Below are 1,153,433 nucleotides of genomic sequence, written 5' to 3' on the forward strand. Positions count from 1 at the left end.
ACCCATTTCTACTGGCTGCTTTCCTTGTGATGTGTTAAAGTAGGACAAATGGGGAAGAGAGCTTGTGTCCCTACCTCTGACCCCTCAGATGTAGGGTACAGGCACACGGGGTGGGAGCTTAGAGAAATACTACTAAAATACGCTCACGTGTCGACCTACTCTAACACCGGAATAACCATATAAGGCAACATTGCAAAATAATTATAACACTAAACCTGAAATATTTTGCAATGTTGTGGAGATTGGAAAAATGTAAATGCAATATATCCCAAAGCTTTCCTTCAACTAAAGATACATATTGGATTATGCAGAATATAAGTACATTTTAGTATTTTATGGTCATGAGAAAATGTATTTCTCTCTGTACTGTGTATGTGAGTGAAAAGTATTTTGTGTGCATGTGCGGTTCTGTGCGTGTGTTGGTGCTTCTGTGCAAACGTGGGTGTGCATGTATGTGAAAACACAGGCAGCTTTAGCGGGGAAATGTGATCGCAGGGTTACTCACTGGGTAACATGAGGAACATGAATGTGGTAGTGTGGGTCCGGGATGGGCCTGGCGTTCCCAAGTGGGTTGTGGGACATGTCGACACTGGCGGCTCCCTCCCATGCCAAAGCCTTTAAAGTGATACGTCTCTCCCTGTGGAGTTAACACTATCCAGCTCCGTGTCATACCCCTCCCCCCCCCCCCCCCCTCCCGCCGCCACACACACAGAAACACTGCTAAGACCCGGGGAGTTGAAATTGGGATTGACAGCAAAAAAAATCACATAAAGGACAATGAAAGAAAAAAAAGCAGTGAGGAAAGGTGGAGAGATTTGGCAACGTGTTGAGACTTGGCTGGGATCCTCTGGTTTTCAGGAATCTGAGGCTGTTAGAAAGCGCATGGTACGGACTTGCTCTGTAACTGACATCACCAATGATTTCATGCCTTGGAGATCAAGCTTGGGGTTGGGAAATCCCATAATAATGTAGTAATATCTTACAATGTATAAACTGACCTGATCTGCGCTCTCTCCGGAAGTCGGTGCTCACACACACACCCAAAAACACACAAACAAGAAGTCTCTCTAATGTATACTACCAACACATTCCATCTCACAATTGTATCCTGGCAATGAAGTGTCAAATTGGTGACTATCACACCTCGTGCCTGAAGAGGTGGCAAAATGGCCCCCTTTTTCAGTGCGGGTCATATCCTTATTTCCTTTCATATCCTAATTTCCTTTCCTTGTCCTCTGTGCACCTGCGAGGTGCAACGCTCCTCTGTGTTGTTTACAGTTACAAAGAGTGGTAAATAAAAGTGGGCGACACGCACTTACATGTCCTTTGTGTCACCTTACAGTCACTTACATGTCCTTTGTGTCACCTTAGTCACTTACATGTCCTTTGTTTCACCTTATAGTCACTTACTTGTCCTTTGTGTCACCTTACAGTCACTTACATGTCCTTTGTGTCACCTTAGTCACTTACATGTCCTTTGTGTCACCTTAGTCACTTACATGTCCTTTGTGTCACCTTACAGTCACTTACATGTCCTTTGTGTCACCTTACAGTCACTTACACACGCACAGCTTCTGTCTCAAGGCCATCAGATTGTGAAACAGCCACCACTAGCACAGAGAGGCTTCTGCCTACCTACAGACTTAATATCATTGGTCACTTTAATAAATGGAACACTAGTCACTTTAATAATGCCACTTTAAGAATGTTTACATATCTTGCATTACTCATCTCATATGTATATACTGTATCCTTTACTATCTATTCTTTACTATCTATTGCATTTTAGCCACTCTGTCATTGCTCATCCATATATTTTATACTTATATATTCTTATTCCTTTACTAGATTGTGTGTATTAGGTTTTGTTGTGGAATTGTTATTTATTACCTGTTAGATACTGCTGCACTGTCAGATCTAGAAGCATAAGCATTCCGCTACACTCGCGATAACATCTGCTAACCATGTGTATGTGACCACTAACATTTGATTTGATTTGATTACAAGCCTGCAAGCTGTTTGGAGCCCTCTGTCCTACAGTATACGAGTGAATGGGGAAGAGAGGAAGAGATTCCTATGGGAATTCCCAGCGACAGCTTAGACTCGGCTCCCTACAGTCACAGTGCCATCTGTTTCGGGTGGCACGACGAGAGAGAAGGGATGAAATCGACACCTAAGTCAAAACACAGACACAATCTGGGGATGGCAATCACCCTGCATAGGGGTTGGGTTGGATATCCTCCTCGAACCGTGTTTCCTCCGACACATTGGTGCGGCTGGCTTCCGGGTTAAGCTGGCGGGTGTTAAGGAGTGCAGTTAGGCGGGTCATATTTCGGAGGATGCATGACTCCACCTTCACCTCTCCTGAGCCCGTTGAGGATTTGAAGTGATGAGACAAGATCGAAATTGGGGAGAAAAAGGTGGGTAAAATGCACAAAAGTAAAAAAGGGAAAAGGACCACCTTTTAGTTGAACCACCATCCTCAACAACACTGCTCATCTGCCTTTGCAAATTCTCCTCAGTGAACTGCAAGTCAACAGTCAAGGTTCTAATCTAGATTCAGAACCGGAGATGCTGATACGTTATCGTCTGATAACATCCTGGTCTTGTATACAATTCAGTCAAGCAAATCAAAAGCTATGCCATGTTTCCTATGGGATGTTTTTTCTCTCCTTAATCAGATCATTTGCTGGTGCTCTATTTGGGTACAAGAGCATATCCGCAATGACTCAAAGGGTAAATACCATTGATTCAGTATGTTCTAATGTAGTATGGGCAAATAAGCTTAGCAACCATGCCTCTATTTGTACTATTAGGAGTGTTGTTTCACAATGGGATTACTGGCACTGACTGCCACTGTAGCAAATAACTGGAAAAGTCATCAGTTCTTTTTTGTTAGTTTACTGTGAAGACCCAAAGACCTTGAAGTTGTTTTTTGCTAATGCTTCAGCTATTGTCTTGACAGCCACGCTAGAAATTGCCTACAGGTTAAACAGGCCCACTCTCTGAGTTTGAAAGGATTTTCCATAAGCCACCATGCTATGTAAGGGGTGCAAGGCTTTAGTTGTTGCTTTGAAGCTGGGCCTCCTACTTGAACATTCGCAGCAGAAGTTGTTCTCAAAGGTGTGTGAGAGAGAGAGAGAGCGAGAGAGAGGTTAGAATAGATCTCTCTCTAACATAATGGTAAATCTAAGTGCTGGTGGTAGCGCTATAGGTTCAGGTGGCGTGAAAGGGCTGTGTTTTGATGAAGTTGTAGTTGTGACAAGGGTTTGGCTATTCACTGGCCAATCAAGGCGTTCCATGGCTTAATACTGCATGTTTGTCTCAAGTTCTGTAGGTTATTGACAGTCTTTGCGTTGTCATCAACTACAATTCGGCTGGGGACATAGAATATTGTGTCCTAGTCCATTATGGACTAGGACAGAGTGTCACCAGATTATCTCATCTATTGTTCTGTGATGGGCATATAGCCTATGCTGGGTTTTTAGAGGAACCTGGCTGAAATAATTTAATAGCCTACATAGATAAAAAGGGGATGTCCGCTCACTGTTTTGCTGCTGCCAAACATGATCTTCTAATACAGCTTTGGTGAGTAAGATTGATTTCAAAGCGGTCTCACGAGCCAAACCCTTTATCGATAGTCTTGACTACTTGGCGAATGCATTGGGCAGGATAAAAACAAACAAAAACACGGCCTTCATTGAGAGAAGGCTATGCTTGGTTTTTAATCAAATTAAACTAAATGTGGAAGAAAAAAAATAATAATCTAAATACAAGGTTTACGGGCACAAAAAGCACATCTCTCTTGTTCTATGTGCATATGGGCACTGGGCTTTATGGCTGGATAGGCTATCCTTCCGTTGTCAAAATCCATGCCATAATCAATCACGTTACCGTTAAGACCAGCTTTTGGTTGGTCTTAAATATCCCCAACAGCTCACACTGAAATTGGCACTTTGGTGCATGATTTAAGGACACACCTCAGATATTGCCACCCCTCCCACCTCAGTGCAAGCAAGTTCATATAAGGCAGGTAAGTTACCAATCCTGGGGATAGGGTTTGACAATAGAAGAGCGCCGGCTTTAAAAGGTTGAAATTCTAAACAAGTGTGCGTTTGACAATTGAGCTGGCTTAATGCCAGACGGAAATGGAGCCCACAGAGAGGAAGCAAGGTCATGAAGGTGAGACCACCTCAGAATGAATGTGAAGTAAACCTCAAGAGCCTCATGAATAACAGGAAATAGAGCAGGAAGCATTGTTCATCATCAACACACCTCAGAACACAAAATAGCACAACACCCCTGTGTCTATCTGTTGACTATTTAAACATTTAGATAATCTTTCCTAGTTGCTCTTTAAAGCCCTGCTTATTATCCACATTCTGATTGTCCCCACATTTGTCAACAGGTGTAGACAATCACAAGATCCATTGTGAACCAATTGTGACTGGATCTTCCTGACCACCTCCGGAGGTAGTCTAAGACACATCTTGTATGGTATCCTTTAAGTGTAAACGAATCCTGACAACGAAAGCATATACATTTGGCCAACTTCACGGTTGTCCCACCCTCTGAAAATAAATCACACCGGCCAGTTGAGGTAGTAATTATGGACAACGATACCTCTACAATTCCTCCAGAATTTAGATCATGGACTTCAATAGAAACCACTATTGTTGAGGATGGCACTATGATCAGATGCCATAGTCCAATCGAAATTAGATAACGCATACCCTATAAATAAAGATATTTATGAAGAAATATATCATCCCGAGTGAGAGAAAAAGTGTTCTCCCTTCCCAAAGTCCAGTGCCAGCGCAAAATCAAATATTTGAAAACATTGTACAGAAAGGCCAAGGACTGTCATAGCAGGAGTGGGAACGGGAGAACCCAATGTACATTTTGGACGGGGTATTAGGTGACCATCTCCCGTCCACCGTTCATTCTGTGGAGGATGGATATATTGAGCTGCTGAGCACTTTATAAACTTTTTGGTAATGTGAATAGTCTAATTCAGTTGCTAAATCAGATATGATAATAATACAGTCATATTAAAATACAGTTGGTTGTCTATGTAAATGTTATAAAAGTACACTCTGGCTAGATCTGAAGGTACAGGTGGAAAATTAGAGAGGGTTTACTTAAACAAAAATCTGTCCACGAAAATAAGACCACAAAGTGAAGAATTTTTGCATGGAGGTAAATGAAAGAGTGTCAAATTTGGTCCCCCAAAAATGTAATTGCTGATTTGCTATGTGAGGTTTATTTGATCTTATAGATGTTTCGCAATGGTTAGGTTGTATGAATGTACTGAAATACAGTATCAGTCAAAAGTTTGACTGGTACTTATTTTTTTACTATTTTCTACATTGTAGAATAATAGTGAAGACATGAAATACTATGAAATAACACATATCAAAATATATTTTAGATTCTTCGAAGTAGCCACCCTTTGCCTTGATGACTGCTTGGCACTGTATCTTGATTATGTGAGAGACGCAGACTCCATATCAACCTTTAAGTCTTTACTGAAGACTCATCTCTTCTGTAGGTCCTATGATTGAGTGTAGTCTGGCCCAGGGGTGTGAAGGTGAACAGCAAGGCACTGGAGTGACGAACCACACCTGCTGTCTCTGCCTGGCTGGCTCCCCTCTCTCTGCTGAGATTCTCTGCCTCTGACCCTTATGGGGGCTGAGTCACTGGCTTGCTAGTGCTCTCCCATGCCGTCCCTACAAGGGGTGCATCACGTCTTGCCAGGATTGTTTTGCTATTCTCGACTTGAGTAGGTTGAGTCACTGATATTAACTTCCTGTCCGGTCTTGCGCCCCCTCAGGCTCGTGTGGTGGGGGAGATCTTTGTGGGCAATACTCCACCTTGTCTCAGGGTAGTAAGTTGGTGGACTGTTGATATCCCTCTAGTGGTGTCGGGGCTGTGGTTGGCCCAGTCTGGGGGTATTGTCGGAAGGGGCCACAGTGTCTCCCTATCTCAGTCCCCAGTATCTACGCTGCAATAGTCTGTGCCAGGGGGCTAGGGTCAGTCTGTACTATCTGGTGTTTTTTCTTATTTGGTGTCTTGTGAGATCTTAAGTATGCTCCCTCTAATTCCCCCATCTCTCTCTCTCGCTCTCTCTCTCTCCCCTCCCGGAGGACTTGAGCCCTAGAACCATGCCTCAGGACTACCTAGCCTGATGATTCCTGGCTGTTCCCGTCCCCAGTCCCCCTGGTCATGCTGCTGATCCAGTTTCTGCTGTTCTGCCTGCGGCTATGGAACCCTGACCTGTTAACCGGACGTGCTACCCTATCCTGGACCAGATTTTTCAACCCTCTCTCTCTACCGCACCTGCTGTCTCGACCTCTGAATGCTTGGCTATGAAAAGCCAACTGCCATTTACTCCTGATGTGCTGACCTGTTGCACCGTCTATAAACACTGTGATTTGTTATTTGACCCTGCTGGTCACCTATGAACGTTTGAACATCTTGAAGAACGATCTTGCCTTAATGGCCATGTACTCTTACAATCTCCACTGGCACAGCCAAAAGAGGACTGGCCACCTCTGAGCCTGGTTCCTTTCTAGGTTTCTTCCTAGGTTCCTGCCTTTCTAAGGAGTTTTGCCTAGCCACCGTGCTTCTACAGTGAGGGAAAAAATTATTTGATCCCCTGCTGATTTTGTACGTTTGCCCACTGACAAAGAAATGATCAGTCTATAATTTTAATGGTAGGTTTATTTGAACAGTAAGAGACAGAATAACAACAAACAAATCCAGAAAAACCCATGTCAAAAATGTTGTAAATTGATTTGCATTTTAATGAGGGAAATAAGTATTTGACCCCCTCTCAATCAGAAAGATTTCTGGCTCCCAGGTGTCTTTTATACAGGTAACGAGCTGAGATTAGGAGCACACTATTAAAGGGAGTGCTCCTAATCTCAGTTTGTTACCTGTATAAAAGACACCTGTCCACAGAAGCAATCAATCAATCAGATTCCAAACTCTCCACCATCGCCAAGACCAAAGAGCTCTCTAAGGATGTCAGGGACAAGATTGTAGACATACACAAGGCTGGAATGGGCTACAAGACCATCGCCAAGCAGCTTGGTGAGAAGGTGACAACAGTTGGTGCGATTATTCGCAAATGGAAGAAACACAAAAGAACTGTCAATCTCCCTCGGCCTGGGGCTCCATGCAAGATCTCACCTCGTGGAGTTGCAATGATCATGAGAACGGTGAGAAATCAGCCCAGAACTACACGGGAGGATCTTGTCAATGATCTCAAGGCAGCTGGGACCATAGTCACCAAGAAACCAATTGGTAACACACTACGCCGTGAAGGACTGAAATCCTGCAGCGCCCGCAAGGTCCCCTTGCTCAAGAAAGCACATATACATGCCCGTCTGAAGTTTGCCAATGAACATCTGAATGATTCAGAGGACAACTGGGTGAAAGTGTTGTGGTCAGATGAGACCAAAATGGAGCTCTTTGGCATCAACTCAACTCGCTGTGTTTGGAGGAGGAGGAATGCTGCCTATGACCCCAAGAACACCATCCCCACCGTCAAACATGGAGGTGGAAACATTATGCTTTGGGGGTGTTTTTCTGCTAAGGGGACAGGACAACTTCACCGCATCAAAGGGACGATGGACGGGGCCATGTACCGTCAAATCTTGGGTGAGAACCTCCTTCCCTCAGCCAGGGCATTGGAAATGGGTCGTGGATGGGTATTCCAGCATGACAATGACCCAAAACACACGGCCAAGGCAACAAAGGAGTGGCTGAAGAAGAAGCACATTAAGGTCCTGGAGTGGCCTAGCCAGTCTCCAGACCTTAATCCAATAGAAAATCTGTGGAGGGAGCTGAAGGTTCGAGTTGCCAAACGTCAGCCTCGAAACCTCAATGGCTTGGAGAAAATCTGCAAAGAGGAGTGGGACAAAATCCCTCCTGAGATGTGTGCAAACCTGGTGGCCAAATACAAGAAACGTCTGACCTCTGTGATTGCCAACAAGGGTTTTGCCACCAAGTACTAAGTCATGTTTTGCAGAGGGGTCAAATACTTATTTCCCTCATTAAAATGCAAATCATTTTATAACATTTTTGACATGCGTTTTTCAGGATTTTTTTGTTGTTATTCTGTCTCCCACTGTTCAAATAAACCTACCATGAAAATGATAGTCTGATCATTTCTTTGTCAGTGGGCAAACGTACAAAATCAGCAGGGGATCAAATACTTTTTCCCTCACTGTACATATGCATTGCTTGCTTTATGGAGTTTTAGGCTGGGTTTCTGTGTAAGTTCTTTGTGACATCTGCTGATGTAAAAAGGGCTGTATAAATACACATTATTGAAATTTGATTGATTGATTGATTGATTGATTATATAAGTATTCACCCCCTGACAGAAGTCTCTAAGTACCCGATCCCAATTTAGGAATTTATGGCTTTCCTACACAAGCCTTTCCTACGCACTTCTCAGTATTTGGTATTCAGATTTACCTGTTTGTCGCGTAACGCGTTCTGCAGGTGTGGCTACATTGTGCGCTCTGAATAAATTTCATTAAATTGCTGAAAACCCTCCCACTTGCTGGCCAACAGATTTTTCATTCAATGGGGTTTTCAGTACATTTATTTTAAGCCATCCCTTTAAATACACCTTTTAATTAGAATTTTGCTGACAGACTACAATATATCGAGTGAATGGGTTCAGAATATTAGGGATCAATAATAGAAAACATTCTAAATATATGCATATTAGTCTCTGTTTCAGTACCAATTGGTAGATTTAAAAATACTCTGATCTTGTAGATTATTTAGGTTTAGGAAAGTATTTATTAATCATAAGAGGCTTGAATTGCCTTTACGGGCGTTAGAAAGAAAACGATGGTTTGATTCATTCTGAAAATTGCCACATTCAGTACTTCAACCCATGGTAATGTTGGAAGGTTAGTGTACATATAATTATAATAGGGAGAATAGTGTACAATAGTAGGTTATACCCTGGCTATACCCTCCTCTATGGCCTGCAATGACAATGGAACTGTGTGATGACATGGCCAAGTATTGCGCCATGCGTCGGGTTCAAATTGTAACGATTTAATAAGCCTAAATGTTTTTTTTTATATCATCAACTGATACTCAGCAACAACCAAACAGCCGGGAGGGTGTTTACAGAGGAAGCAAATTAAAGTAAACGAAACAATGTAATTGGAATAATAATGTAGTTTATACCAACTGAAGGGAACTAACAGTAAATTGGCAGTTGAATGTGTGAGGCTATTATGCCTACTGATGGTCGATACTGATATTTAATAGAAATAGGAGAACGTGGAAGTCGAGGAAGCCTATAATTAAGACATTCGAGAGTGCCCATCCCTGCAAGTTAAATGACCGTACAATTTAAATTCTGCATAATGGCACATCATTTCATAAACTTTGCTGTAAGAAAGTCGACATGTTGATATGGTTCACTTTGCTGCTGTATGACAAGTTTCACATTTGTCTCCAGCGATCATAAGGTAAAATAGATCTAAAACAAGTGCAATTTATATTTACAATCCCCTTATCCAAACGAATTACTCATTTACCTAGCTCTTATCAATAGACCTGATCAAGTTGTAAATTACATTGCATTGAAAATAGTGTTATTTCTATCAGAAAATGTGACGCTTTTTCCCACTTGGAACCGGTAGGTTTGCTAGATCTCATGGTTTCTCATGCGTAAAGGTGGTGGGATAACAAAATAATGAAGTCAAGATCAGAACACTGTGTATCTGTAGACACACCTCCAACACACCTTCATTTATTTGAGTTCCACCTCAAACGAATAGCGGGTGAATAGCCTGCTATTCTCATGCTTAATTTCAAGGTCAGAATACGCATAGAGAGAAAAGTGCATAAAATGGAATTATGTTCCATTTACGTGCGCTTAACTCGGGTTGGAATTTCCCCCTAAGAGCTTTGCACACCTGGATTGTACAATATTTGCCCATTATTCTTTTTTAAATTCTTCAAGCTCTGTCAGGTTGATTGTTGATCATTGCTATAAAGCCATTTTCAAGTCTTTTCATAGATTGTCAAGCCGATTTAGGTCAAAAGTGTAATAGGCAACATCCAGTGTCATCTTGGTAAGCAACTCCAGTGTAGATTTGGCCTTGTGTTTTAGGTTATTGTCCTGCTGAAAGTTGAATTCATCTCTATGTGTTTGTTAGAAAGAAGACTGAACCAGGTTTTCCTCTAGGATTTTACCTGCTTAGCTGTATTCCATTTCTTTTATCCTAAAATAACGACCTAGTCCTTGCCGATGACAAGCATACCCATAACATGATACAGCTACCACCATGCTTGAAAATATGAAGAGTGGTGCTCAGTGATGTGTTGTGTTGGATTTACCCAAAACATGACGCTCTGTGTTCAGGACAAAAGTGAATTTCTTTGCCATATTTTTTGCAGTATTAATTAAGTGCCTTGTTGCAAACAGGATGCATGTTTTGGAACATTTTTATTCTTTACAGGCTTCCTTCAATTGACTCTGTCATTTAGGTTAGCATTGTTGAGTAACTACAATGTTGTTGATCCAGCCTGATTTATCTCATATCATATATATTAAACTTTGTAACTGTTTTAAAGTCACCATTGGCCTCATGGTGAAATCCCTGAGCAGTTTCCTTCCTCTCCGGTAACTGAGTTAGGAAGGAAACCTGTATCTTTATAGTGAATGGGTGTATTGATACACCATCCAAAGCTTAATTAATAAATTCACCATGCTCAAAGGGATATTCAGCATCTACCAATCAGTTCCCTTCTTTGTGAGGCATTGAAAAACTTCCCTGGTCTTTGTGGTTGAATCTGTGCTTGAAATGCACTACTGAGGGACCTTACAGAAAATTGTATGTGAGGGGTACAGAGATGGGGTAGTCATTAAAAAATCATGTTTACCACTGTTATTGAACATAGAATGAGTCCATGCAACTTATTATGATTTGTTAATCACATTTTGACTCCTGAATTGATTTTAGGCTTACCTTAACAAATGGGTTGAATACTTATTCACTCAAGACATTCCAGCTTTTCATGTTTTATTAATTTAAAAATGTTCTACAAACAAATTCTACTTTGACATTATGGGGTATTGTGTGCAGATCATAAACCCCTTAACAACCTGCTCTCATGAATAACAGCATGCTCGCAAAAACAGAAGCCAACATCTGAAGGGAGTGAGTGCTGTCCAAACATTTGTTGTAGGAGGTGAATGTATGGTGGGCTTCCCTCCCAGGGCTTGTTATTACAGGTGCCTCTCACTTCATTGACCAGAGTGACACTAGTGCAATTTAGCACATCACTGACGACTGTCCCTCGGGCTGACCTGTCACCTCCTTAACCCTGCCTGTGCCTTTGCGTTGATACGGACATCACTGCTGTCACTGTAGACTCCCATAAGTTTTGTGAGTGGAGACCAGAGTAAGGGGTTAAGTTCCATTTCAATTCAATGTCTTCAATTGGAATTGGAATTTCAGTTGCCTTCCTAAATTGAAATGGAATTAACCTCAACCCTATTGGAGACTTTTGATGCAGTTTCTTATTCCAGATTCTGAACTTCTATGGTTTAGTGTTCCATTTCAATTCAATGTCTTCAATTGCAATTGGAATTTCAGTTGACTTCCTAAATTGAAATGGAATTAACCTCAACCCTATTGGAGACTTTTGATGCAGTTTCTTATTCCAGATTCTGAACTTCTATGGTTTAGTGTGACATCATTGGAAGACGTGGAGATTGTATCTATATGTTATTTCCCTGTGAACTATACCAACAAGCTTAATGCGGGCCTTGAAATGCCATTGAAAAATCTATTCAGTAGTCCCTGGTCTTTGAGTGAAATCAGATCGCTTAGTCAAGCAAGGGGTGTGTGTGTTTACACGTGTGTTCTCTGGTGTGTGTGTGTTTATATTTGTATGTGTTTGAGAGTATGTCTGTGCCTGCATGCGTCTGACTGCTGTTTGTTTATACAAGTGTGTTGACAGGAACCCAGGATCAACAGTTCAGAGACACTTCACAAAGAGAGAGCCTATAAGTGAAGGAAAAGCAGCCAACAAGTGCTCAGCAAATGTGGGAACTTCTTCAAGACCATTGGGAAAGCATTCCTCATGAAGCTGGTTGAGAGAATGCAAGAGTGTGCAAAGCTGTCATCAAGGCAAAGGGTGGCTACTTTGAAGAATCTAAAATATATTTGTTTTGTTTAACAATTTTTGGTTACTACATGATTCCATATGTGTTATTTCATAGTTTTGATGTCTTCAATATTATTCTAGGAGTAGGTGTGTCCAAACCTTTGACTGGTACTGTAGGTTTCGTAAAACAAAGGGTGGATAGGTTAACTTCTTGCTGACAGGGGGCAATATTCAGAAATTCAGATGAATAACGTACCCAAATTAAACTGCCTGCTACTCGAGCCCAGAAGGTAGGATATGCATATTATTAGTAGATTTTGGATAGAAAACACTCTGAAGTTTCTAAAACTGTTTGAATAATGTCTGTGAGTATAACAGAACTCATATGGCAGGCAAAAACCTGAGAAAAAATCCAACCAGGAAGTGGTTTGTAGTTTTTCAATTGATTGCCTTTCCAAACTACAGTATCTGTGGGGTCATTTTGCACGTCCTAAAGCTTCTACTAGATGTCAACAGTCTTTAGAACCGTGTTTCATGCTTCTACTGTTACTGAGGAGAGAATAAGAGCTGTCTCAAGCCTGGGATCAACGAGTTGTTTACTACGCAGGCGCTCCGTTCCTTCTTTTTCCTTTGTAATGAATACGCTATTGTCCGGTTGGAATATTGTCGAAGATTTATGTTAAAAAGACCCTAAGGATTGATTGTAAACATCATTTGACATGTTTCTACGAATAGTAATGGAACTATTTGACTTTTCATGTCGGGTTTTGCGCTCACGCATTATGCCTTTGGATTAGTGATCTGAACGCGTGAACAAAACGGAGGTATTTGGACATAAATATGGAGTTTATCGAACAAAACAAACATTTCTTGTGGGAGTCCTGGGAATGCATTCCGATGAAGATCAGCAAAGGTAAGTGAAGATTTATAATACTAATTCTGAGTTTTGTTGAGTCCAGAACTTGGCGGGTAACTGTATAGCTTGCTTTGATGGTTGAGCTCTGTACTCAGAATATTGAACAATGTGCTTTCGCCGTAAAGCTATTTTGAAATCTGACACAGCGGTTGCATTAAGGTGAAGTGTACCTATAATTCTTTCAATAACTGTTGTAAATTTTATCAACGTTTATGATGAGTATTTTTGTAAATTGATGTGCTCATTCACCGGAAGTTTTGGAGGCAATACATTTTCTGAACATCACACGCCAATGTAAAATGGGGTTTATGGATATAAATATGAACTTTATCGAACAAAACATACATGTATTGTGTAACATTGAGTCCTGGGAGTGTCATCTGATGAAGATCATCAAAGGTTAGTGATTAATTTTAGCAGTATTTCTGTTTTTTGTGACGCCTCTCCTTGCTTGGAAAATGGCTGTGTGGTTTTTCTTGTTTAGGCGCTGTCCTAACATAATCTAATGTTATGCTTTCGCTGTAAAGCCTTTTTGAAATTGGACAATGTGGTTGGATTAACGAGTAGATTATCTTTAAAATGGGATATAATAGTTGTATGTTTGAGAAATTTGAATTATGAGATTTTTGTTGTTTTGAATTTGCCGCCCTGCTATTTCACTGGCTAAATGTGTTCCGCGGGTGGGACGCTAGCGTCTGTGGGGTCAAAAGTAGTGAGCTACATAGGGATTAGGGTGCTCTTTGGGATGTTACCCAAGCCTCAGAATGTGGACTCACTCACTCACATATATATATATATATATATATATATATATATATATATATATATATATATATATATATATATATACATATATATATATATATATATATATATATATATATATTCGGTCAGCAGGTGGACGTCAATAGGTCATGGAGTATGATGCCGATGACCTCCCACCCACACTTTAATAAACAAGGTCTAAAACATGTTTGATGCAATGTGTAAGTAAAAACTGTTGCAGTACTGGTAGTAGAGATGATAGGAACACTATGTGACAATTTTCAGCATTTTGCAACTGTGAAATATAGTTATAAACAGTTTTCCAGAAACAAGGTCTAAAATCATGTTTGACGAAATTTAAAAGTATAAACTGGTGCAATACTGGTAGTAGAGATGATAGGAACACTATGTGACAATTTTCAGCATTTTGCAACTGTGAAATATAGTTCGAAACAGTTTTTAAGGGGAAAGGGTTTAATCTAATGGGAAGGTAGCCTAGCGGTAAGAACATTGGGCCTGTAACCGAAAGGTCGGCGCATCAATACATGAGCTGACGAGGTCAAAAATATGTCGATGTGCCATTGAACAAGGCACTTACTCCTAAATTGCTCCAGGGGTGCCATACTACAATGGCTGACCCTGCAAATTTCACTGCATGAATCCAGTGTGACAATAATATATAGCATATACAGTGAGGGAAAAAAGTATTTGATCCCCTGCTGATTTTGTACGTTTGCCCACTGACAAAGAAATGATCAGTCTATAATTTTAATGGTAGGTTTATTTGAACAGTGAGAGACAAAATAACAAAAAAAAATGAAGGTCTTTAATTTTACTCAATTTAGAAATCAAATCAAATCAAATCAAATGTATTTATATAGCCCTTCTTACATCAGCTGATATCTCAAAGTGCTGTACAGAAACCCAGCCTAAAACCCCAAACAGCAAGCAATGCAGGTCTAGAAGCACGGTGGCTAGGAAAAACTCCCTAGAAAGGCCAAAACCTAGGAAGAAACCTAGTGAGGAACTAGGCTATGAGGGGTGGCCAGTCCTCTTCTGGCTGTGCCGGGTGGAGATTATAACAGCACATGGCCTAGATGTTCAAATGTTCATAAATGATCAGCATGGTCAAATAATAATAATCATAGTAGTTGTCGAGGGTGCAACAAGTCAGTAACACAAGAGTAAGTGTCAGTTGGCTTTTTCATAGCCGATCTTTGAGAGTATCTCTACCGCTCCTGCTGTCTCTAGAGAGTTGAAAACAGCAGGTCTGGGACAGGTAGCACATTCGGTGAATAGGTCAGGGTTCCAGCAGGTCTGGGACAGCAGGTCTGGGACAGCTAGCACATCCGGTGAACAGGTCAGGGTTCCATAGCTGCAGGGAGAACAGTTGGAACTGGAGCAGCAGCACGGCCAGGTGAACTGGGGACAGCAAGGAGTCATCAAGCCAGGTAGTCCTGAGGCATGGTCCTAGGGCTCAGGTCCTCTGAGAGAGAGAAAGAAAGAAAGAAAGAAAGAGAGAAAGAGAGAATTAGAGAGAGCATATTTAAATTCACACAGGACACCGGAAAAGACAAGAGAAATACTCCAGATGTGACAGACTGACCCTAGCCCCCGACACATAAACTACTGCAGCATAAATACTGGAGGCTGAGACAGGAGGAGTCAGGAGACACTGTGGCCCCATCCGATGAAACCCCCGGACAGGGCCAAACAGGTAGGATATAACCCCACCCGCTTTGCCAAAGCACAGCCTCCACACCACTGGAGGGATATCTCCAACCACCAACATACCATCCCGGGACAAGGCCGAGTATAGCCCACAAAGATCTCCGCCACGGCACAGCCCAAGGGGGGGCGCCAACCCAGACAGGAAGACCACGTCAGTGACTCAAGTGACGCACCCCTCCCAGGGACGGCATGGAAGAACACCAGTAAGCCAGTGACTCAGCCCCCGTAATAGGGGTAGAGGCAGAGAATCCCATTGGAAAGAGGGGAAACCAGCCAGGCAGAGACAGCAAGGGTGGTTTGTTGCTCCAGCCTTTCCGTTCACCTTCACACCCCTAGGTCAGACTACACTTAATCATAGGACCTACTGAAGAGATGTGTCTTCAGTAAAGACTTAAAGGTTGAGACTGAGTCTGCGTCTCTCACATGGGTAGGCAGACTATTCCATAAAAATTGAGCTCTATAGGAGAAAGCCCTGCCTCCAGCTGTTTGCTTAGAAATTCTAGGAACAATTAGGAGGCCCGCGTCTTGTGACCGTAGCGTACGTGTAGGTATGTACGGCAGGACCAACTCGGAAAGATAGGTAGGAGCAAGCCCATGTAATGCTTTGTAGGTTAGCAGTAAAACCTTGAAATCAGCCCTTACCTTAACAGGAAGCCAGTGTAGGGAGGCTAGCACTGGAGTAATATGATCAAATTTTTGGGTTCTAGTCAGGATTCTAGCAGCCGTACTTAGCACTAACTGAAGTTTATTTAGTGCTTTATCCGGGTAGCCGGAAAGTAGAGCATTGCAGTAGTCCAACCTAGAAGTAACAAAGGCATGGATTAATTTTTCTGCGTCATTTTTGGACCGAAAGTTTCTGATTTTTGCAATGTTACGTAGATGGAAAAAAGCTGTCCTTGAAACAGTCTTGATATGTTCTTCAAAAGAGAGATCAGGGTCCAGAGTAACGCCAAGGTCCTTCACAGTTTTATTTGAGATGACTGTACAACCATCCAAATTAATTGCCAGATTCAACAGAAGATCTCTTTGTTTCTTGGGACCTAGAACAAGCATCTCTGTTTTGTCCGAGTTTAAAAGTAGAACGTTTGCAGCCATCCACTTATGTCTGAAACACAGGCTTCTAGCGAGGGCAATTTTGGGGCTTCACCATGTTTCATTGAAATGTACAGCTGTGTGTCGTCCGCATAGCAGTGAAATTTAACATTATGTTTTCGAATGACATCCCCAAGAGGTAAAATATATAGTGAAAACACTAGTGGTCCTAAAACGGAACCTTGAGGAACACCGGAATTTACAGTTGATTTGTCAGAGGACAAACCATTCACAGAGACAAACTGATATCTTTCCGACAGATAAGACCTAAACCAGGCCAGAACTTGTCCATTTGACCAATTTGAGTTTCCAATCTCTCCAAAAGAATGTGGTGATCGATGGTATCAAAAGCAGCACTAAGATCTAGGAGCACGAGTACAGACGCAGAGCCTCGGTCTGACGTCATTTAAAGGTCATTTACCACCTTCACAAGTGCAGTCTCAGTGCTATGATGGGGTCTAAAACCAGACTGAAGCGTTTCGTATACATTGTTTGTCTTTAGGAAGGCAGTACAACAGCTTTTTCAAAAATTTTGGAGAGGAATAGAAGATTCGATATAGGCCGATAGTTTTTTATAATTTCTGGGTCAAGATTTGGCTTTTTCAAGAGAGGCTTTATTACTGCCATTTTTTTTACTACACATCCGTTGGATAGAGAGCTGTTAATTATGTTCAACATAGGAGGGCCAAGCACAGAAAGCAGCTCTTTCAGTAGTTTAGTTGGAATAGGGTCCAGTATGCAGCTTGAAGGTTTAGAGGCCATGATTATTTTCATCATTGTGTCAAGAGATATAGTACTAAAACACTTTAGTTTCTCCCTTGATCCTAGGTCCTGGCAGGGTTGTGCAGACTCAGGACAACGGAGCTTTGGAGCAATACGCGGATTTAAAGAGGAGTCCGTAATTTGCTTTCTAATGATCATGATCTTTTCCTCAAAGAAGTTTATGAATTCCTTACTGCTGAAGTGAGAGCCATCCTCTCTTGGGAAATGCTGCTTTTTAATTAACTTTGCGACAGTATCAAAAATAAATTTCGGATTGTTCTTATTTTCCTCAATTAAGTTGGAAAAATAGGATTCTCGAGCAGCAGTGAGGGCTCTTCGGTACTGTCTTTCCAAGCTAGTCAGAAGACTTCCAGTTTGGTGTGGTGCCATTTCCGTTCTAATTTTCTGGAAGCTTGCTTCAGAGCTCGTGTATTTTCTGTATTTTATTTATTTTTATTTTTATTTCACCTTTATTTAACCAGGTAGGCAAGTTGAGAACAAGTTCTCATTTACAATTGCGACCTGGCCAAGATAAAGAAAAGCATTTCGACAACATACAAAAACACAGAGTTACACATGGAGTAAAACAACATACAATCAATGAATGCAGTAGAAAAAAATAAAAAAATAAAAAAAAATTAAAAAAAATAGGACTATATACAATGTGAGCAAATGATGTGAGATAAGGGAGGTAAAGGCAAAAAAATGCCATGGTGGCAGAGTAAATAAAGTATAGCAAGAAAAACACTGGAATGGTAGATTTGTAGTTTGAAGAAAGTTCAGAGATAAAATATAAATAATATGGTGCAAAGGAGCAAAATAAATAAAATAAATAAATACAGTAGGGGAAGAGGTAGTAGTTTGGGCTAAATTATAGATGGGCTATGTACAGGTGCAGTGATCTGTGAGCTGCTCTGACAGCTGGTGCTTAAAGCTAGTGAGGGAGATAAGTGTTTCCAGTTTCAGAGATTTTTGTAGTTCGTTCCAGTCATTGGCAGCAGAGAACTGGAAGGAGAGACGACCAAAGGAGGAGTTGGCTTTAGGGGTGACCAGAGAGATATACCTGCTGGAGCGCGTGCTACAGGTGGGTGCTGCTATGGTGACCAGTGAGCGGAGATAAGGGGGACTTTACCTAGCAGGGTCTTGTAGATGACCTGGAGCCAATGTGTTTGGCGACGATTATGAAGCGAAGGCCAGCCAACGAGAGCGTACAGGTCGCAGTGGTGGGTAGTATATGGGGCTTTGGTGACAAAACGGATGGCACTGTGATAGACTGCATCCAGCTTGTTGAGTAGGGTATTGGAAGCTATTTTGTAAATGACATCGCCGAAGTCGAGGATTGGTAGGATGGTCAGTTTTACGAAGGTATGTTTGGCAGCATGAGTGAAGGATGCTTTGTTGCGAAATAGGAAGCCAATTCGAGATTTCACTTTGGATTGGAGATGATTGATGTGAGTCTGGAAGGAGAGTTTACAGTCTAACCAGACACCTAGGTATTTGTAGTTGTCCACAAATTCTAAGTTAGAACCGTCCAGAGAAGTGATGCTGGACAGGCGGGCAGGTGCAGGCAGCGATCGGTTGAAGAGCATGCATTTAGTTTTACTTGTGTTTAGGAGCAGTTGGAGACCACGGAAGGAGAGTTGAATGGCATTGAAGCTCGTCTGGAGGGTTGTTAACACAGTGTCCAAAGAAGGGCCAGAAGTGTACAGAATGGTGTCGTCTGCGTAGAGGTGGATCAGAGATTCACCAGCAGCAAGAGCGACATCATTTATGTATACAGAGAAAAGAGTTGGCCCAAGAATTGAACCCTGTGGTACCCCCATAGAGACTGCCAGAGGTCCAGACAGTAGGCCCTCCGATTTGACACACTGAACTCTGTCAGAGAAGTAGTTGGTGAACCAGGCGACGCAATCGTTTGAGAAACCAAGGCTACTGAGTCTGCCGATGAGGATGTGGTGATTAACAGAGTCAAAAGCTTTGGCCAGGTCAATGAATACGGCAGCACAGTATTGTTTCTTATCGATGGCGGTTACGATGTCGTTTAGGACCTTGAGCGTGGCTGAGGTGCACCCATGACCAGCTCTGAAACCAGATTGCATAGCGGAGAGGGTGCGGTGGGATTCGAAATGGTCGGTAATCTGTTTGTTGACTTGGCTTTCGAAGACCTTAGAAAGGCAGGGTAGGATGGATATAGGTCTGTAGCAATTTGGGTCAAGAGTGTCACCTCCTTTGAAGAGGGGGATGACAGCAGCTGCTTTCCAATCTATGGGAATCTCAGACGACACGAAAGAGAGGTTGAACAGGCTAGTAATAGGGGTTGCAATAATTTCGGCAGATAATTTTAGAAAGAAAGGGTCCAGATTGTCAAGCCCAGCTGATTTGTAGGGGTCTAGATTTTGCAGCTCTTTCAGAACATCAGCTGAATGGATTTGGGAGAAGGAGAAATGGGGGAGGCTTGGGCGAGTAGCTGTGGGGGGTGCAGTGCTGTTGAATGCAGTAGGGGTAGTTAGGTGGAAAGCATGGCCAGCCGTAGAAAAATGCTTATTGAAATTCTCAATTATAGTGGGCTTATCGGTGGTGACAGAGTTTCCTATCCTCAGTGCAGTGGGCAGTTGGGAGGAGGTGTTCTTATTCTCCATGGACTTTACAATGTCCCAGAACTTTTTAGAGTTGGAGTTGCACGAAGCGAATTTCTGTTTGAAAAAGCTAGCCTTGGCGTTTCTAACTGCCTGTGTGTATTGGTTTCTAACTTCCCTAAAAAGTTGCATATCGCGGGGGCAGTTCGATGCTAATGCAGAACGCCACAGGATATTTTTGTGCTGGTTAAGGGCAGTCAGGTCTGGGGAGAACCAAGGGCTATACCTGTTCCTGGTTCTAAATTTCTTGAAAGGGGCATGCTTATTTAAGATGGAGAGGAAGGCATTTAAAAAAAATAACCAGGCATCCTCTACTGACGGGATGAGGTCAATATCCTTCCAGGATACCAGGGCCAGGTCGAATAGAAAGGCTTGCTCGTTGAAATGTTTCAGGGAGCGTTTGACAGTGATGAGTGGAGGTCGTTTGACCGCTGACCCATTACGGGTACAGGCAATGAGGCAGTGATCGCTGAGATCTTGGTTGAAAACAGCAGAGGTGTATTTAGAGGGCACGTTGGTTAGGATGATATCTATGAGGGTGCCAGTGTTTGCGGCTTTGGGGTTGTACCTGGTGGGTTCATTAATAATTTGTGTGAGATTGAGGGCATCAAGCTTGGATTGTAGGATGGCTGGGGTGTTAAGCATGTCCCAGTTTAGGTCACCTAGTAGCACGAGCTCTGAAGATAGATGGGGGGCAATCAGTTCACATATGGTGTCCAGAGCACAACTAGGGCCCGAGGGGGGTCTATAGCAGGCGGCAACGGTGAGAGACTTGTTTTTGGAGAGGTGGATTTTTAAAAGTAGAAGTTCAAATTGTTTGGGTACAGACCTGGATAGCAGGACAAAACTCTGCAGGCTATCTCTGCAGTAGATTGCAACACCGCCCCCTTTGGTCGTTCTATCTTGTCTGAAAACGTTGTAGTTAGGGATGAAGATTTCAGAGTTTTTGGTGGACTTCCTAAGCCAAGATTCAGACACAGCTAGGACATCCGGGTTGGCAGAGTGTGCTAAAGCAGTGAATAAAACAAACTTAGGGAGGAGGCTTCTAATGTTAACATGCATGAAACCAAGGTTATTACGGTTACAGAAGTCATCAAAAGAGAGCGCCTGGGGAGTAGGAGTGGAGCCAGGCACTGCAGGGCCTGGATTCACCTCTAAATCCCCAGAGGAGCAGAGAAGAATAAGTATGAGGGTACGGCTAAAAGCTATAAGAATTGGTCGTCTGTGACGTCCAGAATAGAGAGAAAAAGGAGCAGGTTTCTGGGGGCGATAAAATAGCTTCAAGGTATAATGCACAGACAAAGGTATGGTGGGATGTGAGTACAGAGGAGGTAAACCTAGGCATTTAGTGATTATGAGAGAGATATTGTCTCTAGAAACATCATTGAAACCAGAAGATGTCATAGCATGTGTGGGTGGAGGAACTGAGAGGTTGGATATGGTATAATGAGCAGGGCTAGAGGCTCTACAGTGAAATAAGCCAATAAACACTAACCAGAACAGCAATGGAGAAGGCATATTGACATTAAGGAGAGGCATGCTTAGCCGAGTGATCAAAGGGTCCAGTGAGATTCAGACAGCTAGCCGGGCCATAGGTAGCAAGCTGGTGGAAGATGGGAGGGAGGTCTGTTTTTAGCCACCTCGTGCGTTTCCGTCTGTGGGTTAGTGGGGTTCCGTGTGGAAAGGGGGACCAGTCCAAGTTGGCAAAATAGTTAGTTATAGTGGCCCAAGAAAAGTGTCCGATAGACCTATTCAGATCGCAGCCGAAAAGACAGCTAACGATTAGCGGGCCGCAGATGGGCGATCAGGTTACGTCGTGACGGAGGGGCCAGTTGGATAACTCCCTCGGGCAGATAACGTCGGTGTTCCAGTCGTGAAGACCCGATGGGGCTCCGCATCGGCAGTAAAACGGGTCAGGATAGGTGAGTTGTAGCCCAGGAGACACTACAGCTGGCTAGCTCAGGAATAGCCCAGGAGTGGCTGACGGAACTCTTCAGCTGGCTAGCTGGCTAGCTCCGTAATAATGTGTGTTAATTCCGTGACCGACGTTGCCAATAGTCACTCAGGTAGCAGCTAGTTAGCTGCAAGATCCAGGTGTAAATGTCCAGAGCCTGCGGTAGAAATCGGGGAAAGGAGAGAGAATAGGTCCAGTATGCTCTGGTCTGAGTCGCGCTGTACAAAAACTGGCGATAGCTATTCGAGCTAATGGATAGCTGAGGACAGCTAACCGTGGCTAGCTGAACTTCAATGTTAGCCAGTGAAAATGGCTAAACACTTGCTAGCTTCTGTTGTGGAATTCAGATGAGGTAAATAATACTTTCTTTTTTAAATTGGTGAGGCGGGTTGCAGGAGAGTGCTTTGAGGTTGAGTATTTAGAATTTAAAAAAATATATATATATATATATATATATATATATATATAAAGATAAGTGAAGAAAAAAAAAAAATGTAAATATATATATACACGGGACACGACAAGAGGAGGGTAGAGGACGTCTGAACTGCTACGCCATCTTGGGAAAAAAAAATTAAAAAAAATAAATAAAAGTATACCAGGGAGCTAGTTTCTTATGACAAATGTTTTTAGTTTTTAGGGGTGCAACTGCATCTAGGGTATTGCGCAAGGTTAAATTGAGTTCCTCGGTTAGGTGGTTAACTGATTTTTGTCCTCTGACGTCCTTGGGTAGGCAGAGGGAGTCTGGAAGGGCATCAAGGAAACTTTGGGTTGTCTGAGAATTTATTGCACGACTTTAATGCTTCTTGGTTGGGGTCTGAGCAGATTATTTGTTGTGATTGCGAACGTAATAAAATGGTGGTCCGATAGTCCAGGATTATGAGGAAAAACATTAAGATCCACAACACTTATTCCATGGGACAAAACTAAGTCCAGAGTATGACTGTGGCAGTGAGTAGGTCCAGAGACATGTTGGACAAAACCCACTGAGTCGATGATGGCTCCGAAAGCCTTTTGGAGTGGGTCTGTGGACTTTTCCATGTGAATATTAAAGTCACCAAAAATTTGAATATTATCTGCGATGACTACAAGGTCCGATAGGAATTCAGGGAACTCAGTGAGGAACGCTGCATATGGCCCAGGAGGCCTGTAAACAGTAGCTATAAAAAGTGATTGAGTAGGCTGCATAGATTTCATGACTAGAAGCTCAAAAGACGAAAACGTCGTTGTTGTTTTTTTGGGGTAAATTGAAATTTGCTATCGTAAATGTTAGCAACACCTCCGCCTTTGTGGGATGCGCGGGGGATATGGTCACTAGTGTAACCAGGGGGTGAGGCCTCATTTAACAGAGTAAATTCATCAGGCTTAAGCCATGTTTCAGTCAGGCCAATCACATCAAGATTATGATCAGTGATTAGTTCATTGACTATAACTGCCTTTGAAGTGAGGGATCTAACATTAAGTAGTCCTATTTTGAGATGTGATGTATCACAATCTCTTTCAATAATGGCAGGGATGGAGGAGGTCTTTATACTAGTGAGATTGCTAAGGCGAACACCGCCATCTTTTATTTTGCCCAACCTAGGTCGAGGCACAGACACGGTCTCAATGGGGATAGCTGAGCTGACTACACTGACTGTGCAGTCAGCTCAGAAGGGTTGCAGCCACAGATTGGGGAGTGTCTGTAAAACCTACAGGAAGAGGAGCGAACTGGGATGGGAAACACACTTGTACAGTACTTGCCAAAGCTACAAAAAGAGCAAAGTGAAATCATCAGAAAATAACTAGGTAAGATACTGAAGTGACAGAGTGGTGTGGAGCCTTCCTTGAATAACTCCACAGAACAACTCCACTGTAAAAAAATGTACTATGCATAATCTATATGACTCAAGTGAGTCCTGTTCTCCCTTTCCATTCAACAAGAGGGAGGAATTTCCTGATCTCGACATTGAATTACAGTTTAATTGGTGCTCATCCTATCACAATCTTAGCAGTGTGTCCTCTAGAATTCCTGTCATAGCTTAGGCCTGTGTAGGGTACACTGAACGTCAATGACCACTTCACAGACCCACTGGAGTTAGATATTCATCCTTTCTTACTGTAGATGTTGCAATCCAGTGGTTTGAAATTAGTAATTTCCTGTTTTTCACTGTTAATGGCACCTTGGGGGCATGATTACAGGATAGACAGCATATTACAGACTTCATGTGTGGGATCTCAGTTAAAAACAGTGGCCCTTTTTTTCAGGAAAAGGAACTTTTACCATTGCAGTTGTTGGTCGGGTCAGCTCTCTCTACAACCTGGGTGACAGAAGAATAGGCGGAGACAGGCAGACAGATTGTCGGAAAGATGAAGACATTGAACATAGCCAGCCAGCCAGCCAGCCAGCCAGCCAGCCAGACAGACAGACAGACAGACAGACAGACAGACAGACATGTTGCATGAAGAAAAAACATTCACTGTTCTCGTAAATCGTACAGTATTTTCCTAATGCGTTGGTCACTGCTATAAAAAAATATCTCAATTTATCTCTGGTTCAATATTGGCAGAGTTAAAGCCTATGTAAATACCATCTCTGCAAACTGTCTGTTAAAAACGGTTAGTCATGTGCAAACCCCAGAGCTAACCAAACCTATTTCCATTTGAGAAATCACTTGACATATGTGCTTTATGTGATTATTGTGGATAGATTAATATAATAGTTTGATTAAAACATTTATATGCTTTGCAAGAAGAACAATTTCCCTCAAAATCCTGCTGTTTACAAGCATTACGCTACACTTGCAATAACATCTGCTAACCGTGTGTATGTGACCAATAAAATGTGATTTGATTTGTTTACATGGACACATCTGAAATCAGGCTACCTGATGGCACTCTGAAAAAATGCTGAAAAATGAACATTCTACCATGTTATTTTTGGGAAGTGTATTTGATTCGGACATATAAAGTTCGTATGTGAAAACTACTTCATACATACAGTTGTTTCGAACTCACTTTTCTCGCGCTAAAGAGGGCGGCTCGCTCTGCTGGGGCTAGCACATGGGTTGATCAAATACACCGCTGGAACGGGAAGTGCCTTAATAATTTTAAAGATTGCTCAGAAAACTAGGTGTTTTAATCGGCGTATGCTTACTTCGATTTTGACCTTACGCTGTTTAAGATACACAGAGTAAGATGTTTACATGGTTATTGCATAATCTGCCTACTGCCATAATTAGTTTAATATCTAATTACTACTGTGCATGTAAACATACTCATGTACTTGGCCATTCAATCCAACCATTTCTGAATGACTGCAAATATGTTATGTGCTCTTATGGATAGCTGTCCATTATATGTTTTCTTGGTAAGAATGTATCATATAATCTAGATAGTTTAGATATGTGTTTGCCAAGAGGGAGACAAAGTTTCAAAGTACTTTTTCAGTTTCAGATTAATCAAAAAATGCACCCATGTAAACGGATGGTTACAGAAACATATGTCCGCTTACGTGCATACACCCGCACGCACAGAGGGCCTGAGGAGCTTTGAGGTAGTTTACTGGCCTTATGTTGAGATTTCATGCTCCCCTCTCTTCAGCTGCCCCCTGTCTCTCTCCTACATATTTCATGGTGCGTTCCCTATGTCAAGTTTCCCGCACCCCTACCTCACATGTGTTAAGCCAGTCACCACACACCAGAAACACAGCAAACTCACATTGTATGGGTCAAATGGCCTGCAGGCCTGAGTCAGAAATGGAGAATGACTATCAAGCAACTCACGTGTAAACTTTTATTACGACAACGAAAGTCATTCTCTGGTCCAATTTCATTCTCCTATGTTTACCAGTCCTAGACTATAGCGACGTCATCTACATTAACTCTTGAAATTCCTTCTGTCACTACAGATTTATGTAAAACAGCTGTTACACTGAACAAAAATATAAATGCAACATGCAACAATTTCAAAGATTTGACTGAGTTACAGTTCGTATAAGGAAATCAGTCAATTTAAATAAATTCATTAGGCCCTAATCTATGGATTTCACATGACTGGGAATACAGATATACATCTCTTGGTCACAGATACCTTTTTAAAAGTAGAGGCGTGGATTAGAAAATCAGTCAGTATCTGGTGTGACCACAATTTGCCTCATGAGCGCGACACATCTATTTCACATAGAGTTGATCAGGCTGTTGATTGTGGTCTGTGGAATGTTGTCCCACTCCTCTGGCTGTGTGAAGTAGCTGGATATTGGTGGGAGCTGGAACACACTACCGTACACGTCGATCCAGAGCATCATAAACATGCTCAATGGGAGACATGTCTGGTGAGTATGCAGGCCATGGAAGAACTGGGACATTTTCAGATTCCAGGAATCAGATCCTTTCGACATGGGGCTGTGCATTATCATGCTGAAACATGAGGTGATGCTGGGGGATGAATGGCAAGACAATGAGCCTCAGGATCTCGTCACGGTATCTCTGTACATTCAAATTGAATGCAATTGTGTTTTTTGTCCGTAGCTGATGCCTGTCCATACCATAACCCACCCACTCGCCCACACAATTCCATACACGCTGTCTGCCATCTGCCCGGTACAATTGAAACTGGGATTAATCCGTGAAGAGCACACTTCTCCAACGGACAATGCTCAAGATAATCTGGTACAGTGGCCCTCGAAGGTGAGCATTTGCCCACTGAAGTCGGTTACAACGCCGAACTGCAGTCAGGTCAAGACCCAGGTGAAGACAACAAGCACGCAGATGAGCTTCCCTGAGACGTTTCTGACAGTTTGTGCTGAAATTCTTTGGTTGTGCAAACACACAGTTTCATCAGCTGTTCGGGTGGCTGGTCTCAGACCATCCCACTGGTGAAGAAGCTAGATGTGGAGGTACTTGGCTGGTGTGGTTAGACCTGGTCTGCGGTTGAGAGGCCAGTTGGATGTACTACCAAATTCTCTAAAACGACGTTGGAGGCAGCTTATGGTAGAGCATTGAACATAAAATTCCTGCAGTAAGCATGACAATTGCACGCTCCCACAAAACTTGAGATATCTGTGGCATTGTGTTGTGTGACAAAACTGCACATTTTAGAGTGTCCTTTTATTGTCCCCAGCACAAGGTGCACCTGTGTAATGATCACGCTGTTTAATCAGCTTCTTGATATGCCACACCTGTCAGATGGATGGATTATCTTGACAAAGGGGAAATTCTCACTAATAGCGTATGGAACATTGCTGGGATCTTTTATTTCAGTTCATGAATCATGGGACCAACACTTTACATGTTGCATTTATATTTTTGTTCAGTATAGTTTCTTCGCATTTCACTTTTGGAACAATCTCCAGAATACCCTAAAGTTTGATGCATTGGTGCATTTTGGGCAATTCTTATTGTTGGTTGCGGACCTCTTTACTGAGGAAGTGGTTATTTTTAATGATTGTGTTTTGTATTTTTGGTGTATTTCTTTGTACATTTCCAATGCTGCCTTGGTTATGGAATTGTTTGTCATGCAGGGCTTCCTTGTAAAAGAGACCTTGGTCTCAATGGAACTCTACCCTGCCTAAATAAAATAAACACTTTGACCATTCGTCTGCCCGCTGTATGGCTTTAAATACAGACATGCAACCAGAATGATAGGGCCCCCTTCAGCCTTCACAACAAGCATGAAAGGTTGATAATGTTATGCCCATGCTATACTAGGTATTATCTTTGTATGGGCTTGTAAATCAGGCACTAAGGTTACATCCCAAATGGCACCCTATTCCCTTTATAGTACACTACTTTTGTCAAAAAAGTAAACTCAGTCACAGGGTCAGATACCGTCACAGTATCCACAGTTACATCAGGCGGCAGGTCAGTGTACCAGAGAAAAACAAGCCAGGGCTTGAGGAAATTAATTTGGTATCATTTTTTGTTTTGTTTTGTTTTTTACATTTACATTTTTGTCATTTACTATACGCTGTTATCCAGAGCGACTTACAGTTAGTGCATTCATCTTAAGATAGCTAGGTGTGACAACCACGTATCTCAGTCATTGTAAGTACATTTTCCTCAATAAAGTAGCTATCAGCAAAGTCAGTGCGAGTAGAAAAAATATAAATAAAATATATTAAAAAGTAAAGTTCAAGTGTTAGTATCTCAGATTGTTCTGGCAATTCTCCCATAGGAACTTCATTTGGAGGAAGGAAGATTAATGTGATTTTTACATTTGTATCACAAACCATTTATTTGAAAACCATGTTGAAATTGGCAATTTTAGGCCCTTTTTAGAGCTATACAGTGGGGTCCGACGTTATTGACACCCTTGATAAAGATGAGCAATAATGACTGTATAAAATAAATAAGCTCCTATTATTTCATACTAAGATTTTGTTTAACAAGTAATCTTTTGTTTCTAAAAAGGTAGGGCTCAAAACTATTGACCCCACTAAAGATTCTTAGAAATAAATTAGTCAAAAGTGTAGTACTTGGCCACATATTCCTAACACGCTATAACAACCTTCGTATAACGGATAAGTCTGGTGCTGGATGCTGATTGGCCAAAACTCTGCCAAAGGGTCTTCTGTAAGTATAGATGAACCCAGGTGCGTCAGTGCCTTGCAGACCTGGGTTCAAATACTATTTGAAATGATTTAAAATACTTTTACTGTGCTTGATTGAACTTGCCTGTTGCAATGGAACCAAGCAGAACGGCCCAAAAGTGCAAGCCCTGGCACTCCAAGCAGGTTAGAGCAAACCCTCTTAAGTATTTGAAAGACTTTATATAGTATTTGAACCCAGGTGCCTTGACTAGCTTCATAGAACGTTATGGGAATAAAGTAAATTATTTTTACAGAACATACGTAAAGAATTTAACAAACAAGACAAAGCCAAGAAACAAGCAAATAAAAAACCCTTTAGTCAACACAGGTGGCGCGAGCCCACCATAACGCAGGTGGCGAGCCGTACATCTTCGTTTCCTGTTTTGCAGCTCTCCGCCTCTGTGGAGGGGCTACTATGCCTCCATCTTACTCATACCTATCTCCCCAAAACTTTCCACTTTCCACTACGCCCCCCAGCACCTCTCCCTGCCACAGTCATCAAACCATGACACCCCTCTGGGGGTCTGAAGATGAGAGGCCTTTCCAGGTCAAAGGCACCATTATGAGAAAACAAAATCGTTGTGAGTCACATTGGGCACTCTGTGTTAGAAGGTGCATCAAGGGGAAATCCTTAGCTAACCAGAGTGAAGAGTGGAGCGTGGTGACTGTGTCGTGTAGGGAAACCAACCACACAGAGCAGTGAGGTACTGTACAGAGCCATGGGTGGGAGGAGAGGCTGTGTCTGTGGGGTTTCCATCATGGAACATCAAATACTGTGAAGGAGAAGAGTGGCTGCATACAGTAACAACACCTACATGTGGACACTTCTATGTCTCATTATGTTTTTGGAAGGCTTGCAAAATGTTTTCAAAACATGATTGTGACAAGTTTTTTTTTGTAATGCTCTAAACACTTTAATATTCCTAAAATGTTATTTGAACCAAGCCAGGCAGACAATCAATCAAATATAATGTATGACTATGAATCCATCAACAGTTGTCTCAAGGTGCTCTACAGTAAAATGGCCTAGATCCTAAAGAGCATGCAGCAACAAAGTGGCAAGAAAAATAGCAGACTAGCAATGTCACAAGCGAACTGACTAAAAAAGCACTCCCACTTCTTTAGTATTATTCCTTTGCAGAGTGTTTTCTGCAATGTTCTTTCACCATTTATAAACCATAACAAGCACGTTGAAGTTGTGACTGTATCTGAATAAGAATATCCATCATATCTTGTCGGTTCTTCAGAACAAATGGGTCGTTCCACGAGTGCCTTTGCCATTTTATTTTAAATAGAAATTGTGCACCAATATTGAATTTTAAAAGCCTGTTATATTCAATGAAGTGCCCTTTAATATAGACCACATGGAGAATTCAATAAATCAGATTTTGAATAAAGACTTCCAGGATGATTAACCACAAAATGTCTGTAAGTTTTCACCATCACTGTAAATTTATTTTGTGGCTTTGACAAAGTCATTTTTGAAGATGACTATTTATTTAACGTGTCCCTCATTTTAAGGTCAACCCTGTTATGTGAACTGAACTCTCATTTTAATATGGTGAAACTATTGCTTAAAAAAAAAAGATAATCTAAACATCTAATAATCAAATCATAGTGTAAAAGCAGTTGAGCTGGTTCTACTCTTTTGGGCCATTTTCAGGTGTTTTGTGGTGGATAACTGAGTGGGTCGAGCATAACACATCAACTCCATTACTCATAGATATTTTTTTTTGTGAAGCTTGCATTCAATTGCCCCTCCTCGTTGCACACAACAAACTTCCATTTCCCCTGTCACATGGGGATTTCTGGCTGATTTTAAGATGAAATTGTCAACCGTGTTCATCATCAAATCATCAAATGTATTTATATATGGTCAGCGCTGTTACTTTATTTGGCACCACACTAGAAGAGCCGAGTGACTCATTATGAATTCAAAATGTAAATATCTCGACCTTTTATTATGTCATGGCGCCCTTCATCTTTGACTTTTCCTAAATAAGTTTTTTTAACAAACTTATGATGTAAGAATGTTGATATTTTATAAGCAGTTTTGAAAGGACATGTCATTTATAGTGTTTTTTTTATTTAACGTCTTGAGTTGGGAAAATATGTGTTTTATTAAATTGAACATGTGCTCTTTATGACAGAATGTAAACATTTGGTGAAATCAAACATTAGTTACACATCTCAAAAGGCACCGAATTGGTGGAATGACTGAAATAATGACATGGATAAAATGTTAGCGTACTCTGGCAGCTAGTCTAAACACCAAAAATATGTAATCATTGATAAAAAGTAAACAAATCAAATGTTTCATTATTTTTTCAACTATTTTTTACATTGGGATGAGTACACTAAGACATTCTTCGATTGCAAAAACAAGGGATTTACCAGGGCTCAATATCTTTTTTTTCTTGCTTCACAGCAGCAGGCATCATCCTCTCATGACATCACTCTCCTTTACATTATTTCCACCAGATGTTAATTTTGCCTCAGCATTGTATCTATGCTGTTTCTGGCTCGCTGTGACGGAAATGTGTGAAGTGGCATATACTGTACTGCCATACCAAGCAAAAAGGCAATAACTGCTCATAGCGTGGAACTGAGAAAAATTGCTTTTATTTACCTTGGTTTCACAGTAACTTTATGCAGTTACTGCTAACATGACCCCCATTTTCTCCAAAACACAATACAATAGAGGCAGGATACCTTTCCACATGATTAAGCATGTATTTAATGTAGCAAAAATGACATTAACTCATGTTCGACCAAATGAGCAGTTACTGCCTTTTTGCTTGGTAGGGCATTGTAGGAGTGGAGTAATTCTGGAGTTGGGTAAAGTTGCCCCTGAATTAAAATCTGGACCTTGAAGCCAGTTCCACTGTTTGTTTCTTCCATTCTTTCCCCCTAATCAGGGACTAATTTAGACCTGGACACCAGTATAGAGAGATGTCAGTGCCAACAGAAACTGTCTTTGAGTTCAATATTTGTTTGTTGTTTACATCGAATTTGAATTCAATATTTGTTATTTGTAATGCACAAATTGAATCATTGAATTCATAAATTGAACTTGTATTTCATGATTTGAAACTGAATTGAATGAATATTGCATTCAGATTTAATATTCTATTTCAATTTAATTGAATATTCAAATTCAATAGTTATATATTCACATTAAATATGGTATTGTCTGTGTTTTGAAATGATAGTTTTCAAACTATCATTTCAAGTTTCATATATTCAACTTCTCAGATACATTTAGATTCCATTTTCAAATTCAGTTCTCTAAATTCAGATTCAAAACCAGAAACAACATCCTGGTACTTAGAAAGAAGCTACGGTTCAAATAGAGTCGTTTCTGGTGGTTTCTGAAGCCAATCTGGCTTGTTTAATACATTTTCTTCCTATGAATTTGGTTCTAGTGTTTGAAGTGTTTGGGCTATAAGCTATTATTACCCCATTCCTAAAAGCTAAGACACTCTGGAACATGTGTGTGACAAAAAACACAATTTGGCCCTTATAGGAATACAGTTGAATAACCCTGTCATGGCCCTTCTAAGGGTAGCCTTTCCACTCCCTATTTCACTCACTATTCCACTCCCTATTTAATTACTTTTGAGACTGACTGGGTTCGAACCATGTCTCCTGCATGTCACAGGACTGTATTAGCCCAATTAGCTGAAGCCCATAGGGATGAGTTCAGGAAGCTAAAAAAAAGTATTCAAGTCTCCAGCAAGGATACTCATCAAAAGAGTGTGGTTCATCGAACCACCTCGGTTACATTTCAGTCCCCTTTGACCTCATACTCAAATTTGTAACATTATTTATAAATGTTTTACTTTTATTTATTCAGAGAAACCCAATTGAGACCAAAAATCAAATCAAATCAAATGTATTTATATAGCCCTTCGTACATCAGCTGATATCTCAAAGTGCTGTACAGAAACCCAGCCTAAAACCCCAAACAGCAAGCAATGCATGTGAAAGAAGCACGGTGGCTAGGAAAAACTCCCTAGGAAAAACTCCCTAGAAAGGCCAAAAACCTAGGAAGAAACCTAGAGAGGAACCAGGCTATGAGGGGTGGCCAGTCCTCTTCTGGCTGTGCAGGGTGGATATTATAACAGAACATGGTCAAGATGTTAAAATGTTCATAAATGACCAGCATGGTCAAATAATAATAATCATAGTAGTTGTCGAGGGTGCAACAAGCACGTCCGGTGAACAGGTCAGGGTTCCATAGCCGCAGGCAGAACAGTTGAAACTGGAGCAGCAGCACGGCCAGGTGGACTGGGGACAGCAAGGAGTCATCATACCAGGTAGTCCTGAGGCATGGTCCTAGGGCTCAGGTCCTCCGAGAGAAAGACAGAAAGAGAGAAAGAGAGAATTAGAGAGAGCATATTTAAATTCACACAGGACACCGGATAAGACAAGAGAAATACTCCAGATGTAACAGACTGACCCTAGCCCCCCGACACATAAACTACTGCAGCATAAATACTGGAGGCTGAGACAGGAGGGATCAGAAGACACTGGGGCCCCATCCGATGATACCCCCGGACAGGGCCAAACAGGCAGGATATAACCTCACCCACTTTGCCAAAGCACAGCCCCCACACCACTAGAGGGATGACTCCAACCACCAACTTACCGTCCTAAGACAAGGCCGAGTATAGCCCACAACGATCTCCGCCATGGCACAACCCAAGGGGGGGCGCCAGCCCAGACAGGAAGACCACGTCAGTGACTCAACCCACTCAAGTGACGCACCCCTCCCATGTACGGCATGGAAGAACACCAGTAAGCCAGTGACTCAGCCCCTGTAAAAGGGTTAGAGGCAGAGAATCCCAGTGGAAAGAGGGGAACCGGCAAGGCAGAGACAGCAAGGGTGGTTCGTTGCTCCAGCCTTTCCGTTCACCTTCACACTCCTGGGCCAGACTATACTTAATCATAGGACCTACTGAAGAGATGTGTCTTCAGTAAAGACTTAAAGGTTGAGACTGAGTCTGCGTCTCTCACATTGGTAGGCAGACCATTCCATAAAAATTGAGCTCTATAGGAGAAAGCCCTACCTCCAGCCGTTTGCTTAGAAATTCTAGGGACAATTAGGAGGCCTGCGTCTTGTGACCGTAGCGTACGTGTAGGTATGTACGGCAGGACCAAATCGGAAAGATAGGTAGGAGCAAGCCCATGTAATGCTTTGTAGGTTAGCAGTAAAACCTTGAAATCAGCCCTTGCCTTAACAGGAAGCCAGTGTAGGGAGGCTAGCACTGGAGTAATATGATCAAATTTTTTGGTTCTAGTCAGGATTCTAGCAGCCGTATTTAGCACTAACTGAAGTTTGTTTAGTGCTTTATCCGGGTAGCCGGAAAGTAGAGCATTGCAGTAGTCCAGCCTAGAAGTAACAAAAGCATGGATTAATTTTTCTGCGTCATTTTTGGACAGAAAGTTTCTGATTTTTGCAATGTTACGTAGATGGAAAAAAGCTGTCCTTGAAACAGTCTTGATATGTTCTTCAAAAGAGAGATCAGGGTCCAGAGTAACGCCGAGGTCCTTCACAGTTTTATTTGAGACGACTGTACAACCATCCAGATTAATTGTCAGATTCAACAGAAGATCTCTTTGTTTCTTGGGACCTAGAACAAGCATCTCTGTTTTGTCCGAGTTTAAAAGTAGAAAGTTTGCAGCCATCCACTTCTTTATGTCTGAAACACAGGCTTCTAGCGAGGGCAATTTTGGGGCTTCACTATGTTTCATTGAAATGTACAGCTGTGTGTCGTCCGCATAGCAGTGAAATTTAACATTATGTTTTCAAATGACATCCCCAAGAGGTAAAATATATAGTGAAAACAATAGTGGTCCTAAAACGGAACCTTGAGGAACACCGAAATTTACAATTGATTTGTCAGAGGACAAACCATTCACAGAGACAAACTGATATCTTTCCGACAGATAAGATCTAAACCAGGCCAGAACTTGTCCATGTAGACCAATTTGGGTTTCCAATCTCTCCAAAAGAATGTGGTGATCGATGGTATCAAAAGCGGCACTAAGATCTAGGAGCACGAGGACAGATGCAGAGCCTCGGTCTGACGTCATTAAAAGGTCATTTACCACCTTCACAAGTGCAGTCTCAGTGCTATGATGGGGTCTAAAACCAGACTGAAGCGTTTTGTATACATTGTTTGTCTTCAGGAAGGCAGTGAGTTGCTGTGCAACAGCTTTTTCTAAAATTTTTGAGAGGAATGGAAGATTCGATATAGGCCGATAGTTTTTTATAATTTCTGGATCAAGATTCGGCTTTTTCAAGAGAGGCTTTATTACTGCCAGTTTTAGTGAGCTTGGTACACATCCGGTGGATAGAGAGCCGTTTATTATGTTCAACATAGGAGGGCCAAGCACAGGAAGCAGCTCTTTCAGTAGTTTAGTTGGAATAGGGTCCAGTATGCAGCTTGAGGGTTTGGAGGCCATGATTATTTTCATCATTGTGTCAAGAGATATAGTACTAAAACACTTTAGTATCTCCCTTGATCCTAGGTCCTGGCAGAGTTGTGTAGACTCAGGACAATGGAGCTTTGGAGGAATACCCAGATTTAAAGAGGAGTCTGTAATTTGCTTTCTAATGATCATGATCTTTTCCTCAAAGAAGTTCATAGATTTATTACTGCTGAAGTGAAAGCCATCCTCCATTTGCGAAGGCTGCTTTTTAGTTAGCTTTGCGACAGTATCAAAAAGATACTGTCGATCGAGATACTGTCAATTGAGGGTCTCAATCACAATGGTGCCCTGAGGACAAACAACTCACAATTCAATAAATCAATAAAACAGCAACAAAAATAACCTACAAGATACAGCAGATAGTCAGACACAACCAAAACACTTAAAAACCTCAGTGAATTCATCCCTCATCAGCGTACTTATGATTCAGTACTACACAAATTGGTTTAATTATTTATTTATTAGCTAATTAAATGGTAACACAGGATAAACATACACACTTAATACATTAAAAACAGGTCACTAGCGGAAAGACAACAATATGGCTGCTTGTTACAAAAGACATGGAGAGGGCGAGAGATAGGCTAGCCAGCCGTGTCGATGGTTCCCAGTGGGGTGATGAGAGTAGAGTAATACGATGGTTTGAGCAGAGTAGTATAATGGTCCTACTTAAATTTGCTTTTGAAGATACTTTACTTAGGACAGTTAATCAGCCGTACCAGTGATAGTCCGGGAGGTGAGTTTATCGTCTCTACCTCGTGATGATATTCAAAGTTCAAACCACTTTAAACGTGCAGGAGCAGCTTGACACTTTTCTGATCTAGTACGTTAATTTCTTGACTCATCATTTATGCAGTTTGTTTTGAAAGGGGCAGTTCCGTCAGGCTGACACACTCTCTGACCTCACTCGGGGGCGTGACTTGTCACTTGTAGAAAGTTATGTAAAACAATTATCTCTTATAGTTTCTCAAATCACATTCCTCTCTTCACAAAAACACTTTAATCATTTTTCATATTACATGCACAGCGCATAGTATGGAAACTTCGTACATGTAGTGGGTATACTTTCCAAGTACAGTATTTCCTTTATAACATTTTGTAATGACACCCCTCGCTCTTGTGGACAGTCATGACAATGGGTTTACTGCCCGGTATTTCTAACAGAGAAGTCAGATATGTTTGAAGCTTGTGCAGAGAGCTTTGTGAACAAAAAGAGGTCCAGTTGACCTTCTGATAACGGATGCAGTGATGATTATTAAACTTGTCACCTGTGATAATATCATATTTTAGGGAAGACCCAGATGCAGACAGTGTCAAAGTAACACAAGTTTATTACTAGAACAGGGGGTAGGCAAAACGACGGGTCAATGACAGGCAGAGGTCAATAATCCAGTGTGGTGTGACAATGTACAGAACAGCAGGCAGGCTCAGGGTCAGGGCAGGCAGAATGGTCAAAACTGGGAAAACTACAAAACAGGAACTTGAAACAGACAGTAGCAAGGGGAAAAACGCTGGTAGGCTTCATGAACAAAATGAGCTGGCAACAGACAAACAGAGAACACAGGTATAAATATATTTTCAAGCATGGTGGTGGCTGTATCATGTTATGGGTATGCTTGTCATCGGCAAGGACTAGGGAGTTTTTTATGATAAAAATAAACTAAATAGAGCTAAGCACAGGCAAAATCCTAGAGGAAAACCTGGTTCAGTCTGCTTTCCACCAGACACTGGGAGACAAATTACCTTTCAGCAGAACAATAACCTAAAACAAGAGGCCAAATATACATTGGAGTTGCTTACCAAGATGACATTAAATGTTCCTGAGTGACCTGATTACAGTTTTGACTTAAATCTACTTGAAAATCTATAGTAAGACTTGAAAGTATACTGAACAAAAATATAAACACAACATGTAAAGTGTTGGTCCCGTGTTTCATGAGCTGAAATAAAATATCCCATAAATATCCCATAAGCACAAAACAATTTTCTCTCAAATGTTGTCCACAAATTTGTTTATATCCCTGTTAGTGAACATTTCTCCTTTGCCAAGATAATCCATCCATCTGACAGGTGTGGCATATCAAGAAGCTGATTAACCTCTCTAGGATAGGTGGCACCAAATCGTCCCACCTACGTAACAGCCAGTGTAATCCCGTGGCGCGTTATTCAAAAACCAAAAAAAATGCAAAAACTTCAATTTTTCAAACATATGACTATTTTACACCATTTTAAAGACAAGACTCTCGTTAATCTAACCACACTGTCCGATTTCAAAAAGGCTTTACAACGAAAGCAAAACATTAGATTATGTCAGCATAGTACCCAGCCAGAAATAATCAGACACCCATTTTTCAAGCTAGCATATAATGTCACATAAACCCAAACCACAGCTAAATGCAGCACTAACCTTTGATGATCTTCATCAGATGACAACCCTAGGACATTATGTTATACAATACATGCATGTTTTGTTCAATCAAGTTCATATTTATATCAAAAACCAGCTTTTTACATTTGCATGTGACTAGCATGTGACTAGCATTCCCACCGAACACTGCCGGTGAATTTACTAAATTACTCACGATAAACGTTCACAAAAAGCATAACAATTATTTTAAGAATTATAGATACAGAACTCCTCTATGCACTCGATATGTCCGATTTTAAAATAGCTTTTCGGTGAAAGCACATTTTGCAATATTCTCAGTAGATAGCTCGGCATCACAGGGCTAGCTATTTAGACACCCAGCAAGTTTAGCACTCAGAAAAGTCACATTTACTATAAGAAAAATGTTATTACCTTTGCTGTCTTCGTCAGAATGCACTCCCAGGACTTCTACTTCAATAACAAATGTTGGTTTGGTTCAAAATAATCCATAGTTATATCCAAACAGCGGCGTTTTGTTCGTGCATTCAAGACACTATCCGAAAGGGTAAATAAGTGTGACGAGCATGGCGCAATTCGTGACAAAAAAATTCTAAATATTCCATTACCGTACTTCGAAGCATGTCAACCGCTGTTTAAAATCAATTTTTATGCAATTTATCTCGTAAAAAAGCGATAATATTCCGACCGGGAATCTGCCTTTAAGTAAACAGAGGAAAGAAAATAAAGCATTCGGTCGACTCGGGCACGCGCCTAAGCCCACAGTACTCTGAGCGGCCACTTGCCAAACGCAATAATGTGTTTCAGCCAGAGCCTGCCTCGATATCCTTCAGCTTTTTCCCGGGCTCTGAGAGCCTATGGGAGCCGTAGGAAGTGTCACGTTATTGCAAAGATCCTAAATCTTCAATAAAAAGAGCCCAGATGAAACACAACTTGTCAGACAGGCCACTTCCTGCATGGAATCTTCTCAGGTTTTGGCCTGCCATATGAGGTCTGTTATACTCACAGACACCATTCAAACAGTTATAGAAACTTTAGGGTGTTTTCTATCCAAAGCCAATAATTATATGCATATTCTAGTTACTGGGCAGGAGTAGTAACCAGATTAAATCGGGTACGTTTTTTATCCAGCCGTGTCAATACTGCCCCCTAGCCCTAACAGGTTAAACAGCATGATCATTATGCAGGTGCACCTTGTGCTGGGGACAATAAAAGGCCACACTAAAATGTGTAGTTTTGTCACACAACACAATGACACAGATTTCTTAAGTTTTGTGGGAGTGTGCAATTGCCATTGTGACTGCAGGAATGTCCACCAGAGCTGTTGCCAGAGAATGAAGTGTTCATTTTTCTACCATAAGCCACCTCCAACTTTGTTTTAGAGAATTTGGTAGAACGCTCAACCGGCCTCACAAACGCAGACCACGTGTAACCATGCCAGCCCAGGACCTCCACATCTGGCATTCTGAGACGAGCCACCCAGACAGCTGATGAAACGGTGGGTTTGCACAACCAAAGAATTTCAGCACAAACTGTTAGAAACCATCTCAGGGAAACTAATCTGCGTGCTCGTTGTCTTCACCACGGTCTTGACCTGACTGCAGTTCAGTGTCGTAACTGACTTTAGTGGGCAAATGCTCCCCTTCAATGGCCACTGGCAGGATGAATCCTGGTTTCAACTGTACCAGGCATATAGCAGATGGCAGACAAGTGTATGGCGTTGATATCAACGTTGTGAACAGAGTGCCAAGTGGTGACGGTGGGGTTATGGTATGGGCAGGCATAAACTACGGACAACGAACACAATTGCATTTTATCGATGGCAATTTAACGCAACAAGATCCTGAGGCCCATTGTTGTGCCATTCATCCGCTGCCATCACCTCATGTTTCAGCATGATAATGCATGATAATGTCGCAAGGATCTGTACACAATTCCTGGAAGCTGAAAATGTCCCAGCATATCTGTATTACCAGCCATGTGAAATCCATAGATTAGGGCCTAATCAATTTATTTTAATTGACTGATTTCCTTATATGAACTGTAACTCAGTAGAATCTTTGAAATTGTGTTATGTTGTCTAGCAATGATAAACAACAAGTTGACTGAGCTTAACAAATGTTTTAAAGCTCTTCGAGACTTTTCCAGAAAGACTCAGAGCTGTAATCACTGCCAAAGGTGCTTCTACAAAGTACTGACTCCGAGGTGTGAATAATTATGTAAATTAGATACTTCTGTATTACATTTTCAATACATTTGCAAAAAAAATGTAAAACCTGTTTTCGATTTGTCATTATGGGTTATTGTGTGTAGATTGATGAGGACAATTTTGAATTCAACCCATTTTAGAATAAGGCTGTAACATAATAAAATGTGAAAAAAGTCAAGGTGCACGAATACTTTCTGAAAGCATTGTTGTTCCCAAACCACTTGCAAGACTCCTGGTCGAGGCCCATTTCAGACAACCTTTAAATAAGTAGGGGATGCTTGACAGCATGAAAGGCCATGGATAGGCAAATAAAAATGCTATCACAATAATTTATTATCTAAGCAATTTAACACATAATTTAAGACAAGTGTAGCTGCTGAAATGTCCAGGTCTAAAACCAGACTGGTGCACATTTAGAAAGGTTCTTAGCTGAGAGTTTACCAGTGATTCTAATATTTTTTCAATTATTATCAGATAGAACAGAAAACCAACAGTACTCCAAACCTTGTACGGTAAGATTTGAATAACCCTTCCCTGGACACTGATCTTGGGTCAGTTTAGCATTTTCAGCACTAATGGTTACGGTTAGGATTGTGGGGAGGGGAAGCTGATCCTAGATCTGTACCTAGGGGAGGCCCTATATATCTTTGCTGCAGATTTTCAAGGACAAGGTTGGTTTGTAAAATCATTTATTATCAATTATCCCCTCAAAGTTGGGGCAGCAGGTAGCCTAGTGGTTAGAGCGTTGGGCGTAAGAGCGTAATAACTGAAAGGTTGCAAGATCGAATCCCTGAGCTGACAAGGTAAAAATCTGTCATTCTGCCCCTGAACAAGGCAGTTCCTAGGCCATCATTGAAAATAAGAATTTGTTCTTAATTGACTTGCCTAGTTAAATAAATGTAAAAAAAAATCTTAGTATCTTATTAATACATCTCCTCATACTATAATGACTCTATCTTGGGCCGTTGCTGAAGAGGAACTGTGGAAAGGAACTATTAGAGTTGTAAACCAAAGGTCAGTTTCTGTATGACTTGACGTCTGTAAATACCGTTTGCATAGATAGTGAATGAGTGGTCTCAGACGTTGTTGGGGTAGCTGAGTGCAGTTACAAGATACTGGAGGTAGTCAAATGAAAACACAATGTGTAAGTGACACCTCTACTTGTATGAGTCACATCCGGTATGATTTACCAAAACTACTAGAACCGAGAATAAGTTGTTTCAACTTTGAAATTATTTAAAAAAATTATCATCTATCAGCAAAAGGCCATAATACAATCGCAGTGAACTGCACTTCAAATCACAAAAAAGTTAATTATACTCCTTATCTGCATCTGCCAAAGCTGGGATGCAAACAAAAAATGTTTTATGAAATCAATCAATCTGTGACTGCTTCTGGGGTTTGTCAACATTTTAACATGTTTGACACCTTAATACAGCGTAAATGAACATTAGCATAGTCTTGTGGCACGAAGACGACCAGTTTAAAACTCAGTCTGTCACACTATGATTCAATTCTGCTCAAACTCTGATTTCCTTGCAGGTCTGAGAAACATTAGGGCTAGCAATGTATCCTATGGAAAACAGACTACGGGAGAATGGACGATAATAGTGTAGCAACCCAACACCTAACAACAGTTAAGGTGATGGATTAACAGTTTGTGTAGACTTTCAACTGAATTGATCATTGGAAAAACTAGTTATACATTTTCTGAGAATTATCGATGTCTCTTCTGAGAGACTACAGTAATTAATCATATAGATTTTCATAAAGTACTGTGAAATAACAGAATTACAGCTAGGGACAATCCCTGGTGTGAACTGGGGAGAAACAGTTCAACAGAATGCGTGGGTAACCAGAACCAAAATTCTCTATACTGGTAACACTTGTGTCACAAACGGCACCCTATTCTCTTTACAGTGCACTATTTATAAGTTCAATGTTTTATCAACTGACACAACTTACTCTTGGTTCTAGCAATTCTGGTAAATCATACCGGATGTGATGCAAAAGTACTGCACTGCATAGGGAATAGGGTGCCATTTGTGACACACACTTAGAAACATTAATATCTGGTTGCATTCCATAGCTTGCCTTTTTAAATAACCTTATAAAGTAATGTGACTGGTATCGTAAAATACAAATTAACTCTGTCTTTCAAAAGCTTCCTTTCCAAGTATCCAGTTGTTCCCTTTTCTGAGAAAGTATGTAAAGTTGAAGCTGTTGTGAACAAGTTTTAGACCACACACACACACACACACACACACACACACACACACACACACACACACACACACACACACACACACACACACACACACACACACACACACACACACACACACACACACACACACACACACACATCAAACACCTCACCTCATCATCTCTGTTCTTGTTAGTGCCTTAATTAAATGTGGTGGTTCAGATCGACCCAAAGGCATCCATTTAATGAGGCATTTACTAACGAACACCTTGGGCCCAGGTAATAAACAAATGGAACACAGGGGAGGGTCTTGGTAATTTGAGAATGTCAGGAGTGTCAGTGAAAGCGGTTTCACTGTTTCACAACCACTCCCAGGTGGGATTTTAGTCTAGAGTTATACTGTCTTTACCACATCACAATGTACATAAACGTGTCGGTTATGGTGCTCTTCATGCGTGTAGTGTAGTGCACACAAAACATAAACACATCTGGGAAGTGGGGAACTGAATATCCAGGAGTGACTATATTTGCTTGATGTTGGTCAATGTTCTTGAAGATCTTACCCGTTTCATACAGATATTGTTCTCATTTGCAGTTGACTTACTGTATTCTGTGCGAACACAACACCAATGAGAACTGTAGCGATCTAGACAAAAAGTAACTCTTTGCTTAAATTGCTAGCTATCAGTAAGGCAATCAGTTTTTGGGCGATTCCACTTCAGTGGAAAATATTTTTGCTATCTCAGATTGTTCTGACAATTCTTACATAGGAGAATTGCCAGAACAATACATTTGTATCACAAACCATTTTTTTTTTATCATGATGAAAGAAAGTGGCCCTTTTAGGTATTTTTAACGTTTTCACACCCCTTGACTTTTTCCACATTTTGTTGTGTTACAAAGTGGGACTAAAATTGATTTAATTATAGTTTTTTTGGTCTAGAATTTACCCAAAATACTATGTAATGTCAAAGTGGAAGAAAAAATGTCAAAGTGGAAGAAAAACATATGTGTGTGTGTGTGGCGTCAGTATGCATGTGTGCTCATGTTATGTGTGTGTGGGCATATGTAGTGTGTGTATGTGTGTGTTGGGGTGTCAGTATGCGTGTGTGCTCATGTTATGTGTGTGTGGGCATATGTAGTATGTGTATGTGTGTGTTGGGGTGTCAGTGTAAGTATGTGTGAATGTGTGGGTAGAGTCCAGTGTGTGTGCACAGAGTCAGTTCAAGAGAGTTAGTGTAAAAAAGGGTTAATGCAGGTAGTCAGGCTAGCCATTTGATTAGCTATTTAGCAGTCTTGTTTAGTAGTCTTATGGCTTGGGGTTGAAGCTGTTTAGGGTCCTGTTGGTTCCAGACTTAGTGCACTGTTAATGCTTTCCATGAGGTAGCAGAGAGAACAGTCTATGGCTTGGGTGGCTGGATACTTTGACAATGTTTTGGGCCTTTCTCGCCTAGTATAGAGGTCCTGTAGTTGTAGTTGCCGTACCAAGTGGTAATGCAGCCAGTCAAGATGCTCTCAATGGTGCAGCTGTAAAACTTATTGAGGATCTAAGTACCCATCCAAAATCTGTTCAGCCTTCTGAGGGGGAAGAGGCACTGTCGTGCCATGTTAATTCCTTAGTGGCGCTGTGTGGGACCATGTTAATTCCTTAGTGATGTGGACTCCGAGGAACTTGAAGCTCTCAACCAGCTCCACTACAGACCCATCAATGTGGATGGGGGTGTGCTCAAACCCTCTGTTTCCTGTAGTTCATGATCAGCTCCTTTGTCTTGCTGACGTTGAGGGAGAGGTTGTTGTCCTGGCACCACACTGCCAGGTCTCTGACATCCTCCCTATAGGCTGCCTCATTGTCGTTGGTGATAAGTCCTACGACCATTTTGTTGGATGGTGTTGGAATCGTGCACAGCCACGCAGTTGTGGGTAAACAGGGAGTACAGGAGAGGTCTAAGCACACATCCTGTATTGATGGTCAGTGTGGTGGATGTGTTGTTGCCTACCCTCACTGCCTAGGGGCCGGCTCATCAGGAAGTCCAGAATCCGGTTGCAGAGGGAGGTGTTCCATCCCTGGGTTCTGAGCTTGGTGATGAACTTGGAGAGGACTATGGAGTTGAATGCTGAGCTATAGTCAATGAACATCATCCTTACATAGGTATTCCTTTTGTCTACGTGGGTGAGGGCAGTATGGAGTGCAATAGGGATTCCACCATCTGTGGATCTGTTGGGACGGTATGTGAATTGGAGTAGGTCCAGGGGGTCTGGGATGATGGTGTTGATGTGAACCATGCCTTTCAAACCACTGATGGCTATAGATGTGAGTGCTACGGGGCAATAGTTATTTAGGCAGGTTACTTTGGCATTCTTGGGCACTGGGACTATGGTGGTCTGCTTGATAGAAGTTGGTATTACAGACCGGGTCAGGGACAGGTTGAAAATGTCAGTGAAGACACTTGCCAGCAGGTCAGCGCATGTTTTGAGTTCACATCCTGGTATTGGTGTCATTAGACTCTTTATAGTGTGCTCGAACATATGGAGTCTAGATTATGTCTTGATTCTGAAATACACATTTTCACATACATTTATTCAACATGAAAAATATTAATATAAATATCTCAAAACTACCCGTTTTTATTTTGCTTATTTTTAGACATTTTTTGGAACAATATACTCTTCAAACACATCAAATTTCCAGAGTGGGCTCTCTGCTACTTTTAATGATATGTCCCATTTTATACATAGAAATGTACATTATAGGTAATTAACCAATCACAGCACTCCTTTAGGATTGCACAATCAGCAAATCAAGGACAATATGTGTTGAAATGAACTAAATCAAAAAGGATAGTTTTGAGATATTTATATTAATATTTGTAATGTTGAATAAATGAATGTGTGTATTCTGAAATACATTAGTATTTCAGAATCTAGACATACTCCATTTGTCAGAGCAACACTATAAGGAGTATAATATAATAATGACAAAGATGTTGTCTACATTTCAAAGATCACAGGGTCTTACAGGAGGGTCTTACAGGAGTCAACTTTGCAATCAATTCTTTTGACACACACACACACACACACACACACACACACACACACACACACACACACTTGTTCAGCAGGCTTGGTGGGATGGAGAGGGGAAGGGGGGGGGTTCTGGGAATTACTCCCCCACATGCTGGCCAATGTTTTACAGGTGCCCTTGCTGGCCGTCAGATACATTAAGCTACTGACAAACTGATTGACTACAGGGCTGTGTCCCAAAAAGACTCTGGTCAAAAGTAAAGCGCTACATAGGCATAGGGAGCCATTTGGAACTCAGCCCAGGTCCCTGGAATTGTCTGTGGCTGTTGTTCACTTTGATCTTTTGTTTGTCGCAGAGGCAGTAAAAGAGGTCCTTTTTTCTCAGAACCTCATACACACGTTCTGAAAGGTGCTTCCTAAACTCCTGTACTGTACTTGAATCTTCCATATAGACTTTATGATTGATAGTTCTGACTTGCTTCTTTTTATGTTGCTTTTGAATGGGGCCAGTGAGGAATGTCCTTTGTAGCATGGAGGAGGTCATTAAAGCTGTCAATAACAGTTTTTTAAATGAACAATACTTTGGAAGCCAAAACATATGAGATACCACTGAAGTCTTGCATGGTTGAATTGCTGCCTTTTCAATCATTTCATGATTATTATCCAGATTATTATGTATTAGTTTAAACAAAGAGTACAGGGTGGAAGCTCTCTCTCCCCTCCCCCGCATGCACACCTTAACCCTTCTATTCTGTAAGGAAGGGATTATCGGTGTCCACATGCTTCCCAGCCGAAACAGTTCTGAAGAGTTTGTGCATCTATTATAATGACATTTTGTGACGTTTCTGTTCGTTTTTTCAGCTGTTCGGGCACACACATTTTTTTTCTTGAGGCAAGCTCGGAGCCGAAGTCTACGCCCTTTCGTCAGTGATTGGTCAACTGTAGGGATTCTTCAATAAAGTCTTTGTTGTCATTCATCTTAGTTAGATGTAAAATTGTTCGACTAAGATCTCCTCGGCAAAAACGTCATAATTAATGACAGATTTCTTGAGTTATCTTATATTAATTCTGACTATTTTGAGGAAGTGTATACTGGCTACGGTGTCTCAAAATGGACAAACAGTACTATTGCTGTTTTTTCTCGTCTTTCAAGCAAAGAAATTTTAAGTGATTATGCGAGCACACTCATTCGGTTCGACTAGCCGCCAGCCGAACTGAAACATGCTGAAGCCTTTAGAGTGAGGGTCTTTGAGTCAGTACATTTCCCAGGGGGAGGGCGATTCCAGTGACCTCTTTTATTCGGCCCACGGTGCCTGCTCAGCCCCCTGCAGGTAAAGATGACAGAGCGCGGACTGATGCTGTCACAGCCCATTAGCTAGGTAGGCCCCACGTAGGACACACTCATATGCATGCACTTATACACAGCTGCACACACACATACTGAATGCTCTCACTTACTCTCACATGAACATACTGTAAAATCTTAATTTCTTACACAATCACACTCATGTATCCACCAATCAATACACCAACACAAACATGCATGCATTCTCAAACAAAAATGTTCTTACACACAAATGTAGGCATTCACCTATCCACTCTGCCATGCACACATAAATGCATAAACTCATTCACCAACTGTATTACACATCAATAAAGAGCGTCATTACTCTATATGACTGTCTATTATTTCCTTTTGTTCTTTATCTTTACAGCTTAGGTGGCAAACTGACACTTAAAAGTGCCGTTAGTCTTATGCAAGTACGTTTTACATTTTTTATATCCCCTGGTGAATCACAGGAAACACATGATGTACTTTCAGCGCTGTATTTTTAACCTGGGCCCCTTGTTGACACAACACCTCAGTGACTCTGTGGTGAGCAAAGACTTCACTTTCCCCTGCTCACTGATTCAGGGCACTTTAAAGGCCAACTTGACAGGGAAATTCCTCTCACAGCTGAAGTTGTGAGCTTCCGTGGAAGCATCGCTTTGAGGGGCCTTAATTTCAACACTGATGCACTGGTCTAACCAGCATATATATCTGTGTACCACTCAGCAGCTCTATCTGCTTGCCTCCTCGACCTCTCTTACCGGCGACCAAAAACAACAAAACCATAAAAAACACTTTGAAAGACCACACCCACTTGTCTTTTGTGCTAAACCATTTAAATCTATCTCACTTGCAGTGGCGCCCTTACCATTAGGCAGAAGAGGCAATTGCCTCAAGCCTCACATCATCAAGGGGCCTCGTGAGCTGGGCATATATTTTTTTTAAATATACTAGTAATCTGGGTTTTTTATGTTTAGCTTGAGGCCCCCCATGCTCTGCTCTTCAAGGCCAACCACGGCACTGCAAGCATTGTTAGCAGAAAACAGGATCCCAAATTATAGTGAATGGAAAAATGTATGTCCTTGAATCTATTATTTTTAAATCGCACATAGAAGAAGTTATAAGGATAATTTGGTTGCTGATGTTAGCCTGCAGTACCCTGGTCGCCCTTCAATTTGAGTTACTCAATGAGAGTGGGCAGCACTGAGCTAGCCTGGAACAACACTTCCTGGAGTAGCTCAAACTGCTCATGTTATGTCTCCATGACACGCTATCTTAACCTACTTCAATCAATGATGTATACAAACCCTGGATTGCTGATGGTATGTATTGAGAGGCTTTTGAAGCCTCCAGTCGGTCATATTGGCACTCCCCATAAGGAGCAGGTCCTCCAAAGCAATGAATGTAATTCTACAGCATTTCAATTCAATGTTACAAGGACAACAATACATGTATTTTTTCCAATGACGTTAAGAAACATTGTTCTTCTATTTGAAGTAATTTAAATTGTTCTGAGAACATTAAGAAAACATTTACTGAAGGTTTTAAGGAAGTTATTCAAAAACCTCAAAATAACCTATATTTTCCTGGGAGGGTTAATAAAACCTGAAGACTTGAAGAACAAATAAGGTTTTATATGTAAGATGGCTAAATAAAGAGTAGAATTATTGATTATTATTATATTATTATTTGTGCCCTGGTCCTATAAGAGCTCTTTGTCACTACCCATGAGCCGGGTTGTGACAAAAACTCACACTCATTCTTATGTTTAATAAATGTATCGTATAGTGTGTGTGTGTTGCAGGCTTACAATGATGGCAAAAAACAACATTTGAGAGTGTGCTGACCCTGGTGCTAGAGGGGGTACACAGCTGGAGGTTGAATGTTTGAAGGGGTACGGGACTATAAAAAGTATACTGGTGTAGAGGGTAGGTCTGGGAACCAGCCTGAGTCATATAGCCACTGGACTTCTCTTCAACTCTGTTAGGCACCCAGTTGGGTAATGCCTCGGCAGCTCTGGGCGCCAGAAAGCTCACCACACATCGTTCAGAATAGTAGCCAGTCGTCCTCCCTATGAGCCCTCTGCCTCAGAACTTTATTCCTCCATATCCTATTCCTCTCACGCTTCAAGCAACTCCTGACATTATTTTCTACAAAGATCCAGAACTGGCAGGCAGGTGAAATGAAAAAAGCTGGTACTGTCTCCAGATGCATTTTTCAAACAAAAACATGAGCCAGCTAGCTAGCTAGCCAAGACAAAAATAGTTGACCTGTCAAGTCAGTCTGCAAATTTGTGTCTCAAAACCATCAGATATACCGGTATGCAATAAAAAACTCACTGTTATCAAAAACAAAATGTTGGTTCCACAAACCAATGAAAATAATTAAAAACACTTAATATAACTAAATATGTACAGATGTACAGGAGCTCTCTGTCTAAGCTGCAGCCAGGGCGCCATGGCAACTAACACACACACATAGTGATTGAAGTGGATTTAACAAGTGACATCAATGAAGTGGATTTAACAAGTGACATCAATCATAGTGTTCACCTGGATTCACCTGGTCAGTGTTTGTCATGGAAAGAGCAGGTGTTCTTAATGTTTTGTATACTCAGTGTAAATCTATGTAACTATGAGCAGATACATTAAAAAGCTATATAGTTGCTCTGGTATAAGACCACTTTAATGTTTTACCTATCATTGGTATAAATGTATCTATTTTTATTTATTTTTTACTTTTGAATATACTTTTTTCAACTTCTATTTAAACCAAAATTGATTATTTGGGGTGTGTGCAATTTTCTATCATATTACTTTTGTGAAATGAGAAAAGTCTTGAAAGAGAGAAGGTAAAAATTTGAAATAAGAAGAGATTTTTTAATCAGAATTTGAATCGCAATTTGTTCCGATTCTTCATATGGTATGCGGGCAGATAATTTCAAACCTGACCAGAAAAAACAGGTCAAGGAAACAGTGGTCAACCCAGCACTATTCAAACCGTGTTACCACCAGTGACTCTTCCTAAATGCATCTGTTACATCTGTATCGCCCGTGCTTGACCATGTATACACAAACATTCGCTGTCAAGGCTCACTAGAGTGATGGGGGTGAAGTCAGGCGTAGGAGACCAAAGATGCGTAGTAGGGTGTTTTATTTCCTATGTCCAACAAATCCAATCAGGCTATGAAGAAGGAAAAACGAACCAGACAAAAAAAAAATATGTCCACCTCAACAGGGTCAGAACACAGTCCAGAAACACAATAACGTTCTTCCACAAAATAAATCAGGAAAACAAAACAACCCCAAAACCCCACGACAGGCAACAACGAGAAATCCCGCAAAAAAAAACTAAACCTAGACAGCAAGACTGAATACCTCACTTATTACCTAACTCAAAACAGGTGTAACACAAAACCAGACAAAACCAACCGAAAAGGAAAAGGGGATCGGTGGCAGCCTTCGGTAGACTTCGTGATAGTACCCCCCCCACCGACGCGCGGCCTCGAGGACAACCCGGAGGGCGAGGCGCAGGGCGATCCGGATGGAGGCTGTGGAACTCACACAACAGTGATGGATCCAGGATGTCCTCCACCGGTACCCAGCACCTCTCCTCCGGACCGTACCCCTCCCAATCCACGAGGTACTGCAGGCCCCCCACCTGACGCCTGGAGTCCAAGATGGAACGGACTGTGTACGCCGGGGCACCCCCGATGTTCAGGGGGGGCGGAGGGACCTCCCGCACCTCAACGTCCTACACTGGACCAGCTACCACCGGCCTGAGGAGAGACACATGAAACGAGGGGTTAATACGGTAGTAAGAGGGAAGCTGTAACCTATAACACACCTTGTTTATTCTCCTCAGGACTTTAAATGGCCCCACAAACCGCGGACCCAACTTCCGGTAGGGCAGGCAGAGGGGCAGGTTCCAGGTCGAGAGCCAGACCCGGTCCCCCGGCGTGAACACGGGGACCTCACTGCGGTGGCGGTCAGTGCTCTCCTTCTGCCGTCCACCAACCCATTTTAGGGATTCCTGGACGGCTTTCCGGGTCTCCTTTGAGCGCTGCACCCAGTCCTCCACCGCAGGAGCCTCAGTCTGGCTCTGATGCCAGGGTACCAGGACCGGCTGGTAACCCAACACTGCAGCCCCGTCGATGAGAATGGGGGCTTGTTCGGTCCTCCTTTTCCTGTAGTCCACAATCATCTCTTTTCTCTTGATCATGTTGAAGGAGAGGTTGTTGTCCTGGCACCACACGGCCAGGTCTCTGACCTCCTCCCTATAGGCTGTCTCATCATTGTTGGTGATTAGGCCTACCGCTGTTGTGTCATCGGCAAACTTGATGATGGTGTTGGAGTCGTGCCTGGCCATGCAGTCATGAGGGAACAGGGAGTACAGGAGGGAACTGAGCAAGCACCCCTGAGGGGCCCCCGTGTTGAGGATCATTGTGGCGGATGTGTTGTTACCTACCCTCACCACCTGGGGGCGGCCCGTCAGGAAGTCCGGGATCCAATTGTTTAGTCCCAGAGTCTTTAGCTTAGCGATGAGCTTTGAGGGCAGTATGGTGTTGAACGCTGAGCTGTAGTCAATGAATAGCATTCTCACATAGGTGTTCCTTTTGTCCAGGTGGGAAAGGGCAGTGTTGAGTGCAGTAGAGATTGCATACTCTGTTGGGGCGGTATGCAAATTGGAGTGGGTCTAGGATTTCTGGGATAATGCAGTTGGTTGATGTGAGCCATGACCAGCCTTTCAAAGCACTTCATGGCTACAGATGTGAGTGCTATGGGTCGGTAGTCATTTAGGCAGGTTACCTTAGTGTTCTTGGGCACAGGGACTATGGTGGGGACAGGTTGAAAATTTCAGTGAAGACACTTGCCAGTTGGTCAGCGCATGCTCGGAGTACATATCCTGGTACATGTCCTGGAAATCCGTCTGGCCCTGCTGCCTTGTGAATGTTTACCTGTTTATAGGTCTTACTCACATCGGCTACAGAGAGCGTGATCACACAGTCGTCCGGAACAGCTGATGCTGTCATGCATGTTTCAGTGTTACTTGCCTCAAAGCGAGCATAGAAGTAATTTAGCTCGTCTGGTAGGATCGTGTCACTGGGCAGCTCGCGGCTGTGCTTCCCTTTGTAGTCTGTAATAGTCTGCAAGCCCTGCCACATCCGATGAGTGTTGGAGCTGGTGAAGTACGATTCAATTTTAGTCCTGTATTGACGATTTGCCTGTTTGATGGTTCATCGGAGGGCATAGCAGGGTTTCATATAAGCTTCCGGGTTAGAGTCCCACTCCTTGAAAGTGGCAGCTCTACCCTTTAGCTCAGTGCGGATGTTGCCTGTAATCCATGGCTACTGGTTGGGGTATATACGCACAGTCACTGTGGGGACGACGTCCTCGATGCACTTATTGATGAAGCCAGTGACTGATGTGGTGTACTCCTCAATGCCATCGGATGAATCCCAGAACATATTCCAGTCTGTGCTAGCAAAACAGTCCTGTAACTTAGCATCTGCTTCATCTGACCACTTTCTTTTTGACAGAGTCACTGGTACTTCCTGCTGTAATTTTAGCTTGTAAGCAGGAATCAAGAGGATAGAATTATGGTCAGATTTGCCAAATGGAGGGTGAGGGAGAGCTTTCTACATGTCTCTGTGTGTGGAGTAAAAGTGGTCTAGAGTTTTTTTCCCTCTGGTTGCACATTTAATATGCTGGTAGAAATTAGGTAAAACGGATTTGAGTTTCCCTGCATTAAAGTCCCTGGCCACTAGGATCGCGGCCTCTGGATGAGCATTTTCTTGTTTGCCTATGGCCGTATAAATCTCATTGAGTGTGGTCTTAGTGCCAGCATTGGTTTGTTGTGGTATATAGACAGCTATGCAAAATACAGATGAAAACTCTCTTGGTAAATAGTGTGGTCTACAGCTTCTCATGAGATACTCTACCTCAGGCGAGCAAAACCTCAACACTTCCTTAAATTTTGTGCACCAGCTATTGTTTACAAATATACATAGACTGCCACACCTTGTCTTACCAGAGGCCGCGGTTCTATCCTGCCGAAAAAGCTTAAAACCCGCCAGCAGTATGTTATTCATGTCATCGTTCAGCCACGACTCAGTGAAACATAAGATGTTACAGTTTTTAATGTCCTGTTTGTTGGATATACATGATCGTACTTCGTCTATTCTATTATCGATTGATTGTACGTTGGCTAATAGGACTGATGGTAAAGGTAGATTATTCCCTCGGCGACGGATCCTTAAAAGGCACCCGGACCTTCGTCCTCGATACCTCCGTCTCTTTCTCCTGTGAATGACTGGGATGAGGCCTTGTCAGGGGTCTGAAGTAAATCCTTCCCGTCTGACTCGTTGAAGAAAAGTATTCCTCAAGTATGGGGTGAGTAATCGCTGTCCTGATATCTAGAAGCTCTTTTTGGTCATAAGACACGGTGGCAGAAGCATTATGTACAAAATACATACACAATAGTACAATTGGTTACGGGATCGTAAAACGGCAGCCATCTCCTTCGGCGCCATTCTCTAGCTTTATACATTCTATGCTCGCTTCGAGGCAGACAATACCGAGCCCTCCAGGAAGACTCTTGCTGCTCCGGACAACCAGTTGCTTTCACTCTCTGAGGCTGACGTGAGGAAAACTCTCAAAAGAGTGAATACTCACAAAGCCACCGGCCCAGATGGCATCCCTGGCCACGTCCTCAGAGTGTGTGCTGACCAGCTGGTGGGCATCTTCTCGGACATCTTCAACCTGTCCTTGTCCCAGGCTGTAGTCCTCACCTGCTTTAAGGAGACCACCATCATTCCAGTGCCCAAGAAAAACAAGGTGACATGCCCAAATGACTATTGCCCCTTTTACTTTTACTTCACTACATTCCTAAAGAAATGATGTACTTTTTACTCCATACATTTTCCCTGACACCCAAAAGTAATCGTTACATTTTGACAGGAAAATGGTCCAATTCACCCTCTCATCAAGAGAACATCCCTGGTCATCCCTACTGCCTCTGATCTGGCGGACTCACTCAACACAAATGCTTTGTTTGTAAATGATGTCTGAGTGTGCTCCTAGCTATCCGTAAAAAAAAAAATGGTGCCGTCTGGTTTGCTTAATATAAGGAATTTGAAATGAGTTATACTTTTACTTTTGATACTTAAGTATATTTAAATCCAAATACTTGTAGACTTTTACTCAAGTAGTATTTTACTGGGTGACTTTTACTTGAGTCATTTTCTATGAAGGTCTTTAATTTTACTCAATTTAGAAGGGTTGCAGCCACGGATTGGGGATTGTCTGTAAACCCTACAGGGAGAGGAGTGAACTGGGATGGAAAACACACTTATACAGTACTTGCCAAAGCTACAAAAAGAGCAAAGTGAAATCATCAGAAAATAACTAGGTAAGATACTCAAGTGACAGAGTGGTGTGGAGCCTTCCTCGAATAACTTTGCAGACCAAAAAAAAAAGTACTATGCTTAATCGATATGACCAATCAAGTGAGTCCTGTTCTCCATTTCCATTTAACAAGTTTTTCAATGAACAGCTTTCAGGGAGGGAGGAATTTCCTGATCTCGACATTGAATTACTGTTTAACTGGTGCTCATCCTATCACAAGCTTAGCAGTTTTCTATTAAGGTATCTTTACTTTTACTCAAGTATGACAATTGAGTACTTTTTCCACCACTGGTCCTCAGTCCTCTGCAAAGCCGCGACTGCACGACACCAACTCCATCATCAAGTTTGCTGACGACACCACAGTTGTAGGCCTGACAACCAACAATGACGAGTCAGCCCATAGGGAGGAATTAAGCAAATTGGCATTGTGGTGTCATGACAACAACCTCTCCCTCAACATCAGCAAAACAAAGGCGTTAATTGTTGATTTCAGGAAGCAGCGTAGGGAACATGCCCCGAGCTACAGAACATCAATGGGAATGTAGTTTAGATAGTCACAAGTTTTTAGTTCCTCAGCGTCCACATCACTGAGGACTTGTCATGGACCAACAACACCACTATTCTTGTCAACGGGAATTGCTCCGGGAATTGCTCCGTTACGACCACAAGGTCCTCCAGCGGGTGGTGAAGATGGCCCAGTACGTCACTGGGACCGTGCTTCGACCCATGCAGGACATCTACTCAAAACGGTGCCTGAGAAGGGCACGCAGCATCATCAAGCACTCACACACCTCAGCCACGAGCTGTTCTCTCCCTTACTGTCGGGCAGACGGTATCGGAGCATAAGGTCTGATACCAACAGGCTCAGAGCCTGTTTCTATCTACAAACCATCAGACTGCTGTACACCTGAACTGGACTGTACACCTGAACTGGACTGACCACCTGCTCTGATTCTCTGCATCTTAGCACACATCACAACTGCTGCTACCACTCTTACTATACTGCTCAATTTATATACTTGCCCCTATCCCCCCTTCCCCAATACACATGTAAATATTGTACTATAAATTGTGTCTTCCTGTATTATACTTATGCTAAAATGTTTATTCTATTCTACTGTCATTTACTTTGTTCGTAATCTTATTTTTTACTATTTCTTATTGTTGTTGCATTGTCAAGAAGGAACCTGCAAGTAAGCATTTCATTGGACGATGTATACCATTAGAAGATGACCCCCATCAACCCCCCGGGCTCCCCTCCTGTGGCCCTGGATGATCTCTCCTGGATTAGTGCTCTCTGACCCAGGGGCCTAGAACCCTTACCTCCAGGGCTATCAAAGACCAGAATGGGGTGGGGGTGCACAAAGAACTGTATGTGTATGTGTGGGAGGCGACACACACCCACTCCTGGTCTTTGATAGACATGGAGGTAAGGGCTCATGGCCCCTGGGTCAGAGATGTTTTTTCCAGGTTGTTCGGGCACACAAACATTTTTCTTGAGGCAAGTTGGCAGCCAAAGTCTACGCCCCTTCGTTGGTGATTGGTCAACAGTAGGGATTCTTCAGTAAAGTCTTTGTTGTCATTCAACGAGAGACGATTAGTTTTCATGCACATTTTTTCATTTAGAAACACTGCACCAAACATCTTAGTTAGATGTAAAATTGTGTGACTAAGATCTCCTAGAAAAAATATTTATTGAGTTATCTTTGACTATCTTGAGGTAGTGTATACTGGCTACGGCATCTCAAAATTGACAAAAAGTACTATTGCGTTTTGTCTCGTTTTTCAAGTGAATGTCTTTTAAGGGAGTACGCGAGCACACTCATTCGGTTCGCCTAGCTGACTTCGGCTAGCTGCCAGTTGAACTGAAGCATGCTGACACCTTTAGTCTCAGTGTGATCAACACTGATTATAGCAGTGAATACAACTTGAAAGTGTAGCTAAGAAATGTGGCTTTTCGTCTAGCACTACTAATCAATGTGTAAATGAGACAGAGTTAAAGAAACCTCAATCTATATTTTTGGTCAATATGGATTACCATAATCAAGAGCACTTATTACATAATTACACAGTCAACACTACTACTGTATCAGTATCATATATTATCTATGGGGTTCTATAAAGGCACTACATTCCTCAAACCAACCCCCCACCCCCCCCACAAACATTGGCACAGACTCATGCATATACAGACAGACAGACAGACAGACAGACAGACAGACAGACAGACAGACAGACAGACAGACAGACAGACAGACAGACAGACAGACAGACAGACAGACAGACAGACAGACAGACAGACAGACAGACAGACAGACAGACAGACAGACAGACAGACAGACAGACAGACAGACAGACAGACAGACAGACAGACAGACAGACAGACAGACAGACAGACAGACAGACAGACAGACAGACAGACACCTGTTTCTACACTCTCCACACGGAACACCATACCACAAAGCTGACTCCTCCTCACCTGTCCTCGTCCACTACTCATAACCGTCTCCTGCTCAGTTAAGTCATTGTTCCGCCATCGGGCTACGGTGAGTGTGTGTCGTTTCTGTCATGTGAGAAATTTGAACTATGTAGGCTACAGCTCTATGTAACATTTGGCCAAATGAATCATATGATGTAGAGCTACAATCACATGTAATGGAAGGAGTGCATTATCTACCGACTTAATATTAATTAGATTAATCGAAAAATAATTGCTCAAAAATTCAAGATCACAATCCATTTTAAAATGGTATCCACTGAATTCCACCAAGAAATTATTTTGAAGTATCTCTGTCAGTGCTACAGAGACAGGTATTTTTTTTTTTAAATAGACAGTTTTGTAGTGTCGCTTGTGTAAACTGCACAATTTCTTCCCGTTAGGGCCCTTTCTGCATGGAGGAAGGACACTTTTAAGGATTTCGGAGAAGTGTTTGTTGGGCCCTGTTTGAAACTCACTAAAATCTCTTTCATGTTTTAGTGACTTAGCGGGTTGCTGGTAAAAGGGGGATAAACAAATATAAACAGCAGGCACAAGCCCCCCCACCACCACCAACTAACCCCCGCCTTCAACACTGTTCTCCCATAGACAGTCATCATGGACATATGGCCCTAGCTTCCCCAAACACCCCAGTCACACCATAGTGAAAGGGAACGGACCACCGTTAGCCACTTTTACACTATCACGTCTGTGAAAGAAACCTTGGTCTCAGCATGATTCTCTGTTAAAATAAAGGTTAAATACAAATAAAATACCCACCCACCATCCACACTTTCACTTCTCCATTCAAATTCTGCTCATCTTCTCTTCTCTTTACTGTAAGAAAAGCAAAAACGGAGAAGGGGGAGAGTTACAATAATGTCCCTCAAGACTGGTCACAGAATAGGGACGCTACAGCGGGGGCCTATGTAACCATACAGCTTGTTCAGTAAACTTCAGCCCAGCATGTTGTTTCATAATAATGTTTTACATTGACAGAATAGTTTGACTGGGTTTTATTTGGACTCCAAATGCTTGAAGCACTTGTCAACATGTGGCCAAATGCCAAAGATGGATTGACACTGGGAATACTTTTTGACTGTATTGAGGCAATACTGTTTGGCTTGTAACACATTCCACATACACTTTGTATTACTTTGTTAGCTCCAGTATACATACTGTATCTCGCTGGCATATTACATCACTTATGCAGCAGCATACTAGACATATTTATGGACTCACCATTGCTGTGCTGTGCTCACTTGAGCAGGAAGTTGGCACGGCAGTCCTTCTTGTGATTAAACTTCTCAATTACTTTGTCATCAAAGTCTGGCATTCTCTGGATGAAGTCATGATGGATTGACAGCATGGCCAATGCATTTAACATTTTCTGTCCCATGGCGTTGCGTGTGAAGGTTTTTATCCTTTTAAGGGTGGAAAGGTTTCTCTCTGACTCTGCGGTTGTCATCGGAGTGGTGATGGTGATTTTGAGAAGAGAGACCGTCTCAGACAAGGCCTCCTGCAGGTTGTTCTCGTAGAGTGATTTTATTAAAGAAAGTGCTGTCTTTCCAGTATCCAGCTCAGGATGTCGGTAGAGAGTGGGCAGCTCCATTTTAAGCTTCTCCTGGTTGCCCACAGGCCATAGCTTGGTAGCACACTGGAGTTCTGCAGTCAGAAAGGAATGTACATACCGGGGGGGAAATGAGCTGTCCACCAACTTTGCAGCAATTAATTGGTCACTTTCAGAAAATCTTTATTGCACATGAGCAGCAATTGTGCCGCATGGCTCCATCACGGGTGCAGTGTTAAGTTTTCTCCGGCTTGGTTCAGTGGCATCAACATGTCCTTTGGCCAGTGCATTAGTTTGCTCACAAATGTTTTGAATGTTCACCTTGAAGTTGTTTATTGCGCCGGCGATTCCTGCTGCATCAATGGTTTGTTTCTGCATTATGCTGGACAAAACATCCACCTCTGGCATGACCAAGGAAAAGAACTCGAGCAGTTGCAGAAATGTAGGATCCTTAAGTTTCATGGACAGGCCATAATCCTTGCTGATGGTGATGTCATCCCATCCAGGCTGTGTGCGGATGTCCTCCATGCACTGGGCCAGTGTCTCACGGTCCTCCCACACAGCATTGACGGTTCTGCTTTTTAAGTTCCATCGTGTACCCGGTGGTCTGGGGACAAGTCTGTTAGTTGATTCCGTGAGAGAGTTGAGTCTTTTGGGTGAGCCTGTGAAAAAGGTGGAAAAGGAAGATAGGTCTCCAAAAATCACTTTAAACACGCTCACTCTCCCAGCACAAAGTTGCTGAAGTGTTAGATTCAGTAGGCATGCGTAACAGTGCACAAATTGCGCGTTTGCGTAAGTCTCCTTCAGTAGCGTTTGGACACCACGTACATTACCACTCATCACCGCTGCCCCGTCATAGGTTTGTGCAACCAGCTTCTCTTTGACATTCAGTGGCGCTAGGACTTGGTTGATAGTGTTGGAGAGGCCAACACCAGTTTAGTCCTTCACCTCTACAAACTCCAACAACCTCTCACACACTGTTGTCTGGTAACATGTAGCGCAGCACAATTACCATCTGTGATTCACAGGAGATGTCAGTGGTGTCGTCTGATGAGTCTCAGACACCTCCTTAGCTATAGCTTCCCTGTACACTTCATACATACAATCCAAAAGTTAGTTTTAGATAGTGCTTGATGTACCCTTAAAAATTGGTTGGTCATCATAACGCCGTTGTAGCCTGTAATCTCCTTCACGCATGGTCTCACAAATACACCTGCCAATGACCTTGAGCCTTCTTGGATGGGCACTTCTAATATAACTCTATGGCAGAACCCAAGGGGCTAAAATTTTCGAGCTCTAACCTTAGACTTGGGTTGATGTACTGTCCTCACGAGTGACAGAAAACTGAGCCAACGCTCTGTATATTCTGAGCAACGCTCTGTATATTCTGCTGGCTTGCCCCACCACCACAGAAAGCACTGAGCTAGACTGAAACACCTGCATTTTGGAGCTGCCTTACTGAAGAAAGCAAAAAAAGAGACCATGTTTGTATGTGGATTTATTAACTCAATGACATACAGTTGAAGTCGAAAGTTTACATACACATAGGTTGGAGTCATTAAAACTAATTTTTCAACCACTCCACAAATTTCTTGTGAACAAACTATAGTTTTGGCAAGTCAGTTAGGACATCTACTTTGGGCATGACACAAGTAATTTTTCCAACAATTGTTTACAGACAGATTGTTTCACATATAATTCAGTGTATCACAATTCCAGTGGGTCAGAAGTTTACATACGCTAAGTTGACTGTGCTTTTACACAGCTTGGAAAATTCCAGGAAATTATGTCATGGCTTTAGAAGCTTCTGATAGGCTAATTGACATCATTTGAGTCAATTGCAGGTGTACCTGTGGATGAATTTCAAGGCCTACCTTCAAACTCCGTGCCTCTTTGCTTGACATAATGGGAAAATCAAAAGAATTCAGCCAAGACCTCAGAAAAAAATTGTAGACCTCCACAAGTCTGGTTCATCCTTGGGAGCAAATTCCAAATGCCTGAAGGTACCACGTTCATCTGTACAAACAATAGTATGCATGTATAAACACATGGGACCATGCAGCCATCATACCGCTCAGGAAGGAGACGCGTTCTGTCTCCTATAGATGAACGTACTTTGGTGTGAAAAGTGCAAATCAATCCCAGAACAACAGCAAAGCACCTTGTGAAAATGCTGGAGGAAACAGGTACAAAGGTACAGTGAGGGAAAAAAGTATTTGATCCCCTGCTGATTTTGTACGTTTGCCCACTGACAAAGAAATGATCAGTCTATAATTTTAATGGTAGGTTTATTTGAACAGTGAGAGACAGAATAACAACAAAAAAATCCAGAAAAACGCATGTCAAAAATGTTATAAAATGATTTGCATTTTAATGAGGGAAATAATTATTTGACCCCCTCTCAATCAGAAAGATTTCTGGCTCCCATAATGACCATTATTATGTTTGGAGGAAAATGGGGGAGGCTTGCAAGCTGAAGAACACCATCCCAACTGTGAAGAACGGGGGTGGCAGCATCATGTTGTGGGGGTGCTTTGCTGCAGGAGGGATTGGTGCACTTCACAAAATAGATGGCATCATGAGGTAGGAAAATTATGTGGATATATTGAAGCAACATCTCAAGACATCAGTCAGGAAGTTAAAGCTTGGTCGCAAATGGGTCTTCCAAATGGACAATGACCCCAAGCATACTTCCAAAGTTGTGGCAAAATGGCTTAAGGACAACAAAGTCAAGGTATTGGAGTGGCCATCACAAAGCCCTGACCTCAATCCTATAGAAAATGTGTGGGCAGAACTGATAAAGCGTGTGCAAGCAAGGAGGCCTACAAACCTGACTCGGTTACACAAGCTCTGTCAGGAGGAATGGGCCAAAATTCACCCAACTTATTGTGGGAAGCTTGTGGAAGGCTACCTGAAACTTTTGACCCAAGTTAAACAATTTGAAGACAATGCTACCAAATACTAATTGTATGTAAACTTCTGACCCACTGGGAATGTGATGTGATGAATGTGATGAAAGAAAGAAAAGCTGAAATAAAACATTCTCTCTATTATTATTCTGACATTTCACATTCTTAAAATAAAGTGGTGATCCTAACTGACCTAAAACAGTGAATTTTTACCAGGATTAAATGTCAGGAATTGTGAAACTGAGTTTAAATGTATTTGGCTAAGATGTACACTTCCGACTTCAACTGTATAGTATTTTTTTTACATTGTTTGCAAACTTATCTGTGACACATATTAATGCCAAATAACAAGCAAAAAACGCAAGCACCCCCCAATATATATATATATATTATTTTATTTTTACCTAAAAATGTGCAGCCCCACCTGCCCTGAATGACGGGTCGCCACTGTATGTATTCTAATCAGTGAGGCAACAGGGCATTAGGCCTCTGCGGCTTGCTTGGTAGCTAATCCTTTCCCTCCTCTGCAGCCTCCAGTCAAAGCCATGCGTAGCCCATAGAGTTAGATAGAGAAAGGGGGATACCTAGTCAGTTGTACAACTGAATGCATTCAACTGAAATTTGTCTTCCTCATTTAGCCCTCTGAATCAAAGAGATGAGGGGGGCTACGTTAATCCACATCCACGTCATCGGCGCCCAGGGAACAGTGGGTTAACTGCCTTACTCAGAGGCAGAAAGACAGATTTTTACCTTGTCAGGTCGGGATTCGATCCAGCAATCTTTCAGTTACTGGCCCAACGCTCCTACCCGCCAGGCTACCTGCCACCCAAGGGACTCCAGATGGATAAAACCAGTTTTGGCATGGACAATGACATTGAGGGCTTCCACCATTTCAAAATAGTCAACTGGGTGGGACTTCCTCCAGGTCATCAGGAGGGATCAGCCAATTAATTATACTTATGAGCAAACACTAGTTGGAAGTATGCACCCTTTCAGTTTGACTGCGAACTCATAGAAGTAGTAGAAGAAGAAAATGGACAACTTCAAAACGCAGATTGCCTCAATGGAGCTGCCATAATGGTACATATATAAAGATGATATCTCTAAACCACAGAGGGCATGTTCCATCGGACTAATCAATCACAATGACTAGGCATAACACATCTTAAACTCCCCAAAAAAGTTTAATCATTCACATTGTTATTTAATGTGAACAAATGGCTCTGGCCCAACTTGAATTATCACGTTTGTGCAAAGAAAATAGGAGTCCTTTTTTTACCTTACAAAAAATATTATAATTCTATTCTACTTATTTTAACAACGAAATGTATAGACAACAGATTTGAATCATTGTGCTCAGTGAAACTCCTCTTGGCCTTCTTCACTGCCTCCAGATCTTTACTTGTTCAGATATACAGATTAGTTTAATAAACCAACCTGAGATTTTCCTGGATGCACCATAGAGACTTGATCTAGGCCTACCATTCATTCAGTGACAAAGAATAACGAATGTGGGTAGCTGGTTTTTGCTCGACTGTGTGACATTCAAAGTGGGACATTCAAAGTGTAAACACACACACACAATAATTCTCTGATGTAGCGTTTCCATGATTTCTGTACCTATCCACTTCGTCACATATGTGAACAGAGTGTGAGAATGAGTGGGAAAGAGAGAGATAAAGAGGAAGAGAGCACCAGGGGTACAGGCAGACACAGGTTTATATGCATTTCATACACTCTCCCAGATGTTACCTCTACAAAGACACACTTGATCTCTCTTAGGGTGCTAACAGTTTGGGGACGGGAGGCTTGTTTTAAAGGGTTTTACTATGGATACTTGGTTTAATACCCTGCGTGAGTTGCAAAACTAAACTCCAGCTTGGGAAACGTCAACAGTAAAGAGATTCTTGAAAAGTCACTGCTTTTCACTGAGCACTTGTTTTTTACTACCTCAGATTCACACTGACTTTAATTCTGCACAAGGCAAATGTTTGACAAGTGACACCTAATACGAGGGCTTGAATGCTCCTGAATGGTTGTGTACTAAGACCTTGTACTGTGTCCTCCCCCTCCTCTTTCCCACCTCTATGTCTGCAGACAGTCACACAGGAGCAAGTCCTGGAACCAATGAAGCATTAGCATCTTAAAGAACATCACGTCCCATGCCATCCATCTATCTCGACCCCCACACCACAATGCCCACACCCACAATTAACCACATTTTCGGAAGTACACTTTTAGGAAGGCATCCTACTTAGGGATGCAGACTCTGTGGAGTCTTTCCTCTCCACACCACTTGATAAGATCCATGGCCCAATGACTTGGAACACAAAGGATGAAAGCGAGGGTGAAAAAGTGCCAGAAGTTGCACAACCATTCAGACTCACTGGTCTTTTCAAAGCAATCTTGTGATGATGATGGCAGAGGCAAAAGCTACATTAGCATGCCCTTTGTGCTCAGTAAAAGCTTGACGAATGAGGCTGTTATTGGGAATTCCATTGATTCACCTGGGTGTGCTAGTTAAACAAGCACTTCTAAAGACATTTCATTTGTGAATAGTCAGTCTGTCATTTATTTTATCAATTACTTTCGGTTAGTAATGTAACCCAACAATGACCTTTCGCATGGTTTATTGCCGAGAGGCTACTCTTACCAAAAAAGTAACCAAAACCTGCAAACCTTCCTCATATGTCCTCTGGCAGTGTGTGACCGCCCAGGGACGCATCATCAGCCTTCAGCTAGCTCTACCTGACTCATGGCAGCCAGGGTCATGTTCATTAAGCACCAAACGGACAAAACCTGACTGAAACAGGGAGGTACAACCTGGACTTGTCTAATAAGACACTCATTTTTGTTGTAAACCATTTTCCTTCGTGTGCCATAATAAACACACCCCAGGAGTGGATGTCATGACAGCATCATAGACTACCCCCAGGGCATTAGATAGCTGACAAGGGTGCTTTGAGTTGTGGGTTGTTGTAGGTAATAGTTCAGAGGAGCGTGTGTGTCGATGTGGGCAATCCATGTCACTGAGGCATTCACTTTGATACTCAAACTAAACTACTAGGTCAGTACAACATCTGGAGCATGGGGTAGGTGGGTTGGGGTTACAATCAATGTGATTGTATGGACACAATTTTGGTTAAGTTTGTTTTCTTTCTGAAAGTATTGGGATGGTAACGGTCAAAGTGAAGAACTGGGGTCATGAATCTCAGGCAGGTGGTTGGATGTATTCATGCAAGAGAAAAAGTTCAAGTGTCTCTGCACACTGTACTTTGTACACAATGGGCAAATTCCTGCTTGTATTATCAGACACCCTGTCTTGAGATAATCCCCTTCATCTTTTGAAAAGACTTTGAAATTAGTTTATGGTGCCATTCCAAATCAGGTACTGCACAATCATCCACCCACTCACCTTGACCCAAATACAATATTACACATATGTACCGCACACCGATTGTGCGATAGCGGTCTTCTTGGATGCAACTCGCATCCTGTGAGGTGAACATGTTGTACTGGTGCATTTCACATTCTGTATAATAATGCCAGTAAACATTGACTTTTGTCCATTCTTTATTACATTATAAAAAAAAAAAAAGTGCTGCTGATAAACAGAACTTTAACTTGCAAATGAACCCCCCCACCCCCCCCCCAAAAAAATACTAAAATAATTTATGATACAATAAAAACAAAATATATACAACTAAATCTATATATAGTTGCTTCCAAGAGAGCAAACAAATTCTCAGGTTTCAGACCCGTTTGAGGTAGAGTACAGTAAGTCATGCTTTAAACAAAACATAACAGAATGAGTTAAGGCATGAGGCATTGTTCCACAATAACACACCACATTCATAACAGGTCAGGTCTTTAAAGTTCACGTGAGTAAATGGAAGTAGTAATTAACAATTTTTGTAATTAATGGCAATAATTGGCATATATTTACATTCAACCCCTTAAAATGTTTAACTTTGGATCCAGCCCAAAATATTTTGAAAAAAAAAACAGCAAAATAACCGAACCACTGGATGAATCAATGTTGTTTCCATGTCATTTCAATGTTGAACCAACATGGACTAGACATCTCTGCCCAGTGGGAATTTCATAACATACGGGGGAATGTGGAAGAGACTGTATATACAAGGTCCATTTTTCACTAACAAAATGGCTGCTCAATTTGATATGGCTTACTCTACAACATAGGCTGTTACATGTAGTCTATTTTATGAACAATGACTTTGGCAAATCGCTAGGACAATAAATGACTAACATTGTACTAGGCTGAACATCGACATGTTCCAAACTTTTTTTACTCATACAGGTTTAACCGTCTCAGCAACTTTCACTTCTTAAACAGTCACCGCAGTGGATGGATGAGACCATGCATTGAGTGTGCGCAGCATCAAGTCTTAAGTCAAGACCGGTATTTTCAAATCATCTATCTCTAAATGCTTTAGTTTTGCGCCTCATCTCGTCAGTCGCACCGTTGCCTCCTGAGCTGCTCCAGTTTAACTTTGAGCTGCTCCTGCCTCTCTCTGAGCTTGTCTCGCTTGACATTCAGTCTCTGGCCCGCCAGCTCCAGGCCACGGATGCTGTCGCATGCCCTCTTCAGGATGACCACCTTGGAGGCCTTGTCGTTGTTGGACAGCTCAGGCACGTTGTCCCTGAGCCGCAGGAAACAGTTCTTCAGCTCGTTGCGCCGTTGCCTCTCCATCACATTGTGGGTATGCCTCCTCTCCTCCTCATCCTCCACATCAGTCGACTGCCTAGAGCTAGACTGGTGTTGGTGACTGCTGAGGTTGTGTCGGGACGAGCGGCCCGACGAGCTGTGGTGGTGGTGTCTGTGGGAGTCGGAGGACCGGGTTCGTTTGTGGTAGGAAGCGGATGAGGGCTCTGAGCGGAGGGGCGATGCAGGGCAGGGGGCAGCGTAGTTGTGCTGCAGCTGGATCTCCAGGTGTTGACGCTTTAGGGCGCGCTGCCGCCGCCGGCTCTCTTCTACCGACTGGGAGAGGGAGGAGGGGCTGGTGGTCCTCTTCACTGTCACCACGTCTATCTCCTCCTCTGTAGAGGAAAACCACAAGGGATTGGGTTAGCAGTCAACTCCAATAACATTTGAAAAACTGCATTTCAGATGCCTTGGCTTTCGACTAACATTTTTAACTGCAATTTTCTGGGCAGTGCGGCCAACTTTACTTCTAGGTTAATTATATTGAACTGCAAGCTTGCACAGCAGATAATTCATGTTCTTCATTTTTGCAGAAATGCTTGAGGGAAAAAATATATAATTTAAAACTTGGTCCTAAATTCACTTCCCTTATTATGAAATTATGGCATTTAAAAGCATGCATGAGAGATCAACTCATTACTGTACCAAAGTAACTTTCTAACAGTTCCTCTTTACATTTAAGCAAATAACGAAAGTCAATAAATGACCGGTATAACCTTTTCATTTACAAGCACTGTGGCCAAGAACGTGGATCAACTCACCAGAATCACTGGCACTGCTCGAATACGTTGAGAATTCACCTCCTGCTGAGCCATAGTCTGAAGTCGACTCGCTGCCTTGCTCCTGACTGTCCAATAGTAAATCCTCATTCTCCAAAGCTTGGCATGCAAGCGCCGTGCTGTGGCAGTCCAGTGTGGAGCCGGCAATTTCCTCGAAAATGCTTGTGTCTATGTCCGAGAGCAGCGGGCTGCTGGAGAGTACAGATGATAGCTTCTCCATAGACTTATCACCGAGGCAATGCCATAAACAGTCGTCGGACTCATCTGGCTGTTGGTCCTTTGTCTCGGTTGCACTGCCATCGTACAAAAAGTCACAATTCCAATTTAGTTGCGGGTCCTGATCCTCCAGGAGTATGTCCGAGACGTAGCTCAACTGGTCCTCCTTGGAAAGTGGTTTGGCATTGAGTCCAGTCTTCAATGGAGGGGACTGGGGTGGCGTGGGGAGCGACTGTAGGTCCTTCATCAAGCTCTGGCAGAATTCATCATCAAACAAAAGAGGCTCTGAGTAGAACCAGTCTTGCGACTGGGAGAAACTCTGCAGCATTCTGGCAGAATCTGGGAAGAGGGAAAAAAAGCGTGTTGAGTATGCACGTGTGATATAAGTCAACTTAGTGATGCTCTTAGTACTTTGACTGCAAGCACAACCTTTTATTTATGTTTACATCAGTCACCCGGCCCCAATCTGGGTGGCCATCAACGGGCTTTTAACCCCATGACATCATTTAAACAGCTGAGGAGCACAACGTAGCCAAATGCGCATTTTTCTCCTCAAAAGAATGTACCTAGGTAATGCTAGCCAAGTCCCTCAACTCCTCCATGGAGTTAAATGCAGACTATTTTTTATTAACTTCGACTCCTTCAAGTCGCTTTGCGTCGATACTCCAAAGGTAGAAATACTTAATCCCTTAGTGTATCCATGTTTGTCCTCTGTTATTTCGTGCCTATGTTCGCTTAATTAAAAAAAATAAAAACGTTAGTCAAATACCACCAACTTTCCTTGTTGAGATTCAATTAGCAGATGCGCATTCGCGCTGAGTTGCCATATTAGAGCAACAGCAGCAATGAAGAAATAGTCGGTGGTTGTATTTCATTTACGTTTCATAATTTTTTTTAATACGTGCCCTTTTATTTCAGCAAAAGGGCACGTTTAAGAATGTAGAATTTGAAGTATCGACGCATAGCGACTCGAACGAGTCGGAGGTACTTTTCAAAAACGTATGTGCTCAACTCCGTGGACTTGGCTACGGTAAATATCAACTAGATAACAATTCAAAGACCGAGATGCCTCAAGATAAAGACCATCCACTGGCTATTGCGAAACCTTGCCATCTCTAGTATTGAGCAGTCAATTCAGTAGTCAATTATTTTTTATTATACACACACAACCATTGGTTCCACTGCAGTTTAAAATCAACTTCTACAGCTCTCCTATTCAGACTCACATTTCAGCAATATACGCGCATAAATGCCTCTATTTAAATGTAACCTTTATTTAACTAGGCAAGTCAGTTAAGAACAAATTCTTATTTACAATGACGGCCTACCGGGGAACATGTTGAAAAGGCTGTAACTGTAATGCATCTAGCACTGCAGGTTAAAATGAGCATTTTATTAAATACCAGAAGACTTTAAAGGGCAAAAGAGGTGCAGTTACCATAAGCAAACATTAGGTTAGCAGAACAGAGAATAGCTATGTAGAACTATGCTGACGTTCAACATGGACATTTAATTTGATTGTGAATTTTAAAAAATCGTTTCCATCGACCGTTGCACATTTACACTAATTTGCCGACGTACGTTAGTGCCAACATTTGTCACCGCACAACGTTAGATGTGAATTTTTTTTCTACAAATCACCAACAAAGATAAAACATTATTGAAGCTAAAAACCATTCGAATGAATTATCCTTGTATGTATGCCGTCATGTCCTTTCAAATAAATATATAAAAAAAAGTCAGGTAACTTAAAAACTAGCTAGGCAACGTAAACTACAAAAAAAATAAAAATAATCAGCTACCGGCAAAAACCACGTGAAAAAAAAGCCATGTGAAATAATCTGTGACGCCGTAAATGTCAACTCTTACCTTTATTATTTCAGGGGTATGAGAAAGGGAAGAATACGTTTTCGTGGCTTGATAAATTCCAACGAAATGAAACCGAGATAAACTAATGTAATTCTTCTTCTGTCGCTCCGTTATCTACCATACTACACAAGATCCGTAGGTGTGGCGGCGAGATCCATTTCACTATATACGACCACGGAGCAGCAGTATCCTTCCACAGCACGAAATCGCGCCAAAATTTACAAATCTATATGGGACACTAGAATAAAGAAATATTCCACTGCTGTAATAATGTTTATTGTGTATAACTTCGTGTGGATCTGCGCATAAAATACCGCGATTAAACACATACACAGCAAAAGTTGTTTTAAGGAAGGATCTATATTGTCTGAAGACGCGGACGGATCTACTCTCCATACGCATTATGGAATTCCAAGAAAATGGAGGCTGCTGGGAACAGATTGACACGGTCTGTGCTGTCCGAAATCCTTGGGACGTCCCTACCCCATCTGAATTTGAAATGTAAACTGGTTTAGGGTAGGGACGTTAATAATTCATCATCATAATCATAATAATCATAATAATAATAATAATAATAATAATAATAATAATAATAATAATAATCATCATCATCATCATCATCATCATCATAATAATATTGGGGCGGCAGGGCAGCCCAGTGGTTAGAGCGTTGGGCTAGTAACCGCAAGGTTGCAAGTTCAAATCCCCCAGCTGACAAGGTATAAATCTGCCTCTGAACAGGCAGTTAACCCACTGTTCCTAGGCCGTCATTGAAAATAAGAATTTGTTCTTAACTGACTTGTAAAATAATGAATATAAATCCTGGATTGCAGATGTTGTGAGTGGTCAGCCATGTTACCATTCCCCAGAAGTTGCAGTCATCCATAAAAATGAAAGGAATTAATTTTATTTTATTTAACCTTTATTTAACTAGGCAAGTCAGTTAAGAACACATTTGTATTTACATTGACAGCCTACCCTGCAAAAACCCTAACCTGGACGACGCTGGGCCAATTGTGTGCCGCCCTATGGGACTCCCAATCACGGCCGGTTATGATACAGCCTGGAATGTAACCAGGGTCTGTAGTGACACCTCAAGCACTGAGATGCAGTGCCTTAGACTGCTGCCCCGCTCGGGAGCCCCTACAATATTTCAATTAAATATTTAAAGGACACAATTACATTTCTAGTGTTGTAGTGGGGACAGTAACACTATAACTTAAAAATATTTTTGACTTTAAGGGAAATGTTTTTATTTATGTTTTAATGTTTTTTATGTTTAGCTCACATAATATATTTTAAAGTTATGCATTACGGTGCCTGTAATAGAATAAACATGTCAAAAACAAATGTAGACAGGCATAAATGCATTTCTATTACAAAATATGTTTTACACAGATGGAGGCACGGTGGCTTCAAAACAGCGCCCCCTGTTAGTGATCTAGTGTGTATATATATATATATATATATATATATATATATATATATATATATATATATATATATATATATATATAACACTGCTCAAAAAAATAAAGGGAACACTAAAATAACACATCCTAGATCTGAATGAATGAAATAATCTTATGAAATACTTTTATCTTTACATAGTTGAATGTGCTGACAACAAAATCACACAAAAATAATCAATGGAAATCCAATTTATCAACCCATGGAGGTCTGGATTTGTAGTCACACTCAAAATTAAAGTGGAAAACCACACTACAGGCTGATCCAACTTTGATGTAATGTCCTTAAAACAAGTCAAAATGAGGCTCAGTAGTGTGTGTGGCCTCCACGTGCCTGTATGACCTCCCTACAATGCCTGGGCATGCTCCTGATGAGGTGGCGGATGGTCTCCTGAGGGATCTCCTCCCAGACCTGGACTAAAGCATCCGCCAACTCCTGGACAGTCTGTGGTGCAACGTGGTGTTGGTGGATGGAGCGAGACATGATGTCCCAGATGTGCTCAATTGGATTCAGGTCTGGGGAACGGGCGGGCCAGTCCATAGCATCAATGCCTTCCTCTTGCAGGAACTGCTGACACACTCCAGCCACATGAGGTCTAGCATTGTCTTGCATTAGGAGGAACCCAGGGCCAACCGCACCAGCATATGGTCTCACAAGGGGTCTGAGGATCTCATCTCGGTACCTAATGGCAGTCAGGCTACCTCATGGAGGGCTGTGCGGCCCCCCAAAGAAATGCCACCCCACACCATGACTAACCCACCGCCAAACCGGTCATGCTGGAGGATGTTGCAGGCAGCAGAACGTTCTCCACGGCGTCTCCAGACTGTCACGTCTGTCACATGTGCTCAGTGTGAACCTGCTTTCATCTGTGAAGAGCACAGGGCGCCAGTGGCGAATTTGCCAATCTTGGTGTTCTCTGGCAAATGCCAAACGTCCTGCACGGTGTTGGGCTGTAAGCACAACCCCCACCTGTGGACGTCGGGCCCTCATACCACCCTCATGGAGTCTGTTTCTGACCGTTTGAGCAGACACATGCACATTTGTGGCCTGCTGGAGGTCATTTTGCAGGGCTCTGGCAGTGCTCCTCCTTGCACAAAGGCGGAGGTAGCGGTCCTGCTGCTGGGTTGTTGCCCTCCTACGGCCTCCTCCACGTCTCCTGATGTACTGTCCTGTCTCCTGGTAGCGCCTCCATGCTCTGGACACTACGCTGACAGACACAGCAAACCTTCTTGCCACAGCTCGCATTGATGTGCCATCCTGGATGAGCTGCACTACCTGAGCCACTTGTGTGGGTTGTAGACTCCGTCTCATGCTACCACTAGAGTGAAAGCACCGCCAGCATTCAAAAGTGACCAAAACATCAGCCAGGAAGCATAGGAACTGAGAAGTGGTCTGTGGTTACCACCTGCAGAACCACTCCTTTATTGGGGGTGTCTTGCTAATTGCCTATAATTTCCACCTGTTGTCTATTCCATTTGCACAACAGCATGTGAAATTTATTGTCAATCAGTGTTGCTTCCTAAGTGGACAGTTTGATTTCACAGAAGTGTGATTGACTTGGAGTTACATTGTGTTGTTTAAGTGTTCCCTTTATTTTTTTGAGCAGTATATATACATATATATATATAATTGACTCTTACTAACAATGAGGCATCACTGTTCTCTGTGATAGGTGAATGAGTTGGTCAGCACAGGCCATGAGTTTATGGCCACGTTTGACATTTCAAAGCATTTTACCAGCCAGCCCAGAAAGGCACAATAGGTGATTTGCATTTATGTATACTTAACCAGTGGTATAGTGTAATTTATTAGGCGAGGGAGCGCCTTTTTTAAAAATGATTTCCTCAATCAAAGTTTGTATCAACAGATGTAGCAAATTGAATAGCCTATTACAGAATTAGCATAAAATGCATCCTCCAACTGAAACGTCTGCCTATGCCCACTCATAGTGTAAAGAACATGTTCTATTTTGAATAACCTCAAACACCAAATTAGCCATAGGATACTTCATTTCCAAATAGGCCATCATCATTGTCAATCATGAATAATAATTATTCAGGTTCTACTGGTGAAACGTTCAAACTGCATCTCTATGCCAATCATTTCATTGATCTCAATCAGTTTACTAGGAATATGCATTTTGATCATCTTGAATGACCATTTTGCAAGTGAATTAGAGCAGATGGGGTAACAAACTATTATCCTTGTATTTTGTTGCAATCAAAGCATATATCCTGCCTAGTGGTGCGCCCCGTTGCGTTTTTAGCGCATGAGAAAAAACAGTGACTATTCAGCTTCAGCTAACCATCCTAAAATCTCATGAAATATGAGGAGGCAGGCCTACTATGATATGGTATTATATTCGGTTATGTTATGTAAAATGCACATTTATCATGATGTGACCTTGCGAGACATTGATTCAGCACCATTGTGAGAAGTGATAATCCTCTATTTGGACACACACACAGCACCATGGTAATTTTGAATGACATAAAGACACCAAGGGGATCATCTGCTACCTGCTACAGTTCATACAGTACATAACTGTCATCTACCTTAATGCATGATGTCACTACTGGATGTTATTGTTTCGTTTAGTTTATTAGGATCTCCATTAGCAACTACAAATGCAGCAGCTACTCTTCCTGGAATCAACATAAAATGTACAAATACATGACAGAGTACAAAACCATTATAGACAAGAACAGCATAAGATATTACATTAAATTAAAAAAAGAAATACAAATAAAATAATAGTTAAAAATTGGAAAGACACCAAGAGAGCATTCCACAATGACATGGCTCTATACATAACTGGGCAACGCATCAAATATTTTTTTGGTTTGGGTGAAGAAACACATAGTGGCGTGTCTGGTGGGTTATGTACACTATATACAAAAGTATGTGGACACCCCTTCAAATTAGTGGATTTGGCTATTTCAGCCACATCCGTTCCTGACAGGTGTATAAAATCGAGCACAAGGCCATGCAATCTCCAGAGACAAACATTCACAGTAGAATGGCCTTACTGAAGAGCTCAGTGACTTTCCAACAATTTATTTTAGTTTTTATTTCACCTTTATTTAACCAGGTAGGCCAGTTGAGAACAAGTTCTCATTTACAACTGGGACCTGGCCAAGATAAAGCAAAGCAATGCGACACAAACAACAACACAGAGTTACACATGGAATAAACAAACGTACAGTCAATAACACAATAGAAAAAATCTATATACAGTGTGTGCAAATGAGGTAAGATTAGGGAGGTAAGGCAATAAATAGGCTGTAGTGGCGAAGTAATTACAATTTAGCAATTAAACACTGGATAGATGTGTGATAGATGTGCAGAAGATGAATGTGCAAGTAGAGATACTGGGGTGCAAAGGAGCAACAACAAAAAAATAACAATATGTGGATGAGGTAGTTGGATGGGCTATTTACAGATGGGCTATGTACAGGTGCAATGATCTGTGAGCTGCTATGACAGCTGATGTTTAAAGTTAGTGAGGGAGATATGAGTCTCCAGCCTCAGTTATTTTTGCAATTTGTTCCAGTCATTGGCAGCAGAGAACTGGAAGTAAAGGTGGCCAAAGGAGGAATAGAATTTGGGGGTGACCAGTGAAATATACCTGCCAGAGCGCGTCAAATTTCTGTTTGAAAAAGCTGGCCTTTGCTTTCCTAACTGCCTGTGTATATTGGTTCCTAACTTCCCTGAAAGTTGCATATCGCAGGGGCTATCACGGGGGCTACCCTTGGACGGTTACGTCGGCAGACCAGTCGTGTCGGATCGGCAGGGCTCCGTGTAGGCAGTACAAGGTTCCAGGCCAATTGGCAAAATAGGTATTGTAGCCCAATAAATTGGCTGATGGTACTCTTCAGCTAACAGTCCGATATGCTCTAGACAGCTAGCGGGCCGCGGCTAGCAGGCTAATGGATGGGCCTTCAGGGGACGTCGCGACGGAGGATCCTGTTGAAACACTTTGGGCGGATTACGTCGGTAGACCAGTCATGATGGAATCCGTGTCGGCAGTAAAAGGGGTCCAGGCCAATTGGCAAAATATGTATTGTAGCCCAAGGAGTGGCTTATGGACCTCTTCAGCCAGCCGGGAGATGGGCCTAGCACGAGGCTAGTTCCAGGCTCACTGGTGCTTGCTTCGGGACAGAAACGTTAGCCAGTGGGTAGCCACTCGGATAGCAGCTAGCTAGCTGCGATGATCCAGGTGAAAAGGTTCAGAGCTTGCGGTAGGAAACCGGAAATGTGGAGAAAAAGCAGTACGGTATGCTCTGGGTTGAATCGCGCTGTGCAGACTGGCAAGAGTTGACCGGGCTAAGGTTAGCTGATGACCACTAGCAGTGGCTAACTGACTACTAGCTAGTAGCTAGTAAGCTGGCTAGTTTCTGTTGGGGGTTCCGGTTCTAAAGTATAGAAAATAGCAGATCCATACCACATTGGGTGAGGCGGGTTGCAGGAGAGCATGTTGAAACAGTAGTTAAAAATATAAAAAATATATACGAAATATATACGAAGGAAAAAAAGATATATACACGGGACACAAGACAAAGACGTCCGAACTGCTTCGCCCTTCTTGGATCAAGTCAGTTCGTCAACTTTCTGACATGCTAGAGCTGCCCCAGTCAACTGTAAGTGCTGTTATTGTGAAGTGAATCTGGGTTTGGAGGATGCCAGGAGAACGCTACCTGCCCAAATGCATAATGCAAACTGTAAAGTTTGGTGGAGGAGGAATAATGGTCTGGGGCTGTTTTTCATGGTTTGAGCTAGGTCCCTTAGTTCCAGTGAAGGGAAATCTTAATGCTAAAGCATACAATTACATTCTAGACTATTCTGTGCTTCCAACTTTGTGGCAACAGCTTGGGGAAGGCCTTTTCCTGTTTCATCATAACAATGCCCCCATGCACAAAGCGAGGTCCATACAAAAATGGTTTGTCGAGATCGATGTGGAAGAACTTAACTGGCCTGCACAGAGGCCTGACCTCAACCCCATAGAACACCTTTGGGATGAATTGGAACGCCGACTGCGAGCCAGGCCTAATTGCCCAGCATCAGTGCCCAACTTCACTAATGCTCTTGTGGCTGAATGGAAGCAAGTCCCTGCAGCAATGTTCCAACATCTAGTGGAAATCCTTCCCAGAAGAGTGGAGGCTGTTATAGCAGTAAATTAATGCCCATGATTTTGAAATGAGATATTCGACGAGCAGGTGTCCACATTCTTTGGTCATGTAGTGTATGTCTGTTTGAAGTGTATGCAAATAAATTATACAAGTGGTTAGGAATTTTCAACACACAAATGTTTCTTAAAGGATTCTAAGAGAAGTAGTCAATATCTCCTCAACCCTCAACCATGAAAGACTATCATGCATGTTGTTGATGTTAGTTCTGTGTGTGCAGTTAATGGCAAGGCGTGCTGCTTTGTTTTGAGCCAGCTGACTCTGATGGGGAGATTACGTAAAAGAGGTGGGATTACAGAAAAGATGCACATTGTGTGCCAGGTAGTAAAGTGGACATTCATGCAGTCATGTGGTCTGAGTTTTATTTAATTAATTTATGATTTAATTCAGTCAGTCTAATTAAATGTTAAGATGAAGACAGACCAATGGCGAGGAGGATTACCGAATTTAGGTGTGTTTAATCAGAAAAGTTAGGTTTTGAAGAAGTGTAATAAGGTTAGCGTCAGCCGGGTTAGGGTTTGGCTGGTGTAGGCCGTCATTGTAAATACGAATTTATTCTTAACTGACTTGCCTAGTTAAATAAAGGTTAAATAAAAGCTAGCATGAAGAACAGCGGGATACAAAACTACACTAGGCCAAGATCGGGTTCTAACCCTATGAAGGTGTGTATAAATGTAACCTTTTTAAAAAATATATATTATTTGTCACTGATATGAAAGATAAGGACCTTATGCTTCCAAAACAGTTCAGACTGAACGTCGGGGCTCTTAACAAAACTCCCCTGTACAGAAGATGCCTTCATCCAATGACACTTATGTGTAATGTAATGGAACTGAGTCATGATCGAGGGCTAATGTTAACCTACCTTGCCTAATAAATAGCCTGCTTTAATAACAGAAGACTGACCTCTCTAGGGTAGGTGGCACCAAATCGTCCCACCTACGTAACAGCCAGTGTAATCCCGTGGCGCGTTATTCAAAAACCTAAAAAATGCAAAAACTTCAATTTTTCAAACATATGACTATTTTACACCATTTTAAAGACAAGACTCTCGTTAATCTAACCACACTGTCCGATTTCAAAAAGGCTTTACAACGAAAGCAAAACATTAGATTATGTCAGCAGAGTACCCAGCCAGAAATAATCAGACACCCATTTTTCAAGCTAGCATATAATGTCACATAAACCCAAACCACAGCTAAATGCAGCACTAACCTTTGATGATCTTCATCAGATGACAACCCTAGGACATTATGTTATACAATACATGCATGTTTTGTTCAATCAAGTTCATATTTATATCAAAAACCAGCTTTTTACATTAGCATGTGACTAGCATGTGACTAGCATTCCCACCGAACACTGCCGGTGAATTTACTAAATTACTCACGATAAACGTTCACAAAAAGCATAACAATTATTTTAAGAATTATAGATACAGAACTCCTCTATGCACTCGATATGTCCGATTTTAAAATAGCTTTTCGGTGAAAGCACATTTTGCAATATTCTCAGTAGATAGCCCGGCATCACAGGGCTAGCTATTTAGACACCCAGCAAGTTTAGCACTCACCAAAGTCAGATTTACTATAAGAAAAATGTTATTACCTTTGCTGTCTTCGTCAGAATGCACTCCCAGGACTTCTACTTCAATAACAAATGTTGGTTTGGTTCAAAATAATCCATAGTTATATCCAAACAGCGGCGTTTTGTTCGTGCGTTCAAGACACTATCCGAAAGGGTAAATAAGGGTGACGAGCATGGCGCAATTCGTGACAAAAAAATTCTAAATATTCCATTACCGTACTTCGAAGCATGTCAACCGCTGTTTAAAATCAATTTTTCTGCCATTTTTCTCATAAAAAAGCGATAATATTCTGACCGGGAATCTGCGTTTAGGTAAACAGACCGAAAGAAAATAAAGCATGGGGTCGACTCGGGCACGCGCCTAAGCCCATAGTACTCTGATCGGCCACTTGCCAAAAGTGATAATGTGTTTCAGCCAGAGGCTGCCTCGATATCGTTCAGCTTTTTCCCGGGCTCTGAGAGCCTATGGGAGCCGTAGGAAGTGTCACGTTAGAGCAAAGATCCTCAGTCTTCAATAAAAAGAGCCAAGATGAAACACAACTTGTCAGACAGGCCACTTCCTGCATGGAATCTTCTCAGGTTTTGGCCTGCCATTTGAGTTCTGTTATACTCACAGACACCATTCAAACAGTTTTAGAAACTTTAGGTTGTTTTCTATCCAAAGCCAATAATTATATGCATATTCTAGTTACTGGGCAGGAGTAGTAACCAGATGAAATCAGGTACGTTTTTTATCCGGCCGTGTCAATACTGCCCCCTAGCCCTAACAGGATAACTACCTACCTCAATTTCAATATTGAAATCCTAGTTGATTAGCTAGCTAGTGGGTTGGTTAGCTTCTCTACTGAAAAACTATCAAACTAACCTCTTTATTGTCAGCCATCATTAACTTTCACCATCCTCTTTCATCTTAAGTGGTCAAATACTGTTAGAAAGTGGTCAAGCTTTGATTGGTCCAAAAACCTGACCAATTGCATTTCAGTAGACTGCTACAGGCAATGTTAATTGGCTAGAATTTCCCCCTGTTATATTATACTAGTAAGCAGTTGCGAGAGCAAGATGGATTTTGAAGAGCAAACTGGAAAATTGGTGTGAGGGAGAGGAGACATCCAAATACGCGGCGTATTTGTGAGTGTAGTAATTTTTGTCTTGATAAGTATTTCTTCAGGGGAACAACAATCTCTGCTCTTGAATTTATTTACTGTGTGTGTCAATGCAATTCTTCTTGCTCAAAGTCACACTCGCAAGCTTTTAAATGTAATTTGCGTGCACCACACTGGCCTGCGCTCACAGTACACATCATCTGCTCATTCAACCACATCTCTTCTGTCTCGACTGGTGTTTGCTCATGCAATGATGCTCGCCCCCTGTTAGACTTTTGATTAGGATTTAACTCCATACATTTCTATGCTATTTGGAGAAAAACAGAAATAACAAGCAAAAATGACCCTAGCCATTATCAGCTTTGCTGCTGTATCTTTATTCACCTCAGTCTATCTACAAACACATATGTGACTACATTTTCCATTTTAGTTATATACCAGTTATAAACGTACAGATACAGAGCTTCAAAATGGTATATCATACAATGCAGTTGAGGGAAAGATGGGAAAGTTATCCTTAGTTGAAATGTGATACACCTATTATTCCACCTTCTAGACAAGTAGGAGAAAATGCCTGGAAAGTTTTTTTCACAATGGCTTGAGAGCCCATTCGACATCGTTCGCACCCTCTTAAGCCTTAGCCCAACCCATCTCTTTAATGATTCACGTGAGGGCATGTGCGAAACTGAGTGATTAAGGTAGTGTAATAAACAAATGGTGAAACTAGTAGACTACAATAAGGAAAATCTCCAGGTAAAAATATCTAGACTTTGGCCTATATCCTAACATGTTGTTCTTCACATGGTCTCTGGTTAACACACTATATATAAAATCAAACAAAACAAAATAAAATCAAAGTTGATTTCTCATGTGCACAGGATACAGGTGTAAACAGTACAGTTAAATGCTTCCTTGCAAGTTCTTCCTCAACAGAGCAACATGTGTCAATAAAAAAGTATCAATATAAATATAGTATCAATATAAAAAAAACAGAAGATAAAAAGTGTAAATGCCAGTTAAGAACAAAATAATATACATCATGTACAAGAACAATATCAATAACGATAGTAGTGAAACCGGTGATAGATGAGGTACAGTTGAAGTCGGAAGAGTTTACATACACTTAGGCTGGAGTCATTAAAACTTGTTTTTCAACCACTCCACACATTTCTTGTTAACAAACTATAGTTTTGACAAGTCGGTTAGGACATCTACTTTGTGCATGACACAAGTAATTTTTTCAACAATTGTTTACAGACAGATTATTTCACTTATAATTCACTATATCACAATTCCAGTGGGTCAGAAGTTTACATACACTAAGTTGACTGTGCCTTTAAACAGCTTGGAAAATTACAGAAAATTATGTCATGGATTTAGAAGCTTCTGATAGGCTAATTGACATAATTTGAGTCAACTGGAGGTTTAGCTGTGGATGTATTTCAAGGCCTACCTTCAAACTCAGTGCCTCTTTGCTTGACATCATGGGAAAATCAAAATAAATCAGCCAAGACCTGAGAAAAACAATTGTAGTCCTCCACAAGTCTGGTTCATCCTTGGGAGCAATTTCCAAATGCCTGAAGGTACCATGCTCATCTGTACAAACAATAGTATGCAAGTATAAACACCATGGGACCACGCCACCGTCATACCACTCAGGAAGAAGACGCGTTCTGTCTCCTAGAAATGAACGTACTTTGGTGCGAAAAGTGCAAATCAATCCTAGAACAGCAGCAAAGGACCTTGTGAAGATGGAAACCGGTACAAAAGTATCTATATCCACAGTAAAACGAGTCCTATATCGACATAACCTGAAAGGCCGCCCAGCAAAGAAGAAGCCACTGCTCCAAAACCGTCCCTGGGAGGGGTGCGTCACTTGAGTGGGTTGAGTCACTGACGTGGTCTTCCTGTCTGGGTTGGCGCCCCCCCCCTTGGGCTGTGCCATGGCGGAGATCTTTGTGGGCTATACTCGGCCTTGTCCCGGGATGGTATGTTGGTGGTTGGAGATATCCCTCCAGTGGTGTGGAGGCTGTGCTTTGGCAAAGTGGGTGGGGTTATATCCTACCTGTTTGGCCCTGTCCGGGGGTTTCATCGGATGGGGCCACAGTGTCTCCTGACCCCTCCTGTCTCAGCCTCCAGTATTTATGCTGCAGTAGTTTATGTGTCGGGGGGCTAGGGTCAGTCTGTCACATCTGGACTATTTCTCTTGTCTTTTCCGGTGTCCTGTGTGAATTTAAATATGCTCTCTCTAATTCTCTCTTTCTCTTTCTTTCTTTCTTTCTCTCTCTAGGGAGCCCTAGGATCATGCCTCAGGACTACCTGGCTTGATGACTCCTTGCTGTCCCCAGTTCACCTGGCCGTGCTGCTGCTCCAGTTCCAACTGCTCTGCCTGCAGCTATGGAACCCTGACCTGTTCGCCGGACATGCTACCTGTCCCAGACCTGCTGGAACCCTGACCTATTCACCGGATGTGCTACCTGTCCCAGACCTGCTGTTTTCAACTCTCTAGAGACAGCAGGAGCGGTAGAGATACTCTCAAAGATCGGCTATGAAAAAGCCAACTGACACTTACTCTTGTGTTACTGACTTGTTGAACCCTCGACAACTACTATGAATATTATTATTTGACAATGCTGGTCATTTATGAACATTTGAACATCTAGGCCATGTGCTGTTATAATCTCCACCCAGCACAGCCAGAAGAGGACTGGCCACCCCTCATAGCCTGGTTCCTCTCTAGGTTTCTTCCTAGGTTTTGGCCTTTCTAGGGAGTTTTTCCTAGCCACCGTGCTTCTACACCTGCATTGCTTGCTGTTTGGGGTTTTAGGCTGGGTTTCTGTACAGCACTTTGAGATATCAGCTGATGTAAGAAGGGCTATATAAATACATTTGATTTGATTTGAATTAAGGAAATATCTTGCCAATGAAAGGTTAGTCAAAGATTCTCTGCTACGCTTAACATTACCTACCCAATAATGCCTATCAGCCAGCTGGAACCATAATAATGGTCTGACTAGGCAATATTTTTAATAGCTAACATATATGGTACATTTGAGCTGCGAAGCAAGAATGTCACCCGAACCCTCTCTCGGCTCGTGACATTCCCGTTGCTAATGTGATTTGAAAAGCTTATGTACATGTGAAAATTATGTGATATTTCGACCCAGTACCAATGCTCCAACTCTCTTCAAGGAAAATAAGCTGTTAATGAGGACTTGCTGGCTCATGCTCAATAAGCCTAAGCTAATATGGGTGAGCTGAAAGAGTGGGTTGATGGGCCACCTAGATTCTGCTGTCGGACTGGCCCACTGAACCAGAGTAGCCTGTAGAAACCAAATAACTAACTTTGCTCACATCCTCAGCTTGGATAATGTAAGTGCCATAGAGCTGCTGTTTTCTCCCTAGCTACCTAGCTAATTTAAATTAATTGAAAAAAATGTATTACCACATTTCTCGCTGAAATGTACTGGATGGATTAATTTGACAAACACAAGAGTTTTATTATGTAGGCTACTTATGCCAAACATTGTCTTTTATCAATGGACCATGGTTTAGATCTCCCATTATAGGCCTGTGAGAAAAGTTCAATAACATTTGTCTATCTATTCTCAATGCGTATGCCATTGCAATATAAAACACTGATGATCTTTCCACAAATGCTTGCCAAACAAATTCAGAGTATAACTTTGCTTTCGGACTACCAATTAACGTGACAGGTTTGGACGATGGTTTGGCTTAGATCACTGGAACAAGCACATTAAAGGCCATAGACTGTGCTCTTTCCATTTGCCAAAAGTTTATAGACTATATATGGAAAATAACATTTGAGTTATCATCATGTTATGAGAGAACAGAGACTACTTGTTCAAGCTGTTCAGAATCATTAGAAGAAGTTGTGAGAACATTGAGGGCCAATGATCTATATCATAGGAGGCTTCTCTTAGCTTGAAGTCTGTAAGATCCTAACATTTTCTTGTCAGTGACTTACTAGTAGAGAAATGTTTCTTTCTGTGCAATGGATAAACTATTTTGGGGGTGGTGGGGGACTTAATTTTGGTGTACATTTCGGGCGCGTTTTTATGTGGTGGGCCCTATGTGTGGTATACATGCTTTGTGGTATACATCAGAGAAACCAGTCTCTGTTGGGAATATATTAAAGTCTTAGGCTACTTGATAGCATTGCTGGTAGGCAGCTAACCCAGCAATAGCTCCCATATGCCTATAGGACGATATGGAGACACAATAGCACAGCTTGTTATAGGGTAGTAGCGCAAGATCATGTGAATCAAACATAGACTGTCATTGTTCCATTCTTTTTTCAACGGTTTAACAGAAACCGTTTATTACAAAATCAACACAGACATTTGTTCACTGTACATCCCATACCTGGAACTCGATAATGTTGCAGAGTGAAATGCTGATCGTGCATATAGCTGTGTAGCAAGGGTGGGGTAGGCAGGAGTTGACATACCTTAGCAGACAAAGGCTACTGATCTTTGTTTGCACACATGAATAGAGAAAGTTATGATGGCTGACAGCTGGGATAATGCAGTTGACATAATCATAGATAGGACATTGTAACGGCATTTACCGTACTATGGATCCCAGCCGCATATAGGCCGATGTGCTCCACTTGCTACTACGGTAAGTCAGTGTGACCATGTCTTTGCAGTGAAACCTCAAGTATACACCAGACAACACAGGAGAACGTGGATACATTTCCCCACTTACGTTGGCCTTTGTGACTGTGACTGTACCCCCTGCCACGTCCTGACCAAACTATAAGAACAAATAACCCCTTTACTGGTCAGGACGTGACAACAACAATAAGCAGTGAGACAGTGATGTGCATTGTGTTGAACTTATGAAGATGTAGAGGTCAAATATATTGTCACAATAAACACATAAAAATATATATATTTACCTTTATTTTAACAGGGAAGACATGTTGAGACCTAGGTCTCTTTTTCAAATACGCTCTGTGTGATACAACATAAATATTCACATTATACACACACACAACAACAAAAATATATATATATACACACTACTGTTCAAAAGTTTGGGGTCATTTAGAAATGTTCTTGTTTTTTAAAGAAAAGCAACAAAAAAATGTACGTTAACCTGTTGGGTCTAGGGGGCAGCATTTGCACGTCTGGATAAAAAAAATGTACCCGATTTAATCTGGTTACTAATCCTACCCAGTAACTAGAATATGCATATACTTATTATATATGGATAGAAAACACTCTAAAGTTTCCAAAACTGTTTGAATGGTGTCTGTGAGTATAACAGAACTCATTTGGCAGGCAAAACCCTGAGACATTTTCTGACAGGAAGTGGATACCTGATGTGTTGTATTGACTTTAAACCTATCCCATTGAAAAACACAGGGGTTTAGGAATATTTTGGCACTTCCTATTGCTTCCACTAGATGTCACCAGCCTTTACAAAGTGTTTTGAGTCTTCTGGAGGGAGACCTGACCGAACAAGAGCCATGGAACGATGATGTCCCATTAGACACCTGGCGCGCGAGTTCATGTTGGGTACCCTCATTCCAATACGTTATAAAAGAGTATGCATTCGTCCACCTTGAATATTATTCATGTTCTGGTTAAAAAAGGCCCTAATGATTTATGCTATACAACGTTTGACATGTTTGAACGAACGGAAATATATTTTTTCCCCTCGTTCATGAGGAGAAGTCCGGCTGGCTTACATCATGTGCTAACGAGACGGAGATTTTTGGACATAAATGATGAGCTTTTTTGAACAAAACTACATTCGTTATGGACCTGTGATACCTGGAAGTGACATCTGATGAAGAGAATCAAAGGTAATGGATTATTTACATAGTATTTTCGATTTTAGATCTCCCCAACATGACGTCTAGTCTGTATCGCAACGCCGTATTTTTCTGGGCGCAGTGCTCAGATTATTGCAAAGTGTGATTTCCCAGTAAGGTTATTTTTAAATCTGGCAAGTTGATTGCGTTCAAGAGATGTAAATCTATAATTCTTTAAATGACAATATAATATTTTACCAATGTTTTCTAATTTTAATTATTTAATTTGTTACGCTGACTTGACTGCCGGTTATTGGAGGGAAACGATTTCCTCAACATCAATGCCATAGTAAAACGCTGTTTTTGGATATAAATATGAACTTGATAGAACTAAAAATGCATGCATTGTCTAACATAATGTCCTAGGAGTGTCATCTGATGGAGATTGTAAAAGGTTAGTGCATCATTTTAGCTGGTTTTATGGTTTTGGTGACCCTGTCTTTGACTTGACAAAACATTACACACAACTCTTGTAAATGTACTGTCCTAACATACTCTAAATTTATGCTTTCGCCGTAAAACCTTTTTGAAATCGTAAAACGTGGTTAGATTAAGGAGATGTTTATCTTTCAAATGGTGTAAAATAGTTGTATGTTTGAAAAATTTGAATTTTGACATTTATTTGGATTCAAATTTGCCGCTCTTGAAATGCACCTGCTGTTGATGGAGTGCACCACGGGTGGCACGCTAGCGTCCCACCTAGCCCCAAGAGGTTAAAATAACATCAAATTGATCAGAAATACAGTGTAGACATTGTTCATCTTGTAAATGACTATTGTAGCTGGAAACGGACGATTTATAATGTAATATCTACATTTTTTGGTTTTACTAACGTTTAAGAGCAGTTGAAGGCCACGGAAGGAGTGTTGTATGGCATTGAAGCTCGTTTGGAGGTTAGTTAACACAGTATCCAAAGAAGGGCCAGGTGTATACAGAATGGTGTCGTCTGAGTAGAGGTGGATCAGGGAATCACCAGCAGCAAGAGCGACATCGTTGATATATACAGAGAAAAGAGTCGGCCCGAGAATTGCACCCTGTGGTACCCCCATAGAGACTGCCAGAGGTCCGGACAACAGGCCCTCCGATTTGACACACTGAACTCTGTCTGAGAAGTAGTTGGTGAACCAGGTGAGGCAGTAATTTGAGAAACCAAGGCTGTTGATTCTGCCGATAAGAATACGGTGATTGACAGAGTCGAAGCCTTGGCCAGGTCGATGAAGACGGCTGCACAGTACTGTCTTTTATCGATGGCAGTTATGATATTGTTTAGTACCTTGAGCGTGGCTGAGGTGCACCCGTGACCAGCTCGAAAACCGGATTGCACAGCGGAGAAGGTACGGTGGGATTCGAAATGGTCAGTGATCTGTTTATTAACTTGGCTTTCGAAGACTTTAGAAAGGCAGGGCAGGATGGATATAGGTCTATAACAGTTTGGGTCTAGAGTGTCACCCCCTTTGAAGAGGGGGATGACCGCTGCAGCTTTCCAATCTTTAGCGATCTCGGACGATACGAAAGAGAGGTTGAACAGGCTAGTAATAGGGGTTGCAACAATGGCAACGGATGATTTTAGAAAGAGAGAAAGGGTCCAGATTGTCTAGCCCGACTGATTTGTATGGGTCCAGGTTTTGCAGCTCTTTCAGGACATCCGCTATCTGGATTTGGGTGAAGGAGAAGCTGGGGAGGCTTGGGCAAGTAGCTGCGGGGGGTGCGGAGCTGTTGGTCGGGGTTTGGGTAGCCAGGAGGAAAGCATGGCCAGCCGTAGAGAAATGCTTATTGAAATTCTCGATTATCATGGATTTATCGGTGGTGACAGTGTTACCTAGCCTCAGTGCAGTGGGCAGCTGGGAGGAGGTGCTCTTATTCTCCATGGACTTTACAGTGTCCCTGAACTTTTTGGAGTTAGAGCTACAGGATGCAAATTTCTGTTTGAAAAAGCTAAGCTTTTGCTTTCCTGACTGACTGCGTGTATTGGTTCCTCACTTCCCTGAAAAGTTGCATATCGCGGAGACTATTCGATGCTAGTGCAGTCCGCCACAGGATGTTTTTGTGCTGGTCGAGGGCAGTCAGGTCTGGAGTGAAGCAAGGGCTATATCTGTTCTTAGTTCTACATTTTTTGAAAGGGGCATGCTTATTTAAGATGGTGAGGAAATTACTTTTAAAGAACGACCAGGCATCCTCGACTGATGGGACGAGGTCAATATCCTTCCAGGATACCCAGGCCAGGTCGATTAGAAAGGCCTGCTCGCTGAAGTGTTTTAGGGAGCGTTTGACAGTGATGAGGGGTGGTTGTTTGACCATGCACCTATAGCGGATGCAGGCAATGATGCAGTTATCGCTGAGATCCTGATTGAAAACAGCAGAGGTGCATTTGGAGGGCAAGTTGGTCAGGAAACTATCTATGAGGATGCCCATGTTTACAGATTTAGGGTTTTACTTGGTGGGTTCCTTGATCATTTGTGTGAGATTGAGGGCATCTAGCTTAGATTGTAGGACTGCTGGGGTGTTAAGCATATCCCAGTTTAGGTCACCTAACAGTACGAGCTCTGAAGATAGATGGGGGGCAATCAATTTGCCTATGGTGTCCAGGGCACAGCTGGGAGCTGAGGGGGGTCTATAACAGGCGGCAACAGTGAGAGACTTATTTCTGGAGAGAATCATTTTTAAAATTAGAAGCTTGAACTGTTTGGGCATAGACCTGGAAAGTATGACCGAACTTTGCAGGCTATCTCTGGAGTAGATTGCAACTCCTCCCCCTTTGGCAGTTCTATCTTGACGGAAAATGTTGTAGTTGGGTATGGAAATCTCTGAATTTTTGGTGGCCTTCCTAAGCTAGGATTCAGACACGGCAAGGACATCAGGGTTGGCGGAGTGTGACAATCTAGATGTAAAATTACTGAGGATAATAGCAGACGATATTGCCACTCCTTTTTGCCACATCTTCAATTTAAGCCTACTAGATAGCATGTGCCCTCAGGCCTGGGGGGAAGCTAAAGTCATTCCGCTACCCAAGAATAGTAAAGCCCCTTTTACTGGCTCAAATAGCCGACCAATTAGCCTGTTACCAACCCTTAGTAAACTTCTGGAAAAAATTGCGTTTGACCAGATACAATGCTATTTTACAGTAATCAAATTGACAACAGAATTTCAGCATGTTTATAGGGGAGGACACTCAACAAGCACAGCACTTACACAAATGACTGATGATTGGTTGAGAGAAATTGATGATACAATGATTGTGGGGGCTGTCTTGTTAGACCAGTGCAGCTTTTGACATTTTTGATCACAGTCTACTGCTGGAAAAACATATGTGTTATGGCTTTACACCCCCTGCTACAATGTGGATAAAGAGTTACTTGTCTAACAGAACACAGAGGGTGTTCTTTAATGGAAGCCTATCAAATATAATCCAGTTAGAATCAGGAATTCCCCAGGGTAGCTGTTTAGGCCCCTTGCTTTTTTCAATTTTTACTAACGACATTCCACTGACTTTGATCAAAGCCAGAGTTTCTATGTTTGCGGATGACTCAACACTATACACGTCAGCTACAACAGTGACTGAAATGACTGCAAAACTCAACAAAGAGCTGCAGTTAGTTTCAGAGTGGGTGGCAAGGAATAAGTTAGACCTAAATATTTCAAAAACTAAAAGCACTGTATTTGGAACAAAACACTCACTAAACCCTAGCCCTCAACTAAATCTTGTAATAAATAATGTGGAAATTGAGCAAGTTCAGATGACTAAACTGCTTGGAGTAACACTAGATTGTAAACTGTCATGGTCAAAACATATTGATGCAGTAGTAGCTAAGATGGGGGGGAAGTCTGTCTATAATAAAGCGATGCTCTGCCTTCTTAACAACACTATCAACAAGGCAGGTCCTACAGGCCCTAGTTTTGTCACTCCTTGACTACTGTTCAGTCGTGTGGTCAGGTGCCATAAAAAAGGACTTAGGAAAATTGCAATTGGCTCAGAACAGTGGCAGCACGGCTGGCCCTTGGATGTACACAGAGAGCTAATATTAATAATATGCATGTCAATCTCTCTTGGCTGAAAGTGGAAAGTGCTTCGGCAGCAGCTAATGGAGATCCATAATAAATACAAAATACAAAAGGCACATGACAGACCTCTTAGAGTTTGCCAAAAGGCACCTAAAGGACTCCTACAAGATTCTCTGGTTTGATGAAACCAAGATTGAACACGCCGTCTCTTCTGCGTTCCCCGATATTGCTGTCATGGTGGCGCAGACGAGGAGCGAGGAGGAGGGGGTTGAGAAGGAACGGGTTTGAGATGAAAACCACCAGCTAACATTTCTGTTCTTTCAAAGACATCTCCTATTTCAACATCGTCGGCCTCAACGGATCTGCTATGGGCAGAGCTTCAGGGGAAATGGGTTGTGTCCCCTGTGGCTTTGTGATAGGGGGCTGTGTGGAGGGCACAGATACCCCTACGGAGTGATCCAGGCTCTTCCTCTACAGATTACTACACTGGATTTCCTTATCTCTTTGGCGGCAGCATGCAACTGATTCTTCTTGGGAAATTAAGCACAAGTAAATAGGTCCACACATTTGTCCATTGGAATCTGCTTTCTCCAAAAGAGACAGAGAAATATTAATTATTTCTTGAAGAATTTCACTTATGAAAACTATCATCTTGACCCCATGGACTGTCAGTTCCTCCATTGCACCATCTATGAATTTGCGAATGGTTACATTTCTCAAGCTCCAGCCCTTAGCTTCATAGCAAACCATGTGGGTCGTTAATGTCAATATATGAGCCAGCAATTCTTGTTGGCTCGCAGTGTGTAAGATTCTGTCTAAATGTCTAAAATGAATGCTTTTGTTGAAATTTATGTCTATGGTGGTAATGTTACTATGATAGGGGAAGCGCACAGGACAGGAAAAAAAAAATTCATGACTAAGTTAAGAGGAAGGTGGGGTCTCAACTGTTACAAATGACATTTTCGCTTCCTTTTTTGCCTAACATAGGTTACATCTTAAAAGAACAGGACCTTTCAAATGTGTCAAACGACTCAAGAAGTACCATCTATAGGCCTAACACATTTTTCTAGGGTTCATAAGATGTTACATGTAATGATTTGTAATGATGTGCAGGTCACATTACATTTAAACAGTATGGCTTTATGGTACTTATCCAGAGCAAAGAACATAGACAGTTATTAATGCTTTGAAAAAAAGACAATTATTATAGATTCAAGTCTTTATAAACTATTTGGTATGCAGCATCTTGATATTGTTGTTGACTTGTTATTCAGCAAAGTATTTTTTTCACCCAGTGTAAAATCTCAGTCTTAGCTCAAAATGAATTTGTAAACAGTTGTGACAAATGAGGAGATTGGTCATCTGTGTGAAAGGTCAGTGTACACCATGTGTCAAGCCGTGTTAGTGACCACTCATACTACCTTCTACCATGGAGAGACACCACAAGAGGAATAGAGGGTGTACAGTGTTGGAATGAGAAACAGACCCCTGACTTATTCGCAGGCAGCACAAGTACACATATACACACACACACACACGCACGCGCACACACACACACAGGGCCTACAGTTGCTGAGCGCAACATCTGTTTCTGTGCACATGGAGTGTGTGAATACTTTCTGAAGGCACAGTAATATTGACAGTATTGTGAAAAAGTATTTGCCCCCTTTCTGATTTTCTCTATTTTTGCATATTGTTTTATACTGAATGTTATCAAATCTTCAACCAAAACCTAATATTAGATAAAGGGAACCTGAGTTTACAAATAACCAAAAAAATAAGTATACTTATTTTATTTATTTAATTATCAAAGTTACACAACACCCAATTCTCCTGTGTGAAAAAGTAATTGCCCCCTTACACTCAATAACTGGTTGTGCCACCTTTAGCTGCAATGACTCCAACCAAATGCTTCTTTTAGTTGTTAATTAGTCTCTCATGTCGCTGTGGAGGAATTTTGGCCCACTCTTCCTTGCAGAACTGCTTTAACTCAGTGACATTTGTGAGTTTTCAACCATGAACTGCTCGTTTCAAGTCCTGCCACAACAGCTCAATTGGGATTAGATCTGGACTTTGACTAGGCCATTCCAAAACGTGAAATATGTTTATTTTTAGCCATTTTCATGTAGACTTGATTGTGTGTTTTGGATCATTGTCATGCTTCATGACCCAGCTGCACTTCAACTTCAGCTCACAGACGGATGGCCTGGCATTTTCCTGTAGAATTCTCTGAAACAGAGCAGAATTCATGGCTCCTTCTATTAAGGCAAGTCATCCAGGTCCTGAGGCATCCCTAAGCCATCACACTACCAGCACCATGCTTGATCGTTGGTATGAGTTTCTTACTGTGGAATGCAGTGTTTGATATTATTAGACCCATCTCGTCCAAAGAAGACATACTGATGAATCAACTAATTCATAAATGTGTTAGTTGGCAGGCATATTGATTGAGGTACAGTGCCTTCAGAAAATGTAGACTTTTACCACATTTTGGTGTGTTACAGCCTGAATTTAAAATTGATGTTGTGTCACTGGCCTATATACAATACACCATAAGGTCAAAGTGGAATTAGGTTTTTAGATTTTTTTTAATAAAAAATGAAAAGCTGAAATGTCTTGAGTCAATGAGTATTCAACCCCTATGTTATGGCAAGCCTAAATATATTCAGGAGTAAAAATATGCTTCACAAGTCACATAATACATTGCATGGAATCAGTCTATGTGCAATAATAGTGTTTAACATGATTTTTTGGGGGGTTTAACAAAATACTAACCTAAATGACAGAGTGAAAAGAATGAAGCCTGTACAGAATACAAATATTCCAAAACATGCATCCTGTTTGCAATAAGGCACACACAATATGTGGTAAAGAAATTAAGTTTATGTCCTGAATACAAAGCGTTATGTTTGGGGCAAATCCAACACAACACATCACTGGGTACCACTCATCATATTTTCAAGCATGGTGGTGGCTGCTTCATGTTATGGGTATGCTTGTCATCGGCAAGGACTAGGGAGTTTTTTAAATAAAAAGAAACAGAATAGAGCTAAGCACTGGCAAAATCCTAGAGGAAAGCCTGGTTCAGTCTGCTTTCCACTAGACACTGGGAGAGAAATTCACCTTTCAGCAGGACAATAAACTAAAACACAAGGCCAAATATACACTGGAGTTGCTTACCAAGAAGACATTGAATGTTCTGAATGTTATTTACAGTTTTGATTTAAATCGGCTTGAAAATCTATGGCAAGACTTGAAAATGGCTGTCTGGTAATGATCAACAACCAACTTGAGAGAGCCTGAAGAATCTTTGAATGAATAATGTGCAAATGTTGTACAGTCCAGGTGTGCAAAGCTCTTAGAGACCCAGAACGACTCACAGATGTAATCACTGATTCTAACATGTATTGACTCAGGGGTGTGAATGCTTAAGTAAATTATATAGTACATGTGGACACACCTTCAAATTAGTGGATTTGGCTATTTCAGTCACACCCGTTGCTGACAGGTGTATAAAATCGAGCAAACAGCCATGCAATCTCCATAGACAAACATTGGCAGTAGAATGGCCTTACTGAAGAGCTCAGTGACTTTCAACGTGGCACCGTCATAGGATGCCAGCTTTCCAACAGGTCAGTTCGTCAAATTTCTGCTCTGCTAGAGTTTCCCCGGTCAACTGTAAGTGCGTTATTGTGAAGTGGATTCATCTATGAGCAACAACGGCTCAGCCGCAAAGTGGTAGGCCACGCAAGCTCACAGAACGGGACCGCCGAGCACGTAAAACTCACCACCGAGTTCCAATCTGCCTCTGGAAACAACATCAGCACAATAACTATTCATCAGGAGCTTCATGAAATGGGTTTCCATGGCCGAGCACCCACACCGACAAGCCTAAGATGCAATGCACAATGCCAAGTATCGGCTGGAATGGTGTAAAACTCGCCGCCATTGGACTCTGGAGCAGTGGAAACACGTTCACTGGAGTGATGAATCACACTTCACCATCTTGAAGTCAGACAGATGAATCTAGGTTTTGCAGACGCCAGGAGAATGCTACCTGCCTGAATGCATAGTGCCAAATGTAAAGTTTGGTGGAGGAGGAATAATGGTCTGGGGCTGTTTTTCATGGTTCAGGCCCCTTAGTTCCAGTGAAGGGAAATCTTAGCGCTACAGCATTCAATGGCATTCTAGATGATTCTGTGCTTCCAACTTTGTGGCAACAGTTTGGGGAAGGTGCTTTTCTGTTTCAGCATGACAATGCCCCCGTGCACAAAGCAAGGTCCATACAGAAATGGTTTGTTGAGATTGGTGTGGAAGAACTTGACTGGCCTGCAGAGAGCCCTGACCTCAACTCCATCGAACACTAATATTTCTACATGTTTTTACTTTGTCATTATGGGGTATTGTGTTTAATCCATTTTTTAATTCAGGCTATAACACAACAAACTGTGGAATAAGTCAAGCAGTATGAATACTTTCTGAAGGCACTATATACACTGCTCAAAAAAATAAAGGGAACACTTAAACAACACATCCTAGATCTGAATGAAAGAAATAATCTTATTAAATACTGTTTTCTTTACATAGTTGAATGTGCTGACAACAAAATCACACAAAAATAATCAATGGAAATCCAATATATCAACCCATGGAGGTCTGGATTTGGAATCACACTCAAAATTAAAGTGGAAAACCACACTACAGGCTGATCCAACTTTGATGTAATGTCCTTAAAACAAGTCAAAATGAGGCTCAGTAGTGTGTGTGGCCTCCACGTGCCTGTATGACCTCACTACAACGCCTGGGCATGCTCCTGATGAGGTGGTGGATGGTCTCCTGAGGGATCTCCTCCCAGACCTGGACTAAAGCATCCGCCAACTCCTAGACAGTCTGTGGTGCAACGTGGCGTTGGTGGATGGAGCAAGACATGATGTCCCAGATGTGCTCAATTGGATTCAGGTCTGGGGAAGGGGCGGGCCAGTCCATAGCATCAATGCCTTCCTCTTGCAGGAACTGCTGACACACTCCAGCCACATGAGGTCTAGCATTTTCTTGCATTAGGAGGAACCCAGGGCCAACCGCACCAGCATATGGTCTCACAAGGGGTCTGAGGATCTCATCTCGGTACCTAATGGCAGTCAGGCTACCTCTGGCGAGCACATGGAGGGCTGTGCAGCCCCCCAAAGAAATGCCACCCCACACCATGACTGACCCACCGCCAAACCGGTCATGCTGGAGAATGTTGCAGGCAGCAAATGTCAAACGTCCTGCACGGTGTTGGGCTGTAAGCACAACCCCCACCTGTGTACGTCGGGCCCTCATACCACCCTCATGGAGTCTGTTTCTGACCGTTTGAGCAGACACATGCACATTTGTGGCCTGCTGGAGGTCATTTTGCAGGGCTCTGGCAGTGCTCCTCCTGCTCCTCCTTGCACAAAGGCGGAGGTAGCGGTCCTGCTGCTGGGTTGTTGCCCTCCTACGGCCTCCTCCACGTCTCCTGATGTACTGGCCTGTCTCCTGGTAGCACCTCCATGCTCTGGACACTACGCTGACAGACACAGCAAACCTTCTTGCCACAGCTCGCATTGATGTGCCATCCTGGATGAGCTGCACTACCTGAGCTACTTGTGTGGGTTGTAGACTCCGTCTCATGCTACCACTAGAGTGAAAGCACCACCAGCATTCAAAAGTGACCAAAACATCAGCCAGGAAGCATAGGAACTGAGAAGTGGTCTGTGGTCAACACCTGCTGAACCACTCCTTTATTGGGGGTGTCTTGCTTATTGCCTATAATTTCCACCTGTTGTCTATTCCATTTGCACAACAGCATGTGAAATTTATTGTCAATCAGTGTTGCTTCCTAAGTGGACAGTTTGATTTCACAGAAGTGTGATTGACTTGGAGTTACATTGTGTTGTTTAAGTGTTCCCTTTATTTTTTTGAGCAGTATATTTCCTTTTTGAGTTATAAAGATTTTAGAACATTTAGGGTGAGGGCACTGTTCCCTTACTGCTCCCATACTGCTCCCAGTACACACCCACACACTCACGCATGCACAAAACACTGTTCCCATACTGACCACTACCTTGTATCCTTTTCCCTCTTGCTCTCATCCAACACTTCTCACTCTGCCCCTACTCGGATGGTATTGCGCCGTCCCAACCTTCGCTCTCTCTCTCCCGCTACTCTCTCCTCTTCCATCCTATCATCTCTTCCCTCTGCTCAAACCTTCTCCAACCTATCTCCTGATTCTGCCTCCTCAACCCTCCTCTCCTCCCTTTCTGCATCCTTTGATTTTCTCTGTCCCCTATCCTCCAGGCCGGCTCGGTCCTCCCCTCCTGCTCCGTGGCTCGACGACTCACTACGAGCTCACAGAACAGGGCTCCGGGCAGCCGAGTGGAAATGGAGGAAAACTCGCCTCCCTGCGGACCTGGCATCCTTTCACTCCCTCCTCTCTACATTCTCCTCTTCTGTCTCTGCTGCTAAAGCCACTTTCTACCACTCTAAATTCCAAGCATCTGCCTCTAACCCTAGGAAGCTCTTTGCTACCTTCTCCTCCCTCCTGAATCCTCCTCCCCCTCCCCCCTCCTCCCTCTCTGCGGATGACTTCGTCAACCATTTTGAAAAGAAGGTTGACGATATCCGATCCTCGTTTGCTAAGTCAAGCGACACCGCTGGTCCTGCTCACACTGCCCTACCCTGTGCTTTGACCTCTTTCTCCCCTCTCTCTCCAGATGAAATCTCGCGTCTTGTGACGGCCGGCCGTCCAACAACCTGCCCACTTGACCCTATCCCCTCCTCTCTTCTCCAGACCATTTCCGGAGACCTCCCCTTCCTCACCTCGCTCATCAACTCATCCTTGACCGCTGGCTACGTCCCTTCCGTCTTCAAGAGAGCGAGAGTTGCACCCCTTCTGAAAAAACCTACACTCGATCCCTCCGATGTCAACAACTACAGACCAGTATTCCTTCTTTTTTTTCTTTCCAAAACTCTTGAACGTGCCGTCCTTGGCCAGCTCTCCTGCTATCTCTCTCAGAATGACCTTCTTGATCCTAATCAGTCAGGTTTCAAGACTGGGCATTCAACTGAGACTGCTCTTCTCTGTGTCACGGAGGCTCTCCGCACTGCTAAAGCTAACTCTCTCTCCTCTGCTCTCATCCTTCTAGATCTATCTGCTGCCTTTGATACTGTGAACCATCAGATCCTCCTCTCCACCCTCTCCGAGTTGGGCATCTCTGGCGCGGCCCACGCTTGGATTGCGTCCTACCTGACAGGTCGCTCCTACCAGGTGGCGTGGCGAGAATCTGTCTCCGCACCATGCGCTCTCACCACTGGTGTCCCCCAGGGCTCTGTTCTAGGCCCTCTCCTATTCTCGCTATACACCAAGTCACTTGGCTCTGTCATATCCTCACATGGTCTCTCCTATCATTGCTATGCAGACGACACACAATTAATCTTCTCCTTTCCCCCTTCTGATAACCAGGCGGCGAATCGCATGTCTGGCAGACATATCAGTGTGGATAACGGATCACCAGCTCAAGCTTAACCTCGGCAAGACGGAGCTGCTCTTCCTCCCGGGGAAGGACTGCCCGTTCCATGATCTCGCCATCACGGTTGACAACTCCCTTGTGTCCTCCTCCCAGAGTGCTAAGAACCTTGGCGTGATCCTGGACAACACCCTGTCGTTCTCCACTAACATCAAGGCGGTGACCCGATCCTGTAGGTTCATGCTCTACAACATTCGCAGAGTACGACCCTGCCTCACACAGGAAGCAGCGCAGGTCCTAATCCAGGCACTTGTCATCTCCCGTCTGGATTACTGCAACTCGCTGTTGGCTGGGCTCCCTGCCTGTGCCATTAAACTGTGTTCAACCTTCCCAAGTTCTCTCACGTCACCCCGCTCCTCCGCTCTCTCCACTGGCTTCCAGTTGAAGCTCGCATCCGCTACAAGACCATGGTGATTGCCTACGTAGCTGTGAAGGGAACAGCACCTCCATACCTTCAGGCTCTGATCAGGCCCTACACCCAAACAAGGGCACTGCGTTCATCCACCTCTGGCCTGCTGGCCCCCCTACCTCTGAGGAAGCACAGTTCCCGCTCAGCCCAGTCAAAACTGTTCGCTACTCTGGCACCCCAATGGTGGAACAAGCTCCCTCACGACGCCAGGACAGCGGAGTCAATCACCACCTTCTGGAGACACCTGAAACCCCACCTCTTTAAGGAATACCTAGGATAGGATAAAGTAATCCTTCTAACCCCCCCCTTAAAAGATTTAGAAGCACTATTGTAAAGTGGTTGTTCCACTGGATATCATAAGGTGAATGCACCAATTTGTAAGTCGCTCTGGATAAGAGCGTCTGCTAAATGACTTAAATGTAATGTAAATGTAAAATGTAAATGCTCCCAGTACACACCCACGCACTCACGCATGCACAAACACTGTTCCCATACTGCTCCCAGTACACACCCACATACTCACGCATGCACAAACACTGTTCCCAAACTGCTAGTAGCCAAATGCACACACAGAGTGATAGAGAAACAGTGCTCCTGGAGGAGAGATGGAGAAAAGGGGATGAAGACAGACAGACAGGGCTGCAGGGGAGGTCACATGGATTACACATGTGTGATGATGAGGGAGAAAGTGAAAAAAAGGTCTGCAGGAGTTCTGGCAAGTAAAGGGAGTTTTCTGTGAGGGGAATATTACTAGGAACTCTGCAACTGTGGCGAAAGGGGGGAGCAGAGAATGAAAGAGGGAGCGTGGGGTGGGGGGAGCAGAGAGAGGGAGAGAGGTTAATAGTAGTGGAAGAACTCAGTCAGGACCAATGCTATAGTATTTATTTTTAGGACTGCACTAACATAGATAGACAGAGAGAAATAATGAGGGAAAGAGAGGGAATGGAGAGCTGTTCCAGATGCCAGAGGAGTCTTATGACTGTATGTTCAGCGTGGCACATAGCTGCCTGGTGTTATGCGAGACCTCGCCATGTAGGGCAGAGCACTGGCAAGGACCCATACTAGTCAGTTGGTGCCAGCACTTGACCCAAAACCTGACACCATGCATGCCAGCAACATTCACAACCTCAGTCATTCATTGGGTGAAATTCTGAGAAACACTGAGGCCAGTCTTATATGGCAAACTGCAGCTGCTCGTGAGTGTCACATGAAATGTAACAGCGTATGTGCTGCAATAGCGGCCCGATGAAATATGGTTTGCCAATGGAACTATGCATATAGCAGCTTTGTAGACTAAATTCGTTTATTGCAAGCTTCGAAACTTAATTATGAGTTATCAAGAAAAAATGATATTGGCAGCGATGTAAACTGAAATGATGGATGTACTTGATGACAGAAATTGATTGAATATCAATCATTCATACGAATACGTTTAAAATGTGTCCAATAACAATAAAATGCATGGAAAGCTGGATGGAATTCTGTTTAAAAAAGTATTCTGGGAGTAAGAAGATTTATTGTGAGAGTTCACCTGAGTTCCTCTAGGAATGGGAGGGACAGGGAGCTCAAATTCTGATGATCCACTGAACTCCTAGCATTTCACAGCCTATATCACACAGAGAGAAGGGAGGTCCACAGGACACTCTGGCCTAGCACTGCTGGATGCTCTAGCCTTGCTATGTGGTTCCACAGCCAAGTCACTTGATGCTTCCAAAATGGCACCCTTATTCCCTACATAGTACACAACTTTTTATTTTTTTTACCCCAATTTCGTGGTATCCAATTGGTAGTAGTTACAGTCTTTTCTCATCGCTACAACTCCCATACGGACTCGGACTCAAAGGTCGAGAGCCATGCGTCCTCCAAAACACAACCCAACCAAGCCGCACTGCTTCTTGACACAATGCACATCCAACCCGGAAGCCAGCTGCACCAACGTGTCAGAGGAAACACCGTACACCTGGCGACCTGGTCAGCGTGCACTGCGCCCGGCCCGCCACAGGAGTCACTAGTGCGCGACGAGACAAGGATATCCCTGCCGGCCAAACCCTCCCTAACCCAGACCACTTGTGCACAGCCCCATGGGCCTCCCAGTCGCGGGTGGCTGCGACAGAGCCTGGGCTCGAACCCAGAGATTCTGGTGGCACAGCTAGCACTGCGATGCAGTGCCTTAGACCACTGCGCCACCTGGGAGGCCCTATATTACACTACTTTTGACCAGTGTGCACATAGCCTGTCTTCTCTTCAGAGCCAGGTGTGCCTTCGGCGGCCTTTCTCAATAGCAAGGCTATGCTCACTTGAGTCTGTACATAGTCAAAGATTCCCTTAATTTTTGGTCAGTCACAGTGCTCAGGTATTCTGCCACTGTGTACTCTCTGTGTAGGGCCAAATAGCATTATAAGTTTGCTCAGTTTTTTTGTAAATAATGATATTTTTGTTTTCTCGTGATTTGGTTGGGTCTAATTGTGTTGCTGTCCTGGGGCTCTGTGGGGTCTGTTTGTGTTTGTGAACAAAGCCCCGGACCAGCTTGCTTAGGGGGCTCTTCTCCAGGTTCATCTCTCTGTAGGTGATGGCTTTGTTATGGAAGGTTTGGGAATTGCTTCCTTTTAGGTGATTGTAGAATTTAACGGCTCTTTTCTGGATTTTTATCATTAGCGGGTATCAGCCTAATTCTGCTCTGCATGCATTATTTGGTGTTTTACGTTGCACAGTCGTGGCCAAAAGTTTTGAGAATGACACAGATATTAATTTCCACAAAGTTTTCTGCTTCAGTGTCTTTAGATATTTTTGTCAGATGTTACTATGGAATACTGAAGTATAATTACAAGCATTTCATAAGTGTCAAATGCTTTTATTGACAATTACATGAAGTTGATGCAAAGAGTCAATATTTGCAGTGTTGACCCTTCTTTTTCAAGACCTCTGCAATCCGCCCTGGCATGCTATCAATTAACTTCTGGGCCACATCCTGACTGATGGAAGCCCATTCTTGCATAATCAATGCTTGGAGTTTGTCAGAATTTGTGGTTTTTTGTTTGTCCACCCGCCTCTTGAGGATTGACCACAAGTTCTCAATGGGATTAAGGTCTGGGGAGTTTCCTGGCCATGGACCCAAAATATCGATGTTTTGTTCCCCGAGCCACTTAGTTATCACTTTTGCCTTATGGCAAGGTGCTCCATCATGCTGGAAAAGGCATTGTTCGTCACCAAACTATTCTTGGATGGTTGGGAGAAGTTTCTCTCGGAGGATGTGTTGGTACCATTCTTTATTCATGGCTGTGTTCTTAGGCAAAATTGTGAGTGAGCCCACTCCTTTGGCTGAGAAGCAACCCCACACATGAATGGTCTCAGGATGCTTTACTGTTGGCATGACACGGGACTGATGGTAGCGCTCACCTTGTCTTCTCCGGACAAGCTTTTTCCCGGATACCCCAAACAATCGGAAAGGGGATTCATCAGAGAAAATGACTTTACCCCAGTCCTCAGCAGTCCAATCCCTGTACCTTTTGCAGAATAACAGTCTGTTCCTGATGTTTTCCCTGGAAAGAAGTGGCTTCTTTGCTGCCCTTCTTGACCCCTGGCCATCCTCCAGAAGTCTTCGCCTCACTGTGTGTGCAGATGCACTCACACCTGCCTGCTGCCATTCCTGAGCAAGCTCTGTACTGGTGGTGCCCCGATCCCACAGCTGAATCAACTTTAAGAGACGGTCCTCGCGCTTGCTGGACTTTCTTGGGTGCCCTGAAGCCTTCTTCACAACAATTGAACTGCTCTCCTTGAAGTTCTTGATGATCTGATAAATGGTTGATTTAGGTGCAATCTTACTGGCAGCAATATCCTTGCCTGTGAAGCCCTTTTTATGCAAAGCAATGATGACGGCACGTGTTTCCTTCCAGGTAACCATGGTTGACAGCGGAAGAACAATGATTCCAAGCACCACCCTCCTTCTGAAGCTTCCAGTCTGTTATTCGAATTCAATCAGCATGACAGAGTGATCTACAGCCTTGTCCTCGTCAACACTCATGTCATCTGGTCCTTTTGTGGCAGGGCTGAAATGCAGTGGAAATGTTTTTGGGGGATTCAGTTCATTTGCATGGCAAAGAGGGACTTTGCAATTAATTGCAATTCATCTGATCACTCTTCATAACATTCTGGAGTATATGCAAATTGCCATCATACAAACTGAGGCAGCAGACTGTGAAAATTAATATTTGTGTTATTCTCAAAACTTTTGGCCACGACTGTACACAGAGGATTGTTTTTTGCAGAATTCTGCATGCAGAGTCTCAATTTGGTGTTTGTCCCATTTTGTGAATTATTGGTTGGTGAGCGGACCTCAGACCTCACAACCATAAAGGGCAATATGTTCCATAGCTGATTCAAGTATTTTTTGCCAGATCCTAATTGGTATGTTGAATTTTATTTTATTTTTGATGGCATAGTAGGCCATTTTTGCCCTGGATCTCAGAACGTTAACACCTTTCTGGAAGTTACCTGTGGTGCTGATGTTTAGGCCAAGGTATGTATAGTTTTTTGTGTGCTCTAGGGCAACAGTGTCTAGATGGAATTTGTATTCTTGGTCCTGGCAACTAGACCTTTTTTGGAACACCATTATCTTTGTCTTACTGAGATTTACTGTCAGGGCTCAGGTCTGACAGAATCTGCGCAGAAGATCTAGGTGCTGCTGTAGGCCCTCCTTGGTTGGTGACAGAAGCACCAGATCATCAGCAAACAGTAGACATTTGACTTCAGATTCTAGTAGGGTGAGGGAAGGTGCTGCAGACTGTTCTAGTGCCCTCGCCAATTCGTTGATATAAATGTTGAAGAGGGTGGGGCTTAAGCTACATCCCTGTCTCACCCCTCGGTCCTGTGGAAAGATATGTGTTTTATTGCCAAGTTTAACCGCACACTTGTTTGTGTACATTGATTTTATAATGTTGTATGTTTTTCCCCCAACACCACTCTCTCCCCCACTCATGCGCATACCCAAGATGATTAGCCAATCAATAAAGCTTCGTATCATCCATTGTTTAATTTCTGGCCTGAATGCCCTCTTACATCCCTGAAAGACCCCCAATGCAACACTGCAATCAATGAGGAATGCATTGAGCATTAAGGGTAGATAAGCTGTTTTTAAATGTTTACCCCCCACTACCTCTCTGTCTTTTCTCTCTCTCTTTGAACCCACTGCCCTTTGTTTTGAAGAGGTTGTGAAGACTGCATAATCTGTGGTCTGGTCACTTTGTGTAGTTCCCCCATCTGGGGATTCATTCAAAATTAGCCTCATAGATTACAAGGATGCCCAAAGTCAAATAGCACTTTAAATGCAATTTGATTCCCCTGGAAAATCTATTGTCATAGCGATGCTCATCATAGATCCAAATCCTTGTCATAGATTTCCAATGATGTAAGCGCTTGATATGCAGCACTCGTCCAGGCAGGGCGTTTGTTGTTGTTCATCTGAAGGCCACAATCACCTCCACTATAAAAATGACTGGCCCACAGTGTACTAGCGTTTGCACTGCTCCTGCAGTAAAGAATCGTTGTACAACTGAGTGCACATTTGATTTATTTAACTTTAACACTGGAGCTAGATGCTGTGTTTCCGGTTTAGGAAACATGGATTTTCTTCTACATTTCCTAAATGAAAACAAAAGAGTATGACTAACTAACTGGAGAGGCACCTTTACATCTTCATTCATTCACCAGGCCCCATTTAGCCTAGTGTTAATGTTAAGTGTAGGCCATACATTGCTCATCTGTTCAAAGAAATTGTCATATTTTTTTCTTTGCGAGTGTATTCAGTTGCTCTGTGTGATATTGGGAAACATAGCTGTGAAAGTGATGTCTCGTGTCTGTCACAGGGAAGTGACAGAAGTCAAAGTTTTAACAGTCAGCAAAACCCTACACTTCATAGGCTTATACCTTCCCTTCCTTCCTCTGTCCTCTAGTTCTCAACCTGGGATATTAGTACCCCTGGGGATACCTGGCCTAACCACAGGGGCTACATGGGAATACTCATAAAGTCGAAGGATCAGTTGCACACGAGGGGGTACTTTGGGCAGAACAAAATGTGATTGGGGGTTCAGATATCAAAAGATGTGGCGAACCACTGCCCATTGAGTGTCCATTTGAAATAGTGCTCACTGAATCCTTCCGTAGACATGCCTATTCTCCCTCACAGTCCAAATACGCCAGCCATGATAGGCATGAGCCAGATTCACTGACATGGCCTTTCCTTTCACCAGACTTTGGGTCATACGGCTCCCAACTAAGCTGGAAAAAAAACATCCGCAGCTTTTCAAAGCTGTTTGCTTAGTGCCCCTCATGCTCTTGTGTGGATGATTGCATCACAATCCAGTCGACAGGATGTGGGAGTTAGAGCAACGGAAAAGCAATACCAGCTGTAGACTCCCCAGGAAATTAGTATTGTCTGAGTGTAACTAAGGAATAATGCACTTTCTCAGGCATATTGTGTCAAAATTAGGCTCTGTATAAAAATATGGCTTTCAAGAGAAAAATGGCTCATAGATACGTGGCTGTGACACATATACAGGAAGTTACTCACAATGTTATTCAGCTGTTATTACGACAATTACTAGTGTACTCATGAGTATATCAAGACCTGGGACTCCCCCTTGTGGCTGAAACATTACACCTCAGACCAACTGGACAGGATATTGAGCAGTAGCCTACTTTGACAAAGACGTAATTGAAAGGAGGCCACTATAGTCACCTGTGCAGTGATCATTTGGTTTGTAATCTCCTCATCCCAAAGCTATTCCACATGAGTTTGGAGGAAGTCTAGTGCAGAAATATTATCACTGACATTCCATCAGTACAGTGCCTTGGCAACATAGACTTCAGTGTTTTCAATTTTTTTCTCATAATGAGTACTTCAACACTAAGTCAATTTGTCAAGACCCAGAAAAGTGATGGTATCAAATTCAGTATGTGTGATCAATAAGTGGTCCCCTTCAGCTATATACAGCATCATTCATTCTATGAAGGACAAAGACGTTTCACAAAGACCATTCATTTCTCAAGTGTTCAAGATCTCTCAGATCTATACTACCATTCAAAAGTTTGGGGTCACTTAGAGATGTCCTTGTTTTTGAAATAAAAGCAAATTCTTTGTCCAAAATACCAAATTGATAAAAAAATACAGTATAGACATTGTTAATGTTGTAAATGACTATTGTAGCTGGAAACGGATGATTTTTAATGGAATATCTACATAGGCGTACAGAGGCCCATTATCAGCAACCATCACTCCTGTGTCCCAATGGCACGTGTTAGCTAGTTTGTCATTTTAAAAGACTAATTGATCATTAGAAAACCCTTTTGCAATTTTGTTAGCACAGCTGAAAACTATCGTTCTGATTAAAGAAGCAATAAAACTGGCTTTCTTTAGACTAGTTGAGTATCTGGAGCGTTTGCATTTGTGGGTTCAATTACAGGCTCAAAATGGCCAGAAACAAAGGCTATTCCATGCGAGAAATTGCAAAGAAACTGAAGATCTCGTACAACGCTGTGTACTACTCCCTTTACAGAAAAGCGCAAACTGTCTCTAACCAGAACAGAAAGAGTGGGAGGCCCCGGTGCACAACTGAGCAAGAGGACAAGTACATTAGTGTCTAGTTTGAGAAACAGACGCCTCACAAGTCCTCAACTGGCAGCTTCATTAAATAGTACCCGCAAAACACCAACGTCAACAGTGAAGAGGCGACTCTGGGATGCTGGCCTTCTAGACAGTTGCAAAGAACTGGCCAATAAAAAGAAAAGATGGGCAAAAGAACAGACACTGGGCAAAAGAACAGACACTGGACAGAGGAACTCTGCCTAGAAGGCCAGCATCCCGGAGTCACCTCTTCACTGTTGACGTTGGTGTTTCGCGGGTACTATTTAATGACGCTGCCAGTTGAGAACTTGTGAGGTGTCTGTTTCTCTGCTGTTCTGTGAAGGGAGTAGTACACAGTGTTGTACGAGATCCTCAATTTCTTTGCAATTTCTCGCATGGAATAGCCTTCATTTCTCAGAACAAGTATAAACTGACAGGTTTCAGAAGAAAGTTTTGTTTCTGGCCATTTTGAGCATGTAATCGAACCCATAAATGCCAATGCTCCAGATACTTAACTAGTATAAAGGAGGACAGTTTTATTGCTTCTTTAAAAATCAGCACAACTGTTTTCAGCTGTGCTAACAAATGCAGAATGATCAATTAGCCTTTTAAATGATAGCTAATCCAAGTTTAACATGCCATTGGAACACAGGAGTGCTGGTTGCTGATAATGGGCCTCAGTACACCTATGTAAGTTTCCCATTACAAATCAGCCGATTACAGTTACAATAGTAATGTACAACATTAACAATGTCTACACTATCTGATCAATATGTTATTTTAAATGGAAAAAACGTGCTTTTCTGTAAAAAAAAACAAAAAACGAGGACATTTCTAAGTGACCCCAAACATTTGAACGGTAGTGTATATTTACTCAGTTGTTCCTGGGACAGGAATTGGACAGAGGACACTACACAAAATGTCACAAATCACTGCATTACAGGCTGGTGAAATTCAACATTTATTTTGTCATTTTAAAAACCGTTGAGGATTCTCAAAATATAAATACATCTCTCCCATACACACAAAATAGGCTGTACACATGCGCTCACACACACACTTTCCCTCAACCCCACACACAACACAGGCCCCTGAATTGGATCTCAAAATGTGCAATCACAACAAAAGAACAATAAACTGCATCATCTGGTCTCCTTAAGTAGTCCTCTCAACGACGGTCAGAGAATCCATCAATCTGGGGTGTATTCACTAGGAACCAAACGAGACAAAACTGGGAGGGACATAAATTGATTAACAAATAAGACTTTCGTTTCAGTTGCAAAAAAGTTCTATAGCAAAACTTTTTGCACTAATGAATACACCCTTGAACACACATAAAAAAAACACATTCATCCTGCCCGGGTATCATATCATAGCAAATAATTATGTAAATGAAGGGTCCATGATTGATCGAAGAGATTCGAAATTAAAGGGATGGGATAAACATGTCCACAACAGTACGTTTAGGGTAGATGAGAATGGCAAAAAGGTATATACTGAACAAAAATAAGCTCAACATGTAAAGTGTTGGTCCCATGTTTCATGAGCTGAAATACAATATCCCAGAAATAAGCACAAAAAGCGTCACTCTCAAATTTAGTTTACATCACTGTTTGTGAGCATTTCTCCTTTGTCAAGATAATCCATCCACTTGACACGTGTGGCATATCAAGAAGCTGATTAAACAGCATGATCATTACACAGGTACAACTTGTGCTGGGGAAAATGAAAGGCCACTCTAAAAATGTGCAGTTTTGTTACATTATACAATACCACAGATCTCTCAAGTTGAGGGAGTGTGCAATTGGTATGCTGACTGCAGGAATGTCCACCAGAGAGGTTGCCAAATAATTTAATGTTCATGTATTAGAGAATTTGGCAGTGCATCCGACCGGCCTCGCAAACCACGTGTAGCCACACCAGCCCAGGACCTCCAGGTGGTGAAGGTAGGAAGGTAGGAAACAACATCTCCACCCTGCTGATCCTCAACACTGAGACCCAGCCACCCAGACAGCTGATGAAACTGTGGGTTTGCACAACCGAAGAATTTCTGCACACTGTCCAAAACCGTCTCAGGGATGCGCATCTGCATGCATGTCATCCTCACCAGGGTCTTGACCTGACTGCAGTTTGGTGTTGTAACTGACTTCAGTGGCCACTGGCACGCTGGAGAAGTGTGCTCTTCATGGATGAATCCCGACTTCAACTATACCGGGCAGGTGGCAGACAGCGTGTATGGCGCTATGTGGGTGAGTCATTTGCTGAGTGCCCCATGGTGGTGGTGGGGTTATGGTATAGGCAGGCATAAGCTACAGACAACACAACTGCATTTTAAAGCTCTGATGAAGACCTTGAGGCTGATACATAAAGCTTAATAAAGAGCAGTGATACTAGCAAGAACAGTGCGTAGGTTTCTTATTTTTTCTCACCGATGGCAAGTTGAATGTCATGACAAGATCCTGAGGTCCATTGTCATGCCATTCATCTCATGCTTCAGCATGATAATGCACAGCCCCATGTCACAAGGATCTGTACACAATTCCTGGATGCTGAACATGTCCCAGTTCTTCCATGGCCTGCACTCAGACATGTCACCTGTTGTGCATGTTTGGGATGCCCTGGATCAACATTTAAGACACCGTGTTCCAGTTCCTGCCAATATCCAGTAACTTTGCATAGCCATTGAAGAGTGAGAATGTTCCAGACTGCAATCAACAGCTTGATCAACTCTATGCGAAGGAGATGTCGCTCTGCATGAGGCAAATGGTGGTCACACCATATACTGACTGGTTTTCTGATCCACGCCCCTACCTTTTTTTAAGGTCTCTGACCAGATGCATATCAGTATTCCCAGTCATGTGAAATCCAGATTAGCGCCTAATGAATTTATTTCTATTAACTTTTTTCCTTATATGTACTGTAACTCAGTACAATCTTTGAAATTGTTCCATGTTGTGTTTATATTTATTACATGTATATGGGAACCAACTGTTAGATATACAATGTGCTAGGACTGGGGATGAATCAAATGTGATCAAAAACATCTGTTAAGTCCCTCTTCTGGCCAGTGAATCGATCTTTCAATCTTTGTATGGATAAGGGATGTAAAAACAAAAAAAACTAATGGGAGACTTAGCGGTCAAATGTCCTTTCCATATTGAGGGAGATTATTCTGATTTTTGATTATTGCCATGTTAGTTAGCGTCAGTTTGTAGTCACTTCCCTTTTACAGATAGGCCCTTCTGGAGGCTGATGAACAGTCTGGTTTGCTCTTGTGCCAAACACTCCACTAAGATGCCTTGCCCAGTTCAATCTTCTTCTGGATGGCTTTTGCCGAGTGGTATATCAATGAATCAATTAGTCCAGCCACTGGAGAAAAAAATACAAGATAAAGCAAATAACATGACTAATCTGACAAATATAGTAGCACCACTGTCCATATGGTTCATTCCAACAAACTGTACTACAATGCCTTGCAAAAGTATTTCACCCCCCTTGGCGTTTTTCCTATTTTGTTGCATTACAACCTGTAATTAAAATGTTTTTTTTTTTATTTAATTTTTTAAAATTTTTATTTCATGTAATGGACGTACACAAAATAGTCCAAATTGGTGAAGTAATTTTTTTATAAAAGAAAAGTGGTGTGTGCATATGTATTCACCCCCTTTGCTATGAAGCCCCTAAATAAGATCTGGTGCAACCAATTACCTTCAGAAGTCACATAATTAATTAAATAAAAATCCACCTGTGTGCAATAAATAAATAAAATTAAAAAACACACATTCTGAAAGGCCCCCCCCCCAGAGTCTGCAACACCACTAAGCAAGGGGCACCACCAAGCAAGCAGCACCATGAAGACCAAGGAGCTCTCCAAACAGGTCAGGGACAAAGTTGAAGTACAGATTGGGGTTGGGTTATAAAAAAAAAAATCTGAATGTTTGAACATCCAACAGAGCACCATTAAATCCATTATTAAAAAATTGAAAGAATACGGCACCACAACAAACCTGCCAAGAGAGGGCCTCCCACCAAAAGTCACGGACCAGGCAAGGACGGCGTTTATCAGAGGCAACAAACAGACCAAAGATATCTCCGCTGTGGAGCTTTGCAGCTCCTTCAGGGTTTGGAGTATCTGTCCATAGGACCACTAAGCCATACACTCCAGAGCTGGGCTTTATAGAAGAGTGGCCTGAAAAAAAACATTGCTAAAAGACAATAAATAAGAAAACACATTTGGTGTTTGCCAAAAGGCGTGTGGGAGACTCCCCAAACATTTGGAAGAAGGTACTCTGGTCAGATGAGACTACAATTGAGCTTTTTGGCCATCAAGGAAAAAGCTGTGTCTGGCGCAAACCCAACACCTCATCACCCCGAGAACACCATCCCCACAGGGAAGCATGGTGGCAGCATCATGCTGTGGGGATGTTTTTCCATCGGCTGGGACTGGGAAACTGGTCAGAATTGAAAGAATGATGGATAGTGCTAAATACAGGGAAATTCTTGAGGGAAACCTGTTTAGTCTTTCAGAGATTTGAGACTGGGAAGGAGGTTCACCTTCCAGCAAGACAATGACCCTAAGCATACTGTTAAAGCAACACTCGAGTGGTTTAAGGGGAAACATTTAAAAGTTGGAATGGCCTAGTCAAAGCCCAGACCTCAATCCAATTGAGAATCTGTGGTATGATTTAAAGATTGCTGTATACCAGCGGAACCCATCCAACTTGTAGGAACTAGAGCAGTTTTGCCTTGAATAATGGGCAAAAATCCCAGTGGCTAGATGTGCCAAGCTTATAGAGAGACATACCCCAAAAGACTTGCAGCTGTAATTGCTACAAAAGGTGGCTCACCCCCCCCTAAGTGAATACTTGGGGGGGGGGGTAGTTATGCATGCCGAAGTTCAGTTTGTCTTATTTGTTTCACAAAAAAAATATTTTGCATCTTCAAAGTAGTAGGCATGTTGTGTAAATCAAACGACACCCCCCCCTACCCCCCCCAAAAAAATAATATTTTAACTCCAGGTTATAAGGCAACAAAATAGGAAAAATGCCAAGGGGGGGGGTGAACACATTCGCACAGCACTGTACCTCCAGTACTGCATAGTATACACTACCTTCAAACTAAGATAGCCATCACTAATTAAAAGCAATATTACAATTCTATTAAAGATGTATTGAGTGACATGTTTGCCATGTGTGCTGCATTTGAAATATGGGATTGCAGAGATGCCCACCTGTAAATACACCTCCTACAATGGCACACACTCCTGTAAGAAAATGAGTGAATGACCTGAAAAAAAAGAGCAAAAAACATGTTTGATGTAACACAGCTTACCATTTACATTGGCTACACGGATTTTCCATTAGTGGTCATGCACGACCAAAATTATGTGGACACCAGCTCGATGAACATCTCATTCCAAAATCACAGGCATTAATATGGAGTTGGTCCACCCTTTGCTGCTATAACAGCCTTCTGGGAAGGCTTTCCACTAGGTGTTGGAACATTGATGCGGGGACTTGCTTCCATTCAGCCACAAGACCATTAGTGAGGTCCGCACTGATGTTGGGCGATTAGACCTGGATCGCAGTTGGCATTCCAATCCATCCCAAAGGTGCCCGATGGTGTTGAGGTCAGGCTGCTGTGCAGGCCAGTCAAGTTTTTCCACAATGATCGACAACCCATTTCTGTATGGACCCCACTTTGTGCATTGCCATGCTGAAACAGGAAAGGGCTTTCCCCCAAACTGTTGCCACAAAGTTGGAAGCACAGAATCGTCTAGAATGTCATTGTATGCTGTACAGTTAAGATTTTCCTTCACTGGAACTAAGGGGCCTAGCACGTGAAAAACAGCCCCAGACCATTATTCCTCCTCCACTAAACTTTACAGTTGGCACTATGCAGTCGGGCAGGTAGCGTTCTCCTGGCATCCGCCAAACCCAGAATCGTCGGACTGCCAGGTGGCGAAGTACGATTCATCACTCCAGAAAACGAGTTTCCACTGCTCCAGAGTCCAATGGCGGTGGGCTTTACACCACTCCAGCCAACGCTTGGCATTGCAAATGGTGATCTCAGGCTTGTGTGCGCAGCTGCTCGGCCATGGAAACCCATTTCACGAAGCTCCCGATGAACAGTTCTTCTGCTGACATTCCTTCCAGAGGCTCGGTATTGAGTGTTGCAACCGAAGACAAGACGATTTTTACACGCTACGTGCTTCAGCAATCGGCGGTCCCGTTCTGTGAGCTTGTGTGGCCTACCACTTCGCAGCTGAGCAGTTGTTGCTCCTAGACGTTTCCAGCTCTAGCAGGGCAGACATTTGACAAACTGACTTGTTGGCAAGGTGGCATCCTTTGACAGTGCTACATTGAAAGTCACTGAGCTCTTCAGTAAGGCCATTCTACTGCCAATGTTCGTCTACAGAGATTGTATGGTTGTGTGCTCGATTTTATACACCTGTCAGCAACGGGTGTGGCTGAAATAGCTGAATCCACAAATGTTACGGTGTCCACATACACTATATATACACAAAATAATGTTTGAAGCTACCTACCGCTGTTTCTCTGTGAACTTGACCATCATAGGGGAGAGTTCATATAATACAAACACACCAGGTAGGCCCTGGTCTCCGATCAGCCCATTGGCTACTTTCTCATGTCGCGTTACAGAGAATTGGTTTGTTTTAACCACCTGTAAGACAAGTAATACAACAATGTCCTTGTTTGATGCCCAAGTACATGTAAAAATACAGTCACGCAAAGGGAAATATTAAATTAACTTAATTAAATCTGATAGTGATAAGATTAACTCTGTGAAATACCTACATTTCACTGCTGTCATGTCCAACATATACTCACCTCTCCATCCCATTTCACGTAGATGGTTGGGACAATCTTCACAAAGTACTGATACATCATGGAAGCTGGAATAAAACAAATCGATTTTTCTATCATTTGCTGAGGCCGAGCACATGTAGTCTTGACAAATGCAACATTCCACTCTGCATGAACACAAGCAGGTGCTATAGCTTTAACATCACATAATTAGCTGGCTACACACCCCCTCAGCCAACTGTCGATTTCAAGTAATGGCTGCCTGCTAGAAAAGCATTTCAAGTATCATCGAAAAAGAAAAGGTTGTCTTCAAGTGACTGATACATAGGCACTATGCTGATAAAACCCACATTTCACTATAAACCATGTCAAAGACAATACAACTCTGTGGGTATGTCAAGTATTCTTAGCGTGGTCATTAATATATTAATGACCATGCGTAGACATTTCATTTGGAACAATAAGGCTATTTTGTATAGAAACAAGTCTATTTTAAGAACTGGTTTAATAATCATATCTTGCTGGTGAGTCAACTTTTTAATGCAGAAGGATTGTTACTCAATTATGAGAAGATACAGATATATCAACAACAAAAAATTCTCGTTACAATATCCCTGTTACACTTAGAGTTCGCCATAGTATGATACTATTCCATCTGTAACTCATGTTGTTTAGAGGTGTAACCAGACCTCGCCTTCTTGAGATAACTGGATTAAGCGAGGGTGACTCTACAAAAGTAAACATTTGTTTCTCCTTGCTCCCTCAGAACAACAGATCTATCTTTATTTCAAAGGGATTTTGTATCAATACCTTGTCACAACTTACTGGAATACATTTGTCAATAATATCTGTTGGGAAAAAAAGTCTGGTTATTGCCACACAAATACCTGCTTGTTAAAGTCAGAGGCCTCTCAGAATTATTACCTGAAGAAACTCCAAAAATACATTAACTGTACTTTGTGTTGAACATCCAGAAAGAGTTTAGCATTTATTTTGGCATTGTCTACATGTAAAGAAATTATGGAAAGATATTTATAGTTTTATAATTGTTAATATTCTTGATGACTTTTGTTTGTTATGGGAGAATGTGCTGCTCGGTTTCCTTAACTATAATAAGGAAAAAGAAAAACAATTATACATCTTAAATCTAAATTGTGCTAATGGCAAAATGTAATTCATAAATGTAAATCCACTAATTAATAATAAAAAAATTAAAAACTCTTCCATGTTTTCTCTAAGGAGTTCGAGCAGTACATTAAGACTGTTCTACTTCCCATCAGAAAGCTGTTAAAACAATCAATATTTGTGTCTTACGGGCTTCGTATAATCTGTAATTATGTTATATTAATTAAATATTAATGTTATCATTGTCTGTTTGTATACTTCTTGTATGTATGGCTCAGCGGTCTAAGGCACTGCATCTCAGTGCAAGAGGCCCCTGGTTCGAATCCAGGCTGTATCACATCCGGCCGTGATTGGGAGTCCCATTGGGCAGCGCACAATTGGCCCAGTGTCGTCCGGGTTTGGCAGTCATTTTAAATATGAATTTGTTCTTAAGACCTCCCTAGTTAAATAAAAAAATATATATGTTCCTGCAAAAAAATATACTAAATAAAATAATTGTACACACACACAGGTCTTCAAGGCCAGACCAAGGTGACATGCTAACCAGTTAGCCAGCCAAAACGCAGCTAGCTAGCAGCCGGGTAAACAGAGGCTTGAGATAAAAGGTGGACAAAGTTTTAAAAGTCTGCATGCAGCCATGCACAACAATTCGCAACACATTAGTTAGCTACATATCAAAATCTGTTTTCGGTGTCAGAGGTCTGTATTACTTGTGCAAATAACGTTGCTAGCTAACTCCGCTAGCTTAGTTTGTCGCTTAAACTTGTGTACCATAAAAGCAGATTATTACGATTCACATACCTAGCTGATAATCATGAAGTAAAATGTTTGATTTGTGTATATCTTGTTTCGTCTATTGTTGCCATTGTCCTGGCTGGAAGAAGGTTCAGTAAATGAGGAGGTCAAGCGTGAGGTAATACAGTAGGGGGAGAGAGTGCTTCTCAAATATAGTTATGTATTCTCCACACACTCGTCCTCACAAGAACGTACTCAAGAGAATGCACTCGGAGCATGAGAGTGTGGAGCACGGTAGTATGCATATTGAGAAACACCCATTGACTTCTCAAACCCCAAACCCCAGCCTGGTCTGTTTCGCAAACGTTCCCGGAAGTCTCTCGATGTTGCGCCTCTGGCTTTAGAAACTGTGGCTTTACTGAGACGTTTTAAATGGGATTCATGAAGGGCTTTGCAGTTGGGATGGCAGCTGGTGTCATGTTTGGAACATTTTCCTGTATAAGGTAAGCTAGCTAAGTTAACTACTTACCTTTCACAAGTTGGCCTACACTGAAATGGAAGACATGTCATAAGAATGTCATAGTCTGTACTTGGGCATCACCGATTTCTTTACTATATCAGTTTTGATAAGACTTTGTTGCAGCCATCCAAATTGCATATTGTAGTTTGTTCAATAGAACTCCATAGTGTTATGTGATTTTGTTCAAATGCTGTATTCTTTCTTCCCTCAGGGTTGGCATGAGAGGCAGAGAGCTGATGGGAGGAGTTGGGAAGATGATGCAGAGCGGAGGCACGTTTGGTACATTCATGTCCATTGGGATGGACATCTGCTGCAGAGACCACCTCTACGGCACTTACTTATAATTACACAACGGGACTTTTGTAATAACTTATTCCCATGTCACAATTTCTCCATAGTTCTTGGACAAAGTATGTCAATAACGGCTGTGATTTCAATTGCTGGTAGTAGGTCTAAGTCAAATGTTAGGTGTGGGGAATATGATCAATGGGATAATTACTAACCTTGTGGTGCTGCAACATCGGTGCCATCCAAAGGATTGACGATACCAGGGTAGTCCCTCCCAAAGGATAGATGCTTGATCAAGTGAGTCATGTTGATCTGTAGGACACAAGAAACACAAATAGCCACTTAAAGGGGTATAGATAACGCTGCCTTGGAAAGACACATTTATATAAAAAAAAAACAAAAAAAGTACTTACGTTGTCTAGTCCAAAGCTCTGCAGATCATGAACTGAAATGAAAATGAGACAATATGTCAGTAATGCTGTGATGCTCTGATAGAACATCAGTTACTGTATATGTTATTGTTGAGCACACAGCCCTCAAATGCGATGTGTTCTTGATTACTGCTTGTACCACCTCAATTAAAGATCAAACCAACAATCATATGCTGGTTATTCAAAAGGACAGTTTCAAATCAGTTAGAAGCAGCTTTGGTTGTCTTTAAGTAACCAGGTGAAATCTGACTGACAACCTCTTCAAATACAGGGTTTGATATTTGACTGGACAATTTAGAAGGCAGTGATGTGAGGGGGAAGTGGCCTGAGTGTCAGTCTGTCTGTGCCATCATGCCAATTCCTTGTAACTCATCGGCCATTCCTCATTTGAGCAGAAGTCCATCCTCTCTCCTCCGTGACCCGGAAACTGATGTGGTCGAGGAGTGTCAATTTGTTAGTAGATGAACGGAAGAATAATATGTATCTTACTTGAGTCCTTCGCCTGAAGAGTTTGGATATCTACCACACCCCCTTTGAAGCAGTTATTTTTTCGAAGGAGTAAAGCATGCAAACATTTAAAAACGATATGCTACTCATACCTTTGTACAAATAAAATGTCATGCACAACTAGTTAAATGTTTTATCACTTCACACATTTTGGGATTCAACCCCTGTAAACTTAATTTGCCTGATGACGCGTGAGAGAGTAATTTCATACAAGCTCATTTTTAATCCACGTTCCTTATCGATTTCCTTTGACTTTTTTCAAAAGGAGGCGAGAGAGGACGCAGGAGTTGAGCAAATCCAATTGAGAAAAGGCACAGTCATGCCAAACTTGGTCTTTGGCTGGACAAGGACAGCAATGGAGTAGGCAAGAACACAAAACAATCTGGGACCAGGCTAAGGGGGTGATGTTTACTACAAAAATAAAAGCTACAAAAAGATGGACTTACTTTCCACAGCGTGCACTGCAGAAAGAAGAGAGAAGAGTCACTATATGACGCATGTTGGGCTACACAGAAAAAGCCAGTCCTAAAAGGCAATAAGCCTGTGAAGGGGGTTCATCACATTTGGTATTTCATATATGGCCAAATTCTTATCACAAGGAGATTGTCTGCTTAAAGGCAAAAACCAGACAGAGTTGTACTAGTCTACCGAATAAAATAGAAAATTAAAGCAGCTTTAAGCTGGTGAAGCATTTGCTCCAAGCTTTCGATACACGTTGTTCATAATGACAAAGGACACCTTTCAATGCCTCGAAGCAAGTTGAGAGAGTAGTAATTAGGGTTTACAACTTCATCTGGTTATGTACCATGTTACTTTATCAGCAATTCTTGAGAAATTCTTAAGGTAAATCAAATGAAAACAGTACCTTCCATTTTTCTTCAATCACAAATATATACTTTTAAATGAATTTGGCCTGTATTCACAGTAACAAAGGTTACATCAGTGACATTGTAGTAACTTTTGTCAAGAATTTAAAAAATCCATTGGCAAACTGATTGCAAAAAATTAATTGCAAACAAATTTATACATTTCACATTATTTAATTTTCAAATAGAGAGTAAGTGTCAATGCAAAATAAGTATATTGGTGTTTTTAGTAGGCAACATTAATGATAAAGCAAGTGAGTCTATCAATCTACAATCAAAATGTTACATTTATATGTGGGGGAAAAAAATAGCTACTTAGTTTGACACCTTTCTTCACCTGTGCCACAAAGATATAAATGTCAGATGTTTTCATGAAATAAAAAAATAAGATACAATTAATGACTAATGATTGATCCGGAGGAGGAAAGAAGTCAAGAAAATGAAAGGTATTATGAAAGAGAAAAAGACCATTTACCAAATGTTTTACTACAGTGTTTTACTGGAAAGACTAGTAACGGATGCACTAGAAATGTCTTTACTGGTCTAGTGACTGGGGGCAAACTCTACACTACAAAAGGGTCTGTACCTAAATATGGTCTGAGACAGACTGGTCTTGTAGAAAGTATGCAATTTTAGAATTCCAACCCAAATCAGTGAACCTGTCATCTCTAAGCAATTCACAGGATTGACAGAAAGCACAGAACTTCTATTTTCCTTAGGTAGATAATTGATATCAGGTCTTACCATGAACATGGGACTGCTGGAAACTCTTTCCAGGGGCAAAGTGGAAATTTCCTGCCACCTAATAAAAAAAAGACAAATTGAAGAGTTCAGAAAAAAGTCTAACAATTAACATAATATTTGCAGATTGAAAGTGTATGAATGTATTAAAGCACCTCATAAAATATTAAATCACCTCATAAAATATTAAATCTCAGTGGCAGCACATTTCCATCCCTAATTTTATATAACCACATCTAGAATTCTGTTCCCAAAAAGTGATGATTCATTTCAAATCATGTTGTTTTCAACACCGTCTGACCATTTGAAAGCCAGGCAATTGAAAGTCGAAACATTGTCAGCCATTACCGTAAATTCCGGACTATAAGCCGCAACTTTTTCCCCAGCTTTGAACCTTGCGGCTTAAACAATGACGCGGCTAATATATGGATTTTTTCCGCTTTAAAAAAAACACATTCTGTGACGTGCTCAGTTTTTTGGCGGCATGAAGCTTTCATTAGACCAATGAAAATGCCGAACGGGTTAAGGTCAAACAACTTTTTTTGTTTACTGTTTAGATTAAATCGAGCGCTCTCAAACTTCATTCTGATTACGGTAGTCGTTTTGTCACCCTCATGGCAAAGACACGGAGAAATGCATATGATGCAGCTTTCAAGTTGAAGGCGATTGATCTGGCTGTTGGAAAAGGAAATAGAGCTGCTGCACGGGAGCTTGGTTTAATGAGTCGATAAGACGTTGGAAATAGCAGCGTGAGGAATTGACTCAGTGCAAAAAGACAACTAAAGCTTACTGCTAATTTTTCATTACAAGCCGTGTTTCGTTAAAGCCTATTTATTTTTGTTACAAGCCGTGTTTCGTTAAAGCCTGCGTAAAGTTCAGTTGTTTCAATGTACCGGTAGGCACCGGCAGCTTATAGACATGTGCGGCTTATTTATGTTCAAAATAATAGATTTTTTTTAATTCAGTGGGTGCGGCTTATATTCAGGTGCGCTTAGTAGTCCGGAAATTACGGTAAATAAAACGCATTCCTTTTATGAAGTGTTAATCAGTGTGTGAGTACTGACTATCCTTTCTGATTATGAATTTAGCCAAAGCATCAGACTAAGACTAGTTACCTTGTTGACCTCAAGAAAGCCATAGATCTGGCAACCCTCGTTCTTCTGCTCCTGCATCTTCTGGCTGAAGCCCTCCCTCTTGCACTGCTCGATGGTGTCAGGGTTCTTGAAGGCCCAGCCACGCCTGCGATAGGCTTCCCGTACGTCATCGCAGGTGTTACAGCACCTACAAAAAAGCAAAAGCATAAGCAATATGTCAATGTAACACATACTATCGCAATCCCATTTTGGACAAAAGATGAGCTAATGTGGTGATAGCATATGTTCTGTAAAAGAGTTTAGGGCTCAAATAAGTACAAGCTTTCATGGATTCTTTCTAACAAGTCCAATTTCACAGGCAAGGGATTTAAGCTCTGATATTGACAGGGAAACCTCATTGTCTGTCTTTGGTCATGGGAAGTATGATCTGTAAAGCCTGGGAAGGCATTCTGGAGGGCATTCCGGTCATGGGAACTCACTTCAAATCCTCTGTCTCTGCTCCATAGCAGCTTTCACACCGTTCAGGATCTAGCTTACTAGGGTCAAAAATTTCACCTTCCTCTTGTCCCAAATCTACATGAGAGATGACAAAACAATATCCATTACCCAGTGAAACCATGAACTATTCAATACAATTCATATCTTATTTTCCCCAAGAGGGAAAACCTATGCTGCATTCCATGGTGTAGAATGCTCTTCAAGTAATAGAACGGAATTACAAGCAAGCTATTAGCAATATTGTTACCATGCTTCTCTGCCTCTGTAGTGACAGGATTGCCATCCTTGTCAAGCCTTTGCTTGAACAGGTTGTGTTCCACATCCAACTGCTGCTCTCCAGCAACATCCATGGCATCAATGCTGAGATCTGAAGGTCACGGTGATGTTACAAATGTCATATACGTCAACTGTGAAATCACCATATTGCTTCATGCATAACCCCCAAAAAGATTACTTTAGATTTTACGGAGGCATTTTGTCTATTTATGCAACTGTTTTATAATATCACATAAACGAGCACATATAGGGGTTAATTGTGCAGGTGTAAGTTTGTCAAATGTGATGATGCATGCTAGCTTTTATCTGAAGTTACTTACAGGCACATGGCATGTTAGGAAATATCACATTAATGTTGATTTTCAGTTTGTCTCCTCGTGATGTGTCCACAAACAATTCAGGATGGACCTGTGATGGCAGAACAACATTCATATTTTGCAAGTCATAAAACAGTGGCATCCAAAGTGCTTACCAGGCCTCATAGATTAAGTAAACGTTATGATAGATGGCTAAATAATTATAACAGAACATAAAATGATAGTGATGTTCCAATTATCCTCAAACTGGCTAGCCAAAAGGATTCGACTCGTTATTTTCTCTCTCCAGTTGGAAAGGCCCTATGCCGGAATGTGGACAGCCTGAGGCCAGCGCAGTAACGTTAACGTTATATGGCTGGGAAAACATACCTCAAATCCCGAAATGATTAAAGGTGAATCGAGAAGATTGAAATAGTGCTAGTTTTTAAATAAATATCAGTTTTCGTCAGAATGCTAGGCCAGGTAATACTAAAGCAACAAACTGCATTCAACACTTCCGATAGTTACTCAACCAAATGCTAGGTGTACCATTTTAATGGAATCTACTGGGCTTTTATGGCATTAGCTAGCCTAGCATGCTGGCAAATGGGCAATTTAATTCAAATCTGGCAGTATTTCAATCTTCTCCAGTCACCTTTCATCATTTCGGGATGAATATGTACAACGACATATTCCATCCTGGATTGAGGTACATTATCCCAGACCTTTAACACGCTGAGCTCTGACTGTCTACATTCCGGTGTTGTGCCGAAAATGTCCCCCTGCCAGAATCCCCCCGCACACTTAATTCTTCATTCCTGCGACTTGCTTGCTAGTTGGGATTTCTGCTCTTCACTCCGTTGTCAGTTTAGCCTACATTTCACTGATCTTAGTAGCAGAAAGCATGTTTCATTTGTGTCCTTCAAGGCAGCTGTCAATGATCACGTTACGCTGCGTTTCATTTTAATTTTATGGCGGTTTGGTCGTGGGGAAGGCACTAGTAATGTCTGCAGTTTTCGGTTTGGCTATTTGTATCGGGTGTATTAGTCTATAAATAAATATTTGCCAAAATTCGTCATCTCTCCCATGTCTTATTCGATTAGTAGTTGTTCTGAAATGTTTGCCTGCCTGCATTTTACTCCCTCCGTTTAATATAACACACATACATGAATTATTAATTTCGGTTGCCTATCCTGATGAAGTTTGTTCTATAGAAAGTATTTGACTCTAGTGACAAAATTATAGAAGGGGGGGGGGATTTCGGCAAGGCCATTTTCTTGGTAAGTAAGAATAATTAAGTAAGTAAGCAAGCAAGCAAGCAATAAACATTCCTGGCAGGGGGGAGATTTTCGGCACAACACCGGCATAGCACCAAGAGAAATTAACTTGAGTAGGATCCTTTTGGCTAGTCATTGCATTTCAGCACCATGCCCACCATTGGAATGTTGAGCATTCCCAGTTGCCCTGGTGGCAATTAACTGTACCTTTGACTACAAAAAAAAATTAATTGCAAAGGGATCAGCTGAAAAAGTTTGAATACCACTGTTATAGAGTATACAAACCACAATAATTGTGGCATGCAAAGTTGGCTAGGCTTTGTTGTAGTTCCTTGTTGTCATAGTTCTCCATTAGAATAGCCTTCCGTTTACAAGTGTGATCCTTACAGAGTTAGCTTCTTACCCACGTATTTAACCTACCTCCTTAGTGAGATAATACTGCAACTCTGAGAAGAACAGGATCAACATGATGAGACCACTTATGATGGTGACTTTAAAAAGGGGAAAGAAAAAGTCAGAATATCACCAAATCCCATAGAGTTTTTGCAAACTACATAGTAATATGTTCTGTTCTCTAGTCTGACAGATCTAGAATGCTAGCCCAAACACAGTGATCCTAGTCCTACTAGCTAGCTACTGGGGACAGAATGTGTTCTACAAGTAGCTAAGCGCTATCAAAAGTCCACCCAAAACCACTCACCCGTAGCTCCGCCGCATGTTTTAATTCGGAAATCCTCAAGAGTTTTCGGATAGGCGTCAAATTGTTTTAGTTTATGTAGTGTGTCCATCTTCTTTCACACCGTGGGCTGAAATAATTCCCAATACACATCAGTTCTCAACATTTACTTCCGGTACACAAGGCATACGTATTGAACCAATCATCGCCGACCACGTAACGGCCCGTGTGTACCACCAAAGACGTTCTATAATATTGACAAGATAGTCGAGTGGCCATTCTAACAATAGAGGAGTTGACGTACAACGCCTCCCGGCTGCCATGTTGGAAGACCACCGCATTAATTCTTCGACAACAACAGCAGAGTGGCTACGCCAAACTGCATGGTAACAGTGCCTAAAACTAGTTGATTCATCACCAAGGTCATTTTGAGTATTTGCCTGCTTTAACAAGGCAGGAAAGACAACGAAAAAACATGTTTACAGATTCCCCGCAATCATAAAACACCATTGGTGACACCAAGATAAGACTCAAGAACGTCACAAAAGCAAATAACCATTTTGCCCGTCAAGAGCTTTTTTTTTTAAATCCAGTGGTTATAATATATTCATTTATTCATATGATAACCCAATGATAATTTGTTTAAATTTATTCATAGGAGGAGGGAAAATGTATGGACATTACATAATACGACAAAAGTCTCAATGGGATAGGACAACCTGATGTGTTGACTATTGGTTGTTCAAGACAAACAATATATTCAATATTTATATGACACTAAAACACGTGAATGAATTAAACATAACCAAACAATTAAGAGCCCTGATGGTATAGGTGACCTGAAGCTTTTCACCAGCTGACCTCTATCAAGACACCCATGTCGACTGGATTCCCACTGTGAAGATGAGCAATGCTGCAGCAGCATCAGATTCTGCTTCTACTACTTTTTCCTTTTCGAGATATGAAAGGAGACATCCCTCAATTATACGAGATGCTTGTTATATGTGGTGCTTTGGTCAATCTGAACGATTCTGTTGTGCCATTTGAGTAGAGGACTTTCACCTTGTCGTCATGACAAAAGTGCCCCCTTAAACCATATTAATATATAAAATGCAATTTTGAACGTGTAAAAGACTACTGTTTATGATATTACGAAAAAGGTGAAAATCTTACACACTTGTTCTATAAATGTAAATCTTTGATAGATTTCTGGGAAAACCTTGCAGAATACTTATTTAGCTTTTTGAACCCTACCCATGTTTTTGACATGAAGGATATAATATGTTACTATTGCAATGATAACAAGACCATTGAAATGATTGTGAATGTTTTTATTCTTGTTGCCAAATACTTTAAACACAAACAGAAATTCCAGAATTCTATACCAAAATTACTAATATTTTGGATTGAATTTAATCATCTTGTTAAGACATTATCCATAGTTAATAACAAACAGAATAACATCTTCCTGAATCATTTTAATTAGAAATTTGTTTGTGCACTAAAATGTTGTAATATATATTTTTTGTGTATATTTAGTATTTTCTTATTTATACCTGTGTTTTGTTTTGTTTGACATGTTTGATGTAGGGATATAAGTTGTTGATCGCTGAGTATTTTGTAAAATAAATAAATACAAGTAGGCGAGATTGTGTGGGACCATTCTAGCCAATGAGATGGCAGAAACGCACATTAACAAATCAAATCTTGTCACATGCGCCGATGACAACTGGTATAGACTTTACCGTGAAATGCTTGCTTACCAGCACTTCCTAACAATGCAGCGTTTTAAAATAATAATACAAAATAAAATAGTAACACAAGAGGAATAAAATACACAAGGATGGAGCTATATACAGGGAGTTCCAGATCAATGTGGAGCTATATACAGGGAGTACCAGTACCAGATCAATGTGGAGCTATATACAGGGAGTACCAGATCAATGTGCAGAGGTACGAGGTGTTTGAGGTAGATATGTACATGAAGTTAGGTTAAAGACAGGACAGATAATAATAATACGAGTAAAATAACGAACAAAGTAGCAGCAGCAAGTTATGAGTGTAAAAGTGTGTGTGTGTGTGTGTAATGTGTATGATCTTGGAACAAGATGACGACCGAACAACATAGCTGACGTTTTTCGTTCTCCCAACTAAATGTGCTATTGTTTTTTTGTTGTTGAGTAACTTATTTTTTTACTTATTGTGTACATAATGTTGCTTATGACCGAAAATAACTTATGCACATCAGAAAAGCGATTACTCACCGCGGACCGGATAAAACCTTTTCCTTTAACGAGTCTGACTAGAAGGATATCCTGCTTTCACTGGAACAGGCCCAGATCCACGCCTTTTGTGTGAAGAAAAGATGCCGGAAAAGGGGCTGCAGATCGGGCAGCCTTCTGAGAATCCGTAGGCGAGTGAGTAAACTCCCACGGCCATCTGTTCTTCTTGCTAACGTGCAATATTTGGAAAATAAAATTGATGACCTACGATTAAGAATATCCTACCACGGGACATTAAAAACTGTAACATTTTATGTTTCACTGAGACGTGGCTGACCGCAGATACGGACAATATAGAGCTAGCGGGATTTTCCATGCACTGACAGAACAGAGACGCTACCTCTGGTAAGACGAGGAGTGGGGGTGTGTGTCTTTTTTTCAATAACAGCTGGTGCGCGATGTCTAATATTAAATAAGTCTTGAGGTATTGCTGACCTGGGTAGAGTACCTTATGATAAGCTGTAGACCACACTATCTACCAAGAGAGTTCTCATCTGTATTATTCGGAGCTGTCTTTTTACCACCACAGAACGAAGCAGGCACTAAGACCGCTCTCAACCAACTCTATAAGGCCATAAGCAAAGAAGAAAATGTTCACCCAGAAGCGGCGCTCCTAGTGGCCGGGGACTTTAATGCAGGCAAACTTAAATCAGTTTTACCAAATTTTTACCTGCATGTCACATGTGCAACCAGGCACAAAAAAATCCTAGACCACCTTTACTCCACACAAAGAGATGCATACAAAGCTCTCCCCCGCCCTCCATTTGGAAAATCTGTCCATAATTCTATCCTCCTGATTCCTGCTTACAAGCAAAAACTAAAGCAGGAAGTACCAGTGACTCGCTCAATACGGAAGTGGTCAGATGAAACGGATGCTACACTACAGGACTGTTTTGCTAGCACAGACTGGAATATGTTCCGGGATTCATCAGGAGTACACCACCTCAGTCATCGGCTACATCAATAAGTGCATCGCCGACGTTGTCCCCACAGTGACTGTACGTACATATCCCAACCAGAAGACATAGATTACAGGCAACATCTGCATCGAACTAAAGGCTAGCGCTGCCGCTTTCAAGGAGCGGGAGACTAATCCAGACGCTAATAAGAAATCCCGCTATGCCCTCAGACGAACCATCAAACAAGCCAAGCATCAATACAGGACTAAGATTGAATCCTACTACACCGACTGACGCTCGTCGGATGTGGAAGGGATTGAAAACTATTACGGACTACAAAGGGAAACCCAGACGCGAGCTGCCCAGTGATGCGAGCCTACCAGACGAGCTAAATGTATTTTATGACTGTGTGATAATGCTCTCGGTGGCCGATGTGAACAAAACCTTTAAACAGGTCAACATTCACAAAGCACCTGGGGCAGATGGATTACCGGGACGTGTACTCAAAGCATACGCGGACCAACTGTCAAGAGTCTTCACTGACATTTTCAACCTCTCCCTGACCGAGTTTGTAATACCTACATGTTTCAAGCAGACCACCCATAGTCCCTGTGCCCAAGGAAGTGAAGGTAACCTGCCTAAATGATTACCACCCTGTGGCACTCACGTCGGTAGCCATGAAGTGCTTTGAAAGGCTGGTCATGGCTCACATCAACAGCATCCTCCCGGACACCGTAGACCCACTCCAATTTGCATACCGTCTCAACAGATACACAGATGATGCAATCTCAATCGCACTCCACACTGCCCTTTCCCACCTGGACAAAAGGAACACCTATGTGAGAATGCTGTTCATTGACTACAGCTCAGCGTTCAACACCATAGGGCTCATGAAGCTCATCACTAAGCTAAGGACTCTGAGACTAAACACCTCCCTCTGCAACTGGATCCTGGACTTCCTGACGGGCTGCCCCCAAGTGGTAAGAGTAGGTAACAACACGTCTGCCATGCTGATCCTCAACACTGGGGCCCTTCGGGTGCATGCTCAGTCCCTTCCTGTACTCCCTGTTCACCCACGACTGCGTAGCCAAGCACGACCCCAACACCATCATTAAGTTTGCTGACGACACAACAGTGAAAGGCCCGATCACCGACATGACAGCCTATAGGGAGGAGGTCAGAGACCTGGCAGTGTGGTGCCAGGACAACAACCTCTCTGTCAATGTCAGCAAGACAAAGGAACTGATCGTGGACTATAGGAAAAGGAGGGCTGAACAAGCCCCCATTAACATCGACGGGACTGAAGTGGAGCTGGTCGAGAGTTTCATATTCCTTGGTGTCCACATCACCAACAAACTATCATAGTCCAAACACACCAAGATAGGTGTGAAGAGGGCACGACAACACCTTTCCCCCCTCAGGAGTCTGAAAAAGATTTGTCATGGGTCCCCAAATCCTCAAATAGTTATACAGCTGCACCATTGAGAGCATCCTGACTGGTTGCATCACCGCCTGTTATGGCATCTGACCATAAGGCACTACAGAGGGTAGTGCATACAGCCCAGTAAATCACTGGGGCCTTCCTGACATCCAGGACCTATATACTAGGCGGTGTCAGAAGAAGGCCCAGAAAATTGTTAAAGACTCCAGTCATAGGCTGTTCTCTCTGCTACCACACGGCAAGCGGTACTAGAGCAAAGTCTAGGTCCAAAAGGCTCCTTAACAGCTTCTACCCCCAAGCCATAAGACTGCTTAGCAGCTAAACTAATCAAATGGTCACCCAGACTATTTACATTGACCGCCTCCCACCCCCTTTGTTTTTACACTGCTGCTACTCGCTGTTCATTATCTATGCATAGTCACTTTACAAATGAGCTCGACTAACCTGTGCCCCCGTCCATTGACTTGGTACTGGTACCCCCTGTATATAGCCTTGTTATTGTAATGTACATTTCTTGTGTTACTTTTTGATTGATTTAAAAAACATTTTTGACTTTAGTTTATTTAGTAAATATTTTATTGAACTATTTCTTGAACTGCATTGTTGTTTAAGGGCTTGTAAGTAAACATATCACATAAGGTCTACACCTATTGTATTCGTCGCATGTGACGAACCTCAGAGGTGGAGCAAAGGTACAGGATGGCAGGCAGGCTCAGGAACGGGCAAAGGTCAAGCAGGGACAGGCAAAGGTCAAAAACCAGGAGGACAAGAAAAAGAGCGGCTGGGAAAAGACAGGCGCTGATAGGCCGCACACTAGTAAGCATGACAAACAAGACGAACTGGTGCAGACAGACAGAAAACACAGGTATAAATACCCAGAGGATAAGTGGGGAAGATGGGTGACACCTGGAGGGGGGTGGAGACAAGCACAAGGACAGGTGAAACAGATCAGGGTGTGACAGTACCCCATCCTCTCTAGGGATGCCACCCTGGTTGATCAGCTTTCATGCTCTAGTCATATTTACAAAGTTATTGTGAAGATGGGGAGAGGTGTCTGTTATAAAAACATGTTCTGCGTTTTTGACACAAAGATCAACTGTACTAGTTGTTCAGGCTCTGATCTTGTCCCATCTTGATTACAGTCCAGTAACATGGTCAGGATCAGCAAAGAAAGACCTAACAAAGCTGCAGCTTGCTCAAAAGAAAGCATCAAGCCTTGCTCTTAACTGCACCCACACAGAACTAACATCAACAACACGCATGATAGTCTGTCAGGGTTGTGGAGAAATTACCTCTCTTCTAGTCTTTTTAAGAAACATTTTTGTATTGAATATGCCTAACCACTCGTAGAATCAGTGCTTAATTTGAGCCCAGCACCTCTCAGATTTGACTTTGTTTGTTCTGGTACCTATTTGCCCAGATCCGGTACCTCTCGCGGCATGATTTTTTCATTATTTCACTGTTCGCACCGTAGACCTTCTAATAAAAGCGATCAGTATTAAATGAAGTTGCCTCCTCATTTTTTGCTCAATGTGTACCTCAGAGCCACCCGGATTCCCCCCCGGATCCCCCCCCTCACCCTCACTATGTGTTCCGGGACCTCACGATTTACAAATTAAGCACTGCGTATAATCTATTTGCATACACGTCGAACAGACATACTGTACATACCCCACGAGACATGCCACTATGGGTTTCTTCAGAGTACCCAAACCAAAAACAGATTTCATGTGTCGCTCAGTTATGTGTAGAGCCATGTCATCATGGAATGCTCTGCCACCAGAGGTTACTTAGGCAAAAAGCAAGTTTAGCTAAAAGAAAACTGATAAAAAACATATTGTATTACAGCCCCTCTCTTTGTAAAGATCTAACTTAACTGTACTATAAATAAGAATATGAATATATGAAGTGTGTAAATAGTATTTTTGTCGTCTCTTGGTGTCTTTCCTATATACACTGAACAAAAATATAAACGCAACATGTGAAATGTTGGTCCCATGTTTCTTGAGCTGAAATAAAAGATCCCTGAAATTTTCCATAAGCACCAAAAGCTAAATAATCATAACATTTAAAACTATATAAATATAAAAATATATACAAAAATAAGACTCATAAATATCAAAAAGTAACAAAGTCAAATAGAAACAAATTGTAGTATATAAATACAAATAAAAAAGATAATTTAATTATTACACTATTACCCTATTGCTAGTTAAAAAGGTTAAATAAAAAAATATATATTAATAATTACACTATTACCCTACCCTATTGCTAACAAAAAACACATAAATAAAACTAAATTGCACAAATCCTATATCACACAAATACACAAATAGAACCTGATTATTACACTTCAAACAAGAAACACAAACTGTCACACCCTGATCTGTTTCACCTGTCTTTGTGATTGTCTCCACCCCCCTCCAGTTGTCACCCATCTTCCCCATTATCCCCTGTGTATTTATACCTGTGTTCTCTGTTTGTCTGTTGCAAGTTTGTCTTGTTTGTCAAGCCAACCAGCGTTTGTGTCTCAGCTCCTGCTTTTCCCAGTCTCTCTTTTTCTCACCCTCCTGGTTTTGACCCATGCCTGTCCTGACTCTGAGCCCGCCTGCCTGACCACTCTGCCTACCCTGAGCCTGCCTGCCGCCCAGTACCGTTACCCCACCTCTGGTTTACTGACCCCCTACCTGCCTTGACCTGTCTTTTTCCTGCCCCTGTTGGATTATTAAACCATTGTTAATTTGACATTGTCTGCATCTGGGTCTTCCCTTCCTACCTGATACAAACTAAATTGCACAACTGCCATCTAAACCCTGACCTTTCTTGCCTTGATGCAAAGTCATCAATTACATCTTAAGAAATCTGCCCAGCAATTGCATGGTTAATACTGACGACAGTAAGGCCACTAAAGTGTTCCTGTGACATGGTGGACCTCAGGTTGGATTTGATGAGCTTCAGCTTTGAAAAGCTCCTCTCTGCTTCAGCTATGGTCACTGGAAGAGTAAGACAAATTCTGAGAGCAGTCCACAAATTTGGATACATTTCTGAGAGCTCCCTTTCATGTAATAATATCAGCAGCTCAAGTAAGGTCATGGTCTTCAATGGCAAGTCAAACAAGTTCTTCAGTTCCTGTGCAAGCTCTCTGCCATCTAAGTCTGAGTGTTATTTATAGTGTAGTGTCATACTAAGGGCCTCACATTGTTCTGTCAGCTCCTCATTGGAGAGACTTTGGAAGGTTGACAGCACTCAACTTCTCTCCCACATTTTTCAATGTGGAAAATCTTTCCTGAGGGGCTGAGGTTGCAGCATCAACAACCTCCAGATTCTTCAGGGCATCACTCAAAGGCTCATCAAATGATTCGTATGAAATATGCCGCTTTGTGGACCTCAATCTTTTTTTGTTGTAGAACGGCCTCTACATTCATATCCTCGCAAATATCCTTGGCTGACGTTTGTGTCGTCATAAAGCCTGTTACCCTGTAGTTGCTGAGACCTCTCTCTGTCTTTCTGCAAAGACTGACTGCAACATCCACATGCATACTGGGAGACGGCATCAGCTTGATCACATGTTGGATCTGGCTCAAGATGTCATACCACACCTGTACAGATGCTGAAGCGGTATGATCCCACCTCTGACAAGGACTGGGCCTCAAACTTTACCACAGGGTCTTTGGTTTGATCCCTCACCTCAATCAGTGCCTCTCTCACCGCTGCTGCCTGATACCTCAGTGGCTCGACACTTAACTTTACTCTCCCACCTTGTCTCAGTCTACATCTTCAAAGTAATGTTCACCTGTTTTTTCAGGATGGCCTATCACTAGGTGGAGGCTGAGAACATGGTGTACAGTTTGTGTAAGATGCCAAAGTAACCTGTAGCATCGACAGAACTTTTGGCAGCATCAGCCACAACCAGGTTCAATGTGTGAGCCCCACATGGCACAAATAGAGCTCTTGGATTCATTTCCAGAAGTCTGGCTTGGACATCTTTGTTTTTAGCCCCATTATCATAAGACTGTCCTCTGCAGTCCTCAAAAGGAATGTTTAGCTCCTCTAGTCTTTTGAGAATCAGGGATGCCAAATGTTGGACTCCATAAAATGTTCCTTTATGTGTGGCTCCTCCTTCAGTGACACAATTATAATCACAACTGACAACTGTTCAGTGTGGCAATCTAGAATGATAGAGAATAATTTTGCCAGCTTGATGTCCCTCACCATTATTGAAATGGTCTTGCTGCTCAACAAATTTGGTGGCCAAAGTAGCTGGTGGTGTGACTCGAGGTCCCTTTTTGGACACGGTTAAAACGCTCTTTGTGCCAGAATGACATGCTAGCTAGCAACAGATCTACTTGTAACTAGCTAGCTACATTACTAAGCTTGCTGTGTCCTAAGTTGGGAGTCATTTTACAGCTTGCGTTAATGGTGTCACGTTTCTATAACTAAATAGTGGATTACAAATAAGACTGATAGCAGTTTGTCAGATGTCACCAGCTGTCTACTACCTTAGATACGGATAACTGAGTGGAGCCGCAGGCTAAGGCATCTCAGTGCAAGAGGCATCACTATAGTCCCTGGTTCGATTCCAGTATGTGTCACATCTGGCTGTGATTGGGAGTCCCATAGGGCGGCGCACAATTGGCCCAGCGTCGTCCGGGTTTGGCCTTCATTGTAAATAAGAATTTGTTCTTAACTGACTTGCCTAGTTAAATAAAATAGTGATCAGCAGAGATTGTACACGTTTTGATTGGTTTACAGTTTAGTACTCTGGCGTTTGCCTGTCCCGCTAGCGACCAATTTTTAAAAAAAAAATGCAATAATTGACATGGCCAACAAACGGAAATGTGTTCAGAAGAAATATAAACCATTTAAAAACCAGCTTCTACCTCGACAGAGATTTATCATCTCAAAAACTAAAGCAGCACCAACATGTAAGTTGTGTAGAAAGTGTATGAACCACAGAAGAAAGCGTAGGTGCATTGCAGAATAACATTGTCACAGGTAGTATCGGATTAAAACATGGTTTATTCAGTACACCAGTGTTTATTAAATATTTACACACCAAAGTGTAGAGAACCTATAACGTGACAGATTCACAACAGCACAAGAAGGTTGCAGGAACATACAATAACTCCGGTTGAGAATCCCCTCAAAAGAACTGGTTAACCATGATTCAAGTGTTTCCCCCCAAAAAATGTGTGCCGTTGGGGTTACTGGAGTTGGGAAACACTAGACCACAACCTGGACACGTTTCTTTCGATTCCAGTACAAAACAAGTTTAGAGGTTGTGTTTACATCCTTCCCTGTTGGCAGAGAATAACTCGTTTTGAGAAGACCCCCATCAAGTGAATTAGGGCAACCGTATCTTAAATGCATGTGCGTTTTTTTTTAAAGATGGACAATTGCAAATCAGAGGGGTCAGAGTTCAAGCCGAGCAGTCACATGGGCAGGCAGAATGCAGCTGTCGAGGTCTTTACTTGGGGGGCCTGTAAGCAATCTTCCTGCTCTTCAGCACAGACCACCTGTGCCTCTTCATGTAATAGACCAGAGGGACCAAGATGGCGGAACCCATGAGCAGCTGGGGGAAGAAAGAGTTTGAGTGAATTGGATCCCTCAAGTCTTTTTAAATTATGTTAGATACAGTGAGGGAAAAAAGTATTTGATCCCCTGCTGATTTTGTACATTTGCCCACTGACAAAGAAATGATCAGTCTATAATTTTAAATGCAAATCAATTTATAACATTTTTGACATGCGTTTTTCTGGATTTTTTTGTTGTTATTCTGTCTCACTGTTCAACTAAACCTACCATTAAAATTATAGACTGATCATTTCTTTGTCAGTGGGCAAACATACAAAATCAGCAGGGGATCAAATACTTTTCCCCCCCCTCACTGCACATATGAAATTAAATGCAATGAATATATGAAAGCACTACTTGTCATGTATTAAAACAGTGGTCACCAACCCGTGATCTTAAAGGCATTCTTAGTCAATCAACAAACATTTCTGTAAAAAAAAACAATGATAAAGGCTTGCACTCCCATTTAGTTTTTTGTTTTTTTTCTCGTCTTGCGCTGTTGGCGGTAGGTGCACTTGATGCAGAAGCCCTACGCACCAGGTAGGCAAAATGTTCCCATTATATTTGTCTGAAGGGACAAACTCCGCCTGCCTGGCAGACCAGGAGAGCTGTGGCTAAATCATGTGTGCCTACTTTGCTGGGCAACTGGACAGCGCAAATCACGACCTAAGAGCAAAGTTTGATACTAGCCTAAGTGAGATTTCATAACCTTAAATTATCACCAGAAAGAATAAAGCAAAGAGCTGCTGTGTTTACGAGTTCATGTTTATTCAGCACTGTCATTATTTTATTAAACACTTTTTCTAAATATGAAAACACGCTTCTCCCTACTTCTACTCGCTCTGCAATTAATTATTTGCAGCTAGTCGTGTCCATTTGAATACACGAATAACATGAATTTGTGCATGAAGCAGCAAAAATAAATGCGTTGCGACTCGAGTTTCACCATCAGGTGGAAGGTGTCCCCTCTCTCTGGCCAGTCTCACATGAGGAAAGGAGAGAGCAAGGATCCTCTGCTGCGCTCTCCCTTCCTCTCTCGGCTGAGACGGACCATCAGATGCAAGTGTACCATCTGTCCAGTAAAATAAAAAAGCGAATTCTTTATGCTCAGCTGTGCCTCGCAAGTGATATTGCAACTGATCTATTTTGTCATCAAAGCTTGAGTTTTGAAATATAATATGGTCTAAGAAGAACAATATTGGCAGGCCAAGCATAAATATTATTTAACAATCTACATTTGACAAACCTGACTCCATTTGATATTATAGTAAAACCATTAAGTTAAAGTATTTACAAGAATTACAAGGCATGCCTCAAGAGTCCCTGGGGTGGAGAAAGCAAGACTCTCTCACCAGCACAGGTCAGGAACAAAGAAAAAAGGAAGACAATGAATCTAAGACCTGTTTATAAGCATCCAAGTTGTTTGGATTCAAAATCTGAATTGTTGACCAATAGGATACTGTAAAAGTCAACTTCCAATCAGATATCAGACTTAGAGGATGTAAAGACAACAGAACCTCTACAACCCAGAGGTATGACAAGAGGGGGTTGGTGAGATAATGCAGCATTCCTAAGACAGCACAAAGGAAATTCTGGCATACAGTGTAAAGCAGTCGTGTCAAACTCATTCCATGTAGGGCGTAGTGTCGGCAGATTTGTGGTATTTCCTTTCAATGAAGACCTGTACAACCAGTTGAGGGGAGTGATTGACTAACTGGTGACCTTAATTCGTCAATGAAGTACAAGGGAGGAATGAAGACCCGAAGACCCTCGGCCCTCCGTGGAATGAGTTTGACACCTGGTGTAAAGAGTCACTTCGGGGGAGGGGCCACCCTACAGCCAATATGCTGTGATAATGTAATGTAATAGACCTACTGCACAAACCTCATTCCTACAGAACTGTTTTTATTAGGTTAATGATGCATAGGCTTACATTTGTCATGTTTAAAACAAAGAAATCTGAGCGGTAGATCTCCGCTTGCTTCTGGTGACCACTATTAAAAACAATTGAAATAAGGCAAATAGCCTCTTTGGATTGCTTGACAGCAAGCAATGCCCCACATAGTCCTACCACTTCTCAAGAGCGCTAAGTGATTTGGTCATAAACAATGGAAAGAAACGTCTCAAATCAGAGGTGTATTTACTAAAAACCAAATGGAGGTAAATGGACCGAAATAAAGAGGGACTACCTGAATTTGAAAATAAACTTGTTTTCATTGCAAAACGTTCTGCTACGGTTTGCACTAATGAATACACCCCAGGTAGAGAATACATTTCTGATGCTAGTTCTATAACGCCAGAGGGCAGCGCCCCCTCCCAGCTTACCTTCAGGCCCATGCGTTTGCGCTGGTCGTGCTCAGGCTCGGCTGCCCACCGGAGGAAGGTGCACACGTCTTTGGCCACCTGGCTCATGGTGGCTGGGGTTCCTGTCACATGAAAATGGAAGGTTTTACTTGCAATGATTGTGATATGTGGTCGTCTTATCTACCTTAGTTGAATGCACTGACTGTAAGTTGCTCTTGTTGAGAGTGTCTGCTAAATGACCAATATGGAAAATGCCACTTTCACTATATCAAATCATTAGTCTAACTCTATACAGACACCAGAACCTAGACATTCAGCCTGTCATGTCAACAGTTAAAATGGAGTCCTAGGAGCACAATGTATAAAAATGACTTTATGAATTGATTTATCCATTATATTATTTCAAGTTAGTGATCTCAAGAAGGGGGAATCCTACTGACCGTCCTCGAATTCCAGGACCTCATTGTAGATAGGGGGAGCCATGCCGATGGCCTGGCCTGGAAAGTAGGGGTTGTAGTAGAGGCCCTCTCTCACCTCCACTCCAGCAGGGGGCTCACAGTAACCCGTCAGCAGGGAGAACACATAGTCTTCACCTCCATGTCTGGAGCAATGGAGAAAAACAACTTAGGACAAGGCACTTGCAAGGCAAGCTAAGGTATGATATCATTGTATGATTAATAGGAGTGGAGTGTCTTGCTGTGGATTCACGAAAGTATATTATCCTGCTCCATACACAGTAAAAGCGTATTTTGGGTAAGAAAAGGTTACAATATATTGTACATTTTTACATTACATTTTAGTCATTTAGCAGACGCTCTTATCCAGAGCGACTTACAGTAGTGAATGCATACATTTCATACATTTTTTTTCTCTGTACTGGTCCCCTGTGGGAATCAAACCCACAACCCTGGCGTTGCAAACACCATGCTCTACCAACTGAGCCACACGGGACCCATGTACCTTAAATCTAACGTTTAGTTTACTGTCGATATGATCCGTCACCAGATACTCTGGCGTTAGCAACAAAGTACCTGGCATTGACGATGTAGCTGAGATCTGGTGGCAAGGCTCCGCCGTTGGCCGCACGGGCAGCCTCTGGGTTGGGGTATGGCTTGGGGAAGTAGTCGGAGAGCTTTCCTGGTCGGGTAAACATCTCTCCCGACTCATCAGGGCCATCCACCACCTCAATCTGAGCGGAGAACACAGACGGTGGTCAGTGACTTGGAGAAGGACCAAGATGTCCCTAGAAACTGATAGGTTTGCATTTCCACTCATAATGGTTAATGTTAGGACAGGGAAAAACTGATCCTGGAACTGTGCCTAAGTGCAAGTTCTAGCCAGAGCAACTGATACATTCATCTATAAGGTCATGATCTAGTTTAATCTAATGGCCAAGGACACAGCCTTACCTCCTCAGCCAAAACCTTAACTTCAGCCTCTGTGTGCGACACTCCAACCAAGTTACGGAAGGCCAGGTACTCCATGCTGTGACACGCTGAACACACTTGCTTGTACACCTGATATCCACGACGGATGCTGCAATATAAAGAAAACAGTTACTATCCATTTCATCCAGTCCTCCTTGTCAGGCAAATATGATCTAGTATGTAATAACAAGATTCTGTAACACTACTTGACACCCAGCATCATAACATGTTATGACACGGTCATTACCATGTCATAACAGCTGACAACTTGTCATAACCGGTTATAATATGGTCCTAACACTGTCAACATATTTCTACCAGTTGTGACATCTTTTTTGTTGTTGTTGACCATATTAAATTATCATCGTAATTGAGCACACATCGATGTCAGACATGTACCAACACAATGCTCTGTTGCTGATGATAGATGAATGCAGGAGTGAATTTCAGGAGCAGGACAAGACACCCTCTTTTTGACTGATGACTGATATAAGGGCATGTACGTGATAGGCCTATCTGGCTTATATGATTATGATGGTCATAATGCTTTTTGACAGTGTCAAAGTTTATTTTCTATGTTACTTAAAATATTATGGGAAAAAAACATGAAATAATTCATTACAACAAAGGATTTAAGGAAAAAAACTTTCAAATGAAAGGAAACTTCTTGGCAGAAAAAAAACGTGGTTATGACACTCTAGTAGGTGTCATAACCAGCCATAAAATAAAACAATGTCACAACAGGTGTAAATATATGGTTCATGACAAGTGTTATGACCATATTATGAAAGGTTATGACAACTTACGCCAGCTGTTATGACATGGTTATGACAGTCATAACGTGTTATGACACTGGGTGTCAAGTATTACAGAACAATTCCTAAGAGAAATCATATTTCCCTAAAATGAACAGAAACAAAGTCTCAAATTAAATGTTTCATTGCAAGCACCGGAAAAAGCATGGGTGATAACATTACTGTTTGATGTTACACGCAATTACACAAGATAAGTAAAAGGTAATTGTGTGTCCTTCTTGGTTATGAGTTAGCTTGTACCTGCCGTGGTCAAGGGCTGACAACATGCCGTTGTGGGTCCAGGGGTAGTTGGGAGGGTGGAGCTCCAGGTCTGAGGCCTTAACAGACTGCTGTAACATCAGAGCAAGCCCGGCCCCACTGGTTGTCAACACACCAAACGCTGTCAGGGCCACCTTCTTTGACCTGGGTAGACTGGCAAACGACATGTTGACCTGTCAAGGAAGAGAGTTGACATAAGATGAATGTAGCTAGCTACCGACACACCGGGGTTGCATAATTTGCCATCCAAAACATCCATGTGAGGTATTCTTCACAATAACTTTTGATGTGACCAAAATTACTTTAATATTGTGGTCAATCTTTGTTGGTTCATGATGATATCACTGAATATGCATCTAATGTCAAGTCAAAGGCATACAGCCAAGTGGTTATGAAACTGCCCTTATACCCTGGGTCTCACAACAGATACCAAAGGAGTGAGACTTCAAGCATCACAAGTAGCAACATATACGCATAACTAGCTAGATAGCAGTGATTGAAGATGCATGCTAGCCATGAAGTCAGAGCGATATCGATGTCATATACTGGCTGGCAACAAATACCCTTCATAAGGCTAACGTTAATGATAACCACAAATGAACAAGTGTTGTCATGTAGTTAGGAAGACGTTTCCCAGTTTAGAGCCTCACCTATAGATAGTAGTGTATCTAGCCAGTCTCAAATCAATCGTTTTTATAAATAAAATCTAGCTAGCTAAGTTACGACTAGCTAGCTATGTCAATTCAAACTACACCTCTGGCACTGTAAACTAACGTTAGCCTGATACAATCACATTGCTGGATAGCTGGCTAACGTTAGCTGGGTTTTGCTTTCCAGCAAGCTTGTTACGAAGCTATCGTTAATGTTGTAATTAAACTGATGATGAAACAGGGCAAGAAAAGCAGACACCTAGCTAACTAGACTGTTAACGGAACCTGACATGGCATTATCCCCCATCAACTGGCGACGATGTATGTTCCAAGGCTAACAAACACACAATCCGATGTTCAATCAGCCATCGCTTCAAAATAGCAAGGGTAACATACTGGGTAGTGCCTTAATAATGTAGCAAGCTAGCTCACATTAACGTTAGCATTGCACGAGTGACCTTGCCTGTTAGCTACAGTACTAGCTAGCTAACGTTACCCGGCTAGCGGTCAGATTGGCTTTGAAAGTGTTCTCTTTCCTACAGAAAAAGCAGACAGAAGTGAACATAATCCCAATACAGCATTGAGAGGATAAACATATCATACCCGAGGAGCCTTGATCGTTTTTGGCGTGCATAGTAGGGCTCTTCCAGTCCCCGATAGCACGACCACTCGTAGCGCCGCCATCTTCCTGCCCTTTCCTGCCTCGAAAGACAGCGGAACGTAAACCTATGTGAAGCCACAATTACGTCAGAGATTCCGCCTGAACCTGATTCTGGGATGTCACTACTTACACACAGGCATGAAGTCATAAACCACGCCTATTTATACAATGTATCTTCTTTACATGTGATTTTAAACCTAACCTTAAATTAAGACCAAAATGTAAATGTATGACTTGGTGGCTATGGTAACTAGTTGAAACGCTGATTCCGTTTATGCCGCGTTCAAGACAACTGGGAACTCTGAAATCTCCGACCTCAGCGCTGTCAAGACACCTGGGAATTGGAAAAAACAAACTCCGAATAGGAAAAATATTTTGAATGGTCATCCAACTCGGAATTCCAAGTAGGAAACTCAAGAGTGCAAATTATACCATGACATTATATATTTTTTCTTCTCTATTTTTCCACGGACCTACTATGTAGGCTTACATTTGTTAATGGGCATAATAGTAAATGTGCATGTTCATCCACTCCAAAACAATTTAACTCGTGCCATTTGATGAATGGAAATAAATAAACATCTGTTACAAAACAGCAAAAAGTGTAATGACATTCGGCAATTGCCATTGGGTCTACACTCGTGTGAATTAAATGATGCGCCTTGCTACCTGAAAAGGGACTGAGATACGGGACCAGACAGAAGAGGAAGCGAGACACCCCACTCGCTGTTTTTCCCCCATTATTTTTGTATAAATCATGAATAATGATGATTGATAAAGTTACAGAGGCATAATTATCATACCCCCCAAAAAAATATATTGTAATGGTGAGAGGTTAGCATGTCTTGGGGGTAGCCTATGATATTTGTCCGTCTGTAACTTTGTCACTCATCATTATTCACAATTCAGTCATGTATCACAACTGTCAGGATATGACCCAGATACAGACACGAGCAGCGGATAGTATAGCTCTCAGATAATTTATTATAAATACGGGTCAAGCAAAGGGCAGGTCGAGGACAGGCAGAGGTTTGTGATGAGGTCAGAGTCAGGCAGGTACAGGAGGGCAGGCAGGCTCGGGGTCAGGGCAGGCAGAATGGTCTGAACCGGGAAAAACAGAACTTGAGCAACAGGAAGACGGGAATGCACGCTGGTAAGACCTGACAAGACAGGGGATAATGGGGCAGAGAGGCGACACCTGGATGGGGGTGGAGGCAAGCACAAAGACAGGTGAAACAGATCAGGGTGTGACATCATGATTATCCGTAATCATGGCTGCATCCACATTTATGTAGAATTCTTTAGAAACATATTTTATTCTTATTTACAATAAAAGTGACTCCAAAATTCCCTTATGATAAATGTCCATGGGATTCCCAATCGAAGTCATGGGATGTCAATGTTAGTTCATGGGACACTAATGAGTCACCATCAGAATTCCATGTAAACTCATGGGGCCACCATGGCAGACCTATGAGATGCTATGGGGTACCTATAGGAGATCATGGGATACACATGGGACCCACAGGAACAGTCATATAGCACCCATGAGCTTTATATATACACATTACCAGTCAAAAGTGAAGTAGCCTTATTCAACCTATTCAGCCCATCAGCAGGACGGTTGCAGCTAGTACTGTATATACAGTACCAGTCAAAAGTTTGGACACATCTACTCATTCCAGGGTTTTAATTTATTTTCACTATTATCTACATTCTATAATAATTGTGAAGACATCATGAAGTAACCAAAAAAGTGTTAATTTGAGATTCTTCAAAGTAGCCACCCTTTGCCTTCATGACAGCTTTGCATACGCGTGGCATTCTCTCAACCAGCTTCATGAGGTAGTTAGTCACCTGGAATGCATTTCAATTAACAGCTGTGCCTTGTTCAAAGGGTATACAGAAGATAGCCCTATTTGGTAAAAGACCAAGTGCATATTATGGCAAGAACAGCTCAAATAAATAAGCAAAGAGAAACGAAAAAGTACATCATTACTTTATGACATGACGGGTCAGTCAATGCAGAAAATGTCAAGAACTTTGAAAGTTTCTTCAAGTGCAGTCGCAAAAACCATCAAGCGCTATGATGAAACTGACTCTCATAAGGGCCGACATAGAAAAGGAAGACCCAGAGTTACCTCTGCTGCAGAGGATAAGTTCAGTAGAGTTAACTGAACCTCAGAAATTTCAGCCCAGAAAGATTCTTCACAGAGTTCAAGTAACAGACACATCTCAACATCAACTGTTCAGAGTAGACTGCGTGAATCAGACCTTCATGGTCGAAGCAAAGAAGAAACCACTACGAAAGGACAGCAAGAAGAAGAAGAAGACACTTGCTTGGGCCAAGAAACACGAGCAATGGACATTCGACCAGTGGAAATCTGTCCTTTGGTCTGGAGTCCAAATAGGAGATTTTTAGTTCCAACCGCCGTGTCTTTGTGAGATGCAGAGTAGGTGAATGGAGGATCTCTGTGTAACAGGGTTGGTTATGTTTCCACTTGCCTCTAAAGAAAGGTGTATTCAATGTTCAAGCATTCTTATTGGTGGTTCAACTCTGATGACAATAAGGCTGTTGTTGTGTTTGGCCCCGCATGCAGATAGGGGGAGATCGCGAACGTCAGGTCTCCCCAGTAGGAAAATGTGATGCAAGGGGTAGGTAACGTTCTGAATACTGTTTTCTATTTTACAATGTGTACAAGTTTGCTGTACATTACTGATTTATACATGTGTGGGTATATGGTACCTGTTAGGGATTAAGGGGCTTTCTGGGATGTGTTTTGGCATATGATTGCTGTAAATAAGTGTGTTAGCTAGCATACACCGATGTAATGGTCACATAAGCCCACTGCTAACACAGTTGTTTTCATGATACAGATTTTACCATTGACAGCCATCAACATCGTTAAGCCCTGCACAACTAACGTGCTGTTTCCTATTTAACATAAATAAATAATGCTCAACTGGAACCACTGGCTGGGGTGATTTATTTGGACAAAACAACGCAAGGAGAGTATGATTTACATCTGTTACATCCGCATGTGTGGTTCCCATCGTGAAGCATGGAGGAGGAGGTGTGATGGTGTGAGGGTACATTGCTGGTGACACTGTTGGTGATTTATTTAGAATTCAAGGCACAGTTAACCATCATGGCTACCACAGCATTCTGCAGCGATACGTCATCCCATCTGGTTTGCGCGTAGTGGGACTATAATTCGTTTTTCAACAGGACCATGACCCAAAACACACCTCTAGGCTTTGTAAAGGCTATTTGACCAAGCAGGAGAGTGATGGAGTGCTGCATCAGATGACCTGGCCTCCACAATCAACCCAATTGAGATGGTTTGGGATGAGTTGGACCGCAGAGTGAAGGAAAAGCAGCCAACAAGTGCTCAGCATATGTGTGAACTCCTTCAAGACTGTTGGTGATTTATTTACAGTTCAAGGCACAGTTAACCAGCATGGCTACCACAGCATTCTGCAGCGATACGCCATCCCATCTGATTTGCGCTTACTGGGACTATCATTTGTTCTCAAGCCCCAACTCAGTCCCACAGACACAGATGAGAGAGTACTCATCATGTCACGCCTGCTCCCACTCCCGCTCCCCCTCTCTGGCGCTCAAGGGCGCCAGGCTGCCCATCATTACGCAGACGTGTCACCATCACTACGCACATCAGCGCTCATTGGACACACCTTGACTCCTTCACTTTGTTGATTGCCCCTTCTATATCGGTCTGTTCCTCAGTTCGTTCCCCGTGTCAGCATTATTGTCATTGTGTTTTCCCCTGTCCAGACGCTGTCCTTGTTTGTTTCTGGTCTGTTGTTTTTTTAAATGTTCCCTCCCTGTACTTGCTTCTCTTCTCCCAGCGTCTGTCCTTACACATCATAGCTATTCAATGCATAAACAGTATTATAACAGGACAATGACAATGACCCAACAAACCTCCAGGCTGTGTAAGGGCTATTTTCCCAAGAAGGAGAGTGATGGAGTGCTGCATCAGATGATCTGGCCTCCACAATCACCCGACCTTGAGAGAATGCCAAGAGTATGCAAAGCTGTTATCAAGGCAAAGGGTGGCTACTTTGAAGAATCTATAATATAAAATATATTTTGATTTATTTAACAGTTTTTTTGGTTACTACATGATTCCATATGTGTTATTTAATAGTTTTGATGTCTTCACTATTATTCTACAATGTAGAAAATAGTGAAAATAAAGAAAAACCCTTGAATGAGTAATTGTGTCCAAACTTTTGACTGGTACTGTATAAACAGTACTAGCTGCAACCGTCCTGCTGACGGGCTAAATAGGCTGAATAAGGCTACTTCAAATTAATTATAAAGGTGTTCAGTTGTCAGGTTCATGTGAGTAACATGCCTGAGATATGAAGGCTTGTGTTATTTAGGTACTGGAATAACTCAAAACTTGTTATAAGTACAAATATCAGGCCTGTGGTTCTATCCATGCTTTTAATGCGCTTTCACCAGATAGACTGAAACATAAAGCTTCCCTCTCTTAACCCATCACAGTAGGCTACTGAGAGGAGGACGGCTCCTAAGAATGGCTGGAATGGAGCATATGGAATGGAAACCATGAGTTTGATGAGTTCGATACCATTCCATGCTGTTCTGTTCCAGCCATTACTATTTATTTTACATGTGACATCTGTGAGTGTCCAAGGGTGGAAACAAAAAATCCCTCTTAAGGATTGGACCCTTTTAAAAAAAATGTTTTGCCTAAAATGACATACCCAAATCTAAATGCCTGTATCTCAGAACCTGATGTAAGGGTATGCATATTCTTGATACCATTTGAAAGGAAACAATTTGAAGTTTGTGGAAATGTGAAATTAAAGTAGGAGAATATAACACATTAGATCTGGTAAAAGATAATACAAAGAAAAAACATGCGCTTTTTTGTATTTTTTGTACAATCATTTTGAAATGCAAGAGAAAGGCCATAATGTATTATTCCAGCCCAGGTGCAATTTCGACTTTGGCCACTAGATGGCAGCAGTGTATGTGCAAAGTTTTAGACTGATCCAATGAACTTCTGCATTCATGTTAAAAATGTTGTATCAAGACTGCCCAAATGTGCCTAATTGGTTTATTAATAACTTTTCAAGTTCATAACTGTGCACTCTCCTCAAACAATGGCATGGTATTATTTCACTGTAATAGCTACTGTAAATTGGACAGTGCAGATAGATTAACAAGAATTTAAGCTTTCTGCCAACATCAGATATGTCTATGTCCTCGGATATGTTCTTGTTACTTACAACCTCATGCTAATCGCATTAGCCAACGTTAGCTCAACCTTCCCGAGGGGGACCCACCAATCCTGTAGAGGTTTTAAAATGTGTTTATTTCACCTTAATTAAAAAATATGCCAAACCTCTTAATTCAAAATAAGGGGCACTTAATTTGCAAACTGGACCCTCTTCTCCTACATGTGATGTTTGTGGGTCATACGCTTGGACAAGGGCTGATAAGGAGTGTTTGATGCCTGGGCATCATTCACCTTAGGTCATAGACTATGTAATTAACTGTTGAAGAATCATGTTTCTGACCAGGTGACATACAATAAAAAGCATCAGGAGAAAGATTGTAAAAAAAGGATTTAACATTTGCAAAATAAAACTCTGGCCATTTGTAAAAATTAGCAATTCGATGAATTGGATCAAACTACGGTCAGTTGTATAGATTTCTCTTATTGTTCACACTTCTAATCAGTTGCCATGTTATTTGGTTGATCACAGCTGTACTTGTATCTAAAACATCGACCATTTACAAAAATACATGTCCTTTAAACATTTGAGGCTTTAAGTGCAACTACGTGGTTGTGTCTTGGAAATTCTTACTAAGTCAATCTTAAATTAATCATTGTTTGTCAGCGCGCTGGAGTGGTTCCAACCAACTCAATGCACCATAGTACACATGTCAATCAGGAGCTCTGCTTGGGCAGTCCCAGCAGTTGTCTTATATACGGCTATACACAGACAAGTTATATTTGTATGATTTAGCATAATTAGTCATTACCGTTTTATTTCATTCATGTGACCGACCAATACTGTTTCATAACAAGTGACAGACCAATAGCTTCTTCTCTAAACTGAGACCTTGAAACTGAGATATCTTTCCTTCTCGTTCGCAAACAAGGTCTGGACGTACCGCCAAATTGCAGCTACTGATAGTGAGGATTCGTTCAGTCAGCCATTTCATGAACACAGACATTACCGTTCTAAAGTTTTGGGTCACTTAGAAATGTCCTTGTTTTTGAAAGAAAAGCAAATGTCTTGTCCATTAAAATACAGTGTAGACATTGTTAATGTTGTAAATGACTATTGTAGCTGGAAACGTCTGATTTTCAATGGAATATCTACATAGGCGTACAGAAGCCCATTATCAGAAACCATCGCTCCTGTGTTCCAATATCACGTTGTGCTAGCTAATCCGATCATTAGAAAGCCTTTTTGCAATCATGTTAGCACACAGAGGTGACTCCGGGATGCTGGCCTTCTAGGCAGAGTTCCTCTGTCCAGTGTCTGTTCTTTTGCCCATCTTAATCTTTTCTTTTTATTGGCCAGTCTGAGATTCGGCTTTTTCTTTGCAACTCTGCCTAGAAGGCCAGCATCCCAGAGTCGCCTCTTCACTGTTGACGTTGAGATTGGTGTTTTGCGGGTACTATTTAATGAAGCTGCCAGTTGAGGACTTGTGAGGCATCTGTTTCTCAAACTAGACACTAATGTACTTGTCCTCTTGCTCAGTTGTGCACCGGGGCCTCCCACTCTTCTTTCTATTCTGGTTAGAGCCAGTTTGCGCTGTTCTGTGAAGGGAGTAGTACACAGCATTGTACGTGATCTTCAGTTTCTTGGCAATTTCTTGCATGGAATATCCGTCATTTCTCAGAACAAGAATATGTAGATATTCCATAAAATATCAGCTGTTTCCAGCTACAATAGTAATTTACAACATTAACAATGTCTACACTGTATTTCTGATCAATTTGATGTTATTTTAATGGATTAAAAAAAGCTTTTCTCTTACAAACAAGGATATTTCAAAGTGACCCCAAACTTTAGAATGGTAGTGTAGCGAGTCTCTGCTTTGGTGTTTGCAGAGAACGACAGGGTGTTGTCCAGGGTCATGTCAAGGTTCTTTACACTCTGTGGCGTACAGCAGGTCAGCCACCAGGGTGAGACTGAGACACAACTCGTAGGGCGACACTGGAGTTGTCAACAGTGATGGAGAGGTCTTTGAGCGGGCAGGCCTTCCCCGGGAAGAAAAATATCTGTCTTGTCGAGGTTGAGCTTGATTTTGTGGGCCGACATCCAAGTTGAGATATCTGCCAGGCACAGAGAGATGCGTGTCGCCAACTGGGTGTCAGAAGGGGAGGAGAAAAGTAGTTGAGTGTCATCCGCAAAGCAATGATAGGAGAACCATGTGTGGATATGACAGAGCCGAGTGTCTTGGTGAAGAGAGGGAAGAGGGCCTAGAACCAAGCCCCGGGGGACACCAGTAGTGAGAGTACGTGGTGCAGACACAGATCCTCTCCACGTCACCTGGTAGGAGCGGCCTGCCAGGTAGGATGAATCCAAGAGTGTGCAGAGCCTGTGACACCCAGCCCTGAGAGGGTAGAGAGGAGGATCTGATGGTTCATGGTGTCGAAGGCAGCAGATGATCTAGGAGGATGAGAACAGAGGAGAAAGTCAGCTTTGGCATGCGGAGAGCCTCAGTGACACAGAAAAGAGCAGTATCGGTTGAGTGACTTGTCTTGAAGCCTGACTGGTTAGAGTCAAGAAGATCATTCTGTGCGAGATGACGAATTAAGTTGATCAGAGACAGCACGCTCAAGTGTTTTGGAAAGAAAATTAAGGAATACAGGTCTATAGTTTTTGACGTCAATTGAGTCGAGTGTTGGTTTCCTGAGAAGGGGAGCAACTCGGGCCATTTTGAAATAAGGGGGGACATAGCCAGTTGTCAGGGATGAGTTGATGAGGGAAGTGAGGTCTCCAGAGATGGTCTGGAGAAGGGACGAGGGGATAGGGTTGAGCGGGCAGGTTGTCGGGCGGCCAGACCTCACTAGTCGCAGGATGTCATCTGGAGAGAGAGGGGAGAGAGGACAAGGCGTAGGGTAGTTCTGTGTGAGTGAGACCAGTAGACTCAATAGGCTGAGAGAATGAGTAGCGTATGTCGTCAACCATTTTTCCCCAAAGTGGTTGACAAAGTCGTCTGCAGAGAGGGAGGTGGGAGGGGTGGAGGATTAAGGAGGTAGAAGGTGGAAAAATAGTTTCCTAGGGTGAGCAGCAGAAGCATTACATTTAGAGTGGTAGAAAGTGGCTTTAGTAGTGGATACAGAGGAAGAGAATGTAGAGGGGAGGGAGTGAAAGGATAATAGGTCCTCCGGAAGTCTAGTTTTCCTCCATTTTAGCTTAGCTGCCCGGAGCCCTGTTCTGTAAGCTCGCAAAGATTCACTCAGCCACAGAGCAGGAGGGGAGGGCCGTGCCAGCGGTGAGGAAAGGGGACAGTGCGAGTCATAGGATGCAAAAGGGAGGAGGGTAGGGTCAACGAGGGAGAACCAGGAGACTGGAGGGAGAAGGATTTAGCAGCAGGGAGAGATAGGATGGAAGAGGAGAGTAGTGAGAGTGAAAGAAAGAAGATTGCGACAGCACATGACCATCTGGGTAAGGGCTGAGTGTTAATATACAGTAGATGATGTCGCCATAGTCTAGGGTCGACTGAATAATCTGCTTTCTACTATTGAGTGAGAGGCAGGATGTCATGACTCCTACCGAAGGTAGCTCCCCTTCCTGCTTGGGTGGTGCTCGGTGGTCGTCGTCACCGGCCTACTAGCTGCCACTGATTCCCTTTTTTCCCCTTTCTGTTTATTGGTTTCACCTGTTTTGTGTTAGGCTGATTACTCGGGTTATTTTAGCCAGTAGGCCCGCCTGCTCTGTGTGCGGGATTGTTTGACCTCATCTTTACTAGATGCTGTTTTTCTACTAATCTCACTGCAACTCCCCTCCAAGTCTCCGACCACTACCTTGTATCCTTTTACCTCTCACTCTCCTCCAACACTACTCACTCTGCCCCTACTCAGATTCTATTGCGCCGTCGCAACCTTCGCTCTCTCTCTCCTGCTACTCTCTCCTCTTCCATCCTATTATCTCTTCCCTCTGCTCAATCCTTCTCCAACCAATCTCCTGATTCTGCCTCCTCAACCCTCCTCTCCTCCCTTTCTGTATCCTTTGACTCTCGATGTCCCCTATCCTCCCGGCTGGCTCGGTCCACCCCTCCTGCTCCGTGGCTTGACGACTCATTGCGAGCTCACAGAACAGGGCTCCGGGCAGCCGAGCGGAAATGGAGGAAAACTAGCCTCCCTGCGGACCTGGCATCTTTTCACTCCCTCCTCTCTACATTTTCTTCCTCTGTTTCTGCTGCTAAAGCCACGTTCTACCACTCTAAATTCCAAGCATCTGCCTCTAACCCTAGGAAGCTCTTTGCCACCTTCTCCTCCCTCCTGAATCCTCCTCCCTCCCCCCCTCCTCCCTCTCTGCGGATGACTTTGTCAACCATTTTGAAAAGAAGGTTGACGACATCCGATCCTCGTTTGTTAAGTCAAACGACACCGCTGGTCCTGCTCACATTGCCCTACCCTATGCTTTGACCTCTTTCTCCCCTCTCTCTCCAGATGAAATCTTGCGACTTGTGATGGCCGGCCGCCCGAACAACCTGCCCACTTGACCCTATCCCCTCCTCTCTTCTCCAGACCATTTCCGGAGACCTTCTCCCTTACCTCACCTCGCTCAACAACTCATCCTTGACCGCTGGCTACGTCTCTTCCGTCTTCAAGAGAGCGAGAGTTGCACCCCTTCTCAAAAAACCTACACTCGATCCCTCTGATGTCAACAACTACAGACCAGTATCCCTTCTTTCTTTTCTCTCCAAAACTCTTGAGTGTGCCGTCCTTGGCCAGCTCTCTTGCTATCTCTCTCAGAATGACTTTCTTGATCCAAATCAGTCAGCTTTCAAGACTGGTCATTCAACTGAGACTGCTTTTCTCTGTGTAACGGAGGCTCTCCGCACTGCTAAAGCTAACTCTCTCTCCTCTGCTCTCATCCTTCTAGACCTATCTGCTGCCTTTGACACTGTGAACCATCAGATCCTCCTCTCCACCCTCTCCGAGTTGGGCATCTCCGGCGTGGCTCACTCTTGGATTGCGTCCTACCAGACAGGTCGCTCCTACCAGGTGGCGTGGCGAGAATCTGTCTCCGCACCACGTGCTCTCACCACTGGTGTCCCCCAGGGCTCAGTTCTAGGCCCTCTCCTATTCTCGCTATACACCAAGTCACTTGACTCTGTCATATCCTCACATGGCCTCTCCTATCATTGCTACGCAGATGACACACAATTAATCTTCTCCTTTCCCCCTTCTGATAACCAGGTGGCGAATCGCGTCTCTGCATGTCTGGCAGACATATCAGTGTGGATGACGGATCACCACCTCAAGCTGAACCTCGGCAAGACGGAGCTGCTCTTCCTCCCGGGGAAGGACTGCCCATTCCATGATCTCGCCATCACGGTTGACAACTCCATTGTGTCCTCCTCCCAGAGTGCTAAGAGCCTTGGCGTGACCTTGGACAACACCCTGTCATTCTCCGCTAACATCAAGGCGGTGACCGGATCCTGTAGGTTCATGCTCTACAACATTCGCAGAGTACGACCCTGCCTTACACAGGAAGCGGCGCAGGTCCTAATCCAGGCACTTGTCATCTCCCGTCTGGATTACTGCAACTCGCTGTTGGCGGGGCTCCCTGCCTGGGCCATTAAACCCCTACAACTCATCCAGAATGTCGCAGCCCGTCTGGTGTTCAACCTTCCCAAGTTCTCTCACGTCACCTCGCTCCTCCGCACACTCCACTGGCTTCCAGTTGAAGCTCGCATCTGCTACAAGACCATGGTGCTTGCCTACGGAGCTGTGAGGGGAACGGCACCTCCGTACCTTCAGGCTCTGATCAGTCCCTACACCCAAAGAAGGGCACTGCGTTCATCCACCTCTGGCCTGCTCGCCTCCCTACCTCTGCGGAAGCACAGTTCCCGCTCAGCCCAGTCAAAACTGTTCGCTGCTGTGGCACCCCAATGATGGAACAAGCTCCCTCACAACGCCAGGACAGCGGAGTCAATCACCACCTTCCGGAGACACCTGAAACCCCACCTCTTTAAGGAATACCTGGAATAGGATAAAGTAATCCGTCTAACCCCCCGCCCCCCAAAAAAATATATAGATGTACTATTGTAAAGTGGTTGTTCCACTGGATATTATAAGGTGAATGCACCAATTTGTAAGTTGCTCTGGATAAGAGCGTCTGCTAAATGACGTAAATGTAAATGTTTGTGTGTTGCTACTGTGCACGCTTGTGTCTGACGTGTTTTCGGTCGTGGGTTTTCTCTGGACTGTTTCAGTCCCCAGTGTTTGGGGATTTTGTTTTGTGTGCACCCTGTATTTTCGTGGGGTGGCTTATGTTCGCCGTGTGTGCAAATAAAGCACGACCCTGTACTCTCTGCTTCTTGCGCCTGACTTCGCACCCACTACACCCAAAGCCTTACACAGGACCTATTTCTATAGAAGCCCATTTTATATTCTCAGCTGAAAACTATTCATCAATGTTTTTTAAAAGACAGCTTTTCATCTATCCAGATGCCCACATATGCTTAAATCATCAGAGATATTTTAATGTGTTCTAGAGAACAAGATATACTTGGTTAACCTGCATTCAATACAAATTTCAGGTCAATAAAGTTTTTCTGTAATAAAATGAAGGCAGACTGTAGTTCAGATAGAGCCTGGTCAACCTTGGGGGCAATAGCAAACACATCGGCATTCAAGTGCAGGTTACAAATCTTTACAGACAAGTCGATATTCTTAATGTAAACAGTAAAAAGTACCCAGGACCCAGAACCAACCCCACCTTTCGTAATATCCAGGAATCCTGATTTAACACCATCAGTAGATACCCATTGAGTTCTATCTGTCAAGTAATTTTTAAACCAGTTACATGCAGCCTGATCTAGGCCAAATGAGGATAGCCTGTGAATTAGCAGTGAGTGACCAACAGTATCAAAAGGCTTTGACAGCTCAATGTTGCCTTTTATCCATACAGTTAATCACATCATTTATCACTAGGGATAAAGCAGAGATAGTGCTCTGACCTTTGACTGATGTACATTTAAAATACATTTCAAAGATAAGAAAGATGTTAGCTGAGAATTAATCAAGGATTCTAATATCTTAGCTAGGCAAGCAAGTTTAGTAATAGGGAGATAATTATTTAGGTCACAGGGGACGCCTTCCAAACCTTGGGAATAGAACCAGATATAATTGTCAGGTAAAAAAAGATGTATTAATGATTCAAGCATATCAGCCTCAGTGGATTTTTTTTAACATAAACTCTTAAGCAAGGCATCTATCACTTCACAAATGTTAAATTGTTTAAATGAAAACCTGGAGGCTGGCAGAGGGAAGAGCTGTCGATTGACTGACTAGGGTCAATTAAACCACCGTTTCTCTCAAATAAAACGCCTGCCGTGATAAAAGCATCACTTCAAATCAAATCAAAGTGTATTTCTCACATGCTCCGAATACAACAGGTGTAGACATTACAGTGAAATGCTTACTTACAGGCTCTAACCAATAGTGCAAAAAAGCTATTAGGTGAACAATAGGTAAGTGAAGAAATAAAACAACAGTAAAAAGACAGGCTGTAAACAGTAGCGAGGCTATAAGTAGCGAGGCTACATACAGACACCAGTTAGTCAGGTTGATTGAGGTAGAAGGTAGGTAGGTAGAATGTACATGTAGATATGGTTAAAGTGACTATGCATATATGAACAGAGAGTAGCAGTAGCGTAAAAGAGGGGCTGGCGGGTGGTGGGTGGCGGGACACAATGCAGATAGCCCGGTTAGCCAATGTGCGGGAGCACTGGTTGGTCGGCGCAATTGAGGTAGTATGTACATGAATGTATAGTTAGTGACTATGCATATATGATTGACAGAGAGTAGCAGCAGCGTAAAAAGAGGGGTTGGGGGGGCACACAATGCAAATAGTCCACGTAGCCATTTGATTACCTGTTCAGGAGTCTTATGGCTTGGGGGTAAAAATTGTTGAGAAGCCTTTTTGTCATAGACTTGGCACTCCGGTACCACTTGCCATGCGGTAGTAGAGAGAACAGTCTATGACTGGGGTGGCTGGGGTCTTTGACAATTTTTAGGGCCTTCCTCTGACACCACCTGGTGTAGAGGTCCTGGATGGCAGGCAGCTTAACCCCAGTGATGTACTGGACCGTACACACTACCCTCTGTAGTGCCTTGCGGTCAGAGGCCGTGCAATTGCCGTACCAGGCAGCGATGCAACCAGTCAGGATACTCTCGATGTTGCAGCTGTAGAACCTTTTGAGGATCTCAGGACCCATGCCAAATCTTTTTAGTTTCCTGAGAATAGGCTTTGTTGTGCCCTCTTCATGACTGTCTTGGTGTGTTTGGACCATTCTAGTTTGTTGTTGATGTGGACACCAAGGAACTTGAAGCTCTCAACCTGCTCCACTACAGCCCCGTCGATGAGAATGGGGGCGTGATCAGTCCTCCTTTTCTTGTAGTCCACATTCATCTCCTTAGTCTTGGTTACGTTGAGGGATAGGTTTCTATTCTGGCACCACCCGGCCAGGTCTCTGACCTCCTCCCTATAGGCTGTCTTGTCGTTGTCGTTGTCGGTGATCAGGTGTTGTGTTGTCAGCAAACTTAATGATGGTGTTGGAGTCGTGCCTGGCCATGCAGTTGTGGGTGAACAGGGAGTACAGGAGGGGACTGAGCACGCACCCCTGGGGAGCTCCAGTGTTGAGGATCAGTGTGGCAGATGTGTTGCTACCTACCCTCACCACCTGGGGGCGGCCCATCAGGAAGTCCAGGATCCAGTTGCAGAGGGAGGTGTTTAGTCCCGGGATTCTTGGCTTAGTGATGAGCTTTGAGGGTACTATGGTGTTGAACGCTGAGCTGTAGTCAATGAATAGCATTCTCACATAAGTGTTCCTATTGTCCAGGTAGGAAAGGGCAGTGTGGAGTGCAATAGAGATTGCATCATCTGTGAATCTGTTTGGGCGTTATGCAAATTGGAGTGGGTCTACGGTTTCTGGGTAAATGGTGTTGATGTGAGCCATTACCAACCTTTCAAAGCACTTCATGGCTACGGACGTGAGTGCTACGGGTCTGTAGTCATTTAGGCAGGTTGCCTTTGTGTTCTTGGGCACAGGGGCTATGGTGGTCTGCTTGAAACATGTTGGTATGACACACTCAATCAGGGACATGTTGAAAATGTCAGTGAAGACACCTGGCAGTTGGTCTGCACATGCCCGGAGCACACGTCCTGGTAATCCGTCTGGCCCCGCAGCCTTGTGTATGTTGACCTGTTTAAAGGTCTTACTCATGTCGGATACGGATAACGTGATCACAGTCGTCCAGAACAGCTGATGCTCTCATGCATGCCTCAGTGTTGCTTGCCTCGAAGTGAGCATAGAAGTGATTTAGCTCGTCTGGTAGGCTCGTGTCACTGGGAAGCTCACGGCTGTGCTTCCCTTTGTAATCTGTAATAGTTTGCAAGCCCTGCCACATAAGACGAGCGTCAGAGCCGGTGTAGTATGATTCAATCTTAGCCCTGTATTGACGCTTTGCCTGTTTGATGGTTTGTCACAGGGCATAGCAGGATTTCTTGTAAGCTTCCGGGTTAGAGTCCCGCACCTTGAAAGCGGCAGCTCTACCCTTTAGCTCAGTGCAAATGTTGCCTGTAATCCATGGCTTCTGGTTGTACATACAGTCACTGTGGGGACGATGTCCTCGATGCACTTATTGATAAAGCCCCTTATCCCATTCTTCTCAGTTATGATGCCAGAGTCAGACATACCTTGCTTAGGCAGGGAAGAAGAGGAAGTTGTACGCTTCAATGCATTTACTGTTTTCCAAAATTTAGAAGGATCACCAGCAGAGTCAGAGATAGAGCTTAAAAAGTAGCTTGATTTAGCTTTCTTAATCAAGATAGTACATCTGTTTCTCAATTGTCTGAGAGATTGACAGTCTACTACAGAGTCAGTTTTCCTTGATTTGGCCCAGGCCTGATTTATCATTTGAATGAGCTCGGATAGCTCTGAAGAAAACCAGGGGTTAGATCTATCTTTGACTGAAATGTTTAAAAAGGGGTGTGTTTACCTGCCAGAGGAATAAATATCGAGGATAAACATTCTAGAGCCAACTCAGGGTCAGGAATAGAGGAGACTAAATCAGAGTAGAACATGTCATGTAAAAACCCATGAGGAGAAAACTTAAACGAGGATTAGTATTTTGCTGGTTCCTATCTCTAATATATAGTTTGGAACAATTAGATGGCTGCCGTTTTACAAGATGGCTGCCGTTTTACAATCCCCTAACCAATTCTGCATGTTTTTTTCGCATTATTTGTAACTTATTTTGTACATAATGTTTCTGCCACTGTGTCTTATAACCGAAAAGAGCTTCTAGATATCAGGACAGCAATTACTCACCCTGAACTGGAGAAATACTTTTTCTTTAACGAGTTGGACGGGAAGGATTTACTTCAGATGCCCGACAAGGCCCTCATCCCTGTCATTCGCAGGAGAAAGAGACCGAGATATCGGGGACGAAGGTCCGGGTGCCTTGTAAGGATCAGGTGAGCGAGCGGGGAAACTCACCATCGGTCCTATTAGCCAACGTACAATCAATGGAAAATAAAATAGACAAACTACGATCACGTGTATCCTACCAATGGGACTTTAAAAACTGCAATATCTTATGTTTCACCGAGTTGTGGCTGAACGACAACATGAATAACATACAGCTGGCGGGTTAAGCTTTTTTGGCAGGATATAACCGCGGACTCTGATAATACTATGTATATTTGTAAACAGCTGGTGCACGATATCTAAGGAAGTCTGCCTGAGGTAGAGTATCTCATGATAAGCTGTAGACCACACTATTTACCAAGAGAGTTTTCTATATTCTTCGTAACTGTCTATTTAGCACCACAAACTGATGCTGACATTAAGACCGCACGCAATGAGCTGTGTACGGCCATAAGCAAACACGAAAACGCTCATCCAGAGGCGGCGCTCCTAGTGGCCGGGGACTTTAACGCAGGGAAACTTAAATCCGTTTTACCTAATTTCTACCAGCATGATAAAAGTGCAACCAGCGGGAAAACAACTCTAGACCACCTTTACTCCCCACACAGACACGTACAAAGCTCTCCCTCGTCCTCCATTTGGCAAATCTGACCATAATTCTATCCTCCTGATTCCTGCTTACAAGCAAAAACTAAAGCAGGAAGCACCAGTGACTCCGTCAATAAGAAAGTGATCAGATGAAGGAGCAACCCAGGGATGTGTGTGCTTTGGGGACCTTTAACAGAATCATTAAGTTTGCCGATGACTCAACAGTGGTAGGCCTGATAGCCGACAACGACGAGACAGCCTACAGGGAGGAGGTCAGAGACCTGGTCGTGTGGTGCCAGGACAACAACCTCTCCCTCAACGTTATCAAGACAAAGGAGATGATTGTGGACTACAGGAAAAAGGAGGACATAGCATGCCCCCATTCTCATTGACCGGGCTGTAGAGGAGCAGGTTGAGAGCTTCAAGTTCCTTGGTGTCCACATCATCAACAAAGTAACATGGTCCAAGCACACCAAGACAGTTGTGACGAAGGCATGACAAAACCTATTCCCCCTCAGGAGAATGAAAATATTTGGCTTGTGTCCTCAGATCCTCAAAAGGTTTTACAGCTGCACCATCACGAGCATCCTGATTGCATCACTGCCTGGTATGGCAACTTCTCAGCCTCCGACCGCAAGGCACTACAGAGGGTAGTGCGTATGGCCCAGTACATCACTGGGCCAAGCTTCCTGCCATCCAGGACCTCTATACCAGGCGGTGTCAGAGGAAGGCCCTAAAAATACGATTATTCTTCCATTTACTTAGCTATGTCAACTGCAGTTATTCAATTCCCAGTTTCTCTTTGATTTCTACTTCTCAGATGAGGGTGTTGTTTAGGTAAGGGTGATAACTGTACCAAAACAAAATAGGCTCTTTTAAGAGTCACCCATATTGAAAAAATGTAGGACAATTAGACACCCTATAACCCACACATACACACTCGTGTATGAATCTGATTGATGGATTGTGTTGTGCAGTAAACAGGCTCAGGTATATTACTGTGGCTTCTTCCACCTTCAAAGAATAAGAGGACCAACCATGGAGAATAGTAAGACACTTCATTATTTCTATAACTACGCTATATCGTTTTTCCTTGTGTGTCTGTGCATGTTTTTAGTATAAAGTACTCTGCAGCCACTTAGTGTGGACACAATCTCTTTCACTTTATCCCTTTCCCCTGTCGGTGAACCCCTCCCGCATCGGAGCTGGCTACATAGAGGGCACAGCATGATCAGAGGTCACTTGGTCGGGTCAACGGGAAGTATTATTAACCTGTTGGGGGAAGGGGGCAGTATTGACACGGCCGGATAAAAAACGTACCCGATTTAATCTGGTTACTACTCCTGCCCAGTAACTAGAATATGCATATAATTATTGGCTTTGGATAGAAAACACCCTAAAGTTTCTAAAACTGTTTGAATGGTGTCTGTGAGTATAACAGAACTCATATGGCAGGCAAAAACCTGGGAAGATTCCTTACAGGAAGTGCCCTCTCTGACAAGATCTTGTTCTTCTTGTCTCTGTTTATTGAAGACTGAGGATCTTTGCTGTAACGTGACACTTCCTACGGCTCCCATAGGCTCTCAGAGCCTGGGAAAAAGCTGAATGATATCGAGGCAGTCCCAGGCTGAAACACATTTGCGCGTTTGGCAAGTGGCCGATCAGAGGACAATGGGCTTAGGCGCGTGCACGAGTCGACCCCATGCTTTATTTTCTTTCGTCTTTTTACCTAAACGCAGATTCCCGGTCGGAATATTATCGCTTTTTTACGAGAAAAATGGCATAAAAATTGATTTTAAACAGCGGTTGACATGCTTCGAAGTACGGTAATGGAATATTTAGAAATTTTCTGTCACGAAATGCGTCGTGCTCGTCACCCTTCTTTACCCTTTCGGATAGTGTCTTGAACGCACGAACAAAACGCCGCTGTTTAGATATAACTATGGATTATTTGGGACCAAACCAACATTTGTTATTGAAGTAGAAGTCCTGGGAGTGCATTCTGACGAAGAACACCAAAGGTAATAACATTTTTCTTATAGTAAATCTGACATACAGAACTCCTTTATGCAATCGCGGTGTCCGATTTTAAAATAGCTTTTCGGTGAAAGCACATTTTGCAATATTCTGAGTAGATAGCCCGGCCATCATGGCTAGCTATTTTGACACCCACCAAGTTTGGCCCTCATCAAACTCAGATTTACTATAAGAAAAATTGGATTACCTTTGCTGTTCTTCGTCAGAATGCACTCCCAGGACTTCTACTTCAATAACAAATGTTGGTTTGGTTCCAAATAATCCATAGTTATATCCAAATAGCGCAATCCAAGAATGAGCCGCGCCGGAGATACCCAAATCGGAGAGGGTGGAGAGGAGGATCTGATGGTTCACAGTATCAAAGGCAGCAGATAGGTCTAGAAGGATGAGAGCAGAGGAGAGAGAGTTAGCTTTAGCAGTGTGGAGAGCCTCCGTGACACAGAGAAGAGCAGTCTCAGTTGAATGACCAGCCTTGAAACCTGACTGATTTGGATCGAGAAGGTCATTCTGAGAGAGATAGCAGGAGAGCTGGCCAAGGTCGGGAGGATAGGGGACATAGAGAGTCAAAGGATGCAGAAAGGGAGGAGAGGAGGGTTGAGGAGGCAGAATCAGGAGATTGGTTGGAGAAGGATTGAGCAGAGGGAAGAGATGATAGGATGGAAGAGCAGAGAGTAGCAGGAGAGAGAGAGCGAAGGTTGCGACGGCGCAATACCATCTGAGTAGGGGCAGAGTGAGTAGTGTTGGAGGAGAGCGAGAGGGAAAAGGATACAAGGTAGTGATCGGAGACTTGGAGGGGAGTTGCAGTGAGATTAGTAGAAGAACAGCATCTAGTGAAGATGAGGTCAAGCGTATTGCCTGCCTTGTGAGTAGGGGGGGACGGTGAGAGGGTGAGTTCAAAAGAGGAGAGGAGTGGAAAGAAGGAGGCAGAGAGAAATGAGTCAAAGGTAGACGTAGGGAGGTTAAAGTCACCCAGAACTGTGAGGGGTGAGCCATCCTCAGGAAAGGAACTTATCAAGGCGTCAAGCTCATTGATGAACTCTCCAAGGGAACTTGGAGGGCGATAAATGATAAGGATGTTAACTCTTACATCTAGACGTTCCGCTAGCGGAACACCTGCTCCAATATCCAATGATAGGCATGGCGCGAAATACAAACTCCTCGAAAACCCGAAAACTTCCATTTTTCAAACATATGACTATTTTACACCATTTTAAAGACAAGACTCTCCTTTATCTAACCACACTGTCCGATTTCAAAAAGGCTTTACAGCGAAAGCAAAACATTAGATTATGTCAGCAGAGTACCCAGCCAGAAATAATCAGACACCCATTTTTCAAGCTAGCATATAATGTCACAAAAAACAAAACCACAGCTAAATGCAGCACTAACCTTTGATGATCTTCATCAGATGACACTCCTAGGACATTATGTTATACAATACATGCATGTTTTGTTCAATCAAGTTCATATTTATATCAAAAACCAGCTTTTTACATTAGCATGTGACGTTCAGAACTAGCATTCCCACCGAACACTTCCGGTGAAATTACTAAATTACTCACGATAAACGTTCACAAAAAACATAACAATTATTTTAAGAATTATAGATACAGAACTCCTTTATGCAATCGCGGTGTCCGATTTTAAAATAGCTTTTCGGTGAAAGCACATTTTGCAATATTCTGAGTAGATAGCCCGGCCATCATGGCTAGCTATTTTGACACCCACCAAGTTTGGTCCTCACCAAACTCAGATTTACTATAAGAAAAATTGGATTACCTTTGCTGTTCTTCGTCAGAATGCACTCCCAGGACTTCTACTTCAATAACAAATGTTGGTTTGGTTCCAAATAATCCATAGTTATATCCAAATAGCGGCATTTTGTTGTGCGTTCAAGACACTATCCGAAGGGTGACACGCGGACGCGTATCGTGACAAAAAAATTCAAAATATTCCATTACCATACTTTGAAGCATGTCAAACTCTGTTTAAAATCAATTTTTATGTGTTTTTTCTCGTAAAAAAGCAATAATATTCCGACCGGGAGACGTCCTTTCTGTTCAAAGACTCAAAATCTAAAATGGACTCATCACGTGCACACGCGCGCCCGTCTCATTGTTCTCAGATCGACCACTTACAAAATGCGCTACTGTTTATCAGCCATGGGCTGCAAAGTCATCATTCAACGTTCTGGCGCCTTCTGAGAGCCTATGGGAGCCTTAGAAAATGTCACGTTACTGCAGAGATCCTTTGTTTTGGATAGAGATGACAAAGAAGGCCAAGAAATGGTCAGACAGGGTACTTCCTGTACAGAATCTTCTCAGGTTTTGGCCTGCCATTTGAGTTCTGTTATACTCACAGACACCATTCAAACAGTTTTAGAAACTTTGGAGTGTTTTCTATCCAAAGCTACTGATTCTATGCATATTCTAGTTTCTGGGCGGGAGTAATAACCAGATTAAATCGGGTACGTTTTTTATCCGGCCGTGAAAATACTGCCCCCTATCCATAACAGGTTAAGCTTAAATGGGCTAGTGACTGTGACAGCATGGAATTCAAATGAGGAGATAGACAGATGGGTCAGGGGAGAAAGAGAGAATGTCCACTTGGGAGAGATTAGGATTCCAGTGCCACCATCCCGCTGACCAGATGCTCTCGGGATGTGCGAGAACACGTGGTCAGACGAGGAGAGAGCAGTAGGAGTAGCAGTGTTTTCTGTGGTAATCTATGTTTCCGTCAGCGCCAAGAAGTCGAGGGACTGGAGGGTAGCATAGGCTGAGATGAACTCTGCCTTGTTGGCCGCCGACCGGCGGGTCCAGAGGCTGCCAGAGACCTGGAACTCCACGTGGGTCATGCGCGCTGGGACCACCAGGTTAGAGTGGCAGCGGCCACGTGATGTGAAGCGTTTGTATGGCCTGTGCAGAGAGGAGAGAACAGGGATAGACAGACACATAGTTGATAGGCTATAGGAGAGGCTACGCTAATGCAAAGGAGAAAAATTAACTAAACAACTGGGGAAGCGAGAGAGCAGGGCCTCCCTCACTAACGATTCACTGAAACACTAAAACGCTAAAATATAACTTTTCTAGCTACCACTAGAAATTAAAATTGATGTAAACTACAGTGGTTCAATGTTTCCAGGAATATTCTCAAACTTAGTTTATTCCGCTAGATAACTTGGTACAGTATTCTTCCCTGAAAACCCCCCTAGTGCACCGTGTCCTATGACGCCGTAGCTAACTTGCTAACTAGCATGCTAGCATCCTATAACACACGGTTAGCACCAATACTTGGTAACAACAAGCTACCAATGGATCATTCGTGTCCATGTCTAGTTCATAACGCAGAAGTAATTAAACGTTGGCTAGCTAACACAAAGTCAGTCCTGCTAGCTACACAAGTGGACTACACATCTCGAATGTTCAGAAAGTTAAGCTTATGTTGCAAAAATCTTATTGACTAAAAATGATACAGCTAGCTGGTAGGGTTAGCTAGCTAGCAGTGGGCGCGTTGTTGACTATGTTAGAAAATGTAGCTGGCTAGCTAACCTCGATAGTTACTCTGTACTACGCCTTTATCTTGATACAAAGACAACTATGTAGCTAGCTAACATTACGCTAGTCAAATCGTTCCGTTGTAATGTATATAGTTTCTACAGTACTGCTAATTGGTAAAGTTGGCTAGCTAGCTGTGGTGTTATGGTGTTGACGCCGTTTCGAAAATGGCGCGAACAAACGAACAAATACAGCTGGCTAGCTAACCTTGCTAGTTCCTTCTTGTTAGTTCCTCAGAGCTACACCTTTATCCTTGATACAAAGACAGCAGATACAACTATGTAGCTAGCTAACAATACACTAATCAAATCGTTCCAATGTAATGTAATGTAATATTACCCGCGGAGCGAGGTGCAACACGACCACTCACTCCAGCATCCACGACCACTCTATCCAGCATCCGCAACAGCAACAGCAAATATGCCTGTAGCTCAGCACCTGAAGCAGGGATATACATATTCTTGATGCCATTTGAACGGAAACACTTTGCAGTTTGTGGAAATGTTAAATGAATGTCGGAGAATATAACACATTAGATCTGGTAAAAGATAATATAAAGAAAAAGACATACGTTTAAAAAAAAATTTCCATCATCTTTGAAATGCAAGAGGATGAAAGGCCACAACGTATTATTCCAGTTTAGGCGCAATTTCGAATTTGGCCACTAGATGGCAGCAGTGTATGTGCAAAGTTTTTAACTGATCCAATGAACCATTGCATTACTGTTCAAAATGTATCATGTCTGCCCAAATGTGCCTAATTGGTTTATTGATACATTTTCAAGTACATAACTGTGCACACTTCAAACAATAGCATGTTATTATTTTACTGTAATAGCTACTGTAAATTGAACAGTGCAGTTAGATTAACAAGAATTTAAGCTTTATGCCCATATCAGATATGCCTATGTCCTGGGAAATGTTCTTGCTATTTGAAACGTCATGCTAATCACATTAGCGCACGTTAGCTCAACCTTCCCACGGGGACGACACCGATCCTGTAGAGGTTTTAAGGATACTTCAGCAAGCATTGATGTTGGCAATTGAAGATACATGTATGCTGCCATTTGTTATGTTGAAAATTACAATCACAGACTTGTAAAACAGACAGGACATAGTATATGAGGCGTTATACAGTTGAAGTCAAAAGTTTACATACACTTAGGTTGGAGTCATTAAAACTCGTTTTTCAACTACTCCACAAATTTCTTGTTAACAAACTATAGTTTTGGCAAGTCGGTTAGGACATCTATTTTGTGCACGACACATATTTTTCCAACAATTGTTTAGAGACAGATTATTTCTCTTATAATTCACTGTATCAATTCCAGCACAATTCCCGTGGGTCAGAAGTTTATGTACACTAAGTTGACAGCCTGGAAAATTCCAGAAAATTATGTCATGGCTTTTGAAGCTTCTTATAGGTTAATTTACATAATTTGAGTCAATTGGAGGTGTACCTGTGGATGTATTTCAAGGCTGACCTTCAAACTCTGTCTCTTTGCTTGACATCATGGGACAATCAAAAGAAATCTGCCAAGACCTCAGATAAAAAATTGTAGACCTTCACAAGTCTGGTTCATCCTTGGGAGCAATTTCCAAATGCCTGAAGGTACCACGTTCATCTGTACAAACAATAGTATGCAAGTATAAACACCATGGGTCCACGCAGCCGTCATACTGCTCTGGAAGGAGACACGTTCTGTCTCCTAGAGATGAACGTACTTTGGTGCGAAAAGTGCAAATCAATCCCAGAACAACAGCAAAGGACCTTGTGAAGATGCTGGAGGAAACAAGTGCAAAAAATATCTATATCCACAGTAAAACGAGTCCTATATCAACATAACCTGAAAGGCTGCTCAGCAAGGAAGAAGCCACTGCTCCAAAACTGCCATAAAAATACCAGACTACGGTTTGCAACTGCACATGGGGACAAAGATCATACTTTTTGGAGAAATGTCATCATGTCTGATGAAACAAATATAGAACTGTTTGGCCATAAGGATCATCGTTATGTTTGGAGGAAAAAGGGGGATGCTTGCAAGCTGAAGAACACCATCCCAACCATGAAGCACGGGGGTGGCAGCATCATGTTGTGGGGGTGCTTTGCTGCAGGAGGGAATGGTGCACTTCACAACATAGATGGCATCATGAGGAAGAAAATTATATGGATATATTGAAGCAACATCTCAAGACATCAGTCAGGAAGTTCAAGCTTGGTTGCAAATGGGTCTTCCAAATGGACAATGACCCAAAGCATTCTCCCAAAGTTTTGGAAAAATGGCTTAAGGACAACAAAGTCAAGGTATTGGAGTGGCCATCACAAAGCCCTGACCTCAACCCTATAGAAAATTTGTGGGCAGAACTGAAAAAGCGTGTGAGCAAGGAGGTCTACAAACCTGACTCAGTTACACCAGCTCTGTCAGGAGAAATGGGCCAAAATTCACCCAACTTATTGTGGGAAGCTTGTGGAAGGCTACCTGAAACATTTGACCCAAGTTAAACAATGCTACCAAATACTAATTGAGTGTATGTAAACTTCTGACCCACTGGGAATGTGATGAAAGAAATAAAAGCTGAAATAAATTGCTCTACTATTATTCTGACATTTCACATTCTTAAAATAAAGTGGTGATCCTAACTGACCTAAGACAGGGAATTTTTACCAGGATTAAATGTCAGGAATTGTGAAAAACTGAGTTTAAATGTATTTGGCTAAGGTGTATGTAAACTTCCGACTTCAACTGTACGTGTCTATACCTCGATTGTAAAATGTAATATTCAACTAACAACTGATAAGGCAATTTCCGCAATAGAGTGATTGTTGACTTGGTGATGTGAGGTCTTATTTTTCAGGTTCAGCAAAAATGTGGCATGCAACCTTCGGTTGTGATGACAAAGAAACACTTTTCTCAAAGTTACACAGTTGGTTCTAAAATTCATAACTTACCCGGTTGAGTTAAGCAGTTTTATTTCCTTCTGTCTTCTCAGAATGTACTACAGTCAAAAGTTCCATGCAGGAAAATGTTCAATGTCTCACAAATATGAGGTGTGCAAAAATAATAAATTGAACATTAAGCAGATGCTTTTATCCAAAGCAACAGTTTGCATGCATTAATTTTCCGGTTGTGGTCCCGGGATTTCAAACCCACAGTCACAACGTTTTGAGCGTCATTATTTTTTCCATTGACTTTCATGGTCGTTATTTATTTCGCTATTTTAATAGGCTATAGCCTACATCTGTAACATTTGGATAGGCTATTGCAATAATTTAACATGCATGGTTGTAGGCTGCATCACTCCTTCAGCCTAAGTAGCAGATTATAATATAATACAATTATTCTACCTCCTAGACTACAACAACACACTGCAATGAGGAATTCATTATTGGTAGTACACAATTATTGTCTAAGCTGTAAACTACAGTGATTTAGGTTAATTTGAATAACCCTTCAAATGTCCTTTTGTGTTTCATGCCGAAATAAAGCCCTGATTATACAACTATTTGGATCAGTTATGGGTTTATTCTCGACTGTTTACAAGGTCCAGAAAATTACATTGGGCTGTATCAGCGTTTACAGATAGGTCTACCATAGAAAATAGGCTGTAGCCTATGACACTGAGATGTGCTGTCAGTCATGGATCATGTATCCCAAGTCGTCCTATAATTAACATGGCCAGCAACATATGCCTAAAAATCGCTAATGCCCTTATATTAAGCCAGGATTAGCCGAATGACAGAAATTAATAGAATTAGTGTGGGGTTCCCCAAAAAAATCTGTAGTAAAATCAAATTAATTTATAGCATAAATTCTCTAGGATCCTTCTCCATCTAATACCATAATAGGTAGGATTTTTGCTTGCAAATGACCTGGCAAATCTGAGGTGAAATTATTACCTTAATTTGTTTTTTCATTCTTCCATCAACTGCCGAATATAGCCTTACTTCTGAAAAAGTTAATCAGCCCAGATATGATGAAGTGGACTCGGCCCGAGTACCATTAGGCGGAACCCAGAGTAATATGATTATGCTGGACTCAGAAAGAGCTTGGCCCATATGAAGCCCCCCCGCCCGAGTCTGAGACGATGCCGGGTCCCACGAGTCTCAAATTGAATAGGCCCGAACCCACCGTGTTGTCTGGGAAGGGCATCAGTGAAATAACTGTGTGAAAACTGTGGCCTCCTAATGGCTATTAGAAATGTAACAGATGGCCGCCTCCCGAGTGGCACAGCCTGGGGTTCATCCCGGCTGTGACCGGGAGTCCCATAGTGCGGCGCACAATTGGCCTCTAGCAACTTCTTGTGGCGGATGCCTGCAAGCTGATTTCGGTCAATCGTCGAGCAGTGTTTCCTCCGACACATTGGTGCGGCTTGCTTCCGGGCAAAGTGAGCAGGGGAGGTGGGACGAAATTGTCCCACACTATTCAACAGCCAGTGACAAATCAGAGCGCCAAATTTAAAACCACAAAATGTCATAATTCAAAGTTCTCAAACATAGGACTATTTTACACCATTTTATAGATACACTTCTCCTGAATCGAGCCACGTTGTCCGATTTCCAAAAGGCTTTACAGCGAAAGCAAAACATTAGATTATTTTAGGAGAGTACATAGACACAAAAAAACACAGCCATTTCCAAGCAACTAGCATACATCACAAATACCCAAAACACAGCTAAATGCAGCACTAACCTTTGATGATCTTCATCAGATGACACTCATAGGACATTATGTTATACAATACATGCATGTTTTGTTCAATCAAGTTCATATTTATATCAAAAACCAGCTTTTTACATTAGCATGTGATGTTCAGAACTAGCATACCCACCGAAAACGTCCGGTGAATTTACTAAATTACTCATGATAAACGTTGACAAAATACATAACAATTATTTTAAGAATTATAGATACAGAACTCCTTTATGCAATCGCTATGTCCGATTTTAAAATAGCTTTTCGGCGAAAGCACATTTTGCAATATTCTGAGTACATAGCTCGGCCATCACGGCTAGCTAATTTGACACCCACCAAGTTTGGGACAACCTAAACTCAGAATTACTATTAGAAAAATTGGATTACCTTTGCTTTTCTTCGTCAGAATGCACTCCCAGGACTTCTAATTCAACAACAAATGTTGTTTTGGTTCCAAATAATCCATAGTTATATCCAAATGCCGCCGTTTTGTTCGTGCGTTCAGGTCACTATCCGAAGGGTAACGCGCGAGCGCATTTCGTGACAAAAAAATTCAAAATATTCCATTACCGTACTTAGAAGCATGTCAAACGCTGTTTAAAATAAATTTTTATGCTACTTTTCTCGTAAAATAGCAATAATATTCCAACCGGGCGACGTTGTATTCATTGAAAGACTGAAAGAAAAAAATTGAGAAGTCTCATGAACGTGCATCTCCAGTCTCACTGTCCCCAGGCTGACCACTTACAAACTCTGCTGCTGTACTTTGCCCAGAGACAGCAGACACCCCATTCCACTTTCTGGCAACTTTAGAGAGCCAATGGAAGCCTTAGAAAGTGTCACATTACAGCACAGATGCTGTAATGTCGATAGAGATGCAACAGAAGGACAACAAATTGTCAGACAGGGCACTTCCTGCATGGAATCTTCTCAGGTTTTGGCCGATACCACAACAGGTTAAGAAGCATCATGGCTTGGCGGGTAATGTTTCGGAGGACGCATGTCTCAACCTTCGCCTCTCCTGAGCCCGTTGGGGAGTTGCTGCGATGAGACAAGATCGTAACTACCAATTGGGGAGAAAAATTTACTGAATTACCCTGAAACATTAACACAGCTGGGCTTCTGGGGTATGAAATAGCCTCTAAGTAGTTCCCATACTGTTTACATTATACTATACACTGAACACAAATAAGTGCAACAATTTCAATGATTTAACTGATTTACAGTTCATATAAGGAAATCAGTCAATTGAAATACATTATTTAGGCCCCATGGACGCCATCTGCTCGGTACAGTTGAAACCGGGATTAATCCGTGACGAGCACACATCTCCAGCATGCCAGTGACCATCGAAGGTGAGCATTTGCCCACTGAAGTTGGTTACGACACCGAATTGCAGTCAGGTCAAGACCCTGGTGAGGACGATGAGCACGAATATGAGTTTCCCTGAGATGGTTTCTGACAGTTTGTGCAGAGATTCTTCGGTTGTGCAAAGCCACAGTTTCATCAGCTTTCCGGGTGGGTGGTCTCAGACGATCCCACAGGTGAAGAAGCCAGATGTGGAGGTCCTGGGCTGGCGTGGTTACACGTGGTCTGAGGTTGTGAGGCCTGTTGGACGTACTGCTAAATTCTCTGGAGGTGGCTTATTGTAGAGAAATGAACATTGAACAAGAACATTAAATTCTCTGGCAGCAGAGCATGCCAATTGCACGCTCCCTCAAAATTTGAGACATCTGTGGAATTGTGTTGTGTGACAAAACTGTACATTTTAGAGTGGCCTTTTACGGTCCCCAGCACAAGGTGTACCTGTGTAATGATCATGCTGTTTAATCAGTTTCTTGATATTTCACACCTGTCAGGTGGATGGATTATCTTGGAAAAGGAGGAATGCTCACTAAAAAGGGATGTAAACAAATTTGTGCAAAACATTTGAGAGAAATAAGCTTTTGTGCGTATGGAACATTTCTGGGATCTTTCTGGGATAAACACTTTACATGTTGCGTTTATTTTTTGGTTCGGTGTATTAATACCATCAGCGGGACTGCATTCCACATGGTATGCAAACCTGTTGCTAACTGAATGGTTAGAATATGCTGCCATCTGGTGGCACACACTGCAAATTACATTTGTGCAAAGCCAAGCACAAAGTGTTCCAATGTGAAGAATTCTTAAACTTTATTGTCCACATAATATGGAAGTGCCTCAATGCACAGCCAGTCTTGCCCAAGCTGTCCCCCATCTTGTTGCCCACATATTTTTTTTATTTAACCTTTATAACTAGGCAAGTCAGTTAAGCACACATTCTTATTTACAACGACAGCCTACCGGGAAACAGTGGGTTAACTGCCTTGTTCAGGGGCAGAACAACAGATTTTTACCTTGTCAGCTCGGGGATCCAGCAACCTTTCGGTTACTGGCACAATGCTTTAACCGCTAGGCTACCTGCCGTCCTATGATAGCAAGGACCACAATGGAAATAAGTCTGTAGTTGTACTCAATGAATGAGGCAACTTAATATCTATTAATATGTCCAATAAAATACATTATTTCATGAATTAATTAATTCAGTTCTAGTGGCATAGAAACCAGAAAACACAGGTTTGTTAAAACAGTGTAATACAAACGATACAAATTCTGTATATCAACATGGAAAAGAACACACAAGTACATTATAAAAACCTTATAGCCACCTGCATCAAACTGTCCATTCTTACTGCCCACGTGATAACGATGATGATAACTGTTTGGATGGCAATTTTCATAAAATAAACAAACGATCGATCCACAACCTCTCAGAATTTGGTAACAGTGGGGAGGAACGATTTACAGCAAATTCTGACAAAAATAAACTATTCAATTCTCTGAAAATATTGCATCTCGTCTTTTTTCTATTGATCTGTCAGTGTTCTGCTGATTTCAAAATGTTTGCACTGAGACCATGAATGAATGAAGAAAGACCATTTGATTTACATTTACTTTTGAAAAGTAATACAAATTATTAAAGGTTTAAAAGACACAAACCACTGGCATGGAAAAGACTGATGGAGCATTGGTCTTACTGCCTTGTTTAGCAAGTGCTAAGGAACCATAGCAAACCATCTACATTGTATTCTTGCATGACAGACTCATAGGGATGTCTTGAAAAAGACTATCAATGTTGCGCTGCTTTTAATGTATTTGTGATCTAGTTTCGCAACTATTTTTCTGGTTTAAACTCTTTCTGGTTGACATATTAATAGTCTCTTAAGGTGTCTGTTAATATATGGCCTCCACAACTTTACAACAAATAATTCAAAAGAACATTCTAGGCTTTCAGTAGTCTTTTTGTACACCTGTGGAGTAATATCATGGCCATGTTTCAAGCTTGAGGTGGCCACCAAGTGGTTTGTATGTGAAGTGCATGTACTGTACACTGTACATTTCCAGTTTGGTGATTATATAATGTGTCTTCAGGCACTGGCTTGTAATCAAATGCTGCTGAGGCAATAACAGAAGCTCAGGCTATACAAGGCTCCATTTGGGCAAACATGTACAAGAGAAAACATGGATAGCACAAAAATCCTCTGGATGACAAAAATAGTTTCCCCAAAGCTTAATAGCTGACAGTACACTTGGTCTCCACAACTCAGACCCACATCAGTGAGAACATAGCAATGGAATCTAGGTTTGATGGTCAATCTATATGTGAACAACATGAACCAAATTAAGCACTTTACGAGTGATGTGTGGGTCGGGGTTGTCAAGAGAATGAAAATACAACATTAGCTACATAGCTTTCAGGAAACTCACCCCAGATTGGTGAGAATGCAAGTCAATAATAGGCACATGGGTCTAAAAACATACACTACCGTTCAAAGGTTTGGGGCCACACAGAAATGTCCTTGTTTTTGAAAGAAAAGCAAACATTTTTGTCCATTAAAATAACATCAAATTGATCAGAAATACAGTGTAGACATTGTTAATGTTGTAAATGACTATTGTAGCTGGAAACGGCAGACTTTTTATGGAATATCCACATAGGCGTACAGAGGCCCATTATCAGCAACCATCACTCCTGTGTTCCAATGGCACGTTGTGTTAGCTAATCCAAGTTTATCATTTTAAAAGGCTAATTGATCATTAGAAAACCCTTTTGCAATTATTTTAGCACAGCTGAAAACTGTTGTGCTGATAAAAAGAAACAATAAAACTGGCCTTCTTAGACTAGTTGAGTACTGGAGCATTAGCATTTGAGGGTTCGATTACAGGCTCAAAATGGCCAGAAACAAAGAACTTTCTGCTGAAACTCATCAGTCTATTCTTGTTCTGAGAAATGATGGCTATTCCATGCGAGAAATTACCAAGAAACTGAAGATCTCGTACAACGCTGTGTACTACTCCCTTCACAAATGTCACGACTTCCACCGAAGGTGCCTCCTCTCCCTGTTCGGGCGGTGCTCGGCGGTCGTCGTCGCCGGCCTACTAGCTGCCACCGATCACATTTTCCTTTTCGTTTGTGTCTGTCTGTTTTTTCACACCTGTGTTCAGTTAGTTGATTTCGGTCGGTTTACCTACACCCCGCTGCATACTAGGCTTTGTGCGGGATTATTTGTGTGTATTGCATGTTAGGGGTGCGTGCCTGCACCACGGGGTTTCAATTTATTTTCGGTAAATGTTACCGTGTGTTTTCGAGACTTCGTTTTTGGAGTCAAGGTTTCTCCTCCGTGTGTGCGGTTAGTTTCCCTGTGGGTGGCGACTACGTTTGTGCATGTTTTTCCCACTTGTTTGTATTGTGAGTTCGGGACCGCCTTATTAAATGTTTTGTGCCACTGGAACTTCTTTGCTCTCCTGCTCCTGATTCCTACACCCCCCACTAGGAGGCATTGTTACAACAGAACAGCGCAAACTGTCTCTAACCAGAATATAATTTTTTATTTTACTTTTACCTAACTAGGCAAGTCAGTTAAGAACAAATTCTTATTTTCAATGACAAACTAGGAACAGTGGGTTAACTGCCTTGTTCAGAGGCAGAACGACAGATTTTGACCTTGTCAGATCAGGGATTCGATCTTGCAACCTTCACAGTTACTAGTCCAACACTCTAACCACTAGGCTATCTGCCGCCCCAGAAAGAGGAATGGGAGGCCTCGGTGCACAACTGAGCAAGAGGACAAGTACATTAGAGTGTCTAGTTTGAGAAACAGACACCTCACAAGTCCTCAACTGGCAGCTTCATTAAATAGTACCCGCAAAACACCAGTCACAACGTCAACAGTGAAGAGGCGACTCTGGGATGTTGGCCTTCTAGGCAGAGTTCCTCTGTCCAGTGTCTGTGTTCTTTTGCCCATCTAAATATTTTATTTTTATTGGCCAGTCTGAGATGGCTTTTTCTTTGCAACTCTGCTTAGAAGGCTAGCATCCCAGTGTCGCCTCTTCACTGTTGACTGGTGTTTTGCTGATACTAATTAATGAAGCTGTCATATTCAGGTAGCCTAGACAAATAATTAACATCCAATCACATTAACCGTTACTCTCTTCCACTAACGGTCCGTATGTAGCTAAACGTAGCTGCTGCTCATTCCGTTTGCTCGAAAATTGATAAATGGTTAAAAAAATGTAAAGCCCGCGTCCATAGAGAAACATACAAGTTTTACTGGTAGTACTGATACTACACCTGCACTTGTCGACGACACAAGTTGTTCTGCTTCCACGAGCACAACCAATGCTAGCATCAGTAATTCTATATTTGTTGTTAGCCCAGATAGCATGGACACTGACAGTTGTGAATCTGATGCAGCCGAAGAGCTACTGCCCCCTTAACCGGGAAAGCACCGAACAACAGACAGGGACATTGGACCATCGAAGAGGCGCAAATCTGATAAGAACTACATTGATTTGGGGTTCACTTATATGGGGAGTAGTGCCTTTCCTCAGCCACAGTGTGTTATATGTTCAAAAGTACTTTCTCACAACTAAACTAAACGTCCTCTCACTGTCAACTGCATTTATTTGGAGCAAACTTAACATGTGTAAATATTTCTATGAACATAACAAGATTCAACAACTGAGAAATAAACTGAACAAGTTACACAGACATGTGACTAACAGAAATGGAATAATGTGTTCCTGAACAAAGGGGGGGCCCAAAATCAAAAGTAATAGTCAGTATCTGGTGTGGCCACCAGCTGCATTAAGTACTGCAGTGCATCTCCTCCTCATGGACTGCACCAGATTTGCCAGTTCTTGCTGTGAGACGTTACCCCACTCTTACACCAAGGCACCTGCAAGTTCCCATACATTGGCCCTAGCCCCCCCCCCCAGATCCAACAGGTCCCAGATCCGGGCTCTTCGCTGGCCATGGCAGAACACTGACATTCCTGTCTTGCAGCAAATCACGCACAGAACGAGTAGTATGGCTGGTGGCATTGTCATGCTGGAGGGTCATGTCAGGATGAGCCTGCAGGAAGGGTACCACATGAGAGAGGGATGTCTTCCCTGTAATGCACAGCGTTGGGATTGCCTGCAATGACAACAAGCTCAGTCCGATGATGCTGTGACACACTGACCCAGACCATGACGGACCCTCCACCTTCAAATCAATCCCGCTCCAGAGTACAGGCCTTGGTGTAATGCTCATTCCTTCAACGATAAACACGAATACGACCATCACCTCTGGTGAGACAAAACCGCGACTCGTCAGTGAAGAGCACTTTTTGCCAGTCCTGTCTGGTCCAGCAACGGTGGGTTTGTGCCCATAGGCGATGTTGTTGCCGGTGATGTCTGGTGAGGACCTGCCTTACAATAGGCCTACAAGCCCTCAGTCCAGCCTCTCAGCCAATTGCGTACAGTCTGAGCACTGATGGAGAGATTGTGCGTTCCTGTTGTAACTCAGGCAGTTGTTGTTGCCATCCTGTACCTGTCCTGCAGGTGTGATGTTCAGATGTACCGATCCTGTGCAGGTGTTGTCACACGTGGTCTGCCACTGCGAGGACGATCAGTTGTCCGTCCTGTCTCCCTGTAGTGCTGTCTTAGGTGTCTCACAGTTCGGACAATGCAATATATTGCCCTGGCCACATCTGCAGTCCTCATGCCTCCTTGCAGCATGCCTAAGGCACGTTCACACAGGTGAGCAGGGACCCTGGGCATCTTTCTTTTGGTGTTTTTCAGAGTCAGTAGAACGGCCTCTTTAGTGTCCTAAGTTTTCATAACTGTGACCTTAATTGCCTACCGTCTGTAAGCTGTTGTGTCTTAACTTCTAGCGTCCCACCTTGCCAACATCTGGTGAAATTGCAGAGCGCGAAATTCAAAATTCGTAATATAAAAAATTCATGAAAATACAAGTGTCTTACATCATTTAAAAGCTTCACTTCTTGTTAATCAAGCCGCTTTGTCAGCTTTTAAAAAGGCTTTAGGGCGAAAGCATACCATGCGATTATCTGAGGACAGCGCCCCGCGTACAAAAGCATTACAAACATTTTCCAAACAAGCAGAGGCATCACAAAAGTCAGAAATAGCAATAAAATAAATCACTTACCTTTGAAGATCTTCCTCTGTTTGCAATACCAAGGGTCCCAGCTACATAACAAATGGTCGTTTTGTTCGATAAAGTCTTTCTTTATATCCCCAAAAACTCAGTTTAGTTGGCGTGCTTGATTCAGTAATCCACCGGTTTCCCTCGTTCAAAATGCATACAAATGAATCCCAAAAGTTACCAATAAACTTCATCCAAACAAGTCAAACAACGTTTCTAATCAATCCTCAGGTACCCTAATATGTAAATAAACGATAAAATTTAAGACGGAGAATAGTATGTTCAATACCGGAGATGAATAACGAAGTGTGCGCCCTCATCCATGCCCGCCACAATACTACAGCCAAAATGGGAGCCACCTAGAAAAACTACAAATTCTAGCTCATTTTTCAAAAAACAAGCCTTAAACTCTTTCTAAAAACTGTTGACATCTACTGGAAGCCCTAGGAACTGCAATCTGGGAGGTATTCCATTGATATTCCCATAGACAGCCATTTCAATGAGTGGTGAGCTCAAAAAATAAACATTCCGGATAGATTTTCCTCGGGTTTTAGCCTGCTATATCAGTTCTGTTATACTCACAGACATTATTTTAACAGTTTTGGAAACTTTAGTGTTTTCTATCCAATACTACCAATTATATGCATATCCTATATTCTGGGCCTGAGTTGGGGCTAGGGGGCCGTATTTGCACGGCCGGATAAAAAATGTACCCGATTTAATCTGGTTACTACTCCTGCCCAGTAACTAGAATATGCATTTAATTAGTAGATTTGGATAGAAAACACTCTAAAGTTTCTAAAACTGTTTGAATGGTGTCTGTGAGTATAACAGAACTCATATGGCAGGCAAAAACCTGAGAAGATTCCATGCAGGAAGTGGAAATCTGATTTGTGGAATCACCTTCAACACTTTGCCTATGAAACACACCGTGAGTTAGGATTCATTTAGCACTTCCTAAGGCGAGAGGCCTGGAAAGTTGGTCATAGGGGGAGGGCCATTACTACTATGACGCGGGCGCCCGTGGGTACCCTTTCATTCCGAAACGTTTAGTAAGACAATGCAATCGTCCGCCTTGAATATTATTGAAGCTCTGATTGAAAAAGGCCCTAAAGATTTATGTTATTCAACGTTTGACATGTTTGAATGAACGTGAATATATATTTTTTGCACATTCGTGATGACAAGTCCCGCATGCCTCAATACATTATGAGTAGCCTTCAGAACGCGCTAACAAGAAGGAGCTATTGGTACATAAATTATTAACTTTTTCGAACAAAACTACATTTGTTGTGGACCTGGGATTCCTGGAAGTGCCTTCTGATGAAGATAATCAAAGGTAAGGGAATATTTACAATAGTATATTTGATTTTAGATGGTTCCAAGATGGCGCTAACCTGTATCGTCTAGCCTATTTTTCTGAGCATAGCACCTCGTTTATTGCAAAGTGTGATTTCCTAGTAAAGTTATTTTTAAATCTGGCAATGCGGTTGCATTCACGAGATGTTAATCTATAATTCTTTGAATGACAATATTACATTTTAACAATGTTTTCGAATAGTAATTTTGTAAATTGTAGCGCTGATTCACCGGAAGCATTTGAGGGAAAATATTTTCTGAACGTCACGCGCCGATGTAAAATGCTGTTTTTATATATAAATATGAACTTTATCGAACAATCTGATGAAGATTGTCAAAGGTTAGTGCTGCATTTAGCTGTGTTTTGGGTATTTGTGATGCATGCTAGTTGGTTTGAAAATGGCAGTGTGATTTTTTTTGCCAGGGTACTCTCCTAACATAATCTAATGTTTTGCTTTTGCTGTAAAGCCTATTTGAAATCGGACAACGTGGTTCGATTCAGGAGAGGTGTATCTATAAAATGGTGTAAAATAGTCATATGTTTGAGAAATTGAAGTTATAGCATTTATGAGGTATTTGTATTTCGCGCAAAGCGATTCCACTGGCTGTTGACTAGGGTGGGACGCAAACGTCCCAGGTTCCCAGACAGGTTAATGTGTGTGAGCCAATCAGTTGTGTTGTGACAAGGTAGGGGTGGTGTGCAGTCGCAAAAACCATCAAGCACTATTTAGTAAAAGACCAGGGGCATATTATGGTAAAAACAGCTCAAATAAGCAAAGAGATACAACAGTCCATCATTACTTGAAGGTTAGTCAATACGGAACATTTTATGAACTTTGAAAGTTTCTTCAAGTGCAGTCGCAAAAACCATCAAACGCTATGATGAAACTGGCTCTCATGAGGACCGTTACAGGAAAGGAAGACCCAGAGTTACCTCTGCTGCAGAGAAGTTCATTAGAGTTACCAGCCTCAGAAATTGCAGCCCAAATAAATGCTTCACCGAGTTCAAGTAACAGACACATCTCAACATCAACTGTTCAGAGGAGATTGCTTGAATCATGCCTTCATGGTCGATTTGCTGCAAAGAAACACTTCTAAAGGAAACCAATAATAAGAGACTTGCTTGGGCCAAGAAACCCAAGCAATGGACACTAGACCGTTGGAAATCTGTCCTTTGGTCTGATTAGTCCAAATTAGAGATTTATGGCTCTAACCGCTGTGTCATGGTGAGACGTAGAGTAGGTGAACGGATGATCTCCGCATGTGTGAAGCATGGAGGAGGTGGTGTGATGGTGCTTTGCTTTACTGTATATGTATATATACATATACAGTACCAGTCAAAAGTTTGTTCACACTTCCTCATTCAAGGGTTTTTCTTATTTTTTACTATTTTCTTCACATGTGGGAACTCTGTGCAAAGCTGTCATCAAGGCAAAGGGTGGATACTTTAAATAATTTTTTGGTTACTATATGTGTAATTTCATAGTTTTGATGTATTCACTGTTATTCTACAAGGTAGAAAATAGTAAAAACAAACAAAGAAAAACCCTTGAATGAGTAAGTGTGTACAAACTTTTGACTGGTACTGTACATACATGTCACGTCCTGGCCAGTATATAAAGTTAATTGTTTTGTAGTTTGGTCAGGGCGTGGCAGAGGGTATTTGTTTTATGTGGTTCGGGGTGGTGTGTTTGTTAAAAGGGTGTTTGGTTTAGTATTTCCGGGTTTTGGTTTATGTCTAGGTAGTTCTATGTGGAGTCTAGTGAGTGTATGTCTATGTTTGGTTAATTGGGGTTGGGACTCTCAGTTGAAGGCAGGTGTTGTCTATCTGCCTTTGATTGAGAGTCCCATATATTAGGGTGTGTTTGTGTTTGTGATTTGTGGGTGATTGTTCTGTGTTGAGCCTATGCTAGCCAGACTGTTTGTAGTTGTTCGTTCGTTCTTTTTGTTTTGTGATTTTGTACGTTCATTTTTTGAAGTTAATAAATTCTCAAGATGAGCATACACGTACCTGCTGCGTATTGGTCCTCCTTCACCGACGACAACCGTGACAATACATAAACACATATATATATACACATATAAAAGCATACATATAAACATACATACAATTGAAGTCAGAAGTTTACATACACTTAGCCATTAACCTCTTGAGGATACCCTAGGATAGGGGGCGCCACAGCGCATTTTGAAAAAAAATCGTTCCCATTTTCAACGGCCTACTAATCAAACTCAGAAGATAGGGCATGCATATACTTATTATATATGGATAGAAAACACTCTAAAGTTTCTAAAACTGTTTGAATGGTGTCTGTGAGTATAACAGAACTCATTTGGCAGGCAAAACCCTGAGACATTTTCTGACAGGAAGTGGATACCTGATGTGTTGTATTGACTTTAAACCTATCCCATTGAAAAACACAGGGGTTTAGGAATATTTTGGCACTTCCTATTGCTTCCACTAGATGTCGCCAGTCCTTTCACAGTGGTTTGAGCCTTATAGAGTCAAAACTCAGTGAATGACAGGAGTTTGAAATTGGTCACAGGGGATGGGCCATCACCATTATGACGCCGGCGGCCATGTCTGCCCCCACCTTTGGAAACGGTTTTAAAGGCCATGACATCATCCCCCTCGAATCTTATTGGCTCTCTTGGTGTTAGAGGCCCGGAAGATTTATTTTATACAACGTTTGACATGTTTGAACGAACCTACATGCGCGAGGATTGCTTTCATTATGAACTTCAGAGCTGCGCTTGGAGAGAGCCATAGGACGCGCTACCAACATCAGGCTAATGGAACGTGAAGTATGGACTTTTTGACCGAAAATACATCTGTTGTGGACCTGGGATGCTTTCTGATGAAGACAACTAAAGGTAGGCGATTATTGACAATATTATAGAAGATGAGATGGTTCATACTGTTGCGTCCAAGATGGCGCCGAGCACTGTATATTAGCTGATTTTCTGAGTATCGCATCTCCTTTTATCGCAAAGTGTGATTACCCAGTAAAGTTAATTTAAAATCTGGTATGACGGGTGTTCTCAAGAGATATTCATCTATAAATGTTAGATTGACAATATACATTTAAAAAATCGTTATAGTATAGCAATTTATTGAAACGTAGCATTGTTTACCGGGACGCTTTTGAGGGGAAATTAGGTAGTCAACGTCAGACAGAGATGTAAAATGCTGTTTTTATATATAAATATGACCTTTATTGAACAAAAGAATGCATGCATTGTATAACATGATGTCCTAGGGGTGCCATCTGATGAAGTTTGTAAAAGGTTAGTGCTACATTTAGCTGTTTATTGATTATATGTGATGGAAGTGGTTGGTCGGAAAATGGCTATGAAGCTGCTTTTTACGATGGACTCATCTAATATAATCTAATGATTTGCTTTTCCTGTAAAACCTTTTTGAAATCGGACGACGTGGGTCGATTCAGGAGAGGTGTATCTATAAAAAAAAAATATATATATTTTTTATTTTTGTAAAAAATTATGATATTTTTTTAATGCTAATTGGCGATATGATTTTTCGCTGGATTTTGATCCCGCTAACGGGATCAGATGCTCAAGATTAAAACACATTTTTCAACCACACCACAAATTTCTTGTTAACAAACTATAGTTTTGGCAAGTCGGTTAGGACATCTACTTTGTGCATGACACAAGTAATTTTTCCAACAATTGTTTACAGACAGATTATTTCACTTACCACTGTATCACAATTCCAGTGGGTCAGAGGTTTACATACATTAAGTTGACTGTGGCTTTAAACAGCTTGGAAAATTCCAGAAAATTATGTCATAGTGTTAGAAGCTTCTGATAGGCTAATTGACATCATTTGAGTAAATTGGAGGTTTACCTGTGGATGTATTTCAAGGCCTACCTTCAAACTCAGTGCCTCTTTGCTTGACATCATGGAAAAATCAAAAGAATTCAGCCAAGACCTCAGAAAAAAAATTGTAGACCTTCACAAGTCTGGTTCATCCTAGGGAGCAATTTCCAAACGTCTGAAGGTACCACATTCATCTGCACAAACAATAGTATGCAAGTATAAACACCATGGGACCACGCAGCCGTCGTACCGCTCAGGAAGGAGACGTGTTCTGTCTCCTAGAGATGAACGTACTTTGGTGCGAAAAGTGCAAATCAATCCAAGAACAACAGCAAAGGACCTTGTGAAGATGCTGCAGGAAACAGGTACAAAAGTATCTATATCCACAGTAAAACGAGTCCTATATCGACATAACCTGAAAGGCCGCTCAGCAAGGAAGAAGCCACTGCTCCAAAACCGCCATTATAAAAAGACAGACTACGGTTTGCAACTGCACATGGGGACAAAGATCGTACTTTTTGGAGAAATGTCCTCTGGTCTGATGAAACAAAAATAGAACTGTTTGGCCATAATGACCATTGTTATGTTTGGAGGAAAAAGGGGGAGGCTTGCAAGCCAAAGAACATCATCCCAACCATGAAGCACGGGGGTGGCAGCATCATGTTTTGGGGGTGCTTTGCTGCAGGAGGGGTTGGTGTACTTCACAAAATAGATGGCATCATGAGGATGGAAACTTATGTGGATATATTAAAGCAACATCTCAAGACATCAGTCAGGAAGTTTAATCTTGGTCGCAAATGGGTCTTCCAAATGGACAATGACCCCAAGCATACTTCCAAAGTTGTGGCAAAATGGCTTAAGGACAACAAAGTCAAGGTATTGGAGTGGCCATCACAAAGCCCTGACCTCAATCCCATAGAACATTTTTGGGCAGAACTGAAAAAGCATGTGTGAGCAAGGAGGCCTACAAACCTGACTCAGTTACACCAGCTCTGTCAGGAGGAATGGGCCAAAATTCCCCAATTTATTGTGGGAAGCTTGTGGAAGACCCGAAACGTTTGCCACATGTTAAACAAAATAAAGGCAATGCTACCAAATACTAATTGAGTGTATGTAAACTTCTGACCCACTGGGAATGTGATAAAATAAATAAAAGCTGAACTAAATAATTCTCTACTATTATTCTGATATTTCACATTCTTAAAATAGACAGGGAATTTTTAATAAGGTTTAAATATAAGGAATTGTGCAAATCTGAGTTGAAATGTACTTGGCTAAGGTATATGTAAACTTCCGACTTCAACTGTACATATAAACACATATATTTTTTAATATATTTTCCTTTATTACTTTTTAACCCTCCCTCCCTCCCCTAATTGGAGTAAACTAGTGAACAACAACGCTTAGGCTTCTACTTTCAGCTTCTTCATACTATATACATTTCATGGACACAGTCTATTTTACAATAGTTCTATTTTGACTCTTGATGGCCCAACAAACTGCGGACCCAGGTTCCTGCAGGGCAGGCGGAGGGGCAGGTTTCGGGTCGAGAGCCAGACCCGATCCCCTGGTGTGAACACTGGGGCCTCACTGCGGTGGCATTCAGCGCTCATTTTCTGCCGGCCTTCAGCCCGTTTTAGGTGCCCCTGGACGGCTCCCAGGTCTCCCTTGAGCGCTTCACCCAATCCTCCACCACAGGAGCCTTGGTCTGGCTCGGATGCCATGGTACCAGGACCGGCTGATACCCCAACACGCACTGAAAGGGCGAAATGTTCGTTGAGGAGTGGCGAAGCGAGTTCTGGGCCATTTCTGCCCATGGAACGTACCTCACCCACTCCCCTGGCCGGTCCTGGCAATACGACCGCAGAAACCTACCCACATCCTGGTTTACTCTCTCCACCTGCCCATTACTCTCGGGGTGAAAACCAGAGGTCAGGCTGACTGAGACCCATGAACGCCCTCCAAACCAGGGACATGAACTGGGGACCCCGATCAGAAACTATGTCCTCAGGCACCCCGTAGTGCCGGAAGACGTGTGTAAACAGTGCCTCCGCAGTCTGTAGGGCCGTAGGGAGACCGGGCAAAGGGAGGAGACGACAGGACTTAGAAAACCAATCCACAACGACCAGGATTGTGGTGTTCCCCTGGGACGGAGGAAGATCGGTCAGGAAGTCTACCGATAGGTGTGACCAAGGCCGCTGTGGAACGGGGAGGGGTTGCAACTTCCCTCTGGGCAGGTGTCTAGGAGCCTTGTACTGAGCGCACACCGAACAGGAGGAGACGTAAACCCTCACATCCTTAGCTAAAGTGGGCCACCAGTACTTCCGCCTAAGGCTTCGCACCGTCCTATCAATACCCGGATGACCAGAGGAGGGTAACGTGTGCGCCCACCGAATCAATCTATCGCGGACACCAAGCGGGACGTACCTCCGTCCAGCAGGACACTGAGGCGGAGTAGGCTCCAATCGAGATGCGCGCTCGATGTCCGCGTCCACCTCCCACACCACCGGCGCCACCAGACAAGAGGCTGGAAGTATGGGGGACCGCTCCTCTGTATCATACAGACGGGGCAGTGCGTCTGCCTAGGTATTCTGGAACCTGGTCTATACGATATCGTAAATCTGAATCTGGTGAAAAACATGGCCCACCTTGCCTGGCAAGGGTTCAGTCTCCTCGCCGCCCGGATGTACTCCAGATTACGGTGGTCAGTCCAGATGAGGAAAGGATGTAGAGCCCCCTCAAGCCAATGTCTCCACACTTTCAGAGCCTTTACGACAGCCAGCAACTCCCGGTCCCCCACGTCATAGTTTCGCTCCGCCGGGCTGAGCTTCCTCGAAAAGAAAGTGCAGGGGCGGAGCTTCAGTGGCGCACCCGAGAGCACGGCTCCAATCCCAGCCTCGGATGCGTCCACCCCCACTATGAATGCCAAAGAGGGATCCGGATGAGCCAACACGGGAGCCTCGGTAAACAGAGTCTTCAAGCGACCAAAAGCTCTGTCCGCCTCAGCCGACCACCGCAGACGCACCGGCCCCCCCTTCAGCAGTGAGGTAATGGGAGCAGCCACCTGCCCAAAACCCCGGATAAACCTCCGGTAGTAATTGGCAAAACCTAAAAACCGCTGCACCTCCTTTACTGTGGTGGGAGTCGGCCAATTACGCACGGCTGCAATGCGGTCACACTCCATCACCACCCCTGATGTGGAAATGCGATACCCCAGGAAGGAGACGGACTGTTTGAAGAACACGCATTTCTCAGCCTTGACGTATAAGTCATGCTCCAACAGTCGACCAAGTACTCTGCGCACCAGAGACACATGCGCGGCGCGTGTAACGGAATATATCAGAATGTCATCAATATAAGCTACTACACCCTGCCCGTGCAGGTCCCTGAGAATCTCGTCTACCAAGGATTGGAAGACAGCTGGAGCATTCTTTAACCCATACGGCATGACGAGGCACTCATAATGGCCGGATGTGGTACTAAATGCTGTCTTCCACTCATCTCCCTCCTGGATACGCACCAAGTTATACGCGCTCCTGAGATCCAGTTTTGTGAATCAATCACATTTCAATCACATTTATTTTTCAAACCCTTTTTACATCAGCAGACGTCACAAAGTGCTATACAGAAACACAACCTAAAACCCCTAAACAGCAATCAATGCAGCACGATGCCTAAGAAAAACTCCCTAGAAAGGCAGGAACCTAGGAAGAAACCTAGAGAGGAACCAGGCTCTGAGGGGTGGAGATTATAAGAATACATAACAATTGTGATGTTCTTCAATCTGGCCTTTAGCAGACTAAAGATTTCTAAAAAAGGAAATGATAAACAAATAATTATTAAAATTATACATGCACCAACACTACAAACTTGATCAAGATATGTAAAATAAAGAATATCCATAAATATGCATGGAATTCTACTTTACAACAGTGATTTTGGTACCACCCACAGGTGGAAAAATAAATTACAACAAATTAAAAAAAATAAAAATAAATGTGGTTGATAATTACTATTTCTTAATAGGTTACAGTATGAACAAAAAGCTTCTGGTTGGTCTGTTAATTATTATAAAATAGAGAGAGGTTTGTACTTGACAGGTAAAATATACAGGTTACAATCACAGTGAATTGTCAAAAATAATAAGACTAAGAAGAAGCGTGCTCCGTGAAATAACTCAGTCGCCGTAGCGATGAGAGGTAGCGGGTAACTATACCCCACCGTAATCGAATTTAGACCTCTATAGTCAATGCACGGACGCAGACCTCCCTCCTTCTTCTTCACAAAAAATAAACTCGAGGAGGTGGGTGACGTGGAGGGCCGAATGTACCCCTGCCTCAGAGATTCAGAGACATATGTTTCCATAGCCAACGTCTCTTCCTGTGACAGGGGATACACGTGACTCTTGGGAAGTGCGGCATTTACCTGGAGGTTTATCGCACAATCCCCTCGTCGATGAGGTGGTAATTTGTCGCCCTCTTTTTACAGAAGGCGATAGCCAAATCGGTATATTCGGGGGGAATGCGCACAGTGGAGATATGGTCTGGACTCTCCACCGTCGTTTCACCGATGGAAACTCCCACACACCTACCTGAGCACTCCTCTGACCACCCCTTTAGAGCCCTCTGTTGCCACGAAATAGTGGGGTTGTGAAAGGCCAACCAGGGAATCCCCAGCACCACCGGAAACGCAGGAGAATCATTGAGGAAGAAACTAATTCTCTCCTCACGACCCCCCTGCATAACCATTTCCAGTGGAGCCGTGGCCTCCCTGACCACCCCTGACCCTAATGGTTGACTATCTAGGGAGTGCATGGAGAAGGGTGTGTCCATCTGAACCCAGGGAATCGCTAACCTATGCGCGAAACTGTGGTCCATGAAATTCCCTGCTGCGCCTGAATCTACTAGCGCCTTATGCTGGGAATGGGGGAAAAACTCAGGGAAAGAAATGAACACATACATGTGACCAACAGGGGGCTCTGGGTGATTCTGGTGCTGACTCACCTGGGGTGTCCGAACAGTGCTCGGCCTGCCGTCTCGACTCCCAGACGAGCTCATCCAGCACCGGTCGGCAGTGTGCCCTCTCCGACCACATCCAGTGCAGGAGGAGGCTCCTCCTCCAATCGCCCTCGCTGCAGCACCTCCTAACTCCATGGGGGTTGGAGCAGAGGCGCTGGGGGGTGGAACCAACAGGACCCGATCCGGACGCCCGCGCGTAGCGAGCAAGTTGTCCAACCTTATGGACATGTCCACTAGCTGGTCCAGGGTAAGGGTAGCGTCCCTGCATGCTAGCTCCCTGCGGACGTCCTCCCGTAAGCTGCACCTATAGTGGTCAATCAGGGCCCTGTCTTTCCACCCTGCGCCGGCGGCCAAGGTCCTGAACTCCAGAGCGAAGTCTTGGGCGCTCCTCGTCTCCTGTCGTAGATGGAACAGACACTCACCCGCTGCTCACCCCTCAGGGGGATGGTCGAACATGGCCCAGAAGCGGCGGGTGAACTCTGGGTAGTGGTCCCTCGCTGAGTCTGGTCCATCCCAGACCACGTTGGCCCGCTCCAGAGCTTTGCCTGACAGGCAGGAGACGAGGGCGTTCACGCTCTCACCTCCCGAAGGAGCCGGGTGAACGGTTGCCAGGTACAGCTCCAGCTGGAGCAGGAAACCCTTGCACCCGGCAGCCGTCCCATCATACTCCCTCGGGAGTGCGAGCCGAATACCGCTGGGGCCGGATGGCTCCGGAGAAGGTGGTGGTGCAGGTTGGGGTGTGGCTGGTGGAGGGGTAGGCAGGCCGCCTCTCTCCCATCTCTCCATCGTCGCCATCATTTGATCCATGGCGGTCCCGAGATGGTGGAGAACGGTGGTGTGGTGTGTTGTTGCACGCGCTCCTCCATGGAAGTGGAGAGCGCGTCCGCTCCTGCTGATTCCATTTTGTGGGGTGCGGGATTCTGTTACGTACCTCCTAGTAGGAGGGGGGTGCAGGAATCAGGAGCAGGAGAGCAAGGAAGTCCCAGTGGCACAATCGTTTACTCAAGGAGTCCCAAACAAACAACAACATGTGGGAAAACATGCTAAAACGAAGTCACCACACACAGGGAAGAAACGCAACGCAAGGAGGAGAAACTACTACTCCTAGACGAATAAATCAAGACAGTAACATTACCGTGAGCAAAGAATAGCCCGTGGTGCATACACGCACCCCTAACAAAGTAACACTGAGCAATCCCGCACAAAGACTAGCAGGCAGCAGGGTGTAAATAAACCCATCGAAATCAACTAAATGAACACAGGTGTGATAAAACAGACAGACACAAACGAAAAGGAAAAATGGATCGGTGGCAGCTAGTAGGCCGGCGACGACGACCGCCGAGCACCGCCCGAACAGGGAGAGGAGCCACCTTCGGTGAAAGACGTGACAGTTCTGAACCTTTCTATTCTCATTGTTGCTACAGATTGTAAATTGAAAATACTTTTTTTTGCTAAAAGTATTATATTCTTGATCGATTGACTATGACTTTTCAGATAACCCAGTAGTGCTATCTGCAGTTAGCACCAGGTAAATTCCTGGATTGGGACCAAGAACAAGCAGTTATTAGTATGGACATGTTTTGTAGCTTTTGTTTTGTCATGTTTCAGAAGTAAATTAACTTGGCAAGCTTTCACAAGTTGATGTACATTAGAGCCAGAGAGAGAGCTGGCCAAAAGTTGGCTTACATTAGCTATTATTTTTGCATCAATTAAACTAGACCCGAATCAAACGATGAAACCATCGGCCAAACGATTGAAGATTGATATTCTGACGTTTTTTTCAGTGCAATAAGAGTTTCATTTGTCAGTATGTCAATGTAACGTTATTGATCTGTCAGTTTCCCTAGCTAATTCCCAACTTTTCACACTGACACATGATTAAACAGCTCTAATGTTACAGATTTCACCGTCATGGTGCACAGTAGAGGTCTGCTCAGGACCGATGTCTTCATCCCGTTCCTGCCCGCACCCGCTGGCTTTCTGTCCGACTCCCACCCGTTACCGCAAGAACTGGTCCGAAACCCAACCGCAGTCCCGCAATGCTATTTTAGGCGTGACGCAGCTCACTTGCCAGCCATTTGGTGTCAGCAGTTTTGCGCTCTATAGGCAATATCAAATGCGGCAAAATAAATTAAGAAAGAAGTCACGTGGCCCTTATATTGTTTTTTACATTTTTTGGGGGGCCCTTATATTGTATTACTGGGTTATATCAGCCAATAGGCTACGCTAGATGTAGTTTGAAGAGAGCAGAGTTGGTAGCCTACCTTTTAGGAGTGGGAAGTTTTCAGACGGAGAAATATGGGTGATTAATATTTAGGCATATTTCTAGGCAATGTAGTAAACTATAGCCTAATCATAGGAATATTTAGGAAGTACATTTCCTTGAAAAAATAACTGTCCGGTGCTTTTCCGCCCAAGTATACATAGGCTATAGCCTACTCTATTTAATTGAGACCACACGTGCGCCTGATCTCGCAGGTATGGCTACTGAACTGGAGGCAGCAAGAATTATGACAGTGACACTTGCTATGTTTTGCATAGTCCTATAGGATATAGTCTACATTTTAGGAGACCGATTTGCAGGCAGAGACAAATAAATGGGTAATCCATACTTATTTCAAATGAAATGACTGAACGCTTGCTCACCATAGTAGCCTAACCTATGTGCGCATTATGCCTTTTCCGTTTCAATCATGATTACATTTTTGGATTGCACTTCGACTCACGTTGGTTGGGCGTTCTCCACTTCTTTTCATTATCAATATTTATTTACAGACACTGTAGTAAACTACAGTCTAATCATATTTAAGTTCATTTCATATTCAAGTTAACTGCCACGTGATCCGCCCATGTGTCAGTGTTGCCAACTTAGCAACTTTGTCGCTATATTTAACAAGTATTCAGACCTCTCTAGCGACACATTTTCAAAAAAGCGACTAGCGACAAATCTAGCGACTTTTTTTGGTGTTATTGGAGACTTTGGAGACTCTGACGTGAAAGCACGTATCGTTCTTACTCTTCTCAACGAGCAGCGGGTGCTGCCGTGGGCCCCACCCCCGTCCCAAAGCACTCACCGGCAAAAGTGGCCCAAAAGAGACACTGGCAGAGTTACTTATTTTTATTTATTTTTTTGTTTGTTTTTTTGTTTATTTTTTTACATTTACATCCTGCCCTGAATGTAAGCCAAGGCGGGAGGGGTGATGTCCTCGCGCAGAAGTCCCTCCCAGCTGCAGCCAGAGCAGGAGATGTTCACCCCTTCGCGTCCAGACTGCAAATGAATTGCACATGCGGGAAGCTGCTGCTGGCTGATCCCGCCCTGGCTTACATTCAGGGCAGGATGTAAATGTAAAAAACTAAACTAAAAACCTAAAAAATTAAAAAAATATGTAACTCTGCCAGAGTGTCTCTTTTGGGTCACTTTTGCCGGTCCCAAGCCCGGATAAAGGATGAGGGTAGGAATTGTGACATTTAAAAAAACAAGAATTGACAGAAGTTCATTTGTAGTTCTAAAGATATTTAGGGTGTTTTTTACTCACTTTTTGTCTCTCCCACGACAATATTCCTCTCTCCTACAGCGTCCATCACAATTACATGCACATTGCCAATTATGCAAATTAAAATGTTATTGTCTAAAATAAATCACTGCACAACATAAATCATTGCATTTGACTCACACAGCCTCAGTCACTCACCTTGTCCACTGTGTGTGTGCCTCTCTGTGACATAAGCTAAACATCTAGTTGGCTAGCTCATCATGTCTCAGTCTAAACTGTACACTCAAAAATACAGAAAGGAGTGGGAATCAAACCCTGAATTCAAAGGCTGGTTGAAGCCGTTTATTGGAGATGATACACGGGCATATTGCCTGTATTGTAAGGCTGATTTCTACGCCAAACTTAGTGATGTAAAAAAAACACATGACAGCTCAAAAACATACTCAAAGGGCAAAGCCTTATTACAGTTCCATCCAAAACAAGCTGCCATTTATGGTTAAAAAAAATTGACTCTGCAAAAAAGGCTGAGGCCACCATGGCATTAGCTATCGCTGAACACTGTTCCATGCTGGCATGTGATCACATTGGAGAAGCATGTAGAGCTGCTTTATCACTCCACTGCTGCTACCCACTTCAAAATGCACAGGACAAAGTACACGGAAATGATGAATGGTGTTCTAGCACCATACTTTCTGAAAAAGTTGGTCACAGATGTGGGTGACCAGCGTTTCAGCCTCCTCCTCGATCAGTCCACGGATGTAAGTGTTTCTAAGTACCTGGGGGTTGTGATAAGGTACTTTAGTGACACCAAGCAGACAATTGAATCAACATTTCTGGGGCTTGTTGAGTTGGAGGGAGGAGATACCAAATCTATAGCCGTGCTGTTGTGGCTTTCCTCGAGAAGTGTTGTCTTAAAAAAGAGATACTCCTGGGGATAGGGACTGACAATGCCTCTGTTATGATGGGGATTAACAATGGGGTCCATAAAGTGCTGAAGGAGGAGTATGGCCTCAAATATCTGGTTCTTATTCACTGTGTGTGCCACTCTCTGCAGCTTGCTGTAAGTCATGCTTCCAATGACACCATTCCCCGTAGTGTGGAGTACTTGGTACGAGAGACTTATAACTGGTTTTCAGTGTCTCCAAAGCGCAGGAGGCCTACGAGGCCATATATGAGACCATCAACTGTGGGGAGAAACCATTACAGATAACCAAGGTGTGTGCCACATGTTGGCTCTCCATTGAAAATGCGGTTTCACGCATTTTGGACCAGTGGGAGGAGCTTAGGCTGCATTTCACAGTCACCAAGTCCAGTGAACACTGCTATATGGCTGAGGTTTTATACTCCATGTACAGTGATCCTCAAAACATATTGTATCTGACTTTTTTGAAGTCAGTGCTGGGTGAGGTACAGTTGGCCATCAAGGCTTTTGAGGGAGAACAAGTAGATCATCTTAAGCTACTTGACAGCTTGGTTAGCCTGATCAAATCTGTGAGGAGCAAGGTGCTGAATCCACTGGCAAATGTTGATGTACTCAAAGGGCCAATAGATGGATACATCAGTCCCAAACCGTACCTTGGTTACCTTTTTGAGTCAAAGGCAGCTGAGACTGCTGGACAACATCGAAACATTGCAGTACATGTCAGTTTTCAATGTAGAGGAATCTCTAAAGCACAATATGAGCCCTGGAGAAATATAAAAAATAGCCAAGCTCCTTGGCTACTCCCCTGCAGAGATAGACAACATTGTCCAGCAATGGCGTGCCATCCATCTTAGTAAATGGAATGAGACAAAAAACTGGGCTTCTGGAGTGAGATTTGGAAGTTCAGGGACGCAGCTGATATCAACCTGTTTCAAGAACTTGCCATGGCTGCTGTGTCTGTGTTGTCCTTGCCACACTCGAATGCTGAAGTCGAGAGAGTATTCAGCCAGATGAGTGTGGTAAAAAGCAAACTTAGAAATCGGATGTCCTTGCAGACCCTTAACTCTATCGTGTACATTTGATATGGACTGAAGCTGTCTGGTGAGGCTTGCTATGAGCACCAGCTGCCTGATAATGTTTTGCAGCTTTTTGGCACATCAGCTGCTTACTCATTTAAGGCAGCTCCCTCAGTTGCTGAACCTGCCATAGAGAGCCTTGACCATGCACGCGATGACATCATTTAGCGTCTTTTAGGACAGCCTATAGCTACTTTCCTTACTGAGGAGTTGGCAACACTGACTAGGTGCACTTGAACTCTCACACCCAACTAGGTGGAGAAGCCCCTGACTGCTGCGTGCAGTGCAGTCAGAACAAAAGCGAATCTTAATCGAACCTAACCAACATGGATAAAAAATATAAACCATGGAAGTGAGACTGTCATTATGCATAATGTACTTTGTAATATTCATGTTGTACCAGTGCAGTGGTATATTTCTATATAACCAACTACCGCACCAATGTTAGCATAGCGTTAATTAGCACCCGTTTTCATGAGAGCTAGCTAATTAGCAATAGCACTCTTTTGCACTTGAGCTAGCTAATTGCATACAATGAGGGAATCTTATTTGGACAAATGTGCCTACTTGAGCAGTAAGCCTAGGTTTACATGTACTGTTATGTAATCGATTTGGTCATTGATTTTCTGTGTTTCTTCAATGTATGCCTTGTTGTGTTCTGTTGGCTCTAAATGTGTATCGTTGATCCCGATGGCCATTCCCTAAGTTACACATAGCGAGTCTACACAGCCTACACATTGAACAGCCTACACATTGAATATACAATAATGAAATGAAATGCCTATTGCTTATTTTAATGTGTTCTAATTATCATGCCTTTTATGTCTATGCTTATTTCCTTTGATGTTAGTGTGTTATTGTAGGGTGAGAGTCCCAAAATTTAAAAATGCAGCAGCAGTCAACTTCATCACTGCCCTTTCTGCACATATAAGGCAATATATGGTCAACAACCACATCAAAGGTCATGCTTCAGTGAGGCACAAAGGTACTATTTCTTTCTTAGTTTATTGAATATATTTGACGTTCACATTTTTTGATTTGCCCTATTTTTTCAGTTACATCAGTGTATTTAATTACATTTTATAACTTGTTACTTTACTGTTATTCCTCACTTTCAGAGTTAACAATCATAAAGTATGGCTTCAGTTGTAGAAACGCGACACACTTTCATTGTTGCTATTGCATGGCAGCAATAATCAACAGAGCCCAGTTTCTGAAGCACCTGACATACCATCAGCATCCATTGGCCCCTCAAGAGCATCCAGAGGCCCTTAAACAGTGTCCAGTGGCCCCTCAAGAGCACCCAGAGGCCCTTAAACAGCGTCCAGTGGCCCCTTAAGAACACCCAGAGGCCCTTAAACAGTCCCCAGAGGCCCCTCAAGAACACCCAGAGGCCCTTAAACAGTACCCAGGGGCCCCTCAAGTGCACCCTGAGGCCCTTAAACAGTCCCCAGAGGCCCCTCAAGAGCACCCAGAGGCCCTTAAACAGTCCCCAGGGGCCCCTCGAGCACTTTAAAAACTTAGGGGTAGGCGTCCCGTCAACGGGGCAGTTGTAAATCATGCAGCGCCGTGTGTCACGATCGCAGATTTAGAGAAACAACAAATGTCGGTACATATAAGCGTCTTATATCGGCTGAAAGCTTAAATTTGTGTTAATATAACTGCACTGTCCAATTTACAGTAGCTATTACTGCGAAAAAATGCCATGCTGTTGTTTGAGGAGAGCTCCTAACAACAAAACACTTTTTTCATTGCGATAGATTTGATAAATTCACCTCTGAAGGTGAAATGTGTACTTACAGTCTGAAATCTTGCTCTGATTTATCATCCAAAGGGTCCCAGAGATAACACGGAGTGTCGTTTTATTAGATAAAATCCTTTTTGCATATCCTAAAAAGGTCCATATAGCACGGTCGATTTTGTATTTCCACTCGTTCAATTTGCAAAGAAAGGAATCTGTGAAAATCTAACCCTAAACGTTGTTTCAACCAGTCAAATCATGTTCATATTTATTCTTCAGAGATCCTAGAACGTAAGCATACTTCACCATATCATAAGGGGTGTAGTATATCCTATAGGACACCAAATTTGGTCAGAGAGCGACGCCTCATCGCACGCCGATGACGGGGGTGGTCTTCACTTGATTGACTGTAACTTTGTCAAATAAGCACCAATCGGGGTTAAACAAAGCTAGCTAGATAGCCAATGAGCTGGGCTTTACGGGAGTATCGGAAACCCTGTATCTGTCACAAAATGTAGCTGCTAACCTTGTGCGACAATTGACTGTAACTTTGTCAAATAAGCACCAATCGGGGTCCAACAAAGCTAGCTAGATAGCCAATGAGCTGGGCTTTACGGGAGTATCGGAAACCCTGTATCTGTCACAAAATGTAGATGCTAACCTTGTGCGACAAGCCTTTTCCTTTTGGACAAAAATTATAAGAATATGGCGTTATGAAGTTATGAAAACTAGGTGTTTTGCAAATGTTGAACTTATAATATGGCTACTAATACTGGAAAAGCTGAATAAAAGTCCAAGTATACAGATTTGACGATATTCTTGCAGAAAAATGTAATGTGAATGTAAATGTCTGTAACGGCCGTCTGAAAGAGTAGACCAAGGCGCAGCGTGGTGAGTGCTCATCATTTAATACACACTGCTCAAAAAAATAAAGGGAACACTTAAACAACACAATGTAACTCCAAGTCAATCACACTTCTGTGAAATCAAACTGTCCACTTAGGAAGCAACACTGATTGACAATACATTTCACATGCTGTTGTGAAAATGGAATAGACAACAGGTGAAAATTATAGGCAATTAGCAAGACACCCCAATAAAGGAGTGGTTCTGCAGGTGGGGACCACAGACCACTTCTCAGTTCCTATGCTTCCTGGCTGATGTTTTGGTCACTTTTGAATGCTGGCGCTGCTTTCACTCTAGTGGTAGCATGAGACGGAGTCTACAACCCACACAAGTGGCTCAGGTAGTGCAGCTCATCCAGGATGGCACATCAATGCGAGCTGTGGCAAGAAGGTTTGCTGTGTCTGTCAGCGTAGTGTCCAGAGCATGGAGGCGCTACCAGGAGACAGGCCAGTACATCAGGAGACGTGGGGAGGCCGTAGGAGGGCAACAACCCAGCAGCAGGACCGCTACCGCCGCCTCTGTGCAAGGAGGAGCAGGAGGAGCACTGCCAGAGCCCTGCAAAATGACCTCCAGCAGGCCACAAATGTGCATGTGTCTGCTCAAACAGTCAGAAACAGACTCCATGAGGGTGGTATGAGGGCCCGACGTTCACAGGTGGGGGTTGTGCTTACAGCCCAACACCGTGCAGGACGTTTGGCATTTGCCAGAGAACACCAAGATTGGCAAATTCGCCACTGGCGCCCTGTGCTCTTCACAGATGAAAGCAGGTTCACACTGAGCACGTGACAGACGTGACAGAGGCTGGAGACGCCGTGGAGAACGCTCTGCTGCCTGCAACATCCTCCAGCATGACCGGTTTGGCAGTGGGTCAGTCATGGTGTGGGGTGGCATTTCTTTGGGGGGCCGCACAGCCCTCCATGTGCTCGCCAGAGGTAGCCTGACTGCCATTAGGTACCGAGATGAGATCCTCAGACCCCTTGTGAGACCATATGCTGGTGCGGTTGGCCCTGGGTTCCTCCTAATGCAAGACAATGCTAGACCTCCTGTGGCTGGAGTGTGTCAGCAGTTCCTGCAAGAGGAAGGCATTGATGCTATGGACTGGCCTGCCCGTTCCCCAGACCTGAATCCAATTGAGCACATTTGGGACATCATGTCTCGCTCCATCCACCAACGCCACGTTGCACCACAGACTGTCCAGGAGTTGGCGGATGCTTTTGTCCAGGTCTGGGAGGAGATCCCTCAGGAGACCATCCGCCACCTCATCAGAAGCATGCCCAGGCGTTGTAGGGAGGTCATACAGGCACGTGGAGGCCACACACACTACTAAGCCTCATTTTGACTTGTTTTAAGGACATTACATCAAAGTTGGATCAGTCTGTAGTGTGGTTTTCCACTTTAATTTTGAGTGTGACTCCAAATCCAGACCTCCATGGGTTGATAAATTGGATTTCCATTGATTATTTTTGTGTGATTTTGTTGTCATCACATTCAACTATTTAAAGAAAAAAGTATTTCATAAGATTATTTCAGTCATTCAGATCTAGGATGTGTTATTTTAGTGTTCCCTTTATTTTTTTGAGCAGTATATATTCTGAGAACACAATAAACAAAGAGAAAACGACAGCCAAACAGTTCTGTCAGGTCTACAAAACACTAAACAGAAATTAACCACCCACAAAACCCAAAGGAAAACAGGTTACCTAAGTATGGCTCCCAATCAGCGACAACGAAGTACAGCTGTCCCTGATTGAGAGCCATACCGGGCCAAAACAAAGAAATACAAAACATAGAGAAAAAGACATAGAATATATCCCCAAAACCACAAACACACAGAAAAACACCCCCTGCCACGCCCTGACCAAACTACAATAACAAATAACCCCTTTTACTGGTCAGGACGTGACAATATCTCCTTCACGATTTGCCCAAATGTACTTGGGTGACTTCAACCTAAATGTGATGTCGTTTTCTTTTACTTCAAGTTATCCGTCTGAAACTTTGCACATACACTGCTGCCATTTGGGACCTTTCTGTTGCATTTCAAAGATAGAGGTAGAAAAAAAGGTAGGTTTTTTCTTTGTATTTTCTTCTTCCAGATCTATTGTGTTATATTCTCCTACATTCAATTCACATTTCCACAAACGTCAACGTGTTTCCTTCCAAATGGTACCAAGAATATGCATATCCTTGCTTCAGGGCCTGAGCTAAAGGCAGTTTGATTTGGGTATGTCATTTTAGGAGAAAACTGAAAAAAGGGGGCTATCCCTAAGAAGTTTTAATTTTAAACAGTCCCCAGAGGGACTGTGTTATGTGTTATGTTATGTTGTTTAGTAAAGATGACGTAGAAATCACTCGAGTCTCTGATCTCTTTACTGGAGCTGGTATAACTTCATGTACAAAGCACATTCAGCTTGTCAGTATGTCTATATGGTATGGTCTGTCTCTATTCTCATGAGGAAAGTAAACAGCATTATAAATCAGGATAGGTAGTAACTGTATATACATGCTCAATGAAATAATATAATTACAAAGTTATAACATTTATCAACACAATTTTAACAGTACATGACATACATAACAAGTCTGTTGTACACTGCAACAATATCAGTAGCTTGTCTCAAATATAGCATGAAGCAAAAAGTGTTCCAACACGTGCTGGTACCACTTTATATAATATCTCTTACGATCTTCAAAAATGAAATACATTTGTATTCAACATGTGCCTTGCATAAACGTGTGTGTTTGTTTTCAGTATGTGACTGTCAAACCTCAGATGGACAAAAAAAAGTGGGCGGGGTCACACATGGGCGGAGTCAAACGTTTGACTCCGCCTACATTGAGCTCCGAATTGAACACTGCAGTCAGGGCTTCTCGCGACTGCTGGGCGATGACCAATCATATCGAGTGGTTCCCATGACGAATTTGACACTTTGTGACCCAAGGCTGGAGACTTTCTTCAGCAAAGAAAAATAAATATAATTAAAAAATATATATTCAGCAAAGATGGCAGACAAAAATACTAGGATGGAAGCAAATGTAAGTGATTATAATGTCATAACGAATCATGCAAAAAATGTACAGTTGACAGGAATATGTTAGTTAATATAGAGACAAACGATTATGCATATTGTTTTTATCATAAAGTTTATATATGAAAATCACGATTTAGCAAGCTAGCTGGCTAGCTTTATGGGTGTTGTGACATGAGTATGACATTGTAATTCTGGATGTTTAATGTTTTAGGGACTCCTGAAACAACCAACAAACCAGGCTGTCATCTTGTGAAACAGTGGATGTGAACAATCTAGCTAGCTAAAGCATTTACTGCGAATTGAATGTACTATTTTGTAAGCTTGCCTTGCTGATATTTATTAAATACATTTAACACAGAAAAACAAGAAATGCAGAAAACACGACAGGAGACAGTTTCGCAGGCTTTAACTAGCAGTGCAAAAGATAACTACCCACAAAATCCCCAGGTGAAAACAAGTATCTAATATATGACTCCCAATCAGGAACAACGACGTACAGCTGTTCCTGATCAGGAGCCACACAAACCACACAGAAATAGACAGACTAGAAAACCATAGAAAACCAACACTAGAACATATACTCAAACCCCAGACTACATAAACCAAACACCCCTTTAATAACACACACAACCCGAACCATACGAAACAAATAGCCTTCTGCCACGTCCTGACCAAACTACAATACAAATACTCCCTCTACTGGTCAGGACGTGACAATAACGTAGCTAGCTATGTTCTTGCTTATTGTGCAGTGGAGGATAAAAATACCTGTGTAGCTAGCTATATAGCCGATCTGTGTATGGACCCTAAAATGTTTGGTATAAATATTAGTTCAGAACCTAGCAATGAACCTCACCTATCATAGCCGGTTTTATCAACTTCAAAACAGTCTCAATGACATTAATGAAGCCTATGGATTGAGTAGAAAAAAATATAACTTTGTGCCAAGGATGCAAGTCGTATATCCTCTCCAGCGTCTCATCCCGTATGCGGGATCAAAATCCAGCGAAAACTCCTCGCGACATTAGCATAACGAAAATTAATATATATATTTTTTCAAATATAGGACTGTCTCATATCGTTTTATAGATACACCTCTCCTGAATCGACCCACGTCGTCCGATTTCAAAAAGGTTTTACAGGAAAAGCAAATCATTAGATTATGTTAGAGGAGTCCATCATAAAAGCAGCAACATAGCCATTTTCCGACCAACCACATGCATCACAAATAACCAAAAAACAGCTAAATGCAGCACTAACCTTTTACAAACTTCATCAGATGACACACCTAGGACATCATGTTACACAATGCATGCATTCTTTTGTTCAATAAAGTTCATATTTATATATGAAAACAGCATTTTACATCGGCGTCTGACGTTGACTAACTATTTTCCCGTCAAATGCAATCCGGGGAAACAGAGCTACAATTTACTGAATTACATTTACATTTACATTTAAGTCATTTAGCAGACGCTCTTATCCAGAGGGACTTACAAATTGGTGCATTCACCTTATGATATCCAGTGGAACAACCACTTTACAATAGTGCATCTAAATCTTTTAAGGGGGGGGGGGGTTAGAAGGATTACTTTATCCTATCCTAGGTATTCCTTAAAGAGGTGGGGTTTCAGGTGTCTCCGGAAGGTGGTGATTGACTCCGCTGTCCTGGCGTCGTGAGGGAGCTTGTTCCACCATTGGGGTGCCAGAGCAGCGAACAGTTTTGACTGGGCTGAGCGGGAACTGTGCTTCCTCAGAGGTAGGGGCCAGAGGTGGATGAACGCAGTGCCCTTGTTTGGGTGTAGGGCCTGATCAGAGCCTGAAGGTATGGAGGTGCCGTTCCCTTCACAGCTCCGTAGGCAATCACCATGGTCTTGTAGCGGATGCGAGCTTCAACTGGAAGCCAGTGGAGAGAGCGGAGGAGCGGGGTGACGTGAGAGAACTTGGGAAGGTTGAACACCAGACGGGCTGCGGCGTTCTGGATGAGTTGTAGGGGTTTAATGGCACAGGCAGGGAGCCCAGCCAACAGCGAGTTGCAGTAATCCAGACGGGAGATGACAAGTGCCTGGATTAGGACCTGCGCCGCTTCCTGTGTGAGGCAGGGTCGTATTCTGCGAATGTTGTAGAGCATGAACCTACAGGATCGGGTCACCGCCATGATGTTAGTGGAGAACGACAGGGTGTTGTCCAGGATCAAGCCAAGGTTCTTAGCACTCTGGGAGGAGGACACAAGGGAGTTGTCAACCGTGATGGCGAGATCATGGAACGGGCAGTCCTTCCCCGGGAGGAAGAGCAGCTCCGTCTTGCCGAGGTTCAGCTTGAGGTGGTGATCCGTCATCCACACTGATACGTCTGTGTTATATAATTACTATTCGAAAACATTTTAAAAATGTAATATTGTCATTCTAAGATTTATAGATGAATATCTCTTGAAAGCACCTGTCATACCAGATTTAAAAATAACTTTACTGGGTAATCACACTTAGCGATAAAAGGGATGCGATACTCAGAAAATTAGCTAGTAATTCCAGCTCGGCGCCATCTTGGAACAATCGCATATCACATCTAATCTTGTATAATATTGTCAATAATCGCTTACCTTTAGTTGTCTTCATCAGAAAGCACTTCCAGGAATCCCAGGTCCACAACAGATGTATTTTCGGTCGAAAAAGTCCATCCTTTATGTTCCATTAGCTTGCTGTTGTTAGCGCGTCTGAATGCTGTATCCAAATGCTCTGCCGTGCGCGGGACAGCCGTTTCAAAATATATATTTTTTTTCCCATTTAGGTTCGTTCAAACATGTCAAACGTTGTATAACATAAATCTTCACGGCCTGTTTCAACAAGAGAGCCAATAAGATTCGAGGGGGACGATTGTATTGTGTTTCAAAACGTTTCCAAAGGTGGGGGTAGACAGGGCCGCCGGCGTCATAATGGTGATGGCCCTCCCCCTGTGACCAATTTCCAACGCGTCTCATTCACTGAGTTTCGACAGTAGAAGGCTCAAAACACTTTGTAAAGACTGGGGACATCTTGTGGAAGCAATAGGAAGTGCTCAATGAACGATAGCTCACGGTGTGAATAATAGGCAACGACGTGAAGTTGTGTCCACAATTCAGAATTCCACTTCCTGTTTCAATCGGTCTCGGGGTTTTGACTGCCATATGAGTTCTGTTATACTCACAGACACCATTCAAACAGTTTTAGAAACTTTAGGGTGTTTTCTATCCACAGGTATTAATTATATGCATATCCTAGCTTCTGAGTTTGATTAGTAGGCCGTTGAAAATGGGCACACATTTTTTCCAAAATGCGCTGTGGCGCCCCCTATCCTAGGGTAACGTCAAGAGGATATACATGTAGTTATTACCATGCATGAGATCCTTACATTGTAGCCTGTACATTTAATATGTTCACTGATCATGTACTCTACCTTGGCAAATAAAGGTGCAGTTCAGGTATGAATGTCTGTGAGACATTAGTTTTCAGTCATGTCCAATACCAGGAGTATCAAATTCCAGTCTTTGAATGATGCTGTGTCTGCATGTATCACAATTATACACTTCAACAGTGTTTACCAATCTTGGTCCTGGGACATCAATGATCACACATTGTAACTATGCAATAGACTAGAAACATGATTTAACTAGTTAAAGGCTGATTTGTAATTCATATATACAGAAATATAATTTAAAAAACAGTACACTACACTTCCTATGCATCATGTAAATACTGAAACCGGTTCATCTCAATATCTAATTTCCTTCATCTGCATGGATCTGATAAACACAGGATAGGTGTAGTATTTCATCAAATGAGAGACTTAATTTCAACCAGTAGAGAATGTGAAACACTTTATTGAAATAAGTTAATTATCCAAGTGTTATAAATACATGCAATATAAATATTATAATTGTAATATTATAAATACAAGTTCAATCTGTAATTCAATGCACATCTGTTGTGCATTATAAAAACAGAGGAAGAACTGGAAGAAAGAGGTGGTGGCGAGAGAGGTGGAAAAGAAAGGGAAAGAGGTAAGAACATAGGTGCAGGGAAGGCAGCATATGATTAATGAATCACAGTGCTACCCTAATATTCTCTCAGTTCATCACAATTACATAATAGTTTCTCTAGTTGTGTCTCCTAACCAGCCTTGGGCTCCCAGTCGGCCTGAAGGTTATCATAAGAGCGGGTGAGGTGGCGATGATGGGACTGGGGGTTGGCATCCTCTCTCACATAAAAACATACCTGCAGATGAGAGACAGATGGAGAGAGAGAGAGATAGCATGTTTAAGCCGTGTGTTTTCTTTTATTCTAACGCTGTCAGTCATCATAATCATCAGGAGGTGAAATGCAAAACTGACCTTGGATCATTAACTCTGGGACTACTACATCTCTGTATTTCAATGTAAAGCATCTCTTTAATAATACTTCATGTTGACCTGCCCAAGTGACCTCTCACCTATGATCATGATGTTCCCTCTGTGTCAGCCAGTACAGATGCGGGAGGGCTTCACCAAAACAGCTGATTTAACCTAGAGGATTTAGGGAGAAGGGGGAGAGAGGGATGAAGTGAAGAAGAGAGACTGTTATTGAGAACGGAAGGTAGTTAAAGAGAGTGTTCAACAGGAATCTGTGTGTGTGGCCTCACCTGGTGTCCACACTAATTGGCTGCAGAGTACTTTATGCTGAAAAACATGAACGGACACACGAGGACAAACAATATAGCGTAGTTATATAAATAATGAAGTGTCTTACTATTCTCCATGGTTGGCCCTCTTGCCTATTCTTTGAAGGTGGAAGGAGCCACAGTTATACACCTAAGCCTGCTTACTGCACAACCCAATCCATCAATCAGATTAATACATGAATGTATAGGTGTGGGTTAAAGGGTGTCTAATTGTTCTACATTTTTTCAATATGGGTGACTTAAAATAGCCTGATTTGTTTTTTTACAGACTTCACACCCTTACCTAAACAACACCCTCACCCAGCTAAGTAAATGGAAGAATACTCTTATTGCAATGTGGATGGCTCTTAACTTGTTATGGATAGGGGGCAGTATTTTCACGGCCGGATAAAAAACGTACGTGATTTAATCTGGTTATTACTCCTGCCCAGAAACTAGAATATGCATATAATTAGTAGCTTTGGATAGAAAACACTCCAAAGTTTCTAAAACTGTTTGAATGGTGTCTGTGAGTATAACAGAACTCAAATGGCAGGCCAAAACCTGAGAAGATTCTGTACAGGAAGTACCCTGTCTGACCATTTCTTGGCCTTCTTTGTCATCTCTATTCAAAACAAAGGATCTCTGCTGTAACGTGACACTTTCTAAGGCTCCCATAGGCTCTCAGAAGGCGCCAGAACGTTGAATGATGACTTTGCAGTTACTGGCTGAAAAACAGTAGCGCATTTGGTAAGTGGTCGATCTGAGAACAATGAGATGGGCGCACACATGCACATGAAGAGTCCATTTTACTTTTTCAGTCTTTGAACGAAAACAACGACTCCCGGTCGGAATATTATCGCTATTTTACGAGAAAAATCGCATAAAAATTGATTTTAAACAGCGTTTGACATGCTTCGAAGTACGGTAATGGAATATTTTGCATTTTTTTGTCACGATACCCGTCCGCGCATCACCCTTCGTTACCCTTCGGATAGTGTCTTGAACGCACGAACAAAACGCCGCTATTTGGATATAACTATGGATTATTTGGAACCAAACCAACATTTGTTGTTGAAGTAGAAGTTCTGGGAGTGCATTCTGACGAAGAACAGCAAAGGTAATCCAATTTTTCTTATAGTAAATCTGAGTTTGGTGAGTACCAAACTTGGTGGGTGTCAAATTAGCTAGCCCGTGATGGCGAGCTATCTACTCAGAATATTGCAAAATGTGCTTTCACCGAAAAGCTATTTTAAAATCGGACACCGCGATTGCATAAAGGAGTTCTGTATCTATAATTCTTAAAATAATTGTTCTGTTTTTTGTGAACGTTTATCGTGAGTAATTTAGTAAATTCACCGGAAGTGTTCGGTGGGAATGCTAGTTCTGAACATCACATGCTAATGTAAAAAGCTGTTTTTTGATATAAATATGTACTTGATTGAACAAAACATGCATGTATTGTATAACATAATGTCCTAGGAGTGTCATCTGATGAAGATCATCAAAGGTTAGTGCTGCATTTAGCTGTGGTTTTGTTTTTTGTGACATTATATGCTAGCTTGAAAAATGGGTGTCTGATTATTTCTGGCTGGGTACTCTCCTGACATAATCTAATGTTTTGCTTTCGTTGTAAAGCCTTTTTGAAATCGGACAGTGTGGTTAGATAAAGGAGAGTCTTGTCTTTAAAATGCTGTAAAATAGTCAAATGTTTGAAAAATGGAAGTTTTCGGATTTTCGAGGAGTTTGTATTTCGCGCCACGCCCAATCATTGGATATTGGAGCGATGTTCCGCTAGCGGAACGTCTAGATGTAAGAGGTTAAAAGAGCCTTTGGTTGTGCATAGTGTAGTCTATGGTGTTGCCAGGGAACAGCACCCTCTTCAAAGAAGTAGAAGGTGAAGATCTCCGACCCCATCCTTGAAACATCCTGCAGAGCACCAGACTTATCCTCTGGCACACGCCGCAAAGCTGCAGATCCCCTCCTGGTCCTCGTGTCCATCCTCATGAAGTTCTGCTGGACACAGGTAGCCTTTCACATGCCTGGAGGCAGTCCCAGATGGCCCCGGTCACCCAACCTTGCAGTGCCCTACACGGTAACTGTAGGCAATAATTTTGTAGGAATCTCCAGTTACATGGTATCTGTAGGAATATGGAAGACAATGTAATTATTAGACTTTTACATCACCAGGTCATTGTGGATTACTAAAGTATAATATCCCTGATAACAAGTCATGATAACATTGGATTGATAGATGCACGGGCACACACGTGCATGTGTAGCATGTGACAATAACAGGATCATAACAAGGATAGTATCACAAATGAATACATAAATACCACTTGAAGCTTGATGATATGTCTTCATCTGTGGACAGACATTCATAGCTCTCTTTATCTGAGGACAGAAAACCTCACAAGAAACAGACTTCATTATACTCAAATTAGACAGCACTGAATATTATGTTACTGTTATCTCCGTCCTCACTTCTAGGGACTGGAACTACACAAAAGTACCTGCCCTATCCAGAATAGCCTACTCTCTCATTGACAGTTGCTATCCTTTCACCCTCCTCCATGGCTGTTAGCTAGCTACCTACAAATGCATCTGGATTTTTTTTTTTACAGTGATAAATACATCAAGATAGCTAGCTAATATGAAGTTAGGTAGCTGGTGATCTTTAATTCACTTAGCCAGCTATCTAAACAGTATGTAGAGTTGACAGCTCATTTGAGTTAGCCTGCACTGTAGCTAGTTAGCTAATAATACATAGTTTTTTACCGAGGTAAAGACATATTCAGGTTGGATATTCAACGGATATTCGCCTGTAGTTTTCCTCACGTCCATCAACAGCAGTTAGGGACCGTCAACATAGTGACAAATCACATTTTTAAATTTCAATAGCTCTTTAACCATTACTCCTAAAACTTTCAAAACTGGTTCTAGCTAACCCATTGGCAAAGACACACATTACACACATTTTTTTGGGGTCGATTTACATCTCGCACTATTTTAAATTATTTATTTAAATGTTTGAATTTCAATAGCTCCTTGGTCATGTGACCTACTGGACTCAAACAAGGTTCAGAATGTACAATAAGTGGGTCTACAAATCAAATGTATTTATAAAGCCCTTCTTACATCAGCTGATATCTCAAAGTGCTGTACAGAAACCCAGCCTAAAACCCCAAACAGCAAGCGATGCAGGTGTAGAAGCACGGTGGCTAGGAAAAACTCCCTAGAAAGGCCAGAACCTAGGAAGAAACCTAGAGAGGAACCAGGCTATGAGGGTTAGCCAGTCCTCTTCTGGCTGTGCCGGGTGGAGATTATAACAGAACATGGCCAAGATGTTCAAATGTTCATAAATGACTAGCTGGGTCAAATAATAATAATCATAGTGGTTGTCGAGGGTGCAACAGGTCAGTACCTCAAGAGTAAATGTCAGTTGGCTTTTCCTAGCCGATCATTCAGAGTATCTCTACCGCTCCTGCTGTCTCTAGATAATTGAAAACAGCAGGTCTGGGACAGGTAGCACGTCCGGTGAACAGGTCAGGGTTCCATAGCCGCAGGCAGAACAGTTGAAACTGGAGCAGCAGCACGGCCAGGTGGACTGGGGACAGCAAAGAGTCAACAGGACACCAGATAAGACAGGAGAAATACTCCAGATATAAGACTGACCCTAGCCCCCCGACACATAAACTACTGCAGCATAAATACTGGAGGCTGGAGATATGCCTCAGGAGGGGTCGGGAGACACTGTGGCCCCATCCGACGATACCCCCAGACAGGGCCAAACAGGCAAGATATAACCCCACCCACTTTGCCAAAGCACAGCCCCCACACCACTAGAGGGATATCTTCAACCACCAACTTACCATCCTGAGACAAGGCCGAGTATAGCCCACAAAGATCTCCGCCACGGCATCAACCCAGACAGGAAGATCACGTCAGTGACTCAACCCACTCAAGTGACGCACCCCTCCTAGGGACGGCATGGAAGGGCACCAGTAAGCCAGTGACTCAGCCCCTGTAATATGGTTAGAGGTAGAGAATCCCAGTGGAGAGAGGGGAACCGGCCAGGCAGAGACAGCAAGGGCGGTTCGTTGCTCCAGTGCCTTTCCATTCACCTTCACACTCCTGGGCCAGACTACACTCAATCATAGGACCTACTGAGAGATGAGTCTTCAATAAAGACTTAAAAGTTGAGACCGAGTCTGCGTCTCTCACATGGGTAGGCAGACCATTCCACATTGCACACCCTTTAGTTTGTCCATTTTCATCTCACACATTTTTACATTAATTTTTCAAACATTCAAATTTCAATAGCTCCTTGGTCCTGTGACCTACTGACTTCAAACAAGGTTCAGAATGTCCACTGACTACCCTTCTATATTGCACACCCTTTAGTTTGTCCATTTTCATCTCACTCGTTTTTACATACATTTTTTAAACTTTCAAATTTCAATAGATCATTCATCATGTGACCTACTGGACTCAAACAAGGTTCAGAATGTCCACTGAATACTGGACTCTGAGGGTGGTGACCCTGGTACAGATATGCTTATTCTGAGCCGGGGCACGGTTCAAAACATGCCCACGTCAGGGGAGATTTAGGCAATCCCTAGCTGCTGGGCTGCTCAGTCCTGGCCCTGGTGGTCTGCTGTACTTTTGTCACTCTAGCCTAAATCTGAGTGGGGTGTATTGGGTTGGGGCACTACAGGGCTAGTATTTAAGGCCCTCCCCCAACAGCCTTAAAGACCCGGCCAGGGTTAGTATTACATGTGGTATCAGTAATGATAAAAATAACCAGTTATTAGATTTTTATAGAGTGTAACAGTGCTTGTTGTCTCTTGTTTGTTTGTTTGTTATTAAAGTCCACTTGGTCGAGCATTTTTGGGGCAGCGATCGGTGCCCCCAGGCAAACTGCAGTCGACGGTGAAGAAGATCTTGGCCCCGAAGTCTGCAGTTCCAAGTAAGTGTCTACACACTGCAGCATTGTAATGAGATCCATTTTTTTTTTACAACCATTTATCTCCATACTCTGTTTTGTGTCGTAAAGGGCTGTCTGCTTCCCGAACAGCTCTGCGATCAGCTCTGCAATCCGCAGAGACTTCACATGCAGAGCTGGTCGTTATGGCCGTAGAAGTTGAAAAGTGTAAGTTAATAACTGCAATACTGATATTTTTAAATCAAGTTTTGGATTATGACGGACATAAACTTTCATGTAATGTAACCTCTTTTTTTTGTCGTTGTAATATTCATCAGACAAAGGAAGGTACATTGGGTAAGGTAGATTTGGGTGAGAAACTCCATATCAATGTATTTGCATGAATGCTTCTTACTGTAGCCGTCACCCATTCATCCTGCGGCTTGGCTGTAGAGTTCCTGCTGTCGTGGTGACGGTATCCCCCCATTAATCCTGCGGCTTGGCTGTAGAGTTCCTGCTGTCGTGCTGCCGGTATCCCCCCCCCCATTCATCCTGCGGCTTGGCTGTAGAGTTCCTGCTGTCGTGCTGCCGGTATCCCCCCCATTCATCCTGCGGCTTGGCTGTAGAGTTCCTGCTGTCGTGCTGCCGGTATCCCCCCTATTCATCCTGCGGCTTGGCTGTAGAGTTCCTGCTGTCGTGCTGCCGGTATCCCCCCATTCATCCTGCGGCTTGGCTGTAGAATTCCTGCTGTCGTGCTGCCGGTATCCCCCCCATTCATCCTGCGGCTTGGCTGTAGAGTTCCTGCTGTCGTGCTGCCGGTATCCCCCCTATTCATCCTGCGGCTTGGCTGTAGAGTTCCTGCTGTCGTGCTGCCGGTATCCCCCCCATTCATCCTGCGGCTTGGCTGTAGAGTTCCTGCTGTCGTGGTGATGGTATCCCCCCCATTCATCCTGCGGCTTGGCTGTAGAGTTCCTGCTGTCGTGGGGCCGGTATCCCCCCCATTCATCCTGCGGCTTGGCTGTAGAGTTCCTGCTGTCATGGTGACGGTATCCCCCCATTCATCCTGCGGCTTGGCTGTAGAGTTCATTTACATTTAGCAGACGCTCTTATCCAGAGCGACTTACAAATTGGTGCATTCACCTTATGATATCCAGTGGAACAACCAGTTCCTGCTGTCATGGTGACGGTATCCCCCCATTAATCCTGCGGCTTGGCTGTAGAGTTCCTGCTGTCGTGGTGCCGGTATCCCCCCCATTCATCCTGCGGCTTGGCTGTAGAATTCCTGCTGTCATGGTGCCGTTATCTCCCCCATTCATCCTGCGGCTTGGCTGTAGAGTTCATGTCGTGGTGCCGGTATCCCCCCCCATTCTTGATAACTTAAAAAAAGGCTTTGGACTGTGGCTGTGACCCATTCAGGCTGCCGCTTGGCTGTAGATTTCATGTCATGGTGCTGGTATCCCCCTCCATTATTTTCCAACTTTGAACCTAATATTATTTGTAGTTGGCACTTAGTATTGTCATGATGTTACTCTCACATTGTGAAAAAATATGGCATGTTATTTGTTTCTTCTTCTATAACATAGATTAAATTCCTGGGTCACCCTGCGCATCACTGCCAGTTTCCAGCGTTTCTGACCTACAGGTAAGTGTTGAAATGCATATTTCATTTTTACTGCTGTATTTTATTTTCAGTGTTCATATACGCAATTAGAATGAATTGTAGTAGTTTTTGTTCTTTGTTGTAGTAGTAGTACAGTACAATTGAGTACACTAAATGTCCCTCACCCTTTTCTCACTGCCCCTCTCTCCAGGTGTTCTTGTGACCTGGCGGTTGTGCGCACTTTGGGGAACAGCGTCACTCAGCTATGCACCAAGCTGTCTGAGGGCCACAGCGAAGCCTGGATGCGGTGGTCTAAACAGTACCTCGGCGAGTGCAAGCACTTCCTTGCCTCGTGCACCATCCGGCCACAGTTCCCACCAATACCAGAAATGCCGGTGGTGCCCTCACCCGTCTGGCTGCTGACAGTGTACAGCATGGATGTGCTGTTGTGGCTTGACGAGGTGAAGGCCAGTGTCACCTGTCTTTGGGTCCATCTTAAAGATGGACTCCACGAAGATGGTAACACTTCTCACACCATATTGAAAGTATACCATAATTTCATCCCTCTGCATCCCACTGACGCGGTCTCTCTTTACAGGTGACCAAGAAGCTCGCCCGTTACGCTTCGGACACGGGTGCTTGGGCCACAAATTGTGGGGAATGAACACAGGCATGTCCTCACTGCTGGTGAGGGCGAGGGCCTGCTAGCCATGGTGGCCGGCCTTATGAAGCGGTACCGACTCGCTGGGATACCAGCCCCCCAGCTCATGTACGTGGACCGGGACTGTTGCTCCAAGATGGTTGCCATGTTTGGGCTCCCGAGTGGAGCAGCAGTCTAAGGCACTGCATCTCAGTGCTAGAGGCATCATTACAGACACCCTGATTCGAATCTAGGCTGTATCACAACTGGCCGTAATTGGGAGTCCCATAGGGTGGCACACAATTGGCCCAGCGTCGTCTGGGTTTTGAGTCTCATAGCAAAGGGTCTGGATACTTATGTAAATGTGATATTTCATTTTTATTTTGAATATATTTGCAAAATAAAAAACTGTTTTTGCTTTGTCATTATGGGGTATTGTGTGTAGATTGATGAAAACTATTTAATCAATTTTAGAATAAGGCTGTGACGTAGCAAAATGTTGAAAAAGTCAAGGGGTCTGAATACTTTCCAAATGCACCGTTGTCACGTGTTGCTGACGAAACTGAGGGTGATTTCCAAAGAGTGGCGAGGGGATCAATAAACCCATCAACTTCAGAACCCACTCCTGACTTGAGTGATGCAATTCATGTTCCACTTATAAATAATAAAACGACAATGAAATTCAAATGAACAAATTCCCCATGCCCTTTTATAATTTAAACCTCAGTAACAGTTAAATGTTTTATTTGGGAGGTATTTCATCTGTTATGTGTCAAGTCACGAAATCAGACAAACAAATGCATGTAGAATATAATTAGGCACGCATCTCCATTATTTTGTAAGAAATTGTGCAAATTCAGGATATCCCTTCGCTCTGAAGCCTTGCTGGCTTGGTCTAAGTGGCTGATGGTCTAATTAACCCATAAACCCTTGAGAATTTTCACTCCCTCAGCTTTGGGACACTTGTGCAAATGGCGCAGGTGAGTGTGAAAGCGCAAGTGGAGAGCCAAGGGGCGAGGGGAAGATTTGGATTCAACCATAGACAAACATATTTAAATAAAAGAACAGAGGGTCTGGAACATTTCAGAAGGGAGGGCCTGCAGGGGCTAATGATTGGCCAGAAGGTCAGCTCTTAATTGATCAGCTGAAGTCACAAGGCTACATCTACTGCTATGGATTAAAATGGGTGATCCAGTAGGCTACTCCAGAACCGGAATAGGTTTCCAGTGTGCTACACATACCTACCTGTATGCTTCTAAACAACAACAAAAAACCTGTAATGTAGTCATCATTCATAGCCACTCATGCAGCAAATAGAACATGATCCGTTTTAAAATCACCCTGGTCTTTAATATCATGAAGAAAATAAATTACAGAAACATATCAAAACAACTAAAGTAGTCCTCCATTTAGAAAATTATAGAAGAAAAAAACGTTGAACAAAATTAGTGCTGTCAATTAAATACTGTATATGTACACAAACATGGCATACATGAACATTGCTTGTTGAATGTGATCCATCACGAGAGTTCAGATAGTGAGGAATCCAGATTATATCTCATTTTCACTGGGTACAGGGTTATCAGACTACATTTTTCTCAGATAAGATACTCCAGTAAACAGGCGTCTTATCCCGATATCTTTTTCCTATAGTATTGCAAATAGTGACAATGCAGTAGTTAGGCCCATCAGCTATCCATTGAGAGAAGAGTACCAACGTAGCAACATTTTGTACACAGTTATTGTAGGACAGTGTTAAGTGTATTAGTAAAACACAATATAAAGGGTTTTGTTCATTAGGCACTAAACAGAAGACAACATACTGGAACAGAGGTGGACTACTTGGACAATAAGAAATACACGTTTTAAATAATATTTTTTACACATTTTCAGTTGCACGCCCTAATGAACACGACCCAGATGTGGAGGCTGTTTCTTCCAGGTAACACTAGATTGACTGACAAGCCCCTGTGGTTTATGTTCAACCGACACCCTAAACAGCCTAAATGCAGAACTGTCTGGTTTCTGTGTGCTCCCAAGTACCCAAAGGCTCACATCTGCTCAAGTCATCTGCTTGTTTTCAATGAGTGACAGCAATTCCTAAAAGCATAAGAAAGGAAATCCAGGAAAAAAAAACTATGACCAAATGAAGCAAAAGAAAAGGACAAGCAACACCATCACCTACACCGCCACAACAAGATTTGTCGCCTACTCACTGGAGCGACAGAGCATGGAAAGAGCAAAAGGCACCCATCTTCCATCCCACCCTCTTCAACTCCATGTCTGCTCCATCCTTCATTTCTGTACCAGAAGGTACTTCAGAAACACTAAGGCTTTGGTCTATGGGGGAGCAGGGGGTTGGTTGGTTGGTGGGATGTTTGCTTAAAAGTAAGACCTCAAAGAACTCAAAGGGTGGGGTAATGTTCAGAGTCACTGTCAGTCAGGTATGGGTCTGTCACCCATGTCCCATCCCTGTCTGCGTGCGTGTGTGCGTGCAAGTGTGTGTGTGAGAGTTTGTGTCGTCTACTTGAGAACCAGAGTGGCCTCGCTGCCGTCTTTCCTCTTCAGGTACAAGCCATGGGTCAGGTGGTGCTCTCGCCGCAGGTACGCATAGAAGTAGTCCGACACCAGCAAGATCTGAGAAGAAACAAAGTAATATCCATCTGTGATTAGTTGAAATTCAACAGTTATAGGTACTGTGCTCCCATAAAACTGATTTCACAGCTACAAGCTATATACAGTCGTATGAAAAAGTTTGGGCACCCCTCTGAGGCTGCATAATAATTTACTCTGTCGTCACAGAAAATTATCACAGTGGCTGCCATTCATTTTCTAATAAAAGCTGAGTACTGGGGTATTGTCCAGACAAAGATTTTTAGTGTAGCAATATTAAGCTGTATGAAAGTAAATCAGATGTGAAAAATAGGCTATGCAAAAATTTGGGCACCCTTGTCATTCTGTTGATTTGAATACCTGTAACTACTTAGCACTGATTCATTGGAACACACAATTGGTTTGATGAGCTCATTAAGCCTTGAACTTCATAGACAAGTGCATCCAATCATGAGAAAAGGTATTTAAGGTGGCCAATTGCAAGTTGTTGTTCTCTTTGACTCTCCTCTGAAGAATGGCAACATGGGGGCGTCAAAAAAACTCTCAAATGACCTGAAAACAAAGATTGTTCAACATTATGGTTTAGAGGAAGGCTACAAAAAGCTATCGCAGAGATGTAAGCTGTCAGTGTCCACTGTGAGGAACATAGTGAGGAAATGGAAGACCACAGGCACAGTTCTTGTTAAGGCCAGAAGTGGCAGGCCAAGTAAAATATCGGAGAGGCAAAGGATGGTGAGAATGGTCAAAAACAGCCCACAGACCACCTCCAAAGATGCAGTGACACCATCTTGCTACAGATGGTGTCACTGTGCATCGTTCAACAATTCAGTGCACTTTGCACAAGCTGTATGGGAGAGTGATGCGGAAGAAGCCTTTTCTGCACACACGCCACAAACAGAGTTGCTTGAGGTATGCAAACACACATTTGGACAAGCCAGCTTCATTTTGGAATAAGGTGCTGTGGACTGATGAAACAAAGATTGAGTTATTTGGTCATAACAAGGGACGTTATGCATGGCGGCAAAAGAACACAGCGTTCCAAGAAAAACACTTGCTACCCACAGTAAAATTTGGTGGGGGTTAAATCATGCTGTGGGGCTGTGTGACCAGTGCCGGTACTGGGAATCTTGTTAAAAGTTGAGGGTCGCATGGATTCCACTCAATATCAGCAGATTCTTGGGAATAATGTTGAAGAATCAGTCACAAAGTTGAAGTTATGCCGGGGCTGGATATTTCAACAAGACAACGACCCAAAACACTGCTCAAAATCTACCCGGGCATTTATGCAGAGGAACAAGTACAATGTTCTGGAATGGCCATCCCAGTCCCCAGACCTGAATATCATTGAGAATCTGTGGGATGATTTGAAGCGGGCTGTCCATGCTCGGCAACCATCAAACCTAACTGGAGAAGTTTTGTAAGGAGGAATGGTCCAAAATACCTTCATCCAGACTCTCATTAGAGGCTATTGGAAGCGTCTAGAGGCTGTTATTTTAGCAAAATATTGATGTGATTTTTCTATTGGGGTGCCCAAATTTATGCATCTGTCTAATTTTGTTTTGATGCATATTGCACATTATCTGTTAATCCAATAAACCTCATTTCACTACTGAAATATTACTGTGTCCATCAGGTATTTGATAGATCTAAATGAAATTGCTGATCCAAACACCCAATTATTTATAAATGGAAATCATGGAAATTGTCAGGGGTGCCCAAACTTTTTCATACGACTGTAATATATTACATCTTATATAACCTGTACATTTTAAACATTGCTTCATAAAAATTCTGGGAGCATCTCCAAACCATGTGTGGAATGGTTAGGCCTTCTCCTTCCTTTTGAAATTATGTAATCTCAGGCAAAGTCAACCTGCATACTATCAGAGAAATGGGAAATGTGTCAGCCAAAGTGGTCAGCTAGCAAAACTGACCAGGTTAATCTCAGATTGTTTCTCTCAAAACTGACAGGCAGGTTTACCACAATCTCACACCGGTTATCTAAATACCATTCACAACTACGAAAACAACATATGTTAACAGATCAGTTTTTATAAATAGTCTGCTCAAGTGTATAATTGAGCAGACTGGGAAGTCTCTGAATAGGCTTCATCTGGGAATCCTTCCATAATAGTCCAAATGGCCTCAGTATCAGCTATAATGTATGCTATTATGTGCCCATAGTACTGTGTGAACCTAATAAGTGCCTTGTTTTGTTCGAACCAACACCGTCAAATTATGAATGACTCCCCAAGATGCCATTGTCATTTTCTGCTCTGGAGATGAAAATAGAGTGTTTGTTCAGTCTTTGCGGATCCTGCTTATGTCCTTAGCTGGGAAGACCAGGAAGAAAAGTCTCAATGGACAAAAATGTGCTATTTTATCCCAAAGCGTCTTACACCCAGTTTACCGGCCTCTCCATTAAACAGTGTTAGACAGTGATATCATAGTCATACTCTGACAGGTAACCCAAAACCTTGGTTTCCACGTCACACCATGAATTAGTGAAGGACATGGCCGAGGATAAACATTCCTGCATTCCGGTCCCCTCTGTAGTTAAGTCTTTGCTCTGTACTACGATGATTTCAACTCCAGACAAGGGATTTGTGAGTGTTAACTGACACTGAAGGAAACAGTATCTGCGGTTGTCAAATGCAAAATGGCTGTCGTTTATTTAGAATGTCTATCTGGGGGCTTAACAATGGGAAGGTCCCCGAATAAGTCTAACTTTTTTTACTGACTCCACTACTCATTATTGGTGACATTATAAGCCTCTTTTACATACAAACTTGACAAATTCTGGTCCATATCCAGACTCACTGTATCACTGATGTTGGTGAGATGCCCCAGGGGTGTCATTTGGGTATAGCAGGCTGTGGCAGTTAACATACCCTAGCTCAAGACCAACAATGTTAAATATGATACTACTAGCATTTCAATCCCAAGGAAAAAGACTTGGCCATACCCAAGGACAGGGTCCCCAACTGGTGGCCCGTGCGCCGAATTTGGCCCATGGGTGGTTTTATTTGGCCCCCAAAGATTTGAGCAAAAAAATATATAGTTTTATTGTTGGACATAAGACTTTAAAAACACCAGGAAATATTTTCATTTAAGAAATTTGTTTCCAACTATTCCCACACATAAGAGAGAGACACGTGATTGTATACAAATGTAAGCAAGGTTTGAAATGATTATGTTTTAGTCAAACATATCTGTTTGGGCTCCTTGCGGTCAATTTGCAGTCTACAAATTATTTGTAATTTTGTTTCAGCCCTCCGACCATCCGCTCAAGAAAAAAAAAATGGCCTGCGGCTGAATCTAGTTGATGATCCCTGCACTAGGATTAGCTGAAAAATACACTGAAGTTGCCTGTTCCCATGCTAGCTTACCCAGCTTTTCTGCCTATGCCAGCCCACTCACCTGTGCCACATTGAAGAGCAGCGTGATGGCGTAGTAGAAGTTGGAGTTGGCGCTGCCAGCGTAGATCCAGAGGTGCCAGAGGACGGGGAACAAGGCGGAGCAAGCCAACAACACAACCGACACCAGAAATATATTTCTCAAGACTGGAAGACACAAGGAAAATAAAGACATCAAATAAATGAATATACACAGTGTACAAAACATTAAGAACACCTTCCTAATATTGAGTTGCACCCCCCCACGCACTCAGAACAGCCTCAAATCATCAGGGCATAGACTCTACAAGGTGTCGAACGTGTTCGACAGGGATGATGGCCCATTATGACACCAATGTTTCTCACAGTTGTGTCAAGTTGGCTGGATTTCCTTTGGGTTGTGAACCATTCTTGAGACACACGGGAAACTGTAGTGTGAAAAACCCAGGAGCTTTGCAGTTCTTGACACAAACTGGTGCACCTGACACCTACCACCATACCCTGTTCAAAGGCACTTAAATATTTTGTCTTGCCCATTCACCCTCTGAATAGCCCACATACACAATCCATGTCTCAATTGTCTCCAGGCTTAAAAAGCCTTCTTTAACCAGTCTCCTCTTCATCTTCACTGATTGAAGTGGATTTAACAAGTGACATCAATAAGGGACCATAGCTTTCACCTGGTCAGTCTCATGGGAAGTGCAGATGTTCTTAATGTTTTGTATACTCAGTGTACTATATTGAATGATGGTGCAATGCATTAGATTCATTAGATTGCATTAGATTCTTGATCAATCAATGTGTTAATGTCTTTATCGTACCAATAAATACATTATTGACATGACTCAGAATGAACTCCAGTTCATAAAAGGGTAAACCTGAAACAGTTAGCATTACTGACTCCTTACTATCAGTAACCACTCTTCACGGAGGCTCTCCGCACTGCCAAAGCTGACTCTCTGTTCTCATCCTCCTAGATCTATCCGCTGCCTTCAACACCGTGAACCATCAGATCTTCCTACCAGGTGGTGTGGAGAGGATCTGTGTTTGCACCATGTGATCTCACTACTGGTGTCCCCCAGGGCTCAGTTCTAGGCCCTTTCCTCTTCTCTTTATACACCAAGTCACTCAGCTCTGTCATATCATCACATGGTCTCTCCTATCATTGCTATGTGGATGACATTCTACTTTTTTCCTTCCCTCCCTTCTGACACCCAGGTGGCGACACGCATCTCTGCGTGCCTGGCTGATATCTCAACTTGGATGTCGGCCCACCACCCCAGCCTACCTCAAGCTTGCCTTGTTAAATAAAGGTTTACAAAAAAAGAAAAAAAAAGCTTAACAAGACAGAACTGCTCTTACTCCCGGGGAAGGCCTGCCCGCTCAAAGACATCTCCATCCCAGTTGACATATCCAGTGTCACCCTCCCAGATTGCAAAGAACCTTGGCATGACCTTGGACAACACCCTGTTGTTCTCTACAAACATCAAAGCAGTGACCCGCTCCTGCAGGCTCATGCTCTACAACATCCTTATAGTACGACTACCTCACACAGGAAGCGGTGCAGGTCCTAATCCAGGCACTTGTCCTCTCCTGTCTCGACTACTGCAACTCACTGTTGGCTGGGCTCTTAGCTTGTGCCATCAAGAGGAACTGCCCCTCCTTACCTTCAGACTATGCTCAAACCCTACACCCCAATCTGAGCATTCCGTTCTGCCACCTCTGGTCTCTTAGCCCTCAGCTACAGTTGAAGTCGGAAGTTTACATACACTTAGGTTGGAGTCATTAAAACTCATTTTTCAACCACCACAAATGTCTTGTTAACAAACTATAGTTTTGGCAAGTCGGTTAGGACATCTACTTTGTGCATGACAAGTAATTTTTCCAACAATTGTTTACAGACAGATTTCACTTATAATTCACAGTATCACAATTCCAGTGGGTCAGAAGTTTACATACAAAGTTGTCTGTGCTTTTAGAAGCTTCTGATAGGCTAATTGACATAATTTGAGTCAATTGGAGGTGTACCTGTGGATGTATTTCAAGGCAAACTCAGTGCCTCTTTGCTTGACATCATGGGAAAATGAAAAGAAATCAGCCAAGACCTCAGAAAACAATTGTAGACCTCCAAAAGTCTGGTTCATCCTTGGGAACAATTTCCAAACGCCTGAAGGTACCACGCTCATCTGTATAAACAATAGTACGCAAGTATAAACACCATGGGACCACGCAGCCGTCATACTGCTCAGGAAGGAGACGCATTCTGTCTTCTATAGATGAACGTACTTTGCTGCGAAAAGTGCAAATCAATCCGAGAATAACAGCAAAGCACCTTGTGAAGATACTGGGGGAAACGTGTACAAAAGTATCTATATCCACAGTAAAACTAGTCCTAATTCGACATAACCTGAAAGGCCACCCAGCAAGGAAGAAGCCACTGCTCCAAAATCGCCATAAAAAAGCCAGACTACAGTTTGCAACTGCACATGGGGACAAAGATGGTACCTTTTGGAGAAATGTCCTCTGGTCTGATGAAACAGAAATATAACAATGGTCATTATGGCCAAAAAGTTATGTTTGGAGGAAAAAGGGGGACGTTTGTAAGCCGAAGAACACCATCCCAACCGTGAAGCACTCGGGTGGCAGCATCATGTTGTGGGAGTGCTTTGCTGCAGGTGGGACTGGTGCACTTCACAAAATAGATGGCTACATGAGGATGGAATATTATATGGATATATTGAAGAAACATCTCAAGACATAAGTCAGGAAGTTAAAGCTTGGTTGTAAATTGGTCTTCCAAATGGACAAGGACCCCAAGCATACTTCCAAAGTTGTGGAAAAATGGCTTAAGGACAACAAAGTCAAGGTATTGGAGTGACCATCACAAAGCCCTGACCTCAATTATATAGAAAATGTGTCTGAAAAAGTGTGTGCGAGCAAGGAGGCCTACAAACCTGACTCAGTTACACCAGCTCTGTCAGGAGGAATTGATGAAGGCTACCCGAAACATTTCACCCAACAATTTAAAGGCAATGCTACCAAATACTAATTGAGTGTATGTAAACTTCTGACCCACTGGGAATGATGAAAGAAATGAAAGCTGAAATAAATCATTCTTGCGACTATTATACTGACATTTCACATTCTTAAAATAAAGCGGTGATCATAACTGACCTAAGACCGAGAATTTTTACTAGGATTAAATGTCAGGAATTGTGAAAACTGAGTTTAAATGCATTTGGCTAAGGTGTGTGTAAACTTCCGACTTCAACTGTACATTGAAGAAAAATGTGCTTTCTATGCCTGTGATATGTGGTCGTCCCACCTAGCCATCTTAAGATGAATGCACTAACTAAGTCGCTCTGGATAAGAGAGTCTGCTAAATGACTAAAATGTAATTTAGTGTTCCAAGAAGATTTAAAAGAAAATGTATTTTTTTTTCCTTTTTACACAATGGTGGTGGTCTAAACAAATTCCCAAAGGAACCCAGTAATTTTTCATCTTAGATACAAGGAGAAATCTGAAGTCTATCTATCCACTGATATAAATATATCCCCTGTCTGAGATCAAATCAAATTGTATTTGTCACATGCACCGAATACAACAGGTGTAGTCCTTACAGTGAAACCTTACTTACAAGCCCTTAAACAACAATGCAGTTAAGAAAAATAAGCGGTAAGTCAAAAAATATATTTTTGTTGTTGAAAAATAATTCATTAACCTCTTGGAGTTCCCCTAGGATAGGGGGCGCTACAGCGATTAAACGGCCTCCTACTCAAACTCAGACGCTAGGATATGCATATAATTAATACTTCTGGATAGAAAACACCCTAAAGTTTCTAAAACAGTTTGAATGGTGTCTGTGAGTATAACAGAACTCATATGGCAGTCAAAACCCCGAGACAGATGGAAACAGGAAGTGGAATTCTGAATTGCGAACTCAACTTCATCACGTTGCCTATTAATCACACCGTGAGCTATGGTTCATTGAGCACTTCCTATTGCTTCCACTAGATGTCCCCAGTCTTCACAAATTGGTTTGAGCCTTCTACTGTTAAAACTGAATGAATGAGACGCTGTGGAACGTGGTCACACGGAGAGGGCCATCACCATTATGACGCCGGCGCCCCTGGTTACCCTCCCGTTTCGAAACGTTTTGAAACACAATGCAATCGTCCCCCTTGAATCTTATTGGCTCTCTTGTTGAAAAACGCCCTGAAGATTTATGTTATACAACGTTTGAACAAACCTAAATGGGAAAAAAAATGCTTTATCTCGAAATGGCTGTCCCGTGGCCGACGAAGCATTTGGATCAGCCTTCAGACGCGCTAACAAGAACAAGCTGTTGGAACATAAAGGAGTCATTTTTTCGAACGAAAATACATTTGTTGTGGACCTGGGATTCCTGGAAGTGCTTTCTGATGAAGACAACCAAAGGTAAGGGATTATTGACAATAGTATACAAGATTAGATGTGATATGCGATTGTTCCAAGATGGAACTCTCCGAGTTGGGCATCTCCGGCGCGGCCCACGCTTGGATTGCGTCCTACCTGACAGGTCGCTCCTACCAGGTGGCGTGGCGAGAATCTGTCTCCGCACCATGCGCTCTCACCACTGGTGTCCCCCAGGGCTCTGTTCTAGGCCCTCTCCTATTCTCGCTATACACCAAGTCACTTGGCTCTGTCATATCCTCACATGGTCTCTCCTATCATTGCTATGCAGACGACACACAATTAATCTTCTCCTTTCCCCCTTCTGATAACCAGGCGGCGAATCGCATCTCTGCATGTCTGTCAGACATATCAGTGTGGATGACGGATCACCAGCTCAAGCTGAACCTCGGCAAGACGGAGCTGCTCTTCCTCCCGGGGAAGGACTGCCCGTTCCATGATCTCGCCATCACGGTTGACAACTCCCTTGTGTCCTCCTCCCAGAGTGCTAAGAACCTTGGCGTGATCCTGGACAACACCCTGTCGTTCTCCACTAACATCAAGGCGGTGACCCGATCCTGTAGGTTCATGCTCTACAACATTCGCAGAGTACGACCCTGCCTCACACAGGAAGCGGCGCAGGTCCTAATCCAGGCACTTGTCATCTCCCGTCTGGATTACTGCAACTCGCTGTTGGCTGGGTCCCTGCCTGTGCCATTAAACCCCTACAACTCATCCAGAACGCCGCAGCCCGTCTGGTGTTCAACCTTCCCAAGTTCTCTCACGTCACCCCGCTCCTCCACTCTCTCCACTGGCTTCCAGTTGAAGCTCGCATCCGCTACAAGACCATGGTGATTGCCTACGGAGCTGTGAAGGGAACGGCACCTCCATACCTTCAGGCTCTGATCAGGCCCTACACCCAAACAAGGGCACTGCGTTCATCCACCACTGGCCTGCTGGCCCCCCTACCTCTGAGGAAGCACAGTTCCCGCTCAGCCCAGTCAAAACTGTTCGCTGCTCTGGCACCCCAATGGTGGAACAAGCTCCCTCACGACGCCAGGACAGCGGAGTCAATCACCACCTTCCGGAGACACCTGAAACCCCACCTCTTTAAGGAATACCTAGGATAGGATAAAGTAATCCTTCTAACCCCCCCCTTAAAAGATTTAGATGCACTATTGTAAAGTGGTTGTTCCACTGGATATCATAAGGTGAATGCACCATTTTGTAAGTCGCTCTGGATAAGAGCGTCTGCTAAATGACTTAAATGTAATGTAATGTAAATGTAATGGTGCTGACCTGTAACGTTAGCCTATTTTTCAGAGCATCGCATCCCCTTTCATCGCAAAGTATGATTACCCAGTAAAGTTAATTTTAAATCTGGCATTACAGGTGCTTTCAAGAGATATTCATCTATAAATCTTAGAATGACAATATTACATTTTAAAAATGTTTTCGAATAGTAATTTAGTAAATTGTAGCTCTGTTTCATCGGATGCATTTGAGGGAAAATAGTTAGTCAACGTTACGCACCGATGTAAAATGCTGTTTTTATATATAAATATGAACTTTATCGAACAAAAGAATGCATGTATTGTGTAACATGATGTCCTAGGTGTGTCATCTGATGAAGATTGTCAAAGGTTAGTGCTGCATTTAGCTGTTTTTTGGTTATTTGTGATGCATGTGGTTGGTCGGAAAATGGCTATGTGGCTACTTTTACGATATACTCCTCTAACATAATCTAATGTTTTTCTTTTGCTGTAAAGCCTTTTTGAAATCTGACAACGTGGTTCGATTCAGGAGAGGTGTATCTATAAAACGATATAATTTGAAGAAAAAAATGAAAAAAAAAATGATTACATTTTGTTATGCTAATTGCGATATGATTTTTCGCTGGATGTCGCACAGGGGTTAAAGAGTAGCAGTAAAATAACAGTAGTGAGGCTTTATACGGGGGGGGTGTACTGGTACAGAGTCAATGTGCGGGGGCACAGGTTAGTCGAGGTAATATGTACATATAGGTAAAGTAACTGTGCATAGATAATAAACAGAGAGTAGCAGCAGCAGAAATTAGGGAATGGGGGACAATGCAATGGGCTCCCGAGTGGCGCAGTGGTCTAAGGCGGCACTACAGACCCTGGTTCGATTCCAGGCTGTAAAACAACTGGCCGTGATTGGGAGTCCCATAGGGCGGCGCACAATTGGATCAGCATCGTCCTGTTTAGGGTTTGGCCGGGGTAGGCCGTCATTGTAAAGAAAATTGTTCTTAACCTGTTGGGGCTAGGGGGCAGTATTTAAAATGGTGTAAAATAGTCATATGTTTGAGAAATTGAGGCATTTGTATTTCGCGCCACACGATTCCACTGGCTGTTGACTAGGCAAACGTCCCACCTTGCCCAGGGAGGTTAACTGACTTGCATAGTTAAATAAAGGTTAAATAAAATGTAAATAAATAAAATATGCAAATAGTCCGAGTAGCCATTTGATTAGCTGTTCAGGAGTCTTATGGCTTGGGGGTAGAAGCTGTTAAGAAGCCTTTTGGACCAAGACTTGGCGCTTCGGTACAGGTACTCAATGGTGCAGCTATAGAACTTTCAGGATCTGAGGACCCATGCCAAATCTTTTCAGTCTCCTGAGGGAGAATAGGCTTTGTCGTGCCCTCTTCACAACTGTCTTGGTGTGTTTGGGCCATGAGAGTTTGTTGGTTATGTGGACAACAAGGAACTTGAAGCTCTCAACCTGCTCCACTATAGCCCCGTCACATGACGTCTCTTGACCACTTGAAACCAGTTGTGTCTGGTTTGGGTAGTGAGTCACTGTGACAAAATGGCTGAATGGATTTAAGCCTAACATCTTAAAATTACCAAATCAGGGCTGTTAAGTTATGGAGTTAGTTTTTTTGAATGACACAGACAGGTGAGGAAACTTCAAAACATCTTTTCCCCATTCACTCTTCCTATTATAAACGGTGAGCTAGATCAACGGCGCATGTGGAGGATGCATACAAGTTAATGTGAATGGAGAAGGAAATGCATTGCTTTACAACAACCCTGCATACTAAATGTTTGCACTTTTTGTGACCTACATTGAATACTCTATATGACCATAGGGCAATTTTTTCTTGAGCTGATGGTCAGGAACATAATTAAAAATAATTTGTAGACTGCCGAATTGACCATAAGAAACATTAAAATTGGTTTGATTTCCAAAAAGGACTACCTTTCAAACAATGTCACTTTCTATTTTCTGACAAAACATTTTTTTTGGGGGGGGAGGGGGGTAATCCCCAAACTCAACGACAGAGTTTAACATGTTAATGGTTTAAGGGTATGTTAGTGCTAAGAGAAAAAAAAGTACAGCCAGAACCAAAATTGGGAAACACTGTCCTAGACCACTTTGGAGGTTTAACGATCTGTAAGAACCAGATAGGTGTAAGCTACAATGGCTAGCTTGCATTCAATGGTCACTCAATTTCTTTCCGTCAGTGAGCCAATTTCAGGTCTACTGAGCGCAAACTTGAATGCTGTGAAAATTCTGTGCAACTTCCAGTGCACATTTACTGTGAACACAGAGGCTGTACCCACTTTAAGTCACAGTTTTAACAGTGGCCAAGTAGGCTACAGTGGCTATTTGACCAAAATGTAGGCCTACCAGAGGGGCCTACCATCAAAAACATAGAAAATGCATCCAATAACATTTTAACATGGAAATAGCTATTCTATCATTTAGCCTACAGTAGCAGCCAATGTGTGGTGCTCAATGTAGGCCCACATCTAATGAGACTTTTGAAAAAAACATGCAGGGCTTGACATTGACCTGTTTATCCACATATCCTCCAGACAAGGAGGTGACTGAAAATGTTTGTGTTGTTTGATACAAGAAATCACTTAATGGAATAAAATGCATTACTTTCACCCAACCATTATTACAGAGAATTAGACAAATTATGCAACACTGACTATTGGCTACTTAGCTTATTCAAGCCGGGTTCAAAATACAACACTGCTCCTTTAAAACAAAAAAAGCTCTTTACCCAACTCACTTTTTCAAAGATGTCTAGAAATGTGCACGTTTTATGCTCTTGTAGGAAACAATCACTCCCCTATTGCTGACTACAAATGATCTATAACTGGGCTAATAACTCACTAACTAGCAAAGGATATGAACAAAATGTGCACACATGGCTACATGCAGCTCTTGCTTTGATCTCAAAACAAGCACATCTAAATCATGACCACAGCTGTAAACACAGTCCAGTTCAAAGTAAATGGCACAGATCCATATATGGCAATGGTCAATTTGCATATAGGCCTACTGCAGCTCTAATTAGTTATGCCGCACCGGTCTGTGTAGAATACGGCCGAGTCATGCCCAATAGACTCATACTCGGATGCGTTCTGCCTACAACAAAATCTCTTGCATAGTTCGCTTTGTTTCGGTATGTGGCATAGAAATTGGCCAATATTGCTTTGATTCAATCACAATTGCCACAGTAAAGGGAAACGTTGATAACAAACTAACAGACAGAAAACTCTAGAAAGTTGAGTGAAGTTCAATCTTGTGCTTCTCTCTGTGGGCTGATATTTCTTCTGCGCTCTGCGTGGCAGTGCCGGAGGAGCTGTGTGGCAGTCTCGGGCTACTGCGATCACACGCTCAGCTTAGAGGGAACATTGCTTGCAATCCAGTTCCTCTACATCAGAAAACAATGAAGGGGTCAGGGCCAAGCGTAGAACCTTCTCTGTACTTGGGTGTGTTGAGTGGAAACTGACTTAGTAAAGTCAACTGATCATCAACATCTTGATTAGATGAATCAGCTGTTACACTGCTCAGCTGGGACAAAACCTGCAGTACTGCGGTTGAGGCTTGAGGATTACTGCACTACAATATTAGGGACTCACAATGTTAACTTCTTTGGGATAGGTGGCAGTATTTTCACGGCCCGGATAAAAAAAACATACCCGATTTAATCTGGTTACTACTCCTGCCCAGAAACTAGAATATGCATATAATTAATAGATTTGGATAGAAAACACTAAAGTTTCTACAACTGTTTGAATGGTGTCTGAGTATAACAGAACTCATATGGCAGGCCAAAACCTGAGAAGATTCCACACAGGAAGTGCCCTGTCTGACAATTTGTTGTCCTTCTGTTGCATCTCTATTGAAAATACAGCGTCTGTGCTGTAACGTGACATTTTCTAAGGCTTCCATTGGCTCTCTAAAGCCTCCAGAAAGTGGAATGGGGTGTCTGCGGTCTCTGGGCGAAGAACAGCAGCAGAATTTGTAAGTGGTCAGCCTGGGGACAGTGAGACTGGAGATGCGCGTGCACGATACTACTCCATTTTTTTCTTTCAGCCTTTGAATGAATACAACGTTGCCCGGTTGGAATATTATCGCTATTTTACTAAAAAAATAGCATAAAAATAGATTTTAAACAGCGTTTGACATGCGTCGAAGTACGGTAATAGAATATTTAAAAAAAAAATGTCACGAAATGCGCTTGTGCGTCACCCTTCGGATAGTGACCTGAACGCACGAACAAAACTGAGCTATTTGAATACAACTATGGATTATTTGGAACCAAAACAACATTTGTTGTTGAAGTAGAAGTCCTGGGAGTGCATTCTGACGAAGAACAGCAAAGGTAATCCAATTTCTCTCATAGTAATTCTGAGTTTAGTGAGCCCCAAACTTGGTGGGTGTCAAAATAGCTAGCCGTGATGGCCGAGCTATGTACTCAGAATATTGCAAAATGTGCATTCGTCGAAAAGCTATTTTAAAATCTGACACCGCGATTGTATAAAGGAGTTCTGTATCTATAATTCTTAAAATAATTGTTATGTATTTTGTGAACGTTTATCATGAGCAATTTAGTAAATTCACAGGAAGTTTTCGGTGGGTATGCTAGTTCTGAACATCACATGCTAATGTCAAAAGCTGGTTTTTGATATAAATATGAACTTGATTGAACAAAACATGCATGTATTGTATAACATAATGTCCTAGGAGTGTCATCTGATGAAGATCAAAGGTTAGTGCTGCATTTAGCTGTGGTTTGGGTTTATGTGACATGTATGCTTGCTTGGAAAATGGCTGTGTGATTATTTGTGTCTATGTACTCTCCTAACATAATCTAATGTTATGCTTTCGCTGTAAAGCCTCTTTGAAATCGGACAATGTGGTTAGATTAACGAGAGTCTTGTCTTTAAAATGGTGTAAAATAGTTGATTGTTTGAGAAAATTGAATTGTGGTAATTTAGTTGGTTTTGTATTTCACGCCGTGCGATGCCATTGGCTGTTGGCTAGGGGTTCCGCAGGCGGAACGGGGTTCCGCTAGCGGAACGTCTGTCCTCAACAGGTTAAGGAGCACACACCATGTCCAACGTCATCTGTCGTGGCTGAACGACGACATGAACATCATACAGCTGGCGGGTTTTACACTGTATTGGCAGGATAGAACAGCAGCCGGAACTCTAACCCGGAAGCTTATAAGAAATCCCGCTATGCCCTCCGACGAACCATCAAACAGGCATAGCGTCAATACAGGACTAAGATCGAATCGTACAACACCGGCTCTGACGCTCGTTGGATGTGGCAGGGCTTGCAAACTATTAGACTACAAAGGGAAGCACAGCCGAGAGCTGCCCAGTGACACGAGCCTACCAGACGAGCTAAATTACTTCTATGCTCGCTTCGAGGCAAGTAAGACTGAAACATGCATGAGAGCATCAGCTGTTCCGGACGACTGTGTGATCACACTCTCCGCAGTCGATGTGAGTAAGACCTTTACACAGGTCAACATTCACAAGGCCACAGGGCCAGATGGATTACCAGGACGTGTACTCCGAGCATGCGCTCACTAACTGGGAAGTGTCTTCACTGACATTTTAACCTCTCCCTGTCAGTCTGTAATACCAACCAGTTTCTTTATTCACCTTTATTTAACCAGGTAGGCCAGTTGAGAACAAGTTCTCATTTACAACTGTGACCTGGCCAAGATAAAGCAAAGCAGTGTGACATAACACAGAGTTACACATGGAATAAACAAACATACAATCAGTAACACAATAGAAAAATCTTTGTACAGTGTGTGCAAATGTAGTAAGATTAGGGAGGTAAGGACATAGTGGCGAAAAAAATTACAATTTAGCATTAACACTGGAGTGAATAGATGTGGAAGTAGAGATACTGGGGTGCAAAAGAGCAACAACAAAAAAATAACATGGGGATGAGTTAATTGGTTGTGCTATTTACAGATTGGCTGTGTACAGGTACAGTGATCGGTAAGCTGCTCTGACAGCTGATGCTTAAAGTTAGTGAGGGAGATATAAGTCTCTAGCTTCAGTGATTTTTGCAATTCGTTCCAGTCATTGGCAGCAGAGAACTGGAAGGAAAGGCGGCCAAAAGAGATGTTGGCTTTGGGGATGACCAGTATACCTGCTGGAGCGCGTGCTACGGGTGAGTGTTGTTATCGTGACCAGTGAGCGGAGATAAGGCGGGGCTTTACCGAGGGTAGTGCGTACGGCCCAGTACATCACTGGGGACAAGCTTCCTGCCATCCAGGAACTCTATACCAGGCGGTGTCAGAGGAAGCCCCTAAAAATTCAAGACTCAAATCAAGGACTCCAGCCACCCTAGTCATAGACTGTTCTCTCTGCTACCACATGGCAAGCGGTACTGGAGCACCAAGTCTAGGTCCACGAGGCTTCTAAACAGCTTCTAACCCCAAGCCATAAGACTCCTGAACATTTAATCAAATGGCTACCCAGACTATTTGCATTGCCCCCCCCCACCCTAGCCACTTTAATAACTCCACCTACATATTACCTCAACTAACCTGTGCCCCCTGTACATAGCCTCGCTATTGTTATTTTACTGCTGCCCTTTAATTATTTGTTACTCTTATTTTTTTTAAGGTCTTTTTTTAATTCTTTAAAAAACTGCATTGTTGGTTAGGGCATGGAAGTAAGCATTTCACTGTAAGGTGTCCACCGGTTGTTATTTGTCACGCCGAATACATTTGATTTGATCTAATAAACATGTTTACAAAACTCTCCTTGAGATCAGTAGGCACAAAACAGAAGAAAGAGCTTTGAAAAGTGGGGAGGTCCTATCTAAACTTGTCCAATAAGTAATGCTTTTGTTCATCTTCTGTTGCAAAACAGTTTGCTACGGTGTGCCCTATCGAACACAACCCAAGGGTCATGGGAAGGAACCATAGAGAATGATAGTGGCCATAGGCCATATTAGCATGGGCAGCTCCATTGAGGGCTTCCACCATTTTAATATAGTCAACTGGGTGGGACTTCCAACTTCATTGGCTGATCCCTCCTGGTGACTCTGTTGGAATCATGTCCAACCAGGTCATCAGGAGGGATCAACCAATCATGAAGAAGAAAATTGACTACTTTAAAATGCAGACGCCTCAATGACGCTGCCCATGCAGTCTCAGATGCTATAATGGCACAGATACAAAAATAAGTACTCTATATATCTCTATGGAAGGAACCTCTCACATCTGTATAGGTGGTTCCATGCGGGCAGGAAGGCCATGTAGAGGGCGATGTCGCCCACGGTGGGGTAGGACTTGAAGATGGAGATGATGGCAATCTGCATGAAGATCAAAAAGACCGGGTGCTCCCTGGGACAGAGAGAGAACAGCTGTTACTACTTTATGGCAGGAATTTTAAGACAAAATCATTTACAGGATGCATAGATGTCACTCGTTTAGATGGGATACATTATATATACACACACAGTACATGTGGTCTGTGTGGCACAGTAGAGCATTTACATTTAAGTCATTTAGCAGACGCTGTTATCCAGAGCGACTTACAAATTGGTGCATTCACCTTATGATATCCAGTGGAACAACCACTTTACAATAGTGCATCTAAATCTTTTAGGGGGGGGATTAGAAGGATTACTTTATCCTATCCTAGCTATTCCTTAAAGAGGTTGTAACACCAGAGTTGTGGGTTCGATTCCCGCTGGGGCCACCCATACCAAATGTATGCACGCACTACTCTAAGTCGCTTTAGATAACATTTTATGTGCATTAATATACGTTAATACATGATGTTAGGTTCTAAATTCTGGTTCAATAATCCAGACAAATACCAAAGAAAGCTCAGACTAGACCTATTCACCACAACTGGGTTACGCAGCTGCAAGAAAACCATACAAAGTCTCAAGCAACTGTGTTTATAACATCACACTTGGCCCCCCATCCCAACTAGACCCCCTTTTGTGTCTAGGATGAACAATCAATCTCTGTTGCAGGTGGTGCTATCATCCAAGCTTGAGTCCGGAACCTTCATACTCCTCAACGCCTCTCAAGTCTTCTTATCAGTCAGGAAAGGCCTGGAGTTATAGGGGAGTTCACATTCTTGCAGTCTACCGCAGTCCACTAGATAATTACTATACACAAAGAGCTTAAACCTAACACTACTTTCTATCCCTAAGAATAAAGTCAATTCCTATTAGGAGTATATAATGGTATAAAATAGTAATTACGATGTACCAGCTCTAACTCCAGACATATGGCTCCTATTCAACCCTAATGGAATTGTTCTTGCCCTCAGAGATAGGCTCCCTTTGTACTTTCCCTCTACCCAAACACAATGCACAGAGCATTCCATCTAACACATACCACTAGGCTAATTATAAAACAGGTTAAAACGGGCTGAAGTCCGTATCCCACAATAATAATATACATAAGATTCCCGGGAACATCAATGGCAATTATATCCACTGAAATGGAAATTAATGTATACTGAAAAAAATATATAAAACACAACATGTGAAGTGTTGGTCCCATGTTTCATAAGCTGAAAAAAAAGATTCCAGAAATGTCCCATATGCATAAAAATCCTATTTCTCTAAAATGTTGTGCACAAATTTGTTTACATCCATATTAATGAGCATTTCTCCTTTACCAATATAATCCATCCACCTGACAGGTGTGGCATATCAAGAAGCTGATTAAACAGCATGATCATTACACAGGTGCACCTTGTGCTGGGGACAATAAAAGGCCACTCTAAAAAGTTGAGGGAGTGTGCAATTGGTATGCTGACTGCAGGAGCGTGCTCATCGTCCTCACGAGGGTCTTGACCTGATTGCAGTTTGGCGTCGTAACCGACTTTACTGGAGAAGTGTGCTCTTCATGGATGAATCCCGGTTTCAACTGTACCAGGCAGATGGTAGACAGCGTAGCGTGTACGGCGTCGTGTGGGCGAGCTGTTTGCTGATGTCAACGTTGTGAACAGAGTGCCCCATGGTGGCAGTGGGGTTATGGTATGGGCAGACATAAGCTACTGGCAATGAACACAATTGCATTTTATCGATGGCAATTTGAATGCACAGAGATACCTTGACGAGATCCCAAAGCCCATTGTTGTGTCATTCTTCCGCCACCATCACCTCATGTTTCAACATGATAATGCATGGCCCCATGTCGCAGGGATCTGTACACAATTCTTGGAAGCTGAAAGTGTCCCAGTTCTTCCATGGCTTGCATACTCAGCAGACATGTCACCCATTGAGCATGTTTGCAATGTTCTGGATCGACGTGTAGGACAGCGTGTTCCAGTTCCTGCCAATATCCAGCAACTTGGCACAGCCACTGAAGGAACAACATTCCACAGGCCACAATCAACAGCCTGATCAACTCTATGCAAAGGAGATATTGCGGTGCATGAGGCAAATGGTGGTCACATCAGATACTAACTGGTTTTCTGATCCACGCCCCTACTTTTTTTTTTTTTACATTTCTGTGACCAACAGATGCTTATCTGTTTCCCAGTCATGTGAAATCCATATATTAGGGCCTCATTTATTTCAATTGAGTGATTTGCTTATATTAACTGTATAGTAAAATCTTTGAAATTGTTGCATGTTGTGTTTATATTTTAGTTCAGTATATTTTCTAGGTCTGATTTGACTGGTCAGAAATGTTTGGTTTGGTGAATAGAAGTTGTACCTCTGTTCTTACATGACAACAATCCAGGTGCAAGGTGATCACAATGTAGGCAAACATGATTACATAAAACAGCTTGAAGCTTATGCAACTGGAAAGATTTGCAAACAAACCCCAACTGTGTTAATCTTATAATAGGCCTCAAAACAGGTCTAACTGTGTAACCTTACATAACCATTGTAGACTGTGGGGCAGTGTTAGCTCAAATAAACTGTTTGTTAACAAACAGATACATACATTTGACATAAACCTGATTGTGGTCATTGCAATTAATAATTCTAAGTACCTCAATGGGTATCATCAACATTGTGGTTACTAATTCATTAACCTGACTATTAACTACCACACAAGTGGTAGTATAATATCCACTTCATAGAAAGGAGACCAAACACTTGGGTGACATTTTCATCCGTGCAAAAAAATACCATAAACCTAATTGCAATCTGGCCATGTGATTTAATTAAAAACTTTTCTTCAACAATGTGCATTATAAGGGGGCAATTATTTAACTAGTTTATTGAACTGAGCAATGCGCATACATTGAAGAAATCTTTTCAATTAAAATCAGGCTGCCATTTAATGAGGTTTACTGTATTTTCTCCCCACAGATCTGTGCTCTTTTTCACCACGAAAACAAATCCCTTATTCTCACTATAGTGTGAGTTGAAGAGAAGAGGGACTCACTTTAGCTTGATGGAGAGTGGAATGGTGTAGAAGAACACGTTGATCTGAAAGACACAGATGAAGAAGAGGCGGAAGTGCTCAAACATCTCGGCAAAGAAGTACCAGAAGAGGCCTATGTTGGGGGTGAGGTCTGGAACGGAGAGGCTGGGGGGGGATAGAGAGAACAGCATTCACACAGTCAGAGGGGAACACATAATGGCCCTTTCATAACACATTCCGTAGCATAGCGGTCTCTCTTCTTCCAAATATGTCTGCTAGGCGTAAATGCCATCCCCACAAAGAAAGACTAACTTTATTCATTAGGGAGAAAGTTGTAGGTTCTCTCAATCATATTCCGAAGACACCTATTCATAACAGATTTACACCAATTAGTGAATTCTCAATGCACAAATTAACAGCAATTGTATGCTAAGGTCTACAACATCAAGCTGAAAAAAACTCCCTTAGTAAGCGTTTCCATCAGGGTTGGGGTCAATCCCATTTAAATTCTGTCAATTCTTGAATTGAAATGACCCCAACCCTGGTATCACTCACATGAATCCGTAGACGGAAGACAGGAAGTCCCAGGAGCTGAGCAGGAAGAAGGACAGACAGACCATGACACATAGGCTGCCCAGGTACATGAAGGCGTACTGCGTTGTGAAGAGCCAGAAGCTGGATCTTTGCCAGTTCACTGGGATGTACAACCTCTGTGGGAAAGATTAGGGAGAGAATTAATGTTTCAAATGCTTAAAAATCATGGGCAGAATGTATCAAACAGCTCAGAGTAGGAGGGCTGATTTAGGATCAGTTTTTCCTTTTATTTAGATCAGAATGCCTAAGGTAACATGGACACTGAAGACCTGATCGTAGACTCATGGTCTACTCTCCTTAATTTGCACTGATGTGGAAAAGACTTGAAAGGTGGAAGCTCATTATTAGGCTGCCTGTGACCTGTTCAGTTCTTACAGATCAGTACAATGAAGTAGACGGGATAAGGATAGGACAGATTTTTGTATGTTCACCAGGGGTGCATCTCAGTAGTCCAACTTGGCCTCCACTCTGTGACTCCTTCAAGTGCAATGAACTGAAAGCATAGACATCCACAATATGGGTTCTAGCCTATCAACCAGGACTTGGGCAGGTGAAAGTTTTCATGTCTATGCATATAAAGGAAAGGCGACAAGGGGAGGAAGCCACTTTGGACTTTCGAGATTGACCACATATCACTGACCACGTTTCAATCCACAGGTCATAGTGTATTAAAAACAACAGCTGTGATGGAAACAGGAAGACTCGGTATAATTTCAGAAATGTCGACAGAATGTTATTTTTGTGTCGGTACAATTTATTATGCTACAAACTGAGGTGGAAACGATGTATTGAGCAATTGTTGATAGAATAACCTTGCCTGGCTAGCCAAACGGTACGCCACACCCATAGAACAGATTCTAACCGGTCTGACTGGTCCCAGAAAACGATGGGTTGGGCCATAGCCAAAACACCCATGAGTAAAGCAGTGTTTTAAAAATGCATCATTGGTTAGAGATGATCCAATCACTGATGACTTTATTTTGTACAAATCCCCTAATTTTGACGTCACCACAAACAACAAACGATGGCAGTCTCAAAGTGAAGTATGTAGCGAACATAGTGGCAGAAGAATTCAGTTTAGTCGTCAGGCAAAGATTAACCATCACATCGAGGTAAATTTGCAGTCACACGATGCTACACTACATGACCAAAAGTATGTGGACACCTGCTCGTCGAACATCTAATTCCAAAATCATGGGCAATGATACGGAGTTGGTCCCCCCTTTGCTGCTACAACAGCCTCCACTCTTCTGGGAAGGCTTTGCACTAGATGTTGGAACATTGCTGCGGGGACTTGCTTCCATTCAGCCACAAGAGCATTAGTGAGGTCGGCACTGATGTTGGGCGATTAGGCCTGGCTCGTAGTCAGCGTTCCAATTCATCCCAAAGGTGTTTGATGGGGTTGAGGTCAGGGCTCAAGTTATTCCACACCAATCTCAACAAACCATTTCTGTATGGACCTTGCTTTGTGCACGGGGCATTTGGGGCGGCAGGTAGCCTAGTGGTTAGAGTGTTGGGCCAGTAACCGAAAGGTTGCTAGATCGAATCCCCGAGCTGACAAGTTAAAAAGCTGTTGTTCTGCAAATGAACAAGGCAGTTAACCCACTGTTCCTAGGACGTCATTGTAAATATAAATTTGTTCTTAACTGACTTGCCTAGTTAAATAAGGTTAAATCAACAACAACAACAAAAACATTAAAAAATGGTCATGCTGAAACAGGAAAGGGCCTTCCACAAACTGTTGCCACAAAATTGGAAGCACAGAATCGTCCAGAAAGCCATTGTATGCTGTAGCGTTAAGATTTCCCTTCACTGGAACTAAGAGGCCTAGCCCGAACCAAGAAAAAACAGCCCCAGACCATTATTCCTCGTCCACCAAACTTTACAGTGGGGCAGGTATCATTCTCCTGGGGACCACTGATCCCTGTCGCAAATTGGATGGAAACCTTGTGAAAAGTGAGGCCAACTTGAGTCTTTCAGCTGAGTGATACGAACGTACCTGTAGTAGGTATAGCAGTGCTGGGGCAAATAGTGTGAGAGGGTAGATTGACTGGTATGTCGCCAAGGCCAAGAATATCGCACTCATCAAGGAACTTCCTTCAATATCAGAGAATAATTTAGTTATTCACACGACAAGCAAATACATGGTTTGGGTCACACCAAAATATTTTTTATTTTGTCATTTGTTGCTGTTCACATACCTTTTACTGTACAGAGAATGAAGAGTGCGATGACTGCATTGTTAAGCCCGCAGGTTGACTTTGCCACACAGGAGAGGATAGTGAAAGGGTTCAACAAGTAACTGCAGGGCGAGAGAGCGAAAACTAAAGGTCATCATTAAGTTGTAAACACTTTGTTTACCAAAACTGGCAGACACCCATAGGTGTAATTGAATGTTGACAGTGCTGTTCTTTAAGCTGACCATGTTGAGCCAGGTGGAATCGGGTGAAGTTAACCCTGGATTCTGATCTAGTCAGTTGTGTGTTTTCCCCTCTAATGGTTAAGGTTAGGACTGGGGAAAGTAAGCTGATCCTAGATCTGTGCCTTCTCTGGTACTTACAACATGGCCACTTTCAGAGGGATGTAGTACATCTCTTTGGGGGTGCGGATGAGCTCCAGGCAGTCCAGAGGATAGCGCTCAGCCTCCAGGGCGTACTTCTGTTTCCTGAACTGGAGCAGAAACATACACCCCACTAGCCGTGTCACTACACCAAGTCTGTGTTGTTCCTGAACCCATAATGCAACAGCAAAGTCAAAAGTCTCCGGGGTTCTTCAACATTGCAGTTGACTGCCGACTAACTGATCTACAAATCTCTTTGTATGATAAATAACTACTCACTATTATTTGTAGATCAGTCTGAGTCACAATTTACCAAACATGCATCACTGATTTGATGCTCTCGGACACCCAATCCCAGGGTATCTTGAAACATCAAAAAGACTGCACACTTGAGGAAGTGACTCGACTTATCAGACCCCCGTGTTTGTCACAACAGCTGACAACCAGATACGGGGGCGGCTAAACAAACATTTAGCCTATGTTCTAAAATAGAAGGCCTATGTAGCAAATAGGCACAGTAAATACTTTTAGTAAGCAGTATTTATTAGCTCACAAACCAAGGCTTGTTGTTCCTGTACCCATAATGCAAGTGAAATGTCTAACACCAAATCCCAAGGCACCTTGAAGCATATTTTTAAGTCATGCAGACATGCATAATATCCCATGGCACAGTACATCATCATGATCTGCATTATATTTATCTTGGCATTATTTGTCACTTACCACAGTCTTGTTGTAGTCCTTCACTGCTAGGTAGAGTGCCACCGCAGTGAGTGCATCTGCCATCTATGGGGCAGGTTGAGAGAAGAAAGATAACACAATTGATGGATGTATGGATGGATTTGACCTTTGGGAATCAAACTCAAATTATGGTCTCTCTGTAGCATCCATGTATGTTCCAGCTAATTGTCTATGAGCAAAACTAGCAGTCAAATTACATTGGACCCTCAATTTGATACAGGTTTCAAATTGTATAGTGACATAATAGACAGTGTTACTACTGAATAAGTATATTAAAGGTTGCACTCACCATAAACACAATCTCTGCATAATCAATAACAAAGTGAAAGAAGTATATAATGAGGGGAGTCTGAAAGAGATAAGATGACATCATGATTATACCACTTAGTGAATGTATTAATTGATGAAGCAACACATTGTGATACAATGTTACTCGTTTAATGGAATCGAGAGGGGACTAACCTCATGGAACACATCCCCTGCATATGGCGATACTCCCAGGTCCAGGAGAGCCAGGCCTTCCACAACTACAAATAACAAACCATAAAATATCATCAACCTATGGAACCAAAATAATGTATAGCCTGTTGTGTCCACATTGTTCTCAACCATGATAGCTGGGGCTAGTTCTTTTAAGTCCAAAAACTGGTCCTGAACATTTTACATTTTGAGTGCAATATCAAAATGAAAGCCAAATCTATATACGCTATCATAAGGGTTGACTTGCACTAGCTGACTCAACTCCACGACATAACTGTTATAGCTAACCTGCATCTCGTGGAATTGAGTCAACTAGACTTGCACAAGCTAATGTACTGTCTGATTAATAATTAATATACCGCCCTGTCATTCCGTTTCTTTACACGATATTGAGGTTAAAGTCAATAGGTAGAGGGAACAGCAGCAAATTACACTGTAGCATGTATTAGAAAAATATTGCAAACATGCATGAAATCACTGTTGCAGCAGCTACCCATTCTTGCTTCCTTAGCTTTTTAGCTAGCCTTCCATTGATTGCCATTCCAGAAGGCATCAAAACAAATGTTATTGGCCACATAAACGTGTTTAGCAGATGTTATTGCGGGTGTAGCGAAATGCCTGTAACTGCAAATATCATGCATTGGCAGCTAACTAGCTTTGATTACTCTCTGACTTCCCATGTATATTACTATATTCCTTTGTGGAATCACTAAAACCAGCAATACTAGAACTCTCAATAACACTTTTAGTGGTGCTGTCCAACCACCCATCTAGGTTTGCATAGCAAGCTAGCCGGCCGACCGGGGTCATCATACTGACAAGCAAGCGCAAGACAGAACAGCAGCAATTCCCTACAAAGATAATCAATTAAGCGCCTACCTCTTTTCCAGGCATTTAGTGGAGATACTACCTCAACTCTTTCTGGTATAAGCTCAGCTAAACTTGATCTAAATAATACTGCTCTTATTGTTACAGCTACAATTAAAAGCAGGGTTAAAGGAGCTGCCATCTTTGTTGGGAGGAAGAAGCCATCAGCGTGTCGTCAGCAACACTAACAAAGTAAGTCCGGGTCACAGTATTTCGAACATTTTCTCAATAAAAGTCCCCCACGTAATAGTAGAAAAATATCAATAAACCTGTATTTATTCATGATATGAAACATAATTGTCTAAACATGAACAATGATTCATATTTAAGTGACATTTGGGTTTTAAAACTATTTTCCAAGGTCAAATAAATACCCCAATGCTGGTTTATAAAGCAAAAACTATTCTTAGATGCTGCAGTAAAAGTATTGTAGGGAATCCTCAGTAGGGTCTGTAATTGTAAACTGAGTATACCAAACATTAGGAAGACCTTCCTAATATTGAGTTGAACACTTAATGTTGATTTAGTCGTTGGTAATGATGGTGATGATGAATGAGATGTTTTTCACATAGCTGGTTTCACATGCGCCTTATTTGTGATTGGCCAACATTTGCATATAGTTTACGCATTGTTATTTTACGTGTATTTTTTATATTTTTTGACACACAAAGACCCAAACGGCGTTCCATAGCCTTTTGCCCTCAGACCAGCCTCAATTCGTCTGGGCATGGACTCTACAAGGCGTCAAAGGCATTCCACAGGGATGCTGGCCCATGTTGACTCCACTGCTTTCCACAGTTGTGTTAAGTTGGCTTGATGTCCTTTGGGTGGTGGACAATATTTTGGCTTTCCCATTCACCCTTTCCCATTCCCCGTCTGAATGGCACACATACACAATCCATGCCTCAATCCATGTCCCACTGATAGAAGTGGATTTAACAAGTGACAAGGGATCATATCTTTCACCTGGATTCACCTGGCCAGTCTGTGTCATGGAAAGAGCAGGTGTTCTTAACGTTTTGTACACTCAGTGTATATAGTTTCATTTCATGGTGCACTGGATAATACAAAGTGTTGCTGGCCTTTTACTCCACCCATTCCATTGGACACAATGTGAATAACTGTATATGGAATACATATTGGCTTATAGTGCAAAAACTATTGTAGGTGCCGCAGTAAAAGTCCCCCCCACGTAATACTCAGTAAGGTCTGTAGAATGTATACATTGCTGTGAATAAGTATGTATTTGGTGTGTTATTTGTTCACTCAGGTTCCCTGTATCTAATGTTAGGTGTTGGTTGAAGATCTGATAACATTCAGTATCAGAAATATGCAAAAATAGAGAAAATCGCAAAGGGGGCAAATATTTTTTCGCGGCACTGTATATGGTGTTATTTCATGGGGCTTTAAATAATATTGAGTGTTGCTGGACTTTTACTCTAACCGTTACATTGGCCACAATGCAAATCATGGGCTTACAGTAGAGTATATAGAAAAAACTATTCTTTGTGCCAATGTAGAAGTGGGGAATACTCAGTAGGGTCTGTAGAATGTATATACGGTGTCATTTCATGAGGCTCTGAATAATACAAAGTGTTGCTGGACTTTTACTGTGGTCAAAAACAGCTTACAGGACAAATGATTCTTTGTGCCGATGTTCAATTCTTAGGTTTTTCTTTCAGTAATTGCAGTGACTTGATTATCAGAATCCCAAAAGTTATTTGTGCGTTGTTCAGATTTTATATTTCTCAACACTGATGCATCTACTCTAACGCCACTCTGTTCTGAACAGCCAAACATCGGCGGTCGGCATTGGCTATTAATTCCCTGTGCACCTTATATGCAGCAGTTTTATGTAATGACAATGCAAGTTGCTCCCTTTCTGGTGTTTTTTTTCCTATCCTTTTCTGAGCGACTGAAAATGTATTACTTCGAAAATGTACTACACAGTAAGGATTGGACTTTTTAATCTTTCCTGCAAATAGGCTTACCCATGAGAACCTTTTGAAATACCTACCACTTCTCTCATGAATGGACCCTCTCCCATTCACCACGAGTCAATATAAACACACCATTACTTGGAGTGTTATGCTTGAACCCTCAAATTTGCCTCATCTGACAAAACACATTTCAGTGTATCCTTGCTTAATTTCATACTGCTTATCTGATTCAGTTTTCATAGAGCATACGATTTCCTGATCTGATATACCTCTACCACAACTTTTTATCTCTAAGTAGTAGTATTCATTCCCAATATCTTGGGTGTCAGATTTGAGCTGCACCACTGACACTTCCTCACGAGAACTCATAGCTACATAAGGATGAAAATCAGAAGCAAGTTCTTTATCCTCAAAAGTTGGTACATTTTGCATATTGTTGCATACTGTTGTTGACATTCCCTCATTTAATAGGTTTTGAACCTGAGCCTCATATACATTCTCTGTTTGTACCATTTTGTTTAATTTTATATTTTTGTCACTAACAATTGAATGTACAAATGTGTCACAGTCATACTGGTACGACAGACCATAATTGTAGCACTCTTAGAAGCAGTTGGCTTCTTAACTAATCTGCTAATAATCTGTATTTGGCAAGGCAAGAGTGCATGAAGGTTGTGTATGGAATGCCGTTTTATTTCACACTAGGGTAAGCAGTTTGTTTTTCTAACTGATATTCAACAAAAATAGTCGATTAATTTATTTTTTTGAAATTAATATAACATGCAGGATGAAATGTAGGCTGCTCGTCTATGAAAAGCCAACTGACATTTACTCCTGAGGTACTGACCGGTTGCACTCTCTACAACCACTGTGATTATTATTTGACCCTGCTGGTCATCTATGAACGTTTGAAGAACAATCTGGCCTTAAATGGCCATGTATTCTTATAATCGCCATCCGGCAGAGACAGAAGAGGACTGGCCACCCCTCAGAACCTGGTTCCTCTTGGTTTCTTCCTAGGTTCCTGCCTTTCTAAGGAGTTTTTCCAAGCCACCGTGCTTCTACGTCTACAATTCTGATCGCTGTACTTATTATATTGTCCTATGTTGTCATCTAGTGGCGAATTTGGGTACTGTAGCTTTTAATTGGCTAACTTTCGGTGCAGAGCTATTTCCTATCAGAACAACCCGAGTGAAAACAGACAGACAGACTATCTCAATTTTATAAGGCTGGTAACTACAATTAACTTACCCTCTGCAGCAGAGGTAACTTCCATTCCTGTGGCGGTCCTCATGAGATCCAGTTTCATCATAGCGCTTGATGGTTTTTGCGACTGCATTTGAAGAAACTTTCAAAGTTCTTGAAGTTTTCCGTATTGACTGACCTTCATGTCCTGAAGTAATGATGGACTGTCATTTCTATTTGCTTGTTTGAGCTGTTCTTGACCTAATATGGACTTTTACCAAATAGGGCTATCTTCTGTATACCACCCCTACCTTGTCACAACACAACTGATTGGCTCAAAAACATTAAGAAGGAAGGAAATTCAACAAATTAACTTTTAACAACTTTTAACAAATACATTCCAGGTGACTACCTCATGAAGCTGATTGAGAGAATGCCAAGAGTGTGCAAAGCTGTCATCAAGGCAAAGGGTGGCTATTTGAAGAATCTAAAATCTAAAATATATTTTGATTTGTTTAAGACCTTTTTTTGATTACTACATGATTCCATATGTGTTATTTCATAGTTGTGATGACTTCACTATTATTCTACAATGTAGAAAATAGTAAAAATACAGTAAAACCCTTTTATGAGTAGGTGTTCTAAAACTTTTGACCGGTAGTGTACTTTAAGTGTTCAGATATTTCTTGTGACAGAGCTAAAGCATAGTTATACACACAATCTAAGTGTACATATATGTTTAGTGGCACATTTCCTGTGATGTAAATTGTAATCATGTCTGCACGGTCATGTTGGCTAGCTAGGCTCGTTTTCTTGTTGCTAACTCAAATCAAAGTTTATTTGTCACATGCGCCGAATACAACAAGTGCAGACCTAACCATGAAATGCTTACTTACAAGCCCCTAACCAACAGTGCAGTTCAAGAAGAGTTAAGAAAATTTTACCAAATAAACGAAAGTAAAAAATGTCAATAAAGTATTATAAAAAGTAACACAATAACATAATAATGAGGCTATATACAGGGGGTACCGGCACCGAGTCAGTATGCGGGGGTACAGGTTAGTTGAGGTAATTTGCACATAGGTAGGGTTGAAGTGATTATGCATAGATAGTAAACAGTGAGTAGAAGCAGTGCATACACAAATGGGGGGGGGTCAATGTAATAGTCCGGTGGCCATTTGAATAATTGATAAGCAGTGTTATGGCTTGGGGGTAGAAGCTGTTAAGGAGCCTTTTGGCCCTAGACTTGGCGCTCCGGTACCGCTTGCCGTGCGGTAGCAGAGAAAACAGTCTATGACTTGGGTGACTGGAGTCTCTGACAATTATTTGGGCTTTCTTCTGACACCGCCTATAATATAGGTCCTGGATGGCAGGAAGCTTGGCCTCAGTGATGTACTGGGCCGTACGCATTACCCTCTGTAGCGCCTTACGGTCAGATGCCATAACAGGCGGTGATGCAACCAGTCAGGATGCTCTCAATGGTGCAGCTGTTGAACAATTTGAGGATCTGGGGACCCATGTGAATCTTTTCAGTCTCCTGAGTGGGGAAAAGGTTTTGTCGTGCCCTCTTCACAACCATATTGATGTGTTTGGACCATGATAGTTTGTTGGTGATGTGGACACCAAGGACCTTGAAACTCTCGACCCGCTCCACTACAGCCCCATTGATGTTAATGGGGGCTTGTTCAGCCCTCCTTTTCCTGTAGTCCACGATCAGCTCCTTTGTCTTGCTCAAATTGAGGGAGAGGTTGCTGTCCTGGCACCACACTGCCAGTTCTCAGACCTCCTCCCTATAGGCTGTCTCATCGTTTTCGGAGTCGTCAGCAAACTTAATGATGGTGTTGGAGTCGTGTTCGGCCATGCAGTCATGGGTGAACAGGGAGTACAGAAGGGTACTCCCAGAAGTGCACACCCCTGAGGGGCCCCAGTGTTGAGGATCATGGCAGAAGGAGGTGTTTAGTCCCAGGGTCCTTAGCTTGGTGATGAGCTTTGTGGGCACTATGGTGTTGAACGCTGAGCTGTAGTCAATGAACAGCATTCACACATAGGTGTCTCTTTTGTCCAGGTGGGAAAGAGCAGTGTGGAGTGCAATTGAGATTGAGTCATCTGTGGATCTGTTGGGGAAGTATGTGAATTGGAGTGGGTTTACGGTATCCAGGAGGATGCTGTTGATGTGAGCCATGACCAGCCTTTCAAAGCACTTCATGGCTACCGATGTGAGTGCTACGGGGCGGTAATCATTTAGGCAGGTTACCTTCGCTTCCTTGGGCACAGGGACTATGGTGGTCTGCTTGAAAAAATGTAGGTATTACCGACTCAGTCAAGGAGAGGTTGAAAATGTCAGTGAAGACACTTGCCAGTTGGTCCGCGCATGAGTACATGTCCTGGTAATCCATCTGGCCCCGCGGCTTTGTGAATGATGACCTGTTTAAAGGTCTTGCCCAAATCAGCTACCGAGAGCGTTATCACACAGTCATCCAGAACAGCTGGTGCTCTCGTGCATGCTTCAATGTTTCTTGCCTCGAAGCAAGCATAAAAGGCATTTAGCTCGTCTGGTAGGCTCGCGTCACTGGGCAGCTCGCGTCTGGGTTTCCTTTTGTAGTCCGTAACAGTTTTCAACCACTGCCACATCCGACGAGCGTCAGAGCTGGTGTAGTGGGATTCAATCTTAATCCTGTATTGACACTTTGCTTGTTTGATGGTTCGTCTGAGGGCATAGTGGGATTTCTTATCAGCATCCGGATTAGTGTCCCACTCCTTGAAAGCGGCAGCTCTAGCCTTTAGCTCGACGCGGATGTTGCCAGTAATCCATGACTTCTGGTTGGGATATGTACGTACAGTCACTGTGGGGACGACGTCGTCAATGCACTTATTGATAAAGCCGATGACTGAGGTGGTATACTCCTCAATGCCCTTGGTTGAATCCCAGAACATATTCCACTCTGTGCTAGCAAAACAGTCCTGTAGCATAGCGTCGGTGTCATCTGACCACTTCCATACTGAGCGAGTCACTAGTACTTCCCGCTTTAACTTTTGCTTGTACGCAGGAAGCAGGAGGATAGAATTATGGTCAGATTTGCCAAATGGAGGGTGGGGGTGAGATTTGTATGCATCTCTGTGTGTGGAGTAAAGGTGGTCTAGAGTTTTTTTTTCTGGTAGCACATGTTACATGCTGGTAAAAATTTGGTACAACTGATTTAAGTTTGCCTGCATTAAAGTCCCCGGCCACTAGGAGCGCCGCTTCTGGATCAGCATTTTCTTGTTATAGAGTTGGTTGAGTGCAGTCTTAGTGCCAGCATCGGTCTGTGGTGGTAAATAGACGGCTACGAATAATATAGATGAGAACTCTTGCTAGATAGTGTGGTCTACAGCTTATCATAAGGTACTCTACCTCAGGTGAGCAATACCTCGAGACTTCTTTAATATTAGACATCACACACCAGCTGTTATTGACAAAAAGACACACACCCCCACTCCTCGTCTTACCAGACGTAGCATCTGTTCTGCATGGATAATCCCGCCAGCTCTATATTATCCGTGTCGTCGTTCAGCCACGACTCGGTGAAACATAAGATATTACAGTTCTTAATGTCCCATTGGTAGGATAATCATAATCGTAGGTCATCAATTTTATTTTCCAAAGATTGCATGTTAGCAAGTACAATGGAAGGCAGTGGGAGTTTACTCGCTCGCCTATGGATTCTCAGTAGTTAGCCCAATCTGCTTCCTCTTTTCCTCCGTCTTTCCTTCACGCAAATGACAGGGATTTCGGCCTGTTCCCGGGAGAGCAGTATATCCTTCTCGTCGGATTCGTTAAAGGAAAAAGCTTATTCCAGTTTGTGGTGAGTAATCGCTGTTCCGATGTCCAGAAGTTATTTTCTGTCATAAGACACAGTAGTAGCAACATTATGTACAAAATACGTTTTTTTTTTTAAAGTTACAAACTACTGAAAAGAAATAACAAAATAGTACAATTGGCCAGGAGCATGTAAAACATCAGCCATCCTTTTTGGCGTCATCTCGTGATAAAAATGCTGTTCTTTATTTGTATCCATTATTTGTATCCATGACCTTTTCTCATACATTTTCTCCTTTCTGTATCTTAGTTTTACATACAAAATATATTCTACTAAAGATTATTAACGGTACCAATACCTCCTGATTCTTTATTGGAAGAGTGTAAGCTGTCTGCCAAGCTTTGTAGCTTACACATTGTGAGGGCAGAAAAGTAAAAAGACTCACTACATGACGGGCCCAGCCACAGGAAGAGTGGATCCCTTCTTCACATTGCTATCCAGCCAGACTCTTCAGCCATCAGACATCACAGGGAGGTAACCCAAGCGCATCATGCAACAACCAAAGGATCAAGGTAACACCCCAGCCTTGCTTCAGCATCCAGATGTAGAGGGCAACACATACAACATGCTAGAGACTAGGTCACGGTGCTCAAGCTCTAGAGACTCTAGACAATCAAACCTGTCATCAGCTAGTGCTGCAGCCACCAAGGCTCATGCTAAAGCAGAGGCAGCACACGCACTGGCTTCATATGCTATATGTGAAGCGGATATCATTAGATAACAAGCCTGTATAGAAGAAGAGCAACAAAGGGTTACAACTGAAGCAGCTGCCCTGGCAGCTAGAAGGAAAGCAGAGGTAAAAGCACACTTGCATGTAGCCTAACCCTAGCTGAGGTTCTGGAAGCAGCTGCCAAAGATGAAAACATGGAGTCACACCATCTGATAGAAACACAGATGACACCTCTCAGCACAGCTCAACACATCAGTGAGTATGTACAATCACACACAACCATGCACACTGCTCCACCTCATCGTGACCCAAGGTCATTGGAATCAAAGGTCCATCCAACAGGAGTCAACATTGATACAGTCAGATACTACAAAACTGAACCAACCTCCGGTTTGACAAACAAAGTGGTCATGAGCACAAAGGTCTACCTGTCAGTCCTTCAGGTAGCCAGAAGAACTGCAACATATCCCCCTCTCTCCAGAACACCAGTAAAAGCTACAGAGAGATCATGTCTGTAGGAGAACAACCCCACAACATTGGGCGGTCCAACCAAGCTCACCTGCCGTCGTCTCAGCCACAACCACGGCCTGCAACTGCCTTCAGAAAAGATCCACCTGATACCATATTTAGTTACATCTGTAGCTTTTGATGTAAGTTGAAGTTTGAAGACCATCTAGAAAACTATTGGGCCTGGAAATCATCCTTTCTTAACATAAATAAAGACCTAAATCTGACAGCCAGAGAAGAGCTGGACCTACTCTCCAAATGGCTTGGACCCGAGTCATCAGAGCAGGCCAAGAGGATCAGTTTGGTGCAGCAGGGCTCACGATGATATGGTAGAAACTTGAAGACTATTACGGTTCACCTGTGATTGAAAACACACTTCTGAAGAAAGTGTAAGATTTTCCGAAGATCACAAACAAAGACAACAAGAAATTAAGAGAGCTTGGAGACATGCTTCTAGACCTGGAGGCAGCTAAAGCTGGTGGACACCTGCCAGGCCTCTTGTATCTGGACACATCCTGCTGTGTCAATACAATCATAGAGAAGCTCCCCTACAGCCTACAAGAAAGATGGGTCTCACAAGCGTCCAAAATACAAGGAAGATCTTCAGGTTGGATTCCCACCGTTCTCCTTCTTTGCCAATCGTATTGTCAACCAAGCAAGGACTCGCAACGACCAAAGCTTCCCCTTCCTAAACACAGGAGGTTCAAGCTCCACAAAGACTGAAAAACCACGAGAGAAGCACAACAGAGAACACAGAACTCCAGTGTCCGTATAGAAGACAGAATTTTCATCTCAGTCTGAAGCTAACCAGGCTCATCCCTCAGGAAAGGCAGTTGAGGACCCAAATAAACAGTGTCCATTACACAACAAGCCTTGCCCTCTGAGAAAAGTCTTACCTCAAGCACAACCACATCTGTTTGAGGCTGTGCTTCAACCAAACATCTCGCAAAAGACAAAGACAGCTGTGCAGTGCAAAGAATGCGACAGTGATAGACATCCATCTGCGTTACATCCAGGGCCAGCCCCATGGAGAACAGAGAACTCCGCAGCCAAGGAAGACCATGGTGGGGAGTAAAGGGAAAGTGCAACACCTGCAGTAACCTCAGAGTGCACTGAGATCTGTGAAGAGGAAATCAGCTCTAGATCATGTTCCAAGATATGCTTAGTCAAAGTGTATCCCGCAGGTCACAGAGAGAAAGTAGTCAGAATGTATGCCGTCTTAGATTAACAGAGCAACAGGTCGTTAGCCAGAACTGACTTCTTCTACCTCTTCCCTGTCAGAGTTTCAGCTCCTTACACTCACCGAAGATTCTGCCATATCCTGCCAACACGCCCACAAGCAAGCCACTCAGGCGGAGAATGACGCGTGGAATAGGCCGAGGAATGAGATGGGAGTAACAATCCAGGCTATTTGCTCTGATAGCGGCATAATAATGTAATGAAACAAGCAGGGAGCAGGTTTCAAACCTCAACATTCTTGCCCGAAGTCCAACACACTATCGACTGTGCCCAAATGTATTAATTGGGGTTGGGGCCGATTGTGGCTAAAAACACTATCAATTGGAATCTTTAACATGTGGAAAGGGGAAAAAGTATTATTATTTGTTTTTTTCACAAGCGTAGAAGGATGGGCTATTAGCTGAACAATAGACTATTCAACCTTTACTAAAGAATTGTCTAATAGCTGAGCTAGGTGTGAACCCCCCCTCCCCAACTTGATTTAGGTGTGAACCCCCCCCCCTCCCCATCTTGCAACAAATCATTTGTATCTACCTTTCCACATCTACCGACACAGGTATCTACCTACACACGTTAATGTTCTGAAAAAAACAAATATTTATACATATATTGGTCATGGCTCCCGAGTGGCGCAGCGGTCTAAGGCACTGCATCTCAGTGCAAGAGGCATTAAAACAGCACCTGGTTCGGGGTAGGCAGTCATTGTAAAAAAAATATTTGTTCTTACCTACCTTAATAAATAAAGGTTCAATTTAAAAACAACTAGTGGAAACTGCAGCGCAATCAATAGGAGGTGAACAGTGGCTGGTGCTGAAAATATAGCTAACTTGTTATGCAAGTGTTGCACACCAACAGATGGAGAAAACCTACACTAGTCGAGCAATTCATTTCAGCAATAATCTTCATTTTAATTTGACTTTACAAAACAACAAGAGGGCTTAATTGGAGTCAATTTCTTTGGAGCCTAGACCAATATAAAATAACTTAAATGGCTGAGGTAGTCTATGAAGCTTAACAGCCTAATAGAAGTAGGATTTTTTTTATTAGGCCTACTTACAATTGCAACTGGTCAAAAATGTAGCATCCTACATAAAACAATAATTTAAAGAAAAAAGTCTGCACGTTCAAACTAAAACAATGTAACTAATAATGACAGCGCACATTTGTAAATCCCAAACTAAAAGTAATTGGAAAGGTAGATACAAATTATTTGTGACATTGTGGTTACAATAAAGAATGTAAACAAGATGTAAACAAGATGCTGTGTCTTCACAGCTGTAACAGGTGTAGCCCATCATGCAAATGTTTCCTATTAGCAGGACAAAATACTTTCTATTGCCTGGCTACTGTTGTGAAAATCCCTCAACCTGCAATGTATTCAACGCTTAAGTACTCTAAAGTGTTACATTTCTAACTCAAAACAGCGGTACAGTATTTCAACATCTTAATTCGTTCGTTAATAAAATAACGAGAACTAAGACATTCCAATAAAAATGTTTATTTAAACTACATTTTAGTCGCACTTCCAACCAGCTCCACAACCACGGGTAAAACCTTGTTGAGATGATCAATGTATTTATTGCATTGTTGTATCGTCAATTTCTCTAGCCAAAACATCTTGATGGCCTTCACCAGTTCATCTTTGTTTGTTGGCTTGGCTGAGTTACAGATGAATGTTTTCAGTTGATGCCAAAAAAGTTTGATTTAAAATCAGGAGACCTACATGTAGAGATGAAAAAAATATTTTTTAGATATACTGTAGATCTACCGTAGGTGTTGTAGGCCTTTTATTTAATCTTTGTTTTACTACATAAAGGTCTACTTACTCTGCTGGCGTCTTGACCCAGTTTATTCCCTCATTTGCAATGCAAACCCGGGCGGCAGTGTGTTGTGTCATTGTCTGCATTTGGAGAATAAAAAAATACATTTAGCCTATGTCACGTCCTGACCATAGAAAGCTGTTATTTTCTATGGTAGAGTAGGTCAGGGCGTGACAGGGGGTTTTTCTAGTTTAGTTTTTCTATGTTGTTATGTTCTAGTTTTGTATTTCTATGTTGGGTTTTGTTTGAGATGATCTCCAATTAGAGGCAGCTGGTCATCGTTGTCTCTAATTGGAGATCATACTTAAGGTGTTTTTCCCACCTGGGTTTGTGGGAGATTGTTTTTGAGTTAGTGTATGTTTCACCGCTGTGTCACGGTTTGTTGTTTTTGGTTCTTTAGTTTATGTACTGCATAGTTTCACAGTTCAATAAAATATGTGGAACGATAATCACGCTGCATTTTGGTCCGCTTCATCATACGACAACCGTGACAGCCTAACAGCCAACATTAGGTACAATAATAGAAATATACATGTAAATAGGCCTAAACATAACAAAATATTGCTATAATCCTACCTTGAAAGAAATGTGGTCCTACAAACACCTCTCTGACATATGGTCCAGCATATCTCTTGATGATTTCTTCCTCAAAGAAATCTCGAGCCATGATACCTGAAAAAGGAAGCAAGAGTGAATTATTGTGGAACACATAAGTCAGTGTTGTGTAGGCTACAATATTTCATGTACCCTTTGCTTTGTAAATATTCAAATTTACCATCAAAAATAAAATATGGGTTGGTCCCTGGCGAGAAATTGCCAAAAAAATGACTAAATGACTAAATATATATATTCTCAGAACATTAACCGTGTGTTCGCTTGTTTTGTACTGTTCTGTAGTTTCGACACAATGATTCATCTGGCAAAGAATTTTGCGTCCTGCTTGAGCAATTTGCTCAAAGTTGCTACAGAAAAAAAAGGAAGAAGATCAAGCAAGATCAAGTCCTAAGCATCCGCCCAAACTCCATGTGTTGGCAGCAATTTCTCGCCAGGGACCAACCCATATTTTATTTTTGATGGTAAATTTGAATATTTACAAAGCAAAGGGTACATGAAATATTGTAGCCTACACAACACTGACTTATGTGTTCCACAATAATATATACTGCTCAAAAAAATAAAGGGAACACTTAAACAACACATCCTAGACCAGAATGAAAGAAATAATCTTATTAAATACTTTTTTCTTTACATAGTTGAATGTGCTGACAACAAAATCACACAAAAATAATCAATGGAAATCCAATTTATCAACCCATGGAGGTCTGGATTTGGAGTCATACTCAAAATTAAAGTGGAAAACCACACCACAGGCTGATCCAACTTAAATGTAATGTCCTTAAAACAAGTCAAAATGAGGCTCAGTAGTGTGTGTGGCCTCCACGTGCCTGTATGACCTCCCTACAACGCCTGGGCATGCTCCTGATGAGGTGGTGGATGGTCTCCTGAGGGATCTCCTCCCAGACCTGGACTAAAGCATCCGCCAACTCCTGGACAGTCTGTGGTGCAACGTGGCGTTGGTGGATGGAGCGAGACATGATGTCCCAGATGTGCTCAATTGGATTCAGGTCTGGGGAACGGGCGGGCCAGTCCATAGCATCAATGCCTTCCTCTTGCAGGAACTGCTGACACACTCCAGCCACATGAGGTCTAGCATTGTCTTGCATTAGGAGGAACCCAGGGCCAACCGCACCAGCATATGGTCTCACAAGGGGTCTGAGGATCTCATCTCGGTACCTAATGGCAGTCAGGCTACCTCTGGCGAGCACATGGAGGGCTATGCGGCCCCCCAAAGAAATGCCACCCCACACCATGACTGACCCACCGCCAAACCGGTCATGCTGGAGGATGTTGCAGGCAGCAGAACATTCTCCACGGCGTCTCCAGACTCTGTCACGTCTGTCACGTGCTTAGTGTGAACCTGCTTTCATCTGTGAAGAGCACAGGGCGCCAGTGGCGAATTTGCCAATCTTGGTGTTCTCTGGCAAATGCCAAACGTCCTGCACGGTGTTGGGCTGTAAGCACAACCCCCACCTGTGGACGTCGGGCCCTCATACCACCCTCATGGAGTCTGTTTCTGACCGTTTGAGCAGACACATGCACATTTGTAGCCTGCTGGAGGTCATTTTGCAGGGCTCTGGCAGTGCTTCTCCTGCTCCTCCTTGCACAAAGGCGGAGGTAGCGGTCCTGCTGCTGGGTTGTTGCCCTCCTACGGCCTCCTCCACGTCTCCTGATGTACTTGCCTGTCTCCTGGTAGCGCCTCCATGCTCTGGACACTACGCTGACAGACACAGCAAACCTTCTTGCCACAGCTCGCATTGATGTGCCATCCTGGATGAGCTGCACTACCTGAGCCACTTGTGTGGGTTGTAGACTCCATCTCATGCTACCACTAGAGTGAAAGCACCGCCAGCATTCAAAAGTGACCAAAACATCAGCCAGGAAGCATAGGAACTGATAAGTGGTCTGTGGTCCCCACCTGCAGAACCACTCCTTTATTGGGGGTGTCTTGCTAATTGCCTATAATTTCCACCTGTTGTCTATTCCATTTGCACAAAAGCATGTGAAATTTATTGTCAATCAGTGTTGCTTCCTAAGTGGACAGTTTGATTTCACAGAAGTGTGATTGACTTGGTGTTACATTGTGTTGTTTAAGTGTTCCCTTTATTTTTTTGAGCAGTGTATATATATAAAAACATATGTAAAACATTTCCTACCGAGCCTTTCCATAAGTCCACGCAAGTTTCTTCAACTGTCTTCTGACTGATTAGAGCGATGTTGATGTTGTGCCGTGATGCCAGCAGATTACAGACTGCCTTTGCCATTTTCATTCATCTGTGAGTCGATGGCCCAAAACTCCACCCTTAACACAGTTACCATTCAAAAATAAGCTGTTTATCTAAAAAAAAAAAAAAAGACATTGTGACCAAAGAGAACAGACAAAATGGACATCGTTTTCATCAAGCCAGCTTCTTTGTATTGTGCTACCCGTTCCACCAAAACTAAAGGTATTTTGGTTTCAGTGCATTTTAAAAAAAATATAAAAAAGGTGTATAGCCTATCAATGTGTAGGCATACTGTGTAATAAAATCGATAATTACAGTATCTCACAAAAGTGAGTACACCCCTCACATTTTTGTAAATATTTGAGTATATCTTTTCATGTGACAACACTGAAGAAATGACACTTTGCTACAATGTAAAGTAGTCAGTGTACAGCTTGTGTAAATTTGCTGTCCCCTCAAAATAACACAACACACAGCCATTAATGTCTAAACCGCTGGCAACAAAAGTGAGTACACCCCTAAGTGAAAATATCCAAATTGGGCCCAAAGTGTCAATATTTTGTGTGGCCACCATTATTTTCCAGCACTGCCTTAACCCTCTTGGGCATGGAGTTCACCAGAGCTTCACAGGTTGCCACTGGAGTCCTCTTCCACTCCTCCATGATGACATCACGGAGCTGGTGGATGTTAGACATTGCACTCCTCCACCTTCCGTTTGAGGATGCCCCACAGATGCTCAATAGGGTTTAGGTCTGGAGACATGCTTGGCCAGTCCATCACCTTTACCCTCAGCTTCTTTAGCAAGGCAGTGGTCGTCTTGGAGGTGTGTTTGGGGTTGTTATCATGTTGGAATACTGCCCTGCGGCCCAGTCTCTGAAGGAAGGGGATCATGCTCTGCTTCAGTATGTCACAGTACATGTTGGCATTCATGGTTCCCTCAATGAACTGTAGCTCCCCAGTGCCGGCAGCACTCATGCAGCCCCAGACCATGACACTCCCACCACCATGCTTGACTGTAGGCAAGACACACTTGTCTTTGTACTCCTCACCTGGTTGCCGCCACACACGCTTGACACCATCTGAACCAAATAAGTTTATCTTGGTCTCATCAGACCACAGGACATGGTTCCAGTAATCCATGTCCTTAGTCTGCTTGTCTTCAGCAAACTGTTTGCGGGCTTTCTTGTGCATCATCTTTAGAAGAGGCTTCCTTCTGGGACGACAGCCATGCAGACCAATTTGATGCAGTGTGCGGCGTATGGTCTGAGCACTGACAGGCTGACCCTCCACCCCTTCAACCTCTGCAGCAATGCTGGCAGCACTCAAACGTCTATTTCCCAAAGACAACCTCTGGATTTGACGCTGAGCACATGCACTCAACTTCTTTGGTCGACCATGGCGAGGCCTGTTCTGAGTGGAACCTGTCCTGTTAAACCGCTGTATGGTTTTGGCCACCGTGCTGCAGCTCAGTTTCAGGGTCTTGGCAATCTTCTTATAGCCCAGGCCATCTTTATGAAGAGCCACAATTCTTTTTTTCAGATCATCAGAGAGTTCTTTGCCATGAGGTGCCATGTTGAACTTCCAGTGACCAGTCAGTATGAGGGAGTGTGAGAGCGATGACAACAAATTTAACACACCTGCTCCCCATTCACACCTGGGACCTTGTAACACCAACGAGTCACATGACACCGAGGAGGGAAAATGGCTAATTGGGCCCAATTTGGACATTTTCACTTAGGGGTGTACTCACTTTTGTTGCCAGCAGTTTAGACATTAATGGCTGTGTGTTGTGTTATTTTGAGGGGACAGCAAATTTACACTGTTATACAAGCTGTACATTCACTACTTTACATTGTAGCAAAGTGTCATTTCTTCAGTGTTGTCACATGAAAAGATATACTCAAATATTTACAATAATGTGAGGGGGGTACTCACTTTTGAGAGATACTGTATGTACTAAAAATGTGAATGTGTTTTAGCAGAGCTTACAACCATGCCGACAACCATCTGTGGAGATCAGTGGACAAAGGGCTGGACAACGGGCCACACTGGAAAAATGCATGGTTGCCAAGAAAGTGGTTAGTTAAGCTAAATTATATAGTTATATATCGACTTCCTGCTGTGGATGTCTATTTCAGCACTGTTTCACGCTGCTCTGAGACAAGCATGGAGAAACGAAAATGTTCAATTATATTCCATGATATTCTTATGTTGACTGAATATAAGCAAGTGATGTCTGCTAAATAATCAAGTTAGGTTTCTCCAGAAATAAATAATTCTAAATAACAAACTGGCTTTATTTACAAATTACTGGCAATGTCTCTCCCTATGTTCAAGAATTGCCTTTTTCCTCGCTCACTCTAGGTTAAATGAAAACGAAATCTCCAAAATATTGTTGCTTTTTTAACAAAGCGATTATTATTTTTATTATTATTATTAATTAATTAAGAATTATATAAAAGCCCCTTAGACATTCTCAGATATTATCACAGATCCTAACGGAAAATGCCCCTTAGATATTAATTTAGAATCCTCCAATCCTCTAAATGTAACTATTGGTGGAGAGTCACGTCATTGAAAAAAATATTTTTAGATATACTGTAGGCCTACCGTAGACAACATGAGTCTCACTAGTGTTGAGTAATGTGCTGTTAAAAATGGTGTAGGTCTTATTTATTTAAAGAGCAAATTGAAAATAGAAGCAAAAGCCTATAACTATTTTAGCACCGTCTTGCGCTGCTCTGAGACAAGCATGGGGACTCGTCTTGATAAATCAATGAGATTTTTATTTTCACTCAATCGCCGTTTGGGTATTGGTTAGACTAGAATTCGAAAATTAGGGTGCAGAAATGTTATGCTCTTAGTGTAACCTTTATTGAACTCGGCAAGTCAGTTAAGAACAGATTCTTATTTACAAGGACAGCCTACTCCTTCTTCCCGTTGGGGAATTGAACCCCGGTCTCCCGCGTGCCCTGTCTGCACGACACAGGGATTCTTTAGCTAAATCGCCCAGTACTGTACTGCCGACTGTCACGTTGTCGGAAACCCAGAGGGTTTTTCATTTGTCTTGGAATAGAAACACCATAATATTAATCAAATTAATTAAGCAAGTAGCAGTCAAAAGTTTGGACACACCTACTCATTCCAGGATTTTTCTTATTTTTACTATTTTCTACATTGTAGAATAATAGTGAAGACATCACAACTATGAAATAACACATATGGAATCAGTTAAGTACACATTTATTTTATGTACAAGGACAGCCTACTCCTTCCTCCCCATCTGGGGAATCGAACCCCGGTCTCTCGCGCATCAAAATGCAGATGTAGATTTAGTTATTGATCCATAATGAATTACTATGGGAATAAATATCACTGACTTACAGAAATATTGGAACAAAGTTGTCATGACTTCCGCCGAAGTCGGTCCCTCTCCTTGTTCGGGCGGCGTTCGGCAGTCGAAGTCACTGGTCTTCTAGCCATCGCCGGTCCACCTTTCATTTTCCATTTGTTTTGTCTTGTTTTCCCGCACACCTGGTTCACATTCCCTCATCAGACTAAATGTATATTACCCTCTGTTTCCCCCATGTCTGTGTGTGGAGTTGTTCTTTGTGTAGGGTGTTACGCTACAGGCTGGCTTGCGCTAGGTTTGTTTCAAACCTAGGTTTGTTTGTTTTGTTCAATCCGGTTCATGTTACCGTAGTTGTGCTTTGTGCTGCCTCGCCTGTGCCTTTGGGCCATGGTGTATATTAAAGTTCCCCTGTTATCACCCATCTCTGCTCTCCTGCGCCTGACTTCCCGGCAACCAGTCACTCATCCCGTTACAAAAGTTGTCTAATGAAGGCAAACAATTTAGAATCCTCTTATGCTGTAGCCTACTCCCGACCGTCACATTGTACAGCGCCATATTTTTCATTCCATCCTAACGGAAACGCTGATAGGTAATATTAATCAAATGAATTAAGTCAAATTTCTTAAAATCAATCCCATGTACTATATTACAAAAAAGGTTTTAAATTCTCTGGTACTGCCAATAGACTATAAAATGCTTCTCAAAGATGACCTCTGGTGGTCAAACTAGCACTAACTTTCATTAACAGAAAAAATGGCTGACAATTAGATAATGTGCCACAGAATGCTGTAGCAGCCCGCAAGGTGTGCTGCAGTATGACGCAACTTTTAAAAGAGGAACCACTGTACATAGACATGGAATCGCTGGTCACTTTAACCTGTTATGGCTAGGGGGCAGTATTTTCACAGTCGGATAAAAAACGAACCCGATTTAATCTGATTATTACTCCTGCCCAGAAACTAGAATATGCATATAATTATTAGCTTCGGATAGAAAACACTCCAAAGTTTCTAAAACTGTTTGAATGGTGTCTGTGAGTATAACAGAACTCATTTGGCAGGCCAAAACCTGAGAAGATTCCATGCAGGAAGTGGCCTGTCTGACAATTTCTTGCCCTTCTTGATTATCTCTATCCATTACAGAGGATCTCTGCTGTTACGTGACACTTCCTACGGCTCCCATGGGCTCTCAGAAGGCGGCAAAAAGCTGAATCGTGGCTTTGCAGGCTCTGGCTGAAAAAAAGTAGCGCGTTTGGGTAGTGGCTGGTTACAGTACTGTGAGACTCAGGCGCGTGCCCGCGTCGACCCCATGCTATGTTTTCTTTCGTCTGTTTACCTAAACGCAGATTCCCGGTCGGAATATTATTGCTTTTTTACGAGAAAAATGGCATAAAAATTGATTTTACACAGCGGTTGACATGCTTCGAAGTACGGTAATGGAATATTTAGAAATCTTTTTTCATGAATTGCGCCATGCTCGTGACCCTTATTTACACTTCGGATAGTGTCTTGAACGCACGAACAAAACGCTGCTATTTGGATATAACGATGGATTATTTTGGACCAAACTAACATTTGTTATTGAAGTAGCAGTCCTGGGAGTGCATTCTGACGAAGACAACAAAGGTAATTCAACTTTTGTAATAGTAAATCGGAGTTTGGTCAGGGCTAAACTTGGTCGGTGTCTAAATAGCTAGCCGATCTACTGAGAATATTGCAAAATGTGCTTTCACCGAAAAGCTATTTTAAAATCGGACATATCGAGTGCATAGAGTAGTTCTGTATCTATAATTCTTAAAATAATTGTTATGTTTTTTGTGAACGTTTATCGTGAGTAATTTAGTAAATACACCGGATGTTTGCGGGGGGTATGCTAGTTCTGAACGTCACATGCTAATGCAAAAAAGCTGGTTTTTGATATAAATATGAACTTGATTGAACAAAACATGCATGCATTGTATAACATAATGTCCTAGGGTTGTCATCTGATGAAGATCATCAAAGGTTAGTGCTGCATTTAGCTGTGTTTTTTGTTGTTGGTGACATTATATGCTAGCTTGAAAAATGGGTGTCTGATTATTTCTGGTTGGGTACTCTGCTGACAATCTAATGTTTTGCTTTCGCTGTAAAGCCTTTTTGAAATCGGACAGTGTGGTTAGAAAAACGAGAGTCTTGTCTTTAAAATGCTGTAAAATAGTCATATGTTTGAAAAATGGAAGTTTTCGGATTTTAGAGAGGTATTTGTATTTCGCGCCATGCGATTATTGGAGCAGTATTCCGCAGGTGCGTAGTATGAGAGGTTAACCTCTCTGGACCGCTACGGAACACCGCGCCAGCTGAATCCAATTGTGGCGCGATTTTCAAATACCTTAGAAATGCTATTACTTCAATTTCTCAAACATATGACTATTTTACAGCATTTTAAAGATGAGACTCTCCTTTATCTAACCACACTGTCCGATTTCAAAAAGGCTTTACAGCGAAAGCTAAACATTAGATTATGTCAGGAGAGTACCCAGACAGAAATAATCACACAGCCATTTTCAAAGCAAGCATATATGTCACAAAAACCAAAACCACAGCTAAATGCAGCACTAACCTTTGATGATCTTCATCAGATGACACTCCTAGGACATTATGTTATACAATACATGCATGTTTTGTTCAATCAAGTTCATATTTATATCAAAAACCAGCTTTTTACATTAGCATGTTTTGTTCAGAACTAGCATACCCACCAAAAACTTCCGGTGAATTTACTAAATTACTCACGATAAACGTTCACAAAAAACATAATTATTTTAAGAATGATAGATACAGAACTCCTTTATGCAATCGCGGTGTCCGATTTTAAAATAGCTTTTCGGTGAAAGCACATTTTGCAATATTCTGAGTAGATAGCCCGGCCATCCCGGCTAGCTATTTTGACACCCACCAAGTTTGGCACTCACCAAAGTCAGATTTACTATAAGAAAAATTGGATTACCTTTGCTGTTCTTCGTCAGAATGCACTCCCAGGACTTCTACTTCAACAACCAATGTTGTTTTGGTTACAAATAATCCATAGTTATATCCAAATAGCTCCGTTTTGTTCGTGCGTTCAAGTCACTATCCGAAGGGTGACGCGCCGGCGCATTTCTTGACAAAAAATTTCAAAATATTCCATTACCGTACTTCTTGCGATTTTTCTCGTAAAATAGCGATAATATTCCAACCGGGAGACGTTGTATCCGTTCAAACACTGAAAGTAAAACATGGAGTCCTCACATGCACGCGCGCACCAGTGTCATTGTCGTCAGAAGGGCCACTCACCAAAACCCCTGCTGTTTTTCGCCCAGAGACTGCAGAGCTATCATTCAACGTTCTGGCGCCTTCCTAGAGCCAATGAAAGCCTTAGAAAATGTCACGTTACAGCAGAGATCCTGTATTTTTGATAAAGAGGCTATAGAAGGACAGGGCACTTCCCATATAGCATCTTCTCAGGTTTTGGCCTGCCATATGAGTTCTGTTATACTCACAGACACCATTCAAACAGTTTTAGAAACTTTAGGGTGTTTTCTTGATTTGTATCCATTTGCATGAATGTATATAGTGACTTTTTCCTCATACATTTTCTAATTTCTGTATCTGTCACAGTTTTACAAACAAAATATCTTCTACTAAAGATTCTTAATGGTACCAATGCCTCCTGATTATTTATTGTAAGAGTATAAGCTGTACCAAGCTTTGTAGCTTACACATTGCTTGCTGTTAGGGGTTTTAGGCTGGGTTTCTATATAGCACTTTGTGACATCTGCTGATGTAAAAAGGCCTTTATAAATACATTTGACTGATTGATAGGCATTACAATAAAGTTTATTTGAGAAATATAGTAACGTTTTCTCTTTACCGGTGTGTGGTCTTGCAGTGACAAAATATGAAATCACATTAATGGCGCCGGAGGGGATCAAATCCAAATCAAATCAAATGTATTTATAAAGCCCTTCTTACATCAGCTGATATCTCAAAGTGCTGTACAGAAACCCAGCCTAAAACCCCAAACAGCAATCAATGCAGGTGTAGAAGCACGGTGGCTAGGAAAAACTCTGTAGAAAGGCCAGAACCTAGGAAGAAAGCTGGAGAGGAACCAGGCTATAAGGGGTGGCCAGTCCTCTTCTGGCTGTGCCGGGTGGAGATTATAACAGAACATGGCCAAGATGTTCAAATGTTCAAATGTTCATAGATAATATATTATCTGATATCATAGATAATAATAATCACAGTGGTTGTCGAGGGTGCAACAGGTCAGCACCTCAGGAGTAAATGTCAGTTGGCTTTTCATAGCCGATAATCAGAGTATCTCTACCGCTCCTGCTGACTCTAGAGAGTTGAAAACAACAGGTCTGGAACAGGTAGTACGTCCGGTAAACAGGTCAGGGTTCCATAGCCGCAGGTACAACAGTTGAAACTGGAGCAGCAGCACGGCCAGGTGGACTGGGGACAGCAAGGAGTCATCAGGCCAGGTAGTCCTGAGGCATGGTCCTAGGGCTCAGGTCCTCCGAGAGAGAGAAAGAAAGAAAGAAAGAGAGAAAGAGAGAAAGAAAGAGAGAAAAAGAGCGAAAAGGAGAAAGAGAGAGAGAATACTTAAATTCACACAGGACACCGGATAAGACAAGAGAAATACTCCATATATAACACACTGACCCTAGCCCCCCGACACAAACTACTGCAGCATAAATACTGGAGGCTGAGACGATACCCCCGGACAGGGCCAAACAGGCAGGATATAACCCCACCCACTTTGCCAAGCACAACCCCCACACCATTAGAGGGATATCTTCAATCACCAACTTACCATCCTGAGACAAGGCCGAGTATAGCCCACAAAGATCTCCGCCACGGCACAACCCAAGGTGGGCGCCAACCCAGACAGGAAGATCACGTCAGTGACTCAACCCACTCAAGTGACGCACCTCTCCTAGGGACTTCATGGAAGAGCACCAGTAAGCCAGTGACTCAGACCCTGTAATAGGGCTAGAGGCAGAGAATCCCAGTGGAGAGAGGGGAACCGGCCAGGCAGAGACAGCAAGGGCGGTTCGTTGCTCCAGTGCCTTTCCATTCAACTTCACACTCCTGGGCCAAACTACACTCAATCATATGACCTATTGAAGAGATGAGTCTTCAATAAAGACTTAAAGGTTGAGACCGAGTCTGCGTTTCTCACATAGGTAGGCAGACCATTTGATAAAAATGGAGCTCTATAGGAGAAAGCCCTGCCTCCAGCTGTTTGCTTAGAAATTCTAGTGACAGTTAGGAGGCCTGCGTCTTGTGACCATAGCGTACGTGTAGGTATGTACGGCAGGACCAAATTGGAAATATAGGTAGGAGCAAGCCCATGTAATGCTTTGTAGGTTAGTAGTAAAACCTTGAAATCAGCCCTTGCCTTAAAATATGTTGGGGATAGGGGCCGGATATTTGCACGGCCGGATAAAAAACGTACCCGATTTAATCTGGTTACTACTCCTGCCCAGTAACTAGAATATGCACATAATTGTTTGATTTGGATAGAAAACACCCTAAAGTTTCTAAAACTGTTTGAATGGTGTCTGTGAGTATAACAGAACTCATTTGGCAGGCCAAAACCTGAGAAGATTCCAAACAGGAAGCGCTCTCTCTGACCATTTCATGGCCTTCTTGATCATCTCTAACCAAAACAGGGGATCTCTGGCATAACGTGACATTTTCTAACGCTCCCATAGGCTCTCAGAAGGCTCCAGAAAGATGAATGGTGGCTTTGCAGGCCCTGGCTGAAAAACATTAGCGCATTTTGATAGTGGTCGATCTGAGGACAATGAGACTGGAGGCGCGTGCACGAGCCGACACGATGTTTACTTTCTCTCTCTTTGAACGAAAACAACGACTCCCGGTCGGAATATTATCGCTTTTTTACGAGAAAAATAGCATAAAAATTGATTTTACGGTAATGGAATATTTTGAATTTTTTTGTCACGAAACGCGTCGGGCGTGTCACCCTTCTTTACCCTTCGGATAGTGTCTTGAACGCACGAACAAAACGCCACTATTTGGATATAACTATGGATTATTTGGAACCAAACCAACATTTGTTATTGAAGTAGAAGTCCTGGGAGTGCATTCTGACGAAGAACAGCAAAGGTAATCAAACTTTTCTAATAGTAAATCGGAGTTTGGTGAGTACCACACTTGGTGGGTGTCAAAATAGCTAGCCTGTGATGGCCGGGCTATCTACTCAGAATATTGCAAAATGTGCTTTCACCGAAAAGCTATTTTAAAATCGGACATAGCGAGTGCATAAAGGAGTTCTGTATCTATAATTCTTAAAATAATTGTTATGTTTTTTGTGAACGTTTATCGTGAGTAATTTAGTAAATTCACCGGAAGTGTTCGGTGGGAATGCTAGTCACATGCTAGTCACATGCTAATGTAAAAAGCTGTTTTTTGATATAAATATGAACTTGATTGAACAAAACATGCATGTATTGTATAACATAATGTCCTAGGATTGTCATCTGATGAAGATCATCAAAGGTTAGTGCTGCATTTAGCTGTGGTTTGGGTTTATGTGACATTATATGCTACCTTGAAAAATGGGTGTCTGATTATTTCTGGCTGGGTACTCTGCTGACATAATCTAATGTTTTGCTTTCGTTGTAAAGCCTTTTTGAAATCGGACAGTGTGGTTAGATTAACGAGAGTCTTGTCTTTAAAATGGTGTAAAATAGTCATATGTTTGAGAAATTGAAGTAATAGCATTTCTAAGGTATTTGAATATCGCGCCACGGGATTACACTGGCTGTTGAGTAGGTGGCACCTAGCCCATAGAGGTTAACAGGAAGACAGTGTAGAGAAGCTAGCACTGGAGTAATATGATCACATTTTTTGGTTCTAGTCAAGATTCCAACAGCCGTGTTTAGCACTAACTGAAGTTTATTTAGTGCTTTATCCAGGCAGCCAGAAAGTAAAGCATTGCAGTAGTCTAACCTAGAAGTGACAAAAGCATGGATACATTTTTCTGCATCTTATTTGGACAGAAAGTTTCAGATTTTTGCAATGTTATGTAGATGGAAAAAAGCTGTCCTGATATGTCTTGATATGTCTCGTCAGAAGAGAAATCAGAATCCAGAGTAACACCGAGGGATCCGCGGACGAGTGGAAAATCTGCTCTTGCAATCGGTACTATTGGCCAATGTACAATAGCTGCATAATAAAATGGACGAACTAAAAGCATGCATATCCTACCAACGGGACTTTAAAAACTGTAATATCTTATTTTTCACAGAGTAGTGGTTGAACGACGCCATGAATAACATACAGCTGGCGGGTTATACACTGTAACGGCAGGATAGATCAGCAGCCTCTGGTAAGACAAGGGGTGACGGTAGAGTATCTCATGGTAAGCTGTAGACCACACTATCTACCGAGAGTTTTTATCTACATTCTTCGTAGCTGTCTATTTACCACCACAAACCGCTGCTGGCACTAAGACCGTGAGCTGTATACGGCCATAAGCAAACAGGAAAACACTCCTAGTGGCCGGGGACTTTAATGCAGTGAAACTTAAATCCATTTTACCTAACTTTTACCAGCATGTTAAATGTGCAACTAGAGGGAAAAAAACTGTAGACCACCTTTACTCCACACACAGATACGTGTACAAAGCGCTCCCTTGCCCTCCATTTGGCAAATCTGACCATAATTATACCCTCCTGATTCCTTCTTACATGCAAAAATTAAAGCAGGAAGCACCAGCAACTCCGACAATAAAAAAGTGGTCAGATGAAGCATATGCTAAGCTACAGGAATGTTTTGCTAGCACAGACGGAAATATGTTCCGGGATTCTTCCGATGGCATTGAGGAGTACACCACATCAGTCACTGGCTTCATCAATAAGTGCATCGATGACGTCGTCCCCACAGTGACTGTACGTACATACCCCAACCAGAAGCCATGGATTACTGGCAACATCCACACTGAGCTAAATGGTAGAGCTGCCGCATTCAAAGGAGCGGGACTCTAACCCGGAAGCTTATAAGAATTTCCACTATGCCCTCCGACGAACCATCAAAGTGTCAATACAGGACTAAGATCAAATCGTACTACACCGGCTACCAGGACGTGCACTCAGAGCATGCGCTAACCAACTGGCAAGTGTCTTCACTGACATTTTCAACCTCTCCCTGTTCAAGTCTGTAATACTGACATGCTTAAGCAGACCACCATAGTCCCTCTGCCCAAGAACACTAAGGTAACCTGCCTAAATGACTACCTACCCGTAGCACTCACGTCTGTAGCCATGAAGTGCTTTGAAAGGCTGGTCATGGCTCATATCAACATCATTATCCCAGAAACCCTAGACCCACTTACATTTGCATACCGCCCCAACAGATCCTCAGATGTTGCAATCTCTATTGCACTCCACACTGCCCTTTCACACCTGGACAAAAGGAACACCTATGTGAGAATGTTATTCATTGACTACAGCTCAGCGTTCATCACTATAGTGCCCTCAAAGCTCATCACTAAGCTAAGGACCCTGGGACTAAACACCTCCCTCTGCAACTGGATCCTGGACTTCCTGACAGGCCAGCCTCAGGTGGTGAGGGTAGGTAACAACACATCCGCCACATTGATCCTCAACTCGGGGGCCCCTCAGGGGTGCATGCTCAGTCCCCTCCTGTACTCCCTATTCACTCATGACTGCACGGCCAGGCACGACCGCAACACCATCATTAAGTTTGCCGATGACACAACAGTGGTAGGCCTGATCACTGACAAGACAGCCAATAGGGAGGAGGTCAGAGACCTGACCGTGTGGTGCAAGGACAACAACCTCTCCCTCAACGTGATTAAGACAAACGAGATGATTGTGGACTACAGGAAAAGGAGGACCAGGCACGCCCCCATTCTCATCGACGGGGCTGTAGTGGAGCAGGTTGAGAGCTTCAAGTTCCTTGGTGCCTACATCACCAACAAACTAACATGGTCCAAGCACACCAAGACAGCCATGAAGAGGGCAAAACCTATTCCCCCTCAAGAGACTTAAAAGATTTGGCATGGGTCCTCAGATCCTCAAAAGGTTCTACAGCTGCACCATCGACAGCATCCTGACAGGTTGCATCACTGCCTGGTATGGTAACTGCTCAGCCTCCGACCGCAAGGCACTACGGAGGGTAGTGCGTACAGCCCAGCACATCACTGGGGCCAAGCTTCTTGCCATCCAGGACCTCTATACCTGGCGGTGTCAGAGGAAGGCCCTAAAAACTGTCAAAGACTCCAGCCACCCTAGTCATAGACTATTCTCTCTGCTACCGCAAGGCAAGCGGTACCGGAGCGCAAAGTCTAGGTCCAAGAGGTTTCTAAACAGCTTCTACCCCCAAGCCATAAGACTCGTGAGCATCTAATCAAATAGCTACCCAGACTATTTGCATTGCCCCGTCCCCCCTCTTTTACTCTGCTGCTACTCTCTGTTATTATCTATGCATAGTCACTTTAATTAATAACTCTACCTATGTGTACATATTACCTAAATTACCTCGACTAACCGGTTTCCCCGCACATTGACTCTTGTACCGGTACCCCCTCTATATGGCCTCACTATTGTTCTTTTTCTGCTGCTCTTTAATTATTTCATTTTTTTAGGTATTTTTCTTAAAACTGCATTGTTGGTGAAGGGCTTGTAAGTAAGCATTTCACTGAAAGGTCTACACCTGTGTATTCGGCGCATGTGACAATTAAAATTGAATTTGATTAATATGCTTTTAAGCCACATATTTGCCACATATTTGGAGATTGCAGTGACAACATAACGTTCTACAATAGTATCTGTCCATGGTGCTGATATGTGTCTCTGTTCAAATGTCAACATAAAGCTTCCTTTGACCTAGCTTTTTGTTCAAACTCACTTGTTTAGTATTATAGGGATTCTAGTGAGTAGACTGGACCCTGGTTTTATGGACACACAATCTGACACACAGTGCTATATTTGTACCGTATAGTGTCCAAGCAACCCACTATAAGCTATTTGACCACAGTGAAAGTCCAGTAACACTCCATATTATTCAGACCCCCATAAAATGACCACATATATAGATTCTACAGACCCTTACTGAGTACTTCCCACCCCGCTTTTATATCGGCACAAATAATAGCTTTTTGCTCTATAAGCCAATATGTATTCCATATACAGTGATTTGTATTGTGGCCAATGAAATGGTTAGAGTAAAAGGCCAGCAACACTCTGTATTATTCAGTGTCCCATGAAATGACACCATATATACATTCTACAGACCTTACTGAGTATTCCCCACTTTTACATTGGCACAAATAATTGTTTTTCCTGTACAGTGATATATTTGTACCATATAGTGTGTATGCGCCCCATTTTAAGCTGTTTGACAACAGTAAAAGTCAGCAACACTTCCTATAACCTAGCATTTTGTTAAAACTCATCTGATTTGTATACTAGGGACATTAGGGAGTAGACTGGACCCTGGTTTTATGGACACACGATCAATCGCTTTTCCTGTACAGTGCAATTTGTTTGTGCAATACAACAAAATAGTGACTTTTCTTAAAAATTACATTTTAAAATTGCATCCTTGAACAATAGCACCAACAAATAAACAAGACTATTAAATCCAAAAAATGATTTGTAAAAAAAAAGTATTGTATATTTTTTTTACCAGTAGGCTATTATGTTCTTGACATTAATTTACTTAAGCTCCAACCATTTATCAATGTGCACCACCTTTTAATATTCTATATCTTATAATAATGTAACAGTTCTGTAACGACAGATGCTGGGAGACGAGAAGCAAGTGCAGGGTGTGGATTTAATAATAAGAAATGAAACAAAACAAAACCAGCGTCTGGACACGAGAAACATAACTTCAATGCTGACACGGGAATGAAATCGAGGAAGTGACAGTTATAGGGGAGTTAAAAGTCCAGGTGAGTCCCATAATTAAGGGCAGGTGCGTGTAACGATGGTGGCAGGTGTGTGTAATGATGAGTGAACTGGTGACCTCGAGCACCGGAAAGGGAGAGCGGGAGCAGACCCGACAATTAATTAGTAATTCTCTTTAGTTTAGATTTTTCTGTAGGTAGAATTTTTTTTCAACTATGCAAAACTGCAAAAAATATGTATTTTGTACTATACACACAGCATTTTACAGTTGACTTTTTTTTTAAGCCCTAATGTGGATGGGATCCAGATATGGTTTCTGCCATGACGCTAATGAAGAAGCCCTCTCACCCATTGCACAGATGCATCGTAGAACATGTAGTCATTTGGCATTATATGAATTTCATGAAACTACAAAAGCCACCTGTGACGATATCACTAACAGATTATTTCTTGGAATTTTAAAGTGTTATATTTTAAACAGGTATCAGTGTTTGTCCAGATTTGACAAAATACAAAGGATTGTAAAATTATGCCACTGCAATAATATAATTTGTTTTCAGTTCATTCCATGTGTTTGGAGAGTCAGATGCCCGGAAAACAGTTGAACTAAGCAGCTAAGCTCCTTAAAGCCCAACAGTGGACTTGTCATAATACTCATAAAACCAAACGGTCAAACAGGAAAATGGTTCCCATCGTTTTTCCCATAGGGGATTTTAGAAAAATTAAAATAAGGGCTGCGTTTAATGTAGTCTTACCCTGGCATGAGGTTTTGATAACCATGTAAATCTCTCTCGGAAAAGGTGACTTTTATCAATATATTCAGCTCTATTTACTCTCAGATTCAAAAATGCAAATTAGCATCAAAGTAGACATCATGCAAAACTATAAATCCCTGCAAGCTCCGACACGTCATCTCTAGCTAACACATTTGCTAACAGGTATCGTGTCAATTTAAAACTTGCACAAGACAATACATGGAACTCTCCATTTAAAGAAATGTAACCGATTTATTAATTACTACATTTATCTAACATTAGATGGTAAGAATCTCTGTAATAACTATTACCTCAATTCGATAGCCACATTAGCAGCTAATTAACGTTTCATTATTGGGGGGTAAATACAGGCAAATATATTGATAAATGTCACCTTGTCCTAGATTAACATGGTTATCAAAACGTCACGCCAGGGTAAGCCTACACGAAACACAGCCCTTATTTTAAGTGTTAACTATTTCCCTGTTTGACCGCTAGGTTTTATGGGTATTATGACTCATACTGTGGTACTCCATGCCTGGAAAAGAGGTAGGTGTTTATTGTTTCATTGTAGCAAACTGCTGCTGCTTGTCTCGTGCTTGCTTGCTCAGCATTGTCAGTGATAGCAGTTTTCAGTTTATTCATTGTGTTTTGGATAGTGTCAGATGGGGGTCCAAGTAGTAGGCTATAGCAACATCAACCTTTATCTGTGTACTTGGTCAGATTGAGGTCAAGTCTGAAAGCACCATTGCACTGTTGTGAGTGAACCATCCAACAGATGTAGAACTGAGAACGTCTTGTATACTCCAGCTTGTCAATGTTTTGTAAGGAAAACTCACACAGCAGGTTAGGAGAGGTTAAGGTTATGAAAAGGGTTAGCGAAAATCCTCTCCTAACCTACTACGAAAATCACTTTTTATAGAAGTGGCGTGAAGAGTGTGTCTCACTTCCAGACAGCATGAAACCTGATATTCCTCTTCATGACCAGTAGATGGCAAGATGGTATACAGTTGAAGTCGGAAGTTTACATATACTTAGGTTAGAGTCATTAAAACTCATTTTTCAACCACTCCACAAATATCTTGTTAACAAACTATAGTTTTGGTGAGTCGGTTAGGACATCTACTTTGTGCATGACACAAGTAATTTTTCCAACAATTGTTTACAGACAGATTATTTCACTTATAATTCACTGTATCACAATTCCAGTGGGTCAGAAGTTTACATACACTAAGATGACTGTGCCTTTAAACAGCTTGGAAGATTCCAGAAAATGATGTGGCTTTAGAAGCTTCTAATAGGCTAATTGACATCATTTGAGTCAATTGAGCCAACTGGAGGTGTACCTGTGGATGTATTTCAAGGGCTACCTTCAAACTCAGTGCCTCTTTGCTTGACATCATGGGAAAATCAAAAGAATTCAGCCAAGACCTCAGAAAAGAATTGTAGACCTCCACACTTCTGGTTCAACCTTGGGAGCAATTTCCAAACGCCTGAAGGTGCCACGTTCATCTGTACAAACAATAGTACGCAAGTATAAACACCATGGGACCACGCAGATGTCATACTGCTCAGAAAGGAGACGCGTTCTGTCTCCTAGAGATGAACGTACTTTGCTGCGAAAAGTGAAAATCAATCCCAGAACAACAGCAAAGGACTTTGTGAAGATGATAGAGGAAACAGGTGCAAAAGTATCTATATCGACATAACCTGAAAGGCCGCTCAGCAAGGAAGAAGCCACTGCTCCAAAACCGCCATAAAAAAGCCAGACTACGGTTTGCAACTGCACATGGGGATAAAGATTGTACTTTTTTGGAGAAATGTCCTCTGGTCTGATGAAACAAAAACAGAACTGTTTGGCCATAATGACCATTGTTATGTTTGGAGGAAAAAGGGGGAGGCTTGCAAGCTGAAGAACACCATCCCAACTGAGAAGCACGGGGTGGCAGCATCATGTTGTGGGGGTGCTTTGCTGCAGGAGGGCTGGTGCACTTCACAAAATAGATGGCCTCATGAGGAAGGAAAATTATGTGGATATATTGAAGCAACATCTCAAGACATCAGTCAGGAAGTTAAAGCTTGGTCACAAATGGATCTTCCAAATGGACAATGACCCCAAGCATACTTCCAAAGTTGTGGCAAAATGGCTTAAGGACAACAAAGTCAAGGTATTGGAGTGGCCATCACAAAGCCCTGACCTCAATCCTATCGAACATTTGCGGGCAGAACTGAAAAAGCGTGTGCGAGCAAGGAGGCCTATAAACCTGACTCAGTTACATCAGCTCTGTCAGGAGGAATGGGCCAAAATTCACCCAACTTATTGTGGGAAGCTTGTGGAAGGCTACCTGAAACATTTGACCCAAGTTAAACAATTTAAAGGCAATGCTACCAAATACTAATTGAGTGTATGTAAACTTCTGACTCACTGGGAATGTGATGAAAGAAATAAAATCGAAAATAAATCATTCTCTCTACTATTATTCTGACATTTCACATTCTTATAATAAAGTGGTGATCCTAACTGACCTAAGACAGGGAATTTTTACTAGAATTAAATGTCAGGAATTGTGAAAAACTGAGTTTAAATGTATTTGGCTAAGGTGTATGTAAACATCCAACTTCAACTGTATATATTTTCCATACTCTCCCATACAGATAGTGGCAACAGGTGGATACTTTCAGATCAGGGTTTGAGTCAATTCCTTTTTAATTAAATCAATTCCAATTTTCCTCAATGGTTCTCTATAATGTTTCCATCCACAGTTTTTATGCGAGTAAAGTCATGGCATATAAAACAAATTCACGACAGGTGTAATAAAAACATGATGTGTTGATACAAGTTCATGAATGTCGACAGACAATTCATTCTTTTGACATGGTGAGATCTTTCTGTCTAAAATTAATTATTCAACAATTACAGTGGAAACTATGTGTAAATATTGATATAATAAACCATCATGTTGAAGTAAACTTGGAGTCACGCGATGATATGCTATGTGGTACGACCACTACGATGTGGAAAAGCAATGAGTTTATAGGCAGATTAAATAAATTATGATAAACTTAATGGTGGTTAAGTGATAGACAGTGATCAGCTTGATGATAATTTCCAATACATTTTGAGGGTTTTATTTGAATGCTGGTGACATGATGATTGATGCTTGGCTATAAATTATCGACATCTCATCAAAACCTAGTCTGCCACTTTATCAGTGAACTGTTGTCTAGAGAGCTTGCACCAATACCAGATTGGGCAAGTTTGTGGCAAAACCATCAGTAGAGTTAAAAATGTGATGGATCGCATTGAACTTCTGCTCTTTATTCGGTCCCATGGAAACTAAAGCACAAAAAATATTTGTATGTGCACTACATCATCACTCACAGCATTTTATCGGCAACAAGTCAGTTTGATGGAAAATGGGAGCAACAGTGCCATAATGGCTTTAAAATGAACTAATTTATTTTTACTTTAATTTAAGTGATGCATGACTTCCATCATACATGCATCTTAGGGTGTTGCTTGTGACATAATCCATGTTTTTAACATGTGCAAAGGGTGTCAGTGCAGACAAGTGAGATCATTACATTGATTTGGCATGCAGTAGACACTGGATATTACACATGTAAATATCAAATCAACCAAATAACCAATCAATGATTGGTCTATGTATCTAAATATCTATTCTCTATATCATCCCAGGGATCTTGCAGTTTATTTTCACAATTCTTGTCAGTCCATTTTTGTTGTTTGGTACTCGGGTTACTATACCAACAGATCACAGAATAGGTCAAAATGAACTCAAGAATCTGTAAAAGAGTCATCAATATTAAAATAGGTCTGCTTATCAATGGTGTGAAATGTGTCAGCTCAAAACGTTATTGTAGAGAAAGTTATTGGAGAGAAAGAGAAAGTTACACAAAATAGGAGCCTATATCAAGAATGAGATGAGTAATGTCAGCAGCGATATGAATTTGTTCGGAGGCACCAGCAGGATAGCTTTCTCCTTGAGAGTAAGACATCAGCTAAACAGGCAATATAGTGGGATTACACCTGACACTCCGCTGGTGGGTCCTAATCACTTCCTTGTCTTCTCAGTAAGCAGATTATGAAGTTATTCCTCACTAATCATTTCACTTGTTTCTTTTCCACATATTTGAATGCTGTCCTCAGTGCAATTCCCCTGCACCCTATTGTGAGTGTGACTTAAACTGCACCAAGCTGCTGCATTAACGGTCTTTTACAGTCATTTTCCACATTGTCTTTGCTTTGTTTGGATTGTTATGACAGTGTGAAAGTCCACACCATTATCTAGACAGGAAAGGAAAGTCTGCTTTGCAGCAGGATCCAAATAAGTGCCAACAGCTTAGTATAATTATTAGACAACATTTGTGGGTATTGGAGCTAATATGTTTTCGAAATTAGGCAAGTTAAGAGGTTTTCAATGTGGTGTTGTGTATGATTTTGGTTTTAAGTGACAATCAAGTCCTTACAAATGCAATAGCTTGGGACTATTTAGAATATTTTGAATGTGAGCTTGCAGTTATCAATGGTAGAAAAAGTGTTTGAAGTGAGATTACATCGTCTTATGTACGCAAGTAGGCATCAGTCATGTGCGACAGTCAAATGTCACACTATCTAGCCGTGATGAGACTGGTGATGCAATATGCATTTATTCAAAGTGCACTTATCAGGAGCCAACTGTGTGTATGCATCACTAATTTAGTTACTCTACTCAAATATGTGTTTGATTGAGGCACATTGGGGTGTGAGGAATTAATTCAGCTGACCCATTCAGCAGCTCTGGCAGTTTTAATCAGAGAGGCAGTTCGCCGAACAAAATAAAAAATGAACAAAATTAACTTCTCAAGTAAGTACAACAGATCGGCCCCAGCCAAATCAATTAGCTATTGGCAGGAGTGTTTTGTCCCCTTCTCCCGGAAAGCCCGACAGAGGCACAGCTCCACAAATGGTATTTATATTTTCACTGCAATGTAGACAAATGGGGCACGTCTGTGTCACACTGAACAAAAACAGAGTTGGCGCTGTCAACTAATTACTCTAAATGAATTAGGCCTACTCATCAAAATAAAGTGGCAGAAAAGCTACCCCTTATTTGAAATTTTCTACCTGTATTTATCCATTTCTTATTGTACTATTGTTGTGCTCAGACATGATGCACTGCTTTGCCCATGGATTCTGTAACACGAGCAAGTAATGACTTACATTAATTGTGTGCTTCATTGGTTATCTGTCTCTGGAAAATGTACCACGTTTATAGTTAATTGGGAATCACATGAGGTGCAGACCATCCTTAATGTAGAGGCAAGTACAGGGGACAGAGAGCGTGTAAAGTAGAGCAGAACGTCTGGTCTGGCGACAAAAGTCAACCCAGCAGGTGTTCAAGGTTTGTGGAGAATCGAATCTTGGAAAGGGATGAGGACAGAAGCTGCATCCAAAAATGTGTCCTGACCATCCTTGTGTCCAAAATGTTGTCCGATAGAGATAAAAACTCAATTTGGCTGATGAGGAAAGCTTTGTTCTGGCTATTAGGGAGTATCTATTTCCTGTCAAAGGATTCTGACATTTTTTCTCATTTCTATAGCTCTCATCCTCACCAATAATTTGCATAGAAATTAGTTAGTAAATGAGATCATTCTGCATGATTAGGGGGGTGCATGGGATGTTTGAATATGCAGTATGGCAAACAAACAAACAAGACTGATCTTATAATCAGGTTACAACTAATCTACACTCACTTGCTTGTAGTGAGTGAGACCATGAGAATCTGATAACACAGAAAGAGGGCATTGCAGGACACAGAGACAGATTTTAAATTAACTTTGAGCTGCAGTCCGTTTCAAAAGACAGCACAATTATGAACATGAAACTGAAATTGAATTAAGGGATTAAAGCTTACTGTACTGCTAGATAAAATGAGCCCCTAGGACTGTGAATGATATAAAACCTACTTAATTGTTTCTCTCCAAATGAAATTATTATAAGGTTAATTTAGATTTTGTGCCAGTACAGTAACAACAGAGGACATAATTCCTGTGGAAGATTCTACCTTCTGTCCTCCTCATGTGGCTTATAGCTTATTATTTTGTGGAAATGTGATAATGGAGAGACCAAGAGAAACTGATAAAAAGAGCTCAATTTAAATAGCAGGCTCAAGCAGTCTTCTTGTCTTCTTTAGGCATCTCTGATTCTTTGGAAAAGAGGTGCACAAGTTCAATTCTCTGCACGCAGGCACAGAAAATGATTAAATTGAAAAAAGTTTTCACATTCAAGCTGAACAAGCAATTTGCTAACCACCTCATTGGCCACCAGAACAAATTGCCTTGTATTTGTCAGCCTGCAGTCAAAGGCGTCGAGAACAGCAGGTCGCGTTAGCTGGTATCTGACGCTTGTCTACTCAGACAACATTTTGGCAGATTTGCTGTGGTGGCTGTGCAGTGTTGTACGGCTTGAGGGGAGGGAAAAGCAATCGATAGAAATTGAAAGTCCAAATGAAGAGTTGATCACAAGCCGGGGCGCACCGTGGCTCTTCGTGGAGATTGACATTTCGCCACGGTGCCTGTCAGACAAGCCGAGGCCTGCTAGATTAAAAGCTTGTAACAAATTGACCAGACGCCACCTGTGTAGGAACGGCAAGCCTCTTGGAAATGATATATCAGCGAGGAGGGAGTCAGCTAATCGATAACCCCGCCGAGCCCACAGGTAGCCGCTGCTGTCGGGGTCGTTTTTCAGACCGCCCCACTTGCCACGGCATCTTCTTACTGGCATGCACTCATTGCATTATAGCATCAGCCATCCAAGCACTTTGAGTCTCGGGTTTAGAGCGGGATTAGGCGATAAAGATTCCCCAAATGTCAAGAGTGGGGTGGACGAGGAGAGGCTTTGGGGTGTCGTGGTTCTTGGTGAGGGGGTGTGAAAGTCGCTGACTCGCTCACTTCTGAGGGATTCCTGCTGGGGCTTTAAGCATGAGGAGGCCCCTTACTGGCAGGAGATCAGTCATGAAGCTGGGTCTGATTCAGCATGTAAGACAAACAAACACTTTAAATCCCTATATCTTAGTTTCCCCCCCATCAGTGGTTCAGACTGTCTGATGTGTTGGGCACTGAGAACAACTTACTTTCTTTTTTCATCCTCTTTGACGAGTTCAGCAACTCATAACTTCTCTTATTTTCACCTTTTCTCCATATTGATATTTGCCAAATAATTTAGCTACATCCACTTCTGTTTGCTTAGAAGATGGGACAATGATTTTTGTGTGTTTGTGACACAGACAATTTCAAGCACTTAGTCGGGAAATGCTATCCATGCTCTCACATTCCTCAAACACTTCCTGGTGGCAGATCCTCCATGATTTTTGCTCGCGGTAAGAGGCAGCCACACATTACCAGATGGCATCAAAAAACAGCCAGCAGCACCTAAACGAAAGGAGAGATGATGGGCATGTCCCAAATGGCACCCTGTTCCCTATATAGTGCACTAGGGCCCTGGCCAAAAGTAGTGCACTATGTAGGGAATAGGGTGCTATTTGGGACAGAGCCATGGAGATTGATGTGTTCCCTCAATGAGCCTCCTCCTGGACAGGGGCAGACCCATTTTCTGCTGTTCCTCAGGCCGTGATCTCTGAACCGTGCAGACACGCTAATGTGCTGTTTCACAGCTGTGTGTGTGTGTGTGGTGGGTGGCACTCCAGCTGAGTTTGTTTACCTCAAATGTGTTGATCTATCAGGGATTGAGACCTTTGCAGTCTTGAGCCACATATAGACCAAAACACACACACCCTGTCTAAATGCAGCCTCACCCTAACACTTAAAGACGTCCTCCAGTGATTTTTGAACTTTTCCTGTTGAAAAGCAATATCCCAAGTATAAATACAGTACACACGCTAAAGGGTAAAAAGAAAAATGTTTTGAGCAAAAGTGTTTTTTAGACACTGCAAACTTCAAGGAGTTGGTGTGATTGTAATTTTGTGATGTCATTGGCCTCCCCCATTGCTCAGGGAACAATGGAGGAGCAATTGAGTACCACAGTATGAGTCATAATACCCATAAAATCGTTTTTCCACCATACATTTTTCCATAGGGGATTTTAGAACTACTTCATATAAGGTCTGTTTTGTGTAGGCTTACCCTGACGTGATGTTTTAATAACCGCGCAAAACTCTCTCGGACAAGGTAACTTATACCAATATGTTCGCCTATAATTCCCCCCCAAAAATGACAAGCTAATTAGCCACGAATGTGGCTATCATACAGAACTACACAATCTGTCACAAGCATTGACGTCATAACTCAAGGCGCTGATTGGGAAAACCTCCACATTTCTTAATGCAAACTCGCATCGACAAGTAGCAAGTAGATATTATAGCCTTTTGTTTCTTGTGTAAATAATTGGTATTGTGTATTTCTCTTGTGTATTCTTGTTGAACCTTTTTAATTACTAGAATGTTTTGAATTAACCTAGCCTTCATAGCTAACTAGCTAACCTTAGGTCTCCCCGTCAATCAGAAGCAGGGATGGTTCTGTGCTATGTATTGTATTGTAACCACTACTCCGATAAGTACATGTGCATTTTATAATTTTCTGACCTCTAAGCGAGAGGCATCGCTGGAGCTGTGTGATGAGGTAAACCCTGTTTGCTAGCTGCTAATGTAACAGTGTAGGTTCCGTCCCTTTCTTTGCCCCAACCTGGGCTCGAACCAGGGACCCTTGCACACATTAACAACTGACTCCCCACGAAGCATTGTTACCCATTGCGCCACAAAAGCCACGGCCCTTGCAACGCAAGGGGAAACCCTACTTCAAGTCTCAGAGCGAGTGACGTCACCGATTGAAATGCTATTAGCGCACACCACCGCTAACTAACTAGCCATTTCACATCGTTTACACTCACCCCCCTTTTGACCTTTTCCGCAGCAACCAATGATCTGGGTCACGGCACCAATGTAACAGTGTAGGTTCCGTCCCTCTCTTTACCCCAACCCGGGCTCGAACCAGGGACCCTTGCACACATCAACAACTGACACCCACGAAGCATCGTTACCCATCGTGCCACAAAAGCCATGGCCCTTGCAACGCAAGGGGAAACCCTACTTCAAGTCTCAGAGCGAGTGACGTCACCGATTGAAACGCTATTAGCCATTTCACATCGGTTACACTAACTAACAAGCTTTTTTAGTTAGGTCAAAGATCTGTGGTTAGCTAGATGCTTATGAAAATTAGCTAGATAACCACTGACTGTAGTTGTGTACAACGCACGTTACCTTCCTTACAAGTAAAAATAAAACCAGCATAGGCTAGCATAATGACTTGTGACCTTTTGTTGTTGACAAGTCCTTGTGAGCTAGCCAGCTAGTTAACTCACAGTTTGTGTAGTCATACTTTTTCACGTGGTGACATGGTAGCTAATGTTAGCCCAGCAGGACAGGGATATAGCTAGCTAAATATTGCCTCGTGGGCTAGCTAGTTAGGCAGCTTGGTTGGCTACATTAGCTAGCTAACGTTGCACCGTATCTCACCGTGGTTTAGTCAGACGTTCCCGACAGGCAGTGACATGCTAGCAAATGTGCCTAACGTTAGCGCTAACATTAAATATTCCTGCCCTGGTGAACTAGCTAGAATGTCACCACCCGTGGGGTCTGGGGAAAGTCTGACTACACGAACGATGAGCTAATGTAACTAGCTAAACTTTAGCTGGCTAGCTAGCTCACAAAGGACTTGTTGGCTTAATGTTTTCCCATTAAAAAAAAACGGTTTTGTTCCTCGAGTGCATCTGTTGTACATGACTAATCGAATGACCTGTGAAGTCAGTTACATGTCAGCAGGGATAGAATTTAAGCTAGCATGAGCCTGTGTCTTTTCAGACTGGGCTAGTATACAATGTGCCAAACTAGCCTGACACAGTAGTGAAATGTTGCATTTACAAACATTGCATGCCACAGATTTAGGACCTAGAAGAAATTGTGGTCTGCCGGCCAATGTCCAAAATCCTTATGTTCCATCCCTGCATGTCAGTCCTTTTCAGACGAGCCCCCTATCACTACTGGTATTCTTCAGTGACCTCACGGCTGAGGGTTATAACTTTCCTCTTGAGAATTAAAACCAGAAGTATCGCAATACTTCTTTGTGCAGATAGTACCATAGACAGACTGTTCATCTAGTTGAGCATTCCAGATAAGTCGGCCATCCCAGCAGAAATGTCCCATCCGCATAGGACTTTAGATGTGCAGATTGGGCGTTGATCTGTTTATTTTACCATTACTATAGAGAAGTCTATGGGTTATGGTATTTTATTATAGATGTTACCATTTTAGTCATCAACTTAGCTAGCAAAAGTAACTTTTTCAGATGGGCGGACCGGAAACCCATTGACAATGCAGTTGCTATTTTCCGGATGGAATAATAAATGGTCATGTATTTACCCCCAAAAAAGGTAGCTCAACCACCATGGCAGAAGAGGAAGATCCAGACTGTTGATTGGGAAAAAAAGAACAAACATGAGTGTTGAGGGACCATGTAACGTAGACACATGGCGTTAGTAAGTTTAATAATAACGCCCATTGACCGATACAAACCAAGCACCTTGTCTGACAAGGACACAAACAATACTACCTGATGACTGATAACAAAAGAGTGCTATATAAAGGGTAGGTAATCAAGGGAGAAATGATGTTCAGGTGTGAATGATGATGAGACGCAGGTGTGCATAAAGATGGGCTACCAAGACTGGTAGTTAGTAGACCGGTGACGTCCAGTGTCAGGGGGGTGGGGGGTGGGGGGGATGTGTGACAGACAACTTGTCACATTGTCCAAGGTGTGTTTGTTACGATAAACAATGTGTTTTCTGTCCAGATAAAGATGGTGATACAGCATTGAAAAAGACCTACCACTGACCAAATGTCTCTTTGTTTTCCAGTCCATAGGAGTGCATTCTCGAGACCATCTGGTGCATGGACATACTGTGCCAGTGTGTTCCGAGCATGAACGTAATATTGTGGAGACTACAGCACATCGAGCCAGTATACAAATATACATTATTGTGTAAAACAACCCTTTTCCCAATGTTTTAGACATGAGGCATAACATGCGGAAAATCAGGCTTACGCCATGAGAAGCAGTCCATGATCAACACCACCCTCAGCAAGGAGATTTGCTGTAAGTGTATTCTCTGTATTCTCTGGGAGTAAGACATAATTTAGAAATCCCATATCAATTCCAACAGTGCTCAAGATAAAATGCAATGTGAATTGTGTGGTACTACTGAATGAAACTGTGAGGAGATGCAATCAGACCAGCATTTGTGATTGAACTTAGGTTAACTACATTACTTTAGTTAGCTGCTTTGAGCAAAACTTAAATGTAATATAAACTATTCGAGGAGCCTATTGCTTGTGTATGATCTTTATTCATTGTTCACTTGTTTTTCAACAATGTCAGGTATAGGCAGGGATGACTGGGGCCTACAGCAAGTAAGACACTGGGTAAGAAAGAATTTGAACATCACAGATATACATTCCCACCTTGCCCATGATAACGTTAACTATACTTAACAAAATATAAACGTTTAGCTGAAATAAAATATCTGACATTTTCCATATGCACAAAAAGCTTATTTCTCTGTTAGTGAGCATTTCTCCTTTGCCAAGATAATCCATCCACCTGACAGGTGTGGCATATCAAGAAGCTGATTAAACAGCATGATCATTACACCGGTGCACCTTGTGCTCGTCGTCCTTGCCAGAGTCTTGACCTGACTGTAGTTCGGCGTCGTAAACAACTTCAGTGGGAAAATGCACACCATCGATGGCCGCTGGCATGCTGGAGAAGTGTACTCTTCCCGAATGAATTCCGGTTTCAACTGTACATGGCAGACAGCGTGTATGGCTTCGTGTGGGCGAGCAGTTTTCTGATGTCAACGTTGTGAACAGAGTGCTTCATGGTGGCGGTGGGGTTATGGTATGGGCAGGTATAAGCTACAGACAACGAACACAATTGCATTTTATTGATGGCAATTTGAATGCACAGAGATACTGTGATGAGATCCTGAAGCCCACTGTTTGATTCATCTGCCGCCATCACCTCATGTTTCAGCATGATAATGCTCAGCACGATGTCGCAAGGATCTGTACATAATTCCCGGAAGTTGAAAATGTCCCATTTCTTCCATAGCTTGCATACTCACCAGACATTTCACCCATTGAGCATGTTTGAGATACTCTGCATCGACGTGTAAGACAGTGTGTTCTAGTTCCCGCCAATACCCAGCAACTTCGCACAGCCATTGAAGAGGAGTGGGTCTACATTCCACAGGCCATAATCAACAGCCTGATCAAATCTATGTGAAGGAGATGTGTTGTGCTGCTTGAGGCAAATGGTGATCACACCAGATATGGGTTTTCTGATCCATGCCCCTTTTTTTTAAGGTGTGCTTAGCTGTTTTCCCAGTCATGGGAAATCCATAGATTAGGGCCTAATGAATTCATTTCAATTGATCGATGTCCTTATACTGTATGAACTGTAACTCAGTAAAATCTTTGAAATTGTTGCATGTCGTGTTTATTTATCTTCAGTGTACATTACTTTAGTTGGCTGCTTTGAGCAAAATGTATATGTAATCTATTCTGGGAGCTGTGTGTGTGTGGAATATTTTTGGACCATTGGATTCCCTGAACAGGTACTGTCGAGGAGAAATATCAGTCTGTCAGAGGTCATCACGCTGGATGGGGATGGAGGCTTTGGTGGTCCACACGTTGAATGTAAATAAAGATTACAATAACATCTTACTGTATTCATGTTTTCACTGTGAATGGTAATGCCTGCTGGGGATTTTTTTTGGACCTTTCTGTAAATTAACGAATTTTACTGCCACTGCCAGCTAGCTACCAATTTTGAAATCTTCAAGAGAAGTGAAGGCATGGATTACTTAACGTTCTAGGCTATTTTTACAGTGATCAACAACCTATTAACAAAGGCATCAACGTCCAAGGTATGGATTTTTGCATGCTTTTATGTGAACGTAATGTACTGAATGTGTGCCGCTTGATTAGTCAATGTGAAAATATGCATTAACTTTAGCTGGCTGATGTGAGTGCTGATGCTCCAAATAGAAAATTGCCCGTGCAAGGTTGATCACTCTTTGGAATATAAAGTGAATACAAAACGAAAATAGGATTGCAACAAACCCCCTTCAAATATTGTTTTATTGCCGACACATTTCGAACAAGTTCCTTTGTCAGGACACAGTGACTTGGCAACAGTGGAGTTTTAACCATATTAATGATGATGGTAAAGCACAAAGGTGTGGACTCGAGTCACATGACTTGGACTCGAGTCACAAATATGATGACTTGCAACTCGACTGACTTTAACATCAATGACTTGTGACTTATCTTGGACTTGAGCCTTTTGACTCGAACTGACTTCATACCCTCCCCAAGCCCAAATATTTAAAAAGTGTGCAGCGCATCAACTCTTAATTTAACGGATTACAGTTTGAATCAGACAGAAGCCAATCAAATTATGCCAGCTGATTTTAAAAAGTTGCACGTGGCAGTGCAGAGGAACTTCAGCGAGTGAATTCAGATGGAGCCCTTGGAAAGATGATACCCAAAGTTATTTTTTCAGATATAAAGACTACGCTGTATCAACAAAAAACGGATTGCAACTTGCAAAACATGCGGGAAGAAAATGACAGACGGAGGTGCAACAACTTCCAACTTTGTTCGACATTTGAAGCTGCACAAAGAACGGTAAGTTGTGGCTAATATAGCCGACAGCTATATCATTCATAACTTTGCCAGTGTTTGCATGTTGGCTAAAGTAATGTTAAATCAATGAGCCTCCACACAGTCATTCAGTGCGGGAACGTGATCATTGCACCCAAGATTGAGCTACAACTGGCTAGGCAGTTGGTAGCCTAAATCCTGCCTGATGTTACTGCTGTTCCTAAAGCCATAGATATGTTAGCCTACTGTAACCACACACTGTGTGTGTGTGTTAAGGTTGGGCGATTTGTGTACAAGCCTACATTGCCCGATTGCGATCCTCGATAGTCGATCGCTATTGGGGGGTGGGGGGTTCTTATGGCTACCCATGTATTTCCATGGAAATATGTTTATTTGGAAATTAATAAATATATTTTTAAAAGCATTCATGAATTGCGTAAATGTAATATACTAACTATTACTCTTGTTAAAAATATGAAATGGTATTACATTTGGTGAAGAACACATTATGACTTGTTTAGGACTCAACTCAGTTTAGGACTTGATACTTGTCGATCTTGACTTGAGACTTGACTCAGACCTGCCTGTCTTGACTGGGGACTTGAGTGCTAAGACTTGAGACTTACTTGTGACTTGTAAAACAATGACTTGGTCCCACCTCTGGTAAAGCAGGTTTTGCCCAGTATGTAACTGCACAGCAGACATTTGCTGCACTTTTTAAAAGTGAGTCTGTGAGCAGCATGCTACAACACATACCCAACCCTCAATGGAGAATGATTTTCAGGATGTAAGGGATGGGGAGTTCAGGGGAATTCATTGTTTAAAACTGAGCCATCTTCCGTTGGTCCAATCCAATTGGTTCAGGATTATTTTAATTTTTGAGTTTACCTTACTCTGACAGATATTTTATCAAACAGATCCCCTATAGATAATATTTAGTTTTGTTCTCCTGTGTAGAGAGCAGGTTTATAAATATTTTTGCCTAGACAAAATATTTGACCCTCTCATCAAAGATCTGAAAGTTCTAGAGGAGAGTAGCATTAAGATACCGTAAGTCAGTGGTTTCCAACCGGTCGATCGCGATCAACTGGTCGATCTTCAAGGCATTCTTAGTCGATCACCAAATATTTCTGTAGAAAAGCCAATGAACGATAAAGGCTTGCACTCCTTTTTTTAAATCGTGTTGAGCTATTGCGGGTAGGTGCACTTGATTCAAAAGTCCTGTACACCAGGTAAGCAAAGTGTTCCCATGAGACAAACTCCGGCGGACTGGCAAATCTATGACTAAATCGAGTGCACCTACTGCAATGCCCAATCGGATTGCTCAAATCATGGTGGCTACAGAGCTTCCATGACCCTGGCCACAGCCAAAATTAATAGGCCTATGTAAGATTTAATAACTTTTAAAACCATGACCACAGAGAGACTGTCAACGAATACAACAAAGAGCTGCTGTTTTTATGAGTGAAATTAAGTTTATATTCAGCACTGTCACTGTTTTTATTCAACACTACTACAAAACGCGCTTCTCCGTACTTCTGCTCGGGCTGCAGCTGCAATGATTGACTAGCCAAGAATCGATAGCCCTGCATTTTATTATTATTAGCAGCTCGTCATGTCGAGTTTTAATATTAAGGAATATTTATCTTTCTCTGGTCAATTTGTGCCTGAGGCAGATGTGACTCGAGTTTCGCCATCAGGTGGAAGATGATGTTCCCTCTCTCTGGTCAGTCTCACCGGAGGAAAGGAAGGAGAGAGCAGGGACCGTGAGAAGCGGTTGGGAAAAATAGTTTTGAATGGTCATCCAAGTCGGAATTCCAAGTCGGAAACTAGGGCATCTTTCTAGAACTCCGAGTTTTCGACCTGAAGATCACCGACGTCGTGATTTGACCTCGTTGACCATCAGATGCAGGAACCATCAGTCCAGTAAAATAAAAATGATTTCAGTTCATGCTCCACAGTGCCTCACAAGTGCTAAACCAACTGATCTATTTGTTATTGAAACTTGAGTTTTTAAATATAATATGGTCTGATTAACAATCATATAGCCAATATGCTGTGATAATGTATTAAGCCTACTGCCCAAACCTCATTCCTACAAAAATGTTTGTGTGAGGTTAATGTAAAAAAAAAAAATAATAATAATTCTGAGCAGTAGATCTCAGCTTGCTTTTTGTCTGTGAAAGTGATCTTGACTCAGAAAAGGTTGGTGACCACTTCTGTAAGTGATAGGCGAGTTCTTAAAGGTAGTTTGTGTGCAGTTTCAGGAGACAATTAAGGATCTCATTGCGTTGGGTGGTTTCTGGAACACTTCCAAAATCATACATTTCTGTTGCTACTGTGATATTGATAGAAAAACCTTACAGAACTCACCACACTTGTGTGCCACAGCAAGAACCGTACAGTCATATCAAACCCATTTGCAGGATTTAGACGCACGTGTAACAAATTCGCCTTTCAAGCAGCTAACCTACAACCACGTTTGTCAGCCTGTCCTGCAACCATGTCTAGGGCATAACCTGTTCAAGGGCATTGTTTCCTATGATCTTGCTTTGTTTGTTGCTTGGTTAGTTCAGAAAATGTTTACTTATTTACAGTGCCTTGAAAAAGTATTCATCCCCCTTAGTGTTTTTCCTATTTTGTTGCATTACAACCTGTAATTTGAATATATTTTTATTTGGATTTCATGTAATGGACATACACAAAATAGTCCAAATTGGTGAAGTGACATGAAAAAAATAAATGGAAATGTGATGCGGGCATATGTATTTACCCCCTTTGCTATGAAGCCCCTAAATAAGATCTGGCACAACCAATTACCTTCAGAAGTCACATAATTAGTTAAACAAAGTCCACCTGTGTGCAATCTAAGTGTCACATGATCTATGTGTGTGTGTGTGTGTGTGTGTGTGTGTGTGTGTGTGTATGTATATATGTGTATGTATGTGTGTATGTATGTATATCTTATATCTGTTCTGAAAGGCCCCAGAGTCTGCAACACCACTAAGCGAGGGGCACCACCAAGCAAGCGGCAGCATGAAGACCTAGGAGCTCTCCAAACAGGTCAGGGACAAAGTTGTGGAGAAGTACAGATCAGGGTTGGGTTATAATTTTTTTTTTATCCGAAACATTGAACATCCCACGGAGCACCATTTAAATCCATTATAATTTTTTTTAAAGAATATGGCATCACAACAAACCTGCCAAGAGAGGGCCGCCCACCAAAACTCACAGACCAGTCAAGGAGGGCATTAACCAGAAAGGCAACAAAGAGACCAAAGATGACCCTGAAGGAGCAGCAAAACCCCAATCTCCGCTATGGAGCATCTGTCCATAGGGCCACCTTAAGCCATACACTCCACAGAGCTGGGCTTTATGGAAGAGTGTCATGAAAAAGCCATTGCTTATTCAAAAAAAAAAATTGGTGTTCGCCAAAAGGCATGTGGGAGACTCCCCAAACATATGGAAGAAGGTACTCTGGTCAGATGAGACTACAATTGAGCTTTTTGGCCATCAAGGAAAACACTGGTGGAAGCATCATGCCGTGGGGATGTTTTTCATCGGCAGGGACTGGGAAACTGATCAGAATTGAAGGAATGATGGACAGCGCTAAATACTATGAAATTCTTGAGGGAAACCTGTTCAGTCTTTCAGAGATTTGAGACTGGGAAGGAGGTTCACCTTCCAGCAAGACAATGACTAAGCATACTGCTAAAGCCACACTCGAGTGGTTTAAGGGGAAACATTTAAATGTCTTGGAATGGCCTAGTCAAAGCCCAGACCTCAATCCAATTGAGAATCAGTGGTATGACTTAAATATTGCTGTATACCAGAGGAACCCATCCAACTTGTAGGAGCTGGAGTAGTTTTGCCTTGAATAATGGGATAAAATCCCAGTGACTAGATGTGCCAAGCTTATAGAGACATACCCCAAGAGAATTCCAGCTGTAATAGCTGCAAAAGGTGGCTCTACAAAGTATTGACTTTGGGGTGGTCAATAGTTATGCACGCTCAAGTTCAGTTTTTTTGTCTTATTTCTTGTTGTGTAAATCAAATGATACAACAAGGCAACAAAATAGGGAAAATGCAAAGAGTGTTGAATACTTTCGCAAGCCACGGTACAACTCAACTGATGCAAAAATCAATTCAAATATCAGGGAAACGATGCCAACTGCAGATGACTCGCCTGGTGGTGAAAGGCTCAGTGGACATTCAGTGCAAAATAATTGGGTTCTCAGATTGTCACCTCTCCTGGTGTGGGATGTTTTACTGTTGAGGCAAATACTGGACATTGTCAGTACACCAGGTGTAGGTCAGGTGGCTTATCTCAGCTGTTACTTGTCAATTAGTAGTACATTCCCTGAAACATCACTACCTATGTCACTATCAAGAGCTCATTGCCCCACTTCGGTCCACTTATTTACCTTTGCACTTTAAGGTTTGAGAACAAGCATACTTTCTTCAAGCAATGTGCCAGAAAGTGTTTGATTTATAAAAGGTACTGTAGAGTCCTCTGCTTATTTTGGGGGTTTGTCTCAGTTGTTACAGTCCTTTAATATTTGCTATGTAAAGGAAGTCCGTTATTGGGATTGAGCATGTGATTGTGTTGTGCATAATTGTTTTTTTTTGCGGGGAGGGGGGTGTATATATTAAAAAGATGATCCCTTATCATAATGTTGATCTATTTCAGGAGAGATGTTAATGAAACAGATGCTTCTGATGCTGACAGAACATTTTTCAGCTTTATCGCTTATTTCCTGCAAATCAACATACTGTCATGGTGTGCAGATAACTTTTTGCTGTTTTTTAAAGCTCATTTTATTGCAATTCTATACATTTAACTATGTCTAATGTGTATTCATGTGATATGCACGCCTGAGATTGGAAGGTGGTCAGTTCAATCCCTGGCAGAGTCATACCAAAGACTGGTGGCTGGTGGCCACACCAGATACTGGCTAAGTACTGCAGTGCATCTCCTCCTCATGGATTGCCCCAGATTTGCCAGTTCTTGCTGTGAGATGTTACCCCACTCTTCCACCAAGGCACCTGCAAGTTCCCGGACATTTCTGGGGGGGAATGGCCCAAGCCCTCACCCTCCGATCCAACAGGTCCCAGACGTGCTCAATGGGATTGAGATCCGGGCTCTTCGCTTGCCATGGCAGAACACTGACATTCATGTCTTGCAGGAAATCACGCACAGAACGAGCAGTATGGCTGGTGGCATTGTCATGCTGGAGGGTCATGTCAGGATGAGCCTGCAGGAAGGGTACCACATAAGGGAGGAGGATGTCTTCCCTGTAACGCACAGCGTTGAGATTGCCTGCAATGACAACAAACTCAGTCCGATGATGCTGTGACACACCGCCCCAGACCATGACGGACCCTCCACCTCCAAATTGATCCCACTCCAGAGTACAGGCCTCGGTGTAACGCTCATTCATTTGACGATAAACGCGAATCTGACCATCACCCCTGGTGAGACAAAACCGCGACTCGTCAGTGAAGAGCACTTTTTGGCAGTCCTGTCTGGTCCAGCGACGATGGGTTTGTGCCCATAGGCGACGTTGTTGCCAGTGATGTCTGGTGAGGACCTGCCTTACAACAGGTCTACAAGCCCTCACTCCAGCCTCTCTCAGCCTATTGTGGACAGACTGAGCACTGATGGTGGGATTGTGCATTCCTGGTGTAACTCAGGCAGTTGTTGTTGCCATCCTGTACTTGTCCCGCAGGTGTGATGTTCGGATGTAACGATCCTGTGCAGGTATTGTTACCTGTGGTCTGCCACTGCGAGGACGATCAGCTGTTCATCCTGTCTCCCTGTAGACAGCTGTCTTAGGCGTCTCACAGTACGGACATTGCAATTTATTGCCCTGGCCACATCTGCAGTCCTCATGCCTTATTTAACATCATAGAAAGGGAAAAGAAGGCACATCCATATTCCAGAGAGTCTTAGCTTTCAGGAATGGGATAGTAATAGTTTTATAGCTGAAACCATTTGTAAGAAAGGACCATTTGTAATTTTTTTTAACATGCCACATTGGGTTCAGAAACCGGCAGTAGCTTCTGTTAACCACACTGACTAATTCTATCTGTTCTCCTGGCAAAGTATCAGGATGTTGTCTCTGGTTTTGAGTCTGAATTTAGAGAACTGAATTTGAATGCATCTGAGAAGTTGAATACATGAAACTTTAATCAACTTAAAAGATCATTTTTAAAATTGATACAGGCATTGAATGTATTATCTACCACAGTGGTTCTAAAACGTTTTCTAGTCCTGTACTCCTTCAAATATTCAACCTCCAGCTGCGTTCTCCCTCTAGCACCAGGGTCAGTGGGACGTAGAAGTTCGTCACTGGCCGTGGGCAGAATTTGGTACTTTAACACACATTCATCACTCCTCCCTGCTCCGTTATCAGATAAGTTAACTTATGTGTCGACCCACATTGTTAACTTCTCTATCTTAGTACATGCATTTCACACTTACGTCAGTAACCGGTTATGGTATAAAGAAATAAACAGACAAGTGTTCATATTTAATATAAGCTAATATTTATTATACTTAGATGTTATGGATGAGTGCGTTGTTTGTTTGTTCTGTTCCTCTCTCTCTGTAGTTTACGGGTATGCTGGATAAGGACCCGAGCTAAGGGAATTGGGTAGACTTTGTAGTGCCTGTGCCGAATGGCTCATTAATGTAAATGTGCATATTGAAAGACACTGTCAGTAATGATGTAATTTTGTAAATGTTATATTGTTTCATAAAAAATGTGTTGCAATGTATATACTTTAGTATGTTTAGTTAAATGGAAAATGTAGGTTTGAATAGGTAATTGCTTAATTAATTAGTGTTAATTGTTCTGAGGGGAGGGGCTACCCCTACAAAAGGAGCCTCTCTTTCAGTTCATCGAGAGGCATTTTGGATTGAGCTGTGGATGGGGCAGCATTTTTTATTTTATTTTATTTTTTAAAGCTGTCCCGTAAGGTATACGTTTGATGGCAGTACTGTTGTTTTTGTTCCGGAATCACTATGTAAATAAACACCCTTGCACAGAAGAACTTTTGCGGCTCTGCCATCTTTTTATTTTGATAGAGGTTTTCCAGTAGCCTTCTGGCCTACTCTACGTGACAGTCAGCACACTCTCAAATGTAGTTTTTTTGCCATCATTGTAAGCCTGCCACACACAATATGATACATTTATTAAACATAAGAATGAGTGTGAGTTTGTCACAACTCGGCTCGTGGGAAGTGACAAAGAGCTCTTATAGGACCAGGGCACAAATAATATAGTAATAATACATTTTGCTCTTTATTTAGCCATCTTACATATAAAACCTTATTTGTTCAACATAAATTGTGAATAACCCACCACAGGTTAATGAGAAGGGTGTGTGCTTGAAAGGATGCACATAACTCTGCAATGTTGGGTTGTATTGGAGAGATTCTCACTCTTAAATCATTTTCCACATATTTAGTGTTCATGCTAGTGAGGGCCGAGAATCCACTCTCACATAGGTACGTGGTTGCAAAGGGCATCAGTGTCTTAACAGCGCAATTTGCCAAGGCAGGAAACTCTGAGCGCAGCCCTATCCAGAAATCTGGCAGTGGCTTCTGATTTAAATTCAATTTTCACAGAACCGCTTGTTGCAATTTTGATGAGGCTCTCTTGTTCAGATATCGGTAAGTGGACTGGAGGCAGGGCATGAAAGGGATAATGAATCCAGTTGTTTGTGTCGTCCGTTTCGTGAAAGTACCTGTGTAATTGCGCACCCAACTCACGCAGGCATTTGACATTTTTAGTTCATTTGCACACAAAAAAATCATACAATGATGGAAAGAACTGTGTGTTGTCCTTGTTAATGCAGACAGAAAAGAGCTCCAACTTCTTAATCATAGCCTCAATTTTGTCTCGCACATTGAATATAGTTGCGGAGAGTCTCTGTAATCCTAGATTCAGATCTTTCAGGTGAGAAACAACATCACCAGTCGTGTGAGAAACTCGTCATCATGCAAGCGGTCAGACAAGTGAAAATGATGGTCAGTAAAGAAGACTTTAAGCTCGTCTCTCAATAAAAATAAAAAAACGTGTCAATACTTTGCCAGTTGATAACCAGCGTTACATGGTCTCTGTCCATATCATTGCATCATGCAGAAAATACACAAGAGGTCAGGGGCCTTGCTTTAACGAAGTTAACCATTTTCACTGGAGTGTCCAAAAGGTCTTTCAAGCTGCCAGGCATTCCCTTGGCAGCAAGAGCCTCTCGGTGGATGCTGCAGCCTACCCAAGTGGCATCGGGAGCAACTGCTTGTACGCGTGTTACCTGTCATGGCTTTTGCACCATCAGTGCAGATACCAACACATTTTGACCAAAGTCCATTTGATGTCACAAAGCTGTCCAGTACTTTAAAAAAATATCCTCTCATGTTGTCCTGGTTTCCAGGAGGGGGGGCGGGGGGCAGGAATATCACTCACATGTCACATGAATACACATTAGACACAGTAAAATGAATAGAATTGCAATAAAATGAGCTTTAAAACGGCAAAATCACCCAGTAAAATACTACTTGAGGAAAAGTCTAAAAGTATTTGGTTTTAAATATACTTAAGTGTCACGGCTGCTCCCTCTCCCCCTCTCTAGTGCTCGAGGGCGCCAGGCTGCCCATCGTTATGCACACCTGGATTGACCTGGACTCCTTCACGTTTTTTTGATTGCCTCCCCTATATTTGTCTATTCCTCCGTTTCATCCCTGTGTCAGCATTAATTTAATTTTGTTTCCCCTATCCGTTATGCTGTCCGTGTTCTGCTTCATGTCCGTTTATTTATGCCGTCCGTGTTCTGCTTCATGTACTTGCTTCTCGTCTCCCAGCGTCTGTCCTCACACTTAAGTATAAAAAGTAAATGTAATTGCTCAAATATACTTTATCAAATGTAAAAGTATAAATCATTTCAAATTCCTTATTAAGCAAACCAGAGAGGATGATTTTCTTGTTTTAAAAAAAGCCAGTGGCACACTTCAACACTCAGACATAATTTACAAACAAAGCATTTGTTAGTGAGTCTGCCACATCAGAGGCAGTAGGGATGACCAGGGATGTTTTCTTGATAGGTGCGTTAATTAGACACTTTTCCTGTCCTGCTAAGCATTCAAAATGTAACAAGTACTTTTCTCAGCGGCAGCTGTAAGCGGCGGTCGTGTCAGTAGCGGTTTTGTCGCAAAACTAAGACCGTCGCCGAAACAAAGACGGTTCTGCCGAGTTGTTCTGCAGAGTTATTCGAGGAAGGAAAGAGATGAGGGCTTCACACCACTCTCTCACTTAATCTGTAAATAACTAGGTAAGATACTTATATAAATTTGCTATTTTGTAGCTTCGTCAACTGTGTGTGTTTTCTATACCTGTTCACCTCTCCATGTATGCTTTACAGATGCTCCCCACCCCTTGGCTGCAACCCTTTTAATTTAGTGTACCCTGTACGCACAATCCATGTGGAATTCTGAGTCTCTTGCAGCATTTGGAACTGCCGATGTGCGGTCAAGAACGCTGAGTTCTTCTCAGCCTATGTTACCCATCAGTCCCTTGACTTTTTTGCCTGACGGAGACATGGATCACCCCACAGAACACTGCTACTCCAGCTGCTCTTTCTTCATCTGACTATGTTTTCTCTCATAGTCCGAGAGCATCTGCTTGTCGCGGTGGTGGCACAGGTCTACTCATTTCTCGTAAGTGGAGATGTTCTCTTTTCTCTCTCTCTCTCTCTCTCTCTCTCTCTCTCCTGTCCATCTCCTCATTTGAATTCCATGCTGTCAGACCTCCCGACGTCTGCCTCCGATTCATTTCTTTCCAACTTTCTCTTTCCCCTCCGTCCCTCTTGACCTCACCCTTTCCCAATCCCCTCCAACTCACAAGGCAGACTCATTGCGAGCTTATAGAACAGGGTTGCGGGCAGCTGAGCGAAAATGGATGAAAACTAAAAGGACCTATCATCCTTTCACTCCCTCCTCTACCTTCTCTTCAAATCAAATATTATTGGTCACATACACATGGTTAGGAGATGTTAATGCGAGTGTAGCGAAATGCTTGTGCTTCTAGTTCCGACTATGCAGTAAAATCTAACAAGTAATTTAACAAATTCACAACAACTACCTTATACACACAATGTAAAGGGATGAATATGTATATGTAAATATATGGATGAGCAATGGCATGCGGCATAGGCAAGATGCAGTAGATGGTGTAGAATTAAGTATATACATATGAGATGAGTAATGTAGGGTATGCAAACATTATTAAACTGCCGTTGTTTAAAGTGACTAATGATACCTTTATTAAGTCTATTTAAGTGGCCAGAGATTTGAGTCTGTATGTTGGCAGCAGCCTCTCTATGTTAGTGATGGCTGTTTAACAGTCTGATGGCCTTGAGATATAAGCTGTTTTTCAGTCTCTCGGTCCCAGCTTTGATGCATCTGTACAGGCAGTGGCTCAGGTGGTTGTTGTCCTTGGTGATCTTTTGGCCTTCCTTTGACATCGGGTGGTGTAGGTGTCCTGGAGGGCAGGTAGTTTGCCCCCGGTGATGCGTTGTGCAGACCTCACTACCCTCTGGAGAGCCTTGTGGTTGAGGGCGGTGCAATTGCCGTACCAGGCGGTGATACAGCCTGACAGGATGCTCTCGATTGTGCATCTGTAAGAGCTGGTGTGTTTTAGATGACAAGCCAAATTTCTTTAGTCTCCTGAGGTACGACACCAACACAGACACCGCCTGGTACGGCACTGTCTGTGTGGGTGGAACATTTCAGTTTGTCGTTGATGTGTGCGCAGAGGAACTTAAAACTTGCCACCTTCTCCACTACTGTCCCGTCGATGTGGATGGGGTGGGGGTGCTCCCTCTGCTGTTTCCTGAAGTCCACGATCACCTCCTTCGTTTTGTTGACGTTGAGTGAGAGGTTATTTTCCTGACACCACACTCCGAGGGCCGTCTCCTCCTCCCTGTAGGCTCTCTCATCGTTGTTGGTAATCAGGCCTACCACTGTAGTGTCGTCTGCAAACTTGATCATTGAGTTGGAAGCGTGCATGGCCACGCAGTCATGGGTGAACAGGGAGTACAGGAGAGGGCTGAGAATGCACCCTTGTGGGGCCCCAGTGTTGAGGATCAGCGGGGTGGAGATGTTGTTTCCTACCTTCACCACCTTGGGGCGGCCCGTCAAAGTCCAGGACCCAGTCGCACAGGGAGGGGTCGAGACCCAGGGTCTCGAGCTTAATGACGAGTTAGTAGGGTACTATGGTGTTAAATGCTGAGCTGTAGTCAATGAACAGCATTCTTACATAGGTATTCCTCTTGTCCAGATGGGATAGGGCAGTGTGCAGTGAGATAGTGATTGCATCGTCAGTGGACCTATTGCGGTGGTAAGCAAATTGGAGTAGGTCTAGGGTATCAGGTACGATGTATGTGATATGGCCCTTGACTAGTCTCTCAAAGCACTTCATGATGACAGAAGTGAGTGCAATGGGGCGGTAGTCATTTAGTTCAGTTGCCTTAGCTTTCTTGGGAACAGGAACAATCTTGAAGCATGTGGGGACAACAGACTGGGATAGGGATTGGTTGAATATGTCCGTAAACACACCAGCCAGCTGGTCTGCGCATGCTCTGAGGACGCGGCTAGGGATGCCGTTTGGGCCAGCAGCTTTGTGAGGGTTAACACATTTAAATGTTTTACTCACGTTGGCCACGGAGAAGGAGAGCCCACAGGCTTTGGTAGCGGGCCGTGTCAGTGGCACTGTATGTCCTCAAAGCGAGCAAAGAAGTTGTTTAATTTGTCTGGGAGCAAGACGTCGGTGTCTTCTACATTCAACTTTGTCTCTCTACTGACGCTTTGCTTGTGTGATTGCCTTGTGGAGGGAATAGCTGCACTGTTTGTATTCGGTCGTGTTCCCGGTTGCCTTCCCATGATAAAAAGTGGTGGTTAGCGCTTTCAGTTACATGCGAATGCTGCCATCAATCCACGATTTCTGGTTAGGGAAGGTTTTAATGGTCACAGAGGGTACGACATCTCCGATGCACTTGCTAATAAACTCGCTCACCGAGTTACCGTATACATCAATGTTATTGTATGAGGCTATCCGGAACATATCCCAGTCCATGTGATCGACGCAATCTTGAAGCGTGGATTGGTCAGACCAGCATTGTATTGACCTGAGCACGGGCTTTTCTTGTTTTAGTTTCTGTCTATAGGCTGGGAGCAACAAAATGGAGTCATGGTCAAATTTGTCGAAGGCAGGGCGGGGAGTGCTTTGTATGCAATGCAGAAGTTCAAGTAGCAATGATCCAGAAAGCTACCAGCTCTTGTTGTGCATTCGAAATGCTGATAGAATTTAGGAAGTATGGTTCTTAGGTTAGCTTTGTTAAAATCCCCAGGCACAATAAATGCAGCCTCAGGATCTATGGTTTCCAGTTTACATAGAGTCCAGTGAAGTTCTTTCAGGGCCAACGAGGGATCTGCTTGGGGGTGGGGGGTAACACACGGCTGTGACTATAATCGCAGAGAATTGTTTTGGAAGATAATGCGGTCGGCATTTGATTGTAAAGAATTCTAGGTCGGGTGAACAAGAGGACTTTAGTTCCTGTATGTTGTTGTGATTTCTCCACAAGTCGTTAATCATAAGGCATACACCCCCGCCATTCTTACCAGAGAGATGTTTGTTTCTGTCGGCGTGAAGAAACCTGGTGGCTGTACCGACTCTGACAACATATCCCGAGTGAGCCATGTTTCCGTGAAACAGAGAATGTTACAATCTCTGATGTCTCTCTGGAAGGCAACTCGTGCCCTAATTTTGCCTACCTTGTTATCTAGAGATTGGACATTGGCGAGTAATATGCTTGGAAGTGGTGGATGGTGTGCTCACCTTCTGAGCCTCTCCTGCAGCGACCAAGTTGTTTTGGGTCGGCCTCTGGGATAAGGTCGCATGTCCAGGGTGGAGGTCCTAACAAAGGATCCGCTTCGGGAAAGACGTATTCCTGGTCGTAATGATGGTAAGTTGACATCGCTTTTACATCCAGTACTTCTTCCCTGCTGTATGTAATAAAACTTGAGACCTTTCTGGGCTAACAATGTAAGAAATAATACATAGAAAACTATGCAGGGGCCTCCCACTCATCTTTCTATTCTGGTTATGCTCAAAAGTGTCCCTCTCATCTGACACTATGGAAGGAGCGAGGTGAGGGGTGATAAGCTGTCCTCGTGGCCCTTGTTCTTCTCCCCGGGCTAGCCCTGTGCAATTGTCGGGCTGTGAAAGTAGGCTCAGCTGCAACACCTCAGCTCAAACGGGATAATCGGCTAATCGTTTATCTGCTTAGGCACGGAGGTGGCTGCCTGTGTGTGTGATGGGCCCTTAATTAATGAGGATGGAGACTTTTGGCAGCGCAGGGCGACTGCAAGAGGAATTTTGGGCTGCAGGTTTCTCTTGCGCAGCAGCAGTGCCATTCCACCATGGCTGTGACCTTGTTGTATTGTGACACACCGGGTGACAAGTCTGGTGCCACCGCTCGTGTGATGCCATTGGTGTCACTCGGTGAGAACTGTTGGACGCGACAATAGTGGAAATAATATTAAGGTAATGCCTGCTCTTAAAAATGCTATTTGCCCTTCCATGATCTGTGCCTATTCAATGTTGAGCATCAGGGTGAGATGTCAATGCAACTTCATCAAAATCATGTCAAAATAACACCCGACAGTCGATTCAGACACATTCCCATATTCCCATCCCTTCCGGGCTGCGTCCTCCTCACCTTGCAGTCTGTGGGTCAGTGGCATAACCTTGGGCGATAGACAGATGGTGCGGGTGGCGGGCAATGTGCGTTGAGGAGCAAGAGCCTGGAGGTGCCGTGGGGAGAGAAGTGTCGGCATAGGAGGGGATTAGTATTAGAGAAAGGATTAGGCCATGGGTTGCTTCTAAGTGCTTGTTGTGTCCATCCTCAGCCATGGCATCGAAGCACTGTGCCAAGTGATGAAGAACCCTCTCTCTCTCATTGTCTCTCTCTCTCTCAGCAGAAGGTGTCTGAACTGACCAACCTCTTGGCACATGAATGGCTTGACCAAGCCACAAGATTATGTCTTAGGAGTGATGCCAACTCTCCTTTTAAACTCTTGCTCTGTTGTCCAACACCTAACAACCCAGAGCTAACCAGTCAACACAAGTTCCTCCATGTATGGCACTAAGCTGCTGTGATGAGTGTGTCTAGAGGAGATAGTTCAGAGAGCTAGGTTTGTGGGTAAGCACTGGAGACCCCAGAACTAACATCCAGGTTTTAGCTGCAACTGACAACCTGAGATCAAAACCAGGTTGGTTATATTGCCATGGCTGTGTTCACACAGATGAGTAGCTTCAGAGCTTGATGGAGGTTCAGTTGAAAACTCCATCTAAAGTTTCCCAAACAAACAGTTCCAATGAAAACCAAAAAGGGTATATTCTGTAAACCATGTCTTTGTGTACAGCTCAGTTGTAGTATACTATAGAAGATGTTATTGTGAAAATAAATGAGTGAGATCCAATACACTACAAATACAAGCAATGGAACAATCTATTCCATTCACTTCTGGGCTGCAGTAGTACAATAACACACAAAAGATTATCCACAAAATAGATACATGTGAAACAGTTGGAGAGCTGAAAAATGATTACTCAGTAGTTTTTTTCCACCACAAAGTGAAGCAATGAACAGCCCCCCGAATGTTATTACTTCGTATTACTTAAAGTGAAGTCGGGATGAAATCAGATTAAAATGCTATTTATTTTTCATCTTCTCTTTTCATATTGCACAGCCAGGCGTTCCTCTCTCTCTATCTCTGCCTGTGTGTGCGTTCGTTATTCTTTGTGGTAGCTAATGTTGCAGGCATAAAATGCTGACACAGAGGTCCACAAAACCTGTTCAGTGGGATCACACTATCAGATGTGGTTTCAGGTAGAGCAAAAGGATGGCCTAACAACATAGTGGGAGTTCCATAGGAAGTCTGAAGTTGGAGGGCAATGCCATACAAAGTATGTGTGCTCTGGGGTGACGTTTTCCCAGAAACAGATGTAGGATTAGTTTCCCCTCCCCTAAATCTAACCATAACCATTTTTATTAATTTTATTTAAAGATTCCCATTAGCTGACGCCATAATGTCAGCTAATCTTCCTAGGGTCCAACACAGAACTAAAAAGACATTACAAATAATTACATTTTACATTAAGACATTTAACAAGTAGATGTTAGAGAATTAAAATACCTGACAGGTAATACATTTAACATTCAGTGGGATTAGTATGATATAAATGGGATTAGTGTCCAGTCATACGGTTGATTGCATTAATGTTATTTTTATGGTTTTCTTGAAGGTGTATTTATATTTTGCCAGATAAATGTGATTTGGTAAAGAATTCCATTAAGTGTGATGTAGATTTGAGGAGATTCTTGGTCTGAGGGATGACCTGAACTTGCCTGTCTGGTGGAAACGTTTGTTGCCAGTGTGAGGTGGTAGAGACAATACTGTAAGTGTAGCCGATTCTACACCACCCTAGGTTTAACCCTATTCTCAACAGGCTGGTAGAGAATATTTTGACAGTGGATTTATAATCTGATATGAAAAAAATATTCAATTGAACTTGGTCAATTCCCTCAGCCCTTTTTTAATTGTTTTATGTTATTTTTTAAAAATTTATTTAAATTTCCAAGTCAATTATATGTGGAACTGACAGCATTTTAGCAAAATTAAATCTTATTAATATCTGTTCATATACACCCCCAGGAAAAATATGACACCTTTTTCTGACAAGCGAGTTCTTAGATATGGACATTTTCATAAATTCATAGAAAGTTTGGGAATGAAGGCATTTGTGAAAATTCAATAGCAATGAAGAGTGGGAAAGCGGTCATACGTTTGGACAATAAAAGTTGTACTATACAGAAATCGCTCCGCCATTTCCTGGTTGCTAAAACTCTAATAGTTCAGCTAATTTCAGTTTGTGACAAGATAAGCTATTATAGTGTAGATCATCATTGTACTGTGAAATATAATTTCCATAACCAAAAATATTGTTGTTTAAGCTGGTGTACAAAATGTAGATGGTGCCCATAGAACAGATCTACCGTTTCTTAGAATGATAGAGCTATAACTCACATTTCTATGTGAATTTGGTCGGGTTGCCCAAAAAGTTACATATTGCCACTTTAATCGTCACTGCAGTAATAAAACCTAATATAAACATAGTTGAAGTCGGAAGTCAATAAAACTCGTTTTTCAACCACCACAAATTTCTTGTTAACGAACTATAGTTTTGGGAAGTCAGTTAGGACATCTACTTTGTGCATGACACAAGTAATTATTCCAACAATTGTTTACAGACAGATTATTTCACTTATAATTCATGGGATCCCAATTCCAGTGGGTCAGAAGTGTACATACACTAAGTTGACTGTGCCTGTAAACAGCTTGGAAAATTCCAGAAAATGATGTCATGGCTTTAGAAGCTTCTGATAGGCTAATTGACATCATTTAAGTCAATTGGAGGTGGACCTGTGGATGTATTTTAAGGCCAACCTTCAAACTCAGTGACTCTTTGTTTGACATCATGGGAAAATCAAAAGAAATCAGCCAAGACCTCTGAAAAAGAATTGTAGACCTCCACAAGTCTGGTTCATCCTTGGTAGCAATTTCCAAATGATTTGAAGGTACCACATTCATCTGTACAAACAATAGTACACAAGTATAAACACCATGAGACCACGCAGCCGTCATACCGCTCAGGAAGGAAAAGCGTTCTGTCTCCTAGAGATGAACGTACTTTGGTGCAAAAAGTGCAAATCAATCCCAGAACAACAGCAAAAGACCTTGTGAAGATGCTGGAGGAAACGGGTACAAAAGTATCTATATCCATAGTAAAAACGAGTCCTATATCGACAAAACCTGAAAGGCCGCTCAGCAAGAAAGAAGCCACTGCTCCAAAACCGCCATAAAAAAGCCAGACTACGGTTTGCAACTGCACATGGGGACAAAGATCGTACTTTTTGGAGAAATGTCCTCTGGTCTGATGAAATAGAAATGTTTGGCCATAATGACCATCGTTATGTTTGGAGGAAAAAGGGGGAGGCTTGCAAGCCGAAGAACACCATCCCAACCGTGAAGCACGGGGGTGGCAGCATCATGTTGTGGGGGTGCTTTGCTGCAGGTGGGACTGGTGCACTTCACAAAATACATGGCATCCTGAGGAAGGACATTTATGTGGCTATATTGAAGCAACATCTCAAGACATCAGTCAGGAAGTTAAAGCTTGGTCGCAAATGGGTCTTCCAAATGGACAATGACCCCAAGCATGCTTCCGAAGTTTTGGAAAAATGGCTTAAGGACAACAAAGTCAAGGTATTGGAGTGGCCATCACAAAGCCCTGACCTCAATCCTATCGAACATTTGCGGGCAGAACTGAAAAAGCGTGTGCGAGCAAGGAGGCTTACAAACCTGACTCAGTTACACCAGCTCTGTCAGGAGGAATGGGCCAAAATACACCTAACTTATTGTGGGAAGCTTGTGGAAGGCTACCCGAAACGTTTGACACAAGTTAAAGATTTTATAGGCAACGCTACCAAATACTTATTGAGTGTATATAAACTTCTGACCCACTGGGAATGTGATGAAAGAAATAAAAGCTGAAATAAATCCTTCTCTCTATTATTCTGACATTTCACATTCTTAAAATAAAGTGGTGATCCTAACTGACCTAAAACAGGGAATTTTTACTAGGATTAAATGTCAGGAATTGTGAAAAACAGAGTCTAAATGTAGTTGGCTAAGGTGTATGTAAACTTCCGACTTCAACTGTATCTTGTCCAGGACCAGAGTCTACGCAGACAGGTGCGCCATAGCCAATCAGAAGTACATTAGGCCTTAATGCAAATAATCCATTTGCCACATGGCCCTGCCACCATTCACTTTGAACTGGATGGTGTTTTTACAGGCAGTAGCAACAGCACAATTTTAAAGCATTAGAACGCATTCGCCGAAACCCACAAAATACACCTGATTTGAATTTCTGCAAATATGTAAATACCACAGGAGTCCTCCTGAATTTGGTAACATTAGTCCTATTGATCAAACAACCATGAAAAGGTAGGCTCTCTCCTTCAGTTATGTACATCAACAACCACAAGATCTACAACAACAACAACTACTGCTAGCCAGAGCGAGATGGGCTAAAATCTAACGAGGGAACATTAGACAAATCCTCTTTCAGCTAGTTAGGTGTCAAAATTGCACTGATAAACGATGGGGAATAGTAAGTAGCCGGCTCTTCCTTCTGCAACTGGCCTGCCAATGCATGCTTGTCCCAACCCACATTTTGACAACTGAATGGGAACTTGCCTGCCCGTCCATTTGATCAACACCAACAGTTTGACAGAGTGCGCTCTGGGTCGTTAGTAAATTCAGTGTTGTCAAATGTTCTGTTTGTAAATTCAGAGCGTTTCGCTCTCTGAGCGTACACAGCACTATTGACACTAGATGCTCTGGCCGAGGCGTATGGTTGATCTAAGCGTTTCTCACAATTACAGTCAAGCACCCAAGTGAACTGGCTGAAGTTGGCTTTCTTGCTAGTTACTTCCAGACACAAATGCGAGAACACCTCACTGACAATTTTACTCGCCCTTATTCAGATGAGAGTGGTCTGATATCGGAGTAGATGGCCAGAGATAATATATGAAAGCAAGAGATATGCTAACTGTATAACAGTAATTCAAGTTCAGCATAGCTAGCTAGCTAGCAGAGCGATTGACATTTTTTGCTAGCAAACTAAATGAGATTTGCATTTCTAGCTGTAGCCACCAGAAAACGCTATGAGGGGTAAAAAGTCGGTCACTGACCCTCTCCTCCAATGACATGACATCCTCCCAACAGCTAGCTAGCTAGCTCACGTTAGGCTCAGTGTTTTTAGCTTGCTAAATAAATACCTACATAAATAGATACTAGTATAATAGCCATGTTATGACTGACTTGTGATCATTGCCCTAGCTTGTTTGATTGTATTGACATTCCCAGCCTTAGTTACATTCGTATGTTTTTGTCCAGAATATTGAGCCATTGAAACTGAAACCGTACATCCCAAATAGGTGGAGGCAGCAAACAATGCTGCACCGGGCAAGCTGTGATTTACAACCTGATATTAATAATTTATGTACTACCAAGACATGTATTGGTGAATTATATTAATCATGCAGTGAACTGCATCCATCTATTCTGCCAACAATGCCTTACTGTACATCATGGAATTTTGAGTCAAATAGAACCTATTTTTGAAACCTCTTATGAAGTTGGTTTTGTAGCATGAGCTGGGAATTCGATATTTTTCACTGATATTATGTTTGTCTGTTTCATACACTACATGACCAAAAGTATGTGGACACGTGCTCAACAAACATCTCTTTCCAAAATCGTGGGCATTAATATGGAGTCGGTCTCCCCTTTGCTGCTATAATGGTCTCCACTCTTCTGGGAAGGCTTTCCACTAGCTGTTGGACCATTGTTGCAGGGACTTGCTTCCATTCAGCCACAAGAGCATTAGTGAAGTCGGGCACTGATGTTGGGCGATTAGGCCTGGCTCGCATTCAGATTTCATCCCAAATGTGTTCGAAGTGGTTGAGGTAAGGGCTCTGTGCAGACCCAGTCAAGTTCTTCCATACTGATCTCGACCTTGCTTTGTGCACGGGGCATTGTCATGCTGAAACAGGAAAGGGCCTTCCCCAAACTGTTGCCACAAAGTTGGAAGCACATAATCATCTAGAATGTAATTGTATGCTGTAGCATTTAGATTTCCCTTTACTGGAACTAACGGGCCTAGCCCGAACCATGAAAAACAGCCACAGACCATTATTCCTCCTCCACCAAACTTTACAGTTGGCACTATGCATTGGGGCAGGTAGCGTTCTCCTGGCATCCACCAAACCCAGATTCGTTCATCGAACTGCCAGATGGTGAAGCGTGATTCATCACTCCAGAGAACGCGTTTCCACTGCTCCAGAGTCCAATGGTGGCGAGCTTTACAGCATTCCATCCGACACTTGGCATTGAGCATGATGATCTTAGGCTTGTGTGCGGCGGCTCGGCCATGGAAACCCATTTCATAAAGCTCCCGACGAACAGTTCTTGTGCTGACGTTGCTTCCAGAGGCAGTTTGGAACTCGGTAGGGAGTGTTGCAACCGAGGACAGACAATTTTTACGCACTACAAGCTTCAGCACTCGGCGGTCCCATTCTGTGAGCTATTGTTGCCTACCACTTCGCGGCTGGGACGTTGTTGCTCCTAGATGTTTCCACTTCACAATAACAGCACTTACAGTTGACCAGGGCAGAACTAGAAGGGAAGACATTTGACGAACTGACTTGTTGGAAAGCTGGTATCCTATGACGGTGCCACGTTGAAAGTCACTTTTCAGTAAGGCCATTCTACTGCCAATGTGTCTATGGAGATTACATGGCAGTGTGTTCGATTTTATACACCTGTCAGCAACGGGTGTGGCTGAAACAGCTTAATCCACTAGTTTGAAGTGGTGTCCACATACGTTTGTATATATAGTGCATCTGCAAATTAGTTAAAATGCTGTCAGCTCCACTTGAAGAACAAATTCTTATTTACAATGATGGCCTACCAAAAGACAAAATGCCTCTTGCGGGGACAGGAACTGGGCTAAAACATTTTAATGTAGAACAAAACGCACGTCACGACAAGAGACGCCACAACACTACATAAAGAGAAATCAGAAACACATGACAAAATGGCATGGTAGCAACACAACATGACAACAACATGGTAGCAACACAACATGGCAGCAGCACAACATGGTAGCGGCACAAACATGGTACAAACATTTAGGCACAGACAACAGCACGAACGGCAAAAAGGTAGACAACAATACAGTGAGGGGAAAAAAGTATTTGATCCCCTGCTGATTTTGTACGTTTGCCCACTGACAAAGAAATGATCAGTCTATAATTTTAATGGTAGGTTTATTTGAACAGTGAGAGACAGAATAACAACAAAAAAATCCAGAAAAAAACATGTCAAATGTTATAAATTGATTTGCATTTTAATGAGGGAAATAAGTATTTGACCCCTCTGCAAAACATGACTTAGTACTTGGTGGCAAAACCCTTGTTGGCAATCACAGAGGTCAGACGTTTCTTGTAGTTGGCCACCAGGTTTGCACACATCTCAGGAGGGATTTTGTCCCACTCCTCTTTGCAGATCTTCTCCAAGTCATTAAGGTTTCGAGGCTGACGTTTGGCAACTCGAACCTTCAGCTCCCTCCACAGATTTTCTATGGGATTAAGGTCTGGAGACTGGCTAGGCCACTCCAGGACCTTAATGTGCTTCTTCTTGAGCCACTCCTTTGTTGCCTTGGCCATGTGTTTTGGGTCATAGTCATGCTGGAATACCCATCCACGACCCATTTTCAATGCCCTGGCTGAGGGAAGGTGGTTCTCACCCACGATTTGATGGTACATGGCCCCGTCCATCGTCCCTTTGATGCGGTGAAGTTGTCCTGTCCCCTTAGCAGAAAAACACCCCCAAAGCATAATGTTTCCACCTCCATGTTTGACGGTGGGGATGGTGTTCTTGGGGTCATAGGCAGCATTCCTCCTCCTCCAAACACAGCGAGTTGAGTTGATGCCAAAGAGCTCCATTTTGGTCTCATCTGACCACAACACTTTCACCCAGTTGTCCTCTGAATCATTCAGATGTTCATTGGCAAACTTCAGACGGGCATGCATATGTGCTTTCTTGAGCAGGGGGACCTTGCGGGCGCTGCAGGATTTCAGTCCTTCACGGCGTAGTGTGTTAACAATTGTTTTCTTGGTGATTATGGTCCCGGCTGCCTTGAGATCATTGACAAGATCCTCCCATGTAGTTGTGGGCTGATTCCTCACTGTTCTCATGATCATTGCAACTCCACGAGGTGAGATCTTGCATGGAGCCCCAGGCCGAGGGAGATTGACAGTTCTTTTGTGTTTCTCCCATTTGCGAATAATTGCACCAACTGTTGTCACCTTCTCACCAAGCTGCTTGGCGATGGTCTTGTAGCCCATTTCAGCCTTGTGTAGGTCTACAATCTTGTCCCTGACATCCTTGGAGAGCTCTTTGGTCTTGGCCATGGTGGAGAGTTTGGAATCTGATTGATTGCTTCTGTGGACAGGTGTCTTCTATACAGGTAACAAGCTGAGATTAGGAGCACTCCCTTTAAGAGTGTGCTCCTAATCTAAGATCGTTACCTGTATTAAAAAACACCTGGGAGACAGAAATCTTTCTGATTGAGAGGGGGTCAAATACTTATTTCCCTCATTAAAATGCAAATCAATTTATAACATTTTTGACATGCGTTTTTCTGGATTTTTTTGTTGTTATTCTGTCTCTCACTGTTCATATAAACCTACCATTAAAATTATAGACTGATAATTTCTTTGTCAGTGGGCAAACATACAAAATCAGCAGGGGATCAAATACTTTTTTCCCTCACTGTACGTCACACTAAGCAGCCACAAGACAAGTGTCAGTAAGTGTTCATTATTGAGTTGTTGAATGTAGAAAATACAACTGTCCAGTTTGACTGTTTTTTGCAGCTCATTCCAGTCGTTAGCTGCAGCTAACGACTGGGGTGAAAGAGGAGCGATTAGGTAGAGGAAACCAAGTCTAGATTTAACCTTAGCCTGCAGCTTGGATATGTGCTGAGAGAAGGACAGTGTACCGTCTTCTTACCGAACCACATGCCCTTTGTTTTGGAGGTGTTCAGAACAAGGTTGTATTTAGACAGCCTTTCAAAAACAAGTTGTTTCATTATGTTTAGAATTTGATTAGAATTATTTGCTCTCTTTTTAAGCCTAATCAATAATGAATTTAATGTTCCTTATTGATGATGGTATATTGATGGTATATTGATGATATTTTTGTTCTATGGAGGGGTGATGCAAAACAGCTACAGGCGTTCCATGCTTTTCTTAACTCTTGTTCTGAGCATCTGAGATTTACTATGCAATCTGATACACATCAAATCAGTTTTCTTGTGTGAAGATAATGTTCTATACATTGATCTTTACAGGAAACCTACTGATCGTAACAGTTTGATGGCTGATAGTTGTCACCCACTTCCCTTGAAAAACAGTTTGCCTTACATCCAATTCTGTCGAATCAAAAGAATTTGTAAAAAAAACTATCAGATTTCGACAGAAATATGGCTGAGACGCAAAGAAAATTCAAGGAGAGGGGGTACAAAAATGGTCAAATACTGCCATTGAGAAAATTCAAAACAAAACATGACCTTTTTCAAGGTCAGTCTCGCAAAAAGAAGCATTCTTGCGTTCTAACTACCTGCTACTCAAAGTGCTCTTAACAAATTAAGGGAATTGTTCACAAACATTGGCACATTCTAAGATTCGATGATGGTCTGAAAACACATTACCGATACTTTCCCTTGGTCGTATTCTCGCGGGGCAGAAACCTCAGAGATCAATTGGTAAACTCTGATTTACCACCCCAAGATATCCCTGCACAACGTGTATTTGCGCCCCTACTGGATGGAAACTACAAGTGTCATGGCTGTGCTCAATGCAATGGAACTTATAAATGTAGATCCTTCAAACACCCCCAAACAGGGAAACAGATCCCAATCAAAGGTGTTATCACGTGCTCCACTAAGGCAGTTATTTATCTTATAACTTGTCCTTGTGGTAAAAATTATGTGAGTAGAACAAAGCGTGAATTAAAAGTACGTATCTCAGAGCATCGTTGCACCATTAGGTGCAAAAACTTGACTTACCCAGTTGCGGCCCACTTTTTGGAAGCAAACCACTCGATTTCGTCTCTACGTTATATTGGTATCAAACATGTCCCCCTCCCTAGGAGAGGGGGTGACCTCGACAATTTATTGTTAAAACGAGAGGCTGCCTGGATCTTTAATTTAAAGACCCTTGCTCCCTTCGGTCTCAACGTAGACTTTGATCTGAAGCCATTCTTGTGATTATTGTGATTTTGCTATTGTAAATGTTTGTAGGCTTATGTAGCCAAATTGTATCTATGATCGTACGGTATCCATTTATGTTTTTTGTATGCTATTTTAATATATGAGAATTAACCAATGATATCAGGCCAGACCCGGCCATGATTACAGACACCTGTGTGTGTCTTTTGACACTATATAAACGAGTCACCCCGCAGTGTTTGTCATTATATCCTGATGAAGACAGCTTGGCTGTCGAAACGTTGGACATCAATTCTTTTGCATCTGAGCTCCTAGTGTGCTCCTAGTGTGCTCAGATGCAAAATAAAGGAATGGCTTCCTTTATTTTTTTAAGTGTTCCACTCCGCTAGCCAGCACCTCGCCTAAATAGGTGTGCGTTTCTTTTGCCTATGGAAGCATTGGAGTCAACATGGGCCTACATCCCTGTGGAACACTTCCGACACCTTGTAGTGCCCGGACGAATTGAGGCTATTCTGAGGGCAAAATGGCGTGCAACTCAATATTCGGAAGGTTCCTAATATTTTGTATACTCAGTGCATATGTGTATGTGTTTGTTTTCCTTCATTATCAAGACAACAAGGTCTTAACAATTCATCTGAATGTCCTGAAAAGATACGGAAACAATAACTTTTTTGAAAAGTCTGGAATTTGTTCAAATGCTAATTAAAATTGAAGGGTTAGGTTCAGGGTTTTGGGTTAAGGTTAGGGTTTTGATGATTGAGTTGGAGGCATGCGTGGCCATGCAGTCATGGGTGAACACGGAGTACAGGAGGGGGCTGAGCATGCATCCTTGTGGGGCCCCAGTGTTGATGATCAACGAAGTGGAGGTGTTGTTTCCTACCTTCACCACCTGTGGGAGGCCCATCAGTAAGTCCACGATCCTGTTGCACAGAGCGGGGTTCACTTTTGACCCTCTCCAGTAGTCCACAATCAGCTCCTTAATTTTGCTAACGTTGAGGGTGAAGTTATTTTCCCGGGAGGAAGTCTTTGTTGTCAGTAATCAGGTCTACCATTGTTGTGTCATCAGCAACCTTGATGATTGAGTTGGAGACGTGCATAGCAACACAGTCAGGGGTGAACAGCGAGTACAGGAGGGGGCTGAGTATGCATCCCTGTGGGGCCCCTTGTCACGTCCTGACCAGTAAAAGGGGTTATTTGATATTATAGTTTGGTCAGGGTGTGGCAGGGGGTGTTTTTCTGTGTGTTTTGGGGTTATGTTCTTCTATTTCTATGTTTATGCTAGGGTATCTATTTCTATGTTGGATTTGTTTGGGGTTGGTCTCTAATTGGAGGCAGCTGAATCTCATTGTCAAAGGTTAGTGCTGCATTTAGCTGTTTTTTGGTTATTTGTGATGCATGTGGTTGGTCGGAAAATGGCTATGTGGCTACTTTTACGATATACTCCTCTAACATAATCTAATGTTTTGCTTTTGCTGTAAAGCCTTTTTGAAATCGGACAATGTGGTTCGATTCAGGAGAGGTGTATCTATAAAACGATATAACATAGTCCTATATTTGAAAAAAAAATATATAAATTTTTGTTATGCTAATGGCGATAGGATTTTTCGCTGGATGTCCGTCCCGCATATGGGACGGAGCCCGACCAGGGGTTAATCAGGAAAAGGTGACCGGAAACATGACTGAATACAAACAGTGTAGCTATTCCCTCCGCAAGGCAATCAAACAAGCTAAGCGTCAGTATAGAGACAAAGTAGAGTTGCAATTCAATGGCTCAGACACGAGAGGTATGTGGCAGGGTCTACAGTCAATCACGTACTACAAAAGAAAAGCCAGCCCCGTCACGGACCACGATGTCTTGCTCCCAGACAAACTAAACAACTTCTTTGCTCGCTTTGAGTACAATACAGTGCCAATGACACGGCCCGCTACCAAAACCTGTGGGCTCTCCTTCACTGCAGCCAACGTGAGTAAAACATTTAAACGTGTTAACCCTCGCAAGGCTGCAGGCCCAGATGGCATCCCCAGCCGCATCCTCAGAGCATGCGCAGACCAGCTGGCTGGTGCGTTTACGGACATATTCAATTTATCTTTATCCCAGTCTGCTGTTCCCACATGCTTCAAGAGGGCCACCATTGTTCCTGTTCCCAAGAAAGCTAAGGTAACTGAGCTAAATGACCACCGCCCCGTAGCACTCACTTCCATCAACATGAAGTGCTTTGAGAGACTAGTCAAGGACCATATCACCTCCACCCTACCTGACACCCTAGACCCACTCCAATTTGCTTACTGACCCAATAGGTCCAGAGACGACGCAATCACACTGCACACTGCCCTAACCCATCTGGACAAGAGGAATACCTATGTAAGAATGCTGTTCATCGACTACAGCTCAGCATTTAACACCATAGTACCCTCCAAACTCTGTGCGGGCTGGACTTCCTCTGACGGGCTGGACTTCCTGACGGGCTGCCCCCAGGTGGTGAGGGTAGGTAACAACTTCTCCACCACACTGATCCTCAACACTGGGGCCCCACAAGGGTGCGTTCTCAGCCCTCTCCTGTACTCTCTGTTCACCCATGACTGCGTGGCCATGCATGCCTACAACTGTAGTGGAGAGGGTGGAAAGTTTCAAGTTCCTCGGCGTACACATCACGGACAAACTGAAATGGTCCACCCACACAGACAGCGTGGTGAAAAAGGCTGAAAAAATGTGGCTTGTCACCAAAAACACTCAAACTTTTACAGATGTACAATCGAGAGCATCCTGTCCGGCTATATCACCGCCTGGTATGGCAACTGCTCCGCCCACAACCGTAAGGCTCTACAGAGGGTAGTGAGGTTTGCACAACGCATCACCGGGGGCAAACTGCCAGCCCTCCAGGACACCTATACCACCCGATGTCACAGGAAGGCCAAAAAGATCATCAAGGACAACAACCACCCGAGCCACTGCCTGTTCACCCCGCTATCACCTAGAAGGCGAGGTCAGTACAGGTGCATCAAAGCGGGGACCGAGAGACTGAAAAACAGCTTCTATCTCAAGGCCATCAGACTGTTAACCTCTTATGGCTAGGGGGCAGTATTTTCACGGCTGGATAAAAAAACGTACCCGATTTAATCTGGTTACTAATCCTACCCAGTAACTAGAATATGCATATACTTATTATATATGGATAGAAAACACCCTAAAGTTTCTAAAACTGTTTGAATGGTGTCTGTGAGTATAACAGAACTCAAATGGCAGGTCAAAACCTGAGAGATTCCTTTACAGGAAGTGGCCTGTCTGACCATTTCTGGAACTTCTTTGCCATCTCTATCTTTTACTAAGGATCTCTGCTCTAACGTGACACTTCCTACGTCGTCCATAGGCGCTCAGAGCCCAGGAAAAACCTGAATGTCGTCATCCCAGCCCCAGGCTGAAACACATTATCGCCTTTCTCAAGTGGCCGATCAAGGGACTGTGGGCTTAGGCGCGTGACCTGCCCGCCCCCGTCTTTGTGATTTTTTTCCTCTGTTTGCCTTAAAGGGGATTCCCGGTCGGAATATTATCGCTTTTCTACGAGAAAAATGGCATAAAAATTGATTTTAAACAGCGGTTGACATGCTTCGAAGTACGGTAATGGAATATTTAGAATTTTTTTGTCACGAATTGCGCCATGCGCGCGACCCTTCTTTACCATTTCGGATAGTGTCTGGAACGCACGAACAAAACGCCGCTATTCGGATATAACGATGGATTATTTTGGACCAAATCAACATTTGTTATTGAAGTAGCAGTCCTGGGAGTGCATTCTGACGAAGACAACAAAGGTAATGAAACTTTTGTAATAGTAAATCGGAGTTTGATCAGGGCTAAACTTGGTCGGTGTCTAAATGGCTAGCCGTGATGGCTGGGCTATCTACTGAGAATATTGCAAAATGTGCTTTCACCGAAAAGCTATTTTAAAATCGGACATATCGAGTGCATAGAGGAGTTCTGTATCTATAATTCTTAAAATAATTGTTGTTTTTTGTGAACGTTTATCGTGAGTAATTTAGTAAATTCACCGGATGTTTGCGGGGGGTATGCTAGTTCTGAATGTCACATGCTAATGTAAAAAGCTGGTTTTTGATATAAATATGAACTTGATTGAACAAAACATGCATGCATTGTATAACATAATGTCCTAGGGTTGTCATCTGATGAAGATCATTAAAGGTTAGTGCTGCATTTAGCTGTGGTTTTGTTTTTTGTGACATTATATGCTAGCTTGAAAAATGGGTGTCTGATTATTTCTGGCTTGGTACTCTGCTGACATAATCTAATGTTTTGCTTTCGCTGTAAAGCCTTTTTGAAATCGGACAGTGTGGTTAGATAAAGGAGAGTCTTGTCTTTAAAATGCTGTGAAATAGTCCTATGTTTGAAAAATTGAAGTTTTTGTATTTTTGAGGAATTTGTAATTCGCGCCACGCCTATCATTGGATATTGGAGCAGGTGTTCCGCTAGCGGAACGTCTAGATTAAGTTAGTTTAATCACGTAATAATAATTAGATAATTTTTGTTAAATTCAGTTTAATGATGCCAAAGACACGACAAAGGATACGAGAAAGTTGCTTCAAACCTGCTGGTCTATGTAAGGTATGAAAACAACTGAGATACATGAGGACTTTCTCTTTTGTAAATAGTTACCCACACTTTACTGCAGAGGCAATTTTTGACATTCTGAAGTTTCATAGTCTCAAATGGAATTGATTATTCAAAATGTGTGGCTGTGAGCACTGATGGTGCTTCTGCTATGATTGGTCGACACATTGGGGTTTCACACGTGTGAAAGCAGTGGCCCGCAAGCAACATCTGCAATGCATGATGCACAGGGAGGTCTTGGCGGCAAAGAAAATGCCTGCAGGTCTAAAGACTGTGTCTGTTTTTTGCACACCGAAGTACGACGGCTTTCATGGGGAAAGGTACTCACTTGTCTTTTCGAGTTACGATATGAAGTGTGAATCTTTTTCCTTGACTCAGTGTGAACTTTCAGATCCAAACTGGCATACTTGGCCGATTTTATCCTCAGTCACTTAAATGTTCTTAATCTCGGGCTCCAAGGAAAAGCAGTAAATGTTGTGCAGAGCAAGATAGAAGCCACCATTAAGAAATTGGAGATCTGGTCCAGATGACTTGATCAGTCAAGCTAGAACTTGTTTGAAAACCTATCAGAATTTCCAGTAATGGAAGAAATGCAGCTGCCCCCAACACCTTGACCAGCAACATCCGAGAACACCTGCAAGGTTTGAAAACACAGATGCGGGAATACTTTTCCGTACCTGATGTGTAATGCAACTGGATGGAGAACCCCTTCACCAGCCATGAAGATGAAGCCACGAGAAAGCAAGACAGCCTGATGGAACTGTCGTGTGACAGTGCTCCAACAGCTTTTTCCTCTGAACTAACTTTTGGCTTGATGTTGCCTTGGAGTATCCTGAACTGTCCGACAGATCACTGCTGTTTCTGATGCCTTGCCCAACAACCTACCTCTGTGAAACTGTTTTTTGGTGCTTCTGGTATTAAAGACCAAATAAAGGAATAGACTGGATGTTGAACCAGATCTCCGATTGCGACTGTCATGCCTGGAGGCCGACATCCAGCATTTGACAGATGAGAAACAACACCAGCACTCTCATTAGGTAAGTCCATTTTTATATGTTTTTAGTGGGTCTAGTTCTGCAGAAGCTAAAGTGTGATGTGTGTGAGACAAACGTATCACACAAGTCAGTTAAACTTAAACAATCTTTATTAGTGAGAGCTCTGCAATAGCGATGGCTGGTCGACGAACCACCCTCAGATGATTCGTTGAGAGCCCCGACACAAAGGATACAAAGTTATTTTATAGCAAAGATACACACCCGTAGTCTACATGACAAACAGATGTGTGGAATGGGTCACAAGGTGAGACTTGATAAATGAGAAAGGAGTATCACCCAGCCAGATAGCATTTCCTATGAAGACTGTTCTTATGAAGACTGCCCATAAAACAAGGCTCCGATCTCGTCCCTGGTACTTCATATTACAGAAATACCAACTCATTCTATGGCATAAATCAATTGTCAACTCCAGATACCCCTATCTCAAGTAAAACCCATGTCCTTGACCACACACCTAGATGAGCTCACTGAGGGGAGTGAGCCTCTAAGTTATATACTATCCCAGGATGGGTGCAATATCAGAGATGACGTACAAGGGTTCCAGACACTACCCCACACAACCTGTCTCAGACCTTATCTACCCCAAAGCCGAAGGAGGGAGTGACTGGGCACAGACATTGTGGAGACAAGTAATTGGTTCCCCATTAATAATAACTCCATCCCTTAATGTTCCCTCCTGTCCTCTTCTTTCTGATATTCTGCATAATAACAGGGACATGTGATAGACAAGCCTGACTTCTCCCCTCTCTGGACCCCAGGTGACTGAGTCCCATATTTTATTTTATTTTATTGAACCTTTATTTAACCATATGAGGGAGACAGTCTGAAGGGATATATTCTAATAACAAGAGTTCAACAGTTTTAATCATAAGCATATTAAGCAGATAAGACATGTTAATGATCTATGTTACCGAGCTAATTCTGATTCTCCCGCCACAGTGTGTCTGTCTGGTACTGAATGGGAAAGCTCGTCCACCCGTCGTCCGTTTGGCTTTCTTTCTTCTGGCACTTGTCTTTTGTTAGGTATCAATGAAACAGCAGCCTTTTTTCGAGGGGGAAGGTTTTACTTGACTGTCATATGTAGTTGTCTACCTTAGAAAAAATGCACTGACTAAGTCGTATAAAAGTGTATGTTAAATTGCCAAAAATGTAAATAACTACTCACTGTAATAACGCACTGTATGAAATGTAATAATGACGTACTGACAGTTGTTAATTTGACTCCCTGCTATGATTTTATCTAATTGCATGTTTCCAAACGACGTGTGTGTAGTGGTCTGCAAAAGTTATTGATGTTGATCAAGTGGTCCGTGGGATGGAAATGGTTGAGAACCGCATTAGTTTGTGTCCCTTACGATAGGCAGGTAGGCTTTGTTATTTTGTCTAGTCCTCCCTAGAAAATGAGCTGGTATTTTAGGCCAAATATTTGGGTTTGCATTTTTTCTTTACGTTAAATTGTTTGTCTACCTGTTTATTTTGTCCCCAATTCCCCAGGGACATCCACGGCTGGGTGTTCTTATGTGGGAAGTATTTAGTTAGCTTCCACATGCTAATTATTACAGACTGTGAATTGAATGTATCTAAAGTCTGCATGCTATTCTCTTAGAAGTGTTTTACATGCAAGGCATAAGTATTGAATACTTGCTATCAGAACTCAGGATAAGACCCAGATGCAGACAGCTAGAATCACACGTTTATTGACCCAAACAGGAGGCAAAATAACATTCAAAGGCAGGCAAAGGTCTGCAATCCAGGGCAGATTACGGGCAGAGGTTCGTAAATTGGTCAGAGTCGGGCAGGTACAGAACGGCACACATGCTCAGGGTCAGGGCAGGCAGAATGGTCAGTACCGGGGAAACTAGGAAACAGAACAAGAGAACAGGGAGACGGGAAAATACGCTGGTAAGACCTGAAGACAAGACGAACTGGCAACAAATAAACAGAACACAGGTATAAATACACTGGGGATAATGAGGAAGATGGGCAACACCTGGGGATGGTGGAGAGATGGAATTCGCATAGAACCTGTCGGACATGCAGCACATGTTCTTGGGCTGAGTGGGAGAAAACGATGATGTCATCGAGGTAGACGAAAACGAAACGGTTCAACATGTTGCGGAGGAAGTCATTAACCATTTTTACATTTTAGTCATTTAGCAGATGCGCTTATCCAGAGCGACTTACAGTAGTGAATACATACATTTCATTTTCATTTCATGCATTTTGTTTTGTTGTTGTTTTTGTACTGGCCCCCCGTGGGAATTGAACCCACAACCCTGGCGTTGCACACAACATGCTGGCATTGCAAACACCATGCTCTACCAACTGAGCCACAGGGACCAGGGCCTGGAACACAGTAAGGGAATACCCCCCTGAAATGGACAAAAAATAAATGGGATCTTATTGGCACCGTATGAAACATATACACGATGTACAATACCACTCAAATGGACGCCGTTTCATTCAAAACTTATTGCAAATGTCATATGGCAAATGCCAAGTGTCACACAGCAAAAATCCAATAAATGGCGAACGTGCTCCACGGTAAATTGTAATATTGCAAATGCACGTCAAGACCCGAGTCAAATTTTGAACATTTGAAAAAAATTATCTAAAACTAATCACCCCCTTAAAGTGCTTTATGGACCGTTTTTCGAAATTCTTTCAATATTTTGTTGTTGTCAATTATACATGTATAAGAACTGTGTGAACATACTTTTGTCATATTTTGTCTTTTTTTTTTACTTGTCCATGAGGCATATGTTTTGTCCATTTTGCAATATGATTTCATAGGAAGTCAAAAGTCGAAGTCAAAAGTCAGTGAACAATTGCCAAATGCCATAAGAAATGTCCAAATGCAATATGAAAGTATTGAAAGTGCCAAATCAGGATGTTATGTCCATTTGCCATGTACGATCAAAGGGGGTCGGTTTCCAAACCCAAAAGTCAGTGAACCATGTCCAAATGGCATTTATACTGCCCAAATGATATATAGCACTATGTTAAGCCATGAATCAACCTAGATGGTCTATTTGTCATGTATGATGAGGGAGAAGTGGGACTCTGTTTTTTAATGAAATGCAAAATTGACTGGCCCGATGAACTCGGGATGGCCGGGCAGTGCTAGTGGTTCCTCTCCATCACTCGATGGTGACATGAGAGAAGTGGGACTGTTCTTTAACAATTTTTTGAAAAACATCCAAAATGACCAGGGGTACCCCCTATTGGATGGGCACGGGTGAGGGGGTAGGGGGGGTGCTCCCTACCCAACCGTGGACCCCTTGCACCCCCCTAAAGGCATTCAAAAACATTTTAAAAATGTGCTCCTGGTAAACCGTTCCAATCACCAGGAGCCCGTCTGTCCATTTGCAATATGTTTCAATGGGCATTTACCATCACGGATTTGACATGCTCAAAAAAACTGCAGGAATGGGAAATTGACTGGCCCAATGAACTCGGGATGGCCATTGGTGTTGGTTTCAGAATGTCAATTTTATGGTGTCTAATCACTGTTTAAACATATTGCAAATGGACAAAAGTTAGCCACCAATCACCGTCCATCAGTCAATTAGATATCATTCTGACACCAAACTGATACAAACTGACACCACACCCACTTTTTCCAACTCGTTTAGAAGACAACTATCACATATTTCAGAGCAGGCCTAAAATTCACAGTGCCTTCTGTTTAGAACACCTGCTCCAATATCCAATGATGGGCGTGGCGCGAAATACAAACTCCTCGAAAATCCGAAAACTTCCATTTTTCAAACATATGACTATCTTTGCTGTAACGTGACACTTCCTACGGCTCCCATAGGCTCTCAGAGCCCGGGAAAAAGCTGAATGATATCGAGGCAGCCCCAGGCTGAAACACATTTGCGCTTTTGGCAAGTGGCCGATCAGAGGACAATGGGCTTAGGCGCGTGCACGAGTCAACCCCGTGCTTTATTTTCTTTCGTCTTTTTACCTAAACGCAGATTCCCGGTCGGAATATTATCGCTTTTTTACGAGAAAAATGGCATAAAAATTGATTTTAAACAGCGGTTGACATGCTTCGAAGTACTGTAATGGAATATTTAGAATTTTTTTGTCACGAAATGCGCCGTGCTCGTGACCCTGATTTACCCTTTTGGATAGTGTCTTGAATGCACGAACAAAACGCCGCTGTTTGGATATAACTATGGATTATTTGGGACCAAACCAACATTTGTTATTGAAGTAGAAGTCCTGGGAGTGCATTCTGACGAAGAACACCAAAGGTAATCAAACTTTTCTAATAGTAAATCGGAGTTTGGTGAAGGCTAAACTTGCTGGGTGTCTAAATAGCTAGCCCTGTGATGCCGGGCTATCACAAAAAACATAACAATTATTTTAAGAATTATAGATACAGAACTCCTTTATGCAATCGCTATGTCCGATTTTAAAATAGCTTTTCGGCAAAAGCACATTTTGCAATATTCTGAGTTGATAGCCCAGCCATCACGGGCTAGCTAATTTGACACCCAGCAAGTTTGGCCCTCACCAAACTCAGATTTACTATTAGAAAAATTTGATTACCTTTGCTGTTCTTCATCAGAATGCACTCCCAGGACTTCTACTTCAATAACAAATGTTGTTTTGGTTCAAAATAATCCATAGTTATGTTCAAATATCCTCTGTTTTGTTCGTGCGTTCAAGACACTATCCGAAGGGTGACGCGCCCGACGCGTTTCGTGACAAAATTCTAAATATTTCATTACCGTACTTCGAAGCATGTCAACCACTGTTTAAAATCAATTTTTATGCGATTTTTCTCCGAAAAAGGCGATAATGTTCCGACCGGGAAACCCTGTTTACGTTCAAAGATGGAAAAATAAAAACATGGTGTCGCCTCGTGCATGCGCCTCAGTTTCATTGTTCTCTGATCGACCATTATCCAAATGCGCTACTGTTTTTCAGCCAGGCCTGCAAAGACATCATTCAGCGTTTTTCCGCCTTCTGAGAGCCTATGGGAGCTGTAGGAAGTGTCACGTTACAGCAGAGATCCTCAGTTTTCAATAAAGAGAGTGTAGAAGCTCAAGAAATGGTCAGAGAGGGTGCTTCCTGTAAGGAATCTTCTCAGGTTTTTGCCTGGCATATGAGTTCTGTTATACTCACAGACACCATTCAAACAGTTTTAGAAACTTTAGGGTGTTTTCTATCCAAAGCCAATAATTATATGCATATTCTAGTTTCTGGGCAGTAGTAATAACCAGATTAAATAGGGTACGTTTTTTATCCGGCTGTGCAAATACTGCCCCCTACCCTAGAGAGGTTAAATTACGATAGATAAATGGCTGTTTCTTTTTTCCTGACACCGTAGGTACATGTACTTTGACGTGAAGCGGTCAAATTAGTGCTCTATTTTCATTTTGACCTTTAATCCTAGAAAAATGGCCTTAACTCAAAAAGTGTTTAGGCCTTGACGCCATCTTGTTTCTGAGCTAACTGCCCATTATGCCAAACCTATGCTCAACAAGTTTCATCTTCGAAGTCTTTTCCGTTTAGGAGAAATGGCCATGTCGTGATTGGTGATGTTTTGTACATTTGCAATAAGATTCCATTCGCCATTTGGTGGAATTTACCGGGACAGCGGAAAAATGACCAAAATGTGAACATTTTATAAAACGGAAACCGAATGTCCGAGAGACTTCGTTCGATGACTTCCCGCAAGATCTGGCCCCGGTGCACGGCCCCCGGCCGTCGGCGAATTTTAGAAACATTAGCAGATGTATAGTAAGGGACTGTACATTTGCAATATGGAGTTTCTCATCAATCATACAGCAAATGCCGAAAGTGCCCTTCATGTATGCAAGGAGCCAAATGGCATGACCAGGTTTTCATAGTGGCTGCTGGCCGTGTTGAAGGCAGTCTTCCACTCGCCCCCTTCCCATATCCACACCATATGGTAGGCGTTCCGCAGGTCTAACTTGGCAAAAACGGTGGACCCTTGGCGCGGCACGAAGGCTGAGGCAATGAGTGGTAGCGGTTATTCACCGTGATGTCATTGAGGCCCCAGTTGTCGATGCACGAACACGCAGGCGGAGGAGGCAGAAGGATGGATACACCCTGCAGCTAGGGAGTCCTCAATGTAGGTCTCTATAGCCTTGGTCTCCGGACCCAACAGAAAGTACAGTCATCCCCGGGGCGGTGTGGTGCCTGAGAGAAGGTCGATCTCGCAGTCATAGGGTTGGTGCGGAGGAAGTGAAGTGGCCGGGGCCTTACTGAAAACCTCCCGGATGTCCTGGTACTCCGCGGGAATGGCGGAGAGGTTCGGGGCAACTTCTTAGCCCACAGGAAGATGCCCCGGGGCAGGCTGCGCTGACTTCTGACAATGGCCATGGCCGAATAGGCTCCAGCCCATAATGGCACCAGCAATCCAGTCTATGATGGGATTGTGTCACTGGAGCCAAGAGAATCCCAATACCACAGGAACCTGAGGAGACTTAATAACCTCTCTAGGCTAGGCGGGACGAATTCGTCCCACCTACGTAACAGCCACTGCCAGCCTGTGGCGCGATTTTCAAAACCTTAAAAATCCTATTACTTCAATTTCTCAAACATATGACTATTTTACAGCCATTTAAAGATAAGACTCTCGTTAATCTAACCACACTGTCCGATTTCAAAAAGGCTTTACAACGAAAGCAAAACATTAGATTATGTCAGCAGAGTACCAAGCCAGAAATAATCAGACACCCATTTTTCAAGCCAGCATATAATGTCACCAAAACCCAGAAGACAGCTAAATGCAGCACTCACCTTTGATGATCTTCATCAGATGACAACCCTAGGACATTATGTTATACAATACATGCATGTTTTGTTCAATCAAGTTCATATTTATATCAAAAACCAGCTTTTTACATTAGCATGTGACGTTCAGAACTAGCATACCCCCGCAAACTTCCGGGGAATTCGCTAACATTTTACTAAATTACTCACGATAAACGTTCACAAAAAGCATAACAATTATTTTAAGAATTATAGATACAGACCTCCTCTATGCACTCGATATGTCCGATTTTAAAATAGCTTTTTGGTGAAAGCACATTTTGCAATATTCTAAGTACATAGCCCAGGCATCACGGGCTCGCTATTTAGACACCCGGCAAGTTTAGCACTCACCATAATCATATTTACTATTATAAAAATGTCATTACCTTTTGTTGTCTTCGTCAGAATACACACCCAGGACAGCTACTTCAATAACAAATGTTGGTTTGGTCCAAAATAATCCATCGTTATATCCGAATAGCGGCGTTTTGTTCGTGCGTTCCAGACACTATCCGAAATAGTAAAGAAGTGTCGCGCGCTTGGCGCAATTCCTGACAATAAAATTCATTACCGTACGTCGAAGCATGTCAACCGCTGTTTAAAATCAATTTTTACGTCATTTTTCTCGTAGAAAAGCGATAATATTCCGACAGGGAATCTCCTTTTCGGCAAACAGAGGAAAAAATCCCAAAGGCGGGGGCGGTCGGGGTCACGCGCATAAGCTAGTGTCTCTTGATGGGCCACTTGAGAAAGGTGATAATGTGTTTCAGCCTGGGGCTGGAATGACGACATTCTGTTTTTTCCCGGGCTCTGAGAGCCTATGGAAGACGTGGGAAGTGTCACGTTAGAGCAGAGATCCTTAGTAAATGATAGAGATGGAAAAGAAGTTCAACAAATGGTCAGACAGGCCACTTCCTGTAAAGGAATCTCTCAGGTTTTGACCTGCCATTTGAGTTCTGTTATACTCACAGACACCATTCAAACAGTTTTAGAAAATTTAGGGTGTTTTCTATCCATATGTAATAAGTATATGCATATTCTAGTTACTGAGTAGGAGTGGTAACCAGATTAAATCGGGTATGTTTTTTATCCAGCCGTGTCAATGCTGCCCCCTAGCCCTAACAGGTTAATCAGCATAAATTGGATTGTCTCGATGTGGTTCCCTGACACTTGTAGGTTGATGGGAGTGGTATTGTGAGTGACCCAGCATATAGAGCACCTGTCCAGGGCTCTAACGTCCATGAAAATGGAGGGGGACTGAGTGGGGATGCCCAGCTCGGATACCAGGGTAGCGTCCAAAAAACTCTCATTGGCTCCAGAGTCAATGAGTAAACGAAGAGATTTCAACTGGTTCCCCCACAGCAAGATGGCATGGAAACGGGTGCGTATAAGGGGAGAGGAAAAGTTATCCATATGGCCCACCAGAGTTCTTGCCCCTTCTTGATGAGCCTGTGTTTTTAATGGGCAGGTAGCTACGAAATGTCCCCTAGCTCCACAATATTGACAGCTCTGCGTGTGGAGTCGGCGTAAGTGCTCAGCCGGAGTAAATTTAGCCCTGCCCAGGTGCATGGACTCCGAGGGAGGTGAGTCGGCAGCCCTCTGTGATTCCCAAGAGAACTCGGGTGACGTCGGGTTCACTCGGACATGTAGACTTCGGGGGTCTCCGGAGAATCATACACCTTCCAAACTTCCTCCAAGAACTCCTACAGACTGAAGCAGACAACGGACTGTTGCTCCTACACCGCCATAGTCCAGGCAACTGCCCTCCCGGACATCAGCATTATGATGTACGCTATCCTCGAGTGGTCCGAGGGGAACGAAGAAGGCTGCAGCTCAAAAATGAGGGGGCACTGGGAGAGAAAAGCCCAGGCAGGTTCCGGAATCTCCAGCGTAACGCTCCGGATGAGGTAAGCGGTTCTCGGGACACTGGGGTAGGCTGGGTGATCATGGGTGTGACCCACTGCCCAGCGGGGAATCCGTGGAATTGCTCCAGCAATGTATCGAACGCCTGGTCATTGCGTTCTGCCAGGGTATGGAGTCCCTCCATAAGACGTTGCAGTAACTCATTGTGTCTTACAATGGAGGCTCCTTGCAGGGACAGCATTGTGGAGCTGGTCTGAGTCTGTTGGGTCAGTCATGGCCAGCTATCAGAACTCAAGATAAGACCCAGATGCAGACAGCTAGAGTCACACATGTTTGACCCAAACAGGGTGCAGGAAAAAGACAGGCTTGGGGTCAGGGCAGACAGAATGGTCAGAACCGGGGAAACTAGGAAACAGAACTTGAGAAGGGAAAACACGCTGGTAAGACCTGACAAGATGACCTGGCAACAGACAAACCAGAGAACACAGGTATAAATACACTGGGGATAATGAGGAAGATGTGTGACACCTGGAGGGGGGTGGAGACGAGCACGAAGACAGTTGAAACTGATCAGTGTGTGACAACTTGCTATTATCTCTTGCCTTGCTGATAATTCATTGTGTGTGTGCCCTCTAAGCCGTAGTTCCAGCCAGTTATTCAAGTTGTGGTGACCTGTTTTATACATTTTATTTATTGCCTCTTATCTGTAATTAACCTTGGCGCTTTGGTACACTCGGTCATTTATTTGACAGACCTGTTTTTTACTTATTCAGAGGACCTTGCCACATGGAACAAAAAGGTGGCGTAGCACAGTTTACGTTCGTTTACAGTTAAATCTTCAGGAACGATAGCATATGCCACAAAGACATGAAACAATTCAAACAATAACTAAATCTAAAAACGTACACTCGCTCCGCTAGTCAAGAACACACACACAATACGCATTCTCCAGGAATTCTACCACCAGCTACTAGTAGGTTACTTCGGAAATTCTTGGACTCATCTTCTTCAATTTAATTTGCCTCAACACACACACAAAGTTTAGACAATCTCACCAGAATCCCTGGAGTCGACGGGCCATGTCGACTCCCGGTGAGTGTTGTGTTGCTCCTTGTGGAGTATACATTACGTGGCTGCCGTCTGCTTCTTTCCATCTCCTTCTATTTGTCTACTTCTCATCCACGCTTGCTTCGTTGCTGCTTCTGTTAGATTGGTAGCTAGCTGGCTGTGGCTGTTGTGCTAACGTAACATTTGGTTTTGGCGTAGCTATACCAGAGCATGGAGCTCTGACTGGTACCGAGTACGGGAGGAGAGAGGGAGAAAGGTGCATCGATCACTCATTAAAAGGGAAGCCAAGCAGGTGTGCCCGTTCAGGCAATTAGAAAACAACGTAACATGCTTTGGGCTCACACACACACACACACACACACACACACAAAGGGGCGGGTTATTGGCATAAGATTGACACATCGTATATGAATAACAACAACCCCCACTTTGCCACATATGACACTAGTATACACTTTTTGTTCTGGAAAAATGTGGTTTCTTGAAAAATATAACATCCCTAAATAAAATCTAAAGACTGGACAATAATTTGCTTTCAACGGGAAGCCATGAGAGATAATGATGCATTCAGTTGACATTCATACGGATAAAGCAATGAAGAGCTAATCTGACAGCTGTGTTTTGAGCAAGTTTTTTTAGATATTTATTTGCTGCAGATGACCATATGACTGCTCTAGGTGTGATAGAACCAAAGCTTGAATCACCTGATTCAGAATGCTAGATATATACTCAGAAAATGTTATTGATATAGTAATGACCTTACCAATTTTATTTACAATGTTATTTATATGTTCAGACAAGGATAAAGCACTCTAGGGGTTAAAGAAAACTTTTTGTTTTCTGGATAGATAGCATTCCATCCAGGATAGAGCAGCAGATACCATTAGTGGGAAAAATGCTAAAACTCACCCAAGATCAGCATCTATGGGCAATTGCACTCTACACCTGTATGTGCAGAGGCCATCAAATCCAGAATGTCTGCTCGTTTCCCTCTCTCTTTGCTAGGCTACTGATCAGTTGCTTTATATTGGCTCGCTAGAGAGTCCACATACCGTGTCTAATCAGCAACGGATTCCAAGTTCCAAATAAGTTGCTGGTAAAAAAGGTAGGAAGGAAACCAGTGGGTATTAATGGACTCATCAGGATCATGGAATCTGGGCTTAGTGACTTAACTCATCCAGTTTAGCAACCATGTAATGTTCAATACCATTGGATTATTTTCGTACCAAAAACTAATGTCAATGGTTGCATCCTAAATGACACTATATTCCCTATATAGTGCACTACTTTTGACCAGATCCATATGAGCCCTGGGCAATGTAGTGCGCACTATATAGGGAAAAGGGTGCCATTTGGGACACATCCAATGTCCCATGTTTAGCATGTCTACAAATAACTGCAAACCAATTTGTCAGGCAACAAAAGCTATTTAAGAGATGATTTGGGCAAGAAATGCCAAAGATGCTAAATGGGGGACAACTGACTTATATTGGGTTTTGGTCCAACGATGCTAATATAAGCAGTTGGTGGCATCGTCTAGTATGGGCTATGTGGGACGTCCCACCCGCGGTACAGCCAGTGAAATAGCAGGGCGGCAAATTCAAAACAACAAAAATCTCATAATTCAAATTTCTCAAACATACAAGTATTATACACCATTTTAAAGATAAGATTCTCCTTAATCTAACCACAGTGTCCGATTTCAAAAAGGCTTTACGGCGAAAGCAAAACATTAGATTATGTATAGGACATCACCTTGACAAGAAAAACCACACAGCCATTTTCCATGCAAGGACAGGCGTCACAAAAACCAGAAATACAGCTAAAATGAATCACTAACCTTTGATCTTCATCAGATGACACTCCCAGGACTCAATGTTACAAAATACATGTATGTTTTGTTCGATAAAGTTCATATTTATATCCATAAACCCCATTTTACATTGGCGCGTGATGTTCAGAAAATGTATTCCCACCAAAACGACCGGTGAATGAGCACATCAATTTACAAAAATACTCATCATAAACCTTGATAAACTTTACAACAGTTATTGAAAGAATTATAGATATACTACTCCTGAATGCAACCGCTGTGTCAGATTTTAAAATAGCTTTTCGGCAAAAGCACATTTTTCAATATTCTGAGTACAGAGCTCAGCCATCAAAGCAAGGTATACAGTTACCCGCCAAGTTCTGGAGTCAGCTAAACTTAGAATTAGTATTATAAATCTTCCCTTACCTTTGCTGATCTTCGTCGGAATGCACTCCCAGGACTCCCACTTCCACAAGAAATGTTCTTTCTGTTCGAAATACTCCATATTTATGTTCAAATACCTCCGTTTTGTTCGCGCGTTCAGGTCACTAATCCAAAGACATAACGCCAGAGCGCAGAACCAGAGACGAAAAGTCAAATAGTTCCATTACCATTCATAGAAACATGTCAGATGATGTTTACAATAAATCTTTAGGGTCTTTTTAACATAAAACGTCGATAATATTCCAACCGGACAATAGCGTATTCATTACAGAGGAAAAAGCAGGAGAGGTGCGCCAATGTGCCTGCGCAGTAAACAACTCACTGGTCCATGGCAGTCCACTGATTGACTGAGCTCCTATTCTCTGCCCAGTAACAGTAGACGGATGAAACAAGTTTCTAAAGGCTGTTGACAGCCAATGGAAGGCTTAGGAAGTGCAAAATGACCCCACAGACACTGTAGTTTGAATAGGGATTAGATAGAAGAACTACAAGTCACTTCCTGTTTTTTTTCTCATGTTTTTGCCTGCCATATGAGTTCTCTTATAATCACAGACATCATTCAAACAGTTCTAGAAACTTCAGAGTGTTTTCTATCCAAATCTACTAATAATATGCATATCCTACGTTCTGAGCCCGAGCAGTAGGCAGTTTAATTTGGGCACGTCATTCATCCGAATTTCCGAATACTGCCCCCTGTCACTAAAAAGATAAACAAAGTGCGGATTGCAGTCTCCTCACTGATGATTTGAAGAAAAGTCTGAAACAGATGCATTACTACTGATACTACAGTGGAAGTGCTGCTTTAACCTGTCTGAGAACCTGGGACGCTTGCGTCCCACCCTAGTCAACAGCCAGTGGAATCGCGTCGCGCGAAATACAAATACCTCATAAATGCTATAACTTCAATTTCTCAAACATATGACTATTTAACACCATTTTATAGATACACCTCTCCTGAATCGAACCACGTTGTCCGATTTCAAAAAGGCTTTACAGCAAAAGCAAAACATTAGATTATGTTAGGAGAGTACCCTGCCAAAAATAATCACACTGCCATTTTCAAAGCAACTAGCATGCATCACAAATACCCAAAACACAGCTAAATGCAGCACTAACCTTTGACAATCTTCATCTGATGACACTCCTAGGACATCATGTTACACAATACATGCATTTTTTTTGTTCGATAAAGTTCATATTTATATATAAAAACAGCATTTTACATCGGCGCGTGACGTTCAGAAAATATTTTCCCTCAAATGCTTCCGGTGAATCAGCGCTAAAATTTACAAAATTACTATTCGAAAACATTGTTAAAATTTAATATTGTCATTCAAAGAATTATAGATTAACATCTCGTGAATTCCAGGAATCCCAGGTCCACAACAAATCTAGTTTTGTTCGAAAAAGTTAATAATTTATGTCCCAATAGCTCCTTCTTGTTAGCGTGTTCCGAAGGCTACTCATAATGTACTGAAGCGCGCGGGACTTGTCGTCACGAATGTGCAAAAAATATATATTTACGTTCGTTCAAACATGTCAAACGTTGTATAACATAAAGCTTTAGGGCCTTTTTCAATCAGAGCTTCAATAATATTCAAGGCGGACGATTGCATTGTCTTACTAAATGTTTCGGAATGAAAGGGTACCCACGGCGCCCGCATCATAGTAGTAATGGCCCTCCCCCTATGACCAACTTTCCAGGCCTCTCGTTCGGTCAGTTTCTACCGGAGAAGACTCAAACCACTTTGTAAAGACTGTTGACATCTAGTGGAAGCCTTAGGAAGTGCTAAATGAATCCTAACTCACGGTGTGTTTCATAGGCAAAGTGTTGAATGTGATTCCACAAATCAGATTTCCACTTCCTGCATGGAATCTTCTCAGGTTTTGGCCTGCCATATCAGTTCTGTTATACTCACAGACACCATTCAAACAGTTTTAGAAACTTTAGAGTGTTTTCTATCCAAATCTACTAATTATATGCATATTCTAGTTACTGGGCAGGACTAGTAACCAGATTAAATCGGGTACGTTTTTTATCCGGCCGTGCAAATACTGCCCCCTAGCCCCAACAGGTTAAATAAATTATACAGATCGGAAACCATAATAGAAAAATCAGATGAATTTACATACGTGTAACAGAGTTCAGATTGTACCGTATACTCACGCCACAGCTTGAAATGTTGGTATCTTTTCTTTTGGCGCAACTGGTTTGTACGTTGTCAAGCAGGGTGGTCACATCTGTTGGCAAGCAGACGATCACTAGTTCGAGCCATGGTACGGACAGGGACAGTGACAATGAAAGATGTGATCCTGTTAGCAGCACAGTGACACCCGTTACATAAGGTCACAATAACAGATAGTGGCAGTGTAAGCTATGGGGGGGTGGGGGGTAATGTGCCAATCACAGCTGTGGATAGGAATCTCATTAGAAGAGAGACTTAGTGCTACTTACAGGATCATTTGGTGGATAGTATTACATGCATTCGAGGACATGGTCATGGAGTGGAGAACTCTGTCAGTCATGCCAATGCTTCACATAAGGCAGTCTTCTACCATATCGTTATTCAACTGCATAGATGATGCGTGAGTTTGAAAATAAAAATCATAATAATCACCATTACGATAAATTATTGCATGCGTCTATCATCATATTTGCATATTTAATGTAAGATGGCATTCTGTTCCTAATTTGATGAGTAGATTGGATAGTCATAAGTTATACAACTGACTCATTGTTTGCAAAAAATACCATTCTGCTTTTCTTCTTTCTTTATACACATCCGAATAAAATGTTATTGGTCACATACACATCGTTAGCAGATGTTATTGCGAGTGTAGCAGCCACAGCTAGAGGGACATTTTTATCCTGTTAGGGCTAGGGGGCAGTATTGACACGGCCGGATAAAAAACGTACCCGATTTAATCTGGTTACTACTCCTGCCCAGTAACGAGAATATGCATATAATTATTGGCTTTGGATAGAAAACACCGTAAAGTTTCTAAAACTGTTTGAATGGTGTCTGTGAGTATAACAGAACTCATATGGCAGGCAAAAACCTGAGAAGATTCCAAACAGGAAGCGCCCTCTCTGACAAGTTGTTGTTCATCTTGGCTCTTTTTATTGAAGACTGAGGATCTTTGCCGTAACGTGACATTTCCTACGGCTCCCATAGGCTCTCAGAACCCGGGAAAAAGCTGAATGATATCGAGGGAGCCTCTGGCTGAAACACATTATCGCGTTTGGATAGTGGCTGGTCAGAGTACTCTGAGACTCACGCTCGTGCACGAGGGCACGAGATGTATTTATTTTCTCTCTCTTTGTACATATACAGGCTTTCCCGGTCGGAATAGTATCACTTTTTTACGAGAAAAATGGCATAAAAATTGATTTGAAACAGCGGTTGACATGCTTCGAAGTACGGTAATGGAATATTTAGAATTTTTTTGTCACGAAATGCGCCATGCTCGCCACCCTTATTTACCCTTTCGGATAGTGTCTTGAACGCACGAACAAAACGCCGCTGTTTGGATATAACAATGGATTATTTGGGACCAAACCAACATTTGTTATTGAAGTAGCAGTCCTGGGAGTGCATTGTGACGAAGAACACCAAAGGTAATCAAACTTTTCTAATAGTAAATCGGACTTTGATGAGTGCTAAACCTGCTGGGTGTCTAAATAGCTAGCCCTGTGATGCCGGGCTATCTACTGAGAATATTGCAAAATGTGCTTTCACCGAAAAGCTATTTTAAAATCGGACATATCGAGTGCATAGAGGAGTTCTGTATCTATAATTCTTAAAATAATTGTTATGCTTTTTGTGAACGTTTATCGTGAGTAATTTAGTAAATTCACCGGCAGTGTTCGGTGGGAATGCTAGTCACATGCTAGTCACATGCTAATGTAAAAAGCTGGTTTTTGATATAAATATGAACTTGATTGAACAAAACATGCATGTATTGTATAACATAATGTCCTAGGGTTGTCATCTGATGAAGATCATCAAAGGTTAGTGCTGCATTTAGCTGTGGTTTTGGTTTATGTGACATTATATGCTAGCTTGAAAAATGGGTGTCTGATTATTTCTGGCTCGGTACTCTGCTGACATAATCTAATGTTTTGCTTTCGTTGTAAAGCCTTTTTGAAATCGGACAGTGTGGTTAGATTAACGAGAGTCTTATCTTTAAAATGGTGTAAAATAGTCATATTTTTTAAAAATTGAAGTAATATATCTAAGGTATTTGAATAACGCGCCACAGGATTCAACTGGCTGTTGAGTAGGTGGGACGCAAGCGTCCCACCTAGCCCATAGAGGTTAATGAATTAAGAAAATGAACACCAACTCTGCTGCATATTGGTCCACCTTTTCAGACGACGATTTCGCTATATCGTCCTCCGACGAAGAATCGGAGTGACAGAATCTCCGACCAAACCAGGACCAAGCAGCAGAGGAAGGAGCAGTGGAATTTTGAGTTGGACTATGGTGAGAGATGGACTTGGGAGGAGATCTTGAAGGGAGAAGGCTCCTACACTTGGGAGGAGATCCAAGCAGGAAAAGATCGCCTTCCATGGGGACAGGTGGTAAGAGAGAGAGAGGAAAGGCGAAAGGCTGGTATGGACCGGGAACGTTTCCGAGGAACACGACTGGCGTTGAAGCACGAGAGGCACCCCCAATAACAAATTTTGGGGGGGGCACACGGGTAGTTTGGCTAGGCATAGGAAGAGCCGGAAGCCAGCTACCCATGGTTATATGGAGGAGCGTATGAGGTGGAGAGCGCCATGTTTCGCTGAGGAGCGCACTCTCACCCATACGCACGCACAGTCCGGTGCGCGTTATTCCAGCCCCTCGCAGGTGCCGTGCTAGAGCGGGCATCCAGCCTGGTAGGAGGATGCCTGCGCAGCGCATCTGGTCGCCGGTACGCCTCCGAGGACCAGGCTACCCAACTCCTGGTCTACGCACGGCTACCATCAGGCCCCTGCACAGCCCGGTCTGCCCTGTACAAGCACCCCGCTCGTACAGGGCTACTAGTTCCATCCAGCCAAGACGGGTTGTGCAGGAGGTAAGATCAAGACCGACTGTGCGCCTCCATAGCCCTGGATTTCCAGCTCCTGTCTCTCGTGCGGACCCGGAAGTGCGTCAACCCAGTCCGACTCGTCCTGTTCCCGCTCCCCGCACTAGCCTGGAGGTGCGTGTTCACAATCTGGTACGTCCAGTACCAGCACCATGCACCAGGCTTCAAGTGCGTAAACCCAGCCTCGCCAGTCAACAGTCACCAGAGCTGCCCGCCAGTCAACAGTCACCGGAGCTGCCCGCCAGTCAACAGTCACCGGAGCTGCCCGCCAGTCAACAGTCACCGGAGCTGCCCGCCAGTCAACAGTCGTCAGAGCTGCCCGCCAGTCAACAGTCGTCAGAGCTGCCCGCCAGTCAACAGTCGTCAGAGCTGTCCGCCAGTCAGCAGTCGTCAGAGCTGCCCGCCAGTCAACAGTCGTCAGAGCTGCCCGCCAGTCAACAGTCGTCAGAGCTGCCCGCCAGTCAACAGTCGTCAGAGCTGCCCGCCAGTCAACAGTCGTCAGAGCTGCCCGCCAGTCAACAGTCGTCAGACCTGCCCGCCAGTCAACAGTCGCCAGAGTGGCCAGACTGCCCTGAACCGCCGGAGTGGCCAGACTGCCCTGAGCCGCCGGAGTGGCCAGACTGCCCTGAGCCACCGGAGTGGCCAGACTGCCCTGAGCCGCCGGAGTGGCCAGACTGCCCTGAGCCGCCGGAGTGGCCAGACTGCCCTGAGCCGCCGGAGTGGCCAGACTGCCCTGAGCCGCCGGAGTGGCCAGACTGCCCTGAGCCGCCGGAGTGGCCAGACTGCCCTGAGCCGCCGGAGTGGCCAGACTGCCCTGAACCGCCGGAGTGGCCAGACTGCCCTGAGCCGCCGGAGTGGCCAGACTGCCCTGAGCCGCCGGAGCTGCCAGACTGCCCTGAGCCGCCGGAGCTGCCAGACTGCCCTGAGCCGCCGGAGCTGCCAGACGGCCCAGACTGTCCCGAGCTGCCAGACTGCCCAGACTGTCCCGAGCTCCCAGACTGTCCCGAGCTGCCAGACTGCCCAGACTGTCCCGAGCTGCCAGACTGCCCAGACTGTCCCGAGCTGCCAGACTGCCCAGACTGCCCCGAACTGCCAGACTGGCCAGACTGCCCCGAGCTGCCAGACTGGCCCGACTGCTTGGAACGGCCAGAACCGGAGCCACCTCCTGACATAGGTGGGTTGGGGAGGGGGGGTGTAGCACAGTGCCGTCGTTGACGGCAGCCACCCTCCCTTCCCTCCCTTTTAGTAGACGGGAATTTTTGTTTTGTTGTTTGGGGTTGTGTTTTTTTTGTAAGTTTTTTTTTAACCTCTATGGGCTAGGTGGGACTATTTTACAGCTATTTAAAGACAAGACTCTCGTTAATCTAACCACACTGTCCGATTTCAAAAAGGCTTTACAACGAAAGCAAAACATTAGATTATGTCAGCAGAGTACCAAGCCAGAAATAATCAGACACCCATTTTTCAAGCCAGCATATAATGTCACCAAAACCCAGAAGACAGCTAAATGCAGCACTCACCTTTGATGATCTTCATCAGATGACAACACTAGGACATTATGTTATACAATACATGCATGTTTTGTTCAATCAAGTTCATATTTATATCAAAAAACAGCTTTTTACATTAGCATGTGACGTTCAGAACTAGCATACCCCCCGCAAACTTCCGGGGAATTCGCTAACATTTTACTAAATCACTCACGATAAACGTTCACAAAAAGCATAACAATTATTTTAAGAATTATAGATACAGACCTCCTCTATGCACTCGATATGTCCGATTTTAAAATAGCTTTTTGGTGAAAGCACATTTTGCAATATTCTAAGTACATAGCCCAGGCATCACGGGCTCGCTATTTAGACACCTGGCAAGTTTAGCACTCACCATAATCATATTTACTATTATAAAAGTTTGATTACCTTTTGTTGTCTTCGTCAGAATGCACACCCAGGACTGCTACTTCAATAACAAATGTTGGTTTGGTCCAAAATAATCCATCGTTATATCCGAATAGTGGCGTTTTGTTCGTGCGTTCCAGACACTATCCGAAATGGTAAAGAAGTGTCGCGCGCATGGCGCAATTTGTGACAATAAAATTCTAAATATTCCATTACCGTACTTCGAAGCATGTCAACCGCTGTTTAAAATCAATTTTTACGACACTTTTCTCGTAGAAAAGCGATAATATTCCGACAGGGAATCTCCTTTTCGGCAAACAGAGGAAAAAATCCCAAAGGCGGGGGCGGTCGGGGTCACGCGCATAAGCCCAGTGTCCCTTGATCGGCCACTTGAGAAAGGCGATAATGTGTTTCAGCCTGGGGCTGGAATGACGACATTCTGTTTTTTCCCGGGCTCTGAGCGCCTATGGACGACGTGGGAAGTGTCACGTTAGAGCAGAGATCCTTAGTAAATGATAGAGATGGAGAAGAAGTTCAACAAATGGTCAGACAGGCCACTTCCTGTAAAGGAATCTCTCAGGTTTTGACCTGCCATTTGAGTTCTGTTATACTCACAGACACCATTCAAACAGTTTTAGAAACTTTAGGGTGTTCTCTATCCATATGTAATAAGTATATGCATATTCTAGTTACTGGGTAGGAGTGGTAACCAGATTAAATCGGGTATGTTTTTTATCCAGCCGTGTCAATACTGCACCCTAGCCCTAACAGGTGTTAAGGTGCTTTCGGGGTTAGCACCTTTAAGGGGGGGGGTACTGTCACGTCCTGGCCAGTATAAGGGTTAATTGTTATTGTAGTTTGATCAGGACGTGGCAGAGGGTATTTGTTTTATGTGGTTCAGGGTGGTGTGTTAGTTAGGAGGGCGTTTGATTTATTATTTCCGGGTTTTGAGTTATGGTCTATGTTTATGTATTTCTATGTGCAAGTCTAGTGAGTGTGTTTCTATGTTGAGTTAATTGGGGTGGACTTCCAATTGAAGGCAGCTGTTTGGTGTTGCCTTTGATTGGAAGTCCTATATTAGTTGGGTGTATTTGTGGGAGATTGTTTTTGCATTGCGTGTTTTTGTGAGTCTGCAAAACTGTCATTGGTCGTGTTTATTGTTTTCTTGTTTTTTCGTGTTTCACGTTCTTTAATAAATTAAGAAAATGAACACCAACTCTGCTGCATATTGGTCCACCTTTTCAGACGACGATTTCGCTATATCGTCCTCCGACGAAGAAAGCCGTGACAGGTTTACAAAGCACCCTGCCTATCCCCTCAGAGAATGTGTTTTAAACTGTTCCTTGATGAGGAATTTTTGGAAAGTGTGGTGCAGGAAACTAACTGGTTTGTGCATTACCATATTACAGAAAACCCAAGGCTCTCTTCAAATGTATCAAAATTCAGAATGCCTTTAGCCTACTAAATATGTGACCGACTGGCTCAAATCGGTCTTATGTAGCAAAATTTGAAATGGTGTTTTTACATTGGATAAAAGTGGAGACTCAGAGCTACAAAATGGTATATTATACACTAGAGTTGAGGAACAATGGGAAACTCATTCTGCTTTGAAAGTTGATAAACTTGTAAACGCACTTTTGAGAAAATGGTCTTTGAATGTTTTGGTACTTCTATTGGAGAGATCCAAACATTCTGACCTCACAATGGCAGTCAAGCACCCAAGCTAACTGGCTAACATTGGCTAGCTACTTCCAGACACATAATGCAAGAACACCCCACTCTGAACATTTTACTTGCCCTAGCAGAGCTGGTTAGGCTGTTTTCAAGTTATCCAGAGTGTTGGTGACTAACTGTGCTGCTGGAAACAATTTAATTACACTTTTTTGCCAACGTTTACTGTTGAGCGTTTGGAAATTCATCAGTTATTCTGCACTCTGGCACACTAAGCTGAGAGTATTTTGTTAAGACATGTAGCTGTCACACCCTGTTCTGTTTCACCTGTCCTCATTATTGTCTCCACCCCTTCCAGGTGTCACTTGTTTTCCCCAGTGTATTTATCCCTGTGTTTCCTGTCTCTCTGTGCCAGTTCGTCTTGTATGTCCAAACATACTAGCGTTTTACCCGTTTTCCTGCTTTGCCTTTTCTCCTTTTTCTAGTTCTCCCGGTTTTGACCCTTGCCTGTTCTGGACTCTGAACCCGCCTGCCTGTCCTTTCTGCCTGCCTTGACCACGAGCCTGCTTGCCACTCTGTACCTCCTGGACTCTGATCTGGTTATGACCTTTTGCCTGTCCACGAACATTCTCTTGCCTATTCCCTTTGGAATTATGAAACATCTTAAACTCCAACCATCTGCCTCCTGTGTCTGCATTTGGGTCTCGCCTAGTGTCATGATAGTAGCTAGCTAGGTAAACAATGAGCCATAATTCCAACTCATGACGTTACTACCCAGCATGAATCTGCAGGTAACTAACCAACCAGGCTATGAGATTACGAATTATAAGATCATACACGCAACGTTAGTTAGCGAGTCAGCCAGCTAATGTTAGCTAGCTAACAGTACACTAACTTGAAATGAAAATACCTTGTCAAAATTAGAAATGTGTAATATCTGAAAATATAGCTAGCTAGACTACCTTACCTATGGTTTGAAATCGGAGTAGATAGCCAGAGCGAATTTACCAGCTAGTAGGTCTATCAACAGTTGTTGCAGGGACATTCTATTGAAATGGATATTTGCATAGTGGAGTCTTTTGTTAAGACAAGTAGCTAGCTAAACAATGAACCATATCCCAACTCATGATGTTACTACCTTGCATGAATCTAAAGGTAGCTAACCAACCAGGTTCAATGTTAGCTTGCTAACATTAGGCTATAACTAGTCAAGCGAATGTGTCTGAGATACGAAGAATAAGATCATACACATAACGCTAGCTAGTGAGCCAGCCAGCTAGCTCACAGTGCACTAACTTGAAATTAAACCACTTTCTGTCAAAATTTAAAATGTGTAATATCTGAAAATGTAGCTAGCTAGACTATCTTACCTGTACATATCATGGTTGGATGCGTGTCCTTGTCGGATGACATGGTTGCCCTTAGTTTGAAGATGTTAGACAGGATTACCTAGACATACTGACCAACTGAAATAGACAGAAGCCTGCTATATGGCAGACCAATCCAAACTCTTCTCTCGGCATTTCTAGCCCACTCATTATCTTAGCCAATCATGGCTAGCGGGAAGGTTGCTAACTTTTTCTGTGGCTAAACCAACTAGGCTCGTAATTTAAAAATTGTATTTGTATTTACAGATGGCATACACGTTTGTTATTAAGACACATGAAAGTTCACATGTTCGAGAAGGCATTTCTGCAAAAAAATGCATTTTGATCAACAACAAAAAAGTTTACGTTCAAGCGGCTCTCCTGTGAAGTAGTGACCTGCGACATACACCTAGTTTCCTGAAACGGGTCACATATGCATATTTGTTTGCAGGTATGCTCATGAACTGAAAGAGAAGACTACTGTAGAAGGGAAAACGGAAAGCTCTCAAAATAATGTAAACCAATACCATCAGTGAAACGTATACCTTCCTGGTCATGGTCCTGCTGATGGGGCTAGTAAAGAAGTGCTATGTGAGGGACTGCTAGATCATTGACCCCATGCTGCAGACCCCTTTTCCCAACCCTTTTCTCCCAATACTGCTTCCTTGTCTTGCTGAGAGCGCTCCACTTTATCAACAATGCCATTGCCAACCTTGCTGACCCGATTCACACAATTATGAATATCCTGGGCAGCTTGACCAGGGCATTTGGTAGTGTTTGTGCCTCACAAGGACTTGTGCATTGATTAGTCTCTCATGGCTTGGAAAGGGAGGCTTGAATTCCGCCAATACTGTACATCCCATCAAAGCACCACAGATTTGGAGTCAAAGTCTTTGTTTTACGTGAGTGTCTGACAGAATATGTACAGGACCTGATCTTCTACACCGGCACCACCACAGATATAAGGCATGTTGAGGGTCTTGGCATATCTGGGTCAGTGGTGATCATCATGCTGCAGAAGGGGCACACTGTATTTGTAGACAACTGGTAGAGTAGCCCTACCCTTTTCCAGTACCATTTGAGGGAGAACACGGGCCTGTGGCACAAAGAGATCCATCAGGAAGTAGATGACTCTATTCAAAAAGAATAGTTCCAAACGGGCAGATAATGGCAGTGAAATGGCACGACAAACGCGATGTCCATGTTCTGTCCAATGTGTTATAAAAATAAATGTAATAGTAAAATGTATGACTTGTGTCAGCAGAGTAGGCTACCTTCAAATTTTTATCATATTAAAAAAGTTTTGCTAATGTCTCCAGTCATGTAAAGTGTAATAGAATTGCATGAATTGTGTTCATAAAGACCAAGAAACGTATCTGATATAGCCTAGGCCTACTCTACGCCACTACGCGCTCAGCGATTCATTCACAAACAGTGATTGAGTTATATTATTACCATAAATTATGACTATCCAATCTACTCATCACATTAGGAATTGTAGGCTATCTTACATACAGTAAGTCTGCAAATGCGATGATGTGTGGAATGCTTTACTATAAAGGTTAATTGTTATGGTGAAAATTAACTTCCCCAAATTTCTCCCCAAATTCACGTGCTGCCGATGGCTTAAGAAACACCGCCACCCAAACATTACAGTATGGCTGGTGCACACCTGAATTAAATGGTAACTACTCAAAAAAATCTACATTTCTCCGATTTTTCCCAGACATAAAAAAAATGGTCCCCAGATGTATTTTAAGCGTTTTTGTGAATTTACAACATTTAATGTTGTTGTTTTTCAGTAAAGAATGTGTGATGTTGACAGTGAAAATCTGATAAAACTGGGGGATATCACAGTCCTCCTCCCAGTTTTTTTTGCTGTGGTATCATTTTGGTATCAAGTATAGTTTTTTCAAATTCTGCCCTCTAGAGGATTTAGCAGAAAATAACACATGAAATCTGCAATAGACATTTTTCACTTTATTATAACTTCTTATGTATGGTGGCAGTATTGAGTAGCTTGGATGACTGACGTGCCCAGAGTAAACTGCCTGCTACTCACGCCCAGAAACTAAGATATGCGTATTATTAGTAGATTTGGATAGAAAACACTCTGAAGTTTCTAAAACTGTTTGAATGATGTCTGTGAGTATAACAGAACTCATATGGCAGGCAAAAACCTGAGAAAAAATCCAAACAGGAAGTGGTTTGTAGTTTTTCAAATTATTGCCTATCCAAACTACAGTGTCTATGGGGTCATTTTGCACTTCCTAGATGTCAACAGTCTTTAGAATCTTGTTTGAGGCTTCTACCGTGAAGTGGGGATGAATAAGAGCTCATTGAGTGAGAGGACTGCCAGCAGGGCATGAGCCTCAACCATCTGCGCTCACGTGAGAGGTAGCTCAGTTCCATTGCATTTCTGAAGACAAAGGATTTCTCCAGTTGAAACTTTATTGCAGATTTATGATAAAAACATCCTAAAGATTGATTCTATACATCGTTTGAGATGTTTCTACAAACTGTAATGGGATTTTTTGAGTTTTTGTTTGACCTGCGTGTCGTGAATTTGGATTTGTGAACTGAAGGCGCAATCAAAAAGGAGGTATTTGGACATAAAGGATGGACCACTATTGAACAGAACAAACATTTATTGTCGAACTGGGATTCCTGGGAGTGCATTCTGATGAAGATCATCAAAGGTAAGTGAATATTTATAATGCTATTTCTGACTATTGTTGACTCCAACATGGTGGATATATTGTATGGCATGTTTTTGTGTCTGAGCGCCGTACTCAGATTATTGCATGGTGTGCTTTTTCGGTAAAGCTTTTTTGAAATCTGACATAGCGGTTGCATTAAGGAGAAGTGTATCTATAATCCTATGCATAACACTTGTATTGTCATCAACATTTATGATGAGTATTTCTGTAAATTGATGTGGCTCTCTGCAAAATCACCGGATGTTTTGGAGGCAAAACATTACTGACCATAACGCGCCAATGTAAACTGAGATTTTTTTATATATATATGAACTTTATCGAACAAAACATACATGTATTGTGTAACATGAAGTCATATGAGTGTCATCTGATGAAGATCATCAAAGGTTAGTGATTCATTTTATCTCTATTTCTGCTTTTTTGTGACTCCTCGCTTTGGCTGGAAAATGAGTGTTTTTTTGTCTATAGGCGCTGACCTAACATAATCATATGGTTTGCTTTTGCCGTAAAGCCTTTTTGAAATCAGACACTGTGGCTGGATTACAAGAAGTAAAGCTTTAAAATGGTGTATAATACTTGTATGTTCGAGGAATTTTAATTATAAGATTTCTGTTGTTTTAAATGTCTGTCACTGGCTGTTGTCATATCGATCCCGCTAACGGAATTCTAGCCATAAGAAATCAAAGTTTATTTGTTACGTGCTCTGAATACAACCTTACAGTGAAATGCTTACTAACCAATATTGCAAAAAATGTATTAGGTGAACAATAGGTAGGTAAAGAAATAAAACAACAGTAAAAAGACAGGCTATATACAGTAGCGAGGCTATAAAAGTAGCAAGGCTACATACAGACACCGGTTAGTCAGGCTGATTTGAGGTAGTATGTGCATGTAGATATGGTTAAAGTGACTACGCATTTCTTTGCTGTAACAGTAAATCTTGCCAAATCAATGTAAGAACACAAGGGCATTCTAATTTAAAAGATGTCTAGTCATTATTAGCCTGGTTCTGTAAGGAATGCAGGCACATTATGGGAAACAGGCCAGGTAATTATCAATATTTTTTTTTAAGTATAAGAAAATTGGTGTGACCAAATCATGTGCTGGTGCCACCAACTGAAGAAGTTGGTAGCATCAGTGCTACCAAGTTAATGTAGAACCCTGCGATGATATTAAATATTTGCCAGATAATTCTTATTCCTTTCTTGGCCTTTCAATTCCTGTAACTCAACTATAGTCTAATTTTGCTAAATCATCTTTATGGAGTCAGATAAACATTTCAATAGGCAAATTGCTTAGTCTTGTCATGGGTCGCATGTGAGGAATAAATAATCGAAATATGAAATACTACCCCACTACAGTAAATTGTGACCCCAATATAATATATCATTAGGAATGTGTGGATTATATTGATAACTTTAGATGTCTGGTCCGGCGCGGGTGAGTTTGTTTTTTCTAATGTAGAGGATGGACATATCCTTCACTATTGTATACCCATCGGTCTGTAGAAAGTTTTGATTGATAATTCCATTTCATTGGGCAGCAGGTTGCCAAGCGATTAAAGAGCGACTGCCCCTAAAAACCAACTAGTCCCTTTGAAAATGGCGTATGTGGCAGCGATATGAGTCCGAAACATTTATTCTAGTGTCAAAATTGAAATATGAAAGTGCAAATATGATAATTTTGGTAATAAAGTCAGTCTCTAAAACAGAGTTTGGAACCTGAGTGCGAGTAAATTAAGTTTGGGTTCATTGAATGGGACTCCATTGTTTCATCGGCTCCAATGCATTCATAGGCTCATGGCCTGTTTGAGACTGAATCAATCAATCAATCAAATGTATTTATAAAGCCCTTTTTACGTCAGCAGTTGTCACAAAGTGCTTATACAGAAACCGAGCCTAAAACCTCAAAGAGCAAGCAATGCAGATGTAGAAGCATGGTGGCTAAGAGGCCAGATCGTTCTTCAAGATGTTAAAACGTTAATAGATGACCAGCAGGGTCAAATAACAATCACAGTGGTCATAGAGGATGCAACAGGTCAGCACCTCAGGAGTAAATGTCAGTTTGAGAGAGAGTTCACTCAGAACCAAAAAAGCACAACACAACAGCAAGCACCTGACACTAATTGAGGAGTCCATGAACACAGACAACTTTTGGCAAAATTGGAAACCCCCCCAAAAAAATCTAAACAAGAGTAATTAGCGATACAAAATGGTGACATATGGACAACCCATTTCAAACCACCCTACAACACCGTTCAAATTGATGCAAACGCAGAACAATGCCAAATTCACGAGAAGTTGAATGGATTAGAAAAAGCTATGAAGGACAATCAAAATCCACTGGACTCCCCAATTACTGACCAGAAGCTGTATATAAAACTTTAGGCCCTCAAATTTAAAAAAGCATTCGGATCTGATAGCATCCTAAACGAGATGCTCAAATTCACTATTGCAAAATGTCAATTAGCTATATTAAAACTGTTTAATTTTGCCCTCCCGAGTGGCTCAGAGGTCTAAGGCACTGCATCTCAGTGCTAGAGTTGTCAATACAGATCCTGGCTCGATTCCAGGCTGTATCACAACCGGCCGTGATGGGAGTCCCATAGGGCGGCGCACAATTGGCCCAGTGTCGTCCGGGTTTGGTCTGGGTAGGCCGTCATTGTAAATAATAATTTGTTCCTAACTGACTTACCTAGTTAAATAAAGGTTAGATTAAATAAATAATATAATTTGAGTGTACAGTAGGTTATTTCCCTGACATCTGGAATCAAGGACTCATAACACCAACCTTTAAGAATGGAGACAAATTTGACCCTAACAATTACAGAGGTATTTTTGTGAACAGTAACCTGGGGAAGGTTTTCTGTAGTATTATAAATGTAAGAGTTCTAAACTTTCTTAATAAGCACAATGTCTTGAGTAAAAGCCAAATTGGATTTATACCAAAACATTGCACAATCGATCATATTTACACCCTACAATACACACCCTGATAGATAAACATATACCAAAATAATACCAAAATGTACGTGTCACGGATTCCCCTGGTACTGCTGCTCATTCTGTGCACCAGTTCCGGAGGTCTATGTCACCGGCCTCTAGGCGTCACTGAACTGTTTCATTACGCACACCAGGTTCCCATTTCCCCTGATTAGTAATTGTATATATGTGCCCTCTGTTCACCATTGTCATGTCGGTTATTGTTCCTTAAATATTCTCACAGACCAGATTTGCCCTCACGAAAATCGCCCCTTAGATATTAATTTAGAATCCTCTAAATGCAATTATTGGCGGAGAGTCAGGCGGAGAGTGACCTGTTTAAAAAAATATTCAATTTTATTTGGAATGGCAAGCCAGACAAAATGAAAAGGGACTATTGTCTCACCCCATGTTCAAGAATGGCCTTTTTTCCCTTTATTCAGATTACAACAGCTCACTTTCGGTTATTTGAAAATGAAATAATCTCCAAAATATCGTTATTTTTTAAACAAGGACTTGAAAATGACGTTTCCAGTCTGAGAATGGTAAATGACTGTAATTAATAAATTCATTCAATACATTGAAATACAAAAGAAGCCATCCATCCACCCATTATGGGCTATTAGCAGGACAATAGACTATTGCCAAGAAGGAGGGTAGGAGGAGAATTGTATCATCAATTTCTCAAGCCAAAACGTCTTGATGGCCTTCACCAGTTCATCTTTGCTTGTTGGCTTGGCTGAGTTACAGATGAATGTTTTCAGTTGATGCCAAAAAAGTTTGATTTAAATCAGGAGACCTACATGTAGAGATGAAAAAAATATTTTTTAGGTATACTGTAGGCGTTGTACGCCTTTTATTTATTTTTATTTCATCTTTGTTTTACTACGTAAAGGTCTACTTACTCTGCTGGTGTCTTGACCCAGTTTATGCACTCATTTGCAATGCAAACCCAGGCGGCAGTGTGTTTTGGTCCGAGCAGACCCTTTCCCGGCTTACAGACATCGTTTTCATCAAGCCAGCTTTCTTCTATGGTGCTACCCGTTCCAGGCTTAGGACTGTAACCACCAGAGGAGTTGAAAATGAACCGGAGCTGAGAGGATCACCAAAACTAAAAGTATATTGGTTTCAGTGCATTTAAAAAAAAAACAATGTATATAGCCTATCAATGTGTAGGCATACTGTGTAGGCATATCGATAATTGTTTACTAAAAACGTGAATGTGTTTTTGCAGAACATACAACCATGCCGACAACCATCTGTTGAGATCAATGGACAAAGGGTTGGACAACGGGCCGCACCGAAAAAACGCATGGTTCCACAGAATACCAACTAGGATGGATCCCGAGGCAAATGTGGCTTACCATTGAACCTCTGGGTGTTCATCATTAATACTGTGTCTCAGAAGTTTCTGTCCATGACTGATGCAACCCGAAAAAGCATTAAAGACAGCGTTAATGAGTACTTGAGGTCACAGAGAAAGTCTGGTCATGGCCTGCTCTCCCTTATGTAAGGAATTAGGCACTTTACCATGTTTACTACAGTATGTACTGTAGGCTATGTTTACTTGTCACACTGCACAGTAGCCTAATAAACATATGCAGGCGGCTTCTATCTTCAATATGATTTAAATGCTTTATTATCCAAATGTTTAAAGTGTGTGTGGGCGACCTCATGCAACCGCAAAATGTCGGATAAAGCATATACTGTACAGTATTTCTTCATCAACATCTTTATGCTTTCGTTAATAAAATAATGATAAAAATGCTCTTTCAAAATGCAGATGTTTATTTCATTATGGATCCATAACAAATTACTATGGGAATAAATATCACTGAATGACAGGAATATGGAATAAAGTAGGCTAATGAAGGTAAACAAATTGTTGCTTACTGGAACTCCCAAAGTCATCCAATTGTTAAAATACGATATGAAGCAATAGCCTACCCATGTGTGGTTAACTATTTCAGCACCGTTTCACACTGCTCTGAGACCAGCATGGGGACTGGTCTTGATAAATCAATAAGATATATCACTTAGCTAAATAGTTGGGAAGAGATTTTCGATGTACCGATTCCATGGCACATGATTTATGAATTGACACACAATTTTCTGTTCCTCCTGAAAACCCTAATCTGCTCACTTAAATTAATAGAGTCATGGTGCTACAGTATGTTGTTACAGCATGATCAAAGTGATGATGGACTATTAGCAGGACAATAGACTCTTCAACCTTTATAAAAGGATAGCTCGACTAGGTGTAAAAAAACAAAATCCCCCCAATTTGCAATGTATTAAGTACTCTAAAGTTTAAAATTTTACCTCCAAACCTCATGCTACTGCAAAATGTCGGATAAAGCATATACTGTACAGTATTCATTCATCAACATCTTTATGCTTTCGTTAATAAAATAATAATAAAAATACTCTTTCAAAATTAATTGAAGAGGCAAGTGGAAGGGGGAAAAATGTTTTCAAACACTTGTTTTTCACAAGGGCTATTACCAGGACAATAGACACGATGTGGGCTCAAAAACACCTCTCTGACATATGCTGGACCCTATCTCTTGATGATGTCTTTGAATGTCTCGCCAGTTTTGATCCATATCTGGGTATCCAGCACGCAACGGTCTTTGTTTGTCAGACCAATCATTGGGTCGAAACTACAGAACAGTACAAAACAAGAGAACACACATGGTTAATGTTCTGAAAAATATATATATATATTGGTCATACTGGTCATGGCTCCCTAGTGGTGCAGCGGTCTAAGGCACTGCATCTCACTACAGACCCTGGTTTGAATCCAAGCTGTATCACATCTGGCTGTGAATGGGAGTCCCATAGGGCGGCACACAGTTAAATAAAGGTTAAATTAATATATATATATATATCTGTATCGGCTGGGAATGATGGCTTCTATGGTATTACGTAAAGGGTTGTTTATTCTACATTAACCTTTTACTACATTTGAAACTTATCAAAACACTTAGTTTAGAATATCTACATAAATTCAGCAATTGCATCCCATTGGACATGCACTGGTTGAATCAACATTGGAAACAACATGGAATAGACGTTGAATTGACGTTTGTGCCCAGTGGGATTCTTCTCATGTTACTCTGTAGGCTACTGACCCATTCAAAGCTTCCTCCGGCATCTCACCACACATCGTGTTCCGGAACTCCAATTTGAGCAGCAGCAGCTGAAAAATGAGCTCCTACAAATATTGAAATTTACATGGTTTTTAGAGTGAAGTACATCGGAAAAAAGCAAAAGAAAACTGCAAGACTGAATAGGAGAAAAAACAAGCAACAAACAAAGAAGACAGGCTTTTGAAAAATAACTATTTTTCATAAAATTGTAGTTATCTTAGCTAGCTGAATTGTTTACCAGTTGCTAAGCAGTTGCTAGGGACTCTTTTGGAAGAAGCTAGCTAGCTAACGAAGAACAACAAAGAATATCTAGTTAACAGAAGAAAAGAAAGAGAAAATCAGGACAGAAGAAAAAGGATATCAAAGTGAAACAGTTCTCTAAAGACACAGGAGACAATAATACAAGAAACAACACTTCTGTAGCTTGTCAACTATGTGTCTGTCTATCCCTGTTCTCTCCTCTCTGCACAGGCCATACAAACGCTTCACACCGCGTGGCCGCTGCCACTCCAACCTGGTGGTCCCAGCGCGCACGACCCACGTGGAGTTCCAGGTCTCCGGCAGCCTCTGGAACTGCCGGTCTGCAGCCAACAAGGCTGAGTTCATCTCAGCCTATGCTACCCTCCAGTCCCTAGACTTCCTGGCGCTGACGGAAACATGGATTACCACAGATAACACTGCTACTCCTACTGCTCTCTCTTCGTCTGCCCACGTGTTCTCGCATACCCCTAGAGCATCGAGCCAGCGGGGTGGTGGCACTGGAATCCTCATCTCTCCCAAGTGGACATTCTCTCTTTCTCCCCTGACCCATCTGTCTATCTCCTCATTTGAATTCCATGCTGTCACAGTTACCAGCCCTTTCAAGCTTAACATCCTTATCATTTATCGCCCTCCAGGTTCCCTTGGAGAGTTCATCAATGAGCTTGACGCCTTGATAAGTTCCTTTCCTGAGGATGGCTCACCTCTCACAGTTCTGGGTGACTTTAACCTCCCCACATCTACCTTTGACTCATTCCTCTCTGCCTCCTTCTTTCCACTCCTCTCCTCTTTTGACCTCACCCTCTCACCTTCCCCCCCTACTCACAAGGCAGGCAATACGCTTGACCTCATCTTTACTAGATGCTGTTCTTCCACTAATCTCATTGCAACTCCCCTCCAAATCTCCGACCACTACCTTGTATCCTTTTCCCTCTTGCTCTCATCCAACACTTCTCACTCTGCCCCTACTCGGATGGTATTGCGCCGTCCCAACCTTCGCTCTCTCTCTCCCGCTACTCTCTCCTCTTCCATCCTATCATCTCTTCCCTCTGCTCAAACCTTCTCCAACCTATCTCCTGATTCGGCCTCCTCAACCCTCCTCTCCTCCCTTTCTGCATCCTTTGATTTTCTCTGTCCCCTATCCTCCAGGCCGGCTCAGTCCTCCCCTCCTGCTCCGTGGCTCGACGACTCACTACGAGCTCACAGAACAGGGCTCCGGGCAGCCGAGCGGAAATGGAGGAAAACTCGCCTCCCCTGCGGACCTGGCATCCTTTCACTCACTCCTCTCTACATTCTCCTCTTCTGTCTCTGCTGCTAAAGCCACTTTCTACCACTCTAAATTCCAAGCATCTGCCTCTAACCCTAGGAAGCTCTTTGCTACCTTCTCCTCCCTCCTGAATCATCCTCCCCCTCCCCCCCCCCTCCCTCTCTGCGGATGACTTCGTCAACCATTTTGAAAAGAAGGTTGACGATATCCGATCCTCGTTTGCTAAGTCAAACGACACCGCTGGTCCTGCTCACACTGCCCTACCCTGTGCTTTGACCTCTTTCTCCCCTCTCTCTCCAGATGAAATCTCGCGTCTTGTGACGGCCGGCCGCCCAACAACCTGCCCACTTGACCCTATCCCCTCCTCTCTTCTCCAGACCATTTCCGGAGACCTTCTCCCCTTCCTCACCTCGCTCATCAACTCATCCTTGACCGCTGGCTACGTCCCTTCCGTCTTCAAGAGAGCGAGAGTTGCACCCCTTCTGAAAAAAACCTACACTCGATCCCTCCGATGTCAACAACTACAGACCAGTATCCCTTCTTTCTTTTCTCTCCAAAACTCTTGAACGTGCCGTCCTTGGCCAGCTCTCCTGCTATCTCTCTCAGAATGACCTTCTTGATCCTAATCAGTCAGGTTTCAAGACTGGGCATTCAACTGAGACTGCTCTTCTCTGTATCACGGAGGCTCTCCGCACTGCTAAAGCTAACTCTCTCTCCTCTGCTCTCATACTTCTAGACCTATCTGCTGCCTTTGATACTGTGAACCATCAGATCCTCCTCTCCACCCTCTCCGAGTTGGGCATCTCCGGCACGGCCCACGCTTGGATTGCGTCCTACCTGACAGGTCGCTCCTACCAGGTGGCGTGGCGAGAATCTGTCTCCGCACCATGCGCTCTCACCACTGGTGTCCCCCAGGGCTCTGTTCTAGGCCCTCTCCTATTCTCGCTATACACCAAGTCACTTGGCTCTGTCATATCCTCACATGGTCTCTCCTATCATTGCTATGCAGACGACACACAATTAATCTTCTCCTTTCCCCCTTCTGATAACCAGGCGGCGAATCGCATCTCTGCATGTCTGTCAGACATATCAGTGTGGATGACGGATCACCAGCTCAAGCTGAACCTCGGCAAGACGGAGCTGCTCTTCCTCCCGGGGAAGGACTGCCCGTTCCATGATCTCGCCATCACGGTTGACAACTCCCTTGTGTCCTCCTCCCAGAGTGCTAAGAACCTTGGCGTGATCCTGGACAACACCCTGTCGTTCTCGACTAACATCAAGGCGGTGACCCGATCCTGTAGGTTCATGCTCTACAACATTCGCAGAGTACGACCCTGCCTCACACAGGAAGCTGCGCAGGTCCTAATCCAGGCACTTGTCATCTCCCGTCTGGATTACTGCAACTCGCTGTTGGCTGGGCTCCCTGCCTGTGCCATTAAACCCCTACAACTCATCCAGAACGCCGCAGCCCGTCTGGTGTTCAACCTTCCCAAGTTCTCTCACGTCACCCCGCTCCTCCGCTCTCTCCACTGGCTTCCAGTTGAAGCTCGCATCCGCTACAAGACCATGGTGATTGCCTACGGAGCTGTGAAGGGAACGGCACCTCCATACCTTCAGGCTCTGATCAGGCCCTACACCCAAACAAGGGCACTGCGTTCATCCACCACTGGCCTGCTGGCCCCCCTACCTCTGAGGAAGCACAGTTCCCGCTCAGCCCAGTCAAAACTGTTCGCTGCTCTGGCACCCCAATGGTGGAACAAGCTCCCTCACGACGCCAGGACAGCGGAGTCAATCACCACCTTCCGGAGACACCTGAAACTCCACCTCTTTAAGGAATACCTAGGATAGGATAAAGTAATCCTTCTAACCCCCCCCTTAAAATATTTAGATGCACTATTGTAAAGTGGTTGTTCCACTGGATATCATAAGGTGAATGCACCATTTTGTAAGTCGCTCTGGATAAGAGCGTCTGCTAAATGACTTAAATGTAAATGTAAATCTGCCTGGAGTTATTGAACTCAACCTGCAGGAGGTTTGTTTGTTGTGATTGAGTAGGTAAACAGCTGCGGGCAAGGTTCTGACCAATGATTTATATATACATTAGATGACCAACAGGGGACGCTGTTTTGAAGCCACCGCACCTCCATTGTAAAAAATATTTTGGAAGCTATAGAAATGCATTTATAAATGTCTACATTTGTTTTTGCTATATGTATTCTTTTACAGACACCTTAAGGCATACTTTAAAATGATATCATGTGAGCTAAACATAACATTTTATTTACAAACATTTTGCTTAAAGTATAATTTTTTGGAAAGTACTAACGTTACTGTCCCCACAACAACAACAAAAATATTTAAAAACATGTAATTTTGTCCTTGAAACATTTAAATTAAATACTGTAGAATTTAATTAATTCCTGTGGAGGACTACTTTTCTGAGAAGGGCCAATATGGCCGACCGGTGACTTCAAAGCTTCTCATTTGACAATTTATAGCATCAGCGATCCAGGGTTTATATACATCATTGGTTCTGACAGATGGGTGTGTCTTGGTGGTGGCAAGGGGCGGATTCAATTATGCTGAGCTGCGGGGCACCGGTCTATGTCCCGTGATGTGACCAGGCAAAAGAGGTGAGGGAGGAGCGCCCTTCTCAAATTGAGCAGTAATCTGTGCTGCTCGGTCATGTTGTCAACAAGGCAGCGTGGTGCATCCTCCAGAAACATGCAACATTGCTTTTCCATAAAATATATGTTTGAATTTCCAAACTAGTTTTCATTGGGAAGGCAGATAAAGTGTTTTTTCTTATCCAAATCAATCACTTTTGCATGTGAAAACACAGAATCCTTCTCATTACTCATCGTGCTTAATTAAGTAACTTTTGTTCTGAGCCGACTTCGACGTGGGCTTTGAACGGGGCACCTGGTTCACACCTGGGAGGAAGCCCGGTTCCAAAATGGGCACCCAGGATTATCGAATCTCCTCAAGGACACCCAAGAAACACCATGTCAAACCGTACCCCCAAATCACATTTGGCTTATGTCATGGCCATCAGCATTGCAAGCTTATCATGATGTTTACCCTTACTCAGTTACTTGAGTTTGAGTTTATTTTATTTTTACAGGGACAGTGCACATTAATCAACGTTTCAGTAAAAGTGCCCGTTAGCCAGCCGGCTAATTTTCAACCGCAGTCCCTGGGTACTTGTCTTAACCAAACTATGTTTACTCCAATATCTGCATTGTTTTTAAAATGGCATGTAGACAAACAAATTGACACATCTTGAGTTTAGATTTTATTTTCAAATTCCACAAGTAATCCACAAGTAAAACTTACTCTTTTTTTTAAATATACACTACCGTTAAAAAGTTTGGGGTCACTTAGAAATGTCCTTGTTTTTGAAAGAAAAGCACATTTTTTTACCATTAAAATAACATAAATTGATCAGTAATACAGTGTAGACATTATTCATGTTGTAAATTACTGTTTTTAGCTGGAAACGGAAGATTTTTAATGGAATATCTACATAGGTATACAGAGGCCCATTATCAGCAACCATCACTCCTGTGTTCCAATGGCACATTGTGTTAGCTAATCCAAGTTTATCATTTTAACCTCTTGTCGTTCGCCTAGGATAGGGGGCGCTACTGCGATTTTTGAAAAAAAATTGTGCCCATTTTAAATGGCCTCCTACTCAAACTCAGAGGCTAGGATATGCATATAATTAATACTTGTGGATAGAAAACACCCTAAAGTTTCTAAAACTGTTTGAATGGTGTCTGTGAGTATAACAGAACTCATATGGCAGTCAAAACCCCGAGACCGATCGTAACAGGAAGTGGAATTCTGAATTGCGGACTCAACTTCATCAGTTTGCCTGTAAATCACACAGTGAGCAATGGTTCATTGAGCACTTCCTATTGCTTCCACTAGATGTCCCCAGTCTTTACAAAGTGATTTGACCCTTCTACTATGAAAACTGAATGAATGAGACGCAGTGGAACGTGGTCACACGGAGAGGGCCATCACCATTATGACGCCGGCGCCCCTGGCTACCCTCCCCTTTCGAAACATTTTGAAAGACAATGCAATCGTCCCCCTTGAATCTTATTGGAGCTCTGGTTGAAAAAGGCCCTAAAGATTTATGTTATACAACGTTTGACATGTTTGAACGAACCTACATTTTAAAAAAATGCATTTTTTCGAAAGTATTAGTCCCGCGCACGACGGAAGTTTTGGAGCAGCCTTCAGAACGCGCTAACAAGAACAAGCTATTGGAACATAAAGGATTAACTTTTTCGAACGAAAATACATTTGTTGTGGACCTGGGATTCCTAGAAGTGCTTTCTGATGAAGATAATCAAAGGTAAGGGATTATTGACAATAGTATACAAGACTAGATTTGATATGCGATTGTTCCAAGATGGCGCTGACCTGTAACGGTAGCCTATTTTTCTGAGTATCGCATCCCCTTTTATCGCAAAGTGTGATTACCCAGTAAAGTTGTTATTTTGAAATCTGGCATTACAGGTGCTTTCAAGAGATATTCATCTATAAATCTTAGAATGACAATATTACATTTTTAAAATGTTTTCGAGTAGTAATTTAGTAAATTGTAGCGCTGTTTCACCGGATGCATTTGAGGGAAAATAGTTAGTCAACGTTACGCGCCGATGTAAAATGCTGTTTTTATATATAAATATGAACTTTATCGAACAAAAGAATGCATGTATTGTGTAACATGATGTCCTAGGGGTGTCATCTGATGAAGATTGTCAAAGGTTAGTGCTGCATTTAGCTGTTTTTTGGTTATTTGTGATGCATATGGTTGGTCGGAAAATGGCTTTGTGGCTACTTTTACGATATACTCCTCTAACATAATCTAATGTTTTGCTTTTGCTGTAAAGCCTTTTTGAAATCGGACAACGTGGTTCGATTCAGGAGAGGTGTATCTATAAAACGATATAACATAGTCCTATATTTGAATTTTTTTTTAATTAAATTTCGTTATGCTAATGGCGATAGGATTTTTCGCTGGATGTCCGTCCCGCATACGGGACGGAGCCCGACCAAGGGTTAAAAGGCTAATTGATCATTTGAAAACCCTTTTGCAATTATGTTAGCACAGCTGAAAACTGTTGTGATGATTAAAGAAGCAATAAATGGCCTTCTTTAGACTAGTTGAGTATCTGGAGCATTAGCATTTCTGGATTTGATTGCAGGCTCAGAATGGCCAGAAACAAATAACTTTCTTCTGAAACTCGTCAGTCTATTCTTGTTCTGAGAAATGAAGGCTATTCCATGCGAGAAATTGCCAAGAAACTGAAGATCTCGTACAATGCTGTGTACTACTCCTCTCACAGAACAGTGCAAACTGGCTCTAACCAGAATAGAAAGAGGAGTGTGAGGCCCCGGAGCACAACTGAGCAAGGGGACAAGTACATTAGAGTGTCTAGTTTGAGAAACAGACGCCTCACAGCTTTATTAAATAGTACCCGCAAAACAGCAGTCTCAACATCAACAGTGAAGAGGCGATTCCGGGATGCTGGCCTTCTAGGCGGGTCCTGGCACGTCCAGCAGAGGGAGCCACCGGCCAGGACTAATTGGGGTTGATTGAGGCTGGTGAGGAGGAGACGTGGTTCTTTTCTTTTCTTTATTATTTTTAAATAAACACCCTTGAAACTGAAGTATCACACTTGTGTCCATGTCTGATCTGTGTAAATGTTTAGATCAAACCTCCTGTCTGCCAGGAGTTTTGGAGAATGCGGGCATTCTGACAACGTGGTCAGACCATGGTTGGCGTTTACGCAGTATCAGCACAGGGGCGAAAATCTGATATCAACTTTGGAGGGGACAATTACATGAAATTTTCTCAAGAGCAATTCCTGAGGGGGACACCAAAAGTAGTGCTGTAACACATAGCCTACATTGTAACATGGTAAATGTATATTGAGGAACCAAAGAAATAAGGTGTTTGCCATACTCCTAACTACCGGTACCCAAAACTACACAACTAATCACAACAGCAATACCATTGCCTTTAACAAATCTTAGTTCAGTCACCAGTTTAACTTGAGAGTGGGGGTATCCATGGCATTTTCCAATTATGTTCCTATTTTACAAGTAAAAAAAATGTAGAACCTTTCATAATGTTGCCAAACAAAGACTCAACAAACTTACCTGAGACTCCCTGTCTCTGCCAGTCTGTCCCTGCATATCTGTCCCCAACTCTGCTGTCTGTGTGCCATCTGTTGCCTGCTCTGCCTAATGACATCATTGTGAAACATTTCCATTAGAATTTCATTTCTTTCTTATGAACATTTTATCAACTAGTCTTTGAGATATTAGGCTACTAGGGTTCTTACTTTGCGTTTTGGTGTACTGAAAAATACTAATGTCCGTCTTTTATTTTTCTGCCATTTTTCTACCTGGCTGGCTGGCTGGCTGGCTACACACACACAGTGTGTAGGTTATTTACAGTAGGAGACGGGCTTCTATCATCTTATCTTTTATCATTCTATTTGGGCTTCGATATAAAAGGTACCTAGCAAATGTGAAATGGATTAAAATGACAAGAGTTGACTGCTGTATGAGTTCACCATTTACACAACATATGCTGCAACCTTTTGTAATTTTAATAGTTTGTTTCATATTGGCTGGCTTCCAACAATAGCTGAATTTGCAAAGCTAGCGAGCACCAATTCCGTTTCAGTGGTGTTTGCTATATTCTTTGCTACCCGAGTAAAATAAAGGTGAAATAAATAAAAGTTCCCTTGCGACAATTTAGCTTTTGCAACGAGACCATTAAATATATTTAAGACAATGGTAGAAGAGAGTGTAGTTCTGTTCAGTTTGGACTTCAGTTTATCGCTAACCTTATCACAGGGACTTTGAAGCACTAACTTACATCATCTGCATGCTGATCTTGGAATAAATTGACGATAGCAAAGATTCCATCTTTGACGAGGCCACATAAATGGAATAATTACTAGCTAGCTTAATAGTTAATATTTGCCCGCTAGCTCTGCATATTCAGCTAGTGTGTGTGTGCGATTGACTGGATTAACCTCACATCAGTTACGTTCATTGAGCGCCTTTCAGACAGTGGATACCACCCCTCTGTTACCTTGCCAACTAAGGAACAGTCGTCGCAATCTTTTGAAACTTAAAAACGCGCTATTAAGTGTCTATAATCAGCACAATTGCTTTCATTGCGTATTATTAATATTATTTAAATTACAGTTATTTTTCAGTGATATATTGGGGGGACAAATCATATTTTTCCCAGGATGGGGCTGGTCGTGTCCCCCCCGTCCCCCCCGGGATTTCCGCCCCTGTATCAGCATGGACGGGTTGATAGCTCAGTTCGTTCAGGCTCAACAAACGCAACAGGACATTCAGGAATAAAATCTGGAAGAACAGAGTCTACAGAAGGTCCGCCTTCTTGAGGAAGTCAGGAAGCTGCGAGGAGAAAAGCAGACCGAATTGCATCCCAATCAGTTTTTAGTCAAGCCAACAGAGGATGATGACATTGAGATCTACCTCTGCACGTTCGAACAGGCAGCCCTCCGGGAAGGATGGCCCAAGGCAATGTGGGCGAGTCTGCTGGCCCCGTTCCTGTCTGGAGACACACAAAAGGCGTATTATGACCTCAACACCAAACAGGCGGCTAACTACGACTGACTCGAGGGAGGTACTCAGCCGCTACGGGTACAGCCTGGCCCGTCAGGCCCAGCTGGCCCACAACTGGAGGTCCGTGGTCGAAGCTTCCCCCCGAGTCCAGATGAGCGACCTACTGCACATCACCAGAGCATGGCTCCTAACCAACGTAGACACCCTCCCCGTTATCGACAAAGTGGTGACGGATCGCTTCTCACGGGCGCTACCTCACGACATGAAGAGGACCTACATGCACCCCAGACCTTGGAGGACCTCTTAAGAGTGTGGAATCGCTCGTACAAGCGTGCCTGCTGGCCCATCCGACCGACCGTGGTGATGAGAAGTCTGTCTTCTATGTCCACGCAACACCAAGCAGAATTCGACCGGGCAGGCCACTATCGTGATGCCACAAGGGGGCTGTCAAATGGTGGTGGGTGCCGTACCTGAGTGTCCGGTACCCCTCCTCTTGGGACGAGATTGTCCGCTGTTCACGGCACTGTGGAGGCACGAGCTTAGTAAAAGAGTACGTGGCCCAAAAGCAAGCGGTTGGCAAGCCTGTGTCTACGGACCTAAAGTCAGGGTGTGAGGGGGTGCCGGAAACAACTGCACCTGGTGAACAACCGGAGGAGGAGCTCATGCACCCCCCCCCCCCCTCGATTTTGAGGGACCCGTCAAGACACCTGCCCTGAACCCCCTGAGGGACTGTTCTGGACCGCCCAGTGGGAGGATCCAAACTTGAAAGCCGGCTTCTTCCGGGGGTGAGTGACTGGTGATACCCCCAATTCCAAATAAAAAATAACCTTTTGTATCAGGTGTCACACGAACAGGGGGAACTTTGAGAGGTTTCTGCCCCGCCGGTACATTGGAACCGTTCTTCAGCTTGCCCACACTCATTTGTTGGGGGCACAGCTGGGACTGGAAAAGACCTGGGAACAGATCGCCGCCCGGTTCCCCGAGACCTTGCCGAACGACTCTCATTGAACACCACGTCCTCACACGGCCCGGAGAAACGCTACGAAAGAGGCCATACCGGATCCCAGAGGCTGGATAAGAGCGTCTATTAAATTAAAAAAAATTTAAATCTAAATTATTCCCTGATAAATTGTATATAAGCAACATCCTACATGATGGAGAATATGCAAGCATCCAATCTTTCTCATATTAAAACCCTTAAGAGTCTATTGACTCACCTGTGCATCAATCTAAGTAACATAATAAAACAATTCCCATCATAATCTGTCAGTTTAAGCTAGAGATATCGTTTTTTTTTTGCATGGGCTGCGTCTCAATCCACCGCATCAGGCTATTCAAGCCTTCTGCATCTGAGGTGGGAGGTGGCAGAGCTAGAGCAGTATTTGTCAGACCATGAGATGCACAAAAAAATCAGTCTTCTCATGAAAACGTCTTTAGCGTCCAAACTGACGCTGTCAGGCTGTGGGTAACTGGTGCATGGAATCAGGCGCAGGAGAGCAGAGATGAGTGTACAAGGTAATTTATTCCACGAACAGCACCAGTATAAAACAAATACTAAAGGTGCGTGAAATTACCAGTCACTCGTAAATAACGGGCGTAATAATGAACCCGGCAAACAATACCAGCCAACAAGTAACGACCTGAACATTATAAACAAACACACACACAAACATGGGGGAAACAGAGGGTTAAATAATGAACATGTAATTGGGGAATAGAAACCAGGTGTGTAGAAAACAAAGATAAAACAAATGAAAAATGGATCGGCGATGGCTAGAAAGGCGATGACGTTGACTGCCGAACGCCACCCGAACAAGGAGAAGGACCGACTTCGGCGGAAGTCGTGACAGACGCACAGCGAGATTTGTTAGAACATTGCACAAATATGCTCCAAAGTGACTTGTCTGACTTGGATACAGATAGCGGGATGGATGCACAGTCAGTCCTGTTTCAGGAAACTAGGCATTTGTCGCGGGTCACTACTTCAGAGGAGAACCATTTCAATGTAAACTTTTTTTTTGTTGGCAGAAATGCCTTCTCGAACATGTGCACTTTCATGTGCCTTAATAACAAACTTGTATGCCATCTGTAAATACTAATAACATTTTTAAATTACGAGCCTTGTTGGTTTAGCCAAAGAAAAAGTCAGCAACCTTCCAGCTAGCCATTATTGGCTGAGATAATGAGTGGGCTGGACATGCCGAGAGATGAGTTTGGATTGGTCTGCCATATAGCATGCTTCTGTCTATTTGAGCTGGTCAGTATTTCTAGGTAATCCTATTTTTTAAATGTATTGTGTATTAAAACTGCAAAAGTTTTGCTCCACTTTTTGGAGGACTGAGTTTTGAAATCAGTGGAATTCGAGTATGATAGCTAAGGAGATGGAGAAAGAAAACACCTGTCTCCGGATTACATCTTCAATCTAATGGGAACCATGGCATCCGACAGGAGACGCGTCCAACCATGAATGATATAACTTATACGGGTAAGATAGTCTAGCTAGCTACATTTTCAGATATTACACATTTCTAATTTTGACAGAAAGAGCCATTTGCTTGGCTAGCTATAGCCTAATGTTAGCTAGCTAACATTGAACCTGGTTGGTTAGCTACCTGCACATTCATGCAGGGTAGTAACGTCATGATTTGTGATTATGGTTTACCTGTCTAGCTAGCTAACTTTAGCTGGCTGGCTCACTAGCTAACGTTTTGTGTTTGACCTTATTATTCGTATCTCAGAGCTATTTGCTTGGCTAGCTATAGCCTAATGTTAGCTAGCTAACATTGAACCTGGTTGGTTAGCTACCTGCAGATTCATGCAGGGTAGTAACGTCATGAGTTGTCATTATGGTTCATTGTTTACCTAGCTAGCTAGCTAGCTAAAGTTATCTGGTTGGCTCGCTAGTTAACATTATGTGTATGAACATATTATTCATATCTCAGAGCCATTTTCTTAGCTAGCTATAGCCTAATGTTAGCTAGCTAACATTGAACTTGGTTGGTTAGCTACCTGCAGTTTCATGCAGGGTAGTAATGTCATGAGTTGTGATTATGGTTCATTGTTTACCTAGCTAGCTAGTTGTGACTGTTTTTTTTTTTAGCTAGCTAGTTAATGTTAGCTGGCTGTCTTGCTAGCTAATGTTGTGTGTATGATTTTATTATTCATATCTCAGAGTATTTTGCTTAGCTAGCTATACCCTAATGCTAGCTAACTAACGTTGATCCTGGTTGGTTTGCTACCTGCAGATTCATGCAGGGTAGTAACGTCATGAGTTGTGATTATGGTCCATTGTTTACCTAGCTAGCTAGCTACATGTCTTAACAAAAGTCTCCACTATGCAAGTAACCATTTTGGTTGCGTTCGTAAATTCCTTCTGGCCATTTACTCTGATTTCGTCTGCAAAAAGCTACATTTAATTGTTGCCAGCAGCATAGTTACAGTCACCAATGCTCTGGATAACATGAAAACAGTCTAACCAGCTCTGCTTGGGCAAGTAAAATGGTCAGAGTGGGGTGTTCTCTCATTATGTGTCTGGAAGTAGCTAGCAAGCTAGCCAATGTTAGCCAGTTAGCTTGGGAGCTTGACTGCCATTGTGAGGTCAGTACGTTCAGATCCGAAACACTCAGAATTTATGAACAGACAATCTGACAGCACAGTTACAGTCACCAATGCTGTGGATAACATAACAGCCTAACCAACTCTGCTAGGGCGAGTAATGTTCAGTGATCTGTTCTCTCTCACTTAGATGTCTGGAATTAGCTAGCAAGTTAGCTTGGGTGCTTGACTGCTGCTGTTAGTACGTTCAGATGAACCCTTAAAGAGATGGGTGGGGCTAAAGCTTAAGAGGGTGTGAACGATTCTGAATGGGTGTAGACAAAGAAGGGCTCTCCAATGGTGTACCAAAACATTCAAATGCCATTTTCTCAAAAGTGAGTTCACTTTCAAAGCAAAATTACAAAATTACTTTCCCATTGTTCCTCAGCTGTAGTGTGACATACCATTTTGTAGCTCTGAGTCTCTACTTTTATCCAATGTAGAAAACACAATTTCAAATTTTGCTACAAACGACCAATTTGAGCAGGTCAGTCACATATGGTCAGGCACTGTTGGAACGTAGGCAGAGGAAATCCTTCAGCACATTTCAGGCAGCCTGCCGGCCCACAGAGTAGGACCAACTATCCAGTTAGGTTATGCAACTGTTGTCACACAATGCAGAAATGTTGGGATATAGGGAGGGGCCGACATTCTAGTTGCAGCATAGGGCAGATTTGGAGATTTCTCTTAAAATGTGAATGTGTTGTTTTTTAGATATATATATATACAGATTGCTAGACAAAATGTAATGGTCCCTGTTAAGACGCAAATAATATTTTGTTTTCCCATGCATAAGCCCATATGAATTTATAGATATGTGTGTGTGCTATAAAGTCAATGCCTTGCTTCTCACAAAATGGCCTTAGAACTTTCAACATTGGTATGCTAATGTTGGGTGCTGTGAACTGAAATAATACACTTCATTTTCAAACTGCATGTGAAAACAGTTGATTTAAAGTTATTTATTTTATTTAAATTCAAGAATTGTTCCTGATTATTTCAAAATTCTGGTTATTTTCTTTATTTAAAAATGTTCAAGGCAAGTCCGAGTGTGCGGTATACTCCCTTAAAAGACCTTCGCTTGCAAAACTAGAAAAAAGCTTCAATAGTACTGTTTGTCCATTTTTAGATGCCATAGCCAAAATAGTCAGAATTAATCTAAGATAACTCAAGAAATCTGTCATTAATTTTTGCAGAACAGATCTTAGTCGGGCAATTTTACAGCCAACTAAGTTGTTTGGTACAGTATTTTTCTATGAAGAAATGTGCATTAAAACCAGTTGTCTCTCGTTGAATGACAACAAAGACTTTATTGAAGAATCCCAACCGTTGACCAATCCCAGACGAAGGGGCATAGAAAAATGTGTGCCCGAACCGCTGAAAAAACCCTCACCGAAGTCCAAAACGAACAAATAATGTCACAGAATTTAGTCATAATATTTGCACAAACTGCTTCCAGTCGTTACCCAATTAAGGAAGTGGTAGTCTACCACCGGTCGGTCGCCTGTGGTATTGAGCCATTTCATAGTGGAATGATCTGCCACCAGAGGTTACTCAGGCAAAAAGCAAGTTTAGCTTTAAAAAAATGATAAAAAACATATTGTATCATAGCGCCTCTCCTCTTTCTAAATACACTATATACACAAAAGTATGTTGACACCTGTCAGGTCTACTCCCACTCCTCCCCTCTGACTTTCGACATAGCCGGTTTACTAACCACCGGTCCTGGGGAACCATCATTACGCGCACCAGGCTTTCATCATTATACACACCTGCGCTTCATCATTAAGCAAGCCTGGACTCCATTACCTCACTTATTACCTCCCCTTTATTTGTCACTCCCATAGGTTCCTTCCCCAGGCAGTATTGTTTTTGTTTATGTCAACACACTACTCCTACGTTGTATCGCTCCATGTTATTTGTCGTATTAAACTTACCACCTGCTTCTCGACTCCCAGCGTCTACGTCAAATTAGTGGATTCGGCTATTTAAGCCACACCCATTGCTGTCAGGTGTATAAAATTGAGCACACAGCCATGCAATCTCCATAGACAAACATTGGCAGTATAATGGGCCATACTGAAGAGCTGAGTGACTTTCAACGTGGCACCGTCATAGGACGCCACCTTCCGACAAGTCAGTTCGTCAAATTTCTGCACTGTTAGAGCTGCCCTGATCATCTATAAGTGCTGTTATTGCGAAGTGGAAACGTCTTGGAGCAACAATGGCTCAGCTGCGAAGTGGTAGAACACAGAGACTCACAGAATGGGACCGCCGAGTGCTGAAGCAAGAAAAAAATGTGTCTGTCCTCGGTTGCAGCACTCACTACCAAGTTCCAAACTGCCTCTGGAAGAAATGTCAGCACAAGAACAGCTTCATGAAATGCATTTCCGTCACTATGCACAATGCCAAGCGTCCGCTGGAGTGGTGTAAACATCGCAGCCATTGGACTCTGGAGCAGTGAAAACACTTTCTCTTTAGTGATGAATCACGCTTCACCATCTGGCAGTCCGACGGACGAATCTGGGTTTGGTGGATGCCAGGACAACGCTACCTATCCCAACACATATTGCCAACTGTAAAGTTTGGAGGAGGAATAATGGTCTGGGGCTGTTTTTCATGGTTCGGTTTAGTCCCCTTAGTTCCAGTGAAGGGAAATCTTAACCCTACAGCATACAATGACATTCTAGATAATACTAGGTTTCAGCATGACAATGCCTCGTGCACAAAGCGAGGTCTGTACAGAAATGGTTTGTCGAGCTCGGTGTTGAAGAATTTGACTGGTCTGCACAGAGCCCTGACCTAAACCCCATTGAACACCTTCGGGATAAATTGGAACACCGACTGCGGGCCAGGCCTTATCACCCAACATCAGTTTGTGGCTGAATGGAAGCAAGTCCCCGCAGCAATGTTCCATCATCCAATGGAAAGCCTTCCCAGAAGCGTGGAGGCTGTTATTGCAGCAAAGGGGGGACCAACTCCATATTAATGCCCATGATTTTGGAATGAGATGTTCGACAAGCAGGTGTCCACATGCTGTATGTAATTTAACTGTTTTGTATATAATAATATAAATATATGAATAGTGTGTAAATAGTATTTTTGTTGTCTCTTGGTGTCTTTCCTATATATAATTCTGATTTTAGTTCCAGTCTATTACTGTTCTGTACTTTGTCACGTATTTGTACATTTTATGTGGACCCCAGGAAGAGTTTAATGGGGATCTAAAAAACTAAACCTATACTTTTAAACATCAGTTCTGAAGATCAGTAATGGATCCTCAATAAAGGATTTGAAGAATACTCGTTCCAATTTCAGGGACTCGAAAGAGTCCTGTATTGTTATTTTTCATCACTACCTCACCAAATTCATTTGTTGATGTCAACGTTGTGAACAGAGTGCCCCATGGTGGCAACTAATTACTGTCAATTTAAAGGGACAGCGATACTGTGACGAGATCCTGAGGCCCGTTGTCGTGCCATTCATCCACCGCAATCACCTCATGTTTCAGCATGATAATTAATGCACAGCCCCATGTCACAAGGATTTGTACACAATTCCTGGAAGCTGAAAATGTCCCAGTTCTTCCATGGCCTGCACACTCACCAGACATGATACCTATTGAGCATGTTTGGGATGCTCTGGATCGACGTGTACAACAGCGTGTTCCAGTTCCCACCAATATCCAGAAACTTCGCAAAGCCATTGAAGAGGAGTGGAACAACATTCCACAGGCCACAATTAACAACCTGATCAAATCTATGCGAAGGAGATGTGTCGCGCTGCATGAGGCAAATGGTGGTTATACCAGATACTGGCTGGTTTTCTCATCCCCAGCCCTACCTTTTTTTTGGTATCTGTGACCTAAAGATGTACATCTGTATTCCCAAGGATCTGAAATACATAGATTAGGGCCTAATGAATGTATTTCAATTGACTGATGTCCTTATATGAACTGTAACTCAGTAAAATCTTTATTGTTGCATGTTGCATTTATATTTTTGTTCAGTATAGTAGCCGTTTCTCAGGCTCCCTTTCCGGAATCGATTCATGATTCTCTATTATCCATGGTCACCATGGTAAGTACAGAAATTACCATTGAAAGTTAATAGGGCAGACATTCCAATGAGACACCAATGCCACAAAGGGTCACCAAAAGCGGCCGGGGCACTCAAGAGCACCCCGTATTGGTTTTGGGTAAGATGAATGCACATGTCCCCGAAGGTCAGGACTTGTTGGCATATCTTAGCTCTAAAATTGCCACAGTTATCCAAGTAACATTGGAGTGATCAAAGGAAACATAACTGATTTAATGAGCCATTCACAGTTTCACTGTACCGGCCGTGTGTACTGTACTAAGACTTGCATGGCTTAATCTTTGGGACAAGAATACGGCAGGATCAACCAGGTAGAGCACTGGGAACAGTCTCCAAAAGAAGCACGGCTGATGAGGGCCCTCCCAGGGTGGATCACGTTTGCTAATCAGTCAGAAGGAGTGAAACTGGTAGGACAGACAGAGAGGGACCAAGGGGATAGATAGTCTAATGCAGGGAATGAGAACCAGGAGTGGGAGCACCACAGCCAATCCCCAGTATCTGCCTGCACCATCACTAGGGCCAGGTAAAAGAACCAGTACCTCCCCACGTGGAAGAGACAGACCCAGAGGTCGCTGGAGGAATGATCATCTGCAGGGAGTGAGAACCAGGCGTGGGAGAATTAAAAGGATTGCACTCAATCACTTTAAAATATCAAAATTGCAACAGGATACAAATAGTTCTAATGCAAATATGTGTTATTTGATGAAAAATACATCTAAAAAGGTAATTATAGAAGTGTATTAATGGGTTATGTCTCCCGGAGTGACAGCTATTTCCTCTGGTGTGACACTTCACAAAAAAAGCTGTCACTCCATTGAAAACCTCAGGCTGTATGGTCCATTTTGGGCCTTATTGTTAACAGTAAGCCTTCCATATGATTTCACCACAACATCTTTTCATGGCTTTTTATAGTTTAATTATCAAAAAAGTTATTATTTTCATATATACATTCAAAATGCATCTCACCAAAGGACTAAGAAACTCACCCCTTTTATGGTAATGGAGAAAAGTGCAATATTTTTATAAATATTTCAGATAAAGAGTACAATCTGTTCAGGCCATATCCTCCAGCCATGTAGTCTGTACTTCCTCATTGCACGAGAACCCTCCCCAGGGCAATGGTGCCCAAATGTTGGCTCGTTGTTTAACCCCAGAATTGTGTAACACCAAGTGGACATTGCTTTCAGGGACAACAATTTATCAATCAGAACTATTTGGAAATATCATGAATAGAATTGGGGACTATTGTTTTTGGAAATAAACTTCTGTGTTATGACTAAAAGATTAGGTGAAAGGAATTGTATTCATTTTTTCATTAATACATTTTTTTTGTTCAAAGTTCCCCAACCTTATCTGGGGCAGTTACCATTGAACAGTTTGGTTCAACATGGTAAGAAAACAAGTTATACATTGCATGCATTTAGTCATGATCCAAGTTTAAAAAAAACAAAGCTTTTAGTATTATGTCACAATTTCAGCCAATTTAAGTTATATTTGTGTTTCCCATCATGGACAAAAAAAAATGGGTGTCACGTCAACTACCCATGAACTGCTGGTCTGAAGATTGTCTACAGTGACTTGAAACAATCAACACTTTCAAGCAATGTTCCATAACTTGCATGAATTTTGAAATTGCCAGCTGTGGAGTTTATTCTTTACCGTGTACCAAACATCAGGATACAGGACTTTGTTTGAGTTAAATCCAAATTATTTGCTAGAAACCTTTTTTGTATAGTTTTAAAATCATCTTGGAGAGTTGCTTGTATCTGGAAACACTATCGTCAGCGTATAGTGTATTCTGACAAATTAGAGGCAATTAATTTATGAAAATAGAGAATAGAAGGGGGGGCAATACTGAGCCTTTGGGGATACAACTCTATTGAGTCCAAGAATATGTGGTTTGTGTCCTATGAAAACACACTGTTTTCTATTGCTAAGACATGCATGGAAACAGTATAGTGATCTGTTAGTGAAAGCATTGTTTTAAAGTTTTCATTGTAAGATAGAATGGTCAACTAAAGCAAATGCTTTTGGTAAGTCAATAAAAATGGCACCAGCTAGTATGCCTTTGTCAGATGAACAACTTATATCATTAGTAAGCTTCACTAATGCTGTAGTGGTAGAAGGGTTGGGCCTAAAGCCAGATTGAAAGGTTAAAATTAAATGTACATTTCTCAAAGAATTTAGCTATTGAACAGATAACTGATCTAGGTCTATAGTTATTTATTTTTATTTATTTATTTTATTTATTTCACCTTTATTTAACCAGGTAGGCAAGTTGAGAACAAGTTCTCATTTACAATTGCGACCTGGCCAAGATAAAGCAAAGCAGTTCGACAACATACAAAAACACAGAGTTACACATGGAGTAAAACAACATACAATCAATGATGCAGTAGAAGAAAAAAAAATTGGGTCTAAGGAGTGTCCACCTTTACTCTGGAACATTTCCATACTAAAGGTATTTCACCAGTCATTAAAGACATGTAGACTAGATCTGCTAAAGCAAGGGTATTCAACTCTTATCCTACAAGCCTGCTGGTTTTCTACCTCATAATTAATTGCACCCACCTGATTGTCCCAGGTCTAAATCAGACCCTGATTAGAGAGGAACAATGAAAAAAAAACTGTGGAACTGGCTTCAAGGTCCAGAGTTGAGTTTGAGGGTGCTCGAGAATACATTATAACATTAACAGACAACTTCATACATTGCAGATTCCAGTCCATGAAGGCCAGCTCCTTTGTTTTTATTTATTTTGTTGAGGAGAGGCAGTATATCAGTTGGTTTCATCTTTCTAAAGTTAAATGTCTGATTTGGGGTGTTGATCTCTGTCACGACTTCTGCCGAAGTTGGTCCCTCTCCTTGTTCAGGTGGCGTTCGACAGTCGACGTCACCGACCTTCTAGCCATCGCCGATCCATTTTTCATTTTCCATTGGTTTTGTCTTGTCTTCCATCACACCTGGTTCCAATTCCATCAATTCCATGTTGTGTATTTAACCCTCTGTCCCCCCCATGTCCTTGTCCGTAATTGTTTTCTTGTAGTGCTTGTGCACGGTATGCTGGTATTTACCGGGTTTTGTTTGACCCATTTCATGTATTGTTCTGTTGACGGTGTTTTATGGTTATTAAACGACACCGTTGTAAATCAGTTTTCGCTCTCCTGCGCCTGACTTTTCTGCCGCCAGTACGCACCGCATTACAATCTCCTAGTTCCATGTACCGTATGGGTGAAATTTTTATTTGATAAAACACGAGGTAACAAATAAGACATGCTGATTCAAAACATCAGCTATATCTGCTTGCTCTTGAATGACGGTCATTTAGGGCTGTTTGCTGAATAGGTTAATTATTTGACTTATTTAAAAAGGTCATTTGTGTATTTATAGAACTGCTGTGGATTTTTTATATTCTTTGTAAGACTTTCCTTAAAGGAGACTTTCCTTAAAGGTTTTTCCGTTTCCAGTTTGTTTGACTGGCATTTCTTAATTTTCTATAGGATTCCCAATCAGCTGGTTGCTTCTACAGTACTTAGCCCAGGCTCTTCTCTCAACAGATGTATTAAGTCAGAGCTAACCCTGGGCAGGTGATGCCCTTAACTTTCACTGTTCTCCAAGGTGCATGTTTATCACATACCTTTGTGAATTAAGTGAGAATGTAATCCCATGCATTTTGGGCTGTTGAGATTAGTTGGAATCTTTGCCAGTTTATGGATATCAAGTCATCAAATAAATATTATATATTCACATTTACGTTCTTACCTAAATCACCACCCAAACTGATTAATCTATCTTAATTTTCCAAACACAGTAGATGATGGAATGATCACTTAAACAGTCTGGAAGAACACCTGAATTTATAATCCTCTCAAGGGCCAATACAGCAAAGTCCCATTATGAGTTTGTGGATTGACTCTCGTTGGTTCTTTAACTAATTGAGTAAAATACATATTTTCTATAGTTTTTCTATCCTTAGAAGAGGATTTATCTAGCCAATTATTATTAAAGTCACCTAAAATAATCCATTAATTTGACCAATGCATTGAATTAACAGTGGTGATAATATTGTTTAAAGAGTCTACTGGGGCATTGGGTGTTGTGTAAATGTTGCTAATCATCAATGACGTGTTCTCAAGTAGTCATTTTAACAAATAAATCTTCAAAATCTAAAGGGACAATCTCAGGTGAAATCTTCATAGACACTAATTTATCAAGGAAATAGGTGGCCACTCCCCTACCTTGACTATACCTTTCAATTCTATATGATATGTAACCGTGTATTTTTAACTCAGTGTCTGAAAGTTTGCTATTCAAACATGTCTCTGAAATTGTTAATATGTGAGGCTTATGAGTTTCTACCCATGCTCTGAGCATGTCTAGTTAGGGTAGCAGGCTACGAATGTTTACATGTACAGTTGAAGTCGGAAGTTTACATACACTTATGTTGGAGTCATTAAAACTTGTTTTTCAACCACTCTAACAAATTTCTTGTTAACAAGCTATAAATGTGGTAAGTCGGTTAGGACATCTACTTTGTGCATGACAAGTAATTTTTCCAACATTTGTTTACAGACAGATTATTTCACTTATAATTCACTGTATCACAATTCCAGTGGGTCAGAAGTTTACATAAATTAAGTTGACTGTGCCTTTAAACAGCTTGGAAAATTCCAGAAAATTATGTCATGGCTTTAGAAGCTTCTGATAGGCTAATTGACATAATTTGAGTCAATTGGAGGTGTACCTGTGGATGAATTCCAAGGCCTACCTTCAAACTCAGTGCTTCTTTGCTTGACATCATGGGAAAATCAAAAGAAATCAGCCAAGACCTCTGAATGTTTTTTGGACCTCAACAAGTCTAGTTCATCCTTGGGAGCAATTTCCAAATGCCTGAAGGTACCACGTTCATCTGTACAAACAATAGTACGCAAGTATAAACACCATGGGACTACACAGCCGTCATACCGCTCAGGAAGGAGATTAACGTACTTTGGTGCGAAAAGTGCAAATCAATCCCAGAACAACAGCAAAGGACCATGTGAAGATGCAGGAGGAAACAGGTACAAAAGTATCTATATCCACAGTAAAACGAGTCCTATATCGACATAACCAGAAAGGCCGCTCAGCAAGGAAGAAGCCACTGCGGTGTGCAACTGCACATGGGGACAAAGATCGTACTTTTTGGAGAAATGTCCTCTGGTTAGATGAAACAAAAATAGAACTGATAGAAAAATAATGACCATTGTTACTTTTGGAGGAAAAAGGGGGACGCTTGCAAGCCGAAGAACACCATCCCAACCGTGAAGCATGGGGGTGGCAGCATCATGTTGTGGGGGTGATTTGCTGCAGGTGGGACTGGTGCACTTCACAAAATAGATGGCGTCATGAGGAAACAAAATTATGTGGATATATTGAAGCAACATCTCAAGACATCAGTCAGGAAGTTAAAGCTTGGTCACAAATGGGTCTTCCAAATGGACAATGACCCCAAGCATACTTCCAAAGTTGTGGCAAAATGGCTTAAGGACAACAAAGTCAAGGTATTGAAGTGGCCATCACAAAGCCCTGACCTCAATCCTATAGAACATTTGTGGGCAGAACATAAAAAGTGTTTGCAAGCAAGGAGGCCTACAAACCTGACTCAGTTACACCAGCTCTGTCAGGAGGCATGGGCCAAAATTCACACAACCTATTGTGGGAAGCTTGTGGAAGGCTACCCAAAACATTTGCCCCAAGTTAAACAATTTAAAGGCAATGCTACACACAATTAGTATTTGGTATGTAAACTTCTGACCCACTGGAAATGTGATGAAAGAAATAAAAGCTGAAATAAATCCCTCTCTCTATTATTATTCTGACATTTCACATTCTTAAAATAAAGTGGTGATCGTAACTGACCTAAGACAGGGAATTTTTACGAGGATTAAATGTCAGGAATTGTGAAAAACTGAGTTTAAATGTATTTGGCTAAGGTGTATGTAAACTTCTGACTTCAACTGTATCATTTGTATGTCTTCAGAAGTGGAGGCTCCTCATAGGAGGAAGGGGAGGACCATCCTCCTCAGTGAATTTCTTAAAAATAAAAGATAAAACTATACTAAATATATTCATGTCACCAAATAATTGATTAAAACACAGTTTTGCAATGAAGGTCTACAGTAGCCTCAGCAGCACTCTGTAGGGTAGCCGGTGGACAGCTAGCTTCTCACCCCCTTCCATAGACTTACACAGTAATTATGACAACTTCCGGAGGACGTCCTCCAACCTATCAGAGCTCTTGCAGCATGAACTGATGTTTAACTTTAATGTTGTCCACCCAATCAAAGGATCAGAGAATGAATCTAGTACTGAAAGCATAAGCTACAGCAAAAAATAATTCACTTTGAGTTTCACTTACTTAGCCAGCAAATGCAGCTGGCTAGTTTAGTTACTCAAACACCCGGCTCAAACAGAGGGAGCTATGTTAGCTAGCTGACTATGACTATCCAACACAACACTGGAACTCTTCCAAGTCAAGGTAAGCTTTTGGTTTTATTAATTTATTGCCACCGGGGCCCGCCGGTGTAACTGCTTACTGACTATACACTGTACACGGCATGATTGTAGCAGGTTAACTAACACATTAGTTCTATGAGCTATGTTGACTAGGATGTTACTTTAGCTAATATGGGGACAAAGATGTAGGCTGTGTGTAGCGGTTATGACATGGTTTCTCTTGGAGAGTTTTTTTTTCGCCTGGTCACATACAGCTGATGTGTTGTTCATTGAAGTCCACAAACGAAGGGAAAAGGTGAGAGGAGGAGTGCTTAGAGGTGAGAATGAATACAACGTGGCTGCTATGAAGCTGAAGTGCGTTTATGCGTGATCAAGGGTGTATTCATTCCGCCAATTCTGTTGAAAAACATTTCTTAAACGGAAGCAAATGAAACAGGGATAAAAAATACCTGAATTTGTCTAATAGAAACTCTCGTTTGCAACTGTTGGACTAATAATTACATCCTAGATGAGCTAGATGCAGGCAAGAGTGTGCAAAGCGGTATTGAATGTGTCACTGTCTGTCCATTTGTCATTGTCTGTCATCTAAAAATGTTCGCTCGAACTGTATGCACCTACGTTGTAAACTTTCAGTCATAGGCTAGGTTGTAGCAACCTCATGACGGGTATAGGGAAAATTTGAGTATCATGTAATAGCCTAAACCTATCGACATTACATTGAATTGGGTGAAGGGAATTTGAATGTCAGTCATCCAACATGCTGTAATAGAAATGAGACCATGCTCATGAAGAAAAAAAAAAACTCCCTCATCATGAACGGCACTGACCGCCACTGGTCTTCAGTATCTGTTATTCTATCTGGAATAGAATAACAGATAACAATAAAATAAAACAAATGCATCACTTGACTGCAGATGATGTTTAAGAGATCTTATCTGATAAGTTCAGATGCTCCAGGTTTTGCAGGCCTGCGGGTTATCTCAGCATAGCTCTCTGGTTGAGCTCCTGGGATTCGCTCAGTTGACCGTTCTGGAGCTTATAGCTTATGGACATATAGATACATATAAATGGGGTTGTTCAATATATCTAAAATACTGAATGCAAACTATAGCCACTCATTAGCTACTGAAAACCTTGAGAAAATGTCTGATATTACAGTAGTTGGTGTGAGATCATTAGACCAAAGCTACGTGGCCCTGAAGGAATAAGGTTTCACATTTTGACAGTAGAGGATTTTTATTTTTTATGCAGGTGGTATAGGGGTTCTTATTCCTATTCCGAAATTAACGGAACATTTTCTGAATGTCTGAAATAGGAGTATGATTGAAGGTGATGTGCTGCTGTGCTCCCTACATGGTAGATGGCATCAGTGCCTGATTCATATATTTCGGTCAAGGTGTTTGAGACAGACTCGATGCAACCTGTGCTGAACGGAATACGTGTTGTCTCATTTGCATTAAAATAAGTTAATGATGTCTTGCAATGTGATGGGTTTGAACAGTCTGACTTGAACTCTAGGGGGCTACATCCAATGATTCTCAGATACAGGATACCTTTATGACGTCAACCTCCTTGAAATGGGCCAACAACAGAGCCCTATAACCAATGGTCTTTTAGCCTGTATTTACTGTATTAATAGATTGATTCATAATTACATTATTATCTCAGGTCAAAATGTCAGGTCAAGTCCACAGCCCAAGTGGAGAGTGTTATCCCTCAAAAGCATGAAGTAATACTTGAAGCACACAATTCTACAGTAATCCAGACAGTTTAATGATCAATATCTCTCTAAAATCATATTAATTATATCTCAATCAACACACAGGATTAGCCTATACTTTTGTGTCTTGACTAATCAACTGAATGATTAATCTATCCTTCAATAAGTATTTTGAAATCCACAATTTACTGTTTCTGGAGCCAATTGTCTACAGATGTCGATGTCTTCTCATGACTCCCCTTTATTCGGCAATATCTTGTCGAAAAGTCTTTGCAATCACGCATCTTGAAAAAGTATAACTGAAATTGAGGATTGAAGTCAGTAAATAGCCTAGTATAAGCAACAACTCACAGAGAGAGTGAGCCAGGGAGCAATAAATAGGCATATTTGTGCAATATTGAGGCAGTGAATTTTACGTCACAAAGAAATGGTAAATTGAACACAAAATCAATATTTTGCAATAGTCATCTCAGTCTCCGGACTGGAACCCCATTGAAAATGGGGCGGCAGGTAGCCTAGTGTTTAGAGCATTGGGCCAGTAACCGAAAGGTTGCTGGATCGAATCCCTGAGCTGACAAGGTAAAAATATTTCTCTCTGTCCCTGAACAAGGCAGTTTGTTCTTAACTGACTTGCCTAGTTAAATAAAAAATCCCCTGTGAATTGAAGAGGGCAGTCCATAAACGCAGGTGAAGGATATCAACGATCTGGAAAGATAATTTATGAATGGTTTAAGATCTCATAACATTTTTAGTAAAAGGCTCAGTGCTGTTATCCGTGCAAAGTGAGGTTTTGAAAACAGAGGTGCTAATAATTTTGACCCCTATGTTTTTTATATATTTCTTTATTACTTGTTAAACAAAATCTTGTTTTTTTTTCTATTGTATTAGTATAAAGTAATATAATTTCCCCCAAAAATATTAGCATACAATATGTATTTGCATTATTTATTTTATACAATCTTTTTTGCTTATCTTCATCAAGGGTGCCAATAAAATCTCACTTTTGACATAGCTAAAAGGTTATCCAAGTGCGGGAAGCTTTCATTGGGCGCACGACAGGCTGCTCTTTTTTAGGAAGCAGCCGCACTTTCGGCATCAGAAGTGAGTGTCAGCACTGGAGAAAGAATACCTCGCACACTGTCACGTCTTTCTTCTGCCCCAGCACAGCGGAATATAAGACTCCAACGCAGAGATAGAGGTTCAAACGTCGTGTCGGAGCGGCAGGTAGGCTATAGGGAACCGGGGGACATCGGAATCCTCTGCCACTCTCCTCGCTCTTCTCGGTCTGTTCTCAACTCCGCTTGCCATCAGTTACTGATTGAAGTCAAACAATCACGCCGGGATTGCTGTCTACTGCCTTTCAGTAGGTCTACTCCCTCACTGCAATACCAATGCGAGGATACTGTCAGTGTATACAGTCAGAGAGTAAACGGACGGGAGGCGCGCATGTAAAATAGTCACTGACAAAATGGACAAAGGGAACTACATAATTGCTTCGCTTCTTTTTCAACTGCTGGACTTAATATGTGGACAGTTCTTTCCAGGTAAGTGTATTCTTGTTTCTCGGAAGTGCTTAGAAGCCTATAGGCTACTTTCATCTCAGTAGAGTCTGTGCTTTGGATATGGCGATACGCAGGGACTGTGGGCAGGTGCATGCGTAGGAGTTAATGCTGCGTCTCCAACTTTTATTTTCGAATATTGTAGGCTACATACTTGAACCCACACGCACGCACGTACGCTCCCAACACACACACACACACACACACATACACACACACACACACACACACACACACGGTATCAAAATGCACGCCCTTCGAGCACTTGTTACTCAGAGAGCAATTTGGGGAGCTTTTGGTCAAGCTTTTTTTCACAAGTAGCCTGGGCTATAAAACATGACATTGACAGTCGAGAATATTGACGTGTATCTGTAATGCAGAATCGTTATCACACAGATAGGCTAAGCTATCCACCACATAACCATTACACAAAGTGGCAGTAATTTCTGAGTAGTTTATAACGTGATAATAAGTAATCTACGCATAACGTTGAATAGGCTATACGTGGACCAACTCGAATAAACTCTGCTTTTATTTTTTTTTTAAACAACATTTCACTATACACTAGGCTAATTCCTATAACCAGTCTAGGCTATGTACGGATTTTATCTACCTCCCATATTCATACTCGCGATTCGAAATGAGGTTTTGATTGGAAATAAGTGACAGACCCATTACTACATTGTGGCAAAAGTTTTCGTGGAAAATATATTTGTGCTGTAACCTATATTTAAACAGTTTAACATGACGGTAGTTGGACGAAATGTTAAAATAACTTGATATCACGGAACAGACTGCTGTCTCAGTCACGTTAGCTTTTTCTTGCTCTCAAACTGTAGTCTAGTTGAATATCTGATAGTAGGCCTAATGAACAAAACCATTAAATAAATGTAGGCCTTCTTCAAATTCACAGTTAATAAACAGAACAACTAATCTAAATAAGAAAATCAAATTAATAATCATGACATTTCTGAACGTGGTTGAAATCCGGAGACTAAAAGGCCGAATTTCAAATTAAAATGTTTGTTATTTGTTTCACCATTTTTATCATACTTTTTCAGTGCGATTGAATTTCTTATCTCGTGTATGAGCAAGGCTACAAAAAGTATTCATCAGAGACGGATGAGAAAGCGAGACACCCCACTGGCTGTTATTTTCTGGGGGGTTTTCTGGTTAAATGAAAGTCAATTAATTAAGTACACCAGAACCTGCTGCTATTGCCTTGGGTGTCTATGGGACACACACACAGTTAAGTTGACGGGAACTGACCATTTAAAAAAATATCAATGACCAGAGTGAATTATCTTCATTTATCCACCATCTTCGGTGTTCATGAGCTCGAAACGGTCTGCCTGCTGAGTTGTTCACCCGTAAGGTGGCGCTCTGGGCACATCATTATATTACGCTCACCCACACCAGAGGATCATGCGCGCAAGTGAACTTTACTAAACAGCCAAGGACAAAGATGGTTGTAAATCCGAGACCCTTGGAATACCCATTCTTCTTTTTTTTTTAAATTAAGGCAGTTTATTACTTACGTTTGTGGTTATCGTAGAAATGGATGATCACACTTTATGGATTGGTGTCCATTTTATTTATTTCCGATGCATAACTCCATATGGATTTTGGTGGTAGACTGATTCTTTTTTTTAAATCAAACTTAATTCTTGGACAAACGCATGGAAACATCTATTTTGTTGTTGGTTATGTGCATTAGTTACACAACTTTAATATATAATGTGCAGTAGGCCCTGCTGTAAATCAGGATATTCTGTGTAGATATTTATTTTATTTTTTATGAATTGATATATCATGCCAGTCAGTCATCTGCATTTCAGCACCACTCTCCCAAATAAGCTGAAGAACAGACAACCAACATTATTCATTTCAATGGGAAATAGTAGTGTTGAATGCAGCCCATGGTGTTTTTTTCACTGGCCATTGCCCCTTTGCCAAGGAAAGAAATCTAGTGAATAAATGTAGCTTCTCTGCATACATTACCAAGGGCTCCCCACTCTTTTGCATACATCATCCTGCAGCACCCTAACACCTGCATTGTAACAGGAGACAGCAGTCACTCTGTATGCTGGAGAGGACACTCGCTAGCCAAGTGCTGCCAGACTAATGGTAATTCCAGGCTGATGCAGTGTCAGTGTTCAAGGCCCCTCTCGCCAGCCCTTCCATTTTAGGGAGCAGGTTCGTGTTTTCGTCATAAATCTTGTTCTGGCAGCAGCTCTGCAAAGTGGTCACTAGCTGGCACAGCCACAAAGTCATCATATCTTAAGATTTTTAAACTAACCCTAACCCTAACATTAGGCATACTGCTAACCCTAATGCCTAACGCTGACCTTAAATTAAGACAAACGCCCATTTTTGTTTTCGTTTAAAAAAAAAATATATATAGCCAATTTTGACTTTGCAGCTGGCCTATCTAAGGGAAAATCACTTTTCTGCCTCCAGGACAAAACTCATGACATAAATGTCAACCTGCTGAAGGACACACACATTGGTGGCTTAGAGTGTGTGTGTGTGTGTGTGTGTGTGTGTGTGTGTGTGTGTGTGTGTGTGTGTGTGTGTGTGTGTGTTTACCATGAACTTCAGTTTGCTCCAGAGTATTTATACAACATTTCTGTTAGGTTTTGTTGATATTCCACTATGGCTGAAGCCAAAAAGGGAGGTATGTTATTTAGGATTGGTTTGACTTGGGATATTATTTACACTGAACACAAATATAAACGCAACGATTTCAAAGATGTTACTGAGTTACAGTTCATATAAGGAAATCAGTGAATTGAAATAAATTAATTAGACCTAATCTAAGGATTTCACATGACTGGGAACACAGATATGCATCTCTTGGTCACAGATACTGTACCTTAAAAAAAAAGTATGGGTGTGGATCAGAAAACCAGTCAGTATCTGGTGTGACCCCCATTTGCATCATGCCGCATGACGCATCTCCTTTGCATAGAGTTGATCAGGCTGTTGATTGTGGCCTGTGGAATGTTGTCCCATTCGTCTTCAATGGTTTTGCCAAATTGCTGGATATTGGCGGGAACTGGAACACATGTCGATCCAGAGCATCTCAAACATGCTCAATGGGTGAAAAAGCCGTATGTGGAGGTCCTGGGCTGGCGTGCTTAAACGGAGTCTGCAGCTGTGAGGTCGGTTAAACATACTGCCAAATTCTCTAAAACAACGTATGGTAGAGAAATGAACATTAAATTCTCTGGCAACAGCTCTGGTGGACATTCCTGCAGTCAGCATGCCAATTGTACACTTCCTCGAGACATCTGTAGCATTGAGTTGTGTGACAAAACTGCACATTTTAGAGTGGCCGTTTACTGTCCCCAGCACAAGGTGCACCTGTGTAACGATCATGCTGTTTAATCAGCTTCTTGATATGCCACACCTGTCAGGTGGCTAGATTATCTTGGCAAAGGAGAAATGCTCACTAACAAGGATGTAAACACATTTGTGCACCCAAGTTGAGAGAAATAAGCTTTTTGTGCGTATGGAACATTTCTGGGATCTTTTATTTCAGCTCATGAAACATGGGACCAACACTTTACATGTTGCGTTTATTTCTTTGTTCAGTTCAGTTATTTTTATTTGAGTACTGCTCTGTCACTATACTTCCATAATGGTGCTTTATTCCACAGGTAGACAAAACATACACTTTAACTTTTAATTTCAGGATGTGATTGAAGTAAAATTAATTTTGAATAACAGTTTCAAAGAGGTCTGAATATTGTAATAGAAGATGGTTAAAGAAACTGGATGTCATCCAAACAAGAAATTGTGGCAAGCAATTCAACTGTGATTTCCCCAGCAAATGTAACTGGGAGTCACTCAAGCACTGATAGGGGAAACGACTACACCTCCAGAACTTCAGAGGGGAAAAATGTACTTCAAGTGGTCGAGAAATGAAACACCTGAGAGCACAAATGGGGTTGGGAGGCTGTCGGAGAGTTAATGAATTTCACACGCATGCCTATCCTTTGGGCCTTTTAGAAAAAAAGGTTGAAAACAGTAAAAAAGGAGAAAAATATATCTGGAACATGATTTTTCCCAATCAGTCCATGAGAACCTGTCAGAAGCCTAATTGTTTCTTTCAACTCCCCGTTATCATCTGGCCCCTTGTGTTGCCGTGGCAGCAGCGGGGCAGCAGAGTGGCAGGAGCACTTTTTGACGAGCTGTCTGTCACTCACCGGTACTGTCTGTTTAGTATGCTCGACACCCGGTCACTTTCTCTCTTTTTTTCCAGAGAAGAGAGCTGCATTTGCTGTGTGAGTGGATGGAGCTGTATTTGCCAGTGGTCTGCTTATCTGCATGACTGTGTCACCCTAATCCACAGCACTTATTCTATTTGCCTGACTAAATGACAGCTTAATACAGGGGCAGGCCTGTGCCACAGGATGCTAAAGTGCAAGCCGCTGGAAGAATGTCTCTCTCTCTCTCGCTCTTTTTCAATGACATACTTAAAAGCTAGATATCATGTCTGAAAACCTTGTTGTGAAGCAGAGGAGGGATGCCTGGTTTTATTGCTGACCGAGGCTCATATTCTTTGAGGTGAAAGCCAGGGCCCATATTTAGAAAGTGTTTTAGAGTAAGAGTGCTGAACTATCTAGGATCAGTTTTGTCCTTTAAATCATAATGAATATTGACGGGGCGACCTGATCCTAGATCAGTTCTCTGAGACTTTTTGTGATACCGGACCTGACATTCTGTAGTTGCTCAAAGTTTAACCTGATATTTCAAGGCACGAAGCACATAATGACTCAGTAGAAAGAGGATGAGAGAGAGAGAGTGAGGGAGAGTGAGGGAGGGAGGATGAGGGAGAGGGGAAGATAGAGGGAGAGAGAAATGGAGAAAAAGAGAGTCGGTGCAGGGGTTTCCTGATAGCAGGGGTTTCCGAGGGTTTAAAAGGTGATACAATTTAATTGTGTTTTTCTCATTGTGCAGCGCTGGATTTACAGGTATTGCCCAATTTTTGAGAGATTCCTGAACGTACGGGGATAAATTGATCCGTTGTACTGTCACCTGGGAATTGACAGAGCAGGTCAAGACATAAACTGTAAGCAAACACCTCTCTCGCCATTGTTTGTGGTGTGAGAAAGGGACAAACAAATGATCATAGCCTGACTGGCGAAGAAGTGACACACAATAGGACTATTATCTAGGAAAAAATCACAAACATTGTTTTCCTCTATTTTCATGTGTTCTATTCCTACGCCATACAGTATGTGGACATTTTCTTATCAATTGATGGCGATTAGTATAGTTCTCACGTTAAAGAAACTGTTGGACTTGTGTTTGGATGTTATCAAGACTACACAGAAATACCAAATCATCCCTAAAAAAAGAACTCTAGTGTTGTAGCTAGCAATTAATCAGCGACATCCATCTCATGCTATCATCTTACACTATATTGTGTCTTGCCGGAATTCTATTCAGAGAGGGAAACTAAAGCTGAGGATTTTGAGACCATACACAGGAGGCCAATCTCCCCACACCTTGGGTGTTTTCCAAATGGCACCCTATTCCTTACATAGTGTACTACTTTTAACCAGAGTGTCTATTGGCTCTCGTCAAAATTAGTGCAACTAAATAGGAAATAGTGTGCTATTTGGGAAGCAGCTCTTCATTACACAGTAGCAGAAACTCTACTACTGAAATCAGAGTGGTGAGCTAAAGGGAGATAGAGAGGGAGGGGGAGAGCGCAGGAGAGTGTGGAGGCAAGATAGGGAGAGGGAAGAGTAAGAGGGGAAGGTTCAGGTTACATTGGAGGAAGAGAGTGTATGAGAGAGAATGGAGAATGAAAGGGATGGATAGACAGAAAGAGAGAGCTCCTCTGTGTAGACTCAAGAGACTGTGCCAGTATAAGGAAGGCCCCCTCGAGGCTGTGGAAGCTCCGCTCACGGTTTGCTCAACAATCCTCCAGCTCTCAAACAGGCGTCTTTCTATGTGATGTTTGCGAAGTGAGCCCTCAATTCTCCCAGGACTCACAGTACAGTAATCCAGCATCTGCCTCCTGTCTCCACTCTGCTCTCCCATCGTCTTTGACTGTTATCTTTCTTTCTCCATTGTCTCTCTTTCTCCTTATTTTTCTCTTTCTCCTTTGCTTTCTCTGTCCCACCCACCCTCACACCAACAAGCCCGCACCAACTAGCCAGATATCTTCATCGATAATGGCATGCACCGTCATTTCTCCATCTCTATTTCTCTCTCGCTCCTCCTCAGTGTGAGATGGATGGAGAAGTACATGCACATTCCCTTCCCCCGACGTAATTGTCAGGATCCATCAAAAATATTACCGTTAATTGGACAGAGAGGAAGAGGGGGTTAACATAAATTCAGACTTGATTAATAGATAATTACTTCTGTCATCAACGGAAATAATTACCGGCAAATTGCTGCTCAGATTGGAAGTCTCAAACAAAAATCTGCTGCACTGCCAGCCGTCTCTGCCTCTCCGTCAAACATTTATTTCAAATTTAGAGGGTAGCCATGGAAAACTGCTCCTCATATTAGATTTTACAGGTACAGTGCACCAAAAAGTTGGTGACCACTGTATTAGTCTACAGTGCATTAGGAAAGTATTCAGACCCCTTGACTTTTTCCATATTTTCTTACATTACAGAATTATTCTATAACGGATTAAATGAAAAATGTTCTTCATCAATCTACACACAATACCCTATAATGACAAAGCGAAAACAGGTTTTTAGGAATGTTTATTAAGTGTATTAAAATAAAAAACAGATACCTTATTTACATAAGTATTCAGACCCTTTGCTATGAGACTCTAAATTGAGCTCAGGTCCATCCTGTTTCTGTTGATAATCCTTGCGATGTTTCAACAACTTGATTGGAGTCCAAGTGTGGTAAATTTGATTGATTGAACATGATTTGGAAAGGAACACACCTGTCTAAAAAGATCCCACAGTTGACAGTGCATGTCAGAGCAAAAACCAAGCCATGAGGTCGAAGGAATCATTCGTACAGCTCCGAGACAGGATTGTGTCGAGGCACAGATCTGGGGAAGGGTACAAAAAAAATTCTGCAGCATTGAAGGTCCCCAAGAACACAGTGGCCTCCATCATTCTTAAATGGAAGAAGTATGGAACCACCAAGACTCTCCCTATAGCTTGCCGCCTGGCCAAACTAAACACTCGGTGGAGAAGGAACTTGGTCAGGGAGGTGACCAAGAACCCAATGGTCACTCTGAAAGAGGTCCAGAATTTATCTGTGGAGATGGGAGAACCATCCAGAAGAACAACCATCTCTGCAGCACTCCACCAATCAGGCCTTTATGGTAGAGTGGCCAGACGGAAGTAACTCCTCAGTAAAAGGCACATGCCAACCCTCTTGGAGTTTTCCAAAAGGCACCTAAAGGACTCAGACCATGAGAAACAAGATTCTCTGATCTGATGAAACAAAGATCGAACTCTTTGGCCTGAATGCAGAGCGTCACGTCTGGAGAAAACCTGGCACCATCACTACGGTGAGCCATGGTGGTGGCAGCATCATGCTGTGGGGATTTTTTTCAGCGGCAGGGACTGGGAGACTAGTCAGGATCGAGGGAAAGATGAATGGAGCAAAGTACAGAGAGATCCTTGATGAAAACCTGCTCCACAGCGCTCAAGACCTCAGACTGGGGCGATGTTTCAACTTCCATCAGGGCAACGACGCTAAGCACACAGCCAAGACAATGCAGGGGTGGCATTGGGACAAGTCTCTGAATGTCCTCGAGTGGCCCAGCCAGAGCCTGGACTTGAACCCATCATACCCAAGAAGACTTGAGGCTGTAATCGCTGCCAAAGGTGCTTCAACAAAATACTGAGTAAAGAGTCTGAATACTTATGTAAATGTGATATTTCCGTTTTTTATTTGTAAAAACTGTGCTAAAATTGATAACCTGTTTTTGCTTTGTCATTATGGGGTATTGTGTGTAGATTGATGAGGGGGAAAAACTATTGAATCCATTTTAGAATATGGCTGTAACGTAACAAAATGTGGAAAAAGTCAAGGGGTCTGAATACTTTCCGAATGCACTGTATATAGACTATGGCCTATTATGTTAACATATTGTTAGGCTTTAATTTCAGTTTCTTTTGATGGTGTTTTAATTTGTAGTGTGTGACCTAATCTACTTTGATTGGCCTCCGTGCCAGCGATTTAAACTAGAAAAGCAGTCTAATAAATACATTTCATATGCTGTTTACAGCAGCGGAATTGGAAATACCCCCAAAAAAACTTGAACGGTGTAGATTGCATTTGATAGCGAGGTTGTCAAAATTGGAAAAGGTGCCATATATATAGAGGTCATTACACTTGATAAGTCCATTCTTCTGCCACAGCCTGAAAGTTGAATCCAGTTTAGCTGGAAGAAAGAGGTGATTATGACATATGACATTGAATAAAGAAATCACAGAATTAAAAATGTTGATGGAGTTGAGTTCAATGTTTAAGAGTACTGTTAACAATTGGATTGGATGTGTAGTATTCCTGAGAGAGGAATACTGGAGGAGACTAAAGCTGGAAAAGATAAACAGGAGTTGGCTTCTGTTGACACTAGTCAGTTTCTGGAGTGTGACGCCAGTAAATAATGTGTTGTATATTTGCTGCTCAGTAATAATATACTGTACAAAGTTAGGAAGGGCTTGTCCTCCGTGTGTTCTATCTCTCTGGAGGAATACTTTACGTATTCTTGGATTCCCTCCACCCCATAAAAAGAAGATACAAGTTTAACCACTGAAATGAGAAAAGACATGGGTAGAAAAAGAGGGAGACATTGTAACATATACAGAAATCGGGGCAATACATTTATCTTGATACAATTCACTTTACCAGCTAAAGTAAGGTGGAGAATATTCCATCTCTGAAAGTCCAGAGATGTTAATAAGGGGAATTAAGTTGTCATCATGGAGGGAAGACAAGGTACAGGTGATATTGAGCCCTAAATATTTAAAGCTAGACATGGACATATGAAATGGAATGATATCCTGTGGAATTTGTAATGCTAATTCATTAATAGTAAAACATTCACTTTTCGAGAATTTCTATTCCTAACCTGAACAAACACACCAAACCTACTCAGTAGATCCACTATATCAGGGATACACACTTCAAGGTTTGATATATAAAAGCAAGTCATCTGCATACAAGGAAACTTTGTGTTCCAGTCCCCATCTGTAAATACCATGTATTGAGGGTGTGACCTTTAGCATAATAGAAAGGGGTTCTATTGCCAGGGCAAATAACAGAAGGGACATTAGACATCCTTGGCGTGTGGCCCTTGACAATGGGAAACACTGTGAACGCAGTTTGTTTATACTGATGCCTTGATTAATGAGTAAAACAATCAGATCCAGGAAATGAAGTTCACTCCAAAGCCACATTTTCCCAGTACAGAGAATAAATAGTCCCATTCTGTCAAATGCCTTCTCTGCATGTAAAGAGATTCATTACTTCAGGAACGTCTGAAGATGCAGGAGTGTATGACATTGAGCAGATACCAATTGTTAGAAAAGGAGTGGCAACCCTAAATAAACCCTGTCTGATCCATTGATATGAGGTCTGTCATAGTAGACTTTAATCGAGGATCGAGCCGCTAACATTTTAACGTCTGCATTCAAAAGCGAGAAAGGTCTTTATGAGCCACACTCATATGCATCTTCGCTGGGTTCTCCATCAGAGATTGTGGTACTCTGGCCCAGGCCATGTTTGAACATTTCAAGAAGGAGTGGTGCCAGTTTGGCAGAAAACTTATTGTAAAATTCGATTGGGTAGCCATCTGGGCCAGGGGATTTCCCTTGCAATTATTAATTTCAATGGGATTAACTGTATGAATATGTGTGGTACTGTACATTTTGGGAATCAGCTGTGAGGCAGATTTGCACTTGAGCTGTTGAGCTAGAAGTCGACTAGCCTTTTCTCCATGCTCATAAACAAAGCCACTTGCGCGGAGTAAATGCTGCTTAGTCTTATCTGTGGATAGTAAATTGTACTGAGTTTGAAGAAAATTAAACAACAAAACAGCTGATTAATGCTATTCTGGAATTAGACCAACAATAAGGCCTTTCTTTGTAACGTTCTGGTGATGGAAAGGAGTATTGTTAGTCTAGTTCCAGAATGGCATTAATTAGTTGTTGTTGCTGTTCAATTTTCTATTGTTTTTTGAGAATAGAGGAATAGGAAATGATTTTTTCCCAAACCGTAGATAGAGATCGAATGTGTTTTATTTATCTCAATAAAGACATCAATTGCATTTCTAAAAACCTGTTTTGATTTGCCATTATGGGGTATTGTGTGTAGATTGATGAGGGAAAAAACAATTTAATCCATTTTTGAATAAGGCTGTAATGAAACAAAATGTGGAAAAAGTGAAGGGTTCTGAATACTTTCCGAATGCACTGTATATTTGAATGAAACAAGCCTCTCTAGAAGTCGATGAAGTGACAATAGCAATCCAGCTCGGAGGACCGAATTGGCCATTATGTTGTCGAAATGGATGTCACAGCGCTCATTGCCTTTGATCCCAGATGGTTCCCAGGGACGGGTCCACCTCCTGGCCTCAGTCACATCCACGAGAGGACATTGTGTCATCGTGAGGGGCACATTCAAAGATGCCCATTTCTAACCTTTCCTGTTACCTCTTGTCATGCCTTGAGAGACTTCATAGCTTAATTTATTGGCTTCTGAGGACTTGACAGTGCCGTGTCAGAAAGAAATGGTCTATTCTGGAAGCTCGTCTCATGCGGCTGCTCCTTTAGCTTAGCCAGGTGGAGCTTTTTAGCCACCAGTGATTTGCACGTTGTGAAGGAGAACGGTGTCCATCCATGCTTTGACTTAGGTATGGTTAAAAGTGCACACTGTAGTTCACGTTGATCAGGGTGGTGTTTTTACTCATGGACTTTCTGGACCATGTCAATCTCCCTTGAACATGTTATCAGGCCCTATAACTGACATACTGTATAACCACCATCTTCAAATAACGGATCTCAATAAGACAACCAGTCAACCTTGTCTATGCGTCAGATCTTTGGCTAACAAAAGGGGATTTGAAAAAAACAGTCTTCTCCCTTTCTGAGGATTAAAGAAAGACAGCGGCAGACAAATAGGAGGGGAAAGTGAAAGTATTAAATTGCATTAAAGTCAATGTTAGCCCGGCAGAATGAAAGCTGGCAGTAATGAACTGGCTGAGCTCCTTCAAGACCTGGGGCTTTGTCAGAGAGATGCGTCTGGAAGGGTAACAAAGACCCCTTGTGCATTCTCTCCCTCCAGAGAGACCATTAACCTTTCCCCAGCATTCACACACACACTTCCCCCAGACACTTCCTCTACCGCCAATGGCCTGCTTTGTTTCTTCGCGGGAAGATTAAATGCCCCTAATTGGTTAGGCTAATGTCAATTTGTCGGAGTGTACTAATGCCTGCCACATTATTTAGTCCCTTGTGAAAAGGTCAGGCTTGGGCGCTTGTGTGCCCTGAGATATACTTCTACACTACACTACAGTAAGTCTCGACCTAGCCCTGTCACTGGGTAGAAAAAAACACACTTGAAGTGAGTGTCTTTGTGAGTTCTGCCAGGACGGTGATAAAGGTGACCAAAGCGTTGTTGTTGACACTGAAGCATGTGCAGGCTTTGGCTGGAGTTTTTTAAATCTTGTTCCATGTCATAAAGCCGTGAACACAAATGGGCGATAAGCGGCATAACTAATCATCGCCCTGTTCCAGGTTGGCGAGGCGTGATTTGCAGACAATTGCACAGTCTTGCATGAACTGGCACATTTTCTGGCTGGCGCTCGCATTGCCTTCATTGTTGTTTTCCTTACAAGTAATAACTTTGGACATGTGTGCGTTCCTATCAAATTAAGTGCCTTATTTTCTGTATATCGTGTTGTCATTTCTACTGTAGCATACAGTATATATGTTTTTATGTATGTATGGAGCATAATGTATTTACAGTTTTATTCACGTTTTCAAGTACTGGTGACAAATAATTATTGCATAGATTGTAAAATAATTTTTTGGAGGTTGTATTGATTATAATGAGCTAATGCTAAGCTATTTGCCAGCTATGTGTGGTGCAATGTATGTTGTACCTAACGTGGGTTTGTTATGGTTTTCTTTGAGCTAAGTTAGCATTAGCTAGCTAGCTAGTCATTCACCTCTCTCAAGACTATGTATTAATGCTACAATCTCAGGGTTTGACTCTGGTTAATTGAATGTTTTCATATGCTTTCTCGCAAGTGTAATGCCTTTAATTGTTTCAGTCTGTGTTTAGATAGGTATAGTTTGATTTAAGTTCTTGGTTGGCCACTGTTGTTGGGATATTTTTGTTGATATTTGGATATTTTTTTCTTTTGGTCGTGTTTGCAGGATCGTTCCCTGCTGTCTTTATTGCAGTCGCGCTTTGGTCGCACTGCACCTGAGTATCAGGTTTTACTCCCTGTAGTTATGCACGTAGATGTGCGGGGACAAGGCATGGAACATGCCCCTAACACAACCCATGGGCACCTGCTCTCCGTCGCTCATTAAGCTAGCTAGCTAACTGACTACCTCCACTGTTTCTTAGCGAGCTAGCACCTCGCCCTGTACAAGTTGATAAAGTTTTATCCTCGTCTCCAAAAAGATGTAGTACCTTGACAAGGAATGCCCACACACATTTCAATATTACTTTCCTTTACTTTCAACCCAATAACTAAAAGGTGTACAGCCTGGTACAAACGGTACAAAAATAGCAGAACTATATAGCCCACTCAACCGGTGGTAGAATCACATTGCACAGATCTGACTCTTAGTGATGACATCATCAAAGGGGAAAGGTCACAGTCAATGCCAATAATAACCATGTAATTATTTATATAGTGTCCACACTATAACACCTTCCTATACCATAACCCCACCGCCACCATGGAGCACTCTGTTCACAACGTTGACATCAGCAAACCGCTCAGCCCGACACCATACACGTGGTCTGCGGTTGTTAAGCCGGTTGGACGTACTGACAAATTCTCTAAGATAAATTAAAATTCTCTGGCAACAGCTTTGTTGGACATTGCTGCAGTCTGTACACTCCCTCAAAACTTGAGATATCTGTGGCATTGTGTTGTGTGACAAAACTTTGCATTTTAGAGTGGCCTTTTATTGTCGCAGCCCGTCTGGTGTTCAACCTTCCCAAGTTCTCTCACGTCACCCCGCTCCTCCGCACACTCCACTGGCTTCCAGTTGAAGCTCGCATCTGCTACAAGACCATGGTGCTTGCCTACGGAGCTGTGAGGGGAACGGCACCTCCATACCTTCAGGCTCTGATCAGTCCCTACACCCAAAGAAGGGCACTGCGTTCATCCACCTCTGGCCTGCTCGCCTCCCGACCACTGCGGAAGCACAGTTCCCGCTCAGCCAAGTCAAAACTGTTCGCTGCTCTGGCACCCCAATGGTGGAACAAGCTCCCTCACGACGCCAGGACAGCAGAGTCAATCACCACCTTCCGGAGACACCTGAAACCCCACCTCTTTAAGGAATACCTGGGATAGGATTAAGTAATCCTTCTAACCCTCCCCCCCAAAAAGATATAGATGTACTATTGTAAAGTGGTTGTTCCACTGGATATCATAAGGTGAATGCACCAATTTGTAAGTCGCTCTGGATAAGAGCGTCTGCTAAATTACGTAAATGTAAATGTAAAATTGTCCCCAGGTTTAATCAGCTTCTTGATATGCCACACCTGTCAGGTGGATGGATTATCTTGGTAAAGGAGAAATGCTCACTAATAGGGGTGTACATTTTTACACAACATTTTAGAGAAATAAGCTTTTTATGTGTAAAGAACATTTCGGTGATCTTTTATTTCAGCTCATGAAACATGGGACCAACACTTTACATGTTACATTTATATTTTTGTTCAGTGTATGTTGGTTGGTGATACGCGTTCGGACACGTCCTTGCACTTTGAAAGCGATACTGTCAAGCTGAGTGAACTAAGTAAACAGCAGATATGTTTGGTGTTTTTGATGTTTGATGCTGTGAAACTTGGGGAATACCTCTCAGATTAGCAAATCCTGTCATGATCACTTGGTTGGTACAGGTGAGCACATCAGCGGTGAAGCAGGAGCTCGAATGATTGCTCTCTGTGTCATGGAAATAGTTGCAGTGTTTTAGCTGTATATAGTCAGTTGGTTGTTTTGTCTTGTTTTAATCCATGTAATTCATATGGAAACGGCCCAAGCTGCTTGCTATAGCTAGCTAGCTAGATAGTCTGTCATGCAAGGAAAGTTGTGTGTGGCTGTAAATTTGGGCTGTGCTTGCAAAGTCTCAACCTCAGCTGTCACTATCACTAGCTGGCTATACTGACAACCAGCTAACTAGCCACCAAAATGGAGATTAGAGTACTTCGTGTTTATCTTAGGTCATGGTTTGTCATGTTTGCTAGGTACATATATTCATAGGCTATACATTGCCTCGTTTTCCTATTATTTGACAGGTTAGCTGTCATGTTAGGGTAGATGCCCGTGCACTGGAGCTTATATGATATTGAGTTGCAGTGATATTTGTTTACATACTGTAGCAGCTAACAAGTTGCTTGTTTTGTCCTGTTTCTACTGATGCAATTCATTTCTACCGCTGAAATTCACCCTACAAGGTGATTATTAGGAAGAGAGTATGTGTATGGTTTAGAAAAAGAGAGGAAGGAAGATGGACAGTGTGAGTGACAGAGAGAGAGATGATGTTCCTGACCACAATTGTATCCTATTTGTTGCTCTGTTCCTCTCTCTCTCTCCTCCTCCCCTCTCCCTCTGTTAGTCTGTTCCTCTAGGTCAGTGAAAGCGAGGGAAGTGATGTGGAGAGTCAGGGCTCAGCAGCAGAAGGCAGGGAGGAAGAGGAGTTAGAGATGATAGGAGGGATAGAGCTGTGGAGCGTGGAGGAAGAGGAGGCAGGATTGGAGCGAGAGGAGAGTGGAGGGAGAGAGGAAGAGGAGAGAGCGGAGACTGGAGGGAGAGGAACATGGACAGGAGGAGGAAGAGGGAGAGGAGGAAGCAGAGGAGGAGGGAGTGGAAGAGGGAGAGCACACCAGAGAGGGGAGCCTACATTTCCATGGAGTGACTCTGCCCCAAGTCCCACCATTCACCCTTGTACAATACAGCCTGGGCCCCTAAAGTGACAGTGACAGGGTTTTGGACTGATTTTTTTCTTCTTTCAGATGTGGTGTTTAATACCAACCTGTCCGCCACCACATCCAATTCACTGAATTGTTTTGAAACACTTTCTGAATATAATTATACTTATTACAAAAAAATTATAATCTAATTGCAAGTGTATTTAACTAACATTGTAAAATGAATGGATTCACATACAAGGTGTATAACTTAAGTTGCAACGCATTAACAAGCATTGCAAGGCATTATTCCAGGCATGATCAGAGAGGCCCTGGGGTGGAGAGACAAAGAAAGAGAGCGTATCTCACCACAGCAGGTCAGGAACAAAGAAGAGAAAGAACAATGAATCTAAGACCTTTCATAACCATTTGTTTAGGTAAAAAAATCTGAGTTGTTGACCAATAGAATACTGTTGAGTTAACCTCCAATCAGATATCAGACCTACAGGGTGTAAAGACAACTGAACGGGGGTTGTCAAGAGCAACACAGAGAAGGCTGAATTCCTGAGAAGACAATACATTTTTTTGCAGACTTTTGAGTCACTTTGGGGGCTTAAGATGACAATTCCAAATAACTACACTATATATACAAAAGTACTTGGACATCCCTTCAAATTAGTGGATTCGGCTATTTCAGTCACACCCGTTGCTGACAGATGTATAAAATCGAGTACACCGCCATGCAATCTCCATAGACAAACATTGGCAGTAGAATGACCCCACTGAAGAGCCCAGTGACCTTCAACGTGGCACCATCACAGGACCCCACCCTTCCAACAAGTCAGCCTGTCAAATTGTCTGAATATTGTCCTCTGGTCACATTTTTGATTCTTTTTTAAATAATATGAGTGAGTAATTTAGTCAAATTTACTACAATTTAAATACTCTAGAGTTTTTTGCGTGTTGAGTGTTAATACTTTTTTGATAATGAGTGACTGTCTTTAGACAATGGAAAACAAAATGAGTGTTATTCCTATTGACATGAATGTGACGTGGTGCTCTTTAAAACTAAGAGTGTGCCTGTTTGTTTGAAATGTGTGAAAAATGTGCTTTATCGTCAACATTTCAATAATCTCCAGCAGCATTCTAGAAATAAATTGGGTTCTGGACCTCATAATAACCCATGTTCGAGTAATTTACATAACTTACATTACAATTAAGCAGCAGACGCAGAGATGAACAGCGCATGGGTGCTGAAACTAGCCTAATTCCAGAAGGCCTAATTCATTTAAACAGTCCATTTTAATTTGACTTTAGGTTCCAGGTTGAATTTATGCATACCAAAGAAAATAAGTGAAAGACACAACAGTACAGATAAAAAAACTGGTAAAAATGGTATGCAGGTGAGGTTGGAAGCCCAAAAGCCCACCACAAATATAAATACAAAAAAATAAAAGTTTGTTCAATCAGTCAAACAAAGCATATTAATTAGAATTGTACATGATACTGTATACTCAGTATACAAGAAAAACCATTAGGCTACTAACAACAAGAGGGATTTGTGTTGGAGCCTATTTCTTCCTATTCAAGCAATAAGAGGTAGGCCAACTTGTTTGACAGACTAAATTATAGTCTGGTATCTATAGATTTTGTCAGCCAATTCCTTCAATCACCATGCACTCCTTAAATACTGTATCTCAGTGTCAGTGAAGAGCTTGGTGTGCTAAGTTAAAACCATGACTCGAATTGAGGGCATATGTGAGGGTATTGTGGATTTTGTTAAAGAAAATGACAAAAAGCAAAGGCCTACCCCTTGTTATGATAGACCTGGTTATATAAAGCGATCTATAAGGATGCGTTAGTCTGCAATACTAGAAACAAGCTGTAAAATTACTGGGAAAGACGTGACTCATATGCATATGGGATATCTTTGGTTTGTCTCTATGACATTCCGAGGCTATAGCCAATTAGAAAAACAATTTGCTACGTTAGACATTTCAACAAGCTATTAAACAACATACTAATTCTTAATCAGAAGGAACGAAAATGTATTCTTTAGGCTATATTATTGTTATTTCAATGCTATAGCCTGCCATTTAAGAAATCAATTGTGAAGCGTTTGACATGCTAAAGGCTGGCACAGCACTTCCTCAACACGCCTATACATTTCACATTTAGGCTGTATGAAATTAAATGTAAAAAAAAGATTGACTTAGAATTAAATAATAATGAAATGAAACATGCCTTATTAGGCTATACAGTCATTGTAAGCCTTTGAATTAGAAATACGAGTTTGGCCACTCTGGTTTGAGGATCATGCAGTGAGATATGCATGCCTAGTTTGTTAATATAACCTGACAGATGCTCTTATATTTCCATGCCATATTCACAGTCAACAGAAATCTATTTTCTGACAACAATATCATAGAATAAATTAGAAAATGATAGTTTCCCAAATTAAAAAAAGTGCATATAGGCCTACCTGATGATATGCGGCTGCTGTGGTAAACAACTAATGCTTTTTCTCGAATTCATTGATGATCAGATACTTCAGTTGAAAGTGATTCTGTTGCTCTCAACTTTTACAGTTGATAGACAACTTTAGCACTGTTACAAACTTAGACTATCCTTTTTTAACAATAGCCTGTATAGAAATCAAAATATTTCCGGTGCTGCAGCATGCGCTTATTCGTTGTCATGCTCTGTTGTTTATTAAAAAAGATTCTGCTTGTCTCCAGTCATGTAAAATGACATAGTATTGCATGAAATGCGTTTATAAAAGGAACATCTGATGATAGCTTTTATTATAATGAATATATTTTCCTCCCTACCCTTGTCAGGGTGGTTTGTGAATCCACAATCCACATTACATGGCTACTTTGCCATGTAATGCTTACAAAATGAAGAACAGTTTCTAAAACTGCATATCTAAAGCTCTGTGGTCTGACCTAAGAGTGAGGGTAAACGATAGGCATGTTCTCTGCTATCCACTATGTTTTAATTATTATTTTGAGTATAGGGGAGTTTTTTTCCCTAAGCATTCAGGGAGGGTTAAGTAAAAATATATTTTACTGAAGGGAGGGCCATCCAGGTCCAATTTTCTCCAGGTATCCCTCATTATAAATAAGGTACTGTCCCTTACTCATTGCTAGTCACCTGTCCTAAGGAACCACTGCACTCACTGGGAGTCAGGGCTACATCATGTTACCTACCCACTCATGCTGCACAGAAGTTAACACACTTGAATAATGCAACACGGCTTGTATAAATGTCGCAACTGTTACTGTTTGCAAAACAATGTCCATTACAGGCTAGAAAACTTTACAATGCAAGAAGATACCGGTAGCTTACAGCTTTGTCGGCTGACTTTCCTTGCTAGTTTATAGCTTAAGCTAACATGAATTCACTACTCTCGTACTTTGTTTGTGATAATACGCAAACCATAACACAAAATATGCTGATTTCAAAGCTGATTGTCACCAAAAACCGTACAGTCATTGCCAAAAACATTATTAATTCACTTCGTCTCCCTCACTTCATGTCTCTCCTGTCTCTTTCACTGTGTGTGTGTGTGTGTTTGTGTGAAAGACGTCACATTAGCTCTTACAGTGTCTTGCGAAAGTATTCACCCCCTTGGCATTTTTCCTATTTTGTTGCCTTACAACCTGGAATTAAAATAGATTTTTGGGGGGTTTGTATAATTTGACTTACACAACATGCCTACCACTTTGAAGATGCAAAATATTTCTTATTGTGAAACAAACAAGAAATAAGACAAAAAAACAGAACTTGAGCGTGCATAACTAGGCACCCCCCCCCCTCCTAAAGTCAATACTTTGTAGAACCACCTTTTGCAGCAATTACAGCTGGAAGTCTCTTGGGGTATGTCTCTATAAGCTTGGCACATCTAGACACAGCTTGGATTTTTGCCCATTCTTCAAGGCAAAACTGCTCCAGCTCTTTCAAGTTGGATGGGTTCCACTGGTGTACAGCAATCTTTAAGTCTTACCACAGATTCTCAATTGGATTGAGGTCAGGGCTTTGACTAGGCCATTTCAAGACATTTAAATGTTTCCCCTTAAACCACTCGAGTCTTGCTTTAGCAGTATGCTTAGGGTCATTGTCCTGCTGGAAGGTGATCCTCCGTCCCAGTCTCAAATCTCTGAAAGACTGAAACAGGTTTCCCTCAAGAATTTCCCTGTATTTAGCGCTATCCATCATTCCTTCAATTCTGACTAGTTGCCCAGTCCCAGCCGATGAAAAACATCCCCACAGCATGATGCTGCCACCACCATGCTTCACTGTGGGGATGGTGTTCTCAGGGTGATGAGAGGTGTTGGGTTTGTGCCACACATAGCTTTTTCCTTGATGGCCAAAAAGTTCAATTTGAGTCTCATCTGACCAGAGTACCTTCTTCCATATGTTTGGGAAGTCTCACACATGCCTTTTGGTGAACACCAATTTTTTTCTTTAAGCAATGGCTTTTCCACTCTTCCGTATAGCCCAGCTCTGTGGAGTGTACGGCATAAGGTGGTCCTATGGACAGACACTCCAATCTCTGCCTTGGAGCTTTGCAGCTCCTTCAGGGTTATCTTTGGTCTCTTTGTTGCCGCTCTGATTAATGCCCTCCTTGCCTTGTCCGTGAGTTTTGGTGGGTGGTCCTCTCTTGGCAGGTTTGTAGTGGTGCCATATTCTTTACATTTTTTAATAATGGATTTAATGGTGCTCCGTGGGATGTTGAAAGTTTCTGATATTTTTTATAACCCAACCCTGATCTGTACTTCTCCACAACTTTGTCCCTGACCTGTTTGGAGAGCTCCTTGGTCTTCATGGTGCCGCTTGCTTGGTGGTGCCCCTTGCTTAGTGGTGTTGCAGACTCTGGGGCCTTTCAGAACAGGTGTAGATATACTGAGATCATGTGACACTTAGATTGCACACAGGTGGACTTTATATAACTAATTATGTGACTTCTGAAGGTAATTGGTTGCACCAGATCTTATTTAGGGGCTTCATAGTGAAGGGGGTGAATACATGTACCACTTTTCCGTTTCAATTTTTTTTAAACAAGTTTTTTTTTCATTTCACTTCACCAATTTGGACTATTTTGTGTATGTCCATTACATGAAATCCAAATAGAAATCTATTTAAATTACAGATTGAAATGCAACAAAATAGGAAAAACTCCAAGGGGGGGGGGGGCTGTAAATAGACAGCGCACAGTATTTTAAAATAAGATATTTCTTCTTCAATGCACATTCTGTTGATCAGTACAATAAAGTAATTCCCAAATGGAAGGGAACCAGATTATTTTTAATCTGTAGCCTCATGAAATCATCTAAAACAAGCTCAATAACTGCACATCATGCACACGCTCCTATTGAATATGCATTCACCTGTATTGTGATATAGGCCTAGGCTACTGGATTTACCCAGTTAATCAATAGAGATTTACCATTCAAATAAATTATTACCATTATGTTGTTATATACACTGAACAAGAATATAAACGCAACATGTAAAATGTTTTACAATTTTACTGAGTTACAGTTCATAGAGATGGTTGTCCTTCTGGAAGGTTCTCCCATCTCCACAGAGGAACTCTGGAGCTCTGTCAGAGTGACCATCAGTTTCTTGGTCACCTTCCGGACCAAGGCCCTTCTCCCCCGATTGCTCAGTTTGGGCGGGCGGCCAGCTCTATGAAGAGTCTTGGTCGAGCCAAACTTCTTCCATTTAAGAATGATGGAGGCCACTATGTTCTTGGGGACCTTTTAATGCTGCAGAAATTCTCCAGATCTGTGCCTTGACACAATCCTGTCTCGGAGCTCTACGGACAATTCCTTCGACCTCATGGCTTGGTTTTTGTTCTGACATGCGCTGTGGGACCTTATATAGACAGGTGTGTGCATTTCCAAATCATGTTCAATCAATTGAATTTACCACAGGTAGACTCCAATGAAGTTGTAGAAACATCTTAAGGATGATAAATGGAAACAGGATGCACCTGAGCTCTCATAGCAAAGGGTCTGAATACGTATGTAAATAAGATATTTCTAAAAAACAGTTTTCGCTTTGTCATTATGGGGTATATTGATGAGAAAATATATTTTTTATCCATTTTAGAACAAGGCTGTAATGTAACAAAATGTGGAAAAAGTCAAGGGGTCTGAATACTTTCCCGAATGCACTGTATTTGGTCATTTTAGCATGAACAGGTTAATTTCATAAAGTACAGCAATCATTTTTGTCAGCTGCCCATGGTCGCATTCATTCATTGGTCAGAACAGGGAGAAGCTCTTGGTAAAATCCAAACCATTTGTTTTAAGAAGGGTGTAAAATCCAAAGCTACACTAAATTAATTTGCTAAATGCCATGCTGATTTCAGTTTTTAAATAGTACTTGCTCAAAACATGTTTAATCTGCAAAAATTACAAGTGGGTGTAGTTGATTTCAGATAAAAGCATAAATTGCCCCCACCCCTAATATGATAGTGGTGTGGTAGATGTAGTCTGCCCTATAGCTCAGCTCAGGTGGCTATACACACCATTGACATATACAGACACACACACACGCACACACACACACACACACACACACACACACACACACACACACACACACACACACACACACACACTAACATAAAGCCTCTCAGATTATAGAAGTCACCTTAGATCCAGCTCAGAGAGGCCCAGCTCCTGAACTCCCATCAGCAGGAGATATTAATTAAAAATGTAAAATGTATGTGTTCCTGCCAAAAAAAACATGCATCAAATCAGACTGAACCTAAAAGCATAAATTCATTCCCCTAATCAAACCGAATTGCACAGATTAGTTTCAAACTAAAACTTTTCGTTCCTATCATATCGAAGCCAATGTATCTAGATGCGTATAGAATTGTTTATGAAAAGAGAGATGCACATCCCTATTAACCTGGTATCGGTATCGAAGTCAAAATTCTGGTATCATGACAACACTTAAGTATTTAAAAAATGACAGATACCTAATGCTATTGTATATTTGATGCATTTTTTTGAAAAATATGAATAACGGTTTGCATATGAAACCGGGCAGGTTTATACACATACTAATGTTTCCGGTTATTTCACATTCTAATGAAGACAGGCCTTCCCATGCTTGATATACTACTTCAAAGTGTACATTTATGTTGAGAAAAGTCTACCTCTGCCACTCAGAAGAGAGTTTTTGATCCTACTGAGATGAGTGACAGCTTCAATTGGACTGTGTTCACCTCCTTTTCATTGTCCATGACTTTTCATACGAGACTGAAGGCTATTAATTATACAAAACCAAAGTGCTGCGGGAGCACTGTCATTTTAAGTCACGCAGGTAAAACTTATTTAGCTTGAAAATTGTCAATTAGCATTTTGAGGTTGGGTTTTTGTGTGCATTTCTAATGAAGTAAATCAATTAATTCCATTGTCAGTCATACGCTAATGCTCAAAAGTAAGAACTCATTCTATACCCATGCCTCATTTAGGAGCAGCATCTGTGTTTTTCAAAGTGTCAGCTAGAGTCACAAATAAAGTTAATTGTCACGATAGCTGTGAAGTGTTTTCTGACATGAGCAAATGTGCCCCCTTCCTGTTACGTATTGTTATCAGTTTATTTTCATTGCTTTGAATTGAGCCTCGAGCAAGCTGCCCAGTATATTATACTGTCAAGCGCACTTCATGCCATAGAATAAACTCAAGACCCCTTTTGAGGTCTAAAAACTGACTGAGGAACTTTGATTTGAGGGGGTTACATTTTGTGGCCATATCATAGTGTTGCTATGTTCCTATTCCCTACACAAGAGCATGTAAAAACTTTCCACTGTATTTTCCCTGAGTCTAATGGTGGTTTGGAGGTGCACCTGCAGACAGGAAAGCAGATGGAGATGTCGGGCTCATTATCTCCCCATCAGAACAAGGATCCTCTTTGATTAATGTTGTTTGGGGGAATTGTCTCCTAAATCCCCTCTCTTTTGCATGGCAAAAACGTTGGCCGCTGGTGTGTCTCTGGGCTGCGTGCGTTTCTGACTGGCAGGGGCTGCCATCATACATCTAGGGAAGAGAACAGAGCATCTTGTAGACTTTAGTTTGACACTGATTCCACAGAGCACACGGCTACATTAAACAAGTTTGAGGACGTGAAGATCTGATAGGTTACGTAGTCAGAGTGAGAACAAAAACGGGAGAAGGAACCCCTGAATGTCATTGTGTGTTTAGTGCCATTGATGGCCTCATCTGTTGTATTCACACAGATGTCAGAAGTGGGATCTGACTTGAAAGCTGATTTGGACAAGCTCCTTTAAGCTATCCAGCTGGAGATCCAGTGGAATACCAAAGGCCTTAGGGTCTTGGCCTCTTGGCCTTTGTTGTATTCAGTTGTCTTGTAGCCTTATGCTAAGAAACCTACCTGTCGACATCAGGACAGGATATCAAAGGCTAGACATATCCTCCCGAGTGGCACAGCGGTATAAGTCACTGCATCGCAGTGCTAGAGGGGTCACTACAGACCCAGGTTTGATCCCGGTCTGTATCACAACTGGCCGTGATCAGGAGTCCCATAGGGCGGCACACAATTGGCCCAGCGTTGTCTGGGTTAGAGGAGGATTTGGCCGGGGGGCTTTGCAAGTAGGCCGTCATTGCAAATAAGAATTTGTTCTTAACTGACTTGCCTAGTTAAATAAATAAAAAAAATATCCTGTGCTAATACTGAACACTATGCAATTTTAAACCACCACAGACGTGGAAGCTGATGAAAACACCATTATGATAATCAAACCAATCAGACCTGTTCGAACAGATCTAATTTGTTTTCCCTTTAAGAACGCCTAATCTGCTTTTAAAGGTTTTATTTTTTATTCTATAAATATTTATGTTCGGCTGGGGTTGGTCTCCCAAGACCCGGCTCAATACAGCTGCCATTATTGCCTTTCCCAACAAACAATTTATTTGATGGAACTCGTTGTGTTATATAGCCCTGCCAGACCCTCCCATAATGAGCACCCTAACTCTACCTGCCATAAACATAGCTTAGCTTTATCTGGGTGAAGGAAGAGAGACCACAGGGGCCGTCTGGGTGTGAGGTGGGTTCCAATGGTACAATACCATTACCTCATCCGTTAACACAGTAAAGTAGCATTTCTAGCATGAACTGTCATGCCTTCCGCCATTCGTCTCCATCCTCTAATGGCTCTGTAATGCTGTTGAAGTGCCTCACATATCTGTCAATGGGACTAATTCTGAAGACACATTGACCAAGCCAACCATTTCTGGTTTTGCATGACTCGCAAGGGGATTCCTGTTGAATAAATGTGTGGTGCTAACATTTGTGATTTGGCGGATATAGGCGTTGTGTGAGTGTTAGGCATGGGGTACAGAATACCCTGACTTTGTGATAGCGTGCAATAAAACAATAACCCAATATTTATCCCCATGTTTTATGCACTGGTGGCTGAAAGTAAAACTGAATAATAAAGGGGAATGGGACGACTTCCCGGACAATAAAGGGGAGGGTTGGAGTGCTTCTGATAGGCTTCACTCCATCCACTGTGTCTGTGTTGGTGGCGTCGGCCATATGTAGCTCCTCTCTGTGCTTTAGAGAAATACCCAGCACAGACAAACTCCGGCAAGCACATACACACATATACAGGCAAATGTGCGCACACACATGCATGCACATACGCATGTAGGCCATCACACACTCACATAAACACACGCGCGCGAACACACAAACGCATACACACACAGCCCATGCCGTCAGTCTCCACACCCTCTCGCTCCCTCTATCCTCATCTCCTACTTAACAGCTCAGCCTTCAAAGTGGCTGCCACCTCTCATCGGCTAAGCCTAATAGGGTATGAATGAGCTTCGGCCCAGTGCAGAGTGACGCCAGTGCAGCGTGGCCCTGACAGATATCATCATCATCATCAGCCCCATCACCATGATCATCACCATAACCCTCCTGCCAATCAGTCATCACCACACCGCCCACAGAGAGAGAGAGAGAGCGAGAGAGCATCCCAGCCCTCCACTGTCACCTCACCTAATCTAAACCCCACTACCCCGCCTCAAGGCACTGAGTCTGTCAGTTTGAAATGGGATGCGTTTGCATAGTGGATCAACGTGGTCTCAAGGCAATTCATATTATTGTGTACACAAATCTGTGGCACTCCATTTAGTATGATATGTTCCGTTACATTATGAATTGAATAGTCGTACGATATCATACGAATTAGAGGACGTATGGTATCATACGTTATACCCGGTCGAACATTAGCATACGACTTGAATTAAGTAATTTAGGATACATCTGGAGGACGTATAGTATTATATGTCTTCTCTGAGACCAGGTTGCTTGTTGCATCATAACAACAAAAGAGAATTATGCTGAGAATTTATGTTGGTGGTTAGGTGAACTACATAGCAAGTTAGGTGAATTGGGTTAAGTTTAGAATAAGGGTTAGCTAAAACGCTACAGTTGACCCCGACGTGATTCGAACACATACCTTTGAATTGCTAGACGGTCGCGGATAACACCTACCCATCCTCCCTTATCAACCTCCCTACTTTTGCTGCCATCAAACCGTGGATTGATGGCAGCATTCGCGCAAAACTGAACGCGCGAACCACTGCTTTTAATCAGGAAAAGGTGACCGGAAACACTCCTTCACTGCAGCCAACGTGAGTAAAACATTTAAACGTGTTAACCCTCGCAAGGCTGCAGGCCCAGACGGCATCCCCAGCCGCATCCTCAGAGCATGCGCAGACCAGCTGGCTGGTGCGTTTACGGACATATTCAATTTATCTTTATCCCAGTCTGTTGTTCCCACATGCTTCAAGAGGGCCACCATTGTTCCTGTTCCCAAGAAAGCTAAGGTAACTGAGCTAAATGACCACCGCCCCGTAGCACTCACTTCCATCAACATGAAGTGCTTTGAGAGACTAGTCAAGGACCATATCACCTCCACCCTACCTGACACCCTAGACCCACTCCAATTTGCTTACTGACCCAATAGGTCCAGAGACGACGCAATCACACTGCACACTGCCCTAACCCATCTGGACAAGAGGAATACCTATGTAAGAATGCTGTTCATTGACTACAGCTCAGCATTTAATACCATAGTACCCTCCAAACTCTGTGCGGGCTGGACTTCCTCTGACGGGCTGGACTTCCTGACGGGCTGCCCCCAGGTGGTGAGGGTAGGTAACAACTTCTCCACCACACTGATCCTCAACACTGGGGCCCCACAAGGGTGCGTTCTCAGCCCTCCCCTGTACTCTCTGTTCACCCATGACTGCGTGGCCATGCATGCCTACAACTGTAGTGGAGAGGGTGGAAAGTTTCAAGTTCCTCGGCGTACACATCACGGACAAACTGAAATGGTCCACCCACACAGACAGCGTGGTGAAAAAGGCTGAAAAAATGTGGCTTGTCACCAAAAACACTCAAACTTTTACAGATGTACAATCGAGAGCATCCTGTCGGGCTGTATCACCGCCTGGTATGGCAACTGCTCCGCCCACAACCGTAAGGCTCTACAGAGGGTAGTGAGGTCTGCACAAAGCATCACCGGGGGCAAACTGCCAGCCCTCCAGGACACCTACACCACCCGATGTCACAGGAAGGCCAAAAAGATCATCAAGGACAACAACCACCCGAGCCACTGCCTGTTCAACCCGCTATCATCCAGAAGGCGAGGTCAGTACAGGTGCATCAAAGCGGGGACCGAGAGACTGAAAAACAGCTTCTATCTCAAGGCCATCAGACTGTTAAACAGCCATCACTAACATTGAGTGTCTGCTGCCAACATACTTACTCAACTCTAGCCACTAATAATTGAAAAAAAATGTAATAAATGTAACACTAGCCACTTTAAACAATGCCACTTTATATAATGTTTACATACCCTACATTACTCATCTCATATGTATATACTGTACTCTATACCATCTACTGTATCTTGCCTATGCCGTTCGGCCATCACTCATTCATATATTTTTATGTACATATTCTTATTCATTCCTTTACACTTGTATGTATAAGGTAGTTGTTGTGAAATTGTTATGTTAGATTACTTGTTAGATATTACTGCATGGTCGGAACTAGAAGCACAAGCATTTCGCTACACTCACATTAACATCTGCTAACCATGTGTATGTGACAAATAAAATTTGATGTGATTTGATAATTGCATTATTGTTTTTAAGTGAGTACAACATTCTACTCTAGGCTGCAGTGACCATGTAATTTGAGTAACTGCGGAAAAGCCCTGTGATTTGTAATGTTTCATTCCATTTGGATCAGTTGTAGGTCTACATTCTCCCAAATCGTCCTATATTAAATAATGTGGCCACATATGCTCCCAGCAGGCCCACTTAGTCAGGAAAGCTTAACGTGTGGTCTGCCTCTCCGACCCAAGCGACTATTCTTCGCGCAACCTAGAACCTAATGGAATAATTTCCCAAACATTGTATGACAAACACTGACCTAAAATGATATATCCCATAAAGGTATTTTTACAGTCAGGCAAACTGTGCAAGTAGGCTAATAGTAGGCTAATAGTAGCATTACTATGGAAATAGTTCAATTAGGATGTCAACTGAGTCAGAAATTCACAGCTCTCAGATTTTGCCCGTTCTTTTCTGGTCACACTATTGCCCATTCTCAAAGTCACTGTCACGCCCTGACCATAGAGAGCCCTCGGGGTTCTCTATGGTGTTTTAGGTTAGGGCGTGACTAGGGGGATTTCTAGTGAGTTTATTTCTATGATGGTGTATGTGCATGGTTCCCAATTAGAGGCAGCTGATAATCGTTACCTCTAATTGGGGATCATACTTAGTGTGTTCTTTTTCCCACCTGCGATGTGGGATATTGTTTTGTGTGAGTGCTTATGTGCGCTACGTTTGCACGATCGTTAGAGCTTTGTTGTTTTTTGAAGTTTCACAAGTAATAAAAGATGTGGAACTCTACTCACGCTGCGCTAGTTATTTAAACGACGATCGTGACAGTCACACTATTTTTATAGAAAACAAACACAATTGGTAATTGTCCAATTAAGTCCACAACAATACTTAAACCAATACTTTATGTAGCACACGAAATGATGTTTGCAAAACAAATGGCCACTGAATTCATGCAAATAATCATGATATCATTCTGCCAGGTAGGAATAGGCTTCTTTGAAGCTAGTTTACATTTAATTGAGAAGGTTTTTGAGAGCCTTTCCATCTACCAGAAGACAGTTAGGCCTATCATTAGCATCGTTATATTTTTCCTGTTCCTTAATTGTTTGAAACGTGGACGTTTTACTTCATATTATGAAGCACATCTTGTTTTATTTCAAAATATTTACTGTCCTGTTCAATTGGTTTTCAAATCAACTTACTTTCATTGTCTAGCAGCCAAAGTCATTATCCTAGTCACATTAGCAATCAATGATAGTTGTTATCTATCTCCCCTCTCTGTCCATGTGCAGTGTAAGTTTTAGAACAGTAAATTGCATTTTGGAACATTTGCATGTAGGCCTACCGCACATTGCTGCTCTAATAATGTGAAATAATAGTTTATCAACATTTTAAACATTCAGATACCTCACTACACTACTTTGATATGCATTGTGGGGATTAAGAAGTGAGAATACGCAATGACCACAAAAAAAGTGGATATACGGCGTATTCCTGTGTATACCCTTCACTACACCACTAAGTCTCATGTAGGCTACCTGTGCACATTCGTCTAAAATATAATTCCGCATCCAACGGTCATTTGATGAATGTTAAGAGACATCTAATACAAAACACCAAAAAGTTTAATGACATTCTGAGATTGTTAAGCCAAGCCTTCGGTTCTGGGTAGGCCTACAAGGTAGGGATGTATTTTTGTTTGTCGAGATTGACATAGTCTATTTGACTATGGTGTAGAAAATTAAAACACAAACCATGATATTGAAGTGCCCGAAGTTGGTATGCTTTGCTTGTTGGTTGTGTGGTGCATTGGCACAGAAACCTGTTGGTGAAAAATATATTGCATATATTTCATAGAATTATACAGTACCAGTCTAAAGTTTGGACACACCTACTCATTCCAAGGTTTTTCTTTATTTGGACTATTTTCTACATTGTAGAATAATAGTGAAGACATCAAAACTATGAAATAACATATATGGAATCATGTAGTAACCAAAACAAATCAAAATATATGTTATATTTGAGATTCTTCAAAGTAGCCACCCTTTGCCTTGATGACAGCTTTGCACACTCTTGGCATTCGCTCAACCAGCTTCATGAGGTCGTCACCTGCATTTAAATTAACAGGTGTGCCTTGTTCAAAGTTAATTTGTTAATGCGTTTGAGCCAATCAGTTGTGTTGTGACATGGTAGGGATGGTATACAGAAGAGAGCCCTATTTGGTAAAATACCAAGTCCATATTATGGCAAGAACAGCTCAAATAAGCAAGGAGAAACGACAGTCCATCATTACTTTAAGACATGAAGGCCAGTCATTCCGGAAAATTTCAAGAACTTTGAATGTCGCAAAAACCATCAAGCACTATGATGAAACTGGCTCATATTAAGACCGCCACAGGAAAGGAAGACACAGAGGATAAGTTCATGAGAGTTTACTGCACCTCAGATTGCAGCCCAAATAAATTATTCAAAGTTCAAGTAACAGACACATCTCAACATCAACTGTTCAGAGGAGACCACGTGAATCAGGCCTTCATGGTCGAATTGCTGCAAAGAAACCACTACTAAAGAACACCAATAAGAAGAGACTTGATTGGGCCAAGAAACATGAGCAATAGACATTAGACTGGTGAAAATCTCTCCTTTGGTCTGATGAGGCAAATTAGAGATTTTTGGTTCCAACCGCTGTGCATTTGTGAGACGCAGAGTAGGTAAACGGATGACGTCCGCATGTGTGGTTCCCACCGTGAAGCATGGAGGAGGAGGTATTATGGTGTGGGGGTGCTTTGCTGGTGACACTGATTTATTTAGAATTCAAAGCACACTAAACCAGCATGGCTACTACAGCATTCTGCAGCGATATACCATCCCATCTGGTTCGCTCTTAGTGGGAGCGAACCATTTGTCATTCAACAGGACAATGACCCAACACACCTCCAGGCTGTGTAAGGGCTATTTGACAAAGAAGGAGAGTGATGGAGTGATGCATCAGATGACCTGGCTTCCACAATCACCCGACCTCAATCCAATTGAGATGGTTTGGGATGAGTTGGTCCGGAGACTGAAGGATAAGCAGCCAACAAGCGCTCAGCATATGTGGGAACACTTTTTTGGTTACTACATGATTCCATATGTGTTATTTCATAGTTTTGATTTCTTCACTATTATTCTACAATGTAGAAAATAGTCAAAATAAAGAAAAAGCCTTGAATGAGTAGGTGTGTCCAAACTTTTGACTGGTGCTGTATGTGTATGTATGGCTAAGATCAGAGTGGGGGCTCTGTCATGCTAATGATGTATCAGGGCGATCACATGGAACACTGTGAAGCTCTAATGGTTTAGCACCACGCTCCCCACTGGCCCCGGTTTCATTTGCCTCTGTCTCACCCAGACCTGATGCATGCATATTCAACTCTGATTGGGCTCTCACTGCCCCCACTGTCGACATTCGACACATGAACGCACACACACACACACAGCTTGGCACTCCCCGCCTGCTTCTCTACAGGGGCTAAAATTTCTCTCTCTGCTATCCGCCCACCACACAAGACTAGACTAGCTCCAAGTAGAGCACCTGTATTATAAACAATAGTTTATGTTGTTGGAAGCATTGTTTGGGAGATAGTGGCTGATGAGGAGCGTTTCAAGGACAGTGGTGTGTTTGTGATAAATTCATTGGACATTTGACTCCTGAGGTGTTTGGTTCAGATCTGTAGTGGGGCTGCAGCCAGGGCAGCTGAGCTGGTTTATACAAGGTCATCTGCTCCCCCTCCGCTTTCAATGTCGAGGCCTCTGTGTGTGTGTGTGTGTGTGTGTGTGTGTGTGTGTGTGTGTGTGTATGTGTATGTGCGTGCGTACGTGTGTGATGTGAAAGCGTCTGTCTGTGCCAGTTGTATTTTTTCCTCTTCTAAGAAAAACGGATGCTGTTCAAATCAGCTCAGTTTGTGTGCGGGCACACTGTCCGCTCTGTGTCTGTACGAGTGACCTGAGGGGAGAAAAGGAGCACAGGTAATACATCACACATCAGGTTGTGATGCTAGAATGCTGAAAGACACAAATTGCTTTGTGAATGTCACAGGGCTCCGGCTCCCAATGCTTTATTTCTTCCGTATGAATGTTGTTTAGCTCATTACTACGCAGAGGCAGTTGTTGTTGTTACTTATTCCCCATTATTAAAACAGAGCTGTTACTAGTGGTTGTACTGAATGATCCTCTAATGACACAAGTTGCTTTAGTTGTTGTTGTTGACATTGTGAATATATTGTTTACATTGTGAACAAAGTCAATGTAGCTAGCTATCTATAGTTTCTTCTAGTTAGTAGGTTCTTGACTTCATAAATCTTAGTACAATAACCAGTGGTGTATAGTCAAGGCTATATGCAACCAAAATCAACTTTATTTCTTAATATTTCAATTCACAAGATAGAATGAACACATGCGTCGGCCATCGAGAATTTAAGCTCTGTAATTCTTTAGCTTGTCATTGGACGTGACGCAACGCGAGCGCAACACAGGAAGTACAGCAGCTTTCATTGATTTCAAAGGAAGCATTTCTCGATGGAGAGAGAGAAAGCAAAAGAGAGAGTGAGAAAAAGCGAGAGAGATGGGGAATGAGGCGCTATTTGCATTCCAAACCTATTTGTTCTCATTACGCCCAGCCCCGCTTGGGAGGCCATCTTTGATTTGTCTGCCTGGCACCCGCAGGGCCCCCGCGCCATAAAACAAGGTCCCCGTCTCGCCTGGGCAATGCGGCTAAGCGCTTTAATTAATAAATTCATTAATAAAGCCTCTTAATGACTGCGAGCCCAACGGGCACGGCAAGGAAACAAAAGGTGGTGACAGATGACTTTGGCTCCCACCGCAGCAGCTCCCCGCTCTCTGGACCTGCTTGCTGTCGACAGGGATTCGCCTCTGCGTAGTGTGTGTGTTCCAGGAGTTTGCCAGAGGGTGTGCGAGTGAACTGTATGCACTCCAGAGGTCTTAGAGAAGGGATCATCAACTAGATTCAGCCGCGGGCAGATTTTTTACAGTCCTTTATGTCCAACAATAAAACATAAAAAAAGGTAATTGCTCAGAAAACTTGGGGGGCCACATAAAATCAGCGCCACTAGTTGGGGAACCCTGTCTTAGAGTGGCTCCTATAGCTGCGGCCTTCAAAGTTTAGAGGACTGGAGCTTCATCTAACCACGTATCTCTGTATGCTACAGTATCAGCCACCTGTGTATCTTTGCGTTTATCCAAGAAACTCTATCTACATTTCTATATATTTTAAGCGTGCATCTTTCATCTGTCTGTCTGTCTACTGGCAATCTTTCTGTCTGTCTTCATTTTTCTTTCCAACTCATTGGCTATTTCTAAGACAGCGCTTACTGAGCAACTCTCTTTACATAGTGAAAGACAGATGAAGCTCCATCTGCTGTAATTTCCACTGTCCACGGGAGAATGACAGTCTTAATTGGAATCTGCAATAAAAATAGATAACAGAGCCTGAAAACAATGCAGGATTACTAAAGCCAGGGCAAGTATCTGGCAGCACTGACTGCACAGGATACCAATGTCCTAAAGATACCTCCTGTTGTTGTTGGTTTGAACAGCAGCGGTGCCACAGTGGGGGGGGAGCACATTAGCAAAGAGACACATTCTCTTTATTCAACCTGTTTTGTATGTATATGAGGGTTGTGGGGGGCCATGTTGTGGGCTTTAGGGTCAAGCCATGTGTAACGGCGTTGGTAATCGTGGTGTTAGGAATGAGGCGCATGAAGCAACGAGCACAGGGAGTGTTGTTTTTTAATAACACTTTGAGAGAAAAAACAAAGTTCCCAAACACAGGGGAATAAATATAAGGTACGACAATGCCAAGCCGACACGAACTAGACAGTCGAATACAACAATTAATCCCGCACGACAAGGAGCGGGCCAGCTAAACTAAATAGCCCCTCTAATGGCTAATTGACCACAGGTGTCTAAAATAAAAAAAAAGGGAAAAGCAAAAAGGGAATCGGTGGCAGCTAATAGGCCGGTGACGACGACCGCCGAACGCCACCCGAGCAGGAGGGGGCGCCACCGTCTGTGGGAATCGTGACACCATGTGAGATTCCTTCCTCTCTTTTTTTTCGTAAAGGGAGAGTTAGAAAGACTGCAGGCTACATGAACTGATGTCTCTGTCACAGGTCTTTTTTTTTTTTCAAAGTGGACACCAGTGATATAGGTGTCTGATTTGCATCGGATTGATGTTGTGTGTGCTATGGGTTAAGTGAACAAAGATTGTAGTTGGATGCGTTTTGTTTATAACTTACGTCCATCCATGTAATTCAGGCCTAATTCATGATATAACCTGTGAACCGTAGGTTGGCTGGCTCAGTTATGACCTGACTCTTAAATTATAACTATCCTGTAACACCATATCCCTTGTGCGTCTCTGAGCATGTGTAACCCACATTTCTCCAATATTAATTTGTCTACTAGCTATGTCCACTCAGTGAGTGGGTGATTCAGTGTGGTACCTAGGGTAGAGTGTGATGTCATGGTAGTGCTGAGCGATAAGTGCTTTTAAGGTTGTCTCTTTTATTTTGCAAAAAATGCATTGTGGGTTCAGTGCTGTAACGACACAGAATACAACAGTTGATGGTAGTGACAACACGTTACTAATTAGGCTCTAACCATAATTTATTTACATGATTACTTCAAATATTTTGGTTGTGTATTTCACATATTGTTTTTAGTATGAGGACTTTATTGCTTCATGTATAAAACCCCCATAATGGTAGTGATTATATCCTTTATTAATAAGCCATTCTTTATTTACATTGCTTTAATAAAATATTTCAGTTGTGTATAGTATATTTTTGTTGTTTGATGACATGTTATTTTATTCCAAGTCATCATTGTAATGAATACTCAGGAAGAAACAGGTGTAGATTCATGCGCAGAGCGCGTCAGGTGTTTATTTCGCCTTCACAGAAGGCAGGAATCGTGGTCACAGGCAGGCAATGGTCATACACAGGTAGGCAAACAGGCAGGCGAATCAAAACAAGGACTGAAGGCTCTAACTGGTTCTCACAAACGAGCTAGGAAAAGGCTTAGTAGAGCCAAAACGAACAATACCTCACAAAGGCACAAACAGAATGAACTGAACTAAATAAGGAGCTGATGAGACCAGGTGAGTAACTAACACAGGTGAAATCAATGAACAAAAATGAAAGACAGGGCTACGTTCAAGAACACAAAGAAACAGAACACAAGGTTGACTAAGTAAATAAATACAGACCCTTACAATCATCTCATCTCTGCTCCGGCAGTAGCAGCCATCCAGTTATCTATCTCTGTGCTCCCCAAAGAGTCATCCTAAGTTCAGGCTAAGAGGCTAGCCTCGCTGCCTACTGTCTGACGAAATCACTATTTCAGTAGTTCGTCAAAGTAGATAAGTCATACTTTTAAGACTGCTAAATAACAACTATCAATCAAATAAAATAAAATACAATTTTATTTGTCACATGCGCCGAGTACAAGTGTAGACTTTACCGTCATATGCTTACTTACGAGCCCTTTCCCAACAATGCACTTAAAAAGTAAGAAAATTAACAAATACTGTAGATAAAAAGAAAACAGTAACACAATAAAATAACAATAGTGAGGCTATATGCAAGGAGTGCAGGTACCGAGTCAGTGTACTGGGATACGAGGTAGTTGGGGTGATTGATTGAGGTAATACAGTACATGACTAAATGTATGTGGACACCTGCTCGTCAAACTTCTCATGGGCATTACTATGGAGTTGGTCCCCCCTTTTCTGCTATAACAGCCTCCACTCTTCTGGAAAGGCTTTCCATTAGATGTTGGAACATTGCTGCGGGAACTTGCTTCCATTCAACCACAAGAGCATTAGTGAGGTCGGGTACTGATGTTGGGCGATTAGGCCTGGCTCGCAGTCTGCGTTCCAATTCATCCCAAAGGTGTTCGATGGGGCTGAGGTCTGTGCAGGCCAGTCAAATTCTTCCACACCGATCTGGACAAGCCAATTCTGTATGGACTTCGCTTTGTGCACGGGGGCTCCCGAGTGGCGCAGTGGTCTAAGGCACTGCATCTCAGTGTAAGAGGTGTCACTACAGTCCCTGGTTTGAATCCAGGCTGTATCACATCTGGCCATGATTTGGAGTCCCATGGGGCGGAGCACAATTGGCCCAGCGTCATCCAGGTTTGGCTGGGGTAGGCCGTCATTGTAAATAAGAATTTGTTTTAACTGTTTTGCCTAGTTAAATAAAAGCTTAAATAACAAAAAAATTTACAAAAATTAAATCCTGAAACAGAAAAGGACCTTCCCCAAACTGTCTCCACAAAGTTGGAAGCACAGAATCATTTAGAATGTCATTGTTTGCTGTAGCGTTAATATTTCCCTTCACTGGAACTAAGGGGCTTAGCCCGAACCATGAAAAACAGCCCCAGACCATTGTTCCTCCTCCATCAAACTTTACAGTTGGCACTATGCATTGGAGCAGGTAGCGTTCTCCTGGTAGCCGCCAAACACAGATTAGTCCGTCAGACTGGTTATGGTGAAGCGTGATTCATCACTCCAGAGAACGTATTTCCACTGCTCCAGAGTCCAATGGTGGTGAGCTTTACACCACTCCAGCCGACGCTTGGCATTGCAAATGGTGATCTTAGGCTTGTGTGCAGCTGCCCGGCCATGTAAACCCATTTCATGAAGCTCCCGACGAACAGTTATTGTGCTGACCTTGCTTCTAGAGGCAGTTGGGAACTTGGTAGTGAGTGTTGCAACCGAGGACAGACGATTTTTACGCGCTCTGCGCTTCAGCACTCGGCCCCATTCAGCACTCGGCCCCATTCTGTGAGTTTGTGTGCCCTACCACTTCACACCTGAGCCGTTGTTGCTCCAGGAAATTTCCGCTTCACAATAAAAGCACTTAAAGTTGAACGGGGCAGCGCCAGCAGGGCAGAAATTTGACGAACTGACTTGTTGGAAAAGTGGCATACTATTACTGAGCCACGTTGAAAGTCACTAAGCTCTTCAGTAAGGTCATTCTACTGCCAATGTTTGTCTATGGAGATTACATGGCTGTGTGCTCGATTTTATACACTTGTCAATAGCCAAATCCACTAATTTGAAAGGGTGTCCAAATACTTTTGTATATATAGTGTATGGACAGTACATGTAGGTTTGTTTAGGTGATTGATTGAAGTACTATGTACATGTAGGTAGGGGGTGAAAAGCAGAAAGTCTTGGTAGCCTTCCTCTCCATGTCTGACTGCCAGCCCCACAGGCTTGCCCGGCAAGAACCAATGAGAACAGGCAGCTGTAGGCACAATGGATTCTGGTCATTGTAGTTAATTACCACATTTTCTGCGCTTAAGCATGATGAGTTGGGCAACATGTTCCATAGAGGAATCTCTCTAGAGAAACTGTACAAACGGTGGTTGAGCGCACAGAAGAGAGAAGAAAAAAAAGAGGTCATAGTCAGTCAATTAGTTATTTAAAAAAGCATTTGGTTAAACGTTTAGCACTATGTCATGGTTATTCTGTGTTTCTGATGCTGTCATTCTCAGTCATGCCCCACTCCCTTAGACCTACCCCTCTAAACCTCCCAAATCTCAGCCAGTTCATCAATTGTCTTATCCCTGTCCTTCTGTCTGTCATCATGCTCTCATCTCCTCCTTTTCTTCTTAATTTCTCTATTTTCTGTTCTCTAGCTTATTTTGGCCTCATTCTCCCTCTCCAACTTTCGTCTCCTCACCTATCTGCTCCTCCTCACACCCCTCTAATCTCCCACTGCCCCCCCCCCCTATTCAGTTCCATGTCCTTAAAGGCTAAATATGCCCTTTTCCAGTGAACTGCTAATATTCTAATATTCAATTTCTCTCAATCATCCCTCTGTTCATTCATTCCTCACACTGCTTCCCAACGCTAGCTGAGCTAATTGCCTCAAAGCTCAATTTTAAAAGGGGCCTAGCAGATTGTTAGCAATTGTTAGCTTTGCGGAGCAGCGAAAAGGTTAGGATACATTAGCATTTAAATTAGCTAGAGAGGTGAAGTTAAAAAAAAAGGTTGCGAAACAAAAGTATGTCTGAAACTTTTGGTATGCTCTGATAGTAGAGTACAGTTCCTGCTCTCACCTCTGTGTGTTTGTTTGGTCGGTGTGTGTGTGAGAGAGTGTGTGTCTGTGCGTTCGTATGTGTGCAAGTGTTTTTTCTTTCTCAGCCATCCAGTATCTCTGCATTGAGCAAGTGTGTGCATCTGAACATGCGATAATGTATGCATCTTGCGGTGTCTGTGCTCGTGTGTTTTTGCTCCCGATTGTGTTATGTTGGTTATTGGCAGGACATAAAGCGTTCTATCCCTGCTCAGCTGCTCCAACTGTTCCTCCTCAGCTCTCACTGACTGCGTCCCAAAGGGCACCCTATTCTGGTCCAAAGTAGTACACTATAAAAGGAATATAAAGAGAAAGGCCATGTGAGATGCAGCCTTTATCCTGTGATGGAGGTGTTTGGTGTACACAGGAGGTCTGATCAAAGCAGACATCAGGCCCGTGACAGACCCACTGCCGCTGGGAGAGAACTGACACCCCGCCTCCAGCTACATCCATCATCGTAAAGTGTGGCAGTTGTTTGTCCGTGAGGAGGGAGATTTATATTATTAATCTCAAATCAAATCCTATTTGGCACATGCTTCATAATCAACAGGTGTAGACTAACAGTAAAACGCTTACTTACGGGCCCTTTTCCAACAATGCGGAGGTAAAGATAAAGATAAAAAATACAATTAAAAATAGCAATAGTGAGACGATCAATAAATACACAGTGAATAATAAATAACAATAACGAGTAAAAATAAAATGGCTAGATACTGGGAGTACCAGTACCAAGTGGATTATGCAGGTAGCTACAGTGCCTTCAGAAATTATTCACACCCCTTGACTTTTTCCATATTTTGTTGTGTTACAAGGTGGGATAAAAAAGTATTTAATTGTATTTTTTTGTAAATAATCGAATAAATCTTGATTAGATGAGTATTCAACACCCTTACATGTTAGAATTACCTTTGGCAGCGATTACAGCTGTTAGTTTTTCTGGGTAAATCTCTGAGCTTTGCACACCTGAATTGTACAATATTTGCACATTATTCTTTTAAAACAAATTCAAGCTCTGTCTAATTTGTTGTTGATCATTGCTAGACAGCCATTTTCAAGTCTTGCCATAGATTTTCAAGCCGATTTAAGTCAAAACTGTAACTAGGCCACTCAGGAACATTCAATGTCTTCTTGGTAAGCAACTCCAGTGTATATTTGGAATAGTGTTTTAGGTTATTGTCCTGCTGAAAGGTAAATGTGTCTCCCAGTGTCTGTTGGAAAACAGATTGAACCAAGTTTTCCTCTATGATTTTTGCCTGTGCTTAGCTCTATTCCGATCCTTTTTAGGTCCTTTTTATCAAAAAAAACTCCCTAGTCCTTGCCGATGACAAGCATATGACAAGCAACATGATGCAACCACCACCATGCTTGAAAATATGAAGAGTGGTACTCAGTGATGTGTTGTGTTGGATTTGACCCAAACATAACGTTATGTATTCAGAACATTAAGTAAAAAAAAATATATTTTACATTTTTTTGAAGAACATTTATCTGCCAATTGTTGGATCCACGTTTTGGAATATTTTAATTCTGTTCAGGCTTCCTTCTTTTCACTTTCTCCTATCACAGCCATTAAACTCTGTAACTGTTTTTATGTCACCATTGGCCTCATGGTGTAATCCCTGAGCGATTTCTTTCCTCTCCGGCAACTGAGTTAGGAAGGACGCCTGTATCTTTTTAGTGACTGGGTATATTGATATACAATCCAAAGTGTAATTAATAACTTCACCATGCTCAAAAAGAGATATTCAATGTCTGCTTTTTGTTTTACCTGCCTACTAGTAGAGTGCATTCGGAAAGTATTCAGACACGTTCCCTTTTTCACATTTTGTTAAGTTACAGTCTTATTTTAAAATGGATTCAAAACAAAATTCTCATCAATTTACACACAATACCCCATAATGAGAAAGCGAAAACAGGTTTTTAGAAATTTTTATAAAAGTATAAAAATGCATGTCAGAGCAAAAACCAAGCCATGAGGATGAATGAATTGTCCGTAGAGCTCTGATACAGAATTGTATCAAGGCACAGATCTGAAAAGATGTCTATAGGATTGAAGGTCCCCAAGAACACAGTGGCCTCCAACATTCTTAAATGGAAGAAGTTTGGAAACACCAAGAATCTTCCTACAGCTGGCCGCCTATCCAAACTGAGCAATCTGAGGAGAAGGGCCTTGGTCAGGGAGGTGACCAAGAACCCGATGGTCACTCTGACCAAGCTCCAGAGTTCTTTTGTGGAGATGGGAGAACCTTCCAGAAGGACAACCATCTCTGCAGCACTCCACCAATCAGGCCTTTATGGTAGAATGTCCAGACGGAAGCCACTCCTCAGTAAAATGCACATGACAGCCCGCTTGGAATTTGCCAAAAGGCACGTAAAGGACTCTGACCATGAGAAGAAACAAGATTCTCTGGTCTGATGAAACCAAGATTGAAGTCTTTGGCCTGAATGCGAAGCATCACATCTGGAGGAAACCTGGCACCATCCCTACGGTGAAGCATGGTGGTGGCAGCAACATGCTCTGGGGATGTTCAGCGGCAGGGACTGGGAGACTAGTCAGGATCCAGGGAAAGTACAGAGAGATCCTTGATGAAAACCTGCTCCAGAGCAGGTCACCTTCCAACAGAACAACAACCCTAACCACACAGCCAAGACAACACAGGAGTGGCTTGGGGCCAAGTCACTGAATGTCCTTGAATGGCCCAGCCATGGCCCGGACTTGAACCCGATCGAACATCTCTGGAGAGACCTGAAAATAACTGTGCAGTAACACTCCCCATCTAACCTGACAGAGCTTGAGAGGATCTGCAGAGAAGAATGGGAGAATTTCTCCAAATACAGGTGTACTAAGATTATAGCGCAATACTCAAGAAGACGCAAGGCTGTAATCGCTGCCAAAGGCGCTTCAACAAAGTACTGAGTAAAGGGTCAGAATACTAATGTAAATGTGATATTTCCGTTTTTACACATTTGCAAAACATTTCAAAAAACGTTTTGCTTTGTTGTTATGGGGTATTGTGTGCAGATTGATGAAGGAAAAAAATATTTAATCCACTTTAGAATAAGGCTGTAACGTAACAAAATGTGGAAAAAGTCAAGGGGTCTGAATACTTTCCGAATGCACTGTAGGTGCCCTTCTTTGCGAAGTATTGGAAAACCTAGTCTTTGTGGTTGAATCTTTGTTTAAAATTGACTGCTCAACTGAGGAAACCTTACAGATATTTGTATGTGTGGGGTACAGAGATGAGGTTGTCATTCGAAAATCATGTTAAACACCATTATTGCACACAGAGTGAGTTGTGACTTGTTAAGGACATTTTTACCCCATTTAGGCTAGACATAACAAAGAGGTTGAATACTTATTGACTCAAGATATTTCACCTTTTCATTTTAAATTATTTTGTAAAAAGATCTAAAAACATAATTCTACTTTGGCATTATGGTGTACTGTGTGAAGGCCAGTGACACAAAATCTCTATTTAATCCATTTAAAATTCAGGCTGAAAGACAACAAAATGTGGAAAAGGTCAAGGGGTGTGAATACTTTCTGAAGGCACTGCACTGCATGAACAGTTGAAGTCGGAAGTTTACGTACACTTAGGTTGGAGTCATTAAAAACTTGTTTTTCAACTACTCCACACATTTCTTGTTAACAAACTATAGTTTTGGCAAGTCGGTTAGGACATCTACTTTGTGCATGACACAAGTAATTTTTCCAATAATTGTTTACAGGCAGACATCACTTGAGTCAATTAGAGGTGTACCTGTGGATGTATTTCAAAACCTACCTTCAAACTCAGTGCCTCTTTGCTTGACATCATGGGAAAATCAAAAGAAATCAGCCAAGACCTCATAATAAAAATTGTAGACCTCCACAAGTTTGGTTCATCCTTGGGAGCAATTTCCAAAACCCTGAAGGTACCATGCTCATCTGTACAAACAATAGTACGCAAGTATAAACACCATGGCACCACACAGCTGTCATACCGCTCAGGAAGGACACGCGTTCTGTCTCTTAGAGATGAACGTACTTTGGTGCAAAAAGTGAAAATCAATCCCAGAACAACAGCAAAGGACCTTGTGAAGATGCTGGAGGAAACGGGTACAAAAGTATCTATATCCACAGTAAAACAAGTCCTATATCGACATAACCTGAAAGGCCGCTCAGCAAGGAAGAAGCCACTGGTCCAAAACTGCCATAAAAAAGCTAGACTACGGTTTGCAACTGCAAAGTACAAAGATAGTACTTTTTGGAGAAATGTCCTCTGGTCCGATGAAACAAAAATAGAACTGTTTGGTCATAAATACCATCGTTATGTTTGGAGGAAAAAGGGGGATGCTTGCAAGCTGAAGAACACCCTCCCAACCATGAAGCACTGGGGTGGCAGCATCATGTTGTGGGGGTGCTTTGCTGCAGGAGGGTTCTGGTGCACTTCACAAAATAGATGGCATCATGAGAAAGGAAAAGTATCTGGATATATTAAAGCAACATCTCAAGACATCAGTCAGGAAGTTAAAGTTTGGTCACAAATGGGTCTTCCAAATGGACAATGACCCCAAGCATACTTCCAAAGTTGTGGCAAAATGGCTTAAGGTCAACAAAGTCAAGGTGTTGGAGTGGCCAAAATTCACCCAACCTATTGTGGGAAGCTTGTGGAAGGCTACCCGAAACGTTTGACACAAGTTAAACAATTTAAAGGCAATGCTACCAAATACTAATTGAGTGTATGTAAACTTCTGACCCACTGGGCATGTGTTGAAAGAAATAAAAGCTGAAATAAATCATTCTCTCTACTATTATTCTGACATTTCACATTCTTAAAATAAATGGTGATCCTAACTGACCTAAGACAGGGAATTTTTACTAGGATTAAATGTCAGGAATTGTGAAAAACTTTGTTTAAATATATTTGGCTAAGGTTTATGTAAACTTCCAACTTCAACTGTACATATAGGTAGGGGTAAAGTGACTAGGCAACAGGATAGATAATAGACAGTAGCAACAGTGTATGTGGTGAGTGTGAGCGTGTGTGTTGATGTACACGTTTGTGGCGTCAGTATGCATGTATGCGCATGTTATGTGTGTGTGTGTGTGTGGGCTTACGTAGTGTGTGTATGTGTGTGTTGGGGTGTCAGTGTAAGTATTTGTGAGTGTGTGGGTAGAGTCCAGTGTGTGTGCATAGAGTCAGTGCAAGAGAGTTAGTGCAAAAAAGGTTCAATGCAGGTAGTCCGGGTAGCCATTTAGCAGTCTTGTTTATTTAGTCTTGTTGCAGTTTTATGGCTTGGGGGTAGAAGCTGTTCAGTGTCCTGTTGGGTCCAGACTGGTGCATGACTCCTTTTATACCACCTGGTATCACCACCTGGTGATGTACTGGGCTATACTCACCACCCTCTGTAGCGCCTTGTGGTCGGGTGCTGTAACAATCGTCGTCGGGTGATGAGGAGGCGGACCAAAACGCAGCTGGGAGCGAACACATGTTTATTCTTTACACTGAAAATAAACACGTACACAAAACCAAGACAAGGCCGATACGTTACTTGCTCAAACAACTAGCGACAGCTGTCTCTGATTGGGAATCGACAGAACCCAACATAGAAATAACCCACATAGAGCTAACACAAGGCTATAACGCAAACATAGAAAACAAACCAAGGAAAAATACCCAACATGACACACCTTGACCAAAATACCCGAGTTCACCTGGTCAGGGCGTGACAGGTGCCTTGCAGTTGCTGTACGAAGTGGTGATGCAGCCAGTCAAGATGCTCTCAAAGGTGCAGCTGAGGATGTGCCGGCTCATGCCAAATATTTTCAGCCTCTTTAGGGGGAAGAGGCGCTGTTGTGCCATCTTCACAACTGTTTGGGTGTGTGTGGACCATGTTAATTCCTTAGTGATGTGGACACCGAGGTACTTGAAGCTCTCATCCCGCTCCACTATAGACCCATCGATGGGGGCGTGCTCGCCAGTTCATTTCCTGTAGCCCACGATGAGCTCCTTTGTCTTGTTGACGCTGAGGTAGAGGTTGTTGTCCTGGTACCAGACTGCCAGGTCTCTGACCTCCTCCCTATAGTCTGCCTCATCGTTGTCGGTGTTCAGTCCTATCCCTGTTGTGTCGTCAGCAAACTTGATGATGCAGTTGGAGTCATGCGTTCACCCACACAGTCGTGGGTGAACAGGGAGTACAGGAGTGGACTAAGCACACAACCCCGAGGGGCCCCCGTGTTGATGTAGCATGCATGGTACATGTACACGGTCTGTGATGCAATATTTATTAGGATACTTGATGTGTTGGTAACTCAACACCTTGTGTTGAATCTAATATAATACTTAGCAGATGATTTTATCCAAATACAGCGAATGTATATGTTTTTAATATGGGATCACCGCAGGATTTTAACAGACAGCCACACAATTCCAACTGGGCACACACTGGTTGAATCAACGTTGTTTCCACATCAGAATAACTGACGAATTTACGAACGCTCAACACCCGTTGAATATGGCCAGTGTTAGTAAATGTCGGCAAAAAAGCATAATTACATAGTTGCCACCAGCTCTGGATTACAAAAACAGGAGCGGTACATACTGTTGTTGTCAAAGAAGCTCTTGGAACCGGCCACCTTACTATGGAACCGGCCACCTTACTATGGAACCGGCCACCTTACGATGGAACCGGCCACCTTACTATCGCACCGGCCACCTTACTATGGAACCAGCCACCTTTTGACGCACGCTCTGTGCCGTAGTTGTAAACGTCAATTTTTTTCTCTAAGGCTTGCTTTGTGGAGCTTCTGCTTCAGAGAGAGGGTCTGCCTCCCAAATGGCACTCTATTCCCTACATAGTGCACTACTTTTGACCAGAGCACTATGGGCCCTGGTCAAATGTACTGCACTATGTAGGGGATATAGGGTGCCATTTGGTACGCAGATAGTAGGTTCAAGTATAGGTTTATACGAGGAGCATAAAGAGGTGAGCTGTATAGAGTACTGCATTGTGAATCATAATACCCATAAAACCTAGCTGTCAAACACAGAAATTGTTCCAATAGTTTTTCCACCATTCATTTTTCCCATAGGGGATTTTAGAAACACTTAAAATAAAGACTGTGTTTTGTGTAGGCTTACCCCGTCATGATGTTTTGATAACTCTCTCGGACAAGGTGACTTTTATCAATATATTCTCCTGTATTTACCCCCACAAATTTAAATGATAATTAGCTGCTGATGTGGCTATCATTCATAACTACAAATGCCTGTCTCAAGCTTCACATCACTCAGCAGGGCCATGATGATCTGGACGACTGCCAAATTGAGGCAAAGGTAAGAATATCTGGATTAACTATCTATCTAATGTTAGCAACTTTTTGTAATGAATTAAGTTGTTTAAATGGACAATTCTGTGAACTGTCTTGGGCAAGTTTTACATTTACACAGTACCTGTTATATAGCTAGCAAGCTCATGGTTATCTAGTTGGCAAAATTAGTCTGCCTAAATGACTACATTAGCCATCTATTGTCTAGCCATTTAAATGCATGAAAAATTCATAAAAACTAGATTAGCGTTCTTTGGCTTTTAAATGTAACGAGGTAGCTAACTTAAATGGTGAAGCTAGGGCTAGGCGTTCTTGATAATGTTTGCATGTGTGTGAGGTGTGGGTAGCCTACTTCAAGTACTACTTGAAGCTACACTAGCTAGCTGTATTATTTTTCTTCTGGCTTTTTGAATGGTTTGAAAGATGGACTGATTAGCATCCTCTCTTGAGTCAATAGTGTGCTTACTTTACTGCAGGAAGATATTGATCTGTTTGCTGTTACCCCTTGGACAGCAGATCATTAGTATAGCTAGTAGGCAAGGTTACATTATGTAACATTATTTAGTCCTATCTGCTATGGTGGGTTTTAAATGAATTGGTATTCACACAAGTTTGTCTTTTAGGTAGAATTACTATCATATTATTGATGCCAAATTGCAAACCTTATTTGCACCTTCTCTAATCCAGGCCAATGGGTGTGCCTGAGTCTTATCACTAAGCTGTTTCAACCTGGAACACTATTCTCCTGCTTTGGTCTGTGTGTCATTGCAGGAAGTCCTGAAGAGCAGGAGTGTGTGAAAGGTTTTGTCACAGCCTAGCTATTACACTTAACTTTAATAATCAATATAACAATTCCCAGCGATAGGCTATGATTTGTAATCAGGTATGAACTGGGCTGGAACAAACGCTTACACTCCTGACAGATCTGGAGCTGCCCACCCTTTTAGTTATTATTCTATACTATGGATACAACTGGAGCGCATGCTCCACTCTCAAGTTTAAGTTGAATTGTTGACTGATGCCAAGGTGGCGGCTGCTAAGAATAAGGGAGCAGCTGCAAACTGCAGCCAAGGCAATGCTGGACCACACCTGCCCTGTCTGTCAGGTTAGTAATATTGGTTGGTACTGTATGTGGCTTTAGGTTCCTCTCAATGTGTAGGCTATTGTACTGGCCCGTGTGATACAGTCTTTCATATGTGTAGTAGTTTGTTGCTTCGTATTGCTTAGTTTACATTTGTGTCAACTTTGAATTCAGTATTAGCCACAGATTGTTAACTTCCTTTATTATGTACTTGACCTTTATAGACGCAGGCCTGAAGACATTCAAGCAGGACTTTGAGAGCAAGCATCTCAAGAAATACTTTTTTTTTACGAGTTAGAAAATGGTATATAATACACTACAGTTGAGGAACAATAGGAAAGTAATTCTGCCTTGAAAGTTGATAAACTTGTAACCTCACTTTTGAGAAAATTACCCTTGAATGTTTTCGTAAACCTACTGGCAAGCTCTTCTTTGTCTACACCCATTCAGCACAGTTCACACCCTCTTAAGCCTTAGCCCCACTAATGGTTGGTTTATACTACGGGTGTATTCTGGAGTGCCAGAGTGCGCTCTGGGCGTTCGTAAACTCAAGAGCGTTGTCAGGTCGTCCATTCGTAAATTCAGAGTGTTTCACTCTCGGAGTGTTCAGAGTGCACACTGGACGCTCTGGCAGAAGAGTTGAGTTGATCTGAGCATTCTGACCTAACAATAGATGTCAAGCACCCAACGTAACTGGCTAACGTTGGCTAGCTTGCAAGCTATTTCCAGACACAAATGAGAGATCAGCTCACTCTGAACATTTTACTCTCCCTAGCAGAGCTGGTTAGGGTGTTTTTGTAATCCAGAGCTTTGGTGACTGTATCTGTGCTGCTGGCAAAAATTTAATTATGCTTTTTTTGCTGACATTTACTGACACCGGCCATATTCAATGGGTGTTGAGCGTTCGTAAATTTGTCAGTTATTCTGCGCTCTGGCACACTCAAAAGAGAGTGCTCTGAAATTAGAGTAGATAGCCATAGCGAATTTACGATGCTCCCTACATCTATCGACAGTTGTCGCAGTAACATCATGAACATTCTATTGAAATGGTTACTTGCATAGTGGAGTCTTTTGTTTAGACATGTAGCTAGCTAGCTAAACAATGAGCCATAATCCCAACTCATAATGTTACTACCCTTCATGAATCTCCAGGTAGCTAGCCAACCAGGTGCAATGTTAGCTATCTAGCTAACACTCGGCTATAACTAGCAGTGCAAATAGCTCTGAGATAATAATATTAACAAATAATATTACTACACAGATCCTACACGTAATGTTAGCTAGCTAGCGAGCCAGCCAGATAATGTTAGCTAGCTAGCTAACAGTACGCTTTAACTTGAAAACAACTTTCTGACAAAATTAGAAATGTGTAATATCTGAAAATGTAGCTAGCTAGACTATCTTACCCATATACATGGATGGACACTTCTCCCTCTCTGTCACGATGCCATGGTTGCCCTTAGTTTGAAGATGTAATCCGGAGATATTTGCAATAAAACGGCAGAATTTTCTACATCTCCTTACCTATCATACTCTAATGCCACCGGGCATTACCTACACATACTGACCAGCTCATGTTACAGACAGAAGTGTGCTACATGGCAGACCAATCAGAACTCATCTCTCGGCATGTCCAGCCCATCCATTACCTCAGCCAATCATGGCTAGTGGGAAGGTTCCTCGCTTTTTCCGTGTCCAAACCAACTAGGCTCGTAATCTAACCATTTTATTTGTATGTACAGATGGCATACAAGTTTGTTATTAAAGCACATGAAAGTTCATATATTTCAGAAGGCATTTCTGCCCAAAAATACATTTTTATTAAAAAAAAAGTTCAAATTCAAACGGCTCTCCTGTGAAGTAGAGATGCGTGACATATGGCTAGTTTCCTGAAACGAGTCACAAATGGACTACAGCTGGGGTAAGATTCTTCCATCATTCACACACGGTAGACATAGTGTAAACCACCATGTTGTCAACAAAACGCTATCCTCAATGCTTAAGTTGTGATGTGTGTGGCTCAATTTGTGGAAATGCTATGATCAGTCATCCTCTTTAATGTTGCGATTCACAGACACACCATGACCATGATTTGAATGCTGCAACTGAGACGGAATGTCGTCGAGGGACACACACAGAGACCCCGAGAATGACTGGACATGGGCTGGATATTTGTGACAACGACCTAAAAGGGGAGCAGAAGCACCCAATTTTAAGTGTATTTCATGGCCAACCATCTCTCTAGCTACCCATTATTCCACACTATGCCATTATGCCCTTTGGTCCCTCAATTTCGGACACTTTGGAACTCTCCATCTTATCTCTATAAACCCACCCTACCGTCACCCATTTTCCCTATGCTGCTTCCTCCACTTGTTCTTCTTGATTTGATAACGTCTAGACTCACCTGTGTAATGCTGTCCTCCTGCTTGATCTGGGGTTCAGACTGAATGCAGTGGTAAATGTGCTGCTCACAATTGACAGCAGCAACATGGACCTGTTAAATTGACAAGAAGGGTGTTGATATAGCTGCGTTTAGGCATGGCTTCCTTGTTCTGAGTCTGTTAAGTGTGTTTCTCATTGTGCTGGAGTTGAACTAGTATTTTATACAGGGGCGAAAATCTGACATCAACTTTGGAGGGGACAATTACATTACATTTTCTCAAGTCTTGAGGGGGACACCAAAAGTAGTGCTGTAACACATAGCCTACGTTGTAATATGTTAAATGTATATTGAGGAACCATAATTACTACTACTGGATAATTGATAGGTACAGTAGTTAACAGAAGGGTTGTCCCAACTTGTTCAAATGTTTAAATCATCATAATACTACTACTAATAATAGTTATAGCAGTGTTCCTTATCAGTCCAGTATGTCTGCAGGTATTTGTATTTACAACCAGCAATACCAAGAAAGGCCAGTAGGTGGCAATGGTACTGTACACTGTATGGGTGCAGTTTTCGTAAATACAATGAACATGGTGTGATCTCGTCTAAAATAATCTCCATTGAGTAACATCACAAAGTTGTTCTCCGTATTGAATTGACCTTTTAATTTGACTTTTTCTGATACATTTATAAAGTCATTAAATATGTGCCACTGGCCTGAGTCTAATACAACAGCTTTACAAGAACAAAAAGCTAAAAATAAGTACAGTTCTAAAAGCAAAATAACTACTTCAATGAATAACCCAAATAAATCAACCAAAATATCCTTCAGTCTGTGTCTCAACTCTTCAAACAGCAGCTATGGACAAGTATGTCACACAAAGTATGCAATTTTAAATAAAATAACATGAAATAAATAATTAGTAAGTGTACTGTCATGTACTAAAGCCTCCTGAGGACCTCTGCTGCCTCTCCACTGCTGCTACAGGGGTATTTGTTGTGAAAGAGAGGGATCTGCACTGAAAGAGAATCTATGTTCAGCTCTGGGTACTGATCTAGAGACTCATCCAACTCCCCCGTGAGAAGCGCTCTTTCCAACTTTTGCAGGACGTTTAGACTGTCCTGGTCAGAACGGTCGCCAAACTGAACCTCCACACCATCCAACACTTAAAAAAATTCTGCCCTATAGTGATCCACTGCTTTGCCAGCAAATCGTCTTGAGTGTGTCTCAATGGATTCAATAGAGTCAATCAATGTTGTTGCTTTCTCATACAGTGCAAGGTAGCTTTCGTCATTTCTCTTGCCCCTAAGAGATGACCGCACACACTCGACTGCAGCCTGCATACCAGAGACAGTCTGAGTTTTCTTCTGCAGTGAAATGTTTAGACATTCAAGCTCTCCAAGAACAGCAGAGGCAAGTGTGAGGCCCAACACAGTCTTGCCTTTGCTGAAGTGCTCGAATAAGCCACTGGCAGTTGAAGCTGTCTTGGATGCAGTTTTTGCCATCTCCTCTAGGCTGCTTAGTACCCGCTCATACTGCCCTAGCACAGCTCTAATAGCAGTATTCCGCACAGTCCACCTCGTTGGACATAGGGGTTTCAGGGTGGTCAGATTTGTATCTTTGGACGTGGCAATTGATTCAAACATGCTCTTAAACTTTCCTGACTGGCCATAGAGGACACCTAACTGATGCACCCAAGAAAGGGAATCCCGGATCAGTGGGGAGGCTGTGCAGCCAGCCTGTGTAATCAGATTTACACAGTGTGCTCCACAATGCACATAGAGGGCTAATGGCTGCCGCCTCCTCACAATTGCCTGTGCACCTGTGTATTTTCCTGCCATGTTTGAGGCACCATCGTAGCTCTGCCCACGTAAGCCAGACATGGGCAAATTGAGCCTCAACAACACATCAGTTGCCACTTTTGCAATGCCCTCGCCTGTTGTCTCCGACACCCTGTATAGCCCAATAAACTCCTCGTGAGGGACAAGGTCATGGTCAACATAACGCAGGCAGACACTCTCCTGTTCAGCACCAGAGACATTTTGAGTACCATCAACAATTACTGAAAATTGTACAATCGGAAGAGACCTAATCTCAGCTGCAATGCCTTGAATGACTGTATTGGCCATGATGTTCAGAATTTCATTCTGTACTCCTAACTACCGGTACCCAAAACTACACAATTAATCAAAACAGCAATACCATTGCCTTAAACAAATCTTAGTTCAGTTTAAGTTGAGAGTGGGGGTATCTATGGCATTTTCCAATTATGTCCCTATTTTACAAGTTTAAAAAAATTAGAACCTTTCATAATGTTGCCAAACAAAGACTCAAACTTACCTGAGACTCCCTGTCTCTGCCAGTCTGTCCCTGCCTATCTGTCCCCAACTCTGCTGTCTGTGTGCCATCTGTTGCCTGCTCTGCCTAATGACATCAATGTGAAACATTTCCATTAGAATTTCATTTCTTTCTTATGAACATTTTATCAACTAGTCTTTGAGATATTAGGCTACTAGGGTTCTTACTTTGAATTTTGGTGTACTGAAAAATACTCTGATGTCCGTCTTTTTTCTTTTTTCTGCCATTTTTCTACCTGGCTGGCTGGCTGGCTACACACACACACAGTGTGTAGGTTATTTACAGTAGGAGATGGGCTTCTATCATCTTATCTTCTATCATTCTATATGGACTTTGATCTAAAAGGTAGCTAGCAAATGTGAAACGGATTAAAATGACAAGAGTTGACAGCTGTATGAGTTCACCATTTACACAACATATGCTGCAACCTTTTGTAATTTTAATCGTTTGTTTCATATTGGCTGGCTTCCAACAATAGCTGAATTTGCAAAGCTAGTGAGCACCAATTCCGTTTCAGTGGTGTTTGCTATAATCTTTGCTACCCGGGTTAAATAAAGTTGAAATAAAATAAATAAAAGTTCCCTTGCGACAATTTAGCTTTTGCAACGAGACCATTAAATATATTTAAGACCATTGTCTTAAATATATTTAATGGTCTCGTTAAAAAGCTAAATTAGAAGAGAGTGTAGTTCTGTTCAGTTTGGATTTCAGTTTATCGCTAACCTTATCACAGGGACTTTGAAGCACTAACTTACATCATCTGCATGCTGATCTCGGAATAAATTGACGATAGCAAAGATTCCATCTTTGACGAGGCCACATAAATGGAATAGGTACTAGCTAGCTTAATAGTTCATATTTGCGCGCTAGCTCTGCATATTCAGCTAGTGTGTGTGCGCGATTGACTGGATTAACCTCACGTCAGTTACGTGCATTGAGTGCCTTTCAGACAGTAGATACGGCCTCTCTGTTACGGAGCAAGCTAAAAAACTGGCAGTGGATCAAACCATTGTGAGGCAAAGGGTGGGGGTGTCGCAATCTTTTGAAACTTAAAAACGCGCTATTAAGTGTCTATAATCAGCACAATTGCTTTCATTGCGTATTATTAATATTATTTAAATTACATAGTTATGTTTCAGTGATATATTGGGGGGGACAAATCATATTTTTCCCAGGATGGGGGGGGTCGTGTCCCCCCCGTCCCCCCCGGGGATTTCCGCCCCTGATTTTATATTAAACCTACCTTGTTTCTCCATTTGTAACCCACCCACCAAAATCACAATATGCTGCTTTACATGTTGTATTATTTGTGCTGGTCTAATTCCTAAAACGGGAAACATAGAAGAATCTGTTCGCTCTCAGATAGTAATAATAGTTCATATGGTGCTCTTCCATGTCCCAAGTGTGTGGCATTGATGAATAAATCATTTCATGTTTACTTCAAGTCAGATGCTTATATGTTATGCATATGTATGCATTGTTTGCTATTTAGATTTCTTTAAAACAATGAAATTGTTGGAGCTCAGGTGTTTGATGTGATTGATGGGTGACTAGGTGCATTCTTGTCAAACAAATATGCTTATTCATTTATGATTTAACAAGTTAGTTCTGAATTTCTTTAATACAGAAGAGCATTCTGACACCATGAATTGAAATAGAGTTCACTTCGTTCATATAGTTGGTAGAAATTATAAGGGATTAAATATAGACCTAAAGGAGAAGAGGATCTGGTAAAATAAGGGTAGTCACCTTGTCCAAGAGAGATTTACAGGGTTATCAAAAAATCTCAACAGGGAAAGCCTACATGAAACACAGACCTTGTTTGAAGTGGTTCTAAAATCCCCTATTGGAAAAATTATTGGTGAACGATTGGAACCATTTCCATGTTTGAACGCTAGGTTTTATGGATATTATGATGCGTCCATTGTGGGGCTCTATAGATCAGAGCAGACACTGTGTTTGCACAGGAATTACCATCTTCATATGGTCATGCATTATACACTATAAAGCAAATTAACCCATAAACAGGGAAAAGATTTCCGAAACAAACTTGTGCTTAGTATGCAAATAATGTGTGTTACTGTTTACACAACTCATATGTACATTTGTTTATTCTACTGAAGCAATTAGTTGTGTGGTCCCAGCAATGAGTCTGTTTCCAAATAATCTGTGGGACATTAAGATTAAGGGCTCAATTTTCGGCTGGCGTTAAGGCGGCACTAGTTTTAAAAGTATGTTTGTTTGCAATTTTGTCATGTAGAAACTGGCGCACTGGCATTTTGCAGCCCCAACGCCAGGTTTGGCAATTTACCTGTCTAACGCCAGCACACTTGCGCTCAGATGACATGATCCAAAGTGCTAATTTCAGGCAGCGCTGGTAGGGATTATTAAGACCAACGAAAAGCTGGTATTAGTGGTAACGCAGTTGTTTATTTCATTAATTTTGACAGCGGAAACCCACATGATGCACAGTTCCCATATGCGCATGAAACAAGAGTAGCCTAATGTGCTTTTGGTGCCTGTATACTTTGTATTTAAAAACATTAAAAAGTTATGTTTTTTTCCATTCCGTTTTATTTGGTTAAAAACCAAGCATAGCCTCCCCTCCTCTCAATTAAGGCTTTTTTTGTCCTGCCCAATGCAATCGCGAAGTAGTCAATAGTCTCGATAAAGGGTTTGGCTCTTGAGACTGCCTGAAAATAAGTCTTAATCACCAAAGCTTTATTAAAATAGAACATTTGAGAGAAGTAAAAGAGTGAGCTGATGTTCCCTTTTTATCTATGCATTGTAGGCAGGCCCACATTATTTTATACATGCAGGTCCCATTTTGGACATGCTCTCTCTATGCCCTCTCTATGATGTAGGCTATGTGTCCATGCCCATCATGGAATGTGAGATGGTATAACCAATGAGGAGATGGCACGTGGGTATATGCTTCTAAAAGCCAATGAGGAGATGGGAGAGGCAGGACTTGCATTGCATTCTGCATTACAAATAGAAGCAACTTCTGTTTTAGCGCCTGACAATGCAGAGGCTTGTTGCTGCGCGTGAGCAGTGTGGGTGCAATGATTGAATAACATGTATGTGTACATTTATTTTGCAACGCCCGTGCACACGATGCGACTAGTGTGGTCAGCATGTTAGAATGATTCACCTTCCTGGTTTTATGTTTACAATATCCATGGCGCGCATCTAATGCAACTTCTGGAGATGTGTGAATGTGATGTGATCTGTAAGATGGTTCTGATTATCTTCATAAAACATAGGCCTATTTGGGAGCAGTATAACGGTGAGTGGACATTCTCCCTTTCTATTTATACTGAATCTTTGTCCAGCTACTGTGAAAAGTTTGGATTTGCATACAACCCTCCATAGTCTGCGTTGTTTTAATATTCTATGCCCACGGGGAGGAATGATGGTGCCTGTAAGTGTGATATAGCCTATTTAAAACAAGTTTTTTAAATGTTTTAATTTTAGAGCTCAATAATAAATTTAATCTTGCTTATTGACAATGTTTGCCATAATGCAATTTACAGTAGGCTTAGCGCCTATATCAGTGTTAATGCTATTGAAGCCATGCAATTACATAGAATGTGGACTGCAAATGGGTTCAAGTGTCACGACTTCCGCCGAAGTTGGTGTTGGTGCCTCTCCTTGTTCGGGCGGCGTTCGGTGGTCGACGTCACCGTCTTTCTAGCCTCCACCGATCTACATTTCTTTTTCCATTTGTTTTGTCTGTATTGTACACACCTGGTTCCCATTTCATTTGAATTATTTCCCTATTTAATCCTCTGGAGCCATCATGGTTTTGTGCGTGTTTATTGTTGTCAGTTGTCTCGTTTATGTGATTCTGGATTTTCGTTCTCCTTGTTGGAGGATTATTTTTGAGTAAAGTTACTATTATTACTCATCTCTGTGTCCTGCGCCTGACTCCGCCTTACCCACATCACCTAGACTCTGACATCAAGTTATCATATTTACCATAGTTAGGTGTACATTTTATTATTTTGTTTATGTAAGCCATTTAACACACTATAAAGGACTAACATTGGAATTGGAGTTGATTCCAAGGCAATACATAAAATTCTGTAAATACACAACTTGAAACAAACACATACAGTACCTTCAGAAAGTATTCAGACCCCTTAACTTGTCCACATTTTGTTACGTTACAGCCTTTGTTCAAAAATGTATTAAAACACATTATTTCAGCAATCTACACACAATATCCCATAATGACAAAGCCAAAACGGGTTTTTAGAAATGTTAGCAAATTTGTTAAAAATAAAACACAGAAATATCTTATTTACATAAGTATTCAGACCCTTTGCTATGAGACTCGCAATTGCGGTCAGGTGCATCCTTTTTCCATTGATCACCCTTGAGTTGTAGAAACATCTTGATTGGAGTCTACCTGTGGTATATTTAATTGATTGAACATGATTTGAAAAGGCACACACCTGTATATATAAGGTCCCACAGTTGACAATGCATGTCAGAGCAAAAACCAAGCCATAAGATCGAAGGAATTGTCCGTAAAGGTCCGAGACAGGATTGTGTCGAGGCACAGATCTGGGGAACGGTACCAAAACATTTCTGCAGCATTGAAGGTCCCCAAGAACACATTGGCCTCCATCATTCTTAAATGGAAGAAGTATGGAACCACCAAGACCCTTTCTAGAGCTGGCTGCCCGGCCAAACTGAGCAATGGGGGAGAAAGGTCAAGGGGTCTGAATACTTTCCGAAGGCACTGTATTTCGCCATGGAGCACGTTCTGATTGGCCAGTGAGGGGCCAAGCCTCGACACACCTACTACTTGTTTATCCATCAAAACCTAGCCCTTTTACGCCATCGCCAGCAAGTGCGCCGATAATTGTGATAGTGAAAATGGCAAAAATATTTCTTACACACCCCTGAACCTATAGCGCTACCGCCTGCGTTTAGGTTACCATTTCGTTAGGTTTGTGAAAATACAGCCCATCTGACTGACCACTCCCGCCCACAGCATGGAAAATGCAGACCACGACTCTGTCGGAGCCCGCAGGTCCCACGGGAATGCTGCTCTCTATGCCATGTATTTGCATTGTGAGCAGTGTGACTGTGGCATATTTCCTTTTCATTGGTTGGTTGGGATGAATTCATCATATTGTGATTGGGCCACCCTAGAATCCAATGCAATACACACCAGGGCTGTGTCCCAAATGGCACCCTATCTATTCCCTACATATTGCATACTATGGGTCCTCGTCAAAAGTAGTGCCACAAACACTGTCTCTCTCTGTTACCCTTCGCTGCCAAAGATGTGTGTGTCATCCATACTGAACATGTGGCCCCCTTACATTTCTCCACACATCCACTCCACAATTACACGTTAATGAGATACTGTTTAATTGCCAATTGTCCATTTACTTACCGTAAATTCCGGACTATAAGCCGCAACTTTTTTCCCAGGCTTTGAACCTCGCGGCTTAAACAATGACGCGGCTAATATATGGATTTTTCCCCCTTTCAATTTTTTTTCTTCCAAAAAAACACATTCTGTGACGTGCTCAGTTTTTTGTCGGCATGAAGCTTTCATTAGACCAATGAAATTGCCGAACGGGTTAAGGTCAAACAACTTTTTTGTTTACTGTTTAGATTAAATCGAGCAAAAAGACAACTAAAGCTTACTGCAATTTTTTTTTTTTTTACAAGCCGTGTTTCGTTAAAGCCAATTTATTTTTGTTACAAGCCGTGTTTCGTGTAAAGTTCATTTGTTTCAATGTACCGGTAGGCACCTGCGGCTTATAGACATGTGCGGCTTATTTATGTTCAAAATATATATATTTTTTTATTCAGGCTTATATTCAGGTGCGCTTAATAGTCCGGAAATTACGGTACATGCCCTCCTTCATTAGAAGATCACAGTGATTGCACAGCGGTGTGCCAGTCACAGAAAGGTTAATTGCAATGAATGGGAACTGATACATCGGACCTGACTTATTGATTCACAACCGTCTGCTGCTGCTCTCTGCTCTCCGAGTTAGTTTTTGCTCTCTGAATATTTAATCCGTTTTACTCAAGTTTCTGTTTAAGTTGGTTTAAAAGTTGTTTTACAGTGTAAAAGGTTCACTTTCAAAGGGGAAAAAGAGAGGGAAGGGAAATGTAATTATATATAACAAACTCACAAAGTGCTTATATGTTCTGAATCTCAATACTCACTTCTAAATGGAAACGAACTCTTATATTTTTATTTATTTTTTATTTCACCTTTATTTAACCACGTAGGCCAGTTGAGAACACATTCTCATTTACAACTGCGACCTGGCCAAGATAAAGCAAAGCAGTGTGACAAAAAACAACAACACAGAGTTACACATGGGTAAACAAAAGTACAGTCAATAACACAATAGAAAAATGTATATACAGTGTATGCAAATGAAGTAAGGAGGTAAGGCAATAAATAGGCCATAGTAGCGAAGTAATTACAATTTAGCAAATTAACAATGAAGTGATAGATGTGCAGATGATGATGTGCAAGTAGAAATACTGGTGTGCAAAAGAGCAAAAAAAGTAAATAAAAACAATATGGGGAAGAGGTAGGTAGTTGGATGGGCTATTTACAGATGGGCAGTGTACAGCTGCAGCGATCGGTAAGCTGCTCAGATAGCTGATGCTTAAAGTTAGTGAGGGGGATATGTCTCCAACTTCAGCGATTTTTGCAATTTGTTCCAGTCATTGGCAGCAGAGAACTGGAAGGAAAGGCCAAAGTAGGAGTTGGCTTTGGGGATGACCAGTGAGATATACCTGCTGGAGCGCATGCTACAGGTGGGTGTTGCTATGGTGACCAGTGAGCTGAGATAAGGCGGAACTTTACCTAGCAAAGACTTAGATGGTCTTTGGTCGCAGTGGTGGATGGTATATGTCTTTGGTGACAAAACGGAGGGCACTGTGATAGACTGCATATAGTTTGCTGAGTAGAGTGTTGGAGGCTATTTTGTAAATGACATCGCCGAAGTTGAGGATCGGTAGGATAGTCCGTTTTACGAGGGTATGTTTGGCAGCATGAGTGAAGGGGGCTTTGTTGCGAAATAGGAAGCTGATTCTAGATTTAATTTTGGATTGGAGATGCTTAATATGAATCTGGAAGGAGAGGTTACAGTCTAGCCAGACACCTAGGTATTTGTAGTTGTCCACATATTCTAAGTCAAAACCGTCCGGAGTAGTGATGCTAGTCAGGTGGGTGGGTGCGGGCAGCGATCGGTTGAAGAGCATGCATTTAGTTTTACTATCATTTAGGAGCAGTTCAGGCCACGGAAGGAGTATTGTATGGCATTGAAGCTCGTTTGGAGGTTTGTTAACACAGTGTTCAAAGAAGGGCCAGATGTATACAGAATGGTGTCGTCTGTGTAGAGGTGGATCAAGGAATCACCTGCAGCAAGAGTGACATTGTTGATATATACAGAGAAAAGAGTCGGCCCGAGAATTGAACCCTGTGGTACCCCCATAGAGACTGGCAGAGGTCCGGACAACAGGCCCTCCGATTTGACACACTGAACTCTATCTGAGAAGTAGTTGGTGAACCAGGCGAGGCAGTCATTTGAGAAACCAAGGCTGTTGAGTCTGCCGATAAGAATACGGTGATTGACAGAGTCGAAAGCCTTGGCCAGGTCGATGAAGACGGCTGCACAGTACTGTGTTTTATCGATGGCGGTTATGATATCGTTTAGTACCTTCAGCGTGGCTGAGGTGCACCTGTGACCAGCTCGGAAACCGGATTGCACAGCGGAGAAGGTACGGTGGGATTCGAAATGGTCATTGATCTGTTTGTTAACTTGGCTTTCGAAGACTTTAGAAAGGCAGGGCAGGATGGATATAGGTCTGTAACAGTTTGGGTCTAGAGTGTCACTCCCTTTGAAGAGGGGGATTACCGTGGCACTTTCCAATCTTTAGGAATCTCGGACGATACGAAAGAGAGGTTGAACAGACTAGCAATAGGGGTTGCAACAATGGCGGCACATCATTTTTGAAAGAGAGGGTCCAGATTGTCTAGCCCAGCTGATTTGAACGGGTCCAGGTTTTGCAGCTCTTTCAGAACATCAGCTATCTAGATTTGAGTGAAGGAGAAGCTGGGGAGGCTTGGGCAAGTAGCTGCGGGGGGTGCGGAGCTGTTGGCCGGCGTTGGGGTAGCCAGTAGGAAAGCATGGCCAACTGTAGAGAAATGCTTATTGAAATGATCATGGATTTATCGGTGGTGACAGTGTTTTCTAGCCTCAGTGCAGTGGGCAGCTGGGGGGAGGTGCTCTTATTCTCCATGGACTTTGCAGTGTCCCTGAACTTTTTGGAGTTAGAGCTACACGATGCACATTTCTATCTGAAAAAGCTAGCCTTTGTTTTCCTAACTGACTGTGTGTATTGGTTCCTGACTTCCCTGAAATGTTGCATATCGCTGGGACTATTCGATGCTAGTGCAGTACGCCACAGGATGTTTTTGTGCTGGTGGAGGGCAGTCAGGTCTGGAGTGAACCAAGTGCTGTATCTGTTCTTAGTTTTACATTTTTTGAAAGGGGCATGCTTATTTAAGATGAGGGAATTACTTTTAAAGAACAACCAGGCATCCTCTACTGACGGGATGAGGTCAATATCCTTCCAGGATACCCGGGCCAGGTCGATTAGAAAGGCCTGCTCGCAGAAGTGTTTTTGGGAGCGTTTGACAGTGATAAGGGGTGGTCGTTTGACCGCGGACCCATTTCGGATGCAGGCAATGAAGCAGTGATTGCTGAGATCCTGATTGAAAACAGCAGAGGTGTTTGTGGAGGGCAGGTTTGTCAGGATAATACCGATGAGGGTGCCCATGTACCTGCTGTGTTCCTTGATAATTTGTGTGAGATTGAGGGCATCTAGCTTAGATTGTAGGACGGCCGGGGTGTTAAGCATATCCCAGTTTAGGTCACCTAACAGAGCGAACTCTGAAGATAGATGGGGGGCAATCAATTCACATATGGTGTCCAGGGCACAGCTGGGAGCTGAGGGGAGTCTTTAACAGGCGGCAACAGTGAGAGACTTGTTTCTGGAGAGGAATTGTTTTAATTAGAAGCTCTAACTGTTTGGGCACAGACCTGTAAAGTATGACAGAACATTGTAGGATATCTCTGCAGTAGATTGCAACTCCTCCCCCTTTGGCAGTTCTATCTTGATGGAAAATGTTGTAGTTGGGGATGAAAATCTCTGAATTTTTGGTGGCCTTCCTAAGCCAGGATTCAGACACGGCTAGGAAATCAGGGTTGGCAGTGTATGCTAAAGCAGTGACTAAAACACACTTAGGGAGGAGGCTTCTGATGTTAACATGCATGAAACCAAAGCTTTTACGGTTACAGAAGTCAACAAATGAGAGTGCTTGGGGACAGACAGGGCCTGGGTTAACCTCTACATCACCAGAGGAACAGAGGAGGAGTAGCATGAGGGTACGGCTAAAGGCTATCAGAATTGGTCGTCTAGTGCGTTGGGAACAGAGAATAAAAGGAGCAGATTTCTGGGAGTGGTAGGATAGATTCAGGGCATAATGTATAGACATGGGTATGGTAGCGTGCGGGTACAGTGGAGGTAAACCTAGGCATTGAGTGACGATAAGAGAGGTTGCATCTCTGGAGGCACTAGTTATGCTAGGTGACGTCACCGCATGTGTGGGAGGTGGGACAAAAGAGCTATCTGACTCGTGCTGAGTGGGACTAGGGGCTCCGCAGTAAAATAAAACAATGATAACTACCCTAAACGACAGTATACAAGGCATATTGACATTAGAGAGAGACATAAAGCGAGGCATAAAGCAATCACAGGTGTTGATTGGGAGAGCTAGCTAAGACAACAACAGCTAATCTGCTAAGACAACAACAGGTAAAATGGCGATGAATGGGCATAGAGGGTCAGTTAACTACACACAGGGCCTGAGTTCGAGGCTGGGGCCGACAGATAAATAAAATAAACAAAATGGAGTACCGTGAATAATGAACAGTCCAGCAGGCATCAGCTATGTAGCCAAGTGATCATAGGTTCTAGTGAACAGCAATAGATGAAACAGGGAAGCCGTGAGGTAGTTGTTACTTCGCTAGGCGAGCGGGAGACACGGTGTTCAATAAGTTAGCAGGTTGGGGCTAGCAGAAGCGTCTTCACCGACGTCCTGCAAAGGCCGGTTGAGGAAACATTGGATGGGATTACGTCGGCAGACCAGTCGTGATGGATCGGCGGGGCTCCGTGTCGACAAAGGGTCCAGGCCAATTAACAAAAGAGGTATTGTAGCTGGAGTAATATCGTTTGCTTGCCGGGAGATGCGCCTGGCTCGAGGCTAACTGGTGCTAGCTTATAGAAAGTGGCCTTGTCCCATACCGGACCCATACCGGGTCCTAAATAGTGGGCAGTTTGAGTACGCAACATTTCGAAAAGCAAGAATGGTTTAAATTCCACAATGTTTTACTCATTTCAGCTCTTCATCTAGTAGAATTTGATGCACACTTTTCCTCAGTGCATTGGAAGAGGTGGGTTGCAAGTAATAGGCCCTAGTTCTCTTCGAGTAGACAAACAACAAAACTAGATTGGGTGTTCTAATGTAAGTTGTTTTTGTTCTCCCCTACATCTTTGAAAACAGAAGTCATAAAATTGATTTCCTTTTTCTTACTGAAAAGTACTTATTGTTCTCTTCATCAGAGCTTTTAAACTACACTGAACAAAAATATGAATGCAATGCAACATGCAATAATTTCAAAGATCTTACTGAGGTACAGTTTATATACAGTACCAGTCAAAAGTTTGAAGATATACAAACTATGAAATAACACATATGGAATGATGTAATAATCAAAAAAGTGTTAAGCGATCAAAATATATTTGAGATTCTTCAAAGTAGCCACCCTTTGCCTTGATGACAGCTTTGCACACTCTTGGCATTCTCTCAACAAGTTTCACCTGGAATGTAACATGTGGACATTCCTACAGGCAGCAAGCCAAATGCACGCTCCCTTAAAACTTGAGACATCCGTGACATTGTGTTGTGTGACAAAAAGCTGCTATGGTGACCAGTGAGCTGAGATAAGGCAGGGCTTTACCTAGCAGAGACTTGTAGATGACCTGGAGCCAGTGGGTTTGGTGACGAGTATGAAGCGATGGCCATCCAACGAGAGCGTACAGGTCGCAGTGGTGGGTAATATATGGAGCTTTGGTGACAAAACGGATGGCACTGTGATAGACTGCATCCAATTTGTTGAGTACATGGATTCTTTTAGTCTTGTAGGCTAGGCTATCTATTTTATTATTTAATTTATGGATCAAGCCTTAACAGTCATTCTGATCAGTGGTTTAGATTATTGTGTTGATTATTGTGTTGCTTTCCAGCGGTTCTGAATTTGCGATGCACCTGACTGTTCACGTTTTTCTATGCAATTTCAACATGTGAAAGTGTTGGTGTGTGTACTAGGCTATTTGATTTAATGTATATATGTTACAGCACTTTGCTTTCATTTATAAATATGTTGTAAGGGTAACAAATGATCTGTTTCTGTCTTCAGACCTTTTTTAATAGGCTAGATGGGCTATATGGTCTACTACGGTACAGGTCGAATGTGAAGGTCTGTCTATAACCAGCCTGAGTAGGCCTGTAACTCAATTCCTATTCTATTCAGAGTATAGAGAAATTAATCAAACTGGAAATTAGCTATTTTCAGGCTTGTTAATGCGGTGTTTGTCTGTTGAATTTGGAAAAGTCAATCCACACTCTGCCCCGCCCCACACACTCAGCCAATATGGAGCCGGTACAGAGCCTCCTCCCTAAGTTTGTTTTAGTCGCTGCTTTAGCACACTCAGCCAACCCTGATTTCCTAGCCGTGTCTGAATCCTGGCTTAAGAAGGCCACCAAAAATTCTGAAAATTCCATCCCCAACTACAACATTGTCCGCCAAGATAGAACTGCCAAAGGGGGTGGAGTTGCAATCTACTGCAGAGAGTTATGTCATGCCATCCAGGTCTGTGCCCAAACAGTTCGAGCTTCTACTTTTAAGATCCATCTTTCCAGAAATAAGTCTCTCACTGTTGCTGCTTGTTATAGACCCCCTCAGCCACCAGCTGTGCCCTGGACACAATATGTGAATTAATTTGACCCCCATTTATCGTCAGAGTTCGTTCTGTCAGGTGACCTAATCTGGGATATGCTTAATACCCCGGCAGTCATACAATCTAAGCTAGATGCCCTCAATCTCACACAAATAATCAGGGAACCTACCAGGTACAACCATTAATCCGTAAACACGGGCACTGTCATATATATCATCCTGACCAACCTGCCTTGTAAATACACCTCTGCTGTCTTCAACCAGGATCTCAGCGATCACTGCCTCATTGCCTGTGTCCATAATGGGTCCACGGTCAAACAACCACCCCTCATCACTGTCAAACGCTCTCTAAAACACTTCAGCGAGCAGGCCTTTCTAATCGACCTGGTCCGGGTATCCTGGAAGGATATTGACCTCATTCCGTCAGTAGAGGATGCCTGGTTATTCTTTGAAAGTGCTTTCCTCACCATCTTCATTAAGCATGCCCCATTCAAAAAATGTAGAACTAAAAACAGATACAGCCCTTGGTTCATTCCAGACTTGACTGCCCTTGACCAGCACAAAAACATCCTGTGGCGTACTGCATTAGCATCGAATAGCCCCCGTGATGTACAACTTTTCAGGGAAGTTATGAACCAATATTCACAGGCAGTTGGGAAAGCAAAGGCTAGCTTTTTCAAATAGAAATTTGCATCCTGTAGCACAAACTCAAAAAAGTTCAGGGACACTGTAAAGTCCATGGAGAATAAGAGCACCTCCACCCAGCTGCCCACTGCACTGAGGCTAGGAAACACTGTCACCACCGATAAGTATACGATAATCGAGAATTTCAATAAGCATTTTTCTACGACTGGCCATGCTTTCCACCTGGCTACCCCTACCCCGGTCAACAGCTCTGCACCCCCCACAGCAACTTGCCCAAGCCTCCCCCATTTCTCCTTCACCCAAATTCAGATAGCTGATGTTTTGAAAGAGCTGCAAAATCTGGACACCTACAAATCAGCTGGGCTAGACAATCTTGACCCTCTCTTTCTAAAATAATCCGTCGCAATTTTTGCAAGCCCTACTCCTAGCCTGTTCAACGTCTCTTTTGTATCGTCCGAGATCCCTAAAGATCGGAAAGCTGCCGCGGTCATCCCCCTCTTCAAAGTGGGAGACATTGTAGACCCAAATTGTTACAGAGCTATATCTATCCTACCCTGCCTTGCTAAAGTCTATTTCACTGTTCGTCCCCAAAGCCAATTCCTCCTTTGGCTGCCTTTTCTTCCAGTTCTCTGCTGCCAATGACTGGAACAAATTGCAAAAATCACTGAAGCTGGAGTCTTATATCTCCCTCACTAACTTTAAGCATCAGCTGTCAGAGCAGGTTACCGATCATTGCAGCTGTACACAGCCCATCTGTAAATAGCCCACCCAACTACCTCATCCCCATATTGTTCTTTATTTTTTTGCTCCTTTGCACCCCAGTATCTCTACTTGCACATTCATCTTCTGCACATCTATCACTCCAGTGTTTAATTGCTAAATTGTAATTATTTCACCACTATGGCCTATTTATTGCCTTACTTCACTAATCTTTCTACATTTGCACAAACTGTATGTAGAATTTTATTTTGTGTTATTGACTGTACGTTTGTTTATCCCATGTGTAACTCTGTGTTGGTTGTGTCGCACTGCTTTGCTTTATCTTGGCCAGCTCACAGTTGTAAATGAGAACTTGTTCTCAACTGGCCTACCTGGTTAAATAAAGGTGAAATAAAAAAATATATTAAATCATTTACTGGTAGATATCCTTAATTTGGAACATCTTTCCTACTCTTACCGCTGTAGGTATTCAGTAAACTGCTCCAGCTATTTGAGAGCTGCTCACTCTCTGCCGACAGATTATTTATAGGCTATGCAGTTGAAGTCGGAAGTTTACATACACATAGGTTGGAGTCATTTAAACACATTTTACAACTACTCCACAAATTTCTTGTTAACAAACTATAGTTTTGGCAAGTTGGTTAGGACATGTACATCTGCGTAGATGTCGTAGAAGTAATTTTTCCATACATTTTTTTAAAGATAGATTATTTTACTTATAATTCACTGTGTCACAATTCCAGTTGGTCAGAAGTTTACATACACTAAGTTGACTGTGCCTTTAAACAGCCTGGAAAATTCCAGAAAGCAATGTAATGGCTTTAGAAGCTTCTGATAGGCTAATTGACATAATTTGAGTCAATTGGAGGTGTACCTGTGGATGTATTTCAAGGCCTACCTTCAAACTCAGTGCCTCTTTGCTTGACATCATGGGAAAATCAAAAGAAATCATCCAAGACCTCAGAACGAAAATTGTAGACCTCCACAAGTCTGGTCTATCCTTGGGAGCAATTTACGAATGCCTGAAGGTACCACGTTCATCTGTACAAACAATAGTACACAAGTATAAACACCATGGGACCACACAGCCATCATACCGCTCAGGAAGGAGCTGCGTTCTGTCTCCTAGAGATGAACATATTTTGCTGCGAAAAGTGCAAATCAATCCCAGAACAACAAACAGTAAAGGACCTTGTGAAGATGCTGGAGGAACAGGTACAACAGTATCTATATCCACAGTTAAACGACTCCTAATTCGACATAACCTGAAAGGCCGCTCAGCAAGGAAGAAGCCACTGCTCCAAAACCACCATAAAAAAGCCAGACTACGGTTTGCAACTACACATGGGGACAAAGATAGTACTTTTTGGAGAAATGTCCTCTGATCTGATGAAACAAAAATATAACTATTTGGCCATAATGACCAGCGTTATGTTTGGAGGAAAATGGGGGAGGCTTGCAAGCCGACGAACACCATCCCAACCGTGAAGCACGGGGGTGGCAGCATCATGTTGTGGGGGTGCTTTGCTGCAGCGAGTGACTGGTGCACTTCACAAAATAGATGGCATCATGTGGAAGGAAAAGTATGTGGATATATTGAAGCAACATCTCAAGACATCAGTCAGGAAGTTAAAGCTTGGTCACAAATGGGTCTTCCAAATGGACAATGACCCCAAGCATACTTCCAAAGTTGTGGCAAAATGGCTTAAGGACAAGAGAGTCAAGGTATTGGAGTGGCCATCACAAAGCCCTGACCTCAATCCCATAGAAAATGTGTGGGCAGTTAAATTAAATAGCCTAGTGGGCCACTGACGGAGATGATCGACTGGCCCAGAGGGATTCGAAAACCTCCACAGGCCAGCGGGCAGCCCTGTAAGTCAAGCCCTGCTACCATGTGCCAACTACAAAATAAAGGAAGAGCAAGGTTTGCTTTGGTCAGTAGATTTTTTTTAAGCAGAGAGACAAAGTAGTGACTCCCCCTCACTTCTCAGTGAAGCATATATCCTCAACTGTCAATGTTAACTTGTAACTTGTGGAGTCATTTTCACAACTACAACAGTATCCCTAGCTGAATGGAAAATGCATGCGTTTTCAATTATACACCTTAATAATGTAAGTATGTCATGATGACTTTCAACAAGATAGGGAGAATACCTTTTCAATATGTGAATGGGACACATATTTCAAGGCCTTATTTTATAAGTGCTATCACCAGAGGGAATCAGACACAAAATGTAAAACAAAAGGTAAAGTTAAGATTTTAGAAAGTTAACAACGTAAGAAGACAATATCAAGGTTCAGTAAACAGGAGTAGAGAAATACATTTTTGAGTTTTTTTTCCATGTTGAAATAACAGGTGCAAATGGCACAGGTGCAAACACTTTGTGACAAAGCCTTTCTCTAACAGGGCCATCAAGAGGTATATTTTGTGCTGGGTGAACAAACACTGTTATTGATTTACCCTAGTTTTATAATTCATTACAATCCAGTCTGACATTTGATCCAATAGCATACTGTTATCGCTTAGGTCTTTGTGAGATAAAATCACAACCTCGGAGTTTGAGTTAACAAAACCCATTTGTTCACATAGGCTTAGCATTTTCTTCTTACTGAATTACCATCCTCATCAGGGTTGTCTACAATGCAGAAAAAAACATGTCCAGGATGACCCAAAACAGACCAATAAAAGAGAAAACACAAACAAAATGTCTGACTAAAAGAAACTACATTTCAGAAGGGTGGCGGTTTGATCAGACACAGTTTCACACTGTCTTTGTCTCTAAGAGGCTTATTTAATAATGTGGTTGACATGGAGACCCGCAAGATCTGATGTCAAACATGGATGTGGGGCCTCCACAGAGAAGCGCAGAACTCTTGACATAAATAGTATGTTGCATGTTAATGTGATGGCCCTCCTGATGCGGAGGGTGTAATGACTGTGAAATGCATCTGAAAGCCGGAGCCATTTTGCCTTGCCGCTTGATATAGCAGCTTAATGATACATCCTGACTCGCAGTCAACAAGCGCCGATGGAGGGGGGAGGTCAGGCCACAGCTGCCGAGATCCTCCCTCCCTCACAACCACCCTCACGCCAACTAGCCCCAATGAGATCTCTTTATTGATAATGGCACACACTGCCATCTCCATCTTGCCATATCTATTTTCTTTCACCCGTTATATCTCTCTGTCTCTCTTTCCCTCTCTATACTCCTTCCTATCTCCCGGGCCCAGTTGTCTATATGGATTTCGCTTATCGGATAGGATTAAATGCATAGAAATAAAATGAATAGAAAGGGAGTCCCCATTCAAGTCAATGATTCGTCCGTCATTCCAAAGACTTGAAGGAGATGGATTGGGGCTAAAGCCCTGCGTCAGACTAGCGCCCTGTCCATGGGGTTCACTTGTACATCAACCTGCCTCACGCTAGAGAAACAGGCTCATGCCCCTATGGGCCGTTCTGGCTTGGACAAAGCTTACTTGCCAAGGCCTACTTACTTTACTCAATATGTGGGTACTTTGGCAGAAATGCTGAAATATGTGACTCGTTTCAGGAAACTAGGTATAAGTCGCGGGTCACTACTTCACAAGAGAGACATTTGAACGTAAACAATTGTTTTAATCAAAATGAGTTTTTGGGCCAAAGTGCCTTCTGGAACATGTGAACTTGTATGCCATCTGTAAATACAAATAAAATGGTTAAATTACGAGCCTAGTTGGTTTAGCCACAGAAAAAGTGAGCAACCTTCCCACTAGCCATGATTGGCTGAGATAATGAGTGGGCTGAACATGCCGAGAGATGAGTTCGGATTGGTCTGCCATATAGCATGCTTCTGACTATTTGAGCTGGTCAGTATGTGTAGGTTATCCTGTCTAAAGCGGCTTTAAAAAAAAAGTTTTGCGTAGTAGAACTGCATAAGTGTTGCTCTCCACTTTCTGGGGGAACAAGTTTTGAAATCAGAGGAATTCGAGTATGATAGCTAAGGAGATGGAGAAAACACCTGTCTCCAGATTACATCTTCAAACTAAGGGCAACCATGGCATCGTGACAGAGAGGGAGAAGCGTCCATCCATGTATATGGGTAAGATAGTTTAGCTAGCTACATTTTCAGATATTACACGTTTCTAATTTTGACAGTCATTTTCATTTCAAGTTCAAGTGTACTGTTAGTTAGCTAGCTAACGTTATGTGTATGATCTTATTATTCTTATCTCAGAGCCATTTGCTTTGCTAATTATAGCCTAATGTTAGCTAGCTAACATTGAACCTGGTTGGTTAGCTACCTGCAGATTCATGCAGGGTAGTAACATCATGAGTTGGGATTATGGTTCATTGTTTACCTAGCTAGCTAGGTCCATGTCTTAACAAAAGACTCCACTATGCAAGTAATCATTTCAATAGAATGTTAATCATGTCACTGCGACAACTGTTGATAGATGTAGCTGGTAAATGTGCTCTGGCTATCTACTCTGATTTCAGAGCACTCTCATCTGAGTGTGCCAGAGCGCAGAATAACTGACACATTTACGAACGCTCAACACCCGTTGAATATGGCCGGTGTCAGTAAACATTGGCAAAAAAAGTAAATTGTTGCCAGCAGCACAGTTGCAGTCACCAAAGCTCTGGATAACATAAAAACAGCCTACCCAGCTCTGCTAGAGCGAGTAAAATGGTCAGTGAGCTGTTCTCTCATTTGTGTCTGGAAGTAGCTAGCAAGCTAGCCAACATTAGCCCGGATCAACCCTTAAAGAGATGGTTGCGGCTAAAGCTTAAGAGGGTGTGAACAATGCTGAATGGGTGTAGACAAAGAGGAGCTCTCCAGTAGGTACCAAAACACTCAAAGGCTTTAATCCAATGTAAAAAACACAATTTAAAATCTTTATACAAAAAAAAAAAAATCAAGGTGGTCGGTCACATATTGCAGTGTATACACCTTTGTTAATCTCTTGGAAAGGGATAGTTCAAATGTCAAAATTGCCATGAATATGCTATCAGTGATCCCTGTTTAATCTGGGGAACATTGTTTCTTTTGATTAGAAGAACTGATGCCTTTTTAAAGTATTTTTAAAGACCAGTGCCTAGGATGTAGCAACAGCACTCGACTACACTCAGACACACTTAAGATAAATGTAGGGGAACTTTCAAAATCTTCAAGACTTTGGAAGTTCTTTGCCTGTTATCATCAGAAACCCCAAGGATTTGCATTCCACTCTAATTAACACATTTGAACATCCAAATCTTACTTCCTTATACCGTGTCCGAACCCTTGAATTAAGAATTAGGCAATGAGAGACGTATAGCAAAACTGTCAAAAGAAATTAAAGTCTTTCATTTGAATATTGTGTCTGTTCTGAGAAGACTTTCTTGTTGTTTTCCTGTCTTCGCAAAAGTGTACAGTTTCAATCCTTTCATGTTGTCAGCTTTGACAAATACGGACCAATCTTAGACTTGATGACATAATGGTTCACAATCATTTGTCTGATGAACTTATCTGTCATGAGGTTTATGTTCCATCAAGTAGTTTCATTTCACCCATCACAATCAATACTGTCCATGATAGAAAAGGCCAACAACCACATCAAGTTTATATGGGTGGATGAGACTTCACACCACCTGGAGCAACTGACCATCATCAATACACTGTACTATAAAACAGTGGCACACCTTTCAGAAGGAACAAAATGTAATTCATTGTCTATGGCAAAATACCTTTATTTCAGTAACTGTGTGTCATATTGAGGCCAAGGGCTCTATTTTAACAAACCTAACGTAATGGTAAATCTAAGTGCAGGTGGTAGCGCTATAGGTTCAGGGGTGTGGCAGAACGTACTCACTGGCCAATCAGAATATGCTCCATGGCGAAATATTTGGTTGCTTCAAGTTGTGTATTTATTTTATGTATTGCCTTGCAATCAACTGCAATTCCAGTGTTCTTTGTTTCACGGAAACATGGCTCACTCGAGACTCGCTATCTGAGTCGGTACAGCCACCTGGTTTATTCACGCATCGCGCCGACAGAAACAAGCATCTCTCTGGTAAGAAGAAGTGTGGGGGTGTATGCCTTATGATTAACGAGACGTGCTGTGATCATAACAACATACAGGTACTCAAGTAATTTTGTTCACCTGACTTAGAATTCCTCACTATCAAATGCCGACCGCATTATCTACCAAGAGAATTCTCTTCGATTATAATCACAGCCGTGTATATCCCCCCCAAGCAGACACATTGACGGCCCTGAAATAACTTCATTGGACTCTATGTAAACTGGAAACCACATCTCCTGAGGCTGCATTTATTGTAGCCGGGGATTTTAACAAGGCTAATCTGAAAACAAGGCTCCCCAAATTCTATCAGCATATCGGTTGTGCTACCAGGGCAGGTAAAACCCTGGATCATTGTTATTCTAACTTCCGCGACGCATATAAGGCCCTCCCCCGACCTCCCTTCGGAAAAGCTGACCACGACCCCATTTTGTTGCTTCCAGCCTATAGACAGAAACTAAAACAGGAAGCTCCCGCCCTCAGGTCTGTTCAACGCTGGTCCGACCAATCGGATTCCACGCTTCAAGATTGCTTCGATCACGTGGACTGGGATATGTTCCGCATTGCTGCGAACAACAACATTGACGAATACGCTGACTCGGTGTGCGAGTTCATTAATAAGTGCATCGGTGATGTCGTACCAACAGCGTCTATTAAAACATTCCCCAACCAGAAAACGTGGATTGATGGCAGCATTCGCGCAAAACTGAACCCGCGAACCACTGCTTTTAATCAGGGCAAAGTGACTGGAAACATGACCGAATACAAACAGTGTAGCTATTCCCTCCGCAAGGCAATCAAACAAGCTAAGCGTCAGTACAGAGACAAAGTGGAGTCGCAATTCAACGGCTCAGACATGAGAGGTATGTGGCAGGGTCTACAGTCAATAGCGGACTACAAAAGAAAAATCAGCCCCGTCGCGGATCACGATGCCTTGCTCCCAGACAGACTAAACAAGTTTTTTGCTCGCTTTGAGGACAATACATTTCCACTGACATGGCCCGCTACCAAAACCTGCTGGCTCTCCTTCACTGCAGCCAACGTGAGTAAAACATTTAAACGTGTTAACCCTCGCAAGGCTGCAGGCCCAGACGGCTCTGGCTGGTGTGTTTACAGACATATTCAATCAATCCTTATCCCAGTCTGCTGTCCCCACATGCTTCAAGAGGGCCACCATTGTTCCTGTTCCCAAGAAAGCTAAGGTAACTGAGCTAAATGACTACCGCCCTGTAGCACTCACTTCCGTCATCATGAAGTGCTTTGAGAGACTAGTCAAGGACCATATCACCTCCACCCTACCTGACCCACTCCAATTTGCTTACCGACCCAATAGGTCCACAGACGACGCAATCGCCATCACACTGCACACTGCCCTAACCCATCTGGACAAGAGGAATACCTATGTAAGAATGCTGTTCATCGATTACAGCTCAGCATTTAACACCATAGTACCCTCCAAACTCGTCATTAAGCTCCAGACCCTGGGTCTCCACCCCGCCCTGTGCAACTGGGTCCTGGACTTCCTGACGGGCCGCCCCCAGGTGGTGAGGGTAGGTAACAACATCTCCACCCCGCTGATCCTCAACACTGGGTCCCCACAAGGGTGCGTTCTCAGTCCTCTTCTGTACTCCCTGTTCACCCACGACTGCGTGGCCATGCACGCATCCAACTGAATCATCAAGTTTGCAGACGACACTACAGTGTTAGGCTTGATTACCAACAACGACGAGATGGCCTACAGGGAGGAGGTGAGGGCCCTCGGAATGTGTTGTCAGGAAAATAACCTCTCACTCAATGTCAACAAAACAAAATAGATGATCGTGGACTTCAGGAAACAGCAGAGGGAGCAGCCCTCTATCTACATTGATGGGACAGTAGTGGAGAGGGTGGAGAGTTTTAAGTTCCTCGGCATACACATCATGGACAAACTGAAATGGTCCACCCACACAGACAGCGTGGTGAAGAAGGCGCAGCTGCGCCTCTTCAACCTCAGGAGCCTGAAGAAATTTGGCTTGTCACCAAAAACACTCACAAACTTTTACAGATGCACAATCGAGAGCATCCTGTCAGGCTGTATCACCGCCTGGTACGGCAGCTGCTCCGCCCATAACCGGAAGGCTCTCCAGAGGGTAGTGCGGTCTGCACAACGCATCACTGGGTGCAAACTACCTGCCCTCCAGGACACCTACACCACCCGATGTCACAGGAAGGTCAAAAAGATCATCAAGGACAGCAACCACCCGAGCCACTGCCTGTTCACCCCGCTAACATCCAGAAGGCGAGGTCAGTACAGGTGCATCAAAGCGGGAACCGAGAGACTGAAAAACAGCTTCTATCTCAAGGCCATCATACTGTTAAACAGCCATCACTAAAATTGAGTGGCTGCTGCCAACATACTGACTCAACTCAAGCCACTTTAAAAATTGGAAAATTGATGTAATCAATTTATCACTTGCCACTTTATATTATTTATATTAGATAATGTTTACATAACCTACATTATTCATCTCATATGTATATACTGTACGCCATACCATCTACTGCATCTTGCCATCTTGATGTAGTTAGATGTATCACTAGCCACTTTAAACAATGCCACTTTATATAATGTTTTCATAACCTACATTACTCATCTCATATGTATATACTGTACTCCATACCATCTACTACATCTGGCCATCCTGATGTAATGTATCACTAGCCACCTTAAACAATGCTGCTTTATATGTTTTCATACCCTACAATACTAATCTCATATGTATATACTGTACTCCATACCATCTACTACATCTTGCCTATGCCGTTCGGCCATCACTCATTTATATATTTTTATGTACATATTCGTATTCATTCCTTTACACTTGTGTGTGCAAGGTAGTTGTTGTGGAATTGGTAGATTACTTGTTAGATATTACTGCATGGTCAGAACTAGAAGCACAAGCATTTCGCTACACTTGCATTAACACCTGCTAACCATGTGTATGTGACAAATACATTTGATTTGATTTGTTAGTTCGCCATAGTTTGTTAAATGGATAACAGCAACGAAATAACAAAATGTAGACTTATCTTTGATAAATATGTTAAATGTAGACCTACCTTTGCTGAGCAAGCACTTTGTGTCGAAGGAAACACCATACACCTGGTGACTGTGTCAGTGTGCATGCACCTAGCCCGCCACAGGAGTCACTTCTTCGCGTTAGGACAAGGACATCCCAGCCGGCCAAACCCTGCCCTACGTAACTTAGATGACGCTGGGCCAATTGTGCATCGCCTCTTGAGTCCCCTGGTCGCGGCTGGCACGGGTCTTGAACCAGCATCTGTAGAAATGCAGTTTTCACTGCGATGCAGTGTCTTAGACCGCTGCGCCACTCGGGAGGTTCCATCCGCAAAGTTTTTAATGCTTATCAATTGCCCTGCACAAAGTATCAAAATACTACACAGGACTCAAAGAATTTCATTTACATGTTAATTGTATTTTTTGATCACAGAAACAATGAGGAAAATATGGAAAAAATAAATAAATAATGAAATGTTAATTATATAAAGCAGCCCGTGTAATTCTGCCAGAGAGTAGCCCCAATCGGCCCGAGCCCCAAGTAATACATTTGGGCCAGATAACTCTCATCGGAATCGGCCCGAGCCCCATGTGATACATTTGGGCCAAAAAACTCACACCAGAATCGTCCCGAGCTCAATACTGCAACCTAGACATAAGTAATACTGCTGAAGGCGGCCCAGACTCGGGCCACATGATGTCGGCCGAGTGTGACGAAATTGCAAACTAACTTGTGTTTGACACAAGTGTCGCCTTAACGCCAGCTGAAAATAGATCCCAAAGTCTATTTTTCAAATGAGCCCTGCACAATACTAACACACAGATCAATACAAAACACAATAACAATACTAAATAACAAGACTTGATCATAAAAAACTAGCACAATCTTCACAGTCTTCCAAATTCCCTAAAGGGTACCAGGCCTTCAAGCCTGAGCCTCCTTTGCAACATATTCCACGTCTTTGGAGCATAAAAGAAGCCACCCTTGGAATACCTCTAGCACTATCCAATCTTGTGCTCTTGCACTGTATTTTATTGTTTTGACCGTTTGTGTGTGTTTGCATCTATCAGTTGCATCTATCAGTCACTCTTGGATCTTAAGTTAATAGTTAATGCAAACAAAACAAAATACATGCTATTTTCTAGTGACCTTGAAATTACTAGCCTGTACAGGACCAGTCAAAAGTTTGGACACACCTACTCATTCCAGGGTTTTTCTTTATTATTACTATTTTCTACATTGTAGAATAATAGTGAAGACATCAAAACTATGAAATAACACACATGGAATCATGTAGTAACCAAAAAATATATTTTAGATTTTAGATTCCTCAAAGTAGCCTCCCTTTGCCTTGATGAAAGCTTTGCACACTCTTGGCATTCTCTCAACCATCTTCATGAGGAATGCCTTTCCAACAGTCTTGAAGGAGTTCCAACATATGCTGAGCACTTGTTGGCTGCTTTTCATTCACTCTGCGGTCCAACTCATCATGAACCATCTCAATTGGATTGAGGTCGGGTGATTGTGGAGGCCAGGTCATCTGATGCAGCACTCCATCACTCTCCTTGGTCAAATAGCCCTTACACAGCCTGTAGTTGTGTTTTGGGACATTGTCCTGTTGAGAAACAAATGATAGTCCCACTAAGCGCAAAACAGATGGGATGGTGTATCGCTGCAAAATGCTGTCGTAGCCATGCTGGTTAAGTGTGCCTCGAATTCTAAGTAAATCACGACAGTGTCACCGTTAAAGCAACCCCACACCATCACACCTCCTCAATGCTTCACGGTGGGAACCACACATGCGGAGATAATCCGTTCACCTACTCTGCATCTCACAAAGACATGGCGGTTGGAACCAAAAACCTCAAATTTGGACTCATCAGACAAAAGGACAGATTTCCACCGGCCTAATGTCCATTGCTCGTGTTTCTTGGCCCAATCAAGTCTCTTCTTATTGGTGTCCTTCAGGAGTGGTTTCTTTGCAGCAATTCGACCATAAAGGCCTGATTCACGTGGTCTCCTCTGAACAGTTGATGTTGAGATGTGTTTGCTACTTGAACTCTTTGAAGAATGTATTTTGGCTGCAATCTGAGGTGCAGTTAACTCTAATGAACTTATCCTTTGCAGCAGAGGTAACTCTGTGTCTTCCTTTCCTGTGGCAGTCCTCCTGAGAGCCAGTTTCATCGTAGCGCTTGATGGTTTTTGTGACTGCACTTTTCCATATTGACTGACCTTCATGTCTTAAAGTAGTGATGTATTGTTATTTCTCTTTGCCTATTTGAGCTGTTCTTGCCATAATATGGACTTGGTATTTTACCAAATAGGGCCATCTTCTGTATACCACCCCTACCTTGTCACAACACAACTGATTGGCTCAAATGAATTACGAAGGAAAGAAATTCCACAAATTAACTTTTAACAAGGCACACCTGCTAATTGAAATGCATTCCAGGTGACTACCTCATGAAGCTGGTTGAGAGAATGTCAAGAGTGTGCAAAGCTGTCACCAAGGCAAATGGTGGCTACTTTGAAGAATCTAAATTGTAAAATATATTATTCTACAATGTAGAAAAGAGTAAAAATAAGAAAAACCCTTAAATGAGTAGGTGTATCTAAACTTTTGACTGGTACTATAGCTGCTCTGTCCTGCGATGCATGAAGAAGCCAGCCAGCTCTATATTATCTGTGTCGTTGTTCAGCCACGTCTCGGTGAAACATCAGATATTACAGTTTTTAATGTCCACTTTGTAGGATAGTCTTAATCGTAGATCGTCCAGTTTGTTTTCCAATGATTGCACGTTAGCCAATAATATGGAGGGTAGTGGGGGTTTACCTACAGTCGTTGCCAAAAGTTTTGAGAATGACGCAAATATTAATTTTCACAAAGTCTGCTGCCTCAGTTTGTATGATGGCAATTTGCATATACTCCAGAATGTTATGAAGAGTGGTCAGATGAATTGCAATTAATTGCAAAGTCCCTCTTTGCCATGCAAATGAACTGAATCCCAAAAAAGCATTTCCACTGCATTTCAGCCCTGCCACAAAAGGACCAGCTGACAACATGTCAATGATTCTCTCGTTAACACAGGTGTGAGTGTTGACGAGGAGAGGGCTGGAGATCACTGTCATGCTGATTGAGTTCGAATAACAGACTGGAAGCTTTAAAAGGAGGGTGGTGCTTGGAATCATTGTTTTTCCTCTGGCAGCCATGGTTACCTGCAAGGAAACACATGCCGTCATCATTGCTTTGCACAAAAAGGGCTTCACAGGCAAGAATATTGCTGCCAGTAAGATTTTACCTAAATCAACCATTTCTCTGATCATCAAGAACTTCAAGGAGAGCGGTTCAATTGTTGTGAAGAAGGCTTCGGGGTGCCCAAGAAAGTCCAGCAAGCACCAGGACCATCTCCTAAAGTTGATTCAGTTGCGGGATCGGGGCACCACCAGTACAGAGCTTGCTCAGGAATGGCAGCAGGCAGGTGTGAGTGCATCTGCACGCACAGTGAGGCGAAGACTTTTGATGGATGGCCTGGTGTCAAGAAGGGCAGCAAAGGAGACACTTCTCTCCAGGAAAAACATCAGGGACAGACTGATATTCTGCAAAAGGTACAGGGATTGGACTGCTGAGGCCTGGGGTAAAGTCATTTTCTCTGATGAATCCCCTTTCCGATTGTTTGGGGCATCTGGAAAAAAGCTTGTCCGGAGAAGACAAGGTGAGCGCTACCATCAGTCCTGTGTCATGCCAACAGTAAAGCATCCTGAGACCATTCATGCGTGGGGTTGCTTCTCAGCCAAGGGAGTGGACTCACTCACAATTTTGTCTAAGAACACAGCCATGAATAAAGAATGGTACCCACACATCCTCCAAGAGCAACTTCTCCCAACCATCCAGGAACAGTTTGGTGACAAACAATGCCTTTTCCAGCATGATGGAGCACCTTGCCATAAGGCAAAAGTGATAACTAAGTGGCTCGGGGAACAAAACATTGATATTTTGGGACCATGGCCAGGAAACTCCCCAGACCTTAATCCCATTGAGAACCTGTGGTCAATCCTCAAGAGGCGGGTGGACAAACAAAAATCCACAAATTCTGACAAACTCCAAGCATTGATTATGCAAGAATGGGCTGCCATCAGTCAGGATGTGGCCCAGAAATGAATTGACAGCATGCCAGGGAGGATGGACGAGGTCTTAAAAAAGAAGGGTCAACACTGCAAATATTGACTCTTTGCATCAACTTCATGTAATTGCCAATAAAAGCCTTTGACATTTATGAAATGCTTGTAATTATACTTCAGTATTTCATAGTAACATCTGACAAAAATATCTAAAGACACTGAAGCAGCAAACTTTGTGGAAATTAATATTTCTGTCATTCTCAAAACTTTTGGCCACGACTGTACTCGTCTGTGAATTCTTACAATTCACCCCACCCCACTCCTTCATTTTCTCTTACTTTTCTTCATGCGGATGACGGGGATTTGGGCCTTGTCTCGAAGAAGAAGTATATCCTTCGTGTCAGACTCATTAAAGAAAAAATCTTTGTTCAGTTTGTGAGTAATTGCAGTTCTGATGTCCAGAAGCTCTTTTCGGTCAAATCAGTTACAAATGATGCGAAAAAAAACGAACAAAATAGCAGTTTGTTAGGAGCCCGTAAACCGCTAGCCATCACCTCCGGCGACATTATATGCTATTATAGTATTGTATTGCTTTGGAATCGTGAAATTTTGTACTTTTGAGGAAAATAAGCACGTTTTTCGACATATACACTGACTTTGAGTAGGGATTGCGTGACGATTATCTTAACAATCGTGTGACGCAACATGACAATGTGAACGCAATTGGTCAACAGTCTGCTGGGTGGGGCGTTATATGTTACTTCATTAATTGTATTCCTATTAGAGGTCGACCAATTATGATTTTTCAACGCCTATACCGATACCGATTATTGGAGGACACAAAAAAGCCGATACCGATTAATCGGCCATTTAAAAAAAAAATGTTTGGTAATAATGACAATTAGAAGAATACTGAATGAACACTTATTTTAACTTGATATAATACATCGATAAAATCAATTTAGCCTCAAATAAATAATGAAACATGTTCAATTTGGTTTAAATAATGCAAAAACAAAGTGTTGGAGAATAAAGTAAAAGTGCAATATGTGCCATGTAAGAAAGCTAACGTTTAAGTGCCTTGCTCAGAACATGGGAACATATGAAAGCTGGTGGTTCCTTTTAACATGAGTCTTCAATATTCCCAGGTAAGAAGTTTTAGGTTGTAGTTATTATAGGAATTATAGGACTATTTCGCTCTATACGATCTGTATTTCATATACCTTTGACTATTGGATGTTCTTATAGGCACTTTAGTATTACCAGTGTAACAGTATAGCTTCCGTCCCTCTCCTCGCTCCTACCTGGGCTCGAACCAGGAACACATCGACAACAGCCACCCTCGAAGCAGCGTTCCCCATGTAGAGCAAGGGGAAAAACTTCTCCAAGTCTCAGAGCGAGTGACATTTGAAATGCTATTAGCGTGCACCCGCTAACTAGCTAGCCATTTCACATCGGTTACACCAGCCTAATCTTGGGAGTTGACAGGCTTGAAGTCATAAACTGCGCAATGCATTGCGAAAGCTGCTGGCAAAACGCAGTAAAGTGCTGTTTGAATGAATGCTTACAAGCCTGCTGGTGGCTACCACCGCTCAGTCAGACTGCTATCAAATCATAGATGTAATTATAATATAATAAACACACAGAAATACGAGCCTTAGGTCATTAATATGGTCGAATCCGGAAACTATCATCTCGAAAACAAAACGCTTTTTTCCTTCAGTAAAATACGGAACCGGTCCGTATTTTATCTAACGGGTGGCATCCTTAAGTCTAAATATTCCTGTTACATTGCACAACCTTCAATGGTATGTCATAATTACGTAAAATTCAGGCAAATTAGTTTGCAACGAGCCAGGCAATGAACGCAAGAGCAGTGACACAATTTCATGTTAGCAGGCAATAGTAACTAAATATGCAGGTTTAAAAATATATACTTGTGTATTGATTTTAAAGAAAGGCATTGATGTTTGGGTACATTGGTGCACCCGTTTGTCGAAGTAGGCTGTGATTCGATGAGAAATTAACAGGCACTGCATCGATTATATGCAACGCAGGACACGCTAGATAAACTAGTAATATCATCAACCATGTGTAGTTAACTAGTGATTATGTTAAGATTGATTGTTTTGACATTTTACATTTATCATTTAGCAGACGCTCTTATCCAGAATGCATACATTTGAAAAAAACTTTTTTTGTAGTGGCCCCCCGTGGGAATCGAACCCACAACCCTGGCATTGCAAACACCATGCTCTACCAACTGAGCTCTACCAACCAACTGAGACATAAGATAAGTTTAATGCTAGCTAGCAACTTACCTTGCCTTCTTGGTGCCCTCGCGTAACAGGTAGTCAGCCATGCAGGCTCCTCGTGGAGTGCAATGTAAGGCAGGTGGTTAGAGCGTTGGACTAGTAACCAGAAGGTTGCAAAAACGAACCCCCTAATCCCTCCTGAACAAGGCAGTTAACCCCCGTTCCTAGGCCGTCATTGAAAATAAGAATGTGTTCTTAATCTGACTTGCCTAGTTAAATAAAGGTGTAAAAATTTTTTAAACATTTAATTAAAAATGTAATTTAAAAAAATAATAATCGGCAAATCGGTGGCCAAAAATACCGATTACCGATTGTTATGAAAACTTGAAATCGGCCCTAATTAATCGGTCATTCCGATTAATCGGTCGACCTCTAATTCCTATCTCCCTTCTATAATATTTCTGGCAATGGCAGAAATGCAATGCACCCTGGACTAAAGAGGCAGAGAAATAGGAAAAATGTGCTGGACTCTAAATTACACATGTCTCGAGGTAGAAATATTGCAAAAAATTTATCAATAGCTCATTCGAAGACATTCTCCTGAGTTATGACATTGGCCAGTAATGAAATCCAATGGTGGAAAAAGTACCCAATTGTCATACTTGAGTAATAGTAAAGATAACTTAATAGAAAATGACTCAAGTGAAAGTCACCCAGTAAAATCCTACTTGAGTAAAAGTCTAAAAGTATATGGTTTTAAATATACTTAAGTATCAAATGTAAATGCTAAAATATACACAAGTATCAAAAGTAAAAGTAAAAGTTTAAATCATTTCAAATACCTTATATTTGTCTCGCCTTTTGGGTGTCAGGGAAAATGTATAGAGTAAAAAGTGTATCATTTTCTTCAGGAATGTAGTGAAGTAAAAGTAAAAGTTGTCAGAAATATAAATAGTAAAGTACATATACCCCCAAGGACTACTTAAGTAGTACTTTCAAGTATTTTTACTTAAGTACTTTACACCACTGTTGAAATCGTACATGTATGATAGACGTTTTTGCGATCTAAAAGTCATGTTAACTAACCTCCAGACGAGCTTCAATGCCATACAACTCTCCTTCCGTGGCCTCCAACTGCTCTTAAATGCAAGTAAAACTAAATGCATGCTCTTCAACCGATCACTGTCTGCACCTGCCCGCCCATCCAGCATCACTACTCTGGATGGTTCTGACTTAGAATATGTGGACAACTACAAATACCTAGGTGTCTGGCTAGACTGTAAACTCTCTTTCCAGACTCACATTAAGCATCTTTAATCCAAAGTTAAATCTAGAATCAGCTTCCTATTTCACAACAAAGCATCCTTCACTCATGCTGCCAAACATACCCTCGTAAAACTGACCATCCTACCGATTCTCGATTTCGGCGATGTCATTTACAAAATAGCCTCTAACACTCTACTCAACAAACTGTCATCACAGTGCCATCCGTTTTGTCACCAAAGCCCCATATACTACCCAACACTGCGACCTGTACGCTCTCGTTGGCTGGCCCTCTCTTCATACTCGTCGCCAAACCCCCTGGCTCCAGGTCCTCTACAAGTCTTTGCTCGGTAAAGCCCCGCCTTATCTCAGCTCACTGGTCACCATAGCAGCACCCACCCGTAGCATGCGCTCCAGCAGGTATATTTCACTGGTCACCCCCAAAGCCAATTCCTCCTTTGGCCGCCTTTCCTTCTAGTTCTCTGCTGCCAATGACTGGAACGAACTGCAAAAATCACTGAAGCTGGAGACTCATATATCCCTCATTAACTTTAAACACCAGCTGTCAGACCAGCTCACAGATCACTGCACCTGTACATAGCCCATCTGTAAATAGCCCATCCAACTACCTCATCCCCATACTGTATTTATTTATTTATCTTGCTCCTTTGCACCCCAGTATCTCTATTTGCACATTCATCTTTTGCACATCTATCACTCCAGTGTGGCTCAGTTGGTAGAGCATGGTGTTTGCAACACCAGGGTTGTGGGTTTGATTCCCACAGGGGACCAGTATGGAAAAAAATGTTTTATGAAATGTATGCATTCACTACTGTAAGTCACTCTGGATAAGAGCGTCAGCTAAATGACTAAAATGTAAAATGTATATTGTAATTACTTCGCCACCATGGCCTATTTATTGCCTTAACTCCCTTATCTTACCTCATTTGCACACACTGTATATAGATTTTTCTAATGTACTATTGATTGTATGTTTGTTTATTCCATGTGTAACTCTGTGTTGTTGTATGTGTCGAACTGCTTTGCTTTATCTTCGCCAGGTCGCAGTTGTAAATGAGAACTTGTTCTCAACCAGCCTACCTGGTTAAATAAAGGAGAGAAAAAAAATACAACTATACCTATTAACTTCCAGTGTAGTGAGAGCGAATTTATCAGTGAGCATATTTTTTCCTGCCCGCATTGCAAAAAAATATATATGTTTGCCGGGTTGTGTCCAGTCCGGGGGATGCTTTCACATCTATGGGAGAAAGGACGTCAATATTGCAGAGCAGCTGAAAGCCTTCTAAGTGAAAGCTCCTTGGCCACAATAACACCTGGCTCCAGACAATTAAATCTGTAAAGGAGGAAAGCAGACACAAATTGACAAGACATTAGAACCTTGGATACATTCAATAACATTCAATGAACCCAATAAGATCAAAGTACAAAGAGAAAATACCTGAAGTATTGTTTGTTCGCCATCGATCATCTCCTTGTACTGGTGCCGGAGTTTTTGTTGGAAGACAAATTACATAAAAATAGGTTAAAACATTAATTAATTAACGTCCTATAGCTTGTTATTGTCTGTTGACTGCTACAGCTGTACTAAAATGCCCTGTACACAACCTGCTTTTAGCCCAACAATGGCAATGCAAACACAAGATAACTAGCTAGATATTTATATGTATATATTAAAATGTATATATTCTTATTCCATTCCTTTACTTAGATTTGTGTGTATTAGGTCGTTGTTGTGGAATTGTTAGATATTGCTTCACTGTCTGAACTAGAAGCACAAGCATTTTGCTACACTCGCAAAAACATCTGCTAACCATGTGTATGCGACCAATAACATTTGATTTGATTTATATTTAGCAAACATTTAGCTTCGTAATTACCAGCTGGCTATAGTTAGGTATTCAGATAGCTAGCCAGCTAGTTGAACATGCAAAAAATTACTTTGAAAGTTAGCTAGCTATTCAGATATCATTTCATTGTGGCTAGTAAGCTAGCCAACTTAGCATGTGTCCCTATAACGTAAAATGGGGTTTGATTAACTTGCTAATCAATTAGCATTCACACCTCTATTTTCAGTAGCTAGCATGACAAACTGGCAAACATGAAAAATATTATTGTCATGCATGCCTTAGCACATCAGCAATCAACATTAACAGCAGAATGCAAATGGCCAGCTCAGCAGGCTAGCAGGCTTAATTTTGCTTTGTCCTGCAACGAGCCATCTGTAAATTGCAGCACAAAGCAAGCTATAACCACAGATAGAACAATGAGACAGATATTTCACTGGATGTATGAATGGGAAGCATCCGCTTGGCGTTTCCACTCACTACCAAATATGGTACTGAGAGGAAGCCCAGTGGCTGACAGTGGGAGAAGATGGAAAGAGGATTTTGGCCGACATTCTGCTAATTTTGTCATCAATGAAACATTTTATCTGAATTCAATTTGCTGTTCCCAAAACTAGAATACAGTTAATTCGGAAAGTATTCAGACCCCTTTTCCTTTTCCCCACATTTTGTTACGTTACAACCTTATTCTAAAATGTATTAAATAAAACATTTTACACATCAATCTACACACCATGCCCTATAATGACAATTTGAAAAACGTTTTTTAGAATTTTTGCAAATGTATATAAAAAAACGGAAATAACTTATTTACATAAGTATTCAGACCCTTTGTTATGAGACTCAAAATTGAGCTCAGGTGCGTCCTGTTTCCATCGATCATCTTTGTGATGTTTCTACAACTTGATTGGAGTCCACCTCTGGTAAATTCAATTCATTAGGCATGATTTGGAAAGGCACACACCTGTCTATTTAAGGTCCCACATTTGACAGTGCATATCAGAGCAAAACCCAAGCCATTTGGTCGAAGGAATTGTACGTACATATTTTTGCAAAACATTTCTAAAAACCTGTTTTTGATTTGTCATCATGGTGTATTGTGTGTAGATTGATGAGGAACAAGGCTGTAACGTAGCAAAATGTGGAAAAAGTCAAGGGTTCTGAATACTTTATGTTACGAACATAGTGGTCTAAGTTTTGTAGACTTAACCTTTGCCAAAGTTTTAAAAAATGGTGTTGTTTTAGAAGGAGTGCAAAGGCGAATTGAGTTATTGCACATGCTCAATTCACAGAGTAGACATTCCCTAATGGAAATATGCACATGTACTAGAACACACCAATAGGATCTTGCTAGCTCGTGCTTGTCTCTGACCACCTCCTTGCTTGTTCGGCCCACTATGACTCATTTGTTCCCCTTTATAAACGACGGGCTGTGGTCTTCTTGGTTTAGTTCTAAAAATCTTTGCTATAACGGTACCTGTATGTAACTGTTTAGCTAGCTAGCTTTATAGCTAACATAGCTAGCAATGAAAACAACTTTTTGTTACAGTTGAGAAAATTGGGTATGTACATGTAGCTATCTTGGCATTTTAACTATAGATGCTTAGCGTTTTATGGATTATGATGATTCACAGCAGACGGACCACTTTCAAAATAATCCTTCCCACTTGGCTTTAACCAGTCCAGACTGATTTAGTCACAGAAGACAGCTGTGTCGATACCAGCAGCTGTATTCAGGACAGCGCTGGTATTGAAAGCTGTAGCTACAATGTGCATGTTGTTCATGATGAAAACAAATCCAATGGATCTTTCAATTATCTGGCTAGGCAAGATTCTGTATTTTCTCCGTGTCTAAATAGCTTTGTGATTTCACATATTATTAATATTTACAGATTACAAACAAGTTTTTTTTATCAAGGAACATGAAAGTTCAAGAAGGCATTTCAGAAAAAATATACATTTTGCATCTCCTGTGAAGTAGTGACAGTCCGTCATACACCCAGCTTTCTGTAACGGGTCACATTTGTTTTGGCAGAGAAAGGGAAGTGCCACCTTTCAGAGATTTGACCGTTTTCCAGAACTTAGCTTACAGACTTGGCCTTTCTAATTACTATTACTCATCGTAATAATAGTGATTACTATGAGTTGCCTAAAAGATTGCCAAGGCCTAAGCAGCAGCTCTCTTGTGTATAACTTCAGATAAATCAGAAGTGAACGAAGCATAGAGCCCCACGTTGGAGTTGTCATAAAACCCATAAAACATTTTTTGTATTTCTGGCATTATGAGTTGGGATTATGGTTCATTGTTTAGCTAGCTAGCTACATGTCTAAAGATAAGACTCCACAATGCAAGTAACTAATACAATGGAATGTTTATGATGTCACTGCGACAACTGTTGATAGACTTAGCTGGTAAATTCGCTCTGGCTATCTACTCCGATTTCAGAGCACTCTCGTCTGAGTGTGCCAGAGTGCAGAATAACTGACAAATTTACGAACGCTCAACACCCATTGAATATGGCCGGTGTCACTAAACGTTAGCAAAAAAAGCGTAATTAAATTGTCGACAGCAGCACAGTTGCAGTCACCAACTCTCTGAATAAAATAAAAACAGCCTAACCAGCACTGCTAGTGCATGTAATATAGTCAGTGAACTGTTCTCTCATTTGTGTCTGGAAGTAGCTAGAATGCTAGCCAACGTTAGGCAGTTAGCTTGGGTGCTTAACTGCTGTTGTTAGGCCAGAACGCTCAGATGAACCCTACTTTCCGTCCAGAGTGTCTAGTGTGCGGTCCGAGTGCGAAACGCTCTTAATTTACGAACGGTCAATCTGACAACGCTGTGAATTTACGAACGCCCAGAGCACACTCTGGCACTCCAGATTAAATTCATGAACAAACCCGTAGTATAAACCAGCCTTTAGTCTTGAAATCTTTGGTTGTTTAGTACATGGCCTCACATGTGAATCCTTAAAGAGATGGGCGGGGCTGTGAATGGGTGAACAATGCTGAATGGGTTTAGACAAAGAAGACCTCACCAGAAGGTACAAATAATTCAAGGGCCATTTTCTCAAAAGTGAGATTACTGTCACGGGTGTCGTAGGAATGAGCGGACTAAAGTGCAGCGTGTGTTTCGTTCCACATTTTTATTTATACTGTGAAACTATGCAATATATAAATACACTGAAATGAAGAAAAAAAAAAAACATGAAGCAGAGATGAACACATACACAACTCAAAATTAATCTCCCACAAACCCAGGTGGGACAAACACCAAGTTAAATTTGACCTCCAATTAGAGACAACGATGACCAGCTGCCTCTAATTGGAGATCATCTCAAACAAAGCCCAACATAGAAATACAAAAACTAGAACAACCCAACATAGAAATACAAAACTAGAACTTAACAACATGGAAAAACTAAACTACAAAACCCCCCTGTCACGCCCTGACCTACTCTACCATAGAAAATAACAACTTACTATGGTCAGGACGTGACAGTTACAAGTTTATCAACTTTCAAAGCAGAATTACTTTTGTTCCTCAACTGTAGTGTATAATATACAATTTTCTAGCTCTGAGTCTCTACTTTTATCCAATGTAAAAAATACTAATAGTAATTTTGCTACATAGTACCGAATCAAGCCGCTCGGTCACAAATACATCTCCTGCAGTGCATGAAATGCTCTATTTTTCCTCTGAACAGGGAAGCCTCCATGAGAAGATACATAGTTTATCATTAGCAGCAGTGGGATTGTGGGATGTAGCGTGTGACGGATAGGTTGATATTCACAGTGTGCTTGTCCTCTCCACTCTACAAGCTAAGGTGGATGTGGGCATGCTAAGTTCGGGTGTCAGATAGGTGTCAGGTGCCTCTGTCTGGCGGGACTGGCTGTCCTGTGTGTTGTTGATACTGGTGGGCGTGTGTGTGTGAGCCTGTATGTTCGTGTGTGTGTGTGTGTGTGTGTGTGTGTGTGTGTGTGTGTGTGTGTGTGTGTGTGTGTGTGTGTGTGTGTGTGTGTGTGTGTGTGAGCACGTGTGTATGTGAGTCAGGTAAGCAGCAGTGTGACGAGGCTGCTGCATGCTGTCAGCAGGCCCATGTCAGGCCAACATGCCAGTGATGGCTGTCATAGGGATACGGGGCCGTGGGCAGCCAGCTGAACCGGAGGCCTCTGCTCGGTTCCACTAGAGTGCCTGAGTCTGCAGCCCCGGCCGACCCAGCCATCAATCACTCCCATCCCATCCCACCACACACCACTGAGGCCCTGCTCTTCTGGGTGGGGGGGCATCCTCTCCCAAACAACCTCCCTCAAACAACCACAGGACGATTCCTATTTTTCATCTAGTACTACTGCTGCTCCTATCAGAACCTTTTGTGGGTTCAAAGTAAATTAGACTGTTTCTCTCTCTCTTTCTCGCTTAGCTATGACTCTTTGTCCTCTGCCTTTGAACAGTTCCAACCCTGAGTGCTAAGAGGAGAATTCGAAGACAAGTAGCCTGATTTCTTCCCCATTTTTTTCCCTTCCCAAGTCCAATTTGAAAACTTTTCCTGCAAAGCTCATCTCTTACACCCCACATAACCTCCTGATCAGTCTGGAAGAGCACACCGATTTTCTGGTGTGGAGTGATTACCGCGGCAGATTCTGCCAGATAATACGAAGAGATTAGAGAACATTAAACAGAGATAACAGTGGAGGTAATTCATATTGCCCTCGTGCCCAGTGACGAGAGAGAGGCATCTTCCCAGGTATTCTCTCATCTCTCAATCAAGACAGATATCTACCTGCCTAAGGAGAAAATTGCACATTCTTTCTTTCCCTTTTTGTCCCCCGTGGTGCAACTTCTTCTCCATTGTCTGTTTGTCATAGTTGTTCAACTGAACGTGATAGACTCAGGAGTTGGATATTGATTATATGCAGGCTTGGGCTGGAGAAGTACAAAAATTACCATCTTGAGGTAGATGTATACTAAGATAGTAGTCATAAGTTCAACTAAAAAAGAGGGACACCATTTTTGCCATTATCTATATAACAGGTAATCAACAATATTTTTGTCGGAATGGATGGTCGGAGGGCTGGAACATAATTAAAATAATTTGTAAACTGCAAATTGACCACAACTAAGACCCAAAATAAAATGTATTTGAAAATAACTATCATTTCATACCTTGATTACATTGAGACTAGATGTGGGAATAATTGGGAACAAGATTTCCTAAATTAAACGCATTTTTTGTTTCGTCTTTTTTTTACCCAAAACTAATATCCCAAAAAATCTTGGCCTTTTGCAGACCCCTGATCTATATCATTCATTCTATTAAAACTCAAACTGAGAAAAATTTGTTATCAAGTGCTAGTCTCTCAGAGTAAAGTTCCTTTCATTACGTTCTCTCATAGACAAAACAACAGAGCATCTTGAGAGGTCTGTACATGCACGCACACACACTGCCGAGACCCAGAGGAGGTGTACTAGCCTGCATACTAATCCGCACAGCTGGCCCCCTGTTGAGTCCCTCTCTGTCTCTGATATATCTGGGTATCTTAACTACCGTCCGTCTACTGGCCCTTGTGACAGCCGCATAATATAAATAACCAGCCGTCTGACTTGAGTAATGAGAGACATAATAAATACTTCAGGATCTGGATACAGATGAAAAAACAAGAGCAAGCCAAGTGATAGAGAGTAAAGCAATAACACAATAAAAGTCTATCTGTGAGGAAATAGCGGTTTCAATTTGTTTATTTTAAATGCACTTGAATCAGTCCCCGTGAAGCACATTGATTTGAGGGGAAGGCTGCCACTGTGTTGCGGTCCCAGGGAGACAGGAGATGCACTTCTTCCCCGGCTCCGTTTGGGAGTTGGGATGGACCGCTAATCGCTTACCCACCGTGCGGCTCCTTAGGTGTAGCTGTTAAATGGTTGAAGGAGGCTGACATGCTCTCCAGATATCAGCTACGACACAGAAATATCCAGCCCATTTAAGGCTTGGCTTGTTGTGCGTGAAGAATACGTTTCCTGGCTCTTCCTAGTGCTCTTCCTCCATTCCGAGATGTCACGCTGACTTCCCCAAAGTGGAATTGGAAATGTAGGTGTTAAGGGGAAATGCGAGAAAAATGGGCAAATCCAATAAGTGAATAAAGCACTCACAACATGCACACACATACACACACAAGGAATATAATGTTCCTAAATACAAACACACAAAGTTCTGGAGGTGAATTTTGTTTGAATACTCTGAGATGCATTCAGAGACTTCAAAGGTGAATGTACGGTAATAGATCACTTTTTAAAATGTAAAATTGTTAGATATTGTAGCGACATCAACAACAGATGTGCCAAACCTTTGCGATGTCTACTACAGAACCTACCTTTCATACAGGGGAACACAAACACAAAATGTTCTGGAGGCAATATTGTTTGAAAACCTTTAGATGCATTTAGAGACTACACGTGGGTTTTATGTCTATCTTTACCTAACTTCATCATCAGCAACAACAACAGATGTGTCAGACCTCTGCAATGGATAGTGCCGAAATGGCCTTTCATACATAAGTTCTGTGAGAACTTTCCTATTTCAACAACTTATAAAAGTATATATATATCATATAGTATATATCATATAGAGGTGTTTGTGTCACCTTAGCTCTCTAGATGGCATTGATAACATTAAGTAACTTTCCAGAGGGTTGTTGATTCAAATTGTCATGAATGTATCCTATTCTGCTATTTGCAAATAACTTAAACTGATGTCCATCTAGCTTTCTATTAAAGGAAGCTAGCTAGCTGTATTCACTGTGTAATAGCATGACTTAGTATGAGCGAGAGGAGAGCGATAGAGAGAAAGGGGGAAGAGAGAGAGAGGAGAGGGGGAGAGGGGAGGTAGAGAGAGGAAGTGGTCTGTGGAACAGAAAAGCGAGCGAGAGAGACTGAGACACAGATACAGTGAGAGATAGATAGAAAGAGAGAGACTGGAGTCTGTGAGTGAAGAGTGAAGGCTGGCCTCTGAACATTGAGTCAGCTGTCAGCCAGCGCTATTCCTGATTAGCATCTCCTCCTGAATATTCCATTTATCACCCGCCTTCAAGCCCCCACTAAAGCCTGCATTATGGATGACCATGGAACTGAGACTTAGTCATTCTCTAAGAGCAAGCCTTCGAGCACACCAAACCCCCTCGTCGATATTGTAGTGTCTCCCCCCTCTGTCTTGAGTTGTTTTCTTTTTCAAGCCATGCGTGTACACAAATGTTGCCCTGTCGGGAGTGTCGGCTAGCGTTACCTACAGCTCCAGCTTTGGCAGACCTGAGATGAGGCTTAAGCTCGGGTGTGAGATTAGGCTATTGATTTGTGTAACCTCAAACATAAAAGCTCTCCTTTACAACAACTCCACATTGCATTGTGCATAGGCCCTTAGCAGTTGTATACTGACCATATTTTTTATTTATTTAACTAGGCACGTCAGTTAAGAACAAATTCTTATTTACAATGACGGCCTACCCCGGCCAAACCCAGATGACGCTGGGCCAATTGTGCACCGCCCTATGGGACTCCCAATCACAGCTGGTTGTGAAACAGCCTGTAATCGAACCAGGGTCTGTAGTGATAGCCTCTAGCACTGAAATGCAGTGCCTTAGACTGCTGCACCACTCGGGAGCCCATATACCACACCACCTCAGGCCTTATTGCTTAAATATACAATGAGTGTTGAAAACATTAAGAACACCTACTCTTTCCATGGCATAGACCAGGCCTGGGTAAAGGCCGGCCTGGCGGCCCCGACCTGATTCAGTACAGCCCGCGGTATCATGCTCAGATCACATAAAGGATTTGCGATGGTAAAGTTTAGAAAAACGTATTTGTTATTCAAATTAAAAGCCCAATGAATGCTCGTCATTGTGGAATGATTTAACTCCCACTGTGGGACATTTATTTTGAAGGCACGTATAAGTAACAACTGCACAAGGACAGACAATGATTGACAGGCTGACACACATCACAGTTACAAATAGTAGCTAGCTAGGAAAAAAAATAGTTTTTCAAAGAAAAGTAAAGTAGACAATGAATGTAGGGTGTTCAAGCAAGAATGGACATCAAAATATTTCCCTATTGATGTACCAGGGAAAGCTGTGTGCAACGAGAGCATCACTGTCTTGAAAGACTACAATTTGTCCCGACACTTCCAGACGAAGCATGCAGAGAAATATAGGAATATGTCTTCTGTGCAGAGGGCAAGTGCATCAAAAGAGTTGCATTCTCAGTTGCAAAAGCAGCAAGGACTTTTCACAAAACTGCATTCAGCAAACAACGGAATTGTGAGAGCTACCTACTGTATGTACTGCCCCACAAAATTGTTCATCATAGCAAGCCATTCGCTGAGCGAATTCATTAAAGAATGTTTCATTGACACTGCAGCAATACTTTTCACCGACAAGAAAGAGCTGTTTGAAAATGTCCCTGTCAAGACGAACAGTGACACGGCATGTTGAGGACATCGCAGAGAATATGTAACAACAGTTGAAAGACAAGGTAAAGGATTTCACCTATTTCTCCTTGCCCCTGTATGAGAGCAGTGATGCACGTGACACGGCACAGTTGTTGATATTCTTACTAGGCATAACCCCAGACTTTGAAATTACAGAGGAGCTTGCTTCAGTGTAGTCAATGAGGAGCACAACCACAGGGAAAGATTTATTGGAGGAGGTTAATAAGTGTGTGGCAAAGCTGGGACTGAGTTTTGAAAAGTTATCCAGTGTGACCACCGATGGGTGCCCAAACTTGACAGGAAAAAACGTTGGCCTTTTGAAAAGGATACAAGATCAAGTAGCTGAGCTGAACCCACATCAGAATGTTTTTCCCTGCATTGCATTATTCATCAGGAGGTGCTCTGTAAATGGACCTGAAGTCGGAGATTGCTGAGTTTTTGCAAATGAAAGGAAAATATGTGGATTTCCCTCAACTGCAAGATAAAGAATGGTTGGCTGATTTTGCCTTCACCGTGGACATCATGGCCCTCATGAATGAACTGAATTCAAAAGGCCCTTCTCTTGTAGTTTGGATCATCAGATGTACATCCTTATCAAAGCCTTAAAGGGAAAATTACTCCTCCTGACCCGCCAAGTAGAAACCAACAATCTCACCCACCTTCCAACACTACTAGTCTGTTCCCTATCAGATGACCAGCGGGAGAAGTATACATCGCTGCTGCGTGCTTTGAATGGTAAGTTTTCTTGTCATTTAGAGGATTTCAAAGTGTTTGAAAATGACATGCTGTTGGTCTCCTCTCCTTTCACCTTCAATGTGGATAACACTCCCACTGACCTGCAACTTGAGCTTATCGATCTTCAGTCTGATGCAGTGATTGGAGAACTATTCAAAACAATGTCACTGACGAGGTTCTATGCATCTCTCGATGAACAAAACTTTCCAAAGATTAGGAGTCATGATCAGAAGATGTTTGTATTGTTTTGGTCAGCCTATGTATGTGAACAGACATTTTCAGTGATGAAATATAACAAGTCAAGGCACAGATAATCTCTTACTGACTCTCACCTCTCAGCAATCATGCATATAGCGACATCAGAAACTAAGTTCAGTGCTCTAGTCAATGCCCATCAGAGACTTCACTCCTCACACTGATTGAGTAGTTTAAATGTAATGTTGAGCTCTCTCGCTTGTGTTTTTGTGCATACCCGTTAACAAGAGTTCTGTCCATGGTGCTGAATGCACAGTGTACTTTTCCCTCCGTGTAGTTCATTGCATGTTTAATAATGAAAAGACCTATGAAAAGGAGAACATGGATGTGGTTTATTTCTGTGCATGTTAAAACAGTAAAATAAGTAGCATATCTGGATGTGATTTACAGTAGATATATCTGTCAACACATTATGTATAATTCTGTAATATGATTCTGGCCCGCGATGTCAAAGAAATATATTCTAATGTGGCCCTCCATGGAAAATAATTGCCCATACCTGGCATAGGTCTGGGTGAATCCAGGTAAAAGTTACCAGGTGAATCCAGGTAAAAGCTATGATCCCTTATTGATGTCACTTGTTAATTCCACTTCAATCTGTTTAGATTAAGGGGAGGAGACAATTGAGACATGGATTGTGTATGTGTGCCATTCAGAGGGTGAATGGGCAAGAGAAAAAATGTAAGTGCCTTTGAATGGGGTATGTTAGTTGATACACTGATTTGTCTCAACAACTGCAATGCTGCTGGGTTTTTCATGCTCAACAATTTCCCATGTGTTTCAAGAATGGTCCACCACCCAAAGGACATCCAGCCAATTTAACACAACTGTGGGAAGTCAACATGGGCCAGAATCCCTGTGGAACGTTTTCGACAACTTGCCACCATGCTCTGATGACTTTGTGCTGTTCTGAATGCAACTCAATATTAGGAAGGTGTTCTTCGTGTTTTGTATATTCAGTGTATCTACATGCTAGAATTACCTTTGGCACGATTACAGGTGTGAGTCTTTCTAGGCAAATCTCTAAGGGCTTTGCACACCTGAATTTTTAAATATTTGCACATTATTCTTAAAAAAATTATTCAAGCTCTGTCAAGTTGGTTGTTGATCATTCCTAGACAGACATTTTCCAGTGTTGCAATAGATTTTCAAGCCGATTTAAGTCAAAACTAACTAGGCCACTTGGGAAAATTCAATATTGTCTTGGTAAGCAACTCTTGGTAAGCCGTGTGTTTTAGGTTCTTGTCCTGCTGAAAGGTCATTTGTCTCCCAGTGTCTGGTGGAAAGCAGACTGAACCAGGGTTTTCCTATAGGATTTTGCCTGTGCTTAGCTCTATTGCATTACTTTTTATCCTTAAAATTGTTATTGTCCTCGCTGATGACAAACATACACATAGCGATGGAGCCACCACTATGCTTGAAAATATGATGAGTGGTACCCAGTAATGTGTTGTGTTGGATTTGCCCGTAACATAACGCTTTGTATACAGGACATATAGTTAATTTCTTTGGCACATTTTTTGCTGTTTCACTTTAGTGCCTTATTGCAAATAAGATGCATGCTTTGGAATATTTGTATTTTGTACAGGCTTCCTTTTTTTCACTCTGTCAATTATGTTAGTATTGTGGAGTAACTACACATTTCTTGATCCATCCTTAGGATAAAACTATCACAGCCATTAAACTCTTTAACTGTTTTAAAGGCACCATTGGCATCATGGTTTCCTTCATCTCTGGCAACTGAGTTAGGAATGACGCATGTATCTTTGTAGTGACTGAGTTTATTGATACACCATCCAATGTGTAAATAATAACCACCATGCTTAAAGGGATATTCAATGTATGATTTTTTTTATCTACTAATAGGTGTCATGCTTTGCGAGGCATTGAAAATCCTCACTGGTCTTTGTGATTGAATCTGTGTTTGAAATTCACTGCTCGACTATGTGTGGGGTACAGAAATTAGGTAGCCATTCAAAAATCATGTTGAACTCTATTAGTGCACGCAACTTATTATGTGACTTGTTAAGCACATTTTTACTCCCGAACATATTTAGGCTTGCCATAACAAAGGGGTTAGATACTTATTGACCCAAGACATTTCAGCTTTTCCTTTTTAATTCCACTTTGACATTATGGGATATTGTGTGTAGGCCAGTGACAAAAAAAATCGACATTTAATCAGTTTTAAATTCAGGCTGTAACACAATAACGTGGAAAAATTCAAGGAGTGTGAATACTTTCTGAAGGCCCTGTAGGTCTTATGTAGGTTAATAGGAAACTCTGGAGCCATAGGAGGGGTTGGAACTGACACAAATAAATCAGGGCAGTAATGCATGATTGCTGGGGGAGAGGTGCACCGGTCTAAACCCATAAACACTGGGTCTCATTGGTTCACTGGTGCCCAGAGGAACGCTTGCCCTTGTGTTCTTCTTGTGTTCCAGGCAAAACGCTGACCTGCTTTCACAACGTACTGCAGTCAACAGAATGACCCCAGGTGTGCCTCCCACACACACCTCTCCCCTCCCCCTTCTAACACACACACACACATAGAATCACATATGGACACCTATGCAGACACGGACACACACACACACACACACACACACACACACACACACACACACACACACACACACACACACACGCACACACACACACACACACACACACACACACACACACACACACACACACACACACACACACACACACACACACACACACACACACACACACACACACACACAGCCTGGAATTAATGCAAGTGCCCTTGCTGTCTGTTCAAGTCAGTACAACCTTCCCTGAACCTATTCTGTTCAATTACAGGCAAATCTGTCACTGCTTTTCGTCCCTCTGTCTCCCATACATGTTCTCGCATTAGGGAGGTTTCGTTCATTGCCCCTCTACAATGTTGCAAAGCCTAGGGGAGGCAAGATCTCAAGGGCCAACCCCCTGACAAATGTTCACCTGACGCTCATCTGATGCTTGACTGAGCTGTCCAATAGGACAGCGATCAATCATTGTCAGAGGAAAACTCTGAGGAAAGTGTGCTAGACCGTAGGGACTTGTGTTGCGTTTCCAATTCCGACCCGAGTCAGGGCGAATCGATACCCCAGCTGTGGGAATAGATAGCTAATCTCATTTTGATGAGAAGATAAGTCATGGATTAACTGGACTGTGAGGTTTATCCGCCTCAACAGGTGAGGTTAACCCGGTTCAATCAGGGCTACGAGAGAGTCTCTAGCGTAGATGGTGAAGAAGCATTGTTTTTGCGAAGTGGGCAAGCCAAACAAAAGTCAAGGCCTGGGCTGTGACAATGCTCACTTAGTGCTATGCTACGTTGAAGGAATTTCTTTTTTGTTGTTGTTTCAAAGCATGTACACTACAAGGCATTACATTGATTGACGCTACATTGATATTGGCACCGCTAATAGGCCGTTGTTTGTTTCTGTAACCGATGGAGCCTAATGACGGCCTGTAACCATAAATAACCCAGAACCGACCTGCAGCATCCCTCTCCATCTGTGGAGCTGCTGCTGCTGTTGCATATGAAGGCAAGGCTGTCACATACATGGGAGGAATATCAAGTCAGAGCTGTAGCCCCACGAGGTTCGGTGTACTCTCTACTATTCTCTCTCTCTCTCTCTCTCTCTCTCTCTCTCTCTCTCTCTCTCTCTCTCTCTCTCTCTCTCTCTCTCTCTCTCTCTCTCTCTCTCTCTCTCTCTCTCTCTCTCTCTCTCTCTCGCTCTCCTGCCTTCCCTCTCTCAGTGCTGCATACTTTAGCTGGGGGTGGATGGAAGAGTGGGGGGGGGGAATTGTAACCTGAATGTTCTGTCTTGTTATTCATCGACAGAGTGAATAGAAAGTTAGTGCATTCACCTTAAGTGTGGGACAACCACATATCACAGTCATAGACAGACAGAAGTATACACACACACACACACACACACACACACACACACACACACACACACACACTCACACACGTTAAAGTAATGTTCTACTTGTGAATGTTCCAAACAGAACATTATCTGTTTTTTTAGCTAAACACAGTACTTGACTTGGGCAGGAGCTCACCGGAACTGAGTACCGGCACTTCAAATGTTCTCCTGCTTGAGTTCCTGCACCTCCTATAGAATATGTGATTCACCACCTGGATTTGGTCTTATGTAGCAAAATGTTTTTATATTGAATAAAAGTAGAGACTCAGAGCTAGAACATTGTACATCATACACTGCGGTTAAGGAACAATGGGAAAGTAATTCTGCTTTGAAAGTTGAGAAAATTACCCGTTAATATTTTGGTACACCTACTGGAGAGCTGTTCTTTGTCTACACACGTCCAGCATCATTGACACCCTCTTAAGCCTTAGTCCCACCCATCTCTTTAAGGATTCACATGTGAGGCCATCTAAACAGAGGGAATACGGTAGTGTAGTAAACAACTAAAGATTTCAAGACTAAAATGTTTGAATGTAGTAGGCAAAATACACTTTATCTAGTCCTTGGCCTATATCCCAAATCTGACTTTGATGCAGGTGTGACCTTCCTGGTCCCATCCCTCAAGTGAGTAAGTCAACACAGGAAGGAGCAATGGATGGAGAGTTCATTATTTCCAAAGCTGCAATGATGGGACACACACAGTATGGATGAATGGTCAGTAGCCAAAGATGCATTTTCGAATTAGCTAGCTCTCTTTAAAGTTTGGAGCTAACATAAAACCCACATGGACAACTGAGATTAGGCAAATAACATATCAAGAGTGGCTTATTTGATGCCAAACCAACAACAGCAGTTACTAATAACATACATTGCCAATGTACAATGTAAAAGGTGGATTTTATGATGTAATGTCAACTTTATACATTTCTATCCCGGGACCATTCAATTTTCAACTCATCCACAGAATTCTCCATAAATCTGCTGTGGATTACCCAGAATCCCATACCTTTATCACTGAGTGTATTAGACATTGTAAACACACAAATCTACCAGGAGGTGGCATAATACCCATTTTATTCTGGAAATTAACAACTTAATTTCACCGTTACAAAGGTCATGTTGTTCTCCACATTACTGTCTCTAGTAAAAACGCACTATATCAAATAAAATGTTTATTTGTCACATGCACAGGATACAGAAGGCGTAAACAGTACAGTGAAATGGTTACTTGCATAGTGGAGTCTTTTGTTTAGACATGTAGCTAGCTAGCTAAACAATGAATCATAATCCCAACTCATAACACCATGCAGGTATCTGCAGGTAGTTAAAGCTAAACAACTAGGTTCAATGGCAGCTAGCTAGCTAACATTAGGCTATAACTAGCAATGCAAATGGCTTCCTGAGATAAAAAATAATATTACTACACAGATCATGCACATAACGTTGGCTAGCGAGCCAGCCAGCTAACGTTAGCTGGCTGGCTCACTTTATTTTGTAATGAAAACGACTTTTTGACAAAATTAGAAATGTATGTCTGAAAATGTAGCTAGACTCTTACCTGTATACATGGATGAATGCTTCTCCCTCTGTCATGGATGCCATGGTTGCTCTTAGTTTGAAGATGTAATCCAGAGACATGTGTTTTATACAGCAGCCTCCTGTGTTCTCTTTTCGACTCTCACCGCATTTGTAAATAATCTCTCTGCTTCTACCGGGCTTCCCACTAATTTCAAAACTCTCATCTTCTTCTGTGACAACAACACTGTTAATCACCGTTTCTTCTGATGACAGTGAAGGTTGAAGACTCTACAATGTCTGGTTCAATGACAATGTTTTTACCTAAATCAGGGATTTCCTCATCATCTGATTAAGTTTCAGTCAGAGAGAGTCAGCATAGCAGAATCGTCCTCCAGAAAGTAGTCCATCATAACTTTTTCCCACTGATCTTTGTTGATAGCATTATTAACTTCAGGGCAGCAATGCAACACTTTTTCAGTTCTACATGATATCTTTCAAAAAAAGCTGTGGTAGAAAACATTATCCACACATACTGAGCAGCTCATGTTATAGACAGAAATATGCTACATGGCAGACCAATCAAACTCATCTCTCGGCATGTCCAGCCCATCAATTATCTCAGCCATGTAGCATACTTCTGTCTATAACATGAGCTGGGATGCTGGCCCGTGTTGACGCCAATGCTTCTCACAGTTGTGTCAAGTTGGCTGGATGTCCTTTGGGTGATGGACCATTCTTAATACACACAGGAAACTGTTGAGCATTGAAAAACCCAGCAATGTTGCAGTTCTTGAAAGACTCAAACCGGTGCGCCTGGCACCTACTACCATATCCTGTTCCAAGGCTCTTAACTTCTTACGGGCAGGTGGGACGGTAGCATCCCACCTGGCCAACATCCGGTGAAATTGCAGAGCGCGAAATTCAAAAACACTATACATTCGTAATATTAAACATTCATGAAGATACAAGTGTCTTACATCATTTAAAAGCTTAACTTCTTGTTAATCCAGCCACTTTGTCAGATTTCAAAAAGGCTTTACGGCGAAAGCATACCATGCGATTATCTGAGAACAGCGCCCCGCATACAAAAGCATTAAAAACATTTTCCAACCAAGCAGATGCATCGTGAAAGTCAGAAATAGCGATAAAATAAATCCCTTACCTTTGAAGATCTTTATCTTTTTGCAATCCCAAATGTCCCAGTTACACAATTAATTATTGTTTTGTTCGATAAAGTCCTTCTTTATATCCCAAAAATGTCCATTTATTTGGCGCGTTTGATTCAGAAATACACCTGTTCCAACATGCCCAGAAAGGAATCTAAAACGTTACCTGTAAACTTGGTCCAAGCATTTCAAACAACGTTTCTAATCCAACCTCAGGTACCCTAATATATAAATAATCAATCAAATTTAAGACGGAATTAACTGTTAACAATACCGGAGAAAAACAGCGAGGAGCGCACACTCATTCACACGCACCAAAAGACTAGAGTCCTTCAGAGTGAATCTTAGAAAGAATACAAATACTTCTTTATTTAAAAAAAAAAACATCGAACAATTTCTAAAGACTGTTGACATCTAGAGGAAGCTATAGGAACTGCAATCTGGGTCCTAATAATTAGGCATCCCCATAGAAAAGAATTGGAAAGTCCAATGACCTCAACAACAACAAAAATTCCTGGATGGATTGTCCTCGGGGTTTCGCCTGCCAAATCAGTTCTGTTATACTCACAGACATTATTTTAACAGTTTTAGAAACTTTAGAGTGTTTTCTATCCAATACTACCATGCATATGCATATCCTAGCTACTGGGCCTGACTAACAGGCCGTTTACATTGGGCACGTTTGTCATCCAAACTTCAAAATACTGCCCCCTACCCCAGAGGTTAAGTCTTTTGTCTTGCCCATTCACCGTCTGAATGGAACACATACACAATCCATGTCTCAATTGTCTCAAGGCTTAAAATATTTCTTTAACCTGTCTCCTACCCTTTGTCTACTCTGATTTGAAGTGGATTTAACAAGTGACATCAATAAGGTGTCACAGCTTTCACCTGGTTGCACCTGTTAACTTTTACCTGGATTCACCCAGACCTATGCCATGTTTTGTACAGTCAGTGTATATCAATCACTGATTGCATTGATCTAATCAAGGGCTTTAATGACCGTTTCAGTACATTCAGAGACAATTCTAAGGGGGATTTTGATAAAAATGATTAAGCTTACAGCTGATTTGATGGTCAAAAATGAAATCCACAACTGGGATGTGTGCGGTCATTTCCCGAAACATAACACTGACAGCAAGGTTTTGGGGACTTGCTTCTTACACCTACATTGGGGAAAGCAGCCCCCTTTAGGAGCAACTCGGATTTGTAGGCATTATGGAATGAGACATTAGACAGACAACCTATGGAACTCAACGGTCATTTTCAGAACAATTTATACGGGATAATGAAGGGCACAGTTGCCTGTCTGACAGAATCTAACTAATTTGTTCAAATGACAGCGATACATTATGGAATTTCTGTGGAGGATGCAGAACTAACTGTTTTTGTACAGCAGCTTAAACGAAAGGTACAAAATGGTCAGTTGCCCAGACAATCAGGCTAGCTATTTTTTTTTTTTTTGCCAATAATGCGATAGTTGAACCTGATTCAACTGCCCTGCATGCTGCGTAGGTGAAGTGTTGCCATTTTGAACCATTTTAGCTAACACGTTACTTGACACCCAGCCTCACAACACGTTATGACACGGTCATAACTTTGGCATAATGTGTCATAACATTTGATATAACGTGTCATAACTTGTTATAATATGGTCATAACCCTGTAATGACACATACTGTACATTTAGACCTGTTATGACATATTGCGTTATTTTATGACTGGTTATGACAACTACATTTGAGTATAAAACCCACAAAACCTACCACAGTAGTTATTCATGGCTGGTTATGACACCTACATAAGAGTGCCCAAACCTACCACGGTAGTTATTCATGGCTGGTTATGACACCTTCATAAAAGTGTAAAAACCCACAAAACCTACCACAGTAGTTATTCATGACTGGTTATGACACCTACATAAGAGCGCAAAAACCCACAAAACCTACCACAGTAGTTATTCATGACTGGTTATGACACCTACATAAGAGTGCCAAAACCCACAAAACCTACCACAGTAGTTATTCATGGCTGGTTATGACATCTACATAAGAGTGTAAAAACCCACAAAACCTACCACAGTAGTTATTCATAGCTGGTTATGACACCTACATAAGAGTGTAAAAACCCACAAACCTACCACACAAGGCAAAACATTCCATTACACCATAGCCTCCGTGTCAACAGTATGTTTATGTGATATATTTTTTTAATTTACAATATTAAATTAGCATTGTAATTGTGCACACATTGATGTCAGACATGCACCCACCTCAATGCTCTGTTGCTGATGACTGGGATGAATGCAGGAGCAGATTTCAGGAGCAGGACAAGGCACCCTTTTTTGACTGATGACTGATATAAGGGAATGCATGTGATAGGCCTATCTGGCTAATATCAATATGATGGTCATAATGCTTCTTGACAGTGTCATAAAGTGTATTTTCTTAGTCCAGGTAAAGTGACACAGGATGGTCATAATGCTTCTTGACAGTGTCATAAAGCATTTAGCCCATCTGGTAGACTTGCGTCACTGGGTAGCTCGCGGCTGGATTTCCCTTTGTAGTCGGTAATAGTTTGCAAGCCCTGCCCTGCCACATCCGACGATTCAATCTTAGTTCTGTATTGACGCTTTGCCTGTTTGATGGTTCGTCTGAATGTATAGCGGGATTTCTTATTGCGTCCAGATTGGTGTCCCGCTACTTGAAAGCGACAGCTCTAGCCTTTAGCTCGGTGCGGATGTTGCTGTTATCCATGGCTTCTGGTTGGGATATGTAGCATTTTCTTGTTTGCTTAAGGCCTCATAAAGCTTGTTGAGTGTGGTCTTAGTGTCAGCTTCGGTTTGTTGTGGTAAATAGATGGCTACGAAAAATATAGATGAAATCTCTCTAGGTAGATCGTGTGGTCTACAACTTATCATGACGTACTCTACCTCTGGCGAGCGTTACCTCGATACTTCCTTAATATTAGACATTGCTCACCAGCTGTTATTGACAATAGACACACATCACCACCCGTCATCTTGCCGCCGTAGCTGTTCTGTCCTGCCAATGCATGGAAAACCCAGCCAATTGTATATTATCTATGTCGTCGTTCAGCCACAACTCGGTGGAACATAACATATTACAGTTTTTAATGTCCCGTTTGTAGGATACCAGCAAATCTAAGAAGCGGTAGATCTGTTCTATATGTGCTATTTATATGCTTCCAGTTCTTAAGTTTTTTTTTACGTGTTTTACTTTCAGTTTTACACATTAGCTCAAACAGCTGAAACAACAATATTTTTGGTTATGGAAAATATATTTCACTGTGGTTTAGATGGTACAATGATTCTCTTCACTATACTAGCTTATTTTGTCACAAACTAAAATGAGGTGATGTCACGTCCTGACCAATATTTAGGTATTATTTGTATTATATTTTGGTCAGGACGTGGCAGAGGTATATTTGTTTTGTATTTTGGGGTGTTAGTTGTTGGTATAGGTTCTAGGTTTGTTTTTCTATGTATAGTTAATTGGGGTTGGACTCCCAATTGAAGGCAGGTGTGTTGAGTTGCCTTTGATTGGGAGTCCTATATAATAGGGTGTGTTTGTCTTTTTGTTTTGTGGGTAGTTGTCTTTTGCACTGCTAGTATTCATTTAGCCTGTAAAACTGTCCTCTGCCGTTCTTTGTTTTGTTGTTTTTTCGTGGTCTCTTTATTTAATAAATATAAAGATGAGCATCGACATTCCCGCTGCGTATTGGTCCTCCCTTCAACACAATGACAACTGTGACAGGTGAACTATTAAAGTTTTAACAACCAGGAAATGGCGGAGCGATTTCTGCATAGTGCAACTTTTAAGCTAATTTGCTGCAATTCTCCACATTTTGCCATGTCTTGTGTGTTTTCATGTGATATTTGAGTGACTCAAACAAAGACCAATGGGCTAAAAAACATTAGCTGGCATCGGCTAGTTGATCTGGACATTTCTGACAAGTTATAAAGAGCTCTCTAAGGTCTGCAATGGCTGACATAACAAGAGGAAAACAGCAAATACCACCCTGCATCCCACTTGCTGGCTTGCTTCTGAAGCTAAGCAGGGTTGGTCCTGGATGGGAGACCAGATGCTGCTGGAAGTGGTGTTGGAGGGCCAGTAGGAAGCACTCTTTCCTCTGGTCTAAAAAATATCCCAATTCCCCAAGGCAGTGATTGGGGACACTGCCCTGTGTAGGGTGCTGTCTTTCAGATGTGTCACGTTCTGACCAGTAAAGGGGTTATTTGTTATTGTAGTTTGGTCAGGACGTGGCAGGGGGGTATTTGTTTTATGTGGTTCGGGGTTTGTTAGTATATGTGTTTATGTAGAGGGGTGTTTGGTTAGAGTATTCTGGGGTTTTTGGGTTTTGTTTTTTATTTCGTATTTCTATGTTCTGTTTATATTGTGTATTTCTTTGTTGGCCTGGTATGGCTCTCAATCAGGAACAGCTGTACATCGTTGTTGCTGATTGAGAGTCATACTTAGGTAGCCTGTTTTCACCTGTCCCTTTGTGGGAAGTTGTGGTTGCATAGCTGTGTGTTTAGCCTGCAATCCTGTTCGTTCGATCGTTTTCTTGTTTTGTTTGTTACGTGTTCAATAAAGTCACTATGAGCACTCAACCCGCTGCGCCTTGGTCCACTACGTACGACAACCATTACAGAACTTCTCACCACAAATGGACCAAGCAGCGAGGTAAGGAGCAATGGAGGAATTATGTGGACTATGAGGAAACTTGGGCATGGGAGGAGATCCTGGACGGGGCTGGACCATGGCACCAGGCTGGGGAATATCGTCTCCCACCGGAGGAGATAGAGGCAGCCAAGGCGGAGCGGCGCCGGTATGAGGCTCTATACACACGGTTGGCATTTAAGCCTGAGAGGCAGCCCCAATAAAAAAAATTGTGGGGGCACATGGGTGGTTTGGCTGGGCCAGGGTTAAGCCCCAAGCCAACTCCCCGTGCTTATAAGAAGCAGCATGTTACTGGTCAGGCCCCGTGCTATGGGGTGATGCGCACGGTGTCGAGGCCCGAGCATTCACAGGCCGGTGTGCGCGGTGCCAGCGCCCCGCATTTGCCAGGGGGTAGCGGGCCTCCAGCCAGTAAGGGTGGTGCCAGTACTGCGCAGCCAAGGCGGAGCGGTGCCAGTGCGCCTTCATGGCCCAGTGTATCCTGTTCCCGCTCCTCGCACTAGCCCTGAGGTACGTGTTTCCAGTCTGGCACATCCAAAGCCAGCACCACGCACCAGGCCTCCAGTGCGTCAGCCCAGTCCAACTCGTCCTGTTCCTGCTCCTCGCACTAGCCTTGGGGTGCGTGTATCCAGTCTGGCATCTCCAGTACCAGCCCCACGCACCAGGCCTCCAGTGCGTCAGCCCAGTCCACCTCGTCCTGTTCCTGCTCCTCGCACTAGCCTTGGGGTGCGTGTCTCCAGTCTGGTACCTCCACTACCAGCCCCACGCATCAGGCTTTCAGTGCGCAGTCCCCGTCCAGAGCTTCCGACGACAGTACCCCGTCCAGAGCTTCCGACGACAGTGCCCGGCCCAGAGCTTCCGACGACAGTGTCCGGTCCAGAGCTTCCGACGACAGTGCCCCATCCAGAGCTTCTGATGACAGTGCCCCGTCCAGAGTGTTCGGTGACAGTGCCCCGTCTAGAGATGGCCCACAGTCCGGAAACAAGAGAGATGGGCCACAGTCCGGAACCGAGTGAGATGGCCTACAGTCCGGAACCAAGTGAGATGGCCTACAGTCCGGAACCGAGTGAGACGGCCTACAGTCCGGAGCTCCCAGAATCGTCCTTCTGCCCGAGGTCTACAGCGAAGTGCTTCAGCCCGAGGTCTACAGCGACGTGCCTCAGCCAGAGGTATTCAGTGGGGGTGGACAGGTTAGGTGGGGGACTAAAGCCAGAGCCTGAGCCACCTCAACAGTAGGAGGATTGGGGAGGGGGGGTGTAGCACGGGAACCGTCGGTGACGGCAGCCACCCTCCCTTCCCTCCCTTTAGTTTGGGGGGTTTATTTTTGTGTTTATTTTTTGTGTGAGGTGCATCTGGGGTCTGCACCTTTGGGGGGGGGGGGTCATACTTAGGTAGCCTGTTTTCACCTGTCCCTTTGTGGGAAGTTGTGGTTGCATAACTGTGTGTTTAGCCTGCAATCTGTTCGTTCAATCATTTTCTTGTTTTGTTTGTTACGTGCTCAATAAAGTCACTATGAGCACTCAACCCGCTGCGCCTTGGTCCACTACGTACGACGACCGTTACAGATGGGATGTTAAACGGGTGTCCTGACTCTCTGAGGTCATTAAACATCCCATGGTACTTATTGTAAGAGTAGGGGTGTTAACCCTGGTGTCCTGGCTAAATTCCAAAGCTGTCCCTCATACCATCATGGTCAGCTAATCATCCACAGGTTACAATTGGCTCATTCCTCCTCTCCCCTGTAACTAGACCCCTTGACTTTTTCCACATTTTGTTACGTTACAGCCTTATTCTAAAATATAGTTTTTTTATATCCTCTGCAATCTACAAAGATTATCCCATAACAACAAAGCATTGTTTACATTAAAAATAAAAAACAGATACCTTATTTACATAAATATTCAGACCCTTTTCTATGAGACTTGAAATTGAGGTCAGTTGCATCTTGTTTCCATTGATCATCCTTGAGATGTTTCTACGACTTGATTGGAGTCCACCTGTGGTAAATTCAATTGATTGGACATGATTTGGAAGGGCACACACCTGTCTATATAAGGCTCCACAGTAGACAGTGCATATCAGAGCAAAAACCAAGCCACAAGGTCGATGAATTTGTCCGTAGAACTCCGAGACAGGATTGTGTCGAGGCACAGACCTGAGGAAGGGTACCAAAACTTGTCTGCAGCATTGAAGGTCACCAAAAACACTGTGGCCTCCGTCATTCTTAAATGGAAGAAGTTTGTAACCATCAAGATTCTTCCTAGAGCTGGACCCCCGGCCAAACTGAGCTATCCGGGCAGGTGGCCAAGACCCGATGGTCACTCTGACAGCACTCTAGAGTTCCTCTGTGGAGATAGGAGAACCTTCCAGAAGGACAACCATCTCTGCATCACTCCACCAATCAGGCCTTTACGGTAGAGTGGCCAGACAGAAGCCACTCCTCAGTAAAATGCACATGACAGCACGCTTGGAGTTTTCCAAAAGGCACCTTAAGACTCTCAGACCATGAGAAACAAGATTCTCTGGTCTGATGAAACCAAGATTGAACTGTTTGGCCAACCGTCACGTCTGGAGGAAACCCGGCACCATCCCTAAGGTGAAGCATGGTAGTGGCAGCATCATGCTGTGGGGATGTTTTTCAAGGGCAGGGACTGGGAGACTAGTCAGGATCAAGGAAAAGATGAACGGAGCAAAGTACAGAGAGATCCTTGATGAAAACCTGCTCCAGAGCGCTCAGGACCTCAGACTGGGAAGTTTCACCTTCTAACAGGACAATGACCCTAAGCACACAGCCAAGACAATGCAGAAGAGGCATCGGGACAAGTCTCTGAATGTCTTTGACTGGCCCAGCCAGAGCCCGGACTTGAACTCGATCTAAAAATCTCTGTAGAGACATGAAAATAGCTGTCTAGCAACTCTCCCCATCCAACCTGACAGAGCTTGAGAGGATTTGCAGAGAAGTGTGCCAAGCTTGTACCGTCATACCCAAGAAGCCTCTGCTGTAATCACTGGCAAAGGTGTTTCAACAAAGTACTAAGTAAAGGGTCTGAATACTTATGTAAATGTCATATGGTGCATTCTGACATCACATGCATAAAACAACTCACGCTGGGGTGACCGTTAGAGATATTCACACACGTGTGAAAAGGTTGAAATATATTATTTTCCCCTAACCCTACTACCCCTCCCCTTATTGGAGTAAACTAATGGACAACAACACTTAGGCTTCTACTTCCAGCTTATACATACTATATATATTTCATGGACGCAATGTATTTTACAATAGATATAATTTTGTTTTTAATCCCAACCTTCAGCTCCTCTCAACCCCTCCCATCTATCTCTTAACACCATCCATTTTTTATTTCTATTTGCCATATATTTTTCAACTGTGCTGTGGTGTTTCACAAAAGTTCCGACCATTTCTATTCTCATAGTTTCTACAGATTGTAAATTAAAGATAAACATTTTTGCTAAAAGTATTATTATATTATTGATGAATTGACTATGATGTTTCAAATCACCTGGTAGTGCTATCTGCAGGCTTAGCTCCAGGTAAATGTTGCACTTATTCAACCATTCATGAACCTGCAACCAAAAACAAGCTCCATATGGACAGTAGCAAAACAAATGATCTAAAGATTCGGTGTCTTCACGGCAGAATCTGCAGAGCTGGGATTGTTGTATCCCCCATATATACACTGCTCAAAAAAATAAAGGGAACACTTAAACAACACAATGTAACTCCAAGTCAATCACACTTCTGTGAAATCAAACTGTCCACTTAGGAAGCAACACTGATTGACAATACATTTCACATGCTGTTGTGCAAATGGAATAGACAACAGGTGGAAATTATAGGCAATTAGCAAGACACCCCCAATAAAGGAGTGGTTCTGCAGGTGGTGACCACAGACCACTCTCAGTTCCTATGCTTCCTGGCTGATGTTTTGGTCACTTTTGAATGCTGGCGGTGCTTTCACTCTAGTGGTAGCATGAGACGGAGTCTACAACCCACACAAGTGGCTCAGGTAGTGCAGCTCATCCAGGATGGCACATCAATGCGAGCTGTGGCAAGAAGGTTTGTTGTGTCTGTCAGCGTAGTGTCCAGAGCATGGAGGTGCTACCAGGAGACAGGCCAGTACATCATGAGACGTGGATGAGGCCGTAGGAGGGCAACAACCCAGCAGCAGGACCGCTACCTCCGCCTTTGTGCAAGGAGGAGCAGAAGGAGCACTGCCAGAGCCCTGCAAAATGACCTCCAGCAGGCCACAAATGTGCATGTGTCTGCTCAAACGGTCAGAAACAGACTCCATGAGGGTGGTATGAGGGCCCGACGTCCACAGGTGGGGGTTGTGCTTACAGCCCAACACCGTGCATGACATTTGGCATTTGCCAGAGAACACCAAGATTGGCAAATTCGCCACTGGCGCCCTGTGCTCTTCACAGATGAAAGCAGGTTCACACTGAGCACGTGACAGACGTGACAGAGTCTGGAGACGCCGTGGAGAACGTTCTGCTGCCTGCAACATCCTCCAGCATGACCGGTTTGGCAGTGGGTCAGTCATGGTGTGGGGTGGCATTTCTTTGGGGGGCCGCACAGCCCTCCATGTGCTCACCAGAGGTAGCCTGACTGCCATTAGGTACCGAGATGAGATCCTCAGACCCCTTGTGAGACCATATGCTGGTGCGGTTGGCCCTGGGTTCCTCCTAATGCAAGACAATGCTAGACCTCATGTGGCTGGAGTGTGTCAGCAGTTCCTGCAAGAGGAAGGCATTTATGCTATGGACTGACCCGCCCGTTCCCCAGACCTGAATCCAATTGAGCACATCTGGGACATCATGTCTAGCTCCATCCACCAACGCCACGTTGCACCACAGACTGTCCAGGAGTTGGCGGATGCTTTAGTCCAGGTCTGGGAGGAGATCCCTCAGGAGACCATCCACCACCTCATCAGGAGCATGCCCAGGCATTGTCGGGAGGTCATACAGGCACGTGGAGGCCACACGCACTACTGAGCCTCATTTTGACTTGTTTTAAGGACATTACATCAAAGTTGGATCAGCCTGTAGTGTGGTTTTCCACTTTAATTTTGAGTGTGACTCCAAATCCAGACCTCCATGGGTTGATAAATTGGATTTCCATTGATTATTTTTGTGTGATTTTGTTGTCAGCACATTCAACTATATCAAGAAAAAAGTATTTAATATGATTATTTCTTTCATTCAGATTTAGGATGTGTTTAAGTGTTCCCTTTATTTTTTTGAGCAGTATATAACATTCTATTGGTTGCAAGAATTTTGTATTATTTAAATAGAAAAATTCTACGTTTTGAATCAGGCGTTGTTTTGCTATTTAAACTATTTAAAAATCTATATGGCACAGCTGTCATTTTTTTGGTCCTTAATTGAAACTGGTTAGTTCGTTGTAATTTTGGGTAGAGCAGAGATTTCCATATATTTTTGTTAGCTACATGTGTTACATAACTCCACCAGTCCTATTTATTATATCATTTATATAAATAATAATTTTTTTAAACATTTCTTCCAAAAAATATGGTTTGTTATCAATTCGTATTTTTGATTTTAAACACAATAATTGTTGTATTATTTGTTCTGTCTTTTCTGGTGGAGAAACTGACATTGCAGCCAACTTTCTATGGCTTTTTTTAATAATAGAGATTTTTTGGAGATTATTTCATTTTCAAATAACTGAAAGGGAGAGGTTGTAATCTGAATAAAGGGGAAAAGGCCATTCTTGAACATGGGGTGAGACATTCTTACTAATTTGCTAGAGAGCCCGTTTGGATTCAATGTAAGTATAACTTTTGTATGACTGACACCTTTAGTGAGAGGTCTAATAGTTTAATATTGAATCATTTCTGCCCTACGAATTCAAATGCAGTATATAAGTAGGCCTGTTTAATTTTGTCTGTCTGCTGTTCGAAATAAAATGTAATATTATTTGCTCATATAATTTAAAAAAACAGGTCGGTAGGTATAGGCAAGACCATAAGCAAATAGATAATCTGGGATATGACTAAAGAGTTAATCAGGAAGATTTTTCCACAAATATACACGATTTTGCTACCATGGAAACGAAAATATGTATCTAATTTGGCTAACTTTCTTTTAAAATGTATTGTATTGAGATAATTTCTTTCTATCGGGATATGTATACTGAGTATGTCCACATCACCGTCAGACCATTTTATTGGTTAACTACAAGGTAATGTAAAAGTTGTATTTTTTTGTAATCCAACACTTATCGTAATTTGGTTGTAATCCAGAGAGGTTAGAACAAGTATCTAGATCCTCTATGAGGCTGTGGAGGGATCCAAATTGTGGATATAAAAGAAAGCATGACTCATCAGCGTACAATGACACCTTTGTTTTCAATCCCTTGATTTCTAACTCCTTTGCATTATTGTTGGATCTGATTTTAATAGCTAACATTTCGATGGCCACAATAAATTGATATGCCAATAGTGGACAACCTTGTTTTACTCCTCTTGACAGTTTAATGTTTGTAAACTTACCATTAAAAAGTGCCTTAGTAGTTGAGTGTCCATATAGCTGTACCATGATATTTGCATTGCTACAAAGTAAACCTCCGATTGTTCTCCACTATTCCACCCACTAAACGTTTGGCACTCATTTCCCTGCCTGTGTCAATTCCAAGCTGCACTGCTCATCAGATTCTTCTTCATAAACAATTTAACAATTGATAATGTTCTCACCCATCAGACTATTGTCAATTTATTCTTGTCTTTAGGCTAACTCTATTATATGTGTGAAATTAGTATCGATATACTGTAGTTTAGGTGTAGTTTCAATTGGCCATCATCTGCTGTGCAGGCCTGATGGGCATAAAAAAATTAAACATGCCCTCTTAAAACAAATGTAGCCTTTATTGAACTAGGCCAGTCAGTTAAGAACAAATTCTTATTTACAATGACGGCCTACCAGGGAACAGTGGGTTAACTGCCTTGTTCAGGGGCAGAACGACAGATTTTTACCTAGTCAACTCAGGGATTTGATCCAGCAACCTTTCAGGTTACTGGCCCAACGCTCTAACCACTAGGCCCCTAATATTAAGATTCTAACAACGACAGTGTTAGATAGACTTTCGGAAAAGTTAAGGATGTAATTATTGACTTTAAATATGTCAGAGTAATTAAAAAAGTACATTTGTCTTGAGTCAATATGATGCTCTTGGCTCTCCTAGTGTAAAATGGGAGAGCCATTTGTGGCCACCCAGACTACTATCTCCTGGTTGCTGAGCCAGTGATCTGAGAGATTTCCAAGCCTATTGTGAGTATTACTGTCATATCAGGGCAGTAATACACAAATACACAGATTTCTGCCTATGCCACAAACACACACACACACACACACACACTACACTCTGTCACTACAGACACCCTGGTTCAAATCCAGGTTGTATCACAACTGGCCGTGTTTGGGAGTCCCATAGGGCGGCGCACAATTGGCCCAGCGTTGCCTGGGTTTGGCCGGTGTAGGCCGTCATTGTAAATAAGAATTTGTTCTTAACTGACTTGCCTAGTAAAATAATAAAAACACACACACCAATTTGTAGTATACTATGGTTTGAAGAGGTGAGTCAGAGTTCGTACTCTCCCCCTCTCTAAAAGTTGTTACAATGGAGCATATGGAACTTACATTGATGCCTTAGCAGCAGGTTTAATTGCTTTTATCCCAGCCAATGAAATGTAATTTCAGCACAGCTGGGTCAATGGTAAACAGTAAAGCTAAATGCTAAATATCTATTAGCCTGTTCCAGCGAGAGCGAGTGAGTGCTTGTTTATTCCACAGCTACATGACTAACACATGACACATCTGTCTCACGGCGAGATGGGCAACCTGAGTAGTAGGAGGATAATTAAGTGTTTGTAGACACGGTTCTACATGAAGGTCACACACACACAGACATGGAGAGGCATACTCACACACACACACACACACACACACACACACACACACACACACACACACACACACACACACACACAGACATGCAGCGGCATACTAACACACACACACATACAAACACACACTCTGCCGAGACCCAGGGGAGGTGTACTAGCCTGCATACTAATCGCGCTGCTGGACCCCCATTGAGTCCCTCTCTGACCCTGATATATCTGGGTGTGTTAACTACTGTCCACTGGCCCTTGTGAAAGCCGCATAATATACAGTTGAAGTCGGAAGTTTACATACACCTTAGCCAAATACATTTAAACTCAGTTTTCACAATTCCTGACATTTAATCCTAGTAAAAGATTCCCTGTTTTAGGTCAGTTAGGATCACCACTTTATTTTAAGAATGTTAAATGTCAGAATAATAGTAGAGAATGATTTATTTCAGCTTTTATTTCTTTCATCATTCCCAGTGGGTCAGAAGTTTACATACACTCAATTAGTATTTGGTAGCATTGCCTTTAAATTGTTTAACTTGGGTCAAATGTTTTGTGTAGCCTTCCACAAGCTTCCCACAATAAGTTAGGTGAATTTTGGCCCATTCCTCCTGACAGAGCTGGTGTAACTGAGTCAGGTTTGTAGGCCTCCTTGCTCAAACAAGCTTTTTCAGTTCTGCCCACAAATTTTCTATAGGAATGAGGTCAGGGCTGTGTGATGGCCACTCCAATACCTTGACAATACCTTGACCATTTTGAAACAACTTTGGAAGTATGCTTGGGGTCGTTGTCTATTTGGAAGACCCATTTGCGACCAAGCTTTAACTTCCTGACTGATGTCTTGAGATGTTGCTTCAATATATCCACATAATTGTCCTGCCACATGTTGCCATCTATTTTGTGAAGTGCACCAGTCCCTCCTGCAGCAAAGCACCTGCACAACATGATGCTGCCACCCCCGTGCTTCATGGTTGGGATGGTGTTCTTCGACTTGCACGCCTCCCCCTTTTTTCTCCAAACATAATGATGGTCATTAAGGCCAAACAGTTCTATTTTTGTTTCATCAGACCAGAGGACATTTCTCTAAAAAGTACGATCTTTGTCCCCATGTGCAGTTGCATACCGCAGTCTGGCTTTTTTATGCCGGTTTTGGAGCAGTGGCTTCTTCCTTGCTGAGCGGCCTTTCAGGTTATGTCGAATTAGGACTCGTTTTACTGTGGATATAGATACTTTTGTACCTGTTTCCTCCAGCATCTTCACAAGGTCCTTTGCTGTTGTTCTGGGATTGATTTGCACTTTTCGCACCAAAGTACGTTCATCTCTAGGAGACAGAGCGCGTCTCCTTCCTGAGCGGCATGACGGCTGCATGGTCCCATGGTGTTTATACTTGCGTACTATTGTTTGTACAGTTGAACGTGGTACCTTCAGGTATTTGGAAATTGCTCCCAAGGATGAACCAGACTTGTGGAGGTCTACAATTTTTTTTCTGAGGTCTTGGTTGATTTCTTTAGATTTTCCCATGATGTCAAGCAAAGAGGCACTGAGTTTGAAGGTAGGCCTTGAAATACATTCGTAGGTACACCTCCAATTGACTCAAATGATGTAAATTAGCCTATCAGAAGCTTCTAAAGCCATGACATCATTTTCTGGAATTGTCCAAGCTGTTTAAAGGCACAGTCAATTTAGTGTATGTAAACTTCTGACCCACTGGAATTGTGATACAGTGATTTTTAAGTGAAATAATTTGTCTGTAAACAAATGTTGGAAAAATTACTTGTGTCATGCACAAAGTAGATGTCTTAACCAACTTGCCAAAACTAGTTTGTTAACAAGAAATTTGTGGAGTGGTTGAAAAATGAGTTTTAATGACTCCAACCTAAGTGAATGTAAACTTCCGACTTCAACTGTAAATACCCTATACACATATAAATGTACACACTCACAAACCTGCTTGCATACTATCACATACACATACACACTTTGAGCAGAGTAGCAGTGAGGGCAGAATTTGGAGTCAAGTGACACCAGCTGCCATATTGGAACACAACATCATCTGATTTAAGATTTTACACCAATCTTTTTGGGAGTCTCCCAGTTCATGGTCTTTCAAGCAAGCATTTGCAGAGGGTGACATTGAACATGACTATGAATAAGTGTGTGTGCGTGTGTGTTTGTTTTTGTGTAAGCACTGCTCCTTCCCCACCTGCCGTCGATCGTAGATAATAATTACATGGATCATTGTGCAGTTGCTGCAGAGAGAGGTGAAGGCCAAATTAACTGCTAACCATCTTTAAAGGGATACTTTGGGATTTTGGTAATGAAGCCCTTTATCTACTTTCCCTGAGTCAGATGAACTCATGGATACCAAGTATACTCAGAGCAGAATTTGAGCCAGTTTGCTACAGCAAGAAAATAATCCTGCAGCTACAGGAATTGTGAAATATTATGTGGATTATATTTCATGGGAAAAAAATGTTGCTACATTTTCTGTTCGGGAATATCAAGTCTGACATTTTAAAGGGGAAATTACATACGTTATAAGTCTTTTTAAACCTTGAATACACTACAAGTTTGCATTTCCTGCTGGGCAGGACAATTCTCAGCAACAAAAGAGTGATCAAATTAAAATCCTATATCTGTACAATAGTGTTGTTATGCAGACAGTATTTAAATATTACAAGTGCTCAGACATTGAGGATGAAAAGTGCAGAAAAATAAAAGAGAAGCAGATGAGGAAGTAGAGAAAGAGACTAAGAGTCAAGTAAAATAAAAAAAATCAATAAGGAAAAAAGAGAGGGAGGGAAAGAGAGATATTGACAAAAGAGAGGATACTGAGTAGGAGGGAGCGGAGAAAGATAGCAGGAGACAGATAATCACATTAGACCAGTGGAGAAGAGAGAGATAAAGAAAGACAGTGAGAGAGAAACAGTCCAAGAGGTGGCGAGAGAGAGAGAAAGATAGAGTGTGACAGCCAAGAAAGAATCCCATAGAAGAGGGGGTGTACCTGCTGCCTGCTCTAATGAGGACCTGAGAGCGTGGCCAGTCAAGGCTCTTCACCCTCCTCCCCAAGCCTCAGCTTGCACCGGGGTCAGCCGCCCAGGGCCAGTCCCTGTCAAGATCCTTCCAGCCTCAGCCCCACTACCTCCATCGGACTAGTTCACTTTGACTCTGTTTATTTAATTATTTAGTCCGTATAGAGTCCGTAAGTGGTAGAACGGCTACTTAGAGACCCAATTTTCACCGTAATCCCGCCAATCACAGGACGAATGGGGCATGAGGATCAAAATCAGCATACAGTACAATAACCTATCGTTTTGTGTCCTTATCCCAGTGTTTACCGTTTAGGAGTTGGAGTCTTATTTTTAAAAACAAGGGATTCCCAATTTCTACACCTTTCTAAGAGACACGTTCTGGACAGATTTGGGCTCCCGAGTGGCGAAGTGGTCTAAGGCACTGCATCTCAGTGCTAGAGGTGTCACTACACACCCTGGTTTGATTCCAGGCTGTATCACAACCGGCCGTGATTGGGAGTCCCATAGGGTGGCGCACAATTGGCCCTGCGTCGTCCGGGTTAGGGTTTGGCCTGTGTAGGCCGTCATTGTAAATTTGGACTTGCCTATTTAAATAAATGTAAAAAAAAAATGTTTTAAAAGATGCTAGGCAGTAGTGTCAGAGTAAAATGTGAAGATATTTAATGCTAGGGCTTCTGTGGCGGATGAATAGCATGACAATGGGCCTCAGGATTGCGTCACGATATGTCTGTGCATTCAAATATCTGGAAAACAACAACATAGGACACATGTGAGAACTAGAAATTACTGCTTGTTGTGTTGTGTAAGTTGCTAGCTATGACTACTACCCTGTTGGAAGTTGCTGACTTCAGTGCTGCTAATAGATAGCAACTATAAAATGCTGTGGACTTTTCAGGAGAGGACTCCTGCTTTAGTGCTGTGGAGTAAGATGCTATGCAGTAACTCCATCGCTAAAAGAGATGGATGTTTACATTCAATACCGCAGTGACCACACCAGTGCCATTCGTACCATATTAATCAGAAAACTGCGTCTCAGCGAGGTGATCCATGGCTGTTATTTACTATAACTCTCCTCTCCTGTACACTGAATACTGAATTATTTAGCTAATTGATTAGCAGGCCAACAAAGCTCAATTATTAAGGAGGTTGCTGAAACCAAGTCCTGCTTAGGGGCTGTAGCACCACTGACTGAACCCTAGCTGGACGTGTTCAAATACATACACACACACTAAAGACACACAAAAACACACACACACACACACACATCCTCTACCACCACTGACATTCTCCAGGTCCCTTTTTTATTTTCTCTTTAAGACTAAAGTTTCATCTTGGCAAAGAAAGAGCCATCGCTGCCGGATATTAAGGCGTTCAAATGTACATTAAAGGGGAAATCTGACAGCACGTTCCGAGGCTTAAACATGGCTTTTTTCAGACTGGTCGATCATAGCCACTCATAACTTCTAACTGAGCCATCTCTCTCTCTCTCTCTCTCTCGCTCAGCTAGTCCTTTCTCTCTCTCTCTTTTACTCTCTCTCTCCCTTTGTCCCACTCGCTCTCTCCCTCCCCCTAGTCTTGGTGAGTCTGAAAGGGGATTCGAGGGCCTGTCTTTGGAGACAGCAAGCTGATACGGTGGCAGGTTTTTCCTCCCACTGACACTGTAGAGCTGGAGACAGCTCAGGCAGTTTCAAGCGACCCCGAGACTGTGTGTGTGCTGCCAAGGAGCTGAGCTCTCATTCATATTCATCCGGATAGATCCCCAAGCGACTCTCCCTTTTCAGCTGCCTCCACAACCCCAGAGACGGATGAATGAGAGGGGGAGGGGGTAGCACAGGGGACATAGTGGACTACACTGGGCCGCAGCTTATTCCAGGGGTACCTTGGCTGTGCAGAGACATTTGAGAGTCACGCCTCGTCCTGCTAGAGACAAATAAGAGCTGGGCTATGGTGCTCAAAGAAGTCACCAAAAGGGAACTAGCCAGAAAATAATGAAAAGTTGAGGTAAGTCCTCCAAAAATCATCCACAGAGAAGGTGAAAAATGGATAAAACCTCCAGGGGCTCTCAAAGTTCATGGTAAAGTCAGCATACTTTCTTTAGAAGTTAATGAAACACAAATTCAAATCTAATGCTAATAAGTGGCTCTACTGCAGCGAAGCTGAGGCTGATACATTTTATTTAACCTTTATTTAACTAGGCAAGTCAGTTAAGAACAAATTCTTATTTACAATGACGGCCTACCCCGGCCAAACCCTAACGATGATGGGCCAATTGTGCGGCGTCCTATGGGATGTGATTCAGCCTGGAATCAAACCAGGGTCTGTAGTGATACCCTGAGCACTGAGATGCAATGCCTTAGACTGCTTCGCCACTCGGGAGCCCCTGCCACATTGCCCTAGCATTCAATATATTCACATTAGCGAGGGCCCTGGGTGAGGCAAGGTTAGTCACTCTGCTGTGCCGAAATCTTATTGACTGAGTGTGAGGTCTGTAATGAGCCCAGGGCTAACCCCTTCACCCGCTGGGGCTCTGAGCTCTTAAACAAGGCTTTAGCATCCCTCTGATGCCACCGCGCGTCTTCTTCAAGCTCGTGGGCGACAGGGTGGTGGCAGTGGGTAAAAGGAGGATGTGGGGGTATGGGGGGGTGGTGGTGATGGGGCTGTGAACAGAGTTATTTTTAAGTGGCTGAGGAGATATGGGCAGGCATGGTGTGACAGGCATTTGCTGCAGCTAATTTGCTGAGTGACAGCTCATCTCTGAGGGCGCAGGGTGAAGAGGAGTCAGACGCTAACATTTAGAGTGTGACAGAGACACTGTAGCTCATTACTGTAACAGAAGGTGGGCTTAAAGAATCAACATTGGTGCAATTTTTAAGGACTCATACTTGGAGGAGAAAATTTGGCTGAATAATATTTTTCATAGAATGTGCAAATTGTTGCATGGTGTATGTGTTTGCATAGTAGTGATGCACTACATGACCAAAAGTAAGTGGACACCTGTTCATTGAATATCTCCTTATTAAATCATGGGCATTAATGTGGAGTTGGTCCCAACTTTGCTGCTATAACAGCCTCCACTCTTCTGCGAAGGATTTCCCCTAGATGTTATAACATTGCTGCGGGGACTTGCTTCCATTCAGCCACAAGAGCATTAGTGAGGTCGGTCACTGATGTTGCGCCATTAGCCTGGCTTGCAGTCGGCATTTCAATTCATCCCAAAGGTGTTCGATGGGGTTTAGGTCAGGGCTCTGTGCAGGCCAGTCAAGTTATTCCACACCGATCTCGAAAAAACATTTTTGTAGGGACCTCGCTTTGTGCACGGGGCATTGTCATGCTAAAACAGGAAAGGGCCTTCCCCAAACTGTTGCCACAAATTTGGAAGCACAGAATTGTCTAGAATGTCATTCTATGCTGTAGCATTAAGATTTCCCTTCACTGGAACTAAAGGACCTAGCTTGAACCATGAAAAACAGCCCCTGTCCATTATTCCTCCTCCGAACGTTACAGTTGGCGCTATGCATTGGGGCAGGTAGTCAACTCCTGAAACCCATTTCATGAAGCTCCAGACGAATAGTTATTGTGCTGATGTTGCTTCCAGAGGCAGTTTTACACACGCTACACGCTTCAGCACTCGGTTGTCCTGTTCTGTGAGCTTGTGTGGCCTACCACTACTTTGAGGCTGAGCTGTTGTTGCTCCAAGACGTTTCCACTTCACAATAACAGCACTTACAGTTGACCGGGGCAGTTCTAGCAGGGCAGAAATTTGACGAGCTGACTTGTTGGAAAGATAGCATCCTAGGACAGTGCCACATTGAAAGTCACTGAGCTCTTCACTAAGGCCATTTTACTGCCAATGTTTGTCTATGGAAATTGCATGGCTGTGTGCTCGATTTTATACACCTGTCAGCAATGGGTGTGGCTGAAATAGCCAAATCGACTAAATTGAGGGTTGCCCACATACTGTTGTATTATATAGTGTATGTGTGACTACATTTATTTAAATCTATTACCCAATGAAAGCACAAGAAACAGACTTTTATAGTTACATACTAGAGTGTGCTTTACTACACGTAGGTAATCATTTTTCTAAGAGGAGAAAACGGCATGGGCATGCATTTTGTATAAACTCATTATTTGTATTCGTACATTTTATGATCTGGGGTGCTGTGGTAAAACATCTGTCAATTCTAACCAGCCTGAGCAAGGACAGACAGCCTTTATTGGGGGGGATCATTTCTGTTGAGTCTGACTAAACAGAAAGGAAAAGAGGGATACAAGTGAAAAAGGTGGAAAAGACACTGACAGAGTGAGAGAGTGTAACGGTCGTCGTATATAGTGGACCAAGGCGCAGCGGGTTGAGTGCTCATATTAACTTTTATTAGAACACTTACAAAAAAACAAACCAGGAACGAACAGTATTGCATGCTAACACAGCAGTGCAAAAACAACTTCCCACAAAACCCATTACAAAAACACCCCTCTATATAGGACCTTCAATCAGAGGCAACGAGGAACAGCTGCCTCCAATTGAAGGTCCATCCAATAACCCTAAACATAGAACTAAAAAGACTAGACCAGAACATAGAAATATACTAACATAGAACATAACCAAAAACCCCGGAACACTCTAAACAAACACCCCTCTACCTAAACACATAGCCCAACAAACCCCGAAACACTCTAAACAAATACCCCCTGCCACGTCCTGACCAAACTATAATAACAAATAACCCCTTTACTGGTCAGGACGTGACAGAGACAACATCTGCTTTTCCACATCCTTTAGCCTGTGCTCTGATTGGCTGTGGGTGAGTGACCTAGTGGGAAGCTCTCTGGCCCCTGTGCCTGTTCTTTCTGCTGGCTTGGCTCTATAAAACCCCCACTGTGTTTCGCAGAAGGCCCAATAACGAGCATCCAAGGACACACACTGTTCTTCTCCCCCCTACAAGTACAGCCTGACCCAAGGACAGTGGGGAAGAGTCATACAGGTACACACACAAACACACTATATCCATTTCTGCCTTCACATATTTTCCTTTGCCCGCCTGTGGCCCCGAAACATGGAAATTCATAGAAAAGCATAATACCTGTGCCTAGTGCTATGTAAGGGATTTCTTGTTTGAAAGAATGACGGGTTTCCTTGTTGTGTATTAAAGGCCGAAAGAAGCTTGCTTTTCAGGCAGATTTCTTGTGGTCTTCCGTATCGTCTGTTCTTCCAATCCCTGGAATTAGGGGATCAGGACTGGCCCCCTATGACGACACACCACCTGACTCACACAGGAGAGGAAAAGAGAGTCATTAATGCAAAGCTGCCATTTTAGTCGAGCAATTCTGAAGTGGGATTAGTATGCAAATACTAAAATCAGAGAAGGGATAAAAAAACGACTGACAACCTGCATAAGTCTTGGAGGAAGAGTATTTTTACTGGGCTTGTATGTTCTACACAACTTCTTAAACGGTTAGACATCGTGTAGTGTTTGTTACGTTAGTGAGTTTGGATCCCACTTCTGACACCAGTTGACTTTGTTAGTTGTATGGATGAGGCAGAGAGTCATGCTAACATATTTACTGAGAAGATAGTATCGCAACAGTACAGGTCATACATTCAGATCATTGAACTGGGTCAATACAGGATTAACCCTTTCCAGGATTGTGTTCACTAGCCATGTGGCCTGGAGGCCAGTTAAGCCAGGTTATGGTAAAGAAAGTGACAATTATTTATTGATACACTGTGAACTGAGATGTATCTCCAAAAGAGTATGTTTCATTCATATTAACCGTTATTGTCTTTGAAAAGGGAGTGTTAGAGCCTATTTAGACATATTTGTATAAAAGACAGAACATTCAGAGCTCCATGTATATTTGTGTAAATATGAATGTATATGATGAAATATTAGGTACGTACCTTTATGATTTATATTTACCTGTTTGAGATGTATTCATTTGTTGTTAGTGTAACTTAGTTTTGTCCCCCCCCTCTTGCCCATTCATTGTACTGCAGTAAGTGTGTTAAGATAAAAGCAGGAAGTTGGGCCTTTGGGGGGAGGAGTCCTTGCTAGACGCGGGAGCGGTATAGTTTTTTGACCATACAGACAGGTCATATTGTGTATTTTCCATATCAAGTAACCTATGTTTTAAGTTGATTGGATATTCATTTTCCTGTTAGATATAAGAAGAATAAACATTTTTGTTGCACCATATCCCTGGATCACATTGAATGTTTGGCCTTTTGGAAACCTTGAGTGTGGACTGTATGCGTACCAAACAACCCCGCTTCAGGCTTGGGCAGTGGCTATGGTAAAGAGGAAAGGAAGCCACTACAATCAAGTCAAAAAACTCAGTGAAGGATTGCTATCGGAAGGAAATCTCCGGTTTTGGACACACACTGGATATTATTCTATTTGTAATTGCATTCGTACCATAAGGACAGCTCGCTTGGAAGGACTTGAACTCCTAGAATTCGCCAGCCGTGAGTAACCACTGCGAATGAATGAGCTGCCCTGTTCAATGCGATCGTTTGATCATGCATATTATGGAAGCGCAAATGTGCTTATAATTGGAATGTTTGATAAACTTGGGAATGGAATTCAAAACACAGCGCTGTGAAAACAATTAAGATGTTTAAGTTTGGGAAACACTGAGATCCTATGCACAATGTAACCTAATCATATGTCTAATATTTGGCCTAACGTGGAAATGCAATGCATCCACGCAACGAATGATACTGCGTGTTCAAACTTCATTAAAGGGACAAAACGTATAAAGGGATGAAATGTTTAAAATGCAACTAAAATGCCGAACTTGCACATGTTCAATTCAAAATGGGTCAATATGCTGAAATGGATGACTGTGTTTTAAAGCATTAAAGGAGGTCTAAAGGGGCATTACGTTTAACAATCAAACCAACAACTGTGTCATTGTAAATTGAGTGAACTAAAAGTGAATGATGGAGGATGAAATCCCAAATAAGACTCCACTGGAGAGGGCAGAGGATCATTTAAATTCACTATATGCAGCCCGGAGAGGCAAACTTGGAGCGTGTACACGCAAAATGAATGAAATAAAAGTCCTTCTTGTTGATGGAGGAAACATTGAAACTGTGAATGAGAGTCTTGAAGCATTTGATGCTGTTCTCAATGACTTTAAGAATGCTCATGAATCTGTGCTAGAGCTGGTCACAGAGGAGGAACAAGAACAGGAGAGCATGAACTATTATCAACCAAGAATGAGAAGTTATGAACATTTCCTGAAAGAGGTGGAAATATGGAAAAAAGCTGAAGTTGAGCCACAAACGCTCATTGAACCACACGACAGCATTTCCAATGTGTCAAAAACATCAAGTAAAACAAAGTATTCTAAGACGGCTTCCTCAGTGTCGTCTGCACGCCTAAAAGCTGAGGCAGAACGAGCAGCTCTACTAGCTCGCCAAGCATCATTACAGGACAAGCATGCACTGGAACTGGAAAGAGCTCAACTGAATGTTAGGATGGAGAAAATGGCACTGGAAACGGACATAGCAGCATATAATGCCAAACTGAAGGTCCTGGAGAGTGTTGAGTCAACTTCTCAATCCCATGCTGTGGCAGCCCATTTACTAAGCCAAGAAGATGGAATGAACTCTTATTTTGAGAACCAGGTACCTGAGGTCTATGTGGAACCTGAAACATCACCTGTTGAGTTTGCTGCATTAGGTGCAGTTCCAAATACCCCACTACAAAGGGTTTTACAACAACCGACAACAAAGCCATCAAAACCTATTCAGAAAACAGTCATGAACCACACCCTTCAGCAGCCAACAGCAAGGTCTAGCAATCAACACAGAATCAACACTGCAGGTATCAGCGATAATGCCAGCCATGATAACCTCTCTACTGTCATGCAAAGGCAGAATGAAATTGCTGACCTCCTTGTACTACAGCACAAACAGGCCACACTCCCTGTTAGGAAGATACCTATGTTTGACGGTGATCCTCTAAACTTTAGGCCATTCATGCGTGCATTTGAACATGGTATAGAAGATAAGACGAGCAGTCACCAGGATAGGCTCTATTACCTGGAACAGTACACCACTGGTCAGCCCAAGGATCTGGTACGTAGTTGTCTGCATATGGAAGCCAGAAGAGGCTATGCAGAGGCTAAGAGGTTGTTAAAGGAACACTTTGGCAATGAAATCAAAGTCACCACTGCTTACATGGAAAAAGCTTGGAACTGGACAAACATCAAACCGGATGATGGAAAGGGACTGGGTGGCTATGCACTCTATCTTAGAGGTTGCTGTAATGCTATGCAAGACCTACAGAACATGGAAGAGCTTAATCTTCCCTCCAACATAAAGTTGATCATGTCAAAACTTCCCTACAAACTAAGGGAAAAATGGAGGTCTACGGCATGTGATATTTTAGAGAGAAGACACCTGAGGGCCCAGTTCAGTGACCTTGTGACGTTCATGGAAAAACAGGCCAAAATACTGCAGGATCCGTTGTATGGAGATATTCAAGATCCCCTGTTCAACAAAAAGTTTTTAAAAACCAGAACAGAAGCTGACTTTAAACAGCAGTTCAAGTCCAAGAGTAGGGGAAGCAGCTTTGCCGCTGTAGTGGCAGATTGTGACTCTGAAAAACCTCTAAAAGAACAAACATTAAAAGTAAGGAGACCAGGCACCTATCCTTCTGACGCTCCCAGTACCTCATGCGTATTTTGTGCTGGAGAGCATTTATTGGTCGACTGCCAACAGGTGGAGGCACAGCCACACGAATCCAAGGTTGAGTTTCTGAGATCAAAAGGCCTTTGTTTTGGCTGTTTGATGAGAGGACACTTAAGAAAAGAATGTAAAAGAAGGATGACCTGTCAGAGCTGTCAAAGAAAGCACCCCACTATCCTGCACATTGAAGGAAGAGAGAGATTTAGATCTCAAAAGGCAGATATGAGTGGTGTAGCAGTAAAGCGGGAGGAGACTGTCAGCAGTGCTCTTGTCTCACTGGAAGCTGGTGACGATACCGGGGCCGGTACAGATTGTGCACTTGCAATTGTGCCAGTTCAAGTAAAGGTGGCAAATGGAAGCAAGTCTGTGTTAACCTATGCGTTTCTCGATTCTGGTAGCTCGGCAACATTTTGTACGGAGAGACTCATGAGGCAGCTGAATGCTAAATGCAGTGAGACTGAAATTCTGCTACGCACAATGGGGCAGGAGAGTCCTACCAAGAGCTTTGAGATATCTGGATTAGAGATTGGCAACGTGGAAGGCAACACATTTCTTGCATTACTAAAGGTCTACACCCAAAATAAGATCCCAGTGACAAGAGAGAACATTCCCACTCAGAAAGATCTCAAAAGGTGGCCATACCTGAAAGGGGTTCAGTTGAAGGAAATTGATGCCGACGTCGAACTCCTGATTGGCGTAAATGCTCCAAAGGCAATGGAACCCTGGCAAATCATAAATAGCCAAGGCAACGGACCGTATGCAGTGAAAACCATCTTTGGATGGGTGATGAACGGTCCTCTTAACAATTGTACCATGGCAGAAGAATCTGGATGTCCTACGGTGATGGCCAATCGTATCTCAATGGCCGACCTGGGGGTTCTTCTTGTAAATCAATACAACCATGACTTCCCTGAGAGAGAGTATGAAGAGAAGAGTGAGATGTCAGCTGAGGATCGTAAGTTTATGGAGATAGTATCAAGCTCCATAACCCTCAAAGACCATCACTATTACTTACCGTTGCCCTTTCGCAACAAACAGGTAGTCCTGCCGAACAATCGTGACATGGCAAAGCAGCGGGCTCTAAATATCATAAGGAAGTTTAAGAAGGATGAAGGTTACGCTGCAGAGTACAAAGGCTTCATGGAAGAGATGATAACAAAAGGTTATGCCGAGAAGGTACCACAAGAACAGCTTCTCAGAGAGAAAGGCAAGGTATGGTACATACCACACCATGGCGTTCACCATAAGCGCAAAGGAACAATACGAGTGGTGTTTGACTGTTCATCATCCTATAAAGGTACATCTCTTAACAGTGAACTCCTTCAAGGCCCTGACCTGGCAAACACGCTTATAGGAGTCTTGCTAAGATTTCGGCAAGAGCACATTGCCATGATGGCAGACATCGAAGGAATGTTCCATCAAGTACGTGTCCACGAAGATGACTTGGACTTCCTGCGATTCCTATGGTGGCCGGATGGTGACACTAACAAAAGATTGGAGGAGTACAGAATGACAGTACATCTTTTCGGTGACGCAAGTGAGCAAGGTTATGGCACGGCAAGCTACCTTAGGTTCACAAACGGTATGGGAAAGGTCCACATTGCATTCATACTGGGGAAATCAAGGGTCACTCCACTCAAGCAGATGACGATCCCCAGGCTGGAACTTGCTGCAGCAACATTGGCAGTGAGAGTGGACAGGATGTTAAGGTTGGAGCTCCAGATTGAACTTGAGGAGTCAACTTTCTGGACAGACAGCCAGTCTGTGCTAAAATACATCCGCAACGATACCAAGAGATTCCATACCTTTGTGGCTAATAGGGTTGCTATGATCCGTGACCTATCGAAAGCAAAACAGTGGAGGTATTTGAACTCCAAACACAACCCAGCCGATGATGCTTCAAGAGGATTACATGTTGAAATTTTCCTGAACTCAAAGAGATGGCGCAAAGGACCAGAATTCCTGGAGAAAACAGAAACACAATGGCCAGAAGTCCCCGAGGAGCTTGGCTCCATCCCTTCAGATGATCCAGAGGTGAGAAAAGACGTCATCGTAAACAGTACATGTGTGGAAGAAAAGAGTCCGACCAGCAAACTGATCGAGTACTATTCAGCATGGAACAGCTTGAAGAAAGCAGTTGCCTGGATGCTGAAACTGAAGAGACTTCTTATACAGTTAAGCCAGAAAAGGAAAGTTCTCACACAAACTGATCCAGGTTCAGATCAGACTCTGACAAACTCACTGAAGGAACAAATTGACAAGTTCAAACTGACATTTGGAAAAGAAAGTCTGTCTGTGGATGACCTAGATGAAGCAGAAAAGGCCATCATTCGATTTGAGCAACTACAGCACTATAAACAAGAAATTGCACTAGTTGTGAAAGGAAAACAATGTGCCAAGAGAAATGGCTCAATCTGTAAGCTTCATCCAATTGTTGACAATGGCATTCTGAGAGTGGGAGGAAGGTTAAGCAAAGCTGCTATGCCTACGGAACTAAAGAATCCTATGATCCTACCCAAAGACTCCTACATCTCCAGACTGATCTTACTCCACATCCATGAGCAGGTTGGCCACTCTGGGAGAGGGCACATGCTTTCTAGACTTCGCCAGCGATATTGGATACCCTGTGCCAACTCCTTAGCAAGGAAGATCCTTAACCTGTTAGGGCTAGGGGGCAGCATTTGCACGTCTGGATAAAAAAAATGTACCCGATTTAATCTGGTTACTAATCCTACCCAGTAACTAGAATATGCATATACTTATTATATATGGATAGAAAACACTCTAAAGTTTCTAAAACTGTTTGAATGGTGTCTGTGAGTATAACAGAACTCATTTGGCAGGCAAAACCCTGAGACATTTTCTGACAGGAAGTGGATACCTGATGTGTTGTATTGACTTTAAACCTATCCCATTGAAAAACACAGGGGCTGAGGAATATTTTGGCACTTCCTATTGCTTCCACTAGATGTCACCAGCCTTTACAAAGTGTTTTGAGTCTTCTGGAGGGAGATCTGACCGAACAAGAGCCATGGAACGATGATGTCCCATTAGACACCTGGCGCGCGAGTTCATGTTGGGTACCCTCGTTCCAATACGTTATAAAAGAGTATACATTCGTCCACCTTGAATATTATTCATGTTCTGGTTAAAAAGGCCCTAATGATTTATGCTATACAACGTTTGACATGTTTGAACGAACGGAAATATATTTTTTCCCCTCGTTCATGACGAGAAGTCCGGCTGGCTTAGATCATGTGCTAACAAGACGGAGATTTTTGGACATAAATGATGAGCTTTTTTTGAACAAAACTACATTCGTTATGGACCTGTGATACCTGGAAGTGACATCTGATGAAGAGAATCAAAGGTAATGGATTATTTACATAGTATTTTCGATTTTAGATCTCCCCAACATGACGTCTAGTCTGTATCGCAACGCCGTATTTTTCTGGGCGCAGTGCTCAGATTATTGCAAAGTGTGATTTCCCAGTAAGGTTATTTTTAAATCTGGCAAGTTGATTGCGTTCAAGAGATGTAAATCTATAATTCTTTAAATGACAATATAATATTTTACCAATGTTTTCTAATTTTAATTATTTAATTTGTGACGCTGACTTGACTGCCGGTTATTGGAGGGAAACGATTTCCTCAACATCAATGTCATAGTAAAACGCTGTTTTTGGATATAAATATGAACTTGATAGAACTAAAAATGCATGCATTGTCTAACATAATGTCCTAGGAGTGTCATCTGATGGAGATTGTAAAAGGTTAGTGCATCATTTTAGCTGGTTTTATGGTTTTGGTGACCCTGTCTTTGACTTGACAAAACATTACACACAACTCTTGTAAATGTACTGTCCTAACATACTCTAAATTTATGCTTTCGCCGTAAAACCTTTTTGAAATCGTAAAACGTGGTTAGATTAAGGAGATGTTTATCTTTCAAAGGGTGTAAAATAGTTGTATGTTTGAAAAATTTGAATTTTGACATTTATTTGGATTCAAATTTGCCGCTCTTGAAATGCACCTGCTGTTGATGGAGTGCACCACGGGTGGCACGCTAGCGTCCCACCTAGCCCATAGAGGTTAAGAGCTGTGTCTTCTGCAGGCGGATGCAAGCTAGAGCTGGAGAACAGAAGATGGCCGACCTTCCACAAGATCGGGTGTCACCTGATTTGCCGCCTTTCACCCATGTGGGCATAGATTACTTCGGCCCCATAGAGGTGAAGCGAGGCCGCGTTCATGTGAAGCGGTATGGTGTGATCTTTACTTGCCTTGTGAGTCGAGCTGTCCATCTAGAAGTTGCTAGTTATCTGGATACTGATTCCTGCATCAATGCCCTGCGCAGGTTCATCTGTCGAAGGGGCCCAGTCACAAGTATCAGAACAGACAATGGCACCAACTTTGTTGGAACACACAGAGAGCTCGGAGAAGCTCTGAAAGAGCTGGATCACAACAAGATTCAAAATGAATTACTGAAGGAAGGAGTGACATGGTCATTCAAACCTCCCTCTGGAGCCCACCATGGCGGGGTATGGGAGAGGTTGATCAGACTAGTAAAAAATATCCTCTATTCAGTCCTTAAAGAGCAAGTACTGGATGATGAGGCTTTGCAGACAGCCTTGTGTGAAGTTGAGGCAATCATGAACGACAGACCAATCACAACTGTAACAAATGACCCTAATGATCTAGAACCCCTGACTCTGAACCATCTGCTTCATCTGAAAGCAAAGCCAGTCCTGCCACCAGGACTATTCCAGAGAAGCGACCTATACTCACGAAGGAGATGGAAGCAAGTACAATATATTACTGACCTCTTCTGGAAGAGATGGATCAGGGAGTATCTTCCACTTATGCAGGAACGGAACAAGTGGAACAAAACTAAGAGAAACTTCAGTCCTGGTGACCTTGTGGTCATCGTCGACGACACCGCCCCTAGGAACTCTTGGCTAATGGGGCGTGTGGTGGAGGCTTTGCCAGGGGCCAAAGGTCTTGTCCGGAGCGTCTTGGTTAAGACCAAGACCAATATCTTACAGAGACCTATCAATAAACTCTGTCTGCTCCTGGAGGCAGCGTAGTGAGACACACACACACACACACACACACACACACACATACACAGTGCTCCATCTTTGAATCACGTGCACCTCTGATTCGTTGATGTTGTACTCTTACATTCTTTGATGTCGTAGTCATATATTTTTTGGACGTCATACTCTTGACATTTTTGGAAGTTGAACACCTGAACACTTCAACTCAGACTGAGATCTACGGACTATTTTCCTATATGGCACCTTGTATATTTGTATATAGCTATGAACTGTAATAGTGCTCTGGTATAGAATGTTTTGTGTATTGGCTCTACGTTTGAATATTAAGTAATTGTTGTCCATTCAGTGCAGTCAACAATTAGGGGCCGGTATGTTAGAGCCTATTTAGACATATTTGTATAAAAGACAGAACATTCAGAGCTCCATGTATATTTGTGTAAATATGAATGTATATGATGAAATATTAGGTACGTACCTTTATGATTTATATTTACCTGTTTGAGATGTATTCATTTGTTGTTAGTGTAACTTAGTTTTGTCCCCCCCCTCTTGCCCATTCATTGTACTGCAGTAAGTGTGTTAAGATAAAAGCAGGAAGTTGGGCCTTTGGGGGGAGGAGTCCTTGCTAGACGCGGGAGCGGTATAGTTTTTTGACCATACAGACATACAGACATACAGACAGGTCATATTGTGTATTTTCCATATCAAGTAACCTATGTTTTAAGTTGATTGGATATTCATTTTCCTGTTAGATATAAGAAGAATAAACATTTTTGTTGCACCATATCCCTGGATCACATTGAATGTTTGGCCTTTTGGAAACCTTGAGTGTGGACTGTATGCGTACCAAACAACCCCGCTTCAGGCTTGGGCAGTGGCTATGGTAAAGAGGAAAGGAAGCCACTACAGGGAGCCTTTCAAAGCCTGAAGAGAGACGTAAAACCAAGAAGCATTGTCTCATTAACAGTTCATTATGTTCTGTCAATATTGTATGTATGTATCCAGAGATTTACTTACTGTCCCTGAAGCCTGTCACTGACCGCTCATGAACCCAGCATGCTTATTGTAGAGCCGTTGACAGATTCCATTTCCAGGCAACTGTATCCTCTAGCATTTCTTATTGGACAAGTCCAGGTAGTTTCTCCCCATCTTCTTCCGTTTGGTGCATGAACACCGAACATGACCCAGCTCTGACCTGATTGAGCTTGGAGAGCCTCTGTCCGATGCCTGGTACCTATCCTACCTACAGCCTTTTTTTCCCCCTCTCCACAAGGTGATGGATGGGGATAGATTGGCTTGGGGAAATGGATTGTGTGGAGTGAGCTGCCAAGGTTAAAGTGTGTATGGAAAATGTAGAATTAGTAGGGGTTGAGGGGAGCATCTAAATTGAATGAGTCATGTGTGTTATTAGAAGCGCTCTGTGCCTTGTCATCTTTCTTCTCTCGTCTAATTCAGCGCTATTGGCGAAGCTGGATTTATTTCAAATGGGATGTGTGTGTGAGTGAAAGCGAGTCTGCCTATGTGTGTGTACAATATATGTATCTCACGCATTCAATCAGCCTGCTCCCTCTTGTGTTCTCAATCCTGTCCGAACGGATTGAATCCATTGACTTGTGTGTGTGTGTGTTTTCCTGAGCCATTCCAGGTACACAGTGAGAACTAGAGAGGGGCCATTGGCAAGTTGTTTGTTGTTTCCACTCAAGCGGAAAAAAAGACTACAAACATTGGTCCTATTGAGTCATGCATTCTCTAATGAAACTAAGAATATGGCTGCATGGCATTTGTTAGATCACATTTGTCCAAAATTGAGAGACACATTTTACATGACAAAACACTGTCCTGATATTCTGTATCTCAGTTTATTGCTAAATTAATGAAAGATTATATTTGGCTATTATGCATGCTTACTGGTGTGGAAATAATAGCTTTAGCATCTGAGCCGTATATTAGCCTGCCTAGCTTGGAAATGCCGCCAGGGAGGGAAAATACCGAAAAAATGCATATGTTAGTAAACACTGTAATTAAATCTTAGATGATGACAGTAAATTTAATGGGAGCTAACGAAGATCTTGTCTAAGTGAACAGAAAACAGACGCTTTAGCTGAGTTAGCCCCCCATTGGTGTATGACATGGTAGGTCCTGTCAGTTTGGATTACAGTGGTCTTAAATGTAAGGTTATAATGATCCAAAGGGTCCAATTGGGGCTCAGAAATGGATGAAAGACTGGAGTGTTTTAGAATTGGTAGAGGGTCTTGGGCCCTGAATTGGTTGAGTATGATCACAAGATGTATACAGAAAACACTTAACCAAATTAGCCCGGAAGAAAATCTGTCCAAAAAGAGATATGTAAAGGTTACAGTAAGAAATTCAACATTTGATCATCACTCACATTTAAATGTACAGTTGCCTACTTTTCATTTTCTTTACCTTTTCTACCACAAGAACATTTCAAAACAGATATTTCCAAAGACCTCTTTGCTGATCGTGTCATCATAAGCTAGCAACCTCACTACGTAACCTCCCAAAATTGCAAAAATATTCATTTAATTATTTACAGTACAATCGTAATCTGACAGCAATATTAATTGCAGCGCCATGATTCTCAAATCCTGAGGTGCGAACACATCTTTTCAGTCAATTTTTTGGGTGTAAACAATGTCCTCTTTGAATGTAGACTGTGAACACACTCTAACATGCCTCTCTGTTCATTAAAACCTTACTGATGAAAGTGCTACATGTGAAACTCAATTTTATAAACAACATCTCGACAGAGAGCCTAAAGAAACGCAGCTGCTGAAAAACTTTCCCATTACATCTCACTGTCTAATAGCCTTAGAGATGAAAAGCCCCCGTTTTTATGCTAGCTCCTCTCCTAGGAGCAGATGTGGGTGCAGGTTGTAGCAGGAGCTTTAACTGATCATCCAAACTGTTACTTATCTGTTGTGGGCAACTTATCAATAATGTATCAAATTGGTAGGCAACGTTAATTAGAGGAGATGAAGGGCTTGGCTTGTTTTTCTCGCCCCCTCTGTGTCAGAAAATATCAGTACCGAGAGAGACATGATACCGCGAGTGGTTGTTTGACACTTTTGATATGGAGAGTGAAAAGTTATTTGTTTTGTATGGTGTCCATATTAGGACAGCCTCAATCTCAGCAGTGAGACTTGGATTTATTGACCACAAAGAGCTCAATGTTTGGGACCTTCCAGAATGGAACAAAATAAAAAATGTGTCTAACAAAAGGCCACTGACACAAACTCCCCTCTCATTTTAATGGAATATGAACCTTTTTCTTGTGCTCTGATTTTCCCATTCAGTACACAGGCAAGTCATTAGCCGCCAATGAGTGTTTAGTACTTGGCTTATGCAATTTTACAAATTTGATTCAAATCTGAAAGCGAGCTTTGCATCAATCGATCCATGCATTAAAGCAGCTCAAAAACACAAAAAATGTGTGTAATTGACAAAATAGATAATGCACAAAACCCTCAAGAATTCCCTTTGAATCCTCTCATTGCAATTAAACCACGCATCTCAAAGAGTACATTTAATTAGACTGAGTTTTGTCTTGCTTTCTCAATCCATGGCTTCTGGCAAGCATAAAGCCTAATGCGCTGGAAAATAATTATTTAGCGGGGATGAAAAATTATGTGAGTATATGGCTTAATCGTGTTGACATATGCAACCCTACTCTTCTCTCTTCTCGTTGTGTCCTACAGGCAGCTGTTCATTTGAAGACCCCTACAGCAGCTGTGGCTACAGTGTGGCCCTCGGGACCAATGGCTTCGCTTGGGAGCAAGTCAACACTTGGGAGAGGCCCACCATGGACGCAGCTGTTCCCACAGGTACACAACGGGGCTTCCTTCTCTCTTTTTCCCCTATCTCATATCCTTTAGTGCTCTGTCACCCCTGTGTGTGTGTGTGTGTGTGTGTGTGTGTGTGTGTGTGTGTGTGTGTGTATCGTGTGTGTAAAAATGGTGTATCATTAACTCGCTTTCGTCAGCTCATCTTTCTTTCTTGTTCTCTCACTTTTTACCTGAACGATTATATCTGTCTTTTCCTCTTTCACTCCCTTTCTTTCACTCCCTTTCTTTCACTCTACCCCCCCATCTTGTTCTCTTTCCCCACATATCCGTCGCTCAGCTCATGTCTGAGTAGACCGAGATGCATTGTGACACAATCTCAGCCACTCCAAAGTGATACTGTCAAACACAGATGGCAATCAGGCCGCCTGTCAGTCCGCCTCACTGATCACCTATGGTAGGGATGTCAGTGTCAGCTCCCTGGCTCCACGGGGTGCCAACTAGGGTTACGCCACTGACTGACATTAATCCAGTTAGGAGTTGAACATACTGCGGCTACGTCCCAAATGCCCCCCTATTCCCTACATAGTGCCCTACTTTTGACCCTAGCTGTGTGGTTCTCCCTATGGGCCCTGGTCAAAAGCTGTGCACTATTTAGGGACTAGGGTGCTTTTTGGGACTCAGGCTGCCAGTACTTTAGTAGAAGGTTGTTATATGTATCACTGTAAAGAAAGTATCTTGTTCTGTGCTGACTGCTGAGCAAAGCAAATTGCAGATTGCACACTAAAAGCATTTTTGAGCCTTTGGTGCAAATTCAGGTTGTGTAAAAATCAGAAGTGCAGAGAACAACATGATCAAAGTCTTGTGTTTTCAGCACGGTAAAACAGTAACCTCGTAGATCAGGATAGTTCGTACGAGACTAGCAAAACAGGACACTTCAGATATATATTTTTAAAGGGCGGTATGAATAAATCAACAAACAACAGGAAACGCCATCTGCCTTCTTATCCATGTCCATCAAGATAGGAGCGTCTAATCAAAGGAAATTGGGGCATCACTATGTGTGTGTCTGTGTGTGTGTGTGTGTGTGTGTGTGTGTGTCTGTGTGTGTGTGTCTGTGTGTGCATGTTTTCCAGAGGTGTGGACTTGAGTCACATGTCTTGAGACTCAACTTGAAATAAAATAACTTGAGACTTCAGGACTCGGGACTCGACTTGAGACTGATGACTAACTTTAACCTTGGGGTTAGTGTTAAGGTTACGGGTTAGGTTAGCTGAAATAGGATTTTATATGGGAATACATTTTTACTCCCCAAAAAGTCCAGAAAATTCATGAAAACAAAGCTGTGTGTGCGTGCAAGAGTGTGCGTATGTGTGAGTGTGCACGTGTGTTATTGCGTGCCATGTGTCTGTGCCCCTCTCTGTGTGTCAACCACAACAGCTGAGATGCAAGGGGGACAAGCATCTTCACTGATTGTGCATGGTATTTCATATAATGTCCTGTTGAACAATGCCGGACCCAGTGGGCTCTACAAAAAAAGGGAGAGAGAGAGAGCAGAGAGACTCAGAGACTCAGGAGGGGCTCAGGTGGAGTATGGAGGGATGTTAATACTTTCTCACAGGAGGCATAATGAAGGAGGAAAGTCTGCACTCATTCCTTTTTCCCTCCGCCGCTCATTGGTCATCCCCATCAGTGCGAGCCATCCTCCTTGTTACCAAAGCTCTTTCACCGCTTCAAAAGGGGTGCTATTCCGAGGGGATGGGGTTCAGCTGTGGATTTTTGTGTGTTTGTTTTCTTCTCCTTCCTTTTGTAATGTCACGGGGTTCTTCTCATGTTGGGCCCCAGGATATTAACTGGGATGGGAGATCTGTTGGTGGAGTTAAGAAGAGGCTGAGCAGTCACACAAAGTCTCTCAGACTGAACAAACTCCTCGGCATATTTCTTGAAAGCCACGGATGACACGCTGAGTATAAAAGCCTTATCAGGTCTAAGCCCTTCTCCCGTGGTTTTCAACTAAACTTTCCCACTACTACTCCAGCGCTGATGCATTTTATGGTCAGTTCTATTCTTGGAATAGAGGGGACCTGTAAACTCAAGGGGTTTCTGTCTTTTTAACTATTGAAAATGTAAGGGCCAGTTTGCTGTACAGATATTAAGCCTAGTCCTAGACAAAAAGAGCTTTCAATGGAAGTTCTCCATAGAGAATGCTTTTTAGAACTAGGCTTAATCTGTGTCTAGGAAACCAGCCCTATACAGTACAAGTGTCACAGGGGTCGTGGAATGGAGACCAAGGTGCAGCGTGGAATATGTTCATCTTGAGTTTAACTTTTTAAGGTATAGGGGGCAGTATTTTGGATTTCAGATGAAAAGCGTGCCCAGAGTAAACTGCCTAATACTCGGGCCCAGAGTCAAATATTTGCATATTATTAGTATCGGATAGAAAACACTCTGAAGTTTCTAAAACTGTTTGAATGATATCTGTGAGTATAACAGAACTCATATGGCGGGCAAAAACCTGAGAAAAATCCAACCAGGAAGTGGGAAATCTGATGCTTGTAGTCTTTTCAAGTCATTACCTATCTAACTTAGGGTTCATTTTGCACTTCCTAAGGCTTCCACTAGATGTCAACAGTCTTTAGAACCTTGTTTCAGGCTTTTTCAGTGAACAGAGAGCGAACAAGAAGGCCGGGAAGTTGGTGACTCAGAAAATGACATGAGTTCATTGGCGCTCTCTCACGTGATGAGGTAGCTGTGTTCCATAACGTTTTTCAAGACATTGGAATCGTCCGGTTGGAATATTATTGAAGTGTTATGTTAAAAAGGCCCTAAAGATTGATGCTATACAATGTTTGACATGTTTCTACGAACGTAAATATAACTTTTTTTGACTTTTCGTCGTGACATTTTCGGCGCGCTTCCTACATTTGGAGTAGCTTACTGAACGAGCAAACAACAAGGAGGTATTTGGACATAAATTATGGACTTTATCGAACAAAACATTTATTGTGGACTTGGGATTCCTGGAAGTGCCTTCTGATGAAGATCATCAAAGGTAAGTGAATATTTATAATGCTATTTATGATTTTAGATGACTCCAAATTGGCAGGTATTGCCTGATGTATTTTTCTGAGCGCCGTACTCAGATTATTGCAAAGTGTGCTTTCCCCGTGAAGCTTTTTTGAAATCTGTCACAGCGGTTGCATTAAGGAGATGTTTATCTATAATTCTTTGAATAACATTTACATTTCAGTCATTTAGCAGACGCTCTTATCCAGAGCGACTTACAGTAGTGAATGCATACATTTCATTTCATGCATTTATTACTTTTTGTTTTGTTTTGTACTGGCCCCCTGTGGGAATTGAACCCACAACCCTGGCATTGCACACACCATGCTGGAGTTGCAAACACCATGCTGTACCAACTGAGCCACAGGGAAGATTAACAGTTTAATATTTTGGGGGGGCATAATATTTGGTATTTTTGTAAATTGTTGTGCTGATTCACCGGCAGTTTTGGAGGCAAAATATACTGCTCAAAAAAATAAAGGGAACACTTAAACAACACAATGTAACTCCAAGTCAATCACACTTCTGTGAAATCAAACTGTCCACTTAGGAAGCAACACTGATTGACAATACATTTCACATGCTGTTGTGCAAATGGAATAGACAACAGGTGGAAATTATAGGCAATTAGCAAGACACCCCCAATAAAGGAGTGGTTCTGCAGGTGGTAACCACAGACCACTTCTCAGGTCCTATGCTTCCTGGCTGATATTTTGCTCACTTTTGAATGCTGGCGGTGCTTTCCCTCTAGTGGTAGCATGAGTCGGAGTCTACAACCCACACAAGTGGCTCAGGTAGTGCAGCTCATCCAGGATGGCACATCAATGCGAGCTGTGGCAAGAAGGTTTGCTGTGTCTGTCAGCGTAGTGTCCAGAGCATGGAGGCACTATCAGGAGACAGGCCAGTACATCAGGAGACGTGGAGGAGGCCGTAGGAGGGCAACAACCCAGCAGCAGGACCGCTACCTCCGCCTTTGTGCAAGGAGGAGCAGGAGGAGCACTGCCAGAGCCCTGCAAAATGACCTCCAGCAGGCCACAAATGTGCATGTGTCTGCTCAAACGGTCAGAAACAGACTCCATGATGGTGGTATGAGGGCTCGACGTCCACAGGTGGGGGTTGTGCTTACAGCCCAACACCGTGCAGGACGTTTGGCATTTGCCACAGAACACCAAGATTGGCAAATTCGCCACTGGCGCCCTGTGCTCTTCACAGATGAAAGCAGGTTCACACTGAGCACATGTGACAGACGTGACAGTCTGGAGACGCCGTGGAGAACGTTCTGCTGCCTGCAACATCCTCCAGCATGACCGGTTTGGCGGTGGGTCAGTCATGGTGTGGGGTGGCATTTCTTTGGGGGGCCGCACAGCCCTCCATGTGCTCGCCAGAGGTAGCCTGACTGCCATTAGGTACTGAGATGAGATCCTCAGACCCCTTGTGAGACCATATGCTGGTGCGGTTGGCCCTGGGTGTCACGACTGTCTTCGTCTTCTGACGATATTGCGAAATCGTCGTCTGAAAATGTAGACCAATACGCAGCGGATGTCGTGTTCATTTTTTAATTTAATTAATTGCTCACGTGAACACTATACAAAAAATAATAAACAATGACAGTGCAACAGTTTTGCAGGCTATCCTAACGCAGTGCAAAAACAATCTCCCACAACAGACAAACACACCCTCATATATGGAACTCTCAATCAAAGGCAAATAGACAACACCTGCCTTCAATTGAGAGTCCCAACCCCAATGAACCCAAACATAGAAACAGACACACTAGGCTCAACATAGAATTACATAAACATAGATCATAAACCAAATCCCGGAAATACTAAATCAAACGCCCTCTTACCAAAACACCACCCCGAACCACATAAAAGAAATACCCTCTGCCACGTCCTGACCAAACTACAATAACAATTAACCCTTATACTGGCCAGGACGTGACACTGGGTTCCTCCTAATGTAAGACAATGCTAGACTTCATGTGGCTGGAGTGTGTCAGCAGTTCCTGCAAGAGGAAGGCATTGATGCTATGGACTGGCCCACCCGTTCCCCAGACCTGAATCCAATTGAGCACATCTGGGACATCATGTCTCGCTCCATCCACCAATGCCAGGTTGCACCACAGACTGTCCAGGAGTTGGCGGATGCTTTAGTCATCAGGAGCATGCCCAGGCGTTGAAGGAGGTCATACAGGCACGTGGAGGCCACACACACTACTGAGCCTCATTTTGACTTGTTTTAAGGACATTACATCAAAGTTGGATCAGCCTGTAGTGTGGTTTTCCACTTTAATTTTGAGTGTGACTCCAAATCCAGACCTCCATAGTTTGATAAATTGGATTTCCATTGATTATTTTTGTGTGAGTTTGTTGTCAGCACATTCCACTATGTAAAGAAAAAAGTATTTAATAAGATTATTTCATTCATTCAGATCTAGGATGTGTTATTTTAGTGTTCCCTTTATTTTTTGGAGCAGTGTATTTTCTGAACATCACGCACAAATGTAAAATGGGGTTTTTGGATATAAATATGAACTTTATCGAACAAAACATACATGTATTGTGTAACATTGAGTCCTAGGAGTGTCATCTGATGAACATCGTCAAAGGTTAGTGCTTAATTTTAGCTGTATTTCTAGTTTTTGTGACCCCTCTCCTGCTTGGAAAATGGCTGTGTGGTTTTTCTTGTGTTGGCACTGTCCTAACATAATCTAACTTTATGCTTTCGCCGTAAAACCTTTTTGAAATCGGACAATGTGGTTGGATTAAGGAGAGGTGTATCTTTAAAATGGTGTAAAATAGTTGTATGTTTGAGAAATCTGAATTATGACTTTTTGTCGTTTTGAATTTGCCGCCCTGATATTTCACTGGCTGTGTCCCGCAGGTGGCTAGCGTCCCACATAGCCCATAGAAGTTAACCTCTCTAGGGTCGGCGGGACGAAATCGTCCCACCTACTCAACAGCCAGTTGAATCCAGTGGCGCGTTATTCAAATACCTTAGAAATGCTATTACTTCAATTTCTCAAACATATGACTATTTTACAACATTTTAAAGACAAGACTCTCGTTAATCTAACCACACTGTCCGATTTCAAAAAGGCTTTACAACGAAAGCAAAACATTAGATTATGTCAGCAGAGTACCCAGCCAGAAATAATCAGACACCCATTTTTCAAGCTAGCATATAATGTCACATAAACCCAAACCACAGCTAAATGCAGCACTAACCTTTGATGATCTTCATCAGATGACAACCCTAGGACATTATGTTATACAATACATGCATGTTTTGTTCAATCAAGTTCACATTTATATCAAAAAACAGCTTTTTACATTAGCATGTGACGTTCAGAACTAGCATACCCACCGCAAACTTCCGGTGAATTTACTAAATTACTCACGATAAACGTTCACAAAAAACATAACAATTATTTTAAGAATTATAGATACAGAACTCCTCTATGCACTCGCTATGTCCAATTTTAAAATAGCTTTTCGGTGAAAGCACATTTTGCAATATTCTCAGTAGATAGCCCGGCATCACAGGGCTAGCTATTTAGACACCCACCAAGTTTAGCACTCACCAAAGTCCGATTTACTATAAGAAAAATGTTATTACCTTTGCTGTTCTTCGTCAGAATGCACTCCCAGGACGTCTACTTCAATAACAAATGTTGGTTTGGTTCAAAATAATCCATAGTTATGTTCAAATATCCTCTGTTTTGTTCGTGCGTTCAAGACACTATCCGAATGGTAAAGAAGGCTGACGGGCACGATGCATTTCGTGACAAAAAATGTCTAAATATTCCATTACCGTACTTCGAAGCATGTCAACCGCTGTTTAAAATCAATTTTTATGCCATATTTCTCGTAAAAAAGCGATAATATTCCGACCGGGAATCTGTGTTTAGGTTCAAAGACGATAGAAAATAAAAACATGGGGTCGACTCTTGCACGCGCCTCAGCCCATTGTCCTCTGATAGAGCACTTGCCAAAAGCGCTAATGTTTTTCAGCCTGGGGCTGGAATTACATCATTCAGCTTTTTCCCGCCTTCTGAAAGCCTATGGGAACCGTAGGAAGTGTCACGTTACAGCAAAGATCCTCAGTCTTCAATAAACTGAGTCAAGAAGCTCAAGGAATGGTCAGAGAGGGCACTTCCTGTAAGGAATCTTCTCAGGTTTTTGCCTGCCATATGAGTTCTGTTATACTCAAACAGTTTTAGAAACTTTAGGGTGTTTTCTATCCAAAGCCAATGATTATATGCATATTCTAGTTTCTGGGCAGTAGTAATAACCAGATTAAATCGGGTACGTTTTTTATCCGGCCGTGTAAATACTGCCCCCTACCCCCAACAGGTTAATGAAAGAAATGAACACTTTACAAATTAAACAAAAATGACAGCAGACAGTTCCGTCAGGTATTGAAACAACTACCCACAAACCCCAAAGGAAAACAGGCTGCCTAAGTATGGCTTCCAATCAGAGACAACGAAAGACACCTGCCTCTGATTGGAAACCATACCCGGCCAAACATGGAAAAACAACACATAGAAATAGCAAACTAGAACACTCCCACATAGAAACAAAAAAACTAAAACCCACACAAAACAACCCCCTGCCACGCCCTGAACACTTTACTACTTTACTACTTTACTACGGCTCCTGTGCAACACCCAGACCTTCCGCCAATCCTCCAGCTACGGATGTGGCTCCGGCTCCGGGCGTAGCCCCCGTTCTGCCCGCAGATCTCTCTGCTTCTGGAACCCTGACCTGTGGATCGTTACCCGAGGCTCTGCACTGCCGACCACCGCTGAAGGCTCTGGGTTGCAGACCACCGCTGAAGGCTCTGGGTTGCAGACCACCGCTGAAGGCTCTGGGCTGCAGACCACCGCTGAAGGCTCTGGGCTGCAGACCACCACTGACGGCTCTGGGTTGCAGACCACCGCTGAAGGCTCTGAGTTGCAGACCACCGCTGAAGGCTCTGAGTTGCAGACCACCGCTGCAGGCTCTGGGCTGCAGACCACCGCAGAAGGCTCCGGATTGGGAGGGGTCGCCGGAGGCTCCGGACTGAGGAACGTCGCAGAGGCTCCGGGCTGAGAAGCGGAGGGCGCACTGGGGGACAAGTGCACGGAGCCGGCACCGGACGTACTGGGCCATGGAGGCTTACTGGAGGTCTGGTGCTTGCGGCTAGCACAACCCGTCCTGGCTCGATCCTGACGCTAGCCCGGCAAGGGCGGAGCGCCGGCACAGGACGAACTGGGCTGTGCTGGGGAATGCGGGTTACCGTGCGTGGAGCAGGCGTAGGATATACTGGTCCCTAGATTCTCACTGTAGGTCTGACGCTTACCGCTAGCACAACCCGTCCTGGCTCGATGCTGACTCCAGCCCGGCAAGGGCGAAGCGCTGGCACAGGACGAACTGGGCTGTGCTGAGGAATGCGGGGTATCGTGCGTGGAGCAGGCGTAGGATATCCTGGGCCGAGGAGCCACACTGGAGGCCAGATACGTTGAGCTGGCACACTTTTACCCTAGCTGCCGGCTAACTGTCGCACGATATCGTTGAGGAGCCTGTATCGACCGCACCGGGCCGTGAGTGCATATGGGCGACATAGTGCGCATTACTCCATACTGCATTGCTCGCCCCTCTGCGCGCCTGCTCCGTCGTGCCCTTTCCGCCAGTCCCTCTCTCCGGAATCTAGCGTCGTACTCCGCTCTTGATTCCTCTACTGGTTCTGGTTTCCATGGCTCTCTCCGAAATGCCCGGGAAGTTAGGTCAGGGCTCCCCCCTGACCTAGCCAAACTCCCCTTATGACCCCCCAAAATTGTTTTGGGGGCTGCCTCTTCACCTCCTCAATTGGAGGATACAACACCTCATTGTACCGTCTTTTCCTCTTTGCTTCTTCCAGTTCCTCCTTCGGGTGCTGGTACTCCCCAGCCTGGCTCCAGGGTCCCTTTCCATCTAGGATTTCCTCCTACGTCCATGACTCCAGGTACCTCCTCTCACGCTGCTTGGTCCTTTTATGGTGGGTAGTTCTTTCACAGCGGTCGTGGAAAGGAGACCAAGGCACAGCATGTAAAGTGCTCATTCTTTTCTTTAATGAATACCCTTGTCACGTCCTGACCAGCAGATGCAGCTGTTGTAGTAGTTTGGGGGTCAGGACGTGGCAGTCTTGTGTGTGTCTTGTGACTCCTGATCAGGAACAGCTGGGAATCGTTGTTCCTGATTGGGAGTCATATATGTAGGAGTTGTTTGTCACTGGGGTTTGTGGGTGGTTGTTTTTACACTGCATTGATAGCCTGTAAAACTGTCACTGTTGTGTTTATTGTTTTTTCAGTGGATGCTTTACTCCTTTTTTTGAAAATTAAAATATGAGTATCCCTATTCCCGCTGCGCCTTGGTCCTCCTTTCAACAGCACGATGGATTTTGTGACAGAACCACCCACCCCACAAGGACCAAGCAGCGGAAGAAGTTTGGCGAGGACTGGGGAACACGACGGGTAAGGGAGACCGAGAGGCACCCCCAAGATTTTTTTAGGGGGGGGGCACAAGGGCTGGTTGACGGGGCAAGACTGGAGTGCCAGTCAACAGTCACCAGAGCTGCCCGCCAGTCAACAGTCGTCAGAGCTGCCCGCCAGTCAACAGTCGTCAGAGCTGCCCGCCAGTCAACAGTCGTCAGAGCTGCCCGCCAGTCAACAGTCGTCAGAGCTGCCCGCCAGTCAACAGTCGTCGGAACTGCCGGAGTGGCCAGACTGCCCTGAACTGCCGGAGTGGCCAGACTGCCCTGAACTGCCGGAGTGGCCAGACTGCCCTGAACTGCCCAGACTGCCCAGACTGCCCCGAGCTGCCAGACTGCCCCGAGCTGCCAGAGTGCCCCGACTGCCCCGAGCTGCCAGAGTGGCCCGACTGCCCGGAACGGCCTGCACCTGAGCCACCTCCAGGATAGGTGGGTTGGGGAGGGAGGGTGTAGCACAGGGCCGTCGTTGACGGCAGCCACCCTCCCTTCCCTCCCTTATTGTTTAGGGTTAGGGTTTATGGGTTTTGTTGGGGATTTTGTTTGTTGGTGGTTTTTTTTGTGGTTAGGTGCATTCCGGGGTCTGCACCTTGAGGGGGGGGGGGGGGGTACTGTCACGTCCTGACCAGCAGATGGAGCTGTTGTAGTAGTTTGGGGGTCAGGACATGGCAGTCTTGTGTGTGTCTTGTGACTCCTGATCAGGAACAGCTGGGAATCGTTGTTCCTGATTGGGAGTCATATATGTAGGAGTTGTTTGTCACTGGGGTTTGTGGGTGGTTGTTTTTACACTGCATTGATAGCCTGTAAAACTGTCACTGTTGTGTTTATTGTTTTTTCAGTGGATGCTTTACTCCTTTTTTTGAAAATTAAAATATGAGTATCCCTATTCCCGCTGCGCCTTGGTCCTGCTTTCAACAGCACGATGGATTTTGTGACAACCCTCAACAAAAAACAACAAACGACCGAGAACTTCTTATGGCTTGAATCCCGTTAGCGGGATCGATATGACGACAGCCAGTGAAAGTGCAGGGCGGCAAATTCAAAACAACAAAAATCTCATCATTAAAATTCTTCAGACATACAAGTATTATACACCATTTTAAAGCTTTACATCTTGTTAATCCAGCCACAGTGTCTGATTTCAAAAAGGCTTTACGGCGAAAAGCAAAACATATGATTATGTTAGGTCAGCGCCTAAACACACAAAAACACAGCCATTTTCCAACCAAAGAGAGGAGTCACAAAAAGCAGAAATAGAGAGAAAATTAATCACTAACCTTTGATGATCTTCATCAGATGACACTCATAGGACTTCATGTTACACAATACATGTATGTTTTGTTCGATAAAGTTCATATTTATATCCAAAAATCTCAGTTTACATTGGCGCGTTATGTTCAATAATCTTTTGCCTCCAAAATATCTGGTGATTTTGCAGAGAGCCACATCAATTTACAGAAATACTCATCATAAATGTTGATGACAATACAAGTGTTATACATGGAACTTTAGATAAACTTCTCCTTAATGCAACCACTGTGTCAGATTTCAAAAAAGCTTTCCTGAAAAAGCAATAATCTGAGTACTGCGCTCAGACACAAGAACATGCCAAGCAATATATCCGCCATGTTGGAGTCAACAATAGTCAGAAATAGCATTATAAATATTCACTTACCTTTGATGATCTTCATCAGAATGCACTCCCAGGAATCCCAGGTCCACAATAAATGTTTGTTTTGTTCGATAAAGTCCATCCTTTATGTCCAAATACCTCCTTTTTGTTCGCGCCTTCAGTTCACAAATCCAAATTCAGGACGCGCAGGTCAGACGAAAACTCAAAAATGTCCATTACAGTTCGTAGAAACATGTCAAACGATGTATAGAATTAATCTTTAGGATGTTTTTATCATAAATCCACAATAAAGTTTCAACCGGAGAAATCCTTTGTCTTCAAAAAATGCTATGGAACTGAGGTACCTCTCACGTGAGCGCGCATGCCTGAGGCTCATGCCCTGCTGGCAGTGTTCTGTCTCCAGTAGCTCTTATTCATTCCCACATCACAGTAGAAGCCTCAAACAAGGTTCTAAAGACTGTTGACATCTAGTGGAAGCCTTAGAAAGTGCAACATGACCCCACAGACACCGTATTTTGAATAGGGAATTAATTGAAGTCCTACAGACCACTTCCTGTTTGGATTTTTTCTCAGGTTTTTGCCTGCCATACGAGTTCTGTTATACTCACAGACATCATTCAAACAGTTTTAGAAACTTCAGAGTGTTTTCTATCCAAATCTACTAATTCTGGGAGTGAGTAGCAGGCTGTTTACTCTGGGCACGTCAGTCATCCAAGCTGCTCAATACTGCCACCATCCATAAGAAGATAACAGTCCCATCAGGTACACAAGACTAAAACAGAAAACAACTACCCACAAACCCCAAAGGAAAACAGGCTGCCTAAGTATGGCTTCCAATCAGAGACAATGAAAGACACCTGCCTCTGATTGGAAACCATACCCGGCCAAACATGGAAAAACAACATATAGAAAAAGCAAACTAGAACACTCCCACAGAAACAAAAAACCCAAAACCCACACAAAACAACCCCCTGCCACGCCCTGACCACTTTACTATGGCAAATGACCTCTTTACCTGGTCAGGACGTGACAACAAGTGCAGATTGAAGTTTGTGATGATTGATTGCTAATGCCTGAATTTCACGTGAACTGATGATTGTTGACTTCAGGGAACAGTCATGTTCTTGAGCTCCGTATGCTCTTCCCATCATTGAGTGTTAATTTTTCCTTAGTTGATGTTTCACAATCTGAACCCTTGAAATGGCGTGTTAAACTGGTGTTAGTGGTGGGATATGTCTCTTGGGGCAATGGGGAAGGTTTCTACTGTTTGCATGGGTGACGCTTCTCAAGAGATAGAGAAACCCGACCCTAGGCAACACAGTGACTAGGGTCTAGGGATGTGACAAATGGACCACTTTACATAACTTTTAAACATCTGTTTTCTGTTAAAATGATAAGAAACATCAATTTACAATGCAGAATAATGGTCCTATTACATATGACCGCTAGGGCCAGGCAATGAAGTTATATCTACCGCAACCCTTTACAGACATAGAACGCAGCTTCAGTAACATTTGACAGTAGAATTCTGCTCCGGTATAAAATGTTATCTATTTTTTCCCTAACAACAATTAACGTTGCTGATTGATGTGCTGCTGCGCAGAAGCTCAAGATTATTTATTGACAGTTCTGGTTGCCTAGTGATGGACGTTAGTCCCGTTTCAGAAACCTCATTCCTTTACAGTAAAATGCCTGTTCATATCTCCAGAGAAGGTTTCCTATCGGCATTTAAAAATCCGTAGTGTAGCCTACCCTAACAAACAAACATGCCGTAGCCAAGGCTCTTTTAAGGGGCCACATTCTTTTATGTCTGAAAAGGGTAATCGAGAAAGGATACCGGTAGCCTACCGTAATTTCATATTATGAGGCAAAAACAAAGAGTAGTACCCTGTGCTCGCAAGACTGGCCATAGATACCTCTGTATCCAGGCAACATCAGTGCCATGAATAGGCTAAGATATTCTCCTTGCAACAGACCGAAGACTGAACAGACAGGGCAGGCAGGCCAGCAAAAGGGAGAGAGAGGAGGGGCAGGCAGACACGTGCTCATATGTTTTGGTAATCTGCATCTCGCAATCTCTTGTCTTGCATGCCTTGCAAATTCACCAAATTAGCTTAAAGTTCTCTTCTTCCTCTGCTGCTATTTTTGAATTACACAACTTTCCCAGTCCTTTATAGCCTATTGACTATAACACAGAAAATAATATGTTTTTTGATAACTGCACTGTGATTTTAATTAAGTGGGGGAAAAAACTAAACAACACTGTTTTTTAGTTTGGAATCCCAACTTCACACCCATACTTTATCCACTTGAATATAATACAAAATAGTAGCTAGCAAGATCGAGATCATGGAGGTTATTTTTAATGAGTGCATTTCGTAAGTGGCTAGTTAGCATCAACTACCTTAACTAAAGTCACTGCAAAGGTTTTGCCTGCAAACTTAGGTTTTGAATCGGGATGTTTCGGCATTTCTGCCTCGTGATTTGTTGGGTGAGACCCCAGATTTTTCTTGTTATCAGCGAAGGCAGTGACCTAGTTCTTCTATGCCAAAATAGTCCTATAGTCACTGTGTTGCCTAGGGTCGTGTTTCCGAGACAACTCAAGGGAGGGGATATACTGTAACCAGTGTATGTGAGCGTTGTACTGCCTCTATCTGCTGGCCATCGCTTTTGGTAGAGTCCAATAGGCTCTCACCTCTGCACCGTAGCAGCTATGGTTAGACTCCTTTTTAAACATCTCTCTCCCTCCCGCTACAAAAGCAGTATCTAGTGTAAAAGGTACAGGTAAACACCACTGTGATGTGACATGCTGTTTTTGTCGCTGTTGTCAGAGATTGACTGTCGAGTGAGAGTGGACAGGGAGTTTCTGAACTGTTGCATTCTCCGCCCCTTTGCGCATCTCTTGGAAATCTGCTCCCAAATCTGTCTCCATTATTACGTCTTCAAATCGAGCTCTGGCTGAAAACAAATCAAAACCAATCACCAGAAGCATGGCTGAGGCCTGTCATTTTGATGTGACATATGTTTACTCCTTGGGGGAAACCGGAGTTTGAAGCCTTCTCTCCAATGCCAAAGGGCCCTGGGATTAGTAATGGACTTTTGAATTATAGGTTGTCAACAGCCCAGTTGCATTAATGCCATGTGTTATTGGTCTGTGCAAGGCTGATGAGGGTAAAGGGGTTAAATGGCTTGTCTATTTTTTTGTTCTTGGTGAAGATTTGAGTGCTCTTGTGTGGCTCGCAGACTTGATTGCATTTCTGATTTGAGCGTGGCAGGCGGGCTTGTGATGGAAGTGGAGAGGGGGCCGCATTGGTAAGAAATTGACAGGGAATGGAGCCCCAGGCACTCTCTCACTTCTCTCTCCTAGACAAAAGTGACCACTCCTTTTAAATGGAGGAAAAATGACTATTCACCTTCACTCACAGGTCTCAACCAGACACAGTAGTAATGCTGATCAGATAGGCAGGACAGTTCACAACTGATCCCTGCTTCTTTAACATAATGGAGGTAGAGTTACAGTCAAAGGTCAAATCGAATGGGTTGTTCATCACCACCAAAGTTGGGAAGCTGCAGATCCACGGGGCCTCATCCCAGCTGGATTAAGTGTCACTCTCCCCAACGAGCACCTTTTTTATGCAGATAAATGGATCATCACCTCCTGAGTAAATCCAGAGGTAGCTGTCATTGTAAGAGAGGGATGTACCTTCTGTCAGTTTCCTAGGCAGAGTCCTGGGATAATTCCCTCCGCCCCGTTTTTCTTTGAATGTCGGGTTTAGGTCACCTACATGAGAGAGCTCACACTCACCAAGCCTTTTGGGGTTTTATGTTTTTTGTTGTTGTCTGAGACCAATACCATTTTTTATTAGACACTGACTTTTGGGGATAAAGCAATGAAAACCATTTTATTTGGACACTGATTGATGACATTAAGACTCGACCTCTGCAAGTAAAAAGGCACAAACAAATTAGACTTGGGTGCCCTGGAACAGCTGATGCCGTTTGGTTTACTAATGAAAAAGAGGATTATAAATAAAAAAATCTTCCCAGGCCAGGTTAAATCCAAAGGTAATCTGATTGTGTAAGGCTTTCTTGGCTGTGACAGGGAAATGTTCTGTTACGCACATCCACACACACGCTGCAAACATGCACACTTTCAAGCATGCACATTGTGCACACACACATGCACGCACCAGTGGCAGTCGGTGCCATTTAAGAGGAGGGAGGACTATTCATTTATTTATGAACATGGCCTTATTTCTATTTACAGCATATTAGGTGACTGTCATTCATATTCCATTCACTCAGCTCAATGTAATATCGATAGGTTTAGGTTACTACGTGATACTAAAATGTTCCCTAAAGGCCTACGCATCATGAGGTTGCTACAACCTAGCCGATGAATTGAAGTTTACAATGTAGGTCCACAGACCGAGATACATGTTTTGGTAATCAAGGTGACGACAGTGACATATTCAATACCGCCTTGCACACTCTTACTTGCATCTAGCTGATCTAGGGTGTAATCATTAGTCCAACAATTGCAAACAATAGTTTCTATTGGACAAATTCAGGTATGTTTATCCCCGTTTAGTTCCGTTTGCATCCTTAAGAAACGTTTTTCAAAAGAATCGGTGGAATAAATACACCCCTGATCACACGCAAACAATCATGCAGTACAGTGTACAGTCAGCAAGCAATTTAGCAGTTACACCGGCTGGCCCCATGGCAATAAATTCATAAAACCAAAAGCTTACCTTGACTTGGAAGAGTTCCAGTGTTGGATAGCCATTTCCAGCTAGCTAACATAGCATCCCTCTCTGTTTGAGCTGGATGTTTGAGTAGGCTAAACTAGCTAGCTGCATTTGCTAGCTAACTAAGTGAAAGTTTAAAAAATGTAACTAAATATGTGATTCACCACCTGGATTCGGTCTTACGGACCAACATTTGAATTTCTGTTTTTACATTGGATAAAAGTAGACTCAGAGCTACACAATGGTATATCATACACTGCATTTGAGGAAACAATGGGAAAGTAATTATGCTTTGAAAGTTGATCAACTTATAAACTCACTTTTGAGAAAACCGTCTTTCAATGTTTTGGCACTACTATTGGAGAGCCCATCTGCATGAATCTGCATGCAGCTAACCACCCAGGGTCTATGGCTATAACTAGTCAAGCAAATGTTTCTGAGATACAAAGAATAAGATCATACACAACGTTAGCTAGCGACTCAGCCAGCTAACGTTAGCTAGATAACAGTACACTTTAACTTGACATTAGGTTTATGCAGTTTTACTAGGCGATACATTTAAAAAAAATACTCACCAGCTCCAATAGACAGACGCGTGCTATATGGCTGACCAATACAAGCTCATCTCTCGGCATGTCCAGCCCACTCATTATCTCAGCCAATCATGACTAGCGGGAAGGTTGCTGACTTTTTCTGTGGCTAAACCAACTAGGCTCGCAGTTTAACAGTTTGATTCATATTTACAGATGGCATACAAGTTGATATTAAGTCACATGAAAGTTCACATGTTCGAGAAGGCATTTCTGCCAAGAAACGCATTTTGATAAAAAAATATTTTTTAAGTTCAAACAACTCTCCTGTGAAGTGGTGACTTGTGACATACGCCTAGTTTCCTGAGTCGGGTCACAAATAGCTAGCTCTCTTTCTCTTTCTCTCTCTTGCTTCTTCTTCATTTTTGAGGAAATGTATTTGTTCAAAACTGTTTAACTATTATCTTTCTCTCTCTTTGAGTCAACTACTCACCACATTTTATGCACTGCTGTGCTATTTAGGTGTAGCTTATGCTTTCACTACTAGATTCGTTCTCTGATCCTTTGATTGGGTGGACAACATCAGTTCATGCTGCAAGAGCTCTGATATATTGGAGGACGTCCTCCGGAAGTTGACATAAGTCTATGGAAGGGGGTGAGAACCATGAGCCTCCTAGATTTTCTACTGAACTCAATGTATCCAGATGAGGACGGAAACTAGCTTCGGCTACAGCATGATGCTACCCTACACAGTGCTGTTGAGGCAACTGTAGACCATTGCAAAACAGTGTGTTTTAATCAATTGTTTGAAGACGTGAATATATTTAGTATAGTTTTATCTAAAAATATATATATTTGTAATATTTCAGTATTTATATTTTTATGAAATTCGACAGTGAGGAGGGAATCATAACATGCATCAGTGTTGTTTACACATTCCCAGGCACTACTAAAGCAAAGTGGGCCCATCCTCAGAGGATGGACTCACTGCCAAGTAGAACCCTGTGGAGAAACCTCTGTTTGCAGCAATCTGCTGCTGGGCTCAGAGCACTCATTTACTTTCCCCTTTCATGTCATCACTCTGGGGACCCCATACCTCAGAGAATCCCCCCTCCCTATCATTTCTCCATCTCTCTCCCCTTCCCTTTTTCCTCTCTCACTCCCGCTCTCTATCGCTTTCCTTCTCTCTCTTTCACTCTACCTCCCTACCCCCTCTCTATCTCTCTTTCTCTCTCTCCCTTCTCCACTCTCCCTTAGTTCATCACACTCGATGCTGACATGTGGTTTTCACTCGAGCATGATCAGTGTGTGACTCCTCAGCTGACGTACTTACTGTACTGTACACTAAGTTGGTTTATTTTACATGGCTTGACTAATGTGTAATTATGAGTGATGGACAACATTGATGTGTTAGCATCAGCTAGATGTCAGTCAATCGTTCCCGTCTCTTGTGGCAACACCTCCATTTCTAATTTAGTGAAGACCCTTTCTCCAGCCACGCGTGAGCTCTTGCCTCACTTCCTGAGGGTGTCAAGACAGAAGACTCAGTTATGAATCGAGAGCATGGGACACTATTCAGCTATATTGAAATGATTGCCTTTTCAATCTCTCCAAGTGGAGAAATGTGATACTTTAGCAACATTTGATGTATTACTTAACATATTACTTACACTTCGTCACAGCAAGCACACCCACAGTTCAGCCTGGTTGGAGGGATCGTGTTGAATATCTTGATCTAACATCTGCTCATAAGCAATCTATCTCTGACAGACTATGGTTATAATATTCAAGATGACAGTAAATACAGGTATCCATTTTTCCACATCATACCCCGGGAGATGAACTGATAGCTTGAACAACCCTCAATGTATTCATTCTGAGTTCCTTATTTCCACTGTCGACTTTGTGTTGTGAAGTGTGACCTGTAGTAGTGATTCAATTCATTGGAATTGCAGAGATGAGTTTCACAACAGATGAATTCCAGATGGATGTTGATGATGAGATTAGATTAAAAAAAATATATAATAATAATTTCCATTGGGTTGAAATACTAGTCAAAATAAGATAATGATAATGATATTTGGTCGATTTTGGGCCCTGTACTTTGTACTATCTCCATAAACAATATTGTTTCTTCTGTAAGAAATTCTAACCTCCACTTATGTTGTGTATTCTGTTGCCCCTTCTGTTAACAAGGCTATTTCAGAACAACAATCAGCATTTTTTTTGCTTTACAGAAAGCCTTTGTTCAACTGAAATTGGTACTTATGCAGGTAAAACTAAGTATATGTTATTTTACATAAAGCTTAAAATGTATCTGACACCGAGACAAGACCGAGACACTAAATATGTGGTCTTGAGTCCGGATTCGAGACCAGGACCGGTATCGGGTTTTACGACACTGATTATTAGCCTAACTTATGACTATTGAATCTACTCATCACAATAGGAATAGTAGGCTATCTTACATCAGTTTGCAAACGCGATGATGGATGCATGCAATACTTTATTATGAAGGTGATTTATTTGATGATTTTATTTTAGCTTCCCCTAACTTGAAACTCATGTGCCGCGTATCTCTAAAGTTGGATGTTTTGGTGTCGCTAGGGCAGTACTGAGGAATGTTTGTTTTTCATGATCGTGTTTTGTAAGTTACTTTTCTTAAATTGCTTGTAAATATTGTATGCTTTTATTGCATTGGAATTGTAAATATTGTGAATGTGTATGATTGTTTGCAAGGCTACCTTGTAAAAGAGGTCTTGGTGTCAGTAAACGCAATTAAACTCTCAAAGTATTTGAAAGCTAAACAAACACTATTTGAACCCATGTCTATCATTCTATGGTTGTAGTTATGGAATCATTGTTAGAAAATATTTCATTAATTAATGTAGGCTCACTTCTGATGTGTGATATTAAGCTGGTGTGGTCAATTGACAAAGCCCTTCTCATGACACAGAGAGATCCTGTCGTTTCCCCATCACCGTCAGCCCATTTTATCAGGCCTATATTAGGCTTTGCAACCACCAGACCCTGAGCACTACTTCAATGAGGGGCTCTAACTCAAAGCATGTCTACTCCCAGAGACGCTTCGGCTCTGCTGGGGACCTTAGGAGCTCACTGCATGACAAGCAATGAGATGCCACCATTAGTATGCACCTCGCTCCGACTGCCCCGCGGCTATATCCCAACATATCTCTTATTTGGCACGAGGCTAAAGAGCCTCGGCAATCTCAAGTTGCCTGGGAAGAATGGGCAGCATAACTTACTCGGCAACCATTGTTAGACTAACAAAACATTTAAAAGGCACCGCATATGGAAGTAATGGGCCACCAGCGAGAGTGTAATATGTTTTACGTTGAGGAAAGAATGTGACCAGACACCCTGAAAAAGCATATACGGATGTTTATCTATATGGGCTATCTAGATAGTGTTCCCCCATTGGTTTATAGAGGTAGAGTACTTGTATATTATACTGATGATATGTTTTCTATTATTAAATAACATAGTATTATGGGGCTATATAAAAAGAGCCATATCTCGAGGATTATTTTCTCCTTGCAGGAAGCCAATGGAAATATGGTTGAAAGAAATGACTCCTGTGGTGTAATGTATTCTGAGTTGTCCATCTCATTGCCTTAGATCGTCTTTCGTTGCTATCTACTTATACATATGTTGCAATAAACATTGAATATTTAGAGTGTCATCATCAGTGGTAGAACCCCAACCAAAGGATATGTGTAAATAGATTTTCTCATGGCCATTAGTTGGCCGCAACAATTGTTTTCATTTGACTTGGAAGCCAATCTGAACCAGCCATAGAGACACAGTCAAAATGGCAAAGCAGATACCCTACTTAGCCATCCCTACTTACATTAATACAAGTGTGTTCCCCATAGCCTGCGCTAACGCTAACCCACTGCATCAGAATAAGTGCCAAACGAGTTAGTAGTAGCAACCCTGAGTGATACAGTGCTAGCGTAAATGCTTGATAGCTCTAATTCTACATAATTACAGTTCTTGACGTTACAGCCCCACATTAAGTAATTAAACAGAAAAGTAATGAATGTTAGTAAGCAGGATTGATTTCTAGTTCTAGTTATGCTGTTATAGACAGATGGCTGTGCCTTAGCTGTCTCCATCACTGGCCTCTATGGAGAGTAGCGACTGTGCCAAATTCTGTGCTGTTCTAAGTAACTGACTGGCCATCTTGCAACGCCCTTGTTTTAAAGAGGTCTGCATCTCCCCCCAGGTGAACAAGCACACAATTGTTTAATTAATTTCAACACTTAATTTCTTAGTGTAGACCTTCAAACATACAGAAGCATGTACACACACACAAACACACACACTCGGCTTGGATTTACAGTATACTTCAGCCACTGTTTTGGGATGAACAGAATATGATTTATAACTGTGCAAATATGACGTTATATACATTCTAGTTGTTATTCACGCATGTCTTTGTTGAATAATATATTGTTATTATTAAACAAGCAATTTCTTTGATATACTGTATGGCGTAGGAAATGTGTCATTTGGTAATGAGAACAAACAGCTCATTGACGTCACTCAAACTGACACGTTGATTATGGATGACAGCGATCTTTTCATGTCATATGTCTCTTTAGAATCATTTATCTCCAACCCGAACCCATTTCACCAGACCACAATAGTACTAAGAAATGTGCTTTCACATTTTTTCCCGAGGTAGTCTCCCACCATGTATTTATTCATTTAATTTCTAGAGTAGAGCAGTAGCAGATGAAAACATATTTCAAGTCATATTTCAAGTGTTTCTCTGAATCAATCCAGGGTAGTGAAATAAATGCACAGTAACGTGTGGGACTTTAAGCGTGCTTAATGAAACAAGTGTTTGTAGCGCAGGCTATCGCTCTCTGCAATAAAGATGACGCTTCGGCACAGAGTTATTGAAGGGAGGTTCTCCGTTCGCTCCAGAAGATTAACATGACGGAGAGGAGGTGGTGGGTGGAGGATTCGGGAATAGTGTTGGGAAGTAGCCTATTTCTGTGAGAGGGAAATATTCCAGGCAATGCTAATGGGCACCAGGAGCTCACCACTTTATGCCTCTCCATGCCTCTCACTTTCAACTGTACCACAGTACTCCCTAAATTGTGCACTGTACCACAGGGACTACTGTTTCATCAGTCATCACCAAGACTCCATTGACACCATTGTGTGCCATCCCTCCATTCCCACAATATATAATTCCCACAATATAGCTGTTGAGCCAGTGGTGTGTTTTGGATGAATAAAGGGAAACCCATCAAAATAAAATGCTTGGCTGGCTCTCTTATGACTAAACATGGATCTAAAGTTCCAAACCTTATGGGCAACAGGACAGGCTTTTTTCTATTAAAATTGTCTAAACATTAATTTTTTCAATATTTAATTACTATAGATGCTCCCAGCTCCAAGATGTTACATAATAGATGAATTATCAGTAGATGCTATACTACATCAATACGTTAAGGGAGCCAACGAGATGCTCAAGTGCTCCTCTCTAATAATAATTGTGTGGCATAACGAAACGGAGGCTCTCAAACTTTTGTTCAGTTGTTTGCCTTTCCGCAGTCCACAGGGACCCGAGCTTATCTGCCGAAATAACATTGTGATTCCACCTGAGTGCTCTTTTGTCTGGCCTGTAATTCAAGCCATCGATGCCCTTTGCTGAATGTTAGCCTCTGTATGCATTTACCTTATGAGCCTTGGGGAACAATGACTAGCAGCTTATCCGAAAGCCCATTTGAGAGTTACCTTTTGCCTCAGATATTCTGTTGTTGGTCTAGGGCTGGAGCTGAGGCTTTGCTCTCTGTGTGGATGATATTGAATATGCCTCATGAAATTCAGTGACCTTTCTTAGCCAGTACACAGAAGGCAAGGTCTGTAGTTTTGGCCCCAATGCTACACCAGAATTCCTTATAATTCATATTTTATGTGTTCCTTGCATATTGAACTCGAGCTGGCGTCAAAACCCGAGTGGCGCAGCAGTCTAAGGCACTGTATCTCAGTGCTAGAGGGGTCACTACAGACCCTGGTTCGATTCCAGGCTGTATCATAACCAGCCGTGATTGGGAGTCCCATAGGGCGGCACACAATTGGCCCGGCGTCATCCTGGTTAGGGTATGGCCGGGGTAGGCCATCATTTTAAATAAAATGTTGTTTTTAACTGGCTTGCCTAGTTAAATAAAAAAACATCACACTTGAGGTAGCCTATAGCCTAGTTAATAAGCTAGTAAAATACTCACTTTCTGAGAAAACCTCATGCAATAATATTTACTGCACTACCGTACTCACTCTGTTCAGCACATGACCTCACATGTGAATCTTTAAAGAGATGGGTGGGGCTAAAGCTGAAGAAGGTGTGAACGATGTAGGAGGTGTACCAAAACAATCAAAGGCCATTTTCTCAAAAGTTTACAAGTTTATCAACTTTCAAAGCAGAATTTCTTCCCCATTGTTCCTCAACTGCAGTGTATGATATACACTGCTCAAAAGAAAGGGAACACTTAAACAACACAATGTAACTCCAAGTCAATCACACTTCTGTGAAATCAAACTGTCAACTTAGGAAGCAACACTGATTGACAATAAATGTCACATGCTGTTGTGCAAATGGAATAGACAACAGGTGGAAATTATAGGCAATTAGCAAGACACCCCCAATAAAGGAGTGGTTCTGCAGGTGGTGACCACAGACTACTTCTCAGTTCCTATGCTTCCTGGCTGATGTTTTGGTCACTTTTGAATGCTGGCGGTGCTTTCACTCTAGTGGTAGCATGAGACGGAGTCTACAACCCACACAAGTGTCTCAGGTAGTGCAGCTCATCCAGGATGGCACATCAATGCGAGCTGTGGCAAGAAGGTTTGCTGTGTCTGTCAGCGTAGTGTCCAGAGCATGGAGGCGCAACCAGGAGACAGGCCAGTACATCAGGAGACGTGGAGGAGGCCGTAGGAGGGCAACAACGCAGCAGCAGGACCACTACCTCCGCCTTTGTGCAAGGAGGAGCAGGAGGAGCACTGCCAGAGCCCTGCAAAATGACCTCCAGCAGGCCACAAATGTGCATGTATCTGCTCAAACGGTCAGAAACAGACTCCATGAGGGTGGTATGAGGGCCTGACGTCCACAGGTGGGGGTTGTGCTTACAGCCCAACACCGTGCAAGACATTTGGCATTTGCCAGAGAACACCAAGATTGGCAAATTCGCCACTGGCGCCCTATGCTCTTCACAGATGAAAGCAGGTTCACACTGAGCACATATGACAGACGTGACAGAGTCTGGAGACGCCGTGGAGAATGTTCTGCTGCCTGCAACATCCTCCAGCATGATCGGTTTGGCGGTGGGTCAGTCATGGTGTGGGGTGGCATTTCTTTGGGGTGCCGCACAGCCCTCCATGTGCTCGCCAGAGGTAGCCTGACTGCCATTAGGTACCGGGATGACATCCTCAGACCCCTTGTGAGACCATATGCTGGTGTGGTTGGCCCTGGGTTCCTCCTAATGCAAGTCAATGCTAGACCTCATTTGGCTGGAGTGTGTCAGCAGTTCCTGCAAGTGGAAGGCATTGATGCTATGGACTGGACCTGAATCCAATTGAGCACATCTGGGACATCATGTCTCGCTCCATCCACCAACGCCATGTTGCACGACAGACTGTCCAGGAGTTGGCAAATGCTTTAGTCCAGGTCTGGGAGGAGATCCCTCAGGAGACCATCCGCCACCTCATCAGGAGCATGCCCAGGCGTTGTAGGGAGGTCATACAGGCACGTGGAGGCCACACACACTACTGAGCCTCATTTTGACTTGTTTTAAGGACATTACATTAAAGTTGGATCAGCCTGTATTGTGTTTTTTTCTTTAATTTTGAGTGACTACAAATCCAGACATCCATGGGTTGATAAATTGGATTTCCATTGATTATTTTTGTGTGATTTTGTTGTCAGCACATTCAACTATGTAAAGAAAAAAGTATTTAATAAGATTATTTCATTCATTCAGATCTAGGATGTGTTATTTTAGTGTTCCCTTTATTTTTTTGAGCAGTGTACTATTTGGTAGCTCTGAGTCTGTACTTTTAACCAATGTACAAAAACCCCATTTAAAATGTTGCTACATAAGACCGAATTGTGGTGGTGGGTCACATATTAGAAGAGATGTCAAACATCCATTAATTTGCACATGCTCAGCTGCTATGTGTTCCTGAATTTGTTTTCATTGCCAGTAAGTGACACATGTAGAGGACTGTTCAAATTGGACCGTTCAAAAAGCCTCTCTTTCCTCTGTTCTCTGCTGTTTGACAGTATGTGAAACACACACGGCGGCAGCGTAGCCTAGTGGTTAGCGTGTTGGACTTGTAACCAAAAGGTTGCAAGTTTGAATCCCCAAGCTGATATTAATGTGTTCATCAGATAAAGTCCAATTAGATATTAAGAAGCACCATTAACCACTGAGAAGTCATTTACATTTAAATGAGTAATACACAAATGTATATATCAGTCATTATATCCATTTTCGAGATAGAAAGTTCATGCTAGATAACGTCCATTATTTCCTACTCCACCTACAGCCCCACTCTGCTCGTACCATTGACAGAACTGAAAAATGAGATAGTTGGGGTTATTAATGCAATCGCAGCTAAATCGGAATGACGTAGGAGCGGCAGGTAGCCTAGTGGTTAGAGCATTGGGCCAGTAACAGAAAGGTTGCTAGATTGAATCCCCGAGCTGACAAGGTAAAAATCTGTCGTTCTGCCCTTGAACAAGGCAGTTAACCCACTGTTCCTAGGCTGTCACTGTAAATAAGAATTTGTTCTTAACTGACTTGCCTAGTTAATTAAATAAAAAGTTGTGTGTTCTTTGGTTGTCCCCATAGGATAACCCTTTTGGGTTCCATGTAGAACCCTCTGTGGAAAGGGCTCTGAATGGACTTCAAAAGGGCTTTACCTGGAACCAAAAAGGGTTCTTCAAAGGGTTCTTCTATGGAGACAGTCGTATAACACTTTTAGGTTCTATATAGCACCTTTTTTTCTAAGTGTGTAGACTTTATATTGCAATACCAAGGGATCCAATTCTTCCATCTTCTGACAAGCATGGGGGTAAGAAGCATTGCTGTCCCCTTCCCCTCTCCATCGGTCCAATCTCCCCACCAGCGCTAAAACGTGGGAGCCTGGCAAGGAGGTGCCATATCACTGCTCTGCATTCCAAAGTTAATCTTTGACAAGACAATTTCAGCGGGAGCTCAAGCGTTGCTTCCGGAATGATCCTCAGGACTGCTCAGTGCTTAAGTCCCGGGCTTTATTTTTCAGAATCGCACAGCGGCATGACTTAGGAAATGAGCCTCGAGGAGACAACTCTTCAAATGGTATTGATACGCAAACCCATTAAAAAGCCAATTACCCTGTACTTGTTTTATTACACAGGGCTGCAGAAAGGGGAGCGTAATCGTAAAGAGTCAATATGAAAACAAAATAGCACCTCAGTTCTATCATTAATCAACGCCTGGCGTGTGTGAAAGCTAATGTTTAATTCACAGCGACATAAATCACCAATGTAAAAACAATATTAAGCTTTGTTATACTTTTATACTGAACAATAATATATACGCAACATGTGAAGTGTTGGTCCCATTTTTCATGAGCTGAAATAAAAGATGCCAGAAATGTTCCATATGCACAAAAAGCTTATTCCTCTAAAATGTTGTGCACAAATTTGTTTACATCCCTTTTAGTGAGAATTTCTAAATTTCCAAAATAATCCATCCACCTGACATGTATGGCATATCTAGAAGCTGATTAAACAGCATGACTATTACACAGGTGCGCCTTGTGCTGGGAAAATATAAGGCCACTAAAATGTGCAGTCATTTTAGAGAACTTGACATCCAGTGGGTGAGGTGGGGGGGGGTGCTCAGGAGTATTTCTGTCTGTAATAGAGCCCTTTTGTGGGGAAAAACTAGTTCTGATTGGCTGGGCCTGGCTAATTCCAGTGGTTGGACCTGGCTCCCAAATGGGTGTGCCTATGCCTTCCAGGCCCACCCATGGCTGCGCCCCGACCAAGTCATGTGAAATCCATAGATTAGGGCCTAATTGATTTTTTTTTTATTGACTGATTTTCTTCTATGAACTGTAACTTTATAAAATCTTTGAGATTGTTGCATGTTGCGTTCACTATACCTTAATTTTACAGGGAGTGGTGATTGCACACAACACTTTCCATATCCTCACCTCTCCCCTGTGTCTCTGTGGCCCTGCCTTTATGGATATAAAGCATCGGCAAAAACATGTTTACATCGTTAGCCTCTTGTTATTATCTCTGTATATCCAGGAGAGCTGGCAGAGATGGCAACATCGCAACTACCTTTTAGGAAACTTTTGATGTACTATTTTTTACATGATTAGCTCAGGAATTGTTGTGTTATTACATACAGCCAGGAAGAACTAATGGATATTAGAGCGGCGGTAATTCACCAGAACTACCAGCATAACAACCAGGAATATGACTTCCCTGGAGCAGATCCTTTGTTCACTCTCCCCAGAGCAATTTAACTTATTCCAGAGGCCAACCCAAAACATTGCCGGCGAAGGAGAGGCACTCGAGGCAGCCTGCTGGTTCGACTCAGGAGGCGCACACACCACCCACCGCTTCCGAGTATATTACTCACTAATGTTCAGTCTTTGGATAACAAAGTTGATGAGCTTAGAGCAAGGATTTCTTTCCAGATAGACATCGGGGCCTGTAACATACTTTGTTTCACGGAAACATGGCTCTCGGAGTCGGTAAAGTCAGCAGGATTCTCAGTACATCGCACAGACAGGAATAAGTATCTCAGAAGTGCGGAGGGGTGTGTTTCATGATTAACGACTCATGGTGTAATTCTACGAACATAAAGTAACTCAAGTCCTTTTGTTCACCCGATCTAGAATACCTCACAATTAAATGCCGACCATTGTATCTCCCAAGAAATTTCTCCTCCGTCATTGCCACAGCCGTTTACATCCCACGTGAAGCCGATACCTCAACGGCCCTCAAAGAACTTCACTGGACTTTATGAAAACTGGAAACCACATATCCTGAGGCTGCATTTGCTGTAACTGGGAAGTACCCGTCCTTCGAACTATTCAACGCTGGTCTGACTAATCGGAATCCACGCTTCAGGATTGTTTTGATCACGTGGACTGGGATATGTTCTGGGCAACTTGGGAAAATAATCTAGGCGCATACAGAGACTGAGATAAACTGATAGAGATAAACTGGAGTCACAATTCAACGGCTCAGATACAAGACGTACGTGGCAGGGACTACAGATAATCACGGACTACAAAAGGAAAACCAGCCACGTCATCGTGACCGACGTCTTGCTTCTGGACAGGCTAAACACATTATAGCTTTGAGGATAACACAGTGCCACCGACGCGGCCCGCCACCAAGGACTGTGGGCTCTCCTTCTCCGTGGCCGACGTGAGTAAAACATTTAAACGTGTTAACCCTCGCAAGGCTGCCGGCCCAGACGGCATCCCTAGCCGTGTCCTCAGAGCATGCGCAGACCAGCTGGCTGGTGTGTTTCAGGGCATATTCAATCTCTCTCTATCCCAGTCTGCTGTCCCCACATGCTTCAAGAAGGCCACCATTGTTCCTGTACCCAAGAAGGCAAAGGTAACTGAACTTAATGACTATCGCCCCGTAGCACTCACCTCTGTCATCATGAAGTGCTTTGAGAGACTTGTCAAGGATAATATCACCTCTACCTTACCTGCCACCCTAGACCCACTTCAATTTGCTTACCGCCCCAATAGTTCCACAGACGATGCAATCGCCATCACTCTGCACACTGCTCCATCCCATCTGGACAAGACGAATACCTATGTAAGAATTCTGTTTATTCAACACCATAGTACCCTCCAAGCTCATCATTAAGCTCGAGGCCCTGGGACTGAACCCCACCCTGTGCAACTGGGTCCTGGACTTCCTGACGGAGCGCCCCCAGGTGGTGAAGGTAGGAAACATCACCTCCACTCCACTGATCCTCAACATTGGGGCCCCACAAGGGTGCGTGATCAGCCCCCTCCTGTACTCCCTGATCACCCATGGGACCGCAGTGGAGAAGGTGGAAAGCTTCAAGTTCTTTGCTGTACACATCGCTGACAAACTGAAATTAACCACCCACACAGGCAGTGTGGTGAAGAAGGCGCAATAGAGCCTCTTCAACCTCAGGAGTCTGAAGAAATATGGCCTGTCACCTAAAACCCTCACAAACCTTTACAGATGCACAATTGAAAGCAGCCTGTCAGGCTGTATCACCACCTGGTACGGTAACTGCACCGCCCGCAACCGCAAGGCTCTCCATTGAGTGGTGCAGTCTGCCTAACGCATTACCGGGGGCAAACTACCCGCCCTCCAGGACACCTACAGCACCCGATGTCACAGGAAGGTCAAAAAGATCAGCAAGGACATCAACCACCCGAGCCACTGCCTGTTCACCCCGCTTTCATCCAGAAGGCGAGGTCAGTACAGGTGCATCAAAGCTGGGACCGAGAGACTGAAAAACAGCTTCTATCTCAAGGCCGTCAAACTGTTAAACAACGGTCACTAGCACATTAGAGGCTGCTGTCTATAGGCATAGACTAGAAATTACTGGCCACTTTAAGGAATGGAACACTAGTCACTTTAATAATGTTTACATATCTGGCATTACTCATGTCATATGTATAGACTGTTTTATATAATATTCTATTGTATCTTAGTCACTTAATAATGTTTACATATCTTTCATTACTCATCTCATATGTGTACACTATATTCTATAGTATTCTACTGTATCTTAGTCACTTAATGTTTACATATCTGGCATTACTCATGTCATATGTATATATTGTTTTCTATACTATTCTACAGTATCTCATTAACTTAATAATGTTTACATATCTTGCATTACTCATCTCATATGTATACACTGTATTCTATACTATTCTACTGTATCTTAGTCCGTTCCACTCTGACATCGCTCATCCATATGTATATAGTCTTAATTTATTCCTACTTAGATTGGTGTGTATTGGGTATATGTTGTGTAATTTGTTAGATATTACTTGTTAGATATTACTGCACTGTCGGAGCTAGAAGCACAATAATTTTGCTACACCCACAATAACATTTGCTAATCACGTGTATGTGACCAATAAAATTTGATTTGATGAATACAGTATGGAGGTTTGAACTGATATTCTAAAGGTTGTATCAGACTATGGATGTGTCCCAAATGGCACCCTATTCCATATACAGTGCAGTACTTTTGACCAGAGTTCTATGGATCCTGGTCAAAAGTAGTGCACTATACTATACATTTAAAAAATATATACTGTACAAGGAATGGGATGCCATTTGGGACTCATCCTAGTAATGGTTGAGAGGAAAAAGAGATTGAGAGTACTGTAGTTAGTGGATGTGGACAGAGGGGGCCCTGTGTGTTCTGCTATCTGAGACCATCATCATGATGGCTGACCTCTGTGTTGGGATTGGAGCCAATGTCGCGCCACGGGCGTACCGCATCGCTCTTCAGCCATGGACTGGGAGCCACAAAGGTAATTTTCGCCTACCTGCGACTGTAATTCCCACTCCAGATAACAACGTGGAGGAGAATTTGTATTATCCCACTGACTGGGAAAAAGCACCAAGTCCTAAAACAGGATAAATGTATCTCAGCATCCCCTTCTTCCCACCAACTGGGATCGGGGTGATAAATGTTGCATTCAGACAGTATCACAAGATATTTTCATACCCAGTAGTGTTCAATGATAGATTGCTTTTGGCAAACAAATGTAAGGAAGAAACTTCTCAACCATTGTGTAGGTGCCATTGATACTTTGATTGGTCGTTGATCTCCTATAGTTCAAGCCTATTGGGTAAATAACATCGAAGCAGGTGCTATAGCAGGTGCTATTTTATAGGCGTGAGCCTTGGGGAGTTGTAGTCCCAGGCGTGGGTTGGGGATGTCTTTCTCTGTGGCTTAACCAGAAGATTATTGACGCTGCATTGGCTATCTGTCAATGAGGATGAAGTGTGTTCCTCTTGTCCCTACCAATATTTTTGTCAGAGTTTTCAGCCCCTTATTTTGACTGAGACTCAATTTCCTCATTGAGGTGTGACCAATGGATCTTTGTTGATGTTCTGTTTAGTAATGAGACCTGGTAATCATGAGACGGGAAGTCGCTGTCTGCTTCGCAGTGAGACAAAAACAGTAAAAGACTACAGAAACCGATTTCAAGAAACAATGATTTTAATATTTGGAGAATTTTGCATTTTTCAAACACCTGACACAGATTTTTCCTGCAATCTAGAGCCATAATCATTATGCTTAATTCTATGTAAAAAAAAATATATATATACACTACCGTTAAAAAGTTTGGGGTCACTTAGAAATGTCCTTGTTTTTGAAAGAAAAACACTTTTTTGTCTATTAAAATAACATCAAATTGATCAGAAATACAGTGTAGACATTGTTAATGTTGTAAATTACTATTGTAGGTGGAAACAGCTGATTCTTTATGGAATATATACATAGGCCCATTATCATCAACCATCACTCCTGTGTTCCAATGGCACGTTGTGTTAGCTAATCCAAGTTTATCATTTTAAAAGGCTAATTGATCATTAGAAAACCCTTTTGAAATTATGTTAGCACAGCTTTAAACTGTCGTGCTGATTAAAGAAGCAATAAAACTGTCCTTCTTTCGACTAGTTGAGTATCTGGAGCATCAGCATTTGTGGGTTTGATTACAGGCTCAAAATGGCCAGAAACAAAACTTTCTTCTGAAACTCATCAGTCTATTCTTGTTCTGAGAAATGAAGGCTATTCCATGCTAGAAATTGCCAAGAAACTGAAGATCTCGTACAACGCTGTGTACTACTCTCTTCACAGAAGAGCGCAAACTGTCTCTGACCAGAATAGAGCGAGGAGTGGGAGGCCCCGGTGCACAACTGAGCAAGAGGACAAGTACATTAGAGAGTTTAGTTTGAGAAACAGACACCTCACAAGTCTTCAACTGGCAGCTTCATTAAATAGTACCTGCAAAACACCAGTCTCAACGGCAACAGTGAAGAGGCGACTCCGGGATGCTGGCCTTCTAGGCAGAGTTGCAAAAAAAAGCCATATCTCAGACTGGCCAATAAAAAGAAAAGATTAAGATGGGCAAAAGAACACAGACACTGGACAGAGGAACTCTGCTTGGAAGGCCAGCATCCCGGAGTCACCTCTTCACTGTAAATGAGTGTAAATGACAACTTGTTCTCAATTGGCCTACCTATTTAAATAAAGGTGAAATTAAATTAAATTAAAAACATCGTTGTACGAGATCTTGGTTTGGACCACCAGATTGAAGGAAAAGCAGCCAACAAGTGCTCAGCATATGTGGGATCTTCTTCAAGGCTGTTGGAAAAGCATTCCAGGTGAAGCTGTTTGAGAGAATACCAAGAGTCTGCAAAATTGTCATCAAGGCAAAGGGTGACTATTTTGAAGAATCTAAATATATGTTTAACACCTTTTTGGTTACAACATGATTCCATATGTGTTATTTCATAGTGTTGATGTCTTCACTATTACTCTTCCATGTACAAAATAGTAAAAATAAAGAAAAACCCTGGAATGATTAGGTGTGTCCAAACTTCCAAACTACTGTATGTTCATTGTTCTGCATACCTAAGCATACCTCTGTCTGTATCCTCCTGACTGGTAGTTCTGTTTTTTTATGAACTAAATATTCTTCTCTGCAGCCTTGCTAAAATCTGGGTAAAATATTGAAAGGAATGTGAGTCTTATTCAGTACATTTAGTTATTGCTTGCTTCAAAAAATCTTACAACCTTGCCAGACATGTCAGCTTAGATAGTTAGCCAAGCTAACTACTCTAACTTGATTGATAGGCTGAAATGGTTTCTTGCTATCTAGTTATGAGGTTGGGAGATTGGAAACCTACTGTGCATTCGGAAAGTATTCAGACCCATTGACTTTATCCACATTGGGTTATGTTACAGCCTTATTCAAAAATTGATAAAATTGTTATTTTTTCCTCATCAATCTACACACAATACCCCATAAAGACAAAGCGAAAAACAGAAATACCTTATTTACATAATTACTCAGACCCTTTGCTATGAGACTCGAAATTGAGCTCAGGTGCATCCTGCTTCCATTGATCATCCTTGAGATGTTTCTGCAACTTGATTGGAGTCCACCTGTTGTATAATCAATTGATTGGACATGATTTGGAAAGGCACACACCTGTCTATATAATGTCCCACAGTTGCCAGTGCATGTTAGAGCAAAACCAAGCCATGAGGTCAAAGAAATTGTCCATCGAGCTCCAAGACAGGATTGTGTCGAGGCACAAATCTGGGGAAGGGTACCAACAACTGTCTGCAGCATTGAAGGTCCCTAAGAACACAGTGGCCTCCATCATTCTTAAATGGAAGAAGTTTGGAACCACCAAGACTCTTCCTAGTGCTGGCTGCCTGGCCAAACTGAGCAGTCGAGGGAGAAGGACCTTGGTCAGGGAGGTGACCAAAAAGTCAAGGGGTCTGAATAAATTCCAAAGGCACTGTATCTAACTACACACTTATAGGGTGTTCTGAGGCAGTCATTAAATAACAAGTGTTTTCAAGAACAACTTTAATAACAATGGTTTTGGGAAACAGCTCAGAGATTTATCGATGCACCTACGAAGGTTCTAAAAATGAACTTAAGTTCCAAGATGCTTTTGGTGAAACCTGGCTCAGGTCAGCGGAATGGAAACAATGGACAATGCCTCACACTTTTTTATTAATGGGCGAATGAACTCCAGGACGGCAGGATTATAAATTGATTGCATTTCATTGTTGAGACAGCTTTCATGTCAATTGTTAGCAGATGAGCTTTGCTTATAATTTATTTGAGGGTGTTATTAGTTTGCCTCTCCCTTTCACTCATTAGAGGCTGCTATGATCTTCCCTAGGGATTTGGCCGCTTTTAAATAAAAAAAACACACACACCTCTGAGCAGTGCTGTGCAGCAGGTTTGGTTGCGAAGTGTTCAATTTGCAGAAACCTGGCCCTGACTGGAGCAGTTGCCATCGAGGGAGGCCTCACCATCGAAGCGATTAAGGCTGTGCTTTGTTCCTGGAGAAAGAGAAAATAATACAGTCTCGGTGTGGTTTCAGAACCAAGATCTATTTTTCTTTTCTCAAACAGAGTGATAAAAACCTATTTCTATGCCGGCTGATATCAACAGGTAAAAATGTACTTTTTGACAAGCTTTCGCAAGCATTTAAAAAAAAAAACTGACAAGACCTTCTAAAGGAATTCTAGACTTGTATTTTATGAAAAAAATATGAAAAGAACATCAATAGGAATAAGTAACTATTTGAAAATAAACACTCACCCAAATTGAACTTGTGTATTTGCCTTTGTTTTGTGCAAATGTCTAGAAACTAAATTTTCAATGTAACAGAGCTAAGAGTTTAATTACATCTCTTAATGGAATTGGTGTCCATGACCATGCAGATCTAAAATCATTGTTGGAATTATTATCTATTTAAATATCCCATTAATGAAGGTAACCATTAACTGTCAACATTTGACATTAGTTGTAAACAAATACATTAATAGAACACATTGTACACACCTTCCAGAGAAATGTACAAAATATCAATACCCAGGGCCAAACAAAAGACCATGCCCCCCCCTTATTTATAATTAAGTGACTAAATGAATGACCTTTTATGCTTTAAAAGCTTTTCCTGCCAGTTGAACTGGAAGTCAATTCCTCTTTAGTACCAAAGTTGCTGTGTTTACAAGCAATAAATTACTGTATTAATCAAGAGGTATTTGAGGTTTGGAAACAGGCAGAGCTTAACTGCAAGAGGGAGGCACTGGTGTCGGCGACTCGATCAAGCTATTTGCATTCAGGCGCATTGCTGTACCAATTATTGATTTCCCACTTATCAGATTAGCCGAGGACCCCCGGGGTGTTGCTCCTCACCCCTGTCTAACAGCATCATAGTATCCAGCTTCCAATAACAGAAGATCAACGACGCTGGCTGGCGTGATATTGAAAAGGCCAAGTGAAATTCCTACACTAAGCCTATGGGCTTGTTGTCTCGCACCCTTCGTGTTCCTCCTGTTACTATGGGATATGTGTAAAACATAGTGGAGCGATGTCACTTTGATGCCCTATTGCTGTGATGAAGAAAGGAATGTAGTGACGAGCAGTGGGAAACTGTGAACGAACGTGTGTTGGCGTTGCCCCAGATGAAGCTGGATGGCAATAATTAGGGCATGGTGAGGCGAGAGGAAGCGAATCATGCAGGGGCCATTACACATCGAGGACAGGGAACATATGGGGTCCACGCCGCGTGGCTCTGTGGCGTCAGCCCACCACGGCTGCCTTTGCCGTGGAGGCGGAGTGTGAAGGGACCAGGGAATTGGGCATGTTAAATGTGTGAAATGGGCCGAGGCCCATTGGCATGGGCTGGGAATGCACACTCCTTTCCCTGGGACCCTGGACAGGCCCCTGAGTGGGGGTGTAGTCAGGGTGTAGTCGAGTAGTTCTACGGGAGAGTGGTCTGAAATCCTTTAAAACAGAAGTGGAGAAAGAGGAGGAGCTGCACTGTTTCAACCCCAGCTGCTCCACGGCTGGGCTGCTGGGAGGCAGCTGACTGTCCCCACTTGTCTCAGATTTACAGCTTCGCAGTTGAACCATTTTTTCTATGTTTCCAGTGCACTGGCCTTCCGAGGGACACTGCCGATTATTCAACTAATCTAGAACCATGGTAAATAGGAGGCTTTTATTGTCAGGATATTTTGTTGTTGTAATGTCCAGAAAACCAGATTTAACACCATCTGTAAATACACAATGTGTTCTGTCCGTTAAATAATTTTCTAACCAGCTACACGCAGCTGGTTCAGGCCAATTAAATAAATCCTCTGAATTAGTCATGAGTGATCCACAGTGTCAAAAGCCTTAGACAGGTTTCTTCCTATCCATACAATTAATAACATCATTTAAAACCATAGTAGCAGTAGAGGTGGTGCTATGACCATGTCTGAAACGTGAGTAATGATCATTTAGAATACATTTCATAGTTTAAAAAGATCTAAGTTAAGTATTTACCAAGGATTCTAAGATTTTAGCTAGGCAAGAGAGTTTGGAAATGGGGCGATAATTATTTAGGTCACACGGGTCACCACATTTATGAAGGGGATGTACAGTATATGGGCCACCTACCAGAACCTGGGGATGGATCCAGAAACCACCGTCAGGTAATAAATATGTGTTTGAGTTTCCACTATCAGTGGAACAACAAGCTGTAGCAAGAAAGGATCAAGCAAACCTGCCCCAGTGGACTTTTTTCCCCACATCAATCTTAAGAAAGGCATCTAGCACATCACAAATACATGAAAAATAAATATGAAAACAAAGATTCACTAGAAGTTGACTGAGCTTCCATTGAAGCAACTGGGGGGCTTGGAGAGAGAAGAGCAGTCGCCTGACTGACTACGGTCAATCACACCACTCTTTCTTTCAACTAAAAAGCCTGCCAAGATAAAATGTTGATTAAAAGCATAACTTGTAAAAAAAAATATTGATAATGATGCCAGAGTCTGACACAATTTGCTTAAGCAGGGAAGGAGAGGAATTTCCACGCTTCAGTGCATTTACTGTTTTCCAAAATATAGACGGATCAGCAGAGTCTGAGATATAACATAGAATGTAGCTTGATTTTAGCTTTCTTAATTGAGGAAGTGCATCTATTTCTCGATTGCCTAAAAGCTGCCAATCAGTTACCGAATCAGTTTTTCTAGCCTTGGTCCAGGCCTGATTTCTCATCATAATGACATCGGAAAATTTTACAGAGAACCAAGGATTAGTTATATTGTTAGCTCTATGGCGTGTTTGTCTGCCAGAGATATACAAATATCTAGAGCCAATTCAGGGTCAGGCATGCAGCTTATAGAGGAAATCATATCATGAAGGGGCGACTCCTGTGGAGAATAAAAATCAATAAAAATCCTAATTAAATGAGGATCAATGTTTTTCTGTTTTGTATCTCTAATACATGCATTTGGAAAGTGATAACTGATGTCATTAGCCAAAACACCACTCGATTAAGTAATTGTGGGGGCTATTTGTCAAAATTAGAGAGAAGTTTGACGGGTTTCTTACATTAATCTGTGTAGGTTTGGAGATTAGTTTAGCGAGAAGGAGGAGACTCCACCCAAATTGGGGTATATATATATCATCACTATTGGAAATGTGTTTTTGTCATTTCAGCTGTTTGATCCTTTGGGGTGAATAAACTCAGCTTTCATAGAGTCTGTCGACATCTTACTCAGGCTCTAAATATCAAACAGTTTAATCAGGTTAAATTCGAGACAAATATTATTCAAATGATCAGAGGCTGCGGTAAACCAAACCAGGTTAAAGGTTCTAAATACTCTGAAATAGTATCAACAGCATCCGCCAGTACAGAAGGGGGGTGGTAAATCCCTGCTACAAACAAATGCATGTTTTGGCACAAGGCCACATATACAGTATAACCAAACACTAAAACTTTTTGGGGATAGTGACAGTTAGAGAACATGATTGCCACTCGGCCCACCTATGGCTATTGTCTTACCATCGCCAATTCTTATTCATTGTCTTTATATTGCGGCAAAAGGAGCATGGACATTGAGAAAGAAGCTGTTTAAACAGGCATGATGTTTGGTACTGTATTTCTGGGCTGGTGGTGGTTGTTACTGTAGTTGCTCGAGGGCCTCTCCACTTGCATAACCAGTGTGGAGCTGGTCAGGAGCGATTTTGCTCTTTTTACTCACCGGTTGATTGGCTTTATGGCTGCCCATATTACTATTGATCTGAGTACCCCGCGACCGATAGGCCTTTTATTTTTGCACATTTCTCCACAGTCTTAACAGCACACCTGGGGAATAAATATGTACTTTATTGCACTTATATCAGTGTGTATGGAGTAGGTGGGCCTCAAACCTACTATCAGAAATATATTCTATTATTTACAATAAAGTGAAACGGTTGACCTGATATGGATGAAAATACCCTCAAATTTAAGCTGACAGTCTGCACTTTAACCTCATAGTCATTGTATAATTTCAAATCCAAAGTGCTGGAGTACAGAGCCAAAACAACAACTAAGTTATCACTGTCCCAATACTTTTGGAGCTCACTGTACATGGGGTGCACGGAATAAAAGTCTAAAAGTTCAATTCATTATATTAGATCCAATTTCCATGAAAATTCCATAAAATGTATTTTAAACAATGTTCAGATCCCTGAAACTTGTTTACCTCTGGCCATGGTTTGCTAACATTTTCATGTCAACAAAATATTTCACTTTCATAGATTTTCATGTCTCTCATGTTCATTTTGAAAGTCTCTCCATATGACCCCATGTTTCTTCTACCATGTGAAACTTGTGAGGACCTTTAACACCCCAGTATTTCAGGTAGACACTTCTAGAGGTTAAAAGGTGCCCTGATTTACATTCATCACATTGGCTGTGTGTTGACGTTGGAGGGAGGCTGTGTTTTGTGTGTGTGCGTGTTTGTGTGAGTTTTTGTGTTTCAAATTTCAAGTTTTATTAGTCATATGTACGGGATACACATGGTATACAGCGTCCAATGAAATGTTTACTTGCAGGTTCCTTTCACGACAATGCAATAGCAATAAGAAATAATCAAATATATGGACGTATGTGTGTGTACACTTGAGCCAGTGTGTGTGAATCTGTGAGTCAATTTGTGTGTATGTGTGTGTGTGAGTCAGTGTGTTGGCAAGATGGGGTTGGCGAGAGTGCTGATGTAAAACGGCGGTGGCTGAGGCGAATAAGACATTTTATCAGCCAAGATTACGGACCCAAGGTTGGGATGATTGATACTGTATCTCCTCTGTGCATAACCCATTGATGTGCTTCAGATCATTTCGGTGATGAATCGTCTGATTCCGCATGCCATCCTATGGCCCTAGCCACATTAGCAGACGCCATTTATCATTGGTGAGTTAAAAGGTTTCTGACAAAATTTGCCTAGAAAAAGGTTGTCGTTATTTCAACCCTCTCATTTGCTCTCCACTGACACATTTAAGTTCTCATTTGTGTCAGGGAATTCATTATGGTTTCAAGGGGAGCTGCCCTTGCTGCTCGTGTGCTAAAGTTCTAGTAATTATTATTATTATTACTATTATATACATTTTTTACCTTTCTTTAACTAGGCAAGTCAGTTAAGAACAAGTTCTTATTTACAATGACGGCCTACACCGACCAAACACGGACGACGCTGGGCCAATTGTGCGCCACCCTATGGGAGCCCCAATCACGGCCTGTTGTGATACAGCCTGGATTTGAATGGAAGCCAAGGGGCGACCCTTGATAAGTGTATCAGTTAGGATCAGGCAATCATCTGGGTCAAGTATTCAAGATAAATTACATAATTCCTTTCATGGAATGGTCTACCGAGTTAATCTATAGCGATTATGATTTGAAAGTGTCCGGAGACCATTTTTGTAATAACTCAACCTAATCATCTAATTGTCACACTTTGGAAGAAAAGTCTTTATGATTCAGGCCACATGCCTTATGCCAGAACTCTCCGAGCATTTTTTGCCCACTGTAGAATAGCCTACTGCCAAATGTGAGTCAAGCTATAAAACCACAAACGCTCGGTATGTATGTGGGTGTATGTAGTTTTACATCAGAGTAGTGTATATATTGGAAGGCACACAAGCCAGAATATTGCCAGGGTGGACATTTGCCTGGCTTGATGTTCAGTTATCAAAGCAATGTCCCTGAGAATATATGTCACCTCATTACATTCTTTGTTATTCCAGCAGCACGTCTTCTCACACCTATTCATCACTCTTCCTGTCTGAATCTCACCCATTTTACACTACTTTTTATCTCTCTGCTCTCTTGTTTTCTCTTTCTTCTCTCCCTGCAGATTTCAATAATATTTTACAGTGCAAGTACAATAGTTCACTGTAGCAGTAGTTGTTCTGCAGACATTCCTCATACTTCATGGGTCTGGGTTCAAATAGTGAGTTAAAATAGTGTGTGTTTTCTTTCAAATACTTTTGAGCATTTGATTGAGCCTGCCTATAGTGGCAGAGGGGTGGGGCTTTCACTTTGAGCTGCACTCTGTCAAGCGCAGCTCAAGTATTTGAAAGAATACAAATAATATTTGAACCCAGGTCTGGTAGACAACAAATCGGTCTGTTCTAGGCCAGAAATACTCCTCCTCGTCTCAGCTCAGGTCTTGGTTCTTTCTCGTCCCTGATAGGTTCTTTCATGGTGGTGAACGGCTCCGGCCGGGCGTCGGGACAGAAGGCCCACCTGCTCCTGCCTACCCTGAAGGAGAACGACACCCACTGCATCGACTTCCACTACTCTCTATCCAGCCGCGACGGCTCCAGTCCCGGGGCGCTCAATGTCTACATTAAGGTGAACGGCGGTGCCCAGGGAAACCCTGTGTGGAACGCCTCCGCCTCGGTGACCGAGGGCTGGGTCAAGACCGAGCTGGCCATCAGCACCTTCTGGCCCAACTCCTATCAGGTGAGGGGAGAGCTTCAGTGTTCACACATACATCTGTGAGGTGTTCATTAGGGGCCACAAAGGATTTAAAAAAAAATAAAGTCTGTATTCTTCCGTTTGATGTAACGCAATATGTTTAATATGTTCATGACACTGCGATCACACCAACTATAGGCATGCTCAATCCACTGTTCAGAACCAGTGTGTGGTAGGCCTATTGCTGGAAATTTGATTTCTAAATAATATTTTCGTTGTGATTGATATTGCCTGTCTTACCTGTGTGATGAGGTTCGACAACTCAGTTATTTCCTAATGTAACCCAATTAGTTTATTTGCAGTCTTCTTAGTTTGCCAATAGGGTTAAGAAACTGCTTAAACTTGACTATAAATCATTTTTGACTAACAGGAATACTCATGCCCTGCCATCTATTTCTCACCCTGAAAGTCCTCGCGTTCATTACTGCTTATTTGCCGACCTTTTTAAAACAGTTGTTCACTTCATGAACAAGATTGCGTCCCCAATGGCACCTTATTCCTTATTTAGTATACTTTTATATTTATTTAGTCTACTTTTGACCAGGGCCCATGGCATTGGAGACGCAATCCAAGTTTTAAAGGCAAAGCTGAAACATTGCAATGGTAATTAGTTCTCTCTCTAGAATATGAGCAGTATGCTAATTTTCATCTGCTGGAGCTTTACACGTAGAGGCAACCTTTGTGCACTGCAAATTTCATCCAATTTGACTTCATTCTATTTTCAGTCCTCAACTCTCGCTGAAATGGGACGCCAAAAATGACTTCAGTGGGGAGTTTAGTCACCCCAGCAACAATTATCTTGGCAAATCATCTCACTGCAAATGGCCAAGTTAAATAACCTTAGAGGGAAAATTATTTTAGGTCCCCACACACCTCTCTCTCTCTTACACAATCCACTTTCACAAACACTTTCTCTCTCCCTCTATCTCTTTCACTGTCTGACTCTCTCTTACTGTCTCTCTCTATCTCCCCTTCATCTCTTTCTCTTTCTCTGTGCAAATTAAATAAAATGTCAATAGATACATTTTTCAGTTAATGGAATTCAGTACTTTGATGTGGAAAGTAACCTTGTAGTTTTTGAATTTTGTAAGATTTTTGAATGGTCTTCAATGGGCAAAAACGTAGCGCAATGGTCTTCAGTGCAACAACTTAATGAAAGGCCTCTGGCAGAAGTAGAATTCATATCTTATATGACCACGCTTTTCATGAATTTGATGATATAATCATTAAGACCATTCAAAAGACCAGGGAAATGAACAGGGAAGTATGATGTAGGAACACGTCACTTGCACAGGGTATTGCATAACTTATTTACCTTGGTGAGGCGGAAAGACTAATATTGTGAATATTTGGTTTTAGCTATAATTAAATATTGACTTAGTCCGTAGGCTAAGGCAGGGATTTTCAAAGTTGGGTTCGCAGCGAGATACTGCAGGGGGTCCGCAATTAATTAATACAATTTCGGAAAGTACTTATAGGGATATTTTATGTGAATTCTTTTTTTTTTTTATGAACATCGCTAGCTACAACAGAATACCATCATGGATACCATGTTCATGTCTCTGTGTCCAGTATGAAGGAAGTTAGAAATAGTTTCACGAGCCAATGCTAACTAGCATTAGTGCAATGACTGGAAGTCAACAGGAACAGTTTGCATGCTAGCTGTTCCTGTTCATCTGACTCTGGGGAAGTAGATAAATGGCTTCATTGCCAAAAGCTCTAACTGTCCCTTTAATATGGAGAAAATGACAGTCATTCAAGCTAATTACATGATTCTGTCTGTATAGACAATTCTTAGGTGGGCCGTCTGTGGTAGTTTTCAAGATGGAAAAACTGTTTCAGTGTCTACTTAAATGACCAAAGCCAGATAGAAAGCATACAAAAAAGATATTGAACTACAGTATATATACAGTGCATAGAGTTGTAGGAAACTGCCAAGTTGTCTCTCAGCTCGATGCCAAACTGTGTAGAATTGCTGGAAATTACCTTACAAATAAAAAAAAGTTGTATCAATTCAATGGAAAATGTGTAGAATTATTACGTTTACAACAGAAACATGTTCTCTCCGCCGCCAAGATACCGTTCTGACTATTACGCTATGTTAGAGTTTACACTTCCTCTTCCCAATGATCTGTGGGGAGGTCAAAATAATGAAACTGTCTACCAAATCTATTCATTTTGATTAAGTATACCATTATCATTCACCTGATGCTAAGACAAGATGCAACTTATTTTTTTCTATCATATGATGGGGGTCCCTGTGTCGCCGGTTTGCCTGGGTGGGGGTCCCTGGGAAAGAAAAGTTTGAAAACCCCTAGGCTAAAGCACACATTAGGTGTGAAGGTAAATCAAATAACCTTTTCTGCTTTTCATATTTCATGACACTGCTTGAAAGAGTTGACCGTTTGTTCTTAGCTGTTTTAATGAACAGTCTTAAAATGGAGTTCATTGACTTTAATTGATTGCTTGTTAAATATTGGGCTTGGGTATGTCCTTAAGAATCTGACTGTGTGGTTTTAAAGGGACAGCTAAGACCACACTCTGTGTTTGATTAGACAAGTAGGTCCGGCACAAAAGATAAGTGGCACATTTTACACAAATTAATGTTTCCTTTTTGTTTTGCGCTCCCCTGCCCAAGTTATTTGAAGCACGATGGGACATTTAGAAAATTCTGTCTTAGCGTTTTAATAAGGAGGTATTTCAACAAAGCGCTGACAATATAATTGTTTCTATATAAACGTGATACGTAAACACACTGTGTGTGACATTGGAATTTCTCTCTGCATTTCACGCACGTTTTCTATTCCAGAAAATTGCCATCCAAGAAATCAAAAACCTCACTCGTCCTTTGTTCAAAGCCTCTCTGTCTGCTTTCCTCCCTCTAAAGCAGTTGGGGTGGTTGAGAATTCACACCATGTACCACTCCAATTCACACAGTGTGCCAATATGCTCTCCAAACGTTTTGTTTCTGCCACAAAAGAACCAGGCAAAAAATGCAATCATGTCACACGTTTATTTATAGCATTTATAAAATGGTCAGATATATATTTCTAATAATCAAAAATAAGTAAAAATGTACAAATTATCCAACGGATTATGATCATTTTTGGGTGAAAAACTATTTTATTTTAATTTGGTCCATGGCTCAGGCGGCCAAGTGGACGAAAGGCTGTTTGGCTCAGCTCAGTTGTGAACGCGAAGAGGAAGAACTTTGCAGCTGTTTCTGAATAATAAACAATTCCATGCTTGTGGATGGTAAAATTCAAATAAAACCCAGCCCTGAAACGAAGCGTAGGATTTCCCACTTCAAGGCTAAATATATCATACTTTGACAAAAATGATTACCTATTCATGTAAATCATTGTACAACATCATGGGTAAGCTCTGGTGCCCCCGCACATTGACTCTGTACTGGTACCTCGTGTAAATAGCCTCTTAATTGTTATTTTACTGCTGCTCTTTAAATATTTCATACTTTTGAGGTATTTGTCTTGAAACTGCATTGTTGGTTAAGGGCTTGTAAGTAATCATTTCACTGTAAGGTCTACACCGGTTGCATTCGGCGTATGTGACAAATAAAATGTGATGTGATTTGATTGCATTATTTTAGCCACAACTCGCTAAGAAAAGACAAACTAGCAGTTTGCGGGCAGTAAGATACACAAACTAATAGTGTAATTATAGAACGCTGGTGGATTTATATTAAGAAGCTAAGTGGAAGTCAACATTGTTGTCACCAAGTGAACGGCATGGCAAGCAGGAGGAGAGAGAGAGAGAGACCGGTGTTGGCAACTATTTTTCATTTGTCACTAGATTACATTTTGCCCCCTCTCCTGCCACACACCCTCTCCCTGTGTGCTTTTCTGCCTGTGTGTGTGCCGTTGCTTTGACTTCTGTTGCACAGACAACTTCTCCACTCTTGTTTGTGGCTGAATTGAGTGGGGAAAGTCACTAAATGCTATCAAAACCATAGAAACTCTTGCTGTCAAAACTCCCCAAAGCTGAATTTGTCACTAGCCTCTTACCAATAAAAGTCACTTGACGGGTCTGAAAACTTACTAAGTTTAGCGACAAAGTCTCTAAATTGGCAACAAGGAGAGAGATGACTCAAGTAGCAAACGGAGTAAACTATAAAAACAGACATACTTTGTTATTTGGCCATTGGCTCAGTTTTATTGCAAGGAATTCTAATTGGTCAACCACAGGCTAGGGCTGGGTTATTAAACGACATGCTGTCCCTTTGTTCAAAGTGGCGTATCATATTTACCAAACTAAGCAGTTGAAATACCGTTATACTACAAGGTAAAGTTAAAACCCCAACCTTGTCTGTGCATCCATATCGGTATATAGTAAAATACTGTATACCACCTAGCCCTAGTTGGTGGATATAAAGTCTAAGATCTTTTGATAGGCTAATTAAGCAATAAGGCACAAGGGGGAGTGTAGTATATGGCCAATATACAACGGCAAAAGGCTGTTCATATGCACGACCCATTGCTGAGTGCTTGGACACAGCCCTTAGCCGTGGTATATTGGCCATATACCACAAACCCCCGAGGTGCCTTATTGCTATTATAGACTGGTTACCAACGTAATTAGAGCAGTAAAAATAAATGTTCTGTCATACCCGTGGTATACGGTCTGATATACCACGGCTGTCAGCCAATCAGCATTCAGGGTTCAAACCACCCAGTTTATAATGAAGAATTTGTGCCAGGATATAATCAGTGCCACCTGTTGAGTTTAGCATAGGGCTAACGTCATGTTATCTGAAGGGACCAGCTACAATTTAGCGTTCTGTCAAATGCAAGTAAATAAAATATGTTAATTGGCTGATACGTATTTTGTGCCAGAGAACCTGTTTAAATTTAAATGGTTGTTTATGTTCGCAAGTATGGACCCAATGTTTTCACGTGTTGAAAGGAGACAAGACCCTGTCTTTCTGGTAGTAATAACAGCCTCAGCAGAAACCTTTGGATTAGGCTTGTCTGCCGCCCTGAATACATTCCCTTCGAAGCCTCCCATGAATCTAATGAAGAAGAGGCAAGATTACCATCCCTCCGCTTACACTTTTCCCAGTTTTCCACCCCAAATGTTGCTCCTTCCAGCCAGGTAGGGCTTCTCTATGTCAGATACGTCTCCACAATGTTTTTTCCGTGCAGCTGATTACAGTAATAAAGACAGGCTCCAGGCGGTGACACCCGGGCATCACCGTTGTCACCCTCCGTGACACTGTTGCACATGTCTGCTTTCTCTTAAACACTTAGGAGAATTATTAATTTTTTAACCTGAGATTTTGGAGTATAATGAAAATATTTTTAGCAAAGGGGGCATTGAGTTTTAAGTATTGGTTTGGCATATCAGGACATCATCTGCAAGCAAATATGTTTATTTTATATTGAAGTTTACCAATACTGATACCTGTTACATTTGAGGCCTGTCTGCACTGGCAATTGAACCAATTGCACAAAGAATTAAACAGGAGGGGAGAGAGAGGACATCCCTGTCTTGTGCCCCTTTCTAAAGAAATTTAATTAGATTATGTATTATTTGTGTATATTTTTGCTTTAGGATATTTATACAATATTTTTATTAACTGTATTATTGCAGCTAGATAGTTGAAAGCTTCCAAAGTTTTGAATAGAAAATGCCATTCAAGAAGATAAAAAGCCTTTTCGCATCAACAGCCATTATTGATAAATCTGTATCTTGTTTTTTTTGCGTATTGTATTAAATTGAAACATGTTTGTATTTGTTTCTTAGCCCTTTCACGCGTGAGTTCCAAATATCTCTAACGGTTGCCCCAGCATGAGTTTTTTTATATGCACGTGATGTTCGAACGTTCTCTCCATTCCAGAATGTGATTGTTCCATAAACAACAACACTGAATGGCTCAGAGTGGGAGTGAGAGGTTACCGTGATTTGTATCAATAAATCACTATCAGAAAATGTTTTGTGTGGTATTATTGATATATTTAGTATTTTATTCACGTTTTTCAATTACCCGTGATACATCATGCGTTCTGATTTTTGCATAAATTGTAATGGGCGCATAGTATGTGTGTAAAATAATGTTTTGAAGGTTCTACTGATTTTGATGAGCTAAGCTAATTCCAGCTATGTGTATGGAGCCATGTTTGTTGACATACAATGCATTCTGGGTTTCACGTAATCGTCTGTTTGACCAAAGATGTTATAACAAAATGAGGTGAGTAAGAGTTAAGTCATTTTTTGAGGACTTCCGGAAATGAATGGTGGGATGTGAACGACGGTAGATGACACACCCCTTCAACATGCATACATAAACAGACCAAACTCATCTTGTCTTCTCTTATCTTCTCTAGGGCCAGTGGGGTCCCACCTACTTAACAGCCAGTGGAATCCCGTGGCGCGTTATTCAAATACCTTAGAAATGCTATTACTTCAATTTCTCAAACATATGACTATTTTACACCATTTAAAAGACAAGACTCTCGTTAATCTAACCACACTGTCCGATTTCAAAAAGGCTTTTCCCACGAAAGCAAAACATTAGATTATGTCAGCAGAGTACCCAGCCAGAAATAATCAGACACCCATTTTTCAAGCTAGCATATAATGTCACATAAACCCAAACCACAGCGAAATGCAGCACTAACCTTTGATGATCTTCATCAGATGACAATCTTAGGACATTATGTTATACAATACATGCATGTTTTGTTCAATCAAGTTCATATTTATATCAAAAACCAGCTTTTTACATTAGCATGTGACGTTCAGAACTAGCATACCCCCCGCAAACTTCCGGTGAATTTACTAAATTACTCATGATAAACGTTCACAAAAAACATAACAATTATTTTAAAAATTATAGATGCAGAACTCCTCTATGCACTCGCTATGTCCGATTTTAAAATAGCTTTTCGGTGAAAGCACATTTTGCAATATTCTCAGTAGATAGCCCGGCATCACAGGGCTAGCTATTTAGACACCCACCAAGTTTAGCCCTCACCAAAGTCAGATTTATTATAAGAAAAATGTTATTACCTTTGCTGTTCTTCATCAGAATGCACTCCCAGGACTTCTACTTCAATAACAAATGTTGGTTTGGTTCAAAATAATCCATAGTTATGTTCAAATATCCTCTGTTTTGTTTGTGCGTTCAAGACACTATCCGAAGTGTAAAGAAGGGTGACACGCACAACGCGTTTCGTGACAAATAAATTCTAAATATTCCATTACCGTACTTCGAAGCATGTCAACCGCTTTTTAAAATCAATTTTTATGCCATTTTTCTCGTAAAAAAGCGATAATATTCCGACCGGGAAAGCGTGTTTACGTTCAAAGAGAGAGAAAATAAAAACATGGGGTCACCTCGTGCACGCGCCTCAGTCAGATTGTCCTCTGATAGACCACTTACCAAAGGCGCTAATGTTTTTCAGCCAGGGGCTGGAATTACATCATTCAGCTTTTTCCCGGGTTCTGAGAGCCTATGGGAGCCGTAGGAAGTGTCACGTTACAGCAAAGATCCTCAGTTTTCAAAAAAGAGAGTCAAGAAGAACAAGAACTTGTCAGACAGGCCACTTCCTGTAAGGAATCTTCTCAGGTTTTTGCCTGCCATATGAGTTCTGTTATACTCACAGACACCATTCAAACAGTTTTAGAAACTTTAGGGTGTTTTCTATCCAAAGCCAATAATTATATGCATATTCTAGTTTCTGGGCAGTAGTAATAACCAGATTAAATCGGGTACGTTTTTTATCCGGCCGTGTAAATACTGCCCCCTAGCCCTAACAGGTTAATATCTTCGGTTTCTGTGAGGAAAAAATGCATGGCTGCGCACTGAAACTAATCGTCAGATAACTTTCGATTTCTAGAAAGTGTTTTACCTAATTATTTCGTTCAATGGTGAGCTCACCCGTGATGTGATTAATTATACATAGTAATTGCTATTAGCTAATTCATATTGTAGTTTACGTCAGCCGAGAGTTAGAAAATATGACTGCTTGTGTTGCGTCAATCTTTCCTCAGTTAGTGCTAGGACAAATGTAGCCTACATTTTTCCGGTTAGGATGATTGTGTTGTGCTATATATACTTCTGTGAATATCTGAACATTGCTTCCAAAAATAAACTGCTCACATTCTGGAGATAACTTTGTAAGGACTGTGTTTGTGTAAATAGTTTCTGAAAAAAGTGTGGCCAGCTCAAAAACTCGAAACTGGCCGTTCTAAATGAATGTTCTAATCACATGGGGTGTGATCGTACGCTTCAGGGACCACTGTAGAACGATCACACCCCGTGTGATGGTACGTGTGAAAGGGTTAGTGTGTATTTTTTATAAACCCTGTTAGATTGATATGTATCAAGTCTGCTAATATTTTTGCCATTCTATTGCTTTCAAGATTTGTTATTATTTTGTCACAATTTATTATACTTATGGATCTATAATCAGCAGGGGACTTTCCAGATTTTCCTGGTTTTAATATAACTTAAATAATGGTTTGAAACATTGAACTAGGAAGTACTGAATTAAGTGACGTGTGTTGTCATTTGTGTCAATAGGGGGGCTACTTTGTCCCAAAATGTTGAATATAATTCTATGGGAAAGCCATCCATTCCTGGTGCTTTTCTAATATTTATTCTTGGGCTATGTCTGTTTTTAATGATTATTTTTGTCTACTGATGGTTGCTTCAGAGTTGTTGAGTCTAAGAAGGCTACTGTTTAATTCAGATTTATATACAATTTCATAGACACTTTTACAATTGTATCTTTATGCTTTTGTATCATCTTTTAAAATTATAACTGGTTTAGCATGTATTTGTTTTGTGAGAGCTGCGAATCTAACAACTTAAAGCCAGAGAATGCTGAAAGGAGCAGACACAGAACTGAAAATGTAATGTCAGAGACTGCAGAAAGGAGCAGAGACAGGACTGAATACCTAATGTCAGAGAACACTGAGAAGGAGAAGAGAATGTGCTGAACACTTTTCTTGAAGGAAGAGAAGGCGGAATTTAAGTGAGTAAGTCATTTGGGGAATTATGACACCTTGAGTGAGAGCCGTGGCCTCCCTCTTACTGTGTGGCACAATGTTCCCCACAGTCACGGGAGCACGGCACTTGTCACAGGGCTAATGACCCCTCTGCACCCAGTGGTCTCCTGGGTCCAAAACTGCTTTTCTCTGGCAGCCAGCCTGGCAGAGGCAACCAGGCCAGACTGACAGAGAAAGAGGTGGAGGCGTGCAGGTCAGTTTGACAGAAGCAGTGGTAGAGGCTGAGGCAGCCAGGCCAGACCAGTGACAGCTGGACAGGTGTAGGAGAGGGAGGAGAGGACGGGGTTTGATAGAGAATGCAGCAGGCTGAGTGACTGATCAAATTACATCTGTAAAGGTCTGGTCATTTAGTTGTGAAGTTAGACATGCTCAGCATGTGAGAAAGAGTCATTATCCTAGGTTTGACTGAGTTGTAAACTCAGCAAAAAAAAATAGAAACGTCCCTTTTTCAGGACCCTGTCTTTCAAAGATAATTCTTAAAAATTCAAATAACTTCACAGATCTTGATTGTAAAGGCTTTAACTTCTTTGGGAGAGGGGGCGGTATTTTGACATCCGGATGAAAAGCGAGCCCAAAGTAAACTGCCTGCTACTCAGGCCCAGAAGCTAGGATATGCATATAAAAACACTTTAAAGTTTCTAAAACTGTTAAAATAATGTCTGTGAGTATAACAGAAGTGAAATGGCAGGCGAAACCCCGAGGACAAACCATAAAAAGAAAACAAATTCTGCATACCACTGATTTCAATGGCTGGCACTTTTATAATAAGGCGAAATCGTCCCGATTGCAGTTCCTAGGGCTTCCACTAGATGTCAACAGTCTTTAGAAAGAGTTTCAGGCTGGTTTTTGTAAAAATTAGGGAGAAGTTGTAGTTTTTCTAAATGGCTCCCATTTTGGCTGTAGTGTTTCCAAGCGCATGACCGAGAAAGCGCGTTCTTTTTGTTTATCTCCGGTAAAGACAATAATGATTCTCCGTCTTAAATGTTATTGTTTATTTGCATATTAGGGTATCTAAGGTTTGATTATAAACGTTGATTGACTTGTTTGGATAAGTTTATTGGTAACGTTTGGGATTCATTTTGTATGCATTTTGAAGGAGGGAAACCAGGTGGATTATTGACTGAAGCGCGCCAGCTAAACTGAGTTTTTATGGATATAAAGAAGAACTTTATCGAACAAAAGGACCATTTGTAATGTAACTGGGACCTTTTGGAGTGCCAACAGAAGAAGATCTTCAAAGGTAAGGCATATATTATATCGCTATTTCTGACTTTCGTGTCGCAACTCCCTGGTTGAAAATGATTTTTTATGCATTTGTGTGCTGGGCGCTGTCAGATAATCGCATGGTTTGCTTTCGCCATTAAGCTTTTTTGAAATCTGACACGGTGGCTGGATTAACAACAAGTTAAGCTTTATTTTGATGTATTGCACTTGTGATTTCATGAAAGTTAAATATTTAAAGAAATGTAATTGAATTTCGCGCTCTGCAATTTCACCAGATGTTGGCCAGATGGGACGCTAGTGTCCCAATGATCCACAAGAAGTTTTAAGCACTGTTTCCCATGCTTGTTCAATGAACCCTAAACAATTAATGAACATGCACCTGTGGTACGGTCGTTAAGACACTAACAGCTTACAGACGGTAGGCAATTAAGGTCACAGATATGAAAACTTAGGACACTAATGAGGCCTTTCTACTAACTCGGAAAAACACCAAAAGAAAGATGCCCGGCGTTCCTGCTCATCTGCGTGAACATGCCTTAGGCATGCTGCAAGGATGCATGAGGACTGTAGATGTGGCCAGGGCAATAAATTGCAATGTCTGTACTGTGAGACGCCTAAGACAGCGCTACATGATGGACAGCTGATCATCCTCGCAGTGACAGACCACGTGTAACAACACCTGGACAGGATCGGTTCATCCGAACATCACACCTACGAGACAGGTACAGGATGGCAACAACAATTGCCCGAGTTACACCAGGAACGCACAATCCCGCCATCAGTTCTCAGACTGTCCGCAATAGGCTGAGAAAGGCTGGACTGAGGGCTTGTAGGCCTGTTGTAAAGCAGGTCCTCACCAGACATCACTGGCAACAACGTCGCCTATGGGCACAAACTCATCGCCGCTGAACCAGACAGGACTGGCAAAAAGTGCTGTTCACTGACGAGTCGCAGTTTTGTCTCACCAGGGGGCATGGTCGGATTCGTGTTTATCGTGGAAGGAATGAGTGTTACACCGAGGCCTGTACTCGGTACCGTCATGGTCTGGGGCGTTGTCACAGCATCATCGGACTGAGCTTGTTGTCATTGCAGGCAATCTCAACGCTCTGCATTACATCCTCCTCCCTCATTTGGTACCTTTCTTGCAGGCTCATCCTGACATGACCCTCCAGCTTGACAATGCCACCAGCCATACTGCTTGTTCTGTGCGTGATTTCCTGCAAGACAGGAATGTCAGTGTTCTGCCATGGCCAGCGAAGAGACCGTATCTCAATCCCATTGAGCACGTCTGGGACCTGTTGGATCGGAGGGTGAGGGCTAGGGCCATTCCCCCCAGAACTGTCCGGGAACTTGCAGGTGCCTTGGTGGAAGAGTGAGGTAACATCTCACAGCAAGAACTGGCAAATCTGGTGCAGTCCATGAGGAGGAGATGCACTGCAGTACTTAATGCAGCTGGTGGTCACACCAGATACTGACTGTTACTTTTGATTTTGACCTCCCCTTTGTTCAGGGACACATTCTTCCATTTCTGTGGAACTTGTTCAGTTTATTTCTCAGTTGTTGAATCTTGTTGTGTTCATACAAATATTTACACATGGTAAGTTTGCTGAAAATAAATGCAGTTGACAGTGAGGGGACGTTTCTCTGAGTTTAGTTTGACTCTCAGGTGCAATGGAGTGATCAGTCAGGTTTAGGTGTAATGTAGTTATCAGTCAGCTTTGGATGGACAGCTGGAGGCAAATTTGTGTGTTCACAAAAAATATGGCCATAGCCTACCTTCCCCAAGAATCCATCGAACATATCACATCTGTATCATACACGCAACAGATGTCATCGGTGTGCGCAACAGATCAGTGTACTGTCCACACTGTCTGTTGTTTTTATGAATACATTTTTAATCATGTTGACAACAACAAAATATTTAACCACTGGAAGTTCTGATAGCTAAGGGTTCCAGGTACATGTGTGGTGAGTCAGGCTGGCATGAGTCGAAGCACACCTCCTACCCCTGCCCAAGGCAGGCCCGTTCTGTTCCCCCTCTTCCTTCCCCATCGAATTCTATCATGACCACCATCGTCGTGGTCAGCTCGATGGTGAGAGATTTTGGCCTGCCTGCGGCCTGTGGGCAGACCAAGGTCCACTGTCACCCAGGCGCCCGTGTCCAACTCCTCCTGCCCACAGTTTTAGTCAACTACTCTAATATTGACACCATTTTCACTCACGTTGGATTTACCGACATTCATTTACAGGAAATTTGAGGAACTGAAGGAGGGCTACAACATTCGCTTGAACATCCTTGTTTGCACAGGGAAGAGAACAGTCATCCCTGGCCCCCTGCCATGCTATAGAAGGGGTTTGGAACGTTACAGCTGCCTTGCTGCCCTAAACAAGTTCTTGAAGAAACTCTGCAAAGAAAGGAATGTCTCCTTTTGTGGCAATTTTGACTTGCTGTGAGAGCAACCAACACTCATTAAAATAGAAGGGATTCACCCTAACCGCAGGGGTTCCAGGATTATCTCCATCAACATACATTTTTTGGCACCCTTCCCCAGATCTGTGCCACGACACAATCCTGTCTCAGAGCTCTACGGACAATTCCTTCGACCTCATGGCTTGGTTTTTGCCCTGACATACACTGTAAACTGTGGGACCTTACATAGACAGGTGTACGCCTTTTCAAATCATGTCTAATCAATTGAATTTAACACAAGTGGACTCCAATAATGTTGTAGAAACATCTCAAGGATGATCAATGGAAACAGAATGCACCTGAGCTCAATTTTGAGTCTCATAGCAAAGGGTCTGAATACTTATGGGGAACAGTGGGTTAACTGCCTTGTTCAGGGGCAGAACAACACATTTTTACCTTGTCAGCTCGGGATTTAATCCAGCAACCTTTCAGTTACTGGCCCAACTCTCTAACCACTAGGCTACCTGCCGATGAGGGGGGGAAACTATTTAATCAATTTTAGAAAATTGCTGTAACGTAGCAAAAGTCAAGGGGTCTGAATAATTTCCGAAGGCACTGTAATGTGCAGTTTGTCCAGAACAAATCAGCACATATCACACTTAGATGTATACGGAGGGAAAGTGTCAGTATCATGCATGTCACACTCTTCTTGCTCAAAGTTGAGTAGAGATTGACTGCATCATTATTGGTCTTTTGTGTGAAGTATTGATGTGTTGAAGGTACCAAACTGTCTGTTCAAATAGTTTTCACACAGTTTGGACACTCATCTGTACAACACAAGACATGCAAGCAGTGGTCTCTTCACCGTCACCCTTGTCAAGAACAGAGGCTTGGAAATGCACAGTATTAAACAGAGCCATGACTACATGGAACTCTCTGCCACCCCATGTAAGTCAAGCTAGCAATAAAACCAGTTTAAAAAAACAAAAAGAACACCTTACTGCACAAAGGGGACTGTGAAGATACAGCCATTTTATATATTATGTTTAGTATTTTGCACTGTACTATGTACTAGACCAAGATATTGTGTGAATGTACTGATATGTAGGCTATGTGTGATATTTTATATGTCTGTATTTTAGTCCTTGACTAATAATGTTCTTTACTATGTCCAGGGTTGGGTAGGTTACTTTCTAAAATGTAATCCATTACATTTTAATAGTTAATTGTCCAAAATTATAATCAGTGACATAACATTTGGATTACCCAAACTCAGTAACGAAATCTGATTACATTCAGTTACTTTCAGATTACTTTCACCTTAAGAGGCATTAGAAGAATACACACATGTATGTTACTAATTGAACAACATCTATTGCAGGATAAATCAATGATAAAGTTTACATAGCTGGCCATATATGGATGTCAAATTTTTCTTTATGGTTTGGTTATATAGGCTTCTACTAACCCATCACTTTCTACTACATATAATAATACGATTAAATTCTATCTTTACATTAAAACCAAAGTCAATCAGAATTTGAGTCATTCCATTAAATGTTATACCCCTTGATCTTCAAGAATAGGATTTGGAAATATGGAAGTATAGATTAGCTAAAACTAAGGACTTATTAGCCAGCCCCACTCTGTTGTTTATGCTTTTGTTGGCATGGAGGACTAATTGGGCTCATTGATTTGAGTTTAAAAATAAATGCTGCGCTCATGGAATGGAAGTGCTATTTACATGTGAAGAATTAATGCCATATGCTGAATTTTCTATAGGCCTATTGTTTACCATTTTGTTGGTGACACTTTGATATCTTGATAATATGCAGCTGTTTAAAAGGCAAATCCACAGATGAAACAATAACAAAACGGTCGCCACGCCTCTGTTTTGGCAAAAAGTTGAGGGATGGGCGTGGAGAAATGTTTCCACTCTTAGATTAATAGACAGCGCTAAGGATATCCATGATATAAAAATATTGTTTTAACCATGTTATGAGGCTATACATTGTTTGTTTACATTTAAGTAAAACAAGCTTATATTTTGGGTTCTCATGGAGTGTGACAGTTGAACTAACCTCATGAGGCATTTATAAGTTATATTCTTCAAGAATCAATGGATATATATATAATTTCAAAAATGGATGTAGTAACTACAGATAGACTTAAAGGGGCAATCAAAAGTGTGAAAGTTTGAGCATGTCCATTAGGACTATTGACTTTTTTGGATCCGCACTATGCAGCTGTTGCAAGAGCACATCTTTCACTGGCTGTCCACTGGTTTCAAAACAATGATTGATAGGCTGCTTAAATTTACTGAATTTAACCATTAGTGGGTTTAGATTTGTAAACAGCCATCCACAAAAACCACAATCCGTAAGGAGCCAATAGCGAAATGAGAACGCAGCAGTGTGGTTCACATCAATGGCCGATGTAGATATCAATAATAAGTGATATCCGTATGGCCGTAGACTACACCACTGCTGGCATCATTACATTTACATTACATTTACGTAATTTAGCAGACGCTTTTATCCAGAGCGACTTACAAATTGGTGCATTCACCTTATGATATCCAGTGGAACAACCACTTTACAATAGTACATCTATATCTTTTTTTTTTTTTTTTTTGGGGGGGGTAGAAGGATTACTTAATCCTATCCCAGGTATTCCTTAAAGAGGTGGGGGTTCAGGTGTCTCCGGAAGGTGGTGATTGACTCCGCTGTCCTGGCGTCGTGAGGGAGCTGGTGAAAGAGAAAGCATTTCCTTGTTACTAAAGCCTACTTTAATGTATAGTTTCACCAGGTTATCTAACTGCAGGCATTTCAACAGTGGAACACACAGCAACAGGAAGCCAGGGAGTTAACCAAATCCCCTACTTTAATCTTTAAATATAACTAACTTTATTCTCAAAATGTTGACTTGATTCTCGAAATGTAATTGAGATAATTCTCGAAATATTGCCACTTTTTTTAAGTACTATCCATGCAAGAACAGAAACTCGAAGTACCACCACCCATCGACATGTATTTATTATTTCTGTTCACTTGGTGCTAATACTCTTCTGTACAACACCCCATAATGTCAGTGGAATTGGGTTTTTAGAAATTGTAATAAATTAATAGAAGAGTAAAAGCTGAAATGTCTTGATTCAATAAAGTACTTAACCCCTTTGATAGGGAAAGCCTAAAAAACTTCAGGAGTAAAGATTTGCTTAACAAGTCAGACATTAAGTTGCATGGACTAACTCAGTGTGCAATAATGGTGTTTAACACGATTTTTGAATGACTACCGCATCTCTGTACCCCACACATAAAATCATCTGTAAGGTGAAGTAATTAATTACACTTTGGATGGTGTATCAAGACACTCAGTCACTACAAAGATAAAGGTATCCTACCTAACTCAGTTGACGGAGAGGATTTCATCATGAGGCCAATGGGGATTTTAAACCAGTTACAGAGTTAAATGGCCGTGATAGGAGAAAACTGAGGATGGAGCAACAACATTTGAGTTATGCCACAATACTAAGCTAAATGAGTGAAAACAATGCATCCTGTTTGCAATAAGGAACTAAAGTAAAACTGCAAATAAAATGGCAAAGAAATTACTTTTTGGTCCTGAATACTGTACTAAGCATTATGGTTGGGGCAAATCCAACACAACACATCACTGAGTACCACTCTTCATATTTTCAAGCATGGTGGTGTCTGCATCATGTTATGGGTATGCTTGTCATTTGCAAGGACTAAATCATTTTTGGGGGGATAAAATATTAGGAATAGAACTAAGCACAGGCAAAGTCCTAGAGAAAAACCTGGTTCAGTCTGCTTTCCAACAGACACCAATACATCTTTCAGCAAAACAATAACATAAAATACAAGGCAAAATATACACTAGAGTTACTTACCAAGACAACGTGGAATAGTCCTGAGTGGCCTAGTTACAGTTTTGACTTAAATCGTCTTGAAAATATATGGCAAGACTTGAAAATAGCTGTCTAGCAATGATCTGCAACCAACTTGACAGGGCTTGAAGAATTTATTTAAGAATAATAGGCAAATATTGTATAATCCAGGTTTGCAAATCTCTTAGAGACTTACCCAGAAAGACACACAGCTGTAATCGCTGCCAAATGTGATTCTAACATGTATTGACTCAGGGGGTTATCTAATCAAATAATATTAATGTATTATTTTCCATTAATACAAAAATACATATACACTAGCGATCAAAAGTTTGGGGTCACTTAGAAATATCCTTGTTTTTTAAAGAAAAGCACATTTTTGTCCATTAAAATAACATCAAATTGATCATAAATACAGTGTAGACATTGTTAATGTTGTAAATGACTATTGTAGCTGGAAACGGCAGATTTTTTTAATGGAATATCTACATAGGCGTACAGAGGCCCATTATCAGCAACCATCACTCCTGTGTTCCAATGGCATGTTAGCTAATCTAAGTTTATCATTTTAAAAAGCTAATTGATCATTAGAAAACCCTTTTGCAATTATGTTAGCACAGCTGAAAACTGTTGTCCTGATTAAATAAGCAATAAAATGTGCCTTCTTTAGACTAGTTGAGTATCTGTAGCATCAGCATTTGTGGGTTTGATTACAGGCTCAAAATGGCCAGAAACAAAGAATTTCTTCTCAAACTCGTCGGTCTATTCTTGTTCTGAGAAATGAAGGCTATTCCATGCGAGAAATTGACAAGAAACTGAAGATCTCTAACAACACTACTCCCATCACAGAACAGCTCAAACTGGCTCTAACCAGAATAGAAAGAGGAGTGGGAGGCCCTGGTGCACAACTGAGCAAGAGGACAAGTACATTAGAGTGTCTAGTTTGAGAAACAGATGCCTCACAAGTCCTCAACTGGCAGCTTCATTAAATAGTACCCGCAAAACACCAGTCTCAACGGCAACAGTGAAGAGGCGACTCCAGGATGCTGGCCTTCTAGGCAGAGTCCCTCTGTCCAGTGTCTATTGGCCTGTCAGAGATATGGGTTTTCTTTGCAACACTGCCTAGAAGGCCAGCATCCTGGAGTCGCCTCTTCACTGTTGAGGTTGTGACTGGTGTTTAACATTCTGTATAAAAAGCTACCCATTTAGTTATTTCCCCCAAACCTAACTTATTATGAGCAAAGCAACAACCTTGGAGGCTTTTGCTATGACTAAAACACCTGACTATACCTGTGGAAGGAGGCTCCTCTCCGCCTCCAGCCCTCTCTCTTGTCCTTTGATTTGATTTATTTATTTAACCTTTATTTAACTAGGCAAGTAAGTTAAGAACAAATTCTTATTTACAATGACGGCCTAGGAACAGTGGGTTAACTTCCTTGCTCCCTTGTTGGGCAGAACGACAGATTTTTACCTTGTCAGCTCAGCTTGATGAGCGAGCTGAGCCAAGCCAAGCTGTACTGGGCTGGCCTGGTTACACATCAAACATAGTTGTAGGAACGTGCTGGAAAGGACAATATGAAAATAAAATATCAGATTCGGGTTCGGGTTGGCCCTATAATGTGAAATACGTATTTGTCTCTCTCTGCCCACAGAGACCTGAAGGCCTGAGTCACTTTTCCCAGTCTGGCAGCCTTCACCGAGAGCCCTGTGTGAGCCCCACATGTCCCGAGCACATGGCACTGCTCTACTGGCCTGCACATTCTGCCAGGCCCATATGTGAACAGCAGCAGCAATCCGCCTGTATTGTTTGTTAATTATGACGTGAAGATATTGCTGCAGCTGTCCCAATGGAAAGAGCTGCTGTCAATGTGGCGACAAGCTTGCATTTTGAAGGGTGTGTAGTTAGAGATGGAGAATGAGTAGTGTGTTGTTGACAGCATTGTGGATGCCGTTCTTACAGGGTGTCCAGTTGAGTTTTGCAGGGGTAACGAAAAATGCCTGTACAAATTGTGTTTCTCACTCTCTCCTCTCTCTCCCCACTCCCATCTCTCCATCTCTCTTCCTCTCCCCCTCTGCGGTAGGTGATATTCGAGTCTGTATCCGTACAGGGCCATCCAGGGTTCATCGCGGTGGACGAGGTCCGAGTGTTGGCCCACCCATGCCGTAAGTGACACTACCCCATGGAGCATCATCTGGTCTCACACTCCTGGCTAGCAGACTGTGTATGTGTGTTGGTGTGTGTGTGTGTTTGGTGTGTGTATGTGTGTGTGTTTGGGAATGGGGGACACACAGACTGAGGGGAATGGGGGGAGGACGAGGTAGATAGCGGAGCACAGAAGAAGGAACAAACTCAGGGCCTTCATCATTCAAAGCTGACAGAACGTCTTTGCCTCACATCTTTGGACTCCTCCAAGGCACTCAGTGTCCTAGATGTGTTCTCTTTCTTTCTTTCTCTTTCTGTACTTAGACTTAGAGCTTTGCCTAGGAATTAGGACAGAGCACTCAGTGCTGAATTCAAATAAGATTAGAAAGTTAAGGTAAATAAATTGCAGAGTAAAAGAATCCAGTCGGTTTTTTTCTTCAATGGGGGAAATTAACGTCAAGATAAATTCACATATTGAAATGATCAGTGAATACACTATTAGGCCTACATTTCTAGGCGCGGTGAAAATGAGATTAGGGGATGCCGTTTCAATGCCGTTTCAATGCCATACAGAGCAGCCTCGGTTAATTTGCTTTTCAGCTGGACATTAGTGTGCACTGAGCAGACCAGGGGAGACAATTCTACGGAAGGGAAGGAAAGGTGACCTGAAATCTTAAGTAACTTTAGATTTTAGAACGAAAAGAAAAAACAGACTGATCTACAAAACACTGTTTTGTTGGCAATTTAATGTTGTGTGTATTTGTTTTCTTTATTCCTCACATAACTCAGCTTTCTCAATTACTCAATGCATGTTAAACAGTTGATACAGTATGTGTTTGTGCTTATGCATGCCTAGTCATTGTATTGAGTGTGTTTCCCGCCCCTTTGCAGGGAAAGCACCTCACTTCCTGCGGCTGCAGAATGTGGAGGTGAATGTGGGCCAAAACGCCACCTTCCAGTGTACCGCCGGGGGGAAGTGGTCACAACACGACCAACTGTGGCTACAGGCGAGTTGCTTCCCTTCGGCCCACTATAGATGTCATCCATCTTATCCCTCTAACCTTAAAGCTGCAATCTTTAATTAGAAAAATAACAGATGGCAGCCGTGCCTGAGGGATGGGGCTGGAGAAGTAACCAATCTCAAATTCATAGATATAGCTGTGGATGCATCCACCTTTAGTGACTAGCTTCTGTAGCTTTTTCAATCATGTAGAGTACACAGGGCATTTTAGTTGATTTCTGTTGCAATGTTATGAACCCACCCTTGTGAATTGACACTTACAGCATGGTCCAGTTCCTTGCTGTACTTGCACAAACACTGTAATAGTATAAACTCTGTGGGGAAATCCATACAATCTGTGCCCTGAGTATAAAGTGTTGTTTTGATATGGACGACTGCCTCTCTATCAGCCACCAATGTACTGCACTAGCATGTTTTCATCTTATAGTAATGGAATTTGCAATGGAGTAGTATCCAGGGCAGAAAAAAGTATCAGGTACATGCTAGAATAAATTACTTTTGGGAGATTGTTATAGTCAAGTTGATATCGTAAGGAAAAAGTGCTGTGAAAAAGTTGCAGTTTCTGACAAACATTAACCATACTGCTGGTTTCTTTGGTTAACAGATTTCAATGTCCATATGTGGAGTTTGTCCTTTTTTTACCATACAAACGTGATAAATACTCTGTGTACAAGTGTTAGTAAGAAAGTGTCTGTCTGTCTCTCTCTCTACAGCAGTGGAATGGTAAAGACACAGCCCTCATGGTGACGCGGGTGGTGAACCACCGGCGTTTCTCTGCCACCGTCAGCGTCGGGGACACGTCTCAGAGAAGCACCAGCCGCTATCGCTGTGTCATCCGCTCCGATGGTGGCTCCGGGGTCTCCAACTACGCAGAGCTAATCGTCAAAGGTACGGCTAACGTACCAACAGGTTACCTGCTAAAAGCTAGCAGGTAAAAGCTAACGGCTAGGCTACCGGCTAGGCTACCCTAATCCCAGGCTATTACCAGTCACTCAGAACTCCGCTGAGTTCCTCCACAGTCATCTGAGCAGCAAACCCCTCATTATTTCAGCCTCCATCAGCAGTGTGCATTCCATTCCACTATTTCCCCCTTCTCCCATTTACTAATGCATACTAACTTCGCCTTGAACAAAAACAAAGAGAACATTTTGGTTAAGGGAGTGGAAAACAAGGGTTGCTTCACAGATAGCGTAGACTGCTGGGTAGTTGTTGGGTATTGTTTCTTCTGAGAAAGAGCTAATTAATTGACAGGGCACTGTAAATAATCTGAAATAGCCTATATATTTGTTCTATCACTTCTCCCCTCAGAAAAGGAGGACTTCTTGGTATATGGCTCAGAAAAACATGCCTTTACATGAGCTGATAAAACTTAGTTGCAAGCTTCTTTCGTAGCACGGTGTTGTAGAACGAGTGTCTCATGAAACACATTCCAGACACTGGTACATCTTGCTATCTTGGCATAACTGTGATGTGACAGAGAAATATCAGCTAGCTAGATAGGCTAGCCAGCTGCAGCTATTACCAAGCTAAGCTAGCTAGCTGCTGTCAGGTTGGTTAAACACAAGGTCAACACAGGCTTTAGCCAACACCTATAAATTAATTAGCAAATAAAGTCCTCCACTTCAAAATGTCTCTCCATAGCAAAGCTAACACTATTCTGTACCAGTACCCCCTGTACCGGTACCCCCTGTATATAGCCTCGTTACTGTTATTTTATTGTTTCTCTTTAATTGTCTTTTCTTTTTTCTATTTTTGCCTTTTTTATATATATAATTTTTTTATTTTCATACATCAGTTTATTTAGTAAATACTTTCTTAACACTTATTTTTCTTAAAACTGCATTGTTGGTTAAGGGCTTGTAAGTAAGCATTTCTCTGTAAGGTCTACCCTGTTTTATTCGGAACGTGACAAATGCCGATTTGATTTGACTTATTCATGATAACGGTTACATGGAGAAAATCGGACCTCTCTGAAATAAAAATGGATGTTCAGAGAAATATATTTCACCTAAACCCCCCATTAATGCACTTCTTTTTAGAAATGGTTCTTCATCCTGTAAGCATTAGCTGTCAACAAAATAATTTTTATAGTGCACAGAGCTGCGGGCCAAAAGGTTGTGGGTTCGCAGACCACCGTGGACAACAGTAGGGGTGGAAAAATGTCCTTTATACAAAAAGCATTGCATGAATCTATCATGGTGTTTGCAAGTCCGATAAAAAATGTGCCTTTTATAAACATTTCATGCAATTCTACGTAATTTTACATATATGCACAATCTTTTTTAATACCACACAGATTACCAAAATGACAGGCTAAGAATGGACAGAGATAGGCCAAGGTGTTTATCTTATCATATTTCTCTATTGCCAAATCAGTGTGTCTTGTTTGCAAAGGAACTGTCCCTGTTAGCAAATAATGAAATCTGAGACGTCATTAGGAATCTGAGCATGGTACTTTCAGAGTAGCCCTACCGACACAGCTTTAACTGCTGGCTACTCTTCTTCTGTTGCTTCACCCAATGAGAGAATGTCACAATTATTTCCCCAAAAGCTGTCTGGCTTTAAAATGTTCTATTGTACAGAAAGTAAATAACTTAATCAACTGATAGTGACAGAATTATTTTACTTATCAAGCAAAGTAAAAAAAAAATCTCAGATATAGAAGGTTGTAGCTCAGCCTCTGAATGTCAAAGAAACGAAACAATATACACTGAACAAAAATATAAACGCAACATGCAACAATAGTTAATTTAAGGAAATCAGTCAAATGAAATAAATGCATTAGGCCCTAATCTAGGATTTCATATGACTAGGAAAACAGATATGCATCTGTTGGTCACAGATACCTTTAAAAAAAGGTAGGGGCGTGGATAAAAAAAACTGTCAGTATCTGGTGTGACCACCATTTGCCTCATGCAGCGCGACACATCTCCTTCGCAAAGAGTTGATCAGGCTCTTGATTGAGACCTGTGGAATGTTGTCCCACTCCTCTTCAACGGCTGTGTGAAGTTGATGGGTATTGGCAGGAACTGGAACACGCTGTTGTACATGTCGATCCAGAGCATCCCAAACAAGCTCAATGGGTGACATGTTTGGTGAGTATGCAGGCCACGGAAAAACTGGAACATTTTCAGCGCCCAGGAATTATGTACAGATCTTGCAACATGGGGCCGTATATTATCATGCTAAAACATGAGGGGATGGTGGCAGATGAATGGCACAAAAATGGGCCTCAGAATCTTGTCACTGTATCTCTGTGCATTCAAATTGTCATCGATAAAATGCAATTTTGTTTGTTTTCAATAGCTTATTCCTGCCCATACCATAACCAGATTGCCACCATAGGGCACTCTGTTCACCAAAATGCAGTCAGGTCAAAATCCTGGTGAGGACGAGAAGCACACAGATGAGCTTCCCTGAGACGGTTTCTGACAATTTATTCACTTTGGTTGTGCAAACCCACAGTTACATCAGCTGTTCGGGTAGCTGGTCTCAGACAATCCCGCATGTGAAGAAGCCAGATGTGGAGGTCCTGGGCTGGTGTGGTTACACGTGGTCTGTGGTTGTGAGGCCGTTTGGACGTACTGCTAAATTCTCTAAAACAACATTGGAGGTGGCTTATGGTAGAGAAATGAACATTCAATTATCTGGCAACAGCTCTGGTGGATATTCCTGATGTCAGCATGCCAATTTCACGCTCCCTCAATACTTGAGACATCTTTGGTATTGCATTGTGTGACAATACTGCACATTTTAGAATGGCATTTTATGGTGCTCAATACAAGCTGCACCTGTGTAACGATCACATGTTTTAATCAGCTTCTTGATATGCCACACCTGTCAAGTGGATGGATTATCTTGGCAACGGAGGAATTCTCACTAACAGGGATGTAAACAAATTCATGAAGAAAATGTGAGAAAATATTTTTGTGGGTATGGAAAATTTCGAGGATATTTTATTTCAGCTCATGAAACATGGGACCAACACTTTACATGTTGCGTTTATATTTTTGTTCGATGTACAGTACATTCGGAAAGTATTCACACCCCTTGACTTTTTCCACATTTTGTTACATAACAGCCTTATTCTAAAATGGATGAAATAGTTGTTTCCCCCCTCATCAATTTACACACAATAACCCATAATGACAAAGCAAAAACAGGTTTTAATTATTGTTTGCAAATTTATAAAAAATAAAATCCTGAAATATCACATTTACATAAGTATTCAGACCCTTTACTCAGTACTATGTTGAAGCACCTTTGACAACGATTACAGCCTCAAATCTTTTTTGGTTTGACGCTACAAGCTTGCCACACCTGTATTTTGGGAGTTTCTCTGATTCTTCGCTGCAGATCCTCTCAAGCTCTGTCAGGTTGGATGGGGAGTGTCGCTGCACAGCTACTTTCAGGTCTCTCCAGAGATGTTAGATCGGGTTCAAGTCTGGGCTCTGGCTGGGCCACTCAAGGAAATTCAGAGACTTGTCCTCAAGCCACTCCTGCATTAGTTTGTCTGTGTGCTTAGGGTCGTTATCCTGTTGGAAGGTGAACCTTTGCCCCAGTCTGAGGTCCTGAGCACTCTGGAGAAGGTTTTCATCAAGAATCTCTCTGTACTTTGCTCCATTCATCTTTTCCTCGATCCTGACTAGTCTCCCAGTCCCTGCCACTGAAAAACATCCCCACAGCATGATGCTGCCACCACCAGGTTTCCTCCAGATCTGACGCTTGGCATTCAGGCCAAAGAGTTCAATCTTGATTTCTTCAGACCAGAGAATTTTGTTTCTCATTGTCTGAGAGTCCTTTAGGTGCCTTTTGGCAAACTCCAAGCGGGCTGTCATGTGCCTTTTGCTGAGGAGTGGCATCCATCTGGCCACTCTACCATAAAGGCCTGATTGGTGAAGTGCTGTAGAGATGGTTGTCCTTCTGGAAGAGCTCTGTCAGAGTGATCATCGGGTTCTTGGCTCCCTAACCAAGGCCCTTCTCCCACGATTGCTCAGTTTGCCTGTGCGGTCAGCTCTAGGAAGAGTCTTGGTGGTTCCAAACATCTTCCATGTAAGAATGATGGAGGCCACTGTGTTCTTGGGCACCTTCAAAGCTGCAGACATTTGTTGGTGCCCTTCCCCAGATCTGTGCCTCGACACAATTCTGTCTGTGAGCTCTATGGACAATTCCTTCAACCATTGGTTTGGCTTGGTTTTTGCTCTGACATGCTGTGACGGCCCTGAATTTTTCTGAACCGTCTCAGTGCTTCTCCTTCCAATAGGGCACTTTCCCTTTAATTCTCAATTAAATAGTGCTTCTCCTTCCAATAGGGAGCATTCCCTTTATTTCCCAATTAAATAGCCAGCATCAGCTGCGCAAAAGTGGGGTTGTGATGGAGACATGAATGAGGATGTGTTCAACCCTCAGTTCTGAAGCGTCTCTCTTCCGTTTGTTGTGTTGCTTTAAAAGTGTGCTTTGTGTAGCCTAATAGCAAGTTTACCCAGGACCGGATCCACTCTTTGCGTCTGTGGACTACACCTCTCCATTGTTCTTCATGGCCTTTCTCCGCTGGAGATCTGTCGGCAGATTGGCTTGTCTGACTGACCGACTGACTACAACCTTTTTGTATACGGTATTTCATTTGTTTTGGTGTGATGTATATCGTGATGATTTATGTAGTTAGTTGTAGTTGAGGACTTATTAAGATGTGATACGCTTTATAGTTGTGTGGTAAAATATTAGTTATTTTGATTGTATGATTGACTCTGGGTTTACACTACACTGGTATGAACGGACAAACATTGCGTGACTAAGGTCACTTGAGTTCCCTGAACTTGTTTACCGGGCTGGACTCTTTTTTTTTTAGGCCCGAGGTACAGGACATTTCTGGAGGAACCAGAGCTCTTTAAAGCTCATTATTTGTTATATTGTTGTGTGTGTGTGTGATCCTTTATGTTGTTAATACAACCCACACAAAAGAATACAGTTGTTTTTGAAGTTCTTTCCAATGTTTTAAGGGTTTATGAAAAGTGTATTTCCATCCTGACTTTTACATGAGTCCTTTGTATTGGGGTAGACTTGACGGACCAGATGGGACTCATTCCCTCCCAAACCAAAAGGAGAAACCAATATTTTTCTCTGGTCGGCACAACCTACCTGGCACCCCTATAAACGATAACCTCAAGTCAAAACCGTTACAATGAACAGTCAACTGTGGGACCTTAAATACCCAGGTGTGTGCCTTTCCAAATCATGTCCAATCAATTGAATTTACCACAGGTGGACTCCAATCAAGTTGTAGAAACATCTCAAGGATGATCAATGGAAACAGGATGTACCTGAGCTAGGGTCTGAATTATGTAAATAAGGTGTTTCTCTATTTTATTTGCAAAAATGTCTATAAACCTGTTTTCGATTTGTCTTTATGAAGTATTGTGTGTAGATTCATTAGGGAAAAATACAATTTAATCCATTTTAGAAAAAGGCTGTAACGTAACAAAATGTGGAAAAAGTCAAGGGGTCTGAATACCTCCAGAGTGCACTGTATATCCCCAAATACATTTGCGTCACATCTTTCCGGGTTATTTTACAGCTTGTTTCTAGCATATACCTTTGCAGACCAAAGCACTGTTATAGATCATTTTATGTAATCAGATCAATTTTATTTTCTTCTAAATCTTAAGCAATTTTAAAAGGTAGGCCAATGGCTTTTATCAGGAATCAAGGTAATACCCAGATTCAGACACGTCGAATTGACAATGATTTAATATTCTAACAGGGACAGGCAAGGGTCAGTAAACCAGAGGTGAGGCAATGGTACCGGACGGCCGGCAGGCTAAGGGTAGGCAGAGGTCAACAATCCAAAGGTGGGGCAAAGGTACAGGTCGGCAGGCAGGCTCAGGGTCAGGGGCAGGCAGCGTGATCAAGCAGGCGGGCTCAGAGTCAGGACAGGCAAGGGTCAAAAGCAGGAGAGAAAAAAAGAGTGGAAAAAGAGAGACTGGGAAAAGCAGGAGCTGAGAACAAAAACGCTGGTTGACTTGACAAACAAGACGAACTGGCCACAGACAAACAGAGAACACAGGTATAAATACACAGGGGATAATGGGGAAGATGGCGACACCTGGAGGGGGTGGGGACAATCACAAGGACAGGTGAAACAGATCAGGCTTTGACAGTTTTAACTTAGCCTACCTCCATGCCAATGATGGGCTGTTACTTAAAGTGTGCATGGTGGGAGGAGGAATTGACTGACAAATCTATGGATATACAGTGCCTTGAGAAAGCATTCATACCCCTTGACTTATTCCACATTTGTGACCAACTGCCTCGATTCGGTCTTATGTAGCGACATTTTAAATTGTGTTTTTCTTACATTGGATAAAAGTAGAGACTCAGAGCTAGAAAATGGTATATCATACACTAAACTTGTAACCCCACTTTTGGGCCCTTGAATGTTTTGGTAAAGCTACTGGAGAGTTCTTCTTTATCAACACCCATTCATCATTCACACCCTCTTAAGCCTTAGCCCCACCCATTTCTTTAAGTCCATTTGGTAAACACATGCTATATCAAATAACATCTATGTTCACAGAAGGTGTAAATGGTACAGTGAACTGGTTACTTGCATAGTAGCAATCTCAAAACAGCAAGTGTCCAGATCAAATTGTTTATAAATATTATATCATTATTAGATGACGCTTACATGACACATTTGTTTAAATTGATGTGTCATGTAAAGGAAACGCTATAACCACCCCCTAGCCACATCTAGCTAAGTGTATCGGTCACTATTGTCTAGACATGTACACATGTTCATGTACATATGTGCACATGTACACGTGCTTCTACACCTGCATTGCTTGCTGTTTGGGGTTTTAGGCTGGGTTTCCTCTCCTGTGAAGTAGTGACGTGCGACATACGCCTAGTTTCCTGAAACGAGCCATATTTTATTGTGTTACAGCCTGAATTGAAAATGGATTAAATATATATATATTTTTTGTCATCCATCTACACACAATACACAAAATTTTGCACATGTATTGAAAATGGAAGACAAATATCTAATTTACATAAGAATTGACACCCCTGAGTCAATACATGTTAGAATCACCTTTGGCAGCGATTAGAGCTAGGTAAGAGGTTTGCACACCTGGATTGTACAATAGTTGAACATCATTCTTTAAAAAATTATTCAAGCTGTGTCAAGTTGGTTGTTGATCATTGCTAGACAGCCATTTTCAAATCTTGCCATAGATTTCCAAGCCAATTTAAGTTAGGTCACTCAGGAACTGTCAATGTGTTCTTGGTGAGCAAATCTAGTGTATATTCTGCCTTGTGTTTTAGGTTATTGTCCTGCTGAAAGGGGAAATGTGTGCTTGAGATTACAAGCCCATATCTGCATTGCTCACTGAGGTAGAAATGGATGTTCATGACCAAAAGTACTCTGGAAAGACGGTGTAGTAAAGCACAAAATGAGCAGCTGGAATATGGAATACTTTACTGTATCTCTGACTCATTTTGGTATCTCACAGATCAATGGTAAAGTACTGCTTTGATTGGAATTTTGATCGCCCAAATAAGATCTGAGTTGTTTTATTCATATCGAAGTCTGATTTAATTAAACCTCTATCTGAAGGGATTGAGATCAAATGCGTTCAGACCCCTATGGGGCGCAATGTAAACCCATCAGACTGAATTAGCTTTAGGGGCTTGGGGAGGTCAGCCAAGGGGGAAATACTGGATGTATGGGAGCCATATGAGATCAGCCAAGGATAGGATTTAGGTTTGGTGGAAGATGCATCTGATGACTGGTAGCAAATCAAGTTCCTCCATGTTACAGTATACAGTAGCTTATCTGTTATTGACTTTGACCTGTTCTGTATGTTCATTAACACAGTACGTAATTTTGTTTATCTGTTGGCCCCAGCTTCATATTCAGGCCCTATGTGTAGCTAACTGACCCTCTCTGCCCATTCATCGCCATTTACCCGTTGTTGTTGTCTCACCCTTTGTTGTCTTAGCTCTCTCAATCAACACCTGTGATTTCTTTATGCCTCTCTCTAATGTCTATATATATACTGCTCCAAAAAATAAAGGGAACACTAAAATAACACATCCTAGATCTGAATTAATGAAATAATCTTATTAAATACTTTTTTGTTTACATAGTTGAATGTGCTGACAACAAAATCACACAAAAATAATCAATGGAAATCCAATTTATCAACCCATAGAGGTCTGGATTTGGAGTCACACTCAAAAAGTGGAAAACCACACTACAGGTTGATCCAACTTTGATGTAATGACCTTAACAAGTCAAAATGAGGCTCAGTAGTGTGTATGGCCTCCACATGCCTGTATTACCTACCTACAATGCCTGGGCATGCTCCTGATGAGGTGGCGGATGGTCTCCTGAGGGATCTCCTCCCAGACCTGGACTAAAGCATCCGCCAACTCCTGGACAGTCTGTGGTGCAATGTGGCATTGGTGGATGGAGCGAGACATGATGTCCCAGATGTGCTCAATTGGATTCAGGTCTGGGGAACGGGCGGGCCAGTCCATAGCATCAATGCCTTCCTCTTGCAGGAATTGCTGACACACTCCAGCCACATGAGGTCTAGCATTGTCTTGCATTAGGAGGAACCCAGGGCCAACCGCACCAGCATATGGTCTCACAAGGGGTCTGAGGATCTCATCTCGGTACCTAATGGCAGTCAGGCTACCTCTGGCGAGCACATGGAGGGCTGTGCGGCACCCCAAAGAAATGCCACCCCACACCATGACTGACCCACCGCCAAACCGGTCATGCTGGAGGATGTTGCAGGCAGCAGAACGTTCTCCACGGTGTCTCCAGACTGTCACGTCTGTCACATGTGCTCAGTGTGAACCTGCTTTCATCTGTGAAGAGCACAGGGCGCCGGTGGCGAATTTGCCAATCTTGGTGTTCTCTGGCAAATGCCAAACGTCCTGCACGGTGTTGGGCTGTAAGCACAACCCCCACCTGTGGATGTCGGGCACTCATACCACCCTCATGGAGTCTGTTTCTGACCGATTGAGCAGACACATGCACATTTGTGGCCTGCTGGAGGTCATTTTGCAGGGCTCTGGCAGTGCTCCTCCTGCTCCTCCTTGCACAAAGGCGGAGGTAGCGGTCCTGCTGCTGGGTTGTTGCCCTCCTACGGCCTCCTCCACGTCTCCTGATGTACTGGCCTGTCTCCTGGTAGCGCCTCCATGCTCTGGACACTACGCTGACAGACACAGCAAACCTTCTTGCCACAGCTCGCATTGATGTGCCATCCTGGATGAGCTGCACTACCTGAGCCACTTGTGTGGGTTGTAGACTCCGTCTCATGCTACCACTAGAGTGAAAGCACCGCCAGCATTCAAAAGTGACCAAAACATCAGCCAGGAAGCATAGGAACTGAGAAGTGGTCTGTGGTCCTCACCTGCAGAACCACTCCTTTATTGGGGTGTCTTGCTAATTGCCTATAATTTCCACCTGTTGTCTATTCCATTTGCACAACAGCATGTGAAATGTATTGTTAATCAGTGTTGCTTCCTAAGTGGACAGTTTGATTTCACAGAAGTGTGATTGACTTGGAGTTACATTGTGTTGTTTAAGTGTTCCCTTTATTTTTTTGAGCAGTGTATGTATATATATATATTGTTCTTAACTGACTTGCCTAGTTAAATAAAGGTAAAACAAATAAATATATATATTTACTTGTTTTACCTTTATTTAACTAGGCAAGTCAGTTAAGAACAAATTCTTATTTTCAATGACGCCCTAGGAACAGTGGGTTAACTGCCTTGTTCAGGGGCAGAACACCAGATTTCACCTTGTCAGATCAGGGATTCGATCTTGCAACCTTTCGGTTACTAGTCCAACGCTCTAACCACTAGTCTACCTGCCGCCCTAAATATGCCTGGTTGATCTTTTATATGTCTTGTATACTGTTGTTTAGGGCAGCTCTCATTGTTTTATTTTACTGCGGAGCCCCTAGTCCTGCTCAACATGCCTTGTCCCATCCCCCACACATGCAGAGACCGCACCTAGCGCCTTTAGTACACTTCGCCAACCCTGATGTCCTAGCCGTGTCTGAATCCTGGCTTAGGAAGGACACCAAAAATTGTGAGATTTCCATCCCCAACTTCAACATTTTCCATCAAGACAGAACTGCTAAAGGGGCGGAATTGCAATCTACTGTAGAGATAGCCTGCAGAGTTCTGTCATACTATACAGGTCTATGCCCAAACAGTTCGAGCTTCTACTTTTAAAGATCCATCTCTCCAGAAATAAGTACCTCACTGTTTCCGCTTGTTATAGACCCCCCGCAGCTCCCAGCTGTGCCCTGGACACCAAATGTGAATTATTGCCCACCATCTATCTTCAGAGCTCGTACTGTTAGGTGACCTAAACTGGGATATGCTTAACACCCCGGCCATCCTACAATCTAAGCTAGATGCCCTCCATCTCACACAAATTATCAAGGAACCTACCAGATACAACCCCAAATCCATAAACACGGGCACCCTCATAGATATCATCCTAACCAACATGCCCTCCAAATACACCTCTGCTGTTTTCAACCAGGATCTCAGCGATCACTGCCTCATTGCCTGCGTCAGTTATGGGTCCATGGTCAAACGACCACCCCTCATCACTGTCAAACGCTCCCTAAAACACTTCTGCGAGCCGACCTTTCTAATCGACCTGGCCCGGGTATCCTGGAAGGATATTGACCTCATCCCGTCAGTAGAGGATGCCTGGTTGTTCTTTAAAAGTGCTTTCCTCACCATCTTAAATAAGCATGCCCCATTCAAAAAATGTAGAACTAAGAACAGATATAGCCCTTGGTTCACTCCAGACTTGACTACCCTTGACCAGCACAACAGCCACCCTGTGGCGTACTGCACTAGCATCGAATAGTCCCCGCGATATGCAACTTTTCAGGGAAGTCAGGAACCAATACACACAGTGAGTTAGGAAAGCAAAGGCTAGCTTTTTCAAACAGAAGTTTGCATCCTGCCGGACTAATTCCAAAAGGTTTTGGGACACTGTAAAGTCCATGGAGAATAAGAGTACCTCCTCCCAGCTGCCCATTGCACTGAGACTAGGAAACACTGTCACCACTGATAAATGTACAATAATCGAGAATTTCAATAAGCATTTCTCTACGGCTGGCCATGCTTTTCACCTGGCTACCCCAACCCCGGCCAACAGCTCAGCAACCCCTGCAGCAACTGGCCCAAGCCCCCCCCGCACCCGCTTCTCCTTCATCCAAATCCAGACAGCTTATGTTCTGAAAAATCTGGATCCCTACAAATTAGCTGGGCTAGACAATCTGGACCCTCTCTTCCTAAAATAATAAAAGACAGTACTCTGCAGCCGTCTTCATCGACCTGGACAAGGCTTTCGACTCTGTCAATCACCATATTCTTATTGGCAGACTCAACAGATTGCTTTCTCTAATGACTGCCTCACCTGGTTCACTAACTACTTCTTAGATAGAGTTCAGTGTGTCAAATCGGAGGGCCTGTTGTCCGGACCTCCAGACCTGTTGTCTTTTACTCTCTATGGGGGTTCAATTCTCGGGCTGACTCTTATCTGTATATATCAATGATTCTTTGATCCACCTCTACGCAGACGATACCATTCTGTATACATCTGGCCCTTCTTTGGACACTGTGATAACAAACCTCCAACCAAGCTTCAACGCCATACAACACTCCTTCCGTGGCCTCCAACTGCTCTTAAATGCTAGTAAAATGAAATGCATGCTCTTCAACCGATCGCGCCCGCACCCGCCCGCCTGACAAGCATCACTACTCTGGACGGTTCTGACTTAGAATATGTGGACAACTACAGTTTAGCCAGAATCCTAGGTATTTGTAAACTCTCCCTCCAGACTCACATTAAGCATCTCCAATCCAAAGTTAAATCTAGTATCGGCTTCCTAATTCGCAGCAAAGCCTCCTTCTCTCATGCTGCCAAATGTACCCTCGTAAAACTGACTATCCTCCCGATCCTTGACTTCGGCGATTGTCATTTACAAAATAGCCTCCAACACTCTACTCAGCAAATTGGATGCAGTCTATCACAGGGCCATCCGTTTTGTCACCAAAGCACCATATACTACCCACCACTGCGACCTGTATGCTCTTGTTGGCTGGTCCTTGCTACATATTCGTCACCAAACCCACTGGCTCCAGGTCATCTATAAGTCTTTGCTAGGTAAAGCTCTGCCTTATCTCAGCTCACTGGTCACCATAGCAACACCCACCCGTAGCACGGGCTCCAGCAGGTATATCTCACTGGTCATCCCCAAAGCCAACACCTCCTTTGGCCGCCTTTCCTTCCAGTTCTCTGCTGCCAATGACTGGAATGAATTGCAAAAATCATTGAAGTTGGAGACTTAAGTCTCCCTCACTAACTTTAAGCATCAGCTGTCAGAGCAGCTTACCGATCGCTGCAGCTGTACACAGCCCATCTGTAAATAGCCCATCCAACCAACTACCTACCTCATCCCCATATTTGTTTTTGTTTTTCTGCTCTTTTGCACACCAGTATTTGTACTTGCACATCCTCATCTGCACATCTATCACTCCTGTGTAAATTGCTAAATTGTAATTACTTCGCCTCTATTGGCCTATTTATTGCCTTACCTCCTTACTTAATTTGCACACACTGAATACATATTTTTCTATTGTTATTGACTGTACGTTTGTTTATCCCATGTGTAACTCTGTTGTTTTTGTCGCACTGCTTTGCTTTATCTTGGCCAGGTCGCAGTTGTAAATGAGAGATTATTCTCAACTGGCCTACCTGGTTAAATAAAGGTATAAAAAAAATATATATAAAAAAAAGTGGGAATATTGAATTCACTCAGAAGTCTTTTTGACTATGTCGTCTGTAAAATGATAAAGGTAGATGGTGAAAGTCAAACTGGGCTCAGTGTTTGGGGTGGTGTTGGCTGTTTTTGATTGGATGTTGAGCTGAGAACAGGAGCCATCGGCACCATCTGTCTCTCCCCAGCATGCACTCCTCCTGGGCCCTTTTGTGCGTTTGTGTGAGTGTGTGTGTGTGCTTGCACGCGTGCATGTGTTTGGGTGCGTGCCAGGGAGTGGGTGTTTCTGTGCTGTCTGTGCTGGCAGCTCAGGTGTTCAATGAAACTGGCATCAGTCAAGGGAATTCTAGGGTGCCAACGCAACGCTGATGTACAACAAGAGAGACCTGCGCGTGTCCAAAAAGCGATGTAGGAGGGGCTGCCACGCAATATGCCGCATCGCTTAATGTGCTAAGTGGAACATGGATTAATTAATATATTGTGCAGCCAGTTGAGACGACAGGAAATCTGGACCTGTTATGATATTGCAAAGCTTTATTAGTCAGCTGTATTAGTTTATGTGTCCTGATTTTAATGATAACATGACAATCATGACACTGTGCTATGAGTCATAGGGTCGGGGCAGTTTGCAGTTTAAGGTAAACTGTTCATACTGTATGTTATTCTGAATTTCTGAGGTGATGAGAATCATTTTACAGCATAGATACATTGATTATGCAGAGTTATAGTGAACATATTAGTGCCTACATTTTATATATATATATATATATATATATATATATACAGTTGAAGTCGGAAGGTTACATACATGAGGAAGGACACTTATGTGGATATATTGAAGCAACATCTCAAGACATCAGTCGGGACGTTAAAGCTTGGTCGCAAATGGGTCTTCCAAATGGACAATGACCCCAAGCATACTTCCAAAGTTGTGGCAAATTGGCTTAAAGACAACAAAGTCAAGGTATTGGAGTGGCCATCACAAAGCCCTGACCTCAATCCAATAGAACATTTGTGGGCAGAACTGAAAAAGCGTGTGCAAGCAAGGAGGCCTACAAACCTGACCCAGTTACACCAGCTCTGTCAGGAGGAATTAAATGTCAGGAATTGGGAAAAACAGAATTTAAATGTATTTAGCTAAAGTTTATGTAAACATCCGACTCCAACTGTATGTATATATACTGTATCTGTGTGGAAAAGCATTGAAGACCTGTTTATTGACTAATTGGTCGAACTAAAGCTAAGCCCTAGTGGAACTATGACTGAGCGACGAAACAGGGGCCTTTTGGGCAGGTGCCCTAACCTGCAACCTTATATGTTCAACAGTGCAATCTCAATTCCCCATCAACATGTCATTGGCTGGATCTACGTATCACTTAAGGCTGAGGAAAAGCAGGGAATTACCATAGAGATTAAAACAGTGAGGTTTATAAATGGGGCCCTCATTGCCAGAGTCCCGAGCCATTAACCTCTCTCTGTTCTCTCATCTTTTACAACTTTCTCCCATTTTGCCTTCTGTCCCTTTCTCCAATTCCTCCTGTCCCTCCTTCTCTTTCTCCACTTTCACACCCCAGACACTCCTCATAAATGGTAGTACTGTATTGTACACGAGGGGAGACAGAGAGCTGGTTTCAAGCACAGGGCGAAGCATTTGTTTATTGCAAAGGACCACAGGAGTAGGCAGGTAGCTGGGTCCAGGGGCAGGCGGAAGTTCATACACAAGGGTTCAAAAGGACAACAATACAGGCAGGGAAAAGGCTAGTAACGTAGTCCAGGAGATCAGGCAATAGGTAGATAACAGGAAATGCGATAGGCAGGGAATAGGCAAAAGGTGTCGTTAGTGAGGCAGGTAAAAACTATCATACACGGGAGGAGTAAATCACAAGAAACCCAGCCCTCTGAAAGACTTGTGTCACAAAACAAACAATACCTCACAGTGATGGGGTGCAAAGAACTGAACTAAATGGTGTGTGAACAGGTGATTAGAATTCAGGTGATTGGGATCTGGAGAGTGAGCCGCGTTCAGGGAATCTAGGTGTTTGACAGTGTGAGCTGGAAAGTGGGCTTGAAAGTGAGCTGCGTTCAGGGGATCTACGTGTTTGAGGGTGTGAGTTGGAAGCATACGTTACAAGTACATGCTATATAATATATACAATGACAGTTATTTGTCCTTTCACTCACATTTACATTTACATTTACATTTAAGTCATTTAGCAGACGCTCTTATCCAGAGCGACTTACAAATTGGTGCATTCACCTTATGATATCCAGTGGAACAACCACTTTACAATAGTGCATCTAAATCTTTTAAGGGGGGGGGGAGGTTAGAAGGATTACTTTATCCTATCCTAGGTATTCCTTAAAGAGGTGGGGTTTCAGGTGTCTCCGGAAGGTGGTGATTGACTCCGCTGTCCTGGCGTCGTGAGGGAGCTTGTTCCACCATTGGGGTGTCAGAGCAGCGAACAGTTTTGACTGGGCTGAGCGGGAACTGTGCTTCCTCAGAGGTAGGGGGGCCAGCAGGCCAGAGGTGGATGAACGCAGTGCCCTTGTTTGGGTGTAGGGCCTGATCAGAGCCTGAAGGTATGGAGGTGCCGTTCCCTTCACAGCTCTGAAGGCAATCACCATGGTCTTGTAGCGGATGCGAGCTTCAACTGGAAGCCAGTGGAGAGAGCGGAGGAGCGGGGTGACGTGAGAGAACTTGAGAAGGTTGAACACCAGACGGGCTGCGGCGTTCTGGATGAGTTGTAGGGGTTTAATGGCACAGGCAGGGAGCCCAGCCAACAGCGAGTTGCAGTAATCCAGACGGGAGATGACAAGTGCCTGGATTAGGACCTGCGCCGCTTCCTGTGTGAGGCAGGGTCGTACTCTGCGAATGTTGTAGAGCATGAACCTACAGGATCGGGTCACCGCCTTGATGTTAGTGGAGAACGACAGGGTGTTGTCCAGGATCACGCCAAGGTTCTTAGCACTCTGGGAGGAGGACACAAGGGAGTTGTCAACCGTGATGGCGAGATCATGGAACGGGCAGTCCTTCCCCGGGAGGAAGAGCAGCTCCGTCTTGCCGAGGTTCAGCTTGAGCTGGTGATCCGTCATCCACACTGATATGTCTGACAGACATGCAGAGATGCGATTCGCCGCCTGGTTATCAGAAGGGGGAAAGGAGAAGATTAATTGTGTGTCGTCTGCATAGCAATGATAGGAGAGACCATGTGAGGATATGACAGAGCCAAGTGACTTGGTGTATAGCGAGAATAGGAGAGGGCCTAGAACAGAGCCCTGGGGGACACCAGTGGTGAGAGCGCATGGTGCGGAGACAGATTCTCGCCACGCCACCTGGTAGAAGCGACCTGTCAGGTAGGACGCAATCCAAGCGTGGGCCGCGCCGGAGATGCCCAACTCGGAGAGGGTGGAGAGGAGGATCTGATGGTTCACAGTATCAAAGGCAGCAGATAGGTCTAGAAGGATGAGAGCAGAGGAGAGAGAGTTAGCTTTAGCAGTGCGGAGAGCCTCCGTGACACAGAGAAGAGCAGTCTCAGTTGAATGCCCAGTCTTGAAACCTGACTGATTAGGATCAAGAAGGTCATTCTGAGAGAGATAGCAGGAGAGCTGGCCAAGGACGGCACGTTCAAGAGTTTTGGAGAGAAAAGAAAGAAGGGATACTGGTCTGTAGTTGTTGACATCGGAGGGATCGAGTGTAGGTTTTTTCAGAAGGGGTGCAACTCTCGCTCTCTTGAAGACGGAAGGGACGTAGCCAGCGGTCAAGGATGAGTTGATGAGCGAGGTGAGGTAGGGGAGAAGGTCTCCGGAAATTGTCTGGAGAAGAGAGGAGGGGATAGGGTCAAGTGGGCAGGTTGTTGGGCGGCCGGCCGTCACAAGACGCGAGATTTCATCTGGAGAGAGAGGGGAGAAAGAGGTCAAAGCACAGGGTAGGGCAGTGTGAGCAGGACCAGTAGTGTCGTTTGACTTAGCAAACGAGGATCGGATATCGTCAACCTTCTTTTCAAAATGGTTGACGAAGTCATCCGCAGAGAGGGAGGAGGGGGGGAGGGGGAGGAGGATTCAGGAGGGAGGAGAAGGTAGCAAAGAGCTTCCTAGGGTTAGAGGCAGATGCTTGGAATTTAGAGTGGTAGAAAGTGGCTTTAGCAGCAGAGACAGAAGAGGAGAATGTAGAGAGGAGGGAGTGAAAGGATGCCAGGTCCGCAGGGAGGCGAGTTTTCCTCCATTTCCGCTCGGCTGCCCGGAGCCCTGTTCTGTGAGCTCGTAGTGAGTCGTCGAGCCACGGAGCAGGAGGGGAGGACCGAGTCGGCCTGGAGGATAGGGGACAGAGAAAATCAAAGGATGCAGAAAGGGAGGAGAGGAGGGTTGAGGAGGCAGAATCAGGAGATAGGTTGGAGAAGGTTTGAGCAGAGGGAAGAGATGATAGGATGGAAGAGGAGAGAGTAGCGGGAGAGAGAGAGCAAAGGTTGGGACGGCGCAATACCATCCGAGTAGGGGCAGAGTGAGAAGTGTTGGATGAGAGCAAGAGGGAAAAGGATACAAGGTAGTAGTCGGAGATTTGGAGGGGAGTTGCAATGAGATTAGTGGAAGAACAGCATCTAGTAAAGATGAGGTCAAGCGTATTGCCTGCCTTGTGAGTAGGGGGGTATGTTGAGATGGTGAGGTCAAAAGAGGAGAGGAGTGGAAAGAAGGAGGGTCAGAGAGGAATGAGTCAAAGGTAGACGTGGGGAGGTTAAAGTCACCCAGAACTGTGAGAGGTGAGCCATCTTCAGGAAAGGAACTTATCAAGGCGTCAAGCTCATTGATGAACTCTCCAAGGGAACCTGGAGGGCGATAAATGATAAGGATGTTAAGCTTGAAAGGGCTGGTAACTGTGACAGCATGGAATTCAAATGAGGAGATAGACAGATGGGTCAGGGGAGAAAGAGAGAATGTCCACTTGGGAGAGATGAGGCTTCCAGTGCCACCACCCCGCTGGCTCGATGCTCTAGGGGTATGCGAGAACACGTGGGCAGACGAAGAGAGAGCAGTAGGAGTAGCAGTGTTATCTGTGGTAATCCATGTTTCCGTCAGCGCCAGGAAGTCTAGGGACTGGAGGGTAGCATAGGCTGAGATGAACTCAGCCTTGTTGGCTGCAGACCGGCAGTTCCAGAGGCTGCCGGAGACCTGTAACTCCACGTGGGTCGTGCGCGCTGGGACCACCAGGTTAGAGTGGCAGCGGCCACGCGGTGTGAAGCGTTTGTGTGGCCTGTGCAGAGGGGAGAGAACAGGGATAGACAGACACATAGTTGACAAGCTACAGAAGTGTTGTTTCTTGTATTATTGTCTCTTGTGTCTTTAGAGAACTGTTTCACTTTGATATCCTTTTTCTTCTGTCCTGATTTTCTCTTTCTTTTCTTCTGTTAACTAGATATTCTTTGTTGTTCTTCGTTAGCTAGCTAGCTTCTTCCAAAAGAGTCCCTAGCAACTGCTTAGCATTTGGTAAACAATTCAGCTAGCTAAGATAACTAAAATTTTATGAAAATAGTTATTTTTCAAAAGCCTATCTTCTTTGTTTGTTGCTTGTTTTTTCTCCTCTTCAGTCTTGCAGTTTTCTTTTGCTTTTTTCCGATGTACTTCACTCTAAAAACCATGTAAATTTCAATATTTGTAGGAGCTCATTTTTCAGCTGCTGCTGCTCAAATTGGAGTTCCGGAACATACACATGTTACACATGTAACGCCTTGCTTCTTAACCCACCTTAACCCATACACATTTGTCTCGAGATGGGTTACTGAGGTTTAACGCCCAAACCCACTCCTGTTTCCCAACATAAATAATTGCGAGAAGCCGGTAAATTATTTCTTTGAACAGCATGATGTGATCTGTTAAATGATATGCTATGTCTAATTCTGAGTTCTCTGTGGCCTTCTCTGCTCTGCTATGTGCATCAATCATCAACTCTGTGTTTGTGTGTGCATTGTTTACTTACAGTAGGCTACACAAAGTCACCATGAATTAAAATCGCACACCTTGTTTATCCTGAAACTGTAAACATGACCTTGAAATGCAGTTAGTAGCTACCGGTAGGATAGGCTTATAATTGTATTTATTCAAAAATGAATAAAAGCAGTCCAATTTCATATTGAGCCTTATCCCAAACCCTTCCTTCATGTTGCTTACCCCTGTAGCTTGTAATCACTGACCCCTGACTAGCAATCTACCTCATTTTCTCTACTGTGCTGCACAACTACCCTCTCAGCTTGTACTGGGTGTAGGCCTATGTTTCCTCATTCCCCATCTTCCTCTTCAGCATCAACACCAAGTTTGTGTAGCCAGAAGGCTCAAGTTTATTTTATTTTTTTACGCTGGCTATATTTGGATACGCTGTAGGATAGCCAATGTGTTTTGACTGATTTGTGAAAATCCTGATTTATTCTTGGCCTACTGTATGTCAGGTGTTGATTTATTTATCATAGCCTAGCATTCCTATGAATAGGCCTGCGTTAATAAAGAAGGCCCTACATTTGTTTTATGAAGTGTTTTGTTCATTTGAACCTGTTCTATTTTTCAAATCAAAGTTTATTTGTCAGGTGCGCCGACTACAACAGGACCCATTTCACCTTACAGTGAAATGCTTACTTACAGGCTCTAACCAATAGTGCGAAAAAAAGGTGTGTGTGTAAAGACATAAAACAACAGTAAAAAGACATTTGAAAATAACAGTAGCAAGGCTATATACAGACACCGGTTAGTCAGGCTTATTGAGGTAGTATGTACATGTAGGTATGGTTAAAGTGACTATGCATATATGATGAACAGAGAGTAGTAGTAGCGTAAAAAGAGTGGTTGGCGGGTGGTGGGACACAATTCAGATTGCCCGGTTAGCCAATGTGCCGGAGCACTGGTTGGTCGGGCCAATTGAGGTAGTATGTACATGAATGTATAGTTAAAGTGACTATGCATATATGATAAACAGAGAGTAGCAGCAGTGTAAAAGAGGGGTTGGGGGGACAAACAATGCAAATAGTCTGGGTAACCATTTGGTTACCTGTTCAGGAGTCTTATTGCTTGGGGGTAAAAACTGTTGAGAAGCCTTAATGTCCTAGACTTGGCACTCCGGTACCACTTGCCATGCGGTAGTAGAGAGAACAGTCTATGACTGGGGTGGCTGGGGTCTTTGACAATTTTTAGGGCCTTCCTCTGACACCGCCTGGTGTAGAGGTCCTGGATGGCAGGCAGCTTTGCCCCAGTGATGTACTGGGCCGTACGCACTACCCTCTGAAGTGCCTTGCGATCGGAGGCCGAGCAATTGCCGTACCAGGCAGTGGTGCAACCAGTCAGGATGCTCTCGATGTTGCAGCTGTAGAACCTTTTGAGGATCTCAGGACCCATGCCAAATCTTTTTAGTTTCCCTAGGGGGAATAGGCTTTGTCGTGCCCTCTTCACGACTGTCTTGGTGTGTTTGGACCATTCTAGTTTGTTGTTGATGTGGACACCAAGGAACTTGAAGCTCTCAACCTGCTCCACTACAGCCCCGTCGATGAGAATGGGTGCGTGCTCGGCGCTCCTTTTCCTGTTGTCCACAATCATCTCCTTAGTCTTGGTTACGTTGAGGGATAGGTTGTTATTCTGGCACCACCCGGCCAGGTCTTTGACCTCCTCCCTATAGGCTGTCTCGTCGTTGTCAGTGATCAGGCCTACCACTGTTGTGTCGTCTGCAAACTTAATGATGGTGTTGGAGTCATGCAGTCGTGGGTGAACAGGGAGTACAGGAGGGGACTGAGCATGCACCCCTGGGGAGCACCAGTGTTGAGGATCAGCGTGGCAGATGTGTTGCTACCTACCCTCACCCCCTGGGGGCTGCCCATCAGGATGTCCAGGATCCAGTTGCAGAGGGAGGTGTTTAGTCCCAGGTTCCTTAGCTTAGTGATGAGCTTTGAGGGTACTATGGTGTTGAACGCTGAGCTGTAGTCAATGAATAGCATTCTCACATACGTGTTCCTTTTATCCAAGTGGGAAAGGGCAGTATGGAGTGCAATAGAGATTGCATCATCTGTGGATCTGTTTGTCTGGTATTCAAATTGGAGTGGGTCAAGGGTTTCTGGGATAATGGTGTTGATGTGAGCCATTACCAGCCTTTCAAAGCACTTCATGGCTACAGATGTGAGGGCTACGGGTCTGTAGTCATTTAGGCAGGTTGCCTTTGTGTTCTTGGGCACAGGGACTATGGTGGTCTGCTTGAAACATGTTGGTATTACAGACTCAATCAGGGACATGTTGAAAATATCAGTGAAGACACCTGCTAGTTGGTCAGCACATGCCCGGAGCACACGTCATGGTAATCCGTCTGGCCCCGCAGCCTTGTGTATGTTGACCTGTTTAAAGGTCTTACTCATGTCGGCTATAGAGAGCGTGATCACACAGTCGTCCGGAACAGCTGATGCTCTCATGCATGCCTCAGTGTTGCTTGCCTTGAAGCGAGCATAGAAGTGATTTAGCTCGTCTGGTAGGCTCGTGTCACTGGGTAGCTCGTGGCTGTGCTTCCCTTTGTAGTCTGTAATAGTTTGCAAGCCCTGCCACATCCGTCGAGCGTCGGAGCCGGTGTTGTATGATTCAATCTTAGCCCTGTATTGACGCTTTGCCTGTTTGATGGTTCGTCGCAGGGCATAGCGGGATTTCTTGTAAGCTTCCAGGTTAGAGTCCCGCACCTTGAAAGCGGCAGCTCAGTGCGAATGTTGCCTGTAATCCATGGCTTCTCGTTGGGGTATGTACTTACAGTCACTGTGGGGATGATGCACTTATTGATAAAGGCAGTGACTGATGTGGTGTATTCCTCAATGTCATTGGAAGAATCCTGGAACATGTTCCAGTCTGTGATAGCAAAACAGTCCTGTAGGTTAGCATCTGCTTCATCTGATCACTTTTTTATAGACCGAGTCACTGGTGCTTCCTGCTTTAATTTTTGCTTGTAAGCAGGAATCAGCAGGAATCAGGTTTCAAAACCCCAACGTCAAAAATAAACATTTAAAACAAGACCTAGCTTGAGAGATGATCATTGACTTTATTGCTTTAGAATAAGTATAGATTTTTAGGTTAATGAATGATAACGAATGCAATAAGAAATTGAAAGATTTTATATATAATACACCATAGAACGGCACATGATTCTGTCCGATGGTTTTATATGCTTTAGAATGACCCTTCTGGTTTTTCCAGGAAATACTGGGTTAGCCGGGAGAGAAGTGATTTATTCTCGGATTGGAAAATATTAAACCCCAGTGTGAGTGGGGCAGATCATTTTTATTTTTTAAATTTTGGCGGGTTGGGTTTCCCCCAGTGGTCGGGAACCAATATAGCATATGAAAATGTCATAAGCCATGCATTTAAAAAAATGTATATATGACAGAACATTAGCTTTAAAACTGCCACTTTTTCTCTCAACCTCATGACAAATGTGTATAATAGCAGGGAATTTTTTCCAACGCAGCAACCTTTTCTCTCAGCCTTATGGCAAGCCCTAATATGTTCCGTTTTCATTCAAATGTGTTCGATTGTAACCTGAAAATGCATTTCAAACCAGCTTTTGAACCAGCACATACTTGGTTAAAATATGTTTAAATGACATTGCAACACAATGTAATGCAATACATGCATTTCAAATATTTTTTTTGCAGTATAAGCTACACCTTTCCATGGCTATACATGGAACTGTCACACTAAAAAACATTGTTAACATGTTAAAATATTGTATTTTAAAGTAAAAATGTATCCTCTGGGGCTTTACTATATAAAAGCTATTCAAGAGGGTTGAAAAAATACTTTTTTTTATCAATGGTGCAGCTGCAAGGGCTTTTTATCTGAGTCTTAAGAACCTGTCATCACATAGGAATAACATATTATCAGTCTTGAACTCATATGAACTGACAAACATGAATGACTTCTATGAAGTGTGAGACAGTGGTATCTATGATGCTAACGTTTACTTACTAGTAATGACAGCTACTGAGCCATTCTCTTGACAGATGCTGTCATAATATGGACACTGCAATTATGGGCTGTATGACAACCACTTGAAGTGCCGAGCTATCATCCTCCTCACACCAATCCTCAGCACAATCATAATGACCTGTGTGTGTCTTTGCACATCTGTGTGTGCCGTGTTTGCATGCACATGTGTGTGTATGTGTCGTTCTTTCATATGTGTGCGTGTGTGTGTGTCAGGCACTGTACGTGACACGCTCCACCTGTCTCTCAAACTATGTCCTCTGGGCTCCCCCAAGGCGCTCTCCTGTAGTTGAATATCCATCACCAGGTCAGTCAGTTAAGTCATCTTTCATGTGAAGAGGGCAGTGGAGGCATAAGAGAGAATAATTCAGTGGAGCCATGACTCATTTATTAATAGGTAGTGGGGAAGTCCCTATGGGCCCTCGTCAAAAGCAATGCACTTTAAAGGGAATAGGGTGCCATGTGGGACGCAGACAAGGAGAGGAAGAGAAGGGTTTGTTGCGGACCTTGACAGTTACCTCCCCCATCTGCAGAGAAGTGATGGTAGAGATCTACAGCATGTGATATATGTATAGTAGTATGTCAAGACACTATGACATCATAACCTTTCAGTACTCCAACCATAGAGATCCTATTACTGTACATTACTAATTATTACTATGAGTATTCTAATTCCTAATTCTATGACTCCAACATACTCCTCTTGTACACTAGAGACTTTTCAGGTGCTGCATTCCATAGTAGCTGTAGATATTTGTTTAAAATATGTGACTCACCACCTGCATATGGTCTTATGTAGCAAAATTTGAAATTGTGTTTTTTACATTGGATAAAAGTAGAGACTCAGAGCTACAAAATGGTATATCATACACTGCATTTTTGAGGAACAATGGGAAAGTAATTCTGCTTTGAAAGTTGATCAACTTGTAAAGTCACATTTGCGAAAATGGCCTTTGAATGTTTCGGTATCTAGTGAAGATCTCTTCTTTGTCTACACCCATTCAGCAGCGTTCACACCCTCTTAAAGCTTTAGCCCCACCCATCTCGTTTCGCTCTCGGAGAGTTCAGAGCGCACACCTGACGCTCTGGCCGATGATTTGTTTACCTCTGGATAACATGACAACAGCCTAACCAGCTCTGCTGGCAACAATTTCATTAGCTTTTTTTGCCGACGTTTACTGACTGTACACTTTTGCTTAACCAGGTAGGCCAGTTGGGAACAAGTTCTCATTTACAACTGCGACCTGGCCAAGATAAAGCAAAACAGTGCAACAAAAACAAAAAAGAGTTACACGTGGGATAAACAATCACACAGTCAATAACACAATAGAAACATCTGTATACAGTGTGTGTGCAAATTAAGTAAGGAGGTAAGGCAGTAAATAGATCAATAGTGCCGAAGTAATTACAATTTAGCAATTTACACTGGAGTGATAGATGTGCAGATGAGGATGTGCAAGTAGAAATACTGGTGTGCAAAAGAGAAGAAAAATAAAAACAAATATGGGGATGAGCTAGGTAGTTGGTTGGTTGGATGGGCTATTTACAGATGGACTGTGTACAGCTGCAGCGATCGGTAAGCTGCTCTGACAGCTGACGCCCTCTTACATCTAGACGTTCCGCTAGCGGAACACCTGCTCCAATATCCAATGATAGGCGTGGCGCGAATTACAAATTCCTCAAAAATACAAAAACTTCAATTTTTCAAACATATGACTATTTCACAGCATTTTAAAGACAAGACTCTCCTTTATCTAACCACACTGTCCGATTTCAAAAAGGCTTTACAGCGAAAGCAAAACATTAGATTATATCAGCAGAGTACCCAGCCAGAAATAATCAGACACCCATTTTTCAAGCCAGCATATAATGTCACCAAAACCCAGAAGACAGCTAAATGCAGCACTCACCTTTGATGATCTTCATCGGATGACAACCCTAGGACATTATGTTATACAATACATGCATGTTTTGTTCAATCAAGTTCATATTTATATCAAAAAACAGCTTTTTACATTAGCATGTGACGTTCAGAACTAGCATACCCCCCGCAAACTTCCGGGGAATTCGCTAACATTTTACTAAATTACTCACGATAAACGTTCACAAAAAGCATAACAATTATTTTAAGAATTATAGATACAGACCTCCTCTATGCACTCGATATGTCCGATTTTAAAATAGCTTTTTGGTGAAAGCACATTTTGCAATATTCTAAGTACATAGCCCAGGCATCACGGGCTCGCTATTTAGACACCCGGCAAGTTTAGCACTCACCAATATCAGATTTACTATTATAAAAGTTTGATTACCTTTTGTTGTCTTCGTCAGAATGCACACCCAGGACTGCTACTTCAATAACAAATGTTGGTTTGGTCCAAAATAATCCATCGTTATATCCGAATAGCGGCGTTTTGTTCGTGCGTTCCAGACACTATCCGAAATAGTAAAGAAGTGTCGCGCGCATGGCGCAATTCGTGACAATAAAATTCTAAATATTCCATTACCGTACTTCGAAGCATGTCAACCGCTGTTTAAAATCAATTTTTACGACATTTATCTCGTAAAAAAGCGATAATATTCCGACAGGGAATCTCCTTTTCGGCAAACAGAGGAAAAAATCCCAAAGGCGGGGGCGGTCGGGGTCACGCGCATAAGCCCAGTGTCCCTTGATCGGCCACTTGAGAAAGGCGATAATGTGTTTCAGCCTGGGGCTGGAATGACGACATTCAGGTTTTTCCCGGGCTCTGAGCGCCTATGGACGACGTGGGAAGTGTCACGTTAGAGCAGAGATCCTTAGTAAATGATAGAGATGGAAAAGAAGTTCAAGAAATGGTCAGACAGGCCACTTCCTGTAAAGGAATCTCTCAGGTTTTGACCTGCCATTTGAGTTCTGTTATACTCACAGACACCATTCAAACAGTTTTAGAAAATTTAGGGTGTTTTCTATCCATATGTAATAAGTATATGCATATTCTAGTTACTGGGTAGGAGTGGTAACCAGATTAAATCGGGTATGTTTTTTATCCAGCCGTGTCAATACTGCCCCCTAGCCCTAACAGGTTAACATCATACACGTAACATCATACACGTAACATTAGCTAGGGAGCCAGCCAGCTAACGTTAGCTAGCTAGCTAACAGTACACATTAGCTTAAGACATGTAGCTAACTAGCTAGGTAACAGTGAACCTAGCTAGGTAAACAACGTGTGAGATCACACACGTTACGTAAAGTTAGCTAACGAGCCAGCCTAAACAACAATGAACATAGTGCTAACGTTACCTAGGGAGCCAGCCAGCTAATGTCAGCTAGCTAGCTAACAGTACACTTTAGCTTGAAATGAAACCACTTTCTGTCAAAATTAGAAACGTGTAACATCTGAAAATGTAGCTAGCTAGACTATCTTACCTGTATGCATCATCATGCATGATGGACACATCTCCCTGTCACGGATGCCATGCCACGGTTGCCCTTAGTTTGAAGATGTGATCCGGAGACAGGTGTTTTCTCTCTCTCTTTAGCTATCATAATCTAATCCCACTGATTACAAATCTCGATCCTCCAGAAAGTGGAGAGCAACACTTATGCAGCTCTACTACACAATACTTTTTTTTTTAAAGCCGCGTTCGACAGGATTACCAACACTGACTGACCAGTTCAAATAGACAGAAGCCTTCTATATGGCAGACCAATCCGAACTCCTCTCTCGGCATGTACTGCCCACTCTTTATCTCATGGCTTGTGGGAAGGTTGCTGACTTTTTCTGTGGCTTAAATAACAAGGCTTGTAATTTAACAATTTGATTCGTTTTTTCAGATAGCATACAAGTTTGTTATTAAGGCACATGAAAGTTTACATGTCCCAGAAGGCATTTTGGCCCAAAAACACATTTTGCTTTAAAAAAATTAAACGTTCAAATGGCTCTCCTGTGAAGTTGTGACTTGTGACATACATCTAGTTTCCTGAAACGCATCACATATATCCACATTTCCAAGTATACATCCAAGTATACCATTTTTGAATTATACATCCCGGATACAAATCTTGATTAACCTCCCTGGGCAAGGTGGGACGCTTACACCATTTTAAAGACAAGACTCTCGTTAATCTAACCACATTGTCCGATTTCAGAAAGGCTTTACAGCGAAAGCAAAACATTAGATTATGTCAGGAGAGTACCCTCCCAAAAATAATCACACAGCCATTTTCAAAGCAAGCATATATGTCACAAAAACCAAAACCACAGCTAAATGCAGCACTAACCTTTGATGATCTTCATCAGATGACACTCCTAGGACATTATGTTATACAATACATGCATGTTTTGTTCAATCAAGTTCATATTTATATAAAAAAACAGCTTTTTACATTAGCATGTGATGTTCAGAACTAGCATACCCACTGCAAACTTCTGGTGAATTTACTAAATTACTAACAATTAACAAAATGCATAACAATTATTTTAAGAATTATAGATACAGAACTCCTTCATGCAATCGCGGTGTGTCAGATTTTAAAATAGCTTTTCGCCGAAACAACATTTTGCAATATTCTGATTAGATAGCCCGGCCATCACGGGTAGCTAATTTGACACCCACCAAGTTTGGTCCTCACCAAACTCAGATTTACTATAAGAAATGTTTGATTACCTTTGCTGTTCTTCATCAGAATGCACTCCCAGGACTTCTACTTCAACAACAAATGTTGTTTTGGTTCCAAATAATCCATAGTTATATCCAAATACCGCCATTTTGTTCATGCGTTCAGGTAACTATCCAAACGGTGACGCGCGAGCGCATTTCGTGACAATTTCTTTTTAAATATTCCATTACCGTACTTCGAAGCAGGTCAAACGCTGTTTAAAATAGATTTTTATGCTATTTTTCTCGTAAAATAGCGATAATATTCCAACCGGGCGACGTTGTATTCATTCAAAGGCTGAAAGAAACAATTGAGAATTCTCATGAAAGCGCATCTCCAATGTCACTGTCCCCAGCCTGACCAGTAACAAACAGAGCTGCTGTACTTCTCCCAGAGACTGCAGACACCTCATTCCACTTTCTGGCGCCTTCTGAGAGCCAATGGAAGCCTTAGAAAATGTCACGTTACAGCAGAGATGCTGTATTTTCGATAAAGATGCAACAGAAGGATAACAAATTGTCAGACAGGGCACTTTCTGTATGGAATCTTCTCAGGTTTTGGCCTGCCATATGAGTTCTGTTATACTCACAGACACCATTCAAACAGTTTTAGAAACTTTTGTGTTTTCTATCCAAATCTATTCTCATTTCTGGGCAAGAGTAGTAACCAGTTTAAATCGGGTACGTTATTTATCCGGCCGTGCAAATACTGCCCCCTAGCCCCAACAGGTTAATTATATTTTAATTTCCGTACTTGTTAGAGCAAGTCACAGAGATGATAGGCTGCTGAAACCGTTTATGTTGAGGAAGAGCTTGGTTCTTTCCAGGTAAATGTTGGTGCTCTACTTGTAACTGTAAGTGGTTTGCACATCTCCTTTCCACAAGCCATTTAAAGTTGCTTTAGTTGACTTTCAGCAAATATATAAATGGCATGAACCAAATTCACTTGGAACCTGGCTTGATGGGCGCTCATTTAGCTGACAGTAAGAAGCTCAGTAGATTCTCTATCCATCTCACTCTCTCACTCAGTGTCTCACACTTCCCCCCCCTTCTTGCTTTCTCTCTCTCTCTCTCTCTCTCTCTCTCTCTCTCTCCTCTCTCTCTCTCTCTCTCTCTCTCTCTCTGACTCTCTCTCTCTCTCTCTCTCTCTCTCTCTCTGACTCTCTCTCTCTCTGACTCTCTGCAAGTAAGTACAAAACAGTCACATAGAATTCCTCCCTTGGTTCGTGCACTCAATACCTCCCTGTGAGTCCACAATTGCTTATCTGGTGCAGCTGACCAGATCATCAGTCTGTGAGTATATGGGAGCCCCTACAGAGAAGTAGAAGGCCACTAGAGGTGGGGCCAGAGGTGGTCCCCCACTATAACTGTGATGGTGGGGGGGCTAGGGAAGCGAAAGAGTGAAGCTGTCATGGTGTGATGGCGAAATGGGGAGGCCTACGTTATCTCCAAGGAGACAGCCCAGGAAGACCGCATTACCAGAGGATTTGGGGCTGTGCTGCGGCGCGCTGAGGCAGGAAGCAGCCTGTGAAGAGGCTGAGTTACAGAGATGGATTAGAGAGCCAAAATACTTCAGGGGAGATAAGCAGCCAGCCCAAGAGTTAGCACTTCAAACAGTTTGTGCCAGTTTATTTATTTGTTTGTGTGTGTGTGTGTGTATATATATGTGTGTGTGTGGGGGGGTGGTCTTTTCCCCCTGCAGCAGTACTGACCACACAGTAACTACTTCAAAACAGCTCATATATTTTTCAGCCTGTGCGTTTTCACCCCTGTGCCAAGAGGGAGTGGGTCTGTCTTATTTGTCTTCTGGGAGTAGAGAGTGACTGTGTGTGTGGATGTGTTTGGATGTGTGGACAGAGATGGATTTGGCATGTGTGGGAGTGTGCGTGTGTGTGTGCACGCATGTACCGCACATGAATAAATACTACACTGTAGTGTTTTTGCGGACATTGCTGTAGTATTTTGAGTTTGCTATAGTTTAAATACTGTAGTAAAAAAGTACTATATTCAAATAAAATGTTATTGGTCGCATACACAAATTTAGCAGATGTTATTACTGGTGTAGCGAAATACTTGTGAAAATTAGGAGCCAGGACCAAGCGACCATGTCTATCGGCAAAATCTTGTATTAAAAAGGATTAAAGGATTACATTTATTTTTATCGTCAATTGCACACAAGGTCCAACTGAAACACTTCTGCTTTTAATCCAACCCCTCTGAATCAGAGAGATACGGGGGGCTGCCACATTGGGCACCCGGGGAGCTGCTGTTGTGGGGGGTTAACTGCCATGCTCAAGGGCAGAGTGACAGATGTTTCACCTTGTCAGCTCAGGGATTCGAACTAGCAATCTTTCGGTTACCGGCCCAATGCTCTAACAGTTAGGCTACCTGCCAATAATTACTATACTATAGTAATTACAGTAGTGTTTTTGCGGACTGTAATACATTGTAGTATTCAGTGGAGAATAGTGACTATAGGACCTAGGCCTTTAGCGGGACCAAAAATCTTCCAATACGTTGTATCAAACAAAAAAATCAAGAAAATAACAGAAAACATAGCATCAGTTAATGTGCCCGACATTATATCCTCTGTATTCGGACCATTCTAGTTCTTTTGATGACATGAATGAATCAAACAGGCCTGGCCATGCTTCGGGCTGCCACACACACAGAGACAGAACCGGCATGGATACAACATGACAGACACACAGCATACAATATTGCACCGTTTACACAATTTATGGTAGCCAACACAACTATCACACTATCACCAATAGCAACAACAACAGTGTCACATCAAAGGTGACAGGCTCATGGTGCTGAAAGGACTGTGACTGTAATACCTGTGCACTCCATGGCGCTGAAGGAGAGAGAATTTTGGTCAAACACAGACACGGTTGATAGACAGGCGACAGCAGTCACACACAGCATCAAATAATGTTAAAGAATAAGCAGCACATTCACGCCAGTAGGCTCCATGAAATCATACCAATACAAAAGCACAACCATTTCGTGTCCAAAATGAAATTAACAAACCAGATATTACTTCCTAATGCAAATATACTTTATAATGTTCATCACACAAATCGTTGATCTAAAGTTGAAATGCAACAGTGTTTCACAGTCATTATTTTCAAAGAGATAGCAAAACGCTGCAACAAAAAACAGTGTCACTCACCAGATTATGATCATTTGTAAACAAAGTTTGAAAGTTAATCTTGAAAAGGGTAATGCTAACAAATTAGCAACATCATTCACCTTGAAGTTGAAAACAGCTGCTGCAACCGCCATCGCCATTGTCACATTACCTCAACACACGCTAGCTAACATTGCCACACTACTACAACACACGCTAGCTAACATTGCCACACTACTACAACACAAGCTAGCTAACATTGCTACACTACTACAACACAAGCTAGCTAACATTGCTACACTACTACAACACACGCTAGCTAACATTGCCACACTACTACAACACAAGCTAGCTAACATTGCTACACTACTACAACACACGTTAGCTAACGTTACTAGCGTTCACGTTGAAAACTACTGATTATTTCCTCTTCCGATATCTCTCTTTCTTCTTCTTCAAAGTTTTATGGAAGACTACAACCGATTAGTGTATTGCCACCACCTACTGTATTGGCTGTTTATCAGCTTTGTTATTCTGTGTTATGAATTCATTACCTCTTGCACTCTTCGAGAAGGCCTAGACCCATCACTTTTTTTTTAAATGGTCCCACCCATTGCAAGTCAAAAGGTGATTGGTTCATTCCGCTGTCACTCCAAAATTCTGCTCTAATACAGTTGAATGGCAGAAGCCTTCTGTCCAGCTTCTGAAGACCTAGCCATTGGCTGGCTGAGCTAGCTAGATTTTTCTAGTGGACACATTTTCCATAACCTGTGGGTGGTTAGGACTGGAATCTGAACAGATCCTCTACTGTTTTCTATAACCTGTAGGGAACACAATACTGCATACAGTGTATATTTGGCATGTAGATTTGTCACATGCGCTGAATACAAGTGTAGACCTTACCATGAAATGCTTACTTACAAGACCTTGCTTTAATCAAAAGGCAAGGCAACACGAAGGCCAGGGGGGGAAATATATTTGAGTGAGGTTATACAATGATATCATGAGAGAGGGAGGTAGAGAGACTGAATATTACTAAAGTTAAACTGTAGTGTTTTTGCGAACTGCAGTGTTTATGCAGACATTACAGTAGTATTTACTACAGTGTTTTTTTGTGGATAATACTGTAGTATTCTACAGTATACTACAAAATGTTATAGTAAATACTAAACATGATCAAGGGATACTACAGTGTGAATGTGAATCTGTGCGTGCACACGTGTGTGTTTGTGGAGTTGGGATTGCAGGTCAGGTGTCCACAGCGGTGTGTTTCCTTTGAGCAGTGGGAATGGAGGATTCATTCCCATGGTTCCTGTGGGGGAGACATCCCCCCCTGGGAAACGCATGTCATTGCCTCTTTACCTGGACCTCACTCCTTTTGAATGCACGTGGATGTTTTTTTCTCTACTTTCTCTTGCTCTCTCTCACTATATCATTGTACAACCTCACTCAGATATATTTTTCCACCTGGCCTTTGTGTTGCCTCCCTTTTGATTAAAGCATTCTTTGTGGGCATGCCCTGGAAAGGAACATCACAGGCAACAAATGCATTAGCCGAGGGGAGCATATACTGAATACAATACAATCCGTTCCCCCAAATACATATCCAATCACCTTATAATGCAGATAAGACTCCATGTTTCCTCCACAAAGGTCAAATCATAGCACTACCAATATAAATAACAATGTATATCCTATCTAATGCTGATTCCAGCACATTCAAAAAGTGGGGCTCAAGGTATACTACGATACCAATTCAGAACATGCTGCTATTAGAGAGATATACCAGAGATAGTATAATTCCTGGTGGCGTGTTGTTACACTACCTTAAATTACCCCCTCTCAGATCCTCAAGCTGTTATCAGCTCTCATTAAAGATGGAGGAAGACAGTCCCTGGAAAAATCATGAAATAAATTGATTTAATCAGCAGAGCACTCTGAGGGCCCACTCCTGGGTGGCGAGGCGCTCCCTTCAGTGCGCTGCACATGAAAGCAGTGGGGTCTATCAGTGTGCCTCCACAGAATTCAGAGAGCTGAAAACAGGCTTGTGGTGATAATGATACTGGGAAGCTGGTAGTCTAATGATGTTTCAGGGTGCGTCTCCTCAGTTTTCTTGATCACTCTCTTCTTTTTTTGCAAGTGCAAGGGGAAAAACTGATTTAGGTCATTGTTGTCTCACAGCTACCAATTCCCCTTTTCTGGTATATGTTTTCCTCCCCTTTTACCTCTATCTTCCTTCCTGTGCCAACTGGGGCTTGATCTGATACCGTGAGATTGTTAAAGCTTTACGGAATATCCCCAATTTACCAACTCAGTAACACTTTAACACCCATCGTCATAACACGTTATCTGGCTATGGATATATTATATTATGACAAGTTATAATATGGTGATAACACTGTCATGACACATATATATATATATATATATATATATATATATATATAGACCTGTTGTGACATAATTGTTTTCTTTTATGGCTGGTTATGACACCTACATAAGAGTGCCAAAACCTACCACAGTAGTTATTCATGGCTGGTTATGACACCTACATAAGAGTGCCAAAACCCACAAAACCTACCACAGTAGTTATTCATGGCTGGTTATGACACCTACATAAGAGTGCCAAAACCCACAAAACCTACCACAGTAGTTATTCATGGCTGGTTATGACATCTACATAAGAGTGCCAAAACCCACAAAACCTACCACAGTAGTTATTCATGGCTGGTTATGACATCTACATAAGAGTGCAAAAACCCACAAAACCTACCACAGTAGTTATTCATGGCTGGTTATGACACCTACATAAGAGTGCCAAAACCCACAAAACCTACCACAGTAGTTATTCATGGCTGGTTATGACATCTACATAAGAGTGCAAAAACCCACAAAACCTACCACAGTAGTTATTCATGGCTGGTTATGACACCTACATAAGAGTGCCAAAACCCACAAAACCTACCACAGTAGTTATTCATGGCTGGTTATGACACCTACATAAGAGTGTAAAAACCTACCACACAAGGCAAAACATTCCATTACACCATAACCTCCGTGTCAACAGTATGTTTATGTAATATACTTTTCATTACAACAAAACAAAGGTTTTAAGAGACAACATTTCAAACAAAAAGGAAACTTCTTGGCGGGGAAAAAACGATGTCATAACCAGCTTTAAAATAATGCAATATATGTCACAACAGGTGTAAATATATGGGTCATGACAGTGTTATGACCGTATTATGACAGGTTATGACAAGTTATGTCAGCTTTTATTATTATGACATGTTTATGACCGTGTTACCAAAAAGTCCCCGCAGAGTGCCAGGTGATAAAGACAAGGGCAAACAGGGCCCTGGTCTCCCCTGCTTTTTCCCCTGAATGCACCCAAAACACACACTGATAGCCGTTGTGGGGTTTGCCCATGCTGCAAAAATATCAAAACCAGAAAATGGAAGTTAAACCCATTTAGCGGAGAGCTTTCAATAAGGGCCACAGTTGGCCGGATACCTCCCAGAGAGGATGCAAGGATGCAACACCGGACAACAGTGGTGGTAGACGACAACAGTCACTTGGCCCTTTCCTCTCTCTTGTCCTCTTAAGTGGGAATTTTTGCCTTTTATTCATGTACCTATCTGGCTACTTTTATCACACCAGATACATTCGCCATGCACAACCAATGCAAAACGACACAGTGTGCCATCTTTGCTCTCACCAACACTGTAAACATTGCATCACCTGTTCCTTGTTAGCACGTGTTCACTACCATTTGTAATGATGACTTACCTGCACATTTTCATAATTGCCCCCTGTGCCAGAAATCACTCAGACTCAAACATCTGTGCATCTCTCTGTTGGGTGGTGCCGCGGCACAGTTCAAATGGCCCCAGCCAATGAGGAGTGGCGGTGAGAACATGCTGCTGATAGGTTGTGCTGACACAGGCCTTTGCACGTTCCAAAATAAATGAAGTAGTGCGCTTTTATTAATGGAAGGGAGGAAAAGCAATGCTTTATGATCATTCTGCACCTTCCCGAGATACCATGTCCCTGAGATGAATAGGAGCCCAATGATAGATGAGGCATTTACTCCCAAGAATGCAAGCACAATGCATATTGTAATGGCCCTCCGAAAAAGTTTGAGAGACAATACTTTGCTTTAGAGAGCAGACCATTATTCTTCCATAAGGAACTGGCAAAGATTGACAAAATACTTTCCCCCAAAACTTTATGATGGATTAGAACAGCAGATTTAAACCCCATGATGATAGCATACTTAGGACGTTTGAATGCTCTCAATGTCACCCTACCGGTGGTATTAACGTTCATTTCATCATTATAACTTGGGCCCAGTTTTCCCCCAGGGTCACATAGTCAGGGCAAAATTCCTGGCCTTTGTTCTAAACCGTTACGTGGACTTTCTTAACCTGCAGTACTACGGTGTCCATATTAGGACAGCCTTAGCAACTCCTTCTGAGACTGGCCTAATATGGACACCATACAAGTCAACTATTACCTAATTTCTCTTTAGTCATAGAGTAAACTCTCCCTGAGTATGACCTCAAGGCATCTGTAGCTTCTTCAGTTTCTGTCTACAGTCTGCAGTCTTTCCAACCATGGAGGAGCTAAATGTGGCCTGGTAATCTGGCTTAGTTGATTACATGGGAACACACACTGAGCAACACCCTCTAATGGGGGACTGGGTCCGCTGCTGCTACGCATGGCTGGGTACCTTCACGGGTGGTCTCCCATGCTCAGACGAGGATTACTACCCACTCCTCTGCTTTACTCCTCTTCTGTCTGTCTGTCTGTCTGTCTGTCTGTCTGTCTGTCTGTCTGTCTGTCTGTCTGTCTGTCTGTCTGTCTGTCTGTCTGTCTGTCTGTCTGTCTGTCTGTCTGTCTGTCTGTCTGTCTGTCTTTCTTATCTCGTTCCCCTCTGTCGAGAGGAAGGAAGGAGAGATACGGAGCCGTTCAATGCACTGGAAGCCCTGTGCTGTCTCTTGTGGATAATGTCACATGGTATCAAGGCTGCGCTGGTTGAGTGGAGAGCAGGGTAGCATGCAGCGAAGGGGAATATGGGAAAGAGTGAGGCACTTCACCTCATTAGATGCGATGCTCCCGCAGGCATTCAGTTTAGTTACAATACAATTTACCTCTGGCAGAGTGTTACCACTCAAGTCTGCTTGGTTTTGATTTCACTTTGTGAAAGTGAAAGTGTTTGATAACAACCAGTTTACATACATTGTTATGACACAGTTCACATGCTCCATGGCACTCATTCATAACTGTCCAAATCATGCTACCAATTCATGCTCCCTTAAACCACCATTATCTATCACAGGGGTTCCCATAATTGTTCTCACACACAATCCCAAATTAACATCAGGAAATTCCAGTGACTTCAATCATTTAGCCACATACATTTGGGAACCACTGACCTAAGCCTATATTCTAATCTCCATTGTCCTCTCTCTCTCTGCCCCCTCAGCTCCCCCCACACCCATTGCCCCTCCGGAGCTCTTGGCGGTGGGGGCCACCTACCTGTGGATCAAGCCCAACGCCAACTCCATCATCGGGGACGGCCCTATCATCCTGAAGGAGGTGGAGTACCGCACCACCACGGGCAACTGGGCCGAGACCCACATCGTGGACGCCCCCACCTACAAGCTTTGGCATTTGGACCCCGACGTGGAGTACGAGATCAAGGTTCTGCTGACCCGGCCAGGCGAGGGAGGCACGGGACCCCCGGGACCTCCACTCATCACCCGGACCAAGTGTGCTGGTGAGTGGAACAATGTGGTTTCTTTGTCTGTGTTGTGTTTCTGTCGGTGTTCTATTATGTCGATGTGCTCATCTTTATTTAGGTCCCCATTAGCTGGCGCCTTAGCGACTTCCTGGGTTCCTTCTGACTAGAAAATAATTAACAATCTGTAGATAGGCTATACTCCTAGTTTGTGGGATAGTGTGTGGATTTCTACTGCTCATCTTTCAGTGCTGTATACATTGGGCTCCTATTACCAGCTATTTCCACTTTGATGATGGGAGCTATATTCCCATTATCTAAATGAAGGTTATCGAATTCATCACAAGTGAGAACAGTCACTTTTTCCAAAATGTGGAAAACGAGAACCAAATTGATTTTTCCTTGCAACAGTGAATCAATGAGTTCACTGTGCACCACCTGACTCCATAAGGTCCACCCCACCATCTTCTATTGCCCATTTGGCTTCTGAAGTTCACACTTCCTGATTCATCCGAGACTCTCCGTTTGCATCCCAAATGGCACCCTATTCCCTTTATAGTGCACTACTTTTGACCAGGGCGCATAGGGTAGGTGGGAGACATTTTTGTTGTTGTAATTATTGGCCCAGTGGGTAGCGTATGGAGCTTGCAGAAGAAAGACACACTTCATTTAATAAAGTGACTGCTAATCACATCAACCCCGTGCGTGTGTGTGTATGAGAGAGACTGTGTGTGTGTGTGTCTGTGTGTGTCTCTGTGTGTTTGTGTGTGTGCAACTGTGTCTGTATGTGACTGTTTGCTTGTGCATGTGTGTGTGCGTGCAATGGCTCCTGTGGGGCTCTGATGGGGAGTGGTAATTGAGGTGAGCAGATGAGCAGCCGTGGGAAGTCTCTGTTCTCCAGGTGAGAGACATGATGAAGGAGCTGCATGTGGCAGCGCCAACACAGTGGGGAAGCACCAATGATCTGGAGAAAATGAAACACTGTTAGTGTCCCCTCACTCTTTTTCCCTTTTCTTTCTCTTTCTCCTCTCTCTTTTTCCCTTATCTTTCTCTTTCTTCTGTTCTTTCGCTCTTTCTTCTTTTTCTGTTGAATTCTCTCGCCTTCAATTTAGTCTCTATTCCTTTCTGGCAGGTTTTTTTCTCTGTATTTCTATAATCCTTCTCTCTCTCTTATTCTCTTTCTCTACTTTTCTTTGAATTCTCTATCTCTCCATTGAGTCTGTATTTCTTAATCTCTCTCTCTCTCTTATCTATTTCCCCCTGTTTTTTCCCTCTCATTACCTACTGCTTTACTCAACATCTCATTCTTGTTCTCCGTCTGGAAAACTGATTGGATATAAGGGCAGAAGGCAAGACCCAGATGCAGACAAAGGAGGCAGATGGTTAGAGTCTTTGTAGTTTAATATAATCCAAAAGGAGTAGGCAAGAGAATGGTCATGGACAGGCAAAGGTCAAAACCAGATTCTGAGTCCAAGAGGTAAAGAGTGGCAGACAGGCTCGATGTCAGGGCAGGCAGAAGGGTCAGGCAGGCGGGTACCGAGTCCAGAAAAAACAAGCATGCGTCAAAACTGGGAAGACTAGAAAAAGAGAATAGAGAACAGGAGCACGGGAAAAACACGCTGGTTGACTTGAAAACATACAAGACGAACTGGCACAGAGAGATAGGAAACACAGGGATAAATACACTGGGAAAAATAAGTGACACCTGGAGGAGGTGGAGACAATCACAAGGACAGGTGAAACAGATCAGGGTGTGACGTTGGACTTGCAAAAACTCATCAATGTAAGGGAATTTCTTTTTTTTCACACAACGTTTAATCTTTATTCAATGACAGGGTGATATTTTTGGGTTGATTCCACGTTGAATTCCCATTAGTTGACAACTCAACCAAATGTAAATCAAAACTTGATGTTGAACTGACGTCTGTGTCCAGTGGGACAGTTGCTGCCTTCTCAAACCTTTTGAAGTTTATGCAGGGTGAATATGTCTGGGAGTGTGTCTGAAGTGTGAATCTGCCAATGAATGTCTGTCTCCAATCTTCGGCCTTTGTCTTTTTGTATGTTGGTGCTGTGACTGTGTTCAAGCTTGTTTGTGCTACTCTAAGTGCCTCTGTGTGTGTGCGTGTGTGTTTATGTGCTCACATTTGTGTGCACGTGTCTTTGTGTGGTCCGTTGGCAGCCACCATCGCTCTCTGTACCAGTAAACAATTTAGCTAGGTGAAAATGATGTGCTATAGTGGTTCCATGCCACCGGCTCTGCAGGTATCCACCACACCCCCACCGCCCCCCACACACACACACTCCTGGGTCCCCTGCCTCAGAAGCCCCACTCCCTCTCAGCAGGCTTCCACAGCACTTCTTGCCTGATGAAATGCACCCAATTCCAGCTGACAGACACTATCTGATATGCGCCACAGCCAGCCGCAGCCGTTCACATTATGCTAATCCAGTCCCATGTAAAAAGCGCTTTCTCGCTAATGTACAGCTACGGGTGGTGGCATTCACTGTGACATTCATCAGGCATGTGTGGAGAAGACGCTGCACCACACATTATCACTGTCAAAGGCAAAGTCAATGAACAGAGCTCCCCTGGAGGAAACTGTGGAAGATGTCAGCTCCGAATGGAGCCGGAATGGAGGCTGAACGGAACACGCAGGAATCGATACGGTCCGCATGAAGAGGAGTTTGTAATACATCCCCAAACAGGCAAAAAAAACAAGAAGAGGACGTTTCTTGGGTTGTGAGCCGACCGCTCTCGGACCAGTTACAGATTGCCCCGTCACTTTGGATTGGGCTGTGGAAGCTGACCTGAGAACAGTGTTGACAAGGGGTAGATCTTTCTGTACAGTAAGCTACACAGTGCTGTATCTCAACTCGGTTCAGGCTCTGTTATTAATGCAACACAGAATGTGTTCCATCCAGAAGGTGTTGGTCCTCAGCCTAAGTTACATGAATCAGAACAAACCCCGCTTGACATGTTCGAACTACCACACAATTGTGGTGTGTTTCATGTGAGCTGAAGATCGAACACTGTTCGAGATGTCCGAGTGCACGGAGACGAGAGTCAGAACCAATAGAAAATTACGCTGCTTGGGCATTTGCGTTTGTGCACGTGTGTGTGTGTGTGTGTGTGTGTGTGTGTGTGTATGTGTCTACCTGTGGCCCAGATCGATGTGGAAGAGGCTGCCTGTTTTCATCATATCAGAGGCAACCAGGAGGGAGAGAGAGAGGATGAAGAAGGAAGGGTGAGGAAGGAGGGAGGGGAGACAGCGGGGGCAGAGTGGAGGTGATGTGGAACAAAGGTTCTGCTGGCCGCGGCTCAATAGCTCTGTACTGTAACTCCTCTGTGTACTGGGCTAGCTGGGCTGTGTGAAGTGGCCGCGGCTCAATAGCTCTGTACTGTAACTCCTCTGTGTACTGGGCTAGCTGGGCTGTGTGAAGTGGCCGCGGCTCAATAGCTCTGTACTGTAACTCCTCTGTGTACTGGGCTAGCTGGGCTGTGTGAAGTGGCCGCGGCTCAATAGCTCTGTACTGTAACTCCTCTGTGTACTGGGCTAGCTGGACTGTGTGAAGTGGCCGCGGCTCAATAGCTCTGTACTGTAACTCCTCTGTGTACTGGGCTAGCTGGGCTGTGTGAAGTGGCCGCGGCTCAATAGCTCTGTACTGTAACTCCTCTGTGTACTGGGCTAGCTGGGCTGTGTGAAGTGGCCGCGGCTCAATAGCTCTGTACTGTAACTCCTCTGTGTACTGGGCTAGCTGGGCTGTGTGAAGTGGCCGCGCCTCAGTAGCTCTGTACTGTAACTCCTCTGTGTACTGGGCTAGCTGGGCTGTGTGAAGTGCAGCAGAAAGAAACATATGTTTTCTGAAGTGTCGGCCGCCGTGTTTACCTGTCAGAGATCTCGTGCCGGGGTGGGGGGGTGTAGAGAGGAGAAGGGCCTCAGAAATGGGTCAGAGAAGGGCCTCATAAATGCTCAGGGGCCCGCTCGCTTGTCTGCCTGGCTGATTTGAGTGTTGGCAGCCTGCAGCGCTTGAGTGGGCTCTGTCGTGGCACACCAGGGCCGAGGGGGAAATCCAAAGCACACATTGCTTTTCACATCTACATCCTCCAACACCTGGGTGTATGACCATTACAGTGGATGTACTGTTATCTTATTAAATTCAGGTCAAATTTAAGACCCATTACTATTCTCCGCCAGGCAGTTGCGGAGTAAGTACCACATTTTATGTGTTAATAGAAAATGACTCAAGTAAAAGTGAGTCACCCTGTAAAATATTACTTGAGTAAAAGTAGTCTAAAAGTATTTGGTTTTAAATGCACTTACGTTTTAAAAGTAAATGTAATTTCTAAAATATTTATATACAATATAATTGGATCAGTTTCCTGTCCTGCTGAGCATTCAAAATGTAATGAGTACTTTTTGGTGTCACGAAAATGTATGGAGTAAAAATTACATTATTTTCTTTAGGAATGTAGTGGAGTAAAAGTAAAAGTTGTCCAAAATATAAATAGTAAAGTACAGATAGCCCAAAAAACGACTTAAGGACTTTACACCACTGCCACCAGGTGACAATGAGGGACGTGACATCTTTGGCTCCCAGCATGTCGCTTCATCTCATGTGTCATCCCTCCGACGGGCACACATTCTTCCACCAGGCCCTAACTCCCACAGTGGCGAGGTGCATTCGACTCGTTAGGAGGTGGACTGAAGATGCCTTTAATCCATTTTGCGCTGAGCGTGAATGATCTATAGACCAAACAGGATTTATTGTTATTATCTTTCCCCTCACATTACGATAAATCTCCCCCCTGTGCGTTGGAAGATGAAGGTGATAATGTGCTTGTGAGAGCTGTGGCGGCAAGAGTTCATCCTACTCCTCCTGCAGTCTCTCTCTCCCTCTTTCTCTCTCTCTGTCCTTGGCTGGTTGCCCCGAAAATACCCACCTACACATTTTCCCCCCTCCTGGAAGATAAAATGGACACTCTCCAATATCCTGATTTGCTGTTTTATTAGGTAAATCCCATCCATGAATAAGTTTTGGAAAATGTTCAAATTTACATTGGATAATTTTGAATATTCTGATTAAAAAGGGGCCTTTTTAAAACATCTCATAGCTTCCTAAACTCTAGTGTTAAGTTTGAAGTTTCTGGGTTTCTTAGAGTTCAGGCACATTTAATGATTTATATGGCTCTCTCTTTAGACTGCCATGCTTTAGTGCTTTCTATTACCATTGCCCTTCATCAGCTTTTCATAGATGATGGGCAGTGGACCGTTGTCTAGCCTAGAATTCATGCCAAGCCCAAATGCATGGTTTTAAAGGACAACGCTACTGTTAATTTGTTCGCATTATTTCTGGGCAAGGAGAAGATGGCTTTGTTCGACCTCCATGGCTGGTCTCCTGGGCCAACGTTAATCTCTCCGCTCGCCATGATCTGAGAGGAGGACTTTGCAATATAACATTTATCTCCAACAGTTCTTTCTCTCCAAAGTCGCCGCTGCTACTGCTGCGGAGGGGCTGTCCTGCCACACATGCACAAACAGACATGCGCATGCTCGCACATACACAGACACACTTTCTTCACTCTCACACAGGTCACTCATCTCCCTTCAGGGAGTAGTGAGGAAGACATGGAGGAACGCTCTGATGATCTGGGGGACGCAGCCTCTCCTGGATTGATCACACTTTAAAACACCTTCCCTCCTCTGTTAACTGACTGAATATTTATGAGGCAGGATCTAATGTGTCTCCTGGCTTATGTCCTCACACTATTAAGAGATGGGTATTTGATTTACCAGCAGGATATATGACTTTCCTTTACTTCCTTGCCAACTGCAGCTTTTTGATTTAAAAGACTCCAGCTTTAAAAACAACCTTTTGTACCGGGGAAGGGAAAAAACTATAAAATGTTTGAATCAAAATGAGTTAACATACTGCAATTCCCATCAAATTGTGATGAGGACAAGGGGACAATGTGCTGTTGTAGTGAAAGAAACATGAAATAAAGCTACTCACACAGCATGGAGTCTTTTCACCAATGACATCTTGTTTTATGTCTAACCTAGCACTCAAGATGTGCTTGTGGGCCTTGTCAAGAACTTCAAGACTATCAAAAGCCATTTCAAATATCCTTATAACGCAACAAAGACAATAAGCCAAGTGTCTTCAACGACTCGACCAGGGAGGCCCATTGAGAACAGCTAATCCTTGCTTTTTCTTCTTAACATGGAACGTTAAGGGATTTAAGGCACCATATAAACAACATAGGCTTTTTTTAAAACACTGACGCACCAGTCAACACTGATCGGCCACTCAAACTCGGCCCAAATTAATCAGAAAGGCTCTTCACGTGCTGAAAGACCTCTATTTCTACTCTCACCTTCCCCTCCGCTCTCCCCTCTCTCTCTATGGGGCTTATAATGACAGGCCAGAGGATAAACCCCACTGGTGCAGCTTGGTAATAAAGGCTGTGTTTGTGTGTGTGTGTCTGTACGTGTGTGCGTGTGGTAATGAAGATAGTAAGGGAAAGCTCTTCAGAGAGAGCTGAGGCCTGACAAAGCATGTTTCACATTTCCTTTCACAGCACGTCTCACAGACACACACACAGCACGCCAATATGTTGAAATACGCACAGAGATCATGTATGTAGTGGCACCTTTGGAAAACACACCATTTCCAAGGTGTTTGTGTGTGGTTAATGTGTGCATGTATGCAATGTGTATGTGTGATTGTGATGATGGTACAGGGGGAATTGGGGGATGCTCATGTCTGTATGCATGAGCATGTACAGTACCAGTCAAAAATTTGGACACACCTACTCATTCAAGTTTTTTTTCTTCTACATGGTAGAATAGTAGTAAAGACATCAATACTATGAAATTACACATACGTAATAATGTAGTAACCAAAATAGTGTTAAACAAAATATATTTTATATTTAGATTATTCAAAGTAGCCACCCATTGCCTTGATGACAGATTTGCACACTCTTGGCATTATCTCAACCAGCTTCATGACGTAGTCACCTGGAATGCATTTCAATTAACAGGTGTACCTTATTAAAAGTTCATTTGTGGAATTTCCTTCCTTCTTAACCTGTTGGGGCTAGGGGGCAGTATTTGCACGGCTGGATAAAAAAATGTACCCGATTTAATCTGGTTACTAATCCTACCCAGTAACTAGAATATGCATATACTTATTATATATGGATAGAAAACACCCTAAAGTTTCTAAAACTGTTTGAATGGTGTCTGTGAGTATAACAGAACTCATTTGGCAGGCAAAACCCTGAGACATTTTCTGACAGGAAGTGGATACCTGATGTGTTGTATTACCTTTAAACCTATGCCATTGAAAAACACAGGGGCTGAGGAATATTTTGGCACTTCCTATTGCTTCCACTAGATGTCACCAGCCTTTACAAAGTGTTTTGAGTCTTCTGGAGGGAGATCTGACCGAACAAGAGCCATGGAACGATGATGGCCCATTAGACACCTGGCGCGCGAGTTCATGTTGGGTACCCTCGTTCCAATACGTTATAAAAGAGAATGCATTCGTCCACCTTGAATATTATTCATGTTCTGGTTAAAAAGGCCCTAATGATTTATGCTATACAACGTTTGACATGTTTGAACGAACGTAAATATATTTTTTCCCCCTCGTTCATGAAGTGAAGTCCGGCGGGCTTAGATCATGTGCTAACAAGACGGAGATTTTTGGACATAAATGATGAGCTTTTTTGAACAAAACTACATTCGTTATGGACCTGTGATACCTGGAAGTGACATCTGATGAAGAGAATCAAAGGTAATGGATTATTTACATAGTATTTTCGATTTTAGATCTCCCCAACATGGCGGCTAGTCTGTATCGCAACGCGTATTTTTCTGGGCGCAGTGCTCAGATTATTGCAAAGTGTGATTTCCCAGTAAGGTTATTTTTAAATCTGGCAAGTTGATTGCGTTCAAGAGATGTAAATCTATAATTCTTTAAATGACAATATAATATTTTACCAATGTTTTCTAATTTTAATTATTTAATTTGTGGTGCTGACTTGAATGCCGGTTATTGGAGGGAAACGATTTCCTGAACATCAACGCCACAGTAAAACGCTGTTTTTGGATATAAATATGAACTTGATAGAACTAAAAATGCATGCAATGTCTAACACAATGTCCTAGGAGTGTCATCTGTTGGAGATTGTAAAAGGTTAGTGCATAATTTTAGCTGATTTTATGGTTTTGGTGACGCCTGTCTTTGAATTGGCACAACATTACACACAACTCTTGTAAATGTACTGTCCTAACATACTCTAAATTTACGCAAGCGTCCCCCCTAGCCCATAGAGGTTAACCTCTTACATCTAGACGTTCCGCTAGCGGAACACCTGCTCCAATATCCAATGATAGGCTTGGCGCGAATTACAAATTACTCAAAAATACAAAAACTTCAATTTTTCAAACATATGACTATTTCACAGCATTTTAAAGACAAGACTCTCCTTTATCTAACCACACTGTCCGATTTCAAAAAGGCTTTACAGCGAAAGCAAAACATTAGATTATGTCAGCAGAGTACCAAGCCAGAAATAATCAGACACCCATTTTTCAAGCTAGCATATAATGTCACAAAAACCCAGAAGACAGCTAAATGCAGCACTAACCTTTGATGATCTTCATCAGATGACACACCTAGGACATTATGTTATACAATACATGCATGTTTTGTTCAATCAAGTTCATATTTATATAAAAAAAACAGCTTTTTACATTAGCATGTGACGTTCAGAACTAGCATACCCCCGCAAACTTCCGGAGGAATTTGCTAACAATTTACTAAATTACTCACGATAAACGTTCACAAAAAGCATAACAATTATTTTAAGAATTATAGATACAGAACTCCTCTATGCACTCGATATGTCCGATTTTAAAATAGCTTTTTAGTGAAAGCACATTTTGCAATATTCTAAGTACATAGCCCAGGCATCACGGGCTAGCTATTTAGACACCCGGCAAGTTTAGCACTCACCAATATCAGATTTACTATTATAAAAGTTTGATTACCTTTTGTTGTCTTCGTCAGAATGCACTCCCAGGACTGCTACTTCAAAAACAAATGTTGGTTTGGTCCAAAATAATCCATCGTTATATCCGAATAGCGGTGTTTTGTTCGTGCGTCCCAGACACTATCCGAATGGTAAAGAAGGGTCGTGCGCATTGCGCAAGTCGAGACAAAAAAAATCTAAAATTCCATTACCGTACTTTGAAGCATGTCAACCGCTGTTTAAAATCCATTTTTATGCCATTTTTCTCGTAAAAAAGCGATAATATTCCGACCGGGAATGTCCATTTAGCTAAACAGAGGAAAGTAAACAAAGCTTTCGGTCGACGCGGGCACGAGCCTGAGTCTCACAGTACTGTAACCAGCCACTACCCAAACGCGCTACTTTTTTTCAGACAGAGCCTGCAAAGCCACGATTCAGCTTTTTACCGCCTTCTGAGACCCTATGGCAGCCGTAGGAAGTGTCACGGGACAGCTAAGATCCTCACTCTTCAATAAACAGTGACAAGAAGAATGACACCTTGTCAGACAGGCCACTTCCTGCATGAAATCTTCTCAGGTTTTTGCCTGCCATATGAGTTCTGTTATACTCACAGACACCATTCAAACAGTTTTAGAAACTTTAGGGTGTTTTCTATCCAAAGCCAATAATTATATGCATATTCTAGTTAATGGGCAGGAGTAGTAACCAGATTAAATCGGGTACGTTTTTTATCCAGCCGTGAAAATACTGCCCCCTAGCCATAACAGGTTAACCCATCTGAACAATACAGTTCCCTTGTGACTGTTGAAATTGTATAGTGCCAAACACTACGCTACTGTTCTGGCCCTGCTACCTTCTCTTTATTTTCAACTCTCCATTTTGCAGCTTTCCTCTTGTTGAAATATACTCCAATATTGTCCTTTTCACCTCATTGGATTGATGTAAACTTTTTCTGCACAAGTTCCCAAAAGCATTTGGCAATTGCGTGTATTTGGCACTTGTAGAGTTAGGCCCTAAAGCTTAGACTTGACATATGCACGAATGCCAGATAAAAAGAATGAAAGAAAAATCTCAAAGTAGCCACTTTAGACACGCACAATAATTATACATTTATACATTTTTTATGTATTGTTTTGTCTTTATTCAACCTGCCCATCACCCTTCATCCACCTAAACCTGATCGCCCTGTGGATATAACCGTGGGGACTGTGGATTATGAGTCAACCTGCGCATCAGTAGCGTACAGTACATACATAACATCCCATTTTTCAGGACCCTGTCTTTCAAAGATAATCCGTAAAAATCCAAATAACTTCACAGATCTTCATTGTAAAGGGTTTGAACACTGTTTCCCATGCAATTAATTAAACATGCACCTGTGGAACGGTCATTAAGACACTAACAGTTTACAGACGGTAGGCAATTAAGGTCACAGTTATGAAAACGTAGGACAATAAAGAGGCCTTTCTGCTGACTCTGAAAAACACCAAAAGAAAGATGCCCAGGGTCCCTGCTCATCTGCATGAACGTGCCTTAGGCATGCTGCAAGGAGGCATGAGGACTGCAGATGTGGCCAGGGCAATAAATTGCAATGTCCTTACTATGAGACGCCTAAGACAGGCAGACAGAACGGACAGCTGATCGTCCTCGCAGTGGCAGACCATGTGTAACAACACCTGCACAGGATTGGTACATCCGGACATCACACCTGCGGGACAGGTACAGGATGGCAACAACAACTACACGAGTTACACCAGGAACGCACAATCCCTCCATCAGTGCTCAGACTGTCCGCAATAGGCTGAGAGAGGCTGGACTGAGGGCTTGTAGGCCTGTTGTAAGGCAGGTCCTCACCAGACATCACCAGCAACAACGTCGCCTATGGGCACAAACCCACCACCGCTGGACCAGACACGATAGGCAAAAAGTACTCTTCACTGACAAGTCGCGGTTTTGTCTCACCAGGGGCGATGGTTGGATTCGCGTTTATCGTGGAAGGAATGAGCTTTACACCAAAGCCTGTACTCTGGAGCAGGATCGATTTGGAGGTGGAGGGTCCATCATGGTCTGGGGCGTTGTCACAGCATCATCGGACTGAGCTTGTTGTCATTGCAGGCAATCTCAACGCTGTGCGTTACAGGGAAGACATCCTCCTCCCTCATGTGATACCCTTTCTGCAGGCATGACATGACCCTCCAGCATGACAATGCCACCAGCCATACTTATCGTGTTCTGCCATGGCCAGCAAAGAGCCCGGATCTCAATCCCATTGAGCACATCTGGGACCTGTTGGATCGGAGGGTGAGGGCTAGGGCCATTTCCCCCCAAAAATGTCTGGGAACTAGCAGGTACCTTGGTGGAAGAGTGGGGTAACATCTCACAGCAAGAACTGGCAAATCTGGTGCAGTCAATGAACTTATCCTTTTCTGCAGTGGTATCTCTGGGTCTTCCTTTCCTGTGGTGGTCCTCATGAAAGCCAGTTTCATCATAGCGCTTGATGGTTTTTGAGACTACACTTGAAGAAACTTTGAAAGTTCTTGAAATTTTCCGGATTGACCGACCTTCTTGTCTTTAACAATGTCTTCACTGTATTTCATGTTATTTTACTGGACAAAAAAAATAGCTTTTCTTTCAAAAACAAGGACATTTATAAGTGACCCCAAACTTTTGAACGGTAGTGTATACTTAATTAAAATGTGTGAAATTTGTTTTGATTTAGACTTCACAATTATCATGCACCTTTCTTGGAACAGGGGCAGAGGGATAAATACTGTACATGTCATCTATGTACTTTAATATTGAATGGAGGACACTTTTCCCGTAGTTAATTTTCATGTCAACCAGATAGGCTATACTTCTGTTGTAAAGCGAAGCAATGTGTTTAATATTAGGAAAGTTGAGAAATAAATATAGTAGGCCTAGTCTATAGAAAGCTGATGGGACCCTCCTCTTTTTAATAGAGGCCATCAAAACTATGTTTTCTCACGCAATTGCATAGCCTATAGAAATGTTGCTCAACATGAGCTCATGGGTTCTCATAAAGTGTTTGATTTGATTTTCGATTACATTTGCATTGATATCTGAGTGATTAGAGGAACAATAGAGTGCTGAGTACCAGGCAGTTAGCAAGTTTGGTAGGCTACTAATGACCATCAGTAGCATCAGAGCTTGGAGAAGCCTAATTACTGTGACTAAACAGTCACGTGGAATTTGACTGCAGTCATGAGTCGTGACTACCAGTTTGGCGGTAATACTGTACCCTAACCAAAATATACAGTATATCCCAATCTCTAATCTCTTTAAAATGTATGTCTTACATCCTGGACATTTTATCTTAGATTTGACATTGGCTGATTGAATTTGATGTCAACAATTGAGACGCAGAGATTAAGTTGATCTGAAACTAAGCTCTTCAGAAGCAGCAAGGGCAGTCACATTTCCTCTATGACACATACGTTTCATTGATTCATTTTGGAAGAATTACAATCATAGCTTGGCACAGTTTTTTTGGCGTTGTCATTGACTCACCCAAATAGAGATGAATGTCATTGAGAATAAGTTTTGAGTGCAATCTGAGACTAAGATAAAGTGCAAAAAGTAATACTCCTATATTTATTCTGAAGACTAATTAAATGTCCAATCAGATGGTCTGTCTGTACAATCCATTTCCTTTGAACGCCTTTTGTATCCTGTTCCTTTTTATTGAACATAAACACCTTTTTCAAATGAATTTATATCTCATGGGGGGTCAATGTTGTAATCTGGGTCTATAGGTTATGCAGTTGTTTTGTGTGCTAACAGGGCTTATAAATCAAACATTATGAATAGAACAAATCAATATGTTAACCACTACAGACAAATCCAAAGCTTTTTAACTGAAATACAACCATCTGTCCCTGTGTAAGAACCTTTATTAAAATGAATAACGCTTAGGATTACAGCTCCTGCAATGCAATTGTCCTTAAAATTGCATTAAAAAGAGGGGCAAATCTCTGTTTTTTAGACCGATTTGCCTCATGATACATGCACACTGAGTGTACAAAACAGGAACACCTGCTTTTTCCATGACATAGACTGACCGGGTGAATCCAGGTGAACGCTATGATCCCTTATTGATGTCACTTGTTAACCCTCCTGCTGTGTTCCGGTCGAATTGGACCGATTTACAAGTTTTCTCTCTAAAAAATGTACTTCATTTAATCTGATTGTCATAAGGTACCTTTGATTTTGTCCACATAGGGCATCTGAACACACAAAATAAATGTTGATGATTTTCATAAAATGTTGTACACTTGTAGTGTTCCCGGTCAAAAATGACCAGTCATTAGAAATGAATGGGTGAGACTATAATTAGTGTATAAAATTGAGTTCAGGCACATCATCAGATGGACACACTTCCTCTCCCAGACCCCCACATGCATGTTTGAGAACACACATACACACACACACACCTCACTCCCCTTCTCGGCTTCCATGGCAACCCCCACGGGAACCTTTCCCCAATAGAATCTTTCCCCCACCTGTTGGCATTCTCACAAACAATCGCTACATTGTTTCAATAATATATAGAACTTTTCTCACATCTCTGGTATATAAATCTTTTTTGAGGCCTTGTTCACAATTCATTCTGTGGCAGCACAATGACCATACGATATACTGTATGTAAGGCTCTTGATCATATCTTTGATCATGACACTGGTGAGGTGGAGAGAGGCCAGGAAACTGACAGTGAAGATGCATTAGAGGAGGAAATGTCAGAAGTTGAAGACAACACAGAATATGATCCAGACCAAGAGACAACCAATGTGGAACAATGCAGTGATGAGGAAGAGGGCCCTGCTGAGGTTGTTGTTACATTCCGGTCAAAGAATGGGAATTTATCCTAGTCTTCATCCCCACCTGAGAGGAGAGGTCAGCTGAAAATGTTATCAGGATGACCCCAGGGCCAACGAGATATGCCATATCCTGGGTTGATGACAAAATCCTGCCACTATTTAAACACTTGAAATGGTTTCAAAACAAATGTCCTTGTTAAAAGTTGACACAAAGTAGTCTGTGATAAATGGCACAATATGTTTAATCTGAGTATTTGTTATAGTCAAAATAATCCATACATTATGCTTTTTGAATGAGTTGAATGAGCTCAGGTCAATGAGGCCTACAGGCCATAAATAGCAAATAGAAGTTCAAAACTTGTAATCTTCACAAGAACCTAAGCTGATAAAAAGATCTAACACAACCTTAGGTGATAATATATGTATTATTATGGATTTATAATCAGCTATAATAGAGCGGTCATTTTGGACCGGGAACACGGAATTAATTAACATGAAACGAACACAACAGGAGGGTTAAATCTACTTCAATCAGTGTATATGAAGGGGAGGAGACATGTAAAAGAAGGATTTTTAAGCCTGTCCTCCGGCTAAACCAGAAAAGAGGTTGTCAATGACGGGAGCAGAAACTAACGTGGGCATTGTTTAATGTGTTTCACAGGCCAAAACATTCCAAGCATTTCAATTTACATAAGCACGGGGGTGTACAGGTGCCCTAACAAGAAAAACTAGAATATCAGTATACTAGAATTTCTGGGAGTGTGGTGCCAGGAAAATAACCTCTCACTCAAGGTCAACAAAACAAAGGAGATGATCGTGGACTTCAGGAAATAGCAGAGGGCGCACCCCCCTATCCACATCAACGGGACCGCAGTGGAGAAGATGGAAAGCTTCAAGTTCCTCGGCGTACCCATCACTAACAAACTGAAATTGTCCACCCACACAGACCGTGTGGCGAAGAAGGTGCAACAGCGCCTCTTCAACCTCAGGAGGATGAAGAAATTTGGCATGGCACCTAAAACCCTCACAAATGTTTACAGATACACACTTGAGAGCATCCTGTTGGGCTGTATCACCACCTGGTATGGCAACTGCACCACTGCAACCACAAAGCTCTGCAGAGGGTGGTGTGGTCTGTCCAACGCATCACCAGGGGGAAACTACCTGCCCTCCAGGACATCTACAGCACCCAATGTCACAGGAATGGACAACAACCACCTGAGCCACTGCCTGTTCACACTGCTATTGTCCAGAAGGCAAGGTCAGTACAAGTGCATCAAAGCTGGGACCGAGAGACTGAAAAACAGCTTCTATCTCAATACCATCAGACTGTTAACCTCTTGACGGTCGCCTAGGATAGGGGGCGCTACAGCGATTTTTGAAAAAAATGTGTGCCCATTTTAAACGGCCTCCTACTCAAATTCAGAAGCTAGGATATGCATATAATAAATACTTGTGGATAGAAAACACCCTAAGGTTTTTAAAACTGTTTGAATGGTGTCTGAGTATAACAGAACTCATATGGCAGTCAAAACCCCGAGACTGATCATAACAAGATGTGGAATTCTGAATTGCGGACTCAACTTCATCACTTTGCCTATAAATCACACAGTGAGCAATGGTTCATTGAGCACTTCCTATTGCTTCCACTAGATGTCCCCAGTCTTTACAAAGTGGTTTAAGTCTCCTACTGTGAAAACTGACTGAATGAGACGCTGTGGAAAGTGGTCACATGAGGAGGGCCATCACCATTATGACACCGGCGCCCCTGGCTACCCTCCGCTTTCGAAATGTTTTGAAAGACAATGCAATCGTCCCCCTTGAATCTTATTGGAGCTCTGGTTGAAAAAGGCCCTAAAGATTTGTTATACAACGTTTGACATGTTTGAACGAATTTACATTTAAAAGATATGCATTTTATTGAAAGAGGAGTCCCGCAGCCGACGGAAGTTTTGGAGCAGCCTTCAGAACGCGCTAACAAGAACAAGCTATTGGGACGTAAAGGATTAACTTTTTCGAAAGAAAATACATTTGTTGTGGACCTGGGATTCCTGGAAGTGCTTTCTGATGAAGATAATCAAAGGTAAGGGATTATTGACAATAGTATACAAGAGTAGATTTGATATGCGATTGTTCCAAGATGGCGCTGACCTGTAACGGTAGCCTATTTTTCTCAGTATCGCATCCCCTTTTATCGCAGTGTGATTACCCAGTAAAGTTGTTATTTTGAAATCTGGCATTACAGGTGCTTTCAAGAGATATTCATCTATAAATCTTCGAATGACAATATTACATTTTAAAAATGTTTTCGAATAGTAATTTAGTAAATTGTAGCGCTGTTTCACCGGATGCATTTGAGGGAAAATAGTTAGTCAACGTCACGCGCTGATGTAAAATGCTGTTTTATATATAAATATGAACTTTATCGAACAAAAGAATGCATGTATTGTGTAACATGATGTCCTAGGAGTGTTATCTGATGAAGATTGTCAAAGGTTAGTGCTGCATTTAGCTGTTTTTTGATTATTTGTGATGAATGTGGTTGGTCGGAAAATGGCTATGTGGCTACTTTTACGATATACTCCTCTAACATAATCTAATGTTTTGCTTTTGCTGTAAAGGCTTTTTGAAATCGGACAACGTGGTTCGATTCAGGAGAGGTGTATCTATAAAACGATATAACATAGTCCTATATTTGAAAAAATATATATTAAATTTCGTTATGCTAATGGCGATAGGATTTTTCGCTGGATGTCGGGACGGAGCCCGACCAGGGGTTAAATAGCCATAAATAGCACATTAGAGGCTGCTGCCTATATACATAGACTTGAATTCACAGGCCACTTTAATAAATGGAACACTAGTCACTTTAATAATGTTTACATATTTTGCATTACTCATCTCATATATATATATATATATATATATATATATATATATACTGTATTCTATTCTACTGTATCTTAGTCTATGCCGCTCTGACATTGCTCGTCCATATATTTATATATTCTTCATTCCATTCCTTTTCTTAGATTTGTGTGTATTTGGTATATGTTGTGAAATGGTTAGATATTACTTGTTAGATTTTACAGAGCTAGAAACACAAGCATTTTGCTACACCTACAATAATATCTGCTAAACACGTGTATGTGACCAATACAATTTGATTTGACAACATTTTGAGTCAACATGGACCAGCATCCCTGTGGAATATTTTCGACACCTTGTAGAGTCCATGCCCCGACGAATTGAAGCTGTTCTGAAGGCAAAACGGGGTGTATCTCAATATTAGGAAGGTGTAACTAATGGTTTGTACACTCACTGTACTGTACCATGAATGGTCCTCCTAATATTGCGAATCCGTCTGTCTCTTATTTGGCCTGGGCTATTGTTTGCATTCAAGACAAGGTCGTTTTTTTATTGCTCTCAATTTGTTACTGTCAGAGTAGCCACTCATTTTGGTCATTTCTGTGGTATTACAAAATATTCTGTTAATGTCTGCTATCATGTAAATTACGTAGAATTACATGAAATGCGTCTAGAAAAAAAACGATCTAAAAACGCCTCTGCTCATCTGCACAAATGTGATTATAGATGCATGCAAGGCTTTATTATATAGGGGATTTCCCTCTCCTCTTAAGTACTGCATTTGTCTCAACCCTCAACTGTATACACAAGGCGAAGCCTAGTAAGGAGCATCTCTGATAATGATGAAGATACGATGAGAAAGCTTTTACAATGACACAGTGCCAACGGCACCAACAAAGAAATAGGTTTTTATTAGAGAGCATTTTATAAAATGTTGGTCACATATGTCATCCTGCTCTGGTTCTTTGTTCTGAAACTAACAATTTCTAGTTCATTAGAGACCTGAATTGACCAGCGAAGGCACTGTGTTTCGTCTGAGGCTGAGGGCTCGCCATGCTAAATGGTCTCATTTCCCCCTGAAATCAGCAACATCAATAACACAATGTAATAGCTCTTTCCTTTTCTCAGTCCCTTCAACTGAGACATTACGATGCCCCTGTTAGACACAATAGGTAACTCTGCATTGAAAATTCATCATTCACACATATTTGGGCATATCTAAGAAATAGGGAATCCATATTGTGTCTTTCGCATCTGGACACCCTTTTCTTTTTTCCATCACGGACAAGATTAGTGATCTTTTCTCTTTTTTGTTGTGCACTCTACCTTGTTTGATGTCTCTGCGGTCTATCAAAACAAGCTGCTAGTGAATAGGGTCCATCAGAATGAGATCAGTTCTGTATACAAAACAGCGCTAGCACCCAGCAGGGCACTGCTTTAATAAGTTTAATGTAGCCATGGCGCGGCGTTTTGGGCAGTAAGAATTGCCCATCAAACACGGGGGCCCGCATTAACCTCTATGGGCTAGGTGGGACGCTAGCGTGCCACCCGTGGTGCACTCCATCAACAGCAGGTGCATTTCAAGAGCGGCAAATTTGAATCCAAATAAATGTCAAAATTCAAATTTTTCAAACATACAACTATTTTACACCCTTTGAAAGATAAACATCTCCTTAATCTAACCACGTTTTACGATTTCAAAAAGGTTTTACGGCGAAAGCATAAATTTAGAGTATGTTAGGACAGTACATTTACAAGAGTTGTGTGTAATGTTTTGTCAAGTCAAAGACAGGGTCACCAAAACCATAAAACCAGCTAAAATGATGCACTAACCTTTTACAATCTCCATCAGATGACACTCCTAGGACATTATGTTAGACAATGCATGCATTTTTAGTTCTATCAAGTTCATATTTATATCCAAAAACAGCGTTTTACTATGGCATTGATGTTGAGGAAATCGTTTCCCTCCAATAACCGGCAGTCAAGTCAGCGTCACAAATTAAATAATTAAAATTAGAAAACATTGGTAAAATATTATATTGTCATTTAAAGAATTATAGATTTACATCTCTTGAACGCAATCAACTTGCCAGATTTAAAAATAACCTTACTGGGAAATCACACTTTGCAATAATCTGAGCACTGCGCCCAGAAAAATACGCGTTGCGATACAGACTAGACGTCATGTTGGGGAGATCTAAAATCGAAAATACTATGTAAATAATCCATTACCTTTGATTCTCTTCATCAGATGTCACTTTCAGGTATCACAGGTCCATAACGAATGTAGTTTTGTTCAAAAAAGCTCATCATTTATGTCCAAAAATCAAACATGTCAAACGTTGTATAGCATAAATCATTAGGGCCTTTTTTAACCAGAACATGAATAATATTCAAGGTGGACGAATGCATACTCTTTTATAACGTATTGGAACGAGGGTACCCAACATGAACTCGCGCGCCAGGTGTCTAATGGGACATCATCGTTCCATGGCTCTTGTTCGGTCAGATCTCCCTCCAGAAGACTCAAAACACTTTGTAAAGGCTGGTGACATCTAGTGGAAGCAATAGGAAGTGCCAAAATATTCCTCAGCCCCTGTGTTTTTCAATGGGATAGGTTTAAAGGTAATACAACACATCAGGTATCCACTTCCTGTCAGAAAATGTCTCAGGGTTTTGCCTGCCAAATGAGTTCTGTTATACTCACAGACACCATTCAAACAGTTTTAGAAACTTTAGAGTGTTTTCTATCCATATATAATAAGTATATGCATATTCTAGTTACTGGGTAGGATTAGTAACCAGATTAAATCGGGTACATTTTTTTTATCCAGACGTGCAAATGCTGCCCCCTAGCCCTAACAGGTTAAGGCAATAACTTGTACATAATTGCCATATCTCGTAATTGCCCTGGGTGAATTGTTCCTAAGCAACATCCTTTCAACATCATCATCTCAATTTGAGCTCAGAGAGGAGAGAACTTTGACCTAAATGATGGACAGAAAATAAATGGGGTTTGAAAGAAAAGATGAGTGGCGCCTGTCAATCAGAAAATGTCATTCATGAGCTTTTTTTGTTATACTAAAAATATTTAGTTATGATTTTTAGATAAATAAAATTAAATACAATTGCAAAACCGTGTGTTTTAATCAATTATTTGGTGACAAGTGAATATATTTAGGATAGTGTTATTTAACCCTTATTTAACTAGGCAAGCCAGTTAAGAACACATTTTTATTTACAATGACGGCCTACCAAAAGGCAAAAGGCCTCCTGCGGGGTTGGGGGCTGGGATAAAAAAAATGTAGGACAAGACACAAATCACGACAAGAGAGACACCACAACAATACATAAAGATAGACCTAAGACAACAACACAGCATGGCAACAACGCATGACAACACAGCATGGTAGCAACACAACATGACAACAACACGGTTGCAACAAAACATGGCAGCAGCACAAAACATGGTACAAACATTATTGGGCACAGACAACAGCACAAAGGGCAAAAAGGTAGAGACAACAATACATCCCAAGAAGCAGCTACAAGTGTCAGTAAGAGTGTCCATGATTGATTCTTTCAATGAAGATATGGAGATAAAACTGTCCGGTTTTTTTGCAGCTCGTTCCAGTTGCTAGCTGCAGCGAACTGAAAAAAGGAGCGAACCATGGATATGTGTGCTTTGGGGACCATTAACAGAATGTGACTGGCAGAAGGGGTGTTGTATGTGGAGGATGAGGGCTGCAGTAGATATCTCAGATAGGGGGGAGTGTAATGGCTGTCTGAAGAAGTAGACCAAGGCGCAGCGTGTTGAGTGCTCATATTTAATTCTACTCGAGACACTTTCAACAAAACAAGAAAATGACAGCCAAACAGTTCTGTCAGGTATAACAAAACACTAAACAGAAATTAACTACCCACAAACCCCAAAGGAAAACAGGCTGCCTAAGTATGACACCCAATCAGCGACAACGATGTACAGCTGTCCCTGATTGAGCCATACCAGGCCAAAACAAAGAAATACAAAGCATAGAAAAAAAGACATAGAATGCCCACCCAAATCACACCCTGACCAAACCTAAATAGAGACATAAAAAAGGCTCTCTCCGGTCAGGGCGTGACAGGGAGTGAGGCCTAAGAGTTTTTTTCATAAATAATCATAAACCAGTGGTTCTTGCATCGGGTATACAGAGATGACCAGTTTAACCTCTACATAATCGGTGACCCTATACCGGGACAGTTAATGCTAACGTGCGCTAACGTGCGCTATTGTAACTAGAATGATGTTGTAAATAACAACTTTCCAGGACATAGACATGTCTTATATACAGTTGAAGTCGGATACACCCAATTAGTATTTGGTAGCATTGCCTTTAAATTGTTTAACTTGGGTCAAACATTTCGGGTAGCATTCCACAAGCTTCCCACAATAAGTTGGGTGAATTTTGACCCATTCCTCCTGACAGAGCTGGTGTAACTGAGTCAGAGCTGGTGTAACTGCTCGCACACACTTTTTCAGTTCTGCCCACAAATGTTCTATAGGATTGAGGTCAGGGCTTTGTGATGGCCACTCCAATACCTTGACTTTGTTGTCCTTAAGCCATTTTGCCACAACTTTGGAAGTATGCTTGGGGTCATTGTCCATTTGGAAGACCCATTTGCGACCAAGCTTTAACTTCCTGACTGATGTCTTGAGATGTTGCTTCAATATAACCACACAATTTTCCCACCTCATGATGCCATCTATTTTGTGAAGTGCACCAGTCCCTCCTGCAGCAAAGCACCCCCACAACATGATGCTGCCACCCCCGTGCTTCACGGTTGGGATGGTGTTCTTTGGCTTGCAAGCCTCCCCCTTTTTCCTCTAAACATAATGATGGTCGTTATGGCCAAACAGTTCTATTATTGTTTCATCAGACCAGAGGACATTTCTCCAAAAAGTATGATCTTTGTCCCCATGTGCAGTTGCAGACCGTATCCTGGCTTTTTTTATGGCGGTTTTGGAGCAGTGGCTTCTTCCTTGCTGAGCGGCCTTTCAGGTTATGTCAATATAGGACTCGTTTTACTGTGGATATAGATACTTTTGTACCTGTTTCCTCCAGCATCTTCACAAGGTCTTTTGCTGTTGTTCTGAGATTGATTTGCACTTTTCGCACCAGAGTACGTTCATCTCTAGGAGACAGAAGGCATCTCCTTCCTGAGCGGTATGACAGCTGTGTGGTCCCATGGTGTTTATACTTGCGTACTATTGTTTGTACAGATGAACGTGGTACCTTCAGGCGTTCAGAAATGTTTCCAAAGGATGAACCAGACTTGTGGTCTACAATTTTTTTCTCTGAGGTTTTGGCTGATTGCTTTTGATTTTCCCATGATGTCAAGCAAAGAGGCACTGAGTTTGAAGGTAGACCTTGAAATACATCCACAGGTACACCTCCAATTGACTCAAATGATGTCAATTAGCCTATCAGAAGCTTCTAAAGCCATGACATAATTTTCTGGAATTTTTCAAGCTGTTTGAAGGCACAGTAAACTCAGTGTATGTAAACTTCTGACCCACTGGAATTGTGATACAGTGAATTATAAGTAAATCTGTCTGTAAACAATTGTTGGAAAAATTACTTGTGTCATGCACAAAGTAGATGTCCTAACCGACTTGCCAAAACTATAGTTTATTAACAAGAAATTTGTGGAGTGGTTGAAAAACTAGTACAACCTAAGTGTATGTAAACTTCCGACTTCAACTGTAGGCAGAAATCTTACATTCTTGGTCCTATTTACAGTAGCTCTTACACTGAAAAAATACCATGCTATTGTTTGAGGAGAGTGCACAACAACAAAAAACTTTTATCACAGCATCTGGTTTGATACATTCACCTCTGAAGGTAAGTACTTGTATGAAATGCATTCACTACTGTAAGTCACTCTGGATAAGAGCGTCTGCTAAATGACTAAAATGCAAAAAATGCAAATACTTTACTTGCATTCAGTAATCTTCCTCTGATTGTGTCATCCTGAGGACCCCAGAGATAAAATCTAGCATATTTTTGTTTGATTAAATCCATTTTTATATTCAAATGTAGGAACTGGGTTCTACAGTTTGAACCCCTGCTGTCTATGGCTCCACACCCACCCCGCCCGGCCATCTAGATGTGTGGAAGTTAATGTATAAGCTAATGATCCATCATGTATGACATTCCTGGGATTATGTAAACTTAAATGTTACCATATAATTTTTGTATGTTCTCTAAAGTTATGTACTTGAATATGTATCAATTGACCAATTTGGCGCATTTGGGCAGACTTGATGCAAAATACTGTGCTGTATTGCAATGCTGTATTGCAATGCTTCACTGGATCAATCTGAAACTTTGCTGCCATCTAGTGGCCAACATCGAAATTGCGCCTACACTGCAATATTATGTTATGGCCTTTCCCTTGTATTTCAAAGATGATTAATTTTTTCTTTTTGATAACGCATGTTTTTTGTTTTATTATCTTCTACCAGATGTAATGTGTTATATTCTTCTACATTACTATCACATTTCCAAAAACGTCAAAGTGTTTCATTTCAAATGGTATCAATAATATTAATATCCTTGCTTCAGGTCCTGAGCTACATTCAGTTACATTTGGGTATGTCATTTTAAGCGAAATTTGAAAAAAGGGTCCGATCCTTATTAAAGAGGAGTATAGAGTGCAGTGATGTGACTTATTTGTGGCATTGGTGGCACATCTAATGGCCGAATGAAAAATAACATCTAGCTGCTCGAGAGTACCCTTACCTGCCGGTCTATAAATTATGTCTCCGTAATCTAGCTTGGGTAGGATGGTCATCTGAATCAGGGTTCGTTTGGCAGCTACGGTGAAAGAGGAGCAATTACAATAGAGGAAACCAAGTCTAGATTTAACCTTAGACTGCAGCTTGGATATGTGCTGAGAGAAGGACAGCTTTCTTGTAGAGCTTGTAAAACAAAATCCTGGGAGTTGCCAGCTAAGGAGTATTGGTGGCTCTGAGGGGTCTTTGACCTGGTTTTCTAACTATCTCGACTGTATTATCTGCATATTGATGGATGAGAGAGCTTTCTACTTTCTGGGCTATGTTGTTGATGTAAATTGAGAAGAGCGTGGGGCCTAGGATCTAGCCTTGTGTTACTCCCTTGGTGAAAGGCAGTGGCTGAGACAGGAGATGTTCTGACTTTTTGCACTGCATTCTTTGAGCGAGATAGTTAGCAAACCAGGTCAAAGACCCCTCAGAGCCACCAATACTCCTTAGCGGCCCAGAAGAATGGAATGGTCTACTGTAACAAAATCTTTGGCTAAGTCAATAAAAATAGCAACACAACATTGCTTAGCATCAAGGGCAATGGTGACATTATTTAGAACCTTTAAGGTTGCAGAAGATATCCCCGATGTGAGCGGAAACCAGATTGCATACCAGAGAGAATACTATATACATGAAGTAAGCCAGTCAGTTCTTCTAACACTTTTGATAAACAGGGCAAAATAGCAATTGGCCTTTAACATTTAGGATCAGTTTGATCTCCCCCTTTAAATTAAGGACACACTGTGGCTGCCTTCCAAGCAATGGGAACCTCCCCAGAGAGGAGAGACAAGTTATAAATGTTAGAGAAAGGCTTAGCAATGATAGGGGCAGCAACCTTATTAAAGAAGAAAGGATCTAAACCATCTGACCCAGATGTTTTGTTGGGGTCAAGTTTCAGGAGCTCCTTTGGCACCTCAGACTCAGTGACCACCTGCAGGGAGAAACTTTGTAGCGTGCCAGGGGAAAAAGAGGGAGGAGCATTGGGGCTAGTCGCAATAGAATGACTGGGAGATTAGGAAATGTTGGATGGGCAAGGAGGCATGTCTGAGTCAAATAGGAATCCTAAGATCTCAGCCATGCACTCCTTGTCAGTAACAATAACATCATCAACATTAAGGGACATGGGAGCTGTGAGAAGGAGGGTTTATTCTCCAGGTCTTGAACCGTTTTCCAGAACTTCTTGGTGTTAGACACACAGAGCGAGCTGCTCCTTAAAGTAACTAACTTTAATCTTCCGGATAACCTGAGTGCACTTATTATTAATTTGCCTGAACGAGAGCTAGTCAGCCTGAGTATGCGTGTACTGAGTCATTCGCCAAATTGAATACTTGAGTAACTGTGTCAGATCACAGTCGAACCAGGGGATGAACAATTTTTTTTGTCATTTTCTTCATGGGGGTGTGTTTGTTAACAATACCACTGAAAATATCAAAAAAGAAGGTCCAAGAGTCTTCAAAAGAGGGGATTAAGCTGATTCTATACCATTTTACAGTGACCAAACCATGAAGGAAGGCTTGCTCATTAAAGTTTTTAGCAAGCGTCTATGACAAATCAGGACAGGTTGTTAAACTGAGCAGCCATTATGATCACAGGCTGTAAAACAGTGATCACTAAGGGCATTACAGAAAACACCAGGATTATTTGTGAGGATAACATCAAGGAGAGAATCCTTTTCTGGGTGTTTGGAGTCATACCTTGTGGAATTGGTAATAATCTGAAAAAGATTTAGGGAGTCTTTAGGACTTTGTCAGGTGGTTTAAGAATGTCCCAGTTTAGGTCACCTAGCAGGACAATTTCAGACTTAGTGTAAGGGGACAGGAGAAAGCTTAGGGCAGGTAGGGTACAGGCTGGTGCTGGTGGTGGACGATAACACACAGCAACAGTCAACAAATACCTATTTGAAAGCTTATTAATGCTTAAAACCAACAAATACAATTTTTGGAGAAAGACTTGGTGGAGACAACCGAGCACTGAAAGTGTTCCTTGGTAAAGATTGCCACTCCACCACCTTTGGAAGATCTGTCTTGCTGAAAAAGGTTATAACCAGAAAGGTTAACATCAATGTTCAAAACACTCTTTCTTAACCATGTCTCAGTAATGACCAACACATCTGAATTGGAGCTGTGAACCCACGCTTTCAATCGATACATTTTAGGTAATAAGCTTCTAGTGTTAACGTGCAGAAAACCCAGGCTTTTATGAGAGCAGAAATCAGTAAAGCAGAAATCATAGCACAAATCAGAATTGGGGCTAGCAACAGTAGATGGGTCAGGGTGTACATGCACATTTCCAGATCAGCAGTAATTCAATCGGGGAAAAGCAATTTCATCAGGTAACATGAATACAAAGCCGGCGAGAGGTGGTTAGAATAGAATGGGAGGCCAAGAGTATGTGTAACCAATAGAGAGTCAGAGTTTCGAGTGTGGGAACAAACATTGTCTTTCCCATGGTTGGGTGACAAGTAAGTTCACAGTCAACAAAGCACGTACAGTGCCTTGCGAAAGTATTCGGCCCCCTTGAACTTTTTGACCTTTTGCCACATTTCAGGCTTCAAACATAAAGATATAAAACTGTAATTTTTTGTGAAGAATCAACAACAAGTGGACACAATTATGAAGTGGAACGAAATTTATTGGATATTTCAAACTTTTTTAACAAATACAAAACTGATAAATTGGCCGTGCAAAATTATTCAGCCCCTTTACTTTCAGTGCAGCAAACTCTCTCCAGAAGTTCAGTGAGGATCTCTGAATGATCCAATGTTGACCTAAATGACTAATGATGATAAATAGAATCCACCTGTGTGTAATCAAGTCTCCGTATAAATGCACCTGCTCTGTGATAGTCTCAGAGGTCCGTTTAAAGCGCAGAGAGCATCATGAAGAACAAGGAACACACCAGGCAGGTCCGAGATACTGTTGTGGAGAAGTTTAAAGCCGGATTTGGATACAAAAAGATTTCCCAAGCTTTAAACATCCCAAGGAGCACTGTGCAAGCGATAATATTGAAATGGAAGGAGTATCAGACCACTGCAAATCTACGAAGACCCGGCCGTCCCTCTAAACTTTCAGCTCATACAAGGAGAAGACTGATCAGAGATGCAGCCAAGAGGCCCATGATCACTCTGGATGAACTGCAGAGATCTACAGCTGAGGTGGGAGACTCTGTCCATAGGACAACAATCAGTCGTATACTGCACAAATCTGGCCTTTATGGAAGAGTGGCAAGAAGAAAGCCATTTCTTAAAGATATCCATAAAAAGTGTCGTTTAAAGTTTGCCACTAGCCACCTGGGAGACACACCAAACATGCGGAAGAAGGTGCTCTGGTCAGATGAAACCAAAATCAAACTTTTTGGCAACAATGCAAAACGTTATGTTTGGCGTAAAGCAACACAGCTCATCACCCTGAACACACCATCCCCACTGTCAAACATGGTGGTGGCAGCATCATGGTTTGGGCCTGCTTTTCTTCAGCAGGGGCAGGGAAGATGGTTCAAATTGATGGGAAGATGGATGGAGCCAAATACAGGACCATTCTGGAAGAAAACCTGATGGAGTCTGCAAAAGACCTGAGACTGGGACGGAGATTTGTCTTCCAACAAGACAATGATCCAAAACATAAAGCAAAATCTACAATGGAATGGTTCACAAATAAACATATCCAGGTGTTAGAATGGCCAAGTCAAAGTATAGACCTGAATCCAATCGAGAATCTGTGGAAAGAACGGGAAACTGCTGTTCACAAATGCTCTCCATCCAACCTCACTGAGCTCGAGCTGTTTTGCAAGGAGGAATGGGCAAAAATTTCAGTCTCTCGATGTGCAAAACTGATAGAGACATACCCCAAGCGACTTACAGCTGTAATCGCAGCAAAAGGTGGTGCTACAAAGTATTAACTTAAGGGGGCTGAATAATTTTGCACGCCCAATTTTTCAGTTTTTTATTTGTTAAAAAAGTTTGAAATATCCAATAAATTTCGTTCCACTTCATGATTGTCTCCCACTTGTTGTTGATTCTTCACAAAAAATTACAGTTTTATATCTTTATGTTTGAAGCCTGAAATGTGGCAAAAGTTCAAGGGGCCGAATACTTTCGCAAGGCACTGTAGGAGTCATGAGGAAAATAGCATAAAGCCCAGAATGTTTTTTGTGTTATTACGTACAGCCAGAAATAACTTTTGGATATCAGAGTTGTGGTAACTCACAAGCATTATGACCAGGAATACGACTTTCCCGAATTGGATCCTTTGTTTATATCCCCCAGGGCAAAGGAACTTATCCCAGAGGGTGCTCCATGACACCGCCGACGGAGAAAAGGTATTCGGTGTGGACTTCTAGTCCGACTCGGGAGGCATGCACAGCATCCACCGCTTCCGAGTATATTACTGGCTAATGTTCAGTCTCTGGACAATAAAGTAGACGAGCTCAGGGCGAAGATCTCCTTCCAGAGAGACATCAGGGACTGTAACATACTCTGTTTCACGGAATCATGGCTGACTTGAGATATATTGTTCCCGTCCATACAGCCAGCTGGGTTTTCAGTTCATAGCGCAGAAATGAATAAATAACTCTCCGGGAAGAAGAAAGGTGGTGGTGTATGTTTCATGATTAACTACTCATGGTGTGATTGTGATAACATACAGAAACTCAAGTCCTTTTGTTCACCCGACCTAGAATATCTCACAATCAAATGCCGACAGTATTACCTCCCCAGAGAAGCCTCTTTGGTTATAGTCACAGCCGTGTATATTCCCCCTCAAGCCGATACCACGATGGCCCTCAGGGAACTACACTGGACTTTATGCAAACTGGAAACAACATATCCTGAGGCCTTATTTATTGTAGCTGGGGATTTTAGCAAAGCAAATTTGAGGAAAACGCTACCGAAGTTCTATCAACACATTGACTGTAGTACTCGCTCTTGAAAAACACTAGACCACTGCTACTCACCCTTTCAAGATGCCTACAAGGCACACTCCTATTGGCAAATCAGATCACGATTCCAGTTTGCTTCTCCCTTCCTATAGGCAGAAACTCAAACAGGAAGTAGCCATGCTAAGCTCTATTCAACGCTGGTCTGACCAATCGGAATCCATGCTTCAAGATTGTTTTGATCTCGCAGACTGGAATATGTTCCGGGTAGCCTCTGAGAATAACATTGATTTATACATGGACACAGTGACTGAGTTCATCAGGAAGTGTATAGGGGATGTTGTTCCCACTGTGACTATTGAAACCTACCCAAAATGGAAACCGTGGATAGATTGCAGCATTTGCGCAAAACTGAAAACGCGAACCACCACATTTAACCATGGCAAGGTGACAGGGAATATGGTAAAATACAAAGAGTGTAGTTATTCCCTCCGTAAGGCAATCAAACGGATAAAACGTCAGTACAGAGACAAAGTGGAGTCGCATTTCAATGGCTCAGACACGAGACGAATGTGGAAGGGTCTACAGACAATCACGGATTACAAAGGTAAAACCAGCCACATCGCGGACACCAGCATCTTGCTCTCAGACAAGCTAAATACCTTCGCCCGCTTGGAGGATAACACAGTGCCACAGCCGTGACTGCTTGGCCACACTCGCCTTCAACTCAATCATCAAGTTTGCAGATGAGCAGTGCAGCAAGCAACGGGAGTAGGTGTCACACCCGCTTGAGAGAAGCTTTTTTTGGGAGGCTGAGTAGGAGAGTTGGCGTTCACATTTCCAGACAGTTGCTCGGTAGAGCAGATAAAAACGTCTGAGGCGAAAAGCTTGCTGATAAACCGTGATAAAGTTAGCTTGAGTTTTGATATTCACCAGACATCAAACATCAATAGCAATAAGTCTACATTATCCTCAACAGCACTCTGTAGGGTAGCACCATGGTGTAGCTGGAGGACAGCTAGTTTCAGTCCTCCTCTGGGTACAATTACTTCAATACAAAACCTTGGAGGCTCATGGTTCTCACCCCTTTTCATAGACTTACACAGTAATTATGACAGCTTCCGGAGGATGTGCTCCAACCTATCAGAGCTCTTGCAGCATGAACTGACATGTTGTCCACCCAATCAAAGGATCAGAGAATGAAACTAGTACTGAAAGCTACAACTAGCTAGCAGTGCATAAAATGTAGTGAGTAGTTTACTGAAAGAGAGAGAAAGACAATAGTTGAACAGTTTTCAACAACAACAAAAAAATCGCCAAAACTGAAGGAGAAGCTAGAGAGCTAGCAATATTTAATTGTGATTTTTTTTTCACTTTCACCTTCAGTTACTTAGCTAGCAAAAGCAGCTAGCTACTTCAGCCTACTCAGACACCCGGCTCAAACAGAGTGGAATGCCATTTTAGCTAGCTGGCTATGGCTACCCAACACTGGAACTTTTCCAAGTCAACGTAAGTTTTTGGTTTTATTAATTTATTGCCACTGGGGCCTGCCGGTGTAACTGCTAAACTATTTGCTGACTGTAAACTGTACAGCATGATTGTAGCGGGTTTACTAACACCTCAGTTCTATCTACTAGCTATGTTGACTATGACATTAGCAGATATGGTGACAAGAATGTATGCTGTGTTTAGTGGTTAGAGGTTATGATATGAAGATTTGGCTTGGAAAGGTTTTTTTCGCCTGGTCACAGACAGCTGATGTGTTGTGCAATGAAGTCCACAAGGGAACGGAAAAGGTGAGAGGAGGAGAGCGTGTAGATGCGAGAAGGAATTAACGAGCAAAGTGATCATGATGTTTGTATGTGGCTGCTATGAAAGTGAACTGTATTTGCATGTGATTAGGTGTGTATTCATTCCACCGATTCTGTTGAAAACTTTTCTTAAACGGAAGCCGGGGATAAACGAAACGGGGATAAACAAACCTGAATTTGTCCAATATAAACTCTCGTTTGCAGCTGTTGGACAAATAATTACACCCTAGATCAGCTAGATGCAGTCAAGAGTCTGCAAGGTGGTATAGAATGTGTCATTGTCTGTCACCTTAATTACTAAAAATATTATCTCGACCTGTGCACCTACGTTGTAAACTTTTATTCATAGGCTAGGTTGTAGCAACCTCATGATGACACATTTTGAGTATCATGTACTGTAGTAACCTAAACCTATCGATGTTACATTGAGCTGAGTTAATGGAATATGAATGACAGTCATCCAACATGCTGTAATAGAAATAAGGCCATGCTCATTAGAAAAATAACCGTCCTCCCTAATTTTAAACGGCACAGTCCGCCACTGATTTGTACCATATGTTTTACTCATGTAACAATGCCTCTCGATGGAGGGGGGTGTGTGGAATCAGGAGAAGGAGAGCAGATGGGTTCCAGGGAAAATCAACAGTTCATTAGGCGGTTCCGAAGGCGCAACACAGACACAAAGGAAAACCGCACAAATGTCGTATCCACTCACAGGGAGGGAACGATACACACAGAGGAGAAATCTCAACTCCGCTAGCTACAAGCAATATGTCCACGGAAAACACATACCGTACTTAAAACATAACAAAGCCCGTGGTGCAGGCACGCACCCCTTACAAGTACCATACAGCAATAATCCCGCACACAGCCTAACCTGCAGCGGGGAAATATAAACCCACCGAAATCAGAAAAACTAGACACAGGTGTGTAAAACCAGACAGAGCTAAATGAAAAGGAAAATGGGATTGGTGGCAGCTAGTAGGCCGGCGACGACGACCGCCGAGCACCACCCGAACAGGGAGAGGAGCCACCTTCAGTGGATGTCGTGACAACTCATTAATTAGCATATAGCTTGTAGGGAGCTCGATGGAAGTGGCAACAAATCCCAGTCCAGATCCGACAAGTACTGTACTTTATTTTCTCCCGGTAATTTGCATGCGTCAAAGCACAGCCTGTTCTTGACCAATGATGTATATAAACCCTGAACTTCTGGTGCTATGTATTGGCCACTGAGAGGAAGGGTCAGGCATATTTTCACTCCTCACTAGCAGCATTCCTCCATAGGAATTAATGGAATTCTACATTAATTCAATAAAATGTTAAGGACAAAATAACATGTATTTAAGTATTTTGTTGTTGTAGTCGGGACAGTAACATTAGCTCACATAATATGTATAATTAAAAAGTATGGGGACAATGGAGGAGGAGTACCAAGGGTTTATACACAGCACTGTTCTCGACCCATCTAGCCAGCACTCAGAGTAGGCAGCCAGCTACAGCACATGGTCATTGAAAAGCACTTTGAAGCCCAGAATATTTTTTTCCACCAACGGTGTCACTTCTCTCTATTTATGACTCTAAAGTTAAAAGGTTGGTCAGAAATGGCTGACATGTAGATGCCCCTTTCATTGTGTGATCAAAGTCCAATCCAGCGTGCAGTCCATTCCTGACACCTTCCAACGTGTCTCTAGTTCTTGAGAGGAGAACAGACAATAGGGCACTTCTCAACCAAAGCGTAGGATTAGCCTCTCTTGGAATGATGTGACAGACACCTATTGTTGGGTGGAAATATACTTTTCTCCATATCTGACCAATATTTCCTCGAGTTAAAGGTTGGAAAAACATTGGCTACTTGGCGTGTTCCTCCAATGTTATTCACAAAAGGGTGAAATGAAGTGACCTTACCATGTTGACCTGACGCTGCTTGTGCTCCCTCCATCCTCTCGATTTGGGGGCATCCACGAACCCTTCAAACAAGCTCCACATTTTCAACATTGTGGAACTCATTCTAGTATGTGAGGTATTATTTTAAACAACTGAATAATGCTGTTTTTGGATAATTATGTTGCTTCGAGTCCAATTTGTTAGCACTTCCACAAATAACTTTGAAAATAATGGCAGAGATTCGCAGCGGAGGACAAAGTAATGACCGTTGCCATGGCAACGTCAAATGCGGACTACTTTCTGATTAGCACATAATAAGAGACCCTTGGCCTTTGTGTTGAGGTCACTGGGTAAAGAAAGGACTACTGAAATTCTGTGGGGGAGGAATAACAATATGGTAACCTTTGCAGCATTTTATTAAAACGTCAATTAAAATGTATGTTGGTGCCACGCACTGCCAGGAGGCAGCCCCCCCCCCAAAAAAAAAATCATTAAAAGTCATGTCACTCCCCCATACTGTTTTGTCAGCACTTTCCACTGTCCTCCACTCTCAGTTAGACCATCTCATTAGCAGAGAAATGTAAAATTACAATGAACATGATGCAGTCATGGTTTAGAAAGGATACTTTGTCCTGAAATGGTGTTATCCATGATTCTGTGTTGGGGGTTGTGTGATAAACTGCAAGTTATTATAGGTATCTTGACAAGCTTGAGAGTGTGTGGTACTAAATCTCAAACCAAATGTACTTTTTTGTGAAGAGATGAGCCTAATGTAATTGACATGCATGCATGCCTACACCCACACACTAACGGACCCTCACACGCACGCACACGCACACACACACACCAAAATTGCAAGAAATTCCTGTTTAAACCAGAAAAGCTATTTAAAAGCATATAATACCCCTGAAAAAAAAATCTGACACTTTAAATGGAGAAAATAAGCACAAATCTAATGTTTTATTTTTGTGTTTTGCAATTTATTAAACTCAAAGTTCTCAGTCACCACACTATTTTGTTGATGTAGCCTAGTTTTAAGGTAGCCTAGGCCTATGAAACTGGCCGACTGGTAAAATATTAAGAGGTCTAGTGAAAATTTGATTTGTTTTAGCCTACCTTCTACCGGAAGATGTCAGGCAGCTTGTTGGCCCTTTTCTCTCACTTGGCCTAGGTTTGATCAATTGCCAGCAAATCCGACCAGCAGCCCACCGTGCTCTGCTTTTGTTGTTGTAACATCATAAAACAATGTTGCAAATGTCTATTTCCTCGACCGATTTTGTGGACACAGTGTATCAGACATTTTGTGATTAACACAGTTTATATTTGAGCCTCTGTCCGTGCTAAACGTTAGTGGAGATTTGAATGTGAGGTGGACATTGAGATCAGACATTGTCTACGGTAATTGCGTCGAGAGGTTGCGTGTTGTGGCGATAGGTAGCCTAGTGGTCAGAGCGGTCGAATAACCGAGCTGACAAGGTGAAATATCTGTCAGTGTAGGATTGAGTAAGGCACTTAACCCTAATTTGCTCCAGGGGCGCTGTACATACTATGGCTGACCCTGTAAAACAACACATTTCCCTGCACCTATCTGGTGAATGTGGCAATAAAACACATTTTAACTTGCACATATAGTAAGAAATTGCATTTATAGAAGCCATGCATGTAGGCTAAGGGATGTTCTCTATTGGGGACTTTATGTTGAGGAAATATGGTAGGCTGCTAGCGTTGTGTATGGTCTAATGTATGAATAATGCCAAAAAGTTGATATGTCGCACATGCATATTTAGTATTTTTGCATCTCGGTTAATTGACCCTTCTCTTTATCCATTCGCCAGTTGTGATATGTTTGAGGGATGCTTGGGGAGAGTAGGCTATGGCCTTCTTTTAGCGCTGATCTGTATAACCTACATGCCTCTACTTGCTGTTTGCAACGGCATGGTAGGAGAACCCGTCGCATGCAGTGCTTTGAATTTATGACGACTTTGTAACTAGATGTTCTTTATCATTTGGCCATCAGATTTGCCACCAATGCTCCTTATAGGACACATCACTGCACTCTATACTTCTCTGTAAACTGGTCATCTCTGTGTACCCGTCGCAAGATCCACTGGTTTATACTCATTTATAAAATCGTCTTTGGCCTCACTCCCGTCTGAGATACCTACTGCAGCTCCACATACAACACCTGTTCTGCCAGTCACATTCTGTTAAAGGTCCCCAAAGCACACACATCCCTGGGACGCCCATCTTTTGTATTGCTGTCTCAAACTTCTTGTCCTTTGTGATGTTGTCTGTAACCAATAATGTTTGTACCATGTTTTGTGCTGCTACCATGTTGTTGTTATGTTGCTGCCTTGCTATGTTGTTGTCTTAGTTCTCTCTTTATGAAGTGTTGTCTCTCCTGTCATGATGTGTGTTTTGTCCAATATTCATTCATTCATTCATTCATCTCAGCTAGCGACTGGAACGAGCTGCAACAAACACTCAAACTGGACAGTTTTTTCTCAATCTCTTCATTCAAGACTCAATCATGGACACTTACTGACAGTTGTGGCTTCTTCACATTATGTATTGTTGTCTCTACCTTCTTGCCCTTTGTGCTGTTGTCTGTGCCCAATAATGTTTGAACCATGATTTGTGCTGCTACCATGTTGTGCTGCTATGTTGTGTTGCTACCATGTTGTTGTCATGTTGTGTTGCTACCATGCTGTGTTTTCATGTGTTGCTGCCATGTTATGTTGTTGTCTTAGGTCTCTCTTTATGTAGTGTTGTTGTGTCTTGTTGTGATGTGTGTTTTGTCCTATATTTTTACGGGCCTTTTTCCTTCCGGTAGGCCATCATTGTAAATAAGAATTTGTTCTTAACTGTCTTGCCTAGTTAAATAAAGGTTATATAAAAATGTAAAAAAGGCCTATGGTAGGCTACAACAGCACACACATTCACACATACACACTGAGCATTGATGATTGATCATGCAGATAGCAGAGCAGGTCGCAGAGAAACCAGATTTAGACATTGCATATATTTGAACAGTTCCATTTCACGTGACGCTGTTCATAGAAATAATGTATTCTAATTTACAGGTTTCTCAACATTATTTATCCTGGGAAATGAGAATGGGTTTTGGCAGGAAATCTCGGAAACTCGGTTCCCACTATTAAACCCTAATGTGAACACACATATTTGCCTCCAGCTGTCCATCTCCCCCCTCCCCCCACACACTCACACACTGTCTCCTAGTGGTTAGATTAACAGATTCCCTCTGCCATTTGACCGCTTCTCTCTCAGACAACACCTGATGGATTAGAGTCGTAGCATATAGCCTTGACCACCTCATTAGAGAGAGTTACCTAGCCCCTAAATGACAGATCACATAGTCAGTGATTGGCTTGTGTTATGACAAGTAGCAAGATAGAATGGCAGATAAAAGTCAGTCCATATTTTCTCAATTGCCTGTAGTGTGTCTTGTTTGAGCTTTGAAATAAGTTTAGACGAAGGTTCAGATGTAACACAACACAGGCCACGGGTCCGCTCCACAGTGGCGATTTTAGCATGTAAATCTTGGTGGGACAAACTCGCTCCCCCCAAAAAAAGCCACTTCACAACACTAAACAATACATTAATTGCATTATAACGGTGACAATCGGTGCCCATAAACTGTTAAAGCCTACATAAAGCTGTCCCAACGCCAGAGCTTTCTTTTCATCATCATGGAGTGATTATTATTTTTTATTATTATAATTTCTTTACCTTTATATAGCTAGGCAAGTCAGTTAAGAACAAATTCTTATTTTCAACAACAGCCTAGGAACAGTGGGTTAACTGCCTTGTTCAGGGGAAGAACGACAGATTTTTATCTTGTCAGCTCGGGGATTCGATCTTGCAACCTTTCGGTTAGTAGTCCTTACCACCACTACACCTGGCTATCAGTGGAGCCTTGTCTGGCAGCGAAACAGTTATTTCAGCCTTTTAAAAAACATAGCTGAAATGGCTGACTTGCTTAAACAAATGTGGTTTCTACTGACAATTCAGATGTACAAACTATGGAATAAGGGGGCGATGAGCAGATAAGAGGCAATCCGTAATTTTGATTAAGACGTTAATGAGCGAGCTGGGACGGATGTAGTCAATATAACTATTTGTTCAGCACTTTTGAAATGTACAGCGACATAATTCAGAACATGGGTCGTTCTTACAGTATAAGCAGACAGTGAAAGCTCTTACAATATTTGATTATTATATTTCTCTAAAACAGGCAAGTCAGTCGGCTAAACAGTATGCTAAATTAAGATGGGAAAATATACCAAATTATTAAGGTGAGGCACATGGGCTACTAACAGCTTACTACACGACATACACTTAGTATTACTTTCTTAGCTACAGTATACATATCTCCCTGCTATATTACATCATTTATGCAGCAGCATACAATACGTTTTTGGACTTGTTGTGCTGTGCTCACTTGAACAGGAAAGTGGAGCGGTGATCCTCGAGGGCAAATTTTGTCATCAAAGTCTGGCATACTCTGGAAGTATGGTGCTTTCAAGACAGCTGGGAACTCAGAAAAAAAACAATGTAGAATCATGACGTCAGTGATCTTCAGGTCGGAGCTCTAGAAAGAGGCCTGAGTTCCCGACTTGCAATTCCGAGTTGGATGACCATTCAAAATAAAATAAAACATTTAGTTCCCAGTTGTCTTGAACTCACTGAAGTCTGAGATTTCCCAGTTCCGAGTTTCCAGTTGTTCTGAACGTGGAAGCCGTCATGCTGGATTGACTGCATAAATGTTTGTCCTTTTAAGCTTGGAAAAGAGACCCTTAAACCCAGATTTGGACCACACACCCACTCCATTAAATAGCAGGCTAGTGATTGCTTTGCAATGCTTGCAGTTGGCTTCTGATTCCTTCCTAACCACTCATTGTTGAATTTGCAATTTCCAACTTGTTGTGTGATGTTTATGTCCATGAGCACCGATACGTTTTATCTATCATTTTTCTTCATATGTCAAGGATGGAAAAGGATTTGCCAGTAGATTGTTGATGTAATTCATGATGATGACTGCTTGTCTAGCTTGCTAGCTAAGATTATTAAAGTATAATGTTGACATGATTATTCAAATCAAAGCTATGGTAAATATAACGTGATTTGACTTCATTTTATCTATGGCCAATGACCTCGAGCCTTCTTGGATGGGCACTTCTAATGTAACTCTATGGCAGCACCCAAGGAGCTTGAATTTTCAAGATCTCCCCGTAGATTTTGCAGCAACGTAGTGTCCTCATGAGTGACAGAACACTGAGCCAATCATGGCACAACTAGAGAACATTACTAACTCATCCAGAACGCTGCAGCCCGTCTGGTGTTCAACCTTCCCAAGTTTTCTCACGTCACCCCGCTCCTCCGCACACTCCATTGGCTTCCAGTTGAAGCTCGCATCTGCTACAAGACCATTGTGCTTGCCTACGGAGCTGTGAGGGGAACGGCACCTCCATACTTTCAGGCTCTGATCAGTCCCTACACCCAAAGAAGGGCACTGCGTTCATCCACCTCTGGCCTGCTCGCCTCCCTACCTCTGCGGAAGCACAGTTCCCGCTCAGCTCAGTCAAAACTGTTCGCTGCTCTGGCACCCCAATGGTGGAACAAGCTCCCTCACGACGCCAGGACAGTGGAGTCAATCACCACCTTCCGGAGACACCTGAAACCCCACCTCTTTAAGGAATACCTGGGATAGGATAAAGTAATCCTTCTAACCCCCCCCAATACATATGTATTATTGTAAAGTGGTTGTTCCACTGGATATCATAAGGTGATTGCACCAATTTGTAAGTCGCTCTGGATAAGAGCGTCTGCTAAATGACGTTAATGTAAATGTAAATGTAACCCCTACGCTCCCTATTTTCCGCTGGCTTCCCCACCACAGGAAGCATTGAGCTAGACTGAAACACCTGCATTTTGGAGCTGCCTTGCTGCTTTATTAACTACATTTTTTTTAAACTGTATTTGCAAACTGATATGTGACACGTATTAATGCCAACATAACATGCAAAACAGGCACACAAAAAAAAGCTCTGCCCCACCTGCCCTGAATGAGGGGTTGCCGCTAATGCTCCATCTCTTTGAACCAGTGTTTTCACCACATTACCGAAATAAAGACTACTTCTACAGAGCCTCACCATCAAGCACCCAGCATCCACTTCTTCTGATAACATATTAGCTTACAAGAGCCCACAGGGTATACTAATGTACAAACTCTTCCCAGGTTCATACATACAATATACACATTTGTTTGTTCCCCCACACTCTAACTGAGAGAGTAAGGGTACCTGAGAATCTATCTGTGGACATTTGATGTATCATGATCTTCATTGTGAGAAGTCATTACTGGGGGAAGCAGCAAGTGAAGTGTTGTTTTCCTCCAGCAAGGCTAAATTATTGGAAAGAGTGCCAGTTTGATTGATTCTGAGGGGAAGGGGGATTGCTTTCTCAGCTCGCCTACTCTACTGGAGGGAAAGTGTAATAATATCCAGAAGGATCTCTCAATACAGACCCTTTTGGGGAAGGGTTGGGCAGAAGGAAGGCAGCAGCAGTGCTGGTGGAGGTAAGGTGATACAATGCTAGCTGTGTAGTCTCTGTCCCATCAGTCTATACTCTGCTTCCACCCCAATTTAGATTGCCTCTCTCTATCTCCCCCCCACCACCACCATTCTTTTGTTTTCAAGTCATTCATTTTTGAAGAAGAATGCACAACGTTTCAAATTTTTTGTTATATTATCGTCCTCTTCCGCCGTGTTTCGGTTGTCCCCCTGAAAAAAATCCTTGTTTCCACATCTCTCTTTTCTACCAAATGGAGTTGGTGCTGCACACTTGGGCTCTGAGCCCATGAGCTGTATGGATCTGATAAAAAAGAGAGCAATTGAGGGTTATTGAGCAGCCACTGAATAGAGCGGTGCACTTTTAATTATGCGAAACCAACTTTTTTCATTAGGACCTCACAGCTGTTTCTAAACGCTGTAGCAATGCTTAACGGAGAAATCCAGCCCTGAGAATGATATTGCCAATATATGGTATAAAAGGAGCACAAAGAACTTGAATACTATCTAGTCCTCACCTTCAATATTTAATTATCTTGGAATCTCAATAAAACGGCACTTTTGATGTGTGTCAGTCAAATTTTAACAATCTTATCTCTACACAAGTACAGTTCATTTGGAAAGTATTCAGAACCCTTGACTTTTTTGAAATTGTGTTAAGCTACAGCCTTATTCTAAAATTGATTCAATTGTTGTCTTTTTCTTCATAAATCTACACACGATACCCCATAATGACAAAGCAAAAACAGGTTTTTAGACAGTTTTGTAGGTTTATGAACAAAAAAAATGAAATATCACATTTACCTAAATATTCAGACCCTTTACTCAGTACTTTGTTGAAGCACCTTTGGCAACGATTACAGCCTTGAGTCTTCTTGGATATGACACTACAAACTTGGGAGAGAGAGTTCAAGGGAGAGATTTCAAGGGAGATGGGGAGAGAGAGACAGCTGCATGTGAGCTCTCACATTTTTCAATGTGTTTAAAAAAAAGGATACATTTGGAGTTAGATCAACTTGGATTTTTCGGCAGGGACTTATGCAGGATGCTACCCTCCACAGGATGGCCTTCGCTCCAGATCAAAACTTAAAAAACCTACAACATAATTTTGGACAAAATTACTTGGAGGGATTACTGCGACCAAGGACTCCTTTTTCCAAGATATACAGAGGGTGCTCTGGCAAACAAACATCAGAGACCTGAGGACACCATCCAACCTTGAACTAAGTGAGTAGTGTTTGGTCTGATGCTATTTTGAAAGCTAAAAAGAAGAATACAAAATGAAATAAATGAAAAATAAAGTATATTACAATGATGTATTTTGCTGAGTTAAAGGCTGCCAGGCTTGCTAGGACAGACCAGATCCAACTTCAATTAGCACTGAGGTGTGAAGTGAGAGGCATCAAGGCCTTTGGGCCCAACAAGTGGCAGGAGTCTCTCGCAGCCTGCCCCACCCAAATCCAGAGGCCTTTGAAGCCCCCTCCCACTGTTCAGAGACCATCTACTGGCATATTCTACAAGAAATAAAAGCTTCTCCCAAGTGGGTGTGACACCTACTCCCATTGCCTGCTGCACTGCTGCTTGGATTCCACCTGGCGATCTGTTCACCGTCTTCCCTGGCCTGTCTCCCCGTCTGGTACAGGTACCGACCCCACACTCCCCCTTCTCTCCCGAGATTCTCTTGCCTCCAGCACACATGCACTGTTGGGGCGAGTGACTCTGAACTTACAATGGCTAGCCCCAATTTTATTTTTTTCTTGTGCATTTTGCTATTTGCCTCATGACTCTTGCATGCTTTGTTGACAATGAACTTTCTTGTTTACCCAACCGTGGGACAAACTATGTTTGTTCCCACACTCGGGACTCTGACTCTCTATTGGTTACACAGCCTTTTGGCTTCCCATCCTATTCTAACCACCTCTCGACGGCTTTGTATTCATGTTACCTGATGAAATTGCTCTACAATATGATCTTGTTGCCATCTAATGCACATTCAGATGTCATAAATCAACACTGCAGAGCTCTCTCTGTCCTCTGCCGTGCCTTGATTGTATTACTGCTGATGATATCTGGAAATGTGCATGTACATCCTGGCCCATCTACTGTTGCTAGCCCCAAATCTGATTTGTGCTCTGACATCTGCTTCACCGATTTCTACTCTCGTAAAAGCCTGGGTTTTCTGCACGTTAACACTAGAAGCTTATTACCGAAAATGGAGCAATTGAAAGTGTGGGTTCACAGCTCCCATCTAGATGTGTTGTTCATTACTGAGACGTGGTTAAGGAAGAGTGTTTTGAACATTGATGTTAACCTTTCTGGTTATAATCTTTTTCAGCAAGTCAGATCTTCCAAAGGTGGGGGAGTGGCAATCTTTACCAAGGATCACCTACAGTGTTCGGTTGTCTCCACCAAGTATGTCACCAAACAATTTGATTTGCTGGTTTTAAGCATTAACCTTTCAAATAGCTCTTTGTTGACTGTTGCTGGGTGCTATCGTCCTCTATCAACACCGGCCTGTACCCTACCTGCCCTAAGCTCTCTCCTGCCCTCTTACACTGAGTCTGAATTTGTCCCGCTAGGTGACCTAAACTGGGACATTCTTAAACCACCTGACCAAGTCCTAAAGAAATGGGACTCCCTAAATCTTTCTCCGATTACTATCAATCCCACAAGGTATGACTCCAAACACCCAGAAAAGGAATCCTGTTATCCTCACAAATAATCTTGAGAGGTATCAGTCTGGTGTTTTCTGTAATGACCTTAGTCACTTTTATAGCCTGTGTTGGTAATGGCTGCTCAGTGAAACGACATATCCTGATTTGTCATAGACGCTTGCAAAAAACTTAATGAACTGGCCTCTGTAAAATGGTATAGAATCAGCTGAATCCCCTCTGTCGATGGCACTTGGACCTTGTTTTTTTATATCTTCAGTGGTATTGTTAACAAACACGTCCCCATAAAGAAAATGATAATTAAAATCAGGTTCAGCCCCTGGTTCGACTGTGATCTTGCAGAGTTACTCCACCTCAAGAATTGCATTTTGCGAAAGACTCGGCACAAGTATACTCAGGCTGACTGGCTCTCGTTCAGGCAAATGAGAAATAAGTGCACTCAGGCTATCCGGAATGCCAAAGTTAATTACTTTAAGGAAAAGTTATCTCTCTGTGGGTCTAACCCTAAGAAGTTCTGGAAAACGTTTAAAGACCTGGAGAATAAACCCTCCTCACAGCTTCCCATGTCCCTTAATGTTGATGATGTGGTTGTTACTGACAAGAAGCACATGGCTGAGCTCTTTAATCACCACTTCATTAAGTCAGGATTTCTATTTGACTCAGCCATGCCTCCTTGCCCGTCCAACATTTCCTCAACTCCCACCCCTTCTATTGTGACTAGCCCCGATGATCTTCCCTCTTTTTCCCCTGCCCCGCTACAAAGTTTCTCCCTGCAGGCGGACACTGAGTCCAAGGTGCTAAAGGAGCTCCTTAAACTTGACCCCAAAGTAAACATCTGAGTCAGATGGTTTAGACCCTTTCTTCTTTAATAAGGTTGCTGCCCCTATCATCGCCAAGCCTATCTCTGACCATTTTAACCTGTCTCTCCTCTCTTGAGAGGTTCCCATTGCTTGGAAGGCAATTTTCCAAGCAATGGAAAATGTATTTAAAGGGGGAGATCAAGCTGATCGTAACTGTTATTTCTATTTTGCCCAAACAAAAGTGTTGGATAAACTTATCAATAATCAGCTGACTAGCTTACTTAATGTCTATAGTATACAAAATCAGCAGGGGATCAAATACTTTTTTTCCCTCACTGTACTTTTTTTATTTGTTTTTTGACAGACATGTTAGAGTCAAAAATTATTCCTAGGTATTTAAAATGTAACACTTTGTCCCTTAACAGTTACCTCAGGCTCATGGGTCTCACTGCAGACAGTTTTTTAACTGTATTTATGTCTGTGTCACAACCTGGTTCCAAACTAGTCTCACAGCAATGAAGCAACTTCAAAAACTCAATAAGCCAGCTCTGAATGTGCTGGACAAAAAACCAAACACCTATCACCACTGCAATATCATAAAAAAATACAACCTACTGAGCTTTGACAGCTTCTTATACCTTGCTGACATCGCTCCACTGTTTAAGATCACTCATGACCTTGCCACACCACCTCTTAACCTCTATGGGCTAGGTGGGACGCTTGCCAGCCTGTGGCGCGATTTTCAAAACCTTAAAAATCCTATTACTTCAATTTCTCAAACATATGACTATTTTACAGCCATTTAAAGACAAGACTCTCGTTAATCTAACCACACTGTCCGATTTCAAAAAGGCTTTACAACGAAAGCAAAACATTAGATTATGTCAGCAGAGTACCAAGCCAGAAATAATCAGACACCCATTTTTCAAGCCAGCATATAATGTCACCAAAACCCAGAAGACAGCTAAATGCAGCACTCACCTTTGATGATCTTCATCAGATGACAACCCTAGGACATTATGTTATACAATACATGCATGTTTTGTTCAATCAAGTTCATATTTATATCAAAAACCAGATTTTTACATTAGCATGTGACGTTCAGAACTAGCATACCCCCCGCAAACTTCCGGGGAATTCGCTAACATTTTACTAAATTACTCACGATAAACGTTCACAAAAAGCATAACAATTATTTTAAGAATTATAGATACAGACCTCCTCTATGCACTCGATATGTCCGATTTTAAAATAGCTTTTTGGTGAAAGCACATTTTGCAATATTGTAAGTACATAGCCCAGGCATCACGGGCTCGCTATTTAGACACCCGGCAAGTTTAGCACTCACCATAATCATATTTACTATTATAAAAGTTTGATTACCTTTTGTTGTCTTCGTCAGAATGCACACCCAGGACTGCTACTTCAATAACAAATGTTGGTTTGGTCCAAAATAATCCATCGTTATATCCGAATAGCGGCGTTTTGTTCGATGCGTTCCAGACACTATCCGAAATAGTAAAGAAGTGTCGCGCGCATGGCGCAATTCGTGACAATAAAATTCTAAATATTCCATTACCGTACTTCGAAGCATGTCAACCGCTGTTTAAAATCAATTTTTACGACATTTTTCTCGTAGAAAGCGATAATATTCCGACAGGGAATCTCCTTTTCGGCAAACAGAGGAAAAAATCCCAAAGGCGGGGGCGGTCGGGGTCACGCGCATAAGCCCAGTGTCCCTTGATCGGCCACTTGAGAAAGGCGATAATGTGTTTCAGCCTGGGGCTGGAATGACGACATTCTGTTTTTTCCCGGGCTCTGAGCGCCTATGGACGACGTGGGAAGTGTCACGTTAGAGCAGAGATCCTTAGTAAATGATAGAGATGGAAAAGAAGTTCAAGAAATGGTCAGACAGGCCACTTTCTGTAAAGGAATCTCTCAGGTTTTGACCTGCCATTTGAGTTCTGTTATACTCACAGACACCATTCAAACAGTTTTAGAAACTTTAGGGTGTTTTCTATCCATATGTAATAAGTATATGCATATTCTAGTTACTGGGTAGGAGTGGTAACCAGATTAAATCGGGTATGTTTTTTATCCAGCCGTGTCAATACTGCCCCCTAGCCCTAACAGGTTAAGCAACTTGTTACATATTTCAAGGACAATACCAGGATGACAAGAGCTTTAACAAGAGGGGACCACTCATCTCAGTTTAGAACCACTAAATTTGTCCAGACAGCTTTTTCAATCAGAGCATCTGGATTATGGAACACCCTGCCAGTCAGTGTGAGAGAGTGCAGTACCTTTGCTACCAGTCATGTGAACAATAAGATATTCTAACTCTTAATATGTCAGATATTGTTGGACCAAGGGACATTTAAACTCTGGTGCAATATTATCTTTATATTGTCTGTTGTTTTAGATTTAGATTTTTTTTTATATAGAGATAGATAGAGAGTGTTATATTGTAGCATTGTAATGATGTATTGATGTTGATTGTTTTCTGCACAGGGACTACAGATCAAAATGAGCTATCTAGCTAAATCTGATACAATGCATTTGGACATGGTCTCTGACAAATAAATAAATAAACCGCCAGTTCAGGCAAATTAATCAATGGCTCTATTGATTGGCAGGGCTCTGAAAGGAGTCTGCTGGAGTAGTGAAAGAGTGGCAGGGAGCCACCAGGGTAGAGCCCAGCAGGTAATTAAGGTAAAATGTATGCTCCTCTCCACTACTCTGCCTCCCTAATTGTTCTCTACTCTAAAGGGTGACCTGTGGCCGAGAAATGGACAGTCCAGCCAACACCGTCACTTTAGCAGTCAGGAAGTGCACATAATTTTTTGACAGATGCCCGCCAGCCTCTCCAGCCCTAACAAACCACCAGGAGGTTGTGTGTGTGTGTGTGTGTGTGTGTGTGTGTGTGTGTGTGTGTGTGTGTGTGTGTGTGTGTGTGTGCGTGCATGTGTGCGTGCATGTCAGTGTGATGTATGTGTGTGTGTGTGTATGCTTACGCATGTGTGTTTGTTAGAGTTGCACTCATATACTCTCATTAAACTGAGATAGCAAACTTCAAATGATGGGGGTTTAGCATGTGGATGGAGGCTTTTTGCCATGGGGTGGAAGTGCTGGGCTATTGTAATAAAGGTCGAAAAACTAATTTGTGATTCCTCAAATAAGTGGTGCTGGGTTTTTCCTGCATGCTATGTGCACTCATGCATAGACCCACGCAATGCAATATTAGCTTTCCATAAAGGCTTGATGAAAGTGTAGGCTACAGAGATCTATTGAGTTGTTCAGAGCATGTACTGTAGCCTAGTCTATAACGTGAGTCAATGGGACTCAAACAAATGTAGCTTCCATGCTCCACTGGAAAACACAGTGCACTTGTGTGTTCTTGTATTGCACCAAGGTTACAACCCTTGTCAATACCTCTCACTCAACACGACACAAAAACATTGGATTCCATCGGCCGTGTGCTTTCATCGGTCCTTACATGTAAACGCCATTCGACCTTGTCCTGAGTGTATCCTCAGTTATAATTAGCTAGCAGGCATCAATCTCTCGGTTTCTCAAACAAAGATGGACAAAGTCCCACCACCACATACATTTTGTTGTTCGACAATTGGTTTTAAGTGAGGGGGAATTGTTGAACATTGCAGTACCTGCTGGGGTACAATAGCTGTCATGAAGAAATAAAGAGGGGAATTCTCGAGGCATTGAAGGGATGATAGACAGTGAGGGATTCAATGAAATTGTGTCAACATCCTTTTTCACCATTCTATAGACCAGGCACCCCTCGATTACATTTGACATTTTAGTCATTTTAGCAGACACTCTTATCCAGAGCGACTTACAGTAGTGAATGCATACATTTCATGCATTTTTTTTGTACTGGGAATCAAACCCACAACCCTGGCGTTGCACACACCATGCTGGCATTGCAAACACCATGCTCTACCAACTGAGCCACAGGGAAGATATGATGAAGATAGAGGTCATTAATGAACATAACGCCCTATCCAATCACAAAAGAGCAGCAGGTAGTTCTGGGGCTGTGTCAATCTAAACCCATGTTGTGACATTTTGGAAGTTTTCATTCAAACAAATTCCCTTTCTTAAGTTTTGTCCCAAATTGATCCTTAACTTTCTGTATTGACCTCTACTGCAATATCCAACTTTGATGTCCTATATAGGTTAGGTATCAAAACATTTGTGAATCTCTGCATATTCTTTTTCAGTGTGAAGGAAAATGGAGGCAAGTTTCTAGCCTATTACCAGTGTTCCTTTTATAATATCAACATTTGTATGAGTAGAGACCACATTGTCAGCACACCACTTGCTTTAGTCCTCCACTGCCAGAGTCCCACTGTCCACAGTTCAGCGAGAGTGTCTCTCTTCCAGACAGTTTGTCATTGTCCTCCCATTCTCTTACCTCTGCTCGAGGTACTTAACCTATGGGCAACCTCGAGGCCAAGGCTCAATTGTCTCCATTTAACATCACTTTAAACCTCTCCCCGTAAATGGGCATGACAAGAATCGTAAACCGCCCGTCGGTAATTCTATTAATAAAGCTGGTTTTGAATTTTAATCATTTTTTACTCTAGTTCCAAAAGTCCCCACAGATCTAGGCAGCTGAAATGCAGGCGTCGTCGAGTCTCTCACGCATGTATAATGTTGCTAAATTAAAACGTGTAGTTTTCCTTCCAACTTTGGAGTCGCTTTTAAAAAATGGCTGGCAAATTATCAACTACATTCACTGGGGAGTAATTAAAAACCAGTAAAAAAGAATCGCTGGAACATCTGCTTGTAGTCGTGTTAATCCAATTGTTTAAGTCACGTACAGTGCATTCAGAAAGAATTCAGACGACACCTTGACTTTTTCCACATTTTGTTAAATTACAGCCTAAATCTAAAATGGATTAAACACATTTTTAAACACATCAATCTACACACAATACCCCATGATCATGATGCAAATGTTTAAAAAATAAAAAACAGAAATACCTTACGTACATAAGTATTCAGACCCTTTGTAATGAGACTCGAAATTGAGCTCAGGTGCATCCTGTTTCCATTGATCATCATTGAGATGTTTCTACGACTTGATTGGAGTCCACCTGTGGTAAATTCAATTGATTAGACATGATTTGGAAGGGCAAACACCTGTCTATATAAGGTCAAACCGTTGACCGTGCATGTCAGAGCAAAAACCAAGCCATGAGGTCAAAGGAATTGTCTGTAGCGCTCCACGACAGGATTGTGTCGAGGCACAGATCTGGCGAAGGGTACCAACAAATGTCTGCAGCATTTAAAGTCCCCAAGAACACAGTAGGCTCCATCATTTTTAAATTGAAGAAGTTTGGAACCACTAAGACTTTTCCTAGAGCTAACCGCCCGGCCAACCTGAGCAATCGGAGGAGAAGGGCCTTGGTCAGGAACCCGATGGTCAAGCTGACAGATCTCCAGAGTTCCTCTGTGGAGATGGGAGAACCTTCCAGAAGCACAACCATCTGTGCAGCACTTCACCAATCAGGCCTTTATGGTACAGTGGCCAGACTGAAGCCACTCCCCAGTAAAAGACACATGACAGCATGCTTGAAGTTTGCCAAAAGTCACCTAATGGACTCTCAGAACATGAGAAACAAGATTCTCTGGTTTGATGAAACCAAGATTGAACACTTTGGCCTGAATGCTCAGCGTCACGTCTGGAGGAAACCTGGCACCATCCCTACGTTGAAGCATGGTGGTGGCTACATGCTGTGGCGATGTGTTTTAGCGGCAGGGACTGGGAGACTAGTCAGGATTGAGAGAAAGATGAACGGAGCAAAGTATAGAGAGGTCCTTGATGAAAACCTGCTCCAGGGCGCTTCCAGCAGGACAACGGCCCTAAGCACACAGCCAAGACAAAGCAGGAGTGGCTTCAGGACAAGTCTTTGAATGTCCTTGAGTGGTCCAGCCAGAGCCCGCACTTGAATCTCTGGAGAGACCTTAAAATAGCTGTGCAGCGATGCTCCCCATCCAACCTGACAAGATCTGCAGAGAAGAATGGGAGAAACTCCTCCCCCCAAATTTTATTTAACCTTTATTTAACCAAATACAGGTGTGCCAACCTTGTAACGTCATACCCAAGAAGACTCGAGGCTGTAAACGCTGCCAATGCTGCTTCAACAAAGTACTGAGTAAAGGGTCTGAATACTTACAGTTGAAGTCGGAAGTTTACATACAGTTAGGTTGGAGTCATTAAAACTCATTTTTCAACCACTCCACAAATTCCTTGTTAACAAACTTTAGTTTTGGCAAGTCGGTTAGGACATCTACTGTGTGCATGACACAAGTAATTTTTCCAGCAATTGTTTACAGACAGATTATTTCACTTATCTGTATCACAATTCCAGTGGGTCAGAAGTTTAAATACACTAAGTTGACTGTGCCTTTAAACATCTTGGAAAATTCTAGAAAATTATGTAATGGCTTTAGAAGCTTCTAATAGGCTAATTGACATAATTTGAGTCAATTGGAGGTGTACCTGTGGCTGTATTTCAAGGCCTACCTTCAAACTCAGTGCCTCTTTGCTTGACATCATGGGAAAATCAAAAGAAATCAGCCAAGATCTCAGAAAAAAAAGGTAGACCTCCAAAAGTCTGGTTCATTCTTGGGAGCAATTTCCAAACGCCTGAAGGTACCATGTTCATCTGTACAAACAATAGTACGCAAGTATAAACACCATGGGACCACGCAGCTCTCATACCGCTCAGGAAGGAGACACGTTCTGTCTCTTAGAGATGAATGTACTTTGGTGCGAAAAGTGCAAATCAATCCCAGAACAGCAGCAAAGGGCCTTGTGAAGATGCTGGAGGAAACAGGTACAAAAGTATCTATACCCACAGTAAAACAAGTCCTACATCGACATAACCTGAAAGGCCGCTCAGCAAGGAAGAAGCCACTGCTCCAAAACCGCCATAAAAAAAGCCAGACTACGGTTTGCAACTGCACATGGGGACAAAGATCATACTTTTCGGAGAAATGTCCTCTGGTCTGATGAAACAAAAATAGAACTGTTTGGCCATAATGACCGTTGTTATGTTTGGAGGAAAAAGGGGGAGGCCTGCAAGTCGAAGAACACCATCCCAACCGTGAATCACCGTGGTGGCAGCATCATGTTGTGGGGGTGCTTTGCTGCAGGAGGGACTGGTGCACTTCACAAAGTAGATGGCTTCATGAGGAATGTCAATTATGTGGATATATTGAAGCAACATCTCAAGACATCAGTCAGGAGGTTAAAGCTTGGTCGCAAATGGGTCTTCCAAATGGACAATGACCCCAAGCATACTTCCAAAGTTGTGGCAAAATGGCTTAAGGACAACAAAGTCAAGGTATTGGAGTGGCCATCACAAAGCCCTGACCTCAATCCTATGGAAAATGTGTGGACAGAACTAAATAAACATGTGCGAGGAAGGAGGCCTACAAACCTGACTCAGTTACACCAGCTCTGTCAGGAGGAATTGGCCAAAATTCACCCAACTCATTGTGGGAAGCTTGTGGAAGGCTACCCGAAACGTTTGACCCAAGTTAAACAATTTAAAGGCAATGCTACCAAATACTAATTGGGTGTATGTAAACTTCTGACCCACTGGGAATGTGAGGATAAAAAGCTGAAATAAAACATTTGCTCTACTATTATTGTCAGGAATTGTCAGGAATTGTGAAAAACTAAATTTAAATGTACAGTTGAAGTTGGAAGTTTACATACGCCTCAGCCAAATACATTTTAACTCCGTTTTTCATAGTTCCTGACATTTAAATATTCCCTGTCTTAGGTCAGTTAGGATCACCACTTTATTTTAAGAATGTGAAATGTCAGAATAATAGTAGAGAGAATGATCTATTTCAGCTTTTATTTCTTTCATCACATTCCCAGTGAAAAACTAGTTTTAATTACTTCAACCTAAGTGTATGTAAACGTCCGACTTCAACTGTATTTGTCTAAAATGTATGTAAACTTCTGACTTCAACTGTATGTAAATGTGATATTTCAATTTTAAATTGGAATACATTTGCAAACAATTCTAAAAACCTATTTTTGCTTTGTTTTAATGGGGTATTGTGTTTAGATTGATTAGGGGAAAAAACTATTTTATCCATTTTAGAATAAGGCTGTAACGTAACAAATGTAGGGAAAGTCAAGGGGTCTGAATCCTTTCCGAATGCACTGTATCTGTTGGGGGCTGATCTTGTCTTTAGGATGCTTTTGCTACTGAATATTGGGGGCACTGCGGCCATTATGGAGCATTCACATTCCCTTCATAATCATTACGTTAATAATTTAATTCGAGTGCACTGTTATACGTTAGACTGTAGATATTGAATAATCACAATTTTTTTAGTTTTTGGTTCGGGGGCATTTCCGACCGTAAGCTATTTCAAATACAGCGACATCAGATAACATTTCCATCTTCCATTTTTGTCTTGGGGTTGTGATGATTTGTTGTTGATCCAGGGCTGTGGATTAAAAGAGCTACCTCTGCAAAATGACTGTGGTCATAGTGTTAAGGTGGTGGAAAACGGCTTTAGAGTCCAGAAGCACTTTTGGGCCTACTACTTCACTGCTGTGCTTTGTGGGTTGCATTTGACCCTCCAGTCCCTAAGGATAAAAGCCAGTGGTATCCTAGCCAATGACACTGACTTATCATATTTTTATGTTTCTGTCTTTTTTCTCTCCTTGCGCTGTTTAAAATACCCACACATTTGGCTATTGTGGGCACCCATTGATATGTTTATTGTTAGCAATTTCCACTTTGCTCTTTTGAGGAGCGGCCGGATGACGAATGTGGCGGCGTGTCAGCAGGGCGAACCAGGGCCAGCATTAAGATTGATTTCCATCCCCCCCTTTTCTTCTTGACGGAGCTCCCCAACGTCTGCGATTAATAATCCCCCGCTCATCGATCACCGGTGCTGCTACCCTGAGCCCCGCACCCCTATCTGTGGTGGAGTCGGCCCACCCATGGCATAGCAAACCTCCCCGGTGCCCCTTCTCAGTGTGTGCCAACCACTGCGACTGCCATGTACCCTGATTAATGAGATTTGAGTCATGTATAATGCTAGCTGCCTTCTCTCCATCCCTCCCTCCCTCCTTCGCTCAGATTGGGGTAGATAGCTGAGAAGAGCTGGAGGAGGAAGATGGAAGAGAGGGAGGAAGATAATAAATAAAAATGATCCATTACTTGTCAAAATCAAGAGCAACTCAGGAGATGACTTCATTGACTTAATTAACGACAAAAGCAAAGTTATAACTCAGTTATAACTTTGCCGATTTGGGAAGTTCCCCCTATTGGATTTTCCAGTCCGAAATTAGCAATGTTCTTAGAGCTGCTTTCCGAAATGAATCCAGATTAGCCTTAGATTAGCCTTAATCTGGGTTTTTGTTGTTCAGCATTATTCTCTATCACAGGGCTGTCCCTAGCCTTTTGGTGGCCCTAAGCAAGATTTGGTTGGGGGGCCCACCCACCTCGCAGCCCCCCCAAAATTTGGACCCCTTCTTGATGTCAAAGAGAAACGTTTAATTTCCTGCAATTCTGCACATTTTGCCATGGGCCAGAGAGGAAGATTAGCAATTTTATTACACATTTCATGCAATTGTATTAATTTTGCCATGGGACAGAGATAATATTTTTTCTGTTTTACAACTAATTTCCTTTAATTCTACCCATTTTGTCATGGGTAAAGATTTTTTTTTTCTTCAGTTTTAAAGCAAATTTCCTGCAATTCAACACATTTTACCATAACTTATGCCATGTTAATATATCAGAGTGAGAATGACTAATACAATCAATGGGGCTCCCCTGGAGGTCAGGGCCCCTGGGTGAGTTTGATCACTTCAAATTTAGAGAGCTGGTTAGACTAGCTACCAATCTAAAAATTGTTAACTGACATGACTAATTGAGTGACTTCAGTGACTGACATAACAAGAGAAAAACTGCTAATGCACAACCAAATGTCAAAATTGCTTACTCTCGATAGTAAATTGAGACACCCACTTATGCCTGGGGCCGGCCCTGCTCTATCAGTTCCAGAAATTGGGCTATAGCCCATTGTAAATCTACTGTGAGGCCTTGTTATAAGCATGCATAATACTATTTCAAGGGCTTTGTTAGCATGAGAAAGCCGTCTAGTACTGTGTTTTGTTTTTTGAGTTCTGTGTAGAACAGCATTATGTTATGCATGAAAAAGTAAATTTACCGGTAGTTATTTTGATTGCTGTCTTAGTTTACCACAACTGCAATGCATGGAGCCTGTGGTTCTCCTTTCTTCAGACTCCATCAAAAAGTAGGCGTCTTTAAACATTGTATTGGATCACAAAACAATAAGCTGTTGCATAGTTTATGCATAGTTGCTTCTTTGGATGATGCCATTGATAAGATTCAAGGGGTTTTTAACCCTAAGCCCTGTCTAAGCCGGGGGAGGGCGTGTCTACTAAGCTATTTGGAAATGTTTTAAGAAGGTCATACAAAGGACCATTTTTGCTATTTGATTTTGAATTTTAAGACCCCTTCAAGTATCCAAAAAAGAAAAAAATTATAATATTTGATGAATTACTTACTGCTATTAGACCATACAAACGCATTGAATATAGTAGCCCCCCCCAAAAAAAAAATCTAAATGAAGTTTGTTCTGAAGTGTCTGTCCTATATCTGAGTGACATAAGAAAACACATATATCTAGCTTAAACTGACAGATGTTTATTTATTTATTATGCTGATTAGATTTCCACAGGGGCTCTGACATCGATTTGAATGGTTTTTAAACAACCACTTCAAAAGGTTCAAGTGCTCAGCAGCCAAATGCCATTTGTTTGTGCACTTAGCTTTGGCTTGTCCAGATTAAATGACCAGCTTTCATCTTGTAAAATTAAACAAAGCCTTTAAATTTCAACTCCCACCCAGACGCACCGAAACAGAACCCAAATGGAAGGGCAGACTCGTCTCCCACCATCTTATGTGATTTAGCCATTGTTATTAGCCAATCTAGGGGAATTAGACTGACCTTGAGGCTAAAGAGCTTTATCATGCTTTCAGGCATGATGTACAGTATCGACTTAACCATGATACTCGCAACATATGGATGATTCTGCTGTGATAGCCCAACGATCATCCATGGTGGGGGGTTAGTGGTTAGTGGAGATTTACGGAAGGCAGACAACTTGAACAAAGTGTATGTATCTGTTTCTGATCATCGCTGCTAAACAACTAACACTATAATACATCAATAGCAGTTCAAGTTTTTTTCTTCATGTGACTCAATGCTGCCCAACATCGGCTCATCATGTGAAATCCATGTGTCAAGTCTTGAATTTCCTGTTCAATCAGTTACAGGATCCCAAGAATACTAAGACAAATACTAATACCATTACTAAGGCAGTTCCTCTTCATTTGCCAATGGTTGGATTCACAAACTCTAACCCCTGTTCCTCTCTTCTTCTCCCTTCAGACCCAGTCAACGGGCCTCAGAATGTCAATGTGGTGGACATCCGGGCCCGCCAGCTCACCCTGCAGTGGGAGACGTTTGGCTATGCCGTGACACGCTGCCACAGCTACAACCTGACCGTGCAGTACCAGTACGTGTTTAACCAGCAGGAGTTTGCGGCCGAGGAACTGATCCAGACGTCGTCCCACTATACCCTGCGGGGCCTGAGGCCCTTTGTCACCGTTCGCCTTCGCCTGGTCCTTGCCAACCCCGAGGGCAGCAAGGAGAGCGAGGAGATCGTCAAGCAGACGGAGGAGGATGGTGAGTGTCAGTGTTTCTGTCTTTACCGTGGTATTGTCTTGGTTCCACTGTCTTGTCCTGTTCCTAGTTCAAATACATGCATGGGGTGTACTGTAGACATGCTGCCTATACACATAGGGATGGAAATTACACTAGTCTGCTAGCCCAAGGATAGTACTTTTTTGACCAAGCTAGTTAAAAATGTGCCAGGCCACTGAAATCATATCATATTTCACAGATTGTTGACGCAAATGTTACTTGGGCTAGTAGTATAAATTGAGGTCTACTAGCCTGGCTAGCCAGCGCCCAAATTCCATCCCTGCACATGCCAAAAATATGACACTTTTCATTCCAGTAAACTGTCATCCTGTTCTGAGCAAGGCCAAAATGTCAAAATAAATGCATTTTTTAACTAGGCTAGATCATGAGATGGCTTAAAATAGCTGCCATATTGCTGTTGTTCCATACATTTACATGTATTGAAACAGACAATACTTTGCAGTAAAGGCACTAGCCTGATAGATCCGCAAGCTAATGGAAACATAGTAAGACCTTAATTGTTCCACTAATTAATACCACAATTATGATTGGTTACACTTGTAATAACTGTATAATGAGCGCTGATTATAGCCCTGTTATCAAACTATTAAAACAGCATGAATTAATGAGCACAAATGAATACATTGTATGTGTATGACTGGATGTAATGTATAAACTACAAATCAGCAGACCTTGCCATTATCGATGCACTATGATATCCTCATTCCATAAAGACTTTGGTATCTTTTCATTTATCATTGAGGGTGCATTATGTTTTTTAATCAAAACAGCCCCAATCTCCCACGACGTCCCAAACTAGTTAAGAGTAGCAACACTGTGTTCATTGTTTTTTAGCTAATAATATTTAATCTCTGGGTTGTAATTTTTGTTCTTAGCGGTGCTAATTGCACTTCTATGGAAATGACTTTAGTTTTATAGAGCTATGCACCGTCTCACAAATATGACTTCAATTTTAAAAGGCCCAATGCAGCTGTTTTTATCTCAATATCAAATAATTTCTGGGTAACAATTAAGTACCTTACTGTAATTATTTCCACTCAAAATGTTCAAAAATGTTCAAAAATAGCTTCTTAGCAAGAGCAATGTCTCAAGCAAGTATTTTGCTAGGACTGTCTGGGAGTGGTCTGGGTGGGGAGGGGAAAACTGAAAACTAGCTGTTATTGGCAGAGATGGTTTAGATCTCTTTCTTATTGGTCTATCAACATATTTACTGCCTGCTGATGTCACCATCCATTCCAAAACTCCATCCCACCAAAACAGGCTGATATTTCAGGTGTTCTTTTCAAACAGCACTTACACTAAAAGGGCATTATTCTAATTTCCACAGTGTCACAGTATTATTCCAACCTCATAATGTGGAAATATATATACTGAACAAAAATATAAATAGAACAGGTAAAGTGTTGGTCCCATGTTTCAAGAGCTGAAATAAAATATCCCAGAAATTGTCCATGTGCACAAAAAGCTTATTTCTCTCAAATTTAGAGCACACATTTCTTTACAAAATTTGTTAGAAAGCATTAAAAAAAGATAATCCATCCACCTGACAGGTGTGGCATATCAAGAAGCTGATTAAAAAGCAGTATCATTACACAGGTGCACCTTGTGCTGGGGACAATAAAAGTCCACTCTAAAATGTGCCGTTTTGTCACACAACACAATACCACAGATGTCTCAATTTGAGGGAGCGTGCAATTGGCATGCTGACAGCAGGAATGTCCACCAGAGCTATTGGCAGAGAATTTAACGTTCATTGCTCTACCATAAGCCGCCTCCAACGGAGTTTTAGAGAATTTGACAGCATGTCCAACTGGCCTCACAACCGCAGACCATATGTAACCATGCCAGCCCAGGACCTCCGAATTTGGATCTTCATCTGAGGGGGTGCTGAGGTGTATTTCTGTGTGTATTAAAGCCTTTTTTGTGGGGAAAAACTCATTCTGATTGGCTGGGCGGGGCGGGGAGGCCCACCCATGGCTGCACCCTTGCCCGCACCCTTGCCCGCACCCTTGCCCAGTCATGTGACATCCATAGATTAAGGCCTAATACATGTATTTATATTGACTGATTTCCTTATATGAACTCTAACTCAGTCAAATCTTTTAAATTGTTGCATGTTGCGTTTATATTTTTGTTCATTATATAAAACACAGGAAAATCCCGTTCGACTGTACTGGGCCTTTTAAAAGGTTCCTCTTTCCCGTCGCTGATGAAACTGAAGTACACTACATGCCCAAAAGTATGTGGAAACGCCTTCAAATTTGTGGATTCTGCTATTTCAGCCACACCCGTAGATGAGAATGGAGCCGGAGGGGATGGCTGCCGTTCTCTGGGCTCCTAACCAATTGAACTATTTTGTGTGTTTTTTCGCATTGTTTGTAACTTATTTTGTACATAATGTTGATGCTACCGTCTCTTATGACCGAAAAGAGCTTCTGGATATCAGAACAGCGATTACTCACCTCGAACTGGATGAAGATTTTTTCTTTAATGAGTCTGACGCAAAGGATATAATCTTGCTCCCAGACAAGGCCCAAATCCCCATCATTCGCATGAAGAAAAGAAGGAAATACAGGGGGCGCAGCTCAGGGTGCCTTGTGAGAATATGTCGGCGAGTGGGTAACCCGCCTCTACCATCCGTTCTATTGGCCAACGTCAAAATCACTGGCGAATAAACTGGTTGAGCTCCGTTGGAGACTAATCTACCAACGGGACATTAAAAACTGTAAAATCTTACGTTTCACGAGTCATGGCTGAACAACGACACGGATAATAAACAGTTGGCTGGGTTTTCCGTGCAACGGCAGGACAAAACAGCTACGTCCGGTAAGACGGGGGTTGGGAGTCTGTGTCTATTTGTCAATAAAAGCTGGTGCGCAATGTCCTCTTGGGGCTAGGGGGCAGTATTTTCACGGCCGGATGAAAAACGTACCCAAATTAAACAGGTTACTACTCTGGCCCAGAAAATAGAATATGCATAGTATTAGTAGATTTGGATAGAAAACACTCTGAAGTTTCTAAAACTGTTTGAATGGTGTCTGTGTGTATAACAGAACTCATATGGCAGGCAAAAACCTGAGAAAAATTGAATCAGGAAGTGGAAGAAATGAGAAATGTAGTTCTTATTTTGAATCCCTTGAGAAACTACAGTGACATAGGGTTTACGTTGCACCTCCTAAGGCTTCCATTGGCTGTCCACAATCTTTAGAAACTGGTTTCATCCGTCACCTGTTACCGGGCAGACAATTGTGGCTCAAGTCAATCAGTGGCCAGTCTGAGGACAGGTGTCTCGTGACGCGCGTGCACGCGAGTTCGCTGTTCATTATTTTTCTTCTGGGATGAATACCTATTGTCCGGTTGGAAGATGATCGCAATTTTACGTTAAAAAATACCCTAAAGGATTGATTGTAAACATCGTTTGACATGTTTCTACAAACGGTAATGGAACTTTTTAACTTTTCATCTATGGATTTGCGTCCACGCCTCATGGCATTGTAAAGTGTTCTGGATGGGTCAACAAAACGGAGGTATTTGGACATAAATGATGGACTTTGCAGAACAAATGAACATTTCTTGTGGAAGTGGGAGCCCTTCCGAATGCATTCCACCGAAGATCAGCAAAGGTAAGAAAATATTTCAGAGATTTTGTCGACGCCGTGGTTGTAGGCTAACTGTATAGCTTAGCATTGAAGGCTAAGTTCTGTACTCAGAATATTGAACAATATGCTTTCTCCGTAAAGTTATTTTGAAATCTGACAATGCTGTTGCATAAAGGAGTAGATTATCTCTAATTCTTTAAATAATTGTTATACATTTTGTCAATGTTTATGAGTACTTCTGTAAATTGATGTGCACATTCACCGAAGGTTATGGGGAGAAAACATTTTCTGAACGTCACGCGCCAATGTAAAATGGGTTTTTTGGATATAAATATGAACTTGATCGAACAAAAAACGCATGTATTGTCTAACATGATGTCCTAGGATTGTCATCTGATGAAGATTGTCAAAGGTTAGTGCTTCATTTTAGCTGTATATCTGGTTTTGTGACGGCTATCCGTGCTTGGAAAATGGCTGTTATTTATTTTTTTGCTAAGATGCTATCCTAAAATAATCGAATGTTTTGCTTTCACCGTAAAGCCTTTTTGAAATCGGACAATGTGGTTGGATTAAGGAGTAGAGTATCTTTAAAATGCCGTGTAATGCTTGAATTTTAATTTTGAAATTATTCTTTTTAGAATTTTTGGGGAATTTCGCGCCGTGCTATCTCACTGGTTGTTGTCCAACCAATCCCGGTAACGGGATTTTATCTCGAAGGGGTCCTCAAGAGGTTTGGTAGTCTTGAGGAATTGCCACCACAAACGAACACTGGCGCTAAGACTGCACTCAACGAGCTGTATAAGGCCGTAAGCAAACAAGAACATGTTCATCCAGAAGTGGTACGCCTAGTGCCCGGAGACTTTAATGCAGGCAAACTTAAATCCGTTTTACCTCATTTCTACCAGCATGTCAGATGGGAATACAACTCTAGACCACCTTTACTCCACACACAGAGATGTGTATAAGATCTCCCTCACCCTCCATTTGGCAAATCTGACCGTAATTCTATCGTACTGATTCCTGCTTACAAGCAAAAACGAAAGCAGTAAGTACCAGTGACTATAATTCTATCCTACTGATTCCTGCTTACAAGAAAAAGCTAAAGCAGAAAGTACCAGTGACTCGCTCAATACAGAAGTGGTCAGATGAGGCGGATGCTACTGTACAGGACTGTTTTGCTAGCACAGACTGAAATATGTTCCGGGATTCATCCAATGGCATTAATGTACATATCCCGAACGGAAGCCATGGATTACAGGTAACATCCGAACCGAGCTAAAGCTGCCACTTTCAAGGAGCAGGACACTAATGACGATGCTTATAAGAAATCCCGCTATGCCCTCAGACGCACCATCAAACAAACAGGCAAAGCGTCAATTCAGGATTAAGATTGAATCCTACTACACCGGCTCTGACTCTTGTCGGATGTGGCAGGGCTTGCAAACTGTTACGGACTACAAAGGGAAACCCAGTCGCGAGCTGCCCAGTGACACGAGCCTACCAGACGATCTAAAGGCATTTTATGCTCGCTTTGAGGCAAGCAACACTGAAACATGCATGAGAGCACCAGCTGTTCCGGACCACTGTGTGATCACGCTCTCCGTAACCAATGTGAGCAAGACCTTTAAACAGGTCAACATTCACAAGGCCGCAGGGCCAGATGGATTACCTGGGCGTGTACTCAGATCATGCTTGGACCAACTGTCAAGTGTCTTCACTGACATTTTCAACCTCTCCCTGACTGAGTCTGTAATACCTACATGTTTCAAGCAGACCACCATAGTCTCTGTGCCCAAAGAATGACTACCTGCCTAATTGACTCCCGCCCTATAGCACTCATGTCGGTAGCCATGAAGTGCTTTGAAAGGCTGGTTATGGCTCACATCAACACCATCATCCCATAAACTCTAGACCCACGCCACTTCGCATACTGCCCCAACAGATCCACAGATGACGCAATCTCAATCGCACTCCACACTGCCCTTTCTCACCTGGACAAAAGGAGCACCTACGTGAGAATGCGGTTAATTGACTACAGCTCAGCATTCAACACCATAGTGCCCACAAATCTCATCACTAAGCTAAGGACCCTGGGACTAAACACCTCCCTCTGCAACTGGATCCTGGACTTCCTGACGGACCGCCCCCAGGTGGTAAGGGTAGGCAATAACATCTGCCACGCTGATCCTCAACACGGGGGCCCCTCAGGGGTGTGTGCTCCCTATTCACCAACAACTGCATGGCCAAGCATGACTCCAACACCATCATTAAGTTTGCTAATGACACAACGGTGGTAGACCTGATCACCAACAATAATAAGATAGCCTATAGGGAGGAGGTCAGAGACCTGGCAGTGTGGTTCCAGGACAACAACCTCTCCCTCAACGTGAGCAAGACAAAGGAGATGATCATGGACTAAAGGTAAATAGGGCCGAACACAGCCCCATTCACATCGACGGGGCTGTAGTGGAGCGGGTTGAAAGTTTCAAGTTCCTTGGTATCCATATCACTGTCGTGACATTGTTATTGTTAACCTGTTAGGGCTAGGGGGCAGCATTTGCACGTCTGGATAAAAAAAATGTACCCGATTTAATCTGGTTACTAATCCTACCCAGTAACTAGAATATGCATATACTTATTATATATGGATAGAAAACACTCTAAAGTTTCTAAAACTGTTTGAATGGTGTCTGTGAGTATAACAGAACTCATTTGGCAGGCAAAACCCTGAGACATTTTCTGACAGGAAGTGGATACCTGATGTGTTGTATTGACTTTAAACCTATCCCATTGAAAAACACAGGGGTTTAGGAATATTTTGGCACTTCCTATTGCTTCCACTAGATGTCACCAGCCTTTACAAAGTGTTTTGAGTCTTCTGGAGGGAGATCTGACCGAACAAGAGCCATGGAACGATGATGTCCCATTAGACACCTGGCGCGCGAGTTCATGTTGGGTACCCTCGTTCCAATACGTTATAAAAGAGTATGCATTCGTCCACCTTGAATATTATTCATGTTCTGGTTAAAAAAGGCCCTAATGATTTATGCTATACAACGTTTGACATGTTTGAACGAACGGAAATATATTTTTTCCCCTCGTTCATGACGAGAAGTCCGGCTGGCTTAGATCATGTGCTAACAAGACGGAGATTTTTGGACATAAATGATGAGCTTTTTTGAACAAAACTACATTCGTTATGGACCTGTGATACCTGGAAGTGACATCTGATGAAGAGAATCAAAGGTAATGGATTATTTACATAGTATTTTCGATTTTAGATCTCCCCAACATGACGTCTAGTCTGTATCGCAACGCGTATTTTTCTGGGCGCAGTGCTCAGATTATTGCAAAGTGTGATTTCCCAGTAAGGTTATTTTTAAATCTGGCAAGTTGATTGCGTTCAAGAGATGTAAATCTATAATTCTTTAAATGACAATATAATATTTTACCAATGTTTTCTAATTTTAATTATTTAATTTGTGACGCTGACTTGACTGCCGGTTATTGGAGGGAAACGATTTCCTCAACATCAATGCCATAGTAAAACGCTGTTTTTGGATATAAATATGAACTTGATAGAACTAAAAATGCATGCATTGTCTAACATAATGTCCTTGGAGTGTCATCTGATGGAGATTGTAAAAGGTTAGTGCATCATTTTAGCTGGTTTTATGGTTTTGGTGACCCTGTCTTTGACTTGACAAAACATTACACACAACTCTTGTAAATGTACTGTCCTAACATACTCTAAATTTATGCTTTCGCCGTAAAACCTTTTTGAAATCGTAAAACGTGGTTAGATTAAGGAGATGTTTATCTTTCAAAGGGTGTAAAATAGTTGTATGTTTGAAAAATTTAAATTTTGACATTTATTTGGATTCAAATTTGCCGCTCTTGAAATGCACCTGCTGTTGATGGAGTGCACCACGGGTGGCACGCTAGCGTCCCACCTAGCCCATAGAGGTTAATGTGATGACATGCTATTTATCGAATAATTAACTATGTTTATACGTAATTAAATTAATCCTGTAACCATTAACTCAATAACCTGGGGCACCATGGGAAAGTTTGTTTAATGAGTTACCGTTTCCCAAATTCACTCAAATAATATCAGAATATTGATTTCATAGCAGTCACTAATTAATTCATTTCCTCATCAGTCTCATTCTGAATGTCGCATAATTCGTAAATCTTCACTACCCATGTCTCACTAATCATTCCGTACCACACAAAATGAGTTAATTATTTATTTACTAACAAGCTAAATGATAACATAAGATACACATACACAAACATTCTAGGTTACTGGTTAGAACATCATACAATGACAACAGGTCCCTAGCGGACTAACACAATATGACACGTGTTACACAAGATGGAGATTTACAGAGAGAGAGAGAGAGAAAGTACAATAGAGAAATTCAACACTTGGATACATTTGTAAACTACGCCTAGTTTCAGCTCTAACACCTTGCCCCGAACTGCCGCTCTTATGGGTAAAAAGTGTAATGCATGTATTTACGTGTTGAAGGTCTCCGTTGGGTATCTTGTCGTGGGCCGAGTTCTGCTTAGTGGGAAAGGTTTGGCTGACGCCTTGTTCTTTCATCTTCAGGTGTAAGTCTCTGATTGTGACATCGTGTTGACAATGTCCTTTCGCTTAGTTGTATGTTTCCTTGCACTCGTTCTGTGAGTGAGCTTCTGAGTAGGCTAATCAGCCATGTCGATGATCCCAGCATGGGTAGGAGGGCCGTGTAGACAATCGATGACTTGAAAAGATAGGCTGGAGGGTCCTGTTTAAATTCACCTTCCTAGATACAGTACTTAGAAGAGCTACTCAACCATGAACCTGATTGTTCAGAGATTTTCTTTGTCTTCAACCTCGTGTTGCGATTTGGGGTCGTGACAAATTGTGGACCTTGGCTGCAGCGCGGTCCTCTAGTCAAGTATGTAAATTCTTAACTCACATGTTTTATACCCCAGAGTAGAAAGGGTGTTTCCGTCTTTATGACACCCTGGGGCGTAGCTATTTACAAGGCAAGGTATTAGTATTTACTATGATCTCTTATGGACAACTAAAATCACAGTCTTATCGTCATCAAAACATTCTCTTTCATCTGGATATTCTCTAAATCAAAATCAAATCAAATGTATTTATATAGCCCTTCTTACATCAGCTGATATCTCAAAGTGCTGTACAGAAACCCAGCCTAAAACCCCAAACAGCAAGCAATGCAGGTGTAGAAGCAAGGTGGCTCGGAAAAACTCCCTAGAAAGGCCAAAACCTAGGAAGAAACCTAGAGAGGAAACAGGCTATGAGGGGTGGCCAGTCCTCTTCTGGCTGTGCCGGGTGGAGATTATAACAGAACATGGCCAAGATGTTCAAATGTTCATAAATGACCAGCATGGTCAAATAATAGTAATCACAGTGGTTGTCGAGGGTTATTGTCCCCAGCATAAGGTGCACCTGTGTAATGATCATGCTGTTTAATCAGCTTCTTGACATGCCATATCTGTCAGGTGGATGGATTATCTTGGCAAATGAGAAATGCTCACTAACAAGAATGTAAACAAGTGTGTGCTCACCATTTGAGAGAAATACACTTTTTGTGTGTATGGAAAATTTCTGGGATCTTTTATTTCAGCTCATGAAACATGGGACCAATACTTTACATGTTATGTTTATATTTTAGTTCAGTTTATGTTTTGAGGTTGGACTTTATTACGTATAGCTCGTTAGCACTTAGGGCACACCGATTGGTGTCAGCCTTGTAAGGTGTTAATTTCCCTTTTTATCAGGCATTAAAACAGGAAACAATTAATCAGATGGATCTTGTATATTTCAGAGACCCTAGAGGGTAGAATATCCAATTAAAGTTTGCATTCAATCATACCCTGATCTGTAAAAAACCCGATATTTTGTTAGGGTGGACAAGCAATAATGTTAAATTGGATTTAGTTTAACTAAAATACAGCAAATGGGATTTTAAGATTAAAAGGAGATTACTATTTTTGTTATTTTGTTCCAGGGCTTGTTTTTCACTTTATGTTTGTTGTTAACAAAATGTGTCATTTTATGCTTACATTGTGTGTAATCAAAATGTTCAGATGAATTTCTTGACGTGTTTGACCTTGGTTGCCTATTGTTTACAGTAACCCAGTTTTAGCTACCACGGGTAAATTGGAATGCTATTTAAGTCCATTGTAGCAAGTCTACAAACAGAAATCAACAATACCTCAATACCTATTTGTTTGATAGTTATTTTTTTAAGATAGCAGCTATAAAAAAAGACTCAAATTAAAGCTCTCTCTCTAAAGTAAGATAAATCGCAAGTAAAATAATGATTTAATCATGACTGTTTTAAATCTACTCAAGGACCCAATTGATTTTCTAATAATAGATTATTTAACCATCCAGGGTACACGCCAAGACAATATGTCAAATGTGGAAATAATATATTGAGAGCTATCCTCCCTCTTCTGTTTTTGAAGAATTAGAGCTAACAAAGATTTCCAACATGTCAAGAAATTGTACCTGGACAGTATCAGTGTTACGGTAAAAATGTCTCTTTGGTGGAATCACCATGGTTATTTGGTTGTGTGTGGGTTGGGATGCTGACTGGACATGACAAATATCTTTCAGCCAAGTACATTCGATGCATCGTTGACAACACAATACTAAGCCCTGGCGTTGCTTCTGTCTAATCTGGTTAGAAATGGCACGATCAGTGGACAGCAAGTGGACACAAACAGAACCAACCACTGTCACTAATAACCCCCATGCCCCCAAGGTCTAAAGGTCTAACCCGGTGAAGTGTCCTTACTGGCCAAACAAAGAGGTGGATGCTTATGACCCTTACACTATCCATTAACAAAGGGTTAACATGGCAGTCTAGGCAATTATGACTAAATGGAATATTACAAAACAAACTAGTAAGCACTGTATTGCATGAATAATCCTATATTGATCTAAGACTAAGATCAACACCTTGATCATTGTCGACAACAATAGACCAAAAAAACATTACAGTAAAATACATTTGGCTAAGTGTACATGTGTGATCTAAAGTAAATGGAAACAATTAGCATGAACCGGGTGACTCAAATCTTACCACTAAACTCCCAAATCTAATATGCTTCTTGTTAGCAGGGAGTATAAGATAATGAGATTTACTGTTCTTTCTACCTTAAAGCTTGGCAATGTGCAAAAATAGTCCAGTTCCCGTATCTCTCCATCCCTCTATCCCTCCATCTGCCCTGTTGAGGGAGCTAATGCCAATACTATTCAAGAGCAGCTGTAACGTTTGCTTCCAACTCACACTCTCAAACATGTAGATCTCCTGAACGTAGCTTACTTTCCAGCCCACTTTCCAGCTCACACTCTCAAACACATAGATCCCCTGAACGCAGCTCACTCTCCAGATCCCAATCACCTGAATTCTGATCACCTGTTCACACACCTGTATGTCATTATCACACACTATTTAGTTCACTTCTTTGCACCCTATCATTGTGAGGTATTGTTTGTTCTGGGACACACATCTTTCAGAGCAGTTAGCTGCCTATTGCCTGATCTCCCGGATGACGTTACTAGCCTTTTCCCTGCCTGTACTGTTGCCTTTATGGACTCCCTGTGTATGACCTTCTGCCTTCCCCTGGTCCCAGCTATCTGCCTCCTCCTGTGGTCCTTTACAATAAACACCTGCTGCGCCCTGCGCTTGAAACCAGCTCTGTTTCCCATCGTGTACATTACACCTGCCACATTCTTCTCGTCTGCCATGCCAATTATTAAGGAGTGGTAGTGTGAAGTTGGACTAAATGGCCTTTTAACAAAGGTATTATCAGAACTTTCGTCCAATCATCAGACTGCATAAATTAATATCAAATCAAAGAGTCAGGATTGAGCACTGCGGAGGTTTCCCTTGACTTCAGCTGCTCACTCCATCAGCCCTGGGGTTAAGCTACCAGCACTGTCTTCCTACTTCCCCCATTAAGATGAGTTAACACTTTAAAAGTAATTGTAATATATCAAATCAAATTTGTTTATCACATACAAGTGTTTAGCAGATGTTATTGTGGGTGTAGCAAAATGCTTGTGCTTCTAGCTCTGACAGTGCCGTAATATCTAACAAGTAATGTCTAACAGTTTCAAAACATGTACCCAAAATAAATGTAAATCTAAGTAAGGAATGGATTAAGAATATATATACATACTGTATATTTAGTACCGTTCAAACATTTGGGGTCACTTAGAAATGTCCTTGTTTTCCATGAAACATACATGAAATGAGTTGCAAAATTAATAGGAAATATAGTCAAGACGTTGACAAGTTTAGGAATAATGATTTTTAATTTAAATAATAATTGTGTCCTTCAAACTTTGCTTTAGTCAAAGAATCCTCAGTTTGCAGCAATTACAGACTTGTAGACCTTTGGCTTTCTAGTTGTCATTTTGTTGAGGTAATCAGAGATTTCACCCCATGCTTCCTGAAACACCGCCCACAAGTTGGATTGGCTTGATGGGCACTTCTTACGTACCATACGGTCAAGCTGCTCCCACAACAGCTCAATATGGTTGAGATCCGGTGACTGTGCTGGCCACTCCATTATAGACAGAATACCAGCTGACTGCTTCTTCCCTAAATATACTGCTCCAAAAAATAAAGGGAACACTTAAACAACACATCCTAGATCTGAATGAAATAAATAATCTTATTAAATACTTTTTTCTTTACATAGTTGAATTTGCTGACAACAAAATCACACAAAAATAATCAATGGAAATCCAATTTATCAACCCATGGAGGTCTGGATTTGGCGTCACATTCAAAATTAAAGTGGAAAACCACACTACAGGCTGATCCAACTTTGATGTAATGTCCTTAAAACAAGTCAAAATGAGGCTCAGTAGTGTGTGTGGCCTCCACGTGCCTGTATGACCTCCCTACAATGCCTGGGCATGCTCCTGATGAGGTGGCGGATGGTCTCCTGAGGGATCTCCTCCCAGACCTGGACTAAAGCATCCGCCAACTCCTGGACAGTCTGTGGTGCAATGTGGCGTTGGTGGATGGAGCGAGACATGATGTCCCAGATGTGCTCAATTGGATTCAAGTCTGGGGAACGGGCGGGCCAGTCCATAGCATCAATGCCTTCCTCTTGCAGGAACTGCTGACACACTCCGGCCACATGAGGTCTAGCATTGTCTTGCATTTAGGAGGAACCCAGGGCCAACCGCACCAGCATATGGTCTCACAAGGGGTCTGAGGATCTCATCTCGGTACCTAATGGCAGTCAGGCTACCTCTGGCGAGCACATGAAGGGCTGTGCGGCCCCCCAAAGAAATGCCACTCCACACCATGACTGACCCACCGCCAAACCGGTCATGCTGGAGGATGTTGCAGGCAGCAGAACGTTCTCCACGGCGTCTCCAGACTCTGTCATGTCTGTCACGTGCTCAGTGTGAACCTGCTTTCATCTGTGAAGAGCACAGGGCGCCAGTGGCGAATTTGCCAATCTTGGTGTTCTCTGGCAAATGCCAAACGTCCTGCATGGTGTTGGGCTGTAAGCACAACCCCCACCTCATACCACCCTCATGGAGTCTGTTTCTGACCGTTTGAGCAGACACATGCACATTTGTGGCCTGCTGGAGGTCATTTTGCAGGGCTCTGGCAGTGCTCCTTCTGCTCCTCCTTGCACAAAGGCGGAGGTAGCGGTCCTGCTGCTGGGTTGTTGCCCTCCTACGGCCTCCTGCACGTCTCCTGATGTACTGGCCTGTCTCCTGGTAGCGCCTCCATGCTCTGGACACTACGCTGACAGACACAGCAAACCTTCTTGCCACAGCTCGCATTGATGTGCCATCCTGGATGAGCTGCACTACCTGAGCCACTTGTGTGGGTTGTAGACTCCGTCTCATGCTACCACTAGAGTGAAAGCACCGCCAGCATTCAAAAGTGACCAAAACATCAGCCAGGAAGCATAGGAACTGAGAAGTGGTCTGTGGTCCCCACCTGCAGAACCACTCCTTTATTGGGGGTGTCTTGCTAATTGCCTATAATTTCCACCTGCTGTCTATTCCATTTGCACAACAGCATGTGAAATGTATTGTCAATCAGTGTTGCTTCCTAAGTGGACAGTTTGATTTTACAGAATTGTGATTGACTTGGAGTTACATTGTGTTGTTTAAGTGTTCCCTTAATTTTTTTGAGCAGTGTAGTTATTGCAAAGTTTGGAGCTTTGCTTTTGGTCATTGTCCTGTTGTAGGAGGGAATTGTCTCCAATTAAGCGCTGTCCACAGGGTATGGCATGGCGTTGCAAAATGGAGTGATAGCCTTCCTTTTTCAAGATCCCTTTTACCCTGTACAAATCTCCCACTTTACCACCACCAAAGCACCCCGAGACCATCACATTGCCTCCAACATGCTTGACAGATGGCGTCAAGCACTCATCTAGCATCTTTTCATTTTTTCTGCGTCTCATGAATGTTCTTCTTTGTGATCCAAACTCCTCAAATTGAGATTTGTCAGTCCAAAACACTTTTTTCCAATCATCCTCTGTCCAGTGTCTGTTATTTTGCCCATATTAATATTTTCTTTTTATTAGGCCAGTCTGAGATATAGCTTTTTCTTTGCAACTCTGCCTAGAAGGCCAGCATCCCGGACTCGCCTCTTCACTGTTGACGTTGAGACTGGTGTTTTGCGGGTACTATTTAATGAAGCTGCCATTTGAGGACTTGTGAGGCATCTGTTTCTCAAACTAGACACTCTAATGTACTTGTCCTCTTACTCAGTTGTGCACCGGGGCCTCCCACTCCTCTTTCTATTATGGTTAGAGCCAGTTTGTGCTGTTCTGTGAAGGGAGTAGTACACAGCGTTGCATGAGATCTTCAGTTCCTTGGCAGTTTCTCGCATGGAATAGCCTTCATTTCTCAGAACAAGAATAGACTGATGAGTTTCAGAAGAAAGTTATTTGTTTCTGGCCATTTTGAGCCTGTGATCGAACCCACAAATGTTGATGCTCCAGATACTCAACTAGTCTAAAGAAGGCCAGTTGTATTGCTTCTTTAATGAGCACAACGTTTAAAGCTGTGCTAACATTATTGCAAAATAGTTTTCTAATGATCAATTAGCCTTTTAAAATGATAAACTTGGATTAGCTAACACAACGTGCCATTGGAACACAGGAGTGATGGTTGCTTATAATGGGCCTCTGTACGCCCAAGTAGATTCTCCATAAAGAATCTGCCATTTCCAGCTACAATAGTAATTTACAACATTAACAACATCTACACTGTATTTCTGATCAATTTGATGTAATTTTATTGGACAAAATATTTGCTTTTCTTTCAAAAACAAGTGACCTCAAACTTTTGAATGGTTGTTTATTGCAGAGCGGCATTGAACTAAGATAGTGGCATGGCATAGAGTACAGTTTACACATATGAGATGATTAATGCAAGATATGGATACATTATTAAAGTGGCTAGTTTTTCATTTACTTAAAGTGGCCAGTGATTCCTAATCTATGTCTATAGGCAGCAGCCTCTGATGTGCTGGATATGGCTGTTTAACAGTCAGTGGTGTAGTATAGAATACAATACAGTATATACGTACATATGATATAGGTGATGCCTATATGTAAGCACAATTTAAATTTGACTAAGATACCTTAGAATAGTGTGGAGTGCAGTTCATACAAACAGTATGAGATGATACGGAACATTATTAATGTGGCTAGTGATCCATTTCTAAAAGTGGCCAGTGATTCCTAATCTATGTCTGTAGGCAGCCGTCTCTGATGTGGTAATGATGGCTGTTTAGCAGTCTGATGGCCTGAGATAGAAGCTGTTTTTCAGTCTCTCGGTCCCAGCTTTGATGGACCTGTACTGACTTCGCCTTCTGGATGATAGTGGGGTGAACAGGCAGTAGCTTGGATGGTTGATGTGCTTGATGATCTTTTTAGCCTTCCTATGGAATCGGGTGCTGTAGGTTTCCAGGGGGGCGGGAAGTTTGCCCCCAGAATTGCGTTGGGCAGACCGCACCACCCTCTGGAGAGCTTTACGGTTGTGGGCGGTGCAGTTGCCGTACCAGGCGGTGATACAGCCTGACAGGATGCTCTCAATTGTGCATCTGTAAAAGTTTGTGAGGGTTTTAGGTGTTAAGCCAAATTTCTTTAGCCTCCTGAGGTTGAAGAGGCACTGTTGCACCTTCTTCACCACACTGTCTGTCTGTGTGTGTGGACCATTTCAGTTTGTCAGTGATGTGTACGCTTACAGTGAAATGCTTACGAACAGGTACAGGGACAATGGTGGCCATCTTGAAGCATGTGGGGACAACAGACTGGGATAGGGAGAGATTGAATATATCTGTGAACACACCAGCCAGCTGGTCTGTGCATTCTCTGAGGACGCGGCTAGGAATACCATCTGGGCCGGCAGCCTTGTGAGGGTTAACACGCTTAAATGTCTTAATCATGTTGGCCACGGAGAAGGAGAGCCCACAGTCCTTGATATCGGGCTGCGTTGGTGGCACTGTATTATCTTCAAAGCGAGCGAAGAAAGTGTTCAGCCTGTCCGGAAGCAAGACGTCGGTCTCCGCGACGTGGCTGGTTTTCCTTTTATAATCCGTGATTGTCTGTAGACCCAGCCACATACGTCTCGTGTCTGAGTCATTGAACTGGGACTCAACTTTGTCCCTATACCGATGTTTAGCCTGCTTGATTGCTTTGCGGAGGGAATAACTACACTCTTTGTATTCTTCCATATTCCCAGTCACCTTGCCCTGGTTAAATGTGGTGGTTTGCACTTTCAGTATGGCACGAATGCTCCCATCTATCCACGGTTTCTGGTTGGGGTAGGTTTTAATGGTCACAATGGGTACAACATCTCCTATGCACTTCCTGATAAACTCATTCACTGTATCAGTATATGTGTCGATATATGTATAATATGTACAGTTATCATAAGTGTGATTGAGAAGGAACAAAGTGTTGATATTTGCTTTGGATGATGATTTTGAGTGTGCCGTTGTGTGCCGTTGTGTGCTGTAATGTCTCAGATACTACGTTGTTGAATGGTTCAATTGTTCTCAATCAGACTGTGGCGTTGTGAAACTGTACTGGCTAATCAATGTGTGTGTTCTTTAGTGCTCAAACCTGCTTGCATGCTTTTGCTTGAACATGCCGTCACTCCTTTGTGTGTCTTTACATTTCTCCAGTTCCCGGCTCTGTTCCAATGGAGTCCACCCAGACCGGACCATACGAGGAGAAGATCTTCATGCAGTGGAAGGCACCTAACGAGACCAATGGTGTCATCACGCTATACGAGGTGAGTGACATCAACACAGCTGCTAACAGAGTTATTTTCTCACTTCCTCAGCACACAAAAATGAGACTCAACCTTGTGTAGCAAAATTTGAAAAGGTGTTTTTACATTGGATAAAAGTAGCGACTCAGAGCTACAAAATGGTCTATCAGACACTGCATTTGAGGAACAATGTGAAAGTATTTCTGCTTTGAAAGTTGATCAACTTGTAATCTCACTTTTGAGAAAATGGCCTTTGAATGTTTTGGTATCTCGTGAAGAGCTCTTCTTTGTGTACACCCATTCAGCATCGTTCACACCCTCTTAAGCTTTAGCCCCGCTCTCAGGGCGCACACCTGATACTCTGGCCGATGATTTGTTTACCTCTGGATAACATGAAAACAGCCTAACCAGCTCTGCTGGCAACAATTTCAGTACTCTTTTTTGCAGACGTTTACTGACACTGACCATATTCAACGGGTATTGTACACACGTCACGTAATGTTAGCTAACTAGCCAGCCAGCTAATGTTAGCTAGTTAAGCAACAATGAACAAAGTGCCAACAAAGCCATAGTGCTGGGAAATACCCAACCAGGTTCAATGTCAGCTAGCTAACATTAGGCTCTAATTAGAACAGCAAACGGCTGGATCACTAGCTGACGTTGTTATTCGTATCCCAGAGCCTAGCTAGCTAACAGTACACTTCAGCTTAAGGCATATAGCTTGCTAGCTAGGTAAACAATGAACCTAGCTAGGTTAACCTGTTAGGGCTAGGGGGCAGTATTGACACGGCCGGAAAAAATACGTACCCGATTTAATCTGGTTACTACTCCTGCCCAGTAACTAGAATATACATATAATTATTGGCTTTGGATAGAAAACACCCTAAAGTTTCTAAAACTGTTTGAATGGTGTCTGTGAGTATAACAGAACTCATATGGCAGGCCAAAACCTGAGAAGATTCCATGCAGGAAGTGGCCTGTCTGACAAGTTGTTGTTCATCTTGGCTCTTTTTATTGAAGACTGAGGATCTTTGCTATAACGTGACACTTCCTATGGCTCCCATAGGCTCTCAGAGCCCGGGAAAAAGCGGAATGATATCGAGGCAGCCTCTGGCTGAAACACATTATCACGTTTGGCAAGTGGCCGATCAGAGTACTATGGGTTTAGGCGCGTGCCCGAGTCGACCCCATGCTTTATTTTCTTTCGTCTGTTTACCTAAACGCAGATTCCCGGTCGGAATATTATCGCATTTTTACGAGAAAAATGGCATAAAAATTGATTTTAAACAGCAGTTGACATGCTTCGAAGTACGGTAATGGAATATTTCGAATTTTTTTGTCACGAAATGCGCCATGCTCGTCACCCTTATTTACCCTTTCGGATAGTGTCTTGAACGCACGAACAAAACGCCGCTATTTGGATATAACAATGGATTATTTGGGACCAAACCAACATTTGTTATTGAAGTAGAAGTCCTGGGAGTGCATTCTGACGAAGAACAGCAAAGGTAATAACATTTTTCTTATAGTAAATCTGACTTTGGTGAGTGCTAAACTTGCTGGGTGTCTAAATAGCTAGCCCTGTGATGCCGTGCTATCTACTGAGAATATTGCAAAATGTGCTTTCACCGAAAAGCTATTTTAAGACCTTCATAAACACAACCAAATTATTATTTGTTGAGATAATATGTTGATGTCCTAAATAATCGTCACTAGCTCAAAGGCGGTTCCCTCGATGCCATGTGCTTCTAGTGTTAACATCCAATCCTAAAGACGGCATCCTACATCCCTGTGAAATTGGGATCTCCTTAGACCAGTCAAGGCAATGACTTGAAAAAACTACAACCACAGATTTTCCACTTCCTGGTTGGATTCTTCTCAGGTTTTTCCCTGCCATATGAGTTCTGTTATACTCACCGACATCATTCAAACAGTTTTAGAAACTTCAGAGTGTTTTCTATCAAAATCTACTAATAATATGCATATCCTACCTCCAATGCCCGAGTAGGAGGCAGTTTAATTTGGGTACGTTTTTCATCCGGCCGTGAAAATACTGCCCCCTATCCCTAAGAGGCTAGCTAGCTAACGTTAGTAGTTATACATCAAACTTGCCAGTACATTAGCCTATAGTTATCTAACCCCCCAACGTGTATTGACTTGATTATTCTCGTCATTCTTAGTTTAGCTAAATGGTATAGTCATTGTGCTTTCTGAATGGACATTCGGGTGCTTTCGTAAATTCGCTCTGGCTATCTATAGGCTGGACAATAGAACAATTCAAAATTCACCCAAGGCTGAAAAACGGATTAAGAATGTTGGCTAAACCGGAACTAGCGCGAGTCCATAGCAAATGAATGGAATCGAACGTTCGCAGAGCCTGTTTTGACTGGAGTGATGCTCCATGAAAAATGTATCCCTTTTCATTTTACCACTACAATCTGTTCGTCGGACAAAACTGGAAAAAAACAACTTGTGTAGAAAGCACCTCGATGGTGTCAACTGTGCTTAGGTCTGCGTAAGGAAAAAGTAGGGAAAAAATAAAAACTGCTGACTATTTCTGGTCTAGCGATCGATGACAAACAAGCTCACTGCCCAGACTTGCATGATTACAAAGAGGAGATTCTCCTGATTAAAATGGTGCCGTGTAACAGTTTTGCTTCCGTCTCTCTCCTCGCCCCTACCTGGACTCGAACCAGGGACCCTCTGAATGGAAACACCGTAATATTAATCAAATTAATTTTGCCAAATTTCTTACATCTAGACGTTCCGCTAGCGGAACACCTGCTCCAATATCCAATGATAGGGCGTGGCGCGAATTACAAATTCCTCAAAAATACAAAAACTTCCATTTTTCAAACATATGACTATTTCACAGCATTTTAAAGACAAGACTCTCCTTTATCTAACCACACTGTCCGATTTCAAAAAGGCTTTACAGCGAAAGCAAAACATTAGATTATGTCAGCAGAGTATCCAGCCAGAAATAATCAGACACCCATTTTTCAAGCTAGCATATAATGTCACAAAAACAAAACCACAGCTAAATGCAGCACTAACCTTTGATGATCTTCATCAGATGACACACCTAGGACATTATGTTATACAATACATGCATGTTTTGTTCAATCAAGTTCATATTTATATCAAAAACCAGCTTCTTACATTAGCATGTGACGTTCAGAACTAGCATACCCCCGCAAACCTCCGGTGAATTTACTAAATTACTCACGATAAACGTTCACAAAAAACATAACAATTATTTTAAGAATTATAGATACAGAACTCCTTTTTGCAATCGAGGTGTCCGATTTTAAAATAGCTTTTCGGTGAAAGCACATTTTGCAATATTCTGAGTAGATAGCCCAGCCATCACGGCTAGCTATTTAGACACCCACCAAGTTTAGCCCTGACCAAAGTCAGATTTACTATTAGAAAAGTTTGATTACCTTTGGTGTTCTTCGTCAGAATGCACTCCCAGGACTGCTACTTCAATATCAAATGTTGGTTTGGTTCAAAATAATCCATAGTTATATCCAAACAGCGGCGTTTTGTTCGTGCGTTCAAGACACTATCCAAAGTGTAAATAAGGGTCACGAGCATGGCGCATTTCGTGACAAAAGATTTCTAAATATTCCATTACCGCATGTCAACCGCTGTTTAAAATCAATTTTTATGCCATTTTTCTCGTAAAAAAGCGATAATATTCCGACCGGGAATCTGCGTTTAGGTAAACAGACGAAAGAAAACAAAGCATGGGGTCGACTCGGGCACGCGCCTGAGTCTCACAGTACTGTGACCAGCCACTATCCAAACGCGCTACTTTTTTCAACCAGAGCCTGCAAAGCCACGATTCAGCTTTTTGCCGTCTTCTGAGAGCCCATGGGAGCCGTAGGAAGTGTCACCTAACAGCAGAGATCCCCTGTATTGGGTAGAGATAATCAAGAAGGCCAAGAAATTGTCAGACAGGGCACTTCCTGCATAGAATCTTCTCAGGTTTTGGCCTGCCAAATGAGTTCTGTTATACTCACAGACACCATTCAAACAGTTTTAGAAACTTTGGAGTGTTTTCTATCCAAAGCTAATAATTATATGCATATTCTAGTTTCTGGGCAGGAGTAATAATCAGATTAAATCGGGTACGTTTATTATCCGGCTGTGAAAATACTGCCCCCTAGCCATAACAGGTTCAATTCTCTGGTACTGCCAATCCGGGAATACTATCAAATGCTTCTCAAAGATGCCCTCTGGTGGTCAAACTAACAATAACTTGCACTAACAGAAGAAATGGCTGAGAATTAAATGATGTGCCACAGAAAGCTGCAGCAGCACGCAGGGTGTGCCGCAGTATGACGTAACTTTTAAAGAAGGAACCACTGTATATGGCAGACCAATCCGAACTAATTTCTCGGCATGTCCAGCCCACTCATTATCTCAGCCAATCATGGATTGTGGGAAGGTTGCTCACTTTTTCCAACAAGGCTCGTAATTTAACAGTTTTATTCGTATTTACAGATGGCATAAAACATTGTATTGTGCACAAGAAAGTTCACATGTTTGAGAAGGCATTTCTGCCCAAAAACTCATTTTCATGAACATTTTTTTATATTAAGTTCCAACGGCTATCCTGTGAAGTCGTGACTTGCGACATACACCTAGTTTCCTGAATCGGGTCACAAATACGCTCACAATTCCATCCTCACCCCCCACGACACTATAGGTTTTACTCATATTTCACACTACTTACTTACTCATAGTTGCCAGCTCTCAATTCAATTCATGAATTTCACAAATTCACAGCTAAGTGTAACAAGGGTATTTATAGTCCAACCTTATCTGCAGCATACCACCCTGCATCCAACTGCTGGGTTACATCTGATTCTAAGCAGGGTCGGTCCTGGATTGTAGACCATGCTGCTGGAAGGGGTGTTGAAAGACCAGAAGATGGCACTTCCCAATTTCACAGGGATGTAGGATGCCGTCTTTAGGATTGGATGTTAACACGAAGCACATGGCATCGAGGGAACCACCTTTGAGCCAGTAACGATTATTTTGGACATCAACATGCTATCTCAACAAATAATCATTTGGTTGTGTTTATGAAGGTCTTAAGTAACATTGGAATACAAAAGAAAATGTATTTCAAAGAACAAAATAGCATTTTAAGAATTATAGATACAATTCTCCTTTATGCAACCGCTGTGTCAGATTTTAAAATAGCTTTACAGAGAAAGCACATTTTTCAATATTCTGAGTACATAGCTCGCCATCACAGCGAGCTATACAGACACCCGCCAAGTTTGGGGCAACCTAAACTCAGAATTAGTATTAAAAATATGCTCTTACCTTTGCTGATCTTCGCAGAATGCACTCCCAGGACTGCTACTTCCACAAGAAATTTTGTTTTTGTTCGAAATAATCCATATTTATGTCCACATACCTCCGTTTTGTTCGTGCGTTCAGGTCACTGTCCAAAGGCTAACGCGCGAGCGCAATTCGAGACACAAAAAGTCAAAATGTTCCATTACCGTACTTAGAAGCATGTCAAATGCTGTTTAAAATCAATCTTTATGGTATTTTTTACGTAAAATTGCGATAATATTCCAACCGGACAATAGCGTATTCATTCAAGGAGAAAAAGAAGGAACAGCGTGCTCGCGGGACCGCACATATCCAATCTCTTTGTCCCCAGGCAGTCCACTCAGCAACTGAGCTATACTCTGCCCAGTGACAGGAGAAGGCTCAAACAACTTTCTGAAGGCTTTTGACAGCCAATGGAAGCCTTAGGAAGTGCAACGTGACCCCACAAATACTGTAGTTTCGAAATGGGCTAGAAAGAAGAACTACAATTCTCAGATCCTCCACTTCCTGGTTAAATATTTCTCAGGCTTTTGCCTGCCATATGAGTTCTGTTATACTCACAGACACCATTCAAACAGTTTTAGAAACTTCAGAGAGTTTTCTATCTAAATCTACTAATAATATACATATTCTAGTTTCTGGGAAAGGGTAGTAACCAGTTTATTTTGGGTACGCTTTTTCATCCGGCCATGAAAATACTGCCCCCTATCCTCAACAGGTTAAAATAATTGTTATGTATTTTGTCAACGTTTATGATGAGTATTCTTGTAAATTCACCGGAAGTTTTTGGTGGGAATACATTTTCTGAACATCACTCGCCAATGTAAAATGCTGTTTTTGGATATAAATATGAAATTGATCGAACAAAACACACATGTATTGTGTAACATGATGTCCTAGGAGTGTCATCTGATGAAGATCGTCAAAGGTTAGTGCTTCATTTAGCTGTGTTTTGGGTTTTTGTGACATATCCTTGCTTGGAAAATGGCTGTGTGGTTATTTTGGTCTATGTACTCTCCTAACATAATGTAATGTTTTGCTTTCGCTGTAAAGCCTTTTTGAAATCTGACAATGTGGTTGGATTAAGGAGAAGTGTATCTTTAAAATGGTGTAAAATAGTCCTATGTTTGAAAAATTTAAATTATTGGATTTTTTGAGGTTTTGTATTTCACACCATGCTGTTCTATTGGATATTAGCTAGGCGTTCCTCAACAGGTTTTTAATGTGAGTCTGGAAGGAGAGTTTACAGTCTAAGCAGACACCCAGGTATTGTAGTTGTCCATGTATTCTAAGTCAGAGCCGTCTAGAAAAGTGATGCTGGATGGGCGAGCAGGTGCGGGCAGTGATCGATTGAATAGCATGCATTTAGTTTTACTTGCGTTTAACAGCAGTTGGAGGCCACGGAAGGAGAGTTGTATGGCATTGAAGCTCATCTGGAGGTTAGTTAACACAGTGTCCAAAGAGGGGCCAGAAGTATACAGAATGGTGTCATCTGCGTAGAGGTGGATCAGAGAATCACCAGTAGCAAGAGCAACATCATTGATTAATACAGAGAAGAGAGTAGACCCGAGAATTGAACCCTGTGGCACACCCATAGAGACTGCCAGAGGTCCGGACAACAGGCCCTCCGATTTGACACACTGAACTCTATCAGAGAAGTAGTTGGTAAACCAGGCGAGGCAATCATTTGAGAAACCAAGGCTGTCGAGCCTGCCAATAAGAATGTTGTGATTTACAGAGTCGAAAGCCTTGGCCAGGTCGATGAATACGGCTGCACAGTAATGTCTCTTATCGATGGCGGTTATGATGTAGTTTAGAACCTTGACCGTGGCTGAGGTGCACCCATGACCAGCTCTGAAACCCGATTGCATAGCGGAGAAGGTACGGGGGGATTCAAAATGGTCGGTAATCTGTTTGTTAACTTGGCTTTCGAAGACCTTAGAAAGACAGGGTAGGATAGACATAGGTCTGTAGCAGTTTGGGTCTAGAGTGTCACCCCCTTTGAAGAGGGGGATGACCGCGGCAGCTTTCCAATCTTTGGGAATCTCGGACAATACAAAAGAGGTTGAACAGGCTAGTAATAGGGGCTGCAACAATTTCGGCAGATCATTTTAGAAAGAGAGGGTCCAGATTGTCTAGCCCGGCTGATTTGTATGGGTCCAGATTTTGCAGCTCTTTCAGAACATCAGTTATCTGGATTTGGGTGAAGGAGAAATGGTGGGGGCATTGGCGGGTTGCTGTGGAGGGTGCCGGGCAGTTGACCGGGGTAGGGGTAGCCAGGTGGAAAGCATGGCCAGCCGTAGGGAAATGCTTATTGAAATTCTCAATTATAGTGGATTTATCGGTGGTAACAGTGTTTCCTAGCCTCAGAGCAGTGGGCAGCTGGGAGTAGGTGCTCTTATTCTCCATGGACTTTACAGTGTCCCAGAACTTTTTTGAGTTAGTACTAAAGGATGCAAATTTCTGTTTGAAAAAGCTAGCCTTAGCTTTTCTAACTGCCTGTGAATATTTGTTCCTAACTTCACTGAAAAGTTGCTTATCACGGGGGCTATTCGATGCTAATGTAGAACGCCACAGGATGTTTTTGTGCTGGTCAAGGGCAGACAGGTCTGGAGTGAACCAAGGACTATATCTATTCCTAGTTCTACATTTTTTGAGTGGGGCATGCTTATTTAAGATGGTGAGGAAGGCACTTTTAAAGAATAGCCGGGCATCATCTACTGACGGGATGAGGTCAATGTCTTTCCAGGATACCCTGGCCAGGTCGATTAGAAAGGCCTGCTCGCAGAAGTGTTTTAGGGAGCGTTTGACAGTGATGAGGGGTGGTCATTTGGTCGCAGACCCATTACGGATGCAGGCAATGAGGCAGGGATCGCTGAGATCTTGATTGAAAACAGCAGATGTGTATTTGGAGGGCGAGTTAGTTAGGATGACATCTATGATGGTGCCCGTGTTTACGGATTTGGGGTTGTACCTGGTAGGTTCATTGATAGTTTGTGTGAAATTGCGGGCATCAAGCTTAGATTGTAGGATGGCCTGGGTGTTAAGCATGTCCCAGTTTAGGTCACCTAGTAGCACGAGTTCAGAAGATAGATGGTGGGCAATCAATTCACATATGGTATCGAGGGCACAGCTGGGGGCAGAGGGAGGTCTATAGCAAGGGGCAACAGTGAGAGACTTGTTTCTGGAAAGGTGAATTTTTAGAAGTAGAAGCTTGAATTGTTTGGGTACAGACTTGGATAGTAATACAGAACTCTGCAGGCTATCTTTGCAGTAGATTGCAACACCGCCCCCTTTGGCAGTTCTATCTTGGCGGAAAATGTTATAGTTAGCGATGGAGATTTCAGGGTTTTTGGTGGTTTTCCTAAGCCAGGATTTAGACACGGCTAAGGCATCCGGGTTGGCAGAGTGTGCTAAAGCAGTGAGTAAAACAAACTTAGGGAGTAGGCTTCTAATGTTAACATGCATGAAACCAAGGCTTTTACGGTTACAGAAGTCAACAAATGAGAGCACCTGGGGAGTGGGAGTGGAGCTAGGCACTGCAGGACCTGGATTAACCTCCACATCACCAGAGGAACAGAGGAGAAGTAGGATAAGAGTACGGCTAAAGGCTATACAAACTGGCCATCTAGCATGTTCGGAACAGAGAGTAAAAGGAGGAGGTTTCTGGGCACGATAGCATAGATTCAAGGCATAGTGTACAGACAAAGGTAAGGTAGGATGTGAGTACATTGGAGGTAAACCTAGGTATTGAGTAATGATGAGAGAGATATGGTCTCTAGAGACGTTTAAACCAGGTGATGTCATCGCATATGTAGGAGGTGGAACAACATGGTTGGTTAAGGCATATTCAGCACGGCTAGTGGCTCTACAGTGAAATAAGACAGTAATCACTAACCAGGACAGTAATGGACGAGGCATATTGATATTAGAGAGAGGCATGCATAGCCAAGTGAACATATGGGTCCAGTGAGTGGTTGGGCTGACTGGGGACACGGCAATTCAGACAGTTAGCAGGCCGATGCTAACAGTTAGTTGGCCGGGGCTAAAAAAGCTAGCAGTTTGCAGACCGGGGCTGGCAAGCTAGCAGTTAGCAGACCGGGTTAGCAAGTAAGCAGTTGGCAGACTGGGGCTAGCAGATAGCAGACCGGGGCAGGCAAGCTAGCAGTTAGCAGACCGGGGCAAGCAAGCTAGCAGTTAACAGACCGGGGCTAGCAAGTTAGCCTTTGGGGGACGTCGCGATGGGGCTAAGTCTGTTTTTTCCTCTTCGTGCGGTGACGTCGATAGACCAGTCGTGGAATTAGTAGGGTTCCAAGTAGCTCTAGGTAGCTAGTAGGCCGCGGTTAGCAGAATGGGCCTTCAGTGGACGTCGCACCTGAGGGGCCTGTTGGAATCCTCAGGCAGATTATGTCGGTATTCCAGTCGTTGAGGTTCCGTGCCCTGTATCAGCAGTAGAAGGTGTCCGGATATTGTAGCCCAGGAATGGGCTCCGGTGGTAGCACAGGAGCCCTGGCCGGGCTAGCTTCAGGCTAATTGGTGCTTTCTCTGGGCTGGAAACGCTAGCCAGGAGTAGTCACCCGAGATTGCGGTTAGCTAGTTGCAAAGATCCAGATGAAAATGTTCAGAGTTTGCGGTAGGAATCCGGGGATATGGGGGAAAAATAAATAAATAATAATAATAGGTCCGTTATGCTCTGGTTTGAGTCACGTTGTCCGAACTGGTGAGAGCTTTCCGAGCTAAAGGTTAGCTGATGACCGCTAGCAATGGTTTGCTGACTGATAGCTGGTAGGTAGTTAGCTGGCTAGCTTCAGTTCAGGGATTCCAGATCCGAAGTAAATAGAAATACTTTAGAAAAAAAAACTGATCCACGCCACATTGGGTGAGGCGGGTTGCAGGAGAATATTTAGAAGTTGAGGTTTAGGAAAATATTTTAAAAAGATGTAAAAAGACATATACAAGGGACACGACAGGACAAAGACGTCTGACTGCTACGCCATCTTGGATTCAAGAAAATGCATGTTTGTGTGGGTGAAGCAGAAAAGGACAAACAAAAGGCCCGTTCTACCTTTTATTCAGTGGGTCTGAATTTGGGGCCGACTTTCAATTTACAGGTAGCTTTTGTTACCGAGCCGACATCATTAATATGAAATTAGTCTCTCGCCATCTCATCCATAACAGGATTTATAGAATTTGTTAAACACATTGAGTCTAGTACAATGCGTTCCCATTTGCTGTAATTGCCTATAATTACCCCTATTGATTGGATTAAAAGCCTCCGACGGCATCATCTGGGAGATCTGAGGATCCAGAAGACTCTTCTCTCGCTTTCAGGCCTTGGGCAAATTAGACTAGGGACAATATACTAGAAAATGGGAGAATAGAGAAGCCAGTGAGGGGCGGGGGAGGATGTTGATAGGTGGGCGAGGGGCGGAGGGCGCAGGTGAGGAACCCTTTGGTGATGGTAAACACACTAATATGCATAGAGATGTTACACTGTTCAGAGAGGCCTGTACTGTAGCAGTCTAATATGAACCAACAGACAGGCTTCACACGATTCCGCAACGTTCACGACAACCCAAAGTTCTTAAAGGTTATTATCACAGACAACAGTAACTATACTAAACTGTGCACAAAACAAAAGACTACTCATGGAAGTCCACAATGGTTGGATATTGACATTGATAAAGATGTGAAAAGTACTCAAGACTCACCGACACTGCTCCTGTAAGCCCATGGCCTTCTAATATTGACAGGTAATAAAGACTACTGAAGGGAGGTTTACAGACCTGACACTGATCGTACCCTTGTCAGTCCCTTACTAATTGACTAATAAAACGCATGTCGCTATATCAATCTCCAGCAGTATTAGCCCCGCTCCTTCAAATCACATTTTATTTGTCACATGCGCCGAATACAACAGGTTAACCAACAATGTGGTTTTAAGAAAAAAAGATTTAAGAAAGTATTTACTAAATAAATAAAAAAGAGCAACAATAAAATAACAATAACGAGGCTATATACAGGGAGTACCGGTACCGAGGCAATGTGCAGGGCTACAGGTTAGTCGAGGTAATTGAGGTAATATGTACATTTAGGTAGGGGTAAAGTGACTATGCATACTGTAGATAATAAACAGTGAGTAGCAGCAGTGTAAAAAAGTGTGCGTGGGGGGGTCAATGCAAATAATCCAGGGAGCATTTGATAAACTGTTCAGCAGACCCTTCTGGTCATCAATGAACATTTGAACATCTTGGCCATGTTCTGTTATAATCTCCACCCGGCACAGCCAGAAGAGGACTGGCCACTCCTCATAGCCTGGTTCCTCTCTAGGTTTCTTCCTAGGTTCCGGCCATTCTAGGGAGTTTTTCCTAGCCACCGTGCTTCTACACCTGCATTGCTTGCTGTTTGGGGTTTTAGGCTGGGTTTCTGTACAGCACTTTGTGACATCAGCTTATCCTCTCTAGGGTATGTGGGACGAAATCGTCCCAACTAGTCAACAGCCAGTGGAATCGAGTGGCGCGATATTCAAATACCTTAGAAATGCTATTACTTACATTTCTCAAACATATTACTATTTTACACCATTTTAAAGACAAGACTCTCGTTAATCTAACCACATTGTCCGATTTCAAAAAGGCTTTACAACGAAAGCAAAACATTAGATTATGTCAGGAGAGTACCCAGCCAGAAATAATCACACACCCATTTTTCAAGCTAGCATATAATGTCACAAAAACCAAAACCACAGCTAAATGCAGCACTAACCTTTGATGATCTTCATCAGATGACACTCCTAGGACATTATGTTATACAATACATGCATGTTTTGTTCAATCAAGTTCATATTTATATCAAAAACCAGATTTTTACATTAGCATGTGACGTTCAGAACTAGCAAACATACTGAAAACTTCCGGTGAATTTACTAAATTACTCATGATAAACGTTCACAAAAAACATAACAATTATTTTAAGAATTATAGATACAGAACTCCTTTATGCAATCGCGGTGTCAGATTTTAAAATAGCTTTTCGGCAAAAGCACATTTTGCAATATTCTGAGTAGATAGCTCGCCATCAAGGGCTAGCTAATTTGACACCCACCAAGTTTGGTGGGTGTCAGAATTACTATAAGAAAAATTGGACTACCTTTGCTGTTCTTTGTCAGAATGCACTCCCAGGACTTCTACTTCATCCACAAATGTTGTTTTTTTGTTCAAAATAATCCATTGTTATGTTCAAATATCCTCTGTTTTGTTCTTGCGTTCAAGACACTATCTGAATGGTGAGGCGCGGACACATATCGTGACAAAAAAATTCAAAATATTCCATTATCGTACTTCGAAGCATGTCAAACGCTGATTTTTCTCGTAAAATAGCGATAATATTCCGACCGGGAGACGTCTTTTTCGTTCAAAGACTGACAATGTAAAATGGCCTCTTCACGTGCATGCGCACGCCCGTCTCCTTGTTCTCAGATCGACCACTATCCAAATGCGCTACTGTTTTTCAGGCAGGGGCTGCAAAGTCATCATTCAATGTTCTGGCGCCTTCTGAGAGCCTTTGGGAGCCTTAGAAAGTGTCACGTTACAGCAGAGATCCTCTGTTTTCGATAAAGAGAGTATAGAAGGCCAAGAAATGGTCAGAGAGGGCACTTCCTGTACAGAATCTTCTCAGGTTTTGGCCTGCCATATGAGTTCTGTTATACTCACAGACACCATTCAAACAGTTTTAGAAACTTTAGGGTGTTTTCTATCCAAATCAAACAATGATATGCATATTCTAGTTTCTGGGCAGTAGTAATAACCAGATTAAATCGGGGATGTTTTTTATCCGGATGTGAAAATACTGCCCCCTACCCTAGAGCGGTTTAGTAAGAATGGCTTTATCAATACATTTGATTTATTGATTGATGTTATGTCTTGGGGGTAGAAGCTGTTAAGAAGCCTTTTGAACCTAGAGCTCCGGTATTACTTGCTGTGCGGTAGCAGAGAGAACAGTCTGTGACTAGAGTGTCTGGAGTCTTTGCCAATTTTAAGGGCCTTTCTCTGAAACCTGGATGGCAGGAAGTTAGGCCTCAGTGATTTACTGGGTCGTACGCATCACCATCTGTAGCGCCTTACGGTCGGAGGCAGAGCAGTTGCCGTAACAGGTGGTGATGCAACCAGTCAGCATGCTCTCAATGGTGCAATTGTAGACCTTTTGAGGATCTGAGGACCCATGCCAAATATTTTCAGTCTCCTGAGGGGCAATAGGTGTTGTCATGCCCTCTTCACTACTGTCTTGGTTTGTTTTGGCAATGATAGTTTGTTGGTGATGTGGACACCAATGAACTTGAAGCTCTCAACCTGCTCCACTACAGCCCTGTTGATGAGAATAAGGGTGTGCTCAGCCCTCCTTTTCGTGTAGTCCACAATCAGCTCCTTTGTCTTGATCATGTTGAGGGAGAGGTTGTTTTCCTGGCACCACACTGCCAGGTCTCTGACCTCCTCCCTACAGGCTGTCTCATCGTTGTCGGTCTCACTGTTGTCATTGGCAAACTTAATGATGGTGTTGGAGTTTTGCTTGGCCATGCAGTCATCAGTGAACAGGGAGTACAGGGGGGACTAAGCAAGCACCCCTTGAGGGGCCCCCTGTTGAGGATCAGGGTGGCAGATGTGTTGTTCCCTACCCTTACCACCTAGGAGCGCCGCCTCTGGATGAGCATTTTCTTGTATGCTTATGGCCTTATACAGCTCATTGAGTGCTGTCTTAGTGCTAGCATCGGTTTGTCGTGTTAAATAGACAAATACAAAAAATATAGATGAAAACACTCTTGCTAAATAGTGTGGTCTACAGCTTGTTATGAGATAATCTACCTCAGGCGAGCAAAACCTTGAGACTTCCTTGATATTAGATTTCGCTCACCAGCTGTTATTGACAAATAGACACAGGCCTCCAACCCTTGTCTTACCGGAGGCAGCTGTTCTATCTTGCCGATGCACAAAAAACCCAGCCAACTGTTTATTATCCATGTCGTCGCTCAGCCCCGACTCGGTGAAACATAAGATATTACAGTTTTTAATGTCTCGTTGGTAGGATAGTCTTGAACGGAGCTCATCCAGTTTTTTATCCAATGACTGCACGTTGGCCAATAGGACGGATGGTAGAGGCGGGTTACCCACTCGCCGACAAATTCTCACAAGGCAACCGGACCTGCATCCCCTGTATTGGCGTATTTTCTTCATGATGGGATTTGGGCCTGGTACGGTATGTACAGTAAATCCTTTGCATCCGACTCAATAACATTTATTTTTTCGTCAAGTAAGAGGTGTTCTGATATCCAGAAGCTATATTTGGTCATAAGAGATGTTGGCAGAAACATTATGTACAAAATGCGTTACAAGCAATGTGAAAAAACACACAAAATAGCACAAATGGCAGCCGTCTCCTCCGGCGCCATTGTCTCTTGCTCTGATTCCTGCTCACTAGACATATCTTCTGACCTAATCAAAGCACATCAGCCACACAGAGAGGTCACAACACGTTTATAATCCATACTAGTACCAGGTTTGTGTTCAGTAGGCACAAAACTGGAACAAATGCTATGAAAGTGGGTAAAACAGGGAGGTGCTATCTCAACTCATTCAATTAGCAATGTTTTTTTTTTCTTTTACCCCGTTTGATAACACTTTACTTGATGCCCATGGTCATATGGTCATATGAGCTGACATAACTTGTCATAACCTGCCTTAAAATGGCCATAACACTGTCATGACACATATATTTAGACCTGTTGTGACATACACTTCATGACCAAAAGTATGTGGACACCTGCTCGTCGAACATCTCATTCTAAAATTGGTCCCCCCTTTTCTGCAGTAACAGCCTCCACTCTTCTGGGAAGGTGTTAAACTAGATATTGGAACATTGCTGCAGGAACTTGCTTCCATTCAGTAACACGAGCAATAGTGAGGTCCGGCACTGATGTTGGGCTATTAGGCCTGGCTCACAGTTGGCGATCCAGTTCATCCCAAAGGTGTTCGATGGGTTTGAGGTCAGGGCTCTGTGCAGTCCAGTCAAGTTCTTCCACACCGATCTCGACAAACCATTTCTGTATGAACCTCACTTTGTGCATGGGGGAATTATCATGCTGAAACAGGAAAGGGCCTTCCTCAAACTGTTGCCACAAAGTTGTAAGCACAGAATATCGTTGTATGCTGTAGAGTTAAGATTTCCCTTAACTGGAACTGAGGGGCCTAGCCCGAACCATGAAAAACAGCCCTAGACCATTATTTCTCCTCCACCAAACTTTAGAGTTGGCACTATGCATTCGGTCAGGTAGCATTCTCCTGGCGCTGCCAAATCCAGCGGACTGCCAGATGGTGAAACGTGATTCATCACTCCAGAAAATGTGTTTCCACTGCTCCAGAGTCGAATGGTGTCGAGCTTTACAGCACTCCAAATGTGCTCTAAAGCCTCTTGGCATTTCGCATGCTGATCTTAGGCTTGTGTGTGACTGCTCGTCCATAGAAACCAATTTCCTGAAGCTCCCGTCAAACAGTTATTGTGCTGACGTTACTTCCAGAGGCAGTTTGGAACTCGGTATGGAGTGTTGTAACCGTCAACAGAAAATTTGTATGCGTTTCAGCACTCGCCAGTCCCATTCTGTGAGCTTGTGTGGCCTACCACTTCGCAGCTGAGATGTTTTTCTTCCTAGATATTTGCACTTACAGTTGACTGGGGCAGCTCTATCAGGGCAGAAATCTGACACACTGACTTGTTGGAAATGTGGCATCCTATGACGGTACCATGTTGAAAGTCACTGAGGTCTTCAGTAAAGCCATTCTACTGCCAATGTTTGTCTATGGAGATTGCATGGCTGTGTGCTCAATTTTTTTTTCAGCAACGGGTGTGGCTGATTGTTCAGTTTACAAACACACCGCCTGACTTTTCGCAGCAAGGAGGGATCTATTGTTAGCCAGCTAGCTGACATGCTCACCATGGTTAGTAGTCAAACAGATACAAACAGCACCATGACTAAAACCTCATTAGTTCCTGTGACCTCTGTTGACTTCTAAGCTACGCTAATGGTAGAACAGCAGCGGTGTGACGACGGGTTCAAGCAAAGTGTGATGGCAAGGTTCAAGCTCTGAATTACACACACAAACACACCTGCGCATACGCACACACAGACACACACTCACGTGCATACACGCACACACACACGGACACACACAGATTAATGTGTGAGTATGTAAACACGACCCCCCGCTGAGAGGACCGTCCCCGGATGTCAGGTTGAGGATGTGTTCAGCATGAGGATGCAGCCTTTTGATCTCACACACACACACACACACACACACACACACACACACACACTCACTCACAGGAACAGACTTCTCAATCACAGCTCCTCTCTTGTACTATCGAGTCATCAAGGGTTTTCAGAAATGAATTGCCTTCGCTGACAAAAAAGAGAAAGGGAAGATATGAAAGATGCACTGAGGGGAAACAAAGAAGACGTAATAACTTTGCATTAATCAAGAGTCTGTTTGGGGTGGCTTTCTTTCTGTAGTATACCCCCTTACATTTTCCTAATATTATCTGTATGCAAATGCAGGATTTGTAAATACTTGAGCACTTGAATGCTTTGTGTAAGTCATTGATCTTTGTTTTGTTGAATTTGTAGCACGCACTGTTGAAATGTTTTGATGATACTGTTCCCACTCCTCGTCAGTCTTTTGGGTGTCTGAGGGGATTTGACGAAGCAGAAATCGTTTTTGTGTGAATAGAACTATTTTTCTTACCTTTGACAACCAGGGACCAAAGTTACAGCCTGTATTCAGAGGCAGAGAATGTGGCTTTGCTCTAATGCTTGAAGCCCAAAGTTGTTTTCCCATTCAGATGAATAGGAGAACATACTCTCCCCTCCATATATATTTGGACAGTGAAGCAACATTTTTTAATTTGTCTCTCTACTCCAACATTTTGGATTTGTGGTCAAATGTTTCACCTTTTATTTGAGGGTATGTTCATAGATATCTGTTTTACCATTTAGAAACAAAAGCACTTTATGTATCTAGTCCCCCCCATGTAACGAAGGACAAATTCACTTATAGGGTATTAAAGTAGTCAAAAGTTTAGTATTTAGTCCGATATTCCTTGGTTGCAATGACTACATCAAGCTTATTACTCTAGAAAACTCATTGGATGCATTTGCAGTTTACTTTGGTTGTGTTTTGGGTTAGGTTTTACCCAATAGTAACTGAATGGTGAATGATAACTGAAGAAATTTTCTTTATAAGTGGATAATATGTTTCTGAACACTTATTAAATAATTAATATAAATCCTGAATGATTAATGAATAATGATGAGTGAGAAAGTTAGAGGCTACAACAATACTTGGTAACTTCTCAACATTACTATTAACAGGGGAAGTAAAAAAAAAAAATTGGGGGGGTATGATCTTTGTGCCTCTGTAACCTTCCCATTCATCATTAATTCAGGATTATCAATAATCATGGAAGAATCCACATGAATGTACTGTAGAAGTGTTCAGAAACATTTTGTATTCTTACTTACAATACAAGTGACTCCAAAGTGGCACAACACATTATTCACCATTCAATTCCTATTGTGCAAAACATGATCCAAAACACAATTTTAAAAAAAACGCAATCAGAATAATTATGAGTGATAAGGTTACAGAGTCACAAAGATCATACCCCCCCCCAAATGCTAACCTCCCCTGATTTTGTTAGCATGTTTGGTTGTAGCCTCTAACTTTCTCACTAATCATAATTCCGTATTCATTTAGGATATTTCTTAGTCATTGCATTGTCAGTATTATTTTAGAAATGTTCAGAAACATCTTATCTACTCACTTAGAAAGAAAATTACTGCAGTCATTATAATATGAAACATTCTATCTGAAATCTAAAATGCTGGAGTATAAAAACACATTTAAAATGTTAGCTTCACTGTCCAAATACATATGAAGGTGAGTATACCTTTCCATTTCCATGAAAACATACATGAAATGAGTTGCAAAATTAATAGAAAATATAGTCAAGACATTGACAAGGTTATAAATAATGATTTTTAATTGAAATAATAATTGTGTCCTTCAAACTTTGCTTTCGTCAAAAAAATCTTCAATTTGCAGCAATTACAGCCTTGCAGACCTTTGGTATTCTAGTTGTCAATTTGTTGAAGTAATCTGAAGAGATTTCACCCCATGCTTCCTGAAGCACCTCCCACAAGTTGGATTGGCTTGATGGGCACTTCTTACATACCATACAGTCAAGCACAACAGCTCAATAGGGTTGAGATACGGTGACTGTGCTGGCCACTCCATTATAGACAGAATACCAGCTGACTGCTTCTTCCCTAAATAGTTATTGCATAGTTTGGAGCTGTGGTTTGGGTCATTGTCCTGTTGTAGGAGGAAATTGGCTCCAATTAAGCACTGTCCACAGGGTATGGCATGGATTTGCAAAATGGAGTGATAGCCTTCCTTCTTCAAGATTCCATTTACCCTGTACATATCTCCCACTTTACCACCACCAAAGCACCCCCAGACCATCACATTTCCTCCAGCATGCTTGACAGATGGCGTCAAGCACTCCTCCAGCATCTTTTCATTTTTTCTGCGTCTCACGAATGTTCTTCTTTGTGATCCAAACTCCTTAAATTTAGATTTGTCAGTCAATAACAATTTTTTCCAATCTTGCTCTGTCCAGTGTCTGTGTTATTTTGCCCATATTAATCTTTTCTTTTTATTAGGCCAGTCTGAGATATGGCTTTTTCTTTGCAACTCTGCCTAGAAGGCCAGCATCCCTGAGTCGCCTCTTCACTTTTGATGTCGAGACTGGTGTTTTGCGCGTACTATTTAATGAAGCTGCCAGATGAGGACTTGTGAGGCATCTGTTTCTCAAACTAGACACTCTAATGTACTTGTCCTCTTGCTCAGTTGTTCACCGGGGCCTCCCACTCCTCTTTCTATTCTGGTTAGAGTCAGTATGCGCTGTTCTGTGAAGGGAGTAGTACACAGCGTTGTATGAGATTTTCAGTTTCTTGGCAATTTCTTGCATGGAATAGCCTTCATTTCTCAGAACAAGAATAGATTGATGAGTTTCAGAAGAAAGTTATTTGTTTCTGGATATTTTGAGCCTGTAATCGAACCCACAAATGCTGATGCTCCAGATACTTCTTTAATCAGCACAACAGTTTTCAGCTGTGCTAACATAATTGCAAAATCGTTTTCTAATGATCTATTAACCTTTTAAAGTGATAAACTTGGATTAGCTAACACAACGTGCCATTTGAACACAGGAGTAATGGTTGCTGATAATGGGCCTCTGTACACCTTTGTAGATATTCCATAAAAAATCAGCCGTTTCCAGCTACAATAGTAATTTACAACATTAACTATATCTACACTCTATTTCTGATCAATTTGATGTTATTTTAATGGACTAAAATGTGCTTTTCTTTCAAAAACAAGTACATTTCTAAGTGACCCCAAACTTTTGAATGGTAGTGTATATTGGGGTGGAGCACATTTTTACAACAGTACTGTAAATTTACCCCTGGCAAGCCTATATCAGGGGTATTCAAATCTGAGCCTGGAGGTCCAGAGTACTGCTGGTTTTCTGTTCTATTTGATATTGAATTGCACCCACCTTTTTATTCGATTTTTTTTTATTTCACCTTTATTTAACCAGGTAGGCTAGCTGAGAACAAGTTCTCATTTACAACTGCGACCATGCCAAGATAATGCAAAGCAGTGTGACACAGACAACAACACAGAGTTACACATGGAATAAACAATAAACAAGCCAATAACACAATAAACAAGTCACTGACACAGTAGAAAAAAAGAAAGTCTATATACAGTGTGTGCAAAAGGCATGAGGAGGTAAGCAATAAATAGGCCATAGTAGCGAAGAATTACAATTTAGCAGAATAACATTGGAGTGATAAATGACCAGATGATGATGTGCAAGTAGAGATACTGGTGTGCAAAAGACCATAAAAGTAAATAAAAACAGTATGGTGATGAGGTAGGTAGATTGGGTGGGCTATTTACAGATGGACTATGTACAGCTGCAGCGATCGGTTAGCTGCTCAGATAGCTGATGTTTAAAGTTGGTGAGGGATATAAAAGTCTCCAGCTTCAGCGATCTTTGCAATTCGTTCCAGTTACTGGCAGCAGAGAACTGGAAGGAAAGGCAGCCAAATGAGGTGTTGGCTTTGGGGATGATCAGTGAGATATACCTGCTGGAACGTGTGCTACGGGTGGGTGTTGTTATCGTGACCAGTGAACTGAGATAAGGCGGAGCTTTACCTAGCATAGACTTATAGATAACCTGGAGCCAGTGGATCTGGCGACTAATATGTAGCGAGGGCCAGCCAAATAGAGCATACAGGTCGCAGTGGTGGGTGGTACAAGGTGATTTGGTAAAAAAACGGATGGCACTGTGATAGACTGCATCCAGTTTGCTGAGTATTGGAAGCTATTTTGTAGATGACATCGCCGAAGTCGAGGATCGGCAGGATAGTCAGTTTTACTAGGGTAAGTTTGGCGGCGTGAGTGAGTGAGGGAGGCTTTGTTGCGAAATAGAAAGCCGATTCTAGATTTGATTTTGGATTGGAGATGTTTATTATGAGTCTGGAAGGCGAGTTTACAGTCTAGCCAGACACCTAGGTATTTATAGTTATCCACATATTCAAGTTCAGAACCGTCCAGGGTGGTGATGCTAGTCGGGCGGGCGGGTGCGGGCAGCAAACGGTTGAAAAGCATGCATTTGGTTTTACTAGCATTTAAGAGCAGTTGGAGGCCACGGAAGGAGTGTTGTATGGCATTGAAGCTCGTTTGGAGGTTAGTTAGCACAGTGTCCAAGGAAGGGACAGATGTATATAGAATGGTGTTGCCTGCATAGAGGTGGATAAGGGAATCACTTGCTGCAAGAGCGAAATCATTGATATATACAGAGAAAAGAGTCGGCCCGAGAATTGAACCCAGAGGTCCGGACAACATGCCCTCCGATTCGACACACTGAACTCTGTCTGAGAAGTAGTTGGTGAACCAGGCGAGGCAGTCATTAGAGAAACAAAGGCTATTGAGTCTGCCGATAAGAATACGGTGATTGACAGAGTCGAAAGCCTTGGCCAGGTCGATGAAGACGGCTGCACAGTACTGTCTCTTATCGATGGCGGTTATGATAGCGTTTAGTACCTTGAGCGTGGTTGAGGTGCACCCGTGACCTGCTCGTAAACCTGATTGCATAGCGCAGAAGGTACGGTGGGATTCAAAATGGCCAGTGACCTGTTTATTAACTTTGCTTTCGAAGACTTTAGAGAGGCAGGGCAGGATAGATATAGGTCTAGAGCAGTTTGGGTCTAGATTGTCACCCCCTTTGAAGAGGGGGATTACCGCGGCAGCTTTCCAATCTTTAGGGATCTTGGACGATACGAAAGAGAGGTTGAACAGGCTGGTAATAGGGGTTGCAACAATGGCGGCGGATAGTTTTAGAAAGAGAGGGTCCAGATTGTCTAGCCCAGCTGATTTGTACAGGTCCAGGTTTTGCAGCTCTTTCAGAACATCAGCTATCTGGATTTGGGTGAAGGAGAAGCTGGGGAGGCTTGGGTGAGTAGCTGCGGGGGGGCAGAGCTGTTGGCCGGCGTTGGAGTAGCCAGGAGGAAGGCATGGCCAGTTGTAGAGAAATGCTTATTGACATTTTCGATTATCATGGATTTATCGGTGGTGACCGTGTTACCTAGCCTCAGTGCAGTGGGCAGCTGGGAGGAGGTGCTCTTGTTCTCCATGGACTTTACAGTGTCCCAAATCTTTTTGAACTTAGAGCTACAGGATGCAAATTTCTGCTTGAAAAAGCTAGCCTTTGCTTTCCTGACTGACTTCGTGTATTGGTTCCTGACTTCCCTGAACAGATGTATATCGCGGGGACTATTCGATGCTATTGCAGTCCGGCACAGGCTGTTTTTGTGCTGGTCAAGGGCAGACAGGTCTGGAGTGAACCAAGGGCTATATCTGTTCTTAGTTCTGTATTTTTTGAAAGGGGCATGCTTACCTAAGATGGTGAGGAAATTACTTTTAAAGAACGACCAGGCATCCTCGACTGACGGGATGAGGTCAATATTGTTCCAGGATACCCGAGCCAGGTCGATTAGAAAAGCCTGCTCGCAGAAGTGTTTTAGGGAGCGTTTGACAGTGATGCGGGGTGGTCGTTTGACCGCGGATCCATAGTGAATACAGGCAATGAGGCAGTGATTGCTGAGATCCTGATTGAAAAAAGCAGAGGTGTATTTGGAGGGCAAGTTGGTCAGGATAATGTCTATGAAGGTGCCCATGTTTACGAATTTAGGGTTGAACCTGTTGGGTTCCTTGATGAGTTGTGTGAGATTGAGGGCATATAGCTTAGATTGTAGGACTTCCGGTGTGTTAAGCATATCCCGGTTTAGGTCACCTAACAGAACGAACCATTCACCAGATGAACCATTCACATATGGTTTCCAGGGCACAGCTGGGAGCGGAGGGTGGTTGGTAACAGGCGGCAACAGTGAGAGACTTATTTCTGGAGAGATTCATTTTTAAAATTAGAAGTTCGATCTGTTTGGGTATAGACCTGGAAAGTATGACAGAACTTTGCAGGATATCTCTACAGTAGATTGCAACTCCTCCCACTTTGGCAGTTCTATCTTGATGGAAAATGTTGTAGTTGGGAATTTTTGGTGGCCTTCCTAAGCCAGGATTCAGACACGGCAAGGACATCAGGGTTGGCGGAGTGTGCTAAAGCAGTGAGTAAAACAAACTTAGGGAGGAGACTTCTGATGTTAACATGCATGAAACCAAGGGTTTTTCAATCACAGATGTCAACCAATGAGGGTGCCTGAGGATATGCAGGGTGTCGTGGACGAATCAGAATTAGTTGGGTAACATAGATAATTAAGATGTTTTATTAGTATAATATGCTTATTTGAGGTACTTGTCATTAGAAAGTGTCCATTGGACTCTGGTGTCTTTTCAGTTGCACGTCTACCTTAGCTGGGGCTCAGACACTTGGGGCCCAGAGAGGGGAGAGGTCAGATTTGTTGTCATGGGAATGTGTCTTTACTTATTCTTAAACCATGTGAAGGGATGGTGTGATTAATGGGGAACCAATGACTTGTCTCCACAATGTCTGTGAGCAAGTCACTCCCTCCTTTTCTTTATTGTGGGGAGGATTATGGCAGTAAATGGACCCTTGTATGTCCTCTCTTAGATCTCGCACTTATCCTGTGATAATATATGGCCTAGAGGCTCACTCCCCAGTGAGCCTGTCCAGGAGTAGGATCAAGAGGGGGTTTGCTTGAGATGGGAGTATCTAGAGTTGACAATTGATATATGCCATTGGATGAAATTGTGTTTTTGTTCTATACCGTACCAGGGAGGGACGGTTATAAGGAGACCAGATACTGGGCTATTCAATGAACCAGGTTGACATAGCAGTTACTGTCTGCTGTGTTTGATGGATATCTGTCATACTAAACTTAACCTTTGTGAACTGTTACTAAGTATCTGTGGTTTGTAATGTATGTAGAGAGGGGTGGACCATGGGTATAAAAGCTCTTTGTATTGAAGGTGTTGTCACCTTCCTGGTTCATTCGAGATAGTGCATTATTGAAGGTCAAGTGCTTTTGCAAAAGTATTACATTTACATTTACATTTAAGTCATTTAGCAGACGCTCTTATCCAGAGCGACTTACAAATTGGTGCATTCACCTTATAATATCCAGTGGAACAACCACTTTACAATAGTGCATCTAAATCTTTTAAGGGGGGGTTAGAAGGATTACTTTATCCTATCCCAGGTATTCCTTAAAGAGGTGGGGAATACCTGGGATAGGATAAAGTAATCCTTCTAATTAAGTATTAAAGATGTAGTTTTAACTCGGAATGGTGTGTTTGTAACTCTCCTCATTTGGTAATGCAGAAATTAGCCACCACAAGGGCCTGGGTTTACCTCCACATCACCTGAGGAACAGAGGAGGAGTAGGATGAAGGTATGGCTAAAGGCTATCAAAACTGGTCGTCTAGAGCATTGGGGACAAAGAATAAAAGGAGCAGATTTCTGGGCGTGGTAGAATAGATTCAGGGCATAATGTGCAGAGAGGGGTATGGCGGAGGTAAGCCCAGGCACTGAGTGATGATAAGAGATGTTGCATCTCTGGACATTTACATTTTTTTACATTTTAGTAGATACTCTTATCCAGAGCGACTTACAGTAGTGAGTGCATACATTTTATACGTTTCAAGCATTTTTATTTAATTGTAATTTTTTTTGTACTGGCCCCCCGTGGGAATCGAACCCACAACCCTGGCGTTGCACACACCATGCTGGCGTTGCAAATACCATGCTCTACCAACTGAGCCACAGGGAAGACCATGCTGGTTATAATGCGTGAGGTCACCGCATGTGTGGGAGGTGGGACAAAGGAGGTATCAGAGGTATGATGAGTGGGACTAGGGGCTCCATTGTAAACTAAAACAATGATAACTAACCTAAACAATAGTATACAAGGCATATTGACATTTGAGAGAGACATAAAGCAAGGCATAAAGCAATCACAGGTGTTGATTGGGAGAGCTAGCTAAGACCACAACGGGTAAGACAACAACAGCTAATCAGCTAAAACAACAACAGGTAAAATGGCAATGAATGGGCAGAGAGGGTCGGTTAATTACACACAAAGCCTGAGTACCGTGATTAATGGGAAGTCCAGCAGGCATCAGCTATGTAGCCAAGTGATTATAGGGTCCAGGGGACAGCAATAGATGGAACAGGGAAGCCGTGGAGTATTCGCTACTACGCTAGAACGCGGGAGACACGGCGTTTAACGTTAGCAGCCAGGGGCTAGTAGAATCGTCTGCTCTGACGTCCGACGGAGGCCGGTTGAAGGCACAGCGGTTGGAGTATTCGTCGGCAGACCAGTCGTGGTGGTGCGGCGGGGCGCCGTGTCGACAAAGGATCCAAGCCAGATGGCGAAAGATTTATTGTAGTTGTAGTAATTTAGTTTGCTAGCCGGGAGATGCGCCTGGCTCACGGCTATCTGGTGCTAGCTTCGGAGCAGGGGGGTTAGCCACTATAGCCACTCGGTAGCAGCGGTGATCCGGTGCCAAGGTCCAGAGCTTACGGGAAAGGATCAGGTGGAGTGGTGGATTCTATCCGTGTTTGGGTGGAGTCCTGGTGAACAACTGAGTAGGCCGGGAGGTGGGCCTCAGGGATAGCTTCGGTACTGGGTCACTCGGTGGCAGCTAGCTAGCTGTGAAGATCAGGAGTAATGGTCCAGGGTTTATGGCAGGAATCCGGCGTTGTAGTGGAGAAACAGTCCGATACTGGTAGGCTGGCGAGTATTATCCAGGCAAAAAAAAGGGCAGGTATCTGTGCAGAAGGTAAAGGCAGCTAGCAATGGCTAACAATGACTAAATAGCTTATAGCTAATTAGCTGGTTATTTGCTGATGGCTGGGTGTTTCTGGCTATAAGGTCTAAAAAATGCCAAAAATAATAACGGTTCCGTATCACATTGGGTTGAGGCAGGTTACCGGAAGGTATAATTGAATTAAAATGATAAAGAGATTGAAATATATACAAAATAAGGACGAAAAATACAAAAGTACACGAGAGGACGAACATAACACATTTACATTTAGATTTTAGTAATTTAGCAGACGCTCTTATCCAGAGCGACTTACAGTTTCATACATTTCATTTTCATTTCATGCATTTTTTTTTGTACACGTCTGCACTGCTACGCCATCTTGGATTCAAGGTGTCCATGGTCTAAATCCTTCCCTGAATAGAGGGGTAGAATGAAAATCACCAGTGGGAATGGCTTCAATGTCCAGATTAGAATTTTTCTGGTCTTTGTGGTCTTAAAAAAAAAGAAAATGGCACCGACAGAGAGGGCTGCCTCGCTTGTAGTTCTTAGGAAACTTTGCAGTATTTTTTTTTTTAATGTTTTATTTCTTACATTGTTAGCCCAGAAAATGTTATGTGTTATTACATACAGCCAGGAAGAACTATTGCATATCAGAGCGGCGGTAACTCACCGAGACTACCAGCATTACGAGCAGGAATATGACTTTCCCGAAGCGCATCCTTTGTACGCACCACTCAGTGCAATTGAACTTATTCCAGAGGCCGACCCAAAACAACTCCGGTGAAGTAGAGGGATTCTGAGCGGTCTTCAGGTTAGACTTAGAAGGCGCGCACACCAACCACTGCATCCGAGTATATTATTCGCTAATTTTCAGTCCCTTGATAACAAAGTTGGCGAGATCAGGGCAATGGTTTCTTTCCAGAGAGACATCAGGAATTGTAACATACTCTGTTTCACGGAAACATGACTCACTCGGGATATACCTGTCGGAGTCGGGCCAGCCATCTGGATTCTCAGTTCATCGCGCCGACAGGAATAAACATCTCTCCGGGAAGAAGAAGGGTGGGTTGTGTATATTTCATGATTAACGACTCATGGTGTAATTGTAATAACATACAGGAACTCAAGTTCTTTTGTTCACCCGACCTAAAATACCTCACAATCAAATGCCGACCGTATTATCTCCCAAGAGAAGTACAGTGCCTTGCGAAAGTATTCGGCCCCCTTGAACTTTGACCTTTTGCCACATTTCAGGCTTCAAACATAAAGATATAAAACTGTAATTTGTTGTGAAGAATCAACAACAAGTGGGACACAATCATGAAGTGGAACGAAATTTATTGGATATTTCAAACTTTTTTAACAAATAAAAAACTGAAAAATTGGCCGTGCATTTAACCTGTTCATTGACTGTAGCTCAGCATTCAACACCATAGTACCCTCCAAGCTCATCATTAAGCTCGAGGCCCTGGGTCTGAACCCCGCCCTGTGCAATTGGGTCCTGGACTTTCTGGCCGCCCCCAGGTGGTGAAGGTAGGAAACAGCATCTCCACTTCGCTGATCCTGAACACTGGGGCCCCACAAGGGTGCATGCTCAGCCCCCTCCTGTACTCCCTGTTCACCCATCACTGCGTGGCCATGCACGCCTCCAACTCAATCATCAAGTTTGGAGACGACACAACAGTAGTAGGCTTGATTACCAACAACGATGAGACAGCCTACAGGGAGGAGGTGAGGGCTCTGGGAGTGTGGTGTCCGGAAAATAACCTCTCACTCAACATCAACAAAACAAAAGAGATTATCGTGGACTTCAGGAAACAGCAGAGGGAGCACCCCCCTATCTACATCGATGGGACCGCAGTGGAGAAGGTGGATGTTTTAAGTTCCTCGGCGTACACATCACTGACAAATTGAAATGGTTTACCCACACAGACAGTGTGGTGAAGAAGGCGCAACAGCCCTCCAGGACACCTACAGCACCCAATGTCACAGGAAGGCCAAAAAGATCATCAAGGACAACAACCACCCGAGCCACTGCCTGTTCACCCCGCTATGATCCAGAAGGTGAGGTCAGTACAGGTGCATCAAAGCTGGGACCGAGAGACTGAAAAACAGCTTCTATCTCAAGGCCATCATACTGTTAAACATTCATCACTAGCACAGAGAGGCTGCTACCTACTTGAAATCATTGGCCACTTTAATAAATGGAACACTAGTCACATTAACAATGTAACTTTAATAATGTTTACATATCTTGCATTACTCATCTCATATGTATATACTGTATTCTATACTATCTACTGTATCTTAGTTTATGCCGCTCTGACGTTGCTCGTCCATATATTTATATATTCTTAATTCCAATCCTTTACATAGATTTGTGTGTATTAGGTATTTGTCGGGAAATTGTTGGATATTGCTGCACTGTCAGAACTAGAAGCACAAGCATTTCGCTACACACGCAATAACCTCTGCTAAACACGTGTATGTGACCAATAAGATTTGATTTGATTATCGCTGCCATCTCAGTGACATAACCAACGAATAAAACTGTTGATTGTGCATTGCAAGTTCTACCCTTCTATTCTAAGCTAAATGTGTACGTAGCAGTCGTCAAATGACAGCTCTTCTCTTGTCTCTCAATATGCAGCGCTGTACATACAAATAAAATCAATCTGTGTCCAAATCCACACAGAATCTTCCTTTGTCGTCTCGCATCACTTTGTGACAGTTCTCTGGCATCAATACTTTCCCTCCCTTTGCATCTTTCCCTAGACGCACAGTACTGTAAATGTGTGCAAGCTTCCCTAGCCAATCCTGTAAGGACCACAGTTACATCCAAGTCTCTTCCGTAAGACTTTGGAGCTGTATCCAGTTGTACTCTCATGGGATGTCGTTTGTAACATGCTATATGTTATGTAACAGATGCTACAAAATGTAAACATTTTGTGCCTCGTAATTAATCTGTTTCACAACAAATGGCATGCTACAAATGGCACCCCATTTGTCCCTGATTCCCGGGGACAACGGAGAGATGGATGGACAAGCGGAGCAACTTTTCACTTGCTCCACTCAATTACAGGCCTGCCTTTTAACTGTTCGCTAATGGCCTGAGTGGAGTGGATTTGCTACCTTGCCCTGAGCTGGTAGCCATATAGCAGCTGTGTCATCTGCCCCTACTGCAGCCAGGCAGCCACCTCAACTCCAATGATAATGTGCCCAGGCAGACAATGTGGTTCTGCGTGGTTGGTTAGACCATGGTGCTGGTAACGCCAAGGTCGTAGGTTTAATTCCTGCAGGGATCACATACACATCCTAAAAATGTATGCACTCATGTATTGTGAGTCTGGATAAATGTGTCTTTTAAATGGTATATTTTATTATTTGTATATTATAGAGACCTATCATTTCCTCCCCACATTGTAGCCTCTATTTCGCCAAACGCATCAGCATCATTCCCTCTTGATTTGTATCTAGTGTGACACTGAAAAGGCTTCCTATACAAGATAACTGAATGGACATGAATGAATAATGGAGGCCATTGATTGCCTTGTAGCTTTTGAAACTGTCCTCTCCTTTGTCCCCGAGGTGGAAACATTTATTGATTGATATAGCAATTGAGGCCATTGTTACTATGGCATTTTGTAGACTTTTCATTGATTGCGGAGGTTTTGAAGCAAATATATTAATGTCCCAACAATTGAAGCCAATATCCTATTCTTGAATGTCCTTATTTCTAATAAAAAATGTAAAATAATATTTATTTGGTTTAACCCATTTCAATTTGAAGGGCATACTGTATTATATAGATGTTTTATTCAGACCAAACTTGTCACTGACAAAAGTTCAAGTTGAGTAAGGAACTATGAACCAATTGAAAACTCAAACCTCAAAACAACAGCAGTAACTGCAACTTTCCCCGAACTCTCCCCTTAAACAAAAAGACACATTGCCCTGTGTCTGTTGCTTTTATTTATGTGTGCTGCTGTTTGGTACAGCGTCCTTATTTATTGGCATCCATCTCTCGTATCGGCGACAAGTTATTCCACAGACGTAGTCTCTCCATTATCCACAGTGCAGTGCCTTGGTGGGTGTCTGCTGTTTCATAGGGCAGTAAACTACCTCTGCTTTATTACGCCTCCCTGCTGAGTATATCAACCAAGGAGAAGGAGAGCCAGAGGAATACGCATTCACACCCAAACTAAAGAAAAAAATATTTGGGGATAATATTTTACAAGTCTGAGTAAGAGTCTCCATGAATAAATATTGATTTCAGGTATTTATTATGAGCAACGCAATCTCACTGCAGCCCTGGCGGGTATAAAATGGAAGGGTGTTGATGGTAGTAGGACTTCCTGAGTCAATGTGTTGTGTTGCTGCCTACAGAACTGAAATTCCACTATAAATATATCACAAATATACATTTTTCACTGACGTTTGTATCCAATGTAAGGACTGGTGACAGAAGATAGAACCTCGATGGCAATGGGACAGTCTATTGAAGCACAACAACAAGGAAAGATTTATTGCTGCCATGCATTCAATAGTGGATGTTGTCAACTCAAACGGATGCCTTGCGAAGATAAATATTTAAACAATTGGTGAACACAATATTAAAGTGTTGTGAACCAGTTAACCTAAACTTTATTGCATAAATTATAGCTAGGAAAGGAATTAGGAAACCATGTCTACAGGAAGGCTCCATTTGTTTCAGTTTCAGTTCCTTTACGACTCTTTATCGAGCTTGGAAAACCTGCAAGCCATTAGTGGCTTGATGAGGACTTAAACTAATCAGTCTAGATTAGCCAGCAGCCTTTAAAACACCCCCATGATGTCTGACAGCTGCTGAAGTCTGACTCACCCTAGCCCACTGTCTCACACAGCCAAGGACCACCAATCACACACCCAAAGTCTATACGGCTCCAGACCCATATTCATATTACATCATTTTGGCCCAGCTTTGTCTGGAGGTCCACAATGACAGGTTTCAAAAAGGCTTATATAGGACCCAACTCTGGATGACCCCCCACACACACACTCTCCTTATCTTTTGTTTTTTTTCTTTCTGGGTTTGTCTTGCCCCAACTGCTTATTTGCCTGTGGTCAGTGCAATACGGTCTCGGGACAACGCCGGATCGAGCACTTACCATGAAAGCTTTTCAAGCAACGACTGTCCTAGCTGCCAGCAGGCACTGAGCTGTCAATTGGTTTGATTTGAATTTTATAATGGAGTTGTGATCTGTGAAACATCAGTCTAAAATGTTTTTATTGCCCGTAACCCTGTAGACATCAATTTACACAAACATCAATCTCCAACGGTAAAAAAATGAAATACAGGCCATGTGTTTGGATGTTTGTGGTTATGGAAGTGCTGCTTGATTGTTTTGACGCCGTCAATATTTCTGTTGTAATGTATTGCCAGTATTTCATTGCCGTGGCACACAGGACTGTGGAGATGGAAACTCACTGGTAGGACCAATAGAACTGACATTGCCATTATATTCTCCTTCACTATTGGAAAACAATGCATATGCCCAAAAATGACAATATTGTGTGCTGTTGATAGAAATAATTCCTTAAATCACATACTATTTTGGGGATTGGTACCAATTAGGCAACCACCGTGTTTACAACCAACACATCAGTATAGCAATATGTTTACCTTTCTATCCTGCATTTCTGCTCTTCCTTTCTATTTACAGTAGGACAGCTAGTCACTAGGAACTATTAAACCAAATAAGGTAACGATTGCTGTTTGCAATGTTGGTCATCCTGAATGACGGTGTATCAGAAAGCACTGGAAAAAGAGACTTGCAGGCCCACATATGTGACTGACTGGCTCAAATCGGTCTTATGTAGCAAAATTTGAAATTGGGTTTTTTACATTGATAACAAGTAAAGAGCTACAAAATTGTATATCATACACTGCATTTGAGGAACAATGGTAAAGTAATTCTGCTTTGAAAGTTGATAAACTCACTTTTCAGAAAAGGGCCTTTGAATGTTTTGGTACCTACTGGAGAGCTCTTCGTCTACACCCATTCAGCATTGAGATCGTGCGCACTTCCGCATACACCGGCGCTCTGTTCACCACACACTCCCCATAATAAGCACGGGGAGTTGGCTTAGGGCTTACCCTTGGCCCAGCCAAACTACCCGTGTGCCCCCCCCCAAAGAATTTCTTGGGGGTGCCTCTCTGGCTTCCTTGCCAGCCGTGTTCCCCTGTGGCATCCCGGTCCTCTTCAGCCTCTCTCCATGGTCCCTCTCCGGCTAATATCTCCTCCCAAGTCCAAAACTCCCGATAGTACACCTGCTGCTCCTTTCCCCGCTGCTTGGTCCGTTTGTGGTGGGAAGTTCTGTAATGGTCATCGTAGTAAGTGGACCAAAGCGCAGCGGGTTGAGTGCTCATTATATATTTATTTAGAACACTTAATAAGAAAACAAAACAAGAAAAACATACGAACGACCATGATTACAGGCTATACACAGCTATGCAATCACAACTTCCCACAAAACCCAAACAAAACACACCCCTCTATATAGGACCTTCAATCAGAGGCAATGAGGAACAGCTGCCTCCAATTGAAGGCCAAATCAATAAACTAAACATAGAATTAAAAAGACTAGAATAGAACATAGAAATATACTAACATAGAACATAGCCCAAAAACCCCGGAAAACACTAACCAAACACCCCTCTACATAAACACACACCCCAAACCATATAAAACAAATACCCCCCTGCCACGTCCTGACCAAACTACAATAACAAATAACCCCTTTACTGGTCAGAACGTGACAACTTTCTTAAGCCAGCCCCACCCATCTCTTTAAGGATTCAAAATATTTTATAAATATTAGATGACGCTTACCCAGACACACTTGTCTAAATTGATGGGTCATCTGAAGAAATGCTATAACCCCCAGCCACATCCAGTGATGGAAAAGTACTAATTTGTCATACTTGAGTAAATGTAAAGATACCTTAATAGAACATGACTCAAGTAAAAGTCACCCAGTAAAATACTACTTGAGTAAAAGTCAAAAGGTATTTGGTTTTAAAAATACTTAAGTATCAAAAGTAAATGGAATTGCTGATATGTACTTAACCTCTATGGGCTAGGTGGGACGCTAGCGTGCCACCCGTGGTGCACTCCATCAACAGCAGGTGCATTTCAAGAGCGGCAAATTTGAATCCAAATAAATGTCAAAATTCAAATTTTTCAAACATACAACTATTTTACACCCTTTGAAAGATAAACATCTCCTTAATCTAACCACGTTTTACGATTTCAAAAAGGTTTTACGGCGAAAGCATAAATTTAGAGTATGTTAGGACAGTACATTTACAAGAGTTGTGTGTAATGTTTTGTCAAGTCAAAGACAGGGTCACCAAAACCATAAAACCAGCTAAAATGATGCACTAACCTTTTACAATCTCCATCAGATGACACTCCTAGGACATTATGTTAGACAATGCATGCATTTTTAGTTCTATCAAGTTCATATTTATATCCAAAAACAGCGTTTTACTATGGCATTGATGTTGAGGAAATCGTTTCCCACCAATAACCGGCAGTCAAGTCAGCGTCACAAATTAAATAATTAAAATTAGAAAACATTGGTAAAATATTATATTGTCATTTAAAGAATTATAGATTTACATCTCTTGAACGCAATCAACTTGCCAGATTTAAAAATAACCTTACTGGGAAATCACACTTTGCAATAACCTGAGCACTGCGCCCAGAAAAATACGCGTTGCGATACAGACTAGACGTCATGTTGGGGAGATCTAAAATCGAAAATACTATGTAAATAATCCATTACCTTTGATTCTCTTCATCAGATGTCACTTCCAGGTATCACAGGTCCATAACGAATGTAGTTTTGTTCAAAAAAGCTCATCATTTATGTCCAAAAATCTCCGTCTTGTTAGCACATGATCTAAGCCAGCCGGACTTCTCGTCATGAACGAGGGGAAAAAATATATTTCCGTTCGTTCAAACATGTCAAACGTTGTATAGCATAAATCATTAGGGCCTTTTTAACCAGAACATGAATAATATTCAAGGTGGACGAATGCATACTCTTTTATAACGTATTGGAACGAGGGTACCCAACATGAACTCGCGCGCCAGGTGTCTAATGGGACATCATCGTTCCATGGCTCTTGTTCGGTCAGATCTCCCTCCAGAAGACTCAAAACACTTTGTAAAGGCTGGTGACATCTAGTGGAAGCAATAGGAAGTGCCAAAATATTCCTCAGCCCCTGTGTTTTTCAATGGGATAGGTTTAAAGTCAATACAACACATCAGGTATCCACTTCCTGTCAGAAAATGTCTCAGGGTTTTGCCTGCCAAATGAGTTCTGTTATACTCACAGACACCATTCAAACAGTTTTAGAAACTTTAGAGTGTTTTCTATCCATATATAATAAGTATATGCATATTCTAGTTACTGGGTAGGATTAGTAACCAGATTAAATCGGGTACATTTTTTTTATCCAGACGTGCAAATGCTGCCCCCTAGCCCTAACAGGTTAAGTATCAAAAGTAAACGTATAAATCATTTCAAATTCCTTATATTAAACCAGACGGACCAATTTTTATTTTTATTTTTTATTGACGAATAGCCAGGGGCACACTCCAACACTCAGACATAATTTAAAAACTAAGCATTTGTGTTTAGTGAGTCTGCCAGATCAAATGTAGTAGGGATGACCAGGGATGTTCTCCTGATAAGTGTGTGAATTTGACAATTTTCCTGTCAAAGTGTAACGAGTACATTTGGGTGTCAGGGAAAACAAATTAAGTAAAAAGTAATTTATTTTCTTTCGGCATGTAGTGAAGTAAAAGTAAACAAAAATATAAATAGTCATGTACAGATACCGATTGTCATTGCTAGCTAAAGTTAACCAAATAGGTTCAATGTTAGCTAGAAAGCCAGCCATCTAACGTCAGCTGGCTAGCTAATAGCAAGCTTTAACTAGCAATTCAAACCGATTGTCATAGCTAGCTAAAGTTAACCAAATATGTTCAATGTTAGCTAGTTAGAATTCTGAGAAAACATCACTAACATTACACACACGTAAGTTAATCTACAATGTCTTCTTAAATGAAAATGTTTTTACCTAAATCAGGGATTTCCTCATCGTCTGATTCATTTTCAGAGTCAGAGAGAGTCATCCTCCAGAAAATAGTCCATCACAACTTTTTCTCACTGACCTTTGTCGATAGTGCCTGATAAATTTGGGGCAGCAATGTTATTGAGGCAGTAGCAACATATTTGCAGTTCTCCATGGCTAACATTATATCTTTTGAAAAAACTGCAGTAGAAAGGATTATCTTATAGCATAACGAGAAGCTCATTTTATAGGCACAAGATGCTACACCGCAGACAAATCTGAAACTCATCTCTCGCTTGTTCAGCCCACTCATTATCTCAGCCAATCATTGCTAGCGGGAAGGTACCTCGCTTTTGCTTTGGCTAAACTAAATAGGCTCGTAATTTAACAATTTGATTCATATTTACAGATGGCATAAAAGTTTGTTATTAAGGCATATGAAAGTTCACATGTTCGAGAAGGCATTTCTGTTCAAAACGTATATCCTGTGAAGTCATGACTTGCGACATACGCCTAGTTTCCTGAATTGTGTAACATTTGTGACCGTCCTCCGCGATTCGGTCTAATGGAGCAAAATCTGAAATTGTGATTTTTATATGGGATAAAAGTAGAGACTCAGAGCTACAAAATGGTATATCATACACCGCTGTTGAGGAACAATGGGAAAGTAATTCTGCTTTAAAAGTTGATAAACTTGTAACCCCACTTTTGAGAAAATAGCCCTTGAATGTTTTTGGTACACCTACTGGAGAGCTCTTGTTTGTCTACACCTATTCAGCATCGTTCACAACCTCTTAAACCTTATCCCCACCCATCTATTTAAGGATTCACATGTCAGGCCATGTGCTAAACAGAGTGAGTAAAGTAGTGTAGTAAACAACCAAAGATTTCAAGACTAAAAGTGGGAGAAGTAATAGCCTACTATATGGAAAAACTGCAGGTAAAAATACACTTAATCTAGTCCTTGGCCAAAATCCTAATCTGACATCGATCTAGGTCATGTTGTTGTTCACTTTATCATCTCTGGTAAAACCACACCATGTCAAATAAAATCTAAGTTTATTTGTCACATGCACATGATACAGAAGGTGTAAACGGTACAGTGAAATGGTTACTTGCATATTTGCATAGTAGCAATATCAAAAATAAGAATGTGTCCAGATAAAAATATTAATGAAATATCTTATAATTATTAGATGATGCTTACCCAGACACACTTGTCTAAAAGTAATGTGAAAGAAATGCTATAGCCACCCCCTAGCCACATTTAGCAAAGTGGATGGGTTACTATTGCTTACAATAGATGGCCATTATCACCCCCAGACACATCTGGCTAACTTGATGGGTCATGTAATCATCTGACAAAGTGGAGTATTTTGTTTAGACATGTAGCTAGCCAGCTAAACAATGAACAATAATCCCAACCCATAGCTACATTACAAACTGATTGTCATGTAGTATGAATATGCAAGTAGCTAAAGCTAACCAATTAGGTTCAATGTTAGCTAGCTAGATCACATTAGGCTATAACTAGCAATGCAAATGGGTTTCTGAGATATGAATAATACTACTACACAAATCATACACATAACGTTAGCTAGCGAGCCAGCAAGCTAATGTTCGCTAGCTAGCGAACAGTAGACTTTAACTTGCAATGAAAATTAATTTGACAAAATTAGAAATATATAATATCTAAACATTTTGCTAGACTCTTACCCATACACATGGGTGAATGCTTCATGGCAGCATGTCTTTTCCATTGTTTGTAGCTACAGCTTGTTTGGCCCGTTGTTTCAAGTCACTCTGGTTCACACTGACCATGTGTATAAAGTAGTCCATCACAACTATTTCACACTGATTCTTGTCAATAGAGCCAGATAAATTCAAGGTAGCAATGTTGTTGAGAACAGTAGCAACACTTTTGTAGTTCTTCATGGCCAAAGTTATATCTTTCAAAAAAGCCACGGTAGCAAGGATTATCTACACATACTGAGCAGCTCATGTTATAGACAAAAGCATGGTACATGGCCGACCAATCTGAACTCATCTCTCGGCATGTCCAGCCCATCCATTATCTCAGCCAATCATGGCTAGCGGGAAGGTTCCTGTTTTTTTCCGTGGCTAAACCAACTAGGCTCGAACTTTAACAATTTTATTCGCATTTACAGATGGAATACAAGTTTGTTATTAAGGCACATGAAAGTTCACATGCTCCAGAAGGCATTTCTGACCAAAAAATGCATTTTGATAAAAAACTATAAACAATAAGTTAAAACGTCTTTCCTTTTTGTGACATGCAACATACGCCTAGCTTCTTGAAACATTTATGTAAAACTAGGGACTTTGGTATGAACCAACTGTGTTTAATGCCTTTGAAGGCTATTATTGCAATGGTCTGTTATTAGTGCTTATAGGATGTTTTATAATGCACTATACTGCATGATAGAATGCAATTTAAATACATGTTGTTCATATGATATAGAGTGGGTTGCACCAACATGGTTTAAATTAATCTAGGATTAGAGCTCATCTAGGTTTTGTAAATGTAAGTTTATAATTAATCAGAGATGTGTTGCACCACTTAATTTTGAATCTGGATCAGTAAATCTATGATTTTCAGTTTTAAACTATGATTAGTGACATGTTACACCAATATATGAGATATTTCATGAGTTGAAATGAAGTAGCTAGCCTACTTGACAAATGAGGCCACAAAGTTGCTGTTCGTTGATAAAATAATAACAATGTAGCACTGCTGCAACTCCATTGTGAAAGGCTCTTATGGGTAGGCTGATTTGAAATAAAAATCTGTTATTTGCCAGTAGTAGACAGAAAACTCGTTCTTTAGCTAACGTTAGCTACTGTAGCTAGCTAGTTTATAAACCAAGCTAGTTAGCATAAAATATCATGTATTATTGTCATTACTTAACCTCTATGGGCTAGGTGGGACGCTTGACCTACTCAACAGCCAGTTGAATCCTGTGGCGCGTTATTCAAATACCTTAGATATGCTATTACTTAAATTTTTCAAAAATATGACTATTTTACACCATTTTAAAGATAAGACTCTCGTTAATCTAACCACACTGTCCGATTTCAAAAAGACTTTACAACGAAAGCAAAACATTAGATTATGTCAGCAGAGTACCCAGCCAGAAATAATCCGACACCCATTTTTCAAGCTAGCATATAATGTCACATAAACCCAAACCACAGCTAAATGTAGCACTAACCTTTGATGATCTTAACAGATGACAACCCTAGGACATTATGTTATACAATACATGCATGTTTTGTTCAATCAAGTTCATATTTATATCAAAAACCAGCTTTTTACATTAGCATGTGACTAGCATGTGACTAGCATTCCCACCGAACACTGCCGGTGAATTTACTAAATTACTCACGATAAACATTCACAAAAAGCATAACAATTATTTTAAGAATTATAGATACAGAACTCCTCTATGCACTCGATATGTCCGATTTTAAAATAGCTTTTCGGTGAAAGCACATTTTGCAATATTCTCAGTAGATAGCCCGGCATCACAGGGCTAGCTATTTAGACACAAAGCAAGTTTAGCACTCATCAACGTCAGATTTACTATAAGAAAAATGTTATTACCTTTGTTGTCTTCGTCAGAATGCACTCCCAGGACTTCTACTTCAATAACAAATGTTGGTTTGGTCCAAAATAATCCATCGTTATATCCAAATAGCGGCGTTTTGTTCGTGCGTTCTAGACACTATCCTAAAGGGTAAGTAAGGGTGGCGAGCATGGCGCAATTCGTGACAAAAAAATTCTAAATATTCCTTTACCGTACTTCGAAGCATGTCAACCGCTGTTTAAAATCAATTTTTATGCCATTTTTCTCATAAAAAAGCGATAATATTCCGACCGGGAATCTGCTCTTAGTTAACCTCTATGGGCTAGGTGGGACGCTAGCGTGCCACCCGTGGTGCACTCCATCAACAGCAGGTGCATTTCAAGAGCGGCAAATTTGAATCCAAATAAATGTCAAAATTCAAATTTTTCAAACATACAACTATTTTACACCCTTTGAAAGATAAACATCTCCTTAATCTAACCACGTTTTACGATTTCAAAAAGGTTTTACGGCGAAAGCATAAATTTAGAGTATGTTAGGACAGTACATTTACAAGAGTTGTGTGTAATGTTTTGTCAATTCAAAGACAGGGTAACCAAAACCATAAAACCAGCTAAAATGATGCACTAACCTTTTACAATCTCCATCAGATGACACTCCTAGGACATTATGTTAGACAATGCATGCATTTTTAGTTCTATCAAGTTCATATTTATATCCAAAAACAGCGTTTTACTATGGCATTGATGTTGAGGAAATCGTTTCCCTCCAATAACCGGCAGTCAAGTCAGCGTCACAAATTAAATAATTAAAATTAGAAAACATTGGTAAAATATTATATTGTCATTTAAAGAATTATAGATTTACATCTCTTGAACGCAATCAACTTGCCAGATTTAAAAATAACCTTACTGGGAAATCACACTTTGCAATAATCTGAGCACTGCGCCCAGAAAAATACGCGTTGCGATACAGACTAGATGTCATGTTGGGGAGATCTAAAATCGAAAATACTATGTAAATAATCCATTACCTTTGATTCTCTTCATCAGATGTCACTTCCAGGTATCACAGGTCCATAACGAATGTAGTTTTGTTCAAAAAAGCTCATCATTTATGTCCAAAAATCTCCGTCTTGTTAGCACATGATCTAAGCCAGCCGGACTTCTCGTCATGAACGAGGGGAAAAAATATATTTACGTTCGTTCAAACATGTCAAACGTTGTATAGCATAAATCATTAGGGCCTTTTTTAACCAGAACATGAATAATATTCAAGGTGGACGAATGCATACTCTTTTATAACGTATTGGAACGAGGGTACCCAACATGAACTCGCCAGCCAGGTGTCTAATGGGACATCATCGTTCCATGGCTCTTGTTCGGTCAGATCTCCCTCCAGAAGACTCAAAACACTTTGTAAAGGCTGGTGACATCTAGTGGAAGCAATAGGAAGTGCCAAAATATTCCTCAGCCCCTGTGTTTTTCAATGGGATAGGTTTAAAGGTAATACAACACATCAGGTATCCACTTCCTGTCAGAAAATGTCTCAGGGTTTTGCCTGCCAAATGAGTTCTGTTATACTCACAGACACCATTCAAACAGTTTTAGAAACTTTAGAGTGTTTTCTATCCATATATAATAAGTATATGCATATTCTAGTTACTGGGTAGGATTAGTAACCAGATTAAATCGGGTACATTTTTTTTATCCAGACGTGCAAATGCTGCCCCCTAGCCCTAACAGGTTAAACAGACAAAGGAAAAGAAAGCATTCGGTCGAAGCGGGCACGCGCCTAAGCCCATAGTACTCTGAGTGGCCACTTGCCAAAAGCGATAAAGTGTTTCAGCCAGAGCCTGCCTCGATATCGTTCAACTTTTTCCCGTGCTCTGAGACCCTATGGAAGCCGTAGGAAGTGTCACGTTATTGCACAGATCCTGAGTCTTCAATAAAAAGAGCCAAGATGAAACACTACTTCTCAGACAGGCCACTTCCTGCTTGAAATCTTCTCAGGTTTTGGCCTTCCATATGAGTTCTGTTATACTCACAGACACCATTCAAACAGTTTTAGAAACTTTAGGGTGTTTTCTATCCAAAGCCAATAATTATATGCATATTCTAGTTACTGGGCAGGAGTAGTAACCAGATTAAATCGGGTACGTTTTTTATCCAGCCGTGTCAATACTGCCCCCTAGCCCTAACAGGTTAACGTTATTTAGCCCTTTATTATTTGTTCGCTAGCCACCTGATCATTGCATGTCGAAGAAGTTCAAATTTTTCTGCTTATGAAAAAAAACTCTTGTCGGAGCTGATGGAGGAATTTACTAAGATAGAGGATAAAAAGACTCAACACGACTGTCAAAAAGAAGGAAGACCCCATGGCCGTATTATGCAACAGATTTAATGGGTTGACACAGATTTAAGAGAAGAGGGACCGAAATCGGATAAAGGAGTGCTGGAAAATGTTCAAAGAGAAAGCCAAAAAGGATGTGGCAGAGGAGAGGTGGGCAGTCTATTGCCCCTAGTACACCTAAGAATCTAGTTCTCCTATAAAATCCAGCAACTGTTTCCTCTGTAGGATTCAACCTTATGTACTGATTCTTCAGACCGGCAATAGCACTGGACACTCTAACTACAATCCTGCAGACGTTTGACTTGTGGAGTCCAAAAAGATCCCCATCCACCATCTGGAAACATCCAGTTGCGTAGAACTGTAGGGCCACCAGGAGCTGAGGTAGTGGGGGTACAGCCACATTCCTATCACGCCAAAGCTTATTGGTTTGTGCAACCATTCTTCCCAGTTGCATTACAGAGTCTTTGGAGAAGTGGTATCTCCTTGAAAACTCATCATTATCATAAAACTTAGGATTCATCCTGTCTCTAATTATTCTGTGAGGAACTGTAGTTTTGGTCTCTCCGCAGTAGATATGCTGCCATCTATCAGTTAAACCACCTCAAATGGCAGTTCAGAATAAACCTCCAATCTAAGTTTATATATATATATATATATATATATATATATATATATATATATATATATATATATTAAAAAAAGAGCAACAGGCTTAATTTATCGAGGTTTAAAGTGAAAACTAAACTTAGATTAAAGTATTTTTCTTAAGTACTTTACACCTCTGATTAAATCCATCTTCTAATCTAAATGAAGTGTTTCTTTGGGGTATCTGTACTTTACTATTTATATTTTGGACTACTTTTACTTCACTACAGTACATTCCTGAAGAAAATGATGTGCTTTTTACTCCATACATTTTCCCTGACACCCAAAAGTGCTCGTTACATTTTGCATGCTTAGCAGGACAGAAAATGGTCTAATTCACACACTTAAAGAGAACATCCCTGGTCATCCCTACTGCCTCTGATCTGGAGGACTCACTAAACACAAATGCTTTGTTTTTAAATTGTGTCTGAGTGTTGGAGTGTGACCCTGGCTATCCGTAAAAAAATAAATAATTGTGCCGTCTGGTTTGCTTAATTATTTTTAAATGATTTGTACTTTTACGTTTACTTTTAATACTTTTAGACTTCTTGTCACGTCCTGACCAGTATAAGGGGTTATTGTTTATTGTAGTTTGGTCAGGACGTGGCAGGGGGTATTTGTCAATAAAATTCACTATGAACACTCAACCCGCTGCGCCTTGGTCCACTACGTACGACGACCGTTACACTTCTACTTAAGTAGTATTTTACTGGGTGACTCACTTTTACTTGAATAATTTTCTATTAAGGTATCTTTACTTTTACTCAAGTATGAAAATTGAGTACTTTTTCCGCCACAATTTAATTTAACTAGGATTAATTTAAAACTAGGTTTAACATTTGGTGCAACAATATTAATATAAACCCTTGATTTAACCCAGTTTAAGAGTTAATCCATGTTGCTGGTCCCGTGTGGCTCAGTTGGTAGAGCATGGTGTTTGCAACGCCAGGGTTGTGGGTTCGATTCCCATGGGGGACCAGTATGGAGAATTTTTTTAAATAAATGTATGAAATGTATGAAATCACTACTGTAAGTCGCTCTGGATAAGAGCGTCTGCTAAATGACTAAAATGTAAATGCAAAATGTTGCTGTAACCCACCCATAGTGTTACTTTTTTCTCTCTGCTCTTACAGATCACCTATAAGGCTCTGAGCTCCTTGGACCCCAGTGCAGACCTGACCACCCAGCGCGGCAGGGTGTTCAAGCTACGCAACGAGACCCACCACTTGTTTGTGGGGCTCTACCCGGGCACCACCTACTTCTTCACCCTCAAAGCCAGTACCAACAAAGGTTTTGGACCCCCTGTTACCACCCGCATCGCCACCAAGATAGCAGGTGAGTGAGACTTGTTCAGAGCAGATAGTCTTAATAGTGGTGTTACGTTGGTATCAGAAGTTCACATACATACAACAGCAAGCACTACTGTAACGATGTACGCTGAGAGTCGGGAAGCAAGTTCAGGGAGTGAGTGTTTTAATAAATAAACGCAACTAAATACAAAACAAGAAACACAAACACACAGACATGACACTGGAACAAAAACAGGAACAATGATGACTCAGGAGGAAACAAAAGGGAGTGACATAAAGGGCAGGTAATCAAGGAGGTGATGGAGTCCAGTTGATTGTCATTATGCGCAAATGTGCATAACGTTGGTGACAGGTGTGCGCCATAAACGAACAACCTGGTGACCTAGAGGCCGGAGAGGGAGCACACGTGACAGTACCCTCTCACCGATGTGCGGCTCCAGCTGCAGGACGCCGACCAAGATGACGATCCCAGGGATCAGGAGTGGACCGGTCACCTCTGCTAAGGCATGGGAACCTGTCGATCCGGCTAAGTCGCGGGAGCATGACGACCTAGAGTGCCGGAGAGAGGGCATGCATGACAGTACCCCCTTCCCGGCGTGTTCGGCTCCAGCCGCAGGACGCCAACCACAGGGACGATTCCGGGGATCCGCAGCGGACCGGTCTCCTCCGCTGAGGGGCAGAAACCTGATAAACCGGCTGAGGAGTAAGAGCCTGATGAGCTGGCTGAGACCTCCCCGGTTGCATCGGCTGAGGCACGGGAAACTGTTCATCCAGCTTAGGCATGGGAGCCTATCCAACCCGCTGAGGCCTCCCAGGTAGCTCCGCTCCAACACCCGGACCCGACATCACCCCCAACACAAAAACAAAAAAACTCCCTGATGCTTCCCTTTGCCGAGTCGTCATTCTGTAACGATGTACGCTGAGAGTCGGGAAGTAAGTTCAGGTAGTGAGTGTTTTTAATAAATAAACGCAACTAAATACAAAACAAGAAACACGAACAACGCACAGACATGACACTAGAAGAGGAACAATGACAGCTCGGGAAGGAACAAAAGGGAGTGACATATAAATAGCAGGTAATCAAGGAGGTGATGGAGTCCAGGTGAGTGTCATTATGCACAAATGTGCGTAATGCTGGTGACAGGTGTGCGCCATAAACGAACAGCCTGGTGACCTAGAGGCCGGAGAGGGAGCACAAATGACAACTGACAGAAATTACATGCACCATTGTACCATAGCAGTTTTTTTCTCCTTTTTCCTTTTGTATGTTATATGAAAGTAAAAAACAAACACTGTGACATTGTAAAATGCTAAGTTTTCTAAAAATACCTTTTAGAACAAGGCTCAAACACCTGACTAAGACTTGTAAGGCCAGTATATTATTGTTCATTCTTAAAATTGATTATATATATTTTTTAAATGGACACACCTCAGTAAAACAGTGACCTCTCAAATGTCTATAAAGGGATTACATGCTGGGAATGATTAATGAAGTAGCGTGAGTCTCACTGTAGAAATTAAGCTAGAGTAGAATAATATATTTATACCCTGAGATCAAACAAAGTAGGGGATGAAGAAAATCATGTGACTGGCACGTTATTGGCACCAATTTAATGCTGTTGCTGACAGTCAAAATATCACTGGAATGACAACGTAATCCACATACACTACACAGAATGTAGCAATCAAACATTGTTCATCATTGTGCACCATTCATTTGAACCATGTCATTCCTGACATTCATAGATAGAAATGGTGTAACACAAGCATGAAGGATTTGTCGTCTTATCTCTGAAAGTAAACATTCCCTGTCTCAGTTGTCAGTCATCCAATAGACTAGAGCCTTGATGGCCTGGAGCATCAACACCTTTCTCTTTGATTCCTGAACGAATTGGCATTTCTAATTCCAGCCTTGGTTTATCTAATCAAGGTTGTCCAATGAATGTTTTGGAGATAATGAAGACGTGACATTTTAAAGAGATGGCACTATCGTGACATGCATAGGGCAAGGTTTTCACACCAACATGATTGTGTTAGGATACATCTTTAAAAAGTTCAATCTTTAGCAATGGCTTTATGGACAATACTGACTTAAGCCTATTCCATAGTCTATTTACTGTTACTGTATGCCATACTCCATTCTGGATTAGCTTCAGCAATCACAGGGCTAAATCCATTATTGCCATGATGTGAGGGGACCAAGTGTGTTTTACAGGTAGGAATTCAACAGGGTTTTGTTCATTAAGAAACAAAACTAAAACAGACTCAATCATATTAGTCTTTTGTGGCATAACATTTAAAAAGTGTTCCGTGGCGTGCCCTAATGAACACTTGATCTCATCCCCTCTGAATCTTTCCCCACCAGCCCCATCGATGCCGGAGTACGAGACAGACACGCCCCCTCTGAACGAGACGGACACTACCATCACAGTTCTGCTGAAGCCTGCCCAGTCCAGAGGAGCTCCCGTCAGGTACCACACTATGACATCACTTCCTGTCAAAAGTTACATGTCTCTATTTTGGAAGTGTAAACGTCATTTTAGTCTGCTTCAAATGTGAAAACTCTGGCATAAAGCCTAACTCACACATTTTTTAGCATGGCATTATGGAGGTGTCAGATTCGCAAAATAATGGTGTGTGGAAAGAATTTATATTAAATTATATATATTGATTGTTTTACCTGCTTATCTGCACACTAAGAAATTAATTTGTTCATACACAACACATGACAGTGCAGTTAACGCTTAGGCCTAATTGCACAGGTTTTTACTGAAGTGTTACCTTTTTCTTTCTCAAAAAAGATAAGCACAGCATCCAATTCATATTTATCCCGACCTTGAAATGGTTCACCGAAGTCCACAGAATCTCCTAAATTAAAAACGGAATTATTGTTCTTCCTGTGAGTGTTGAGGTATTAGAAGCATTCATTCATATAGGTGCAATTTGTATGCAAAATACATTAAGGGGATCAAGTTCAATTTGTATTGTAGTTGGCAGAGCAACACAGTTCTTTTAAAAGTTTCATCACATTTAGTTCCAGTTTTGAAAACATAGCCTTGACTAAACAGACACGACATACTCACTTATGCCAATTCAACACTACTGGCCGTTGGCTTGGAACAACAGCTTAACCGCTTTAGGAACATCAATCGCAAGCAGTTTGTTGACATTCATAAAAATATGGATGGTGTGTGCATATTGAAATAGGATTTTTTTGGCTCAAATACTTATTTCCCTCATTAAAATGCAAATCAATTTATAACATTTTTGACATGCGTTTTCCTGGATATTTTTGTTGTTATTCTGTCTCTCACTGTTCAAATAAACCTACCATTAAAATTATAGACTGATCATTTCTTTGTCAGTGGGCAAATGTACAAGATCAGCAGGGGATCAAATACTTTTTTCCCCCACTGTATGAGGTATTTGAGGTAGATATGTACATGAAGGCTGGGTATAGTGACAAGGCATCAGGATAGATAATAATAAGCTATTTGAGGTAGATATGTACATGATGGCAGGTTAAAGTCACTAGGCATCTGGATAGATAATAATAAGGTATTTGAGGTAGATATGTACATGAAGGCTGGGTAAAGTGACTAGGCATCAGGATAGATCATAATACGCTTTTTGAGGTAGATATGTACATGAACGCAGGGTAAAGTGACTCGGCATCAGGATAGATAATAATAAGGTATTTGAGGAAGATATGTACATGAAGGCAGGGTAAAGTGACTTGGCATCAGGATAGATAATAATAAGAGTATGTGTGTGTGTATGTATTGTCTTGTGAGTGTGCAGAGTCAGTGCAAGATAGGGTTAGTGCAGATAGTCTGTTTTATGTTGAAAACAAGTCATTACTTTGTAAATAACGATAGCCTACATTTCACATACTGTACAGATAATGCTTTAAAAAGTATAATGGTCTCTAGAACATAAAAGCTCTGCTTTAATGAAAATGTTTACCAAAAAAGCTCATGGCAAGATCAGCCGGGCTGTTGTTACATCCATCCTGCACATACGGATGCAACCAAGCCATTTTTCCAATGCTCTTGTTTGGTCTCTGAAAGCCATTAGTTTGAAATGTATATTTGCTGTCAGAGAAAAGTGCACGCTCCTTTGGTCATCAGCAATTATCCCATATGAAAGATGCCAAATTAGAGGCTAGGATAATTTGCCCTAGTCCTTCACAGAAACATACATTTCCCTAATTGCATATAATTGTGAAGTGTGTGTTCTTGGCATAGATGGACGTAATTGCGGACAACCACTATAGCGCCCCAGGGCTCAAAAGAAGTCCTTATCCATTCATGAACCCCAGAGCAGAAACAAACCCTCCACTCATTATCTTCCTCTCCATTGACAGGGCCTTTCAAAAAAGGCCAGTTTAAAGACCGCTCCCACTGGCTCCTCACTTCTAATTAGGGGTAGATTTCCCTCTACTGGTCCCTCACAGAAATGACTGCCCAATAGAAGTGCTCCCCCCAGACAAGTCTGTATTTATGTTAGTTTCTATTCTAAATAACATGTGATTTTCCACAGAGTTACCATTATTTTCCAAAAGGTCACCAAACATGATATATTTTTTGGTTAAAAGTCCATCTTCAGCAGGTGATGTAATTCACGCTGGAGATATGAACGTACTAATCGCAAAGCAAATTGAAAGTTCCAAAACAGTCATGTGGTCAATTTGGAGTGGTATGAATAGTTGATTGGAGGTTAAGAGAGAGCAGCAATAAGACTCCTCTCTCTGCTCAGATAAACTTTGTATATAGTTTTAAACTGACCCGACACAGACTACAAACCCATTCTGTATGTAAAACACTATGTATATATTCAGACATTAGGTAGTTCCTTATTAAATTCAATTGTTTTTATTAATTAATTTTTAAATCAATATTTAACCCATTTCTTATGGAACTTGGGGTTGAGTTTAGGGCCGTATGTATCAATCGTCTTAGGGTAGGAGTGCTAACACAGAATCAGGTACCCCATGTCCATGTAGTCTTATTCATTGTGATCTAAAAGACCAAACTGATCCTAGATCACCACTACTACTCTGAGACGCTTCATACAGTGCCTTCAGAAAGTATCCACCACCCTTGACTTTTTCTACATTTTGTTGTGTTACAGTCTGAATTTAAAATGTATTAAATTGAGATTTTGTGTCACACACACACAATACCCTTCAATGTCAAATTGGAATTGTGTTTTTTGTAACTTTTACAAATTAATTAAAAATGAAAAGATTAAATGTCGAGTCAATAAGTATTCAACCCTTTTGTTATTGCGAGCCTTGCTAAGTTGAATGGTGCACTGTGTGCAATAAGTGTTTAAGAAGATGTTTTAATGACTCATCTCTGTACCCCACACATACAATTATCTGTAAGGTCCCGCACTCGAGCAGTGAATTTTAAACACAGATTCAACAACAAAAACCAGGGAGGTTTTCCAATGCCTCACAAAGATAGGTGAAAATGTTAAAAGCAGACATTGAATATCCTTTTGAGCATGGTGAAGTTATTACACTTTGGATGGTGTATCAATACACCCAGTCACTACAAAGCTACAAGCGTCCTTCCTAACTCAGATGCCGGAGAGGAAGGAAACCGCTCAGGGTTTTCACCCTTAATTACACTTTGGATGGTGTATCAATACACCCAGTTACTATAAAGTTACAAGCGTCCTTCCTAACTCAGTTGCTGGAGAGGAAGGAAACCGCTCAGTGTCCTGAATACAAAGTGTTATATTTGGGGCAAATCCAACACCACATATCACTGAGTACAACTCTTCATATTTTCAAGCATGGTTGTGATTGCATCATGTTGGTATGCTCGTCATGGGCAAGGACTCGTTTTTTTTAGGATAAAAAGAAACGGAATAGAGCTAACCATAGGCAAAATCCCAGAAAACCTGGTTCAGTTTGCTTTCCAACAGACACTGGGAGAGAAATTCCCCTTTAAACAGGACAATAACCTGAAACACAAGGCCAAATATACACTGGAGTTGCATACCAAGACGACATTGAATGTTCCTGAGTGGCCTAGTTACAGTTTTGTAAAATTAAATGTCTTGAAAATCCACGGCAATACTTGAAAATGGCTGAATAATGTGCAAATATTGTCCATTCAGGTGTGCAAAGCTCTAATAGACTTCCCCCAAAAAGTCTCACAGCTGTAATCGCTGCCAAAGGTGATTCTAACATGTATTGACTAAAGAGGTTAAATACCTATGTAAACAAGATATTAGTTTTTTTTATTACATTTTTCCAAATGTTAGAATTTCTCTTCCACTGTCACATTAGAGAATTTTGTGTAGATCGTTGTCAAAAAATGACAATTAAATAAATGTTAATCCCACCATGTAACACAACAAAATGTGGAAAAAGTCAAGCGGCGTAAATACTTTCTGAAGGCACTGGTCAGACATCTGATGATGATCCTTGGCCTTTGCCCTATACTTTCTCCCCAGTGTCTACCAGCTGGTGGTGAAAGAGGAACGCAAGCAGAAGGTGCGGCGGGCAGCCGACGCGCAGGAGTGCTTCCCCGTCCCCGTCAGCTTCAAGAATGCCTCCATCTTGGATTCGCCCCACTACTTTGCGGCGGAGCTCCCGCCCACCTACCTGACTGTGGTTCAGCCCTTCACCGTAGGTGACAACAAGACCTACAATGGCTACTGGAACCCCCCGCTCTCTTCGTCCAAGAGCTACAGCATTTACTTCCAAGCCCTGAGCAAAGCCAATGGGGTGAGCTGTCATACCTCCTTTTAAGATCCATCACTGTTCAATGTCCATCGCTGTCGTATGTTGTCTAGATACAGATTACGGTTGTCACGCTACCAGTATCACCATACTCAGAAGTATCATGACAAGCAAACAAAACATGAAGCAGACTTAATTTTGAGAAGAAAACAGTCCTTTTGGAAACAAACAGCCTTACAGTCATTTGGAGTCATTTTCCAAGCTATAAGACATTTATATAAAGCAGGTTTTCAAAAGAGTTTAGTCTGCTTTGTGTTATCCTCTTTGCCATAACAAATTTAGTATTGTAGTATCATGATAATGGTATTGGGACAACCCTAATACAGATGGGATTTTCAATGGAATGTCTTTGTTCAGCCTTTTAGTGAATAATGAAAGACCATATTTTTCCCACGCCACCTTGAATCACATCAGTTTTTGAAGGTGTAATTTACTACGGGGTGCATGCTCCTCTTATTTCTGGTTGGAAGTACAACTAAGTTGATGATCTAGTAATACTTACCTATCAGCCAATTGAATGTACAGTAAAATTGCAAAAGGGATGTGTCACATGCAATGACGCTGGAGAGACGAAGCAGGTACGGGGAGTCAAACATTTAATAAAGAACGGTCATGGAACGAGACAGGAACAGCGTCAAACTAGTAAACACAGACAAAAAAAAAACAATCAATGCAGTAGCAGGGAAGGAGAGCAAGGGAACTGACAAATATAGGGGAGGAAATAAACAGGTGATGAATGAGTTCAGGTGAGTCCAATATCGCTGATGCGTGTGACAAGGGAAGTCAGGTGTGCGTAATAGATGGCAGAAGTGTGTGATGTCTGGCGCCCTCAAGCACCAAGGGGGGGAGCGTGATCAGACGTGACAGCACCCTCCCCTCTAGGGGCACCACGCGGCGTCCCACCTGGGCGAACCGGCCGAGACATGGGCGCTGGGCAAGCCGGTTGGGGGGTGGAAGCACAACGAACCGACAGGACCGTGGGAGCCTGGCGAGCCGGCTAAGGGATGGAAGCCCGACGATCCGGCTGAGGTAAGATGCCCGTTGATCCCGCTGCAGAGAAGGAGCCCGAAGAGTGTGACGTGGAATGGAAACCCACTGAGCCAACTGAGGCGAGGAAACCTCTCGAACCAGCCAGGGTAATGGAAACCCGACGGGCTGGCTTAGGCACCCTCGGTTCCATCGGTGGCGGAATCCACCCCGACGTCACCAACAAAAATAAAAATACATTTAAATCCTGGACCGGCTGGGCGAACAAGAACTGACGATCCAGCTGGGATGGGCGCCATCCGAGCCAACCGGGACAAGGAAACCTCGAGCCAGCTAGGGCGTGGAAGCCCGACGAGCTGACTAGGCACCCCCGGTTCCATCAGCGGCGACCCAGAGCCGATGTCACCACCAACCGGAACACCAGTACTCCCCGATGCTTCGTAGAGTGGTGGCTGCTGCATTCTGTCACATGGAATGACGCTGGAGAGATGAAGCAGGTACGGGGAGTCAAACATTTAATAAAGAACGGACAAGGAACGAGACAGGAACAGTGTGCGTCACGGTGGTCGTAAGGAGAAGCGGACCAAAGTGCGGCGTGTGTGTCATTCCACATTTTATTAACACTGAAACTATGCAATACATAAACCATAAACTGAACTAACAAAAACAACAAACCGCGACACAGAGGTGAAACATACACTACTCAAAAACAATCTCCCACAAACCCAGGTGGAAAAAACACCTATTTAACCTGTCTGGGCCAGTGGGACGCTTGTGTCCCACCCTAATCAACAGCCAGTGGAATCGCGTCGCGCTAAACGCAAAACCTCATAAATGCTATAACTTCAATTTCTCAAACATATGACTATTTTACACCGTTTTATAGATACACCTCTCCTGAATCGAACCGCGTTGTCCGATTTCAAAAAGGCTTTACAGCAAAAGCAAAACATTAGATTATGTCAGCAGAGTACCCAGCCAGAAATAATCACACAGCCATTTTCAAAGCAACTAGCATGCATCACAAATACCCAAAACACAGCTAAATGCAGCACTAACCTGTGACAACCTTCATCAGATGACACTCCTAGGACATCATGTTACACAACACATGCATTTTTTGTTCGATAAAGTTCATATGTATAAAAACAGCATTTTACATCGGCACATAACGTTCAGAAAATCTTTTCCCTCAAATGCTTCCGATGATCAGCGCTACAATTTACAAAATTACTTTTCGAAAACATTGTTAAAATGTAATATTGTCATTCAAAGACATAGATTAACATGTCTTGAATGCCATCTTTGCCAGATTTAAAAATAACTTTACTGGGAAATCACACTTTGCAATAAACGACGTGGTATGCCCAGAAAAGAAGTCTGTTGGAGCCATCTTGGAACGATCAACCATCAAAAATACTATTGTAAATAATCCCTTAGCTTTGATTATCTTTATCAGAAGGCACTTCTAGGAATCCCAGGTCCATAACAAATGTAGTTTTGTTCAAAAAAGTTAATAATTTATGTCCCAATAGTGTTAGCGCGCTCCGAAGGCTAGTAAAAATGTACCGTGTGCGTCTGACTTGTCGCCAGGAATGAGCAAAAAATATATATTTAAGTTCGTTCAAACATGTCAAACGTTGTATAACATAAATCTTTAGGGGCTTTTTCAACCAGGGCTTCAATAATATTCCATTGGGACGGTTGCATTGTCTTTCAAAACGTTTCGAAAATGGAGAGTACCCATGGGCGCCGACGTCACAATGGTAATGGCCCATCCCCTGTGACCAAGGTAAACATCCTCTCTTTCAGTCAATTTTGATGGTAGGAGGCTCAAACCACTTTGTAAAGACTGGGGACATCTAGTGGAAGCCATAGGAAGTGCTAAATGAATTGCAAGCCCCTGTGTGTTTCAATGGCAAATGTTTGAAGTGATATCCACACATCAGATTTCAGTTTCCTGTCAGGATTTGTCTCAGGGTTTTGACTGCCATATGAGTTCTGTTATACACAGACACCATTCAAACAGTTTTAGAAACTTTAGAGTGTTTTCTATCCAAATCAAACAATTATATGCATATTCTAGTTACTGGGCAGGAGTAGTAACCAGATTAAAATCGGGTACGTTTTTTTTATCCGGCTGTGCAAATACTGCCCCCTAGCCCTAACAGGTTATTAAGTATGATCTCCAATTAGAGACAACGAGGACCAGCTACCTCTAATTGGAGATCATCCCAAACAAAACCAACATAGAAATTCAAAAATAGAACATGAACATAGAAATACAAAACATAGAAAAACACCCCCTGTCACACCCTGCCCTGCTCTACCATAGAAAATAACATCTTACTATGGTCAGGACGTGACAGTGTCAGCAAACTAGTAAACACAGACGAAAAACAATCAATGCAGCAGCAGGGAACAGAGCAAGGGAACAGACAAATATAGGGGAGGAAATAAACAGGTGATGATTGAGTCTAGGTGAGTCCAATATCGCTGATGCGCGTGACGAGGGAACGCAGGTGTGCGTAATAGATGGCAGGAGTACGTGATGCAGGGCAGCCTGGCCCCCTCAAGCGCCAGGGAGAGCGGGAGCAGACGTGACAGGATGTCCAATAGCATTTGCCTGTTCTTCTTTGTTTGCCAAATTGTAAACAGCATGCAAATGTATGGCACTCTAGCTCTTCTTATTCGTAAAAGGTTAGACTATAAAATATATTTTTAGAAATTGCTTAAAACCACAGGGTGTTCCATAATTTTCCACCTCTGTAACTTTGTTTGGTGTTGGCACCGGCTGCCGGTATAAGCAGCGCCTTCCCAATGTTCAAGTTTTCCCATGATGTGTGTTACGAATCCCTTTGGCCCAGCAGTCTAGGGGGGATGGCAACGAGACCGTAACATAAATCATGCAAATTATAATAGTGATAAGAAACAGTGAGAACCAATAACCACAGACAACTACAATCTACCGTCAAACTCAAAAGGTTTATTTTAAACACACGGCAATGGGGTGTGAGAAAAGGGGCTGAGCTGGACCCAAGCAAAGAAACAATAATCAAAAACACCCCTAAGCTAGACTAGCCTATTTCCACAACAGCTAGCTAACTAACCAAAAATACAGAGGGTGGTCCGCCCAGTTCTAACTAGGGTACTTAGACACAGTATTCCTACGGGTAATGTATGCCCATGGGCGAATTGTCTTGGTACCCCCTTTTCCCACCAAACAAACAACCAAACAACAAAACAATACTCACAGGATTACCGGACAAATGTGACATGTAGTTGCAAAAACAAAAGAGAGATCAATACAGAAATAGAGCTTGGAACATAGAGCGAGATTGAGAGAGAATGAGCACAAAGATTGATCACAGAGTGAGAATGAGCTAGCGAGAGATTGCAACTGACTGGGGTTTTAAACCAAGGGAAAGGGACTGTGATAGGTTGAGGGAAAAGGAACAGGTGTCTTCTGATTGGGGACTGCTTGATGACTGATTGGGGAGTGATGATTGTCACCTGTGAGAGGAGAAGGAGAGAAAAGAAATACACAGGATACACACTTGTATCCGTAACAATGTGGTTCAGTGTGCCTGAGCGGTGGTCACATCGACTTCATGATTTCATTGGATCTCAGTTAATTCAATCTGAGTTTTAGGCTCAGTGAGAATCTTTTTGATAAAGTTATTGCATAAAATATGGATTTTTCTTGGTAGTTTAGATCTGCCATCAAGAATAAGGCATTTATTTCACCTCTCTCGTTCCTTAATCTGTTTATCTTTCACTTAAATTTTCCCCCATTACATTCAGGTTAGTCTCCTGAAATGTAAATTCAAGTGCGGCTTAACTGTTTCTCCGTGGCTTTAAAGTATGCCAGCCCATCATTATTATTTAATCTAATGGTTTTTCCATTTAGCTATTGTCACATATGTAAATGCTCAGTGTAAACTGCTGCTACTCACTTATACTCCATCTTTCAGTAGACTACATAGTGTACGCACTGACGGTACTGTGCATATTCCCTTACCCGCTACTACAGCATGAAATACCCATGTGATTTGAGTTGTGCATGATGGCAGCACAGCTTGGATCCCTAGTTTGCTCATCAAGTCTCCTTTCACGGGTGGCATCCCTAAGATGCCATTCTTTCATTGTGCCAATTAGAAAGCATGCACATCAAATGAGCCCGAGCAGGCTTTTCCAAAGCTATGCGATGCCACCCAAGCCCCCCGACATAAAAGACAAGAAAATACATTGCCTAGGGGTGGAGAGTTTAAGTCTGGAAAGAGAAATAGGGAGGGGGGGAGAGATAGTGAGAGAAAAGAGTGTCGAGGGAGGCTTTTCCTCCCAATACAGACGAGCTGTCTGCTGATTCCTCAGCCAGGGCGGGTGCCAACTACAGTCGCCAACTCTCCTGGCACTGCCAATTGCGCTCGAAACAACCCCTTCTCTGGCCTCTCAAGTCCCCCAGGCTTCTTTCTTGAGTACAGGCTGCTTGTCCTACACAGTAGTGGCTAGGAGGGCGACAATATTGACTGACTGGTCATATTTGCGTCAGGATTTGCTCCCCCAGGATATGATGTTAAGGCTTGACAATTAAGACACAACACACCCTCTCAATTTCCTGTAGTACCAACCAGACGGGAGCAAATTAACCTCTTGACGGTCGCCTAGGATAGGGGGCGCTACAGCAATTTTTAAAAAAAATGTGTGTCCATTTTAAACGGCCTCCTACTCAAACTCAGAAGCTAGGATATGCATATAAGTAATACTTGTGGATAGAAAACACCCTAAAGTTTCTAAAACTGTTTGAATGGTGTCTGTGAGTATAACAGAACTCATATGGCAGTCAAAACCCTGAGACCGATCGTAACAGGATGTGGAATTCTGAATTGCGGACTCAACTTCATCACTTTGCCTATAAATCACACCGTGAGCAATGGTTCATTGAGCACTTCCTATTGCTTCCACTAGATGTCCCCAGTCTTTAAAGTGGTTTGAGTCTCCTACTGTGAAAACTGACTGAATGAGACGCTGTGGAAAGTGGTCACATGAGGAGGGCCATCACCATTATGACGCCGGCGCCCCTGGCTACCCTCACCTTTCGAAACGTTTTGAAAGACAATGCAATCGTCCCCCTTGAATCTTATTGGAGCTCTGGTTGAAAAAGGCACTAAAGATTTATGTTATACAACGTTTGACATGTTTGAACGAACCTAAATTTAAAAAAAATGAATTTTATTGAAAGAGGAGTCCCGCAGCCGACGGAAGTTTTGGAGCAGCCTTCAGAACGCGCTAACAAGAACAAGTTATTGGGACGTAAAGGATTAACTTTTTCGAACGAAAATACATTTGTTGTGGACCTGGAATTCCTGGAAGTGCTTTCTGATGAAGATAATCAAAGGTAAGGGATTATTGACAATAGTATACAAGAGTAGATTTGATATGCGATTGTTCCAATATGGCGCTGACCTGTAACGGTAGCCTATTTTTCTGAGTATCGCATCCCCTTTTATCACAAAGTATGATTACCCAGTAAAGTTATTTTGAAATCTGGCATTACAGGTGCTTTCAAGAGATATTCATCTATAAATCTTAGAATGATAATGTTACATTTTAAAAATGTTTTCGAATAGTAACTTAGTAAATTGTAGCGCTGTTTCACCGGATGCATTTGAGGGAAAATAGTTAGTCAACGTCACGCGCCGATGTAAAATGCTGTTTTTATATATAAATATGAACTTTATCGAACAAAAGAATGCATGTATTGTGTAACATGATGTCCTAGGAGTGTAATCCGATGAAGATTGTCAAAGGTTAGTGCTGCATTTAGCTGTTTTTTGGTTATATGTGATGCATGTGGTTGGTCGGAAAATGGCTATGTGGCTACTTTTACGATATACTCCTCTAACATAATCTAATGTTTTGCTTTTGCTGTAAACCCTTTTTAAAATCGGACAACGTGGTTCGATTCAGGAGAGGTGTATCTATAAAACGATATAACATAGTCCTATATTTGAAAAAAATGAATATTACATTTTGTTATGCTAATGGCGATAGGATTTTTCGCTGGATTTTTCGCTGAAGCCCGACCAGGGGTTAACCTCTTAGGGCTAGGGGGCAGTATTTACACCGCCGGATAAAAAAACGTACCCGATTTAATCTGGTTACTACTCCTACCCAGTAACTAGAATATGCATATACTTATTAGATATGGATAGAAAACACCCTAAAGTTTCTAAAACTGTTTGAATGGTGTCTGTGAGTATAACAGAACTCATATGGCAGGCAAAAACATGAGAGATTCCTTTACAGGAAGTAGCCTGTCTGACCATTTATTGGCTTTCTTGATTATCTCTACCCAATAGGCTCTCAGAGCCCGGGAAAAAGCTGAATGTCGTCATTCCAGCCCCAGGCTGAAACACATTATCGCCTTTCTCAAGTGGCCGATCAGGGGACAGTGGGCTTAGGCGCGTGCACTGGCCGCCCCCGTCTTTCTGTTTTTTCCTCTGTTTACCGAAACGCAGATTCCCGGTCGGAATATTATCGCTTTTTTACGAGACAAATTGCATAAAAATTTATTTTAAACAGCGGTTGACATGCTTCGAAGTACGGTAATGGAATATTTAGAATTTTTTTGTCACGAATTGCGCCATGCTCGTAACCCTGATTTACCATTTCGGATAGTGTCTAGAACGCACGAACAAAACGCCGCTATTTGGATATAACGATGGATTATTTTGGACCAAACCAACATTTGTTATTGAAGTAGAAGTCCTGGGAGTGCATTCTGACGAAGAACACCAAAGGTAATAACATTTTTGTTATAGTAAATCTGATTTTGGTGAAGGCTAAACTTGCTGGGTGTCTAAATAGCTAGCCCGTGATGGCTGGGCTATGTACTTAGAATATTGCAAAATGTGCTTTCACCAAAAAGCTATTTTAAAATCAGACATATCGAGTGCATAGAGGAGTTCTGTATCTATAATTCTTAAAATAATTGTTATGCTTTTTGTGAACGTTTATCGTGAGTAATTTAGTAAATTGTTAGTAAATTCCCCGGAAGTTTGCGGGGGGTATGCTAGTTCTGAACGTCACATGCTAATGTAAAAAGCAGTTTTTTGATATAAATATGAACTTGATTGAACAAAACATGCATGTATTGTATAACATAATGTCCTAGGGTTGTCATCTGATGAAGATCATCAAAGGTTAGTGCTGCATTTAGCTGTGGTTTGGGTTTATGTGACATTATATGCTAGCTTGAAAAATGGGTGTCTGATTATTTCTGGCTGGGTACTCTGCTGACATAATCTAATGTTTTGCTTTCGTTGTAAAGCCTTTTTGAAATCGGACAGTGTGGTTAGATTAACGAGAGTCTTGTCTTTAAATAGCTGTAAAATAGTCATATGTTTGAGAAATTGAAGTAATAGCATTTCTAAGGTATTTGAAAATCGCGCCACATGATTCAACTGGCTGTTACGTAGGTGGGAGGATTTTGTGCCACCTAGCCCAGAGAGGTTAAGAACATTTTCGTGTGCTTTTGCCCAACATCTAGAATTTTGAACATGGTGAGGTACAGAGAGAAACTAAATGTTTACGCAGCAGTATTCAGGTGCTTTCAAAGTGGCACAAAGCAAAGAGCTGAACCTGAACAGTGACACAGGAAGATGGGAGAGAAATGGAACAAAGCAGGTGGCACTTTGATAAAATGGCCTCCAAATTCAGCCTTCCCCTTGACAGGTAAAAAGGCTCACATCGGCCATGCAGCCTCGAATTAACCACAGTTCACCCAAAGTGGAGGGCAGGAGTTGTTTTTCGTATGACAGTGGGTGTCAATCAGATTTGATTCCCCTGTACTCGGCACACAACGGGAAGAGCATCCAACAGAAGGAGCACTCCCTGTAAAAACCAGAGTGCCTTGTCCCGTGGCAGACAGACAGACTGCGTCTGAGACTACCCAGACTCTCACTCAGTAATGATGTCAATGCTTTGGCCCGTCACCAAAGGTAGTTAGTGAGTCAAAATTAAATGTGCTCATCTCACCTTGCCCCCTCTTTAACACTTACTTATTGGGCTGTTTCAGTTCTGACTGTATCTGAAGATAATCACCTTCAAGCCTATCATAGATCCTGTTACAAATTGTTCGGTCACGTACGGTTCCTTTCAGGTCAGGCACAAGTTGTCTCTTGCTATGTGAACATGTCTGCTTGTTTGTTTATTTATTTAGTAATGAGATATTCTGAGTCATAGCGTTTTGGGGGGATGGAGAAGGCGTTTGCTTTTATTCTGTCTTTTACTTGTTTTTGTTCAGTTTATAAGGGGCATAATTATCATGTCATTTCAGAACAACAAAAGTACCAGATTTTGCTTCGCTGCTTATCTTTTGTGTTAGTTCCTGGAAAGTCACATGACATGTCAGACCACAGTTTAGACTGGTGATGTGAGCGTGTTAGGACTCTGGGGCTGTCTGTGTCTTCTACAGTGGTTCCACCAGCTGCACCACAGGGACTTGGTATTCAGCTCAGGCTAGCGCTGTTAGCCACAAGATGTGTACCAACTGCCAACTAGAGACCGGCATCTGCAACTCAGCCAAGCAGCATTAATAAATCCTCTTAAGGATCGGACCCTTTTTTAACATTTTTGCCTAAAATGACATACCCAAATCTAACTGCCTGTAGCTCAGAACCTGCAGCAAGGATATGCATACTTTTATTTGATTTATTTATTTCACCTTTATTTAACCAGGTAGGCAAGTTGAGAACAAGTTCTCATTTACAATTGCGACCTGGTGTCACGTCCTGGCCAGTATAACCTCTTACATCTAGACGTTCCGCTAGCGGAACACCTGCTCCAATATCCAATGATGGGCGTGGCGCGAAATACAAATTCCTCTAAAATCCGAAAACTTCCATTTTTCAAACATATGACTATTTTACAGCATTTTAAAGACAAGACTCTCGTTAATCTAACCACACTGTCCGATTTCAAAAAGGCTTTACAGCGAAAGCAAAACATTAGATTATGTCAGCAGAGTACCCAGCCAGAAATAATCAGACTACCCATTTTTCAAGCTAGCATATAATGTCACAAAAAACAAAACCACAGCTAAATGCAGCACTAACCTTTGATGATCTTCATCAGATGACAACCCTAGGACATTATGTTATACAATGCATGCATGTTTTGTTCAATCAAGTTCATATTTATATCAAAAACCAGCTTTTTTACATTAGCATGTGACGTTCAGAACTAGCATACCCCCCGCAAACCTCCGGTGAATTTACTAAATTACTCACGATAAACGTTCACAAAAAACACAACAATTATTTTAAGATTTATAGATACAGAACTCCTCTATGCACTCTATGTCCGATTTTAAAATAGCTTTTCGGTGAAAGCACATTTTACAATATTCTCAGTAGATAGCCCAGCCATCACGGCTAGCTATTTAGACACCGACCAAGTTTAGCCCTGACCAAAGTCAGATTTACTTTTACAAAAGTTTCATTACCTTTGTTGTCTTCGTCATTTCATGAGAAAAGATTTCTAAATATTTCATTACCGTACTTCGAAGCATGTCAACCGCTGTTTAAAATCAATTTTTATGCAATTTTTCTCGTAAAAAAGCGATAATATTCCGACCGGGAATCTGAGTTTTGGTAAATAGAGGGAAAAACAGAAAGACAGGGGCGGCCAGTGCACGCGCCTAAGCCCACTGTCCCCTGATCGGCCACTTGACAAACGCGATAATGTGTTTCAGCCAGGGCTTTGAATTACATCATTCAGCTTTTTCCCGGGCTCTGAGAGCCCATTGGAGCCGTGGGAAGTGTCACGTAACAGCAGAGATCCTTTGTAATGGATAGAGATGATAAAGAAGGCCAAGAAATGGTCAGACAGGGTACTTCCTGTACAGAATCTTCTCAGGTTTTGGCCTGCCAAATGAGTTCTGTTATACTCCCAGACACCATTCAAACAGTTTTAGAAACTTTGGAGTGTTTTCTATCCAAAGCTAATAATTATATGCATATTCTAGTTTCTGGGCAGGAGTAATAATCAGATTAAATCGGGTACGTTTCTTATCCAGCCGTGAAAATACTGCCCCCTAGCCATAACAGGTTAATTGTTATTGTAGTTTGGTCAGGACGTGGCAGAGGGTATTTGTTTTATGTGGTTCGGGGTGGTGTGTTTGTTGAAGGGCGTTTGAATTATTATTTCCGGGTTTTGGTTTATGTTCTATGTTTAGGTATTTCTATGTTTAGTCGAGTGAGTTTATTTCTATGTTAGGTTAATGGGGGGGGTTGGGACTCTCAATTGGAGGCAGGTGCTTCCTCGTTGCCTCTGATTGAGAGTCCTATATATGGGTAATTGTTTGGTGTAGGTTTTGTGGGAGATTGTTTCTTGTCTAGCGTGTATGAGCCTGAGAAGACTGTTCATTGATCGTGAGTTCGTTTTGTTATTTTGGTGTCCATTTTGAGTCTAATAAAAGTTCAAGATGAGAAACCACATACCTGCTGCATTTTGGTCCTCCTTTCCCAACGACAACCGTGACACCTGGCCAAGATAAAGCAAGCAGTTTGACACATACAACAACACAGAGTTACACATGGAGTAAAACAAACATACAGTCAATAATATAGTAAAAAAGACAAGTCTATATACAAAGTGAGCAAATGAGGTGATATAAGGGAGGTAAAAGTCAAAAAAGGCCATGGTGGCGAAGTAAATACAATATAGCAAGTAAAACACTGGAATGGTAGATTTGCAGTGGAAGAAGGTGCAAAGTAGAAATAGAAATAATGGGGTGCAAATGAGCTAAATAAATAAATACAGTAGGGGAAGAGGTAGTTGTTTGAGATGTGAAATTAATGTGTGAGAATATAACACATAAAATCTGGTAAAAGATAATACAAACAATAAAACATGCGTTTTCTATTTTGTTTTTGTTTCATAATTTTTTTAATGGAAGAGAAAGGCCATAATATAATATTACAGTTTAGGCGCAATTTAGATGTTGGCCACTATATGGAAACAGTGTGTGTGCAAAGTTTCAGATTGATCCAGTGAAGCATTGCAATACCGGACAATATGTGCCGAATTGGTCAATTGATACATTTTCAAGTACATAACTACAGAGAACATACAAAAATGATATGGTAATACAACATTTCATTTACACACTCCCAGGATTGTCATACAGGATGGATCATTAGCTTATACACTAACTTTCACACATCTAGATGGCCGGGTGGGGTGGGTGTGGAGCCAGAGACCCAGTTCCTACATTTGAATATAAAAATTTATTTTATCAAACAAAACTATGCTGCATTTTATCTCTGGGACCCTCAGGATGACATAATGACATGATTTACCTTCAGAGATGAATGTATCAAACCAGTTGCCGTGAAATGTTTTTTGTTGTTGTGCACTCTCCTCAAACAATAGCATGGTATTTTTTCACTGTAATATCTACTGTAAATTGGACAGTGCAGTTAGATTAACAAGAATTTTAAGCTTTCTGCCTATAGAAGACATGTCTATGTCCTGGAAAGTTTGCTGTTACTTACAACGTCATGCTAATCATATTAGCGCACGTTAGCTCAGCCGTCCCGGTATAGGGACGTAGAGGTTTTAAACAACAATCCATAAATAACTTTCCAGTATCGGAAAGACTATAAATTGACTCTACATTTATTAAGTCTACTGCTCATACTCTTGAGGCTTGCTCATTACCATCTTGTTGTAAAATCTTTTGCAAATGGCCACCTCCTTTCAGGTCGAGCCCATGCATAAGCAGAGTGTTGTGAAACAGATGAGCGGTGGTAAATGGGGAATTCTCTTTGGGCTTTCACAAGTTTTTTCAATGGAATACCAGGTGCTTTGAAGTGGAGGTCATGTGTATCAACAATGAACACAGTTGACATCAGTGATGCTTTGTTTGCATTCGTCAAGCTCCTAGTTATCATGTTCCTTGGCCAACTAGCCCTCTCTCTAGGCAGGTGGTTAATAAAAACTTTTATGAGCACTTATTAGCCACTGTAAATTAGAGAGGGGAAAAAACACAGCAAGAAGATACCAGAATCAATGTAGATGTATATGGAGAGTCATAGTAAAAAGAGAAAAACGTGCCCCGTCTCTCTGTTAAATATTCACTTAGGGTAGGAATAAGTTACAGAAGAAAGAGACAAGCACCTTTCATTTCTTTGAGGATGATAGTGTTCCATAAACACCTGCCAACTTTACTCTATAGACATTACAGTAGTGCCATGACTACTTGCCTCTCGATTGAAGTTAGTCGATCCATATGATCCTTGTTTCCTCCTCTTCCACACCTCCTCAATACTCTCCAATCCCTATTTAAGAAGTTAATCTCACAGGGATTCTTACACAGGCCATATCAGGAGCTCTATCTCAGGATCATCTAAGAGATGCTTTTAGACCCTCAAATCCTAGATTGTTCCAAATGTACTCTCTCTTTCTCTCTGTACCCTCTCCCTCATCACGTACAGGTCATAGAAATGGAACAAGAGTACTAATAACTCAATGATTTAGGCAAGCTCTATTATTATTTCCCCCTATTTTACATGTTTTTATCAGCTCTTGGCCTTTTTTCCATCTCTATCACCTTTATTTTATAAGCTGGCCTGATGCTGAGGTGCAGTTTCAATTCTCCCAAGTTCAGTGGATGTGTCTGGGTTATGATATGCTGGAAGTGTATATGCCTGTGCCTTGTGTGTGGAGTGCGGATCTCTTTGGACCTCAGCAAAGAAAGTCATTATTACACTCAGACGTCTGTCACTGACTAACTTGACTTAGTCCTTTTGGTTTCTTTTGGAGTATAGAGCGTTCACCATAGCTCTTCACCTCACCCTTCTCTGGGCAAGGACTTTTACTCCATTCAATTCTTAGAGTGGACCATCTCCAGTTGGTTTTTTGTCTTCCCTGCTTTCTATTTCGTTGTGAGTTGTAGTCTTTTGCCTGTCTTGTTACGTTAATTGTGTTTTTGAGTGTCCAATTCACCTCCATTTCCTTCTCCTGATCAGTCTGTCACAGTATGTTTTTAGTATTATTTTATAGGCTCAAAATCTAGGGTATTTACAGTAGTTAATTGTGTTTGGCACCAATATTGACCAGTTTCATTCCCTTTATTGACAAGTTTAGCATGTAGTGTATCTGTGTTTAACATCTGTTTCATTCCCTTTATGTGCTCAGATAATACCAGATGTTAGCTCTTTAAACGTTGTAACAGATGGATGGGGGAAAAAAAACTGAGACTTGGCTATCCAACGTATTTTGAATAACCCCTCACTCTGACTGAGGTAATTTTGACCCTAGAGACATATTTCTGATCATAGCCCAAAGGTGGTTCATTCAATTCTTCAAATGTGTCATGACATTGTCAATCAACTTCTCAATACATTTTAATCATTGTTTCGTTTTTCTGTATCAAAATGCACTTTAAAAAAAATTCAAGTTCTTTGAGGTAATATGGATCCCAGCCAAAAACACCTAATTCCACCTAGGGTAATTTAATAAATAGGACCTTTATTTGAATCAAGGTTTCTCTGGAGACATACTAACAAGTTACCAGAGGGTGGAGGGGGACCTGTACCAGTGATTTTGAACAGATAGACAGATCACCTACAGAGATATAGCTCTCCATGTACTCGCCTAAGATTGTACTTTTCTATATCACGTATCGTATGACTATGTACAAAACCAAAATTACCCTATTTTCGTGCATTTTAAAATCTGCCAAGGGTATAAATACTTGATAAAACTGCAATACAGAACTCAGGTATGCACAGAAAGCTGTGTTTGAGTATTCCTCAAAAAAGTAGTTATTCTAGGGAAAATCTAAAAAATGATTTATTTGAATCCAGGTTTCTCTGGAGACATAATATTAATTTAGAGGGTGCAGGGGGAACTGCATTAGATTGACCAGATAGACAGATCAACTTCAGAGAGAGGTATAACTGTGTACAAAATCACCTTACGTACTGTATTTGCTTGGTTGCAGTCAAAACAGCTCATAAGTATGTCAGTGGTATGACCACTTGTGTTACGCACACCTCTTGGTGGAGGGAATACAACACCCCGCTACAACTCAACTCCCTGTGGAGTGAAAGAGGTATGGCATTGTAGGTGCTGGTAAGGATGACAGAGGCAGAGAATTTGACCGTTAACAGGGAATTTATTTCCTTCACACGGTAACGTGGGGAAAAGGGGCAGGACGCAACCATAGCAAAGAAAGTAAAAGTTAGAGACCCCTCTCCTACCTACTCTTAGCGCCACCTGGCATGCTAACCAAAATACAGGGGGTGTAACGCCCAGGTCTTACCTAGTGTGCATAGAGAGGGTACGTACTACGGGTATATGTATGCCCGCAGGCCTCTTGCGTAAGCACTCCCAAGGTGCCTTCCCCTTCCCCCCTGGGAACAAAAACAGTATAATACAAACTTAAAGTGATCAATTTCAATCATCAAAACACAATCCTATTTGCACACACATACCTCAGAAATAGCGGCTACAAAATACTTTACAACAAAACTGTCTCTGAGCAACAACCAACACAGGACATCCAAGAAGCTCTCCCTTCTAACAAAGGAACACTGGCTTTTATCCAGCTGGAGAAGGAGTTTGTAATTGCAGGCAGCTGTATCTCCTGACGAGAGGGCGGGGTCAGAGCTCCAATCTGAAATGGGGCCGACCAATCAGCTGCTTTGGACTTCAGGAAGCCATTTCCTGAAATACACACATTCAAACATACAAACCCATAACACAGAAACTGGGGAACATAACACGCCCACCCCAAAACCTGCAAACTTCCAGTTTTCAATAACAAAAACCATCACGCATCCCCAGTTACTAGACCCGTGATAGAGCGTCGGCAACCACATTCGCCGACCCTTCTAATAGTTCATTTGTACATTGTATCCTTGTACAATCAGAGCCCATCGCATAAATTGGCAGTTCTGATTGTACATCTGCTTTAGAAACACTAAATAATTATGGTCCGTGAAGAACAGTACAGGCAAGGCACTGGAGCCCACACATACCTAAAAAAACTGTAAGGCTACCAATAAAGCCAGCGTCTCTTGTTCAATGGTGGAGTACCTTGACTGACACGAGTTGAACTTACGGGAGAAGAGATTGACAGGCCGATCCACTCCCTCTTCATCTTCCTGCAAAATAACCACACCCACCCCCTCTATACTAGCGTCTACCTCCAACTTAAAAGGGTTTTCAAAGTTGGGGGCGGCAAGCACTGGGGCACTACAAAGTAGCGCTTTGACGGACCCAAAAGTATAGTTACATTCCTATTCCTGGGACCACTTAACCTCTCTTGGGTAGGAGGCAGTATTTTCACGGCCGGATAAAAAACGTACCAAATTAAACTGCCTACTACTCGGGCCCAGAAACTAGAATATGCATATTATTAGTAGATTTGGATAGAAAACACTCTGAAGTTTCTAAAACTGTTTGAATGATGCCTGTGAGTATAACAGAACTCATATGGCAGGCAAAAACCTGAGAAAAATCAAACCAGGAAGTGGGAAATCTGAGGCTGTAGTTTTTTCAAGTGATTGCCTATCTAACACACAGTGACTTAGGGTTCATTTTGCACTTCCTAAGGCTTCCACTAGATGTCAACAGTCTTTAGAAAGTTGTTTGAGGCTTCTATGGTGAATTTTGAGGGAATAACAGCCGGTTCAAGCAGTGGACTGTCTGAGGTCATGTAGTTACTTAATGCGCGTTCACGCATGGCTAGCATTTTTTATTTTACTTCTGTAATGAATACGCTATTGTCCGGTTGGAATATTAACGATTATTTTTGTTAAAAACTCCCTAAGGATTGATTGTAAACATCGTTTGACATGTTTCTACAAACGGTAATGGAACGTTTGAGCTTTTCGTCTATTGATTTGTGCTCCCGCATCGTGCCTTTGGAATAATGGTCTGGACACGCCAACAAAACGGAGGTATTTGGACATAAATGATGGACTTTATCGAACAAATTAACATTTCTTGTGGGAGTCCTGCGAGTGCATTCCGCCGAGGATCAGCAAAGGTAAGGAAAGATTCATAACACTAATTTAGAGTTTTGTCGATGCAAGAACTTGGCGGATAACTGTATAGCTTGCATTGATGGCTGAGCTCTGTACTCAGAATATTGAACAATGTGCTTTCTCCGTAAAGTTATTTTGAAATATGACACAGCGTTTGCATTAAGAACTAGTGTATCTATAATTCTTTAAATAATTGTTATATATTTTGTCAACGTTTATGATGAGTATTTCTATAAATTAATGTGCACATTCACCGGATGTTTTGGGAGGCAAACATTTTCTGAACATCACGCGCCAATGTAAAATGCTGTTTTTGGAAATAAATATGAACTTGATCGAGTGGCCAATGCAGCGCAACAACGGTGTGGAAGCAACTTGAGTTGGCCGATAGTCGTTGCCACATTAGCGCGGAAGCAACTTGAGTTGGCCGTTGGCCGTTGCCACGCGCAAATGTGGCCGTTGCCACGCGCAAATGTTGAAGCAACTTGAGTTGCTCCAACATTTGGTTTGAATTGACTTTGAGGAATTATGCATGCTTTTTGAAGCATCCTGCTATAGGCCCTACCACTCTCACTATTCCACTAGCAGCGATACTAATGCTGGCTTTGGGGTAAGTAAATAAAGAAAACTAAGCCATTTTTTGGGGTCATTGTCTCTCAAGATCAATGGATGAATCACTTTCTGTCAATACAATTAGGTATATTTCACATTTTGGTGTACCGCCCCTTTAAATGGTAGTTATTTTTACCACATAAATATGTTAAAATTTGTATTTACTTAAAAATTCTAAAAACGGCATGCAGGAGTGGCACAGTGGTCTGGAAGGTTCTCCCATTTCCACCTCCCTGACCAAGGCGACTGCTCAGTTTGTCTGGGCGGCCAGCACTGTCAACTGTGGGACCTTTTATAGACAGGTGTGTGCCACAGGTGAACTCCAATCAAGTTGTAGAAATATCTCAAGGATGAGCAATGGAAACAGGATGCACTTAAGCTCAATTTTGAGTCTCATAGCAAAGGGTCTGAATACTTATGTAAAAAAATCCTGTTTTTGCTTTGTCATTATGTGGTATTGTTTGTAGATTGATGAGGAAAACAATTACATGTTTTCCTCATCAATCTACACACAAAAAAATCTGTCGTTCTGCCCCTTGTCAAGGCAGTTAACCCACTGTTCCTAGGCCGTCATTGAAAAAAATAATTTGTTCTTAACTGACATATCTAGTTAAGTAAAGGTTAAAAAAATTGCATGAAGAAAAGACGGAGGTACGGGCCGGAAATCGGGGTAGTAGAATGGTCCCACTTCAGTTCGCTTTTCTAGATACTTTTCTAAGGACAGCTAATCAGCCGTACCAGTGATTGTCCGGGTGAGCTTCTCGTCTTTACCTCGTGTTGAGATTTCAGAATTCAAACCACTTTGGACATGAGCTGTAGCTACACGCCTTTCTGGTCTGATATGTAAATTCTTAACACACCGTTTTATATAGCTCATTCAAAAGGGACAGCTCTCTGACCTCACTCAAGGGGCAGTGACTTCTCACTTGTACAAAGTTATAGAAACAATTTTCTCTTATAGTATCTAAAATCACATGCCTCTCCACAAAATCACTTTCATCATTTCTCATATTTCATACACAACGTAGAGGATGGAGATGTCGTACATGTAGTATACATATTTTTCAAGTTACAGTATTTCCTTTATAACATTTTTAATGACATCACGAAATAACAACCAAAATGACATTATTTAGATCGACTCTAACCATTCCTCATGTACTATGTTAGAAACATTGTTCCAGTATTCGCTTTAGAATGTGTTAGAGTTTTGGCAGGAGAACGTCTGTGAAACAAAGGCACATTCCTGTGTGAATTTAGAGAGGGAGATAGCTGAAAGTTCTAATCTTTGATTTACAACACGTTGTGAACTGTCAAACCCCAACCCTCTGTGGGTGAGAGAGGGTCTGATCCGACCCATCTGGATCCTCACAGGACAGTCTTTACAATGACAAGAGTGTGCAAAGCTGTCATCAAGGCAGATTTTATATATATATATATATATATATATATATATATATATATATATATATACTGCTCAAAAAAATAAAGGGAACACTTAAACAACACATCCTAGATCTGAATGAAATAAATAATCTTATTAAATACTTTTTTCTTTACATAGTTGAATGTGCTGACAACAAAATCACACAAAAATAATCAATGGAAATCCAATTTATCAACCCATGGAGATCTGGATTTGGAGTCACACTCAAAATTAAAGTGGATAACCACACTACAGGCTGATCCAACTTTGATGTAATGTCCTTAAAACAAGTCAAAATTAGGCCCAGTAGTGTGTGTGGCCTCCACGTGCCTGTATGACCTCCCTACAACGCCTGGGCATGCTCCTGATGAGGTGGCGGATGGTCTCCTGAGGGATCTCCTCCCAGACCTGGAATAAAGCATCCGCCAACTCCTGGACAGTCTGTGGTGCAACGTGGCGTTGGTGGATGGAGCGAGACATGATGTGCTCAAAGTGGATTCAGGTCTGGGGAACGGGCGGGACAGTCCATAGCATCAATGCCTTCTTCTTGCAGGAACTGCTGACACAGTCCAACCACATGAGGTCTAGCATTGTCGTGCATTAGGAGGAACCCAGGGCCAACCGCACCAGCATATGGTCTCACAAGGGGTCTGAGGATCTCATCTCGGTACCTAATGGCAATCAGGCTACCTCTGGCGAGCACATGGAGGGCTGTGCGGCCCCCCCAAAGAAATGCCACCCCACACCATGACTGACCCACCGCCAAACCGGTCATGCTGGAGGATGTTGCAGGCAGCAGAACGTTCTCCACGGCGTCTCCAGACTCTATCACGTCTGTCACGTGCTCAGTGTGAACCTGCTTTCATCTGTAAAGAGCACAGGGCTCCAGTGGCGAATTTGCCAATCTTGGTGTTCTCTGGCAAATGCCAAACGTCTTGCACGGTGTTGGGCTGTAAGCACAACCCCCACCTGTGGAGGTCGGGCCCTCATACCACCCTCATGGAGTCTGTTTCTGACCGTTTGAGCAGACACATGCACATTTGTGGCCTGCTGGAGGTCATTTTGCAGGGCTCTGGCAGTGCTCCTCCTGCTCCTCCTTGCACAAAGTTTGTTTAAGTGTTCCCTTTATTTTTTTTGAGCAGTGTATATTATACTCCGGACTTCGACATTGCTTGTCCTAATATTGCTAAATTTCTTAATTCCATTAATTTACTTTTTGCATTTCTGTGTATTGTTAGATATTACTGCACTGTTGGAGCTAGGAACACAAGCTTTTCACTAGACCCACAATAACAGAGCTGAGAAAATATTTACGAAATAAAATACAATTTAAAATAAAATAACAATAAAATATCAAAACGATAACGAGGCTATATACATGGGGTACTGGTACCGAGTCAATGTGCAGAGGTACAGGTTAGTTGAGATAATTAGTACATGTACAGTAGGTAGAGGTAAAGTGACTTTGCATAGATAATAAATAGCGAGTAGCAGCAGGGAACAAACAAGGGGGGGGGGATCAATGTACAGTGAGGGGAAAAAAGTATTCGATCCCCTGCGGATTTTGTACGTTTGCCCACTGACAAAGAAATGATCAGTCTATAATTTTAATGGTAGGTTTATTTGAACAGTGAGAGACAGAATAACTACAAAAAAAATCAGAAAAACGCATGCCAAAAATGTTATAAATTGATTTGCATTTTAATGAGGGAAATAAGTATTTGACCCCCTCTCAATCAGAAAGATTTCTGGCTCCCAGGTGACTTTTATACAGGTAACGAGCTGAGATTAGGAGCACACTCTTAAAGGGAGTTCTCCTAATCTCAGTTTGTTACCTGTATAAAAGACACCTGTCCACAGAAGCAATCAATCAGATTCCAAACTCTCCACCATGGCCAAGACCAAAGAGCTCTCCAAGGATGTCAGGGACAAGATTGTAGACCTACACAAGGCTGGAATGGGCTACAAGACCATCGCCAAGCAGCTTGGTGAGAAGGTGACAACAGTTGGTGCGATTTTTCGCAAATGGAAGAAACACAAAAGAACTGTCAATCTCCCTCGGCCTGGGGCTCCATGCAAGCTCTCACCTCGTGGAGTTGCAATAATCATGAGAACGGTGAGGAATCAGCCCAGAACTACATGGGAGGATCTTGTCAATGATCTCAAGGCAGCTGGGACCATAGTCACCAAGAAAACAATTGGTAACACACCACGCCGTGAAGGACTGAAATCCTGTAGCGCCCGCAAGGTCCCCCTGCTCAAGAAAGCACATATACATGCCCGTCTGAAGTTTGCCAATGAACATCTGAATGATTCAGAGGACAACTGGGTGAAAGTGTTGTGGTCAGATGAGACCAAAATGGAGCCCTTTGGCATCAACTCAACTCGCTGTGTTTGGAGGAGGCGGAATGCTGCCTATGACCCCAAGAACACCATCCCCACCGTCAAACATGGATGTGGAAACATGCTTTCGGGGTGTTTTTCTGATAAGGGGACAGGACAACTTCACCGCATCAAAGGGACGATGGACAGGGCCATGTACCATCAAATCTTGGGTGAGAACCTCCTTCCCTCAGCCAGGGCATTGAAAATGGGTTGTGGATGGGTATTCCAGCATGACAATGACCCAAAACACACGGCCAAGGCAACAAAGGAGTGGCTCAAGAAGAAGCACATTAAGGTCCTGGAGTGGCCTAGCCAGTCTCCAGACCTTAATCCAATAGAAAATCTGTGGAGGGAGCTGAAGGTTCGAGTTTCCAAAACCTCAGCCATGAAACCTTAATGACTTGGAGAAGATCTGCAAAGAGGAGTGGGACAAAATCCCTCCTGAGATGTGTGCAAACCTGGTGGCCAACTACAAGAAACGTCTGACCTCTGTGATTGCCAACAAGGGTTTTGCCACCAAGTACTAAGTCATGTTTTGCAAAGGGGTCAAAAACGTATTCCCCTCATTATAATGCAAATAATTTTATAACATTTTTGACATGCGTTTTTCTGGATTTTTTGTTGTTGTTATTCTGTCTCTCACTATTCAAATAAACCTACTATTAAAATTATAGACTGATCATTTCTTTGTAAGTGGGCAAACGTACAAAATCAGCAGGGGATCAAATACTTTTTTCCCTCACTGTAAATAGTCCGGGTGGCATTTTGATTAGTTGTTCAGCAGTCTTATGGCTTGGAAGCGTATGACAAAAGGTTTTCCTAATAATTATTTGCCTCCTTTTGAAATGTTACTATGTTTCCAAGCCAAAGCTAAGATGCATTGAGGTAGCCAACTAACGTTAACTAGGTAGCTAGCTAACTTCAGCTAGCCTGCTTCACTAGCATTATAGTGATAATGATTTGCTATCAAAATATACATAACCAGATACATATCCAGCAGTCTCTAGCTATACTCACCACCACTGGTCGCGGGTATGACCGTTGTCAGCCAGCAGAAGTGGTAGCGTCGGATGCCATCTGACCATCTAGCAAGATTGTGGGAACTGCATTGGCAGTTAGCGTCATCTTGGTATGGAAGCACATCTCCACAAGGTTGAAGTTGTGAGACAGCTAACAAAGCTAGCGTTACTTGTGCAGACTCAGGGACCAACAAATTCCAATCACCTATTGCATATGGTAGGGTTCTTGCAAACCATGGATAGCTGTTGGTCCTCGCATGCATTTGTGAACCGAAGGCATGGTCACGGTAACACTGCCAACTACTACTGCTACTACTGCTACTGCTGCTACTACTACTACTACTACTACTATACTACTACTACTATTACTACTACTACTACTACTACACTAACGCCAATAATAATCTAACTCAAATCTAGTGGATACTATGCCACTACTTAAACAATACTGAATACGCTAATTCATGGAAAATCTGAAAAAGGCTATTCGCTCGGTCTCAAAGAGGATGATTTGCACATGGAGCTTGGCCTTTATACCGTGTTTGGGCAAAGATGGTTGACATATTTGTAATTCAAACCCAAACCCAACCTTAATTTACTCATTGTGATGCACTGAGGTACCAAAATGATCATATGTACACTTTAGTCAATTGACACATTAGAATAAATGTTTTCAAAGGGATTAGTAGGTTTGACATACATTTTTATTTAACTGTAATTAACTGTAATTTTGCTAAAATAAGTCTTTCTTTTTTTTCCCGATAACATTATTTAAATGTCTTATGATGTTTTGATGAGAATTAAATTAATATTTTGCTATGATTGTTGCTTTTTCCAATAGTTTTACAATTACCCCAGTTGGTGATCCATGCATGTAAAATATGTTGGTAGTATGAGGGATAACTAAGTCTTTTCAATTCACACATAATTTTATAAATCCTCCAACTCCACATAGCCTTAGCTGACTGATAAAATGTGAAAACAAGATGTAATACTCACAGGATTTTTTTAAATCAATGTGATTATTTGAAAAAGCAAATAGTCTAATGCCTGTCTTATTTGGTTTAATAATTTGTCCTAATCCAGCGGAAGGCTTGTCACTCAAACTCAGTGAATCGGTCAAATAATGGATTGGACTGCCTGGAGTGACATATTTTTTCCTCCTCTGCTAGCCCGGAATCATCCTAAAAAAGTGCTTGACAGTTTGTCACTGCCTTATTGGACTAGAGGGGCAAAAGGCAAAGCTCAGCTGTCACTTTGTTTAAGTGATGTACTCCTGTTATTTAAGCCTTGTCAGCTTGCCTGACAAAGCTTGGAGTATATATATAGCCTTGCACTGGTATATAGCCTTGCACTGGTCACCTCCCCTCTCTTCTGTCTGTCTGCTCATTTATCCAAGACTCTGTTCAATCTGAGTTTTCTTTGCAGCGCAAGAAAATGAGAAAAACAGGTAAAAAATTGAAAATGAGCTGTGGAAGAGTTAGTTCAGTAGTGTTATTGTTATGATTGACAGTCTGACGTTGGGTCTGTCTTGTCCTGGGACACTCAGTCAGTGTCATGATCCCCTGGAGGTTTTGTCTGGTTCCCGGTTTGTCCCAGGGACTCCCCCAAGGACTTCTTTAGGAAGTTAGTTGGACGTTGCGTCATGATCCCCTGAATCTCACCAGATTGTCCCAGGACCCAAACCATTATAAATAAAGTACTGAAATGGTATCGGGGTTTTAAGGTAAGTAGTACACTGTTCAGCTAAAATAGTGTAAAAATCTCTAAACAATGACAATGATATTTGACATGATCACTTAGTACACATTTTTCAACATGACCCCTCCTGGTATTTGAAAGTACAACCTCTGGATTTGAGGTATAATTTCAAATTCCTTATATTAAGTCTTACGGATCAAATTTCTTTCTGCTGTGCCACAAAGTCTGCAGAATTTCAGAAGTCCACTACACATTCATTACCTATAATACATATTTGCACTTAACAAAAGAGTGCCATCTGCACTAAATCTGCAGAAATGATCAGTTAATCTGACTATTCTCTCATTGATTTCATTTACTTATTTCAGCTGTTTGAGTTAGTGTAGTTGTTTAATGTTGGTGGGGCATATTATTCTGTTTTCATGTTACTGCTGAATCACTATGATAAATATAATAGTTATTCCTGAGTGTATTTTTAGCAGAGGTGAGAATTACTTTGAAGTGCCAAGTGTAGGAATAGGCCTACAGGTGAAATCAGTCATTGATACAGAAATGGTGGTGTATCAGGAAAATTGGAATCTCATGAACCAAGAGGTTGTGGGTTCAAATCCCAGAACGTCAGAGGCATAACTTCATGCTGAAACCCTTAAGGGACCTAAATGGAAAGTTGCCGAATGTCCTCAGGACGTCCCGTTTGTTGGGATGATTTCCTCAAAGGTTATTCAACATGGCCATTTGCAGTGAAATATGATTTGCCAATATAATTGTTGCTGGGGTAACTAAACTTCTCACTCTTAAATTAAATAATAATTACTGTATGAATAAACATATGTCAAATTGTCAGTGGTGGAAAAAATACCCAATTGTCATACTTCAGTAAAAGTGAAATTCACCCAGTCAAATATTGAAAGTAAATTTAATTGCTAAAATATACTTAAGTATCAAAAGTAAAAGTATGAATAATTTCAAATTCCTTATATTAAGTCTTACGGATCAAATCCCTTTAGCGGGATCGATTTGACAACAGCCAGTGAAAGTGCAGGCCGCCAAATTCAAAACAGCAACAATCTCAAAATTAAAATTCCTCAAACATACAAGTATTATACACCATTTTAAAGATAAGATTCTCGTTAATCCAACCACAGTGTCCGATTTCAAAAAGGCTTTAAGGCGAAAGCATAGCATTAGATTATGTTAGGACAGCACCTAGACAAGAAAAACCACACAGCCATTTTCCAAGCAAGGAGAGGCGTCACAAAAAACAGCTAAAATGAATCACTAACCTTTGATGATCTTCATCAGATGGCACTCATAGGACTTCATGTTACACAATACATGTATGTTTTGTTCGATAAAGTTCATATTTATATCCAAAAATCTCAGTTTACATTGGCGCGTTATGTTCAGTAATGTTTTGCCTCCAAAACCCCTGGTGACTTTGCAGAGAGCCACATCAATTTACAGAAATACTTGTCATAAACTTTGATAAAATATACAAGTGTTATGCACAGAATTAAAGATACACTTCTCCTTAATGCAACCGCTGTGTCAGATTTAAAAAAAGCTTCACGGCGAAGCACACTTTGCAATAATCTGAGTACAGCGCTCAGACATCAAAACAAGCCATACAGATACCCGCCATTTTGGAGTCAACAGAAATCAGAAATAACATTATAAATATTCACATACCTTTGATCTTCATCAGAATGCACTCCCAGGAATCCCAGTTCCACAGTAAATGTTTGTTTTGTTCAATAAAGTTCATCTTTATGTCCAAATACCTTAATTTTGTTCGCGTTAGGTTCACTATTCCAAATGCAAGGGGCGCGCTTACTAAGTCCAGACAAAAAGTAAAACAAGTTATACTACAGTTTGTAGAAACATGTCAAACGATGTATATAATCAATCTTTAGGATGTTTTTTTATCATAAATCTTCAATAAAATTCCAACCGGACAATTCCTTTTTCTTTAGGAATGAAGATGAACTCAGCTCGCTCCCAAGGCTGTGCGCGTGACTGAGCTCGTGCCTTTTTTTCAGATACCTAGTTCCATCAGCTCTTATTCTCTCCCCATTCACAGTAGAAGCCTGAAACAATGTTCTAAAGACTGTTGACATCTAGTGGAAGCCTTAGGAAGTGCAATATGACCCCACAGACACTGTATATTGGATATGGAATCACTTGAAAAACTACAAGCCTCAGATTTCCAACTTCCTGGTTGGATTTGTCTCAGGTTTTCGCCTGACATATGAGTTCTGTAATACTCACAGACATCATTCAAGCAGTTTTAGAAACTTTAGGGTGTTTTCTATCCAAATATACTAATAATATGCATATCCTAGCTTCTGGCCCTGAATAGCAGGCAGTTTACTCTGGGCACGCTTTTCATCCTGATGTGAAAATACTGCCCTCTATCCATAATTAATCAAACCAGATGGCACCGTTCATTAAAAAAATAAAAAAAAATAATGGATAGCAGCACTCAGGCATCATTTACAAACGAAGCATGTGTGTTTAGTGAGTCCGCCAGATCAGAGGTAGTAGGGATGACCGGGAATGTTCTCTTGATAAGTATGTGAATTGGATAATTTTCATGTCCTGCTAAGGATTAAAAATGTAATGAGTACTTTTGGGTATCAGGGAAAATGTATGGAGTAAAAAGTACATTATATTCTTTAGGAATGTAGTGAAGTAAAAGTAGTAAAAAATATAAATTGTAAAGTACAGATAACCAAAAAATTACTGAAGTAGTACTTTAAATTATGTTTACTTAAGTGTTTTACACCACTGCAAATTGTGTCAAATATGTAAATTGAAAACATTGTTAAAAGCTCTGCTTGTTTGTGTGGGTGTCCCTACAGTGGTTTGTACTTTAAATGTTGCAGCCTACTGCAGCACAGCTTACGTGGTGCCGCAGGATTCTATGGCACGTTATTTAAGTGCCAACCTCTGGTACCATGCTAGTTAGTGCTGGTTTGACCACAAAAGGGTATCTTTGAGAAGCATTTGATAACCTTCAATAGTGGTTGTACTAGAGAATTTAAAACCTTTTTTTGTAAGAACATAGTATATGGGCTTGATTTTAAGAAATGTTGCTTAATTAATTTGATTAATATTATGGTGTTTCTATTCCATGAAAAACCCTCTGGATTTCGTTCGGTTGGAACGGAAAATATGGCGCTGTACAACATGACGGTCGGGAGTACAGGGTTCAATTCCCCGATGGGGAGGAAGGAGTAGGCTGTCCTTGTAAATGAGAATTTGTTCTTATCTAACTTGCCTAGTTAACCTCTCTAGGGGAGGTGGGACGAAATCGTCCCACACTATTCAACAGCCAGTGAAAAATCAGAGCGCCAAATTTAAAACCACAAAATGTCATAATTCAAAGTTCTCAAACATAGGACTATTTTACACCATTTTATAGATACACTTCTCCTGAATCGAACCACGTTGTCAGATTTCCAAAAGGCTTCACAGCGAAAGCAAAACATTAGATTATATTAGGAGAGTACATAGACACAAATAATCACACAGCCATTTTCTAAGCAACCATATATGTCACATAAACCCAAACCACAGCTAAATGCAGCACTAACCTTTGATCTTCATCAGATGACACTCCTAGGACATTATGTTATACAATACATGCATGTTTTGTTCAATCAAGTTCATATTTATATAAAAAACAGCTTTTTACATTAGCATGTGATGTTCAGAACAAGCATACCCACCGAAAACTTCCGGTGAATTTACTAAATTACTCATGATAAATGTTGACAAAATACATAACAATTATTTTAAGAATTATAGATAGAGAACTCCTTTATGCAATCGCTATGTCCGATTTTAAAATAGCTTTTCGGTGAAAGCACATTTTGCAATATTCTGAGTACATAGCTCGGCCATCACAGCTAGCTATTTTGACATCCGCCAACTTCGGGGTCACCTAAACTCAGAATTACTATTAGAAAAATTGGATTACCTTTGCTATTCTTCGTCAGAATGCACTCCCAGGACTTCTACTTCAACAACAAATGTTGTTTTGGTTCCAAATAATCCATAGTTATATCCAAATACCTCCGTTTTGTTCGTGCGTTCAGGTCACTATCCGAAAGGTAACGTGCTATGCAGTACAACGTGACCAGTCGGGAGTGGGCTACACTACTGCAGTAAGAGCAAAATAATCCTAACAAAATAAAATACAAAAAACCTTAGTGTAGCAACAGTTTTAGTAAGTAATACTGAATTCATGCACAATTATCAGTTTCTATTTAGGTTTATGCTACCCACTTATTGTCAGTTAGAGACACAGTTGGACCCAAAAGCATAATCAGTGCTCTAACTCCCTCTGAGCTGGTCTGGAGCAATGAAGTGTTGATGCAGGGTAACGTACTAAACCACAAAGTACCGCAGCATAATCGCAAAACTTTTAGTGGAGCAACCACTGTACCATTACCAAAAGACAAAGAGCTGTGAATTGATCATTGGTTCACCAATCAGGGCCTTGATGGACCACGTGCCTTGGGGAGAACGTTTCTTTGAGACCATCAGCTGACGTCCCCGGGACAAACTGGGAACTAGACAAAAACTTCCAGGGTCCCCTTGAGATCGTTCCCAGAGGGACCATCACATGACGTCCTGTGAACTAGTAAAATGAAAGTCCTGGAATGTCCTAAAAAGGTCCTGACATGATCCTCAGTGACGTCCTGGGAACTTACAGGGAACTAGACAAGGTCCCCTAGAGAACGTTCCTTTGGGACCGTTATGGGACGTTCTCGGAATGTCAGAGGGATAACGTCATGTGAAAACCCTCAAGGGACCTAATGGGAACGTCGCCGAATGTCCTCAGGACATCCCTGTCTGCTGGGATGGTTTCCTCAAAGTTTATTTAACATGGCCATTTGCGGTGAAAAATTATTTGCCAAGATTATTGTTGCCAGGGTAACTAATCTCCTCACTCTGAGATCCATTTGGGGACCTATTTTAGAGGTGGCCGAGGACTGGAAATAAAGGGATGGGGGGATATTGAGATAGGGGGAATTAAAGAGAGAAAGAGACAGAGGAAGAGAAGCAGAGAGGGTGATGAACGATGGTAGCATCTGTGTGACAGGCCCTGAGCTGCCATGTTGGCTCTGTATAGATCCTTTTACAGACCCTTTCGCTAATAACAGACTGACAGCCAGCCCTGAGCGCAGCACACACAGATATGACAATTATGTCTCTCAATGATAGTTGGCGTTTCAGTGGTTGGTTTAGTGTTTCGCTAATAGCTTTTCTCCACACGAAGTCTGGGACGTCGAGCCATCCACCTAGATATAGGGCTAGGTTTTCCTAACTTCATGTGAAATCCGAGTTTAAAGTTGATGGAGAGAAATAGCTTTATTCAATCAAATGCTATAGTGGTGCTATAAGAACATACAGTAGGACTACTGGTAAAATGCACATGAGGGGGTACTTACAGGGTATGGTAACCAAAAAAGGTTGAGACCCACAACTGATCTTGTGGATGCCATTTGGAGCACAAATGCCCTTACTGCTTTCGGGGTCAGCAGTTTTTAAGTGTACACATTACTATGACTGAAATGTCTGTATTTCTGAACCCTTTCCCCATTCCCATTCTTCTCTTGTGCCATCTTTTTATATTTCAGCCCCAAGTCCAGTGGAACGTGACAAGAGTAATGGACATCACTGTGTTGGGACAATATAATTGAACAACTATGTCTGTCTCTGTCTTCTCAGGAAACCAAAATCAACTGTGTGAGACTGGCTACTAAAGGTATGAGAACTCTTCTTATATTTTCCATGCGTAGGAAGTAAATTACTTGATGCAATGAAATCAGAGATATACATGTTTAACAACGACTTGGCCCAATGAATGCTAATTGTTTTGAGAGTGGTATACGTACACCTGCATAGAGGTAGACTTTCCCTATTTTAAAGGCATACGTGACCACAAGCCCCACAATCTTTTCAGTGTTGAACCTGCATGGTTTCGGTCTATACAGTCCAAGATTCTGTGCAGCTTTTCCTTTACTCTCCATTCCATTCCACTTCTTTTCTTTTTTTTTCTCCGAACCATCTTTATAAAAGAACACATTAATGATCAGTAGAATCGTAGGACAACCTCCATTAATGTGATGGATGGTGACAAAAACTAAAAATGGTTCACCCATTTCATACTATTTAATTATTCTGTTTGATTTCCTCCCATTTTCTTTTTAAGTTGCTGCTTATCTTTTTAGACATACATACATTTGTGCATTGACGATAATCTTCTTATTTAGTTGTTCATTTTCCTGTTTTCTTTTGTCTGTGTCAAACATTTATCCTCATCAGTGGGCTCTTTCCTTTCTTTTCTCTTACCATCCTTATGTTATGAATTTAGCTCTTTACAGTGATTGGAATCTATACTTGTAGACACACTGATTATGTGTCTGCTTTGGAAAATACATGCATTTTAAACCTTGTGACCCTTCATCTGTTCAAGTACAAATGCACGGCTTGATTATTTCAATATGAATGGATTTTATAGTTTTATACTGTATATAATCGAATAATAATAATTGTTAACATGGGATTCTTGAGCTTCTTGTTCGCTAAACCAAGGAAATGTTGCTGAGATTGAGGCTGTCCTAATATGGACACCATAAAAGTTGAGGTCCAATTTTGGATCGAAACTGCCACAAGGTTCAAACATATTTTGTGTTCTTTTCCATTTTTTACTCCATCTCCTTTTATCCTTCTTCCAGTCAGAATCAACGGTTAATACCAATGTTTGCATTCCAATGTCCCATTCACATGCACTGAGAATCAAACCTCTAAAATATTCCTCTGAAGTAGATTTTTAGATCCAAGATGCTATTAGAAGCACTTCTACTACTTGGCCTTTTTCCTTTAATGGAAGCTATCAGACACTTGTTGAAATTAGTACACTGCTCAAAAAAATAAAGGGAACACTTAAACAACACAATGTAACTCCAAGTCAATCACACTTCTGTGAAATCAAACTGTCCACTTAGGAAGCAACACTGATTGACAATACATTTCACATGCTGTTGTGCAAATGGAATAGGTGGAAATTATAGGCAATTAGCAAGACACCCCCAATAAAGGAGTGGTTCTGCAGGTGGGGACCACAGACCACTTCTCAGTTCCTATGCTTCCTGGCTGATGTTTTGGTCACTTTTGAATGCTGGCGGTGCTTTCACTCTAGTGGTAGCATGAGACGGAGTCTACAACCCACACAAGTGGCTCAGGTAGTGCAGCTCATCCAGGATGGCACATCAATGCGAGCTGTGGCAAGAAGGTTTGCTGTGTCTGTCAGCGTAGTGTCCAGAGCATGGAGGCGCTACCAGGAGACAGGCCAGTACATCAGGAGACGTGGAGGAGGCCGTAGGAGGGCAACAACCCAGCAGCAGGACCGCTACCTCCGCCTTTGTGCAAGGAGGAGCAGGAGGAGCACTGCCAGAGCCCTGCAAAATGACCTCCAGCAGGCCACAAATGTGCATGTGTCTGCTCAAACGGTCAGAAACAGACTCCATGAGGGTGGTATGAGGGCCCGACGTCCACAGGTGGGGGTTGTGCTTACAGCCCAACACCGTGCAGGACGTTTGGCATTTGCCAGAGAACACCAAGATTGGCAAATTCGCCACTGGCGCCCTGTGCTCTTCACAGATGAAAGCAGGTTCACACTGAGCACGTGACAGACGTGACAGAGTCTAGAGACGCCGTGGAGAACGTTCTGCTGCCTGCAGCATCCTCCAGCATGACCGGTTTGGCGGTGGGTCAGTCATGGTGTGGGGTGGCATTTCTTTGGGGAGCCGCACAGCCCTCCATGTGCTCGCCAGAGGTAGCCTGACTGCCATTAGGTACCGAGATGAGATCCTCAGACCCCTTGTGAGGCCATATGCTGGTGCGGTTGGCCCTGGGTTCCTCCTAATGCAAGACAATGCTAGACCTCATGTGGCTGGAGTGTGTCAGCAGTTCCTGCAAGAGGAAGGCATTGATGCTATGGACTGGCCCGCCCGTTCCCCAGACCTGAATCCAATTGAGCACATCTGGGACATCATGTCTCGCTCCATCCACCAACGTCACGTTGCACCACAGACTGTCCAGGAGTTGGAGCATCCCCAGGCGTTGTAGGGAGGTCATACAGGCACGTGGAGGCCACACACACTACTGAGCCTCATTTTGACTTGTTTTAAGGACATTACAACAAAGTTGGATCAGCCTGTAGTGTGGTTTTCCACTTTAATTTTGAGTGTGACTCCAAATCCAGACCTCCTTGGGTTGATAAATTGGATTTCCATTGATTATTTTTGTGTGATTTTGTTGTCAGCACATTCAACTATGTAAACAAAAAAGTATTTAATAAGATGATTTCTTTCATTCAGATCTAGGATGTGTTGTTTAAGTGTTCCCTTTATTTTTTGGAGCAGTATATATTCAACCATCTATATATACTGTATAATCATACTGCCCATAGTTTTCTTCAAGGTGTTTTAGCAATAGTACTTGATTTTTTTCCTACTACTGTGTTAAATGTGAAATTGAAACGATGAAGGCAACTTTTTTAGAAACATTTTCTTTGTTTCTTTTTTCTCTCATGCATGCTGACCGGGAATTATAAACCTTTTTCTTAGTGGTAATAGGTAGGGGACAAAATACCACGCCGTACATACTTGTCATCCCCAGTGAAGGTGATTATTGCTCGATAGACAGATTTCTTTCTTCTGTTATTTTATATACATTACTTTGGTTGTTTCCTCCTACTTCTTCTGTTTGTATTTTTATTTTCTCTCTTTCCTCATCTTAATGTATTTGTTTGCATGTCTGGTCCACAAAAGTGTAGCTGGCTGTCATTGATTCCATTGAGACTACTGTAGCTTGGTGCCCTAAGTATGTATGGTTATCATCCCTCTTATTATTGTCATTGTTTGTTTATTTAAAAAACCCTGACATTCGTTTGACCGATAGTTGTCTTGTAGTTTTGCTCATGGACTTATTAATCTTTTAGGCTGTATTGAATATGTATCTATTTTTCCATTATACATTTGGTAGAAAAACAGATATCGACATGGCTTAAACACAAATATCTGACAAATATTTGGTTATTTGCATCTACCACGATCTCTTTATGATTGTCATTTTTCTTTTCTTGAGGCAAGAACATTATTTTGTACTTTTTATCATCCAAGTGCCATATGCAAAAATTGTTCACTATAACTGTAAAGCAAGACCGTAAATTAAGTTATTCAGTTATCATGCCAAATACTGCAATGTCTGAACTTTATTTTCAAATATTTAGGTCTGACTTACAACAAGGAACGCATACAGTGTAATTATTGCGTTACAATAGGGATGAGTCAAGATAAGCTCTAATATGTCTCTGAGCAAAACATCCAAAAGCTTGACACATTATGTCAACCCCCTCCCTTCCTTTCCAAATTGAGTCTGCATTTACTCACCCAAGCATCCTCCATACAACTGTTGTGCAACCTGCCTATGCTCCACCCTCACTGTTTGTCACCGGTGCGCTAACCCACTGAATGGAACATCATACCAGTTAGAGGTGGCTACTCTCCTGTCTGGCTAGATAGAGACCAATGACCTGTGGTTGTAATGTCTATATACCCCATTTCTACACATCTATGCCATATTCCACAAGGAATCATGTTCTAACCTTGTTCATCCATATATTGTCTGTGAATGTCAATTACCATTTAGATGTACCATACAGATTTACACATTTAACATACAGATTGTGTATGTAGAGTTTTTGCTTCTTGTGTCATGCTGTGTTGTGAGGAAATATGAGTTGCTTGCCATGTGTGTGTGCACTTCAAAAGGATGAGGTACAATACCTCCTTCCCCACCTCTCCCCTCTCCATAACTCCAAACCTTATCACAGAGTACAGCTTGCTTGCTCTTGATTCAGAGGAAATGCTGTTTTCTCCAATGGGGCAGGTGCCCATTTATATATGTGTTGCTTTGTGGCACTGTGTTTGGTGTTGCTTTCCTTAGCATTGGAGCTTTGCCTTGGTACATGGAGATCTGACTGCATACACTGCATATAGTGTATGCAGACAGCCCAACCTGGTATCTAGTCGGTATTGTCTTATGTTAAGTTTGCCCTTATACACCTCGATGAATTTCCATCTACCTTGATGTGTAGTGACAAACTGTTCAATGGCCCTGACTTAAATCGGAAAACGGTTGCTGGAAGTCACTTTCTGGTGTCTAGGGAAAAGAACATCTAGGTTAGATGAACAAGTTGACAATAAAGACAATGTGGCGAATGAACAGACAATTTTAATTGTAGAGAATGCATTTTATTGACATCTATTTGGTATTTACCTTTGAGCACACCCAGTAAACAGGGTCATCCTAAGGACATTCGGCAACGTTCTCATTAGGTCCCTTTAAGGGTTTCGGCGAGACGTTATCCCACTGACATTCTAAGAATGTTCTAGGAAAATGACATTATCCTAGGGACCATATCAGTACGTTCAGCACAGGTCCCAGTTGGTTGCAGTATAACATTATAATAAGGTATTTTGATGTCGATTAGGGAATGTTATGAACGATTCCTATTTGGTTCTGATAAGATGTGGGACATCCATGGGACATTCAATGACCACAAGGGACGTTTCATGATGGTCAAGGGGAGGTCGCATGATGCTCCCAAGGGAAAGTTCTCGGAGGACCATTGGCTAGTTCGCTGTAAGTTACCAGGACATCATGTCAGGACCTGTTTAGGACGTTCTCAGGACTTTCATTTTACTAGTCATTAGTATTTTATTAGGATCCCTATTAGCTACTGCTAAAGCAGCAGCTACTCTTCCTGGGGTCCACACAAAACATAAAGCATGACATAATACAGTGCCTTGCGAAAGTATTCAGCCCCCTTGAACTTTTCGACCTTTTGCCACATTTCAGGCTTCAAACATAAAGATATAAAACTGTAATTTTTTGTGAAGAATCAACAACAAGTGGGACACAATTATGGGACACATTTTTAACAAATAAAAAACTGAAAAATTGGCCGTGCAAAATTATTCAGCCCCTTTACTTTCAGTGCAGCAAACTCTCTCCAGAAGTTCAGTGAGGATCTCTGAATGATCCAATGTTGACCTAAATGACTAATGATGATAAATAGAATCCACCTGTGTGTAATCAAGTCTCCGTATAAATGCACCTGCTCTGTGATAGTCTCAGAGGTCCGTTTAAAGCGCAGAGAGCATCATGAAGAACAAGGAACACACCAGGCAGGTCCGAGATACTGTTGTGGAGAAGTTTAAAGCCGGATTTGGATACAAAAAGATTTCCCAAGCTTTAAACATCCCAAGGAGCACTGTGCAAGCGATAATATTGAAATGGAAGGAGTATCAGACCACTGCAAATCTACGAAGACCCGGGCCGTCCCTCTAAACTTTCAGCTCATACAAGGAGAAGACTGATCAGAGATGCTGCCAAGAGGCCCATGATCACTCTGGATGAACAGCAGAGATCTACAGCTGAGGTGGGAGACTCTGTCCATAGGACAACAATCAGTCATATACTGCACAAATCTGGCCTTTATGGAAGAGTGGCAAGAAGAAAGCCATTTCTTAAAGATATCCATAAAAAGTGGCGTTTAAAGTTTGCCACTAGCCACCTGGGAGACACACCAAACATGTGGAAGAAGGTGCTCTGGTCAGATGAAACCAAAATCAAACTTTTTGGCAACAATGCAAAACGTTATGTTTGACGTAAAAGCAACACAGCTCATCACCCTGAACACCATCCCCACTGTCAAACATGGTGGTGGCAGCATCATGGTTTGGGCCTGCTTTTCTTCAGCAGGGGCAGGGAAGATGGTTAAAATTGATGGGAAGATGGATGGAGCCAAATACAGGACCATTCTGGAAGAAAACCTGATGGAGTCTGCAAAAGACCTGAGACTGGGACGGAGATTTGTCTTCCAACAAGACAATGATCCAAAACATAAAGCAAAATCTACAATGGAATGGTTCACAAATAAACATATCCAGGTGTTAGAATGGCCAAGTCAAAGTCCAGACCTGAATCCAATCGAGAATCTGTGGAAAGAACTGAAAACTGCTGTTCACAAACGCTCTCCATCCAACCTCACTGACCTCGAGCTGTTTTGCAAGGAGGAATGGGCAAAAATTTCAGTCTCTCGATGTGCAAAACTGATAGAGACATACCCCAAGCGACTTACAGCTGTAATCGCAGCAAAAGGTGGAGCTACAAAGTATTAACTTAAGGGGGCTGAATAATTTTGCACGCCCAATTTTTCAGTTTTTTATTTGTTAAAAATGTTTGAAATATCCAATAAATTTCGTTCCACTTCATGATTGTGTACCACTTGTTGTTGATTCTTCACAAAAAATTACAGTTTTATATCTTTATGTTTGAAGCCTGAAATGTGGCAAAAGGTCGAAAAGTTCAAGGGGGCCGAATACTTTCGCAAGGCACTGTACATAACATTAATAGACAAGTACAGCACACGGACGTAACTACATACAGTTGAAGTCGGAAGATTACATACAGTTAGGTCGGAGTCATTAAATCTAGTTTTTCAACCACTCCACACATTTCTTGTTAACAAACTATAGTTTTGGCATGTCGGTAAGGACATTTACTTTGTGCATGACACAAGTCATTTTTCCAACAATTATTTATAGACAGATTATTTCACTTATAATTCACAGTAAATTTACATACACTAAGTTGACTGTGCCTTTAAACAGCTTGGAAAATTCCAGAAAATGATGTCATGGCTTTAGAAGATTCTGATAGGCTAATTGACATAATTTGAGTCAATTGGAAGTGTTCCTGTGGATGTATTTCAAGGCCTACCTTCAAACTCAGTGTCTCTTTGCTTGACATCATGGGAAAATCAGAAAAGAAATCAGCCAAGACCTCTGAAAAAATTGTAGACCTCCACAAGTCTGGTTCATCCTTGGGAGCAATTTCTAAACGCCTGACGGTACCACGTTCATCTGTACAAACAATAGTACGCAAGTATAAACACCATGGGACCACGCAGCTGTCATACCGCTCAGGATGGAGACGCGTTCTGTCTCCTAGAGATGAACGTACTTTGGTGCGAACAGTGCAAATCAATCCCAGAACAACAGCAAAGGACCTTGTGAAGATGCTGGTGGAAACAGGTACAAATGTATCTATATCTACAGTAAATCGAGCCCTATATTGACATAAACTGAAAGGCCGCTCAGCAAGGAAGAAGCCACTGCTCCAGAACCGCCATAAAAAAAGACAGACTACAGTTTGCAAAACACATGGGGGAAAAGATCGTACTTTTTGGAGAAATGTCCTCTGGTCTGATGAAACATAAATAGAACTGTTTGGCCATAATGACCATCGTTATGTTTGGAGGAAAAGGGGGAGGCTTGCAAGCCAAAGAACACCATCCCCAACCGTGAATCACAGGGGTGGCAGCATCATGTTGTGGGGGTGCTTTGCTGCAGGAGGGACTGGTAAACTAAACAAAATAGATGGCATCATGAGGCAGGACAATTATGTGGAAATATTGAAGCAACATCTCAAGACATCAGTCAGGAAGTTAAAGCTTGGTTGCAAATGGGTCTTCCAAAAGGACAATGACCCCAAGCATACTTACAAAGTTGTTTCAAAATGGCTTAAGGAGAACAAAGTCAAGGTATTGGAGTGGCCATCACAAAGTCCTGACCTCAATCCTATAGAAAATTTGTGATCAGAACTGAAAAAGCGTGTGCGAGCAAGGCGGCCTACAAACCTGAATCAGTTACACCAGCTCTGTCAGGAGGAATGGGCCAAAATTCACCCAATTTATTGTGGGGATCTTGTGGAAGGCTACCTGAAATGTTTGACCCAAGTTAAACAAATGCTAATTGAGTGTATGTAAAATTCTGACCCACTGGGAATGTGATGAAATAAATAAAAGCTGAAATAAATCATTCTCTCTTCTATTATTCTGACATTTCAAATTCTTAAAATAAAGTGGTGATCCTAAATGACCTAAGACAGGGAATTCTTACTAGGATTAAATGTCAGGATTGTGAAAAACTGAGTTTAAATGTATTTGGCTAAGGTGTATGTAAACTTCCGACTTCAACTGTAAATGTAAAATAAGAATACACACTTTAAAACATTTATGACTACGCCTTCCATGCATCATGTACTCAGCGTAATGTCAATACTGCAGACATTCATTTTACCATATATTTCATCCTTTGCTCTACTGTTACAATTGCTTTGTCTAAGGAGGTACTGATATCCTAATCTCATAGCAACCATGAATTCAAAGATCCAATATTAGGATCAGTTGATCCCAAGGGTACGATCTCTGGGGGAGCTATGTGAAATAAAATAAAATGTTACTTGTCACATGCTTCATATACAACAGGTGTAGATTTACAGTGAAATAATACAGAGAAAAATAATAGATACAAATAATAACAGGACGAATAAATACACAATGAGTAAAGATAACTAGGCTATATACAGTGGGGGAAAAAAGTATTTGATCCCCTGCTGATTTTCTACGTTTGCCCACTTACAAAGAAATGATCAGTCTATCATTTTAATGGTAGTTTTATTTGAACAGTGAGAGACAGAATAACAACAAAAAAGTCCAGAAAAACACATGTCAAAAATGTTATAAAATGATTTGCATTTTGATGAGGGAAATAAGTATTTGACCCCTCTGCAAAACATGACTTGGTACTTGGTGGCAAAACCCTTGTTGGCAATCAGAGGTCAGACGTTTCTTGTAGTTGGCCACCAGGTTTGCACACATCTCAGGAGGGATTTTGTCCCACTCCTCTTTGCAGATCTTCTCCAAGTCATTAAGGTTTCGAGGCTGACGTTTGGCAACTCGAACCTTGAGCTCCCTCAACATATTTTCTATGGGATTAAGGTCTGGAGACTGGCTAGGCCACTCCAGGACCTTAATGTGCTTCTTCTTGAGCCACTCCTTTGTTGCCTTGGCCGTGTGTTTTGGGTCACTGTCATGCTGGAATACCCATCCACGACCCATTTTCAATGCCCTGGCTGAGGGAAGGAGGTTCTCACCCAAATGATGCGGAGGTTCTCACCCAAATGATGCGGAGGTTCTCACCTAAATGATGCGGTGAAGTTGTCCTGTCCCCTTAGCAGAAAAACACCCCCAAAGCATAATGCTTCCACCTCCATGTTTGACAGTGTTCTTGGGGTCATAGGCAGCATTCCTTCTCCTCCAAACACGGCGAGTTGAGTTGATGCCAAAGAGCTCCATTTTGGTCTTATCTGACCACAACACTTTCACCCAGTTGTCCTCTGAGTCATTCAGATGTTCATTGGCAAACTTCAGACGGGCATGTATATGTATTCTTGAGCAGGGGGACCTTGCGGGCGCTGCAGGATTTCAGTCCTTCACGGCGTAGTGTGTTACCAATTATTTTCTTGGTGACTATGGTCCCAGCTGCCTTGAGATCATTGTGTTTCTTCCATTTGCGAATAATCGCACCAACTGTTGTCACCTTCTCACCAAGCTGCTTGGCGATGGTCTTGTAGCCCATTCCAGCCTTGTGTAGATCTACAGTCTTGTCCCTGACATCCTTGGAGAGCTCTTTGGTTTTGGCCATGGTGGAGAGTTTGGAATCTGATTGATTGATTGCTTCTGTGGACAGGTGTCTTTTTTTTACAGGTAACAAGCTGCGGTCAGCTCGTTACCTGTATAAAATACACCTGGGAGCCAGAAATCTTTCTGATTGAGAGGGGGTCAAATACTTATTTCCCTCATCAAAATGCAAATCAATTTATAACATTTTTGACATGCGTTTTTCTCAATATTTTTGTTGTTATTCTGTCTCTCACTGTTCAAATAAACCTACCATTAAAATTATAGACTGATCCTTTCTTTATCAGTGGGCAAATGTACAAAATCAGCAGGGGATCAAATACTTTTTTCCCCCACTGTACACTGGATACCAGTTGATGTGCAGGGGTACGAGGTAATTGAGGTAGATATGTACATATAGGTGTAGGGGTGAATTGACTAGGCAACTTTGTGAACGAATCAAAATTCTAACCAAATTGTATTTGTTTTGTAAACATTAAGTGTAGCCTAACAGTGAAATGCTTACAGTACTTACAGGCTCTTTCCGATAATGTAAAGAAAAATAATAAATAAACAATAATAAATTCATATATGTATACATTATCAGTCCAAAGTTTAGACACACGTTCTCATTCAAGGGTTTTTCTTTATTTTTACTGTTTTCTACATTGTAGAATAATAGGGAAGACATCAAAACTACGAGAAAACACATATGGAGTCATGTAGTAACAAAAAAAGTGTTAAACAAATCGAAATATATTTCTTTAAAGTAGCCACACTTTGCCTTGATGACAGCTTTGCACACTCTTGGCATTCTCTCAACCAGCTCCCCTTGGAATGCTTGAAGGAGTTCCCACATATGCTGAGCATTTTTTTGGCTGCTTTTCCGTCATTGCGGTCCAACTCATTCTAAACCATCTCAATTGGGTTGAGGTCGGGTGATTGTGGAGGCCAGGTCATCTAATGCAGCACTCCATCACTCTCCTTCTTGATCAAATAGCCCTTACACAGCCTGGAGGTGTGTTGGGACATTGTCCTGTTGAAAACAAATTATAGTCCCACTAAGCGCAAACCAGATGGGATGGCGTATCGCTGCAGATTGCTGTGGTAGCCATATTGGTTAAGTGTGCATTGAATTCTAAATAAATCACAGACAGTGTCACCAGCAAAGCACCCCCACACCATAACACTTCTTCCTCCATGCTTTACGGTGGGAAATACACATGCGGAGATCATCCGTTAACCCACACAGCGTCTCACAAAGACACGGCAGTTGGAACCAAAAATGTCAAATTTGGAACCAGACCAAAGGACAAATTTCCACTGGTCTAATGTCCATTGCTCGTGTTTCTTGGCCCAAGCAAGTCTCTTATTATTATTAGTGTCCTTTAGTATTGGTTTCTTTGCAGCGACTTGATCATTAGCATAGCAGGTAGCCTAGTGGTTAGATCGGTGGGCCAGTAACAGGAAGGTTGCTGGATCAAATCCCTGAGCTGACAAGGTAAAAAAAAAAAATCGACCCCTGAACAAGGCATTTAACACTGTTTGCTGGTAGGCCGTCATTGTAAATAAGAATTTTTGTTCTTAACTGACTTGCTTTGTTAAATAAAGGTTAAATAAATAAAAAATGAAGGCATGATTCACAGTCTCCGCTAAACAGGAGATGTGTTTGTCACTTTAACTCTGTATAATTTATTTGGGCTGCAATTTTTGTGGCTGGTAACTGTAATGAACTTATCCTCTGCAGCAGAGGTAACTCTGGGTCTTCCATTCCTGTGGCGGACCTCATGAGAGCCAGTTTCATCATAGTGCTTGATGGTTTTAGTTCTTGAAATGTTTCATATTGACTGGCCTTCATGTCTTAAAGTAATGATGGAATATTGTTTCTCTGCTTATTTGAGCTGTTCTTGCCATAATATGGACTTCTTTTTTTAAACAAATCTTTTGTATACCTTGTCACAACACTGATTGGCTCAAACGCATTAACCTGTTATGGCTAGGGGGCAGTATTTTCACGGCCGGATAAAAAACGTACCCGATTTAATCTGATTATTACTCCTGCCCAGAAACTAGAATATGCATATAATTATTAGCTTTGGATAGAAAACATTCCAAAGTTTCTAAAACTGTTTGAATGGTGTCTGTGAGTATAACAGAACTCATTTGGCAGGCCAAAACCTGAGAAGATTCCATGCAGGAAGTGCCCTGTCTGACAATTTCTTGGCCTTCTTGATTATCTCTATCCATTACAGGGGATCTCTGCTGTTACGTGACACTTCCTACGGCTCCCATGGGCTCTCAGAAGGCGGCAAAAAGCTGAATCGTGGCTTTGCAGGCTCTGGCTGAAAAAAAGTAGCGCGTTTGGATAGTGGCTGGTCACAGTATTGTGAGACTCAGGCTCGTGCCCGAGTCGACCCCATGCTTTATTTTCTTTCGTCTTTTTACCTAAACGCAGATTCCCGGTCGGAATATTATCGCTTTTTTACGAGAAAAATGGCATAAAAATTTATTTTAAACAGCGGTTGACGTGCTTCGAAGTACGGTAATGGAATATTTAGAAATCTTTTGTCACGAAATGCACCATGCTCGTGACCCTTATTTACACTTCGGATAGTGTCTTGAACGCACGAACAAAACGCCGCTATTTGGATATAACAATGGATTATTTTGAACCAAACCAACATTTGTTATTGAAGTAGCAGTCCTGGGAGCGCATTCTGATGAAGAACACCAAAGGTAATCAAACTTTTCTAATAGTAAATCGGAGTTTGGTCAGGGCTAAACTTGGTGGGTGTCTAAATAGCTAGCCGTGATGGCTGGGCTATCTACTCAGAATATTGCAAAATGTGCTTTCACCGAAAAGCTATTTTAAAATCGGACACCTCGATTGCACAAAGGAGTTCTGTATCTATAATTCTTACAATAATTGTTATGTTTTTTGTGAACGTTTATCGTGAGTAATTTAGTAAATTCACCGAGGTTTGTGGGGGGTATGCTAGTTCTGAACGTCACATGCTAATGTAAAAAGCTGGTTTTTGATATAAATATGAACTTGATTGAACAAAACATGCATGCATTGTATAACATAATGTCCTAGGGTTGTCATCTGATGAAGATCATTAAAGGTTAGTGCTGCATTTAGCTGTGGTTTTGTTTTTTGTGACATTATATGCTAGCTTGAAAAATGGGTGTCTGATTATTTCTGGCTGGGTACTCTGCTGACATAATCTAATGTTTTGCTTTCGCTGTGAAATCGGACAGTGTGGTTAGATAAAGGAGAGTCTTGTCTTTAAAATGCTGTGAAATAGTCATATGTTTGAAAAATTGAAGTTTTTGTATTTTTGAGGAATTTGTAATTCGCGCCACGCCTATCATTGGATATTGGAGCAGGTGTTCCGCTAGCGGAACGTCTAGATGTAAGAGGTTAAGGAGGCCAGGAGGCCGCATTAAGAAATTACACAAATTTACTTTTAAGAAGGCACTCCTATTAATTGAAACGCATTCCAGGTGATTACCTCATGAAGCTGGTTGAGAGAATACCAAGAGTGTGCAAAGCTGTCATCAGGGCAAAGAGTGGCTATTTGAAGAATCTCAAATATACCATTTTTATTTGTTTAACATTTTTCATAGTTTTGATGTCTTCACCATAATTCTACAATGTAGAAAATAGTAAAAATAAAGATAAACCCTTGAATGAGTGGGTGTTCTAAAACTTTTGACCGGTACTGTGTGTATATATTTATATATATATAAAAGAAAATGTGAATCACATTTCTATTTGGCGTACCCCCGACGGCATCCCCAGTTTGGGAATACCTGTTCTAGAAGGACAACCATCTTTGCAGCACTCCACCAATCAGGCCTTTATGGTAGAGTGGTTGCAGCATCATGCTGTGGGGATGCTTTTCAGCGGCGGGGACTGGGAGACTAGTGAGGATCGGGGGAAAGATGAACAGAGCAAATTACAGAGAGAACCTTGATGAAAACCTTCAAACTGGACAACAACCCTAAGCACACAAGACAACGAAGGAGTGGCTTCGTGACAAGTCTCTGAATGTCCTTGCGTGGCCCAGCCAGAGCCCTTGACTTGAACCCGATCCAACATCTCTGAAGAGACCTGAAAATAGCTGTGCAGCGACGCCCCCATCCAACCTGACAGAGCTTGAGAGGATCTGCAGAGAAAAATGGGAAGAACTCCCCAAATACAGGTGTCATACCCAAGAAGACTCAAGGGTGTAATCGCTGCCAAAGGTGCTTCAACAAAGTACTGAGTGAAAGGTCTTAATAAAAATAATAATAGATTGTAAACAGTAGCAGTAGCAATGTGATGCAGCCAGTCAAGATGTTCTCAATGGTGCAGCTGTAGAACCTTTTTGAGGATCTGATAGCCTATGCCTGTTACAATAATGCTAGTTCAAACTCAGACTCAGGTGCAGAGAAACACAGAAAAAACAAAGCAATAGCACATGAGCACACTAATCAAAACATTAGACCTTAGCAAAGATCCCTGCCCACAGAGGAACCTAAATAGCCAGGCAACAGGTGAACCGAGAGGGCAATCAACCACAAGTGAACCCAATAATAACAATCAGGAGATCCTGGACACTAAAACCAAAGTACAAACCTAAGGGAGCACACTCAAAAATGAAACATAACTGTGACAAGACCCCCCCCCATGGAATGGCTCCTGACGTTCCACCAGGGGTGGCTGAACATCGTATGTAAGTCCCGAATGGGTCCGAGGTACAGATTGTCTCGAGCCGGATCATTCCTCAGGACCGTAACCCTCCCAGTCCACGAGATACTGAGTCCCACGCTGGAACTGACGACCTGAGAGGATGCGTCGTACCGTGTAGGCTGGCCGATATCATGTGAGGCGGAGGTGGAGGCCGAGTGGCCGGAACCAGAGGACTGAATACCACAGGCTTGAGTCTGGAGATGTGGAAGGTGGGATAAACCCTCATGGACCGGGGAAGACGATAGTCCACTGGATTGATCCGCCTTAGCCAACTTCCTAGATTCCACGCGTAGAGGCAGATCCCTTGTAGACAACCAGACCATCTGGCCTGGATGCAGGAGGAGACTCGCGCAGCAATGACGGTTGGCCTGTCATTGAACCCGAGCTGAGGACCTCAGGAGCGCTGACCAAGCCAGGTCCGGCTGCAATGAGAGATGGTGTTGAGTGGAAGGGACCGCCACTTCAATCTCCTGATCTGGAAACAGGGGGGAGCTGATAACCGTACAACACCTGGAATGGTGACAGGCCGGTGGAGGAACACTGGAGAGTGTTGTGTGCGTACTCCACCCAGGGAAGATGCTGACTCCAAGTGGCGGAGTTGGCGGACACACAGCACCGTAAGGCGGTCTCCAGATCCTGGTTCACCCGCTCCATTTGACCGTTGGACTGAGGGTGATATCCCAAGGACAGACTGGCTGATGACCCCAGAAAGAGTACAGAATGCCCTCCAGAATCTGGAGGCAAACTGGGGGTCCCGGTCGGAGACTATGTCCAGAGGAAGTCCGTGAAGGCGGAAAACATGCTGAATGACTAGCTGAGCAGTCTCACGAGCAGATGGAAGCTTAGGCAGTGTAATGAAATGTGCCGCCTTGGAAAAGCGGTCCACAACGACCAGGATAACCATGTGGTCCTCTGAGGATGGAAGGCCCATGATGAAAGCCGTAGAGAGATGAGACCAGGTTCAAGAAGGTGTTGGCAGCGGATGAAGAAGCCCCAGAGGCTGCTGACGAGGAGTCTTGTTCCGGGCACAGGTCAGACAAGCAGCCACGAAGGTCCAAGTGTCCGCCTCTGCCAAGGGCCACCAAAACCTCCTCCTCAAAAACTCTAGCGTTCGCTGCCCTCCCGGATGAGAGGTGAGAAGTGACGAGTGAGCCCACTGAAGTACCGTGCCCCAATAGGGACAAAAAGTATGTTAGGTGGACAGCTGTCTGGAACTGTCTCCCTACCATGCGCCTCCCTCACTACAATCTCTATACCCCAGGACACCGGCGTGAGGATGAGCGACCTGGGCATGATGGATTCAAGTGGCCGATCCTCACTGGAGCTGGGATACTGGCGAGAGAGGGCATCCGGCTTCACGTTCACGGACGGTAAGATAACGTGGATCTGAACCGAGTGAAGAAGAGAGCCCAACGAGCCTGCTGGGTACTGAGGTGTTTAGACTCCTGGATGTAGGCTAGGTTCTTGTGGTCAGTCCAAACCGTAAAGGGGTGTTCCGAACCCTCCAACCAGTGCAGCCACTCCTCCAAAGGCAATTTGACCGCAAGAAGCTCCCGATTTCCGATATCATAGTTCCTCTCCGCTGGAAAGAGACGCCTGGAGAAGAAGGCACATGGATGAAGCTTTTGGTCTTTAGCTGAGCGCTGAGACATAACCGCCCCCACACCAACGTCAGAGGCATCCACCTCTACCACGAAGGGAAGAGAAGAATCCGCATGAAAAAGAATGGGTGCAGAAGAAAACCAACGTTTTAGGTCCTGGAACGCCTTCTCAGCAGCAGAGGTCCAGCATACATGCCCAGCCAAGCCCTTGGTGAGCCGCAGTCAATGACAGTGCTGGGCCGCGACCAGTTGACCACCGCTTCTACCTTTTGGGAGTCCATCCTTACACATCCTTGAGACACGATGTACCTCCGGAAAGATATCTGAGGAACGTGAAACTCATACTAAGTGTTGAGAGAGGAGTCTTTGAAGGACCTGGCGAACATGTTGGACGTGTTTAACAACGGACCTGGAGAAGATGAGGATGTCATCCAGGTACACAAACACGAACTGGTGAAGGAAGTCACACAGCACATCATTAACCTCTATGGGACCGGCGGGACGAATTCGTCCCACCTACGTAACAGCCACTTGCAGCCTGTGGCGCGATTTTCAAAATCTTAAAAATCCTATTACTTCAATTTCTCAAACATATGACTATTTTACAGCCATTTAAAGATAAGACTCTCGTTAATCTAACCACACTGTCCGATTTCAAAAAGGCTTTACAACGAAAGCAAAACATTAGATTATGTCAGCAGAGTACCAAGCCAGAAATAATCAGACACCCATTTTTCAAGCCAGCATATAATGTCACCAAAACCCAGAAGACAGCTAAATGCAGCACTCACCTTTGATGATCTTCATCAGATGACAACCCTAGGACATTATGTTATACAATACATGCATGTTTTGTTCAATCAAGTTCATATTTATATCAAAAACCAGCTTTTTACATTAGCATGTGACGTTCAGAACTAGCATACCCCCGCAAACTTCCGGGAATTCGCTAACATTTTACTAAATTACTCACGATAAACGTTCACAAAAAGCATAACAATTATTTTAAGAATTATAGATACAGACCTCCTCTATGCACTCGATATGTCCGATTTTAAAATAGCTTTTTGGTGAAAGCACATTTTGCAATATTCTAAGTACATAGCCCAGGCATCACGGCTCGCTATTTAGACACCCGGCAAGTTTAGCACTCACCATAATCATATTTACTATTATAAAAATGTCATTACCTTTTGTTGTCTTCGTCAGAATGCACACCCAGGACAGCTACTTCAATAACAAATGTTGGTTTGGTCCAAAATAATCCATCGTTATATCCGAATAGCGGCGTTTTGTTCGTATGCGTTCCAGACACTATCCGAAATAGTAAAGAAGTGTCGCGCTTGGCGCAATTCCTGACAATAAAATTCAAAGTATTCCATTGCCGTACGTCGAAGCATGTCAACCGCTGTTTAAAATCAATTTTTACGTCATTTTTCTCGTAGAAAAGCGATAATATTCCGACAGGGAATCTCCTTTTCGGCAAACAGAGGAAAAAATCCCAAAGGCGGGGGCGGTCGGGGTCACGCGCATAAGCTAGTGTCTCTTGATGGGCCACTTGAGAAAGGCGATAATGTGTTTCAGCCTGGGGCTGGAATGACGACATTCTGTTTTTTCCCGGGCTATGAGAGCCTATGGAAGACGTGAGAAGTGTCACGTTAGAGCAGAGATCCTTAGTAAATGATAGAGATGGCAAAGAAGTTCCAGAAATGGTCAGACAGGCCACTTCCTGTAAAGGAATCTCTCAGGTTTTGACCTGCCATTTGAGTTCTGTTATACTCACAGACACCATTCAAACAGTTTTAGAAAATTTAGGGTGTTTTCTATCCATATGTAATAAGTATATGCATATTCTAGTTACTGGGTAGGAGTGGTAACCAGATTAAATCGGGTATGTTTTTTATCCAGCCGTGTCAATACTGCCCCCTAGCCCTAACAGGTTAAGATAATGGTTCATGGCTGCAGTCTCTGGACCTGAGAGAGAAGGTTGATGGCACAATCGTAGAGCCTGTGAGGAGGCAGTTCGCTGGCCCTTTGTTTGCTGAAGACCTGACCCAAATCCCAGTAATCCCGAGGTACACAAGAAAGATCAGGCTTGTCATCCCCAGTCGGAGGAACAGGAGAGTCCGACGCCTCCAGATGAGCAGGGCCGGAAAGGGGTGGAGAGTTGCTGGCAGGTGAACTGGCATGAAGGATTCCATCCCAGAACTCTTCCCGAGGGGATTCCACCAGATGTAACTAGTTAAGCTCCACATGGTAATCCAGAACTCATGGCTGAATAGGCATGGTGAATTGCTTCACCTTCCCAGACCCTAGGGGTTGACCATTGTTAAAGGAATTCCTGCTTGAGTGTAAATTATTAAATAATTCTACCCTGAATTTAGGGATATGGTCTATATAGCCTTTAGAATAAGTAACTAAAGGGTTGAGCATAAGTCTCATGAGATTGACTAGGATAGGAGAGGAATGGGTGTCTGTGTGTTTAAGTAAACATCAAGAACTGTTAAACTGTGGTTGACCTGACCTAGCTTGAACCCTCTAGGTTTCCCTAATCTCAGAGATATGAAACTGTCGGCTGGGTAAGAATTTACGGTGTTGAGAGTTCTGGGGAAGAACAATTAAATTCCCTTAGTGTTAGTGTGTAATGTGTGTGTGTAAATGAGGAGCCTGGTATATAATAGATGTTTTGTGTATGAACTGTAAAGCGCTCTCCTGAATAAACAATTCTGATTCTTGTAAGCTGGTCCTCTGTCTGTGTTATTAAATCAGAATCTTACACATTCTGGATGGCAGACTGAGTATTTTAATTGAAGTTAACATTGAGAACATAATTCTCTTACCACCATCCAGCGCAGTGACCAACAATGGAATGTCCAGCTTAGTGAGAGGCAGCCCCTGTTGGCGAGCTAATGTGCAATCTAGAAAACAGCCAGTAGCCCCAGAGTCTATGAAAGCAGGTATGTCCAACTGCCCATTGTCCCACCACAGGTTGGCCGGAAGCAAGGTGCGTACCACGTCGGCAGCTGGAGACTGTATCTGACTCGCCAGTATTCTCCCATCTACTGATGAATCACCCCGTTTCCCGTCAGCTCGGGACAGGAGGCACAGAAATGTTCAGACTGTCCACAGTAAAGACAAATTTTCTCGTTAATCCTGCGCCTTCACTCCAGAGCAGACAGTCTTGTGCGTCCCAATTGCATCGACGACTCTGAAGTATATGAAATTGAGAACCCCGACAGGGTACAGAACAAGCATGCGCAGCATAAGGCGTTGGAACCAATGAAGAATCGACTCCCTCGGCAGAACCCGAAACACTGGAACCAACACGGAACTCCTCCGTCCTCTCCCGACGACATTCCCGAAGCCGGTTGTCAATCCGAATGGCCAGAACGATAAACTCATCCAGAGTGTCAGGGTTGTCCCAGGAAGTCAGTTCAGCCTTGAGAACCTCGCTGAGTCTGTTCAGAAAGGCTGAGTGATGTGCCTCAGTAGTCCAACCGCTCTCAGCGGCGAGCGTCCGAAAGTCAATGGCGTAATCAGCTACACTCCGGCTGCCCTGCCGAAGCGCAATGAGTCTTTGGGCAGCATTCCTGCCACTGATGGGGTGATCAAAAACACTGTTCATCTCCTGGCTGAAGCTTTGCCAATTAAAATAAATATATGATTGTTGGTCCCATATGGCCGTGGCCCAGGCCAGAGCCCGTCCTGAGAGCAAGGAGGTGACATACAAACTTCTGACTTCAACTGTATGTATGTATGTATGTATGTATGTATGTATGTATGTATGTATGTATGTATGTATGTATGTATGTATGTATGTACATTGTAAACAAAGCAGATAAATGTAGGGCATGTTCTTTTTATCCAGACTGGAAAAGAAATATGCCAGATAATGGCTTTTAAAGCCTTTAAAGTACTGTGTGTCCTTCTGACCTAAACATTAGTGATGACATTTTGTTTCCCGACGCCTAGTCTTGGTACCAATAGCATTGTGCATTGTTTACAGTGCCGATAAATCACATTAATCTGAGTTCATCTGACACAACGCTGCAGTGCTCAGATTGTAATCCCGTTAGAGGCACTCAGCATTGCTGCTCTAATCTCACAGGGCTGCCGCATGTTCTGCCAGACAATAGCCCCCCATGCAGCGCTGTTTCCTCTGAAATCCCACCGCTGCCACCGGTGTCACTCATCTCTGCCGCCCTTACGTAATCCATCAACCCACAGATGCGCTGTTAATAAAGTTTGACATGCTCTTTCCATTTTGATACATTACAGGGGATCTCACGAAATGTGAGCAATTACTGTGGCAGGCTGTGGAATCAATCTATCCCTCTATGGATGAGCTTAAGTTTTAATATCATGGTTTTAGTCATAATTCCTATTTGACACTTAATTTTTACCTCAGCCCAAAGTAAAAAGCTTTACATATTTATTTTTAGCCAAACATCCAAGTCTGTGGGCGTGCAGGAATGCACAGGGAGAATTTAATCAGGGAAAGATTACAAGTTTGATGATGATGGATCAAGGGGTTCTGTATTTGGTACCAAATGACTCAAGTCTTATGGGAACCCTGCAATTAAAAAGTCAGTTTTGCAATATTCTTTAGAACAACAGATATCCTCATAAAATACAACTCAAGATGTGTATCAAAAGGGCTTCATTGTAGATTGTGATAATTTTCATTGCATCCCTTGTTTTGTCCGTGGGAACTGCAGGCATAATGGGCCTAGATATACTGTATATTGTTTAAATTGTTTATATTGTTCATGTGAAAACATACAAACTATGTCTATGACATAATATTCCCATGAGTATAGGGGAGATGATTGGTCGGTCAGGGCCCTGTAAGTACGTCTGATTTTTGGACAGCTCTGGTGGTATCAAATCAGAAAATGGGCTAGAACAGGGCACTCTATTGTTACATTATGAACTTTTGAACCCAATCAGATTTTGGCAGGTTGACGGCGAATCAGGTTGCAGAGTAATATGACAGAGACACATAGGCCATTTTAACAGAATCACTTGAGGAAGGACGCATACCATATGCCATTAAGCTCTTCGATACACACAAATATAGTCGTCTTTATTGTATACGGTAAACTGAATTGTGTGTTTTTCCCATTTTTAGGTTAAGTCTATGTAGTTTACATTCAAAGTAATTTAAAACGTATGTTAGTAAGTGTACCCCTTATGCACAACTTAGCCACTTAAGTGACTCTCCTGAGTTTAAGGTTCACCGGCTGTAAATATATTTGTCTGGAAAGGTAATGCTACAGTAGGGCTTAGAGAGTCCACACAGATGGTTTATGGCATTGAGTAATGTTATGGCCTAGCACTGAGAGAACGGTCAGATAAGGATGCTCAACCTCTGTGACGCCTGATCCGAGTTTGGGGGATATAATGAGGGCTCAGACCTTGAGTCTTTGGTGAGTGTTACTCTATGGACTCTTTGGAGAACATTGCTGTCTACACCTGTGTGTGCACAATGTCTTTAATAAACATTCAAAATACAGTCGTGGTTGGCTTTATCCTTTGAATCCAGCATTTCCACACCTGAACAACCGAAATTCCTAACACCAGATCCTGCAAAGTTAAGGGTTTATGTGAGCTACAGTAAGTCATTGATCTTAGGATAGTACAATGTTCAGTATAGCTGTGTGTAGAAATAAAGAAAGATGGAAAGATATACCTCAAACTGTTTAAACCTTATGTGTCAAAAGGAAATTTTTTCAATCAATAGTTCAGTAAATTGAAGTCCAAGACATGCCAAGGTTATATTCTTAATCTGTTGGTTCAAAGGATATTTTGTACAAAGGGATATGTAAAAGAGAGGCTAGAAATATGACACCCACAAATTATAATGAGTCTATTGCTGTGCTTTAATTGTTTATTTGTTTATTAAGGTTGCAAATTTATTTCGGCATGTGTACAAAAGCCTTTCAAATCAAATAAAATTGTATTAGTTACATGCGCCGAATACAACAGGTTACAGACCTTACAGTGAAATGCTTACCTACGAGCCCCTAACCAACAATGTACTTAAAATATATATACACTGCTCAAAAAAATAAAGGGAACACTTAAACAACACAATGTAACTCTAAGTCAATCACACTTCTGTGAAATCAAACTGCCCACTTAGGAAGCAACACTGATTGACAATACATTTCACATGCTGTTGTGCAAATGGAATAGACAACAGGTGGAAATTATAGGCAGTTAGCAAGACACCCCCAATAAAGGAGTGGTTCTGCAGGTGGGGACCACAGACCATTTCTCAGTTCCTATGCTTCCTGGCTGATGTTTTGGTCACTTTTGAATGCTGGCAGTGCTTTCACTCTAGTGGTAGCATGAGACTGAGTCTACAGCCCACACAAGTGGCTCAGGTAGTGCAGCTCATCCAGGATGGCACATCAATGCGAGCTGTGGCAAGAAGGTTTGCTGTGTCTGTCAGCGTAGTGTCCAGAGCATGGAGGCGCTACCAGGAGACAGGCCAGTACATCAGGAGACGTGGACGAGGCGATAGGAGGGCAACAACCCAGCAGCAGGACCGCTACCTCCGCCTTTGTGCAAGGAGGAGCAGGAGAAGCACTGCCAGAGCCCTGCAAAATGACCTCCAGCAAGCCACAAATGTGCATGTGTCTGCTCAAACGGTCAGAAACAGACTCCATGAGGGTGGTATGAGGGCCCGACGTCCACAGGTGGGGGTTGTGCTTACAGCGCAACACCGTGCAGGACGTTTGGCATTTGCCAGAGAACACCAAGATTGGCAAATTCGCCACTGGTGCCCTGTGCTCTTCACAGATGAAAGCAGGTTCACACTGAGCACATGTGACAGACGTGACAGAGTCTGGAGACGCTGTGGAGAACGTTCTGCTGCCTGCAACATCCTCCAGCATGACCGGTTTGGCGGTGGGTCAGTCATGGTGTGGGGTGGCATTTCTCTGGAGGGCCGCACAGCCCTCCATGTGCTCGCCAGAGGTAGCCTGACTGCCATTAAGTACTGAGGTGAGATCCTCAGACCCCTTGTGAGACCATATGCTGGTGCGGTTGGCCCTGGGTTCCTCCTAATGCAAGACAATGCTAGACCTCATGTGGCTGGAGTGTGTCAGCAGTTCCTGCAAGAGGAAGGCATTGATGCTATGGACTGGCCCGCCCGTTCCCCAGACCTGAATCCAATTGAGCACATCTGGGACATCATGTCTCGCTCCATCCACCAACGCCACGTTGCACCACAGACTGTCCAGGAGTTGGCGAATGCTTTAGTCCAGGTCTGGGAGGAGATCCCTCAGGAGACCATCCGCCACCTCATCAGGAGCATGCCCAGGCGTTGTAGGGAGGTCATACAGGCACGTGGAGGCCACACACACTACTGAGCCTCATTTTGACTTGTTTTAAGGACATTACATCAAAGTTGGATCAGCCTGTAGTCTGGTTTTCCACTTTAATTTTGAGTGTGACTCCAAATCCAGACCTCCATGGGTTGATAAATTGGATTTCCATTGATTATTTTTGTGTGATTTTGTTGTCAGCACATTCAACTATGTAAAGAAAAAAGTATTTAATAAGATTATTTCTTTCATTCAGATCTAGGATATGTTGTTTAAGTGTTCCCTTTATTTTTTGAGCAGTATATATATATATATATATATATATATATATATATATGAATAGAATGAGAAATAAAAGTAACAAGTAATTAAAGAGCAGTAGTAAAATAACTATAATGAGACTATATACAGGGGGGTACCGGTACAGAGTCAATGTGTGGGGGCACTGGTTAGTCGAGGTAATTGAGGTAATAGGTACATGTAGGTAGAGTTATTAAAGTGACTATGCATAGATGATATCAACAGAGAGTAGCAGCGGTGTAAAAGGGGGGGGGCAATGCAAATAGTCTGGGTAGCCATTTGATTAGATGTTCTGGAGTCTTTTGGCTTGGGAGTAGAAGCTGTTTAGAAGCCTCTTGGACCTAAACTTGGCGCTCTGGTACCACTTACAGTGCAGTAGCAGAGAGAAGAAGTCTATGACTAGGGTGGCTGAAGTCTTGGATTTGAGTCTTGAATTTTTAGGGCCTTCCTGTGACACCACCTGGTATAGAGGTCCTGGATGGCAGGAAGCTTGGCCCCAGTGATGTACTGGGCCGTACGCATATGTGCAGTCATGAGTGAACAGGGAGTACAGGAGGGGACTGAGCACGCACCCCTGAGGGGCCCCTGTGTTGAGGATCAGCGTGGTGGATCTGTTGTTACCTACCCTTACCACCTGGGGGCGGCCCACCAGGACGTCCACGATCCAGTTGCAGAGGGAGGTGTTCAGTCCCAGGGTCCTTAGCTTAGTGATGAGCTTTGAGGGAACTATGGTGTTGAACACTGAGCTGTAGTCAATGAATAGCAATCTTCAATAGGTATTCCTTTTGTCCAGGTGGGAAAGGGCAGTGTGATCTGGGATATTGACAGTTCTTTTGTGTTTCTTCCATTTGCGAATAATCGCACCAAATGTTGTCAACTTCTCACCAAGCTGCTTGGCGATGGTCTTGTAGCCCATTCCAGCCTTGTGTAGGTGTACAACCTTGTCCCTGACATCCTTGGAGAGCTCTTTGGTCTTGGCCATGGTGGAGAGTTTGGAATCTGATTGATTGATTGCTTCTGTGGACAGGTGTCTTTTTTACAGGTAACAAGCTGCGGTTAGGAGCACTCCCTTTAACCTCTTAAGGATACCCTAGGATAGGGGGCGCCACAGCGCATTTTGAAAAAAAATCGTTCCCATTTTCAACGGCCTACTAATCAAACTCAGAAGCTAGGACATGCATATACTTATTATATATGGATAGAAAACACCCTAAAGTTTCTAAAACTGTTTGAATGGTGTCTGTGAGTATAACAGAACTCATATGGCAGTCAAAACCCCGAGACCGATTGAAACAGGAAGTGGAATTCTGAATTGTGGACTCGACTTCATCACTTTGCCTATTAATCACACCGTGAGCAATGGTTCACTGAGCACTTCCTATTGCTTCCACTAGATGTCCCCAGTCTTTTCACAGTGGTTTGAGCCTTATACAGTCGAAACTCAGTGAATGAGACGCATTGGAAATTGGTCACAGGGGATGGGCCATCACCATTATGACGTCGGCGGCCCAGTCTACCCCCACCTTTGGAAACGTTTTAAAACACTCTGCAACCGTCCCCGTTGAATCTTATTGGCTCTCTTGGTGTTACAGGCCCTGAAGATTAATGTTTTACAACGTTTGACATGTTTGAACGAACCTAGAGGAGGGAAAAAGTACATTTTCCGAAACTACTGTCCCGCGCACGTCGGAGCATTTGGAGACAGCCCTAGGACACGCTACCAACAGCAGGCTAATGGAACATGAAGGATGGAATTTTTCGACCGAAAATACATCTGTTGTGGACCTGGGATTCCTGGAAGTGCTTTCTGATGAAGACAACTAAAGGTAGGCGATTATTGACAATATTATACAAGATGAGATGTGACATGCGATTGTTCCAAGATGGCGCCGAGCTCGGTTTATTAGCTCATTTTCTGAATATCGCATCTCCTTTTCTCGCAAAGTGTGATTACCCAGTAAAGTTAATTTAAAATCTTGGTATGACAGGTGTTCTCAAGAGATATTCATCTATAAATGTTAGATTGACAATATAAATTTAAAAAATTGTTTTCGAATAGAAATGTAGGGAATTGTAGCACTGTTTCCTGGGACGCATTTGAGGGGAAAATAGTTAGTCAACGTCAGACGCCGATGTAAAATGCTGTTTTTATATATAAATATGACCTTTATTGAACAAAAGAATGCATGCATTGTGTAACATGATGTCCTAGGTGTGTCATCTGATGAAGTTTGTAAAAGGTTAGTGCTGCATTTAGCTGTTTTTTGGTTATTTGTGATGCAAGTGGTTGGTCGGAAAATGGCTATGTTGCTGCTTTTTACGATGGACTCATCTAACATAATCTAATGATTTGCTTTTCCTGTAAAACCTTTTTGAAATCGGATGACGTGGGTCGATTCAGGAGAGGTGTATCTATAAAACAAACAAAAAAAATATTACATTTTTTTTCTTCATATTTTTAATATTTTGTTATGCTAATTGGCGATATGATTTTTCGCTGGATTTTGATCCCGCTAACGGGATGAGACGCTGAAGTTAAGAGTGTGCTCCTAATCTCAGCTCGTAACCTGTATAAAAGACACCTGGGAGCCAGAAATCTTTCTGATTGAGAGGGGGTTAAATACTTATTTCCCTTATGAAAATGCAAATCATTTTATAACATTTTTGACATGCGTTTTTCTGGATTTTTGTTGTTGTTATTCTGTCTCTCACTGTTCAAATAAACCTTCCATTCAAATTATAGACTGATCATTTCTTTGTAAGTGGGCAAACGTACAAAATCAGTAGGGGATCAAATACTTTTTTCCCCCACTCTATAACCAGCCAGTTGTATGATGATAATGTTGTCGTTCAGCCACGACTCCATGAAGCCTAAGATATTAGAGTTTTGAATGTCCTGTTGGTAGTTTAATCTTCCTCGTAGGTCATCGATTTTATTTTCCAAAGATTACACGTTTGCTAGCAGAATGGAGAGAATTGGGGGTTTATTCGATCACCTACGAATTTTCAGAATACAGCCCACTCTCTGGCCCCATTTTCTCTGCCTTCTCTTCACGCAAATGACGGGGATCTGGGCCTGTTCCCGGGAAAGCAGTATGTCATTCACAGTTTTGAAGGAAAAAATTGATTTTGCCAGTTCGTGGTGAGTAAACACAGTTCTGATGTCCAGAAGTTATTTTCGGTCATAAGATATGGTAGCAGGAACATTATGTACAAAATAAGTAAAAAATTAAGTTACAAACGCAAAGAAACAAACAAAAAAAACATAATTGTTAGGAACAAGTAAAACGTCAGCCTTCTTCTCCGGCACCATCTTACATAAAACATGGGGAATAGCTTCAGTGGAATAGCTCAAATGTTCCAGGAAGAGTTCTTTCATTGGATTTGAAAGGTTCTCTTTTCGTTATGTGACATTGGAAGTTTGCATTTATCAAATTGGAAAGTGCTTTGTGACTGTTTTTTCAAATATATTTTCCCCTTTATGCTTTATTTCTGAGCACCCTTCACAATTAAGATTGAACTTCAATATAGTCAATATTAAAGCAATTGTACATGATAGGGTGTGTTAAACTTATTTTTTAGCACTGCTGTGCTGATCTACTGTACTCGGTGTTCCACGTACCTACTACCGCAGCACAGCCGTGCTAAAAAAGTAATCCTGTCATGTACAATTGCTTTAATATTGGCTATGTTGAAGTTCAAAACAATTATGGTTCTTAATTGTGAAGGGTGCTCAGAAATAAAGCATAAAAGAGAAAATAGGTTTAAAAACAATGTCACATAACACAAAGAGAACCTTTCAAATCCAATGAAAGGACTCTTCCGGGAACATTTGAGCTATTCCACTGAAAAGCTTTTAATAGATGTACACATGCCAAAATTAATGAGCAACTTTGATAAACAATTAAAGCATGGTAATAGACTAAGTGATGTCCTAGTAACTTAGAGGGAACTAGACAATGAACGTTCCCTTGAGACTATCACGTGACATCCTAAGGACTAGTAAAAGTCCTGAGAATGTCCTAAAAAAGTCCTGACATGGTCCTCAGTGACGTCCTGGAAACTTACACAGGACCAGACAATGGTCCCCCAGAGATCTTTCCCTTGGGACCATCATGTGATGTCCTCTTGACCATTATAAAATGTCCGCTTGTGGTCATTGACTGGCCCATGGATAACGTCCTATCAGAACCAAATTGGAACATTTATCAAAATACCTTATTATAATGTTATACTGTGAGGAAACTGTGACCTGTACTGAACGTCCTCTATTGGTCCTTAAGTTAACATCACGTTTTAATGTTCCTGTTTGTTTGCTGGAGTTTTACTTGTTTTTCTATTGAAATTTCTTTGAATATATACATAAACATATTGTTGATGCATGATTTCGCCAGTATCAGAAAATCTGTCGGTCTCATCCTGATAGAAATTTTCATTTTCTTAGTCTATTTTATGGGACAGAGATCGCAACTCAAAATGAAACAATGGTGCAACGGTCGGAGAGGCAGACAAGAATGTTTGTAGAAACCCCCATTGTTGCAAATCAAATGTTAGGCTAGAAGCGAGAGGATGTCTTTGTGAGACACAGAGTAGGCGAACGGATGATCTCTGCATGTGTGGTTCCCACCATGAAACATGGAGGAGGAGGTGTGACTGTGTGGAGGTGCTTTGCTGGTGACACTGTCAGTGATTTATTTAGAATTCAAGGCACACTTAACCAGCATGGCTACCACAGCATTCTGCAGCGATACGCCATCCCATCTGGTTTGCGCTTAGTGGGACTATCATTACTTTTTCAACAGGACAATGACTCTTAACACACCTCCAGGCTGTGTAAGGCTATTTGACCAAGCAGAGTGATAGAGTGCTGCATCAGATGACCTGGGCTCCACCATCACCTGACCTCAATCCAATTGAGATGGTTTGGCATGAGTTGGACCGCAGAGTGAAGGAAAAGCAGCCAACAAGTGCTCAGCATATGTGGGAACTCCTTCAAGAGTGTTGAAAAAGCATTCCTCATCAAAATCAAATCAAGTCAAATTGTATTGGTCACATACACATGGTTAGCAGATGTTAATGCGAGTGTAGCGAAATGCTTGTGCTTCTAGTTCCGACCGTGCAGTAATATCTAACAAGTAACCTAACAATTTCACAACAACTACCTTATACACACAAGTGTAAAGGAATTAATAAGAATATGTACATATAAATATATGGATGAGCGATGGCCGTGCGGCATAGGCAAGATGCAGTAGATGGTATAGAGTACAGTATATACATATGAGATGAGTAATGTAGGGTATGTAAACATTATATAAAGTGGCATTGTTTAAAGTGACTAGTGATACATTTATTACATCCAATTTTTTATTATTAAAGTGGCTAGAGATTTGAGTCAGTATGTTATCAGCAGCCACTCAATGTTAGTGATGGCTGTTTAACAGTCTGATGGCCTTGAGATAGAAGCTGTTTTTCAGTCTCTCGGTCCCAGCTTTGATGCACCTGTACTGACCTCACCTTCTAGATGATAGTGGGGTGAACAGGCAGTGGCTCGGGTGGTTGTTGTCCTTGATGATCTTTTTGGCCTTCCTGTGACATTGGGTGGTGTAGGTGTCCTGGAGGGCAGGTAGTAGTTTTTCCCCTGTGAGGCATTGTGCAGACCTCACTACCCTCTGGAGAGCCTTACGGTTTTGGGCGGAGCAGTTGCCGTACCCGGTGGTGATACAGCCCGACAGGATGTTCTCGATTGTGCATCTGTAAAAGTTTGTGAGTGTTTTCGGTGACAAGTCAAATTTTTTCAGCCTCCTGAGGTTGAAGAGGCGTCACCACGCTGTCTGTGGGTGGACCATTTCAGTTTATCTGTGATGTGTACGCCGAGGAACTTAAAACTTTCCACCTTCTCCACTACTGTCCCGTTGATGTGGATGGGGGGTGCTCCCTCTGCTGTTTCCTGAAGTCCACAATCATCTCCTTTGTTTTGTTGACCTTGAGTGTGAGGTTATTTTCCTGACACCACACTCCGAGAGCCCTCACCTCCTCCCTGTAGGCCATCTCGTCGTTGTTGGTAAGCTGGTTGAGAGAATGCCAAGAGTGTGCAAAGCTGTCATCAAGGCAAAGGTTGGCTACTTTGAAGAATCTAAAATATATTTAGAATTGTTTAACACTTGGTTACTACATGATTCCATGTGTTATTTCATAGTTTTGATGTCTTCAATATTATTCTACAATGTAGAAAATAGTAAATATAAAGAAAAACACTTGAATGAGTAGGTGTGTCCAAACTTTTGACTGGTACTGTATAGGTCTACTTAACATTCATTTCTGGTGTTTGTTTGTTAAAAAAATATCTAATAAATGTATTTATATCAGACCTCAATGCACCTCCTGAAAAGACTACCTTGAGTAAAAGTAACATCTATAGAGGTTGAACATACAGTAGAAGCAGCATGTTGTGTTACCCAATGTCTCCAAACAGACAGCAATATTAGGGTGTACTTCCTGCAGTCTTTCTATTATTCAAAGGAAGCATTTTCAGTTGTGGTTACTTTTGTAAGCTATGGAAGAAGCTGGGAGTAGCTAGCGGTACTATAAACTCGCTCAACCTATCCATTCTCTCCCTCACTGTTGTTCACTGTATGTCCAAGCTTCTTCAACAACCCATGCTAACATTTTCCTGCATGTCTTTCTCAAATCATTGGTTGTTCAACATTAGTGCACTGTATGTCCTCTGTGTTTTAGTGTGGTTCAACTGCTCTGTAAGATGAAAAGCCTGTTGATAATAACAACTCATACGTATTAACTCAACCACAAATCCTTTGATGCAAGAGAACATGACCTTACTCTAACATGTGTATTCCCAGACGTTGATTTTCACCATTCATCTGTCCTGTGTGAGAAGCACCCTATCACAAGTTTACTAAATCTTAATTGAACTTTATCTTGTAATCATTTGGAGTTTATCGATCAGGATATAGCTAACATTTCCGCCAATACCCGTAACAGCAACACTATACCTAATCATCTTTTCACTTTTCACCAAAATTAATGTCTCCCTTGCATTAGTATTAATGACCCTGCCATTTCTTTGCATGACTTTGTGATCTTGTATTTAAACAAAAGAAAGGTTCTCTCTTTACTGTGAATGTTTGTTTGTATGTGTTTGCATCTATTTGTCCGTCTGTATGTATGAGCGTGTGTGCGTGTACTCGCATAAGTGTTTTTGTGTGAATAGGTTTGTGTGCACATATACGTGTATGTGAGTGTGTAAGTGTGTGGTTAGAGTGTGTGTGTGTGCACTGTCTACAACGTGTGCAAATGTGTGTGTGCAGATGTGTGTATACTTGCATATGTGTGTGTATTATTGCGTATGTGTGTGTGAGTGCGTTTTGTGTATGTGTTTGTGTGTGTATGGAGGATGGTTGCCCCAGGGTAAACTCCCTCCTCCTCTCTGTGATGTGTCTGTGCCTGTTTGTAGGCGCGTCCACCCAGGACTCGGACGCTGTGGAGCCCGAAAAGCAGGTGGACAGCAACGTCAAGATGGCTGGTGTCATCGCAGGCATCCTCATGTTCGTCATCATCCTACTAGGAGTGGTTCTCACCTTCAAACGCAGGTAAAGGGTGGTCGAGAAACTCCTAGTGTGTCCCCGATGCTGCAAGTGGAAATATGTCAGCTACTATAGTACTAGCAGCCTCACACCAGAGTGTGACCCAATGTCCCATCCGCAATATGACTAGAATACTTCTAAGGCCTCTGTTGAGCTGAAATACCATTGGGACTAACTCATAAGGACGAAGGTATGTTTTAGGGGGTCTACGGACACACACAGCTTTCTATGTCTTGTTAACATGCACACTGGCTTACTTCCATCACATCTCTGTCTCCTTCCTCTGTCTCTTGCTTTCCTAAACTACCCTAATCACATACTGCCCATGCCATTTTGCTATGCTAGGACCCACAGTTTAAAAAAAATCTATACTTTCAAAATGTGTCGCCTAATTACTCCACATATACAGAGAGGAATTAAACTTTGAAATATCTTACTACTGTACTTCATGACCATTCATTTGTGTCATATGCTATGCTGTTGAGACAAAATTGCATGTCACAATCACCACTGTTCTTGAAAATAAACAGGGTAGAAATGTATGATCATTTCATGAATTCAAATTAATAAACTATTTATCAACTATTAATACATGTAATCATAAATAAATCATATTTTAATATTTGTTAACATTTATAAACAAGGCATATATTAATTGGCAACCAATCTGGAGACAAAACTGTGGGTGTTACAGGTTAACTATGCTAACTATGCTAAATGGACAACTGGAAACCAATACTCGCATAAATAGTTAAGACTGATAGGCAGCCATGCCACCCGTGGAGGATATAGATTGGAGAGGGAGAAGAAGTGCTTAGGCTTCGATATCCTAAGACGCCTGGCATGCTGGCTCATCTATATTTCATTCTTGCAACCTAGATAGTTCGGGGGCAATGTTTTTTAAATTGCAGTGTTTTACATGGCTTTTAGCCACTATCAATTATTTGTGGTGAAAACCTGTTGGAAGGGAGTACACTGTCCATTTAATCTTTCAAAGTAGTGTTACACATGTTTTAGAGATTTCCAAATGGACTTAGTTTTTTGTACTAATAACATACGAATGAATTGAATGGACAGGCAAATACTTAATGGTGATTTTATGTTTTCCTGCCCTGTAGCTTAAGCCCTTAGGACTCTTACAGCGCTGTCAAATGTGCTTTTCAAAAAGTCCAAGATAAAAACCCTTAAATAATTAATGGTAAACTCACAAAATTGTAGCATTTTGTATCTGTGCTGAGAATACGACTTGCAAGGTAGTGGGGGAGTCACTGTCTATTTTAATTGTTATCAAGTCTACTGTTTCTGTAACAAGATTGGAGCTGTAGAACTCCACAGTGCTTCTCAACAGTTTTTCAGAGAATTATGGAAACTGAAAGCTTTTTCTCTTGGCATTTATTGCGGGGTTTTTTTGCTCCAAAGCTTTTTTCTTGAGGAACATCAGGCATTTAGGATTATAAAGTAGAGGTTTATTAGACTAATGGATCACAACATACACCATCAAACCAGCACATTGCAGTGGTGTGATGGTGTATGCTCACATATACAGATACCCTTCATGTGCAATCAGTGATTGAGAGCCAGACCAACCCCTGCTAGAGCACAATCCTAATCTCCGTTTGGACAGGTGCACGTGTTGACCCAGGACATTTTTGCCAAAAACCTGTCAGCCTCTGCCAGGTTGCTAAAACTTTGCTTCAAGTGGATCGTTCAACAAGACAATAACCCCAAGCACATATCAAAATTGACAAAGAAATGGTTAATTAGCCACAAAATAAACATTTTGCAATGACCATCTCAGTCTCCGGACTGTGGTTTGAATTGAAGAGGGAATCCATAAGTGCAGACTAAGGATATCAAGGATATCAGTAATTTTTTGCTCATCTTTATCAAGGGTGTCAATAATTTCCGACACCACTGAATGTTCGTATAACACATTTTCTTAAAATAATCTGTGCCAGTAGTCTACATGTTCACATCCATCACTGTTGTCTGCCCTTTTTTCTAATACTAGTCTCACGCCCATGTCTCTTATCTTCTTCCTCTTCCTCTTTTGGCCTGCGCCTGCTAGAGAGATACACACATGGAGAACTCTGAGTGTGGGGTATTGTATGTTTATTTTTAGCTACGCATCTTAAGATCGTGCCTCACCATTGTTTTTTTACCCATCTGTGATCAGATATGTAATTCATTTCCGACACATGCACGAAAATTCACGAGGCCATTACTTTTCGATACTCTGACCGTCACTGTCGGTTGCACCATTTGGGATTTCTATATTTTGTCTGCGTTACTATGATTGTACAAAATACCACTTAATGTCAGTCTTATTCGTTGATTTATTTGTATCTTGCCTCATGCATTGTCAGTTGAGTATTAGATACATTATCTGCAATGAGATATTCCATAAAAGGATCAAATTGACCAGCCATAGGATGAACTTAGAGCATTGCATTATCATATTAAATGTTAATTATCAGAGTGAATTGTATGCCTTGCATTGTAAGTACACCTTTCAATAAGGTTTTTATTGTTTGATTTACATAAATCCCCCTGGCGCAACAATGAACCACTCTTGCAGCTACTCTTTACCTGCACTTACCCACCAAGTGGAGGGCATAAAACTCAGTTCCATGTCAAATTAGTAATTCTTTTCCACAAAAAATGCAACTACCTCTTTTGAGTGGTGCACTAATTCAGATTCATTAAGCATTCACCGTCACAGCACGTTTGTTTGCTGATTGGGTTGTGTTCATTACTGTAAGCTATACACAAACACACGCTATTCACATAACTATGGTCTGTGTCTTTGTGGTTCAACTAGAAGCTCTATGGTACAGTGAGTCTATGCTCTAATAATCTAAAGCTATCAATTGAATCATGACAAAAAAGTAAATGATACACAGATATACAGCATTTGCAATGGCTGCCAAATCACAGAAGTAAGAAAATGCTCCTTACTGTAATATCTCTCAATAAACAAAATGTATCTTAAAATAGCCCCATGCCAACTCATTTCCAAAACAAACTTCAGCAGCCACGTTTCCTTTAGCAGATCTCATCGCTTTACTATTAATCATTTGTTCCGATTTCGAATTCTCTTTTAATACCACTTCAGTTCAGACAATGTACCTTTCAGAGCATTAAGACGGGGTAACCAAAGACAATTAGTAATTTATTGGTGCCCGGGTGCAGCAAAGGCTGTTAACATGATGAACTCCCCGCAAGTCCATCCAGTCTTGGGCTGAGTGAGTTAAGTGTCCATTCAGTTGCAGCCAGTCCCAGTCCATTAGCCACTCATTGCCCATTCATGCAGTGTTCTTGTAGCAGCAGCGAACCTCGCCCTTGTCTACTGATGCAAGGTTGAGCCCCTTCCTGAGTTGTGACATGTGGACCCCTTTATAAATAATTGACTGGCAGAAGGGTAAACATCTGATGATGGTCCACACATGGCTGTGGTGTCAGCTAATGGTTTTCAGTGGGGACATGAACACACACACACAGACAGACATACACAAACATGTATGACACACACACTGTCTGCCTTCAAGCCAAGCAGCTGTTATCTTCCAGGGGTCTCAACAGCCTTATCTCCGTGTGTGTGTGTGTGCGTGTGTGTGTATGTGCATGCATTTGTGTGTGTGTGTGAGCGCATTTGTGTGTGTGTGTGTGTGTATGTGTGTGTGTGTGTACGTGCGTGTAATGTGTTCCTGACCATTGCTCCTCAGTCTGTGTGCTGGGATGGCCATGCAGGAGAATGACATTCCCACACACAAACGTGAGAGCTGGAGTGTTTGCACAAACGGATGGTGGGGTGATGGGGGAGGATAATGGACCACAGTGGACATAGCTGACAGAGGTCATTGAAATCCCTAATGTTAGACTACCAATGCATCATAGCCAATGGTCGATCTAATATCTATACAAAGTATCAGTGTAGATGAAAGACATGAAATAAGATCATGCAGTATGCTGTAAATATACAGGATGTACAGAGAGAGGTATTTGGTACAACGCCATATTAAATATAAGAGTTTAGTCTTTTACTGAGATTTATTCTGTGTTCAGTGAAAGATTGTTAATCTGGTTTATGCTTTTGTCATTGGATTTTGCTCATCCATCTGAATGTGTCTGTGCATGCCTTTAATTTACATGAATGTGTTTGCATGTGTACATATAACGTATGTGTGTGTGGTATAATGAAACATGTTTACAATTAATATGGATGCGTAGTGTGTGTATGTGTGTGCGTGTTTGCTTGTGTGCGTGTGTTTATTCAGCAATTGTATTTGAGTGTCATGTTTACATAGTATAACCTTTAAAGTTGTTACTCCTATTTGACAGCAACCACCGTTCATAATGGATTACCAGGGATACGCCAGATACAGTAATTTGTTCACGTTAACCTTTAAAGCGGAGTTTTTTTGCGTGAATTTACACCGAGAATACAAAACATTAAGAACACCTACACTTTCCATGACATAGACTGACCAGGTGAATCCAGGTGAAAGATATGATCCGTTATTGATGCCACTTGTTAAATCCACTTCAATCAATGTAGGTGAAGGGGGGAAGACAATTGAGACATATTATGTATGTGTGCCAGAGGGTGAATTGGCAAGACAAAATTATTAAGTGCCTTTGAACGGGGTATGGTAGTAGGTGCAAGGCACACCGGTTTGTGTCAAGAACTGCAACGCTGCTGAGTTTTCACAACAGTTTCTCATGTGTATCAAGAATGGTGCACCACCCAAAGGACATCCAGCCAACTTGACACAACTGTGGAAAGCATTGGAGTCAACATGTTGTTCAGTCAATGCCCCAATGGATTATGGCTGTTCTGAGGGAAAAGGGGGGGTGCAGCTCAATATTATGAAGGTGTTCCTAATGTTTAGTATACCCAGTGTACTGTATACCGTCACTCTCTATAGGTGGGTAAGGGTTAAATCAATGTCATTGTAGATATTGTATTCCTCAACATATACACAGAATACATTTCATAACAAATTTATAATCAGGTATTTGGAGCCCAAAATAATTGAGATGCATTGTGTAGTTTTACGACAATAATATTTATTGCTACCTTTGACTGCCACAGCTCTAGCTCTCACTTCTCTTTATTAATATCATAAGAACAATGTCAGCAGCTCTTTTAAAAGGCCATTGAAATAAGATAGCAGGAGGGGTAGATGGTGGCTGGCAGTATTGACTGTTCCCAAAGTAGAAGATTGACACAGCTCTATAAGGAAGCCCTCTTATTAAATTGCCTTTTTACAACCATCACATCCAATTCAGACAGCTGCTATCTGTATTTTTAATTTAAAACAAGAGTTTGGGAAGAACACAACTTAAAAGGTGTTATCTTCTCACTCTTTCTAGATAGAAGTGTTGTTTCCTCTTACAGTTAATCAATTACATCTGAGATGGTTTAGGCCTGTAATGGTTGAGTCTGCCTTCACACCATTTGGCTCAGGTTTTTCGATTAGATAGACACTCACAAGTTAAGATTGTTTTGAGGAAAAAGGAGGAAAAACCCTAAGTTCTCTGGTCCAGACATACAGGATCTGCATACCAGACACAGGATCTGCATACCAGACATATCATGTGTCCTGTGTAGTGGATTAAAATGTTGGAGATATCTGTAATCTAATTCCACCACTACTTCTCATATTGTACGAGGTCTTAAATCCCGCCTCACATGAGCTCATAGTGAAAACATCAGTAAACCATTTACAGCAGTGGGCTAAATCATGGTTACACAGTGTTTCTTGACACCTGTACCATGTCAGATATAGAGTTGAAATGTATTAAATGTTTAGTTTGCGTCCCAATATTACACTTTATATACATCCCGGAAGACTGAAATATACTGCTCAAAAAAATAAAGGGAACACTTAAACAACACATCCTAGATCTGAATGAAATAAATAATCTTATTGAATACTTTATTCTTTACAAAGTTGAATGTGCTGACAACAAAATCACACAAAAATAATCAATGGAAATCCAATTTATCAACCCATGGAGGTCTGGATTTGGAGTCACACTCAAAATTAAAGTGGAAAACCACACTACAGGCAGATCCAACTTTGATGTAATGTCCTTAAAACAAGTCAAAATGAGGCTCAGTAGTGTGTGTGGCCTCCACGTGCCTGTATGACCTCCCTACAACGCCTGGGCATGCTCCTGATGAGGTGGCGGATGGTCTCTTGAGGGATCTCCTCCCAGACCTGGACTAAAGCATCCGCCAACTCCTGGACAGTCTGTGGTACAATGTGGCGTTGGTGGATGGAGCGAGACATGATGTCCCAGATGTGCTCAATTGGATTCAGGTCTGGGGAACGGGTGGGCCAGTCCATAGCATCAATGCCTTCCTCATGCAGGAACTGCTGACACACTCCAGCCACATGAGGTCTAGCATTGTCTTGCATTAGGAGGAACCCAGGGCCAACCGCAGCAGCATATGGTCTCACAAGGGGTCTGAGGATCTCATCTCAGTACCTAATGGCAGTCAGGCTACCTCTGGCGAGCACATGGAGGGCTGTGCGGCCCTCCAAATAAATGCCACCCCACACCATGACTGACCCACCGCCAAACCGGTCATGCTGGAGGATGTTGCAGGCAGCAGAACGTTCTCCACTGCGTCTCCAGACTCTGTCACGTCTGTCACTTGCTCAGTGTGAACCTGCTTTCATCTGTGAAGTGCGCAGGGCGCCAGTGGCGAATTTGCCAATCTTGGTGTTCTCTGGCAAATGCCAAACGTCCTGCACGGTGTTGGGCTGTAAGCACAACCCCCACCTGTGGACGTCGGGCCCTCATACCACCCTCATGGAGTCTGTTTCTGACAGTTTGAGCAGACACATGCACATTTGTGGCCTGCTGGAGGTCATTTTGCAGGGCTCTGGCAGTGCTTCTCCTGCTCCTCCTTGCACAAAGGTGGAGGTATCGGTCCTGCTGCTGTGTTGTTGCCCTCCTACGGCCTCCTCCACGTCTCCTGATGTACTGGCCTGTCTCCTGGTAGCGCCTCCATGCTCTGGACACTACGCTGACAGACACAGCAAACCTTCTTGCCACAGCTCGCATTGATGTGCCATCCTGGATGAGCTGCACTACCTGAGCCACTTGTGTGGGCTGTAGACTCAGTCTCATGCTACCACTAGAGTGAAAGCACTGCCAGCATTCAAAAGTGACCAAAACATCAGCCAGGAAGCATAGGAACTGAGAAATGGTCTGTGGTCCCCACCTGCAGAACCACTCCTTTATTGGGGGTGTCTTGCTAACTGCCTATAATTTCCACCTGTTGTCTATTCCATTTGCACAACAGCATGTGAAATTTATTGTCAATCAGTGTTGCTTCCTAAGTGGACAGTTTGATTTCACAGAAGTGTGATTGACTTGGAGTTACATTGTGTTGTTTAAGTGTTCCCTTTATTTTTTTGAGCAGTGTATAACAAAACCGTTTGACATAGGAACACTGGATAGTCTGATGTTTTTATTCATTTTTTATTAATTATGAAATTATGAAACATATTAATAACATTCCACCCATGAGGCCACCAGGCACTTTGACTGCAGGAATGGGCTTCCAGGACTATCAAACAGAGGACAGGATTGAAGAGAAATGTTCCATTGAATCCAATATTATATCTGACTGCAGCACATAGTGTAGGTGTATAATGTTGATTCCATTAAGACATCTTGGATATCTACATGGCTTAATCCTTGTTTCTTCATAGTGATAGGGGCAATCATGCAATTGTCAAAATGCCATGGCCAAATCAACTCAATATTTGGTTTAATGTTACTTAAAGGTGATTTGGCCATTTTAAAAATGGTACATTTGTAAGTCGCTCTGGATAAGAGCGTCTGCTAAATGACTTAAATGTAATGTAAAAAAATTTCACAATTCCCCCTATGACTTCCATTGATTGTTAGCTAGTTTAGCGTTGGATAAAGTTAGCTGACGTTTATGCCTGTCTAAAGAAAACCGAACCATAGATTACAATTTCTCCTAGCCCATAGACTACATTTTAAATTGAGGAACCATCTAATATCAAGTTGTACAATCCTGAAAATCCCCCTTTAGTGTAGTAAGTGGGTATCAATTGTACCAAAAAAGACTACGCTAAACACATCACTGCTTATCATGAACAGACTAGTGAAGAGTTGTTTTCAATGCTGTAGGTATTTGTCACACACATTTACTCATTTTGATATTTTCAATGTCAACATGTTTAGGAACTACAAACCCTTAAAAGAAACAACAGATACCATCTGCTTTTCAGTCACAAATCTCTGCTTGCCAATTCCTTCAACGCTCTCTGCATGTAATTTGTGAATGGTCTACCTCTCAAAAGACACTCACACACCACACATACTCTAATTTCCACGCTCAGGTTTGATATCGTTCCTATAGTAGTCAAGGTGTCAACGATAGCATTGCTTTTTCTCTCCATCTCACTAAACAGAATGGCAGAACAGTATGTCATTAAAACATCCCCTCCCCCTCTTTTACTCTCACTGCTCCTTCCATCCCCACTCTCCTATTTCTCTGTTCTCCCAGACTCTCATTGTCTATTCAGACAATTCCATCTCTCTCAAGGAGTTTCAATTTGATGGGGAGCCAGATGTGCTATTTATTCTTTAAATTCGGGTGAATTATTAATGAATTATTTAAATATGTATTGTTTTGGGTATATTTATTTATAAAATGGCAGCAGGAGTTTGAGTAGAGTACTGTTGCAACTATATAGGAGCACCAGTCCAGCCTTTACTATAGACAGGTGGTCCGTAGGCACTTGCAGAGCTCAATGGGAGTGTTGGTTTAACTGTACTGTAGACAGACAGACCCAGGCCAGCAGCACATCAATGTCTTTAACCCATTCTTGACATTTTCTCCATCAGCTCTCCTAGACGTGGGTATTAAAGAACTAACTAATGCAATCTGTTTGTCCTTTTTTGGGTGCTAAATTTTGTCCCACTGGTCTACCTTCATGCTTCAGAAGAAATGCATATTCCTACTCTTATTACCTGTAAGTAGCATTAAGGAAAGACCCTTTTCCAATGTGATGTTTCTCTTTTTTTATTATCCTCACTTATTTTGTTTCTTGTTTCTCATGTTCTTGTATTACTAAACCACTGAAAACCTATTTTAATTAAGCCCTATAGACATGCAATTGTCCAGTTACTGTTTATGAAACAATTGAATACAGCAAACTCTACAACTAGAGAATTAGGTTTAGAGTATTTAACTGTAAGGGCTTTTTCATGGTCAGTTGTGCTGCAAGAAAAAGTATTATTTCAATACCAAGTATTTTCTCAATCAGACATGCCATGATGGACAAAGCATCTCAACACCTACAAAAATAGCATTCATGCATAGCCCCAATAAAATATTTTTCCGTGGTTATGTATTCACCCATGTCTAATGTTAATGTAAACCTATTGTAACTTCTTGTCCCCATTTCGCAAAGCCTTATATAAGTTTAGACCTGGTTGCTGGAAAGGCTACTTTCCTATCTTCAGTGAAAATGCTAGACTGCATTAGACAGATCTAAATGTTCAGTTCCTAACATAGCAGAACAGGCATCATGAAGACTTAAAACTGCCCGAGATCTTTGACCTCAAAGAAATTACTTCTTTAATCTTAATCTATGCAATTCAATTGATGGCTATTACAATGTATTTCACACTGGATGAATTGTTTAATTTGCTTAGTACCGAGTGTGCAGAAGCGTGGCTCTGGGATGTTTACCAGGAATGTAAAGGATTTAAAGTGTTTCAGAATCCACAGTTCTGCTTCTGCAGCTGTATGTATTTTTCCCTTTTCCTCAAAACTCTTGAACTTTAGATGAAAGTTGGTTGTTGACTCCCAGTGGTCATTGCCTGGAGCTTACTCTTGAGCAGCTGTCATGCAGGTTGAGTAGAAGACCCACAGGCTAGTACAGGGCACAATACAGATACACTACCCGGGTGTGTAGTTCAAACAACATTTCCCTACTCACATTACCTATATGAGGATGCACTGTAGGCCACTTGTTTCTTTTCATCCCCTGTTAATATTGTTTCAATGTCAGTGCAATTAAGGCTTTCGCTAATTTGAGTCTTATCTTTGGGGTCCTACAGCGTTTCGCAGAAGCAACCACACTAGCCTCAATCTCTACTCTAATCTTAATTAAATAATCTATTATTTTGCTTGAAAACAGCAAAAACTTTTGAATCACCAAGTCAGTCTTACTATCCAATGCCATGAGATAAGCTACAACACAAGAAAACTGAGGACTTAATTCACACACTAACTCTTTCCGAAAGGCATTCCTTCAGACCTGTCCCCCTCTCCTTTTGTGTGTGTGTGTGTGTGTGTGTGGGGGTGTATGTGTGTGTGTGTGTGTGGGTGGCTAAGTGAGTGTTGCATGTTGACCATGCTGTAACATACCCATCCTGCTAAAGCGCATGCTGACACTCACCTCACCCACACGGCTGGCTGCTTACTCACTGTCTCGCAAAGGACTTTTGTAATGAACATTTGCAAAACCGAGCTTGATATGTTTCTTGGTGAGCATTCGTTGTGTCCTCTGTATGCATGATGAGACAAAGGTAATAACGTAACCGCTTTCCCATGATATAACGGAAAGTTATCGATGTGAATCAACAGGATTCACATCGTTAGCATGATGTGGCAGATGTCAGAAGCAGATAAGATTGGATATTCGTGTATGAGCAATGATATAACAGTGTCATGTAGCCTACTACCACATGCTTTAACATGTGGGATAGACATGATTAGCTTAATTGCCTGACCTTTATCACAGGTGTCACAAAGTTAGATCATCCATTCAAACTCTGGCTACCACTTGACTGCTTATGACAACTGTTTAAATCAGGGATTGGTAACTCCAGTCCTCAGTGGCCTGATTAGTGTCACAGTTTTGCCCCAGCTAACACACCTGACTCCAATAATCACCTGATCATGATCTTCAGTTTAGAATACAATTTGATTAGTCAGCTGTGTTTGCTAGGGATGGACACAAAGTGGTACACCAATCAGGTCCACTAGGACTGGAATTCCCCGTCCCTGATTTGTCATAAGCAGTCAAGTGGAAGCCATAGTTCGAATGGATGGTCTAACTTTGTAGCTCCACTACAGACATTTTATTGGGCTAGTACAATATTTCAAGATTAGATACAAATATTGTACTAGCCTAATAAAATGTGGCGGAGCAGTCATTTGTGGAGACAATGGAAGGCCAGACAGACAGTGCAGAGATAAGTTAAGTGGATATATAAACAGAGGAAAAATTGGTATGTCACACTAGAGAGAAGGGCATACTGTATTAAAGCTGATATGTGGCTTTACTGACGGCTTTCTTTTTCTCCCTTCTCACTACACGTTCTATTCCCTCTCTACTTGACTCCCTACATAAAACTAGCATCTCCCTCTCCCCCTATCTGTCAGCCTTTTAGACTATGTACAGAAAATCTTTCTTCCTTCCGCCTCTGTCATTCACTCTCTCTTTTATAGTAGAACCCCATGTCCAAATCTCTCCTACTCTTCTTTCTGCCCCACCACTAACATTCTTCCTCTGCCCACTTTCAAAGTAAGAATAGCAAAGTAGCCACTATAGCCACCAATCCAATACTTGAAATTTGAAGCACAGCTGTACAAGTACATTGTAGATTGTAGGAAAGGTCTGCCTGAAATGATGATAGCAAAATGATTACAGAATAAATATTTCAGAGGGCTCCCTCTGTGACATCAAAGTAAAAACATCACATGTCCACCACCATTCACACACACCCACACTTACTTCACATACAAACACCCACACTCATGCTCGCTCGCACACTCATGCACATTCAGACACAGCTCCATATTGCCACTATATTAAGACCTGGAAACGTATGTGGGGAAAAAAGGTGCCTACAGATATGACCATCCTGTTATTGCTTCTTGACTCTGAGGTTTTGCTGATGCAGCGTTTGCCTCTGTCCTTAACCCCAGCTGCTGAGGAAGCGAAGGATCGCATTTGTTTGCAAATGGAAACTGTACTGACTGTCATGCTTCCATATTCCACAAGGCCTGTCCTGTTTAAAGACAGCTCATAAATGACTGAATTTCCTAAAGGAATTCTGTTGAATGCCTTTATCTGCAAGAGCTAAAGTGTCCTTACAACTGATTTTCATGGGATATTTATTTATGCAACACTCATCAACAGGCCTTATAGAGACCTAAACCTTTGTAATAATACAAGCCTTGTCTGTCTGTTCAACTTCGGAAGCAAATCGAGGAGTATTAAACTACACTGCAGTTATTAGTCAATCCCACCACCGTGGAGTCTGAAGGTCATTATAGAGGTAACAATGATTATATACTGTAGTCTCAACTCATCTTTGAAGCAGACTAACAGTGAAGTATTTGTTAGAATTTAGCCCTTTGAGCTCAAGTAAAATGGTAGGCTACTGTTGTTTTTTATTCCTTTAGAACAGTCCAATTAAGTGCCTGATTTGCTTTGTTCCACATGGCAAGCTTCTGACTTTGAAATCCACAAGTTTCTTCATAATATCATTGAGACATCGGAAAACTAATATTTTTCATCCAAACGAATGATTGGCCAAATCTGCTTTCAGTCACTATGACTATGAGGCCTGCAATGGTCAGGAAGGGTTCTATTCCACAATCACAGGCCAGTAAATAGTGATTTCACCTCATGGAATAAATCATTGCAGATTATGGAACAGAACACACATTTTTCCTTAAATGCATCAAATAGCCCAAATTATTTAGCTACAAAATACTAGATACTCAACAGTGCATAACATGGCCACTCTTGACTTTTTACTCCTTTACCATTATGTAGTAGTACAAGTTTGTTGTATGATTTCTGTGTAGTTCTACTACACCATTGTCTGGTCTCTGAGTGACACTGTTTGTTTTGGATGGCGGCTTAAGGAAACTGGCCAAAAAACAGAAGGAGACAGCCAACAGCAGCACCCAGCGGGAGATGGGACCGGTGGGCACGGCTGACAAGAGCACCACCAAAGTCAGCACTCTGCACAAGGACGACCCTTTCTCCACCAGCAGCCAGGACCTCAATGGTTTCAGTGAGTCAAGCAGGACCTACTAATAAGATTGCAAAATTCCCAAAGTTCCTCAGAAGATCTTTCAGAAATCCCAGTCAGTAATTCCTGTTAGTCCTAGCCTGTTTTCTCTCTGGTCTCTCTTCCCTCTGTTCCACTCCTATTACCCTAATTTACATGCATGGTGTTACCATTGTCTGGAGTTTAATTTGCACTTAATCTCACATTTTTGTGTGCTGTTCTGTTTTCTTTAAAGGTTATCTCCTTTAAAGTCTGCTTTGTGTCCTCCTTTGGTCCCCACATAATAATTAGCCAGGCAGCTATTGGTTTAACAGCTGGTTTGTCATTCTCACTGTCTTTACAATACTGGATGACCATATTCATGTAAAGTGCAACATATCGACAAATACTTCAGCATAAAACCATAGTGCACTTAAGAGTCACATCTAAGAATACAACATTAGAGGTGGGTTGCAAACACTTCAATTCAGTGTAATCTGAATCCACCAACGTATTATGGCTCTGTTTACAAGGTTGTTAGACACCCACCCAGATACAGCAGTAATGACCCTGAGTGGATGCCAATTGCTCTTCTCCAAATGGATTCCATTTTAGCTCCAAATCAAATTGCTGTAAATAATTTTCAAAAACACACTTCAGCGAAAGGTGAATAAGGTTTGGCCATTTTCTCCGAGCTGTAAGTGTGGTCCAGCCTGCTGTGTGGCAGTAGTAATTATGAGGGTCCTCTCAGAAGCTTTTTCTGGAGAAAATGTCACATTGGCCTCTGGGAAGAGATTCATTTGAAAGTTCAGGTCAGCTGGAGAGAAAAAATGTCTAAACTAATATGTACAGTAATTGCCTTCATCACACTGTCCATACTTCAGCTCTGCATCTAACCTAACTATGAAAATTCCCTATTAGCATTTAAAACTTCAGAAGAAAAGGAGAATGTGCCATGTATGTTATTTCTGTAACGATTCTGTGAGAAAACAAGTCCATCGTTAACTGAATTGTACTATTTTGGTCGTCATGTATTGTGTCAGTTCCCAAATCCCCTGAACGTCCAATTTCTCTTTTCGTTTTTTGATATAATTAGGTGTTTACCTTCACATGGTCAAAACTCAAGCATAGATTTGTAACTTTTTTCTAGTATGGCACACATAAAGAGGCCATGAGTAACTTGGTAAAAAAAATGCCGTCGACTGGGATATAGGTGGCACTGTTATAAGCAGTATCACTTAAACAGTCATATCCACCGCCACATTTGACCTAGAGATTGAATGTAGGCGTCTTTCTCCATGCTGAACAAATTTGCCTCTAGGATCCATAAGGTCCATCAGGATAGATTTTCCTCCATCTTGGAAATTTTTGAAAACTTTTGAAAAATGTATGTCGAAATAAAACCAAATTCTGTATGTAGGCCCATGGTACATATTATAACTTAGTGTGAGAGAAGCTTTGGTTACGATTGCTGAGTTACTGATAACTCAGAAGATCAGATATTACGTGTCCATTTAAATCCACTTCACAACGGTTTATCAACTTAACTTTTTAGGGTCATCAAAGACATTGCCCTGATGAACCATGTTAAGTTTGACATTAACATCTTAAAAAATAAGGAAACTATTAACAGTTCACTTTAACTATGTAATGCTAATGTTTAAAAAAATATTCTCATGGACTAAAAATCAGATTCCCTTCAAATTTGGTATTATCACAATAGTCCCTAAAGAGTTTGAGAAAATAACATTGATGCATTCAAAGATGGCCACACTATACCAGTAGATACATATTAGCACATGCGCTAATATGCTAAACATACAGTGCCTTGGTAAAGTATTAAAACCACTTGACTTTTTCCACATATTGTTACGTTACAGCCTTATTGTAAAGTGTTTTTTTTTTTATCTCAATCTACACAGAATACCCCATAATGACAAAGTAAAAACAGGTTTTACAATTTTTTAGCAAATGTATAAAAAATAAAAACTGAAATGTCAGATTTACATAAGTATTCAGTCCCTTTACTCAGTACTTTGTTGAAGCACCTTTTGCAGCGATTACAGCCTTGTGTCTTCTTGGGTATGAAGCTGCAAGCTTGGCACACCTGTATTTGGGGAGTTTCTCCCATTCTTCTCTGCAGATCCTCTCATGCTCTGTCAGGTTGGATGGGGAGCGTTGCTGCACAGTTATTTTCAGGTCTCTCAAGCGATATTGGATCGGGTTCAAGTCCGGGCTCTGGCTGGGCCACTCAAGGACATTCAAAGAATGGTCCCAAAGCCACTCCTGCGTTCTCTTGGCTCTGTGCTTAGAGTCATTGTCCTGTCTCCCAGTCGTTGCCGCTGAAAAACATCCCCACTGCATTATGCTATCACCACAATGCTTCACTGTAGGGATGGTGCTAGGTTTCCTCCAGACGTGACGCTTGGTATTCAGGCCAAAGAGTTCAATATTGGTTTCATCAGACCAGAGAATCTTGTTTCTCATGGTCTGAGTGTTGTTGGGTGGCTTTTGGCAAACTCATAGCAGGCTGTCATGTGCCTTTTACTGAGGAGTGGCTTCCGTCTGGCCACTACCATAAAGGTCTAATTGGTGGAGTGCTGCAGAGATGGTTGTCCTTCTGGAAGGTTCTCCCTTCTCCACGGAGGAACTGCAGAGCTCTGTCAGAGTGACCATTGGGTTCTTGGTCATCTCCCTGACCAAGGCCCTTCTCCGATTGCTCAGTTTGGTTGGGTGGACAGCTCTGGGAAGAGTTCCAAACTTCTTTCATTTAATAATGATGGAGGCCACTGTGTTCTTTGGGACCTTGAATGCTGCAGAAATGTTTTGGTATCCTGCCCCAGATCTGTGCCTCGGAGCTCTATGGACAATTCCTTCGACCTCATGGCTTGGTTTTTGCTTTGACATGCACTGTCAACTGTGGGACCTTGAATAGGCAGGAGCGTGCTTTTTCAAATCATGTCCAATCAATTGAATTTATCACAGTTGGAGTCCAATAAAGTTGTAGAAACATCTCAAGGATGATCAATGGAAACACGATGTACCTGAGCTCAATTTCAAGTCTCATAGCAAAGGGTCTGAACCTGTTTTGCTTTGTCATTATGGGCTATTGTGTGTAGATTGCTGATGGAATCGTTTTATTTAATACATTTTAGAATAATGCTGTAACGAAACAAAATGTGTAAAAAGTCCAGGGGTCTGAATACTTTGTTTTTGGGATGGGACATTTCTGTTTCTGGGAGATGCTGGGATAACGCAAATATCCTTTCGTAGGTTATATTGAGGCAAATTCATTGCCGACAGTGCAGGCTTATGGGGTCAATTTGAATTCAAAATAAAATGTATTGTAAACATGAAATATTAAGTTTAAAAACGTTAAAATCGGGGAAAAAATTAATAGAATTGTAAGCAAAAAGAATGATATCAAAATCAAAACAAACAAACTGGCAAGCAAGTTATTTTAGAGAGAGCAAAACTAATTTAAAAGCAAGAACAAATGATTTGAAAAAAGAGGTACACATCTCAAAAATGTATTTGTATTTTTATTTAGGCAAGTCAATTAAGAACAAATTATTTACAATGATGGCCTAGACCAGCCAAACCCAGATGACGCTGGGCCAATTTTGCACCGCCCAATGACAGCCAGTTGTGATACAGCCTGGATTCGAACCAGGGTGTCTGTATTGATGCCTGTAATTCTGAGATGCAGTACCTTAGACCACTGTGCCACTCGTGAGCCCCAACAACCAACCCTATTAAATCCCTTTCACCTATGCTCTTGCCTGCAGTTACTACATGTAATAGCTAAGCTTCCAAATACTAAAAGGCCACTTCTATAAACGTGTAAATACAGATTTGGTTCCTTACGCATTTCCATAGATAAAACGAGAGTTGCTGATGTAGTTCAAATGTATTTAATACTTACAAGTTAATTGTCCATTGTTTGTCACACAGATTCCAGGTTGGTAAGTAGTGAAAGAAAGCATTGTAATCCAGATGAGGTTAAACAGCTTTCAAGTGATTTGAATGGCAAAAGGTAAAATCCCAAAGTACAAAATATAAGTAGCAACATGCAAATTAAATCCAAAAGAAATGGTAGCAGTATCCAAATTAAATCCAAACAAAAGAAACAGTAGAAAACTGAAGCTCTACTAGGCGTCTTTCATCAGGTGCAATCACCTGTCCTAATGAGTTACTGACAACATCTTTACCCTTAACTCCTTCATTCTGTATTTTACAGGTAAACTATAGGTGTCACAATAGCATCCATAAAAGGCTTCTAATATACAAATTTAACATAATGAACAGTTTACATACATTCCTGTACAATAATAAGCATTTTCTATACATTTATAAATCTTTCATAAATCAACCATAATAAGTTCAATACATTTTCTTTCTAACACTAACTTTGGTTAGGTCCGCTAGTTTTGGAGTGGAGGTTCATCCTAACCCAACCACTTGAGACACACTTTTTGCCTTGTCTCCATCCGTCCACATGGTTGCTGACTGCGCTTTGCTACCACTGAAAAAAATTGTGAAGATTGGCCTTTCGTTTTTGTAATAACCCCAAAAATGGATACCATGGGAGAACCTATTCATGTAAGTAAATACATTTTGAAAATGTAAAAAAAAAAAATTATGTACTGTTAGCTAAATAGATAGCTAGCTACCTACAGTAGGCCACTTTGTAGGCTAACTCCACTAAGCTGCTAGCTAGCTAACTTTACACACTGTTTAGTGAATTGTCATCCACTAGCTAACTTCCTATTAGCTAGCTATCTTGATGTAATCATTGTTAATTAAAAACACAGGCTACAAATGCATTTATAGATGACAGTGAAATTGTAGCTCCAGATGTCAGTAAAGAGACAGTTTAGGCTAGTACTGGATGGGGCAGGTCATTTTGTGGAGGACATTAGGAAAAGATTCTCCAGTTCCAGTCCCTAGAGGGGAAAACTAGAGATAGCAACATAGTATTCAGTGCTGTCTTATTTGAGTATAATGAAAGCCTGTTTCTTTGTTTTGTTTTCTGTCCTCAGATATGGAAAGCTGTGAAAGCCTGTTTGCAGATTAAGAGAGATCGGTTCCAATGAATGTCTCAAGAGACCAAGGGTATATACTATATCCCATGGACTATACGTATGCAGTGGTGTAAAGTACTTATGTAAAAAATACTTAAGTAGTTTTTTGGGGTATCTGTACTTTACTATTTATATTTATGTCAACTTTTACTCCACTACATTCCTAAAGAAAATAAAGTACTTTCCACTCCATATATTTTCCCTAACACGCAAAAGTACTTGTTACATTTTGAATGCTTAGCAGGATAGGAAAATGGTCTAATTCACACACTGAAAGAGAAAATCCATGGTCACCCCTCCTGCATCTGATCTGGCAGACTCACTAAACATAAATGCTTTGTTTGTAAATTATGTCTGTGTTGGAGTGTGCCCCTGGCTATCTGTAAATTTAAAAAACAAGAAAATCGTGCCGTCTGGTTTGCTTAATATAAGGAATTTGAAATGATTTTTTACTTTTGATACTTAAGTATATTTTAGCAATTACATTAACTTTTAAGTATATTTAAAACCAAATACTTTTTTACTTTTACTCAAGTAGGATTTTACTGGGTGACTCACTTTTACTTGAGTCATTTTGAACTAGTGTCAATATTGATTAATCACAATCCTGCAATCCTGCAATGTTTGTGTCGTATTCTCAATTGAACATTTCCTTTTTGTTTAGTTGTAAGATCGCCAATCTTTTTTATTCGATTGTTTGTCTCTCTCAGTATATCAGCCATGTGAATGCATTTTTCATCTTATCATATGGCATGCATCGCCAATGCAGCCATAGGCCTACATGACATTACTGACTTTTTGGGCAGGTGCAATGCACCCCTTGTCATCTGAAGCAGAGAATAGCTAAACACACATATTGTTTATATGTTGAGCTATATGTTCTCAATTTAAAATGATACCAGAAGACAATGTATGTGGCAAACCATACTCCAGATTTTATACATGCCTTTTAAATGCTGACATATGCTGTGACGTGGTAAGGTTGGACCCAGGTGCAGAGAAGAGACCAGATGAGGAATCAGTGGTTAAGGATAAACATAATGTTTTATTGTGAAACGGTAGCCGCAGGATCGGAGTACACTTGAAAAGAATAAACACTAAGAGACACACACACACACACACACACACACACACACACACACACACACACACAGACACACACACACACACACAGACACAGACACAGACACACACACACACACACACACACACACACACACACACACACACACACACACACACACACACACACACACACACACACACACACACACACACACACACGCTTCTGCAAAGGACCGCAGAAAACACACCTCTTTTAACAGGGACACAATCATGAAATAATAACACACACCTGAGTCCAATAATAGTCTCTAGGGCGGTCTCTGTCGCCCTCTGGTGCCAGGAGGAACCATGACATATACAATTGTTTAGTACGAATCCAACCCTTGTAATTTGGGTACAGTATGAAAACAAGGAGATAACAATTAGGCTGCAGGAGATGAACATTACAGGTAATATATTATGAGGTTAATTTTATTTTATTCATTTTAGCAACCTTGCTTGCAAAAAGATTGCAGCTGTGTTCGTAGATAGAACAACCATAAACTATGTATCACTGATCCTGGATAAGCTAGAGACTGGGCTAACATAGCTAGCGTTTTAGGTAAATAATATGCTGTTTTATCCACATTTTTTAAATGACTGTGAAAACCAGCATGCTGCAGCACATTTCAATGGGTAAATAGCATTCTAAAATGTTGTTTGTTATCAGTTCTTGTTTTGCTTACATTTTTAGGGCTTGTGATGTCATCACTTTACCTCTGTGTATCCTGCTTTTTGATTGGTTTAGAATGAACCTTCACTCCAAAACTGGTGGACCTAACCAAAGGTGGTAGCTGCAGGCAAATGTGCCAAAATTCGCAATCGAATAAACTGGCTCTGAAAACAAAGAAACAGATGGTGAAAACAAAGTACTGAGTAACCTAGCGAAAGTCAGTAACAGCAGGCTTGAGCGTAGGCGAAATGGATTGAATAGGTTTTGTTGTTGGAAAGGTTTAACTGAACACTATTAAATAACTGTTTCTTGAGTTTTTCTTTCGCTTTAAAATGATTTTCTTGCAGGTATTTTTTTTTGTTGCTTTTGATATAATTTTGGGGGTTTAGAATTCTATAAATGTTGCTTTCTATTTTTTATCTCAACATTCATTATTTCACTTTTCCCCAAAAATATAATTGTTACATTTTCAACTTCAATTTATTTTATTTTGAAGTAGTAACTACCAACTTCAATGACCTTTAACTTCAAATGAAAATACTTGTCTAACATACCCGCTTGCTAGCTAGCTACAGTGTTTGAGTCATGTCAGGATACTATAGCAGTAACTATTGATCAAGTGGATTTTGTTTCATGCAAATGATTGTTAGATTTATTATATGTAGACAAACATTGTGAAGTATTGTGATTAGTATATCTGTATAATCAGATATTGTTGCTCTATTATGTGGTCTGAACATAGTGAAAAGTGGATATTTTAATCTGCAAAATTAGAAACCAGAAATGTATTACAACTGTGAGAGTGTATTTTTTGGAATGCTGAAGTGGAGTGTGACAAATGAGATTTAAATATACATGGCAATGTTTGACTGATTGCACATAAAGGAAGATAGTTCCTACATGATTAGAGTGCTTGCTGGGTTATCCAACTGATCTAATTTGGTCATATATCAATGAAGAAAAGTTTCTTGAGACGTGACAAAAAATCCTTGCTCCATCACATACAGATGTTGGATCTTAATATGACCCATTTCATCGAGGAGGATAATGAATCGTGCAGCAGGAGGATTTGAAAGGATATTTAATATTTAGAATCACCACCAGGGGCAGCTGGAAGCAGTGTTTGTAGGCTATACAATAACTTAGATTGCAGGTCTACTGGGCGTCAGTTCAAGTTGCCTATGTAAACTACGCGCAGACTACAGCACGTCTCATGTGATTATGTGGATTATGTGGATTATAATTAATTGACAATATTTGTAGTGAGTAGATGTATTTTTTGTTAGGGAAAATGTGTTTCTTAGATAAATTGTTTTATTATATGTTCAAGGCAAGCATTAGGCAAAATAAATGTATGTTTATTTCAGACGCCTGTGTGGTCCAGCGGGTACAGCAGCTGACAAGGGCACATATATGGGTTCAAATCTGGCCCACTACTGACCTTTGAATTTTTGGAGGAACTAGTAATTTCTAAACTGAACAAAAATATAAACACAACATGCAACAATTTCAAACATTTTACTGAGTTACAGTTCATATAAGGACATTTGAACCCTCAGACAATTCCACAGGTGAAGAAGCCGGATGTGGAAGTGCTGGGCGGTAGTGGTTACACGTGGTATGCGGTTGTGATGCCAGTTGGACGCCCTACCAAATTCTCTAAAATGACGTTGGAGGCAGCTTATGGTTGAGAAAATAAAATAAAATTATCTGGCAACAGCTCTGTTGGACATTTCCTGCAGTTAGCATGCAATGGCATGCTCCCTCAAACCTTAAGACATCTGTGGCATTGTGTTGCATGTCAAAACTGCACATTATAAAGTAGACTTCTATTGTCCCCAGCACAAGGGGCGCTTGTGTCATGGTCAAATCAAATCAAATTGTATTTGTCACATGCGCTGAATACAACAGATGAAATGCTTACTTACAAGCCTTTAACCAACAAAGCAGTTTTAAGAAAATAGCCCCCCCCCCAAAAAAAAGTAAGATAAAAATAACAAATAATTAAAGAACAGCAGTAAATAACAATAGCAGGGCTATATACAGGGGGTACCGGTACAGAGTCAATGTCAATGTGCGGGGGCACCGGTGTCGAGGTAATTGAGGTAATTAAGTACACGTACGTAGAGTTATTAAAGTGACTATGCATAGATAATAACAAAGAATAGCAGCAGCATTGGGGGGGGGGGGGCAGTGCAAATAGTCTGTGCAGCCATTTGATTAGCTGTTCTGGAGTCTTATGGCTTGGGGTAGAATCTATTTAGGAGCCTCTTGGACCTAGACTTGGTGCTCCGGTACCGCTTACCATGTGGTAGCAGAGAGAACAGTCTATGACTAGGGTTTCTGGAGTCTTTGACCATTTTTAGGGCCTTCCTCTGACACCGCCTGCTATAGAGGTCCTGGATGGCAGGAAGCTTGACCCGGTGATGTACTAGGCCGTACGCACTACCCTCTGCAGTGCCTTGCGGTCGGAGGCCAAACAGTTGCCATACCAGGCAGTGATGCAACCCGTCAGGATGCTCTTGGTGGTGCAGCTGTAAAACCTTTTGATGATCTGAGGACCCATGCCAAATATTTTCAGTCTCCTGAGGGGGAATATGTTTTGTCATGCCCTCTTCACGACTGTCTTGGTGTGCTTTGACCATGTTAGTTTGTGGTGATGTGGACGCCAAGGAACTAGAAGCTCTCAACTTGCTCCAACACAGCCCCGTTGATGAGAATGGGGGCGTGCTCGGTCCTCATTTTCCTGTAGTCCATAATCATCTCCTTTGTCTTGATCACTTTGAGGGAGAGATTGTTGTCCTTGCACCACATGATCAGGTCTCTGACCTCCTCCCTATAGGCTTTCTCATCGTTGTCGGTGATCAGGCCTACCATTGTTGTGTCATCAGCAAACGTAATGATGGTGTTGGAGTCGTGCCTGACCGTGCAGTCATGAGTGAACAGGGAGTACAGGAGGGGACTGAGCATGCACCCCTGGGGGGCCCCCATGTTGAGGATCAGCGTGGCAGATGTGTTGTTAGCTACCCTTACCACCAGGATCCAGTTGCAGAGGGAGATCTTTAGTCCCAGGTTCCTTAGCTTAGTGATAAGCTTTGAAGGCACTATGGTGTTGAATGCTGAGCTCTAGTCAATGAATAGCATTCTCACATAGGTGTTCCTTTTGTCCAGGTGTGAAAGAGCAGTGTGGAGTGCAATAGAGATTGCATCATCTGTGGATCTGTTGGTGCGGTATTCAAATTGGAGTGAGTCTAGAGTTTCTGGGATGATGTTGTTGTGGTGAGCCATGACCAGCCTTTCAAAGCATCTCATGGCTACAGATGTGAGTGAGATGTGAGTGCTACAGGTCGGTAGTCATTTAAGCAGGTTACCTTAGTGTTCTTGGGCACAGGGACTATGGTGGTCTGCTTGAAACATGTTGGTATTACAGACTCAGACAGGGAGAGGCGACTCGCTTCAACTTGCGTCGAAGTGAGCATAGAAGTGATGTAGCTCGTCTGGTAGGCTCATGTCACTGGGCAGCCCTCGGCTGTGTTACCCTTTGTAGTCTGTAATAGTTTGCAAGTCTTGCCACATCCGACGAGCGTCAGAGCCAGTGTAGTATGATTTGATCTTAGTCCTGTGTTGACGCTTTGCCTGTTTGATGGTTTGTCGGAGGGCATAGAGGGATTTGTTATAAACTTCCGGGTTAGAGTCTCGCTCCTTGAAAGCGGCAGCTCTACCCTTTAGCTCAGTGCAAATGTTGCCTTTAATCCATGGCTTCTGGTTGGGGTGTATACGCACAGTCACTGTGGGGATGACATCCTCGATGGACTTATTGATAAAGCCAGTGACTGATGTGGTGTACGCCTCAATGCCATCGGAAGAATCCCGGAACATATGCCAGTCTGTGCTAGAAAAACAATCCTGAAGTTTAGCATCTCCTTCGTCACACCACTTTTTTATAGACCGAGTCACTGGTGTTTCCTGCTTTAATTTTTGCTTGTAAGCAGGAATCAGGAGGATAGAATTATGGTCAGATTTGCCAAATGGAGGGCGTGGGAGAGCTTTGTACATCTCTTTGTGTGGAGTAAAGGTGGTCCAGAATTGTTTTCCTCTGGTTGCACGTTTAACATGCTGATTTAAGTTTCCCTGCGTTAAAGTCCCCGGCCACTAGGAGCACCACCTCTGGATGAGCATTTTCCTGTTTGCTTATGGCGGTATACAGCTCATTGAGCGCGGTTTTAGTGCCAGCATCGGTCTGTGGTGGTTTGTAGACAGCTAAGAAAAATACAGATGAAAACTCTGTAGGTAGATAGTGTGGTCTACAGCTTATCATGAGATAGTCTACCTCAGGTGAGCAAAACCTTGAGACTTCCTTAGATATCGTACACCAGCTGTTGTTCACATATATGCATAGGCCCCCGTCCCATGTCTTACCAGATGCTGACATCATGCTGTTTAATCAGCTTCTTGATATGCTTCACCTGTCAGGTGGATGGATTATATTGGCAAAAGAGAAATGCTCACTAACAGGGATGTAAAGATATTTGTGCACAACATTTGAGAGAAATAAGCTTTTTGTGCATATGGAAAATTTCTGGGATTTTTTATTTCCGTTTATGAAACATGGGACCAACACTTCACATGCTGTGTTTATATGTTTGTTCAGTGTATATAAAACGACGGTTGCTAACGTGTATGGCTGCATTTCAGATACGTTATTGTACATTTGAATGTTGCAGTAATATGACTTAAGTCTATAGCTTTGAGCGAGTGAGAAAACATTATTTTACGATAACTGACCCTCATGGAGAGAAAGAGAACTGCTCCTTTTTTGCCAATCTCCGCAACAAAAGAGTGATAAAGTTAAGATCTGATATCTGTACATATAAGTATGCAAAGCCTCCGACACAGAATATTCTCCCTCTCATATCAGTATTCTTCCTGTACACCATCTTATTCATTATTCCTTCCTATCATTATTTATGGCGTGTAATGTGGCCAACAGAATAGCATAGTGCCAGGGGTGTTGGGCACAGGTTGTACCTAATGAGGCAGAGAAAAATGCCAACGCAGCATGGGGGTCTAATATTTACAGGGACGCAGGTAAATAACATTTTCTCTTATTGCATTCTCGTGAAACATCTTTTGCTGGTATCTAGTCTACATTGCTGCGAAAGCACTTTTCACGTGCAGTTAGTAGTGTAAAGTTTAGCATCTTAGCTACATTAGCATACAGTATGCATAAATCCATGGGATTTTATCTTTGAGTAGAAGAGATACTGTTGCGCATTAGCATGTAAAGCACATCCTCAGAGTGAGATGAAGGAGCTAGTCTGTGGATAAATGGTTTGCATAGCAGTATGTAATATCACATGTCGCTTATTGTAAAAACTCCATGTGTCAGAATCCCATTTGTCCGCATTTCGTGTTTGATAGGCTTGTAGTGTGAGTTGTTGAAGGTGAGAACTTATCTCTTTCACCATATGGTGGCGTTTTCTGAACCCATCCTGGTTTGCTCACTTGTGGTACATACATTTGCTCTTTCTCACTGTATGTCTCCTTTGGGATAGTTGGTTAATGTACTGTAGACTCACCTTATTCTAGAGACTTACCTGCATGTCTGTCTTACCTGCATGTCTGTCTAATTAACCTTTATTTATCCAGGAAAATACCCGTTGAGTTTTGAAACCTCTTTTGCGAGGTGGACCTGGCCAAGAGGTCAGCAGGAAGTAGTCCGCATGTAGATAGAAAGAGCACAATACAATACATTAAAAACAATCACAATGGTCAACAACATTTTCCCCAATCAGAGCTTTAAAATCAACAAGCGATACTCTCTCCTACAGTAGAGAGAGTGCATTGTGTCTGGATATTGCATCCTGTTTGCTGTGTCTTCGAGGTCTTTATCATCTCCCCCTTGTGTGTTTCCCCTCAGCATCCCCCTCTCCCTGCTCCTTCTCTGTGCAAGGCAAAACTCTGCAAAGCAAATCCCTTTTGAATTCCTACTACTCAGGTACAGTCATACCACTCTGAAGACGCCTGCGTTGTAATGTATCTACCTAAGGCAATGCCATATTGCTCTTTCTGGTCTCTTCAAAGTAGAACATGTTGAGAAATCAAACTGTAGATTGTAACATTTTCTAGGGTGTATATTTTTGTTGCTTGGAGATCAATATTCACTGTGTATTCTTCTTTTCCTGTGTCGTGACCGTCTGTAGTGTCAAAGGAGGCTGTTGCAGTCCCTGCAACAGCATCAATCGGTAAGAATTTTCTCTCCATCTATTCTTGCATCTTCTTCCATTATCTTGCTTTCACTTTTCATAGGTGTTGTTTAGATATCTGGTAATGGATTTAACATACAGAAATTCAATCCACACATTTTTTTCACTCATATCACATTGAAGACCATTTGCCATGACCACTGAAATAAATCAAACCAAACAGCATGTTAACAAGATACTACAACAATACATAATGTAGTATTACTACTTATGCAAAACAGACAGCACTCCCAGTGTCAGGCCATGGCCATGCTGCTGGCCCAGGGCAGGCTGGCATAGGTCTAAAAGGAGATCTGCTGCCACTGCCCATAATTACATACACAGGAGTGTGATGAGATCAGATCTAGTGTGTTGCAGCCGGTTGAATACTAATGGACCGGATGTTTCCCCTTCAGTTTACACACGGCCAGATTGAAATGTCAAATCCATTTCTGAGTCTTTTTCACTCTCTCCCTTGCAACTCCACCTCTTTCTCGAGGCAGATTGACCACCTCTTTGCCAAGTAGATTTGCTGAAAGCTGAAAATATGCTTTTTAGTGCTTTGGTAGAGAGGTAGCTCCACTCTCAGCTGTTTCTCCACCGCCTCCTCCTCAAGTTAACTGGCAGCATCTCTCTCCAATTCATTGGTTTATGTGCTCCAATTCTAGAAGGTTGTTGACGGTATCCCCACCTGCAATTGGTCACCGCCTGGTGCATGCTCTGCATACATGTCATATACCCACGGTTCCCCACGGTTGACCCGCAAAAAAATCAGCTGGCGGGTGGAATGAAAACATTCTTTCAAACAGTGGGTTGGCTCGCATTTCAAAACAATTATATTGTGGGTCGGAATTTTTTTAAATCAAAATAATATTTGTTTTACAAACCCAGGAGCTTGTTGTGTTGCATTGTGTTGCGAATTCCATTCTGTGAGCAGTGAGGCAGACATATAGGCTACAAGCCACGCACGCAGTGGATCATGGAACTGTCCATTAGTTGTGTGATGCTGAAACATATGTTTAATCCCCCACGTGAGAATATGTTGCCAAATGTACTTTCTCTGGCTAGCCTAGCTCACGCGAAAATGGCTAACGTAGGTCTAATCGGAAGAAATATAAAGAAAGGTTATGAAATACAACATCCTGGAAACAGGTGCTGTGCGAGTGAAATCCCTGGTTTGATTTGGAAGGATTTTGGAGTCATTGTGGACAAGGACAACAACATGGTAGATAGCAAAAAGTGAAAGCAGAAAGTGAAAGCAGGTTTTTGTTATGATAGGATAAATCAGTTTATTATCCATTCATTCATTTAGTCCATACGCAGGCCATATCAAGTTTAAACCGGTGCACTGGTATACATTTGAGTAGCCTAGACTATAGTCTACTAAATAAATGTATTTTTGCAGCCTATATTCGATTCTGGGAATTTTTTATTTAAGTTTCAATTAAACTATTTAATTATCTTAACAGTATTGACTGTAAAGGTCTTGTTTTGTTATGTCAGCAATAGGTTTTCATTAGCTAAGAAGGCTAATTAGAAGGCCCTTTTTTCAGAGCGATTTGAGTTGTTAATGTGCCACATCTCATTGTAAAAAAATGTATATATCGTTCTTAAGTCATGGCATGGTTTCTTTCTATACAAATGTTGAATAAACATGCAGACAAATTAATTCATGCAGGGAGGGGAATAATAGCCTACTACTCTGGAGTCATAAAAAGTAAATACATTTGTTATTTGGACGGTCACTGATCATCTCTCGGAAAACAATTATATGTGGGTGGGTCGGGTTGAGGAGAAAAATCTGTCCTGATGTTGGATATCAGGTGGGGCTCGGAATTTATGTGGCCCGGCGTGGGGCGGTTGCGGCTCCAGAAAACGGACCCGTGCAGGACTACTTTGTGGTATATCTTTTGTTTGGTCTAAGTCAAGTTTTTGTTGGTGACTTTTGTTTAACGGAGCAGATGTTTTGTTTTGTCTGCCCCCCCGGGTACTGTAAGGTACTGTAAACACACGGTTTGATCTCAAGGCTGTCTGTAAAATAGACTTTCTACTGACCTGTGGATCAAAGGGAAGGAGTGGTGATCAGCTGGGTCCTGAAGGTTTTAGATGTTCAGTATTACATTTACATTTACGTAATTTAGAAGACGCTCTTATCCAGAGCGACTTACAAATTGGTGCATTCACCATATGCTATCCAGTGGAACAACCACTTTACAATAGTACATCTATATATTTTTTTGGGGGGAGGGTAGAAAGGGGGAGGGTTAGAAGGATTACTTAATCCTATCCCAGGTATTCCTTAAAGAGGTGGGGTTTCAGGTGTCTCCGGAATGTGGTGATTGACTCCGCTGTCCTGGCGTCGTGAGGGAGCTTGTTCCACCATTGGGGTGCCAGAGCAGCGAACAGTTTTGACTGGGCTGAGCGGGAACTGTGCTTCCACAGAGGTAGGGAGGCGAGCAGGCCAGAGGTGGATGAACGCAGTGCCCTTCTTTGGGTATAGGGACTGATCAGAGCCTGAAGGTATGGAGGTGCCGTTCCCCTCACAGCTCCGTAGGCAAGCACCATGGTCTTGTAGCAGATGCAAGCTTCAACTGGAAGCCAGTGGAGTGTGCGGAGGAGCGGGGTGACATGAGAGAACTTGGGAAGGTTGAACACCAGACGGGCTGCGGCGTTCTGGATGAGTTGTAGGGGTTTAATGGCACAGGCAGGGAGCCCCGCCAATAGCGAGTTGCAGTAATCCAGACGGGAGATGACAAGTGCCTGGATTAGGACCTGCGCCGCTTCCTGTGTGAGGCAGGGTCGCACTCTGCGAATGTTGTAGAGCAGGTACCTACAGGATCGGGTCACCGCCTTGATGTTAGCGGAGAACGACAGAGTGTTGTCCAGGGTCACGCCAAGGCTCTTAGCACTCTGGGAGGAGGACACAATGGAGTTGTCAACCGTGATGGTGAGATCATGGAATGGGCAGTCCTTCCCCGGGAGGAAGAGCAGCTCCGTCTTGCCGAGGTTCAGCTTGAGGTGGTGATCCGTCATCCACACTGATATGTCTGCCAGACATGCAGAGATGTGATGCGCCACCTGGTTATCAGAAGGGGGAAAGGAGAAGATTAATTGTGTGTCGTCTGCATAGCAATAATAGGAGAGACCATGTGAGGATATGACAGAGCCAAGTGACTTGGTGTATAGCGAGAATAGGAGAGGGCCTAGAACTGAGCCCTGGGGGACACCAGTGGTGAGAGCACATGGTGCGGAGACGGATTCTCGCCACGCCACCTGGTAGGAGCGACCTGTCAGGTAGGACGCAATCCAAGAGTGAGCCGCACCGGAGATGCCCAACTCGGAGAGGGTGGAGAGGAGGATCTGATGGTTCACAGTATCAAAGGCAGCAGATAGGTCTAGAAGGATGAGAGCAGAGGAGAGAGAGTTAGCTTTAGCAGTGCGGAGAGCCTCCGTGACACAGAGAAGAGTAGTCTCAGTTGAATGACCAGTCTTGAAACCTGACTGATTTGGATCAAGAAGGTAATTCTGAGAGAGATAGCAAGAGAGCTGGCTAAGGACGGCACGCTCAAGAGTTTTGGAGAGAAAAGAAAGAAGGGATACTGGTCTGTAGTTGTTGACATCGGAGGGATCAAGTGTAGGTTTTTTGAGAAGGGATGCAACTCTCGCTTTCTTGAAGACGGAAGGGACGTAGCCAGTGGTCAAGGATGAGTTCATGAGCGAGGTGAGGTAAGGGAGAAGGTCTCCAGAAATGGTCTGGAGAAGAGAGGAGGGGATAGGGTCAAGCGGGCAGGTTGTTGGGCGGCCGGCCGTCACAAGGCGCAAGATTTCATATGGAGAGAGAGAGGGGAGAAAGAGGTCAAAGCATGGGGTAGGGCAATGTGAGCAGGACCAGCGGTGTTGTTTGACTTAACCTCTCTAGGGCAGGCGGGACGAATTCGTCCCACCTACGTAACAGCCAGTTGAATCCTGTGGCGCGATTTTCAAATACCTTAAAAATCCTATTACTTCAATTTCTCAAACATATGACTATTTTACAGCTATTTAAAGACAACACTCTCGTTAATCTAACCAGACTGTCTGATTTCAAAAAGGCTTTACAACGAAAACAAAACATTAGATTATGTCAGCAGAGTACCCAGCCAGAAATAATCAGACACCCATTTTTCAAGCTAGCATATAATGTCACAAAAACCCAGAAGACAGCTAAATGCAGCACTAACCTTTGATGATCTTCATCAGATGACACACCTAGGACATTATGTTATACAATACATGCATGTTTTGTTCAATCAAGTTCATATTTATATCTAAAAACAGCTTTTTACATTAGCATGTGACGTTCAGAACTAGCATACCCCCCGCAAACCTCCGGGGAATTTACTAACAATTTACTAAATTACTCACGATAAACGTTCACAAAAAGCATAACAATTATTTTAAGAATTATAGATACAGAACTCCTCTATGCACTCGATATGTCCGATTTTAAAATAGCTTTTTGGTGAAAGCACATTTTGCAATATTCTAAGTACATAGCCCAGCCATCACAGGCTAGCTATTTAGACACCCGGCAAGTTTAGCCTTCACCAAAATCAGATTTACTATAACAAAAATGTTATTACCTTTGTTGTCTTCGTCAGAATGCACTCCCAGGACTTCTACTTCAATAACAAATGTTGGTTTGGTCCCAAATAATCCATCGTTATATCCAAATAGCGGCGTTTTGTTCGTGCGTTCCAGAAACTATCCGAAATGGTAAATCAGGGTTGCGCGCATGGCGCAATTCGTGACAAAAAAATTCTAAATATTCCATTACCGTACTTCGAAGCATGTCAACTGCTGTTTAAAATAAATTTTTATGCAATTTATCTCGTAAAAAAGCGATAATATTCCGACCGGGAATCTCCTTTTCGGTAAACAGAGGAAAAATCACAAAGACGGGGGCGGCCAGTGCACGCGCCTAAGCCCACAGTCCCTTGATCGGCCACTTGAGAAAGGCGATAATGTGTTTCAGCCTGGGGCTGGAATGACGACATTCAGGTTTTTTCCCGGGCTCTGAGAGCCTATTGGAGCCGTGGGAAGTGTCACGTTACCGCAGAGATCCTTTGTAATGGAATGAGATGTCAAAGAAAGACAATAAATGGTCAGACAGGCCACTTCCTGTAAAGGAATCTCTCAGGTTTTGACCTGCCATTTGAGTTCTGTTATACTCACAGACACCATTCAAACAGTTTTAGAACCTTTGGAGTGTTTTCTATCCAAAGCCAATAATTATCTGCATATTCTAGTTACTGGGCAGGAGTAGTAACCAGATTAAATCGGGTACGTTTTTTATCCAGCCGTGTCAATACTGCCCCCTAGCCCTAACAGGTTAACAAACGTGGATCGGATGTCGTCAACCTTCTTTCAAAATGGTTGACAAAGTAATCCGCAGAGAGGGAGGATGGGGGGGGGGGGGAGGATTCAGGAGGGAGGAGAAGGTGGCAAAGAGCTTCCTAGGGTTAGAGGCAGATGCTTGGAATTTAGAGTGGTAGAAAGTGGCTTTAGCAGCAGAAACAGAGGAAGAAAATGTGGAGAGGAGGGATTGAAAAGATGACAGGTCTGCAGGGAGGCTAGTTTTCCTCCATTTCTGCTCGTCTGCCCGGAGCCCTGTTCTGTGAGCTCGCAATGAGTCGTCAAGCCACGGAGCAGGAGGGGAGGACCAAGCCGGCCAGGAGGATGGGGACATAGAGAGTCAAAGGATTTAGAAAGGGAGGAGAGGAGGGTTGAGGAGGCAGAATCAGGAGATTGGTTGGAGAAGGATTGAGCAGAGGGAAGAGACGATAGGATGGAAGAGGAGAGAGTAGCAGGAGAGAGAGAGCGAAGGTTGCAACGGCGCAATACCATCTGAGTAGGGTCAGAGTGAGTACTGTTGGAGGAGAGCGAGAGGGAAAAGGATACAAGGTAGTGGTCGGAGACTTGGAGGGGAGTTGCAGTGAGATTAGTAGAAGAACAGCATCTAGTAAAGATGAGGTCAAGCGTATTGCCTGCCTTGTGAGTAGGGGGGGACGGTGAGAGGGTGAGGTCAAAAGAAGAGTGGAAAGGAGGCAGAGAGAAATGAGTCAAAGGTAGACGTAGGGAGGTTAAAGTCACCCAGAATTGTGAGGGGTGAGCCATCCTCAGGAAAGGAACTTATCAAGGCGTCAAGCTCATTGATGAACTCTCCAAGGGAACCTGGAGGGCGATAAATGATAAGGATGTTTATCTTGAATGGGCTAGTGACTGTGACAGCATGGAATTCAAAGGAGGAGATAGACAGATGGGTCAGGGGAGAAAGAGAGAATGTCCACTTGGGAGAGATGAGGATTCCAGTGCCACCACCCTGCTGACCAGATGCTCTCGGGGTATGCGAGAATACGTGGTCAGACGACGAGAGAGCAATAGGAGTAGCAGTGTTTTCTTTGGTAATCCATGTTTCCGTCAGCGCCAAGAAGTCGAGGGACTGGAGGGTAGCATAGGCTGAGATGAACTCTGCCTTGTTGGCCGCAGACCGGCAGTTCCAGAGGCTGCCGGAGACCTGGAACTCCACGTGGGTCGTGCGCGCTGGGACCACCAGGTTAAAGTGGCAGCGGCCATGCGGTGTGAAGCGTTTGTGCGGCCTGTGCAGAGAGGAGAGAACAGGTATAGACAGACACATAGTTGACAGGCTACAGGAGAGGTTACGCTAATGCAAAGGAGATTGGAATGAAAATTAACTAAACAACTGGGGAAGCGAGAGAGCAGGGCCTCCCTCACTAACCATTCACTGAAACACTCAAATATAACTTTTCCAACTTCCACTTTAGAAATTATAATTGATGTAAACTACAGTGGTTCAATGTTTCCAGGAATAGGCTCAAACTTAGTTTATTCAGCTAGATAACTTGGTACAGTGTTCTTCCGTGAAACCCACCCAGTGCACCGTGTCCTATGACGCCGTAGCTAACTAGCATGCTAGCAGCCAATAACACACGGTTAGCACCAATACGCAATGTTAGCACCAATACTTGGTTACAACAAACTACCAATGGATCATTCGTGTCCGTGTCTAGTTCCTTTCACAACGCAGAAGTAATTAAACGTTGGCTAGCTAACACAAAGTCAGTCCTGCTAGCTACACAAGTGGACTACACAACTCGAAAGTTCAGAAAGTTAAGCTTATGTTGCAAAAATCTCATTCACAAAAAATTATACAGTACTGCTAGCTGTAGAGTTGGCTAGCTAGCGATAGCTGCGTTTACCTTTATCTTTTATCTTTGATACAGAGACAACTATGTAGCTAGCTAACATTACACTAATCAAATCGTTCCATTGTAATGTATTTTGTTTGTACAGTACTGCTAGTTGGTAAAGTTGGCTAGCTAGCAGTGGCTGTGGTGTTGTGGTGTTGACACCGTTTGGAAAACGGCACGAACGAACAAATACAGCTGGCTAGCTAACCTTGTTAGTTTCTCAAAGTTCGTTTCTCAAAGCTACACCTACACCTTTAGCTACACCTTTATCCTTGATGCAACGACAACTATGTAGCTAGCTAGCTAACATTACACTATTCAAATCGTTCCGTTGTAATGTAATGTAATGTAATGAAATGTAATATTACCCGCGGAGCGAAGTACAGCACGACTACTCACTCCAGCATCCACTAGTTAGCAACTTCCTTCAAACTAGAAGCAGAGACATAACAGTTGTATCCACGAGTTCATCTGACTCATCGGCGATAGGTGGCACCTGAGATATTGAATTGTATTGTTATTCCCACTTTAGAAGTATCCCTCAGAGCCTCAATCTCACAACCATGTATTTTACACATTCACTATTGTTACTCCTGCTTTAAAAGTAGTCCCCTGAGGCCCGCATTCTCAAAATATTGCACTGAATATTCTAAATGGTATCCCCTAAGACTCCTAGAGAGTCTTTGTTCACCCAATTCATATCCACCAAGTGGGACTACCTGTACTTTGATTGTGATTTTAATGTATTCAAGTGTTTATATTAAAGTTATAACTCAAGTAAGGGACAGTGAAGGTCTGAGCCTACCATATATCCTCTTCTCGGTAACTGGTGGGAGTCAAAGGGTACCTTCCTCAAGCACTGTTGTTGACAGAGAAAATCACAGTAATGGCCGACAGACCCCCTTCTTCACTGGACGGGGAGAGAAAGCCAGCTCTCAGCAAACAGAGCCAAGCCGGGGGGAAAATAACCTTGTCAAACATTACAGCAGGCAGGGTATGACAGGCAAGCAAGCAAGTCCAAAGTGAAGAAAGCATTTATTGATTTCAGCAATACATTTGTACTGCGAGACATCTGTAAATTACCCATAGTACAGTACATTCCATAATCATCTAGTTTCACAGTCAATAATTTAGCTTTTAGTCGGACACTGTTCTGCTAACGTCAAGCAAAAAGGAAAATAAATAGAGATGAGAGGGAGAAGCAAGAGGTCTTAGTGTGGAGGAAGGAGCTTTGAAAAATCCATACTCTCATGTAAAGCTTGGCTTAATTTAGCTCTCTTTGTATATCAGTCTTTGGGTTTCGATGGCTCAGGTGTTTCTTTTGCGATGCAAATAGACATCATTTTGTGAACATTACATTCCAATCATTGACACAGTTTCCTTAACTGTTTTGGAGAAAGCATGAGACCACAGCTGTCCAATGTGCATGCTTGCATGCTTAGCTAGTAGTGGTGGTGTGACCTTGAGTCAATTCACTGTATATTGATCATGGGCCAGTTTATAAAGTGTCATGTAATATTGTTTGCTGCCACTGCAGGCAGTCTATTAGATATGACTGATGATGCTGTACATTTCCATTTTTCCATTTTAGTCGCTCTGCATGTGGGCTGTGTCTTTAGATGTGACTTGTTATCAACACCAAGTAATCAATGCTTCACCAGAGACCAAAGAAGACAGACAGCGAGAAGGAGAGGCTGGAGAGGGTCTGTATCCAGTCAGCTGTGTTCTGTCTGTGGGCTGGGCTGTGGGGTGTCAGGCATTTAAATTCTATATGAGCATGGCCTTATTTCTATTACAGCATGTTGGATGACTCTCATTCATTTTCCATTCACCCAGCTCAATGTAACATTGATAGGTTTAGGCTACTTCATTATTTTGCCCTATACCCATCATGAGGTTGCTACAACGAGTCTACAAATGAACGTTTTTAATTAACGTAGGTGCACAGGTTGAGAGACAAATAGGAGTAATCAAGGTGACAGACAGTGACACATTTAACACCTTCTTGTACGGTCTTGCCTGCATCTAGCCGATCTGGAGTGCCTAAGCATTAGTCCAAACAGTTGCAAAGCATTCCATTTTGCAACTAATGCAAAAGGTTCTATTGGACAAATTCAAGTAGGTCCTTCCCCATTTTGTTTCATTTGTTTCCGTTTAAGCAACATTTTGCAATAGAATCAGCAGAATGAATACACCCCTGATCACCCGCACACACAGTTCACTTTCATAGCAGCCACATACAGCATCATCAGTTTGCTGGTTGTATGATTCCTTCTTGTACGGTCTTGCCTGCATCTAGCCGATCTGGAGTGCCTAAGCATTAGTCCAAACAGTTGCAAAGCATTCCATTTTGCAACTAATGCAAAAGGTTCTATTGGACAAATTCAAGTAGGTCCTTCCCCATTTTGTTTCATTTGTTTCCGTTTAAGCAACATTTTGCAATAGAATCAGCAGAATGAATACACCCCTGATCACCCGCACACACAGTTCACTTTCATAGCAGCCACATACAGCATCATCAGTTTGCTGGTTGTATGATTCCTTCTCACATCTACACGCTCTCCTCCTCTCACCTTCAGTGCACAACACAACAGCTGTTTGTGACCAGGCACAAATACCTCTCCAAGCCTAACCTTCATACCATGACCGCTAACCGCTACACAGCCTACATCGTTGTTACCATATTAACGTTATAGTAAAAAAAACTGGAACTAACGCATTAGTAAACCCACAATCCAGTCCATGTGTACATCACACAGTACAGTGTACAGAAAGCAGTTTAGGAGTTACACCGGCGGGCCCCGGTGTAAATTAATAAATGAATAAAACCGAAAGCTTACCTTGACTTGGAAGAGTTGCCGTGTTGGATAGCCTTAGCCAGCTAGCTAACATACATAGCATTCCTCTCTGTTTGTCAGGTTGTTGAGTAGGCAAAATTAGCTACATTAGCTAAGTAAGTGAAAGGTAAACTAAAAAGGGGAAAAAAAATACACAGAAATATAGCTAGCTCTCTCTGTCTCTTTCTCTTTCTCTCTCTCTCTCTCTCTCTGAATCTTCTTAATTTTTTAAGAAATTAATTTGTTTGAAACTTGATCAACTATTGTCTTTTTCTCTCTGTGAGTCAACTACTCATCAGACTTTACGCACTGCATTGCTGGCTAGTGCATTCGGAAAGTATTCAGACCCGTTGACTTTTTTCACATTTTGTTACGTTACAGCCTTATTCTAAAATTGATTAAATCATTTTTTCCCCTCATCAATATACACACAATACCCTATAATGACAAAGCAAAAGCAGCTTTTTAGAAATGTTTGCAAATGTATACAAAACTAAATAAAAAATATCACATTTACATAAGTATTCAGAGCCTTTGTATTAAGACTCAAAATTGAGCTCAGGTGCATCCTGTTTCCATTGATCATCCTTGAGTTATTTCTACACTTGATTGGAGTCCACCTGTGGTAAATTCAATTGATTGGACTCACCTGTCTATATAAGGTCCCACAGTGGATGTCAGAGCAAAAACCAAGCCATGAGGTCGAAGGAATTGTCCGTAGAGCTCCGAGACAGGATTGAAAATGTAGTTAATCCATTTTAGAATAAGGCTGTAATGTAGCAACACGTGGAAAAGGGAAGGGGTCTGAATATTTTCTGAATGCTTTCAGGACTAGATTAATTATGTGATCCTTTGATGTCAGTTCATGCTGCAAGAGCTCTGATAGGTTGGAGGACCTCCTCCGGAAGTTGTCATAGTTACTATGGAAGTCTATAGAAGGGGGTAAGAACGATGTTTTGTATTGAGGTCAAAGTATCCAGAGGACAGAAAATAGCTGTCCTCTGGCTACACCATGGTGCTACCCTAGAGGGTGCTGTTGAGGCTACTGTAGTTAATTGGTGACGTGAATATATTTAGTATAGTTTAATTTAAAAATTATAACTTTTTTAATTTCACAATTTTATTTTTATGAAATGCACTGAGTAGGATGGTCCTCCCCTTCCTCCTCTGAGGAGGCTCAAGTGCTGCTGAAGTGAGGGCTTCAGTTTCACAGGCAGTGGAGAACTTTCATAGGGCTGGAAGGAAGATCCCACTCTGGGACTAGCCCAAATCTGCTGTTTATCTACCACCAGCAGCAGATCTAGCGTTAAGAATACTGTTACATTTGGGTGTGTTGAATGAAATCCATAGCTAATTTTGTATTAGCATATACAAAATGGTGTTGATGTGATATCCAGCAGCAGAGTAGATGCATATGCTTCCAGTAGACATGAGTTGGTTTAGAATGAATCTATCCACTACATCATTAACATTCTGTCATTCATAGCTCTACATGCAGAACATGGCTATCATGTCTGACAAAACCAGAGGAAGCTAAAGTTCTTCATATGCATTGGCTTAACAAAAATTCCATGTTTGAACGTTTGTCAGCAAAAGACCTGTTCTTGAGGATGGAACCTGGTTCATGTTAAAAGAAGGGCCTAGGTATGTTTGGTTCCTAGTAAGCTTGATATTCCTAAGGGCTTTAGAGAATGATTCAATTCTACAGTTGAAATATCATTGCAAATTATTTAAAATCTTCTCCAGACATATTTATTCTTTAGAATGAATGTACATTTTAGGTAATTTCAAACGGCATTATCTTGTCCCTGCTCAAAGAGCTGTCCAATATATTTTGTTATGGATGGTAATTATTGCTAATGGTCTGGAGCAGCGTTGTAGCGATAATGTTGCATTGCCGATAATTGAGCTTAATGTGATTTCGACACTAACCATTAGTCTGCACCTCAGGGAAGAACTGCACACTAAAATTCTGAAATGAATTCAAAAGCAATGGCCTTTATCAGAACAACTTCTGCAAAACAGGATGTTCATTTTGAGACATTGTAATTTTAACTATGCTCCCATAGTATCTCTGAGCATCATATTGTACTCATGGTGTTATATTATACTCAATGTAATTTTTGCTTGGAAATAATATTTTTCAGTATGGCGTGTTATAAGCCCTGCACCCTCATAACCTGAGCTAAGCTTTCCTGCCTTTCTTCACAACAGAACAATATTCACAACAGAACAACCTGCTCTCTGTGAAACCTCTTTTATTTCTGATACAACTTTTCTACCATGTTTGGCATTCAGATTACTGTAGAAGGAAGGAAAGTCACCCTAGTCATAGACTGTTCTCTCTGCTACCGCCCGGCAAGTGGTACCGGAGCGCTAAGTCTAGGACCAAAAGGCTCTTTAACAGCTTCTACTCCCAAGCCATAAGACTGAACAATTAATCAAATGGCCTTCCGGACTATTTACACTGACCCCCACCCCCCTTTATTTTTTACACTGCTGCTACTCACTGTTTATTATCTATGCGTAGTAGTTTAATCCTTCGAACATGTACAAATTACCTTGACTAACCTGTACCTCTGCACATTGACTCAGTACCGGTACCCCCTATATATAGCCTCATTATTGTTATTTGATTGTGTTACTTTTTATTACATTTTTACTTTAATTTATTTAGTAAAAACTCTATTTCTTGAACTGCATTGTTGGTTAAGGGCTTGTAAGTAAGCATCTTACGGTAAGGTCTACCTGTTGTACTCGGCGCATGTGACAAATACAATTTGATTTGAAGAAAGAACAGAAATTTCCTGAAAGGTGATTGACTTTCACCTGACTCTGTCTAACATGCCAATGTGTGTGTGTAAGTCCTGTGTTTCTCACTTACCCAATGCATGTGATCACATGGAGCCAGGATCAGTGCTCATGCATCTGTGAGCCATGATAATGAAGTCATGAAAAGCACATTTTCTCAAGCAACAAAAACTTCCCTCTGAGGTCAATAAATGAAATTATTAGCATGAAGATATCGTAATCTAAGTTACAGGCAAGAAGACACATTGTGAATACATTTCATGGCTGACTAAATGCATATTTGACCTTCAACGCAGCCCCAAGCATTAGCTGCTCGATATGTCAGTAGCTTTTGACGGGATTGAGTCTGTTTATTGGTAATGTTTACAACATAATATACCCTCTGGGCTGCCACTTTAAGATATGTTCTTATTGTGGAGACAAAAACAAATGAATAATGAATTAGGTATGGTCTGAATAGGCTGTAGAGGGCGCACTTTGGGTAGGATTAAGTGGACCTCTACCGTCTCCACTGTAAAGTCAGTACCTGCTCCCTGTCCTATGGCTAGGCCTCTCTCCTCACCCACCTCCGTGTAAGCAGATGCCAAAGCTAAAACAACGTAACCACATTACATGCCGGTGTTGATCTCCATCTCCCATCAGTAATAATTATGGAGAAATGGAGCGATGGGAAATGGAGATGTGTGAGTAATGAGCAGAAATGTAAACACAGCCCAGATAGAACATTACCACGAAACAACATTCATTAGAGTGATGAGACTGTGCTCCGGTTGCCAATCAGAACATGCTCCATGGCTAAACACACTGAGTATACAAAACATTGCTCTTTCCATGACACAGACTGGCCAGGTGAATCCAGGCGAAGGCTATGATCCCTTATTGATGTCACTTGTTAAATCCACTTCAATCAGTGTAGATGAAGGGGAGGAGAAGGGTTAAACAAAGGTTGTTAAGCCTTGAAACAATTGAGATATGGATTGTGTATGTGTGCCATTCAGAGGGCAAATGGGCATAACAAAATATTTAAGTGCCTTTGAACGGGGTATGGGTGCAAATGCCAGGCACAAGGATTGGGGCCAGAACTGCAATGCTGCTAAGTTTTTCACACTCAACAGTTTCCCATGTGTATCAAGAATGGTCCACCACTCAAAGGACATCCAGCCAACTTGACACAACTGTGGGAAGTATTGGAGTCAACATTGGCCAGAATCCCTGTGAAACGCTTTCGACACCTTGTAGTGTCCATGCCCTGATGAATTGAGGCTGTTGTGAGGGTAAAAGGGGGGGTGCAACTCAATATTAGGAAGGTGTTCTTAAAGTTTTATATACTCTGTGTATGTAGTTGCTTCAAGTTGTGTATTTACGATATTTTATGTATTATATTGTCATCAACTACAATTTGAATGTAAGTCCATTATAGCCTAGTTCGTAAAATAGCCTACCCTATATTTGCTAAATATGTTGAACATGTTTGCAGTCCACATTATTCTAATTGCATTACTTTAATATTGAAATACGGCACATTGTTAAACGTAGGCTATAGCATTCACATTGATAAAGTGACTTCTGAAAGTATTCCCCTCCCCTTGACTTATTACACATTTTGTTGTGTTACAACCTGTTACACACAATACCCCATAATGACGAAGTGAAAATATGTTTTTAGGAAATGAAATACAGAGTTATATCATTTACATAAGTATTCACACCCCTGAATCAGTACTTTGTAGAAGCACCTTTGGAGGCGATTAGAGCTTTGAGTGGTCTTGGGTATGTATTGGGACACCAAATAAGGTTTTGTTCTTAACTGACTTGCCTAATTAAATAAAATACAAATAAATAAAACAAAATGTGTCTATCAGCTTTCCACATCTGGATTTGGGAATTTTCTCCCTTTCTTTCTTTCAGATTTTCTCAAGCTCTGTTAAGTTAGATGAGGAGCGGCCGTGAACAGCAATCTTCAAGTCTTTCCACAATTTCCTTTGATCATCCTTGAGATGTCACCTAAACTTGATTGAAGTCCACCTGTGGTCAATTCAATTGTTTGGACATGATTTCGAAAGAAACACACCTGTCTATATAAGGTCCCACAATTGAGAGTGCATGTCAGAGCAGAAACTATACAATGAAGTCCAAGTAATTGTTCGTAGATTTTCAAGATAAAATTGTGATAAGACATATATCTGGGGAAGGGTATAAAACAAATATTCCTAGATTGTTGAAAGTTTCAAAAAGCCCAGTGGTCTCCATCATTGGGAAATAGAAAAAATATGGAACTACTCGGACTCTGCCAAGAGCTGGCCGTACGACCAAACTGAGCAACCGGGCAAGAAGGACCTTGGTCAGGGAGGTGACCAAGAACCCAATGACCACTCTGACAGAACTACAGAGTTCCTTGACTAAGATGGGAACCTGCCAGAAGGACAACAGTCTCTACAGTACTTCACCAATCTGGGCTTTATGAGAGAGTGGACAGACGGAAGCCGCTCCTTAGAAAAAGGCACATGACAGTATGCCTGGAGTCTGACTCTGAGCGCATAAGGCAAAATATTATGTGGTCTAATGAGACAAAAAAGTAACTATTTGGACTGAATGCAAAGCGCTATGTCTGGAGAAAACCAGCCACAGCTCATCACACGTCCAACACCATCCCTACAGTGAAGCATGGTTATGGTAGCATCATGCTGTGAGGACTGGAGTAAGGATAGAGGGAACAATGAATGGGGCCAAATCAAATACAGGCAAATCCTTGATGAGAACCTGCTTCAGAGTGCACACGACCTTAGACTGGTGGCAAATATTTACGTTCCAACTTGACATTGACCCCGAGCATACAGACAAAGCAATGCTGGAATGGCTTCAGAACAATAATGTGAAATTCTTTGAGTGGCTCAGCCAAAGCCCAGACTTGAATCCCATTGAAAAACACTGGAAACACTTAAAGGTTGCTGTTCATCGTCACCATCTTTTTTAACAGAGCTTGAGAAAATCTACATGGACGAATGGGAGAAAATCCCAAAATCCAGATGTGCAAAGCTGATACAGACATACCCAAGACGCCTCAAAGCTCTAATCGCCACCAAAGGTGCTTCTACAAAGTATTGACTAAGGGGTGTGAATACTAATGCAAATTAGATGTTTCCATATTTAATTTTCAATTAATTTGCTAACATTTATAAAAACAGGTTTCTTTGTATTGGGCTAATGTGTGTAGCTGGGTGAGAAAAACAATCTATGTAATACATTTTGAATTCAGTCTGTAACGCAACAAAATGTGGAATAAGTCAAGGGGTGACTAGAATTTCTGAGGGTACTGTATAAGGGCTAGGCCTATACTGTAAATCGCAGTCCGGATGTGCCAAATGTAGTCAATAAGCAATATTAAATTCACTACGCTATTGATAAGGCTTAAAAATACTGTATAATTCTAATCAAATTCTAATAAAAACAAAACAACTTATTTTAAATAGGCTATAAATACATTTACAAGCATCATTATTTCTCCCGGTGGGTGTATAATACAGACAAGACAACTTAGACTATGGAGGGTTTTACGAACATCCAAACTTTTCACAGGAGCTGGAAAAAGATCCAGACTATGGAAGGTTATGTGACCGACCGTCTCGATTCGGTCTTATGTAGCAACATTTGAAATTGTGTTTTTTACATGGGATAAAAGTAGAGACTGTAGTGAATGAAATGGTATAACATACTACAGTTGAGGAACAATGGGAAAGTAATTCTGCTTTGAAAGTTGATAAACTTGTAACCTCACTTTTGAGAAAATGGCCCTTGAATGTTTTGGTACACCTACTGGAGAGCTCTTCTTTGTCTACCCATTCAGCATCATTTGCACCCTCTTAACCTCTTACATCTAGACGTTCCGCTAGCGGAACACCTGCTCCAATATCCAATGATAGGCGTGGCGCGAATTACAAATTCCTCAAAAATACAAAAACTTCAATTTTTCAAACATATGACTATTTCACAGCATTTTAAAGACAAGACTCTCCTTTATCTAACCACACTGTCCGATTTCAAAAAGGCTTTACAGCGAAAGCAAAACATTAGATTATGTCAGCAGAGTACCAAGCCAGAAATAATCAGACACCCATTTTTCAAGCTAGCATATAATGTCACCAAAACCCAGAAGACACCTAAATGCAGCACTAACCTTTGATGATCTTCATCAGATGACACACCTAGGACATTATGTTATACAATACATGCATGTTTTGTTCAATCAAGTTCATATTTATATCAAAAAACTGCTTTTTACATTAGCATGTGACGTTCAGAACTAGTATACCCCCCGCAAACTTCCGGGGAATTTGCTAACAATTTACTAAATTACTCACGATAAACGTTCACAAAAAGCATAACAATTATTTTAAGAATTATAGATACAGAACTCCTCTATGCACTCGATATGTCCAATTTTAAAATAGCTTTTTGGTGAAAGCACATTTTGCAATATTCTAAGTACATAGCCCAGCCATCACGGGCTAGCTATTTAGACACCCGGCAAGTTTAGCCTTCACCAATATCAGATTTACTATTATAAAAGTTTGATTACCTTTTGTTGTCTTCGTCAGAATGCACTCCCAGGACTGCTACTTCATTAACAAATGTTGGTTTGGTCCAAAATAATCCATCGTTATATCCGAATAGCGGCGTTTTGTTCGTGCGTTCCAGACACTATCCGAAATGGTAAAGAAGGGTCGTGCGCATGGCGCAATTCGTGACAAAAATTTCTAAATATTCCATTACCGTACTTCGAAGCATGTCAACCGCTGTTTAAAATCAATTTTTATGCAATTTATCTCGTAAAAAAGCGATAATATTCCGACCGGGAATCTCCTTTTCGGCAAACAGAGGAAAAATCAAAGACGGGGGCGGCCAGGGCACGTGCCTAAGCCCACAGTCCCTTGATCGGCCACTTGAGAAAGGCGATAATGTGTTTCAGCCTGGGGCTGGGATGACGACATTCAGGTTTTTCCCGGGCTCTGAGCGCCCATGGAAGACGTAGGAAGTGTCACGTTAGAGCAGAGATCCTTTGTAAAAGATAGAGATGGCAAAAAAGTTCAAGAAATGGTCAGACAGGCCACTTCCTGTAAAGGAATCTCTCAGGTTTTGACCTGCCATTGAGTTCTGTTATACTCACAGACACCATTCAAACAGTTTTAGAAACTTTGGAGTGTTTTCTATCCAAAGCCAATAATTATATGCATATTCTAGTTACTGGGCAGGAGTAGTAACCAGATTAAATCGGGTACGTTTTTTATCCAGCCGTGAAAATACTGCCCCCTAGCCATAACAGGTTAAGCCTTAGCCCCACCCATCTATTTAAGGATTCACATCTGAGGCCATGTGCTAAACAACCAAAGATTTCAAGACTAAAGGCTAGTTTATACTACGGGTATATTTGTAAATTCAGTCTGGAGAGCCAGATTGCGCTCTGGACATTCGTAAACTAAGAGCATTGTCAGATTGTCTGTATGTAAATTCTGAGCGTTTTGCTCTTGGAGCGTTCAGAGAGCACACTGGACGCTCTGGCTGAGGAGTAGGGTTGATTCGAGCGTTCTGACCTAAAAACAGCAGTCAAGCACTCAAGTTAACTGGCTAACGTTGGCTAGCTTGCTAGCTACTTCCAGACACAAATGAGAGAACAGCTCACTCTGACCATTTTACTCACCCTAGCAGAGGTAGTTAGGCTGTAACTGTGCAAGTTATTCTGCGCTCTGGCACACTCAGACGAGAGTGCTCTGAAATCGGAGTAGATAGCCAGATCGAATTTACCAGCTATGTCTATCGACAGTTGCTGCAGTGACATCATGAGCATTCTATTGAAGTGGTTACTTTCATAGTGAAGTATTTTGTTTAGACATGCACTCATAATGTTACTACCCTGCATGAATCTGCAGGTAACTAACCAACCAGATTCAATGTTAGCTAGCTAACTTTAGGTTATAACTAGCAATGCAAATGGCTCAGAGATCTGAATAATATTATGAGACAGATCATTCACGTAACATTAGCTAGTGAGCCAGCCAGTTTATGTTAGCTAGCTACCAAACAGTACACTCTAACTTGAAATGAAAACGACTTTCTGACAGAATTACCCGTATACATGGATGGACGCTTCTCCCACTCTGTCACTGATGCCATAGTTGCCTTTAGTTTGAAGATGTAATCCGGAGACAGGTGTTTTATACAACAGCCTTCTGTGTGTTCTCTTTTTGACTCCCTCTGCATATTTGCAATCAAACCCCAGAATTGTTTTCCATCTCCTTAGCTATCATTCTCTAATTCCACCGGGCATTCCACTGATTTCAAAACTTGGTCTTCCAGAAAGTGGAGAGCAACACTTTTGCAGTTCTACTATGTGATATTTTTCCAAAAAAGTTGTTTAGAAAGGATTACCTAAACATACTGACCAGCTCATGTTATAGACAGAAGTGTGCTATATGGCAGACCAATCCGAACTCATCTCTCGGCATGTCCAGTCCATCCATTATCTCTAGCCAATCATGGCTAGTGGGAAGGTTCCTCGCTTTTTCCATGGCTAAACCAACTAGGCTTGTAATTTAACCATTTATTTGTATTTACAGATGGCATACAAGTTTGTTATTAAGGCACATGAAAGTTTACATGTTCCAGGAGGCATTTCTGCCAAAAACCAATTTTGATTTAAAAAAATGTTTACGTTCAAATGGCTCCCCTGTGAAGTAGTGACGTGCGACATGTGCTTAGTTTCCTTAAATGAGTCACATATGCACATCCAAACTTTTCACAGGAGCCGGATAAAGATCCAATATAAAGAGAAAGGGGGAATATCCACTTACTATTATACTGCTTTCAAAATGTAATGTTTAATAAACATCATGGAACCATCTTACAGATCACATTAACACTTCTCCAGAAATAGCTGAATAAATTGCATTGCATTCAACCCATGTACGTTCTCGTCATAAACACTTGGACGGTGAATATTTCTAATAAGTTTGGTTTTTTAATCAAATGAAATGAAAAATAATGAATCTGTTTTTTAAACCAGCAACAATATAGATAGGACCAAGTCAGCAGCATGATATCATAAATCGCATCTCTCGTTTCATTGCACTGTTGGCACAGTGCACACACAGGCCTAAATGTAGGCTTAAATGGAACGAGAATGAAATGAGTCACATTTGAATGAAAGAAAAGAGATTTAATTGAAACTACCAAATGTCGGTCTTTAACCATATACATATTTTATACAATATTCTGCCCATATTTATATTTTTGAAGGAGTTGTATAAACTGATTTTGTAGGTACAGGCCTACATAGGCTACTGTAAAATAGAAACACCCTAATATTAATACATGCCATTATTTAGTGAAAATATCAGCAAAATAATGGTAAATAATAAAGACCAGGATCAGCTCCTTTTCATCAAGAAAAGGTCATGCATAATCTCAAAATGCAGTGGTCAAAGGATGTAGTAGCTGTGCTCAAAGATGCCCTCTGGTGGTTAAATTGATCATTAAGGGAAAGTACTGTAAAGCTCTGAACCCTACCACAGCATACCACGCTATACTGAAACTTTTAAATGAGGAACCACTGTATGCGCAAGGCAGATTCTCTCACATTACAGGAAGACTGAATCGTTTGGAGAAGTATGTCTTTGGTAATTGGACAAGGGGTGCTCTTTGATAATGGGGATGGATAGCCTACTTAAACAAGCAAAATGCAGGTACTATATGTGAATTGTGAATAATGAAAAAGAGTGAGGGCAAAGCACTCTCAGTACACCATTAAAACCCTTTATTCATAGGCTACTTTTGATTTATGGCCAGGATAAAAAGACGCACATATGCGATGCTTCTAAACCAGCCTTGATCAAGGGGAGGGTAGGATATGCTTGGTTTTTAATAGTTTTTTATGTTTCTTTCGGGATGGCAGGTAGCCTAGTGGTTAGAGCGTTGGGCCAGTAACTGAATGGTTGCTAGATCGAATCCCCAAGCTGACAAGGTAAAAATCTGTCCTTCTGCCCCTGAACAAGAATTTGTTCTTAAAACTGACTGGTTAAATAAAGGTTCAAATACATTTAAATGTAAATAATCTCATTATGAAATTCACCGGTACGAAAGGCACATCTCTCCTTCCATGGGCAATGTGCGCCATGGCTGAATAGGCTGCGCTTCCACTCTCAAAATCCAAGCCATTATCAACTGCGTTACTTTTAAGACCTGCTTTTTGTGGGTCTTAAAACTTACCAAAAGTGCTGCATGAAATTGTCACTTTTGCGCTTGTTTTTAAGGACACACCTCAATTATTGCCACCCCTCCCACCTCAGTGCAAGCAAGCTGATGTTAGACAGGTAAATCTGGCATTAGGGATGCCAGTGTGCCAGTTTTGACATGGCGAAATTGAAAACTAACGTGAATTTGACACTTGCGCCTCCTTAGAGCCAGTCGAAAATAGAGCTCTAAGTGTGTAATTAAGATGCAAATAGCCATATTAATAAAACACAGGGTGATATTAGCCTACCACATTTGCAATGGTACTTTAGGTATTTAATGCTTGTAATATGGAGAATTTCTCTGCCACTCATCTCCCAATTCCTCTTCTTAATGGACTCATTAGAAGCAATGTACTACTTCAATCTCACCCATCCTAATCTTAGGAAGACTCAATTACAATAATGTATTTCAAGAAGTAAAGCAAAGTGTCTCTTGGATTATCCATTTAACTTTGAATATCATCATTAATGACTGAGTAGCAGCGAGATAGAGATAAAGGAAGGCTGTTGTCTAGAAACAGGGTCTGTGGAGAGTCAACTGTAAGAGTTTGAAGATCTCATGCTTTTAAAGTTTTTCAAGATCTGCAGAGATCTAGAAAGGTCTCCACTGAAAGAAATCAAATCGAATTGTATTGGTCACATAAACCTGTTTAGCAGAAGTTATTGTGGGTGTAGCGAAATGCTTGTGCTTCTAGCTACGACAGTGCAGTAATATGTAACAATTACACAACATATACCCAAGTAAAAGTAAAGTAAAGGAATGGAATGGAAAGTAAAGGAATGGATTTAAGAATATATACATATATGGACGAGCAATGTCAGAGTGGCATAGAATAAGATACAGTAGAATAGTATGGGATACAGTATATACATATGAGATGGGTAATGCAAGGTATGTAGACATTATTAAAGTGACTAGTGTTCCATTTATTAAACTGGCCAGTGATTTTAAGACTATGTATATACTGTAGGCAGCAGCCTCTATGCGCTTCTGGATGATAGCGGGTTGAACAGGCAGTGGCTCGGGTGGTTGTTGTCCTTGATGATCTTTTTGGCCTTCCTATGACATCGGGTGCTGTAGGTGTCCTGGAGGGCAGGTAGTTTGCCCCCGGTGATGCGTTGGGCAGACCGCACCACCCTCTGGAGAGCCCTGTGGTTGCGGGCGGGGCCTCGAGCTTAATGGTGAGCTTGGAGGGTACTATGGTGTTGAATGCTGAGCTATAGTCAATGAACAACATTCTTACATATGTATTCCTCTTGTCTATATGGGATAGGGCAGTATGCAGTGTGATGGCGATTGCATAATCTGTGGATCTATTGGGGCGGTAAGCAAATTGAAGTGGGTCTAGGGTGACAGGTAAGGTAGAGGTGATATGATCCTTGACTAGTCTCTCAAGGCACTTAATGATGACAGGAGTGCTACGGGGCAATAGTAATTTAGTTCAGTTACCTTTGCTTTCTTGGGTACAGGAACAATGGTGGCCATCTTGAAGCATGTGGGGACAGCAGACTGGGATAGGGAGAGATTGAATATGTCCGTAAACACACCAGCCAGCTGGTCTGTGCATGCTCTAAGGACGCGGCTAGGGATGCCGTCTGGGCCGGCAGCCTTGAGAGGGTTAACACGCTGAAATGTCTTACTCACATCGGCCACAGAGAAGGAGAGGCCACTGTCATTGGTCTCGGGCCGCGTCGGTGGCATTGTGTTATCCTCAAAGCGGGCAAAGAAGGTGTTTAGCTTGTCCGGAAGCAAGATGTCGGTGTCCGTGACGTGGCTGGTTTTTCTTTTGTAGTCGGTGATTGTCTGTAGACCCTGCCACATATGTCTCATGTCTGAGCCGTTGAATTGTGACTCCACTTTGTCTCTATACTGATGTCTTTCCTGTTTGATTGCCTTGCGGAGGGAATAACTACACTGTTTGTATTCTGCCGTATTCCCAGTCACCTTGCCATGGTTAAATGCGGTGGTTCGCGCTTTCAGTTTTGAGTGAATGCTACCATCTATCCACGGTTTCTGTTTAGGGTAGGTTTTAATAGCCACAGTGGGTTCAACATCGCCTATACACTTCCTGATGAACTTACTGAAACAGTGTATTCGTCAATATTATTCTCGGAAGCTACCCGGAACATATCCCAGTCCGCGTGATTAAAACAATCTTGAAGCGTGGATTCCGATTGGTCAGACCTGCATTGAATAGTCCTTTTTACGGGTACTTCCTATTTGAGTTTCTGCCCATAGGAAGGGAGAAGCAAAATGGAGTCATGGTCAGATTTGCCGAAAGGAGGGCGGGGGAGGGCCTTCTAGGCATCCCGGAAGTTGGAGTAACAGTGGTCAAGTGTTTCGGCAGTGCGAGTACTACAGTCAATATATTTGGGAGAACAACATTTCATGAAAACAAGAGATTTCATTACATTAAAATGAGTTCCATTGAATCATTCTTACACAGACTGACCGCTATGTGGTTCAATGCTAACCCAAATGTCACAGAGTAAGTGGATACTGAATGTGTTCTCCTTGTTCCACAGATAGCAGCCATAGTGAGTTGGCTCAGCCATCGTTGACCATCCAGACATACCCATACGGGGGCTGTGAGTCAGTTGAGATGTCCTACCAAGCAGGCCAGTTCCAGCCAGCCATCCGTGTAGCCGACCTCCTCCAGCACATCACCCAGATGAAGTGTGGCCAGGGCTACGGCTTCAAGGAAGAGTATGAGGTAAGAATGGTTAGTACGGTTTTATCAACGTTGCAGGGAATTCTAAGTGTGGTTTTTGACATGAGGTCGCATCATTGTGGCCAGGCACTGTCCAATATCGTCAGTTTGCACTTTCCCTCTTTAGAATAAGGGAAACACATCAAATATTTATTGAAAATCATATTTAAAACCGTCATTAGTATTCTCTGAAATATTAAACAGACTTCCACCCAATCCTATTGATCAATGTTCGACTCATTTACATTTTACATTTAAGTCATTTAGCAGACGCTCTTATCCAGAGCGACGTACAAATTGGTGCATTCACCTTATGATATCCAGTGGAACAACCACTTTACAATAGTGCTTCTAAATCTTTTAAGGGGGGGGGGTTAGAAGGATTACTTTATCCTATCCTAGGTATTCCTTAAAGAGGTGGGGTTTCAGGTGTCTCCGGAAGGTGGTGATTGACTCCGCTGTCCTGGCGTCGTGAGGGAGCTTGTTCCACCATTGGGGTGCCAGAGCAGCGAACAGTTTTGACTGGGCTGAGCGGGAACTGTGCTTCCTCAGAGGTAGGGGGGCCAGCAGGCCAGAGGTGGATGAACGCAGTGCCCTTGTTTGGGTGTAGGGCCTGATCAGAGCCTGAAGGTATGGAGGTGCTGTTCCCTTCACAGCTCCGTAGGCAATCACCATGGTCTTGTAGCGGATGCGAGCTTCAACTGGAAGCCAGTGGAGAGAGCGGAGGAGCGGGGTGACGTGAGAGAACTTGGGAAGGTTGAACACCAGACGGGCTGCGGTGTTCTAGATGAGTTGTAGGGGTTTAATGGCACAGGCAGGACTCCTCTTGGAATATGATTTTTTATTACTCGGCATTGCATCTTAAGTCCAGTAAAGTATTTAAATTTGAAGGTGGCACAAAAGTGACACATAAGTTAAGTTATGTAGCATAATACAATTAAATATGCCCACAGTCATATTCCTAATGCCAAATCACTCCTCCAATTATGTTTCATTTTCTCCTGAGAGTGAAAAGCATGGAACTATCAATATTACTGCAGACATACCTATTTACCTATACATAGCTGGTTCAGTCTTTTTCTAACTACGATAAGTTGCTCTGGATAAGAGTGCCTGCTAAATGACTCAGATGTGAATGTAAAATTAACTCAAAAGGGTCTCTAGCATAGATGGGACCAAGTCACAAGGTCCAAGTCTCAAGTCGAGTCCCAAAAAAATTGGGTCGAGTCTTGAGTCAAGCCCAAGTCGTGCATTCTACAGTAAGAGCAAGTCAAGTTAAGTCGAGTCAAAAGCTTTTTCAAGTCTCAAGTCAAGTAAAATAAATCTATACAGGTAATGACTTTTTCAACTACTACTAATCTTTGTCTATTTATTGAGGCTACAAGACAGCCCTTTTCATTATTTTCTCTACAACACCAAAAAATGTAATAATTAATGTTGACAACAAATAACAAATGCAAGTAAATGATACATTTCAAGCAATTTTGACATGCTAAAAGACCTATGATAATACTTGTTGCTTGATGCCCCATTGCTGGTGAGCTTGCAAAGTAAATGGTTAATTTTCTTGATCACCCAAAAGTAGTTTTTTTTATATTCATTTATAGCAATCGTCTCTCACTCCAAGTTGACGTTTGTGCTGCACCCGATCCTATAGCTGTACAGCAAATCAGCAATCTGTTTGCCAGCTCACTGATTTTCAATCTTTTTTTGGGACCCCCAAAAAGGAATGTTTCAAAGTTTGCGACCCCCACACACGCACATACGCACAAACACTGCGCAAATGTCATTACAGCCATAAACAGTGATGCAATTTAAAAACACAAGATACATAAATAAATGTGTTTTACACCTGCATTTTGATCTGAAAGTCATTCATGTTAGAGTAGGGATATCATGTCGTGTTACCACTCCTCTGGATTCCAGAGCAAGCAGGATCGTATGGCCTAACTGTAAGCAGCGGGGGGTGGAGGGTGCAGGATCGTATGGCCTAACTGTAAGCAGCGGGGGTGGAGGGTGCAGGATCGTATGGCCTAACTGTAAGCAGCGGGGGTGGAGGGTGCAGGATCGTATGGCCTAACTGTAAGCAGCGGGGGTGGAGGGTGCAGGATCGTATGGCCTAACTGTAAGCAGCGGGGGGTGGAGGGTGCAGGATCGTATGGCCTAACTGTAAGCAGCGGGGGTGGAGGGTGCAGGATCGGATGGGAAACATGATCCGTCTGTAGCCTTTTTCTTCCTCAGAAATATCATAATTAATTCGCCAGAATATGTTACATCTTCATTCCCTAAGTATTGAGGTAGTGCAATGTTACAGCTATCTTTAAACATATTGCCAGTACCACCACTGAGGTATATAATTATAACCCAACCACACTAGGCCTATCTGAAATATGAAAATGATCAATGAAATAACCAGATAGCATCCATAGCAGATTGCTAAACAGTACTTTCTATGGATAATATTAACGTACTGTAAGTAGGCTACTCTGATTTTGCCAGACAAAATCTGAGAAAATGAAACAAGCGCTTTCTGGTCACTAATCTGAATATGTGCGCCTGCCTTTGCGCGCTAATGATGATGACTGGTCATTGGTCAACAGTCAAGACACACAACTTTTTGGTTCTGAAGCACAGATTCAGTGTTTTTTAAACAAGAATGTGCTGCAAAGGCATAGGCATATGTTAGTGACCAGATCGAATAAGCAAAGGTATAAATACAAAATACAAATGATAGGCTATATATGAAAAATATTTTTCCCATTCAGTTTCATGAGTTCTTCTTCTTCTTCCTATTCATTTCATATCCTGAGATTTTAGCGTATTCTGAAAATATTGTATATTTTATAAAATATTATATAGGCCTAATTCAATTGGTGCTAATTCACCACCTGAGGAAGTGGAAACTCAAAACACATAAACTAGGTCGCTACCTCTAAAGTGAAGACCTACTGCTAGTAGCCATGTATTAATCTAATGTACGATGGCAGATTTCACACGCTCTGTATTTCAAAGCCATATCAGATAACTTGATTGTAGAGCAGTGTGCTTTGAGCTCAATAATGATTGTTGAGAAATACATTATATTATACATACAGAAAGCGGAGACCCTCCTCTCTTTATTGTGGATAATTTTTCCCCCCACAATTTGTGTTTTTTTCCCCGCAATTGAATTTTGAAATGTTATACAATCATGATGGGCACATGAGGGGGAGAGAGAGTGTGAGAAGCTCGCTCATTATAGCAGCCCCAGGCAGGCACAGTGGCAGTGCAGACACTTTTATTACAGGAATATTGAGGATAATACACCCTCCTCTCTGTTTAACTAATTCATGATTTTTTCCGCACCAAAAATGGGACAATTGGATTGAGGTGACCAGATAGAATGTGTAGCTTGCACCAGTGCGACCAATTCAAAATGTAACTCGCACAGCCAAGTTAAAGGGTCGCAAAATGCGACTAAATAGTCTGGAGCCCTGATAGTTGTCTAGTCCCACTTGTATTAACTTTCCCTTTCATTAAAAAAGTCAGCCTTCCGGCAACACTATGCTGTGGGTAGTCAATTATTGTGTCTACATCTATAGACAGGTCTTCTAGAAAAAGCCATTTCTAAGGCTCAGTAATACAATACTTTACTGATACTCTTACTGTTATGGTAATTAAGTCAATTAAGTGTTTCTTCCTCTTCTTGGTACATAAGGGCCAAAAGTCATAGTGTAGAAAAGGAAGAATCTTAGAGCTTTGTTAATGTTAAGGTTGTGAAGGTTCTATTCAACTTCTTTGCTGTATGACTCCAGTAGCTTCCCTTTTCCTGTCTTTAACATGAGATGCATTGCCTTTTTCCCTCACTCACTGTGCCTGCACTGATAAAGCCAGCAATTGAGCCTCTTATTTAAAGGGTCATCCATCACCGGGGATATTTTATAACGCCTTTTTGTTATTGCTTCCGCCTCTAACCTGATTTGCCTCACAATTTCAGCACCTATCCCATTGCAAATTAAGTTGGCACTCTTTTGGCACTTATATTTTACTCGCTGCCTGTGTGTCCATGCTTGCTTATAAAATATAAAGGTCGTATTTTTTCATACAGTCGATGGGGAAAGTCAATAAATTGGCATGCATTCCCGAACATGACTTGTGTCTAGTGGATCGTGACTGCGGGCGGAGAATATCTTAAGAGATATACATTCAGTGCTTTCTATTATGGTGAAGAAGACCCCAACTCATTTCAAATGGTGCCACACACAAACAAATGTTTTCATTTGTGTTCTGTCATTATGTGCTTCGGTATCGTTTATGACTTGTTCAACGGTTGTGTGGGGGTTGTGAACCTGCGTGTGTGTGTTGTGTGTGTGTGTGTGTGCGCAGGCATGCATTTGTATGTGTGTGTGTGTGTGTGTGTGTGTGTGTGTGTGTGTGTGTGTGTGTGTGTGTGTGTGTGTGTGTGTGTGTGTGTGTGTGTGTGTGTGTGTGTGTGTGTGAAATAGATACCATGTGAAATAGATAGCATGAGAAAGAGACAGGACTAAAGAGAGGCAGAGAAAGAGAGAGAGAGAGAGGAAGGGAGGGAGGGAAAGATAGATATCTGGGGACTGATTAAAGGTGATAGCGGCCACCTGTGTGTGTTTGTCAGCATAATCGGCCTATTACTCACATCCTGACAGATGCACTGAGAGAGGGAGACAGCCCTCACTGGCACAAACCACATACACACACAAATACACACATGGATGGGCCCACATAAACAAATAGGGGAACGGATCACTTAACATGGACATCTAGAGACACATAAAGAACAAGGAGAGGACTAATTGAATCAAAGTCAAAAGCATTTGGACATTTGGTCGCCGTCATAAAGGGACCCGACCTCAATCGCTAGCACATTGGTTTGAGAAAGAGCCCTCTACCCACTTCTCTGTGTGTGACATTGTATGCTAACAATGGATGCAACCCAAATGGCACCGTATTCCCCTTATAGTGCACTACTTTTAAAGAGGAATGGAAACACTATGATTTAGAACGCCAGCTAGCTGTACCTGTAAATCACCATATTGACATTGTTGCGTCACTGGCAGGAGAGTACATTTTGGAACTCTTAAAAGATGGCTGAATTTACGGAGTAGCTCCGAGTCAGAGAATGAGTTTATTACAGAGAATGAAATAATATTAGTTAGGGAGCCACTAAACCTACTGAAGCCATTCATGTTTGAGCCGATCGTTGCCCCAGATCTCGTAGCAGTAACAACAGATATGTCGCCTGAAACACCTCAGCTAGAGGGTCGGCTTAGACGAACACAAACTAGTGTGAGTGGGGATGCTGCCAAATAATGGCTAGAGTAGGAGTGTGTGTATTGTAGAGAGATGGTGGCGATACAGCACAAAATCCCAGAGGATGGTGGCAGTCAGAGGTTCCTGTCAGTCTGACTGGATGGGGACGTATTTATTGGACGTGTCACTAATCCTTATGAAGGACTTCCTGGCAGAAGAGGTTGCTCGACCAGTCAGCAGCCGATATGCCAGTTAAATAATTGGTGAAACATTGCTTGATTATACATTGTTTAAGATTAATATCAGTAGTGGCTCAATATATATAATCAGTATCCTATAACGATGTTATTCACCAGCGCTGTTTGGCACAATGGAAACACATTTACCTTTTTGATTAAACGACCGGAGTTTGAACCGCAGACAGCATTATGATTCATGAAATCTCATTCTAACCAATAATGGGGCCTGCTCATTATAAATACATTGTGATTTAGTTTCGGTATCAGACTAACTTTTCTTATTTTGTTTGCAGCGCGTACAGGCTGGCAGTTTATCGGCAGTTTACCCTATGGGCACATGGGAGAATTGGACAAGGTGTACGGCGTCTCATTCCTGCGTTTGTCATTTCTTCCATAAGGCGCGCATAGCCAGAAGCAAAGGAAATTAAGAAACGTTTGAATAAAACCAGTTAATTTAGTAAATCTAGCCTAGCCTAAGACATAGACCAAATGCCTGCGCCTTATGTAAAAATAGTATTAGTGAGCTTGTCCACTTTAACAGGTTCAAGCATAACCAGATAAACTACTTTCAGTGCGAACTAATCCCATGTCCCTGACGCTAGAGTAGTGACTTCAACTAGCCTTGGCTGCCATCTATTGGATGGCAGCCACACTGGGCAGCCAATGGTAACTACACTGGGCAGCTAGTTGTCAAAGTAGACTTTAATAATATATACCATTTAGCAGACACCTTTATCCAAAGCGAACTGGGTACATGGTATTGGAAACAGATCATAGAGACAGAATTACAATTTTGATATCATTGATGGTCAGTCTTTGCATCTATAGCTCTGTCTGTGAATTTGAGAGTGGTTACATTTCTCCAGCCCCATCCCTCAGCTTTTTACCAAAAAAGGAGCAGGGGGACACTTTGTTATTTTAGATTAAAGACACACCAAAATATGTTACAGATACTATAAAAATGTTCCATCACTCAGACAGTTAGTGAATACACAGCATCCAGCACAGCAAACAATCAATCAATCAATTGTATTTTACAAAAGTCCTTTTTACATCAAAATAATAACTACAGTGGTTATAGAGGGTGCAACAATTCAACACCTCAGGAGCAAATGTCAGTTGGCTTTTCATAGCTGAGCATTAATAGGTTGAGAGAGAGAGTCGAAACAGCTGGACCGGGACAAGGTAGCACATCCATTGAAAAGGGTAAAACATTTTTCTTTTTTAATCGATGGTTAAACATTTCCACTTCGATTCCCTTTATGGATGGGTGTATCTTTGAATTCGCTGTTGAATGGCCTGCTCCTTCTCCATTTTCGGAGCACCATCCCGCTCCCCCAAAGTGATCGATAGTATATCTTGGTTCGCACTGTGATGATTGTAATTCTGAGCTCTCAGCGAGTTCTGGCCTTCACTGATCTCATTCTCCGTCAGCTCCATCTGTGGCGTAGAGGGGCAGGACTCGGTTGTATACTGATGGTCGTGAGCACAATCTAGCTGGGCCCCGAGCTCTTTAGTAATCGTCCCGGTGGACCTCTTCTCCACCGCAGCACATGAACACTGTGGCACCAAGGGTTCAGTTTGGCATGCTGTACTAACCGTTCTTCCCAGTTGGTATTCAAAAATACACTTGAAATAAGCAATAGCCTTAGAAATAACATGGATTTGCATCTACCACCTCTTCCTCCAGTACAGTTTCCTCCAGGATGAAAACATTTTAAGGGATGAAGATGTCATCCTGAAAACAAACAAACATTTTGTTAAGACAACTGAACGCAAATATATCAGTTGGCATCAACAAGCTACCTGTCATGTAGAGGCTTTGTCAACACATACACAGCAAATACAGGTACATTTATTTTTTAGCAAACATTAGCTATGTCAACTTCAGTCTAGCTAAATGAGGTGGAGCTAAAAAAACATTACAAAAACAAAATCTGTCAACAAGATGTATTACAGTAAGTTATTTGAGGTGGAAGCTAGCTACAGTAACTAACATCACCTAATAACAGGGGTACACGTATAAACTATGTGGCAATTTTAGTTGCAGTTGAGTTGCTTGCTAACATTATTTGCTGGGGGTGTTACACAAAACACTTCAGACGCAATTAGCTAGTTACCTTCAACTAGAATTGCAACAAAGTTGTCCAGTGTCTAACACTAGCCTAGTCAACAACAGTCATGACCGGTTAACGTTACCTCAGGCTCCATTGCATTGACTCGCGTCGCCTCCTCCGTTTAGTCGCTTTTGCTTGACTCCAAAGTTAGTGAACACCAGCCTGTGTATCACCAGTGTATCACCGCCTAGTATGGCAACTAAACGCCCACAACCGCAGGGCTCTCCAGAGGGTGGTGCCACAGGAAGGCCAAAAAGATCATCAAGGACAACAACCACCTGAGCCACTGCCTGTACATCCCGATATCATCCAGCAGGCGAGGTCAGTTCAGGTGCATCAAAGCTGGGACCGAGAGACTGAAAAACAGCTTCTATTTCAAGGCCATCAGACTGTTAAACAGCCATCACTAACACAGAGAGGCTGCTGCCTACATACAAACTTGAAATAATTGGCCCCTTTTAATAAATGGATCACTAGTCACTTTAATAATGTTTACATGTCTTGCATTACTCATCTCATAAGTATATACTGTATTCTATTCTATTTATTGCATCTTGCCCTATGCCGCTCTGTCATTGCTCATCCATATATTTATATTTATGTATTCTTATTCCATTCCTTTACTTAGATTTGTGTGTATTAGGTATCTGTTGTGGAATTGTTAGATATTACTTGTTAGATATTGCTGCACTGTCAGAACTAGAAGCGCAAGCATTTCACTACACTCGCAATAACATCTGCTAACCATGTGTATGTGACCAATAACATTTGATTTGATTTGATGATGGTCGGTCGGTAACGCCTACACCATAACCCTTGACATTTCAAATGGAGGCGAAAGCAGTGGGCTTCAACATAGGCCAATGACTCCTTTCCATTCAGAAACTCACAGTTGCCACATCGAAAGTGCCCTTCATCGCGAAGTCTGCCTCTGCGAAGTGCTGTCTGCAGATCCCGCTAGCTTCCTCTTCAGGACATGGAGCCACTTTTTCAAAAGTTGTGGGTCCTTGGGCAGCTGATGGTAGTTTACTGAGGATTTGTTTTGGAGCCAATTCATACAGCCTGGCGCTGTACAGTTCATGTTTGAATTACTACTTGTTGTTGCCTTCTTTGTTGTCCGCACCTAACACTCTCTTCGATTCACTCTCCGCGTGAAAACTCAATACCACAGACGATTTGCTGATTCCTGCGAGTGACACACTGGCGTCACTCGTTACTATGGCAATTTAAAATGGCGCTGACCATATCTCAAATAAACCTTGTCGACGATCAAAATACAGAGATGTTTTTATGTTAACCTGTTGTGGTATAGGGGGCAGTATTTTCACGGCTGGATAAAAAACGTACCCGATTTAATCTGGTTACTACTCCTGCCCAGAATATGCATATAATTAGTAGATTTGGATAGAAAACACTAACGTTTCTAAAACTGTTTGAATGGTGTCTGTGAGTATAACAGAACTCATATGGCAGGCCAAAACCTGAGAAGATTCCATGCAGGAAGTGCCCTGTCTGACAATTTGTTGTCCTTCTGTTGCATCTCTATAAACATTACAGCATCTGTGCTGTAACATGACACTTTCTAAGGCTTCCATTGGCTCTCTAAAGCCACCTGAAAGTGGACTGGGTTGTCTGCTGTCTCTGGGCAAAGTACAGCAGCAGAGTTTGTAAGTGGTCAGCCTGGGGACAGTGAGACTGGAGATGCGCGTTCATGAGATTTCTGTTTTTTTTTTCTTTCAGTCTTTGAATGAATACAACGTTGCCCGGTTGGAATATTATCGCTATTTTGTGAGAAAAGTAGCATAAAAATTGATTTTTAAACAGCGTTTGACATGCTTCTAAGTACGGTAATGGAATATTTGGAAATTTTTTGTCACAAAATGCGCTCGCGCGTTACCCTTCGGATAGTGACCTGAACGCACAAACAAAGCGGAGGTATTTGGATATAACTATGGATTATTTGGAACCAAAACAACATTTTTTGTTGAAGTAGAAGTCCTGGGAGTGCATTCTGACAAAGAACAGCAAAGGTAATCCAATTTTTCTAATAGTAATTCTGAGTTTAGGTGACCCCGAAGTTGGCGGATGTCAAAATAGCTAGCCGTGATGGCCGAGCTATGTACTCAGAATATTGCAAAATGTGCATTTGCCGAAAAGCTATTTTAAAATCGGACATAGCAATTGCATAAAGGAGTTCTGTATCTATAATTCTTAAAATAATTGTTATGTATTTTGTCAACGTTTATCATGAGTAATTTAGTAAATTCACTGGAAGTTTTCGGTATGCTAGTTCTGAACATCACATGCTAATGTAAAAAGCTGGTTTTTGATATAAATATGAACTTGATTGAACAAAACATGCATGTATTGTATAACATAATGTCCTAGGAGTGTCATCTGATGAAGATCAAAGGTTAGTGCTGCATTTAGCTGTGGTTTGGGTTTATGTGACATATATGCTTGCTTGGAAAATGGCTGTGTGATTATTTGTGTCTATGTACTCTCCTGACATAATCTAATGTTTTTCTTTCGCTGTAAAGCCTTTTGGAAATCGGACAACGTGGTTCGATTCAGGAGAAGTGTATCTATAAAATGGTGTAAAATAGTTGATTGTTTGAGAACTTTGAATTATGACATTTTGTGGTTTTAAATTTGGCGCTCTGATTTTTCACTGGCTGTTGAATAGTGTGGGACGATTTCGTCCCACCTCCCCTAGAGAGGTTAAATGCTCATTTAGTGTTAGTGGATTGAATACATGTCTTTGCTTAGATTTACTTCTTAAGGTGTTCCCATTCCCCATTAACCAGGGCCCTTAGAACGCTGGTAAAAAGTAGTGCACTATAAAGGGAATATGGTGAAATTTGGGACGCAGTGAACAGCTCGCATAAGGCAGCGCTGCCCCTTCTGTTGTGTTAGAATTTCAATGCAGTTTGTTATCAGTTAAGTTTTGGGAGAAAATATGTAAAAAGACAAGGCAACCTCATCCCAGCTTGTGTCTCAAATGGCAACCTATTCCCTATAGAGTGCAGGACCAATAGGGCTTTGGTCAAAAGTAGTACACTATATAGAGAATAGGGTGCCCATTTGGGTTGCTGGCCAAAACTAGGGCTGGTTAACCTCTATGGGCTAGGTAACAGCCACCTACGTAACAGCCAGTGTAATCCCGTGGCGCGTTATTCAAATTCCTCAAAAATGCAAAAACTTCAATTTTTCAAACATATGACTATTTTACACCATTTTAAAGACAAGACTCTCGTTAATCTAACCACACTGTCCGATTTCAAAAAGGCTTTACAACGAAAGCAAAACATTAGATTATGTCAGCAGAGTACCCAGCCAGAAATAATCAGACACCCATTTTTCAAGCTAGCATATAATGTCACATAAACCCAAACCACAGCTAAATGTAGCACTAACCTTTGATGATCTTCATCAGATGACAACCCTAGGACATTATGTGATACAATACATGCATGTTTTGTTCAATCAAGTTCATATTTATATCAAAAACCAGCTTTTTACATTAGCATGTGACTAGCATGTAACTAGCATTCCCACCGAACACTGCCGGTGAATTTACTAAATTACTCACGATAAACGTTCACAAAAAGCATAACAATAATTTTAAGAATTATAGATACAGAACTCCTCTATGCACTCGATATGTCCGATTTTAAAATAGCTTTTCGGTGAAAGCACATTTTGCAATATTCTCAGTAGATAGCCCGGCATCAAAGGGCTAGCTATTTAGACACCCAGCAAGTTTAGCACTCACCAAAGTCAGATTTACTATAAGAAAAATGTTATTAACTTTGCTGTCTTCGTCAGAATGCACTCCCAGGACTTCTACTTCTATAACAAATGTTGGTTTGGTCCAAATAATCCATTGTTATATCCAAATAGCGGCGTTTTGTTCGTGCGTTCAAGACACTATCCGAATGGGTAAATAAGGGTGACGAGCATGGCGCAATTCGTGACAAAAAATTTCTAAATATTCCATTACCGTACTTCGAAGCATGTCAACCGCTGTTTAAAATCAATTTTTATGCCATTTTTCTCATAAAAAAGCAATAATATTCCGACCGGGAATCTGCGTTTAGGTAAACAGACGAAAGAAAATAAAGCATGGGGTCGACTCGGGCACGCTCCTAAGCCCATAGTACTCTGATCGGCCACTTGCCAAAAGCGATAATGTGTTTCAGCCAGAGGCTGCCTCGATATCGTTCAGCTTTTCCCGGGCTCTGAGAGCCTATGGGAGCCGTAGGAAGTGTCACGTTATAGCAAAGATCCTCAGTCTTCAACAAAAAGAGCCAAGATGAAACACAACTTGTCAGACAGGCCACTTCCTGCATGGAATCTTCTCAGGTTTTGGCCTGCCATATGAGTTCTGTTATACTCACAGACACCATTCAAACAGTTTTAGAAACGTTAGGGTGTTTTCTATCCAAAGCCAATAATTATATGCATATTCTAGTTACTGGGCAGGAGTAGTAACCAGATTAAATCGGGTACGTTTTTTATCCGGCCGTGTCAATACTGCCCCCTAGCCCTAACAGGTTAATGGCCCCACAGTAAAATGTATCTGTTGATTAACAAAAGGTCATAGAGCACCCATGGAGTACCCACCCACAGGAACTTCATAAATGCACTAGCATCCAGGAGCACTCACAACCAGCATCTGTCTTTCAATGTACATTTTCAAAGGTTTAGTTGAAGAGTTGTTTTTGCAAGTATGTACTGTATGTGAGCATGTCTGTCTGTGTCTGTATTGCTCTGAAAATGAGCCTCTGTCTGTGTTCGTTTGGGTGTGTATGCGTGTGTGTATGTTTGTGCATGCGTGTGTTGTCTGTGTATGTCCACACGCTAGCGTGTGTGTTTATGCATTCGTCCATGTGTCTTTATGCGTGTGTCCTTGCACGTGTGTGTGTGATGATGAGGCTGTGGGGGAGGCAATGTTTCCTCTGCCCTATGGGTTTTCATTTCTCTGCGTACAGGGACCCTCTCTCCCTCCCACACCCCTGCCGCTATCTTATCACATCGCATCACCACCGTCTACCAGGGGATGAGAGTGTGGGAGTTCTCCCTCTTCACTTTCTCTTTTTCTTTTTCAAGAATATTAATATTCGTCAAAAAATACAGATTGGAGATGAGAGGGATTGCATTAAGGGCATTTTCTTTTTCTTAAAAAATAAATAAATAACAGCAATCCCCTGACCGCAAAGGAAAAGGGAAGTTGAACGTTTCGCCGCAGGCGTGCAATTATTCACCTCACTCCCACTTGCTCTCATTATCGGACAGGAAACGATGGATAGATAAACACTAGCCAGAGTGAGCCATCGGACTGCAACACACTGGCATACAGGCCTGGGTCGTGTTCATTAAGTCATGCAGCAGAAACACAAGCATTACTGAAGTCCAGGTAGGGAGGGGCCCTGTTTAGGTCTGCTTTCTTTGGTGCCTGATGAACATGACACTAAAATCTTTGTTTCTAAACTCTCAAACACAGGTGTTGCCAGAATTACCCATTATTACATGAGTCACGGATTTGGGGTTGATTGATTGATTTTATTGTTTTTATTTGACAAATGCATATACACACAGTTCATACATTTTAAAAACTTGACAGGGATAACACAAAGTTAATTACTTATTTTCATTGCGGTACAGACAGATGTATTACATAGATACAGATATGAAAATGTTTCAATGGTTCAGTCATCAGTCAGCTTTTGACATTGTTTATAAAATAAGTTCTGGTCAGTATAGCTTTAAGTTGTTGTTTTAGTTTGTTCCACTCATCTGCGCTTGTCACGTCCTGACCCTAGTAAGATGTCATTTTCTATAGTACAGTAGGTCAGGGCATGACAGGGGGTGTTTTGTTTTTCTGTTTTGTATTTCTATGTTAATGTTCTAGGTTTCTATTTCTATGTTGTTTTTTGGGGGGTTGATCTCCAATTGGAGGCAGCTGGTCCTCGTTGTCTCTGATTGGAGATCATATTTAAGTAGGGGTTTTTCTTCCTGGGTTTTTGTGGGTTATTATATTTTGAGTAGTGTTTGTTTCTCTCTGCGTCACGGTTTGTTTTGTTAATTCAGTTATTTATGTATTGCAAGGTTTCACGGATTTAATAAAATGTGGAACTACAACCACACTGCACTTTGGTCCGCTCCTTTTGACAGCCGTGACAGAATAACCCACCACAACTGGATCAAGCAGCGTGCTCGGGAGGAGATGGATACCTGGTCTCTGAAGGGGAGGCTAGAGAGGGTTAACTGGACTTGGGGCCAAGTAATAGACAGATATAGAAGCCTACCAGGGAGGCACGAGAGGCTACAGAAACCCTAAGAAATTTTTTTGGGGGGCAGATGGAGCAGTCGGCAGAGCCGTGGAGTAAACCAGAGACAATCCAGGAGAAGAAAGAAAATTTGGAGAAGGGAGAAATGGGAGAGTTATTGAGTTGGTGGAAGACGCACGTGTTTTTCCCAAAGGAACGTGTCGTCAGTTTGATGCCACCTGAGTCAGCTCCCCGTACTCATCCTGAGAAGTGTGTGGAAGTTCCAGAACAAGTGATACCGGCTATACACACCAGGTCTCCAGTAAGTCTCAACAGCCCGGTACGTTCTGTGCCTTCTCCTCGCACTCTCCCTCCAGTACACTTCCACAGCCCAGTACGTCCTGTGCTGCCTCTCCACACTCGCCTTGAGGTGCGTGTCATCAGCCCGGTGCCACCTGTACCGGTCCCACGCATCAGGCCTCCGGTGCGCCTCCACAGCCCAGTATGTCCTGTGCCTGCTCCTCTCACTCTCCCTCCAGTGCGCTTCCACAGCCCAGTACGTCCTGTGCCTCCTCCCCGCACTCGACCTGAGGTGCGTGTTACCAGTCTGGTGCTACCTATGCCAGTCCCACGCATCAGACCTCCAGTGCGCATCTCCAGCCCGGAGCCTCCAGCGACGCTCCCCAGCCCGGAGCCTCCAGCGACGCTCCCCAGCGGCGGCCTGCAGCCCAGAACCTCCAGCAATGATCTACAGTCCGGTTCCTCTGACGACGATCCACCGTCCAGTGGTACTAAAGCAGAAGGATCAGCGGGTGGAGCGGGGATTACGCCCCGAACTGGAGCCACCTCCTCTGCTGGAGGTTATGTGAACTGCATTTGAGCCGCCATAGACAATTATCACCCTCCCTACCCTCCCTTTTGTTTGTGGTTTCTTTTGTTGTTTATGTTGCATTCGGAGTCTGCACCTTTGGGGGAGGGGTACTGTCACGTCCTGACCCTAGTAAGATGTAATTTTCTATAGTAGAGTAGGTCAGGACGTGACAGGGGGTGTTTTGTGTTTCTCTATGTTTTGTATTTCTAGGTTTCTATTTCTATGTTGTTTTTGGGGGTTGATCTCCAATTGGAGGCAGATGGTCCTCGTTGTCTCTGATTGGAGATCATATTTAAGTAGGGGTTTTTCTTCCTGGGTTTTTGTGGGTTATTATATTTTGAGTAGTGTTTGTTTCTCTCTGCGTCACGGTTTGTTTTGTTATTTATGTATTGCAAAGTTTCACGGATTTAATAAAATGTGGAACTACAACCACACTGCACTTTGGTCCGCTCCTTTCGACAGCCGTGACAGCGCTGGTATATAGAAAGGTGTTCTTACCTGATAGACTCTTAAATTTGAAACAGTCAATATCAGTCTTAAATAATTGGATAGGTACCTGGGGCTGAGGCAGTAAAAATTCTGTGGACAAGAACAAGTTGAAAGATAGCAGCAATGCCGGGGTTCAGCTGTGGGCCTACTGTGCCACCATCATGACAAATTGGACACATTGCCCTAGGATGAGCTACTATTGTACTGTTTACCACACTTGCCAAATATCAGAACTCAAAATCAAACTGACCATGAAATATGCGTTTGATGTATCTTTGACATTTTTTTAATGATGTTCACTAAATTAAATGGCGTCTTTTCCAGAATCACTGGACTGATCAGCACCAAATTTGTTATATAGCATCTATGGATACACATATTCAAACCAAATATATTTCAAGACTAGCTGAAACAATATGGCCGTCAACTAACTTGCATGAATGTTTTTTTCCGTCCAACAGTGCCACCATGCAGCCACACTGAACCACACTTTACAGGATAGCTAGACTCATATCCCTGAGCATGTGTGCCAACTTTCATCACTGAAAAGAGATATAAACTGATCAAGAGATATAAACATGTGCCTATTGTAGCACCACCATGTGGTCAATCTGAATGTCCTTGCATATGTTGAGTCTTGACAGTGTTATATATCCGAATACGAATATCTGTGTCAGATTTATGTTATGTGCCAGACCATGACCACGTGAATGTTTGTTGTTTGACATACTGCCCTGGAAAATAATACCTTGAGAGACTTTAGTCCATAGATGTATTGATGCCATGTATCAAGGTTTGTACAGATCGGTCATTCAGTACCAAAGTAGTGTTTTAAGTCTTTATAGAAAATTCTAAGTGGCGGAAAATCCATAATGGCGGACTTCATGGTTCCTTCAGGGAAATGTGTTCCTTGTAAGGAGAGGGACCTATGTACCAAATTTCACGACACAGGGTGAGGGGTGTGAGCTTTCAACGTTTGCTTGCTAAAGCACCAGCATGTGGCCAATTGGCGTGGCATCGCATGAGAGGGTGTGACCCAAGCAAGGTTGCACCCACCTAGGACTTACCATCTCACAGGAATTTACATATTTTCACAAACTTTTTGCGGAACTGGAATAATAATAATAACGCCAACAAATACATTAGGGTTTCTCCAGCTTCACTGCTGAACCCCTAATTAATACAACCCTTTACTCTGCAGCCTAGCTGTAAAGGAATCTGAACTCTGAGTATTTAGCTATATTTGTTTTTATACATTCTTGCCTTATTAATTTATTATTTACACGTTTCCTAATTAGGGTTGACTCCTGAACCCATAGCTAACATGGGCTAAGAAATGATAGCATATAGCTTGTATATATACACACCAGACTGGAACTACTGAACTACTCTGCACATAGTAAGAACTTAAATGAAAGGAAAAATTTGACTGGCTGAACTTTCTTGAGCAAGCATCCGCCTCTTTGTATTATCGTCAGTTTTGAACACAGAGGGAATCACAAAAGCCAAGCTGTAACCTGGGGCACTCTCTCCTCCAAGAGTGGCAAAGCAACATGTTTTAATCATGTTTCATGAGGACCGTTTTCTCTTTCCCTCTTTTCTCTCTTGCACTGTCTGTGTCTTGAAGGCTGCAATACTGAGCCATTCATTTGTATCTTGAACTTCTTACATTCTCTGCCTTTGATCCCAGTGTTTGTGAGCTCTCGTCTGGCTTCCGCTGTGAATGCTGTTATCTGTCAAGGGAGTATCTCGTCAAATCAGCCTCTAAAGTCCATTGCGCATGAGATGGCACTGTCGAGCAAGATGAAACATCATTGAGAAAGCAAACACTGAGTCGAGAGCGCAGAGGATGGGTCACGCGAACAGAGGATGGGTGCCGCGAGCGCACAGACCAGTTGAGAACAAAGAAATTTGGTTGAGAGAACAGAGGCGAGCGGACTGTGTGACTTTGGGCGAGCAGAATATTATTGCTGCAGATCAAAAATTAATTCATGAATACAAAAATATAGATCTGTATGCAAGGAAACATGGTTGAAATGTGTAAAACCATTTAAAATCATCATTGTCAACCAACAACAGTCACTTGTCTTGACACCTTTGGGTTTCAATTTATATTTTTTCTGGATTGGATTTCAGGCTAGCGGGGAGGGGGCATCGAGGTGGGTGCGTGTCTAGAAACATTAGTTTGGTCACTTTCACTGGTGTTATGGATGAACTAACAAATGCTTGCCCTTGGCCAGTCCAGTGTTGTCGTGTGGTTGGTTGAGTCTTCTTGGGTACATGACATCACAGATGCACTTCAGAGCTGTCTGTTTAGCTTGCTAGCCAGCTTGAAAAGTAAGCACCAAACGACTTGGTAAAACCAGCTTCAACTTGATATATAAGCAAAAGTAATTGGGAAATAAATGAAATAGCTATTTTATACCTTGAGTGGAATCTACTTACTAAAGTTAGCTGGGTCTAGCTAATACAACGTGCCACTGGAACACAGGAGTGATGGTTGCTGATAATGGGCCTCTGTACGCCTATGTAGATATTCCATTAAAAATCTACCGTTTCCAGCTACAATAGTCATTCACAACATTAACAATGTCTACACTGTATTTCTGATCAATTTGATGCTATTTTAATGGACCAAAAAATTGCTTTTCTTTCAAAAACAAGGACATTTCTAAGTGACCCCAAACTTTTGAACGGTAGTGTATGTACTGAGTTGTGTAAGGCACAAGATGAGTTTGGGAACACCCATGACCCCAAAACCGTTGGAAGAACATTACGTCAAGACTACTGGTGACTCACAGGTCCTAACTTGGTATCCCCCGCCTTGTAGGTATATTGGTCCAGGGCGATGAAGTAGAAGCCTGAATCCACCTTGTCAGACATATTTTCTCTACACACATACTGACCCGTCTCCTGAGAACAACTGCAGTGAGAGAGAGAGTAAAAATGCGATGTCAGGAAATGTCATATGCAGAATTCAATTGGAGTTGAAAAGTTTGTTTTGTATTCAAGGTTACAGTAAATTTTAAGACTGCTGCTGTATCAAATGAGGCAACTAGTGATAACATACTATGTGGGACTGAGCCGAGCTATACCAATCCATGCCACCCGTCAGTCAGGATGGCTCTGTATTGAACAATGCCTCCATACAACGTCAAAGCAATTAGAGGAACTCTCAGTAACCACTTAACCACTAATTATTAAGTTATGGGCAGGGGTCTAATGCTGCTGGAACACAGAGGTGTGCCGCTCCCTCACTTTTTTCCAATTTGAAAATACACGGAGCTGGTAAAAATATTTCTGGAAAATTCATTCTGATACTTTCTACATAAATTGTATTTAATTACCCTGTATTCTCTCTGATGGTGGCGAGATTGATGAAGAACTGTAGGCTAAGTGTGTGTGCACTGCGGAGGCCCGTCGGAGGCTTGATCACTTTGGCCAATTAGAATGATGAGAAAATTAAAATATTCACTCTGTGTCTGCCTTGATGTTCATAGAACTCCATGGACCAGCTCTTGCGCAGTGTAACCCAGAACGACATGTGACCAGGCGACACCGTTCTGCTGAGGACGCCCAAACCAGAGTGGCTGTAGCCCTGCTTGGGATATTTAGTCTACATTGGGTATTAGTTTGGACGCAGGCCCCATTCTAGCTTGGTGTCATGCCTGCTCCCGCTCTCCCTCCCTGGTGCTCGAGGGCGCCAGGCTGCCCAGCACTACGCACTCCTGCCACCATCATTATGCACACCTGATCCCCTTTATGCACACCTGATCCCACTTTCCCAGTAATGCTGGTCTTCCAAGTCCTCCTTCTCTACTAACCCCTCATTAAAATAGCAAGCTAGCTACAATGCTCTTGGTTAAACCAAAGATACTGATCATTTTTATGTGGTTAAACATTAGCTAGCTAACCTAGCCTGCCTAATCAATAGCCTGCTTTAATAACAGAAGACCAAATAACTATACTTTGACCCTGTAAAACACCATTTCACTGACCCTATTTGGTGTATGTGGCAATAAAACATTTTCAATATTGAAATCATAGTTGATCAACTTAGTTGCTTGGTTAAGTTCTCTACTGAAAAATAATTAATTTAAGGTAAGGGTTAGGGACGGATTGATATTTACATAATGGTGACCTGCAGGAACATGGGGTAGGGTCACTGCCCCTATTTGGTCTATGTGGCAATAAAACATCTTCAATATTGAAATCATAGTTGATCAACTTAGTTGGTTGGTTAAGTTCTCTACTGAAAAATTATGAATTTAAGGTAAGGGTTAGGGACGGATTGATATTTACATAATGGTTACCTGCAGGAACATGGGGTAGGGCCATGCCTTTTCATTTTCAGTCAAGGGGAGTGTTTAGTATTTTTTTTAATCTAGTCCAGGGGAGGTTGATGAAATTTCAATATTTCTCAGTGTCTGAGAATGAGTTGCTTATTAGGCTACACAGTGCATTCGGAAAGTATTCAGACCCCTTCACTTTTTCCACATGTTGTTACGTTAGAGCCTTATTCTAAAATAGTTTTTTTTTAAGTCCTCATCAATCTACACACACTATCCAATAAGGACAAAGCAAAAACAGGATTTTAGAAACGTTTGCAAATGTATTAACATTTAAAATGAGAAATAACATATTTATATAAGTATTCAGACTCTTTGCTACAGTATGAGACGTAAAATTGAGCTCAGGTGCATCTTGTTTCCATTGATCAGCCTTGAGATGTTTCTACAACTTGATTGGAGTCCACCTGTGGTGAATTCAATTGATTGGACATGATTTGGGAAGAAACACACCTGTCTATATAAGGTCCCACAATTGAGAGTGCATGTCAGAGCAGAAACTCTACCATGAAGTCCAAGTAATTGTTCATAGATGTTCAAGATAAAATTGTGATAAGGCATATATCTGGGGAAGGGTATAAAATAAATATTCCTAGATTGTTGAAACTTTCAAAAAGCCTAGTGGTCTCCATTACCTGTCTATACAAGGTCTCACAGTTAACAATGAGTCATAGTTAAAAACAAGCCTTATGGTCGAAGGAATTGTCCGTAGAGCTCGAGACAGGATTTGGTCGAGGCACAGATCTGGGGAAGGGTGCCAAACAATTTCTGCAGCATTGAAGGTCCCCAATAACACACTGGCCTCCATCATTCTTAAATGGTGTTTGGAACCACCAAGACTCTTCTTAGAACTCGCCACCCGGCCAAACTGAGCAATCGGGGAAAAAGGGCCTTGGTCAGGGAGGTGACCAAGAACCCGATGGTCACTCTGACAGAGCTCCAGATTTCCTCTGTGGAGATGGGAGAACCTTCCAGAATGACAACCATCTCTGCAGCACTTCACCAATCAGGCCTTTATGCTGGAGTGGGCAGACGGAAGCCACCCCCCAGTAAAAGACACGTCAGCCCGCTTGGAGTTTACCAAAAGGCACCTCCTAAAGGACTCAGACCATGAAAAACAAGATTCTCTGTTCTGATGAAACCAAGAACTCTTTGGCCTAAATCCTAATCATCACGTCTGGAGGAAACCTGGCAGCGTCCCTACGGTGAAGCATGGTGGTGGCAGCATCATGCCTTGGGGATGTTTTTCAGCAGCAGGGACTGGAAGACTAGTCAGGATCGAGGGAAAGATGAACGAACCAAAGTACAGAGAGATCTTTGATGAAAACCTGCTCCAGAGTGCTCAGGACCTCAGACTGGGGTGAAGGTTCACCTTCCAACAGGACAACGACCCTAAGCACACAGCCAAGACAATACAGGAGTGGCTTCGGGACAAGTCTCTGAATGTCCTTGAGTGGCCCAGTCAGAGCCCGGACTTGAACCCAATCGAACATCTCTGGAGAGATCGGAAAATAGATGTGCAGCAATGCTCCCCATTCAACCTGACAGAGCCGGAGAGGATCTGCAGAGAAGAATGGGAGAAACTCCCCAAATACAGGTGTGCCAAGCTTGTAGCGTCATACCCAAGAACACTCAAGGCTGTAATCTCTGCCAAAGGTGCTTCTGCAAAGTACTTTTTAAAGGTTCTGAATACTTATGTAAATGTCATATTTCTGTTTAAAAAAACACATTTTGCTTTGTCATTATGGGGTATTGTGTGTAGTTTGATGAAAAAAGTAAAACAAAAAGGCTGTAACGTAACAAAATGTGGAGAAAGTCAAGGGGTCTGAATAGTTCCCAAATGCACTGTATATTGATGCCACCCCTCATCTCTGATTCTCCGCTGTGCATGAAATATCAATTGCACCTATAAGCTACTTAGTATGATCTCTATCAAATGATCCATAGCCTACAGGCTATATGCTACCAAGTGCATATTCAGAGAAGCACAGATCAAGTTATATTCCTAAAATAGCTGTCGGGATGGTGTAAATAAAACTAGACTGCATTACACACCGCATTGGATATTCCAACCCTGAGCCCGGCATGCTCTGGTCTTGCTGCAAAGTTTTTGGTGGTGTGCTTCTTAACCAATTGCTGTGCTGGGTAGGGCTACGGGGTTAGTTCAGGAGGAGAGTCAAAAGTTTCTTCAGAATTTCTTGTTGTCGATTAGACCTAGTCCCAAATCTTGCGTGTGGACTAGCCTATAGCCTATATTCTATTCAGTCTGAGAAGGAGACCGCAAAAATGAGAAGCTTGCTTATACTATAATTTAATTTATTAAAAACAATATGTTTCCTGCCCATGATGTATTTATCTGATTTAATTATTTGCAAACAGGGACAGTTTCGTTGCAAACAAGAGACACTGATTTGGCATTAGAGAAATATATGATGAGATGGACAAATACGCTTATCTCTCTGTCCATTCTTAGCCCCTAATTCCGGTAATTTGTTTGCGCTAATATGTAAAATTACAGAGTTGCATAAAATGTTTATTAAAAAATTTCTTGGACCTGCAAATATGATGATGGATTCATGCCATGCTTTTACTAAACTCAGCAAAAAAAGAAACGTCCCGTTTTCAGGACCCTGTCTTTCAAAGATAATCCGTAAAATCCAAATAACTTCAGATCTTCATTGTAAAGGGTTTAAACACTGTTTCTTTCCCATGCTTGTTCAATGAACCACTAACAATTAATGAACATGCACCTGTCGAACGGTCGTTAAGACACTAACAGCTTACAGACGGTAGGCAATGAAGGTCACAGTTATGAAAACTTAGGACACCAAAAAGGCCTTTCTACTGACTCTGAAAAACACCGAAAGAAAGATGCCCAGGGTCCCTGCTCATCTGCGTGAACGTGCCTTAGGCATGGTGCAAGGAGACATGAGGACTGCAGATGTGGCCAGGGCAATAAATTGCAATGTCTGTACTGTGAGACGCCTAAGACGGCGCTACAGGGAGACAGAACGGACAGCTGATCATCCTCGCAGTGGCAGACCACGTGTAACAACAACTGCACAGGATCGGTACATCTGAACACCACACCTGTGGGACAGGTACAGGATGGCAACAACAACTGGCCGAATTACACCAGGAACGCACAATCCCTTTATCAGTGCTCAGACTGTCCGCAATAGGCTGAGAGAGGCTGGACTGAGGGCTTGTAGGCCTGTTGTAAGGCAGGTCCTCACCAGACATCACCGGCAACAACGTCGCCTATGGGCACAAACCACTGTCGCTGGACCAGACAGGACTGGCAAAAAGTGCTCTTCACTGACGATTCGCGGTTTTGTCTCACCAGGGGTGATGGTCGGATTCGCGTTTATCGTCAAAAGAATGAGCGTTACACCAAGGCCTGTATTCTGGAGTGGGATCGATTTGGAGGTGGAGGGTCCGTCATGGTCTGGGGCGGTGTGTGACAGCATCATCGGACTGAGCTTGTTGTCATTGCAGGCAATCTCAACGCTGTGCGTTACAGGGAAGACATCCTCCTCCCTCATGTGGTACCCTTCCTGCAGGCTCATCCTGACATGACCCTGGCATGACACTGCCACCAACCATACTGCTCGTTCTGTGCATAATTTCCTGCAAGACAGGAATGTTAGTGTTCTGCCATGGCCAGCGAAGAGCACGGCTCTCAATCCCATTGAGCACGTCTTGGACCTGTTGGATTGGAGGGTGAGGGCTAGGGCCATTTCCCCCAGAAATGTCTGGGAACTTGCAGGTGCCTTGGTGGAAGAGTGGGGTAACATCTCACAGCAAGAACTGGCAAAGCTGGTGCAGTCCATGAGGAGGAGATGCACTGCAGTACTTAATGCAGCTGGTGGCCACACCAGATACTGACTGTTACTTTTGATTTTGATCCCCCCTTTGTTCAGGGACACATTATTAAATTTCTGTTTGTCACATGTCTGTGGAACTTGTTCAGTTTGTATCTCAGTTGTTGAATATTGTTATGTTCATACAAATATTTACACATGTTAAGTTTGCTGAAAATAAACGCAGTTGACAGTGAGAGGACGTTTCTTTTTTTGCTGAGTTTATAATGGAGAACTTTCCACCCCTACTGTTGTCCATGGTGTTCTGCAAACCCACAACCTTCTGGCCCGCAGCCTTGTGCACTATCAAAATTCCTGTGTTGCCATGCAATGATGACAGGACAAAGAACACATTCTAAAACTGCATATCTAAGGCTCTGGTCTGTCCAAGAAGTGAGGGTAAACGGTAGTCATGTTCTATACTATCCACTTTGTTTTAACTATTATTTTGGGTATACTGTAGGGGAAGGTCACTTGTTTTTTTTCAATCGTTCAGGGAGGGCTTAGGTAAAATATATTTTTCTGAAGGGAGGGCCATCCATTTTCACTTCAGAGAGGTCCAATTTTCTCTCTGTAACCCTTATTTTAAATAACGTTCAGTCCCTTAGGCATAATGTAAGCAATGTGGTTAAGGTTAGGGTTAGGTTTAAAATATTTTAAGATAAATGTTGAAATAGGTGGGGTTTAGCCATAATAATGATCTCTTTGTGGCTGTGTTAACTAGTGATGATTATACAGAAGTAAAATATTGCCATTCGGAGAGCAAGATTTTTGGGTGCAAGAGGAGAAATCCATGTGGGAATGCAGTTTATTTGTGAGAGTAACTTCTGAGTCTTGTAGTAAGTATATCTGCAAAACAAAACAAAAATCTCTGCTCTCTAATTAATATTTTGGTGCAACAATGATGTTCAGAGGCTGATTTTACAGCTTAAGAGATGCCCCTGTAAATTTGGCCTTGCTTTGTTCCGGCTGTGTCCTGGCTGTTTCTTTCAGGGGGTGCTTGCCGTCAGCCTGCCAACACACAAACTAACTGCTTTATTCCATTGTGGACACCTGCTTATCGAACATCTCATTCCAAAATTATGGGCATTAATATGGAGTTGGTCCCCCCTTTGCTGCTATAACAGCCTCCACTCTTCTGGGAAGGGTTTCCACTAGATGTTGGAACATTGCTGCGGGGACTAGCTTCCATTCAGCTACAAGAGCATTAGTGAGGTCGGGCACTGATGTTGGTCTGACTCGGAGTCGGCGTTCCAATTCATCCCAAAAGGTGTTTGATGGGGTTGAGGTCAGGGCTCTGTGCAGGCCAGTCAAGTTCTTCCACACCAATCTCGACAAACTATTTAATGCTATTTAATTTGTAATGCTGAAACAGGAAAGGGCGTTCCCCAAACCATACCCTGTTCAAACTCACTTAATCACAGAATCGTTTAGAATGTCTTTGTATGCTGTAGCTTTAAGATTATTATTCACTGGAACTAAGGAGCCTAGAAAACCATGAAAAACAGCCAAAGAACATTTTTCCTCCTCCACCAAACTTTACAGTTGGCACTATGCATTGGGGCAGGTAGTGTTTTCCTGGCATCCGCCATAAACCCAGGTTCTTCCGTCGGACTGCCAGATGGTGAAGCGTGATTCATCACTCCAGAGAATGCATTTCCACTGTGACCTTAAGCTTGTGTGCGCCTTCTTGGCCATGGAAACCCATTTCATGAAGCTCCCGACAAACAGTTCCGGCGGTTCCGTTTTGTGATCTTGTGTTGCCTACCACTTCGTGGCTGAGCCGTTGTTGCTCCTAGACATTTCCACCTCACAATAACAGCTCTTACAGTTGACCGGGCCAGCTCTAGCAGGGCAGAAATTTGACGAACTGACTTGTTGGAAAGGTGGCATCCTATGACGGCGGCACATTGAATGTCACTGAACTCTTCAGTACAGGCCATTCTTCTGCCAATGTTTGTCTATGAAGATTGCCTGGCTGTGTGCTCAATTTTATACACCTGTCAGCAACGGGTATGGCTGAAATAGCTGAATCCACTAATTTGAAGGGGGGGTCTACAATTTATATAGAGAAACAGAATGTACCCATCAATCACCCTGAGTGTGTCTTGCTGTACGGTATATCTGTCAGTGCAGTTTCTGAGTGGTGTGGACCTGAGCCAGTGTTGGCGAGTAGCTCTATTTCACGCTCAGTAAGAAGACAGATGTGCCATGATGGAGTAGAATTCTCAGGGTCTTTACTCTCACGGCTGCCAGCGTTATTACAGAGGGCAGAGAGAGAGCCATTTATGCCACGGCCAATCACGACAGAGATGGGCAACAGGATATTACAGCTCTAACAGGAAGTAATCGGGGGAAGTGGATTACAGACTTCCCTCTGAAAGCATTCACCTTTGACCTTAATAATAAACTCCCTGTTTGGGGGCTAGACGTTAAATCCATTTTTCAGTGGACTGGGCGATGAGGAATCAACGTCTGGAAAATGGGTCAAACGGTATGTTGTTGTCTGCAAGTGAAGCTGTGCAAGAGACAGCTTGTTGTATCGGCGGTTTAGCATAGATATCCTTTAATGGATGCTAAAGGACAATTCTGCATTAATTGGGCGGCGGTGACAGATTTGCCCCTATGTTTTTTATACAGGAATGCAAAAATAGCACACAGTCCATATGGCCTCCCTTGAGCAAGCAGCCTGTTAACCACACAAACACTCTCTTTTTAGCCAATTTCAGCCGTCAAGCGTGCCACTTTACATTCTCTGTACAGTTGAGATTATCCAGCGAAGGACAAACAACTCCATTTTAGTTGCATTGCACTTTATGTTCTCTGTACATTTGAGTGTATCTAGAGAAGGACATAACTACATTTTTGTGAAATTGCATAGGATATCATTAGGCCCCTATAAAATCGGAGAACATTGCCAGATTCACGGAATCCAGAATTTAAAACGTAATTCAATAATATTCAAATATGTATTGAACTTAGTAGAACATTCATGAATTTGCCAAACATTATCATAAGACATTAACCCCTGTGCGGCCTCGGGACGGACATCCAGCGAAAAATCATATCGCCATTAGCATAACAAAATGTAATAATAAAAAAAATATATATATTCAAATTATATATCGTTTTATAGATACACCTCTCCTGAATCGAACCACGTTGTCCGATTTAAAAAAGGCTTTACAGCAAAAGCAAAACATTAGATTATGTTAGAGGAGTATATCGTAAAAGTAGCCACATAGCCATTTTCCGACCAACCACATGAATCACAAATAACCACAAAACAGCTAAATGCAGCACTAACCTTTGACAATCTTCATCAGATGACACACCTAGGACATCATGTTACACAATACATGCATTCTTTTGTTCGATAAAGTTCATATTTATATATAAAAACAGCATTTTACATCGGTGCATAACGTTGACTAACTATTTTCCCCTCAAATGCATCCGATGAAACAGAGCTACAATTTACTAAATTACTATTCGAAAACATTTTTCAAATGTAATATTGTCATTCTAAGATTTATAGACGAATATCTCTTGAAAGCACCTGTAATGCCAGATTTAAAATTAACTTTATTGGATAATCATACTTTGCGATGAAAGGGGATGCGATACTCTGAAAAATAGGCTAACGTTACAGGTCAGCGCCATCTTGGAACAATCGCATATCACATCTAGTCTTGTATACTATTGTCAATAATCCCTTACCTTTGGTTGTCTTCATCAGAAAGCACTTCCAGAAATCCCAGGTCCACAACAAATGTATTTTCGTTCGAAAAAAATACTCCTTTATGTTCCAAGAGCTTGTTCTTGTTAGCGCGTCTGAAGGCTGCTCCAAAACTTCCGTCGGCCACGGGACAGCCATTTCGAGAAAATGCATTTTTTTCCCATTTAGGTTCGTTCAAACATGTCAAACGTTGTATAACATAAATCTTCAGGACGTTTTTCAACAAGAGAGCCAATAAGATTCGAGGGGGACGATTGCATTGTGTTTCAAAACGTTTCGAAAGGGGAGGGTAACCAGGGGCGTCGGCGTCATAATGGTGATGGCCCTCTCCGTGTGACCACGTTCCACAGCGTCTCATTCATTCAGTTTTAACAGTAGGAGACTCAAACCACTTTGTAAAGACTGGGGACATCTAGTGGAAGCAATAGGAAGTGCTCAATGAACTCACGGTGTGATTAATAGGCAACGTGATGAAGTTCCACTTCCTGTTTCGATCTGTCTCGGGGTTTTGACTGCCATATGAGTTTTGTTATACTCACAGACACCATTCAAACAGTTTTAGAAACGTTAGGGTGTTTTCTATCCACAAGTATTAATTATATGCATATCCTAGCTTCTGAGTTTGAGTAGGAGGCCGTTTAAAATGGGCACGAATTTTTTTCAAAAATCGCTTTAGCGCCCCCTATCCTAGGGGAACGCCAAGAGGTTAACAAAATGCATCAGTGACTCAGTGAAACATTTTGTTCTCCCCCTGAACAAGGCAGTTAAACCCACTGTTCCCCGGTAGGATGTCATTGTAAATAAGAATTTGTTCTTAACTGATTTGCCTAGTTAATTAAGCAAATGTAAACAGGAAGGCCCCTGTCTGTTTGTCTACCACCTTGTGTAGCCATTAGCATTGATGCTAATGTAATGACAACCATCTTCCAGTAAATGGAAAGGCTTTCCCAAAAACCTTCTCAATTTTGGCAGAATGATATCATGATTATTTGCACCAATCCAGTGGCCATTTGTTTTGCAAACTTTGCAATCACATGAGCGCTACAGAAACATTGCTAACCAAACAACGGTCCCTGGCTGGTGCACTCTTGCAATTAAAGGGTAACTACAGACAAAAATCTAAATGTAAAAGATTTTACTTACAACATCCAATTTTGTGATTTTGAGAACGAAAACCTAAAAAAAACTAAAAAAAACGTGAACCTGGATGAACAAAACAGAGAACTAAATACAAAAAAATGATATATAATGTCAGCTCATATTTATTGCAGTGCTTCTGACAAACTGTATATTTGAATCTTCATCCTTCTCAATGTCTCAGTCATAAACATCTACTAAAAGCCATCTTCTTTTTGTTGAGTAGTACATCCATCAAATGACTGACGCGGTAGTACACTGACAATCAAAACAAGTGTTTTAAAAGCGTTACAGTGGGCATACAGAAGACGAACGAGCTGATCACTGACTACAGGAAATGGAGAGCCGAGAGCGGGTTGAGAGCTTCAAGTTCCTCGGTGCCAATATCACTAAGGATCTATCAAGGTCATAACACACCAATACAGTCGTGAAGAGGGCACGACAATGCCTCTTCCCCCTCAGGCTGAAAAGATTTGTCATGGGCCTTCAGATCCTCAAAAAGTTCTACAGCTGCACCATTGAGAGCATCTTGACTGTCTGCATCACTGCTTGGTATCTGACTGAGGGTAATGTGCTACAGAGGGTAGTGCGGAAGGCCCAGTACATCACAGGGCCCATGCTCCCTACCATCCAGGACCTCTATACCAGGCGATGTCTGTGGAAGGCCCTAAAAATTGTCAAAGATTCCAGCCACCCAAGTCAAAAACTGTTCCCTTTGATACCGATGCACGAAGTCTAGAACCAACAGGACCCTAAACAGATTCTACCTCCAAGCCATAAGACTGCTAAATAGTTAGGTAAATAGTTAACCAAATAGCTACCAGGACTATCTGCATTGAACCTTTTTGCACTAACCTTTTTGACTCATCATACACGCTTCTGCCACGGTTTACTATCTGTCACTTTATTCCTAGTTCTATGTACATACAGTTGAAGTCGGAAGTTTACATACACCTTAGCCAAATATATTTAAACTCAGTTTTAAACAATTCCTGACATTTAATCCTAGTACATTCCCTGTCTTAGGTCAGTTAGGATCACCACTTTATTTAATAATGTGAAATGTCAGAATAATAGTTGAGAGAATGATTTATTTCAGCTTTTATTTCTTTCATCACATTCCCAGTGTGTCAGAAGTTTACATACACTCACTTAGTATTTGGTAGCATTGCCTTTAAATTGTTTAACTTGGGTCAAATGTTTCGGGTAGCCTTCTACAAGCTTTCCACAATAAGTTGGGTAATTTGGCCCATTCCTCCTGACAGAGCTGATGTAACTGAGACAGGTTTGTAGGCCTCCTTGCTCGCACACACTTTTTTAGTTCTGCCCACAAATTTGCTAAAGGATTGAGGTCAGGGCTTTGTGATGGCCACTCCAATATCTTGACTTTGTTGTCCTTAGGCCATTTTGCCACAACTTTGGAGGTATGCTTGGGGTCATTGTCCATTTGGAAGACCCATTTGTGACCAAGCTTTAACTTCCTGACTGATGTCTTGAGATGTTGCTTCAATATATCCACATAATTTTTCTGCCTCATGATGCCATCTATTTTGTGAAGTGCACCTGTCCCTCCTTCAGCAAAGCACCTCCACAACATGATGCTGCCAACCCCGTGCTTCACGGTTGGAATGGTGGTCTTCGGCTTGCAAGACTCCCCCTTTTTCCTCCAAACATAACAATGGTCATTATGGCCAAACAGTTCTATTTTTGTTTCATCAGACAGGAGGACATTTCTCCATTTCCCCATGTGCAGTTGCAAACCGTAGTCTGGCTTTTTTATGGTGGTTTTGGAGCAGTGGCTTCTTCCTTGTTAAGCGGCCTTTCAGGTTATGTCGATATAGGGCCCTGTTTTACTGTGGATATAGATACTTTTGTACCTGTTTCCTCCAGCATCTTCACAAGGTCCTTTGCTGTTGTTCTGGGATTGATTTGCGCTTTTCACACCAAAGTAGGTTCATCTCTAGGAAACAGAACGCGTCTCCTGCCTGAGTGCCTGACGGCTGCATGGTCCCATGGTGTTTACTTGCGTACTATTGTTTGTACAGATGAACGTGGAACCTTCAGGCGTTTGGAAATTGCTCCCAAGTATAAACCAGACTTTTTTCAACAAAAATTCTGAGGTCTTGGCTGATTTCTTTTGATTTTCTCATGATGTCAAGCAAAGAGGTACTGAGTTTGAAAGTAGACCTTGAAATACATCCACAGGTACACCTCCAATTTACTCAAATGATGTCAATTAGCCTATCAGAAGCTTCTAAAGCCATGACGTCATTTTCTGGAGTTTTCCAAGCTGTTTAAAGGCACAGTCAACTTAGTGTATGTAAACTTCTGACCCACAGGAACTGTGATACTGTGAATTATAAATGAAATAATCTGTCTGTAAACAATTGTTGGACAACTTACTTGTGTCATGCACAAAGTAGATGTCCTAACTGACTTGCCAAAACTATAGTTTGTTAACAATAAATGTGTGGAGTGGTTGAAAAACGAGTTTTAATGACTCCAACCTATGTGTATGTAAACTTCCGACTTCAACTGTATCTACCTCAATTACCTTGTACCTTGGTCTGAGAGTCCTTTAGGTGCCTTTTGGCAAACTCCAAGCAGGCTGTCATGTGTCTTTTACTGATGAGTGGCTTCCTTCTGTCCACTTGTCACATTCGTTGTTGGAATGAGACCAAGGCGCAGCGTACTTAGAGTTCCACATGTTTAATAAATATGAAACTCACCAAAACAATACAGATGAAAACGAAGCATGACGTTCTGGGCTGCTCACAGGCAGCTACACAAACACAAGATCCCACAAAGCACAGGCGGGAAAAGGATGCCTAAGTATGATTCCTAATCAGAGACAACGATAGACAGCTGCCTCTGATTAGGAACCATACTCGGCCCAAAACAAAGAAATACAAAAACATAGAAAAAGGAACATAGAACGCCCACCCCAGTCACACCTTGGCCTAACCAAAATAGAGAACAAACCCTCTATGGCCAGGGTGTGACACCACTCTACCATAAAGGCCTGATTGGTGGAGTGCTGCGGAGATGGTTGTCCTTCTGGAAGGTTCTCCCATCTCCACAGAAGAACTCTGGAGCTCTGTTAGAGTGACCATTGGGTTCTTGGTCACCTCCCTGATCATAGCCCTTTCCCCCCCCGATTGCTCAGTTTGGCCAGGCGGCTATCTCTCCGAAGAGCCTTTGGTGGTTCTAAAGTTCTTCCATTTAAGAATTATGGAGCCCACTGTGTTCTTGGTTACCTTCAATGCTGCAGATATTTTTTGGTACCCTTCCCCAGATCTGTGCCTCAACATAATCCTGTCTCAGTGCTCTACGGCCAATTCCTTTAACCTCATGGCTTTGTTTTTGCTCTGCCAAGCACTGTCAATTGTGTGACCTTATATAGACAGTTTTGTGCCTTTCCATATCATGTCCAATTAATTAAATTTACCACAGGTGGACTCCAATCAAGTTGTAGAAACATCTCAAGGATGATCAATGGAAACAGGATGCACCTGACCTCAATTTTCAGTCTCATAGCAAAGAGTCTGAATACTTATGTAAATAAGGTATCTGTTTTTAATTTTTTTATTATGAATTTGCTAAAAATTCTAAAAACCTGTTTTCGCTTTGTCATTATGGGGTATTGTGTGTAGATTGATGAGGGAAAACAATATTTAATCAATTTTGAATAATACTGTAACGTAACAAAATGTGGAAAAAGTCAAGGGGTCTGAGTACTTTCTGAATGCACTGTATTCCATTCCAGCCATTACAATGAGCCTGTCTTCCTACAGCTCCTCCCACCAGCCTCCTATGATATACTGATATGCCTAGTCATGAGGTATTCAATATACAGTATATGGTTAGCAGGCCAGTCCTAACAGGGTCCATTAGTGAAAAGTGAGCAAGACTCTTTTCATCTACAAGTTCTTTGAGTCAACAAATCAAAACATTTCAAACAGAGAGAGTTTGTGGCTGAAGGAATGGCACCTTTCAAGTAGTATTGACTTTTTTTTATTGACTGTTTTTTAACACTTAACACTTTCATCTTGTTATGCTACAATTCACTGTATCATAACAAAGTTATGTCAGTAATCATTGTTTTACATCTTACAACCCTTTTGCTTACTGGTTCCTCCAATGTTAGCGGTTGTATACTATAGAATGGTTTTACTGTATGTTCTCAAGTAAGTTGTTATTTTGACAGCAAGGTTGTTATTTTCACTGTGTGTGTGCGTGTGTGTGTGCAGGTTTGTGTGCACACTCTGGCCTGCAGCAATGTTTGATAGTGTGTGATGTGATTTCAGGGTCTGACGGAAGGACAGGCGGCCCCATGGGAGACTGCCAAGAAGGATGAGAACCGCAACAAGAACCGATATGGCAACATCATCGCTTGTGAGTACTGAAGTGACACTGATACTGAGCTGGACAAGGGTGTTTGGTGTATTTGCCAAGCCTTTTCAGAGCTCAGGAGTCTCCTGTTCTCATGGTAGACTTGCTTGACCTGAGGCCGCCTTTGACATCACCAGACTGGAGGGTATGTGGGTTCATAGGCACCAAAACCACACTTAGCAAAGTTGGCTACATCACCCTCACCATTGATTGACACCATTGTCTCTCCCTCCCCCTACACACGCAACCTTGCCCCCATTCTGGACTCCACCCTATCCTTTGACCACCACATCCAACAAACTGTTCATAATTGCAATTATTCCACCATAGTGAATAGGTGCTGGGGATGATACTGAACCACTCATGCTCACTGAGAAACGTCTGCCACATAAATATGACCTGAACCAGTCAGATATGACCTGAACCAGCCAGATATTCCCACCCACCTCTCCAGCCAGTCAACAAGGATAATATGATCAATAGTGTCAAACTGAGATCCCAAAAAACTAGAATCGAGCATTCAAAGCCAACAGAAGGTCATTACTGACTTTCAATAAAGCGCTTTCCGTGCTGTGAAGTGAGTATGAACAACTTTAAATAAGTTGCTCATAGTCAAATAAGCCACATAACATCTTTCAGTAGTCTAGTAGGGACCACGTCCAAGGGGCAGGCGGAGGTCTTCATGTGAGCAATAGTATCAAGGAGGGACTAACATGATATTTGCTGAAAGGGAAAAAAGGAAGTAGTAGACGGTCTCAGAGTAGTTGCCTCAAGTCTCTCCTGACCAGAAATGCTAGTATGGTGCCAGCCACTGTCATTCTGGGATCTAATCATTTCTATATTTTCTGTAAATAATTGTAAAAACAGTTAGCAGAGATCAGGGGATGCGAGCCTGTCACTGTTAAGCGTGGGGCACTAACAACATGCTCAATTGTCTCAAACTGAATTTTCGAGTTGTGGGAATCCTCAGAGATCAGGGTAGAGAAGTAATTTACTCTTGCATTTTTAACAGTAACATTGACATTTCTCATCAGATCCTTCATTATCTCATAAAAGCCTAGTGGTTAGAGCATTGGGCCAGTAACCGAAAGGTTGCTGGATCGAATCCCTGAGCTGACAAGGTAAAAATCTGTCGTTCTGCCCCTCAACAAAGCAGTTAACCCACTGTTCCCCTGTAGGCCGTCATTAGAAAAAATAAGAATTTGTTCTTAACTGACTTGCCTAGTTAAATAAAGGTTAAAATTAAAAGGTTTGCAGGTCTTCCATTTACATTTAGCCTTTCTAAGTTAACTTTTTAAAGCACAAGTGTGGTAATTTAACCAGGTTGAGACACTGACAGACAATTTATTATTGGTTTTAACTGGTACCACTGAGTCTAAAGTAGCCTGACATATATAATTTAAACCATTCACCAAATCTTTGTTGTGAAGACAACTAACAGGATCAGTGGTGGGGATAGAAAAGCATTTGTAAATCTACTAGCAGTTGTGGAGCTAATGATGCGAGTGGGGACAGACACATTTTTAGGAGGAGGAGAAAGCATTTTAAAAACAATGAAGATGGTCAGAGACGCACATCAATAGTTTCGAAGTTATTACTATTCAGACCATAGAACAGTACAAGATCAAGGGTACGGCCTTTGTTGTGTGTAGGCCCTGTGGCATGTAGCACAAAGTTAAAGGATTCTAACACGTTAAGAAACTCCCCTGCTAGTGCATTGCTTGGGCAACCCACAGATCTCCAAGAATAATAACCCTGCCATATTTCGGCGTAACCAAAGAAAGCAGAGAATTCTGCAATGAAAAAATAGTAGGTTTAGAAGGGCTCTACACCAAAATATACAAGATGGGCTGTTTCTTGTTCAAGCAAAAGATATGGCTCTCAAATTAGGAAAATGTGACACATGACACAGGGCAACATATACATCTGTCTCTATGAATGATGGCTATCCCACCACCACTGTAGATAAGAAAAGTCTGGAGGGGTAGTTTCATTAAGAGAACTAAAATCCTCAGGTTTAAGCCAAGTCTTAGTTAGCATGAAAATATCAATGCCGTTGTAAATAATAAAATCATTGCATATGAACAACTTATTATTTAGAGATCAATGAACAACTTATTATTTAGAGATGATGACAAGGTATTACAGAGTTATTGATGGGAGTTAGAAGGAAAATAAATTAGGTTACTTACAGTAGCCCTAACCTGTAGTCAAAAAAACAAATCGCCCTCTAGTGGCCTCATGGGTGGAGTGTTATTAATATTTTTCATAATGAATAAACCTTCTGTCAAGAAAACAGCCGAAATTCTGGTGTTTCAATGTCAAACAGTTTTGTTATATTTCAGTGCTCCACAATGTATATAACGTGTAATATTGGGATGCAAACTCAAAACTTGCATACATTTAAACTCTATATCTGACATGGTAAAGGTGTCTTCTTATTTAAGCCCTTAACCATGTGTGTGAGGTGTATACTTTGTTTCAAATTTGATTTGTTTAAGACAACCAAGAAACACTCTGTCTGACCCTGATTTAGCCCACTGCAGCAAAATGTTAACTGTACTACGGGACATAAAATGCTCTCCATGTCCTCTGTTGCTAATTATGACAGGGAGGACTGGAGCACTACCAGACCCAAATAAATCCTAGAACCCCTGTGGTTAGTGTGAATCTCGTCTCTCTTAAAAAGTGCTGGTTGCTCCCACATCAAATCTACATTTTCACAAAACGAGGCATTCCTGTTGGCAAGTTTCTTCAGGTACGTGTTTAGGGCAACAAGGCGGCTGAAACGTTTTGCACCCCTTTGAAAGCACGGGAAGGGGCCAGAAATAATTATTCTATTCCCTGTAATAGCAAAAATAATTTTGTAGTCCTCCCTCCATTCCTCAGATTGCATAACGCGGAGGTCGTTAAAACCTATTTGAGTTACGAAGTTGTTAATATTAAAGTAGTTGGCCAGAACCTTGGGCAGGAGGGAGTGTCGGACACGGGTTTCCGGGTGACAGTGGACCTTGGTTGGTCAACAGACTTGGCTGTAGGAGGCACTCAAGACAGATGCAATTTGTCTGCGTTACCGCCAGGTCCTGCTGTTGCCGCAGCTGAAAAAGTAACCGGAGAATCTCTTCCCAAAGCTGCTTGATGGTGATGCATTTAGGCCAGACAAACTCATGTCCATTGATCAGTTTCACCTTTTCTTCCTCCTCTTGTGTGGAGATCATATCGCACCTAGCGCATTTGTGTCCAGACATGGATAGAAGCACCAGTGGGCTTGCACTGCTAGCCTGCTCGATTAGCATGATGACTAGAAGCTAACAATTCGCTAAGCTTTTATTTTTTGTTTTTACTATTATTATTAATCCATCTTCTTCGGAGGACACATACTGTAGCAAAGGGTCTGAATACTTGTAAAAATAAGGTATTTCTCTTTTTAAATTTTAATACATTTGCTAACATTTCTAAAATCCTGTTTTTGCTTTGTCATTATTGGATAGTGTGTGTAGATTGATGAGGACTTTAAAAAAAACTATTTTAGAATAAGGCTCTAACGTAACAACATGTGGAAAAAGTGAAGGGGTCTGAATACTTTCCGAATGCACTGTGTAGCCTAATAAGCAACTCATTCTCAGACACTGAGAAATATTGAAATGTCATTATGTAAATATCAATCCGTCCCTAACCTTAAATGAAGTTTTTCAGTTGAGAACTTATCCTGTTGGGGATAGGGGGCAGTATTTGCACGGCCGGATAAAAAACGTACCCGATTTAATCTGGTTACTACTCCTGCCCAGTAACTAGAATATGCATATAATTATTGGCTTTGGATAGAAAATACCCTAAAGTTTCTAAAACTGTTTGAATGGTGTCTGTGAGTATAACAGAACTCATATGGCAGGCAAAAACCTGAGAAGATTCCTTACAGGAAGTGGCCTGTCTTACAAGTTCTTGTTCTTCTTGGCTCTGTTTATTGAAAACTGAGGATCTTTGCTGTAACGTGACACTTCCTACGGCTCCCATAGGCTCTCAGAACCCGGGAAAAAGCTGAATGATGTAATTCCAGCCCTTGGCTGAAAAACATTAGCGCGTTTGGATAGTGGCCGGACAGAGTACCATCAGACTGAGGCTCGTGCACGAGGGGATCCCATGTTTTTATTTTCTCTCTCTTTGAACGTAAACACGCTTTCCCGGTCGGAATATTATCGCTTTTTTTACGAGAAAAATTGCATAAAAATGGATTTTAAACAGCGGTTGACATGCTTCGAAGTACGGTAATGGAATATTTAGAATATTTTTGTCACGAAACGCGTCGTGCGCATCACCCTTCTTTACACTTCGGATAGTGTCTTGAACGCACGAACAAAACAGAGGATGTTTGAACTTAACTATGGATTATTTTGAACCAAACCAACATTTGTTATTGAAGTAGAAGTCCTGGGAGTGCATTCTGACGAAGAACAGCAAAGGTAATAACATTTTTCTTATAGTAAATCTGACTTTGGTGAGGGCTAAACTTGCTGGGTGTCTAAATAGCTAGCCCTGTGATCCCGGGCTATCTACTTAGAATATTGCAAAATGTGCTTTCACCGAAAAGCTATTTGAAAATCGGACATAGCGAGTGCATAGAGGAGTTCTGTATCTATAATTCTTAAAATAATTGTTATGTTTTTTGTGAACGTTTATCGTGAGTAATTTAGTAAATTCACCGGAAGTTTGCGGGGGGTATGCTAGTTCTGAACGTCACATGCTAATGTAAAAAGCTGGTTTTTGATATAAATATGAACTTGATTGAACAAAACATGCATGTATTGTATAACATAATGTCCTAGGTGTGTCATCTGATGAAGATCATCAAAGGTTAGTGCTGCATTTAGCTGTGGTTTGGGTTTGTGTGACATTATATGCTAGCTTGAAAAATGGGTGTCTGATTATTTCTGGCTGGGTACACTGCTGACATAATCTAATGTTTTGGTTTCGTTGTAAAGCCTTTTTGAAATCGGACAGTGTGGTTAGATTAACGAGAGTCTTGTCTTTAAAATGGTGTAAAATAGTCATATGTTTGAGAAATTGAAGTAATAGCATTTCTAAGGCATTTGAATAACGCGCCACAGGATTCCACTGGCTGTTACGTAGGTGGGACGAAATCATCCCACTGGCCCTAGAGAAGTTAACCAAGCAACTAAGTTGATCAACTATGACTTCAATATTGAAGAAGATGTTTTATTGCCACATACACCAGATAGGGGCAGTGAAATGGTGTTTTACAGGGTCAAAGTATAGTTATTTGGTCTTCTGTTATTAAAGCAGGCTATTGATTAGGCAGACTAGGTTAGCTAGCTAATGTTTAACCACATAAAAATGATCAGTATCTTTGGTTTAACCAAGAACATTGTAGCTAGCTTGCTATTTTAATGAGGGGTTAGTAGAGAAGACCAGCATTACTGGGAAAGTGTGGCAGGGGAGGGAGAGGCAGGGTGAGAAGAACAGACAGGAAAGGCTCTCACTGTGAAAAAAAAGCTAAAATAAATAATTCTCTCTACTATTATTCTGACATTTCACATTCTTAAAATAAAGTGGTGATCCTAACTGACCTAAGACAGGGAATGTTTACTAGGTTTAAATGTCAGGAATTGTGAAAAACTGAGTTTAAATGTGTTTGGCTAAGGTGTATGTAAACTTCCGACTTCAACTGTATCTGTTTTGGTTTTTACCACTTTTCTGTTACATACACTGTACCATTCAAAAATTTGGACACACCGACTCATTCAAGGGTTTTTCTTTATTTTTACTATTTTCAACATTGTAGAATAATAGTGAAGACTTCAAAACAATTAAATAACACATATAGAATCATGTAGTAACCAAAAAAGTGTTAAACAAATCAAAATATAGTTTATATTTTAGATTCTTCAAAGTAGCCTCCCTTTGCCTTCATGACAGCTTTGCATACACTTGGCATTCTCTCAACCAGCTTCATGAGGAATGCTTTTCTAACAGTCTTGAAGGAGTTCCTAAATATGCTGAGCACTTGTTGGCTCATCCGTTCACCAACTCTGCGTCTCACAAAGACACAGCGGTATGAAAAAAAAATCTAAAATTTGGACTCATTAGACCAAAGGACAGATTTCCACCGGTCTAATGTCCATTGCTCGTGTTTCTTGGCCCAAGCAAGTCTGTTCTATTTATTGGTGTGCTTTAGTAGTGGTTACTTTCCAGCAATTTGACCATGAAGGCCTGATTCACACAGTCTCCTCTGAACAGTTGATGTTGAGATGTGTCTGTTACTTGAACTCTGAAGCATTTATTTGGGCTGCAATCTGAGGTGCAGTTGACTCGAATTAACTTATCCTCTGCAGCAGAGATAACTCTGGGTCTTTCTTTCCTGTGGAGGTCATCATGAGAGCCAGTTTCATCATAGTGCTTGATGGTTTTTGCGACTGCACTTGAAGAAACTTTGAAAGTTCTTTAAATTTTCCGGATTGACTGACCTTCATGTTTTAAAGTAATGATGGATTGCCATTTCTCTTTGCTTATTTGAGCTGTTATTGCCATAATATGGACTTGGTATTTTACCAAATAGGGCTATCTTCTGTAAACCACTACTACCTTGTCACAACACAACTGATTGTCTCAAATGCATTCACAAGGAAAGAAATTCCACAAATGTACTTTTAACAAGGCACGCCTGTTAATTGCAATGCATTCCAGGTGACTACCTCATGAATCTGGTTGAGAGAATGCCAAGAGTATGCAAAGCTGTCATCAAGGCAAAGGGTGGCTACTTTGAAAAATCTCAAATATAAAATATATTTTGATTTGTATAACACTTTTTTGGTTACTACATGATTGCATATGTGTTATTTCATAGTTTTGATGTCTTCGCTGTTATTCTACAATGTAGAAAATAGTAAAAATAAAGGAAAACCCTTGAATGAGTAAGTGTCCAAACTTTTGATGGGTACTGTACATACATTTTGAGCTAAAGATGAAAACCTTTCCTACGAGTATTATTATATAATTTATTGACAGACTATGGCTTTCCAAATCGCCCAACACTGCTATTTGTGAGGTACATTTTAAGTGAATGTTGTGATTTTTAACCATTCCTGAACCTGTGACCAGAAACAAGCTACATAGGGGCAATACCAGAAGAGATGATCTAGTGATTCTGTCTCTAGTGATTAGCAAAGCTTTTCAATGGGATACTGGGACACAAACTTGCGGTACAAAATATCCACGTCATGGAATCCGTAGCTAGACATGACACAGTTGACAGCTTGTGCATCTGGTTGCAGGAAACACTGCAGGGAGAGGAAATGGCGACTGCTTGAATCTGAAAGTGCAGCAAGTGAAGTGTGTGACAATGAATGGAAAATAGTGAAATCAAAGAATGGAAAAAAACGAGCAAAAGTTGTACTAGAAGAGAAGGACCGATACAATAATGCATTTCTTATTGGACTGTGTTTTTAGGACAAGGAGATTCATTTGGGAAATCCATTTGTAATATCGAGGACTGTGAAAAAACCAGTGGGAAAGGTGGATTCGATCGAAGTGACTAGAAGCGGCCTTCTTTTGGTTAATTCTTTTGACGAAGAACAGAAGTGTGCACTGGATCTGGCAAAATTGTCCATGCCAGAAGTAACATGTTTTGATCATCGGAGCAGGGCGCCAGCCAAAGGACTTATACAGTGCATTCCAAAGTATTCAGACTTTTGGAATTTTTTCACATTTTGTTACATTACAGCCTTATTCTAAAATTGATTAAATTGTTTTTTCCCCTCATCAATCTACACACAATACTCTATAATGACAAAGCATAAAGAAGTTTTAGAAATGTTTGCATATTTATTAAAATAAAAAGAACTGAAATATGACATTTACATAACTATTCAGACCCTTTACTCAGTACTTTTTTGAAGCACCTTTGGCAGCGATTACAGCCTTGGGTATGACGCTACAAGCTTGGCACATCTGTATTTGGGGATTTCTCCCATTCTTCTCTGCAGATCCTCTCAAGCTCTATCAGGTTGGATAGGGAGCGTTGCTGCACAGCTATTTTCAGGTCTCTCAAGAGACGTTCGATCGGGTTCAAGTCCGGGCTCTGGCTGGACCACTCAAGGACATTCAGAGAATTGTCCCAAAGCCACTCTTGCATTGTCTTGGCTGTGTGCCTAGGGCCACTGTGCTGTTGGAAGGTGAACCTTCGCCCCAGTCTGACGTCCTGAGCGCTCTGGAGCAGGTTTTCATCACGGATCTCTCTGTACGTTGCTGTAACGTAACAAAATGTGGAAAAAGGGAAGGGGTCTGAATACTTTCCGAATGCACCGTAGCTGGAGTCTTGCTGGATATAGATGACCAGCACCTTAATCAGAAAATCCCAGGAGTAGTCAGTGCACGTCGCCAGACCCAGATGGTAAATGCAAAAAAGGAGAAAAGCCTATTGATATTATTGTTGTTTGAGGAGACTCTACCTGAATATGTGAAACTTTTACATGTGAGGTATGCGGTGAGAGCATTTGTGTCCAAACCATTACAGTGTGGGAATTGTAAATGATCATTTGGTCACGTTTCAAATGTTTGCAGATGAGAGAATTATAGTATTGAAGAATCTATCAATGGAAAATGTTGCAATTGTGGTGGGGATCATACTCCGGACTTCCTTGAGTGCCTTGTTAGGGTGAAAGATGTCGAGGTGTCAAGGATCAGGGCTGTGCAGCTGATTTCCTATGTGGAGGCGGTGAATAGAGTCGAAGGGGCAAGAGGCAACAGTTTTGAAGATCTGGCGGGAGATGCATTGTGTTTCAAGTCAATCGGGTGATCTAGACACACTCATTGTGAAGAAAATGGATTTTGTCGCATTTATAGCCACAGTGATTATTTGTACAGCACAAGTGTCTAAGAAGTCCAAGAAGCTGGACATCAACTCAGGAAGCTGGGCCTCCCGAGTGGCGCAGCAGTCTAAGGCATTGCATCTCAGGGCTAGAGGTGTCACTACAGACCCTGGTTCTATTCCAGGCTGTATCACAACTAGCCATGATTGGGAGTTTATTTCATTTTTATTTTTTTATTTCTCCTTTATTTAACCAGGTAGGCTAGTTGAGAACAAGTTCTCATTTACAACTGCGACCTGGCCAAGATAAAGCAAAGCAGTGCGACACAAACAACAACACAGAATTACACATGGGAGTCCCATAGGGCGCAACACAATTGGCCCAGTGTCGTCCGGGTTAGTGTTTGGTAGGCTGTCATTGTAAACAATCATTTGTTCTTAACTGACTTGCCTAGTTAAATAAAGGTTAAATAAAATAAATAAATACAATTATATCTGCAGCAGAGAAGTTTTTGGGGCTCCAAGACTTCACGGCAGAAGCACTGCAAGGACTATTTCTGATAGGACATGTACCGCCCTCATAGGAGTCTTTTGAACCGGTGTAGGGACCTGATTAGAAGTTGTTTTTCACAGAAAAGCAGGTTGATTTTGTTTAGTTTATTTATTTTTTGATAGTTTGTTTGATATTTGATTTATTTTTACCCACATTATTTCCTTTTGTGGGATCTTTATTATTCACCCACACAGTAGGTGGCTGAATGCACATCACATTGTTGCCAACGCCATTATACCATAGAAGAAGAAGAAGATGAATCCATAGCTATAAAATGTCAACTTTGATTTAGATCTGTTTCTTAATCCTCTTGGGGCTAGGTGGGACGCTAGCGTGCCACCCGTGGTGCACTCCATCAACAGCAGGTGCATTTCAAGAGCGGCAAATTTGAATCCAAATAAATGTCAAAATTCAAATTTTTCAAAAATACAACTATGTTACACCATTTGAAAGATAAACATCTCCTTAATCTAACCACGTTTTACGATTTCAAAAAGGTTTTACGGCGAAAGCATAAATTTAGAGTATGTTAGGACAGTACATTTACAAGAGTTGTGTGTAATGTTTTGTCAAGTCAAAGACAGGGTCACCAAAACCATAAAACCAGCTAAAATGATACACTAACCTTTTACAATCTCCATCAGATGACACTCCTAGGACATTATGTTAGACAATGCATGCATTTTTAGTTCTATCAAGTTGATATTTATATCCAAAAACAGCGTTTTACTATGGCATTGATGTTGAGGAAATCGTTTCCCTCCAATAACCGGCAGTCAAGTCAGCGTCACAAATTAAATAATTAAAATTAGAAAACATTGGTAAAATATTATATTGTCATTTAAAGAATTATAGATTTACATCTTTTGAACGCAATCAACTTGCCAGATTTAAAAATAACCTTACTGGGAAATCACACTTTGCAATAATCTGAGCACTGCGCCCAGAAAAATACGCGTTGCGATACAGACTAGACGTCATGTTGGGGAGATCTAAAATCGAAAATACTATGTAAATAATCCATTACCTTTGATTCTCTTCATCAGATGTCACTTCCAGGTATCACAGGTCCATAACGAATGTAGTTTTGTTCAAAAAAGCTCATCATTTATGTCCAAAAATCTCCGTCTCGTTAGCACATGATGTAAGCCAGCCGGACTTCTCGTCATGAACGAGGGGAAAAAATATATTTCCGTTCGTTCAAACATGTCAAACGTTGTATAGCATAAATCATTAGGGCCTTTTTTAACCAGAACATGAATAATATTCAAGGTGGACGAATGCATACTCTTTTATAACGTATTGGAACGAGGGTACCCAACATCAACTCGCGCGCAAGGTGTCTAATGGGCCATCATCGTTCCATGGCTCTTGTTCGGTCAGATCTCCCTCCAGAAGACTCAAAACACTTTGTAAAGGCTGGTGACATCTAGTGGAAGCAATAGGAAGTGCCAAAATATTCCTAAACCCCTGTGTTTTTCAATGGGATAGGTTTAAAGTCAATACAACACATCAGGTATCCACTTCCTGTCAGAAAATGTCTCAGGGTTTTGCCTGCCAAATGAGTTCTGTTATACTCACAGACACCATTCAAACAGTTTTGGAAACTTTAGAGTGTTTTCTATCCATATATAATAAGTATATGCATATTGTAGTTACTGGGTAGGATTAGTAACCAGATTAAATCGGGTACATTTTTTTTATCCAGACGTGCAAATGCTGCCCCCTAGACCCAACAGGTTAAAAAACGTGTTTAACCTCTCTAGGGCCGGCGGGACGAAATCGTCCCACCTACGTAACAGCCAGTGGAATCCTGTGGCGCGTTATTCAAATACCTTAGAAATGCTATTACTTCAATTTCTCAAACATATGACTATTTTACACCATTTTAAAGACAAGACTCTCGTTAATCTAACCACACTGTCCGATTTCAAAAAGGCTTTACAACGAAAGCAAAACATTAGATTATGTCAGCAGAGTACCCAGCCAGAAATAATCAGACACCCATTTTTCAAGCTAGCATATAATGTCACAAAAACCCAGAAGACAGCTAAATGCAGCACTAACCTTTGATGATCTTCATCAGATGACACACCTAGGACATTATGTTATACAATACATGCATGTTTTGTTCAATCAAGTTCATATTTATATCAAAAACCAGCTTTTTACATTAGCATGTGACGTTCAGAACTAGCATACCCCCCGCAAACTTCCGGTGAATTTACAAAAAATGTACTAAATTACTCACGATAAACGTTCACAAAAAGCATAACAATTATTTTAAGAATTAGAGATACAGAACTCCTCTATGCACTCGATATGTCCGATTTTAAAATAGCTTTTCGGTGAAAGCACATTTTGCAATATTCACAGTAGATAGCCCGGCATCACAGGGCTAGCTATTTAGACACCCAGCAAGTTTAGCACTCACCAAAGTCAGATTTATTATAAGAAAAATGTTATTACCTTTGGTGTTCTTCGTCAGAATGCACTCCCACGACTTCTACTTCAATAACAAATGTTGGTTTGGTCCCAAATAATCCATTGTTATATCCAAACAGCGGCGTTTTGTTTGTGCGTTCAAGACACTATCCGAAAGGGTAAAGAAGGGTGACGAGCACGGCGCATTTCGTGACAAAAAAATTCTAAATATTCCATTACCGTACTTCGAAGCATGTCAACCGCTGTTTAAAATCAATTTTTATGCCATTTTTCTCGTAAAAAAGCGATAATATTCCGACCCGGAATCTGCGTTTAGGTAAAAAGAGGAAAGAAAATAAAGCACGGGGTCGACTCGTGCACGCGCCTAAGCCCATTGTCCTCTGATCGGCCACTTGCCAAAAGCGTAAATGTGTTTCAGCCTGGGGCTGCCTCGATATCATTCAGCTTTTTCCCGGGCTCTGAGAGCCTATGGGAGCCGTAGGAAGTGTCACGTTACAGCAAAGATCCTCAGTCTTCAATAAAAAGAGCCAAGATGAACAACAACTTGTCAGACAGGCCACTTCCTGTTCAGAATCTTCTCAGGTTTTTGCCTGCCATATGAGTTACATTTTACATTTTAGTCATTTAGCAGGCGCTCTTATCCAGAGCGATTTACAGTAGTGAATGCATACATTTCATTTCATGTATTTTTTTTTTTGTACTGGCCCCCTGTGGGAATCGAACCCATAACCCTGGTATTGCACACACCATGCTCTACCAACTGATCCACAGGGATGACCGTTATGTTCTGTTATACTCACAGACACCATTCAAACAGTTTTAGAAACTTTAGGGTGTTTTCTATCCAAAGCCAATAATTATATGCATATTCTAGTTACTGGGCAGGAGTAGTAACCAGATTAAATCGGGTACGTTTTTTATCCGGCCGTGTCAATACTGCCCCCTACCCCCAACAGGTTAATAAAAACAACAAACCGGGTGTAGCTAACATTCACCACTTTGATGACGTCTTTAAGCCTTCTCTTTGTTTCATTTTTTTAGTTTTTCCCCGCTGATTGTCTTGTGTTGTCTTGTTTGATCTCTGTTTTTTATTTAGTTTCTACAATTGTAAAGCGACTTTGGGTCATTGAAAAGTGCTATAGAAGTCCCATGTATTATTATTATTCAACATTCTCTACTCCTTTGCAAACAAAAGGTCTCGCAGTTGATACTGGCTTATACTCTGAAATTATCAACGTTTTTCCCATAAGAGAATTACATTTTCAACCCTCTGACAAGTTGTTTTAATTATACCACAGTCTTTGAAAACAATGCTGTCTACAGTATTATGTCATATTGTTAGAGAACCCAAGGCTCCTAATGCGATACAAGAGTAGCATATTGCCCCAATAACATGAATACTTTTTTATGAAGGGTTTAGATGTTGCTGGCGAGACACTTCTTACAAGTGAAGGCTTTTAAATGAAAACTTGCTCTAAAATGAAATAGCCTGTCATATGCTGATAGCCAACAGGAATTATGATACATTTTCTATTAGTAAAAGTGTTTTAATTACATGAGCTTGTAATGGAAACTGTCCATCTTACTGCATGCTTGTACAAATGCTTCATATCTCATTACATTTTTTGAAAAACCACTGAGAAAGTACGGTAGGTATCTTCATTTCACATGATAAGTCTGCCAAGAGCGATCCACAGTTAATTGTTGGACCCAAAATATGCTTTTTGGAAAGTTTCACTCTGCAAACTTGAACAGTCACTCTGTGTAAGAGATTGTCATCTTCTCTGGAAAATTCAGAATTTATTCTATTTCCCCTCCTCGCCTCTTATTTTGAGACATTTAAAAGGATAATTTGAGTAGAAGTTTTGATGGAAAGATGCTTTTCCTCCAACCCGTGCCAACCAGGCTTCTACTCAAACGTCCACACAGTATCTAACTAAATGTTAATCAATACTAAAGCTCTCCCTCCCAGCCACTCACGCTGCCCGATTACCTATGACCATTTATGGAACTGCGAAAAGAACGGAGAACACATTCGATTATAGACAGCTGTTCCATTCCATTTCTTCTGTGTCTTTCCCCCCCACACTGTGTAAACATAAAGCCTCCCATATGGTCATTTAGAATTCAGCAGACTCGGCTACCAAAATAAGAAGTGTTATTGGCAAACATTTACATATCAGAGAGACTGGAGGAATCGGCGGCAAACCTGTGAATCAGAACTGCCTACAGGAACCTCTGAAACAAATCTTTTCAGATTCCTTTCTGTTTTATATTCCTCTTGTCCAGAATAGTCCCTTGCTGTAAGTTACAAAAATGTTGCTTATTGTAGTGGTCTGGGTGTAGCTGGTGCAGAGGAGTCAGGTGCAGGACAGCAGAGATGAGTAACACAAGTAACTTTACTCAAATATTCCAATAACATGTCGTAATACCGAGCCCACAATAACAGACCGAACATACATAAAACAATCACGCACAAAAACCATGGGGAAACAGAGGGTTAAATAATGAACATGTAATTGGGGAATTGAAACCAGGTGTGTAAAACAAAGACAAAACAAATGGAAAATGAAAAGTGGATTGGCGATGGCTAGAAGGCCGGTGACGTTGACCGCCGAACACCGCCCGAACAAGGAGAGGGACCGACTACGGCGGAAGTTGTGACAGTACCCCCCCTTGACGTGCGGCTCCAGCAGCACGTCGACACCGACCTCGGGGACGACCCGGAGGACGAGGCACAGGGCGATCCGGATGGAGACGGTGGGACTCCCGCAGCAACGAAGGGTCCAAAACATCCTCCAACGTCACCCAGCATCTCTTCTCCGGACCGTACCCCTCCCACTCCACGAGGTACTGAAGGCCCCTCGCCCGACGCCTCAAGTCCAGTATGGCTCGAACAGCATACGCCGGGGCCCCCTCGATGTCCAGAGGGGGCGGAGGAACCACCCGCACCTCAGACTCCTGGAGTGGACCAGCAACCACCGGCCTGAGGAGAGACATGGAACGAGGGGTTAATACGGTAATCGGGGGGAAGCTGTAACCTGTAGCAAACCTCGTTCAGTCTCCTCAGGACTTTGAATGGCCCCACAAACCGTGGGCCCAGCTTCCGGCAGGGCAGGCGGAGGGGCAGGTTTCGGGTCAAGAGCCAGACCCGAACCCCCAGGGCCTCACTGCGGTGGCGGTCGGCGCTCGCCTTCTGACACCTCACGGCCCATTGCAGGTGCACATGAGCGGCGTCCCAGGTCTCCTCCGAGCGCTTAAACCATTCGTCCATCGCAGGAGCCTCGATCTGGCTCTGATGCCAAGGTGCCAGAACAAGCTGATACCCCAGTATGCACTGGAAGGGGGAGAGGTTAGTGGAGGAGTGGTGGAGCGAGTTTTGGGCCATCTCTGCCCAGGGGATGAACGCCGCCCACTCCCCCGGCCGGTCCTGGCAATGAGACCGCAGAAACCTACCCAAATCCTGGTTTACTATCTCCACCTGCCTGTTACTCTCGGGGTGGAAACCCGAGACCAAGACCCCCAGACGTTCCATGAACGCCCTCCAGACCCTTGACGTGAACTGGGGACCTCGATCAGACACTATATTCTCAGGCACCCCATAGTGCCGGAAGACGTGTGTAAACAGGGCCTCCTCAGTCTATAGGGGCGTAGGGAGACCGGGCAAAGGAAGGAGATGGCAGGACTTAGAGAACCGATCCACAACGACCAGGATCATGGTGTTACCCTGTGAGGGAGGAAGATCCGTGAGGAAGTCCACCGATAGGTGCGACCACGGCCGTTGTGGAACGGGTAAGGGCTGTAACTTCCCTCTGGGCAGGTGTCTAGGGGCCTTACACTCGGCGCACACCGAGCAGGAGGAAACATAAACCCTCACGTCCTTGGCCAAGGTGGACCACCAGTACTTCCCACTAAGACAGCACACTGTCCGACCGATGCCAGGATGACCAGAGGAGGGTGACATGTGGGCCCAATAGATCAAACGGTCGTGGAAAGCAGACGGAACGTACAGACGCCCAGCTGGACACTGGAGGGGAGTGGGCTCTGTACGTAACGCCCGCTCGATGTCCGCGTCCAGCTCCCACACCACTGGTGCTACCAGGCAAGAGGCCGGAAGTATGGGAGTGTGATCTATGGACCGCTCCTCTGTGACATACATCCGGGACAGTGCATCTGCCTTAGTGTTCTGGGAACCTGGTCTGTAGGACAGGGTGAAAACAAAATGGGTAAAGAACATGGCCCACCTTGCCTGGCGAGGGTTCAGTGTCCTCACCGCCCGGATGTACTCCAGATTGCGGTGGTCAGTCCAGATGAGAAAAGGGTGTTTAGCCCCCTCAAGCCAATGTCTCCATGCCTTCAGAGCCTTGACAACAGCCAACAGCTCCTGGTCCCCCACATCATAGTTTCGCTCCGCCGGGCTGAGCTTCTTCGAAAAGAAAGCACAGGGGCGGAGCTTTGGTGGCGTACCCGAGCGCTAAGAGAGCACGGCTCCTATCCCAGCCTCGGAAGTGTCCACCTCCACTATGAACGCCAAAGAGGGATCCGGATGAGCCAGCACAGGAGCCGAGGTAAACAGAGCCCTCAGATGACCAAAAGCCCTACCCGCCTCAGCCGACCACTGCAGTCGCACCGGTCCCCCCTTCAGCAGTGAGGTAACGGGAGACGCTACCTGACCAAAGCCCCGGATAAACCCCCGGATAAACCCTAGAAACCGCTGCACTTCCTTTACCGTGGTGGGTCGGCCAATTACGCACAACTGAAATGCGGTAACTCTCCATCTCCACCCCTGAAGTGGAAATGCGGTACCCTAGGAAGGAGACAGACTGTTGGAAGAACAGACATTTCTCAGCCTTGACATACAGGTCATGCTCCAACAGTTGACCAAGCACCCTGCGCACCAGGGACACATGCTCGGCGTGTGTAGCGGAGTATATCAGAATGTCGTCGATATACACCACTACACCCTGCCTGTGCAGGTCCCGGATGATCTTGTCTACAAAGGCCTGGAAGACTGATGGCGCATTCATCAACCTGTGTAGCATGACAAGGTACTCATAGTGTCCTGAGGTGGTACTAAATGCTGTCTTCCACTCATCCTCCTCCCGGATACGCACCAGGTTGTAAGCGCTCCTGAGATCCAATTTTGTGAAGAAGCGCGCCCCGTGAATTGACTATAGCACTGGCTATGAGAGGCAGCGGGTAGCTGTACCTCACAGTGATTTGGTTGATACCTCGATAGTCAATGTACGGGCGCCGACCTCCATCCTTCTTCTTCACAAAAAAGAAACTCGAGGAGGCAGGTGAAGTGGAGGGCTGAATGACCCCTGCCCCAGGGATTCGGAGACATATGTTTCCATAGCCGCCGTCTCCTCCTGTGACAGGGGATACACGTGACTCCTGGGAAGTGCTGCATCTACCAGGAGATTTATCGCACATTCCCCCCGTCGATGGGGTGGTAATTTAGTCGCCCTCTTCTTACAGAAGGCGAGAGCCAAATCGGCATATTATGAGGGGATGCGCACGGCGGAGACCTGGTCTGGACTTTCCACCGTAGTAGCACCGACGGAAACCCCTACACACCTCCCCGAGCACTTTCGTGACCCCCCCTTGAGAGCCCTCTGTTGCCACGAAATAGAGGGGTCATGACAGGCCAACCATGGTAGGCCCAGCACCACGGGAAATGCAGGAGAATCAATAAGGAAAAGACTAACGCTCTCCTTGTGACCTTCCTGTGTAACCATGCCCAGTGGAGCGGTGGCCTCCCTAATTAGCCCTCACCCTATTTGTCGACTATCTAGGGCATGGGCAGGGAAGGGCATATGCACAGAAACAATGGGGATCCCTAAACTATGGGTAAATGCTCTGTCAATAAAATTCCCAGCTCCGCCTGAATCTACGAGCGCCTTATGCTGATAATGCGGGGAAAACTCAGGAAATGAAATAAACACATACATGTGAGCAACAGTGGGCTCTGGGTGAGCCTGGTGCTGACTCACCTGGGGTGACACGAGAGTGCCCTGCCTGCTGCCTTGACTCCCAGAGGAATCTCCCCAGCACCGACCAGCTGTGTGCCCTCTGCGGCCACAGATGGTACAGGGAACGGCCCCTCCTCCGGTCGCCCTAAGTGCAGCTCCTCCCAGCTCCATGGGCGTTGGAGCGGTGGTGCTGGGGGATGGAATTGACAGGCTCCGATCCGGACGTCCACGGGTAGCCAGCAGGTTATCCAGCCGGATGGACAAGTCCACCAGCTGGTCCAATGTGAGAGTGGTGTCCCTGCAGGCCAACTCCCGACGGACGTCCTCACGCAGACTGCACCGGTAGTGATCGATCAGGGCCCTGTCGTTCCATCCCGTGGTGGCGGCCAGGGTCCGGAAGTCCAAGGTAAACTCTTGTGCGCTCCTCGTCCCCTGCCTCAGGTGTAACAGACGTTACAGACGAAAACTGCCCGAAAGCAGCGGGTGAACTCCGCGTAATGGTCCAGCACCACTTCTCCTTCCCCCATACGGCGTTGGCCCACTCCAGGGCTTTGCCTGAGAGACAGGAGACGAGGGCGGACATGCTCTCACGTCCCGAAGAGGCCGGGTAGACGGTCGGCAGGTAGAGTTCCAGCTGGAGTAGGAACCCCTGGCATCCGGCAGCCGTACCATCATACTCCCTCGGGAGCGCGAGCCGAATCCCACTGGGACCGGGTGAAGGAGGGGTGAACAGTGGTGCCTGTTGTAGTGGTGCCGGTGGAGGCGCTGGAAGAACTCCTCGTCTCTCCCATCGGTCTATCGTCTGCAGCACACGATCCATGGTGGTGCCGGGACGTTGCATCATGGTCGCATGCTGCTGGACGCGCTCCTCGACCGCCAAAGGGGGGTTGTCTGCTCCTGCTGACTCCATTTTTGGGTGCGTGATTCTGTAATGGTCTGGGTGTAGCTGGTGCAGAGGAGTCAGGCACAGGACAGCAGAGATGAGTAACACAAGTAACTTTACTCAAATATTCCAATAACATGTCGTAATACCGAGCCCACAATAACGGACCGAACATACATAAAACAATCACTCACAAAAACCATGGGGAAAACAGGAAGTTGAATAATGAACATGTAATTGGGGAATTGAAGCCAGGTGTGTAAAACAAGGACAAAACAAATGGAAAATGAAAAGTGGATCGGCCATGGCTAGACCGCCGAACGCCGCCCGAACAGGAGAGGGACCGACTTCGGCGTGACACTTATTTATTGGGAACAAAGCACATTTGATACATCCCTGGAGGAATTTCACAGATGCTTGCTGACCGAATGGTTTATATTTAATTGCAATGGAGTGCTGTGGTTGTTATTGATAGTAGGTTTTCAAAGTGGACCGCAGCTCCCATGTTGCCGTTGGGTCAATGTTAGGGACACCTTGAAATGATGGTGAAGGAACCTTACTTCACAAGGTCAGACAGACCGTTTTCATCATATACGGTAGGCCTGTAATTCAGGCTTAATCATTTTTTATTTCTCAAATAAATAGCAAGGTGTTTGACATACTGTATATGTTGTACAAGAAACCAGAGACGGAGCAAAGATGTTTTGCTATCAAAAAGTAAAAGGGCAATGAATCAAGATAATTTGATATTCATTGTCATTACAATTATATCCTCTCTCTCCAGGAAAAGCAATCGAGAGGGCTTTACCTGATGCAACCTGCTTCAGACATGAACCAATACCGCACTATTGCCCAATGACTGACTGGGTCAACAACACAACCTCAACTGAGTTATATGATTGTAGAGCATTTTATTACACAAACTGTCACTCACTAGAGTGTGTTTTGGATCATGTGTAACACTGTCAGAAGGTGCCTTGCAAAGAAGTGCTCTCCGAATAATAATTGTCGCAGTTTTTAATTTCCATTAAAAAGAACACAGATGTAACCACCACTCTGATGGCTCGCCGATAGTCGATTCCCTTCAAGTTGGGCTTCATGTTTGTGTGCACGTCTGTCAAAGCGTAGGCTCTTTGCAAGTCACACATATAACTGGCATTCATTCCTGGCACGTAACATTGAAGTATCTTCAGAGGTTGCCTTGAAGTCGCTGCCTTAGAAATTCTCTGATGTATTGACCGAATACTGACGATTAGAATTCCCTTGACTCACTTCTCCAATGTTTATTGGGTGCTTTTTTGCACCTGGCATCAATGTAAAAAATAATAAAACTCTTAGGAAGCATTGCTAAAATATCCATAGCACACAGTAAATAGGACCCAATTGAGTGAGGTTATTAAACTCTTGGTATTAACAACTGTATGATGTAACTGGGGTATAATTACAAGATATTATGATTAATAGCTTGTAATTTATGTTTATTTTTATTTTATTTCTATTTCACCTTTATTTAACTAGGCAGGCCAGTTGAGAACAAGTTCTCATTTACAATTGCGACCTGGCCAAGATAAAGCAAAGCAGTGCAACAAAAAACAACACAGAGTTACACATGGGATAAGCAAAATTACAGTCAATAACGCAATAGAAAAGTCTATATACAGTGTGTGCAAATGGAGTAAGGAGCTAAGGCAATAAATAGGCCAATAGTAGCAAAGTAATTACAATTTAGCGAATTAACACTGGAAAGATAGATGTGCAGATGATGATGTGCAAGAAGAAATACTGGTGTGCAAAAGAGCAAAAAAAGTAAATAAAAACAATACGGGGATGAGGTAGGTAGTTGGATGGGCTATTTACAGATGGGCTGTGTATAGCTGCAGCGATCAGTAAGCTGCTCAGATTGCTGATGCTTAAAGTTAGTGAGGGAGATATAATTCTCCAACTTCAGCGATTTTTGCAATTCGTTCCAGTCATTGGCAGCAGAGAACTGGAAGGATAGGCGGCCCAAGGAGGTGTTGGCTTTGGGGATGACTAGTGAGATATCGTTGAAGTCAGAAGTTTATATACACTTAGGTTGGAGTCATTAAAACTAGTTTTTCAACCACTCCACACATTTCTTGTTAACAAATTATAATTTTGGCAAATCGGTTAGGACATCTACTTTGTGCATGATACAAGTCATTTTTCCAACAATTGTTTACAGACAGATTATTTCACTTAAAATTCACTGTATCACAATTCCAATGGGTCAGACGTTACATACACTAAGTTGACTGTGACTTTAAACAGCTTGGAAAATTCCAAAAAATTATGTCATGGCTTTAGAAGCTTCTGGTAGGCTAATTGACATTTGTCACGTCCTGACCCTAGTAAGATGTCATTTTCTATAGTAGAGTAGGTCAGGGCGTGACAGGGGGTGTTTTTCTATGTTTTCTATTTCTGTGTTTAAGTTCTAGTTTTATATTTCTATGTTGGGGAAGATTGGGTTAATCTCCAATTGGAGGCAGCTGATCCTTGTTGCCTCTGATTGGAGATCATATTTAAGTAGGGGTTTTTCTCTTCCTGTTTTGTGAGTTATCTTTTGAGTAGGGTTTGTTTCTCTCTGCGTCACGGTTTGTTGTTTTTGTATATTCAGTTATTTAGTGTATTGCATTACGTTTCACGAATAAATAATAATGTGGAACTACAAACACGCTGCGTTTTGGTCCGATCCTTCAGACAGCCGTGACAACATTATTTGAGTCAATTAGAAGTGTACCTGTGAATGTATTTCAAGGCCTACCTACATACTCAGTGCCCCTTTGCTTGACATCATGGGAAAATCAAAAGAAATCAGCCAAGACCTCAGAAAAAAATTGTAGACCTCCACAAGTCCGGTTCATTCTTGGGAGCAATTTCCAAATGCCTGAAGGTACCACATCCATCTGTACAAATAATAGTACACAAGTATAAACACCATGGGACCACGCAGCCGTCATACCGCTCAGTAAGGAGACGTGTTCTGTCTCCTAGAGATGAACGTACTTTTGGTGCGAAAAGTGCAAATCAATCCCAGAACAACAGCGAAGGACCTTGTGAAGATGCTAGAGGAAACAGATGCAAAAGTATCTATATCCACAGTAAAACGAGTCCTATATCGACATAACCTGAAAGGCCACTCAGCAAGGAAGATGCCACTGCTCCAAAACCGCCATAAAAAAGCCAGACTACAGTTTGCAACTGCACATGGGGACAAAAATCGTACTTTTTGGAGAAATGTCCTCTGGTCTGATGAAACAAAAATAGAACTGTTTGGCCATAATGACCATCGTTATCTTTGGAGGAAAAAGGGGGAAGCTTGCAAGCCGAAGAACACCTTCCGAACTGTGAAGCATGGGGGTGGCAGCATCATGTTGTGTGGGTGCTTTGCTGCAGGAGGGACTGGTGCACTTCACAAAATAGATGGCATGATGAGGCAGGAAAATTATGTCGATATATTCAAGCAACATCTCAACATCTCAGTCAGGAAGTTAAAGCTTGGTCGCAAATGGGTCTTCCAAAGGGACAATGTGGCACACCCTGACCTGAGAGAGACAGTATATTTCTCTATGTTGTTAGGTCAGGGTGTGGGGTGGGCATTCTTATGGTTTCTATTTCTAGGTTTTGGCCAGGTATGGTTTCCAATCAGAGGCAGCTGCCTATTGTTGTCTCTGATTGGGAACCATACTTAGGCAGCCCTTTTCCTTCCTTGAGTTGTGGGATCTTATTTTTCTACTGGTTGTAAAGCCTGCAAGACGTGACGGTCGTTATCATTGTTCATTATTTTGTTTTTAGTGTTCTGATTTAAAATAAATATAAAGATGAACACTTACCACGCTGCACCTTGGTCTACTCCTTTTGACGATCGTTACACAATGACCCCAAGCATACTTCCAAAGTTGTGGCAAAATGGCTTAAGGACAAAAAAGTAAAGGTATTGGAGTGGCCATCACAAAGCCCTGACCTCAATCCCATAGAAAATGTTTTGGCAGAACTGAAAAGCGTGTGCAAGCAAGGAGGCCTACAAACCTGACTCAGTTACACCAGCTCTGTCAGGAGGAATGGGCCAAAATTCACCCAACTTATTGCAGGAAGCTTGTGGAAGGCTACCCGAAAAGTTTGACCCAAGATAAATAATTTAAAAGCAATGCTATCAAATACTAATTGAGTGTATGTAAACTTCTGACCCACTGGGAATGTGATGAAAGAAATAAAATCTGAAATAAATCATTCTCTCTACTATTATTCTGACATTTCACATTCTTAAAATAAAGTGGTGATCCTAACTGACCTAAGACAGGGAATTGTTTCTAGGATTAAATTACAGGAATTGTGTAAACTGAGTTTAAATGTATTTGGCTAAGGTGTATGTAAACTTCCGACTTTAACTGTATACCTGCTGGAGCACGTGCTATGGGTGGGTGTTGTTATGGTGACCAGTAAGCTGAGATACGGCGGAGATTTACCTAGCAAAGACTTATAGATGACCTGGAGCCAGTGGGTCTGGCAACGAATAGCCAGAGGGCCAGCCGACGAGAGCATACAGGTCGCAGTGGTGGGTGGTATATGGGGCTTTGGTGACAAAATGGATGGAACTGTGATAGACTGCATTTAGTTTGCTGAGTGGAGTGTTGGAGGCTAATTTGTAAATGACGTCGCCAAAGTCGAGGATTGGTAGGATAGTCAGTTTTACTAGGGTATGTTTGGCAGCGTGAGTGAAGGAGGCTTTGTTGCGAAATAGGAAGCCGATTCTATATTTAATTTTGGATTCGAGATGTTTAATATCAGTCTGGAAGGAGAGTTTACAGTCTAGCCAGACACCTAGGTATTTGTAGTTGTCCACATATTCTAAATCAGAACCGTCCAGAGTAGTGATGCTAGTCGGGCGGGCAGGTGCGGGCAGCAATCGGTTGAAGAGCATGTATTTAGTTTTACTAGCGTTTAAGAGCAGTTGGAGGCCACGGAAGGAGTGTTGTATGGCATTGAAGCTCGTTTGGAGGTTTGTTGTCCAAAGAAGGGCCAGATGTATACAGAATGGTGTCGTCTGCGTAGAGATGGATAAAGGAATCACCCGCAGCAAGAGTGACATCATTGAAATATACAGAGAAAAGAGTCGGCCCGAGAATTGAACCCTGTGGTACCAACACAGAAACTGCCAGAGGTCCGGACAACAGGCCCTCCAATTTGACACACTGAACTCTATCTGAGAAATAGTTGGTGAACCAGGCGAGGCAGTTTTTGAGAATCCAAGGATGTTGATTCTGCTTATAAGAATACGCTGATTGACAGAGTCGAAAGCCTTGGCCAGGTCGATGAAGACAGTTGCACAGTACTGTCTTTTATCGATGGCGGTTATGATATCGTTTAGAACCTTGAGCGTGGCTGAGGTGCACCCGTGACCAGAAACCGGATTGCACAGCGGAGAAGGTATGGTGGGATTCGAAATGGTCATTGATCTGTTTGTTAACTTGGCCTTCGAAAACTTTTGAAAGGTAGGGCAGGATGGATTTAGGTCTATAACAGTTTGGGTCTAGAGTGTCACCCCCTTTGAAGAGGGGGATGACCGCGGCAGCTTTCCAATCTTTAGGAATCTCGGACGATACGAAAGAGAGGTTGAACAGACTAGTAATAGGATGCAACAATGGCGGAAGATACATTTTGAAAGAGTGGGTCCAGATTGTCGAGCCCAGCTGATTTGTACGGGTCCAGGTTTTGCAGCTCTTTCAGAACATCTGCTATCTGGATTTGGGTGAAGGAGAAGCTGGGGAGGCTTGGGGAAGTCGCTGTGTGGGGTGCGGAGCTGTTGGCCGGGGTTGGGGTAGCCAGGAGGAAAGCATGGCCAGCAGTAGATAAATGCTTATTGAAATTCTCGATTATTGTGGATTTATTGGTGGTGACAGTGTTTCCTAGCCTCAGTGCAGTGGGCAGCTGGGAGGAGGTGATCTTTTTCTCCATGGACTTTACAGTGTCCCAGAACTTTTGAGAGTTAGAGCTACAGGATGCAAATTTCTGTTAGGAAAGCAAAGGTTAGCTTTTTCAAACTGACTGTGTGTATTGGTTCCTGACCTCCCTGAAAAGTTTCATATTGCGGGGACTATTCGATGCTAGTGCAGTATGCCACAGGATGTTTTTGTGCTGGTCAAGGGCAGTCAGGTCTGGAGTGAACCAAGGGCTATATCTGTTCTTAGTTCTACATTTTTTTAAATGGGCATGCTTATTTAATATGGTGAGGAAATTACTTTTAAAGAACAACCAGGTGTCCTCTACTGACGGGATGAGGTCAATATCCTTCCAGGCTACCTGGGCCAGGTCGATTGGAAAGGTCTGCTCGCAGAAGTGTTTTAGGGAGCGTTTGACAGTGATGCGGGGTGGTCGTATGACCGCAGACCCATAACGGATGCAGGCAATGAAGCAGTGATCGCTGAGATCCTGATTGAAAACCGCAGAGGTGTATTTGGAGGGCAAGTTGGTCAGGATAATATCTATGATGATGCCCATGTTTACAGATTTAGGGTTGCACCTGGTGGGTTCCTTGATAATTTGTGTGAGATTGAGGGCATCTTGTTTAGATTGTAGGACGGCCGGGGTGTTAAGCATATCCCAGTTTAGGTCACCTAACAGAACGAACTCTGAAGATATATGGGGGGCAATCAATTCACATATGGTGTCCAGGGCACAGCTGGGAGCTGAGGGGGGTCTATAACAGACGGCAACAGTGAGAGACTTATTTCTGGAGAGATTAATTTTTAAAATTAGAAGCTCGAACTGTTTGAGCATGGACCTGGAAAGTACGACAGAACATTGTAGGCTATCTCTGCAGTAGATTGCAACTCCTCCCCCTTTGGCAGTTCTATCTTGACGGAAAATGTTGTTGTTGGGGATTTAAATCTCAGAATTTTTGGTGGCCTTCCTAAGCCGCAATTCAGACACGGCAAGGACATCAGGGTTGGCAGAGTGTTCTAAAGCAGTGAGTAGAACAAACTTAGGGAGGAGGCTTCTGATGTTAACATGCATGAAACCAAGGCTTTTACAGTTACAGAAGTCAACAAATGAGAGTGCCTGGTGACACACAGGGCCTGGGTTAACCTCTACATCACCCGAGGAACAGAGGAGGAATAGGATGAGGGTACGGCTAAAGGCTATCAAAACTGGTCATCTAGTGCGTTGGGGGCAGAGAGTAAAAGGAGTTGATTTCTGGAAGTGGTAGAATAGATTCAGGGCATAATGTACAGACAGGGGTATGGTAGGGTGCGGGTACAGTGGAGGTAAACCCAGGCATTGAGTGACGATAAGAGAGGTTGCATCTCTGGAGGCACTACTTATGCTAGGTGAGGTCATCGCATGTGTGGGAGGTGGGACAAAAAAGATATCTGAGGCATGTTGAGTGGGGCTAGGTGCTCCGCAGTAAAATAAAAGAATGATAACAACCTTAAACAAAAGTATACAAGGCATATTGACATTTGAGAGAGACATAAAGAGAGTCATAAACCAATCACAGGTGTTGATTTGGAGAGCTAGCTAAGACAACAATGGGTAAGACAACAACAGCTAATCAGCTAAGACAACAAGAACAGGTAAAATGGCAATGAATGGGTAGAGAGGGTCAGGGCCTGAGTTCGAGGCTGGGGCCGACGGATAAACAAAATAAACAAAAATGGAGTACCGTGATTAATGAACAGTCCACCAGGCATCAGCTATGTAACCAGGTTATCATAGGGTCCAGTGAACAGCAAAAGATTAAACAGGGAAGCCGTTAGGTAGTCGTTACTGCCCCAGAAAGCGGGGGACACGGCGTTCCTAAAGTTAGCAGGCCGGGGCTAGCAGAAGCGTCTTCACCGACATCCGACAAAGGCCGGTTGAGAGCACATCGGACGGAATTACGTCGGCAGACCAGTCGTGATGGATCGGCGGGGCTCCGTGTCGACAAAGGGTCCAGGCCAATTGGCAAAAGAGGTATTGTAGCTGGAGTAATTTTGTTTGCTAGCCAGGTGATACGCCTGACTCGAGGCTAACTGGTGCTAGTGTCCGGATAAGGGCGTTAGTCACTATAGCCACTCGGTAGCAGCTAGTTAGCTGCAATGATCCGAGGCAAAGGTCCAGAGCTCATGGCAGGAATCCGGTGATGTAATGGCTTCTAGTCGTGCTAAGAGCTACAATGTGTGATTGACAACTACTAACTTATTAGAGAAAATAGTTTGTATTTATTTAAAGGAACCCACTGATCCTTAGACTGTCTAGTTTACAAAAGAGTCTGATATAACCTACAGTATATTTTAACAGTACATTTCAATATTCCCTGTTGGGCAAAGACCTCCCTTCTCCTCTCCTTGTTATATATTCTTCCTCCACTGTTAACCACTCCCGATCTGGATGACACTTGACCAAGCATGGGCTTCTCGTTGAACAGGGTCAAAGTAAACAGTTAGCGTTGTTGATGAAACCCTCAGCATCTCTCAGGTACACCGCGAGGCAGAGTCTAATCTCTGAGCTGCTGAACAGGATTAAATCGGATCAGTCGACTACCAGCATGCTTTGCGGGACAATCAGCTTAGAAACAGCATTCTGCCTGTTTGACAGCGGAACCTCCAGGGGGGCTGACTTTAACAGGCTATTAAAGTCCATAATGCGTTCAGCCACATTGACAGTTTAGTGGCAATGTATAAACTCTCTGGCGACAACATAGGCTTTAGTGATTAATGGAGCTGTGACATACCACGTGTTACACAGAGAAGCCAGGTCCCCTCAATCAGCAATTCATGTTGACGCTGCTGTGTTTTTAAACATGCCTACCTTTTCACTGTAGTCCTAGACCAGGCATGGACAACTGGCGGCCCATGCCCTTGGATGAATTTGTTTGTGCATCAACAGTTTTTTTCTTGTTAAGTCAGTCACTGATAGTCACTCAATTAGCCCATGTCAGTAAAATGTTTGTAGATTGGTCTAGTAGCCAGCTATCTAAAACTTGTAGTAGGCCTTATCATGGGGGTCCCCCACTGATTTTGTCACTCTCACTCAGATTTCATGTTAAAAACTGCTAACATTTCCCTCTACTCTATGGCAAAATATGAAGATTTTCAGGAAATTAGCTGTAAAACTGCACATTTTCCTCCCTGCCCCATTGCAAAATGTGTCGAATTGCAGCAATCATGCCTTAAAAGGGCAACATTTTCTCTATGCTCCATGGCAAAATGTGTAGAATTGCACAATGTTAACTTTTCCCTGATTTAGAATGTGAAATGGTGATTGTGATATTCTGTTGGTGTCAGAGACAGAATTTTATAGACAGCAGACAAAGACAATAGAAATGTAGTATACAAAATCAGATATGCCTTCTACTCAAGTTCATATGGACCAAGCTGCTCCCCAGAATTCCAGTTCTTGTAAAGTCCAAAGTAAACAAACCCCTGCAACAAACTTTTCCAAGAAACAGTAAAAAAAAAGACGACAGAGCAGCAAAAAAGAATCAATAGTTCAGCCGAGGAGTCAGTAGCATGAATCAGTAATGAGTTCAGGACCCCTCTGTATGAGGAATGGGCTTCATTGGGAGTGTGCTTGAGGCGTATGGTGCTCAAGGCATATGAGTGTTATAGCCTGGAGGCTTGTACAGTGAAACCTTGTGTGAGCAGGGTACTCTGTGGCACCAAGAACGTCCTGCCTCCTTTTTACCCTTCACACAACCCCCTGCCAGCCGTCATCCAGGATCCTGGCTCGGGTGCGTCAGGGCTGGAATGAAAGACCCAGTAATCCTGCTCAATAATCCTGATGGAGGAGATGATGAATATTTTACCACAGGTAAGATGCTGTTACAGATGGTCAAACTATCAACAAACTATATGTTGATAAGCAACTGCTTGCTATGGTTACGGTTAGGTTTAGAATAAGGGTAAGGGTTTTAAGGTTAGAGTTAGGACTAGGGTTAGGGTTAATTTTAGGGTTAGGGATAGTTAATTTACATTTTATTTATAGTCTGTAAATAGTCTGTGGATCATCAACAGATTAGGGTTGAATATTTTCCCGGTATTTTGCAAATGTTCCATACCGAGAATAAATCACTTTTCTCCAGGGTAACCCGGTATTTCCCGCCAAAACTGGAAGTGTCATTCTAAGCATATAAAGCAGAAAAATATGTCTGGATTTGAATAGAGCTAGACAAAAACAATACAAATTTATTTTACAAAATCATAAATGCCATCTACTCAAGACCAAACTGCTCCCCAGAATTCCAGTTCTTGAAAAGTCCAAAGTAAACAAGCCCTTGCACCAAACTTTTACAAGAAACAGTCAAAAAGATGACAGAGCAGCAAAAGAGAATCAATAGTTCAGCCGAGGAGTCAGTAGCATGAATCAGTAATGAGTTCAGGACCCCTCTGTATGAGGAATGGGCTTTATTGGGAGTGTGCTTGAGGCGTATGGTGCTCAAGGCATATGAGTGTTCTATCGGCATGACAATTCAAACCATATACCACCTGAGCCTGATGAGCCATACATTAAAGCCCAAATGATTATGTCGTTATCCAATACAGCATATATAATATACTGTATATGCTACCGCATATGACACATGACAGAAAAACATAAAATCCCATAGGTGTAGCTACAGTATGCTCTCTTGGGTAAATAAATTAAAAGCTCCAGTAGGCTAATATTTTTGAGTGTGACTGTATTACTGTACTTTATTATATTATACTATATTATAATGACTGGAATTACGCACCTCATTCAAACCAGGAAGCTGGGAGAGAACATGGGATACTAGTCCAGGAAATGTGTCCTACAAAGTTACAATTATAGGCTAGTAAATGTGATTTTAATTTTGAAAAATAATAGGGCCTATTTAAATGTTTTATAATTAGTAATCTGATGCATATATAGGCTACCTTTCATAATTTTCCCCTAATATTGTGCGAAGTGCGCATTAGCCAATCTCTTTCTCTCTCTATTGTTGCTTAATTCCTTCCTTGCTTTTTACAGTTAAATTAAATAAGTGTTGTTGTCCTTGATCTTCATCATTGTAATGGCATATAGTAGTAGAATAAGATGTAGATGGCTTTCACGTCTCTTCACGAAGATTGAGTGGTTATGGGTGATAGTCTGATTAAAAAACTGCTATAGCCTGCCGCCATCGCGCATTCTCTCTTTATTGAAACTCCCAGTGAGTTCAATTGGGCTGCTGTATTTAACATTCAGAAAACAAGAGCTTGCATCTCTTCGAAAAATCTATTAGTATAAGAAATGCAAAAAATTATAATTCCAGCAAGCTATTCTTGTCACAAAATAAGTCGTACTATTCGTGGAAAATGTCATACATGAGAGAGAAGGACCAAGGCGCAGCGGAAGTGTGGACACTCATGTTTCTTTAATTAACAAAACAAGTAAAGTATCCACTGGAAAACCAAAAACAGTACTCACGACAGCCAACAGTTTTGCAGGCTCACAAAGCAAGTGCAAAAACAATTCCCCACAACCCCAAAGACAAACACACACACCTATATAGGACTTCCAATCAAAGGCAACTATACACACCTGCCTTCAATTGGAAGTCCCAATCATCAACCCAACATTTAACAAACACAAACCCCCTGCCACATCCTGACCTAGACTAAGCAATACGCCCTCTGCTGGTCAGGACGTGACAGTACCCCCCCTCAAGGTGCAGACTCCAGGATGCACCTAAAAAAGAAAAACAAGAAAATCCCCAATACCCCAACAAAAAACCAACAAACAATAACCCCTAAACCATAAGGGAGGGAAGGGAGGGTGGCTGCCGTCAACAACGGCACTGTGCTACACCCTCCCTCCCCAACCCACCTATCCTGGAGGTGGCTCAGGTGCAGGCCGTTCCAGGCAGTCGGGCCACTCTGGCAGCTTGGGGCAGTCTGGCGGCTCGGGGCAGTCCGGCGGCTCCGGCAGTTCAGGGCAGTCCGGCCACTCCGGCAGTTCAGGGCAGTCCGGCCACTCCGGCAGTTCAGGGCAGTCCGGCCACTCCGGCAGTTCAGGGCAGTCCGGCCACTCCGGCAGTTCAGGGCAGTCCGGCCACTCCGGCAGTTCAGGGCAGTCCGGCCACTCCGGCAGTTCAGGGCAGTCCGGCCACTCCGGCAGTTCAGGGCAGTCCGGCCACTCCGGCAGTTCAGGGCAGTCCGGCCACTCCGGCAGTTCAGGGCAGTCCGGCCACTCCGGCAGTTCAGGGCAGTCCGGCCACTCCGGCAGTTCAGGGCAGTCCGGCCACTCCGGCAGTTCAGGGCAGTCCGGCCACTCCGGCAGTTCAGGGCAGTCCGGCCACTCCGGCAGTTCAGGGCAGTCCGGCCACTCCGGCAGTTCAGGGCAGTCCGGCCACTCCGGCAGTTCAGGGCAGTCTGGCCTCTCTGGCGACTGTTGACTGGCGGGCAGCTCTGACGACTGTTGACTGGCGGGCAGCTCTGACGACTGTTGACTGGCGGGCAGCTCTGGTGACTGTTGACTGGCGGGCAGCTCTGGTGACTGTTGACTGGCGGGCAGCTCTGGTGACTGTTGACTGGCGGGCAGCTCTGGCGACTGTTGACTGGCGGGCAGCTCTTGCCCCGTCAAACAGCCCTTGTGCCCCCCCTAAAAAATTATTGGGGGTGCCTCTCGGTCTCCCTTACCCGTCGTGTCTCCCAGTCCTCGCCAGCCTTCTTCCGCTGCTTGGTCCTGGTTTGGTGGTGGGGAATTCTGTCACAAAATAAGTCGTACTCTTCGTTGAAAATGTCATACATGAGAGAGAAGGACCAAGGCGCAGCGGAAGTGTGGACACTCATGTTTCTTTAATTAACAAAACAAGTAAAGTATCCACTGGAAAACCAAAAACAGTACTCACGACAGCCAACAGTTTTGCAGGCTCACAAAGCAAGTGCAAAAACAATTCCCCACAACCCCAAAGACAAACACACACACCTATATAGGACTTCCAATCAAAGGCAACTATACACACCTGCCTTCAATTGGAAGTCCCAATCATCAACCCAACATTTAACAAACACAAACCCCCTGCCACATCCTGACCTAGACTAAGCAATACGCCCTCTGCTGGTCAGGACGTGACAATTCTAGTCTAGATTTTCCTGGGACTCCAAGTGCTAAGGAGCGTTTTTTTTAAGGCGAGGCCAACGGAGCGCAGGTGTATATTGCGCAAGAGACAGAGGCTATAAGTTAAAAGCTTATGCATAACCCATCATTCATTAGCTAAATATACAGTGCCTTCAGAAAGTATTCACACCCGTAGACTTTTTCCACATTTTATTGTGTTACAGCCTGAATTTCTAATGGATTCAATTGAGATGTTGTGTCTCTGGCCTACACACAATACCCCATAATTTTTTAAGTGGAATTATTATCATTTTTACAAATTAATAAAGAATGAAATGAGTTAACAATGAAAATGAAATTAGTCTTGAGTCAATAAGTATTCAACCCCTTTGTTATGGCAAGCCTAAATAAATTCAGCAGTAAAAAATATCTTAAGTCACATATTTACTTGGATCAACACACTCTGTGTGCAATAATAGACTTCAACAAGATTTTTGAATGACTACCTCATATCTGAACCCCACATATACAATTAGCTGTAAGGTCCCTCAGTCGAGCAGTGAATTTGAAACACAGATTCAACTACAAAGACCAGGGAGGTTTTACAACGCCTCGCAAAGAAGGGCACCTATTGGTAGATTGGTTAAAAAAAGAAAAGCAGACATTGAATATGCCTTTGAGCATGGTGAAGTTCTTAATTACACTTTGGATGGTGTATCAATACACCCAGTCACTACAAAGATACAGGCGTCCTTCCTAACTCAGTTGCAGGAGAGGAAGGAAACCGCTCAGGGATTTCAGCAGGAGACCAATGGCGACATTAAAATAGTTACAGAGTTATTGGCTGTGTTAGGAGAAAACAGGATGCATCAACAACATTGTAGTTACTCTACAATACTAACTTAATTGACTGAGTGAAAAGAAGTAAGCTTGTACAGAATAAAACATGCATCCTGTTTGCAACAAGGCACTAAAGCAATTCACTTTTTGTCCTGAATACAAAGTGTTATGTTTGTGGCAAATCCAATACATCACATTACTGAGTACCACTCTCCATATTTTCAATCATAGTGGTGGCTGTAATATGTTATGGGTATGCGTGTAATCGTTAAGGTTTGAGGTGTTTTTCAAAATAAACGGATTGGAGCTAAGCACAGGCAAAATCCTAGAGGAAACCCTTGTTTAGTCTGCTTTCCACCAGACACTGGGAGATGAATTCACCTAAAACACAAGGCCAGATCTACGCTGGTGTTAGAAGACACTGAATGTTCCTGAGAGGCTGAGTTACAATTTTGACTTAAATCTGCTTGAACATCTATGGCAAGACTTGAAAATGGTTGTCTAGCAATGATCAACACCCAATTTGACAAGGCTTGAAGAAATATATAAAGAATAATGGACAAATAATGTACAATCCAGGTGTGCAAAGCTCTTAGAGGCTTACCCAGAAGGACTCACAGCTGTAATCGTTGCTAAAGGTAATTCTATCATGTATTGACTCAGGGGTGTGCATACTTATGTAATTTAGACATTTCTGTATTTAATGTTCAATAAATTTGCCAACATATCTAAAAATCTATCTTTAACAGGATTATCTATTTTGGATGCAATTTGAATGAAATTGATGGAGAGAGAAAGATTGCGAGAGTGTCACATCCTGACCAGCAGAGGGCGTAATTGTGTTAGTCTTGGTCAGGATGTGGCAGGGGGTTTGTGTTTGTTAAATGTTGTGTGGGTGATTGGACTCCCAATTGAAGGCAGGTGTGCTGAGTTGCCTTTGATTGGGAGTCCTATATAGGAGTGTGTGTTTTTCTTTGGGGTTGTGGGTAGTTGTTTTTGCACTGCGTTTGTATAGCCTGTAAAACTGTTGCTGTCTTGCTTATTGTTTTTCACCGTGGATGCTTTACTCTTTTTTGAATTAAACTATGAGTATCCACATTCCCGCTGCGCCTTGGTCCATTCCTGAAGACAGCTGTTACAGAACTACCCACCACAAAAGGACCAAGCAGCGGAAGAGGAAGGAGCCACAGGAGTACAACGTGATGGACCAATGGACGTGGGAACAAATCCTGGACGGAGAGGGACCATGGACTCAGGCTGGGGATTATCACCTCCCGCAGTGGGAGATTGAAGCGGCGAGAGCGGAGAGGCGATTCTATGAGGAGAGAGAGCACAACGAACAGGTGGAGGCAGCCAGGAGAGCGGAGGCAGCAGGTAAAGGGAGTGAACGTTATGCTGGAACACGGCTGGCGAGGAAGCCGGAGAGGCACCCCCAAGACATTTTTTGGGGGGGCACACGGGTAGTTTGGCCAGGCCAAGGAAGAGCCGTAAGCCAGCTACCCGTGATTACAGGGAGGTGCGTATGAGGTGGAGGGCGCCATGTTACGCTGAGGTACGCACCATCTCGCCTATACGGACGCACAGGCCAGTCCGCCCTGTACCAGCGCCCCGCATGTGCCAGGGTGAGGTGAGCATCGAGCCGGAAGGGGTGATGCCAACCCTGCGCTCAAGACCGCCAGTGCGCCTCGACGGTGCGGTGTTTCCCGCTATACGCACTAGCATGGAGGTGCGTGTCTCCAGGCTGGCACGTAAAGTACCAGCCCCACGCATCAGGTGTCTAGTGCGTCAGCCCAGCCCCGCCAGTCAAGAGTCGCCAGAGCTGCCCGCCCGTCAAGAGTCGCCAAAGCTGCCCGCCAGTCAAGAGTCGCCAGAGCTGCCCGCCAGTCAAGAGTCGCCAGAGCTGCCCGCCAGTCAAGAGTCGCCAGAGCTGCCCGCCAGTCAAGAGTCGCCAGAGCTCTTATTATGCTGATGAAAATGTAGGCCTACCAGTCACAAGAAAATAAGTTACTATTATGCGATGCATTGTGAACTGCGCTCCCTGTTGATGATTGATCACGCAGATAGCAGAGAGAAGGCCATAGAGAAGCCAGATTTCGTTATCACATATAATTTAACAGTTCCATTTCATGTCATACTGTTGATATAAATAATGTTTCATAATTTACCGGTTTCTCACAGTTATTTATCCCTGGAAAAGTGAGTGGGTTTGGGGGGTAAATCTCGGTAACCCGTTTCCGGGATTCAACCTTACTACAGATGGACTATCCAAATAAAGTGTTACCCTGGCCAGTCCCATCCCCAGCCAGCATCCACACCGGAGCCTCCAGTCCTTGCCCAATTATATGCACCGCTCTGGGCACGGATTGAGGAGAGGCCCCCCTTAGGCAGGCTTTTGTTGTGACAGCTGACACAGTCTTGTTTAGTTACCTCTGACTCTCTGCATGCCATGTATCTGTGGAAGGGAGGAGGGCAGGGTGCATGCAGATGGTCTCCTGGCTTAAGGGGGTTATGTGAGAGGAGAGGTAGAAAGGGGAAAGAGGAGAGGAGAGTCGCTCGGCCGACCAACGGAATTTTGGTTTTTAACCATCGTTGCCCAGTAAAGAGAGATCAGAAAGAAGAGAACCCTGGATTATAGGCCAATATCTATGATAAGTGCAGATATGAATCTATCCTCGTCGGTATATGCCTTGCTGACTGGCTGGCTGCTGGGCCTTTCAACCAGGAGCATCAAATCATTCATGAGACATGCTGCGGTGCCAGTACATTTGCATTTCTCACAGATCAAAGTGAGGCGAAAGCAGTGTGTTACCCATCCACCCATCACCATCAGGTCCTTTCCTCCTCCTCTAACAGACCCCGCCACCACTGCCATCAACATCACTCACTTCATTGCCAAGAGGAAGCCCTATAGAGTCACACTGAAGATTTTACATGTCAAAATTACAGTAATGGGTCATGTGTTTGTGGAGAGGTAGATTTTGCGGTTGAAGTAACTAATTCAGTCATGCAGTGAGATTAGTCATGTTCTCTGTGTAAGGACCTAGTGGTGCTTTTGGCAGTTTCGAGATGGAAATTGTTTCGCTGACAAAGAGGAAGAAACATGTCTCTGTAATCGGTACCATGGGTTTAATATACTACACAGAGTGACTGATGCTTATACGGTGCCTACAAATGGGTATTTTGCCATTAAAATACTACAAATCAGTCTCTCTCCCTAGGGTGTGTTTTGCATATAATCTGTGGTAGCAGCATCTGTGTACTAAATGGCACCCTTTTCACTATTTAATGCACTACATTTGACCAGGGCCCATAGAGCTCTGGTCAACAATAGTGCACTATGTAAGGAAATAAGGTATAGGGTGCCATTTGGAGCACAGGTGTAGTCCTCAGACATGGTGTTCAGGTGTTGTTGTGTGAACCTTAAATGGGTAAATGTAACTTTAGGCTTGCTCTTTGTGAATATTTGACCCCACAGATGACCACACTCGTGTCAGACTGCAACTGCTAGATGGAGACCCCCACTCGGACTACATGAATGCCAACTACATAGACGTAAGTATGAGGCAGCGGAGACGTGAAGGGAATGGACTGCTACTTTTTATCATAATGTCTTATTTTCACTCCAGATCTTTACTAAGATACAATCAAATATTGCACAGAGCATAATGGGTACTGTAGTAGATCATGCTGCTACTATGTGCCTCTATTATATTTTTTATTTAGCCTTTATTTAACTAGGCAAGTCAGTTAAGAACAAATTCTCATTTACAATGATGGCTAAAACCCTAACCTGGACGACGCTGGGCCAATTGTGCGCCACCCTATGGGACTCCCAATCACAGCCGGTTGTGATGCAGTCTGGAATTGATCCAGGGTCTGTAGTGACGCCTCTAGCACTGAGATGCAGTGCCTTAGTTGACATATTATTATCTGCTACAAACACAGCGCTTCTGAGCATGTATTTGCTGTTCTTTGGATGAAAGCATCATGCAATGACGATAATGACAATGTCCATATGATTGTCTCTATTATGCTTAGGGGCTGTGAATGCCCTGAACTTCGAGAAACGGCATCAGTATAAGTCGGCATTACAGCTGTATCTATAATCATGTCATCAAGACCCATTTCCTCTAATAAAACAATGACTGGGTCAATTGTGCCAGGATCCGCTGGTAAAATTGACTGTTATACCTGGCTCTAGCCCTAGGAGCCTCAACTGTGTTGATTGTTAATTTATCTAACAGTGGTTGCAATAGTAATGAATTTGAAAATGTGTTTGTTTCACGCACGTTCCCACTTGATATGGTAAATGACAATGTCGTATTAATGATATGAAATTGATATATTCATTTGAACAAGGCAATTTGTCTCGATGGAACAATATGACAGAATTGCCTATTATTTTGTCGGATAGGAAAATGAAGAGGCTCGGATTTGATCTGATTTGGAAAGGACCTTGCGCTGTTACAGTACACCTTAGGGTTTTCTCTTTTCTTTCTCACAGGGGTATCATAGACCAAGACATTACATCGCCACACAAGGTAATTACATTGGATGGAGGGGAGGTCTGTAAAGACAGTAGACAGCTGGAAAAGTGTTCCCAGACGTAGGGGAGGTAATTACTTGGACGCCCTAAAAAAAAAAAAAAAAATTTAAGACACCATTCCTTTAGTTCCATAACAAATCGGGCCTTATCTTAAATGGATCGTGGGCATGGTTGTGCAGTGGATAAGTTGCTCTCCTTCTGGGATCAGATAATGAAGGATGAGACGGTGATGTCATGAATCTCAAGATTCTTCAGAAAGTATAACTGCATTGGGAAGCCAATGAAAAGCTCCAGTCAATGGTTGTGCACTTTATGGGGATAGAAGGTGCCATTCTCAGGCATAGGGTACCATTTGGAATGCAGCCATAATGACACAATTCGAACACTTGGCTCCTATGTGTACTTCCTGGTTCCTGTTATGATCATCTCTGTCCAATACTTCTTGATATTATCCTTGCTTTCTTTTCTCCTTCCAGGCAGTGGTGGAAAAAGTACCCAATTGTCATACTTGAGTAAAAATATAGATACCTTAATAGGAAATTACTGAAGTAAAAGACACCCAGTAAAATACTACTTGAGTAAAAGTCTAAAAGTATTTGGTTGTAAATATACTTAAGTATCAAAAGTAAAAGTATAAATCATTTTAAATTCCTTATATTGAGCAAAGCAGACGGCATCATTTTATTTTTTATTATTTTATTTACGGATAGCCAGGGGCACACTCCAACACTCATTTACAAAATATGCATTTGTATTAGTGAGTCTACCAGATCAGAGCCAGTTGGGATGACCATGTATTCTCTTGAAAAGTGCATGAATTGGATCATTTTCCTGTCCTGCTAGGCATTCAACATGTAATGAGTACTTTTGGGTGTCTGGGAAAATGTATGGAGTAAAAAGTACATTATTTTCATTAGGAGTGAAGAAAAAGTTGTCAAAAATATAAATAGTAAAGTAGAGATACCCCCAAAATGACTTAAGTAGTACTTTAAAGTATTTTTTACTTAACACCACTGCTTCCAGGCCCCATGCAGGAGACGGTGAGAGATTTCTGGAGGATGATCTGGCAAGAGAATTCTGGCAGTATCGTCATGGTTACGAACCTGGTGGAAGTGGGTAGGGTGAGTTCATCATTGCGGATTTGAAAGGTGTTAGAGGAGTACTACTCTGGGGACACTGCCATGTGGCTAAGAACGTGTGACGTTATTGCAGAACAATCAACGTTCTTATGCTGAATGGATTTCTGTGCTGTTTCTTTCCCCACTGCTCGAAAAACACTTGGTGAAAAGCCAGTTGTTTAGTAGGTTAGGTTGTGTCAATCATAGCTCATATTCCCCTTCCCTACACCTCATACCATTACTGTTCACAACAACAAATAGTTCACAACAAATGTCATGTTCACAATAACTCAATGCCTATCAATTAGGCCTCTTTGTATATTATGAATATACTATCAACCACAGAAATAGAATTAAATGATTGGTCCTGTGTAATATTTTTTCTGTCCATTTCAGGAGCAGGACCATTTTGCACTCCAGAGGCAAAAGTCCCATACAGCCTCTTTAAGAGACAAGGATTTGACCATGTATGTTTCTCTTCCCAGGTGAAGTGCGTGAGGTACTGGCCTGACGAGACTGATGTGTACGGAGATATCAAGGTGACACTGATCGAGACAGAGCCACTGGCCGAGTACGTCATTCGCACCTTCACAGTCCAGAAGGTAAACCGACTAAGTCAATAACCATGCTCTCTTGTTTTGTTTTCATTCATTCCAACCAAACGGATTTACATTTGTGGTTGACTGCAAGGTGAAGCTATGTTGTTCAACTGGGAAATAAGAGTATAATTGAACACTAGTAATCAGTAAGGATTTGCATTGAAAGAAGCACAATATAATTGGGATGCAGGATTCAGAATTCGACGCCATTGTTCTGTTAGCTCCCTTTGAAAGGGAAACATCAGAGGAACAGTCACAAAACTAACAAGCTTTGATTGTCTTGAAATTCATCTTTTGTGGCTCTGTAAAAGCCTCTTAAGCAGACAACACAACAGCTTGTAGTCAACAAATTTGGCATGCAATTAATCCATCAGTTTTGCAAGAAAGCAAAAGTTATTTTTAACCTTCTCACACTCCCCATTTGAAAGGGAAACAGGACTTTGTCATTACAGAACTCCACTATCACACCACGACCTTAATTCCCGGGCCTTAAAAAGCAGTGCACAGTGATGGGTTCACGCTTCTTATGCTTTCAAATATAACGTATTAAATCATTTTAATTGCGTCAAATAATGAGCTCTGAAATTATGAAAAGCATTATTAAGGACGAATCCAAAGGGATTATTTTACTGCACCACACAGATAGATAGATTTTAAATCCCGTACACACACACAGACTTCAATCTGTTGAAAATAAAATAAAACAGAGCCAATTGGATTGGCAAACTTAGACATAGTTTACCCCCGATTTACACCGTTACCACCTTCAATACTGCACCTGTCGACCCAAGTGTCCATATACTTCAAACAGGCGAAATATTTTAACTGCAGTGTTGAAGTATTATGTGGGCTTTGCCGGCATATCAGCGCTGGCATGCAGTGATTAAACAGTTAACCAACTCAAATGGCAATTAAGCACTTAGCATTAGCGCAGAGAGTTTAGTTTATTAGGAGCCCCATTAGCTACTGTACATGCAGCAGCTACTCTTCCTGGGGTCCACATAAAACATACAAATACATGACAATGTACAGAACAGTAAAATACTAGAACAACATAAGATAATACATTACATTTCAAATAAAAAAATACAATTAATAAGAGTTATATATAGGAAAGACACCAAGAGATAACAAAAATACTATTTACACACTATTCATGTATACATATTCTTATATACAGTACAGTTAAATGGGAGTTAAAAGGGAGTGGAGGTGTGAAGCCTGTGATCATTATTACTACTGTAGCCCAGTGTTATACTATACTCTAAATGTCCACTTTCCAGTTTCCGCACATCCACACCCATTATGTGCTGCTGCCTTGGCTGATATCCTTATTGGTGGGTTCTATTTAAAATATATCGTTTCGATATCTCACTTTATGTGAATTCACTCTAGCAGATTCTCAAAAGCCTTGTTCACATTGGAAGTTTGAAGTGACTCAAATCCTATTTATTTGCCTATCTGATTCTAATCTTTTTTTTTCTCCTGCAGTCTGAACAGCCAAAAATCACATGGAATCAGTTATTTCAAACCACATTTCAAACCACCTTCAAATCTGATTGCTGGCCATGTGACTTGTGTATGAATGGTTAAATCTGATGAATTTGACCTCAAGTGGTTTTAGACTGTTATTCAGCATATCTTGTTGCTCGCTAGCTACTCTGTTGACAGTTTGACAAGAACATGTGTTAGGTAACTAGCTTGTTAATTGTTTACAAAGAAATGAGTGAATGTGCTAGAAAGCTAAACAGCTGCCAAGCTAGCTAATTGACTTCTGTGGCTAGCCAAAAATGACCTGTTTTTAAAGGACTCGTTTGGAAAGCTGGACCATGTCATCCTATGAGGCTTTAAAGGTGTTCTTACCCTATGATTTTGAACATTCAAAGCAACTGGGAAGCATCCATGGCAGGCATTGTTGTCACTTTAGCTTGTACATAACTTCTAAGTGATAGGAAGCACAAGCGCCACCACCAATCAGCCTACAACACTGCACACATACCCGTCGTTACTATGACAACTAGAGTAGACTGGTCAGCAAATGAATCTTAACGCTACAGCATTCTAAACGATTCTGTGACTTCAACTTTGTGTCAACAGTTTGTGGAAGGCCCTTTCCGGTTTCAGCTTGATAATGCCCCCATGCACAAAGCGAGGTCCAAACATAAATGGTTTGTCGAGATCGGTGTGGGAGAACTTCACCTTTATGCATAGAGCCCTGACCTTAACCCCATTCAAACAACTTTGGGATGAATTGGAACACTGACTGCGAGCCTAATCGCCCAACATCAGTGCACAACCTCACTTACATGCTGACCACACCGCTCGCGTCGCGTGTGAAATAAATTTACACATACATGATATTCGATCATTGCACCCACACTGCTCGCGTGCATCAACGAGTGTCTGCGTGGCCACACGCTTAAATTGAAATTGGTTCTATTTGTAATGCTCAACGCTCTGCAAGTCTGGCCTCTCCCATCTCCTCATTGGATTTTAGGAGCGTATACCTACGTGCCATCTCCTCATTGGTTTTTAGGAGCATATAACCACGTGGGTGATTTGAAAGATTAGCTGAGGTCCTCACTCCAGTCGGTTGTAGTAATGCACCGTAAAGTTGGTTGCCAACCCGTCATATAAAGTCCAAAGAAGAAAAAGAAGCCCGAAGGAAGGAGGAGAGATTTACATTTACATTTAAGTCATTTAGCAGACGCTCTTACCCAGAGCGACTTACAAAATGGTGCATTCACCTTATGATATCCAGTGGAACAACCACTTTACAATAGTGCATCTAAATCTTTTAAGGGGGGGAGGGGGGTTAGAAGGATTACTTTATCCTATCCTAGGTATTCCTTAAAGAGGTGGGGTTTCAGGTGTCTCCGGAAGGTGGTGATTGACTCCGCTGTCCTGGCGTCGTGAGGGAGCTTGTTCCACCATTGGGGTGCCAGAGCAGCGAACAGTTTTGACTGGGCTGAGCGGGAACTGTGCTTCCTCAGAGGTAGGGGGGCCAGCAGGCCAGTGGTGGATGAACGCAGTGCCCTTGTTTGGGTGTAGGGCCTGATCAGAGCCTGAAGGTATGGAGGTGCCGTTCCCTTCACAGCTCCGTAGGCAATCACCATGGTCTTGTAGCGGATGCGAGCTTTAACTGGAAGCCAGTGGAGAGAGCGGAGGAGCGGGGTGACGTGAGAGAACTTGGGAAGGTTGAACACCAGACGGGCTGCGGCGTTCTGGATGAGTTGTAGGGGTTTAATGGCACAGGCAGGGAGCCCAGCCAACAGCGAGTTGCAGTAATCCAGACGGGAGATGACAAGTGCCTGGATTAGGACCTGCGCCGCTTCCTGTGTGAGGCAGGGTCGTACTCTGCGAATGTTGTAGAGCATGAACCTACAGGATCGGGTCACCGCCTTGATGTTAGTGGAGAACGACAGGGTGTTGTCCAGGATCACGCCAAGGTTCTTAGCACTCTGGGAGGAGGACACAAGGGAGTTGTCAACCGTGATGGCGAGATCATGGAACGGGCAGTCCTTCCCCGGGAGGAAGAGCAGCTCCGTCTTGCCGAGGTTCAGCTTGAGCTGGTGATCCGTCATCCACACTGATATGTCTGACAGACATGCAGAGATGCGATTCACAGCCTGGTTATCAGAAGGGGGAAAGGAGAAGATTAATTGTGTGTCGTCTGCATAGCAATGATAGGAGAGACCATGTGAGGATATGACAGAGCCAAGTGACTTGGTGTATAGCGAGAATAGGAGAGGGCCTAGAACAGAGCCCTGGGGGACACCAGTGGTGAGAGCGCATGGTGCGGAGACAGATTCTCGCCACGCCACCTGGTAGGAGCGACCTGTCAGGTAGGACGCAATCCAAGCGTGGGCCGCGCCGGAGATGCCCAACTCGGAGAGGGTGGAGAGGAGGATCTGATGGTTCACAGTATCAAAGGCAGCAGATAGGTCTAGAAGGATGAGAGCAGAGGAGAGAGAGTTAGCTTTAGCAGTGCGGAGAGCCTCCGTGACACAGAGAAGAGCAGTCTCAGTTGAATGCCCAGTCTTGAAAGTTATAGAGATGATGAGAAACTAAATTTGGTTTACCGTTTTATCTGTGGATTAATTGTCGGAGTAGTGGACCTTGTGTATTTCAGGTAAAAAGGTGCACACGGACGTAGGCATGCGCAATGGTGCACGCGTCCGGTTTGGTCAGCATGTTATGCTCTTGTTGCCGAATGGAAGCAAGTCCCCACAGCAATGTTCCGATATCTAGTGGAAAGGCTTACCAGAAAAGTGGAGGCTGCTATAGAAGCAAAAGGGGCACGAACTCCATATTAATGCACATGATTTTGAAATGAGATGTTCGATTAACAGATGTCCACATACTTTTGGTCATGTAGTGTATTTCAAAGAAATAGATTTGATATCTCACTGTACGGGGATGTGGACTTCCCTCATAATGCAGACATGTTCTCTGAAGCCAGACTAGTCCCAAAAATATCATCCCTCAGCTCACAGTCTCTGTGCAGGCCAGTCAAGTTCAGTCAAGACCTCACGTTGTGCACAGGGGCATTGTCATGCTGAAACAGGAAAGGACCTTCCCCAAACTGTTGCCACAAAGTTGGAAGCACAGAATCGTCTAGAATGTCAATGTCAATGTATGCTGTAGCGTTAAGATTTCCTTTCAATAGAACTAAGGGGCCTAGTCCGAACCATGAAAAACATCCCCAGACTATTATTCCTCCTCCATCAAAGATTGTGAGGAAGGTAGGTAGTGCATGGCTCGTGTTTGCCATGGCAACATGAACAGAGTAGAAGGTGAGTGGTTCTCACTCTGCTAGGCCTTCCCTGTAGCTCAGTTGGTAGAGCATGGTGTTTGCAATGCCAGGGTTGTGGGTTCGATTCCCATGGGGGGCCAGCACAGAAATGAAATGTATGCATTCACTACTGTAAGTCGCTCTGGATAAGAGCGTCTGCTAAATGACTAAAATGAAATGTAAATGTACTTGGCACTATGCATTCGTGCAGCTAGCGTTCTACTGGCAACTGCCAAACCCAGATTTGTCCATTGGACTGCCAGATGGTGAGGCGTGATTCATTATAGAATGTGTTTCTACTGCTCCTGAGTCCAATGGAGGTGAGCTTTACACCACTCCAGCTGCTGCTTGGCATTGCGCATGGTGATCTTAGGCTTGTGTGTGGCTGCTCGGCCATGGAAACCCATTTCATGAAGCTCCCGACAAACAGTTATTGTGCTGACGTTGCTTCCAGAGGCAGTTTGGAACTCAGTAGGGAGTGTTGCAACCCTGGACAGACGATTTGAGCTCGCTTCAGCACTCAGCGGTCCCGTTCTGTGAGCTTGTGTGGCCTACCCCTTCGCGGCTGAGCCAGTTGACCGGAGCATCTCTAGCAGGGCAGAAATTTGATAATGACTTGTTGGAAGGTGGCATTCTATGATGTTGCCACGTTGAAAGTCACAGAGCTCTTCAGTTCGGGCCATTCTACTGCCAATGCTTGTCTAAATTTTAGTATCATGCCACGTGCCTAGCAGAGTGAGAACCACTCACCTTCTACTCTGCTGAGTTCATGTTGCCATGGCAAACACGAGCCATGCACTACCTACCTTCCTCGCAATCTTTGATTTACTACACATTGTGGCTTTGTTGTGTCACATCTTAGATCTTTACTCGTTATCTACACATATTTATTTCGTAATGTAATTTGAACATCCAGAGGAAAGGAAATCAATAGTCTCCCAGCTGTCAAATCCCCTTTGTTTTGTTCCCTCAGTAGTTACCCATACACACAAGTTGTCATAATGCACTTTTTTTAAAGAAACCAATCAGTAGCTATATTTATTCAGTTATTGAGCCGTAATGGGAGCCCGTTTGCCCTACAGTTTCGAAGAAGTTCACTGTAAACCTACATGGCGCTGGAATGTATAGCAGCTATTTTACGGGCTCCTGACCAATTCTGTTATTTTGTGTTTTTTGTGCTGATCTTAACTTGTTTTGTACATAATGTTTCCAACATCGTTTTCTATGACCGAAAATAGCTTCTGGATATCAGAACAGCAACCACTAGCTTCAATTTGGATAAAGATTTCTACTTCAAAGAGTCAGTGGCACAGAACATACTGCTTACGCCAGACCAGGCCCTAATCCCCGACAATCGGAAGAGAAAGAGACAACGATATAGAGGCCAACATGCGGGTACACTGATGAAAGTACAGAGGCGAGTAAATAATCCACCTGTACATTGTATTCAATTGGTGAATCATTGGAGAACAAACTGGATGAGCTCCGTTCGAGACTATCCTATCAACGGGACCTGAAGAACTGTAATATCCGATTTTTCTCAGAAACTTGGCTGAACAAGGACATGGATAATATATCTAGCTGTTTTTTCTATACGTCAGCAGGAAAGTAACGGCAGCATCGGGCAAGCTCAAGGGGGATGGTGTGGGTCTCTTTGTTAGCAACAGCATTTGTGCGATCTCTAATATTAAGGAAGTCTCGAGGTTCTGCTCACCTGTAAGAATACCTCATGATAAGCTGTGGACCATGCTATTTACCAAGAGAGTTTTCATCCATATTTTTCGAAGCTGTTTGTTTACCACTAAGCCCACACTCAATGATGTGTATAGGGCCATAAGCAAACAAGAAAATACTAATCTAAAGGCCGCGCTCCCTAGTGGCCACTGATTTTAATGCAGGAAAAAATGAAATCCATCATACCTAATTTCTATAATTTCTGTCACCTGTGCAACTAGAGGTGATAAAGCTCTACATAACCTTTACTCCACACACAGAGAGGCATACAAAGCTCTCCCACGCCATTTGGCCAATCTGAACATACAATTAAAGTCGGAAGTTTACATACACTTAGGTTGGAGTCATTAAAACTCGTTTTTCAACCACTCCACACATTTCTTGTTAACAAACTATAGTTTTTGCAAGTCGGTTAGGACATCTACTTTGTACATGACAAAAGTAATTTTTCCAACAATTGTTTACAGACAGATTATTTCATTTATAATTCACTGTATCACAATTCCAATGGGTCAGAAGTTTACATACACTAAGTTGATTGTGTCTTTAAACAGCTTGGAAATTCCAGAAAATTATGTCATGGCTTTAGAAGTTTCTGATGGGCTATTTGACATCATTTGAGTCAATTGGAGGTGTACCTATGGATGTGTTTCAAGCCTACCTTCGAACTCAGTGCCTCTTTGCTTGACATCATGGGAAAATCAAAAGAAATCAGCCAAGACATCGGAAAAAAATTGTAGACTTCCACATGTCTGGTTCATCCTTGGGAGCAATTTCCAAATGCCTGTATAAAACCCAATGGGACCACCCAGCCGTCTTACCGCTCAGGAAGGAGACACGTTCTCTCTCCTAAAGATGAATGTACTTTGGTGCGAAAAGTGCAAATCAATCCCAGAAACACAGCAAAGGACCTTGTGAAGATGCTGGAGGAAACAGGTGCAGAAGTATCTATATCCACAGTAAAATGAGTCCTATATCGACATAACCTGAAAGGCCACTCAGCAAGGAAGATGCCACTGCTACAAAACCACCATAAAAAAGCCAGACTACGGTTTGCAGCTGCACATGGGGACAAAGATCATACTTTGGTCTGATGAAACAAAAATAGAACTGTTTGGCCATAATGACCATCATTACGTTAGGAGGAAAAAGGGGGAGGCTTGCAAGCCGTAGGACACCTTCCCAACCATGAAGCACAGGGGTGGCAGCATCATGTTGTGGGGGTGCTTTGCTGCAGGAGGGCTGGTGCACTTCACAAAATAGATGGCATTATGATATAGGACAATGATGTGGATATATTGAAACAACATCTCAAGACATCAGTCAAGAAGTTAAAGCTTGGTTGCAAATGGGTCTTCCAAATGGACAATGACCCCATGCATACTTCCAAAGTTGTGGCAAAATGGCTTAAGGACAACAAAGTCAAAGTATTGGAGTGGCCATCACAAAGCCCTGTCCTCAATCCTATAGACAATGTGTAGGCAGAACTGAAAAGCGTGTGCGAGCAAGGATGCCTACAAACCTGACTCAGTTACACCAGCTCTGTCAGGAGGAATGGGCCAAAATTCACCCAACTTATTGTGGGAAGCTTGTGGAAGGCTACCCGAAATGTTTGACCCAAGTTAAACAATTTAAAGGAGGGAATTTTAGGGAATTTTTAAATGTCAGGAATTGTGAAAACTGAGTTTAAATGTATTTGGCTAAGGTGTATGTAAACTTCCGACTTCAACTGTAACTCTATCCTCCTGATTCCTGCTTACTACAAGCAAAAACTCAAACAAGAAGTACCAGTGACACGCTCAATACGGAAGTGGTCTGATGAAGCAGATGATAACCTACAGTACAGTTTCTCTAGCACAGACTGGAATATGTTCCGGGACATACCCGATGGCATTGAATATACCCACCTTTCCTTCCAGTTCTGACTGGAACAAACTGCAAAAATCACTGAAGCTGAAGACTCATATCTCCCTCACTAGCTTTAAGCACCAGCTGTCAGAGCAGCTCACAGATAACTGCACCTGTACATAGCCCATCTGTAAATAGCCCATCCAACTACCTCACCCCCATAATGTATTTATTATCTTGCTCCTTTGCACCCCAGTATCTCCACTTGCACATTCATCTTCTGCACATCTACCATTCCAGTGTTTAAATGCTATAATGCTATTGTAATTACTTCGCCACCATGGCCTATTTATTGCCTTACCTCCCTTATCCTACCTCATTTGCACACACTGTATATAGACTTTTTCTACTGTATTATTGACTGTATGTTTTGTTTATTCCATGTGTAACTCTGTTGTTGTATGTGTCGAACTGCTTTGCTTTATCTTGGCCAGGTCGCAGTTGTAAATGAGAAATTGTTCTCAACTAGCCTACCTGGTTAAATAAAGGTGAAAATAAATAGATAAAATTGTAGAGTTTACAACAGTCACCGTCTTCAATAATAAGTGTATCGACAACGTTGTCCCCACAGTGACCATATGTACATATCCAAACCAGAAGCCATGGACAACATCTGCACTGAGCTAAAGGCTAGAGCTGCGGCTTTCAAGGACACATAAGAAATCCCGTTACACCCTCCAATGAACCATCAAACAGGCAAAGCATCAATGCAGGACTAAGATCGAATCCTACTACACCAGCTCTGACTCTCGTCGAATGTGGCACGGCTTGCAAACTATCAGGGATTACAAACGGAAACCCAGCCATGAGCTGCCCAGTGACACAAGCCTACCAGATAAGCTAAATACCTTCTATGCTTGCTTCGAGGCAAGCAACACTGAACCATGCGTGAGAGCACTAGTTGTTCCGGACGATCACGGTCTCTGTAGATCATGTAAGGCACTTTAAACAGGTTAACATTTACAAGGCAGTAGGGACAGACGGATTACCAGGACATGTACTCAGAGCATGTGCCAACCAGCTGGCAAGTGTCTTCACTGACATGTTAAAACTCTCCCTGACCCAGTCTTTAATACTTACATGTTTCAAGCAGACAACCAGAGTTGTTTCAAACATTGGGCTCCCGAGTGGCGCAGCGGTCTAAGGCACTGCATCTCAGTGCTAGAGGTGCCACTACAGAAACCCTGATTTGAGTCCAGGCTGTATCACAATTGATACAGCACAATTGGCCCAGCGACGTTTGTGTTTGGCTGGTGTAAGCCATCATTGTAAATAGGAATTTGTTCTTAACTGACTTAACTGACAGACCCTTTACTCAGTACTTTGTTGAAGCACCTTTGGGAGTGGTTACAGCCCCATATCTTCTTGGGTATGACTCTACAAGCTTGGCACACCTATATTTGGGGAGTTTCTCCCATTGTTTTCTGCAGATCCTCTCAAGCTCTGTCATGTTGGATGGGAAGTGTTGCTGCACAGCTATTTTCAGGTCTTTCCAGAGATGGGGTTCAAGTCCGGGCTCTGGCTGGGCCACTCAAGGACATTCAGAGACTTGTCCTTAAGCAACTCCTGTGTTGGGGTCGTTGTCCTGTTGGAAGGTAAACCTTCAACCCAGTCTGAGGTGCTGAGCGCTCTGGAGCAGGTTTTCATCAAGGATCTCTCTGTACTTTGCTCTGTTCATCTTTCCCTCGATCCTGACTAGTCTCCCAGTCCCTGCCGCTGAAAAACATCCCCACAGCATGATGCTGCCACCACCATGCTTCACTGTAGGGATGGTGCCAGGTTACCTCGAGATGTGGCACTTGGCATTCAGGCCAAAGAGAGAATCTTGTTTTCGTCAGACCAGAAAATCTTGTTTCTCATGGTCTGAGAATCCTTTAGGTGCCTTTTGGCAAACTCCAAGTGGGCTGTCATGTGCCTTTTACTGAGGAGTGGCTTCTGTCTGGCCACTCCACCATAAACGGGTGATTGGTTGAGTGCTGCAGAGATGGTTGTCATTCTGGAAGGTTCTCCCATCTCCAAAGAGGAACTGTAGCTCTGTCAGGGTGACCATCGGGTTCTTGGTCACCTCCCTGGCCAAGGCTCTTCTCCCTCGATCTCTCAGTTTGGCCGGGCGGCCAGCTCTAGGAAGAGTGTTGGTGGTTCTAAACTTCTTCCATTTAAGAATGATGGAGGCCACTGTGTTCTTGGGGACCTTAAATGCTGCAGAAATGTTTTGGTACTCTTCCCCAAACCTCTGCCTCGACGCAATCCTGTCTCGGAGCTCTACGGACAATTCCTTCAACCTCATGGCTTGTTTTTTGTTCTGACATGCACTGTCAACTGTGGGACCTTCTAAAGACAAATGACCTTTCCAAATGATGTCCAATCAATTGAATTTACCACAGGTGCACTTCAATCAAGATGAAGAAACATCTCAAGGATGATCAATGGAAACAGGATGCACCTCAACTCAATTTAGAATTTGAGTACTTGTCTAAAAAAATTCAAAAACCTGTTTTCGCTTTGTCATTATGGGGTATTGTGTGTAGATGGAGCTAATTAAAATTAATTTAAAACATTTTAGTATAAAGCTGTCATGTAAAAAAAATAGGAAAAAGTCCAGAGGTCTGAATTCTTTCCGAATGCACTGTACGTGAGAATGCTACTCATTGACTACAGCTCAGCTTTCATCACCATACTGCCCTCCAAGCTCATCACTAAGCTAAGGACCCTGGGACTAAACACCTCCCTCTGCAACTGGATCCTGGACTTACAGACGGGACACCCCAAGGTGGTGAGGGTAGGGAACAACACATCTGTCACACTGACCCACAACACAGGGACCCCTCAGTGTGTGTGATTCGTCCCCTCCTGTACTCCCTCTTCCTCCGTGACTGCACGACTCCAACACCATCATTAAGTTTGCTGACAACAAAACGGTGGTAGGCCTGATCACCAATGACGATGAGACAGCCTGTAGGGAAGAGGTTAGAGACTTGCCAGGACAACAACCTCTCCTTCAACGTCAGCAAAACTAAGGAGCTGAGCATGGACTACAGGAAACGGAGGGCCGAGCATGCCCCCATTCACATTGATGGGGCGGTAGTGGAGTGGGTTGAGAGCTTCAAGTTCCTCGTTGCCCATATCACTAAGGATCAATCATGGTCCAAACACTTACACAGTCGTGAAGAGGGCCTCTTCCCCCTCAGGAGGCTGAAACAATTTGGTATGGGCCCTCAGATCCTCAATAAGTTCTACAGTTGCACCCTTAAGAGCATCTTGACTGTTTGAATCACTGCTTGTTATGGCAACTGCTTGGCATCTGACTGCAAGGCGCTACAGAGAGTAGTGGGGACGGCCTAGTACATCACTGGGGCCAAGCTTCCTGCAATCCAGGACCTCTATACCAGGCGGTGTCAGAGGAAGACCCTAACAATTGTCAAAGACTCCAGCCACCCAAGTCATTGGCTGTTCTCTCTGCTACCGCATGGCAAGCAGTACCGATGCACCAAGTCTGGAACCAACAGAACCCTGAACAGCTTCTACCCCCAATCCATAAGACTGCTAAATAGTTAGTTAAATAGTTAAAGAAATAGCTACCAGGACTATCTGTATTGACCCTTTTTGCACTAACCTTTTTGACTCATCACATACACTGCTGCTACTGTTTATTAACTGTCACTTTGGCAGTATCACATCCGGCCATGATTGGGAGTCCCATAGGGCGCCGCACAATTGGCTCAGCGTTGTCCGGATTTGGCCGTCATTGTAAATAATAATTTGTTCTTAACTGACTTGCCTAGTTAAATAAAGGTTAAATAAAAAATACAAAAAATCCTGTTCATATCTACCGCAATTACCTTGTACCCCTGCACATCGACTCGGTACTGGTACCCCTTGTGTATAGCCACGTTATCGTTACATGTTTTACTTTTCTATTATTTCTCTATTTTCTTTCTCGCTGCGATGTTGGGAAGCATTTCACTCGTAGTCCACAACTGTTGTTTACAAAACATGTGATGAATACAATTTGATTTAATGCCTACATTTGAGCCTCCATTTTGTTGTCAGCCCACAGTTTATAAAATAGTATATGCCATTTAGCAGACGTTATCCAAAGCGACATACGGTCATGCATACATACATTTTTCATAGGAATCGACTGATCCAAATGTTTTCAGGAAGTCCACTGTTTGTCTCTATTTGAGCCTCCAATTTGTTTTCTTTCAGAAGGGCCACCACGAGATTCGGGAGATCCGTCAATTCCACTTCACTAGCTGGCCTGACCACGGGGTGCCCTGCTACGCCACTGGCCTCCTAGGCTTCGTCCGCCAGGTCAAGTTCCTCAACCCTCCCGATGCCGGCCCCATCGTGGCCCACTGCAGGTATATACTGACCATGCTGAGGGTGGGTCAAATAACGCAGGATGACTGGGATGACATATTTATCACTCATGGCTTTCGAATATGTATTTATTTATTCCTTTTTCATCAGATAAGTTGACTCAAGTTGAACATATTCATTCAGTATGTCAACAGCCTGTACGCTACAAGACTATTAGCCTGCTGAGCTAAAGCCTACGCATTAGCTCAAGGCTCTAACTCAAGTCTTCAGGTCTCAGACGCGTTTCCCCGTCACAGTAATGGGTTTCGAACAGCCTCCATTACATGACTGCTTAGTAACTTGCTGTGGAATCAGACAGCAGAGTTAATTCCCGAACTATAGGGCAAGAAAAAATAAGGGGGCTGATTAATGGAACTATACTCTCGGATTCAGGTAACTCCCAAATACCTGCACACTCTCTTTGACTACCACCTCCTACTACCCCACAGGCCCATGCACTCCCCAGATCCCCACAGAAATAACCACCACAGTAGCTGGGAGCCGTCACTTTCATCTTTAGTGAATGAGCGAGAGCGATGGGAGACTAAGGCCTCTCTCTCTCGCTCTCTCTCTTTCACCCTTCCGCAGCCCACTCAAACATCCACCCCTTGAGACCGAGGCATTTAGCTCAGACAGGCAAAGGGGGCTAGGTGGAGGGAGGTGAGGGGGAGTGGGGGAGAGGGATGGATGGGGGGAGTGCATGTACACAATGAGATGTGACATGGAGAGGCTGCTAAATAGCACAATGCAATTTCACTTTTGGCTCGGGACTCTCAAAACAAAGCAGATGTGACTAAGACTTTTTCAGAGTGGATTAACTCAAGTGCCAGGCGTTGTGCTTTCTGCTCCCATGAAGCACGGGGCACCTTTCTCCCTCTAATACATCCAAGGACGAGAATGGAAGAGACTATAGCAAATGTTATACTGCCACTTTATCCCCTGCCCCTTCTTATCTTCGCACTCTCATACATTGGATTGATGACATTAACCTTTAAGAATTGCCTGGGTAAAAAGGAGGGTTCACACCTGTTGCGGGAGAGTGACATCCACCATATAATCTCTGATATCCCGACCTTGGAGAAACGTAAGGCTTAGCAGCGCTTAGCAGCAGGGGAGAACAACTGGCAGTCGCCCTGGAATGAGGCGAGGAACACCATGTCCTCATTGTAATTATGGCACATAAATCATCAAATACATTTTATAAATGGTATAACAACCCATCTATACTAAAAGGAGGGACAAATTACACGACTGCAACTTGTAAAACGTTACTGTCTGGTAGCTAGAAACTTGTGCTAGCTAGCTACCTAGCATTTGTCAGCTTATAGTAATTTAGACATCCAGTTAGCTAACCAGTTAATACTAGCTTTAACTTGCTCACTAGCCATTAATAATCTACCAGCTAATCAAACATATGTTTTTGTTATAAATTAACTCTACTACAGGCTAAACATTTTCCTTACCTTTACTGAGGTAATTATGTTTCTTCTTGGGTGCCCTCTGTTGACAAACACCAATGTCAATCACAAATGTATTCTACTGTAGCTAGATACTGTACTACCCATGCTCACTGGCAAGTTTCTTTCCTGCCCCCCAATTTTGACAATGCTTTAAGTAGTCATTGATTAGTTAGGAACTCCTCTCACCTGGTTGTCTACGTCTTAATTGGACACAAATTGAAAGGAAATAACCAAAACCAGCAGACACGTGCCCCTCCAGGAATCAAAGATCGATTCAGTTAAACCTGTGGATCCAGGTGTTTGGGCAGTCAGTACCATAAATAAATAAAGTAATTTCTAGAGAAAAGCCATCTCTCTCTCTCTTACCCTGTCTTATCCTTTGGGACTTTGTAGAACCCTTCAGTTGAGTGCATTTATGGCACAACTCATGTGTGAGTGGGGGCCGGCTGACTTGGCTCTCTTTGAGCACTTTCGTTGTCTGTCGTCATCCATATCACCAGGGATGTAGATGAGCTGTCATAGTACCATATTGATTGCTGCCTCTTCATCTTCTCTGCTCCTACAGCGGAAGATAATAGAGAGAAAGAGAGGGGGAGATTAGAATTTACAGGCTGTGCCAAGGGCCATGATGCACGTGCTGAAGGGCAAGTGAGGGGGCATCACCATGGCACCTCCAGTGGCCTCTGCTGCCGTTAGATATGACAATAACCAATGGGTGGGAGTGTAGCAAAGGTAAGCTGGTAGTAGTATGAAAATATTGAATAGCTAGTTTTCTCTGTCTGTAACGTCACTTGGGGCGAGTAAGTTGCTAGTGTTGCGTGTGTGTGTGTGAGAGAGAGAGAGAGAAAGAGAGCCAGCCAGCTGGCCTCTGTGTATAGTGCTGCAGGAGTCTCTTAGTTTGAGTCAGGTAGGTTTTAACACATACCTAGAATGGAAAAGGCTAGATGGAGAGGGGTGCTAGGGTTTTGCATAGGTGTTTTTTCAAGGTGTTCGTAAAATTATACAAAACTGTAAATGGTAGACAACCCTGTCACTGATTAGTTTTAAATACTATTTGTGTTAAAACTACTCTTCACAAAAGCCTTTATTCTGTCTCATCTAAAGATGCTTGTAACCCCCATAGCAAGACTACTATAACCATGTCTATGTGCAAATTAGCTATAACCATAGACATAGATAAGATATCTATTGGCTTTGCTAGTGAGCTAGCTAGCTATACAAATAGATAGCTACCCAATGGGCACAGACGTCAGTTCAACGTCTAGTTTTGATTTACATTTGGTTAAGTTGTCAACTAACGTGAATTTAATGTGAAATCAAAATAGAATGTCACCCTTTCATTGGATTTAGGTTAAACGTTTTTGGGGAAAAAATACTAAATTCCCTTACATTGACTTTTCCATGTTGATTCAACATCATCACATATAATTTTTGGGTTGAAATGACGTGGAAACAACATTTACTGAACCAGTTTGTTTCCAGTGGGTACTGCTGTGAGTAGCTAACTTCAATGCAAATGTATTTAGTGAGCATTGAATAAGATAAACAACAGGAAGCTAGCTAGTTAACCATCTGTAGGAACAGGACGTTTATTTTACTAGCAAGCAAATAAGCATTTGTGGTCAGCACTGACCTACTAGGTAATCGTAACAGCTAGAACAGAAATGGGAGAGCTCTCATCGGCTTCATATCCATTGCACAGCAACACAGTCAAGCGTTTTTCCAGCTGAATCCTCATTTTCAAGTATATCTGAGTTTGCTAGCAAGTTCAATAGCTAGCTAGCTAAATAGCAAAGTCCTGTCTGTAGATGGCCACCCGCTAGGTAGGTAATGTTTATTAGTTGTCAAATTAACTGGTGTCGCAACATAATAAATACAAATACAACAATAGAAACCGTCAGTTAGCCATAACGCCATGTGAAAGTAGCTGATGCAAACTAGCCACTTGTGAAATGCAGTCCTTAAAAACATCCTCCATCTTGCTAGGTCCTGTGTAGCTCAGTTGGTAGAGCATGGCTCTTGAAAAACCAGGGTTATGGGTTTGTTTCCCAAGGGGGACCAGTAAGAAAATGTATGCATTTACTACTGAAAGTTGCTCTGGATAAGAGCATCTGCTAAATGTAAAACATTTAACTAGTTTGTGTCCTGGGATTGTTTACGCTAGGGCAATAGGCAGAAAAGGCATTGACATCAAAAAGCTCAAACTTTTTGCATGTGTCCCATTTAGGGGAAAGGGAAATACCTAGTCAGTTGTACAACTGAATGCCTTCAACTGAAATGTGTCTTCTGCATTTAACCCAACCCCTCTGAATCAGAGAGGTGCTGGGGGCTGCCTTAATTGACATCCACATCTTCGGCACCCGGGGAACAGATTTTTACCTTGTCAGCTCTGGGATTTGATCCAGCAACCTTTCGGTTACTGGACCATTGCTCTAACCTCTATGCTACCTGCCGACCCATACTTCCGACTAGAGACTAGTCTCCGTAACGGCCCACTATATTTAACGTACCTCTCATTCCTTACTCCATCGCTTTTCCACGATCCAAAGCGTTGCCGATTCAAGTTCTCCTAAAAAGGTCAGCCTAGCTTTTGAAATACAATGCTCCAATCACTCCCCCACCGAATTCCCTCGTTGAGCGCTGACAACGACTGTCCAATGGAGCTACATGGAGGTTGGCAGCCATTCCCCCACTTAACTAAAATATAGATGGGATGCAGATGAAGGCCAACAGGATGAACTTTGGCCCACAGAGCGTAGGCCCCCATTGACAGACTGTGGAGTAATTTCACATTTCCTGGGGCACTCCTTGGCTGTTATCCCCCTGCCAGGAACCAGTTGTTTGCCGCTCTCACCATTAATCACCGGCAGCTGACAGGCTATCTGACAGGTTGCCGAGTTACTGAGTGGCCCCCAGCTCCTGAGATCCGGAGCTGGGACCTGTCAGGATGCTGCCGAGTGAATGATGGCTAAGGAGGCCCCTCTCCTACCTCTCCTCTACCTCTTCTCCACCACTATCTCCCTTCCATCACAACTCCTTCCCTCCCACCCTCACAGCCCGTTCTGCTGGGTGTGTTTCCTTAACTCCTAACACCGGGGTAAGGGGAAATAGCTCTAACCCCTACCTGTCACTAGAAGGGGCTGATGGAGTGCGCTGTTTGTCAGCACCATAAGGCAGTCCTGCCTCTTTTGGCTAACTGTGGCAGCGCAGTGCAGTTCAAAATATGTTTATCATAGGGCATGTGTCTTCATGTGTCACTGCCACCGCTAACTGTGGCAGGTCAATTACAGAGCATAGATTAGGAGCTGCACACTCCAAAAGGATTCTTTGGCTGTCCCCATAGGAGAAGCCTTTTTGTTTCCAGGTTGAACCCTTTTGGGTTCCAGGTAGAACCCTCTGTAGAAAGGGTTCTTAATGGAACACAAAAGGGTACTACCTGATACGAAAAAGGGCTCTTCAAAGGGTTCTCCTATGGGGACAGCCGAAGAACCCTTTTAGGTTCTAGATAACAAAAAAATGTAAGCATGTACTGTAAAAAAAAGGCCTTACTGGAGACATTGATTACATAAAAACATATATATATTTCACCTTTATTTAACCAGGTAGGCCAGTTGAGAACAAGTTCTCATTTACAACTGCGACCTGGCCAAGATAAAGCAAAGCAGTGCGACACAAACAACAACAGAGTTACACATGGAATAAACAAACGCACAGTCAATAACACAATAGAAAGTCTATATACAGTGTGTGCAAATGGCGTAAGAAGGTAAGGCAATATATAGGCCATAGTAGCAAAGTAATTACAATTTAGCAGATTAACACTGGAGTGATAGATGTGCAGATGATGATGAGCAAGTAGAAATACTGGTGTGCAAAAGAGCAAAAAAGTAAATGAAAACAATATGGGGATGAGGTAGGTAGTTGGATGGGCTATTTACAGATGGGCTGTGTACAGCTGCAGCGATCGGTAAGCTGCTCAGATAGCTGATGCTTAAAATTAGTGCGGGAGATATAAGTCTCCAACAGCGATTTTTGCAATTCGTTCCAGTCATTGGCAGCAGAGAACTGGAAGGAAAGGCGGCCAAAGCAGGAGTTGGCTTTGGGGATGACCAGTGAGATATTCCTGCTGGAGCGCGTGCTACGGGTGGGTGTTGTTATTGTGACCAGTGAGCTGAGATACGGCGGAGCAAAGACTTATAGATGACCTGGAGCCAGTGGGTCTGGCGACGAATAGCCTGAGGGCCAGCCGACGAGAGCATACAGGTCGCAGTAGTGGGTGGTATATGGGGCTTTGGTGACAAAATGGATGGAACTGTGATAGACTGCATCTAATTTGGCAGCGTGAGTGAAGGAGGCTTTGTTGCGAAATAGGAAGCCGATTCTAGATTTAATTTTGGATTGGAGATGTTTAATATCAGTCTGGAAGGAGAGTTTACAGTCTAGCCAGACACCTAGGTATTTGTAGTTGTCCACATATTCTAAGTCAGAATCGTCCAGAGTAGTGATGCTAGTCGGGTGGGCAGGTGCAGGCAGCAATCGGTTGAAGAGCATGCATTTAGTTTTACTAGCGTTTAAGAGCAGTTGGATGCCACGGAAGGAGTGTTGTATGACATTGAAGCTCGTTTGGAGGTTTGTTAACACAGTGTCCAAAGAAGGGCCAGATGTATACAGAATGGTGTCGTCTGCGTAGAGATGGATAAAGGAATCACCCGCTGCAAGAGCGACATCATTGATATATACAGAGAAAAGAGTCGGCCCGAGAAGCGAACCCTGTGGTACCAACACAGAGACTGCCAGAGGTCCGGACAACAGGCCCTCCGATTTGACACACTGAACTCTATCTGAGTAGTTGGTGAACCAGGCGAGGCAGTCATTTGAGAAATACTTTCTCTCTCTCTCTTTCTCTCTCTCCCCCCTCTCTCTCTCCAGTGCCGGGGCTGGAAGGACAGGCTGTTTCATAGCTGTGGACATTATGCTGGATATGGCCGAGAACGAGGGTGTGGTGGACATCTTCAACTGCATCCGCGAACTACGCTCACAAAGGGTTAACATGGTGCAAACCGAGGTTGGTGAAGTAATGTACTGATTAGCTTGTGTGTGGACAGTGGGTAAAGAAGAGAACAGTACTGTATCATAGTTTAAGTATTAGTCATTACAGTGCCCTGATATATAATGGCACATAATGGTTGTGGTGGCTAATTTCTGCAGTACCAAATGAGGAGAGTTACAAACTTCACACACCAGTCAGAGTTATACTTAAACTACATCTTTAACCTGTTAGGGCTAGGGGGCAGTATTGACACAGCCGGATAAAAAACGTACCGATTTAATCTGGTTACTACTCCTGCCCAGTAACTAGAATATGCATATAATTATTGGCTTTGGATAGAAAACACCCTAAAGTTTCTAAAACTGTTTGAATGTTGTCTGTGAGTATAACAGAACTCATATGGCAGGCCAAAACCTGAGAAGATTTCATGCAGGAAGTGGCCTGTCTGAGAAGTAGTGTTTCATCTTGGCTCTTTTTATTGAAGACTGAGGATCTGTGCAATAACGTGCCACTTCCTACGGCTCCCATAGGCTCTCAGAGCCCGGGAAAAAGCTGAACGATATCGAGGCAGGCTCTGGTTGAAACACTTTATCGCTTTTGGCAAGTGGCCGCTCAGAGTACTATGGGCTTAGGCGCGTGCCCGAGTCGACCGAATGCTTTCTTTTCTTTTGTCTGTTTACCTAAACGCAGATTCCCGGTCGGAATATTATCGCTTTTTTTATGAGAAAAATGGCATAAAAATTGATTTTAAACAGCGGTTGACATGCTTCGAAGTACGGTAATGGAATATTTAGAATTTTTTGGTCACGAATTGCGCCATGCTCGCCACCCTTATTTACCCTTTCGGATAGTGTCTTGAACGTACAAACAAAACGCCGCTATTTGGATATAACAATGGATTATTTTGGACCAAACCAACATTTGTTATTGAAGTAGAAGTCCTGGGAGTGCATTCTGATGAAGACAGCAAAGGTAATACAATTTTTCTTATAGTAAATCTGACTTTGATGAGTGCTAAACTTGCTGGGTGTCTAAATAGCTAGCCCTGTGATGCCAGGCTATCTACTGAGAATATTGCAAAATGTGCTTTCACCGAAAAGCTATTTTAAAATCGGACATATCGAGTGCATAGAGGAGTTCTGTATCTATAATTCTTAAAATAATTGTTATGCTTTTTGTGAACGTTTATCGTGAGTAATTTAGTACATTCACCGGCAGTGTTCGGTGGGAATGCTAGTCACATGCTAATGTAAAAAGCTGGTTTTTGATATCAATATGAACTTGATTGAACAAAACATGCATGTATTGTATAACATAATGTCCTAGGGTTGTCATCTGATTAAGATCATCAAAGGTTAGTGCTACATTTAGCTGTGGTTTGGGTTTATGTGACATTATATGCTAGCTTGAAAAATGGGTGTCTGATTATTTCTGGCTGGGTACTCTGCTGACATAATCTAATGTTTTGCTTTCGTTGTAAAGCCTTTTTGAAATCGGACAGTGTGGTTAGATTAAAGAGAGTCTTATCTTTAAAATGGTGTAAATTAGTCATATTTTTGAAAAATTGAAGGTTTTGCATTTCTAAGGTATTTGAATAACGCGCCACGGGATTACACTGGCTGTTGAGTAGGTGGGACGCAAGCGTCCCACCTAGCCCATAGAGGTTAATAAGAAGAGCTTTGCAAAAGCACTTGACTTTCAATGATGCACTATCTCTAATGAACCATTGAAAGTGACAACACAAAAGTACAAAGATCTTTTATAGCCAAGATACACCCCTCTCAACCTACATGACGAACAACAGATACATAGAATGGTCACAAGGTTAAGATTTGTATGAAAGATATCTATAAAACATAGCAGACAGCAACTGCTGTGTCAACAGTTTTCATTGTATAGACCAGTGTCTGGGCCTCCTACTCCAAACTGGAACCGTCTCTCCCTGGTACGGTATAGAACAGAACCATTAGCTCATGTTATCTGGAATGCTCTTTAGGCTTTATTACCCAAAGACATCGTAAATCTCCTCTGTCAGTGCTATCTCATAGAGGCCCATCCTCAGTAAAACACACACACAATAGTTAACAGAATACTCTATTCTGTCGAAATAAAACAACCATTATAATCCAATACAAGCATTATAACATAATCTTGCAATTTTCCACGACATGGTACATAAAAAAATTGTGCGGTGTTTAAAAGTGCAGTTAGCCAATTATCATAGCATTATCCATCCTTATACCTAGCGTTAACATGGTATTTTTAGGTTAGCCTTAGCATTAGCCATTCACATGTTATTTTGTTCAATGGTACTGATAGTAATTACTAGCAGTTACACAGTTAGCATTAGCCATCCTCATACCAAGTGTAAAGGGAGTGCAACCAAAGTTCAAAGTCATAGCAAGTCTGTTAGCGTAGCATTTTCCATCACCATGACAAAGGGTTAAGAAGGCTCAAATAGTAGCCTGCTATGGCTACTCTTTCCCAGACAATCACCAGACTGATCCTATGTCGTAACGCACTGCCCACAGTTAGATGTTCTGCATGAAATATTCAGCAGGGATATTTTAAAGTGCGTCCTATGGAGGGACACTGTAAAACATAGAAATAGGATATTGTAAAGCTTAGACATGATAATGTAAAGTGAGTCATATGCAGGGAGAGTCTAAAGCGTAGAAATGTTATCTGGGAAAAGCCCCCCAGACCTTGAAACCAGATTCTATGGTCTATAAGCCTGGGCCTTATCTGCCAGACAGGCCATTCCAGGCTATTAGGGTTACATTTTCCAGTGGATCACGCAGTCAGTGATGAAAGTTGTTCTTAGTGGAGAAACAGCACCTGTGAGATAATGTGTGTGTTTGAGATCAACTACATTTCAGCTGGGCCAAACAGAATCACTGATCTACAAATCACCTTGCATCCCAACTAACTACTGATTATTTTATAAAGATGAACAATTCTGTGATTCTCATCTTTCTCAAACTACTCCCCTCAAATACTCTGAGTGCTACTTCAATGTCAATAGTGAGAACAACAAAAGGGCTAATAGTAAATACGCATCAGTATTCTCCATAACTACTACTGTTTCATTAACTTATGTGTACCCACTAGACTGATATACCTTGTATATTCTCAACAACTCTGCGACTAGCAACCATTCGTACAAACCATCAGCAAGCGTGATATCACTTCTGATCAAATGTGTGTGGTGTCTCCTCTGATATATTTCCCAAGCCAGGCGAGCCTAGCTACCTCTGGAGAGTTCTCAGTCATGCATCTTCCATCCCAATGATCCTATTAATATTAAATACATGCTGAATAATAGATAACTTAGTTCGCACACATTTTTATTCTGTGAATGAGTTTGCAAGTGTATTTGCTAAGTGAGGGTTACGACCGTGGGAGTTTCCAGTCACCCTTAAATAACGGTAATACAACAGCAAACTCATGTTGTTCTCCACATTACCTTCTCTGGTAAACACACACTATATCAAATACAATCTACGTTTATTTGTTTCATGCACAGGATACAGAAGGTGTAAATCATACAGTGAAGTGGTTACTTGCATATTTGCATCGTAGAAATATAAAAAACAGAAAGTGTCCAGATTATAAATATTTTATAATTATTAGATGACACTTACCCAGACACACTTGTCTAAATTGATGGGTCATGTGAAAAAAATGCTATATCCACCCCCAGCCACAACTAGCTAAGTGGATGGGTCACAATTTTGTTTAGACATGTAGCTAGCTAACTAGCTAGCTAGACAATGAACTGATGTAATAACAACTCATACTACTACCAATACAAATTGATTGTCATAGCTGTAGTATGAATCTACAGGTAGCTAATGCTAACCAACTAGGTTCAATGTTAGCTAGCTAACATTAGGCTATAACTAGCAATGCAAATGGATTTCTGATTTGAATAATATTACTAGAGATCATACACGTAACGTTAGCTAGTGAGACAGCATGCTAACGTCTGCTAGCTAGCCAACAGTAAGCTTTAACTTGCAATGAAAATGACTTTCTGACAAAATTAAAAACATGTATAATATCTGAGAATGTAGCTAAACTCTTACCTGTATACATGGATGAATGCTTCTTCACGGTAGACTGTAACCATTTAACTCTGTTTTGTTTTTCACCAATTCTCTTTTGGGTCGTGTCAAGTCATTCCGGTTCACACTGACTGTGGCATGTGTGGAAAGTAGCACGTCACAACTTCTTCCAACTGATCTGTCAATAGCATCTGCTAAATTTAGGGCGTCCATGTTGTTGAGAAAAGTAGCACAACTTTTTAAGTTCTCAATGGCTAACGTTATATATTTAAAAAAAGATGCGGTAGAAAGGATTATCAACGCATACTGAGCAGCTCACATTGTAGTAAGAAGCATGCTACCTGGCAGACCAATCCAAACTCATCTCCCGCCATGTCCATAACATCCATTATCTCAGCCAATCATGGCTAGTGGGAATGTTCCTGCCTTTTCCGTGGCTAAACCAACTAGGCTCGTAATTGAACAATTTTATTTGTAGTTACAGATGGAATACAAGTTTGTTATTAAGGCACATGAAACTTCACATGTTCCAGGACTTTCTGCAAAACAAAACGCATTTTGATGAAAAAAATGCCTCTCCTGTAAACGGTTAACATATATCAATGGAGGCTCTTCAGAGAAGGAAGGGGAATACCATCCTACTCTGTGAATTTCATAAAAATAAAAATAGTGAAACATAAAAAAAATATATATCCTTTTTAGATGAAACTATAATACATATACAGTGGGGGAAAAAAGTATTTGATCCCCTGCTGATTTTGTACGTTTGCCCACTTGCAAAGAAATGATCAGTCTATCATTTTTATAGTAGGTTTATTTGAACAGTGAGAGACAGAATAACAACATAAAAATCCAGAAAAACGCATGTCAAAAATGTTATAAAATGATTTGCATTTTAATGAGGGAAATAAGTATTTGACCCCTCTGCAAAACATGACTTAGTACTTGGTGGCAAAACCCTAGTTGGCAATCACAGAGGTCAGACGTTTCTTGTAGTTGGCCACCAGGTTTGCACACATCTGAGGAGGGATTTTGTCCCACTCCTCTTTGCAGATCTTCTCCAAGTCATTAAGGTTTCGAGGCTGACGTTTGGCAACTCGAACCTTCAGCTCCCTCCACAGATTTTCTATGGGATTAAGGTCTGGAGACTGGCTAGGCCACTCCAGGACCTTAATGTGCTTCTTCTTGAGCCACTCCTTTGTTGCCTTGGCCGTGTGTTTTGGGTCATTGTCATGCTGGAATATCCAGCCACGAACCATTTTCAATGCCCTGGCTGAGGGAAGGAGGTTCTCACCCAAGATTTGACGGTGTCACGTCCTGACTAGTAAAGGGGTATTTTGTTATTATAGTTTGGTCAGGACGTGGCAGGGGGTGTTTGTTTTATGTGGTTCGGTGTTTGTTGGTATTTGTGTTTTGTAGAGGGGTGTTTGTTTAGATTAGTCCAGGGTTTTTGGTTAGGTTCTATGTTGTGTATTTCTATGTTAGATCTAGGGTGTTTACTTCTATGTTTAGTTAATTGGGATTGGGCCTTCAATTGGAGGCAGCTGTTCCTCGTTGCCTCTGATTGAAGGTCCTATGTATAGGGGTGTGTTTGTTATGGGAATTGTGGGAGGTTGATTTTGCATTGCTGTGTGTTAGCCTGCATTACTGTTTGTCGTCCATTCGGTTTCTTGTTTTTGTTTAAGTGTTCAATAAATGTTAAAAATGAGCACTCAACCCACTGCGCCTTGGTCCACTTCCTACAACGACAGTTAGACGGTACATGGCCCCGTCCATCGTCCCTTTGATGCGGTGAAGTTGTCCTGTCCCCTTAGCAGAAAAACACACCCAAAGCATAATGTTTCCACCTCCACGTTTGACGGTGGAGATGGTGTTCTTGGGGTCATAGGCAGCATTCCTCCTCCTCCAAACACGGCGAGTTGAGTTGATGTCAAAGAGCTCCATTTTGGTCTCATCTGACCACAACACTTTCAACAGTTGTCCTCTGAGTCATTCAGATGTTCATTGGCAAACTTCAGACGGGCATGTATATGTGCTTTCTTGAGCAGGGTGACCTTGCGGGCGCTGCAGGATTTCAGTCCTTCACGGCGTAGTGTGTTACCAATTGTTTTCTTAGTGACTATGGTCCCAGCTGCCTTGAGATCATAGACAAGATCCTCCCGTGTATTTCTGGGCTGATTCCTCACCGTTCTCATGATCATTGCAACTCCACGAGGTGAGATCTTGCATGGAGCCCCAGGCCGAGGGATATTGACAGTTCTTTTGTGTTACTTCCATTTGCGAATAATCGCACCAAATGTTGTCACCTTCTCACCAAGCTGCTTGGCAATGGTCTTGTAGCCCATTCCAGCCTTGTGTAGGTCTACAATCTTGTCCCTGACATCCTTGGAGAGCACTTTGTTCTTGGCCATGGTGGAGAGTTTGGAATCTGATTGATTGATTGCTTCTGTGGACAGGTGTCTTTTTTTACAGGTAACAAGCTGCGGTTAGGAGCACTCCCTTTAAGTGTGCTCCTAATCTCAGCTCGTTACCTGTATAAAACACACCTGGGAGCCAGAAATCTTTCTGATTGAGAGGGGGTCAAATACTTATTTCCCTCATTAAAATGCAAATCAATTTATAACATTTTTGACATGTGTTTTTCTGGATTTTTTTGTTGTTATTCTGTCTCTCACTGTTCAAATAAACCTACCATTAAAATTACAGACTGATCCTTTCTTTGTCAGTGGACAAGTGTACAAAATCAGCAGGGGATCAAATACTTTTCCCCCCACTGTATTCACGTCATCAAATAACTGATTAAAACATTGTTTTGCAATGAAGGTCTACAGTAACCTCAACCACACTGTCTGGGGTAGCACCATGGTGTAGCCTGAGGACTGCCATTTTCTGTCCTCTGTGTACATTGACTTCAATACAAAACCTAGCAGGCCCATGGTTTTAACCCCTTCCATAGACTTAGAGAGAGAGAGACTGTGTATAGCACTGCAGGAGTATCTTAATTTGAGTCAGGTAGATTTTATTTCGTCTCACGTTCACTTACTTAGCTAGCTAATGCAGCTAGCTACTGTAATTTTGCCTATTTAAACACCCGGTTCAAACAGAGAGGAATGCTATTTATGTTAGTTAGCTGGCTAAGGCTATCCAACACTGGAACTCTTCCAAGTCAAAGTAAGCCTTTGGTTTTATTAATTTATTGCCACTGGGGCTAAACTTCTAAACTGCTTGCTGTACATTGTACAGTGTGATTGTAGCGGGTTTACTAACGTGTTAGTTCTAGTAGCTATGTTGAGTATAACGTTAGCTAATATGGTAACAACGATGTAAACTGTGTGTAGCGGTTAGCAATTATGGTTTGAAGGTTTGAGTTGGAAAGTTTTTTATGCCTGGTGTCAGACAGCTGTTGTGTTGTGCACTAAAGTCATAAAGTGAAGGGAAAAGGTTAGAGGAGGAGTGCACGTAGATGCGAAAAGGAATTATATAACAAGCAAAGTGATGACGGTGTTTTTATGTGGCTGCTATGAAAGTGATCTGTTGAAAAACCTTTCTTAATGGAAGCAAACGGAACGAAACAGGGATAAACCCACCTGAGTTTTCCTAATAGAAACTCTCGTTTGCAACTATTTGGACTAATACTCATAACAAAAATTGTCCCCTAATCTTAAACAGCATCGACCGCCACTGATATACATTTTTTTACTCAAACCTTCTCTAGGCCGGATTGAATGGTTTCGTGGGCCCACGGGCCGGATGTTACCCACCCCTGTTCTAATGCCACTGAAATGTTGTATAGTTGAGTGAAAATATGCACAATGCTATTCATGCTATTCAATGGCTGGGATTTTGGAGAGGCTTTAATATCTCTGGCCACTTGATGAACTTAATGCAACCACTGTTGAGCCACAAACAGCCTCTTGAACTTCTTATATGGCTGCCTTTTTTTCTGCGGTTCACTTTCTTCTCCATAAGAGATTTCTTTACATGCTTCAAACTGGAAATTTATGCAATGTGCTTTTCAGGCTATGAAACCGTTTCATCACAGAGCATGAGGTTATGTGGTTATGTGTTTAAAATGTTTTGTTCTGCCTAAGGAGAACTGTGTTAGATTATACGTATTGATGTTCATCCACTTGCTGTAGGTTATTCCACATGTGTAATTACTCATGTTATCACATATTTTCTTGCTCCACTATGTAATTCATATTTTGTAATTACATGTCTTAGAGTCACCTGTGAATTAACATATTAATTAGGGATAGGGGGCAGTATTTTCACGTCCGGATGAAAAGCATACCCAAAGTAAACTGCCTGTTACTCAGGCCCAGAAGCTAGGATATGCATATGATTAGTAGATTTGGGTAGAAAACACTCTGAAGTTTCTAAAACTGTTAGAATAATGTCTGTGAGTATAACAGAACGGATTTGGCAGGCAAAACCTTGAGCACAATCCATCCAGGGAATTCTTTTTTTGAGGTCATTGTGTTTTCCAATGTGTTTCTATGGGAAACCTGATTTATTAGGGCCCAGATTGCAGTTCCTATGGCTTCCACTAGATGTCAACAGTCTCTAAAAATTGTTCAATGTTTTTCTTTTGAGAAATTAAGAAGTAGTCCTCTTCTTTTCATGTGTCACTCAGAAGGTCTCAAGTCTTTCGTTGCGCGTGAACAGGACCGCTCTCCGTGTTATTTTTCTTCGGTATTGGAAACTGTTTATCCCGTCTTAAATTGTATCAATTATTTACATTTTAGGATACCTGAGGTTGGATTAGGAACGTTGTTTGAAATGTTTGGACCAAGTTTACAGGTAACTTATTAGATACTTTGTAGTCATTGGAACCGATGTATTTCTGAATCAAACGCGCCAAATAAATTGACATTTTGGGGATATAAATAAGGAATTTATCGAACAAAACGACCATTCATCGTTTCACTGAGACATTTGAGATTGCAAAAAGATGAAGATCTTCAAAGTTAAGGCATTTATTAAATAGCTATTTCTGACTTTCGTGTTGCACCTGCCTGGTTGAAAGTGGTTTTCATGTTTTTGTATGCGGGCGCTGTCCTCAGATAATTGCATGGTATGCTTTCGCCGTAAAGCCTTTTTGAAATCTGACACAGCGGCTGGAATAACAAGAAGTTAAGCTTTATTTTGATGTATTACACTTATATTTTCATGAATGTTGAATATTTATATTTCTGTAGTTTGAATTTGGCGCTCTGCAATTTCACTGGATGTTGTGAAATCTATCCCGCTAACGGATTAAGGGATCCCTAAGAGGTTTTAATAACTTCAAACAAAATCTGACCTTGTTACATGTACCAACAAGGTGCCAATACCATCAAATCCACATGTAAAATCAGGGTTGATAAATAGGCTAGGACTGGTAACAATAATTGTAACAAGAACACAGTGGGTTCCATCATTCTTACATGGAAGAAGTTTAGAACCACCAAAACTGTGTGTGCCCCCTGTCATTAACTACCAGTAATTTTCTATTTGTATATTTCTATGACCTGGCTTAAAGGCCCAGTGCAGTTAAAAATGTGATTTCCCTGTGTTTTGTATGTACAATGACTTCAGAAAGTATTCAGATCCCTTTACTTTTTCCACATTTTGATACATTACAGCCTTATTCTAAAATTATTATTTTTTTAAATCCCTCATCAATCTACACACAATAACCCATAATGACAAAGTAAAAACAGTACGTTGTTGAAGCACATTTGGCAGTGATTACAGCATTGATACTTCTTGGCTATGACACTACAAGCTTGGCACACCTGTATTTGGGGAGTTTCTCCCATTCTTCTCTGCAGATGATCTCAAGCTCTGTCAGGGTGGATGGGGAGCGTTGCTGCACAGCTATTTTCAGGTCTTTACAGAGATGTTTGATTGGGCTCAAGTCCGGGCTCTCGCTGGGCCACTCAAGGACATTCAGAGACTTGTCCACTCCTGCGTTGTCTTGGCTGTGTGCTTAGGGTTGTTTCCTTTTGGAAGGTGAACCTTCGCCCCAGTCTGAGGACCTGAGCACTATGGAGCAGGTTTTCATGAAGGATCTCTCTGTACTTTGCTCCGTTCATCTTTGCCTCGATCCTGGCTAGTCTCACAGTCCCTGCCGCTGAAAAACGTCACCACAGCATGATGCTGCCACCACCATGCTTCACCGTATGGATGGTGCCAAGGTTCATCCAGACATGAAGCTTGGCATTCAGGCCAAAGAGTTCAATCTTGGTTTCATCAGACCAGAGAATCTTGTTTCTCATGGTCTGAGAGTCTTTAGGTGCATTTTTGCAAACTCCAAGCGGGCTGTCGTGTGCCTTTTACTGAGGAGTGTCTTCCATCTTGCCACTCTACCATAAAGGCCTGATTGGTGGAGTGCTGCAGAGATGGTTGTCTTCTGGGAGGTTCTCCCATCTTCATAGAGGAACTCTAGAGCTCTGTCAGAGTGACCATCTTGTATTTGATCACCTATCTGACCGAGGCCCTTCTCCCCCATCAATGAGCTTGACGCCTTGATAAGTTCCTTTCCTGAGGATGGCTCACCCCTCACAATTCTGGGTGACTTTAACCTCCCTACGTCTACCTTTGACTCATTTCTCTCTGCCTCCTTCTTTCCACTCCTCTCCTCTTTTGGCCTCACCCTCTCACCGTCCCCCCCTACTCACAAGGCAGGCAATACGCTTGACCTCATCTTTACTAGATGCTGTTCTTCTACTAATCTCACTGCAACTCCCCTCCAAGTCTCCGACCACTACCTTGTATCCTTTTCCCTCTCGCTCTCCTCCAACACTACTCACTCTGCCCCTACTCAGATGGTATTGCGCCATCGCAACCTTCGCTCTCTCTCTCCTGCTACTCTCTCCTCTTCCATCCTATCGTCTCTTCCCTCTGCTCAAACCTTCTCCAACCAATCTCCTGATTCTGCCTCCTCAACCCTCATCTCCTCCCTTTCTGCATCCTTTGACTCTCTATGTCCCCTATCCTCCCGGCCGGCTCGGTCCTCCCCTCCTGCTCCGTGGCTTGACGACTCATTGCGAGCTCACAGAACAGGGCTCCGGGCAGCCGAGCAGAAATGGAGGAAAACTACCGGGCATCTTTTCACTCCCTCCTCTCCACATTTTCTTCCTCTGTTTCTGCTGCTAAAGCCACTTTCTACCACTCTAAATTCCAAGCATCTGCCTCTAACACTAGGAAGCTCTTTGCCACCTTCTCCACCCTCCTGAATCCTCCTCCCCCTCCCCCCCCTCCTCCCTCTCTGCGGACGACTTTGTCAACCATTTTGAAAAGAAGGTAGACGACATCCGATCCTCGTTTGCTAAGTCAAATGACACCGCTGGTCCTGCTCACATTGCCCTACCCTATGCTTTGACCTCTTTCTCCCCTCTCGCTCCAGATGAAATCTTGCGACTTGTGACGGCCGGCCGCCCAACAACCTGCCCGCTTGACCCTATCCCCTCCTCTCTTCTCCAGACCATTTCCGGAGACCTTCTCCCTTACCTCACCTCGCTCATCAACTCATCCTTGACTGCTGGCTACATCCCTTCCATCTTCAAGAGAGCGAGAGTTGCACCCCTTCTCCAAAAACCTACACTCGATCCCTTTGATGTCAACAACTACAGACCAGTATCCCTTCTTTCTTTCCTCTCCAAAACTCTTGAGCGTGCTGTCCTTGGCCTGCTCTCTTGCTATCTCTCTCAGAATGACCTTCTTGATCCAAATCAGTCAGGTTTCAAGACTGGTCATTCAACTGAGACTGCTCTTCTCTGTGTCACGTAGGCTCTCCGCACTGCTAAAGCTAACTCTCTCTCCTCTGCTCTCATCCTTCTAGACCTATCTGCTGCCTTTGATACTGTGAACCATCAGATCCTCCTCTCCACCCTCTCCGAGTTGGGCATCTCCGGCGCGGCTCACTCTTGGTCCTACCTGACAGGTCGCTCCTACCAGATGGCATGGCGAGAATCCGTCTCCGCACCACGTGCTCTCACCACTGGTGTCCCCCAGGGCTCAGTTCTAGGCCCTCTCCTATTCTCGCTATACACCAAGTCACTTGGCTCTGTCATATCCTCACATGGTCTTTCCTATCATTGCTACGCAGACGACACACAATTCATCTTCTCCTTTCCCCCTTCTGTTAACCAGGTGGCGAATCGCATCTCTGCATGTCTGGCAGACATATCAGTGTGGATGACGGATCATCACCTCAAGCTGAACCTCGGCAAGACGGAGCTGCTCTTCCTCCCGGGGAAGGACTGCCCGTTCCATGATCTCGGCATCACGGTTGACAACTCCATTGTGTCCTCCTCCCAGAGTGCTAAGAGCCTTGGCGTGACCCTGGACAACACCCTGTCATTCTCCGCTAACATCAAGGCGGTGACCCGATCCTGTAGGTTCATGCTCTACAACATTCGCAGAGTACGACCCTGCCTCACACAGGAAGCGGCGCAGGTCCTAATGCAGGCACTTGTCATCTCCCGTCTGGATTACTGCAACTCGCTGTTGGTGGGGCTCCCTGCCTGTGCCATCAAACCCCTACAACTCATCCAGAGCGCCGCAGCCCGTCTGGTGTTCAACCTTCCCAAGTTGTCTCACGTCACCCTGCTCCTCCGCACACTCCACTGGCTTCCAGTTGAAGCTCGCATCTGCTACAAGACCATGGTGCTTGCCTACGGAGCTGTGAGGGGAACGGCACCTCCTTACCTTCAGGCTCTGATCAGTCCCTACACCCAAAGAAGGGCACTGCGTTCATCCACCTCTGGCCTGCTCGCCTCCCTACCTCTGCGGAAGCACAGTTGCTGCTCTGGCACCCCAATGGTGGAACAAGCTCCCTCACGATGCCAGGACAGCGGAGTCAATCACCACCTTCCGGGGACACCTGAAACCCCACCTCTTTGAGGAATACCTGGAATAGGATTAAGTAATCCTTCTACCCCCCCCCCCACCCTCCCCCCCAAAAAAATATATAGATGTACTATTGTAAAGTGGTTGTTCTACTGGATATCATAAGGTGAATGCACCAATTTGTAAGTCGCTCTGGATAAGAGTGTCTGCTAAATGACGTAAATGTAAATGTAATGCTCAGTTTGGCCAGGCGGCCAGCTCTAGGAAGAGTTTTGGTGGTTCTAAACTTCTTCCATGTAAGAATGATGGAGTCCACTGTGTTCTTGGGAACTCCAATGCTGCATCAATTTTTTGGTACCCTTCCCCAGATCTGTGCCTCGACACGATGCTGTCTCGGAGCTCTACGGACAATTCCTTAGACCTCATGGCTTGGTTTTTGCTCTGACATGCACTGTCAAATGTGGGACCTTATATAGACAGGTGCCTTTCCAAATCATGTCCAATCAATTGAATTTACCACAGGTGGACTCCAATGAAGTTGTAGATACAGCTCAAGGATGATCATTTGAAACAGGATGAATCTCGTAGCAAAGGGTATGAATACTTATGTAAATAAGGTATTTCTGGTTTTTATTTTTAATACATTTTCAGATAAAAACCTGTTTTTGCTTTGTCATTATGGTGTATTGTGTGTAGTTTCCTGATTTAAAAAAAAATGTATTTAATACATTTTAGAATAAGGCTGTAACGTAACAAAATGTGAAAAAAGTCAAGGGGTCTGAATACTTTCCGAAGGCACCGTACGACACCCCCTCGGACCTTACTGCTTAATTAAGTATATCCTATGTAACTACATTGTTGTTACTTGACACTTGATTCAGTATACCCTTTGAGCCAGGTAATAACACAGAAATGAACTCATCTAAAATAACCAGTAGTTAATCACAGGGTGTGTTTCCAGGTCCTAGCCTATTTACATCATCAGAGCAACCCGGTATTACTGGTGGATTTGATGGTAATGGCACCATGTAGTTACATGTAACTATGTCAGATTTTGGTTTGCGTTATTAACATGGTAATTCACAGGTGACTATCAAACATGTAATTACAAAACATTAAACACAAGAAAATGTGTAACATCAGTAATTACATATGTGGAATAACCTTCAGCAAGTGGATGTGTAATTACTTACTCATCCAATTGTGTTCTAACTAATACCGCTACAACCCTATTACATAGTAATACCTATTTAACTACTATGTTGATGATATAGTTATTACTGTGTAGTTGCATAGTAATAGTGGTAACTTAATGTAAAGTGTTGCAGACAACTAATTATGGTTTTGTATATCAGTGTACAAACAGTCAGAGTTGGACTTGTTACCTGTATGTTCTGCTCTGTTCTCAAAACATTTCAACAGTACATGTGGATTGAGTCTAATGAATAGAGTCCAACTAGTGGTTGAAGTGCTGTAAATAAAGTGGCATTTTGTGTGTTGGTGTTGACCTAAAGGGTAGAAATACATTAACCTCTTTTGACATCGCATGTCATCTCACCTGTTATGTATTATGTCCTACCCCAGGAGCAGTATGTCTTTGTCCACGATGCCATCCTGGAAGCCTGCCTATGTGGAAACACAGCCATCCCAGTCTGTGAATTCAGAGCCATATACTACAACATTATCAGACTGGACCCACAGACCAACTCTAGCCAAATTAAGGACGAGTTTCAGGTTAGCACTCTCCACTTCTGTGTCCGTCTGTCCGTCCGTCTGTCTGTCCGTCCGCCCTTCTCTTTTCCTCCTAAGAGGTATGACATTTGCCTTCTCCAAGAACAAGGCTTTGTAGCTACCGTCAGGATACAGTATGAACTCGGCAGCTAAGCACTTGTGCTCCGTATTCTCTCTGAGATTAATATCCCATCACTATATCAAGCACAGGTCTCAGATCTGTGATCTGTCTCATAATGTATGATACATATCTCTCTATCGCTCTCCCAATCTCAATATCTCTCATTCTCCCTCATACATAAGTGATCTGCAGCCTTCGCTTTAGTGAAGTATTTGCACTTGTTGAAGGCACTGACTACCAGTAATGCTGTTATGTTTGAATATGGAAATCAAAGAAAATAGGGGCAGATTATTTGTTTTCGTGGGCTTATTTACTCACCAATTCATTCTCCACTACTAGTCTGGGCAGTCGATTCAGGGCTATGTCATTGTGAGTGTTGCAGAGGTGGTGGTTTGGTGAATAACGCTAGCGGAGGGAGAAACCTTGCCTGAGACCTGAATATTTGTGTTAGTTCCCAGAGACTAATGTACTAGACTAATGTTATGTATATGATTTAGCTTAGAAGAATACTGTATTGTGTCTTGAACATCTCGGGTTGGAAGTTAATACCCAGTAGGTTACAAAAAGTTCACGTGTCGAAGATGAAAATAGTCAGCATGTCACAGTATCCAACGAAGGTGGCGCCCCTCCTCGGTCGGGCGGCGCTCGGCGGTCGTCGTCGCCGGCCTATTAGCTGCCACCGATTTATGTTTCTGTGTCTTTTGGTTTTGTCTGTCTATCCCGCACCTGTTTTGTGTCTGTCATTAGTGGGGGGTTATTTAGTGTGTATTTTCAGTTTGGGTTCTCGTGCGGGATTGTTTTATGTCAACTCAGGACAGTTGTGAGTGCTGCGCTCGTTGCTAATTATATTTACCGGGCTGCGCCCCGTGCGTCTTTTGTTTTGGGAACGTGTTTTCCCGAGTTGAATTTATGTGCGCCCTGTGCCTTTCGGCTTCTTGTGTTGTTCCCGGATTTTTCTATTAAAACCCACTATTACTCCGGACCTCTGTCTCCTGCACCTGACTCTGCCTCTCTACTGATCCTGGTAATCGTGACCCAGAAACTCTTGTTAAGACAATGTAGGTTTTCAAAAAAAAAAAAAAACTTGTTACGACCTGACAAATAATTGTAAAAATAATGTCTTCGCTCTCCAGACTCTGAACATCGTGACTCCCCGGGTGAGGCCTGAAGACTGTAGCGTGGGACTGCTCCCCCGGAACCATGACAAGAACCGCAGCATGGACGTCCTGTCTGTGGATCGCTGCCTGCCTTTCCTCATCTCTGTTGATGGAGAGTCCAGTAACTACATCAACGCTGCCCTCATGGATGTAAGTTAATCTCTCTCTCTCTTTCGCTCTCTCTCTCTCTCTCTCTCTCTCTCTCAACCACTGGTATTGTCCCAAGGTGCCAACCCTGCCAATCTGGCACTCTATAGCCAGACTCAAACAAACGCTCAAAGATTTAAAATACTATTTGCAGACTTCCAAGTAGGGTTTAACCATTGGCTTTAGCTTGGCTGAAGATGTCATCCAAACTGGCAGACAGATCAGTTAGTTTGAGATATGCTTTCGTACTGTTGTGTTATGACTTAGTACAGGGATTTTATGTTTATTACATTTGTTGTGGGGATATGTGGAGGCAGAAACTGTGTTTAACAATTAAATGTCATAGTGCAACAGCAATACAAAAGATAACAAACATCATTTTAACAACTGATCATTATCCAACACACCATTAAGCCATAGCACTGTGATAAATGATGACTGTGAGGCAGCCTCATAGGCTCTCAAAGCAGATATATACACACAGATCAGTGCCATTTAAGATGAGGGAGGATGATATTTTTTTTCATTAAATATACAACCAAATATAGCTAATTCTCTCTCTCTTGTGTCTTAATAATTTTGGAAGAAATACATTTATTCAAAACTGTTCAACTGTTGTCTATCTCTCTCTTTGAGTCAACTACTCACCACATGTTATGCACTGCAGTGCTAGCTAGCTCTAGCTTATGCTTTCAGTAGTAGATTCATTCTCTAAACCTTTTATTGAGTGGACAACTGGTCAGTTCATGCTACAAGAGCTCTGATAGATAGGAGGACATCCTCCAGAAGTTGTCATAATTACTGTGTAAGTCTATGGAAGGGGGTGAGAACCATGAGCCTCCTAGGTTTGTATTGAAGTCAATGTACCCAGAGGAGGACAGAAGTTAGTTGTCCTCCGGCTACGCCATGGTGCTACTCTACAGAGTTCTGCTGAGGCTACTTCATTGCAAAACAGTGTGTTTTAGTCAATTATTTGGTGTCATGTGAATATATTTACTATAGTTTTATCTAAAAAGGATCATTTGTTTAAATGTTTCTAGAAAAAAAAAATTGCGAGGAGGATGGTCCTACTCTTCCTCCTCTGCGGAGCCTCCTCTGACATAGATCCTGATAAGCTACACAGAGCTGATAAGACAACAACGGCAGACAATAACAAGCACAGAGGTGGAGTTAAATAAAGCCAGCGGTGTCTTTCCCAGACCCGGCCTGCCTGGCAGCAGCGTAATGATCTGTAGCTGGATTTCTCTTGTCAATGCATTACGGCGCAAGGTTAACACTGTCCGTGGGAGTCCGCCTGCTTTGGCTCTTTGTCCTTCGCCACGAGTTGATCAGGTATTGGAGTCCCTCTCTCTTTCTGTGTCTCTCTCCTTCTCTACTGAGGGCTGAAGTACTGTGTTATTGATTTTTTTTCCAGAGCCATAAACAGCCAGCAGCCTTCATCGTAACCCAGCACCCGCTGCCCAACACGGCCGCCGACTTCTGGAGGCTGGTCTTCGACTACAACTGCTCCTCGATAGTCATGCTCAACGAGATGGATGCAGCACAGGTGTGTATTGTTCACCCTCTGGGTTCGCATACACACAGGCATGTGCGCACACACATATATGTGCACGTAAACATACGCATGCACACACAGTGACTTTTCTTATCTCTTTGACTATCGGTCTGCTGTGGAGGTCTTACACATGCTCTATTGCTCTCTGTTCATTCTATTATTATTTATTATTATTATTCATCTATCCCTCCATTGTCATCTCCTCCTCCGGGTCTCACATACACACAGTTTTATAGGGCAGGACTAGCTGCTCTTTTCTCTGCCAGGGGTTTAACTATCCGACATAGCTTCCAGAACCCTCAGACAGACACCTAGATTGAAGCCCAGCAAAGGCCTATTGACGTGAGGGTGAACTCGTTTTAAGAGGTTGGAACCTTTCAAAAGTACTAGACTGGAGGATTGCTCATCATGGCCCTTAGCTGTAGGTGTACCGTGCAGAGGCCAATATGGTCAAAGCTTTTCCTGTGTGTGCACATGACCTTCCATTGATTCCACCCAGCATGTTAGCAATGTTTTTCTTTTCTCGTACTTGTATGACCTTGCATATGAAATCAATAATGGTGAGTTGGAGATGGTTTTGTTCAAATGGCCAAAGCAATGTGTAGTTAATTTAATGTTTTCAGTGCTTTCCAATGGGTAGAATACTATATGTCAACAACAGTGTCCACAACAGCATGTGATGTAGCAAGGCTCACGCCATATAAATAGAATTACTAGAACGGACATTCCCAGTCAAGTACATTTTCTGTGATGGGTGCACCGGCGGCCATGTTAAATGTAGAAATAATTATACTTCTATGGCTAACTCCCTCTTTTCTCCCTAGCTTTGCATGCAGTACTGGCCCGAGAAGAGCTCCTGCTGCTACGGCCCCGTCCAGGTGGAGTTCATCTCAGCTGACATCGATGAAGACATCATCAATCGCATCTTCAGGATCTGCAACATGGCCAGGGTCTGTATCACAATAAAGTACAGTGTCAAAACCAGGTTTTAAAATGAATAGGGAACACTGTATAGGTGACTTATTATTATCACAGTCATAGAAACTAGAATCTATGGCTGTAGGACTTTATATAGCTCTGCTCGTTTTCTCTCATAGGTCACAAACTGTATTACATCCCATAGGTCACAGACCAGCATAAAAAAGAAACAGATGCTCAAATGCCGGATATACATTTGTCTTGCCTCCACTTCTACAACACTCCACGACGATATAACACTAGGACACTGTCTTGTCACTTAGACTCCTTCAAATGTCAACCTAATTGCTTGTGCCATGCACACCACATACCCATGTCAGACCTGGGTTAAGATACTATTCTAAATCATTTCTAATACTCCAGCTGTGTTTGAATGAGCTTGCTTGGGAAAATGGAGCAAATAGAATAGTCCCAAAAGTGAAAACAATATCCATTTGGCACTCCAGGCAGGCTAAAGAAAATGCTCAAAGCATGTGAAAGATTTCCAATAGTATCTGAACCCGGGTCTGATACATGGGCACAATCGTCCCGTAAACATTTAGACTCTGCTTTGAGCCCTGCCAATGGGGATGGCGCTAACAGACAGGCCAAGCCTGGCAGTGCAATGGCTGGTTCAGACTGGTTCCATATGAGGGGGCTTTATTTTACACTAATACTCATTAGACACCATTAAATCACTGCCACATGAATCCCTGTGTTCGTTGCACTCGGTTACTCCTTTCTCTCTCCTCTCCTTCTTGCTTGCTCATGGCCCCCCACTTTAACCAGCAGAGACGGCAGGCTTCGCCAGCCAGCTAATCAACACTTAGCTCCATGATGGTGCAAAAAGCCGCAGCGGTGGCTTCTCCAATTTACCATGAAATGGTTCCATCGCCACCGCGAGAAGCAAATGACACGGCTCCTGTACGACAAAATGAGTCTCTCCCTTGTTCCCAGCTTGGGCATGGAGCCAGATGACGTCTTTGTTGTGGTTGCCAGGAGTAGGCTTGTTGGCTCTGCTCTGGCTAAGAGAAGCAAAGATGAGTCCCAAATACACTGGGAATAGATGTGCTTCTGATGAGGTGCTCCGTGCGTCAGCAGTTAATTAATGACTTGAGTGGCTGAGTGGTTTATATTTGCAGTGGACACAGAGGTAAACTTGATCCCCCTTCAAATTGGCGAAGTCCCTCTACCAATTTTGATGATGGTTATAATGAGGAGGAAGATTACCTTGCTAGTGGTTGATGATTGTGCTAAGCATGATGAGGATACTATCTGTGATGTTGTCCATGATGATGATGTTGACCACAACAACAATGATGATGATGTTGATAACGGCATTCATTTATGATTCTTTGGCAGCCCCAGGATGGCTACCGTTTGGTGCAGCATTTCCAGTTCATCGGCTGGCCGGCCTATCGGGACACGCCCCTGTCCAAGCGCTCCATCTTGCAGCTGGTGAGACGTCTGGCCAAGTGGCAGGAGCAGTACGACGGGGGAGACGGACGCACCGTGGTCCACTGCCTGTGAGTAGCTGAGGGTCTGGCTCAAAGGAAGTTCAGTCTTTGTATTATGGTGTCGATATCAGATTCACACATCCATGGAAGTTGTATACTCATACGGTTGTCCATACTAGAACAGTCAAGTCCATGGCATTTGTATGCTGATATGGTGTCCATATTAGGACATTTCACACTTCCATGGAAGTTGTATTTCCATACAGTGTCCATATATCAGAACACAGTTCTTTACTAATACAGTGTCCATACGTGGATAGTCACGTGCCCATGGAATTTATATACAGGGACATTGTATACGAGGACGTTTAAACCAGACATGATGTGGAGGGGTAGAAATGATTAAAAATCAAATGCTGGAATTAATTCAAATTCTGCTGCTAAATGAGTGAAGTTAGTGGTCGAAAAAATTCCCTGTATATTCTGTCTGGCCCTACTCATATACAACACTATACTCTCAGACAGGAAGACAATAGGGAATGTGCTTTATGAATGTATTTATCACTGCTCGCTTCCACAGTGATGTTTCCTTTTAGAGCAGGGGTATTTGAGAAGGTCTGGTCACACATATTTCCGAGATGGCAAAGGTTATCGGCATAGTAACAAACCTCGACCAATGTGACCCCAAACTGTTCAAACTGTTCCAACCACTCTTGTTGGCGGAGAGAAAATGTTGCCGTTTTAAAGCTCATTCCCTGCAATTCTACACATTTTACCATCGGGCGGAGAGAAAATGGAGCAATTTTAAAGCAAATTTCCTAAAATTCTACACACTTTGTCATCAGGCAGAGAGAAAATGGAGCCGTTTTAAAGCTAAGTTCCTGCAATTTTACACATTTTCCCATGTCTTATGTGTGTATTGATACCTTAGTGACTCAACAAAATCAATGGGTGCCCCCTGGGGATCGAAGCCCCTGGGAACCTAATCTGGCCAACTACAATATTTAGATAGCTAGTTAGCCTAATTTACCCATCTAGCTAACATGGCCAGTAGTTAATCAACTGGACATTTCTCGCAGGTTAAGAATAGCTCTCTAAGGTCTGTCAGTTAAGGACATTGCGAGAGGAAAACTGCCCATGCACTACCAAGTTTCAAAATTGTACATTGTGTGTTCAACTATTATAACTCCCAGCAGCATTAAGTTAAAAACCTGACTGAATCCCACGGACAAAAGTTTTTTTAAGTCGGGAGCTCGGATTAAGACCACGGTCCGCCAGTTGAGTATGGCTGTTCTAGAGTATATACAGAGGATGGAAAGTCCTTTGAGACTTTTGTATGACTCAACCACACTATTTCTGTTGTGGTGAGAAATTGCTTTTAAAAGTCACATGGAAATAATAGATATTGACAACAGAAAAGACAAATCCATGAGGTGCATGGTCTGTCGCACGTGAGAGAGATGAGATGTACTTGAACTGATGAAGTGATAAGAGTCAGTGACAAAAAGAAGTTAGAGAATCATCACTCCAGGTTATATTTCAGTTTGTGCCACTCGCCATGACAAAGGGTTTATCAAGCCCCACAGATATCTAATTAAATGAATGGCCTCAGCTCAAATTCACCGCTCTGTTATCAGTGTCTACTGATGTAAAACTTTGTGGAGCCATTTAATTGTATGGAACTGTGTGGGCCTTTTTTAGATAAGCACCACTGTATGTAGCATCAATAAGTGCATCGACGACGTCATCCCCACAGTGACCACACGTACTTACTCCAACCAGAAGCCATGGATTACAGGCAACATCCACACTGAGCTAAAGGGTAGAGCTGGCGCTTTCATGGAGCAGGACTCTAACCCGGGTATTTATAAGAAATCCCTTTATGCCTACTGACGAACCGTCAAACAGACAAAGTGTCAATACAGGACTAAGATTGAATCCTACTAAAACAGCTCCGATGCTCATCGGATGTGGCAGGGCTTGCAAACGATTACGGACTACAAAGGAAACCCAGCTGTGAGCTGCCCAGTGACACGCGCCAACCAGACAAGCTAAATGACTTCAATGCTCGCTACGAGGCAAGCAACACTGAAGCATTGCATGAGAGCACCAGCTGTTTCGGACGACTGTGTGATCACGCTCCCTGTAGCCGATGTGAATAAGACCTTAACCTGTTGGGTCTAGGGGGCAGCATTTGCACGTCTGGATAAAAAAAATGTACCCGATTTAATCTGGTTACTAATCCTACCCAGTAACTAGAATATGCATATACTTATTATATATGGATAGAAAACACTCTAAAGTTTCCAAAACTGTTTGAATGGTGTCTGTGAGTATAACAGAACTCATTTGGCAGGCAAAACCCTGAGACATTTTCTGACAGGAAGTGGATACCTGATGTGTTGTATTGACTTTAAACCTATCCCATTGAAAAACACAGGGGTTTAGGAATATTTTGGCACTTCCTATTGCTTCCACTAGATGTCACCAGCCTTTACAAAGTGTTTTGAGTCTTCTGGAGGGAGATCTGACCGAACAAGAGCCATGGAACGGTGATGTCCCATTAGACACCTGGCGCGCTACTTCATGTTGGGTACCCTCGTTCCAATACGTTATAAAAGAGTATGCATTCGTCCACCTTGAATATTATTCATGTTCTGGTTAAAAAAGGCCCTAATGATTTATGCTATACAACGTTTGACATGTTTGAACGAACGGAAATATATTTTTTCCCCTCGTTCATGACGAGAAGTCCGGCTGGCTTACATCATGTGCTAACGAGACGGAGATTTTTGGACATAAATGATGAGCTTTTTTGAACAAAACTACATTCGTTATGGACCTGTGATACCTGGAAGTGACATCTGATGAAGAGAATCAAAGGTAATGGATTATTTACATAGTATTTTCGATTTTAGATCTCCCCAACATGACGTCTAGTCTGTATCGCAACGCGTATTTTTCTGGGCACAGTGCTCAGATTATTGCAAAGTGTGATTTCCCAGTAAGGTTATTTTTAAATCTGGCAAGTTGATTGCGTTCAAAAGATGTAAATCTATAATTCTTTAAATGACAATATAATATTTTACCAATGTTTTCTAATTTTAATTATTTAATTTGTGACGCTGACTTGACTGCCGGTTATTGGAGGGAAACGATTTCCTCAACATCAATGCCATAGTAAAACGCTGTTTTTGGATATAAATATCAACTTGATAGAACTAAAAATGCATGCATTGTCTAACATAATGTCCTAGGAGTGTCATCTGATGGAGATTGTAAAAGGTTAGTGTATCATTTTAGCTGGTTTTATGGTTTTGGTGACCCTGTCTTTGACTTGACAAAACATTACACACAACTCTTGTAAATGTACTGTCCTAACATACTCTAAATTTATGCTTTCGCCGTAAAACCTTTTTGAAATCGTAAAACGTGGTTAGATTAAGGAGATGTTTATCTTTCAAATGGTGTAACATAGTTGTATTTTTGAAAAATTTGAATTTTGACATTTATTTGGATTCAAATTTGCCGCTCTTGAAATGCACCTGCTGTTGATGGAGTGCACCACGGGTGGCACGCTAGCGTCCCACCTAGCCCCAAGAGGTTAAACAGATCAACATTCACAAGGCCGCAGGGCCAGAAGGATTACCAGGACGTGTACTCTGAGCATGTAATACCTACATGTTTCAAGCATACAACCATAGTCCCTGTGCCCAAGAATACCAAGGTAACTTGCCTAAATGACTACCGACCCATAGCACTCACGTCTGTAGCCATGAAATGCTTTGAAAGACTGGTCATGGCTCACATCAACACCATCATCCCAGAGGCCCTAGACCCACCCTAATTTGCATACCGCCCCAACAGATTTACAGATGATGCAATCTCTATCACTCCACACTACCCTTTCTCACCTGGACAAAAGGAAAACATTTGTGAGAAGGCTATTCATTGACTACAGCTCAGCATTCAACATCACTAAGCTAAGGACCCTGGGACTAAACACCTCCCTCTGCAACTCCTGCTATACGAACTGGCCGTCTAGCATGTTTGCAACAGAGAGTTAAAGGAGCAAGTTTCTGGGCACGATAGCATAGATTCAAGGCATAGTGTACAGACAAAGGTAAGGTAGGATGTGAGTACATTGGAGGTAAACCTAGGCATTGAGTAATGATGAGAGAGATATAGTCTCTAGAGACGTTTAAACCAGATGATGTCATCGCACATGTAGGAGGTGGAACAACATGGCTGGTTAAGACATATTGAGCAGGGCTAGAGGCTCTACAGTGAAATAAGACAGTAATCACTAACCAGGACAGTAACGGACAAGGCATATTGATATTAGAGAGAGGCATGCGTAGCCAAGTGAACATATGGGTCCAGTAAGTGGTTGGGCTGACTGGGGACACGGCAATTCAGACAGTTAGCAGGCCAATGCTAACAGTTAGTAGGCTGGGGCTTAACAAGCTAGCAGTTAGCAGACCGGGGCTGGCAAGCTAGCAGTTAGCAGACCGGGTTAGCAAGCAAGCAGTTACCAGACCGGGGCTAGCAGTTAGCAGACCGGGGCATGCAAGCTAGCAGTTAGCAGACCGGGGCTAGCAAGTTAGCCTTTGGGGGGCGTCGCGATTGGGATAAGTCTGTTTTTGCCTCTTCATGCGGTGACGTCAATAGACCAGTAGTGGGATTAGTAGTGTTCCAAGTAGCTCTAGGTAGCTAGCAGGCTGCGGTTAGCAGAATGGGCCTTCAGCGGACGTTGCGCCTGAGGGGCCTGTTGGAATCCTCGGGCAGATTATGTCGGTATTCCAGTCGTAGAGGATCGGCGGGGTTCCGTGCCCCTTACCGGCAGTAGAAGGGGTACGGATATTGTAGCCCAGGAGTGGGCTTCGGTGGTAGCACAGAAGCCCTGGCCGGGCTAGCTTCAGACTAATTGGTGCTTGCTCCGGGATGGAAACGCTAGCCAGGAGTAGTCACCCGGGATTGCGGTTAGCGAGTTGCGAAGATCCAGATGAAAATGTTCAGAGTTTGCGGTAGGAATCCAGGAATATGGAGAGAAATTTTAAAAATAAAATGGGTCCATTATGCTCTGGTTTGAGTCATGTTGTTCAAACTGGCTAGAGCTTTCCGAGCTAAAGGTTAGCTGGCAATGGTTTGCTGACTGATAGCTGGTAGGTAGTTAGCTGGCTAGCTTCAGTTGAAGGACTCCAGATCTGAAGTAAATAGAAATACTTTAGGAAAAAAAACAGATCCACGCCACATTGGGTGAGGCAGGTTGCAGGAGAATATTTAGAAGTTGAGGTTTAGGAAAATATTTTTAAAAGATATGCGAAGAAAAAGATGTAAAAAGATATATACAAGGGACACGACAGGACAAAGATAAAAGACATCTGACTGCTACGCCATCTTGGATTCAGCCATCTTGGATGTAAACTGTGCCCAGGTGAGAAACACATCTCCACTGCTAGAAACACAGCATCCAATCTCTTGAAGCATCTGCAAAAGTAACACGCTTGTCTACCTCATCCAAACAACCAAGGCTTGATTTCAATCATTCAGGAGGACAGGCTGTAACCCAGGGAGATCTGAACAAGCTTGTTGCTGGGTATGTAGTAGAGAAAATGCTGCCCTTATCCACTGGTGTATAGGCCTACCTAACGTAACGTTGACATTGAGTAAGGATGCGCAATGTTTTGGGGTTTAACACAAAAGTAATATAACAAAAGTAATATTAGTGTAACTCATTGCTTTTCCCAGGTAGTCATAAATAAAGTAGTAAAGAAAAAACGAGTAATAGGTAATATATAACAATTTTTTTTGTAACGACCCCAACACTGGTGCTAATATGGACACTGTAATTATGACTTGTCTCATAGCCAGAGGCATTAGAGCATTTTAGGTGCCCCAGGAAAGAAAAAAAAAGTTTGAGGGAACCAATCAAAGCTCAACACATTCAGGATCACATTTCTGTGCAAGTACTGTTTTTACAACGGCCTCCTATCCAAACCAGTGTGTCAGCTCTCCCTCGCCGACTACTTGAATCTCGTCAGCCAGACTAGCGCAGACCCTAATTCCGCCGCCTCTGATAATCATAATGGTAGTAGGGTAGTTTCTCTCATTTAGCAATCATAATGTGTATTACCTTGAACATGTTGAAGGAAATACTTCAGCCTCAATGAGTCCCTTCAAGACCCTTCAATACTACTTTTCAGAGATTGTGCAGAGTTTGATTTTGGTTAAGTGGTCAACCATTCCTCATCTTTTCCAAATGCCCCTCATCCTCTCTCTAATGTGTTATGTTTTATGTATCACACGGGTTCTAGTTGAAACCAAATGGTTAGAGAATTGTTAGAGTATTTTCATCATTAATGGTCCGACTGTTTGAATGGTAAGTCATGCAGAATATTGTATGCAGGGGATACAAGGGCTTGATGCTGCCCTAATATGGATTTTGTAATACACATATGGGCTTAAGCTCAGTCTATGTGGATTGGATAGGAGATGGGCTACGGTAGTTTTGCTGCTGGGTTAGATTCGTGGGTTTTCCTCCATGTTTTAATGAATGCCCCAGGTACAATTTGTTACTTAAGTACAGTCCCACGTCCTGCTATACTGTACATGGTACACCTCTCACATTAATGAAATATATTCAACAAAGTAATACAGCTTATAGATTGGCTCAGAGATATTTTAAATGGGCTGTTACAACAGTTTTTTTGACCATATATCAAAACTTTGTGCATCCCAATTAGAGGTCGACCGATTATGATTTTTCAACGCCGATTCCGATTATTGGAGGACCCAAAAAAGCCGATGCCGAATAATCGGCCGTTTTTTTTTTTTTTTTTGTTATTTATTTGTAATAATGACAATTACAACAATTCTGAATGAATACTTATTTTAACTTAATATAATACATAAATAAAATAAATTTAGCCTCAAATAATGAAACATGTTCAATTTGGTTTAAATAATGCAAAAACAAAGTGTTGGAGAAGAAAGTAAAAGTGCAATATGTGCCATGTAAGAAAGCTAACGTTTAAATTCCTTGCTCAGAACATGAGAACATATGAATGCTGGTGGTTCCTTTTATCATGAGTCTTCAATATTCCCAGGTAAGAAGTTTTAGGTTGTAGTTATTATAGGAATTATAGGACTATTTCTCTCTATACGATTTATATTTCATATACCTTTGAATATTGGATGGTCTTATAGGCACTTTAGTATTGCCAGTGTAACAGTATAGCTTCCGTCCCTCTCCTCGCTCCTACCTGGGCTCGAACCAGGAACACATCGACAACAGCCACCCTCGAAGCAGCGTTCCCCATGTAGAGCAAGGGGAACAACTACTCCAAGTCTCAGAGCGAGTGACGTTTGAAACGCTATTAGCGCGCACCCCGCTAACTAGCTAGCCATTTCACATCGTTTACACCAGCCTAATCTTGGGAGTTGATAGGCTTGAAGTCATAAACTGCTGCTGGTAAAACGCACGAAAGTGCTGTTTGAATTTACATTTTAGTCATTTTAGCAGACGCTCTTATCCAGAGCGACTTACAGTAGTGAATGCATACATTTCATAAATGTTTTCTCCGTACTGGTCCCCCATGGGAATCGAACCCACAATCTTGGTGTTGCAAACACCATGCTCTACCAACTGAGCCACATGGCTTACAAGCCTGCTGGTGCCTACCATCGCTCAGTCAGACTGCTCTATCAAATCATAGACTTAATTATAACATAACACACAGAAATACGAGCCTTAGGTCATTAATATGTTCGAATCCGGAAACTATCATCTCGAAAACAAAACGTTTATTCTTTCAGTTAGATAGAATACGGAACCGTTCCGTATTCTATCTAACGGGTGGCATCCATAAGTCTAAGTATTCCTGTTACATTGCACAACCTTCAATGTTATGTCATAATTACGTAAAATTCTGGAAAATTAATTCGCAACGAGCCAGGCGGCCCAAGCTGTTGCAAATACCCTGACTCTGCGTGCAATGAACGCAAGAGAAGTGACACAATTTCACCTGGTTAATATTACCTGCTAACCTGGATTTCTTTTAGCTAAATATGAAGGTTTAAAAATATATACTTCTGTGTATTGATTTTAAGAAAGGCATTGATGTTTATGGTTAGGTACAGTCGTGCAACGATTGTGCTTTTTTCACAAATGCGCTTTTGTTAAATCATCCCCCGTTTGGCAAAGTTGGCTGTCTTTGTTAGGAAGAAAGTGTTCACACAGTTCGCAACGAGCTAGGTGGCCCAAACTGCTGCATATACCCTGACTCTGTTGCAAGAGAAGTGACAATTTTACTAGTTAAAAGAAATTCATGTTAGCAGGCAATATTAACTAAATATGCAGGTTTAAAAATATATACTTGTGTATTGACTTTAAGAAAGGCATTGATGTTTATGGTTAGGTACACGTTGGAGCAACGACAGTCCTTTTTCGCGAATGCGCACCGCATCGATTAAAGGCAACGTAGGACACGCTAGATAAACTAGTAATATCATCAACCATGTGTAGTTAACTAGTGATTATGATTGATTGAATGATTGTTTTTTCTAAGATAAGATTAATGCTAGCTAGCAACTTACCTTGGCTTCTTACTGCATTCGCGTAACAGGCAGGCTCCTCGTGGAGTGCAATGTAAGGCAGGTGGTTAGAGCGTTGGACTAGTTAACTGTAAGGTTGCAAGATTGAATCCCCGAGCTGACAAGGTAAAAATCTGTCGTTCTGTCCCTGAACAAGGCAGTTAACCCACCGTTCCTAGGTGTCATTGAAAATAAGAATGTGTTAACTGACTTGCCTAGTTAAATAAAGGTGTAAAAATCAATTTAAAATCTGCCGAATCGGTGTCCAAAAATACCGATGTCCGATTGTTATGAAAACCTGAAATCGGCCCTAATTAATCGGCCATTCCGATGAATCGGTCGACCTCTAATCCCAATGGACGATTCTGATCGACTCTCTTTTACCTTCTCTCCTTCTTTCTTTACTCTCTCCTTTTTTCTTTACTCTCTCCCTCTTTACTCTCTCCCTCTTTCTTTACCTCTCTCTCTCCTTTTTTACCTCTCCCTCTTTCTTTACTCTCTCCCTCTTTCTTTACTCTCTCTCTCCTTTTTTACCTCTCTCCCTCTTTCTTTACTCTCTCCCTCTTTCTTTACTCTCTCCCTCTTTCTTTACCTCTCTCCCTCTTTCTTTACCTCTCTCCCTCTTTCTTTACCTCTCTCCCTCTTTCTTTACTCTCTCCCTCTTTCTTTACTCTCTCCCTCTTTCTTTACTCTCTCCCTCTTTCTTTACTCTCTCCCTCTTTCTTTACCTCTCTCCCTCTTTCTTTACCTCTCTCCCTCTTTCTTTACCTCTCTCCCTCTTTCTTTACCTCTCTCCCTCTTTCTTTACCTCTCTCCCTCTTTCTTTACTCTCTCCCTCTTTCTTTACTCTCTCCCTCTTTCTTTACCTCTCTCCCTCTTTCTTTACTCTCTTTGCCTCTGTCTTAACAATTATGTCCTCCTAAAGGTTTCCGCATTCTTTGGTTGGCTGGCGCCTAGCCTAGAACCGAACGAGTGTTCGCATACCTTTGACCTTTGCTTGAAAAGACATAATCCTAGTATAGCAACTGCTTGGCCTCCGACCACAAGGCACTACAGAGGGTAGTGCATACAGCCCAGTACATCACCGGGGCCAAGCTTCCTGCCATCCAGGACCTCTATACCAGGCGGTGTCAGTGGAAGGCCCTAAAAATCGTCAAAGACTCCAGCCATCCTAGTCATAGACTGTTGTCTCTGCTACTGCACAGCAAGTGGTACCGGAGCGCCAAGTCTAGGTCCAAGAGGCTTCTAAACAGTTTCTACTCCCAAGCCATGAGACTACTGAACGGCTAATCAAATGTCTACCCAGAATATTTGCAACCCCCCACTACGCTGCTGCTACTCTCTGTTATTATCTATGCATAGCCATTTTAACAACCTGCATGTACATAATTTTAACTACCTGCATGTACATAATTAGCTCAATTACCTCGACACCGGTGCCCCCACACATTGACACATTGACTCTGTACCGGTACCCTCCATATATAGGCCCGCTATTGTTATTTACTGCTGCTCTTTAATTATCAGTTTTTCTTATCTCTTGCTTTTTTCAAACTTTTTTTATAGTTATTTTCTCAAAACTGCATCATTGGTTAAGGCCTTGTAATTATGCATTTCACTGTAAGGTCTACACCTGTTGTATTCGGCGCATGTGACAAATAAAATGTGATTTGATTTGACATTCGCTTGAAAAATGAGAAATAGTACTGTTTGTCCATCTTGAGACGCAATAGCCAGTATACACTTCCTCAAAATAGTTTGAATTAATCTAAGATAACTCAATGAATCTGTCATTAATTTCAACATTTTTGCTAAGGAGATCTTAGTCACGCAATTGTACATCTAACTATGATGTTTGGCGCAGTATTTATCACCTGAAAATGTGTCCCACGTTCTCAACTGAAAACGGAAATGAGTCAGCTATCGTTGAATGACAACAAATACTTAATTGAAGAATCTCTACTGTTGACCAATCACCGACAAAGGGGCATAGACTTTAGTTTCTGAAATTCGGCTTGCATCTAGAAAAAAATGTGTGTGCACGAACAGCCAGAAAATCCTTGCTGAAGGCCAAAACGGACAAAAACGTCACATAACGTCGTCATAATATATGCACAAACTGTTTCCGAACTGTTTCTGATGGGAAGCATGAGGAAGCCTGTATTCTCATCCCCCTCTCTGTCTTAATTATTCCCTCTTTCTGTCCCTTACCCTGCCCCTCCATCACTCTCCCTCTTCATCTCTCTCCCTCTTCATTTACCTCTCTCCCTTGTTCTCGGTCTCATTCTCTCCATCTTCCTTTGGCCTTTTCTACCTTTGTCCCTCTTCCTCGCTCTCTCTGCCCCTTTCTCATCCCTCTCTTTACATCTCTTTTAACTGTTCTCTCTATCCCATTTATTCACCTTTCCTTACCTATCTTTTAACCTCTCTCTCCAACAGGATGGGTGGTGGACGTAGCGGTACCTTCTGTGCCATCTGCAGCATCAGTGAGATGATCCAACAACAGAACATTGTAGATGTGTTCCACACCGTCAAGACCCTGAGGAACAACAAATCCAACATGGTGGAGACTGTGGTACGTTCCACTGACCACTACAGGTGATGTGGTACTGTATAGGTGGCTTGAGGAGGGTTTATTAGTACCTATCAGCAATATCAGACACATTCAGGACACACAGTTGTGGCTGTATTGGACAGGTTCGAGACCATACACAGACGGGTTGACACAGCCACAGAGACACACGCATGTACGCACACACATTCTCAGGCTGATGACTTGCTATTGCAGGTGTTGTGTTAACAGATGTCTCTACGCCTTCTCATATAGCCTCAGAAACCAGATGCTTCATTTGACAGATCCATCTCAGGATGGGCAGGGCTGTTCTCTTAGAATTAAAGTAGATTTTGGGGCAAAAGACAACTACTGTAATAAAAAAGTTATTGGTGACTTTGAAGATACCGTCATAATACTCCATGAAATTTCGATGAAAGACGATTTTGTTCTCTTTATTTTTCATCTAGTGTTATACCACAGCATTGTTTAATACGCTTTTCTGATTGGCTAGAAGGGCATTCTAGAATGAACATTAAAACCAGATAACGGGACAGTTGGAAAAGATATAGGGACACCTTGCAATCATGACGCAATATGCCCCTACACATGCAGATCGTACTTGCTATAAAGTTACAGAAAGTTAAACCAACAACTACACAAACTGAAATTGGATACATTGTAAATACAGGTCCAACAAGGAAAAAACGTAGCTAGCTAGCTAGCTAGTATTGATTTGTTTTTGCAGAAACATCTTCTTGGAGCATTTGATGACCTAACGTGGTGAGTGATGAACATGAATTTCTCCTGTCCCCTCTGCATCTAAAGTTGTCAAATCCTCCAACATGTTTCTAGTTAGATCTGTTAGTGAAGTAAGCTTGTCTGTTTGTCTGAAGCCTTGATGGTTTTTGCGACTGCACTTGAAGAAACTTGAAAAGTTCTTGAAATTTTCCGTATTGACTGACCTTTTTGTCTTAAAGAAATGACAGACTGCTGTTCGTGCCATAATATGGACTTGGTCTTTTACCAAATAGGGCTGTCTTCTGTATAACACCCCTACCTTGTCACAAAACAACTTATTGGCTCAAACGCATTAAGAAGGAAAGAAATTCCACAAATGTGCTTTTAACAAGGCACACCCCTTAATTGAAATGCATTCCAGGTGACTACCTCATTAAGCTGGTTGAGAGAATGCCAAGAGTATGCAAAGCTGTCAAGGCAAAGGGTGGCTACTTTGAAGATTTATAAATATAAAATATATTTTGATGGAACACTTTTTTTGGTTACTACATGATTCCATATGTGTTACTTCATAGTTTTGATGTCTTCACTATTATTCTACAATGTAGAAAATAGTAAAAATAAAGAGAAACCCTGGAGTAGCTGTCTCCAAACTTTTGACTGGCACTGTATATATAGTGCATTCGGAAAGTATTCAGACTTATTCTAAAATGGATTTAAAAAAAAAATCCTCATCAATCTACACACAATACCCCATAATGACAAAGCGAAAACAGGTTTTAAAAATTTTCCGAATGTATACAATAAATAAAACAGGAATATGACATTAACATAGTTATTCAGACCTTTTACTCAGTGCTTTGTTGAAGCACCTTTGGAAGCAATTACAGCCTTGAGTCTTCTTGAGTATGACGCTGCAAGGTTGGCACACCTGTATTTGGGGAGTTTTTCCCATTCTTCTCTGCAGATCCTTTCAATCTTTGTCAGGTTGGATGGGGAGCGTCACTGCACAGCTATTTTCAGGTCTCTCCAGAGATGTTCGATCAGGTTCAGGTCCAGGTCCAGGCTCTGGCTGGGCCACTCAAGGACATTCAGAGACTTGTCCCGAAGCCATTCCTGCGTTGTCTTGGCTGTGTGCTCAGAATCGTCTTGTTGGAAGGTGAAACTTCGCCCCGGTCTGAGGTTAAACGCTGGTCATGACTCAGATCAACACCATCATCCCAAAAACCCTAGACCCACTCCAATTGGCATACCACCCCAACAGATCCACAGATGACGCTATCTCTATTGGACTTCACACTACCCTTTCCCAACTGGAAAAAAGGAACACCTATGTGAGAATTCTATTCATTGACGACAGCTCAGCGTTCAACACCATAGTACCCTCAAAGCTTATCACTAAACACTTCCCTCTGCAACTGGATCCTGGACTTCCTGACGGGCAGCCCCAGGTGGTAAGGGTAGGTAACAACACATCTGACATACTGATCCTCAGTACGGGGGCCCCTCAGGGATGTGTCAATAGTCCCCATCTGTACTCCCTGTTCACCCATGACTGTGTGGCCAAGCATGACTCCAACACCATCATTAAGTTTGAAGATGACACAACAGTGGTAGGCCTGATCACCAACAACAATGAGACAGCCTATAGGGAGGATGTCAGAGACCTGGCAGTCTGGTGCAGGATAACAACCTCTTGCTCAACATGATTAAGACAAAGGAGATGATCGTGGACTATAGGAAAAGGAGGGCTGAGCACGCCCCCATTCTCATCAATGGGGCAGTAGTGGAGCAGGTTGAGAGCTTCAAGACCCATGGTATCCACATCACAAACAAATGAACATGGTCCAAACACACCAAGACAGTCTTGAAGAGGGCATGACAATGCCTATTCCCCTTCAGGAGACTGAAAAGATTTGTCATGGGTCCTCAGATCCTTACAAAGTTCTACAGTTGCACCATCGAGAGCATCCAGACTAGTTGCATCACCGCCTGGTATGGCAACTGCTCGGCCTCTGACCTCGAGGCACTACAGAAGCTAGAGCGTAATGCCCTGTACATCACTGGGACTAAGCTTCCTGCCATCCAGGACCTCTATACCAGGCGTTGTCAGAGGAAGGCCCTAAAAATTCCCAAAGACTCCTCAAGCCATAAGACTGCTGAACAGCTAATCAAATGGCTACCCGGAATATTTGCATTTTTTTTATGCTGCTGCTACTCACTGTTTATTACCTAAGCATAGTCACTTTACCCCTACCTACATGTACATATTACTTTGACTAATCTGTACCACCACACATTGACTTGGTACCGGTATCCCCTGTATATAGCCTTGTTATTGTTATTTTATTATTGGCCGTTTATTTTTGTAACTTTAGTTTATTTAGTAAATATTTTCTTAACTATTTTTTTTCTTCAAACTGCATTGTTGGTTAAGCACTTATAAGTAAGCATTTCACGATAAGGTTTACACCTGTTGTAATTAGCCCATGTGACAAATAAAATTGTATTTGATTTGAGGTTCTGAGCGCTATGGAGCAGGTTTTCATCAAGGATCTCTCTTGACTCCGTTCATCTTTCCTTTGATCCTGACTAGTCTCACAGTCCCTGCCACTGAAAAACATCCCCACAGCATGATGCTGCCACCACCATGCTTCACATTAAGAATGGTGCCAGGTTTCCTCCAGACGTGACGCTTGGCTTTCAGGCCAAAGAGTTGAATCTTGGTTTCATCACACTAGAGAATGTTGTTGAAATGTATGCACTCACTACTGTAAGTTGCTCTGGATAAGAGCGTCTGCTAAATTACTAAAATGTAAATGTTTCTCATGGTCTGAGAGGCCTTTAGGTGCCTTTTGACAAACTCCAAGTGAGCTGTCATGTGCCTTTTATTGTGCTTCCGTCTGGCCACTTTACCATAAAGGCCTGATTGGTGGAGTGCTTTAGAGATGGTTGTCTTTCTTGAAGGTTCTCCCATCTCCACAGAGGAACTCTCGAGCTCTGTCAGAGCGACCATCGGGTTTTTGATCATCTCCCTGACCAAGGCCATTCTCCCCCGATTTCTCAGTTTTGTGGCCAGCTGTAGGAAAAGTGGCCAGCTGTAGGAAGAGTCTTGGTGCTTCAAAACTTATTCCATTTAAGAATGATGGAGGCCACTGTGTTCTTGGGGACCTTCAATGCTGCAGACATTTTTTGGTACCCTTCCCCAGATCTGTGCCTCGACACAATCCTGTCTATGCACAATTCCTTCAACCTCATGGCTTGGATTTTGCTCTGATATGCATTGTCAGCTGTGGGACCTTATATAGACAGATGTGTGCCTTTCCAAATCATGTCCAGTCAATTGAATTTATCACAGGTGGACTCCAATCAGGTTGTCGAAACATCTCAAGGATGATCGATGGAAAAAAGATGCACTTTAACTCAATTTTGAGTCTCATAGCAAAGGGTCTGACTGCTTATGTAAATAAGTTGTTTCTGTTTTTTATTTGTAATACATTTGGAAAAAAATCTATAAACCTGTTTTCGCTTTGTCATTATTGGGTATTGTGTGTAGATTAATGAAGAAAATGTTTGATTTAATCAATTTTAGAATAAGGCTGTAACATTATAAAGGGAAGTGGTCTGAATACTTTCTGAATGCACTGTATACATTTCTACCGGTAATTGTTTGCTTTGTATTGTTTTCTTTGGCAACAGTGGTATAAGCAGGATAAACAGCTTAAACAAATGCAATGGAATAAACGTTGCTGTTATTCTGGCTGCAGACTGTGAAGCCATTGCTAGTTGGTTAGCAGCAAGCAGCAAGCAAGGCATAAGAACGTTGCCACTGTGCATGGCAACGGAAAATAAAGAACGAACGACTAGTTTGTATCCATAAATATCAAACTAATCTCAGCTTGTGTTTCTTTTTTAATAATGATAAAAAATGAGTCATATTTCTGACAGATTGGTAATATGACAATCGTGCCAATGACTGACTAGTGCTCTGTCTTTATTTCCCTGTTCTAGGAACAGTACAAGTTCTGCTATGAAGTTGCTCTGGAGGCCCTTAGCTCATTCTGAGAGAGCAACGCTGCCTCTCGTGTCTGTGGGACACAGTGCTGACACTGCAGAGACACCAACCCATATGAGGCAGTGGATTTGTGTGTGACCACACACACGTGAAACTCTATATGAAAAAAAAAACGCCCTCCACACTGGGGTTATGTGTGCGCTTTTGCAAGACTGGGACCCCTTTCGCTTGTATAAAGAAAAAATGGAATGAAAACCTTTAAACACAGCTTTCCTTCTCTTTCTTCAATGTCCATCTCGGACTGTGATGTGATCTTGTACAGTAATTTCCTTTTTAGATATATGCCTTGAATTGTATTCCCTCAGTGTAAAAATACAAACCAAGAAAATAAACTGACATGGCTTCAGCTGATGGGGATTAGAAAAACACACACACAAAAACAACACAATCAGATTAACAAACAACTGATACCACCGTACAGACGAAGACAAATGCAAGATGCAAAGATTTGAACTCTACCTGGCTTTGCACCTCTTTTCAAAGAATATTAATAACGACTGTATAATATATTTCCCCCCTGTTTTAACAGACACAAAATGGCAGATATTTTTTGTAATTCTTTGGATTTTGTGGTTCCTGCAACTCCTTTACATCCATGTGCACACGTTGATTTTCTCACATGGTTTGCTGCAATGAAAATGAGAGAAGTGCCAGTCAACACTTTAGCATTCTATGCTGGCTCTACACAGTATTCATCAAAACTTATTTTACATTCATGTGTTTTGTCATTTGCACTGTATTTTGCACTGCTTTACCTTCAATCCCATTTTAAAATGGTGTCGTGTAGGGGAGACTAGGGGCAATCGTAACAGGGAGCAATTGTAACACATTCCATTTCTCCAAACAGAAACAAGCTAGAGTGATGAAACACACAGTACATTTAGGTTATGTCCCTGCTTGAAAAGTTACAGCCAGATATCTCACTATATTCAAATGTTTGTTTTTCAGGGATGAAAGTAGTTTTTTCCACCGGTTGTATTTTTATTATACTGCCCTTAGCATTAGTGTCCAATAACTCAAACTATCATAATTTTCATCACTATATGTTGACTATACATTGACATGAATGACATGTCACTATTGTTGTCTCTTACTAGACACATGAGGTTTTGTCATGGCTGCTGGTTTGGGGGCAATTGCCAATTGTAATTCAGTGTCAAAATGACCCTGAGCCAAGCAGCCAAATTATGAAAACAATTGATTTTAACTAAGATTGTATGAATTATACATGAATTATACAAATAACTTTAAATAGCCGTGGTGTCCTGCAGAGTGCCACAGAAATTGTAAACAGATATAATCTGGAAACCATCATATTGTTCAGATATTTTGAGAGGAACCAAATGGCCATGCACAAACATGGGTTTACTGTAATTATTGTTTACATACCAAAAAATATTCATATTTATTGAAAAATCATTACTTACGTCTATGATAATATGATAACTTAAAAAACATTCATGTTTATGAATTAAGTGAATTTATTCTGTAAATTTTTTAGGTGTTACATTTGAACACAGCTACTGTTACAATTGCCCTTGACACAGGGCAAATGTAATGTCCGGACCTTTTGGATTACAATCAATATTGTGATCTGACAGTCATATGTACATACATATAAATGGTATGAAGGATTAGGAGACAGATGTAAGTTTCTTATATAAAAAAAATATTGGCCTAGTTCGAGTGGTCTCTGAGCAAAAGAGTTAGATGATTGGCCTAGTTCGAGTGGTCTCTGAGCAAAAGAGTTAGATGATTGACCTAGTTCGAGTGGTCTCTGAGCAAAAGAGTTAGATGATTGACCTAGTTCGAGTGGTCTCTGAGCAAAAGAGTTAGATGATTGACCTAGATTGAGTGGTCTCTGAGCAAAAGAGTTAGATGATTGACCTAGTTCGAGTGGTCTCTGAGCAAAAGAGTTAAATGATTGGCCTAGTTCGAGAGGTCTCTGAGCAAAAGAGTTAAATGATTGGCCTAGTTCGAGAGGTCTCTGAGCAAAAGAGTTAGATGATTGGCCTAGTTCGAGTGGTCTCTGAGCAAAGGAGTTAGATGATTGGCATAGTTCAAGAGGTCTCTGAGCAAAAGAGTTAAACGCAAACATTTTTACAATTGCCCCAGTCTCCCCTAATTTGGTCGATAGTGCCATACTCACATCTTTAAAAATATACAATTTTAACCAAATTGTGAAGAAACATATCAGCCTAGGGATAGAGTGGCATAACATTGTATTAATGTCCACCTCAAGCTTGTCAAGCACCGTAGCAGCCCCCACCCTACTGCTTCCCAGTCTCAGGATTTGGATAAGAAGACTACTTTGTTTTTCATCCCTGTCCATTCTGCGCTCATATTCTACTTTATAAGAGCAATTTGGCTTATTGTGATGCTGTCCTAATATGGACACCGTAACCTTGTCCTGCCATTACTCTCCGCCCATGCATCTCATGCATACTGTTTGGAGAACTTTGGATTGTCTTCATCCTCACTAGACATGGAAACAGAATCCAGATGAGATTGTGAATCCAACTCTTGACTGAGGGCGGGATTTAATTAGAGTGCTCTAGTCGACAATGCTGCTTTTGAAGGCAGCGTTTGCAGCATTTGCAGAAATCGCATTCAAGGCAAATGCTGCAGATGGCTCAATTGGAAACTACCTTTAAATGTCAAGCTTGCTATAGAGAGTTTCGGATTGAATCCCGGCCTGGGAATTGTGCACGCTAACAGTGTTTTGACTGGGTTTTCTGTCCATTGAACAGTTTTAGTATAGTATTGTACAGGGCTTTGTCAGAAGAATGTTTTGCTGAACATGGACAGTGACTTTCAGTATGAGGTGTAGAAGAAGTATTGTGTCAACACACAGCATAGTTGTATTATTAACATGCAGCCTTTTGGTGACTCGAACAAAAAGAGAAACAGTGTTGGAATTATAATGAAGAGAGGTCAATGCAAGTTGTTTGTTTTGCTTTTCATATTTCCACTGTCTATTATATTTCGTTTTCCTAATTTTTCTCTTGAATTTGTTAAAAAAAAAATGTTGTCTAGCAAAGTGATATTTAGATCTGGTGATGAAATTGCCATGGATGTTTTGTTGTTTAAAAATGTGGTTACATCAAATAAAGGGACCAAAATGTTGATCAAATTATTTTAATATTATTTTTTCAACACATTTTATCAACCAATTTACAACTATTGATATTATCTATAGTAAATGTCAAGCCTACATTACAGTAGGATTGTGAAGGTGAAAGGTCAATCTCAGGAAAGGTCAAACAAAATACTGATGAATCAAGATCCGAACCTCCTCCCATTTTAACTATTTATTCCCAGACAGCACATTCATATATATGAATACATTTGCATATGCATCAATGACAGAGATGCACTTTGGCATTATCCTTATCAATCACAGCTAACTGAGTCCTAAGAGAGCCTCTCTGCTTGTCATTTTAGCTCCCATCATATATATGTGTGTTACACAGTAAGACATACACGGACAAATGCAAATTAACTAATTAATTCTAGTCTCATCCATTGAACGTTATAAATGTTGCGTACGCACAAAATATGCCACAACATGCATGCACCAGTTTTCAGTAAATGTTCACATTTAAAAAATGAATGTGCTTATCCTCCCGCAAACTTTAGACCACGGGTGCGCACAGTTTCTAGTGGTTGAAGTCTTGCATTGCAAGAAAGTAAAAGTAGTCTAGAAGTAGCCTTGTGCAAATGGGGAATATATGATGACACTCTTATTTATAACAAAAGAACAGGTAGGCCTAGCTAAATATCAAGATATAACAATATGCAATAATTTGCCTTCAGTGAGAAGAGCAAAAATCAATGTATATTTTATTCTATAATAATTAGAAATAGGCATATATTTCCCTATAAGTTTTTTTTATTTACATGATCATTCCTCAGCTTTTCTGACTGTGATGGTTTCATAGGCTACTCGCGAAATAGCCTATAGTCCTACAGCATTTAGGATAGGCTACCATTCATCCTCTCTCTCATTTAATTGGACTCTACAAGGTGTTGAAAGCACTCCACAGGGATGCTGCCCCATGTTGATCCCAATGCTTCCCACAGTTGTGTCAAGTTGGCTGGACGTCCTTTGGTTGGTTGACCATTCTTGATACAGTGCCTTGCAAAAGTATTCACCCCCCTTGCCGTTTTTCCTATTTTGTTGCATTACAACCTGCAATGTAAATAGATTTGTATTTGGATTTCATGCAATGGACATACACAAATAGTCCAAATTGGTGAAGAGAAATGAAAAAAGTAACTTGTTTAAAAAAATTCTAAAAAATATAAAACGGAAAAGTGGTGCGTATTAATCAGAGAGGCAACAAAGAGACCAAAGATAACCATGAAGAAGCTGCAAAGCTCCACAGCAGAGATTGGAGTATCTGTCCACAGGACCACTTTAAGCCGTACACTCCACAGAGCTGGGCTTTACAGAAGAGTGGCCAGAAAGAAATTAGCAAACCTTTTTGGTGTTCGCCTTTTTGGAGACTCCCAAAACATATGGAAGAAGGTACCTTGGTCAGATGAGACTAAAATTGTGCTTTTTGACCATCAAGGAAAAAGCTATGTCTGGCGCAAACTCAACACCTCTTATCACCCCGAGAACACCATGGCGGCAGCATCATGTTGTGGGGATGTTTTTCATCGGCAGGGATTGGGAAACTGGTCAGAATTGAAGGAATGATGGATGGCGCTAAATACAGGGAAATTCTTGAGGGAAACCTGTTTCAGTCTTCCAAAGATTTGAGACTGGGACGGAGGTTCACCTTCCAGCAGGACAATGACCCTAAGCATACTGCTAAAGCAACACGAGTGGTTTAATGGGAAACATTTAAATGTCTTGGAATGGCCTAGTCAAAGCCCAGACCTCAATCCAATTGAGAATCTGTGGTATGACTTAAAGATTGCGGTACACAAGCGGAACCCATCCAACTTGAAGGAGCTGGAGCAGTTTTGCCTTGAAGAATGGCCATAAATCCCAGTGACTGGATGTGCCAAGCTTATAGAGACATTCCCCAAGAGATTTGCAGCTGTAATTGCTGCAAAAGGTGGCTCTACAAAGTATTGACCTGGGGGGAGGGGGAGAGTGAATAGTAATGCACGCTCAACTTTTCCGTTTTTTTTTCTTATTTCTTGTTTGTTTCACAATAAAAAATATTTTGCATCTTCAAAGTGGTAGGCATGTTGTGTAAATGAAATGATACATACCCCCCAAAAATCAATTTTAATTACAGGTTGTAAGGCAACAAAATAGGAAAAATGCCAAGGCGGGTGAATACTTTCACAAGCAACTGTACACACAGAAAACTGTTGAGCGTGAAAAACCCAGCAGCGTTGCAGTTCTTGACACAAACCGATGCGCCTGGCACCTACTACCATACCTCGTCTAAAGGCACTTAAATCTTTCACCCTCTGAATGGCACACATACACAATCCATGTCTAAATTGTCTCAAGACTTAAAAATCTTTCTTTAACCTGTCTCCTCCTCTTCATCTACACTGATTACATTAATAAGGGATCATAGCATTCATCTGGATTAACCTGATCAGTCTATGTCATGGAAAGAGTAGGTGTTTTAATGTTTTATATACTCAGTGTATATCATAACCATTGCAGAATATATTCCTCACCATTTCTGGCCATGGAGAGTGGAGATTCTCGAAGTAGCCATACAACAAATTACCATGCACACCTCTCATTTATTTGGGCCTATTATATAGGCTATTGTAATTTCAAGATTTTGCTCTATGCAGATGACAGGGTGTGTGGTTTATAACATACAGTAGAACAGACAGTTCATGTTTTGCATTGAAGTGTGTAGGCAACCACTATAAATAGGGCTACTGTAGTTTATTTTTTCCAATTGGACAATATTTCAGTATTCAGTGCAGCATATTTAGGTTTTCGATAACGTAAATGGTAAATATTATTGCATTCGAACAATCTGTTTACAGGTCCACACCTTTTTTTCCAGATACAGCAAATGTCATTGCAAAATAACATTTTCAGGCAGAGTTATAATGCTCGTTCACACGCAAACTGTTTTACGACAGGTCTGATTTATAACGGGCGTGCGCCAAGTTTACAAATCTCAATATTTTGGTGTGTGTGAAGTCTTTCCAGAAATGGCACATGCAGATATTTATTGTTACATTTACGCAATGGTTATAAATGAGGACCCTGATGTGGCTACATTTGACGATTGGGATGCAAGGGCTTATCCTGTTAGGGCTAGGGGGCAGTATTTGCACGGCCGGATAAAAAAATGTACCCGATTTAATCTGGTTACTACTCCTGCCCAGTAACTAGAATATGCATATAATTGTTTGATTTGGATAGAAAACACCCTAAAGTTTCTAAAACTGTTTGAATGGTGTCTGTGAGTATAACAGAACTCATATGGCAGTCAAAACCCTGAGACAAATCCTGACAGGAAACTGAAATCTGATGTGTGGATATCACTTCAAACATTTGCCATTGAAACACACAGGGGCTTGCAATTCATTTAGCACTTCCTATGGCTTCCACTAGATGTCCCCAGTCTTTACAAAGTGGTTTGAGCCTCCAACCATCAAAATTGACTGAAAGAGAGGATGTTTACCTTGGTCACAGGGGATGGGCCATTACCATTGTGACGTCGGCGCCCATGGGTACTCTCCCTTTTCGAAACGTTTTGAAAGACAATGCAACCGTCCCAATGGAATATTATTGAAGCCCTGGTTGAAAAAGCCCCTAAAGATTTATGTTATACAACGTTTGACATGTTTGAACGAACTTAAATATATTTCTTTTGCTCATTCCTGACGACAAGTCAGACGCACACGGTACATTTTTACTAGCCTTCGGAGCGCGCTAACACTATTGGGACATAAATTATTAACTTTTTTGAACAAAACTACATTTGTTATGGACCTGGGAATTCCTAGAAGTGCCTTCTGATAAAGATAATCTAAGGTAAGGGATTATTTACAATAGTATTTTTGATGGTTGATCGTTCCAAGATGGCTCCAACATAGACTTCTTTTCTGGGCATACCACGTCGTTTATTGCAAAGTGTGATTTCCCAGTAAAGTTATTTTAAAATCTGGCAAAGAGATGGCATTCAAGACATGTTAATCTATAAGTCTTTGAATGACAATATTACATTTTAACAATGTTTTCGAATAGTAATTTTGTAAATTGTAGCGCTGTTCATCGGAAGCATTTGAGGGAAAAGATTTTCTGAACGTCATGCGCCGATGTAAAATGCTGTTTTTATACATAAATATGAACTTTATCGAACAAAAAATGCATGTGTTGTGTAACATGATGTCCTAGGAGTGTCATCTGATGAAGGTTGTCAAAGGTTAGTGCTGCATTTAGCTGTGTTTTGGGTATTTGTGATGCATGCTAGTTGCTTTGAAAATGGCTGTGTGATTATTTCTGGCTGGGTACTCTGCTGACATAATCTAATGTTTTGCTTTTGCTGTAAAGCCTTTTTGAAATCGGACAACGTGGTTCGATTCAGGAGAGGTGTATCTATAAAACGGTGTAAAGTAGTCATATGTTTGCGAAATTGAAGTTATAGCATTTATGAGGTTTTGCATTTAGCGCGACGCGATTCCACTGGCTGTTGATTAGGGTGGGACGCAACCTTGCCCAGACAGGTTATCTGGCATTTTTTTGTATGTATAAAACTGCCATTGGGTGATTTTTATCCATTTACCCCCCCTTCAACAAGCCTCAAATAATGTCAAAGCTCATCCATTTAATTTCACATGTATTCTTGTCTTTGGAAATGACTTTGTAATTACTCCGAAAATTGGCCCATTTCATTTGCTTGCACTGAAATGTCATTCTTTAGGGGGCATCGAATATATCTTCCGCTTTAACACATAAAACAAGGGTATTAGTTGCCTGGGTGAGAGTAATGCATCTTCATTGCTAGGGATGGTGCTGGTAACTCATGTGTGGTCATAACACCAGCAACTGAAGAAGAACGGCTCAATTCAATCTGTAAAGCTGAAGCGTTACAGATTACGCAATATAAATGTAAAGGTAATTTCCGAATGAGCCAACATAAGCAACATTTGCCGTGAATGCAGCCTCCACTAAAGCGGGAACATTACCTTTATCACAGTTTTGGAGGTGTTGGAGGTGTAACTGCAATATGAGCTGACAAATATGTGCCCGACCGGCTCAATTCGGTCTTATATAGCAAAATTTGAAATTGTGTTTTTTACATTGCATACAATTAGAGACACAGAGCTTCACTACAGTTGTTTTTGTATTTATTTTTTATTTTACCTTTATTTAACTAGGCAAGTCAGTTAAGAACAAATTATTTTTTTCAATGACAGCCTAGGAACAGTGGGTTAACATCTCTGGGCTAGGACGAAATCGTCCCACCTACGCAACAGCCAGTGTAATCCCGTGGCGCGATATTCAAATACCTTAGAAATGCTATTACTTCAATTTCTCAAACATATGACTATTTTACACCATTTTAAAGACAAGACTCTCGTTAATCTAACCACACTGTCCGATTTCAAAAAGGCTTTACAACGAAAGCAAAACATTAGATTATGTCAGCAGAATACCCAGCCAGAAATAATCAGACACCCATTTTTCAAGCTAGCATATAATGTCACATAAACCCAAACCACAGCTAAATGCAGCACTAACCTTTAATGATCTTCATCAGATGACAATCCTAGGACATTATGTTATACAATACATGCATGTTTTGTTCAATCAAGTTCATATTTATATCAAAAACCAGCTTTTTACATTAGCATGTGACGTTCAGAACTAGCATACCCCCCGCAAACCTCCGGTGAATTTACTAAATTACTCACGATAATCGTTCACAAAAAAACATAACAATTATTTTAAGAATTATTCATACAGAACTCCTTTATGCACTCGCTATGTCCGATTTTAAAATAGCTTTTCAGTGAAAGCACATTTTGCAATATTCTGAGTAGATAGCCCGGCATCACAGGGCTAGCTATTTAGACACCCACCAAGTTTAGCCCTCACCAAAGTCAGATTTACTATAAGAAAAATGTTATTACCTTTGCTGTTCTTCGTCAGAATGCACTCCCAGGACTTCTACTTCAATAACAAATGTTGGTTTGGTTCAAAATAATCCATAGTTATATCCAAATAGCGGCGTTTTGTTCGTGTGTTCAAGACACTATCCGAAAGGGTAAAGAAGGGTGACGCGCCCAACCCGTTTCGTGACAAAAAAATTCTAAATATTCCATTACCGTACTTCGAAGCATGTCAATGGCTGTTTAAAATCCATTTTTATGCCATTTTTCTCGTAAAAAAGCGATAATATTCCGACCGGGAAACCGTGTTTTAGTTTAAAGAGAGAGAAAATAAAAACATGAGCTTGCCTCGTGCACGCGCCTCAGTCTCATTGTCCTCTGATAGACCACTTACCAAAGGCGCTAATGTTTTTCAGCCAGGGGCTGCCTCGACATCATTCAGCTTTTTCCCGGGTTCTGAGAGCCTATAGGAGCCGTAGGAAGTGTCATGTTACAGCAAAGATCCTACATTTTCAATAAAGAGAGTCAAGAAGCCCAAGGAATTGTCAGAGAGGGCACTTCCTGTACAGAATCTTCTCAGGTTTTTGCCTGCCATATGAGTTCTGTTATACTCACAGACACCATTCAAACAGTTTTAGAAACTTTAGGGTGTTTTCTATCCAAAGCCAATAATTATATGCATATTCTAGTTTCTGGGCAGTAGTAATAACCAGATTAAATCGGTGACGTTTTTTATCCGGCCGTGTAAATACTGCCCCCTAGCCTTAACAGGTTAACTGCCTTGTTCAGGGGCAGAACGACAGATTTTTACCTTGTCAGCTCAGGGATTCAATCTTGCAACCTTTTGGTTACTAGTCCAACGCTCTAACCACTCCGTTCCTTTGACGGTCCTCATGAGAGCCAGTTTTATCATAGCGCTTGATGGTTTTTCCAACTGCACTTGAAGAAACTTTAAAAGTTGTTGAAATTTTCCGTATTGAGTGATCTTCATGTCTTAAAGTAATGATGGTCTGTCATTTATTTTTGCTTATTTTAGCTGTCCTTGCCATAATATGGACTTGGTCTTTTACCAAATAGGGCTATCTTCTGTATACCACCCCTTACTTTGTCACAACACAACTGATCGGCTGAAACTCATTCAGAAGGAAAGAAATTCCAAATTAACTTTTAAGAAGGCACACCTGTTAATTGAAATGCATTCCAGGTGAAGCTGGTTGAGAGAATGCCAAGAGTGTGCAAAGCTGTCATCAAGGGTGGCTACTTTGAACAATCTCAAATATAAAATATATTTTGATTTGTTTAACACTTTTTTGGTTACTACATGATTCCATAAGTGTTATTTCATAGATTTGATGTCTTCACTATTATTCTACAATGTAGAAAATAGTAAAAAATAAAGAAAAACCCTTGAATGAATAGGTGTTCTAAAACTTTTGACCGGTAGTGTACACTCATTCAGCATCATTCACACCCTCTTAAGCTTTAGACCCACCCATCTATTTAAGGATTCACGTGAGGCCATGAACTAAACAATCAAAGATTTGAAGACTAAAGGCTGGTTAATACCACGGGTGTGTCGTACATTCAATCTGGAGTGGCAGAGTTCTGGGCATTCAGAAACTCAGAGCGTTGTCAGATTGTCTGTTCATAAATTCAGAGCGTTTCGCTCTCAGAGCATTCAGAGCATACAGTTGATCTGAGCAATCTGACATCACAACAGCAGTTAAGCACCCAAGCTAACTGGATAACTTGCTAGCTACTTCCAGACCGAAATGAGAGAACAGCTCTCTCTGATCATTTTACTCCCCCTAGCAGAGCTCGTTAGGCTGTTTTTATGTTATCCAGAGCGTTGGTCACTGTAACTGTGCTGCTGGTAACAATTTAATTACGCTTTTTTGCCAATGTTTACTGACACCAGCCATATTCAATGGGTGTTGTGGGTTCGAAAATTCATTGCTCTGAAATTGGAGTAGATAGCCAGAGCGATTTTACCAGCTATGTCTATCGACAGTTGTCGCAGTGACATCATGAACATTCTATTGAAATGGTTACTTGTATCTAGCTAGCTAGCTAAACAATGAACCATAATCCCAACTCATAACGTTACTACTCTGCATGAATCTGCAGGTAACTAACCAACCAGGTTCAATGTTAGCTAGCTAGCTAACATTTGGCTATAACTAGCAATGCAAATGGCTCTGAGATACGTATGATATTACTACACGTAATGTTAGCTAGCGAGCCAGCCAGCTAATGGTACGCTTAAACTTGAAATGAAAATTACTTTCTGATAAAATAGAAATGTGTAATATCTGAAAATGTTGCTAGCTAGACTATCTTACCCGTATACATGGATAGATGCTTCTCCCTCTCTGTCACTGATGCCATGGTTCCCCTTAGCTTGAAGATGTAATCCGGAGACGAGTGTTTTATACAACAGCCTTCTGTGTGTTTTCTTTTCTCAATTTTCAATCAAACGCCAGACTTTTCTTAATCTCCTTAGCTATCATACTCTAATTCCACTGATTTCAAAACTTGATCGTCCAGAAATTGGAGAGCAACACTTTTGCAGTTATATTATGTGATATCTCTATAAAATCCGCTTTAGAAGGGATTACCTATACATATTAACCACCTCATGGTATAGACAGAAGCGTGCTACATAGCAGACCAATCCAAACTCATCTCTCGGCATGTCCAGTCCAACCATTATCTCAGCCAATCTGTCTTTTCCGTGGCTAAACCAACTAGGTTTGTAATTGAACAATTGTATTCATATTTACAGATGGCATACAAGTGTGTTATTAAGGCACCTGAAAGTTCACATGTTCCAAAAGGCATTTCTGCCCAAAAAACGCATTAAGTTTACGTTCAAATGGCTCTCCTGTGAAGTAGAGACACACCTATTTTCCTGAAACGAGTCACATATGTGAGTGGCTGATCTGGTGTGATAAACCATTCCTTTCCTTATTATCCCTACCGTGTTAGAAGTTCTAAATGGCGATAGAAAGTGTAGGCTAATACATGTTTTTATGTTCAGTTGGATGAAGGGATTTATAGCCTATCAGTATAATTGAGATGTAGAGAATAGAATATCACGCAGTGTTTGAACTTCTAATGGGGCTGCATTAACTTCTGCATGGGATTTGTCGGGTTATAAAGTTGGGAGGTTTCGTTGCCTCCAATGGCAGTGTCCGAGATAAGCTAACACAAGTAGGCGCTTGTGTATTTGACAGCTAGCCCAGATCTGAAAGAATCTATCCCTAAGGCCTACATTCAATTAGTTTCAGCACTAACCTGCAATAGCCGACAACTTCATTGTTTTTGTTTAGGCTATGTCGGAGGTGTAACAATTTTGGAGCTGTCAAATCGGTGAGTGACTGTTCTTGTCGTCATTGTCTCGCATTAGAAGTTCAGAACCAGAAAGTGTAGGCTGTATAAAAATAATGACATTCACATTGAAAAACGCCAGGCTACAGTAAGGATTTAGTATCAGCCTAATTGAGGTGTAGATTACATCACACCTTCCAGTGTCCGAATTTGTAACATGGGTGTATTGGATGTCTACTAATGTGAATCAGTGCATCCAATGGCAATGTCCATGATAGGTATAACTCCGGGAGCAGCTTGTGGATTTGACAGCTCCAACACAGTTACACCGACATCACCTCAACAAAAGCAATGATATACTATGCAGTTGTCGGTTATCACGGATTAGCGATGAATTGATTGAATCTAGGTCTAATTTACCTAGCAATCGAAAAAGTAGCTGACACAGGCTAATTGAGTGACTGTCAGTGACTGACATAAAAATATGAAATCTGCTAATGCACTACCAAATTTAGAAGTTGCACCTTGTGTATTCAATTATTGTAACTCTCAACAGTAAGTTGAGAGCCCTTACCGGCCGGCACTGGGAAGAACATTACATTATGATCTTGCAGTGGGTGTTTGATACAAGGTAGGGGAACATGTGAGCATTGTAAACAACTCTACCGCTCCAATTTTACCCTCAAATGTCTACCTAACTAGAGAATTCAATTGAATGATACAACATCCTCTGGATGTCTCCCTGTAACTATCTGGCACTTGGAGTGAAAGGACATGGTTGCTAAATTGTCATAATGAAGCTAATGATAGCTCCAAGTGACTCCATTTTGGAGACTTGCATAATTCTTTACTTTTTGTGTTGCATCAAATGATTACAGAAGTTGAATATGAGAGAGGAAAAGGGGAGTTGGTTGTTGAATAAATTGCTTGCCCCCTGTCAGTGAGCCCTTGTTAAACCAATGCTGAGTCTGTGTCCCTAATGGCACCCTATCAGCCCTGGTCAAAAGTAGTGCACTATATAAGGAATAGGCTGCCATTTGGAATGCAACCTGAATTATGACAGGTTGGCTGAAAGGAGCTTCATGGGAGATAATTAATTCCTGCTGCAATCAAGGCCTTGACTTCATTAGAATTTAAAACAGTGCTGTCCCATTAATAATCCACCATCTCAATCCTGCTGTTTTATATGAAGTGGAGAGAGCAGTATAATTCCACGAAGAGTGGGTCAAAAACAAGTTTACACTCATTTGACAAGTCTGATCATTGCCCTAACGCTTCCTGGTTTGCACCAATTGGAGGAGTGAATACACACCCATAATTACTTGGATGTAATTTACAGTGCCTTCAGAAAGTATTAATACCGCTTGACTTTTCCCACATTTTGTTGTTACAGGCGAAATTTTAATTGGTTTAAATTGAGATTTTGTGACACTGGCTTATACACAATACCCCATAATGTCAAAGTGGAATTATGTTTTTAGACATTTTTACAAATTAGTTTAAAATGAAAAGCTGAAATGTCTTGAGTCAATAAGTATTTAAAACAAGTTTTATATCTGTGATAGGAGAAAACTGAGGATAGATCAAAAACATTGTAGTAACTTCACAATACTATCATAAATGACAGAGTGAAAAGAAGGAAGCCTGTACAAAACAAAAATAAACCAAAACAAGCACCCTGTATTCCATAAGGCACTAAAGTAAACATGCAAAACATTTGGCAAAGAAATAAAGGTTATGTCCTGACTACAGAGTGTTATGTTTGGGGCAAATTCAACACACATCAATGAGTACCACTTTTCATATTTTCATGCATGGTTGTGGCTGCATCATGTTATGGGTATGCTTGTCATTGGCAAGGACTAGGGAGTTGTTTAGGATTTAAAAAAACGGAATAGAGCTAAGCACAGGCAAAATCCTAGAGGAAGAACTGGTTCAGTCTGCTTTCCAATAGACACTGGGAGACAAATTCACATTTCAACATGACAATAACCTAAAACACAAGGCAAAATGTACACTGGAGCTGCATAGCAAGACGACGTTGAATGTTCCTGAGTCGCCTAGTTACAGTTTTGACTTAAATTGGCTTGAAAATCTTTGACAAGACTTGAACATTGCTGTCTAGCAATGATCAACAACCACATTTTTTTAAGAATAATGTGAAAATATTGTACAATCTAGGTGTTCAAAGCCTGTAGAGACTTACACAGAAAGACTCACAAATGTAATCGCTGCCAAAGGTGATTCTAACATGTATTTTTTATTTTATTAATTTAACCTTTATTTAATTATAGACATTATAAAGCTGCAATATGTTTAAGGTATAGTCCAGTTACACATCAAGGTTTCTATCGAATAGAAAGTATTCATACCCCTTGACTTATTCCACCTTTTGTTGTGTTACAGCCTGAATTCAAAATGGATTAAACAGATTTTCTTTCTCACTCATCTACACAGAATACTCCATAATGATAAAGTGAAAACATGTTTTTAGAAATATCTCATTTACATAAGTATTCACAATGCATGCATTTCATTTTCAATAAATTTGCAACGATTTCTAAAAACATGTTTTCACTTTGTCATTATCAATTTCTAAATCAATTTCATCAATTTTGAAATCAGGCTGTAACACAACAAAATGTGGAATAAGTCAAGGGGTATGAATACTTTCTATTCGGTAGAAACCTTGATGTGCAACTGGACTATACCTTAAACATATTGCAGCTTTATAATGTCTATAATTAAATAAAGGTTAAATTAATAAAATAAAACTTAAACATATTGCAGCTTTATATTGTATTTTGTTTGTGGCCCATGGTATATCAAAACGTATGTTAGACTTTACCATTTTCACTAGGCAACCTTAGGATAACATTTCTAAGAAGTTGTAAGAATTCTCCAGTTGTACCTTGAATCTAATGAGGGAAGGGTAAGGAATAAGTATAGCCTACCAACTGAATATTCTCTTCTCAGTCTCAAGAGCTGAAGATCCGCCTGAGGTTTTTGTTAATTTCTTATGCGTACATTTTTACCAACCTGTGATCACTAAAAGTGTGAATTGTGAAGTTTAATATATTTTTTGGGGGGCTAAAAAGCTTACTGCTAGCTCAGGTTCAATTTCATTACTCTGTCTCTCAATGGCAAAAGTAATTTTGCTGCAGGTAAGGACAGTCCACTGCCACGATGTATCAATCTGGTCTGTCTTACAAACTATAGAGAATGGACCTTTAAAGTTTTATGCTGCCTAGGTATTATTTATTAGAGATACAATGCCTTCAAAAAGTATTCACACCCCTTGACTTTCACAGATTTTGTTGTGTTACAAGGTGGGATTAAAATGGATTTATTTGTCATTTTTTGTCAACGAGCTACAAAAAATACTCTGTAATGTGGAAGAATTATTGTTATTATTTTTTATAAATGGAAAATAAAAAGGACATATTTTCATTAGATAAGTAAGTGTTCAACACATTATTCAATAGCAAAACACCAGTCTCAACGTCAACAGTGAAGAGGCAACTCCGGGATGCTGGCCTTCTAGGCAGAGTTTCTCTGTCCAGTGTCTGTGTTCTTTTGACCATCTTAATCTTTTCTTTTATTGGCCAGTTTGAGACATGGCTTTTTCTTTGCAACTCTGCCTAGAAGGCCAGCATCCCAGAGTTGCCTCTTAACTGTTGACATTGAGACTGGTGTTTTGCGGGTACTATTTATTGAAGCTACCAGTTGAGGACTTGTGAGGCGTCTGTTTCTCAAACTAGACACTCTAATGTACTTGTCCTCTTGCTCAGTTGTGCACCGGGGCCTCCCACTCCTCGTTCTATTCTGGTTAGAGACAGTTTGCGCTGTTCTGTGAAGGGAGTAGTACACAGCGTTGTACGAGGTCTTCAGTTTCTTGTCAATTTCTCACATGGAATAGCCTTAATTTCTCAGAACAAGAATAGACTGACGAGTTTCAGAAGAAAGTACTTTGTTTCTAGCCATTTTGAGCCTATAATCGAACCCACAAATGCTGATGCTGCAGATACTCAACTAGCGTAAAGAAGACCAGTTGTATTGCTTCTTTAATCAGAAAAACAGTTTTCAGCTATGCTAACATAATTGAAAAGGGGTTTTCTAATGATCAATTAGCCTTTTAAAATGATAAACTTGGATTAGCTAACACAACTTGCCATTGGAACACAGGAGTGATGGTTGCTGATAATGGTCCTCTGTACATCTATGTAGATATTCCATAAAAAGAATCAGCCTTTTCCAGGTACAATAGTCATTTACAACATTAACAATCTCTACACTGTATTTCTGATCAATTTGCTGTTATTTTAATGGACAATAAAAATAGTTTTTCTTTCAAAAACAAGGACATTTCTAAGTGACCCCAAATTTTGGAATGGTAGTGTATATATTTTTTATTCCATTCCTTTACTTAAATTTGTGTGTATTAGGTAGTTGTTGTGGAATTGTTAGATTACTTGTTATATATTGCTGCACTATCGGAACTAGAAGCACAAGCATTTCACTACACTCGCAATAACATCCCCTAACCATGTGTATGTGACCAATACAATTTGATTTGATTTGATTAGTTAAACTAAGAGCTTTGCAAACCTGGATTGTACAGTGAGTTATGTCTTGGAACCGTCTTGCATCAGATGGTTTTTAGATCATACAATGGTTCTTTAAACTTTTTTAGCTCAAGACTCAAATCAGAAATGTACTCAAAATATTCCTCCTGTAGCTCAGTTGGTAGAGCATGGTGTTTGCAACGCCAGGGTTGTGGGTTCGTTTCCCACGGGGGGCCAGTACGGGGAAGAAAAAAAATAAAAATAAAAATCAATAAAAAATAAATGTATGAAATTAAATGAAATGTATGCATTCACTACTGTAAGTCGCTCTGGATAAGAGCGTCTGCTAAATGACTAAAATGTAAAAAATACAGTATTTGCCGACTATTCTTATTAAAATTCTTCAAGGTCTGTCAAGTAGGTTGTTGATCATTGTTATACAGCCATTTCCAAGTCTTGCCATAGATTTTCAAGCCAATTTAAATCAAAACGTTAACTCAGCCACTCAGAAACATTCACTGTCTTCTTGGTAAGCAACTGCTTGTGCAACTCTTTGGCTTAGTTTTTTAGGTTATTGTCCTGCTGAAAGGTCAATTCATCTCAAAGTGTCTGGTGGAAAGCAGAATGCACCAGGTTTTCCTCTAGGGTTGTGCCGGTGTTTAGCTCCATTACGTTTCTTTTTTAACAGACAACTGGTCTGGGAAAAATAGTTTTGAACAGTCATCCAACTCGGAATTGTGTTTGACCAGATACAATGCTGTTCCACAGTAAACAAATTAGCAAAAGACTTTCAGCACGCTTACAGGGAAGGCCACTCAACATGTACAGCAATTACACAAATGACTGGCTGAAATACATTTTAAATAAGAATATTGTGGGAGCTGTTTTGTTAGACTTCAATGCAGGTTTAGACATTATCAATCATAGTCTGCTGCTAAAAAACGTATTTGTTATGGCTTTACATCCTCTGCTATATTGTGGATTGGGTGTTACCTGTCTAATAGAACACAGAAGGTTCTTTAATGGAAGCCTCTCCAACATAATTCAGGTAGAGTCGGGCATACCCCTGGGAAGCTATCTAGGCCCCTTACTTTTGTAACGAACCCGGGTCTGTATTGACGCCTCAAGCACCGCTACGCCACTCAGAAGGCCCAAACACAGCAATTTCTGCCCACACCTCTTCTCCTATGAGTGAAGGGAATGTGTACTGTCCTGTAAAATCTAATCAAGTTTTGGGAGGATGAGTTTTGTTTTGTGTACAAGCAGGTAGCTGATTGTTGGTCAATACCATTTATCCTTCCTGCCATCTTAAATCAGGCACTGAAGTTTGACTTATCAGACCTGTAATGAATACTCAGGGAGAAAAAGGTGTAGATTCACGTGCAGAGCGTGGCAGGTGTGTATTTCGCCTTCGCAGAAGGCAGGAATTGTGGTCAAACAGGCAGGTGAATCAAAACTAGGACTGAAGGCTATAACTGGTTCTCACAAACGAGCTAGGAAAAGGCTTAGTAGAGTCAAAACGAACAATACCTCACAAAGGCACAAACAGAATGAACTGAACTAAATAAGGAGCTGATGAGACCAGGTGAGTAACTAACACAGGTGAAATCAATGAACAAAAATGAAAGACAGGGCTACGTTCAGAAACACAATGAAACAGAACACAAGGTTGACTAAGAAAATAAATACAGTACCTTACAAGACCAAAGTACACTCTGCAGATTTGTAAAATATCTGTAGAATACAGCAATCAACATTAAAATGGTTCAGTTTGTGTAGAAAAAATATAATTTGTTGTAGTTTCTTTGTCTATGCAATGGTACAGTCATTGAATTTCAGTTTCTCTATCTCGATTCCCAGGTATTTATATGTGGTCAAAATATCGACTGATTCCCTGTTGATATTTGCGGTGGGTAGTGCGGTTTTATGCCTTCTAAAGTCAATTTACATCTCTTTTGTTTTCTTAACATTTTTTAAGGAAGTTATCTGTACACCACTGGATGAATGTACCTTAAAAAAAGTTAGGGGTGATGACCAGAAAACCAGTCAGTAAATGGTGTGACCACAATTTGCCTCATGCAGAGCGACACATCTTCTTCATATGGAGTTTATCAGGCTATTGATTGTGGCCTGTGGAATGTTGTCCCGCTCCTCTTCAATGGCTGTGCGCAGTTGCTGGATATTGGTGGGAACTGGAAAACACTGTCATACATGTCGATTCAGAGTATCCCAAACATGCTCAATGGGTGACATGTCTGGTGAGTATGCAGGCCATGAAAGAACTGGGACATTTTCAGCTTCCAGAAATTGTGTACAGATCCTTGTGACATGGGGCCGTGCATTATCATGCTGAAACATGAGGTGATGGCGGTGGATGACTGGCATGACAATGTGCCTCAGGATCTCGTCACGGTAGCTCTGTACATTGAAATTGCCATCGATAAAATGTTAGTGATTGTTGTCCGTTGCTTATGCCTGCCCATACCATAACCCCACCACCACCATGGGGCACTCTGTTCACAACGTTGACATCAGCAAACCGCTTGCCGACATGATGCCATACACTTGATCTGCGGTTGTGAGGCCGGTTGGACGTACTGCCAAATTCTCTAAAATGAGGTTGGAGGCAGCATAAGGTAGAGAAATGAACATTCAATTATCTGGCAACAGCTCTAGTGGACATCCCTGCAGTCAGCATGTCACTTGCACGCCCCCTCAAAACTTGAGACATCTGTGGCATTGTGTTATGTGACAAAATTGCACATTTTAGTGTCCTTTTATTGTCCCCAGCACAAGGTTCGCCTGTGTAATGATCATGCTGTTTAATAAGCTTCTTGATATGCCACACCTGTCAGGTGGATGGATTATTTTGGCAAAGGAGAAATGCTCACTAACAGGTATATAAGCTTTTTGTGTGTGTGAAACATTTCTGGGATCTTTTATTTCAGCTCATGAAACATGGGACCAACACTTTACTTGTTGTGTTTATATTTTTGTTCAGCGTATAATATTTGATTAAAAAATGTACATTTTTTGCAAGAAGATAGATTTCCCTAATATCCCTGTTTACATGGACATGTGATAATCAGGCTACCTGATGAGAATTTGAAAAATTAAGAAGATCGGCAATCAACATAAACTTTATATTATAGCGACCATATTATTTTTGGGAAGCCTAGGTCATGTAAAGTTTGTATGTGAAAAGCAGTTTCTAATATGCATCCTTTAACTCACTTCCCTTGCGCCAAAGAGGGAGGCTAGTACTGCTCGTGATAACACATGCGCAGATCAAATACACTGCAGGAACTATGATTAACCTGTTGGGGATAGGGGGCAGTATTTGCACGGCCGGATAAAAAACATACCCGATTTAATCTGGTTATTACTACTGCCCAGAAACTAGAATATGCATATAATTATTGGCTTTGGATATAAAACACCCTAAAGGTTCTAAAACTGTTTGAATGGTGTCTGTGAGTATAACAGAACTCATATGGCAGGCAAAAACCTGAGAAGATTCCTTACAGGAAGTGCCGTCTCTGACCATTTCTGGGGCTTCTACACTCTCTTTATTGAAAACTGAGGATCTCTGCTGTAATGTGACACTTCCTACGGCTCCCATAGGCTCTCAGAAGGCGACAAACCGGTGAATGATGCCTTTGGAGCCCCTGGCTGAAAAACAGTAGCGCATTTGGATAATGGTCGATCAGAGAACAATGAGACTGAGGCGCGTGCACGAGGCGACACCATGTTTTTTTTTTTTTCGTCTTTGAACGTAAACAGGGTTTCCCGGTCGGAATATTATCGCTTTTTTACGAGAAAAATCGCATAAAAATTGATTTTAAACAGCGGTTGACATGCTTCGAAGTACGGTAATGGAATATTTAGAATTTTTTTGTCACGAAACGCGTCGGGCGCGTCACCCTTCGGATAGTGTCTTGAACGCACGAACAAAACAGAGGATATTTGAACATAACTATGGATTATTTTGAACCAAACCAACATTTGTTATTGAAGTAGAAGTCATGGGAGTGCATTCTGACGAAGAACAGCAAAGGTAATCAAATTTTTCTAATAGTAAATCGGAGTTTGGTGAGGGCCAAACTTGGTGGGTGTCAAATTAGCTAGCCCGTGATGGCTGGGCTATCTACTCAGAATATTGCAAAATGTGCTTTTGCCGAAAAGCTATTTTAAAATCGGACAAAGCGATTGCATAAAGGAGTTCTGTACCTATAATTCTTAAAATAATTGTTATTTTTTTTGTGAACGTTTATCGTGAGTAATTTAGTAAATTCACCGGAAGTTTGCGGTGGGTATGTTAGTTCTGAACGTCACATGCTAATGTAAAAAGCTGGTTTTTGATATAAATATGAACTTGATTGAACAAAACATGCATGTATTGTATAACATAATGTCCTAGAAGTGTCATCTGATGAAGATCATCAAAGGTTAGTGCTGCATTTAGCTGTGGTTTGGGTTTATGTGACATTATATGCTAGCTTGAAAAATGGGTGTCTGATTATTTCTGGCTGGGTACTCTGCTGACATAATCTAATGTTTTGCTTTCGTTGTAAAGCCTTTTTGAAATCGGACAGTGTGGTTAGATTAACGAGAGTCTTGTCTTTAAAATGGTGTAAAATAGTCATATGTTTGAGAAATTGAAGTAATAGCATTTCTAAGGTATTTGAATAACGCGCCACAGGATTCCACTGGCTGTTACGTAGGTGGGACGATTTCGTCCCACATACCCTAGAGAGGTGTTTACATGTCCTATTAAGTGAAAAGATTTCTAAAAAATCTAGGTGTTTTCATCTGCGTATGCTTACTTCGATTATGAACTTAAGCTGATTGAGGTCATGCCATACTCGTTCTATTGCCATAATCAGTTTCATATGAAATTATCTGTGTAGATGTAAACATACTGATTATTTATGTGGATCTTTCCTTCTAGAATGTTGACAGCTTTTTATGCCAATAAGTGTGAGAGCATATTCTATTGCTAAAATGCTCTAATTGTCACATCCTGACCATAGAAAGCTTTTATTTTCCATGGTAGAGTAGGTCAGCGCGTGACAGAGGGTTTTGTCTATCTTATTTATGTCTGTTGGTTCTAGTTTATTTTTTCTATGTTGGGGTTTTTGTCTAGTTTATGTATTTCTATGTGGGGTTCTAGTTTCTGTATTTCTATGTTTTTTGGGGGGGATGATCTCCAATTAGAGGCAGCTGGTCATCGTTGGCTCTAATTGGGGATCATATTTAAGTTGTTGTTTTTCCCACTAGGTTTTGTGGGAGATTATTTTGTGTAAGTAAGTGTATGTTGCACCTCTTCGACACGGTTTGTTGTTTTGTTTATTTATATGTCTTGCATAGTTTCACAGTTTTAATAAAATGTGGAACGATACACACTCTGCACCTTGGTCCCATTCTTCAGGCAGCCGTGACACTCATTTTACTTAATAGCTACACTCACCAGCATAGGGTAAACGTTATCCTTCATGCTGGCCCTGACCAATGCGACAAGTTTTCCCTCACTATAGCTGCACTCCTCCACATGCCCAGACCTATAGTGGTTTTCTCCCCATACAATACCTTTAGCTTGTCCTTGACAAAGGATATCAGGTCTGATATAGACACCACAGTCAACAACTACTGTAGCTAACAAACAAGTAATTAAAACCAAAATACGTTGGACTATATTGGTCTGCTAAAACTAGCTAAACTAACTAGCTAACTACTAGCTAGTATTCAGTGTCTAGCAAAGACAGAGAGAAAGAGGACGGAATGTTTTTTGTCATTATATTGAATAATTAGCCTATGCAAATTGCATTGGGTTGACAGAACGCCTCTGATCGTGTGGATAGTTGCTGACAGTGTCGGCTACAGATGATGTGTAGGAGCTCCCAGCAGGGATTTATAGTCTTGCTTGATGTCTACTCTCTTTTGAGAGTAAATAGAGGTAAATACATTGATAAGGGTCACCTTGTTCGAAAGAGATTCATACAGTTATCAAAATATCATGCTACACGAAACACAGACCTTATTTCATCTGGTTTCGAAAATTACCCTATGGGCAAAATGAATGGGAAAAAGCTAATGGAACCAGAGGGGGACAACAATTAGTCTGTTGTTTTCATCCACCCAGTCTTTCCAGAGAGAGAACTGCTAATTTTCCGAACAGAGTCCAGCCTTTTAGTTGTGGATATATACTGTCAGGTCCAAAATTATCCAAACTCATCCTCCCATCCTTGTATAAAATAAATAATACAAATACTGAGCTATCTACATTAAAAAAATATATTTTATCCTAATACAATCCTAATACAATTGCTCAGAGAAAGAGATTTTCTTTTAACAAGTGATATATTTTTTATATTCAATACCTTTCAAAACCTCACCATGTGAGTATAATGGGGCTGAACCTTTTTCTAACATGTTTTAAGAGATTGGAGAACACATTGGGAGGGATCTTAGAGGTTAAAGCAACAAAAAAATCCCATAGGCCCCCCGAGTGACGCAGCGGTCTAAGGCACTGCATCACAGTGCTTGAGGCGTCACTAAAGACCCGGGTTTGATCCGAGGCTGTCACAATCGGCCGTGACCGGGAGTCCCATAGGGCGGCGCACAATTGGCCCAGCGTCGTCCGGGTTAGGGGAGGGTTTGGCTGGGTGGGCTTTCCTTGGCTGGGGACCCGTGCCTATGGGACCCGGGCCTATAGATCCTTTTTTTAACGTTAAACCCACCACTGTTGTGCGTGGCCAAAGACCACTATTTGCTTTTTTGCTCATCTTTATCAAGGGTGCCAATCATTTTGGACCTGACTAAAGCTCATCAAGCCCTTGTACACATTCTCTATGATCTAATATAAACACCTTTGCCTGGGTACATTTTACTTAACTCAGAAAACTTCACTCAGACTTGGACATCAACAAAGCTTACCACTGGTGCTAATTAGCAAAACTCAAGAGGGGGATTTGAGAGTAGCTCAACTCAGGGCCTTGAAAGTGACTCCTACAGCACTCAGCACAGACAGAGAGAGAGAGAGAGAGAGGAGACTCAGGGCTGGAGTAAATCCGCATCACAAAAGATCTGTGTTCAAATGTAAAGGTAATTAACAATTGAGCCGACATATGCAGCCTTTAATGTAAATGCAGTCAACACAAAGCAGGATGTAAATTTCATTCAAACTATAAGTCATATCTTCATCGATACTTTTACGATATTGATTGAATCCAGCCCTTAGGCAAGAGAGGCAGACTCACTGGCAACACGAATCACTGCTTTTCTAGGACATCCCACTCCTGTCTCTTTCTTCCTTTGATCTGGTGTAACTACTTCAAAACAAGAGATCTCTCCTCAGTTTTTAGAGCAAAGCCCGCAGCTATCTAGTTGTGCCGCAAATATAACATCTGTTGTAATACATCACAGCGCATTTTTTCTAGGTTGAAGCTGCACTTATTAAACACCAATTGAACATGTCTATATAATAGGCGGTGTCAGAGGAAACCCCATAAAATTGTCAGAGACTCCAGTCACCCAAGTCATAGACTGTTTTCTCTGCTACCGCACGGCAAGCGATAGCAGAGAGTCTAGGACCAAAAGGCTTCTTAACAGATTCTACCCCCAAGCCATAAGACTGCTGAACAATTAATCAAATGGCCACCGGACTATTACATTAACCCCCCCTCATTTGTTTTGTACACCGCTGCTACTCGCTGTTTGTTTATTATCTATGTATAGTAACTTCACCCCTACCTACATGTACAAATTACCTTGACTAACCTGTTCCCCCGTACATTGACTCGGTACCGGTACCCCCTGTATATAGCCTTGTTATTGTTATTTTGTTACTTTTTATTATTTTTAACTTTAGTTTGTTTGGTAAATATTTTCTTAACTCTTCTTGAACTGCACTGTTGGTTAAGGGCTTGTAAGTAAGCATTTCACAGTCAGGTCTACCTGTTGTATTCGGCACATGTAACAAATAAAGTTTGATTTGATTTGATATCTCTAAATGTCTCAGTGCTGTTTAGATGTTTGCACTGAAGTTTTAATATGATTTTGTTTTAATATTGCAGAACTTTGACATAATTTGTTCATGCTTTCAACTTTGCAGACTGAAAATAACAGACATTTTAAGATGAAGACTGCACTTCCAACAAGGAACCGTTGACTGTTGCAGCCATAATAAGCAGCGCTCCTCAAATCATCCAAGAAGGGCCAGTGCTTTGTTCAAGCAGAACTTAATGACTATGACAAACATAGGAAGCCAATTGCATTCACTTGACTATAGGAAACAAAGTTAACACACACACACAGGCAAATTATTAACCCTCAAATCACTCAAATCGCGCCGTATTCAGTATAAACCCATGACAATGTATGATTGTTTCGAAATATCAGCTCTACTTTTAAATAAATGTCCTCATTTACAATCTGACTGCCGGTTGCCCAGCAGATCTTTAAAATACAGGTTCAGTCATTACCTGCCTGACATGATCATAAAAATGCATATCGGAGGAAGAAATAATTTTCCTCTTCAATATAGATTAAGAAGCTGAGGCGGGCAAGGTAATTGACAGCATTAAGGATTTAAGTGAACCGAGGCCATTTTCAAGGCTCTGTGACTTATCATTTCATAGGAAATTATCACTGTGGCTCTTCTCCACCTCAGTTTGTCTACACTGTTGAACGTTGTTAAGGCAGCACTGTCTGTACTGCCACAATCTATTTGACAGCCTCGATAGCAAGGAGTCAAGATAGGCAGAAGAGCCTACAGGGCTGAAGTCCAAACTAACAAATCATTTATCTCTTCTCTCCTTCACCAATGGCAAGGCCAATGCAACGGCTCAAGGGTTATGAAATATACTGAACAAAAATGTAAACGCAACATGTAAAGTGTTGGTCCCATGTTTCATGAGCTACAATAAAAGATCCCAGAAATGTTCCATATGCACAAAAAATTATGTATTTCTCTCAAATGTTGTGCAAAAATGTGTTTACTTTCGTTAGTGAGCATTTCTCCTTTGCCAAGATACTCAGGTATGGCATATCAAGAAGCTTATTAAACAGCATGATCATTACACAGGTGCACCTTGTGCTGGGGACAATAAAAAGCCATTCTAAAATGTGCAGTTTTGTCACACAACACAATGCCACAGATGTCTCAAGTTTTGAAGGAGCGTGCATTTGGCATGCTGACTGCAAGAATGTCCACCAGAGCTGTTGCCAGAGAATGTAATATTAATTTCTCTACCATAGATATTATTTTAGAAAAGTTGGCAGTACGTCCAATTGGCCTCACAACCGTAGGCCATGTGTAACAACGGAAGCTGAGGACCTCCACATCCGGCTTCATCATCTGAGACCAGCACCCGGACAGCTGTTGAAACTGTGTGAATTTCTCCACAAACTGTTAGAAACCGTCCCATGGAAGCTCATCTGCTTGGTCGTCGTCCTTACCAGGGTCTTGACGTGACTGCAGTTCGGCGTCGTAACCGACATCAGTGGGCAAATGCTCACCTTCGATGGCCACTGCCACGCTGGAGAAGTGTGCTCTTCACGGATGAATCCCAGTTTCAACTGTACCGGGCAGATGGCATTGTGTGGGCGAGCGGTTTGCGGATGTCAACATTGTAAACAGAGTGCCCCGTGGTGGTGGGGTTATGGTATGGGCAGGCATAAGCTACAGACAACAAACACAATTGCATTGTATCAATGGAAATTTGAATGCACAGATATACCGTGATGAGATCCTAAGGCCCATTTTCGTACCACTACCCTATGTTTCAGCATGATAATGCAGGGCCCCATGTCGCAAGGATCTGTACACAATTCCTGGAAGTTGAAAATGTCCCATTTCTTCCATGGCCTGCATACTCAGCAGACATGTCACCCATTGAACATGTTTGGGATGCTCTGGATCGACGTATACGACAGTGTGTTCCAGTTCCTGCCAATATCCAGCAACTTCGCATAGTCATTGAAGAGGAGTGGGTAGGGTTGTGGTGTTCACAACATTTTGTCAGCCTGTGATTGTCAAGCAAATAGCTGCAGGTCTCATGGTAATTGGCCATTAATTAACATTAACATAAAGACATTTAGCAGCTCTTACTTTCTACACTGATGCAGACCTTTGGAACATCTACATTTTAAAAAGTATAATAAATCCATGTAATATAACCTACACCTTCACAATAAATCCATTATTTATTTTAGAGAGGTCTAAAGAAACATGCTATCAAGAAAATGTAGTCAATTTCAGAGGAACAGAATAGCATACTCTGAGTTGTCCTTACGTTAGGACTCAGGGGTGGGCAATTCCAGTTCTAGAGTTTTGCCCCAGCCCCAGCTAACACACCTGACTCCAATAATCAACTAATCATGATCTTCAGTTTAGAATGCAATTTGATTAATCAGCTGTGTTTGCTATGGATGGACAAAAAGCGTGACACCAATCAGGCCCACGAGGACTGGAGTTTCCCACCCCAGTTAGATCCTCTTCTGGTTATGCATATGGCTGTGGGCTACACTAGTTCATTTAACAGACAGGGGACCTGGTACCACTGGCCTGAGCAGGGAAACATGAAAGGAAGGTGAGATCCGGTAGTTTGTGGGGAGTTTGAGACAATAGGTTACATTGTTGACCCTCTAGAGGACCTTGAAATACCTCACAAACTGGGACCTCAACTAGATGCGATCACCAGGATGAAATACTGGAGACTCACTTCAGTGGTGGTCCACCTTATCCTTCCAATGGCAAACAACTCACTGGAACCTCACGTGGGCGGCATTCCACACTTCTTCTGAGCGCCAGAACCATTAATCTACTGTAGGGCCCTCGGTCTGGCTCGGAGTCTACGGAGCCAGGGCCAGCTGATATCCCAGGACGCATTGGAAGGGTGGCAGCCTGGTGGAGGAGTGTCGAAGTGAGTTCTGGTCATATTCCGCACAGGTAATCCTTTCTAACGCGGCTTTTTAAAAGATATCACATAGTAGAACTGCAAAAGTGTTTTGAAAATCAGTGGAAATCAGTGGGATGCCGGGCGGAATTAGAGTATGAAAGCTAAGGAGATGGAGAAAATTCTGCCGTTTGATTGCAAATATGCAGAGGGTGTCGAAAAGAGAACATGGCTGTTGTAATCCAGAGACAGGTGTTTTATACATCTTCAAATTTGGAGCAACCATGACATCCGTGACAGAGTGTCTATCCATGTGTATGGTTGAGATAGTCTAGCTATCTACATTTTCAGATATTACACTTTTCAAATTTTGTCAGAAAATTGTTTTCATTTCAAGTTAAAGTGTACTGTTAGCTATTTAGCTAATGTTAGCTGGCTGGCTCGCTAGCTAACGTTATGTGTAGGATCTGTGTAGTAATATTATTTGTATCTCAGAGTCATTTGCATTGCTAATTATAGCTAACATAATGACGTTGATGCGCGATTTCGCTAGGCTCAGAAAAAGTGGAGTTTCGTCTGGACAGCTCTCACAGAGCTCACAGCTCTCTGTAGTAGGCTCCAGGGGAGTTCACATTTCAAAAGTGAAACAAATCTTCAGAGGTCAGACAGACAAACAGCTTATATTAACCCCCGCTGTACCAATCTAAATGCTAGGCTAGAAGCTAGGGTAAATAATGTGCAAGTTGAGAAATACAATGGATGATTTGGACAGCAATGTGAACATGATAAAAGTATTATGGTGGCACAGTAATAATAATTCAGATAGAAGTGTTAGCAGGTGTCATGACGTGGCCCTCTTTGGATATAGCAAGCACCAACTCTCTCTCTCACCACCTCTCTCTTCCCCCAACACCCAGGCTCTGTTATCTCAGGTCGTAAATTCCTGGAGGAGACTCTCTCCCTCATGCAGTATAGAGAGAGAAAGGTTCACAGTAGAACAAAGGAACTTCTTCTACCTCACAGAGCTTGAGAACTGAACAATATCCATGTTTTGGAGAATGTGTAAACGGTTGGTGGAGAATCCAGCTACGACCGGTCCATTTTGTCTAATGTTCGTGACCTCATGTGAGACAATACAGCCACATTACCATAACTTTGTTTGAACATGAGTCTCCGTTATGAGATTTGCATCTAATTATTGTATAAAATGAATGAGTAAAGATTAAACTATTTGTGAAATTATGTAATGTGATTTTAAACTGTTTAATGAAAGAGAATCCAATTCCCTTTAAAATGTAACTAAGTCATTGGCCCGGCCCATGAGCACAGACATTGATCTGGCGTCATGGGACAGCCCTTTCTGCTGTTCCCGAATATAAACCCCACCTGGAGAAGCCCACTACAGACCAAGCGTACCTCGATTACCGAGAGGACCAAGGTTTGAGTAGAGACCATGCATTCCTCGGTTTTTGAATTCCTAACCAAACCACGTGGAGCATTGGCTATACTGGTGGAAATGGTTAAACTCTGAGACTATCGATACCGACAGAATAAGAGCAAATCTTCGATACTAATTACTAGTCTGCAGCTAGAATTTATGTTGACTGAATGCGAAGACCGACAACCCCCGAAACATCTATCCTATAAGAACATTTCTGAATGGGACTCTGAAGTATCCATTCTAACCACGAAAGACTCCAGGGACGCAAAGAGAAGTTCAGATGAACATTCCAACAGAGATCATGATGACACACTGAGCGTAAATATATATATTGATTGCAATTATTCCCGAATGAGTGAGCGTTCATGTGCAAAGGAGTAGCATTTCAATTAATATAATTGTCAACTGTGTAGTGTCTTGTCTTTCGCACCCTTCTCAGTCCCTTTGTCTACCAAGCTGTGATGCCGGTTTAGCCCACTAGGGCACACCCCCTATAATTTCCTTGTAACCATATATATTGTTGTTTGTTTAAGCATTTCTGTGATTATTTAGTTAGTAAATAATTGATTAAGACAATTGATGTATGGATGATTTATAGTAAAGACTGGGTTTGTGCAGATAACCAACGATTTACGATGTTCGGAATGAGACTAATGTGAGGTAAAGAATGATTCCTTAATTAGAAGACTAATTGATCAGATATTAAAATATCTGAAAAGTTATATTAGGAAAATTATAACTTTGTAATCTGAAGATTTTCCTTGGTGTCCCGACTTCCTAGTTAATTACATTTACACGATTAGTTTAATCACGTAATAAGAATTACAGAGAATTGATTTGATAAAATAAGTCTTCACTTTAATGATGCCAAAGACACGACACAGGCATAGGGTGCCTCTGATGGCCAATACAGCACAGCTTGGAACACTGCTCGTCCAATCAGAATACAGGATTCAAACCACCAGTTTATTTTATTTAAATTTAAATTTTACAATTTAAATTTTCTTTTTAGGGGGTGCTTTTTTAAATATTATTTGGGAGATTCAAAATGTATTTCAGTCAAGTGATATTATTTTATCTGATTAATCAGACAAATAATTGTCCTAGCATGTGTTTTACAGTGTCATATGCAGCATATGCCTGTGTTTGTGTGTGAATGTAAGTTTATGCTTGTGTGTGTGTAGTGGTAGAGGACTAAAGACGCTGCAGGCTCCACAGATGGTGGCTGAGATTGATACTCATGGAGGTCAGCCAATGGAGTTAAAAACAGACTCTGGTCAGATGCCACCAGAGAGGGAGGAAGTTGGCCTCTACGACCCATTCCATAGAACACCACTCATCATCGATTCTGGAGAGTGAACTGACTGGCTGATTGGCTCAACCCTGGCCAGAGTCTGGCTCTTTCACACATAAACTAACAGCTTGAATGAGGACAATGACAGCTCAGGCTGGCCTCCTCCTTGCCACTCTGGTTTAGAGGTCATAAAAGGCCAGGACAGTGACTGTGTTTTCCATACAGCTCCCCATTCTCATTGGCAGCTTATGACTCACACCTGGGTGACCCCTTAGAGTGGAGTTGTGAACTGTGTCTGGGAAATGGTGCAATGGGCTTGACATTTGGACAGTGAGTCATTTGCTGGAGGATAAGTGTGGCAATCTACCCTAGCTCAGGGGACGCTACGCTATCTGTGGTGCTTGGGGTAGTAGAACAACGTGGCCCAGATCCGGGCTAATTGAACCATTTCACAGAACATTGCTGCCATTATTTGCCACTCTTCCAATGATAATAATCACGGTGACAATATGAAGAAAAAAACAGTTCTGTAATTGGCTGAGATTGCTGTTTGTCACAGGTTTACTGATGTCAAGCTAGACTGTCATCGGCTGCCTGGTAAAGATGGACAGGCAACGCATTGTATTGCTTTGACTCTAATTGCCTACATTACGACCATTGCTTTCAGGTGTGCTGTATTGGCCATTAACACTTGGTTTAAAGGTTGTATACTTGAAGAAGATGATTGGCTGTAAGTTGTTTTTAAGATTATTAGTTATAATAGCTCATTTTGCTCTGAACCTGAAGGTCCTTACTTAAAGGGGCAATCAGCAGTTGCTACAACTATTTTTGGATTTATAAATTAAAGTACCCATTAAAGAATAGAACTTATGCCTCATGAGCTTAGTTCAACTGTCGTACCCCATCAGAACTCAATATATAAGTTGTTTTTACTCCAATGTTTGTAAACAAAGTAAATGTAAACAAACACTGTATAGCCTAAAAACATGGTTAAAACTATACTTTTGATATCATGGATGGCCAGTCCTTGCATCCATAGTCTTTGAATTTGAGAGTGGCTACATTTCTCCAGCCCCATTCCCTCTCTTTTTACCGAAACAATCTTATTTACAAGGCTCTATGTCCCTCAATGTAGTTAGGAGGGACATGATTTTGTATATTACATGGTAAGACGTTCCCACCGGACAAAAATATGTTGAATCAATGTCATACTTCATATTTTTTTCCACTACTTATTTCTAATTTTAACCCAAATTCACATTGGTTGACAACTCAATTAAACATCCACAAAAATGTCATTTTGAAATGATTATACATCAGCTTTTGTGGTAGGTTATTTTCTCTCTATGCAGTGTGAATTCACTACATCTCAAAAAAAATTATGACAGATACTCTTCCTTCCACAGATCCAGTTACCTGGAACACAGAGGCAGTTATATTACACAGGTGAAAGGTTTATGATGGGCTATCTGTGACATGAGAATGAAGGCACTCTGCAAAACAGGAAATAAAAGGCCTGGCGAATCCACTGCCTTCTAGGTGAAAAGGTGCTTCCCGCATCCCGCCACCAGGCCGGCATCCACCGCTCTGGTGTCATTACTATGCAAGGGCAGTCTCCTGGTTGGGTTTCATTGCACTGCTATTGGGTTAGCCCCATTGGGGTGGCAGGTAGCCTTGTGGTTAGAGCGTTGGACTTGTAACCCAAAGGTTGCAAGATGAAATCCCCGAGCTGACAAGGTAAAAATCTGTCGTTCTGCCCCTGAAGAAGGCACTGTTCCTAAGCTGTCATTGAAAATAAGAATTTGTTCTTAACTGACTTGCCTAGTTAAATAAAGGTAAAATAAATACCCACCCTCTCCTTGGCTGTGGTGCCATCTAAACCAGGGCGGTTACTGAGAGCCATTCCTCTCGGCAACGACCCAGGCTCCCCAGTGGTATGGGTGATGGGAAAATAATAATGAGACTGGAATCAACAGCTCTCCCCTCAGTATCCATTATTGTTTCTTTGGGAGAGTATTAGGAAGCTATAAATATAGATGGGATTGCAACGTTACCTCATGCCCGACAGTGGGGCTCAGAAGTGAATTGGGGGAGGGGAAGTACTTCAAACAGAGAACAAGAAAAAGCAGTTTGATTTTACGGTGTGGTTGTGGAAAAGAGAGGTGAAATTGGAATGAGGGTCCCTGAAGAGTACGGTGTGTGGTTGTATGCATTTTGCAGAAATGTGAATAGGGTTTGAATATAAATGAGCTGTATGTCTTTCCTGACTTTATGAAATTCAATTTTCAGGAAGTAAATTACGTTTTGTGGAATTGCATGCACAACATGTACAGTATGTAGTCCTACAGTACATGCATGCAGGTTCCGGGAAGCTGTTGCATTAGTGTTCAGCTATTACAATAGTGTTGTTTTCAAATAGGTCACCTTGGGTGCAGGTTTAATTTGAGTTAACATCTGATCATCACAGTATACAAATGTATAAAGCCAAATGCCATCCACATGCTCACACAACTAGTATTTCTTATCTATATGATATCTAGCTGTTATTCCATTCATTGGTATTCTACACAGTGCCCTCTGGCTTATGATTACATGGATCTATGAGTGCAGTTTTCACACACCGTTGTTATTCTGATGCAATTCCAGGTTTTTTTTCTGGATGAAAATGGGGCTTAGGTGGTGGATGTGCCCAGGTGTGGCCATGGGAGTGGCCAATGGTGAGGCTCTTCTGTTGACTGCAGTGACAAACTTTAGCTGTTTTAAAGCACATGTCCTGCAATCCTACACATCTTGCCACGAAGCTTAGAGAACAAATGGCAGTTTTAAAGCTAATTTCTTGCAATTCTACAAATCTTGCCATTAAGCTTAGAGAACAAATGGCAGTTTTAAAGCTAATTTCCTGAAATTCTACACATTTTGCAATGGCTTATGTTATCTGAGAGACTCAAACAGTATTCAAAAAAATCAATGGGGCCGCATGCCATGACAAAAAAACTCCTGAAAGCATAATTTTTTTGAATTTTAGATTCTCCCTGACTGTCTAGCCTTTATTTTGGTGATTGTTAGTGCTCAAAGATGATTTTATTAAAAAATTATATAGGTCAATTTGCTTTTATACATACTTTACATCTGGTTTAAGTTTACATAGAAAAGGCTTTTTCCAATTCGAAAAAATAAAATGTACATTTTAATGATTTTTTTATTCTCTTTTTTATTGTTTGTTCATAGGCGGCCCAAAACAACACTTATGCGGCCCATCCAAGATTGTTCTTTGCAGAAAAAAACGTAATTCACTCATTGATGGAGTGATAGTGAGATTTAACTCAAAGTGACCTGAATCAAATATAGCGTTGAAGTCGGAAGTTAGCTAAATACATTTAAACTCAGTTTTTCACAATTCCAGACATTTAATCCTGGTAAAAATTCTCTGTCTATTGTCAGTTAGAATCACCACTTTATTTTAAGAATGTGAAGTGTCTATAATAATAGTAGAGAAAATGATTTATTTCAGCTTTTATATCTTTCATCACATTCCCAGTGGGTCAGAAGTTTACATACACTCAATTAGTATTTGGTAGCATTGCCTTTAAATTGTTTATTTTGGGTCAAACGTTTCGGGTAGCCTTCCACAAGCTTCCCACAATAAGTTGGGTGAATTTTGGCCCATTCCTCCTGACAGAGCTGGTGTAACTGAGTCAGGTTTGTAGGCCTCCTTGCTCGCACATGCTTTTTCAGTTCTGCCCACAAATTCTCTATGGGATTGAGGTCAGGGCTTTGTGATAGCCACTCCAATACCTTGAATTTTTTGTCCTTAAGCCATTTTGCCACAACTTTGGAAGTATGCTTGGGGTCATTGTCCATTTGGAAGACCCATTTGCGACCAAGCTTTAACTTCTTGACTGATGTCTTGAGATGTTGCTTCAATATATCCACATAATTGTCCTTCCTCATGATGCCATATATTTTGTGAAGTGCACCAGTCCCTCCTGCAGCAAAGCACCCCCACAACATGATGGGGCCACCCCGTGCTTCACAGTTGGGATGGTGTTCTATGACTTGCAAGCATCCCCCTTTTTCCTCCAAACATAACAATGGTCATTATGGCCAAACAGTTCTATTTTAGTTTCATAAGACCAGAGGACATTTATCCAAAAGTACGATCTTTGTCCCCATGTGCAGTTGCAAACCGTAGTCTGGCTTTTTTTATGGCGGTTTTGGAGCAGTGGCTTCTTCCTTACTGAGCGGCCTTTTAGGTTATGTCAATATAGGACTCGTTTTACAGTGGATATAGATACTTTTGTACCTGTTTCCTCCAGCATCTTCACAAGGTCTTTTGCTGTTGTTCTGGGATTGATTTGCACTTTTCACACCAAAGTACGTTCATCTATTGGAGACAAAACACGTCTCCTTCCTGAGCGGTATGAAAGCTGCGTGGTCCCATGGTGTTTATACATGCATACTATTATTTGTACAGATGAACGTGGTACTTTCAGGCATTTGGAGAAAAATAATTCTGAGGTCTTGGCTGATTTCTTTTGATTTTCCCATTATGTCAAGCAAAGAGTCACTGAGTTTGATGGTAGGCCTTGAAATACATCCACAGGTACACCTCCAATTGACTCAAATTACGTCAATTAGCCTATCAGAAGCTTCTAAAGCCATGACATCATTTTCTGGAATTTTCCAAGCTGTTTAAAGGCACAGTTAACTTAGTGTATGTAAACTTCTGACCCACTGGAATTGTGATACAGTGAATTATAAGTGAAATAATTTGTCTGTAAACAATTGTTGGAAAAATTACTTATGTCATGCACAAAGTAGATGTCCTAACCAATTTGCCAAAACTATAGTTTGTTCTCAAGAAATGTTTGCAGTGGTTGAAAAACGACTTTTAATGACTCCAACCTAAGTGTATGTAAACTTCCGACTTCAACTGTAAGTGGAAAAATGACCAGGCTGAAAATGACTGCAATCAGCTGTATAGCCGACAGCCGGCGCTAGTGGAAAACACTGAGACAGGCCTATGCGTGTCTAGGGCTCTTTCAAGGTTTTCCACACAATGGAGTACTTTCAAACAATACACCACAATACGGTGCCTGAAAAGTCTGATTACTGCACTTCAGATCATTACGGAGGGTAATGCAGCTTTAAATACATGGTGGAATTAAGGTATGTGGCTAAATACATGGTGGAATCTTTCACAGAATACACTAATATGTGTTATTATCTTGTTGGTTTATGTCACAATAATGCCTGTTCAGATGAACATGCATGGTACTGTTTGGTGAGATCACAAACGTGCAAGAATCTTCCATATCCTTGTAATTCATGAATAGAAAATGAAAATGTGAAAAATGTCACACAGAAATAGGCTGTAGAAATTACTGCATTAATAGCTTGTGAATAGCATCCTTGCTGCTTCAAGGATTGTTTTCCATAACAACAACACATGCAAAACCAAATAACTCCTCACTCAGTCTCCGCTTAACTCCGGGTATCTCGACACCACCCAGTCATTGTTGTTGTCAAGTCCCAGTCCATAAATCTCGCAGTGCCAGTAATGGAGGGAGATTTATGAGCGGAGGAGGTGTCAGGTGGAAGATTACCTCACACACCGGAGATGTCCTGTGAGTTATAGTCAAGCAGTAGTCAAGCTATCTCCTCTTCCTTACTGTTTGTCCTTGTCTGTCCCACTCAAACACCGCCGTCTATCATTCCAGCCGCCTTCACACGTCAACACCGTCACACCAGCCCCAGTCAGCTCCTTCACCACACTTAACTCAGATACTATTACCTGGAAAGATATGCAATCTTTTACATACAGGTCTGATAGGTCACATGGAATGCATGTGTCAACAACATCACATAGTCTCAATCAATCTCCATCACCACACCTTAACTCATTTACTACCAGAATGGTCTGATGGGTCAGATGAGACAAGGAGAACTAGACAAACAACAAGTGGTAGGATTGTTGATTGCTAGTGTGCATAGATAGTTTTTCCACCACTGCTTGCTCTACATTTTCAGGCTAGGAATTTGGCAAATTAAAACAGCTGTGTTTTGACTGGCTCAAACGTATGTGTAGTGGCATAGTGTTGGTCATGAAAATGAACCGGATTAAAATGTGTGATGTTTTGCAAATGCCAAAGGTGTAAAGTCTATATTCATGTCTGGGATGTGAGGCAGGTGCAATGAAAGGAAAATGCAAAAAACAAATCATAGATTTCAGACAATGAGCAGCTGTGTGATGTTTTCAAGTCTAGTCCCTACAGAATTGGTTTCCCTCTCATATTATGTTCCCTCATATTATGAGGCTGTTACTCAATCAGTAACAAATTGCTCATCTCAATGTCAAGCTTGATGGCTGAGCGCATTTGATGTTTTCACAATAAGTACAACGAGATCAGAATTTCAGTGCTTCCCTTCAACCAATATGTGTGGCAGCACTTGACAAAGTACACATTCATTTTAATCTATGTGTGAGGACAGACGCTGGGAGACGAGAAGCATGTACAGGGAGTGAATATTTAATAAATAACAGACATGAAACAATACACAGACCGTGTCTGGACAAGGGAAAATTAATGACATTAATGCTGACATGGATCAAACTGAGGAATAGACAGATATAGAGGAGGCAATTAATAAAGTGATGGAGTCTAGGTGAGTCCAATGAAGCGCTGATGCGCGTAACGATGGTGACAGGTGTGCGTAATGATGGGCAGTCTGGTGCCCTCGAGCGACAGAGAGGGGGAGCGGGAGCAGGCGTAACACTATGTCCTTATCCTTATCTCACCATTTTTTATAAATGCGATGACATGCTTTTGCACTTAGTATGTCTATAATAAAGATATTGTAATGCTATTTTGTGGGTTCCCACTATCCTTCCTTTTTACTTACTTTCATACGGATAATATCAGAAAATGTAGCTATAATTTAATTTGAACTGAATTGAATGCCTTGATGATCAAAAGACACTGTAAGAACTAGTTCTCCATTCGGGGGCCTAGCTCTCTATAATCCTATTGTGAGGAGCAGTGCAGTGCCTGGTGAGTGAGATGTGTGTGTGTGTGTGACAGGCGTGGGACAGTGTGAGGCTCAGGTGGCCCCACAGTATTGTGTTTACACCACAGTTGCAATCTGGCCTGAGCCCAGTGCTATACAGGTGGGCCTGTGTGCCAGACGTTACCCCCCCCACACACACACTCCCAGATGACCTTGAGATACACTGACACTGTCATAGAGTAAACCCTGTGTGCCTGGATGCAGTGGCTGGGCACAGGCTGACAATATCGGTGCAAGACCAGAGGACAGAACATTATCATTAACATTGTATTAGACTCTATGAAAGTGAATGGAAATGGTGTCTTTGTAGTGCTAAACTCTTATGGAGGAATAAATACACAAAATCATTATTGGACATAATTATTGGGACATAAATATGAAATATTGCTTTCTATACGGTGACATCATGGCTATTTAGCCCTATGTGCTTTATGATGTAACGTGTACAAATGTTTGCGATTCTACCAGACTCCCCTTTGATTTTAGGACTCCCCTTTGATTTTAATTATAATGTATTATCCATGCCATGATTGTTGTTGCTACATCATCTTCTATAACCTATGTCGTTGGTACTTTGGGATGATCTCACTGAATCTGAAATGAATTGTGCCTCACCTATCCAAGCTTTATGATGTCAGCCGTTCCACAAGGAAAAGCCAGATTTTGTATGGCTGCTGTCCATGGTTGTGAATAAGACATAGACAGCAGTAACAACAGCAAGGCAAAGAGACCCTTCCTCACATCTTGCGTGTGGTGTATGGTGTCCATATTAGGAGTCACAGGGTGTTTTTGTCAGAATCACTCGACTTGTCACTGTCCCAAGGCTGTCCTAATAAGTACACTATCGTGGAGGTAGCTTTCATCATATTATTGGGCAATCCCCCACACTGGTCTATCTTAAACCCTTGAACCAAAGCCACCACTTTATAACCAGTTTTTATGTTGTTAGCACTACTGTAAGATGTGATACACATTTTGATGTTTTATAGTTTTTTTTTAGTTATACTACAGGATTCCTAGTTTTTGTCATTCTTTAAGCTTCTGCATCGCCCTCATCTACAGTATACTGCAATTCCGCGGTTGCATTTCATCTCCCATGATACAATGCTCTGCCTAGTTATCCTGCAGTTAGCTTAGCTGGCTAGCCAACACGAAGCTTATGTCATAAGTTATGAGTGCATTTCACATTACTTTTGGGTTGTAGTCATATTAAAATGTTTGCATGAATATTAGGCTGGAATATACAGCTATGTTCATGTCATTGTCACGAATTAACTGCATTACAGTCAAGAATTATTTAAAATTAGATGATAATGAACTACTGTGTCTGATGCTGGTTAGCTAGCATGTTTGCAGCAATAACAGATGAGTTTAATCTTAGCGACAGTCTTAAAAAACAGTCAAAACAACATGTAGGCCTATTAGAACAACATTTATTATTACATTTAAGACAAATCACTACGGAATTGTATTTTCTCATGGTTGAAGCCTGCTGTATCTTTGGTGCTAACATTAGCAAGTTGCTAACCCTGCTGCTTCTGTGTGTTTTCAAAAAGAGTAAAAGAAAAGTGCTTTGACAAATAACAGCCAAATAAAGCCTTAGTGACTGTCCAAGCAACCATCCAATAACACTGTAGGCCTATTGGAACTAATAAAAAGTACTACGTTTACAAGTAATTACGAAAATACTAAAATATAGTCTATTTGGAAATGGTGAAATGACTGCCAGAGCTGCAACAGTGATGGTGGGAGTGGTTTTGCCAAATGGAATAATGTGAGTTTGATCCTTGAAATACAGAAAAATATTGGAGTAAGCTGACTATAAATATCATTCTATAGGTGTTTGAGCATCTATTTAAAATATTTGCAGATGTTATTAGACGAAAACAACCAGAGCAACATATAGAAAGGTGTTCCAATATGATCAGAAAACTACAGACACGTTATGTAGATAGCTGAAAATGACTGTCCATCACTTATTTGATTAGTCATCTCAGGGATCCTACTTGAAAATGTCACAGAGAAGCAATTTCCAGCTTTACTCATCACTAATAGACAGGAAATCATGAAATTACACAAACTGTGTGGGACATCACCAAATACCTCATAATGCCAAAACCAATGTTAAAAGTGGAAGAGTTGCCCTTTAAGCTGCAGACAGCCAACAATAACAGACTATACAAGACACTCAAGTAAACAAGGCAAAACATGCTTTGCAGGTGATTGTGAGAAATGCGTTTGGATGGAAAATGTACTGTATGTATGTTTAGTAAGAACTGAAATGTGAACTGCATGGTCCAACCATAGCGCTTACCTTGACAGTAATTTGGAAGGACGATGAGGACTTTGACTCAGGATGTGGTGTGACAAAGGGAAATATTTTGGCTCACACTTTATTTGGATAGTCCGTATTGTCCATCTGTAGATGCTCTAAACTCAGCAAAAAAAGAAAGGTCCTCTCACTGTCAACTGCGATTATTTTCAGCAAACTTCACCTGTTAGGGCTAGGGGGCAGTATTGACACGGCCGGATAAAAAACGTACCCGATTTAATCTGGTTACTACTCCTGCCCAGTAACTAGAATATGCATATAATTATTGGCTTTGGATAGAAAACACCCTAAATTTTCTAAAACTGTTTGAATGGTGTCTGTGAGTATAACAGAATTCATATGGCAGGCAAAAACCTGAGAAGATTCTGAACAGGAAGTGGCCTGTCTGACAAGTTGTTGTTCATCTTGGCTCTTTTTATTGAAGACTGAGGATCTTTGCTGTAACGTGACACTTCCTACGGCTCCCATAGGCTCTCAGAGCCCGGGAAAAAGCTGAATGATATCGAGGCAGCCCCAGGCTGAAACACTTTATCGCGTTTGGATAGTGGCCGGTCAGAGTACTCTGAGACTCAGGCTCGTGCAAGAGGGCACGAGATGTTTTTATTTTCTCTCTCTTTGTACGTATACACACTTTCCTGGTCGGAATATTATTGCTTTTTTACGAGAAAAATTGCATAAAAATTGATTTTAAACAGCGGTTGACATGCTTCAAAGTACGGTAATGGAATATTTAGAAATTTATTGTCACGAAATGCGCCATGCTCGTCACCCTTATTCACCCTTTCGGACAGTGTCTTGAACGCACGAACAAAACACCGCTATTTGGATATAACAATGGATTATTTGGGACCAAACCAACATTTGTTATTGAAGTAGAAGTCCTGGGAGTGCATTCTGACGAAGAACAGCAAAGGTAATAACATTTTTCTTATAGTAAATCTGACTTTGGTGAGTGCTAAACTTGCTGGGTGTCTAAATAGCTAGCCCTGTGATGCCGGGCTATCTACTTAGAATATTGCAAAAATGTGCTTTCACCGAAAAGCTATTTTAAAATCGTACATATCGAGTGCATAGAGGAGTTCTGTATCTATAATTCTTAAAATAATTGTTATGTTTTTTGTGAACGTTTATCGTGAGTAATTTAATAAATTCACCGGCAGTGTTCGGTCGGAATGCTAGTCACATGCTAGTCACATGCTAATGTAAAAAAGCTGGTTTTTGATATAAATATGAACTTGATTGAACAAAACATGCATGTATTGTATAACATAATGTCCTAGGGTTGTCATCTGATGAAGATCATCAAAGGTTAGTGCTGCATTTAGCTGTGGTTTGGGTTTATGTGACATTATATGCTAGCTTGAAAAATGGGTGTCTGATTATTTCTGGCTGGGTACTCTGCTGACATAATCTAATGTTTTGCTTTCGTTGTAAAGCCTTTTTGAAATCGGACCGAGTGGTTAGATTAACGAGAGTCTTGTCTTTAAAATGGTGTAAAATAGTCATATGTTTGAAAAATTGAAGTTTTTGCATTTTGAAGTTTTTGCATTTTTGAGGTATTTGAATATCGCGCCACGGGATTACACTGGCTGTTGAGTAGGCGTCCCACCTAGCCCATAGAGGTTAACATGTGTAAATATTTGTATGAACATAAGATTCAACAACAGACATAAACTGAACAAGTTCCACAGAAATTGAATAATGTGTCCCTGAACAAAGGGGGGGGGTGTCAAAATCAAAAGTAACAGTCAGTATCTGGTGTGGCCACCAGCTGCATTAAGTACTGCAGTGCATCTCCTCCTCATGGACTGCACCAGCTTTGCCAGTTCTTGCTGTGAGATGTTACCCCACTCTTCCACCAAGGCACTTGGAAGTTCCAGGACATTTCTGGGGGGAACGGCCCTAGCCCTCACCCTCCGATCAAACATGTCCCAGACGTGCTCAATGGGAATGAGATCCGGGCTCTTTGCTGGCCATGGCAGAACACTGACATTCTTGTCTTGCAGGAAATCACGCACAGAATGAGCAGTATGGCTCGTGGCATTGTCATGCTGGAGGGTCATGTCAGGATGAGCCTGCAGGAAGGGTACCACATGAGGGAGGAGGATGTCTTCCCTGTAACGCACAGCGTTGAAATTGCCTGCAATGACAACAAGCTCAGTCCGATGATGCTGTGACACACCGCCCCAGAACATGACGGACCCTCCACCTCCAAATCAATCCCGCTCCAGAGTACAGGCCTCGATGTAATGCTCATTCCTTCGACGATAAACGCGAATCCAACCATAAACGCAAATTCGACCATCACCCCTGGTGAGACAAAACCGCGACTCATCAGTGACGAGCACTTCTTGCCAGTCCTGTCTGGTCCAGCGACGGTGGGTTTGTTGTTGCCAGTGGTCTCCAACCTATCTCCTGATTCTGCCTCCTCAACCCTCCTCTCCTCCCTTTCTGCATCCTTTGACTCTCTATGTCCCCTATCCTCCAGGCCGGCTCGGTCCTCCCCTCCAGCTCCGTGGCTCGACGACTCATTGCGAGCTCACAGAACAGGGCTCTGGGCAGCCGAGCGGAAATGGAGGAAAACTCGCCTCCCTGCGGACCTGGCATCCTTTCACTCCCTCCTCTCTACATTTTCCTCTTCTGTCTCTGCTGCGAAAGCCACTTCATACCACTCTAAATTCCAAGCATCTGCCTCTAACCCGAGGAAGCTCTTTGCCACCTTCTCCTCCCTCCTGAATCCTCCTCCCCCTCCCCCCCTCCTCCCTCTCTGCAGATGACTTCATCAACCATTTTGAAAAGAAGGTCGACGACATCCGATCCTTGTTTGCTAAGTCAAACGACACCGCTGGTCCCGCTCACACTGCCCTACCCTGTGCTTTGACCTCTTTCTCCCCTCTCTCCCCAGATGAAATCTCGCGTCTTGTGACGGCCGGCCGCCCAACAACCTGCCCGCTTGACCCTATCCCCTCCTCTCTTCTCCAGACCATTTCCGGAGAACTTCTCCCTTACCTCACCTCGCTCATCAACTCATCCTTGACCGCTGGCTACGTCCCTTCCATCTTCAAGAGAGCGAGAGTTGCACCCCTTCTGAAAAAACCTACACTCGATCCCTCCGATGTCAACAACTACAGACCAGTATCCCTTCTTTCTTTTCTCTCCAAAACTCTTGAACGTGCCGTCCTTGGCCTGCTCTCCTGCTATCTCTCTCAGAATGACCTTCTTGATCCAAATCATTCAGATTTCAAGACTGGTCATTCAACTGAGACTGCTCTTCTCTGCGTCACGGAGGCTCTCCGCACTGCTAAAGCTAACTCTCTCTCCTCTGCTCTCATCCTTCTAGACCTATCAAGGTGGTGACCCGATCCTGTAGGTTCATGCTCTACAACATTCGCAGAGTACGACCCTGCCTCACACAGGAAGCGTCGCAGGTCCTAATCCAGGCACTTGTCATCTCCCGTCTGGATTACTGCAACTTGCTGTTGGCTGTGCTCCCTGCCTGTGCCATTAATCCCCTACAACTCATCCAGAACACCGCAGCCCGTCTGGTGTTCAACCTTCCCAAGTTCTCTCACGTCACCCAGCTCCTCCGCTCTCTCCACTGGCTTCCAGTTGAAGCTCGCATCCGTTACAAGACCATGGTGCTTGCCTACGGAGCTGTGAGGGGAACGGCACCTCCGTACCTTCAGGCTCTGATCAGGCCCTACACCCAAACAAGGGCACTGCGTTCATCCACCTCTGGCCTGCTCGCCTCCCTACCTCTGAGGAAGCACAGTTCCCGCTCAGCCCAGTCAAAGCTGTTCGCTGCTCTGGCACCCCAATGGTAGAACAAGCTCCCTCACGACACCAGGACAGCGGAGTCAATCACCACCTTCCGGAGACACCTGAAACCCCACCTCTTCAAGGAATACCTAGGATAGCATAAAGTAATCCTTCTAACCCCCCCCCCCCTAAAAGATTTAGATGCACTATTGTAAAGTGGTTGTTCCACTGGATATCATAAGGTGAATGCACCAATTTGTAAGTCGCTCTGGATAAGAGCGTCTGCTAAATGACTTAAATGTAAATGATAAACATTTCAGTCATTTTACATTTCAGTCATTTAGCAGACACTCTTATCCATTGCGACTTACAGTAGTGAATGTATACATTTTCTTTTTTTTTCTCCGTACTGGTCCCCCGTGGGAATCGAACCCACAACCCTGGCATTGCAAACACCATGCTCTACCAACTGAGCCACACAGGACCTGCTTGCTTAGATTATGGTTAGGTTTAGAATAAGGGTTAGGATAAGGGTTAACCTCTATGGGATCGGTGTCCCCCCCGCGGGATGTTTGAGCTAACGTAAACTAATGTGATTAGCATGAGGTTATAAATAACAAGAACATTATCCAGGACATAGACATATCTGATATGGGCAGAAAACTTAAATTCTTCTTAATCTAACTGCACTGTCCAATTTACAGTAGTTATTATAGTGAAATAATACCATGCCATTGTTTGAGGAGAGTGCACAGTTATGAACTTGAAAATGTATCAATAAACTAATTAGGCACATTTGGGCAGACTTGATACAACATTTTGAACAGAAATTTAGTGGTTCATTGGATCAGTCTAAAACTTTGCATTTACACTGCTGCCATCTTGTGGCCAAAATCTAAATTGTACCTAACCTAGAATAATACATTATGGCCTTTCTGTTGCATTTCAAAGATGATGGAAATAAAAAAATATATATTTGTATTATATTTTACCAGATCTAATGTGTTATATTCACCATTATTAATTTCACATTTCCACAAACTTCAAAGTGTTTCCTTTCAAATGTTTTCAAGCATATGCATATCCTTGCTTCAGGTCCTGAGCTACAGGCAGTTAGATGTGGGTATGTCATTTTAGGCAAATATTGAATAAAAGGGTCAGATCCTTAATTAAGGGGTTTGGTTAGGGCTAGGATTAGTACATAGCTAGTTGAAATGTTATTGATAGTCTGTAGATGAGCTATCCAAATAAAGTGTGAAAATGCTGAGCCATAAGCTTGCTCAGTAAATATGTCCGACTGCTGGGTACATACAGTGCATTCGGAAAGTATTAGACCTCATGACTTTTTCCACATTTTGTTACGTTACAGAATTATTCTAATATGCATTAAAATATTTTTTTTCCCCCGTCATCAGTCTACACACACTACCCCATAATGACAAAGCAAAACCAGGTTTTTAGAAATATTACGTTTACATAAGTATTCAGACCCTTTACTCAGTACTTTGTTGAAGCACCTTTGACAATGATTACAGCCTCAAATCTTTTTTGGTTTGACGCTACAAGCTTTCCACACCTGCATTTGGGGAGTTTCTCCAATTCTTCTCTGCAGATTCTCTCAAGCTCTGTCAGGTTGGATGGGGAGCGTCGCTGCACAGCTATTTTCAGGTCTCTCCAGAGATGTTTGATCGGAGATGTTTGATCGGGACACTCAAGGACATTCAGAGACTTGTCCTGAAGCCACTCCTGCATTGTCTTGGTTGTGTGCTTAGGGCCATTGACTGTTTGGAAGGTGAACCTTCACCCCAGTCTAAGGTCCTGCGCGCTCTGGAGCAGGTTTTCATCAAGGAACTCTCTGTCTCCCAGTCCATGCCGCTAAAAAAGGCACCTGGATGGTGCCAGGTTTCCTCGAGACGTGATGCTTGGCATTCAGACCAAAGAGTTTGATCTTGGGCCTCCCGAGTGGTGCAGCAGTCTAATGCACTGCATTGCAGATGCTAGAGGTGTCACTAAAGACCCAGGTTCGATCCCGGGCCGTGATCGTAAGTCCCATAGGGCGACACAAAATTGGCCCAGCATCGTCTGGGTTAGGGGAGGGTTTGGCCGGGGGGGCTTTACTTGGTTCATGATGCTCTAGTGTCTCCTTATGGGCCGGGTGCTTGCAGGCTGACCTCGGTTGTCAGTTGAATGATGTTTACTCTGACACAGTGGTGCGGTTGGCTTCTGGGTTAAGCGCGGTTTGACAAGCCATGTTTTGGGGGACGCATGACAACCTTTGCCTCCCGAGCCTGTTGGGGAGTTGCATGAGACAAGATCAAAATTGGGGAGAAAAAAAGGGGGTACATTTAAAAAAGAATAACAATAGTTAAGTCTTGGTTTCATCAGACCAACGAATGTTGTTTGTCATGGTCTGAGAGTCTTTAGGTTCCTTTTGGAAAACTCCAAGTGGGCTGTCGTGCCTTTTCCTGAGAAGTGGCTTCCATCTGGCTACTCTCCCATTGTCCTGAATGGCAGGACAATGGGCCTCAGGATCTCATCACGGTATCTCTGTGCATTCAAATTGCCATCAATAAAATGCAATTGCATTTGTTGTCCGTAGCTTATGCCTGCCCATACCATAACCCCACCGCCACCATGGGGCACTCTGCACATTTAGAGTGGTCTTTTATTGTCCCCAGCACAAGGTGCACCTGTGTAATGATCATGCAGTTTAATGAGCTTCTTGATATCCCACACCTATCTTGGCGAAGGAGAAATGCTCACAAACAGGAATGTAAACAAATATGTGCAGAAATAAGCTTTTTGTGGCAATGGAAATATTTTATGGTATCTTTATTTTCAGCTCATGAAACATGGGACCAACACTACATATCACTTTTATATTTTTGTTCAGTGTGTAAACACTGAGTGTACAAAACATTATGAACACCTGCTCTTTCCAAGACATAGACTGACCAGGTGAATCCAATATTAGGAAGGTGTTCTTAATGTTTTGTACACTCTGTGTATATCCATTCACAGCCATGGACTTTGCATCAGTGGAACATATTCATAACTGTCTTTGAGTCTCATGTCCTTGTGACAGCTCATTGAGTTTACTCTCTCTCTCTCTGGCATCTCAGTTATAGAGTCAGCGCAGGCATCCTTTGGGTTCCATGCATCTTCTTCCTTGGCTAGCTAGTATATGTCAAATCAGGGGAACTGACAAACAACAAGCCTGTGGGCTCACCTGCACTTCCCCTGCAATCAGAATCAGGGAAATGCAGAGAAAAACATATGGGATTTGCATCCCAAATGGCACACTATTCCCTGCATAGTGCACAACTTCTAACCAAACCTATGGGCCCTAGAGCACTAGATATTTTCCATTTGGCCGTCTTACAGGCTCTGATACTGCGGGGATTGTGTTGACAATGTTTTGTGGGGCACTGTGGTGTCGAATGAGATTGAGAGGCTGCCCATATGGGCCTCAGGTTTGAAGTTCCTATCTCCTCTTTCCAGCTGTAAGACAGGTCGCAGGGATTCGACTCAGCCTATAAATACAGTAAATGGCAATCCTGTGCACGGCTCTGCCAAACCTGATTAAATGAGAAATAAATCACTTTCACATGGGCACACACACAAAACGAAACGGGAACAGCCACACGTTTTCTTCACTTGTGTGTGATCTCTCTGCAGGTTTCAGAGTTTAGTGGTAACTGACAGCTTTACTCGTGCTGATACCTCAGCGATACATTTGGAAGTGTTAGTTGAGTTATGCAGCAACACTTTTTTGCATACTTAATTAAAAAAAATTGCAGTTCATCGTTTGAATTTGTTTGAGATTTTAAAGTTAAGTGTCATTGGGGTCAGGCGTGAGATATTACTGAACAGTTGAGTTCAGTGAGTGTAAATGCGTTCTATCTATCATGCCTTTCAGATTAGTTTTAACAATGCGTTAGGTAAAAATAATACAAAGACAGGTACGTAACAAGTGGTTGAGTATAGTTAGTATTATATTGCAGTTACACTCAACAGAACACTCAGCATGACAATATATGCATTAGAATCCTCAACAAAGGAAACAAGAATTCTGATCGTTATCTCTTCACATTTAAATAATACAGCACATCTTTGTTTCAAAATAAAAGGTCAGGAATTAGTCCATAGCCTCACGTCACATTTGGTTGCTCATCACTTTCCCAAGTGCACGCTGTTGTCGGAAACAGTAATTCCTCTAATAGTATTCCTCATCAACAAATCCAGTGTGAACCTACTGTGAGTATCGAAAAGCTGCTTGCTGTGAGTAATCATGCCATGGTGTGATAAGCCATGCAACTCCAGATTGTAAAATACCCATTGAAGATGTAATTGCTGTTTTCCCTCCTTAGGAAATATAGTATATCTGTTAGTTGACGCATGTCATGCATGGTTGTTTGAGATTAAGCCTTTTTTCCTTGGAAAATTTCTCACAAATGGTTGTTTTGGATAAATAATGAATGATAATATAAATCTTGCAATATAAAGACTATTTTTTACAAATTGTAAGACTGATTAGGCCTACGGAGGAAAGATCTCCCATTCCTGTGCTGTCACGACTTCCGCCGAAGTCGGTTCCTCTCCTTGTTCGGGCGGTGTTCGGCGGTCGACGTCACAGACCTTATAGCCATCACTGATCCATTTTTCATTTTACATTGGTTTTGTCTTGTCTTACATCACACCTGGTTCCAATCTCATCAATTACATGTTTTGTATTTAACCCTCTGTTTCCCCTCATGTCCTTTTCGGTGATTGTTTGTTTGTATGTGATGTGCAAGTTATGTTCTGGTGCGCGACGGGTTTTGTACCCACTTTTATTATTTTGTATATTTTGGTTTTCGGAGTTTTGTGAGCACTTATTAAACGACTCCGTTTATACCCAGTTCGTTCTCCTGCGCCTGACTTCCCTGCCACCAGCACGCACCCATTACATGTGCAGTCTGCTAAAGAGCAGACAACACATCACAATTCCTTACTCAACAATTGCTGATGCCTTTGTCTTAGTTTAGGAAAGTGACCCAAGATGAATTCACAAATATCAACTTTCACAAAATCTGTGGCGCAGCCAACTAGTGCATTTCAAGGCATCTAATATGAACATTTATATTTCAGCGATTTCTGAGTCTCCTTAAGGTTTTCCAGGTTCCCAAGTTATAACTACCTTAATACATAGGAATTAGGGACACTGGGAGCAGGCCGCTCCTCTCCTGGTCCGCTTCATCTGGGGCCACCGACGGGGAGCCAAGAGGAAAATACATTTCCTTTCGTAGGATAGTCATTAGTATTCATGAGTTATGTCAGGTGATTCGTTGACCCTTCTTGGGTGTGTGGACCCTTGGAAGCCCCACAGAAGACGCGTCATAACACCCATAAAACCTAGCAGTCAAACACGGAAATGGTTCCAATAATTTTTTTCACCATACATTTTCCCCATAGAAGATTTTAGAACCCCTTCAAACAAGGTCTCTGTTTAGATAACCGTGTAAATCTCTCTCGGATGTGACTTCTATCAATATATTCGGTTCCATTTACTATCAGATTCTAAAATGCAAATATGCATCAATGTAGACATAATGCAAACAACACATCCCTGCACGTCACCTCTAGCTGACACATTTTGCTGTCAGCTAGCTAGCTACATTGATCCAAAATGAAATATATATTAAACATTTTCATTTACTGGGATATTTTTTTTAAACTAATATTGGTTGGCTTACTTATGTGTTTGGTCTTGTGTCATGTACAGAATACTATCCTAGTAGCAGTCAGATATTTACAATGTGCCATGAATCCTAGCTTAGTTTTTTGCAAAGAAGCTAGCAAGCTAGCTAGCTAGCTACCTTCATGATATTAGCAAGCTTATTTTACCAGATCCTCATCTCCTTCACCCGGTAGGGGTCTATATGTAATCCTTTATCATTTCTGCCAACAATATCAACGAGGTAAAGTCTATTTCAATTCACGGTGTCGGAATGTCAGAACTAAATTGTTGACATGTCTGTTGCAGATGCTATGCCGGATTAACTCATTGCAGAATGTGTCCATAATCACGAATGAATAAGCATATTTACAGTGCCTTCAGTAAGTATTCACAGCACTTGACATTTTCCACATTTTGTTGTGTTACAACGTGGGATTAAAATGTATTTAATTGTAATTTCTGGTCAACGATCTACACAAAATACTCCTTAATATCAAAGTGGAAGAAAAATTATAAAAAATTATGTTTTCATGGAAAATAAAACAATATGTCTTGATTAGATGAGTATTCAACCCCCTGAGTAAATACATGTTAGAATCACCTTTGGCACTGATTAGAGTTGTAAGTCTTTCTGGGTAAGTCTCTAAGAGCTTTGCACACCTGGATTGTACAATATTTGCACATTATTCTTTATAACATTCTTCAAGCTCTGTCAAGTTGGTTGTTGACCATTGCTAGACAACCATTTTCAAGTATTGCCATAGAATTTTTCAAGCCGATTTAAGTCAAAACAGTAACTAGGCCACTCAGGAACATGCAATGTCATATTGGTAAGCAACTCCAGTGTATTTTTAGCTTTGTGTTTTAGGTAATTGTCCTGCTGAAAGGTGAATCTGTCTCCAAGTGTCTGTTGGAACGCAGACTGAACCAAGTTTTCCTCTAGGATTTTGACAGTGATTAGCTCTATTCCATTTATTTGAATCCTAAAAAACTCCCTAGTCCTTGCCGACGACAAGCATACACATAAAATGATCTAGCCACCACCATGCTTGAAAATATGAAGTGTTACTCAGTGATGTGTTGTGTTGGATTTTACCCCAAACATAACACTTTTTAATCAGGACCAAATGTTATTTTCTTTACCGCAGTTTTTGCGGTATTACTTTAGTGCTTTATTGCAAACAGAATGCATGTTTAGGAATATTTTTACCCTGTCAGGCTTCCTTCTTTTTACTCTGTAATTTATGTTATTACTGTGGAGTAATTACAATGTTGTTGATCCATTAGGTATTAGGTTCTTAACTCACAGACACTAGAGAAGCTTAACCAAGTTTAATTCTTCCCAAAGGGTCGACACAGCTGTATTCAGACAAAAAAAAACATGTTCTCACCATCACAGGTATATACAGTTAAAGTCGGAAGTTTACATACACTTAGGTTGGAGTCATTAAAACTTGTGTCTTGAGAACAAACTATAGTTTTGGCAAGTCGGTTAGGACATCTACTTTGTGCATGACACAAGTCAATTTCCAACAATTGTTTACAGACAGATTATTTCACTTATAATTCACTGTATCACAATTCCAGTGGGTCAGAAGTTTACATACACTAAGTTGACTGTGCTTTTAAACAGCTTGGAAAATTCTTGAAAATGATGTCATGGCTTTAGAAGCTTCTGATAGGCTAATTGACATCATTTGAGTCAATTGGAGGTGTACCTGTGGATTCAAGGCCTACCTTCAAACTCAATGCCTCTTTGCTTGACATCATGGGAAAATCAAAAGAAATCAGCCAAGACATCAGAAAAAAAATTGTAAACCTCCATAAGCAATTTCAAAACGCCTGAAGGTACCACGTTCATCTGTACAAACAATAGTAAGCAAGTATAAACACCATGAGACCACGAAGCCGTCATACCACTCAGGAAGAAGACCCGTTCTGTGTCCTAGAGATGAACGTACTTTGGTGCGAAAAGTGCAAATCAATCCCAGAACAACAACAAAGGACCTTGTGAAGATGCTGGAGGAAACAGGTACAAAAGTATCTGTATCCACAGTAAAACGAGTCCTATATCGACATAACCTGAAAGGCCGCTCAGCAAGGAAGAAATCACTGCTTCAAAACTGCCATAAAACAGCCAGACTACGGTTTGCAACTGCACGTGGGGACAAAGATTGTACTTTTTGGAGAAATGTCCTCTGGTCTGATGACACAAAAATATAACTGTTTGGCCATAATGACCATTGTTATGTTTGGAGGAAAAAGGGGGAGGCTTGCAAGCCGAAGAACACCATCCCAACTGTGAAGCACGGGGTTGGCAGCATCATGTTGTGGGGGTGCTTTGTTGCAGGAGAGACTGGTGCACTTCACAAAATAGATGGCATCATCAGGTAGGAAATGTATGTGGATATATTGAAGCAACATCTCATCTCAAGAGGCGAAGCCCTGACCTCAATCCCATAGAAAATGTGTGGGCAGAACTGAAAAAGTATGTGCGAGCAAGGAGGCCTACACACCTGACTCAGTTACACCAGCTCTGTCAGGAGGAATAGGCCAAAATTCACCCAACTTATTGCGGGAAGCTTGTGGAAGGCTACCCGAAACGTTTCACCCAAGTTAAACAATTTAAAGGCAACGCTACCAAATACTAATTGAGTGTATGTAAACTTCTGATCCACTGGGAATGTGATGAAAGAAATTAAAGCTGAAATAAATCATTCTCTCTACTATTATTCTGACATTTCACATTCTTAAAATAAAGTGGTGATCCCAACTGACCTAAGACAGGGCATTATTCCTAGGATTAAATGTCAGGAATTGTGAAAAACTGACTTTAAATGTATTTGGCTAAGGTGTATGTAAACTTTCGACTTCAACTGTAAATTATACCTTCAACTACTTGTTGGCATTACACCGGGATCTCAATAATGAAGAATTAAACTATACCACATATACAGAAAGGTGTTACCCTTTTCTCACAGCAATCATTTTCCTTTGTACGTGCTGTTACTGACATATAGAACCATTGTGCACTATGGTAGCCTACTGCCTCTGACTTAATCAGAAATTTCCCATAATGGTATGCTAAATGCATTTGTACTGTATAATAACCAAAAAACATCCCTTGACCTAGGTGGGTTTTCTCTAGTCTTTTTACCCACTGCTTTACTCAATGTCTTGTTTGTACACAACGGCCAACTATTTGTGCTCTCCTCTTCCTAGGTCACCAGGCACTGAATGTATAGTGTCTTTAGTTCAAAAGGTCATCAGGCACGAAACGTATGGTGTCTCTGATTCAAAAGGTCAAGGACAAGGTATTCACACTTTTGAAGCAGTCTTTGAGAATACTCAAGTCTATTTAATTGGCCAAGGTCTCCAATCAGAGTTCATTGATATGTCTTTGGCTGACGTTGCGCAAGAGTTTCAAAAGTTAGAGTCTCTGGCTGTCTCCAATCTCTTTTGGATACCATGACCTGTGTTCTACCATCTTTAGGTGTCCATTTTCAGGTTCAGGGTCCTCTGCTGTATCCTGACTCTCATCCATGTTTCCTGTGGCCAGCACCCTTTCCGCTCCTTCTCCAACTGAGTTCGACTCATGTTCCTCTTCAGCCATTTGTGGCAACTGACACCTCTCTTGTACTTCAGGTGTGCTCTGAGGATGGAACATGTGCTGTGGGGTTCAGTGTGGGTGGACATGGTGGCTCAGTTGATGACCAGGTAAGTAGTCCTGTCTGGAACTCATCAGACTCTTCCTTGCTGTTTCTGTGTCACATGGGGCCTCTGTTTTGTTCTGTCACTATCTTATTTTTACTCTGTCTTTGCTCTAAGGTTGTTCTGGGATTTCAGCTACATGTAGGAAGTCACATGGCAACAACAGGTTTTGATGGAGTAGTCTTATCCTACCTCTCCCACCCTTGGGCTGGGCCTTCAACACTTGAATGTCTTTATCTTAGCAGGCCGGGATGACATATACTTCATCTTCCCAGTAGGAGCGGATCTTTCCTGGCCTTCCCATTTCTCTCATGTTCCTTACAAGGACCCTGCTGCCTTCCTGAAACTCTGACCCATAGGTTATCTTGTCGTACTGCTTATTTCCCCTGTAAACTGATTTGGCTATATTTTTGGATGCTATCACTTCTCCACATAGTCCTGGTAGGAGCCTGGATTTTCCTCTCTATCTATCCTGAACAGGAGATTGATGGCGCAGATGCTAAGCTGCAAGACTGTTTTGCTAGCACAGATGGAATATGTTCCTGGATTCTTCAAATGGCATTGAGGAGTACACCACATCAGTCACTGGCTTCATCAATATGTGCATCGATGACGTCGTCCCCACAGTGACCGTACGTACATACCCCAACCAGAAGCCATGAATTACAGGCAACATCAGCACTGAGCTTAAGGGGAGAGCTGCCGCTTTCAAGGAGTGGGACTCTAACCTGGACACTTACAAAAAATACCGCTATGCCCTCAGACGAATCATCAAACAGGTACAGTGTCAATACAGGACTTGAATCGTACTTGAATTGTACTACAAAGTGTCAATACAGGACTTGAATGCTAAGATTGATTCGTACTACAATGGCTCCGACGCTCATCGGATGTGGCAGGGCTTGCAAACTATTACAGACAACAAAGGGAAGCACAGCCGTGAGCTGCCCAGTGACCACAAGCCTACCAGACGAGATAAATTACTTCTATTCGCTCTTCGAGGCAAGCAACACTGAAGCATGCATGAGAGCATCAGCTGTTCTGGGTGACTGTGTGATCACGCTCTCTGTAGCTGATGTGAGTAAGATCTTTAAACAGGTCAACATTCACAGACGGATTACCAGGACGTGTACTCCGAGCATGTGCTGACCGACTGGCAAGTGTCTTCACTGACATTTTCAACCTGTCCCTGACTGAGTCTGTAATACCAACATGTTTCAAGCAGACCACCATAGTCCCTATGCATTTTGGGCCAGTAGAAACGTTCTCTAATTCAACTCAATGTCCTTTCTGTGCCCAGATGTCCAATTTCCTGGTGCAGTTCTTTGTGGATGAGAGGATGGTGGAGCTTAGGAAGAACGAGTTGACATCTGGAATGACTTCTCCTGTTCAGTGTCCCATCTGGTTCATCTCTAGTTTTCCCCATTCTCTTAGCAAAGCTCTCACTTCACTGTCCTCTTTGGGAATGACATTTGCACTTGGTCTCTGTTTTCTAATCTTAAACTGTTCCAATCACTGGATCTTTCGGTTGAGCCTCCCATATCTCATCTCTGGAGATTGCCTGTACTCTGCTAAGTAGTCTCCAATTATCTGCTTGCTCTGGCAATGCTTGTTCTTGGATGGCGTTAAATGTGATGGAGCTGAACAGTGGAGTAGGTTCTTTCTGCTGCAAGAGGATACCCTGCTTTGTGGTACTGATAGTGTCCCTCTGTACACACATGAACATCTCCATATCTATTGACATCCTTGATAGGCCATCTGCGTCTCTGTTTGCCACTCCAGGTCTGTAATTTATGGTCAAGTTGAAGTCAGCCAATTCAGAAACCCACCTTTGTGCCGTTGCACTCAACTTAGTGGTGTTGAGCACTTACGAGTGGGGGTTGTTGTCCATATACACCACAACGGAAGGAGCGTGGAATAGGTGGTCTCTGAAACGCTAACAAATAGCCCACTTCAGTGCTAGGAACTCTGGCTTGCCCGAATGCAGGTGGTAGTTATTCTCTGAGAGTGAGTGTTCTGGACCCATACTCTCAACTTACCCTCTCGCTGCTGGCACAGCACTGCTCCAAGTCCTTCTTGTGATGAGACAGTGTGTAGGACAAAAAGCTGGTTGAAGTATGGGTAGGCTAACACTGGAGGGTTGGACAAGGTTGTTTAACCTGTTAGGGCTAGGGGGCAGTATTGACACGGCTGGATAAAAAACGTACCCGATTTAATATGGTTACTACTCCTGCCCAGTAACTAGAATATGCATATAATTATTGGCTTTGGATAGAAAACACTCCAAAGTTTCTAAAACTGTTTGAATGGTGTCTGTGAGTATAACAGAACTCAAATGGCAGGTCAAAACCTGAGAAGATTCTGTACAGGAAGTACCCTGTCTGACCATTACTTGGCCTTCTTTGCCATCTCTATCCATTACAAAGGATCTCTGCTGTTACGTGACACTTCCTACGGCTGCCATAGGCTCTCAGAAGGCGGCAAAAAGCTGAATCGTGGCTTTGCAGGCTCTGGTTGAAAAAAAGTAGCGCGTTTGGGTAGTGGCTGGTTACAGTACTGTGAGACTCAGGCTCGTGCCCGCGTCGACCGAAAGCTTTGTTTTCTTTACTCTGTTTACCTAAACGGAGATTCCCGGTCGGAATATTATCGCTTTTTTACGAGAAAAATGGCATAAAAATGGATTTTAAACAGTGGTTGACATGCTTCGAAGTACGGTAATGGAATATTTCGATTTTTTTTGTCACGAATTGCGCCATGCTCGTAACCCTGATTTACCATTTCGGATAGTGTCTGGAACGCACGAACAAAACGCCGCTATTTGGATATAACAATGGATTATTTTGGACCAAACCAACATTTGTTATTGAAGTAGCAGTCCTGGGAGTGCATTCTGACGAAGACAACAAAGGTAATCAAACTTTTGTAATAGTAAATCTGACTTTGGTCAGGGCTAAACTTGGTCGGTGTCTAAATGGCTAGCCGTGATGGCTGGGCTATCTACTGAGAATATTGCAAAATGTGCTTTCACCGAAAAGCTATTTTAAAATCGGACACCTCGATTGCACAAAGGAGTTCTGTATCTATAATTCTTAAAATAATTGTTATGTTTTTTGTGAACGTTTATCGTGAGTAATTTAGTAAATTGTTAGTAAAGTTTGCGGGGGGTATGCTAGTTCTGAACGTCACATGCTAATGTAAAAAGCTGGTTTTTGATATAAATATGAACTTGATTGAACAAAACATGCATGTATTGTATAACATAATGTCCTAGGTGTGTCATCTGATGAAGATCATCAAAGGTTAGTGCTGCATTTAGCTGTCTTTTGGGTTTATGTGACATTATATGCTAGCTTGAAAAATGGGTGTCCCGCCTAGCCCAGAGAGGTTAACACTTCCTGGTGCTCGTCTGTCCATTGAATGGGGGTTGCACTCCGCAGCTGACCTGCTTTTCCTGCTGTTCCTATTTTCCGTGCTTTTGCCCTAGCTTTGAAGCCTTTTGTTTTAGGCAGAGGTGGGGAGTTAGTGGGAGGAACGGCGAGCAGTTTGTATAACGGCTTTGCTATGAGTGAAAAGTCCTGTATATACAACCTGTAGTAGGATAAGAACCACCTAACTGATTGTCAAGCAAATAACTGTCGGTCTCACTGCAATTGACCATTAATTCACATAAACACATTTAGCATCTCCTGGCTTCCACAAGCTATTTGGCCACTTTAGTTGTGATAAAAACCTTATTTAAACATATACAGTTGAAGTCGGAAGTTTACATACACCTTAGCCAAATACATTTAAACTACATTTTTCACAATTTCTGACATTTAATCCGAGTAAAAAGTCCCTGTCTTACGTCAGTTAGGATCACTACTTTATTTTAAGAATGTGAAATCTCAGAATAATAGTAGAGCGAATGATTTATTTCAGCTTTTATTTATTTCATCACATTCCCAGTGGGTCGGAAGTTTACATACATTAGTATTTGGTAGCATTGCCTTTAAATTGTTTAACTTGGCTCAAATGTTTCGGGTAGCCTTCCACAAGCTTCCCACAATAAGTTGGATGAATTGTAGCCCATTCCTCCTGACAGAGCTGGTGTAACTGACTCAGGTTTGTAGGCCTCCTTGGTCACACACACTTTTTCAGTTCAGCCCACAAATTCTCTATAGGCTTGAGGTCAGGGCTTTGTGATGGCCGCTCCAATAACTTGACTTTGTTGTCCTTAAGCCATTTTGCCACAACTTTAGAAGTATGCTTGGGGTCATTGTCCATTTGGAAGACCCATTTGTGACCAAGCTTTAACTTCCTGACTGATGTCTTGAGATGTTGCTTCAATATATCCACATCATTTTCCTACCTCATGATGCCATCTATTTTGTGAAGTGCACCAGTCCCTCCTGCAGCAAAGCACCCCCACAACATGATGCTGCCACCCCTGTGCTTCACGGTTTGGATGGTGTTCTTTGGCTTGCAAGCATCCCCCTTTTTCCTCCATACATAATGATGGTCATTACGGCCAAACAGTCAACAAAAAAATATCAGACCAGAGGACATTTCTCCAAAAAGTACGATCTTTGTCCCCATGTGCAGTTGCAAACCGTATTCTGGCTTTTTTATAGCGGTTTTGGAGCAGTGGCTTCTTCCCTGCTGAGCGGCCTTTCAGGTTATGTCGACATAGGATTCATTTTGCTGTGGATATAGACACTGTTGTACCTGTTTCCTCCAGCATCTTCACAAGGTCCTTTGCTGGTGTTATTTGATTGATTTGCACTTTTCGCACCAAAGTACGTTCATCTCAAGGAGACAGAATGCGTCTCCTTCCTGAGCGGTATGAAAGCTGCGTGGTCCCATGGTGTTTATACTTGCGTACTATTGTTTGTACAGATGAACTTGGTACCTTCAGGCGTTTGGAAATTGGTCCCAAGGATGAATCAGACTTGTGGAGGTTTACCATTTTTTTCTGAGGTCTTGGCTGATTTCTTTTGATTTTCCCATGATGTCAAGCAAAGAGTCACTGAGTTTGGAGGTAGGCCTTGAAATGCATCCACAGGTACACCTCCATTTGACTCAAATTATGTAAATTAGCCTATCAGAAGCTTCTAAAGCCATGACATCATTTTCTGCAATAATCCAAGCTGTTTAAAGGCACAGTAAACTCCGTGTATGTAAACTTCTGACCCACTGGAATTGTGATACAGTGAATTATAAGTGAAATAATCTGTCTGTAAACAATTGTTGGAAAAATTACTTGTTTCATGCACAAAGTAGATGTCCTAACCGACTTGCCAAAACTATAGTTTGTTGACAAGAAATTTGTGGAGTGGTTGAAAAACGAGTTTTAGTGACTACAACCTAAGTGTATGTAAACTTCCGACTTCAACTGTAGGCCTATCGGCTAGGCTACATGAGGTGTGCGACTATGATTCGAAAAAGTCACAAAAATCAGGCATTGTGTCTTATGCTGGTAATCATTCACAAGTAATAATAATATCCTTCACTAGTGATAGGCTAATATTGTCAACCATCAGACTATTCTTGATTTAATATTGTCCTATCCTCTGGATGTGTTCCAAACTCACTAAAAGTGGCAGTATTATAGCCTCTCTTGAAAAAGCCAAACCTTGACCCTGAAAATGTAAAAAAAACTATCGGCCTATATCGCATCTCCAATTCCTCTAAATTTTTTTGAAAAACCTGTTGCTCAGCAACTCACTGCCTTCCTGAAGACAAATAATGTAAACGAAAAGCTTCAATCTAGTTTTAGACCCCTTCATAGCACCGAGACTGCACTCTTGAATGTGGTAAATTAACTTGTAATGGCATCTGACCGAGGCTCTGCATCTATCCTTGTGCTCTGCATCTAGACCTTAGTGCTGCTTTTGACATCATCGATCACCACATTCTTTTGGAGAGATTTGAAACCCAAATTGGTCTACACGGACAAGTTCTTGCCTGGTTTAGATCTTATCTGTCGGAAATATATCAGTTTGTCTCTGTGGGTGGTTTGTCCTCTGACAAATCAATTGTACATTTCGGTGTTCGTCAAGGTTCCATTTTAGGATCACTATTGTTTTCACTATATATTCTACATCTTGGTGATGTGATTCGGAAACACAATGTCAACTTTCACAGCTATGTGGATAACACAAAGCGGTACATTTCAATGAAACATGGCGAAGCTCCCAAAATTGCCTAACCTGAAAGCCTGTGTTTCAGACATAAGGAAGTGGATGGCGCCAACTTTTTTCAACTTCATTTAGTGCTTAACACGGCTGCTAGAATCTTGACTGGAACCCACAAATTTGATCATATTACTCCAGTGCTAGCCTGGTTGTATTTACTGGCTTCCTGTTAAGGCTAGGGCTGATTTCAAGGTTTTACTGCTAACCTACAAAGCATTACATGGGCTTGCTCCTACCTATCTTTCCGATTTGGTCCTGCCGTACATACCTGCACGTACGTTATGGACAATCCTCCTTATTATTTCTAAGCAAACACCTGGAAGCAGGGCTTCCTCCAATAGAGCAAAATTTGTATGGAATGGTCTGCATATCCATGTGAGAGACGCAGACTTTAAGTCTTTAGTGAAGACTAATTTCTTCAGTAGCTCCTATGATTGAGTGTAGTCTGGCCCAGGGGTGCGAAGGTGAACAGTATCCCCCGACCACTCCCCCGTCTCAGCCTTGAGTATCTATGCTGCAATAATCTATGTGCCGGGGTGCTAGGGTGAGTCGGTTAACCTGTTGGGTCTAGGGGGCAGCATTTGCACGTCTGGATAAAAAAAATGTACCCGATTTAATCTGGTTACTAATCCTACCCAGTAACTAGAATATGCATATACTTATTATATATGGATAGAAAACACTCTAAAGTTTCCAAAACTGTTTGAATGGTGTCTGTGAGTATAACAGAACTCATTTGGCAGGCAAAACCCTGAGACATTTTCTGACAGGAAGTGGATACCTGATGTGTTGTATTGACTTTAAACCTATCCCATTGAAAAACACAGGGGTTTAGGAATATTTTGGCACTTCCTATTGCTTCCACTAGATGTCACCAGCCTTTACAAAGTGTTTTGAGTCTTCTGGAGGGAGATCTGACCGAACAAGAGCCATGGAACGGTGATGTCCCATTAGACACCTGGCGCGCTACTTCATGTTGGGTACCCTCGTTCCAATACGTTATAAAAGAGTATGCATTCGTCCACCTTGAATATTATTCATGTTCTGGTTAAAAAAGGCCCTAATGATTTATGCTATACAACGTTTGACATGTTTGAACGAACGGAAATATATTTTTTCCCCTCGTTCATGACGAGAAGTCCGGCTGGCTTACATCATGTGCTAACGAGACGGAGATTTTTGGACATAAATGATGAGCTTTTTTGAACAAAACTACATTCGTTATGGACCTGTGATACCTGGAAGTGACATCTGATGAAGAGAATCAAAGGTAATGGATTATTTACATAGTATTTTCGATTTTAGATCTCCCCAACATGACGTCTAGTCTGTATCGCAACGCGTATTTTTCTGGGCACAGTGCTCAGATTATTGCAAAGTGTGATTTCCCAGTAAGGTTATTTTTAAATCTGGCAAGTTGATTGCGTTCAAAAGATGTAAATCTATAATTCTTTAAATGACAATATAATATTTTACCAATGTTTTCTAATTTTAATTATTTAATTTGTGACGCTGACTTGACTGCCGGTTATTGGAGGGAAACGATTTCCTCAACATCAATGCCATAGTAAAACGCTGTTTTTGGATATAAATATCAACTTGATAGAACTAAAAATGCATGCATTGTCTAACATAATGTCCTAGGAGTGTCATCTGATGGAGATTGTAAAAGGTTAGTGCATCATTTTAGCTGGTTTTATGGTTTTGGTGACCCTGTCTTTGACTTGACAAAACATTACACACAACTCTTGTAAATGTACTGTCCTAACATACTCTAAATTTATGCTTTCGCCGTAAAACCTTTTTGAAATCGTAAAACGTGGTTAGATTAAGGAGATGTTTATCTTTCAAATGGTGTAACATAGTTGTATTTTTGAAAAATTTGAATTTTGACATTTATTTGGATTCAAATTTGCCGCTCTTGAAATGCACCTGCTGTTGATGGAGTGCACCACGGGTGGCACGCTAGCGTCCCACCTAGCCCCAAGAGGTTAAATCTGGTTTAATTCTCCTGTCTTATCTGGTGTCCTGTGTGAATTTAAGTATGCTACATCTAATTCTCTCCCTCTCTCCCTCCTCTCCCAGAGGACCTGAACCCTAGGACCATGCCTCAGGACTACCTGGCCTTATGACTTCTGGCTGTCCCCAGTCCACCTGACCTGTTCACCAGACGTGCTACCTTGTCCCGACCTGCTGTTTTTGACTCTCTCTCTCTACCGAACCTGCTGTCTCAACCTCTGAATGCTTGGCTATGAAAAGCCAACTGAAATTGACTCCTGAGGTGCTGACCTGTTGCACCCTCTACCACCACTGTGATTAGTAATTGACCTTGCTGGTTATCTATGAACGTTTGAACATCTTGAAGAACAATTTGGCTTTAAATGGCCATGTACTCTTATAATCTTCACCTGGCACAGCCAGAAGAGAACTGGCCACCCCTCAGAACCTGCTTCTTCTCTAGGTTTCTTCCTAGGTTCCTGCCTGTCTAGGGGGTTTTTCCTAGCCACGGTGCTTCTCCATCTGCATTGCTTGTTGTTTGGGGTTTTAGGCTGGGTTTCTGTATAGCACTTTTTGACATCTGCTGATATAAAAAGGGCTTTATAAAAAAATGAATTGATTGATTGATAACACTTGCCTGACTTCCCCTGCTGTAGCTGGACATTTCTCCTTAAAGGCCTGGACAGGAGCCAACTCTGCGGGTCTATGGTGTAACTGTCTTTTGACACCAATCTGCCTAGGAACCTCGCCATTCTTCCTAGGAACAGTTCAAATGTCTCATCAGTGAGCTTGATGCCATACTCTTGGTATTGACGTAGGACTGTTTGGATGTGCCTGATATGTTCATCAAAGGACTGGCTGTGAACTAGATTGTCGTCTAGATGTGGCTGACCAATGTCATCTTTCAGACACTTCTTGGCCGGGGCAGAGCTCAAGCCGAAGGGAATCCTCACCCACTGATATAAGCCCCAGGGTGTGATGAAGGCGGTGAGAGGGTGGCTTTCTTCATCGAGGAACTCCTGTTGATAAGCTTTGCCCTCGTCTAACACTGAGAACCATGACCTGCCACTGAGGCTGTCTCTAGCATGTCCTGTATTCTAGGGATTGGGTGTCTGTCTGGTACAGATTTTTGGTTCAGTTCTCTGTAGTTACAGCACAGTCTTAACTGAATAGTAGGTTGACTTTGATTTTGTGATCCAGCCCCTGTTGATTAGATCCTGGTGCACCTCCTGGTGCACTGGCTTTGGAAAAGAGATGTAAGTCTTTTGTACAGGGGTCGGGTCTCTCAATGTGATGGAATTCAGCATATATCATCCTCATTCCTTGAAAAATCATTACACTCCTCTCTGAGCATTCTCTTGGCAGTGGCCTGTTGTTCACTAGCCAGGTGATCTAATGCTAATGTAGGGTCTCATGTTTTGCTGTCTGGAGTAGAGCTAGGCTCTTTGGTTGTGGCTGTGTTATCTTCCTGTACTGACTTACATCTGTAATTTCTTTTTTTTAACAGCTGCCCAATCAGTTTGCAGCCTCTTTTTTAGAAAACTGATGAAGAAAATTGTGTTTGAAGTTAACTACTGACTTTCAGCATACAGATAGGGAAGGGCACTCAACTTGTACTGCACTGAATCAGATGACTGATGATTGACTAATGAAATTGATAATAAGATGATAGTTGGAGTTGTATTGTTAGATTTCAGTGCATCCTTTGATGTTATTGATCATAACTTTTTTTATTGAAAAAACTCACTTGTTATGGATTTACACCACATGCAATCACATGGTTAGAAAGTTACTTATCCAATAGAACTTAGAGTATTCTTCAATGGAAGCTTCTCTAACACCAGATATGCACAGTCAAACAATCAATCAAATGGATTTATAAAGCCCTTCTTACATCAGCTGATGTCACAAAGTGCTGTACAGAAACCCAGCCTAAAACCCCAAACAGCAAGCAATGCAGGTGTAGAAGCACGGTGGCTAGGAAAAACTCCCTAGAAAGGCCAGAACCTAGGAAGAAACCTAGAGAGGAACCAGGCTATGAGGGGTGGCCAGTCCTCGTCTGGCTGTGCCAGGTGGAGATTATAACAGAACATGGCCAAGATGTTCAAATGTTCATAGATTACACAGTGGTTGTCGAGGGTGCAACAGGTCAGCACCTCAGGAGTAAATGTCAGTTGGCATTTCATAGCCGATCATTGAGAGTATCTCTACCACTCCTGCTGTCTATAGAGAGTTGAAAACAGCAGGTCTGGGACAGGTAGCACGTCCGGTGCTAGGCTAGGTCAGGGTTCCATAGCCGCAGGCAGAACAGTTGAAACTGGAGCAGCAGCACGGCCAGGTGGACTGGGGACAGCAAGGAGTCATCAGGCCAGGTAGTCCTGAGGCATGGTCCTAGGGCTCAGGTCCTCCAAGAGAAAGAAAGAGAGAAAGAGAGAAAGAGAGAAAGAGAGAGAGAGAGAGAAAGAGAAAACGAGAGAAAGAGAGAGAAAATTAGAGAGAGCTGTCACGTCCTGACCATGGTAAGAGGTTATTTTCTATGGTAGAGTAGGTCAGGGCATGACAGAGGGTGTTTTGTGTTTTTCTATGTTTTCTACTTCTATGTATTAGTTCTAGTTTTTCTATTTCTATGTTGTTGTTTTTTGGGTTGATCTCCAATTGGAGGCAGCTGGTCCTTGTTACCTCTGATTGGAGATCATAGTTAAGTAGGGATTTTTCTTCCTGGGTTTTGTGGGTGATTACATTTTGAGTAGTGTTTGTTTCTCTCTGCGTCACGGTTTGTTGTTTTGTCTTTTCAGTTATTTATGTATTGCAAAGTTTCACGGATTAAATAAAAATGTGGAACTACAACCACGCTGCACTTTGGTCCGATCCTTTCGACAACCGTGACAGAATCACCCACCAAAAAAGGACCAAGCAGCGTGCCCTGGAGGAGCAGTGATCCTGGGCTCGGGAGAAGAGGGAATGGAGGATGTCCTGGACCTGGGAGGAGGTAATGGCAGGGGACAAGACCCTGCCATGGTAGCAGGTGGAAACGGAGCAAGCGGAACAGCGATGCTATGAGGAGCTAGCCCAACGACGGAAGCCCGAGAGGCCCCCCCGCCTAAAATACTTTTTTTTGGGGGGGGGGCACACAGGGAGTTTGGCAGAGTCAAGGTGGAGACCTGAGCCAACTCCCCGTGCTTACTGTGGGGAGCAAGTGACGGGGCAAGCACCGTGTTATTCGGTGATGCGCACTGTGTCGTCAGGGCGCACTCGCAGGCCGGTGCGATCTGTGCCCGCACCTTGCACTTGTCAAGCTGGGTTGAGCATCCAGCAAAGATGGGTTGTGCCAGCCATAAGCTCCAGACCTCCAGTGCGCCTCCACGGCCCAGTATATCCTGTGCCTCCTCTCCACACTCGCCCTGAGGTGCATGTCAGCAGCCCGGTGCCACCTGTACCGGTCCCACGCATCAGGCCTCCAGTGCGCCTCCACAGCCCAGTACGTCCTGTGCCTCCTCCCCGCACTCAACCTGAGGTGCGTGTTACCAGTCTGGTGCCACCTATGCCAGTCCCACGCGTCACACCTCCAGTGCGCATCTCCAGTCCGGAGCCTCCAGCGACGCTCCCCAGTCCGGAGCCTCCAGCGACGGCCTACAGTCCGGAACCTCCTGAGACGGCCTAAAGTCCGGAACCTCCTGAGACGGCCTACAGTCCGGAACCTCCTGAGAAGTTCCCCAGCCCGGAGTCTTCAGCAGCGGCCTGCAGCCCGGAGTCTTCAGCGGCGGCCTGCAGCCCAGAACCTCCAGCAATGATCTACAGTCCGGTTCGTCTGACGACGATCCACATTCCGATAGTACTACAGTGGAGGGATCAGCGGGTGGAGCGGGGATTACGCCCCGAACCGGAGCCGCCTCCTCTGCTGGAGGTTGTGGACTGCATTTGAGCTGCCATAGACAATTATCACCCTCCCTACCCTCCCTTTTGTTTTGTTTATGTTGTGTTCGGAGCCTGCACCTTTGTAAGGGGTTATTTTCTATGGTAGAGTAGGTCAGGGGGTGTTTTGTGTTTTTCTATGTTTTAGTTTTTCTATTTCTATGTTGGGGTTCTTTGGGTTGATCTCCAATTGGAGGCAGCTGGTCCTCGTTACCTCTGATTGGAGATCATATTTAAGTAGAGGTTTTTCTTCCTGGGTTTTGTGGGTGATTATATTTTGAGTAGTGTTTGTTTCTCTCTGCATCACGGTTTGTTGTTTTGTCATTTCAGTTATTTATGTATTGCAAAGTTTCACGGATTAAATAAAAATGTGGAACTACAACCATGCTGCACTTTGGTCCGATCCTTTTGACAACCGTGACAAGAGCATATTTAAATTCACACAGGACACCGGATAAGACAGGAGAAATACTCCAGATATAACAGACTGACCCTAGCCCCACGACACATAAACTACTACAGCATAAATACTGGAGGCTGAGACAGGAGGGGTCGGGAGACACTGCAGGATATAACCCCACCCACTTTGCCAAAGCACAGCCCCCACACCACTAGAGGGATATCTTCAACCACCAACTTACCATCCTGAGACAAGGCCGAGTATAGCCCACAAAGATCTCCGCCACGGCACAACCTGCGGGGGGGTCAACCCGGACAGGAAGATCACATCAATGACTCAACCCACTCAAGTGACGTACCCCTCCTAGGGACGGCATGAAAGTGCGCCAGTGACTCAGCCCCTGTAATAGGGTTAGAGGCAGAGAATCCCAGTGGAGAGAAGGGAACCGGTCAGGCAGAGACAGTAAGGGCAGTTCGTTGCTCCAGTGCCTTTCCGTTCACCTTCACACTCCTGGGCCAGACTACACTCAATCATAGGACCTACTGAAGAGATGAGTCACCAATAAAGACTTAAAGGTTGAGACCGAGTCTGCGTCTCTCACATGAATAGCCAGATCATTTCATAAAAATGTTTCTCTATAGGAGAAAGCCCTGCCTCCAGCTGTTTGCTTAGAAATTCTAGGGACGGTAAGGAGGCCTGCGTCTTGTGATCGTAGCGTATGTGTAGGTATGTACAGCCGGACCAAATCGGAAAGATAGGTAGGAGCAAGCCCATGTAACGCTTTGGAGGTTAGCAGTTAAACCTTGAAATCAGCCCTTGCCTTAACAGGAAGCCAGTGTAGAGAGGCTAGCACTGGAGTAATATGATCACATTTTTTGGTTCTAGTCAAGATTCTAGCAGCCGTGTTTAGCACTAACTGAAGTTTATTTAGTGCTTTATCCGGGTAGCCGGAAAGTAGAGCATTGCAGCAGACTAACGTAGAAGTGGCAAAAGCATGGATACATTTTTCTGCATCATTTTTGCACAGTAAGTTTCCGATTTTTGCAATGTTACGTAGATGGAAAAAAGCTGTCGGTGCAGTATCCCTCAGGGCAGCTGCCTTGGGCCGTTACTTTTCTCTATTTTTACAAATTATTTGCCATTTATCTTACAAGAAGCTAAAATGACTATGTATGCTGATGATTACACACTCTCACTGCAATTGTATAAATTACCTTAATTTTGCTGGACCCCAGGAAGAGTAGCTGCTACTTTGGCAGCAGCTAATGGGGATCCATAATAAATAAAAATAAAAATACACATCAGCACCAACAGCCAGTGAGCTCACTGAGACTCTTTGCAAGGATTTACAGTCATTGTCAGAATTGGTAATTATAGGGTAGGTAGCATAAAGGTAACCACGTGTAACATATGGATTTGCATTAGTATACGCATCAGAAGTCCCAATGCAAAGTTACCGATCAGAATTCCCAAAGAATGCCGAAGTCATGTTGGAAATTATTTTCTGAGGTGTGATTTAAAATAGAGGACCTGGAAAGCCAGCCTACTCCCTATCATGTAAACTACAACAGAAATAACTTAAAATGTATACGTTTAAATTAAACCAAATGATTTGAACTCATGACTGCTGGTTTCAATAAAATGTTCAGCATACTTACAAGCAAATATTTCATGAATGTATTGTTACAAATCAACTTGCAAGGTTGCTAACCAACTAGCCTGTTAACGTTTGCACTACTAGCCTTCTAAAGTTAGCCCTACCAGCCTGCTAACGATACGTTAGCACAGGATGAGCACTGATACAGCTATATTAATATTAGATCGTCTCCAAGCTTTACAGGAATGTGGTTCTGAATATAAACCGCAACACGGCCTTCGTTGGCATTTCTGTCTTTTCGGTAGATGTTATGACCATGTATTGCTACCACTGTATCATCAAAGGTAAGTGAGTTTCAGAGATTTTCAGAATATGAATGTCATCTGTTAAAAGCAAGTTATTCACTTCATGGACCTTGTTTCTTAGGCTACATATGTTAATATGAGCTATTCTTAGCAATTTTCTGGGTTGCTTGATTGTTTTTAATGCTTTACTGGGAAGATAATCAGAGGTAGACTTACTAATGTTATTTACATTGGAGCTGATAGTGCAGGGTGAGCTGCATAAAGTGGTCTTCCTACTATTGCGCACCGCCTCAGTGCTAACAGTGTATCTCTGGTTTATAGGCTCATGATTACTGCTTACAATAGCTGTAAGATAAACAGATGTATTCGGTGCAATTAGGGGTACATACATTAAATTACTTACATTGTATTTGCCCCAAAGATCATGTACATTTGATGCAGCATTATGACGACTCGTTGTCACAATGGCATGGATTAACTGAGCTGGTCTTGGATCATTTACCAGTCATTGTTTCAACGCAGGAGCCAATATGATTTGGATGGACTCCGTCATTCCTGTAGAGTATCTTCTGTTTCCAGAAGGTGTCAAAGTTATAAATAAAAGTGACTCCAGCAGAGCTACAGTAATTTTTTTGCCAGATGTGTAATGCCAGCAGTCTGCTGCAACTTTCACACCCAAGGCCCAACGATGGACCTGAAATCATTGGCCATTTTTTTGGAGTCTTTTAATGCTAAAATCAGTTCTTTAAAATTAATTTTCAAATGTTCAGAGCTAGCCCTCCTGATGTCGTTTGACCCCACACAGACTATGACAGTGTCAGCTCCCGGCATCTGTGGTAGAACAGTCAGAACCAGCCTTGTTATGTCCTGTACACATGCTCCTGGGTAGCACAGGGTTTTTGCTTAGGGGACCGAGATGTTTCTCACCATAGAGCTGCCTATGATGACAGCGTGTGATGTTGAATGGGCCGATCTCTCAGGCAGCCTCATGGTCTGGTGAGGCTGGGAGCTCAGAGGAGCTAAACCCAAGGTAGAAGCCACAGGAGAGGGAGACAGAGCCAATGACGAAGACGCAGGAACCTCCGGATCCGACTTGATTTGGAAGCCACCAAGGACGAAGGCGCCAGAATCTCTAGATCCAGGGCGACAAAGCTGTTTCTGGTCTGTGTCAGCTCTGGGCTCAACATCTCCATGGAGAACCCCGTTGCCAGAGGACGCCTTCTTCAACTTCCACGGCGAGTGACGTACCTCCATGGCTCATTGGTTGGGTCGAGATCAGCTCCGTTCTCCAGGGAACCTAGCACCGGCCAGTCGGCTGTGGTGAGCGACACAGTGGCAAAACCAGACCAGCACTTCATGGCTACAGACGTGAGTGCTACGAGTCGGTAGTCATTTAGGCAGGTTACCTTAGTGTTCTTGGGCACAGGGACTATGGTGGTCTGCTTAAAATATGTTGGTATTAAAGACTCGGACAGGGAGAGGTTGAAAATGTCAATGAAGACACCTGCCAGTTCGCAGTACACATCCTGGTAATCCGTCTGGCCCTGCGGCCTTGTGAATGTTGACCTGTTTAACCTGTTAGGGCTAGGGGGCAGTATTGACATGGCCGGATAAAAAACGTACCCGATTTAATCTGGTTACTACTCCTGCCCAGTAACTAGAATATGCATATAATTATTGGCTTTGGATAGAAAACACCCTAAAGTTTCTAAAACTGTTTGAATGGTGTCTGTGAGTATAACAGAACTCATATGGCAGGCCAAAACCTGAGAAGATTCCATGCAGGAAGTGGCCTGTCTGACAAGTTGTGTTTCATCTTGGCTCTTTTTATTGAAGACTGAGGATCTTTGCTATAACGTGACACTTCCTATGGCTCCCATAGGCTCTCAGAGCCCGGGAAAAAGCTGAACGATATCGAGGCAGCCTCTGGCTGAAACACTTTATCGCGTTTGGCAAGTGGCCGATCAGAGTACTATGGGCTTAGGCGCGTGCCCGAGTCGACCCCATGCTTTATTTTCTTTCGTCTGTTTACCTAAACGCAGATTCCCGGTCGGAATATTATCGCTTTTTTATGAGAAAAATGGCATAAAAATTAATTTTAAACAGCGGGAGACATGCTTCGAAGTACGGTAATGGAATATTTAGAAATTTGTTGTCACGAATTGCGCCATGCTCGTCACCCTTATTTACCCTTTCGGATAGTGTCTTGAACGCACGAACAAAACGCCGCTTTTTGGATATAACAATGGATTATTTTGAACCAAACCAACATTTGTTATTGAAGTAGAAGTCCTGGGAGTGCATTCTGACGAAGACAGCAAAGGTAATAACATTTTTCTTGTATTGTATTGTATAACATAATGTCCTAGGGTTGTCATCTGATGAAGATCATCAAAGGTTAGTGCTACATTTAGCTGTGGTTTGGGTTTATGTGACATTATATGCTAGCTTGAAAAATGGGTGTCTGATTATTTCTGGCTGGGTACTCTGCTGACATAATCTAATGTTTTGCTTTCGTTGTAAAGCGTTTTTGAAATCGGACAGTGTGGTTAGATTAAGGAGAGTCTTGTCTTTAAAATGATGTAAAATAGTCATATGTTTGAAAAATTGAAGTTTTTGCATTTTTGAGGAATTTGAATAACGCGCCACGGGATTACACTGGCTGTTGAGTAGGTGGGATGCAAGCGTCCCACCTAGCCCATAGAGGTTAAAGGTCTTACTCACATCGGCTGCAGAGAGCGTGATCACCCAGTCTTCCAGGACAGCTGTCGCTCTCATGCATGTTTCAGCGTTATTTGTCTCGAAGTGAGCATAGAAGTAGTTTATCTCGTCTGGTAGGCTCGTGTCACTGGGCAGCTCTCGGCTGTGATTCCCTTTGTAGTCTGTAATGGTTTGCAAGCCCTGCCACATCCGACAATCGTCAGAGCCAGTGTAGTACGATTCGATAGTCGATTAGTCCTGTATTGACGCTTTGCCTATTTGATGGTTCGTCGGAGGGCATAGCAGGATTTCTTATAAGCTTCCAGGTTAGAGTCCCGCTCTTTGAAAGCGGCAGCTCTAGCCTTTAGCTCAGTGCGATGCTGCCTGTAAATCAATGGCTTCTGGTAGGGATATGTACATACAGTCACTGTGGGGACGACGTCATCGATGCACTTATTGATGAAGCCAATGACTGATGTGGTGTAGTCCTCAATGCCATCGGAGGAATCCCGGAACATATTCCAGTCTGTGCTAGCAAAATAGTATTGCAGCTTAGCATCTGCTTCCTCTGACCACTTTTTTATTGATCTAGTCACTGGTGCTTCCTGCTTAAAGTTTTTGCTTGTAAGCAGGAATCAGGAGTATAGAATTATGGTCAGATTTGCCAAATGGAGGGTAAGGGAGAACTTTGTATGCGTCTCTGTGTGAGGAGTATAAGTGGTCCAGAGTTATTTTTCCTCTGGTTGCACATTTAACATGCTGATAGAAATTTGGTTAAAAGGATTTAAAGAATTATAGATTTACATCTCTTGAACGCAATCAACTTGCCAGATTTAAAAATAACCTTACTGGGAAATCACACTTTGCAATAATCTGAGCACTGCGCCCAGAAAAATACGCGTTGCGATACAGACTAGTCGTCATGTTGGGGAGATCTAAAATCGAAAATACTATGTAAATAATCCATTACCTTTGATTCTCTTCATCAGATGTCACTTCCAGGTATCACAGGTCCATAACGAATGTAGTTTTGTTCAAAAAAGCTCATAATTTATGTCCAAAAATCTCCGTCTTGTTAGCACATGATCTAAGCCCGCCGGACTTCACTTCATGAACGATGGGAAAAAATATATTTACGTTTGTTCAAACATGTCAAACGTTGTATAGCATAAATCATTAGGGCCTTTTTTAACCAGAACATGAATAATATTCAAGGTGGACGAATGCATTCTCTTTTATAACGTATTGGAACGAGGGTACCCAACATGAAGTCGCGCGCCAGGTGTCTAATGGGACATCATCGTTCCATGGCTCTTGTTCGGTCAGATCTCCCTCCAGAAGACTCAAAACACTTTGTAAAGGCTGGTGACATCTAGTGGAAGCAATAGGAAGTGCCAAAATATTCCTCAGCCCCTGTGTTTTTCAATGGCATAGGTTTAAAGGTAATACAACCCATCAGGTATCCACTTCCTGTCAGAAAATGTCTCAGGGTTTTGCCTGCCAAATGAGTTCTGTTATACTCAGACACCATTCAAACAGTTTTAGAAACTTTAGAGTGTTTTCTATCCATATATAATAAGTATATGCATATTCTAGTTACTGGGTAGGATTAGTAACCAGATTAAATCGGGTACATTTTTTTTATCCAGCCGTGCAAATACTGCCCCCTAGCCCTAACAGGTTTTAACACACATCCATTAAGAAAATTACTGTAAAACTGTTAAATCCCCTTGGATTGGTGAGGAATTGAAAAATTGTATGGTTGAGAAGGATGAGACAAAAGGTATGGCAATTAAGTCTGGCAGCCCAACTGATTGGCAAACATGGTGCCAAATTAAGAAATCATGTGACTAAAATAATTAAGAAGAGAAAGAAACTACTCTCTGAAACAAAGATAAATTATATAAAAAATTATAGTACGAAGCTTTGGGGCACCTTAAATGACATTTTGGGGAAAAAAGCCAACGGCTCCTTCATTCATTGAATCAGATGGCTCACTCATCACAAAGCCCACTGATATTGCAAACTACTAGACGTTTTCATCGGCAAGATAAGCAAGCTTAGGGATGCCACCTACAAACGCTGACACTACACATCCAAATTATGAAAGACGAGAATTGTATTCCGTAAAGTCAGTGTGGAAGAGGTGAAAAAATTATTGTTGTCTATCAACAATGACAAGCCATCGGGGTCTGACAATCTGGATGGAAAATTACTGAGGATAAGAGCAGACAATATTGCCACTCCTATTTGCCACATCTTCAATTTAAGCCTACTAGAGAGTGTGTACCCTCAGGCCTGGAGGGAAGCTAAAGTCATTCCGCTACCCAAAATAGGTAAAACCCCCTTTACTGGCTCAAATAGCTGACCAATAAGCCTGTTACCAACCCTTAGTAAACTTCTGAAAAAAATTGTGTTTGACCAGATACAATGCTATTTCACAGTAAACAAATTGACAACAGAATTTCAGCATGCTTATAGGGAAGGACACTTAACAAGCACGGCACTTACACAAATGACTGACGATTGGCTGAGAGAACTTGATGATAAAATGATTGTGGGGGCTGTCTTAGACTTCAGTGCAGCTTTTGACATTTTCAATCATAGTCTGCTGCTGGAAAAAGTTGTGTGTTATGGCTTTACACCCCCAGCTATAATGTGGATACAAAGTTACTTGTCTATCAGAACACATAGAGGGTGTTCTTTAATGGAAGCTTCTCAAATATAATCCCGTTAGAATCAGGAATTCCCCAGGGCAGCTGTTTAGGCCCCTTGTTTTTTCAATTTTTACTAAAGACATGCCACTGACTTTGAGTAAAGCCAGAGTTTCTATGTATGCGGATGACTCAACACTATACAAGTCAGCTACTACAGCAACTGAAATTACTGCAATACTCAACAAAGAGCTGCAGTTAGTTTCAGAGTGGGTGGCAAGGAATAAGTTAGCCTAAATATTTCTTAACCTCTATGGGCTAGGTGGGACGCTAGCGTGCCACCCGTGGTGCACTCCATCAACAGCAGGTGCATTTCAAGAGCGGCAAATTTGAATCCAAATAAATGTCAAAATTCAAATTTTTCAAAAATACAACTATTTTACACCATTTGAAAGATAAACATCTCCTTAATCTAACCACGTTTTACGATTTCAAAAAGGTTTTACGGCGAAAGCATAATTTTAGAGTATGTTAGGACAGTACATTTACAAGAGTTGTGTGTAATGTTTTGTCAAGTCAAAGACAGGGTCACCAAAACCATAAAACCAGCTAAAATGATGCACTAACCTTTTACAATCTCCATCAGATGACACTCCTAGGACATTATGTTAGACAATGCATGCATTTTTAGTTCTATCAAGTTCATATTTATATCCAAAAACAGCGTTTTACTATGGCATTGATGTTGAGGAAATCGTTTCCCTCCAATAACCGGCAGTCAAGTCAGCGTCACAAATTAAATAATTAAAATTAGAAAATATTGGTAAAATATTATATTGTCATTTAAAGAATTATAGATTTACATCTCTTGAACGCAAGCAACTTGCCAGATTTAAAAATAACCTTACTGGGAAATCACACTTTGCAATAATCTGAGCACTGCGCCCAGAAAAATACGCGTTGCGATACAGACTAGACGTCATGTTGGGGAGATCTAAAATCGAAAATACTATGTAAATAATCCATTACCTTTGATTCTCTTCATCAGATGTCACTTCCAGGTATCACAGGTCCATAACGAATGTAGTTTTGTTCAAAAAAGCTCATCATTTATGTCCAAAAATCTCCGTCTTGTTAGCACATGATCTAAGCCAGCCGGACTTCTCGTCATGAACGAGGGGAAAAAGTATATTTACGTTCGTTCAAACATGTCAAACGTTGTATAGCATAAATCATTAGGGCCTTTTTTAACCAGAACATGAATAATATTCAAGGTGGACGAATGCATACTCTTTTATAACGTATTGGAACGAGGGTACCCAACATGAACTCGCGCTCCAGGTGTCTAATGGGACATCATCGTTCCATGGCTCTTGTTCGATCAGATCTCCCTCCAGAAGACTCAAAACACTTTGTAAAGGCTGGTGACATCTAGTGGAAGCAATAGGAAGTGCCAAAATATTCCTCAGCCCCTGTGTTTTTCAATGGGATAGGTTTAAAGTCAATACAACACATCAGGTATCCACTTCCTGTCAGAAAATGTCTCAGGGTTTTGCCTGCCAAATGAGTTCTGTTATACTCACAGACACCATTCAAACAGTTTTAGAAACTTTAGAGTGTTTTCTATCCATATATAATAAGTATATGCATATTCTAGTTACTGGGTAGGATTAGTAACCAGATTAAATCGGGTAAAAAATTTTTATCCAGACGTGCAAATGCTGCCCCCTAGCCCTAACAGGTTAAACTAAAGCATTGTATTTGGAACAAAACCCTCACTAAACCCTAAATCTCAACTAAATGTTATAATAAATAATGTGGAATTTGAACAAGTTGAGATGACTAAACTGTTTGGAGTAACCCTAGACTGTAAACTGTCATGGTCAAAACATATGATGCAGTAGTAGCTAAGATAGGGAGAAGTCTGTCTTTAATAAAGCGATGCTCTGCCTTCTTAACACTATCAACAAGGCAGGTCCTACAGGCCCTGGTTTTGTCGCACCTTGGCTGCTGTTCAATCGTGTGGACTTCACAGCAAGCGGTACCAGAACGCCAAGACTAGGTCCAAGAGTCTTCTAAACAGCTTCTACCCCCAAGCCATAAGACTCCTGAACAACTAGTCAAATGGCTAGCCAAATGGCTACCCAGACTATTTGACCACACTGTGTTCTTACTTTGGTGAGTAAAACTCATGCTACCTACCCTTTAACAATAAACTGGTCTTAAATACATCTAAAACAAAAGCACTGTATTTGGTTCAAAGTATTCTCTTAGACCCAAACCTCAAATGGAGTTGTGTATAAAGGGTGTGACCATTAAACAAGATGAAGAAGCTGAACTCCTAGGAGTAACATATCATGGTCAAGTCATATTGACAATGTTGTAGTGAAGATGGGGAGAGTTATGTCTGTTATAAAAAGATATTCTGCATTTTTGATACAAAGATCAACTACAGTAGTTGTTCAGGCTCTGGTCTTTTCCCATCTTGATTACTGTCCGGTAATATGGTCAGGTGCCGAAAAGAAAGACCTTGCAAAGCTGCAGTTTGCTCAAAGGAAAGCAGCACACCTTGCCCTTAACTACACACACAGAACTAACATCAACAGCATGCATGAACCCATGAATGTCATTTACTGCACTACAGGAAAACCAATGAGAACTACGACGTCATCAGAACGCAACGTATGTTGAATGCTGAACGAGAGAGCTCGGTTTTTGTTTTTGGAAAGTTGTGACAGTGTTTCCTTGTAAAGTTTGACTTCATATACTCTTTGATTTTGGATCCCGCAGATCAGTTGGGCTCAGTTGCTCCACAGCCGACTGGTTACTCACGATAAACGTTCACAAAAAGCATAACAATTATTTTAAGAATTATAGATACAGAACTCCTCTATGCACTCGATATGTCCGATTTTAAAATAGCTTTTCGGTGAAAGCACATTTTGCAATATTCTCAGTAGATAGCCCGGCATCACAGGGCTAGCTATTTAGACACCCAGCAGGTTTAGCACTCATCAAAGTCAGATTTACTATAAGAAAAATGTTATTACCTTTGTTGTCTTCGTCAGAATGCACTCCCAGGACTTCTACTTCAATAACAAATGTTGGTTTGGTCCAAAATAATCCATCGTTATATCCAAACAGCGGAGTTTTGTTCGTGCGTTCAAGACACTATCCTAAAGGCTAAATAAGGGTGACGAGCATGGCGCAATTCGTGACAAAAGAATTCTAAATATTCCATTACCGTACTTCGAAGCATGTCAACCGCTGTTTAAAATCAATTTTTATGCCATTTTTCTCATAAGAAAGCGGTAATATTCCAACCGGGAATCTGCGTTTAGATAAACAGACAAAGGAAAACAAAGCATTCGGTCGAAGCGGGCGCGCGCCTAAGCCCATAGTACTCTGAGTGGCCACTTGCCAAAAGCGATAAAGTGTTTCAGCCAGAGCCTGCCTCGATATCGTTCAACGTTTTCCCGGGCTCTGAAACCCTATGGAAGACTTAGGAAGTGTCACGTTATTGCACTGATCCTGATTCTTCAATAAAGAGCCAAGATGAAACACTACTTCTCAGACAGGCCACTTCCTGCTTGAAATCTTCTCAGGTTTTGGCCTGCCATAGGAGTTCTGTTATACTCACAGACACCATTCAAACAGTTTTAGAAACTTTAGGGTGTTTTCTATCCAAAGCCAATAATTATATGCATATTCTAGTTACTGGGCAGGAGTAGTAACCAGATTAAATCGGGTACGTGTTTTATCCAGCCGTGTCAATACTGCCCCCTAGCCCTAACAGGTTAAAATAAAGTAAGATGAACCCAACTCACGCTGCGCCTTGGTCTTCCTTTAACGACGGATGTTACAGAACTTCCCACCAAAAGAAGACCAAGCAGCGGGGTAAGGAGCTATCTCGAGTCATGGACTTGGGAGGAGATTTTGGACGGACAGGGACCCTGGAGACAAGCTGGGCGATATGAGGCAAGGCAACAAAGCAGGCATGAGAGGCAGCCCCCCAAAAAATCTTTGGGGGGGCCCACGGGGAGATTGGCGGAGTCAGGCGCTGGACCTGAACCAACTCCCCGTGGTTAGCGGAGGCAGCGTGGTACTGGTCAGGCACCGTGTTAAGCGGTAAAGCGCACGGGGTCTCCAGTACACGCTCATAGCCCGGTATATTACATCCCAGCCCCCCCGCAAGTGCCATGCGAGAGTGGGCATCCAGTCAGGGCGGAGTGTGCCAGCCCAGCGCGTCTAGTCTCCAGCACGCCGTTTCGGCCCAGGGTATCCTGCGCCGGCTCTGCGTGCTGTGTCTCCGGGTCGCTGGGAGGGCTCAGTTTGGCCTATGCCTGCGCTCCTCCCGTGCCGGGCGAAAGTGGGCATTCAGCCTGGAAGAGTGGTGGCAAGCCTACGCACCAGATCTCCAGTGCTCCCCCACAGCCCGTTCTATCCTGTGCCTCCTCCACAGACCAGCCCTCCAGTATGTCCTGTTCCTGCTCTCCTCACTAGCCTGGGGGTGCGTGTTACTAGTCTGGTGCCTCCAAAGCCAGTCCCACGCATCAGGCCTCCAGTGCGCCTGTCCAGTCCAGTACGTCCTGTTCCTGCTCCTCACACTAGCTCTGTGGTGCGTGTTACTAGTCTGGCGCCTCCAAAGTCAGCCCCACGCATCAGGCTTCCAGTGCACATTCCCCGTCCAGAGCTTCCAGCGACAGTTCCCCGTCCAGAGCTTCCGGTGACAGTTCCCCGTCCAGAGCTTCCGGTGACAGTTCCCCGTCCAGAGCTTCCGGTGACAGTTCCACGTCCAGAGCTTCCGGCGACAGTTTACAGTCCAGAACCGACAGAGACGGCCTACAGTCCGGAACCGACAGAGACGGCCTACAGTCCGGAACCGACAGAGACGGCCTATAGTCCGGAACCGACAGAGACGGCCTACAGTCGGGAACCGACAGAGACGGCCTAGAGTCTGGAACCGACAGAGACGGCCTAGAGTCTGGAACCGACAGAGATGGCCTAGAGTCCGGAACCGACAGAGACGGCCTAGAGTCCGGAACCGACAGAGACGGCCTAGAGTCCGGAACCGACAGAGACGCCCTCCAGTCCGGAGCCCCAGAGTCGCCGTCCAGTCCGGAGCCCCCAGAGTCGCCCTCCAGTCCGGAGCCCCCAGAGTCGCCCTCCACTCCGGAGCCCCCAGAGTCGCCCTCCACTCCGGAGCCCCCAGAGTCGCCCTCCAGTCCGGAGCTCCCAGAGTCGCCCTCCAGTCCGGAGCTCCCAGAGTCGCCCTCCAGTCCGGAGCTCCCAGAGTCGCCCTCCAGTCCGGAGCTCCCAGAGTCGCCCTCCAGTCCGGAGCTCCCAGAGTCGCCCTCCAGTCCCGAGCTCCCAGAGTCGCCCTCCAGTCCGGAGCTCCCAGAGTCGCTCTCCAGTCTGGGGCCCGCTGCGAGGGTCCCCAGTCCGGGGTCAGTGGCGAGGGACCCCGCTCTAGAGGCGCCACCAAAGTGGGGTGAGCCAGTGGTGGAGCGGGGTCTGCGTACCGCCCCTGAGCCGCCACCGCGGATAGATGCCCACTAGGACCCTCCCCTATAGGTTTAGGTTTTGGGGCCGTAGTCCGCACTTTTGGGGGGGGGGGGGTACTGTCACGCCCTGACCTTAGAGTTCCTTTTTATGTCTCTATTTTGGTTTGTCAGGGTGTGAGTTGGGGTGGGCATTCTATGTTCCCTATCTATGTTTTGGATTTCTTTGGTTTTTGCCTGGTATGGTTCTCAATCAGGGACAGCTGTCTATCATTGTCTCTGATTGGGAGCCATACTTAGGTAGCCCTTTTTCCATCTGTCTTTTGTGAGAAGTTGTCTTTGCGTTGCATGTGTTTGCACGCATAGCTTTTCGTTCGTTGTATCGTTTATTGTTTTGCTGGTTCACGTTTAAAATAAAGTAAGATGAACTCACGCTGCGCCTTGGTCTCCCTTTAACGACGGACGTTACAACTGTATCATCAAAGGTATTATCTAAGTGAATTTCAGAGATTGTCAGAATTTGAATGTCTTGTTACAAGCAAGTTATTGACTTCATGAAACTTCTTTCTTAGGGTAGATACGTTAATATGGGCATTTTTTGCACTTTTCTGGGTTGCTTGATTGTTTTTAATGCTTTACTGGGAAGCTTATCTGAAGAAATGTTATTTATATTGGAGCTGCACACAGTGGACTTTCTTCTAGGGCACACTGCCTCAGTGTTAAACACGGTTGACAAAATTTTACGAACTGACTTGTTGGAAAGGTGGCATCCTATGACGGTGCCACGTTGAAAGTCACAGCTCTTCAGTAAGGCCATTCTACTGCCAATGTTTGTCTATGAAGATTTCATGGCTGTGTGCTCTATTTTATATAACTGTTAGCAACTGGTGTGGCTGAAATAGCCGAATCTACACATTTGAAGGGGTGTCCACATACACTATATATACAAAAGTATCTAAAACCGCTTTGGCCGTATAGCATCAAACTCATTCAAGTCTCGAAGAGCATAAAAAAAACGTCCATATACTGCATTTACTTAGCATGTATCTAGAACATGTACATGATTGATTAGAACCTTAGTTAACCCATTCAGACTTATTATCCCTTTGAGCAATCAGGATTTACTATTGACTTTATGGCAAGGCTTTGTGAGAACTCGGCATGTATCCTATAGTATAATGAGCACTCTATGAACGGTGAACCAATACTACAGGACCATCAGTAACATTTGCGCTGGGTCCACTATCTATCTGATAGAATGAGTCAATTGTGCTGGAAAAGTCATATAATTTACTAATACATTTATACTAATTTATTAATAAAATATAATTTACTTTCTTCCTGTCAAATGGGCTCAAATGAAGAGGCCTGTGAGGAGAGAGCTAACCTGAAGAGTGGTGATAGGTGTGTTCTTCTAACCCATCTATTTTGCATTAAATTGATTATAGGGCTCAATAAAGAGCCCTATAAGGAGTTCCCACATATGCTGAGCACTTGTTGGCTGCTTTTCATTCACTCTGCGGTCCAACTCATCCCAAACCATCTCAATTGGGTTGAGGTCGGGTGATTGTGGAGGCCAGATCACAGTCTAGAGGTGTGTTTTGGGTCATTGTCCTGTTCAAAAACAAATGATAGTCCCACTAAGCGCAAACCAGATGGGATGGCGTATCGCTGCAGAATGCTGTTGTAGCCATGCTGGTTAAGTGGGCCTTGAATTCTAAATAAATCACTGACAGTGTCACCAGCAATGCACCCCACACCATAACACATCCTCCTCCATGCTTCACGGTGGGAACCACACATGCAGAGATCACAGTTGTGTTCTGTGGGTGTCACTTAAGTAGACTTATACACCATTTCATTGCTCCACATTGCAACACTCTAACCTTGTTTAACATGATCTAGTCTAAATATGGCATGATTCCACCAATTGTAACCTTCTGCATCACTTTCAAAGATGGAAGGTGAAACTCAAATTCCATTATTGTGGCTAATCCTTATTGTGGTTAGCTTTAAAACACATAACCCGGTCCGGTCAAGCCATACTAGCCAGATGAAGCTAACTGGCTGCTTATATCATTATAATGTGGGAAACATGGTTAAGTAGCTGGCTAGCTAGTTATTTCAACAGGAAATGAAAATGACTGCAGTTTCTACTGGTAACTGTTTTCAGGCTGGTTGCATTGGTGCTAGCTAAAGCTAGCTAGATACTGATGTTATTAGCAATTTCTGGGTATCAAAGATATTTGCAAACATTTTTAATCCTGCTCGTTTGATCCTGATCTAATTTCAAATACTCACACCGACGTTTTCCCATTCGGTTAAGCAAATAATGCTTTATTACCAACGCAGTATTATACAGCTTTGACCATGATCGTAATAGTGGCGCTTGGCTTGCACATGCAAATTCAGCACATACAACATTCTATAATGGAATTGTGTTATTTGATGTGTCAATGAAAAGCTTATTTGACGCATCAAATACTGTTATTTGACGTTTATCTTTTTTGACACGCAAAGACCCAAATGGCGTTCCATTGTTTTGTGTGTTGGCCTGTGACGAAAAATATAAATTTTATCAATTTTAAATTTAGGCTGTAACACAACAAAATGTGGAAAAAGTCAAGATGTGTGAATACTTTCTGAAGGCACTGTAATTGCTGGATGTGGCGTCTTTCAAGAGTGACATGTTTATTGAGATGCTAAAAATAAAAAGTGGTGGTAGTTAGTTCATGCTTTCAGTCGAACTGACAGTGCTGAGAGTACAGTACTTCATAGAAAAATATGCTTATACCAGACCTAGGCAGAAAATATTTATATTTTGTAGTTTATTTGAAAATGCCAACTTTTCAATTACTCGAGGTAGTCGAAAATAGTTTATATATAGTTTAAACTAAAAGGTAACTATTTTCTTTGATATTCAAATACAGGTCTCAGAAAACCAATTAATTTGTGCAAGTTATTTGTAAACAAAAAAACACTTATTTGATTACTGCCAAATATTGGATGAAGAACCAAAAAATTAAACAGTTAGTTGAATTAGTCAAAATATTTGGACATAAGCACATGGTCTGGAGGGCTCTTTCATATGAATCTTAATATAGCATATAGACTACAATGAAATTATACATGCGTACACTCTGTGATTATTACAATAGCAACATTGTTGTTACATAGGACATAGGAAATTGCTTTGAAATTGCATAATTGAATTATTACATAAGTAGATTAAGGAACAGTCGCAACAGTAGCTCATTGCTACGCAATTAAAATGTAATTACCAAAGTATTATGTAAACACATGCTAATAAAATGTTGCTCCAAATGTATTTACAGTTTTATTACACAGGCACAAGAAAAGTTCGATGTTAATTGTTACTGAGAATGCTAAAAGTAACAAAACTTTGTCACTTCTTGAGCTCTAAATTCAAATACACTGCTCAAAAAAATAAAGGGAACACTTAAACAACACAATGTAACTCCAAGTCAATCACACTTCTATGAAATCAAACTGTCCACTTAGGAAGCAACACTGATTGACAAAACATTTCACATGCTGTTGAGCAAATGGAATAGACAACAGGTGGAAATTATAGGCAATTAGCAAGACACCCCCAATAAAGGAGTGGTTCTGCAGGTGGTGACCACAGACCACTTCTCAGTTCCTATGCTTCCTGGCTGATGTTTTGGTCACTTTTGAATGCTGGCTGTGCTTTCACTCTACTGCTAGCATGAGACAGAGTCTACAACCCACACAAGTGGCTCAGGTAGTGCAGCTCATCCAGGATGGAACATCAATGCGAGCTGTGGCAAGAAGGTTTGCTGTGTCTGTCAGCATAGTGTCCAGAGCATGGAGGCGCTACCAGGAGACAGGCCAGTACATCAGGCCAACCCAGCAGCAGGACCGCTACCTCCGCTTTTGTGCAAGCAGGAGCAGGAGGAGCACTGCCAGAGCCCTGCAAAATGACCTCCAGCAGGCCATAAATGTGCATGTGTCTGCTCAAACGGTCAGAAACAGACTCCATGAGGGTGGGGGTTGTGCTTACAACCCAACACCGTGCAGGACGTTTGGCATTTGCCAGAGAACACCAAGATTGGCAAATTTGCCACTGGCGCCCTGTGCTCTTCACAGATGAAAGCAGGTTCACACTGAGCACATGTGACAGACGTGACAGAGTCTGGAGACGCCGTGGAGAACGTTCTGCTGCCTGCAACATCCTCCAGCATGACCGGTTTGGCGGTGGGTCAGTCATGGTGTGGGGTGGCATTTCTTTGGGGGGCCGCACAGCCCTCCATGTGCTCGCCAGAGTTAGCCTGACTGCTATTAGGTACCGAGATGAGATCCTCAGAGACCATATGCTGGTGCAGTTGGCCCTGGGTTCCTCCTAATGCAAGACAATGCTAGACCTCATGTGGCTGGAGTGTGTCAGCAGTTCCTGCAAGAGGAAGGCATTGATGCTATGGACTGGCCCGCCCGTTCCCCAGACCTGAATCCAATTGAGCACATCTGGGACATCATGTCTCGCTCCATCCACCAACGCCACGTTGCACCACAGACTGTCCAGGAGTTGGCGGATTCTTTAGTCCAGGTCTGGGAGGAGATCCCTCAGGAGATCATCCGCCACCTCATCAGGAGCATACCCAGGCATTGTAGGGAGGTCATACAGGCACGTGGAGGCCACACACACTACTGAGCCTCATTTTGACTTGTTTTAAGGACATTACATCAAAGTTGGATCAGCCTGTAGTGTGGTTTTCCACTTTAATTTTGAGTGTGACTCCAAATCCAGACCTCCATGGGTTGATAAATTGGATTTCTATTGATTATTTTTGTGTGATTTTGTTGTCAGCACATTCAACTATGTAAAGAAAAAAGTATTTAATAAGATTATTTCTTTCATTCAGATCTAGGATATGTTGTTTTAGTGTTCCCTTTATTTTTTTGAGCAGTGTATATTTTTTAAGTAATTGCTCTCTCCTATCTGTATTCAAATATATTTTAAAAAGTAGTACTTTTTGGGGATCTGTATTCAAATAGTGGTAGACACCTCCAAAGTAACTATTTGTTCCCCCTCCAAAAATAGTTATTTTCCACAATGCATAGTTAAAACCATAGTTATCCTAGGTCTGGCTCATACAAAATATGACATTAAGTCCCCATACATCCATGTTAACAACAGAAATACTGACCACATCACATAAAGTGTCACGTCCTGACCAGTATAAGGGGTTATTTGTTATTGTAGTTTGGTCAGGGCGTGGCAGGGGTGTGTTTGGTTTGTGTTGTTGGGATTTTGGGGTTAGTTGTATGGTCCTTATTTTTATATTTCTACGTTCCCTTCTAGGTGTTGTATTTCTTTGTTTTGGCCTGGTATGGCTCTCAATCAGGGACAGCTGTACATCGTTGTCACTGATTGGGAGTCATACTTAGGTAGCCCTTTTTCCACTGTGTTTGTGGGAAGTTGCTTTTGCACTGCTGTGTGTAGCCTGCAAGACTGTTTAGCTGTCGTGCGGTTTTCTTGTTTTGTGTTCTCTTGAATAAAGTTTAAGATGTTCACGAGACCCGCTGCGCCTTGGTCCACTACCTTTGATGACGGCCGTTATAAAGTGGTGGGAAATATGGCAAAAAAAGTGCAGAGACATGGAACTATGATCACATGAAAGTTTGGCAGAATCCTCTAAGCACCTAAGCCAAACCGTTTCATCTCTGTAAATATTTGCTATTTTAGGTGCGTCATTTGAATATCAGTATTCAAGCGTGAATGTGCCGTGTACATGGCTTAAAGGAATAGTTTGGGATTTTGGCAATGAAGCCCTTTTATCTGACTCTTGGGAAGTAGATAATCCTGAACTATCCCTTTAAGAAGATTGATATCCACAGAGTATAATGCTGATCACCTGACACTCTCTGGCTGTGTGGTTGTGAAGGAATTTAATGTCTTGTTGTCTTGTGACTCAGCTGTGTTTACATCATCACTCTGTTTCTTATCACTGTTGTGGTGATAAAACGGGGTCCAAACCCCCTTGTACTGTAGAGCGGTTTGACAGTGAGAGATTTATGTGAAACTTTTCCTCTAATCTCCACTGTATTAAGTGCTTTGTGAGTTGGTTAACTTTTGTTGTTATGCTAAATTGGACAAGGGAAATCAAACCAGGATATTTTTCTAGGTGGTTATTCTTACCATATGTACCACCTGTGGATGATTTGTTTCTGGAAAGTGCTTTTTAGAGCAAGTAGAAGTGTATTTTTAAAACAGTCCTTGAATTTGTCTGGGTTATCACTCCCTCTCATTATGGCATAATTGTTCAATCTACAAAGGTAACTATGCAGACTGACTTGTAATTGACTTACATTAATTTAGATGACTGGTCCTAAAGATATTCACGTCCCACTACAAACACTGTATCTGCACTTGGAACCCCCATGGGCTTCCAGTAGACTACCATCAGCATCTCAAACAAGGTTCTTTGAAGTCTTAGCACACATATGCTAACGCATAATGCTCAGATCTAAGTATCTAGCATCATAGCAGACCTTTTAAGATCATTATCTAACACAGTGTATCAACGTTAGCCTTTGCTTTGTGGGCAGAATATGAGCTTGGTTGTGGGGCATCAACTGCACTTACCACTGAGTGCTAATTAAGCTAGCTAGCTCTCCCCAATAACACACCTTCAAAATTGTTCTGCAGCAGCGATAGCAATGTGAATTATTGAATGGCTAGCTCAACCCAAATTACGGTATCTAGGAGTGAAGAATGACATTAAAATATGTTTATATGATGTCGATTTATCTCCCCAGTATCATAAAGTTTTTAATTGCATTTTTCGTGAAGTATGTTTTCATTTTGCTTACATGTTTTGAAATTATACAATTTCTTTAGGAGCTGGGATAGGATTCAAGGTTAGGGTTCTGGGTATTCCATATCACAGCATATGCAGAATTCCTATACCATTCCCCATCCACAATATTTGATTTGAGTAGATGCTGACGTTTTATCTACATCTTCTCCTATCCTCCTTTCTGCTAGGGGAGTGGTCTAAGGTGTGGAAAAGGAGCACTCTTGTGGACCACCACAATTTTAATAATGCCATTTGGGGCCATCATTCCAGTAGTGGGGGTGGGGAACCACAAACAACTGAAATACAATCTCATTAAGAAATTCTCAATCTCTCTCACACACGCATGTGTGTTCCCCTGTAGATTGGCTCTGTATTGTTAACGACTGGGTCTGAAAATGATTAATCTTCTTGTTCACTTTTAATTATCGCACCATCAAATCCTTTCTACTCCCACTATTAATCTGTCATTGGAATTGAGTTATGGATCTTGGAATAATTGTATGTGCTCTATGCTGACAGATAAGTAAACTAATTTCTTCTCAACAGCTACTTTTCCCCCCTTTTGAACTGAATATCGCAAGTTGAGATGTCATTGTGAGAAATCGCAAAACAAAATTGATGAAAGGATTTAAACAATACCTGTTCAAATCTATTTATGTATTGTTTCTGCTGTACAATATGCAATTAATGTTGATAGGTAATTTTCTGCAAGAGACGTTTCTGCAAGAAAAGTTGTTTCTTATTAGCCAACTAATGAATACTTTCTTTATGTGTCGAGATAGTCCTCTGCAATACAGTCGGTGGCAGTGCAGTTGAAACTCCATGTAACTACAAGACCCCTGGGATATGTAAAACAGGGAAAGTTAGTCCTCTCCCAATTTGGTATTTTATTAGGATCCCCATTAGCTACTACTAAAGGAGCAGCTAATCTTCCTGGGGTCCATACAAAATATAAAACATGACATAATACAGAACATTAATAGACAAGAACAGCTCAAGGACATTATTACATACATTTTAAATAAGAATACACGCATTCATGCACTTATGCCTTAACATTCCATGCATTATCATCTGAAATACTCATAATCAACTGCAATACTGCAGTGTGTCCTTGGTCTTTCCTTCTGACGTCAATACTATGCATAATCAAGTGGAGTTCCACCAAGGTCGTTGACTTCTTGTCACGGCTGTCTGAAGAATGGGACCAAAGCGCAGCGTGTGTATTGTTCCACATTTTATTATAACTGTGAAACTATGCAAGACATACAAATAAACTAATGAACAAAACAGCAAACCGTGATGAAGAGGTGCAACATACACTTACTCAAAATAATCTCCCACATAACCAAGTGGGAAAACCAACAACTTAAATATGATCCCCAATTAGAGACAACGATGACCAGCTGCCTCTAATTGGAGATCATCCCCCCCAAAAAAACATAGAAATACAGAAACTAGAACCCCACATAGAAATACAGAAACTAGACAAAACCCCCAACATAGAAAAAATAAACTAGAACTAACATAGCAATAAATAAACTAGACAAAACCCCCTGTCACGCCCTGACCTACTCTACCATAGAATATAATAGCTTTCTATGGTCAGAACGTGACACTTCTGCTCAGTTCCCCTGATGTGAACAGAGCCACATATCATCAATCATACAATAACATGCAAACAATTTCACTATTCTGCTTTTATGAAGAAAAAAAAAAATGTCATATGGAGCTTCACCAAGGGTCCTTCACTCCCATTCAGTTCATAAAATGAACAGAATCATTCATCGTATGGGGCTTCACTGGAGTCCTTCACCCCCTGCTCATAAAATGAGCTAAATAGGACTATCTACTATACACACTCCTCTAGCTAACGATTCCCCTCAGCAACCGTGGATTCAGAGCTTTACGTTCCCACTAAGTTCCCCTGATCAGTAAATATACAGTTGAAGTCGGAAGTTTACATACACCTTAGCCAAATACATTTAAACTCAGTTTTTCACAATTCCTGACATTTAATCCTAGTAAAAATTCCCTGTCTTAGGTCAGTTAGGATCACCACTTTAAGATTGTGAAATGTCAGAATAATAGTAGAGAGAATGATTTATTTCAGCTTTTATTTCTTTCATCACATTCCCAGTGGGTCAGAAGTTTACATACACTCAATTAGTATTTGGTAGCATTGCCTTAAATTGTTTAACTTGGGTGAAACGTTTCGGGTAGCCTTCCACAAGCTTCCCACAATAAGGTGGGTGAATTTTGGCCCATTCCTCCTGACAGAGCTGGTGTAACTGAGTCAGGTTTGTAGGACTCCTTGCTCGCACACACTTTTTCAGTTCTACCAACAAATCTTTCTATAGGATTGAGGTCAGGGCTTTGTTACGGCCACTCCAATACCTTGACTTTGTTGTCCTGAAGCCATTTTGCCACAACTATTCCACCTAACCGAGGAACTCAATTTAACCTTGTGCAATACCCTAGATGCAGTTGCACCCCTAAAAACTAAAAATATTTGTCATAAGAAACTAGTTCCCTGGTGTACAGAAAATACACGAGCTCTGAAGCAAGCTTCCAGAAAATTGGAACGGAAATGGCGCCACACCAAACTGGAAGTCTTCCGACTAGCTTGGAAAGACAGAACCGTGCAGTATCGAAGAGCCCTTACTGCTGCTCGATCATCCTATTTTTCCAACTTAAAAAGCAGCATTCCCCAAGAGAGGATGGCTCTCACTTCAGCAGTGATGAATTCATGAACTTCTTTGAGGAAAAGATCCTGATCATTAGAAAGCAAATTACGGACTCCTCTTTAAATCTGCGTAGTCCTCCAAAGCTCCATTGTCCTGAGTCTGCACAACCCTGCCAGGACCTAGGATCAAGGGAGACACTAAAGTGTTTTAGTACTATATCTCTTGACACAATGATGAAAATAATCATGGCCTCTAAACCTTCAAGCTGCATACTGGACCCTATTCCAACTAAACTACTGAAAGAGCTGCTTTCTGTGCTTGGCCCTCCTATGTTGAACATAATAAACGGCTCTCTATCCACCGGATGTGTACCAAACTCACTAAAAGTGGCAGTAATGAAACCTCTCTTGAAAAAGCCAAATCTTGACCAAGAAATTATAAAAAACTATCGGCCTATATCGAATCTTCCACTCCTCTCAACATTTTTTGAAAAAGCTGTTGCGCAGCAACTCACTGCCTTCCTGAAGACAAACAATGTATACGAAACGCTTCAGTCTGGTTTTAGACCCCATAATAGCACTGAGACTGCACTTGTGAAGGTGGTAAATTACCTTTTAACCTGTTAGGGCTAGGGGGCAGTATTGACACGGCCGGATAAATAACGTACCCGATTTAATCTGGTTACTACTCCTGCCCAGTAACTAGAATATGCATATAATTATTGGCTTTGGATAGAAAACACCCTAAAGTTTCTAAAACTGTTTGAATGTTGTCTGTGAGTATAACAGAACTCCTATGGCAGGCCAAAACCTGAGAAGATTTCAAACAGGAAGTGGCCTGTCTGAGAAGTTGTGTTTCATCTTGGCTCTTTTTATTGAAGACTCAGGATCTGTGCAATAACGTGACACTTCCTACGGCTTCCATAGGGTCTCAGAGCCCGGGAAAAAGTTGAACGATATCGAGGCAGGCTCTGGCTGAAACACTTTATCGCTTTTGGCAAGTGGCCACTCAGAGTACTATGGGCTTAGGCGCATGCCCGCTTCGACCGAATGCTTTATTTTCTTTCGAAGTACGGTAATGGAATATTTAGAATTTTTTTGTCACGAATTGCGCCATGCTCGTCACCCTTATTTACCCTTTCGGATAGTGTCTTGAACGCACGAACAAAACGCCGCTGTTTGGATATAACTATGGATTATTTTGAACCAAACCAACATTTGTTATTGAAGTAGAAGTCCTGGGAGTGCATTCTGACGAAGACAGCAAAGGTAATAACATTTTTCTTATAGTAAATCTGACTTTGGTGAGTGCTAAACTTGCTAGGTGTCTAAATAGCTAGCCCTGTGATGCCGGGCTATCTACTGAGAATATTGCAAAATGTGCTTTCACCGAAAAGCTATTTTAAAATCGGACATATCGAGTGCATAGAGGAGTTCTGTATCTATAATTCTTAAAATAATTGTTATGCTTTTTGTGAACGTTTATCGTGAGTAATTTAGTAAATTCACCGGCAGTGTTCGGTGGGAATGCTAGTCACATGCTAGTCACATGCTAATGTAAAAAGCTGGTTTTTGATATAAATATGAACTTGATTGAACAAAACATGCATGTATTGTATAACATAATGTCCTAGGGTTGTCATCTGATGAAGATCATCAAAGGTGAGTGCTGCATTTAGCTGTCTTCTGGGTTTTGGTGACATTATATGCTGACTTGAAAAATGGGTGTCTGATTATTTCTGGCTTGGTACTCTGCTGACATAATCTAATGTTTTGCTTTCGTTGTAAAGCCTTTTTGAAATCGGACAGTGTGGTTAGATTAACGAGAGTATTGTCTTTAAATGGCTGTAAAATAGTCATATGTTTGAGAAATTGAAGTAATAGGATTTTTAAGGTTTTGAAAATCGCGCCACAAGCGTCCCACCTAGCCCATAGAGGTTAAGTCTTTACTGAAGACACATCTCTTCCGTAGGTCCTATAATTAAGTGTAGTCTGGCCCAGGGGTGTGAAGGTGAATGGAAATGCTGGAGCAACGAACCGCCCTTGCTGTCTCTGCCTGGTCTGTTTCCCCTCTTTCCACTGGGATTCTCTGCCTCTACCCCTATTACGGGGGCTGAGTCACTGGCTTACTGGTGTTCTTCCATGCCGTCCCTGGGAGGGGTGCGTCACTTGAGTGGGTTGAGTCACTGACGTGGTCTTCCTGTCTGGGTTGGCGCCCCCCCTTGGGCTGTGCCGTGGCGGAGATCTTTGTGGGCTATACTCAGCCTTGTCCCGGGATGGTATGTTGGTGGTTGGAGATATCTCTCCAGTGGTGTGGAGGCTGTGCTTTGCAAAGTGGGTGGGGTTATATCCTACCTGTTTGGCCCTGTCCGGGGGTTTCATCGGATGGGGCCACAGTGTCTCCTGACCCCTCCTGTCTCAGCCTCCAGTATTTATGCTGCAGTAGTTTATGTGTCGGGGGGCTAGGGTCAGTCTGTCACATCTGGAGTATTTCTCTTGTCTCTTCCAGTGTCCTGTGTGAATTTAAATATGCTCTCTCTAATTCTCTCTTTCTCTCGGAGGATCTGAGCCCTAGGACCATGCCTCAGGACTACCTGGCTCGATGACTCCTTGCTGTCCCCAGTTCACCTGGCCGTGCTGCTGCTCCAGTTCCAACTGTTCTGCCTGCAGCTATGGAACCCTGACCTATTCACTGGACGTACTACCTGTCCCAGACCTGCTGTTTTCAACTCTCTAGAGACAGCAGGAGCGGTAGAGATACTCTCAAAGATCGGCTATGAAAAAGCCAACTGACGCTTACTCTTGTGTTACTGACTTGTTGCACCCTCGACAACTACTATGATTATTATTATTTGACCATGCTGGTCATTTATGAACATTTGAACATCTAGGCCATGTGCTGTTATAATCTCCACCCGGCACAGCCAGAAGAGGACTGGCCACCCCTCATAGCCTGGTTCCTCTCTAAGTTTCTTCCTAGGTTTTGGCCTTTCTAGGAAGTTTTCCTAGCCACCGTGCTTCTACACCTGCATTGCTTGCTGTTTGGGGTTTTAGGCTGGGTTTCTGTACAGCACTTTGAGATATCAGCTGATGTAATAAGGGCTATATAAATACATTCGATTTGATTTATTGTCTTGAGATGTTGCTTCGATATATCCACATAATCTACCATCCTCATGATGCCATCTATTTTGTGAAGTGCACCAGTCCCTCCTGTAGCAAAGCACCCCCACAACATGATGCTGCCACCCCCATGCTTCACGGTTGGGATGGAGTTCTTCGGCTTGCAAGCCTCACCCTTTTTCCTCCATGTCGATATAGGACTTGTTTTACTATGGATACAGATACGTTTGTACCTGTTTCCTTCAGCATATTCACAAGGTCCTTTGCTGTTGTTCTGGGATTGATTTGCACTTTTCACACCAAAGTACGTTCATCTCTAGGAGACAGAACACGTCTCCTTCCTGAGTGGTATGATGGCTTCGTGGTCCCATGGTGTTTATACTTGCGTACTATTGTTTGTACAGCTGAACATGGTATCTTCAGCCATTTGGAAATTGCTCCCAAAGAAGAACCAGACTTGTGGAGGTCTACAATTTTGTTTCTGAGGTCTTGGTTGATTTCATTTGATTTTCCCATGATGACAAGCAAAGAGGCACTGAGTTTGAAGGTAGGCCTTGAAATACATCCACAGGCACACCTCCAATTGAATCAAATGATATCAATTAGCCTATCAGAAGATTCTAAAGCCATGACATCATTTTCTGGAATTTTCCAAGCTTTTTAAAGGCACAATCAACTTAGTGTATGTAAACTTCTGACCCACTGGAATTGTGATACAGTAAGCAAAATAATCTGTCTGTAACCAATTGTTGGAAACATTACTTGTGTCATCCACCATGTAGATGTCCTAACAGACTTGCAAAAACTATAGTTTGTTAACAAGAAATATGTGGAGTGGTTGAAAAATGAGTTTTAATGAGTCCAACCTAACTGTATGTAAATGTCCGACTTCAACTGTACATACTGAACTTGCCAAAAGTTTGGACACACCTTCGTTGTAAAGCCTTTTTTAAATCGGACAGTGTGGTTAGATTAACGAGAGTCTTATCTTTAAAATGGTGTAAAATAGTCATATTTTTGAAAAATTGAAGTAATATCATATCTAAGGTATTTGAATAACGCGCCACAGGATTCAACTGGCTGTTGAGTACGTGGGACGCAAGCGTCCCACCTAGCCCATAGAGGTTAACCTGTTGATAAACAAATGATAGTCCCACTAAGCGCAAACCAGATGCGATGGTGTATCGCTGTAGAATGCTGTTGTAGCCATGCTGGTTAAGTGTGCCTTGAATTCTAAAAAAATTACAGACAGTATCACCAGCAAAGCACCCCCACAACATCACAGCTCCTCCATGCTTCACGGTGGGAACCACACATGCGGAGATGATCCGTTCACCTAATCTGTATCTCACAAAGACATTTGTCATAGATATTTGTCACATTTGTCACAACGACATTTGTCATTGTTGGAACCAAAAATCTTAAATTTGGACTCATCAGACCAAAGGACAGATTTCCACTGGTCTAACGTCCATTGCTCTAATTTCTTGGCCCAAGCAAGTCTCTTCTTCTTATTGGTGTCCTTTAGTAGTGGTTTCTTTGCAACAATTTGACCATGAAGGCCTGATTCACGCAGTCTCCTCTGAACAGTTGATGTTGAGATGTTTCTGTTACTTGAAATCCGTGAAGCATTTATTTGGGCTGCAATCTGAGGTGCAGTTAACTCGATTTAACTTATCCTCTGCAGCACAGGTAACTCTGGGTCTTCTTTTCCTGTGGCGGTCCTCATGAGAGCCACTTTCATCATAGTAACATACAATAATAATAATAATTGTATTGTTTTTTTTAACTGCACTTGAAGATCTTGACATTTTCCGGATTGTCTGAAGTTCATGTCTTAATGTAATGATGGACTGTCGTTTGTCTTTGCTTATTTGAGCTGTTGTTACTATAATATGGACTTGGTCTTTTGCCAAATTAGGCTATCTTCTGTATACCAACCCTAGCTTGTCACGACAAAACTGATTGGCTCAAATGCATTAAGAAGGATTCCACAAATTAGCTTTTAACAAGGCACACCTGTTAATTGAGATGATGTCTTCACTATTATTCTACAATGTAGGAAATAGGAAAATAAAGAAAAAGGTGTGTCCAAACTTTTGACTGGTACTTTATATTTGCGCCGAGTGAACTAATCCATTGTGGAGGCCTAGTCTAAAAGCCAATTTATGCTTTCAGTTAACCTCTTACATCTAGACGTTCCGCTAGCGGAACACCTGCTCCAATATCCAATGATGGGCGTGGCGCGAAATACAAATTCCTCTAAAATCCGAAAACTTCCATTTTTCAAACATATGACTATTTTACAGCATTTTAAAGACAAGACTCTCGTTAATCTAACCACACTGTCTGATTTCAAAAAGGCTTTACAACGAAAGCAAAACATTAGATTATGTCAGCAGAGTACCCAGCCAGAAATAATCAGACACCCATTTTTCAAGCTAGCATATAATGTCACAAAAAACAAAACCACAGCTAAATGCAGCACTAACCTTTGATGATCTTCATCAGATGACAACCCAAGGACATTATGTTATACAATGCATGCATGTTTTGTTCAATCAAGTTCATATTTATATAAAAAACCAGCTTTTTTACATTAGCATGTGACGTTCAGAACTAGCATACCCCCCGCAAACATCCGGTGAATTTACTAAATTACTCACGATAAACGTTCACAAAAAACATAACAATTATTTTAAGAATTATAGATACAGAACTCCTCTATGCACTCGATATGTCCGATTTTAAAATAGCTTTTCGGTGAAAGCACATTTTGCAATATTCTCAGTAGATAGCCCAGCCATCACGGCTAGCCATTTAGACACCGACCAAGTTTAGCCCTGATCAAACTCCGATTTACTATTAAAAAAGTTTCATTACCTTTGTTGTCTTCGTCAGAATGCACTCCCAGGACTGCTACTTCAATAACAAATGTTGGTTTGGTCCAAAATAATCCATCGTTATATCCAAATTGCGGCGTTTTGTTTGTGCGTTCCAAGACACTATCCGAAATGGTAAATCAGGGTCACGAGCATGGCGCAATTCGTGACAAAAGATTTCTAAATATTCCATTACCGTACTTCGAAGCATGTCAACCGCTGTTTAAAATCCATTTTTATGCCATTTTTCTCGTAAAAAAGCGATAATATTCCGACTGGGAATCTCCGTTTAGCTAAACAGAGGAAAGAAAACAAAGCTTTCGGTCGACGCGGGCACGAGCCTGAGTCTCACAGTACTGTAACCAGCCACTATCCAAACGCGCTACTTTGTTTCAGCCAGAGCCTGCAAAGCCACGATTCAGCATTTTGCCGCCTTCTGAGAGTCCATGTGAGCCGTAGAAAGTGTCACATAAGAGCAGAGATCCCCTGTAATAGATAGAAATAATCAACATGGCCAAGAAATGGTCAGAGAGGGTACTTCCTGTACAGAATCTTCTCAGGTTTTGGCCTGCCAAATGAGTTCTGTTATACTCACAGACACCATTCAAACAGTTTTAGAAACTTTGGAGTGTTTTCTATCCAAAGCTAATAATTATATGCATATTCTAGTTTCTGGGCAGGAGTACTAATCAGATTAAATCGGGTACGTTTTTTATCTGTCCGTGAAAATACTGCCCCCTAGCCATAACAGGTTAATGTGGTAGGAGGTGTGACGCAACTGTGTAGCATCCAGATGCATGCAAAGGCCAAATTGAGCTCTGCACAGCATCGCCATGCGCCTCACAAATTTTGTAACATTGAGGAGGGCTCGGTATAGATCCGCATTCCCATGATCGGTTGACGGTAGGTGGGGGCGGTATATCCTTTATAAACACAAACTCACTTCCTTGATGACAGCTCTGCACTGCTCCATGAAGCGCAAGAAGAATGAATGCCCTGACTTCTGCTGTGTTTGATTGTTAGTGTATATCAATTCCCCATTACATATATCACCAGTATTACATTTACCGTTAATTCCTAATCAACAATGTTAATTCCTTTGGTTATGGTAATTAATTATAATGCATTCAATAGTATTATTCCAGTCTTCCCGTTCTCATTGTCCAAGTGGACCCATTGTTTACAGAGTGCACAAGCTATGCTATATTTGTGAGAAACAAGTTTTGGTTTATTTCATTCCATTTACGAGTTTTGTCAATTTAGTCTTTGTCTTTTTTTATTTGGAGCGCTTCTGTCAATGTCAAGTAAGGATGCGCACGCATAGAAGTAGTGGTCAGATGATTCGGATGCTACACTACAGGACTGTTTTGCTAGCAAAGACTGGAATATGTTCCGGGACTCATCCATTTGCATTGAGGACTATACCACCTGAGTCACCGGCTTCATCAATAAGTGCATCGACGACGTCATCCCCACAGTGACCGTACGTACATATCAAAACCAGAAGCCATGGATTACAGGCAACATCCGCTTATAAAAATCCCGTTATGCCATCAGACAGGCAAAGACGCCGATACAGGACTAATATTGTATCTGACGCGCGTCGGATGTGGCAGGGCTTGCAAACTACTACGGACTACAAAGGGAAACCCAGCCGTGAGCTGCCCTTTGACGCGAGCCTGCCAGAAAGGCTAAATGCCTTTTATGCTCGCTTTGAGGCAGGCAACAATGAAGCATGCATGAGAGCGCCAGATGTTCCGGACGATTGTGTGATCATGCTCTCAGTAGCCGATGTGAGCAAGACCTTTTAACCTCTCTAGGCTAGGCGGGACGAATTCGTCCCACCTACGTAACAGCCACGGCTATCCTGTGGCGCGATTTTCAAAACCTTAAAAATCCTATTACTTCAATTTCTCAAACATATGACTATTTTACAGCCATTTAAAGATAAGACTCTCGTTAATCTAACCACACTGTCCGATTTCAAAAAGGCTTTACAACGAAAGCAAAACATTAGATTATGTCAGCAGAGTACCAAGCCAGAAATAATCAGACACCCATTTTTCAAGCCAGCATATAATGTCACCAAAACCCAGAAGACAGCTAAATGCAGCACTCACCTTTGATGATCTTCATCAGATGACAACCCTAGGACATTATGTTATACAATACATGCATGTTTTGTTCAATCAAGTTCATATTTATATCAAAAACCAGCTTTTTACATTAGCATGTGACGTTCAGAACTAGCATACCCCCCGCAAACTTCCGGGGAATTCGCTAACATTTTACTAAATTACTCACGATAAACGTTCACAAAAAGCATAACAATTATTTTAAGAATTATAGATACAGACCTCCTCTATGCACTCGATATGTCCGATTTTAAAATAGCTTTTTGGTGAAAGCACATTTTGCAATATTCTAAGTACATAGCCCAGGCATCACGGGCTCGCTATTTAGACACCCGGCAAGTTTAGCACTCACCATAATCATATTTACTGTTATAAAAATGTCATTACCTTTTGTTGTCTTCGTCAGAATACACACCCAGGACAGCTACTTCAATAACAAATGTTGGTTTGGTCCAAAATAATCCATCGTTATATCCGAATAGCGGCGTTTTGTTCGTGCGTTCCAGACACTATCCGAAATAGTAAAGAAGTGTCGTGCGCATGGCGCAATTCGTGACAATAAAATTCTAAGTATTCCATTACCGTACGTCGAAGCATGTCAACCGCTGTTTAAAATCAATTTTTACGACATTTTTCTCGTAGAAAAGCGATAATATTCCGACAGGGAATCTCCTTCTCGGCAAACAGAGGAAAAAATCCCAAAGGCGGGGGCGGTCGGGGTCACGCGCATAAGCTAGTGTCTCTTGATGGGCCACTTGAGAAAGGCGATAATGTGTTTCAGCCTGGGGCTGGAATGACGACATTCTGTTTTTTCCCGGGCTCTGAGAGCCTATGGAAGACGTGGGAAGTGTCACGTTAGAGCAGAGATCCTTAGTAAATGATAGAGATGGAAAAGAAGTTCAACAAATGGTCAGACAGGCCACTTCCTGTAAAGGAATCTCTCAGGTTTTGACCTGCCATTTGAGTTCTGTTATACTCACAGACACCATTCAAACAGTTTTAGAAAATTTAGGGTGTTTTCTATCCATATGTAATAAGTATATGCATATTCTAGTTACTGAGTAGGAGTGGTAACCAGATTAAATCGGGTATGTTTTTTATCCAGCCGTGTCAATGCTGCCCCCTAGCCCTAACAGGTTAACAGGTCAACATTCACAAGGCCGCAGGCCAGACGGATTACCAGGACGTGTATTCAGAGCATGTGCAGATCGACTGGAAAGTGTCTTCACTCACATTTTCAACCTCTCCCTGACTGAGTCTGTAATACCTACATGTTTCAAGAAGACCACCATATTACCTGTGCCCAAGAAAGCAAAGGTAACCTGCCTAAATGACTACCGCCAGTAGCACTCACGTTGGTAGCCATGAAGTGCTTTGAAAGGCTGGCTCAAATCAACACCATCATCCCGTAAACCCTAGACCCATTCCAATTCGCATACCGTCCCAATAGATTCACAGATGACGCAATCTCTATCGCACTCCACACTGCCCTTTCCCACTTGGACAAAAGACACACCTATGTGAGAATGCTGTTCATTGACTACAGCTCAGTGTTCAACACCATAGTATCCACAAAGCTCATCACTAAGTCAAGGACCCTGGGATTAAATACCTCCTTCTGCAACTGGATCCTGGACTTCCTGACAGGCTGCCCCCAGGTGGTAAGGGTAGGCAACAACACATCTGCCACTCTGATCTTCAATACTGGGGTCCCTCAGGGGTACGTGCTTAGTCCCCTCCTGTACTCCCTGTTCACCCATGACTGTTTGGCCAGGCATGACTCCAACACCATCATTAAGTTTGCTGATGACACAACCGTGATAGATCTAATCACCGACAATGACGAGACCTGGCCGTGTGGTGCCAGGACAAAAACCTCTCACTCAACATGAGCAAGACAAAGGAGCTGATCGTGGACTACAGGAAAAGACGGGCTGTACATGCCCCCATTCACATTGACAGGGCTGTAGTGGAGCGGGTCGAGATTTTCAAGTTCCTTGGTATCCACATCACCAACAAACTATCATGGTCCAAACACACCACGAAAGTCATTCAGAGGGCACGACAACACCTTTTCCCCCTCTGGAGACTGAAAAGATTTGTCATGGGTCTCCAGATCCTCAAAATGTTCTACAGCTGCACCATCGAGAGCATCCTGACCGGTTGCATCACCGCCTGGTATGGCAACTGCTTGCATCCGACCACAAGGCGCTACAGAGGGTAGTGCGTACAGCCCAGTAGATCACTGGGGCCACGCTTCCTGCAATCCATGACCTATATACTAGGCGGTGTCAGAGGAAGGCACCACAAATTGTCAAAGACTCCAGTCACACTGTTCTCTCTGCTAACACACGGCAAGTGGTACCGGAGTGCCATTTCTAGGTCCAAAAGGCTTCTTAACCTCTATGGGCTAGTACTCAACAGCCAGTGTAATCCCGTGGCGCGATATTCAAATACCTCAAAAATGCAAAAACTTCAATTTTTCAAACATATGACTATTTTACACCATTTTAAAGACAAGACTCTCGTTAGTCTAACCACACTGTCCGATTTCAAAAAGGCTTTACAACGAAAGCAAAACATTAGATTATGTCAGCAGAGTACCCAGCCAGAAATAATCAGACACCCATTTTTCAAGCTAGCATATAATGTCACATAAACCCAAACCACAGCTAAATGCAGCACTAACCTTTGATGATCTTCATCAGATGACAACCCTAGGACATTATGTTATACAATACATGCATGTTTTTTTCAATCAAGTTCATATTTATATCAAAAAACAGCTTTTTACATTAGCATGTGACTAGCATGTGACTAGCATTCCCACCGAACACTGCCGGTGAATTTACTAAATTACTCACGATAAACGTTCACAAAAAACACAACAATTATTTTAAGAATTATAGATACAGAACTCCTCTATGCACTCGCTATGTCCGATTTTAAAATAGCTTTTCGGTGAAAGCACATTTTGCAATATTCTCAGTAGATAGCCCGGCATCACAGGGCTAGCTATTTAGACACCCAGCAAGTTTAGCACTCACCAAAGTCAGATTTACTATAAGAAAAATGTTATTACCTTGGTGTTCTTCGTCAGAATGCAATCCCAGGACTTCTACTTCAATAACAAATGTTGGTTTGGTCCCAAATAATCCATTGTTATATCCAAATAGCGGCGTTTTGTTCGTGCGTTCAAGACACTATCCGAAAGGGTAAATAAGGGTGACGAGCATGGCGCATTTCGTGACAAAAAAATGGTAAATATTCCATTACCGTACTTCGAAGCATGTCAACCGCTGTTTAAAATCCATTTTTATGCAATTTTTCTCGTAAAAAAGCGATAATATTCCGACCGGGAAAACGTGTATACGTACAAAGAGAGAGAAAATAAAAACATCTCATGCCCTCGTGCACGAGCCTGAGTCTCAGAGTACTCTGACCGGCCACTATCCAAACGCGATAATGTGTTTCAGCCTGGGGCTGCCTCGATATCATTCAGCTTTTTCCCGGGCTCTGAGAGCCTATGGGAGCCTTAGGAAGTGTCACGTTACAGCAAAGATCCTCAGTCTTCAATAAAAAGAGCCAAGATGAACAACAACTTGTCAGACAGGCCACTTCCTGTTCAGTATCTTCTCAGGTGAGTTCTGTTATACTCACAGACACCATTCAAACAGTTTTAGAAACTTTAGGGTGTTTTCTATCCAAAGCCAATAATTATATGCATATTCTAGTTACTGGGCAGGAGTAGTAACCAGATTAAATCGGGTACGTTTTTTTATCCGTCCATGTCAATACTGCCCCCTAGCCCTAACAGGTTAACAGCTTCTACCCCCAAGCCAAATGTTGAACAACTATTTACATTGACCCCCCCCCCCCCTTTTTTTACACTGCTGCTACTCACTGTTTATTTATGCATAGCCGCTTTAACCATAGCTATTTGTACAAATTACCTCGACCTAACTGTACCCTGCACATTGACTCGGTACCGGTACCTCCTGTAAATAGCCTTGTTATTGTTATTTTATTGTGTTACTTTTTATTTTAGTTTATTTTGTAAAAAATGTCTTACCTATTTCTTGAACTTCATTGTTGGTTAAGGGCTTGTAAGTAAGCATTTCACGGTAAGGTCTACACCTGTTGTATTGGGCGCATGTGACAAATCAAATTTGATTTGAAATGATAGGCTACCTGGCCTGCGCGCAAATGTAGGCATATAAATGTGCCATTTGGTGATCTGATAGTATTTCTGTATTTCTGATTGTCTTAATGCACCACCACTAATGACCTGTGGAGCTCCTCAAAGTAATGTTTTCTTCACCTCAAACAGCAAGCAAGCTAAATCTGTTTTTACATCCATAGAGAATTAGTTCCTCAATGTATTTGAAAAATCTTTCCCGCTCTATCCCTTTCGATAACCACTCAGCATGAAACCGAAAAATGTCATGCTCTGATTGAGTGGAAATGTCATAAAATAGGCCTACCTGATTACTTGTTATCAGTGCTTAACTTGGACTGAAATAGGTTCCGGTCCTCATTTTGGGTGTTGGTACTGTTTATATTTAGGTGCAGGAGCTCCACAATACTTTTGAGTGAACATTCTATAAGAGCAACAGGAGCTCAAGCTCAAGCTCCTGCCCAAGTCAAGCACTGCTTCTTATCCCTTGCACAAATAGCCTACAGCTGTCTGTCCCGAGCCCAGAGTATTTTATGCAATGTTGCAATTTCGCTAGCACAAGCTTCGGGCTGGACCCACAATGTTTCATGTTTGTTGCAGACAGACCATGTGCAGCCAATGTGATTTATAGGATATTCATTTTTATCAGGATATTTTCTACCTGCAGGCTGTAATGTTTTTATTTGTTGTCTTTATGTAGGCTATTTTTACATAGTTGGCAATGGCAATAGAAGTTACTTTTTAGGTTTGTATCATTTTCATTTAGAATTGGATAGAATTTTGATTAACCTCCACATGACATTTGAGATATGAAGACGTTATTATAAATTAAATTAAACTGTCACGAATTCCCCTGGTACTGCTGCTCATTCCGTTCCCCAGCTCCGGAGGACCAGCCTTCTAGGTGTCACTGAATTGGATCATTACCGCCAACCCCGGACTGTCTTGTCTCATCACGCACACCTGGTTCACATTCCCCCTCATTAGTATGTGTATATACGTGCCCTCATTGTCCTTGTTGTTTATTATTCCATGTCCTTTGGTCTTGTGCTCTGTTGTATCGGCTTGCATGTTACCGTGTTAGTGTGCACTTGTTATTACGGGTCTCGTCCCGTGTATTTATTAAAGGTTTACACCTCCCTCTTGGTTTGGGTTACAGCCCTGTGTTTATATATATATATATATATATATATATATATATATATATATATATATATATATATATATATATATATATATATATATTGGGGTGGTAATTGAGGAGAGAGATCTTGCAGGTCGCTGGCTCCACCCCCAAGCCTTATATGGACTTCCTGCCCCAACAAGGCAAGACAGTGACTCGTTAAGCCAGGGAGTGTTTGGCACAAGGAGCATTATATTTGTGCTACTAGTGCCTGTTTTGTTATTGAACTTGGTGACGTGGAAACCCCACACCTTTGATCTAGCTACTATATATGTATATATGTACATATGTGTATGCAGTTGAAGTCAATTTTACATACACCTTAGCCAAATAAAGCTAAACTCAGTTTTTCACAATTCCTGACATTTAATCCTAGTAAAAATTCCCTGTCTTACGTCAGTTAGGATCACCACTTAATTTTAAGAATGTGAAATGTCAGAATAATAGTAGAGAGAATTATTTATTTCAGCTTTTATTTATTTCATCAAATTTCCAGTGGGTCATAAGTTTACATACACTCAATTAGTATTTGGTAGCATTGCCTTTAAATTGTTTAAATTTGTTCAAACATTTTGGGTAGCCTTCCACAAGCTTCCCACAATAAGTTGGGTGAAATGTGGCCCATTCCTCCTGACAGAGCTGATGTAACTAAGTCAGGTTTGTAGGCCTCCTTGACCGCACAAGCTTTTTCAGTTCTGCCCACAAATGTTTCTATAGGATTGAGGTCAGGGCTTTGTGATGGCCACTCCAATATCTTGACTTTGTTGTCCTGAAGCCATTTTGCCACAACTTTGGAAGTATGCTTGGGGTCATTGTCCATTTGGAAGACCCATTTGCGACCAAGCTTTAACTTCCTGACTGATGTCTTGAGATGTTGCTTCAATATATCCACATAATTGTCCTTCCTCATGATGCCATCTATTTTGTGAAGTGCACCTGTCCCTCCTGGAGCAAAGCACCCCCACAACATGATGCTGCCACCCCATGCTTCACGGTTGGGATGTATTCTTCAGCTTGCAAGCCTCCCCCTTAAGGCATTTGTCTCATTTAATCAAACCTCAAGCTTAAGCATCAGACAAGCTCAATGCAAATAGACTATTCTATTAAAACACGTAGGGTGTGTCTATATATGGAAAAATACACATTTCAAATCTATTGGTTGAAAGAGCTGACGACTTTCGGTCGAGCAAGAGCCCTAGTGCAGTGTGCACTCTGAATGCTCTGAATTTACTAACATACAATCTGACAACGCTCTGAATTTACGAATGACCCAGAGCGCACTCTGACACACTGGAGGCAATTTACAAAGGCACCCATAGTTGTCAATCAAATGTACTTGGCATCGATCGAAGGAGCGGGAGGGCAGGCAAGTTCCCATTCAGTTGTCAAAATGAGGTAGGACAAGCATGCATTGGCAGGCAAGCCACGGAAGGACGAGCAGGCTACTATTCTCCATCATTTATCAATGCAATTTTAATGGCCAACTAGAAAAAGTTTGAGGGGTTATCTAATGTTCTCTCGTTAGATTTTAGCTCATCTCCCTCTGGCTAGCATCAGTTATTGATCTTGTTGATGTTGATCTGCATAACTGAGGGAGAGAGAGCCTACATTTTCATGGTGGTTTGATCAATAGGACTGTAAAGTTCCCAAATGTAAGAGGATTCCTGTGGTATTTACATCAACTCAGCAAAAAAAATAAACGTCCTCTCACTGTCAACTGCGTTTTTTTCGGAAAACTTAACATGTTATGTTCATAGAAATATTTACGCAAGATTCAACAACTGAGACATAAACTGAAGTTCCACAGACATGTGACTAACAGAAATTTAATAATGTGTCCCTGAACAAAGGGGGGGGGGGGAGGGGGTCAAAATCAAAATTAACTGTCAGTATCTGGTGTGGCCACCAGCTGCATGAAGTATTGCAGTGCCTCATGGACTGCACCAGATTTGCCATTTCTTGCTGTGAGATGTTATCCCACTCTTCCACCAAGGCACCTGCAAGTTCCCAGACATTTCTAGGGGGGGAATGGCCCTAGCCCTCACCCTCCGATCCAACAAGTCCCAGACATGCTCAATGGGATTGAGATCCAGGCTCTTCGCTGGCCAAGGCAGAACACTGACATTCCTGTCTTGCAGGAAATCACATACACAGAATGATCAGTATGGCTGGTGGCATTGTCATGTTGGAGGGTCATGTCAGGATGAGCCTGCTGGAAGGGTACCACATGAGGGAGGAGGATGTCATCCCTGTAATGCACAGCACTGAGATTGCCTGCAATGATGACAAGCTCAGTCCGATGATGCTGTGACACACCGCCCCAGACCATGACGTACTCGCCACCTCCAAATCGATCCCGCTCCAGAGTACAGGCCTCGGTGTAACGCTCATTACTTTGACTATAAACCCGAATCCGACCATCACCCCTGGTTGTTTCCGGTGATGTCTGGTGAGGACCTGCCATTCAACAGGCCTACAAGCCCTCAGTCCAGCCTCTCTCAGCCTATTGTGGACAGTCTGAGCACTGATGGAGGGATTGTGCATTTCTGGTGTAACTCGGGCAGTTGTTGTTGCCATCCTGTACCTGTCCCGCAGGTGTGATGTTCGGATGTACCGATCCTGTGCAGGTGTTACACGTGGTGTGCCACTGCAAGGACGATCAGCTGTCCATCCTGTCTCCCTGTAGCGCTGTCTTAGGCATTTCACATTACAGACATTGCAATTTATTGACCTGGCCACATCTGCAGTCCTCATGCCTCCTTGCAGCATGCCTAAGGCACGTTCACGCAGATGACCAGGGACCCTGGGCATATTTCTTTTGGTGTTTCTTCAGAGTCCGTAGAAAGGCCTCTTTAGTGTCATACGTTTTCATAACTGTGACCTTAATTGCCTACCATCTGTAAGCTGTTAGTGTCTTAACGACAATTCCACAGGTGCATGTTCATTAATCTTTTATAGTTCATTTAATAAGCATGGGAAAGTGTTTAAACCGTCTACATTGAAGATCTGTGAAGTTAATTTGTAAAAATCCAAATATCTTTGGAAGACTGAGTTTATTTGCAGAAATCATTCAGGTGTATTTTATTGGCTTTTGGCAAATGCATTCTAATCTAAAGTCACGCTGTTGTTATTGCTTGAACTCACTGTCCAGTTCAAAGTGAATGATGGCAGGCCTGTGTGGCAAATGGTTTAATTGCATATAGGCCTACTGTAGCTCTGATTGGCTATGGTGCACCGGTCTGCGTTTTTTTAATTAGGTTTTATTTAATGCAGTGTCTGTTAATTATCCAAATGCACGGCCGCTTCCCACTGTATATTGCCATAGAATTTTCACGTCTTACTCTACGTCATTCCCAAACATTCTATGAAAACGATCATATATATCTAAGTGCTCACTTGTCAGAAAATGTAAAAAAAGTTCATATTCTTCCTTGGGCTGTATGAACCGATTTCATGTTACTAAAATGCTGTCAGTTCCACTTTAAGGCTAGTGATAGATCATTAGTAAAAAATAAAAAACAGTAAAAGGCTACATTGCGGAATACCACACTTTACATGTTTTTTGTTAGAAAAGCTTTTTTTCTAAGAGTGTATCTAGAACCTAAACGGGTTCTTTAGCTGTCCCCATAGGAGAACCCTTTGAAGAATAACCCTTTTTGGTTCCAGGTAGATCCCTTCTACAGATAGGTCTACATAGAACTCAAAAGTGTTCTACCTGTAACCATAAGAAAATCTACCTTGAACCAAAAAGGGTTATACTATGGTGAGAGTGTAGATAGCTTTCAATCCACAATATGTAAAGTAAAAACACATTTTTCCAATAACAGATCATGGTCAATAATATCAAAGGTTGCATTGAAGTCTACCAATACTGCTCCCACAATTGTCTTATCAATTTCTTTCAGCCAATCATCAGTCAACGCGGCAGGTAGCCTAGCGGTTAGAACGTTGGGCCAGTATCCGAAAGGTTACTAGATTGAATCCCTGAGCTGACAAGGTAAAAATGTGTCATTCTGCCCCTGAACAAGGCAGTTAACCCACTGTTCCTAGGCCATCATTGTAAATAAGAATTTGTTCTTAACTAACTTGTCTAGTTAAATAAAGGTTAAATAATATTTTTTTAAATAAAAGCCTCTCCCCTATCTAGACCTAGATAGTTTGTATTGATATGTAAGATACGTGTGCCTTTAAAAAAAAATATTATGTAGTTCTGTTCTTGAGCTGTTCTTGTCTATTAATGTTCTGTATTATGTCATGTTTTGTGTGGACCCCAGGAAGAGTAGCTGCTGTTTTATCAACAGCTGATGGGGATCCTAATAAAATAACATATACGACAAATACCAATAAGACATAGGAGTGGCAACAGTCCGCTACCATCCTCAGTAGTTTTCCATCTAAGTTGTCATTACAGGTGGTTTCTCATTATTGTCACAGTCATCGTAGTAATTGGACCAAGGTGCAGCGGGTTGAGTGCTCATTTTCACTTTTATTTAGAACACTTAAATAAACAAAACAATAACGAACTAACAGTCTTGCAGGCTAAACACAGCAGTGCAAAGAACAACCTCCCACAATTCCCATAACAAACATACTCCTAAATATAGGACCTTCAATCAGAGGCAACGATAAACAGCTGCCTCCAATTGAAGGCCCCAATCCCAATACCTAAACATAGATCTAAACACCCTAGCACAGACATAGAACTATACAACATAGAACCAAAAAACCCCGGACTAATAAATAAAACACCCCTCTACATAAACACACACCCCGAACCACATAAAACAAATACCCCCTGCCACGTCCTGACCAAACTATAATAACAAATAACCCCTTTACTGGTCAGGACGTGACAATTATTGATGGAAAGCAATACATTTTGCACCTCTCCCATGAACTTTAACATTTATAGTGCTTTTCTTTCATAATTAGGTATTTTATGCATTATGATGGCTCAGTTTGTTTTTGGCATTTCATGCATGAATTTGCCCACTTTTCATAATTGGCACCGTCAAAGGTTTTGTGAATTAGTCTTTCTGCCCATAGTTTAATTTAAAGTACTCCAAAGCTTTTTTCCATACTTATACAATTTCTTAGTTTCATAATACAATTTCTTATTTTTGTTCAGTTTAGTCACATAATTTCTCAAGTTTGCCAATCAGATGTGCATCCAGACTTATTAGCCACTCCTTTTGCTTCATCTCGATCAACCATAGTTTTTTTATCAACCCATGGAGCCTTAACAATTCTGTCAGTTTCTTAATAGGTGCATGTTTATCAATAACTGGAATAAACAAATTAATAAGTGCAGAATCTGGATGCTCCTCAGTACACACATCAGACCAACAAATATTTTTTTTTCATCTTCAACATAGGAATCACTACAGAACGTTTTGTATGATCTGTTGTACTGCTTTCACATAGGATTCGGTATGTTGCCTATAAAAACAATTGGACAATGTTTCTTTTAAACAGCCTGTAGTGGGGTAATATTTATCATATGTATATTTTATATTTATCATATGTATATATATATATATATATATGCAACCCATAATAAGACTATGTAATTAATATTACAAGTCCATGAAGATTTAGCAATGTGTCAACAGGACCATACCGGACATACAGCAATAGGCTATCAAGAAAGGTCTGAGAATTGTCTATCAAAGGAAAATAGATGTAATTACATTGTAAAATGAACAATTCACATACAAGGCATGAAGCTTAAGTTAAAGTGTTAACAATCTAGGCATGATCAGAGAGGGAGAGAAGTCAAAGCCTAAAATGTCACGCCCCAAGAGTCCCTGGGGAGGAGAGAGGAAAAGAGTGTATCGCACCACGGCAGGTCAGGAACAAAAGAAAAAGACACAATGAATCTGATACCCTTTTATAACATCTGACTTATTTGGATTCTAAATCTGAGTTGACCAATTGCATTACTGTAAAAGTGAATTTCCAATCAGATATCAGACCTACAGGATGTTATCACAACAGAACCTCTGCTTCATAGAGGTGTGACCGAATGGGGGTTGCAGAGAGCAACAGGCTGATATCCTGAGAAGACAATAAAACATTTTGCATAGTGTTGATAAAGTGAGGTCGGGGTTTGGACCAGCCTACAAGCCCTATTTTTTACCTCTTTCTTGTCGGAATTCACTTTTACATTGCTATTGCTTTTGCCGGGATGGAGCTAGAAACATTCAACTTTGACCCTGTTGTTGCGACAATTGTCATAGTAACCTGACAGATGAATGTTCTAAATTCCTTAGCTTAAATTCAGACCACTGCTTTAATTTATTCACATTCACAACAGTAAAAGTTAGCAGCTTGCCATAGCTTACTTGTAAATAATGACCATATTTTCCTTTTATGGTGAATAAAAAGTTGCCTACTCAAGAAATGTTCAGATATGTTCTGGAAATTATATGAGCTGGTTAGACAAAGACATCACTTTTTTATTTGTTTATGAAGGTCAGACTAATACAATTTATTTTCAAAATAATACAATATTTTGAGTTTAATTATGTTACTGGTCTGTGCACCATGCAAATGAAATCAATAGTTCTTATTTTATTAATTCAACAGACAAGACACACTTAGCCTACATTCCCCTGCCTTGATCACAGTCACACACAGGGCCTGTGTTTTATAGTAAGAATGAATACTGTATAATGGAATGTAACAGAAATATATAAATAATACTTTCCCACACAACTTGAGTCACAAACGTGTGGAACCGCTGTCATATAACAAAAAAGTTGTATTTTGAAACAGAGCCCATGTCCTCATTTTTGAGCCAATGTCCTCATTTGTTTTGCTATACTGTTGAATCATTAGAATCTGCTCTTTCCGATCATGTAAAGAAATAAAAAATCTGCACATTGCTTTTTTAATCCATGATGGACACCCCAAAGGCTTTTTTGACTGAAGACAGCTTACTAGTGATTTGTAGTTTCTAAGTTAAACTTATGCCTATTGACCCATCATTTATTAGCTAAATATAAGGGCCTTTAAATATTTTCCTGTCAAAGTCAAGAAAAAAATACGAAATGGCAGTGTGTATTCCCCCAGGCTAAATGCCAGGCTAAATGCCAAAGCATTTCTGTGACAATAGACAAGAACAGCTCAAGGACAGAACTACATACATTTTAAATTAAGAGAATAAAAGTATTTCTATGAAGCTTTGTGATTGACAAGGACAAGTTTTATGTTGGACAATAATAGAATGTTCATGATTTAATGCGTGCCAAAGACGGTAAGATGAAAGGCGACATTTATACTGAGGGGTTGGCGGGACGTTTCAATACATTATGTCAATCATGATGAGGTTGTTTGGCGGAAATAAAAGTACAGGCTTTGTTGCCGGCAATACCTTTCAGATATAAATAAAAAGTGGCAAACAGTTGGCGTAAAAATGTCTTGGTATGAAAGGTATATCATACTCCATTTTTTGAAGCCCAGCCTTTTGAACGTTGGCTTTTCTGGATACAAACACTATTGTGGTCACTACATCCAATGGGTGTAGATACACCTTTAGAACAAAGTCCCAGAGCATTAGTAAAAATATGAAAAATACACGTGGATGATATAGTTTGTGTACTGTTAACACCCTGGCAAATTGATTAATAACCTGCACCAGATTACAGTGAGCAGTTTCCTCTTGAGCAGATAAGACTTTCATCAAGCTATCATCACATACACTATCAAGCATTTCACACAATTTTAACGATTTTTTTTTTCTCCACATTTTGTTACATGACAGCCATATATGAAAATTGATTCAATAGTTTTTTTTCCTTTATCAATCTACACACAATACCCCATAACGACAAAGAAAAAACAGGTTAAGACATTTGTGCAAATTTATAATAAAAAACAGCCCCTTTACTCAGTACTTTGTTGAAGCACCTTTGGAAGCGTCTACAGCCTAGAGTATTCTTGGGTATTATGCTACAAGCTTGGCACATGTATTTGGGGAGATTCTCTCATTCTTCTCTGCAGATCCTCTCAAGCTTTGTCAGGTTGAATGGGGAACTTCAATGCACAGCTATTTTCAGGTCTCTCCAGAGATGTTCGATCGTGTTCAAGTCCGAGACTTGTCCCGAAGCCACTCCTTCGTCATCTTGGCTGTGTGGTTAGGGTTGTTGTCCTGTTGGAAGGTGAACCTTCGCCCCAGTCTGAGGTCCTGAGCAACTTTTCATCAAGGATCTCTCTGTACTTTGCTCCGTTCATTTTTGCCTTCATTCTGACTAGTCTCACAGTCCCTGCCGCTGAAAAATATCCCCACAACATGATGCTGCCACCACCATGCTTCACCGTAGGGATGGTGCCAGGTTTCCCCCAGACGTGACGCTTGGCATTCAGGCTAAAGTGTTCAATCTTGGTTTCATCAGACCAGAGTGCTCAGTTGATGATGTGCAGACAGGAATAAAGGTTTTTGATCACCTCCCTGACCAAGGCCATTCTCATTCTCCCCCGATTGCTCAGTTTGGCCGGGCGGCCAGCTGTAGGAAAAGTATTGTGGTTCTCAGCTTCTTCCATTCAAGAATGATGGAGGCCACTTCAATGCTGCAGAAATGTTTTGTTACCCTTCCCCAGATCTGTACCTCGACACAATCCTGTCTCAGAGATCTACAGATAATTCCTTCGACTTCATGGCTTGGTTTTTGCTCTGCCATGCACTTCAAACTGTGGGACCTTACATAGACAGGTGTGTGCCTTTCCAAATCATGTCCAATCATTTGAATTTATCACAGGTGGGCTTCAATCAAGTTGTAGCAACATCTCAAGGATGATCAATGAAAACAGGATGCACCTGAACTACATTTTGAGACTTATAGCAAAGGGTCTGAATACTTATATAAATAAGGTATTAGTTATTTTTATTCAATTTGCTAAACTTTATTTTATTTAATCCATTTTAGAATAAGGCTGTGATGTGGAAAAGGGCAAGGGGTCTGAATGCACTATATACAATGCTTAACATTCTCTGGTCGGATGAAACCAAGGTTAAACTCTTTGGCCTAAATGCCAAGCGTCACGTCTGGAGGAAACCTGGCACCATCCCTATGGTGAGGTTTCCTCTGAACGTGATGCTTGGCATTCAGGCAAAATAGTTCAATCTTGGTTTCATCCGACCAGAGAATCTTGTTTCTCATGTTCTGAGTCCTTTAGGTGCCTTTTGGAAAACTCCAAGCGGGCTGTCATGTGCCTTTTTTTGAGGAGTGGCTTCAGACTGGCCACTACCATAAAGTGCTGATTGGTGGAATACTGCGGAGTAGGTGGTCCTTTTGGAAGGTTCTCCCATCTCCACAGAGGAACTCTGGAGCTCTGTCAGTGACCATAAGATTCTTGGTCACCTCCCTGACCCTTCCCCCCTGATTGCTCAGTTTGGCCTGGCGGCCAGCTCTAGGACAAATCTTTGTGGTTCCAAACTTCTTCCATTTTAAGAATAATGGAGGCCACTGTGTTCCTGGGGATCTTCAATGCTGCAGACATTTATTGGTACCCTTCCCCAAATCTGTGCCTCGACAGAATCCTGTCTCGGCGCTCTACGGACAATTCCTTCGACCTCATGGCTTGGTTTTTGCTCTGACATACACTGTCAACTGTAGGACCTCACATGTGACTTGTTTCAGGAAAGTAGGTGTTTGTCGCAAGTCACGACTTCACAGCAGAGGCATTTGAATGTTATTTTATTTCGGGGGGCATAAATGCCTTCTGGAACATTTGAACTTTCATGTGCCTTAATAACAAACTTGCATGCCATCTGTAAATACTAATAAGGTTAATTTATGAGCCTAGTTGGTTTAGCCACAGAAAAACACAAGAACCTTCCCGCTAGCCATGAGTGCCTGAGATAATGAATTCGCTGGACATGCCGAGAGATGAGTTTCGGATTTGTCTGCAGTGTAGCATCTTGTGTCTATAATATTAGCTGCTCGTTATGTGTAGATAATCCTTTCTACTGCAGTTTTTTTTAAAGACATAACATTCGCCTTGGAAAACTGCAAATGTGTTGCTACTGCTCTCAACCAGAGTGATATGACACAACGGGCCAAGCAATCTGTACTAAGAAAATGTAAACGACATAGGATGTCTTATTTAATGAAAGGGGTTGCAGTCTACCATGAAGTGTTCATCCATGTATATGGGTAAGAGTCTAGCTACAGTTTAAGATATGTACGTTTCAAATTTTGGCAGAAAGTTGTTTTCATTGAAAGTTAAAGCTTAAACTAGCTAGCTGATGTTAGGTGTATGATCTGTGTAGTAATATCTCAAAGCCATTTGCATTGCTCGTTATAAGCGAATGTTAGCTAGCTAACTGGCTAACATTGAACCTATTTGGTTAACTTTAGCTAGCAATGACAATCGTTTTGCATTGCTAGTACTCTATGGATTAGGATTATCTTTCATTGTTTAGCTAGCCAATGTCAAGAGTGTGAGAAGCTGTCATCAAGGCAAAGGGTGGCTACTTTGAAGAATCTCAAATATAAAATATATTTTTATTTGTTACTACATGATTCCATATGTTATTTCATAGTTGTGATGTCTTCACTTTTATTCTACAATGTAGAAAATAGCAAAAATAAAAACCCTGGAATGATTAGGTGTGTCCAAACCTTTGACTGGTACTGTATTTAAATATGGGAAGCAGGCAAATGCCTTTCACTGAGCTGTGTAAAGACTGACAGGGGTGAGACAATTCATTTAAATTTAATTTGAATGAATCTTATTTTGTTGTTTGCAGGGGCACCATCCTTCTGAACCTATGCAGCCAGGTCCCTTCTATTTTTTAACTTCTCAAGTGTGGCTTGTTTGGTGTCTTCTGTGAAGGAATACCACGACAAGTCAACTACTTGATTGATGAAGGGATGTCAACAAGCAAAGGCAGGAGCGCAGTTGGGGAAATACGTGTGGACCTAAATTGTGATAACTGCAGTGGCCAGAACAAGTTTGTGCTCTGGTATTGTGCCTGGTGGATCATGCACAAGCTCCACCACAATCTTGACCTTCACTTCCTGCTCCCATGCCACACCAAGTTCACCACCGACTGGTGCTTCGACCTCATCAAGCAGCGCTTCAGGAGGACCAGAGTGAACACTTTGTCCGAGATTGCTGGTGTTGTGAAGGACAGCACTGTGACGGGTCAACATCCCACAGCTGGAGGATGGTACGATGCTGGTGGAAAGCTATGGCTGGCAACAATACCTGACTCCGTACTTCAGGCCGCTGCCACAGTTAACCTGTTGGGGTGTAGGGGGCAGTATTTTCAAGGCCGGATGAAAAACATACCCAATTTAAACAGGTTACTACTCTGGCCCAGAAACTAGAATATGCATATTATTAGTAGATTTTATTTGAAAACACTCCAAAGTTTCTAAAACTGTTTGAATGGTGTCTGTGAGTATAACAGAACTCATTTGGCAGGCCAAACCCTGAGAAGATTCCATGCAGGAAGTGCCCTGTCTGACAATTTCTTGCCCTTCTTGATTATCTCTATCCATTACAGGGGATCTCTGCTGTTACGTGACGCTTCCTACGGCTCCCATGGGCTCTCAGAAGGCGTCAAAAAGCTGAATCATGGCTTTGCAGGCTCTGCTGAAAAAAAGTAGCGCGTTTGGATAGTGGCCGGTAACAGTACTGTGAGACTCAGGCGCGTGCACGAGTGGACTCCATGTTTTATCTTTGAACGAAAACCACCGCTCCCGGTCGGAATATTATCGCTTTTTTACAAGAAAAATGGCATAAAAATTGATTTTAAACAGCGGTTGACATGCTTCGAAGTACGGTAATGGAATATTTAGAATTTTTTTGTCACGAAATGCGTCATGCGCGTGACCCTTATTTACACTTCGGATAGTGTCTTGAACGCACGAACAAAACGCCGCTATTTGGATATAACTATGGATTATTTTGAACCAAACCAACATTTGTTATTGAAGTAGCAGTCCTGGGAGTGCATTCTGATGAAGAACACCAAAGGTAATCAAACTTTTCTAATAGTAAATCTGACTTTGGTGAAGGCTAAACTTGCTGGGTGTCTAAATAGCTAGCCCGTGAGAATATTAAATAGCTATGTACTCAGAATATTGCAAAATGTGCTTTCACCGAAAAGCTATTTTAAAATCGGACACCTCGATTGCACAAAGGAGTTCTGTATCTATAATTCTTAAAATAATTGTTATGTTTTTTGTGAACGTTTATCGTGAGTAATTTAGTAAATTCACCGGAAGTGTTCGGTGGGAATGCTAGTTCTGAACGTCACATGCTAATGTAAAAAGCTGGTTTTTGATATAAATATGACCTTGATTGAACAAAACATGCATGTATTGTATAACATAATGTCCGAGGGTTGTCATCTGATGAAGATCATCAAAGGTTAGTGCTGCATTTAGCTGTGGTTTTGTTTTTTGTGACATTATATGCTAGCTTGAAAAATGGGTGTCTGATTATTTCTGGCTGGGTACTCTGCTGACATAATCTAATGTTTTGCTTTCGCTGTAAAGCCTTTTTGAAATCGGACAGTGTGGTTAGATAAAGGAGAGTCTTGTCTTTAAAATGCTGTGAAATAGTCATATGTTTGAAAAATTGAAGTTTTTGTATTTTTGAGGAATTTGTCATTCGCGCCACGCCTATCATTGGATATTGGAGCAGGTGTTCCGCTAGCGGAACGTCTAGATGTATTAACATCTCGTGAATGCAACCGCATTGCCAGATTTAAAAGAACTTTACTGGGAAAACACATTTTGCAATAAATGAGGTGCTATGCTCAGAAAAATAGGCTAGGCGATACAGGTTAGCGCCATCTTGGAACCATCTAAAATCAAATATGCTATTGTAAATATAGAGATGTGTCAACAGTCTTTAAACCAGAACCACAGCTAAATGCAGCACTAACCTTTGATGATCTTCATCAGATGACTATTTTACACCATTTTAAAGACAAGACTCTCGTTAATCTAACCACACTGTCCGATTTCAAAAAGGCTTTACAACGAAAGCAAAACATTAGATTATGTCAGCAGAGTACCCAGCCAGAAATAATCAAACACCCATTTTTCAAGCTAGCATATAATGTCACATAAACCCAAACCACAGCTAAATGCAGCACTAACCTTTGATGATCTTCATCAGATGACAACCCTAGGACATTATGTTATACAATACATGCATGTTTTGTTCAATCAAGTTCATATTTATATCAAAAACCAGCTCAGATTTACTATATGAAAAATTGGATTACCTTTGCTGTTATTCGTCAGAATGCACTCCCAGGACTTCTACTTCAGCAACAAATGTTGGTTTGGTTCCAAATAATCCATAGTTATATCCAAATAGCGGCGTTTTGTTCGTGCGTTCAAGACACTATCCGAAGGGTAACGAAGAGTGACGCGCGGACGCGTACCGTGACAAAAAAATTATAAATATTCCATTACCGTACTTCGAAGCATGTCAAACGCTGTTTAAAATCAAATTTTCTCGTGAAATAGCGATAATTTTCTAACCGGGAGTTGTTGTTTTCATTCAAAGACTGATAATCTAAAATGGACTCTTCACGTGCACGCGTGCGCCCGTCTCATTGTTCTCAGATCGACCACTTACCAAATGCGCTACTGTTTTTCAGCCATGGGCTGCAAAGTCATCATTCAACGTTCTGGCGCCTTCTGAGAGCCTATGGGAGCCTTAGAAAGTGTCACGTTACAGCAGAGATCCTTTGTTTTGGATAGAGATGACAAAGAAGGCCAAGAAATGGTCAGACAGGGTAATTCCTGTACAGAATCTTCTCAGGTTTTGGCCTGCCATTTGAGTTCTGTTATACTCACAGACACCATTCAAACAGTTTTAGAAACTTTGGAGTGTTTTCTATTCAAAGCTACTAATTATATGCATATTCTAGTTTCTGGACAGGAGTAATAACCACATTAAATCGGGTATGTTTTTTATCCGGCCGTGAAAATCCTGCCCCCATCCATAACAAGTTAAGACTTGCTTTCAATGAGAATGACTGATCCATAACACACATTTCTATTTGAATTTGGTCAGGTCGCCCAAAAAGTTACATATTGCAGCTTAAATCTCTCAAATCTGTTCCTTTTCAGTTGGTTACTTGACATAGCATACTGTACTATGGGACAGTCAACGACCAATCATATTCAACTGAAATCACGCCCAACTGGCCAATTGATGCTGATCCCGCCTTCAGAAGCCCCACCTTCCTGGCTACAATACCGGGGCTCGCATTCATTAACTAAATAGTTCTCTCTTCACCTCGCAATTTACAAATTGTTCAAGTACACGAAGACTACGAGATTCGCCTCCGATTTAGGAGTCTGTTAGTGGGGAGAGAGTACTCGATCCTCTAGAGTTGTGTTTCTTGCTATTGGTTTTTGTGCTTGCTTAAAGCTAACCACTTTCTGTTCTGCTTATGTAGCTAATACTTCCTTGCTTTGGTAGGATTTGTGTTTGTTAAAAATCCACTACTTTCTACACTGCTAGTGAAGCCAGTGCTTCCTTACTTGAGTAAGATGGCAAGTGGTAAGAGTAAGTTCAAAAAGGCTAACCAGCCGAGTTTGAACCTCCAACCATGCCCTAGGGCATGTGGTTTCTCAATGAAAATTAAAGATACTCACTAGTGCTGTCCTGTTTGCCTGGGGTGGATCGGAGTTGATAGGTGTGAGATTCCGGGGAGAGTCCGGATTCCGGGGATGGTATACTACCCCTGGTCAGCTTTAGAGTGTGAATCGGATGACATCAGTTTGGGGCAGCCTAAAGCTTTGGATTCTGTGGGGGAGAGTGAACAATTGGTGGTTAATGCACTTTTGATGGAGCTGTGTCATAGGGCAGCAGGTCACCTGGGGTGGATTGGCCATTTTCTCCCCTGCAGGAGAGTTCCTCCAGGTTTGGGGAAAGGTATTTACCTGCTGTCCCTGGATCTGTGCAGCATCGTTAACCCCTGTTTAAAGATTTTGCCAATAAGCTAAAGGCAACCTAGCCTCCTACGTATCATCCTGATCGCGTGAGCTTACATTCTGTTTCTCTACACGGCTACAGTCTGTTCACAACCAGGTTCAATCCGTTTTAGCCCCTCCCTTCCATCCACCATATGGTCGGACCAATCAGCGTCCTCTGATAATTTGTGGGGGGGGGGTTAAGTTCATACCGACAACGAGAAGTGCCTTTAGTCAAAGTTTGAAAATCATAACAACAATGGCTGCTCTTGAGGAGGTTGGTGTAGATGCTGCTATAGCAGCAGTTATATCAGAACTGGAGGGCATTAACTTCATTGAAAGAACAGCAAATAACTGCTTTGAAGGCTTTTCACTGGGGACAATATGTTTTTGCTCTTCTCCCTACTGAGGTTCGCCAAGAGCTTGATTTAACAGCTAGCTCTGTTGTTACTCAAGAAAATGGAACCGATCGAGTGTCACGTCTGGTCACCATCCTAGTGCTTCACATCACATGCACAGTGCCTTCGGAAATATTCAGATCCCTTGACTTTTTCCACATTTTGTTATGTTACAGCCTTATTCTAACATGGATTATATAAAAATAAATCCTCAGTATTCTACACACAGTACTCCATAATGACAAAGTGAAAACAGGTTTTTAGACTTTTTTGCAAATGTATAAAAAATATAAAACAGAAAATACCTTATTTACATAAGAATTCAGGCCCTTTGCTATGAGACTTGAAATTGAGATCAGGTGCATCCTGTTTTCATTGATCATCCTTTATACATTTTTACAACTTGATTGGAGTCCACCTGTGGTAAATTAAATGAATTGGACATGATTTGGAAAGGCACACACCTGTCTATATAAGTTGACAGTGAATGTCAGAGAATGTCACAGTTGACAGTGAATGTCAGAGGAAAAACCAAGCCATGAGGTCAAAGGAATTTCCGTAGAGCTCCGAGACAGGATTGTGTCGAGGCACAGATCTGGCGAAGGGTACCAAAACATTTCTGCAGCATGAAAGGTGCCCAAGAACATTCTTAAATGAAAGAAGTTTGGAACCACCAAGACTCTTCCTAGAGTTGGCTGCCCGGCCAAACTGAGCAATCGGGGGAGAAAGGACTTGGTCAGAGAGGTGACCAATAACCCGATGGTCACTCTGACAGAGCTCTAGAGTTCCTCTGTTGTGATGGGAGAAACTTCCAGAAGGACAACCATTTCTGCAGCACTCCACCAATCAGGTCTTTATGGTAAAAGGCACATGTAAAAGGCACATGACAGCCCGCTTGGAGTTTGACAAAAGGCACCTAAAGACTCTCAGACCATGAGCAACAGGATTTTCTGGTCTGATGATGGCCTGAATGCAAAGCGTCACATCTGGAGGAAACCTGGCACCGTCCCTACGATGAAGCACGGTGGTGGCAGTATCATGCTGTGGGGATGTTCCCCAGCGGCAGGGACTTGGAGACTAGTCAGCATCGAGGTAAAGATGAACGGAGCAAAGTACAGAGAGCTCCTTGATGAAAATCTGCTCCAGAGTGCTCAGAACCTCAGACTGGGGCGAAGGTTCACCTTCCAACAGGAAAATGACCCTAAGCACACAGCCAAGACATTGCAGGAGTGGCCCAGCCAAAGCACAGACCTGAACCCGATCAAACATCGCTGGTAAGAACAGAAAATAGCTGTGCAGCAACACACCCCATCCAACTGGACAGAATTTGAGAGGATCTGCAGAGAAGAATGGGAGAAACTCTCCAAATACAGGTGTGCCAGGCTTGTCGCGTCATACCCAAGAAGACTTGAGACTGTAATCGCTGCCAAAGGTGCTTTTGCTTTGTCATTATGGGGTATTGGGTGTAGATTGAGTCAAAGGGTCTGAATACTTTCTGAATGCACTGTATGTTTTTTTCTACCTGATACAAATTGTTATACAGTCATAATATTAGAGGTGCTTGTGTATATATATTATTGTTTTTGTGTTGCCCCTTACAGCGTAAATAGGTACAGACCGCCCTAATTGGTGCTTGTCTTAGGTCTAAATATGGGTGTGGTACACTTCCGGTGAAATGACCTGACGAAAATCCTTGCAGTATCGACACGTTGTGTGTTTATTAATGAAGCTATGTTGTGGCACTTATGAGTGTGCGGGTTCTTTCTTTTATATTAGGATGACCAACAGCGACACAACAACAATAATTGGGTTCTTGTTTCTTGACTACCAATGAGGCTAGCTGGTAAATTATGCTCTTGGCGAACCCAGTATTTGCTGTTCATTCAAAGTTCTACCCTCCAGTTCTCATATAACTGCTGCTACAGCAGCATCAACACCAACCCCTTCAAGAGCAGCCATTGTTGTTATCATTTTCGACTTTGACTACAGGATATTGTCTTTGTTGTCATGAAATTAACCACCCTCACAGATTATCAGAAAATGCTGATTGGTCCGGCCATACGGTGGAGGGAAGGGAGGGGCTCAAATGGTTTGAATCTGGTCATGGCCAGACTGTATCCGTGTAGCGAAACAAAATGTAAGCTTGCGAGATCAGGATGGTTCGTATGAGGTTCAAGGCGACCTGAGATTCCCCACATTCAGTTAGGCTGCTGCTACCAGGTTACGGCGAGTTCAAGTTGGCAGGTAGCCTATTCGTTAAGAGCGTTGGGCAAGTAAAAGGTTGCTGGTTCGACATCCCCAAGTTGACTTCATGAAAAATCTGTTGAATGTGCCCTTGAGCAAGGCACTTGACCCTAATTGCTCCTGTATCCTCTGGATAAGAGCGTCTGATAAATGACAAACATTTATTTTTAAATGTTAAGAATGGAGGGGGCGGGGTTCATTTGTACACTGTCGATGGCAGGACAGCTGGCGAGATACTTAGCTCCAGAGGAAAACAAGAAGGCTAATCCTAGCTTGGTGCTTGCGAATAAACAGTGGCAGGGTACCAGGGTGTGATGCCCGTTCGTTAAATGTGGTCACAATGCTGCAGATCAGAGGAGGCTGGTGAGAGATGCTATAGGAAGACAGGCTCTTTGTAATGGCTTGAATGGAATGATTGACTCTGTTACAATGTGGTTTCCATATGTTTGATACCGTTCTATTTGTTCCATTCCAACCATTATAATGAGCCCGTCTTCCTATAGCTCCTCCCACCAGCTGCAAGTGTATCTTATCGATTTGCTGCAGGAGCTGAATAACAGGCTGACTACACCGCTCGCATCATGTGCGCGAGCGTTGCAAAATAAATGTAGAAATCTATATTATTAAATTATTGCACCCACACTGCGCGTGTACGCCATCGAGGGTCTCCATTGCCAAGGGCTAAAATAGAAGTCCGTTCTATTTGTGAGGCAGATCGCGCTGCAAGTCCTGCCTCTCCCATCTCCCATCTCCTCATTGGTTTATAGAAGCAGGTACCCACGTGCCAGTCCCCCGCAAGTGCCATGCGAGTGCAGGCATCGAGCCAGGGCGGATGGTGCCAGCTCAGCGTGTCTGGTCTCCAGTGTGCCTCTTCGGTCCAGGTTATCCTGCGCCGGTGCTGCGCACTGTGTCTCCAGAGCGCTGGGAGGGTCCAGTTTGCCCAATGCCTGCGCTTCGCCTGTGCCGGGCCAAAGTGGGCATTCAGCCTGGAGTGTGGGTAAAGAGCGTCCATACTAGAACTCCAGTGCTCCCCCACAGCCCGGTTTATCCTGTGCCTCCTACTCGGACCAGGCCTCCAGTGGGTCTCCCCATCCTGGTCCGTCCTGTGCCACCTCCCAGGACTAGGCCTCCAGTGGGTCTCCCCATCCTGGTTAAGGCTGTGCCTCCTCCTCGGACCAGGCCTCCAGTGGGTCTCCCCATCCTGGTCCGTCTTGTGCCGCCTCCTAGGACTAGGCCTCCAGAGGGTCTCGCCAGTCAGGAGCCGCCAGAGCCGCCCGCCTGTCCGGAGCCGCCAGAGCCGCCCCCTGTCCGGAGCCGCCAGAGCCGCCCGCCTGTCCGGAGCCACCAGAGCCGCCCGCCTGTCCGGAGCCGCCAGAGCTGCCCTCCTGTCCGGAGCAGTCAGAGCCGCCCGCAAGCCTGGGGAGGCCTGTGCCTAGGGCCAGGCCTCTTACATGTCTCCTCAGCCTGGTGAATCCTGGGTCAGTGCCGCCAGGGACGCCCGCCAGCTGGGCACAGCCAGGGACACCCGCCAGCCGGGCGCAGTCATCGCCGCCCGCCAGCCGGCGCGGCCAGGTGCACCACCTAAGAGGGCGACGGCCCACCCGGACCCTCCCCTTCAGTGTCAGGTTTTGCGGCCGGAGTCCGCACCTTGGTGGGGGGGGGGGGTACTGTAACGCCCTGGCCATAGAGAGGGTTTTTTTGTTCTTTATTTTGGTTAGGCCAGGGTGTTACATTGGGTGGGCGTTCTATGTTCGTTTTCTAGTTATTTTGTATTTCTTTGTTTTGGGCCGTGTGTGGCTCCCAATCAGGCACAGCTGAAGTTCGTTGTTGCTGATTGGGAGTCACACATAAGGAGCATGTTTTTCCTTTTGGTTTTGTGGGTAATTGTTTCTGTTGAGTGTATTGCACCTGACAGGACTGTTTGGCTGTCAGTTTTCTCGTTTTGTTTTGTGTAGTGTTCTTTATTAAATTATAATCATGATGAACACTAACTCCGCTGCGCCTTGGTCTACTCTCTCTCCCGACAGCCGTTACAGGAGTAGAGGACCTTGTACATTTCGGGTAAAATAACAACTCAATGTTTATATCCCAGGACAAATTAGCTAGTAACAGCAAGCTAGCTAAATAGGACAAATTAGCTAGCAAGGGGCTAGGGGGCAGTATTGAGAATTTTGAAAGAAATATGTGCCCATTTTTAACTGCCTCCTACACCAACTCAGAAGCTAGGATATGCATATTATTACCAGATTTGGATAGAAAACACTCTGAATTTTCTAAAACTGTTTGAATGGTGTCTGTAAGTATAACAAAACTCATATGGCAGGCAAAAACCTGAGAAAAAAAAATAATTTTGTGGCTGTACTATTTTTTTTGAGTCATTGATAATAGATAACACAGTGAAAAAGGATTCATTTCGCACTTCCTACGGCTTCCACTAGATGTCAACGATCTTTATAAAGTTGTTTGAAGTGTCTATGATGAACAGAGACCGGATGACAAGGAAGAGAAGTTGACCTCCCTGGGATGTCGTCACTTCATTATTGGCTGCACCTGCGCAATCATGTGATGCGAGACATTTTTCAAAAACGTTTTTCAAGACACAGGAGAGGTCGGGTTGAAACATTACTGATGTTTCACGTTAAAAATGGCTCTAAAGATTGATGCTAAACAACGTTTGACATGTTTGAACGAACATAAATAGATTATTTTTTTTACTTTTCGCCGTGACTTCCCCCCCCCCGCGCTACTTTTTAGTAGCCTACCGAAGCGCTAACAACTTGGAGTTATTTGGACATCAATTATGAACTTTGTTGAAAGAAACCACATTTGTTGTGGACATGGGATTCCTGGAAGTGCCAATGGATGAAGATAATCAAAGGTAAGGGATTATTGACAATAGTAATTTTGATATTACATGGTTACAAGATGGTGCTAACCGGTTTATTGCAAATTGTGATTTCCCAGTAAAGTTATTTTGAAATCTGGCAATGCAGTAGCATTTACGAAATGTTAAACTATAAATATTTGAATGACAATATTATAATTTACCAATGTTTTCGAATAGTAATTTTGTAAATTGTAACGTTGTTCACCGGAAGCATTTGAGAGAAAAAAAAATCTGAATTTCACCGCTACTGTAAAATGCTGTTTTTGGATATAAATAAGAACTTGATAGAACAAAAAAATGCATGTATTGTATAACATAATGTCCTAGGAGTGTCATCTGAGGAAGATTGTCAAAGGTTAGTGCATAATTCTAGCTGGTTATCCGCTTTTGGTGACGCCTGTCTTTGAATTGACAAAACATTACACACAGCTATTTTCAATGTTCTCTCCTAACATAACCTAACTTTATGCTTTCGCCGTAAAGTCTCTTTGAAATCAGACAATGTGGTTGGATTTAGGAGATGTTTATCTTTCAAATTGTGAGAAATAGTTGATTGTTTGAGAAATTGAAATTATTAGATTCTTGCAGTTTTGAATTTCCCGCCATGGTCTCTTGACAATGAATCCCTATACCGGGCATGGATCCCCAAGAGGTTTTAATGCTTTTCGACCTGTCCCCAAATTAATGTAATTGGTTCAGAGTTTATTTTTATATTTTAACCTGCGTGTCGTGATCGCGTTTGGTGTGGGGGGACAAAATAAATTGATGCACGATGGCGCATGATGGCGCATGATGGCGCACAATGGCGCACGCGCACAGGTTAGTGAGGGAGGCCCTGCACTCTCGCTTCCCCAGTTGTTTAGTTAATTTTCATTCAAATCTCCTTTGCATTAGCGTAGCCTCTCCTGTAGCCTGTCAACTATGTGTCTGTCTATCCCTATTCTCTCCTCTCTGCACGCTTCACACCGTTTGACCGCTGCCACTCTAACCTGGTGGTCCCAGCGTGCACGACCCACGTGGAGTTCCAGGTCTCCGGCAGCCTCTGGAACTGCCGGTCTGCGGCCAACAAGGCAGAGTTCATCTCAGCCTATGCTACCCTCCAGTCCCTCGACTTCTTGGCACTGACGGAAACATGGATTACCACAGAAAACACTGCTACTCCTACTGCTCTCTCTTCATCTGACCACGTGTTCTCGCATACCCCGAGAGCATCTGGTCAGCAGGGTGGTGGCACTGGAATCCGCATCTCTCCCAAGTGGACATTCTCTCTTTCTCCCCTGACCCATCTGTCTATCTCCTCCTTTGAATTCCATGCTGTGACAGTCACTAGCCCATTCAAGCTTAGCATCCTTATCATTTATCGCCCTCCAGGTTCCCTTGGAGAGTTCATCAATGAGCTTGACGCCTTGATAAGTTCCTTTCCTGAGGATGGCTCACCTCTCACAGTTCTGGGTGACTTTAACCTCCCCACGACTACCTTTAACTCATTCCTCTCTGCCTCCTTCTTTCCACTCCTCTCCTCTTTTGACCTTACCCTCTCACCGTCCCCCCCCCTACTCACAAGGCAGGCAATACGCTTGACCTAATCTTTACTAGATGCTGTTCTTCTACTAATCTCACTGCAACTCCCCTCCAAGTCTCCGACCACTACCTTGTATCCTTTTCCCTCTCGCTCTCCTCCAACACTACTCACTCTGTCCCTACTCAGATGGTATTGCGCCGTCGCAACCTTCGCTCTCTCTCTCCTGCTCCTCTTCCATCCTATCATCTCTTCCCTCTGCTCAATCCTTCTCCAACCAATCTCCTGATTCTGCCTTCTCAACCCTCCTCTCCTCCCTTTCTGCATCCTTTGACTCTCTATGTCCCGTATCCTACTGGCCGGCTCGGTCCTCCCCTCCTGCTCCGTGGCTTGACGACTCATTGCGAGCTCACAGAACAGGGCTCCGGGCAGCCGAGTGGAAATGGAGGAAAACTCGCCTCCCTGTGGACCTGGCATCTTTTCGCTCCCTCCTCTCTACATTTTCTTCCTCTGTTTCTGCTGCTAAAGCCACTTTTAATCTGATACCCGATTTAATCTGGTTACCACTCCTACCCAGTAACTAGAATATGCATATACTTATTACATATGGATAGAAAACACCCTAAAGTTTCTAAAACTGTTTGAATGGTGTCTGTGAGTATAACAGAACTCAAATGGCAGGTCAAAACCTGAGATTCCTTTACAGGAAGTGGCCTGTCTGACCATTTCTTGAACTTCTTTTCCATCTCTATCTTTTACTAAGGATCTCTGCTCTAACGTGACACTTCCCACGTCTTCCATAGGCGCTCAGAGCCCGGGAAAAAACAGAATGTCGTCATTCCAGCCCCAGGCTGAAACACATTATCGCCTTTCTCAAGTGGCCGATCAAGGGACTCTGGGCTTATGCGCGTGACCCGACCGCCCCCGCCTTTGTGATTTTTTCCTCTGTTTGCCGAAAAGGAGATTCCCTGTCGGAATATTATCGCTTTTCTACGAGAAAAATGGCGTAAAAATTGATTTTAAACAGCGGTTGACACGCTTCGAAGTACGGTAATGGAATATTTAGAATTTTATTGTCACGAATTGCGCCATGCGTGCGACACTTCTTTACCATTTCGGATAGTGTCTGGAACGCACGAACAAAACGCCGCTATTCGGATATAACGATGGATTATTTTGGACCAAACCAACATTTGTTATTGAAGTAGCAGACCTGGGAGTGCATTCTGACGAAGACAACAAAAGGTAATCAAACTTTTATAATAGTAAATATGATTATGGTGAGTGCTAAACTTGCCGGGTGTCTAAATAGCGAGCCCGTGATGCCTGGGCTATGTACTTAGAATATTGCAAAATGTGCTTTCACCAAAAAGCTATTTTAAAATCGGACATATCGAGTACATAGAGGAGGTCTGTATCTATAATTCTTAAAATAATTGTTATGCTTTTTGTGAACGTTTATCGTGAGTAATTTAGTAAAATGTTAGCGAATTCCCCGGAAGTTTGCGGGGGGTATGCTAGTTCTGAACGTCACATGCTAATGTAAAAAGCTGGTTTTTGATATAAATATGAACTTGATTGAACAAAACATGCATGTATTGTATAACATAATGTCCTAGGTGTGTCATCTGATGAAGATCATCAAAGGTGAGTGCTGCATTTAGCTGTCTTCTGGGTTTTTGTGACATTATATGCTGGCTTGAAAAATGGGTGTCTGATTATTTCTGGCTTGGTACTCTGCTGACATAATCTAATGTTTTGCTTTCGATGTAAAGCCTTTTTGAAATCGGACAGTGTGGTTAGATTAACGAGAGTCTTATCTTTAAATAGCTGTAAAATAGTCATATGCTTGAGAAATTGAAGTAATAGGATTTTTAAGGTTTTGAAAATCGCGCCACAGGCTGCAAGTGGCTGCAAGCGTCCCACCTAGCCCATAGAGGTTAAAAACTGTAATATCTTATGCTTCACGGAGTCGTGGCTGAATGACGACATTATCAACATACAGCTGGCTGGTTATACGCTGTATCGGCAGGATAGAACAGCGGCGTCTGGTAAGACAAGGGGGACCATGTACATTTATAAACAACAGCTGGTGCACGATATCCAAGGAAGTCTCAAGGTTTTGCTCGCCTGAGGTAGAGTATCTCATGATAAGCTGTATCATTATCTACCTAGAGAGTTTTTTCATCTGTATTTTTCGTAGCTGTCTTCATACCACCACAGACCGATGCTGGCACTAAGACCGCACTCAACGAGCTGTATTCCGCCATAAGCAAACAGGATAACGTTTATCCGGAGGCGGTGCTCCAAGTGGCCGGGGATATTAATGCAGGGAAACTTAAATCCGTTTCACCAAATTTCTATCAGCATGTTAAATGTGCAACCAGAGCAAAAAAAACTCTAGACCACCTTTACTCCACACACAAAGATGCGTACAAAGCTCTCCCTCGCCCTCCATTTGACAAATCTGTCTATAATTCTATCCTCCTGATTCCTGCATACAAGTAAAAATGAAAGCCGGAAGCACCAGTGACTAGATCAATAAAAAAGTGGTCATTGAAGCAGATGCTAAGCTCCAGGACTGTTTTGCGAGCACAGACTGGAACATGTTCTGGGATTCTTCCGATGGCATTGAAGAGTACACCACATCAGTCACTGGCTTCATCAATAAGTACATCGATGATGTCGTCCACACAGTGACCGTACATACATACCCCAACCAGAAGCCATGGAATACAGGCAACATCAGCACTGAGCTAAAGGCAAGAGCTGCCGCTTTCAAGGAGCCGGACTCTAACCCGGAAGCTTATAAGAAATCCTGTTATGCCCTCAGACGAACCGTCAAACAGGCAAAGCATTAATACAGGACTCAGATCGAATCGTACTACACCGGCTCTGATGCTCGTTGGATGTGGCAGGGCTTGCAAACCATTACAGACTACAAAGGGAAGCACAGCCGAGAGCTGCCTAGTGACACGAGCCTGCCAGACGAGCTAAAATACTTCTTAGCTTGCTTTGAGGCAAATAACACTGAAACATGCATGAGATCAACAGCTGTTCCGGACGACTGGGTGATCACGCTCTCCGCATCCGATGTGAGTAAGACATTTAAACATGTCAACATTCACAAGGCCGCAGGGACAGATGGATTACCAGGATGTGTACTGCGAGCATGCGCTGACCAACTGGCAAGTGTCGTCACTGACATTTCAACCTCTCCCTGTTCCAGTCTGTAATACCAACATGTTTTAAACAGGCCACCATAGTCCCTGTGTCCAAGAACACTAAAGTAACCTGCCTAAATGACTACCGACTCGTAGCACTCACATTTGTAGCCATGAAGTGCTTTGAAAGGCTGGTAATGGCTCACATCAACACCATTATCCCAGAAACCCTAGACCCACTCCAATTTGCATACCGCTCTAACAGATCTACAGATGATGCAATCTCCATTGCACTCCTCACTGCCCTTTCCCACCTGGACAAAATGAACACCTATTTGAGAATGCTATTCATTCACTACAGCTCAGCGTTCAACACCATAGTGCCCTCAAAGCTCATTAACCTGTTGGGTCTAGGGGGCAGCATTTGCACGTCTGGATAAAAAAAATGTACCCGATTTAATCTGGTTACTAATCCTACCCAGTAACTAGAATATGCATATACTTATTATATATGGATAGAAAACACTCTAAAGTTTCTAAAACTGTTTGAATGGTGTCTGTGAGTATAACAGAACTCATTTGGCAGGCAAAACCCTGAGACATTTTCTGACAGGAAGTGGATACCTGATGTGTTGTATTGACTTTAAACCTATCCCATTGAAAAACACAGGGGCTGAGGAATATTTTGGCACTTCCTATTGCTTCCACTAGATGTCACCAGCCTTTACAAAGTGTTTTGAGTCTTCTGGAGGGAGATCTGATCGAACAAGAGCCATGGAACGATGATGTCCCATTAGACACCTGGCGCGCGAGTTCATGTTGGGTACCCTCGTTCCAATACGTTATAAAAGAGTATGCATTCGTCCACCTTGAATATTATTCATGTTCTGGTTAAAAAAGGCCCTAATGATTTATGCTATACAACGTTTGACATGTTTGAACGAACGGAAATATATTTTTTCCCCTCGTTCGTGACGAGAAGTCCGGCTGGCTTACATCATGTGCTAACGAGACGGAGATTTTTGGACATAAATGATGAGCTTTTTTGAACAAAACTACATTCGTTATGGACCTGTGATACCTGGAAGTGACATCTGATGAAGAGAATCAAAGGTAATGAATTATTTACATAGTATTTTCGATTTTAGATCTCCCCAACATGACGTCTAGTCTGTATCGCAACGCGTATTTTTCTGGGCGCAGTGCTCAGATTATTGCAAAGTGTGATTTCCCAGTAAGGTTATTTTTAAATCTGGCAAGTTGATTGAGTTCAAGAGATGTAAATCTATAATTCTTTAAATGACAATATAATATTTTACCAATGTTTTCTAATTTTAATTATTTAATTTGTGACGCTGACTTGACTGCCGGTTATTGGAGGGAAACGATTTCCTCAACATCAATGCCATAGTAAAACACTGTTTTTGGATATAAATATGAACTTGATAGAACTAAAAATGCATGCATTGTCTAACATAATGTCCTAGGAGTGTCATCTGATGGAGATTGTAAAAGGTTAGTGCATCATTTTAGCTGGTTTTATGGTTTTGGTGACCCTGTCTTTGACTTGACAAAACTTTACACACAACTCTTGTAAATGTACTGTCCTAACATACTCTAAATTTATGCTTTCGCCGTAAAACCTTTTTGAAATCGTAAAACGTGGTTAGATTAAGGAGATGTTTATCTTTCAAATGGTGTAAAATAGTTGTATTTTTGAAAAATTTGAATTTTGACATTTATTTGGATTCAAATTTGCCGCTGTTGATGGAGTGCACCACGGGTGGCACGCTAGCGTCCCACCTAGCCCCAAGAGGTTAATAACCTAAGGACCTTGGGACTAAACACCTCCCTCTACATCTGGATCCTGGACTTCCTGACGGGCCACCCGTAGGTGGTAAGGGGAGGTAAAAACACATCCGTCACGCTGATCCACAACACAGGTGCCCCTCACGGGTGCGTCCTCCGTCCCCTCCTGTACTCCTTGTTAACTCATGACTTCACGGCCAGGCATGACTCCAACACCCTCATTAAGTTTGCCGATGACACAACAGTGGCAGGCCTGATCAACGACGAGACAGCCTATAGGGTTGTCAGAGACCTGGCCGTGTGGTGCCAGAACAACAACCACTCCCTCAGCGGGATCAAGACAAAGGAGATGATTGTGGACTACAGGAAAAGGAGGACCGAGCACGGCCCTTTTCTCATCGAGGCTGTAGTGGAGCTGGTTGAGCGCTTCAAATTCCTTAGTGTCCACATCACCAACAAACTAACATGGTCCAAGCACACCAAGACAGTCATGAAGAGGGCACGACAAAACCTATTCCCCCTCAGGAGACTGAAAAGATTTGGCATGGGTCCTCAGATCCTCAAAAGGTTCTACAGCAGCACCATCGAGAGCTTCCTGTCTGGTTGCTTCACTGCCTGGTATGGCAACTGCTCGGCCTCCAACTGCAAGAGACTACAGAGGGCAGTGCGTACGGCCCAGTACATCACTGGGGCCAAGCTTCCTGCCATCCAGGACCTCTATACAAGGCAGTGTTAGAGGAAGACCCTAAACATTGTCAGACTCCAGCCACCCTAGTCATAGACTGTTCTCTCTGCTTCCACATGGTAAGCGGTACCGGAGCACCAATTCTAGTGCCAAGAGGCTTCTAAACAGCTTCTACCCCCGAGCCATAAGACTCCTGAACATCTAATCAAAAGGCTACCCAGACCATTTGCATTGACTGCCCCCCCCCACCATATGACTAACCGGTGCCCCCGCACATTGACTCTGTACCGGTACCCCCTGAATTTAGTCTCGCTATTGTTATTTTACTGCTGCTCTTTAATGAGTTGTTACTTTTATTTCTTCTTCGTATTTTTTAAACTGCATTGCTGGTTAGTGGCTTGTAAGTAAGCATTTTACTGTAAAGGCTACACCTGTCGTATTCGGCGCATGTGACCAGTAAAATTTGATTTGAACCATATATTTCCTCTTATGTAATCATATAAAGTGTGCATGTTAAAGATTGCATTCATAGGTCATCGCAGGTCTGTGGAGAACTTCACACTTGCTTTAATGTTGAGGACACGTGTTCCGCTAGCGAAACGCCTAGCCAACATCCAATGGAACAGCACGGCGCGAAATACAAAACCTCTAAAATAATTTCAATTTCTCAAACATACGACTATTTTACACCATTTTAAAGACACACTTCACCTTAATCCAACCACATTGTCCGATTTCAAAAAGGCTTTACAGCGAAAGCAAAACATTAGATTATGTTAGGAGAGTACATAGACAAAAATAACCACACAGCCATTTTCCAAGCAAGGATATATGACACAAAAACCCAAAACACAGCTAAATGAAGCACTAACCTTTGACGATCTTCATCAGATGACACTCCTAGGACATCATGTTACACAATACATGTATGTTTTGTTCGATAAAGTTCATATTTATATCCAAAAACAGCATTTTACATTGGCGTGTGAATTTACAAAAATACTCATCATAAACGTTGACAAAATACATAACAATTATTTTAAGAATTATAGATACAGTACTCCTTTATGTAACCGCTGTGTCAGATTTTAAAATAGCTTTACAGAGAAAGCACATTGTTCAATATTCTGAGTACTGAGCACCATGCTATTCAGTTCTGAGTACATAGCTCGCCATCACAGCAAGCTATACAGACACCCGCAAAGTTTGGGGTCACCTAAACTCAGAATTAGTATTATAAATATTCTCTTACCTTTGCTGATCTTCGTCAGAATGCACTCCCAGGACTGCTACTTCCACAAGAAATTTTGTTTTTTTCAAAATAATCCATATTTATGTCCAAATACCTCCGTTTTGTTCATGCGTACAGAGCACTATCCAAAGGCATAACGTGCGAGCGCGTTACCAGAGACGAAAAGTCAAAATGTTCCATTACCATTCTTAGAAGCATTCAAACTCTGTTTAAAATCAATCTTTATGGTATTTTTAACGTAAAAATGTGATAATATTCCAACCGGACAATAGCATATTCATTCAAGAAGGAAAAGAAGGAATGGCGCGCTAGCGGGACCGCCCATATCCAATCCCTTTTTTCCCAGGCAGTCCACTCAGTGACTGAGCTACTATACTCTGCCCAGTGACAGGAGAATCCTGAAAGAACTTTCTGAAGGCTGTTGACAGCCAATGGAAGCCTTAGGAAGTGCAACGTGACCCCACAGACACTGTAGTTTCGATAGAGATTCAACAGAAGAACTACAATTCTCAGACTTTCCACTTCCTGGTTGGATTTTTCTCAGGTTTTTGCCTGCCATATGAGTTCTGTTATACTCACAGACACCATTCAAACAGTTTTAGAAACTTCAGAGTGTTTTCTATCCAAATCTACTAATATGCATATTCTAGTTTCTGGGCAAGAGTAGTAATCAGTTTAATTTGGGTATGTTTTTCATCCGGCCATGAAAATACTGCCCCCTATCCTCAACAGGTTTAATGTGTGCAGTCTTGAACGGCAATGATCACTTGCACCATATACTTTTAATGTAATCTCAACTGCAATCCAGGTCATTTGGTTCTGCTATTAGATTAAAACATCTACGGAATCGGTGTCCCTAAACCGGGACAGTTGTTTCTCAATATGAGATAATGTGAATAAAATTACATTATAAATAACAGCCAACTTTCCAGGACATAGACATGTCTTATATGGGCAGAAAGCTTAAATGATTGTTAATCTAACTGCAGTGTCCAATTTACAGTAGCTATTACAGTGAAAAAATGCCATGATATTGTTTGAGGATAGTGCAGAACAACAAAGTACTTCTATCACGGCAACTGGTTTGATACATTCGCCTCTGAAGGTAAATCATGTAATCTTACTCTGATTTGTCATCCTGAGGGTCCCAGAGTTAAAATGTTGTGTAGTTTTGTTTGATAAAATCATTTTGTATATTCAAATGTATGAACTGAGTTCTACAGTTTTACTCCACTGCTATTTCTTGCTCCACACCCACCCCGCCTGGCCATCAAGATCTGTGAAGGTTAGCATCTTTTCTGTAGGGAAGCTAATGATCCATCATCTATGACAAGTGTGTAAACTTCAATGTTTTACCACCATAGCATTTTTGTATGTTCTCTATAGTTATGTACTTGAAAATGTATAAATTGACCCATTTGGGAAAACTCCTGGCAGACTTGATACAAAATATCGTGTAGTGATGTATTTCTTCACTGGATCAGTTTGAAACTTTGCACACTGCTACCATCTTGTGGACAACGTCTAAATTACACCAAGAATCCTACATCACTGTATGGCCTTTCACTTGTATTTCAAAGATGATGCAAAAAAAAAAAAAAAAAACATTTTGGTTTGGATTATCTTTTACCAAATCTAAAGTATTATATTCTCCTACATTAATTTTCACATTTCCACAAACTTCAGTGTTTCTTTTCAAATGGTATCAAGAATATGCATATCCTTGCTTCAGGTCCTGAGCTACAGGCAGTTAGATTTGGGTATGTCATTTTAGGTGGAAATTGAAAAAAAGGGTGAGATCCTTTTAAGCACAGTGATAACACCAAAAATATCTGACATTGTATTCCCATTTGTACTTTGCTTTTAAATGGTTGAAAGTGCAGTTAAAGACATTTGGGTGACAACTAAACCAAAAAATCAGACACTGTTTTTCCATAGGAATTTGGTTGTGCTTTAGATCATTGAAAGCATAGTGATAACAATTTGGAAATTCAACTAACCTTTGGCTGTCTTTTTGAGTGAGTTGTAATCTCACTGATCAACGTCTTAACCAAATATTACCCAATTATGGGTGTTGTATGTTTTTATTGAGTTAAAATGTAAATATTGTAAATTGGTATGATTGTGAAAATGCAGGGCTCCCTCATAAAATAGGCATTGGCCTCAATGGGATTTCCCTGTTTAAATAAAGTTAAATAAAAAAGATGTATAGAAATAATAAACTAGAAAGCCAGGGTTATGAATTAGATTCCTTTTAACCTGTTGGGTCTAGGGGGCAGCATTTGCACGTCTGGATAAAAAAAATGTACCCGATTTAATCTGGTTACTAATCCTACCCAGTAACTAGAATATGCATATACTTATTATATATGGATAGAAAACACTCTAAAGTTTCCAAAACTGTTTGAATGGTGTCTGTGAGTATAACAGAACTCATTTGGCAGGCAAAACCCTGAGACATTTTCTGACAGGAAGTGGATACCTGATGTGTTGTATTGACTTTAAACCTATCCCATTGAAAAACACAGGGGTTTAGGAATATTTTGGCACTTCCTATTGCTTCCACTAGATGTCACCAGCCTTTACAAAGTGTTTTGAGTCTTCTGGAGGGAGATCTGACCGAACAAGAGCCATGGAACGATGATGTCCCATTAGACACCTGGCGCGCTACTTCATGTTGGGTACCCTCGTTCCAATACGTTATAAAAGAGTATGCATTCGTCCACCTTGAATATTATTCATGTTCTGGTTAAAAAAGGCCCTAATGATTTATGCTATACAACATTTGACATGTTTGAACGAACGGAAATATATTTTTTCCCCTCGTTCATGACGAGAAGTCCGGCTGGCTTACATCATGTGCTAACGAGACGGAGATTTTTGGACATAAATGATGAGCTTTTTTGAACAAAACTACATTCGTTATGGACCTGTGATACCTGGAAGTGACATCTGATGAAGAGAATCAAAGGTAATGGATTATTTACATAGTATTTTCGATTTTAGATCTCCCCAACATGACGTCTAGTCTGTATCGCAACGCGTATTTTTCTGGGCACAGTGCTCAGATTATTGCAAAGTGTGATTTCCCAGTAAGGTTATTTTTAAATCTGGCAAGTTGATTGCGTTCAAAAGATGTAAATCTATAATTCTTTAAATGACAATATAATATTTTACCAATGTTTTCTAATTTTAATTATTTAATTTGTGACGCTGACTTGACTGCCGGTTATTGGAGGGAAACGATTTCCTCAACATCAATGCCATAGTAAAACGCTGTTTTTGGATATAAATATCAACTTGATAGAACTAAAAATGCATGCATTGTCTAACATAATGTCCTAGGAGTGTCATCTGATGGAGATTGTAAAAGGTTAGTGTATCATTTTAGCTGGTTTTATGGTTTTGGTGACCCTGTCTTTGACTTGACAAAACATTACACACAACTCTTGTAAATGTACTGTCCTAACATACTCTAAATTTATGCTTTCGCCGTAAAACCTTTTTGAAATCGTAAAACGTGGTTAGATTAAGGAGATGTTTATCTTTCAAATGGTGTAACATAGTTGTATTTTTGAAAAATTTGAATTTTGACATTTATTTAGATTCAAATTTGCCGCTCTTGAAATGCACCTGCTGTTGATGGAGTGCACCACGGGTGGCACGCTAGCGTCCCACCTAGCCCCAAGAGGTTAAATCAAGAAGGGAAAAGTCCAGTGTCTCATGAGGATACAAAATCTAAGACAAGCGGGAGGAAGATCGATCATAAATATTAGTAAAGCTTTTCGCACTTTTGATTTTGGCCATCAATAGAAAAGGGTGAAAGGGGTGGAGCGTCATTTGGGTTAGGGGATGGTTTGGCCGGGGGGGCTTTATTTGGCTCATCGTGCTCTAGCGACTCCTTGTGGCAGGCCGGGCACCTGCAGGCTGACTTCGGTAGTCAGTTGAAAAGTGTTTCCTCCGACACATTGGTGCAGCTGGCTTCCGGGTTAAGCGAGCAGGTGTTAAGAAGAGAAGTTTGGCGGGTCATATTTCAGAGGACACATTATACAAATAAAGAAATAGAGCTAGAGAACATTCTCAGTCATATGGCAGCAGGACTGAGGCTATTTGAAGAATGCAGTGTATGTCTGTGAGAGTGGAAAAGGGAAGGATTTCACCACAGATGAAAGTGGAAACATGGGGTAAAAACTTTAAGCATCCGGTTGGAACTTCCACTCACCAGCAAAAATATGGTGATGAGTGGAAGTCCAGTGGCGAGCAGTGGGAGAAGATGGAGCTTGATGAAACTTGGTCAACATAATTTTCTCATCGATGAAACATTAGATCTATAATTTTCTGTTCCCAAAACTAAAATTTGTTACAAACAGAGTGCACTAAGTTTTGTAGACTTCACAGAGTTGGCATTCCCTAACGGAAATATGCAAAGACATGCTCAAACGCTTTCAGAATCTTTTGATTTGACAACTTGATGTTAGATGGTTCCTCACCCTGAATGTAGTATATGGGCCAGGGAAACGGTAGTTTTAGCCATGTTTTGAGGCAATACAGTGTTTAAAAGCTTATGTTTAGGATTCTGATGGAGTATGACAGTTGAACTAAGCTCATAAGGCATTCAATAAGTTATATTCTTCAAGACTCAATACGTAGCTTATATATCATTTAATCTATAAATCCAGAAATTGATATAGCAACTTCAGAATGCCACTCCACATGGCCATAACATTTTGACAATTTGGCCATAACATTTTGACAATTGCTCACATGCCACCATTTCGCTCCTATAGATTTTTAGCTTGCGGTGGCTAATGTTAGCTGAAGTTTGTATTGGATGTTTAGAGAAAACCAAATGCAGGATTACAGTTTCTCTTGGCCCATAGACTACTTTTAGTGTGAGGAACCATCAAGTTGTAAAATCCTGAACTTCCCCTTTAGCGGAGGAGAAATAAAAAAGGGAGTGAGTAGCACAAAGGCATCGGTGTTTGGCCTTATGCCAGAGCTAGACTGGGTGGATATCGAAAACAGTAGTAGTACCCGCTAAGGACAAGCATCCACCTCGAGCTCTAAGTCAACATTGAGAGAATAATACTAGATTGAACTCAATAGATAACTCACCCATCCCTCCTATATTTACTGAAGGCTTTTTTCCCTCTCTCTCCACCTTATTTACCTCATGTTCAACATTACATTCAAGGATGGATAAGGAATTATGGGGCGAGGGTGAGCTTGATGTCACATTAAACAAGACAGAAAAACACTCTTACCTAAATCCCATCATTAGAGCAGTTTTATAAGAGACATAACAAAGATCTAATAATTGGGTTTAATGCTTTTAAGTGGAGGGAAATGGATGCTGCCACTGTTTGGGCGATTAAAGATTCCCTATGTAACTGTGGCAGTTTGTCCGTGGTGGACGAAGAGAAATATATGAACTGTTAGTTTTAGAATGTCAAACACATCAGCTAGTAGCAACTATCAATGTTATCAAACATAGAACAGACATACTGTACGAAGTTGAAAGCATGTATAGTCAAATCAAGCAAGCATAGTCATGAAATCAAATAGGGCCAATTCCTAATCACTTTGCCTAAATCATGCATTGATGTCAATGGGAGACTCCAGTTCACACACGGGAAGGGCTACATGTATGCAGTGCATATCAACAAAATTGCGAACTAAACCTTTGAGTTTCATGCAATCACACTGAAATAAGTTGTAATGATTTTCCTTTGCTACAGTACCATCCTGAGCATATGCAGAATCAGCCTCATCCCCGACTTCTTCTTAACACCTTACTTGTTATCCATTGCCTGTGTGACAGAAAAACTATTAGAAAAGTAAACTATCTTGTGTGTAGTAGGTGCAAGCGAATATCCCTTTATTTGAAGTACAAATACATCAGTAATAGCTTTAAGGATTAGTGCTGGGGATAATAATGTAATTGGGATAATGATCATTTGCAGCCCCAGTAAATGGTAAACCCAGTGACCCAATGAAGATTAGAAGTTTCACTGTGTAGTTTCATTTGCAAACACAGCTCACCATAAGACATATTGCACAGCATGTGAGATCTCTCAAATTATAGGAAAAAAATGTAATAATCTTGGATTGATGTCTTACTCTCATAGAAAATAATTGTTTCAAAAGCATTCTTCGGCTGTCCTCATTGAGGAACCCTTTTTGGTTCAAGACCCAAAAGGTTTATATCTGGAACCAAAAGGCTTCTTATATTTCTCATAGTCTAAAACAACCACAGCACCCCACTTGTCTGCAGGTTTAATAACCAACGATGAATCTTTCATTAATTCATTAAGTGCCTTTACTTCTGTTCTAGTGAGAATTTTCTGAATGTGTTTTTTTTGTCTCGTATACACTGACATACAAATCATTAAATCCAGACAGAAAATATTTACACAAGAAACAACCTATTATCACACAGTCAAACTCTTATTTCATTTAGTAAGTTCACCATTCTGCCGTTCTCACTGTTAAACATCACACAGTGTTCAACACAACGGCTCTTTATCTACGGGGACAGCCGAATAATCTTTTAAGGTTCTAGATAGATACCACCTTTTTCTAAGAGCGCAAAGGTCTGGGAATAACAATTACGGGCTTTTGTGCGCTATGTTGACTATTAAAAAGTATTTATAGAGCCATCCTAATAGTTCCAATACATCTGTTTTATTCGCAATTATGGTCGTTCATGTGAAAGAATTTCAAAAGTATTCTACAAACCTATCCATCACCAGCCACTTCAACAGTGGCGTGTATAAGTAGAACTCAATGTGTCATGGTGGCTTCGCTGCTCTTATTTGGATCTTTCCTCTATGCTGGTGAGTTGTTATTATATATTTCATTTGTTTTTGCATCTGTCTGTGCCAGCCAGCCCATTGTCTCTGGCGGAAGGTTGTTTTAGCGAGGGCTCTCCTCATTAGTAACCTTAGTAGCGGAGAGGAGAGGCCTGGCTTTATGGGATCTAATTACCTCGTCTCTTCCCCTCAGACTCCACATTGACACCTTTGAGCTCCCCTTTAGTCTTTTAACACAATCAGATCTTCCAGTCTTGGATGACTTCCCTTGGATAAGGAGTCAGCCAATCTGCCTAAATTAATCCACCGGTTCAAGGTTGCAAGTGGTCCCTGATGACAGAACTAGAAAGCATTACTCGGATCTAGCTGACTTTCTAAATAAAATAACATTGTTTGCTGAACTGTTGAGGAAAAACAAAGAGATGATATCCTCATGATAATTGTCAAATGCCTTGAGATAATAAGTATTCAACCCCTTTGTTATGGCAAGTCTAAATAGGTTTGGGAGTTAGAATGTGCTTAACAAGTCACATAATACATTTCATGCACTCACTCTGTGTGCAATAATAGTGTTTAACATTTTGGAACCTCATCTCTGTACCCCACACATACAATTATCTGTAAGGTCTCTCAGTCGAGCAGTGAATTTCAAACACAAAGACCAGGGAGGTTTTACAATGACTTGCAAAGAAGTCATAAAAAAAGCTGACATTGAATATCCCTTTGTGCATGTTGAAGTTATTAAGTACCCATTTTTTGTAAAATATTTTCTCTTTACCACTTTTTTCTCCTCAATTGATAGTTAGTCTTGTCCCATCGCTGCAACTCCCGTGGGGACTCGGGGGAGACAAAGGTTGAGAGTCATGAGTCCTCCGAAACACGACCCTTTCAAGCCACATTGCTTGCTTAACCCGGAAGCCAGCTACACCAATGCGTCGGAGGCAACACCGTACAGCTGGTGACCGAAGTCAGCGTGCATGCACCCAGCCACCACAAATACCCGCTTGAGAGCTACGGGACAATGACATCCCAGCCGGCCAAACCCTCACCTAACCAGGACGACGCAGGGCCAATTGTGTGCTGCCTCATGGGTATCCCGGTCAAGGCCGCTGTGACACAGGATCGAACCCGGATCTGTGGTGACGCCTCTAGCACTGATCAGTGCCTTAGATCGCTGCGCCACTCGGGAGGCCATTAATTACATGTTTGATGATGTATCAATACACCCAGTCACTGGCTGTTTAATGGCTGTGATAGGAGAAAACAACATAGTTACTCCACAATAATAACCTAAATGACAGAGTGAAAAAGGAAGACTGTATACAATAAAAAATATTCCAAAACATACATCCTGTTTGCAATAAGGCACTAAAGTAAAACTGCAAAGAAATGACAAAGAACATTTTTTTTTCCCTGTATAAAAAGCATTGTGTTGGATTTCCCTCAAACATATCACTGAGTAACACTCTTCATATTTTCAAGCATGGTGGTGGTTGCATCATGTTATGGGTATGCTTGTCATCAGCATGGACTTTTGGATAAAAATATATAAATGTAAGCACATGAAAAATCCTAAAGGAGACCTGGTTCTGTCTGCTTTCCAACAGACACTGGGAGACAAATTCCCCTTTCAGCACGACAATAATCTAAAACACAAGGTAAAATATACACTGGAGTTGCTTACCAAGATGACGATGAATGTTCCTGAGAGGCCTAGTTACAGTTTTGACTTAAATCGGCTTGAACATCTAGAGCAAGTCATGAAAATGGCTGTCTAGCAATGATCAACAACCAACTTGACAGAGCTTTAATTATTTTTTTAAGAATAATGTGTCTTACGTTCTCCCCTCGGGTGTAGCTCGTCTGAGGAGGAGACGTAAATGCCTGGGCCTAAACACACCAGGTAACACGGATGAAAGGGGAAGAAATGTGGGGTGCAATGAGCGATAAATAAATCAGACCACAACCAGAACTCAATTTTAACCCTCAGGGGATGTTTAGTGAATGAGTTAAATAAATAATATAACACACCCATAAATAATCAGTAAGAAACAAAACAACCACAACAAGGCAAGGTAAGAGAAGGGAATGTTTGGGATCGGGGTCCAAGTAATGAAAATAAACAAAAGGTCCCTCCTCTTCTACACACCTAATCCTTCCTAACACACTCTAAAACCTAACCCACTGTCCTACCTGGTTCCAAGAAAAATACAAGGGTGACACCCGCCCGGCTAACCTAGTGTATAAAACAATGGGTTAGCTACGTGGGAATGTACACCCATGGGCAGATCTACCTTTTCCCTTCTCCAGGACCTAGGTAGGGTGGAGCGCCTCAGGAGGACAGGCTGAAACACAAACAAAGAAATTAACACCAATAATCAAACAAAAAAACAAGAGTCCTCTCTCTCTCCCCCCCTCTCCTCTTCTCACACGGCAAACAGATATCCTCTCTGTAATCAGCTACAGCCACGCTCACCATCGTTAGCCGCAACTCGGTACACCTGTAATGCTCAGGACACAAACACACTAACAGGGGAAAATGGGGAACAAGAAAAACGTAACAATGTGCAAATATTGACATTCCAGGTCTGCAAAGCTCTTAGAGATTTACCCAGAAAGATTCATTGCTTTAATCACTGCCAAAGGTGACTCTAACATGTATTGACTCAGGGGTGTGAATACAAATCACTCAGGCTGAGGTACACATCTCTAGAAGACAACATTATAGCCCTGCAGGAAACGGTGGTTTCGGTGATCACGGTGGTCTTATATTCTGGCTCACTCCTGGTATTTTGTTTGGTTCTTTGTTAAATGGTGAACACAATATAATGTGTATATATAAGGCGTACACAGTCCGGGCAATCCTGGACTCCCGGCGTCGGGTAGGGGGCTTGCAGTACCTCGTGGACTGGGAGGGGTACGGCCTGGAGGAGAGGTGCTGGGTCCCGGTGGGGGACATTCTAGATCTAGCTCAGCTGCAGGAATTCCACCGCCTCCGTCTGGATCGACCGGCGCCTCGCCCTCCGGGTCGTCCCCAAGGCCGGTGTCGGCGCGCTGCTGGGGCCGCGCATCAGGGGGGGGGTACTGTCACAGTATCCACAGAAGGTGGCGCCCCTCCCCGCGCGGGCGGCGGTCGTCGTCGCCGGCCTACTAGCTGCCACCGATCTATGTTTCTGTGTTGTTTGGTTTTGTCTGTCTAGGTCTGCACCTGTTCCTTGTTTGTAATTAGTGTGGGGGTATTTAGTTTGTCTTTTTTGTTCAGGTATTCGTGCGGGATTGTTTTGTGTCAGTACGAAGGGCTGTTTGTAATTACGCTGCTTGTTTGTTCAGCATTTTGGTGGAGCTGTCGATTTATCATTGGCGGGTTGCGCCCCGTTCACTTTATTGTTTTGGAGCTGTGCTCCTGTCGGGTGTTTAGGCGCACCCAGTATTACGACTGCCTATTTTTCCCATACGGTGTTAATAAACATCTGTGTTTTTGGACCTCTGTCTCCTGCCCTTGACTCTGCCCCTTCTTGCTACACCGATAGCCGTGACAGTAATCACTCTAAAGGGACTCTTTGATTGTCTGTGGGACTGTGAGAAAATTCTAGATTTTTGGAAGGAGGTATCACATATGATAACCCAAATATTATCAGTAAAATTGTCTCTGCATCCCAAAGTGTTTATCCTGGGGTTGTACCCAATCAATCCTCATCTAAAGAACCAAATAAAAACACCTATAGATATGTGCTTGTTGCAAGCAAAACGCTTGATAGCTCTTGCCTCGACAAGTGTGAATAGGCCTAGTGTTGCCCAATGGCTTAGGGTAATGTTGTATTGCCTAACAATGGAAAAGATAACATATACGGTTAAGGGTAAACAAGACACTTTTGAAGAGGTTTGGGGACCATTTTTGGATTTTGTTGAGCAGAGTGATGTGGGTGAAATATTGGCTAATGAAGGCAACTCTGGGTAGTGTACTATACTTTGTGTGCATGTGGGGTGGTGGTGAAATATATCCGATTGGCTTGTGTTTCATCTGAAACTTGTCCCAATTATGATCTATCCTATTGGATCAGACCACTGTAAAATGTAATTTGTGGTTTTATGCTTCTGTAACACTTTTGTTTTGTCTTAGTTGTTTCATCATTTATTTATTTAAAGTTTATGTTGCCGTTAACTTTTGATGTGGTTTTTGCAGTTATTTTTTTATGTAATATTTCTGCTTATATATGTCTTGTTAAAGAAAAATCGATAAACTTATTGTTAAAAAAAATGTTGGTTGATAGATCTGTATTTCATTTTCAATAAATTTGCTAACATTTCTAAAAACATGTTTTGACTGTGTCATTATGGGATACTTTGTGTAGATTTAATTGATTTGAATTCAGGTTGTAACATAACAAAATGTGAAAAGATTCAAGGGGTATGAATACTTTCTGAAGGCACTGTAGGTGAATCCCTATGAAATTGTGAGTTGTCCAAATAATCAGTGGCTTGAAACCAGAACAACTATTCCTCGTTATTCGTTGCGTCTCACAGTCCTAGGACATTTTTATGTCTGTCAATGAGATATTAATGATGGTTTAACTTTCCCTGAGTTTATCATACCAATGAGTAGGTTTATCAATCTGAATGAGAAACAAATCATGCTGGAGTGACTGCATGCAGTCTTTAAAAATATATATTTGTTCTTTCTGTACCTGTACCTTTCTCAGTAGTAGCATCCTGACTGTCACTGTGGGGACGACGTTATCGATGCACTTATGATGAAGCCAGTGACTGATGTGGTGTACTCCTCAACAACCTCTCCCTTAAAGGAGATGATTGTGGACTACAGGAAAAGGAGGACAGAGCACGCCCCCATTCTCATTGACGGGGCTGTAGTGGAGCAGGTTGAGAGCTTCAAGTTCCTTGGTGTCCACATCAACAAACTAACATGTTCCAAGCATGACAAAACCTATTCCCCCTCAGAAAAGATTTGGCATGGGTCCTCAGATCCTCAAAAGGTTTTACAGTTGCACCATCGAGAGCATCCTGACTTGTTGCATCACTGCCTGATATGGTAACTGCTCGGCCTTCGACCGCAAGGCACTACAGAGGATAGTGTGTATGGCCCAGTACATCACTGGGGCCAAGCTTCTTGTCATCCAGGACCTCTATACGAGGCGGTGTCAGAGGAAGGCCCTAAAAATTGTCAAAGACTCCAGGCACCCTAGTCACAGACTGTTCTCTCTGCTACCGCATGGCAAGCGGTACCGGAGCGCCAATTCTAGGTCCAAGAGGCTTCTAAACGGCTTCTACCCCGAAGCCATTAGACACCTGAACATCTAACATCTAAAGGCTACCCAGACCATTTGCATTGCCCCCCCACCCCCTTTTCACTGCTGCTGCTCTCTGTTATCTATGCATAGCATCGTGGAAATATTGAATCAAACATTTCTCAGATACCGGAGCTTGTGAACTCAAATAGCCTTTATTACAAAAAGTAACAAAGCCAAGTGATTCCATGGAACAACTGCCTTCTCTTTTTAAAGACCTCAGGCTTTATTGGTTTCCACTTTCAGATAACACACATGGTCACTCCCCTGTAGTTGATTAACACCTCTTGGCCTCTTGCCACCATTATCTTTCTGTCTCAATTCTTGCTTGTTTTCAGATTCTATTGGTGGCGTATCCATAGCAATGTTACAAAAAATAAGACACACATAATCCAGGTGTCTGTCCAATGATACTCATAGGACTACACAATGGCTCTCCCCAAGCCTGTAATGGCACAGACATACATATACAATACAATCACATATCTCAATGCTAGTCACAGGACCAGGTAATGACTTCCCTCAGGCCTATAACAGCACAGGCATACATTTTCTGCTTTCGTTCTGTTTTTACATGTCTAGTGATTAACTCCATGTTGACCCAGCTCTGTTCATTCACCTGAGCTCAGCCTTTATTCTGCTTGCACATGTCTATTAATTAACCTTATGTTGATTCTGCTTACCTACTACTTACTACTAGTCTAGATATTGGAAAATCACCCATAGTCATGAATTTTCTCCTGCAATAGTAACTTTAATAACTCTACCTACATGTACATATTACCTCAATTACCTCGACTAACCGGTGCCCCCGCACATTGACTCTGTATCGGTACCCCATATATATATATATATAGCCTCGTTATTGTTATTTTTACTGCTGCTCTCTAATTATCTGTTACTTTTATTTATTTGTAGGTATTTTTATTCATTGAAAAAAAAAATAACTGCATGTCACGCCCTGACCAGGTGAACTCGGGTATTTTGGGTCAGGGTGTGTCATGTTGGGTATTTTTCCTTGGTTTGGTTTCTATGTTAGCGTTATAGCCTTGTGTTAGCTCTATGTGGTTTATTTCTATGTTGGGTTCTGTCGATTCCCAATCAGAGACAGCTGTCGCTAGTTGTCTCTGATTGGGATCACATTTAAGTTCCTTCCCCCCCCCCCCCCACGCTGTTTGTGGGGTGTCGTCTCTTTGTTTTGAGCAGTTAACGTATCGGCATTTTCTTGGTTTTGTGTACGTGTTTATTTCAGTGTTAAGAATAAACATGTGTTCGCTCCCAGCTGCGCTTTGGTCCTATTCCTCAGCACCCGACGACGAACGTTACACTGCATTGTTGGTTAGGGCTACACCTGTTGATTTTTCGCATTTGACAAATTAAATGGGGGTGCCACAGGGTTCAATTCTTGGGCCAACTCTTTTCTCTGTATACATCAATGATGTCGCTCTTGCTGCTGGTGAGTCTGATCCACCTCTACGCAGACGACACCATTCTGTATACTTCTGGCCCTTCTTTGGACACTGTGTTAACCTGTTGGGGGTAGGGGGCAGTATATACACGGCCGGATAAAAAACTTACCCAATTTAATCTGGTTATTACTACTGCCCAGAAACTAGAATATGCATATAATTATTGGCTTTGGATAGAAAACACCCTAAAGTGTCTAAAACTGTTTGAATGGTGTCTGTGAGTATAACCTGTTGTGGCTAGGGGGCAGTATTTTCACGGCTGGATAAAAAAACGTACCCGATTTAATCTGGTTACTACTCCTGCCCAGTAATTAGAATATGCATATAATTATTGGTTTTGGATAGAAAACTCTCCAAAGTTTCTAAAACTGTTTGAATGGTGTCTGTGAGTATAACAGGACTCATATGGCAGGCAAAAACCTGAGAAGATTTCATGCAGGAAGTGGCCTGTCTGACAAGGTGTCGTTCTTCTTGTCTCTGTTTATTGAAGATTGAGGATCTTAGCTGTCCCGTGACACTTCCTACGGCTGCCATAGGCTCTCAGAAGGAGGCAAAATGCTGAATCGTGGCTTTGCAGGCTCTGGCTGAAAAAAAGTAGCGCGTTTGGGTAGTGGCTGGTTACAGTACTGTGAGACTCAGGCTCGTGCCCGCGTCGACCGAAAGCTTTGTTTTCTTTCCTCTGTTTAGCTAAATGGACATTCCCGGTCAGAATATTATCGCTTTTTTACGAGAAAAATTGCATAAAAATGGATTTTAAACAGCGGTTGACATGCTTCGAAGTACGGTAATGGAATATTTAGATTTTTTTTGTCACGAATTGCGCCATGCGCGCGACCCTGATTTACCATTTCGGATAGTGTCTGGGACGCACGAACAAAACGGCGCTATTCGGATATAACGATGGATTATTTTGGACCAAACCAACATTTGTTATTGAAGTAGCAGTCCTGAGAGTGCATTCTGACGAAGACAACAAAAGGTAATCAAACTTTTATAATAGTAAATCTGATATTGGTGAGTGCTAAACTTGCCGGGTGTCTAAATAGCTAGCCCGTGATGGCTGGGCTATGTACTTAGAATATTGCAAAATGTGCTTTCACCAAAAAGCTATTTTAAAATCGGACATATCGAGTGCATAGAGGAGTTCTGTATCTATAATTCTTAAAATAATTGTTATGCTTTTTGTGAACGTTTATCGTGAGTAATTTAGTAAATTGTTAGCAAATTCCCCGGAAGTTTGCGGGGGGTATGCTAGTTCTGAACGTCACATGCTAATGTAAAAAGCTGGTTTTTGATATAAATATGAACTTGATTGAACAAAACATGAATGTATTGTATAACATAATGTCCTAGGTGTGTCATCTGATGAAGATCATCAAAGGTTAGTGCTGCATTTAGCTGTCTTCTGGGTTTTTGTGACATAATATGCTAGCTTGAAAAATGGGTGTCTGATTATTTCTGGCTTGGTACTCTGCTGACATAATCTAATGTTTTGCTTTCGCTGTAAAGCCTTTTTGAAATCGGACAGTGTGGTTAGATAAAGGAGAGTCTTGTCTTTAACCTGTTGGGGCTAGGGGGCAGTATTTTCACGGCTGGATAAAAAAACGTACCCGATTTAATCTGGTTACTAATCCTACCCAGTAACTAGAATATGCATATACTTATTATATATGGATAGAAAACACCCTAAAGTTTCTAAAACTGTTTGAATGGTGTCTGTGAGTATAACAGAACTCATTTAACAGGCAAAACCCTGAGACATTTTCTGACAGGAAGTGGATACCTGATGTGTTGAATTACCTTTAAGCCTATGCCATTGAAACACACAGGGGTTGATTAATGTTTTGGCACTTCCTATTGCTTCCACTAGATGTCACCAGCCTTTACAAAGTGTTTTGAGTCTTTTACTGTGAGATCTGACCGAACAAGAGCCTTGGAACGGTGATGGCCGATTAGACTCTGGCGCGCGAGTTCATGTTGGGTACCCTCGTTCCAATACGTTATAAAAGAGAATGCATTCGTCCACCTTGAATATTATTCATGTTCTGGTTAAAAAAGGCACTAATGATTTATGCTATACAACGTTTGACATGTTTGAACGAACGTAAATATATTTTTTCCCCTCGTTCATGACGAGAAGTCCGGCTGGCTTAGATCATGTGCTAACAACACGGAGCTTTTTGGACATAAATGATGAGCTTTTTTGAACAAAACTACATTCGTTATGGACCTGGGATTCCTGGAAGTGACATCTGATGAAGAGAATCAAAGGTAATGGATTATTTACATAGTATTTTCGATTTTAGATCTCTCCAACATGGCCGTTTGTCTGTATAGCAAAGCGTATTTTTCTGGGCGCAGTGCTCAGATTATTGCAAAGTGTGATTTCCCAGTAAGGTTATTTTTAAATCTGGCAAGTTGATTGCGTTCAAGAGATGTAAATCTATAATTCTTTAAATGACAATATAATATTTTACCAATGTTTTCTAATTTTAATTATTTAATTTGTGGTGCTGACTTGACTGCCGGTTATTGGAGGGAAACGATTTCCTGGACATCAACGCCATAGTAAACCGCTGTTTTTGGATATAAATATGAACTTGATAGAACTAAAAATGCATTTATTGTCTAACATAATGTCCTAGGAGTGTCATCTGATGGAGATTGTAAAAGGTTCTTTTAGGGGGGGGGTAGAAGGATTACTTTATCCTATCCTAGGTATTCCTTAAAGAGGTGGGGTTTCAGGTGTCTCTGGAAGGTGGTGATTGACTCCGCTGTCCTGGCGTCGTGAGGGAGCTTGTTCCACCATAGGGGTGCCAGAGCAGCGAACAGTTTTGACTGGGCTGAGCGGGAACTGTGCTTCCTCAGAGGTAGGGGGGCCAGCAGGCCAGAGGTGGATGAGCGCATTGCCCTCGTTTGGGTGTAGGGACTGATCAGAGCCTGAAGGTACGGATGATTACAATGATAATTTAATATGATACTGTATATTTCAGAAAATATTTTATAACATAAACATACTTTCGACAAGTAGGCTATGGTGTAATTGAATGTTTCGCCTTGTGTGGTAGGTTTTGTGGGTTTTGACAGTGTAGATGTTCTAACAGTCATAAAGTAACTACCATGGTATGTTTTGACGCTGTTATGTAGCCATAAAGTAACACAATATAGGTCTAGATATGCAGTATCTGTCATGACAGTGTTATGACAAGTTATGTCAGCTGTTATGACAAATTATGACATAGTTATGAACGTGTCATAACGTACTATGATGCTGGGTGTCAAGTAAAGTGTTACAGTTTTTTATTAAGTTCAACATGTTCTCGTCTTGACATGAATGTTAAAATTAGGTGACATAAAACACCAAGTTACACTAACCAAGAGGGACTCATTTCGTGGAACGACCCATCTAGCTTTGATGCAGTGCTGGATAGGTCACCAATCAATGCGCCATATGGAATGCTGTTCAGAAGATACACCCACGAGGGGAGATTTAGGCGATTCCTTACTACAGGGGTAGTTTCTGGTGTAACCAGATTTAAGCCAGTGTTTGAAGTAATACAGACATGAAAACTTCAGTGTGTGCAAAGATATGTTCCTGCACATCAATATGGTATGAACATTTACTGTAAAGGACAAGTTGTTACCTCCATGATTCCCATTTCAGTTCTACAAAACCACCAAACAATTTTAAACATAAACGGATTTAATCGGAACCAAAACATTACTTTACCTCCCAAAGACTGAAGTCTTGAAGCAGTCAATGCTCTTCCACCTTTTATGACCTCAAGAGGGATTTTAGGGAAAGTGTACATACCTCTCCCCAAATGAGTTGGTCAGTTCTGAGATACTGGAGTTATCCAGTAATCCTGTCCAGGGGTCTCAGCAGTGCTACCCACAGAATATAAGAGAGCTTTCACAGAGGTCTAATATCTCACTCCACAAACAGATCAACGGCTTACACAACAAATGAAAAAGGGAGAAACCACTCCATAACTTACTGAACTTTAACTACATTAAATGTGCACAACCCATTGTGACTGAAGAACCAAGACTTACTGAACCACTCACAAACATCACCTTCAAATTCATGATTGTTATTTCACATGAACACTTTTCATGAGCTTTGTTTATGTTGTGACTGTTTATTATAGAGATGACTTCATGTATATACATCCAGCAGCTTTATTTATTTAGAATTGTCCTCAATAGAGGTTATTTGTGTGTTGTCACTTTGCTACTCCAGAATCATATTTCTCACAAAACATTATGAAACTCTGCTCTTTCCATGCTATAGACCGGGGGGGCAATTCCAGTTCTTGAAGGCCTGATTGATGTCACAGTTTTTCAGTTTATAATTGAATACCTTTCCACACCAGTTCAATTACAATGTACAATGTCCCTTTCTGACATAAAAAACTATTGATCACCAAAGCCCCCTGACTATCATTCAAGCTTGGGCAAATAATGTGATTATTGTGTCAAACTTCACAGCCATGGTGGTTCATGGGGATTATTCTCATTGGTTGGCAACTTTATCATATTGAATTAATAATGTATAAACCCATAAACATACCACAATGCATTCCCCTGCTTGCTTGCCTATGAAGCTAAGCAGGGTTAGTCCTTGTTGGTCCCTGGATGGGAGACCAGATGCTGCTGCAAGTGTTGTAGGAGGCACTCTTTAGTCTGGTCTAAAATTTTAAAGAATATCCCAATACCCCAGGACATTGCCCTGTGCAGGGTGCTGTTTTTTGGATGGGACATTAAATTATGTCCTGACTCTCTGTGGTCACTAAAGATCCAATGGGACTTATTGTAACAGTAGGGGTTTTGACCCCACTGTCCTGGCTAAATTCCCAATCTGGCCCGTGTACCATCATGGCCACCTAATCATCCCCAGCTTCCAATTGGCTTATTCATCCCCCCTCTGTAACTATTCCCCAGGTTGTTGCTGTAAAACGAATGTGTTCTCAGTCAACTTACCTGGTAAAATAAAAATGCATACAAAAAAAACATGGGTTGGTGGAATCCATTCTAAAAATTAAATTATTAAAATGATGGTTAATTATTTTATCAATTCAAATTACTATATTATTAATATGATAAATTATCTATCCAAATTATTTACACTGAATGTACAGGTAACTACCAAAATAAAGGAAACACCATCATGAAGTGCCGTAATTGTCACGGTTGTCGTAGTGTAGGGATGACCAAGGCGCAGCGAGTTGCGTGCTCAACATCATATTTATTTAAATAATGAGAACACGGAAAAAACTAAAAAACAACGAAGGACAAACCGACAGTTTTACAGGCTATATAACAGCAGTGCAAAATCAACTACCCACCAAAACCCCAGGTGAAAACACTCAGGACGTGACATTACCCCCCCCCCCCCCCAAAGGTGCATACCCTGAATGCACCTAAATAACAAAAAACAACCAAAAAATTAACCCCTAACTAAAGGAAGGGAGGGTGGCTGCCATCAACGACGACACCTGTGCTACACCCCTCCTCCCCAACCCACCTATACTGGAGGTGGCTCAGGTTCTGGTCTACAGCCACCCCCTGACCAGTCCACCCCTGCAGAAAGTTCAGGGCTGTAGAACGTCTCTGGGGCCTCCGGACTGTGGGCCGACTCTAGAAGGTCCAGACTGTAGGCAGACTCACTCTGTTCCGGACCGTAGGCAGACTCGCTCGGTTCTGGACCGTAGGCAGACTCCTCCGGTTCCGAGCAGTAGGCAGACTCACACAGTTCTGAGTTATAGGCAAACTCACTTGGTTCCGGACCATAGGTAGACTCACTTGGTTCTGGACCGTAGGCAGACTCACTCGGTTCTGAGCTGAAGGCAGACTCATTCGGTTCCAGGCTGTAGGCCTTCTCGTTAGGTTCCGGACTGTAGGCAGTCTCACTTGGTTCCGAACTGTAGGCCATCTTGCTCGGTTCCGAACTGTAGACCCATTCACACCTCTCCGAACTGGGGCCCGTCTCACTCGGTTCTGCACAGTGGGCCGTCTCCCTTGGTTTCCGAACTGTAGGCCGTCTCACTCGGTTCCGGGCTTGACACTCTTACCGGATACTCAGGACGGGGTACTGTTGTCGGATACTCTGGACGGGGCACTGTCTCCGGACACTCTGGACGGGGCACTGTTGTCGGACACTCTGGACGGGGCACTGTTGTCGGACACTCTGGACGGGGCACTGTTGTCGGACACTCTGGACGGGGCACTGTCATCGGAAGCTCGAGGCTGGGCTGATGCACTGGAAGCCTGATGCGTGGAGCTGGTAGTGGAAGTACCAGCCTGGGGACACGCACCTCAGGGCTAGTGCGGGGAGTAGGAATCGGCCGAGTAGTACTGGGATTACGCACTGGAAGCCTGATGCGTGGTGATGGTACTGGAAGTGCTAGTTTGGGGACACGCACCTCAGGGCTAGTGCGAGGAGCGGGAACAGGCTGAGTAGGACTGGGCTGACTCCCTGGAAGCTTGATACGTGGTGCTGATACTGGACGTGCCAGACTAGGGGTTCGCACCTCAAGGTCAGCACGAGAAGCAGGAACAGGAAACACCGGGCCATGGAGGCTCACAGGCGGTCTTGATCGCACCTTCTGCACAACCCGTCCTGGCTGGATGGAACTAGTAGCCCTGTACGAGCGGAGTGCTGGTACAGGGCGAACTGGGCTGTGCAGGGGCCTGATGGTTGCTGTGCTTAGAGCAGGCGTAGGGTAGCCTGGTCCTAGGAGGCGCACCGGTGACCAGACACGCTGCACAGGCATCCTCCTACCAGGCTGGATGCCCACTCTAGCACGACATCTGCGAGGGGCTGGGATCACTCGCACTGGACTGTGCGTGCGTATGGGCGAGATCGTGCGCACTTCTGCAAAACTCGGCGCCCTCCACTCCATACGATCCTCCATATAAGCACGGGGAGCTGGCTTAGGGCTCACCCTTGGCCCAGCCAAACTACCCGTGTGCCCCCCCAAAAAATGTATTGGGGGTGCCTCTCGTGCTTCTCCCTCAGCGCGTACATAGCCTCGTACCGACACCTCTCCGCCTTAGCTGCCTCTATTTCCTTTCATGGGGGACGGGATTTTCCCCAGCCTGGTGCCAAGGTCCAGCCCCGTCCAGAATTTCTTCCCATGTCCATTTCTCCCGATAGTCCATATAGAATTCCTCTTGCTCCTTACCCCGCTGCTTGGTCCTTTTTTGGTGGGTAGTTCTGTCACGGTTGTCGTAGTGTAGGGATGACCAAGGCGCAGCGGGTTGCATGCTCAACATCATATTTATTTAAATAATGAGAACACGGAAAAACAAGAAAACAACGAAGGACAAACCGACAGTTTTACAGGCTATATCACAGCAGTGCAAAATCAACTACCCACCAAAACCCCAGGTGAAAAAAAGCTCCTTATATAGGACTCTCAATCAGGAACAACGAAGTACATCTGTTCCTGATCGAGAGCCACACAGACAACAAAGAAATACACAAACCAGAAAACCCTAGAAAACCAAAAACCAGAACATACACCCAAACCCCGGAACACATAAATATAACACCCCTCTACACTACACATAACCCCCAGGCCACATAAAACAAATACCCTCTGTCACGTCCTGACCAAACTACAATAACAAATACTCCCTCTACTGGTCAGGACGTGACAGTAATAGGGTTTTATGCCACCACGAGTAAGAACAGCTTCAATGCACCTTGCGAAAGATTCTAACAAGTGTCTGGAACTATATTGGAGGGATGTGACACGATTCTTCCATGAGAAATTCCATCATTTTGTGTTTTGTTGAAGGTGGTGGAAAGGCGCCGCTCCCTGAACTCCCATAAGTGTTCAATTGGGTTGAGATCTGGTGACTGAGAATGCCATGGCATATGGTTTACATGCTCATCAAACCATTTAGTGACCACTCGTGCTCTATGGATGGTGTCATCCCATGGGTGTGTAGCCATGTGTTACGCACGACTCTAGAAAGAGGGAACGCAACACCCTGCTACAACTCAACTCTCCTTGTTGTGAATAAGGTAGGGAAGTGTAGGTGTGAACAAGTATGACGAATAGGCAGAGAATACCGTTAACAGGGAATTTATTCCTTCACGTGATAAGGTTTGGGAAAAAGGGGCTGGACGGAACCAAAGCAAAGAAAGTAAATATCAAAGCCCCCTCTCCTACCTTACCTGACTACCCACTACTTACCTTTCTAGCACCACCTGGTGCACTAACCAAAATACAGGGGATGGTCCGCCCAGGTCTTTCCTAGTGTGCATAGACAGCAAACTACTACGGGTATATGTATGCCCGCGGGCCTCTTGCCTAAACACTCCCTAGGTGCCTTCCCCTTCCCCCCTGGGAACAAATGAAACAGAATTACACAAATGTAAGTCAATAATCAAAACACTGCATCCTATTGACACACACAACCAATCAGCTCCCTCAGCAACAACGGACACAGTACATACCAAAATTCTTGGAAACAACCAACATGCTATAACCCTCAGCCATTAGCCTTGTCTCTCAGCAATCATCTCCCTTCTGAGCAACAGAACTGGGGCTTATATAGCTTCAGAAGAAGTTAGTAATTGGAGACAGCTGCGTCCTGATGAGGGGGCGGGGTCAGCTCTCCAAACAATCAATGTTGATTGACCAATCAGCTGCTCGTTGAGAACTTCAGGAATCCATCTCCTGAAATACATACATGATAATACACAAACCACAACAGAAACTGGGGAACGTAACACGGCCAACACAAAAAATGCAAACATACAGTTTGCAATAACAAAAATCAACGCTTCCCCAGTTACTAAACTCGTGATAGAGCGTCGGCAACCACATTTGCCGAGCCCTTCACATAGGCTATCTGTACATTATATCCTTGTACAATCAGAGCCCACCGCATAAGGCGGCGGTTTTGATTGTACATTTGCTTTAAGAACACCAAAGGATTATGGTCCGTGAAGACCATTACAGGCAAGGCACTGGAACCCACATATACCTCAAAGAACTGTAATGCTAGCAATAAAGCCAGCGTTTCCTGTTCAATTGTGGAGTACCTTGACTGACACGAGTTGAACTTATGGGAGAAGAAACTGACGGGTCGATCCACTCCATCTTCATCTTCCTGCAAGAGAAACGCACCCACCCCCACTATACTAGCGTCTACCTCCAACTTAAAAGGTTTGTCAAAGTTGGGGGCGGCAAGCACTGGGGCACTACAAAGTAGCGCTTTAGCGGACTCAAAAGCATAGTTACAGTCCTGGGACCACTTAAATGGTACCTTCGGACTAAGCAGAGATGAAAGGGGAGCTACTACCGTCGAGAAATTCTTACAGAAAGTACGATAGTAACCTACCATCCCCAGGAATCTGCGCAACTGGCGGCGAGTCATGGGAGCAGGAAAAGCAACAATTGCTTCCACTTTGCCAGTTACTGGGCGCACTTGACCTCGTCCCACTTGTTTCCCTAAGTAAGTCACTGTAGCCTTCCCAAACTCACACTTGGCCAAATTGAGGGTTAAAGAAGCATTCGCCAACCGCTGAAACACACTTTTCAAGGTGGCGAAATGATCAGACCAAGTAGACGAATGTATTACCACATCGTCAAGATAAGCAGTACAATTTGGTACATCAGCAAAAACAATGTTAACTAACCGCTGAAAAGTAGCAGGTGCATTACACATTCCAAAGGGCATCACAGAATATTGTACGAAGTTATCTGGCGTAACGAAAGCCGAGATGTCAGAAGCTCGAGAGGTCAAAGGCACCTGCCAATAACCTTTTAGCAAATCTAATTTACTAACGTAAGCAGCAGAGCCAATTCTATCAATGCAGTCATCTAAGCGAGGTAGAGGAAAAGAATCAGACTTTGTAACGGCATTTACTCGACGATAGTCCGTACATAAGCGAGACGTACCGTCAGGCTTAGGAACAAGAATACACGGGGAACTCCAGGAGCTGTTACTGGGTTTTGCCATGTCATTCTGTAATAAATAAGCTACCTCACTTTTCATTACCTCCCTTTTCTTTGCATTAACCCGGCACGGATGCTGACTTATAGGAACAGCGTCCCCCACATCCACGTCATGTTCCAAGATGGACGTGCGACTTGGAACATCCTGAAACACAGTGAGAAAACTGTTTATCAATAAGATAAGATCCTTAGTTTGGTCTTTATCCAAATGTTCCATTTGAGATGGTAACTTTTTCAGCATCTCTGAATTACATAAGCGTTCACACTGCTGTAACGTATGGCGTAACTCCAACCCATCCTCCTTATCCTCCTCTAGATACCAGCCAGGCTTCAGCACCACCGCAGCCACACTGGAAACGGCGGGCTGGACAGGCTTTCTTGAGGAGCTGTTGGGAGAATCACGCATATAATATGCTTTCAGCATGTTAACATGACACATTCGGGAAGAACGCCTCCGATCTGGGGTCTTTATCACATAATTGGTGTCACTGAGTTTCTTTTCCACAAGATATGGTCCAGAAAAACGTGCTGACAGAGATGAGCCAGGGATTGGCAACAAAACTAAAACTTGATCACCTGGTGCAAAAGAACGGCCAACAGCCTTTTTGTCATAATGCAACTTCATGCGTTTTTGAGTAGAGGAGAGAGACTTTTGGGCTAATGCACCTGCAGCGTGCAGTCTCTCCCGCATCTTACTGACATAATCCAACACATTTTTAGGGGCGCTACTGGCTGTAGGAGATAAGATATGCTCCTTCAAAACCTTTAGCGGACCCCGTGGGGTGTGTCCAAACACAAGGTCAGCAGGGCTGAACCCTAAGGACTCTTGTATTGTTTCCCTAATAGCAAATAAGACAAAGGGCACCCCCTCATCCCAATCAGTACTGGTATCCATGCAATACTTGCGTAGCATTGCCTTCAGCGTCTGATGCCAGCGTTCGAGAGCCCCTTGACTCTCTGGATGATACGGACTGGAGACCTGATGGGAAATACACAGCGTCTTTAACCTGTTAGGGCTAGGGGGCAGCATTGACACGGCTGGATAAAAAACATACCCGATTTAATCTGGTTACCACTCCTACTCAGTAACTAGAATATGCATATACTTATTACATATGGATAGAAAACACCCTAAATTTTCTAAAACTGTTTGAATGGTGTCTGTGAGTATAACAGAACTCAAATGGCAGGTCAAAACCTGAGAGATTCCTTTACAGGAAGTGGCCTGTCTGACCATTTCTGGAACTTCTTTGCCATCTCTATCATTTACTAAGGATCTCTGCTCTAACGTGACACTTCCCACGTCGTCCATAGGCTCTCATAGCCCGGGAAAAAAGAGAATGTCGTCATTCCAGCCCCAGGCTGAAACACATTATCGCCTTTCTCAAGTGGCCCATCAAGAGACACTAGCTTATGCGCGTGACCCCGACCGCCCCCGCCTTTGGGATTTTTTCCTCTGTTTGCCGAAAAGGAGATTCCCTGTCGGAATTTTACCGCTTTTCTACGAGAAAAATGACGTAAAAATTGATTTTAAACAGCGGTTGACATGCTTCGACGTACGGCAATTGAATACTTTGAATTTTATTGTCAGGAATTGCGCCAAGCGCGCGACACTTCTTTACTATTTCGGATAGTGTCTGGAACGCATACGAACAAAACGCCGCTATTCGGATATAACGATGGATTATTTTGGACCAAACCAACATTTGTTATTGAAGTAGACGTCCTGGGTGTGCATTCTGACGAAGACAACAAAAGGTAATGACATTTTTATAATAGTAAATATGATTATGGTGAGTGCTAAACTTGCCGGGTGTCTAAATAGCGAGCCCGTGATGCCTGGGCTATATACTTAGAATATTGCAAAATGTGCTTTCACCAAAAAGCTATTTTAAAATCGGACATATCGAGTGCATAGAGGAGGTCTGTATCTATAATTCTTAAAATAATTGTTATGCTTTTTGTGAACGTTTATCGTGAGTAATTTAGTAAAATGTTAGCGAATTCCCCGTAAGTTTGCGGGGGGTATGCTAGTTCTGAACGTCACATGCTAATGTAAAAAGCTGGTTTTTGATATAAATATGAACTTGATTGAACAAAACATGCATGTATTGTATAACATAATGTCCTAGGGTTGTCATCTGATGAAGATCATCAAAGGTGAGTGCTGCATTTAGCTGTCTTCTGGGTTTTGGTGACATTATATGCTGGCTTGAAAAATGGGTGTCTGATTATTTCTGGCTTGGTACTCTGCTGACATAATCTAATGTTTTGCTTTCGTTGTAAAGCCTTTTTGAAATCGGACAGTGTGGTTAGATTAACGAGAGTCTTATCTTTAAATGGCTGTAAAATAGTCATATGTTTGAGAAATTGAAGTAATAGGATTTTGAAGATTTTGAAAATCGCGCCACAGGCTGGCAGTGGATGTTACGTAGGTGGGACGAATTCGTCCCGCCGGTCCCATAGAGGTTAACACACTAGAGAACAGCTTTGACATAAAGTTGGATCCCTGGTCAGTTTGGATTACTTTAGGGAGTCCAAACGTAGAGAAGAACTTCACTAATGCCTTCACCACAGTCTTAGCCGTTATTGTCCGTAGAGGAATAGCCTCTGGGTATCGAGTAGCACTGCACATTATTGTTAGTAAGAACTGGTTACCTGACCTGGTTTTCGGCAATGGACCTACACAATCAATTATCACTTTTTCAAACGGTTCCCCCACCACAGGAATCGGGCAGAGCGGCGCACGTGGAACTGTTTGATTCGCTTTCCCAGTGAGTTGACATACGTGGCATGTCTTACAGAATTGGACAACGTCAGACTTCAAACCTGGCCCAAAAAATGTCGAAGGACTCGGTTATAAGTCTTCGTGATCCCTAAGTGTCCGGACCACGCCTGGTCATGGGCGAGTGACAGCACCTGCTGTCGGAATGGTGTAGGAACAACCACTTGACACACTTCACTCCAGTCACTAACGGTGTCATGAGCTGCCCATTTACGCATCAAAACTCCTGCTTCCATAAAGTAGGCAGTCTCTTTAGTTTTAGCTTCCTCAATGGAAGTTACCGAAGCAAAACACTTGCGAAGACTGATGTCTCCCTTTTGACATTCAATCACCTTCTCGGGGTGACAGTCAAAAGAATGTCATGTAATTGGGGCGCGATTTCACTTCCCCTGGGCTGTTTGTCAGAGGTGATCAGCTTCTTAGAGGTAGTACACAACCCATCCTCTTGATCAACTTCTTTAAACAAAACAGTTTTTGACAAATCTATCACGTCACCCATTTGTCTTGCCTGAGCACGAGTGACAGCACAAGCGGGGAACACATGGGGATAACTCTGTGCCAACTCATTGGAGAGAGAGTGGTCACTTTTATCCAACACTTCCAATACGGGTACTACCTTTCCTCCAGCAATATCGTTACCCATTATAAAGGTCACACCTTTTACTGGCAACTTAGGACGTACCCCTATTCTGAATATTCCACTGATTAACTCAGAGTGTACATTCACAAAGTGCAACGGCACTGGGACAAAACCCATTTCAATACCCTGAACTAACACACTGGAACCACAGTATGTATTGTCGGATAAGGGCAACACATCAAACAATATAAATGACTGCGCCGCCCCTGTATCTCTAAGGATTTTAACAGGACGCTGAGATGCTTCGTCATTCGCTATGGACACAAACCCCTCAAAAATGAACGGTTCGTAACTGCGGTCGGGTACTGAGACTTTCAAACTACATTTACTCTGAGGCACCTGTTTTGTTTCAGACCTCACAACAGTACGAATTAGCCCAACACCTGTTGGCGGCTTGGCACGAAAAGGCATCCCTTGTTTGCGTTTTAGTAGGAAGCAATCATTAATCACATGTCCCACTTTATGACAATAGAAACAGGGACGCTCATTTTTCTGGCGTGCTTGATATACTGTGGGCCGACTGGGACTAAAAGTAGGCAACTCAGTAGCTCTACTCTCAGTATGAGCCGAAAACACACTCTTGTGCGTCAACACAAACTCGTCTGCCAACACAGACGCTTCTGACAGGGAGGATACTTTCTGTTCATTTAGGTATACTACAATGCGTTCGGGTAAGCAATTTTTAAACTCTTCCAACAAAATTAACTCCCGGAGAGAGTTGAAATCAGTTACCTTACTAGCAGCATGCCATTTATCAAACAGATTTCCCTTGTCTCTAGCAAATTCCACATAAGTCTTACTAGGAGACTTTCTATGAGACCTAAATCTCTGTCGGTATGCCTCAGGCACAAGCTCATAAGCACGAAGAACGGTAGCTTTGACCACTTCATAGTTCAAACTATCTTCCAAAGGTAGCGCTGATAAAACCTCTTGGGCTTTTCCAGTTAATTTACACTGAAGTAATAAGCACCATACTTCTTCAGGCCATTTCAAGGCTACGGCTATACGTTCAAACACACAAAAATAGGAGTCAACCTCTGATTCTCTAAACAAAGGTCCTAAGGCAATCTGCCTACTAATGTCAAACGTGTTGGAAGCTCCAGCTGGTGAGGACGACTCACTAACAGGCACAGTAGGAACAAAGGCTAGCCTCGCTGTCTCTGCCTCCAATTCCATTTGGCGCATTTTGAAATCCATCTGCCGCTGTTCTCTTTCTGCCTCTATTTTACAGATTTCCAACTGCCGCTGTTCTCTTTCTTTTTCAGCCTCTATTTTACAGATTTCTAACTGGAGATTTTCTCGCCTAATTTGGGCTCTCTCTTCCGCTTCCAGTTGAAACTGTATAGAACGGACATCCCTTCTGGCATCACCAGTTGACAGTGGGGAGAGCGGATCAAAACGGGGCAATGTGGCTGGAGCTTTAGCCTCGCCTTCGGTCTCAGAAACCGACGGGCTTACAGGAGCAGCAACATCCCCTACAGGGGTAGTAGGTTCAGCTAGCGGTAACACAAGCACCTCCTCTTCTAACAATACATTTAACACTAGTTTCTTAACCTCCGCCTTAACTAAATTGTGCGAAATAGACAATGAATAATGGTCAGCCAAGGTCATTAAATCACTTTTACGACACTTATTAAACACCTCCCACGACGGGTTATCCAAAAAGGATTGTACATCAAAAGTAGCCATTGTAAACTACTACACCAAACACAAGAGCCAACAAATAGCTAATGCTATGACGCTCAACACTGAACTAACCACAAACTAAACTAGTCACCCTTTACTCACAAATCACAGAAAACTCAGTGCAGCAGGGTCCGGGGGGGTTTAATGGTATCCCGGATGAGTCCCCATTATGTTAGGGGTATGATTCTCGCTTGGGGTGCGAGAGGTCCCGGGTTCAAATCCCGGATGAGCCCCCATTATGTTACGCACGCCTCTAGAAAGAGGGAACGCAACACCCTGCTACAACTCAACTCTCCTTGTTGTGAATAAGGTAGGGAAGTGTAGGTGTGAACAAGTATGACGAATAGGCAGAGAATACCGTTAACAGGGAATTTATTCCTTCACGTGATAAGGTTTGGGAAAAAGGGGCTGGACGGAACCAAAGCAAAGAAAGTAAATATCAAAGCCCCCTCTCCTACCTTACCTGACTACCCACTACTTACCTATCTAGCACCACCTGGTGCACTAACCAAAATACAGGGGATGGTCCGCCCAGGTCTTTCCTAGTGTGCATAGACAGCAAACTACTACGGGTATATGTATGCCCGCGGGCCTCTTGCCTAAACACTCCCTAGGTGCCTTCCCCTTCCCCCTGGGAACAAATGAAACAGAATTACACAAATGTAAGTCAATAATCAAAACACTGCATCCTATTGACACACACAACCAATCAGCTCCCTCAGCAACAACGGACACAGTACATACCAAAATTCTTGGAAACAACCAACATGCTATAACCCTCAGCCATTAGCCTTGTCTCTCAGCAATCATCTCCCTTCTGAGCAACAGAACTGGGGCTTATATAGCTTCAGAAGAAGTTAGTAATTGGAGACAGCTGCGTCCTGATGAGGGGGCGGGGTCAGCTCTCCAAACAATCAATGTTGATTGACCAATCAGCTGCTCGTTGAGAACTTCAGGAATCCATCTCCTGAAATACATACATGATAATACACAAACCACAACAGAAACTGGGGAACGTAACACCATGGTAGCCAAAATAATGGCCTGCCCATCATTTTTATACATGACCCTAAGCCCTTGCTTAATTAACTCAGGAACCACACTTGTGTGGAAGCACTTGCTTTCAATATACTTTGTATCCCTCATTTACTCAAGTGTTTCCATTATTTTGGCAGTTGTCTGTAGCTCACAGTAATAACTTTTAATGTGTAGGATAATTACTGTGGTAAATTTATAATTTTGATTAGCAAAGCTATCTGAGTGCACGGTGCCAGCTTCATTAGCTAGCTCATCAGAATGTTTGATCTGTGAAAGTTATTGGAAGTGAATGTTGTCTGTCTTAACAATGGTCGTAATGGTTCTAAGATAGCCTACTAGAAATATCATCCATTTAGGCACATATCCTTTGTAGTTATGTAGACACTCATGCATACTAATGACTATTTCAACATTCCAGAGATAGGTATTTTGGGAGATTTAGGAACTCCTTTGTCCCCCCATAAGCACTGCCCACTGAACACTTCAAAATGACAGGAGAAAATATCACTCAGCCATACAGAACTCAGAGCATTTGTCATTGAATGTTGAAGCCTTTTCTGAAACTATTTGGGTGGCCTATTTTGAGCATGATCTTTGACATTGTGCAGGGAAATTTACTTTTGAAGATAAACTATTTCACAGACGATGTAAACAAAAGTTAACTTGACAAAAAATTGCTAGTGTGTTTTTTAGTTGTAAAATTTCCCTTATATTATTTTGTATTTACTTATTTTTATGAAATTAAATTCAAATAACTTTATTGTGGTTTTATTCAACAAAACAGTACAAACACAATTTGATTATAAGCATCCGTAGGCGTGACTCTCTGACAATAACATCATAAGTGTCAACAAACATCAGACTTATTTTACTAATACATATCAAACTCAAATCCACTGTTGGAGGCTTTATGCCCAATGGGGCATAGCAATCTCTCACCAATTCCATAGGGACAGACCACACTCTAGCCATGACAGTAGGCTGTGTCATGTCTTTGGCATCATTAAACTGAAGAATGTTAGTTTACCAAATCAATTCTCTGTAATTATTATTACGTGATTAACTAATCAGGTAAATGTAATTAACTAGGAAGTCGGGGCACCAAGGAAAATATTCAGATTACAAAGTTATAATTTTCCTAATATAACTTTCAGATATTTTAATATCTGATCAATAAGTCATCTAATGAATGAGTTATTCTTTACCTCACAATAGTCTCATTCCAAACGTCGTAAATTGTTGGTTATCTGCAAGAACCCTGTCTTTACTATGAGTCATCCATACATCAATTGTCTCAATCATTTATTTATTAACGAACTAAATAATCACAGAAATGCACACACAATAAAACAAAGTAGATATGGTTACAAGGAAATGATAGGGGATGTGCCCTAGTGGGCTAAACCGGCATCGCGGCTTGGTAGACAAAGGGACTGAGAAGGGCGCGAAAGATAAAAGACACTACACAGTTGATAATTCGAACAATTGAAATGCTAATCCTTTGCACATGAATGCTCATTCGGGAATAATTGCAATAAATATATATATATATGTATATTTACGCTCAGTGTGTCGTCGTGATCTCTGTTGGAAAGTTTGTTTCTGTTGGAGAGCTTGCCCGCACTCTCTCTCTCTTCAGTGGTTAGAATGGATAGTTCAGAGTCTCATTCAGAAATGTTGTTATACAATAGATGTTTCGGCGGTTGTCGGTCCTCGTATTCACAGGTACATAATTTCTAGCTGCAGACTAGTAATTAGTATCGAAGAGTGGCTCTTATTCTGTCGGATCGATAGTCTCAGTGTTTAACCACGCAGTATGGTTAAAGGATTCAGCAATCTACTCAAACCTTAGCCCTCTCGTGGTAATCGAGGTAAGCTGGTCTCTACTCAAACCTTAGCCCTCTTGTAATCGAGGTAAGCTTGGGCTGAAGAGGATTTTCGTAGGTGGGGGTTATATTCGTAACAGTAGAAAGGAGCTGTCCCATGATGCCAGATCAATGTCTGTGCTCATGGGGCGGGCCTATGACCTAGTTAAACTCCAAAGGGAATTGGAGTTTCCTTCATTAAACAGTTTATAATCACATTACATAAATTCACAAATAGTTTCATCTTTACTCATTCATTCTATACAACAATCAGATGCAAGCCTCACAACTAAGACTCTTGTTTAACCTCTTAACGCACGTTAAGGATAGGGGGCGCTACAGCGAATTTGGAAAAAAATATGTGCCCATTTTAAACGGCCTCCTACTCAAACTCAGAAGCTAGGATATGCATATAATTAGTAGATTTGGATAGAAAACACTCTAAAGTTTCTAAAACTGTTTGAATGGTGTCTGTGAGTATAACAGAACTCATATGGCAGGCCAAAACCTGAGAAGATTCTATACAGGAAGTGCCCTGTCTGACAATTTGTTCTCCTACTAGGGCATCTCTATCAAAAATACAGCATCTCTGCTGTAACGTGACATTTTCTAAGGCTTCCATTGGCTCTAGGAAGGCGCCAGAAAGTGGAATGAGAGCTCTCCAGTCTCTGGGCAAAAAACAGCAGGGGTTTTTGTGAGTGGTCCTTCTGAGAACAATGACACTGGAGCGCGCATGCACGAGACGACTCCATGTTTTACTTTCAGTGTTTGAATGAATACAACATCGCCCGGTTGGAATATTATCGCTATTTTACGAGAAAAATCGCATAAACGTTTATTTTAAACAGCGATTGACATGCTTCGAAGTACGGTAATGGAATATTTACAATTTTTTTGTCACGAAACGCGCCGGCGCGTCACCCTTCGGATAGTTACCTGAACGCATGAACAAAAACGGAGCTATTTCAATATAACTATGGATTATTTCGAACCAAAACAACATTTGTTGTTGAAGTAGAAGTCCTGGGAGTGCATTCTGACGAAGAACAGCAAAGGTAATCAAATTTTTCTTATAGTAAATCTGAGTTTGGTGAGGGCCAAACTTGGTGGGTGTCAAAATAGCTAGCCGTGATGGCCGGGCTATGTACTCAGAATATTGCAAATTGTGCTTTCACCGAAAAGCTATTTTAAAATCGGACACCGCGATTGCATAAAGGAGTTCTGTATCTATAATTCTTAAAATAATTGTTATGTATTTTGTGAACGTTAATCGTGAGTAATTTAGTAAATTCACCGGAAGTTTGTTGCTAGTTCTGAGCATCACATGCTAATGTAAAAAGCTGTTTTTTGATATAAATATGAACTTGATTGAACAAAACATGCATGTATTGTATAACATAATGTCCTAGGAGTGTCATCTGATGAAGATCATCAAAGGTTAGTGCTGCATGTAGCTGTGGTTTTGGTTTTTGTGACATATATGCTTGCTTTGAAAATGGCTGTGTGATTATTTTTGGGAGGGTACTCTCTTGACATAATCTAATGTTTTGCTTTCGCTGTAAAGCCTTTTTGAAATCGGACAGTGTGGTTAGATTAACGAGAGTCTCGTCTTTAAAATGGTGTAAAATAGTCATATGTTTGAGAAATTGAAGTTATAGCATTTTTGAGGAATTTGTAACTCGCGCCACGCCCATCATTGGATATTGGAGCAGGTGTTCCGCTAGCGGAACGTCTAGATGTAAGAGGTTAACGAGAGTCTTGTCTTTAAAATGGTGAAAAATTGAAGTTTTTGCATTTTTGAGGTTTTTGAATAACGCGCCACGGGATTACACTGGCTGTTACGTAGGTGGGACGATTTGGTCCCACCTACCCTAGAGAGGTTAACACAGGTGTGAGTGTTGATGAGGACAATGCTGGAGATCACTCTGTCATGCTGATTTGAGTTCGAATAACAGTCTGGAAGTTTCAAAAGGAGGGTGGTGCTTGGAATCATTGTTCATCCTCTGTCAACCATGGTTACCTGCAAGGAACCACGTGTCATTATCATTGCTTTGCACAAAAAGGGCTTCACAGGCAAGGATATTGCTGCCAGTAAGACTGCACCTAAATCAACCATTTATCGGATCATCAAGAACTTCAAGGAGAGCAGTTCAATTGTTGTGAAGAAGGCTTCAGGGCACCCAAGAATGTCCAGCAAGCACCAGGACCGTCTCCTAAAGTTGATTCAGCTGCGGGATCGGGGCACCACCAGTACAGCGCTTGCTCAGGAATGGCAGCAGGCAGGTGTGAGTGCATCTGCACGCACAGTGAGGCAAAGACTTGTGGAGGATGGCCTGGTGTCATGAAGGGCAGCAAAGAAGCCACTTCTCTCCAGGAAAAACATCAGGGACAGACTGATATTCTGCAAAAGGTACAGGGATTGGACTGCTGAGGACTGGGGTAAAGTCATTTTCTCTGATGAATCCCCTTTCCGATTGTTTGGGGCATTCGGAAAAATGTTGCTAACTTTTCTGGTTAGCAACAGAGGTGTATTGGCTGTTTAGATGTGTAAGGAGGGGCTCAGCATAGGAGAAAGGGTTTAAATATCAGTGCTTGTGTGAATATGTTTGTATGTGCAGCTCTATGACCCAGTGGGTGAATAAACTCGGTTTGAGCTTTACTAATCTTCTGAAATTTTATAAGGTTAATTTAGAACCTAACACAGGGAAGACGTATTTAGGCCTTCAGACATATTGAGGCCTTTTTTCTTCAAATGCACTCTGTATGACAAAATAAATATGCACATTACACACACACACGGTAAGCACAAATAAAAAAAAATGACGAAAAAAAAGTTACATTCCTCCACAAACAAGTCCCCAATCAATACTTTAAATTGCCTGAACGGCACCAGAACATCAAGATTAAATATATTTGGTTTCAGCAATACAGTGCATTAAAACTAAAAGCAGATTTACCTAGATCGGTGGAGACTAGAGATGCACAATATATCGGTGAGAATATCGGAATCGGCCGATATTAGCCAAAAATGCTAACATCAGCCCGATATCTAGTTTAACGCTGTTGTGCAAAATCGATGTCAAAGCTGACGTGCATACCTATGTAACGTAGGTAGGTGATGTAATGATGCCACAAAAAATACAGAGCTATACAGCATTCCTAACCTAGCCCACAATGTCTGCGGTGTGGATCTATTTTGAAGTTTCAAAGAAAGATAAAGACTATAAGCAACGTTTGTGCTGCTATTATTAAGTATTTTAATACTAAACCTAATTACTCATTTGAAAGTGCATCACCCCCAGACGTTCAGCGACTACTTAGAACAAAAGCAGAAAAAAACTAAGTGCAAACTTCCAACAACTAAACAAGTTCAAGTCAAGCAGTCACTTGAAAGAGTAAGAAAATTACAGCGAGGCAACTCAAAGGCGAAATCCATTAATGCCAAGATAATGGAATTCATTGCCCTTGACAATCAACCGTTCTCTGTTGTGGATGATGTTTGCTTTCGCCGACTGGTGGAGCACCGGTACACACTACCAAGTAGCCACTATTTTTCAGATGTTGCCCTATCGAAGTTACACAGTATTGTTGAATCTCACATCCATAAGCAACTTGCTATGGGTGTCACTGCTATTAGCTTCATGACTGACATTTGCACCAGTGACGTCAGCTCCATGAGCATGCTAAGCCTGACAGCACAGTGGGTCAACAAGGATTTCGTACTGAGGAAAGCCATATTGCATGCTCAAGAATGTGCTGGTTCTCATATCGCTGCTGCTATTTCAATGGCCTTTGAGAACATGTTTGAAACTTGGAAAAGCCCCAAGAACTAAGTACATGCTGGGCTACGTGATAATGCACGTAATGTGACAAAGGCTTTGGAAGAATGCGGAGTCGCCAGTTTGCCATGCATGGCACACACGCTGCAACTGGCTGTGAACGAAGGTGTTTTGGCCCAACACAGCATATCTGACACAGTGGCAACAGGTAGGAAGATAGAGGGTCATTTTAAACACTCACAGCTAGCATACAGCCGCCTGCAAGCAATACAGGAGCAGCTTGGCGTGAAAACAAAAAGGCTTAACTTTTTAGTGACAGGGGGCAGTATTCGGAAATTCGGATGAATGACATGCCCAAATTAAACTGCCTACTACTCGGGCTCAGAACGTAGGATATGCATATTATTAGTAGATTTGGATAGAAAACACTCAGATGTTTCTAAAACTGTTTGAATGATGTCTGTGAGTATAACAGAACTCATATGGCAGGCAAAAACCTGAGAAAAAATCCAACCAGGAAGTGGTTTGTAGTTTTTCAAGACTGGGCCTATTCAGTATACAGTGACTTAGTGTTAATATTGCACTTCCTAAGGCTTCCACTAGATGTCAACAGTCTTTAGAACATTGTTTCAGGCTTTTGCAGTGAACAGAGAGCGAACAAGACCTCCAGGAGTCTGATGACTGAGAGAATGACATGGCCTCAATTGTGCTCATTCACATGAGAGGTAGCTGTGTTCCATTACATTTTTGAAGACATTTGAATCATCTGGTTGGAATATTCTTGAACTTTTATGTTAAAAGGCCCTAAAGATTGATGCTATACATCGTTTGACATGTTTCTACGAACGTAAATATAACTTTTTTAGACTTTTCATCGTGAAATTTTTGGCGCGCTTCCTACATTTGGAGTAGCTTACTGAACGCGCTAACAAAGAGGACATCAATTATGGATTTTATCGAACAAAACAACATTTATTGAGGACATGGGATTCCTAGGAGCGCATTCTGATGAAGATCATCAAAGGTAAGTGAATATTTATAATGCTATTTATGATTTTAGATGACTCCGAAATGGCGGGTATCTGTTTTGCCTGATGTTGTTTTTTGAGCGCGGTACTCAGATTATTGCAAAGTGTGTTTTCCCCGTGAAGCTTTTTTGAAATCTGTCACAGTGGTTACATTAAGGAGATGTTTATCTATAATTATTTGAATAAGAGTTTAATATTTTATCAACGTTTATGATGAGTATTTCTTTAAATTGATGTGCTCATACACAAGTTTTCGGAGGAAAAGCATTTCTGAACATTACGGGCCAATGTAAAATGGGGTTTTTGGATATAAATATGAACTTTATCGAGCAAAACATACTTGTATTGTGTAACATGAAGTCCTATGAGTGCCATCTGATGAAGATCATCAAAGGTTAGCGCTTAATTTTAGCTGTATTTCTGTTTTTTGTGACGCCTGTCCTTGCTTGTAAAATGGCTGTGTGGCTTTTATTTTTTAGGCACTGTCCTAACATAATCTAATGTTTTGCTTTCGCCGTAAAGCCTTTTTGAAATTGGACAACGTGGTTGGATTAAGGAGAGTGTATCTTTAAAATGGTATAAAATAGTAGTATGTTTGAGAAATTTGAATTATGAGATTTTTGCTGTTTTGAATTTGCCGCCCCGCTATTTCACTGGCTAAATGTCCCGCAGGTGGGACGCTAGCATCCCACATACCCCAGAGAGGTTTAAGCAAGACTTGTCCACCAGATAGAACAGTAGTTTTTACATGGAGAGCCTGCTGGAACAAAAACGAGTGCTTGGCGTGTAGGCAGCTGACTATGGGTTACCTGCAACAATCAGTACAAACCAGTGAACTCTCATTGAAAACACGAACTCACTCCTAGCTCCATTCGAACAACTGACTCGAGAAATAAGCTCATCAACTGCATCTGCAGCAGACATGATACCCTCTGTCATGGCATTGAAATGCCTGCTGAACAAAACCTCAGACAGACCGTGGGGTTAAAACTTGCAAAAGTACTCTACTAGATGCTGTGAACATGCGAGTCGGTGGCATTCTCTTTGAGCCTCTTTATTGTGTCGCCACCATGCTAGATGCTAGGTATAAGGACCGCTACTTCGATGCAGACAAGAAGCAGGGTTTACGTGAAATGTTACAGATACAGCTGGACAAGATGGAAATGGATACAGTGACAGTGCGCACAGAAGAAGAGAGTCCACGACAGAAGAGGCCATGGGCAGACAAAGCTGATGTTAAATGTTAAAATTGTAAATGGCCAGTCATATTGTAACCCAGCCATCTAGAGTCACTGGAACATTTTTTACTAAGCCCAATGGCTTTTCTGTTGTTCATTCACTGCACTGAGGCTAGGAAACACTGTCACTACCGATAAATCCACAATAATTAAGAATTTCGATAAGCATTTTTCTACGGCTGGCCATGCTTTCCATCTGGCAACCCCTACCCTGGTCAATAGCCCTACGCTCCCCACAGCAACCCAAACCTCCCCACTTCTCCTTCATTCAAATCAAGATAGCTGATGTTCTGAAAGAGCTGCAAAATCTGGACCCCTACAAATCAGCCGGGCTAGACAATCTGGACCCTCTTTTCTAAAATTATCTGCCGAAATTATTGCAACCCCTATTACTAGCCTGTCGTCTGAGATTCCCATAGATTGGAAAGCTGCCGCGGTCATCCCCCTCTTCAAAGTGGGAGACACTCTAGACCCAAACTGCTACAGACCTATATCTATTCTACCCTGCCTTTCTAAGGTCTTTGAAAGCCAAGCTAACAAACAGATTACCGACCATTTCGAATCTCACTGTACCTTCTCTGCTATGCAATCTGGTTTCAGAGCTGGTCATGGGTGCACCTCAGCCACGCTCAAGGTCCTAAGCGATATCATAACCGCCATTGATAAGAGACATTACTGTGCAGCCGTATTCATCGACCTGGCTAAGGCTTTCGACTCTGTCAATCACAACATTCTTTTTGGCAGACTCAGCAGCCTTGGTTTCTCAAATGATTGCCTCGCTTGGTTCACCAACTACTTCTCCGATAGAACTTAGTATGTCAAAACGGAGGGCCTGTTGTCCGGACCTATGGGGGTGCCACAGGGTTCAATTCTCAGGCCGCCTCTCTTCTCTGTATACATCAATGATGTCGCTCTCGCTGCTGGTGATTCTTTGATCCACCTCTACGCAGACGACACCATTCTGTATACCTCTGGCCCTTTGTTGGACACTGTTACCTAACCTCCAGATGAGCTTCAATGCCATACAACTCTCCTTCTGTGGCCTCCAACTGCTCTTAAACGCAAGTAAAACTAAATGCATGCTCTTCAACCGATCGCTGCCCGCACCTGCCCGCCGTCCAGCATCACTACTCTGGACGGTTCTGACTTAGAATATGTGGACAACTATAAATACCTAGGTGTCTGGTTAGACTGTAAACTCTCCTTCCAGACTCACATTAAACATCTCCAATCCAAAATTAAATCTAGAATCGGCTTCCTATTTCGCAACAAAGCATCCTTCACTCATGCTGCCAAAACATACCCTCGTAAAACTGACCATCCTACCGATCCTCGACTTCGGCGATGTCATTTACAAAATAGCCTCCAACACTCTACTCAACAAATTGGATGCAGTCTATCACAGTGCCATCCGTTTTGTTACCAAAGCCCCATATACTACCCACCACTGCATTCTGTATGATCTCGTTGGTTGGCCCTCGGTTCATACTCGTCGCCAAACCCACTGGCTTCAGGTCATCTACAAGTCTCTGCTAGGTAATGCCCCGCCTTATCTTATCTCAGCTCAGTGGTCACCATAGATAGCAGCACCCACCCGTAGCACGCGCTCCAGCAGGTATATCTCACTGGTCAACCCCAAAGCCAATTCTTCCTTTGGCCGCCTCTCCTTCCAGTTCTCTGCTGCCAATGACTGGAACGAACTGCAAACATCTCTGAAGCTGGAGACTCTTACCTCCCTCACTAGCTTTAAGCACCAGCTGTTAGAGCAGCTCATAGATCACTGCACCTGTACATAGCGTGCCAGGGTGGATTGCAGAGGTCTTGAAAAAGAAAGGTCAATACTGCAAATGTGTACATTTTACTCCAGCCATCAACTTCATGTATTTGTCAATAAAAGCCTTTGACGCTTATCTTCTCTAGGGCCAGTTTCGGCCCACCTACGTAACAGCCAGTGGAATCCTGTGGCGCGTTATTCAAATACCTTAGAAATGCTATTACTTCAATTTATCAAACATATGACTATTTTACACCATTTTAAAGACAAGACTCTCGTTAATCTAACCACACTGTCCGATTTCAAAAAGGCTTTACAACGAAAGCAAAACATTAGATTATGTCAGCAGAGTACCCAGCCAGAAATAATCAGACACCCATTTTTCAAGCTAGCATATAATGTCACATAAACCCAAACCACAGCTAAATGCAGCACTAACCTTTGATGATCTTCATCAGATGACAATCTTAGGACATTATGTTATACAATACATGCATTTTTGTTCAATCAAGTTCATATTTATATCAAAAACCAGCTTTTTACATTAGCATGTGACGTTCAGAACTAGCATACCCCCCGCAAACCTCCGGTGAATTTACTAAATTACTCACGATAAACGTTCCCAAAAAACAAAACAATTATTTTAAGAATTATAGATACAGAACTCCTCTATGCACTCGATATGTCTGATTTTAAAATAGCTTTTCCGTGAAAGCACATTTTGCAATATTCTAAGTAGATAGCCCGGCATCACAGGGCTAGCTATTTAGACACCCAGCAAGTTTAGCCCTCACCAAAGTCCGATTTACTATAAGAAAAATGTTATTACGTTTGCTGTTCTTCGTCAGAATGCACTCCCAGGACTTCTACTTCAATAACAAATGTTGGTTTGGTCCCAAATAATCCATAGTTATATCCAAATAGCGGCGTTTTGTTCGTGCATTCAAGACACTATCCGAAAGGGTAAATAAGGGTTACGCGCCCGACGCGTTTCGTGACAAAAAAATTCTAAATATTCCATTACCGTACTTCGAAGCATGTCAACGCTGTTTAAAATCAATTTTTATGCAATTTTTCTCGTAAAAAAGCGATAATATTCCGACCGGGAAAGCGTGTTTACGTTCAAAGAGAGAGAAAATAAAAACATGGGATCCCCTCGTGCACGAGCCTCAGTCTGATGGTCCTCTGATCGGCCACTATCCAAACGCGCTAATGTGTTTCAGCCAGCGGCTGGAATTACATCATTCAGCTTTTTCCCGGGTTCTGAGAGCCTATGGGAGCCGTAGGAAGTGTCACGTTACAGCAAAGATCCTACATTTTCAATAAACAGAGCGAAGAAGCCCAAGGAATGGTAAGAGAGGGTACTTCCTGTACAGAATCTTCTCAGGTTTTTGCCTGCCATATGAGTTCTGTTATACTCACAGACACCATTCAAACAGTTTTAGAAACGTTAGGATGTTGTCTATCCAAAGCCAATAATTATATGCATATTCTAGTTTCTGGGCAGTAGTAATAACCAGATTAAATCGGGTACGTTTTTTATTCCGCCGTGTAAATACAAAAAAAAAAAAAAAGAAGCCACTCAGGTGGAGAATGACGCATGGAAGAGGGCGAGGAAGGAGATGGGAGTAACAATCCAGGCTATTTGCTCTTAGACTGGCATAATAATTTAATGAAACAAGCAGGGAGCAGGTTTCAAACCCCCAACATTCTAGCCCGAAGTCCAGCACCCTATCAACTGTGCCCAAATGTATTAATTGGGGTTGGGGTTGATTGTGGCTAAAAATATTTTTTCAATTGGAATCTTTAACAATTTGAATTGGGGAGTCCTATATAGAGGTGTGTGTTTGGTTTGGTATTTTGTGGGTATTTGTCTTTAGCACTGCTGTTAACCTGTTATGGCTAGGGGGCAGTATTTTCACGGCTGGATAAAAAACGTACCCGATTTAATCTGGTTACTACTCCTGCCCAGTAACTAAAATATGCATATAATTATTGGCTTTGTATAGAAAACACTCCAAAGTTTCTAAAACTGTTTGAATGGTGTCTGTGAGTATAACAGAACTCAAATGGCAGGTCAAAACCTGAGAGATTCCTTTACAGGAAGTGGCCTGTCTGACCATTTCTTGAACTTCTTCGCCATCTCATTCAATTACAAAGGATCTCTGCTCTAACGTGACACTTCCTACGTCTTCCATAGGCTCTCAGAGCCCGGGAAAAAACAGAATGTCGTCATCCCAGCCCCAGGCTGAAACACATTATCGCCTTTCTCAAGTGGCCGATCAAGGGACTGTGGGCTTAGGCGCGTGCCCTGGCCGCCCCCGTCTTTGTGATTTTTCCTCTGATTGCCGAAAAGGAGATTCCCGGTCGGAATATTATCGCTTTTTTACGAGAAAAATTGCATAAAAATTGATTTTAAACAGCGGTTGACATGCTTCGAAGTACGGTAATGGAATATTTAGATTTTTTTTGTCACGAATTGCGCCATGCGCGCGACCCTGATTTACCATTTCGGATAGTTTCTGGAACGCACGAACAAAACGCCGCTATTCGGATATAACGATGGATTATTTTGGACCAAACCAACATTTGTTATTGAAGTAGACGTCCTGGGAGTGCATTCTGACGAAGACAACAAAGGTAATAACATTTTTGTAATAGTAAATCTGATTTTGGTGAAGGCTAATCTTGCCGGGTGTCTAAATAGCTAGCCCGTGATGGCTGGGCTATGTACTTAGAATATTGCAAAATGTGCTTTCACCAAAAAGCTATTTTAAAATCGGACATATCGAGTGCATAGAGGAGTTCTGTATCTATAATTCTTAAAATAATTGTTATGCTTTTTGTGAACGTTTATCGTGAATAATTTAGTAAATTGTTAGTAAATTCCCCGGAAGTTTGCGGGGGGTATGCTAGTTCTGAACGTCACATGCTAATGTAAAAAGCAGTTTTTTGATATAAATATGAACTTGATTGAACAAAACATGCATGTATTGTATAACATAATGTCCTAGGTGTGTCATCTGATGAAGATCATCAAAGGTTAGTGCTGCATTTAGCTGTGGTTTTGTTTTTTGTGACATATGCTAGCTTGAAAAATGGGTGTCTGATTATTTCTGGCTGGGTACTCTGCTGACAAAATCTAATGTTTTGCTTTCGCTGTGAAGCCTTTTTGAAATCGGACAGTGTGGTTAGATAAAGGAGAGTCTTGTCTTTAAAATGCTGTGAAATAGTCATATGTTTGAAAAATTGAAGTTTTTGTATTTTTGAGGAATTTGTAATTCACGCCACGCCTATCATTGGATATTGGAGCAGGTGTTCCGCTAGCGGAACGTCTAGATGTAAGAGGTTAAGTGTATAGCCTGTTAAACTGTCGGTCTGTCGTTCTTCGTTTTGTTGTTTTGGTGTTCACTTTATTTAAAATAAATATTCAAAATGAGCATCCACATTCCTGCTGCGTTTTGGTCCTCTCTACCCGAAGACAGCCGTTACAGAACTTCCCACCACAAAAGGACCAAGCAGCGGAGTAAGGAGCAATTGGATTTCGATATGGACTGGTGGGAGAAATGGACCTGGGAGGAGATTCCGGACGGGGCAGGACCTTGGCACCAGGCTGAGGAATACCGTCGCCCAAGGGAAGAGATAGAGGAGGCCAAGGCAGAGAGGCGTCGATATGAGGCCATGTACGCGCTGAGGGAGAAGCACGAGAGGCACCCCCAATAATTTCTTTTGGGGGGGGGCACACGGGTAGTTTGGCTAGGCCAAGGAAGAGCCATAAGCCAGCTACCCGTGCTTACAGGGAGCAACGTATGGAGTGGAGGGTGCCGTGTTTTGAAGAAGTGCGCACGATCTCGCCCATACGCACGCACAGTCCAGTGCGAGTTATTCCAGCCCCTCGCAGATGCCGTGCTAGAGTGGGCATCCAGCCTGGTAGGAGGATGCCTGCGCAGCGCGTCTGGTCACCGGTACGCCTCCTAGGACCAGGCTACCCTACTCCCGCTCTACGCACGGTAACCATTAGGCCCCTGCACAGCCCAGTTCGCCCTGTACCAGCACTCCGCTCGTACAGGGCTGCTAGTTCCATCCAGCCAGGACGGGTTGTGCAGGAGGTGCGATCAAGGCCACCTGTCCAGCCCCATGGTCCAGTCGTTCCAGTTCCCGTCTCTCGTGCTGACCCGGAAGTGCGTACCTCCAGTCTGGCACGACCAGTACCAGCACCACGCTTCAAGCTTCCAATAAGTCAGCCTAGTCCTACTCAGCCTGTTCCCGCTCCTCGCACTAGCCCTGAGGTGCGTGTCCCCAGGCTGGTACCTCCACTACCAGCCCCATGCATCAGGCTTCCAGTGCGTCAGACCAGGCCAGAGTGTCCGGCAACAGTGCCTCGTCCAGAGTGTCCGGCAACAGTGCCTCGTCCAGAGTGTCCGGCAACAGTGCCTCGTCCAGAGTGTCCGGCAACAGTGCCTCGTCCAGAGTGTCTGGCAACAGTGCCTTGTCCAGAGTGTCCGGCAACAGTGCCTCGTCCAGAGTGTCCGGCAACAGTGCCTCGTCCAGAGTGTCCGGCAACAGTGCCTCGTCCAGAGTGTCCGGAACCAGGGGAGACGGCCCACTGTCCAGAACCAGGGGAGACGGCCCACTGTCTGGAACCGGTTGAGTCTGCCTGCGACGCGGAACCGGTTGGAGTCTGCCTGCGACCCGGAACTGAATAAGTGTGTAATTAACAGTGAACTAAATGAGTCTGCCTACAGCGTGAAACGGAGTGAGTCTGCCTACGACCTGGAACTGAAAGAGTCTGCCTACGGTCCGGAGCCGAGCAAGTCTGTCTACAGTCTGGAGGACAGTAGGCCGGAGCCAAAGCAGTATAGGTGGGTTGGGGAGGGGGGGGTGTTGCACAGGTGCCATCGTTGACGGCAGCCAACCTCCCTTCCCTCCCTTTAGTTTAGGGGGATATTTTTGTTGTTTGGGGGTTTTTGTGTTTTCTTTTGAGGTGCATTTGGGGTCTGCACCTTTAGGGGGGGTACTGTCACGTCCTGACCAGCAGAGGGAGTAATTGTATTAGTTTCGGTCAGGACGTGGCAGAGGGTTTGTGTTTTGTATGTATTTATACGTTCTGTCTAGTTTAGGATTGGGTGTTGGACTCTCAATTGGAGGCAGGTGTTTCTAGTTGCCTCTGATTGAGAGTCCTATATAGAGGTGTGTGTTTGGTTTGGTATTTTGTTGGTAGTTGTCTTTAGCACTGCTGTTAAGTGTATAGCCTGTTAAACTGTCGGTCTGTCGTTCTTCATTTCGGTGTTCACTTTATTTAAAATAAATATTCAAAATGAGCATCCACATTTCTGCTGCGTTTTGGTCCTCTCTACCCGAAGACAGCCGTTACAGTACTGTTAGACTGTAGCAGGTGTAGCCCATCATGCAAATGTTTCCTATTAGCAGGACAAAATACTTTCTATTGCCCGGCTACTGTAGTGAAAATCCCTCAACTTACAATGCATTCGATGCTTAAGTACTCTAAAGTGTAACATTTCTAACTCAAAACAGCAGTAGAGTATTTCTTCAACATCTTTATGCTTTCGTTAATAAAATAATTATAAAAATACCCTTTCAAAATGATGTTTATTTAGTTATGGATCCATAACGAATTTCTATGGGAATAAATATCACTGAATTACAGAAATATTAGAAAAAAGTTGTCTAATGAAGGTAAACAAATTGTTGCTGACTGGAAAATACTCTTTCAAACACACGGTCACGTTGTACAGCGCCATTATGGCTATTAGCAGGGCTATATTTTGGCCTTTATTCAGATTACAATTGCTCACTGTAATTTATTTTTAAAAATAAATAATCTCCAAAATATTGCTATATATAGCCTTCCCACTGTGGACATCTATTTCAGCACAATTTTGCGCTATTCTGAGACAAGCATTGAGAAATGAAAATGTTCAATTATATTCCATATATTCTTAAGATATATGTGTTGACTGAATATAAGCTAGTGATGTCTGCTAAATCAAGTTAGGTTTCTCCAGAAATAAATACTTTTAAATAACAAACTGGATTTATTTACAAATTAGTGAGAATGTCTCACCCCATGTTCAAGAATTTTATATTTCTCGCTCACTCTAGGTTAAATGAAAACTAAATCTCCAAAATATCGTTACTTTTTAACCTCTCTAGGGTAGGGACAGTATTTGCACGGCCGGATAAAAAACGTACCCGATTTAATCTGGTTATTACTACTGCCCAGAAACTAGAATATGCATATAATTGTTTGATTTGGATAGAAAATACCCTGAAGTTTCTAAAACTGTTTGAATGGTGTCTGTGAGTATAACAGAACTCATATGGCAGGCAAAAACCTGAGAAGATTCCTTACAGGAAGTGCCCTCTCTGACCATTTCTTGGCCTTCTACACTCTCTTTATTGAAAACTGAGGATCTCTGCTGTAACGTGACACTTCCTACGGCTCCCATAGGCTCTCAGAAGGAGGCAGAACGGGGAATGATGCCTTTGCAGGCCCAGGTTGAAAAACAGTAGCGCATTTGGATAGTGGTCGATCAGAGAACAATGAGACTGGGGACGCGTGCACGAGCCGACACCATGTTTTTATTTTTTCGTCTTTGAACGAAAACAGGATTTCCCGGTCGGAATATTATCGCTTTTTTACGAGAAAAATAGCATAAAAATTGATTTTAAACAGCGGTTGACATGCTTCGAAGTACGGTAATGGAATATATAGAATTTTTTGTCACGAAACACGTCAGGCGCAGTAACCCTTCGTCACCCTTCGGATAGTGTCTTGAACGCACGAACAAAACAGAGGATATTTGAACATAACTATGGATTATTTTGAACCAAACCAACATTTGTTATTGAAGTAGAAGTCCTGGGAGTGCATTCTGACGAAGAACAGCAAAGGTAATCCAATTTTTCTTATAGTAAATCGGAGTTTGGTGAGGGCCAAACTTGGTGGGTGTCAAAATAGCTAGCCCGTGATGGCGAGCTATCTACTCAGAATATTGCAAAATGTGCTTTTGCCGAAAAGCTATTTTAAAATCGGACATATCGAGTGCATAGAGGAGTTCTGTATCTATAATTCTTAAAATAATTGTTATGCTTTTTGTGAACGTTTATCGTGAATAATTTAGTAAATTGTTAGTAAATTCCCCGGAAGTTTGCGGGGGGTATGCTAGTTCTGAACGTCACATGCTAATGTAAAAAGCAGTTTTTTGATATAAATATGAACTTGATTGAACAAAACATGCATGTATTGTATAACATAATGTCCTAGGTGTGTCATCTGATGAAGATCATCAAAGGTTAGTGCTGCATTTAGCTGTGGTTTTGTTTTTTGTGACATATGCTAGCTTGAAAAATGGGTGTCTGATTATTTCTGGCTGGGTACTCTGCTGACAAAATCTAATGTTTTGCTTTCGCTGTGAAGCCTTTTTGAAATCGGACAGTGTGGTTAGATAAAGGAGAGTCTTGTCTTTAAAATGCTGTGAAATAGTCATATGTTTGAAAAATTGAAGTTTTTGTATTTTTGAGGAATTTGTAATTCACGCCACGCCTATCATTGGATATTGGAGCAGGTGTTCCGCTAGCGGAACGTCTAGATGTAAGAGGTTAAGTGTATAGCCTGTTAAACTGTCGGTCTGTCGTTCTTCGTTTTGTTGTTTTGGTGTTCACTTTATTTAAAATAAATATTCAAAATGAGCATCCACATTCCTGCTGCGTTTTGGTCCTCTCTACCCGAAGACAGCCGTTACAGAACTTCCCACCACAAAAGGACCAAGCAGCGGAGTAAGGAGCAATTGGATTTCGATATGGACTGGTGGGAGAAATGGACCTGGGAGGAGATTCCGGACGGGGCAGGACCTTGGCACCAGGCTGAGGAATACCGTCGCCCAAGGGAAGAGATAGAGGAGGCCAAGGCAGAGAGGCGTCGATATGAGGCCATGTACGCGCTGAGGGAGAAGCACGAGAGGCACCCCCAATAATTTCTTTTGGGGGGGCACACGGGTAGTTTGGCTAGGCCAAGGAAGAGCCATAAGCCAGCTACCCGTGCTTACAGGGAGCAACGTATGGAGTGGAGGGTGCCGTGTTTTGAAGAAGTGCGCACGATCTCGCCCATACGCACGCACAGTCCAGTGCGAGTTATTCCAGCCCCTCGCAGATGCCGTGCTAGAGTGGGCATCCAGCCTGGTAGGAGGATGCCTGCGCAGCGCGTCTGGTCACCGGTACGCCTCCTAGGACCAGGCTACCCTACTCCCGCTCTACGCACGGTAACCATTAGGCCCCTGCACAGCCCAGTTCGCCCTGTACCAGCACTCCGCTCGTACAGGGCTGCTAGTTCCATCCAGCCAGGACGGGTTGTGCAGGAGGTGCGATCAAGGCCACCTGTCCAGCCCCATGGTCCAGTCGTTCCAGTTCCCGTCTCTCGTGCTGACCCGGAAGTGCGTACCTCCAGTCTGGCACGACCAGTACCAGCACCACGCTTCAAGCTTCCAATAAGTCAGCCTAGTCCTACTCAGCCTGTTCCCGCTCCTCGCACTAGCCCTGAGGTGCGTGTCCCCAGGCTGGTACCTCCACTACCAGCCCCATGCATCAGGCTTCCAGTGCGTCAGACCAGGCCAGAGTGTCCGGCAACAGTGCCTCGTCCAGAGTGTCCGGCAACAGTGCCTCGTCCAGAGTGTCCGGCAACAGTGCCTCGTCCAGAGTGTCCGGCAACAGTGCCTCGTCCAGAGTGTCTGGCAACAGTGCCTTGTCCAGAGTGTCCGGCAACAGTGCCTCGTCCAGAGTGTCCGGCAACAGTGCCTCGTCCAGAGTGTCCGGCAACAGTGCCTCGTCCAGAGTGTCCGGAACCAGGGGAGACGGCCCACTGTCCAGAACCAGGGGAGACGGCCCACTGTCTGGAACCGGTTGAGTCTGCCTGCGACGCGGAACCGGTTGAGTCTGCCTGCGACCCGGAACTGAATAAGTGTGTAATTAACAGTGAACTAAATGAGTCTGCCTACAGCGTGAAACGGAGTGAGTCTGCCTACGACCTGGAACTGAAAGAGTCTGCCTACGGTCCGGAGCCGAGCAAGTCTGTCTACAGTCTGGAGGACAGTAGGCCGGAGCCAAAGCAGTATAGGTGGGTTGGGGAGGGGGGGGTGTTGCACAGGTGCCATCGTTGACGGCAGCCAACCTCCCTTCCCTCCCTTTAGTTTAGGGGGATATTTTTGTTGTTTGGGGGTTTTTGTGTTTTCTTTTGAGGTGCATTTGGGGTCTGCACCTTTAGGGGGTACTGTCACGTCCTGACCAGCAGAGGGAGTAATTGTATTAGTTTCGGTCAGGACGTGGCAGAGGGTTTGTGTTTTGTATGTATTTATACGTTCTGTCTAGTTTAGGATTGGGTGTTGGACTCTCAATTGGAGGCAGGTGTTTCTAGTTGCCTCTGATTGAGAGTCCTATATAGAGGTGTGTGTTTGGTTTGGTATTTTGTTGGTAGTTGTCTTTAGCACTGCTGTTAAGTGTATAGCCTGTTAAACTGTCGGTCTGTCGTTCTTCATTTCGGTGTTCACTTTATTTAAAATAAATATTCAAAATGAGCATCCACATTTCTGCTGCGTTTTGGTCCTCTCTACCCGAAGACAGCCGTTACAGTACTGTTAGACTGTAGCAGGTGTAGCCCATCATGCAAATGTTTCCTATTAGCAGGACAAAATACTTTCTATTGCCCGGCTACTGTAGTGAAAATCCCTCAACTTACAATGCATTCGATGCTTAAGTACTCTAAAGTGTAACATTTCTAACTCAAAACAGCAGTAGAGTATTTCTTCAACATCTTTATGCTTTCGTTAATAAAATAATTATAAAAATACCCTTTCAAAATGATGTTTATTTAGTTATGGATCCATAACGAATTTCTATGGGAATAAATATCACTGAATTACAGAAATATTAGAAAAAAGTTGTCTAATGAAGGTAAACAAATTGTTGCTGACTGGAAAATACTCTTTCAAACACACGGTCACGTTGTACAGCGCCATTATGGCTATTAGCAGGGCTATATTTTGGCCTTTATTCAGATTACAATTGCTCACTGTAATTTATTTTTAAAAATAAATAATCTCCAAAATATTGCTATATATAGCCTTCCCACTGTGGACATCTATTTCAGCACAATTTTGCGCTATTCTGAGACAAGCATTGAGAAATGAAAATGTTCAATTATATTCCATATATTCTTAAGATATATGTGTTGACTGAATATAAGCTAGTGATGTCTGCTAAATCAAGTTAGGTTTCTCCAGAAATAAATACTTTTAAATAACAAACTGGATTTATTTACAAATTAGTGAGAATGTCTCACCCCATGTTCAAGAATTTTATATTTCTCGCTCACTCTAGGTTAAATGAAAACTAAATCTCCAAAATATCGTTACTTTTTAACCTCTCTAGGGTAGGGACAGTATTTGCACGGCCGGATAAAAAACGTACCCGATTTAATCTGGTTATTACTACTGCCCAGAAACTAGAATATGCATATAATTGTTTGATTTGGATAGAAAATACCCTGAAGTTTCTAAAACTGTTTGAATGGTGTCTGTGAGTATAACAGAACTCATATGGCAGGCAAAAACCTGAGAAGATTCCTTACAGGAAGTGCCCTCTCTGACCATTTCTTGGCCTTCTACACTCTCTTTATTGAAAACTGAGGATCTCTGCTGTAACGTGACACTTCCTACGGCTCCCATAGGCTCTCAGAAGGAGGCAGAACGGGGAATGATGCCTTTGCAGGCCCAGGTTGAAAAACAGTAGCGCATTTGGATAGTGGTCGATCAGAGAACAATGAGACTGGGGACGCGTGCACGAGCCGACACCATGTTTTTATTTTTTCGTCTTTGAACGAAAACAGGATTTCCCGGTCGGAATATTATCGCTTTTTTACGAGAAAAATAGCATAAAAATTGATTTTAAACAGCGGTTGACATGCTTCGAAGTACGGTAATGGAATATATAGAATTTTTTTGTCACGAAACACGTCAGGCGCGTAACCCTTCGTCACCCTTCGGATAGTGTCTTGAACGCACGAACAAAACAGAGGATATTTGAACATAACTATGGATTATTTTGAACCAAACCAACATTTGTTATTGAAGTAGAAGTCCTGGGAGTGCATTCTGACGAAGAACAGCAAAGGTAATCCAATTTTTCTTATAGTAAATCGGAGTTTGGTGAGGGCCAAACTTGGTGGGTGTCAAAATAGCTAGCCCGTGATGGCGAGCTATCTACTCAGAATATTGCAAAATGTGCTTTTGCCGAAAAGCTATTTTATAATCGGACATAGCGATTGCATAAAGGAGTTCTGTATCTATAATTCTTAAAATAATTGTTATGTTTTTTGTGAACGTTTATCGTGAGTAATTTAGTAAATTCACCGGCAGTGTTCTAGAATGCTAGTCACATGCTAATGTAAAAAGCTGGTTTTTGATATAAATATGAACTTGATTGAACAAAACATGCATGTATTGTATAACATATTGTCCTAGGGTTGTCATCTGATGAAGATCATCAAAGGTTAGTGCTACATTTAGCTGTGGTTTGGGTTTATGTGACATTATATGCTAGCTTGAAAAATGGGTGTCTGATTATTTCTGGCTTGGTACTCTGCTGACATAATCTAATGTTTTGCTTTCGTTGTAAAGCCTTTTTGAAATCGGACAGTGTGGTTAGATTAACGAGAGTCTTGTCTTTAAAATGGTGTAAAATAGTTATATTTTTTAAAAATTGAAGTAATATCATATCTAAGGTATTTGAATAACGCGCCACAGGATTCAACTGGCTGTTACGTAGGTGGGACGAATTCGCAAGCGTCCCACCTAGCCCATAGAGGTTAACAATTACAAAGCGACTCCCCACCACTGTTTTGGTAAAAAGCTGAGGGATGGGGCTGGAGAAATTTAACCACTCTCAAATTCGTAGACAGAGCTATAGCTGTAAGGACTGACCATCCACAATATAAAAATTATAGTTTTAACCATGTTTTGAAACTTGTTTGTTTACATGTACTTTGTTTACAAACATGGAGTAAAACAAGCTTATATTTTGGGTTCTGATGGGGTTCGACAGTTGAACTAAGTTAATGAGGCATTTATAAGATATATTTTTCAAGAATCAATGGGTACATACTTAATTTGTAAGTCCAAAAATTGCTGTAGCAAGTTCAGAGTGCCCCTTGCAGTAAAACCATGAGCAATCAAGTATTATGCATTTAGCTGACTAAGGTCAAAACATGGTAATGAGAAGCGAATGCAAAACTTAAGTACAATTTAATAACTTGAAAATAATTCACATACAAGGCATAAACTTAAGTTACAAGGCAATACAGGATTTACAAGCCATTATTAATCTAAACATGATCAGAGAGGGAGAGAGAGAAATAAGTCATAGCCAAAAGGCCATGCCCCAAAGCTCATGGTAGAGTAGAGAGAAAAAGAGAGTGGATCTTAGCATAGCAGGTCAGGAACAAAAAGAGAAAGACAATGGAATCGACAACCCTTTTATAACCATTTGACCATGTTCAGATTCAAAGCCTGAGTTTTAACCAATACCATTACTGTTTAGTTAACTTCCAATCACATATCAGACCTACAGGACGTAAAGACAACTGGAGGGGGAGGGGGAGTAGAGCAACACAGAGAAGGCTGAATTTCTGAGAAGATTTTTTTTTTGCATAGTGTTAATAAAAATGAGGTCGGGGCTGGGCCACCACTGTAGTACAGTTGAATTGACTTGAACATTAAACAGGTTGGATGAGGTTAGCTGATGTCTTTTCTTTCTGTCAGTAACACCAAGGTGCTGCATTTTGCAAACTGAAAATAACCATGCTTCGAGATCTCCATGTTGACTATACTCCAACAGTAATGTTGCATATCTATGCAGATGTCAAGAAGAGTGGAGTGTACCTGACTACACAAGCGGCAGTGAGTAAACACAAAACAAAATACTTTTCAGATGTTTTTAGTGACTGTGGCGTTTTAGTCCACAAGCCGTTCAGGTAAGAGGGTGGTTCATCCAGAGGTGGCACTCCTAGTGGCCGGGGACTTTAATGCAGGGAAACTTAAATCAGTTTTACCTAATTTATATCAGCATGTTAAATGTGCAACCAGAGGGAAAAAAATTCTAGACCTCCTTTACTGCACACACAGAGACGCGTACAAAGCTTTCCCTCGCCCTCCATTTGGCAACCTGACCATAACTCTATCCTCCTGTTCCTGCTTACAAGCAAAAATTAAAGCAGGAAGCACCAGTGACTTGGTCTATAAAAAGTGGTTAGATGAAGCAGATGCTAAACTACAGGACTGTTTTGCTAGCACAGGCTGGAATATGTATGTATGTTGTGTGCAACGCCAGGGTTGTGAGTTCGATTCAGGGGGGCCAGTACAAAAAAATGCCTGAAATGAAAATGAAATGTATGTATTCACTACTGTAAGTTGCTCTGGATAAGAGCGTCTGCAAAATGACTAAACTGTAACTGCATCGAGGACGTCGTCCCCACAGTGACCGTACGTATATACCCTAACCAGAAGCCATGGATAACAGGCAACATTCACACTGAGCTAAAGGATAGACCTGCTGCTTTCAAGGTGCAGGAATCTAACCTGGAAGCTTATATGAAATCCCGCTATGCCCCCCGATGTACCATCAAACAGGCAAAGCATCAATATAGGACTAAGATTGAATCCTACTACACCGGATGTGGCAGGGCTTGCAGACTATTACAGACTACAAAGCCGAGAGCTGCCCAGTGACACGAGGTAAGTAACTTTGAGGTAAGGTAAGTAACACTGAAACATGCATGAGATAATCAACTGTTCCGGACAACTGTGTGATCACGCTCTCCGCAGCCGATTTGAGTAACACCTTTTAAACCTGTTATGGCTAGGCGTTCCGCTAACAATACAGAACGTGAAACACAAATTCAATTATTATAACTATTTTAACTTTCATAAAATCACAAGTGCAATACACCAAATTAAAGCTAAACCTCTTGGTAATCTAGCCAGAGTGTCATATTTAAAAAATGCTTTACTGCAAAAACAAACAATGCGATTATCGCTCAGTAGACAAAACATTACGTACAGTTACTAACGAAGTATATTAGTCACAAAAGTAACAAATACCAATGAAATTCATGAATTACCTTTGAAAATCTTCTTCTTTGGCAATACAGAAGGTCATGACGAAACAATAAATGGTTGTTTTGTTTGATAAAATCTATTTTTATAGCCTAACACGAAACATTTTGTAAAGGGCTTCCGTCATGAATTCAGTGTCCTTCAACTTTTGGACGTAATTACTCACTCAATGTAGGTTTATCGAGTCATGGTTAGTATCATTGCAATCCTCTGTTTGTTAGTAGCACAGCCAAACATGATTGTTCTTTTCCCGGGACATATTGACCGAAAGGAACTGATTTGAACACACCAACCTCTGACCTCATTGCGCGCCTATGATATGGCCAGTGCTTCGTTGATTGACTGTATTTCGGCCCAATGACCACTGATCGTCTTGAAATCTAGCTTGACAGATAGCCAATGAGCTGAGGAAAACGGCAATCTTTGATGGTTCTAACCAGGAAGATGATCCTATGTTTAAAACTCACGCGTAAAAGCAACCATTCGCCATTGAAATTTCAACCAGAGCAGCCACGTTTATTACGCGACGCAGTTTTGTGCATGAGTATTGTTTTTACCTGAATTATGGCAGCCAAATCAGGAAAATCTAAGGCTAAATTGAATTATAGAGATGTTGGTGAGATTATAGATGAAATTGATAAGGAAAGTGATAGCGAGTTAGTTATTTGTGAATCTGATAGTGAAAATTCTTATGATTCTTTGGCGGAGGACATGTTCATCCATGGAGAAGATGCTCTATTAGATTGGTAAGCACGGTTGTTTGAAATTAGTAATATAAAATATTCATTTGAGTTGTATATGTATATATTAGATACTTTTTACATTGTATTTTATCTAAACATGGAATGAAACAGCATCTGACCATAGTGAATGGTTCCCTACTCCTATATAGAATTGGTGTCTGTGTGTCTGTATATGTTAGATACTTTTTATTTACATTGTATTTTATCTAAACATGGAATGAAACAGCATCTGACCATAGTGAATGGTTCCCTACTCCTATATAGAATCTGTGTCTGTGTGTCTGTATATGTTAGATACTTTTTATTTACATTGTATTTTATCTAAACATGGAATGAAACAGCGTCTGACCATAGTGAATGGTTCCCTACTCCTATATAGAATCTGTGTCTGTGTGTCTGTATATATTAGATACTTTTTACATTGTATTTTATCGAAACATGGAATGAAACAGCATCTGACCATAGTGAATGGTTCTGTGTGTGTCATTATTTCACAGTGATAGCGACTCCGACTGGGAGCCCCCAGTGCCAAGGTGCCCATCCCCCACCGAAGCTGGTTCTTCCAGGAGGACCCCTGCAGTTTCTGGCACCACACCTACCCCCGCCTGGCAATCTAGAGGTGTGAAGTCCGGGACAAAGAAGCGGAGGAAGGATAGTGTGGAACCTGCTGGCAGAGAGGAGGAGGGGCAATGGCACTCTGTGCTGGATGGGGATGTGGCCCCACCTCCTCCATTGTTCAGACCAAAAAGGCCACCAGGACCTCAGCTGGACATGACCTCAAAGTACAGCCCCATGCAACTCTTCCAGCTTTTTTTCACCACCGCAGTTATTGATTCCCTGATCTTGAACACAAATAGGTATGGCGCAAGAAAGAGGCATGGAAGCCCGTTTCCGTGGCAGATATTTTCAGCTTCTTTTCTATGGTAATTTACATGGGTATTGTAAAGCTGAAGACCCTCAAAGACTACTGGAAAACTGCACCCCTCTATAACCTGCCTTTCCCCACCATGGTAATATCATGCAAAAGGTTTCTGACCATCTCACGGGCGCTTCATATCAGTGACCCTGAAGTTGATGAGGAGAACGAGAAGAAGCGAGGCACAGCAGGGTTTGATAGGCTCTGCAAAATAAAACCTCTCTACCACAGTGTGGTTGAGGCCTGCAAGACCTATTTTCAGCCCGCCCAGAACCTGTCCATTGATGAGAGGATGGTAGCCTCAAAGGCCAGAATTGGACTAAAGCAATACGTGCGTAACAAGCCGACAAAATGGGGTTACAAACTGTTTGTTTTAGCCGATTCTGCGTGTGCGTACACGTGCAATTTTTTTGTCTATGAGGGGAAGAGCAGTTGTGCGACCAGTAAGGGGCTTAGCTATGACTCTGTCATGGAGTTGTTAGATTTTCAGCTCCTGGGGAAGGGCTACAAATTGTTTGTGGACAATTTTTACAAAAGCCCTACCCTATTTGCAGACCTTAGGAAGCTGGAGGTGTGGGCCTGTGGCACCATCCGGTCCAATCGAGTGGGATTCCCCAAGACAAAGGTCAATGACATGCCTAAGCGGGCTGATCGGGGTACCATGAGATGGATTCGCCAGGATGGACTACTATTTGTGAAGGGGATGGACACCAGAGGTGGTCATGTGCTCCAGTATCCACAAGTTCTTCAGTGGTGATCACGTCGTCCGGCGTGTGAAGGACGCTACTGGGGCATGGACCACCAATAATTTCCCCATTCCTGCAGCAATAAAGGACTACAATAAGAGCATGGGGGGTGTAGACCTATCAGATGCACTGATAGGCTACTACAATGTCCTCCATAAGACCAAGAAATGGTATAAGACATTGTTTTACCATTTCATAGACATTGCTGTAGTGAATGGATTCATCCTCCACAAGGAAATGGGCAAGAGCTGTGGACAGCTGCCCATCTCACAGCTGGCTTTCAGAGAGCTGCTCATCCAGGAGCTTGCTAGCTACAGGAAGTCCGCTGCGGCAGCTTCTGTCCCCTCTACCTCTGTACCTTCTGCTCCTTCAACCGGTAGCCTTCATATGCCAAAGTTCATCATTGCAGGCAGGGATGTGCCTCAGGGCAAGAAGGGGAGGCTTCGTTGTGCTCTTTGCCACAAGAAGTCCCCTGTGAACTGTACAACTTGCTCAGTGACCCTCTGTTTCACACCGGAAAGAGACTGCTATGGGCTTTGGCATCAGCAGCAGGATATTGTGTAGAGGACTGAGGGTCTGCACAACATTGTATATTGACACTGTAAATAGTTCCCATGTTATTTGAAATGTTTAGAAATTTTCCAAAAAAAATTCTAAAAATATATATTTTTAACCTGTTAGGGCTAGGGGGCAGTATTGACACGGCTGGATAAACAACGTACCGGATTTAATCTGGTTACTACTCCTGCCCAGTAACTAGAATATGCATATAGTTATTGGCTTTGGATAGAAAACACTCCAAAGTTTCTAAAACTGTTTGAATGGTGTCTGTGAGTATAACAGAACTCAAATGGCAGGTCAAAACCTGAGAAGATTGTGTACAGGAAGTACCCTGTCTGACCATTTCTTGGCCTTCTTTGCCATCTCTATCCATTACAAAGGATCTCTGCTGTTACGTGACACTTCCTACGGCTCACATGGTCTCTCAGAAGGCGGCAAAAAGCTGAATCGTGGCTTTGCAGGCTCTGGTTGAAACAAAGTAGCGCGTTTGGGTAGTGGCTGGTTACAGTACTGTGAGACTCAGGGTTGTGCCCGCGTCGACCGAATGCTTTGTTTTCTTTCCTCTGTTTACCTAAACGGAGATTCCCGGTCGGAATATTATCGCTTTTTTATGAGAAAAATGGCATAAAAATTGATTTTAAACAGCGGTTGACATGCTTCGAAGTACGGTAATGGAATATTTAGATTTTTTTTGTCACGAATTCCGCCATGCTCGTAACCCTGATTTACCATTTCGGATAGTGTCTGGAACGCACGAACAAAACGCCGCTATTTGGATATAACGATGGATTATTTTGGACCAAACAAACATTTGTTATTGAAGTAGCAGTCCTGGGAGTGCATTCTGACAAAGACAACAAAGGTAATCAAACTTTTGTAATAGTAAATCTGACTTTGGTCAGGGCTAAACTTGGTGGGTGTCTAAATGGCTAGCCGTGATGGCTGGGCTATCTACTGAGAATATTGCAAAATGTGCTTTCACCGAAAAGCTATTTTAAAATCGGACACCTCGATTGCACAAAGGAGTTCTGTATCTATAATTCTTAAAATAATTGTTATGTTTTTTGTGAACGTTTATCGTGAGTAATTTAGTAAATTGTTAGTAAATTCCCCGGAAGAGTGCGGGAGGTATGCTAGTTCTGAACGTCACATGCTAATGTAAAAAGCTGTTTTTTGATATAAATATGAACTTGATTGAACAAAACATGCATGTATTGTATAACATAATGTCCTAGGTGTGTCATCTGATGAAGATCATCAAAGGTTAGTGCTGCATTTAGCTGTCTTCTGGGTTTTTGTGACATTATATGCTAGCTTGAAAAATGGGTGTCTGATTATTTCTGGCTTGGTACTCTGCTGACATAATCTAATGTTTTGCTTTCGTTGTAAAGCCTTTTTGAAATCGGACAGTGTGGTTAGATAAAGGAGAGTCTTGTCTTTAAAATGCTGTAAAATAGTCATATGTTTGAAAAATGGAAGTTTTTGTATTTTTGAGGAATTTGTAATTCGCGCCACGCCTATCATTGGATATTGGAGCAGGTGTTCCGCTAGCGGAACGTCTAGATGTAAGAGGCTAAAGCTTTGCGTGACGTTCACAGTGGTCAATGCAGACGTTTTGATCAAGAGAGACCTGCACATTTTCTCTAACACTGTATGTACAAATATGTCTTATACAGTTATAAGGAAGGTGAAATCTTAGAGTTAGTGGTTTTACAATTTAGAAAACATATAAGACATTTCAAGCCTAATTCATACAGTTTTGTTAAATAGGAAATATGTCATAAAATATGCTAGATTTATATTTCATATTTGTACAGTGTACTTGAGCTTGTGTTCTCAAAAGTGAGTACACCTCAGCAATTTACAAAACAATTACCAGAAAAGTGAGATTTTAATTATTAGTTAGTTATTGTTTGAGGTCCTCTCATGGTAAATCATTACTTTTGAGGATTACGTGGATTACATTTTAGATGACATAGTTACATTTCAATTGGTTGGACAAATTTGACGCAATTGCAATGCATGATCTTTGTAACATTAGGTACTGTGCAATGCCGTTTCTGAAACAATACTGTTTTAAAGTGCTTCATAACATATCACACATCACACAGCTTAGGTTTGTCAGCTACTGTCATAAGCTTTGCCCTCTTATGATTGGCTTTTCCTTATTACAGCTCATGAAGACATTCAAGTTTACCCTCGTAAAGGCCTGAATTTCACTCCGATCAGTCATGGGATTGTTAGAATGCGATCTAGGTCTTAATCACTCCTGTTATTGAATAATCTGGGAGAAGAGGGCCAAATGAATGTAATTATTCACCCCATCCCATGAGCACTTGGAGGGCCCAACCTAGAGCTGAGGAATGATTCATCACGTGTCTCACTGTTGAACGTCCATCTGCTCTGCTGCAGCAGCCAAACATTTATCATCTTGGGCGAAGCCTCCTTGAGTCAAATCAAGATTACAATGTAACACAACTCATTCTGTGACAAGGATGGCACAGTCTCAGCCAAGGGGAAAAAACTGGTTTAGGTAAAGCTATGTGTCTTCACGTTGAGACAGTAAGCCAATAGGTCTACAAGATGCCGAAAAGGGCATTATGTCGAACCTTACATCTGAATTGAAGCTAGCTAACAGATTTGCTAAGCTTAAAACTAAATCAATGTCAGCTAATTGATTAATCACTTGAAAGTGATTTGGATTTAGAACTCAATCAAACGTATCAACACTACAGTCCAACAGATGTCCCGTGTAGTATCTCCACTTGCTGTAGTTGTAGTAGGGCTAGGAGAAGCACAGAAAAGGCCGCAATATTTATTAATCTTCTGTGGTTAAAACTCCCTCCATTGCAGTTTGACTCGCAGAACAGTCAAGGACCATATCACATCCACCTTACCCTAGACCCACTACAATTTGCATACCATCCCAACAGATCCACGGACGGCGCAATCGTTGTTGCAGTGCACACTGCCCTATTCCACTTGGACAAGAGGAATACCAACAGGGCGAAGGTGAACCATCGCCCCAGTCTGAGATCCGGAGCGCTCTGGGGCAGGTTTTAATCAAGGATCTCTCTGTATTTTGCTCCTCGATCCTGACTATTTTCCCTGATGCTGAAAAACATCCCCACATCATGATGCTGCCACCACCATGCTTCACCGTAGTGATGGTGCTAGGTTTCTTCCAGACACGACGCTTGGCATTCAGGCCAAACAGTTCAATCTTGGTTTCATCAGACCAGAGAATCTTGTTTCTCGTGGTCTGAGTCCTTTAGGTGCCTATTGGAAAACTCCCCTGTCATGTGCCTTTTACTGAGGAGTGGCTTCTGTCTGGCCACTCTACTATAAAGGCCTGATTGGGGGAGTGCTGCAGAGATGGTTGTCCTTCTGGAAGGTTCTCCAATCTCCACAGAGGAAGTCTGGAGCTCTGTCAGCGGCCAGCTTTAAGAAGAGTCTTCGTGGTTCCCAAACTTCTTCCATTTAAGAATGATGGAGGCCACTGTGTTCCTGGGGACCTTCAAAGCTGCATAAATGTTTTGGTACCCTTCCCCAGATCTGTGCCCCAACACAATCCTGTCTCAGATCTCTACGGACAATACCTTTGACCTCATGGCTTGGTTTTTGCTCTGACTTGCATTGTCAACTGTGGGACCTTATATAGATAGGTGTATGCCTTTCCAAATAATGTCCAATCAATTGAATTTACCACAGTTGGACTCCAATCAAGTTGTAGAAACATCTGAAGGATGATCAATGGAAACATGCACCTGAGCTCTGTTTTGAATCTCAAAGAAAAGGGTCTGAATATTTATGTATTAAGATATATATATATATATATATATATATATATATATATATATATATTTTAAATTTTGCCAAAAAATCTAAAAACCTGTTTTTGCTTTGTCATTATGGGGTATTTTGTGTCGATTGATGAATAACACATTTATTTTATCAATTTTAAAATGAGGCTGTAACGTAACAAATTCTGGAAAAGGGGATGGGGTCTGAATACTTTCCGAATGCACTGTATGTGAGAACGCTGTTCATCGACTACAGCTCTGCTTTCAACATCCGAGTGGCCTCCAAAGCTTGTCACTAAGCTCAGGGCCCTGCATCTCCCTGTGCAACTGGGTCCTAGCATAGGCAACAAATCCTCCGCCACGCTGATCCACAACACGGTGGCCCCCCAAGGATGTGTGCTCAACCCCCTTCTGTACTCCCTGTTTACCCATGACTGCGTGACTATGCACGACTCCAACTCAATCATCAAGCTTTCCGACACCGTGGTGAAGAAAGCATAACAGTGCCTCTACAACCTCAGGCAGCTGAAAGAATGTGTCATGGCCCCTAAGACCCTCACAAACTTGCACAGATGCACCATTGAGAGCATTCTGTCGGGCTGCATCACCACCTGGTACGGCACCTGCACAGCCCTCAACCGCATGGCTCTCCAGAGGGTGGTGCAGTAAGCCCAACGCATTACTGGGGTGCATGCTGCCTGTCCTCCAGGACATTTACAGCACTCTGTGTCAAAGGAAGGCCAAGAACGTCCGTCAAGGACCTCAGTCACCTGAGCTATGATCTGTTCTCTCTGCCACCATCTAGCAGACAGAGCCATCAGACTGTTGAACAGCCATCACTAGCCGGCTACCTGCCTGGTACTCTGCCCTGCACCTAGAGACTAATGCCCTATGTATATAGTCATTGAATGCTTGTCACCTCATATTCTGTGTATATATACACATTTGTTTACTCACTGTATACTATATTCTTGATATTGCTTATCCTAATGTACCTACTACTGTATATAACATTTTCTTTCCAAATTATATACTGTCTATACAGACCATGTATTCTGACACATGCTCACTCTAATATATCTACTCTGGATTGTTAATTGGACTCTGTTATTTCAAGATTTTTTTGTTAAGTTTAGTTTGATTGTATTTGCAAGACATTTTACTGCACTTCTGGAGTTAGTAAACCAAGCATTTTGCTGCACCAGCTGTACTACCTGCAAATCTGTGTATGCAACCAATAAACTTTGATTTGAAATATGCTGGACTAGTTCAATATATCTGCCTTTTTTCCAGTGCATGGAAATTCAAGGTCCCTCCCCTCTGCTTGAAAATGACAGCACGTCATATGAGTCAAAATCTCAGGACCAGGATACAAAACTCCTGCCAAAAGAGACAGGGAAACATAGCCACTGTCAGCTACCTAATGAGGACATTGAGTCCAGTCTGTCAGTCAGATGTTTGGGTCTGCTGACTCCACTGTCCCACAGCTCCCAGCTCTCTACTGTTTCTACAGCACAGGCATGTCTGCACCAATGTTTAAAGTCAGTAAAGTAATGCAAAGGTGCATCCAGTGCAGGTAACTTGAGTCAATTGCAATCTATATTGTTAAAATAATCAAGACAATCTAGTGCTTATTTGTTTAAATTACTATACAGTAATAATAGTATGCAGGTACGAGTTACAAAATGTTAAAAGTTACCATACAGTAAATGTTGAATTTAAGGTAGTCGAGTGTCCAGTGGCATCATTGTGTGGGTCCACTCTCTACCTTTGAAGTACACATTTGTTGTGTGTGTGTGTGTCATTTTGGGTCGGCTCAGAGCCTTGGTGAATAAGTCAAAGACAGTACAGTACGAAGATTGGCAGATACTGCTTCTCCAATAAAAATCCTGATCACACTTGCAGGCGATGTCATGACAATGTTGGCTAGCTATGCTCATGCGTAGAAACACATCATCGGGTCGTCTCGCACTGAACTGCGCGTGTGCAGGCCGTCAAATCAAAGTAACTCCTTCAATATAAAGTTGTTTTTGACAAAAATGAAAACATGTCAGTTTGTCACTTTTATAAAAAAAAAAAAAAAATGTAACCTTTATTTAACTTGGCAAGTCGCGATGTTGGAGAAATAACATGTTCAACTACTTAAGACATTGGCTCTAATCTAGTTTGTGCCTTTAGATTTAGAGAAAATTAACAACTATTAACAACTCTGATTCACTTCTCAAACCCCAAACCCCAGCCTGGTCTGCCTGGTCATTCCCCGGAAGTCTCGCGATGTTGCACCTCTGGGTTTAGAAACTTTTTTGATCGCCCCCTTTTGAAATCCAAACAATACCAAAAACGGAATGTGACCTTGAGACCTTGTGTGAAACAGGACAAATACAAGCACCCCCAATTTGACCTTTTGAGTAATGCATTGTAACGCAAGTCTAATTTCCAATGGTCAACCGGAATACAAACTGGCACTAAGGGAGGTGGGCTACGGCTATGTCCTTGTTATCTTTAAGCTTGAGCTGAGCCAAGCAGAGAACACAGGGTTAACAGTTTCCAGCTGCTTATTGTGTTGATACAAATAATGGGCAGTAAACCTTAAAGACCATTGAGGATTCTGTAATCTCCCCTTCTGATTCCGAAAGGGCCAGATTGAGATGTTAATTTCTCCTCTTTCCCAGAATATTTTTACCCCTCACTGAGAGAGGTGAGCAGGAGGCCTCCGCGTCCTCAATCTCCAGAGAAATAATGACTGGAGCTTGCCAAGACATAGAGAGAGAGAGAGAGGGACAGAGATGAGAAGAGAGAAAGAGAGAGAGAAAGAGGACGGCTGTTTGTGTTTTCTTCTTTATTTACTTCAAATTATTACTTTGAGCCGAAGAGAGGGTTGACAGGAGTCTCTGGGATCAGGCTTGTCATAAATTCCTCTCGAAGTTGAAGGGAAACGGCAGAGTTGGGTTCGGTGCTAGGGTTTAGGGACTTTAATTAGGATTTGTCAGATTACCGGGGCTAATGCTTCTCTCTCATTTGAGCAGAGGCTCAGTCTGTCTGTCTGTGCTGTGCAGTGAGGGGAGAGAAGAGGACCAGGCACAGAAGGACCCTTCTCTGACAGACGGGCCATGCAGAGCGGTTCATACAGATATTAAATCTCAATACTCTCCTGACTTAGTCTCTCAGTCTGCAGTCCATGCATTTTAATACACTCGCTGAACAGGTGAGATGCAGAATGGTTTAAAACTGTGTTTAACTTGCATTAAATTAGTCCACTGAGAAAATAGGGAAGGCATTATTTTATCATTCAAGCCCAAATGTTAATATCAGTTTGTCCCTCACCCATGTGTTTGGGAGCTGTTGGCATTTTTTTACAGTATGGGATTTCAACTCTGCAAGCAGGTGAGCAAAGTTTTGTTAGTATCAAATTGTCTCCCCCTGCTGGAGGTTAATGGAAACAAGGCTTGAAAATTCTAAAATCTGTTATTCCTCAATTTGGCTGGAGCTAATAAAAAAAGCATGAATCATTTTGTGAATCTAATCTAATTCATTGTCTTTATTGATGACATTTTAGTTAGAATTAAGAAGTTGTTTTAACTGTTTTGCCAATAATCAAGAGTCTATTATTAATCATTTTTAAACACAAAAAAATATTCAAAAATCCAGTCAAATGTTTGGCAAAATTAATAGATCTGGGAGTACCTAGTCTTTGTTATCCATATTCCCATGTTGAAAAAACCTGGAATCAAGGCTAGAAAGTATCAAGTACAGTAAGATAACAGACTCTGTAACCTTAAGACTCAGTAATCACTAATTGCTATACAATTGAATTACAAACAGTCAAGAACTCATTCAGTAGTCAGTTGAATAACAAGTAGTGTGTTGTGGTATTCGCTAAAACTTGCACTGCTTTGGCTCTCCATTACTTAGTCATTCATCGGGTACATTTTGAACCACACATTTCTCAAAGTGAGGCAAATCTGATCAAAGTGCAAGTCCCTTCTCCTCACTAGATCGCTGATCACATGGTGTTTACAGTATGTGCCATTTTCCTCATCTAAAGCTGAATGAATTCCATCTCAAAAAAACACTTTCCAAATCCATGAACAGTCTCTCTCTCTCTCGTGGTTTCTGTAATTTGTGCATTTTTGTGAAAATACGACTGAAATCTTGCACAGAGAACAAAGTGCATGAGAATTAAAATTCATAATAAGGCATTCCTCAAAACAGAGATGGGTGGTCATCAAATATTAACTGGCAAAATCAAAGGGCTAGGTCTTTGTGCCCTCCTTTACATGTCCAGACGTGTAGGAAGCTTGAGCAATTACATCACAGGTGTGTCAGTGAAATGTGGCTCTTTTTCAGCTTGAGCTCTCATCTGACAGGGTGCACGCTAACCGTAACCCTGTGTGCACCTCAAGGTGTTTCAAACTCTCTTTTCAGGGAGGTTGTCATCTACAGTCTTCATGCTCAGAATTTGCATTGAACTTTCTTTTAATCTTCTCCAAAGTTGATGGCATAAGCATATTGCTGCGCTCCATGCATGGCTGTAGAAAAGAGAGAGTGAACAAGAGAGAGGGAGAGAGAGAGAGAGAGATAAAGGGAGAGAGAGCACAGACAGACAGGACCAGTGAACAAACAGGCAGAAGGAGACAGAAATGCAAGCAAGCTCTGTTGCCCCAGCTTTGTAATCACATCTTTCCTCCTTTTTCAATCTTTACTCACAGCCACAGGAGATAATCTCACAAAGCTGTTTTCAAAGCCATACTCTCCTCTTTCAAAAGAGCCACAAACACATAGACATTATCCCCCCCCCCACACACACACACTTCAAAAACGACTGGAGAGTTGTTTTAGAAGTGTTAGCATTGTGTGTATAGCGTAGATGAAAATACACAGCCAGCACTTTCACTCATAAATGTGAAATATTGAGTACAAATGGGTGCGCACTAGAAATGTAAAGGTAATTTCCAATTGAGCCAACAAATTACAAAATACAAAACACCATAAAGATCAATGTATCAAAATAAAATACTAAATACTTGCATTTTGTAACGTGTTTAAATAAAATACAAAAATATATTTGCAAGTAGGAGTGCCGAACAACAACAACACTCTAAGTAACGGTTACAAAACCTTTTTTGTTGCTATGACTGTGATATGTTGTTGTTTATCTACCTTAGCTGAGCAAGTTACTCTGGATAAGAGCATCTGCTAAATGACCAAAATATAAATGTGAAAATGAACTGCAAAGCACACTGGGTATTATTATTATTGGCCTTATATTTGGGGAGGAGTTTATTAGAATAATACTCAGCATGCTTTGCAATTGTGGTAGGAATAGTCTAATTTCTCTGAATGTCACTAGTGTGCTTCTCTTCTGTGAATTTCCCTACTCCATTCTTTACTACCCAATTTTCAATAGGTCTACACGTTGCTGAGGAATTAATCCTTATCCCATCAGTACTAGACAGTAGATGGTAGTGATTATAACATGCTGGCAACATTGTCTCTTTATAAACCATTGTTAACTTTCATGCCTGGAATTTATCCATTTGCACAGACTATAAAAGCTCACATACTGTTGAAGCAACAAGTCTTTCTATCTAAATATTTGAAATTGGACCTATTCCACCAGATAGGGAAATCATAAATCAGATGGTCACTGATAAGATTACAGCAAAATTAGCTACCTGCCGTTAGCTTGTTAGCTATCAGACATCATGATGCTGCCACAAATGAATGTTCATGTTCATTCTAGTAATCTAATAGAGAGCAATAGTAATGGTGTCTTTTGTTGAAGTCTTTTTGTAGACACTAACTCCGCCATGGTTCGTTGAGCAAAGCCTAGGGGAATTTGTTGTTGTTGTTGGGATAAATGCTGAAAATAACGTCTGTAGTAAATACAAGTTTAGAAGATCTTATACATTTGATTCTATGAGATAATCTTCATCAGCTAACTTCACTTTGTGAATTTTTAAGCATTTATGTACCATTTCTTAAGTATAACGCACATAAAGGCATAATTAATAAAGATCATGTTAACTGACTGATATTATCTCATAGAACAAAACATATAAGATCTCATAAGCATGTGTTAACCTCAGAACATATTTACAGCATTTATCCCAAAACCCTGTTGTTTCCCAATTGAGTTTGTTAGTAGTAATGGCTGAACAAACCAGAGGTAACTCAATTCCGGGTTTTAGGACTACAAGCTGGCGGTCTCTATTGCTAATTCATTCTATAAAGACCGTCTTTTTTCAACTAACCGAACACAACATGAGTCACGTGGAGTAGCTAATAGCTAGGTTGGCTAGCTAGCTATCTAACTAGCTAAATTGGTTATTGAAATGTTGCACTGTCTAAGCTTCCATCAGACAGGCTAATGAAATGTCGATAACATTATTATTATCTATTAACATCCCTCTAACGACTTAAAATGTGTTAATTTGTTACTAACTAACATTAGCGTGCTATCCACGACCTGTTCATTGTAGCTAGTTCGATAGCTAGCTAGCTACATAGCCAACGTTATCCTGTAGCTACCTACTGTAGCTAGATACATACCATATGTGAAAATACTGCTACAAATACCAACAAACCCTTTTTGATTGAGATCTTCACTTTGAACACAAACATGTTATTCTGGCACAACTTTCACATGTTTACTTTAATACACACGTTGCTCACAGACAAACAGGCAAATGTTAATTTGTTGAATATAGCCGACATTTACAAATAGAAAAACTGTAGGTTGAACTTTTTCTCATTGTGATAACAATGCACAAGTAAATTTATATACTGAAATCCCGTGGCGCGTTATTCAAATACCTTAGAAATGCTATTACTTCAATTTCTCAAACATATGACTATTTTACACCATTTTAAAGACAAGACTCTCGTTAATCTAACCACACTGTCCGATTTCAAAAAGGCTTTACAACGAAAGCAAAACATTAGATTATGTCAGCAGAGTACCCAGCCAGAAATAATCAGACACCCATTTTTCAAGCTAGCATATAATGTCACATAAACCCAAACCACAGCTAAATGCAGCACTAACCTTTGATGATCTTCATCAGATGACAACCCTAGGACATTATGTTATACAATACATGCATGTTTTGTTCAATCAAGTTCATATTTATATCAAAAACCAGCTTTTTACATTAGCATGTGACATTCAGAACTAGCATACCCCCGCAAACTTCCGGTGAATTTACTAAATTACTCACGATAAACGTTAACAAAAACATAACAATTATTTTAAGAATTATAGATACAGAACTCCTCTATGCACTCGCTTATGTCCGATTATTGTCAGTAGATAGCCCGGCATCACAGGGCTAGCTATTTAGACACCCACCAAGTTTAGCACTCACCAAAATCAGATTTACTATAAGAAAAATGTTATTACCTTTGCTGTCTTCATCAGAATGCACTCCCAGGACTTCTACTTCAATAACAAATGTTGGTTTGGTTCAAAATAATCCATAGTTATGTTCAAATATCCTCTGTTTTGTTTGTGCGTTCAAGACACTATCCGAATGGTAAAGAAGGGTGACGCGCACGACGCATTTCGTGACAAAAAAATTTGAAATATTCCATTACCGTACTTCGAAGCATGTCAACCGCTGTTTAAAATCAATTTTTATGCCATTTTTTCGTAAAAAAGCGATAATATTCCGACCGGGAATCTGCGTTTCGGTAAATAGAGGAAAAAAAAGAAAGACGGGGGCGACCAATGCACGCGCCTAAGCCCACTGTCCCCTGATCGGCCACTTGACAAAGGCGATAATGTGTTTCAGCCTGGGGCTGGAATGACGACATTCAGCTTTTTCCCGGGCTCTGAGAGCCTATGGGAGCCGTGGGAAGTGTCACGTTACCGCAGAGATCCTTTGTTTTGGAAAGAGATGTCAAAGAAAGCCAATAAATGGTCAGACAGGCCACTTCCTGTAAAGGAATCTCTCAGGTTTTTGCCTGCCATATGAGTTCTGTTATACTCACAGACACCATTCAAACAGTTTTAGAAACTTTAGGGTGTTTTCTATCCATATCTAATACGTATATGCATATTCTAGTTACTGGGTAGGAGTAGTAACCAGATTAAATCGGGTACGTTTTTTATCCGGCGGTGTAAATACTAATACTAATAAATACTAATAATCTAGGTTCCTCTGCCCCCTCTGGACATCGAGGGGGCCCCGGCGTATGCTGTTCGAGCCCTCCTGGACTCGAGGCATCGGGCGAAGGGCCTTCAGTACCTCGTGGAGTGGGAGGGGTACGGTCCGGAAGAGAGATGCTGGGTGCCGGTGGAGGACGTCGTGGACCCTTCGTTGCTGCGGGATTCCACCATCTCCATCCGGATCGCCCTGCGCCTCATCCTCCGAGTTGTCCCCGAGGTCGGTGTCAGCAAGGGGGGGTACTGTCACGACTTCTGCCGAAGTCGGTCCCCCTCCTTGTTTCGGGCGGCATCACCGGCTTCGTAGCCACCCCCGATCCACTTTTCATTTCCCTTTTGCTCTGTCTTTGTCTTACACACCTGGCTTCACTCAACCAATTATTTGTTTATTATTTAACCCTCCGTTTCCCATGTTGTGTTTGTGAGTGATTGCTTATTGTAATTCGGTCCGTCTTTGTGGGCTCGTTATGTTACGTTGTATATTTGTCTTTTTGAGTAAAAAACATTGATTACTCATATCTGTTGTCCTGCGCCTGACTATCTACACCAGCTCCACACAGGACCCTTACAGATGTAGTTAAACTCTCCAAAAGTAAGACATGCTTTGTGAGGTCAGAAGTTACAATTACAATCTCCAGTCATGCGAGGGCTGAGGATGAGGTCCTCTGGAGAGAGGCAGGGGACTGGGGGCAGCAGAAGTTTGTGCTCTCCAAGCTCAGCATGGAATGTAGACATCCCAGACTGTATGCAGAACACCTTACAAAGCTGCAAATTAGAGACTATTGCTACTTTGAAAAAACACTTGAATAAGGTTAAATATTATGGCAGACAGGCAGGCAGACAAAGTCAGTTGTCTTAACCATAAAGCTTCAACACTAACTTTGGTTGATGCCCTAGCACACCATTCTAACCCTGAATGTCAACCCCCATCTCTTACTCCTAAGACACTTGTGGATATCTGATAGGCCAGTTGTAATTATTTCCATTATCTTTATACCTAAGATTATTTATGAAAAGCCACCTAAATCCCACAGGACTATGTCGTGACGTTGTATTAGTTAATGTGACGACTGTTGCTCATCGAATGATTAACGGTTCATAATTGCGTGATTAAATGAATTAAGCAATGAATCAAGCAATTATTAACTCATCAACCTGGGGCACCATGGGAACAGTATTTTGATTGAGTTTCTATTTCCCAAATTAACTCAAAGGATATCAGAATATCGATTTTACAACAGTCGCTAAATTAATCAATTTCCTCTACAGTCTCATTCTGAACGTCGCATAATCCGGGAATCTGCACGGACCCGGGCTTCACCAATGAGTTTACCACACCAATCTTAGTTGATTATTTATTTACTAGCAAGCTAAAATGATGATAAAAATACACATACACAAAACACAGTATAGCTATTGATTAGGACTTAGTATAACGGGCCAACACACTATGGCACGTGTTACCCAAGATGCGGATTTAGAAGAGAGAGAAACCAAGAAAGTACACGAGAGAAATATACATTTGGGTTCATTTGTCAGCCATGCTTATTTAAACCTAGCCTTGCTCCGAACTGCCGCTCTTATGGGTCAGAATATAATGATGTAATTACGTGTTGGAGGTCTCAGGTGGGAAGCTCCGCGTGTGTCGTTTAGGCTTCTCAATGACGCACTTCTCCGGCGCAACTCTCTGGTTGTCCTCACGATGTCAGTGTCCTTCTTGGCTAAGTGGTCTGATCCCTCGCCCTTGATCTGAAAGGGGTCTTCTGAGGACAGACAGCTCTGTAGCTCAGAGCTCACAGCTTCGGACTCGAACGGTGTATATACCACGATTCAATGGAGAGTGGAGGCTGGGTGGTTCGGCTTGAATTCACCCGCTTAGACACAGCTACTCGTCCGTAGCTCTTGTAGAAAAAGATTTTTGTCTTCAACATTGTGTTTTGTTTTGGGGTTCGTTGACTTTGTTAGACCTTCGCTGCAGCTTGGGGTCAATTAGTCTACTATGTTAATTCTTCACTCTCCTGTCTTATACCCTTGGGTCAGAAGTGGGCGTAACCGCCTTTAGGGCAATTCTCTGGGCGGACCAAGTTAAGGGGCAAGGCCTAGATTTGACTAAAATCCTATTTTAGACACTACCTTCACATCTCATCTTTACCAAAACATTCTCTTTGATTTGGATATTTTCCACACAACGTACAATGTATAAACATCAGGCATATACTGGGAAAACTCTTAAAGGTACAATGTTTTCATAATAACATCATCTCTTAACCTTTAATAACAATTCAAAAGTTACATACATTTTCATATTCCACCTCTCGTCATGACCACCGTTGTGGCTGACGGAAACCATTGTTCCAAAGTCCCTTTATTGCATGTTTAATGTTCTGAGGCCAGAATTCCATTGTGAGGACAAAGGAATTTCTCTGTGGCCTAAGGTTTATTATGGCGTGAGGGGTCATAAAACCCCCACATCTTCAGACCCCTAGATCTCTCCTCCTCTTTTGGGGTTTTGGGAGATAATCTGTAGGGTGGTGGTCTCCTGTACCCTGACCTGATCAGGACAGTCATGACAACTACTTTCATATGTTAATGCTTTATTAACTCCCCGTCTGTGTTGCTTTGTTCTGAACACCTCCTTTCATTAAAACCAGGGCTCGCTTTCCTCTCCGGCAACTGAGTTGCCACCACTAAAATTAGAGGTGTAATTTGGCCTGAAATTATTGTTTGTCATTGCTGTGGAATTGACACCCACATGAAAAGTAATACAACATTCACAAAAGTAGAAGTGAGCTCATTTGTCCTGGACTACCCATTGCCCTTGTTGGTATCTGTGGCATTATTGATTTACTAAAAAGCTGTGGGCTTCTATTCATAAAGGGAAGCTTATTCATTGTGTAATCACATAGTGCCACATGTTCTAGTCTAACCCATTTATTAAGCCAGAGGAGTGATTTAACTTCTTTAACTGCCTCTTAGAACCTCTTCTCTGGTTTTAAACAGCCTATGTGGCATCGATATGAGTCAGAAACATTAATTATTGTGTCAACATTGACTACAAAGTGTAAATAATGGTAATTTTGGTCATAAAGTCAGTCTCATCCAAAACAGTTTTGTAAATGAGTTTGTCACAATTTACTGGAGGGTTGTGTATGGATTACTTATGTGCTCTTTTGCCAATGATGCCCAGAGACAACACGCCGTGGTCCTCCCCCAGCTGCCATGTGGACATTTGTTGTCAAGTATGTATTTGGGTGCAACGCAAGCACCTTCAGCTCGGCAAGTAGGACAATACATGCGACACGGTCACTTCTGCTTCCTGTCTATCGTCAAACCACTGGTGTTGGTGAGTACGTTAGCCAAGTAGATAGCTGTTACTTTTGGTTATACAACATTATTTGATAATGCTAGCGAGCCAGGTTAGCTATAATACCACAGATGAAAGGGGAATGATACTAGTGTAGCATGTCATAGGAAGCTGTGCATAGCTCATGTTAACTAGCTACCTTGCTAACAACAGCTAACTGTAACCCATTGGCATTTAGGGTCGATATAGGGCAGGCACTTGGATACTAGCTTGCTAGCTAATCATAAGATGTAGCCAGCTTGCTTTCAATAATGTTTAAACTCGAACTGGCTAGCTACCGTTAACTAGCTATTGTTAGCTAATGCACTTCTATTCATCGTGCTGTAACGTGCAATTGACCTTATTTTAGCGCCCAAAAAACATAATACTTCCAGGTCAACTGTAATATGAATACCACTGTAAAGCACAATTTCTCCACCTTTCCAGCAAAATCAATGACAAGACCTTCATGATGCCCGCCTCTGCATGATTGAAGAAGGCAATGAGGTCTGTCGGGTCTTTTTTTTCAATTGCGGGTGGGGATAGGGGTGCGTGGTAGGTAAAGGGGGAGATAAGCCATGTGGGTAAACTGCTTTTTTTCACCCGATCTGTCCAACTGATCACCTCTAAAATGTAAATAACACACTATAAAGAGTTTACAATATGTGTCATTACATACCTATTTGAAGGCTTGTGTCGAATTTGTATCGGGTTTTTAGGGCACCGCTAAAGTTATCTTCAGAAGTAAATAGCAGCTGTCGCGGCTTTTGAGAGTCATGATGGCTTGCAGTGATGACGCAAAAAATGAATGCATTCAGTTGTACAATTGATTAGGTATCCCCCCTTACCCTGTCCCTTTCTTGATTTTAATCTGCGAGAGAAGCACTACACCTGGTGGAGAGAGGCTGTACGACACAGAATTAGTTGCATTATGCATGCTGTACGTTATGTCATGACACGACACAATTTAACGTACAGCATCGGAGGGGTCGGTTTTCTCCAATAATATCGAGCCATTACCATGTCAATAAACGCTTGAATAGAAACGTAGTTCACACCCCAGATTTTGATGCTAACACAGTCGCTACAGTCCCATTCGTTTTTATAGCAGCCTCATTTGAATGCCGCGGGGGCGCAAATTTGTACGGAATGGGGCTAGTCAACAGTAAGCAACTAATTTCAACTCGGACAAAGATATTATAACTAACCTGGATTTGCAAGTTAGGAAGCTAGCTAGCTAGTATTCAGGGGCTTCATCTGCTAACCCAAAACAACATGCCTCTTTTCATAAAAGTTTATTCTAGGGCAAAAATAAATAAAGGATGGTACTTGTCTACTTCAAATATAGCTATGGCTCATATCAGCAAGCATTCTTATCTGCACTATCTGCTATAGATTCTAAGAAATCATTAGGTGCTGACAATCGTGATCCATATTTACTCAAGTGTGCGGCACCTATTATCGCTAGTGCAGTGACACAGCTTTAATCAAACATTAGTTGTAGGAAAGATTCCTAAAGCTTGGAAAACAGCTTTTCTTTTACCACTCCTCAAGGGAAGTGATGGTAGTGAATTGGATAATTATTGGCCCATTTCTAAGCTCTCCTGTTTGACTAAAATTCTACAGTCATTGGTGAATAGGCAACTACAATCATTTTTAACTGTTAACAATACTCTTTCTAGCAATCAATCTGGCTTCACTAGGGCTACTGTACCTGTTGTAAATTATATTACTAATGCCCTAGATAATAGAAAGTACTGTGCCGCCTTGTTCATAGATTTGTCTAAAGCCTTTGACACTGAAGACCATGCGATACTTTTGGGTAAGCTGTCTTACTGGGATTGGATGCCTGTCGTTGGTTTCACGACTATCTAAAGGATATAAGTCAGGCTGTTAGAGTTGACGGCCGGAACCATTGGTTGGCTCTCAAATGAATCAGGTCTCTGCATATAAATACTTAGGGGGTTTCTTGGATGATAAACTGTCTTTAAAATGCATAGTGACGAACTTTGTAAACGGCTAAAAATTAAGCTAGGCTTCATCTATAGAAACAGGACATGTTTGTCCTCTACAAATAGAAGAAAAATTGTGCAAGCTACTTTTATTTCTGTTATAGATTATGGGGATATTATCTACATGCATGCTACGGCATCAACACATACCGCTGGATGCTACTTATCATTGCGCACTTAAGTTAATTACGGGTGTTAGCTACAGAACTCACCACTATGTTTTATATCAAAATGTGGGTTGGACTTCGCTGTCCATGAGATGAGAACAACATGCTCTCGTGTTTGTCTATAAAGCACTTCTGAATAAACTACCTTCTTATTTATCATCACTCATCAACATTATAATTCCTAAAACCAGGTCTCAAGCATGGATTACACTTGAAGCCCATGCGATCTCCACAGTCTTGGGTATGTCTGCCTTTTCCTGTTACGCTCCTTGCTTATGGAATAGTCTGCAGACTACACTTAAACTTGAGACTCTTGTCCCCCTTGCCCATTTTAAACATTTATTGGAGGATTTTTATTTTGGTATTGCTTGTAACTGCTTCGGGTAATGCAAGTTCTTGTGCTGTTAGGGAAATAACCTGTGTGTAAATGTAACAATCTGCTGCTGTATTTCTTTGTGTTATCTGTGATCGTTTTGTTTGTCTTGTGTAGTTTCTTAATCATTGTACCTAAACTGTATGTGTAAACATGTATACATAGGGCCCAGCTGTAAAAGAGACCTTGGTCTCAGTCTGTGTTCCTTGTTGAAATAAAGGTATAATAATTCAGCAAGGTACACAGCTGGTTGCATAGTAACGGCGTCAGCGTCACTGGCCTGAATCTATTCTGTAGTTACTATCCCTCTATTAGCATATAAATTACTTCCAAACCAGAGAAAGTCATTTTTCTCTATATATGTTTGAGTGATTTATATTTCATTTCATTCACATGCAACGTACATAATCTGGTGGATTTTTTGTTCAGCAGCATTGTGGGAACCCCCTACCATATCAGGAGCTGTTACAGAGGGCTGAGGCAGTGGCCAGACACCCCACTTCAGATTAATGGAGGACACTTGAATCAGGTTGGTCACATTTGATCTGGTCAATGGTCAACATACTATTTGTCCTGGAATTCATCTAACCACCATTGACAATGTAATCAGAGGATTCAATGTATTTATTTTCCTCACCAATCTACACACAATACCCATTATGACAGAGTGAAAACGT

The 1,153,433-nt window shown here is 42.2% G+C and overlaps 5 protein-coding genes and 1 long non-coding RNA gene across 22 annotated transcripts; 2 read left to right on the forward strand and 4 right to left on the reverse strand.

Moving 5' to 3' along the window:
* Positions 1-64,151: 64,151 nt before the first annotated feature.
* myc (Viral myc transforming protein) lies at positions 64,152-68,323 on the reverse strand. Its single transcript, NM_001173816.1, is given in 3 exon segments — positions 64,152-65,652; positions 66,079-66,651; positions 68,182-68,323. Coding segments are annotated over 2 exon segments (1,149 nt in total). The 5' UTR covers positions 66,641-66,651; positions 68,182-68,323; the 3' UTR covers positions 64,152-65,065.
* A 35,559-nt stretch (positions 68,324-103,882) lies between these two features.
* ergi3 (Endoplasmic reticulum-Golgi intermediate compartment protein 3) lies at positions 103,883-119,310 on the reverse strand. 2 transcript variants are annotated; one of them, NM_001165397.1, is given in 14 exon segments: positions 103,886-106,314; positions 108,176-108,231; positions 109,493-109,629; positions 109,797-109,861; positions 112,656-112,752; positions 112,854-112,885; positions 113,825-113,839; positions 114,989-115,046; positions 116,101-116,266; positions 116,559-116,652; positions 116,825-116,944; positions 117,174-117,261; positions 118,847-118,917; positions 119,127-119,228. In NM_001165397.1, coding segments are annotated over 14 exon segments (1,167 nt in total). In that variant the 5' UTR covers positions 119,215-119,228; the 3' UTR covers positions 103,886-106,234.
* On the forward strand, positions 112,004-113,037 carry LOC123729649 (uncharacterized). The gene is made up of 2 exons (XR_006761289.1): positions 112,004-112,135; positions 112,364-113,037. It is a non-coding gene; the product is annotated as an uncharacterized lncRNA (long non-coding RNA).
* A 9,415-nt stretch (positions 119,311-128,725) lies between the features above and the next one.
* On the reverse strand, positions 128,726-135,629 carry LOC106582630 (cytochrome c1, heme protein, mitochondrial). Its single transcript, XM_014165858.2, has 7 exons — positions 135,356-135,629; positions 134,085-134,275; positions 133,012-133,138; positions 132,634-132,791; positions 132,043-132,203; positions 131,624-131,724; positions 128,726-129,296 (listed from the first exon to the last, which is right to left on the reverse strand). The coding sequence occupies exons 1-7, from the start codon at positions 135,434-135,436 to the stop codon at positions 129,192-129,194; spliced, it is 924 nt and encodes a 307-aa protein (XP_014021333.1). The 5' UTR covers positions 135,437-135,629; the 3' UTR covers positions 128,726-129,191.
* A 68,412-nt stretch (positions 135,630-204,041) lies between these two features.
* On the reverse strand, positions 204,042-230,236 carry LOC100380631 (phosphatidylinositol glycan anchor biosynthesis class U protein). The gene is made up of 12 exons (XM_014165859.2): positions 230,054-230,236; positions 229,157-229,221; positions 228,984-229,043; positions 228,677-228,739; positions 227,954-228,063; positions 227,595-227,695; positions 227,393-227,490; positions 225,355-225,509; positions 224,821-224,964; positions 221,672-221,796; positions 208,747-208,889; positions 204,042-205,350 (listed from the first exon to the last, which is right to left on the reverse strand). Exons 1-12 carry the CDS (start codon positions 230,181-230,183, stop codon positions 205,237-205,239), a joined length of 1,308 nt encoding a protein of 435 aa, XP_014021334.1. The 5' UTR covers positions 230,184-230,236; the 3' UTR covers positions 204,042-205,236.
* A 129,299-nt stretch (positions 230,237-359,535) lies between these two features.
* LOC106582631 (receptor-type tyrosine-protein phosphatase T) lies at positions 359,536-951,117 on the forward strand. 16 transcript variants are annotated; one of them, XM_045705237.1, is made up of 34 exons: positions 359,536-359,997; positions 491,881-492,006; positions 531,788-532,059; positions 550,733-550,814; positions 551,686-551,801; positions 552,529-552,703; positions 588,894-589,187; positions 642,843-643,139; positions 659,989-660,098; positions 702,727-702,928; positions 705,269-705,374; positions 709,375-709,648; positions 739,597-739,633; positions 742,500-742,556; positions 770,912-771,047; positions 773,110-773,142; positions 783,988-784,139; positions 796,897-796,974; positions 797,180-797,221; positions 820,931-821,127; positions 853,764-853,851; positions 889,903-889,979; positions 890,932-890,968; positions 891,997-892,094; positions 892,577-892,693; positions 905,337-905,491; positions 911,879-912,014; positions 926,489-926,638; positions 927,890-928,063; positions 929,475-929,606; positions 930,440-930,565; positions 931,935-932,098; positions 943,064-943,222; positions 947,928-951,117. In XM_045705237.1, exons 1-34 carry the CDS (start codon positions 359,922-359,924, stop codon positions 948,067-948,069), a joined length of 4,617 nt encoding a protein of 1,538 aa, XP_045561193.1. In that variant the 5' UTR covers positions 359,536-359,921; the 3' UTR covers positions 948,070-951,117. The 16 variants fall into 16 exon arrangements, with proteins under 16 accessions (XP_045561193.1, XP_045561201.1, XP_045561196.1 ...); XM_045705245.1 differs by having other exon boundaries at positions 943,064-943,199; XM_045705240.1 differs by having other exon boundaries at positions 820,931-821,118.
* Positions 951,118-1,153,433: the final 202,316 nt, after the last annotated feature.

Source organism: Salmo salar, chromosome ssa22 (assembly GCF_905237065.1).
Source record: "Salmo salar chromosome ssa22, Ssal_v3.1, whole genome shotgun sequence".
Lineage (NCBI taxonomy): Eukaryota > Metazoa > Chordata > Actinopteri > Salmoniformes > Salmonidae > Salmo > Salmo salar.

What these genes read in the sequence shown, in the direction of transcription:
- ergi3 (XM_014165827.2), bottom strand. Translation starts at nt 119,214, where the DNA reads ATGGACACACTACATAAACTAAAACAATTTGACGCCTATCCGAAAACT. An exon ending in TACAGAGGCAGAGAAGCATG is followed by an intron (nt 116,653 to 116,824) that starts GTAACAATATTG and finishes TCTCTCATGTAG; the next exon opens with ATTTGGGACAAGAGGAAGGT. An exon ending in GCTTTCTTGAGGTCAACAAG is followed by an intron (nt 115,047 to 116,100) that starts GTAACTAGTCTT and finishes TTTTTTTATTAG; the next exon opens with GTGGCAGGAAATTTCCACTT.
- LOC106582630 (XM_014165858.2), bottom strand. Translation starts at nt 135,436, where the DNA reads ATGGCGGCGCTACGAGTGGTCGTGCTATCGGGGACTGGAAGAGCCCTA. An exon ending in AGCTACATCGTCAATGCCAG is followed by an intron (nt 132,204 to 132,633) that starts GTACTTTGTTGC and finishes CCATTGCTCCAG; the next exon opens with ACATGGAGGTGAAGACTATG. An exon ending in GGTCCTGGAATTCGAGGACG is followed by an intron (nt 131,725 to 132,042) that starts GTCAGTAGGATT and finishes TTCATGTGACAG; the next exon opens with GAACCCCAGCCACCATGAGC.
- LOC100380631 (XM_014165859.2), bottom strand. Translation starts at nt 230,183, where the DNA reads ATGGCAGCTCCTTTAACCCTGCTTTTAATTGTAGCTGTAACAATAAGA. An exon ending in CAGGGGATGTGTTCCATGAG is followed by an intron (nt 229,044 to 229,156) that starts GTTAGTCCCCTC and finishes TATCTCTTTCAG; the next exon opens with ACTCCCCTCATTATATACTT. An exon ending in CCTCTGAAAGTGGCCATGTT is followed by an intron (nt 227,696 to 227,953) that starts GTAAGTACCAGA and finishes CTCGCCCTGCAG; the next exon opens with TTACTTGTTGAACCCTTTCA.
- LOC106582631 (XM_045705237.1), top strand. Translation starts at nt 359,922, where the DNA reads ATGGACAAAGGGAACTACATAATTGCTTCGCTTCTTTTTCAACTGCTG. An exon ending in CATCGCCACCAAGATAGCAG is followed by an intron (nt 702,929 to 705,268) that starts GTGAGTGAGACT and finishes TTTCCCCACCAG; the next exon opens with CCCCATCGATGCCGGAGTAC. An exon ending in ACCTGGTGGAAGTGGGTAGG is followed by an intron (nt 892,095 to 892,576) that starts GTGAGTTCATCA and finishes TTCTCTTCCCAG; the next exon opens with GTGAAGTGCGTGAGGTACTG.